Source organism: Oryctolagus cuniculus, chromosome 5 (assembly GCF_964237555.1).
Source record: "Oryctolagus cuniculus chromosome 5, mOryCun1.1, whole genome shotgun sequence".
In the NCBI taxonomy this organism is placed as follows: Eukaryota; Metazoa; Chordata; class Mammalia; order Lagomorpha; family Leporidae; genus Oryctolagus; species Oryctolagus cuniculus.
Genome location: NC_091436.1, coordinates 164,445,744 through 165,396,133, shown reverse-complemented (window position 1 = coordinate 165,396,133; position 950,390 = coordinate 164,445,744). Strand labels below are relative to the sequence as shown.

At 49.5% G+C, this 950,390-nt stretch overlaps 6 protein-coding genes, 2 long non-coding RNA genes and 1 pseudogene across 31 annotated transcripts; 5 read left to right on the top strand and 4 right to left on the bottom strand.

The window, feature by feature from the left end:
* The first annotated feature begins 9,754 nt into the window (after positions 1-9,754).
* LOC108178893 (small ribosomal subunit protein mS37 pseudogene) lies at positions 9,755-11,251 on the top strand (annotated as a pseudogene).
* Positions 11,252-13,350: 2,099 nt separating this feature from the next.
* Positions 13,351-25,584, bottom strand: RPP40 (ribonuclease P/MRP subunit p40). The gene is made up of 8 exons (XM_002720961.4): positions 25,409-25,584; positions 23,978-24,122; positions 22,624-22,692; positions 20,288-20,383; positions 18,839-18,964; positions 15,181-15,379; positions 14,927-15,061; positions 13,351-13,882 (listed from the first exon to the last, which is right to left on the bottom strand). Exons 1-8 carry the CDS (start codon positions 25,529-25,531, stop codon positions 13,684-13,686), a joined length of 1,092 nt encoding a protein of 363 aa, XP_002721007.1. The 5' UTR covers positions 25,532-25,584; the 3' UTR covers positions 13,351-13,683.
* A 33,841-nt stretch (positions 25,585-59,425) lies between these two features.
* Positions 59,426-61,551, top strand: PPP1R3G (protein phosphatase 1 regulatory subunit 3G). Its single transcript, XM_008274262.4, has one exon. It carries the CDS (start codon positions 59,941-59,943, stop codon positions 60,964-60,966), a length of 1,026 nt encoding a protein of 341 aa, XP_008272484.3. The 5' UTR covers positions 59,426-59,940; the 3' UTR covers positions 60,967-61,551.
* A 16,784-nt stretch (positions 61,552-78,335) lies between these two features.
* On the bottom strand, positions 78,336-219,605 carry LYRM4 (LYR motif containing 4). 2 transcript variants are annotated; one of them, XR_011388830.1, is made up of 5 exons: positions 219,376-219,515; positions 180,481-180,601; positions 161,126-161,232; positions 139,595-161,047; positions 78,336-78,768 (listed from the first exon to the last, which is right to left on the bottom strand). XR_011388830.1 is itself a non-coding variant. In XM_002720960.5 (3 exons), the coding sequence occupies exons 1-3, from the start codon at positions 219,459-219,461 to the stop codon at positions 78,700-78,702; spliced, it is 276 nt and encodes a 91-aa protein (XP_002721006.1). In that variant the 5' UTR covers positions 219,462-219,605; the 3' UTR covers positions 78,336-78,699. The 2 variants fall into 2 exon arrangements, 1 of the variants encoding a protein (XP_002721006.1); XM_002720960.5 differs by lacking the exons at positions 139,595-161,047; positions 161,126-161,232 and having other exon boundaries at positions 219,376-219,605.
* A 136-nt stretch (positions 219,606-219,741) lies between these two features.
* On the top strand, positions 219,742-715,972 carry FARS2 (phenylalanyl-tRNA synthetase 2, mitochondrial). Of its 17 annotated transcripts, none has more exons than XM_070074456.1 (9): positions 220,205-220,357; positions 261,632-261,717; positions 268,346-268,491; positions 322,362-322,998; positions 355,828-355,987; positions 380,891-381,022; positions 507,808-507,968; positions 566,234-566,385; positions 610,352-619,472. In XM_070074456.1, the coding sequence occupies exons 4-9, from the start codon at positions 322,384-322,386 to the stop codon at positions 610,584-610,586; spliced, it is 1,455 nt and encodes a 484-aa protein (XP_069930557.1). In that variant the 5' UTR covers positions 220,205-220,357; positions 261,632-261,717; positions 268,346-268,491; positions 322,362-322,383; the 3' UTR covers positions 610,587-619,472. The 17 variants fall into 17 exon arrangements, with proteins under 17 accessions (XP_069930563.1, XP_051711849.2, XP_069930565.1 ...); XM_070074465.1 differs by lacking the exon at positions 268,346-268,491 and having other exon boundaries at positions 220,206-220,357; positions 610,352-610,424; positions 615,568-619,472; XM_070074461.1 differs by lacking the exon at positions 610,352-619,472 and adding an exon at positions 715,690-715,972 and having other exon boundaries at positions 220,207-220,357.
* Positions 715,973-756,490: 40,518 nt separating this feature from the next.
* On the top strand, positions 756,491-777,206 carry LOC103352262 (uncharacterized). Of its 6 annotated transcripts, none has more exons than XR_011388824.1 (4): positions 756,491-757,268; positions 757,499-757,659; positions 760,443-760,554; positions 776,171-776,959. It is a non-coding gene; the product is annotated as an uncharacterized lncRNA (long non-coding RNA). The 6 variants fall into 6 exon arrangements; XR_011388828.1 differs by lacking the exon at positions 776,171-776,959 and adding an exon at positions 770,798-771,545 and having other exon boundaries at positions 757,499-757,650; XR_011388825.1 differs by having other exon boundaries at positions 756,497-757,268; positions 757,499-757,672; positions 776,171-777,206.
* LOC138849721 (uncharacterized) lies at positions 757,984-758,954 on the top strand. Its single transcript, XR_011388829.1, has 3 exons — positions 757,984-758,122; positions 758,248-758,354; positions 758,816-758,954. It is a non-coding gene; the product is annotated as an uncharacterized lncRNA (long non-coding RNA).
* Positions 777,207-870,809: 93,603 nt separating the features above from the next.
* NRN1 (neuritin 1) lies at positions 870,810-879,870 on the bottom strand. 2 transcript variants are annotated; one of them, XM_002720948.5, is made up of 4 exons: positions 879,740-879,870; positions 878,917-879,040; positions 874,867-875,011; positions 870,810-871,980 (listed from the first exon to the last, which is right to left on the bottom strand). In XM_002720948.5, the coding sequence occupies exons 2-4, from the start codon at positions 878,969-878,971 to the stop codon at positions 871,752-871,754; spliced, it is 429 nt and encodes a 142-aa protein (XP_002720994.1). In that variant the 5' UTR covers positions 878,972-879,040; positions 879,740-879,870; the 3' UTR covers positions 870,810-871,751. The 2 variants fall into 2 exon arrangements, with proteins under 2 accessions (XP_002720994.1, XP_008272478.3); XM_008274256.4 differs by lacking the exons at positions 878,917-879,040; positions 879,740-879,870 and adding an exon at positions 876,680-877,545.
* A 23,635-nt stretch (positions 879,871-903,505) lies between these two features.
* On the bottom strand, positions 903,506-904,859 carry LOC138849891 (heat shock protein HSP 90-beta-like). The gene is given in 3 exon segments (XM_070074945.1): positions 903,506-903,734; positions 903,852-904,004; positions 904,007-904,859. Coding segments are annotated over 3 exon segments (1,116 nt in total). The 3' UTR covers positions 903,506-903,624.
* Positions 904,860-950,390: the final 45,531 nt, after the last annotated feature.

The following is a 950,390-nucleotide window of genomic DNA, read 5'->3' as shown; positions in this document are numbered from 1 at the left end:
GTGAGACCGTCCAGTCGGCGGCTGAGTCAACCCGGGCGGCCATCGCAGAGCGCCAGCCGCCGGGCGGCCTGAACAGCACACACCTGTTTCTTGACACTCTGCAGACCGGGGCGTGGCACATGCCAAGCACCAGAAGTGTGGGTGTCCAGTGAGGGCCCTCTGGCTTGCTGCTGGCCCCTGCCTGCTGTCTCCCCCTCTTGAGGGCTGCAGTCGACGCCCTCATAGACACGCCCTCATAGACACCCATCACCACAAAGGCCCACCTTCCCAGCCCAATAGCACTGGGGACTCCGCTGTCAACACATGAATGTTTGAGGGGACACGGACTTCCAGTCCTCACAGATGGCCTCTGCAGGAGAGTGTCTTGTCCCAGACAAGACGCCCAGTGAGCAGGCAGTGAGATGCTAAACAAATTATATACTGAGTAGCATTGGTGAAAACGGGAAAAATACAAAATTTATGTGCCCACCAATATGACGACAGCAGGATGCCCCTGCCAGGGAAAAGCCCAGCCATCGATGGATTTACGGGGGGACAGTCCCCAGGACAGCCATCCTAGATTTGGGGAGGCTTGCCAGTTCTCCCCACGTCCAGCTCCGCAGACTTCAGTGTCCAGACCCTGGAGAGCTGGGCCACGATTCTTTTCCCACCAGCAGCTCGGCACCCAGGCTGCAATGGAAGCCAACCCTGGGCCCCGCCTTGCCACTCAGGGGCCAGCCCAGGTACTCATGGCATCCTCATGACAGCCTGCTCCAGGGAGACCCCGAAGGCGTGCCTGCTGCCACCTGCTCCAGCACACCCCCCTGTGTGGTCTGTTACTGTGCTCCCAGTGGCTCTCAGTCTTCCCCACCCCCAACATTAACTCAGGCCCCCGGGGCCCATCACCCCACCCTCTTGCACTTCGCCCGCCTCCATCTCACTGCACAGAGAACCCGAACAGCCACAGTCATCGATAACGACACGTTCGCATCGCTGGTCCCATACGCAACCTTCATCCATTTCAATCATGTAATAAACTCTCAGGAATCACTAATTCAACAGGGAAGTTTGAACCATGACAATAACCTGTCCTCTCCCTCCTCAGTTCTCCTGCCCCTCTCCCTCCCCTCTCCTTCCACAGGCTCACCCCTATTTTTGCTTACTATGTTGTAGAGGTCTACCCTTGTCACTGTGCACACACACCTTCAGTTCCTCACTTTGTAGAGCTACACAGAGTCAATAATAATAACCTGCATAATGATGTAATTAATTCTAGGACCCAGCACAGAGAGGTCTTACGTAACATCTTACACGCCAACAGAAACATCTTCCGGAAGTAGAGCACGTTGTCAAAACCAGGACACAGACCTGGGACAAGAGTTACTCGTGTTGTGTGTCTATTTGCGCTGTAGTCTGTGCAGTCTGACAACACGTGGGCCTGTGTACGGCTCAGCAAGGTCAGCACACAGAGCCCTCCTGGCCCCCAACCTCCACTCCGCAGCCCTAATCCCTGGCAACCACTAATCTGATGTCCATTTCTAGGAGTTTGTCGTCTTGAGGATGTTCTACATAAATGGAACTATGAAACACAACCCTTTCCAATGGCTTTGCCCGCTCAGCATTGCCCCCTAGAGGCTCTGTAAGTTATTAGGTCTGTAAGTAATCGCTCCCTTTTCCCTGTGGACTGTGTTTCGTAGCACAGATGCTGCACAGTTTGTTTAACCATTCACCCACTGAAGAATATTTGGGCCATTGCTGGTTTGGCGCGATAGCAAATCAAGCTGTTACAAACATTTGTGAGTAGGTTCTGTGTGAACATAAATTTACTTCCTTTAGAAAAATGCCCCAAAGTGAAACCACTAGGTTACATGGTCACGAGGTCACATGGTCCTTTTATGTGGAAACTAGCAAATATTTACTTTTTTTTAAACAAATTTTTTTTGACAGGCAGAGTTAGACAGTGAGAGAGACAGAGAGAAAGGTCTTCCTTTCCGTTGGTTCACCCCCAAAATGGCTGCTACGGCCGGCGCGCTGCGCTGATCCGAAGCCAGGAGCCAGGTGCTTCTCCTGGTCTCCCATGGGGTGCAGGGCCCAAGCACTTGGGCCATCGTCTACTGCACTCCCGGGCCACAGCAGAGGGCTGGACTGGAAGAGGAGCAACCAGGACTAGAACCCGGTGCCCATATGGGATGCCGGCACCACAGGCGGAGGATTAACCAAGTTAGCCATGGCGCCGGCCCCCAAAACTGGCAAATATTCTCAAGAATGGCTGTGAGACTATACACTCACTGCCAACAGTGTGTGAGATCCAGATTCTCAGCATCCTTGCCAGAATTTCTGCCACTGTGATCTTAATCATTCTAATAGGTGTGTGGTAATATTATTTTAATTTGCTTTCTTCCTGATGCCTAAGTATGCTGCACATCTTTTCACTAGTTTATTTGCTGTCTACATTTGCCTCTGGATGAAAACGTCTGCTCAAATCTTTGTCGCTTTCTGACTAAATTTTTTTTTTTCTTACCAAGGCTTTGAAAGTATTTTATTCTGGGTACAAATCGTTTATAATTCATTGATCTATTTACATATTCCTAACACCATTCCACACTGTCAGGCTAAGGTCGATTTGGAATAATTCCTGAAAAAAACAAAAACAAAAACAAACAGGTAATGCCAATTCTCCCGAGTTGTTTTCTGAGTTGTTTAGAGTCTAGGTCCTTTCTAATTCCTCAAAAATTTTAGAATTGGCTTGCCAATTTACATATGTGCTTGCGCGCACACACACACATATGCACTATGCTTTTGGGATTTTGCTTGGGATTGCATCGAACCTTGGGAGTATGACATAACAAAATTGAGTCTTCTGGGGCCAGCGCTATGGTGCAGCGGGTTAATGCCCTGGCCTGAAGCGCCGGCATCCCATATGTGCGCCGGTTCGAGACCCAGCTGCTCCACTTCCCATCCAGCTCTCTACTATGGCCTGGGATTGCATTATGGGATGGCCCAAGTCCTTGGGCCCCTGCACCCATGTGGGAGACCTGGAGGAAGCTCCTGGCTCCTGGCTTCAGATCCGCACAGTTCCGGCCATTGCGGCCAACTGGGGAGTGAACCAGCAGATGGAAGACCTCTCTCTCTCTCTCTGCTTCTCCTCTCTCTGTGTAACTCTGACTTTCAAGTAAAAAATAAATAAATCTTTAAAAAAAACTGAGCATTCTCACCCATGAACTAGGCATATCTTCCCACTTATTTAGATCCCTTTTATCACGGCAATATTTTGTCATTTTCACCAGTCTTCCTCATTTTTTTGGACATATTTATTCCCAAGAACCTTATTCTTTTATGTAATTGCAATGGTAAATTTTTCATTTACTGCTGTTTTCATTGCTAGCATACAGAAATACAAGCCATTTATTTATTTATTTATTTTTGACAGACAGAGTGGACAGTGAGAGAGAGAGAGACAGAGAGAAAGGTCTTCCTTTGCCGTTGGTTCACCCTCCAATGGCTGCCGCGGCCAGCGTGCTGTGGCCGGCACACCGCGCTGATCCGATGGCAGGAGCCAGGAGCCAGGTGCTTTTCCTGGTCTCCCATGGGGTGCAGGGCCCAAGCACTTGGGCCATCCTCCACTGCACTCCCTGGCCACAGCAGAGAGCTGGCCTGGAAGAGGGGCAACCGGGACAGAATCCAGCGCCCTGACCGGGACTAGAACCTGGTGTGCCAGCGCCGCAAGGCGGAGGATTAGCCTAGTGAGCCGTGGCGCCGGCCCCATTTCTTTATGTTGCTGTGGATTGTGCAACCTTGATCAACTCACTAAATAATTCCAGCACCCATCAGCAGATTCCACCAGGTCTCCCACACGGGCAGTCACGTCATCTGGGGATAGGTCTCACCTCTTCCCAGCCTAGCTGCAGTGCTGACCAGAGGCTGTGCAGCAGACATCCCTGAGTTATCCTGATGTTAACAGGAAAACGTTCCGTTGCCCACCAGGAAGTAGGACATTATCTATGGGGTTTTCGTGGATGCCTTTCATCAGATCAAGGGCGTTCCCTATTCCTAGTTTGTTTCAGTTATCAGAAACGAACACTGGGGGCCGGCGCCGGGGCATGGCAGGTTAACATAGGCATCGGTTAAGTCCCGGTGTTCTACTTCCAATCCAGCTCTCTGCTAAGATGCCTGGTATAACAGTGGAAGATGGCCCAAGTACTTGGGTCCCTGCACCCACAAAGGAGACCCAGATGAAGCTCTTGGTCCCTGGCTTCAGCTGTTGTGGCCATCTGGGGAGTGAACCAACAGATGGAAATCCTCTCTCTCCCTAATTCTGTCTTTCAAATAAATAAATAAATGAGAATAAACAAACATTGGATTTCATCAAACACTTCTGTATTGAGCTGATTATATAATTATGCTTTCTTCAGTTTGTCTATGTAGAATGAATCACATGGATTGACTTTGCAAACTTTTTAACTGACACTTAAAAATTATATACATTTATGGGGTACTATGTGATGTTTTGATACATGTGTACATCGTGCAACGTTCTCACTGACTTTTAAATGCTGAAGCAACCCTGCATTTCGTCAAGGAATCCCACTTAATCCTGATGTATCCTCTCTACCTTACAGATTCCAATGGCTAACCTTTTAACAACTAGCATGACTGCATCAATAGTAAAAAAATCTCCCAACAAAAAAAGCCCGGGACCAGATGGCTTCACTGATAAATTTTATCAAACTTTTAAAGAAAAACTAGTATCACTTCTTCTCAAACCATTCCAAAGAACTGAAAAAGAGGGAACTCTTCAAAATTCATTCTACAAGGCGAGCATTACCCAAATATGAAAACCAGACAAGGACAAAACAGGAAAAGAAAACTACAGATCAATATGCCTGGTGAACACACATGCAGAAATTCTCAATAAAATTTGGTTTTCTAACCAAATCTAACAGCATATAAAAAAATTACACACCACAACAAAGTGGGATTTATTCCAAGGATTTAGGAATGGCTCAATATATACAAATCAATAAACACATCACATGAAGAGAAGGACAAAAACCATGTACTCATTCAGAAAGGACATTCAATAAAATTCAGCGCATCTCTGTGATAAAATGATTAAAAATCACACAGCTTAACATAACGAAGCTTTTGCATGACAGCTCCAGAGCCTACATCACAGTCAAGGGGGAAGAGCTGAAGTGCTCTCCCGTGAGATGATGAACAAGACACGGCTATCCACTCTCCCCACTCTCATGCAACAGAGCACGGGGTCTTAGAGCAGAAAAGGAAGGACATAAAGGGCATCCAGACAGAAAAGTATGAGGTCAAATTGTCCACACTTCCAGATGAAGAGATTCATACACAGAGAAAACTAGAAACTGCATTTAAAAAAACTGTTAAAATTGGCAAATAGAGGCCAACATTGAGGTACAGGGGGATAAGCCACCGCCTGCCAAACCAGCCTGCCCTGCGAGCACCAGACTCAGGTCCTGGCTGCTCTGTTTCTGATCCAGCTCCCTGCTGATGTGCCTGGGAAGGCAGCGGAAGACGGCCCAAGTACATGCACCCCTGCCAACCACATGGGAGACCGGGAGGGAGTTCCTGTCTCCTGGCCTCAGCCTGGCCTGGCCCTGCCCGTTGTGGCCATTTGAGGAGTGAACTAGCGATGGAAGATTCTCTCTGTATTTCAAATAAATACATAAATCTTTTTTACAAACCTGATAAATAAATCCAGTATGGTTACAGGATACAAAATTAACATACAAAAGTCAGTAGCATTTGTACACACCAATAACAAAACTATTGAGGAAGAAGTCAAGAAACTAACTCTATTCACAATAGCTACAAATAAATAAAATGTCTAGGAATAAATTTAGCCAACCAAGTGAATGATATCTACAAAGAAAAATATCAAACACCATGCAAGAAACTGAAGAGGACACCAAACAATGGAGAGATTTACTATGTTCAAGGATTAGAAGAATTAATATTGTTAAATGTCCACTCTACCCACATTAATCTACAGATTCAGCCCAATTCCTACTGAAATACCAATAACATTCATCACAGAAACAGAAAAATCACTGCTAAAAATTGTACAGAACCACAGAAGAACAGCCAATACACATAACACAATTAATTTTTGCAAAAATACCAAAGCTGGAGGCATTAGAATACCTGCCTTTAAGACATAGTAAAAGCCAGTGCTGCGGCTCACTAAGCTAATCCTCTGCCTGCGGTGCCGGCACCCCAGGTCCTAGTCCCAGTTGGGGTACCAAATTCTGTCCCGGTGGCTCCTCTTCCAGTCCAGCTCTCTGCTGTGGCCCGGGAAGGCAGTGGAGGATAGCCCAAGTGCTTGGGCCCTGCACCTGCATGGGAGACCAGGAGAAGCACCTGGCTCCTGGCTTTGGATTGGTGCAGTGCACTGGCCATAGCAGCCATTTGGGGGGTGAACCAACGGAAGGAAGACCTTTCTCTCTATCTCTCACTAACTCTGCCTGTCAAAAAAAAAAAAAAAAAAAAAGACATAGTAAAAAGCTATAGTAACTAAAACAGCATGGTACTGGCATAAAAATAGACACAAGGAATAGAAGAACTGGAAGCAAATTCACATATTTACAGCAAACTCATTTCCAATAATGGCAGCAAGAACGTAACTGGGGGAAGGAAGGTCTTTTTCTGTTAAGTGGTGTTGGGAAAGCTGCACATTCGTGTGGCGAAGAATGAAACTGGATTTCTCTCTCTCACCACTTACCAAAGTTTACTCAAAATGAACCCCAAACTCTGAAACCACTAGAGGACAACACTTGGACAATGCTTCAGGACACAGCACGGGCTAACGTTCTTGGGTATGACCCCCGCAGCACAAGCAGCACAGGCAAAAATAACCAACGGGATCACACCAAACTTACAGGCTTCTGCACAGCAAACAAAACACGAACAGAGTGAAGTCAACCTACTTCCACCTACTCGTCCCACCTGACAGGGGAGTCATGTCCAGAATACCTCTAGCAACTCAACAGCAAGACACGAAAACGCTAAAGAATTAGACGTAAAAATGGGCAAATGACTTCCAGCTGAAGGGGGCCGAATAGGGAAGGAGCTTACTGCTCTAGTCTAGGGGGGAACAGTTAAAAAAAAGTGGGGAGAGTACAATTCCAGGGAGGATTATGGAGAGAAGCGCAGAGGAAACTCCACACACTGGGTGGACGCTGTGGGCCTGCGTGGAAGGTGCGGACGTGCACAACTCAGGACGCAGCAGCCGGGGTGCTCAGCACCAGCTCTGGAGTGAGGCGAGACCAGGCTGCAGCGGCCCGGCTTGGAGCCCTGTGGGGGACAGTGTACCTCCCAACCTAGGGGGGAAAAGGGGCCACGTGTTCTCTCCCAACCACCTGGCACTGACTGAAGTCCTGTAACCATCTGGACAAACCTAACAGCTACGCCCAGCGATCAGCCCAAAGGAGATGCCGGAGTCTGGCTGAGAGCACTGGCAGGGCACTGGGTGCTCCTGACTGTGGGAGGTCTGTGCTGGGACTGTGAACACTGTGGCTGTGTGTGAGGGCGCAGCGTGTGCCTGGGACTCTGGAGTCACTGAGGGCGGCTCCGTGTGCTCAGGGCTCTCTGATTCCCTGGTGAGGGTAACTGCTGCAGGATCCGTGTGCACACCGACTGGTTCTTGTGGCATGGATGAAGGCTGTACCCACCGGGGCTAGCGCCCAGGCACTGGTCTCCTGCCGAAAGGTGAGTGTGAAAACATGCCAACACAGCAGAACAAACCTCTCCTCTGATTTAAAAAAAAAGAGACAGAGATTTACCTCTCTACACCTGGGTGTCACCCTGGGTACTCCCCTCACCACAGAGCACTGAACAGAGCTCCCTGATCTGGGTGTGCACCTCTGGGTGTTCACTCAATGAGCGGACACTCCACTAGGCCACAGAGGCACAGTCCAAAGATAAACACCATCACGGGGGTCGGGGGGGCAGCAAGTACCACCACAAATGACTAATAATAAATGCAGCAATTCAAGCAACAAGAATAAGGAGGACAACATGATGCCCCCAAAAGAAGACAACATTTCAATACTAGAATGTGAAGATGAAGACATTTAAGAAATGCCAGAAACGGAATTCAAAAAAATTCATTATAGGATTACTTAGAAGTAATCAGAGGCCGGCGCTGTGGCTCACTAGGCTAATCCTCCACCTTGCAGCGCCGGCTCACCAGGTTCTAGTCCCAGTTGGGGTGCCGGATTCTGTCCCTGTTGCCCCTCTTCCAGGCCAGCTCCCTGCTGTGGCCCGGGAGTGCAGTGGAGGATGGCCCAAGTGCTTGGGCCCTGCACCCCATGGGAGACCAGGAGAAGCACCTGGCTCCTGGCTTCGGATCAGCGCGGTGCGCGGGCCACAGCGCGCCGTCTGCGGCGGCCATTGGAGGGTGAACCAACGGTAAAGGAAGACCTTTTTCTGTCTCTCTCTCTCTCACTGTCCACTCTGCCTGTCAAAAAAAAAAAAAAAAAGTAATCAGAAACAAATTCACAAACTGATGAAATCTGTACATACAGGAATGAAATTTTTTTCCCATGAAATTGAGATTTTAAAGAGAATTCAGAACGAAATACTGGAAATGAAGAATTCAATAGAACAAATGAAAAATACAGTGGAGAACCTTAAGAACAGACTGGAGGAAGCAGAAGAAAGAATATCTTAGAAGACAAATCTCTGGAAATTTTACAGTCAGACGAAAAAAAAAAGACAAAAAGTAGAAAACTACTACTGTGGAACAGTATGGAGATACCTCAGAAATCTGAATATAGACCTAGCATATGACCCAGCCATCCCACTCCTGGGAATTTATCCAGGACATGAAATCAGCATATGAAAGTTATCTATACCCCCATGTTTACAGTAGGTCAATTCACAATAGCTAAGATATGGAATCAACCCAAATGCTCGTCAAGTGAAGACTGGATAAAGAAATTATGGGATATGTACACCATGGAATACTGCATAGCAGTTAAAAAAAAAGTCATTTGCAACAAAATGGATGCAACTTAGTGAAATCAGTCAGTCCCAAAAGGACAAATACCATATGTTCTCCCTGATCTGTGATAATACAGCACCTAAAAGGTAATCTATAGAAGTGACATTAACACTTCAAGATGCAATGACTTTGAACAGCCCCCGTATCGACTGTTGCGGAAGTTGTTTTTTCATAAAATTTGTTGAACTCTTTAGTTAGTTTAAGTTAACTGAAAATAGATCTTAGTAAAAATAGGAATAGGGGCTATGGCACAGGTTAAGCCTCTGCCTGGCATCCCATATGGGCGCTGGTTCTAGTCCTGGCTGCTCCACTTCCAATCCAGCTCTCTGCTGTGGCCTGGGAAAGCAGTAGAAGATGGCCCAAGTGCTTGGCCTCTGCACCCGCATGGGAGACCTGGAAGAGTCTCCTGGCTCCTGGCTTTGGATCGGCACAGCTCCAACTGTTGCAGCCATCTGGGGAATGAACCAACGGAGGGAAGACCTCTCTCTGTCTCTCCTTCTGTCTGTAACTCTACCTCTCAAAGAAAATAGATTAAAAAAAAAAAAAAACTTAAAGGTTTCTGAGGGGAAAAAATGGGCAGATGTCCTTAACAGACATTTCTCAAAAGGAGGTATCAGATGAAAAATTGCCCAATATCACTACTCATTAGAGAAGTGCAAATCAAAATTACAGTAAGACATCATCTCACCCCCGGTTAGAATGGACACTATCAAAAACACACCAAAAAACCTGTTGGTAACGATGCATAGAAAGAACTCCTATGCCCTGTTGATAGGAATGTACATTAATGCAACCATCACGGGAAACAGTATGGAGGTTCCTCAAGACCCTAAAAATAGATCTACCCTGTGATGCATCTATCCCACCACTGGTACATACACAAAGAATTTTAAAGTAAGTCAGAGGTAGCTGAGCTCCCACGTTTACAGCATACTATTCATAAGAGCCAAAAATGGAATCACCTAGCTGTCCATCAACAGATGAAAAGAGAAAGAAAACACGGTACATATAAACAACAGAACATTACTCGGCCATAAAAAAGAATCTGCCAGCTGTAACAGCATGGATGGGACGGGAGATCTCGTCAGATGAAATAAGCCGGATACAGGAAGATGAATACTACAATGCTCTCACATGGGAGAGGCAGAGAGGAATAGTGGACAGCGGAGCCTGGGAACGCCCTGGGGTGGGGGGCAGAAGACACGGAGAGAACTGTCAGTGGTGCAGTGGTGCAGCTGGACAGGAAGAACAACTTTCAAAAAAAAAAAAAGAATTATTTTATTTACTTGAAAGAGTTACAGAGAGAGGTAGAGACAAAGAAAGGTCTTCCATCCGCTGGTTCACTCCCCAGATGGCCCCAATGGCCCGAGCTGCGCTGATCTGAAGCCAGGGTCCAGGAGCTTCTTCCAGGTCTCCCACGTGCGTGCAGGGGCCCAAGGACTTAGGCCATGGAAGAACAACGTCTAACGTTACAGCACAATGGGATAACCACACTTGACAGTTCACGGTGCGCTGCCAGGTAGCTCGTACAGCGGATGCTGAATGTTCCCGACACAGAGAAATGATACATGGGAGGTGGTGATACTGCGCCGTGCACTGTCCACAGGACTGAAACGTCAGCCTGTACTCCCTAACTCCATCACTGTGTGTCAATTAAAAACAAGCTGTTACACTTCTGCTTAGACTTCCCACCTTACAGTCATCAAGAACACTGTTTGTGAGAGCCTGCGGGGAGCTCCGGGAGCAGTGGCGACGCCCAGTCTTCAGGGCCACCTGGCCTGGCCCGGGAACCCGCGGAGGCCTATACTGAAGCCCAGCGAACCCTCATCCTAGCTAACCCTTGGGGAGCAGCGCCAGAAGGGCGAGGCGACCTGTGTCATGCAGGTGTTGCTGATGAAGGCTTGCTGGAAGCAGAATGAACTCCGCGATGGATGGAGCGTGTGGCAAAGAGACCAGGATTTCCTCGATTGTGCTTCCAGGGCTCAGGGAGCCAGAAAGATGAGATCACTGCAGGAAACTTCGGGAGTCTGGGAGTTTACCCCCCAAGGAGCTGCGTAAGGTGTTAGAGGTTTCCTAACAAACACCATGTCAGTCGAAAACAGAGAAGCATTTCCAGTGACTGGAATAGAGCTTCTGAGGACTGCATGAAGATGTTTTAGACACTGATGCCACTGTGCCCTCTTTGAAGGGCATATGCTCTCTCTGAAGGATGCATAAGGCAAAATACTTTCTTTATTTTTTGGCATATGCATGGTCTGGATGGAAGTTTTGCTTTATCTTGAAATAAAATCCTTCGAAGAGAACTCAAAAAAAAAAAAAAAAAAAGAATGCTGTTTGTAGCTGTTTGTAGCTTCGTTCTCCTGTAAATGGCCAAGGTCGGTTAATTCTGGCTTAGAACGAGTTGGAAAGTATTCCTTCCTCTGATTTGTTCAAAAAATGTACGAGGAATTGCAATGGCTTCTTAACCATGGCCACTGAAGTCACGTGGCCTGGATTCTTTGCAGGAAGATTTACAAACTACAGTTTCAGTATCTTAAATAGATACAGGACTTCTGATGTATTTCTTAAATTCAGTAATTTGTGTTTTTAAAGGAATTTGTCAAGGTCATCTACGTTGCTGTATTGTTTTTTTGTTTTGTTTTGTTTTGACAGAGTGGACAGTGAGAGAGAGAAAAAGGTCTTCCTTCCGTTGGTTCACCCTCCAAAGGCTGCCGCGGCCGGTACGCTGCGGCCGGCGCACCGCGCTGATCCGATGGCAGCAGCCAGGTGCTTCTCCTGGTCTCCCATGGGTTGCAGGGCCCAAGCACTTGGGCCATCCTCCACTGCACTCCCTGGCCACAGCAGAGAGCTGCACTGGAAGAGGAGCAACCGGGACAGAATCCGGCGCCCCAACCAAGACTAGAACCCGGTGTGCCGGCGCCGCAGGCGGAGGATTAGCCTAGTGAGCCGCGACGCCAGCCTACATTGCTGTATTGTCATAACAGTGTTCCCAATATTCCCATGGTCTTTAAGCTATTATATACAACTATAGCACACATCTACTTTACTTTTACATAAATTATAAATTCCACACTACTTCATTTTGTTATCTTTAAAAAAGGCTTAAATAAATCATAGACTTGCCTGTTAACTATTTCTAGCATTCTTCACTCCTTTCTATAGGCATTTTCCTTCTGCCTGAAAAAAATTTGTTGAATTTATTGGCATAAAAGTGCTCCCAATATTCCCTCAGTTACTTTTTAATTTATTTATTTGAAAGGTAAAGTTAGAGAGGAGAGACAAAAAGAGAGATCTTCAATACACTAGTTCACTCCCAAATGGCTGCAATGGCCAGAGCTGGGCCTATCTGAAGCCAGGGGCTTCTTCCGGGTCTCCCATGTGAGTGCAGGGGCCCAAGCACTTGGGCCATTCTCCACTTCTTTCCCAAGCCACAGCAGAGAGCTGGATCAGAAGTGGAGCAGCCGGGACTCAAAAAGGCACCCACAGAACACCAGCCCCGTCCCTCAGTCTTCAAGCTATTCTGGACTGCTACACAGACATCTGCTGCACTTTTAAGGTATTATAAATTCCACACTACTTCATTCTCTATGTATATTCCCGTGTTTGCATGCACACACACTCTCAGGGGACAGTGTTCCTTGGGAGAATGGGGAAAGTGGACAGTTTTATTCACAGCTTGCACTCACACTAAGTCGATTCTTTTGGGGTCTCAGCTTTATGAGGTCTTCCATCAGTTTTCCTCCCTTGGGCAGGAAAACTGTTTTACTGCCCCTTCCCCACCCTGGCCTGTGAAAAGCTCAGTTGTGCCTTTGCACAGCTTATTGACACATTTTAAAGCATCGTTCTTCATGCATATTGCAGAAGTTTGTTCTCCACCGGCCCCTATCAGCCACACTGGACGAGAAATTCAACTTGTTTGCTAACAACTGACGGTCTTCATTGGTCTTTCCCTGGTCCAGGGTGAGCACACACAATCATGAACCAGGCTGGCCTGAGATCAAGCCTCAGACTCACCAGCATTAAGAAGCCACTACACAATGCCACCTACAGCAGGGAGTAGCCCTAGTAAGGATGACACAAAGATTTCTTTTAATTATGAGAAAATTGAGCGACACCACACTTCTCACTCAGGGACTTAATCCTCCCTGGGTGCCTGGCCATTCAGGCTTCCTCTATAAAACCTCATGTTGACACTGACACAGAAGAGACCCAGCTGCTGGCAGACTGGCCCCAAGGCCAGAGCAGAATGCTGGCTGAGGCTGCCCTGAGATATGTCATCACTGTACAAGCCAGAGTGCACACACAGCCTTTCTAAAGCATAAACAAACAGGATATAATACTTTTAAAAAGATTTATGTATTTATTTGAAAGGCAGAGTGACGGAGATACAGAGATTGATCGTCCATCTGCTGGTTCACTCCTCAAACGGCCACAACGTCCAGGACTGGGGCCAGGCTGAGGCCAGGAGTCAGGAACTCCATCCACGTCTCCCACATCTGTGTAGACCATCTTCCACTGCTTTCCCAGGAGCATTAGCAGGGAGCTGGATCAGAAGCAGAGCAGCCAGGACTCGAACCAGTGCGGATATGGGATGCCAGTACTCCAAGCAGCAGCTTTGACCCACTGTACCACAACACTGGCCCCACAAATAGTTCTGCTGTTTGCATTTTTCACAGGAAACAGTCGTCATTGGCACCAACAGCCAACTGAAGCCAATAGTCCTGATTGTTAAAAATCACGAAGTTATATATATGTTCGCCTCCTTTGTGAAAACCGTGTTCCTTTTCTCTCCATGCAACAGGGCTGTCTGCGAAGCTGTGGACCGACAGTGTTAGCCACGGAGCTAACTTCGGCTCATCGAAGTAGTGGCTGGAAAAGGAAGACACCTCTTAAACCAGGGGGCTTAGGGACGCTCCGATTGCTAAAAGCTTATCCAGTGTAAGCAGTATTTCTGGTGTGTTTATGAAATCGAGACCTCAGCTTTACAGCCAAAGCCCAGGACATGCAGATTCAATCTCTGATGTCACACTGTGCGACCTCCATAAGAAGTGTGAGTACACCCAGCAAAGCCCACTCCAGCTCTGGAGCGCCACCTGCAAGAACCAACCGGCAAAAGCAGGCCTGGCAAGGGCGGCAGGACAGCTCCCCTCCCGGCGAGACCACCGGTCAAGTGTCTGTTACCAGAAATGCTGTGGAATAACTCACCAGATTTTCACCAACCTGACATTCTTGCTAAAGAAAGCCAATGCATTAAACTAAAATATGGGAGAAAGGGTGCTAAACTTATGATAAGACCCTCGGGCCTTCAACCTTGGACATTTTAAAAGCGGAGACTGAAGATGCAAGATGAGCAAAGAGGATTGAGCTCAAGTGACAGGGATCGGAGAGCCCTCACGTGAGGCACAGAACCGCCCCTGACGGAAACACCTATCTGTTCTATGCCATCCCTGGGACATTACCAAGGCCCAGCGGTTCACAGAATTCTTATAACGGGACAAATCTTAGAGGTGATTTGGATTCTGAGACGGCCAACTGTTTGCTCCCACTTCAGAATGAAGTATCTTGAAGAACTCCCATCCTTAACGCAGCTCACGTGCCACAAGGAGTGTGCTGCGTTTTAAGCGACACAGTGACTCTGGCCGTACCCAGCGGCACGGGGCAGCAGGGCCAACGGAGCGAGCAGCTCACGCCTAAGGAACCGAAGCTCCGCTCTGCTCTTCTCTCTGTCGGGACGAGCGCTTGGCCACTCAATGTTCCCATCAGGGAAAACCACGCCACTGAACAGGACGATGTTACTAAACCATGAGGCCAAGCAAGGGAACGGGGAGTCACGGGGGGCCCTGCGACGTGGAACCTCAGCACCGCCCGCGGCCTGAGTGGCCGAGCAGGACACACAAGGCCAGGCGTCCTCACCGCAGCCGCTCCAGCAGCAGGCAGATCTTCTCGGGAAGCAGGAAACCGGTGATGCTGCACAGATACGCCTTTGCCAAGGCCGTGTTGGGCTGAGGACAGCAGTAGGTGGATATGAAATTGTGGGGTTCGTTATTTCTGTCACAGAGAAACAAAAGAAAAGAAAACGCATTTGTAGCCACCACAGGCTCACGTCCGGAGCGGTGATGTTATGGAAACACCAAGGCCGGGCAGGATGGGGGACGGCGGATACGCACTGGTCCACGTTGCTGCAGACGGCGCCGAGCCACTCGAAGAGCTCCGGCGCCCCGCAGAGCACGCCCGGCAGGCCCGCAATGTAGTCGCTCTGCAGCACGGGGCAGGGCAGCTCCCCCAGGCTGCTCCCGGAGACTCTGGGCTGATGCTCCTGGATGTGGTAGTTGGAGAAGTACGACATCAGGGACGACTCTGCAGCACCTGAAAGCATCCCACGTTAGCATACTGCAAACGGGTCCAGAGAATCCCCGACCCTACCCCATTCCCGTCCGAGAGTGAGGGGAAGCAGGCGGGATTACGTAAGGCGGAAGCTATGCAAAGCTGCATTCAAGTCACCGTCCTTTACAGTGGCTTCCAGCTCCTTGTCCAGAGCTCTGTAAACACTCGTCTCCGTTCACGTTTTCCTGGAAAAGTACACTTTCCGACCAGACCCACACGAGTTCCACTGTTTGCCCTCACAAGGAAACTTCAGCTGATACATTCTTTATGGATGACTAACACTGGTGAGCTCTACAGAGAACGGAACACAGCTGTACAGTCTCTACGTAGGAAACAGAAGCAGAACTAATGATGATAAAGTCTCATTTGAGCTTGCCCTGGAAAACCCAGTAAAATCTAGGGTGTCTTTCAGGAGTGTCTGCAGAGCCAACGACCTCGGAAGAGAGAAAGACGGACCCCTGGTGGAGCACGGGGCAGGCCTGCTCACTGTCCAGAGCTCATCCGGCTGCCTGCACAGTGCAGAGGGAATTCCAGGGGCTGCCACTGTGGTGCAGCAGGTTAAGCCGCTGCCTGTGAGGCTGCCATCCCATCAGGGTGCTGGTTCAAGTCCTGGCTGCTCTGCTTCTGATCCAGATCCATGTTAATGCCCCAGGGAAAGGAGAGGAAGATGGACCAGGTGCTTGGGCCCCTGCACCCACGTGGGAGACCGGATGGAGTTCCAGGATCCTGGCCATTGCAGCCATTTGGGGAGTGCACCAGTGGATGGAAGATCTCTCTATGTCTCACCTTCTCTGTCATTCTCCCTTTTAAATAAAATACTTTAAAAAAAAAATGTGAATTCTTGAAGTTCTGGGTTCTCCCATGATAGAACCTATGGCAAATGCCAGCACTACCTGCCCAACTCCGGGTCACGCCATGGGAACTGGGACTTGGTAACCGGTGCTAATGCTGACACCTGGTGTCAACTGGCCTGCTCCGAGGGTACCGCAGCTGTGGTAAAGCCGACCTCCGGTCTATCTGCGAGGACATTTCTGGAGGAGGCTGGCATATGAGTTGCCAAGCCAAGTGGAGAAGATCTGCCCTCAACATGGGTGGGCACCATCTTGTCCACCAAAGGCCCAGAGAGCACAGGACAGAAGGAAGGCAAATCTGTCCTCTCTCTCAAGCGGGGACATCCTTTTCTCCTGCTGCTAAACAGCAAAACTCCAAGACCCAAGCCTCTGGAACCCCAGCAGCTGCAACGCTGGCTCCCCAGTTCCGAAACTCTGACGGGGACTGAGCCATACCACTAGCATCCTTAGGTCCCCAGCTTACAGACAACTACAGAGGACTTCTCAACCTCCATACTCACATCAGCCGTAGTAAATGCACCCATACATTTACTATCCAACCACCCACCCGTGCACCCATCCACCTATTCATCCGTCCACCCACCCATCATCTATCCACTCTTCTATCCGCCCATGCATCCACCTTTTGGTTCTGTCTCTGGAGAATCCTGACGAATAGACGCTGCCCACTGCTACTGCTTTGAGGAATTAAGTCCACTGTCTCTGACCCAACAATATCATATCTTACTCCAGCAACCCCAAGACTCCGGGAGGCCACCTGGTAAGCCTGCAAGTGAAGTGAAATCCCAGACCTTTCAGAGTCCCTAACAAATCCTTGAAGGACTCAAGAGTCTTAGGAACAGGAGCTATTCACAGCCAAGTGTGGTGGCTTCACAGGATTCAAGCAATTGACACTTCAGGAACTCTCTCTGCTCCTTTCCTACCACACGCGCAAGTATGCGCGAGGTCCTACAGAAACAGGGCTCCTGAAGGCGGCGAGGGCAGGCAGCGACCAGAGACTCGCCTTCAGGGGCAGAGCCCTGCGCTTCCCCAGCACCTCACCATCGCGATGCCCACCGATCTGATTAGCGTAAGCTTGGGAAGCACAGAAGATTCACTTCTGAAAGGGGCAATCCACTCGACAGTCAAAGCAGATTAACATGTTCAAAAACATGGCAATCTGAACTAAATGTAGTGGTTTTTTTTTTTTTCTTTGACAGGCAGAGTGGACAGTGAGAGAGAGAGACAGAGAGAAAGGTCTTCCTTTTGCCGTTGGTTCACCCTCCAATGGCCGCTGCGGCCGGCGTGCTGTGGCCGGCGCACCGTGCTGATCCGATGGCAGGAGCCAGGTGCTTCTCCTGGTCTCCCATGGGGTGCAGGGCCCAAGCACTTGGGCCATCCTCCACTGCACTCCCTGGCCACAGCAGAGGGCTGGCCTGGAAGAGGGGCAACCGGGACAGAATCCGGCGCCCCGACCGGGACTAGAACCTGGTGTGCTGGCGCCGCTAGGCGGAGGATTAGCCTAGTGAGACGCGGCGCCGGCCAAATGTAGTGTTATAATCAATTAAAAGTTACAAGTATTTAATGACATGTGTGAGTTATTTCCTCACAATGCGTAAGTAGGCCACAGATGCATCCATAATTGATATTAATTTAAAATATAATAGCCAATGGGGGCCGGCGCCATGGCTCACTAGGTTAATCGTCTGCCTGCGGCACCAGCACCCCATGTGGGCACCGGGTTCTAGTCCCAGTTGCTCCTCTTCCAGTCCAGCTCTCTGCTGTGGCCCGGGAAGACAGTGGAGGATGGCCCGAGTGCTTGGGCCCTGCACCCCATGGGAGACCAGGAGGAAGCACTTGGCTCCTGGCTTCGGATCGGCGCAACGTGCTGGCCGTGGTGGCCATTTGGGGAGTGAACCAACAGAAGGAAGACCTTTCTCTCTCTCTCTCTCACTGTCTAACTCTGCTGTCAAATATATATATTATATATATATAACAACCAAGACTATTACACACATGTATGACAGAACCTTGACCACAGGGATGGTTACACACATGTATATGACAGAACCTTGACCACAGGGATGGTTACACACATGTATGACAGAACCCTGACCACAGGGATGGTTACACACATGTATATGACAGAACCCTGACCGCAGGGATGGTTACACACATGTATATGACAGAACCCTGACCACAGGGATGGTTACACACATGTATGACAGAACCCTGACCACAGGGATGGTTACACACATGTATGACAGAACCCTGACCACAGGGATGGTTACACACATGTATATGACAGAACCCTGACCACAGGGATGGTTACACACATGTATGACAGAACCCTGACCGCAGGGATGGTTACACACATGTATATGACAGAACCCTGACCACAGGGATGGTTACACACATGTATGACAGAACCCTGACCACAGGGATGGTTACACACATGTATGACAGAACCCTGACCACAGGGATAGTTACACACATGTATATGACAGAACCCTGACCACAGGGATGAACCACCATTCACTCCCATTATTCCTCTGTACCTAACAATTAGACTTCAAACTCACCGCACTGTCGTGTTATTTATTCTTCATACCTGTATTGTGCCAAGCGAAAAGAAAATTGAACTTCAGGGGCTTCTTTTCTTTGAAGGACCAAGATGTTCTCTTATACTTCTTAGAATTCAGGTTAAAGGATAACTCCATCAAATCAACGGAAACGACTTTAAAAATGCAAGAAGGAATACACATTTTATGCATACATATACATCACATACAGCCTGCACTGCAGACAAGTGTTGTATTCTGTAAATCAGAAATTTTAAAAATATCACAGATAGTGAAAATTATTTTGTTCTTGTACTCTCTGGGTTTAGCCAATCAAAGCGATCCCTTTACCAGGCATTTCCAGCACTGAGAGCTAGTCACAACCCTGGTCTAAGTTCCTATCTTCTCTAGGGCAGAGACCAAGGGCAGAGCGGGCATCTGGCCTGGCAGTAAGACGCTGAGATGCTCACGTCCCATCGTGGGTTCAGTATCCAGCTCCACTCCTGACTCCAGCTTCCTGCTAACGCAGCGCCCAGGCGGCAGTGAGGATGGCTCGACTAACTGAGTTCCTGCCATTCCACGGAGGAGATGCATGTGGGGTTCCTAGCTCCTGGCTTTGGCCCCGAAGCTGTTCTGGGCATTTGGGAAGTCAATGGGGCCTCTCTTTTTCTTTCAATAAATAAAAAAATAAAGAACAGGGCAGGGGTCCTTGGGAGGGCCGCTATAATCCACCTATGGACACAGTGGCCTTCTCTACTGATGCCCAGCCCAGACACTGACAGCAGAACATGTCTTCACTCACGGATTCCTATTAGGAATCATAAAGACTTGGGGAAAAAAAAAGTCAAAGGAAATTCTTTATTAAGAAGTAGTTTTAGGGGCCAGCACTGTGGCGTAGGGGTAAAGCCACCACCTGCAGTGCCAGCATCCCATATGGGCACTGGTTCAAATTCCCACTGTTCTACTTCCAATCCAGCTCCCTACTAGTGTGTCTGGGAAAGCAGTGGAAGGTGGTCCAAATCCTTAGACCCCTGCACCCACATGGGAGACCTGGAGGAGGTCCCTGGCTCCGGAGCAGCCCAGCTCCAGCCACTGCAGCCCTTTGCGAACCAGAGGATGGAAGATCTCTCTCTCTCTCTCTCTCTCTCTCTCTCTCTCTCTGCCTCTCTGCGACTCTGCCTTTCAAATAAATAAATAAATCTTAGGCAAAAAAAAGTTTTAGACTCTTACTTTGGGTTCATTACTTTGAATTTTTGACACAAAGCATACATATCTAATGAAATAGTCCAATTATATGTTCTTTATAAAATGCAGTCTACAACTGAAGAGAGAGATTTAACAGCACAATTTTATCCTTTGCTAAGTTCAATTGGTTGAGACAAGGAAAATCCCTATGTTTCTGAACAAAGAGATGAGAGGCAATTCTAACATTTAAAATTAAATGGTCACAGGAAGGTAACTAACTTGTTGGAAACTGATAGGGCACAAATCATACTTACTAAATCTCATACTTTTTCTGCCAGAATACTTAGATGGATGACCTTCAAGTCCAGTTTCTTCATAAGTGTCTTTATCCAGGGATAAAATTAATTTTCCTACAAATCAAATAATACCCATAAAGTAGACACTAAAAATTCGACGCAGGGTTCTGACTACACAAGTAAGCAAGCCAGCCAAACTGAACAGCTAGCATACAATTACCACATCCATGTAATAAACTGCATACAAAGACCTAATTTTTAAGGCTATGACTTATATATACACACATCTTATTACAGAATACTACTTACATATTAAAGAGACAATGCTGTTACTTATAACAGTGAACCTAGAGATAATCCAAATTTCTATTAAAGAAAGAATAAACAAATCAAGACCCACTTGGTCTTTTGAATACATTCAGGACAATAAAAACAGTAAGTCAGAGCTGCAGTCACGGCCCAGACCATGACATTTTGGTCAATGAGGAACCGCATATTCGAAGGTGGGTCCTCTACAATTATAATGGAGCTGGAAAACACCTATCACACAGTTGCACTGCACCACACACACTCCTCACATGTCTCTGGTGATGCTGGTGTAAACGCGTCTAGTGCAGAGCACAGACAATTCCGTACAGTGCACCACACTTAATGATAAACTAGTTACCGGTTAGTGTATTTACTACACTATTCTTATTAAGTATACGCTTGAATACACACACAAAAAAAATGGGGGACTGGCATTGTGGTGCAGCTGGTTAAGCCAGCACCTACAACGCCAGCATTCCATGTGAATGCCAGTTCAAGTCCTGGCTACTCCCCTCCCCGCCCTGCTTTTTTTATAGAGTGCCTGGTTTTAGTCCCGGAGACTCCATTTCTTCTTCTCCTTTTTTTTTTTTTTTTTCTTCCCTTAAAAGATTTATTTGAAAGGCAGAGTTACAGCAGGGCAGAGAGGGAGAGGAAGGGGGAGGGGGAGTGAACAATCAGAAGATCTCTCTTTCTCTTTGCCTCTCACTCTGCCTTTCAAACGAATAAATAAACCTTTTAAAAAAAAAAAAAGTTTAGGGGTCGGCGTTGTGGCATAATGGGCAAAACTGCTGCCTACCAATGCTGGCATCCCATCCAGCTGCCAGTTCATGCCTGACCTACTCCACTTCCAAACCAGCTCACTGTTAACAGCCTGGGAAAAGTAGAAGATGGCCCGTGTACTTGGGCCCCTGCCACCCATGCAGGAGACCTGGATGAAGCTCCTGGCTCTTGGCTCCTGGCTTTGGCCTGGCCTAGTGCTGGCCATTGTGGCCACTGAGGGAGTCAATCAGTGGACGGAAAATCTTTCTGTGTCTCTCCCCCTCTCTCTGTAACTCTTTCAAATAAATGGATACATTTTATAAATATTTAAAAGGTTGCTATAAAACTGGGCGGGTATTGTGGCACAGTGGGATAAGCTGCTGCTTAGGACACCAGCATCCCATAGCACAGTGCCTGGGATCAGGTCTTGGCTCCTCCACTTCTGATCCAATTTCCTGACTGTATCCTGGAGGCAGCAGAAGATGCCCAAATCCTGGATCAGAGCGCCAGTCTGATTCAAGGCCCCCTGCTCTGCTTCTGATCCAGTTTCCGGCTAACACACCTGGGAAGGAGCAGATATGGCTCAAGTACTTAGGCCCCAGCCACCCTCGTGGTAGAGTCAGAGGGAACTGTAGCCTTCTTCTGGCTTTGGCCTGCCGGGCCCTGTAGGTTGTGGGCATCTAGGGAATGAATCCGCATATAGAAGATTCTCTCACTCTGGTTTTCAAGTAGATGAAACTAAGTAAACGGTAACAAACACACACACACACCAAGTCTGCCACGCTGCGCTGACAGCAGCCTCGTACACCTGGAGCCTGCCCTGCCTCTTGATCCCATCACCTTCCTTGTGCTTGGTTTGATTTCATCACGGCCCTGGGAACCACCGGCTACCCCGTACAGCTAGGTGTGTAGCAGGCTGTATCATCTAGGCTTGTGTACCTACACTCAATGGTTTCCATACAACCACAAAATCTCCTATTGATGCCTTTCTCAGAACACAGCCTTGCTGTTAAGCAATGCATGACTGTATGTGCGCTGATACAGAAAGTGTCTACGCTAGGTACTTCATACTGAAGTAGTATGATGGAATTTACATTATAAACCTTCTTTGTGCGTTTATAAACTCACTGAAAATGTCTGGGAGGGAAAACAGCAAGTTATTCACAATTTCCTATAAGAAGCAGGTGAGTCTGGAAGGAGGAGTTAAAAGGTGGTGACCTCATGTTTTCTAAACATTATGCATTTCTCTTATAATTAGAAAAAGAAAGAAAAATCAGTATTGTTACCATTTGGTAGCAAGGCGACAGTATTATCTTCGTCAATGTTTGTGTTGTATGTTAGTGCATAGCACGAACCTGTACGAGAGAAGTCCAAAGAAGAGATTAAGACAGCAGAAAAAAAAAAAAGAAAGAAACCACATCTGCATAATATTAGTGGATTATTTTCAGGTGATAACAATCTTCCACGCAAATAACAGTCAGTACCTGTCACCGTTCCAGCTCACTCAATAAGGCCAGCACCTGCAAAGGGTAACCTGGGACGTACAGAAGGCCAGCCTCCAGCCGGTTCACTCTGCCACCAAGGGCCCATTTGTGCAAGTCCCCTATTATCAATCAACAAACGAACTCAGCCTGGAACACGCGCCCTGGGGATGCAGGCGGAGAGCGACAGGTAGACACAGGTCAACGTACACACCTCAAGGCGGCGTTCCGACTTACACTCAAAAGCTCTTCCACTTCCCCACGCCTCAGCTCCCCAGGCCTACTTCATAGAGTCGTTGCGAGGGCTAAATTAATAGGCTACTGAAAAGTGCCTGCGAATGTCCACGCTGTTAACAAAACAACTTCAGACCAAAGACGAAGGCCCCGGCTTCACAAGCAGCCCCGCAGTGTCCGGCGGGGAGGCTATGAGCACGGGACTTCTCGCCAGCTCGCCTGAGAGCGCACCACGGGCCCTACAGCAGGACAAGTGCGTGGCCAGGGTGCGGCGGTCACGAGAGCAGAGTGGGCTCCCTAAAGGTTCCATCAACACGGCCTCACATGGATGGCTCCCAGGAGACAACTGCAACAAACCAGGCAGCCTGGCTGAGGCGAGGTGCGCAGAGCGGGAGGGCCCCGCGTCTAAGCACTCAGCTCCGGGAAGGGCAGCTGCGCCGCATCAGGAGAGTGGGCCGCGTCTTCGCAGCCACCCCCCAACAGCAGGACCCCGATCGCAGACCTCCCTCCTCCATCAACTCCTGCTTTACCATGAGGGGTACCCCACGTTCAACATCCGCACCCAACACGTGTGGGCAGGTCTAATCAGAAATCCCCACGGAAAGAGGGCACACCAGAGAGGAGGGTGACAACCCCGCGGAGTGGGGGTAGTAATGCACGCCCTTCGACACACAGGTTACCCCCACAGGGCCTGCCTGGGACAAGAGGAACCCAGTATTGTGACAGTCTCCTTGGACAACCACGCCTTGTCCCAATGTCAGCAATGAGCCATGCACATAGTAGTCCCATGAGAGCCAGTCTCCTGGCTACATCACTGCTGTCTTAGTCTGCATAAGGACACCATGCAGCTTCCACAACAAAACCGCCCCCGGCCACCTTCTAGAACACACCCCTGCCTGCTCACACGTTGTGCGGTTTTTCATACCTTTCTTCACAAAGGTGTTGATGAATTCAGGTGTGATGAATTCATGCAGAGGTAAATTCTTCACAAGATAATAGGGCCCGAGCTCCGTGACCAGGCTCTTCAGTTCCTTTGGTAGCAAGGCACATTCCGGAATGAGAAACGAAACCTAGTGGGACACGTACAAACTCCGTCTCACTTTCACCACCAACAGCCAGGTGTTCGGCAAGGAGGTGAGAGCGTCAAAGTGGCTGCTTCTCCAGTTTTTACTGGAATACATACACGGAGGTGGCGGAACGCCAAGCTCACCTACTGATTTCAAGCACAGAACCTTGACAAGTCAAGCTTTGCATTTCTGCATGCAAACAGAGTGAAGACACGAAGCAGAAAAAAAAAAAAATCTTTTTAAATTGTTATTTGGTGACTGGCGCTGTGGCAACAGAAGGTTGAACCTGCCCTGCCGGCACCGGCATCCCATGCGGGCGCGGGTTCTACTCCCGGCTGCTCCACTTCCCATCCAGCTCCCTGCTAAGGCACCTGGGAAAGCAGCGGAAGCTGGCCCAGTTGCTTGGGCCCCTGCACCCACGTGGGAGGCCCGGAGGAAGCTCCTGGCTCCTGGCTGGCCCAGCCCTGCCCTGGCCACCGAACCAGCAGATGGAAGATCTCTCCCTCTCTCTCTCTGCATTTCTGCCTTCCAAATATTTTTTTTTAAATCTTATTTGAAAGGGAGAAAGAGAGAAATCTCCCATCTGCTGGTTCACTCTCCAAATGCCTGCAACCGAAGCCAGAGCCAGCAATGCTATCCAGGTCTCCCATGCGGGTGGCAGGAAGCCCATCGCCTGAGCCACCTCTCCTCCTCTCGGGGTCTGCATCAGCGGGCAGCTGGAGTCAGGAGAGGGCTGACCATCGAACCCAGTCACTTCCACGTGGGCGCGGGTGTAGACGCCAGCCGTAACTCTTCACCACGGAAGGCTAGTTCTGTGGGGTGTCTGCGGCTAGGAAAGCAGAGAGCTCCCCGGGCCTGGGCACGGCACAATGCTCGGGGAAGGCCCCCAGGCACAGGCGGGTGCGGGACTCAGCACCACAGGGAGCCGGTGCGGAGGACGCCGCGCGAAGGGAAGAGTTCCAAGCGGCCGTGGCCAACCACCCCAGGCCCGCACACCCCTCTCTCCGTCCCAGAGCGGAGAGCCCAGGACACGAGGCACTAGCCGGCGGCGCTCCGGGAAACAGCGAGAGGCGCACCCACCGCTCAATCCCTCAACAGCGGTGGGCACGGCGCACCGCATCCTGGGAGTTGTAGTCCTCCAGCCCTGAGAGCTAAGAGTCCGGGGCCGAGAAGAGACTACAATTCCCATCATGCCGCCGCCTGCCCCGCACGCCCACGACGGTCCCGCCATAGCGAAATCTGAGCGCGGCTGCTTCGGAACTCTGGACCGCCCGCGGAGACGAACTCACCTTGTAATTATAATAGTGCGTCTCCACGAAATGCCGGTGGCGGGGCCTTGGATCGTGGAAACTCGACATCACGCAGGATAGGAAGTGCTGCGGCGTCTCTCGCAGCCGGCGCAGCGTGGCCATGCTCCCGCCTGTTGCTGCCGCTCCAGAGCTCCGCCCCTTCCTTTTATGCCCCGCCCCTTCCTTTTATGCCCCCGCCCCACCCGCGGGCATGCGCAGTGCGGCTCGGCAGCTGCCCGGCGGGACGGCGCTTCTCGCAGCGGTCTCCGGGCCGGTTCCGTGAGGAACCTCCGCTGACGCTCCTTGGCGCGCGGCGTCTGACACCGTGAACCCACCGCCTCCGATGCGGAGACGACGCCTCGGCGGCCGCTGACCGGCCCCGGGCGGCCTCAGAGCGCGGTGGCCAGCCGCGGACCCCAGTGGCCGCGTCAGGGAGGACCGCCTGGACCCTCGCTTTCCCCCGCGACGGTCGCGGCTCTGAGGGGTCACCACCCGGGCCTTTCGGGTGCGCGCCGGGGTCTGCGCTGCTGCGAGCTGCTCGGGCTTGGGGGTGCGCAGCAGTCGGACGTGGGTTGAACGGCGTCCGCGAATATCGGTTTTGTGGTGACAGGATGAGGAAGAAACGGGGGGCAGGGGGTTTGCAAGGTAAGCATTGGAAGTGTAACACAGGCTGGAGAGGCGTCTGCATTAAACACAGCGATCTTGGGGCCCGGTGTTGCGGCACGGTAGGTTCTGCCCCCGTGACGCCGGCATCCCGTGTGCAGGTTCGAGTCCCGCTCCCGCTCCCGCTCCCTGCTAGTGCCCCTGGGAAAGCAGCGGGAGATGGCCCAAGGGCTTGGGCGCCTGCATCCGCTTCGCAAATTGGGATGGGAGTTCTGGGATCCTGGGTGCTGCCTGGCCCAGCCCTGGCCTTGGCGGCCGTTTGAGGAATGACCCAGCAAATGGAAGGAATCTGGCATTCTCTGCCTCTCAAATAAATAAATATTAAAAAAAAAAAAAACACCTCAGTAATCTGCCTGAAATGCCAGACTTAGTAAAAAAAAATACTAGTGAAAACCTATGTCTTATTATTTTATATGGGAAAATTAACAAAGCATAGGAAATCCATCAACAGCTCAAAATCACAATGTGGCACCAAGGTGTAAGCGGCAGACATGATGGGACGTGCAGTGCTCGAAACACTGCGACTGTCACTTCACAGACGGTGTGGTGGTTCATGAGCCGTGGCCGGGTGTGGTGGTTCATGAGCCGTGGCCCGGTGTGGTGGTTCATGAGCCATGGCCGGGTGTGGTGGTTCATGAGCCGTGGCCGGGTGTGGTGGTTCATGAGCCATGGCCCGTGTGGTGGTTCATGAGCCGTGGCCGGGTGTGGCGGTTCATGAGCCGTGGCCCGGTGTGGCGGTTCATGAGCCGTGGCCGGGTGTGGTGGTTCATGAGCAGTGGCCCGGTGTGGTGGTTCATGAGCCGTGGCCCGGTATGCCACAGCAGATATGTGCATCTTCGTGATACTCCAGAGCCCTGTAAAGTGACTGGTATGATTCTGATGCCAATTGTGTTTGGAGTCAACGTAAAACATTTCCAGTAAAACATTTAGCATAAGATGACCCTCTTCTTTGAAGGCCCCCAGGAAATCTTATCTATGTGAATATCAACTACATTTTTTAAATTTATTTATTTATTTATTTATTTTGACAGGCATAGTGGACAGTGAGAGAGAGAGACAGAGAGAAAGGTCTTCCTTTGCCGTTGGTTCACCCTCCAATGGCCACTGCGGCCGGTGCACCGCACTGATCTGATGGCAGGAGCCAGGTACTTGTCCTGGTCTCCCATGGGGTGCAGGGCCCAAGCACTTGGGCCATCCTCCACTGCACTCCCTGGCCACAGCAGAGAGCTGGCCTGGAAGAGGGGCAACCGGGACAGAATCCGGCGCCCCGACCGGGACTAGAACCCGGTGTGCCGGCACCGCAAGGCGGAGGATTAGCCTACTGAGCCGCGGCGCCGGCCCAATAGCAACTACATTGAGAGCTGAACAGCTGCTAGGCAGTTTGGGTATTAAAACCCAAGCGGTTCCTCCACAGAAGTGTTCATCGTGGAAGCCTGTAATGTGAAGTAAATGGCGAAAGTCTCACTCATGTTACAGATTTAAAGATGGAAGTTCTAATGCCAAGTGCATGTGTGGCTAAGGACTCCTCTCAGGCCACAGCCCCCGAGTTCTGGAACTGTTTATAATGGTCCCCTGCCCGTGTTAGCACACAGACACGCCTTAGCGTGCACTCAACGGACAGCCTTTACCCCAGATTCTTTCTTTACCATTTTGTTCCTCTCTCCTTCCGTGAGCTCATTCCTCTCTGGCCTTCCTCCCTACCACGTCAGGGAAAGGCCTCTGTGAGGGTCAGCAGTGAGCGCCACGTTGCTGAGCACTCTGTCCCTGACTCAATCTGTTAATTGTTTTTGATGCCGATGGCACAGTTGAGCACTTCTCACTCTTGAAACCTTTCCTGTGGATCTCCACTCTCCTGGATCCCCTCCTCGTCCCGATCTCTAGTCCCCAGCCCCTTTCCTTCCTTCCAATTTTTACTTTTGTTTGTTTATTTGTTTGAAAGGCAGACAGAAATGTCCAGTGTGCTGGTTCTCCCCACAAAAACCTGCAGCATGCCCCTGCCAGAAACCTAGAAGTCAGCCTCGGTCTCCCTGCTGGGTGGCAGGGACCCAAATGCTTTGACTGTCACCAACTCCCTTCCTGGGTGCGCATCAGCAGGAAGCTGGAATTGGGGCAGAGCTGGGACTGGAACCCAGGCACTCCAGTATAGGATTCGGGCATCTGACCTTTAAGGCCCAATGCCTGTCCCCCCACTTATCCATCTTGTATATCTCAGTTCAGAGTCTCACAGCTTTAGGACCAGCTCTCTCCAGCCTCTTTCCTGAGAGGAGCCCCAGGAAGCCACCCCGAATCTCTTCTTCCTGCCTGACCCCATACACAGCCCCACAGCAGATCCTGTTAACTCTGCCAGCAGCATAAGTCCTAACTGCAGCCTCTTCTTGCCGTCTCCATTGCTGCAACCAGTTCGAACCACCTTCCTCTTACTGGTCTACCTGCCGAGAGAGCATTCTAACCACCTCCTGCTTCCTCTCTTGTTCTCCTACAGTCCATTTTTTACTGAGCTTCCAGTGATCTCTTGAAAATATGAAAAACATGACATATGCCCCACCATCCCAATTTAAATCCCTCACCACTGGCCTCTCACTGTCTCAGAATAAAATCTTAGACAGCAGGGCCAGTGCTGTGGCACAATGGGTTAACACCCTGGCCTGAAGCACAGGCATCCCATATGGGTGCCAGTTCTAGTCCCGGCTGCTCCTCTTCTGATCCAGCTCTCTACTGTGGCTGGGAAAGCAGTAGAAGATGGCCCAAGTCCTTGGGCCCCTGCATCCACGTGGGAGACCTGGAAGAAGATCCTGGCTTCTGGCTTCAGATCCGCACAGCTCCGGCCGTTGTGGCCATCTGGGAAGTGAACTATCGGATGCTCTCTCTCTCTGCCTCTCCTCTCTCTGTGTAACTCTGACTTTCGAATAAATAAATAAATCTTTAAAAAAAATTAAAAAAAAAATCTTAGCCTGGCTCCCTGCCTGCCTCATCCTCATCTCCTCCCCTTGTTCATACTGTGTATGTCAGATTACCTGATCTCTAGAGCAGAAAGCAATCTGAACTGAAAGATATTAATATCATATCATAGAATCTAGAGCATGGGGCATAGATGGAAAAGTTTTAAGAGGGAATGAAGGGCCAAAAATCAATAAATCACACACACAACAGTGAACACAACTCTTCTATGTGTCTATATCCAAAGGAACGGAGCAATGAAATTTTTAAAAAATCGAGCTTACAAAAAAAATCAAAATCCCTTTGACCGTGTTCAGTAAACATAAATACAGACTTAGTTAATACAGAAAAGAATAAAAACTTTACACGTCACATTTCTAGGCCAGAAGGCAATGTAATTAGAAACAACAGACAGAATTTAAAGATGCCAACTCCTTGTAAATATTAAAATTTTAAGTGATTTAATGCCCGGGTCAGGTGCCAATCCAAAACACACGTTCCTGATAAATACATGTGCTTGCAAATATCTCAGCCAGCAACAGGTGGAACTGTACTGATTGGGGGAAAGCACTGACTCAGAGCTGGCCAGCACTGCCCTGGAACCTTCCAACATCGTCTCATTAGAATCAGGGGCAGCAGTACAGGGAATCCTGACTGTTCCGTTCAGAATCAGAGGACTCCCTCCTGCTGAGCCTGAACTTGACCTCAGAGCCCTTTCCAACAGAGTTCCAGCAGTTGCTACCAGTCACTTGGTGTTGGCTTTCGATAAGAACCTCCCTCAGCACAGCAGGACTTGGCACCCACTGCTGCCGTGAAAATCGTTAATGGCCTTGCTTGCTGTGGTCTGAATGCTGAGCCCCAGTCACCGATTTGATGGTATGAGGAGGTGGGCCCTTTGGGAAGTGAGGAATGGGGTTAGTGCTCTAGGAAGGAGGCCCCAGAGAGCTGTCTCCTCCCTACATCACGTGGGTCCAGAGCATGAAGACCCCTGTCCAATAAGTCAGGTCTTCTGGTACCTTGATCTTGCACTTCCCAGCCTGGAGAACTGTGAGAAGGAAATCTCTGTGTATATACTGCCAAACACACCTAAAGACAACCCCCAAGAAGAATTGTAGGCTCTGCCCATGTAAGGGTGTGGGATTGCAGAGGTCCTCCTGCTGAGGGTTCAGAACCAGGTGGTCTCACTTCTTTCCTCCCGGCTGCCCTCCTGACTACTGGGGAACTCAGCGAGACACAGACACTGACCGTGGCCACTCTGGGCCTAGTCAACACGTGCAAGCGTACAAATGGAGGCATACTTTAAAAGCCCAACACAACATCCTTTGCACAGTCTGATTAAAGTTCTGTCACATATGATCATGAACAAATGGGAGGATAATTTGGACATGTTTAAATTTTAGTTTAAAAACACATTTAGAAATAAATTGGTGTATTAAAAAGTTTAATCTTAGGGATGCAGAAACTATAACTCATATTGAGGCATTTTCCAAAGGTCTGTGTAACTAGAGCATTTTACTTATTTGAAAGTTAGTGAAATAAAGAGCAGATGCTGTGGCATAGCGGGTCAAGCTGCTGCCTGCAGTGCCAGCGTCCCTTATGGGTGCTGGTTTGAATCCTGGCTGCTCCACTTCTGATCCAGCTCTCTGCTATGGCCTGGGAAAGCAGTGGAAGATGGCTCATGTGCTTGGGCCCCTGCACCCTCAGGGGAGACCCGGAAGAAGCTCCTGGCTCCTGGCTTCAGATCAGCAAAGCTCCGGGCATTGCAGCCATCTGAGGAGTGAACCAGCGGATGGAAGACTTTTCTCACTCTCTCTCTGCCTCTCTATAACTGCCTTTCAAATAAATAAATCTTTAAAAAAAATTTTAAAAAGAAAGTGAAATACATTCAAAGAGAATGGAGCAATTGGTATTATATATATATATATACACATACATACACATATAATTATTTGTTATCTATACCTAAAATGAGTCAGGTACTGTTATGAGCACTTTATATTCAATATCTCACAAGTATGCTCTGTGAGGTATGTTTTAGTATCTTCAGTTTAGGGAGGTTAAATTGTAAAGTATACACAATTCAATAACTATAACAGAAGTCTCAAAAGTACAATATTGAATGAAAATGCAAATTATAGAAGACTACTTAGCACATATATTGAAAGAACATTTAAAGACAGTTTACTGGGGCCGACACTGTGGTGCAGCGGGTTAACACCCTGGCCTGAAGCGCTGGCATCCCATATGGGCTCTGGTTTGAGTCCCAGCTGCTCCACTTCTGATCCAGCTGTCTGCTATGGCCTGGGAAAGCAGTAGAAGATGGCCCAAGTACTTGGGCCCCTGCATCCATGTGGGAGACATGAAAGAAGCTCCTGTCTCCTGGCTGCGGATCGGTGCAGCTCCGGCCCTTACAGCCAGCTGGGGAGTGAACCATCAGATGGAGGACCTTTCTCTCTCTGCCTCTCCTCTCTCTGTGTAGCTTTTTTTTTTTTTTTTTTTTTTTTTTTTGACAGGCAGAGTGGACAGTGAGAGAGAGAAAGGTCTTCCTTTTGCCGTTGGTTCACCCTCCAATGGCTGCCGCGGCCGGCGCGCTGCGGCCGGCACACCGCACTGATCCGAAGGCAGGAGCCAGGTGCTTCTCCTGGTCTCCCATGGGGTGCAGGGCCCAAGCACTTGGGCCATCCTCCACTGCACTCCCGGGCCACAGCAGAGAGCTGGCCTGGAAGAGGGGCAACCGGGACAGAATCTGGCACCCTGACCGGAACTAGAACCTGGTGTGCTGGCGCTGCAAGGCGGAGGATTAGCCTAGTGAGTGGCCGCGCCAGCCCCTCTGTGTAGCTTTGACTTTCAAATAAATAAATCTTTAAAAAAGTTTACCAAGTTAATATTTTTAAACTGTTTTATTTGGAAGGCAGAGAGAGGAGAGAAAGATCTCTCATCTGTTGGTTCATTCCCCAAATACCCACAACAGCTGGGGCTGGTCAGGTGGAAGCCAGAAGTCAGGAACTCAGTCTGGGTCTCCCACATGGGTGGCAGGGACCCAGCTACTTGTGCCATCACAGCTGTCTCCTATAGTGCACATTAACAGGAAACAAATTGGGAGCAGAGCCGGGACTCAAGTCCAGGCACTCCAATATGAGATGTGGGTGTCCCAAGTGGCAGCTGAACTGCTGGGCCAAGCTCACAGCCCTCCATGAACTTTTGAAAAGTACGCTGGTGTGTGTGTGTGTAATTACACAAAATAGCTCATCAATAATATTATGTAATTATATACAATAGTTCATAATTCTTAGCAGGTGTATTGATACATAATTAACAGACCTTCAGTCCCCTCCTTTAAAAGTCTTTGGTACGGCAGATCAGTGCAACCCATACTACAATTTTGGATCATTTTCATCACCTTAAAAACAAACCCTGGGCTGGCGCCGCGGCTCACTAGGCTAATCCTCCGCCTGTGGTGCTGGCACCCCAGGTTCTAGTCCCGGTCGGGGCGCTGGTTCTGTCCTGGTTGCTCCTCTTCCAGTCCAGCTCTCTGCTATGGCCCAGGAAGGCAGTGGAGGATGGCCCAAGTGTTTGGGCCCTGCACCCGCATGGGAGACCAGGAGGAAGCACCTGGCTCCTGGCTTCGGGTCTGCATAGCACCGGCCGTGACAGCCACATGGGGGGTGAACCAACAGAAGGAAGACCTTTCTCTCTGTCTCTCACTGTCTAACTCTGCCTGTCAAAAAAAAAAAAAAAAAAAAAAAAAAAAAAAAAAAAACCCTGGCTGTCACCCTGCTTTTTCCCTCTGCCCTTAAGCAATTACAAATCTCTTTCTGTCCTGTAGCTTTGTCTTTTTGTAGCTCCGTCTTCTGGATAGCTCACTTTAATAAAAAGTCATGTAACACGTGGACTTCATGGCTGTCTTCTCTCCCTTAGCAAAATGTCCTCGAGGTTTGTCTGAGTTTAGGATGTGTCAGTCTTTCCTGCCTCCCTTTTTATGGCTCAAATTGTATTTTTTTTTTCAAATTTTTAATTTGAATGCTGGTGCACGAGGGAAAACAGTACGTTGAAGGAGACAAGAAAGTTAAATATTTCTCTGGGGATTCCAAGGGACCCTAAACTCTGTCCAAGCTCTCTGGACGTGGACAGCACCAATTCTCATTCCAGCATGTGACCGTGTGACCGACTTTCCCCAGCACTGGCAGTTATAAGCTGTGGGGTGGATTTGTGGCTCCTAAGCGAATGAGGCAGAGCGAGGAGGAAGTGCTGTTCCCCGAGGCAGGTGGCCCAAGCCAGATGGAAGAGAGGGATGCTGTGGGGAAGCGAGGAGAGCTGTGGGCAGTGGAGGCAGCGTGGTGGGTGCTCGTGCCGCCAGGGAACAGACTCCGAGAGGAAGAGGAAGGAGGACGACGTTGCACACATCAGGTCATCAATCTCCGACCTGCAGCAGCTGGAGTCACGGGCCCTGGGGGCCTGGGTATCCCTTCAGAGGTGGGGCTGGGGAGCTGGACGCCAGCATCCCGTGTCGGAGTGCTGGTTCAAGCCCCAGCTGCTCCACTTCCCATCTAGCTCCTTGCTAATGCATCTGGGAAGGCAGCAGCAGATGGCCGAAGTCCTGAGTCCCTGCCTCCCACACGGGACACCAGGATGGAGCTCATGGCTCCTGGCTTCAGCCTGGACCAGCCCCTGCCATTGTGGCTATTTGGGGAGTGAACCAGCGAATGGAAGATCTTCTCTGTCTCCCTTTCTGTCACTCTGCCTTTCAAATAAAGTTTTTAAACATTGTTCTAAGTGTATTGATGTGAAATTACTAATGAAATAGTTAGCATTCTTTCCTTTTACACTAATCGTCAAAACTCACTGTTTGTGGTTCCAGCACATCTCAGTTTAGAGAAGCCGCGTGGCCGGTACTCAGCTGTCCTGTGTGTTCCCTGCGTTCTGACTTCAGGGTTCTGACTCCGTGACTTCCTCTAGCAGAATCACTCCTCAGGCCCTCAGAGGGAAGAGACGGTGCCTGGGAGAGAGCAGAGAGCTGCAAGCTGGAGGTTCCCCAGGGTGAAACTCGGGTGCTTGGGCTGGGCCAGCGCCCCTTCCCAGGGACCAGACAGTAATCAAGGGATGAAGGGCCCCCACGGAGGGAACCCTGAGTCTGCAGGTAGATCCAGTGTTGACCTTCAGCATTTAGGCTTGGAAGGAGTAGGTTAAAAGCAAACTCCTTATCTCCTTAGTTAGCGCTTTGGCCTCGGGGTCCCAGTGTTCAGGCTGTGGTTGTCCGTTTCCCTCCCTTCAGTGGGAGGGTACGTGTGAGTCGAAGCACCACTCACATGCATGCGTGTCTTCCGTGTATTTCTGAGTTAAGTCAACACCACCTAAGAAGGGGCCCAACTCTCGGTAAGTGGCAAAGGAAATCAGGACCTGGAGTGCACCCCAGTTTCCCAGGTAACCTGTAGACAACCCGCACTGAATCCTGGGACCCTAGCTCCCATAGGTGTATGTGTTAGCAACCACTGCTGCATAACACACCACCCCAGAGCTTCCCGAGCTCACGACGGAGCTGATTAGCCATTCTGGTCTCTGCTGTGTGCTCCTTCGTGTGCATTCAAGTGTGGTCAGCTGCTCCTTAACTGGAGTGTTGGTTCAAGTCCTGGCTGCTCTGCTTCCACTCCAGCTTCCTGCATCCAGGAATGCAGTGGAAGACGACCCCAGCACTTGGGTCCCTGACAGCAATGTGGGAGCCCTGGATGGAGTTCCTGGCTCCTGGCTTCGTCCTGGCTCAGCTCATGCCATGTGCAGGTATTTGGGAAGTGAACCAGCAGGCGGAAGAGCTCTGTCTCTCTGCTTTCAAATAAATAAGATAAAAATATAGCTGTGGGGCTGGCATTGCAGCACAGTTGGTTAAGCCGCAGCCTGTGGTGCTGGCAAGCCATATAATCTCTGGTTCTAGTCCCGGCTGCTCCCTTTCTGATCCAGCTCCCTGCTAATACACCTGGAAAAGCAGCAGAAGACGGCCCAAGTGCTTGGACCCTGCACCCACGTGGGAGACCCGGATGACGCTCCTGGTTCCTGGCTGCAGCCTGGCCCAGCTCTGGCTGTTGTGGCCATTTGGGGAGTGAACCAGCAGATGGAAGACTTGTCACTCTCTCTCTCTGCCACTACCTCATAACTCTGCCTTTCAAATAAATAAAATAAAAATAAAGTTGTACTCACAAATGTTCCACTGATAGTATACAAGAAGCACTTTTCCCAGTTCCTTCCTGCCAAGGGGAATTGTGAGGGTTTTTTGTTGTTGTTGTTTTCCTCCATCTCTGCCAATCTGGTGCTTAAATTGTATACCTTTTTGTTTATTTCTTTTTTTCATGATATTTAACAATTTTATCAGACTTGTATGTCTTTTTAATTTTATTTATTCATTTATTTTATAGGCAGAGTTAGACAGTGAGAGAGACAGAGATAGAGAGAAAGGTCTTCCTTCCGTTGGTTCACTCCCCAAATGGCCGCTACGGCCGGCGTGCTGCGCTGATCCAAAGCCAGGAGCCAGGTGCTTCTCCTGGTCTCCCATGGGGTGCAGGGCCCAAGCACTTGGGCCATCCTCCACTGCACTCCCGGGCCACAGCAGAGAGCTCGACTGGAAGAGGAGCAACCGGGACAGAACCGGCGCCCCAACCAGGACTAGAACCTGGGGTACCCGTGCCACAGGTGGAGGATTAGCCTATTAAAATTCCCCATTCTTGACATCTTCCTGCCAGGATGTTTTCTTACTAATGTGTTCAGCAGATACGTTGCAGTCATGCACATGTTTGACCATTTGGTTTCGTCCTTCCTTGTGGTACTAGGAACTGAGAAGAGTCACCACTTGAACATTTTCACGACAAAGTACAGATTGTTCCATCTTTCTAGACAAGCTTGGAACTGAATGCAAAACAGTTCTACCTGTTTTTTTTGGTCTTTTTTTTTTTTAAGATTTATTTTATTTATTTGAAAGAGTTACACACAGAGAGAAGGAGAGGCAGAGAGAGAGAGAGAGAGAGAGAGGTTTTCCATCTGCTGGTTCACTCCTCAATTGGCCACAATGGCTGGAGCCGTGCCGATCTGAAGCCAGGAGCTTCTTCCGGGTCTCCCACATGGGTGCAGGGGCCCAAGCTCTTGGGCCATCTTCCACTGCTTTCCCAGGCCACAGCAGACAGCTGGATGGGAAGTGGAGTAGCCAGGACTGGAACCAGTGTCCATATGGGATGCTGGCATTGCAGCTAGCAGCTTAACCCACCACACCACAACGCCGGCCCCTGTTCTGTTGGTTTTAAGAACCCATTTCCTGGGGGCCAACATTTGGTGCAGCCAGTTAAGCCACTGCCTGTAATGCTGGCTTCCCACATGAGCACTGGTTCAAATCTCTGGGTTCAAGTCCTGGCTGCTCCACTTCCAATCAACCCGGGAAGGCAGAGATGATGGCCAACGCACTTGGGTCCCTGTCATCCACATGGGAGACACTGATGGAGTTCTAGGCTCCTGGCTTTGGCCTGGCTCAACCCTGACTGTGGCATCATTTGGAGAGTGAACCAGTAGAGATCTCTCTCTCTCTCTCTCCCTCTCTATCACTCTGCCTTTCAAATTAATAAATAAATCTAAAAAAAGGCAGAATCTGTTTCCCGAACTCTAGAAGACCACTGTGCCCTGTGCTCAGCGACCAGGAGAGCTGGAGGCTCCAGCTCGGCGCCGACTGAGTGATCTTTGCTCCCCTGCAGCTTGGAAGCTGCACACAGCCGCAACTCACCCCTGCACGGGGACACGGCAGTGGGGACCGGGCCCATCCCTGCCTGCTCCCAGACGGCAGGGCAGGGCAGGGCAGGTCCCTGCATACCCGCTAGGAGCACTTAGCGTCAGGGAGGAAAATGAATCATGCATCACTCTGGCAACTTCCTGGGCTGTGCTTTTTAGGCTGGAAACAGATTTGCTCCAGGGCTGGCACGCAGCCTGTCAGCAGTTCCTCTCCCTTTCGACGGGGGAAAGGAAAGAGACTCGAGGAGCAGCCCCCAGAGGTGCCAGCTCACGCGGGGATGGGGCATCCCAGGAACCTGCCTTGCTCCGTGTCTGTGGAGGAGCCCAGGAACACTCAAATGTCCTTTTTTTAACCTAAAAGATGAACAAAACCAAAAGGAACACTTCGGGGCTGGCACTGTGTGGCATAGTGGGTAAAGCTGCCTCGTGAGAGGCCAGCATCCCACAGAGCACTATTTTGAGTCCCAGCTGCTCTGCTTCTGATCCAGCTCCCTGTTGATGCGCCTGGGAAAGCAGCAGAGGACGGCCCAAGTGCTTGAGTCCTTGAGCCTACTTGGGAGACCTGGAGGAAGCTCCAGTCTCCTGGCTTCAGCCTGGCCCAGTCCTAGCCATTGCAGCCATCTGGGGAGTGAACCATCAGATGGAAGATCAAGCTCTCCCTCTCATTCTCTCTCCTCCTCTATAACTCTAAATTTCAAATAAATAAATAAATCTTTAAACAAATTATAACCCTTCTAAAACATATAAAAACCTATGCACATATATAAGGGGTCTCCAAAAAGTTCATGAAAATGTGCATTATGAAAAAAATGCATGGATTTCAAAAAGTTTCTTTTTAATATGTATTTATTTATTATTTGAAAGGCAGAGAGAGAGAGAGACAGAAGGAGCTATCTTCCATCGCTGGTCCACCCTCCAAATGGCCACAGAGCCAGGCTGAAGCCCAGAACTCTATCTGGGTCTCCCAGGTGGGTGGCAAGGACTCAAGCACTTGGGCCATCTTCCTCTGCTGCTTCCCAGGCGCATCAGCAGGGAGCTGGATCAGAAGTGGAGCAGCCGGGACTCGAAGCAGCACTCCGATACGGGAAGCAGGAGTCCCGAGTGGCAGCTTAACTCACTGCACCACAATGCCTGGCCCAGAGTTCAAGATCTTTGCACTAAAATTTTAATTTCATTTTCCATGAAGTTTTTTAAGTACTTTCATTTATATGGGTAGGAGAAAAGAAAGACACAGCTGTGGAAAAACAAAGTGGGAAAATATTTCATTAAGTTTATCAACATAATACTATTCCATTGGTCCATAGAATGAAAAGATTTTGTGACTGGCCCTTGTTTTCACTTAACGGCTTAATGGCACTAATGCCCTGCCTGACTGACACAAGTGTAGAAATACACCATGTCCGTCGTAGGACTTTACGACAGCTGCTGGCTCTCCTAGTTAATTGAGAGAACCAGATGATGAGATCTTCTGAACAGAAGCCAATTCCTTTATTCAAAAGTTCCTTCTGCCCCTGGGATCCAGGATTATGTGCTGACAGAGCCTTGCATTTCAGGAAGAAACTTCGCTCTAAGTCAGGCTGTCTCAACCTCAGCATGATTGGGATTTGGGGCAGCTCGATACCTCCTCGCTGTGGGGCCGTCCTATGCGCTGTGGGGTGTACAACAGCATCCCCGGCCTCCACCACCCAGAAGCCAGGAGCATCCCGCTCCCCGTGATGTCTCCTGGGTAGGGGGAAGTCCCCCCCAGTGAGAATCACTCACAGTCTTTGCATGGGTGGGCACACACTTTTGTATGCACTGGGGCCTGGACCCAGAGACTTAGCTCCAAGCTCTTATTTTCCAAGTTGGTGGGGCCCAGAGGTCGGGGAGATGCAGCAGCCTGCAGCCGCTTGGCGCAGTGGAGGCTGTTGGCCTGGTGCCTTGGGGTTGTGGGCAGGTCTTGCCTGTTCACCGACCCCGCCTCGGCCCACCCGCGGCTCCTGGCACCCCCTACACTCTGCAGCAGGGGCGGTCTTTTGCTTTTCTCATCTCTGCAAAAGTACTATCCGTAGAGTTCCTCTGATTGTCAATCATGCTATAAACCTGTTGGCACTGTGCCAGACAAAAGCCTGTTTCCTACTTGCATCATAAAAACTTGAAGACAACAGATAAGAGGAAAGACCGTGTAGAGAAACCGAAGGAAAGGTGGCACACCTGAGTTTCCCACAGCCACAGGGCACAGTGGGATCTTGGCTGCCGCATGTGGCTCGGGTCTACCATGCTGCACAGTGTAGACGGAGCATCTCTATCCATCACAGGAAGTTCTACACGGCCTGCGGCTCAGGCTTATCTCACAGGCAAGTAAGCCTAGGAAGCGATGGAAGTTAGCCCAGCCAACAAGAAACTCATGGCAAAACCGGGCTGAAACCAGATCAGCTCAGTTCCCCTGCTGTGCTCTGCACACCACTGCCTTTGGGTCTGGCCAAACTGGGAATGCCATGTGGGCTTTGCCACTGCAGCGTAAGAGTGGGGTCGGAGGTAGGGAAAATAATGCAGAGGGTGGACCAAAGCAAATTTTAGCTCAGTCAGCGTCTGTATGTTGTGTGCCTGCCATGCACCAGGCACTTGGTTCTTTAACGTGTGCACCGTGTCATGCTTAGCCTGTACGCAGAACCTCTCTGTAACTTTCCCCTGCACTGAGACACGGACCCACACGCGGACGTGGCCCACGTGCCCCGCGTACCTCTTAGCCCATCTCGCAGGATGTGCTGGAAGCAGGTGAGAAAGCACCTGTTTCTCCCAGCTCACTCTCAGGGAACCCGCCCGCAGCAGGAGCCCTGGTGCCCACGCTGTGCCCCGGCCGTCTGCCCATCCAGAGCACCTAACCTGGAGGGGCGCAGTTGCCAGGCCTCTCCCAAGGCCATTCCTGAAAACTCCAGATCACCAGGTCTCCTCTCTAGGGCCCCTGGGAGGGGCTGCATTGTGGTACAGCAGGTTAAGCTGCTGCCTGCCACCAGCATATGAGTGCTCACTGGAGGCCCGGCTGCTCCACTTCCCATCCAGCTCCCTGCTGATTCCCCTGGGAAGGAGTGGAAGAGGGCCCAAGTGCCTGAGCCCCTGCACTCAGGAGGGAGGCCCGGATGGAGTTCCAGGCCCCTGGCTGCAGCCAGGGCCGTTGCGGCCATTTAGGGGCATGAACCAGTGGATGGGAGACTTTCCTCTCAGTTTCTGCCTCTCTGTCTGTAACTCTAACTCGCAAGTAAATAAATAAAATATTTTAAAAATGAATTTATAAAAAAGAAAAGAAAGGAATAAAGGAGGAAGGAAGGTGGGGGGGAGGGAGGGAGGAAGGCAGGCCATGGAGGAAGCGAGAGAGGGCTCTGGACGGTGCGTCCCCCTCCCTCCTGCCTCCCAGTCCTGGCCCAGCCCTGGAGCAGCTGCTACGAGACCCAGCTGCTGTGTTTCATGCCAATTAAGTGCAGCAGTCCCGGTAGGGGCACTGGCAGCTGCTGCTGAGTCAGCAAGCGCAGAGCAGGGGCACTAACTGACCCCTCCCAGGAAAACAATCAGAGGGAGCAAGCAGCCCTCTTCTCACGTGAGCCGGCTGGAGCTATTGCCCTATACACAGGGGTTTCTCCACGCTCTGCTTCCCTGCGGCCTTAACTACTCACCCTCCACGGGCTCATTAGGCTCACCTCTCCCACTGTCCCCAGCAGGGGCTCCTGTCCCGCATTCGTCAATTAGCGGGCTCACGTGCTGGAAGCAAGCCATACTTGGTGGGGTGACCTTGCTATTCAAACCAGAAGCTTGAGAAAGATCGGAGTGGGCTCCGTCTGAAGCCTCCAACTCTGACTTGGTTACAGTGGTGGGGAGAGGAGAGAGCTGTGTGGTCAAGGAGAGACCGTGAGCCAGGCGGTCCATCTTGGTCATGTTGCAAACCCTCGATGTTAATTGCTAGCTTTTTTTTTTTTTTTAAGATTTATTCATTTGAAATGTAGAGATACAGAGAGAAGGAGAGAGAAGGCGGGAGTGAGAAAGAGAGAGAGAGAGAGAGAGAGGTCTTCCATTTGGTAGTTCACTCCCCCAAATGGCTGCAATGGCCCGGGCTAGGCCTGGCTAGACCAAGCTAAAGCCAGGAGCTTCTTCCAGGTCTCCCACATGAGTGCAGGGGCCCAAGCACTCGGGCCATCCTCCGCTGCTTTCCCAGGCACATTAGTAGGGAGCTGGATCAGAAGAGGAGCAGCCAGGGCTTGAACCGGCGCCTATACGGTATGCCAGCACTGCAGGCAGGGGGTTAACCTACTGTGCCACAGCAGCTGTCTTGTCAGCTTCCACTGACCTCGGAGCTTGCAATCAGAACAGAAAGTTCTGGGCTTCTGGCTGTGCAGCCCGGGAGGGGCTTGAAGTCACCCAGTTCTTTTCTCTTCCCACACCTGAGCTTGGTAAGACTTGTTGCTGTAAATATTGGGTGGAGAGGCCGGCTGAGCTGCTGCCTGTGACACCGGCATCCCATAACAGAGGGCCAGTTCGAGTTGCAGCCTTGTTCTCCTTCTCCCCAGGGAACTGCTTCTCAAACACAAACCAACCAACACCCTCCCTCATCAGGCTCCTACTCGCTGGGTCTCCGTCCACACACCTCAACCTCATCGTCCACATACCAGACCATTAGGCATAGCTCCTGTGCCCAGGCTGCTGAATTAATTCAAATTCAGTAGTCCTGAACTTGCATCATCTGCCTCTCCCCTATTCCTTCCCATAAGGCTTTTGCCTCCTCCTTTTAGGAACTGTGAGTTGGGGCCAGTGTTGTGGCAGAACAGGTTAAGCTGTCACCTGCAACACTGGCATCCCATATGGGTGCAGGTTCAAGCCCCGGCTTCTCCACTTCTGATCCAGCAAAAGACGGACCAAGCCCAAGTGCTTGGGCCCCTGCACTCACATGGGAGACCAAGATGAAGCTCCTGGCTCCTGGCTTCAGCCTGGCCCAGCCCTGACCATTGCAGCCATCTGGGGAGTGAACCAGCAGATGGAAGATCTCTCTCTGTTTCTCCTTCTCTTTCTCTGTTAACTCTGCCTTTTAAAAAAAGAAAAAGATTTATTTATTTATTTTAAAGTCAGAGTTACACAAAGAGAGAAGGAGAGGCAGAGAGAGACAGAGACAGAGAGAGAGGTCTTCCATCTGCTAGTTCACTCCCCAGTTGGCCACAAAGGCCGGAACTGCGCTGATCCGAAGCCAGGAGCCTGGAGCTTCCTCCAGGTCTTCCCACGTGGATGCAGGAGTCCAAGGACTTGGGCCATTTTCTACTGCTTTCCCAGGCTATAGCAGAGAGCTGGATCAGAAGAGGAGCAGCCGGGACTCGAACCGGCGCCTATATGGGATGCCAGCACTGCAGGCAGTAGTTTTACCCGTTATACCACAGCACTGGCCCCAACTCTGCCTTTCAAATAAAACGAATCTTTAAAAAAATAAATAAATAAAAAGGAACTGTAACAAAAACAATTGTCATTTCAATGCTCATTATCTCCTGATCTGTTGGCCTCGCTGAACTTCCAGTTCTCTGCAGGTCATCTACACTTGGGAACACCTGTGCAGTGAGCAGGGTATTTGGGCACCAGCCCGCAGTGCCTTCTAGGAAGTTCTAGCCTGGGTCTACCAGGTGGCCGCAGCAGCTTGGGCGGATGCTGCCGCCTACTGGCCAGCACTTGAATTCTAGCCATCAACAGCCATCTGTAGCACTGAATTGGTGCGGCTGGTTAAACTGTGGAGCTCAGAAACCAAGCACCCTCTGGGGCCGGTCTGAGCCGAGCTACTTGCCTAGATTCCAGGGTGATACTCCCAGGGTCGTCTCCTTTTCATAGTGACCAGCTGAGTTTATGAAAGCTTCCTCCAAGGGCTGGAGGCGTGGCTCGGTCCAGCGTGCTCTGGGCTGATCCAGCAGTGGGCCGCCCAGCTGGGATTTCCCTGTCCATTTGGGTACACCCAGAGTGCAGCGAGAAGGGGCTGCAGATCGAGTGAGGAGCAGTTGTGAGCCGCGCACGGAGCCGTGCCCAGACCTCCGCCTCGGGGGCTGTGGCACCGGCAGAAGTTGGCCGTGCACCAAGCCACTTGTGTCGGTGCTCTTGCTGTGGTCTCGATCTGTCCCTGACCACGCCACGAGAGATCCCATCTTGGAGACCTGTGATGCAAAGCGGGAAGGGAAGGGAAGGGAAGGGAAGGGAAGGGAAGGGAAGGGAAGGGAAGGGAAGGGAAGGGAAGGGAAGGGGAGGGGAGGGGAGGGGAGGGGAGGGGAGGGGAGGGGAGGGGAGGGGAGGGGAGGGAAGGGCCAGGGAAGGGAAGGGCCAGGGAAGGGAAGGGCCACATTCCAGGCCCCCTGGAGAGGGTGGTACGTGGAGGTGCAGGGCACACGGCACCTGGACAGTGTGTGGGGGCCCTGGCAGGTCAACCAGAACCTGATGCTCAAGACCCAGAGCCCCCAGAATCCTGACAAGGCCATGGCCGCTCTTCTGCATTGATGCCAACCCTGGTCCCAGTGATAGGGCCTGGGACCCTCTGATGAGGACTAAACTGCCTAAACACAGAACCACTTAGGACCACCAGAGGCTTAACAGGTGAACACCCAAGGGGTAAAAGGAGTCAGGGACAAAGAGAAAACCAAAGATTACATCTGCCACCTGCCTAGTGATGCAAGTCATTCTGAGAGAGTTTGTTCAAGAAGACCATGACAAGGGGCTGAGACTGCAGACAAGGGGTCTGCGTGGACCCACAGCAAGGGATGGCTTTGAGAGCTCTTGAGTTGCAGCCCCCAGGCTGTGGGAGGGGGCTGGAGAGAGAAAGTTCTGACCACTAGGTGCCTTCCTCCTTTTCTAGTAACCACCAAGATGGAGGAAGCAGCCAGAGACAGAAACTCAAAATCCATGGCTTCAGGTAGCTAGAAGCCAGGGCAGGAACAGGAGAAAATAAGAGATAAATACATAAATCGCATGCATGCAATTTTTTAAAACATTGAATTATATAGGTTTATTTAGATATTTATATGTAAACACACACAAAGGTCCATAATTATTTTTAAAGATTTATTTATTTATTTGAAAGGCAGAATTAGAGAGAGACAGAAAGAAGGGGAGAGAGGTCTTCCATCTGCTGGTTCACTCCCTAAACAGCCACAACAGTCAGGGCTGGGCCAGGCTGAAGCCAGGAGCCTGGAGCTCCATGCAAGTCTCCCACACGGAGAGCAGGGGCCCAAGCGCTCAGGACACCCCTTGTCTGCTGCCTTCCCTGGGACATTCCCAGAGAGCTGGGTTGGAAGTGGAGCAGCTGGGACTCAAACCAGCTTAAGCTGGTGTTGCAGGTGGTGGCTGTGCCACAAAGCCGGCCCATGATTTAACCCAATGGGACATTCAAAATGTATGTGGAAGACTTGCATAACAGAGATAAAAGGGACACAGGTTGGTATTGCGGCCATTGGGGGAGTGAAACAGCGGATGGAAGATTTCTCTATGACTCTAACTTTTAAATAAATAAAATAAATCTTAAAAAAAATTTCTCTCTCTCTCTTTGTAACTCTGCCTTTCAAATAAATGAATCAATCTTTTTTTTTAAAGCAGACGTTATTGATCTAATATTAAGACAGGCAAGATCCCTGTCTTTACCTGGCTGCTTTGTAGTGCTCACTGGGATATGCAATGGTAACACAGTCTCTTAGTGGGGATGGAGAATTTTCCAGTGATAAAACAGGAAATGACATGACAATTTGTTTCTGGAAGAATGAGGTCCTGTGTTTAGCTCTTACCCCGGGTCAGGAAGTTCTTTTTCCTACTAGAGAGTGAGCCAGATAAACCCTTTCCTCCCAGTCCACTAACTACAGGGCACGGAATCCAGGAAACCAGAAGGGCTGGCTATAAAGTCCCTCCCTCAGCCAAACAGCCAGGAATGCAGGCGGGGGGGGGGGGCAGCATTGTGGCGCAGCGGGTTAGGCAGTCACACGACGCCAGCATCCACACGCGCTCCGGTTCAAGTCCCGGCTACTCTTCTTCTGCTCCAGCTCCCTGCGAATGTGCCTGGGAAAGCAGAGGAAGATGTGGGAGACCAGGATGCAGTTCCAGGCTCTTGGCTTCAGCCTGACCCAGCGCCAGCATTCTGGGGAGTGATCCGGCAGGTGGAAGACGTCTCTTTCCCTCTTCCCTGTCTCTCTCTGTCTCTCTCTCTCAACTGGCCCTTCAAAGAAATAAATAAACCTTAAAAAGAATACAGGGTGGGGGCAAGGAGCAGAAGAGAAAGGAGCAGGGGTGGGAGGAGAGGAAGGGACAGAGTGGGGGAGGGGAGACAGAAGGTGCTGTGGGCTGAGTGTTTGCCTCTCTGCCCCACATTCCCGTGTCACTGATGGCATCCGGGGGTGGGGCCTGTGGGAGGAGTTAGGTGGGGTTGGTGCCTTTACAAAAGAGGCCCAGAGGGCTCCTTGGCCCTGGCCCCACAGCAGGACACAATGAGAAGACCCCACCTCTGACCCGGAAGCCACACGGGCCACCTTGGCCTTCCAGCCTCCGGAACGGAGCCACCACGTCCACGGTGCTTTACTACAGAGGCCTGAGCAGATTAAGGTAGAAGGAGAGGGAGAGAGGCCGTTCCCTGGGAAACACAGCCGCAGATGGCTGCCGTAATACAAGCGGCAGCGGATTTCTCTACACGTCACAGGGAGCTCTCTTCCTGAAGGTGGGCGGTCAGGTAAGTGGAGGACGGAGCCGCCCACAATGTTGCCAAGCGCTTCACGCCATCAGCAACATCCACTAAGAAATCAGATTCCCTGGGGGATTACAGCCTGTTCACGATTGTTGCCACGTTCACCGGACAGCCAGCCAACTGTGTGCAGCTCCTGGTCAGGAAAGCTCGGCCGCTTCCAGGAAATCTCTGTTGATTTCATGAGGTCTCAAGGTAGGGACCCGGCCAAGCATTTACAAGAGGTCTGCGTAAGTTCATGGAAGATGCAGGTTAGGCCAGCGCCGCGACTCACTAGGCTAATCCTCTGCCTGCGGCGCCGGCACCCCAGGTTTTAGTCCTGGTCGGGGCACCGGATTCTGTCCTGGTTGCTCCTCTTCCAGTCCAGCGCTCTGCTGTGGCCCGGGAAGGCAGTGGAGGATGGCCCAAGTGCTTGGGCCCTGCACCCGCATGGGAGACCAGGAGGAGCACCTGGCTCCTGGCTTCGGATCGGCGCAGCGGCCATTTGGGGGGTGAACCAGTGGAAGGGAGACCTTTCTCTCTGTCTCTCTCTCTCTAACTCTGCCTGTCAAAAAAAAAAAAAAAAAAAAAAAAAAAAAAAAAAGAAAAAGAAAAGAAAAGAAAAGAAAGATGCAGGTCATGAAAAGCTATGCATGGATTTACCACTTGTCGGTGGGGCCAGCGCTGTGCTGCGCGGGTCAAGCCACCGCTCAAAATGCCGGCCTCCCACCATCAGAGCCCCGGTCAGAGCTTCTGGCTGCTCCGCTTCCAACCCACGTCCTTACTAATGAATCTGGGAAAGATGTAGGGACTTGGGCCCCTGCCATCCACGTGGGACACGTGGAGTTTCTGGCTCCTGGCTTGGGGTTGGCCACAGACGTAGCCGTTGTGGCCATGGGGGGAGTGAAGCAATGGATGGAAGATCATCTCTGTCTCTCCCTCTTTCCCTGTCACTCCGTCTTCCAAATAAATAAATAAATAAATCTTCTTAAAAATGTTTGCATCAAAGTAAATTTATCTTTTAATTTTATTAATTATTTATTTGAAAGACAAACATCCACTGACTCACTACCTAAATGCCTGCCAATGGAGCAGGGCTGAGCTGGGCTGAAGCTGGAAGCCAGGAGCTCAGCCAGGGCTCCCACGTGGGTGGCAGGGACCCAGCTCCTTGAACCATCACCACGGCCTCCTGGCTGCCCATTAGCAGGAAGGCGGGATCAGGAGCTGGAGCCGGGGATGGAACCCAGACACTTCGATGCGAGACACGGGCGTCCTAACCAGACTGTGTTCTGGCTCGCAGACTGTGGTCCGGCTCTCCTCCCACCGGTTCTGAGAGTAGTGCCTGTGGCTCTCACCGGCCCACAGCTCACAGCCCATTGTTGAGCAAGCTGTGCATGGGTGTTCATCAGCCTCTCACTGCGGTCCTCAGGGCGCTCCCCTGGGTGGGATCAGAACCCCACGGGGAGAAAGGCAGCAGGAGAGAGTCAGCATGTTACCAACAGGCCGCTTTCCCCAGGGGAAGACCAGAGGAGAGCGCCGTCCCGAGCTTCTGCGTGCCCGAGGCTCTCAGCCCTGTGTGTGCTGCACTGCCTGCGCCCCGCCTCCTGGCCCCCACGCCGGCCTACCTCATACTCCCTGCCCCAGCGTCCCTGTGGCTCAGTGGAAGGGACCGTACGTCCTGGACTGCCACCTTGGGGCTGAAAACTTGGAGAGTGCACGGAAAAGCAGGATTAGCAGACAAGTCTATTCGGCGTATAAAAAGGTGAAGTTCATGCAGTTTTTTGGCACTTTCCATGAGCTTTCTGAAAATCTCTCATATATATGGTTTGCAACATTGTTTTTGCACCAAAATAAGCATCTTTTATTCCAGTTTTCCTCGAACCCCCCCCCCCCCAAAAAAGATTTACTTATTTGAAAGCCAGAGTTAGAGAGAGAGAGAGAGGGATAGAGGGAGAGTGAGAGAGAGAGGTCTTCCATTCACTGGTTCATTCCCCTATGGCCACAATGGCCAGGGCTGGGCCAGGTTGAAGCCAGGAGCCAGGAACTTCATCCGGGTCTCCCACGTAGTTGGCAAGGGCCCAAACACTTCAGCCATCTTCCACTGCTTTTCCAGGGCCATTAGCAGACAGCTGGACCCTTGAACCTGTTTAAGCACCCTTGTGTTCCCCTGACTCCGCACGCCTATCCTACCCAGGTCCAGAGAGAGTTTCTGAGTGCCTGGAAGGCATCCTGAGCTCAATGTCAGAGCCCACTTGGAGCCTGCTGTGTCTTCCCTTCAGGGCCAGGGCTGACAGGACCCATCAAAAGCAACCGGGTGGGGGGGGGGTGCACTGTGGTGTAGCAGGTAAAGCCACTGCCTGTAGTGATGGCATCCCATGTGGGTGCTGGTTCAAGTCTTGGCTGCTCCACTTCTGATCCAGCTCTCTGCTATGGCCTGGGAAAGCAGTGAAAGATGGCCCAAGTCCTTGGGCCCCTACACCCATGTGGAGACCCAGAAGAATCTTCTGGCTCCTGGCTTCAGATCGGCACAGCTCTGGCTATATTTTGGCCAACTGGGGAGTGAACTAGCTCTCTCCCTCTCTCCCTCTCTCCCTCTCTCTGCCTCTGCCTCTCTGTAACTTTGACTTTCAAGTAAACAAATAAAAAAAAGTTACCCGGGAACAGTTGGAAAGCCAGAGGCATCCTGACTGACTGCCCTTGGTGCTAGTGGCATTCCGTATGGGCACCGGGTTCTAGTCCTGGTTGCTCCTCTTCCAGGCCAGCTCTCTGCTGTGGCCCGGGAGTGCAGTGGAGGATGGCCCAAGTGCTTGGGCCCCTGCACCACATGGGAGACCAGGAGGAAGCACCTGGCTCCTGGCTTTGGATCGGCGTTTTGGGGGGTGAACCAACAGAAGGAAGACCTTTCTCTCTGTTTCTCTCTCTCACTCTCTAACTCTGTCAAATAAAAAAAAAAAAAGTAAAGTATTCCCCTCTTTTTGCATGGCAAATAAAATAAAAATTTAATAATCCACTGCCCCACAGTATAGTTTTGAGAACAAAATCAGTGATTTTATTAGTTTATCTAGGGTAATTTTAAGTGATGTTGGCATAGTTTACCCCACCCCACCTCCATGGCTTTTGCAACATCCGTGCAAATGTCCACACTGGGATGAGGGCCAATAGTGTCTTAGCACTGTCGTGAAATTCCAGAGTCCCCGGCCATACCCTCCGTGAGCAGTGCTGTCCTACCCTGTAATAACTAATAAAGCTGTATATTTGGGGCTGGCCCTGTGCTGTAGAAGGCTAGGCCTCCACCTGCAGTGCTGGCATCCCCTATGGGCGCTGGTTTGAGTCCTGGCTGCTTCTTTTCCGATCCAGCTCCCTGCTGGCGCGCCTGGGAAGGCAGCAGAGGATGGCCCGAGTACTTGGGCCCCTGCACTCACGTGAGAGACCCAGATGAAGCTCCTGACTTAGGCCTGGCCCAGTCCCAGCTGTTGTGGCCATTTGGGAAGTGAACCAGCAGATGGAAGACCTCTCTCTATTTCTGCCTTTCAAATAAATGGGGAAAAAGCCGCACAGGCTTTAGCCTGCAGGGGGCGCTCAAGACCTTCCCAATCTCTTTCTCCCTCCTCCCTGCCCACCTCTTACCCCAATCTTGGGACAAGAGGCCAGCATGGAAGAGTCAAAGGGATTTAAAAATAGTTTTTTAATTAATTTATTTATTTGCAAGTCAGAGAGAGAGGGAGGGAGGGAGGGAGGGAGGGAGAGGGAGAGGGAGAGAGAGAGAGAGAGAGAGAGAGAAATCTCCCATCCACTAATTCCCTCCCCAAATGCCCATAACGACCGGAGCTCGGTGAGGCCTAGAACTCAGTCTGGGTCTCCCATGGGAGTGGCAGGGAGCCAACCACTCAGGACATGGGCGGCAGCCTCCCAGGGTCACGGCAGCAGGCAGCTGGAATGGGAGCAGAGCCCAGACTCGGACGAAGGCTCATTCCATCTGGGATGCCAGGTCCCAAGCAGTGTCAGCCGATGCACCAAGCGCCCTCTTACAGGGATTCTTCAGTTTTGAGACCAAACTTCCCTCCCTCCTGATGTCCTCACTTTTCTTTATTCAGGGGTCCATATAACCCACTTGTCTACATTACATGCCCAATACTACATTTCCCTTACTGTCCCATTCATCCAAGGTCCAGGATCTTCAGTAGAGCCCAAGGGGGCTCCCTCGGCCTGCAGAGAGGAGAGGGCTGGAGTCTCAAGAGACGGCCGCAGCCAGGCACCCCTTCTCTGTACTGCAAGTGAGTCCTGGGCAGTGTGGCAGGAGAGCGGCAATGATGCCTCAAGTACTTGGGTTCCTGCCAGTTTGGGAGTAGTCCTCACTCCGAAGCCAAGGGTTCTGGACTTTTAGTCTGTCTGTTGACTGGATAAAACATTTTTGGCAGTCATCAAGACAGAGGCCGGTGTTGTGGTACAGTGTGTTAAGCCACCAGCTGTGATGCTGCTCCACCTCTGACCCAGTCCCATGTTAAAGCTAGCCCCCGTGTTTGGGCCCCCGCACCCACGTGGGAGACTGGCTGAAGCTCCCGGCTCCTGGCTCCAGCCTGGTTCAGCCCCGGCCATTGTGGCCATTGAGGGAATGAACTCCGCCTGTTAAATTACTAAATTACTAAAGAAATCACTCTGCCTGTCAAATTACTAAAGGAATCTTTTAAAAAAGAATTAACTGACACATACTTAAAGTCTCCTTGCAAGAGACTAAGCTATGGGAAGCATATGCTCACAGGAGAGACCCTCCATTGCTTTTGCTTTTTAGAATCTGTCCCTGGGTCCCCTGTGATGCCCTTTAGCTTGGGCTCTTGCACTTCCCCCAGGGCCTGGCTCTGCTTCTTCACCAACAGATGTTTGCCTTACAGTACCACGATCGATGCACCCCCACGACACCCGGGGCCAAAGGTGAGGCCCCAGCCTGCTTTCGAAACGGGATGAAAACATGGTCCCCAGGTAAACAGGGTGAAGGCTCCCGCGGCAGTAGCCGGGCCCAGGAGACACGCCGGCCTCATGCTGGCAGCGCCCCGGCCCCCAGCCTGCACCCTGCACCCAGAGCCCTGTTTACCGTCCGACTTCACAGCACTACCACTATCGATCACCAGCGTAAACCCGACAGTGCTACGGCATGACCCTCTGAAGAAAACACGTCAGGAGCCCCGCCCCGGGCTGCTGCCGTCACAGGTGCACGTGCTCCGGCACCTCTGGCCTGCATTCTTCCCGCCGCAGCACTGGCCAGCACTACCCCTTCCTTGGCACAGCGTCTGTCCTGATCTGTGCACGTTATTCAATCACATTGGCAAGGGGACCCTGGGACAGGAAGATGGGAGGGTACGGGGGATGGGTGGCTTTCATCAATGCCTGTCTGAGTACCTACTATGTGCAACGAGTCCTGCTTCCCACAGCGCGTGTCCTCGTGCTACGCTGCACGTTTTTCTGTATATTTTTGTCGATCTCAAACATGGGAATGTGAGCTCGCCAAAGGCGGGGGTTTGCGCTTGTTCAGTGACTGCTGTGTCCTCAGCACCAAGAAGCGGGGCCGGCACATAGTAGGTGTGCGATAAATGCGTGTTGAATGAACCGATGTGGGCAACAATAGCAAACACTGCTGTGTACCACCGCGTGCTGGGCGCTGCGATTCTCCGACTTCCTGTCCCATCCATCAGAGTCCCCAGCCGAATGGCTGGTGCCCACTCACATTGAGGGAGGGTCTCCTCCCTCAGTTGGCTGACCCACACGCCAATCTTCTCTGGCAACACCTCCACAGACACACCCAGGGGCACTGCTTCCCGAGTTCCCCAGGCAGTGGCGTTGACTCCTGCAATTGCCTGTCACACGCACGTACAGAACGCACATCTACTTGGCATATTTCCGGCAGGATTCACAAGCCTGGCTAGCAGGGGCTGCCTCTGGGGAGCGGAGCTAAGGGGGTGTGAGCTGGAGGGGTGGGTCCTTTCAGCTGATTGATTCTTTGTCTCGTGTATCATTCCATTTTATAAAGCAGGAAGTTCCAAAAGCAATTGTAAGTGAATTTTATAGAAGTCATAGTTTGCCACAAGTTTTAAGAGAATGTGTACATAGGCCGGCGCTGTGGCTCACTAGGCTAATCCTCCGCCTATGGTGCCAGCACACCGGGTTCTAGTCCCCGTTGGGGCACTGGGTTCTGTCCTGGTTGCTCCTCTTCCAGGCCAGCTCTCTGCTGTGGCCAGGGAGTGCAGTGGAGGATGGCCCAAGTGCTTGGGCCCTGCACCCCATGGGAGACCAGGAAAAGCACCTGGCTCCTGGCTGTAATGGCCATTTGGGGAGTGAACCAATGGAAGGAAGACCTTTCTCTCTGTCTCTCTCTAACACTGCCTGTCCAAAGAGAGAGAGAGAGGGAGAGAGGGAGAGAGGGAGAGAGAGAGAATCAGAGAGAGAGAGAGAGAGAGAGAGAGAATGTGTATGTAGATAAGTTTTTTATTTTATTTTATTTTTTTATTTTTTGACAGGCAGAGTGGACAGTGAGAGAGAGAGACAGAGAGAAAGGTCTTCCTTTGCCGTTGGTTCACCCTCCAATGGCCGCCGCGGCCAGCGCGCTGCGGCCGGCGCACCGCGCTGATCCGATGGCAGGAGCCAGGAGCCAGGTGCTTTTCCTGGTCTCCCATGGGGTGCAGGGCCCAAGCACGTGGGCCATCCTCCACTGCACTCCCTGGCCACAGCAGAGGGCTGGCCTGGACGAGGGGCAACCGGGACAGAATCCGGCGCCCCGACCGGGACTAGAACCCGGTGTGCCAGCGCCGCTAGGCAGAGGATTAGCCTAGTGAGCCGCGGCGCTGGCCGATAAGTTTTTAATTTATTTGAAAGGCATAGAGATAGAGAGGCAGAGATCTTCCGCCTGCCGGCTCCCTCCCCAGATGCTTACAACAGCCAGGTCGAAGTGGGAGCCAGAAACTCAGCCTGCGACTCCCATGTCGTGTCAGGGACCCACCGCTTGAGCCAGCACCTGCTGCCTTGCAGGTGTGCATTAGCAAGAAGCTGGGACCAGAAGTGCGCTGGGCCTCAGCCCCGGGCAACTCTGACACGGGTTGTGGGTGTCCTAAGTGCTGGTTTTTTTATTATTATTATTTTTATTTATTTATTTTTTTGACAGGCAGAGTGGACAGTGAGAGAGAGAGACAGAGAGAAAGGTCTTCCTTTGCCGTTGGTTCACCCTCCAATGGCTGCCGCAGCCGGCGCACCGCGCTGATCCAAAGGCAGGAGCCAGATGCTTCTCCTGGTCTCCCATGGGGTGCAGGGCCCAAGCACTTGGGCCATCCTCCACTGCCCTCCCGGGCCACAGCAGAGAGCTGGCCTGGAAGAGGGGCAACTGGGACAGAATCCGGCACCCCGACCGGGACTAGAACCCGGTGTGCCGGCGCCACAAGGCAGAGGATTAGCCTAGTGAGCCACGGCACCAGCCCTAAGTGCTGTTTTAACCGCTGCTCCAAACACCACCACCCCCAAATTTTGGAAAAACAACTGTAGCATTCGCCATTGTTTTCATGGGATTCATTACAACACCTGCTCTCTTCCCTCTCATTGGCTGCGTCTGGTCCCTTGTGGTGGCATGGGGTTAGAACTACCTGCGACAAGGGCTGTGTGGGGACAGGAAGGGCTGCTGGCTGCCTGCTCCACTGCCTTACAAGGTTCCATCAAACGAAAAATCTCAGGCACATTCAGCTCAACAGAATTTAACTGAGCAAGGAATGACTCACAAATTGGGCAGCCGCGGGAGCCAGAGTAAGTTAGAGTCTCTGCTTTGCCACACGGGCGATAGGAGGAGACTTCAAAAAGTCTGTGGGAAAATGGAATTAAAACTACGAGTCTATTTTGGTGCAATCTTTTATGCTATATAGAAAATGTGTACGAAGAAAAACTACACAAGGACTTCATTTTTTGCACCCCAATAAATGCATACATTTATCTGCTGTTCCACAAACCTTTTCAAGTATCCTCTTCTTTACTGCCAAAGGAGTGACATACAGAAAGCAGGAGTGAGTTAGGGGGAGAGAGCTGGCGTCTGGAGAATTTGAGCAGCTGGCCACTGTGGTTGGCTGAGGGTCAGCTACCTGCTATAGGGGCAGCGGATACACAGTCTACTGACACAACCAGCTGGGTTATGGTTCACTACGTCCGTCGCAGGGAGAAACATTTAGGCCAAACTTAAATACGTATGGAGGCAGCTTTGAGTCTGACAATTTAACGAGTCCTGTAAGGATGGGAGGGGGCAAAGTTTCCATTTTACAGCAAGAACGTAAGACGTGGGCCTCCCTTCCTGCCTCCCTCCAGGGATGTCAAGCCTGGTCACTTCCCTAACCAGGTTCAGTGTCACACAGAGAACACACGCGGCAGGCTCAGTGGACGAGGAGGCTGAGAAGGCAAACAACGGCCTTTCTCCCAGAAGCTCAACAAGGCCATGGACAAGCCAAGGCAGCGGCTCCCTGGACGGTGCCATCAGTGTGCTGGAGGCTGGGGGTCCAATCCCAGAGCAGGGCCAGGGCCTCCCTGACTCAGTTCCCCAGTCACTCCTCAGTCACTCCCTGACTCAGTTCTGATTGCGTCTTCCCATTTATCAGTTTTTTGGTTTTGGGCAATTGCCAAACCCGCCCACGTTGCCCCTGGGGGCCCTGTAAACCAGATGAAACATTTCGTGCTTAAAAGGTGGTGCTAGAACCACTCCAGCATCCACGAGGGGTTGAGGATGACGCGTGTGGAATAGGACGAGGGCTTTGATTGGGACACTCCTCGGTGGCCAACTGGGAAGGGTCCTCGCCACCCCTGTCAACGCAAAGGATTGGATGACCCCAGGTCCAGTCCTCAAATGGAGAAGAGACTTGCTGCCCCTGAGAGCCTTGGAGGCTGCACACATCCAGAGAGAAATACGTGAGGCTCTTATTTTCAAAGTGACTATATTTGGGTGGTTTGTTATCAGCAGTGGGTAACCAGAAATGGGAAAGCTAGGAGCCTCTGAACGCCCGGAGTAAATATTTAAACAGCCGAGACGGAGACCCTTCAAGTGTAAGAAACACATTTCTAGGAGAAGGGGGAGACCCATGGCTGACATTTCTGCAAGTTATATTGCATGTTGCAGGAGCTCAACTCATGATGAGGCCACGTCCTGATAAACTCATCATCAATGTGGAGGGTTGTCCCAAGGTGCTGGGAGAGTCCCACAGCTAAGGGCAGTGCAGGCTCCCAAGCTCCACCAAGAAATGTAAATCACCTCCCTGGGAAAGCCTACTGGATCATGGGAAAACTCACTCTAACTGAAATGATGCTGCAGCTACAAGTGTGACTCCCAGCCGGGAGTCCACACACACAGCCCTAATCAGCTTTCAGCTGATGTGCCTACCTGCTGTGTGTGTTCAATAAGTCTACCTCTGCTCGCTCTATATGACTACACTGGTGAATCTGTTCACTACCTACAACACTGGTCTCAACTGACCACTTCTTGCAGCAGTAAGTTGAAAATATCATAAGCTAAAAATGCACCGGATGCCCCTGACCGCCTGCATGTCCAGGCATGGCGGCACGGCACACTGCAGGGCACTGGGGGAGAGCGGTTCCCTCTTGACTGAGAGCTACACTTACTGCTGCTACCTAGCATTGCCAGCCAGGAGTGCCCTGCACACGGCTAGCCCAGGAAAAGATGCATGTCCAAAGTACAGTTTCATTCATACTCTGGATCCCAGAGTAGAGCAGACTTGGGCCCTACTTTGGGGTGAGAGCTCAGCAGAGTTGTGGGCTGAGGGCCAGGAGCCATTCATCTATTTGCAAGAGAGAGAGAGAGAGAGAGAGAGAGAGAGAGAGAGAGGATCTTCTACCTGTGGTTCATTCCTAAAATGCCTTCACAGCAGGGCTGGACCAGGCTGCAGCCAAGAGCCAGGAACTCCATCTGGGTCTCCCATGTAGGTGACAGGGCCCAGCACTTGGGCCATCATCTGCTGCTTGCCAGGAACCAGGGCTTGAACCTGCACTTGAATATGGGATGCAGGTGTCCCAACCTCCCCCCAGCCTCCGTGGCGATTTCTCTCCTGTTTCTGACAACCCTTCTGGCTGCTCATTCTCTGACCTTTCTTCTGACCTTGCAAAGTCAGAGTAGGTCGCAGCCTAGCCCCGGGCACTTTGCTCTTTTGAGCTCTATACCTACTGTAGTATAATTATAATAATGATCAGCTATCTTTGTCCTTGGTTCCTGGCACAGCTCCTAAAACTACTGGAGTTCCCTGCATGATAGGAATTATATATCTTATGTTGATATCGCTGTTTTACTATAGCAAAAAATTTTGTTCAGTTGTTTTCTTAGAGGCAGCTACAGAGCGAGAGGGGGAGAGACAGAAAGGGAGAGGTTTTCCAGCTGCTGGTTCCCTCCCCAAATGGCCCCAACAGCCAGGAGCCAGAAGTTTCATTCAGGTCTCCTACATGGGTGCAGGGGCCCAAGCACTTGGGCCATCCTCTGCTGCTTTCCCAGGCACATTAGCAGGGAGCTGGATCAGAAGTGGAGCAGCGGGGACTTGAACCAGCGCCTATAGGGGAAGCTGGTGTCTGAGGCAGTGGCTTAAGCTGCTATGCCTCAACATCGCCCCCATAACAAAATCTTCTGTTTGTAAGAAGCCCCTTTTGGTCACACCTGAACTTATGCTAATGAGGTGCCTTGGGGTGGGGTCTGAGCAGCCTCAGGATGGGGTAGTGAGACCCAGTGACTGGGGCGGGCGTTGAGGTGTGTGGGTTAATCCTCATATGGGTGCCGCCTCTTGGGACACCTTCATCCCATATCTGGGTGCGTGTTGGAGTCCCGCCTACTGCACTTCCTATCCAGCTCCCTGCTAATGTGCTTGGGAAACGGGAAAGGACAGCCCAAGTCCTGGAATTCTGCCACCCACAGAATTCCTGGCTCCTGACTTCAGCTTGGCTCAGTCCCGACTGTTGCAGCCAAAGTGGACCAGCAGAGAGATGAGTCCCCCTCCCCTTTTAAAGAAATCAATAAACCTTAAAAAAAAAAAAAGACCAAATGCTTAGAGCATTGGAACATTTAGCCATATCCAGTGGCTGCCAGGAAGGGCAAGGAGGTGGGAGACTGAGCTCCGAACTCAACAGGAGGTTGGTGGAGCATCCCAGCTGGTGAGCGCCTGCAGGTGCTGGGAGGCCAGGGGCTCTCTGTCGCCAGCTCCAGACTTCGCATCCCGTCCACTCGGCTGTGTCTGAGCCATTCCTTTTAGTGTGAAGCGGTAAATTCAAAGAAACTGTTTCCCGGAGTTCTGTGAGTTCTTCTGGTCATTCATCAAACCCGAGGGAGGCTGTCAGGGGCACTCTGCAGTCTGTAGTTGGCTGGGCAGAAATGTGGGGCCTGGGAACCCCACTTTCAGTCTTGTGGGACTGAGCCTTTGACCTGTGGGCTCGACACTAATTCAGGCAAACGAGACTCAAGACCCCATCCCATGCCACTGATGCAGACTTTTTTTTTTAACTTTTATTTAATGAATATAAATTTCCAAAGTACGACTTATGGATTACAATGGCTTCCCCCCATACCGTCCCTCCCACCCGCAACCCTCCCCTTTCCCACTCCCTCTCCCCTTCCATTCACATCAAGATTCATTTTCGATTACACTGATGCAGACTTAAGCAGGCCCCATCTCTCTCCCTCAGCTGACAGCTCCTTGTCTCCACTCCTTATGAAGAGTTAAAATTGTATATGTGTGGGTGTAAAAAGTTAAGCTTAAGCTTACAGGTTTAAACCTTCCTGGTGCAGCTGTGAAAGTAAAACAGAGTGAAGTAGCACCTTGACAGTAGGGACTCCATTTTGGAGCACTTGAGACTCCATTCTGGGAAAGCAACCCCCCCCCCGCCCCGTGAGACTCTGGTCTGAAACTATGATCTCAAATAGTCGGACAACAGCAGTGCACTACATCACCCTTGGCAACGCACAAAAACCCCCTAGCATGATTGCTCAAGCTTAAAAGTAGAAAGGTTGCACCTGGGTTACCTGGGCTAATAATGAAGATGTGATTTGTCTATGTCTTAAGATCATAATTGCTGATTGTAAGATTTTAGCAACCGCTTAGCAACCGTGTATTCTCTCCCCCCTCCCAATTTTGCGGTTTTTGCCTTTATAAACCCTAACCTTTGGTTATTCGGGGCTGCTCTCTCTTCTATGATCAGACAGCCCCAGCATGCTGGATAATCAATAAAGCTTCCCCTTGCTGGTTGCATAAGAGACGTGTCCCTTGGTGACGATTTTCGGGCGGTCGACTCTAACACTTACACTCAACTCCTTACAAAGATGAACTCACTGAGTTTAGGAAGTGGTGCGTGGGCCAAGCCAGCCCCATAAGACCCCAGACCACACGAATCAAAATTCAACCATCACCTCTGCATTTAACAATTGAACACCAGCAACCCCAGGCCCTGGTCAAACCAAGGAAGCACCGTCACAGCATCCCAGGACATGCTGGCCTCCTTCTCTGACCAACCAAAGGGCGGCCACAAGCACTGAGGCCAACCAGAGACCAGCACACGAGCTGATCACGCAGCGCCCAACTGCACTTGAACCTGTAAGAGTCGCGCCCCAAACCCCTTGGGAAGTCTGGGCATGGCGTGATAGCCAGCAGGTCACGTCCTAATCCTCGTATGGGTGCCCAAGTGTGCCGGCCCCTAAATGGCTCTCAAATCTGCCCATCCTGCCACTGTCACCCTTCTCTACAGTCATTGCAATAACCAGGTCCTCCCACACAGTCTCTCTCCCCAGCGCCTGCTCTTGTCCAGAGCAGTCTTAATCTGGGGCTGGCTTTGTGGTGCCTCTGCCTGCTGCACCAGTATCCCCTGTGGGCACTGCTCCATCCAGCTCCCTCCTGCTGGCCTGGGAAGGCAGTGGAAGATGGGCCAAATGGGGGGGCCCTGCACCCGCATGGGAGACCCAGAAGCAGCTCCTGGTTTTGGATCCACCCAGCTCCGGCCACCGCTGCCATTTGGGGAGTGAATCAGCAGGTGGTTAGGGTTGGGGTTGGGGTTCCGGGTTAGGGGCAGGGAGCGCTCTTCTGCTGTGCCACTGAGCCAGTTTCAACCGTGAGGCCTCCACTGTAACAGCCTAATCCAATCCCACCACCTCCCAAGCACCCACCCACCCAGAGCACCGTGATGAGATTAAGTTTCCACTCTCCAGTGGCATTACCACGACCTAGGGACGGAGGAGGATTATTCAAGCCGCAGCACCCTCCCCTCACCACCTCTCACCTGCCCCCTCCTCCCAGAAGGCATAAGGCCTGTCCCCATCACTGCTGCCCACATCACAGATCCGCCCACACCACATTTTAGTCCCCAAGTCTCAGTGAGATTACGTGGGCAGGCCAACTTTGCTTTTTACGTTTTTTTTTTCATCCGCGAATCTATGCTACTAGGATCCCCGACTCTTTATAGAAGCGACTTCTTTTTAGCAGTGCCCGGGTCCGACCTCAGCGCCCCCTATATTAGAAATACTTTGGGCCAGCTGCGGGAACTCCGAGGGTGGCCCTCAGGGGGACAGCTGCCGCGCCACGGGCTTACATCAAAGGTAAACTCGGCTTTAGAGCCCAAACCGGCGCTTTCGGGAGCCCACCCCCTCTGGCCCTCCAACCTCCAAGTACGGTGAACACGGCCGCTCCGGTGGGTCAGCTTCGGCCCCTTCTCAGGGCACCGCGGTCCCGCTCAGTCCCGGCCAGGCTAGGGCGGTGCGCTGGAGGCCGTGCCGCAGGTGTCCGGCGGCTGTCGGGGAGTGGCCTGGGGCAGCTGGCGGCCGCTGGTGCTTGGGGGAGCGCAGCGGGGCTGGAGCCCGGGGCGCCCTCAAGTTTGGGGCGCGCAGGGACGGTAGGAGAGGGGGTGCGCCCCGGCTCGGGCGGCGCGGGACAGGCCGCCTCCCGGCCTCCCCGTGCGCGACTTTTCCTCAGGGCTTGCCCGTGCCGGGGGCTCCCAAGGCCGGCGCGGCAGCCCAGAGGCCCCCGCTGGGCGGACCCTCGGGAAGACGGAGGCGTCAGGCCAACCCCGCGGGCAGGGAGGCTGTCCACGCGCGCGAGCCGGGGCGGGGCAGACACTACCCGCCTGGGGGTGGGGTCAGGGGCCAGCCGGAGCCCTCGGCCTCCGCGCAGTCCTCCCGCACTTTCTCCCCGGCCGCGCTCCGAACCGGCTTCCTCCCCGCCCCCGGCCCGCCCCCGCCGCGGGCGTCGCCCGGGAGCCCGGCCCGGGGCCCGCAGCCGCCTCCCACTGCGCCCTGGGCAGCTGCAGTTTAAAAACCGGAGACTGCGAAGTGGGACTGGTTGCTTTTCTCGAGCCGGAGCCGCCGGGCGCCGGGCACCGGGCACGGCCAGCCCAGCGGGCGCTGCGCGCTCCTCCAACGCGCGGAGCAGTTAGAAGTTTCCTGAGGAGTCCGGCGCGGGGCTGGCTGCCAGGGCGCGACGCGGGGCCGGAGGGTGTCATGGAGCCCCCTGGGGCGCACCCGCAAAGTTTGGAGGAGCCAGGACCCGCGCCGTTGGGAGACGCCCCGCCGGCTGAGGAACCCTGTACCGAGGGTGGCGAGGAGGCCCTGAGCCCCCAGGGGGACGCAGAGTCGCCAGAGGAGGAGGCCGCCGTCTCGGACCCGGAGCAGGAGCTGGACTGCCGCCGGCCGCGCGCGCGCTCCTTCTCCCTGCCCGCAGACCCCATCCGGCAGGCGGCCAAGTTCCTGCAGCAGCAGGCCCGGGCGCCGGGCGCCGAGGGCGCCGAGCGGGCCGGGGACGCGCTGCACGGCCCCGGCGCCTGCTGCGCCAAGTGCAAGAAGCGGGTGCAGTTCGCCGACGCCCTGGGGCTGAGCCTGGCCAGCGTGAAGCACTTCAGCCAGGCGGAGGAGCCGCAGGTGCCGCCCGCCGTGCTCTCGCGCCTCCGCAGCTTCCCCATGAGCGCCGAGGACCTGGAGCAGATCGGGGGCCTGCTGGCGGCGGCGGCGGCGGCGGTGGGCAGCCCGCTCTCGGCGCCGCCTCCCCGGCTCCAGCCGCTCTTCCAGCTCCCGGGGCCGAGCGCCGCGGCGGAGCGCCTCCGGCGGCAGCGCGTGTGCCTGGAGCGCGTGCAGTGCGCGGCGCCCTGGGGCGCGGAGGTGACGGGCTCCGGCCGGGTGCTCCGGTGCCCGGGGCCCAGGGCCGTGGCCGTGCGTTACACCTTCACCGAATGGCGCTCCTTCCTGGACCAGCCGGCCGAGCTGCAGTCCGAGTCCCCAGAGCCGCAGGCCCCAGAGGTGCCGTCGGGGGTCTCATCCGGGGGTGCAGAGGACGAGCCAGGCGCCGAGCGCTTCCACTTCTCGCTGTGCCTGCCCCCGGGCCTGCTGCCCAAAAACTGGGAGGATGCGGACGCGCGGGACGTCGCCATCCACTTCGCGGTTTGCTACCGCTGCGCGCAGGGCGAGTACTGGGACAACAACGCGGGGGCCAACTACACGCTGCGCTACGGGCGCCGCACGGACGCACCCTGAGCCCGGACACCCGGCCCTGCGGTCCGGCACCGCCTGCAGCGCGGGGAGCCCGGGCAGCCGCTCCCGAGGCACCTGCCGGGCACGCTGGGAGCCCGGTGAGCAAGGCGGGAACCGCTGGCGGGTGAACTCGCCCCGCAGGCGGATGCGCACGGCCAGCTCGCGGCTTGCGCCCGTCTGTAGCAGCCTGCGGAATTCCCATTCTGCGCCGGAATCCGAGGCCGGGGACCCCAGCTTTCTCCTGCGTGCTACTCTGAGACCCTCACCCCGGGTTTTTTGGTTTTTGCACCGTCGTGGGGCTCTTGCAGCTTGGTGGAGACGCCCAGAACGGACGAAGTGTCGGGCCTCCGCCTTCGAGGGACGGCGCTGGGCTGTGGTCGCGCACGGAGGAGTAGCCCCGCACCCGCTCCTGTAACCTGCACCTGCAAGTGTTTGCCCAGACGTGACGTTCTTCGCTTGGGAGGTCGCGTACGAGTGGCTTGGAAAAGGCAGAGCCCCTCGCAGAGACCTGCGCTGCACGGTTTTGGGGGAGGCCTTTGGCAGTGGATCTGCGCTTTAACAATCATTAAACGGCGGTATCGACAGGTGTCACTGCTGCGGTGCTTCCTCTCTGGCGTGGAAGGGCGCGAGGTTCTCCTGGGCGAGGTGTGTCGACAGCGGCCTGCGCCCCGCCGCAGCTGCCGGGTGCAGGGCCAGGAGCAGTGTGCAGCCGGGCCCCTGGCTGCGGGGGAGTGGGCGGCGGGAGGGTGGGGTCCTGCCCCCCCCCCCCCCCGGGGAGGTGCAGCGGGAGCAGCGACTTGAGGGATTGCAAGCGCGGCCCGGGGCAGGTGGGCAGATCTGCGGGGGCTTCCCTGCGGGGGCTGCCCTGGCCCAGAGGAGGCTCCTGTGCCTGGGCCGGCAGGCAGGTGGGCCTCCTGGGGGAGGGTTTAATTCCTTAAATCCTTTGCTTAAAAAAAAAAAAAAAGTCTTCCTAAGGGGGTGCCTCAAGAGGTTGTAATCTGAATGACAAGGTGAGGTGGGTGTAAAACAATGCGTGTACAGCATATTCCTGGAGTTGTTTCTTTCTTTTTCTTTCTCTCTCTCTCTCTTTCTTTCTTTTTTTTAAAGTGTTTTGGCACAAGGCCCCTGTTACCTCCCCCTCGGTCTGGGGATGCTGGTCACTCAGGAGTTCTGTTTCTCACTGTTGCTCTGAAGTGTAGGAGTCAGTGTACCATAGCCCTGGGTGACATTTGGCCCCAAATCTGCTCTTGTAGGGTCTGCAACCTAAGGACGGTTTCTACATTTTTTTAACGTAATTGAAAAAAAATTAAAAGAATACTGTTTTGTGGCACCCGGGACTTCTATGAAATGCAAAATTTCAGTGCCCATAAATAAAGTTGTCCCGGGGGCTCGGCCATGGACTTTGAATCCGTGTGGTCTCTCTGACTGAATTTGTGTGACAACAGCAGAGCCGAGTCAATGCAAAGCCGAGTATTTACTCTCTGACCCTTCATAGAAGACTTCCAAACCCTGCTCTCTGTGCTTATATATATATATATATATACATACATATACACACACACACAATTACAGTTAAAATAGTTAACCTCTTACGGAATTTTGGCACTCAAGAAATTCCTTTGGGTAAAGGTAAAACTGTTGACATGGTTCTCCGTTGTCTTGGTGAGAACAAATACAGCAGAAGACCAATTAGTGCCCTGGGGAAGGAGATCCACTTCCTGCCTTCTTTCAACTAAAAATAATAAGTGACTCCTGTAAAGGAAACACAGCACCCACCTGAATCAGCAGCAAATGGTAAAACCTGCCCAGCATTTCCGTGCCTTAGCATGGCGTGTCTTAGCTATGAAAATATTTACTCTGAACTCTGGATCCCAGCCACCCCTTTGACTGTGGTGGTGCTTCCCAAGGTTAACCAATCCTGGGGGCAGTTTTAGAATAATTTACTGAAGCCACTGGGAGTTCATGAGCTATAATGTACAGTGGAGCAAAGCAGACTTGAAAAAAGTCGCGGGGGCTGGCTTTGTGGTGTAGCAGGCTAAGCCACCACCTGCAGTGCCAGCATCCCATATAGGTGCTGGTTCCAGTCCCGGCTGCTCCACTTCTGATCCAGCTCTCTGCTGTGGCCTGGGAAAGCAGTGGAAGATGGCCAAGTGCTTGGGCCCCTGCACCGGTGTGGGAGACTCAGAAGAAGCTCCTAGCTCCTGGCGCAGCTCTGGCCATTGCAGCCATCTGGGGAGTGAATGAGTGGATGGAAGACTCTTTGCCTCTCTGTAACTCTGCCTTTCAAATAAATAAATAATTTTTTTAAAAAAGGTCATGTTGCTGAAAGCTAATTTACATACGCTTGTAAAAACTTTATAGCAACACAAACAGTTATTAGAATGGCAGCACTTTTTCTGTTAGTAAATACGAAAGCAATCAAAGATCTTCTTCATGCATTTAGTCTTTGGCCCAGTATACCACTTCTTAAAAGTACCTTACTGCAATAGCACACCTAGATAAATACACCTTATATTTTTCTTATGTATTTATCAATTTATTGCAGTTGAAAAATATTGATAGTGTATATAGCCTATAGCACAGTTTGAAAATGCTGGTTTATATAGTAATCATACATTATTGTGAATTGTTTTTGATTAAAAATTAAATTAGGAACTCAATGTAATGATCAAAATAGAGATCCTTTTGTCTCATATCCTTTAAAATAGTAACCATTAAATCTAGAATAAAGTAGATAAGACATGGATTTTAAGTGACATGGATAGCAGATTTTCTTCTGAAAACCATCATTGGCTTTCAAGCGTACTTTTTAATTTAAAAGGACATCTTTCATAATATAAGGAACAGAACATGTGGCCATTAAGAAATGAACCTCAGGTCTTGGAGGAAAGCTTTCTAGAAGTTCAGAACCAGGTGGAATCCTCTGGACAGCCCAGTCCTTCTGCAAGGGCCTGCAGCACTGGCAATCTTTCCAGTGTCCGTTTCATTCACAAAGTGCCAACTTTCCACTGTAGACCAATGGCTTTTATTTGTTGTGAATGGTTATTTCACAGGAAAGGGTAGTGCTGACCAGAGTCACGCAATAACTGTGAATTTCCGAGTGGACTGAACACACATACACACCCACACACCAAGTCTCACCCCCCCCACAAGTCTCACCCATACACACCCCAAGTCACACACACAGTCTCTCTCTCACACACACAAGTCTCACATACACACACAGTCTCACCCATACACACCCCAAGTCACACACAAAGTCTCTCACACACACACAAGTCACGCACACATACACACAAGTCTCTCTCATACACACACACACACACACACACACATACGCATGCACCACATGCCACTGGTGGTTTTTTTGCAGCAACCCCGACAGCTCGAGTCAGCTGGAAAATGCAGTAACTTTAACATCTCACTCAGCTAACAGGCTGAGTTCTTCTCCCTCGATTTTCTGACCCCGTCCCCATCAGACAGAGGCCCTAGCTTCTTCCTGAGGGGCAAGTGCGTCCGGATCCCCCAGTGAGGGAATGTTGGACAGACCATGCATTCCTTCGGAGACTTCCAGAAGCAATGGCTGGGCACGCAGCAATTTGTCTGAAACAAACTCCATTCCCCCACCCCGCCCACCGCCCCCTGCCGCCGCCAAGGAGTCCCGGGTTATGAAGCTGGGTGGCCAGCTTGTTCACAGACCTAGCTGGGGTGGCCAGGGTCCTGCTCAGGGAGTAGGCACTGGATTGTGGGAGACCAGAGCTCTGGGGACCCTGGGAGTCTGCCCCCATGGCGACTGGGAATGGGGCAGCCCCTGTTATCCACAACGCTTGGCTGTGTGTGGGGGTGCACTGGACCATTCCGACCTGGCACCCGCTGCCGTGACCCAGGGGAGAGGGCCCCTGTGGGTGATGGTTCCGGAGCCTGTGCACAGGGTGTCTGTCCACTGTGAAGGTTCTGCCCTCTGGCTCATACTGTGGGGCTCCTCCTACACCCCTTCCTGGGTTTTCCACGCTGCAGCCTTCTACTACAAGGCTTTGCCTATTTTCATAGGCCGGGATGTTTCCTTTCCCTTTGGAGCATCTCAGGTTCTTTGTCAGGCGTGGAAGGAAACGCGATGGTTCGCTTCGTGTGCTGTTGTGAGACCGAATTGCATGCGTAATTTGGGACCACACAATGGGAAATGGGTTTATGGTTAAAAGAGAGCAGTGTGGCTTGTGGGGACTGCACAAAGCCATCCCGACAACCCCTGAGCCGTTTGCCGAATCCCGATAACCCCTGAGCTGTTTGCCGAATCCCGATAACCCCTGAGCCGTTTGCCGAATCCCGACAACCCCTGAGCTGTTTGCCGAATCCTGACAACCCCTGAGCTGTTTGCCGAATCCCGACAACCCCTGAGCTGTTTGCCGAATCCCGACAACCCCTGAGCTGTTTGCCGAATCCCGACAACCCCTGAGCTGTTTGCCGAATCCCGACAACCCCTGAGCTGTTTGCCGAACAGCCTTGGTCCAGCCAATGCCCTGGATGCTGGGGCCTGGGGCCTGAAGGGCTCTCAGCAGCGGGGATGCGCTGCTTGCTGTCCCTAGGGCACGGGGCTGGGAGCAGGGAGTGGACGGCCTGAGTTCACCCATGGCCCTGGCCTGCCCTTCCTGTGCACTGGTCCTGACCATCTTGCTGGGGAGTTGGCAGGTGCCCGGGAGCCTGCAGGGAGAGGCTGACCTGGCTTCCCTTGCAGAGTGCATCCTGCACACAGCCCTCTGTGTGACCTGTGTGTCTTCCTGTTCCTTCCCTGGGCTCCTACTACCTGATTCCAGCAGAATGCAGCGCCATGATCCCGCCAGCCTCCAAGGCCACACACTGGAACACGAGCTGTGTTTGGATTTGAACTCCTTTGGTTCTTTGCGACAGACATTGCGTGATGTTCTGTGGAGTTCAATTCTTTGACCTTGGCTGTCTGTGAGCAGACACATTTTGGGAAGGAAAACTGAACCATATTCAGCACAATGAAGATTTTTGCGATGGCAGATTGAGGACTTCTTTTTAGGATGCGTGAGATTTGCCCAGTGAATCTAGTGCAGGAGATCTCTCTCTCTCTCTGTCTCTCTCTCTCTAGAAGATTTATTTATTTATCTAAAAGGCCTGGTTCCAGGCTGAAGCCAGGATCCTGGACCTCTACTGGGTCTCCCATGTGGGTAGCCGGGGCTCAAGCACTTGAGCCATCCTCCATTGCTTTCCCAGGCCATTTGCACGGAGCTGGATCTGAAGTGGAGCAGCAGGGACTCAAACCGGTGCACATATAGGATGCAGACATCACAGACAGTGGCTTAACCCACTGTGCCACAATGCTGGCCTTAGGAGTAGAAGACTTCAGTTGTCAGTGCAGAGCCTTTCTACCAGGAAGTCTACATATGAGGGTATCTCTTAAATTTCATGGGAAAAAAATGGAATTAAAGGTTGTTTGCTTTGGTGCAAAAAATTTTGAAAACCCCATGCCCAGTTTTTCATAATACACATTTTCCACAAACTTTTTAAAAATCTCTTGCATATATAATTTCAGTCTTTTTGTATGAAAATACAGTAAGCATTTTTGTTTTCCATGAACCCTTTGAAGAGTCCTTGTGCACGCATATGGACACACTTTTCCGATACTGCAAAGCCATTTCAGAGTAATTTGTAAGTCATAGTTCAGCCTTTGTCCTTTGAAACTGGTTTCCTGAAGTCATCTCCCAAGGTGAGCCAACGTGTCCTAACATAAGCTCAAATGGGGAATCTGGTCTCAAAACCTGAATCAAAAAAGGAGTTTGGGGCCGGCGCTGTAGCTCACTAGGCTAATCCTCCGTCTGTGGTGCCGGCACCCCGGGTTCTAGTCCCGGTTGGGGAGCTGGATTCTGTCCCGGTTGCTCCTCTTCCAGGCCAGCTCTCTGCTGTGGCCCAGGAGTGCAGTGGAGGATGGCCCAGGTCCTTGGGCCCTGCACCCACATGGGAGACCAGGAGGAAGCACCTGGCTCCTGGCTTTGGATCGGTGCAGCACACCGGCCGTGGCGGCCTTTTGGGGGGTGAACCAACGGACGGAAGACCTTTCTCTCTGTCTCTCTCTCTCTAACTCTGCCTGTTTAAAAAAAAAAAAAAGAAAAGAAAAGAAAAGGAGTTTGGGGCCAGCGCTGTGGCATAGTGGGTGAAGCCGCCACCTGCAGTGGCAGTATCCCATACGGGCATCGGTTTGAGTCTCGGCTGCTCCACTTCCGATCAAGATTTCTGCTCTGGTTGGGAAGGGTCCCAAGGTCCTTGGGCCCCTGCACTGGCATAGGAGACCTGGAAGAAGCTTCAGGCTCCTGGCTTCAGATCGGGCCAGCTCTGGCCATCTGGGGAGTGAACCAGCGGATGGAAGACCTCTCTCTGCTTCCGCCTCTCTGTAACTCTGCATTTCAAATAAATAAATTAATCTCAAAAAAAAAAAAAAAAAAAAAAAGAGAGAGAGAGAGAGAGTGAGAGAGAGAGAGCAGGGAGCCTTCATGAACGAAGCCTGAAGCATGTAATGTCCAAGCTGAGTCACGAGCACATCCCACAGATGGCTTTTTTACAAGTGGCTACACGAGTGTCACGCTGAGGTTTCATCGGCTACATACAGCACGTGAGAATGTCACATTCACCAGAAACTATGACTTCCACAGGGGACCACCTTCCTGGGCTGAGGATGTGCGATTTCGGGGCATTCTTCGATGGCTTTGGGTCGGCCTAGTACTTAAGACGCTGGTGAAGATGCCCACATTTGGGGCTGGTGCTGTGGCATGGTTGGCTAAGCCTCTGCCTGCAGCACTGGCATCCCAGATGGGTGTAGGTTCGAGTCTCAGCTGCTCCTTTTCTGATCCGGCTCTCTGCTTGTGGCCTGGGAAAGCAGTGGAAGATGGCCCAAGTGCTTGAGTCTCTGCACTGGTGAGGGAGACCTGGAGGAAGCTCTGGGATCCTGGTTATGGATCCCCTCAGCTTGGGCCGTTGTGGCCATTTGGGGAGTGAACCAGCGGATGAAGGGTCTTTCTCTGTCTCTGTCTGTAACTCTGCCTCTCAAATAAATAAACTTTACCAAAACAGGTGTCCACATCCTGAATTGGAATATAGGGGTTTGAGTCCCGCGTCTTCTTTTTTTGTGTGTGTGTGTGGAGAGTGTGGGCACCGATCCCACCACTTGGCTCTGGCTTTTCACTCCAGATTCTTGCTAATGCAGACCCTGGGAGACACAGGGGAGACCTGGACTGAGTTCCAGCCCAGCCCACTGCAGGAGTGTGGGCAGTGAATCTGCAGATGGGGGCTCAGTCTCTCTTTGCCTCTCAAATCCCTTGTTGGGGCTAGCATTGTGCTGGTGCAAGTCCTGGTCCTTTCACTTCTGATCCAGCTCCCTGCTAAGGCACCTGGGAAAACAGCAGCAGATGCCCAAGTGCTGGGGCTCCAGCACCCTCGTGGGAGACCCAGATGGAGTTCCTGGCTCCTGGCTTCTGCCTGGCCCACCCCCAGCCATTGTGGCTATTTGAGGAGTAAACTAGCAGATGGAAGCTCTCTCTCTCTCTCCTTCTATCTTTGGGCGACTTTTACTTTCAAATAAGTAAATAAATAAATAAATCTTTAAAAAAAATCCCTTATCAGGAAGTTATTCTGGTGCAGATGAACGCGCATCTGTTTACATCATTAGTAGTGAGAGCTCTGTTCCAGAGAGTGTTGGGCTTTTCCCTAAACCTTACGCTTCTTAAAAATAACTGCAGTGTTTATGTTCAGAACCCCTTTAACGAGGCCAGAACATTCCATCTGTGCTCCTCGGTGGGGTTAAGCAGCAGTCGTGTCTGTGCACACAGACTTCAGGCACGTTGCTTCGCACACGGCATTTCTGAACCAGCAAACGCAGAAGCCCGCGTGACACCCGGCTCCCAATCAAGTGCAGACTCCAAGATCGGTGAATTCCTTCCTTTGCTGTATCTGGAGTGTAAATGTAGAGATGTAGCAGACTCTGCAGGTTCCTGGGACGCCTACAGGGACACTAGGATCTCAGACTGCAGACACGAGCTAAACAGTGAAACGTGCACTGTGTTCTTTGGGGAAAAATCTCAGCATTCAGAGGGCTGAGACGCCCCCCCCCCCAAAAAAAAAAATCTGAACTGGATGTAGATGTTGCTTCTGTTACCAGAATCCTGACAGATTCTGGACCTGGCTGTTGACAGTCATTAGGATGAATTTTATATGGGTGCGATGTGCCTTCCAAGGCTGGGCTTTTCGGTAGATGGAAGAACAGCATCGGGATGGCTTGTAAAAGACGTCGGGTCCTGGGGCCTGGGCGCGGAGAGCCGGGGTTGGAGGCATCGGCTGCCTCCCCCGTGGCGCCAGCGGCAGGGGCCCTGTCTTCCCACCCCCGCACACTGTGGCCTGGGCAGAGGTGCCCTGAGGGTCACTCTAAGGGGAAGGCAGTTTTTGAGCCTTTGCTTTTAGCTCTTCCACATCCGTTGGTTCAGAAGATATTTTTAATTTTTTTTTAAGATTCATTTTATTTATTTGAAAGAATTACAGAGAGAGGTAGAGACAGAGAGAGAGGTCTTCCATCCGTTGGTTCACTCCCCGAATGGCTGCAACAGCCAGAGCTGGGCAGATCCGAAGCCAGGAGTCAGGAGCTTCTTCTGGGTCTCCCATGCGGGTGCAGGGGCCCAAGGACTTGGGCCATCTTCTACTGCTTTCCCAGGCCACAGCAGAGAGCTGGATTGGAAGAGGAGCAGCCGAGATTCAAACCAGTGCCCATAAGGGATGTGGCACTGCAGACTGGGGCTTTAACCCACTGTGCCGGCCCCAAGAAGATTTTTTTTTAAAGATTTTTTTATTTATTTCAAAGTCAGAGGAAAGGGAGAGGAAGAGAGGGAGGGGGAGAGTTACAGGGAGAGGGAGAGGGAGATGGAGATCTCTCCCATCTGCTGGTTCATTCTCTAGATGGCCGCAAAGGATCAGGGCTGGGCCTAGCCTAAGCCAGGAGCCAGGAGCTTCTTCCAAGTGTTTCACGTGGGTGCAGGGGTCAAGTACCCAGGCCATCCTCCGCTGCTTTCCCAGGCACATTAGCAGGGAGCTGAGTAGGAAGTGGAGCAGCCGGGACTTGAACTAGTGCCCATACAGGATGCCGGTGATGCGGGTGGCAGCTTTTCCTGGTATGCCGTAACTCTGGGCTCGTGGAAGAGCTTAACATACAAGTATTGTTGGCGAACGCACAACAAAAATTTTAAAAAGGAGCTTGAGGGTGGGCACCGGCTCAGTGGTTAAGACGCTGGTTAAAATGCCCGAGTTTCATATCGGAGCACCTGGGTTCAGTTCCCACTTTTGGCTCCTGACCCTGGGGAGCAGCAGTGATGGCTCAAACAGTTGGGTTCCTACCACCCACATAGGAGACCTGGATCACTTTCTAGCTCCCAGCCTGGCCTGGCACAGCCCCAGCCGTCGGAAGCATCTGAGGAATGAACCAGCACACGGGAGCTCTCTGTGCAAATTAAAACAAAAGCAATTTGTTTTAGTTTGACCTTTAAAAAGGAGTCAAACTATCTGGATAAGTGTCTCTTCAACAGTCCAGTAGCCTCCTCTGTGGGCAGCAGTGAGAGACCGAGGTGGAGGCCTCGGGTCAGGCAGCCACAGGTAAGAGCAGAGGTGTGGGGCTGCAGGGCGAGGCACACCAGCTCACTGTGCAGTGCTTCCTCTGTGAGTAAAGGTCTGAGCTGGACACTCTTGGGTTAGCCCAGAGGCAATGGTGTTGAGGTGAGTTACTGCTGTAACGCTGATTCTGCAATTGCAACCTGGCTCGCTAGCTGTGTCTGGAACCTGTAAGCTCCCCACAGACACTGCCACACTCACCAATCCTGCCTGGTGGGCGGCCGGTGGTGCTCAGGGCCGGGGACAAGGTGCACAGCCCTTTAACTGAAACCAGATATGGCTGGGTGCCCCCTCTTCAGCTATGGAGCAGTGTCAAGAGTGGGTCACCAGGGCTGGCACTGTGGCGCAGTGGGTTAAAGCCCTGGCCCAAAGCGCCAACATCCCATATGGGCACCAGTTCGAGGCCAGGCTGCTCCACTTCTGATCAGGCTCACTGCTATGGCCTGGGAAAGCAGTGGAAGCTGGCCCAAGTCTTTGGGCCCTTGCACCCATGTGGGAGACCCGGCAGAAGCTCCTGGCTCCTGATCGGCTCAGCTCCAGCCATTGCAGCCATTTGGGGAGTGAACGAGTGGATGGAAGATCTCCCTAGATCTCCCTCTCTGTCTCTACCTCTCTGTACTCTTTCAAATAAATAAATAAATCTTAAAAAAAAAAAAAAAGAGTGGACCACTGGGGCTGGTGCTGTGGCACAGTGGGTCAGGCTGCACTTGGGACGCCTGCTTTCCGTAACTGAGTGCAGGTTCAAATCCTGGCTGCTCTGCTTCCGATCCAGCTTCCTGCTATGCACCTGGGAGACAGCAGACTTCCATGTGGGAGGCCTGGATGGAAGTCCAGGATCCTGGCTTCGGCATGGCCCAGCCCTAGCTGTAGTGGCCATTTGGGGAGTAAACCAGCATTTGGGAGATCTGTCTTCCTCTTCTGTCACTCTTTCCAAATAATTAAAATAAATCTTAGAAATAAATGGATCCAGTGGAAAACTTGGGATAAATAACAAATTTCTGTGAATGTGGTTTTTGATAGTGTTTATTTATACTGAGATCTGTCATGGTAAAAAACCAGCACTAATGTTTCTCCTTAATTTTTTTAACAGGTATAGTGGACAGTGAGAGAGAGAGACAGAGAGAAAGGTCTTCCTTTGCCGCTGGTTCACCCCCCCAATGGCCGCTGCGGCTGGCGCACCACGCTGATCTGAAGCCAGGAGCCAGGTGCTTCTCCTGGTCTCCCATGGGGTGCAGGGCCCATCTCCTTAATTTTTTTCAAGATTTATTTATTTATTTGAAAGAGTTACACAGAGAGAGGAGAGGCAGAGAGAGAGAGAGGCAGGGAGGGAGGGAGGAGAGGCAGAGAGGTCTTCCATCTGCTGGTTCACGCCCCAGCTGGCTGCAACGGCCGGAGCTGGGCAGATCTGAAGCCAGGAGCCAGGAGCTTCTTCTGGGTCTCCTATGTGGGTGCAGGAGCCCAGCATTTGGGCCATCTTCTACCGCTTTCCTAGGCCACAGTAGAGAGCTGGATTGGAAGTGGAGCAGCCGGGACTCAAATCTGCGCTCATATGGATGCCAGCACTGCCCGCTGTGCCACAGCACCGGCCCCTCTCCTTGATTTTAACAGCATTTTTTTTTAATCCTGTGGTTTGAAAATGTCTTCAATTCTGAGTGCTTTTCTTTATCCTTTCTGCTTGCTGCACTAAGGCAGGATGACTCTCTTGTACCTGCAAAATTGCTGAACCAAAGCCCTGATTTGAATGAAGAACATAAAAGCAATCCTTGGGTCTGGAAAGGTTTTGGGGGGTCACAACTGGGGTGAGGTTGTGACACAGGTTGAACACTGGGTTGTTCCAAAATCCAAAACATTTTGAGTACCAACATGCATGCCACAGTGGAACATTTCCACATCTGGCCTCATGTGATGGCTTGTAGTCAGAACAGTAAAAATATAGTACAAAATTACTGTAAACTATGTGAATAACGTGTGTAAGGAACATAAAATATCTTCCTGCTTAGACTTGGGTCCCATCCCCAAGATATCTCATATGTTTATGCAAATATCTCCAAATTCCAAAAAGTCTGAAATCTGAAGCTCTTCTGTTGCCAAGCATGGTGACAGGGGCTATTTCGCCGGTGCTGGCATCCAAGCATGGTGACAGGGGCTATTTCGCCGGTGCTGGCATCAAGCATGGTGACAGGGGCTATTTCGCCGGTGCTGGCATCCAAGCATGGTGACAGGGGCTATTTCGCCGGTGCTGGCATCAAGCATGGTGACAGGGGCTATTTCGCCGGTGCTGGCATCAAGCATGGTGACAGGGGCTATTTCGCCGGTGCTGGCATCAAGCATGGTGACAGGGGCTATTTCGCCGGTGCTGGCATCAAGCATGGTGACAGGGGCTATTTCGCCGGTGCTGGCATCCAAGCATGGTGACAGGGGCTATTTCGCCGGTGCTGGCATCAAGCATGGTGACAGGGGCTATTTCGCCGGTGCTGGCATCAAGCATGGTGACAGGGGCTATTTCGCCGGTGCTGGCATCAAGCATGGTGACAGGGGCTATTTCGCCGGTGCTGGCATCAAGCATGGTGACAGGGGCTATTTCGCCGGTGCTGGCATTTGGAGAGCGGGGCCCAGGGCTGCTGAACACCCTCCCGTGCACAGCACTGCTCCTGCTGTAACAAGTCTCCCGGCCTGGAATCGCCGTGCCGAGGCCGAAAGGCCCAGAGCTACCAGCGTTGTGCGACGTGGATTTCCTGGTCTTGACAGTGCGCTTTAATCATGGAAGATGTTATCACTAGAGAAAGCAGAGTGCAGGCTGCATGGGAACTCTCTGTGCTATTTCTGCAATTTCTCGAGGTCTTTTTTTTTTTTAAAGGCTTTTTTTTTAATTTACTTATTTGAAAGGCAGAGTTACAGAGCAAGAGAGAGGGAGAGGCAGAGAGATAAGTCTTCCATCTACTGGTTCACTCTTTCAAATGGCTGCAACTGGGCCAATGTGAAGCCAGGAGCTTCTTCAGGGTGGGTCTCCCACTTGGGGGGCAGAGGGCCAAGCAGTTGGGCCATTTCTTGCTGCTTTTCCCAGGCCATCAGCAGGGAGTCGGATCAGAAGTGGAGCAGCTGGGACTTGAACCAGCGCCCGTATGGGATGCCGGTGCCCCAGGCAGCGGGCAGCCTTACACGCTATGCCACAGTGCCGGTCCCTCTTGTTGAGTTTTAAACTATTTTGAAATAAAAAGCTATAATAGGGGCTGGTGCTGTGGCTTAGTGGTATAAGCTGCTGCCTGCAGTGCTGGCATCCCATGTGGGCACCGGTTTGAGTCCTGGCTACTCCACTTCTGATCCAGCTCTCTGCTGTGCCCTGGAAAGCAGTGGAAGATGGCCCAAGTGCTTGGGTCCCTGCACCTATGTGGGAGACCTGGAAGAAGCGCCTGGCTTCAGATCAGCTCAGCTCTGGCCATTGCATCTGTTTGGGGAGTGAACCAGCAGATGGAGGACCTCTCCACCCCCCCACCCCCGCCTCTCCTTCTCCCTCTGTGTAACTCTTTCAACTAAATAAATAAACCTTAAAAAAAAAAAAAAAAAAAAAAAGCTCAGGGATGGCCCGCTTTATAGCACAGGAGGTTAAGCCTGCAGCACTGGATGCCACATCAGGGCAACGGTTCAAGTCCTGGCTGCTCCGCTTCCCATCCAGCTCTCTGCTGTGGCCTGAGAAAGCAGTAGAAGATGGCCCAAGTGCTTGGGCCCCTGCACCCATGCGGGAGACCCTGATGAGGTTCCCAGCTTCTGGTTTTAGCCTGGCCCAGCCCTAGCTGTTGTGGCCATTTGGGGAGTGAACCTGTGGATGGAACATCTGTCTTTCAAAAAAAAAAAAAAAAAAAAAAAAGGTTGATGGAAAATGGACAAGAAGGTGAGTTATTTGGTGCAAAACCTTTTTGAAATCCATGCATACTCGGAATGTGCTGCCAGTTTCCCTGCTGGTGAAGCCGGTGACGGCTCAAGTAATTGGGTTCCTGCCTCACGTGAGTCCCAGCACTGTCCTGGCCATTGTGGGCACTGGGGGTGACCAGGGGACAGCACACACTCTCTCTGTCGGTCGCTGTGCGTGCCTGTGCATCATGCTTTGTCACTCTGCTTCTCAAATAAATGGATTTTAAAAATGTTTCCGTCCACTTAGCTGCAGTGTGGGGAAGGCAGCCAGGCCTGCAGTGGACAGCAGCTCGGTCCCTGGCTGTGTGCTCCTGCACAAGTCGATTGACCCAGTGGGTTCTCCTGTTTGCAAAATGGAGGCAGTGACTCCTGCCCGAGACTGCTGTGAGCGATGACGCCAGTGAGTTGCCAAGTGGGAAGCACACAGTTGGTCTCTTCATCTTTCTCTTTGCCCTCTGGCCTCTGCGAGTTCGTTTTCACCGATTCCCTGCTGATGAAAAACACTGTCTCATTTCATCCCAGTGCAGGAAGCACAAATGAAGCTTCCAGTTTGGGGAACAAACGGCAGTAGCCCCTAGAGTGTTAAGTGTTAACCAAACAGTTCTTTTTTTTTAAGATTTATTTATTTATTTGAAAGTCAGAGTTAAACAGAGAGAGGAGAGGCAGAGAGAGAAAGAGAGAGAGAGAGAGGTCTTCCTTCCGTTGGTTCACTCCCCGGATGGCTGCAACGGCTAGAGCTGCGCTGACCCGAAGCCAGGAGCCAGGAGCTTCTTCCGGGTCTCCCATGCGGGTGCAGGGGCCCAAGCACGTGGGCCATCTTCCACTGCTCTCCCAGGCCATAGCAGAGAGCTGGATCGGAAGAGGAGCAGTCGGGACTAAAACCGGCACCCATATGGGATGGGGGCACTCAGGCCAGGGCGTTAACCCACTGAGCCACAGCACCTGCCCCAACCAGTTCTTAATATGCCATGTTCTTTTTTGTTCACATGGTGGGCTTGCACATTATGCAAACTGCTATGCCGTAAACTGTACAATATACATGTGCTAACCTGATTTACATGATGGCTGTTCAGAAAGTTCATGGAAAATGCGCATTAGGAAAACTATGTGTGATTTCTGAAATTTTTGCACCAAGATAATATTATTTTCTCTCCTATGAACTTGCTGTAACCATTGCATTGCCATAAAACAGCTTCTTCAAAAATATCTGCCATATTTTAAAAAAAAATCTGTATACATTTATTTGAACAGGAGAGAGAGGGAAAGAGGGAAAGAGAGAGAGAGAGAGAGAGAGAGAGAAATCCACCTGTTGGTTCACTCCCCACATGGCTGCAGCAGCTGGGGCTGGGACTGAGTCGGGCCAAAGCCAGGAGCCTGGAACTCCTTCCGGGTCATCCACATGGGTGCAGGAGCTCTAGCACTTGGGCCATCCTCTGCTTTCCGAGGCCACAGCAGGGAGCTGGATCGGAAGTGGAGCAGCTGGGTCTGTAACAAGTTCTCCCATGTGTGTTGCTGGCGTCTCAGGCAGTGATTAGCTCACTGTCACAATGGGGTCTTCTTTTGCCCATTTTTTTTTTTTTTAAAGATTTATTTATTTGAAAGGCAGAGTTGCAGAGAGAGAAGTAGTTGCTTTATCACCATAGCCAATGCTAATTATCAAGATGACCTTCTGTTTCTACTGCTCTTCATATTTACTTCTAAAAGGTACAAAATCTGGGTTTGGAACAAGGGCAGTATTTCTTGGCTCCCTTTAGAGACTCTAGCCTAACTCTGTGAGACAGATATCAGTTACCATACTACCCCTCACTTATAGAGGACGAGACTGAGACTAAGACAGGTTACGTAATGTGGTCAGCGAGCTAGCAACTGAGCTTGGATTTGACCCCCGTGCAAGCTGACCCGGATCCAGTGCTGTTAACCTTCTAATGCTACAGCAGACACGAGCGCGGGCAGACCACAGCCCTGAAGTTCACCCCCAGGAAGGACATCTCCTGGAGTTCCTCCTCTCCTGTGCTCGCCTGAGGATGCAGCCCTGGACATGCAGACCTTGTAATGTACTGGCCAGAGGCCAGCCTCTCTCTCCTTCCTAGGGCTGGGCATCAGAGTCCCAAGAGCCCCCCTGTTCCAGGTGATTGACAGCAGGGTCAGGTCTCCTTCTCAGTGGGGACTTCAGTACTTGTCAGCTGTCAGCTTCTGACACTGCACAGGGATCCTGGCCTTCAGTGCAAAGCCCGCCTTCTAACGTGCCTCCACCGGAGCTTTGTGGGGCCACCTGAGACAGACGGCGCAGCTCCCGCCAATCCCATCAGCAGGTGGGGGACCCTGGGGCAGCAACACCAGGGACTGCCCCCTTGGGCCGGCCACCTGATCCTCAGCTCTAGAAGCCGGCCTGGCTCCTCGCAGTTGGCCAACACCTGGCGCCAGGCTCTGCCGGCCAGACCTGTGCCTGCGGTGTGAGGCAGGATCACGACTCCTGTTGCAGCCTTTTCAGTCCTAGAATTGTCACTTGCCTCCCTCTGCAGGGCCCAAGTGCAGCTAATTTTATCGGAGTTACAAACATTTGCTCTGCACTAAGGGCATGTTCAAAGTCAGTCATGTGGTTGAATTAACACAAAAGCAACCTGCTGGTGAATGCCTGCTTAGATGTCCACAGAACAAGGTCCGCTTGCTTGGCTGACTGCCGCTGGGATGTGAAACTTGACGGGGGGAAGGGCGAGGAGGGTCTGCTGGAATCCCGCTTGCAACCTGACATTTTAATTTTAGCAGAGAGATAGACAGGAGAGAGGGGGAGGAGAGACGCGCTTCCCTCCACTGTTTCACTCTCCAAGTGCCCGTGATGGCTGGGACTGGGACTGGGACTCAATCCAGGTCTCCCACATGGGTGGCAGTGCCCATCACTGCTGCCTCCCGGGTCTGCATTAGCAGAAAGCCTGAGTCGGAAGCTGCAGCGAGAGCCAGGTGTTGACAGGTATCTTGCTATGGGGCATGGGGGGGTTACCACCCAGCCGAACACACGCCCTCCATTTGTTTTGCCAATCAGGATGGCTATACACATCACCGCTTCTAAAGGCACCACCGTACTAAGATGCACTCAGGGAAGAGAAGGGCAGACGGCTCTGAGCGTGGAGGTGAGGGTGACAGGGGTAGGCCTGGCTCATCTGACAGTGAGAAGGGAAATGAGGGGGAGTCGGGGCAAGGCTGAGCTGGTGACCCTGCCCAGCCGTGCTGGATTCTCTCCTGGATCTCCAAACCCCAGCGCACGAATCCTGAATGAAGGGGAGCAAGAAATCACTCTGGCATAGCCTGGGGGCCCAGACAACCCCCTCCCCAGAGGTCAAGTCCATCACTTACCACACTCTTCTTGCATTGAGAAGGAAAGAGGCGCCCACAGGCTGTCTTTAGTGCCTGTCACACATGGGCTGCAGCAGCACAGGTGCCCAACTGGCTACACTTGGCAAACCCTGGAGGGCCTTCCAAAGCCCAGAGAGGTCTGTCTGCCAGGTGCCTGGGGCGCCCTGAGGGCTGTCAGACTCATCCCGACACACAGGTGCAGGGAGCGACCGCTCTTCACACCATGCTCTGAGAGGCCAGGCTGCTGGGTGTGCGTCCACACGCCGCCCGCTCTGTTGCTGCACCCCATATCCCTTCAGCCCTGCCCTACTCCCCACAGCCCCCCAACTCTCAGCCTCACAAAGGATCCCGGGCTTGGCGCTGAGCCCTCCCTGGGGGTCGCCCTCCCCACAGCCCCCTGCAGGCCCTGCTGTCATCAGGAAATAACAAAGTACCTTTACTGTCATGGGTTTCTGTGGTGTGAAAGGCTGGGAAGATGATCCTGTTTATTGGCAAGGGGCAAGGAGCCAAGTCAGCAAACTCTACACCAACGCTGATGAGCGACAGGGCAGGGGTGGGGAGGAGGGAGACGGAGGAACGCGCTGCGTCATTGTGCGTGAGCTCCGGATCCTCGTCCCAACACCTGCACCGACGAGGGACAGCCCTCCTTTCTCATGGAGGCTGCAACACAATGGAGACGTGACTCAGTTTACCCGCTCCCACGGGGCAGCTAGGGCGAGAGGCTATGTTCAGGTGGTGCTGGAAGCCCCGTGCCAAACACAGAATGGAGGCTGAAACTGGTCCGCGGCTGCTGCTGGAGGCTGAGTCGGCTTCCTAGGGCCTGGGCTTCTCTTGGTTCTCAATGACCAGCTTGTCTGTCGAATACAGTTGACCAATGTGGACCTGTAGGCAAAGAGAAGACACAGGTCAAGAACGGTAGGACTGGGTCAGCTGTGAAAGAGCATTTCCTTTTTTAAAAAGATTTATTTATTTATTTGAAAGGCATAGTTGAGAAAGAGAGAGAGAGAGAGAGAGAGAGAGAGATCTCGATCTTCCATCTGCTGGTTCACTCCCCAAATGGTTACAAAGGCTAGGGCCAGGCCAGGCCAGGCCACCAAAGCCAGGAGGCTAAAACTCCATCTGGGTCTTCCACGTGGGTGGCAGGGGCCCAAGGGCCACCTTTTGCTGCTTTCTCACGTGTGTTGGCAGGAAGGTGGATAGGAAGTAGAGCAGCTGGAACAGGAACCGGTACACATAAGGGGTGCCGGCGTCCTAGGCGGTGGCTTAAGCTGCTGTGCCCCACAGTGCTGTGCTGGCCCTGAAAGCACAGAGTCTGCCATCACTGGGTGTTCCCTTCTGGAAACTGTGCTGTGAGACAAAGCTGTACCAGGGGCCTTCGCTGGATCCCTGCACTATCCGCCCCCACTGCCCTTACTGGGAAACGAGAGAGCCACACACCACACCTCCTCTCTGAAGGAGCACTGTGCCACGGCCTGGGGCTGTCCTGAGCTGGGTAAGACCACCCCGTAGGTTCTGGGCTCCGTGGAGGCAGAGCCATCCAGACGTGGACACAGCAGCTCCTCACGCAGCAGGATGTGCGGCCTGTGATCTGTCTCTCCCATCATGAAAGGCATGCAGCCTGAGCAGAAACATGCCTCGTCCACACCAAGGCAGAGAAGGCAGTGCCTTAGGGACAACGTCAATGGTACTTGGCCACCCGCTCCTTGGGAGATTGACGACAGTCGCCCATGTGCATGGCTTCCCTGCCCTTTACCTTCTGTGGCAATAATATATCCGAGAGGCAGAGACAGAGACAGAGACTGAGCAAGTTCCCATCCACTGTTTCTCTTCCCAAATGCTTGCCAGGGCTGGGCCAAAGCATGGAGCTGGGATCTCAATCCAGGTCTCCCACATGCGTGGCTGGAAGCCAAGCACAAGCTGCCAGCACTGCCTTCCAGAGTCTGCACTGGCAGAAGCCGCAGCGAGAAGCTAGAACCATGTACCGAGCATTAGGCACTCTGATGTGGGAGGCAGTGTCCCAAGAGGTGTCTTTAGCACTGGGTTAGAGCCTACTCCCTGACCTGTCTCTTTTTTTAAAAAAAGATTTATTTATTTATTTGAAAGGAAGAGCTCTGGGAGGGGGCGGGGGGAGATCCATCTTCCATCTACTGGTTCACTTCCCAAACGGCTGCAACAGCCAGGGCTGGAACCAGGAGTCTGGACTCCATCCAGGTCTCCCATGAGGGTGCAGGGGCCCAAGCACTTGGGCCATCTTCTACTGCTTTCCCAGGCCACAGCAGAGAGCTGGATCAGAAGTGGAGCAGCCGGGACATGAACTGGTGCCCATATGGGACGTGGATGCTGCAGGCTGCCCCTGGCCTTTTCTCTTGTAAATGGCCTTTTTAATCAAGCGTCTGTTAGAGGCAGTATTTCCCCCCACTAGTCTCAGAAGGATGCTGGAGTCATACGCTGGGGTTACAGCAGGTCTTTTCTCGGGAACACAGGGTCTCGGCCAGAGTTTTCCTCTAAAGCGTTTTCTGAGAGATTCTTCTTCATGAACACAAAGAACTGCGGGGGAAAAAAAGGGCTGAGCCTCAGGAGATCCATCTGGATTTCAGTAGCAGTTGGCCACCTTCTCTGGGCGACTTGGGACAATGCTCTTTCAGTCCACGAGGGGACATTCCTTGACGCTCTAACCCAGATCCTCAGGCACTTGCCCTCCTGCGGCGCCGGCTCTGTTTTAAAAGGCAGGCCCTGGACAAGGGGAGACAGCGGCTGTGCTACATGGTGGGGTTCTGGGGCTTCTGCTTCCCATGCCGTCTGCTCGGTCTTGGGCTGCACCTGCACAGAGACACCCCTGAGGGACACAGAGAGCTCAGCGGCGCTGATGCTAGACAAAGCCATGGGAGGGCCGGGTACAGCCGCTTCAACTAAGAATTGCTATTTTGTGGGGAGCAAACCGGACTAGACTGAGTTACTGGAATTAAGACTTATTCTATGCATCTGCTCTCCCACAATATGGCGATGGGAGAGAAGTAAACAGCTTCCGCACAGCTGCCTCCAGTTCAACCAATAAACTGTAGGACTTGCTCCTGATTGGAGAGCAGCGTACTCGGCGTGTGGGCAGCCGAGTTGGGATTGGCGGAGGAGGACTTTAAAGGAGGAGAGAGACGGCATGCACCAGGAACATCTATGGGGAACATCTAAGGGAACCCGTGCAGCCCCCGAGAAAGCCGGCCAGCGGTGTGCCGCTCCCCTGCGGAAGTGGGGAATGTGGCCAGGGGGAACTGCCCTTCCACGGAGGTGGAAGGGATAGTAGCCAACCCGGGAAGAACCAGCAGCAAACCCGGGGAGGGCCGAGCAGACGAAAGAACAGCGCAGGGTCCTGTGTCGTTCCTCCACGAAGAGGGGGAGCGACACTATTTCATTATTTTGGGGGTGACGTCCCCATAATTACACCAGATCAAACGCAGATGCTGAGACGGGTCGGTTTACCCGGGAGCTTGTTTCGCTCATGGAGGGCTCCCCAGGGAACCTCTTCAGAAGGGACCACAACCACACGGTTCGCCAGTGCCTGACGAGTTTACCACCACACTGGCAAGGCTCCCGCAGCAAGAGGCCACGAGCAGGCGTAGGGAGAACCCTTCCGCAGAGCTGCTGTCCTATGACGGGGTGGACTGCCTGGGAAGCTGTTAGGTTCTGTCCTAAAGCCAGGACGCAGAGGGAGTTCACATGCCAGACAGGGGCTGGGCCAGCTGGGCGCCTTCCAGCTCTCAGCCCCTGTGACTGCGGGCATTGTCCGCGTCTCCAGGATCCATCTAGGCCGCCTCTCGGGACGGCCACGCGCTCTCTCAATAGCCCCGGCTTGGCCTGTGTGATCTGCTTCGGACACTGGGAGAGAAGACGGTGCCCTGGAGGGGCCCTGGATGTGGGAGCCGGGACACCTGTGCTGCAGCCCTGGCTCTGCCCCTGGCTGGCTGACGCTGTCCACTTCCTCTGGGCTACGCACCCTTTTCTGTAAAAGGGGAGGCCTGGACACTCAGGTGATTTTTCAAGTTGCCTTGCTGCTCCAATAATCGTGGAGCCCTCAGCAAAGCTGACAGAGGTCTTCCCTTCCTTGTTTACCTGCCTACCACCCCCAGGCCAGTAGCGGGCGGTGCACGGAGCTGGGGGCAGATGCTGTGCAGTGAGCATGGGCAGACAGACAGGGCTCTTCCTTCCGAGTGAGAGGCTTTTGCCTGAAGCACAGGTGAACTGGGCTCTGTGGAATGCAAGACCTAGAAGCCCTGGAGGGGCCCTGCGCCATTCAGCGGGCAGGCGGTGAGCACCTCCCATACCGCACTGCGCCCAAGGAGACAGATGATGCGATTCCTGCCCACACGAATGGGGACAGAGAAGCAATAAGCTGAGTCCACTACGACCTGCAAAATGCTTAGCAAAGAGGGCGGTGCGCAGGACCACAGGAAACAGAAGACGCGCCCGCCACAGGGAGATGGCCAGGAGCGAGGTCTCGGAGAAATCCAAGCTCAGTGGCCCAAAACGTGGAGCTGGGGAGAGGGGAAGAGAAGCCCTGTGCAGAGACAGGGACAGGCACCTATGACAGCGGGTGCGTGTGACAGCGTATGGTGGCACCACGGCTTTGGACTTGTGGCGATCCTAGGACCACAATGGGCTGTGAGTGTGGATGCGGGAGGGCTGGGGGTAGGGGGGACAGAGAAGGAATGAGAGGTAGGGTAGGGTCGCTGATGCCAGTCATCTCAGGGAAATGGGGGGGGGGCACACAGACAGGACTGAGAGACTCAGATGGGCTACAGAAGATCCCTCTATCTCAGGGCGAACAGGAGTGTCCCAGAGGAGGGCCCAGAGAGCACGCAGGTGACAGATGCTGCTGGCTTGGACGGAGGCGGCGCCAGGCGGTGTCGAGGGAGTGGGCCAGAGGGGCTGCTGATGGCAGCTGGATCCAGAACAGCATCAAGGCCCACACACGCTCTGACTCCCACTTCCCGGCTTTGCTGGTGAGGAATGGAGGCCCAGGAAAGCCAGTCCCCCGATGAGGAAAGATTTGAACCGTGTATCTCTGGATCGCTCGCCGGCGCTTTTTTCCAAAATGCTGCTCCTCTACTATTCTCCACCCCATGCTGATTTCTTTGTGTGTCACTGTGGCACGGTGGCAGTCCCTGCAAAACCTCTGAGCCTACGTTACTGCAGTCTGAGATGACCACAGGAGAGAGTTGTGGTTGGCTGGGTGTCCATTTCTCCTTTCTCCTTACTGGGGGGGCGGGGGGGGGTGTCGATGTGTATATCAGAAACCTACACTGCCCGACCACCCTTGCAGCCAGAGGCAGCCAGTGCAGTGGTGGCTGACATCACGGGAGGAACATAGAGGAAAGATCTTTAAAGGGTGTGCCCCAGGGCTTCCCCCACCTCTGCTTTTCCGCCTGGAATGCCAGCAGACCCTGAGCACCGTGACGGCGACCCGACAAGAGGAAGCTGAGCTCCCGATGACCACGGGTCACCATGTCAGTCCTGGACACCTTACTGCCAGCTGTTTACCTTGTTTTTATTTTTTGTTTGTTTGTTGTTCCCAGTTACACGCTGAGATTACTACTCTTAAATATTTAGCTTTTATCAACCTGATCTTACATTTGTTAAAAAGGTTTCTACAAGTGGAATTACTAAACGGGTAATACTTTAAAAAATTATTATGTAAAAAAAGCTTCATTTGAGTTGCTGATATATTTGGGATATTAATCCTTTGTTGGATAGATAGGTGATTTGAACATTTCTTTCCCATTCTGTTGGATGTCTCCTGGTGCTACTGATCATTTCCTTAGCCATGCAAGTCTTCTGAGTTTGATACAGTCCCATATTTAGTCTTGCTTTTGTTGCCTGTGCTTTGGGGGTCTACACCAATGTCTTGGAATGTTTCCCCTATGTTTTCTCCAGGAATTTCAGTCTCAGGTCTTAAATTTAGGTCTGTGATCCATCTTGAGCTGATTTTTGTATACGGTGAGATGTACGAATCTAACTTCACTCTTCTACATATGTATATCCAGTTTTGCCAACACCGTTTGTTGAAGACATTATCCTTATTCCACGGTATGGTCTGAGCATTTCTGCCAAGAATCAGTTGAGTGCATGCACATGAATTAATTTCTGGGCTCTCTATTCTGTTCCAGTAAAAAACTTAACAACAAAAACAACCAATCCAGTCGAGAAATGGCAAAGGACATCAACAGTTCTCAAAAGAAGAAATACAAATGGCCATCAAATAAATGAAAAGATCAAGATTGCTAGCCATCAGGGAAACACAAATCATAATCACCACGAGATATCACCTCTCCCCTGTCAGAATGGCTAAAATCCCAAACACAGAGTGAAAGATGATGGCGAGGATGTGGGGAAAGGGGGGCCCTCATACACTGCTGGTGGGAATGGAAATTAGTGCAGCCACTGTGGAAAACAGCGTAGAGATTTCTTTAAAAACTACAGTCTTGCCATATGACCTAGATCCCACTACTGGGTACAAAGCCAAAAGACTTGAACACAATGTATCAAAGAAATACCTGCACCACCATGTTTATAGCAGCACTGTTCACAACAGCCAAAATTTGGAACCAACCAAGGTGTCCATCATCAGATGAATAAAGAAAATATGGCGTATATATAAACACACAATGGAATATTATTCAGCTATAAAATTAATGAAATTCCATGTTTTAATTTTGATAACAAATATTCAGTCTTTAACACTAAAAAAAAGAGAAAAAATAATGAAATTCTACCATTTGCAGCAAAATGGACACAACTGGAGAACATTATGCGAGTGAAATAAGCCAAACCCAGAATGACAAATACTGCATATTCTTCCTTATATGTGGGAGCTAAAATTAAAAAAAAAAAAAAAGAAAAAAGAAATGTCTGTACCAGTACTGCAGCAAATATAATTTTGTGAAACTCTGTTTCACACTTTTGTCAAGCCAGTGGTTAAGAAAGCTATGTTATTATAATTTTAATGACTTGTAATTACTTTAAAATTTATTATATGTGGGTAAAATGGCCAATTCTCCATTGAATACTTGTTTATGGTCATTGTCTATATTCCATTAAACTAGGGTCTTTTTTTTTTGTTAAACTTCTTTTTCAGTGAAGTTCAAGCCTTTTTATTGTAAGGTAAATTTAAAGTATATTATCTCAAAAACAAAAAATAAAAAAAAGTGGGAGAGACAGAGAGAAAGGAAATATGTTTTTAGAATTGTATCTACAAATCACAGTGAATCTGTTAAAAACTAATTAAAAATTAAAATAAATGGAAAAAAAGAAAGAAAAAAAAAGAAAAACCCCGCGACCTTTATTTGAGGGGCTGAGAGAAAGAGAATACTCTCATCTGCTGGTCCACTCCCCGAGTGCTCAAATGCCTGGGGCTGGACTCAGAGGCTGGATGTTCAATCCAGGCCCCTGTGTGGGTGGCAGGAGTCCAGCGACCTGAGCCATCACGGCTTCCTCCAGGGTCTGCGTTAGCAGGAATCCGGAGCCCGGGAACCCCGATGGCTGACTTAACTGCTGGCCTACACAGCCACTCTCCACTGGTGAGCTGCTTCTATGGTTCCTGCAGGATCTGGCAAAGCCACTTTATGAAGCGCCTGCCTCCCTTGTTGGTCCAGCTGCCCCCTCTGGTGGACCCTGTGAAGGCGTCAGTGCGCATTCCTCAGGCCAGGGAACAAGCCCCTTCCCACAGCAGGTGCTGTGTGGTTCTCTACACACTGGTTAAAAAGGGACACAGAGCTCCCCTGCGCACTGCCCGCTGCTGTCTTCCCAGCAGACACCTCCGTGGCAAGTTAACAGCGCATCTGGAACCCCGGAGGGGAAGTCATATACTCCAAGCCACTGAGCTGTGTGTGTGCAGGGGTGACCACCTTACAACCAGCGCCGTGTAAGAAAAAACTCCAGGGAAAATCGACAGTGTGAAGGACTAGGGTAAGTCAGAACTTTAGGAAACTGGCAATCAAAACAAACTAAATTTTACAGTCCAGAGGCATGAGATGGATTTTTTAAAAATTTGTTCATGGGTGGCCGGTGCCGTGGCTCACTTGGTTGGTCCTCTACCTGCGGTGCCGGCATTCCAAATGGGTGCTGGGTTCTGGTCCCAGTTGCTCCTCTTCCAGGCCAGCTCTCTGATGTGGCCTGGGAAGGCAGTGGAGGATGGCCCAGGTGCTTGGGCCCTGCACCCCATGGGAGACCAGGAGAAGGCACCTGGCTCCCGGCTTCAGGCCGGTGCAGCGCCAGCTGTAGTGGCCATTTGGGAGGTGAACCAACGGAAGGAAGACCTTTCTTTGTCTCTGTCTCTCTCTCTCACTGTCTATAACTCTACCTGTCAAATAAAAATTAAACATTTGTTCATGGGTAAAAATTTTATGGACTTTGAGTAAAAATGGAATGCAACTCAGGTCTTGATAAAGCTAAGCTGTTAAGGGTGGGTGTGAAGAGGTCCTATCTGTCCAGAACCCTTTGACAGACCCTCATGGTCCTCCCTCGAGGCTCACCCACCCTCCTGTGTCCTGACCCTCTCAGGCTGTTACCAGACTAGGTGGAGAAAGGCTCACTCCATGTCCACCATGCAGAAGCCTCCCCACACATTGGGCCAGTGGTTGAAGATTCCCTGGACCCCTCTATAGAAGGCTGGTGCATGCTCGCTCGCTCTCTCTCTCTCGGACACTTTTGACAAGGAATGGGACCACTCGCATGACCCCCACAAGCCCCTACGCTGTCCACAAGGAAGCCTGCCCCTGCTCCCCTGCGTGAGTATCGCAGAGTGATTGGAGGAGGTCCAGCTGACCGGACTCGGCCACCTTCACAGCACAGCTCAGGACAGGCCCAGGCACACAGGCCGTGCTCCATCAATACTTGATAACTGGAGCAGAACACTCAACAGGTACAAGGCCTGAGGTCTGCTGAGTCTAAAACCCAGCTCCACAAGTGGTCGTGGAGAGCCTGGGGGCGAGCTGCTAGGGGAAATGTGGAACTGTCAACAAACCAGCTGTGGAACCATCCACTGCTCTAAGGATGTTTGCTGTCAAGCAAAACCACCTGACCTAAACTTGGCCCAGCAGAGGGGTTAAGGCCATAATTCAGGGCTGCAAGGGACTGACCCGAGCAGCTGCAGAAGATGTAAGAGAAATACTCAGTTTGCACAGGGAGGAGACAGGGATTCGGAGTCGAGGCAGCCGATGTTGTGTAGCGATTCTGCCGCATTTACTTGGGCCTGTGAAATGTGTCGGCCCAAGTCAGGCGGGCGGCCAGGATCGCTGCTGCAGCACTAGGGACGAGCAGCTGCAGGCGAGAGGGTCTGCTCAGTGGAAGCGAGCCCGTGCAATTAAGTTTCAGTTTACAACCCCCCCAGAATCCCAAACCGACTGACACAGCCACACCAGCCCCGTCACCTGCAGAAACCGGTCATTAACGCTGACTGCACTTGCACGCTGTGAAGTTCACGTGCTGGCAATAGAGTCTATTAGAAAAACACACAGATTACTCAACTCCAAGTAGATGCAACGACTGGATGGCCCAGAAACACTTAATGAGTTCTAGGACTCATTACACAAATAGCCTGCTGGGGAGGAGGGTGCCTGAGGCCAGTGAGTCAGGCCTTCACTGCCCACCCTTCGCAAGCAACCTGGGGTCAGCTGTGCAGCCAAGTGCCGTCTCCATCTGCCTGAGTCAGTGGAGCTGGGTTCAGTCAACCAGGGCAGTGGGAGGTGAGGAGTGGGGTGGGCTCCTAACCTGTCTCTGATCTCAAGCAAGGGCCCCCCTCGCCGGCTGTAAAAGCCATGATTCTATATTAATTAACTCCCACTGTGGAGGGCGGCACCAGCAATGCCTGAGACTGTCACCTGGGGCTGGACGTGGCCTTTGGGGTGCACCTGAGGGCTCACTGCTGAGCTTGCCCTCTTCCCGTCTCTGCTCTGGAGACAGAGAAGCCAGCAATGCCCCCTCACGCTTCCAGCCAGTATGAGAACGAGGTGCCCGGACCCTGGGAGGTCACGGGAGAGACATGGGGGTCTGGGCACAGAGCTGGACTGGCACTGCTCTCTTCTCTTTTGGAGGCTGGGAAAACCACCCTGACGGGACACAGACAAACCTCACTTCTGACATCAAAATGACACCATTTATGCCGACTGGAGTAACAGTGACAGCTTAATGAGCATATACTGTGCGCCAAGCACTGTTCTAAGTGTCTGTTATCTTAATGCTCACAATAACACAAGAAAGCTATCATTATTATCCATTTATAGGCAAACTTCATCTGCTCCTCCTTGAATTTATATTTCTGGAAGTTATCTACTTGCTCTGATGGACACATACTTCTATTTCACACATTAGGGATGTCTTCTCAGCGGATCTCACTGAGATTGAGAAAAGATTAAGTAATCACAACAATGAAAAAATCCTCCTTGATATAACCTTTGTTATGAAACATGTGCTCTTTAGGGAGAAAGTTAGAAAGTTTTTTTTTCTAACTTAGAAATACAAAACAAATTTTAATACACTGAGAGACATACCATGTTCATGGAAAGATGGAATCATATAAAAATGTCCGTGTTAACAATTTAATTTACGTTTAACACAATGATAATACAAATCCTGATAGGATGTTTACAAAGGCTTAACAAAATGTCTTTCAGGTTTATTCAAGTGAATTAAAAGATGAAAGAAAATTTTGTAAAGGAAAATGTTAGAGCAGTTTTGAGATGTCAGAAAGTTCAAAGAAAATGGAATTAAAAGATCAGGTTTGTTTTGGTCCAAAAATGTTCTGAAGCCTATGCACCCAATGGGTCTTTGGAAGGCTCGTGGGGTGGGGTATCCTGCTCTGTAATCTGCTTTTGCTTATTTTAGTGTAAAAGTGTTTTCTCCAAGTTGACAAGTAACCCTGGCCCTTCCACAGTATTTATGGTGTGCCTTTGAGGGCCTTGTGGTACACCAGGTTTTAAAGATGCTGCAGTTTCCTATGATGCTCCGATGATGCTGACATTGATCATGAATGATACTCTGATGCTGATATCTCTGATGATGAATGATACTCCAGTGCTGATACTCTGATGATGAACGATACTCTGATCATGAATGATACTCTGATGCTGGTATCTCTGATGATGAATGATACTCCAGTGCTGATACTCTGATGATGAACGATACTCTGATCATGAATGATACTCTGATGCTGATATCTCTGATGATGAATGATACTCCAGTGCTGATACTCTGATGATGAACGATACTCTGATCATGAATGATACTCTGATGCTGGTATCTCTGATGATGAATGATACTCCAATGCTGATACTCTGATGGTGAACGATACTCTGATGATGAATGATACTCTGAGGCTCATATCTCTGATGCTGATACTCTGATGATGAACGATACTCTGATGATGAATGATACTCTGATGCTGATACTCTGATGATGAATGATACTCTGGTGGTGGGATTCTACTTCGTGGCCTGCCATCAGATCCCTACGCTGAGCTGCCAGCTCCCAATCACCTGTACTGCAGAGGGTGAGGTTCTTAATTGTTTGGTTTGTTGTAACAAAATGCCAGAGGCTTGGTACTTTATAAAGAAAAGAAGTTTGTTTGGTTCGTGATTCTGGTTTCTGTGAGGTCCATACAACATGGAGAAGTGGTATACATCTGAGATGACAGATGATAATGCCAATTACCTTGATCACTATAGATCATACTTGTAGTGAAATGTCACACTGTACCCCATAGAGAGGGCTACAATTACCTCACATGGATGGTTAAAATAAAATTTAAAAACCAATGAAATAAAAATTAGGAGGAAGTATAAATTTTGATAAAAGTAGTCTTTTTTAAAAAAAGATTTGTTTATTTATTTGAAAGTCAGAGTTACACAGAGAGAGGAGAGGCAGAGAGAGAGAGGTCTTTGGTCTGATGGTTCACTCCCCAGATGGCTGCAAGGGCTGGAGCTGCGCCAATCCAAAGCCAGGAGCCAGGAGCTTCTTCCAGGTCTCCCACACAGGTGCAGGGGCCCAAGGACTTGGGCCATCTTCTACTGCTTTCCCAGGCCACAGCAGAGAGCTGGGTTGGAAGAAGAGCAGCTGGGACTAGAACTGGCGCCCATATGGGATGCCAGCGCTTCAGGCCAGGGCGTTAACCCACTGCGCTACAGCACCGGCCCCAAAAGTAGTCTTATTTGACAAATAATCTTTTTTAGCCAGTCACTGTTGTATTGAAAACATTCAAAACCCTATCATTTATTCTGAACTATTCTATTAATTGTGGTCAGTGGGTAGTACCCTATTTTGCTACAGAATATTAGAAGTTATTCCTCCTATCCAACGGCAACCCTGTACCCACTGACTGGCCTTTCTCTAACCCTCCCTCCCCCACACCTTTCCTAAGCTCTAGTAATCAATATTCAGTTCTCTATGTCTTTGATATCAGTTAGTAGCTAACTGGCAGAGAGAGACAGAAAGCGAGGGAGAGAGAGAAGGCAAAGCTCCTATCTGCTAGTGAATTCCCTAAGTGTCCACAATGGCTCCTGGCTGGGGCCAAAGCTAGGAGCCAGGAATTCAATCCAGGTCTCCCAATGTGGGTGGCAGAAACCCACTCACTTGATCATCACCTGCTCCCTCCCTGGGGTGCACCTGCAGGAACCTGGAGTCAGGAGCTAGAGCCTGGAACCAAAGCCAGGTACTCTAACATGGGCTGGTATGGGCATCTTAACTGCTAGGCTAAATACCTATCCTAATTTTCCTTTTTCTTTTTTTTGACAGCAGAGTTAGACAGTGAGAGAGAGACAGAGAGAAAGGTCTTCCTCCATTGGTTCATTCCCATCGTGCTGCACCAATCCGAAGACAGGAGCCAGGTGCTTCCTCCAGGTCTCCCATTCGGGTGCAGGGCCCAAGCACTTGGGCCATCCTCCACTGCCTTCCCGGGCCACAGCAGAGAGCTGGACTGGAAGAGGAGCCACCGGGACAGAATCCGGCGCCCCAACCGGGACTAGAACCGGGAGTACTGGCGTCGCAGGTGGAGGATTAGCCAAGTGTGCTGCGGTGCCGGCCTATCTTAATTTTTCAAAGCAGCAGTCTGCAATAGGGATGCATGAGTTTACCTATAACTTCTGTCAGTCTTGGTAGTAACAAGCAGTGTTACGAAACCCAAAGTTAGGAACATCAATCACATAGGGTTCCTCCCAATGTGACTCAGTGCATGGGACCCCTTCCTCCTTCCAGAACCCGGCAGCCTTCTTTATCAAAGTGTGTACACACAAGAGCTACTGCTGCTAGCTTTCATCCTGCCCATTTACCCAATGGGAATGCCTGCAGGGCCAAGCTGGTCCCTGAAAGTTCCGTCACCAACGAAATGCACTAGCAGGGAAGAAGGCTCACTGGCAGCAGCCACGGGGGAACCTTCTGGTGCCCCCTCTAGCCACAGGCACTCCCTCTGCACTCCGCCCACGACTCCTGACCTTTAGATACTGGGTGGTCCTGACGTGGAGGCAGGTGGTAGAGTGATGAAGAAGTTCATCCCCCTTCCTCAAATCGCCTGCCACTGTTCATAAATTGCTGTGTCTCAGCCTTGCCTGTACAGGCAAGAGAGAAACCAGATGCAAGAGTGTGAAGTCTAATTAGCATCTCCATGCAGCCCATTCACACCTACTGCCCCAGTGAGCTTATTAATGGAGGCCTCTGTCACTTCCCAGTGTCCCAGCTGGACGAGGAATTACACAGTTGTCCCAAGCCTGACACTCGTCCTCAGCTTTCTGGGACATCCTGTTGTGTTTTCCTGCGTGTCTGGAGTTCAGTTAAAAAAAAAAAAAAAGTAGCCTGCCATGTGATGGCCTCTTTCTCGCGCATTCCCGCAGTCCATGGGAGTAAAGAAAACGAAACTGTTTTAATGGATCTCAGGAACTGGGGCCTCCACGGAGACTGACGTTATGGGCAGCTGGCAGCAGTCCGCATGCCGAGTCTCGAGTCCCCTCTGCAGGAAGAAGTCCTGCTTACCCACCAGGCCCCTGCACACAGCCACTCTGCAGGGCGGGCGCCGCCAGGCCCCTGTTGCACATCAGCTCCTGAGTGCACTACTTCAGGTTACCAAAGCCACGCAGCAGGGCCTGAATCCTGGCCACACTCTGAATAGCTACGGGGTGATGCAACCGCTCGGGCAGAGCCCTGGGACGTGTGCCTGGATCAGGGTGAGTTTCTGACGGAACGTTTATCACCTGCTCCGGGTCACTCCCAGGGACAATCCGGCTGCCTCCTGCTGTTTCAGCCCTCCACGGACACATTTTTTTCCAAGGTCAACTTAAACTGGCTATGATTTAAAATGTGCTTTAAACAAATGCCGTTGAGAAGACAAGCTGAGCACCCACAGCGGAGAAGCCGCAAACCCTGAGTCAGCGCGCCCACTGCTCCTGACATTTACAGTTTGCTTTTGGAGTCTTGAGGGCTGACTGTATTTTACCTGGTACTGCGGGGCTGCCTGACAGCGCCCTGCTTGGTCAGGCGGTACACAGCATGGTCGCCCGCACTGCTCTGTGTGACTCTGTCAGATCTTGGTCTTGTGGGCTTCCAGATCTGGGGACAGCATTACTGGAGATCTTGTCACCGTAAGAGATTCATGACTTCCGGAGCCGATAAACAGCAGAACCTGAGTCACGGTCACAGTCCCAAGGAAATGACACTCGATACTGAAAGGCAGAACCAGAAGCTGTGCTTGGGGGGGCAGGCGTGTGGCTCAGTGGGTTAAGCCGTTGGCTGCAATGCCATTATCTCACATGGGCGCCGATCTGAATCCCGGCTGTCCCACCTCTGATCCAGCTCCCCGCTAACACACTGGGGAAGGCAGTGGAGGACGGCCCAAGGGCTTGGGACCCTGCAACATATGTGGCAGACCCAGATGAAGCTGCTGGCTTCGGCCTGACCCAGCCTTGTCAATGCAGCCATTGCAGAGTGAGACAGTTTCAAAGATTTAGTAAGAAAATTGAATGCCAACTATTTTATTAATGTTTCATACACTGATTACTTGTTGAAGTAATAATATTTTAATACAAAGCTATATCAAAATGTGTGAGGAAAGTGCAATTAAAAGGACGACAGGCTTTTTGAAGTGCAAAGCATTTTTTGGTTAAAACATGATTTTTTATAATATATGTAAAATGTGTATTGTGCGAAAACTATGCATGGATTGTTTTCTTTTTATTTTTTAAAATATTTATTTATTTATTTATTTGAGAGGCAGAGTTACAGAGAGGCAGAGGCGGAGAGAGAGGTCTTGTATCCACTGGTTCACTCCCCAGTTGGCCACAATGGTCAGAGCTCCACCGATCTGAAGCCAGGAGCCAGGAGCTTCTTCCAGGTCTCCCACACGGGTGCAGGGCCCCAAGGACTTGGGCCATCTTCCACTGCTTTCCCAGGCCACAGCAGAGAGCTGGATCGAAAGTGGAGCAGCCAGGACTCAAACTGGCGCCCATATGGGATGCTGGCACTGCAGGTGGCGGCTTTATCCATTACACCACAGTGCCGGCCTCTGTATGGATTTCAAATTAGTTTCTGTACCAAAAGAAACATACTTTTCAAACTATTTTTCCATGAACTTTTGGAAGTACCTTGTACACTGAGTTAAAGAAAATATATTAGTAGAATTAATTTTGCCTGTTTTGTTTTTCTTTTTAAAATATATTTCACAACTTAAAATTTCATATCTGGCTTGAATTTATAGTATGCATATTTCTGATGATCTATATCAAGTTTTTTTCAGAGAATGTAGCAAAACATACATTATGTACCTTAAAATTCACCATTTTAACCTTTGCTTTTAATGTTGAAATGAACATACGTTCATGGGCCACAGGCACTTAGCCTAGCGGCTAAGATGCTGGGTAAGAGGCCTGCGTCTCATAGCACAGTGCTTGGGTTTGAATGCCGGCTCTCGCCCCCGACTCCAGCTTCCTGCTAATGTGGGCCTATGGGGTCAGTGGTGGTGGCTCAGGTCAGGGAGACCTGGCCTGAGTTTCCACCTCCCAGATCTGGCTCCAGCTGGGGCCACTGTGGGCCTTAGGGCTGTGAACCACAGGACGGGAGAGATCTCCGTCCGACTCTCCCAAAGTGAAGTGAATGAGAGGGTGAATAGAAGAACACACACACAGTTATAGCAAGTTGCCAAAAGCAGTGCAGGGGCCGGTGCTGTGGCAGCGTGGGTTAAACCGCTGCCTGTGGTTCCAGCTGCTCCGCTTCCAATCCAGCTCTCTGTGAATGCACCTGAGAAAGCCGCAGAGGATGGCCCAAGTGCTGGGGCCCCTGCACCAACATGGGAGACCTGGAGGAAGCTCCTGGCTTCATTCTGGCCAAGCCCTGGCCATTGCAGCCATTTGGGAGTCAATCAGCAGATGGAAGACCTCTCTCTGTAACTCTGCCTTTTGAATAAATAAAGGAATCTTAAACAGGAAAAAGCAGCACAGGGCCTTCACCTGTTTTCTCTCGGTGACATTTTGCAGAGCTACAATATTAAAATCATGAAACTGACAGTTATACCATGCGTTTATTTTTTCTTTGTGTGTGGGGAACACTAACAACCCCTGCTGAAGAAGAGCACACGTGTGCAGTGGGAAGTGGCATCTGATCCTCTGTAAAATCAATACCACTCCTCTTGGAATCATGAAAATCCAGTGGAAATCCACATGCAGGTTTTTTGCAGCCTGCCCAGAAATACTTTATGGAACTTGGCAATGTGCAGCGATTACATTCACATCCTGGAGGCGGGATGCCCATCACGGCTTGCACCCCTGCTCCCGGACTGAAAGACGGGGTTGGCAGGGAGTCGCAGACAAAGACGCCATAGACACAAGTCTTGTCTCGAGCTCGCCGGCCACTGAGGGCTAAATGAAGCCGTCAGGCTGAGCGCACCTCCCCGGAGGAGTCAGGGTGCCAAGGCTGCTGGCTGACAGGCGGCAGACAGAAAGGAGTCACCTCTAAGCTCTGTCCTTGTCAGGGAAGACACCAGATGTGAAGGCTTCAGGAGCTGCTTTTAATGAGCTGACAGTCAGGAACGAGTGGATGTGGAGAGGACGCCCCCTCTCCTGAGCCCCTCTGTGACCCTGTCCCCGGGCTCTCTTACCGTTCTCCCGTGTTTTCCTCCCCGTCCACACTCCCTGGTGGGACCACGTATGAACTGCTGAGATCACCACGTTCATCAACGTTGCATTTACTTAAAACTTTTTATCACTTTTCAATTTGAAAGGGAGAGAGAATCTTCCATCTGCTGATCTAGTCTCCAAATGCCTGCAACAGCCAGGGCTGGGCTAGGATGAAACCAGGAGCTGGGGACTCCACCTGGGTCTCCCATGTGAGTGGCGGGGACCCGACCACTGGAGCCGTCACCTGCTGCCCCCAGGGTCTGCATCAGCAGAAAGCCGGGTCAGAAGCAGGCATCCCACGCAGCAGCTGAATCACTGAGCCAAACACCTGTCCTGCTTACATCTTCTGAGTGAGGCCCAGGCACCCCATCGCCTGCAGGACAAAGCGAAGCTGCCAGCACCACAGTGGCAGGAGACGCTCTGCTCGGGATGGGGCCAGCCCTCACTGGGGCCTCTGCCTCTCCATAGCTTTCCTTTGTCTCTGCAGAGCCTCTCATGTGCTGCTCATAGAGGCAGCTGCTGGAGAAATCCACACTCTGAACAAGACTTCTCTCTTTGCCGCCTGCCGAGACGACTTCCACGTGCGCGCTCTCTGAGCGGAGAGGCAGCCAGCAGCCACACCCTGCCCACCCCAGCCACACTCCCAGGTCACCCAGGGTCACTACATTTGGATGTGATGAGGTCTCAGGAGACAGCGGCACTGGGCTCACGGGGCTGCCCTGAGCCAATCCACGGTCTCCAAAGGATGACTCTGTACCCTTGCACTAGTTTCCTACTGCTGCTGAAACAAACCACACCCAGACCGGTGGCTCACAACAACAGAAATTCACTCTCCTAGTTCTGCAGGCCAGCAGTGAGCAGTCAGCTTCCCTGGGCCACCGTCAAGGTGCTGCTTGGCAAGAACCTCTCTTCTCCACTGCCAGAGGCCACCTGTGCCGCATGCCTGCGTCCCCGTCCTCCATCCTCAGAGCACAGCGCCCTGCTCTCTGCTCCTGCCACCGCATCACCGTCTCCTTGGGAGTCACACCTGCTGTCTCCTCAGGGAAGGCCACTTGCAGCTCGGCCCCCACGGAGAAGCCAGGCTCGTCTCCAGCCCCTTAACTCGATCCCACTTGCAAAGTCGCTCCTGCTGTAACAGGACACCTTCTCGGGTTCCGGGAATCAGCAGGTGGACATCTCTGGGGGCCGCTATTCAGCCTACCATACGTCACCTCATGGTTCTGTTGGAAACAGTTATTTTAACAAGATTTCGCGGATCTCACTGTCGGGAACGTGGAACTACAGCTCAAGGCTGTCCTTCCTCTCCTAGCCCCGCTGATGGACGAGAGAGAAGTGAGAGCCCAAGGCAGCTGCCAAGGCCACGTCACAGGGGCCAAGCGCCATGGAGAAGCGGGCGTGGGGAAAGGCGGGGAGCGGAGCCGTGCTGCCAGCCGTGCTGCTATGCTGTGTAACTACTTTTCTTCTTGGGTTATGTTTGAATGTGGGTTTTGTTCCCAGGTCTGATGACCCAAACTGAACCTGAGATCTCTCTACCTAAGAGGCACTGGAGGAGGGTTCTGATTGTGGAGACCTGAATATGTCACACATTTGCTCCTGCTCGCTCTCTTAAAACAAACAACTACAAAAAACTATCGTAGAATACCTGAAGACCTGGAAAACATATTTTTTTCCCAAAAGATTATTTATTTATTTGAAAGTCAGAGTTACACAGAGAGAAAAGGAGAGGCAGAGAAAGAGAGAGAGAGGTCTTCTATCTGCTGGTTCACTCCCCAATCAGCTGCAGCAGCTGGAGCTGTGCTGATCCGAAGCCAGGAGCCAGGAGTCTGTTGTGAGTCTCCTACGTGGATGTAGTTGCCCAAGGATCTGGGCCACCCTCCACTGCTTTCCCAGGCCATAGCACAGAGCTGGGTCAGAAGTGGAGCAGCCAGGACACAAACCAGTGCCCACATGAGGTGCTGGCACTGCAGGCGGCAGCTTTACCTGCTACGCCACAGTGCGGGCCCCTGGAAAACTTATTTTGTGAAAAGGCAAAGCAGGACAGATCATAACTGAGAGGCAATCACTGTATTCCGTGGCCTCATAACTCCATCCTTTATGTACAGCTTTACTTTGAAGCAGTCACGGAACCCAAATCAATGGATCAGAATTTACTGACGGATGTGGGGCTGATGCTGTGGCATAGCGGGTAAAGCTGCCATCCGCAGTGCCAGCATCCCACGTGGGTGCCAGTGCAAGTCCCAGCTGCTCCCACTTGGGAGCAAGCACCCACGTGGGAGACCTGCAAGAAGCTCCTGGTTTCAGACTGGCACAGCTCCGGCCGTTGTGGCCAGTCGGGGAGTGAACCAGCAGATGGAAGACACCCTCCGCCACCTCTCAAATGGATAGATATATTTAAAAAAAATTATCGGGGCTGGTGCTGTGGTGTAGTGGGTAAAGCTGCCACCCGCAGTAGAAGACGACCCAAGTCCTTGGGCCCCTGCACCTGTGTGGAAGACCCGGAGGAAGCTCTTGGCTCCTGGCTCCTGGCTCCTGGTTTCAGATCGGCGCAGCTCCGGCCGTTATGGCCAATTGGGGACTGAACCAGCAGATGGAAGACCTCTCTCTCTGTCTCTCTCTGTAACTCTGCCTTTCAAGTGTGTGTGTGTATTTAAATTTATCAATGGGCTAGCGCTGCGGCTCACTAGGCTAATCCTCCGCCTTGCTGCGCCGGCACACCGGGTTCTAGTCCCGGTTGGGGCGCCGGATTCTGTCCCGGTTGCCCCTCTTCCAGGCCAGCTCTCTGCTGTGGCCCGGGAGTGCAGTGGAGGATGGCCCAAGTGCTTGGGCCCTGCACCCCATGGGAGGAGACCAGGATAAATACCTGGCTCCTGCCATCGGATCAGCGCGGTGGCCATTAGAGGGTGAACCAACGGCAAAAGGAAGACCTTTCTCTCTCTTTCACTGTCCACTCTGCCTGTCCAAAAAAAAAAAAATAAATAAATAAATTTATCAATGGATCTTACATTGTAACTTGGTTTAAGACAACAGAACTTCCCATGGTCGCATCCAGGTCCTCGTGGTTTCCACAGTGAGGAAAGGAGGCATTTCTGCACCCTACGCCTCAGTCTCCCAGCAGGGACTGGGGTCGGCAGTCGCTTGCTTCACTTAAGAGTCATCCGCAGAAGGGATGTTCAACCAGTGCACCTTTCGGCGCCACGTCCCATGAACGTGTTGAGGTGCCCTTGCACTTCGTAAGGAAGCAGCATCTGTTAGCCGTGGCGAGGCTTAGCAGGCGTATTTGGTTTGTAACAGCTTTTACACCTGCCTGCATATGCCTCGTATCCACACATACTCCTGGATGAGTAAACAGAATCAGAGCGATGTAGTAAACTGTCTGCACTTGCACAATTGGTAAGTGAATTATGGAGCTGAGACGTTCCATTCCAGGTCTTCTGACTTCAAAAATCTATGCCCTGATAGCTTGACTGTAACACGTGCCCCTTGTGAGAGCGTCTCCCACTTGCGCTGACGACACTTTCAATGGAAACCCCGTATCACTCAGCGAGAAGAGCCCTGGGTTACCGAGAGGGAGATTTAGAGATTGGCCTACACCCCCCCCCCCCCCCCCGGTTTAACTCTGCGTCAGGCCACATCTCCGCCACAGTCTGGGACCTGGGGTGTCACACCTCTCCTTCTCCCCCGCTGGGTGACTCTGGGCCAAGCCATCCATCCGGAGGGTCACACAGAAGAGCTCACTTTGTTCAGCTCCACGGGGAGCGGCAAGCCACTTGCCCAGTTTTCTTTTGAGTTTATTCAGACGCAGCCAGAGGAGGAAGCTGGCTGAGGCACAGGAGAACTGGGACGCCCCGCTCCGGGCTACATTTCACCTCTTTGCCGCTCTGCCAGGATTGCAGAGCCCGCGGCAGCCGGGGCCTGGCCCTGCAGTGCTGTGTCCAGCCTTGCTACGCAAAGGACACGTCCCTCCCAGGGGAGTGCAGCTTGCCCAGGCCAGGTTCTAGGGACATGAGGGCGGCCGCAGCGGCAGCCACTGTGGATTAGGAAGAGGACAGACCCTCCCTCCCTGGGAGTCAGCCATGCTCGCTCTGCTTCCTGCCTGCGGGTTTCTGCGTGAAGTGGCAGGGACAGAAGCAGAATCCGGCTGGGCAGGGGGCATGCACGCGTGCACACACAGGGCTCTTTCCCTCTCACGTCCAAAACCAAAACAGGCCGAGATGCAACACGGCCAGTCCGTGTTTTCTAACAGGAGAGGGAACACTTTGAAAGGCGCTAGGCAGCAGATCTCCGAGAGCATCTGCTAAGCTGTGAATTCCCTCTAGAAGCAGTGAGCAGACCACTGCCGCCTGTGGGCAGGGCGGGACAGACGCGGCCTGGCCGAGCTGGCCTCCCTCAGTGACGGCCAACCAGGGCCTCCCCTGGAGGGCTCCAGCATATTCTGACGACGTGACGGTGCTGTACTGGGTCAGGGTGTTTCTACACATCAGAATCTTGAGAAAACCGTGGTTAGAGGAACACACATTACAGAGCACACGCACATTCACAAACTCACACAGCCATCATGTCCTCCGGGCTCCACAACGTTTCCATCACCCCTCCAAGGAGGGGCTCCTGCCCACTGAGCAGCCACTCCCCAACTTCTCCTTCTCCCAGCTCCTGGCAACCACGTCTACTTCCCGTCTCTACGGAGTTCTCCCATCTGCACATTTCAAGCACGTAGCATCCAAGCAACAGATGGCCCCTGGGTCCGATTTCTCCCGTTTGGCTCAAAGTTCATCCAGGCTCTCGGTAGCGTGCAGCCATCTCCCTGGCTTTTGAGGCTGAGTGACAGTCTACCTTGTGGGCACATCACACTTTGTGTGTCTTTTCCTCAGACCAAGGGCCCTGGGTTCTTTCCGTCTTTGGCCTGATGTCAACGGTGCTGCCACAAACACGAGTGTGACGAGCTTCTGCCTGAACATCTGTCTCTCCTCTGTTGGGGTGGGACTGTTGGAGCACTCAGTACTTTGACGCTTAACTGACTTATGGAGAAGAGCTCCTCAAGAGAGTCTACCGTCGGGCTAAGGTGCAGAACTCGGTTGGCCAAGATCCAATGACCACCTTCTGTACCGGTGACAAAACAAGGATGCAATCAGTAGAATCTGGACATGAGAACTGACTGTCGGAAGCGAATTCTAAGCAAAAACAAGAGCAAGGAAAGAGATGCATGATACGTGGGTAGAGCTTGTAGATTTCTTTTCAAGAGATTTCTTGGGTTTCATTCTGAGTCTTACTTGAATCCTGATTCAAATACAAACACACACACTCACACACAGAGCTGGAAAAATTATTTCTGACAGCCTGAAATTTAAACATGACATGAAGGAATCACTGTTATTTTATTAGTTATGATAATGGCATTGTGGTGATGGTTTAAGGAAGCATCTTTTCAGATAGGTACTAAGATAGTTTTTATAAAACGATATGAATTTCCTCACAATAACATGGGAGGATGTGGGCAGGCATGTAGATGAAATATCAAAGGCACATTATACGACATGTTCTGTTCATACTTCCCATAAAAAAAAAAGTTAAAAAGCAAACAAAAACTCTGCCATTGCAGAGTGTCCAACAGGGAAAACCCAAGATTCTGTCTCAGAAGCCTCACGCCCACCCCGCCCTCCTGGCCGACTCCCTCCCCAGGACGTGCTGATTCCCCGCAGGTGGGCTGTTCTGGCACCAGAATGAGCTCCCCGGGTGGGGATCACTCCAGATGCCTCAGGCCTTGTCTCCTTCAAAGCCAAGACTTTTCTTCTTAAGTTTTCCTGCTGGATCCGCTCAGAATGGCTTTCCAGCTGCAGGATTTGCGGGGAACCCAGTGCTCTTTGTGTGTATGAGAAACTAGACACAGCACAGAACTTCCCATGCCTCACGCACCGTTCAGCCACGTGGCTGAGCATTGGTGGCATCACCCAGCCGCCTCCAGAACTGTTCACCTTCCCCAGGTGACACTGCCCACTAACACGGGCCCCCAACCCCCTCCCGAGAGCCCCGAGAACCCCTACTCTACTTCCTGCCTCTACGAGTTTGATTGGCCTGGGTACTTCACGTGGGTAGAAGCACACAGTGTTTGCCCTTTTCTGACTGGCTTACTTGACTTAGTATAATGTCTTCAGTTCAGCCATGGGGTTCAGAATTCCTCCCTTTTAAAGGCTGAGTAAGGCCGGCGCCGCGGCTCACTAGGCTAATCCTCCGCCTTGCGGGGCCGGCACACCGGGTTCTAGTCCCGCTCGGGGCGCCGGATTCTGTCCCGGTTGCCCCTCTTCCAGGCCAGCCCTCTGCTGTGGCCAGGGAGTGCAGTGGAGGATGGCCCAAGTGCTTGGGCCCTGCACCCCATGGGAGACCAGGAAAAGCACCTGGCTCCTGGCTCCTGCCATCGGATCAGAGCGGTGCGCCGGCCGCGGCGGCCATTGGAGGGTGAACCAACGGCAAAGGAAGACCTTTCTCTCTGTCTCTCTCTCTCACTGTCCACTCTGCCTGTCAAAAAAAAAAAAAAAAAAAAAAAAGGCTGAGTAATATTCCACTCGGAATGGACAGCTGTGTTCATCCGCTCATCTGCTGATGGACAGCTGGGTGACTTGCATCTCTTGCCTACTGTGAATAACACTGTTAAGAACTTGGGTTTGCAAGTTGTCTACATGAGGCCCTGCCTTCAGCTGTCGGGGTACACAGAGGAACAGAATTACCAGGTGACATGGACAGTATTCAGTATCTTTTAACCCAAGCCAGTATTCTAAAGAACAGCATGCCCAGTTTCCTGCTGCTTTCCAGCGTGGGGCTGGGTTAGTGGAGAGGGCTGAGAGCAGGGTGATGAAGCAGCCGAGCGCCTAGGCCTGTCCTGGGACCAATCCAGCTCAGCCTGGCTCTGAGTCTCTGGGTACAGCACTTAACACTGAAGCCTCAGTTTGGCCACCTACTCAGTGCGGTAACACCCACCCAACAGACGCTAGATGGCATTTCCAGCGCTCAGTGACTGGCTTCCAGCACCAGCACAGAGCGGACACTGCCTAGCAGAGCAGTGTTTGCAGGCCAGTCCACAGGCCTCACCCACAGCCTCCCCTAATGGCCTGCTGGACCCCTGAGGGGCAGAGCTTGTGTGAACGCTGGGCGGGTTTCCTTCATTTCCTGTCGCAGAGGGCTTTGCAGATGAAGAATTGCCTCTCTTCCTAACAGCTTTAGGGAGACGCAGTTCACACACCATTTCAAGTGTACAGTGCCATGTGTGTCAAGATATTCACGGCTGTCATTACACAATCCATTCTACAGTTTCTTCCTCCTCCGGAAGACCACACTCGTTAGCTGTCACACCTCAGAGCTCCGTGGTTAAACACACATTGAGACGAGTGTCTCTCCCCAGGCCTTGGAACCAGCAGTCTGCAGACATGGCATGCTCCACGTGATGCCACGTGCTGCCTCCGGCCTCTGCCAGCAAGGTGGCCACGTGCCACGACGTGATGCTGCCCAGGGAGGGCCGTGGCAAGAGCCTCGGCAGTGCCGCCTGGCCCTGAAGCCTTCCCAGGTGTGCACTAAATACAGCTCTTTTCTTCATAGAGTCAGCTTGCTTAGTGTGTTCTGTTATAGTTCAGAAATATGCCGTGGTCCTTCAGGTCCGGCTTCTGTCACATAGACTGATGTTTCCCGGGGCCATCTGTGTGGTGGCATGTACTGGCTCCTTCTTCCTCTACCCTGCTGAGTAATACTTCACTGTATGACTATACCACAGCGTGTTTATCCATTTCTCATTGGATGGGTGCTTGACAAGTTCCCATTTTTTGGCTACTATGGATGAAGCAGTTATGAACACTTTTGTACGGGTTTTTGTGTGGATATCACATTTTCATCTCTCTTGTGAATCCACCCGGGGGTGGAACCACTGGACCACATGCCTCTACTGTCTAAGCCCAACACAGAATTGTTGCTTCTTTGTTCTGTTGGGAGAGTCCCTGTGGGGAGCAGCTCGGACTAGACTGTTACTGGAATTAAGACTTATTCTATGCATCTGCTCTCCCACAATATGGCGCTGGGAGAGAAGTAAACAGCTTCCGCGCAGCTGCCTCCAGTTCAACCAATTAACTGTAGGACTTGCTCCTGATTGGAGAGCAGCGTACTCGGCGTGTGGGCAGCCGAGTTGGGATTGGCGGAGGAGGACTATAAAGGAGGAGAGAAACGGCATGCACCAGGAACATCTATGGGGAACATCTAGCTGAAGGAACACCCGTGCAGCCCCCCAGAGAGCCGGCCGGCGGTGTGCCGCTCCCCTGCGGAAGTGGGGAATGCGGCCAGGGGGAACTGCCCTTCCACGGAGGTGGAAGGGATAGTAGCCAACCCGGGAAGAACCAGCAGCAAACCCGGGGAGGGCCGAGCAGACGAAAGAACAGCGCAGGGTCCTGTGTTGCTCCTCCACGAAGAGGGGGAGCGACAAGTCCCAAGTCAGCAGAAGCCTGACTCCTGGGGTTGGTTCCACTTCTCCACTTGGTGTGGGGTGGTGTGAAAAGCTGCTCAGGTTCGTAGTTTATAATCTCCCTGGGCTGACACTGAGGGTCTTCTCTGAGCTCCTTCTAGCAAGAACTGCAGCGTCCTTTCAGTATCAGCTGGCTGGTGATACTCCTCCGTATGTCCATCGGCATTTACAAACATTTCCCAGGGGGTGGCATTTAGCCTAATGCTTATGGTGTCAGATAACACATCACCTCCTGCATCAGAGCGCCGTCCTGAGACCTGGCTCTGGTGCCTCACTCCAGCTTCCTGCTAACGCGGACCACAGGAGGCGGGGTGCTGGCTCTAGTCACTGGGTTCCTGCCACCCATGTGGGAAATCTGGGCCGACTTCCCGGCTCCTGGCTTCGAACCCTGGCCAGACATCAAGCTTTGGTAACAATGTGGGGTGCTGGATCAATGAGCGGCAGCTCTATTGCTTTATCTGCACTTGAACATTCTGCGTCTGATGTTCAGTTGCGCAATCTGTATAATTATTAAAACTGCTTCCTTGCTTGTTGACCACCTCTCAAAAATGATAGGATTTCTGCTCTTTGCCACCCACCTCGCTCAACACACAAATGGGTAAGGGTGAGAATTAGCAGGCTTTGTCCACGCAAGGTGCCTGGGGACCGCCCACCACATGACCCTCCCCGGAATCTGTGTTTCAGGGAGGAGGTGGCGCATTCTTCCCGCAGTTCTGCGCCTCCCAACAACTCGGGGGCTTCTCCTTCCAGCACCTGCTTATCTAAGAGGCTCTGACCCCTCAGAAAAACTCTCCTCTCTGTCCAGTCCCCGGCCTCCCCCACACCACACACTCGTGGGGCTGCAGCCTTCCTTGGGCTTCGCTGGGTACGGTGGCTCCACGAATGAGTCCCAAAGAGAAAACACCTGTGCTGTCTTCCAGGGGTTCTACCATGAGCACATTTCAGGATGACAGGAGAGAGACATTCCCGCCAGGGTTTTATGTAGAGAAAAAAATGACACTAAAATGTTCTCCTCATCGGAAGAACCTGCCCATCACTGGCCGTAAGAATAATGAGTATTTTGTTCTTGCTAACGATTTCCTTCCTCAGACACACAGAGCCATATACGCTGTGACAGCGCACCTTACACAGGACCCGAGTTCCCCATGAGAAGCCAAGACAAGGCCACGGTGCAACAGAAAGCAAGCCAGGTGCCAGTTTGACTGTGGGCTTTGTGCCTGGGGTGCAAAGAGAGAAGCAAGTACCAGACAGTGGAGCGGGAGAGGGTAACAGAAGGTAGGCTCCCTTGGGATTTCCAGTGGAAGCAGGAGTTAGAATTTAAGACAAGTTAAGGGCTACCGAGGAGCTGAATCCTTCAGATGGAGAAGTTTCTGCCTTGCACAGCCATGAGGACGCTTCACAGTCTAGAATACGCAGTATCTCAAGCAACCAGAGAAGGCCATCCCAGGGGCTGCAACAGACCCAGCCAGTTTCATCTCAAAGAGAAGCAGGATCAACCTGCCCTGCGGCAGGCGGCTGCATGAGGGACTTCACACGTGTAACGGGGCACGTTTGTATGAGCCTTCTCTGGAAACAGATGCTCGCGTGCGTGGCAGGGGCAGGCAAGACAGGCTAAGCTGCAGGACCACGGCTCACCTGGGCCTGAGCGCCCAATGCCCGTGACCTGTCCAGCAGGCACTGCCCTGCCCGATCCCGCCTGGTGGAGAAACAGGGAGAGATTCCAAGTTCAACAGATCTCGTCACAGGAGACCTCTGACCCCGGCTAATACACTTCAAAGTTAGGCAAGAGAATGTCAGGTTCTGTTCATGACATAAGCTGCACTGGGTTCACCAGCCACACAAACGAACGCGAGCAGGAGACCGGGGGCAGTATTAGGCGAAAGTCAATGTTTGGCGTGTCTGAAAACATGAGCACGTGGCTGCTTTCTGACACTTTTGCTATAATTGTGTCTAATGTTATGTAAGATTCTCTCTCGTTAAAAAAAAAATAAATAAAGCTTAACTACAATTTGCCAGGATTTAAAAATACAGATTTGGAGGGAGGGGCATTTTCGCATAGATAATACACACAGGGCTTTAGACTTGAGGGACACTAGTGCATGCGGCGTCTTAAAAAGTTCATGGAAAACATGTATTAGTCAAAAAATACGTATGGGGTTAAAGAATTTTCCAACAAAATGACCATTTTTTTTTAAGATTTATTAATTTATTTGAAAGTCAGAGTTAGAGAAAGAGAGAGAGAGAGAGAGAGAGAAAGAGAGAGAGGTCTTCCATCTGCTGGTTCACTCCCCAATTGGCCGCAACGGCTGGAGCTGCGCCGATCTGCAGCCAAGAGCCAGGAGCTTCTTCTCGGTCTCCCACATGGGTGGAGGGGCCCAAGGACTTGGGCCATCTTCCACTTCTTTCCCAGGCCATAGCAGAGAGCTGGGTTGGAAGAGGAGCAGCCGGGACTCGAACCGGCGCCCATATGGGATGCTGGAGCTTCAGGCCAGGGCATTAACCTGCTGTGCGAGAGCGCCGACCCCAATAAGTATCTGTTAATCCCATCATACGTGAACTTGCTGATGTATCCTCGCAGAGGTTTACATAAAGCATCATGTACCCTCACAATTTCACACATACAAAGTATTTCCTAGTATTTCACAGTGACTTAGTGTGTGGCTGAGGATCTTCTTACTGGAGCACGGAGCTGCGCTTGGGAGAGTCATCTTGTGGTCGGCGCTGTGGCGTAGGAGGCTAAGCCTCCGCCTGCAGTGCTGGCATCCCATGTGGGCCCCGGTTCCTATCTCAGCTGCTCCTTTTCCAGTCCAGCTCTCTGCTTATGGCCTGGGAAAGCAGTGGAAGATGGCCCAAATGGTTGGGCTCCTGCACCTGCATGGGAGACCTGGAAGAAGCTCCCAGCTCCTGGCTTTGGATTGGCCCGGCTCTACCTGTTGTGGCCATTTGGGGATTGAACCAGCAGAAGGAAGACCTCTCTCTCTGTCTTTCCCTCTCTTCATCTGTAGCTCTACCTCTCAAATGAATAAAAATCTTTAAACAAACAAGCAAACAAACAAACAAAAAACCCACATTCATCTTGCATTTGCACTTGACCTTGATTTGCTTCATGCATATGCAACACCTAGCATTTCCTGGGTGCAAACTGCCAAGAGCCTTACCCATTCAGCAAAATTTACACTCAAGGTGGTACATTTCACGTTATGTGTATTTTACCACAATGAAAAATCCAAAAAAGGTCACACAGATGGAAGCCACAGTGTAGGTCCCTTCCTTGTTCCTACGCTGCAGGTCAGCATTTTGGCTGTCCTCTGACCACTGTCCACGTCCTGAATAATGAACCTAACAGATTCAAAAGTCTGCCCATTTGTTCTAAAATATCCAGTTCTCCAAGTATCCAAACACTGCTGCTCTCCACAGAAATCCTACCAAGAACCTCTGAGCGATCGCGACTACCTCTGGCCACAATTACTTTGGACGGAAAGGTTTTACTCTTGCAGACATTAACTGAGTACGTATCACCTCTGTGGAATTAAGCTGCAGATGGCACTGCTGAGGGCAAGACCCTGGGAGTGGGGAACGTGGCGGAGTGAGGGTGGAGGTGTGGCCTGGGGGCCTCCCGCTTACGTCTTTTCTGCTAAGAGGCGGTGTCACACAGAAAGCAAGTTCGCTGCTCGAGAGAACAGGAGGTGACCCTGATGTGCCCCTAACTTGCCCTTTGAACCTGGGCATGAAGCGTGGCCTCTCTGCCTCCGTTTTCTGTGAGGATTTCCAAGGCTCCCTGCCAATGAGGTCACCTGTGCTCCCACCACGCCACCGGGAGGAGACGTCTCAAACACGGGAAACTCGCACAAACACGGGAAACTCGCACAGCCGGGCTGCCTGCTGCAGTCGGCAGGGGTGCGGACGAGAACCTCATCATGTTCAGGTGATGAGGGATACTGACCAATGGATAAAGGATTAATAACCAGAGTCTACAGAGAGATCAACAAACTCCACAACAACAAAACAATCCAGTGAAGAGATGAGCCAAGGACTTAAACAGGCGTTTTTCAAGAGGAAATCCAAATGGCCAACAGACACATGAAAAAATGTTCAGGATCCCTAGCCATCAGGGAAATGCAGATCAAAACCACAATGAGGTTTCACCTCACCCCAGTTAGAATGGCCCTCATTCAGAAATCTACCAACAACAGATGCTGGCGAGGATGTCGGGGGAAAAGTACCCTAATCCACTGTGTTGGTGCGAATGTAAACTGGTAAAGCCACTATGGAAGACAGTATGGAGACACCTCAGAAATTTGAATCTAGTCCTACCATATGACCCAGCCATCCCACTCCTTGGAATTTACCCAAGGGAAATGAAACCAGCAAATAAAACAGTTGTCTGCACCTCCATGTTTATTGCAGCTAAGTTCACAATAGCTAAGACATGGAATCAACCTAAATGCCCACCAATGGAAGACTGGATAAAGAAATTATATACTCTGTGGAATACTACACAGTGGTAAAAAAAATCCAGTCATTTGCAACAAAATGGATGAATCTGGAAAACATCATGCTTAGTGAAATAAGCCAGACCCAAAGGGACAAATATATGTTCTCCCTGATCTGTGACAACTAACAGAGCACCTAAAAGGAAACCTTTGGGGCCGATGGACTGGCCCAGGTCCGAAGGGCCTGGTGAGGGTGCTTTCGTCTTCTGGAACTGCTCCCATCTCGGAAGAGCAGGGTCACCACCAGCTGGGGCCCCCTGGCCGGCACGTGTTTCCAGAGGCCGTGCAGTGGGCGGGGTCTCCTGCGTGCTCCCCCCACCTGACTCATCATATGGCTGCACTTTGGACACGCCCCCTCCAGCCTTGCACGCAACTTCAAGGAGCTGCGACGCCGCCGTGTTGCTTCGGAGCTGCCAAGGCCCTGATTTTGCCACTTCGTGCTGAGAATGGCTCAAGGGTGATGCGGCTGACTCGCTTCAGAGGGCTCCCGCGACAACGGCTAGTGCCCTAAGGCCTGTGGCCTCCCTCAGGAGGCCCAGTGCTGCAGTCTGAGCAGCTCTGAGGCTCAGGGCAGAGCCTGCTGCCTGGTCCTCCGACATGTGCCGGCCATTCTCCCGCAGGTGTCCGAGTTTGCCTGCTGGCTCGAGCAACATGGTGCAACTGCAGACAGTGCTCAGGCCCTCGATCACGGGAGTCCACGCTCACTGATGGGCAGCCGTTACCGGGATATTAATGATTCCTATTTCTTTGATGGACCATGTTGGCGATCATGACACATGGACATAGAGATTGACAGCTACGGTGACAGGACCCACTCTGAAGACAGGGCACTGCACCCTTGGCCCACGAGCTGCACGCAATGCTGGGGAAAGGCAAGGGGAAGGAGCTGGCTTTGTCACTGCAGATCTCCACTCTGCTTTCTCTGTCCCACCGGAATCTGAGTCTCCTCCACAGCCCTCAAAAACAAGGCAGGGGTAGGTGTCATGGCACAGCAGGCTAAGTCACACCTACTATGCCCGTGTCCCACATCACAGTGCCTGGGATGGAGTCTCGGCTCTTCCACTTGTGATCCCAGCTTCTTGCTAACGCACTTGGGAGACAGCAGATGACGGTCCAAGTACTTGGTTTCCTGCCACTCACCCACACGGGTGAACAGGTGGAGGTCTGGGCTCCTGCTCCAGCCTAGTCCAGCCACGGCGGTTGCAAACATTTGGGGAATGAACCAGTGGATGGAAGATCTTTCCCTCTGCCTCTCAAGTCTAATTAACAGGAAACACACCAAAATAAAACACAAGGCAATTCAGCTTTCGCTGGGGCTAATTTTACCCTACACAAACCTGAGTCAGCTGAAAGGAACGGAACAATGGGAATCTTTGGGTTTCCCAGGAAAATACACCGCTCGGACAGCAGGCGGCAGCAGAGGACTGTGTGTGCTAGCTTGGCAGCCAGGGTCTGAAATGCAGCAAGGTAGCTCTTCACACCTATTGTAAAAAGTGATTTATGTATTTGGATTCTGCTCAATGTTATGTATGCATTACTGAATAAAACATCCACAGTGTATTTTCCACCAGCGGCTGAGCTACAATTCCAGGCTTCTGAGGCTGCATTCCCAGGGCTCAAAGGGGCCCCTGACGTCCCACTGCTTTCCTCCCTAAGAGTGGCTTTGCAGCCCGGGGGGGGGGGGGGGGGGGGAGAGATGCATGCAGAGGGTGTGAGATCTGATGTGACTGCTTCAGCGAGTGTGTGTGGGCAACAGCAGGTGCTTCCTCAGGGCCAGGGGTGACCGGCCAGGCAGGAGGGGGCCAGCCGCAGACGGCAGAAGGCAAGGAAAGGCTCATCTGTCAGGATGGTGTCGGGGAATTCAGCCGCAGGGCTTTTCTTCCTGCCTGTGGCAGACAGCCCAGCCACCCACAGCCCTGGGAGCCGGGAACACGCCGCATTCCACACACCACCGAGCTAGGACCGTCTAGAAGCAGGAGCAGGTGCAGGCCTGGGCTGGTGTGCGGTACGCACTCCCCTGCCGAGCCTCCGGAATCCCTGGGGGGGGGGGGAGCTTACAGGTGTGGCAAGCTGCATGCTTTGACCACAGCATGGTGAGCAGACACAGGCCCCGGAAGGCCTCGCGGAAGCTCTATGTCACTCAGCCTGCTGGGGTGGCCCCCAGAGAGGGCAAAGCCTCTCCCTGAGAACGTGTCCTATCGCCAGGCCTGGGCTGCAGGACGGTTTGCACAGAAAACAGCGGCACGGGCATCCCATCATTCCACATGCATAGTCCGTGTGCCGGTGACACGGGCATCCCGTCATTCCACACGCATAATCCGTGTGCCAGTGACACGGGCATCCCGTCATTCCACACGCATAATCCATGTGCCAGTGACACGGGCATCCCGTCATTCCACACGCATAATCCGTGTGCCAGTGACACGGGCATCCCGTCATTCCACACACATAGTCCATGTGTCAGTGACACGGGCATCCCGTCATTCCACACGCATAATCATGTGCCGGTGACACGGGCATCCCGTCATTCCACACACATAATCATGTGTCAGTGACATGGGCAGCCCGTCATTCCACACGCATAATCATGTGTCAGTGACATGGGCATCCCGTCATTCCACACGCATAATCCGTGCGCCGGTGACACGGGCATCCCGTCATTCCACACGCATAATCCGTGTGTCAGTGACACGGGCATCCCGTCATTCCACACGCATAGTCCGTGTGCCAGTGACACGGGCATCCCGTCATTCCACACGCATGGTCCGTGTGCCGGTGACACGGGCATCCCATCATTCCACACGCATAGTCCATGTGCCGGTGACACGGGCATCCCGTCATTCCACACGCATAGTCCGTGTGCCGGTGACACGGGCATCCCGTCATTCCACATGCATACCCGTGTGCCAGTGACACGGGCATCCCGTCATTCCACACGCATAATCCATGTGCCGGTGACACGGGCATCCCGTCATTCCACACGCATAGTCCGTGTGCCAGTGACACGGGCATCCGTCATTCCACACGCATAGTCCGGGTGCCGCTGACACGGGCATCCCGTCATTCCACACACATAATCCGTGTACAGGTGACAGGCGGGATTCTGGGGTTGTCACTAACAGGTCAGGGGACTTAGGGTCTGAGGCAGCTTTTCCTGCTCTTCCTCCTCTTGGCCCCCCCCCGGGTTTCTCTGAATAAAATAAAGAAAAGGAAGCTCGGTAAGAGCCCCCGTCCATCACCCCTTGCCCCGTGCCAGGTGAACGCCAGCACTGGAGTGAGCACAGCGCACGGCCGTCCTCTGCACGGTAAACATTTGGTGGGGAGGCGGCCGTGGCTCACGGATTACAAAGCGTGCTGCATGTCCCGCGGCCAGGGCCTGGCGTAGTCAGCACCGAGCCCAAGGAAGAACGAAGGCCCAGCGCTGGAGGACGCGCCAGGCAGGGTGGTGGGGGCGATGACCTGGCACTTCTCCGTAACAAAGGAAGCAGTGGGAAGAGTCCCAGGAGAGAGGGTGCCAAGGTGGAGGGAAACCACTTCTCCTCTCCCTTCCCCTTGTACAGTGACAGGCAGTGTTCTCAAGCGCCAGGAAGGGCACCACAGGTGCACAGTGGATGCCCACTGCAGAGGGCCTCACGCATACCACAGTGGCCTCAGCTGTGCTGCTTCCTAGCTCACCGGACCACACCTATCTCGTGACCACCAAACCAGCATGTCTAACCTTTTAAAAAAGGCTTATTTGTCTTCATCTACTTGAAAGACAGAGTGACAGCGACAGAGAGGGAGAGGGGGATGGAGGAAGAGAGAGAGGGAGGGAAGGAGGGAGGGAGGGAGAGAGAGAGATCTTCCATCCGCTGGTTCACTCCTCAAATACATGATACAGCCAGGGCTGGTCCACGTGGACGCCAGGAGCCAGAAATACACCAGATTGTCCCATGAGGATGGCAGGGGCCCAAGCACTTGTGTGCACTAGCAGGAAGCAGGGATGGAAGTGGATCAGCTGGAACTTGAACAGGCACTCTGATACCGGATGAAGGCAGCCCACGCGGTGACGTAACCTGTGACCTTTAAATCCTCTCTAGAGCTCACACACCCTTTCCCATTCCCGTCGTCCCTGCCTCGTGCCAGCTGTCAGGTCATCTCTGGCTTGCGTTACGTCTTCTTCCCGGATACTCTGCCTCCAGTATCCATTCTCTACAATTAATTTTTCTCATTATTGCAACTTCTGTAGCGCAGTGAGGAGCACGGATGTGACCACAGAACACTGCTCTGGGCGACGTGACCATGCGGGAAGCAAGGAGAGCAGTAGGGCAGGGGAGGGAGAGAGGGCTGGTGTTCTGGGGGACTGACAGAAAGGCAGAAGAGCACGTGGGATCCACGGAACGGTCTCGCCATCCCTCGTCGGCCCAGAGGCCGGAGATGTTCCTGGTGGCGACCAGCCCCCGTGGCCTGCAGTAGGCAGTGGCCGTAACTGTTGATGCGACCCGAGCGGACTTGTGATTTACGCTTGCATGTGATGCGTCTAAGTGGGTGACAGGTAACGGTGCTGATCTGGCGTCTATGTTTGAGCCAGACATTTTTAAAAACATAAATGGACACACATATTTATGTTGTCTCATCTCATCGCCTGTCTGCAACAGCATGGGTTGGGATTGCATTTTCTCTACTCCAGGAAGCCAACCTGTGCAGTCCTGGTCGAAACTGAATTCATACTGATGCTCTAACATTTGAACCTGGACTGGGGGACTGGTGGTTACGGTACCTCATCAGGCCACCAATACACAACCACTTCAGGGTGTCACCTGAGATGTCACAGCCAGAAGCACAGGCGTACCCTGATCACAGAGACCCATGAGAGGTCATGGTTACAGCCATGCGGTGTCTGTGTACAAAAATCACATTGTCCTAGGTTGAGCAAAAACAGTCCCGGGATTTATTCAATGACATTTCCTCGATGCTCAGGTGAGTACTTGTTTTATGAATGGACTCCTTCCCATCGTTGAGGGCAGGCAGGAAGCAGGTGGAAAAGCACAGTCCTACATATTCCAGTGTGTGTGGGGGGGCGGTCCCACTCCCTTCACTCCCCCTGCACGAGCCCCTGGTGCCAGCAAGCCAGCCCGTGAGGCACGGCTCCTGGGCGGTACACGCGGCCCCTCTGTCTCACTTCTTCCTCCTTCCATTCTCCCAGGGGAGCAGCAGCGTGGCCCGTGTTCAGCTCAATCTTCAGGAAGCAGCAGACCTCAGCAACCGCTGCGGTGCCGAGTGTCTCCCGCCCTCCCTTTGGTAACTGCTTGGCAGCCGGGGCTGCAGAAGGAGAGCAGTCTCCGTCCTGCCAGTGCCTGCCAGTCCCACGCTCTTCGGGGCTCAGGGGCTCTGTGCGCTCGGTCTCCCCCGGACACCTGCCCTTCCCCACTCTCCCTCAACTCACACCTCTGCGCATCGCTGGGACCCAGACTACACACCAGTTGCACAAGAGAGACACCCAGGACTGGCGTCACCTGTCACAGGCAGTCCCCCTTAACAGTGCTTATTATGGCTTTGTGTGACCCATGCGTGTTACTCTTTCGTGTTTGCTCACCCAGACTGGGAGCTACTAAGGGCAGGACCCAGCCAGCTCAGGTGCCTACTTGGCACCTCCCCCCGTTGCTGAAGACATGAAAACCTATGGGCGAGGCAGAGGCCTTTACCTACTGCTACAAGACACCTGCGATTTACACACACACACACACACACACACACTCAGCTCTCTAGCAACCAAGAAATCAATTTTCCAAACCCTACAGCAACAATGATCAGTTTTAAACATTTATTTACTTGCATGGCAGAGAGAGAGAGAGAGAGAGAGCGAGCTCCCATCTTCTGGTTCACTCCCTAGATGTCTACAACAGTTGGGGCTGGGACAGGCCACAGCCAGGGAGCAAGAACTCAGTCCTGGATCTCCCACCTGGATGGCAAGGACCCAGTTCCTTGAGCCACCACCACCTGCTGCCTCCCTACTGCATTAGCAGGAAGCTGGAACTTGGAGCAGAGCTGGGGTGTGAACCCGCAGTATCCGATATGGGATGTGGGTGTCCCCAATGCATTGTAAGCACTATGCCAACCACCTCCCATCCCCCACCAATAATTCTTGATGATGACAACTTATTTGAAATGATTATTTTCTATTTACTCATATATTTATCACATATATAGTGAGATATCTGCTAATGAAGCACACAAATATATATATATATATACATACATATATATATATATATATATAAAATTACTTTGTCATTTCGGACACACTTCCAAGTGTAAAACCAAATGTGGGTTTTGAATTTTTTACAGAACTCAACTTTTCATTTCTTGATCATCTAGAATAACTTCTTTAACAAAATGTCATCTTCTGACATGATGCTTGTTTGGTATTTCAAAGCTGTGCTTTCAACCTGGAGCTTCATATTAATTATTGTATTTTTAGGGTCGTAGGATGACACGGTATTTCAGATAAATGATGGGGTGAGTAATATTTAGCCAATTTGGTGCTTTGTGTTGGAGGTACAATTCTGAGCACTCATTAATAATTCAGTGAAATTTCCATTAATAGGTGTGATATTTTTAAGGTTTCAAAAATATAAGTGGACTAGGTACTAATGTGGTGATGACACTGAAATGAGGACCTGCACGGAGCTGCAGGTGTGGGAAGATCGGGCCACCAGGAAGGCAACGCCCCAGGGAGACTTCCTGTGGGAGTCCTTCAACCCGAGACTCCCTGGGGACTGAACAGCAACAGGTGCCCAGGACGGGGTCTCAAGAATGGTGTCTGCTCCTTATCTGACTCTGAGCCTGCGCCTGGGGAGACTCGAGACTGCAAAGCTGGGGCTCAGACCTCTGAGACGTCCCGGCCGTCACTCCCGCTGCTCCTCTACAAAGGGTGTGGGACACGGTTGTCCACAAACCTTGCTATGTTTAGGGGAAAACACAGACAACTAAAAAGGAGCCTGAGGGCTTGACTGCTTTGGAAATCATGGTATCTGAGGGCTTCTTGGATCTGAAGATAATTCGGAGGGAGTAGTGAGTGCTCTGATAAGCCCCTCCCCTGAGCTGTGAATTCAGGGACAAAAAGAAGACAGTTGATGGAAAATCTGGAATACTGTAATTACATTATACGCAAGCTAATCAGAAATGTGAAGGTCAGATACACAATTCCACTTAAAACCCAGGCGCGCGTGTGCACACACACACACAGCTATATCACGGAGCCATTCTAAGGACAGATCACGTCACAAGCTCTTCATGGCACTAAGGGAGTCACTCTGATGAATGATGTCCTATCAGGAAAGTGTTCCTCCCTTGAAAGCCCTGTTCAGACCCCAGGATCAATGCAAAAGCGGCCCAGTGCCCACTGTGAAGCCTCTACGCTCGGCCACGTGCCTTGGTGTCCGAGTTCCCAATGACATATCCCCTCCTCTCCCTTCCTGGTTTGCTATCTTCATTCCTAGCCCCTCTCAGCACCTCCAATCCCTGATCACATGAGCATTCTTGGCACGGTCAGATGTGGCCTGCTTGCTCCGAGTCTTGGGTGGCTCCAAGGTGTCTTTTAAATACCTGGAATGTTGGCCTGTCTACCTGTGCACCCTGTTTTCCCGGGGCCTGGGGCATGCCTGTGGGCTCCTCCCCTCCCACCGTGTTCTCTCACCTGCGCCCTTGCTGGCAGGCGGCACTCTCCCCAGCTCACAGGCACAAATCCTACCCATTTGTAGGCGCACGACCAAATGGCTCCTCCACCAGAAAGTACTTCTCCCGCCCCAAAAGGCACGTATGACCTCCACTATCAATTCTCAATGCATTTCATCAGGAAGCAGCAGGCCTAACAGAAAAGGTATGGGCTGGGGCTCGTGTGGTGCGACGGGTTACACTGCCACGGAGGGTGCCGCAGCTCACATTGGGGTGCTGGCTTCAGTCCTGTCTACTCTGCTTCCAGTCCAGCCCCCTAAAAATGCATCCTGGGAGGCAGAGAGAGACACCTGAGTACTTGGGTCCCTGCTGCCCATGTGAGAGACCCAGACGGCTTCAGCTGGGTCTAGCCCTGGTCGCTGTGGGCACCTGGGCAGTGAACCAGTGGCTGGAAGGTCTTTCTCTGCCTCTCAGTGTCTCTTTCTTTCACTCTTTCACATAAATCAATATGTAAATAAATATAAAAAAAAAAAAGGAAGAAAAGGCATGGGCTTTAAATCAGAAAGGCTGTTTTCTAAATCCTGGCTCAGTTCACGGTTCCAAGAGTAAGGGGAGAATATTTTCTGCAGATGTAATTTCTTGTCCATAAAGTGGTACAGAAACACCCACCCCCACCCTCCTCGCAGGATACCAGAGTTAGAGGAAACCTACGTGAGAATCCAGCAGAGTCCCTGTGGCAGACAGAGCCTAATCAGCAGAAGCCTGGGGACAGCTGTGTCACCTGGCTGCATGGGCGGCTCCATCCCGCCCAGCCCCATGGCCACGGCAGGGGGCACACGGTCCTTAACGAATGCATGCATGTAGGGCTGCTGCCTTCTTGACACATGCATCTGTGGGAACCACTCAGCATCAGAAGGGGAAGGGGCCCGAGGGATCTGTCACCTACTCAACTCCATTTTTTTTTTTTTTTAACATTTTTGTCTTACGCCCAGCTTGGTGGAAAAGCCAGATGTGAGAAAACTGAGGAGACGAAGTGCTGCGTTGGGCAACCACGTAGCCATCCAGAGTCTCAGTGCCCCTCTCTGCACAGGAGGAGGCATGGACAGCAACAGGTGCAGTGCCGTCCTCACGACGAGGAGGTAAAACCACACGAAAGACAACCTGAGGCTCTCGTTGAGACCTGAGGTTCCCAACAGGGGCGCTCATCAAAACATCTAAGTGAGTCATAAAAAAAAACAAAAAGCATCCTGGTGCGTGGACAGAACTGGGTCCCAGTGCTGCAGGGCTCTGAACACACGGAAGGAATTACTGATATTCCTGGGGTCACTCATGGGCAAGTGCACCAAATGGTCAGATAGTCCATGGATGCAGAGAGACGCAAGGAAGATTCTAACGATTCCAGTAGAGAAGGCACGGAGCGCAGTCCCTTAGGAGTAACCATCCCAGAGGACAATGTTAGGTCACAGCAGTTCAGCCTGAGGACGCCCTGCAGAGGGAGACGCAGAACACTCCGATTCTAAACTACTGCCTCCTCCCTAACTCTAGAAAAGCAAATGACCTCTAAATGGTATCGTAAATACTGGGAAAACTTAAGCTTTACAACACACGAAGAGAGAAAAAAAAAAGAATGCTGTAAATTAGATATTCTAAATCTACAAGCCTCTAATTTTAATCAATACCAGCCTGGGAGTTTTAAATGACTTTCCACTGAATCTCTCCACCCCCATCAAGTAATTATCAGAAACATTGATTTCATTCCATACATTCAATCTTACAAGTTCATAAAATATTAGCCTATTAAGTTAACATAAAAATGTAATTTAGCGGAATTAAATAGCAGAGGCACTCCTATATAACATCTGCAAACTGGGTCTATGTAATGTTGACTTTAAATGTCTCCCTGACACCTGCCACCCAGCTCAAGAGAGGAGGTTAGAGAGAGGGATGACATGGAGGTCTGGGAGTAGCACGTGGGGCCTTGGGTCATGCAGCAGATGAAACGTCAGAGAGCAAAACCCGAAGTGACACTCACCAACGTGCAGCAGCTTAGTCCGGATTTCACAGTGTCAGAGGTGGGGGTGGGAATTCAGGTCCTCTCGCCCCACGTCTGGAACGTCTTATCAACAATGCCACCCTACCAGGATGAGCAGCTGCATGGCAAGATGTGAGGAAGTAGTGGGGCAGGCCTGCGGCTGCTTTCCTGTATGGGATCACTGTGCCCCTACCCAGCCCACTGCAAGCCTGATGCTCGTAAATAATACAACAGAGACGGGGGCAGGTGTTCCGACTCCGTCCTTACTAGCTCATCAGCAGGTTCTCAGCTAAGAGCATACACGCACGGAATGAAAATCACCAATGCTGGCAAATTCTGTCACCTCTCAACAGCTGGGTGTCAGCATGTGTATGCGTGTGTGTGTGTGCACATGCATGTTAGCCATGCAAAGGTTTCCGTATCATTCAGTAACCATACATTTTTGGACCACTGTGTCGGGGAACCTACGAGAAACCCTGGATTCCACCCTGACTCTGCCATCTCGGTGTTGTACAGCGTTCACCCTGTTTTCTCAGAAACAAAAAGTCCTGACAGCCTCTCCCGGCCTTGATGAAGGCGAAACTGACAACGCACGGGAGAACACACAGAGAAGGAGAAGCACTACAGTCTGGTAGGTTATCACTCTCAGCACTGAGTGTGTTCCAAAGTCTCACGCGTGGTTCCCATGAAATGCAAGCACGAACGAGACATTCTTAATGCGCACAGTTTTCCAGAGGGAAGCAGACTGCCTTGGGTACCCGACAGGGGATGTTTCTGAAGTACAGGGTCATCTGTCTTCACATCTTCAGAGTGTCTGCCCCGACACAGCACATGAGCAACGCCTGGTGACATCTGAGATAATGCAGCATCATGCGAGTGCTGTACCAGAGGGCTGTGCCCCATCAATCTGCCTCGACACAGGAAGAAGGCAGCCACCAGGGGGCGCAGGCTCACAGGCCCCTCTCTGCAGAGGGCTGACGGGGCTCTCTGGGGCAGAGCCCAGAGGCCTCAGAGGTGCTGGGCCCACAGGCACCTGCAGTGGCCCAGGAGTGAACTCAATGGAAGCAATCGCTTGAAACCCAGAGAGGCAGGCAGTCCTCCAGGAGCAGAGAAGACACAGGTGGCAGAAGTGAGAGGGAGGAGCAGTGTGAGGAGGGGGAGGAGCGGTGTGATGGGGGGAGGAGCAGTGTCAGGGGGAGGAGCAGTGTGATGGAGGGAGGAGCAGTGTGATGGGGGGAAGAGTGTGATGGAGGGAGGAGCAGTGTGATGGAGGGAGGAGCAGTGTGATGGAGGGGGAGGAGCAGTGTGATGGGGAGGAGCAGTGTGATGGAGGGAGGAGCAGTGTGATGGGGGAGGAGCAGTGTGATGGAGGGAGGAGCAGTGTGATGGAGGGAGGAGCAGTGTGATGGGGGAGGAGCAGTGTGATGGGGGGAGGAGCAGTGTCAGGGGGAGGAGCAGTGTGATGGAGGGAGGAGCAGTGTGATGGGGGGAAGAGTGTGATGGAGGGAGGAGCAGTGTGATGGAGGGAGGAGCAGTGTGATGGAGGGGGAGGAGCAGTGTGATGGGGAGGAGCAGTGTGATGGAGGGAGGAGCAGTGTGATGGGGGAGGAGCAGTGTGATGGAGGGAGGAGCAGTGTGATGGAGGGAGGAGCAGTGTGATGGAGGGAGGAGCAGTGTGATGGGGGAGGAGCAGTGTGATGGAGGGAGGAGCAGTGTGATGGAGGGAGGAGCAGTGTGAGGAGGGAGGAGCAGTGTGATGGAGGGAGGAGCAGTGTGATGGAGGGAGGAGCAGTGTGAGGAGGGGGAGGAGCAGTGTGATGAGGGAGGAGCAGTGTGATGGGGGAGGAGCAGTGTGATGGGGGAGGAGCAGTGTGATGGAGGGAGGAGCAGTGTGATGGAGGGAGGAGCAGTGTGATGAGGGGGAGGAGCAGTGTGATGGGGGAGGAGCAGTGTGATGGAGGGAGGAGCAGTGTGAGGAGGGAGGAGCAGTGTGATGGGGGAGGAGTATGATGGAGGGGGAGGAGCAGTGTGATGGGGGAGGAGCAGTGTGAGGAGGGAGGAGCAGTGTGAGGAGGGAGGAGCAGTGTGATGAGGGGGAGGAGCAGTGTGAGGAGGGAGGAGCAGTGTGATGGGAGGAGCAGTGTGATGAGGGGGAGGAGCAGTGTGAGGAGGGAGGAGCAGTGTGAGGAGGGAGGAGCAGTGTGATGGGAGGAGCAGTGTGATGAGGGGGAGGAGCAGTGTGATGGGGGAGGAGCAGTGTGATGGGGGAGGAGCAGTGTGATGGAGGGAGGAGCAGTGTGATGGGGGGAGGAGTGTGATGGAGGGAGGAGCAGTGTGATGGGGGGAGGAGCAGTGTGATGGGGGGAGGAGCAGTGTGATGGAGGGAGGAGCAGCGTGATGGAGGGAGGAGCAGCGTGATGGGGGAGGAGCAGCGTGATGGGGGAGGAGCAGTGTGATGGAGGGAGGAGCAGTGTGATGGAGGGAGGAGCAGTGTGATGGGGAGGAGCAGTGTGATGGAGGGAGGAGCAGTGTGATGGAGGGAGGAGCAGTGTGATGAGGGGGAGGAGCAGTGTGATGGGGGAGGAGCAGTGTGATGGGGGAGGAGCAGTGTGATGGAGGGGGAGGAGTGTGACGGGGGGAGGAGCAGTGTGATGGAGGGATGAGCAGTGTGATGGAGGGGGAGGAGTGTGATGGGGGAGGAGCAGTGTGAGGAGGGAGGAGCAGTGTGAGGAGGGAGGAGCAGTGTGATGGAGGGAGGAGCAGTGTGATGGGGAGGAGCAGTGTGATGGGGGGAGGAGCAGTGTGATGAGGGAGGAGCAGTGTGATGGAGGGGGAGGAGCAGTGTGATGGGGGAGGAGCAGTGTGATGGAGGGAGGAGCAGTGTGATGGAGGGAGGAGCAGTGTGATGAGGGAGGAGCAGTGTGATGGAGGGAGGAGCAGTGTGATGGGGAGGAGCAGTGTGATGGGGAGGAGTAGTGTGATGGAGGGAGGAGCAGTGTGATGGGGGGAGGAGCAGTGTGATGAGGGAGGAGCAGTGTGATGGAGGGAGGAGCAGTGTGATGAGGGGGAGGAGCAGTGTGATGGGGGAGGAGCAGTGTGATGGGGGAGGAGCAGTGTGATGGAGGGAGGAGCAGTGTGAATGGGGAGGAGCAGTGTGAGGAGGGGGAGGAGCAGTGTGATGGGGGAGGAGCCGTGTGAGGAGGGGGAGGAGCAGTGTGATGGGGGGAGGAGCAGTGTGATGGGGAGGAGCAGTGTGATGGAGGGAGGAGCAGTGTGATGGAGGGAGGAGCAGTGTGAATGGGGAGGAGCAGTGTGAGGAGGGGGAGGAGCAGTGTGATGGGGGAGGAGCCGTGTGAGGAGGGGGAGGAGCAGTGTGATGCAGGGAGGAGCAGATGGAAAGGCACACATGGGGACTGGCTGCAGGTGCCCCTGCATCTGTAAGGACTTCCAGTCTGGATGGAGGACCTGCTGAGGCTCCCTGCAGTACTGCTTCCTGCTCTGGATGTCGTCACAATAAAGCCCCATCCTGGATTGTTCCTTGCGACCTAGTCCAGGGTCCTCCTGTCACCTGTCTCGTGGCTGCTCAGGGAGACAGGTGGCCCCCCTCAGAGCAGCCCTGTGAACCTGCGAGGGACTCAAATCGCCAGACATCATGGGGAACACCATGAGCCTCCCCTCATCTCCCACTGCGGCCCACCCCTGCGGCATTCTGCATTTCTCCTACTAACAGTGAAGCAAGGCTAGCTCCACGCCCATTCCCCTGAGTGTCTCTTACACTCAGATACACAGCACAGAGCTGGAAGGTCAGGGAGTTTGTGGCCCTTACTAAACAGAGAGAAAAGCATTTGTTCTTTGAAAATTGTGCTGGTGTTTGCTCACTTATCACCAGGTATCAAATGAGTGCCCTCAGCAAGACACAAACAACTGAATGGCTGCATTTTATGGCCGATAATTTCACTTACACACAAACCTTCCAGTGGATGAGGGTTTAGGTATCTACCACGATGATGCAGTGTCTTACAACTGGTCTTTACTCTGAGGTTTAGATGGCAATTCCTTCAGTGTGTGTAGGTGGACACATAGCAACTACTTCTCACACAATTAGGTATTCACAGCACAAGTTAACACTGCAAAACGTTCGTTGCATGAGCTCTGCAAGCAGGAAACAGCTAGAAGGGTCTAACGCAGAGAAAGAGACAAGGAAAATGAAAAGTCGGCATTTTTGAGAGCGTGCCTCAACTACAGAAGAAATTGTGCGGGTTACTTTAAGGCAGAAATGACACTGCACAACCCCCAGAGGCGGCATGGAGAAGTGAGATCTGGTTTTTGTTGTACTTGGCCTCATGATGGTGCCAAGGCTATAGACGGCCTTCGGAGGGAAACTACCTGGGGTTCTGAATCCGGACTATTCGCAGGCTAGTGGCGTGTGCTCCAGTGCTCCGGGCAGCCCTGTGGAGCTGAGGAGAGTGCGAGACACTCTGCAGCGTGCTGTTACACAGGCATATCCAATGCATCCTCGACTTCCGCTGTTTTCAACGGAAGATGCATCTGTTAAGACCTAACCCCACTGTAAGGAAGGGGCATCTGTGACGTGCTCACAGGTTCTGTGACAAAAAAACCCCTGGCGACCTGGGTGAGGGCAGCACTTGCATGAACACACCACGGTGGTTCCTCACGCCTCCATGGGCACTAGCAAAATCCATCACAAGCCCCCTGTGCGCTGGCTTGGGGACTACTTCACTTTCCCACAGCCTCGTTCCCCTCGTCCATGCCGTCCTCGTGTGAAGCCATCACCTCCTCCAGGAACGGCTCTCCTCTTCCTTGTTTCTTCCTGGAGTCCCCTCTCTGAACTTCATCCTACAGGTGCTCTTTTCGGCCCAGCAGCAGCTCTGGAGACCACACAGCCTGCGGGCCTCTCCTGCTTCTCTGGGCTCCCCTAGCATGGTGACTGCTATATCTGCAAATCCTAATAACAAAAGAGCCCCTTTTGTGCAGGCGCAGCTTCCTGGGTGTGATTCCCTGCTTCCCAGCTGGCTGTAACAAGCTGCAGGCAATTCAGAATCTGGAAGACTTGGCTTCTATGCCCTCGGGTTGGTTCCCCGCCTCTCTGAACCTCTCCCGCTGGGGTGAGAAATTGAGGGTGGAGCGGTCATGCCACAGGCATGTGGGTCTCAACCTAGGTAAGCCACGTGCATTATTAGTCTGGTGTCATTGAAACAAAATACCGAGGCTTGGCTCTTTATCAAGGAAAGAGGTTTAGTTTCAGCCCTGAGAGCTGGAAGCCCAAGACTGGGCGGCTCCATCTGTTTGGCCTCTGGTGAGTGTCCCCTGGGTTCAGTCACAACGTGGCAGAGAACCCGGAAGGGAAACGGCCATGTGCAGAAGACATCAAGCTTGTGGGGTGGCCTCGCTTTCTCATGACAAGCTCTTGATAGAACTGACTGACTCTGCGAGACCAGCACTAACCTAGCTGGAGGGTGATGCCCCACCAAGGACCTACGTACCTCCTAAGCCCCATCTATTAAAGGTCCCACCACCTCCACACTGCCACACCGAGGACCAGGCTTCCAGCACGTGACCACTGGGGGACACACTCAGACCACATGGAAGCCAAAGCAGCACGGACAGGCAGCCTGCTCAGTTCTCCGCTCCAGGGGCACATGCCACCTACGAGACAGATGCTCTCTTTCTCTCTGCCTCGTCCTTTCTGCCTCCAAGTCAACTGGCCCACATATTGACAGCAACGAAAATGCTCCGAAAACGTAACGGGACAAATGATCTAGATGGTTAACACAGAAATTCAGTCTGGCCTTTCGGAATTTCAGCTTTCGTGTCCCTGCTAGACAGAGACTCCTGCTAGTCCTGCCCCAACCTACTGACGATGCCAGGCATCTACACTGACAACATAGGTGCTATGTCGACAACTTGGAGAAGAGATCACTAAACCATGGAACTATTGAAATATCCAGATTGTGGTTAATGGTAGTGCATTTAGGACTTTTATTAAAGAACTGAATTGGGGCCAGCGCAGTAGGTTAATCCTCTGCCTGCGGCACCAGCATCCCATATAGGTGCCAGTTCTAGTCCCGGCTGCCCCTCTTCCAATCAAGCTCTCTGCTGTGGCCTGGGAAAGCAGAAGATGCCCAAGTCCTTGAGTCCCTGCACCCACGTGGGAGACCATGAAGAAGCACCTGGCTCCTGGCTTCAGATCGTTGCAGCTCTGGCCGTTGTGGCCATTTGGGGAGTGAACCAATGGAAGGAAGACCTGTCTCTTTGTCTCTCCCTCTCACTGTCTCTAACTCTACCTCTCAAATAAATAAATAAAATCTTTATCTTAAAAAAAAAAAAGAACTGAATTAGTGAATGAAAAGCTAGGTTAAGATTTAGTATATGATTACAGTATGATTACATAAAGATTTTATTTCTTTTATTTTATTATTTCTTTTATTTCTTTATTTCTTTTTTCTTAGGTAAAGAAACAAAAAACCTAAGATATGGAAAGGAACTACCAGCAACTTATTAAATGAATAGGACTTACTTTTAAAAACTTTCCTTTTATTTCGTTTTTTTTTTTTCCATTTCATTACCTTTAAATTGTTCTATACAACCTTTTTTTTTTTCTTCTAACACAGCACAACCTAAAACATATTATTAGAGGAGTGTAAAATAGTCAGTGTTGAGCCTTTGGAATAAATCATAAATTAAGGTGGTATGGTAAGAAATTTGAATATATCAAAGCATTTTTTTTGTTACTGAAGAGAAGGCTAGATTTTAGTCACTGAGGAATGCAGTCACAAAACTCTATATGAAATATATAAATATTTTAGTGGTGTATTTTCATCACAGTAGATCTACGTTCACAGTGGCATTTAAGAGCTGCAAACTGAAGCAGCTACGCCTACTGTGGTTCTCTCTGGAAGCAGCTGTAGTGCACTGTGCTGTCGGGGCTGGCCCGCCGGGGCTGAGTTAGATTCCGAATCACTGGGTAACGGGGCTGAGGAGGCACGCAGTCTGCAGGTGATCTTGCTGAGGACATGCACTGGGTGCCCCGCACCTTCAGGGCAGTGCTCGCCACGTAACCGGGAAGAGAGGAGATTCTTTGTAGGGAATCTGTGAGCCTATTCTAGAAAAGACAGTTTTATTACTCCCTGTGAGTCATTTCCACAAGTCATAATCCCTGGAGAGGATCTGTTAACAAGAATAAGTACCTCTCCTGTCCGGCCAAGCCAGAACACAAACCATGGCACCTGCCAGGGTGTCTCTGTGGGCAGTTATGGTATTTAAGCTTGAGCTGCGGTGGGACCTGGTCGCCAGCCTGGGTCTCAACCTTGCCTACACACGGGCAGCACCAGCTTGCACCAGGCTCCAGGCACCAGTGCAGCGGCTTCCTGAACTCTGTAGATGACCTCATCAGAGGGTATGAGAGCAGAAAGCTCCCATGTGGCCTTTGTGTCCATGTTACACCTATCTCACTGACCCAAAGAGACAAATACTTTCAGCTTTCTAAAATTACCCACCATAGAGCAAAGCAGTCCCGTTTATCTAGCCCTCCTGTCTACACGTCCCCTCGTGACTTCTCTAAGGATGACACAGTGAGGATGATGTGCCTCTGGGTCAGGGATGAGATAACTACAGCTCAGAGACTGCAGTGTTAGAGAGAGAGAGAGGAAGGAGGGGAAGTGGGAGAGAGGGAGGGAGGGAGGAGGGAGGGGGGAGATGGGAGTGATGAGGAAGGGAAAGTGGGAGAGAGGGAGGGAGGGAGGGGGAGGGAAAGTGGGAGAGAGGGAGGGAGGAAGGGGGAGGGAAAGTGGGAGAGAGGGAGGTAGGGAGGGAGGGAGGGGGAGGGAAAGTGGGAGAGGGAGGGAGGGAGGGGAAGGGAAAGTGGGAGGGGGGGAGGGAGGGAGGGAGGAGGGAGCAGGGAGGGAAAGTGGGAGAGAGGGAGGGAGGGAAAGCGGGAGAGAGGGAGGGAGGGAGGAGGGAGGGAAAGTGGGAGAGAGGGAGGGAGGGAGGGGGAGGGAAAGTGGGAGAGAGGGAGGGAGGGAGGAAGGGGGAGGGAGGAGGGAGGGAAAGTGGGAGACAGGGAGGGAGGGAGGAGGGAGGGAGGGAGGGAAAGTGGGAGACAGGGAGTGGGAAGGAGAAAGAGGGTGCAGGTGGCAGGGGAGAACTGTTTGCTCACATTCTGCAGTAATGGAAAAGCTCAACTTTTTTCAGGCTGTAAGTATGTGTGAAGCCATCTGGTGTTTCCTGCTGCTGCGTCCATCAGATTTTGCATGTTTATATGTCAATGGCATCAAAACACCATGAACCTCAAACAGTCATATTTAAAGGACATTATATTTTAACGTCGCCATACATGACACTGAAACTTCATAAATATATTTGAGAATGCCAGCAGTAGAGAAGCGTTTGAATCTTGAATTACAAACACATCCTCGTGTAAGAAGCAAAGGGAACAGGAAAAACAAGAGTCCTCGATGTTAAATGGCCATCTGGAGACAATCCTTTCTAAAGTTGAGTGTTCTGGTCTTTTATCCATTTCAAAAAGTTGGCTTTCAAGTCTTCAATAATAGTGCTCTCGACACTATAATTTTCATATGGTCCAGTGTTCTCATTTTTCCCTATGGTTCATGTCTTCTGTGTTCTGTTTAAGGAATCTTTGCCTGCCTCAAGGTAACACAGATGTTCTTAGTTCCTCTCCCCAATTCCATCCTTCCCATCTGCATCTAAGTCCACGCCCTGTGTGACATGAGGAAGGAGGGAACTTCCCCCCAAATAGCTATCCAATGGGCTAAGCTCATTTCTTGAACAGACCATGCCAGAAACTACTCAAGTGCCCACCAATATTAGAAACAATGAGTACATTCCAGTTGATTCAACCATGAAAAACATACAGCCCCAAGGATGCTCCACCCACACCCACGCGCACCAATATGAGTGAAACTCACAGATGGTATGCTGCCTGGTTCTGTGTACACACACATCTATGTTTTCACCAGAGGTATTTCTAAAAGACAGGATTTGGTTTTTCACTTAAAAATGGATTAATTTTTGAACAATTCTCCCTGCCTTGGCTCTTTCTTCCTCCGGAACATTGACTTATATGACCAACAATTGAGAGAAAAAATTCTTTTTTTTTTTTTTTATTTTTTAGACAGGCAGAGTGTACAGTGAGAGAGACAGAGAGAAAGGTCTTCCTTTTGCCGTTGGTTCACCCTCCAATGGCTGCCGCGGCTGGCGCGCTGCTGCCGGCGCACCGCGCTGATCCGAAGCCAGGAGCCAGGTACTTATCCCGGTCTCCCATGGGGTGCAGGGCCCAAGCACTTGGGCCATCCTCCACTGCACTCCTGGGCCACAGCAGAGGGCTGGCCTGGAAGGGGGCAACCAGGACAGAATCCGGCGCCCCGACTGGGACTAGAACTTGGTGTGCCGGCACCGCAAGGCGGAGGATTAGCCTAGTGAGCCGCGGTGCCGGCCGAGAGAAAATTCTTTATTTTTTTTTTTTATTTCTTGACAGGCAGAGTGGACAGTGAGAGAGAGAGACAGAGAGAAAGGTCTTCCTTTGCCGTTGGTTCACCCTCCAATGGCCGCCGCGGCTGGCGCGCTGCGGCCGGCGCACCGCGCTGATCCGATGGCAGGAGCCAGGAGCCAGGTACTTATCCTGGTCTCCCATGGGGTGCAGGGCCCAAGCACCTGGGCCATCCTCCACTGCACTCCCTGGCCACAGCAGAGAGCTGGCCTGGAAGAGGGGCAACCGGGACAGAATCCGGCACCCTGACCGGGACTAGAACCCGGTGTGCCGGCGCCGCTAGGCGGAGGATTAGCCTAGTGAGCCGCGGCGCCGGCCCGCCGAGAGAAAATTCTTAAAAAATTTACTAGTACCAAAAAGGGGACATTTCATTCCCTGGAAGCCTTCAAGTGGATTCATTTACAAATTCTACCATAGCAGTTTTGAGTATCTTTCACCTTACTCAGCGTGTTGAATTCTTTGTATCAATTAAATATTTTAAGACCTTTTTTTGAGATGGAAAAAAATGGAGAAACAAAGGTTGAGACACCCCCAGTTTCAGTGAGCTGGCCCTAATTTCCCATCCAAAGTGTCACTTATTGTCTGGCACAGTGAACACAGGCGTGGATCTGTTCATTCTTCAAAGAAATGTAAGGCCATGAGGACGGCACAGCAACTTTAAGGGTCCTCTTGACGATGCCTCTGCAGATTCGTTATGCTAACTTTGTTTCCCTAATTTGTTCTCCACTAACTAATCAGTGGATGCAATTCAGAATTCTAAGAGATTCACCTTTAGATATGACACAATCCAATTTCTCCATACACTATCAAATGCTAATGTCACTTCTTTTGGTCTGTGTCTAGAAAATATGTTACTGTGACTGGGTTTCACTTTCTGTGATCCACCAAATGAAAATATGAAATGAAACCAAGGATTATGGAAAAAGCTAGTATTGTTTAGCAAAAGCAGTACAGTGAAGGGGTAGACAGATAATTCCAGTGGCTTTTGAAACTGTAGAGTTATAACAGTAACTCAAGTTCCAATAAAAATTTAAAAAATCCTCATACTGGAAGAGAATTAAATTCTCACACTAGCAGAGTAAATGCTGTGAAAGAGCTAACCGAACAATACTTTGTGTGTTAATTTCAGCTTTGGTGATGCACTTGAAGAAAAGGAGAATTTTAAAGGCATAGTTTGCAATAACCATCACCACACAGATTTGTGGCAATGCTGAAAGTCATTCATGGAAAGACTTTTCTAAAAGCCACATTAAATATTTAGAGATTTCATTTGAGAAAGCACAGAAATCACCCAGTTTAATCATAGCATGATTTAAAGTGCTCAGTGCTGAGAGTGTCTGACAGCTGTTTTAAAAACCCATGTCATGTGGTATTCCGGCCTACTTCTAAAGCAGAATGACAATTCTTCATGGTTGTCAGACGTGCTGTAGACGCTGATGACTTTGGGGACAGGGTGGGAAGCAGAGTAGAGAATGTTACTCTATCTAAACCAGGGTATCTTCAGAGAGCAGAAGAGAGAAAAAACAAGTCATCTTAGTACCAATATAACCACACTGGGATGTACTACTATCACCACCGACAGCTGGGACATAAATAAAAGGAAGGCAAAATGCTGGTTTGTGTTTCCTGTGCTTAGTTTTGAAGACAGGAGAGAAGTGACAACTGGTTATTCATCACTGAAGATTAGGACCAGGTGAGTGAACTCAAGCTGGACTCTTCGGATGGCTGGTTGGCTCCTTTTCCTCCCACGTGCTTTGCTGCATTTGCCCTGTAGCTGGAGCAGCTGGCTTCCCAGGAGAGCCGGGGAGGGCAGTGCCTCCGTGGAGTGTCTCTGCATTCCCAGCCGGGGTGCGTAAGGGAGGGCTCCTGGGAATGACAGAGCCCCGAATGGAGGCAGACAACCGACTGACCCAGGGAAACCATTAGGGGCCTCCAGTCCCGATGAGTTATCATTAGAATTGGACAGGAAGCGCCGTGGACCCTGGGGACGAGAGGACTGCAGATGGCACTATGGGTACATACGCAATGGCTCACATTTCAACGTCTGTGGCAACTTTAGAAAACTCTCATGGGAAAGCCAGAGGAGCCAACTTCTGAGAAGTAGAATTTCAGAACCAGCAGATCAAAACACATTGATCTGAAAAGAGCTCCTAAGTGTATGCAGATCTGTGTTGACTTGTTCACAAAAGACAGCCCAATGACTCCGCTTTAAAAAGTATGTCAAATTGTATCTTAAATACACTAAAGTAATTAAGCTTGATTTTTAAAATAAATCATAGCTGGGGGTTGGGCATTTGGCATAGTGGTTGAGAGCTGCGTCCAGTATGAGTATCTGGGTTCTAGCTCAGCTCCTTTTTTTTTTTTTTAAAGATTTATTTATTTCTTTGAAAGTCAGAGTTACACAGAGAGAGGAGAGGCAGAGCGAATGAGTGAGCAAGAGATAGGGAGGGAGGGAGGTCTTCCATCGGCTGGTTCACTCCCCAACTGGCCACAATGGCTGGAGCTGTGCCGATCTGAAGCCAGGAGCTTCTTCCAGTTCCCCCGCGTGGGTGCAGGGGTCCAAGGGCTTGGGCCATCTCCTATTGCTTTCCCAGGCCACAGCAGAGAGCAGGATCAGAAGCAGAGTAGCTGGGATTTGAACTCGCGCCCATATGGGATGCACTGCAGGTGGAGGCTTTAACCGCTACATCACAGTGCCAGCCCCCAGCTCTGCTCCTGATTCCAGTTTCCTGCCAACAATCTCTAAGAGGCAGCAGATGCTGACAGGTCCCTCCACCAACATGGGAGACCCAGATTGGCTTTTCTGACACCGGCTTTGTCCTGGCCCAGCCCTGGGATGCTGCAGGCATTTGGTGAGTGAACCAGTGGATGAGAGCTCTGTCTCTTTGGGGTGTGCAGAAACTCTTGTTTTGCTGTCTTTTCTAAGATCACCTTCCTAAAGCATGCCCACTTTATCAGGAGCTTCTAGCAGTCCCCGCTGTCTGAAACAACAGTTCTAATCCTACTCTCGGTACCCATCCCATCCACGCTGAGGCCTGAGGATTTTAACCTGTTGGCATAGTGACTCACAGCCCACAGGTTCAAGAAAAATCTTGAAGTAGCCTTCTGTTTCCAGAATCATATATGCACAAGGTAAGAGTTTTAAAAAGCACAGATCATAAAAAAAAAAACAAAGTTTTTATTTTCTTCTCTCTGGTTCTTCTGGCTTTCCTCACAAAAGATAATCAAAGACAATCTGCTTCTTTAGGTCAAAAACTGTCGCCTTCTGTGCCCGCACAGATACACGGAAACACAGCCTCCACATCTGCTCTGCTCTCTTCTCCTTTGTGTCCTGTAACACTAATATGTTCACCATCACATATTTGCTTTGTTTGCAGAGAATTGCGTCTTTTTGTCTTGTATGCTTCCATGGCAGAACAGTACAAGGATTTGCCTCACATATTTGCTTTTCCAAAAGCTTCTAAATTTCTTACTCCTTTTCTCTCCCTTTACCCTTTTAATCGTGCCTCTTCTTATATGGAACAACACCTGGCGTGCGTGACACCGCGTGTGCAATACAAGTTATAAAACCATCTGTCTGATGACTGTTTTCACACCCTCGATTACAGGTACAATTCACTTCCCCTTTTCTGCTGTCACGGAAGAGGCATCTCACACACAAGGTCGAGTCAGACACTTCTTGATGGCTTACACTCTACTCGGAGAAAGTGCCTGATTATTTGTGTTATTAGTTGCCGGGCTCTCAGAGATCCATTTGTGAAGAAACACAACGCACTTTGTTTGTAACTATGCGTGAGGTATTCCTTTTCTGTTGCCTTGTGTAAAACACTTGGCTAGTCTGATATAGTATGAAGAAGAAATAAGAGATAATAGTATCTTGCATCAAAATATTGGGAAGAGACAAAAGCAGATAGAAATCATTGTGTCACGAAGCAAGGAAGTGACCAGAGACTAAGGAGGCCACGCCATAAGAACGCACACCTCGGCAGAAGGGCTCCCACCGGCACAGGTGGCACAGTGGGGACACGGGAAGGGATCGTGATGGTCATGGCTTTTAACGCTTTGGATAAAGAAGAACCCGCGATGATGTGGTGTGCACTGGAGTACGTGAAGAAGAGGGAGACAGGAGGCCAGAGAGCGCTCTTCTGTACGCAAGGATGCCAGCGAGTCATCACCAGTGGCTGCACCACCCGGCGAGAAGGTGCTGCACCAGGTAGGCCACAAACGTCAGCAGCCAACTGCAAGAAGGAAGGCGATCTCAGGCAAAGGCTCAAAACCCAGCGTGACCGAGAATGGGACGAAGCCCCGGTATGTGCCTCCTGATGCGACACAGTGGAAAGCACAAATACCCCTGTAGTCACTCTTTTCTTAAAAATTATTTGTATTTATCTGAAAGGCAGAGAGAAAGAGGTCTCCCACTCACTGATCCACTCCGCAAATGCCTGCAACAGTTAGGACTGGGCCAGGCCTCCCGTGTGTGTGGCAGGAAGCTAAGTACTTAGCCCTCGCCTGCTGCCTGCAAGGGTGTGTCCCAGCAGCGAGCTGCACTGGAAGCAGGCCCAGGACTCAAACCCAGACATTCTGACTTGGGATGCAGGGATCCCAGGTGGTACCTGGGCTGCTGCACCAAATGCCTGACCTCTTGCTAGGCAATGTTTACTCATATCCTGACACGAGGACAGTGAGAGGGTGCGCTCTGCAAGATGCTGACATCAGATGTCTCTGAGAGAGATGAGCTTCTGAGGAGCAGCCCAGCGAGGGTGCCGTGGAGGGACACATTTAGGGACAAGGAACAGCGCTGTAGCCAGGGTATCCCAGACAGAGGGCAGACAACTGGACAGGCTGGGGGGCTCAGCAAAGACTACAAAAGCAGAATTCAGGGAGAGGCGGTGTGGGTGAAGAGAGAAGAGATTATGCGGCTCCCACCTGGCATCTCTGGACACCAGAGAGTTCTGGATCTGAGACCGGGGCAGGGTCAGACTGTGCGTTTGCAACAGGGATTTCCACTGTGTTTCTCCAGAAAACCTCATGGAAATAGCATAGTGATCTACCGTGACACAGCACAACTGAACCCAACCGGCAGCCTTTCTGCTTTTAAGCTGGAATTAAACCAACGTGGCTGATAACACACAGACGGCCTCGTGCCATCTGAGACTGAATTTCAAGCAGCGTGGCTGTTGGGTGAACACCACAGGCTCTGCGTTCAGAGCTCCTGGCTCCACTGCCGTTTACGAGCTGGGCAGTGTTACGCTGCTTATGCAGCCCTGCGGCTTAGGTTTTCCCATCATAGAGCAAGAATGGAATCCCATCTGCCTTGTAGAGAGAGAGTTTGAATAAAAATATATATTTCATAAATCATATCATATATTATGTGATTATATATGACAAAAATAACATTAGTATGAATAGAATGTATGTGATTAAGGTAACGTATATGAAGGTCAGAATAGTGCTATGTTATACAGCAAATACTCAATACATGCTACTTACTATACCTAGAAACTATGATTTTGACTAATAAAAATGGCAAGACATCTGGTTTGGTAGACAAAGCTTAGAACCCAGAACATCAGTGTTGGTGGGGAAACAAACAGAACCATTTGATAAAGGCGAGATACCGGCTGGGAGGTTCTTGACTCAACTACGCAGACGCAGCTGGAGATGAAAAGCACAGGAGATGTAGCAGAGACACCAAGCCGGAGGAGGAACCGGACTTGGGGATCAGGCAGTGGCAACGTCAGGTGTGGTGGCTAATTTTTCCACCCTGACTGGGCCAGGGGGTACCCTGGACAAACACAGTTAAGGCTGTTTCTTTGAGGGTGGTCCTGGATAAACTGAACACTTAGATCAGGGGGCTACATGAAGCAGGTTGCCCTCTCTGGTGTGGGTGGGCCTCCTTCCACCCATTGAAACACAGACAGAATAAAGGGTTGATCCTCCCCTGACCAGGTGAAAGAGAACTCTTCCAGCCTGACGGCCTGTGAAAGGAAACGATGGCTTTTTCCCTGCCTTTGGCCTGGAGCTCACACCAGCAGCTCTCTTGGTTCTCAGGTCTTCGGTCTCACATTAGAACTCCCTGTGTCAGTTCTCAGCACGCTGACTCGCTCTGCACACCTGGGGACCTCCCAGCCTCCGTAACTGCATAAGCCAACAGGTTTACACACACACACACGCACCCACGCACACACACAGGTTCCGTTTCTCTAGAGAACCCCAACGAACACAGCGAGCAAGGCAGACTCAAGTTGCCTCTAAGGTTTCGACCACAACGGCAGGTACGGTTACCAGATATTCGCATGCAAGGAGGTAGAGCATATTTTGTGAGAAAAACGATCAGCTCGGCTTTGGTCATGCGAAAGATGACAGCGGGGGAGTCAATGGATAAGTCCCACAACCACGGAAAATGCATGAACAGATGGAATAGAGCAAAGCATGTGAACATCACGTCTTGTATATTTCTTTTTTTTTTTTCTTTTTTTTTTTTTTTTGGACAGGCAGAGTTAGATAGTGAGAGAGAGAGAGAAAGGTCTTCCTTCCGTTGATTCACCCCCCAAATGGCCGCCATGGCCAGAGTGCTGTGCCGCTCCAAAGCCAGGAACCAGGTGTTTCCTCCTGGTCTCCCATGCAGGTGCAGGGTCCAAGCACTTGGGCCATCCTCCACTGCACTCCTGGGCCACAGCAGAGAGCTGGACTGGAAGAGCAACCAGGACAGGACCAGCGCCCCAACCGGAACTAGAACCTGGAGTGCCGGCCATATCATATATTTTTCTAATGGTCTCGCTCAAATGGTTCAAATGAATAGGTAAATCATTGCCAAATCTGAGCTTAGAGTTGTAGAGGCATTCTGTCTCGTTGTGGGATGATTCCATTCTCCGTATCAATACCATTTTACAACAGTCTAATATAAACCACACTATAAATTGGGAAGTATAAAATACTTACTGGATTGCAATAAAAGACTGAATTAACTTAATCAGTGATTGGTATGAAGGTGATAATAATTAAAAACAAAAACAGTAATTAAGAAGCAGACTTACCTGGGGTTCATAGATTAGACTCACGAGTTGGCAAATCCCTTGAAATTGTAAATATACAGATATGTATTTTTCAAGGGGAGTACCAAAGACTTAAATTATGTTGGTCTGTTACCCAACATAATTAGGCAGGCAAACAGCCTCTTCTTGGGGCCGGCACTGTTGGTTGACCTGCTGCCTGCAGTGCCAGCATTTCATATGGGCGCTGGTTCAAGTCCCAGTTGCTCCATTTCCAATCTAGCTCCCTGCTAATGCGCCTGGAAAAGCAGCGGAGGGTGGCCCAAGTGCTCGGGTCCCTGTACCCCATGGGAGACCCACAGAGGGCTCTTGGCTCCTGGTTTCTGTCTGGCCCAGCCCCAGCTGCTGCGGCCATTTGGGGAGCGAGCCGGTGGATGGAAGACCTCTTTCTGTCTTTCCATCTCTGTAACTCTGCCTTGCAAATAAAAAAAAAATAAATAAAAAAACCAAAACAGCCTTCCTTTTTTCTTTCAAATATGGCGTCTTGAATCACAAGATTCCATCCCGTTTCACAGCACAGAAGCAGCAGAATGTTAAAAGCACACACACACACTTTTTTTCCCCCAAATTGGGTGTATATGAGTATATCAGCTCTAAGTTTTGACCAATGGATTCAGTTCTCAATATTCTACCTTAAACCAACAGTCAGATAAGGGAACAAACATGTCTGACTTGCAAAGGTGTTCATCCTAGCACTGTGCAAAGGAGCAAAAACTGGAAGTGACCTACAGGCCTAACACTAGGGGACTGGCGAGTCAGTGCCGTGACAGGTGCCCCAGCGGTCCACTTTAAAATGATGCTGCAGACATATTTTTATTGACTCCAGGGATGTTTTTATTCACTTGTTTATTTGAGGGAGAGAGAGAAAGCTCGAGCTCCCATCTTATGGTTCACTTCCCAAATGATCATAATGGCCACAGGTCGGGGGTGAAGGAATGAAGCCGAGAGCCGGGATGCATGGGAGGCAGGAACCCATCCATGGGAGCTATCAGCTGCTGCCTCCCCGGGCGCTGAGCTCGGGAGCACAGCCACAGGACTCAAGCCCAGGTGCTCCCGTGGGTGACACGGGCCCCCCAACGGACGCCTCATCCCGCGGCCAAACACCTGCCCCAGGTATTAACTTCAAGTCAGAAAATCACACTACGTTATCAATGACCAGTAGGGTTCCATTTAATGAAATATACACTTTTATATGCATCTCCCTGCAGAAGTCACTTTCTGGAAAGGACATACAGGAAAATAATATTACTTCTTGACAGAAAGATTATTAGCAGTTTTCCCTTCTGCCCTCGAATATTATCACCCTCGAATTATGGATCACCTGTGCAGTTAATAAAAGCTGTATTTTCCTTAAGCCAGCTCTTCCAAGGCCCACAGCAGTGCTGATAACCCACCAGCATCACAGCTTCTCTGGCTCCCACAGTAGCTGCCCTTGCCTGTCAGGCAAACGGGAAAACTCGCTTTCCCGTGAGCCCTCTGGCCTTCAACTGTCACGCTTACAAGCATGAATCACTAAAGCTGCTTGGCATCCAGTAGCTGGAAGACCTACTCTAGCCCAGTTTATATCTCCGGCTTGAGAAAGACATGCAATGTCGAGGAAAAATGAATGACTGGGGGCGGAGGGGTGGGGGACGACAATGAGGGCCAGAAGAGATTGTCATCATCACAAGTGAATCAAGAAGACTCATCAGTCCTCCGTCTTGATATGAGAACCAACAAGCAGCTGGCATCATTTTGCAGACGCTTGTTACCCAAAGGGATCCACATTTGAGGAGTCCCAAGTGAAGACATCTCTGGGGTGGAAACTCACTGAGCAGGAGGCAGGGTCTCATGCCCCACCCCTGCCCGGTGCTTTATTTACTTTTAAATATATCATCACGGCAGGTTTATAAAGCATCTTTACATTGGGTTTTAGTTTCATTTGTAGGCTGAAGGGATAGGGAAAAGAACGATGGATGGTGGTGGTGTGTGTAGGGGGCACCTACCCACTCCAGTTTCCGGTACAGAAGACTGCCGATCACCACCCCTTTGGAAGACAGTCTTTAATCATAATAGTGACCCTGCACTGGCCACACGGGGTGGACAGGACTGCAGCCACACCTGCAGTTCCGGGCTGTGCGTTCTTGCGAGACCACTCCTGGTTGAAGGCAGCAGAGACCACTCCTGGTTGAAGGCGGCAGAGACCACTCCTGGTTGAAGGCGGCAGAGACCACTCCTGGTTGAAGGCGGCAGAACGCTTGAGGCCCAGGCATCCCAGGCTGCACGCGGGAGTGCTTCCTCATGGCAGCAGGCACTATGCAGCCGCGCCAGCCACCTCATTACCCAGGCCTACCTGGAAACCCCAGGTTGGCAGCTGATCTAAAAGGTAACGAGCGCAAACATGTGCTGCACACCCACACGCTCCGACACGCTGGGAAGGCATGCCGAAAGTCGGGCTGCTACTGCATGCCGCAGGCTGCCGTGTCAGCGGAGGCACGGTGCCGCTCAGGAAGCCCGGAGAAACAGAGAGCCAAGGACAGAGGATCCGCCAGGCAGCTCCAAACGCTTCGAGGAAGAGGAGGCCCTGCACTGTCCGCCCCACTCCAGGGACACCTCAGACCTCCCTGCCTTTTCTGCCACTCCAGAATCACTAAGGGGCCCACTCCCACCTCGCTTTGCAAAGCCACGGGCCCTGAGGCCCTGTCCTGATTCTGCCACTCTGGGCCTGCAGCACGCAAGCAGGGACGGCGCTGAGTTACGACACCCAGCCTCCAGGGCTCAGCGACATCCTAGAGGCGCCACGCTTTTCATCACACAGATGGAAAACAGACACGGAAAATTATCCTCATGCGCACAGCCCAAACCCTGACAACTGCATTAATTCTAAAGAGACACGTTAGAGCACTCGGGAGATTAAGAGTCTTCCTTCACGGTTCATAAACCGGTTAGTTATCTACAGCTGTTTTAAAATGGACTTCTGGTGATTTCCAGAACTGATAACTTCAGCTCTCTTCTATCTTCCCAAAATAAACCAATAAAACAAAATGGCGCCATTTCCGTGACCTACAGGGCCAGCACCCGGATCTATTTCACTTCTGGGGACTGGATGATAAAAACAGTTAACTTTCCCAAATGATCTGGAGTCAAGCTGGATAACAGTTTCTTTACTGTCAATAAATCCATTTTCTAATTACACAGAAAGACATGTTTGTCTTTGGTTCTGATTACATTAAAAATACCAGAAGTATCGTTGCTTTAATGTGCATTAAAGAAACATGACTCCCTAAGCGAATCTGATCCATTAATAACATCTCTTTAGCTGCTGTCTAATGGTTTTTGCAGACATGTAATAGAATATTTTATGGCTGTTTTCAACCATCTGTCCTTCTTGCCTTCAGTATGGATTTGCCAGAAACGTAATGAAATTTCCTGCGCTTTGTGCCATCACACATTTGTTATCACAAACATGTCAACTAGATGGACCAGCACTGTCCACTGTGTACATGAAGCTATGCTCTGGATATTGGTCAGGGAATGACAGGCCTCTGTCTGCAAGATTTTCTGAGGGTCCCCTTGGGCTAGTCCAAGGTTCCAACTGGGGCGGCAGCAGTCAGGTATGACCTCACAGTGCATATGGGTAATGAACCAGTCATCCAATAAGAACAAATGCTACACTTGAAAGAGTTAATCACCATGTGTAAAATGAAAATCTTCGTTTTAAATGCATGTTAACTTATACGAACACATTTAAAATTCAACTAAATTATGCTACTGAAGAGAACAGTTAATGAGTACAGGAGTGATCAATAATATATTGTTTCGTATTTTCAGTCTTTGCCACTGACAAATTTACTACTTACTGAGGGCCTATTATGCACTAATAACTTTTTACGGTCAATTTTTTCTGAGCGTAGGGTTCATGTTTAAATATGTATGCAAAAGAGAAATCCATTTGATAAAAGGGCATAGCTTAAAGTACTGCTCAAGTTCTCAAAATACAGCTATAACCTGCTTTTTAAAAAATTCTTTTTTTTAAAAAAAGACATTTATTTATTTATTTGAAAGTGTTTATTTGAAAGCTCCTAGGAACCAGGAGCTTCTTCCAGGTCTCCTACATGGGTGTGGGGGACCAAGCAGATGGGCCATCTTCTGCTGCTTTCCCAGGTGCATTAGTAGGGAGCTGGACTGGAAGTGGAGCGGCTGGGACTTGAAATGTGCACCCATACAGGATAAAGCGGTGGCTTAACTGGCTATATCACAGCCAGCCCCAGGAACCTGCTTTAAGGCAGGTTAGACACAAAGTTGCTTTTACTAGGACACTGTCCTAGAGAGAGCTGTCTGACTCTAGGCAGTAGTGGCCACCGTGTTCTGGCAGCTCTTGGGTTTTCTTAAAACATTCTCCAGAAACATCAGTGTGTGTGTGTGTGTGTGTGTGTACATGTTAGGGTAAAGGAGGAATTAAGTCTTCCATGAGCCCCCCGATTGGGCTTAGATCCTAGAATGTGTTTTGCAGTGACAGTTGTATAGAATATAAAAAATCATTAAAGTTTCACCTCCAGAGAGAATGACACCTAATTTCACCCCTACAGGGCACCAGCCTTGTTACTAAGGATACTGCCATTCTTACAATTAATTACTGCGGTTACAATGCAGGCATATCTTGCTCCCCACTCCTGGCTTCAGCGAGAGGTAATGATGAATGGAACCGAGGGGTGTGTGATGACAGACATCGGCACAGAGACCCACGCTTAAAAAGTGAAACTGAAGAGCATTCAGTGTGTTTCATCTTCTTTTGGTGCCATTAGGAAGTATTTTTTTTTTTTTCTCAGAGGGAAGGGGTTATTTGTAAACTGAGTTAGTGAGTAGTATGAGGAAGGCAGGAAGAGAAATAAATCTTTAGCTTCAATTTTTCTAAATTATGCCTTGGTCGCTATTCACCTGGGCTATTTTCTTGTAATTACTGTTTGTGTCTTTATAGTTGCAGCTGGCAATTAGAAGGTCCTAAGTTCTAAATTAAGAGGCAGTTCTAGGCAGATCTGTCTATCTATAATCCTTTCTCTTTTAAACAGGAGTTGTCATGCTTAAGACAGGTTTAAATTAGAGACGCTGAGAACATGAAATACAAACCAGCCTTAGGTTCAAAACTGAAGCTCCCATTTAACTGTATGCAGCTAACGATTAGAGACCTGCTGCTTAGCCCACTGAGCTTAGTGACATCACACAAACAATGAACAGGCTAAAATCTACCCGTTCTTGTGCTGATAAAGGAAGCGTGCCTTCTGCTCACTGAGGGCCTGGGTCCCAGCCAGGGATACTCTTTATGAAGAGGGAGCAGTACCTAAAGCAGAGGAGGAGGCATTCCAGATCTGAATGTGGACATTTCTCCAGATAAAACAACGGGGGCCAACATCAGAAGTCCAGTTTCACACGAACATGGGACGACCTGGAAGCAGAAAGATTTGATTCCTACTTCCACGAGGAACAAACAGCCGTCCTTTTAAAATTCACAAAGCCTTCCAGGCCACCACAGCAAGCTCCAGCTGCCTTCATTTTTCACAGACGCAGACGTGATTCTTCCCTTCCCGTCTGACCCAGGACCCGAGCGGCTCCCAGCCCTCATCCCTGACCTGGAGGGGGGACAGGAGAAAGCAGATTCTGAGGAGTCCAGGCCAGAGGGGCCTGTGGATTCCAAGAAGAGGCCTTGGTGGCTTTTCAACATGGACACAAACTCTGTGACTCCTCCCATTGAGAGCTGAGTACCCATCCCTCGAATCTGACCAGTAGAATTTGGTGGACGTGAGTCTGTGACTTCCCAGTTTCTGTTGCAAAAGGCCACGCAGATTGTGGGGTCGTCTGGAGCTGTGACCACCACGTGAGAAGTCTGCCGGCCACTCTGAGCTGCCTGGAGCGAGGAAGCTCTAGCTGCCCCGGGAAGTCCTACACAGAACCATCTGCCTTGCAGCCGCAGCTCCCCGAGCCGAGGCCCCAGACCTGCGAGAAGAACTCTCCAGGTGATTTCTAACCCTGCCGTCTGATTCACCCCCAGTGGTTTGGTCTTCCCAAGGGTCGGAGACAATCCATTGCCACTATCATCAGAATTCCTGATGCACAGCATTTTTGAGTAAACACAAGTCATTGTTTTGTATTATTAAGTTTAGAGGTGGTAACAAGAGATCTTTAGCAAACTGAGACCTGTGCAGCGCCCGGAGCATCTGAAATGGCTTCCTCTGCACTACAATGTCCGTTAGCCTCTGCAGGACGCTCAGCTTTATCTGGGGTGTTCAGACGGAATAGTCACCTGTCTGCATTTCTTTCTTTTTTCTGTAAGAGCCGATGGGAAGGAGGCCACCTGGACAATTTTCATAGTCTGCACTGGGATAAGCAATGTGGTTCAGAAGTTAATTCCCGGCTCTTTCTTGCCTGAGGCTAAGTTACCAAAGCCAGTGTGGCTCTGCTCCAGTCTGTCGGCTCTGCCTTTGAGAATGAAGATCCTGCCTTCAAAGCCAGGGTAACGCCCGCCGACTACCTCTCCCTGTCAGATGGCCGCAGGTCTGGTGAATGTGAACCCCACGGCTCCCGAAGTGGGAGAACATAATTCTATCCAGATCGGTTTCTCAGGCAGACGTATTACTTTGCACAGTTTCCCCAAGTTTCCTATCTCATAATTACCCGTGAGCAGTGTTGTACGCGGAGACATAGTTCTTTCAATACTTGCTTCAACAGCATCATTCTGTGCAGGGTGCTGGCTCCGTGAAAACGTCCCCATGGAGCGCCTGCCGTGCAAGTGCCAGGATTGTGCGTGCAGCTCGGGGATGACCACGGGAAGGCGCTCGCACTGTGGCACTGCCACGCCATCCAGGCCTGGAGGACGGCCCCGGCCTCCCGCCTCCTTCCTGCGTGTGTAGGAGAAGTCTGCTCTGAGCAGCTGTGCCCACTGCTGGAATCACAGATGAGCTTAGAAGTCTCTCGACTTCACATTTCTCTGCTCCTTCATCTCCTTAAGGCGTTCCTCAAGTGACACAGCTGATGTGCTCTTAAGGACTGGTGAACGCTTTCTTGGTAGCACTGTAGCGGTCAGGGATACTCACGTCCTTGGAGAAGTCCCACAGTCCGAACCTCTTCATCACTTGGACTCAGTCACCTGAGCAGAAGACCCAGGACGCCCCACTCCCCTGTACCATCTGCCTCTGGAGTGGCAAAACACACTGACACAGTTCCTTGGTGCCCACATGGCGGTTGTCCAGAGGAAGGACGCTGGCTTAACTGACGCCCAGACCTGCTCTCCCATGTGCCCTGCCAGCACCTGCTGTTTTGTCCCTGCTGCTCTGGCTTGAGAATCCTTTAAGTCTTTTCTTGAAGCCCTTTAGACACAGCTGTCAGCGATGAACCTGTGGCACCAGGTTGTGTGACTGACTAACAAAAACCTCAGTAGAGCCACAAGGCAACGCTGACTTCTTAGACACCTCTCAGTGACTGAGCGGCTCCAGGGCAGGTCTCCACACTGGCAGCGTCTATTTCACTCTCTCTGCAGATAAGGCAGGTCAGATGCACTGATTCAGAGACGGTGGGTGATTAATAGGAAAGGAAGATAGATGCTCTCTCAAGAAACACGCCAGGCCTCACACGACCCTAGGACTGTCACTCTGGGAGATGATCATGCATTCCAGGCATGATGTCTTGGTCTCAAAGATGTCCAAAGCCACTCTCCGCATGGGCTCCCATGGCACTCCCACAAGCCACTGTGTTTTACTGTGGATCTCACTGTTTGTGAGGATGTCTGTCTTCCCCAAGACTGGCAGCAGCTTAACAGCAGGGACAGAAATCGTCTTTCCATCTCATATCCCTGGTGTCTGAAACGCCTGGCAACTTGGCAGTATTCATGAACGAATAACTCATCCATTCTTTTGCATACTGTCTCTGTCGGCAGAGTCTCATCCTTTGAGGGTACTTTTACCTTTTTGAAACAGTCACAAGTTGTTTAGAGTCAAATAAGAAGAAAGAGGCCATGGTACTACTCAGTGTTCTTATGCGTACTGTGGATGCAAACTGAAGGCCGTTCTGAACAGCAAGTTTATTGGAGCAAACAGGCAGGCCCTCCAAGGCAAGTGACTTGAAGAATAACGCTTGGATGCAGGAATCCTCACATGGCTCTTAAACACAGCTGTTCAGGGATTCCTAATCATAACTTAAAAAAAACAACAAAACAAAGCTTCTGAAACTAAATTCTGTTTTCTGCATTTACGTGTGTGATCAAAAAACACAGAAACAGTTTATATCAGAAGGTTTCATAAATGGGTATTTAAATACAGATTCCATATTCTGGTAATAATCGTAATATTGTAAAAAGAGCGGAGAAATCCCAAGCCTTCCTGCCTTGGCTTCCTGTTCTATGTCCTCCCCCCCCCCCCCCCCCCTCAGCCCAAAGCAAAGCACCTGTCTAGGCAGAATTAGGGAGATGGGGCCTTGCTCTTTCTCTGGTCCACGTGTCCCGTGGCAGGAACTTATGTCTTGGTGTAAATGATCTTTCCCCTGTGCAAACGGAATGTGGGCCCGTGGAGAAATGCAAAAATGGGGACAATGTGGAAAGACCGCCTGGATCAACTGAGAAAAGGGTCACACTGATGTGAAGGGTGAGCGTGCCCGAGAATGAGCCACGAGCGGACAGCGAAGCCCCCTGTGACACAGCCTGGATCGGGATTGACGCTGTCCGGCTTCTACAGCCAGCACTCTAGATGGAGTGTGTTCCATCTGACACAGTCAAAGCCCTGCTCCTCACCCAAATGAACGGATGCGGACAGCTGGGCCAGCCACAGTTTCTTTCTTCAAAACTTGAGGAATGTTTATATGTAGTAGAGCACTTAGAACACTAACGAATCAAGCTTTATTTCCTTCTTCCCGATGTGCTCTCTGTAGGCAGTGCATGTGGCCACCACCTTCCCTGCGTCTTCTGTCTCTGCTAATCCCAGGCGGCTCTCTGCAGGCTGAGCTCTAGGTGTGTATTTCCAACTGCTGGACAGCACTGCCACTGACCCACGTACCAAAGACACACACGCACACAGCTGCAGAGATGGAACGGGTGAACTCTGCCCAAAACGTGACAGCATGGACCGGTGACCCGGGGCAAGGAATCAGGTGGCATCTCCTCCAGGTCCTGTTCAGCCAAGGTGTTCTTTTTATTTTGATATTAAACCTGGACAAGTATTAATTAATCTGATATTTCTGAAATACTACAGCATTGGGTAGAAATAATGAAGACAGAAATGTAACTGATGGTGTTAATATTTCAGAATTGGCTTAAGTGTAAATGTCATAATTGGTTTTGTAACGACCGTTTTTGCGTTGCCTTAGCTACTCTTCAGGGTGTCTGAAGAGCTCAAAGGCAGCAGCTCCGTTGGGTTAGTAACTGCTTTTTAAAGTGGTTAAGGAAATATAAATTAGCTTTTAATCAATGCTTAAGAATTTAACAAAGATCCATTTTAAAGTTTCATTTATTAGATAGGTGAGATTAATAAACTGATCGATTACATTGAGAATAAACTTACCCCTGGTCACAAGCCCTCTGGATATTAAAAACTGATCAGCGTGCTCATCATGCATTGTGACTGACGCTGTGGCTGTCACTAGGAGAGCCCAGGCAGAGTTATGAGCTTGAGCGTGCGTGTTGTGCACGCTGTTTGTGATGGATGACTTTGTTTTAGAACCATTGCTTAGATTTGTCTTTTTAATCAGTGTGGCAGAGCCCAGTACCCAGAGTGGCTGCCTGTGACACTCACACTGCCAATCAAATCTGATTCTGCTCGCCATCGAAGGACCTTCCTTATTCTCGGTTGAGATGCATCAATTTTCAACGAAGCTATCACCCAAGTGTGGGGAATACTTGTCTTTCATGCTCCAGAGAGATTACTGCAAAAAGGTTTAGTCAACAGGCGCTTTCTTTTTATAATTTAGCATTTGCCATAAACAGCTGTACAAACTATTACAATTTTAAATAAGAGATCCAGGTACATGTATGTGATTTCATTACTAATAAGGTTTTTCTTTCTTTCTCCTCTGCTTCCAGCTCCCAGGTTTAGGCTAACCTAAAGAATCCTAAAGAAATGCCCCTACAGGGGTTGGCACTGCGGCGAAGCAGGTAGAATTGCCGCCTACGGTACCGGTATCCAATATGGGCGCCAGTTCAAAGACCCAGCTGCTCCACTTCCACTCCAGCTCTCTGCTATGGCCTGGGAAAGCAGTGGAAGATGGCCAAGTCCTTGGGCCCCTGCACCTGTGTGGGAGACCCAGAAGAAGCCCCCTGGCTTCTGGCTTCAGATCAGCCCAGCTCCGGCCATTGTGGCCATTCGGGAAGTGAACCAGTGGATGGAAGACTCTCTCTCTCTCTCTCTCTCTCTGCCTCTCTCTGTAACTCTGCCTTTCAAATAATAAATAAATCAATCTTTAAAAAAATAAAAGAAGTGAACCTACAGCCAATGTGCACTTATTTAAAAGTCATTAAGGGGCTGGGTCTTCAGCTGGATACTCCAGAGCTTATGGGCAAATTGCTGCAGGGAAGAGAGAAAAAACAAAACATGCTGCCGCGTGACGCCCCACCCTCTCCTGGGATGTGCACAGGAAGGTTCTCTGCCCCCTGTGCGGCGACCTGCACCTGTTCTTGGGGAAACAGGCTATTCAGTGCCTAAGTCTGGTGCTTTAAGTGGGATAACGGTACTTCTTGAAACACAGAGAAAACAGGTTATGTCGTGTCTGGCGTATGAGGAATGTGTTAACACTTTGTTGTTATTATTGCCATATTCACAACCATGGCACAGTGAAATCTAGCTTTCCACCCCAAAGGGACCAGCGTGTACCAGAGCAGTGACTCAGGTCCCAGCTGCTCAGAAGGCTCTGCAGAATGCACTCACCACTTGCTAACTGCAACTGCCCACAGCGAGCTTCACACGGGGCCCCACTCTTCTCTACCCCAGATCCATGAAATCAAGCGCGTGGCACGGAAGTGGCCACTTGTCTTCTGGCTGTGCAACTAGAACTGGACAAAACAAGAAGGGTGATAACGAAGCGAGGAAGCACTGGGCCTGGTTTAAGGCTCTGCTTGAGTACTTCTGAGCAACCAGGGCTGTGGCCGATGCTGACAAAGAGGGGCTGTATGGCCACTGTTGCTAAACGGCGGGTCCCGTTCCACAATGTCAACAGATGATGACAGTGAGGATGCCCTTAGGTGACTGAACCTAACGGGACCACCACCACATATGCTGCATACTGTTAACCAAAATGTCATCAGATGGCCACAGGATTGTGTTTGAAAACTGCTGAAGATGGGGTCGGCGCAGTGGCGCAGCAGGTTAAAGCCCTGGGTGCCAGTTCTAGTCTCGGCTGCTCCTCTTCTGATCCAGCTCTCTGCTATAGCCTGGGAAAGCAGTGGAAGATGGCCCAAGTCCTTGGGCCCCTGCACCCGCGTGGGAGACCTGGAAGAAGCTCCTGGCTCCTGGCTTCAGATTGGTGCAGCTCTGGCCATTGCGGCCATCTGGGGAGTGAATCAGCAGATGGAAGACCTCTCTCTGTTTCTACCTCTCTCTATGTGACTCTTTCAAATAAATAAAATAAATCTTTAAAAAAAGAGAGAGAGAAAACTGCCGAAGAGAACAGATTTCAAATTTTCATGCCACAAAAATGGTCAGTGAAGGATTACAGCAAGGAGCTTGATTAAGTCATTTCGCTGCATACACATGCTGCAAACCACGCCTGGAAAAGGGAATTACAATGTTGGTCTCCACACAGAAATGTTTCTATGCCTATGAGAGGATCCCCAAAATGTTCAAATGTGGATTTCAAAATATTTTGCACCAAAAGAATCTTTTTTGTAAAAGATTTACTTTGAAAGTCAGAGTTACAGAGAGAGAAGGAAACACATACAGAAAGAGAGGGAGAGAGAGCGAGCGAGTGAGTATGCTTCCATCCACTGGTTCACACCCCAGATGCCTAAAGCCAGGTGCCTCAGCTGGGTTTCCCATGTGGGTGCAGGGGCTCAAACCTTTGGACCGCCTTCTGCTGTTTTTTTCCAGGCCACTAATAGGGAACTGTATCAAAAGCGGAACAGTCAGGACATGAACCGGCGCTGATAGGGGATGTTAGCATTGCAGGTAGTGGCTTTACCTGCTAGACAATGTTGTCTCCAAACTTACCTTTCTTGCAAAAAAAATCATTTATTGGGGTGAAGAAGAGGGGAAAAAGGAGAAAGAGGTGGGAGAGGGAGAGGGAAGGGAGGGAGGGGGGAAGGAGGGAGGGATGGAGGGAGAGAGGGGGAGAGGGAGAGAGGGGGAGAGGGAGAGAGGGGAGGGGGGAGAGAGAGAGAGAGAGAGGGAAAGAGGGAGAGGGGGAGGAAGAGAAAGGGGGAGAGGAGGAGAGAGGGAGAGGGGGAGAGGGGAACAAAATAAGAAAGCACTGGTTCACTCCTCAAAGCCTACAACAGCCTGGGCTGGGCTGAGTGGGCAGCTGGGAATGCAATCCAGGTCTCCCACAAAGGAAGTCAGAACTACGTGGACCATCACTGCTGCCTCCCAGGGTCAGCAGCAGCAGGAAGCTGGAGACAGGGGCCAGCACTGGGTACTGAAGCCAGGTACTCAATGTGTCCTCGCTGGCACCTAAATGGCTGGGCTAAACATAGCCACTAAGCTTATCTTTTAATTCCATATTCTATGTTGAAGTATTCCTGTGCATAAGAACATTATATCCAACACTGTAAATATAGTTTTTATTTGTTAACTTAAAAAGAATGAAAGGTCTTACTATTATTATTTTGCATATCAAAGCTTTTACACAGGTACTAGTAGTAATCTTGTCCATTTTCTTATCTTTACACTTGCATGGATTAAATATAATTTTTCACATATTTTCATAAAGATAATGATCCTACAAATGTTCACATTGTAGGTGTAGGTGTTCCATATTAAAATAACTAAATCCCCCAAACCTAAAGCATGATACAAATGGTGAGTGGTACTGAAATTCACAATGAAGGATTTCAAAACTGAAAACTCTGGGGCTATAGCTGTGGCGACGCAGGTTCAGCCACTGGCCGTGATGCCAGCATTCCACGAGTGCTGGTTTGAGTCCTGGCTGCTCCACTTCGAATCCAGCTTTCTGCTAATGCGCCTGGGAAAGCAGCAGAAGGTAGCATAATTTTGGCCCTTTCCACCCATGTGAGAGACCCAGATGGAGTTCCAGGGTTATAGCTTTAGTCTGGCCCAGCTCTGGCTGTTGTGGCCATTCGGGGAGTGAACCAGCTGATGGGAAGATGGCTCTCCCTCTTAACTCTGCCTTTCAAATACATAAATAAATAAATCTTAAAAAAAAAAAAAAAACTGGACACTGTCCCCTCCTTTCTCAAAAAATTATCCCTTAAAAATTTTTATATATTTGAAAGGCAGAGTGACAGAGACACAGACACACACACACACACACAGAGGGGAGAGGAGAGAAGAGAAGAGAGAGGGAGAGAAATATCTCTTCCATCCAATGCTTTACTTATCAAATGCCCATGACAGCTCGGGCCGGGGTAGGTTGAAATCGGGAGCCAGGAACTCCATGGGGTCACTTCTTTACAAGTACCATTAAGGCCAAGTTGTTGGATATCAGCTCTATGAATGAGTGAATGAACGAGTGAGGAAAGCCACGTATGTATGTTGGTGACTAAACACTGATCAAGTGAGTGCTTCGTGCTGAGGGGAGGCAGAAAGCTGACAAACAGGCTGGCGTTGGGGCACAGTGGGTTATGCTGCCACCTGCAATGCTGCCATCCCATGCGGGCATTGGTTCATTTCCCAGCTGCTCCACTTCCTATCCAGTTCCCTGTTAATGTGCGTGGGAATTCAGGGGAAGATGGCCCAAGAGCTTGAGTCCCTGCCACCCATGCAGGAAACCTGGAAGAAGCTCCTGGTTCCTAGCTTTGGGTGGCTTAGCCTGGGCTATGATGGCCATTTGGGAGGGCAAACCAACGGATGGCAGATCTCTTTTTGTTTTTCTTTCTCTGTAATTCTGCCTTTCAAATAAAATAAATATATCTTTATCTTTTTTTAACTATACATTTATTTTACTTGAAAGTCAGAGTTACACAGAGAGAGGAGAGGCAGAAAGAGAGAGGCGGTGGCAGGGAGAGGTCCTCCATCCGTTGGTTCACTCCCCAATTGGCTGCAATGGCCGGAGCTGCACTGATCTGAAGCCAGGAGCTTCTTCTGGGTCTCCCACGTGGGTGCAGGGGCCCAAGGACTTGGGCCATCTTCTGCTGCTTTCCCAGGCCAGAGCAAAGAGCTGGATCGGAGTAGAGCAGCCAGGACTTGAACTGGCGCCCATATGGGGTGTCGGCATTGCAGGCGGCAGCTTTACCCGCTATGCCACAGCACTGGCCCCAAATAAATCTACCTTAAAAAGAACGCTGACAAACCCAGTGAGCAGGCGTGGTGGAGGGAAAGAGCACAGGGAGGTACAGTGGTGGAAGGAGACGCCACGTGCTCTGGGTTCCACTGCTGGCTCCAGCTCCTGACTGCAGCTTCCGGCCGATGCAGAGCCTGGGAGGCAGCAGGGATGGCTCAGGTCACTGGGTTTCTGACTGCATTCTTGGCTGTTGGCTTTCGGCTCCTGGCCCTGGCCCTTGGCCAACTCTGGCTTTGTGCATATCTGGGCAGTGAACCAGCACCCCCCTCACCACCACCAAACATTTTCTAAAAGAAATATCAAGAAAGATTGTGGAATGATGGGTTGTGGATTCAAATACATCTGGACTGGAATGAAAAGAGAACAAACACGCACACAAGTCTTGTCAGAGATGAGCAACAGACCATCCAGTCTAACAGCTGATACTCAGTAGTGTAAAATCTAACTGAATTTAAAATACAATACCATCTAGTCTCTGCCCATAGAAGCTCCACTGCTCGGTAGGAGATACAGAGCTCCAGGGAGGCCAAGGGCAGTAGGTAGCTTCCCAGGGGTCACATGGCTGGTCAGCAGAGTGCTGAGATCTGTATCCTGAACCCCAAACTCAGGTGCACTGACAGCATGAGGAGACGTGATCTTCAGGACAGGGTGCTGGGCCAGTAAAGCGATCGGTCTACATTTTAGTGCCCTGAGCCTGTGACTCAGCCTCCTGCCTCCAGGTCTGTATTCTTCCCAAGGACACAGGGACCAAGATGTTCACTATAGCACAATTCACGCTGCAAAAAGAGCTGGCATCAGTGGAAGCGCCCGTCACAAAGGGGCTGATGAGCTACACTTTAGCACAACCACACTGTGCAATCTATTCAACCAACAAGAAGAGAACGGTAGACTTACAGGTTCTGATATGGGTCACTGTCCAAGATATGTTAAGGAAGGGAAGAAGAGGAGTCCACAGAGAGTTCAGGAGTCCCCCTCATCTGTGTTTTCGCTTTCTGTGGCTGCAGGTACCTGTGGTGAACTGTAATCTGAGAACGTCAAGTGGAAGGCCTCAGAAACACACAATTCATGTTTTCAGCTATGGCCGCTGCGAGGAGTGTAATGGAATCTCAGAGTATCCTCTCTGCTACACTGGGGTGTGAGCCGTCCCTCTGTCCAGCGTATCCATGCCGTGTACTCTACCTGCGCGTCAGTCACTCAGTAGCAACCTCAGTTATTAGACGCCAAAGCAATCGCAATGCCTGTATTCAAGTTAACGCTAATGGTACTTCATGAGGTCTCCAAGGCACAGGAGGAGTGATGCTGGCAATTTGGATATGCCAAAGAGAAGCTGAAACAGTGCTTCCTTTAGGTGAAAGGCTGAAAGGTTTTGATTTTATAAGGAAAGAATGAAAATTGTATGCTTTTGCTGAGAGGCTGCTCAGATCTATGGTGATCATGATTAATCTCTTACTGGATCTAACTTATAAATTAAACTTTATCACAGGTACGTACGCTCAGGAAAATACCTGGTACTCTCTATAGACAGTTCAGTGCTACCATGGTTTCATACGTCCTCTGAGGGGAGGTAGAATGTACCCACCCCCAGATAGTTGACTGTATTTGTATCTCATTCATGTTAAACAAAAGAAAATATATCAACACACATATAAGAATAACACTTCTCTAAATGCACAGGAAATTTCTGGAATGCTACAATAAGAATTATTTTTAAATTTTATTTTTATTTATTTGAAAGGCAGAAAGACATACACAGAGACACACACAGAGAGACATATATAAGAGATAGAAAGACACCATAAAACACAGAAAAAGAGAGATAGAGAGAAAGATGTTGATCTTCCACCTTCTAGTTCCCTGCCCAAATGCCCACAATAGCCAGGGCTGGGCCTGGCTTAACTGAGAAACCAAGAATGTCAATCCAGGTCTCCCATGTGGGCAGAAGAGGCCCAAATCCTTGAGTCATCACCTGTTTTCTGCGAGAGCCTGCATTCTTAGGAAGCTGGACTCAGAAGTGGAGCTGGGACGTGAACCCGGGAACTCTGACACAGGATCCAGGGGCTGCAGCCAAGTCTGACCTGCTGCACCAAGCGCAAGAATCTCAACAGGAGAAGTCAGAAAAAGGCACGCAGAAGAATTTCTTTTAGCCTTTGAAACTTCCTGTTTTCACTTTCCATCTTGAGGATGAATTATTTGGATTAAAAAAAAAAACTGCAAGTAAATAAAAACTAGTACTAGAAAGATCAAGTTACCCAAGTCGTAAAACAAAGTGAAATAAAGGAAGGGATTATCGGTGGTGTTTCTGTCCCTTTTAACAAATGGTGATGACGATGCCAACAGTCACTGTATCAAGCACTGTGTAAGCTCGGGCTCTGGGTGTGAATCCTGACTCCCTTACTTACTGTTGAGTGACAATGAGTAATTTAGTTAACCTTTCTCAACTACCCTGGCCTCACTCACAGCAATGGTTGTAGGACTGAGTGACACCGAACATGCAAATCATTTGGCATGGAGCCTGGTACCGAGGAAGCGCTCAGAAAAGCCACTATAATCCAAAAGTTGCACTTTGGAAATTTATATTTATTAAATACAAGTTAAAAAAATGTGATCTATTTTCATTGTTATTAGGATCCTTTTGTCTTGCTTTCCCATGTCTATTACTTAAAGCTGGCATTTACCTCTGGCTATAGGGTTTTGTTTTTTTTAAAGATTTTATTTATCTATTTGGGAGGCAGGGTTATAGACAGTCAGAGGGAGAGAGACAGAGAAAGGTCCTCCTTCCACTGGCTCACTCCCCATATGGCCAGGAGCTTTCTCTGGGTCTCCCACTGGGGTTCAGGGTCCCAAGGACTTTGGCCTTTCTCCACTGCTTTCCCAGGCCACAGCAGAGAGCTGGATCCGAAGTGGCACAGCTGGGACTCAAACCGGCAGCCACATGCGATGCTGGCACTGCAGGTGGCAGCCGCAGCAGGTATACCGCAGCGCCAGCTCTGCTGCTCCACTTCTAATCCAGCTCCCTGGGAAAGCACCAGAAGATGGCCCAAGTCATTAGGCCCCTGCACACATGTAGGAGACCTGGGGTGAAGCTCCTGGCTCCTGGCTTTGGCCTGGCCCAGCCCTGGCTGTTGCAGCAATCTGGAGAGTGAACGAGTGGATGGAAGATCTCTCTCTCCCTTTCTCTTTCTTTAACTCTGCCTATCAAGTAAATAAAACAAATCTTAAAAACAAAACAAACGCTTCACCCTCTCCAGCACGGCTGTCAGAAGGCCACCACGCCCACGTGTCCTGGCCCTCTGACGAGCATTTAGGCTGACCGCAAAAGGAGCAAAGCAAAGCACCACCTGTAACTCGATGCTGTGGAGGACCTAATAACGTTTTAAATTCACCTACTGTGTTGTACGACAGTACAATGATAGACGTATGATAGTATGGAGAGTTCAGGAGGCAGAAAAGCAAAACCACATAAGGGTGGTGAAATCAACATACTCATCTCAGGATGAATCCCGTCACTGGCATCCCCAAACCTCGGCACTTTCATCAGACCAGGACGGTCTTTGGTAAATCTTCATGTAACAAAACCTGACCTGGCCAGCAGAGTTTTTTTAACTGGCCCAGAAGAGTACACTGGTATTGGTGTCTGCACTTAAGAGAGAGAGAGCAAAGAGAATTTACATAAATTTCACGATGCCCTTCGGCATTTCAATGGCTTCCAGCTTTCTAGTTTGCCTCAAACACTGCACAAAGGGTTATCCCCTCCTTGCCCCCCCCCGCCACAGGATTTTCCTGGAAGCAGTCCCACGTTTATTTTGGAATAATAAAGTATTAGACTGAGCACACAGAGTAGATAGAATTCTAGTCGCAGTGAATTCCTTTAATAGACTTAAAGCAATTGATTTCCGTGAGGTTCTCTCTCTCTATTAAACCAATTTGGCTCAAACTGAGAATTTTAATTTTTTATTAGCCATGACTTCTAAATACTCTCAATATATGTATTGCTATTTTAGCAGAAGGTAACTCTATCTGGGAAAAGTCCATTTAGAAGAAAATTCATTTGGTATTCTATAGCAGCACCATATTTGTTCTGAAGCATCTTAATGAGGAATCAACTGATTATGATGGTTCTAACAGGTTCTGACTTTAAAAATTTAATTTAATGATATTTAATGAGGCTTCCCCCACCAATGTACACCTAGAAGCACAGCATGGTAGTCTGACCGTCTCAAGGGACTCGAAACTATTAACCCCAGAAATCACCACTTTAAACAGGTCATCTTCCTGTGATATCCCTGGATGAATTTTGGGACATGCCACGTGTCAGCTACCCAGAAAGGAATGCTTGGAGAGAAAGCAGCAGACAGTGTAAGTTAAAATGCCAGGATTTCATGAGATGTGCAGTGACAGCTCCTGATTTAAGTGACCCCAAAATCACAGTCCTCTCCTCCTAACGGCTGCTGAGGAGTCACTGGCCACATGTTCTGGAGGAAAGATGAACAATCCGCACCCGCCAGTCCCCTCCGTGGGGATGCTCCTGCGCTGGGCTCCAGAGAGTCTCAGTCTATCGTCTCCTCCCAGGGTGGACTTCAGGATCTCACAGGGAATGGATCTATCAGTGCTTTGGGCTCGGGCAGTCTGAAGCTTCAAAACTGATTTTCCACGTCATATATAAACTAAATTAGAATAACTGAACGAATGGGACTCATCAGTCACAGGAAATCTGAACCCACAGTGTGATTTTAGAAACTCCCAGAAGCCTGCAGTTATGGGGCCTCAGTTGTGGCACACAACCCCCGGGAGCTGTCGAGGACGAGAAGAGGAGCATCCCCTGGGCACCGGGGATCGCAAGGGAGGCGGCGGGAACCAATGACGAGTGCGAGGGATTCCAGCTCTACCCCGAGAAAAGAACATCTCGGACGCCAATCCTAAATGCTGCTCATCAGCACATCACGGACAAGCTCCCAATGCTTATAGCCACGCATCAGAACTAAACCGAGCGCCTAGATCCAGAGGGAGGCCGACAGAGCCGCTTGGAGAATGCCGTCCAGGGTAATTTTCGGACGTTAGCCTTGCAAGCTCAAGTTTTTCATCCTGAGCTCCAGGCTTCAGGAACTGAACCCACAGATCCGCTTCGTGAGGCTCTGTCTCTGTGCACGCGCCTCCACTGCTGTGGACGGGGTGAGGACTTTCATCAGGTGGGAGGCCCTCTAGGGAAAACCCGCCTCACACACCTGCGGACACACTTGTGCATATCCTTTGATCTAGCCACTTAAACGACAACAAGTTGTCCTAAGAATCACAGACGCACATGAAGACATTTCTGGGTAACGCTGTCTGTACTGGGGAAAACACTGAGAAGTCAAATAAACTGTCAACAGTTTGGGGCAAAATAAATAAACTATGGTAGGTGGGGCCGGCGCTGTGGCGTAGTGGGTAAAGCCGCTGACTGCAGTGCCAGCATCTCATATGGGCGCTGGTTTGAGTCCTGGCTGCTCCACTTTCAATCCAGCTCTGTGCAATGGCCTGGGAAAGCAGTAGAAGATGGCCCAAGTCCTTGGGCCCCTGTACGCACGTGGGAGACCCAGAAGAAGCTCCTGGCTCTAGGCTTTGGATCAGCACAGCCTTGGCCATTGTGGCCATCTTGGGAGTGAACCAGCGGATGGAAGACCTCCCTCTCTCTCTGCCTCTCAAATAATTAATAAATAAATAAATCTTTAAAAAAGAAGCAAATTAAAAAATAAATTATGGTAAGCTATAAAATGAAATACTAGAAACTGTAAAAAAAAAAAAAAAAAACCATGACACAGATGAGAACTGTGGGCCAGGAGTTTGGTGTGGTGGTCAGGACGCCACCTGGGATGCCGATGCCGTATACAACAGTGCCTGGGTTTCAGTCCAGGCTCTGCTACTGACTCTAGCTTCCTGCTAATGTGCACCCTGAGTCAGTGGGTGATGACTTAACTGGGCCCCTGCCACCCAAGTGAAAGGTCCAGGTTGAGTCCCTGGCACCGGGCTTTGGCCTGGCCAAGCCCTAACGGCTGTGGGCATTTAGGGAAGGAACAAATGGATGGGAGTTCTCGCTCCTTCTCTCTACCTCTCTGTTTCTTTCTGCCTTTCTAAATAAATAAATAGAAATTTTAAAAAAGGGAATTGAGTCATGAGAGATGTACAAGTACACATTAGGTGAAAGTGATAAATCTGATATGTGAGCTATGATCCCAAAGGGATTACAAGTGGGAACTTGAGTTTCTGTTTCTCTGTCAATGTAATCCCAGGTCTTTCCTCTGAGTTACCCGCGAGAACCATTCAGCCTGCCTGAAGTCCTGCTGTGGCCAGTCTGGCCCCAAGCTTCTGAGTGGAAATACTAGAGACGTGTGCCATTCTGGGAAGAAGATAACTCAAGATAGGACCCCAGGGTGGGTTAGCAGGAGTATTTTCATGAATCTTTGGCGAAGATCAGCAGTTTATTAAATTGAGAATAAGAATCAAGACAGATGAGGGAGAAATGTGCCTATCATTCAGGATTAACTCTCATTTAAAGTGGGCCATTTTCTGTTATGCAGAAGTCCACCAGGTGGTAAAAGAATGTTAAAAATCACTATTGTGCAACCACTAACGTAAGAATTGATTGAGCCAAGGTGCGCTAATGAGTCTGAAACCACTGGGTGAAAGGCTGTTGGGAAACAGATTTATTAATTACACAGAGAAACAGGATGCCTACACTGGAAATATCTGGTCAATTCTACCCTGATAAATGACCAAACTTAGCATGACCTGGTAACAGTACAACCGACATTATGGGCCTCCTGATGTGATGCAATGGGAAGAAAGCCGTATTACCTGCCCAGTTTTCCTGCCCCGAGAGCTTATTACAAGACTAACAATGGAGAAACAATCTCACAAATTCAGGCTGGGGAATATTCTGGACTAATTACATCAATGTCATAAAAGTTAAAGAAAAATGCAGGGGAATACTTCCACGCTAAAGGAGACCAGAGGGACACAACTACAAAATGCAATGCTTGATGCCCACATGCATTTTAGATTAGGAAACATAAATTATAGAAAGATGTTATAGGACAGCTGGGAAAATCTGAACATGGATCGTATGTGAGCAAAGGCAATGAGTTCATAACCCATCTCCTCAAAGATATGCACTTTCCTTTGCTTAGCGCCCTGAAGCTTGCTACCTATGGGACCTCACACATGACGCTGAAAGCGCCCTCTCTTGTATTGAGGTGGGGTGGGGGGTGCGGGCAGAGAGCTCGTCTGCCTCCCAATCCACTGGTTCATTCCCCAGATGCCTGCCAAGGGCCAGACACAGGAAGCAGGAACGTCATCCAGGCTTCCGACATCACTGCTGCCCCCCGAGGTCTGCATTAGTGGGGAACTGGAGTCAGGAGCCAGACCTGGGAATCAAACGCAGACCCTCTGATGTGGGACAGGGGAATCTTAATCATCACAGATAAAACCTCACCCCCTGCTGTCACTTCTGGCTGAAGATGACCTGGGGTAGGGCTGGTGAAGCTCTGCCTTGAGGGTGCAGAACTGCCTGGGCAAGGCAGGAAGGGCCCGAGAGCAGGGTTTGGCACTGCCACATAATGATGTCTTCATCTCACCTCCCTGAGCACGCTCAGAAATGCACCCCTCCCCTCAACCATGCTGTCCCCCAAGTAACACCTACAAAGGATGTTAGGAAAAACAGTAATGGAAACAAAAAACACTTTGCTGCGGTTTTGAGCAATACTGTATGGTTAGGACAGCTAGACTCTGTGTTTCTCGCGCTGGATTAGAACAGAATGTTTTGGAGGGGCCATCACCCCCCACAGGGGACAGCATCTCTTTGGGACTGGCACTGTCACCCTCTGACTTTGGCTAATCTACTTTTCTGGATCTGTGCATGTTCCCATCGTACGCAAAGCACGTTCAGGCACGGCAGCTTCATCCGGGTCTGTGGCTCAGCTGACATACATCGCAGCTATGGGGTCCCGCAGGAGGAGGCCCTCAAATGCCAGACGCCTTGAAAAAGATGGAAGGGTTGGCACGACAAAAGGAAACTGGAGTTACAACACAGGTTCTTCTATTTTCAGGGTTTCCATGTAATATATGTGCTAATTTGGAAAAAAAAATACGCCTGGATAGCTTTATTAGGGCCGGTATTTCTGAGGACCACGTCCAGCTGCAGCTCGTTAGCTGCGCCAGCTGAAGGCACGTGTGACGAAAGGCAGGGCTCTATGACGCCCCAGTCTTTGAGAGAGTAGAGAACGATGGCCAGAAAGAAATAGCAGGGAGATCCTAGACACAGCATTTCTACTCTTCTCATGTTGGTCTTTGAAAAGGAGCCAGAAGGAAACGCTAGACGAGAGACGTCACAGGGAGAGCAGACTTTCCGAGAAGAACTCAAGTGCGACAAAGGCAAACCGAAGGTGTCCTCTAATTACACGGCAATCCAAGGCACTGAGAGCCTGTGCAGGCGGGAGAGAGGGGGGCTGGGACGTTCAGGCATCCTGACGCCTGCCCTAGGCCGCAGAGCTGCTCACCGAGGCCTTTGGAGAGCCTGCCAGAAGGGACTGAAAGACACTTACCGTGGAACACACTGCACAGACCACTTCTGCTGGAGACAGAGGCACGGAGAAGAGGTTCACGCATCACACAGGTGCTTATGCCCTCCCGAATTGGAATGCAAAGGGTGGTCCGGATTAACGGTTCATATTTAATTTCAGCTACTTTAACAGAGAGAGAATCTGACTGTTAAGAAGCACAGTAAGGTAGGAGGTGGGGGTGGGGTGGCCCTGGCTGCGGCCCCCGCACCAGGCAGAAAAAAAAAAAAAAAGCACAGTAAGAAACCCGTCTTGTGACAACAGCGTACTATGTCAGAGTGCCAGTTCAAGTTCTGTCCACTCTGCTCCTGATCCAGCTTCCTGCTCGTGTGACTGGGACGTACTGGGCCCCGGCCGCCCACGTGGGAGGATGCACCTTCCAGCTCCTGGCTTTGGCCTGGCTCAGGCCTGGCTCAGACCTGGTAACCTGGCTGTGGCAGCCATCTGGGGAGTAAAACAGTAGACAGAGGAGCAATCTGTCTCTCTTCCCTCTCTGTCACACTGTCTTTCAAATAAATAAATCTTAAAGAAAAGCATTCTAAATAGACAATGTCTGACCACAATGGGTTTAGATTCTGTATTAGAGTTCTCTGGAGAAGTGTGTGTGTGTGTGTGTGTGTGTGTGTAAGAGGGCATTCCAAAAAGTAAAGAATTTTGCTGCTAAACAATGTTGAAATCTTATGTATAGTTTTTTTTATAACATGCATTTTTCATGAATTTGAAGAATACTTCGTATGTATTGATTTAACAATTCACTCTTGGTCCATTTTGTACAAAGTTTTTTCAGTGCCCTGTTTGTGTGTGTGTGTGTGTTTGCATGTGTTTATCTTTGGGGTGAGGGGGAAAGGCCATCTCTGAGAACTGTCTCTTAGTAAGAATCCATTTCAGACTCTCAATGTTAAGATACCTTATCCTCCTGTTATAAACTGAAGGCCGGGCCCACCGCAGGCTCCTAGTGGGTCTTGCTGAAGAAACAGGTAGGTGGTGGAATTTTGGGCAAAGGGCAGAGAGCAGCAGTAGTCAGAAAAGCAGCCATGGCCCCTCTCCTGGCACCGCCGGCTGGTCAGTTTCCAGCTCGGCCCACACCAACAGGTGCTCTCTGGTGTGCAGCTGGCAATGAGCCCAGTGTTTCAGTCGTCAATTTTGCAATGTCTGCCCGCTCTCTGGCACAATGATGAGGTGCACACAGACCTGGGATGACCTGGTGCTCAGTTCCCTCCCCTGCAAGTGAGTCTAACACACCCACCTCACAGACTTCTAGGAAGGTTAAATGCAATAAAATTGTAAACTCCTAGAAAAACAAGCAATTTATGTTTTGTGTGTGTGTGTGTGTGTGTTTTTTTTTTTTTTTTTTGGAAAGCTCTCTAGTAGAGGTGAAAGCATGACTTAGTGGAAACGCATTACCTCTCAAACTGAAGATCCATACCTGGCCACATCAGAAACGAGAAAACCCTAGAAACACAGCATCATTATAAAGCAGCTTCTGGCCTTATGGCGCTCAGGTATTCTGCTCACACTCAGCAGTGGTAGGCTTCAAGCTTTTTAAACTGCTTACCTCATTAGCAAACAACGGTTACACACGCAGCCCTAACTTGCATATTTATAAATTACGCACATGTGCTCTTGTGCTCCTACACTGTGCTTATTAAAATATATGACATACACATTTAAGAAGATAAAATAAAAATTGTAAGTGGCGGCCCCACATTTCATCCTCACATCCTGCATCGTGATCCCTGATGTGCACCCACCACGCTGGTGAGAGGTGAAGAGTGACAGATTTTTAAAGCAAAGCCGTGTTCTGCTGTTTCTCATTACTGGCTGCATTTAACTGACCATCACTTAAGGAGGGATGTTACAGACATTACAACCCCTCCCACACCCAGGCTGAAGCCCCTCACACAAGGCTCTCCCTGGACGACTTAGTGGTCCCAGAGGTGGCGGGAGGCTGGATCTCAGAAACGCTTATCCAGGTGACAGGTGTGTGGTGAGTTCACTCGCTGACTCCTCTCTCGGACACACACCGTGAGCTGCCGGAGGGCAGGGGCAGGGCCCAGGTCTGTCTTATCCAGTACTGCATCCTCAGTGTCTGCAACACTGTCTAAGACGCAAAGATTTGCAGACTTAGCGTTGAGATGTGGAATGGGTGTTTGAGAAAAAAACCTTCTTACACCTAGTTCAAGTCCAGCTTTAAAATGTGGCAACAGAGGCCGGTGCCGCGGCTCACTAGGCTAATCCTCCGCCTTGCGGCACGGGCACACCGGGTTCTAGTCCCAGTCAGGGCACCGGGTTCTGTACTGGTTGCCCCCTTCCAGGCCAGCTCTCTGCTGTGGCCAGGGAGTACAGTGGAGGATGGCCCAAGTGCTTGGGCCCTGCACCCCATGGGAGACCAGGATAAGTACCTGGCTCCTGCCATCGGGTCAGCGTGGTGCGCCGGCTGCAGCGCGCCAGCCACGGCGGCCATTGGAGGGTGAACCAGCGGCAAAAGGAAGACCTTTCTCTCTGTCTCTCTCTCTCACTGTCCACTCTCTGCCTGTCCAAAAAAAAAAAAAAAAAAAAAAAAAAAGTGGCAACAGAAAACGCTTAGGCTGCACTGTCTAGGTGCCAAGCACTCTCGTAAGAGCTGTTCGTCTATTAACTCATCCAACTCTTGCAACAGCCCTGTGAGGTAGGCACTGTCACCACTGCTCTCTTCCAGCTGAGGCCAGGGGGATGGGGAGTGGTCAGGTGACCTGCCATGGTCAGTGGCCGGTGACTGGCAGAGCTGGGACTTGCTGGGGCACTGCAGGTCCTTCCCCACACCATGGCCTCTCTCCAGGTCAGCCACACACACCCATGGACGATGCCTTCATGGTTCTTTCTCTCCCAAGTCGCCCTAGAGACTTGACAGACAGCACAGAGCCAGTCTTCCTGTCACCTGAGTCTCTGTCCTTGAGTCTGGTTAAGTTTGTCCCTTAAATGTCATCACTCCAACCGTGGACACCGACAGCCCTGGCCTGCAAAACAGCTTCTTCCTATTTCTATCGGAATGACTTGGTTTCTTAGCCTTATATAGCAACCCCGACTCACTTCTCTTGTCTCTCGCTGCACAGTTCCTCCTTTTTTATAGGAGAAACATCCTCATAAAAACAATTTGTAATACATCAAGATATTGACATGAGCCCTAATGTCTACAGTCATCTGTGGGCAGGATTTATTGGAGAAGTTCCACTGCTATAACTTGGCAATTAGGAAATATTGATCAATGCAAACACATTATTGATGTCAATTATAAAAGCACAAGACGGATGAGCCTCCCAAGTGCTCGGACGCGAGCAGTTAGAGTAATGCCCATCAATACACTTGCAACCGCCGAATACGCGGGGCGGAAACAGGCTGCCCAGAGACAAGGGTGCTTTCATGTTACACGGCGGACTGCTGAACAGGTGAACAGCGAGTGCACAAAATTACCTAATCAAACCTCAAGTAAAGCCCTACAGAGGACAACAAGAATGCTTACTGGTGATCGACGGTAAGATAGACAAGGGATATATCTAGGAAGATTCAAAGAATAAGAGTTGCTGAATTAGCTAAAGGGGCGGCCAAGGGCCTGAAATGGTCACACCCAATTATCTAAGTGAACACCATAGGCCAACCAAGAACTAAAGGAAAAGATGGTTTTTAGAGTGGTGCTTTAGCATATACTTTAATAGTTGCAGGTATCCTACATTTTGGAGGAGCTGACGTTAGTCTTGGATTTGTTTCAAATGGATTACAAATCAAGGTTCCTTTCCCTGTGAACAGAGAAGAGGGGCGAGTTGAGCCTGGGCTACTGAGGAAATGGAGTCGCTGCTTATAAACAACCAAACTACCTTTTAGAGGAAGGGAGGACAACTGAGCCACAGTTTTGGTCACGTTGGGTTTCAAGTGTTGATAGCTCACCCCAGGGCAAATATCTGCCAGGCATGTGGCCCGCATTCTGCAAGAAAAAACAAGGCTGAAGATGGAGTCTCAAAGAGGAGGGATGCTAGAGGATGCTGGATTTGTAAGACGGAATCCAGATTAAAACTCTGTGGGGCTGGCTGATCGATGAGGCGGTCAACGCCTTTGAGGCAGCAGTGGTATCTGTGCAGGGAAGAAGCTGGACCTCGACATCAGCCCACTCCGACTGCGTGGAAGAACCTTCCCAGGAGGCAGCACACACGGCAAGGCACCGGGGCCCTGGCCCTGTGGGAGGGTCGCTCTCTTCTATCAACAGTTCCAGGAGGCCCACATGCAACAGTGAGAGACAGGGGCATCTCAGTCAAGCCCTGGCCACCCAAGCCACACCCACCCCTTGCAAACACCACAGTCAACCAGGGGCCACAGTGGCTCTCAATCCACAGAGAATGGGGTTTAGATACAGAGAACGACTGGTCTGAAGTTCACCCACCATCCCCTCTTGGTCCCCAAATCCCTAAGCCTTCCTGAGAATGTTCCAAAGGGTGAGTAGGTCAAAGGTAGCCTTCTGGCCTAAATTCAGTTGTTTTTAACACACAAAAAGTATGCCGCGTACCACTTCATGCCCAATAGGATGGCTACCATCAAAGCAACAGATAGGAGCAGGTGGTAGTGAGATGCGGTTGACTTAGAACCCGTACACACAGCTGGTGGTAGGTGCACATGGTGCAGACGTTTTGGAAAACAGTCCAGCAGTTCTTCTAAAGGCTAGAATGTAGAGTGACGATGTGACCTGGCTATTACACTCCTAGGTACATACCCAGGAGCATCATTATTTAAACAATCTAAATATCCATCAGTCGCTGAAAGGATAAACAACATGTAGTCTATCTACACAATGGAATCCTCTTCGGCACTGAAAAGGAACAAAGTACTGGCATACACTACAACACGGCTGCACCCTGAGAACTCTGTGCTAAGTGCAAGAAGACGTCAGAAATTCCAGTAGCCAGCGCTGCGGCTCAATAGGCTAATCCTCCACCTTGCGGCGCCGGCACACCGGGTTCTAGTCCCGGTCGGGGCGCCGGATTCTGTCCCGGTTGCCCCTCTTCCAGGCCAGCTCTCTGCTGTGGCCCAGGAGTGCAGTGGAGGATGGCCCAAGTGCTTGGGCCCTGCACCCCATGGGAGACCAGGAGAAGCACCTGGCTCCTGCTTTCAGATCAGCACGGTGCACCGGCTGCAGCACGCCAGCCATGGCAGCCAGTGGAGGGTGAACCAACGGCAAAGGAAGACCTTTCTCTCTGTCTCTCTCTCACTGTCCACTCTGCCTGTCAAAAAAAAAAAAAAAAAAATTCCAGTGACAGGAAACGTCCAGTACAAGTAAATCCAGAGAGAATGAAGGTAGACCGAGGGTTGGCTGGGGCTAGGAAAGGCTGGGTCATGGGGGAATGGGAATTCACTGCTATGGGTACAGCGTTTCTTGTTGGGGTGGTGAAAATGTCCTGAAGTTGGCTGTGTTAACAGTTACACAACTCTGGGAGCTGGTGCTGTGGCATAGTGGGTAAAGCCGTAGCATGTGGTGCCAGCATCCCGTATGGGTGCTGGTTCAAGTCCTGGCTACTCCAATTCCTATCCAGCTCCCTGCTAATGTGCCTGGGAAAGCAGTGGAGGACGGCCCCGAGTGCTTGGGCCCCTGCACCCACGTGGGAGAGCCAAGAGAAGCTCCCCGCTCCTGGCTTCAGCCTGGCCCAACTGTGGCCATTGCAGCCATTTGGGTGTGAAACAGTGGATGGAAGACCTCCTCCCCATCATCCCCCAAACCCTCCCATAACTCTGGGTTTCAAATAATAGATGTATTAATCTTATATATTTATAATATATATAACATATATACAAAAGTTACACAACTCTGTGAATATACTCAAAACCATTGAGCTGTAAACTTCAAGTAAGTGAATTTTATGGTATGTGAATTGCATCTCAAAATAGTCACTATTTAAAAATAATGTTCTGGCCACTTGAGAAACAGCCTTACGTGGTACTGTTCTTCCACTCCCAGATTGAAACTGCCAGATTTTCATCAACATGCTGGGTCTTGAGCAGTCTCAGAGTGGGGAAAAAAAAAAACAAAACAAAACACTTATTTCTAGGTAATCTCCGAAGAAAAGTTTGGTGCATAGGTCTGGCCAACATATCCCAATTTCAGCTCTGACATCCCTGTCTTTTGGATGCTAGGGCATTTGGCCCGTACATTAGCATTTGTTATTGGGCTGGCTCCTAAAAGCCACTGCCCTGTATACTCTCACAGGCCTCCTTGCTGTTCCCTGGGTGATCTGAGAGTCGATGATGAAAACAAGTGCAGCTAAGGCCTGCAGAGTTTTAGACAGATCAGAGCACAGGGCCTACTCCAAACAACAACCTTGATGGGCTGAACAAATTCACAGGTCTCCTTCCAGGCATACAGCTGTCCCAAAAGGACAGAAGGTGTGTGACTCACCTAATGATAACACTGCACTTGGAATCTTTCTTGGGAAAGTGCTCCCTTTGATGACACAGGACTCTGTGGACGCCTGGATTGCTGAGGTTTATGCGATGGGCGAGCTACAATTCTTATGGGTCACAAACCCTCAGTTGCATTTACAAAAAGAAAAAAACCCAAAGGATGTTTGTAACTTCTCTCTGAGATGAAGACATTCCACTCCCAAGGACATGTCTATGCTCTTCTTTTGACATTAAGCCCATTTTACGTGGTTGCAGTATCAGTCCAAACCCCAAAGCACAGACAGGAAGAGGCACTCTCCTACTGGGTGGGCTATGCGAGATTTTCAGTTGCAATAGGTGTCACTGATTGATTTAGAAGAGTCTGGACCTCTGTGAAAGCACATCCGTTTGGAGAGATCCAGAGGTCAAGCAGAGTCACCCCAAAATACAAAGACCACAGGCCGCAGACGGCCCTTCTGCAGAGTGTACTGTCCATGCAGGGCTCACTGTGGGCCCAGGCAGGGTCCCTCTCTGGCTCAGGGTGAGCCACTGGTTCTCACGCCCTGCACTCTCATCGCCTGGGGAGCTGTGGAAATGCTGATGGCTGAGTGCCACCCCCAGGGTCAAGTGCGATTGGTCTGGGGTGTCCCGGTCACTGAGATCTGTACAAGCCTCCCGGGGGCTCTGCTGGACAGCTGTCCGCAGAAGTCGACAGGCCTTGTTGTTGAAGACCCGGTTAAACAGAGCTAGCCGCTGGTCCCCCAGTAACGCCATGTAACACAGAAAGCTGAACTAAATTCCACGAGCATCGCACCACATTGGCCCAAAACCTTTTACAGTTTAAGTTTTGTTTCTTTTCTTGGGGGAAACACTACGGTTGTTTGAGACTGGTTTCAGTTCTTCCTTCCAAATACGGGAAATCCCACTCATGGAGGACCCGACGCATCGGAGGAGAGGACATGGGTACGGAACACTAAATTCACGCCTCTTCATGGAGTTTCCTTTTCCCTTTGAGGAAGGGGACAGCGATCGATCGGCAAAGTCCAGCAGCATGAACGCATGGGCAGGCACCCATGCTCTCCTCTGCCAGCCAACAGGCGGGGAGAGCCCTGAAGCTCCACACTGTCATCAGTCGGGAGCCGCGTGCTGCTTGCTGGTGCTGCAATCTCTTCTCTCTGGTCAGACTCCATCCTCTTCCCAGCCTGATGCTCGGCTCGGGGCTGGCCTCCCGGCTCACCTCCTTAGCTAATCTGTCTGTGGCTCCAGAGGGAACAATCTGCCCTCCTGCTCCAGCTGGTGATGACCCCGTGAGGGCTCTGGGTGCCCCACCAGGACATGACACGGCATTGAGGAGTCAGGGGGCTGTGAGAGCTCTCCCTGGAGACCCGCTCTGCACTGCCTGTCAGCTATATGGGGTTAGGAAGGCTACACAGTGTATCGGACTTCACGCCAGTAAAATGCAACACAAGGAACCTGCTAGGAGGCAACATGGGATGGCGGGGACCTCCGCTCCAGTCCTGCCTTCAACCTCTATTCTTGATGTGCACATCAGGGCTGCCAATGGCCTCCAAAGAGAGACATATCGCCTTTAGCTATAGTCCTAACTGTTGTCTCATGGCATGGATAACATTCTGTTAGCTGAAGTCTTTGTGTTTTGCTGATAAAGGCTAATCTGTAAATATGGTGAATGATGCTGAGCCAGTCCATGGAAATTATAGTACATAATTCATTCAGAAACATTTCCCGAACACTTCCAGTGTATGAGGCACTGTGCTAAGTGTGGGATTAGACCGGATGGCTCCTGTCCCCAGAAGACAAGGGCATGCAACCCCAATAAACCAAGAAGCCATACAACCAAGTCTGCTCTTAGCAGGCACACGTTTGCTCATGTACACAGGATGTCTCTCCTCCATCTCTTCCTCCCACCCCTACCAGCCGAACACTATGATACTTAAAAATACAAACTCTGGGGGATGAGCGGTACGGCAATCTAAGGGAAATCCAGCCAGTGCTCTGAGAAGACACAGCTGGTGGATCAGGCCCCACCGCTGTGTGTGGGGACCCATGAGCCGGCCACGGGCCCACATGCTAAGGCTTAGCTTGCTGACCACTGGCATTAGTTACTGCTGTGTGGATGTTTATGGTTTCTGTTGAGCTGCGATATCAGGACCGTTTCATAACCCCAGGCTAGAGTCAAAACAACTATGGCCTTGGGGCTTCCCGTACTTCTTTTCCCACTGACCAAGGCTGAGAAAACACCAGGTGGAAGCTGGTTGTTAGCACCCGAGTCGCCTGCTACGTGACCAGGAGCTTGATTGGATGAAGGCGCGTGCTCACCTTTATGGTTGGACAAGGAGCGCGTGGACTGTGCGTGATCAGGCACCGGATTGGAGCACCGCCGCATGGACTGTAGCATGGACTAAGCTTGCTTACATGCTTCTGCAATGTTATACTATATAAGCTGTTTGTGATATGGTAACGGGAGCTTCCCCTTTCTTTCGGAGCTCCCCTTGCTCAAGGGTTTCTCTTTTTCTATCCTGTTTAAATAAAAGTCTACTAAAGACCAATTAGCTGGGAGCAGTGTCGTTCCTTTGCGGGCAAGGGAGCGACAGCTGTGTACGAGCGTGGATACAAGGACAACCGGGAGACCAGGCTTTCCTTCCCCACGCAGTCTGCGGGCGGCAACGGCCCTGCTCCCCCATCCTCAGGGTGTGAGGCCACCTTTACACCTCAGCTGTTGCTGCCAAGACCACCTGGCCCTCCCCGCTATTACTATCTCCCTGCAGCGTTTCGTTCACTTCACTGCCTAGCAGCTGTCATGTGATGGGAACATTCAAAATAAGGAACACTCTGCGGACTGAATGTCCCCTTGGCCCTCTGGATTCTACTCGGTGGGTATACTTTTATCTGCATGTGATAAATATTTCATAGCAGAGCCGTCACTTGGCATTTAGTCTTCACAGTTCTACTGCAAGCACGGAAGAGCATCTGGGGACGTCAGACCCACGTTACATCAAGTGTGGGACGCGGAGGGCCTGCAGGTTAGCAGAGCTTCGAGCGCTGTCACTGTGGATGCCCTGGACAGCAGACACGCCAAAAAGGAGCCTTCCCGGGCACTTAGAGGCCACGGACATCTCCACTGGGGTTCATCCTAGCACTTGAGTCTTGAAAGAAGTACAGAAACAACAATTTAAAGTACGGAAGCAGCAGCAACTGTCTATCATCTATTTACCAAGAGCCCACCCCTGTGCTGCATGCTTTGTAAACAAGCACCCAGCCCCCTCCACATCCCTACAACATGCAACTACACCCATTTTGTGGAACAGGAACTTGAGTCCCACAGGAAGTCACCTGCCGAAATTCATACAGCTCCAGGGTAGAGCTGGACTGGAAACCACCCCTACGGGACTGCCCACTTCCGAGCCTTTCAGGACTCCCAGCGGGTCCCAGGGAGGACAGGAGGAACGACGGCTGGAGTTCACCGCACCAGATCACCGTTTCTCCTCCGCTTATTCAGAGGGGAGCAGGATGAAGTCCTCACTTCCAGAGGATGCCCAAATGCCAAAGGCCACTTCCTCAGCCAGAATGTTGGGACAAGGGCAACATCGCTTGCTGGCCAGCAGTGTGGCTGTTTTCAGAGGGTTCTCACTGTGCACTCCCATGGCTCACATGGCGGGTGTTGTTATTATTATTATTATTATTTTTATACTACCTCCACGGTACTTAGAGAAAGGACTTGTGGTCCAGAGGGCTGAGTGATCTGCTCACACAGCAACTCAGAGCCCGGTCCAAAACAAGTCCTGTTGAGCTACTGTTGAACACTTTGCCTTCTGACCAAGCTGGCTTGCTTTTATCCAGCATGCATGGGGAGCTGACTACACTCAGGAGGCACTGGGGGTATCGCGGTGAACATGAAAACAACTCTGTGTCTCCACAAGTTCATGGGCTAAGGGCGAGATGACTTATGAAATGATGGCATTGCAAACCAATATGACAAATGCTATAGGGTGAGGTCCTAGTTAAGGTGCTGGGTGGCCCAGAGGATGACGAGATTTAACCAGGCAAGAACAGGGCGGAAGGGCAGGGGAGACCTTCCTGAAGGGGCCTGGTGGAGGCAGAAGAGGGTTCACTGGGTATGCGCTGTGTGCCTTATACAGTGCTAGTTCCAACAGGTGTGGAATACAGCTCAAGAAACACCCACAGCCATAAAACAACTACAGTACTGCAAAGGCAGGGCACAATCCATGGCTGTCTAGAGACAGGCTGCTCCAGCCAGGAGCAAGTCGTTTTCCTAAACATTCCCTAAACTGCCTGGGACAGGGGGAAAAAAAAAAGGAAGTGGTCAGTATCTATAGGAAAAAATAACTGAGTTTCAAGAAATATCTCCAGTAAGAAAAAATACTTCAGTATTATAAAAAACAGATAGCTACAAAAACAACTGTGAACTTTAAATAATAGTTAAGAGTTATTTTAAAAAAAAAACACAAACACATACACAAAATACTAAGTTTGGCTCTGCTAACGTGGAACCTGGTTTAACGCAAGGGACAAATTTATGTTTGCTCCCTCATTCCCACTCCTGCTCGGAGACTCTGCCGAGTCCCAGGAATCGAAGGCTCATTAGTAAGCAGGGTATCCAGACCACGGCGCCCGCAGGAAAGGGCGGCCGCTGCTGCACGGACCGCAGCCCCTCTGGAGTCACCAGGATCCCTCTGATATTCCGGGGTGTTAAAAGCTTTCACAGACTGCAGCCAAAGGCTTTTCTCCACCAGGCCCTGCTGCAGAGGCCGCCTGTGAGGAACCGACGTTACATAACTCGGCATTACGTAAGCCAGCTGCTCCTCCATGTGCGACACAACACGCTGTCTGCGACAGCCCAGCAGTCAAGGTGTCTTCTTAAAAGTCAATTCGCTAACAGAGGGTGGCCAGTGTCATAGCCGGCTCTTGGTCAAAATCCAATGTCACAGGGCTGTTTCTGCCCCCTTAATGAGGATTACTATTATTAAACCCAGATGAGGGTGCTGGCCCATGAGGGCTGATGCCAGCCATTGGGGGAGGTCACAGAGGCCAGGGCTTGTGGGTCCCAGGACAGTGGTCAGGTCTTGTGGGTCCCGGACAGTGAGCTCCTACGGCAGGTCTAGCTCTGTGTGGGCACTTCTGGAATGCAGTCACTTATCAGTGAGATGGAACAAACTGCTCATAGGAACTCTAGTCCAGTCCTCACAAGGCCGTTCGACTAGAGCTGGTAACACTGCCGGTCCCTGGAGACAACTCCTTTACTACTGAGAGACCTTGGGAGCCCCTGTGCTGAATTCCTTGCTTTTTCCAGCTGAGGCCTGGCGCACCATGGCCTTCCCAGCGATGCCATCACTAGTTTATGGCAGACTTGAAGGGGAGTCCTGTGACCTCCAGGTTGGTATCACATCTTGAAGGATTTTAGAGCCCTTTTATTATTCATAAGGCAGTCCATGAAACGACACACTTAATCACCAAGTTGGGGAGGATAAAAAATGTCTGACACGTCATTCGGCTCTGCCGTTTCAAAAACACATCGAATGGAGCGGTGGGTTCATAGCAGAGTGCTGGGTTGAGTCCTGGCTATTCTGTTTCCATTCCCGTTCCCTGCCGATGTGCCTGGGAAGCAGCGGGAGATGGCCCTAGTACTTGGGCCCCTGCCACCCCCATGGGAGACCTGCATGGAGTTCCAGGCTCCTGGCTTGGGTCTGGCCCAGCCTTGGCTCTTGTGGCCATTTGGGGAGTGAACCAGCGGATCTTCCTGCCCCCTCCCCTTTACACTCTGCCTTTCAAATATGTGAATACATCTCAAACAAAAATCTAGTACAAAACTAACATTCATGGAAGAATAGTATTCCTCTGCCTGTAGAAATACTCAATGATGGCAATATTCTTTAGATTAAAACATTAAATGTCATGACCAAGGATAGAGAGCTTTCGAGTGTCAGAATTTAAATTCAGGTGCACCTGCTCAAAACTGTTCTCTTCCCTTATCCACTGCTCCTATTGCGTCTCAGAAGAAAACCAAGTAAGACCAAAACCCAAAGCAGCTCCCGGTGTTTTAGATGGGCGATGATTTAATGAGGGGAAATCCTTCAGCACCGATGAACCTGGCCTTTGCAGCCACACTCTGAAAAGACACGCAGCCGCACATGTCGCCCGCTCAGGAAGTGAGCACATGTCCTCAGATACGTCCGGGGCGCAGAGGTTGTTACGTCCCCGCCACCCCACAGATGCGGGGCAGAAACACAAGCACGCATCAACGAGGTGGAGCGCCATCTTGTTGCCCTTCCTGGAAGATGTGGCACTGTGCCTGTGTCATCTTGGGGGACGATCTGCAGCAGCACGCCTGGAATCCACTCTGATCAGCTGGCAGGACGAGCCAGGCGCTGAGGCATCCAGAGGTTCCCACTGAAGGGTACTTCAGTGGTGGCTTGTCAGCAAAGGCACAACCTGTGCCGCCACCGTCAGCTCTGTGGGGAAATTCTGAGCACACACCTCTGAAACCGGGAGGCCGGCCTTTAACATTTGCAGAGTGCGGCTTTTGTATCTTCTCCCTCTCTGAAGCAGAGGGAGGGAGAAAGAGTTTCAGGGAAACGATGGAGGAGCCTGGCCACTGAGGATCACACTATTCATGAGCCTGCGGAGGGCGAGGCGCTGCTTTCCAGTAAGCGCTACGCACAATTACAAGAGAGGAGACGTGCGTCCTGCCTTCTTCCGTCTTCCACGTCTAGTCCGCGTTCGGTGGAGATAAAGCCATTCACGGTAGGGTCCCTAACAAGTGAGACCAGGGGTGAGCCCGCCACTCCCCTAACGGTGCACGTTTGCGAAAATCAAACACACCACACTTGAATTTTCTCACCTAAAAACCAAGGGTAGCCTCACAAGTCTGCTGTTAGGCACAAGGAGACGACGTGTTCGGGTCACTCCGCGCAGGGCCTGGTGTGCAGATAAGCAATGCCCAGGCACGAGGAAGCACACGGATGAGTGCACTGCCCCACCGCACCACCTGCATTATCATCACCAGGAAAATCGTCTCTTTACAGACGCAGGAAGTCAGACGAAAAGGCAGCTCCCCCGAGATCACACGGCACCTATCTGAGCTGAGCCGAGAACCTCCGTTCCTTGCCTGTGAGACCACGCTTTCTGCGTCAGAGTCAATAACATCTGCTTCCAGCGTGCTTCAGCAACAAAAACAGCTCTTCAAGGGGCTCCGGAGCGGGCGGTGGAGCTGACTCGGCGTGCGACGGCTACCGCAATAAAGATCCCCGCAGGAAACCGGTGCTCTATAAGCAACACCACGATCGCTCTCTTTGAGACCGCGTCTGCGTGGAAATACACCGAGGAGCTACTGCTGTGCGTGAAAGGTGCAGACCCGAGACAGGAAGCGGAATCTTGTTCTACGCACATCACCCACGGAGGGACCAAGGAACTTTAATGGGCAATCGTGACGCCAATGGGACACATCCCGTCCACTGGGGTGCAGTTAGTTGCCCGAGCCTGGATACTAGGACTTCTAGCAAAGGCAAACAGGGAGGGAATACATGAACATTCTTGCAGGAAGGTCTTTTTTTTTTTTTAATATATAGCAGCAGAAGAACTATATATTGGACAGACTAAAAACACCAATGTCTTACACAGGCCAGGCCATCAAACTCTGCAAGCCGTCTCACCACCTTGTTTTCTTAACTTTGACAGGATACTGAGAATTTTCCATTCCTATAGAAGAACTTGACCTACCCTAAAGACGGAGGATTCACTGAGGTGGCCATTTTGGTCACTGGATATAAATCCATGTTGCTTTCCTGGGGATTTTTACGGAAGTTCCAGACAGAGAGTCCTTGCATCCCCTTTGCCTCTGACGGCTTTGCTGGTACTCTTCAAACAGGTAGACTGACCCTTGGATCTACTCGTGGTTGACCGCCAGGCACAGGGGAAGTGCCCTGCAGATCCACTTCTGTCCTATCACACGACAGAGCAGACGGGGGCTGGCAGTGTGAGAGGAGTGGCTGGGTCTCCAAAGAGTACAAATGAGATAGGAACTCTCTAAGGTTCGGATGGACCCCGTAATACTATCCCAACTCTGCCTCCAAGGGGCTTAGAGAGTCCACTCATAATCATATGGCCTAACAGCAGGTGCTCAATAAACACCTCAAGAAAGGAACTGTGGGTGTGGAGAGGAGAAATAATACATTTGATCACTCTGGCGGGTTGTGCTTAACGTGGCTGAGAAGGCAGAGTAAGGGAAGACAGCAGCAGCACCTCACAAGCTTGTGGGGAAGCAGAGGCAAAGGACAAGCTTGTATTGGTGCAATTTCTTAAGTTCATGCACTGTTTTCCCATGACATGCACCCCCTGGACCCTTCTGAGGACTCGCCACTGACATTCCGGTTGGGATCTGGGGAAAGCATTTTCATCTTTCTCCTGCCTGTTAGTGACCGCGCTCCTGTTCTTGAACTAGCACTTCGTTTTCCAGGGAGGCGCACAGTCTGGTGAGAGACCTGCTCCAGTGCCCGTAACACATCTTCTACCAGAAGAAAAGACTAACAGCAGAGGCGCAGCAACCTGGGTGTACTCATTCGTTTTCCCCACTTTCTCGCGGCAGAGTTAGGGGAGAGAAGCTTTCAGGATTTAGGATGGGGTACTTAGCTGATACAGGACTCTGCTCACCGACAGCCTCGACTCTCGCTGAAAAATGGTCAAGGCAAACTTGGCCATACGGTAACTTACCCTCAACTTATCAGTGGCTTTGGCAAACAGAGAAGAAAGGCACAGGATGTTGAACCGTGGGTTTTTAGAATTGGAAATAGCCTTAGAAATCAGACAATGATCTTAAATTTACAGATAACCAAACTAAAGGCTCTCAGATATAAATGCACTAGTTTAGCTTCAAAGGAATTCAGCTTTCTACCCTCAAATACCACTGTTTGAAGGATTTAATTTTATTCTTCTCAATGAAGAAAAAATCAATGACATAGTATGTTTCATTTTGGAGAAGAAAGGTTTTTTGTTTTGTTTGCTTGTTTTTCACTGTAAATAAAACACAGAGGGGTAGAAATTTGGCCTAGTGATGAAGACAAAAGCCAGGACATTATCACCTCAAATCAGAGTGCCTGGGTGGGTTCAAATCCTGACTTCACTTTCAGTTCCGGTTTACGGCTAATGCACTCCCTGGAGGGAGGCAACAGCAGTCTAAGAAGCTGAGTCCCTGCCGCTGATGTGAGAGATCTCATCTGAGCTCCTGGCTCCCGGCTTCCATCTGGCCTTGCCCAGTCCAGGCTGCTACAGGCCTCTGGGGAACGAACCAGCACCCAGAAGCTCTGTATCTGTCTCTCCACCTTTCACATGAACACGTGCACACACGCACACACACGCACACACACAACCTAATACCTGAATCATTTTAAGTGCAGAGCTCAATAATGTTACGTACATTCACACTGTTGTGGGACAGATTTCCAGAACCTCTGCATCTCCCCAAACTGAACTCTGTACCCATCAGACAACTTCCCTTTTCCCTTCGGCCCCTGGCAACTTTGGCTCTGCTTTCTGTTCCGTGTATCTGACTGCTTCAGATACCTCAGGTAAGTAGAATCTTCCAGTATCAGCCCTTCGATGTCTGGCTTATTTCCCTTAGCCCAGTGTGCTCGAGGTTCTTCCACGATGCAACATGGAACAAGATCTCCCTCCTCTTCAAGGGTGACAGTGCACTGCAAATGCACACCACACTTGTTTCACCTGTTCATCCATCAACAGACACTTGGGCTGCTTCTACCTTGTGGGTTTTGTGAATAGTGTAGAACTTTTTTTTTTCATGTGTTCCAAATGCCTCTAATGTAAAGACCAACCTCCCTTTATTCCATCAAAACAGTAGCCATGTAAATTTTAGGAATTCCCTCAAAACTAGCAAAAATGGCACTCGGTTAAATGTGTACACATGGGCCGGCGCCGCGGCTCACTAGGCTAATCCTCCGCCCAGCGGCGCCAGCACACCGGGTTCTAGTCCCGGTCGGGGCGCCGGATTCTGTCCCGGTTGCCCCTCTTCCAGGCCAGCCCTCTGCTGTGGCCAGGGAGTGCAGTGGAGGATGGCCCAGGTGCTTGGGCCCTGCACCCCATGGGAGACCAGGAAAAGCACCTGGCTCCTGGCTCCTGCCATCGGATCAGCGCGGTGCACCGGCCGCAGCGTGCCGGCCGCGGCGGCCATTGGAGGGTGAACCAACGGCAAAGGGAAGACCTTTCTCTCTGTCTCTCTCTCTCACTGTCCACTCTGCCTGTCAAAAATTAAAAAAAAAAAATGTGCACATGTGAAGAGATACAGGGTAAACAGTCTCTTTTCCCAAAAGGGATCTAAAGCAAACCCCTCTTCCCTTAGGTGATCTGAAGGGATGAGACTGGGGTCAACAGCATCACGTCTACTCAAGTTTTAGCCACACCTAAGGCACTGGAGCAGATACTACCAACACAGACAGGGCGAGGGGGCAGTCACTGCTTTTCAACTTCTCACTTCATAACAGCAGATTCAAAGCACTGGTAGACATCTCTCTTGAATGGTCATTTAGACTAAAACAAAAAAAAAATTGCAAATAAAAGGAAGAATAGATATGGTTTCAGACACTCTCAAATATACACAAAATGCCAATAAAGTTAGCAAATTACTTTGCTCTTAATGATCTGCATAAATAGTTAAGTGTAAGAAACAGAGAGAATGCACTTCACACAGGCACACGCTCACGTCAGTGGCAGTGAGCGTGATGCGGCAGCAACTCCTCTCCTCCCATCTTTAATTGTTGTAAGTGACAGGTGCTCTGCAGTGCTTACAGCTGCAGGTCTGTAACTGGGTCTGCGCTGCAGGTCTGTAACTGGGTCTGCGCACAGCCACTGTGGCACAAAACAGGCACCACCAGAAAGCTGATGGCAAGACCAGTTTCACTCCACAACCCTGAGGTTACCAGTTAATCTTTCTGTGTGTACAACTACACACTACACTAGCAACGCAGCTCTTCGTCTGTGTAATTAGGTTACACATAAACCTCGTCTTGCTGCATGTCGTACTTCTGCAAATGCGTACTTTCACAAAATCCTCATCACTGGTAGGGTAATCAAACCTTACCTGGATGCCAGTACAGTGCTAAACTCTCATCTACGTACATGAGTGGCTGGGAACCTTTCACGACAGAACAGCTCCTCTAATCCTACAGATCATGGAGCAACCAGATCACGAAACTGGCCTACGCAAAATCCCCTGCTCCAACCCCTCTCCCTCTGAACAACTCCTGTTCTCATCCAGAAGCCCCGGAGGGCCGCGTGACTCTCAGGAGCGCTCATCGGTAGCTGTCAATGCACCCAAACCCTGCAAATCTGAGTCAGTTCTCACTGGTTCCGAGTCACGCAGGATTTACCTGCATATTCCTGAAACCATGAGCGTAACTCACGGGAACTGTAAGGAAACAGTGGAATCCAGGTCTGAAGTCGCTCCACGGCTGCATTCCCACTCACATTCCCCGTTCCCAGCGGTCTCTTCTCCTTTGTCCTCTCTCTCAAACATGTGGCGGTAAGGCTGGGCACAGACCACAGACGACAAGCCTGTTTCAAATGCTTGGGAAGCACTTTCTCTTTAATGAGCTCCCAAACCTCCAGGAACTGCAAGCTCCCTGGGGCTGCAGAAGCTGCCAGTCTTCGACAACACCTGGAGAAGCAAGGAGCTGGCACACAGGAAGCAGCGACACAAAACAACGCACACCTTGGTTAAGAACCAAAGGGCTGTGCCAGCTGCAGCGCTATGGTAAACCGGGGCAGTGAACTGATAGTGATTTTAATTAATGCCTTATAAACTGGAGTCCAAAGGAGCATCTTTAGTAACAGCAAAATGGAACAAAGACAAAAGCGAAATAGGGCTGACTTTCTTGCTTTCTGATGTGAAACCAGCTATGAGGCCGTGTTTCGGTCAGAGGCAGAAGTGTCTGGGCACGCGGGTGGAGTCCTTTGCTACCCAGGACGTCTGCGAGCTGTTCAGCCGATCACACACACAGCCCAGCTGCTGTCTGTCCTCTTGGGCTCCATCTGGGTCACACGCAAAAGGCTTCTCCACGCTTTCTGATCCTTCCTGGGGAACCGGAGAGCTATGGTGTGTGTGTGTGCGTGTGTGTGTGTGTGTGTGTGTGTGCTGCAGCTTTACTGAGCTGTCGGAGAACATCTCTGCTGGTTCTGGAATACGCTGTGAGGCACGTAGATGGAACTGGGGCCTGACAGATTGGGCTGCTTTCAGAGGCAGAGTAGGCCCAGGAGTTGTCAGTCCGGCTTTTATGGGATGGGCCCTCATTGTGCTCACTGCCCACCGGGACAGAAAAGCCCCCTGCCCCTTGCAGAAACAAGACTAACCCTGAGGGGCGGGGTGAAGGCTGGAAGGAAATCCCCAGGCTTGAGACTCCTTCGGGGGTGCCATGGCCAAGACTCAAGATCTCGCCCATCGGGACAGAGGGAGAATGACGAATGGCCTCCAAGGGGAGGCTAAGCTAGGTTGACGGGGTCCTCAAATACCTTGGGGACAAAGTGGGAGGATGGATTAGATATCTTTATCCTTCAGTTTCCACTGACTCGGGAGCTCATGTCCTTGAACTTCTGAGTTTGCACTGGGGAACTGGAAGATAAGAGCTCATGTCCGGCCATGTGGCCTTGCACAAGGCATCCAGCTTTTTCTTTTTTTCTTAACACCTTAGTTATTTTCCTTCCCAGAGAAACATTAGATTTTTGTTCAGAGATCTCTTTAAAATAACTACAGAATCTTCGCAGGCCTAGGCAGCTGCAGCAGCTGTGGGCTGCAGAGGGACTGGCATGGGGGAAGCAGATTCAGTGCTGAGGCCAGAGCATGCAAGCGTGAGCGCTGTCTTTACCCCGGCCACATCCGGCAGCGGGCAAATGCGAACCCGACACGGATGTGCACCCTCGCAGGTGGGACCTGGGTCCCAGTGCTGGACAGGAGGAGGGACTTGGTACAAAGGGTCTCACCGCTCGGGAGGGCAGTGCCTCAAGTTCATTGGCTCGCTCTCTCCTTTTATGGGCTATTCCTTCCGGAGGGAGGTTCTTAGTGACTAGTACGAGCCCACAATTTCTGTGGTACAGATGCTATGGCTGATGTGTATGACCACATAAAGGTCAAACATTCATCTGGTCAACAAGACACACACACGCACACACGTCTTCTATCTACTGCTTCATTCCCACAATAGCCAGGGCTTGGCCCAGGCCCAGGGCCAAGCCAGGAGGCTGGAACTCCATCTGGGTCTCCTATGTGGGTGGCGGGGGCCCAAGCACTTATGCCATCGTTTGCTGCCTCCCGGGATGCATTAACAAGAAGCCAGATGGGAAGCAGAGTAGCTGGGACTTGAACCAGCACTCTGGTAAGAAATGTGGATGTCCTGCAGTGGCTTCACTCACTGTGTCACAGCATCTGCCCCCGACAAACACTAAGAGCCAAATCTACTGGCGACTGATTCAGTTGCTGTGCCCAACAGCAGCAGCACTCACGCAGTCTGGCCCCATCCTGGGGGCTTCTCATACATCTTGTGTGATGCTCACAAAGCCCCGAAGCAGGGCTGATCCTCACACGAGGCACTCGGAGGTTACGTAACTTGTTCAAGGACTGTAGCTAAGGGCTGAGTCAGTGAGGTGGATCCTAAAGCCCACGCTTGTGACCACCAGCGTGTGCTGACCATGACACACCGGACTTCATGACCCTCCTGTCTCATGGAGGAGGAAGACAATGGAAAAGACAGCCGAACAGTAGTCTCATCTGCGGTTCTGCTTTCTATGGATTTAGTTACCTGCCATCGACTGTGGTTGGTAAACTTCAGAAATAAACAATTCCCAAGTTTCAGACGGTGCACCATTCTGAGTAGCGTGATGAGGTATCGCACCATCCTGCCCTGTCCCACCTGGCACATGAACCGTCTCTGGTCCAGCATATTCTGACTGCATGGGCTCCCAGCCCATCTTATTTACTAGCCTTCTTAGTTATCAGATCGACTGTCACTGTAACATAGCTCTTATGTTCAAGCAATGTGCTCCTAGTAATGGCCCCCAAACCCAACAGGAGTGATGCCGCCACTCTGGATATGCCAAAGTGATGTTACAAAGTGCTTGCTTTAAGTGAAGAGGCGAACGTTTATGACTTAGAAATATCGTAAGTTGAGGTTGCTAGGCTCTATGGTAGGAATGACTCTTCTACCCAGGAAGTTGTGAAGAGTAAGGGATGCAAGCTACCTTGCTTTCATACCTAAAACCACACAAGTTACAGGCACAGTGTAGAATAAGTGCATATTTAAGATGGCAAAGGCATTTACTTTGCATATGGATGTATGTGAAGAAACACAGCATAGGCAGCGGTTGGTGATATCCAGTGGCTCCGGGTGTGCACTGGGGGTCCTGGAATATGTGCCCCGTGGATGGGGGGGGGTTCAATCATAATGTTATTTTAGGTATTTATACGTGCCATGTGTTAACTAATGCAGGTCACACACACCTCGGCCAGGGTGGGAAGGGGTTGAGAGCCAGGAGCAAGTCTGCGGACTCCTCCAGGCAGAGGTGTGAAGGCTCTGAGATGGCAACAGAGCGGTGCACACCAGGGCCAGCAAGAAGGGAGTGAACCAATGTGAGCGAGGGAACGAGCACGAGGGAGGGCCTTGATGCAAGGGCTCTAGTTCTGCTCTCCAGCGAGCCAGGGGCCCCCGCAGGGCACTGAGCAGGGCTGTCTCCTGATCCGATTCTGGCTTTTGAAGAAGCTCAGCTTGGCAGTGGCGTGTGAGAACAGACTGCAGGGGGCACACGGGGAGGCAAGGGGGCAGGTCCCTCCTCCTGGTGGGCCTTCAGTCCACAGCCAGGCGCCATCAGCTTGCAGTGAGAAGGCTCAGGGAGCCCACCACCTCTCAGGCTCTGTCTACAGCGAACACTGTGCTTGGGTCCAGCAAGAGTCTTGACGTGAAGAGAAGTGAACAGACTTCCCAGCAGTGAAGAATCGCTGGCTAAGTAGTCCTCCCATGCTTTCTGTGTGAGGGCCTCTCCGAGCTCACGGACCACTCTCTGTTCTGCTAGGGTTCTGAGGCGGCTTTGGCCCTGGAAGCCAGCAGCCTGCTTTCCCTGGGCAGGAAGGTGCAGTCGCCCAGCAGTCCTGGGGAGGGCACCCTCACCCTGCACTCGGACCGACTGCTCCAATGTCTGCGTCTGCTTTGAGTGTGGAGTCGCTGGGGCTGTTGAAGGAGGGCCATGGTGTTTTTAAACGGGAAGTTTTAGTACTTCAAACCAAGGAGTGACACAATTAGATACAACACAAGAAATCTGTGGCACGGAATATTTACAGGACAGCTTTTCTGTGAGCAGTTTATCGTCTGAGCAACTTTGCACTCAAAGTAAAATCAGCTTGTTCTGGAGCTGTTTGCGAAGCTCCACATGGAGAAAGTGCCAAAGCATCGAATTTTCCAGAGTTTATGCACAACAAGGTCCCTGGCTGCTTGCTTTTTCTAAATTTCACTGCCAAAGGATCCCATGAAATCTTACCACTGGTGACTCTCGTTCTGAAGTTCTCAGAAATGGTGACTCATTTATCCACCATTCGCAACGTACGTGCAAATGCCAGTGAGTTTCTTTCTCTGACCACCGTATGATCTTTTCCTGCTGTTAGGTAAAGATGATTTCCGGGGCTGTCTGGATGTGGCCAAGTGCTATCGTGGACAGATGAGAGAACTCAGGAAGGCTTGTCAGGGTCTCAAATGTCATTGTGCAGTGACCGTGCCATCACACAGGTGCCGGGACGGACTTTAAACCAAGACACGAAATGCACTGTGCAGTTTCATGCATGGGTTTTTTTTTTTTAAATCTGTTTAGAGTCAAGCCTCAAGAAGGGTCAGGGAAAGACTGTAGCTAACATAACGTGAACCCAGCTGGAATCTCCCTTTCTAAAATACTACAGCAGAACTTGGGAAGACCGTGAGGGCCCCTCCCCTCCGTATTTTATGAACAAACTTACAGAAAGAAAGAAGTACAAATGAATAAAGCGGAAATGAAGGTTATGGTAGTTATTGCTGAGTCAAAGGAAAACAGTGAGAAGCGCGATTTTTTGAGAGAATGAAACAAAAAGCCAGGTGGCGGAGGCTGCTTTACCCTCTAATGCTATACATCGGACCACCCTGGAGACCACAGTGCTGCCGAGGCGCCACCCACAACGAGAGTGAGAGCAGCAGGCACAAGTCAGGGTGACCCTTGGCACTGCACAGAAGAAAACAAACATCTTCCCGCTCACTTTCTGGGGTCAGCACCCACACAGCTGCGCTTCCCACCATCTGTACCTGTAGACAACCCCTTCCCGGTGGCAACAACCATAGCAGCGGCGCTAAGACAAGAACAACATTTCTGCTTACCTTGAATCACGGTGAGAAGCACTAGGGAAGGCAGGAGAGACTCATACACGTCCACACAGACGTGTGCCATATATGCCCGTGTGTACACGTGCAGTGTGTGTCCACGAATACATGTGCAGTACAGCTTGCAAGGACTGAGATTGTAAGGAAGGTCACACTGGAGTTTCTCACACTTAAAGCATCGGCATTAACTCGGCCAGAAGGCTGCGTTCCCCAGCAAGTCTGGAGGGCTGGCATTTGTGTTGGTTCGTCTTTCTACGTCTGTATTAGTAGAAGATCCTGCGGTGTGCACCGTAAACATCGAACGCGGTGATGCCCAGTCAAGGGGGCTACGCGAGAGCCGGAGCTCTGCACAACGCCAGAGCGTCGCGGAGCCGTCTTACCTGTCGACGAATGATTCCCAGGTCTCTTTTGGCTTTATTCACTAGGGCTTGGATTTCTACAGGATCCTTTACATTTTTATTTTCTCTGAAGGCATCTCGTATCCTCCTGATAGCATACATTCTAGAAGAATTCAGAGGGAATGAAGAAGAGGCGTCAGCATGTCTGAGGTTATGCTCTAAATGAATTTAAGACGTTCTCCTTTAACATTAACTGTCTACTTGTCCCCTATGGATAACCCACTTTGATCTTTGCTCCCGAGTCATGCCAACTCATTGCTATTCTGGCATAACCAGTGAACAGATTTAGGAAAGTAAGTCGATCCCAAGTAAGTCACATCTAAAGATGGTAGACTGTGACCAAAATGCTCCCTAGGTATTGGATCTACAGGGGTATTTGCATCTGGCTTCTCCCATCTACAAGGGTAACTGAACCTTTATTTTACATAGACCACAAAAATTCAGGGGTTACATCATGCACCGCATGTGTGCACAGTAAGGCAGTGGTATCTGCTGGACTGGAGTCGGCTTGCAGTCCCCGAGCCATGGCTTGGCTCTCACTCCCCCTTCTGCAACATGAAGTGTAAGGCGCAGCCCACTGCAGTGGAGAGGGTGGATTGTGCCTATCTGCACAGCCACACACCCCATCCTCGCCCACAGATAAAGGCCACTTGCAACACGCCAGAGCGGTCCGAGAGCAAGGCCTCTCAAACATGCTGACGTGGGTGTGCACTCTTGCTCCAGCTCCTACTGTTTGTGTGAACTTGAACAAGCTTCTTAACATAAGGCCATGTTTCTGCATCTGTCAAAAAAAATGCATAACACAGCTCAGTGCTGCTGGGAGACGAGACTTTATAATGTGTGTCTGGAATTTGGCACACAGCCTGGTACATGGGAAGACTTAATAAACCCAAGTTCTTCTTCCTGTTTTACCATCATGCGATTAGCATTCCCCTCTCCACATCCTGCCTCACCTTGGGCCCACACGTTCTCTGGGTCACAGATCAGAGTGTGTACTGAGGGCAGAGTGGTCTGGATAATGAGCTACAACAGCTGACGCCAGAGGCCTCGCCCAGACACACTCCCATGTGCACAGGCCACGGCCTTCGCCCCACACTTGCTCCAGACCCAGGAGAGGCAGCTCAAGTCAGACGTCAGACTTGGCCTTCTCTGGTCTTTCTAAGGACCTGAGTGCTTTGCTTTTATCTTTAAACACCAGCTGAAGAAGCAACGCTTAGGGACAGAAGAATGGAAATAGAGGGAAAGGAATGAGAAGGAGAATATAACTTCCTTAGGTGTTGGGGGATGGGCGACTGCTGGGAGCTGAATACATACTGAGACAAATATATCCCTTTAGAAAGAACAAATTTTGCTTTAGACAAACTTTCCTAAAGTAAAATGAAATTTTCCATTAAAATTCAAATGCCAGGTCTATTTGCATTTAAAAAGCAAAAGTACAAGTAAATCCTGTAACATTAGGAACTGTAAAGGTTTGGGAACTTGCACTTTCCAAACCTAAGACTGTGCTGAGGCTTTGATCTTGACCCTGTGTGCACCAGCTACAGCGTCTGCAGAAAGCTCCGGAGTGTTCAGTATCAATCTTTTGGGGCGACAATGATGAGAAGGGGGGACCCAGGTCCCTGCAGCCACTAGACAGCTGGGGCTCATTCCCCTACAAAGGGACTAGGCGAATTTTACTAACAGAATCGCTAAGACACAGTCTCCCGTGTGCACCTGCTATGCCAGCAAGTTTTAGACAGCAGCCAGGTGAGCCAACAGCAGTTCCTGGTTCTGTGCACACTTTCTTGCGCCGAAAAATTTTTATGTAACACAGTATCACTGTTCTTCCTCATTCTGTAGGTTTCTCCTAAGTAGTTTCTTTTTCAATGGTGATGGGAGCAGAGAGGGGACAAAACAGTTTAATTAATGTTCCATTTGATATACAAGAACTTGCTTTATCACATGAATTTACTGCAGGGGGCTACCCACTGCTCAAGGCCCAGGGTACAGAATATTCTGTTGCATATTCTCTGTCTGCCTAACTTTCCATAGTCCTGACCCAAGGAAATGAAGCTCAACATCTTGGAACTAAATGTGTATAAAGTAATCCAGAGTTGTGATTCAAATGGTGTATGTGCTTGGTTAAAAAATTTATTTTACTTGAAAGGCAGAGCTACAGAGGAGAGGCAGAGGCAGAGGCAGAGAAGGACAGAGAGAAAGAGAGAGATTTTCCATCTGCTGGTTCACTCCCCAAATGGCTGTGGATGGCTGGAGCTGAGCCAGTATGAAGCCAGCAGCCAGGAGCTTCCTCTGGGTCTCCCACACAGGTGCAGTCATGTGGGTGCAGAGGTCCAAGCACTTGGACCATCTGCCACTGCTTTCACAGGCACATTAGCAGGGAGCTGGATCGGAAGTGGAGCAGCCGGGACTCTAACCAGTGCCCATATGGGATGCCAGTGCTGCAGGCGGCAGCTTAAGCCACTATGCCACAGCCACAGCACTGGCCCCTGGATGTACTTTTAAAAAATCAAGATTTCTTCCTTTATTTGAAAGGCAGAGGGATAAGCGAGAAGGAGTGGGGGAGAGGGAGAGAGATCTTCCATCTACTGTTTCATTCCCTAAATGGTCACAACTGCTGCGGCTAAGCCAGGCTGAAATCAGGAGCCTGGAACTCCATCTGGCGTCTCCCACGTGGGTGGCAGGGGCCCAAGGACGTGTGGCCTCTTCTGCTAGTTTTCTAGGTGCATTATCAGGGAACTGGACTGGGAGTGGAGCAGCTGGACGTCAACGGGGGCTCCCACAAAATGCTGACATTGCAAGCAGCAGCCTAACCTGCTGCGCCACGACGCCTCCCCGGGATGCACTTTGGAAACAAAGGATGCAGGGAGCGGTTCCCTTCCCCTTGCTGCAGCTCCTGGCCTGCTCCTCGTCCCCCTGCACCAGCTGAAGCGCAGGTTTTATTCTTTGCCCCACAGAAGCCCTTCCCTGGCTCAGAAGCACAAAGCATGAAAGGTTTACTTCTCAGTTGTATAAATTCTTATTTCAAATGATCACAATTTTGTGCCGGTAATCACGAATCTGGCCAAACCTTCAACTTCTGTTAGGAGAGGGCTAACTGTCAGGTCCACTCCAGTCTCTGCCCTGGTTTTTATCCTTTTCTTGCTTTCTGCCACCCGGCGCTGGCTGCTAAGGTAAACCATTTATCCTCAAGTGCATTCTGGCTATCAGCCTCCTGACGGCATCGCTGAGCAAGAGCGTTTCAGAGAGAAATGGGCAGGTGTGGTGATGAAAAGTGCAGGGAGCCGCTGCCGCACAAGGCCTCCCGCGAGGGTGATCCTAACTGGAGCCAGATGCTGTCTGCAACGAGGCAGGGCCAGTTAACACAGAAAGGGCAGCGGGACCCAACAGGAGGCAGGGCTCTGCTTCCACGGGACAGGAAGCCGATGCTTCACACACACGCACACACGCACGCCTCCACCCCCCACCCCAGAAGCCGGCGGCAGACCCCCGTTTGGCCTGCCCTTGGGTCCGCCATCAGATGTCGTGTCTGCAGGTTCTACCACTGGCTGGCCCTTCGCCTCTGCTCACGCCAAGTTTCCAGCAGCAAACCTGCCCAGGAGGCAGGAGTGAAAGCTCCCGGGTGCCCGAGGTCTGGCTTTACTTCCTCCCCTCCCAGCAACCCTTGGGTCAAACGCAGGCCATCATCGCGGCGGCCAGTGCTCGAGGCTCCCGTCAGCTTCGGCACCTGACTGTGATCTGACCAGTTAATGAGATGCCTCTCATTTCTGTCATTTTTCATTAGCCTAGCTTCTCTGCTTATCTGGCCCATAAACACAACCGTGCTTTCTCTTGCAAAACCCCGTCAAGTATTCCAGGAACAAAACAGCTCAATCCTTTCCACCAGTCTCTTTGGGGCCAACACCCATCCACCTTCATCTGGGTAGAAGGCTGTGCCCTTGGCTCACGGGCCGTACCTCAAAGGTCCTTGCCCCAAGCCAGTGCTACATTCTAGCTTATTCCGTGGGAGGGAGTGGAGACTGGTAGAGTGTTCCGGGATCCTGCTGCTGCTTCAGATCCTGGTTCGCCCTTATTTTACCTGAGAGGCAAAGCCACCTGACTATAAACCGCACAACGTGCCTCCGTGCCAAACTCCGCTACCTGCTCACTTCTGGAGTCGAGTCCCCAGGACTGATCAAACCTTAACATCTAAAGGCACCCTGCACATACACGAACTACTGCTGTTTAAAAAATCTCCACCGTTATTACTAAAAGTAAAATATTTCAAAAGCAATAATTTTTGGGCCAGTGCTGTGGCATAGCAGGTAAAGCTGCCACCTGCAATGCCAGTACCCAACCTGGGCGCTGGTTTGACTCCTGGCTGCTTCACTTCCCATCCATTTCCCTGCTGATGTACCTGGGAAAGCAGTGGAAGATGGCTCAAGCGCTTGGGCCCCTGCACCCGCGTGGGAGACCCGGAAGCTCCTGGCTCCTGGCTTTGGACCAGCCCAGCTCCGGCTGTTGCAACCATCTGGGGAGTGAACCAGCAAATGAAAGATCTGTCTCTCTGTCTCTTTCTCTCTCCATAACTCTGCCTATCACATAAATAAATCTTAAAAAAAAACACAACAGCTTTCATGACAGAAGTGATGCCATTTGTCATCATTTAGTGAGGCATCTGTATTAACGTCAGTGACGGAGGGCTCCACAGTTAGCAGGTTTCTCTTTCTAGTCTGTAGATCTACTAGATGGTCTCGTCGGGTTCTATAGCCCCTTACATGACGTATTCCATAGGGTCTGCCTGTGGCCCTCTTCTAAGGAAAACCTTGTCACTGCGTCTGTGTCTAAGCCTTTAGCTGTTGCACGTAAGCCAGGGGCTCCCAAAATTTCTCGCTTCTGAGTTTCCAGTTCATATAACCCAACTGTCAACAAAAATGTAGATTCTTCCCGTGGAGAAATCACTGCTTTCCTTTTCCTTTGCTCCAAGTGGCCAGTATTTCGTCCACACGTAGGGGCACTGCCCACTGCCCACTGCCCACTGCCCAAGTCGGACACAGACTTACCTGAAATTCTTTCTTTTCCTGCAAGTCCCCGCATTCAAGCGATCCCAAGTCTTACTATTTTACCCCTCACCCCTTCCAAATTACCTTCTCCTCCTCCAACCCCGAGTCCTGATTTTGGGTCAGGTTTTCCTATTTCTCAGACAACTACAAGAGCCTTGGGGGTGCTGGTGTGTACATCCGTGTGCTGTGCACGATGGAACAGGTAACACCTACAGATAGGAAGCTTAGGGACTACGTGAAAGCCACTAAGTGTTCTGGGCAGACAACAGAGGGAAGAGCAGGGGAGAAAACCTCCTCTTCGGAAACCTGAGTTCCCAGTGGCAGACGGGCCCCCACAGAGCAGGGGCTTCCGTCTTCTTGCTGTTACTGCACCTGCAGGGCCGGGCCCAGAGAAGACGCCCAGGAAGCATTTGCTGAAGAGGTGAAGTTATCCCAACATCACGGGCAGAATCCAAAGACCTCTGAGAAAAGCATCAATCACCAGGAAGGAAAACACAATGAAGCAAAGGAAATTGTGAAAGAAAAAGAATGAAAATGGAGTTTGCTGCACAAAACCTGAAGTAACCTCTGACAGGCAAGCATTACAGAATTTTCAATTACAATTCATTCATTCAAACACAATTCATTCAGTTGATGCCTCTTCTGCAAGCCCCAGCTTGGGTGTGGGGTACACAGTGGGCACGGACTTGCAAGGCGGATGAAAACCTACACGCTGAAAAGCAGCCACTCCCAGGCAACACGGAGGGGCCGTGGGGACTTGCTATGGTAACAGGTCGGGGCTTCCCTGCGTCGGGGTGATGTGTCCACAGGCCTGCATGTTTGTCAGAATACTGAACTGCACATTAAGATACATGCATTTTAGTCTGTGTAAATGATTCCTCATTTAGTTGACTTTCAAAGTAAATTAAAAAAACTAAATAGTATACAAGTTATACTACATTTGCCCCCTTTAAGAGAAGCAAAACAAAACAAAACAAAAGCAAGCCCACAGACTACAATTTCAGAGAACGTGCGCATTGCTGGAAGCAGCAGAAGTCAGCACTGAATCACAGAAAACAGAACAGAGGACAAACCAGCAATTAAAATCTTGAACAAGGCGACAGTAAGTAAGCTGGGGAGAGAGACGTAAGAAAAAATAACCTTCAGAACAGGGTAGAGGTATATAAGCCATGAATAGTAAGTGTGAATAAACTCAACTGTGTAGATAATTAAAGTTATAATGGAAGAAAATGTCCCAGAAGTGATTATAAAAAATTGAGAAGCCTCATTGAGATTTAACAACCAAAGGAAAATGCCAAGATATTTACCTATAAAACTCTGAACTTCAAGGTCAGAAAGAAAATACTTTAAGGATGGAGAAAGAACTTTAAGCCAATACAGTTAAGTAACAGAGTATTTCAAAAAGTGGAGTAAAATGGAATTAAAGGATGTAATTTCTTAATATCCATTTTTCAAACATGAACTTTTTGAAGACCCCTTGTATATCCTCAGATTTTTTTTTTTTTTTTTTTTTTTGGACAGGCAGAGTTAGACAGTGTGAGAGAGAGACAGAGAGAAAGGTCTTCCTTTCTTCCGTTGGTTCACCCCCCAAATGGCTGCTAGGAGCTAGGAGCCAGGTACTTCCTCCTGGTCTCCCATGCGATGTGGGTGCAGGGCCCAAGCACTTGGGCCATCCTCCACTGCCTTCCCGGGCCACAGCAGAGAGCTGCACTGGAAGAGGAGCAACCGGGACAGAACTGGTGCCCCAACTGGGACTAGAACCCCGGGTGCCGGTGCCACAGGCAGAGGATTAGCCTAGTGAGCCGCGGTGCCGGCCAATCCTCATTCTTACTTCTGAAGCCCTTAAAGAGAAGGCCTGGTTCCTCAGCTATTTGCAGTGATGTTTTGGGGGCTCAAGAAGATAACAACATAAAGTCAATCACTTAGGGCACAGGTACCTCATTCAGAGTTCTGACAAAGTACCTGATCCACAGTGCCTCACTTAATTTTTACAAAGAGTAGCCAGTGAGAATAAAAAAATTCAGACCAAGATCATACGTCTATGCAGAGCTTGGTTCTGAACTCGGCAGACTCCAGCATCTGCGACTTTCAGCCCTAAGTTCTTTCTCCTCCAGAGATCCATGCACTCTCCGACAAGGACTTGGCACAAGCCAAGCTGTTATTCATTTGGAAAGGCACTAAAACACATTGTATCTGGCACTGCAAAGCTTAAAAAGGTCATCTTCTCTTTCAATAGGCTTCAAGTGCTGCTAGAAACAGTTCAAGTGCCAAGCGCGTGTGAAGAAAACGCGCTGAGAGCATTACAAGGGAAAAAGCTGCTGAAGACAAACACTAAGTGAAATAATTGAGTTTAATCGTTTTAACAAGCAAGACAGTGACCAGTGAAGGGTTTTAGAATGAGCAGTTGAAACTTGGGTCAGAAAGCCCACCGTGGAGATCAAAGTTTCTATGTTTTGGGGCAGTTGGAAACAGAATCTATTACATTCTTGCTTGTCTAAAATTCCCTAATGGTTTTCCACTGTCTTACAATATGGACCAAATGCATTAGCACAGACAATAGACTCTCCTGTTCACCTCTCCCCTCCCCTCCCCTTCCAGCTCTCCGGGCAAGGGGAGATTGGCGGGTTTTTCAGTGTTCTCTCCAAGGGATCTGCTATTTCTCCAGAGAGCATCCTTCTCCAGTTAACTCCTACTCGTCTGTAAAGACCTAACCCAGTTAGAAGCAAAAATGACAAAAAGATGAATGACCTTAGCATATAAATAGCACACATAAATCAAGAGGAAAGACATTAAGCCCACAGTAAATAAATGAGTGAGAGGCATGAAACAATAATTCACGAGAGCACAAAGAGTGGCTGAATTGAGAGACAGAAGGACACAGATGCACTAACGTCATAATCAGGGTAATGCGCATTTAAACAATGTGCCACTTTCTAGCAAACGGGCACCATTTTCTGAAAGGGCAGAGGGATAGGTATGCTGTGTTGGCAGAAGGAAAAACTGGTACCTTCCATGAGGAAAGATGAATAGTACTGGATCATAATATTAATAATCACTTACCCAGCAATTCTGCTTTAGGTGACCGACCTGTCCTGCAGAAATAACCCAAAATGGATATAAAGATACAGAGCGAATGATATTCATTATAGATTTATAAACGCTAAAAACAGAAATAACCTAAAACAGTGTACCTTTAAAAAAGATGTTTCAAAGAAACTAAGACACAGGAAAGTACATGCTATCAAAAGGGATAAGGGGGTGGTGTCTGGCCTAGCGGCTACCACTGGCGTCCCATCTGCAAGGCCTGGGTCTGATCTCCAGCTCCAGCTCTGCCTCCAAGCTTCTTGCTAATGAGACCGGGGAGGCAGTGGTTATCACCCAACTGCTTCCAAATGGCTTTAGCTCGGGCCCAACACTGGCTGTTGTGGGCATTTGGGGAATGGACTAATGGGCAAGGGTTCTGTTTGTCAGTTTCCACCTCTGCTTCCTAAATTAAAAAAACACATACTTTTAATGCAAAAAAACTGTATTCTTCACTTATAAAAATTTTGACATTGGAGGGTGAGGTTATATTCATATTTAATACCTCCTACTAAAGAAAATTCCAGAAAGATGAAAAAATGGAACAGGAAAAGTTAAACCATAAGAGAGGGCTCTTTTCTATGTATGGAATCTAAGACAGACGCCCTAATGAAAATGGATGTATTTGCTACATAAACACTGAGCATTTCTACATCACAAAATCATGACAAACAGAGCCAAGTGACAATAAACCAGGGAAAATACTGCAGCTCCCCACAGACAAAGGGCTACCTTCTGAAGATCTTCTGAAACGGGTCCTACGAATCAATCCAAAAGGTCAGTCACCTAACTAAGCAAAGACAAAGGCTATAAACAGGAGATGCGAATTTCCTCACACTTGTAAAAGGTGGTCAGTATTATTCATCACAGGAAAGCTACGACGGAAAGTACAGTGAGGTAGCCTTTTTCACGTATTAGACTGGCGAAAGAGCAGGAAGGCTGATGATACACTGTGTTGGCAAAGATGTCGGGGAAACACACACACTTCTCGGGGAGAACAGACTGACAGGGGCTCTGCAAGAGAATACGGGCAGTATTTTATCAAAGCCATAAATATACATATTTGTTGACCTACCAATTCCACGTCTAGGCATTGAGTCCCCCAAATATTCCTGCATGCTCTGCTACAGTAAACAAGGATATTGATTGCGCCATTGATCATAATAAGATAACAACATTAGAAGCAACCTAAATATCCATTAATAAAGGCCTGGCTAAATGAGTTCTGGTTCATCCATACGATGAAATACTGCACAATCATTTTAGAAAGCGAGTCACTTCTATTTGTATTGCTATCAAATGATCAACAAAATATATTTTAATTTAAAAATCAAGGTGCACCAGTATGTTAAGAATGCTACCGGTTGTGGAACAAAAAAATATACATGTATTAGTTTTCATAAGAATCTTTTCTCTCTGGAAAGCAGCCTAAGAAAATGTTAACTGTGACTGCACTGTGTTCAGAGAGGGAAGAAATGGTTGTCCAAGGGACAGGGCTGGGAAGGAGACTGATTATTACCCACTTTCTGCCTTTTTATTTATCTGAAAAATTTATTTGTGTACTTATTTGAGATACAGAGAAAGCTGCCATTTGCTGGTTTACTCCCCAAGTGCCTAAGATGACCATCGCTAGGCCTGGTCAACACTGGGAGCCAGGAACTCAATTCCGATCTCCAATGTGGGTGGCAAGAACCCAACTTCTGCCTCTGAGGGTCTTCATTGTTAGGAACGAGGAGTCAGGAGCTGGAGCCAGGTACTGAACCCAGGTACTCCCACGTGGGATGCGGGCATCTTAACCACTAGGTTAAACATCCACCAGCAAATTTTATAACCAGGATGATCTCAATTACGGAAAATACGGGTATGGGACGGGGCCAGAGCTGTGGCACAGCGGGGTTAAAGCCCTGGCCTGCAGCGCCATCATCCCATATGGGTCCTAGTTTGAGTCCTGACTGTTCCACTTCCGATCAAGCTCCTTGCTAATGTGCTGGGGAAAGCAGCGGAGAATGGCCCAGGTCCTTGGGCCCCTGTACCCACGTGGGAGACCTGGAAGAGGCTCCTGGCTTCAGATCAGCTCAGCTCTGGCCATTGTGGCCATTTGGGGAGTTAACCAGGGGATGGAAGTGCTCTCTCTCACTGTCTCTACCTCTCTCTGTAACTCTGTCTTATAAATAAATAAATCTTAAAAAATAAAAAAAAAATAGGTATGGGGAAAACTGGAAGGAAGTATGATAGCATGTTAACCATAATTGCTTCTGATTATTTAAGTTTATGATTTCTAAATTATAATAACAATTATTTCTTGCTGGTTTTAAAGCTCCTGGTGACATAATAAAATTAGTAATGTACTACAATAAGGCAAAGCCAGTGGCAGAGGAGGTTCAATCTGTGGGAGAAGAGCAAAGGAGAAAGAGGAAGGCATGGATTCACAAGTAGTTAGCAGGTAAAAGCCAGGGGCTCTGCAGTTTATTTAGAGAGAGTGAATTATGAAGGACAAGGAGGAAGAGAAGGATGCGTTCCATGGCCCAAAGTGGGTGGTGCTAGGCACTTTCATTTATGTACTGGAGAGGGAGTGGGATGAGGAGCAGAGAGAAATGCTGGGGATGTTTCCTCCCCAGGAAGCTTCTATCCGCTGATTTCCACCCTGAATGCCCGAAAGGGGGCAGGGTTGGGTTGGGCCAAGGCCAAGAGCCAAGGAACTCAAGTCTCCCATGTGGGTGGCAGGGATTCCATTAACCGAGCCATCGCTAGCTGCCTCCCAGGGTCTGCACTGGCAGGAAGCGGGAGTCAGCAGACAGCTGTGTATCAAGCCCAGGTGCTCCGATGTAGGAGACAGGTGTCTTCATGCTGGGTGAAACACCTGTCTGTCCCCCCCCACCCCCCGCATTTGTAAAGTTTATTTATTTATATGTTTGAGAAATGACGATGATGATTGAGAGAGAGAGAGAGAGAGTTTCTTCCCTGACATTGAGGAACTTCTCAAAACCTCAGCTCTCAGGACTTGGGCTAGCCCCTGATTCATCCCCTCTGCAGGATTCAACTCGTAAGCTAAATGTCCAATAAAAGATGTTCAAAGAAATAATGGTAAAGAAGTGAAATGCTATCTGTTAAAATAAGGATACATTATGGGCAAATAAGAAAAAAGTATATTCACAATAATGGTGACATATAAACAATTAGTGTAACGGAAATGTAACGAAATGATGACGGAGAGCACCAGCGTCCTCAGCAGAGGCTTCTGTCGGTCCCTGGAGAAGCAGTGCGGGAGCGTTTGCTGTCCAGGTGTCTTTGTGGTGCTTCCACACATTTGCAATATTTAACCTATAATTCATCAACATTGAACTCCCAATTATTACTTGGATCTATCTTCATAGCTACTGACATTTTGCTGCAAACAGGGTTTTTCAAAATGCAAGCCAATTTATCACAGTAAAGGCCACCTAAAGCGTGTTTAGCTCGCAGGCAGTAAGCATACAGATCAAGCAGCGGAGAGAGCCTGGCTCCTTTTCCTGGTGTGGTTTTAGACGTGGCCATTTCGATGGTGCGGGACCCTGACAGCCAAGATCCACAGTTTCCTCCTCTCACACCACTCTGACGAAGGGGAAACGCAGACAGTCCTCCTGCATCCGCCTTCTCTCTGTCTGCTTACCCCTCTCTTGGGGACTTGGCCACATTTTAAAAACTGTCGCCTTTATGGGCTCCACTTGCAAGGATGAGATTCTGTTGGCTTCTTTTCCTGTCACCTTCAGAAATGAGCTTGACCTTACTGCTTGAAAGCAAGCTCAGATGTTCATCATGTAACAGGGGTCAGATAATGGGCTACAGAATATGATTTTTTAAATCTTATTTTAAAAATAAAGAGTCTGAAATAGCCAGCGTAGGACATGACCTTGAAAACTTCACGGAGAATATCTACCCACAACCCACAGCACATTGTTTGATGAATTCTGGATGTTTCACTTTATGGAGGGAAATAAAATGCAAATAGTGGAAATTCCTCTTCGGCATTCAGTTTAAAATTTCCTCCCAGTGCTTCCAAAAGAGCAGAGGAAAATGCGTACGTATCATTTCATCTTTTCCTTTGGCCATTAGCCACGGGCAACAACAAATGAGCAAGGCGGGACAAAAGGGGGACGGGCACAGGGTCTTCAAGAAGTTCACGAAAACGCTTACTAGGAAAAACCTATGCAAGGGCTGCAAACTCTGGGCACCGAAACGATATTTTAATTCCATTTTTCTGTAGACGTTTTGAAGTCCCCTTGTGTAAGTCAACCACTTGTGCTGAACCTATCATCAAGGATAACTTACAGAGCAGCAAAAAACGTAGAGGTCAACTTCCCCTTCCTAGGAAGTGTGAAAACCAGTAGCATTTACTGGGCTATTCAGAAGGCGGGGCCGGGGGGAATCTATACAGAAAACTTCCAGGCATATTATAACCTCACCCACGTGTAAGAAAGCAAGAAACCAGAACACAAATGAAACAGGCCTCAGGGCCCAAGATCACAGAGGCTACAGAGGATATTCTGGGGGCGAGGGGACAGCCGGGGACAAGCAGGATCTCCGTTCCCTTAATCTGCAAACACTGCATTGAATCCACAGCAAGGGAGCCCATCAGATAACTTCACTTTGCTGGAATTAAAAGGCTCTGGGCATGGCCGTTTGGCACAGCAGTTAAGCTGCCGCTTGGAGCGCTGACTTCCAACATCAGACTGTCTGGCTTGCTCCACCTCTGATCCAGCTTCCTGCTAATACACACCCCAGGAGGCAGCAGGGCTGGCTCAAGTACTTGGGTCCTTGCCACACACCTGTTAGACCCAGACTGAGTTCCAGTTTCCTGGTTTTGCCCTGGCCCACCCCTGGCTGTTGTGAGCATTTGGGGAATGAGGTCAGTGGATGAAAGATCTCTCTCCATCTATGTCTCTGCTTTTTTATCCTTTTTTTTTTTTTTTTTTAAAGATTTGTTTATTTATTTGAAAGTCAGAATTAGACAGAGAGAGAAGGAGGGAGGGAGGGAGGGTGGGAGGGAGGGAGAAGGAGGCCTTCCATCAACTGGTTCACTCTCCAACTGGCTGCAACAGCCAGAGCTATGCTGATCCGAAGCCAGGAGCCAGGGGTTTCCTCTGGGTCTTCCCATGTGGGTGCAGGGTCTCAAAGACTTGGGCCATCTTGCACGGCTTTCCCAGGCCACAGCAGAGAGCTGGATCGGAAGTGGAGCAGCCGGGACTTGAACTGGTGCCTATATATATGAGACGTCAGCACCACAGGCAGCAACTTTACCCCTAAGCCACGGCTCTGGCCCCAGCAGATCTCTGCTTTTCAAATAAAATGAAAATAAAAATAAAAACAAATTTTGGGGCTGGCATTGTGGTGCAGCAGGTTAAGCCACCCGTGATGCTAGCATCCCATTTAAGCACCAGTTTTAGTCCTACTTGCACAGCTTCTGATACAGCTCCCTGCTAATGTGCCTGGGAAAGCAGCAGAAGATAACCAAGTACTTGGGCCTCTGACACCCACAAGGGAGACCAGGATGGACTTCCAGGCTCCTCCTGGCTTCTACCTGGCATAGCTGTAGACATCGTAGCCATCTGGGAAGCAAACCACTAGGTGGAAGATCTGTTTCTGTCCTCCTCTCTCTGTAACTATGCCTTTCAAATGAGTAATTAAAAAAATTTTTAAGGATCTGAACTTTATGTAAATTTATGCAAATGAACACATTAATCACATCCCTGAATGTACCCATAAAATCTGGAAAGCCTGTCTCTCCCTTTGGAGAGATTTAATTATCAAAAGTCCTGTCAGTCTAAAAATCATATGATTTAAAAAACAGAATTAGCTTCATTATCTCAAGGGGTACCGTGAGCAGTAGGAGACATGAACTACAACACCACGCACTATACACAAGAAGCATGGTTATTTCAATCAGGGTGCTGTACTGCCCTGGAACAAAGTTTGTTTGCATGGCTATTTGTAATACAGGTAACTGCTATTGCCTATTTCTTCCAAGTGGGTCAAAACATTTCCATGCACTACATAATTTATTTCCATAACATTTTCGAGAATCACTTAGGTGTTTGTGTGTGAGAATTTAATTTCAAGTTCTGCTACTGTTTGGCAGGCCACTTTTTCTCATATTAATACTAAGAACATGAGGCTGACAAATGGCATTTACCTGTCAAACACAAAGAAGGCATACATGGTGGGTCAGACCAAAAATGTTGTTCCAAATAAACCGTGAAGATTAGCATAAGCCTAACTTCTCCCATAGGACTGGAGGAAGGAGTCTTCCCATCTGGAACACTGGATCCCTTTCAGGGCCACTGAGGCTGAGGGAAGCTGGACCTCGCTATCCCTGTAACCTCCCGTCAAGTCTGCAGTCACTACAGAGAACTCAGCCACACCTGCCTGTTGCACTGGACCCCAGACCCTGGAATCTGCCTTTGGATCAGGTGACTCTTTTTTTTTAAATTAATTTATTTGACAGGTAGAGTTACAGACAGTGAGAGAGAGAGAGAGACAGAGAGAAAGGTCTTCTTCCTTTGGTTCACTCTCCAAATGGCCGCTACAGCCAGCACTGCGCCGATCTGAAGCCAGGAGCCAGGTGCTTCCTCCTAGTCTCCCATGTGGGTGCAGGGCCCCAAACACTTGGGCCATCCTCCACTGCATTCCCAGGCCACAGCAGAGCGCTGAACTGGAAGAGGAGCAACCGGGACTAGAACCCGGTGCCCACACGGGATGCTGGCGCTGCAGGGGGAGGATTAGCCATGTGAGCCACGGCGCCGGGCCCTGGATCAGGTGACTCTTGAAAGATAGTGTTTCTCTTGGCCCTTCAGAGCTTGCCCTCTTAGAAGACATGGGAGGCTGGCGACGCGGCTCAATAGGCTAATCCTCCACCTAGACCTAGCGGCGCCGGCACACTGGGTTCTAGTCCTGGTCGGGGCGCCGAATTCTGTCCCGGTTGCCCCTCTTCCAGGCCAGCCCTCTGCTGTGGCCCGGGAAGGCAGTGGAGGATGGCCCAAGTGCTTGGGCCCTGTACCCCATGGGAGACCAGGAGAAGTACCTGGCTCCTGGCTTCGGATCAGCGCGGTGCGCCAGCCACAGCGCACCAGCCATGGCGGCCATTGGAGGGTGAACCAACGGCAAAAGGAAGACCTTTCTCTCTGTCTCTCACTGTCCACTCTGCCTGTCCAAAAAAAAAAGAAAAAAAAAAAAAAGAAGACATGGGAACCACAGATAGGAACTGAATGCTGTCCCACTGAGGGAGCCAGGACACTCCCCAGAAATGCAAACAAGTTCAAGAGAGGAATTCACTGCATTGCTAACAAACCCTTCACAGATCTCACTGGATTCCTTTTGAAATTTGACATTCCCCCTTTAACTGCTGAGGTCCAGCAACTGCTGCCCTTTGGGTGCTGACCATAACTCTGATACCAGGTTGTAAACAGTAAAATACAAAGGGGTTTCCTGTCACTTACATTTTAGCACTAAAAGCCCTGGGAATCAGAAATCTGAAACACATTTTCATTTTGATTTGCATGAAACTTTTATGACTTGGCCTAAATCCAGGGCTGACTTTTCAACATACATAAATGCTCAGAGCAGGAAGGTATTTGGCCTCAATATTATTTGTAATTCCATGACCCAACAAGTTCTGTCCAGAATCCACAAATAGCAGGTTCACAGTGAGTGTTTATTTCAACGTAGGGTGAATTAATAGAGCTGAGCTCCATCTTAACTACATACTAAAAATTAACATTGTCCCCCTTGCATTAAACATCACCATGCATGATAAATTGAATTTATCAGGTTATGTAAAAGAGTCATCATGAGTATATATCTACATATCTATACAGAATTTATTTATTTGAAATGCAGAGTTATGGATATGGGTGGAGGAGGGAGTGGGAGAGAGAAATCTTCCACCTGCTAGTACATTCCCCAAAAGGCCACAATGGCTGGGGCTAGGCCAGGTGGAAGCCGGGAGCTAGGAACTCCACCCAGGTCTCCCAGGTGAGTGCGGGGGCCCACGCACTTGGACCATTTTCCGTTGCTTTCCCAGGAGCATTATCAGGGAGTTAGGCAGCCAGGAGTCAAACCGGTGTTCTGATAAAGGGTGCATTCGTAGCAGGCAGAGGCCTACCTTCCTTCATCATGAATGTATTACACAAGGGGCGAAGGCCCGTGCTCTCGGCGTGTCCAGTATGCTGAGGTTCAGCTGGGAGGCGCTCTTCACTGCCTCCTCCCTCAAACAGCAGTACTCCCATTTCCCACAAGCAAGGAGGTGTCACCCGCAAGATCGACCGGGCAGGCAGAAATGGGTGATCCCGCACCTCTGGGAAGAGGCAGGCCTTGCCTAGCTGCGTTTTGAAGAGCGGACAGATCTGACACGTGGACCTGCCCTGCCCAGCAGGTGTTAGGTGTAAGCATTAATACTGAGAGAGGAGGGAGACAGAAACACAGCATTCTGCCCTCTAGGGAAGAGTCACAGGGAAAATCTGCATATTAAGCATAGCAGGGGAAGAGAGGTGCCTGATTTCGTTTACGTGCCTCTCCCCACCAATGCTTGTTACAGTTTGGGAAACGGTGATGTGGTCATTTGCACAAACTTCTGCCCGGGTGGCAGCATCCTGATGGCCTCAGGATGGAGGCCGACCAGGCAGGTCCAGGGGCCGACACAGGGTTGCCCCGCACAGTCACTAAAGGCTCCAATCCAGCTTCCTGCTAACGCAGACCACGGGAAGCAGCAGGTGATGGCCTAAGTATTAAGGTCACCACCACTCACTCGGCAGACCTGCACTGAATTCCAGGCTCTTGGGTTTGGCGTGGCACAGCCCTGGCTGTTGCAGGCATCTGGGAGGTGAACCGGTGGACGGGAGACCTCTCCAACTCTCTGCCTTTCAAATAAAATGGAAAAAAAAAATCCACAGCAATGGCCAACGGATCCAACGGGCTTCTCAGGAGCAGGCACCACGCTAGCATTTCGTGACACCTCTGTAAGAGAGGCACGTCAGTTCTCTGAGCTACAGCAACATCTCTGTCGCTCCCCCTCTTCGTGGAGGAACGACACAGGACCCTGCGCTGTTCTTTCGTCTGCTCGGCCCTCCCCGGGTTTGCTGCTGGTTCTTCCCGGGTTGGCTACTATCCCTTCCACCTCCGTGGAAGGGCAGTTCCCCCTGGCCACATTCCCACTCCCGCGGGGGAGCGGCACACCGCCGGCCGGCTCTCTCGGGGGCTGCACAGGTGTTCCCTTAGATGTTCCCTTAGATGTTCCTGGTGCATATTGTCTCTCTCCTCCTTTATAGTCCTCTTCCACCAATCCCAACTCTGCTACCCACACGCCGAGTACGCTGCTCTCCTCCAATCAGGAGCAGGTCCTACAGTTTATTGGTTGAACTGGAGGCAGCTGCGTAGAAGCTGTTTTCTTCTCTCCCAGCGCCATATTGTGGGAGAGCAGATGCACAGAATAAGTCTTAATTCCAGTAACTTAGTCTAGTCCGGGTTGCTCCCCACAATCTCCCAGCCCATTCTCCCAAAAGGTCCCCTTCCATCCAGACCCTGTAGCTGGTCAGTGAGATTGCTCAGCACGGTGGGTGGCCCCGCTCTGAGAAGATGCCTGCCCAGGGCTGCGGTGGTGTCTGAGTATTTGTCTCACCGAGTATTCCCTACCACGTGACGGATCTCTAACTCCCTCCTCCCCTTGCTGCTGTTTCTATCATTAACTAACCATCTCACTCTGCCTAAGATGGGTGACCAAGGAGGACTCTAATTCAAGCCATTCCCCTGAAAGCAATTAAAAACCCTCTCATGAGGTTTAAAACAAGAAAGAATAAAATACAAATTCTCACAGTTCTCCTTGGAGAAGACTAAATTTAGCACTTTTCACACTTGAAGTATTAGTTCTGGGGGAATTTTCATCGTTATTTAAAACAACAGGGCCGGCATTCTGGCACAGCGGGTTGAGCCGCTGTTTGCCACACCAGTGTCCCATATCGGAGCACCAGTCTGAGTCCCGGCTGCTCCACTTCCACTTCAGCTCCCTGCTAATGCACCTGGGAAAGCAGCACACGGCGATCCACGTGCTTGCGCCCTCGCCACGTACACAGGAGACCTGGATGGAGCTCCTGGCTTCTAGCTTCGGCGTGGCCCAGCCCTGGCCGTTGCATCCACTTGGGGAGTGAACCGGAGGAGGGAAGAGCTCGCTTTTTCTCTGCCTCTATTTCCTTCTCTGTGACACTGCCTTTCAAATATCTACGGAAGATGTTGCGTGAACTTCTAGTGTGCACGTCGCCCAAAGACAGATGCTTGCTCACGTCCACACTCGTCCACTGAGGCACCACGTGCCACTAGGTACTGAAATCCAAATGAACACGGGCCAGGACGTGGCCAGCGGTGTGGTTTTGGCAGCTTGTTACACACGTACAACAGAAGCACACACGCAGTGCTCTGGGAACAGAGAGGAAGGAGGGAGGAAGTGGGCCTGGGGCTGACACCTCTGAGAGATGGTCAGACTTTCCTCCAAATCCCCAAATTTCTACGTGAATAGAAAAAATGCACAGAAAGGTAAAGAAGAAAAAGCTTTGGAGGAGGAACAAAGTTTAGCAGAGAGGAGCTGTTAACATGTAGATCTGAACATAGGACGGACTTCGCTGGTGATATTTGGTTCCTACGTTGAAGGAGAAGGAAAATACAAGCTGTAGATTCAGTATTGCAGCTCACAAGCAAAACTGTCTCCACCACTGAAAGATGTCCAGCTCCTGTGCCTAGCCCCCCTCGCCTTTCTCGGCCCTATTCCAGGACCCTGAGCTCCTGCAGCGCTTGGTTCCCGGCACAACTGCTTGCCCACTGTACAGCCTTGGACTCTGGGACTCACAGGCCTGTCCCCTGCTGGATTCCTTATATCTTCAAGATAGAAGCCTGGTCCCTATTCATTCCCCCACAGGAGCTACTGCACTTTGCACACAGTAGGTGCTCTGTAACTGCTGCTGAATTGATTTAGTTAAAAAAAAATTCCCCCCCAAACTTGCGGCCTGATGGTGAATGCTATCCCAAAGGAATACAAATTCAGCTAGATTTGGCCAGCAGAGTTGCAAACATCAATAGACTAAAACTAACAGTCACTAATTTTTTTTAACGTAACAAGTTATTTTCGGTTGTATTTTTATGTTTTGCCTCCTAACTACTACATTCTTTTTTGCTATTTATTAATTAACCTTTATAACAAACTATCAATATTAGATACTTCTCGAAATAATTTAATTATTAGCGAATGATTCTCAGCAGACCTACAGTAATGTGCCGTACAACCACATCTCCCTCACTGGCAGACTAAGCCTGGTGCCGACGTTGTGGCACGGTGGGTTACTGTAACGTTGGTATCCCACACTGCGGTGCCGGTCCGAGTCCCAGCTGCTCCATTTCCAATCCAGTCCTCTGCTAGTGTGCCTGGGAAAGCAGCAGAGCAGGCGGCTGAAACACGGGCCACCCATGTGAGGACTGGGATGAAGCTCCTGGCTCCTGGCTTTGGGCTGGCCCGGTCTTGGCTGCTGCCACCATTTGAGGAGTGAACAAGGAGATGGAAGATGGCTGTCTGTGTCTTTCTCTCCCTCTCTCTTGCTCTGCTTTAAAAATGAATATACACATCTTAAAAGAAACAAAACAGCGGTTCCGTAAGATTCCATCACCTTCTGACATCATAGGCATCTCCGTTTAAGTACATGCTGTAGTGATCATATAAAGACACAGCTGCCTAACAGTGCACGTCTCAGACTGTGTTTCCACTGCTGAGTGACGCGCAACCGTGTTACACTTCAATATCTGCTATGTTAGGTAGGAGGTAGCTGAACGCATCATCACAGTCTTATTCCAAAAACAACATTAAATAGGTGGACGTTGCTTAATAATTGGTCATATGCACTTTATGAACGTCGTTCAAGGGGCTGGTGTGTGGCTTAGTGGGAAAGGTGGCTGCCTGTGACGCTAGCATCCTTTATGGGCACTGGTTTGTGTCCTCACAGCTCTACTTCCAATCCAGCTCCCTACCAACGTGCCCGGGGAAAGCAGCCAAAGATGGCCCACGAGCTTGGGCCCCTGCACTCACTCAACAGGGATGCAGCTCCTGGCTCTAGGCTTCGGCATGCCCCAGGCCCAGCCCCAGCCATCTGGGGAGTGAATCAGTAGATGGAAGATATTGTAACTGTGCCTTTCAAATAAAACAAATCTTTAAAAAAATCCACAGAAACTGAAAAACAACATAGCTCAAGTCCTATGCATTTTCCCTTCGTGTCCTAGCTTTACCTGCTTACAAAGTGGTTTCACTAGAAAAACACTGTTTACTAACCACAGTCACTGGAAATAACATGAGAGTATAAAACATTCCCATTCTTTTTAAGATTACCAAAGTACATATAATACACTGGGTTAGAATAAGAAAAGATGCTATCACCGTGCTAAATGCTAAACTCCAACTCTGTGACGCTGAGCTGAACTGCCAACTGGGGACCACCTGGCTCCTGACTCCAGCTTGCTGCTAGGGCAGACCTGGGAGGCAGTGCTGTGGCCCAAATCACTGAGTTTCTCTCATCCACGTGGGAGACCCATATTGAGTTCCCAGAGCTCAGCTTTGGACTGGTCATGTCCTGGCTGTCACAGGCATTTGGGGAGTGAACCAGCAGTTGGGGGAGATCTCTCTCTCTCTTTCTCTCTGCCTCTCAAACAAACAAAAAAAACATTAGCTTTAGATAAAATTTCCTGGAACCAAAGACATAAATTTTGGTACATGGTTAAGTGACTCCTAGTTCAAACTAATGAAACAGATGTATTTAGTTACATAGTGTATTTGAAGATCTCAAATGAGTTATTTTGTTTAAATTTTGTTTAAAATTTTGTTGCCTGTGGCCCACGCAACAACACTTCAGAAAAAAAGAAAATCGGTAAATTATAGAACTGAAGCAGATCCAAAGCTCTCTGGATTCTCTGGTTCTGCCCATGGCAAATGCCTCAAGGATAAAGCTCGGGGCTGCTTTCTACTTAAGTCTAAATTTGTATGAGAATAGAACTTGCCAACAATCCTGGACTAAAGTAAGTACTATGGATGGAGGATTCCTCACGCTTGGTCCCTTGCAAGCTGCTTTAGGACTGTGCAGCTTTGTGTCATCAACCTACACCACGGATGCCAGAAAGAACTGCTCTTTGAAACTCCCTGACTTATGCTGTGGGTGTTGCCCTTCATAGAGAGAGCCAGGAAGGGAAGTTTCTTGGGTTTCAGTAACAGGAAGAACTGTAACTGTTCTAAGCAACTGGCTTCCTTCCGTATCATGGAGGTCACAGTCCTCTCTTTGCATGGGCCACTGGGAAGTTCCTGGAGGCCAGGCTCCTAGCTGCCTAATGCCCTGCCTTCTAAGCACCTAGGTTGATTGTATATCTCATCCTAGGTTTTTGGTTTTCCCATCTTTATTTTCCAGATTTTCCCCTTCACAACACAAATTTAAAAAAAAAAATTCAAGCTGAATTAATCATTAAATTAAAACCAACCTGTTTGCTGCTTATATGAGACATGATGGCATTCCAAAATTAGTCAACCAAGAAAATGAACAAGGCTACAAGATAATAAAAGTTCTCAAGGCAGTCCAAGAAAGTTAGTTTTACCACAATCTAGGAAAATGATAACTGGAAGCGAAGCTAACGTCATTAAGATTTTATTCTACAGGGTGACGTTTTATATTCATGTTAAAAAAGAAATTTTTCTTATCAGAGGATTTGTGTTCAAAGAGACATCACTAATTATGCAAACCCACAGAGGCACAAGATACAGAAGGTATGTCAATTAGTACATTCATGAGCATTTAAGCAAGATAAGGTTCAAGGGCCTTATAAATCAAATTTTATTTGGTCAAGTTGACTTGCTTTTTTTTTCCCCTCAGATAAACAAGCAACTAAAGTAATCCGATCCAGTCATAGTGCAGTGAACACAGAACTACAAGGAACCTCAAACTGGACTCTTATGATCCTATTTATTTTTGCCAGAGCTTCTAGGAAGGAAATTCAAATTCTGACCCAGGGTCAACCCCTAATATTGCCAGCAGCAGAAAGCTAATCAATCAGAATACCTGAATTTTACATGCACACTCAACACATCTCATCCGGATAAACGGCATGCTGTCTGACACAGTTATTCATAGTCCTAGAATATTTACTGGGCTTGCCTTCAAAATTGATTCATTTGGGGCCGGCGCTGTGGCTTAGCAGGCTGCCATATGGGCACCGGCTAGTGTCCCGGCTGTTCCTCTTCCAATGCAGCTGTTTATGGCTGGGGAAAGCAGCAGAGGGTGGCCCAAGTGGCTGGGCCCCTGCACCCGCGTGGGAGACCTGGGAGAACCAGACGTGGGGCGGAGAAGCAGACAGAAGGGTGGCTGGGGGGGAGCTCATCTCAGGAGAGGTCAAGCCGCTGCAGCGGATCAAGGAGAGACAGGGGCCTGTGATCCGCCGCTGTTCCCTTCCACGCAGGTGCACGGGGCTCAGAACACCCTGAGCAGGTGACCTTGCAGTACTCAACCCAGGTCACGTGAATTCTGCTGAGATGCTCTCCGTCTTACAGCTCATTAACCTTTCCCAGTTTCTGCTTGTCCTGATTACTCTCTGACGAAAATCCTGCCTCCTATCTTTCCTTTCTCTCCCATTACTACTAATTGCAGAAACACTATTTCTCATTAACACTGCTCCTGCCCCTCTGCTGATAGTTTGGAAAATGGCAAGCACCCAAGTTTATTTTCATTTATAAATTGCATCCTTTGTGATAATGTTGCCTTAGGGTATATGCACACAATAAAAGACATTTACTTATGAAATCTAACATCGAATAGCAGCTGGGAGCAACATCTATAAAAATATCAACTGTGCAATGACAGTTATTAAGTACTGGTTTTACTCTCTGTCTTAGAACACGACCACATGGAGGACTTGGCCAGCCCGGGAAGAAGAATTCCAAAAACAAGCTGTCCCTGCAACAGTACTGCAGGGCTCCCTCCGCCACAGACAGGATTGTAAGCTCTCTGTAGTACTCTTCACTGTGGGCTTTGGCTTCCCCAGCAAGGCCAGGACAAGGAAGGACTGACACAACAATGAAACCACTGAAGGAATAACAACTGAAGAGTCCAAATTCTGACCACACTTTGAAATCAAGGGGTAGCAAGTACAGTAGGCTCGCCAGGGCTGCAGGTTCCACACCCATATATTCAAGCAGCCCTGAACTGGAAATACTGGAGGGCCGGCACGGTGGCACAACCATGCCAGTGTTCAGTACCACAGTGTCGATTCAAGTCTTGGTTGCTCTGCTTCCCATCCAGCTCCCTGCTAAGGTGCCTGGGAAGGCAGAGGAAGATGGCCCCAGTGCCCGGGCATGGGAGAACTAGATGGAGTTCCAGGCTCCTGGCTTTGGCCTGAACCAGCCCTGGCTGTTGTGGCCATTTAGGGAGTGGATATAAGATCTGTTTCTCTCTCTCATTTGCCTTTCAAATAAATTTTAAAAAGAGAAAAAAATCCCAAACTGCCTCTGTGCTGAGCATGTAGACCTCTTCTCCTTGTCATTATTATCAAAATGGTAACGTGACTCTGTGGTATTTACATTGCACTAGGTGTCATAATTTAGAGATGTGTTGCACAGGCAAACGTTGCAGGATATTATATTAGAGACTTGTGCATCTGCAGATTCTGCCATCCTCGAGGTCCTGGAGCCAACCCCCTGTGGATGCCAAGGGCCAGCTGTACAGAAGGCTCACTGTGACGCCGGCAGCTCAGCGGCAGAGGTGTCATGGGCGGCTTTCATGCGGCCGTCTGGCAAGACAGCACAAGACACCAGCGTACTTCTTCCATAAAGCAGCACAGCCAAGGAGCCGGGGGAGATGGAGGGAAGATGGGCTGCCTGCCTGAACTGACGGGAACCAGGGCAAAGGCGCTGGCCTCAGAGGACGCAGGTGTACACTTGACTCCGTGACGGCTGTGTGATTTCAGACTCTGTGAGCTGCAGCTTCCTCGTTTGCAAAATGGGGGGAATCGCAAGTGCCCGCTTCACAGAGGTTCCCTAAAGATGGAGTGACATAAAGCCGGGCAGGGCCGAGCGTGTGTCTGGCCCGCGGGGAAAGCGATCACCTCTTCTCCCTCCTCCAGACACCAGAGGACTTCCGTGCGTCTGCAAGAGAGACCCCGAAGGCAGTGAACAGCCTCTGCCAAGTCCCAGCTTCATTCACATCACCATACTTTTCATCAGGGTTTGAATGAAACCAATTCTCCCAATACTTTGTGATCCCTGGGTACAGCAGGAGGCAGCCTCAGGAGGCAGCCTCAGCAGAGCACAGAATTCTAGCAGCAAAGGCACCTGGGAGACCAGGGCCTCCAGCAGGTTTTGGGGGTAACGTATCGGCATCTTTGTGCTAGCACGATTTTAGGAGAACGTAGCTCCACCAAAGCAGGGGTTTGGTTGTTTCATTCTCTGCTGTATCCCCAGTGCCTACAGCAGGCAGGGTTCGGTATTAAGTGTCTGTTAATGGAATGAGTGTGGCCTGCAGCCATGTTACATGCCACCCTCTGTCAGAAGTTACTGTCCAGAATCCTTATTACTGAGAGGAAAACAGGCACCTCAGATAACCAACCGGATGTTCCTGTGCTGGTGAGAGACAACCGACACATCACAAAAACCAAGGCACATGGCATTGACCTGAGTCAGGAGTACTAGGGATTCTAATAGAGGCCTTCATCTTCTTTGGCAAGGCTATAAAATAAGATTATTTCCACCTAAATCAGAAACCCTCAAGCACTCCCAACTGTATCACTACCACCTTAGTTTGTAAGTGCTTCATAAATCACAAAGCCTTCACACACAAATCCTCTCATTTATAATTTGCTAGCTTACTTACGTGTTTTATTAGAGTCTGTATTATAGGCAAAGCCGTGGGGAGAGTTAAAAAAAAATAAAAAGTGAATATGTGAACTTGACACTCTGCTCTTCAAGAACTCACCCTACAACAAGGGCAGGTTCTGCTTTTGTCCGTTTGCTCTGGCCACACCTGACCCAGGCCCCTACCTGCACTTGCTTCCTTTATTCACAGCCCTGACTCCCGAGACGTTCATGAGCCAGGTACTCAGCATGCATGCTAGTTTCCAACGCTGCTAAACGCGGTCCCTGCTCTCCTGCATTCGCTAAAGACTCTGAGATCAGAAAACAAATCAACCAGATTCCAGCTTCTTAGGTTCCGGGATTCTGAACTCGTTTCTTCTCTAGGCTGGAAAGTGAAAATATAAAGGAACTGAGAACTGAAAACAGGCTGTGCCGAAAGGTAGTAACTTTCTCCTTCATTCTCAAGAGAGGAGCAAGAAAACATGGAGGGCACAGAAAAAAAAAAATCAACCCTGGATTCCTCTTCCTCCACGCCTGAAGCACAGGACGCCTCGCGAAGGGCTTAACGTCAACCACTAGGAGACGGCGTGACGGACGGCCAGGTGACTACACAGCACGGCAGCAGGCGGTCAGGACGCGAGGAGCAGTCTTCTTTTTCCAGTTATTTTTAGTTAATTACAACAAGAGGCTATTTCCCCGTACTTTATCAAACACACTGCTCCTTCTGACCTATGAAAAAGTCTCGGCGAGACAGACGATGGCGTCTTAATAAAACACATCCACAGGCACTACCGTAAGAGACGTGTTCAAGGACATGGGCCCTCCTTCTCCCCACAGCATTTCAGGTCTCTAGATCTTTGGGGTATGTTTTCCGTGTGTTTTTACTTTTGTAAAGGGAAAGAAAAGTTTTTAAAAACTGGCTTTGCAATGCATCTTGCTTCCATTTTCTTTTTCTTTATGACGTCACTGTCACAGATCCCTAGCCCACCCCTCTGCTCCTTTAGGGGACAGACCAGCTAGGAAAATCTTGGGGGCTGGGGAGCCAAAGCAGGAAGAGCAGGGGTGTTGAGAAAGGAAGAGAGACTCCCAGTGTGGGAGCCTGGAGTTCAGCCAGAACGCAGGAAGCAGCAGCCCCAAGAGCGGAGACTCTGACCCCCCGGGGTGAGCAGCCGGTCTGCCCTAGCTTGGCATGGAGAGGTGGGACCCACTGTCTCTGTACCCACTTGGCAGGAGTGGGCAGTCAGCAGGGGCATCACACACACATACATTTAAAATCCGAGGCACAAGCAACCAGGCTGGGTGGACCCTGGGCTGCAGGGCACGAGGTGCCACGATGGATGTGGCGCCTGTAGCGCATGTAGCACAGCGCTGAGGATGCCACTGAAGAACCGAGAGGGCTGGCGGTGGGCCGGGGAGGCTGAGCGGGCCATGCCCCGGTTCCTGCTGCTGGAGCTGCCGCCGCCTGCGGACGGTCTTCCCCGAGCTCCGTGACAGCTGCCCTATCGCTGTGTAGCTGTGTAGCATATCACACCGATCCCGAACAGAAAGAAGTCAGAAGGGTTCCACTTGCATGACGAGCAGTTTGTTGACTTAACTGTGGTGTTTAGAAGTGAGGCTTTTGGAAAGTGACGGCCAGGTCCCCTATGTCCTCGTCCTCCCCTCTCTGCCCCTTGCTGTGTTTATAAGGAGGGAAAGAGACTATAGAGATACTGACAGAGGCAGGGATGCACCCTAACCGTGATGTGATGCGGCTCTGGGGGTCCCTCACGAGAGCTGGTGCCATGCTGTTCGGACCTTGCACCAGCCAAAATAAACCTCCTTTGAAAAGCCTGTAGTTATTTGTTATTTATTATAAAGGCAGAGAGAGAGAGAGGGAGAGTGAGCGAGCGGTATTTCCGTGTGTTGCTTCATTTCCCCAAAGCCTGCAGCAGCTAGGCCTGGGCCAGGCTCAAACAAGGAGCCTAGATTTCAATCCCAGTCCCTTATGTGGGTGGTGGGGACCCAACTGCTTGAGGCACTACCAGTTGCCATCCAGGGTGCGCATTAGCAAGAAGCCGGGACTGGCAGCGGAGCCAGGACCCAGGCACTGATATGGGATAGAGAAATCCCAAACAGCGGCTTAACCACTGCACCCAACACCTGGCCCATAAACCTCTTTTCTTTATAAAGCAGCCTGCCTCAGGTATTTTGGGATGATCTAAAAAAAATCACCTGTGAATTCCTGGGGGTTGGGGGGGTATAAATTTCATTTGTGAAAATTGAAGCCTATTGTATAGTTCTGTAAGACTCCTCTCGCAACATTCCAACAACGACTTCCATCACATGACGAGGAAGGAGAGAAAACAAAGCGATCCGTCTGGCCACCGCTGATGAATTCATCAGAATCTTCTCACTCCTCCGTGTCAACAAGCTGTCGCCTGCACACACAGCAGGCTCCCCTCCAGATCTCTGATGCGTTCAAAGTGTGCTGGCGCGCGGAAACAAAGCTGACTCAACATGGTCCCCACCCCCATGGGGGGAGACAGGCCAGCAGACGAGAGCCAAGCGTGACGGCAGACTCTGCACGAGGTGTCGCCACACATGCAGGTCACGTGCTCGCCACAGACTTGTGCCCCACTAGCCATGGGGCACACTGATGTGCAAGCCACACACAGTCCCTGAGCCCCCGGAGCCTACAGTTCGCTCAGTGGAGGAAACACGACTCCGTCACAAAATAAACGTGACAGTGTCAGCGTGGAGAAGTGCACAGGGCCAGGATGCACCTTCAGTGGGGCCCAGGGAAGTGAGGCAGCGATGACGGTTAAGCTGCCTGCTACCTATTTCCAGGTTCCCACAAGTCTAGAGGCCGGTGACAGGGCTGAAATCTTTGCATTCTCAGTCTAAGAAGAAAGAGAGAGAGCCCTCCACACTCCAGCACACAGTAAGAGGTCAAGGAAGATTTGCTGAATAAGAGGCAACGGGACTGACGGGGATGGAGGACCAACGGCTCTAAGGAGTTATTTTCTCACTTACGTTAACTTCTGGTTTAGTGGAAGAGCAAAGGGCATTTCACTTAAGAGATGCGTCTGCCTAAACGGGGCTGGAATTTGGCACAGCATTTAAGTAACCACTTGGGGCACCTGGATCACATGTCAGAGACTCTTATTTGAGTCCCAGCTCCTCCACTTCTGATCCACCTTCCCACGAATGCACCCAGAGAGGAGCAGATGATGGCTCCAGTTCTTGGGCCCCACCACCCAGGTGGGAGATCCAAATGCAGCTTCAGGCTCATGGCTTCAGCCTTGTCCTGCCTTGGTTATTGTGGCCATCTGGGAAGTGAATCAGTGGATGGAAGATTCTCTCGGTTACTCTGCCTTACAAATAAATAAAGCTTTAAGATAAAAATCACACCAGGGAAAAAATGAAAAATACACAGCTAACAGATGCCTTAATGGCAGCTATTTCTAGAAGCAGCCATCCGTTAAGTGAGACAAAAGTTACTCTGGGAACAGAATCAATTGACCAACAACTGATAGACATTAACAGGTAAAATAATAACACTGACAGATAACAGAGGTATAATTGGAGAAAGCAAAATGATCAGCAGACATACAGTGCTGTAGGTGAAGTTAACACCCAGATCCAAAGATGCTTTAAGACTGTGGCTGAGGGGCAGGCGTTGTGGTGCAGTTGGCTAAGCCACTGCTTGGGACACCCACATCCGGCTTCCTGCTAGTGCACCGCTCTGGGAGGCGGCAGGGATGGCTCCACCCCGTCCCTGCCAGCATCTGTGGACGAGTCAGATCGAGCACCGAGCAGCTGGCTGCTGGCTCCTGGCTCTGCCCTGGCCGCTGTGGCATTTGGGCAGTGAGTCAGTGGATGGAAGATCCATGTCCCTCGTTCTCTGTCACTCTGCCTTTCAAATAACAACAAGAGCTGTGCCTGAAATGTCCGGCTGTTCTGAGGAAGCTCCATCACTGCCCACAAAAGCACTCATGGGAAATGTCTGCACCGTCCTCTGCATCTGATGTTGCACTTGGAATGGTTTTCCTTCCCCCACTGCATTCTCCTGGTTCAGGTTCCAGTTCATTCTCTCTGGCCCAGCAAACGTGACCAAGCCGATTCAATTCATCAGCACACCTCAGGAGCAGCCATACCTCCCTCCCACCATCAGGGAGCCCCAGCTGGCCCTGCACCTTCATGGGATTGAACAGGCACAGAGCGGACACCTCCTAACTGGCCTCAGTGAGCCTGAGGCTCTCCCATTTCAGTGAGCTGGCTGAAAGGTGTGGCTGCCATCCGAGTGGCTTCCCGCTGCCTGTACGACTTTGCAGCCCCTCAGCAAGTACACAGAGCTTTCCGCAGTCTGTGGTCCCACCGACCACTCGGTGACCTCAGCCTCACCGGCTATGCGCCGTCAACATCAAGGTGCTGGCAGTCCCCACTCAACACCAACTCTTATTTACTAATTTTCTTCATTTGTCCCCTCTGCTCCTGCCTCCCTCGACCAGCTAATCCTTACTAATCCCTCATAAGAAGTCCCGGTTATCGCTGCTGCTGCTGCTGCTGAAGATCTATCTATTCTAGGCTGGCGCCGTGGCTCACTAGGCTAATCCTCCACCTTGCGGCGCCAGCACACCGGGTGCTAGTCCCGGTCGGGGCGCTGGATTCTGTCCCGGTTGCCCCTCTTCCAGGCCAGCTCTCTGCTGTGGCCAGGGAGTGCAGTGCAGGATGGCCCAAGTGCTTGGGCCCTGCACCCCATGGGAGACCAGGAGAAGCACCTGGCTCCTGCCTTCGGATCAGTGTGGTGCGGCCACTTGGGAGGTGAACCAAAGGAAAAAGGAAGACCTTTCTCTCTCTCTCTCACTGTCTAACTCTGCCTGTCAAAAAATAATAAAATTTTTTTTATCTATTTTATCTGAAAGAGTTACAGAAACAGGGGGAGAGAGAGCAAGCACGAGAGAACGTACTTCCGTCCACTGGTCCACTCCCCAGGTGGCTGCAACAGGGGGAGCTTGGTTGGGCCAGACCAAAGCCAGGAGCCAGGAGCCTCTTCCATGTCTCCCCGTGGGAGGCAGGAGCCCAGGCACTTGGTCCAACTGCTGCTTGCCCAGGCACATTGGCAGGGAGCTGAATGGGAAGCGGAGCAGTTGACAATAGAACTGGTGCCCATATCGGCGCTGCAGGCGGTGGCTTATCCCAGTCATCGCTGCTTCGTAAGCTCCAGTGCGCCTTCAGGTTAGGCCACGTGTCCCTCCTCCATCTGCTCCCACAGGAATCCTGGTAAATCTTCCATCTGTTCACTGCTACCACACTGTTACAAATCGTAAGCTCACATCAGAGCTCACGTTGGAGCACCAATTTCCGTTCCCACTCCTTGCTAATGCCTCTAGAAAGGCAAGAGATGATGGCCCAAGTGCTTGGGTCCCTGCATCCATACGGGAGACCCGGAAGAGGCTCCTGGTTCCTGGGCTTGGGATCAGCTCAGCTCCGGCCTCTGTGGCTACTTGGGGAGTGAACCAGCAGATGGAAGATCTTTCTGTCTCTCCCTCTGTCTGTAACTTTGTCTCTCAAAGACATAAATAATAAAAACCAAACAAAAAAAAGATGTTGTAAGCACAATTTGCATAAAAAGACCAGTATTTTCCCACTGCAACAGAGAATAAAAATACTTTAGATGAAGAAAATTCTACTTATAATTGTGTTTTGTGGTTTAATGTTGCCCTCACTTTCTTATATTTTCTACCTTTATTTTCTCTTAGCTTTGATTCCTTCATTTATTAGTTTTTAATTATAGAAATTATTTTTGTTGTTTTAAAAATGCGCCGGTGCCACGGCTCACTAGGCTAATCCTCCACCTTGCGGCACCAGCACACCGGGTTCTAGTCCCAGTTGGGGCGCCAGATTCTGTCCTGGTTGCCCCTCTTCCAGGCCAGCTCTCTGCTGTGGCCAGGGAGTGCAATGGAGGATGGCCCAGGTGCTTGGGCCCTGCACCCCATGGGAGACCAGGAGAAGCACCTGGCTCCTGGCTTCGGATCAGCGCGGTGTGCCGGCCGCGGCGGCCATTGGAGGGTGAACCAACGGCAAAAAGGAAGACCTTTCTCTCTGTCTCTCTCTCTCACTGTCCACTCTGCCTGTCAAAAAAAATAAAAATAAAAATAAAAATAAAAAAAAAATGCTTTAGTGGACAAGGTGAAATGCAAAGTACAAAGTGAAAACTCCTGTAAACTAAAACCAATAAATCAGCAATGATAAAGACACCCAATGCTTTTTAAAGACAGAATTAAAAAGAACACATTATCTTTTTCATTCCAAACTTAGGCTGCTAAATATGAGTTTCTCAGTCTGAATACCTTAAGTGTTTTCTTCTCTAACTGTACAACTTTCACTTACTTTTCAAAATCACTGCTATTCAATATGGTAGAATTTAGTAACCATAAAGAAAAAGATTTTTATAAACCCCAAGCACATCGAATGATAATGAATAATCAACGTTTCAGCAGTCTAAGGTACTGGATTGCCTCCAGTTGCCTGTGGGGCATTGTACAGGGGTCACACACCACAGTTCTTTCTAACAAATTGCCACAGGCTACACATGAGCCCAACGGTGTAAATTCAGAACAAATGTTAAGACTTAATTTGGGAAGCACTTAGAACATTTAACAAAGCAATCTTTTTCTCTTTTATTTTCCCCTTCCTTTACTATGTTCTTACATATCTCATAACAAGAAAGAGAAAACAGTTTTTTCAAAGAGATGTATGATCTGTTCAAAATTTCACAGCGAGCAGAACTCTTATGTGGCTGCTTAGCATAGAATTCTATGCTTTCTTCAATACCTCATAACATACCTGCACTAACAACATCATCTCAAGTCATGAGAGATGGAAAACAGATTTCTTTAAAATCTGGGGGTAAATGCCCTATTAATCCTATTAGAAATATACCAGTTAGCTGGGGTCGGCCTCGAGGGGCAGGAGGTTAAGTCACCGCTTGCGATGCCAGCATCCCACATCAAAATGTCAGAGTCCTGGACTCTCCACTTCTGATCCTGCTTCCTGCTAATGTGCCTGGAAAAGCAGCACATGATGGCCTAAGCACCTGGGCCCCTGACACCCGTGTGGGAGACCCGGATGGAGTTCCAGGCTCCTGGCTTCAGCCTGGCCAAGCCCTGGCTTTGCAGCCATTTGGGGGAGTGAACCAGCAGATGGAAGATCTACCTCTGCCATTCTGCCTTCAAATACATAAATAAACCTGGAGAAAAAAAACAAAAACAGTAAGCAAAGTATACCCTATGGCTGCCAGTAAGCCTGTGCACCTCTGAACTGAGTCAAGGGGATACAAGTTGAAAAGCAACAGTTGGAAGAAATTTTCTACATATCTGCACTTTCTGATTAAAGGGAGGTTTTAGTTTTGAGGACAGAACAGAGATTTTTCCTGGGGTGGGGGGTGGGCAGGGAGTTGGAGTTAACATTCATTGAAACAATGGCATGCTTAAGAATGTTAAGTATTCAAATAAGAGATGATAAAAAATTAAAAATGAAAGAGGGTAGGCCTTGAGGATTGAAAAAAAATCACTGCAATGCTATTGTTTAAAGATTTTAGTAACAGGTGACAGCTATCACACCATGATGAGAAGTCACACCAAACCCACTGCATCCTGTCAATCTCCACTATTTGGGTACTACTTCAATTACACGTTTCGTCTCTAAGTTTCATGAGCTGCCTTAAACTCCCACGGACATGTCCTACACCCGCCCATATGACACAGTCCTCTAAGAGCAGGGCCATGTGTCTCTATTCTGTCTACGCCCAGGTCCTGGTGCAGTGTATACACACACACACACACACACACACACACATGAGGTTTTCAAAGATTAATTGAACAAAATGATCTGCCCATTTGTTCCAAGGGGGAAGAATATTGGGCATTAAGGCTTCAGTGTAGCTGCCCTGTTTTCAAAAGTGAAAGGTGCCTGAGGGTTAACAGTATTCATACTAGGCTGGTGCAGACGCGGCAGTCACAGATAAAAGATCTATGGCATTGTGCACAGCAGGTTAAACTGCACCTGTGAGATCTGCATCCCATACTGCAGTGCGGTTTTGAGTCTGGGCTGCTCCACTTCTGATCCGGCTCCCTGCTAACGTGTCTGGGAAAGCAGCGGAAGATGGCTCACGCACATGCATCGCTGCCACCCATGTGAGCAGTCTGGCTGGTGTTCCGGGTTCCTGGCTTCAGCCTGACCCAGCCACGGATCGGCCCCAGCTATCATGGCCATTTGGGGAGTGAACCAGCAGGTGGAAGAGGTCTGTCTCTCTCTCCCTCTGTCACTCTGCCTTTAAATAACAACAATGATTACAAAAAGACGACTTGCAATAACAAATACAGGTACATGTGAAGGAAACGGGGGGGGGGGGGGGGCACAGTTAACGCTTTCTCTAGGAGCTCAAGGTTCCGAGTCCTTGGCTTGTGGCAAGTCCTTGGACTGCAACTGGCAACTTACTAAAGAGAAGAGACTTCTCAACGTGATTATTTAGTCCCTTCACTAGGGCTGTGACCAGAGCCTTCAACAATGTTTCACTCAATCGTACAGTACACATGGTAACTGAGACCCGACACTGATCAGCTCCTTTTAATTATACCACTCATGCACCCAAACAGCCTGTCTGACCACTTCAGCTGTAGAAAGAACTGTGAAAATAAATATCCTTCGGTTGATGCTTCTAACACTTCCGAAGGCTGAGTGAGAGGGCGCATGTGTTGTAGGAAGCGTCCATGGAAGAGGCGGTGCCCTGGTTCCCACTGTGGCTTCCCAGTTCTGAGAGCTCAGTCATGCACTGCTCCTTTCTATGCCTCACTTCTTTCACATGTTTCACTACTCACTGGAGAGTTCCCCAGGATTTCACATGCTCTGACAGACGCTGGTATCCTATGACAGATCTGAGTCCCGGCTGCTCCACTTCCAGTCCAGCTCCCTGCTAATGCTCCTAGGAAAGCAGCAGGTGATGGCCCACGTACTAGGGCCCCAGACACTCACTTGGGAGTCCTAGATGGAATTCCCGAGTTTCTGGCTTTGGTCTGACCTAGACCCAACTATTGTGGCCATCTGGGGAGGGAACCAGTGGATGGAAGACCTCTCTGTCACTCTGTCCGAGAGCTCAATGCAATGCGTCAGCCACAACTCCACACACCTGGTTCTGACACACCCCTTGCATTTCTCTTCCACACGGTCTGTCTTTGCCTGGAGTTGCTCCTTCAATCCACGCCCTGGCCACATCCGTGGCAGACGCAGGCCACTGGCTGACCCCAGAGTCATCCTCATCTCTCAGCCGTCTTCCACCAGAGAGGGGAGAAGAGCCGTATCCTAGTTTTCCAATCCTTTGTCCAGTTAGTGGTACAAACGTTAAGAGCTTTGGTTAATGAGACAAAACCGAAAACCTGCTGGGGTGCACCTGCTTCAGCTCACTCTTTCCTGATCTACAATGCACACACAGGCTACCCTGTCTTTGTTTCCTCTTCCTGCCTTGAAGAAACACAGGCTACCTGGCGCTTCCACAGCTACGAGCAGCCGGCAGGCACAAGTCCAAGACAAGACACACAGACACCCTGACGGCATGAGCTGCGAAGTCGGCTCCGGCAGCTACGCACCTCCGGAACTTTTCCATCTTTTTCTTTCCTTAATGATTTATTTATTTGAAAGTCAGAGTTACAGAGAGAGGGAGAGAGAATCTTCCATCTGCTGGTTTATTCCCCACAGGGCCACAACAGCCAGGGCTGGGCCAGTCTGAAGCCAGGAGCTTCATCCAGGCCTCTCACGTGGATTGACAGGGGCCCAAGCACCAGGGCCATCTTCTGCTGCTTTCCCCAGGACATTAGCAGGGAGCTGGACAGTAAATGGAGCAGCCGGGACTGCAGCCACTGCCCACAGGGGATTCTGGCATCGCAGGCAGCGGCTTAACCTGCTATCCCACAGCGCCAGCCCCCAGACCTTTTCTATGTGAGGACAACCTGAGATTTGCTTAAGCACCGTGTAGGGTTTCCTGTTACTTGAGGTCAAAAGCGTTCCCGGGGTCGGCACTGTGTTGGAATTAGAGTTAGGGACCTAAATATTCTTCCTAGAGACTTCATCCAACGTCAAGGTTTTGCTCCACTCACAGTAACCCCACCTACTGTTTGCCCACGCTGTGCCAAGCACTTACTGTAATGAAGTACTTGACACGTAGAAATTCACCTCAACTTCACCTCCTTATGAGACAGAGAAAATATCGCTACTGTTTCATAGATTGATCTTATAAAGAAGGCGCATACTGGAGCTAGTGTTGTGGTACAGGTGAAGCCACTGCCTGCGACACCCACCTCATATACCGCAGCACTGGTTTGGTTTGAGGACTGGCTACTCCATTTCTGATCCAGCTCCCTGCTAAGGCACCGGGGAAAAGCAGCAGAAGGTGGCCCAATATCTGGGCCCCTGCCACTCATGAGGGAGACCCAGATGGAATTCCTGGTTCTCAGCCTTGGCCTGGCCCACCCAGGCCATCTGGGGAGTGAACTGGGGGGGAGGAAGCTTCCTTTTCTCTCTCTCGCTCTCTGTGCCTTTCATGTGAATAAATAAAAGCGAGTGGGCAGCGCTGACTGTTCCAGCTCCGTAGCTGCCCTGAGCCTCGGGCCCCGTGGTTAACTGCCTGGGCTGGACATCCTGGCTGGCATTCACATCCAAGTTGTGCTGAGAACGAGCTGTAGGATCTCCACACAGGACTGGCAGCCTCTGCATTCTCTCTGCCCCTTAGTGGCACAGCTGTTACACGTAGCTTACCCTCTGGGTTCACCAAAATCTGGACGCCAGGCCAGAGCAGAGGTGGGAACGCGTCTGCTGCCGAGGGCCGTTTGGATATTTATAACATCGTCTGAGGGCCACGCTAAATGACCAACTCAAAATCCAGCCTGCCGTACATTGACTGAATTGCCAGCCCTGCTGGCGGCGGCATGGCAGGGCCAGCCCAAACCGTTCCATGGGCCGTATGTGGCCCGCGGTCAGGACGTTTCTCACCCTGGTTCTAGCGGCTGCTTGGATTTTCCTCTCTATTCCTGAATCCAGATTTGAATTCTAACCACGCTATCTTCTCATTATCGATCAGGTGTCTGTGTTTCTCTGTTGTCTCCTATTCCTTTGTGTCCCCCCCCCCCCATCCTTATTAGGACCCTAACGCCTCCTGCGCTCCGGTGCAATGACCTCTACGAGGTGTCCTCGCCCCTCACAGTGAGCGTCCACACCACTGCCAGTGACTGGGAATGCAAGGGGAGCCCTCCAGGGGCGGCTTAGGAGCTCAGTGACTTAGTCGGGTTCCTGTTCTTTTCAGCATGGCCCACAGGCCCAGGTATACACGCCCCCTAACACCCGCTCTCTGCCATGCTCTGGACTGTACTTCACCCTCCAGCAATAACGCACCACGGGCTGTGTTCTGAGCTTTGTGTGTCTGGTCCACTGCCACCCTTAGGGAAGCCTTCCGGACCCCACACCCTGTGCAGGCTTCTATCACGGCCCTTCACGCCGGCTGTGAGCGCCACCTCTGTATCTCTGTCCCACACCAGTCTGGAAAGCTCTTGATGGTAGGTGTCCGGCTGAGCCCACGTCTGTCTTTCTCCAGGGTTCGGTCTAGGAGTCAGCAAGGCAGGCTTTACAGAGGGTCTTGGCGAGCACTCAGGTAGAGCAACACATAACAGTGTTGGGACCTGTCTGGGTCAGGGGACAGGTGGCGGTGGGGGCTCTGGAATGGGACGAATCGGGAAAGCCGTGCCCACAGAAGGCCTCGGCTGCAGAGGAGTACCTATCAAAGACTTGCTGTCAAAGATGAATGTTACTAGATACCAGGAATATAAAGTTAACAGGGGCGCACGGAAGTGATCGGTGAGAGTCGCTGACTTCACGCCAGTGCCAAACGGCTGCTGAGGTCAGAGAGGGGCAGAGCGGGCAATCCTCGAAGCCTCAAGGGCACAGTCTTAACATAAAGGACACATCTTGTATCAGATATAATTTGACTGTCCTGGGAGATGTCACTAGCAGGATGCCATCCACGTGGGAGACCTGCAAGAAGCTCCTGGCTTCAGCCTGCCCCAACCCTGGTGGCCATCTGTGGAGTGCAAGGGCAGATGGAAGAACCCCTCTGTCTCTCTCTCTCCCTATAACTCTGACTTAAAAAAAAAAAAAAAAATCAGTGGGAGGTCCTCAGTGACTGTCTGGAGCCCGGGTCACATTTCACAAACCCCAGAGTGGAAAGCACACAGGCTGAGCGACTTGTCCCCGAGGGCTCCTACTAGACTGGGCTCTCGGGTGCACCCCTCTTTGTCCGCTTGGTCCATGTCAACAGCAAGGTGATGCCCAGTCCTTGGTTATTCTAAATTTAATGACAAAATATCTTCTCCCAGACTGCGGTGAAAACGGTAGCTTCCCACTTCCTAGCATATCTACTTCTTAAAGCCAGGAGTCTGGAACACCAGCCGGGTCTCCCATGTGGGTGGCGGGATCCCAAGCACTTGGGCCGTCTTCTGCTGCTTTCCTAGGCGCATTAGCAGGGAGCTGCACTGGAAGCAGAGCAGCTGGGATTTGAACCAGCGCCCGTATGGGATGCTGGCTTCACAGGGGGTGGCTTAACCTGCTGCACAATGCAGGCCCCCTTACTTGGCATATTCTGAGCGCCCCCTCAACAGGCTTGGTGAAGTACTTGGTACTAGGGGTTTGGTTAGTTTGGGCCATCAGGCCTGGTGTTTACAGCCCTCACGCTGTAAAGCCTAGGGCATTCCGTGCAGTGGAGCACCACGGCGGGACGCTTCTTTAACCACCACTGGTGTGGCACAGCTGCTACTGCCAAGTCTGCAGGAGGCGGGTTTCTGGTCATGCGAGGGAGAGGCCCCAAGGCGCAGGGCTGTCCCGACAGCAGGCCTTCCACTTCTGGCACCCAGCAGCCCGGAGGGCCTCCCTCACCCCCTCTGCCGCAGAGACACCTACAGGGAGGCCTCCCTGCTCCAGGCAGATTCCTGCTCTTGGGAATCTGCTCCAACTCAGAGGATGGGGCTTCCCAGAGGCAGCGCATCTGAATGACAGGGTGGGTGGGAAGCCCTAAAGCAGCGGAAACTGTCAAAGCAAAGCACAGGTCCTGGGGTAGAGGAAACATCTGTAAACAGGAGGAGTTAAGGGGCTCATAACCCAGCGGAATGGGGCAGGCATGGAAACAGTGGGTGCCTGTGCTAGAGCCCAGTTTAGCTTCTCATTCACGTGGCATGAAGGCCCTGTAAGTGGGATCCCTGTCCCACGCACACACACTCATCTCCAGGAACCCTGAGACCCCCTCCCCACTCTCCCTGCTGTGTAACGGGTCCCCATTCGCCAGGCCCCCAGTGGTATGGCTTTGATTCTTGCAACCGAAGGAGCCAATTAAGATACCTAAGCCGGTTAAAGGGAGCGCCGGGACGAGCCTCCAGCTTCGGCCACGTGCTATCAACTGGCCACTTCCACCCTGGCCACCTTCCTACACCTGGGCCCTTCAGAAAGCTCACGGGAAAACAGAAATAAAAGGAAGACAACTTATCCGGAGGCAGTCACTTGAAAACCAAGCCGTGACTTTTTTTTTTTTCCAGGGTGTGCATTTTGAAGAGCCCCGCGCCCGCAGCGCACTGGTCCTGTCTTCACCACCGGCAGCGCGCGCGTTCAGCACCCACACCTGGCCCTGACCTTGCGCCCAAGACCCGAGCCAGCTGCGGCTCTCGCCGGGGCGCCAGGGCGCCGCACTCGGGCAGGGCGTCACGCTCTCCCCGGCGGCTCCCCGCCCGCCAAGGGCTCTGGGTCGGGGGGACACCCGCGCCTGCAGCCCTCCCCGGCCCCCGCCGCCCGCCGGGTCACCTGTAGTTGTAGGCGCTGAAATGCTTGCTCTCTCTCAGCATCGCCCGGTACAGATCTAACACTTGTGCGCGGCTGGAGGCTGCCATTTTGGATTAAAAAAAAAAAAAATACGAATACACGGGTCCTCCTAGCGGAGGTCCCGAGTGGAACCCGAGCCACCAAGCTGCAGCGTGCGCAAGAGCCACGGAGCAAACGCAAGGCGGCGGGCCGGTCCTGCTAGCGGGCCGGGCCTCGACCTGGGCGTGCACCGCCGGGGAGGCGGGCGCAGGCAGGGCTTCGGGCACCTAAGGGGGCGGCGCCCGCGCCTCGTCCCGGACGCTCCGGGGCTCGGCGGCGGGCGGGAGAGGGACGGGAAGGCGGCCGCCTGCGGGGCAACACTAGGCCTTGGGAGCGGAGAGCTGGGGCCGCCTTGGCGCCGAGCCCCGCTCCTCGGAGGCGGAAGTCGGAGGCTCGAGTCCTGAGGGCGCGCAGCCCGAGCCCGGGGCGCCTTCGCGAACCGGCCGGGTGCGTGGCGGCGACATTGGCGTCCCGGGGCGCAGGGCCCGGTCACAGCGGCGGGCGCGCTGAGGGCCGCGTTGCCCGGGTAACCGAGCGCTCGCCGCGCCGCCGCCCCACCCCCGCCGCCGGAGGCTGTCCTCCGCGCTGCCTGACACGCGGTGCTGATTTCGCGGGGAAATTTGACTTGGGCCGACCCCGGTCGGCGAGCCTGGTTTTCAAGGCGTTCATTGCGTGGGGAGAGTGCGGCGGGATGGGCGTGGAGGTGGCAGGCTGGGTGATGGCGACTCCCTTGGCGATCCGGCTCCGCTCGGGGCAGCCTCCCTCGGGGCCTCTAGACAAGGCCCCTTCTCCGTCAAAATGGCGGCGCCCAGCACGCACGGGCGCCCCTGCGTTTGGGCATCCGCCGGTTACCACTGAGAGTGGGCGATCTGCCGCGCTTCTGATTTGAACTCTCACGGCTCTGGGTTTCCCAGTGGAGCTGTGGGTGAGTGCCCCTCTCGCTGCCGCGTCGGGGTGTGACATGGGCCGCAGGTGTAGCAACGACTTGACTTTTGGACGTATCGTTTCACATTTCCGGGATGTTGCTGGGGGCTGGTGATTTTTTTTTTTTAAACTTTGATGTGTAGAGTCCTCGGAAATTTGTAATTTAATAAATGTATTAGGAAGGCGAGGCAGCTGGACTGTAGACGCTGGTGCTTAATTGGGACGAGGGGGCTGCGGGCACTCATTTGACGTCCCAGGGGAGAAGCTAAGCAGGTATTCTCCCGTGGGTTTATCTCAGAAGACTTAACTTTGCTGAGCCGCCTCGTGACGTGGTGGACAAAGTCGCACCTTCTGGTCCTTGTGCTCGAGGCTGGACGAAGGGAGTCCTGAGCCAGGTGTCGTGGTTGCAAAGCGCTTTCCTTTTCCGGAATCTTTATATAACCATCGTTAGGAAGAGCCGCGGCTTTCTGCGCGCGAAAGACCGCAAGCAGTGTCTTCGAACGTGAAAGCCAAGTTTGCACGGGCATCCGTCTGCGCCGTCACAGAGCCTCGGTTGTCTGCGTCTGTCGTATTTCTGGGCTTTAAGCGACACTTGCTCTGTGCAGCAGCAACTTGTATTTGCAGAAAACACCTGTTTGACTTTTCCGCACTCTGGCGTATTTGCAGCCCTGGGTCCTTGCCCCAAGTCCTGGTGCAATGGCATTGTTTCAGAGAGCGGATAGAATATACTCTCATTAAGAACCTTTTAAGCCTCTTGTCTGATTTCTGTAAGTTTTCAGACATCTAGGCGTCTCACAGCAGGTTTCTGTTTCTGATTTTAAAACATGCTAGCAAAACTGTCAGGCCACTGCCTCAGGTAAGAGGCAAGAGCTTTTAATAGTTGTTTTCCTTTAGGCGTTTCTCAGAGGATCCAGGACCAAGTAGATAGAATAAGGCCCAGACCTCTTTCCTCTTAGGATACGCTGTTGTGTGCTGATGCTGTAAAATAAGTGACAACTGGGAAAAACTACGCCAGTAATGTAAGTTACGGGTCAAGCTAACCATCACACTGAGAAGGAAAAACAGAATAATTTTGGTTTCCTTAAAAGTGCTGGAGATTACATTGTTGTCTTTTGCTTTCATCTGAAAGTAAGATTGGCGTAAATTCTTCATGCAGTTGCTTTATTTATGCATAATCATCAGTGAATTCAGTGATTGATACGTGTAGTGTACTAAATGGCCTTTGTGGTGATGAGCGTTGTCTAAAGAAATACGTAATGTTTACATTATTTGGGGAGCCTGGGTCACCTGTGAGGACAGAGAGGTTGAGGTTAGCAAAGTGACAGCTTTCCAGTGCTGAGTTTGTGGGACACCGTGGATTTGGACCAGGTTGCTGCACTGGGCCCACAGACCAAACCAATAGAAACTTAATCACAGTAAATGACTGTGGGTTGGTTGTAGAGGCCCGTGTAGCCAATTACTACTTAGGCTGAAGCCAGTTGAGTGTGTGTTGATTGAGTAAGCTGCAGCCAGGTGGATCCTGTTCTCTGCTCCTCTTCGTTTTCTGTAAACGTTGTCCCATCAGATGGGTGGTGGAGTTCTCAGAGGTTGCTTTGGTTCTGGGAGCTACCCAACTTGAGAATCGTTTCGTCCTGTTATTTTTTGGTCGTCTTAACCTCATTCTACTGAATTTAATTAGCCTAAAAAATTTCCCCTTTAAAACCAGTTGATACTATGCTTTACAGAAGTGTTTAACTTGAAACGATTTACTGGTGTATTGGCTGTCATTGTCTTGAAAGAATAAAAAATGCATTCTGAAGCGAAATCTGTATTTTTGTGTATCTTCATTGCAGAGGCAACTATCTTTATTATATTTCAAGCAAAAAGTCTATTTGAGATAGAGTTGGACCAGCAGCTGAGGCTGGACCTTACTCACATGTCCTTCAATGTACCTTTTACTCTGAGCTGGGGTTTTTCTTGGGTAATAACCATAAACTAAGGGGTAACCACCCACTATGACCCAGGCCTGAAAATGTGAAAATTTTCGTAATTCTCAGTTGTCCGTGGTTCTCAGCCGCCTGTTCTTCACTACGTAGGTCCATGTGTCACCTGACGTAAAAGACAGCCTTGTCAGTAAACCCTTACACTTTGTGAATAGGAATCTCTCTAACCATAATAAGCAGCGGTTTAACATTCAGCTTAATGACCAAAATGACGTGTAAAGGAAATGTTGTCTGGAAGAAGTAACTCGTGTACTACATGGAAGTTATCCTGCCCCTGCGTGGACCTGGATCTTCACTGCAAACTCGTTTTTGCTGATCTCCCATGTTGACAGGCTGTGGAGCTGGAAGACACATCACAGAGAGGCTCACTGGCTCGCACAGCTGAGCAAGCTGAAGCCCTGCCCTCCTCCGGCAGCACTCACTGCTCATTTTGAAGTGCCAGCCTTTACGTCAGAAGATGTAGTTACATTGATGAGCATATGGGGAACTAGGTGAACGGTAATTTATTGTTGACAGGTGCTTTGATCATGGTGATATTTCCAGATATTAAGGGAGTACAAAAAAGACATTCAACCAGGACTTTGCCCGAAACCAAAGCTTTCCTCTTAGGAAACAGATAGGGGAAGCCAGATGAACGATGTGTAAGTTAGAGATTGCTGTGTATTAAGCAGCGCATGGGGGCTTGAGGAAGTACCCTCTGTCCAGGGATTCTGAGTGGTTTGGAATGACAGGGAGCATCTACCATAGACGTGGTTATGCTTCCTCTCCTGGCAGTAAGTCATTTCTTCCTTTGTGCATTGGCTGTGTCATGTAAGTCCAGAAGAACTTAACCAGGGATGGACACAACCTCCCCCTGTCCTGAGACCGCACAGCGCTTCACCAGCACCTGCTGACATGGCGATGAGTCACCCAGATGTTGATCGGCTTGCAGTTCAAAGCAGGATTTTGTCATATTCAAGGAGTGTTGGAATTTTCTTTATTTTAAAGATTTATTTGAAAGGCAGAATTAGATCTCCCATTGCTGGTTCACTCCCCAAGTCCTTAATAACGACCAGGGCCGGGCCAGGCTGAAGCCAGGAACTTAATCTGGATTTCCCAAGTGGGTGACAAGGGCCCCAGCCCTTGGATCATCTTTCGCTGCTCTCTCAGGTACATTAGCAGGGAGCTGAATTGGAAGTGGAGCAGCTGGGACTCGGTGTTGGTGGGTGTCGGAATGTGATACAGGCATCACAGGTTACTATTTAGCTGGCTTACCACAACACCGGCCCCCAAAACTATCTGTGCAGGCTGCCTTGTAGTTCAAGACTCTTTTCTTCTAATGATCTGAGAACTGCAAATCAGAGATCCTGTTTTCCCAGGAGTTTGCAATGTAAGCACATACAAAATTCACCATAGGAAGTACCGAGTACCAAAAGGCAGGTGCTGGTGAAGCGTTGTGGGGTCTCAGGACAAGGGGAGGTCTTGTCCATCCCTGGTGCCTGGGAGCGTGGCTGAGACCGAGCCGTCAGACATTTTACACCGTGGACAATTCGCTGGGTGGTCTGGGAAACACCTGCAGGAATTGGGGTGGGGTGGGGACTTTTATGCAGCTGTGTTTGTGTTGGGCTTAAGAGGATTTGGGGTTGAGCTTGGCCTGTAGAGGAATAGGAGGATCCAGCTGTGTGGGTTTTGGGGAGGGGGCAGGACAGCTACTGCAAGAGGCAGTTGCCCTTTACCTGGAAAAGGGTAAAGGAGAGAGCCTGAGTGAGGGTGAGGGAATGATAGTCGTGATCCAGAGAACCCTGGGAGGGGTCCACGCAGGCCTGGAGGGTGAGAGCAGGGAGGTCCAGGGCGTGGGAACTAGGGGACTTCAGAAAGCGCATAGGAAATGGAAGTAGAAGCAAGTTTGTTTTGGTGCCAATGTTTAAACAATTGTTAGAACCGTTTATTAGAGCGAGAGTGCTGCCGTGTACTGGTTGACCCCCTGAATGCCTGTGGCAGCTGAGGCTGGTTCTGGTCAAAGGCAGGAGCTGAAAACCCTAGTCTAGGCCTGGGGCTCCCACATGACTGGTAGGGACCTGACTCCTTGTCATCACCTGCCACTTCCCAGGGTGCGGATTGGCAGGAAGCTGAAGTGGAGAGCAGAGCTGAGACATTAGCCAGGACCTCTGATGTGGGGTGCAGGTGTCCCAGCAGGTCTGTTAACTGCCCGGCCAAACACCCTTCCCTCTATCTGCCCACCCCAACCCCTCATTTAAAAATCTATGCATGGCCATGGCTCACTGGGCTAATCCTCCCCCTGCAGCGCGGGTACTCCGGGTTCTAGTTCCAGTTGGGGCGCTGGTTCTGTCCCGGTTGCTCCTCTTCCAGTCCAGCTCTCTGCTGTGGCCCGGGAGTGCAGTGGAGGATGGCCCAAGTCCTTGGGCCCTGCACCCCATGGGAGACCAGGGGGAAGCACCTGGCTCTGGGCTTCGGATCAGCACAGCACACCAGGCATAGCGGCCATTTGTGGGGTGAATCAACGGAAGGAAGACCTTTCTCTCTGTCTCTCTAACTCTGCCTGTCAACAAAATTCTCTGCGTAATTTTTCTGTAATATGCATTTTCTATCACTTTTGAAGATCCCTGTGTTATGCAAAGGCTGAGTTCTTTGATGCCTTCCCTTAACCCTTCCCTTACTTGGTGGGAAGGCTGTTATCTCCCTATCAAGAAAGGGAGAGTGGGAGGGTGGTTGTTCAGCCCAGGGTCAGATGCGGGAGCTGGGCATTGGCCCTGGGTGTGGTCTCTCTGCCCAGAGGCAATGCAGCATTGAGAATGTCTTTTGTGCCAACTTCGGGAGTGTGTAGTTTATTCATAGTTCTTGAATAACTGCATTTTAGCCATACTTGAATTATAATTTAGTTGGATTCTCACATATTTGTAAAGCTAACTGGTTGATTTAGGAAATATTCAGAAGATCTCAAATGTCGATTTTTTTGATACTAGCTTTTGTGTGTGTGTGTGTGTGTGTGTTTAGCCTGTCTTTGAAAAGACTTGGTACCTTTTTTTAAAATTTTTTTTAAAGATTTATTTTATTTACTTGAAAGGCAGAGTTAACAGAGGGAGGGAGAGACAGAGAATGAGGTCTTCCATCTGCTGGTTCACTTCCCAAATGGCCACAACAGCCAGACTGAAGACAGAGCCAGGGACATCTTCTGGGTCTCCCATGTGGATGTGGGGGTCCACAGATCTGGGCCATGCTCTGCTGCTTTCTCAGACACATATGCAGGGAGCTGGATTGGAAGTGGAGCAGCTGGGACTCGAACTGGTACCCATATGGGATGCTGGCATCTCAGGCAGCAGCTTTACCTGTTGTGCCATAGTGCCTGCCCCAACTTGGTGCCTTTTTCAAGTTCTTTGTGTACCTGTGTGTTTGTAAGCGCATGGACATGTGGATGTGTGACATTTCCTCTTGGAATCCTCTGAGACATTTCTATGGAAGGGCTTTCAAATACAGTTAGGGCAACTGTCCTGTGTCTTGAGGAATTGAGAAAGCCTTGAATACATATGCAGCAGCATGTAGATATTCTAGCTTTGTTGATTGGAGGTTAAGCGTTCCTTCACTGTGGGCAGTTGGATTGGCCATTGATTTGGTATAAATTATATCAAGTGTCCTTCAGTTCTATAGGATTTTTTTTCCCAAGCCAGATCTTTCTAACGGAAAGAAGCAAACCTCCACCAGCCCGGGAGCTCTTTGCCACTGCCATTTGTGGTAAAATTCCGATAGAGATCACCTTCAGGCCTTCTGTCTTTTTTCGAGGGCTTGGCTGTTTTCATTTTTTCCGTTATGTTTCTGCACGACCTGTTAGATTTGCTGCATGTGATGATGATGGTGGCTTTTATTTAGAGTTTCTTTTTTTTTTTTTTTAATATTTTATTTATTTGGAAGGTAGTTACAGAGGGAAATACAGAAAGGTCTTCCTTCCACTGATTCACTCCCCAAATGGTGGCAACTGCCAGAGCTGCGCCGATTCGAAACCAGGAGCCAGGAGCTTCCTCCTGGTCTCCCAAGAGGGTGCAGGGGCCCAAGCACTTGGGCCATCTTTGATGCTTTCCCAGGTCATAGCAGAGAGCTGGATGGGAAGAGGAGCAGCTGGGACTAGAACCGGTGCCAACATGGGATGCCGGTGCCACAGGCAGAGGATTAACTTGCACCACAGTGCCGGCACCCAGAGTTTATTTTCTCCTACAGGAGCTTTGCTGTGCACTTCACCAACATCTCACTTTAGTACTTTCTCTAAGGACCAATTTGAAGTTCTGCTTGACTTGTGTTACTGCGGAGTAAGAACTTCTGTCTCTTGTTGGTTCAGGTCAGTTGGCTGTAGGATTTGCAGGCTTGGCTATTTAGGGAAAAGCAGCCGATGTATATTGTACGGTCACTCTAGTAATACTAGGAAATGTGTTGTAAGGTATGTAAGACTGAGTTCTATAACATTAACTAATCTTTCCAAAGGATGATTTGTTTTCGAAATTATACTGAAGACCCTTATTAACCGTCAAAGCCATATATAGAATTCATAATGTCTTTTCTATTACATTTTATGTGATAAAGTATTTCATCAGTTTTTAATCTAAAAATGTATTTGGATTGAGGCAGTTGAACTTGGCAACCTCGTACTCTGTACGTGTAATTGTGAACTTGAGTATTTAAGAGTATTTAGGGCCTGGCTTGTGTGAAATGGATTACAGCCATGTTGGCAGGCAGTGAAACACAGCTTCGTTAATTAGAATATTGGAGAATCACCTTTATGACAGCCTGAGACTCTGGGGTGTAGGGCGAAGTGCCGTGGAGAAGGGATGAGCTAGAAGACGGTGTAGGAGGCGGCGCACGCCTCTCTTGACATTTGAGGTGAGGCTGTTGTTACCTATCCAGTCTTGGAGCACTTGAAGCAAGGGCCTCTGCCTGACCATTTATGACTTTAAGCCCTGTGAAGAGTCCTGTTTGCACTGCTGGTGCTGGGATCTGGGGCTGGTAGGATGGTAAGTGCAGTACGGCTTTCAGGCTGTGAGTGGTGGCCTCCAGAAGCAGCCACACTCAGTCTGGAGACCCCTGCGCTGAGAACTGTGCAGAGATTCCCTGCCCGCAGAGCTGCAGTCTCCTAAACGTTGTTTTCTGTGCTTTCTGGAGCTATTTGAAAATGAAGTGTTCATTACCGTTCTGATCCTCAGGTATGGTCTTAAGATGTATATGGACTAATGTTGCCACACCACGGATGGTAATTTCTCTGCTGCTGGCCCTGCCAAAACCCTGCAGTACTTTTATTTATTAATTTAAAAGATTCATTTAGGGGCCAGTGCTGTGGCATGGAGGATAAAGTCGCCACCTGCAGCGCCGGCATCTTATATGGGCTCCAGTTCAAGTCCCGGCTGCTTTACTTCTGATCCAGCTCTCCACTGATGCACCTGGGAAAGTAGCAGGAGATGGGCCAAGCTCTTGGGCCCCTGTACCCATGTGGGAGACCCGGAAGAAGTGTTATTTATTTATTTGGCAGAAGGTGTTGGCTCCCCACAAACCATACTTTTTCCTTACCAACAAAATTGTGATTTTGTTTGATTTCTGGTGTGGGCGTCCACGTGCCTCGCTCGTGGAAACGAATCGTAATGCCTTAGACGTCTGTAGCGGTGCTCTTTCGTCTTTACCAGATACTTGATTCTTACAGCCAGGAGCAGCCAAGAGACAAAGATTTTGCTCTTTTATTAAAAGAAGTTTTCGTGAAGAAGGACTTGCTTGCACTTGCTTCTGGCGTGACGGATGCTTGAACTCTGTACCTTACAGTGACCAGTGGACGATGAGGGAAAGGCCGAGAGAACACAGAGTGCAAGCTAAACCTTGGTTTTCCTGAGCTGCAGGATGAACGCTGTGGCTGGATGCCTCCGGACTGGTTAACAGGTGCCTTTCTCCTCACTGCTCAGCCTCAGCGCCACTTCACCAGTGGAGGGCCTCCCTAATTCCAGTTTGAGTGACACCATCTAATTTACAGTTGCTTAAACATGCTGTTCCGTACCTTTGCCTTTTATGATTTAAAGTTAATTAATTGTTTGTTTAATGTTGCCTTCTCCTTCCAGGATGTCACTTTCAGGAAGTCAGGACTGTTTCTGTTTTGTAGGTACAGCACCTGGTTGTTGCTCGATAAACATTTGTTCAATGAATGAAAGAAAATAAGCTTGAAGTCCTTAAATTTCTGCACTTTCACCCTCCTGCCACATCACAGCCGGTGATTCTGCATAATATGTTCAGCCGCAGCACAGACGCTGTTTCCTGTTGCTCAGGCTTTAGGTTCAGGTTTTAGACCGTTAGGCTTTACTTCTCTTGACCTCAGTGGAAGATACAGTAGGAGTAGCCGAGTGTCGTTTATTTATGTATTATTGTGTCACTTTTAGCAGAATGATCAGTATTTAAATACTTTTTCTCGTGTTATCAATTCTCCTAGAATTTTACACTTTTTTTTTTTTTTTTTTTTTTTTTTTGGACAGGCAGAGTGGACAGAGAGAGACAGAGAGAAAGGTCTTCCTTTACCGTTGGTTCACCCTCCAATGGCCGCTGTGGCCGGCTCACCGCGCTGATGCGAAGGCAGGAGCCAGGTGCTTCTCCTGGTCTCCCATGCGGGTGCAGGGCCCAAGCACTTGGCCATCCTCCACTGCCCTCCTGGGCCACAGCAGAGAGCTGGGCTGGAAGAGGGGCAACCAGGACTAGAACCTGGAGTGCCAGCACCGCAGGCGGAGGATTAGCCTATTAAGCTGCGGCACCGGCTGGAATTTTACATTATTTTAAAACAAGTCTTATTGGCCCTATTTTTACCACTAAGTCAGGAGCCTCTGGTGGTGAATAGATTGTTTATTTTATGTCTTTGAATACTGCTGGGAGCATGGACGTGATTATCATTTTAGTGGGATTTTGTGCTCAGTCACTAGGCCTGTTGTTTTAAATTGCATTTGGAATCTGTTTTCATCCTAGAAGAATAATCTCAGAAAGAATTCTATGAATTGACAAAAGTTATTGACTTGTAATGGAGATGCTGTAAAATAAATTTTTAGTTTCAGCATGCCATAATCCTAGATTGTTGGTATTAGTTTTACTGTGTCTGGGAGATTTATTGTGTATTTTTGAAATGATTGTAAATGCTGTATATGTGATAGTGATGGAGAAAACTTTACCAGGATTTTGTCAATTTGGTTGCATTTCACAGCTATAAGATTTTCTGTGTCATTCGAAGTAAGTTACTTGGTGTTTGGTGACCATATAGTTCACTTCTTTCTTGTCTTTCTTTCCCTTTCTTTCCTTTTCTTTTTCCTTTTTTTTTTTTTTTTTAAGATTTTATTTATTTGAAAGGCAGAGTTACAAGTAGAGAGAGTGAGCTTCCATCTGCTGGTTCACTCCCCAGATGGCTGCAACGCCTGGGCTGCTCGGAAGTAGAGCTGCACCCATATGAGATGCTGGCGTTGCAGGCGGCTGCTTAGCCTGCTGTGTCACAAGGCCAGCCCTGTATGGATTATTTCTTAATCTGGACAGTTTTGGTATCAGTAAATATGGATGCTTGTAAGTATTTATGCTGAGACAAAAAGCCCAAACCAGAACAGTCTTGTATAGTCACCCTATTGCATACAGTAATCAGTGATGACAGTGTTACTCTCCATACCCTCGTTTTAAGATTTTCCAAAATTGGAGACTTCTCTGTTCTCATAACAAAGCCACAGGCTGTTTAGTTTGCACAGAAGTGGAAATTGTATTGACCAAAATCCGGGGCTATCAAACAGCTGCTCTTTACCGTCCTTCCCTGTGGAATGAACGCATCTTTGTCATCTTCTGCCTGCAAGTGGGTTTCGTTAATTGTCTGCAGCCCTGGATTCCCAAACCACTGTGGTTCTCTGGGCAGAATGAGGGTGTGGGCGCAGGGTGCAACAACTGGTGTTCGTGCCTTAGGGTTGAAACTCTGCACCTCAGTACAGCCAATAACCATGCACACAGTGAAGAAGTATTATCATCTTACCAGGAACATCAAAGAGCAGTCGGGCATTTCAGGAGCTTTAAGCAGGGGATTTGCGGGATTTCCGGGTCTTTTCCCCTTTGCAGCTGTGCAGCCTGTGATGTGGAAGGGGCAGCAGCCCTCCTTTCCTGGATAGAGGGAGTCATTGGCTGTTAACTCTGTCATAAAGATGAGAACCAGTTAAAGCCAGTGCAGTGTGGTCTGGAGTGTCATGAAAGCATGTTCCTGATGGGTCACAGATGGTATTTGAGTTCCCCACCTCCCCAATTTCTAGTTGGCGGTCATTGCAGAAGCATGTGACAAACCTCTTGTTTGATTCTCATACAATTCAAGAGTGGGGAACCTTTTTCTGGCAAGGGTCATTTGGATATTTATAAAATCGTACATAGGCCATACAAAATTATCAACTTAAAAATTAGCCCGCAAGGGGCCGGTGCTGTGGTGCAGTGGGTTAATTCTCTGCCTGAAGCACCGGCATCCCATATGGGTGCCGGTTCTAGTCTCGCTGCTCCTCTTCCGATCCAGCTCTCTGCTATGGCTTGGGAAAGCAGTCAAAGATGGCTCAAATCCTTGGGTCCCTGCGCCCACGTGGGAGACCTGGAAGAAGCTCCTACTTTCAGATCGGCACAGCTCTGGCTGTTGTGGCCAATTAGGGAGTGAATCAGCAGATGGAAGTCCTTTCTCTCTCTCTGCCTCGCCTCTCTCTGTGTAACTCTGACTTTCAAATAAATAAATCTTTTTTAAAAAAAAGCCTGCTATAGATTTATTGGATTTCTCTTTTTAAATTTTTATTTATTTGAAAGTCAGAGTTACACAGAAGTAGAGGTAGAGAGAGAGAGAGAGAGAGAGAGAGAGAGGGAGGTAGGGCTTCCATCCAGTAGTTCACTCCCCAGATGGCTGCAACCACTGGAGCTGTGCCAATCCAAAAAGTCCGGAGCCAGGAGCTTCTTCTGGGTCTCCCACGCAGGTACTGCTTTTCCCAGGCCATAGTAGAGAGTTGGATCAGAAGTGGAGCAGCTGGAACTCGAACCGGCGCCCATATGGGATGCTGGCACTGCAGGCGGCAGCTTTAACCACTATGCCAAGGCGCTGCCCCAGGTTTATTGAATTTCAAGTTACACCTGTGGTTGCTTTGACAGGGCCAGACCAAATGGTTTTTGCGGGCCTCTGTGGCCCCTGAGCTGGAGGTTCCTCATCCCTGTACTAATTGAAGGTAATAAACACTATTTTGTTTGGCCCAAATGAAAACAAAAACATACTTCAGCTTCATGAGTTTAAATAAGTGGCCTCAGTTCACATGGCAGATTTGATATTTGAGATCAGGCGCGTTCATGGTGGTATGGCCGTAGACAAGATTTGATATTTGAATTGAGGACTGCTGCTTCTAAAATGTTTGCATTTTCTGGACTGTGTCATGCCTTATTTGATTGGTGGTTTGAATCCCAAAATGCAGCCATGAAAATCTAAAGAAAAAAATTGCACTTAATTCCTACTTAGCATCCTCCTACTCTGGGTAAGCATTTTTGCAGCTGACTTAACATTAGTTTTGAAGCCTTTAGTAGTCCAAGAGTTGGGTTAGTCTGTATTCTCTTTGGCTTTGGGGTAGACACAGTACATTTGGTGTGTGGGTGATGATAGGGAATGATTATTACTGTGCATACAGTATGCATTGGATGACTATATCCTGCTCTATCAGTAGTTTGATGAAACATGAACTTTAGTTTTACATCTTGTTAGAATCCCTCCCAACATCTTATTCAACTTCAGTTACAGTATTTTCTTGCTTTACTGTGGGTTTTGTGATTTTTAGGCTGAAGAATATGAATTTTAAAAGATTTTGGTCTTTTTACTTCAATTATAACCGATTTCCAATTTGCGCTAGACAGTTTTGTGAGCCACATGAACAAGGGCTTATGGACACCTGTGTGTCAAATTTATTTGTATTTGGAAAGCAGAGAGACAGTGACAAATTGAATGAGGTCATCTACTGGTTCACTTCCCCAAATGCCTGCAACAGCTAGGCTAGGCGAGGATGAAGCCAGGATTCCAGAACTCAATCTAAGTTTCCCACATGGTTGGCAGGGTTCCAGGTACTTGAGCCACCATCACCTACCTCTAGAGTGCATTGGCAGGAAGATGCATCAGAAATGGAGGAGCTGGGACTTGAACCAGGCGCTCCAGTATGGGAAAGGGCATCCCAAGCAGTGACTTAACTGCTGTGCAAAATGCCCTCCCCTGCTTTTTCCATAATGAGCTTTACATGAGCTTTTTGCAGACTCCTCAGGTGTGTAGTCTCCAATTTTCAAACATACACAGATAGTGTGGTGATTACAAAAAATATGCAGTTATTATAAGCTGTGATTCATTAATGCTTTCAAGTACTTTTGCATTTCAGTGGATGCTAGAAGTGACTATATTTCTCATCTTCCTGGGGGATTGGGTTGAATATTTTTCAATGTTAAAACTTCTGGGACTAGAATAGCTTGGGAGACCTTCCTGGGGTCATAACCAGGCAGGATGGTTCTCCCAAGTTAACCATGGAGCTTCAGTCTCTTCCATGGCTACACAGCATGCTTTTACTCTGTTAACGTGACTGAAGCATGATTTCTCATCAGTCAGCGGTTAGCTGCCTGGGTCTGGCCATTCTTAGCTCCTACACCACTTTATAAAAACAAGTGATTGGCTGGCGCCGCGGCTCACTAGGCTAATCCTCCACCTTGCGGCGCCGGCACACCGGGTTCTAGTCCCAGTCTGGGCGCCGGATTCTGTCCCGGTTACCCCTCTTCCAGCCCAGCTCTCTGCTGTGGCCAGGAAGTGCAGTGGACGATGGCGCAGGTGCTTGGGCCCTGCACCCCATGGGAGACCAGGAGAAGCACCTGGCTCCTGCCATCGGATCAGCGTGGTGCGCCGGCTGCGGCGGCCATTGGAGGGTGAACCAACGGCAAAAGGAAGACCTTTCTCTCTGTCTCTCTCTCTCACTGTCCACTCTGCCTGTCAAATAAAAAAAAAAAAAAATCAGTAAGGTACCTGTTTTACTTGTGTTGCAGCTCTAATTTTATCTGTGTGCTGAATATTTTATTAGCATATAGATGTTATAAATTGGATTAACTGCACTGTGCAAAGTATCCAATAACTTTGTATATAAATCAAATATTTGCTAATTGGTCAATATTCAGTGGAATATCCTAGTGCTGTAATTTTTTTTTTTTTAAGATTTATTTATTTTGAAAGAGTTAGAGGGAGAGAGAGGTCTTCCATCTGCTGGTTCACTCTCCAAATGGCTGCAGTGGCCGGAGCCGTGTGAATCTGAAGCCAGCAGCTTCTTCTGGGTCTTCCACGGGGGTGCAGGTACCCAAGGACTTGGGCCATTTTCTGCTGCTTTCCCAGGCCATGGCAGAGAGCTGGATCGGAAGTGAAGCAGCCAGGACTCAAACCTGTGCCCATATGGGATGCCAGCACGGCAGGCAGCAGCTTTACTGGCTACACCACAGTGCCGACGCCTAGTGCTGTAGTTTTATGGTTTACCTGCGTTCCTTGTTTTACTTCTTTCCCCTCAAGCTTGGTTTCCTTCATTCTGTAAGATTTTCATACTGGCAGGTAAGTAATGGGAACCTTACACTGTGTGTAGTTCTCTTCTGATTCCTCAGTTGTTTTTTCCCTTTGCTTCCCTGATGTTCCTGGGCCATGCACTGTGGGCTCCCATCTGTGTTAAAAAGACCGCTGTTTGAGTGCAACAGTCCTAGAATGAGTGCCCACATAGTAAGTGCCTGGCTGGGATTTGGGGTCAGATATATATTATTGAACTTCCTCCGTAATCTCAATGTTGAGCATTTTGCTTACTGTAAGGCTACGTTTCTGGTGACTCCCTTTGTTCCCACTACTCCATGGTTCCTGGCCCACGAAGATCTGCAATCCATTGGCCTTATCACCTCTTTCTTTCGCAGTAGCCCTCTGGGAATCCTTCCCTCACCCCTCGCCTAGCCTAGGTTCTGTGCTCCCTGCTTTGCAATAGCATCCTAATAGTTCTGCTTAGACGACGTAGTTTTCAGTCCTCATCATTTCCCTTCTTTGCTTTGTTGATAGCTTTTGCTCTTGGAACTGATTGAAACTGTCAGCAAGAAACCTGGTGGCTCTGTGTACACCTGGCTACTCCCTGTACATGTGTGTCTGTGATTTGGCTATGTGGCATGGATAAATTATTACACTGAGCTAGCAAGACTCATGTGATGGCAGTCAAATATAGTTCCCTTCCACTCTCCCTACCCCATGTCCCTTTATAATCGTGTTCACCAGGGTGTTCTTTCTTCTCTATGAAACTTAGCTTCTGGCCTCACGGCTCCCCCACCCCTACTCAAGATCCTGGCAAAGAAGGGTGGTGGTGTCTGGCAGGCTTTCTGTCTTTGCCCACCTTCTCTCCTGAGCCGGCTGTCTGCCACTGCCTAGGCCCTGCCAGGTGGAAGGCTGGGGAAAACAGCCGAGGAATCCAGAGGTCTGTGCTCGCTGGCAGCTCAGTAGCCACAGATGTTTCCCTGGGTGATCAGCAGACTCTTCCTGCTCCTCCACCCAGCGTCCCGATGTGGGCGACACCTCTCTGCCCTGGGTCTTCAGAAGGCCTTTTACAGAGCCGCACAGGAGCACTGTCTGATTGGTGTCGTCTCTTCTGCCCGGGTGCTTTCTCGGACGGACAAGGGCTCTCCTGTACTGTCCCAGTCGGCGAGGTGGCGGCCACGGCACAGCCTTCTGCATTTGCTCTCTTCCCCTGCCTCAGGTTTCCAGTGCCAGTTGAGGGCACACTCAGCGTCTGCTTCATGCGTGGAGCACACGTCAGCCAGGACCACTTCTTGAGCTAAGGAGGCAGAGACCTCCGCTTTCTCTGGAGGGGGTGGCCAGAGGCTCCACCAGCGTCCTCTGGAGGAATGCTCACAAGACGCCTCTGCTTTCGCCCTCTGACCGTGTTTTGTGTCTTTGAACTGATCACAGCGCTGGAACTGCAGAAATGATTTTCTCCCGTTTTCTTCATAAATTTACAAAGTGTGGCATTTATCCATTTTTGCCTCCTTCAAATCAGTTTACAGTCCTGACATACAGGGTTTCTGAAAATGATAAATGCTTGTTATTTAAAAGCCCAAACACATTAGAGAAATAGAAACAATTAAGTTACCCCTACTTTTATAATCTCAAAATAATGGTGGTTAATACTTGGTAAGCATCAATCCGATCACCTCTATGAATTTTTTATAATGATGGATGGAGGGATAGACAACTCTGAAGTCTTTTACAGAGATAGGGTTATTATCTACATGTTATTTCCACTTTTTAAAAAACAGTTAATTTTACATAAATGCATTAGAAGAAAGGGAAATAATAAATTGAAGGAATTCTTGAATTTCATGCCAATCATGGGACTCTGGTCAGTATGATATTTTGGACAGAATATTTTTATTTTAGCCGGATGAATGTTCTGAAAATGAGAGACAAATACATTTACAGTTCCTATCATTTTCCTTCCTGATCTATCCCTTGGTTTATTATGTTTTTGAGATCTTTAACCGGAACTTTGTTTTTTTCATTAACTCCAATGGTTCTTTAGTCATCTTTTATTTTTTAAAATTTATTTGGGAGGCAAAGGAAAAAGAAAAAAGTTAGTAAACTCTCATCTGCTGGTTCACTCCCCAGGGACTTGGCTGAAGCTGGGAGTCAGGAACTCAGTCTGGGTCTGCAGTGTGGACTGCAGGAACCAAACGATTTGAGTCATTGTGGCTGCCTCCCAAGGTCTCCCGTTACATTAGTAGGAAGATGGAATTGCTAGCCGGGGCTGGAACTCAGCATCCAGGCACTTGGATACAGAATGGGGGCGTCTTAATTGCTAGGCCATAAGCTCACCCCTAGTTTCCACATTATTGCCTTTCGGGGCCTGTGTGATGAATTCTTACTCTCTGAGGCTCTGACCTCACCAGCCTGTTCGTGTTGATCATTACATATCCTTCCTAGAGCATGGTTTGCTCTTTTGACTTGCAGATCCATATAAGTTAATTTACCAGAGCTCTCTTTTCTATGGTGTCCTTTGATATTTTTGCATCTTGATATTCTTCAGGAGCCCTGATACAATGAAGTTAGATCTCTTTTGTCCTGCACAGCCAGCTTCTTGGTTGCTTTTGTATTTTTGTTTTCTTGTCTTTCAGTGCAGCTCTTCAGGCCTGTCCTCTCTGTCACTGTCTGAGTTGTTAGTCAGGTATTATATCCTGTTACTTCTGATATCACACTCATTCTGATTTGGTTTACTTTTCTCTGTTTCTGAAGCTCATTTTTTTTATCCTGTTTTCTTTTCTCTCGTGTGTGTGTGTGTGTGTGTGTGTGGCTTTTGTCTGTCTTCCTTGACTTTCCCCTCTTCAAGACTGCTTTGTTATTTTTTAACTGCATCTTTAATTCTTCACATTGCAGAGAACAACTTGCCTGAACACTTTGTTCCCGAGGAGTAATTTTTCTTCTAGTGCCGTTTTCTTTTTTGCTTCTGTTTATTTTCACTCACCAGTGTCCATGGATAGGTTTTGATTTGGTAGAGATGGAGACGGAGACAGAGTTCCTCCATCCACTGGTTCACTCCCCAAATGGCCACAACCTCCAGGTCTGCTGGTGGGAACTCCATCCCGATCTCCCCCATGGGTGGCAGAGGCCTAAGTGCCTGGGCCATCTTCTGTTGCCTTCCTCTAGCATGTTAACAGGAAGCTGGATCAGAAGCAGAGCAGCAGGGACTTGAACCTGCACTCTGATATGGGATACTGGTGTTGTAACTGATGGTTTAACCTGCTGTGGCACAAGGCTGGCCTGTATCAGAAACATTTATTTATTTTAAAGATTTTCTTTGTTTATTTGAAAGGCAGAGTAACAGGGAAGGAGAGATCTTCCATCCACTGGTTCACTCTCCAGTGGCTGCAACAGTTAGGCCGGGGGCAGACCAAAGCCGGAAGCCAGGAGGTGTTTCTGGGTTTTCCATGTGGGTGCAGGGACCCAAGTGCTTGGCACGTCTACTGCTGCTTGCCCAGGCACATTATCAGGGAGCTGGATTGGAAACGGGCACGAACTAGTGCCCATATGGGATGCCAGTGTTGCAGGTGTCAGATTTATTGCTGTGCCACAATTCTGGCCCCCAGAAACTTTATGACAAGAGATGAAGATATTAGAAGACCAACAGGAATAAATCCAGATTTACTGAGCACCAGCTTGTGTTATGCATTTTATCTGCATTTTTACACCTATTTTTTTTTTAATCTTTTATTTAATGAATATAAATTTCCAAAGTACGACTCATGGGTTACAATGGCTTTCCCCCCCATACCGTCCCTCCCACCCACAACCCTCCCCTTTCCCACTCCCTCTCCCCTTCCATTCACATCAAGATTCATTTTCGATTATCTTAATATACAGAAGATCAGCTTAGTATACCTTAAGTAAGGATTTCAACAGTTTGTTCCCACACAGAAACATAAAGTGAAAAATAATAGATGATTTTTTTTTAAATCATGATGAAATCAGATCAGACCTATTGTCATGTTTAATCCCAGTGAGAGTCAATTTGTAAAGTCAACAACAGGAGTCACTGTGCACTTACTCCTCATGTAGGATCTCTGTCCTTAATGTGCTGTACACTGAGGCTTAATGCTATAACGAGTACTCAAACAGTATATTTCACTTTGTGTTTCTATGGGGGTGCAAACGATTGAAATCTTTACTTAATGTACACTAAACTGATCTTCTGTAAAAAAAAAAAAAAAAAAAATTATCAGTTCCCAACTTGACTCTCTACACCTATTGAAATCGGAAATCCAGCACTAATCCTGTCTTACAGATGAATAAATTGAAGAAAGCCTACAGGGTGTTCGATTTGCTGAAGCATTGGAGCTGGAAATGGAACCCACGGCCGTGGGACTCGGAAGCACAGGGATGTGTGTGTTTGGGATTTGGAGAGCTTTGTCGTGCCTCAGCTAAGCCTTCCATTCTCGAGGAGTGAGTGTGGCGGAAGATCATGAACCTTCTCTCCTTCAGAGTCACGACTTGGAGATTCACCACCTTCGTCTTTATACTTTTGACTTTACAAATAGCTTTGTTTCATAAGTAAGCTATGATCTTTCCAAACACTGGGCATGAAAGATCTTTGTTCCTGGTTTCCCAAAAATACCAAGGCTATGCCGTGGCTGTGCGTGCTGGAGAAAGTGTATTGCACGCTCCTTGTGTCAGAGAGGAGCCAGAGGAAGCTCCTTCACTGCTCGCAGCTCGGTTTGGAGTGCTTCTTTTGACGCAGCCCTTACTTTTAAATTTTTAAATGTATTTATTTGAAAAGCAGAGTTACAGAGAGAGAGAGATCTTCCATCTGCTGGTTCACTCTCTACATGGCCGCAGCGTGCAGGGCTGGGCCAGGCCGAAGCATGGAGTTTCCTCCAGGTCTCCCACGTAGGTGCAGGGGCCCAAGCACCTGAGCCATCTGCTGCTGCTTTCCCAGTTGCATTAGCAGGGAGCTGGATCAGAGGTGGAGCAGCCGGGACCTGGACCTCTGTGTCCCCAGCATTGCAGGCAGCAGCTTTACCTGCTACGCTGTGGCACCAGCCCACACAGCTGTTATTTTTGTACACCTACTGCACTGTTTGTTTTGTACTTTGCTCATTTTAATCTTGCTCAGATCCTGACGAACTCCAATGGTCCTTCTTCACATCTGGGAAGACTGAGACTGAAGGCACTCTTATGAATTGGCTGAAGTTTTTTTTTTTTTTTTTTTAAGAGTTATTTATTTGATAGTTGGAGTTACACAGAGAGAGGAGAGGCAGAGAGGGAAGTCGTCTTCCATCCACTGGTTCACTCCCCAATTGGCCACAATGGTTGGAGGTGTGCCAATCTGAAGCTAGGAGCTTCTTCCGGGTCTCCCACTTGGGTGCAGGGGCCCAAGGTCTTGGGCCATCTTGTACTGCTTTTCCAGGCCATAGCAGAGAGCTGGATAGGAAGTGGAGCAGCTGGTTCTTGAACCGGTGCCCATATGTGAAGCCAGCATTGCAGGCAGTGGCTTTACCCACTGCACCTCAGCGCCGGCCCCAGCTGAGGTTTCACAGTAAATGGACAAGCTCGGGTTTGAGCTCATGTGTGGGTTCATGATCTTCCTTCCCTCTACACATGCTGCTTTCCGCTTACATTTCTGTCTGCAGCGAGACCAGGCTTGGGTCGGGCCTGTCTTCCTCTATATCTTGTGTCTCTTGAGTTATTCCCAGCCATGTCACCTAACAGGTGGCAATGACAGGTGTCATTAGCTCACTGGTTATGTACCCTGGCGTCATGTTAGACAGCCAAGAATCTTCAATAGAAACCCACTACCCAGGATCAATCTATATGAGGTCATCAAGCATTCTTGAGGATGGAGCCCAGTGGTAGTTTGTGTAAAGCTGCAGGGCGTCCCCAAGTACTGCCACCAGGCTGCGTGGGCAGCTGACTGGGTTGGTGGCAGGTCCCCAGGCCGCGTGGGCAGCTGACTGGGCTGGTGGCAGGTCCCCAGGCCACGTGGGCAGCTGACTGGGCTGGTGGCAGGTCCCCAGGCCACGTGGGCAGCTGACTGGGCTGGTGGCAGTCCCCAGGCCACATAGGGCAGCTGACTGGGCTGGTGGCAGTCTCCAGGCCACATAGGGCAGCTGACTGGGCTGGTGGCAGTCCCCAGGCCACATAGGGCAGCTGACTGGGCTGGTGGCAGGTCCCCAGGCTGCGTGGGCAGCTGACTGGGCTGGTGGCAGGTCCCCAGGCCGCGTGGGCAGCTGACTGGGCTGGTGGCAGGTGTCCAGCCATGTTTATTGCCTCTGTGCAGGTGTGGCCTGACGTTCAGTAGGATAATGTTTAGGAAGAACAATTTCTACCTCCATGTCCACATCAAAGTACTCCAGGAACAATTCAGATGGATGTGGGCCAGGTGTGTTCTTGGTTTCCCTTGGTAAGCTCCTTTGACATGAGAGAGAAATTACTCTTAAGATGAAATTAAGGGCCGGCGCTGCGGCTCACTAGGCTAATCCTCCACCTTGCGGCGCCGGCACACCGGGTTCTAGTCCCGGTCGGGGCGCCGGATTCTGTCCCGGTTGCCCCTCTTCCAGGCCAGCTCTCTGCTGTGGCCAGGGAGTGCAGTGGAGGATGGCCCAAGTGCTTGGGCCCTGCACCCCATGGGAGACCAGGAGAAGCACCTGGCTCCTGCCATCAGATCAGCGCGGTGCGCTGGCCGCAGTGCGCCGGCTGCGGCGGCCATTGGAGGGTGAACCAACGGCAAAGGAAGGCCTTTTTCTCTGTCTCTCTCTCACTGTCCACTCTGCCTGTCAAAAAAAAAAAAAAAAAAAAAAAAAAGGATGAAATTAAGTTCTGTACTTGAACTTTTCTTCCCTTAAGCAGTTTTTAGAATCGATCCTGTCCATAATCTTGAAATACGTGACAGTTAACATCACACCAAGATTTCTTGCTATCCCATTTAACCGGTCTTCTTGTAACATATCTGCTTCGTTCTTTTAAACTGTTAACAGCCAATCTGTAAAGTGGGAATCCAATACTGCATGCACAACGGCCTGAATTTGTGTCTGGCTTGTTGTTGAACTGGTGTTGGCAGAACCTTTCTGTAGAGGATTTGGAGATATTCTCAGAACCTTTTGGAATTTGGCCAGGGCGTTTGTTCAGTTTTGGTTACTCTAACTAAAATACATGGGAGGAGCTTCTTGGGAAATAGAAGGTATATCTGGGGTTGCAGTTCAGGATCAGCCGTCCCCGAAGCTCTTTGTCTGTGGAGGCTGGCCGTGGCGGTGTGGAGGAATAATCACACGGTGATCCAAGATAAAGAGACACTCAGCCAAACCTGGACTCAGAAATAATGAACTCTGTGCAGAAGCACTCAGAGCACATTTCCAGTGACCTCAGCACCTCCCAGTCACACCTGCCAGCCATCAAAATTAGGTCTCCACCCTTAACCCATCAACTGTTAGCATTAGGCACAAGAGTCTAAATATCCACATGAGTTTTTGGAAGACAAGTTCTGCTGTCCTTGTAACAGCAGCATTTCTTGCTGTTCACCTTTCACAATATTTTAATTTTTATTAATATTTGGAGTCATTCAGTAATTAAAAGTGAAAATTTGATTTAAAGGAATATTTATAATAAAAGCAATACTGGGAAATCTAGATAGTTTTAAAAGGAAAAGGTACCACTTGTTTTAATGACCCCAGTATTTGATTAAGACCTTCCCTGGGATTCCTTGTCCTTTTCATTACAATTTTTTTTTTTTTGACAGAGTGGACAGTGAGAGAGTGACAGAGAGAAAGGTCTTCCTTTTGCCGTTGGTTCACCCCCCAATGGCCGCCGCGGCCGGCGCGCTGCTGCCGGTGCACCGCGCTGATCTGATGGCAGGAGCCAGGTGCTTCTCCTGGTCTCCCATGCGGGTGCAGGGCCCAAGGACTTGGGCCATCCTCCACTGCACTCCCTGGCCACAGCAGAGAGCTGGCCTGGAAGAGGGGCAACCGGGACAGAATCCGGCGCCCCGACCCGGACTAGAACCCGGTGTGCCAGCGCTGCAAGGCGGAGGATTAGCCTAGTAAGACATGGTGCCGGCCTTCATTACAATTTTTACTTGAGAGGCAGAGAGCTCCCATCTGGTGATTCCCTCCTGAAATGTCCAGCAATAAGGAGCTCAATCGGGGTCTCCCACGTGGGTGGGCAGCAGGGTCTCAATTACTTGAACCATCACCTCCTGCCTCCCTGAGTGCCCGAAACCAGGAAACTGGAGTCTGGAGTAGAGCTGGACTCGAACCCGGGCGTGGATGTGAGATGCAGGTGTCTCAACAGGCTTCCTTGCTGCTGTGCCAAATGCCTACCCCTCGGTAATTTAAAAAATGACTAATTAAAGGTGCTTATAGTCTCCTAAGTTAGGAAACTATACCAGTTTAACTTCAAGTTAAAGAAATACAGTCTTTTGAAACATAAAGCCAAAAAAATGAAATTTATGGATCAGACAGTTCTGTGTAATTAGCATCCTAAGTATTTCATGAAGTCCATGGCCAAAGAGGGGGGGCAGAGAGAGAGAAGGGGCCAGGGGGAGGGGGAGAAGGGGGCAAAACGGGGGGAGAGGGGAGGAGAGAGAAGGGGGAGGGGGCAGAGAGAAGGGGGGAGAGAAGGGGGACAGAGAGCAGGGGGAAGAGGGAGAGAAGGGGGGAGAGAGGGAGAGAGAGAAGGGGGGAGAGAGAGAAGGGGGGAGAGAGGGAGAGAGAAGGGGGGAGAGAGGGAGAGAGAAGGGGGGAGAGAGGGAGAGAGAAGGGGGGAGAGAGGGAGAGAGAAGGGGGGAGAGAGGGAGAGAGAAGGGGGGAGAGAGGGAGAGAGAAGGGGGGAGAGAGGGAGAGAGAAGGGGGGAGAGAAGGGGGAGAGAGAAGGGGGGAGAGGGGGAGAGAAGGGGGAGAGAGAGGGAGAGAGAAGGGGGGAGAGAAGGGGGAGAGAGAAGGGGGGAGAGAAGGGGGAGAGAGAAGGGGGGAGAGAAGGGGGGAGAGAAGGGGGGAGAGAAGGGGGGAGAGAGGGAGAGAGAAGGGGGAGAGAGAAGGCGGGAGAGAGAAGGGGAGAGGGAAGGCGGGAGAGAGAAGGCGGGAGAGAGAAGGGCAGAGAGAGAGAAGGGGGCAGGGGGGCAGAGAGAGAGAAGGGGGCAGGGGGGCAGAGAGAGAAGGGGGCAGGGGGGCAGAGAGAGAAGGGGGCAGGGGGCAGAGAGAGAAGGGGGCAGGGGGGCAGAGAGAGAAGGGAGGAGAGAGAGAGAAGGGGGCAGGGGGGCAGAGAGAGAAGGGAGAGAGGGAGAGAGAGAAGGGGGCAGGGGGGCAGAGAGAGAGAGAAGGGAGAGAGGGAGAGAGAGAAGGGGGCAGGGGGGGCAGAGAGAAGGGCAGGGGGGCAGAGAGAGAGAAGGGAGGAGAGAGAGAGAAGGGGGCAGGGGGGCAGAGAGAGAGAAGGGAGGAGAGAGAAGGGGGGGAGATCTTTCATCAGCTAGTTCACTCCCCAAATGGCCACACTGCTGGGTCTGAGCCGGGCTAGAAGCCAGGCACTTCTTCCAGGTCTCCACATGGGTGCTGGGAACCAAGGACTTGGGCCATCTCCTGCTGCTTTCCCAGGCCATAGCAGAGAGCAGGATCAGAAGAGGAGCAGTTGGAGCAGAAACCTGTGCCCATTTGGAATGCTGATGATGCAGGCAGAGGCTTAGCCTACTACACAAGGGCACTGTCCCCTGCAACTTTATTTCTGTATTTGTAAAGCATAGCAGACCCTAACTTATTGCTGGTTCAACTTATGACTTTCTGATGGTGCGAAACTGCTGCAGGCTGTGAACGTGGATCTTTTCCTCAGACTGGCAATGTGCACATAGATCCTCTCCCACTAGGGCGCGGCTCCCAGTCAGCCCTGTCGCTGTGCTGCTGAGCTGGGGCGAGCGGAAGGTCAGGTGCATCCAGTGCGGTTTTGACTTCTGGTGGATTGATTGGCATTCAACCCCGTCGTGAGTCAGGGAGCACTTGTGTTCCCAAATCCAAGCTGCTCCGTAGCTCAAACTAATCCCCATCCCCTTCCCCTGGATAATCACAGTCCTATGTGGACACTTCAGAGGGTACTTCAGAAAGTTCATGGAAAATGCATAGTCTAAAAAATAAATTATGCATGGATTTCAAAATTTGTTTTTCCCCCAAATACAATTTTCTTTTAGTTTAGTTTTACCTTTCCACAGACGTCTTGAAATATCTTTATATTATTCAGAGACACAAAACCCAAAGCTGGCTGTTTTCAGGAGAGGTGGAGTAGGGCCATGAGGTTCACTGTGAAAGGAGTGGTTGGACAGGGAGCGGGGTGTCCTGGAGGAGCAGATGGGGGCTGGAAGGGATCCGGGGGGCTTCTGTCTAGCGCATCTCTGTAGAGCAGGCCATGCAGGAACCAATCCAGGTTCCTCTTAACCTTGAAGTCAGATCCATATGTGCCGCCTCTGCATACGCCCTGTGTACTCCTGAGCGGATGTGGGGACCCTGTAGGGAGAGGAGCAGCAGTCCTTCCTCTACAGGCTGGAAGCCTGATTCGGCTGGAAACCGCTGTGTAATTCACTTCACTTTTCTGTTTTTCGTTGATCAGATGGTGACCGAAGAGCAGGATGAAGGCGCAGGTTGCAAGTGCAGCTACGTGTTGCTCAAAACTAGCATTTGTAGGCAGGTGGTTCACAACATTTTCTTGAGATTAATGATATTTGACATTGTAGATTCTGAACCTTATGAAAGACTTAGGAGGAAACAGTACAGTAAGTGACAGCTTACAGGTGAAAAATGGTTTGCTTTTAAAGTAAAAACTGTAGGGGTGAGTGTTTAGCCTGGGGGCTGAGATGCTCGCCTCATGTTGGAGAACCTGACATTGGTACCCGACTTTGCCTCCTGACTCCACCTTCCTGCTAATGCAGACATCAAGAGTTAGTGGTGAGGGGCTGGCGCTGTGGTGCAGCGAGTTAACACCCTGGCCTGAAGCACTGGCATCCCATGTGGGCGCCGGTTCGAGACCCGGCTGCTCTACTTCTGATCCAGCTCTCTGCTATGGCCTGGGAAAGCAGCAGAAGATGGCCCAAGTTCTTGGGCCTCTGCACCCGCATGGAAGACCCAGAGGAAGCTCCTGGCTTCTGACTTCATATCGGCACTGCTCCAGCCATTGCGGCTAGTTGGGGAGTGAACCATTGGATGGAGGACCTCTCTCTCTCTCTCTCTCTCTCTCTCTCTCTCTCTCTCTCTCTGCCTCTCCTCTGTGTGTGTGTAACTCTGACTTTCAAATAAATCTTTAAAACAAAAAAAGGGCAGTGGTGATGACTCAAGTAATTGGTTTCCTACCACCCACATGGGAGTCCATTGAGTTTCCAGCTCCTAGCTGTAGCATCTGGGGAGGAACCAGCAGAGGGGAACACTATTGCTCTTCTTGTCTTCCTCTCAGAAAAAAAAAAAAAAAAAAAGTATCCTGATCCAAGAAGTTTTGGAATGGTTACATTTTTCAAGTTGCATTTTTTGAGGAAAAGAAAAATGTATGAGAAGAAAATTGCTAATGGGTGGTTGTGGATACTTTTTAAATTTATTGTGTTATGGTATGTTATGGTAGTTGCAAAGTTATGATAGATATAAAATTGTGATAGCATAAATATTTATTGACCAGAAAGGTACTCATATAAGTTTAGAAGAAAAGAAAATATAGTAAAATCTGTTAGGAATGCCGACTCCTAAATGCTTTATACATTTTTTATACGGATTATTTCTCAAATAATCTCTGTAGGATGTAAAGGGTATTGTAAATATTGACACTAAAATTTCTTTTTAAGTGAATATCATTAGAAATACCAGGTTTAGTGGCCGGCGCCGCGGCTCAATAGGCTAATCCTCTGCCTGCGGCGCCGGCACACCAGGTTCTAGTCCCGGTCGGGGCGCCAGATTCTGTCCCGGTTGCCCCTCTTCCAGGCCAGCCCTCTGCTGTGGCCAGGGAGTGCAGTGGAGGATGGCCCAGGTGCTTGGGCCCTGCACCCCATGGGAGACCAGGAGAAGCACCTGGCTCCTGCCATCGGATCAGCGCAGTGCGCCGGCCGCAGCGGCCATTGGAGGGTAAACCAACGGCAAAGGAAGACCTTTCTCTCTGTCTGTCTCTCTCACTGTCCACTCTGCCTGTCAAAAAAAAAAAAAAAATACCAGGTTTAGAGTAAATACAGTTAAGATTTAAAAGATATTTCTTTTTGAAGGCTGAAAAATTCGAAAACTGCAGCTGGCCGGCCGGAGAACCCAGAGCGCTGATGGTTTAAGTTCAGTCTCAGTTCAAGTCTGCAGATAGGAGAAGACAGCTCAAAGACGGTGTCCCAGAACAAGCACAGAGGATTCTTCCTTTTATTCTGTCTTGGATAAAGATCAGCGCAGTGCGTAGGGCCATCTGTAATGCTTAGTCTTTGAATCAAATACTGATCTCATCCTGAAACACCCTCAGACCGTTGGAATCATATTTAATCAAATGTTTGGGCACCCTGAGCCAGCCAATTTGACAGATAAAAGTAACTATTACCATGGATAAAGATGTTCTAAGTGCCTGAGTTGCAGAGGGACTAAGGAGTTCACTTTCAGAGTTTCCCACTGGTTCTGTCCTTTGACAACTGGAGGTGTTTTTGGTCTCCTGCCTATGAGCTGTCTGGACAGCAGTGACCACACTGTGGTGCACCTGGCATAGCAGCCAACTACATTTCCTGGGAATGGTCATATACCCAGTTTCCTGTCAGTCCCAGCTTAGAGTCTGTGTGAGCTGTTTGCTCTTGGCCTGAGCGCTAATGCCCTGAAATGGAAACTGCTCAACCTGTCATGAGAACATCTCGATTAGCCATGTTCACAGTGGCATGGAAGAGAATAGCTGGGTAAGAGTCAGAGCGATTCCGACTCCTGTAAGCTCACCTTTCCTATGCTGAGAAATAGCTAAATCAATTGCTGTTTCTGTCTCTGCCCACTCAGTTGTTGGTGCTTGTAGAAATGAAATGACATAAATGGCAGGCGTTTTAGGGGAAGAAGAACTGCCTCTGATGATATACCGACTGTTGTCTAGTTCACCGTTGGGATGGATTTTGGTGTCACTTAAATACTTTGCTTGGTCAGTTTCTAGAGCATGCCTCGCCCTTCCCTCCTGAGTGCATTGGTGCTTCAGTCCCTTCTCCTGGACGCTCTGTTTCTGTCTCTGTGAAGAGCTGTCCTTCCAGTCTTCCCTTAAACATCACTTCCTGAGGCTGGTGCTGTGGAGTAGCAGGTGAAGCAGCGCCCTGCAATGCCAGTGTCCCGTATGGGCACCTGTTCAAGTACCGGCTGCTCTGCTTCCAATCCAGCTCCCTGCTAATGTGCCTGGGAAGATAGAAGATGGTCCAAGAGCTTGGGTCCTGCACCCACATGGGACACCCAGATGAGGCTCCTGGCTGCAGTTTGGCCCAGTCCTGGCCATTTGTAGCCATTTGGGGAGTGAACTAGTGGATGGAAGACCTTGCTGTCTCTACCTTTCTCTGTAACTCTGCCTTTGAAATACATCTTTAAAAAAAAGAATGCAGATTATCTAATTGGTAGAATTCGAAAAAAAAAAAAAAACCCACTTCCTCAGATAGTCTACCCAGCCATTCTTTACCATGTTAAAATAAGGTTCCTTCTCAGTGCCTCGTTTTTATATTTCTAGTAATCTTTTGAATTGCATAATAATCTGCCATATGCCCAGCAGCTAGCACAGTGCCTGTAACATGGTGGAAGTTCAGCAAACATTGGAATAAATAACTTTACTGTGACTGCTTCAGCAAAGACACTTGTTTGGAGCAACTGTGTCCAGACTTTGTGATGACGGAAGTTCTTCCCTGCACTATCCAGTCGGGCAGCCACTACTGACATGTGGCTCTTGAGCCCTTGAAATATGTCCAGCACAACGAAGGAACTGGATTTTAATTTAATCTATCTAAATCTAAGTCATCATATATAGCTAGTAGCTGTTGGTACAGATGCTGAGAATATGGTTTTGTTTTTGACATGTAAAAATATTAGCATTGACTGTACCATTAAGTGTCAGTACTTTCTGAAGCTTAAAAGGCCTTCTAAAAGAAGGATCACTTCACAATTCTTAATAGATGTGTTTTAAGATCTAAGTGTGTAGGAATAGAAGATCTTATGTTCTTAGTGGCATTCTATGATTTAGTATTGTCATTGCCTTTTCCTTCCATTCTTACTTTGAATTTTAGAATTTTAGTTGTATTATGTCAAATCCACCAGGGCCATCCTGGTCTTAAGTTTGAGGCATACTCCATAGGGAATAAGGTTGGTGTTTATTTTTCCTTCAAGGCTTCTGTGCTTGTCTCGACATGGCTGAGATACTTAGGCAATGGTTGTCTTATGATTGGTAACATGGATTGGGCCTCCAGGCGAGAAGCTTTTCAGATGAGGAGTGGGATTAAGCAAAAGAGATTCGGTTTAATCTTATATTAAGATCATTAAGGTTTAATAATGCATTAGCTCTTTCTAAGTGAAGTTGAGATTAAAAATGAGTTCACAAAATAAATTTTAGTATTTTAGGACCATCAGATAAGAAGTAATGATATTTATATTTTCTTATTCAAGTCTTTTTTTTTTTTTAAGGTTTATTTATTTGAAAGGCAGAGTTAGAGTGGGAGAGACGTACAGAGATTTTTCCATCTGCTAGTTCATACCCCAGATGGCCACAACAGCTGAAGCTGGGCCAGACTCCATCTGTGTCTCCACACTGATGGCAGGGACCTGAGCATTTGGGCATCCTCTGTTGCCTTCCAGGCACGTTAGCAAGGAGCTGGTTTGGAAGTAGAGCAGCTGGGGGACTCGATTTGGCACTCATATGGGATGCTGGTATTACAGGCAGCGGCTTAACCTTTTTGCCACAATGAAGGCCCCTTATTCAAAACTTGAAATTAGAAATAAATTGTAGTTGCATATTTTATTGTTAAAAATAAAATGTTGAAAAAGCGTGTTTCATAGAATTTTCTTATGGTAAACGATATATAACAGAAATTTACTGTTTTAACCATCTTTAAGTGTGCAGCTCAGTGGCATTGAGTCCACTCCCATTCTTATGTAACTGCCACTGCTGTTCATTCCCTGGGACTTTATCTCCCCACACTGAAACTCTGTCCTTCCCATTCTCTCTTTGTCTCTGGTACCTGCCTTTCTACTTTCTATCTGAATTTGAAATTCTTGTCCACAGTCATTGTCCAAACCAATATGTAGTCTGATATCTGTCTGTCTACAGGGATCATTTCTTTTAGAGTGACTGTAACCTGACTAAATGCGTGATTGCCTTCTGCTGGGGAATGGTAGACACTTGTTAAGACCTGAAACCATCCAATTATGTCACTGCTCCTGGCCATCGCTGACCTTATGTGCTCGCCATGAGTCAGAACATCTCGCTCATTTAGGAAAACAATAACTCCGGAAAAGTACTTTTAAGTGACAGGTGCTAAGATTGACTTTCTTGCATATGTAGTTGGTTTTCTGAACTTTTTCTTACCAGTCTGTACCGAAAAAAGCAAAAAGAATCGGTAGCGGTTCTTTCATATTTTTAATAGTTCCCTATCAGGGTAGTGCCGCTGTAGCACCAAACGAAATCAGTGTGTAGACTTACAAACTTGGGGTTTCCAGGTGACTTTTCAGTCATTAGTGAACAGTAGGAATTTTTGGAATTTGAGGAAGTGTCACCCTCACTGGAGGGCTTGCTCTGTATTGTTCCGGCTGCATTTTTGTGCTCAGGAGACTAAGGGCTGAGTAGAAGGTGCAGCCCTTTCTGTTGACATGGGGGCTGAGAAGCAGCAGCACCAGAGGGCGGCCTGGAGCAGGAGCTGTGAAAGCATCACACCACCCATGGCATTCAGAGGGTGAGCACCCTGAGTACACAATTGATCACACTGATAGGTCTAAGAGTCAAAGGGATCACACAGACAAGTCTAGTGTCTACTAATCCTAGCTGATAGAATCAAAAAGGGAGAGAACAATCCATCATGGGAAGTGGGATACACAGTAAACTCATAGAATGGCAGATGTCCTAAATAGCACTCTGGCCTCAGAATCAGCCCTTAAGGCATTCAGATCTGGCTGAAGAGCCCATGAGAGTATTTTAGGCATGGAAAGCCAAGACACCCTGGGGAAAAAAAAATGTCCATGGCATTCAGAGGGCGAGCACCCTGAGTGGACGTTAGGGAAGGGTTCCTGAGACGGGCGGTCTTCACGGTGGCCGCTGATGGCCACACACCTTTGTAACTTTGCACATGGGACAAGGAGTCACACATGGAATGGGGGCATTCCCAATAGCGGAGCCCATCAGAGTGAAGGCCTAGTAGCTGCTGTTCGTTTGTTTTGCGTGGGATGCCGTCCCTGGGGGAAAGATGTGCTGGGCCCATGTGGATTGCTTGATAGAGGCTAGCCTGGTTGGAAACTGAAACAACTTGTGCTTGGAAAGCTGGAGCCGGGACTGGGGCACGCGGTGAATCACAGGAGGTGGTCAGAGGCTGCACAGTTCCCTCTGAGAAGGACGCCGAGGGTCTCTACCTCCTGTCACTTGTGTTGGGGCGGGGGATGGGAATGATAGAGACCTCCCCAGCTGAATGCAGGGATGAGGAAGGGGATGCTAAAGCCACTGGGCTGTGACGTGCATTGCGTGGTGTCCAAAGGCATTTGTGCACGTTTGGTGAACAGTGGGCCTCTGCTGTCTGTCCTTGCGCCTGCCACTTGGTGTACGTTTGCTCACTTGTGTGTGCATGTGCATAAGCTACATTTCTGTGCATGTGTGGAAGGTCAGCTGCCGTCCTTCTCTTGTCTTGAGTTATCCCTGTATTCTGTGCGTGACCACCACCCACAAGACCCTGGCCGGAGTCCAGTATCCATAAGCGACTTGTGAGTGCTGTTAACGTTCTGTGTGGGAGTTTTGCATCGCGTGCATAAGTTGCACGTACACCTCACTGAACCAGCTTTTTCAGGGTCATGGGTCAGCTCCTGTGATGAGATTCACACGCCCCTCACCCCGAGTCAGTCTTCTCTTCAGCTCGGCTGTGGCGCTTCACACCCTGACCAGTGTTCTTACCCACCCGGAAGCCTCCCCTTCCTGAGCCTCTCTGAGCGCAAGGGCTAGGCTGTCCACCCCTTGGCAAATTCTCCTTCCCCACGGTGCCTCCGTCTCTCCAGAGCTCTCTCCTTGGCCTTCCTTCTCCTGCTGGCACCCTAGCACTGGCAGGAACCTCGCTCTCAGTCTCACATCCCTTAACGTACTCCTGCGTGCGTCCCGCCCGCGCCTCAGCCACAGTGCGTCCAAGATAAACTCATTCTTCACCCCCACCCGGGTCAGCTTCTGCACTGGAAGTGCCTGCTTCCTGATCACTGTAACCACTAACCTTTTCTTAATGGTCTTGACTCCAGCAAGTATTGAGTGCCTGCCGGGTGTCTGGCTCTGAGAATCCAGGTAGCAAAGGGGAAGAGGGAGCGGGAGCTAGGAGATCAGGTGGCTAACTTGGATTATTTTCTCATGAAGCAAATTTTCTCATGAGAAAATGGACATAGTCCGAAGCGGGAAAGAGGTTGAGGGGTGCCCATCTTGATCGAGCCGGGGAAGCCATCGAAGGTGGGAGGTGTCCCAGGTCAGGGAGCGGTACCAAGGAGGGCGCTGAGGGATTTGCAAGCCTCAGACTCTGTGCCCTCCACCAGAGGAGCCTCAGACTCAGAGGGAGGGATGCCATGTGCAGGAACACGAGGTCCGTGCCCCTGAGAAGGGCGTGGTTTGGTTCTAGAAGAGAACAGACACGTTGGGTCCATTTCTCTGTATTAGCAAAATCCTGTTCTTAGTAAGTGCTTTTGAGAGCCCGTTGGAAGTCTGTAGGAGGTCGTGGAGGACCATCAAGGGCTCATCTTAGAAGCAGCGTGCTCCTGGGTGCTCCCTGCAGGTGAGGCTGTGTCCGCAGGTGCGTTCTGTCTTCTGGGAAGACCGCGTGCTTCTGGTCTCTCCTGTCGCAGTTTGCTGAGGACCTTTAAGGGCCGTGGGGAGCAATTGCTCTTTCTTTATGTTAAACACTTACTCCATTTTGAGTCTCTTGTAGTGATGGTGGCTGTGTGGGTAGTGACCAGCCAGCCAGCTGTGCGACCCCAGTGGGCGTTGGCCCTTCGGCCACCCAGGAGAGACCGCGCCCATCATCCTTCTGGGTTCCTGAAGGTCTTCCATGCTGCTCCTTTTCACGGGCTTCTCCACTTCTGTTGTTTGCCCTACTTGTTGGTAAAGTTCAAGGAAAATGCTGTGTGTAGATTTCAAATTTTTTGAAGCAAAATTATCTTTTGATTTAATTTTTTGTAAACTTTTTGAAGTGCCCTTGTATATATGGGGGATGTGGTTCTTTTCCTTTCTCCTTTCCACCCATGCTGTCCTGCACACGCCCAGAGCATTGTCTCTCCTGTTGCGTGATAGCATGCTGAATCTTACGGCAGCCGTGCCCCTCTGGTGTCTTTCTCAGGACTGAACTTACAAATGTGTTTTTTGTTTTAAAGATTTATTTATTTATTTGAAAGTCAGAGTTAGAGGAGAGGCAGAGGTCTTCCATCCACTGGTTCACTCCCCAGTTGGCTGCATAAGCCAGAGATGCGCCGATCCAAAGCCAGGAGCCAGGACCTTCTTCCAGGTCTCCCACGCAGGTGCAGGGGTCCAAGCACTTGGGCCATCTTCTACTGCTTTCCCAGGTCATAGAAGAGAGCGGGATTGGAAGTGGAGCAGCCAGGACTCGAACCAGTGCCCGTATGGGATGCCAGCACTGCAGACAGCAGCTTTATCTGCTATGCCACAGTGCTAGCCCCTCTACTGGTTCTTCTAGTAGCCATGCGGTATCTGCCTTGAGAGCCGAATCACTGATGGAGGACTGGAACCCTCGTATTCTGTGGTGGCTGGAGAGCCTTTGAAATTGATGTGAATGTATTTTCTGTTCCTCTTCCTCTGAATACTTGATTTCTAACACTTTACACTTTTGTATGTATGCTCTAATCTTTGCACACTCGTGTCTAGTACACATTTTAAAGGGAACATTGGATCAGTCATTCAAAAGGGTGCATGGCCTTCTTCCTCCTTGTTTGTAACTGGAGTTGCAGTTGACGTCCTTCCGTGCTTTCCTACAGGAATTTACACAGCTCATGGTTAAAAGCATTGAGTTCAGTCTTCTATGCAGAATGTGACATGCTTCTCCCCAGCCATGCTCCTGTTCTGTCACTCTGTGTATAGAAAACAGGTGTGTGTATGTGTTATGTGTACATATGTTCCTAATTATGAATATATGTCTATAATACATATAGAATGTATATGAAATCAGCATAATTATTTGTGTAGTAAATAAAATACATAATAATATATAGTGTATATGGTGTGATTACCTATATAATCATATGTTTATGGAAGAGAGGATAGTGTTCACATCTTAAATGATTTCCAAGTTAATTTTGGTGCTGCTCCAGGATCTTTCAGAGAGTTGTAAACTTGGAGGCCTGTTTCGCCTGTGACCCCTGATGCAGAAATCCTGACACCCACAGACCTAACTCAGGCAGCACAGCTGGGCCTTGGCCTCTGGGGCCCACACTGTCGGCAGAGCACAGAGCATGGCTGGCCCCCTATGGCTTGCATCTGTGGAGGCTGGTTATTCTAGCAAGGTAGCCTGTTTAGGTAAAGAGCCTGACAGTGTCTTTCAGAAGATAAATTTGGTCTTGGTATTGAATTCTTCCCAAAGTCAAGGGTAAAGTGGCGTGGGTTTGATGAATTCCTATTGGGAATGTTGATCTCTGAGCTTGCATTCCTCTGCCTTAACTGCTCATTCAGCTGTGTGTGTGGGGAGTTGGGTTGTGTTTGTTTGCTGGGGACTGTGTGTCAGTGTAGCATGGTATTATGTGTGTGGGGGAAGTTGGGTTGTGTTTGTTTGCTGGGGACTGTGTGTCAGTGTAGCATGGTATTATGTGTGTGGGGGAAGTTGGGTTGTGTTTGTTTGCTGGGGACTGTGTGTCAGAGTAGCATGGTGTTAGGAGGGAAGGGGGAAGAAAAGGAACAATGGAGTTGGCACTGTCATCCTCCTGGGGGGGGGTGCTCAGAACGGCTCTCTAAGAGGAGGCCTGGGAAGGACACCTGAGCCCTTTACCTCCTCTTCCTGCCATGATTCCCTTCTTGGCACTCAGAGTGGCCCTTGGTCCTTAGCCTACTTCTCACGCACGCTCCTCTCCAGTGTCTGCAGTTAGTCTGTCCCCTGGCCTGTGCCAGCAGACAGAAGGGGATTTTCAGTCTTGTGTTCCTCCATGCTTTCGCCTGCCTCACAGTCCTTCTTTCTCCCAGATGTAGAATTTTCTAGAGACGATCTACTTTATGTCAATGCCACTTCCTTCTTTGGAGGACCTGGTACTTACCATACATTCTGTGCCAGAAATGGCTCTGTTTATATGAATTCTTAGGTTCTATAAACCTCTTCCAGAAAAAAAAAAGGACAAATGGGGGATTCCTTGAGGAGCTCTTTGAGGCTAATCCCAGTCTCATGTGGCTGTTAGACTTTTTTTCCCCCTATCACTCAAGAAGTAATTTGTCTTTGTGATCGCAGTTTTGGGAAACTCAAATCTGTTTATTCTGCTGAAGAGAGAAGATAGAGACAAGTGAAAAGAGGATGAGAGGATCATCTGCTTATTAGACTACCCAGCGCACCAGTCTGCCTGTCTGTCAGCTTCTCCTGTACCAGTCTGCCTGTCTGTCAGCTTCTCCTGTACCAGTCTGCCTGTCTGTCAGCTTCTCCTGTACCAGTCTACCTGTCGTCAGCTTCTCCTGTACCAGTCTGCCTGTCGTCAGCTTCCTCCTGTACCAGTCTGCCTGTCTTTCAGCTTCTCCTGTACCAGTCTGCCTGTCGTCAGCTTCTCCTGTACCAGTCTGCCTGTCGTCAGCTTCTCCTGTACCAGTCTGCCTGTCGTCAGCTTCTCCTGTAGTATTTTCTCTCTTCTGCTCCCTTGCTTTTTTTTTTTTTAAAAATATTTATTCATTTGCTTGAAAGGCAGAGTTACAGAGAGAAGGAGAGTGAATGAGCTCTTTGATTTGCTGGTTCACTCACCAAATGGCCCGAATAGCTGGGTCTGGTACAGGCTGAGGCCAAGAGCCAGGAACTCTGAGTCTCCCGTGTGGGTGGCAGGGTCCTGAGCACTGGACCGTCTTCTGCTGCCTTCCCAGGTACACTGGCAAGACTGGAAGGATTACAATTAGCTGGATCGGAAGTGGAGCAGCTGAGACTAGAACTGGTACCCATATGGATGCCAGCACTTCAGGCTGGGGCTTTAACCCACTGCGCCATAGTGCCGGTCCCCCTACTGTCTTTTTAAATTATTATTAAATAAAAAATTTTTGTTCTGGCTTTTAAATATATAGGTAGGAGTAAACAGCAGTTGATCAGTCTGTGCCATTTATTTCACTGATTCAGATTTTATTTTTTATTCTTTTCTTTTTTTTTTTTTTGACAGGCAGAGTGGACAGTGAGAGAGAGAGAGAAAGGTCTTCCTTTGCCGTTGGTTCACCCTCCAATGGCCGCCACGGCCGGCGTGCTGTGGCCGGCGCACCACGCTGATCCGAAGGCAGGAGCCAGGTGCTTCTCCTGGTCTGCCATGGGGTGCAGGGCCCAAGCACTTGGGCCATCCTCCACTGCACTCCCGGGCCACAGCAGAGAGCTGGCCTGGAAGAGGGGCAACCAGGACAGAATCCGGTGCCCCAACCGGGACTAGAACCTGGTGTGCTGGCGCCACAAGGCGGAGCATTAGCCTATTGAGCCGCGGCGCCGGCCCTGATTCAGATTTTAAGTAACTGGGTTAGTGAATCTGAGAACATCATCAAAATAGTGCTAATTGTAGGGGTATTGTAAAACATATATGAGGCATCTTCAAAAAGTCTGTGAAAAGTGTACACTGTCCTTTTAAAAAACATTCTTCACAATGCAGCGAGAGCACTATATTCCATTTGCTGGTTCACTTTTCAAATCCCTGCAACAGCTAGGGATGAGCCAGGCCTAAGCCAAGAACCTAGAACTCAATCCAAGTCTCGCAGGTAAGTTTACAGGGACCCAAGAACTTGAACCATCACCTGTTGACTCCTAGGATGCACTTTAGCAAGAAGCTGGGATCTCATGTGGAGCCAGGGCTTGTATCTAGGCCCTTCTGTGTGTCCCAAGGGGCATCTTACCATTGCACCAAACACCTGCCCCCTGCCCATTTTTAATTACATTTTTCCACAAACTCTTTTCAAGTACCCTGCTTACATACATATAATTCTTTAGCTACTACTGCTATTACAGATTTTTTTAAAAGATTTATTTATTTATTTGAAAGGCAGAGACGTAGAGGCAGAGAGAGAAAGAGGTCTTCCATCTGCTGGTTCACTCCCCAGATGGCCACCAGGGCTGGAGCTGCGCTGACCCAAAGCCAGGAGCCAGGAGCTTTTTCCATGTCTCCCATGCGATACAGGGGCCCAAGTATTTGGGCCATCTTCCACTGCTTTCCCAGACCATAGCAGGGAGCTGAATCAGAAGTGGAGCAGCCGGGACTCGAACTAGCACCCATACAGGATTTTGGCACTACAGGCGGTGGCTTTACCTGCTATGCCACAGCACTGGCCCCCTGCTATTACGAATTTACGTAAGACTCTGGTATGTGGGGTGGATGTTGTGGGGCAGTGGGTTTAGCTGCTGTTTGGGATACTCATATTCCCTTTGAGTAGTGCCTGATTCTGCAGTTCCTAGTTAGATTCCTGCTAATACGCCTGGGAATGCAGTGGATAATGGCGCCAGTACTTGGGCTCCTGCCACCCACATGGGAGACCTGGCCTAGCCTTGACTGTTGCCGGCATTTGGGGAGTGAACCAGTGGATGGAAAGCTCTCTCTTTGTCTCTTCCTCTTTCATTTTTGTCTTTCAAATCTTTTTTTTTTTTAAGCCTGTGGAAGCAGTACAGTCCTCAAATTATTTATTTAACTTTCTGTATTAACACTGGCAACTGTATTTCCCCCTTTGCTACATTTGCTTCACAATTGGGTTGTTCTTTTAATGGTAGAATTTTCATTGTTGATTCATTTCAACAACCATAACAGAGAACTCCTAAAAACTTATGAAAATGTTAGAATATTTTGTGTACAATTTTAACATATAACACAAATCAAATTCTGTGTTTAAGCTAAAGCTAATGAGATTACAAGTGAATTTTAATGCTTGAAACTTTGAATCTTCTATAGCTTCTACCACTAGCCTAAAGATAGGAAATAATGGAACTGCTCCTTTATTTACTGAACCAGACAGTGATTTGAATTACTGCCTCAGAGAACCGGAACAGAAGGATTGCGCGCGCGCGCGCTCTTTCTCTCTCTCTCTCTCTCTCTCTCTCTCTCTATATATATATATGCAGTCATGGTGGCTTTCAGAAGCTTATTGGAAGGTACAGAATTTTAAAATTGCTATTAATTAGTGGTTGGTTCTATATGAAATTGCTTAGACAAAAATGACTTGGTGCTTACTCTTTTCTGAAACTATAGGAAAACTGACTTTTGTTATATCTCTATAAGACTTGGTACTCTGGAGCCTTACGTAGAATCTGGGGGTCAGAGGTTAGTTTTGACCACCATTTGTCTTTGTGCTGACTGCAATGACCTGTGACTGTGTATGTGGAGGGGCTACTAATGCATGGCCAGTCCGGCTTTCTCATGCGGAGTTGACCTAGTTAAGCAGAACGCAGGTTCTGTAAGATGGGCTGTCTCGCTGTTGCCTTTCAGTTACCACTCCCTTGCAGATTCCTGGGGGACAGGATGGTAAAGGAATTTGAGTGGGTGTTTTATTGATAAATTAAAATACATGCTATATTTATTTCTCAATTCTTAGTTTGAAAACAAGGCAGCCTTATATAACAGGAGTTTTAGAAATAGAATGTTCCAAAGTTGCTTATTTTTGGTAAAGTATAAAAACTCTAGATTGACTCCAGTTAGATTATGCGTGATCATTTGAAGACACTAACTTTAATTGGTAAACCCTCCCTGAGTGTGGATTTAAGCAGTTGTATGTAGAAAATTTCCTTTTAAATGTCTCCTTAGAAGCATATACCATGCAGAAATCCACCTCCATCGTTCTCTTTACTTCAGGAATACATGTAGTAATTCACATGTGTGTTTGCCATTAAGAAAAAGCCTTGATTAATCTCTACCTGTGACATGGCTAATTATTTTGATGAGTTTACTTTTTGTTTTTTGAAGATTTACTTATTTGAAAGAATTACTGGGTGGGGGAGAGCAAGAGTGAGTTCTTCCATCTGCCAATTTACTTTCCAGATGGCTACAACAGCCAGGGCTAGGCCAGGCTGAAGCCAAGAGCCTCTTCCGGGTCTCCCATGTGGGTACAGGTGCCCAAGGACATGGTCCATCTTCTGCTGCATTCCTAGGTACGTTAGCAGGGAGCTGGATCAGAAGAGGAGCAGCTGGAACTTGAACTGGCACCCATATGTGATACTAGCACTGCAGATGGAGTCCTGACCCACGCCACAGCACTGGCGCCGTAGGGGAGAGTTTTAGAAGTCAGCAACTATTAGAGAATCTGTAACGTGGATGATCAGTGTTAGGTAGATTGGTGTTAGATGGACAGACATACAGGTCCTGTGAGAGCAGGAAGGAGGGCTCCGTACCCCAGGCGAGCAGATCAGGTCAAAGAAGGTTTTCCTGGGTTGGAGGGGAGAGCATGGTTTTAAGAATGAGCGGGATTTAACCAGTGCAGAGGGTAAGAGGGCTTTCCTTGGCTGAGGGAGTTGTTTCTCTGTGGACATACGCTTCTGTGTAGGATAGTTGAAGGTGAGACATGAGGTTTGTCAGGTATTCAGGAAATACTTTGTGAGCACAAAAGACTAGACTTTGGATTTCTAAGCAGAAAAGTGACTTTGTAAGACTTAAATGATTTTGACAGCAGCCTGGAGAGCTGGCACAAGTATTGATTGGCAAGAGGGAACTTTATTTATCGTATACATGGGAAGTGGTGAAGGCCTGAATTACTAGTAGTGGAGAGAGAGACAGTGAAATTCTAGAGAGATGCCAAGATTAGAGGCAGTGGGGGCTGGCCATCGACTAGACATGAAGGCTAATGGAAAAGGAAGACTGAAGGATGCCTGCCGTTTCCTGCATGGGGTGATTGGCGATTCACCTAGGGGGTAAATGCATCAGAGGGTGTTAGATTTCGGGTGCATTGGATCTAAGTCCTGCGTAGACTGTGCATGGGTGGACTGGGTCTCCCCGAGGGAGAATGGAGCTGGAAATGCCGAGATCTGAGGACCCTTGACACACGACTGGCTGTTGAAGGCAGTTATATGAAAGATAGATGAGCCTGGCAGGAGTGCGTGGGAGAGGAGGAGAGGGCCGAGTGCACCTCTGCGAACTCTGATGAAAAGGGATGATGGGAAGATGTGAATCCTTGAAGGAGACTGAGTATTCCGAGATGAGAGGAAGACAGGAGGAGAAGCCATCCGAACTGAGGGAAGACACGGTTCCAACAGGGAACAACCTGAGTGTCAGGTCCTGCAGAGTTCAGTAATACGTGCTGAGGACCTGATGTTGGTGGCACTACTGGAAACGGCTCCCTGGAGTGGTGGACCAACCTTAGAATTCACCGGGTGGAAGATGGATCAGAAATTAAAGACAGGAAGCAGCTCATATTTAAGTCTCAAAGGCTTCTTGAGAAAGCAAGAGATAAGGCTCTGAAAGAGTGGGCTGCGGCTGGATGGGCTGTTTGAGGAGATGTTGTGTTAGCAGGAAACTTTGAGCATGCTTCTCTGCTAACATGAATGAGCCGCGAGGCTGTGGCCGAGCCAAGAGGAAAACGTGTGCTTCCTTTGAAGGCCTGGCCTGCAGCGGGGGCAGAATGCAGGTGCAGCTGAGATTGTGCGCTAGGAGGGGAGAGTCTGGGGATTGGAAGGATCGATATTTGATCAGCCTTTATCTTTACATAAGCAGGAAGGGGTTCAAAACCAGAACTGGACCATGTGCTTTTCATGGTAAAGAGTCACTGCATAGAAACTTGAATATTTGTTAAGTTTAAACCCCAGTAGAGGAAAAGTTATTACTTAACAGTATCATCAATATTTGCTTTTGTTTGAAGACTCTTGGTAGAAGATGGATTAGAAACTATACACTATTTTCATCTATCAGAGTTGCTCAAGTTAAGTTCCTGTTGGCATTTTGGAGCTCAAGGACAAGAGAACTGTTGCAACATGATTTTTTAGAGCTGATTTAGACCTCAGAGAAGTGGCTGTGTAGGCTGAAGGTCAAGAACTTGATTGATTGGGTGATTACAGTTCCTCTTAAAACAGATTAGAGATGGCAGGTTTGCCACAGGTGAGAAGCACTGTGAATTTTATTAGCATATAAAACTTGTTGGAAAATCAAAAAAGAAATCTAATATTTAAGATATTAACACACACACTTATACACACGTATGCACACACACACACACACGCCTCCGTGCATGACCTTTGCAGGAATCCCTGTTTGTGGTATTTTTGCAACCTCATGTCTAGGCTGATCTTTCTGTATCACTATACATAATACAGGCACTAGAGTAGCTATGGTTTTTATTTTTAATTTTGGCTCTGAACCTCAAGTGCCAAATGTACTTATCAGCTCACTTTTGCCACTTACTGTATTGACCTTTATATATGGGATCTTCTAGATGATTGGATATGTGATTGGGCATTTGAGTTTGGGGTCCTTGCCGTAGAAAGAGGTGGAAGGGGTAGAAAAGAAGCCGTTGGTGTTTAGGGAGAGAAAGGGGGGGCCAGGGATAAAGCAGGGAGAAGAATCTTTGGGACTTGGAGAGTGGGCATCTGTGGAGAGTAGCAAAGTGGATACTGAAATTATTTAATTTCAAAAAAAGAAAGTATGGCCGGTGCTACGCCTACTAGGCTAATCCTCCACCTGCGGCGCCGGCACCCCGGGTTCTAGTCCCGGTCGAGGCCCCGGATTCTGTCCCGGTTGCCCGTCTTCCAGGCCAGCTCTCTGCTGTGGCCCGGGAGTGCAGTGGAGGATGGCCCAAGTGCTTGGGCCCTGCACCCCATGGGAGACCAGGAGAAGCACCTGGCTCCTGGCTTCGGATCAGCACGGTGTGCCGGCCGCGGCGGCCATTGGAGAGTGAACCAATGGCAAAGGAAGACCTTTCTCTCTGTCTCTCTCTCTCACTGTCCACTCTGCCTGTCAAAAAAAAAAAAAAAAAAAATGTAAGCAAGATGCCACAAATGGAAAATTTCACACTTGACCTCCTGTGAGGGGTTGTAATTAGAACTCATGAGCGCTAAAAATATTGTGTCAGATTACCTCCAGGCTATGTGTATAAGATATTTAAAAACATAAATGAATTTCATGTTCTGACTTGATTCTCATTCTCACCATGTAATGGGATAATTGGTATTATATCCTGAAGATTCATTTACATGGTAGCAGGTGTCAGAATTTCTTTACTTTTTCAAGCTGAATGATAATCCATTCTGTGTGTAGATCACATTTTTTTTTTTTTTTTATTCACTCTTCAGTGGACACCTGGATTGCTTGCACCTTTTGGCTGTTGTGAATCATGCTGTTTTGAACATGGGTTCCCTGGTGATCTGTTCAAATCTTAGCTTTCAGTTCTTTTTGAGTATTTACCCAGAAGAGAATGGCTAGATCATGTGGTAATTCTATGTTTAATTTTTTAGGAACCTCCAGAGTGTTTTCTTCAGAGGTTGTGCCCTTTTGATTTCCACCAGCAGCGCACAGGGGTTCCAGTTTCTCTGCCTAGGAGGTAGGTACTGTTTGTCTTTCAGTGTTACAGAGGGGAAAGGGGGCTCAGAGAGAGGTTAAGTGAGCTCACATGGCTGGTGTGTGTAGATCTGAATTTAAACTCATCGACCTAACTCCACAAAGTCACACGGACTGAATGCGGGCAGTATGGCCTTGGTACCCATGCTTTGAGATGGTTGCGTGTGTTTTCTCAGTATGTGTGGTGCTGTATTTGTAGACAAGCAAAGTTGATCGTGGATCAGAAATAAGAGTGCCTCAGTTTGGGCAGTGGAGTGGGTCCAGAGGCAACCTGAGTGCAGGCGGTGCTCAGTGCACGGCGGGCTTAGAGAGGGTGGGGCTGTTGCAGCAGATGGAGCTAGTTGAAGAAGACACGGCCACCACGTGTCAAGATTTATTGATTTATTTGAGAGGCAGAGAGAGAGAGAGGTCTTACATCCAGTGGTTCACTCCCCAGATGGCTGCAATAACTGGAGTGGCACTGATCCGAAGCCAGGATCCAGGAGCTTCTTCCAGGTCTCCCACGTGGGTGCAGGAGCCCAAGGGCTTGGGCCATCTTCTACTGCTTTCCCAGGCCATAGCAGACAGCTGGATAGGACTGGAGCAGCCGGGACTCAAACCAGTGCCCCTATGGGATGCTGGCACCGCAGGTGGCTTTACCCGCTACACCACAGCGCCAGCCACATAATTTGAATTTTAAGTCAGTTCTCTCTGGTTTCAAAACCTATGTCTGAAACTTTTCTCTGTTGCTGTGCAGTGTATGCATTCAAGGGGCAAGTCAGGGGTAGTGGAGAGACAAGAACTTGGTCCTGGACAGTGGGCTGTGGAGTTACTCGGTAGGGAGAGGAGGGTGGGAGCAAAAGCGGCACCTGAGGCCGACGTGCTGAAACTGGCTTGGAGCTCCCAGAGATGCCCTGGCGTGGGCACGCGGCTGAATCTGTCTATGGAGAGGCGTGGTCTCGGATGGAAGTCCATTGCATCTTATAGTTGGTGTCTGTTGGGGTTGAAGACACGCCCTGAAGATCCCCTTCAGGGCCAGCCCTGTCCTCCTCTTGTGCCTTGTTCCTTAGAAAGACACATGTGAGCCAGCAGTGGCCCTGCCCTCCCTGCAAGTGATGGTTGTTTCCGTTTGCCTCTTCCAATCTTTGTGATTATTCCTGTCCTTTTTTCCTTTCTAGATTTATTTATTCATTTATTTGAAAGAATGACAGAGAGAGGGAGAGATGCAGACAGATCTGGCCTCTTTTGGTTCATACCCCCAGTGTTTGCACAGCTGGGGCTGGGTTGGCTGAAGGTGGGAGCCTGGAACTCCATCGGGTCTCCCACGTGGGTGGTGGGGGCTCAGACACTCGGGCCAGCATCCCCTGCTTTTCCAGTTGCATTAGCAGGGAGTGCGGTGGGAAGCAGAGCAGAAGGGACTGGAACCAGTTCTGCGTCCCAGTGATTGCATTTATTGCTGCAGATGTTGCTGATTGTTCCAGATGTGAACACCAGGGCTTTTCACTCACCAAGTGCGCATCCAGCCCTGGGTGACCCTGTCATGTTCTACCTGGCTCGTGGGCTGTGTGCCTGGGCCATTCTCTGCCTCAGGGTGCTGGTAATGAAGTGAATTGTCAGGTTGAGGAGGTGGACATGACTTGGTGGCATGGCAGTCACTGACAAGCACATGCCACCTACAGTGCCTCTCTGGGGAGCCACTCTGTATGGCACCTCCCCTGGCTCCCTGCATGTCGTGGGATTCTGATGGCCCCTGCTCCCTGGGTGCATTGCATGGGCTCTTGTGACCCCTTGGCTCTTTTTCAATGAGATCAGAGGCATGAGTTTTATTTTTACATAATACATTACCTTGTAATTATAGAAGGATCGTAAGAGTACTCAGAAAGCTTAGAAATAGGGGAAAATGCTCATACTCATTTCCCTAAAGTAATGTTTTTAATTATTTTTTTCTGATATTTCTTAGTTCTCTTTTGTGTCTGTGCTTCCGTTTGTAACTACAGAAGCTGCTTAGTTACCATCTTAACAGCTGCATAATATTCTGGTGTGATGCTCCATGGGTTAGTTATTTAACCCTGTTGTTGACAGGCATCTTCCAACTTTTCACAATTACTACTGACATTACAAAATATGTCTTATAGCCGTTTCCATAGTTTGAATTAGTTTCTTATGATAGAATCCCAGATGTGGTATGCATCAAAGAATAAACGTATTTATGGCTTCTAAAACATACTGTCAGATACTTCCCAGAAGTTGAGCCAATTTACTGTGCCATCAAACAGGCATTCATGTCAAGTAGGATTAGGGATGTGGCCTCTCAGAGTAGGAGAAGAGAAAGACGTACCTTTGTGGTCTGTGTGTTGATCTAAACCTCGATAAATCTGTGTTGTCTTCATTAACAACAGTATACTAGGAGTCTGATGTCAATATGATAGTTACTTATTCATTGTTCACTGGAGCAGTGTGCTAGGCATGGAAGGAAGTAAATGATGTGTTTTCTGTGTTCATGCAGTGTGGACTTTTAGAAATGTTGACAAAGGTAAATGGACAAACTCATTCAGCCATTGTGACTGGGGTCTAGGGGCCCCTTAGTTTTTAGTAATGCCTAATGATTTGAGGTAATATTTTATTGCAAGTCAGAGGAGGCAGCTAGAACCAGCAGGGGAGGGTACTAGAAGTACCTGGGCATATGTTCCAGAAAGTGCCTGACCCTGGAAGCACAAGCCACCTCCCCTCACCTGGTGAGGACAGTCTTGGATACTGAATTTATATCGTAAAGGATTTTAAAATCACACCTGAGCTTAGTGGAGAAGGTAGGTGATAATTAGGCCATTTGTTCTAGAGTTTTGTCATTGTACTGTTCTTTAGTTATTTTCCAGTTGGATTATAAATGTTGACCACCTTAAAGTAGAGATTGTACTTTTTGTGTGTCTTCCCTAAGGAGACCAGCACACTGTATGTGTGTGTATGTGTAAGAATTATTTATTTGAAAGGCAGCATTAACAGAGAGAGATCTTCCATCTACTGGTTCACTCCTCCAAATGGCTGCAATGGCCAGAGCTGGGCTAATCTGAAGCCTGGAGCCAGAAGCTTCTTCCAGGTCTCCCACGTGAGTACAGGGGCCTAAGTACTTGGGCCATCCATCCTTCGCTGCTTTTCCAAGCCATTAGCAGGGAGCTGAATTGGAAGTGGAATAGCTGGGATGCACACTGGCACCCACGTGATATGCTGGTGTCCCAGGCAGTGGCTTTACCTGCTACACCATGGCCCTGGCCCCCATTGTGGTTTATGTTAAAACATATGTATTTATTTGAAAGGCAAAGAGACAGCAATCTCCCAAGTTCTGGTTCACTCCCCAGATGCTAGCAACAGCCAAGGCTGGGCCAACCCCAAACTTCGAAGTCTATCCAGGTTTTCCACATGGAGCCCAACCACCCAAGCCATCATTGCTACCTCTCAGGAAGCCCATCAGTAGGAAGCTGGAATTGGGAGCAGAGCCATGACTCAAACTCAGGCACTCCAGTATGAGATGGGGGTTATCTTAACTGCTTTGCCACATTCTCACCCCAAGCACATTGTTTTGTATGTGGTGTATGAATGTGATAGTCTGGTGTCTCATTGAATGAATGACTGAAAGTGGTTCTTTATTGTCATGATCCCAGTTACTCTGGCAAAGCCCTGTAGTAATGGGGTCTTACAGTTTTGTGACACCTGTGGAACCTCCAGGACACTCCACAGGGATGAGTAAGCGGAAACCAGAGCCGAGGCACTTAGGCAGCTGTTGCTGGGAGGCCACTGAATCACTGACATAACCCCTCAGACCATCTTTTTTTTTTTTTTTTTTTTTTTAACAGGCAGAGTGGACAGTGAGAGAGAGAGACAGAGAGAAAGGTCTTCCTTTGCCGTTGGTTCACCCTCCAATGGCCGCCGCGGCCGGTGCGCTGCAGCCAGCGCACCGCACTGATCCGATGGCAGGAGCCAGGAGCCAGGAGCCAGGTGCTTCTCCTGGTCTCCCATAGGGTGCAGGGCCCAAGCACTTGGGCCATCCTCCACTGCACTCCCGGGCCACAGCAGAGAGCTGGCCTGGAAGAGGGGCAACCGGGACTAGAACCCGGTGTGCCGGCGCCGCTAGGCGGAGGATTAGCCTAGTGAGCTGCGGCGCCGGCCCACCCCTCAGACCATCTAATGGGACTTCCTGTTGTGCAGATGAGGAGCTGAGCCCATTCAGGATGAACATCCTGCCTAGGGCACACAGGTGGTGGCTGGGAGCTCTAGACGGGGTCTGTTTTCCTGGTCCAGCCTTCTCTCCACTGTGGCACCCTGGGAGACCTGCCGTCCCTGTGTACCTTTCCCCTGGCCCACCGTGCCGGGTGCAGAGGTACATTTGCATTGTCATTGCTGTGTGCCTGTGCTTGTTCCCTCTTGCCTTTGAACAGAACTGTGTGTGGGCAATGGTGGCCTCCATCCCACAGTCACACAAGGGTCCAGAATGATACAATCTCTGAGGTTAGTATTGTGGGCCAAAAGATAGTGCAGAGTCAAAGTTTAATTCCACACTGTATCATAGCTCTGTATTATCTCTGGGTTTGAATTTAAACCTTTTTTTTATTTTAAAGGAAGACTGTCCAGTGTTAGATGAGGTATATGCTCTGAATGTGTATTTGCCATGCTGGTGATCCTAGTAAAACTCTCATTGTGACCCAGAGTAGGGATTTACAGTTGTCAAGGGGGCGCTTACGTTGAGCCTCTTGATTATTCTTGTGTGACTACAATCTGAATGTCAGAGCTACATGGAATATGTGGCTCTTTTTCTCCTCTCCTGCCCTCACCCCTCACCCCTCACCCCCAATATGATGACGCACGTTTGGTTGTGTAGTTGAAATTCTGCAGCTGAACTGAATTAATAGTGAGGGACGTATTCATGGTGAATGTCAAGTGTAGCAACAGAAGAGACAAAGCAGGGAAGAGTTAAGTCTAGTGATTTTATTTTCAAGATTTATTTATTTGAAAGAGTTACACACACACACACACACAGAGAGAGAGAGAGAGAGAGAGAAGCCAGGAGCTTCTTCTGGGTCTCCCATGCAGGTGCAGGGACCCAAGCACTTGGGCCACCTCCCAGTGCTTTCCCAGGGCACAGCAGAGAGCTGGTTCAAAAGTGGAGCAGTTGGGACTCGAACTGGTGCCTATAAGGGATGCCAGCGCTGCAGGTGGCAGCTTTACTTGCTGTGCCACAGCGCCAGTCCCTCTACTGGTTCTTTCTAGTAGCCACGTGATATCTGCCTTGAGATATGAATGATCGATGGCTGCCTGGAACCCTCATATTCTGTGGTGGCTGGAGGGCCTTTGAAATTGATGTGAACCTGGTTAGCTGACAGTAGATTTGGAATTTATGGGTGTTTATATTTTAGAGGGCTTTTCCTGTGTTTCTGTTAAGTTTAGGTTGGACTGTTTGTCCTTAGTATGACTGAATATCTTGCTTTACTCATCGTGCTACAGTGTGTGAGCCCCTTCTGCACTGCTAGTGTGCCCTAGGGGGTAAGCTGCCTTCTGGGAGAGCACAGGGCTGTCTGGCAAATCCCATTTGTGAACTAGTGCAGAGGACAGCTTGTTTCTGTTTTCCCACTGTCTTCTATGTAAGAACCGGTGACTTGGCTATATGGTAAAAAGAAGTTAGGAGGGCGCTGGCTCTATAATGTAGTAGGTTAAGCCTCTGCCCGAGGCACAGGTATCCCATATGGGTGCTGGTTCAAGTCCCAGCTGTGCTTCACTTCTTTTTCAAGATTAATTTTATTTATTTGAAAGACAGGTACAGAGAGAGAGGTCGAGCCAGAGAGAGGGAGAGAGAGAGGTCTTCCATCTGCTGGTTCATTCCCCAAATGGCCGCAACGGCCAGAGCTGAGCTGATCCAGAGCCAGGAGCCTCTTCCAGGTCTCCCACATGGGTGCAGGGGCCCCAGGACTTGGGCCATCTACTGCTTTCCCAGGCCATACAGAGAGGTGTTTCGAAAGTGGAGCAGCCAGGGCTTGAACTGGTGCCCACATGGTATGCCAGCGCTGCAGGCCAGAGCTTTAACCAGCTGCGCCACAGCTCCGGCCCTGTACTACTTCTAATCCAGCTGCCTGCTGATGGCCCAAGTGTTTGGGCCCCTGCACCCAAGTGGGATTGGCCCAGCTCTGGCCACTGTGGCCATCTGGGGAGTGAAGCAGCAGATGGAAGACCTCTTCTGCCTCCCCTTCTTCTACCTCTCCCCCTCCCGTCTATAACTCTGCATCTGAAATAAATAAGTAAATTTTAAAAAGGGAGTTTCACTGGCTCTCTGCTGTTGCTAAATACATTGCTGCAGTGTGCTAGAGGGCACCCTTGCTGACCTTGAAGGAATTAACATTATCTATGGCTTGTTCTCAAAAACTCACAAAATATGGGAAAATTAAAAGAAGGAAAAAAACTTACCCATGGCCCCTGTGCCTGAATGCAAGCCACTTACAGCATTTTTGTTTTCTTCTTTTTTTCTGTGTGCATAATTTTTATGTTGTATTTATACTGTTTATGAAAATTTTTACATTTTTATCTATTTTAAAAAATATTAAAGGAGTTGATTGATTATGTGTGTTCCTATCTGCTTGCTTACTCCACAGTGCCTGCAATGGCCTACATAGGAGCTGAGAAATTAATCTCCTGGGTTGGTGGTGGCAGGGACCCGGTAACCTGAATTACACTGCCTTCAAGGGTCTACACTGACAGGGAGCTGGAATCAGTTGCCGAAGCCAGGAATCAGACCCAGGTACTGCAATCTAGGACTGTAAGCGACCCAAGTAACATGTGAACTACCACATCAAACGTACAGCAATCTGTGTAACTCCTTATTCCCAGGGAGATTCCAGGCATATAAAAGATTCAAACATTAAAATAAGGAAAATAATAATTTTATCCCAAAACCTGGGTGGGTTTCTTTATAATGTTGCTTTGAGAATGGTCTTCAACATTTCAAAACATAATCTCATAGGTTGTAATGATTGAGGAGTTGGAGTATGTGAAATTTAAGAAAGCAAGCTGTGGCGCTATGGCGTAGTGGGTAAAGCCACTGCCTGAAGTGCTGGCATTCCATATGAGCCCCGGTTCAAATTCTGGCTGCTCCTCTTCTGATCCAGCTCTGTGCTATGGCCTGGGAAAGCAGCGGAAGATGGCCCAACTGTTTAGGTCCCTATGCCTGCATGGGAGACCTGGAAGAAGTTCGTGTCTCCTGACTTCAGATCTGCCCAGCTCCAGCCATTGTGGCCATTTGGAAGTGGATGGAAGACCTTTTCCTGTGTCTTTCCCTCTGTAACTCTGCCTCTCAAATAAATAAAAATCTAAAAACAAAAAAAAGTGAACCACTTGGTGAAAACTTGCTCTGCATGTGTATGAATCTCTCAACCTCTCATTTTTTTTTTAAGTTATTCCTCATCTGTACTTACCAAGGTTTGCTGATAGGTGGTAAAGAATGATTTTTGACACTGTTTGTCTTTGCAACAACCTGGGGAGAGTCAGCACATCAGTGATGTTGGTTGAGTATATCATGGCTCATTCACACAACAGTGGGATACGTAGTCTCTGAGAGTGAGGACCACCAGCATGTGCTGTCAGGATGAATTCCGGTACATGCTATAAATGGAAGGCAGTGTGTGGCACATAATGCTGGTTGTGTCAAAAATCCCAAGATGTGTACTTCGTTGATAGACTACACGGATGCTGTCAGGGTTCCCTCCACCCCTTCAGAAAAGGGCAAGGAAACTTCAGGTCACTGAGGTGCGGATTGAGGGCCCTGAGAACTGCGTGTCAGTGTGTAATCAGGCAGAAACCCAAGGGTTCTTGTCTCGTGTGGATGCCAGTGGAGACACACTGATGTGAACGCTAAGAAGAAAGGAGATATTTGGGTTGCCCAAGCCCGGAGCAAGATTTCTTCATGACTAAAATCCAGGCTGCCCAAATAGCCAGGAGTGACATGTTTTATCAGCTTATTCCTAGGGAAGTTACACATGTGTACTAAGTTTGGGGAGTTCTCGGCAGGGTTGTGTAGTGCCACTAAGTTATGTCTATTAAGTATGTTCTCTGTTGGCTTCGGGTTGGGATTGAGTGTCACAATGTCTCAGAGGTGCAGGTTGGGGTACAGTCACCACTTTCGAGCAGGCATCAAAAACGGGCCACAGCTGGGCTGGGGCATGCAGTTTCTTGACAAGAAGTGTTGGCTGCTGAACTATGTCTAGTCAGCTGCTGCTCGTCTGTCAGCAACAACACCGGGTTATTCTCATTTTGGGCTTAGTCAAGGTTAGGGCTTTTTTAGAAAAATTATTTTTAACTCAATAAGACTTATCTGAGTATGAGATAGTGGACTTTTTCTTTCTTTTTATTAGCACATGTGTATATATATGTGTATATATATACACACACAACACTAATAAATGTTAGACATTTTTACAAAATTGTATTTTTCTATTGGGGTATTAACACAGATCAACTTATTTATCTACACTTCCTTCTTTAGATACATGAAACTGTTTTTTGACCTTTGTGGTTTCATTAGCTAAGAAGGAGACCATGCAGCTATTTGTAAAAATGGGCATGAAGGGCTGGTAAGAACCAAGAACAGGGCCAGCGCTGTGGAGTAGAAGGTAAAGCTGCCGCCTGCAGTGCCAGCATCCCACATGGGTGCCGGTTCGAGACCTGGCTGTTCCACTTCCGATCCAGCTCTCTGGTATGGCCTGGGAAAGCAGTGGAAGATGGCCCAAGGCCTTGGGCCCCTGCACCCGCGGGGGAGACCTGGAGGAAGCTCCTGGCTCCTGGCTTCAGATCAGCACAGCTCCAGCCGTTGTGGCCAATTGGTGAGTGAACCAGCAGATGGAGGACCTCTTTCTCTCTCTCTCTGCCTCTCCTTCTCTCTTTGTGTAACTCTGACTTTCAAATATATAAAATGAATCTTAAAAAAAAAAAAAAACAACACCACCAGGAACAAGGGACTCACATTTGGATCTCTGCCCATCAAAAATGACAGATGCTACCTGCAAGTCGCTCTGTTCCATACCTTTAATGCATTTCTGACTCATACTGAGAAACTCTTATTTATGGTGATGTCCCCACGGGAGTTTACCTGTTGCACATTTCTTTGGGGATTTAAGTGTTGCAAGTTAGTTTCGGTAACTTTACATGCATCATGGAATCTTGTGAATCTTTATGGATTTTATATAAAAAAAATTATCCACAAATCAAATGTAGACACACAAAGCTCCTTGACTTCTAATGAACTTTTTGGATGTGTTCTATGTCTGAAACTTGTAGGTAATTTAGAAAGAAGCAAATAACCTGGGACCATCTTCCGGAAGCAATTCAGATTATGAATGAAGCTGCAATCTTTCTGAATATGCCTTTAATTCAAAAGAATGGCAGTTTCATTCATTTATCCCCAGAAATTAATGTATGAAAATTTCAATAAGAATTTCTTCTGGGTTTTGCTTAGTATTAATTTATAATAAGTCTCATAGCTTACTTTTTATAGTATTTCTTGTGTTTCAGAGGCTTTTTTCATATACTCATTTACGTTTCATGACAGCCCTGAGGAGTAGACTGGGAATTGTCTTTATTATCTGAAGACTTATTGTTTGATCTTTGAGGACAATATTGCTAACCTAAAAAAGATGCTAACAGTGGTGCACAATGTTAGAGTAAGACAATGGAAAGAAACAAGGGGTATCAAAGCTTCAAAGATTTAGTGTCTTTCCATAGCCGCTGGGAAAGTGCTAATTGAGGATGATTTTGAAAAGCAGAGGTTATTCCCAGGCTGTGCTTGAAAGTGTGGGACTCTGTTTGTGCTGCTCTCTCTCTCTTATTTTTAGATTTATTTTATTTATTCGAAAGGTATAGTTAGAGGTCTTCCTTCCCCTGGTTCACTTCCCAGATGGCCGCGGCTGCCAGGGCAGGGCCAGGCCAAAGCCAAGAGCCAGGAGCTTCCTCTGGATCTGCCCAAGTGCAGGGGCCCAAGTGTTGGGCCGTCATCTGCTGCCTTCCCTGTGCATCAGCCAAGGAGCTGGATAGAAGTGGAGTAGCCAGAAGTCAAACCTGTGCCCATATGGGATGCCAGTGCCACAGGCAGCAGCTTAATCCTCTACTCTACAACGCCAGACCCTGTTCAGGTCTTTCTAAGAAGATATCTCTAATATTTTCAAGACCATGATGCCATAATACTAATTTCAAGTGGTCTAGTCTAGACTCAAATAGAAATGATTGTCCTCTTTGTGCAACTTCTGCTCTAAGTTCTGTGCTCTAGTACTGGAGACCCAGTGTAGAACAAGGTCACGGTCCCTTTCCATAGATCACAGCTGGTGCTTCCTGTTGGAGATTTGTGGTCACAAACAGAACATAGCCCTGCTCCCAGAGAACCTGGTGTCTGGAGAGGGATTATCATCAGGTCGGTAGCCTGTCCTCGCATCTGTGTGCAGTAGTGTCATAGAGGGAGTGCAAAGTCTGAAACTTCTGTGATGGGGGTGTGTGTGTATTTAGAAGATGGTGGGAATGAAAAGCAAACTAACCAGCAAACTACAAGCATCCACCTCTTCTCAAACATCTTCGTGGTTGTTTATATGAGTAATGGTTTGTTGACAGGTCACCTGAATCTGATGCTAGAAAATCACCTGTCCTGTCTCCTCAGACCAGGATACGGAGTCCTTCATGTGGGTCCCGTATCACCTGTCTGGTGCACACATCCAGAGAGAGTGCTTTTTTTTTTTTTTTTTTTTTTTTTTTTTTGCAGGCAGAGTGGGCCGTGAGAGAGACAGAGAAAAAGGTCTTCCTTTGCCGTTGGTTCACCCTCCAATGGCCGCCGTGGCCGGCGCACCGCGCTGATCCGAAGGCAGGAGCCAGGTGCTTCTCCTGGTCTCCCATGGGGTGCAGGGCCCAAGCACTTGGGCCATCCTCCACTGCCTTCCCGGGCCAGAGCAGAGAGCTGGCCTGGAAGAGGGGCAACCGGGACAGAATCCGGTGCCCCGACCGGGACTAGAACCTGGTGTGCTGGCGCCGCAGGTGGAGGATTAGCCTCTTTGAGCCGTGGCGCCGGCTGAGATTGCCATTAACACCTGGTTTCCTGGTCACTTCCCAATTTACTTTGGTTTTATCCTCTCTTCTTTAGCTCATCCAGAAAAATTACATCATAGCTAGTCTTTTTTTTTTTTTTTTTTTTTTTTTAAGATTTATTTATTTTACTTGAAAGTCACAGTTACACACCGAGAGAGAAGGAGAGGCAGAGAGAGAGCGAGGAACAGGGGAATCTTTCATCCGCTAGTTCACTTCCACAGTTGGCTGCAATGGCTGAAGCTGTGCTGACCTGAAGCCAGGAGCCAGGAGCTTCAATGGTTTGCAAACTTTGTTGCATATTGGCATCACCTTGGAATTAAAAACAGTGATCCCTTGGGGCCGGCGCTGTGGTGTAGCGGGTAAAGCCGCTGCCTGAAGTGTCTGCGTCCCATATGGGCGCTGGTTTGAATCCCAGCTGCTCCACTTCCGATCCAGCTCTCTGCTATGGCCTAGGAAAGCAGAGGAAGATGGCCCAAGGCCTTGGGCCCCTGCACCCAAGTGGGAGACCTGGAAGAAGTTCCTGGCTTCAGATTGACTCAGACCCAGCCATTGTGGCCATTTGGAGAGTGAACCAGTAGATGGAAGATGAATCTCTCTCTTCCTTTGCCTCTCTGTAATTCTGCTTTTCAAGTAAATAAATAAATAAGTCTTTTAAAAGTAATCCCTGCATTTCACCTCCAGACACTGGGATTAGTTGGTATGGGGTGTGCCAGAGTTTAGGAATTATAAATATTTTCTTTCATTTCATTTTCTACCTAAGTTTGGAAACCTCTGAAGGTTCCTATAAATTACGCTGAAACATTTGTATTTGTCCGTGGAGAGGGTTCTGACACTGAGGAACCACTGAAAGCTTCTAACCATGAGATCTGTAAGTTAGAAAGGTTATTTTGACTGCTTTGGAAAAGTGGATTGGGAAGCCCAAGATGGGACACAGTGAAAACAGCCAGAGCTCTGTGAGGATAAAGGTGGCCTGCTGGCAGGAGTGACTGCAGACATGGCCAGAGTTAGACGCTGAGATGCTGAGAGATGCATTCAGAGACCTTGTGATGTATGGGATGGGTGTGTTGGGGGAGAGTGACAGGTTGTGCCTCCGTGAGTGGCAGCCGGGAGAGGAGGACGATGTGGGTGAGGGATCACCCTTCCAGGCCTGCTGGGCCATGGTGAGCGCCTGAGCTGATTTCTCATTTTAGAAACTGATTGAGGAAAACGAATAGCTCATCGCTAGGCGCCTGCGTGAGAAACTGTAGTCTGTTTACTCCTTAATATCTTGCTGCTCCCCAGTGTGAACAGGAATCTTTCTGTGGTGTTCAGACATTTGTATAGCCTAGGTTCGTGAGAAACCTATGACCCTGTTTAAGGGAGATTCTCTTTACACTTGTGGTCCCTGAGAGTCCTGGTGGGCAAGGGGTTACCCCCGGCTCAGTGATGTCTGAGAGCTTTAACTGGGGGCCAGTGCTGTGGCATAGTGGGTTAAGCCACAGCTTGCAACACTGGCATCTCTTATGTGTGCTGGTTCAATTCCTGGCTGCTCCACTTCTAATCTCATTCCCGCTAATGTGGCTGGGAAAGCAGCAGAAGATGGCCCAAGTGCTTGGGCATCTGCACCTACATGGGAGACCTGGATGAAGCTCCTGGCTCCTCGCTTTGGTCTAGCCCAGCCCTGGCAATTGCAGCCATTTGGGGAATGAACCAGTAGATGGAAGATCTGTCTCTGCCTTTCAAATAAAATGAATACTTTTTTTTTAAGATTTATTCATTTGTTTATTTGAAAGTCAGAGTTAGAGAGGTCTTCCATCCTCTGGTTCACCCCCCAGTTGGCTGTAACGACCAGAGCTGTGTTGATCTGAAGCCAGGAGCTTCCTCCAGGTCCTCCTGTGCGGGTGCAGGGTCCCAAGGACTTGGGCCATCTTCCACTGCCTTCCTAGGCCACAGCAGAGAGCTGGATCGGAGGTGAAGCAGCTGGGTCTCGAACCAGCGCCCACGTGGTATGCCGGCGCTTCAGGCTGCAGCTTCTCTCGTCACACCTTAGCACTGGCCCCAAAGTGAATAAATCTTAAAAATGGAGCTCCAGCTTCCTTTTGTAAAGAATGAGAGGTAGTTGGGGAAGTACAGATTTCATTATTCTTCCATATAATCAAATAAAAAATTTATATAACTTTTATATGAAAAGATTTTCAAGGAAAGTGAGTCAAATTTTATATAGCAATCTGGAGTGCTTTGGGAAAGAGTTACAGCCTCTGCAGCAAAAGTTCTGTGTGTTCTATTTTAAGAAAATCTGGTATGCAAAAGTCTGAAGTTACAAAGCAAACGCATTTTGAGATGGAGGTAATTGGTGGTTGATGATTTTGCTAATGGATTCTTGGCTTTGTGAAAAGATATCCTTTAGGAATCTTTGGTAAAGTAAGGTTTCTCTGTTTTTTAAATGACTTTGATTTCAGGAAGAATCTTTTGGAGTAAGAAATACTTTATGAGTATTGCATAATCTACCGTGTGTTGTTAGGAGAATCCTGGGTGAGCCTTAGTCAGGATCGACACCCTCTGCCCCTGTATACGTAGATAATGCCAGACTAGGCATCTTCCTCTATGTGCCCTGTCTGACCCTCATTCCTGGGGCTTTGGTGTCAACTTTCCTCATCTCCTTCCTGCGTCCACTGCCTGGGGAGCCCCATCCTGAGAGCAGAACCCTGTGTGTGACATTTCGATCTGTTGCCATGAATGTGACTGAGAAGTCATAAGCTATAGATAATGCAATACCTTGCAGATTTAACGGAGGAAATGAGAAAGTTTGGACGCCAAAAATTGCAGGGGTAAATGGGAAATTCCTGTGATGGTGAGAGAAAGGAATAGAGAGAAATGATCAGGCTACCATCTGAAAAAAACCTCACAACCTGGGAAACAGCAGGAGCTTACTACTGAATATTTTGCAGCGAAGAAATATCCTTCCTCCACCTTTCATAGAAAGAGTGGAGAAACTAGCAATAAAACATCTGTTTCCCCAAGCACCAGGTTCTACTGTTGGTAACATATTATTTTGAAAAAAATATTCTTTGTTTCATTTCTAAAGAGTAGATTGACTTTTTTTTTTTGGAGGGGATGTGAAACAGAGAGGGCACCAGAGACCAGAGTAGTTAACTGGTTTGTGATAGGCTGGTTATAAATGCATGTTCAAATGCAAATGGCCATGGCAAACTACCGTCTAGGAAACCCCTTATTTCAATGAAGTCATTTCCCTCCTGTTCGCTGACAGGGCATCTGCAAATGAGTCCAGCATGAGAAACTGGGAAACACACGCACACTCGGCTGGTGCTCATTCTGTTACCTCGCAAGAGCTTCAATGTGGAGAGGGATGCCGGTAGCTATCCAGATGCTTAACAGGCAGTCTGAACTGACTGATGGAGCCATATTCGTGTTGGATGACATCTGCATTTAGAGTTATTTATAACGAACAGATCGTTATAATCCAAACAGCCAGGGAGAATGTAAATGTCAAACGCACTAGGACGGATTCACCTAGGGTGACTGGTGCCGCGGGAGGAATTAGCAGCTCAACAGTTTGTGTGCTGAGTGTAAGCCGATCTTTCAGACGGGTGTTATCAGCAGAGCACTCAAAGCAAACCCATCTTTGGGGACTTGGGAACATCGTAAACATGAAAGACTTTAAAACTGAAATGACACATTAATATGCCCCCAGATTTTTTTTTTTTATTTTTTTTATTTTTGACAGGCAGAGTGGACAGTGAGAGAGAGAGACAGAGAGAAAGGTCTTCCTTTGCCGTTCGTTCACCCTCCAATGGCCGCCGCGGTAGGCGCGCTGCGGCCGGCGCACCGCGCTGATCCGATGGCAGGAGCCAGGAGCCAGGTGCTTTTCCTGGTCTCCCATGGGGTGCAGGGCCCAAGCACCTGTATGCCCCCAGATTTAATGGGGCAGCATGTAAAGAGCTTGGAAGTCTGTATTCTTCTCCTCACAATAAGAAAATAGGCTGAACAGGGAGAATCAGTGACTTGTCTTGTACCCACAGAAAATTGAGGTCACACAATGAACCACTACCCAGATGATTAGAGAGGGAATCTTGAGTCCACGGCCATACCACCCTGAACGCGCCCAGTCTCATCTGACCTCGGAAGCTAAGCGGGGTCAGGCCTGGTTAGTACCTGGATGAGAGGGGATCTTGAGAAACACTGTTTAACCGAAGCATAAGTCCACTCACAGAGCTCTACCGCCAGCTCCCACCCATGCCCCCACCCCCACCCCCTGGTACTGGTAGGAACAGTTAAACTGTAACTCATGACTTGCTGGAGGCTTGGTGTGCCCTGTCTTAGAGAGGGAAAGACTCAGCCGGCGCCGCGGCTCACTAGGCTAATCCTCCGCCTTGCAGCGCCGGCACACCGGGTTCTAGTCCCGGTCTGGACGCCGGATTCTGTCCCGGTTGCCCCTCTTCCAGGCCAGCTCTCTGCTGTGGCCCGGGAGTGCAGTGGAGGATGGCCCAAGTGCTTGGACCCTGCACCCCATGGGAGACCAGGAGAAGCACCTGGCTCCTGCCTTCGGATCAGCGCGGTGCGCCGGCCACAGCGTGCCGGCCGTGGCGGCCATTGGAGGGTGAACCAACGGCAAAGGAAGACCTTTCGCTCTGTCTCTTTCTCTCACTGTCCACCCTGCCTGTCAAAAAAAAAAAAAAAAAAAAGGAAAGACTCTGGGGAACACCGCTAGGGAAGTCTTCTTCCCTTAATTTTATTGTAGAACCCTCCCCGCACCCAACCCTTAGGCTCTCAGAATTCCCTCCTGTTTCTTGAAGCAGGTGAGGACAAGTCACCATTTTGAAATATACCCGGAGCATTCTGTTCTCCTTAACAAAAGGTTGGCCTCTATCAGTCAGCTTTCTGACTCTGAAACAAAGTTCCCGAGATAAGCTGCTCCAGAAGGAAGGAGAACTGGAGGCAGCTCCCAGTGCTGGAGATTCAGGTCCACGGTGGGATGACCCCACTGGTTTGGCCTCAGTGAGGACAGGGCTGGCAATGGCAGAGCACATCCAAAGAAAGGATCCTGTGGGGAGCCAGAATTGAGAGTGGCCGGGCGCCAGCTCACTTTCTGTAACTGACCATTGTGGGCGAAACACCTTCCTGGTGCACTCCCTCAGTGACCCACGGATCTCACAAGGCCCACTGGCAAAGCACCGTAATTGGGTTAAGTTTCTGCTCTCTCAGTGCTATTAACTTATGACTTTGGAATTTAAAGTCCAGCATGAAATCCAGGGTCAAATTCATGTTCAAAGCATAACACCCGCAGAAGAACCTGTTTTCTCGAAGCCTGATAGGGTTGAGTTTTACCAGGGCTGAACTGAACTGAGGGATGGGAAATATCCAAGTCTAGCCCCCTTGTCTAGCCTAACTGGAAAACAAAACTGAGAGCACTTGTGAAGGTCATAACCCAGGGACACATCCTCACCCACAGACTAGGATCTGATCACAGCACTGCAGCGAGCTTCCTTTTCCCTCACACCGTCTCTCCACGTCAGTCAGACCCTTATATTTTATTTCTGTTAGCGATAATCCCTGTTACAAGGCACAGACTATTTGAAGAACATTCAAAGGCACTGGAGGAAGTTTTAGCTCATGACACATACAGCTTCTGCAACCAGTGAACACAGCTTATGTCCCAGCCAGATGAACATACAGCCTCACCCTAAAAGCCTGTTTACTTCAGTGTCTTTTACATAACTTCTGATGCCCCAATTTCAGCAAAAGACTACAAGTCCTGCTAAAAGCACAATGAAAGAGCAAGCATCAGACTCAGACAGGCCGAGAGTTTTGAATTATAAAACCAGGAATTTAAAACAATTCAAATTAATATGCTAAGGGCGCTGATGGAAAAAGTGGACAGCATACAAGTACCGATGGCTACTGTAAGAAGAGAGCCAGAGACTATACAGAGAATCAAAAGCTAATGCTGTGAATGAGAAACACTGTAGCAGACAAGAAATGCTTTGGGCTCATCAGTGGAGTTGAGGCAGCCAAGGGAAGAATTACCAACCTTGAAGATACATCGAGAGAAACTTCTCAACTCACAAGGCAAAAAAGAATGGAAAAATCTGAAATAGTTTTCAAGAACTATAGTACAATTAAAACATTAGGACAAAAGTATAGTGGGAATGCCCCAAGGAAAATTATGTGAGAGAAACGAAAGAAATATTTGCAGTAATGATGACTGAGAAACTTCCAAAATTAATAATAGACATCAAATCACAGATCAGAGAAACTCAGGGAACATTATCCAGGCAAATGCCAAAATGCTAACACTAACACGTATCATTAAACTGCAGAAAAATCAAAGACAATGAGATAATCTTGAGGGGCACACACGAGAAAGGACATCTTACCCGTAGAGGTGTGAGGGTAAGCATTCTATCAGGCTTCTTCTCGGCAGTTGTGCAAGGAAGAAGGAGTGAAGCCCACCCATGTAGAATTCTGTGTGCAGAGAAATTATCTTTCAAGAGTTAAGACATAAAGGGTGTTTCAGACAAAGAAGTTGAGGGAATTTGTCATCAGTGGCTGTGACTTGCAAGAAATAGAGAAATTCTGCAGAGAGAAAATGATACAGGTCAGAAACTCAGATCTGCATCTAGAATGGAAGAATAGTAGTGCAGGACTACCTGGAAGGGGCTTCTCGGCCCCTGCCCTTGTGGTACCTGCCCCCTCTCAGGGCCGTGACGCCCCTCCCCATCCATGCTGAATAGTGTGTATGGGGTGGGTTGGTTTCTTAGGGCTGCAGCCTGTCCATTCGAACACAATGAGAACGGACATAGTGGCCTGGCTCGTGAATGAAAGGAGTCCACTGTGAAGGAACCGGGGAAACTGAGGAAAGACACTAAGGGTAGCTTCGGAGAGGTTCCTGTTGCGCTTTTCTTTGTCCTGTAGGAAGGGTTCGTTTCCATCGCAGTATCAGTTACCTTCCAGTGAAGTTCTGGTATTTGTTGGAGGCCATTCAGATTTTTTTAAAAGAAGTAATGTGTCTACATTATAAGCTGGTAAGCAAAAAATTATTACAACTTTCCAAACTAGAGAAGGCCTCTTCTGACGCATCCTGTAGATTTTACTTCCTGATAAGGTAAAAATTGATCATTATAACCCAAGTAAAAAGACCTTTTGGGTCCCCACTCACTCTTCGTTTCTTTTAAAGAGAGAAGAGTCTTGAGACCAAAATCAGGGAACACTGCCATGGCTTGATTGGCCTCTTTCTTTCAGTGAGATTATATGGAACCACTCTTGGAAATTTCCAGCATGCTGAGAACTACCTGGCTGGGGCTAGGATTCTGTTTTAACCCAGCACCTGGATTATTGGGTATCTGAGGGACCACTGAGCAGGGCAGCTTCTTCGAGTTTAGGTTTGCCTGGCACATGCAGCCACCAGAATGACTTTGCAGGACTTCCACAGGGCCAGCAGAGCTCCTCCAGCCTGCAGAGATGCTCTGAGACACCCTAACAGCATGAAGCTATTTGAGGTGGCAGAGACCCAGCTTGCGGACTAAGCCAGTAGGTGAAGTGTTCGGTTACCTACTGGACCACTACGATGAGAGAGGGAGAGAGACAGACAGACAGACAGACGGGAGACAGGATTCACCAGATAGCATCTACTATACAGATCTGCCACCGAAAGGGTGTTGTCTGTAGGTACTTGAAGCCAGAGAACCTGCGCTCTGGATGCTGACCTGAACATCGAGTGTGCAGACTTGGCTTCAGCAGCGAGTTCATCTCTGGCAGCAAGCTCCTTGCCGTCTGTCATGGTTGCAGGGTCAGAAGTCTGATGTCCCTGTGGTGGAATTGGACAGCCTGGGAGTCCCTTGCCATGCCACGGTTGCTGGTTCACTGCCTTTTGTTGGAGAGACTTTCTGGGAACTGCAGGAGTAGGTACCGGGCAGCACATCTCCCATGAGAATTACTTTTTTGAGGTCCACAGAATGTGGAAATCCTACTAAAAAAATTCCTCATCCTAAACAGCAGTGAGAGGCCATGTAAATTGTGAGATCGATCACTCTGTGTGCTAGGACCTTCAGCTGCCTGAATCGATGCTGTTTATGGACTGTACATAGGACGAGATTCAGGATTCCTTGCTGGTCACAGGTGAGATGAAGCAGTGGCCAGTTCTTGGCTCCTGGGCTGCAGGACATCCCGGGTAGAGGTCCGTGCCACCCCTGTGAAGCCCCTGCCTTTGTCTGACCCTGCCAGCCACTGCAGTCCTTCCTTATCTTCAGAGTAGAGCCAGGCCACAGCAGTAGGAGTGCTTTCCTACCTTTATTGTTAGACAACACGGAAGTGTGTGTTGTGGGTGTTGGTTGTATAGTTGGACTCCTGAATCCGTAGGTCCCCCAGTCATGGTTTCAACAGGTGAAGTATTTGCTGATCGCAATTATTTGAAAATAAATTTGTGTCTGTGTTAAACAAGTAGAGACTTTTCATTCCTTAAATGGTGCAGTGTAATAGCTATTTGCATAGCATTTACGTTGTTTTAAGTATTATTAGTCATCTAAAGATTTAAAATATGGCCGTGCATCCCCTCCTGATGGAGATATATTCCAAGAAATGTAATGTGTAGTTAGGTGATTTTGTCATTCCGCGAACATCGGTAGAATATACTTATACAAATTAAGATAACTGTGACATCACCATTTCTTGGAGACCTGGAGGAAGCTCCTGGCTCCCACCTTCAGATCAGCACAGCTCCGGCTGTTGCGGCCACCTGGGGAGTAAACCAGCGGATGGAAGACTTCTCTCTCTCTCTCTCTCTCTCTGCCTCTCCTTCTTTCTCTATATAACTCTGCCTTTCAAATAAAATAAATGTATGATTTTATATAAAGGCATTTCAAGTAAAATAATATGTTTTATTTGAAAGGCAGAGTTAGAGAGGCTGAGGCAGAGAGAGAAAGACAAAGGTCTTCCATCTGATGGGTCGCTCTCCAGAGGGCTGGAGCTGTGCTGATCTGAAGACGGGAGCCAGGAGCCTCTTCCGCGTCTCCCACTTAGGTACTTGGGCTATTTTCTACTGCTTTCTCAGGCCATAGAGAAGAGAGCTGGATTGGAAGTGGAGCAGCCCGGACTTGAACTGGAGCCCATATGGGATGCCAGCACTGCAGGTGGCTGCTTTACCCACCATGCACAGTGCTGGCCCCATCACTAGTTCTTATAATCACCATTGTTAATGTGGTCCATTGTTGACAATGATGTTATGTGGTGCCTGACTATGTACAGGAGGATGTGTGGAGTTGTGTTAAAACACTATTTTATGTAAAGGGCTTGAGGAGCCGCTGATGTTTGTAACCTGGGGGTGAGGCCCGGAAATCAGCCCCCACGGATACTGAGGCTCAAGCGTACTGCTGCATTTCCTGAACGGAGATTCAGTCACATGATGAGCTAACCCATCAGTGTTCTGTATCAGTTTCCAGTGCTCTTTGTGAGTTAGTTTGTCTGTAGCCCCCAGAGTCCTTCCCTGCCTGAGCAAGACACATGTCCTCAAATACCAACCCCGCGTTGGAAATGTGAAAGAATGAAGCCGTCCAGTACCACCAAGGCTAGGTTGCATGGAATTCTGGTTAGAACTCAGGGTTGGTGTGGGCCCCCTGGTGTTGCAGCTTTAGGAAGAGCCTGATGCAGATCTAAACTGCAGGTGGAAGACTGCCAAATCGGCCTGCCTGCGCCGTCCTGCCTCCTGTCAGCGTATTATGAGCCCAATGGCAACGTGGAGCGATGTCTTCTGGATGAACTTCTTGTGTGTGTTTACAGCCCACGTAGACCGGAAGAGGTGCTTTCTTCGTCTTTTCCTCTTCAGTTCCAGCTAATTTTCAAGTCTGTAACATTTCGACTCTAGAGGAGACGCTAGGGACTGTGCATGTCCATAACTGTATAATGCACATTTCCCGATTAGGTGAGCTTATTGGGCATCTGCTGTGTGTGCTTGCCTTGTGCTCTGGCTGGAAAGATTGACTGAAATAGAATAGTGTCCTTGAGGAACAAACGGGCTAGCTGATGATCCATTCACAAGCATTGACTCAGCACCTTGACATACCTAGCACCAAGCAAGTAACGGAGTGGCTCGTCAGCATTCATCTGATGAGAGGTGGAGGCAGCTCCAGAGTCGGGCACTTAAACCAGCCTGCAGTGGAAGGAGGAGGGTTGGTGGGAAAGGGAGGCGTTCCTAAAGGAAGTGTTGGCTGGCTGGGTCATGGCAGGAGTTTACTAAGGCAGGGGAGGGCAGGACTCCAGAGAGCTGGCACTAGATGACAGCAGAAGGTGCCCTTTATCAGTGAGCCATGAAGCCGTCTGGTGGGGGTGAAATGGGGTTTCTTACTCAGAAAGCCAGGGCAGAGGAAAGAAGCTTTGGGCTCTCAGGGCCAACAGAGGCAGAAAGTACACATCATTCACCTTCCTGGGTTGTCCAGGACACAGACCCTGATGTGGAAACTGAATGCCTTACAAAAATCTTGAAAGACCCGTGATGTTTGGGATGTTAGTGCCAGTTGATGAATAGCAAAGGGGCGGGGCCAGTGCTGTGGCTTAGTAGGCTAAGCCTCTGCTTGTGGTGCAGGTTGTGTCCCTACTGCTCCTCTTCTGATGCAGCTTTCTGCTTATGGCCTGAGAAGGCAGTAGAGAAATGGCCCAAGGGTTTGGGCCCCTGCACTCACGTGGGAGACTTGAAGGGAGCTGCCTGCCATGGCAGCCATTTGGAGAGTGAACCAGTGGATGGAAGACCTTTCTCTCTCTCTCACTCTGTAGCTCTCTCTCAAATAAATAAAGTCTTTAAAAAAAAATAGCAAAGGGGCTGGCACGGTGGCATTGCATGTTAAGCCACCACCTGCAGCACTGGCATCCTGTGTGGCCGTTGGTTCAAGTCCCTGTGGTTCCGCTTCCTGTCCAGCTCCCTGCTAATGTGCCTGGAAAAGCATCAGAAGATGGTCCAAGCGCTTGAGGCCCTGCACCTATGTCGGAGAATCAAATGGAGCTCCTGGCTTTGGCCTTGCCCAGCCCTGGCCAAGGTCATTTGAGGGAGTGAACCAGTAGATGGAAAACTCATTGTCTCTCTCTCCACTACACCCCCAACTCTGCCTTTCAGATAAATAAATAAACCAATCTTAAAAAAAATTAGCAAGGTCAGATTGGTTCAGAAAACTCAGTTGTCCATTGGGAGTGTAAAGAGGAGGTGAAGCCCACAGTTTCCTAGATCTAGGCAGCTTTTCATCTGAGCACTTAGAGCAGCTGGTGACCCGGGCAGTGCTGTGCCAGCAGTGACGTGGCACCGATGTCCCTGGCTACTCTTACTCTGATGGCTCAATGATATTTGTGCTATTCTCCTGAGAGATCAGCACAGCTCAGAGGCAGGTCGGAGGGAGGGACTGCAGATGTGTTAATGACGGGAGACCCCAAAGTGAAGAGTGAGCCTGGTTGGTTTCCGTGGAAGCCTCTGCTCAGCTAGTCCGTGCTGGCGATACGCTTCAGCTAACCCTCAATGGCTTCGCCCCTTCCTTTTCTCCTTTGTGTTCTTCTAGTCCTTGATGGCTCTCGTGGGAATTAAACTCTACACTTAGTATTTTTTTTTAAAGATTAGTTTATTTGAAAGAATGACGGAGAATCTTCCATCTGCTGATTCATTCTTCAAATGCCTGAGACAGTAGGGCTGGGACAGGACCCAGAGACTCCATCCTGGTCTCGCACATGGGTGGCAGGGACCCAAGTCCTTGGTCCATTATCTGCTGTCTTCCCTGGTATATCAGTAGGGAGCTGGATGGAAGCAGAGGAGCCAAGACTCAACCGGCACTCGGAAACAGGGTGCCGGTGTTGCAGTTGGCAACTTAACATGTTGCATTTCAATGCCAAACCCAAGGAAATGATACTGAAAGTTCAAGTTCAAGTGAACAGGTTAGATATCTTTTCGAGGACTCGTGCCACCTTGATGGTGCCTCCTGGTTGCGACCTCACGTCGGGGAATGGGTAAGATGGCTTTCTGGATCTCATCCCTTGCACGTGGATTCTGTCCCACCTATTCTCCTCCCTAAAGGCCTACTTTCTAATATCATCACCATGGAGCATAGGATTCCCACATGACTTTGTGGGGACGACACAGTCATCTGGACCGTAACACTGAGCGACTCAATTTTAAAACAGGAGGCTTCGCTGAGTCATTTGTCATCTCTGTTGGAAATACCAGGTTACCGGTGAAGGCAGGCCATTCAGAAAAGGTCTGACCTTCTCGTAGCTGTCAAAGGGGATGAAAAAGCAATAGATTTCTCCTGGATGCACCCACCAAGCCTCTGCCCTGGGTCCCCTGGGCAAGCTGATCATTGCCTCAGATAACTGAGCATTCTTACATGTGTCCCAGGTCTTAATTCCATCCCGTAAACAAATTGACCTAAAGTTTTTGCGATGCTCAGACTGTCAGTATTGTATAGGTTAACAAGGTCTTAGCAGATCCTGTTTTTTTTTTTTTTTAAGTTTTTTTGTTTGAAAACTTTCCCTTGGAAACCAGGAGGGTGTTCTCTCTCAGGTTAACAAAAATAAGTTCTCTTTTTAAAATTTTTATCTGTGAGACAGACAGACTGAGAGAGCTCTCTTCCGCTGGATCATTTCCCCAGATCCCCACAATGGCCCGAGTAAGGTTAGAGGGGGTGGAAGTGGGAGTTGGGAACTCCGTTCAGGTCTCCCATGTGGATGGCAAGAACCTAACGACTTGAGCCATCACCACTGCCTCCCTTGGTCCATGGTATCAGGAAGCTAGAGCCTGGGGTTGAACCCCACGTACTCAGATACGGGATTGGGGCATTTTATGCAGCCTCTTAACATCTAGGCCAAGAACCTGCCCCTGTTCTTTTGTTTGTTTGTTTGTTTGTTTCTTTGTTATGCTCTACATATTTTTAGGACCCATTCAGTCATATATACTTTCTCTTTGGGACTGCAGTTAGTGTTACCCATAACCTGTCTTCATGCCATCTGCTTCGTGGGGCTTTTGTTGTTTTGTTTTTTGTCTGTTTTCCGCATGATTTGATAGATGCTGGAAACGGCTCGGCTTGCCTTCTTACACTGCGCACTCCAGTGCAAGGCAGGTCCTGCGACATCTTGGGAGGACTGTCCTCATGAGTTTCGGTGGAAATCTGACTGAGGTGCAGCTGTCCTCCAGAAGCTTGCTCTTCCCCCTGCGGGCACTGAGAGGTCGGAGCAGAATGGCCTGGTGGGAGGATTCATTTTACTAAGGGGCGTAACGGGGTAGAAGGAAGCGGACTTGGCCAGGGAGTGTCCACGGCTGACGCTTGTTCCGCAGTGACGACTCTGCTGCGACGGCACCGTAAGATTATTCAGAAAAGCATGGACTCTGCATCTACATCTCACTCATGTGAAACTGTTTGACAGTTTCCTTCTGGGTTTTGTTCTCCTGCTAATTCATATTTAATTCCACTTTTCCCTAGCCTGCCAGTGACCTTTGTTTCTAGCAATAATTGCAGAGCAGAGACCAGGATTTCCCGCTGTGTGTCTGATAGTTCTCTACGACTGTGAGACACTGTGGATCCTCTCACCTTTCAGCCAACATCCCTTCCCTTCCTGCATTCTTACTCTGCGTCTTGCAAGGTGTTTGAACGTGTCACTGAAGAAGTGGCTGAGCCATTTTGGGTGAAATGAAGGTCCATTTAGGATCGCATGAAGAGTATACACTCAGGGACCCCAAACTGTGCACAGTGTTCAAGGAGGCTCAGCCGTTCCTACAGCAATCTGATGATGTGGGATGGACTCGAGCCTTCCCTTCCCCTTCCTGGTGTTGCTGGAGCCCTGAGTCCCAGTTTGCTGCCTGGAAGATGCGCACCAAGGTTCCTGTGTACACTGTGGGAGAGTTGGGTACTTCCCTGAGGACAGAGCCCATCACCCCTGCCTCCTGAGGTGGTGGCACGGAGGAACGGCTGTCCTGCTGCAGGAAGGAGTTTGTCAGCGGGCCCTGGCTAGTGTCCAGTCCTTGTGCTTCCTGCACACTCCACTGCTGCAGCTACAGAGACATTTGTGCATTTTTCCAACATGACTTTAAGAAGCATTTCTTTTTTAGTTTTGCTCAGTCTTTTGAGGTTAAAAAAGGACATTTGAGCACTGTTGGGCACCTCTGCAGACTGCAGAGCAGAGGGGGATGCCCCGTCCCCGCGTGAGCTGGCACCTCTGGGGGCTGCTCCTCGAGTCTCTTTCCTTTCCCCCGTCAAAAGGGAGAGGAACTGCTGACAGGCTGTGTGCCAGCCCTGGAGCAAATCTGTTTCCAGCCTAAAAAGCACAGCCCAGGAAGTTGCCAGAGTGATGCATGATTCATTTTCCTCCCTGACGCTAAGTGCTCCTAGCGGGTATGCAGGGACCTGCCCTGCCCTGCCCTGCCGTCTGGGAGCAGGCAGGGATGGGCCCGGTCCCCACTGCCGTGTCCCCGTGCAGGGGTGAGTTGCGGCTGTGTGCAGCTTCCAAGCAGCAGGGGAGCAAAGATCACTCAGTCGGCGCCGAGCTGGAGCCTCCAGCTCTCCTGGTCGCTGAGCACAGGGCACAGTGGTCTTCTAGAGTTCGGGACACGGGTTCCTGGAAACAAGCGTTAGGCGAGTGTTTTCAGAGTACATTAAAAAGCCAGCCATGAAACGTGTCTTATTTGTTCATGAAGGTGCCCTAATTTCTGCTCTTTGATGAAAATTTTAAATGATGCCCTTTCTTACAAAATATAAGTATCAGATGACCAAATCTGTTTTATATGTCAGTATCTGTGATGAACAGTTTTGTAAGAAAATACTATAGTAGGAGTAAAATATCAAGAATAGGCATTTCAGAGAAAACAAGTAGCAAATGTTAATAACAATATGCAAAGATATTTTAAGCCACTAATGTTGTAAATGAATATGAGAGCGTGTGTTTCTGAGCATCCCACTGGCAAAGATGGAGAATGTTTGTACTACGCCATGTCAGTTAGGAACTGGAACATGCCTTGTCGTATTACTGGTGGCACCTTTCGTAGGATCAGTGTTTTTTTAAATTTTTTTTATTTTATTTAATGAACATAAATTTCCAAAGTACAGCTTATGGATTACAATAGCTTCCCCCCCATAACTTCCCTCCCACCCACAACCCTCCCCTCTCCCACTCCCTCTCCCCTTCCATTCACATCAAGATTAATTTTCAATTATCTTTATATACAGAAGATCAATTTAGCATATATTAAGTAAAGATTTCAACAGTTTGCACCCACACAGAAACACAAAGTGTAAAATACTATTTGAGTACTAGTTATAGCATTAATTAAACACCTAAGAGTAATTGTGTATTAATTAAAGAGTTCAACCAATAGTTTTAATAGAACATAAAAAATACTAAAAGGGTAAAGTATTAAGTTCTTTTTTTTCTTTTTTTTTGTTTGTTATATAGTTGTTTTTTTTTTTTTTTATTTAATAAATGTGAATTTACAAAGTGCAACTTTTGTATTGTTGTGGCGGCCCTCCCCTCTCCCACTCCCTCTCCCATCCCGCCCTTCATCGAGTTTCATTTTCAATTACCTTCATATACTGAAGATCAACTTGGTATATACTAAGCAAGGATTTCAACAGGCTGCACTCACACAATCGCACAAGGTATAGGGTATTGTTCGACTAGTAGTGTTGTTTTTAAGTTTCCTAGTGACCGTGTCTGCACATGCAGGGGTCAGCGGGCAGGGCTGAGCGGGGCCAGCACGAGCACACATGCCTGTGGGTGTTTGTTTCTGGAGGCAACATTAGGAACTGGAAACCGTGTTTGTGTTCGTTTACAGTGTGAGTTCTGATTACTACCCCTGAGCACTATTGTGTGAATTCAGCTAATCTGTGCAGCTGAGTGGTGTTGCAGCCAGACCCAGCACTTAGGGCATGGCACATACGAATCACTGGATAGATTTGTGAAAACACAAATCCTCATGATGTACATCAGCTTAGGCTGCTTGCAAATGCAGCTGGCCAGAGCCGTCCCTCTGTCCTGATCCTTAGGCTGGAGTGACACCTCAGTTCACAAATCCCAGGACTAAATCATGTGGAGCTCTGCCTTGGTGCGCTATGGATGCTCTGTTTTGACGATGTCCGTCTAGGAGATGAGTGTCCCGGAGCAGCCTGCTGTTCCATGAATATTAAACATGAATGACAGGAGGCGTTTAGTGTGGAAGCTTTTGCTCAGCTGCCTCCTTGGCCATGCTGTGTTACCAACAGTGAACACCGTGGGACTCAGAAGACCCAGGTCCTGGCCAAGTTCTGGTCCTGGGAGCTTCTGCGCGGAAGTGGGTGGTCTTTGCCTCCATTCCCATGCTGATCCTTCTGGTCCCTCTCCTCTCTGAAATACTCTTTAGTCAACATCTTTTCCTTACTGTTATTTTTGTTGTTTGAACCATGATGGATAGCAGTGAGTGTATGGTTTCCTGGAACCTCCTATTTTATCTCTATTTGCGTTTCAGGTATTATGGTGCATTGAGTTAGGAGTCTTTTCTTAGTAAGAATGCTTGTGTTCCATTCTCCTGAATACATTTTCTACTCTTTCCTGTAATCTAGACTCCTCTTCTGTGTGCCTGACCACCACGAATGGAATTGTTTGTTTACTGCAGATTTGGCCAGTTCTGTCCTAAAGAACAGACAGCATCTCCTGTCCTCAGACCTAACCTAATAAACTTTCACAGTGCAGCCTTTGGTGTGGAGGGTGGTCATGATGACATTTACCATTCTTGGACTTGAATAGAGCACGTGACTTACCTGAGATATTAGAGAAAGAGAAATCTCTTGACGTATCTTTTCATACTAGTCCTGTTGTAATTTGTTGGTAGCTTGTGTGCAGTGAGAGTGCTGTGTTTCACTTATACTTTGGCCTGATAAATTTCTTAACTTCCTGCTGAACATCATTTTTGTGAAAAAATATGTGGCTATCAACCAAGTTAAAGTGAGCTGATCAGAGGTAATTTTGTAGTTTGAGGTAGCCATGTGATTCAGAATTTTAATATACTATGTGGGGAGCAACTCGGACTAGACTGTTACTGGAATTAAGACTTATTCTATGCATCTGCTCTCCCACAATATGGCGCTGGGAGAGGAGGCAACAGCTTCTACCCAGCTGCCTCTCACCAACTTGACAAGCTGCAGGAGCTGCTCCTGATTGGAGGAGAGCAGTGTACTCGGCGTGTGGGTAGCAGAGTTGGGATTGGTGGAAGAGGACTATAAAGGAGGAGAGAGACAACATGCACCAGGAACATCTAAGGGGAACATCTATCTGAAGGAACACCTGTGCAGCCCCCGAGAGAGCCGGCCGGCGGTGTGCTGCTCCCCCGCGGAAGTGGGGAAAGTGGCAGGGGGAACCGCCCTTCCACGGAGGTGGAAGGGACGGTAGCCAACCCGGGAAGAACCAGCAGCAAACCCGGGGAAGGCCGAGCAGACAAAAGAACAGCGCAGGGTCCTGTGTTGTTCCTCCATGAAGAGGGGGAGCGACAATACTATGCCAACTTGAACATGTTTTACCTTAGTCAGTTTCTCCCAACATCAGAGTGAACTTTCAGCATTATGAATGTGGATGAAGCTCAGGATGAACTGACAGTGTCTCTGAATTGAGAGTACTCACTGCCTTTCTGTTACTGTGTCTTCATTATGTGTCTTCAGCTCTTTTTTTTTTTTTTTCATAAAACTTATGACGTCAATTGCATGTTTTTTTCCCCTTGCCAACTGATTGTGCAACTGCCTTGACCCCAGCTGGATGTCCCGTGCTTCAGTTTTGACTGTTTCAGGAGTTAATGAAGCCTGCACCGGTTACCCTCGAGATTTCTTCACTGTAGACTCCAGTTGCAAGCCTCGCATTTCCATCTGCACTTTTGACCATCTCGGTATAAATTAAGGATACCTCGACCCTCTTGATAATTTTCTAGAACATATCCAAGAACTCGGGGAAGTGTTTATTATGCACAGTTTATTATAAAGATGGAAGACAGGAGAGATGCTAGGCAAGTGTAGATGTGGAGGTGTGAAGTTCCCATGCCCTCCCTGGGCACCCCCCCCCCCAGCACTTTGATGTGCTCCATGTGGGAAGATCCCAGAATCCCATGATTTTTTTTTTTTTTAAACTTAATTACAAAAAAGTGATTGATTAAATAATTGGCCATTGGCTATGATGTTACTCTCAGTTCTCTCTCTCTCTGGAAGTCAGGGGATAGAGCCTGAACTTTGCGTTTCAACTCTAAACATGTTGCCGTGGCCTTTCTGCAGACCACCCCCATCCTGAAGCTGTCCAGCAGTCCATCAAGAGTGGCTCACTAAGAAAAAGTACATCCTGCCTCACTGGACATTCCAGGGGATTCAGGAGTTAGTGGGTGCAGGGAATAAAGCACAAATAACACAACAAACATGGTCCTGTCACTCAAGAACTTCCAAGGGCTTTAAGAGCTCCTTGGTAGGAATATGGTTCTTTTTTTTTTTAATTTTTATTTATTTTTTATTTTTTTGGACAGGCAGAGTGGACAGTGAGAGAGAGAGACAGAGCGAAAGGTCTTCCTTTTGCCGTTGGTTCACCCTCCACTGGCTGCCACGGCCGGCGCGCTGCAGCTGGGATACTGCGCTGATCCGAAGGCAGGAGCCAGGTGCTTCTCCTGGTCTCCCATGGGGTGCAGGGCCCAAGCACTTGGGCCATCCTCCACTGCACTCCCTGGCCACAGCAGAGAGCTGGCCTGGAAGAGGGGCAACTGGGACAGAATCCGGCGCCCCGACCGGGACTAGAACCTGGTGTGCTGGCGCTGCAAGGCAGAGGATTAGCCTATTGAGCCGCGGCGCTGGCCGGAATATGGTTCTTTAAAAATTTTATCAGTGTGGGATAGCGTCCTCTGCTTTACTAAATCTTATGCATTGATTGTATTCTCTCCTCTTCTAAATCATATATATACTGAGTTTTCTTATTTTGTAATTTCTCTTTCTTTGGACATCTCTGGGACCTGCTTGAGTAGGCATTGCCTTGCTGTGTAGATTTTTATTTTTTATTTTGCTTTATAGCCTGAAATAGATTCTAAGTCCCAGGAAGGCGGAGGCATGTCTTAAGCTGCTTTTGTACTGATAGTTCCATTTGGCTTAGTGTGGTGTATCCAAATAGGAAGCTGTGTTTCTCCGGCTGGTCACAGGGAGCCACTGGGGCTCTCGGGGTAGTATGTGTGGTGCTCGTTCTCTTAACACGTGGTCCTGGAAATAGATAACCATAGCACATCTTCATGGAGTTCCAGTTCTGTGTAAAGGTCTGGAGGAAATTATTTGTATTTAAACAAAGACAAGAATATGAGGGATCAGAAAATAATCCAGGGGGCTGGCATTGTGGCATAGCAGGTAAAGTTGCCACCTATGATGCTGGTATCCCATATGGGCGCCAATTCAAGTCCTGGCTGTTCTACTTCCAATTCAGTTCCTTGTTAATGGCCTGGGAAAAGCAGCAGAAAATGGCCCAAATGTTTTGGCTCCTGCTACCCATGTGGGAGACTTGGAAGAGGCTCCTGGCTCCTGGCTTCAGCCTGGCCCAGTACTGGAAGTTGTGGACATCTGGGGGGTGAACCAGTGGATGGAAGATATTCATTTATATTCTCTTTCTCTCTCTCTCCCTCCTTCCCTCCCTCCCTCTCTCTCTCTCTCTTCCCCTTCCTCTTCCTCCTCCCCTCCTTCCCTTCCTCTCTCTCTCTCTTCTTCTTCCCCTTCTCTCTGTAACTCTAACTTTCAAAATGAATAAATGAATCTTTATAAAAAATCATTCAGAAATGGGAGGCATCCATGGAATATCTTCTGCATTACCCAATACACTTGGATTAGGCCCCCTAGAGATAGTTCATTCATTCTCCCCTAACAGAGTAGTTAGATTTGAGTAGTCAGAAAATGCATATTTTGAGTATACTTTGTAAATTCTAAAGAAGGAAATGCTACTGACTTAGTAGACATTAAATCAATAATTCTTGATTGCTAATCTTACTCAGAAATTTTTTGAGTCTTATTTCTCATGGACTTTGATATTTTTGGTTTTTAAGTGAGTTTTGGTTAAGAAATTTAATTTTCTCTTTTGCTTTGCTTAGCTGACTTCATTATGGGTTTCCTCATTTTAATGTCACCTCTGTTTTAAAGTCGTTTACCCAACTAATGTGTTGTGCTTATCCAGAGCTCTGCATTTAGATACTCAAAATAATAGATCGACCAGAGCCTTGGGTTATATCCCCAGAAGCATCCACGTCTCCCTGTATTGTCCATGTCCAGCCTACCAACTTATACCTATTAGGATTCCCCGGCCCTATGGCAGGGCTCAAATAGCAGTATTCTCCAGGTGGCTGTTTTGTTTTGTTTTGTTTTTCCCAGATCATTTATATTAGCTTACCTGACATCTTGTTCATATTCTTCTCCCTTTGTAATGATAAGGCCAATAGTGGACTAGCAAATCTTTTTTTTTTTTTTTTTAAAGACTTATTTTATTTATTTGAGAGGTGGAGTTACAGAGAGAGGTAGAGACAGAGAGGTCTTTCATCCACTGGTTCACTCCCCAGATGGCCGCAGCGGCTGGAGCTGAGCCGATCCAAAGCCAGGAGCCAGGAGCTTCCTCCAGGTCTCCCACGTGGGTGCAGGGGCCCAAGCACTTGGGCCATCTTCTACTGCTATCCCAGGCCACAGCAGAGAGCTGGATTGGAAGAGGAGTAGCCGGGACTAGAACCAGCGCCCATGTGGGATGCTGGCCCTTCAGGCCAGGGCTTTAACCCGCTGTTCCACAGTGCCGGCCCCTGGACTAGCAAATCTTAGTACTAGAAGGGACTTCATGTTTGTGGGGGAATTGAGATTAGCTAGCCCAGCATTCTCTTCAGATGGGATTGTTATGGGTCATAGTAGGGTTGAGCTGAAAAGGCAAAGTGAGATCGATGTTTATAGAATGGAACTAAAAACAAGGTGCACGAAGCACCCCAGCATGACCAAGATCTTCCAGAGAGTATCTGCTGCTTTGTAGGGCCGAGGGCCCTGTCCTTAGGACTTAAAGGGGACATTTCTCCAAACCCACTGCTCAGCGTGAGTTACCTCACTTAAGGTCACCATGAAAACTTGTGTGAGGATAGTGGGTGCTTGAGAGAACATTAGCGCCAGCTGCTTGAGCCCTGTGTGGCAGATTCCTTGCTAGTTACTATAAATAGATGATGACATTTAATTTTCACACAAATTCTATGAAAGTGATTCTTGGTCCCCATTTTTGAGAAGAGTCCTAAGAGCACCGTGATTTGTTTAGGCCTCAGGTTCGCTTTGGGCGGTACCAGGCCTGAGATACAAAGCCGGAACTCGGCTGTGTCTAGCTCCAGGGACATACTGAACACCTAGTATTCCACAAGCTTGGGGTTGGCTGCTGGAATCAGAGAAGGTTTAAGCCACCCACACTGCGGGAGGATAGCACATCATCTTCTTTGGAATGCTAGGGAAGTTCCAAAATGACTTAATTGAAAGCACTGCATAAATGCATGGCATTACATTAGGTTGGCCGTGGTTTCCTGCCAATATATGAAGTGCTAAGAATCAATAGGAAGAAATATATGGTTATAAAAAAGAAATGAGCAGAGCATGGAAAGGCTAATTGAAAGCGTGGAGTGTTGAGAAACTAGCAGATGTATTTATGTGATGTTGGGAGATGCTGCTCTAGCAGTTTGGCTGACTTTGATGACTGCCGAGGCACGTAAAGTAACTGAGCTACTCAGATTAGCATCCGTGGCTTTATTTAAAACCGTGCACACTCAGAGAACCTTACTCTTTTTTTAAAGATTTATTTATTTATTTGAAAGGCAAAGATACAGGGAGGTGGCGGAGGGGAGGGTCTTCCATCCACTGGAGAACCTTACTTTTCATGTACCTGAAGGTCTACACCTATGTTCTGTTGTTTACAAGATGTGAGGCAGGGAAGGAGGCAAGGCAACTTTACATGGTTTTAACATCACTTGTTATCCTATTGCAAGGGATATCATGCCCAAAGCTTACTGATAATGTGTGCGGAGCAAATGCTTTGTGGAAGGATGATTAGAAGGCATCGAGACAAGGGATGAGCTACATTAAAGACTTAGTGCCTCTGTGTGCAGGATAAAGGGAGAGCAGATAGTAAACATTTGTTTCTATTCAGCAAAATGAGTTATTCTTGGTTGACTTCACTCTTAGTCTTATAGGCCAAATCAGGAATGCAATACTAGTAATAGTTTTTGTATAAAATCTTTTGACTTTAATGCAAAATACTCTTTCTTGTCATTGGTGACCTTTAGAGTATATATTCTGCTTTGTGAATTGTCTTAGCATTTTTCCTCACCAAAATCTTACTTAATTGTTTTAATGGTGTTATTAAAATAGAGACAAATAAAATAGACACAAAACTTGATAATGAAATGATACTAGACGTTTGGGGCTTTCTTGCAACAGGTGTAAGGGGAGTAAGACACTTGTGTTCCAGCTAACTCTCCTGGATACCTCTGTGCATGATCTCAATCATCCGCATAGCTCTTGGGACCATTTTGCAGAAGAGGAACTGATGATTTTAGTAGATTTAACTTGTTAAGATGGAGACAGAATTTGAATTCAGGACGCCTTAGTTCAAAATTTTTGCTTTTGCTGGAGTGTGCCGCTGCTCCTTTTTGAAATGATTGAACTGTAGTTTTCTTTAAGATTATAAAATTTGCAGGAGGATAGCTGTAGCCCTGCCTTTGTTTGACTTAACTGTGAGCAACGTGATCCTGTTCAGTAGATACTTCCAAGACTCCTGTAGACGCTGGAGCGTGTCTCAGGAAAGTCTCGCCTCACTGGAGAATGAGACTTTGATTGAGGATGTAGTCATGTCGAAGGCACGCGTGTGTTTCTGAATTTCTGATCTCTGTGTGAGCTGATGTTTTAGACATTTTTGGGCAGCTGTTATTTTGAGATTATACCACCTTTGGGCACTGTTTTCTTCTCTTGCCTGATAAGCTTTTGAGCAGTCCCTAGCCAGGTTTTAGACCAATAGTTTACCTTGTAAACAGTCTGTTTTAACTTTGACCTCTGCTGTTGCTTGTCTTATTTGTATAGCATCTTCCCTATCTTCCTTGTTCATTGTGGGCTCTCCAGATTTGACTCATCCTTGAATTTTCTTGAATGTGACCTGTGGCATTCTTTATACTTGTTTCTCCTCCTGAGCCTCCAAGGGACTTGATTACTGTCTTCTTGTTAGTATATAGTGGTCTTAGAAATACATTTATACATGTCCCCGTGAATGCTGTGGTCCTAGCACTTGATATGTTTTTAGCTCTTGGTGGTCAATAATGGTGTTTAAACAGCAATGTTTGCACAGAGTAGGACTTTTGTAAGTCCTTTTGCATGTCATGTAGTGTGATTTATTTATTTATGAGACACACACACACACACACACACACACAGTATTCCCATCCACTGGTTCATTCCTGACAAGCCCACAACAACATGGGCCAGACCAGGCCAAAACAAAGAGCTAGAAACTCAGTCTGGGTCTCCCACATTGAGGGTGGGGACTGAACTACTGTTTGAGCCGTCATCTGCTGCCTCCCTCAGTGCTGATTAGCAGGAAGGTAGAATTGGAAGTGGAGCTGCACCCGAACTCATGCACTTCGATATGGGATGTGGGCATTGCAAATGCTGTCTTAACCACTCTGCCAAATGTCTGCTCCTGTATTTCCGTAGAACTACTTGACAGTGTAGAGAGAAAATGTCTTGTTCCTTGGGGCTAGCGCTGTGTCATAGGAGGTTAAGCCTCTGCCTGTGGTGCTGGCATCCCATGTGGGTGCTGGTGTGAGTCTCAGCTGCTCCACTTCCCATCCGGCTCCCTGCTGTGGCCTGGGAAAGCAGTGGAAGATGACCCAAGCGCTTGGGCCCCTGCCACCCACATGGGAGACCCAGAAGAAGCTCCTGGCTTCAGATTGGCCCAGCTCTGTCTGTTGTGGCCATTTTGGGAGTGAAGCAGCAGATGAAAGACATGTTTCTCTGTATCTCCCTCTCTCTCTCCATAGCCCTGCCTCTCAAATAAATAAATGAACCTTTTATAAAAAATGATTTGTTCTTGTGTGATGTTACTGATGCTACAGGGAGTTTGGCACTCAAACACTGTTGGCAGGAGACCAACTGGATAGTTCTTGGGCAAAAGTTTTGGCCCTCATTTGAGCAGCAATTCAACTTTTATGAGGTTATCATGAAAATGCTTGGAGGTGTATGGAAAATATGTATATCAGTAAGTTCTTTAATAGAGTAATTAATTTTAACAAAATATTGGAAGCAACTTACGTTTATCAGGAAAAGGGCTAAATAATCGTAGGGCTTGCACATATATGATGGAATATTAGCACACTTTAGAGGAGCGCAGTAGCTCTTTATGCAACGCGGTACTGTGTCACAAACGTGAATTCTTAGCTGACGGGAACAGCTGTGGAGCAGTAAGCTGGTACTTGTTAGAGACTAAGTTAGCGGGTTGGTGTGGGCATTAGAGTCATTGTTTAAGACACTTAGGGTGGCCGGCGCCGCGGCTCACTAGGCTAATCCTCCACCTTGCGGCCCCGGCTCACCAGGTTCTAGTCCCGGTCGGGGCGCTGGATTCTGTCCCGGTTGCCCCTCTTCCAGGCCAGCTCTCTGCTGTGGCCCAGGAGTGCAGTGGAGGATGGCCCAAGTGCTTGGGCCCTGCACCCCATGGGAGACAAGAAGCACCTGGCTCCTGCCATCAGATCAGCGCGGCGCACCGGCCATGGCGGCCATTGGAGGGTGAACCAACGGCAAAGGAAGACCTTTCTCTCTGTCTCTCTCTCTCACTGTCCACTCTGCCTGTCAAAAAAAAAAAACAAACAAACAAACAAAAAAAAAAACAAAAAAAAACAACAACAACTTAGGGTGACTGAATCTGAGATGACAGTGCTTGGATTGGAGTCCTGGCTCTACTCCCTGTTCCAGCTTCCCACCACTGTGTACTTTGAGAGGTAGCAGGTGAGGTGGTGGCTACAATTGTTTAGTTCCTGTGGCATATTTGGGAGACCTGGATTGAGTTCTAGGTGCCTGGCTTTGGCCTGGTCCAGCCCCAGCTGTTTGGGCATTTTGGGAGTAAACTAGCAGATTGAAGATCTTTCTCTGTGTGTCTGCCTTTCAGATAAATTAAAAAAAAAAAGTCTTTGGGAGGTGGGTGTGTATATACACAATGGAATATAGCACAAAAACGTGGGGGTGTAAAGTAGGTGTGGAAGTTTATTTTTTTTTCCTTCTAAGATTGATTTATTTGAAAGAGTTACAGAGAAAGAGAGGCAGAGAGAGAGGTCTTCTATCCTCTGGTTCACTCTCCAATTGGCCCCAATGATGGGAGCTGTGCTGATCTGAAGCCAGGAGCCTGGAGCCTCTTCCAGGTCTCCCACGCGGGCGTAGGGGCCCAGCGACTTGGGCCATTTTCTACTGCTTTTCTAGGCCACAGCAGAGAGCTGGATTGGAAATGGAGCAGCTGGGACTCGAGGTGGCATCCATATGGGATACCTGCACTCTAAGCGGCACCTTTACCCGCTGTGCCACAGCGCTGGCTCCTTAATTGATTCTTAAATTTGCAAAGTTCTTGTCCATTTCTGTTCTGCTCCTGTTATTCAACAGCCTAGGCACAAAAGAGGGACCAATGCTTTCCTGGAGAACTGGGGAAGGGGAAAGTGGGGCAGAGCAGTGCATCTGTGTTAAGGAGGGATCCACTGTCCACTGCTGATGGCTCTTGCTGATGTTTCTTTGGCGTGTTGAAAGTTTCTGGGTTGATGACTGTATCTGTGAAGCTATTAATAGGTGTGTTTTCATGCTTTGTGTCTTACACTGTCTTATGCTATTTATTTTTTAACAATCTTGACTTCTAGAATTGATTTAATTAAATGCACAGATGTCATTCAAATAAAAAAATGTTTCAGACTTTTTTGGAAGAAATATTCCAGTGCAAAAATTAACAATGCTATTGAAAAATTAGTAATTAGTTAAACTGTAAATCTTTTTCTGTAATACTTTATCAGTTTTTAAGGTGATTTCAAATTACATTGTGTGTGGCTCATGGATAAAGTGTCATGTATGAAGTTTTCACTGTTTCTAGAGATTTACATTTTGGAGAAATTGTATGACCAGTAGAGCGTATGATATTTAGCAATGTGAAAAGTGACAGATCGTTAACATTTGATAGGCAAACATAGACTTCAATTTCGCTTGGTCATTTTGTCAAGTGTCAGTGGTAGTGCTTGCAAGCATGGTAACTCTAGTAAGTAGCCATTACCTGTGCTTTTAACGTTGTTGTTGTTTCTGTTGCTGGGCATGTATTTCACCTTGCATGGAGCTCAAGGGACAACTCCTAGAAGTTGGTTTTTGGAAAATTGCAGTTTCATCACAGTAGTTGAACCATTAATTTTCGGTGTTGTGTTTTTTTGTGTGTTTTGTTTTTATTTTTCAGATATTATCTCCATTGGGATTAAAACAAAACAAAATGTAAGATTGTGTGTGTGTGTGTGTGTGTGTGTTTGTAAGAATACCAAGAGAGGAGGAAAAAAATCTTAGTTGTGAATATGTCACTTCACATTATAAAATAAGACAGCTTTCTGTGTGGGAGAACAAAGAGGTGGCAGTCTGATGGGTGCCAGGTCTCAGGGACTTTACCTTGCACCCCTGTCCCTGGAAGCTGGGAGTCTACTTTTGAAATAAAAGCTGCTTCTTCACATACTTCACACATGTGGGGTTTCATAAATCTGTGGGCAAATAAACTGTTCCCAAAACCCCAGATTGGTGTTTGAAATGAAGTGTTTGCCTGTGTTCCCCAGGTCTGTGTAGAACCCTTCTGCTGTCTGGGTGGTGTGGGAGGTTGAAAGAGCACCAGCGTTTCAAAGAGCAGGTGCTCTGCTCCCAGCTCCAGTAAACAGCAGCTGCCTCCTTATCATGCACTGCAGGTATTTCCCCAGGTTTCTTTCTGACCCCCTCAGATTTCCTGATGTTCCTGTGTGGCGAGATGTATGTATCTTTCATTTACTTCTTCTGTGTTTTGTTTGTGGAAATGGTCATCCCTGTCCCAAAGTCAGTTAAGTAATGACCACTATTTCTTTTATTTTTCTTTTCTTTTTAAACGGTTCTCTCTATAGTCTACATTGGCACCACAACATGAAGTAACTAAAGAACACTTAATTTTCAACCCAAACATTTAGTTTCTCATCAGCATTTCTTATATAGTCTATTCCTTCTATATTGCTGATTATGTCAATGTTTAACTTAAAAAATGCTTACTTTGAAACGGGAGAGAGAGAGAGAGAGATAACTCCCATCCGCTGGTTCACTCCACAAATGCCTGCAATAGCATGGGGTGGGCCAGTCTGAAGCCAGGTGCTGGAAATTCAGCCCAGGTCTCCCATTGTGTGACAGGTACCCCGCTACATGAGCCATGACCTGCTTTCCTAGGGTGCATTTTAGCAAGAAGCTGAAAATGAGATCTGAGTTGGGACTTGAACCCAGACCTTCCCACATGGGTTGTGGATCATTAACTTATCAGATGCCCACCCCTGACTATTCAGATTATATTTGTTTATTTATTTAATCTATTTATTTCAGATTATATATATTATATATTCAGATTATTTATATAATATTTACTATATAGTATAAATATTTTATTTATTTATTTGAGAAGTAGAGCTACAGACAGAGGGAGAGACAGAGAAAAAGGTCTTCCATCCTCTGGTTCACTCCCTACATGGCTGCAAAGGCCAGAGCTGGGCTGATCCGAAGCCAGGAGCTTCCTCTGGGTCTCTCACTTGGATGCAGGGGCCCAAGCACTTGGGCCATCTTCTGCTGCTTTCCCAGGCCATAAGCAGGTAGCTGGATCGGAAGTGGAGCAGCCAGGGCATGAACAGGTGCCCATGTGGGATGCCAGTGCCACAGGCAAAGGCTTAGCCTACTAGGCCACAGTGCTGGCCGCACAGATTATATTTTTAATATATCAAAGTCTGATTACTGTATCAATTCTTATTCTAATTTTCATTATTTTTGATTATTCTTTATTTTTCTTTTTTGAAGTATTCCTAGCTTTTTGTCATTTCTTTTAACTTTCTCAGGTGAACTCGAGGATCGTTTTTCCTAGGGAATTACGTGGAGATACTGTGTGCAGAGCTGGCATTTTGTGCTGTTCAGTCTTCCCGGGGAAGGCAGAGAGCTCTTTGGGCTTACTCGGATCTTCCTTAGCAGTTTTTCCTGAAGTTCCCCGGTCGACCCTGCAGGAGCCCTTCATGTCTCTGTTACTGTGCCTTGTGTGTTTCCCTTACCTCTGCTTACTGCTGGTGTTGGTGAGATTTCAGAATGGAACTGATTTTTCAGATTGGAGTTTGCTCTGCCCCTTCCGCATGCTCTCGTGTGTTTTCTTGGTTGATTCATCTGAGCAAGAGTTCTGAGAAACAGTTTTGTTGTGGCAATCAGGGCACGCTGGCTTCTTCCTTCCAGGAGGCGAGTTCCTTCAGGCTTTTGGTGTTAAGTCCTTATATTGGCTGCTGTCCTCTAAAACTTAGGACAGATTGTTTGCAGAGGGACTACTCCTGTGGGAATAACTATCTCACCTAGAGATGGCAGGTTACTGTGAACAAAGGCTCCTGGGAAATTCACTTGGTAGTGATTGATGAGATCTTTTCCTATTTCTGGTTGAAAAATAAGAATTTTAAGGAGAATATGTAAAATAGTAGTCTGAAAACTTAAAGCAGATTATTATATGTTTTTATCTTTGTTGTATTTTTTGGTAAGAACTTGTTGAAATGGACTTGAGATTTTGTATCATCTCTAGATTAGTTTATAATACTTAATACAATGTGAATTATATGTGGTTGATCATTTATATTGTATTGTTTCAGGAATAATGAGAAGAAAAATAGTTTACAGTTTCAGTGTACTTTTTTTGGCTTGTAAATAGTTTTTATCCACAGCTGGTCGAATGTACAGTTGTGAACCTACACCTATGGAGAGCTGACTCCTAGTAGATGTTTGGATGTTTAAAGGGTTGCCCCCCCCCCCTTTTTTTTTGACAGGCAGACGAGACAGAGAGAGAGAGAAAGATCTTCTTTTTCCATTGGTTCACCCCCCAAATGGCCACTGCAGCTGGCACACTGCACCGATCCGAAGCCAGGAGCCAGGTGCTTCTCCTGGTCTCCTATGCGGGTGCAGGGCCCAAGCACTTGGGCCATCCTCCACTGCACTCCCGGGCCACAGCAGAGAGCTGGCCTGGAAGAGGGGCAACCGGGACAGAATCCAGCGCCCCGACCGGGACTAGAACCCGGTGTGCCAGCGCTGCAGGCAGAGGATTAGCCTAGTGAGCCGCGGCACCAGTGCTCTTGTAACCACGTGGCAGGTAGACCACACAGGGCCATGGGTGGAAGCAGGGATGAGTCAAGAGGTAACTAAGAGCATTTAGGTGAGAGTAGTGGCAGACTTCAGAGTTTCTGACTTGATCCACTATAGCAGTAAGATAGGGAAGAGCAAACTGGAGGGGAAGTTCAAAACCCAGAGCTTACTGTTGGATGCCTTAAATTGGAAATAATCATTAGACTCCCAGGTAGAGATGATGTTGATAGTTCAAGGAAGACCAACGCCAAGAACTTAGCATTGGGGTTTTACCATGACAGTTATTGGTGTCCTTAGACAAGAGCTCTTTTCTTGTGGTGTGAAAGAAAAAATAAAAGGTCTCCCAAATGCATCTGAGAGGGAATGAGGAGAGGAAGTAGAGTCATCAACATAGATACTTTGGATGGTAGAGATTAATCACATGGTTGCTGAAGTGGAGGTGAAAGCAAGAAAGGAATTTTTATTTTTGTTTATTTTTTTTTTTCAAGATATATTTCTTTAAGAGGTGGAGTTATAGAGACAAAGTTTAAGATTGAGATCCTCCATCCACAGGTTTACTCCTCAAATGGCCACAGCAGCAGGCTGGTCCAGGCCAACGCTGCGAACCTGGAGCTCCATCCAGATCGCCCATGTGAGGGGCGGGGGCCCAGTTACGTAGCCTCTTACGCTGCTTGCCCAGGTGCTTCAGCAGGGGGCTAGGTTGGCAGTCAGCGGCCAGGACTCCAGCTGATGCCCTTCTGCGATGCTGGCATCTCAGGCGACGCTTAACTCACTTATCCAGGGTGCTGCCCCCCACACTCCCGCCCCACACTCCGTCCCCTTTTCTTAAAAGGTTTATTTACTTATTTATTTGAAAGGCAGAGTTATACAGAGAGAGGTAGAGACAGAAAAGAACACTGTATAAGCTGTATGACTGTGATGATCAGCAGTAAGGCTTAAATACTTCATGAGAAAAAATAGAAAACTCTGAGGCTAAGCTCTCCAGACCACCACAAGAGAAAGAAACGGGCATTGACATTTTAGATATATACACATTTTTAGAATATATATGTATCATATAACACACGTATTTTGTTTCCCACGATAGATACAGACAGAGAAGGAGAGATATAGAAAGAGCTCGCCCACCTGCTGGTTGGCTCCCCAAATCCCTGCTGTTCTCAGGTTGAGCCTCTCCAAAACTGGGATGCAGGACTCAGCTAAAGTCTACCATGAGAGTGGCTTGGGCCACCACCATTGCCTCCAGGGTGTGCAGTAGTAAGACGCTGGCGTCAGGAGCTGGAACTGAGTCATGAACTCAAGTACTCTGATACGGGACATGTGCATCTTCACCACTTGGCGGAGCAACCACCCTGAAAATGCCTGTTTTTACTTCCTGCTGTTAGCCTCACTATGGCTCTGACGGTACTGATTTAATTTTATTTAACTGAATAATTCCACATGAATGGGAAATCTAGACTGTCACTCTCTGGCGTCCAGGCACAGCACATCCCACGAATCCTGTGTGTCCTTTCTTAGAGGAAAATGGCAGCTTCTGCCTTCTCATTTGCCTTCTGGGTTGCACTTAGGAGCTTGTGAGAGAGGCTGACAGCCACGGTGATTGTTTGTGGTCTAATTTATTTCCTTCTCTACCCCATGAATTTTTGTTTATGATTCAAAACTGATTTGCCTGGATGTACTTTATCTACAAAGGTAATTGAAGAGTGGAACGTGAACGCCCTTCAACCACATTTCTCAGAGGGAGGGCTGAGTGATGTGACGCCCCACCATCAGGCCTCACTGTGCCTGTCCCCAGGGACCTGGGAGTTCTGGGCCAGGGCCTGGGAGTGGCCAGAACAGGAGGCGTGGAGTCCTCAGTGTCCAGCTGTCTGCAGCAGAAAGGCGAGCGATGTCCCGCCCAGGGGTCCTGGCGTCTGGTCCCTTCTCTGCCATCTGCCCTCTTCTTTCATTCAAGGCACATTCCTGGCAAACGTGATCAAAATTTAATGGACAGGAGTTAAATATTGATTTGTGTATTGCCAGAGGACTAAAATAAGAGCACATTTTCTAATTATAAATGTGTGTTTTTATGTCCAACTGTTTATATTGTATATATATTTTTAAAAACAATAAAAATATAATGACCTGAAATATAGACAGTCTTGCAAAAATGGTTATTTGTAGCTCACATTTTGCTTCTATGAGCAGTAGTACTGTGTTTCATCTGTGAAACTGATTGCTAACGTTGTTGGAAATAGGGAGAGGTTGACAGTGATTTTGTCAGTAAAGAAGGAATGAGTGATGGAGCTTTTGGTGCTGTCTTGTACTTTTTTTTTTCTCTTGTAAGGCACTAGCTGCCATGTCTTGATAAGGAACTCAGAAGTAAGCCATAAATGAAAGAACTTCAGAAAGCATTTATTTTAAAGATGAAATTGGAAGGGTAACATTATTTTGGTTCCAAAAATTTTGTATTCTGTGTATAATTTTTTTAAAGATTTATTTATTTACTTGGAATTCAGAGTTACACAGAGAGAGAGGAGAGGCAGAGAAAGAGAGACAGAGAGAGGTCTTCCATCTGCTGGTTCACTCCCCCGTTGGCCGCAATGGCCAGAGCTGTGCTGATCTGCAGCCAGGAGCCAGGAGCTTTTTCTGGGTCTCCCACATGGGTGCAGGGGCCCAAGGACTTGGGCCATCTTCCACTGCTTTCTCAGGCCATAGCAGAGAGCTGGATTGGAAGAGGAGCAGCCGGGTCTTGAACCGGCACCCATCTGGGATGCCAGCACTGCAGGCAGTGGCTTTATCCGCTGTGCCACAGTACCAGCCCCATATAATTTTTTCATAATATGCATTTTCCATGAACTTTTTGAAGACCCTTCAAAATATTTTTGCATCAAATAAACTCACCTATTTACTTATTTCAGACACAGGGAAAACTCCCATTGCTGATGCACTCAAATGTAACATAAGACCTGCAACAGGAACTCATCCCATGTCTCCCACTTGGATGGCAGGAACCCAAACACTGGAGCCGTTACTTGCTGTATCCCACAGTGTGCATTAGCGGGGAGCCAGAATTGGGAGTGGAGGAGGCAAGACTAAAACCCAGGCCCTTCAATTTTGGGGTGATGGTATCTTAAATGCTAAGCTGAATGCCTGCCCCAAATTTAGCTTTTAATTTCTTTTCTCCATGAACTTTCTGAAGTGCCCTTCACCTGTCAGACAGACCCAAGAGCTCGTTCTCTGTATTTGAGTTTCTGGTATGTTCTGATGGTAGCCACCCAAATTTTCTCCCATTTCCCTCATCATTTGGATAGTCTTTAGACAGTATAGTCTCGATATTTTGTATTTACCTGATTTTTTCCCCCTCATCTTTGCTGCATGGGGTCAGTTTACATGCAGTAACTGTCCAGTTGTCCATGTGTCACTAATTTCGTCTGCCATATGTTATGTCCATCTTTGTCTCCCTTTGATTGTTATTGTCAGCACTTACACTTTTTGACTTCCACTCATTTTTAGCAAGTAATAAAAATAAGTGCGCCTGGTATTCAAATAATTGTGTAAGTAAACAGTGCTTGGCAGTTTTGAGATAGGTTTCTCATCAGCTGATATGCCCGCGTTGCAGCTGGGCCGAGGAAAGGTAGGTAGAGGATTCCTCTTTGATGTTTGGAAGCCGTGCTGTGACGTTAGGTGCCCACAGACTTCGGCTGTTACAGACTTTGCTAAGTTGATCCTTTCTAGCTCTCGGTTTCCTCTTCTGCACGATGAATACGTTGGTCTTTGTGATCTCTAAGATACTTTCCCTGCGATGATGCGATTCTGCTTGGACTCTTCAGATCTTATGTAGATACCGAGTATTCCTACTTTCAATATAATTTCAACACATTTTTTTGTAGTAACCAAAAGAAACTGGGAATTATTATTTTTCACCTTTCTTTTAAATCGAACCATTGAAGGCAGCTTTACACACAAGAGGATGTGAAGTTACCATGAAAGATACAGTCCCAAGCAGGGAAATAGAATTGAAAGTGGAAAATAAAGACCATACATAAATATCCCAAATGTATTCACTGCTAGGCACCTGCAGATCCCAGTGGATGTGGGCAGGGGTGCTGATGGAGGGGAGGAGAGGTGGGAGCTGTTTGGAGGTCATTCGCGGGAGGGAGAGGGTCCTTGTCTCTTTTATTGTCTGCCTTTCAGGTTCTCATGTGTGTTCATTTTACATTGTGGTATCAGTTGTCCCCCTTAAGAGTTCAAAAAATGAAATTCATCTTTACTCATCTCTTTAAAAGAATAAAAGTAGTTTATCTGCCCAAATGCTAACACATGCACAAGTGGTCTTCCTGCTCTGCTGTGTAGTGCCCTTGGCCGCCTTTGGTGGGTCACAGCTCGCCGCTGTACCCTTGCACGCTGCCTGTTCAGAGATCTCGCTGCTTGCTTCCGTTTATTACCTAAATTGACACTTCATTTTCACTTGCCCAAATGTCACAGAAGCTACTGCATTTGAGGTGGTGACTCCAAGGCTAGAGGCCGTCACGTCCACTGTCTCGGAGGTGTGAGTCCCGACGTAGAGGGCCACCTCAGCAGCGTCTGGTAGGAGCAGCTGGCTGCTTTTGTGGGCAGGGCCTTGGTGCAGATGTGGAGTATTTGCTGCCTCAGGCCATGTTGCATAGTTGCCTCTGCTGTTGAGAACCTGTTGAATGCACTGTCCCTCGCGAGTCTGCTGGACTGAACAGTCGAGTGTAGACCGCTGAGTGGGTGGTCGCGTGAGGAGGCAGTGTATGAGAGTGAGCAGTCACAGGGCAGCGTGTCTCCTTGAAGCCTCTTGGTCCATTAAAGGACACGTTGTGCCAGTGATGCGCTCTGCCCAGCCAACCAGAAGCAAGGAACAGAGAGCCAGCTGGCTTGACCTGGATAACCAGAATTTATCCAGTGTCCAAATTCAGTTGAAAAAGTATGGGCTTGGGAGTGAGAAATGCGCCTCCTGCCAACAGTCCTACTTGTGTGCTGTGTAACCACACACAGTCTTGTTTTCCTTTTCTGTAAAGTAGTATCAATGTTCAGTCATGGTGACTAAATGAGTTAATGTATATAATGTGCCTGGTCAGTGACTGAGCAATAATATTAATAAAAATGACTTAAATTTTTCTTTTATTTCTCCACTGCACCTCTTGCTAGAGGTATTCCTAAGGTAGCTTTTAGGGCTGTTTTTTTTTTTTTTTTTTTAAATCTGCCATAGAGGAGAAAAATGTTTAAAGCAGATTGCTATTTCAATATTGAAAAATGTCAGAAAGCCCTAGGATGACACAGACTGCAAACCTAGTAGTTTGCTAGGGCGTGTCGATTGGAGGACACCCCCCCCCCCCCCCCCCGTAATCTAGATTAAGAGCGGCACCTTGGTTACTTGATGGCCCCTTAAGCAGCAGACTGCTCACCGCTTCTCAGACACTGTGGGAGAGACCCCAGGGCTCTTTGTAACAGAGATTTGAGAGGGGAGTAATTTCAACTTAGTGCTCCAATTTTGTGTTTGAGAATAGCAGACAATTAAATGTCGTCAAGTGGTGTAGGAAAGCGTCCTGAACTTTAAGAATGTTCCCTTTCCTCCCTTCTCCCACTTTAGCCGGCGATTTTCACATTTATATTAATTATCTCCACAGCTCCTATTAGCTTATACCACAGAATCTGAATTTCAAATAAATGTCAAAATCGGAAAATAGGCCTATAATCTTTCACAGGCAGTTAGGAATAAAATGGACTTTCTGTTTTTGAAGCATTTTGTCATATGCAGCACATACTTTATTTTTCAAAGGCCTTATCACCCACATAGCTGGAAAATCTCATTAGTGGGCTCTTGAAGGATGCCGGTGGTGACAGCAGGACATGCTGGTGTGCAAGACCAAGCACTGGGCTAGCCTGGGTCCCACTTCTCTCGTACTCTGGATGAGCAGTCGTCGAAGTCTCCTCCCACTCTGGCCCATCTTTCTCATCGGTAAAGGCAAGATTTTAGTAGCAGGAGATGTGATGAGGTTAAGCCTCTACCAGCAGCGCCAGCATCCCATATGGGCACCAGTTTGAGTCCCAGGTGTTCTGCTTGTAATCCAGCTCCCTGCTAATGTGCCTGTGAAAGCAGCAGAAGACGGCCCAAATAGTTGGGCCCCTGCATTCACATAGGGGACTTGGAAGTAGCTGCTGGCCCTGGTTTTGGCCTAGTCTAGCCCTAGACATTGAGTCTATTTGGGAGTGAACCAGGAGATGGGAGAATTCGATACCTTCTCCCCCTAATCTCTGCATTTCAAATAAATAAATCTTTAGAAAGATAAAGTCAAGATGTTAAGCCAGTGGTTCCTTAAGGTCTTCTCCCTTCTGGTTCTTTGAGTCTACATATGCATCACCACAATACATATTTTACCCAACTATTCTTAGAAGTGTGTATTTTGGTACTCACGGAGACCCATAGGATTTGTTTGGGTAGAATGTATTGCCTCCAGCAAGGATTTTCTTTTTTTTGTGTGTATGCGTGTGTGCGCATGTACATGTGTGTCTTTGCATCTTTGAAGCCAGTAATACTATTTTTTACGAAATGATAGTTTTTATATAAAGTAGAACTGCTGTGGGTTTTTTAGAGCTTGAAACTCACTTTCTCATTTCCTCTGAGCAACTCTGAGCCGCCTCCATACGGTCCTAGGATTTGGTCACGGACACGCAGGGCTGGCTTCACCCTCCTGAGTGAGCCGTTGTGTTCTCAGCACAAGCTTGTTCCCACTTTTCCAGCATATTAGTGTGAAAATTCTCAATACAGAGCAGTTTGAAACACTTTATGGTGAACTTCCGTTTAGCCACTACCTGGATTCTACAGTTTGTACACGACGATACTTCTTCGTATATGCAATATCCATCTGTCACTCTGTCCATCCAGTAATCAGTCTTTCTGTGGGGGTGGATTGACTTCAAAGTTTCAGGCTTCCCACTAAATGTAGGGGACCACCTAACTAGAGTTCATATTTGTATATCATTTTTCTTAAAGATTTATTTCTTTGACAGATTTATTTTCTTTTATTTCCTTCCTTCCTTCCTCCCTCCCTCCCTCCCTCTCTCCCTTCCTCCCTTCCTTCCTTTTTTGACAGGCAGAGTGGACAGAGAGAGAGAGAAAGGTCTTCCTTTTCCGTTGGTTCACCCTCCAATGGCCGCTGCAGCCGGCACACCGCACTGATCCGGAGCCAGGTGCTTCTCCTGGTCTCCCATGGGGTGCAGGGCCCAAGCACTTGGGCCATCCTCCACTGTCTTCCCGGGCCAGAGCAGAGAGCTGGCCTGGAAGAGGGGCAACCGGGACAGAATCCGGTGCCTCGACAGGGACTAGAACCCGGTGTGCCGACGCTGCAGGCGGAGGATTAGCCTAGGGAGCTGTGGCGCTGGCCAACAGATTTATTTTAAAGATTTACCTATTTATTTAATAAGAGAGGTTTTCCATTGCTGGTTCACTGCCCACGTGCCCACAGATACTGGCACTGGACCGGGCTGAAGCCAGGAGTCAGTGATTCCTTGGGTCATCGTCATGAGCAGAAAGCTGGATTGGAAGTAGAGTAGCTGGGCTAGAACCAGTTCCTGTATGGGATACAGACAACTCAAGCAGCGACTGAACCTTCTGTGCCACATGCACACCCTAGTTATTATTGTTCTTGAAGGTACATTTTGCATAGAATGAAATGCACACGTGTGACTATGTCCTGCATTGACTTTTGACACATGTATACATTGCTGCAGTTCCTACCTCCTATCAAGGTATCAACACTGCTAATGCCCACGAAATTCCCTCGGACCTCTTTCCCGTCAGTCTGCATCCACACCCTCCGGAGTAAGGTATTATTTTTATTTGCTAACAAAGACTATTTTTATCTATTACTTTCCGTACCTGAAAGAAATCATAGTCACTGTGATTACATAGAATAGCAATTGATTTTACTGAAGGCTCACTATCATCAGCAAGAAAATTTTAAACTGTGTTTATAGCTTCTGATTGAATATTTCCAGTACTGCGTACTAGTTGTTCCCAGACTTAGGTCGTGTCAGAATCACCCTGACCAGCTGGTCAGCTGGCATTCCTGGGGCAGGGCCTGAGAGCCTGTATAACCAGCAGTTTCTCTGATGATATGGCACTGAGGTAGCTGCTGTTGGCACCATACTTTGAGAACCAGTGTTCTCTTTAAAAATCACTTTAAGGTTGTTTATAAGTTTGAATTTCCTGGGAAACACAGTTGTGGATAAAGCTCAGTCCATACTACATAATTATTTAAAAAATATTTTCATTTTGACCCATACTTCCTGGGAGTCCCCTCCCTTGGCTGGAATTGAGCGCTTACTCTTAGAATTCTTTGCTTTTGAATAATTACTGTGCCAGTCCCTCCTGTGGGAATCTGCTCTCGGTTTCATCAGTGCAGAGAGACTGCAAATACTTGTGAGCATTTGCATTTTTTAGTTCATTCGTCTTTAATTTTATTTTGCTGCCTTTTCATTATTGGAACCCAAAGCTTGATTTTGCTTTTTTTTTGAATTATTAATGTATTTAATGCTGTTTTCTCTGGAGGCTGCTCAGTTCACACACATGCACATACACTACGAAATTTAACAGATTGAAAGGTCCTGGAGTGAAACGTAGATTTCTCTTCTTCCTTTGTCTCCTAGCCACGTTTTCGGGAGACATCTTCTGTTATCAAAATCTCGATAGGCATTCATGCACATTATCTGTGCGTTTTTGAATTTGCCTGTTGACATATATCTGTAACCTCAGAATCAGTACTTGAGCTACTTTCAGGGTCGTTTGCATGGTCTACGTAGTGTTCTTTTCTCCCATTTTGGAGCCTGTTTCCCGGTAGTGCGGCTGTTTACAATGGCTTCCACGGCAAAGTGCTGACGTGCTGTCTAGCGTCCCTGCGCGCAGGAGGGCTGTGTCGGGCTCCTGAGGAAACGTGCTGGAAGCTTCATTCTGGGAGGCAGGAGTCGCAGTGCTGCTGCCTGGGATTCAGTATTAATGAGTTAACCATATCCGAGACTATCAAATAGGGAGTCTTCAGACAGAAACACACATCAGAGTAGGTCACGTAATGATCAGTTGACAAAAACGTGACCGAGCCTGCTTGTCCGTAGGAGCAGCGTTCTGTGGTGCAGTGTCCTTGCAGCTTTGCAGAGCGTCACTGCCGTGAACGCTGAGAATCAGCTGTCGGCATCGTTTCCTGCGTAGCGTGCGGTGCTGGTGCCGTGTGTTCATGTGAAGCCACGGGCCTACAGAGGTTCCACGGGGAATTCCAGGGCCAATTTTATTTTGTCCTGTTTTTAACAGGAATTGTAGCCGAGAGCACGATATGATGGTGCTGACTGGAGCAACTCAGGGCTGACGGATCTCTCGTGTGTGTGGGCATGAATTCCACCTTTCTGCCATCTTGCCGCTGTGTTCAGAGTAACACCTGTGAATAATGAATTTAAAAATGTTTGATTTCTATCCTTGTGAATGCCTTGCCAAATAAACTTGAGTGCTGTGCTTTGCTTTTTAAAGACCTTATCATTAGACCAATGTGACATATATGTCCATAATGAGTTGACATAGAAAGACATTTGGGGCTAGTGTTGGGGTGTAGTGGGGGAGGTCACCGCCTGTGATGCTGGCATCCCACGTGGGCACTGGTTCAAGTCCCAGCTGTTCCACTCCCAATCCAGCTCCTATCAACATGCCTGCGAAAGCAGCTTGGGCCCCTGTGCCCGTGTGGGAGACCTGGAGGAGGCTCCTGGCTCTTGTCTTAGATCTGCTCAGTCCTGGCCGTTTCAGAGTCAGCCAGCGAGAGAGAGAGATATCAAATGGCCACAACAGCAGGAGCTGCACTGATCTGAAGCCGGAGCTTGGAGCTTCTTCTAGGTCTCCCACGTGTGTGCAGGGGCCCAAAGATTGGGCCAGCTTCCACTGTTTTCCCAGGCCATAGCAGATAGTTGGATTGGAAGTGGAGTAGCCAGGCCTCAAACTGACACCCATCTGGGATGTCTGCACCCTTGTGGGAGACCTAGAGTAGGTTCCTGGCTCCTGGCTTCAGATCAGTTCAGCTCCGGCTGGTGCGGCCACCTGGGAATGAACCAGCGGATAGAAGACTCTCGCTCTGTCCTTCTCTCTCTGTGTAACTCTGACCTTCAAATAATAAATAAATCTTTCACAAAAAGATGATTGGGTAATGAAAATCCTGATAGCATTTATATGCCATGAGTGAAGTGTGTACAGGAAATAGGGAGATGGAAAAAGTGGCTGGCCCAATTCTCCCTGAGGTGGGTGCAGGACCTGAGGAAAAAACATGTCTGGAATTATGAATTATATCACTGGGAAGATGTGTTCTGATTAGAAGAGAAATCTAAAAAGATCTTACCAAGTTCTCATTGAGAGCAGCGAGACAGGCCTGTCAAGGAAGGTGCTAGAAATAGCACGGGTGAGCTGGAAGCAGAGGAGACTCAGAGGACCTGGGTGTCCATCCTGATTGTCCATCTTAGGACTTTGCTTATTTAGTGGACTTGACTGTGCACAGTTACCGTCTGTCTCTCATAGTGTAGTGAGGGTGACATGAAGAAGCAGAGTGAAGGAGGATTCTGGAATGAGGATGATGCCACTCAGAGGAAGGGAGCTGCCTCAGGCTGTGAGCCTCCACTTAGTACTTGTGGACAGAAGACCGGCAGAGCGTTTGTTTTCGGTAATTTATTCTTTGCTCCATAATCGGCTAGAGCCCAGGATTTTTTATACAATGACTTTATTTAGAGAATCTTAGATAAAATCAATTTATTTAGATTATTTAGGAGAAAATTTTTAACTGGAGGCTATTTCTTCTCTGTAACAGTAATATTTATAATTGCTTTAAATAGTTTTTAATATGCAGTTTAGTCAGTTTATTTAAAACAAATTTTAATTTTACTTGCCATAATCATTCTGCTTCCTAAATTATTGCAGGTTGAAAACTTCATTCTTTTTATTAGCCCTATAGTTTTAGTTTTAAAACTATTGTACATGTATATTAGTAAGATTATTATGAAGTTATTTTTAAGAATTTTATTTATTTAAAAGTGAGAAAGCTCCTGTTCACTGGTTCATCCCCTGAATGTCTGCAGCGGCCAGGGCTGAAGCCAGGAGCTGAGAACTCAATCGAGGTCTCCCACATTGTTGTCTGGAACCCAGTTAATTGAGCCACATTAATTTTACCTATTTAAGGCTGGCGCCACGCCTCACTAGGCTAATCCTCCGCCTGCGGCGCCAGCACCCCAGGTTCTAGTCCCAGTTGGGGCGCCGGTTCTGTCCTGGCTGCTCCTCTTCCAGTCCAGCTCTCTGCTGTGGCCAGGGAGTGCAGTGGAGGATGGCCCAAGTGCTTGGGCCCTGCACCCCATGGGAGACCAGGAGGAAGCACCTGGCTCCTGGCTTCAGATCAGCGCAGCTCCGGCCGTGGCGGCCATTTTGGGGGTGAACCAATGGAAGGAAGAAATTTCTCTCTGTCTGTCTCTCACTGTCTAACTCTGCCTGTCAAAAAACTTTTCTTTTTTTAACTATTTATAGGTATAGTGTGCTTTTTCAATATGTGCATGTGTAATGCTTGGATCAAGAGAATGAGTGTACCCACCAACCTGGCTATCTATTGTTTCTTTTGGTTGGCAACCTTGAAAATTCTCTAACCAGCATTTCTGATGTTGGATTTCCATTCGTTTCTAAGTTGAGACACTAAAGAACATGAGGGATGATTTTGGTGTTTTTGTGTCACAGAGTTTTGAGATTTTTATATGCGTGGACCTTGACATATTTAGGAAGGCATTCATCACAAAGAAAATTGGTAGCATGAACTTAGTTTTAATAGATGATTCTTTTTAAAAATGAAAAATAGTGAAAGAGTGGGAATCACTGCGGTTCCAAACACAATGATAGCTTTAGACACTTGTTAATAAATCTTCAAATTAATTCTGCAAGCTCTTTGGTCTGCAGCCATTCCCTCAAGCTTTCGTTTAATTATGGATTTTAACCTTTTGACTTACAGTTGCAAGGCTGATTTCTCTTGGAACTGAACACTGTGATTTGTGTTTAAAAACAGCCTTTAAAAAGTTGTATTTTTTCATTTGTTTTTGTGTTCATCACAAGGTACTTTTCTCATGGGTACGCTTCCATTCCTGAATAATTAAGGAGTTTCCTGTGTGAGAGAACACCTTCAATACACCATTTGTTAGCAAAGAGTGGTACTGCTAGTCATTGCTCAGCTCAATTATAATGATGAGAAGACGTCTCTTCTGAATGGTGTGGTGGCATTGTATATTCAGATCGGAATTGTGTTTAGAATTGCTTGTCCTGTTACTCCCCTGTAACACACACACACTTAGTTTTTGACAAAAGATTTTATCAACACAAAAGGTGACTACCACAGGAGAATACTGAGGTACCAAGGGAGTTCTCAGGTTTCTGATCCCTATGATGCCCTGGCGCTGTCTCTCACAGGGCTTGCCCTCTGTGCGACTGCCAAGTTCATGCATAATTGTCTTGACAAATGGCATACTCATTAATGTTGTAATGGGTCTTTGCCAACCTTTGGAAGCCATGTGCCCCAGGCAGCAAAGTCCAGTGCCAGTTTCTTGCTGATGGCTATAAACTGTGCTATAAATATGTTGCTGAGACCAATGATGGATAAATAATCATTTGAATCAAAAATTACTAACATTTATTCATGAAATCCAAGAGCATTTATGAACGGTACTCGGCTGCTGGTGTTTGAAGCTGCAGACCGTCTTGTGGTGGAGCTGCAGCTTCCTGCCTCAGGCACTCTCACTCACGTGCTCCAGAATCGACCAGAAGGCATCCTGATGAATCATTGTAGAAAATAGTTTGTACACTTCACGATCTTCAAGGCTGTTGACGTGTGCGAGGTAGAAGCAAGGTCCTTGTTTGAATGTGTGATCATCCCTAGGAATTAGATTCTGTGAAAAATGGTGATTGAGTCTAAATGGATCAAGTCCGGGAAAGAGTGCAAGGACGCTTTCAATACAGCTGGTAGAACTGTGTGTTAGTGTGTTCTCCAGACGTTGTTTCGCGTTCCTGCAAGTTAATGATTTCAAAACACACTGTCCATTTGACCCTGCATTGTTTGAATGGTACCACTGTGTGATTTGCTTTTTCTTGAAAATTGTATGAGCACTGCAGTGTGAGAGTCATTTATCATTTTTCATTCATTTATTCATGAATCAAGCACTTCCTCTGAGTAATACTTAAGTACCTGACCATCTGGTAGAAACTATAACTGATAATAATTGAGTAGTTCCTGCCCTGAAAAGGATATTTACTGGTGGAGAGACACACATGTCCTCCTGTAATTCCTACCTGGGTTATTTGGCTTGGAAGGGGTGAATATTTCTGTTGTAAACAGCCAGGCGATTATTTATATTGATTTCAACCATGGCGGCGTGAGGTAACCTCCCCTGGTGCCCAGTTAGTTCCAGCAGAATCTGTTCTTCTGCACTAGCAAGCTGACCTCTTTGTGTTGTTCTCTGTGCATTAGACAAAGTCCCTCCCAGAACAATCCCTACCCCAAGTTGTTCTTAATGTAGCTGTCTAGATGGCAGTTTGTTCACTTGTCCCTGGTGATTGACCTCGTCTGCATGTGGCTATTGCGTTCTTTATAGCCTCCTCTTAGAAAAAGAGCCCTAGCCAGGGTCACGAGGACCAGGAGCCCAGCTTATACACTGTAAACTCTCAAGTCTTTTGTTCTATTGAACCAGAATTCTTTTGTGTTCTTGGATTGCCTGACTTCTTTGGTTTAAGTAGTGTAAGCAGTCTGTACCCTAATCATGTCAGTTTCTCTAAATGTGCCTTGGGTAGTGAGTGGCATGGATTCTTTTGAATTAAGAACATGCTGCTTCTACATACATGATTTATTTATTTCTCCTTTTATTAAATTATATTTTTTTTCTGATCAGTGTTACCTGTCAAATGGATGAGCTCACTTTTATTGAGCTTAATTATTGTTTTGCCACAAAATTAAAATTCAAATACTACCATTTTTTTAAAAGATGATTAGTTTGACCTGCAAAACAACAGAGAGAGTAGGAAAGGAGAGAGGGAGAGGGAAAGTTGCAATTACAGATAGATAGATCGATCGATTGATAGAGAGAGAGAGAGAAATGAATATGATTCTTCCATCTGGTGGGTTGTTCCCTAAATGACTACAACGGCTTACAACAGCTAGGTCTAGGCCAGGCTAAGGTCAGGAGCCAAGAGCTCCATCCACGTCTCCCACATGGGTGGCAGGGTCCCAAGTACTTGGTCCATGTTCTGTCTTTGAAAGCACATTAGCATGAAGCTGGAGCAGAAGGGGAGTTACTTCTGGGACGGAATCTGGCACTGCAGTATGGCAAGCTAGCATTGCAAGCAGAAGCTGTATCCACTGCCCCACAACACTGGCCCTGTAAGACTATTTACAATCCTATATTGACGTACCAGGATTAAAGAAAATGCTGCTTAGGTAGAGTCACCAAATCCTGGGCTTATCCCCCATTGTACAGAGGCTTAGAAGTGAAAGGTCGTGTGGGAAAGTGTCCAAGAGGAGGTAGTAAGGTAGTTTCAGATGGGGCCGGAAGAGACTAGTGAGGGCTTTGCAGCAGAGAAGTGGTACTCGTGTGTATTCTTAGAAGGGCCCCTTGAGTGAGGTTTGGAATGAAGGTTAGGGTTGAAAAGTTTTGATAAGTGACCAGACTGGGGGCCATCTGATATGAAATAGTTGAATTTGGAACAATGGAAGCCTGGGCCCACAATCCCCTGTTTGCAATTCCAAAATCTGTAAGAATTCTAAAAACTGCAAGGTTTTTGTTTGTTTTCATAAATGTGATTGTCTATACATTGGGCTGTGAATTTCATCTGAACTGAGTTGATTTGCTAATTATTTTAAGATGCACACTGGTCATATTGATGTCTGCTATTTCCTGACGTTTTGTTGGCTTTCTCGCTATGTGTGAGAGAGACTGAATTAGATTGTATGAAAATGATAAGAAGAGTGAGAGACAGCTTGTGGGGAAGAGTCAAAAGAAGGAGTGGAAGGATCTATTGTTAGCAGTAACACAGAAAGTAGAATTATCGTAAAACTGATCGTGGGATGTCCTTCAGCTGTCTTATATAGGGAAACCTCTATTGCATACCTCAGAAAGAGACAAATGGTGGAATTGTTTTTTCAATGACAATGATAACCAGGTTTTACTGAAATATAGGAAAACATTGCATAGCTAAAAACAAAGGTGCTGATTGTGCATTAATAGGAAGGCTTGGATAGTGAAGAATTGAAAATGTGCCAGTGACTGTTTTATTGGTTATGAAGAAAACTTATATACCATAAACAATGGAATGTGAAACATAACAGATTTCTCAGGGATTAGCTGCAGAAATTTAAGAAGCTTTGGGGTATAAAATATCTGGAAGTGCACGTTGAAAAAGCTTTGCTCATCAGAAGCTAGCTGGAAATCTTATTGATGAATTTGCTATGAACACATTCATGGAAAACCTTAGTCTTGAATAAATTTGCAGTGGTGATGAAATACTGTATATTGTTAACCACGTTTCTAGAAAATATTGATGCTGACTGTTGAAAAAGCAGCAACTACCTTTAAGGATGCTAACTGTAGGGTTATTGGATGTGCTATTGTTTGGAGATTAAATAGAGGATGGGGACAAAACCCACTTTATGAGAGTGGGTCTGTACCAAACATCTATTTGGTATAGAATCAGGTATTGTCAATTTCCTAGAAAATCCAGATGTCTTGGAAAAATAGCGCTGAATGATTAGCATTAGGCTTATGACAGTTGATTCATAGCAAGGGAAAGAAAATTGGAATGGCAAAGAAATATTTCATATGCCAAGTATCTCGCCTACATTGTCGTCAAACATAATTGCCTATCTGGTCACTGAACACAATTAAATTACTTTGAACAGAGTTATTTATACTGATGGTCTCTTGTTATAAATGGGTTTAATACAATCCATTAATATGTCTGGAACTCAACAAATATTTTAAAATAACTTTTATGTCAGTTTTGTTAAATTCGAAAATTTAAAGTGTAATAGATGTCCATTTACACAATTTAGAAATGTATAAAATAGAAAATAAGTATTAGAGATAATTACTCTTATATCTTTCCACAACTTCCATAGTTCTCCCTCTGTTTATATCCACTTGTAAACACATGCCTACTACGCCAACAGGTAGATAGATTTATGTAGTTCATGTCATACAAACAACTTTATATCCTGCCTATCATTTTACAGGTACATAGTTATATCATTAAACTTCTTGCAACTGTGAAATTTAATGACTGCATACTGTTTTACCCTATGGTTCTTTAATTTGCTTCATTATTCCCTTGGGGGACATTTATGCTCATGTTGTTTATAATTTTTTGTTATAAATTATACTATTATGAAAGTCCTCTGTGTTTAACTTCTGTCTTCAGTCATATTATTTTCTCTCGCTAAACTCCCAGAAGGGTAATTGTCTTGTCAAAGGGCATGAAAAGTTTTAAGTCTCTTGATAACGTGGAATTGCTTTCCAGAAAGGTTACACCAATAACACTCTCTCCAGCAAATGCCTGCGTGTAACCATTCTCTTTGTTTGCATATTAGTCAGCAGGAACAATGAAAGACTCTTGACTTGTGTTTATGAGTAAAACTTAATGGAAGCCAACCATTATCCTACCATTATTTAGTAACATGTGTCTCTACGTGTTGGTTGAATTCCACTTCATGTTTTTCCTGTAAGAAACTGTGTAAGTACTGCATCTGGAGGTAATAGATGTATTTGATCATTTTGTGTGATTGTGACTGTGTTGCTAGCCATTGGCCCTTTTTGGTAAGCTGATTGTGTTTTCGAGAAACTATTAGTTCCGTGGAGTTCACACACGATTTAGTTATTCCTGTACAGACAAGAGTGAAGGAGGTTAAAAAGGACTGTTGAAACCTTTATCAAGCTCATCCTGACAACAAACATTTATTCAGTGTTTTGCCAGTTCCAGTTACCGTGCTAGATGTGTAGTGGCCCAAACAGAAGACAACCTAGGAATCTGAGTGCACTCCACCATCAGGTGACGGGTGCCTCAGTATCTTCTGAAATGTTATTTCTTAAAGCAGCCTTGTAGAGAAGTGGTCCTGACCACCGTGTCCCCCGTAGGACACCCCAGGCAGCGCCTCTACACTTAAGTACCTGATGTCCGAAGCTCTTCTGTCTGTGGCCACTGACAAGCACACTGAAAGTCGTCAGATGAACCAAAATATACTGATTTGGATTCTCAGTGCATTTAGTCCTTTCCTCTAGAACTTCAGCTTTTCTCTTACACACTGGACAAGCAGTTCAGTGCCACGTGACGAGGATCTAGTTCAATCCCTTCACCGTGAGACGGGGACCGTTTTCCCACTTTACAGATGAGGGCCAAAGAGGTCCATTAATGTGTCCAAGGATAACACATGGTGCCTGAGGCCGCATTAGGCTCAGATCCACAGCAGTGTCTCTGCACGCCTGGCCCAGTCCCCACCATGCTGGCTCCCTGCTCTTCTCACAGGGGCCTCAGGGGTCTCTCTTCTCCATTTGTGCTTCTGCTGTTCATGGCTCTGTCATCTACCTACGTCTGTGACCAGGAACATTTTATTGGTAGTATGGAAGAATTTTCACTGGGTTGGACTAAAATGGACTCAGAAGATTTTTTTCCGTGACGGACCACTAAGCATGTTAGGCTTTGTTGGCAGTATAATCTCTGTGGTGTCTACTTAATCCTGCCACTGTAGCAAAAACCAGAAATGCAGACAAATGTGCATTGCTGTGTTCCAACAAACTTTATTTCTAAACACGAACTTGCTACACTAGCCCCTTAGGTTTTGAGTCAAATATTTCTTTCATTTTTGCTATCCAATCTAACATTTTATTGATTTTATTTATTTATGTGTTCCTTCATGAATATGAGACTCCTTGGTGTGTAGTGTGGATTACTCAGATACAATAGAAGTTAAAGGAGGTGATTGGAGAGTTGTGGTTTGTGTCTTGTAGTCGGGTCTTTGATGAGAAGTACTTAGCTAGTCCGTGTTCTGAATTTTGGTGTTTACGATGGGTTTGGGCCAGTGAGGCTGACAACCTTTGATGCCTGGTGAACATTGGGACGGGACCTTGAGGGGGCAAGCACACTGTGACAGTGGTCCAGAGTCCTCACTGCCATCTGTGCATTCCTGCCCTTGGGTGTACCACTCGCTCAGCTAGCCCTAGGTCTGTGTCCCCTGTGAAATCTGTGACCTCGTGGTCAGTGCTCTGTCTTGTGGCTGCCTGGTGCCCTTTCTCCAATGAGTTCCGGCTTGTGTCTGGCTTATTCTGATTGTATAGTAGCAGTTTCCCTTTCCACAACACAAAGATGTAATTGATGGGATGCTAACCTTGGTGTGGAGTTTCAGTGATGTGACCAGCTGGGAGAATAAGAAAGATTTAAATTTGTACAACTAGTTTCAGCTGTCCACTGGTATAGTCTGTCACTTTGTGTAAATACTTCTGTTATTTTTCCATTTTAATTCTTTAAAATGTTGGCAATAACCACCACCTAAAGTGGTATATTTTATGCAGATCATTAAAAACAAAAACGGTTGTTGATGTCACTTTAAGATCCAGTGAAATCATTCAGAAGTTTGCTGCATCAGAGGTGGGCAGAACTTTGTATTCACCAGGACGAAAGCCCGAGACAGGGATTTCTGGGTCTGCGTGTTGTCCTTTACTCAGGTCCTGGTCATAGTTGGTCCTTCCAAGGTTTTTGGTTCTAGGATATCTAGATGCTATCGGGGCCGGCGCCACGGCTCACTAGGCTAATCCTCCGCCACGGCTCACTAGGCTAATCCTCCGCCTTGTGGCGCCAGCACACCGGGTTCTAGTCCCGGTCGGGGCGCCGGATTCTGTCCTGGTTGCTCCTCTTCCAGGCCAGCTCTCTGCTGTGGCCAGGGAGTGCAGTGGAGGATGGCCCAAGTGCTTGGGCCCTGCACCCCATGGGAGACCAGGATAAGTATCTGGCTCCCGCCATCGGATCAGCGCGGTGCGCCAGCCACGGCGGCCATTGGAGGGTGAACCAGTGGCAAAGGAAGACCTTTCTCTCGGTCTCTCTCTCTCACTGTCCACTCTGCCTGTCAAAAAAAAAAAAAAAATAAAATAAGAAAATAGATGCTATCGCATTTAAAGTCTTGTCCCAGCTGTGCAGTTTGGAATATGATAATGTGCTAAAGATAATTTTCTACAAAGCCAAGAATGTAAGTGACGGGAGGGACATCTAGAGGTTAGGGATCTGTAAGTGACGTTTAAGACCTCGTGTGGTAGGAGCTGGCATTGTGGTGTAGTGGGTCATGCTGCCACCTCTGATGCAGGCATCCCGTATGGGTGTCGCTTCAAGTCCCGGCTGCTCCCCTTCCTATCCAGCTCCCTCCCTCCCTGCTGATGGCCTGAGAAAAGCAGTAGAGGATGGCCCAAGTGCTTAGGCCCCTGTCCTTGTGTGGGAGACCTGGGTAAAGCGTCTGGCTCCTGGCTTCTGCCTGGGGCAGCCCCCAGATGTTGCAGCCATCTAGGGAGTAAACCAGCAATGGAAGATCTCTCTCTGTCTCCCCTTCTCTCCGTAACGCTTTCAAAAATAAATAAATAAACCTTAAAAAAAGAAAAAAAAGACTTGGTGTAGTAAACCTTAAGCCTCTGCCTTAGTCTGTTTTTGTTGCTGTAACAGAATACTGCAAGCATGGGCAATTTATGAAGGAAATAAATGTGTTTCTCAGGGTCGTGGGGGCTGGGGGTCCAAGGTCAAGTTCCGGCCTTCCTTTGGTGTCATCCTGTGCTGGAAGACAGAGAGGATGGGGTCTGAGATAATCCATTAACGTGAGCCCCCTCCCACAGGAGCAAACCTGCTCCCCAAGTCATGGCAGAAGTCACGTCTCCAAGGTCAAGCGCTTAGTGGTGTCATGATGACAATTAAATTTCAACATGAGTCTTGGCAGACATGTTCAAAGCGGAGCAGGCCCTGTCAGCAGTTGCTTAATTGGATCTTCCAGCTGTGCTGAGGCGGTGGTGCTGGGGAGCCTGTGTGTCAGGACAGGGAGGGGCTGGTGGCAGGCAGGGAGGACTCGCTTGATTGGCAGAGACTTGACTTGTGCTCCACGTGTGCCCTTTCCAGAACCTGAGAAGCAGTTTCTGCAATGGCTTGCCCAGTTTTCGGGAGAGTTGCACGCGCACGTGCCTATGTGGTGAGAAAGGCCAGTCACTTCTGCAGTGTCCCTCAGCATCGGGCCTGGGGTTCAAGGCCTGCGACATCGGGATTTGCTGCCCAAGGAACGCGAGGCTCCAGCGTGGTCGAGCTGCTTGGGAAATCCTACCCTCAGGATGACCACAGCAACCTCACCCGGAAGGTCCTCTCCAAGGTGGGCAGGAACCTACACAACCAGCTGCATCACCCTCTGTGGCTGATCAAGGAGAGGGTGAAGGAACACCTGTACCAGCAGTACGTGGGGCGCTCTGGGTCCCCGCTGTTCTCCGTCCATGACAACCTGTCCCCCGTGGTCACTACCTGGCAGAACTTTGACAGCCTGCTCATCCCAGCCGACCACCCCAGCAGGAAGAAGGGGGACAACTACTACCTGAACCGGACTCACATGCTGCGAGCACACACGTCGGCACACCAGTGGGACCTGCTGCACGCGGGCCTGGACGCCTTCGTGGTGGTGGGTGACGTGTACCGGCGCGACCAGATCGATGCGCAGCACTACCCGGTTTTCCACCAGCTGGAGGCCGTCCGGCTCTTCTCCAAGCACGAGGTGAGTGTGCACACCTCTCTCGCTGTTGCAGGCCAGCAGGGCCAGTTTGTGCTGAGGTCCCTGAAGGTTATCTCAGGAAACCAGGACAGCGGTCCCTGGTCCCCTTTGCATTAGCGACCCAGCTCTCGCTCTCTCTTTCTCTCTCTCTTTTTTTTTTTTTTTTTTTTTGACAGGCAGAGTTAGACAGTGAGAGAGACAGAGAGAAAGGTCTTCCTTCTGTTGGTTCACCCCCCAAATGGCCGCTGCGGCTGGTGCACTGCGCCGATCCGAAACCAGGAGCCAGGTGCTTCCTCCTGGAAGGGGGCCAAGCGCTTGGGCCATCTTCCACTGCCCTCCCGGGCCACAGCAGAGAGCTGGACTGGAAGAGGAGCAACCAGGACAGAATCCGGCGCCCCAACCGGGACTAGAACCTGGGGTGCCGGGGCTGCAGGTGGAGGATTAGCCTAGTGAGCTGCGGCGCTGGCTGACTCAGCTCTCTCTAATGCCAGCCTTTGTGCAGGCCCCACTACCCTGGTTTTGGACTGATTTGCTGTGCTGGTAATTGCAGAAATCCGTAAGCCTTCGTCTTCGCTGTCTTTCCCTGTCCATGCCATCCATGCCCAGCGACCGTTCTCTGCTTCACTGTTTCCGTCTGTATAGTCACTGGCTCGGTTTCACCCTTGGTCTGACCCTGAAGCCTGTACTCAGGTCCTTCCACTTGTCGGTTGGTAGAAGTTAGCTGTGTTTCAATGTGTTAGAGGCGCATGCATTTCTTACAGACTCGAGGGTGTGAGCAGTGTATGTCTTGGGCTGTAAACTTTGTTCTTGTCCCAGTACACTCTCTCTGTACCTGTCCTGCATCGCACGGTGGCATGGAATGTCGCAGTCGTTGCTCTTCCTCAAGTATGTGTTTGGCTGCATTGAACCGTGGATCGGGAAGACAGATTCTGGACATTCTCGAAGTAACTAATTCTTCACATCTGTTATCATAACACGTTGGGTGTGTAATTTTCCCCATCAAATTATGCAAATTCCTAAAAGCTTAAGTTCACTTGCTGTATCACTTGTCCTTCATTCGTGTGTCTTAAAAAGTGTCTGTTTTCTTATTTGGTTGGAGGCAGAGCTCCCATCCGCCAGTTCGCTCCCCAGATGCCTCAGTAACCTGGCTGGACCGAGTGGGGAATGAGGTCAGGTCTCCCATGGGGTGGCAGGGACCCAACCCTTTGAGCCAGCTGGCAAGAGACTGCAGCCGGAGCTGGAGCCAGTTATCCTACCGTGCAGTCTGATACGTGATGGAGGCTTCTCAGCCGCTAGGCCAAATGCCTGCTCCTTGTTTTCAGACAGCCTCCATTCTGGTGTAAGGAGCTAATGGAATCGCACTCGGCACTGAAAGCCTTTCACTTTACTTCTGTAGCATCGCTCCTTCCAGACATGTGCCTTGGAACAGGGGAATTACTGTCATCCCAAAGTGCAGTCCTTCAGGCACAAGATAAATGGGCAGTGGAAGGAGTGTGGGGTCCTGAGACTAATAAATAACTTATTGTTTTGTGTGTTAAATGCTTTGGTTTTAGGTAGCAGGAGACAACTGAACGGGTCTGTCCTCTCCTTCTGTTTGCCTCAGGATGTGCTGTTATCCTGTGAATCTGGTAATGCAGCAGTAGGTTAGCCTTACACAAAAGGCCATCAAGGCTGCGTCTCAGGGGAGCTGAGAACTGCAGGAACAGTAGCTATTAATAAGGACACCACATATTAGGGAAATAAAGGGAAATGAACAACGATGGCTCAAAGTCTGGGAATATGAGCACGCGGTAGAATGCCACTTACCTTAATGTGCAGGAACAAAGCTGTGATGCCAGCAGTGTGATTCCAGGGCACAGCCCTGGACAGGGGCCCAGCCCAGCCTCGCTCGTTAAAGAAATGCTAAAGGCAAAGCGTGCAGATGAGCTAGCCCGCGCGCCCTGGAGGGGCAGTGACCAGTGCAAGACCAGGGCAGCATTTCATGGAGGGGAAATGCAGGCTGCCGAAGGAGGTGGAGAACTAGAAGTGGGTGGGGAAACCGGCCCTTGTCTTGTTTCCTGTGCTTTGGGCCCATCTCGTTCAGCAAGTACCATGCATGGCCCATCTGACGATGTTGCTCTGAGTTTTGGCGTAACAGTTTAAGAATTTCTGCACATACACACACACATATGAATCCGATCTCCTTACAGTTTGATAAGGCGCTTCTGTATTCATTAGCGTAAACATTGTGAGTTAGGTTATTTCCACTTCAACACGAGACAGTCTGAAGGCTGGAAGGGTTTAGTGACTTGGCCTAGGTCGCGGCCAAGCCAGAGCTAAAACTGAAAGTCAGGTTTTCTGAGAACTGCCCATTCTACTTATTCTAATGATTCCATGGAAGTGCTGTGTAGTGGGACCTGCCTGTGACACAAGGGAGCCTTTGTTCCAGAAAGTACGTGGTGGGAGGGGCTGGGAGACAGAGTGGTCTCTGAATCTCTGCTCTCTATTAAAGTATTAGTACTAAGGCTGACCTGATATTCACTCTCAATATGTTTTAAAAGATTTATTTATTTATTGGAAAGTCAGAGTTACACAGAGAGAGAAGGAGAGTCAGACAGGTCTTCCATTCTCTGATTCACTCCCCCACTGCCTGCAACAGCCGGAGCTGTGCCGATCGAAGCCGGGAGCCAAACGCTCCCCCTAGGTCTCCCATGTGGGTGCAGGCGCCCAAGCACTTTGGACATCTTCTGCTTTCCCAAGCACATTAGTGAGGAGCTGGATCAGAAGTAGAGCAGCCGGAACGCAAACCGGCGACCATAGGGGATGCCGGCACTGCAGGTGGCAGCTTTACCCGCTATGCCACAGCACCGGCCCTGGTGATAGTATTTTAAAGCTAAGCTAGTATCTGGCAAAATGAAACATTGCTAACCTTATCTTCATCCCTAGTATTTTTTGCAGTGTTAATCAGTGTTTGAAAGAAAAAAACTTTAAGTCTTTAAGTCTTTTTTTTTTTTTTTTTAAAGATTTATTTATTTGAAAGTCAGAGTTATATAGAGAGAGGAGAGGCAGAGAGAGAGAAAGAGGTCTTCCATCCGATGGTTCACTCCCCAATTTGCCGCAACGGCCAGAGCTGTGCTGATCCGAAGCCAGGAGCCAGGAGCCTCTTCCGGATCTCCCACATGGGTGCAGGGGCCCAAGGACTTGAGCCATCTTCTGCTGCTCTCCCAGGTGATAGCAGAGAGCTGGATTGGAAGTGGAGCAGCCGGGTTTCAAACTGGTGCCCATATGGGATGCTGGCACTTCAGGCCAGGGCATTAACCTGCTGCGCCACAGGGCCGGCCCCAAAACTTTAAGTCTTAAGAAATGAAGACATAGTTATGGGGAGGTTACTAATATTATATAGTTAACATATAATTCATGAATATTCACAGAGAAACAAAAAGAAATGTGTTTCTAGGAGACTTGAGGCAAGGTACTCAGAGAAGTCAACTTTTGAAAGAATTTCAGCACAACCCCCGACTGGTATGGTCCTTCATCAAGACATGTGCGAGTTCACACAGTCCCCCGACCCCAGCCCGCGGTTTGCTGGGTGATGGGCATGGTCACGGGCGCTGCTGCTGCTGGGGGCGTGTGCTCAAGGTGCTCTTCCACAGGCTGGCTCCACCCCTGCGATGCTTCCACCCTGGTGGCGCGAGCAGCCCTTGTTTTGCACAATCCCTTTGGCATCCTTTGTGGTTCATCCTTGTCAGGAAACCAGTCTCATTTATCATCAGAAGATCCCCCTCTTGCTGCCTCTGGTATTCTTCCCCCGTTCCAGATGGTCCGTTGGAGCCCTTCTGCTCTGGGCCTCTTTCCGAGCCTCTCCGCTGTTGCTCTTGCAGTGAGCCCAAGGTAGCGTCTTTATTCCTGCTTTCTGCCCCGAATCGCTCTTCTGTCTCTCCGTGCCTGGCAGGCTTTTATTCCCTACCGTGTGGCTATTGGGTTTGCTTAATAGCCTCCTGTGGAGGGGCTTTGGCGAAGGCATTTTTATTTGGCCTGGATAGATTATAGTCACCATGTTTCCCTAATCTCTTCATTAAAATCGTTTAGGCAGGACCGCCCCAGCAAAGACACACTCAAGTTGAAGCCGCTTTTCTTTTAAAGCATGTTTTTTCTTTGTCCAAATGTTTGTTTAGTTATATCTCTTGATGGTGAAGGGAAAGGCAAGTGGTCCCAGCCAGGAGCCCACAGTCTGTTGGATTTGAGTAATCCCCCATTATGGTCAGACACAGGGGGGTTTTCAGGCCCATTTGAAGAGAGTCCCTGTTTTCTGTGGCACAGAGCGTTTGCTGAGAGTTCTTGCTTATGGCAAGATAGAAACTATTAGCCTCCTGGCTTGGAGTCCGTCTCTGCCCTATTTAAGCATTATTGCCTGTGGTCCTGTTGGGCTTTCAGTGCCTCACTGCGCTCACTGTACCCAACTGGTCAATCAGCTGCCTGAGGACCACTATCTATATTCACTTTTTAAGATTTATTTATTCATTTATTTGAAAGAATCCTAGGGAGGGAGGGAGGCAAGAGAAGCGGGGGAGGAGGAGAAGGAGAGAGAGAGAGAAACACCCACAATAGCCCTGGCTAGGCCAAGTGGAAACCAGGAGCCCGAAACTCCATCTGGTCATTCCATGTGGGTAACAGGAGCCCAGATGTGTGGGCTGCTAATCTGCAGCCTTGAGGGTGCCTTAGCAGGGAGCTGGTCAGAAGCGGAGGAGCTAGGACTGGAACCAGCGCTCTGATAGGAGACGCCGGCGTCCCAGGTAGTGGCTTGACCCATTGAGCCACAGGGCCAACCCCATTCCTGCGCTCTGTCTTCTTTTGGCTTCTGTCTAACGCAGGAACACGCCCAGAGTAGCAGTCAGTACACGTGGTACTCAGATGTCTCCCTCATGGTGGACTCCCGACTCGTGCCCTGCAATACTGGTGAAGAACAGCATCTCGCGTGGCGGTTCCCTTGTCTCCTTTCCTGGCAGGCACCCTGGGAGCTCCTTTCCACGCACCAGCCTTCCACTGTGCTCGGTGTGTCCGAAAGGATGCAGTCACGGGACAGAACACACAGGGTAACTTGATCACGAGAGCGTAATGGTAAGAACTACTAGTTATAACACAGGGTTAGGGTGATTAGGGATTGACTAATAAAAAGTAAAGCTTATAGAATATAGGACTTTCAGACAAGAAAAGTACTTAAAAAAGATATTTGAAAATATAATTAAAGGTTGGGCTTATATTGGGGCAAACATGTTTGAAATCCATGCTTTTTATAAATATGATTTTTCTTTTATCTTTTAAACATCTTATTTATTGGAAAGACAGAGACAGAGATCGTTCTATCCAATTGGTTCATTTTTGAAAGGCTTGTAGTAGTAACAGGGCTGGGCCAGGCTGAGGTGAGGGGTGCAGGACTCAGTCTGGGTCTCCCATGTGGCAGCAGGGAGCCAGGGACTTGAGTCATTCATTTCCAGCTACCTCCAGGGTGCACATTAGAAGGAAGTAGAGTAAGAAGTGGAGACAGGACCCAAACCCAGGCACTCTGATATGGGATGTGGGTGAACTAGGCAGTATCCTAACTCCTTGTGCCAAATGCCTGATCCCATAATAGGCATTTTCTGTGAACTTTTTGAAGACCTCTGTTTAAGGAGCAGCTGCCACTCCCAGGACTGATACTGAGAGCCCAAGGAAGATACCACCACACACACACTGAGTGGTTTGGAAGGGGCACTGGTACCACACTGATGGAACTGCTGCATTTACTGGAAATCTGCCTTCTGGGATGCTGGGAAAGCTGTGTTGGGAGAAGCATTTTCCAGGGATCACTCTGCTGTGGAAATGAACAGGGGGCTACTGGGGGAAGCAGCTGGCCATGCGGGGAGTTGAGCAGCCGCCAGCACTGCAGGGCTGGGTACAAGGAGCATGGGGCACCTAGCAAGGATTCCTTCCTTGGCAGTGTCTCTATGGTGACCTCTGCTGACAGTCTGGCATTTCCAGCTGGCATAGGGAAACTAGCCAGAGGGCCCACCTCAGTTTGCACAGAGCAGGCACTGAGGGATTGATGAGCAGGCACTGAGGGTGGCAGTGCAGCGAGTTGGTTACTGGCACAGTTGGCTTGCTTGCTTTCCAGAGTCTTGAAGCCTTTAGGGAAATAGGCTGTTATTTATCCAATAAATGAGTTGCTATGGGAAGTCACATTTAGGAAGACAAAAATATTTGTTCTTAATTTAAATTCAGTATTTCTGAATATAATTAGGTGATGAAGAAGTGCTCTGGTGTTTGGATCTTAGTATACAGAATGCATAAAGGATACCATATGTTGCGCAAGGCAAAAGGTTGTGCTTCGGAGCTCATGGTGGCATCCACAGGACGACGGAAGAGTGCCCTTTACATCTCCCTAGATCTCTGGAAACTTTACTGCCTTTTACTATTGAAGGCTGAGAGGCCTCATTAGGTTTCACTGGATCCGCATAATTACAGTAACAATTCTTTTTGCAGTAGCCCAAGTGATGTGTGAATGTACCAAAACTATTTTCACAGCGATATTATGCTATTTCACAGTAGACTTCACACCTTGCTAGGGACGGCATTTCTTTGCCTCATGCACATTACTGAATGTTGCAGTTTGAATGGAGTGGCTTAATTTCACATTTTCAGAATGGAAGGCACAAACAAGCAATTGGTGAGGAGTTTTTGTTACCAGTCAACCTTGGAACTTTCTAGTGACCGGGGACATTCCCATCTCATTGAGTTATTTGTCTAGACACTTGGGTCTAGATTTGAACACAATCCTGCCCTCCCCCTCCTCCACCCACATAGATACAGAATGTTGTCTGTATTTTAAGGGGCTTTATAGGCTCCCGGATTGGATTATGGAATTTGAGGTCAGCTGGATGGAGATAGTTTCAGTCTGCCATCCTGAATCCACAGTGGACTGCACCTGCTGTTCCTTTTTCAGAAATTCTTCCGTGTCTGCTGCTTTGCAATAATATTTCTTTTGGGTCACGTGGTTTTGCTGGGATAATTTTCGTCGATAGATTTCGTGGTGTATGTAGCAACAGAAATTAGGGTTATGCTGGCTGCTGGAAGGCAGAGAGGACCGCCTGAGCTGAGAGTGGACCAGAGGTCAGCGGGTGGGAGATCTGAACGTCAGGAGCCACGTCAGGAATTGGGTGTCAGACTGTCTAGGAACAGGAAGTGGAGTGGAATGTGTTGGGGGAAGCCAACAGGAACACTTTCAGTTGCCCCAGTGCTTTCCCCTTTCAAATCAACTAACGAAAAAAACCACCTCAATGATAGCAATGATGTGTCGTTTCCTGGGGAATTTTGTAGTGGGACTGCGTAGGATATGAATCCAGCTGCTTTGACAGTAGTGGTATAAATGCTTCTTATTGGACTATGGTGTCTTGAATATAATTGTAAAATTTAGTTGTTAGATGTTGATTCTATCAGATATCAATAAATGCTATAGGGTTTACCAAGCAATCAATAACTCCCTTCATGAGGAGCCAACTAGGCTAACAGTGACCTATTGTTAAAAGGCTCTGCCAGCTTTTGAAATGTATGACTGGGGTGCTGTTGAAGATCTACTGATAGTTTCCTGTTTGAGAATTAGGATGAGTCCAACTCTCAGGGCTTAGGGGCTCTTTTCAAATTGGTGTTGTCTATTTACAGTAACCAGGGTTCTCCAGAACAACTGAACCATTGGAAGGAAATGGCTCCTAGAGTTATGGAGGCTGATGATGTAGTCCAAGCCTGAAGGCCCAAAACCCAGGGAAGCTGAGGGTGTGGTCCACGTCCATGTCTGAAAACCTGAGTTCCAGGCAGCCCTCAGTGTGGTCCAGCTGTGGAGCGAGAGCCCATGGTATCAGCTCTCGTCCTGCCCTGAGTCTGAAGGCAAGATGAGTCTGATGTCTCAGTTTGAAGACGGAGAATCTTCTTATGCCTTTTATTCTATTCATGTGTTTGGCAGATTGGATGAGGCCCTTAGCATTAGAGAGGGGAATCTCCTTTTCTCAGTTTACCCATTCAAATGCTAGTTTTATCTAGAGACACACCTAGGAGAGTGTTGAACCAGATCCCAGGGTACCCAACGGTCCAGTCAAGTGGGCACATAAAATTGAATGTCAGGCTGTTCTTGGGTATCTAGACATGGTAGGAGCACCATCATTCCAGGCAGTTCTAGTAACTCCTTCATGTTTGGTGGTTGCCACATGTTGGTAACCCCTAGTACCCTCCTTAGTTGCTAGTCAAGAGCCTTCACTTGCATATAATTTGTAAAAGATATGGAATTATACATGGTTTCACCTCTAGGACTGCGTGTAAGACTTGAACCATTTGGTTTGCAAGTTTTGCTTCTGGTAGCTGTGTTATTCTGGGCCAGCATGCCCAGAGTTTGAGCTGATGAGGGGGTAGTCAGGTCCTGCCTCTGGAATTCGGTCTCTGGTCCTAGGGGAGTTACTGACCACTTGGATGAAGACAAGTTCCGAGTGGCGCTGCATGAGCCGAGTGTGCTGCTTTGTAAGGGAAGGTGCTGAGCAGGTGGGAGCGGCCCCTGCCTTCCCCTTCTCTGGAGCTGGAAAATAGATGCCTCTCCCTCTTTGTGTTAAGTGTAAATCTCCCTGAATATTCTCCACGTCGCTCAGCTACCTTATGAGTCTTCCTTTTTAGTTCTTATCTACTTTGATTTTTTCTTTTACGCCTCTGCCATTTTTCCAGTACCTTCCCATGTTGACTGATGAGTGATATGTCTTCTGTTATCTTCCTTTAGAGTAGGTGATGGAATTGAGATGGGGCCCTGGCCTGTTATATTTCACCCAGCGGCACCATAAATGAGCTGCTTAGCCCCTTGAAGAAGAAAATGGAATCTCTTTCTGTGTGTTTTATGCGTTCTTGTGGCCTGGGAAGAGGATGATGAGAGATCATCATTTTGAAATTGACAGCAGGATAAATGACATTTTCTCCCCTTTTAAATGGCGGTGGTAATGAGGCCCAATTCACACTACGACGTGGATGGGGTATTTTTTGTTGCCCTTAGTTGCTTTTGCCTCACCATGTCCAAACATTTCCTTTCTTGTGTAGTTTTTGTCCATCTTCATGTAATATCCTTGCCTCGATGGGTTGCAGTCTGTCTTCTCAGTATAAATCAGCACTTGGCAAAACATTGATCTACTTTCTTCTCCTGTTGGTACCACTAGGAGAAGCCCTAAGATCAGAAAATTATACCTGTCGTGCTATGTCAGGTTTAACAAAAGCAGGCAAAGACAACCGGGCACATACCTGAAAGATCCCCAAGTGTGTGACCGTGTAGCTGGGGAGCACCGAGGTCCGGGCGATCGCCTGAAGATGCTGCACTGGCAGTGCTGGGGTGGGGGGCGGGGGCAGCCTCGGCGAAGGCCTAGGCAACCGCTGCGTGGAGTCGTGCCCGGTGGCGCTGCCTCCCTGAGGGTTTTCCTTGGCCCTGGCCTCTTGAGGAGGTGTGTCAGTGACTAGGCAAGGAACCGACTAGCCCCTGTGATGGAGGCAACTGGAGTTTTCCGTCGTGGAGGCTTCGGTGCGGAGGGTGATCTGGACAGGCCTTGGGAACGGTGAGGACCTGTTTGAGTTTGAAAATGAAAGTCCAACACGGAGGTTCCTCCAGAAAGCTTGGACCAAAACTAGAGGACCGCGTGCATTTCAGATTTGTGCTGCTCATCCACCGAAGTGCCCTGACAGCCAGCATTTTGTTCAGCTGCCTGGTAGGAGTTGCTCCTCCGCCTCCAGTGCAGTTTTGTGGCATCTTGCTGCAGCCCATCGACTGTTTCACGTCTCTTCCCGTTAGTCCGCTGGCACCGCGTCCCACGGCCAGGAGAGGAAATGGGACCAGCAGCAGGAAGGAGATCAAGTCCGCTTCTGCAGCCCGGAGCTTTTGTGCATCCCCGCCGCCCCGTGGTAATCTCTGTAACTCGATTAATTGGCACATGGCGCATTACAGAAAATCCAGGGAAAGACAAAGCTGGTTCGGTATCAATTAGCTCAAACAGGAGCGGACTTCCCACCAAGACCCTAGGACCAAGTTGCGCTTAACTGGGCCCTTGCAAACCAAGTCTTCGCAGACGATGAGCAGTAGATCCCATCTCGGGCTCTGTTTAAAGAAATTAAACACCGTGAAAATTAGCAGCTGGAATCCACCTGGATGAGTCTCCCATCCCTTTAATAAGTCTGTCCATTCATCTCACTAAGACATCCCAATCCTTCCCCCAAAGTGATTTGAATGCTTAATATTTGCTGAAATGCTTTAGTTGGATTTGAATAATATAATTAAATTTGCTTGCTGTGTTCAGGGGGAGTGAAGGTTTGGGAGTTCCTGTGCTAAGATGTGTGATATGAGTCTGTTTAGAAGGGACTCTTTTTCTGTTTGTGAGCCAGGAATTCATAAGCTGTGGGCCTGCTAAATACACGAGGCTGTATGCGTGCGAGTTACAAGCTGTAGCTGTCATTCTCCAGATGCCTGGCCTGGCTTGGGCCTCAAGGTCATTTGCCTAGCAACAGGCTCTGGTTGTGCCAGGTTGAACATTCCTTGCTTTTATGTCTGGATGCCATTTGTCTTGGGAACCTCATCCTAAACAAGGTTGGTATAGAATTAGGTCCAAAGTGCTGGTCCTTTTGTTTATAGCCCAGTGAGAGAGACAGGCCTGCAGAATGTAGCACAATGAAAGACAAGGCCGGGGCATGGAAGAAGGAAATCCCCATCCCTGGGGGTAGTGATAGAAGATGTCACAGTGAATCTTGAGCAGAACTGCAGAGAAGGAGGGGTGCCATGTTCCAGGGAGCAGGTGCAGCAGGTGTCTTTGAAGGCACGAAGACAGGAGAGTGTGTGATGGGTCCCTGGCATACATGATGTGGGGGGTGGTAGGATTTGAACTTAAAGAGGCATGAACTGCTTCACAAAGGGTCCCTCTGTATAGCTTCTTTAGTCTCTGAACTTCAGTTGGAAAAGAAAAAGGAGTCTTTAATAATTTTTAAGCTTAAGAGTAAGGCAGAGGGGTATTTTAGAAAATTAATTCTGCTAAAATTAATTCTTGTCAGTCAAGATTGGAGCTGGAAAGAGTGGTTAGGAGACGATTATAACCACCCCAGGGAGAGAGTGAAGCCAGGCCAGGGGGATGGCGGATGGGGAGGAGAGGCTGCGAGAGAGGTGGTGCCTACTGGACTTGGTTGCTGTGTGTGGGGAGGTGAAACACAGGAGAAACCTGTTCAAACGAATGCCTGGATTGCTTTCTTGTTGCCATTCTCAGTTAGGGATCACAGGAGGAAAAGTTTGGGGAGGGCGGAAGCTGAGAAAGTTGAGTCTGAGTTGTGGCTGGCGAGGGGTTTTGCGCGTGGCGATTGCCTGTTAGGCAGACCTTGTGGGCAGAGCCCCAGCGTGGCCATCTGCGTGGGAGATGGGATTTCTGTTGAGAGTCGGCGTTCTGCTTAGCTGCCTTCACCTAGGGGACAGTATGGGGCAGGGGGATGGAGAGGGCCAAAAATGAGGCCCGGGGAGTACAGACCGTGGTGACAGTGGAAGGAACGTTAAGCTGCGAAGGGCTGAGAAGGAGTAACCGACTTAACTGTGGATGTGAGAGGAGATCGCCGTTGCGTGATCTGGGGCGAGAGGGAGTTTGGCTCGTTTGGTGGACTCGCTCTTTAGAGGGAAGAATTGAATATGTTCATTGAAGAGAAGGCACCAGAAGAGATGGGATGGTTTCTGTTAGAACCTTGAGGCGACAGAGTGACATCGTGGTGGTAGATGCACGACACACGGGGAGGGTTAGTGAAGCCCAAAGCTCTTCCACCACTTTTTAGCCAAAGTGGGCGTGGAGGAGCGAAGCAAAGGTGCCTGTGGCCAAGGAATGCATCCTTGAACAGGAGTGGAGGGCTCGCGGCTGGGGTGGGGGGCGTCTTACCCGATGGCTTCTCCGCTCCCTGTTCTGCGTGAGGGAGCAGGCACTGCCAGTGTCTTCCACAAGTCCAAGCAGGCTGTGGGTGGGCTGGAGGCTTTCAGGAGTGACAGGATGAGTGTTGTGTCTGGAATTAATTGGAGAGAACAGCTAATCCTTCCTTCCCTGAAACGAGGCTCCTGACACAGCATGTAATCATGGAGGCAGTGCTAAATTAATCAAGCAATCTGGATGAATAGCATGAAGCGTGGGCTTTGTTTGAGCCACTGTGATGAGGGGTCCTCGTCGGAGGGCCGTGCGGGGCCCCGAGTCCCTCCCTCCGGCCCTGGAGTTGGCTGGCAGTCGTGGGTGCCTGTCGGCTCTCATGAAGAGCTCGAGATGCTGCTGGTGGGGCTCTGGTCTTGGTCTGCACGCCGGCCTCTAGCAGGGGAGTGTGTAGCTCCCGTATTCAATTTTGTAAAAAGCCTTTTTATTGGAGAATAATACTGAACTCACAGAAGATCTGCAAGGCTACTAGCTTTCCCGAACATCCCACACCCCGTTTCCCCTGTTACTAACATCTTGCATTAGTATGTACATTACGTACTAATTTACAGTCCATTAGTAGGTGCTGCCATTTGTCACAAAGAATGAGCCAGTTTTTACTTATTTTTTGTATTGAACATTCCATGATATTTTCAGTGATCTTTACCAGCGTGACCTGCTCTACACTGATAATTTCAGGAACTTGGGTTGCACCACTGATGCAGAGTGCCTTCTCCCTTTCTGTGTCTCATCTGAAATCTTACTTGTCTCTTTTAGAAACCATACAACTGGGGAGGGAAAAAGGGCTGCGGAGAAAAATAGTATCAGCCAGCATTTTCTCAAGTAAACATGGCCCTGGTGTCTGTTCTATGTGTCTTTAATTTAAAATATATTATTTTCTAGTAAAAAGTGTTTGCTAGTCGCAGATATTTGTAAGGATGGGCTCATGGGGCTTACGTAATGCCCAGGATGGTGTTTGGTGGCTAGATGCTGCTGCACCCTGGCCTGGGATGAAGCCGTGCCTCTGCTCTCTGCCTCTAGGTGGCGCTGACTTTATGCTGGCCTGCTGCACCATTTGGAATAAAAGCCTCCTCTTTTCTAGCTAACATCGTGTCCCTGTTCACTTGTGAACTGTGCTTTCACTCCGCTCTCGGCAGAGCACAGAATGTGGAACCTCTTTTGGTTACTATAAGCACCCGGTTTCCACAAAAGGACACCCAAGCGGTGCAGAGTGGGTTGACAGTTTAGTAAGCGGGACAGAGGGTGCCGTGTGCACCACAAAGGCTGCAGTGCAGTCACTGGAAGATCCTTAATGGCTCTGTTCTCCCCAAGTCCCCGTTTTAGTGTCAGTGGGAAGTTGTGAGCCATCCTTCCATGGAACACTGCCACCTACTTCCCAGCCCCAGGAAATTTAAAGTGGGTTTTTTTTTTTTTTTTAAATCTTCTTTGTCATGCAGAGCTGTTTAGCAGCTATCTTGTAATCCTTGGACACCTTCTGGTTTTTGCTTCCATTCCCATCAATTTATTGTTGTCCTGTGTGAAAAGCTTCTCTGTGCTGCTAATGGCCAAAACATTCTCTTGACTTGCTACTCAGACTGACTTCTTCCTACTAATTAAGCTGCTAATCTAATCTTTTAGCAGGTTCTTTCTGGTAGAATCAGATGAATGTTTAAACAAAATGGCTTGCAGAAATGTCTTATGGCTTAAACAGAGCACACATCAGTCACGTGGGTACTGCTGATGAGTTTCTAAAGCTGCCCTTACTCCTGTCCTCTTTCTACCTCCTCCTTTCCTACCCCCCAAGTTAGCATGTTGGTTTTTGCAGCCTAAATTCATAGCTGTGACCTCATTTCTTCAATGCACTCAGTCTGCTTGCTTAAACTGTTTTGTTTGACGGCATCACCCAGCAGTATTTTTCCACTAACTTTTCACTGCTATGGCCTTGTACTTGAATTTAACGCTGTGCACAGCGAGAAAGGGTGGGGGGTGTATGGTCTGTCCCCTGAGACGTTAGTCTTTTGGCTGTATTACTTCAGGTCAAGATTGTCTTAGGAACTTTGTATTAACTTACCAACTGCTTAAAAATTTTGAATGTGACTGAAGTGATTTCATCAGATATGTTGTAATGTAGAATGCCTTGTAGTTTGCAAATGCTGTGTCTGTGTCTAATTTCAGTCCCTGAAACGTTGTCCTTACTCTGCTGGTACCACAGTTCCTTGTTCTTGTGCTTACCTGACTTGCTTATGTTATTCCTAATGATCGCACCAATGCTGCCTTTCTGGGGAGCATGGGCCACCCCCAAGCCTTTCTTCTGGAGAACTCTGAGGTTTGAGCAATATGTCTCCCCAGTTCTCATCTGTGTGATTGCGTATCTGCTCATCTTTCAAACATTTCTTTCCTGCCTTTCTTCTGCTATTTTCCTCTAATTCTTCTCTAGTCCTTTAGTGTAAGAGGACCGGGGCTGGGCTGGGGTAATCCTTTGTTCCATATTGCCTTGGACATTGCCATGGCATCCAACTGCACGTGAATAACACAGCACATTATTCTAGCTCACATTGATTTTTTTTTATTTAGTAAATATAAAAGTTCCAAAGTACAGTTAATGGATTACAATGGCCCCCCCCCATAATTTCCCTCCCACTCACACCCCTCCCATCTCCCGCTCCCTCTCCCATTCCATTCACATCAAGATTCATTTTCAATTATCTTTATATACAGAAGATAGATTTAGTATATATTATGTAAAGATTTCATCAGTTTGCACCCACACAAAAACACAAAGTGTAAAATACTGTTTGGTACTAGTTATAGCATTACTTCACATTGGACAACACACTAAGGACAGATCCCACATGAGAAGTAAGTGCACAGTGACTCCTGTTGTTGACTTAACAAATTGACACTCTTGTTTATGGCGTCAGTAATCACCCTAGGCTCTTGTCATGAGTTGCCAAGGCTATGGAAGCCTTTTGAGTTCGCTGACTTCGATCTTATTCAGACAGGGTCGTAGTCAAAGTGGAAGTTCTCTCCTCCCTTCAGAGAAAGGTACCTCCTTCTTTGATGGAGCCCCGTTCTTTCCACTGGGATCTCACTTGCAGAGATCTTTCATTTAGGTCTTCTTTTTTTTTTTTTTTTTTTCCCCCAGGGTGTCTTGGCTTTCCATGCCTAAAATACTCTCATGGGCTCTTCAGCCATATCCTAATGCCTTAACGGCTGATTCTGAGGCCAGAGTGCTGTTTAGGACATCTGCCATTCTATGAGTCTGCTGTGTATCCTGCTTCCCATGATGGATCGTTCTCTCCCTTTTTGATTCTGTCAGTTAGTATTAGCAGACATTAGTCTTGTTTGTGTGATCCCTTTGACTCTTAGACCTATCAGTGTGATCAATTGTGAACTGAAGTTGATCACTTGAACTAGTGAGATGGCATTGGTACATGCCACCTTGATGGGATTGTATTGGGATCCCCTGGCACAGTTCTAACTCCACCATTTGGGGCAAGTCTGATTGAGCATGTCCCAAATTATACATCTCCTCCCTCTCTTATTCCCACTGTTATATTTAACAGGAATCACTTTTCAGTTAAAATTTAAACACCTAAAAATAATTGTGTGTTAATTACAGAGTTCAACCAATAGTACTAGAACAAAATAAAGAAAAAATACTAAAATGGATAAAGTATTACATTGTACATCAACAGTCAGGACAAGAGCTGATCAAGTCACTGTGTCTCATAGTGTCCATTTCACTTCAACAGGTTTCCCCTTTGGTGCTCAGTTAGTTGTCACCGATCAGGGAGAACATATGATATTTGTCCCTTTGGGACTGGCTTAATTCACTCAGCATGATGTTTTCCAGATTCCTCCATCTTGTTGCAAATGACCGGGTTTCGTTGTTTTTGACTGCTATATAGTATTCTGTAGAGTACATGTCCCATAATTTCTTTATCCAGTCTACTGTTGATGGGCATTTAGGTGGATTCCAGGTCTTAGCTATTGTGAATTGAGCTGCAGTAAACATTAATGTGCAGACAGCTTGTTTGTTTGCCAATTTAATTTCCTTTGGGTAAATTCCAAGGAGTGGGATGGCTGGATTGAATGGTAGGGTTATATTCAGGTTTCTGAGGAATCTCCAGACTGACTTCCATAGTGGCTTGACCAGCTCACATTGAGTTTTAAGGCAATCTCCCTTGAATAATCCAGAAACTGTTCCATGCATTTGCACATCTGAGGGTGGTACCAGACAGCCAAGTGATACCGGACATCCAGGGACCTTGTGGGGACCGCCTCTACCTCAGGCACATTCTTGGCTTCAGCAGAAAACAGAAATCAGTCATAAGCCAGAAAATGGAAAGCAAGAGCATTTCATTACAGCAGCCAGAGCAGCACCGACGGTTGTTTCAGTTCCCCTTCTGTGGAGTTTGAGAAATGCGCTACTATTGTGTTTCTGGGGAAGGGGCAGTGATCCCCAGAAACCAGGACTCTATCCCTCTTCTCTTCTTGGGTGGTCATTTCCGTGGGTTGTGATGGCGAGTGTAGACTGGCATGTCGTGAGGGGAAGTCATTTTTACTATGCTAGTGAATTCCAGCAAGGCTATAATGAGGCTGGAAGTCTGATCCAGCTCGTCTGAATGCCATATTGGATCCAGCCAGGTTGTGGCCGTCCCTGATAAGCCTTCTGGTTTCCTGAGGTGTTTGCAAGACCTTAATTTTGCTGTGTGCTTCCTGACAGCTGGGGGTTGGGGCTTCGCCATATGCTGTCTCAAGGGGTCTTGAGAAGATTTATGGGAAAACAAGATTTAAAAGATCAAGACAAAAAACGAACTTTATTTCTTAACGTAAGCACCGTCAAGTTCAAGACAGTTGTGTAAGTGTTGACATCAGCCCTTTAGTCTATCTCTGAAGAACTGAGGGTCTTGGGAATTTAGCCAATGTTGGTGCCATCTTCTTCATGTTATTAGCTGAAGAAAAATGGGTGCCCTTTAAAGGTTTTTTAAAAATTATGAAGCCAGGGCTGGCGCCGTGGCTCAATAGGCTAATCCTTCGCCTGTGGCGCCAGCACCCTGGGTTCTAGTCCTGGTCAGGGCACCAGGTTCTAGTCCCAGTTGCTCCTCTACCAGTGCAGCTCTCTGCTGTGGCCTGGGAGTGCAGTGGAGGATGGCCCAAGTGCTTGGGCTCTGTACCCATATGGGAGACCAGGAGAAGCACCTGGCTCCTGGCTTTGGATCAGTGCAGTGCGCCAGCTGCAGCAGCCATTGAGGGGTGAACCAACGGAAAGGGAAGACCTTTCTCTCTGTCTCTCTCTCACTGTCCACTCTGCCTGTCAAAAAAAAAAAAAAAAAAAAAAAAAAACAAAAAACTTATGAAACCAAAATAAGTCAGAAGAACTCAAACTGATGCCATTAAAATTAGGCCCAAGGACAAGCACAATGGTATAGTAGGCTAAACCTCTGCCTGCGGCACTGGCATCCCATATGGTTGCAGGTTCAAGTCCCAGCTGCTCCACTTCCAATCCAGCTCCCTGCTAATAGCCTGGGAAAGCAGTGGAAGATGGCCCAAGTGCTTGGGCCCCTGCACCCACGTGGGAGACCTGGAAGAAGCTCCTGACTTTGGTTCAGCCCAGCTCCAGCCATTGCGGCTGTTTGGGGAGTGAACCAGCAGATGGAAGATCTCTCTCTCTCTCTCTCTCTCTCTGTCTATGTCTCTGTCTCTCCCTCTGTCTCTGTCTCTGTCTCTCTGTTTCCATAACTATGCCTCTCAAATAATAAAAAATTAGGCCCAGACTATTCCCTGCCAGACAGTCAGAGGAAAGAAGTGATGCAAGGAGACATGTTTATTCAAGAGGGCAGTGATCTTGGGGGAAAAGCAGACATATTAAGTCTTAAAGGTGCTTTTTCCTTTTGCCAGTTTAAAAGGAGAAAAGAGAGGCTAAAGGTGGAGTCAGGAACAAAGAGAGAACTAGATAACCCAGCTGCATGTTGGTGTGCATCCACATGAAAAAGGGCTGGTTGGAGTTGCAGCGTTTACTTTTATCCTGTAATCAGAGGTGTAATCCTCTGGCCAGGCTGAATCTGGTGGACCAGATCACTTTGTAACTTTAGCCAACTTTCTCAAAGCAAATTTCTGGAATTTTAAAACAACCATTGTTTATCTGGTGCATTGAACAGGCACTCTAGTCCTAAGCACAACAGTTAGCTTCTTGTTAACCAGAATATGAAAAGGAAAGGAAGATGTGTTCACTGTGATTACAAAGTCAGAACTGTTCTGTGCTGTCTGTTGATCAGAGCTCACAGAATTGCCCTTGTTTGGTGAACAGGCGCGCTGTTGTGCTGAAGGACTCTGGTGGATGTTTCCTGTGTGTTTTTCTTTGGCTAGCTCTCTCAAAACACGCTCCAAATAAACAGGCGTTATCCTTTTTGGTAGTCTAGAAAATCAACAAGCAAAATGCCCTGCTGTCGCCATGACCTTTGCTCTTGACCAGTCTGCTTTTGCTTGGACTGAACCACTTTCACCTCTCGGTAGCCATTGCTTTGATTGTGCTTTGTCTTCAGGATTGTACTGGTGAAGCTCTGTTTTGTCTCCTTTGTTAGAATTTGTTAGAATTCTTTAAATAGATGCTTCAGGATCATGATCCTGCCTGTTTCAAATTTCCTTTGAAAACTTTGCCCTTGACTGCTGCTGATCTGAGTGCTACAGTTTGAACATCTAGGCAGCAGAACGTTTCTTCCACTTTATTCGTTGAGAATTGTATAAGCGGAGCCCGTTTAGGTGTTCCTGGTACCGGCTGTTGTTTCTGCTGTAGGTTTGTGGCTGTCTTCAATTACATCATGGACAAGTTTGTTTCCTCATGAATTGATGTAGGTGGTCTGCCACTGCACACATCACCTTCCATGTTGTGTTTTCCCCTCTTAAGACGAACTATCTGTTTGTAAACTGCTGGTTTCTTTAGGGGCATTATTTCCATAAACTTCTTTAAAGCCTCAATGGTTTCACTGTTCTTCTACCCAAGTTTCACCATGAATCTGAGACTTGTTCTTGCTTCAGTCATAGCAGAACTCATGTTATTCTGATAGGGATTCTTTTCAAACTGATGTCTTAGCTTTCTTAGTGCCTGCAAGTAGATCCTCTGCCGAAGTTATATCAGGTTAGTACAAGCTTATCTTAGTACAAACATTTTTTGAAATACATGTATACTTTTTGCATAGTAGTCATTTTCTATGAATTTTGTGAAGATCCCTTGTGTGCTTAATGCATCTGAAAGGCAAACTTTATCATTTTTTGAGGAGGTTATTGTTCCTTGTTCAACACAGTTGGTTTAATTAGGACTCTCACTATTTTATGCAAGGTGCCTAAAGCAGTGTAAGTTGGTGGAGCCACTGAAGTGGCACTGTGTTCATGTTTTAGGTCTAGTTCTTGATCTCATTCATCTGACTTTGTTGATCCTTTTCATACTGAAACCAAAGAAAGTGATAATATATATGCCATCATAAAAGTGCCTGTGGTACCTGGAAGATATGACTATGAGTTGGAGATTTTGATCTGAAACCAGCATGTTCCTTTGCTGCTCTTTGTATCAAGTTTCTTATTTGAGAAGTAAGAATTGTGAGGATTAAATTAAATCATACTAAGTATGATAAGCATCCAATAGGTAGCACATATAATAAGTTATCTAACCATTAACCAGTAGTAGCACAGGCTGCAGTAACATTTACTATGGGGCCATTTCATCTGTCACAGAGTCAAGACAGGGAAATATGCAGTATTAATATGTAAGGCAGACTATATAGAGATGAAATCCATGATCATGGACAGTTTCAGATGGCTGAATAGAAAGATGACTACTATAGGAATCATGGAGAAGTCCTGTGTAACTCCTTGAAATTCTGTCATCCAGCCCCTATTTTGACTTGGCCACTCATAGGATTTTACAGAGATGGATATTATTCTTCTAATCATTTGCTTTTTTAATTTGCTTTTTAAATGTGTATTTAAAATCTGGACCTTTTTGAAAAACCCTTTTGACTTTCTAAATTTTAAATTTAATTGGTTTTGCAGTCTATTTTTACTCTTAAGCCCAATTGGAATTAATTTTTCATACTTGTTCTTTGCTCATTTCTGAGCGACTTTCCCAGGCTTCTGTAAGCAGTTGTAGTTGTGGTAGAATTTATGTTCTGGGTCATTCAGGTTTGTACGAGGACACTTAAGAAAATGTCAGAGAAATAAGAAGTTCTGGTGGAAAAACAAATGACACAGCCTATTGTGCAGAGTTAATGGATATCTAATTTAATTTCTTCCACACTGTGCTATCTCTCAAACATAAAACTATGTGAGAGGCAGCCACTTAAAAGTCCCAGGAATTAGGGGTGAGATTAGTGTTTTGGTCCTGACTTTTATCTCATGGGCTAAATGATCATGTTTTCTCTGAACCTTCCCTTCTCTGGGTTTTATTTCCTTATTTGACATTGTCTCGGTTGATCTCCCAGCTCCAAGATTACATTTCCATTAGCAATAACAGCTGACTGTTTAGGTAGTCTACTCTTCTGTGTTGTGCAGATGGCCTCACAAATTACCACTTTCCTTGTTTCCGAGTTTTCCAAACTTTCGTCTTCCGTGTATGTTTTGGCCATACCTGTATGCTGAATGTAGTGTTAGATCTTCTTATTTTTTTTTTTTTAAGAATAGGCTTAAAGCGGCTGACTTTTTTTTTTTTTTTTTTTTTTTACTAACCTATCGTATCTGTGACGTCACCAGTTTGATATGAGAGATATTTTTCTAGTACATAGTGAAACTAATCCACACTTATTACGATCAGGTATTTCGCTTTGTACCTTCCTAAATTTCCTCAGTGGAGTGTGTGCCATGTTTTGGAAAATGGTGGTTGGTTTTAGATTAATTTCAGTTGTCGCCATTTCTCCCTGATATTTTCAGCATGTTGTGTCTGCCTTTGTGGCCTTACCTGTGTAGTGAAACCAGCTTCCCCGAAGTCTGCACCTGAATCCTGTGGTGCACAGTTGGACTCTCTGGTTTATCACAGGATAACCACGGGCTCAGGGACAGGACTGTTATATGCTAGTCATGGGATTGCGTACTCTGAGGTCGCGATTCCATTTGCATGAAGCAGTAGTGGTATGCTGGCAGTGGGAGCAGTGGGAGGGTCTGGGGTGAGGTGGGGTACAATGGTGTAGCAGATAAAGTGCTTTTTCCATGAGAATGCACCTTAGCAAAGTACGGTCTAATTAATATTCTCAGGCAAGCATGTCAGAGTGAGACGGCTGCACTGTATCCCTCTGTGACCATGGGTACGAGATCTGTCATGCTGTGAGGACTGAGAACCTCCCTGATGCTCCTTTGTCGTGTCCTCCACACTGTTTGTTCAGTGTGCATCTAGAATGGGCAGAGGAAGGAGAATCCCTCCAGCATTGTGTTGTACATTGAGGCTGAGAGTGTTTTGGGCTGGATTTCATTTTTGTTGCCCAAAGTGGTCACCTGCAGTTTTGGCTCATGCAGAACAGAAAAATGACCACATTGCATCAAAGCTCCAGGCTCTGACATCCTAATTGATGAAGTACTTCTCCTTGGCCTAATTGGAAACTTGAGATTCTGGTTTTTTTCTTGGTAACAATTTAGTGACATTTGTGCTAAAGAGTGGGCTGTTTAAACTACAGAATGTAGAGCTCTATAAAGCCAACGAAAGAGAGGCAGGTAGGCAAACAGACCAAAAGTCAGAGATAGATGCTAAATTTACAGGAGTTTAGAATCTGAGTATGTAATTAGGAAATGTCTGACTGGATGGCATCTTATGCGGCACCTGCTGTTTTCTGTGTGCCGTGTGTAAGTGACATGGAACAGGGGGTGTTCGTTTTCACTACCACGAGTCATTTTGAAATATCCACATTGTTAAAGGACAGGTTTTTTGTTTGTTTTTAACCTTCAGTGTCCTTACACATAACAGCAGTATGAAAGGATTCTTTCTCTTGTTGTCACGAGCTTTTCTATGACCCTCATTTGAGCGTTTGTGCAGAGCCGGTAACCGTATTCCAACATCTCAGAAAGGGTGGTCTTCTGGAATAGACAGGGTGGGGATGTCACCCTGTGGGCCTCCTTTTTATAAAAATCTTTTGTTGCTTGAAACAGGCTTATTCTGCAAATTCCACTCCAGCCCCTTTTTATGTTTGAATGATCTTTAGCATTGTGCTATTTGTTTTCTTAAAAATGCGTCGTTGTGAGTGAGTGCTACTTTTTATCATAAAGCCTGGTAATGTAATGGATTTTGGCATTTCCCGGAATTCAAAAGATATCTCTTTATAGCCTTGGCCAGTTATTGATGGTGACTTGGGGTGATGCTTTATATATGGTTTCACATTTTGACCAAGAACATCTCATTATTCTTCACTCTGCACCATCACTGAAGAAATGTGCCTTTCATTTCATCTTCCTATTTCAGCTCCCGTATTTCCCACTAATTAACATGTCCTGGGAATAGTTCTTTCATAGGAAAACCACTTTATCTGTAGGAATATCTACACTGTGTGTTTTTCTGTGTGTGTGTGTGTGTGTAACAACTTAGGAATTGGCCTCTATATTTGAAATATTGACTTTTTAGAAACCTTTTCCATTCTACTTTCCAGCTTTCATTTCATTTATTGTTATCTCTATATGTTGAAATATAATCTATCTTATTTGAGGAATGTGCACAGTATATAAAAATAGCAAGAAAAAACATGTGTAATCCTATCAGAGATAAAATACAGCTTTTCAACATTGTACTTTTCTTTTAAATTTTGAGGTTTTTTCCCCCTCAGAAACCTTTTATTTAAGGATTACAAACTTCTTGCATTTCATGAATACAACTTTAGGAACATAGTGATTCCTCCCACCATACCAGCCCTCCCACCTACACTCCCACGCTTCGTCCTTCTCCTATTACCATTCTTATTTTTTACTAAGATATATTTTAAACTAACTTTATACACATATGATTAACGTATGATTAACTCTATACTAAGTAAAGAGTTCAACAAATAGTATGAAAAAAAAAATTGTTCCAGAGCAATCAAAACCAAGGGCTGTTCTAAGTCAATGCATCTCAAATGTCAATTTCACTTTTATAGATTACCTTTTAGGTGCTTTATTAGTTTTCACAGATCTGGGAGAACATACATTATTTGTCCTTTTGGGACTGATTTAATTCACTAAGTATGATGTTTTCTAGTTTATTCCATTTTGTTTTAAATGACAGGATTTCATTTTTTTAACCACTGTGTAGTATTCCATGGTGTACATTATCTCATAATTTTTTTTATCCAGTCTTTAGTTGATAGACATTTTGGTTGATTCTATATAGTAGCAGTTGTGAATTGAGCTGTACTTAACATGGGGGTACAGATAACTCTTTCATATGCTGATTTCATTTCCCGTGGGTAAATTCCCAAGAGTGGGATGACTGGGTTATATGGTAGGTCTATATTCAGATTTCTGAGGTATCTCCATACTGTCTTCTACAGTGGCTGTATCTGTTTACATTCCAAGCAACAGTGGACTAGGGGACCTTTTCCTCCATATCCTCGCCAGCCTTTGTTGTTTGTTGATTTCTGTATGAGAGCCATTCTAACCGGGGTGAGGTGAAACCTCATTGTGGTTTTGATTTGCATTTCCCTAACAGCTAGTGATCCTGAGCGTTTTTTCATGTGTCTATTGGCCATTTAGATTTCCTTGTTTGAAAAATGCTTGTTTAAGTCCTTTGCCCATTTCTTAACTGGATAGTTTGTTTTGTTGTTGTGGAATTTCTTGATCTCTTTATATATTCTGGTTATTAACCCTTTAACAGTTGCATATTTTGCAAATAATTTCTCCCATTCTGTTCGTTGCCTCTTCACTTTGCTTAGTGTTTTCTTTTTGCAGTGCAGAAGCTTCTCATCTGTGAATTTTGGCTTTGATTGCTCTTCTCGTGTCTTTTCCAAAAATTCTTTGCCCATGTCAATGTCTTGCAGGGTTTCTGCAGTGTTCTCTAATGATTTCATGGTATTAGGTCATAGATTTAGGTCTTTAATCCATTTTGAGTGGATTTTTGTATAGTTGTAAGATAGGAGTCTTGCTTCATACTTTTGCATATGGAGATCCAGTTTTCCCAGCATCATTTGTTGAAGCGATTGTCTTTGCTCCAGGGTTTGATTTTAGCTCATTTGTCAAAGATAAGTTGGTTGTAGATGTATGGGTTGATTTATGGCATTTTTTTGTGTGCCATTGGTCTATCCATCTATTTTTGTAACAGTACCAGGCTGTGTTATACCTGTTCCATAGTATGTCTTGAAATCTGGTATTGTGATGCCTCCAGCTTTGTTTTTGTTGTGCAAGATTGCTTTAACTATTTGGGGTTTCCTGTGTTTCCATATGAATTTCAGCATCATTTTTTCTATATCTGAGAAGACTGTCAGTATTTTGATTGGTATTGCGTTGAGCCTCTAAATTGTTTTTGGTAGTATGGACATTCTGATGATATTAATTCTTCCAATCCATGAATATGGAAGATTTTTCCTTTTTTTGTGTGTGTCTTCTTTCTTTAATGTTTTGTAATTCTCATTGTAGAAACCTTTGCCGTCCTTGGATAAAGCTGGATTGGAAGTGGAGCAGACAATATTCGAACCAATGCCCTTATGGGATGCTGGCACTGCAGGTGGTGGCTTTGCCCACTGTGCCACAGTGCTGCCCCAGCTATGTTAACTTTTATTACTTGATAAAGATGGCATCTTTTAGGTTTCTCCAGTGTTATTTTCCCTTTGTTATTGATAAGTTTTCAGTTGGACGATACTTTGAGACTTTGCCAATGCCCTGTTTCTCATCTGATTTTGCTCCCTTAATTTTCTTTTTTTTTTTTTTTTAAGATTTATTTATTTATTTGAAAGTCAGATTTACACAGAGAAAGGAGAGGCAGAGACAGAGACAGAGAGAGACAGAGAGAGAGAGAGAGGTCTTCCATCCACTGGTTCACTCCCCAATTTGCTGCAATGGTCGGAGCTGTGCCAACCCGAAGGCAGGAGCTTCTTCTGGGTCTCCCACGCGGGTGCAGGGGCCCAAGGGCTTGAGCCATCTTCCACTGCTTTCCCAGGGCACAGCAGAGAGCTGGATCTGAAGAGGAGCAGCGGGACTTGAACTGGTGCCCATATGGGATGCCAGCACTGCAGGAAGCGGCTTTACCTGCTATGCCACAGTGCCGGCCCCTCCCTTAATTTTCAAATCCATTGATAATTACTGACTGAAATGACTGTGGTGTGAGTAACATCGGTATTTTCTTTGTCCCTTATTGTTTCCGAGCACACTAATTAGACTTTGACTGTTAAGAGGAAGACCTGTATCTTTCTCTCCATGTGTTTTCTCAGTTACTTTATCAGTATGACTTTGTGGCTATTTGTTCAATTTGTGGGTTATGATCCAGCAGGTGACGAATTGTACTCAAACGGACCCAGAACTGGCCGTGAGGTCCCGTTCAGCAGCCTCCTGTGTCCTCTGCCGTGTTGTTCACATGGGTAGTCCCCACGGAGCATTCGGTGCACATTCACGTTTTGCTTTCCCCTTGCTCTGTGGAATCGGTTCTTTCTCTAAGGTATTCTATTCCTTTGATGAATTCAGCTAGTTTGGATACTAGGACCACAGTGTAGCTGTAGCTACAATGATGTCATTCCTTCTGGGCCCTGTCAATGGGCAGAACTAGGAAATGCATGTGCATCTACTGCAGGTTTATGTTGATCTATCTGTGCCTATGTTTAAAAATACAAATTCAAGTGTTTATCTCCCATTCCAAGCGAACACCAAAAGTCTCATTTTAGCTCTCTCTTTTGACCTGTGACTGTAACAGAAACTTGGTTCTCCTTACTCAAGTTCTCACTTTCCTGACAGGAGCATCCTAAAATCAACATGGAGTCTTTCAGAATTTTTACTACTTATGTCTGTTGGGGGGAAGAAACCATTTCCAACTTGTGTATGACATTGGCTCTCATCATTTTCTTTAAACTTTAGAATATCTGGTTAAAATACTGTTTTTTACAGCTTCTTGGTATAATTCTTCTTCAGTATTTTCTGTGTGTTTGTCATTTATTTAGAATTAAGTTCTATCCATCATTCTTGCCTGTATTCCATTTTCAGTTCTTTCCACTTCTGGGATTTTATTTTTTAATGTTTTCCGTAGATAACAGAAAGGTTTACTTAGAGAATCATCTCGGCTTTCCCTCCTCCATCATTTTTTATACTCCAGTCCTGTTCCTCAATTTTTCTATCCTGCTTCCACCACCCAGCTGCAGGTCATTTATTTCTTTAGTTTCCGATTTACCCTTTGTTGTTTTGTTTTGTTTTGTTTTTTGTTTTTAGTTTGATTTCACAAATGTAAAGATTTGTGTGTATTTTATTTTTTATGTCTCTGAGGGAAGGATAGCATGTATTGTGTGTTATTTTGCGCTTAGCTTTTTTCACTCAACAGTCCATCTTGGAAATCATCCCAAATCAGCTTGGAGGAGGTTCTCATTCTTTATTATGTCTGCAGAGCACAGCAGTGTGGAGGCAGACCACACTTCATTCCACGTCTGTGTAGTGGTATTTTCTAGTGACCAAAAAAACTCGAAAGCTGTGTGCTGCATATATGTCATTGTTGGTGGGAAGTAGCTGGAAATAGGGGGTCTGGGCGGGAGAGGAACACCAGTGTGCCTTTGTTTGGCTGTTGCCAGGTTCACCTCCGAAAGCAATCTCCCGGTACCCATATCAACAGTGTGTGAGGCCGTGTGTTTTCCCAAGCCTCACCAAAAAGGTTTCCAGTTTTAACCAATGTGATAGGTTTCAAATAAGGCTGTTGTTTTAATTAGTGTTCAGTAAGTTTGAATAGATTTTCATATGTTCAGGTGTCATTTTCATGGCCTTTTTTTTTTTTTTTGGTGTATGATTTGACTGTTCATGTATTTTTCCCATTTTGCTATTGCATTCTGAGCCCTTTGTCAACTTTTATAAGTTCCTTTCTGTCGCTCCCCCTCTTCGTGGAGGAACGACACAGGACCCTGCGCTGTTCTTTCGTCTGCTCGGCCCTCCCCGGGTTTGCTGCTGGTTCTTCCCGGGTTGGCTACTATCCCTTCCACCTCCGTGGAAGGGCAGTTCCCCCCGGCCGCATTCCCCACTTCCACAGGGGAGCGGCACACCGCCGGCCGGCTCTTCTCGGGGGCTGCACAGGTGTTCCTTCAGCTAGATGTTCCCCTTAGATGTTCCTGGTGCATGCCGTCTCTCTCCTCCTTTATAGTCCTCCTCCGCCAATCCTAACTCGGCTGCCCACACGCCGAGTACGCTGCTCTCCTCCAATCAGAAGCAAGTCCTACAGTTTATTGGTTGAACTGGAGGCAGCTGCGTAGAAGCTGTTTTCTCCTCTCCCAGCGCCATATTGTGGGAGAGCAGATGCATAGAATAAGTCTTAATTCCAGTAACTCAGTCCAGTCCGGGTTGCTCCCCACACTTTCACATTAAGGATAGACTCTGGTTCCTGTCTGAAATATTTTTTCCATTATTATTATTATTTGTATTATTTGAGAGGCAGAGCAAGAGAGGAGAGAAGAGAGAATTGTTCCCATCCTTTGGTTCACTTCTCTGATGGCCACAGTATCTGGGCCTGAGCCAAATCTAAAGCCAAAAGCCTGGAACTCACCCTAGATCTCCCCTACAAGTGGCAGGGACCCAATCTTTTGAGCCTTCATTTCTTTCCCTACAAACTCTGCAGTGGCCAGAAGCTGCAGTCAGGAACCAGAGGTGGGTACTGAACCTAGACACTCAAAGATGGGAGGTGGGTGTCTTAACTGTTAGGTCAAATGCTGTTTCCCCTTCTTTTTGCCACCCCCCCCCCCAACTTCTGCATAGAAGGACCTGGTGTTTTCTTTTTTATTGTTATTATTAATGATTTTTAACTTTATTGTATTTTAGAGTGTTGTTTGCTGTTTCCACTTTATGGCATATACTTAACATTTTTATTGTGATCGGATATATGATCAATTTTGTTAATATTCTCTTTTGAGAAGAAACTATTTTTTATTATGAGGGAAGCAAGTTCAACATGTATGTGTAAGATTTCCTTTTTTAATTAGTTTTAGAACTTCTGTTTTAATTTTGCACAGTTCTTACATTAAGAATGGTGTTTTACAGCTTATTATTAGTCTGTTTCTATGAGTGTCTTCGGTATCTCCTGTGGTTTTTCTACATTAAGGTGATTGCTATTTTGTGTTTAGATATTCATAACTATCATATCTTTTTTAAAGATTTATTTCAAATGCAGATAATCAGAGATGGAAGGAGATGTTGTGGGGGGGGGGGAGTGAGCAAGAGGGCGCCTTCATCTGCTGGTTCACCCCCCAAATGGCTACAAGGACCAGGTCTGGGCCAGGCTGGATCCAGGAGCCAGTAATTCTACTCAGGTTGACCACAGTGGGTCAGGGGATCCAAGCAATTAGGTCATCATCCACTGTCTTCCCAGGTGCATTAGCAGGAAACTAAATGGGAAGCATTGTAGCCGGGACTCAAAGCTAGCACTCTGATAGGGGATACTGGAGTTACAAGTGGTAGCTTAGCCTGTGTACCACAACCAACCCCTATATATTTTGATATGAAACTACTGTTTACATGAAATATTTATGATAATTAGTGATTTTTCTTACTTCTACTTGTCTAATTTTTAAAAGATTTATTTATTTATTTGAAAGAGTTACAGTGAAAGAGAGAGAGACCGATCTTACATCTGTGGCTTTATTCCCTAATGACCACGATGGTCATGGCTGAGCCTGTCCATAGTCATGAGCCAAGAGCTTCATCTGGGTGTCCCACTTGGGTGCAGGTACCCACATACCTGGGCCATTCTCTGCTGCCTTTCCTGGGCCATTGGAACTGAGCTGGGTTGGAAATGGATCAGCTGGGACATGGACTAGTGCCCATATGGGATGCTGGTAGTCTGCTTTACCCACTAAGCCAGTTCCCTACTTGTCTAATTTCAGATTTGATATGTTTGTCATTTCATTGTTTCTATTTCCCTACTATGTTCTGTCCATCCCTTTGTTTTTAACATTATTTGAGGTGTATCTCTTGTATACAGTTTACAATTTGGCTGTTCTTTGTGTTCTTTGGCTGGATTTAATGTTTTTTTTTTTCCCCCTCTTTTGAGAGGTGAATTAAATCCATTTACAGTGATTGATAGTAGTACATAGTAGTAGTAAGTGTGTCTTAATATTTTGTAGTTATGTGTGCAAGATGTATGTCTTTTAAGGTAATTTTTTTGCTTTTGACTTTTAAGTTTTGTTGCTATTTGGAAAGGTTATGTTTTTGTGTTAGTTGTTTTGTATTTACACATTTTAAATGTCATTATTCCACTCATTTTTATTGAATGCTTTACTATCTATTTTGTCTTAAAAGTATTATTTATTGATCAGTAACCAATAATGAAAGTGCATTCTACTTTATGATTTGCCTCTGTAGTCTACTTCAGATTTTCTATTCTTAATTTTTTAGTTGCATTATTTCTATTTTGTTTGAACCTGGAACTATTGCATGTTAGTCTTCTAACTTAATTCCCCACTTATACAGTTTTGGACTGAAATGTCCCATTTTTATTGCTGGAATAAAGCTTATGCTTTGATAAATTGCCCAGGAAGAACTCATTAATGTGACATTCCCTATGGTCTTGGGTGTTGGAAGCCTTTTCTTTAGACTTTGAACTTAAAGGACACCATTGTTAGATATAAAATTCTTGGTCCTTGGTCGGCACTTTTTGAAATTGAGCTATTGGAGAATGTGGCTTCATTGTTGCTTTGTTTTAGATGTTTCTGAAGAATCTAATGCCAGTGTGATTGCTTTGCTCTTGTAAGCTATTTGATCTTTTTGCCTAGAAACCTTGAAAACCTTTCCCCATCTTCTTAGAAGTCTGATAGGGTCCATCTTGTATTTGATCTGTCCATCTGGTGGTCATGCATTCTGCTTCCTTGTTTTGTTTTTGTCTTTCAGGGACTCCAGTTATGTAAATGTTACTCCTCCTTTGCCTGTCTTCCCTTTCTGCCACTCCATCTCCGACTCTTTATTTCATGGTCCTTCTCTTGACGGCTTTGCTTTGGTTCAGTTTTCCTCATTGCTCTTCATAAAGCCTTTGTTGGTTTCTTTTTACCAGTGTTGTAATTTAGACAAGTTTTCAGGTGATTTTTATTTCTTCTGTATTTTTTCCTGGGTTCAGTCCATTCTATTTTCATTTCTTTCTGATTTTCATCTACTTTTGTTCTTAGATTTTGGTTTTTTTTTTAATTTTTTTAAATTTTTCTGTTTTTTTAAAGATTTATTTTATTTATTTGAAAGACAGAGTTACAGTGAGAGATACAGACAGAGAGAGGTAGGTCTTCCATCCGCTGGTTCACTCCCCAGATGGCCGCAACAGCTGGAGCGGTGCCTGCCAAAAGTCAAGAGCCAGGAGCTTCTTCCAGGTCTCCCACGTGGGTGCAGGGGCTTAGGCACTTGGGCTGTCTCTCATTGCTTTGCCAGGCCATAGCAGAGAGCTGGATCGGAAGTGGAGCAGCCGGGACTAGAACCGGCACCCATATGGGATGCTGGCGCTTCAAGCCAGGGCTTTAACCCACTGCGTCACAGCGCTGGCCCCTGTTCTTAGATTTGAATTCCTGACTAAAGCAATTGTTTGTATCCTTACACGCTTATTTGTACATGTTTAAATTTTGGTTTTAGATATTTATTTATAATTCCCTTCTACTTCCGGGTTTTCTTTTTTGGTGGAAAGGAGATCTTTATTTCATCAGCTGAGCTGTTTTGAACTGGCTTTCTGATGTCTGGGTAGTAACTGTCATTTTATTGACTTTTCTGTTTTCTCTTTTAAAAATTTTTGGTTGTGCAAGATTTCCTAATTCTTTGGTGCCCCTTTCTTTTAGTGTAGCCAATCATTGATTGTAAAAAAAAATGAATTATTTATTACTTTTGCTGGATTATGGGGTTGGTTTTATAAATCATCTAATTTTTTTATGTTTTATTTTGTGCAACCCTGAAATTTCTCTCTTGTTTCTTTTCTTCTTCCCACTCAGTTGCAAAGGTCGTCTTTTACTTTCTTTATCCTGATACCCCTTTTGTGGAACCCTGCGTTTTGAAAACAGCTCAACTCCCCTCCTTTGTCGTGTAGTTTTTGTCAGTCTGATAGGACCCTTGTTAAGGATTGTCACCTCAGGTGACTTACGCTTTCTGGTGATGATTTTAGATCAACCCTGGTGTCTCACCGTTTCCACTCTTCTGTGTTTCCCTCACTCTTTGTTAGCTTCCCATGACTACCTTGAAGGCTTATAATGCGGTTGGAGTGTAAAATGGCTCTTTCCCTGGGATTCAGCTTGCCTGCCTGCCTTTTCCCTTACCCATGTTTAGATGTTTGGACATTCTCTGTGTTTAGGGTATAATGGGAGATGGTGTTTAATAATTTTATTCATTCTTATTCTGATTTTTAGAGGAAAAATTGGAAGACACAGGCCTTGGCAACTGTTGTTATCTTTGGCTCTCATGAGAGTAAGTTGAGACCTGGGATCATAGATGATTTTTCAGAAAAGACTTCTGTTTGATTTTGCTGAACCTTTAGAACAGGGATAGTGACCATCCGGCTTGCAGGCTGCGGAAGGCCAGTGAGAATATTTGGGGTGGCCTTGTCATGGCAACCGGAGGTGGGGCTCAAACTTCACCAAATGGATAGCAGACAAATTTTTAAGTTGAAAATTTTGTGTAACCCACAAATGGCTATAAATATCCAAATGGCCCTTGGCAGAAAAAAGGTTTGCCCACTCTGGATTTAGAGGAACTCACCTTGGGATTGCCTTAGCCTGTGTTCACAGCATGGGCGTCTCCACCGCCAAAGTGCTAAGGTGGCTGATTGCAAGTCTACAGAGGACAGTTTCCTTAGATGCGGAGCTTTCACTCTTGCCTCACTTCCTGCTCTGGGTTGTCATAGCCAGTGTACAGTTTTTCAGTTGCTGTGCCAGATAGGCAGATATCCCCAGTGGCTTCGTGCTGGGCTTTTTCTGGCTTTTTGCTTTCTTGTAGAGTTTTGTTCAGTAATTCTTTGTATTTTTGTTGCATTTGTCAGTTGCTTTGGTGCTAATTATCGATCTCACCATTATTAGAAATGGTTGTCTACTCATTATTTTATTAAAACACCAGTTTTTTATTTTATGGTGTTTGTTCCTGGGAGGGATGACGGATTCATTTGCTCAGTTCTCTGTCACAAGCCCATCTCGTAGCAAGCAGTGATCTGCTTTGGTGCTAAAGATGGAGCTGCTTTGCTTAATCGGTAAAGCAGGTTATGACTAATAGCAGTTGTGATTAACAGTGCTAATGAAGAAAATTGTGCCTTTGCAATGTACCCAGGTACTCTGCGTGTTAACATGTGTTTTATTTATCATAAAATCTGTTAATTTTATATCTTGCCATTACATTGATCAGTTTCCATATCCGTTCCATACATTTAAATTAGTCAGTGGCAGAAATGTGTTTTAGGCTTTGTCCTGGGATTGGGAAATACAGAGTTAGCAGATTCCAGCATGTTTTCTACTTTTTTCATCATATTTAATTCCTAGACCATACCTTTTCACCTAATTCTTAATTTTCTTACCTGACTTTGGCCAGGACAATATCTTTATTTCTATAGACTCTCCTTCCATATAACATTAGTACTTACTCAGAGTTGGTCTACATGAATGTCAATCTCAGTAAATTTATTGATTCCAAGGGGGGGTTCTTATTTCTACATTACAGCTTAGACTGAAGTTTGTTTTTAGCAGAATTTCTATTTTACTTAATGTAGACTGGCCAGGGTTCTGCTCCATGTACTTATATTATGCTTCTTGGTTTGCAGTTATTTGCTGGTGTAAAGGATGGAAAGAGCTTGCAGCTCTTTGAACAGAGTTCTCGATCTGCCCACAAGCAGGAGACACACACCATGGAGGCCGCAAAGCTTGTAGAGTTTGACCTTAAGCAAACGCTCACCAGGCTAGTGACGCATCTTTTTGGAGATGGTAGGTACTAAATACTAAAATACCTTTGTCTTACAGGCTTGGATGTTCAGCTTACCATCTTGTAAATCTTTGAGGCTAGTTGTTTCTGGATTTTTTTTTTTTTTTTTGTCTCAATTGTAGCTTGATGATTCAGTTCTTGGATAGAACTTAAAGATTTGTTGGTTCATTCTACTTGAGGAGCTGGAGGATATGAAAATGGAATTAGCTAGAGTAAAAAAAATGGGAATGATAATGGCTTAGGATCAATCTCATCAAAGAGGAAAAAGTGTCCAGGCTGATTATTAGATCAGGAGTCTTAACCGTGGGGATAAGCCCAGTGAAAAATGTTAATCTACAGGTTACTGTTATCAATGACAAAACAATTAACAGTAGATTTCCTGAAGGAGGAACAATAGTATTAAGATCTGGACTCTGATTTTGGTCATTCTCCCTTAATTATTTCTCCAAGAAATAATAATTGTTTTTAGAAAGATGTAAAGAGAAGGTTGAGATTTTCTGAATTGTGACCTACATTTAAGAAATACTTGGAAAACAGAAGCCTAGCATGGTTAGGATTCTCCTATATTTTCTTACGAGGCCTAAAAACAGTTAATTGAAGTATAATTGACTTAAAATAAAGCATACATATCTGAACTGTTGGATTGATAAGTTGACCCGCAGTAAACTGAGCGTGCTCAGTGCTGTAAGTTTTGTCATGACATGTGTACCTGTGAAACCACCGCTGGAATCCAGGGCATGAACTTAGCTGCTGCCTCTAAATTTTCCTCCTGCCTTTCCCAGATCTCACCCAGGCAAACGGGGATTCCTTCCTGTTGTTGTTAGCACTTTCTGTATTTATGTAAGTGGAGTTCTATAGTGTACACTCCTGTTTGCGGTGTTTCACTCAGCATGGATGAGATTCACCCGTGCTGTGCTGTGTATCCACACTTCATTCCAGTTTATCAATAACCCCAGGATCCCCTTCCAGAGGTTATCTGTTCACCTGTTGACAGACCATTAATACTTTTGAGTTTTTTGCTAGTATAAGTGAGAGCGTCCATGAACATTCATGTAGAAGTTTTCATGGATGTATGCTTCACTTTGCTTGTGTGACTCCGCAGGCGTGCGGCGGCTAGCTCCTGTGGTGGGCACAGTGGTGACTTTCTGACTTCGCTTGTGTGACTCCGCAGGCGTGCGGCGGCTAGCTCCTGTGGTGGGCACAGTGGTGACTTTCTGACTTTGCTTGTGTGACTCCGCAGGCGTGCGGCGGCTAGCTCCTGTGGTGGGCACAGTGGTGACTTTCTGACTTCGCTTGTGTGACTCCGCAGGCGTGTGGCGGCTAGCTCCTGTGGTGGGCACAGTGGTGACTTTCTGACTTTGCTTGTGTGACTCCGCAGGCGTGCGGCGACTAGCTCCTGTGGTGGGCACAGTGGTGACTTTCTGACTTCGCTTGTGTGACTCCGCAGGCGTGCGGCGGCTAGCTCCTGTGGTGGGCACAGTGGTGACTTTCTGGGAGGTTGCTGTGCTGTTTGCCGTAGTGGATGCAGAGCAACTGAGATCTTCATGTTCAGCACAACTCGACTTGGTCCATCATTTTGGTTTCAGCCATTCTGGAAGGAGTGTTGTGTTCTGTGAACTAAACATTCAGCATATATGAAGAATGCCTCCAAACAAACAAAAGACAAGCCGAGTGAGAAATGGGTCAACGTGAAGGTGACATACGCTGTCTCTAGAGTGACCAATGACTATGTGAAGAGATGGTCAAAACTGCCATGGGGTACACTTTGTCATGATTCGTTTGGGAAATAATTTTAAAAGTCTACCATTTATAATTGCTGACAAAGATATAAAGGCATAGGGTGAGGCAGAAAGTCTTGGCCTTATGTAGGAGTCCCAGTCACCATTCCCCAGTTAGGACTTCACTATTCCTCACTACTTTTGGTTCCTGTCTTGTTTTTCATACCTCCAGACTTCTCCTTATAAATTGCTCTGTGGTAGGTATGGTTTGATTGTCCCTCAGGGTCCATTGTCTTTGGAGACGTGGTCCCTAGGTTGGTGCTACTGGGAAGTACTGTACAAACAGTACAGTGAGGCCCTGTGGGAGATCCTTGGAGTTACCACCTTGTAACAACAAGAAGGTCGTTAGAGAAACCTGAGTTTGACCCCGTCCAGCCTCCTCCCTGCTCCTGGTGAACCTGAGTTTGACCCTGTCCAGCCTCCTCTCTGCTCCTGGTTCTAGATGTGTTTGCTTCTTGCCTCCTCTCTCACTCCCACCATTGCTATCTGTACCATGAGGTGATCCAGCCGAAAGGGGGATCATTTGGACATTCAGACTCCAAAACTGTGAGCTGATTAAACCTCTCTCTGCTTCATAAGCAGCCGTGGTCAAGTATTTTGTTATAGTAATGAAAGCCTGACTAATACACAGATATGTCTTTGAAGTATTCTCATGTAATTTATTAAGCTTCTCCTGCTCTGTTTTAGCAAGATTATTTGTTAGAGTATCTCGACTGCTATATTACCAAATAGATGGTTCATATAATACTTAAGAAACCACTAAATAATCCTATATATTCTTTATATACATACATCTTTAAAAAGAGCATATCAACTTCAGGATAGAATCTTTTTTCAGGAGGTAGGGAATGTATTAGAGAGTGAGTAGACATGAAATTTCAAGTCTGTTCAAAATATTTTATTTTTAAAAACTGATATGAAGTTAAAGATGAGTTAAATATGACAAAATGTTATGATTTGATAAAAACGGAATAATGTGGGTGCATGGATAGTTGCTGTTTTCTATTCCTGTCTCTAGATTTGAGATATTTCATATGAAAGTGGTATAATGTAATAGTGAAACAAGTTTTAGGGAGTGCTGATGTGAAAATCCTATTATAGCCAGCTTCTCTTTGCTGTCATGATTTTTAAAAATAAGGAATTGTGGTTTTCTTTAAACAGCGATGTAGTCTGTTTAGCAGTGAGCTGCAGGGAGATGCTGCTGTCCTGGAGGGGAGGACAGAAAGCATTCTGGAGACAGCGGTCCAGCTCTAGCAGCTTCCAGGAGAGACGTGGGCGCCTCTGAGTTTTTGCTGTTGCTAAACTATGGCCTATGTCTTTTACAAGCCCTGCCTATTCATGTCTTCCTACACATTTCTATATTCAAACCATTTGCTCTGTGTGATGTTTAGAAACTGGATTTCCAAAGGGTTTCAGGCATCACAATGCTGAATAAGCTAAATAGACATAAACTTTGTCTTCAAGGAGCAGTGAATCTTAAATTGTCCTTGGGAACCTCAAGTGTTGTGTGAGCACACAGGAAAGGCACCTCCCCCAGGACTGAGCACTCTGGGCAGGTTCCTGGAGAAGCCAAGTAAGAAACAGCCAGCAGTGGGGTTCAGGGAGCAATCAAGGGTAGGTAGGAAAGAAAGAAATGACAGATAACAAGAAGGCCAGACAAAGACAAGCCATGGAGACCAAGCATAACATGACAGCATCAAGGAAAGAAGAAAAGGAGAAAGGGAGGAAAATGACTGACAGGAAAAAAATCTCATGGTCTACTGAGAAACGGGAGTGTGGGATCAGGATAATGAAGTTCTCTTCTGCACGCTTAACTCCAAAATGATGAACATGTCGTTGAGTGAAGTAGGCCTCCGCTTTCTAACTTTTGAGTTAAGAAGTTTCTTGAGCTTTACGTGAGCTGACAATGAGTTAACCTGTGATAACATTTTCTAAGTTGGAAATATTATATGTGTAAATATGGAGACAGTGAAGGAAAGGATGAAGAATTAGGCAGTGAAAGAGGGTGAGTATGTGTGGAAAGAGTAGCAGGGCAAGAACAGTAGTTGTGTGGGCTTTGTCTTTATTGCATCCAAGGAGTCCAAATGCACCACTCCCACAGACTGAGGCCCGGGCTCATGCTGGTATTGATGGCGGGTTAAACATCCTCAGGTAGCACCAGCGAATGTTTGGAAAAGTAAACACCGTGATAGACCCTGTATTGATTGTGGATATACGTTTTTCTCAATGCGGTCCTCAGCTTTCCGTTGTGTTATTACTTTTACTATCTGCATTTGTGTAACTTTGAAAAATACATTGAGGCGAAAGCTTTCAGGTAGTAGATTTCCTTTTTAAAAGTCATGTTTACAACGTCAAGGCACTTCAGAAAGTTAGTGGGGAAATGGAATTAAGTTTATCTGGGGACAAAACTGATCTTGAAATCCATGCATAGGTTTTCTTAATACTGTGTATTTTTTATAAGTTTTTCAAGACCTCTTAATATGCATAGATTGCAAAACCTTTTTACCCCAAAATAAACTTATCTTTTAATTCCATTTTACACAGACTTTTTAATGACTCTTGTCATCAAGAGTATAGGATCTGGCCAGAGGGAGGGCACTGGAGCACAGGCGGAGTGTGAAACAGTTGACTCGCGTGAGCTCATTGTTCAGAGGATGTTCCAGGAAAGCTGGCCTGCTAACGCTGTCCTGGGGTGGAGGGCCGACCACGGGTCCACCGGGGAGAGCTGCAGGGAAACGGTGTGAGGCAGACTTTGCAGGTGCAGTGTGGAAGAGATGTATTGCAAGAGGTGGGACGCTCCCCTAGCCTTGCTATCAAAGCCCTAGCAATCCGCTTCTTGGGGATTCTTGCCGCCACCTCCTCCTCTTGTCACAGGTAAATCAAAGTTTCCTCTGAGCAGCTCCTGCGGGACACTTGATGCGTCCCCAAGCAAACAGGCCTGCTGTGTCCGCTGACATGCTTACATTGGGCCTTTTTGGCTATAGTGACTGTCCTGACATGGTGGCGTGATCATGCCCAAGAATTAGGAATCTTAAATTTTGAGACAGCAGTGAAGTTGTAGGTTCTTTCTTATAGGCACATCTTTGCTTTGCTGCTTTTAAAATGTTGCCCACCTAGAATTTTGGGTTTTAGATTTTAGGACAGATCAGTGTTTCCATTTGTATACATCTTCAAATTTATTCTTGTGTGTAAGCCTGAGTTAGCGAAGTCATGGAATGGAATTGAAGTGAAAGGATCTGGGCAGGTGGTGTGCAGCATGTTGAGCCATCACTTGGGATGCTTGCATCCTGTATGGGAGTGCGGGCCTTCCACTTCTGTTCCAGCTTCCTCCCAGTGCTCCTGGAAGGCAGCGGATGTGGCTCAAGAACTTGGCTTCGTGCACCCATGTGGGTGCTCCTGGCTTAGGCCTGACCCAGCCCTGGCTGTTACAGGCATTTGGGGAAGGAACCAGCTCATGAGAGATCTCTCTCTCTCCATCCCCCCTCCTCCACCTCGACTCTGCCTAACTAAATATATCTTTAAAAAACTAAACAAAAACAGCCATCTGCTTGGAGAATCCAGCTCAAATGCTAATATACAAAGTCTATTATAAAAAACATTTTTTTTTTCTTTCTATTCGACCATACTCATTTTCTTAACTCTGTCTAGTAGCCAGATATCCTGAAAATGCTGCCAGGTGCATTATCCACAGGTCTGGTCTTTGTCCTGGTGTTTTAGGCTGGCATACAGGGTAAAATCGATTACGCTTGTGAGCTGGAAGGCCATGCCTTCACCACACCCCTGTGTGACCTCACGCCCCCTACCTGGCCACACCTGTGTGCCCAGCAGCCAATCACACTAATTCACCAATCCCCCTTGGAAGTGGATTAAAGACCTGAAAAACGGTGGGCCCGGCCCTTTTTTCCTTTCTGCCCTGGACCTGCCTGCTGGCCCCGCGCCTTCAGGCCACCTGCTCCATGCTTCCTGGCCTGCGTGCTCCTCCACGTGGCTGGCTCCTGCTGCTCAGGATGAATCCAGATCTACCTCTCTCTCTTAAATAGGGCCCTCCCTGTCCTATGCATTTCTCTCACTAAATAGAAAGCTTAAAACTTACCATGCCGCTGCGTTCATTTGTGCCAGCATTCAGAATTCTAATCTGAATATTGGGCAAGAACCCACAATGCTTATTAATATTGCCAATTCATTAATAAGCAACCGGTAACGTGAATGGCACCCCATACTCCAATATTATCTGGCGACCCAGATGGAACTTCTAAGGTGTATGTGTCTGGTAACACTGGCCACATGTTGCCAGGAGAGATGTGTGTGAGCTTGGGCCCGGTTGTGTTTGCCTTGTTTGTAACATCCACTGTGCTGCCTCCCTGGGGAGATGAGCAGTGGGGTGTAGGCCTTTAATGAACTGCAAGGACCAGAGGGTCTGTACGCCGGGAAGCAGACCAGTGCTGTGTGCCTCCTTGGGGCTCGCACTGAATATTAGCGACTCTCCTAAGAGTCTCTGCTGTTTCTCTTGAACTCTGAAGGAAAGTGCCTTGTTCCTGTTTTAGATGTCTCAGAGGTACCTTTTGACTGTACGATTTTGTTGTTAGTTTGGTTTTCCTTTTATTTTGCTAGCCTCCAAAAAAAGGTTTTGGTAAACTGTCCTTGGCACCATTGGTCCTAGATGTCATTGAGATTAATAACAGCAATAATAATGATGGTAATGCCAACAATAAAGATTAATAGTTGGGGCCAGCATCCATGTGGGACTCGGTTGTGTCCAGGCTGCTCCACTCCCGATCCAGCTCCCTGCTGATGGCCTGGGAAAAGCAGGAAAAGATGAACCAAGCATTTTGGCCCCTGCACCCTTGTGGGAGACCTGCACGGAGCTCCTGGCTGCTGGCTTTGGTCTGGCTCAGCCCCGGATGCTGTGGCCATATGGAGAGTCAACCAGCAGATGGACGATCTCGCTCTCCCTCTGTCTCTCCAGCTCTCTGTGTACCTCTGACTTTCAAATACATAACTAAATCTTAAAATAAATAAAAGTAAAAAGCAGTTATTTTAAAAAGAGATAATAGTTTCAAATGCTGTGCTAAAATTTTTTTCTTTTAACTTGCATCCATGATTTAGGTAATATTCTAATTCCTGCTTTTTCAGAAGAAGGAATCAAGGCACAGCAAAATGAAATACTGTATATAGATCACACTGTAAATAAATATTGGAGACTCAGTCTTAGCCCATGAAGCCTGACTTCTGAGCCCACATTTTCAGAATCACAAATTACCTTCACCCCTCCCTGTGAGGGAGAGACCCTTAAGGGGGGTGGGGGGACTTTGTCCATTTGGTGTTGGTAAGCCAGTTTTGAAACCCAAGCTTTGTTAAGTGGCTAAAGAGTGGAGAAAGGGGAGTGTAGCTTGTGAATCAACTTCTACACCTGGTAAGAGTGCACTTGGGTGCACCAGAAATCACAGGGAACAAAATGCTAGAAGTGGGAAGGATATCCCACCCCCACCCCCACCCCCCGCACTCCTAGAGGAGGTGGGGACTTCTCAGAACTGGCATGCGTGCCTCTTATTCTTTTAGGAACTCTGCCTGCTTGCGATTGCCATGAGTGCTGTCCGCCCTGGTGGTACTGGCGGGTGTGTCATTTATCTTGGGAGTTAGATTACAATGATGATTGAAGTCTTCAGGAGGTCCTCAGGCAGCCATTAGGGGGCTCTCTCATTCTGGCTGGTTAGCCTGAGAGGAACTTCTGACCACACCACAAGGCATCCTGTTCTCAAAGAGGGCTGTGCTAGCATGGGGGTAGAAACCCAAGTAGGCAGGCAGGCCTTGCCCTAGGTAACAGTACTAGAGATTAGCTCTTTCCAAAGGATAGAGAGAAATGGCTCAGTAATATTTCTGAGACTGTGAGGTTTATGAAAACTGTGATGTCTCCTTAGGTATTGCCTGACCTTCCTAACCCTCTTCCCTTCCTCTGCCCCTCCTCTGACTGCAAGTAGGTGCCTTTTTGTGAATTCTGTTTGCTGCCTTGTAGCCAGTTACATTTTGAGTATGAAAGACCATAGCAATCTTCAAGTTCACTCCTTCTCTAATTACTGTAATGACTGGGAACTACCTTAGCCAGCTTCAGAAATATTCAAGGACCCTCTTTTATGGTTTAGGCTTTAAAATTTTTATTTATTTATTTGGAAGTCAGAGTAACTGAGAAGGAGAGACATAGATCTTCCGTCTGATGATTCTCTCCTCCGATGGCTGCTATGGCCAGGGCTAGGCCAGAGCCTCAGCCTGGTCTCCCACGTGGGTGGCAGGGCCCACATACGTGGGTCATCTTGTGGTGCCTTTCCTGGGCCTTTAGCATGGAGCTGGATGGGAAGGAGCAGCCTGGGCTGGAATAGGCAGCCATATGGGATACTGGAGTCACAGGCTGTGGCTGTACCAGCTAAGCCACAATGCCAGCTGGTGTAGGCGTTTCACCTTTTGTTATTATTATTATTGGATTCTTTTGTTCTTGAAAAGCAAAACTAAAAATTAGAACAAACTGTTTCCCCGTGGCTATCTGTTATTACAGCTACTTTAGTTTTAGGAGAGTTCTTCCCCTCCCTTCATATGTAGTTTATTATTTTCTGCCAAAATTTCAATTGCACCAGCATCCTAAGGCTATTAAAAGAGGTTATCATTTTAGAATTAGAGAGAAAATAACACTTTGGACTTTTTTTTTGCCGGCAGAATTCATTGTCGTCTTTAATATTTCTCAGTTGTTTTCTGGGTGTATTTTGTGCTGTATTTTGTAGATGCTTTTTCTCAGCACAACTACGGTGGTGATTTAGGATCCGACATTTTAATTTCTCTTTGCATCCTCTAGGGTTTGCAGCTTTTCTTTGGCACAGTTTCTCTGCTAAACATTGGGGTTCCCTTTGTAAAGCCTGGCATCGCAGCACAGTATCAATTAACTAGTCTGAAGGAGACATAGCGATCCTCTGCTGGCTACTGGGTGTGTCACCGTGGGGAAGTCTTGTCACTTTCCCTTTGTTCAAAAGCCAGAGGGACTGTGGGGTCCCAGGAACTCCCTCCCAGGAACTGCTGGCTGATGAGAGGGCAGGCACTCCCCAGCTGGGTTCTAACCTGGAGGCGTCCCTTCAGCTGCAGGGAGCCCCCGCTTGCCTGGACCGCCCCCATCCAAACACTGAATGTGGCAGGATTATAGACTGTCTACTCCAGACCTCTGACAAAGGGAAGGTTTTGTTGGGACGTTTTGCTGTTGGTTGACAAATCTCTCTACCAGTCTGCTGCAACTACTTCTTTCCTTAGGAACTGATGCCCCTAAAATCACCTACTTACATCCTGGACCTGCACAGGGACCAGGACCCTGTGTTGTGAATGATGAAGTGGCCAGGAGTGAGGCCGATAATGGTACTGAGGACCTGCTACCCACCCCGGTTGTGGGTCTGCCTGGAAAGTGGGTATCGGTTATGTTAGGGAAAATGAGGGAGCACCGGGGGAGCACTTGGCATCCATGAAGTGTGGGCGGTCTCACCCAGGTGCAGCGCTGGAGCATGCTCATGCATACATCCCATGACGTGGTGATAAGGCTTAAGCGCCTCCTGTGGCAGAGATCTCAGCATTAAGATTAGGGAAAGAGGTAAATCTCAGACATCTGCACATGCCCATCTGACCTGGCTGAGGTTATGGTTGGTTCCACTTAGATTCCTGGACTGGTTGAAGCCGTTTGTTCCCTCTGTATGAGCCTGAAGGATGCTTTTTGATAAAGTTTTACTCTTTTGCCTGGTAACCCAGAGTGAACAGTTCTCTGAATTCTTTTTAAGTGAGTTCCAGACCTTGTGTTTTCCATATCTTTTCATGTTTGTTTCTGTCCATGGGTCCTATTAATATAAAGTAAGTGAAAGCTGCTAAAATTAACAATAAGGCTTATAACTATTTCTACTTTTTTTTTAAAAATCGAAGAAAACTTACAGAAATTTTAAGGCATGTCACTTTACCCTGATAATTTCTAAATCAGCTCTTTTAGACCAACTGATGTTGTGTGATTTGGAGAGGGTACCCATTCCAAGAGTACTCTTAGAAACTAAAGTAGCAGGGGCTAGCGCCACAGCACAGTGGGTTAATCCTCCGCCTGCAGCGCCGGCATCCCATATGGGCACCGGTTCTAGTCCCGGCGGCTGCTCTTCCCATCCAGCTCTCTGCTATGGCCTGGGAAAGCAGTAGAAGATGGCCTAAGTCCTTGGGCCCCTATACCCATGTGGGAGACCTGGAAGAAGCTCCTGGCTCCTGGCTTCGGATCGGCAAAGCTCTGGCCGTTGTGGCCATTTGGGGACTGAACCAGTGGACAGAAGACCTTTCTCCCAGTCTCTCCCTCTCACTCTCTGTAACTCTACTTCTCAAATAAATAAATAAAAGTAAAATAGCAAAGGGATTGTTGTATTTGATCACAGTTGCGGTCCCCATGCTCACTGTAGCTTGGATTGGTGGTCCACAGTAGGCTGACTTTCTAATACAAACCAATGGAAGTGTTCAGCCTCTCTGATGTTGGGATCATTAACTCTGAAACGAGGATGTGCAGTGCCTTGCATTCTGCTGGTGGAGGTGTTCAGTGGAAATAGAGTGTCACCCTAGGAGTCAGGTGGAGCAAACCCGAGACGCAAGACCCTTTTTTCCTCTGATGTCTAGTGAATAGGGAAAGTGTGTTCTAGATTTGACTCCTGGTCTAAGGAGTCAATACCAGGAAGCCACATGGAGAAGACTTGAGATGCAATGACTAAATGCAACTGGAGTAGTTAAATGGTTGGGCTCTAAGGAGTCTGAACAGTTCATGATTCTAGGGCTGTTAGATGGAGGAGAACAGGCCTTCTTCTCTAGGGATATCTGAAGATGAATTTTGGGAGATTTAATGTTAATGAAAATAAAATTATTGGGCCTCTAGGCAAAGTGGAAAAAGTACTGAGAATTTTAAGGATGCTACATTCGAAACAATCAATATGCCAGCAACTGCACCTCTGCTGTTTGTACCTGTATTAGTAAATCTTTCAGGTTGGTGCTATACCAGCAACCTAGAAGAGGTTAATACTTGGGGGAATAGGGAATGATTTCTCTTGGCGTATAGAAAGCTCAATTTCTTTTTAATTTTATTTAAAAAATATTAAGACATACAGTATTTATGAGAGAAAATACAGTTTCTTGATTCACTTCTGTTACCTCTCTTCTGGCTCTACCAAGGGATAGATTAGTAAGTATGAGGTTGGTGATATAAGCTCTAGGTACTAACCTTGACTTGTGTTACGCACTGTTTAACTGGCCTGGAGCTGACTCCTAAATCCACTTTCCGTTTCTCCCTCCTACACGGGCTAAGGTTCTGCACTTGTAATCTACTGCCTTAGCTAGGTCAAGATTGGTTGCAATCTGATCATTGGTCAGCTCACTGTACACATCCCTCTATCAATTAATCCAAACCATTTCCGCTCTTGATTTTCCTAGTCTCTCATAGGATAGACTCTTCTCTTTCATTAAGAAAATTTAGCTGACTTGATGTAAATTTTCTGCTTACTGTGCTGTTTGTTTCTCTACTATGGCCTGGGAAAGCAGTAGAAGATGGCCTAAGTCCTTGGGCCCCTGTACCCACGTGGGAGACCTGGAAGAAGCTCCTGGCTCCTGGCTTCGGATCAGTGCAGCTCCTGTCGTTGCGGCCATTTGGGGAGTGAACCAGCGGATGGAAGACCTTTCTCCCTGTCTCTCCCTCTCACTCTCTGTAACTCTACCTCTCAAATAAATAAATAAATAAAAATAGCAAAGGGATCGTTGTATTTGTTCACAGTTGAGGTCCCCATGCTCACTGTAGTGAGCATGGTATCAACCCATTCCCATCAATTTTTTATTTATTTATTTTTTTTTGACAGGCAGAGTTAGACAGTGAGAGAGACAGAGAGAAAGGTCTTCCTTCCGTTGATTCACTCCCCAAATGGCCGCTACGGCCGGCGCGCTATGCCGATCCGAAGCCAGGAGCCAGGTGCTTCTCCTGGTCTCCCATGCGGGTGCAGGGCCCAAGTACTTGGGCCATCCTCCACCGCACTCCCTGGCCACAGCAGAGAGCTGCACTGGAAGAGGAGCAACTGGGACAGATCCGGTGCCCTAACTGGGGCTAGGACCCGGGGTGCCGGCGTCGCAGGCAGAGGATTAGCCTAGTGAGCCGCAGTGCTGGCCCCCATCGCTTTCTGCAGATCATTGTTTGCTCAGCTTAAAACATGTTCCAGACTGTATCATCTGAGGATATGAACACACAAATGGCATCGTTTGACCTTCCATGCTTCTCTGGAAACTTACTGCCCTTTTTAGCCATGATATAAGAAATGTGCATTCCAGGCTGGTGTTTTGGATACAGATGGTTACGCCACTGCTTGTAATGCTGGCAGCCTCTTTGAGCCCCTGCTAGTTCACTTCTGGTCCACCTTCCTGCTGTTTCAGCTGGGAAGGCAGCAAATGGCAGCCCAGGTACTTGGGCCTCAGCCACCTAAGTGCTGAGTGAGGCTTCTGGCTTCAGCCCAGCCCAACCCTGGCCATTGTGGCCATTCTGGGGACTGAACCCCAGATGGAAGATCTCCTTTTCTTTCTGTCTCTCCTCCTCCTTTCTTTCTTTCTCTCTCCAAGTCTGCCTGTCAAGTAAATAAATATTTAAAAAATTATATTCCAATTTCTGCTCAACCCAGGCAGTGTTGATTCAGTTGTTGTAATTGCTTGACGTCACAGTTGATTTCTAAACTGAAAATCTAACAAATTGTTGGAAAATACTTACACTGAACCTTTCTGGTTATTTCATTGAATTATAGTTGATTTCCAGTAAATGAGATCCCTTTAAAATACATGAATAAATCGGCAAGGTTTGACTTCACTGTATACACAAAACCATCACCTCACCAAAAATAATGAACACGAACCTCCCCCAGAACATCTCCTCGTGCGCATTTGTGACCTTCTTTAGTGCCTTTTCTACTTGGTCTGTTGCACCGCGTCTACGTCGCCTGTGATCCACCTTCTGTGGCTATCGTGATTTCATTTTCTAGATGTATGTGAATTAATCTTGCGGCATGTCTTGTTTTACCTGACTTCGTTCATTTAGTGTGATTGTATTTTGAGACGCACCATGTTGTGGTGGTGCTGTCTGTACTCCCTTCCTTTTGTTGATCAGTTGTAGGGTAGTGTATCGATATTCCACAATCGGTGTATTCATTCAGCTGTTGATGGACATTTGGGTTGTTTCCAGATTTGGGCTATTGCCAATAAAGCTGCTGTCAGTATTTGAGTACATGTCTCTATATGGACATATGCCTTCATTTCTTTCAGATAAATATATAGGAATGAAGTGGCTGAATGATAGGCATATGTTTAACACGTGAGAAATGTCCAAAGTGGTTGCACCATTTTCCATTCTAGGTAGCCAGTGTATGAGACGAGATGTAGTCCCTCATCTTTCCCAGCACTTGGTGTAGTCGGTCATTTTATTTTTAGCCATTGTAATACATGTAGCTAAAGGTTTTAGCATGTGATGTAATCTTACTTTGTAGTTCCTTAGTGATTGAACCTGCAGAACATTCTTTGCTATCGATATAATAGTCCTTGGTGAAGTCTATAAATTGTTTTGCTCATTTAAAAAAATCTATTTTCTTATTATTGATTTTGTAAACTACATATTTAGAAAATACAGATTTAATTTCCTGTATATGAAATGTGCGGAACAGAACTATTTCAGTTTTCAGAGTTTTTTTGGAGTGTGGAATATTTGCATAGACTTTACAAATTGATTCATCCAGAATCTGAAATGACCCAAAGTCCAAAACTTTTTGAGTGTCATGTTGGTGTTCAAAAATTTTCAGATTAAAAAAAATCTTTAGGGGCTGGCGCTGTGGCACAGTAGGTTAATCTTCCGCCTGCAGTTTCAGCATCCCATAAGTAGGCGCCAGTTCTCGTCCCCGCTGCTGCACTTCTGATCCAGCTCTCTGCTGTGGTCTGGTAAAGCAGAAGATGGTCCAAGTGCTTGGGCCCCTTCACCCATGGGAGAGACCCAGAAGAAGATTCTGTCTGGCTCCTGGCTTCGGATTGGCTCAGCTCCAGCCATTGCCTCTCAAAATAAATAACTTAACAAAAAAACTTCAGATTTTGAAATATTTTGGATTTTCAGATTAGAGATGTTCCACCTGTAACTATTTGGTCAAATATGTGATTTGCAGTATTTTCTCCCTTTTTATTCTCTTACCCATGGATCTCAGAGTAGAGTTCTCTAATTTTGGTGAAATCCAGTTAAATAGTTTTTATTTTTTTAGGATTAAAGTTTTGATGTTTGTAATAAATCTTTCTTAACCCAAGGTCATGAAGATTTTTTTTTCTCCCAAAATATTTATGGTTTTCATTCTTATGTTTAGATTTAGGATACACTTAAAAATTGTATGGCATGGAGTATAAAATTTTTGTCTAAATCACATGGACCATTTTATTGAAATCACATCCCATTTTCCATGGGAAATCTGTACATTGGCTTGAAAGTTGTTGTCCGCTTATGTATGGGTCTGTCTCTTGACTTTGGTTTTGTCCCCCCCATTTGTGAGCTGTCTTTGGTAGTGTCTTGCTTCACTGTCTTTTTGCAGCAGCTTCATAATAAGTTTTGAAGTCAGTTAACGTCTTCTTTGTTCTTCATTTTCAAAGTTATTTTAATTAGATTCTTTGCCTATATGTGATGATTGAATTGGTTGAGATTAAATTATGATTTTATGATTTGTTCTCTATTAGTCACATTTTTTCTTTTGCTTTGGATCAATCAAGTATTTAGTATTCTATATGATCTCCTTTGTTTCACTTAGTAGCTACAGCTTTTGTGTTCACATAGCGGCTGTTTTAGGGCTTACTGTTATCACAGTCGACTGTCGGGTGGTACCTGATCCCTCAGGCATAGAAGAAGACCCATATAATAATATATTTCCATTTTTCCCTGGCCATCAGGTCTGCTGATTGTTGTAAAGTCTTTCAGCTTTTCTGTGTCTGTCAAAGCTTTAATCTTGGCTTTATTTTCAAGACATTTTCCCTGGGTAAAGAAATCTAAATTAACAGGGGTTTTTTTTCCCCCTTTTAATTCTTTAAAGATAATATTCATCTTTCTTCTCTCTTGCACTGTTCCCAGGAGATATCTGCTCCCCTCCTGGCGTTTGCCTTTGTTGTTAACAGAATGTGTCTTGTTTTCCATGACTGCTTTAGAATTCTGTCTTTGTCACTGATTTGCTTGTGATCTATTTAGATATAATTTTCTTCAGGTTTTTGATATTTGGGATTGATTGAACTTACTAAATCTATGGGTTTATATTTTTCATCAAATTTTGTCCATTATGTCTCCAGATATTTTCTATCACTCCCTTCCAGTTATATGTATATTTGACCACGGAATTTCTCCCTTGTTCACTGATGCTTTGTTCATATATTTCTCAATGTTTATTCGTAACTTCTTTGTTTTATTCTAGAAGGGTTATTTTGCTCTGTCTTCAAGTTTAGCAACCTTTTCCTCTGCAGTGTTTCATTTCTTTTTAATCTCATACCATTCATTTTTCATTGTCTTTATTTGCCAATTAGAATTTAAAAAAATCTTATCTTTCAACTTAACATTTTTGGTCTTCCTTTAGCGTTGTGAGCATTCTGAATATCATAATTTGTATTCTAACATCTTTTTCCTACTGATTTTGTCATCCGTCATTTCTTGGTGGATCGCTATTGGCTTTACTTGATTTTTTTTTTCTTCGTTTTATTTAAAAGATTAATTTATTTGAAAGGCAGAGTTATAGAGACAGAGGGAGAGACAGAATGCAATCTTCCATCTACTGATTCACCCCTCAAGTGACTGAAATATCCAGGACTGAGCCAGGCCAGAGTCAGGAGCTTCGTCTGCATCTGCCACATGGGTGGCAGGGACCCAAACGCTGGGCCGTCTTCTGCTTTTCCCAGGCCATCAGCAGGGAACTGGATTGGAAGTGGAGCGGCTGGGACAGGACTCCATCGCCATATGTGATGCTGGCCTTGCAGGCTGTAGCTTACTTCTCCGCGCCACGACACCAGCCCCTTTTGCTTTTTTCTTTCTTTGCATGCCTGATAATTTTCTGTAGGATGGCAGAAAATTGTTAATTTTACCTTATGTGTTAGGCATTTTCACATTCCTGTTAGCATCCATGAGCTTTGTTCTGGGATCACTCAGAAGCAGGCTGACTCGCTCGGGTCTTGTTTGGAAGCCTCGTTGGGCAGAACCAGCCCGGTGCTGAGGCTGGGGTTGGTTCTTCCCACTTCCAGTGGTGTGACCTGAGGGGTTCTTCCACGTCTCTGTTAGGAACTGCCACTCTTCCTGGTCCCGTGTGAGCCCTCTAATCCTCTCGGGGGGCGTGTTCCCGGCTTCAGTTGGTTTTGTTGGCAGACACGGGGGTTCGTTTGTGTTGAGGAGTCATCAGCGGGTGTTGCCCAGAGGAATGCTTCATTTGTTAGGAGTACAGGCGGAGGTGGGAATGTGGAGGGCTGGACTGAGCCTAAACTCATCATCAGACTCCTGCCTTTTACTTATGGAAACATTCTGAGTAAAGGCACAGGCACGACATGCAGAGTGATACGGTTTATTTGCAAAGTGAGCACATCACACAGGCGCATGAGGGCTTTATTTAGGGAGTGTGGGCCAGGGGGATTTTCATTCCCTGCTCTGCCCGTCTTGCGTCCAGGAGGAGGCGAGCTGAGCTTCCGTCTTACCTGGGAGTGTTTACGTGGTACCACCCCAGGCCCCGGGGAAGAGGAGGTACTTCCTGTGGAGGAGTGACCTGATGGACAGTAGGTGTGTAGGGGAACACAGAGCGAGGGAGCCGGCCTGCTCATGCAGCCTCCGCCCTCCTGCACTGTGTGCTTACAACTCTGACTCCCGGTTTCTTGGAGCTTTCCTTGGTGGCCTACTCTGAGTGCGCCGTTAACTGCCTTTGATTCCCACTGCGCCCGATGGGCCCCCGCACACCCACGTCTGCAGGTAGCTGTCCGCTCCCCTCCACTCAGTGAGTTCCAGCCGTCTTCCTGTGTCCAGACTCACAACTCAGTCTTCCCAGCTCCAGAGGCTGCTGGGTTCTCCCATATTCCTCTCCCCCAGGGGCTGTGTCAGGCCTCAGGGTTTAGGAATTGGTATTTGTTAGTTATGTTGGCTGTCTGACTTAGCATTAGATTCCTGCGTATATTTTGGAACTTTGGCTTGCAGGGTCATGTTCACCGAAAGGTCTTTGTGCAAAAATGCCCTTTCTTTTTCTGTACCCTCCACTTACAGCTCCTGCCGCCATTGCTTGTTTCTCTTGTTATTGGTTTTGCAGTTGGCTCCACCTAGTTCTCTCCATTTGGAATCCAGAGAGGGTTTCACAGGGATCTGTCAGGTGCACTGTCCTGCACTGATGGATGGGAAGTTGCAGAGCCAGTGCACAGCGCCTGAATCCCGAGCCTACACTTTTCAAGCTACAACCCCAGGCTGTATCTGGATGATAGTTTTTGTCACCCTACTGGCCCCCAGCACGGAGTTCAATCCTGCCCCAGCCTGTGACTCAAGCTGATAGGCTCTCTCTGGCTCCTGCCCCTATTCCTGGTGTGGGCCCTGAGCCAGGCAAACCGGTGATTGCTTCTCTCTCACTGTGCTGTGTTTCTGCTCTATTGTGGGCTGTGGAAGTAGTTCTCCTATCTCTAAAAATAGAGTTTGCCTTTTAAAAAAAAAAAGTCCTATCTGTCATTATACGTTAGGAGAACAAGATAGATAGTACAGTCTTGAAAGTGTACTGTGTCTGGCCGCTTGGCTAATTTCGTTTTCACTGTGTGCTCCAGCAGGGGGCAGCAGAGGGCTCTGCTGTGAGACACATGTCACTCTGCTCTTCTCCTTTACTGACTGCTGTGAGCTTAGATCAGACGTGCAGTGGTCTCAGCCACTTTGCCTTCACCTGCAAAATGGGAATAATAATAACTACTATGCAGTATGCAAGCCTGCCCTACAGCAGTGTAAGCATTAAGTGAGAAGAGGCACGTGGCATAGTCAGCACAGTGCTTAGTGTAAACGAACCACCAGGGTTTGTCCTCCTAGGGACACAATTCAGACCTTTTTTTGTGATTCTACAGAAGGGGGAGAGAGATTTAGATTATGAGTTGGCCTCCATGAAAAGTCACCTATTGAGTGTTCAGTGGGTGCCACACGCCGTGTTAGGCTCCTCACACTCATTTCCATAGTGAACTGTCACCTCTGCAATGCTCCTGGACTTATAAAATGGGGGTGTGTCCCAACAAAGCCTGCGAGGTCCTTCGTGGAGAACGCACTGGGCGCACCTGACCTGCCGTGCGTCCTGGCGCAGCACAGCGCACGCAGCCGGGGTAGTTTCCTCTCGTGCCCGCCGGGAGCTGTGCCTACTCCCCTGCACCATCATCAGAGGGCGTCAGGCCACGTGGCACCCTCCTGGGCAAGGTCCAAGTGCAGCATCGCAAGTAGGTTTTCTGCTGCATCTAATGCTTTTGCATCTACTGTGCTCCTACTGCTTTCCCACCGTCATACAGTCTGAAAGACTGCTACGTCGAATCATCAGATGTGGACCCTGTCTTACTCCCGTGCGCGTCCTAACTGAGGCAGTGCCAGGTAAGAACCTGCTGGAGCCAGCTTGGCTGAGAGTGGCAGAGCTGGAAGGTGTTCCCGGCCCTTTGTGCACGTGGTGCCCACTCTCCCACGTCTGCGATGATTTGTGGAGGCTGCTCTCTGTAGCCTCTAGGGATCTGAAGGTAGCTTCCTTTCAAAATACAGAAGAGGAGAGGACTGAGGACCCAGGGGCCGTCCTGTGGTTCACCCTGAGTCTGTTCTGCTGTTCTCCTGATAAACAGCAGGGGAGTGGTCCCTCATCCCAGTTCCTCTGGTTTTAGAACGAAGGGCCCACCCAGTCTGTTCTGCTGTTCTCCTGATAAACAGCAGGGGAGTGGTCCCTTACCCCAGTTCCTCTGGTTTTAGAACGAAGGGCCCACCCAGTCTGTTCTGCTGTTCTCCTGATAAACAGCAGGGGAGTGGTCCCTTATCCCAGTTCCTCTGGTTTTAGAACGAAGGGCCCACCCAGTCTGTCCTGCTGTTCTCCTGATAAACAGCAGGGGAGTGGTCCCTCATCCCAGTTCCTCTGGTTTTAGAACGAAGGGCCCACCCAGTCTGTTCTGCTGTTCTCCTGATAAACAGCAGGGGAGTGGTCCCTTATCCCAGTTCCTCTGGTTTTAGAACGAAGGGCCCACCCAGTCTGTTCTGCTGTTCTGATAAACAGCAGGGGAGTGGTCCCTCATCCCAGTTCCTCTGGTTTTAGAACGAAGGGCCCACCCAGTCTGTTCTGCTGTTCTCCTGATAAACAGCAGGGGAGTGCTCCCTCATCCCAGTTCCTCTGGTTTTAGAACGAAGAGCCCACCCAGTCTGTCCTGCTGTTCTCCTGATAAACAGCAGGGGAGTGGTCCCTTATCCCAGTTCCTCTGGTTTTAGAACGAAGGGCCCACCCAGTCTGTTCTGCTGTTCTCCTGATAAACAGCAGGGGAGTGCTCCCTTATCCCAGTTCCTCTGGTTTTAGAACGAAGAGCCCACAGAAACACTCTGCACTTTGTTGCAGCCTCATTGTGAGGTGCAGGAGTGATCAGATCCTATTCTGATCCAAGCTCTCATCTAAAGGGCTGCTGTGTGTAGGGGTCCCCTGGCACCAGCCTGAACCGGCCCTTTACTGTGCTGAGCTCTCCACCAGGCGGAAGGCTGAGAGCTGTGGGGTGGATCACATCACCACCACCGGTTTCCTATGTTCCTTGGTGTATCTCTCAGCAGAGGGAGTCATCGTGGCTGAAGCGGTGCTAGCGTCTTCTGCTGTGTGCTGGCGAGGTCCCACACCAGAGGATTCTGCTACCCTGCGTGGGAAGAAAAGGTGATGTTTAGCACACACTTTATAGAAGGAATGCTGCTATTCCATGAGTGGTCCGTAGCACTGGACTCCGGGCACACGGCTGTGTACACTCGTAGGATCCCTGTGACGCACTCAGTGGTCACAGTGCCACATTGCCAGGTCTGTAAGGCCCTGGATGGGGATGAAGTGTTAAGTCATCAATGACTTGGATGGGGATGAAGTGTTAAGTCATCAATGACTTCATGCGGCCTGTGGGGCAGGCTTGGGAAATGGAAACAATGTTCTTATCCCCACCCGGGGGCTTCAGGCCTAAAATGTGCCTCTTCTTTCTTATTTTACTGCCAGCCACATGGTGGCTGAGTCCAGAAGACATTGTCCTCCTTTGCTAGTGGGGAGATAAGATATGCAAATTGGTGGCAAGGAGCAGGAAGGCAGTGGACTCCATGCTCTTGGGTGCTCAGCTGTTGGATTAGCCAGGTGGGAGCTGCCCACGGGAGCCACACTGGTGGTCTCTGTCAGCAGAGCCCTAGATCATCGGGCACCTGAGCTCTAGTTCGACTCCTGTATTAATTGGTTGTGCGGCCTTGGCTCCTGTAGAAAGCACTGAGCTAATGTTAGTGGAAAGTGTTGTACGACACCTATAGTTTGACAAACTTATTGAAATTATAACAAGCAGTACTCTGACCCAACACAGCATTCCACTTGCAGCATTGCTTTCAGTGGTAAAATATTAAGTACCCTACAAGTAGACCTCAATAAGGGACTCCATATAAATGTGGGAGTGCCACGTGGAAGGAAAAGAGTGAGGAAGTGTTCTGTGTGTTCAGAGGATAGAGAAGCATGGTGCAGAATGCTGTGTAGAGTATGCTATTTTCATATAAGAACAGAGGGAAAAGAGAAATAGAGATTTGGGTTCCCTTACATCTGGTGATAAGAAGGAGCCCCTAGAAAGGTTGCCAGAGGTCCTGGAGAACGGGGGGGGGGGGGGGGACAGGCACGAGGAAGCTGTTTTCCCTGAAGCCCTGTTATGTAGTGACGTGCATCCTATTGTAGCATGTCGATCTTGAACCCAGTGAATCTGTTAGTTATTCAGGACAAAGATAAATAAAGCCATTAGAACAGAGAAATCAGAAGAAATGGTCTGCATTTAAGACTACTATGGGCCTTAGACGTAAGCTAAACAGATGGCGTTGTCAGGTTCCTTTGGCGGTAGAGGCTGGGTCATGTCCCTAGTTAGAGTGTGGCCGACGGGTGATTCCAGTTTGCTAAGACTCGGTTTCCAGCCAGAGAGCAGCTCCTTTCCTTTCTCTCGCCACCTTCCTTTCCTGCCTTGCCGTCGGTGTGCTGCTGAGAAAGCACTGAGGGACAAGCGCCCTGGTTTGCAGATCACTGCATTCTGTTACTTCCCTAGTCCGAGTCCGAGTTCATGCAAAACCTATTGAACAATGAATGCCACGTAGCAGTGATTAATTGCATATTTGTGTAGTCTGCTTTGAAGTCTGTTTGCTTTAGCGGAGGGCAGCCTGGGTAGGGTGTAGGAAATCTCTAGTTTGTGCTCTAGTTTGGACCCTCAGCCTTTCTGATTGTACCACTCTGGAACCAATTTCTGATGGCAGACGTCTTATCTTTAAATACGAGGGATGTAGGAAACCAAAGAAGAAAAGCTCTAATGAGTGGAGAAATCGGGGAAGTTGGGTGTTGTATTCTGTTGGCTAAGTATGAGAACTGTTATGAAGGTGGGCTGACAGCTCTTTAATGTTTACAGAGTCTCTGGCATTCAGCATTGCAGAGGAGTCAGACCTTGATGGGCAGAGACCACACACACACACACACACACACACCCGCCCTGGGGCACTGATTGGTCTTACCAGTGATGCAAGGCAGATGCTGGCACGCCAGGCACAAGGGGGGCAGTGCTGACATCCCTCCTGGGGCAGGTAGTGGGGGAGCAGAGAGAGAGAGTTCTTGCTGCATCCCCTCTGCTAGGACTGTGGGGATCCCAGTGGTCATTTCTGAGGTCCCAGCTGAGGAACTGCTCCTTTGTCCTTGAATGACCTCAGCGTCTCCATTGAGAAGAGAAAGCCTCCAGTGCTCAGATTCCCTAAGAGGGTCTCTCCTCTGGAAACACCTGGGCTGCAGCAGGGACCTTGCTGGAAACCCCTGGGTGGAGCAGCCGTCATCAGCAAGATACCTCAGAAGGCTCGTGGAAAAAGGAATTAGAAGATAGGGTCTTTTTTTTTTTTTTTTTTGTATTAAAAAGAAAAACCTTTGAAATCCATGCATATGAGGAAATGAACCATCCATGGATTTAAAAATGTTTTGTGATAAAATACACTTATTTTAAATTTAATTTTTCGTTAACTTTTTGAGGTCCCCTGGTAGACAGTTGCCATAGATGAAGTAGCTGGGTCTCAGGTTGGTTAATCTGCTCATGGCTTCATTGGAAAAAAGGTAGAAATCTGAGACTTGAACCCAGATTTGATTTAAGCTAAAATGCTCTTTCTTTTACTTGGTGCTACACTGAAAATCAAGGTTTATAATTTTTGATGGTTGCTTTACTTTCATAGAGTTCTGAAACCATTTGTACATGTGGCTTAGTAAACTACTAACCCTCCCTCCAACCCTCATCCTGGCAAGAGGAAAGAAGACCAAAAAAAAAAAAAAAAAAAAACCAACAACAACAAAAAAACTTGACCTTACTTTTCATCAGATATTATGTAATATGTATGCATTCAAGGTTTGTGTATAACCTCAGTAAGAGGTTAGCCTAGCGCATAGTGAATCCATGTCCTAGACAAGCTTGCTCACAAAACACGTCTTCATGCAGTGTGTATTTGAAATTCTGACACAGGTCGATGTCTTGCAGCCTTCCTTTGTTGACTGGTAGTCTCCCCATTTCCCCCAAAAAACAGTGTTTCAAGATAAGCTTTTCTGGAACATTAGTGGAAAAGTCCTTTTGAGTAAACTGCTTCAGATTCTCTGCCTCTGTTCCCAATCCTACATTCCTGGGTACAGAATGACACATTTATGAGTGCAAGGACACTCAGGAATCTTAAAGTAAGTATACTGAGTCAAAGAGTCAGACTCCCTGACCCCCCAAAAAAGTTGGTTCTGTATGATCCATTTTTGCAAAATTGTAGGTGCTCTAAACTCGTCGGTGTTTGCCTGGGTTCATGATGCGCCAAGAGAAGAGGCAGAGATGACGGGGAAGTCGGTGGATTGCCAGGATGCCTGAGCCAGCTTCAGAGAGTGCTGGATGTGGTCATAACCTTGACTGTGGTGGCCGTTTCATTGATGTTCAGCTTATGAAACTGTGCACTTTCTCCATATGCAGTTTAACATTTATCCATTATACCACATATGAGGGTACTTCAAGAAGTTCATGGGAAATGACATTAAAAGATACTGTGCCAGGCCGCTGCTGTGGTGTAGTTGGTAAAGCCATTGCTTGCAGTGCGAGTATCCCATATAGGTGCTGGTTCGAGTCTCAGCTGCTCCACTTGTGATCCAGCTTTCTCTTCTGGATTGGGAGGCCAGGAGAGGATGGCCCAAGTCCCTGGGTCCCTGCACCTGTGTGGAAGACCTGGAAGAAGCTCCTTGCTCCTGGCTTTGGATCGGCCCAATTCTGGCCCTTGGAGCCATTTGGGAAGTGAACCAGTGGATAAAAGACTCCTCTCTCTCTATCTCTGCCTCTGCCTCTCTGTAACTCTACATTTCAAATAAATAAATATTTTAAAAATACTATGAGTTTTCCATGAACTTTCTTAAGTACTTTTATATGTAATAAAAGGGAGAAATGTTATATTATTGTGGATGGTTATATTATTGTGGTAAAAAGAAACCAATTGATACTTGCCATAAAATACAGTTAACTACAAAAATAAGTGCAACTTAGACAAACAGTGAAAGGAAAATCTACGTTTCTCCTGTTGAATTTGGGCCACAGGAAAGGCCTCCATGTTACTGAATTCTATACCTATTCAATTTTTTATTTTCAAAATACCTTTTTTTTCTTTATCGTCAACAGCAGGGGTATGGAGTTGGACAGACCTAGCTTTGGCTCAGTCATCCACTGGTTGTATGACTTGAGGCAGGGCACTTGACATCTCTGTTAAATTTTTATCCTTCTGTAAAATGGATGGTACAGGTGTAGTAAGTGCTCCGTAAATAGAAAAAGATTTTGTTATTATTTTTATTCATCTCACATTCAGGTTTCCTCAAGATTTAAAATGCAGGTGGTTTGGGGCAACAAAATATAGTATTTTACGTTCACTGTATGTTTCCACGGAGTACGGGCTCCTTTAGCAGGAATGTAGTGTTGCCTGAAAGGAAGACAAGAACAAGATTATCCCATAAAGGGAAGGGAAAGGAACACGTGTTGGAACAGAGGTGCTTTGTCACACGTCCATGCTCTCTGTGTTCCTCATGGTGGCATCCAGAGTCTCCTCCGGCCTCAGTCTGTTAGTGACTTGTGCCCTTCCTTCGCAGGCTAGCAGTTCATTGCTCTGAATTCAGTGGTCTTTCCCTTTGTGAAATAATACCTTCGCTTGAAAGTGCCGTGTTTATGATTGGTTGGTGAGAAGTCCGTCCTGGTATTCAGCATACACAGTTTTTGGTTGTTTACTTAGATGTAGGTGGTTCGTCATCCATCTGTAGGAAGAGTGCTTGGCTTTTTAAATGTTTTGTTTAAATGTGGCTTGTATCTCTTATTGAACTTTTTATTCACTGTTATTAATTTTGTAAAAATTTATACCTATGCACACACACTTATGGAAGCCAAAGTTGATGAGTTTCTGCTAAATTGGTCCTTTTGTTGATCTGCACGTTTGGAGCACAGTTTCATAAAGGTGTAGTTTCTCTAATCCTGAAATGGTGTCATTTCCACTCAGAGACACTGACAGAATCACCTCCTTTCCATGATGTTGGCCTTGTTTGCTCCTCTGCCAGGTGGCTGCAGGATTTGACAGATGATTGATTGGGGTTTAGAGGGTCCTAGAACTACATGAAGTGTTTTTCATATTGGTAACGACATGCCCAGTTTCTGCACAAGTTTTGAGATTTATTGCCTCACCCCAACACGTTGTAAGTTGGTCTGTTTGCTGTTTGTTTGACTAGGAATGTGGTAATCGGTGGTGTTAGTGAAGGGCACAGCTGACCAGAAGCAAGGTTGGGCATGTCCTCACGCTGCTCGTTCTGTGTCTTGCAGGTCTGGAGATAAGGTGGGTGGACTGCTACTTCCCTTTCACGCATCCCTCCTTCGAGATGGAGATCAGCTTCCGCGGAGAATGGCTGGAAGTCCTTGGCTGTGGGGTGATGGAACAGCAGCTGGTCAATTCAGGTAGCAAGAATCCACCTTGGATGTGCAGGCCCTGAAGGACTGCTCTCTCCTCACCTAACCTACTTCGCATAACTCACCCTCTTTCCTCCACCTGTTGCTCTCTGGTCGTAGCTCTGATGCTGGGCTCTGGAAGGATCCATTTCTCACATTTCATTTTGCAAAAGCTTCTTGTCTTTGGAGATCCTCCTGGGCGGCATGTGGCTGCTGCATTTGTACTCGGTGATTGCGTCGTCATCAGTGAGGCCCTCAGCAATCTCCCCTAGCTGTCTGATGCAGGACATAGGAGTGCAGTTCATCTTCCTCAAGAGAACAAACCAATGTATAACCCACTTCTGTTCTTGTTGCGTTTAGTGTCGTGCTCCAGATTCAGCCAGTATCTCATAAATACAGTAAATCACAGACAGAAGCATTTAGGCCCAAACTGCTTCGTTGTCCCTCAGCATGGAGAGTGCCATCTGACTGACAGTGGAAAGATGAGGTCACTGATTAAATCTGAGGATCTATGGGCACTTGGGAGAGTTCTTTCCAGCTTTTATCTGTAGAACCATTACTCAACAAAAATGCCTGCTTCTAAATTTCAAAGCTGTGAGGTGTGTGTGTGTGTTTTTTTTTTTTTTTTTTTTTTTTTTTTTTTTTTAAGGACACTGTTGGAATTAAAACAGTTTTATGGAGTGGGAAACCTGGCTGGAAGAGGTCACATGAGCTCACGGGGTATTAGCAGTATGTGCTAAGTGCTAAAGGGTTTCATGCAGATTGCGTGGAGTCACCACCCTGCTCCCATAGAAGGACATTTGCTGTGCAGCGTTGAGCAGGGGCCCTTTGCTCAGGGTTGGTCACGGGGCCTCCTGCAGCAGAGTGGACAATGAAAGTCCTTGGTGACTAAGAAACATGGATGGACCATGGGAAGGGGGGTTGGAGAAGGAGGATGGGGTGCAACCGAGAGGCAGGGTGGCGGAAAGTGCCGGGGCCAGGAGGCCTGGCCTTGCCTTCTTCCTCTTGGGTTCCCACCATCTGCAGGGCCTGGGCTCTGCAGCTCACAGGTGTTCTCCTTTCAGCTTGTGGGAAAGCCCAGCACAGAGCCAGGCGCTTCATGGCCAGTTTTCAGATATTTGAAGGCTACTCTAGTGGAGCAGAGGAGCAGGAGCGCGGAGGTCACCATGAGGCCTGTGAGTCAGAGTAACCCCCTGGGCTGGGGAAGCGGGAGCCCCTGGGGGTTGCAGCAAAATTCTGTGAGTCAACAGCATGGACTTTTAGAGGCTTGGTTTTTCCTGTGAATTTTGCTTTTCTCACAATGGAGAGGGCACTGCCCTACCGCTCTCGAAGTCTCTTCTGGAGGACTAGCACAGGGCCTGGTACACAGTGACCCTTCAGTGAGGATTGCCTGCCAGTGCTGTTTGTCCAGAGAATCTCCTTAATGTGAAATACTGAAGCAGAGCTGGCCTTCCTGTCACAGGAGCAATTTCTAGCCATGTAGGAAAAAGGGAAGGCAGAGTAACAAGAGACAGAAAAGGAGAAGCAGCCTAGGAGAGGCACGTGCATCTCAGTAAAACCCGAGAAGCCAAGATGTAACATTTAGTCTCTCCTTGAGCAGGAGCTGACTCCAGGTAATTCTGTGGTCTTTCGTTTGTTTTGTTTAGACAGAAGAGTGCCATGAATGCTAGGCCTCCTCCCAGGAGTTCCTGGTGTCAAGGTGCTAGAATTAAGAAAGCAAAACGGGAGTTTTCAGCTCATATCGCAACTGCCAGTTGGAATTGTACTGCTGTGCAATTTTCCAGTATTCTCAGTGGATTTTAGGATTTCTGTTCACACAGTAATTGTCTGAATATAGTTATCTGAAACAAGCTTCCAAGTCATTATTGTGTATTAATGAGACTGCTGTTCTACAATTAGATCAACCATGCCACGTATTTTTGAAGGGAACGGCAAAGCTTAAAAACATAGAAAGATACCTAAGATACAAATGTGATTGAACGATTCATACTGGTGAAAATAAGGCTTGCTTCAAGTTGTTGCAAAACTGTTTGCAGAAAACTCAAATGAAATATCTTGCAAGAAAGGGAGAATAAAGAAGTGGAAGAGGTGATTTCATACAAGAAACCTTGTGTGGGTTTTGCTGTTGGAACTTGAAGTTGCTATGACAAAGTTCTCTGCATTCTCAGACGTGAATGTGTTTTGACATCTGTAGTTAACGATTTTTAACTGTGCGCCTGTCGTCACTAACCAGAGACATCATTTGCAAGTACAGCTAATTATCTCTTTTCTGAGTTCCTACAGCATAGAGAGACTGGCTCCCTGTATTTCATTCTAGTTCAGTTTTGCCATTCTTTCTTTTTCTCCCTTTCCCTTCCCCTGTTCTGAAACATCTTCATTGATAGTTATAGATTCTCCTTTTTCTAAAGAAATTTATTTTTAATGTATTCACTTGCGAGAGTGAGCGAGCAAGTGCTCCCATTCAGTGGTTCATTTGTTACATGGGCGCACGCTAGTGTGCTGAGGGGTTGGGGTGTAGGCAGTGCCTAGAGCAGGAGCTCATTTGAGGTCTTCCTCGTGGGTGGCAGCGTCCCAACCACTTAAGCCATCATCTGCTGCTTCCCGGGGTTTTCATCATCAGGAAACTGGAGTCAGGGGCCAGAGGTGAGTCTCAAACCCAGGTTCACGAGTATGGGACGTGGGTGTCTTCACCACTAGGACAGAAGCCCGTCCCAGATTCTCTTTCTCTGAGGTTCTTGTAGAGATGCAGGTTAAGTGCTGAGACAACCAGAAACTGAAGACACCAATGGAGCACTGACAGGGCCAGAGAACAAGTGGCCCTGACTGTATGCCAGCATCTCACACAGTGCGGGTTGTGTGCTTTCCTTCAGTTAACCTTGCTGGCGAGAGTCTGAGATAGGTGCTGTCATTACCCTCATCTCACTGAGCCCGAGGAACATGATCCAGATCCAGTAGCTAGATCTCGCTGGTGAAACTTGTCCAAGTCCTGCTGCCAATAGGTAACCATTGTCTGTGCTACCCAACGAGTCAATTCTGTGATTTTGAAGCAGCTAAAAATTGATTCATTTGTTTGTAATACAGAATGAAAACCTGAAACAAAATGAAACGAACAGCCAACCATTTATTTGTTCTATACACAGTTACCTCTAAGGAAGGCCTATGCTACTGTGGTGTAGCAGGTATAGCCACTGCCTGTGATGCTAACATCCTGTGTGGGCACTGGTTTGACTGCCAGCTACTCCACATCCTATCCAGCTCCCTGCTCCTGCACCTGGGAAAGCAGCAGAACATGGCCCAGGTGCTTGGGCTCCTGAACCCATGTGAGGGACCTGGATGAATTCCAGGCTTTAGCCTGCCCCAGCCCTGTCTGTTGTGGCCATTTGGGGAATGAACTAGTGGATGGAAGAGAGCTCTCTGTCCTTCTCTCTGTAACTCTGACTTACAAATAAATAATTTTTTAATAAATAAAAATAAAGGCGGTCCATGCCACCGTGTTAGCTTCTGTGATGGAGTGTATCACATATTCAGTCAGTGAAAACGTTTTATTGCACATGTATGTTATTGCACATGTGGCACGTGTGTTTTGTGTGCAGTGCAGGCTCTTCTAAATGGTTTGTGGAATTTTATCTCTAGTAAAGAGATCTTCAAAAAGCTCAAGGCAAATACGTACTAGGAAAAAATTATGCATGGATTTCAAATTTTTCATGCCTAAATAGGTTTCTTTTAATTCCACTTCCATGAACTTTTTGAAGTTCCCTTTCCACTTTTAATAGAAGATTTATCTGTGTGTGTATTTAGTTAGTTATTTGAAAGACAGTGACAGAGATCTGCCACCTGCTGGTTCACTCCCCAGTTGCCTGCAACATCCAGGACTGGGCCAGGCCCGAGCTAGGAGCCAAGAGCTCCATCCGCGTCGCCCGTGTAGCTGGCAGGAACCTACGCACTCGGGTGCTCGGCTCTACTTCCCTGATGAGTTAGCGGGAGGCTCCATCAGGAGCAGGGTGGAACTCCATCTCAGGGTCTCTGAAATGAGACACAGTTGTCCTAAGCAGGGTTTAACCCTCTGCATCACAATGCCCGGACACCCCCCACCCTTTTCCTTGAGTTACCCTGTTGTCACCCTGTTTTCACACTCGTTCGCTGTGGTAGCTGTGATGTGAGTGATGAGGGTGTTCATGACTATTGGATTGGTTTTCCCCGGGGGAGGTATTTTGAGGACAGTGCTGAGTCATGTCCTCAGCTACTACGTACTTGTTTTCCGCGGAGCTGATTCACACTGCTGGTGCCTTGGAACATAATAGATGGAGCGCAAACATCGGAAACCACTACCAGGCGACCGTGTGCCATGATGGTGCCAGGAGGAATTTTACCGCTTACCGAGCCCCTGTGCAGCTTATCTAATTGTACATAGGCCAAACGGGGAAACAGAGCTCTAGAGTGGAAAATAACTTGAAGATAACTTGAATCTACTTTTTTATCTCTTCATTAAAATTTAAAAATCAACTCTTGTGGGAAAACCTTGTGAATACATACATGACCAGTTTCTGGTTTTCAGCAGCCATTCATTGCTTTTTCATTTTTAAAATCAATTTTCAGGCCCTTCTTAGGCTATAGAAAAGCAAGTAAGCTTTGTCCCTGCCTCTGAGAATATCAGAGCACACACAGACATGAAAGCAATTGATTATAACGCCATGTGGTAAGTATTTGTAACAGAAGTACAGTGGGCGAGGGGAGGGGAGGGGAGAAGATTGTGCCAGGGCCTTGTCCTGGTTACATTCGGGGTGGAATGTTGATGATCCAGGTATTTTAAATGTACATTCCCAGAGAAGTTAGCTTCCTGCCTGAAAGGTGCTCTGTACCCTGTCTTTACTTGGACACCCAAGCGTTGCCGTACCTGGTGCTGCTTTTCCTGTGTGAGCACGTGGCTGTTTGCAGTCTCCCTGGTAGCTGGCCTTTGCAGCCTCTTCGTGCACAGCTGTGGAGTAGTGCGAGTGACCAAAGTTGATTATATAAAAGTAGACACACCGTTTATAGAGTTAGCATCTTCTGTACTCCAGGCACTGTGTTAGACGGGTAACGTATGTCTTCCCTCTGTGGAAACTGGCAGTGTAGAAGGGGAGACCGGGTTATGTCATTAGAGCAGTGCCATTCTCGAGAGTGAACTTGTGAGACGGAAAGAGGGAAGAGTGTCCATCGGGTGGATCAGCGTAAGCTTCCTGTGAAGGAGCTGGCCTGTAAACCGGGCCTGACCCGGCAGTTCTCTCCTGTATGGCTGGCAGGCACCTGAACAGCTACTTTAACATGTTGGCCTACACAGCGTCAGCCTGAAGTTTTAGCATGGGAACGGGGCTGTGAATGACCCACACTCAGACCATGCTTTCAAATTTCTGTCTTTAGGATAGGTTGAATATTTCCTTCTACTTTCTTGGGGCATAATTAAATTCTAGTGAACTGCACATTTTTCAGCTATGCAATTTGATCAGTTTTTGACATGTTTTGGTGATAAAGCCATCACCACAATCAAGATGATAAACACTTTCATTGCCAGCCCATGTCTCCTTGTGTTCTTTTTGGAATCTTTTCTCTTTTTCCACCTGTCTTCAGGCAAATGCTGATCTGATTTCTGCCATAGATTAGTTTGCTTTTTCTTGTATTTTATATACATGGAATCATGTAGTATGCAATTATTTATTTCTAGCTTCTTTCATATAGTGGTTTTGAGATGTTTCCATGTTGTGTGTATCCGTTCGTTTCTCTGTGTTTTGAATAAGGTTCCACTGCATAGCTACACCCCAGGTGTTTATGCATTCACCTGTGATGGACATTTGGTTTGTTCCCAGTTTTGGGCTATTAAATTCAAAGCTAGGATGGGCATTTCGTCTAGCAGTTAAGCTCTCACTTTGTTTGCTGGCATCCCATGGTAGAGTGTCTGAGTTGGAGTTCTGATTGTTCCTGCGTTCAGCTTCCTGCTAATGCACACCCTGGGAGACAAGAGGCTGTGGCTGAAGGAGTCGGACCTCTGCCACTGCCACAGGGGACCTGCATGGTGTTCCCAGCTCCTTGTGTTCTGGCCTGGCCCTGGCCATCAGTCATGTGGCAGGTGGAGCAGCAGATGAGAGCTTCGTCTTTCTGTCTGTGTCTCCGCCCCCGAAATAAAGAAAAAGAAATAAGAACAGCAGAGTTACCATGAGCACTTTTGTGTGAAAGTCTTTGTTTCCTTTTTTCTTGAGAAAAAGGAAGCATTCTAGGAGTAGAATGGTCCATAAATGACAATTAGGTCAAGTTCATTGCTGTGTCCACTGTTTATATATTTACTTATATATTTTTTGGTCTTAGTGTTTTATTAGTTGTTCAGGAAAAGCAGAGTGTTACACTTTTCTACCATGATTATAAACTTGTCTATTCTGCCCTTATTCTGTCAATTTTTCTTAGAGTTTTTGAGGCCAAATTATTAGATGCATATACCTTTGTAGCTGTTATGATTTGCAAATGAACTATCTCTTTTATATTGTTATGAAATGTCAGTCTTTAAATCTAGCAATTGTCTTTTCTCCAAGGCTGTCTGTTTACATGAGAACATCCATCTGGCCTAATCTCCCCAGCCCACCTTCTTGGGCCCCCTTTGCATTGTTCCTGGGACAGCTGCACCTGTTGTATCTCTGTACATTGAAAACCTCCTCACTGAGTGTTATCTCTTTTCCCTGCAGATCACACGCATTTCAAAGAACCCAAGAGGGACACGGATTGCTTTGTATTTACCTGGCTGTTTCCCACCTCTCTTGCTCTTCTTTCACTCCTGAAGACCCATGTTTTCCCCCTTTGGTGATAAAAGGCCTTCCCTTAGCATCTCCTACGGATCAGGCTTACTGGTGATGAATTCTTAGAGTCCCTTTGTCTGAGAAGTCTTTATTTCCGCTTTATAGTGAAGGATGTTTTTATTGAATGTAGAACTTTGGACTGATGGAGTTTTCCTCAGCCATCTGTAGATGTGCTTCCATTGTCTTCTGAGGCTTCTAAAGAGAAAATGAGGAGAAATCCATAGTTGTGTTTGTCATTTCTCTTGTGCATGGACTGTGTGTTCTGTCTCCCGCTACTTTCAAGATCCCCCCACTCCCCACCCCCATCTTTGCTTCTCAGCAGTGTGATATTGGTCAGTCCCAGTATGGTTTCCTTTGAGTTTATCTAACTCCTGTTTTGGATGGTGTCCCAGTGGACCCTGGGACTCTACTGTTTTTTCTCTTTTTAGATTAATTTCTGTTGGTCTGTCTTCCTGCTCATTGACTCTGTTCTCTGTCATCTCCATTCTGCCGACTTGGTCATCAAATGAGTTTCTTATTTCTGCGCTCGACTGTTTGATTGTCTCAAGATCTGTGCTTGCTTCTGTCTCATAGTTCTTATTTTTCTGCTTGGAATTCTGCTGTTTTTATTGCTGTCAAATATGCTTTTTCTTACCTTTTGAGCAGAATTACAGTAATTGCTCTAAAGTATGTGTGCGAGTCATCTTGAGGTAGACTTCTGGGTAGAATCAGTCGCATGGTGCTGGTTTGCTGGGCACTGGGCACTGGGAACGGTGCCCTGTGTACATTTGGGGTCCTGCTGTCACGCTGTGGTGACTGTGGCTGCTTTAGTAGATGAACTTCAGGCCTTGGGTGTGACTGCTTCCTGTGGGCAGTAATGCTGATCCCCGCGTAATTCTGGGCAGTGCTGCTTTTCGTGTGTCCTGCACACATGCACTTGTATGACTGGTTCACATCTCAGTTCCGTTCTTTTAGCGTCTGCTGTGGCTGGTTTGAGTCTGCCCTGCTGAGACTCATGAGTTCCCCAGAACTTAGACCGATACTTGTGTGGGTTCACCATTAGAGGTAGGGCAGCCTTTTCTGGATACTCCCCACCCCAGCACTCATCCCCCTCCCCCCGATTCTCTAGTTCATAGAAGCCCTTTACCCAGGTACAAGAGAGACAGGTTTCTCTTGAGTGTCAGATGCCAGTGACGTTGGTGCAGCTGGGGGCCCCCTCCAGGGCAAAATCAAGGGAGACAAAAGCAAACTGGCAACGCACCCCAGCGTGAGACAAAACCAAGGCAGCAACTCAGCTCGCCCTGAGTGGGTTACTTGTCCTGTGTGGACTCTCCTTCATGATTTTTTCTGCTTACCTTTCAGGATCTTCTGTCGTTTTCTTTACTCGCCCTGAGATTTTTGTTGTAACGTGAGGGAGGGACAGACTGTAGTGTGTTTGTGCCCCTGTCTTGAACGTGAAGTCTGAGTTGGGTTGTGGAAGCACTCCAGGTGGAGGGTAGTTAATGGTGTGGCGTGACTATGTCATGTCATGCTGCAAACATGCCATTGCATGGGCTCCACTTGTGTGTTTGATCGATCATCTTTATTAATCAGAATTAAGCAAGTGCATTTTTGGAGCAAAATAGCTGCCTCAGAACTTTTAACCTTCGGCTCCTTTCCCTCCTCACTTCCCTCCCTCTCGCCCTCTTCCTGTCACCTGTCTCACTTTCCTCCCTGACTTTAAGTCGGTTTTTAGTTCCCCTTCAGAAAAGCAAGCAGACGTATCAGCCTCACGTGTAGGTTTGCCATGTGTTTCCTCCTAGTGACATCGTCAGGCTGGCAGGGGAGGGATGTCTGTTCAAATACTTACTTGGCCTGTGTCCTTTCTTCCTTTTCAAAATGGTTAAGATGACGAGATACTTTTTCTTGTTAGAAAAGCAGTCTACAGTCATTGAACAGTTACAAAAATGGAGGAAAAAAAAAAGACAATGAAAGTAATTCCAGGGCCACCTATAAAAATATTAAAATCTTTCTCTATCTGCTTATATCTACATATTATGTGAAATACCTGTGTGTGTAAACCATAATATATTTTATAAAAATAGAATCACCCTTTGAATGTTTTTGTATTTTTTACAATGAATATGACAATGGTGTCTTTCCGATTACCAGATGCGCATCCCCATCTTTCTGTGAATGGCTACAAGCCATGGTGGGTGCCTCTTTCTGATCTCCCCCATGTAATGTGTCGTTGGTCATAAAGTCCCCACATGCGTGTCATTGTGCACCTACTCTAGTACTGCATGTGCCAATTTTTATTTTCCCACCTCAAATTATTCTTTATTTCCATCATTGTTGAAGGCTCCCGTTTATGGGGTACTTCAAAAAATCATGGGAAAATGGAATTAACAGAAAAGCTGAGTGAAATCCAGACTTTTTTTTTCCATGATATACATTTTCTAAGAAATCTCTGAAGATCCACTATATACATGTATTTCGCATTTTTCCTACCTAAATAAGCTTATTTCTAATTACCGTTTTCCATGAACTTTTTGATATATCCTCTTATATTTCCCTGCCATTATTTTCCTGCTTTCCCTCACTGTCTTCCTCCTCTGAGCAGTCACTATTCTGAATTTTGTGTTACTGCCCTGATCTTCAGTGTAGTTTTACTGTGTACATTGTAAGGCCAGCTGTCATCTGATTCTATATTTTAGCAAGTGCAGTCGTACAGTAGATCCTTTTGTGAGTTCAGTTTTTCATGCAGCACTGTGTTCTCATGTGCACAGCTTTAGTGCCTTCTTTTTCCATGAATTCTGTTGGAGGAATATGCCGTAGTTTATCCATTCATCCCCTAATGAGTATTTGATTGTTCCTGGTGTTTGCCACCACCAGTGGTACCGTGGGACATCCTTGTACATCTGTGTGTGTAGGCGTAAGGGTTTCTCTAAGGTGTGTTTTATCTAGCAGGAGAATCGCTTAGTCAATACTTACGAGCATCTGTAGCTTTATTGGATATCACCAAATTGTTTCCCAAAGTGACTGGCCCAATTTACACTGCCTTAAACTTTTATATGAAAGTCCTTGTTGCCGTAACTTCTCTTGAATGCCTGACCTCCTTCAGCTTACCTTTTCAGTTAGGAAAGTATAAAATAGTACCTCACCATAATTGATAACTATTAAGATTGAACACATCTTTGTATGCCTATTGAATTTATATTTTTTCTTTTGTTTGTTCTGGGTGAGGCTTATTTTGTTTTTTTTTTAAACTGATGGGTAGGAATATTTATTTGGATACTAATCATGTTCCATTTCTATGTACTGCATGTATTCTACAGGTTTGTGGCTTTGCTTTTTTTTTTTTTTTTTTTTTTTTTTAGTTGCTCTTTCTTGAGTAGCTTTAGGTTTCTTTATGTAACATCATTCTCCAAAGAAGTCACTTCGTCAGGGAATGTGAGTGGGTGTAGTTGACAAGTTGCATGGAAAGAACCCTTGTGCGTATCATGCTTCATTCTGGTAGTGTAACTCTCTGGTGCTATTGCTTTGTCATTCATGTTTTCAGCATTGGGATTCTGAATATTTAATGACACTCAAGCATTTACCCTCCCTCTCCCAGCATTCTGTCAGGTTTGGTACCACCCTTGGTGACAGTTTGTCTTGGCTGGGAAGCTGTGCTTGTTGGACTAGGAAATGTAGCTTGGAGCTTGCCTGGGGATCCCAATTATGCCATTTGCACAGAGTTGGATTATTTTTCTTGTGTATTTTTTTAGTTCTCCCTAATTCTGCCTATAGTCCATGCTACCCTTGCAATATTTCTGTTATGTCAATAGAAGGTAAGGCTTTGACAACTTGATTCAAACTGCTATGTGCCTGCCTGGCTGATGTTTTGCAGCTATGGTGATAAATGTTGCATACTGTCTGTGTATGTAGAGGAAACTTCAGGAAGGCAGAGATTCTGTTCTGTGTGCCTTTCTCAATGGGTAGGGTCTTGTGTATTTCGTGACTATTATTGCTATTTAATTTTCCACTCCTCCCCCGATCAGTGTGGACTTAATTTTCTATTTTCAACAGTTCTCCTTTTTCCTACCATTTCCTCTCTTTCTCAAACAGTAACCAAGTTAACACATGTCAGTCATTAGCTTTTTAGACTCATAGAATGACAATTGCTTTAAGTAGCACTCTAACCTCAGAATCAGCCCTTAAGGCATTTGGATCTGGCTGAAAAGCCTTTGAGAACATTACAGGCATGGAACGCCAAGACACTGTGGTGGGTAAGGCCCCAGTGGAAAGAAGTAGTCATAAAAGGAGGTACTTTTCTCTGAAGGGAGGAGAGAACTTCCACTTTGCTTATGGCCTTGTCAAAATACTGACTGAGGGGCCAGCGCCATGGCTCACTTGGTTAATCCTCTGCCTGTGGTGCCAGCATCCCATATGGGCGCCGGTTCTAGTCCTGGTTGCTCCTCTTCCAGGCCAGCTCTCTGCTGTGGCCTGGGAGGGCAGTGGAGGATGGCCCAAGTGCTTGGGCTCCTTTACCCGTATGGGAGACCAGGAAGAAGCACCTGGCTCCTGGCTTTGGATCAGTGCAGCGCTGGCTGTAGTGGCCATTTGGGGAGTGAACCAATGAAAGGAAGACGTTTCTCTCTGTCTCTTTCTCTCTCACTGTCTATAACTCTACCTGTCAAATAAAAAAAAAATTAAAATTAAAAAAAAAAATGGTGACTGAGTTGTGGATTCAAAAGGCTTCCATAGCCTAGGCATCTTGTGTCAAGAGCCTTGGGTGGTCACTGACATCATACATAAGAGTGTTAATTTTTTTTTCTTTTCTTTTTGACAGGCAGAGTGGACAGTGAGAGAGACAGACAGAGAGGAAGGTCTTCCTTTTGCCATTGGTTCACCCTCCAATGGCTGCTGTGGCCGGCGCGCTGCAGCCGGCGCACCGCACTGATCCAAAGCCAGGAGCCAGGTGCTTCTCCTGGTCTCCCATGGGGTGCAGGGCCCAAGCACTTGGGCCATCCTCCACTGCACTCCCTGGCCACAGCAGAGAGCTGGCCTGGAAGAGGGGCAACCGGGACAGAATCCGGCTGTGGGACTAGAACCCGGTGTGCCGGCGTCGCAAGGCAGAGGATTAGCCTATTGAGCCGGGCGCCAGCTAGGAGTGTTTATTGTTAAATTAACAATAGGAGTCACAGTCACTGTGCACTGAGTTCCCATGTAGGACCTCTTTCCTCAGAGAGTTGTATTACAAGAGTTAACAATAAAACTTGCTCTCAAAGATTTATTTCGCTTTAGTGTCATTAAGTGGAGGATATTCTGAAGTCTCGTAAGTTTTAGTTATGTCCAAGTGTCCAAGTCCATTGTTTGCTTTCTCAGTTAATTAATGATCAAACTGTTGTCAAGGACTTACTTTCTTTTAATGCATTAAGTGGAGGATATTCTTATGTTTCATAAGTTATAGTTAATGTCTAAGTGCTCCCAAAAGATGTATCATTCTTAGGTGCTTCTTTAAAGTTAATTAAGTTGCTAAAAAAACAAAAGGGAAATTAACTTTGAGATGCAGTGACTTTGAACAGCCCTTGTCTCGACTGTTGAGGAACAGTTTTTTTTTTTCTTTTGTGCAAATTGTTGAACTCTTTACTTAGTATAGAGTTGGTCTTCTGTGTTTTAAGTTAATTGAAAATGGATCTTAGTGGAGAACAGGATTGGCAATAGGAGGAGGAGGGGAAGGCATGGGAGAGTGGGTATGGTGGGAGGCATCACTGTATTCCTAGAGTTGTACTTTTGAAATGCATGAAGTTGTATTCCTTAAATATAAGGTTAGCTTCTGACACTTTGAAGCTGGTGGCGTCTTTCGTGCGTGTGGTTGGGAAAGCTGTAGGGCTTTGGTCAGTTTGCATTGCCGTGACTGATCAGTTCATCCATTGAGCTCCACTGTTGTCCGTGCACTTGTCCATGCCTTTGAAGCACTTTCCACCATGGGACGAATAGACTCCTCTGCCTGTTGATTTGGCGCTTGGCTCTGTCTGACTGGCCAAAAGAATTTTAGGAGTTGGGAAAGAAGCTTGAGATGTAGTAGGCAGTTGCTTGTGCCCTTTTTCGCGTATGTCATTATTATGGAATAAGTATACGCCATGTACCCTGCCGGTCCAGAACTGTAAGAAGCCTGAGAACTAGTTCTGAGTCAGCTCTGGGGCTCGATGCCCAGCCAGCGCACCCGCTGAGCCCAGGACCCACAGAGGCCTGCTCGTTGTTGCATGCCACCACGGCGATTTTTCTGGAGCTTTTTTTGATCAGACATAGATGGCTGGTAAAATGTGCACTGTGACTGCCTGCCATCTGCTTTCTAAGCTCCTCACGTGCTCGAGATTCTCTCCAGCATCGTTTCACTGAGCATCCAGCTGAATGCACTCTTTTCCTTCAGGCATTCCTTCTTCACGTCCCTTTGTAGCCTGGTGGGGAAGATGGCTGCGAACAGTTTGACTTTTTCTGCTTCTGTATGTGAGGTCATGTGTTCTGGCAGCCAGAGGTGGAATGCTATACTTCATAAAAGATTTGGCTTCCAAAGTCAGAAATGAATGGAAGTAAGGGAGTGGAAACCTTATCCAATATTGGTATTCAGGAGGTGGGGCTAACGGTAGGTCGTGAGGTCATTGTGTGTAGGGGGCGGGGCATGCATTCTCTAGAAGACAGCTGGCATGAGAGAGAGTGGTTATAAAAGTGGAGTTGGCCCTAACCACTCTCTCTGCCTGGCTTGCCATATCATCCTCCCTGCACATGCACTATGTCATTGTCATCCTTTGATCTCATCAGATGGATAAACCAACAGAGCCTGCCCGGTCTTGGGCTGTGAAACTCCCAAAACTGCAACCCAAAACAAACTTCCTTTGTAAGTACCTTGCCTGAAGTCTTTTGTTGTAGTTTCAAGTAGCCTACTAATACAACTTCCCCTCCCTCCATAGAGAAGCTATTGAATTCGTTTCTCAGTATTTCAATGTGGTATTATGGTGGTTCTGTAAACCAGTCGGAAATTAGAGGTGGGATTTATCTGGAAAGTTCCTTTCATGGGACTTTAGGAAATGCTACTGCCATGTGTGTGGTCCTGTGTGTATGGATATGTGCATATATGTGTGTGCACATGTATGTGTTTCAGTATAACCTTTTTAAAGTTTTAGTGCCAGATGTCTGAATTTAATCATGATCGGCAAGAAGCTTTTGGGATCACTGGGATGTCAGCTTCATGAGGATAGGGAGGTGTTTTTTTTCTTTGGGGGGGGTGTGTCATTGTTGTTCCTAGGACCATGCCCAGCACATACATGATAGGCACTTGGTACACATACGCAGAATGAATAGGTGTGTGTGAGTATGTGCACCTGGATCCTCATCCCTGGCTCACAGAAACAGTAAACCATGGAGGAAAGCAGACCCAGTTTTCTAGGCTTGCCTGGTCTCCCTCCCTACCCCTGGGCTGTGAAGTCCAGTTCTAGTCAGCAAGGGTAGTGCTGTGGGATGCCCGGGGGCCCCAGAGTTAAGATCCGTGTCCAGCTGGGCCTGACCACTGGTTGAGGTCCTAGGCCAGGCCTGGAGATCTCAGTTTCTTTATCTGTAAAATGGGGACCTAAGTTCTTTAATTTCTGGATTTCCTTCTGAACTCTTAAATCCTATGATTTGGCCTTCCGAACCACCCAGAGATTTCTAATATTAATAAAGCCCACAGGGGATTGTGTTTTGTGTGATAGCACCACATGGAAAACTGCATACCAGCAGGACTTTGGTATATATGGTTGGTTAATCAGGTCTCCCCCGTGACCACCCCCCAAATAAATTTTCAAAGACGTAAAAAAAAAAAAAAAAGGATGCTCATATAATTGAATTTTATTTAAACTATTTATGAAACCCTTGCTCATGGGCTCACTGCAGCTCTGCAGGCAGGTAGTGATGTGCTCTCAATGGCTCGGTTTTATTTTCTCCCTTGCAAAAAGGCAATTTAGAAGTTTAGGAATTATTTATGGTACTGTGGGGATAAACACAATCTGCTAGGTTATTTTTCTTGTGTCTCTTTTCCCAGGTTCGTTTCTGTATTTTAGGCTACAAGCAATGTCTTCGTGAAATGGCCATGTTGCCATGCCCATGGAAAAATAAATGAAGCAGTATGATTAGCAAAAATTTACACCACACTTTTAAATTACGGTTTTTAATTGGCATAGTTCAGGAGTTGGATATTATTAGATGTTTCACAGGGAAAAAAAAGGACTTTATATTCATTTATATGTGGAAAATGGTGAGTTAAAAAGTATGGACAGCATGCTTCCTGTGTTCTCAGGAAGAAGGAGTGCCAGGCAGGGATGGCATGCTTGGTGTCTCCCAGACCCATGAGGCCACGGAATCCTGTATTCTCAGTTAGGAAGAAGGAGTGCCAGGCAGGGATGGCGTGCTTGGTGTCTCCCAGACCCATGAGGCCACGGAATCCTTTTGTGATAAGGTCCCTTTGCAGAACACATCCCAGCAAGGATGCTTAGGCCGCTGCTTCTCCGTGGATTCCTGGGGTTGAGAGTAAACTGGAGGCTGATGGAAAGGTATCTTGGGGAAGTAGCACCCAACTGCAATAAGGTATTGTTTTTAAATTCTCCCTTGAGGTTTGCTTCAACATGAAGGGAAGCAGCATAAGTCCGTGCAAGTCACTGAGCACATGGCATTTGAGATTTGGTCTATGGAAATGTGGAATTTGAGAGTTCATGAGCTTGAAGACATCCGTGCAAAGCACTCAAGATGCGTGATGTGTATTTGATCCTTCCGCTTACTCAATCAAGCCTATCTGTGTGCCAGGCACTCTGCTAGGTTCTTTGGATGTAGAGGTAGCTTCTGCCTTTCGGGGCTTCCAGTCCAGGGGTAGAGACTTGTACAAAGAGACGAGGGAGTGGGAAGTATTCTGGAAGACTGACGCCTGTGGATTGCCAGAATTCACCAGGAGACATGTGACCAAGTTGAAGAGGGTGGAATCTAGATAGGGTCAGTTTTGGAAGGGCTCAGAATGCAAAGACACTCATGTTTCTGAAAAATAGCAAACCATGGAAGCCTTTTAAGCAGAATAACGTGATTAAAGTGTCATTTGGGAAAGTGGATTATCACAGAGGATGTGTGGCAGAAATGCAGATTCGAAGGCAAAGAGAGCAGAAGCTGAAGCGACGGCAGCGGGGGTAGAGGGGGCAGTGGGAGTGCCTGTGTGTGCGGTCCCCCAGCTCTGTGTGCCGGGAGCCACATCCTTGGTGTGAAGAAGAGGAGGACTAGGGCACCAGGTGGTGCTTACGCAGCTTTGCCAAGGACAGTTCACACACAGCTTTGGGCAGTGCTCTGCTGTTGGTGCACCCTCCAGAGAGCACTGTAGGTGGACCCCACCCCTCCCTTACCCCATTCCTGACCTGAAGATGCCTGGACCACCGTAACTAGCACAGCCTCTTCCTCATCGTTCTGGAGAGAGCTGAGGTTATTGGAGCCAAAGCTCCTCTGAAATTAACAAGCCAACATTTTATTCCTGTTACGAAGAAAGTCCTTTCAGATTGTACAGACCTGGATTCATCCCCAAATAGAGTGTGTGTTTTGAAGTTGGCTTTTCTCTCTTCTGGGGGCTTTTTCAGGCTCTCCTTGGAGAGTTTTTCTTGTGTCCAGTCGGAGTCCAGCTGTGTTTGTCTACTGGAGAGTATCTGGTTGATGGGTAGTCTGTACTGGTTGGGTGGCCACCGACTGAACAGACCTGGGCAGGTCTTTGTGTTGCTTTCTTCCTTGGTGGGCAGGTCCATCCAATTAAGTGTCTCCTTTCTTGCCCATGGCTGTTTATTTCTCTGCTAGCCATGGAGGGGGCTGGCTGTTGGGGCTTCTCCACAGCTGCGCTTAGATTCGTTGTGAATACTTTAGCCAATAGAGTGGGAAGCTGTAGACTAGGGCAGCCTCTCCTGGGACTTGCTTGTCCTGCTACTTACTAGGCCACTGCTGACTGCTCTTGACCACCCACCGTGGGGAGATTTGTGTGTCCCTGTGGAAAGTATTGGGAGCTTGGGTCAGATTGATGTGCCTTCATTGCCAAGTACAGTTACCGTTTAACATCCCTGAATCCCAGTGCTTTGTCTCTAAGGTGAGAGTAATAATGTGGACCTGACTGGTCTGGGATGAAGATGAAGGGAATCAATTCATGTAACATTTTTAGCAGTGTCTCTGGTACATCAGAGATGATGGAAACACGTTAGATCTTTTCTTTCCTCATTCTCAGTCTTCCCATCTTTTGTAGAGTATTCAAGTGGCAGATAAACTTCAGGTTTCATCAACTCTGAATCTCTGAAATTATATGCTGATTTTTGAAGGCCATTTTGGGGTGTGAGGGAGAGATGGGAAACTAATTATAGTTTTCCTTAGATTATCAAAGGGTCCCATGGCTTAGAAATGTCAAGAACCCCTGTTCTAGTCTAACAGGTTAGTTTACATGAGGACTGTGAAGAACTGTTTAGTGGGGCTAATTTGGGGCATGCCTTGTAGATAACCAAGTGCAGAAGAGGATTCGGGAGTTACGTGCTGATTCCTGAGCAAGGTGGATATCTGCCTTAAGGACCTCCTTCCGACAGTGGTGAAGACCCTCATGACTTGGGAGGGCAGTCATTCATCCGGTGGTCATGGAGGGGGCAGAGGCAGGTGGCCTTTGTTGGAAAGGAGGATGCTTGGCTCAGTGTGAAGATGAATAAGGCAGAGCTCCTGCCCACAAGGAACTAATGTGCTAATGAGAGATGCAGGTACCCCAAACCCCCCAAAACAGGCAAGTTATCATCCCCAGGTGGCATGTGAGTCTGTGCAGCTCAGAGAAGTTGTCCCCAAAGAGTTACCCTGAAGTGGCTGTTTCACCTTAATATTGAAGAATGAGTAGCACTTTGCTGGGGAAAGAGTCGGGTTGGGGCTTCCTGGGTAGATGGTACAGTACGTTTGAAGGTGGGGATTTTCTAAAGGCCTGGACTGTTTGAGAAGAGAGAACTTCAGTGTGGCAGGGGTGTTGTGGGCAGTGCTGAGAAGGGTGGTGGTGTTGGGGTTAGGCCCCGAGAAGCCGAGAGTGAGCAGGGCTGTGTCTGCAGAGCTAAGAGGTAAGGACTAAACGCTATGGTTGCCTCAGCCAGAAGAGTTCTATTTGGCTGGGAGAGTAGAAGGAGGGAAATGGTCCTCCCTCTGATTATATGAATTTATTTTCCAGTAAAATCATTTTGTGTGTGTGTGTACACTCTCCACTTCCACGGCGTTTGCTTTTTTGTATCTTCAAGATTTTTAATGCAAATGGCAAACATATATTATTTTCCTTCTTAAAAACAGAAAGCATGCTGTATTTTGTATATTCTCATTCTAACTTATGATACATTATAGAGATACTTGTATGTTAGAGAGCTTGACATACTCCTTTCCATTCGTAGCTGCCTGGTTCTGCATTGCATGTAAGGGCCATAATGGATTTAACAAGTATCCAGTTAGGCTTTTTCTGTTGTTTCCAATCTTTTGCTGTTAGAAGCAGTGTTTCAGTGAATAACTGTGCGCTTGTCTCACATTTCATATGCAAGTGTATCTGGGGGATTAGTTTCTTGAAGGGGAATTGCTGGACCTTATATTCATTTATAAATTTTATAGACATTATTCCACCAAGTAGGGCTGATGTGGAAAAGCCATTTCTGATATGTGGATTGGATGGGGGTGAACTGTGAGCACAAGGCAGGTGTGAGGAACGTGCTGAGTTTATTCTTGGTGAATCATGTTATTATTTCTCAACATGGAGACAGAGAGGGTATATGGGTTACAGTCAAGCTCTGAGCCTCGCCAGTCCAGGATGTCCTTAGAGCATCCAGGTGGAAATGTCTAGGGGATGGTTGGACATAAAAGATTGGGGAGTATAATAAAGCTGTGTAAGAGAATCAGTTTAGTTAATAAGAGTCATGAAAGTATGATAATATAGGAAAGCCTTCAAAAAGAAAGAGAAGGGCCATGGAGTATATGGTTTTAGAAAAATATTTTCTGGGATTCCTTAGTGCAGGGAACTCACTGGAGTCCATTGGCATGAGCGGAGTGTTTGTTCTGTGTAGTCCAAGTCTTTACTCATTTTTCCTTCATGCATTCATTAATTCAGTATATACTGGACACCTGGTACTACGAAGTAGTGGCAGAAATACAAAGCCAGAGATAGTCAGATGGAGGAACTTGGACAGGTGTGTGCTCAATGAAAGTAAGATGCGATTGGCTGGTGTTATGGTATAGCAGGTAAAGCTGCCGCCTGCAATGCCAGCATCCCATATGGGTACCAGCTCCTGCCGCAGCTGCTCTGTGTCTGATCTAGCTCCCTGCTGATGCACCTGAGAAAAGCAGTGGGGGGGGGGGGTAGGAGTTGGAGGGGTAGGGGGGAGGCAGGGCCCAAGTGCAGGGGCATCTCCTGCTACTCATGTGGGAGACCTGGAAGCAGCTCCTGCCTTTAGCCTGGCTCAGCCCTGGCAGTTGCAGCCATTTGGGGAGTGAACCAGTGGATGGAAGATCTCTCTCTCTCACTCTCTGCGACTCACTTTCAAATAAATAAATAAATCTTAAAAAGAAAGAAAGATGTGATGCCTGCCCTGGGAGAGTAGCAGATTTATCTGTGGGAAGAGTAGGAGGTGGCATCCAGTGTGAACTGGGGGAGTCTTCCCAAAGATCCCCCAATCCAAGATGTACTGAGTGAGGGGGTAGGGAAAGGGGTGTGTGTTCCAGGCCAGCAGGAGGCAGGCTTGCTGGGAAAGGGGCCACCCGCTAAGCAGTTGAGGTTGGCGCCCTCTGGTCTCTGTTGCCACAACTCCATTCTGTCATTGTAGTGGGAGGGTCACAGACATGGGAGAACAAATGACCATGTGTGCTTCCAGTAACTCCATGTTTAGACACTGAAAATTTCCAGTCGTTCTCATATGTCATGAAATAATATTCTTGTGTTTAAAAATCAAATTCATTCTTAGTTTGCAGGCCATCCAGGAATGGCGATGGGGACTGGCGTTGGCCCATAGGCTGTATAGTTTGCTGTCATTTTTCCAATCTAGGCAAAAGGAGCACGTAGCATGTACCAGAGTAGCACACGGGGGTGTCTGCAGTGTCCTCTTCTCAGCTGTCTTCTTGCCTGCATGGTCCCCCTACTCCAGCCCACCCTACACGCAGTCAGTAGCCACGTGTTCCCAGGCCACCTGTTTCAGTGTGCTGAAAAGCCTTCAGGGCTTCTCCACGAAGATTCAAGGTCCTCCCCTCGGGAGTCGCTCTCTCTGCCTCCACTTCCCTTCACGGCAGGAATTGGAGCACATTTTAATATGACTGGAGACGCTGTTAGCACTTGAGGGATTTCTAGGCCACTGCTCATTCCTGTGAGTGTGCATACAGTTAGCTTTCATTCTGAGCTTTTTATGTACTTCCTGGAAAAGTTACTTTTGGATTAATTTGCATATAAAAGTCCTATATTTTCATCTTATTTTTGTCCTGCCACTTCAGGTATAGGGCAATAAATGAAAAATTCTTCAAATGTTGACTTCCAAAGCTTTATTGCCTCAGACAGCTTCATTATGTTTGTGGAAATCTAGTGTGCTTTGAAGGAATTAATTTTGCCTTACTTGCAATCTGTATATGTTTACATAGAATGAACAAACATTGCATTACGTTTCATGAAAATTCAATTATTCATGTCTCCAGGAAACATGTTCTGCTTAGTATTTAATTCTCAAGTAAGTCAGAATGATGGCTCCTGAACTGTCACAAGAATTGGAATGTTCTCGCTTTCATAGGCAGTGCAGAAGGGGCCGGTGGAGACTTGCCATCAGGCCCTGATCCTGCATCTGACCTCATGGGGGACGTGTGTGTCAGTGGCAAGGGGGTAACATACAATCCTCATGAGATTCTTCTTAGAATGAAGAGAAATAATGTTTAAGATAATACTCCCCATGATTCATAGGTTACATTGGAATTATGTGCTTACATATACTTACTCAGTATGCATTCTCCAAGATTCCATTGAGGAGGATGAGGTGCAATCAGGGATAGAAAGAGTGACAGGACTGTATTGATAGTCTCTCCTCATTGGTCAGATTAGTTTAAGTGCTTTTTTCTTGGAACATTTCTTGATTCTGTCCACCACCACTCCAACAACTGGTCTCCCACCGTATGTTGAATTTAGTGATTATTTTATTGATAATCACTACCATAGCTTTAATCATTCTATGATAGTTATTCCACTTTTCTGCTACAAGATTCTAACCTCCTTGAAGGTAGGAACCATACCTAATTCATTCTTAGTGATTGTGATATCAAAACACCTGGGAGAAAATGGGACTTTTCAGCAGGCAGAGATGCAGGGGGAATGGAATGGGGGCACAGAGTGACCTAGGAGGATGGTTTGAATCCCACTGAGGGCATGAGGTGCTTGGAATCCTTGGCAAGTGTGAGGGGCACCTGGGCGTGGCACAGGACTAGGAGTTGAGAATGGATCTGCGATAGACTGGGGAGTGGCAAGGCCGTAGGCAAGGCTTGGGCGAGGGCCACGTGGTGAGACCTGTGCATCCTGTCTGCCAGGCCTGGCCTGGCCTCTGCCCACCGCTCTTTCTCTCCCTGCAGCTGCCTGTGGTTACTGTGTTCTGGGCGGTGGGGAGCTCCCGCTACACCTTGCACACTATTTCCTGTGTTTCCTGACAGGGCCCTCAGCGTTCCTGACGCCGTGCTGTTGGTAGCTCACTGCGCTGCTTTGGCAATGTTCAGGAGCCGTGTAAGGCGGGGGACCGCGTGTCTTCACTCCCTCGACACTGGGGCCTCACAGCCGCCCAGCCTTTAGTAGGCACTCAGAAGACATTTATGGAGTGTGTGGATAGGTGAATGTATTTTGGCACCGACCCTCCACTTCTGGCCTGAAAGATTGATTGGAGCAGAGATGGGAGGCAGTGACATTGGCCAGGACCCTCGTACATACAGTTGCCTAGGAGAGAAGTGTGGAGAGCTTGAATTGAAGCTGTGGCACTCAACATGGAGTGGAGGAAGCAGACTCTGAAGACCTGGGAAGTGGACTTGATGGACCTCAGTGAGCAGCAATCACAGAGGGTGTTGTGTCGGCTCAGGGAGCAGACAAGTTCGAGCCAGGTGCCTGCAGCCCTGGTCGTGTGGATTCCGTGGTGACCCTTTACTGGAATAATTTCAGACACGAGACAGAGATGGGAGAGAAGCATGTTGGCCAAGTTGACTGAAGCAGTACGCCTGACAGGCCACGTGGGCAGCTCAGCCAGGCGCCCTGCCTGCACTGACACTGCGGTTTGTGTGGGTATCGGCCTCACCACTTCTGGCCATTATTTCTTCTCCCTCCCTTGTATTCTTGGATTTTGCTGGGCCAAGTGCTTTGTGGGTATGAACTTTGTGAAATTCATCCCAGGGCTCTAGTGCACACTGTTTGCAGACTGAGTAGCTACCTTGGAGCTGGACTAAGAACACTCCCCTGGATGTCCCCAGGAGAGGCACCTGGGGCTGCTCCCACAAGTTTATCAGACACGGCTTCCTAATGTTTCCTGGGAGTAGGGAGAGCTACTGCTTGTAGGTCTAATTGAAAATTAGCTTTACTGAGGATTAACAGCCTTGGTTTGAAAAACTCTACCACGGATGCACTACAGAGTAAATCGTGCGGCACTAAAGCATCCTTTGCTTAATTAACTCATTTGCAGATATATTTATAATACAGTTCTACAGAGGCTACAGGGCACTGACATCTGTAATAGGAACATATCTGGATCAAACAAAAAACCAAGGCACAAGAGGTAAAAGGAAAACAAGAGCAGGAAAATAATAAAGCAAAATGAGGTTGCAAGACAGAAATCTACATTTCTCTTTGTTGCCGTGCAGACACAGATTTGGCTCTCAGCTCCCTAATGGGAAACATAATTAATACACAAGATAGAAGCGTGAGCGTTTCTTTCTGGGCAGCACCATGTTCTTAACACAGAAAGCTGGAGCGCATGCCCCTCATCCGCGAGCAAGCCTGTCTTCCCAAGCAACAGTGCAAAGTCAGAATGCTCTCTCATGTTCTTAGTCTCCTCGCTGGTGTGACGGGGTTGTGTGTGCTCTGTTGAACCTGCAGTGAACTTAATTGTGGAAGATCTCTGTGATGGGGATCAGCAAGGTATCCCCACATCCGCCCCCTGCCCCCTTTTTTTTATCTTTTACCGGTTATTCTGTTGGTGAAGCCTGAATAATAAGATAACCATAGCAGGGTGCCCGCTTCACCAGTCTGTACGTGCTCAGTCATTAGATGTTACCTGTACATTAAATTAGAAGACAGAGAATCCAGAGTGGGCTGGAGGGCCTCAGGGAGGTTGGAGAAGGAGGAATGATTTGTTGTTGTTGTTGTTGTTTGGACATTGAATCATTAGTTTGATGCTTTTAATATGTCCAGCAGCATCAGCTGTACCCAGTAGTTTTATCAGTACCATCCTGAGTTGCTAATATGCCTCTGCTCTTTGCACCCATGGACGTGCGTTCCTGCTGTCCCTCCTAAATATTGAACTGTCAAATAATCCTTATACCGTGATTTACAGTCTAGAGTTTCCAGCTCCTTGCACTGTGCTGAAAACATCAACACTTGCTTTTCAAGGAATGATCTTTTAACACTCAGCTGTTTGTCATGATAAGCTCTGTGGAATCTTTGGATTCTCATTGCCCTGAGGGTAAGTGCAGACTCCTTAGTTAATGTGCCCTTGGAGAGCGTGCCGGCTCTGCTCCGGTGCTGACGCCATCCCTGACGCTGCAGGCCCGCTGTCTGTCCGGCACATGGCGTTGCTGCTGCACAGGCCTTTGTGTTTCCCTGCCATGTGACAGGACTGCAGGGTGGGTCCCAGGACCCCGCGGGATGCTCTGCTGCTCCTCCGCGGGCCAGCATCAGCACTGTAGTGGTCTGATTGTGTCTCTCTCTCTCTCTCTCTCTCTCTCTCTCTCTCTCATGTCTCTGATTCTAACCATGCCTTCCCATGCACTGTAAGTGCTGTGAAGACAAGGCCCTTGTTGGATATTCACCTCTGACCCCCGCATCTAGCACAATTTGTGGCACGGAGCCAGCGGTAACAAGGCGTTGCCTTTGAATGACAGCATCGTTGGGAGGAGGTTCCCTTTTTCAGTTTTTGTTCAAAGCCGTCTTGGTTATCGCTTATTTGTTATTTGTTTCTTACCCTGCAGATAGTTACCAAGCAGCGTTTTGATTTTTAAATCTTTGCAGAAGATTCCAAAAAGCTACTGCAAAGATGACACAAGCTTCTATTTATTGCTTTTCAAAATATATACACTTCTAGTGCCAAGGGAAGATTTTTGAAGCCTGGGTGTGTGCTGGTCTCCAGGGAGCCAGCAGGGAAGGCCAGACTGTGAGCATGTGAGTTGAGTAATATCTGATGTGGTTTACCGAGCAGTTTCAAAGGCGAGCAGTGCAGGTAATCTCAGAAATTCTAAGCAGCAGTGTTGTAAAAGCAGACTGTTCCTTTCATTTTGTTGACCTAAAATTAGCTTGTTTCTCCATCCTTTTCCCAGTTTCATTTTAGTACCTTAATCTTCAGTGTCATGGAGGTTCTAAACATCCTTAGAATGAAATCCTTGGCAAATCCCTAAACGTCTGCTTTCTAATTTCATTGCTCTTAATTTCAGGGCATTGAAAATGCAAAGCACAGAGGAAGTGCAGGATCCTGGGAGGCATTTTGTGCTCAGCATCAGGGCCGGGCAGTGGTGCTGGTTTTGCAGCTGACTGGTGAACTCCCTGCCTGGCTGTGGACCCTTTGACATCTTTGAGCCTCAGCTTTTTCATTTCTTAGAGGAAGGAGAGATGATCTTTAAGATTGTGTATAGTCCCAATCGACACTCGCCTCCATGCAACAATCCCTGTTCATTCAACAGACCTTTATTGCAGGCCTACTATGTGTCAGGGGCTCTCCCGGGTACTCCAGATACAGCGCACACATAGGAGTGAACATCACCCTCCTTGCTTGTGTTCATAGCACATGTGAGGGTTTAACAGTGTTCAGTCAGTACCAGTGTATTCAATGGGCTCTGTGAATGACAGCTGGAGAACATGATTGGTGGAGAGACGGGCAGGCACCTCATTCAGGCAGGACTTGGAAAGTGCAATTCCCTGTGACCTTGGCTGGTGGGGATTGCTAGGAGCACAGGCCCCTCCCTGTGCTGGTCCATCCGCAGTTCCTGGGGAGGGTGTGCCACTGGCACAACCCTAGGGAGAGGCCGGCCAAGGTAGCCCATTTACCTTGGCCTTGGTGAGAGTCTTTCCTGCTGTTGCATTTAGCTTCCAGCGCTCAGGACCCCCTACTGTTTGCAAGACACTAGACTTTTTCCCGCCAGGCGTTGAACTACTCTTCTCGCTTCCCTTAACCTTGGCCACAGCTGTGGGCAGGCTGCTTGGCCCAGTGTCCCCTGCACACAGGGTGCGTGTTCTCTGAGCCACCACGCCTGTGTCTTCAGCTCGGAAGCGGACTCGCCTTCTCTGCCTGCCAGCACTACTCCTGCCGTCAGGGGGCGTGCCTGCCAAATGGCAGTGCCGTCAGCCAGCTGAGCACCTTTCACTGATACCTGAGCTCTAGAATCAGAGATTGTCCCTCCCTCCCTGAACCTCCACAGTCCCTGTGGCACTGCCTGTACCCGGATGGTAAGAGCTGGCCGACTTTGAGTGTTTTTGTCTTTCATACCTAACGCAACGCCTGGAGCATACCAGATCCACTGACATTGCTGGCTGAACTGGCTGTAGCCTTAAACGTCTGTGTAACATTTGCCATATTTTGCCTTTTGGTGTGGTCATTGGGGATTTTTGTTAATATCCTAAATCTGAGCTCCTTGACAGCAGGGACTCCATGTGTATGTGGGGGTAGAAAATTTTATTTATTTTGTAATCCCCTGAAGCTGTTGATTCCTGGACCCCATGAATACTTAATGGCCTGAAATAAATAGAATTCAATTCTTTGATCGTTGAATTTGATTTTCAGATCTGATTTTCATTTCTGTTTCTCCAGGAGAGACTGAGTCAAAGAAAAACAACTCAGCTAAGGCTAAAATGCACGGAATGCAGTACAGAAACCAGAGAGAAATTCAGTAGCAAAAGGGCATTCTGGTTGTAAAGAGCCTCCGGGTCTCTCCCTCCATTCAGAGTTTCCTTCCTGCTGTTCATGCGCAGATCTGTCATCTGGATGGTTCTCTGCTTGCTCAAGCGCCTCCGGAAGCCGGCCGGATCTGCCTTGGCGTCCTCAGGGCCATGACTGAGGGTGGAGGTGAGATGCTGGCTGACTGCTGCGTGGCTTCCTGGTGGCTGTGGCGGTTCCTGTGCAGGTCACGGACAGCTCCAGGGCACAGCTTGTGCGTCTGCTCCCACGACCCAGTACTCTTGGCTCCCTTCCCTTTGGCTCCAGTTGGGCCTGGATCTGCCTTGTGCTCCTCTTGTCTGTTTGGGTTTAGTCCTTTGCAGTCATTTAGAGCAAGGCCTGTCCATAGCTGGAAACGCAGCAGCCCTGGCTGGCAGGATAGGGGGTTGGGCAAGATCTGGCTGCACCGTGTCTAGAACGCCTGCAGCCCTTCTACAGTTACGGTGGCCAGAAAAAGCTGCCCCTCCTGCCCAGGGCCAGCGAGCAGGCAGCCTGAGAAAGGGCGCCCTGCCCCTCCCCCTGCCAGCCCAAGGGCCTCTCAGCCGAAGCAGCGCCTGGATTCACAAAGGGCACAGGCAGGAGGCGATGTGGATGTCGACACCCCCCACATGCACACCACCTCACTGCCCGATAGTGAATTATTAATAGCCTACAATCATGTCTTGTTTTCCACATCGAGCTCAGGCCCAGCAGCCCTGGACAGTTACATAACTCGCCCAGTGCACGTGGGCAGTGCTGAGGCTGCCTCTCCCAACAGAAGCCTGCTGAGTGAGGACATTTCTGTTGTTTCTCCTACCTCGTTAACGTGTCCGTTGTTTCTTATTCCTAAGAATGGCAGGGAGTAAAGGATTATTTATTTCCCCTGATATTTTTCATTTCAAGAATCAACACGGGCGGATTTATAGTGTTCGCAAACATGCTGGTAGCAATTTGATTGCTGGAAGAATGAGATTCTGCTCAGGCAAGTGCGGATTCATCTGTTGTGCTGAGAAGGGTCATGCCTGTATAAATGTTGCAGCTCTGCCCCGAAGACACACTTTAACAGGGAGGCGAGCAGGATTTCTTATCTTCCTTTGTTTTCTCAGATGCATTAGATCAAAAATTAAAAGTGCAAAATATATTGCTCTGAGTGGAATCTGTAGCTATTTGCACTGTTTTGCAGAAGGGTAACATTGACTCGTCACCCGTGACGTTTAGTGGAACTGGTGACGCTCGCCCATGCGAACAGTCGGAGGGGTCATGATTCCTCCCGTGAGCAGTCAGCACGTCGGAGTCTTGGAGCCACGCTACTTCCAAGAAAAACAGATTCGCTCTATGCATTCCTGGAAACGCCGACTCTTGGACGCCTCAGAAGCAAATCTGAATGTAGGCGACGTCACTGAAGTGTAGTGCAGGGTGCTGGCGTTTTCAGCTGTCTCAGTTGTTGGAGGTAGCCTCAGACTGCAGATCCTGCACCGACCTCTGAGAACCGCGTGTGATGCTTCGTTCGACCTCCAGTGTGCCGGGATGTTGCCCTTCTGTCGGATCGTCTTGCCGTGCCCTAACTGCGGTTTCACCAGAGCTGCCTTCCCCTTGCACTCCTGGCTCACAGTGGCTGGACTGCCGTGCAGCCCACAGTGGGAAGCAGGAGTGGGGCGCGGCATCAGGTGGTTCTTCCTGAGTGCTGACTGCAGATGAAGTAGTAAGCTGTGGTCACCTTTTCTCTCTGCCTAACTTTTCGGACAGTCTCTGCTGGTCACTTGGTTTTCTGTGTGCTCTGCACTCTGCACATTGTTTGGCACTGCTCTCAACAGAGTCACACACACAGCGTTCTACTGCTTTTGTCCTTTGGAGACGTCTCTCCGGCAGTTCTCTCGGCGGCTGCTGTCCAGGCGGATTCATGCCTATACCTGGCATCAGCTGTCATTTTGGTCTTTCTCTGCCACATTCTTGCAAATGCCCTTTCCCGCTCCTTTCTGCAGGTTTTTATTTTTCCTCTGTGTTGTATTATTCAGGAGTTCAGTTGGAGTAGACCAGAACCACGTGAGCTATTTTATACAGAAAGGGGATCAGAATAGAGATTAGGTGCTTTCTGAGTGAGTGCAAGGGCTGGAGGAGTAGGTTTCGGTCCAGGCGTCTAGAAATGCCCCAGAAGCACACAGCTGCCCTGACTTGCCAGGTGCACTGCTTCCCGTGTTGCTTCAGGCCGGGAGGGGGTAAGAAAGCAACCTGTGTGAACATTGTGGTGCAGCTGTGTTCCACAAACTGGAACACAAACTCTCTGTTGCTGGCTCTTGATACCCATGAGGCTGGTGGCACTTGCGAAAACACTCTCTCGTTCCCTGCCGTGCAGACCACCAGAGAGAGCCAGAGCTGCAAAAAGACGGCTGCTCATTCTACACTCCGGATCTTACTCAATCATCTGATTGGAGGAACCGAGTGTATTCAAAGGACACAGTTGTCAGGAAGACTAGGGCGTGTGGAGTTTAGCTTTCTAGGCACTGGAGGACAGAAAGGCAGAGCAGAGTGGAAATGAAGGCTGAGTGCCAGTCCACCATGCACACAGCACCAGCACTGCGTGTGTGTGTGTGTGTGTGTGTGTGTTCACACTTTGTTTTCATGGGCCTTATCTTCCAGTGCCTCCTAGAGAGGATACATGGAAAGCAATTTCCTTGAGTCATTGCATGTCTAAAAGTAATTTACTCTGTCCTGACGTTTGCACAGCAACTTATCAGAGTAACTTTTGGTGAAAATCCCTTACCTTTAGAATGTTAGACGTTGTGTAGATACCAGTGTTAAGAATCCTGAAGACATTTGATTTGCTGATCATTTCTTTGTGACCAGTTTTTCTCCTTGGGACTTATAATATTTTTTAGTGCCTTTGTTGAGGACTAATTTACATTGCATTAAATTTATCCACTGTGAACTTGGAATTCAAGGATTCTTTAGTAAGTGTCCAGCCTTGCAGCCATCGCCACACTCCAGTTTGGGCTCATTTCCTCCTGCCCATTTGTGACACTTCCTAAACCTCAAACCACAAGCAACTACTCTCCTAGTTTATATATATATATATATATATATATATATATATATATATATATTTATATATATATTTATTTTATTTATTTGAAAGACAGAGTTACAGAGAGGTCTTCCATCCGCTGGTTCACTCCCCAGATGGCCACAACAGAGCTGCACCGATCCAAAGCCAGGAGCTTCTTCCAGGTCTCCCACGTGGGTGCAGGCTCCCAAGGACTTGGGCCATCCTCTACTGCTATCCCAGGCCATAGCAGAGAGCTGGATAGGAAGATGAGCAGCTAGGACTAGAACCAGTGCCCATATGGGATGCCGGTGCTTCAGGCCAGGGCGTTAACCCACTGGGCCATAGCGTTGGCCCCTCTCCTACTTTCTGTCTGTATAGATTTGTCTTTTCTAAACATCTTAGATAAATGGAGTTCTACGACACGTAGTCTTCACCATGTAGCTTAACATAATGCTTTGTGGTTCATCCTATTAGCATAGATTGTTCTTTTTAAAAAAAAAAAGATATTTATTTATCTTCGAGGTAGTGTTATAGACAGAGGGTGAGACCGAGAGAAAGGTCTTCTTCTATTATCTAGTTCACTCCCCAAGTGGCCACAATGGCCTGAGCTGAGCCACTCCAAAGCCAGAAGCCAGGAACTTCTTCCGGGTCTCCCACGCAGGTGCAGGGGCCCGAGGACTTGGACCGTCTTCTACTGTTTTCCCAGGCCATAGCAGACAGTAGAGTCGGAAGAGGAGCAGTTTAACCCACTGCCCCACAGCACTGGCCCCCTTGGTTTTTCTTTATTATCATTGAGTTGAATAGTACATTTTTAAAAAATATATTCACCAATTCATGGGCATTTAGAGTATTTCAGTGTTGGTCTTTTATAAATAATGCTGTTTTGAACATTAACATACAAGTCTTTGTTTGAACATATGATTTCATTTTTCTTGGGTAGATTCCCAGGAATAGAGTTGCTGACATGTATCTTAAATTTCTGATTGACTTTTTATGAAACTGACAGATTGTTTTCCGACGTGACTGTGCCGTTTTACATTCCTACTGGCAGCATATGAGTGTTCTAGCCACTCTGTGTCTTCAGCAGCTCTTCTTATTATCTGACTTTTTGATAATACTTATATCAGTGGGTATATAGAGATACCTCTTTGTCAGTTTCAGTTTACATTTTCCTTATGAATAACTGCGTACAACATCTTTTCATAGGCTTATTCACCTTTTTTTTAAATCTTCTATGGCAAAATGCCTATTCAAATATTTGGCCCATTTTTAATTGGGTTGTTTATCTTATCATTTAGTTGTAAGAGTTCTTTATATATTCTGGATCTAAAATCTTCACTATATATATATATGATTTTTAGAAAAACATTGAGTTTATATATATTATTTGTATATATGGTGTACATAGCTTTTTTCCTAGTCTGTGACTTGTCTTCTTATTTTCTTTTAGGATTTATTTGTCTGAAACGCAGAGAGAGAAAGGGAGCAAGCAAGCGAGTGTCCAATCTTGTTGTTTACTCCCTAAATTGTCAAAATAGCCAGGGCTTGGCCAGACCCGGCCAAGAGCCAGGAGCACCATCCAGATCTCCCACGTGGGTTGACAGGGACCCAGACTTTTAGGTCATCATCTGTGGCCTTCTGAGGTACACTAGCAGGGAGCTGCATTGGAAGTGGAGCAGCTGGGGTTCTAATCAGCACATGTGATATGGCATGGTGCAGTCACACATGGTGGTTTAACCCACTATACCACAATGCCAGTCTAGAGCCTTTTTACTGTCGTAGTGATGTCTTTACAAGTACAAAAGTTTTTAATTTTGGTGAAATCTGATTTATTATTTTGTACTTTTATACGTCCTGTGCTTAGTGTTGTATCTAAGAATTTTTTGAATAACCCAACTGACAATGATTTTCCCTTACATTTTCTCTTCTTCTTCTATTTTTTTTTTTTTTTTTGGACAGGCAGAGTGGACAGTGAGAGAGAGAGACAGAGAGAAAGGTCTTCCTTTTCCGTTGGTTCACTCTCCAATGGCCTCTGCGGCTGGCGCACCGTGCTGATCCGAAGCCAGGAGCCAGGTGCTTCTCCTGGTCTCCCATGCAGGTGCAGGGCCCAAGGACCTGGGCCATCCTCCACTGCACTCCCGGCCACAGCAGAGAGCTAGACAGGAAGAGAAGCGACCGGGACAGAATCCGGCGCCCAGACCGGGACTAGAACCTGGTGTGCCGGTGCCGCAGGTGGAGGATTAGCCTATTGAGCCGTGACTCTGGCCTTTTCTTCTTTTTATTTTTTAAATTAATTAATTATTTTTGATTTGAAAGGTATAGTTATAGACAGTGTGATAGAGAGACAGAGAGAAAGGTCTTTCTTCCATTGGTTCACCCCCCAAATGGCCGCTACGTTTGGTGCACTGCACTGATCCGAAGCCAAGAGCCAGGTGCTTCTCCTGGTCTCCCATGGGGTGCAGGGCCCAAGCACTTGGGCCATCCTCCACTGCACTCCCGGGCCACAGCAGAGAGCTGGACTGGAAGAGGAGCAACTGGGACTAGAACCCGGCGCCCATATGGGGTGCCGGCCCTGCAGGCAGTGGATTAACCAAGTGAGCCACAGCACCAGCCCCGATTTTCTTCTTTTTTTAAAAAAATATTTTCTGTTTCCAAGTTTTTCTTGCCATTGACCATGCCATTTTTTTTTAATGATTTATTTATTTGAAAGTCAGAGCTACACGGAGCCGGGGGAGGAGATCTTCCATCTACTGGTTCACTCCCCAGTTGGCCACAACAGCTGGAGCTGCACTGATATGAAGCCAGGAGTTTCCACCCAGTCTCTGATGCGGGTGCAGGGGCCCAAGAACTTGGGCCATCTTCCACTGCTTTCCCAGGCCATAGCAGAGAGCTGGATCAGAAGTGGAGCAGCCGGGACTTGAACTAGCACCCATAAGGGATGCCAGCACTGCAGGTGGTGGCCTTACCTACTACCCCACGGCGCTGGCCCCCCATTTTCTTCTAAGAGTTTATTGTGGGGCTGGCACTGTGGCTAGTAGGTTAAGCATCCACCTGTGGCACCAGCATCCTAAATGGGCACCAGTTCTAGTCCCAGCTGCTCCACTTCCAATCCAACTCCCTGCTGATGGCCTGGGAAAGCAGTGGAAGATGGACCAAGTGTTTGGCACAAGTGAGAGGCCCAGAAGAAGCTCTTGGCTCCTCGCTTCAGATAGGCCCAGCTCCAGCCTTTGTGGCCATTTGTGGAGTGAACTAGGGGGTGGAAGGATCTCTCTCTTTCTGTCCTTCTCTGTAACTCTGTCTCTCAAGTAAACAAATAAACCTTAAAAAGAAAAAAAAGAGCTTATTTTATATCTTCTGTTTATTTTATATCTTTCTGTTTATTTTATATCTTCTGTGCCCAGTTTTTATTTAAATTTTGTATCTGGTATAAGAAAGGTTTTGGAATTCATCTTTTTGAAAAAATATGTAAATCTCTTTGTCTTAGAACTCTTTGTTGAGAGGTTTATTCCTTTTTTATTGGATTGCCTTGATATGTCTGTGGAAAACCTGCATACAATGCCACACTATGTTGATTATTGTAGCTTTATGGTATGTTTTAAACTAGGTAAAGTCAAGTTTTGATCTTTTGTTTAAACTTCATTTGGTTATCATACCTCCTTTGAGTTTCAATCCAGGTTTTAGAATCAGCCTGTCAGTTTTACGAAAACATTTTCTGGACTTTTCGTAGTAAACGCCTTGAACATGTATGTCAACTGGGAGAGGACTGCCATCTTAATAATACTGAGCTAACCTGGGATGTCTCTATGCTTATTTTTATTGTTTAGTTTTTAAAGAGTTTTTATTTATTCTCACTTTTTGAGAGGCAAAGAGGCAGAGATCTGCCGTCAGCTGCGCCATTTGGATCTGGACGAGGAGCTCAGTGCGGGTCTCACGGAAGGGTACCAGGGATCCGATTACTGGGGTCATCACCTGCTTCTCCCCATGTACGCATTAGCAGGAAGCTAGAGTGGCAGATGGAGCTGGGATTCTAACCCAGGCACTGTGGTAATGGGAAGCCACATGACCCAACAGTGTGGTACCTGTTGTGCCAAAGTTCTGGCCCCCTACCTGTATGTGGATCAGCTTGGCAAACGTCCTCTTACCGAGCTAGGGAGCACACACTGTGTTCTTGTGAGCCTTCTGGCCTGTGGCACCTTTACCTCTGGTGTCGCAGTGGGACGATCGCACACGAGTGGGCCGGGTTGTGCTCTGGTGACGCTGTATTTACAAACGCCGGCCACCGGACTGTGGCACTCGGACCCGATGATCTTCATTTTTCTTCCAGTCTTGCTTTCTAGTTTTTTATGCAGTGTGGTTCTGGACTTACTTTACAAACTTTTTTCCAAGTATTTTACTCAGTGATATTGTGAGTGGAATGGCTTCTTACATTTGGTTTTCAGATTGTTCGTTGCTGGTACGTAGAACTGTGATTGATTTTTATGTGTTGATCTTGCATCCTGTGACCTTGCTTAGCATGTTTATTAGTTCTAGAAAGTTTTGTGCGTTTTTGGGCCTTTCTAAGAACCTTTATTTTTTTTTCTGTCTCTGATCTGAAACGTTATATTATATACCTTAGCATGATATTATATACCTTTGTGCTGGATGGAATTCCTTTCCTGAGTTTAAGGGGGTTTGTTGATTTGTTTTTGTAAGGAAAAATGAAAACAGCACAGTTACATTATTCTGCTTCTGCTGAAAATATCATAGGGGAAATTTATGACAGTAATAGATGTGATGAGACTTTAATAATACAGGCTATCTGTAGATTTTGTTTCTTGCGCCCGTGGCATAAATACATAGCCAGCCTTTGCGGGGGTTACTCAGGTGCGCACACTACTGGTGAGCAGACTTCAGGCCCTGCACACCTGCGCCTCTCCCCAGGCTGCTGCGCAGGAACTCGGCCTCACTGCTGCACGGTGGGTGCAGTCCCCGAGCAGCGTGCTTCAACGCCAGCCTGCTCTCCTTGTCCTTGCGGTTTGCATTGCTGATGTCCCCTCTCTCTTCCTCCAGTAATGGTGACTTGGCAATGGCCTTGGGAAAGGGGCAGGAAAAGTCTTTCCAGAGGCACTGCCGTCAGGGGTTTCCCAAGGGGTTTCCTGGTGCAGAGCAGTCGTGCCAGGCGCTGTGAGTGGACCGCGATTCAGCCTCTGGCCCAGAGCATGCCCACTGCCCTCCATCTTCCTGTGACAAGGTGTGGCGGTAACCCGGCCGTTGTAGGTCTCTTGGAGACTCAGTGATGGGTTTAGCCATTGTTGCCTGATTATTTGTTCATCCACTTATTATCCAATTTGTTGATTTGCTCAGCATCATTTATTGAGCAGCTGGTGTATACTGGTTCCTAGAAATGCAGAGGGACGTTCGCCTTGTCGAGGGGCCAGGGCTGCATTCGGCACAGACGGAAATAATCCTGTGTAGTGCTGTCCACTCCTCTTGAGGAACAGGTCGTGGAGCAGCGGAGCAGCTGCCCTGGTCAGCAGCTGGTTCCACCATGTGTGCAGGGCGCACACTCCACAGAAAGACAGTCACGACCCTGACCGGCTCGTGGGCCGTGTCCTCAAGTCCAGCAGGGCAGTGTGGGTGCAGTCACTGGGAGCCCTGAGCTCCAGGCCTTCCCCAGGTAGCTCTCACTCTGGGGGTGTGCTGGGGAGGAAGGAGGCTCTGCTCGATCTGTCTTTGCCAAACCTTCTAGATCGGTTAGCCACTCTGCCCTTTCTCCATCCCTCATGCCCTCCCAATTGCCATCAATGAGAATGTTTTCAATAGTGCTTCACTTTTCCTCAGCCCACTAGATACCTGTTTCCTCGCTTCACTGAAATCAACAGCAGAACTTTCGTCCATCTCCTTTTAGTAACACTTACTAATGAGTTTTTAGAGACCTCTGCTAAGTCTTCCCATTTACATGTTTCATGCCGGTGCACCCGCAAAGGGGACCAGCTCTGATTCTCGGGCTGTGGCACTTCCCATGGCTACTGTGAATTAAGTGCTCCTGGGCCAGTTCAGTCTTTGGCCCTTTGCTTGGGCTGGGAATTATTTGGCAAGCACCAAGAAACATATTTTTTTTTTCCTTATGTCTATAAAAAGTCCATTTGCTGGAAGTGTTTTATTGTAAGCATCATGAGGTTTTTAAATATCTTGTCACTTTTATCTCTGTCATAAGCAAGGACCTCTTCATAGCCAAATTCTTAAAAAATATTTTTTTTTTACTGACCCCTGTCCGATTCTTCCCAGGTCTGTAATGCTTCTGTTGTGGAGGAATCAATCTTGTGTGTGTGTTTTTAAACACATCTCCGTCATCCTATAGTAAATAGCCCTTGGCAGGATACACAGCGTTCTATAGTTTGAATGTGGTTGCCCAATGCAAACAGATATTTAAACCCCGAAGTCATAGGTTGATGGGTTGAGAGTGGAGGCTTGATCTAGGTAAGCTCTCTGAAGGTGGAGCATGTGAGAGATGACGAGATTGGATGGGCTCTGGGGCCCAGGCCCCAGGATGTGATCATGGTGGCTTTATAGAGAGAGGCCTCATGGACGTGGAAAAGAACGTTCTCCCAGACTTGCCATGCGATTGTCCTGCCATCCTCCTGCCTTACCAGACGCCTGGACCAGTGGGGGCACTCGATCTTGGACTGTGAACCTCCAAAATAAACCTCCTTCCTCCTTAAGTAGCTCCCCGCAGGTATTTCTTGAGGGGACAAAAACTGACTGATACACAAGGCCACTTCAACATGTTTGTGGATAATACAATTAAAGGATTCTTTTATTTCTGTGCAAGATGGTTTTGAAATTCATGCATACAGTTACCTGCCTGTTTTTCCTGCCCCTTTGGGACTTCCGAAGCCTCATTTTCTCACATACAAGCACTGAGCCAGTCTTTGCTTTCGGCGCTGATGGAAGACATGGCCCTCTGAATGTTCCTCCTCGCTGTGCCTGTCACTTTATGCATGCCAGTCCTTTGGCTGTGTCTTGTCCCTTTGTCCACTTCAGTTCTGCTTACCCATAAAGATTTAATGGCGTCTCATCTGCATCTCATCTGCAAAGGTACCTCCATTTCCATTCCTGTCCCTGACCCTAGGCCAAGGTGGACCTCTGTGTTTCTAAACCGGACCTCTTTCCAGTGCCCCTGCTGTACCTGTGTGACTTCTGAGTTTCTGTTCCATTTTCCCCACTGGATTTTGAGCTACTTACAAGTCAGAGCTGCGTCTTAGTCAACTCTGCGCCCTTAGGCTTCGCTCTGAAAGCATAATCAGCAAATGTTTAGTGGAAGAAGATCAGGTGCCCCTTGGAGGTTTGGTGTGTTACTCCCTAGGTTTATTTCAGTTCCACACCTGCCCAGAGGAAGTGAGACTTCCTAACGGTCCCGATGGCACCCACCCTCTGGCGAGAGCTCCTTGTCAGGCCTGCTGGCATGGCGTTTCTCAGACCTGGGGAGCTTGGTAAGAGCCTGGATGCCCCGCCTCCGCCCCCAGGCTGGGCCTCTGGCCTCAGGCGTGAGTCCCTGGGATCTGTTGTCTGAAGCAGCACTCCCAGTGATGCCGGTGCAAGGCGTTGTTAGCCACCCTCTGGGAGGCTCTGGGTCTGGGAACGCGGCCACCTGGAGTCGGCAGCTGGCGCTGGCTCCTCTGTGGGCCCTGTCAGCCCCGGAGCACATGGACACCTCAGCCATATGCTGTGGCCACTTCTCCCTTTGCCAGCACAACCAGTGGCCTCCTTGGCAGGAGCATGAAGAGGCGCGTCTTCTTCAGCTCATGCAACAGATGTGCTCCTGAAAGTTGAACACAGATTAGAGTTTTTATAAAGGGACAGTGAGATCCTGGTGCTGAATTCTTATCTAAATTGGATAATCACTCCCTAGTTTATTGGTTGCTGAGGCCTACATTTTTAAGAATTAGCTTGCTTAAATTTTTCTGCATGTGATTTAATGTTTTGAATGTGAGTTTTTAAGAAATGAAATAGCTTCCTTTGTCATTATTAATTCTTTTTATTTCCTTGAATGGCAGAGAAACAGAGACAGAAATCTTCTGCCAACTGTTTTCCCTCCCCAAATGTTCACAGCAGCCAGGGCTGGGCCGGGCTGCAGTCAGGAGCCTGGAACTCAACCTGGGTCTCCCTGTGGTCGGCACGGACCCAGGTGCCTGAGCCAGCAGCCACTGCATGCAAGGTGGGCACCAGCAGGAAGCTGCACCTGGAAGTGGATCTGGGACTTGACCCCAGGCACTCTGATGTGGAATGCCAGCATCCAGGCAGCATCTGAACCACCGCCCCAAGTGCCTGTCTGTGACCATATGGATTTAAGCATGACTCTCTTCCCATTTGATATTTTAAACTTAAGGGGCACTTTTCTCCATCTGAAGAATTACTTTTGATGCTTCAGAATCCTTACTCCATTTACCAAAAGAGCTTTTTTACATTGATTTTTTTAGTAATATGGCTAACTTACAAATGGTGTTAAATAGAACATAGAGGAGGAGAACAATGTTTTCATCCATTTTCCTGACTGGGGGCAGCAGGAACACCTGTGGCTACCAAATGCCAGAGGTGGGCGGGGCCTGAGAGCGCACCTGTCCATCCTGTGCAGAAAGGCAGGGCTGGCCTCAGCAGTGCTGGTGGTAAGGTTTCGTACACAGCAGGGGGAAATCTGGTCAGGGCTGTGATGTCATGGAAACCCTTGTGTCAGCAGCATTAGAGCTCAGGGTTTTCTCAGTGGCATCTCTGATCTCGCAGCACCTGGCGAAATAACATTCTTTACGGCAAATCTGTGTAATGGGGACGCAAGGTTTCAGAGCATGCCAATTAGACCTTACATTTTTTTCCCCTCTCACCAGCCAAAGGAAAAAAAAAAAAAGCTGTGAAATGAGATGAAAGGATTTGTGTGATGGTAACTTGTATCTTACTGTGATAATCGAACTCCCTTTCATATTCTCATCAAATGCTTCATATTTAAGGAGATTCTAAAATTTTATAGTGAGAATACTTACCTTTTAAAATGTAGTTTGACCTAAAATTTTTAAATCTGTTTCAAAGAGGGTCATTTCATTCATAAAATGGAACAATGAGATTCTGAATACCACTGTTTTCTCTTGTCATCTTTTTCCTTGGGTCTCCAGGATAGGTTACAGATAATTGACAGTCCATTCCGTTTCCTAACAAGTGACACAGTATGCCTGCTTTCCATAGCATCTAGTGTCTGGGCTGCTGTGGTCGCTTCCTGATTTTACACAGGAATGTGGTAGTGGTGGAAGAGTAAAAGATCATTCCATCTGATCTTACAGGGTGATGTGTAGGAGTCATGCCTTTCAGAATGACGAAAGTTAAGGATTTCTGGAATTCTCACCTGTAAACTGTTGCTGTGTGTGACTTGACGTCCCACGGCCCCCTTTGCTAGCTATCGTGACAGGAAAACTTTGAAAATGTGTCTTCCTGCCAATCTGTGCCGCATTCTAAGCAATTCAAATGTGTTGAGTTTTGTGGCCTTGGAAAGGCCCGAGACGGATGCCCTCATGCAGATGTCAGGAGTCCGTCTTCAGCCACTCTGACAGTTGCTGGGGGCCCCTCAGTGGCAAGCGCACAGTCAGCTGCCTCGCCGGCACCCTCTGTTGTGTTCCCGCACACGGGCAGCAGTGTCTCCGGACTCGCTGACGCTCCTTCCCTCGGCAGCGCTGTGCTGCCTGGAGCCCACTCTTCCCGCTAACTCATGGCGGGGACGCGCCTTCTACCCATCTCAGCGACCTGTGCCTGATTCTGTCCCCTGCTCTGTGTCTCCCCTGGGGTCAGGTGGGAAGACCAGGGTGTGGAGGTGCAGTAGGTAATCCTCACATGATTCCGTCCCCTGCTCTGTGTCTCCCCTGGGGTCAGGTGGGGAGACCAGGGTGTGGAGGGTGCAGTAGGTAATCCTCACACAGGCCTTTCCTCCACACAGCTGCTCAGAGCTGGGACCCCGCTAACTGCTAACCCCAGACCATCTGCCAGGCTCGGAAACGTGGTTGTGTGGATTCTGCTCACCAGCTCGGCTTTCCCCTCGTGGAGGTGAACTGATGATGCCCCACGAGAAAACTAAAGCTGATGGGCAAATATGTGGTCTTTGCTTCTAAAAGTGACCACGTTTGGGTGCATAAACGGTGTAAGATAAGAACTGTCACAAGTGTTGTGTTCCTTTGAAGGGAACGGGTTCCATGGTCGGCCTTCCTGAGGCCAGGCTCCTCAGGATGTGATCCGACCGGTGTCCGGGACAGCTCGGTGGCTGCGCTGTGGTTTGGGATTTGGAAGGCCTTGTGTTTGACTCTGGTTGTGCTGTCAGGTAGATGACCCACACAGGGCTTACTTCTTGGAGTCTCATTCTTCTCCACTCAGACGTGAAGATGATCATTGGCACTGACCCTGCAGGTTTGCAGAAGTAGGGGACAAGACTGTGACACGCAGGTTAAGCGACTGCATAGCAGAGTGCCTGTTCTAGACCTGGCTGCTCTGATTCCAATCCAGCTTCCTGCTGATGAGCCTGGGAAAGCAGCAGGTGATGGCCCAAGGACCGGGCCCCTGCCACCCACTGGGAGACCTGGATGGATGGAGTTCCTGGCTCCTGGCTTCAGCCTGGCCCAGCCCCTGTCCCTCCTCCTCTTTCGCTCTGCCTTTCTAAATAAATACATAAATCTTTTACAAGAAAAAGTAGCAAAATTAAAAAATGACACATGTGGCGCACTTAGAACAGTTTTGGGGGGTAGAATAACAGTTTATGTGTTGTCATTTAGTACATTTTTATTGTTACATTTTTTTTTAAAGATTTATGTATTTATTTGAAAGGCAGAGTTGCGGAGAGGCAGAGGCAGAGATAGAGAAGTCTTCCACCTGCTGGTTCACTCCCCAAATGGCTGCAACGGCCAGAGATAGTCAGAGCCAGAGCCAGGAGCCAAGAGCTTATTCCAGGTCTCCCATGCCAGTGCAGGGGCCCAATGACTTAGGCCATCTTCTACTGCTTTCCCAGGCCATAGCAGAGAGCTGGATCAGAAGTGGAGCATCTGGGACTCAAACTGGTGCCCATATGAGATGCCGGCACTCTAGGTGGTGGCTTTACCAGCTACACCACAGTGCCAGCCCCTTTGTTGTTACTTTTATTCCAACATGTTTCTGAAAAGGAATGAATTTTTGCTAAAGAAGCAATATACTGCCTAATTTCAGCTGAAATTGTATTTGCAATTGTTTACATGTTTATAATTCGTCAGTTTGAAAATGGAGAAAAAGATAACAGGTATATTCAGATTGTTTTATTTTCTCCTCTAAATCTTTTTATTTTTGTTTATTATAATAACTAATCGATGCAGATAGGCCCCAAAGTGGATTTACTCTGTATGGTTTATTTTGTACAGTTCCTTACATAGCATGTGTCTGGCCTTGTTTAAACTAAACCCCTAAGCAGATTTGTGGTGGGGTGGTTAAAAATTCCAGGAAAGGTGTAGCTTGCTTCTGCACCTGGCTGTTTTAGGAAGCAGACTGATCCCTGGGCCCTGCAGGCTTCCTCGTCTTGAAAGTGTGTGAGCAGAAGGGAGGAGACTCTATGCTTCCCCTGTGTGTTGCGCATGCAAAACCGAGCCCTAGGGGTGTTCCCAGACCTCTCCTGCTGTCCAGTGGGTAACCCCAGCCTCCTCTGAGAAGGTTCGGTGCAGGAATATTTTGTTTACAGAGGCAGGCTGTTGTGACACCCCCTCCCCCCCGCCCTCTTCTTTATTCCTGCAATTACTGAGCAGTAAACTCCTTCCAAGCCCAAGTATGAGAGTCCATTTAAGGATAAGAGAACCAGGGTGAGGGTTCCGGACAGTGAGAAAGTGACCCGGGAGAAGCAGTAGAGGGCGCCAGGCCCCTCATTTCCTAATAATGGAGCCTGCGCCAAACATCTTTCATTGGAGAAACTAAAAATGAATTGCACATATTAATTAAGTCTCACTGAGGCCTTGTTCAGTGATCCAGTGCTAAGTGCCTAAAATAAGTAGATCTGATTTTAATCTGGGAGGAACCGGGTATAAGAGGGAATTTCTTGAGACGCCACAGAAAGTGAGTATTTCAGGAAAGCCCAGGAATCCCACTGTTATCCACTACTCTCTGGCTCCTGTGCCAAATATCCCCGCCTTTAGGAGGGACCACAGAGGAAGCCCAGGAGTTTCCGTTTCCTCCTGGATAGTCCGTTCCTGTAGCAGATCTGTGGATGTCCACTTTAAACAAATCGGTCGCCCAGGACACTGTACCACCTCTTTTAAAATTGATCCCTATTGTTAGATGACGACTCCAGTAAGTGGCTCTTTGCTTTTAACCAAGGAAGCCCCTCAAGAAAAGGAAAATGGAAAATAAATAGCATTCCTGGAATCCCCTTGCCCCGTGCAGGGGACCGCATTTCCTGTGATGTTCACTCGTATGATGCTTTGATTAGAGCAGGCCGTCAGTCAGCTGGAGGGCTCCCCAAGGCAGGGTCTCGTCCCACCAGAGCACATGGTGTGCCCCGTCTGACACCAGGGCGACTTGAGAATTGAGCCCGGGAAGGCGCAGCCCTGTGCAGCAGATGTGCACTGGTGGTTGCCATGGAGATGGCTAATACTGCTGAAACTCAAAGGAAGGGCACTTGCCGCAGCCCCCGAGCCTGCCTGGAAGTGCGTGAGGGACACGCGGGATTCAGAACAGCCCCCAGCTGCTGTGCCACACGGAGTTTTAATTTCCTTTATATATTTTTTTTTTCCGCTCTTCCTCTTCCTTTTTTCAAAGAAATGGATTGGAAACCAGGCTGTGTATTAAGCAGGCCCAGGCCCCTGCAGCCTCAGCACAGCCTGCCTGGTCCCTGAGTTGGGTGTAAATTAATGACAACGCATGGCTAATAGGATCCGTGGGGCGGGGGCCCTTCTGCAGCCTGTGGGCTGCTTGTCACCGGGGTTGACTAGGCACCTTGGGATTTGTCCTCAGCATATGCGCTGCTGTTAATGATTGAAAAATTACCACAACAATTAGTCATGGATGGCTGGAGGCAGGGCCCCCAAACGTGATGGACAATGTGATTAAACCCATGTATGTGACAATTAACTCTCCCGCAGGTTTATCCACCAAGGAGAGTGCCCTTGGGGTGAGAGCAGAGGGGAATGAGAAGGAGGGAAAAGGGGCAACAAAAAGGAGCAGGAGGGAATTGCACCCCGGAATGGGTCTGATACAGCTGGCACTGTTGGTTTTAATCTGATCCTGCATTAATCACGTTTTGATTAATCCTGGTTTCATTGCACCTTTCCATTGCCCATTTATTTATATCCCCTGTAATTGTACAGAGGCATGACTGATTAAATTCTGCCCGCTCCATGTTTTTTAAATTTGAAACTCGGCTCCCTACATTTAACGCAGTGTTCTAGGTGGTCCAAGGTGCAATTATCTCGTAAAAGCTAAGCAGGCACCAGACGCCACATGTCATGAATCCCCGTCTGTATCACAGCTGAGTAACCCAGAATAAATATTTGTTTGCTGAATATTGTGTTCAAGCAAAAAGGAGCCTCTCGATGTCAATCTGTTTGTTAATTTGAGTACAGAAAATAAGAATACACACACCCACACAGCTTTGTTAAATAAGAGGAACACAAAGTTGGTATACAGCACATAGAAAATTTTGTGCACAAGGAAAAAAAAGTGTTAATATGTGGATGAACTGTCTTCCAGAATACGTGGCATAAGAGGGGAATGTTTACAGTCCAGAATATGTTCGTATGTGGAAGTATTTTTAACCAGTATGTGCTGTTCTTATTTTGCTCCTGTTTTAGATGTCACTTTTGGTGTTATCCATATTTGCATTAAAAACACTGTATTTAAATAACGCCAAGGAGGTTGGGGCACACACCAGCGTGAGCGAACGTCTTGCTTGTTTGCCATGCTCCTCGGAGCTCTGTGTCAGGGAGGAACAGCCCACCCCTGGATCACGGGGGGCTGCTGCAGCTTCAGGAACCACCGAATACCACGGCAGTTTTCCCTCTTTGAGCGTGCCTCGCGGGTACCCCATTGCTCCCATTTGAAGCGAATTTGGTGCAAGACTCGGTTTTTATTATTTTCCCAGACCAAATTGGATTGTCTTTGTTTTTTGCACTTTACCCTGTCTACCCAGACCTTAAAAGTTAGAGGTTTTGTTTGTGTTCCTGGCAGCAGTGAGGAAGGGAAACACTTCATTCATGCAGGGGACTTCGTGCCCAGCCGACTGCAGGGGCTCCCTGCCGCTCTCTGTGTGCTCCCAGGGCACGTGCCACTGCTTTCCTGGGTGAGTCTCCGCTGCAGCTTCCGTGGGCAAGACCAGCCATCCCTCGTCCTTCAGTTGTTTGGTCATTAGTGCGTCATCGCATGTATTTGTTGTTTCCTGAAGCATCCGTGGTGCTTGCTGAGGTGATGAAGGTGGATGATGGGAGACTCGCAGACGCCTGTTTCATGCTCAAGGCCCACTGCCCTGGTGAGCTAGGGACCCAGAGAACCACCAACAACGTGGGAACTGGCCAGCACCGCAGAAGAAAGCTAGACGAGGAGTGTGCTTGACTGCAGATGGGAGACCTGGGTGCTGGGGCTCATTTATGTGGCATCGGATTTATTCTTCGAAGAGGTCCTGATTTACCTATAGCCCGTGGTTGAAGGACCAGCATTCTTGGACACTTCTTAAAAAGTGTTGAGTTACATGTGACGGCTTGAAGAGGATACTCTAGGTCCCTGCAGGAATGTGCATGTCCTGCCACTTTGGACATAACGAGGGAACAGACTTTGATCGAAGCGTGTGATGCGGACACAGCTGTTTGGGGCTGGTGAGTTTGGACTTGATCTCAGGGTTGGCGAGTTGTGTCCTAAAGCGGGAGGCTGGGAGTCAGGAAGCCCGTGTATTTGAGAAGGGGCCACTCTGCTGAATACAGTCCTCTGAAGGTTTCCTGTAGACCCCAGCTGTAGCTGCAGCCTCCAAGGCTCTGCAGAGCTAGTGCCCGCCTCCTGCTCAGACAGCGTCAGCCGCCCGCACCTCCCCCTTCGTAGGCACACTCTCCCCTGCGTCCTACACTCGCTGGCCCAAGTCTGTGGGGCTGAAACAGCCCTTCCATGAAGCTTTCTTATCACTCCAGCACAGCCATCATGGGCCCCTGGTGGTTGCATTTTCGTCTCTGATTTTGCTTAGGTCGCCAATCTGACCCCCCACAACTAAGAGGGGAAATGTTCCCGTCCCTCGTCTCAAGGGGCATCCTGAGGCGTTTCAGTCATTCCTCTGATTGGAGGACTTCTCTTGGCAGTGACTGGTTTAGTCCTAGGTGCAGAACCTAGTGCTAAACCAGTGAGACTCAAGAGGGCGTGAACTGAGGGCTTCTGGGGAAAAAAAAAATGGCCTCACTTCTGAGAAAGTGTCACAGGAAGAAATGGCCTGTCTTCATCTCTTTTTATTTATTTATTTATTTTAATTTGACAGGTGGAGTCAGAGAGAGAGAGAGAGAGAGAGAGAGAAAGATCTTCCTTTTTTTGGTTCACCCCGCAAATGGCCACCACAGCCGGTGCTGCGCCGATCCAAAGCCAGGAGCCAGCTGCTTCCTCCTGGTCTCCCATGCAGGTGCAGGGCCCAAGCACTCAGGCCATCCTCCACTGCCCTCCCAAGCCACAGCAGAGGGCTGGACTGGAAGAGGAGCAACCAGGACTAGAACCTGGTGCCCCTATGGGATGCTGGTGCCACAGGCGGAGGATTAACCAAGTGAGCCACAGCGCCGGCCCCCGTCTTCATCTCTTGAAGTTGAACATCAGGAGACGGTAGAGCTGGTATCTGATCTGCTACCTACAGATAAAACCAACCCAGAGGAAAGCAGCCAGGAGAGCTCCCAGGAGCCCGGGGCCTGATGGCACACGCCCAGAACCCGCTCCACATCCCAATGTCCTGTTTAATGCGATGTTATTTTCTTCTCAGGCCCCTTTGAGTCAGAGTTTCCATTGCCTGAGTTGAAAACATTCTAATGAAGACGACGCATATCTATATATGTCATCCTGCTTCATTTTCTTCATGGTACTCATTAGTACTTGAGTTATCCTACTGTTTTCAAATTTATTATCTGAAATTCAGTTATCTGTTATTCAAGCTTCAAGCAAGATTGGGTCTGTCTCGTTGACTGCGGGATCCACTACTCCTGGAAGAGTATGTTAATAGTGAAAGGCTATCAGTCAGTATTTACTGGTTGTGTGAATGCAAGAACGGCAGGCAGGAGCAGGTTGACGTGGCCATGTGCACTGAACTGCGGAGAGGGGTCGAGTGCGCTGGTGGGACGTGCCGCCAGAGAAGCTTCCTAAGCAGCAGCAAGAGCCTGGTTCTGGTGGTGGAATGGGGGCAGGGCCGGAGAACAGGGGTTGTGGCAGACCTAAAGGGACTCAGGGGACGTGTGCCAGAGAACGGGAGGAGGGCTGCAGTGTACTCCTCGGGGAACGGAGGATAGCAGCACAGTGCTGGACAGCAAGCAGGTTTTGGAAATGTAGACAGTTGAGTGCCAGTCAGACCTCAGCTTGACCCTCTAGGTGGTAGCTGAAGGTGCAGGAATGGAGAAGCTGGGCCACTTTTATAATTAAGAGAAGAAAATATGCCAGTCTTTCTTGGTAAACATAATCAGGCCAGCGGTTGATGCTTCTGTGTCCCAGGTGTTATGCACGACTCAGAAGCAGGGTTCATGGTCTGGTCCAGATTTGTATGTCCAGAACTTCTCTGGTAGGTGCCTAACATAATACCCCGGGTGTAATTTCCTAATCAGAACGAAAGCAAGCGAAGACTTTGCCACTGGGTCCAAGACGGCTCAGCAGAACGAGTCCTATGAATACCCGGGTGCTCAGAGAGTCCAGGTGTCTACGGTAGGCCTGCTTCAGGCACTCCCTGTCTTTTGCCCTGTCTCCTGTTCTTCCTGACACTTCCTACTTTGCCGAAATGCCAGTTGTATTTGTTTGATCCATGAGAAAATGTCACTCGTCTCACTGCAGCATCTCCAGGACATGTAACATAGTGAGTAGGCACACGGGCTCTGCAGCTACACTGCCGAGGTTTAAATCCTCTTACATGCTGCGTGGTCTTGGACAGATACTTAACCTCTCTGAGCTGCAGCTGCAGTTTGCTAAGTATTATAATTTTATATGTATATATGTGCATGTGTGTAGTTAACTAATATAATTTAAAGGATTAATAAATCCATGTAAAATACTTAGAAAGTGGTTGGGACATATAAAGATGCAATGTCATTATTAACCTGGCATGTGTGTGGAATCTAATTGGAAGAAGTCAGATTGATATGGCTGCAATGGAGGTTCCAGACAACTTCATTGCTGTAAATCTGGGACCAGATACTATTTAACCTGTCTGTCCATTTTTAGTATTTTCCAATTCCAGAAAGAATTCTGGAATGTTAAAGTTAGAAATAACCTTTCTGTCCATTGAGAGTATTTTCAAATTCTCGGCAGAATTCTAGAATGTTAAAGATAGAAATATTTCTCTACTGACGATACATCCGCCTTTCAGAGTGGTTTTCACAGTGTTTTCTCTCTGTCTAATATTGGTCTGACAACCGAGCTTGAGAATGGACAGGGAGTAGCATTTACCTTTTATGAAACAGGAAGCTTCGTCATGGAGAACTTAAATGTCTTCTAAGTAATGGCAGAAACATGGACAGACGATGGGCTTGCTGTGTCCCAGCCCTGGCTGGAACTTCTGTCTGTTCATTCCAGTAGATACATGCTGAGAGGCCTAGGCAGGATGAACGGGTTCAGACCGCCATGGATCTCTGACGTTGACTGAGCTCACCCAACGTGGAGTGGGTCAGCTCACCATAGTTGAAGGGCACTGCACTCGGGGCAGCTTCTCTGACTTCCCCTGAGTGGGTGGTGTGGGTTTGGGCTGTCTCAGGCCTAGTCTGATCAGCGGCAGGTGGCCAGGTGGTTGTGGATTGTTGGTTGCCTCGGGATGGCATGCGGCATGCTTCCCAGGATGGCCCCGCGTGCCTTCTAAGGATACGAGCTGGTGCTCAGGCCTGGTGAGTGAGCTGGAGCCCCGGACGGTGAGACGCCTCCTAGCTTGTCCTTTTTTTTTTTTTTTTTTTTTTTTTTTAAACAGGCAGAGTGGACAGTAAGAGAGAGAGAGACAGAGAGAAAGGTCTTCCTTTGCCGTTGGTTCACCCTCCAATGGCCGCCATGGCCAGCGCACTGCGGCCGGCACACCACCCTGATCCGAAGCCAGGAGCCAGGTACTTCTCCTGGTCTCCCATGGGGTGCAGGGCCCAAGGACTTGGGCCATCCTCCACTGCACTCCCAGGCCATAGCAGAGAGCTGGCCTGGAAGAGGGGCAACTGGAACAGAATCCAGCGCCCCGACCGGGACTCGAACCCTGTGTGCCGGCGCTGCAGGCGGAGGATTAGCCTAGTGAGCCGTGGTGCTGGCCCCTATCTTGACTTGAATATAAGATACACAGATTACTGATGCTGTCATATATTCATGCGTATTTTAATATATAAAAAGTATTTTTCATGTAGCAAAATTGTGGCTCTCAGGAGTCTACCCAGTGTGTCTGTTTCCTGGCACACAGGCATTGCACCCTCAGGCTGGAGCCATGTACCCACTTCCAAGGTCCTGTTACCTAGGACATGTTCGGATCTCTGTCTATGTCCACGGCTTTTCGCTTGTGACCCCTTTATTCAGAAATCCTCCCTGGTTTGCAGCATTTATCATGTTGCCTATGAAATGTGTTAGGTTTGCCTGGTCTTTCTCGTTGGTATGGTCATGTTCAACTCATTCTGTTCAAAATTTGTAGTGTTCTATCCCAGGAGGTACCACTGTGACACAGGTACCCTGACATGGAACATGCTTACGGAGTCTGGACCAGCCACGGGGCTCTGCTTCCCTCTCGTCTCTTCTTGAAAACCCAGGGCTGGGGTGGGGTGGTCTCCAGATATTCATCTGTTTTTTTTTCCTCCCTGCAAGGTAAAACAATCCCTACCACAATAGCTGTGTATCTTTTTAATTTTATCACCTTTCTGATCCCCAGCTTCTACTTTTGCATAATAAGTCTATAGAAATTAAAGCTTCTTATAACAAGTGCTGTTCACAGCCAAATTTTTGCATAATAAAACAATTGCCCAAGCCCTGCATCATGCCCCAGTTCATATGATAGTGTGGATGTGAAATTCTATAATGCTTTAGAAAGAAGTCCTTCTGGCTTGAGCAATGGCATTGACTGCCTTACAGCTTAGTTTTTAAGATGAAGAAACAACTTCGAACAGCTGAGCCCAAAGCTGCAAGCCACAGCGGTGTGTGCGAGTGTTGGGGAACGGCAGCCCGCCACACTGGCATTCTCTGCTCTTGCAGACCAGAAGGGCAGGGTGGGAAGAAGAGCTGGGGACCAGTAGTGTCATTCTCTCGAGTCTGTCTGTGTGGGTCCTCCACTTCCCCGCCGACACAGGACATACATAGACACACACATACACCCACGGTCTGTTGAGGTTTCCTGGTCCTTGAGGGTCAGGCCCCTGTTGTCCATCCTGAAAGAAGGCTAGGTTGCATAAGGGCAAGTAATGGTTTGTGTAGAATCTAGGAGGCCTCTAGTTGTGCCCTCCCCAAACACCTCCCTCCTCCTTTTATAGATGAGACTGTTGAAATGCCTGAAGGCGCGTGGCGTGGCGTGCCTGCAGACACGGAGCCTTTGCCGACAGCTCTGGGCACGCATCTGCTGAGCCCACTTCAGCGCCCGTTCCTTCCAGAAGAGCATCGCAAGCACGTGGAGAGGAAGACATTGTCAGGGGCTCGGACCACCTGCTTTCACTGCGTGCAGAGGATTTTTCTTTTTTTAAAGATGTTATTTATTTACTTGAAAGTCAGAGTTACATACACACACACACACACACACACACACAGGTCTTTCCACTGGTTCACCCTCAAGATGGCCTCAACGGCTAGAGCTGTGTTGATCCAAAGCCAGGAGCCAGGAGCTTCTTCTGGGTCTCCCACGCGGATGCAGGGGCCCAAAGACTTGGGCCATCTTCTGCTGCTTTCCCAGGCCACAGCAGAGAGCTGCATCGGAAGTGGAGCAGCCAGGACTCGAACCGGCGCCCGTATGGGATGCCAGCACTGCAGGCAGTGGTCTCACCCGCTACGCCACAGCATCGGGCCCTGGATTTTTCTTTTTTCTTTTTTTTTTTTTTTTTTTGACAGGCAGAGTGGACAGTGAGAGAGAGAGACAGAGAGAAAGGTCTTCCTTTGCCGTTGGTTCACCCTCCAATGTCCGCCGCGGCCCGCGCGCTACGGCCGGCGCACCGCGCTGATCCGGTGGCAGGAGCCAGGAGCCAGGTGCTTTTCCTGGTCTCCCATGGGGTGCAGGGCCCAAGCACCTGAGCCATCCTCCACTGCACTCCCGGGCCACAGCAGAGAGCTGGCCTGGAAGAGGGGCAACCGGGACAGAATCCGGCGCCCCAACTGGGACTAGAACCCGGTGTGCCGGCGCCGCTAGGCGGAGGATTAGCCTAGTGAGCCGCGGCGCCGGCCTCTGGATTTTTCTTTAAGTTAATTTTAGGTTTTATATTTCGTGTATTTTACTTCTGTAGAGGACATCTCAGAGTTTTAGCTGACCAATCCACAGGTGTCTGGAGTGGTTAAGCCGTCAGATCATCCTGGCCTCATGTAGAAAGGAGGAAGTTCTGGGTAGGAAGCAGGTGTGGTTACCGCAGCTTCACTTTCCGCGGTTTCAGTTTTTTGTAGTCGCCTGTAGTCCAAGAATATTAAATGGGAACTTCTGTAAATAAACATGGTTTAAGTTGTGTAGCATGATGAACTTTCATACAGTCCCACTTTCTCCCACCTGGGAGGTGGATCATCCCATTGTCCGGCATGTCCATGCTGGACATAATACTGGCCCATGAGTCACTCCGTAGTAGCCTAATGCTGTGTCACAGTACCTAGATCACTGACCTCACTTCATCTCATCCTAAGAAAACAGGTGAGGTTTTAAAGAAAAACCACATTCACTCAACTTGGGTCAAAAGTTGTATTTTATTTTACTTAACAGGTAGAGAGTGATCTTCCGCCTACTAGTTAACTTTGCAAATGGCTGCAATAGCCAGGCCTGGGCAGGCTGAAGCCAGCAATCATGAACTCCATCCTGGTCTCCCATGTAGGTGGCAAGGGCTCCAAGCACTTGGGCTGTCTGCTGCTTGCTCAGGTACATTAGCAGGGAGCTGGATCGGAAGTGGAGCAGCCAGGACTCAAACTGCCACTGCGATATGGGATGTCAGCAACACAAGTGGCAGCTTAACCTGACCTGCCACAGTGTTGGCCCCTTACTTACCCTTTGTTACTGTATGTGGTTTTTTTTTTTTGGACAGGCAGAATTAGAGAGACAGAGAGAGAAGTCTTCCTTTTTCCGTTGGTTCACCCCCCCAAGTGGCCGCTACTGCTGGCGCACTGCGCCGATCTGAAGCCAGGAGCCAGGTGCTTCCTGCTGGTCTCCCATGCGGGTGCAGGGCCCAGGGACCTGGGCCATCTTCCACTGCACTCCCTGGCCACAGCAGAGAGCTGGACTGGAAGAGGAGCAACCGGGACAGAATCCGGCGCCCCGACCGGGACTAGAACCCAGTGTGCCGGTGCCACAGGCGGAGGATTAGCCTAGTGAGCCACGGCGCCGGCGTTACTGTATGTTGTTATAAATGTTTCACTTTATTATTAAATGTTAGTCTCTTACGTTGCCTAATTTATAGTTTAAACTTTCTTGTAGGCATGCCTGCATTGGAAAAAATAGTATATATAAGATCCTATACTATCTCCATTGTCAGGCATCTGTGTGGGTCTTGGGACATGTCTCCCATGGATAACGGGGGTGGGGGTGGTGGATGGCGCATACAATACTTCTTGGGCACTGGGCACTTAGGAATGCCAGGGCAGAATTGTCATGACCACCATGCTGCCAAAACATGGCTGGAAGCTCCTCTCCCACCCTACCTGAGCAAACACCTGAATTTATGTAACAACTATCAAACACCTTAATTTATTTAACAACAGGTAGAGACCGTACGGTTTGCTTCTATTGTCCGTCTGGTCCCCAGAACATCTAATAAAGTAGAGCTCTTGCGAGTAACACAGAAAATTGCAGGCTGGGTAGAAGAATAATGCATTTCGTTGTATTTTTTCTTTATTTGGACAGCACTTGCCAATGTGTCCATTATTGGCTTAATGTTGACTTGGGGAATATTTCCACTGGGGTGATGCAGAGCCCCATCTCCAGACTTGTCTTGTCCACTCTTTTTATCAATGACTTCGATGAAGGCATGTTTATCAAACTGGCACTTGACACCAGGCTGGGAGGGATGGCTAATCTGCTTGGTGATTTGTTCTTGAGTCAGGGAGATCTTGATAGTTTAAAATGATGCACCAGAAATAACTTGGTGAAAAATAGTAATGTTAAATATAAAGTCTCCAAATTTGATTTAAAAAAATTACACAACCCCAGGATGGAGAGAAGTGACGGGTATAATTTGTCACAAATTGAATGTGAGTTGACTTAGGACGAAGCCATTGAAGAACGGGGGCAGTGGTACGGAAGGGCACGTGCAGCTCACTGAAAGCAGTAACGAAGCAGACCACAGCCGCGTGACTGTACTGAATGTGTCTTTGCCTTGCCAGAGTCGTCTGAAAGTTCAAAGGTAATCAAGTGACATGCCTGGTCTCATGATTTAAGCAAAAAAGTTCTAATTGCACGTTTGCTATGTCACCGTTGGATAACCTCTTTGCAATGGAAATTTGTATTTCCAAGCACATTTTGGGAGATTGTTAACCATCTAGAAAAAGCCCTGTTCCCGACTGCCTGCCTCTTGGCTCCCTGCCACTGTGTCCCTCGCCCTCAAATAAAAACCTCTGCAGCTAATGCTCCCTAAATCAAAGCTACCAGTAGACATCCTTTTTTTCTGAGTTGACTAAAATCTTTATCCCTTTCCCTTCTTCCTGAGATTAACTCATGGTGAGTTGAATGTGTTTTCTCTGTAAAACAGGATTCTAGAAAATACCCAAAGAATTTAAAAAATGAAAACACCATAGTGTGTGTGTGGTGCATGTGCATTTGTATGCCTGATCTTCTATTGGTTGGATCCATTTGCCACATTAAAAATGAAAGCGCTGTCTTTAAACCATTCTTCGTAGCACAGTGCATGCTGGCAGCAGGAAAAGGCAGTCAGTCCTTTGTGCGTGTCTTACACCTCCCTTTCAATTCCCCCTCTCTTTGCCCTGGAAAGAAAAATATTCTGGCACAAGCATCTTTTCGTCTCGGTTCAGAACGGGTACCACCTGCCTCCAGAGCCCAGGGGAGCCCTCCGTGTGTTCCTCCCAGGCACACCACATGGAAATGTGGACACGGTGCCAGGCGGACGTGCTAATAGGCTCGGGAGAGGGGAGGGGTCGTGGTGGAGCATTGCAAAGCTTTTCCCATCAGCCACCTATTTATTAGCTAGTTAAGGCTGCCCATGGTGTTGTGGAGAAGAATAAAAAGCATGGGGCATATTGCAAGCTGTCAGTTGGACACAGAGCAAGTTGTAATTACGACCACAGCTTCTTTCCCTTCTTTCTCTCTTTGGATCCCCCCGAATTCATTATTCCTTTGCTTGGGCTGGAGGCAGGGTGGGGGTTGGGAGCTGCCGCCAACCATTTGTCACTAGCTCTCTAGGATCTGTAACCATTAAGTTCACTCTTCCAAAGGAAATAACAAGTAAATGTTCCCTCCCGTCACCAGTTCCTTTAGCTTCCGAATCCGTCTTACTTATTCCAGGATGTTTGTCATGCAGACATCAGGGAGGACTTGGCCTCTGAATTTCTCAGTGGTCATCTGGGCTTACCCAGGTGCTTCTCACTGGGAGCACCGGGTGAGGCTGGGGTACGTTCCGACAGGGTGCCGGTGCCAACCCAGTGTTGAAAGGACTCCTTGCTTCCCGATGCACTCCCCCGGTCTGCGTGCATGCTGGGATCTGCATGTTCACAGTTGGAGATGCAGCCCGGCGTCATGGTTTCTGGCTGTCCTGGAGGGATTCCTGGATATCTCTGGAAAGCAATCCTAGAAGTTCCCTCTCAGCAGGAACGGTGTCATCAGATGCTCTCACGCAGGGGTCTTGCCAGAGCAGGACTGCGCTGTATGGAACAGAGAGGGAGTTAGCGGAGCAATGCCACGGGATCGCTGACCACCTTCCTTACAGACACCCGTGCCTTGTGGGCGCGACGAAGAGTGACATCTGCCTCATGAGGTTGTCACCTCACATCATTTTTTAAAATAGTTTTGGCAGAATTATTTTCTTTCTAATAATAAAGAAAAATACAGGAGCAGGGGTTTGGCCTGGTGGTTAAGATGCCCACATCCCCCATCGGAGTAGCCTAGTTCACTTCCTGTCTATTTCCTGACTCCAGCTTCCTGCTAATGCACACTCTGGAATGCAGCGGCGATGGCTCAAGTCATTGGATTCTTGCTGCCCGTGTGGGAGACACGGCTTGTCTTCCCAGTTTCCAACTTCAGCGCTGGCATCGGCCCCAACCATTGCAGGTGTTCAGGAGTCAACCAGCAGACGAGAGCTCTGGCATGCATGTGTGCTCTCCTCATTGCTTCTCTAGTCAATTAAATAATAAAAAATAATTAATGCAGTATCTTAGCAGTGAGGTCTCCGATTTCGTGGAATGTGGTTTAACTGACCAGGGTCTCTGCTGGATTCCATGGAGTAGCTAATTTTTTTGAGACTGGGCCATAGTCCTCTAATTCAGCGGTGCAGAGCATCAGCTGGAGAGAAGTTTTGAATCCGTACTTCTTGGCTGATGTTTGGGTGTGCTCATGACAGGCAGCGGTGCCAGGTGCAGGGTTACTGGAGGTCAAGGGCAAGGTTTGTGTCCAGGGGAGACAAACACAGTAGTACATGCACTTCAGTAAGCACTGGGAAGTGCAGGGGGGGCCATTGAGAAACTGCACCCAGCTCACTGAGCAGGGACACTTCAAGGAGGGAAGCTGAGTCATGGGGATGGTGACAGGACACTGAGGGCTGTTGAGTTCTTTGAAGAAGTCTCAGTGGAGAACGTCCTGTTTATTCCCATTTGCCTTGAGTGTCTGTGTTGTCTCTCCCCTCCCCCAGCTCTGCACCGTGGCTGTGACGGAACAGGTCATGCAGGCTCAGACGCCCCTTTGCTCCCAGGGCAGTCCCCCTGATCTGTACGCACACTTTTCTGTTTTCTATCCTGAGACTGCGGGTGCTTGCTAGACCCACATGCAGGAGCATCTTAGGAGGGTGTCCTCGGCTGGGAGGGATGGAGCAGGTGCCGACACCCTAACCTTGTATTTGTTTGTTTGCTCTGACTGACAATTCCTAACAGTATTCTTTATGGTGGATTTCGCCACTGCTGCTCACGATTCCACCCCCAACCCACATCTTTATGCTAGCTTTTCTCCTCCTATCAATCTCCCCTGTTCTTCACTCTGTCTCCCAGGGATCAATTCCTCAGGAAACTCACCTGCAACCAGGTCCTTGTCTTGGGCTTTGTGTTTAGACCAATCCAAACTAATTCACTGTTTCAATGTTTCCATGGTTATTACTTAAAGCTTATGTTGAGATACCCTAACCCATCACAGTGGCCCAAGACACAGAGACAGAAAAGGGAATGGTAAGTTAAGGAAGGCATTGAGACAAGCAAGAGCTAACTAGGTGGAAGGTAAATCTGCACACGCAGTTCTAAGCCTTTGGTGGCTTGTACAATGATGCACAGCGGGGATAGATTCAGTGCATCACTCCTGTGAGAATGCAGATCTGTAAGTGTAAAATGCCCAGTAAAACATTCAAGCAAACACAGAGACTTGATTAAATTGTTGGATGGGCAAAGGGAGGTGTGCAGAGGGCAGAGTTCAGGACATAATCGTGGTGCGTAGGATTTATAATGCTGTGACAGGATTATACTGGTGATTAAGGGAAGTAATTTGGTGCTGCGTTTGTGGCATTGTTGTTACCACTCAAGGAAAGCAGGGTCTCCCCCGTCATAGACTTGCATCTGAGGAGTACTGTGTGGACAGCACGTGTGGGGCTGCAGTGGTGGTGGACGTCTTGTACGTCTGGGCTGTCCAGTGGGGCAGCCGCTGCCCCCGCGGCTCTTGAGCTTTCGTTGTACCTAAGTGGAGCGGAGCAACCAGACTTCCAGTATCACTTAATTAGCTTAAATGTAAGGAACCGTTCATTGCTCCTGGCTGCTGTATTGGGCGTTACGGAGCAGTGCAGAAGAAAATAACCCCTCACCCCAAGAAAAGAAGTTCCCTTCAGGAAAACCTCGGGAACGGGCAGTGGTCCCAACACAGAAGGAGGATTTTCTTCCCCTTGTCGGTCAGTCCCAGAAGCCCTCACGTGTGGGATCACGGAGTGGCATGGGGGCTCTCAGGGAGGTGCTGCAGAATGTTGGGAAGGGTGGAGTGAGGTGTCGAAGGTTGCTGCTGGGAGAGTGGCGTCCTTCTAAACTTCTGCACCTGCTGTGGGCTGAGTAGGAGGGCCAGAGCCGCTGGACCCTGTGAGCAGGCCTGAACGCCCGGGAGCTGTGTTGGTGTTGGTGTTACAGGACCCCCGGGGACAGCCATCCTCACCTTCAGAGCCTGCCTGTGTCCTGTGAAACATTAGCGGTCCTGGAAGCACCCAGCCCCCCCCCCCCAACCCCCCACCGCCATGGTAGAAAACCAATGGCCTTTCCTGTTCTGCTCAATTCAGTAGAACGTCTGTGACGCCCACGTGACCCCCACGTGACCCTGGTACTTGTACATCTCCTTGAGCTTGCAGAAATCTTGCCTCCATGCACGTGGCCTTGCCTTTCCTTTGCTATGGCATTGAGCATTGCGTCTCACTTTGCTTCCTTGTGAAATGGACATCATCACTCCGAGGTTGTTTTAAGTAGTGCATGAGATAATGAACGGATACACAACTGTTTGTGGCTGTGAAATGTTGCTTGGTGGCTGACTGAACAGACTGTAACAGGGGTGCTTCTCGGTCAGCATTTTTTGCCTTTGTTCAGGCTGATGTAATCCCTTAAATTCTGTAATGGAAAACATAACCATGGTCACACAGCAGGGTGCTTGCTGTCGTCTTCATACTGTTAATATTTAAACCGGGGTCCTGGGTTAGAAATCTTTTCTTCCTGGGCCGGACACGATCCTAGATGTTTTAATTTTTACTACAGGCTCTTACCAAGGGACAAGAACGCTAAGCAGAGATCCATAAGGCGCAAGGTGAGGGCAGGAGTTATTTAAAAGTGAAAGAGTGAACCTGCATTCACACATGAGCATGGGCTGAACCACAGGGAGAAACACTTGTCATGAGTGGGGCAGGGGGTTGCCTGTGAGGGGGGGGGAGGGACAGGGAGGGTCAGGGAGAGCCTGAGTAGTACCTGCAAGCCCCACCCAGGGCAAAAAGAGAGCTCTCCCCATTCTCAGCCTCTATGAGGTGGGGGCTATGCTGTGTCTTGGCATGGGAGATGCTCTGTTTTTCTGTTGGTGGTGGTGTTTTTTTATATATTTAATAATAACACAAGCAGTGTGTTGTTGTTTAACCACACCCTCCATCTGCAATTTAAATTCCCTGTGGTCCTCCTGGAGCCCCCTCCTCCTGGGTGGGACACAGATAATCCTGGGAAGGTGAGTGCATCAAGCTGAGAGAGAGATAGGATTGTATTGCCAGCCTAGCAAGAGTTCCAGCCGATGTAGACCTAACTCCCTGCCCAGTTGCCCGTATCAGGGTGGGTGACTGAGGTGGCAAAGAGCGTAGCCCTCAGGCAGGTGTCTGTAAAAGGGCTTGCTCTGTAAAGGGCCTGATAGTAAATGTTTTAGGCTTTGCAAGCCATCTGCAGTCTTTGTGGCGTCATCTTCTCTTTACACCTATAGCAAGCTTTGAATGGTCTTAGCTTATAGTTGCACAGAAGCAGGCCTCTGCCTGTTCTGGCCTACAGTGGCGTCTGCTGGCCACTGCTTTACACTTGCTCTGACCAGTACAGTAGACATCAGCCACTTATGGCCATGTCATTTAAATTATGTGCAGTTGGAAATGCGGGTCCTTGGTCACATTAGCTGCATTTGAGCTGCCTGAGGCCACACGGGGCTGGTGGCAGCATAGTAAGGACAGCACTGGAATGTTCCAGCGGCACAGGGTTCTGATCAGTCCTGCTCTGCAGGGAGGTCAAGTGTTCTGTCCCCGTCTAGTCTGGTGGACTTAACACTAGTGATTTCTTCTTTCTGAGCCTCTGTTTCCTCAGCTATAAATTGGAAAATACAGCATTGCCTCTTGCAAGGGTCTGGTCAGGATTTACACTTTACAATCAGTAAATGTTAGCTGTTAACATTTCTGTTACTATTAATGTGGACTTCCTAAAATCCTAAACAGTTGTCCCTCCCCATTCAACCAACCCCAGATGGAAAAAGCTGTTTGGGGGTGGGGTTGTGGGGGGAGATTCATCAGTGAATGTATGCAGACTTTTGTTGTTACAATACAGTAATAGCTATTTATAGAGCACTGACCTTGTATTAGATATTAGGAATCATCTAGACATGACATAAAGTATGGGGAGGGGTCAGCATCGCCGTGCAGTTTGTCATGCCTGGTTTGATGACAGCGCCCCATGTTGAATGCCAGCTCCTCATTCTGCTGCTAGTCCACCTTCCTGCTGATGGCCTGGGAAGGCAGTGGGTGATGGCCCAAGCCCTTGGGTCCCTACCACCCACCCACATGGGAGACCAGGATGCAATTCCAGATGCCTAGTTTCGTCTTGGTCCAGTCCTGGCTGTTGTGGCCATTTAGGAAGTCAACCAGTGGATGAAAGATAACCCTCTCTCTCATTTTCTCATTCCTTCCATCACTCTCTGCCTTTCAAATACATAAATAAATCTTTAAAAACTCAAAATGATGACTTTCACACTTCTTTAAAATATATACGTACTGGAGGATGTGTAGGTTCTGTGCAGATACAATGTCGCCTTGTTAGGGATGTGAGCACCTGTGGATCTTGGTTTGCAGGGAAGGTCCTGGAACCAGTTCCCTAGGGATGAGGAGGAATGACTGTAAGAAGAGAAGCTCCTCTAACCTCTGGACTATGTTGCCACACTGAATAGCTGTGTTCTTACTGTCTATCATCTCTACAACTTGTTTGCATTTTCACTTTCTATTCTGGTACGTTTTTGCCTTTGGTAATTTTGTGAAAATCCATGATAAATATTTGTTCAGCTTAGGAGTGGGGAAGAGATAAAGGTTATCCCACAAGAGAGACTGCTCTGCAAGTGGAATTTCAGAGTAAATTATTGTTTTACCTTTGCTTATGAAGGCGCTATTGCCAATAATGTATCGATTAGTTTCGCCTCCAGTGCTAATGTATTACTCGTTGCTGAGCAACAAGGCTTCTTTTGTATATTGTAACGAGCCCGGTGTGATGTCAGGAGGCCGGCTTGTGGGGTCGTGAACTTCTTAACTTGGCAGTGCCTTTCTTGAGATGGCATCCTGTGAATGCATACACAGGCCACTAAAGGCCTCTCCATGTAGACTGGTCTGCCGTTACCGTCTCTACGGAGACACCTGTCAGCTGATGGGGACAGTATGGGCTGCACTTCCCAACCTTGAACGTTGGGATTTATATCCTCAAGTCGTTGCTTTCCTGCACTGCACATCCGTGCTGTTGCGTCCTAGGAGCTCGCCCCATGGACAGAAATGAAGGGAGTTGGATGTTGGCGCATATCCAGGGGTGCTGGCGATTATTTCCAAGTCACAAAGAGGGGTCCCCGCAGGACAGGTCTCAGCTGAAGCGACAGCGCTGTTACAGACGGCCTTGGTTTATTTTCCAGTTGCGCCCTCGGGTGTTTTGATGTTTGCCCTGTGAGATGTGCCCGGGCCTCTGGGATCACCACACAGATGGATTCCTTGTCATCTTGAGCTAAGGACTGACAGGACCAGACCCCACCAGAGAGGCTGTGGCCCCAGGGTCAGCACTCAGAGGGTGGTGTGCCCTGTGCCTGGTGAGCATGGGGTGGAGGAGCGCCACCTACTGGCAGGTGAGAGCCCAAGAACGGTCCCTGGTGCCCAAGGACCTTCGGAAGCTGTCTAGGCATAGGAGCTGGTGAAGGCAAGTTCAGCCCACGAACGCCGCGACCCCACCTCTGCAGCTGAGTTAGTAAGAACCAGGCTCCAGTAACCGTCGACCTAGACAGCATCAGGTGGGCGATAGTGCCAGCCGGCCCTGTAATCGGTCACCTGAGTGAGCACTCAGCGACCCTGTGCTGGCCCCAGCAGAAAGCGCCCCTCATCGCCCCCTCTGTTACAACAGCTGTGTAGGTTTGGCCCAGTTGTTGCTATTCCAGTCACAGAGCTGGGGCTTAGGGAGGGCAGCTTGCTGCAGTCCCATGTGTACTCAGTAGCAGAGTGGGATTTTCACCCGAGGGGGAAGACAGACCCCGTGCTCCCACGGCCACACTGCTCTTCCTCTCTGCCGCCCACCCACTGCCTTGGAAGGCACAGGCTTTGCTGCTCTGGAAAACGAGTGGCGTGAGTCCTTCAGTCATTGATAGGCTAGGATTTTTCAATTCTCGAATCCTCAGCCTCCCCTCAGCACCGGCACTGGTGCATGCCAGCTGAGTGCCCTCAGGGCACGTGCAGGCTCCATGGGATGTGTGATGCGGCTGAAACCCACCCAGTGGGCAGACAGAGCGCCGCAGCCCAGTGGGCAGGGCCAGGCAGCCGGCCTCTGGGGGCAGCGCTTGCTCTGAGAACACTCGAAGCAGGGCCCTTTGCTGAGGGGCATTCCTTTCAAATTTTATTCCTCGTCAGGAAGTGGGTGTTAGGCTCAGCTCTGTCCTCAGACAGATTTTTGTTTTTCCTGTGATTAATCTTTGGCTGTTATATTAGGGCCTGACTTTTCTTTTCTTGTTTTTTAAACTTACGTATTTATTTGAAAGGCAGAATGACAAAGAAGAAGAAGGGGAGAAGAGAGAGGAAGAGAGAATGAGCTTCCCGTAGCTCACTCCCCCAAAATGCCTGCAACAGCCAGGGCTAGGCCAGGCGGAAGCCAGGAACCAAAAACCCCATCCGTGTCTCCCCCAAAGGTTTCAGGGTTTCAGTTACTTGTGTCCATCAGCTGCTGCCTTCCCAGGACTCATTAACGGGAAACTGAATCAGAAATGGAGAATCCAGGAGTCAAACCAGCACTCTGCTGTGGAATCCGGGCATCCCAAGCTGTGGCTTGTTACACTGTACCCCGAGCCCATCCCTGATCCTCTCTCTGCCTCTGTCCCTCTGGAAGTTTTTCCTTGCTCCGTTCCAGTGTTCCCTTACACAACAGTGCTCCACATGCTCAAGCGTCAAGGAAAAAAGTGCGTACGTACATTGCTGATGATGTTGGAAGGACCGTCTTAGTCAAGCTGTCACTCTCATTCCTTTTAAAAATTCGCCATATATATATTTATACACACACACACACATATATGTCACTGGTGCTGCATATATTGAATATAGGCTTCACCTATTTTGTCCAAGCTTGAGGATTTAGTAGGGTTGATATCTGCTGTTGCACCACTTAAATATTTCTAAACTATTGTACTTGTATTGAGTCTATGGACAGAATTCCAGAATAAGCTTTTTTTTTTTTTTTTTTTTTTTTGACAGGCAGAGTGGACAGTGAGAGAGAGACAGAGAGAAAGGTCTTCCTTTGCCATTGGTTCACCCTCCAATGGCCGCCGTGGCCGGCGCGCTGCGGCCGGTGCACCACGCTGATCCGATGGCAGGAGCCAGGTACTTCTCCTGGTCTGCCATGGGGTGCAGGGCCCAAGCACTTGGGCCATCCTCCACTGCACTCCTGGGCCACAGAAGAGAGCTGGCCTGGAAGAGGGGCAACCGGGACAGAATCCGGCGCCCCGACCGGGACTAGAACCTGCCCCTGTGTTGTGCCGGCGCCGCAAGGCAGAGGATTAGCCTAGTGAGCCGCGGCGCCAGCCCATAATAAACTCTTATGCTCATTAAATGTGCTCTTTTAACAAAGGGCACCATGACCAACATTTTCTTCAATGCTGTGCTTCACTGAACAGGTGACTATGAACGCATTACAGCGCTGACTTTGTGTATTGTCAGATATCATCATTGCCAAAGGGTTGAGTTTGAGGTGCCTCTTGGAGACTGCATGTGTTTGCAGAGCTTCTGCCATTATCTTTAAGAAAGTCAGCGGGTGTACAGCAGAGAATAAGATAGGACGAAACCCCACCTTTCTGGAGCTTATTGTCTGGGGTGGGTAGATAATCAACAAGTTAAGTCATCTAGTATCAGAAGTTCATAGATGGTAAAGTGAAAAATAAGGCAGAGTAGCAAGATAGAAAGTTCTGCGTGCAGAGGTGGTGGTGGGTGAGCATATTTCAGTTTAAAATAGGACAGTCAGCAGATGCATTGCTGGGAAGGTGACATTTGATATTTCCATGCTATGATGATATTTGGATGTCTCCTTTGATTCTGCTTCATTGCCAATCAGTTGACAAATCCAATCAGTTTAACTTGTGCAACATGGCTTCCATCTAGTTCCTTCTCTATGTTCACAATGCCATTGCTTCCAGATGAGATGTTTAGCATTCTTTCTGGTGCAGATGTATTAGTCTCCAGAGGTCTACTAGTCACCAGACTCTTTAAAATTGATTTTTTTTTCATTATTCATTGCAGGCATAAAGAAATGTCTTTGCATTTCATGTATAGTGATATAGTGATCTTATATCTAAATAGGACATGAAAGTTTCATACATTTTAATATTTTTATTTGGAGTTGAGAAGAATACAATAATGTCATATACATAATACCTTTTTTTTAAAAAAAGATTTATTTATTTGAAAGGTAGAGTTACAGAGAGAGGGAGGGAGAGACGCAGAGGTAGATCTTCCATCCGTTGTTTCATTCCTCAAATGACCACAATACCCAGGACTGGGCCAGACTGAAGCCAGGAGCTTCATCTGATCTCCCACTTGGGTGGTAGGGGCCCACTTGGGTCATCTTCTGCTTTTCCAGGCACATTAACAGGGAGCTGGATCAGAAGTGGAGCAGCCAGGGCTCAAACTAGTGCTCATTGGATGCAGGTATTGCAGGTGGAGGTTTAACTCACTGCGCCACAACACCAGCCCAATGATTATATCTTTGATTATGGCATTATTATATGAAATGAAATTCACCCATTTCAAGTGCACAGCTTGATGAATTTTGATAATTGTATACAAGGAGTCCCCAAAAAGTTAGTGGAAATGCATATTTTGAAATTAACTATGCATGGATCAAAATGTTTCTTTGTACTGAAATAAACTTGTTTCTTAATTTCATTTTTCCAGTACTCTTTTTTAAAGCACTCTTCTATAATCAAGTAGCTGTCACAGTCAATATATAGAAAGTTCTCTCACCCCAGAAAAGACTTCCTCATTCATGCCTCTTCCAGTTGTCCCCTCTCTTTAACCCAGCCCAAGCAATCATGGATTAGCTTTTTGTCATTATAGTTTGCTTTTTCTAGAATTTCATGTAAATGAACTCATAGGATACATAGACTTTTGTTTGCTTTCTTTCACTTACAGACTGTTTTTGAGGTTTACCCATGTTGTATGTGTTGATAGGAGGACACTTTCCACTTTATTTTCATGGGAAAATAACATTGAAATGTAAATTTCTTTTGGAAGAAAAAAGGTGGTAAAATCCATGTGTAGTTTTATCATAGTGCACATTTTCTGTGAACTTTTTGAATATTCTTCACATTGTATTGTTCAGTGCGGAGCAGTGTGGATATATCACACTTGTTTCTCCATTCATCAGCTGATACACATTGGGATTGCTTCCAGTGTGGGGCTGTTCTGAATACTGCCACTATGAACATTCATAAACCCCTACATCTCCTCGTGGGTATATGCCTCTAACTATCTCCTGTCATACTTGGGACTGAGAGTGCTGCGTTTTGTTGGTCTGTAGGTTTAACTTTATGAACTATTGCTGTGTTGTTTTCACAGTGATTGTGCCATTTTGAATCCCCACCTGTAGTGGTAGCCAGCCTACAAGGTGGGCCCCGATTCCTAGGATTCATAGCCATGGATGTCTCCTGGCACATTGTTCTCAAGTGGCTTTATGTAATCAGTGGAATACTGGAGTAGAAGCAATGGCATGTCCCTCCAAGTGTATAGGTTTTAGATTATCAAATACATTCAATTCTTCATCTGGGTTGGTTGGTTAGTTTCTTGAATCACTTGCTTTGGGGAGACCAGTAAGTAGCCACATTGCTCATAGCCCTGTACAGTGATCCACAAGTTGTAGAACTAAGATCCTGGCCAGAATCCAAGGACAAACTCATCCCTCCTGGCCCCTAAGCAAATACTCCAGCCCAGTTATTCCACCAGATAAGGGGCACATGTTGTCTAAGGGTCCAAACCTCCAGGGAGAACTGTAATCAAAACCACTCTGCCAAGCTGCTGTTGGTCCTGACCATCAGAAACTGTTTGAGATCATCAGTGTTCATTTCAAGCTGCTGTCCTTTTGGAATCATTTGTTGATAGATCAAAGGTAACTAATTAATTGAAAATAAATCTTAGTAAAAAAACAAGACTGGGAATAGGAGAGGGAGGAGGAAGAGGGGTGGGAGTGCAGGTATGGTGGAAAGAATCACCATGTTCCTAAAGTTGTAATTATGAAACAACTGAAGTTTGTATTCCTTATATAAAAGGTTTCTTTGGGGTAGGGGGAAAGATGTTAAGTAAAAAAGAAAAAGGTAACTGATACAAGTGTTCCGTCTCCTCCACATCTTTTTTTATTCTAGTAGAAGTGTGGTATCTCCTGATGTTTTCTATCCCCCTGATGACTAATGGTGTTGTACCTTTACTCATGGTTTTAGTGGCCATTTATATGTCTTTCATGAGGTCTTTGTGGAAATCTTTTGCCCATTTTAAAAATTGAATTGCTTTATCTACCCTGGAAGTTTGTCATACCGTTTCTGTAAGCAGTGAGAATCCTTACAAAACGTGGCCTCCATAATTGTTGCTTTGTAGAATTAAGTCTGGCAGTCAGTTTTAGCAACATTTTGATCAGCTTAAGTCCTCATTCTCCCTGAAGTGACCTGGAGTTACCAGTCATGCACCACTGATGCCAATCCTGCAGCCTCCACTCAGAAACTTTCCTGTACCATTAGTCGCCTCTCCTGTCTCGTCGGTCACCGAGAGTCGCATGGTTGAGCTGCGTGGTTTTGCTGAGTGTTTCCTTTGCAGTGCAGAAGCTTCTCAACTGTCGTTATAGTACTTTCCTGTGTTGCATGATTCTATTTCTGTCCTTAGTAATTTTTTCTCCTAGCATCTGCATCATTCCACACATGTTTAGCATCCATCATTTTGTCACCTATTCAGTATTATACAGTCATGCCTGATTTTTGTTTCTATCCTAATCTCTTTTTTTACTTGTCCCTTTAACACCCACTGCTTTTGTACTTATCAGATGTCATAGGACTAATGCTGTTCTTTCTTAGTGATGACCCCCCCTTTTTAATGTATAACTATTTTTTTTTATAAATACAACTTTAGGAATATCATGATTCTTCGCACCATACCTGCCATCAAAACACACTCCTACCCTTCTTCCTCCTGCCTCTCCTATTCCCGTTCTTATCTTTTACTAAGATCTATTTTTTATTAACTTTATATGTACAATTAACTAACTCCTAACTCTGTACTAATAAAGAGTTCCACAGATTGTTTGGGGGAAAAAAAACTGTTCCTCAACAGTTGGGACCAGGGCTGTTCAAAGTCATTGCATCTCAAAGTGTTAATTTCACTTCTGTAGATTAACTTTTAGATGCTCTTTTAGTTATCATAGATCGAGAAGATCATATGGTATTTTTTCTTTTTGGGCTGGCTTATTTCACTAAGTATGATGTTTTCCAGCCTCATCCATTTTGTTGCAAACGAGAGGATTTCATTATTTTTACCATTGTTATATTCCATGTGTAGTATTCCATAGTGTATATCCAATAATTTCTTTATCTAGTCTTCAGTTGATAGGCATTTGGGTTGAATCCATACCTTAGCTATTGTGAATTGAGCAGCAATAAACATGAGGGTACAGATAACTCTTTAAAATGCTGATTTAATTTCATTTGAGTAAATTCCCAGGAGTGGGATGGCTGGGTCATATGGTAGGTCTATATTTCAGATTTCTGAGGTATCCCCATACTGTCTTCCACATTTGGCTGTATCAGTTTACATTTCCACCAACAGTGGATAAGGGGACCTTTTTCTCCACATCCTCGCCAGCATTTGTTGTTTGATTTCTGTATGAGGGCCATTCTAACTGGGGTGAGGTGAAACCTCATTGTGGTTTTGATTTGCATTTCCCTGCTGGCTTGTGATCCTGAGCATTTTTTCATGTGTCTGTTGGTCATTTGGATTTCTTCTTTTGAAAAATGCCTGTATAAGTCCTTTGCCCATTTCCTAACTGGGTTGCTTGTTTTGTTGTTGAGTTTCTTGATCTCTTTATATGCTCTGGTTATTAGCCTTTTGTTAGTTGCGTAGTTTGGAAGTAATTTCTCCTATTCTGTTGGTTGCCTCTTCACTTTGCTGAGTGTTCCCTTTGCAGTGCAGAAGCTTCTCAATCTGTGTAATCTTCTTATAACATCTTAAAATTAAATACAGATTACCAGGAATTCTGTCAGATTAGCAGAGTTTTCATAACCTCCACTCAGTGGGTTGGCTGTAAAGACTTGATGTGATACTGTGTATCTTGACTTTTCTAGCTCAAGAGATGAGTTAAAGAACAGACATAGAGAAAATAAAATATATAAACTTGGTAGTCTTAGTGTTCACTACTGGATTCCTTTATATAGATGTTTCCTTAAAGATTTCATCTAAGCTCAAATTTAAAATCCTACAGTAATATAATTGTATCAGAGTGGCTGCTGTACATTAAGCATTGCAGTAAATATGTAAATGCCAGTGTTGGCAGCTGACCTATTTTCTATGAATTTCAATTTATTTTCTATTCAGCAAATATTTAGTGAGCCCCTTCTCTATTCTCGCCATCATGTTAGGCAGTGGGTTCATAAAAATGAATAAGCCAAAGATCTTAGGAGTCCTGGAGCACCCTGTTAGAGGGGCAGACTAGGAGCTGGTGGACCCCACGTGATGGTGTTGAATGCAGCAGGACGCAGAGCTGTCTCTCAGAACTGAGACACACAGCGTTTCCTTGTGCTTTTCCATCCATATCCTGGGAGACCGTGTGCTGTTGGAATCGAACTTCAAATGTGTGAGCCTCTGGCCAATCGTGAGTCGGGTTTATGTTACTGCAATGAATTGCCTGTCCCTACCTAATCTCTCTGTTATATGGTCTCGGTCGTTCACAAATGCACCTGCAGATTTCTTTTAGACTTTTCTGCTGCAAACCTGTGTTATGTATATTTATTGCTTGCTTGTTTGTAGTCGTTTATTTGAGAGGCAGAGACAGAGCAAGGCAGACAGAGAGCTATTCTCTGTTGTTTACTCCCCAAATGCCAGCCACAGCCATGTGACTGAAGCCAGGAGTCGGGAACTCCATCCAGGTGTCCCATTGGGTGGCAGGAACCCAATTACATGAGCTTTCACAGCTGGCTTCCCGGTCTGCACTGTCAGGAAGCTGAATTCAGGAAGGAGGTGTTAAGCCTTGGCACTCGGGCATCCTAACCCGATATTTCTTAAATATTCTTAAATATTAGGAAATATTTGCACCATCTTTATTATAAAGCAGTAGAGACAATAACAGTTATAAAAATATGGTCCTGGCTTGAAGATACCATAGACGGTACCATCTAATGCAGTGATAATCTGGGATGCCTAGGCTCTGGTGATGATCGGTGGAGCTGATATGCCAAGTTCATCTTGAGCCCCCCTTGAGGGTGTTTGGCTGCTCCTTGGGTTGCTTGCTCTTCTGTTCTTGCCCTCGCTTTCCCCTTTGTTCTGTTCTGTGGTCCCACGTAGCCTCAGCGGGGGCGGTTTAAGGTTTGTGCTATGCTCTCAGCCGTGAGGATTTGGTTTTCTGCAGTAAAATGTAGATTCCAGAGCCAGGGCATTTTTACACGGGAGAAGAAACCGTGGCGGAACCCCGTCGCCCAGCCACGCTGAATCTTACAGATGAGGCCCAGAAACCTCAGGAACCATGCTGAAGTCGCACGGCCACTGGGCTGGACCCCGGGTCTGAGTTTTCCGGTGCTCCATACTGCCCGGCTTCTTCGTGAGCTTCCCAGCCGTGTGTAAGTGTCCGAGGCGTGTTCTCACTCCCCTTGTGTCTTCCCATTCCACATGAGCAAAGTTGCTTGCTTTGCACCGTAAAGGTTCGCTTTCGCCCTGGTGGATGGGCGAGCCCAGTCATTGGGTCTCCGCTGCTGTGCCTCTCTCCCCACTGCCCATGCGTTGCTTGGACCTCCCTCCTGTGTTCCTCTCGCATTCTGTCCTTCTCTGTCCTGGGCCTGTCTGCCTTGCCATATTGCCCACACAGGTTCACACGTTTGAGCAATGGAAATGCAAACCTCTCTGTATCCTTTTCCCACCACCTCCCCTTTCCCCCTCGATCTAGTTCAGGGTGTCCTGAGGGTCTGATGTGTCAGAAGGGAGCCAGATGAGGAAAAAGCAGTGGAAAATAACCGCATTGCACTTATCCCTATAGTTCGGATTAATGTCTGCCTTTGTGACTTTTAAACAAACGAGCATGGTGACCCATTTAAGGGGGTAATTGCTTTCCTCTTCAGAACATGCGCCCTAAAATGACTGGCTCTCTGCAGTCGGGCGTTCCGGGCGATGAAGGTCGGCTGACGCGGAGCACTGGCTGCTTCTCTCTCCCCGTCTCTCGTCACCTTCATTTTCCGCTCTCTCAAATAATACAATCTCCTTCCAACTATAGAAGCCATAGAGGTCAGCAGTGTGAACTGAGTTTAACCCAGTGAAAGTTGTATCCACCTTAAATCAGAAGACTTGTTTTTCCTGTCTGAGCTGAGGTCAGGAGCCAGCTGGAAAATGTAAATCTGTCATCACTTTCTGCCTTTGTTTCATCTTTACTTTTCTTGCACTGTCGTAATTCTCAAACTTTATTGTATTTCTCAGTTATTCGCTCCCCTTGGTAAACCCCTGTGTTCCCAGAGGAACCAGCAGAAATTGTACATGGGGCTTTGATATTTCGCCAACTGTTTTCTATAATTAAAAGTGAATCGGAAATGGGAACAGTGCCTCTGTTCTGCCGAAGCTTCTAGGGTCCAGTCTAATAGATACACGAGAAGGTGCAAAAAAAGGAATCGGGGAGTAGAAAGAGGAGATGGAAGCTTGTACTCGGGGTGAAGGATTCCTAATGGAACATAAATTCTTTAGCCTGTGGGTTTGCTGTTCCTTTTTTTTTTTTTTTTTCCTTTAATTTGGGTCAAAAGATCATCACCTTTTTTTTAGGTAATTTGGGTTGAAAGATCATCAGTTAATTTTTTTTTTGCAGATTTATTTATTTATTTGAAAGTCAGAGTTACACAGAAAAAGGAGGAGAGGCAGAGAGAGAAAAGTCTTTCATCTGCTAGTTCACTCCCCAGATGGCTGCAATGGCCAGAGCTGTGCCGATCCAAAGCCGGGAGCCAGGAACTTCTTCTAGGTCTCCCACACAGGTGCAGGGGCCCAAGGGCTTGGGTCATCTTCTGCTGCATTCCCAGGCCACAGCAGAGAGCTGGATTGGAAGTGGAGCAGCCAGTTGTCGAACCGGCGCCCCTATGAGATGCCAGCACTGCAGGCAGAGGCTTTACCTGCTACACCACAGTGCTGGCCCCTATCAGTTAACTTTTATCCATACTTGAACCAGTAATACCAGTAATTCTTGATCCACACTGATTATCTTCCCAGTTGAAGTGGTTAAGAGCGGAGGAATAACGGGACAATTTGAGAAGTTAAGCAGGAATAATGACTAAATTACAGTTCACGTGTCAGCCCTTTCTGGTTGCCCAGGGCTGGCCAAATCAGGACAGAAGACCCTATTGAAATAGGTCTGCCTGGGGAGACCCTGCCTGGGCAGCTGACCGCCCTTCACTGTCTGCACATGGAGGAACACCTGTTACAGTCATCCTCCGTCTTCGCTTGTTCAAGTCGTCCCGCAGTGCTGCGGCCTGGTTTTCTGCTAGGATGCCCTGCGCTACTTTTCCCCTGAGGAACTTTTCCGCTGACTTTCTTTAGCCATGTGAACCAGTACTATTTCCTTTATGTCTTTAGCCATGTGAACCAGTACTATTTCCTTTATGTCTTTAGCCATGTGAACCAGTACTATTTCCTTTATGTCTTTAGCCATGTGAACCAGTACTATTTCCTTTATGTCTTCTTAGAGGATGGGATGTTGCCACTCAAGTTATTTAACACATTTAATACTCACTTTTTTAATATGTTGTGGGTTTGTTTTTTTTTTTTTTTCAGTTGCTCAAATGAGTCATTTTCCACTTGAATGTTTTTCGATGACAGCTCTGGTGTTGATATTACAGGAGCCAGCATTAGCTAGCTTGAAGTGAGAGCTTATAAGTTGTTCAACATTCATTATGTTTTGTCAGCAAGGTGGGGTTTTGTTTGGGGAAGTGAATGCATTGGCTCTAGTGACTGAAAAGTCAGGGATTTGCAGGGCTAGGTTCAGGTGCATTGGTCTGCTTGGGGCTGAAGCAGCTGATCTTCATTTCTTCACCACCCTGGAGGCTGGGAGTCCAAGTTCAAGGAGTCAGCAGGGCTGGTTTGTCCTGAGGTCGGTCTCCCTGGCTAGTAGACAGCCCACCGTCTCTCCTGGGGCTCCCCTGGGTCCCTCTGTCTGTGCCCTCATCTCTTCTCTTGGAGACACAGTCACACTGGATTCGGACCCATTTCATGCCCTCACTTTGACTGATTACCCCACCCCTGGTCACATTCTGAAGTATGAGGGTCATTTTGAGGGAAGCACAAATCAGCGTAAAACCGGGTGAGTAAGTTTAATCGTGTCACTGTGGCAGCAGTCATGGCAGACTAGGATGAGACAGTCCTGACACCGAGCCACCATCCTGAGTGTGAAGAGTTGGGGAGCTGAGTGACAGCATCGTCATCACATAGCAGAATAGTAGTAAATATGATGACTGTGGTAGGAGAAAGCTGATGGTGTTGTTTGCAATGACGAGTCGGCAGGAGGAACCTGTACACGCTGGCCCAGCAAACCGGCCGTGTGAAGGACCAGCCCTGTGCGCAGTGTCATGGCGGTGCTGCTGAGTGAAGCTTTTCATGTGGGGTGATGGTTGGACTGAACAATATCTGGACTGATTGGCTGTCATGAGTTGTCTGAAAAATGAGCTAAAGGACTCATTATGTGTTATTTACATTACTAATAGAAATCAAAAGAGCTCACCTAACATCCATTCGCACCTTCAGTTAAGAGTCTATAGCAACTGTTAGCGTGGTAAATAAAGTATTACCATGGAAAATGAATGCCATTAGTGTCATTCAAGCCTTTCCCACTTCCTTAAATATATTCTAAATGTTCCCTCAAGGTCATTCTGAGTGGAAACTGTAGATGTGGGACATATTATTATTCTTAGTTTCATTTTCAGTAGGACTTTAGGAACTATAATCCTGTAATTGACTGTCCCCTATCTTAGCAAGTGCCGCATTTGACTTTCACTGTAATAGCAGCCGGAGCACCTGTAGACAGTGAGGTTTCTTACGTTACTCTTCCCTCCTTCCCTAGACTGAGATAATTGAGGGATCCTGTAGCTAATTACGCACCTAGAGCCAGTTTCAGGAGGGCTAAATACTTCCTCCAAACACAGCTGCTTCCGCTGCCTCTGCGGGGCTCTTGGGGGCTGGGGGTTTCTCTGGGAGTGCAGAGGACTTACGTATTTGTTGAGTTAGGCAATTTGGCACGTAGTTTCACAGAATGGAATCGAGGACAAATGCGAATGAATGAGAAGTGATTAATTCTTTTCATCTTTCAGAGCTCTAAATTGGAACCACGACCTCCCGTGTTGATTCAATAGTCGGTTCTAGGTTATCTGAGCAGCGGTGGGATTTGCAGGCTCTTCCTCTTCTCCTCTGGTCCCTGTCACCAGGCTTTGGCTCGTTTCATTTTTCAGAGTCATTGTTGAAGAGCGGCAGCAGGGGAACAGAAATGCCAAGGTGAGTCAGATCAGCCAAGTCCCCCATTTGGCAGCAAGACGGCCATGGAGCGCGTTTTACTTATCACACCGCTGGAGGTGTTGGGCTCCTTTGCTCTTGTGTTTCTCCTCTAGATGTTTAGATGTGAGAGGGGGAACGTCTCTTGCTTTTCCCCAACACCGGCAGAGTGACTGCACACCCCGGGCACTCAGTAGATTTTGCTGGGTTTAGCTGTTGCATCAGACACAGGATCCGTGTGGGGTTTTTTGCGTTGTTTTAGTTTCTACACGATAGAGTTGGCTTTGTTTGCCTGTGTGTGACTCCACCACGGAGCAGCTACCTTTTAAGCACTGAGTCAGTTTTGGGGTGGAACCTCTGCCTTTTCACAGCAGGATAGAGCAAGTAAGAGAAAGTTAACGTTGCTGGGTTAAGAAGAGGAGCCTTTCAGTGAAGTTGGGAGAACCCGTGACGGAAAAGAGCCAGGAACCTAGAAATGACAGCGTGGCAGCTGCATGTCACGGAAGCAAGCGGTGCCTGTTTCTCACTGCAGGAGGCGTGGGTCGGGGTGCATCGAGTAAGGCTGTGTCGGGCTTTCTCACCTGCAGTTCTCTCCTCTGCTTCTGGCCCACGGAGCCCAGGAGGCTGGGCAAACACCTTTTTCACGGCTAAGGCTCCTGGGATTAGAAGGAAGGGGAGCAAGCAAGACAGTGAGATACTTCACTGATGACTTTGTCAGGCAGGCCCAGTCACATCTTTGCTTGATGTGATGAAGGCTCGCCTTAGTGTGAATTCAGCCCAAGAACATGGGTAGTTAGGGCAACAGAGTGGGAAGGAAAGACTGCTTGGAGTCAGGCTGCTTGCTTTTTCTTCTCAGACCTGCACCCATTGGGTCTGTGACTTTGGAGGAACCGAGTTTGGTCTTTCTGGGCCTTGACATGCCCATCCATGAGATGGGTGAGTCCAGTGGCTGATAGCTCATGACCGCTGCTCTCAATTCTGCGCATTTGGAAAACTCAGAGCTCTCCCACGTCCCCCACAGAGTTCTCGCTCTTTGCCACAGTTGGAGCTTTGGGATCATTTTCTCCTAGTTTGCCCTTTGGTTTGTTGATGTCATTGCCTGCAGAAATAGAAAACTGGTACAAAGCCACTCATCCAGTTCTGTGTGCCAGAATATCTTTGATGAGATCATATGTTGCGCTTTTACTTTTTAAAACTAAATCTGACTCAAATCATTGTCACTAACAGCTTAAAACTTTGGCGAGCCGTGGCCTACATTCCCTCTTCCTCTTTGTGTTGGGTTTTCAACTTTCTCTGTGTGATTGCTGCTTTCTCAGTGCCTTCTCTCTTCCCTCCCTTTGCATAAATTAATACAAGGGGCGTCCAGAATTTTAGCAGAGGCAAATGCCAGCTGTGCCAAGCTGAGGCAGCAGTTCTAGGGGCAGTGTCCTTTGCACATGTGTTGTTTTATGAAGAGAGAATTTTTACACAGTTCTCTGCATCAGCAGTTTTGCCACTTGACACTGTTTAAAAAGGCTGTTGGGTATCTGGTCCCATTCTTTATTAATCAGTGCTGCTCCCTCCCTCCCTCCTTCCCTCCCTCCCCGGAAACTTTGTTTTCTCTAGCTTGGAAAATGTCCGTGATACGTGTGAGAAATGCTGGTACCTTGGGTCTTGCATGTCCATCAGCATCTTGAACAAAAGGCTGATGTGGAAGCCCTAGAGTATTCGTAGGAGTGCTGCTTATCTGAAGGCTGCCCTGCCGGTGATTCTGTTGAAGCAGAGCGTAGACTAAGCAAGACAGGAGGAGGAAGGTCCCGTGTTAGCACGTGTCTCCCGGCTGACCCACAGGAAATCACAGCTGGCCAGGACAGCATGGGGGGGTGTGGGGGTGAGGGTCAGGTGCCTCCGATGAGGGCTTTACTAAGGAGAGGTCGTTCCTTCCAGTATTCTCCCATCAGAACAAGACAGAATGTGGGCCTGTTTGGCGCCAGGGTGGCTAAGGGAGGCACCCAGATGCTGTGGTTCAGATCGCAGACTCTGGAGTCAGACAGATTTGGCTTTAATTTCTGAGTGAGCCAAGGTGCATTGGCTGTTAACCATAGAAATCAATTCTGGCCAGCTCAAACTAGATAGATAGATGGGGGGGGGGGGCAGACACGACTGAAAAGACACTCAGGAATTCACAGAACCGGTGGAAGCGTTCCAGAGCCAGGCCCCAGAAGGACAGGAACGAGGGTGGCTCTGGTATCTGGGACAGGCACTTCAAGGTGCGCCCGCTGGAATGTCTTGGAACAAAACATTCTTTGTGACATTTCACAAGAGCCATGTCCCTGACGGAGAGGTGACTGATTTGGCCTTGCTGCTTTTCTTTTTTTGGTTGGTTAGTTGGGGATGGGAACATAATGTTTAACAAACACAAGGTTAGTTCACTTGTAGAAAACTGGGGTACCGTTGTCAAAACAAGGGATCAGCATTGCTGGGCAGACCAACAACTGATGTCAGTGGGACAAATGAACTTTGCGCTTGGCATCTTAGTACCTGCACTCTCAAGTCTGAGTAACAATACCTGGAGTAGGAAAGCTGAAGGATGTAAATCTGATGAAGAAATGATGCTTATTTTATAGATGATCTCACTGGGGGCCACTGAAGAAGATAAGGAGCTTCCAACGCTCTGAGTGTATGCCGTATGCCTTGTAGCTCACAGGGACTCTGATTTTTCCTTAGCTATGTGAATTGCATTTTCTTAGCAGAGGCATGACAGGATAGTGACCACCCACCTGAATCTGCCCAGAACACTTCCAGTTAGGTCTTTATTCCTTCCAAGTTGGTGTTGTCTCGGAGTTCTCATTCCGTAAATAACGTATCACTATTGCAGGTTGCATTAGGATGAGCAGATGGGCTTGACAGACTTTGACTGGGAACAGCCAGCACTGCCAGGGTGTCCTGCCGCAGCGTGGGGAACACGTGTGTGGAGCCTGAATCTGCTGAGCAGCAGCCTTCCCGTCTTTGCTCTCACAGTGCCGCTGGGCCAGCCTCTTCCTGCGTGCAGGTGCTCTTGAAATGAACTGTGTTGAGACGACAGCAGCTGGCCGGTGAGCTCTCCCTGTCGGGGGACGGCCGGGTCCAGGTTCTCGCCCGGACACGACGAATTCAAGGACAAGTTAACGGAGGAACAGCAGCTGTTAGCTAAGTGAAAGCACGCACTTGAGAGGGGCTGTGGCGTGTTCAAGAGTGAGATGCGCCCAACAGGTGTCAGGGCCATCGCTTTGCATGGTCTGAAGGCCTAGGGGCTGGGGGCTGGGGTGGAGTTTAAGTGGATTTTAATGGAGGTATGGGGGCAGGGGGTGGGGGCAGGAATGGGGTGGGAATCTGAATAGCACCAGTTACACTGCCCTTTTTTGGAAGTCTCAGAAGGCTCCTGGAGTCAGGTGCATAATGGGAGTGAAAATGTCTACCATAGTAATGTTACTGTGATATTCCAATTAGATCGTGACGGGGTGCCGTTGGTTATTTTTGGCCTGTGCTGGTTCTGGGCGGCAGCGTCATGGAAGCTGTGGATTTCAGGAACTTGGCAGGGGCAGGGGGTTGAGAGTAGGCAGGGCTCTAGGGAGGGGCTGGGGACCTCAGCCCTTCCTTGCTACCTCCCGCCTGCATCACCTCCACCCCCAGCCCCTATCTGATGTGGTGTGGGGGAAGAGTTTAAATCTTCCGCTCCTGCAGCCACCAGCCAGCTGTCAAAGGCCCATTTCTCAGCTTCCAGGGTACCCGACTCCTGGCACCAGGTCACCTGGGACGTTGAGAATTGTGAAAAGGTGCTGCTGAAATCTGTGGGGAAGAGGGAAGGAGGCCGTGCAGTGTGCAGGGAACAGCCCACGTGTCCTGCCGTCAGGACCTGTCCATGTCACAGGGAGTTTGAATACGTCCTAAGTATTCATTTATTGTACTTTTTAGTCATCTGGTTTTTATTTTTCTTTTAATTTTTCAATACGTTCTTTCGGTAGCTATTAACTCCCTCCTTAAAAGTACTGTGAGGAAAAATGAATTACTGACTTTCTCGGGAAAGTTGGTACCGAGTGTGTAACCATTCAGTAATTGCCTTTCACACGAGGGCACAGCAGTATCCCTGACAATATTTCCAAAAGAAATTAGTGTGTTGAGGAAGCATCAGCATCCCCCTAGAATTTCCAAAGATGAGAGTTGTTCACACGCAGTGTTTCTTCATATTATCTTTTGAAGAATGGCTTTGCCTTTGGATCAAATAACTGTCATCCTAAGTTAATTTCATTCCTTTTGGAGTTCAGATTTTCCCATATGCTGCTGTAGCTGATACTGTCTTGGCTCCATAAGCAAAGGAAATGTGCAGTCGGCAGGTTATCAAGCCATTCATAGCACGGTCATCTTATCAGATGCTTCATGTGAGAAATTATTTAAATTAATTCCAAAAATTTTAAATTTTCCCCATACAGTTTATGGGATCAAGGGAAATCTTTTGAAGTTTCTTTTTTTTTTTTTTTTTTTTTTTAAATCAACTGGATATTATTGTACTCCTGATGGAAAATAGTGCAGGGGCTGACTTGTGGTGTTGTGGGTAAAGCCGCTGCCTGGGCCCCTGCATCCACATGAGAGACCCAGAAGGAGCTCCTGGCTCCTGGCTTTAGCCTGGCCCGACATCAGGGGTCACTCCCCAAATGGCAAGTGAACCAGCGGATGGAAGATTTCTTCTCTCTCTCTCTCTCTCTCTCTCTCTCTCTCTCTCTCTCTCTTGTCTCTCCCTCCCTCTCTTGTAACTCTGCCTTTCAAATAAATAAAATAAATCTTTTTTTTTTTTTTTAAGAAAATAGCCAAAAAGTCAAACATTTATGATTAAATGATTTATATTTTTTTGGTCAGATGTTTTATTGAAAAAAGCATTCTGGAGGTGAGTGTTTGGCCTACTGGTTAAGACAGCTGTAACCCTTATGGGAGTGCCCAAGTTCAAGATGTGGCTCTACTTCTGGCTCGGGCTTCCTGCTGACATAGACCCAGGCAAGCAGTGGGGATGGATTCAGGTTGTGTGTTCCTGCCACCTACGTGGAAGACCACAACTGTGCTTCTGGCCCCAGCTCCTGCCTGCTCATTGGTTGTAAGCATTTGAGGAGTGAATCAGCAGATGAGAACCTGTTCTCTTTCTGTTTCTAGTGGCCTTTCAAGTTAATTGATTAATAGATTGATTACCAAGAGCTTTCTTACCAGATTAAGAAAGGTATATTCAAAATATACTTTGAATTTATTATATATATAATTGATTAATTTTAATGGAATAGTTAATAGAATATTAAATGTAAATAAAAGATGCATAATGTATGCATACATGTATACATGTAATACGTATACACAATAAAACGTAAAATACATATAATTCATAGTTGCATCCAGTGATATTCTATCACTAGAGCCAGATGCTGTAGCTGTAAAGAATTTGCAGATATGTGTATGCTTGCCCAGAGTAAATGAACTACAAATTTTTTGTGTCAAGGATGAATTTACATACAAAAAAGTACTTCAGTGTGGCAAGAACACTGTTGGTTTCTTTGGTTTATGTCACTTTTTGTAAGTGCCAGCCTTTGAAACACTTTGTATTTCTCACCCCAAGTGTTCTACAGTTTTGTTGAATGTATGAATCTTTTACGTTTTTCCCAAATCAGTTGGAATCTTAAAGTATTCAGTTAAAAATGGAGTACGCCCAAAAATTTCAGCATGAATAGCTTTTGGAGAATTGCAATTATTAAAAACAAGCTCTACAACCGAGAAGGTATTATGTCATCAGAATGTGATGAGGACCCAATGGTAAAGTCACTTGTTCTGAGTGCAGAATTTAATTTCAAAATTCTGTAATTCTGATTTAGAATGGCTCTATAATAGAAATAAATTTTTATGGGATTTCTGGTATTGGATAAATTTTTTTTCTGGAGAACAGTGGAATGAAATTAAGGCTTATAAAGAATCACAGAATTATGTATGATGAGCTTTGTCTTGTTGAAGTATTTAATATCTGTACTTTGAATCAAAGCAGAAAGGCAGTTCCTTTAAAAAGTCTTGGGGCTGGGGCTGGCATTCTGGCCCAGGGGGTTAAGCAACCGCCTGCGTGCTGCATGCTGGCATCCCAGATAGGTCCCGGATGAAGGCCCTGGTTCCTGACAAGGTTAATAGGCTCAGGTAAGTCCTACCAAAGGGGAAATCGTCTCAATTCTGTTTTTCACTGTTTCACTGGCAAGAATTTTTTTTTTTTTGAAAGGTAGAGTTACAGAGAGAGAAAGATATCTTCCATCCGCGGGTTCACTCCCCAAATGGCTGCAACAGCCAGGGCTGGGCCAGAGCAAACCCAGGAGCCTGGAGCAGCTTCTAGGTCTCCCATGGGCAGTAGGGGCCCAAGCACTTGGCTATCTTCCTCTGCTTTTCCCAAGCCATTAGTGGGGAGCTAATCGGAAATGGAGCAGTGACTAGAACTGACATCCATGGTCCATGTGCAATGCCAGCGTCACAGGTAGGGGCTTAACCCGTTACATCTCAGTGCCAGCCTTTATTTATGTTACTTTAAAATGTGCATAAAATAAAGAAGTTTTTCTAAAAATAATTTTGATTTTGAAAACAGTTTCTGGATCCATTGAGTCTAGCTGTGGCATTTGGCATAGTAATTTGGATTCTGGTTGGAATCCCACTTCCCATGTTAGAGTGCCGGGATTCCAGGCCCAGCTCTGCTCCTGGTTCCTGCTTCTTCCTGGTGCACATCCTGGAGGGCAGTAAGTAGTTGGTTCTGCACAAACCTGGAGGAACCAGATGGAGTTCCTGGCTCCTGTCTTCAGCCTTCCCCTACCCTAGTTTTTGCAGGCATTTGGGCAGTGAACTAACAGATAGAAAATCTTTATCTGCATGTCTCTGTGTCTTTCTGCCTTTCAAATAAATAAAAAAAGGGTACATTTTGAAACCAGTTTATGAGTCAATAAGTGTTGAATATTTTAAATTATTTAAACTATTTCTCATACCCACTTTCACATCCAGAATTGTCTTTTTTTTTTTTTTAAGACTTATTTATTTGAAAGTCAGAGTTAGAGAAGGGAGAGGCAGAGAGAGAGAGATAGGGGTCTTCCATCCGCTGGTTCGTTCCCCAGTTGGCCACAATGGCCGAAGCTATGCCAATCCGAAGCCAGGAGTCAGGAGCTTCTTCCAGGTCTCCCACTCAGGTGCAGAGGCCCAAGCACTTGGGCCATCTTCCACTGTTTTCCCAGGCCATAGCTCAGAGCGGGATCGGAAGAGGAGCAGGACTCAAACCAGTGTCTATATGGGATTCTGGCACCGCAGGTGCCTGCCACGCCACGGTGCTGGTCCCCAGAAGTATTTTAGTTTGAACAATAAATAATGAATATTTTATTCATCAGTAGCCCTCATAAATCCTAGTATTGCAGCATGGCAGTATTTAAAATGTTAAGGTCAGACAGTAAAGGGTCAGCTAGCATGGAAAGTCATTCCCCTGGGGGTGCCTTCCCCCACCAGTGTCTGGCTGTGCCTCAGCTGTTTCTCTTGACCCCTTCTGTAACTGGTGAGCCCCGCTCCTTCCTCTACAGTTGATTTTCTGTCTAGGAGTGTGGGCACCTGACCCAGGCTGGGGCCGTTAGAATTTTTACCCAGGAGTAGTGGGTTTAAGAGAAGTAGACCTAGGCCTTTCCAGTGTTTGGAACTGACAGACATGGTGCCTGAGTGCGTTTGGCAGCCACGTGTCTCGTCCTTCGGGCCTGAGAAGCAGAACTGTGCAGTCTGCAGACAATGAGAAAAGCAGCACATCGCAGAGTGAGAGACAGGGTCCCTCTGATTGCCTGGGTGGAGTTGACTCCGCTTTATGTTCCCTGTGTCACCTGAACATTCTCATAATGTATTAACCTTGCGCTCCCGTGAATTCAAGCTGGCCTGTTGTCATTGGCCTCAAACGTGGACTTCAAGCCTGCAGCTGCAGCATTCATTTTGCAGCCCAGAGTAGGAAAATCAAACCTTACTACGGCATCTCAGGAGTGCAGGGGAACTTGGTCTCTTGAGGGGGTCACATAGGGCCCCTGCTGAGTTTAAGACATTGGAGCAGGTGGAGAAAAGAGAAGGTCAGCTTTATTTCTCCTAAACCCATTGGACTGCCTGCTTCACACGTCTGCCGGTTGGGTCTGCCATGACCAAGGGAGAGCTAAAGTCTGCGGAAAAGGCAGAGGCTGTCATTTGTTTGAAGTGGAGAGCATGGGAAAAAAGACCAATTCCCAGTATTCGAGGTCCTTTAGTAGATTAGCTCTACCTAATCCAGAAATCTAGACCAGTCATGTCATTGACTCCTCCTGGTGGGGACAGGGTAAGAGGTCCGGAGAGTCATTCTGCTGGAACTGTCTCTACCAATGGAAACTCAAGGCCTGCAGGAAGGCGGGCACTGGATCACAAGTCCAAACTGAAACCTGCATAGCTCTCAGGATTGGCTAATGCCCCACTCTTGGTCCAGCACACACACATATAGCATGCGGTTGACCACTGGAGCTGGTAGGCCTGGCTGTGTGACTGGGAGGCCACTGCCCCGTCCCCAGTGTGCCAGCCATCCTAACAGCGACGTTGTTTTCTGTATGTCGTTCTACCAGCTCTGTCCCCATGAGTTTTGATTGGGATCAACCCACCAGCGCCCTTGGCTTGTCTTGAGCACCTCGGTCCAATGCCTGAGTTTCCCAGACGTGTCAGCCTAGCGGGCATTAGCATTCCAGATGGCGGTGAGCTTCCTCACAAGGCTGTGCCCCTGGAGATTCAGCCACGAGCGGAGACTGCTGGTGAGACAAGCTGCTTGCTGCGCCTTCATCATCCGGGCGGTCGTGGAAGGGGCCAGGTGGAAAAATCATCTCTGAGCTGGGGAACAATGAGATAGCAGGGGAAGCTCTGACTGTAACAATAAAATTTCAGTGTTGCTCTGAGCAGTCCAGAGCTTTCCACAGAGAGAGGCTAAAAGGCTAACTATATATTTAAAGACTATCCCCTCTCCTTGATGTGTGTATGCTGTAAAATGGCTTTGATTTTTCAACACAGGATGACTTCTTTCCCCCCAGTTTTGCACATGTCAGTGTTTGCACACTGCTGTCTGGAGTTTCAGATCTTCCTAAAAACGGATCCACAGAAACACACAACCTCTCCCGCCCTTCTCTGCCGCCTGTCTGCTCTGTGAATGCGGTGCCCACAGCCTTTCAAAGACAGGTTTTAGAGTTTGGCAGAGAAGAGAGAGAGATGGCTCCTAACACTTCAACGGTGTGGTGTGGTTGACAATAGCAGTTACTTAACTCTGCCATGCCTGAGAGCCTGCCCTGTTGGTCAGCCTGGCCAACCTACCTGGCATTTACTTGGAAACTGGGCACACAACTTGACTTTTTATGCACATACCCCATTTGGGGCTTGAAGGATTATCTGCTACATATGGATTATCTACATATATACAGACATTTTCCTAAAATGGGAAGCTCAACTCCTCTGGACCTGTGAATGAGTTTGAAGCGTATCATTTTTCACCTCCTTTCAGCCGTTAGTTTTGAGTACTTTCATTTATGTTTGCAAAAGCAGTTAAGAATGTGAGTTCCCAGACAAGAGTAATTGGTGGGCTCGAGTGGAAGGCGAGGGGCTGGCAGTGGTTTTAAAGAACTCGGAGCCACAGACATTAGTTGTCGGTGGTCATTGCTTTCAGCAGCAGCACAAACCGCAGTTTGGGTTTAATTTCTGAAGGAGGCTTCCATTCCAGTGGCCTGACCCAGTGTGCTGTGGCCTCCTGGATGGTAGGCCAGGCTTTGGGGTGAGACTGCTCACCCTGGGGACACATGGAGATTTGACCAGAGAGAAGACTGAAGAACAGAGGAAGAACAGAAAGCAAGAGAGAAAAAATTTCAGACCCTCTTGCTTAGGGATTTTACAGAAAGAGTTTGTTATTTTGTTAAAACTGTAGACATTTATTTGTGAATGTTCAGCCTGTTAGAAACCTGACCATCCAAATCCCTGTCTGGGACCTGAGATTCATCTTCATGGAAGATTTGCCCCTCTCCCTCCATAATTGACAATATCTAGTAAGCAGGTGATTCAGAGTTCTGGGCTTCTTTGTGCAGATATGGAAAGTCAGTCGATAAAGCACAATATGTTTTCCCATCTCACGGTCACTTACATTTTTAGTCCCTGTAAGTTCCCAGCACTGCAGTCAGCACGCATCCGTCACCCCATTGAGACGTATTCACTGTTCAAGGAGAGTCAAGGCACAAATGTGAAATACCTTGAGCAGAGTCAAATCTGTGGCGTAACCTTCAATGAGGAGTGCCTTGGGGCAGGGGGCTTTGGCTCAAGTGTAGTTGGTCCACATGCTGAGATCCAGGACGGTTTGGATGCGACATCTAACAGGGGACCGTCCCCCAAGTGGATTCCTCTCTGCAGACTCTCTTGTAGTCTTTATCCTAGCTGATGTTCTGTCACCGTTAGAATCTATAAGGTGAGCAGATCATTTAGCCAGAAGTGGCCTGTGAGCAAGAGAATACCCGGCAGCAGGGACTGAACGTGGAGAAGCCAATGGGGCATCGGCCGGAGGAGGCCCCGTGGAGGAAAGCGGAGCGGAGCTGTTCCGGGCTGGGCAGAGGGGCAGCAAAAGGCAGCACAGTGACCGAGACAGAGGAAAGCGTGGGGCGAGAGCAGCAGTGGGAGCTCCGGGAGTGGGGCGGAGGGTGGGAGTGGGGCGGAGGGTGGGAGTGGGGCGGAGGGTGGGAGTGAGCCGGAGGGTGGGAGTGGGGCGGAGGGTGGGAGTGAGCCGGAGGGTGGGAGTGGGGCGGAGGGTGGGAGTGGGGCGGAGGGTGGGAGTGGGGCGGAGGGTGGGAGTGAGCTGGAGGGTGGGAGTGGGGCGGAGGGTGGGAGTGAGCCGGAGGGTGGGAGTGGGGCGGAGGGTGGGAGTGGGGCGGAGGGTGGGAGTGGGGCGGAGGGTGGGAGTGGGGCGGAGGGTGGGAGTGAGCCGGAGGGTGGGAGTGGGGCGGAGGGTGGGAGTGGGGCGGAGGGTGGGAGTGAGGCGGAGGGTGGGAGTGGGGCGGAGGGTGGGAGTGGGGCGGAGGGTGGGAGTGAGCTGGAGGGTGGGAGTGGGGCAGAGGATGGGCGTGGGGCGGAGGGTGGGAGTGGGGCGGAGGGTGGGAGTGAGCCAGAGGGTGGGAGTGGGGCGGAGGGTGGGAGTGGGGCAGAGGGTGGGAGTGAGCCGGAGGGTGGGAGTGGGGCAGAGGGTGGGAGTGAGCCGGAGGGTGGGAGTGGGGCGGAGGGTGGGAGTGGGGCGGAGGGTGGGAGTGGGGCGGAGGATGGGCGTGGGGCGGAGGGCTGAACTGAGGACCCTCAAAGATCAGCTTAGGAAATGCGCTTTAGTGGTCACTACAAGCATGCAAGTTCTCAGGCGTGGATTTGAAAGGAGTCAGGAAGCGGCCACAAGACAGGCAGGCAGTCGTCCGCAGGCTGGTGTCCATGGGGACGGGGCCCCACCCCGGGAGGTGGCGAACGCCCCGTGGGCAGGAGCAGGCAGGAATCGGCTAGCACTTTCTGTGAGGGACCAGGTAGTAAACACGTTCGGCGCTCTGGGTCTGTCTCCAGCTGGGCTTTGTTACTGCTCAGCTCTGCCACTGCAGTGGGAAAGCAACCACTGACAACAGTACGGACGGGTGTGGCCACGTTTGATCCAAGTAATGTAGCTGGCCGATCTCTGATAGGAGGGATGAAACAGTCAGGTTTATATTAACAGTCAGAGTGAAACTGAACATTAGGTGTAGATCAGTAACTCTGTAAGCAAGAGTTCATCCCACCCAGTCAAAGATGCTGGGAGCTACTGAACACCCAGCACCGCCTCATTACACCTGCTGCAGCTCTCCTGGGCAGGGAGCTCCAGTGACCCGCTGGCCGTGCAGCTGGACCTCTGCTGAGTGGGCTCCTCGCTGGGGTCATGCGGCTGATGAAAACAGCACATAGAAATCTCCGTGGGCACCAGGGGAAAAGGCCCAGGTTTCGACAGTCCCACTGCAGCGTGAAACATGAGTGAATGACTCGAGCGGGTCCTGGAAGTGAGGCCGGAGGGCCCAGTCCCTTCTGAATGACTCGGTATTCCAGGGAGTGAGAAAAGGATGCCAGGGGGGTACTAAGTCGAGCTTCAGGCCGACGGGGGTGGGCCGTGCATGTCAGGAGCTAAGCAGAGCATCAGCAGCGTGGTCTCTGTTCAAAGTGGGTGGTTTCCTTATGTGGATACCTGCTGGAGTGTGCTGTTTAAAACAACAAAAAAAAAGGTTATGGGAAGCGCATTATTCATAATACTGCATCTATATATACCAGTGCCCAACATATGCGCATTCCTCTATGTGTTTATATATCCACTTTGTCGCTCGTTTGTTTTCCTTTTACTGCAAATACATTATGTCTCCCATTTTTGTTTTCTAAGTTAGCACAGAGCTCTGTGTGTTGATGTTAAGGGTAATTTTAGCTTTACATTTGGTGAGGCCCGCCAGCACTGCGCTGGGGATGACCCAGGTTGTCATCCAAGGAGCTGGCAAGGAGAGGCAGCGATTGCGAGAGTTTTCAGGGGGGGCAAAGGCCAGGGTTTGGGTTGTGTGTCTTTGAGTTTATTTTACATCATTTGGGAGTCTGTTTATTCGTTTGTTTGCCTCTCTTTTCTTTTGAACAGTTTGCCTCATTTCACAAAGATGATTTCGAAGTTGGCAATTCTGTAGGGCGAGCATCCTTGTTTAGAGGCGTTAGGTGGAGCTGGTCACTGAGGGAAGACCCCGCTTGGTTCCTCGGCCCTTCCCCCACAGGGCATCGTCCTCTAGCTTCCTGCCAGGTGGCCGTGTCAGAGCCGCAGAGCCGAAGCCGTTCCTCTCCTTTCACACCTCCAAGGCATTTTCTCCATCTTTTGCCGCAGCTTGGGCCCATCTTTCCTCCGCCTCTTTGAGCTCCCCAAAGCTCCCAAAGCAATGTGTCCAGGGCTGTGCATACCATAGGCGTATGAGATGCATTGGGAGTGAGTGAAAAGATTTTGAGCTGAGTGTGCAAATGGATGTGTGACTGATAAGACAAATATGAAGCTGGATTGTAAACATAGTAGAATGGATTCCAAGCCTGGATCCCAAGTCCTCCACCAGCCTTTTATCCTTTAAGGGGTTCAATGCCAGGGGAACTGAACTTGGAAAAATACGAAGCAGATGAGAAATGAACTACTGTCCCATGACCCATTTGTCTGTGTTGGGCTTTTCTGTTGTACCAAATCGGAGCCCATCACGGAGACTGGAATCCAGTAAGAGTTCTCTCTCTCTTTCCTGCATCTGAGCCAGTGAGGTCGTGAGCTTCAAAACCAGGGCTGCTCCCTGAGCTGAAGTGGGACCGAGAGTCCCTTCCCTGGGGCAGCACCGCAGGCAGTGAGAAGCCAGGCGGTGTGCTCGTCCCTACCCCACACTGGCCTGACTCGATTCACACCAGCAAGCAAGGGCAGTGGGGGAGGGACAGGAGCTATAACAAGAGAGAATTGGAGAACCCATGATGTGGATTTCTGTGCATGAGAGGGCAAAGACGCTTGAGATTTTCCTTTAGTAAAAATGAGAATGAAAGCAGTTGTGCTGGTGAGAAAAATAACCTATAAATTATGCCTGAATAACTTCCCAAATAAATATAAATCATACAATTACATAAAATCATTTAACTTTCATTATGTTAATGTTAATAAATTTTAATTTTCAGGTGTACATGCCTAAAGGCCTGAGGCTCTTAAAGACGATAATCAAAAAGCTCATTAATCACAAATAGGCAACTTTCCCAAATAACTAGGAACAGTCACAATTAAAAAATAATATCTGCTCCACCAAGTAGAGTAAAAACACAGGCGTCAGGAGGAAGCTTCATTTTAAGCCATCCAGTGAAGGAGAAGAGTCTCATTTCCTAAACCAGGTCATGTTTCTAAACATACATGGGGCAAGACTGAGGTCAGGGTCCTTTTAGAAATGTTTGGGCCTAAATGGGCCTGTCCTCTGTCTACCTCATTAAATTTGGCCTCCTCAGGCCCTTGAATCTTGACTCATGCATCTGTTATTTTAACTGTTTTTTCCAGATTCCCGAGATTTAGAAGTCAGAGAAAGCTTTCTTTCCTCCAAGCTCTCGCTGAGAACCCTGAATGCAATAGGGAGAGGTTCAGGATCCTGACTGGTGATACAGGAGTCATCTCTTTATATATGCGTGTTCATTATCAGAACTGTTTGCTATTTCGATTCGACAAGTTTCAGGCCATCTCAGTGAACTGTTGCACCTCTTTCCTCTTTAGTGCTTCATGAGAGACTAGCTAAATGCTGAGCTACAGGCAGAAAGTGTTGCATCTATAGCATCATTCAGCTTAGCTACACAGCTGTGAATGGGATGTTAGCACTCCTTTAGTTTCCATAGTAAGGAACCCAGCTAAAGCCGAAAAGTCGATTTCAGTTGCTCTCATAAATGGGAGGTCCACAGAGTGGGCTGGCTTCTGATACAGCTGGATCCAGGTCACACAGAGCTAGTCAGAGACAGAGCCAGGCCTGGAATTTACTCCTGATGATCTGTCTCCCAAGACAATTCTGTTTCTGTTGTAGGGTGCTACCTTTCTACTATCTGGGTCACTATTAGCCTAGTGATAAGTAAAATGAAAGGAGGGTGTGTCTCCTCCTTGAAGTCACGCTCACAATTTACTATGATTTTACCTCTGGGTACTTGCACAGTTCATGTTCCTGAAGGAAACTACCCAAGGATTTTGGGCTCCTTCATGCAGGAGCACATCACTGCTTTCTACCTATTTACGTTCCACTTTGTGTCCTGAGGTAAGGTAGTTGATTTGTGAAATCATTCATTAGCATTACCTAGGTTCAGTGCTGGGCTCGGTATTGCAATGAAGACCCAATAAAGGCACTGACAATTCTGACAATTGGAGTTAACGGACAGTTAGAACAGAAGGCCAGTTAGTAAGTGCTACAGACTTGGATCCTCTCAGTTGTTCATTCTTTTTAGCATCTGATAGGTGACAGTACGGAGTGGGTATCCAGAAGCATGGTAAGCATACTAGGGGCCGTAAAACAGTTGAACCCTGCGTCCCTTATTGGAGTGCTGGGTTTGATGCTGGTCTCTACTCCTGACTGCGGCTTCCTGCCAGTGTAGTCCCTGGGAGCAGCAGTGGCTGAGTCCCTGCCGTGCTGGTGGGAGGCGGGGGGCTGTTGTGGATACTTGAGGAGTGAACCAGAAGACGGGAGCGCTCTCCATCTCTGCTCACTCACTCCCCCAACCCAAGTAATTTTTTAAATTTTTTTAAAGATAGAACATATGAGGGCAACTAGGGGAGCAGAAGGGGAGAGGTAGGCAGACTCGGGGACACTGCGGGGACCCTTGAAGGGTTTGAGGGAAGAAAGCGCTGTGGTCTGATTTCCATTCTAGGTGCTCCAGTTGTAGCTTTGTAGATTGGGGTGGAGATAGGGGGTGTGCAGACTGGAAAACCAGATTGGAGCTGAGGGGATGTTTCCTGGGGAGAGACAGCAGCCATGGGGATGGAGAGAAGCTGGATTCAAGAGAGAATCCAGGCCGGCACCGCGGCTCACTAGGCTAATCCTCTGCCTGCGGCACCGGCACACCGGGTTCTAGTCCCGGTCGGGGCGCCGGATTCTGTCCCGGTTGCCCCTCTTCCAGGCCAGCTCTCTGCTGTGGCCCGGGAGTGCAGTGGAGGATGGCCCAAGTGCTTGGGCCCTGCACCCCATGGGAGACCAGGAGAAGCACCTGGCTCCTGCCTTCGGATCAGTGCGATGCGCCGGCCGTAGCAGCCATTGGAGGGTAAACCAACAGAAAAGGAAGACCTTTCTCTTTCTCTCTCTCACTGTCCACTCTACCTGTCAAAAATAAACAAATAAATAAATAAAAAAGAGAGAATCCAAAGTCAAAATCAGCAAGACTTGGAGACTCCTTTGGGGGAGCAGACAGTCCCGACGAGGCATCTGCGTGAATGGCGAGATCATCAACGGATATCTCAGCTCTGGGGAGAGGAGCTGGGTTTGGACTGTGTTGTGTTCCTCTTACTTCCTGGAGCAGCACGGGGATTGGGGAAGGATTCGTCCTGACCCAGAAGGCCGTGGAAGGCCTCCCTGGGGAGGTGATACTTAGCCCAAGACGGAAGGGATGATGGAGTAGAAGTTAGTAGTCAGTTTCTGGGTGACTCTGAAACTCCGTCTAGGGCACACAGCTTTTGTGATCTGGGTGGCGCTTCCAACGCCCTTGACTCTGCCTCTTGGCCTCTGTTCCTGTGCTTTAGGGAGGCGGTGCGTGGGAATCGTCATGGCCACTGTTTATTCAGTAGTTTGCATCCTCAACCACAGAGAAGGAATGCTGCGTGCTCAGGGCTGTGGTTAAGGTGACACTGAGGCCCTGTTTCCCAGGGTAGGGAAGGTCTTCCACACTGTTGCAAATTCTGAATGTTCTAGAAAAAATGGTTTTATTAGGTACATTTTAGATTTTCCTTTGTAATCCATTGATTGGATCAAAATGTGCCATTTAACCCCTGAGGGCACTTATAGAAAAACACAGAACCCAGTAAAGTAGGAAGAAAATAGAAAATTAATATAAAAATCATGACAAGAAAACATGCAAGGTAAAGTGAACGTAGGAATATCCCAGGTCTTTTTTTTTTTGTTTGTTTGTTTTATTTTTTTTTTAACTTTTATTTAATGAATATACGTTTCCAAAGTACGAATAATGGATTACTATGGCTTCCCCCCCATACCGTCCCTCCCACCCACAACCCTCCCCTTTCCCACTCCCTCTCCCCTTCCATTCACATCAAGATTCATTTTTGATTATCTTAATATACAGAAGATCAGCTTAGTATACATTAAGTAAGGATTTCAACAGTTTGCTCCCACACAGAAACATAAAGTGAAAAATAATAGATGATTTTTTTTAATGATGATGAAATCAAATCAGACCTATTGTCATGTTTAATCCCAGTGAGAGTCAAGTTGGGAGTTGATAGTTTCTTTTCTTTTCTTTTCTTTTCTTTTTTTTTTTTTTTTTACAGAGGATCAGTTTAGTATGCATTAAGTAAAGATTTCAACAGTTTGCACCCCCATAGAAACACAAAGTGAAATATATTATTTGAGTACTCGTTATAGCATTAAATCTCAATGCACAGCACATTAAGGACAGAGATCCTACATGAGGAGTAAGTGCACAGTGACTCCTGTTGTTGACTTTACCAATTGACACTCCTGTTTATGGCATCAGTAATCTCCCTATGCTCCAGTCATGAGTTTCCAAGGCTATGGAAGCCCCTTGAGTTCTCCGACTCTTATCTTGTTTAGACAAGGTCATAGTCAAAGTGGAGGTTCTCTCCTCCCTTCAGAGAAAGGTACCTCCTTCTTTGAAGACCTGTTCTTTCCACTGAGATCTCACTCACAGAGATCTTTTGCCAGAGTGTCTTGGCTTTCCATGCCTGAAATACTCTCATGGGCTTTTCAGCCAGATCTGAATGCCTTTAGGGCTGATTCTGAGGCCAGAGTGCTATTTAGGGCATCTGCCATTCTATGAGTCTGCTGAGTATCTCACTTCCCATGTTGGATCACTCTCCCCTTTATTTATTCTATCGGTTAGTGTTAGCAGGTACTAGACTTGCTTATGTGCTCCCTTTGACTCTTAGTCCTTTCATTATGATCAATTGCGAACTGAAATTGATCACTTGGACTAGTGAGATGGCATTGGTACATGCCACCTTGATGGGATTAAATTTGTGTTCTTTTCTTTTTAATATTGTGTATTGCAGAGTCACAAATATTTAAACTCTTAAACTAGCGTGATCTGCCAGCCATCCAGCTGAAGCAAGTGTGTGGATTATAATGAAATATTTTCCAACCAAGTACACATCTCTAATGGGGGGAAATGAGCTGTAAATGAACATGAAAAAGAGAATTCATAGTCATCTCGGGGATGCGGGTCGCCCTATCTTACATTGCTGTTCTACAGTAGCAATTGAGGGGTTGCCAGATTTCATCTGCTGCCTGGAGGGAACTGGCTCCACTTAGAAGCCTACACGTCTACGAAAAGCTGTTCTAAATGTCTCAAAGTTTTTCTGTGTGAATTTAAAATTTGGATAACCTGGGTTCCGGGAGTTGACCCCCACGATGGCTGCCACTGTCCTTGCTGGAACTTAACCCTGCTTTCAGCTTGTGAAGTGACTTGCTGTGAGCGGCTGTAGCTACTGAAGCATATTTTTGGTGAAGCTGACACGAGTTCTAACTCTTTCCAGTGGTCCCGATACAGCCTTGTGCTGACCTCCGTAGATGTGTAGTCATGAGGTTCAAATGGTATATTGTCAGTCCTCCCCTGAATGACGTCCGCTGCTTTTAATTAGGGATGTGTTCTGATGTGTGTGTATGTGGGGCACTGATTTGCAAACAGTAAAATTTAAAGAGGTTCATCTGATGGTAGTAACAATTCTTTTGTAGTTTCAAAAATAAGAATACACAGTAGTGCTACTCACAGATGATAAATGAAGCCTACTTGAAGTTCTGTGTCCTCGTCCATACAATTTCCTCAGGAGGGAAAGCCTCATGGGAAAGAAAATTCTAGGCCCTGGAGCCAGGCAGGGACTATATTATAGCCGTTTAATGGAACCGGGCCACTTTCAGGAAAAGATAATTGGTGCTAGAAACAGGATTCAGCGTTTGATTTTATCTGTGTGTTGTCTACATTGACAATTTTCCAAGATTCTTACCAGATTTTATACCTTCTATGTGTTAAATTTAATGTGTAGCTTAGCATGTCATTTTAAAATAAAAATAGCAGAAAAATATTTGAAAGCAGATTGTACTGAGTGACTTAGAGTCCTATTAATTACGTTTGGCACAGTGCTCGGCTTCTAGGCTCACGGCCTTACGTATGCAATTTCATTTGCTGTCTGTGTCGGGTAATTAAGCGTGAGCCTCTCCGTCTCAGCCACTTAGCGCGAGGGAAGCTTCAGTCTTGCTCTTGCAAATGAGTCAGCAGGGCCAGGGACCGCTCCCTCTGGTGCTCAGCACTGCAGACCCTCCGGCCTGCAACACTGCAATCCCCGTCTAGGTTCTGGCCTCAGGAGAGAGAAGCAAGGAGGTGTCCCACCGCTCTGTCACTTTTCACTTGTATTTCACTGGACAGCACTAGTCACGTGGTCCTTTGGGAATGCAGGAAGACTGGTAAGTGGACCAGAAAGGCCAGCACACAGAGAATCTGTTGACCAAGTGCTTGGGCCCCTGCCACCCACGTGGGAGACCTTGTGCAGTTCGGAGTTCCTGGCTTCAGCCTGGACCTACCCTGGCCATTGCAGCCATTTAGGAACCAGGGGATAGAAAATCAATCTCTCTCCTTCTCCCTATGCCTGTCATTCTGCTTTTCTAATAAATAAATCTTTGCAAAACAAAACAACACCAACGAATGTTCTCAGCGCTACACATTATCTGTAAGTTTTTCTAAGAAATACTCATTTACTAGAGAAACAGCTCCATTCACTGATTGACTCCCTCAATGCCTGCAGTGGCTGGGACCGGGCCTGGCCAATGCCAGGAGCCAAGAACTCCGTGCAGGTGGCAGAACCCAGTTGTTCTGCCTCCCAGGGTCTGAACCCGCAGAGGCTGGAATCAGGGGCTGGAGCTGGTTGCTGAGCCCAGCTACTCTGGTAAGGGAGGGGGCATCTTAACCAGAATCTTAACTACAAGGTTACACACCACCCCTCTAATTTGTACATGGATTTTTTTTTTTAAAAAAGATTTATCTATTTATTAGAAAGGCAGAGCTACAGAGAAAGAGAGAGAGAGACAGAGACACAGCGAGACAGAGAGATGGATAGACAGATCTTCAGTCCGTGGGTTTACTCCCCAAATGGCTGCAAGGCCGAAGCTGATCAAAGCCAGGGGCCAGGAGCTTCTTCTGGGTCTCCCATGTGGCTGTGCTTCCTCCGCTTTCCAAGGCACATTAGCAGGGAGCTGGGTTAGAAGTGGAGCAGCTGGAACGTGAACCTGTGCCTGTACGGGATCCCAGAGCCGCAGGCAGCATGTTTATCTGCTAAGCCACAGGGCCAGCCCCCACGTGGATTTTAATTACAAGTATTATTTGGTCCATTGTGGGGAGCAACTCGGACTAGACTAAGTTACTGGAATTAAGACTTATTCTATGCATCTGCTCTCCCACAATATGGCGCTGGGAGAGAAGAAAACAGCTTCTACACAGCTGCCTCCAGTTCAGCCAATAAACTGTAGGACTTGCTCCTGATTGGAGGAGAGCAGCGTACTCGGCATGTGGGCAGCCGAATTGGGATTGGCGGAGGAGGACTATAAAGGAGGAGAGAGACGGCATGCACCAGGAACATCTAAGGGGAACATCTAAGGGGAACACCTGTGCAGCCCCCGAGAGAGCCGGCCGGCGGTGTGCCGCTCCCCTGCGGAAGTGGGGAATGTGGCAGGGGGAACCGCCCTTCCACGGAGGTGGAAGGGACAGTAGCCAACCCGGGAAGAACCAGCAGCAAACCCGGGGAGGGCCGAGCAGACGAAAGAACAGCGCAGGGTCCTGTGTCGTTCCTCCACGAAGACGGGGAGCGACATAATGGTGCCGTGACTCGGATATGAAGCCTAGGCAGGGTTTAGTGTCGTTCCTCCATGAAGAGGTGGAGCGACAGTCCATGTGTAACTGAGTGGTGTAACAAACGCTATAGAGACTGGACACCTGATTATGGTGTTATTCTATGTAAGTAGCTTTTGTATTTTTCACTTAAACTCTCGCCTATCATTTGTAAGAAAAATGTATTATGCAGAAGGTTCTTCATAACTATATAACTACATAGCTTCTTAACTACAATTTGAATTTCTTTATCCTACTCAGGCTTATGATGTTGCCATAAGTGGACTCTGCATTGAAAGAGAACCTACCGAAAAAAAGTGTGTATGTTTGCAAAATAGCTACTCAGGATTTAATTAGTCAAGGACAGAATATGTTCACTCAGGAACCCAGAATATAATTGTCCAACTCTGATTTTCAGGTTCATTTTCTACTATGAATCTTTGGAATTCAATGAAGATTTATTTGTTTACTGCTCTCTGCAAGATACTTGTGGTAGATCGGGTAGGATTTTGTTGTGGAGAACAAGAATTGTAGTGTTAGACACGGAAATGGAGACAGATGACTTCTCTGTGCCTTGGGAAGTCCCGAGGTGACAGAATGCACAAGCCGGAGTGCAGCCAGAGTGTACTGGGCACAGTCTGGGGGTTGGGCAGGACCCTCTAAGCTGGATTGCAAAGAATGCATGGAACGGGGAAACAGAGCAAGCATTTTATCAGGGCCAGGGCTGCACTGTCTACTGCTGTGTGACTGCGGGGCACTTGAAATATAACAGGTTCAAATTGTGATTCCCATTAAGTATAAAATGTGCACTTCATTTCAATGACCTTAGTTCTAGAAAGTATTGTAATATATCATTTATGATTTGGATGTCAATTGATAAAGTTCATTCCACTTGTTTCTTTCCTTTTTTTTTTTTTTTTTTGACAGTGGACAGTGAGAGAGAGAGACAGAGAGAAAGGTCTTCCTTGGCCGTTGGTTCACCCTCCAATGGCCGCCATGGCCAGCACACTGCGGCCGGCGCACCGCGCTGATCCGAAGCCAGGAGCCAGGTACTTCTCCTGGCCTCCCATGGGGTGCAGGGCCCAAGCACTTGGGCCATCCTCCACTGCACTCCCTGGCCACAGCAGAGAGCTGGCCTGGAAGAGGGGCAACCGGGACAGAATCCGGTGTCCCGACCAGGACTAGAACCCGGTGTGGCAGCGCCGCAGGTGGAGGATTAGCCTAGTGAGCCGCGGCGCCGGCCGTTTCTTTCCATTATTTTTAACATGGCTTCTGTTGTGCCTCACAATCTGCTTCTGTGGGACGGGACTGGGCGGGGCCGTAACTTGTGAAGGAAGGCACAGCCCTGGTGGTGGGGCAGAGGGTCCCAGAAATCATGCCATGCAGAGTCTACGTGTCTCAGTCCTCGGGCTTTTAAACTGGAGAATTTTGCACTGGGAGTCAGCCAACTCCTGTTGCCTTTTAGTTAGATGTGGTCTGTGGGGATGGTGGTGTGCCAGGCTCTGGGGTGGACGGTGCTGTTGCTGGGTGCAGTAAGAACCAGGGGAACAGACATGAAGGGTCACCTAAGGGCCATGACACTAACTATGGCAACAGGAGTTGGGGTTTCAAACCAGGAGGATGACAGGTGAGCAGTAGTGTCACAAACTGGGATTTTAGGTTCTCAAGAAGGAGGCTGTCTGTGTGCTGGGGTGGGTGACCCTGACTTCAGTTTTGCAAGCGTTGATGTGACTTGGCTATAGCATAAAAAAGCATTTAGCATAGATGAATCTGAAACTCTGCAAAGAGATGAGAAGCAGTGAAATGCACTTTGATTTGGAAGTAATCAGGGATGGCTACACTAGTGAGATTCCTTGTAATACGCTAGAGAGAATGGAGGGACCTGCAGGAAGCAGTCATGGTCACCTGCGAGAAAGCAACCTTTGCAGTTATTTGACTAATTGATCCTGTATAAATAAAACTGTGTCTATAACGGATTCCATCAAAGCTCACAAATTTTTATAATTAATGTTAAAAGTTTGTGTTTCTGCTAAGAGTAATGTATTAGTATCAAGCAAGAAATTATATTTTTGATCCTTCTTAATTGCTATATATTTATAACTGATAATTCCAAATCTACTCCTAATTTTGTGAATACAAGTAACAAATTAATTCTTAGTAACATCTCGGAATTTCTGAAGCAAGCAGGAGCTTGGTAGTAGTTGTGAAATCAGCTCTTGAAATTTTGCTGGAGCGATGTTCACCATATATTAACTGTTTTTGCACAAAATAAAAGTGACTATTTTATGCTAAAATTTTTTTACCTCTAAAATGCTGATGTAATACTTGATATGGTTCATTACATCCTAAATTCTCCATCAAGTGGACAATTAAAAGGGGAGAATGTGGCCAGAAGCTATGAAATGTGGGTGACCAGGCTGTTTTTGGATCAGCGAGAAGTTCCTGGCACAGTCAGGTGGCATGGGTGCACCGTGGTTAATCCAAACTAAAGGACAGTGTCAGAGCGGCCAGCTTCCTCTAACAAGGGCTGGAGGAGGCAGCTTGGGTCTGGCAACTTAGGACACCTGTCACATTTGTGAAAATAATTTTAATAGAACAGTGTGGCAGAAGCCAGACTGCAGTTAAATGTAATCACTGACAGGAGTAGATGGGAGTTGAAGAAGTGGAAACAACGAGTGTAGACGGCTCTCTCAGGAAGCTCTTCTGGAAGACAAGGGAAATAAGCCAGAAGGGCCCAGTGAGGAGGAGCTTGTCTTGATGGGAGAGAGCTTCATGCATGGTGCTTGTCTGAAGAAAGGGACCCTGATGCTGGAGTGGGGTGGTCAGCATTTCTCCCTCTTGACCCAACACAGACTGTGCCAGGAGCCCCTGCTGCACCCTCCTTCAGCACTTGAGGATTATAATTTTAGTTCAAAGGTAAATATGTTGGGCTGATTATTTTAAAACAATATTCTAAGAATGTTACTATTTCTAGGTCTATAAGGCGTGAATGCAAGCATTTTTTTAAACTGTTCATTTTTATAATTTATTCTTGTTTATTTGAAAGGCAAAGAGAAATCTTTTATCCACCGTTTCAGTCTCCAGCTGACCCCAACAGTCAGGGCTGGACCAGGCCAAAACCAGGATCTCGGAGCTCTGCTTGGGTATCTCATGTGGGTAGCAGGGACCCAAACACTGAAGCCGTCATCTGCTGCCCCAGGATGTGCCTTAGCAGGAAGCTGGATCAGAAGCAAGGGTGACTGCAACCCTGACAGTTCTGAGAGGGGACCTGCATGTGCCAAGCAGCAGGGGCTTTACCCTCGGTGCCACAATGCTTTCCTTGAATGCAGGCACTTAAGAAGCTGTGGGGGCTGGCGTTGTGGCCTAGCAGCTTAAGCCTTTGTCTGCAATGCCGGAATCCCATTTGGGCCCCAGTTCAAGTCCTGGCTCCTCCACTTCCGATCCAGCTCCCTTCTAATGTGCCTGGGAAAGCAGTGGAGGATGGCCCAAACGCTTGGGCCCCTGCACGCATGTGGAAGACCTGGAAGAAGCTCCTGGCTCCTGATTTCAGCCTGGCCCAGTCCCAGCCTTTGCAGCCATTTGGGGAGTGAACCAGCAGATGACAGATCTCTCTCTGTCTCTCCTCTTCTCTCTAACTCTGCCTTTCAAGTAAATAATATATATATGTGTGTGTGTGTATATATGATATATGTGTGTGTACATATATATATATATATATTCTTCAAGAAAAAAGGCAGAGACTGTGGTTATAGCTGGTATCTACATATTCACCTTTCCATCTTGATGTTGGCTCTTTCTGGAAATGGCCACATTCAGTTCAAAGTTACCAGGTTGAAAGTAGCTTTGTCTGGCTTTCTTTTTTTTTTTTTTATGGGAATTTTTAAAAAGATTTATTTACTTTTTTGAAAGTCAGTTATAGAGAAAGAGAGAGAGAGAGAGAGATCTTCCATCCGCTGGTTCACTCACCAGACAGGACACCTGTCACATTTGTGAAAGTAATTTTAATAGGATGCTGTGGCAGAAGGCGGACTGCAGTTAAATGTAATCATTGACTGAGGAGTTAATGAGAGTTGAGGAAGTTGCAATGGCCAGAGCTGCACCGATCCAAAGCCAGGAGCTGGGAGATTCTTCCCAGTCTCCCACGCAGGTGCAGGGGCCCAAGGACCTGGGCCATCTTCCACTGCTTTCCCAGGCCATAGCAGAGAGCTGGATTGGAAGTGGAGCAGCCGGGACTTGAACCGGTGCCCATATGGGATGCCGGCACTGCAGGCGGCTGCTTTAACCACTACGCCACAGTGCTGGCCTCTTGTCTGGCTTTCTTAGACTGAACTTTCATGGTTACTTCTTGTATCTGGCAGTATATAAAGAACTGAACCTGTCTTGTTCTTGGCTTCCCAAGGTACATTTTAAAAAATTATTAATGAAAAACATCAAGCATCCCACAAAATATAGACCATAAGATGACACCCTGTTCACCTCACCAGCTTGAGCACAAACACATGACAGCTACAGGGAGGCCAGCTGTGTAGAGCTCCTTGCCCCTGGCAGCAAGGCAGGGCCGTCCTGTTTGTTTATTTTCTTGCCAGCACTTTTCATTGTCAAACTGAACCTTTGCCAACCTGATGAATGAAAAATGATGAAGCCATATTTTTCAAATTATCCGTGGAGTTCCTGGGAATAGGTAACAGCGTGAAGGATAGGTTGAAAAATGAAAGCCCCAAGGAGGAAGTAAAAATATGGATTTTAAATTTATGATTCATTTATTAAAATGGAAAATGAGCAGATATTGACACATATGCATGTTAGCAAATCAAGAAGTCCTGTGTGTGCTGTTGGTTTTGGCTGGTTGTTGAATGATAGATCTGTCTGCCACTCCTGAAGGATTGAGGATGGGCTCCTTTGGGGGTTGACACATGAGAGCCACAGCTCTGAATCCTGCCTCTTTCCTTAAAGACACACTGAAGATCACCCCTGGGGCTGGCCGGCTGGCACAGTGGCTAAAGCCACCACCTGCAATGCTAGCACCCCACATGGGCACCAGTTCAAGTCCCAGCTGCTCCACCTCTGATCCAGCTCCCTACTAATGGCCTGGGAACTCAGCAGAAGGTAGCCCCAGTGCGTGGGCCCCTGCCACCCATGTGGGAGACCCAGATGAGCTCTTGGCTCCTGGCATTGGTCTGGCCCAGTGCTGGCTGTTGCAGCCATCTGGGGAGTAAAACGGGGGATGGAAGATCTCTCTCTCTCTCCCTTTGCAATCTGACTTTCAAATAAATAAACCTTTAAAAAAAATAAGAAAAAAGGAAGATTGTCCCTGGTTCTTAGGTGATGTTTGTGTTACTCCTAAGAGTGCTCAGAAATCTTTCTCTTTTAAATTACCTTTGTTTTCCTATTTTTCTTTTCTTTTTTTATTTTAACCTACAGATTTCTCAAGTGAATCCCAGAGGCTTGAAGATGCTGCCGATGGTTTCTTTTGAGCTTTCTCTGAGGTTTCGGTTTTGGTGCTGGCAGGCTGTGGGAGGTTGTCTGAGCACTGACATTTGGTAACATTTGGTATTCGGAGTAGCAATTGACAGTTGATGCTGCAGTTGACAAGCTGTGTGCACATATGTTGGTCTTGTTCTTCCGAAAAACAAACAAACAAAAAAAAAGTGGGAATATCCTATAATGCCACTTGACTAAGAATTTGTGAATGGAGAGGTGGGGCCTCTTTATTCCCAGTTGTAGCCCTTGTGCCTTGTACACTGTTGATGTGTACATAGTTAGTGTTCTGTAAATAGATGTTCGATGGACACACAACAGAATTCCCTTAATATTCTTCCTGTAATGGAAAGCCACTGCTGGAACCAAAAATTGTCAAGCTTCTCTTGCGTGTTCTGACCACCATCCAAAAGTTCTAGCAAGGCAGGGAGCTAACTGCAATTCTGATGCAGGCTAGACTGTGTGATTGTCAGTCTTATCATAGAAGCTTCCAGAACTTAGGATTGCATAGCCTCTTTATATAACCTGCTTCTGTGTGTAGTTCCTTAGATAGTCAGTGATTTTTCTCTTCTATTTTAACCATATTCTTTCCTATTGAACCTTTGTACTTTTGAAGAAATTAATCTTTTTTATAACTATCTGTAAGTTCTTGAGTCTCTAGAAACTCCTCCTCCAGAGCTTAAGTGAAAAGTTAATGTTGAGTTAGCACAATTATCCTTACAGGACAGGAATGAAGTGGCTCTGATCTTACACATTTTTTTCCATTCCTAGTGAGTCCAGATTGATTGCTTTGGGATACCAGAATGTTAAGGCGAGTTACCAATCCAGACCATCGCTGTGCCAACAGATATGCCCCCTGAAATCCTAGTGATTGCATTTATTGAAAGGGAGAAAGCAGAGCGGAATCCTCGTGCCTCAGTCATAAACAACCTCTGGAACATGGTCCCCACAGCAAGGAACGAGAGCTGGGTGCTCTCCGAGGACCCAACCTGGAAGCACTCGCATTCTGTCTGCTTAGAGGCCTTTGGCAAGGACAAGGTCACATGACCCCTGCCTGTCTGCACGGGAGGGGTGGTTGGGACATATAACTGCCTTTGTGTCCAGAAAAAGGATGGGGAGGATGTAGTTCCCAAGTAGCCTGTGTCTCACATGGATTATTCCTACTGGCCTAGGTGTGAGCTGACAAAGGGGCGGTCAGCATGATTGTTCTCTCTACCAATTTGATCTGCCTGATTAGCACATTTGGTGATAACAGTTTCCTGTGCTCAGACCAGAGGAAATGTGTTTTTGGCTTTGCTACCAATATTTTATTTTTATCCAATTCTATTGCAATGTCCTTTAAGTTCCCCCTCCATCTGTTTCTCGTTTATTTTACACAGTCATGGCTAAAAGATCCATTGGATTCACTTGGGAAGAATGAGGTCTTTTTCTTGACTACATGGGTTAATTTTTGGCTGAATTCAATGCTGGAAAACAAAGAATAAAAATGAAGAAATTAGATGTATTTAACCCACAATCTTTTTCCTCCTCCCCCCCCCCCCCATCATTTCTAGTCAGTTTAACACTATATGCTACTCCAGATGGCTCCTTAAATCTCCCCACTTCCTTGATGCGGGAGCTACTTCCTCTTCCCCTAGGACAGAGAGAAAGACGGTTGTCTAATGATAGTGCTCCAACAGGGTCGTTTCTCAGAGAACATGATGAAGTTTTAGCTCTTACTAATATAGCATGGAGGTGGGTGTTGGAAAAAAAAAATCTCACTCTCTGTCAACTAGCAAATCCAGCCTCTCTTTCATTATTGTTGTTATCATCTTCATCTTCGTCGTTGTCGTCTTCTTCATCTTTTAGCCTTTGGAGTCTGTACTGGCCATAGGAAACGTTCTATTCAATGTTCTAACTGCAGTGTACGTCTTTTAGAACAGCGGTGATGCCGGCCCCGTGGCTCAACAGGCTAATCCTCCACCTTGCGGTGCCGGCACACCGGGTTCTAGTCCCGATCGGGGCACTGGATTCTGTCCGGGTTGCCCCTCTTCCAGTCCAGCTCTCTGCTGTGGCCTGGGAGTGCAGTGGAGGATGGCCCAAGTGCTTGGGCCCTGCACCCCATGGGAGACCAGGAGGAGCACCTGGCTCCTGCCTTTGGATCAGTGCGGTGCGCCGGCCGCAGTGCACCGGCCGCGGCGGCCATTGGAGGGTGAACCAACGGCAAAGGAAGACCTTTCTCTTTGTCTCTATCTCTCTATCTCTCACTGTCTACTCTGCCTGTCCAAAAAAAAAAAAAAAAAAAAAGCGGTGGTAACCATGAGAAGGAAATACAGAGGTGCGCCTCCCAGAGGCACTCATAGCCTTGAGACCCCCAAGGAGGAAGAGGATGGGCAGTCGATCTCAAGGACAGAGGCCCCTGTAGGAAAGAGCAAGTCGGGGGGCACTGAGCGCCAGGCACCCACGCAGGCTGGTGGCAGAAGGGCCCCTTGCTTCCTGCGGTGGGAGGGCTCCTAGATCTCTGAGCTGAGTAAGAGGTGCTGTAGGAGCATGGGAGCAAGTGTCAGTCTGTGAAGTGAGCTGCTTGTTCACCTGGAAGGTCAGGGACAAGCTACAGGTTGAAAGCGGAGCTTGAGGCTGTTTCACCTGACACAGCGTTGTTAGATCATCCCCTCCCGCAACTGTGTGGAACAGATGGCCGTTGCTTCTTATGACTGAGCGATGCCACATCATGAGTACAGACCATGTTGTCCTCATCCATTCACCCATCGGCGGACATGCAGGCTGATTCCATGCCTTGGCTGCAACCAATGTGCAAGTGCAGAGGTGCCTTCAGCATGCTGCTTCCGATCCCTGGGCATCCATGCCCAGCAGGAGGACTGGGATCAGGTGGGCATCCGGCACTGAACATTCTCATTCACACACGGAAGTGGTAACGTTGATCTCAAAGGAGCAGAGAGTAGAACAGTGTTACCAGAGTCTGAGGAAGGGGTGGGGGAGGGAGGGACAGAGACAAGGTGAGTAATGGATAGAGGGGTGCAATTGGCTGCTCCCTGATGCACCTTAGAATAACTGTGGCTTACAGTAGTTACTTGACTATTTCAAAATGGCTAGTAGAGAGGATCTGGAATGTTCCCAACAAACAGAAATGGTAAAAGTCGGAGGTGACAGATGTGCCAGTAACTATCCTCATTGGATCATTACACGTTGTATTCATGTATCAATGTCACACTGGGTCCCATAAATGTGTATACATGTCCATTAAAGATAGAAACGTATAATACACAGAAAAAGGAAAAGAAACAGAGGGAGAAAATAATTGGAAAACGCTGTCAAATGAGAGGTAAAAATGTAGAAAGGTCACCTCTGTAACCCTTCCTTTGTTCCAGGCCCTCCCCCAAGCCCTGTGTCTGACATAACACTCAGTGGCTCCACCTGGTAGGGACTAGGAAGTTCCCACTTTACACGTGGGGAAGTAGAGCCGACTGCATAACTGGTTCAAGGTCACCAGCTATGAAATGGTGCAGCCGGGGTCAGTCTGGTTCCAGAGTCCCTGTTCTTAACCCGTCTCCTCTGTAACAAGGTTGGGAGCTTGTGGATGAGCTACCTGTACTTACGATATTCAGACACTTGGAGCAGTTTTCCTCTGAGGAGGAAAAGAGGCCCTGGTCCATGAGCACCTTCCCACCACTGACCTGGGGTCCCCTTGCATCCTAATGAGCAGGCAGTGACCTGTGGGGAGACTCCAGGCCGGCAACGTCCAGCACATAGGCTTGTGTGTGCCAAGAAGGACGGGCATTCCTTCCCTGGGGTGCGTGCTGTCCTGGGACACTGCTGGGCAGGGCGTCGCTGCTAACCCCTGGCCTCTGCTTTCCTACTTCCCAGCAATCAGTCTCCCAAGAGCTCTCTCCTGCCCGTGTCTACAGATACTGGCCTGAGCACGAAATGAGTGTGTTCCCTCACAGTCCTCTCTCAAATTCTGAGAGCCCAGAAATGCCCAGAAAAGACAAGCCTGGGAGGGCAAAGGGAGCTGAGATCTCCCTTGGGGATAAAAGGCATTGAAAGGTCTTCACTGGGAATCTAATCAATCCTGTCTATCAGGTTCAAAACTGCCTGGCTTATTCATAATGCACCGCGGTGTAGGAGTAGTGCGTAGTCGAACGTGAGCGAAGACAGGAAGGATGAGCAGGGAGAGAAGTTATGGTGTAGGGTGCTCACAGCCACTGCTGCAGGGGTCTCAGGGGGCAAGCGAGAATTGCTAAGCCCATCCACTGGGAGGGACCACCAGCAACCGTTCTAGGAAGGCTCCACCAGACCACCGTGAGGGAGTGGAGTAGGGCAGGATTTTACCCTTCACAGATGGCTGGACCACGTGCATGTGTGTTTGTTTTGGGTAAGTGAAGTTTTTGGGATAATTTTGATGTGTGTGCAAGTGTAAGAAGTGATACAGAGAAATCCCTGTTCACATTATCCAGTTTATCCCATTGGCACTGTTTTGTCCAAATACCATCCAGTGTCACAATCCATTTATCTCATGCAGATTTTCCCAGTTTTATTTGCATTCATGTATGTGTGTGTGCGTGCATGCATGTGTTCTATACTACTTTATCACGTGTAGGTTTAGGACTCACCACCAAAGTCAAGATGCAGAAGAGTTCCACATCACGTCCTTTTACAGCCAAACCCACCCCTCACCACCACCTGCTGCGGCTGTCCCCTAACGATCAGTCATCTATTCTCTACTTCTGAAATGTTGTGGAAATAGGGTTGCATCTCCTGCTTGCGTCATTCTCTGGAGATTGGTCCAGGCTGCTGGGTCCATCAGCAGTGCACTCCCCACTATCACTGAGGAGTCAGCGTCCCATGAGCTGTGTTTCTCGGTCCTCCGAGCCAATCACTTGTTAGAGAACATTCAGTACACTTGATTTTGGATCTCTTAGCTCGCACATGATTGGCCTTCTGGTAATTGTTGACTGTTTCATTTCCCTCCCAAATCAGCAAACTAGAATATCTGGCTAGATGTAGTCCATATGTTAATAGAAAAAAAAGAATTCATTTGAGAGATATATATTTATGTAATTTTTATTTGTATAATTTTTATTTGTGTTTTTTTTTTTTCCATTTGAAAGGCAGAGAAACAGAGATCTCCTATCTGTTGGTTCTCTCCCCAAATGCCCACAGTGACTGATGTTGAACATGGCCGAACCTAGGAACCAGCAGCTCAGCCCAAATCTCCAGTATGGTGGCAGGGACCCCACTACCTGAGCTTTCACTTGTTGCTTCCTGGGGTGAGCATCAGCCCAAAGCTGGAATCCGGGGCAGAGCAGGCACTTAAACACGGGCACCCCAGTATGGAATGCTGGTGTGCTAAACTGTCTTAGCCACTGGACCAAACAGCTGTCCCCATTCGGTGTTTCTGATACTGTTAGTGGCTTATTGTTGTTACTGTTAGATTCCTCTTACTTCCTTGGCTCTCCTGTAGTGAGAAACTGTCGTAGCAGCTGAGCTTCCATAGTGTAGCCAGCTGTGTGTGTACACATTTCATTAGGGAGTGAATGGACGGGCCCCTCTATGACTGTGTCAGGACAAGATCCATGTGTGTTCAGGTGGTGTTGTGAGCTGCACACACCCAAGAGGCTCGGGCCCTGGAGAGTTCCAGGGTGACATTGGCTGCAGGGCCTGCAATCAACCCCTGATTACCTTGCTTTGCAAGGATGTGCCCTCCAGTAGCACACACTCTGTTAGCGAAGTGAGAACGTGAGTGTCTGTGAGAGGCACAGAAACCAGCAGGCCAAGGTTGAAAGGAAGGAGAAAAAAGATTCAGACGGCTTGTCTGTTACATTCTGGTGACTTAGCCTTGAGATGTGTGGGAGTGGATTGCTTCTGCAGAAATTTTGTGTATTGATAATTCACTGGCTTCAGCCCAGCAGTTCTAGAGGCCACTGACTGGTGTGTTTGGGCTAACATGAAAGGCTGCCTTTCCTGTTGCTCGTAGATGGTTGTTCAAACAGATGGCCTAGCAGGAAAGACTACAAATACACAACTCAATAAATTTGAGATGACTGGAGCTAACCGAGGGTGGAAACGGCCATCTTTATGAGATACTTGTATTGATTGGTTTTCTTTTTGGAAAGGTCAGAAAATATTTCTATAGCAGTAAAACAACACAATTAATACCTATCCAGTAACCTTCCGTGATAATATGATCCAGCGTTTCCCGTATTGACCAGTGAGATGGATGCTCCCGGTAGCAGCTGCCCCACAGAAGCTGGAAGCTGGAGAAGGAAGGACTGTGCTACTAGAGTAGCGGCAAGAGTGTCTCATTTGCAAGCTAACATGCAGTTTGATTTTCTTGTTTGTTTTTAAATGTCACCTCTTAATTATATTTTGGATAATGATGAAGAGAGATGCAGTTTGGTTATGAGAATAAATCTTAAAAAGCTCAGTGTCTCCCTCATCTACTGCTTAAAACAACTCCCACTGGTAAAGAGTGTTTTCATTAATTGTCATTATTTGAGAATTATGGAATTACAAAAGCTGACATTTCTTCTGTCATTCATATATGTAAGTGACAGTGGCATTACTTACTCTGTCAAATTCTGGTTAAAAAATAGTACAGCAGTGTGGCACTACTTTTATTTTGGAAAGAACTTTTTCTAATGTGATAGGAAAGCAAGTAATTATTCTTGTTTTGGTACTGGAAGGAGACATGTATCTATCTAACTTAATACTAAAGGCATTGTATCAATGGGGCAAAATACTTAAAAGTTTTATCTGTGAGTTTTCATGTTCTCCACTGAGAAAGAAAGAAGGTGTTAGTTCTGAGCTATGCAGTGTTTGTAACTAGAAGTAAATGAAACTTACTCAAGCACTGAAGCCTCCCACCTCCTCTTGCTTTTTGAAAGGCAGGCAGGCAGAGCTCCTGTCTGCTGGTTCGCTTTCCCATTGCCCACAGACTGCCACAGGTCCAGACATAGAAGCCAAGAACTCATTGTCTACCAGGTGGGTACCAGGAACCCAACTGCTTGGGTCATCGCCTGCTGTCTGTCAGGGTGCACATGAGCAGGGAGCTGGAATTGGGAGAGAGCCAGGACTTGAACCCAGGCACTCTGATGTGGGATGTGGGCGTCCCCTGTGGCATCGTAACTGCTGTGCCTGACATCACGTCTTCCTGCAAATCTTGAGCTTTATTCTCATCAGTTAGGAAGGGCCTGGCCGAAGTGACTGTCAAGTTGAAGCCAGGCTTATCATCTGTATTTTACTCTAAGTGGAATCAGAACAATAAAAGCTTGATTGTATCTGTCAGAAAGACTGCGTCACAGACCCTGCCACTAGGCTCACAAGTTCATACAAGTTTGGCACAGGGGACTTATTCCATTTTATCTCCATTCTTCCTGAAAGATTTTTTTTTTTTTTTTGACAGGCAGAGTGGACAGTGAGAGAGACAGAGAGAAAGGTCTTCCTTTGCCGTTGGTTCACCCTCCAATGGCCACTGCGGCCGGCACGCTGTGGCTGGCGCACTGTGCTGATCCGATGGCAGGAGCCAGGTACTTATCCTGGTCTTCCATGGGGTGCAGGGCCCAAGCACTTGGGCCATCCTCCACTGTGGGGAGCAGCTCGGACTGGACTAAGTTACTGGAATTAAGACTTATTCTATGCATCTGCTCTCCCACAATATGGCGCTGGGAGAGAAGAAAACAGCTTCTACACAGCTGCCTCCAGTTCAACCAATAAACTGTAGGACTTGCTCCTGATTGGAGGAGAGCAGCATGCTCGGCGTGTGGGCAGCCGAGTTGGGATTGGCAGAGGAGGACTATAAAGGAGGAGAGAGACGGCATGCACCGGCAACATCTAAGGGAACATCTAAGGGAACACCTGTGCAGCCCCCAAGAGAGCCGGCCGGCGGAGTGCCGCTCCCCTGCGGAAGTGGGGAATGTGGCCAGGGGGAACCGCCCTTCCACGGAGGTGGAAGGGACAGTAGCCAACCCGGGAAGAACCAGCAGCAAACCCGGGGAGGGCCGAGCAGACAGAAGAACAGCGCAGGGTCCTGTGTCGTTCCTCCATGAAGAGGGGGAGCGACACTCCACTGCACTCCCTGGCCACAGCAGAGAGCTGGCCTGGAAGAGGGGCAACCGGGACAGAATCCGGCGCCCCGACCGGGCCTAGAACCCGGTGTGCCGGCGCTGCAAGGCGGAGGATTAGCCTAGTGAGCCGCGGTGCCGGCCCTTTTTTTTTTTTTTTTTTTTACTGTAGTAGCTTCCTGAGCGTGGCCCAGTTTTGATAACTGTTTGTTAATAAGGAAGCTCATTGATGCCTCTGAAATACAGGGAAGCATTTCCTAGCCCCAGACCTTGGCACAGTATTCCACAGTGTCTCCTTAAACATCTTTGTGGAGGTGGCTTGCCCTGTGAAGTCAGTGTGTCTGGGCCATTGTGGCGCAGCAGGTTAAGCCACACGTGCGATGCCAATATCCTATAGCAGAATGCTGGTTTGAGTCCTTGCTGCTTTGCCTCTAGTCCAGCTCCTGGCTAAGGCTTCTGGGAAAGCAGCAGAAGATGGCTAAAGTACTTGGGCCCCTGCCACTGACATGGGAGACCTGGATGAAGTTCCTGGCCCCTGGCTTTGGCCTGGCCCACTCCCAGCCATTGTGGTCATTTGAAGAGTGAACCAGTGGGCAGAAAATCTGTCTTTCCCTCTCCCTGTGTCAGTCTGCTTTCCAAATAAATAAATTTTTTATTTTTAAATTTTTATGTTGAATAAAACTCTATTTTGGAAGATAGTCAAAGGAAAACAGGGAGGTAAGATGTGGATGCTGGGTTCATGATAGGCAAGTCAATATATTTAGTCATTTAACTCTTCCTAAATGGTAAGCAAGGCATAACTAGTACCTTCACACTGTGTAAAGATTCTCACCTGCCTCATGCAGTAGCCGATTAGGGAAGCTCAGTTTATTTCATGTTTGTGCTTCCGTGTGTCTGTGTTTAGTCTCTTGTTGGAAGTCCTGTATCTTTTCAATCCTACATCTCATTTAAGACCATGCTCGACTGGCCTTTCCACACTGGATCTTAGCCAGAAGGCTGAGACGTGATCGGCTGACCTTCCCCGAGCTGCCCCCTTCTGCATCCTTTAGAGTGACTCCTTCCTCTGCAGATGGGTACAGCCTGATTTCTGTCGCTCTGGACACCCTTCACACACGCATTTAGCTTCCCCTTCTCTGCTCTGAAGAGACATCTCTTGAAGACATGTACTATGGAACTGTGCGTGCTGGGTGTCACGTTAGTTACTTGCTTCCGTTTTATTTGAACGACACAAAAACAGAAACAAACGCAGGGACACAGGCTGTTGGTCTGCTGGTTCCTTCCTCAAGTTCCCACAGCAGCTAGGATTGGTCCAGATTGAAGCCGGGAGGCAGAACTCCACTCGGGTCTTCTGCGTAGATGGCGGAGAGCATAGTGCGCGTTAGCAGGAAGCTGGCGTTGCAGACGGAGCAGCACCTTGAAGCCGGGCGTCCAGTGTGAATGTGAGCCTGACGGCTGCCCCCACGCCCCCGCTGTGCTTTTGCGTGAGGAAGCTGGGCAGGTTTCTGTAGGAATCTGCAGCACGCTGTGCAGACTTTCAGACAGAGTGAGTATGGCATGGGGTGCCCTGAGGCTTGGGGTGAAGTCAGACTCCCCAGGGCACATTCTTAGGCCGTGCTGACCTCCTTGCCACTGCTTTCTCCTGGGGTGACTATGATGCGATTTTAGTGCTTCTTGGACTTGGAATCAGTGCCCCTTCCTTGCTGACAGCATTGGTGTCCGGTGCCTCTCACTGAAGCCCTGGGTCTGAGACAGGGGCTGGTCAGTTCCCTTTGTTAAGGAAGTCCGCTCGTAGGCGTAGTGGTGCTCACATCTTTCCTGATTCAGATGGAAGAACCCAGCCATTCCGCAGCAGCCACCTCTGCGTTAACCTGTAGACTTGTACTTCTGAGTTGTCGGATGTATCGAAGAAACAGCTGGAGTAAATCCTCCACCTGGCTGTTTCTAACAGTCATCGGCCTTATTCTGATAGGAGTGGTGTCACGTTTCTTTATCGGCAGTACAGGGTGCTAGAATCTTCCTAAACTTTTGGGTGAATCTCTGGCAGCGTTTGTTTTTTCCAGAATCCCCTGTAAGGTTCCTGATTTGCTTTCTCTTGGGGTTCATAACCTCGGCAGCATCCTTACTTCTCTGCTTAGTGTCTCCAGGCCTGAACCCGTGGCCTGCACATCCCTTACTATTGAATGACAGTTTGACTTTAGAGATGGCAACCTGTGACCTGGATAAAGCTGACAATCTGTGTCTCCCCAGCAGGGCCCATCTTCCAGATAGAGTTATGTGTCTCGCTGCACTATCTTCCAGTGTTATGTGTCTCAGTCCCTCTTCTGTGGTATCAGATGTTACAAATCTGGCAGCAAGAAGCAGGAACCACAGGGAGCAGTGGTTTAAGTTACACAGATTTTCATCGCTCATTTCAGAGAGTTTGCAGGGGTGGTTCTGGGGAGCCCAGGCTTTCTGCACTCTCCCACTCCCCTCTCCTCTGCACACTAGCTTCCAGCTACTAGCTTTTTGCCTGTTGGTACATATTGGCTACTGCTGCTCCAACCGTCATTTTCCAGTGATTGCATCTAGTATGGGAAGGGTGGAGGGAGGAACTCCAAAGGGCCTGTTCTCTAAGACGAGACTCTGACTCACCTCTCTCAACCACGTCCTGCCCTAAAGCAGTCACTGGAAGATGGTGGTCCAGCCCTTGGAGGTTGGTATTCACTGCCCAAACTGTCAAAGGAGTTGTGGTTGCTGGGCAGGCAGTCCACGCTGTGTGTCACGTGCAGATCACAGCCCACAGGTCAGAAGGACGAGCATTCCTAAGGTGCAGGGCCTTCAGCGAAGCTGGCACATCTCTGAGGAGGATTCTCCCTGGGCAAGGCCTTGAGGAATTATGTCAATTATGCACCATGGGTCTTTCCTTAAACTACAGAAACCCCAAGTCTAGGATCCGGGAATGAAAGGGGGTGGTCCAAAGTGAGCTTCCTAAGATGCTTGTCAAGATGTTTTGTTTGTTTTGTTTGTTTTAACTCTAAGTTTGTTAGAATGCAGTCTAGGTCAGATTGTATTAAGGAACACTGTTTTCACGGCCTGTAGAATTTAATCCACAGTCTGCTCCACACCGTGGAAAACTTCTTTGGAAAGAGAGGCCTGACTTTAGATTGTGTAAAGGACTTACTGACAAAAGCGTGTCAGACCGAGGAAATATACAAGTGGAGAAATTTTTCAGGCACTGGATCAATCTTTAGGCACAGCTGGAAAAGTCAGTCATCCAACGGCAGTCTCTGAGGACGCAGTTCAAGAATTGTAGCTAGACTGTTAGGGCGCGGGTTCTGTGTGCGTGGCAGGAAGAGAAGACATGAGAACTGTTGGAGCTGTGTGGTCTTTTAGGTCTGCCTCTGGGTATGCAGTGCCCCTGTAGATGACTGTGGTGCTTTCAGTCCTGCATGTCTGTTATCATAACCGTTCTAAAGGAAGTGGAAGCGTCCGTCTCCCTCTCCGTCCAAAGCTAGTGCTGAATCCTCGCCCAGTCAGTTCATCAGTAGATCTGTGTGTCTGTTATAGTCAAATTCAGTGTGAAAGGCATTTTTGGAGTGATGAAACTCAACATTTAGAAGAAAGATCTATTGATATATTTGAGAACCTTCTTCAAGCCATTTTACTAGCTTTTATGGAATAATAATAGCCAATTGGGAAATCCACCAGTAGAAAGTGCACAGACCGAGTTTGCTTGCGTGTTGCCCCTCTGAGTTAATGTCTCAGCATGGATCTGGGGAAATACTCAGGATGTACTTGAAGTCAAAACATGCAGATTTGAGTCCCAGCGCTTCTTTACCATAGATGACACCAGTCTGACATCCCTCAAAGTCTCCTTGTACGGATCAAGATCAAGGTAACACAGGTGAAGTGCTCTGTGAGGGGGGGAAGTTCCATGAAACGCGATTGGGAATTTCTCAGACGCCTCCATGTGAGTTCATCAAATCAAAGAAGTCCTATCAATCAGCCTCTGTTGACAAGGAAAGAAAATATATTTACTACAGGAATTGTGTCTTCAGGAAGTAATGGTTTAACCTTTTCACTTGACCTTTGACTTGGTAACAGAGCAGTCCAGGAGAAACCATGGGAGGCAGAGGCTGCTTCCACCTGCACAGTGGAGAGCTGGGGAAGAAGGATGCAGGAGCAGAGCACTGAGGGCAGGGGGTGGCCCTGGGCCTCACGGGGCTTGTGGCCCCTGCCGCTGTCACCGTGGGCAGTGAGAAACTAGGGACGAGTGAGTGGGAGTGGCTTCTCAGAAATGACACTGCGTCACCACGACTGCCGGAGCATCAGTGATCTGATGGGCAGAATCTCCATCAATTCAAATGATGTGATAAGCTACTGAGTGGGAAAATCTTTTAAGTGGGAAAACCTTGAAACCTTGCCTTCCATGCCGTTCTGTATTTCTTTGCAAATATTTACTGAGCACTCATTCCGTGGCAAACACTGCTCTAGCCACTCGGAGGAATCCATGATTAGAACTAGCAAAGATGCCACCCTCAGGAATTACGGGCTAGCACGGGAGTCTGACGACAAACACTGAGGAAAGCAAACGTGAACGTTGTAGTGTGTTAGAAGAAAGTATTGTCTGAAGAAAACGGAGCAGGGGAAGCAGGGTTGGGAATGTAGGTTGATGTGAATGCTTACTTTTTTTTTTTTTTCTTTTTTCTCTTTTTTTTTTTTTTTTGACAGGCAGAGTGGATAGTGAGAGAGAGGGAGAGAAAGGTCTTCCTTTGCCATTGGTTCACCCTCCAATGGCCGCCACGGCTGCCGCGCTGATCCAATGGCAGGAGCCAGGTACTTCTCCTGGTCTCCCATGGGGTGCAAGGCCCAAGCACTTGGGCCATCCTCCACTGCACTCCCTGGCCACAGCAGAGAGCTGGCCTGGAAGAGGGGCAACCAGGACAGAATCTGGCGCCCCGACCGGGACTAGAACCCGGTGTGCCAACGCCGCAAGGTGGAGGATTAGCCTAGTGAGCCACAGCGCCGGCCGAATGCTTACTTTTATTCTTTATAAAGATTTCTTTATTTGAAAGGCAAAGCATCATGGATCTGACCTTCACTCCTTACTAGGGCTGAGCAATACCGTGTGGCATGCACACAGCACTTTATTTACAAACCACTCGCGTGGGTTCCTTCCACCTTTTGGTTATTGTGAGCAGTGCTGCAGTGAACGTTGGTGTGCAGTTGAGTCCCTGTGTTCAGATGGTGTATGCGTGCAGGCACAATAACTGGATCATACGGTTATTTCACACTTACTGTTTGAAGGAATTGCCAGAGTTATCCACTGGGAATAAACCATTCATTTTACATTCCCCACCGCAGTGCACAAAGTTTCAACTTCTCCACCTCCTCACCATGCTACATGATGGTGGTGGTGATGGTGGTATTGTGATCATCAAAGCCATCTTGGTAAATGAAACCCCATTGTGGTTTTAATTTGCATTTCCCTAGTGATTCATGATGTTCAACATCTTTTCAAGTGTTTTTTGGCTGTTTATATGAATTCTTTGGAGAAATGTCTACTCAAGTTTTTTGTCCATGTATAAATTAGGTTGTCAGTTTATCATTGAGTTAGAGGAGTTCGTGTGTCTTGGATTGCAACCCCTATCATTTATGTGATTTTCAGATCTTTTCCACTCTGGGTTTCTGTTCACTCTCTTGATATTATCTTTTGATATAAAATTTTTTTAAATTTTGATGAAATTCAATTCATTTACTTTTTTCTTCAGTCCATTGTGCCTTTGATGTTATGTGAAGATTGTCCCTATGTTTTCTTCTAATGTTTTGATAGTTTTAGCCCTTAAATTTGGGTCTTTGATCCAGTTTCAGTTCATGTTTGGGCCGGGTATGAATAGAGGTCCAACTTAACTCATTTTGTATGGCATTCCTAGAGCCATTTCTTGGAGAGAATATTCTTTCTTTGTTGAATCATCTTGGCACCATTCATTGTGGTGTGAAGATTCATTTCTAGGCTGTCAGTTCTATCCATTGTTCCATGAATCTTTCTTTATACTAGTACCATACTATTTTTTTAAAGATTTTTATTATTTATTTGAAATTCAAAGTTATAAGGAGAGAGGGAGAGAGAGAAAGAGAGAGACAGAAAATCTTCCATCCACTGGTTACTCCCCAGAGAGACACACTGGCCAGGGCAGGGCCTGACTGAAGCCAAGAGCCAAGAGCTTCATTCAGGTCTCCCACACGGTTGGCAGGGGCCCAAACACTTGGGCCATCTTCTGCTGCTTCTCCCAGTCCATTAACAGGGAGCTGGATCAGAAACGGAGCAGCCAAAATTCAAATTGGCACCCATTTGGGTTACTAGTGGTGTCAACAGATGGTGGCTTTACTAACCTTGACACAATGCTGGTCCCAACCATACTACTTTAATATTCTGTCTTTGTAGTAATTTTGAAATTGGTGGCTGGCGCTGCGGCTCACTAGGCTAATCCTCCACCTGCGGCGCTGGCACACCGGGTTCTAGTCCTGGTCGGGACACCGGATTCTGTCCCGGTTGCCCCTCTTCCCCGCCAGCTCTCTGCTGTGGCCAGGGAGTGCAGTGGAGGATGGCCCAAGTGCTTGGGCCCTGCACCCCATGGGAGACCAGGAGAAGCACCTGGCTCCTGGCTTCGGATCAGCATGGTGCGCCTGCCGCAGCGCGGCAGCCATTGGAGGGTGAACCAGCGGCAAAGGAAGACCTTTCTCTCTGTCTCTCTCTCTCTCACTGTCCACTCTGCCTGTCAAAAAATAAAAATAAAGAAAAGAAATTGGAGAGTGTGAGTACCTCAACATTGTTTTTCATTTTCTATATTTGGTGTCTGTCGAAGTCTCATATAAATTTTATGATGGGCTTTTCCATTTCTCTAGACATGCCATATTTTAATAGGGATTCCATTGAATCTAAATATTGCTTTGAGTAGCATCATCATCTTACATTAAATTTTCCATGCATGAACACATGGTGTCATTCCACTTACTAGTATTTTTATTTCTTCCAGTAATAATTTATAGTTTTCAGTAGACAAGTCTTTTAGCTTCTTGTTTGCATTTATTCCTAACTAGTTTATTCTTTTTTGATCTTTCTACACATTGAATTGTTTTATTAATTTCTTTTTCACCTTGTTCATTGGCAGTATATAGAAATTCAGCTGATTTGCATGTTGGTTTTGTATTGTACAAGTTCACTGAATTTATAAGTCCATTTTTTTTTTCAGTGACTCATTAGAGTGTGCTCTCTCTATATAAAATCGTATAATCTGCAAAGACAGACAGTGTTACTTCTTCATTTCCAATTTGGATTTTTTTTTCTGTCCTAATTTCTTTACTGACGGATCAGTACTGTGTTGAATAGAAATTTTTCTCCTGACCTTAGGCAAAAAGCGTTCAGCTTTTCACCATTGAGTCTGATGATAGCTGGGGGTTTTTCATATCTTTGTCATGTTGAGAAAGTTCCCTTGTGCTCCTAGTTTATTGAGTATTTTTATCATGAAAGACTACTAAGTTTTGTCAAATGCTTTTAGTGAGTCAACTGAGATGCTTATGTGGTTTTTAAAATTCTGTTATTGTGATACATCACTTTGATTGATTTCCATATTTTGAACCACCCTTACTTGTCTTCCTGGGATAATCCCATTTGATCATGGTGTGTAATCCCTTTAATATGCTGCTGAATTGGGTTTGTGGATAATTTGCTGAGGATTTTTGCATCTGCAGTGGGGCTTCAAGGCATTCTTAGAAAATGGAATTAAAAGATAAGTTTATTTTGTAAAAAAAATTTCAGAATCCATGCATAGTTTTTTTCATAATATACATTTTCCATAAAGTTTTTGAAAACCCCTTGTATGTTTATAAGGGCTATTGGTCTGTGGTTTTCTTGCAGTGCTAACTTTAGTTTTAATTTACCTTTTTCATTTTCATGCTATAACCTCTGACAGACTAGGTATTTCTGCCTGGGATTCCCTTTCTTGTTTATAAATGAGCCAACAACAGACTGCTGCTTATTTCTATAGTGAGAGTTAACAAGACAGAACTACGTAAGGAGATAAGGAGATGGAGAAAGGAGAACAGTGATATGTTGATGCTGTAACACTTTTAATTCTCATTCTTGGTTCCCTGTACAGCAAAAGTCAAATATTATATTTCATCCTTGAAAAACTTGTATGTTTGGGCTTCTGTGTGTAGTCTGGTTTGAATTATATTCTGAAGCAAGAACTTTACTCAGTATCCAAATAAAAATTTTTAGATTTATATATTTATCATTTGAAAGGTAGAATGACAGAGAGAGGGGCACCCACCCACCCATTCATCCACACACACACACACATACAGAGAGAGAGAGAGAAATCTTCCATCTGCTCATTCACTCCTCAAATGGCCGCAGTGGCCAAGTCTGGGCCAGGCTGAAGCCAGGAGCCTGGAACTCTGTCTAGGTCTTCCATGTGTGTGGCAGGGGTGCGAAGACTTGGGTCATCTTGTACTGCTTTCCCCAGGACATTAAAAGACAGCCGGATTGGAAGCGGAGTAACTGGACTCACGCTGGTGTTCCTGTGGGAGGTGCCAGCATTGCAGGCTGTGGCCTAACCTGCTGGTCTTCGGGAGTTTTAACGGTGAAAGCACTCCAGTCCCTGGCGGCCTTCGTGAGCATTCCTCATTGCCTTCTGTCCCGTGTGTTCTGTTGGATCGCAGATGCTCCTCTGCAGTCACGTCTGTACTCTGGTGTCTCTAGTTCACTGGAACCCTCCAGTTTTAGAAGGAGGGGGATAAATAGTGCCTTAAAACCCTGTCAGCCCTGAGTACCTATCAACAAGTTACAGCTGAGGAGTGCCAGTGGCCTGGAAATTATACCTGCCCTAGCTGACAGTATCTTTAGTGTCTCTTTATGTATGTCTCACCTTCTTCCATAAAGAGTTTGCAGTGCCTTGTAAAAGTCCATACAAGAGGGTAAAATGAGTAGTTGACATAATCAGGGCCAAGAGGAAATGAGGCTGAAGAGATCAAGGAGGGAAGGCGTCACACAGAGAAGCCCACCCTGAATACTTGTGTCGTCGTAAAGGGGCCCTGCAGGTCTGGTGCTGAGCCTGCACGGGGCCAGAGTGAGAAGCCAGTCATGGTCAACCAGGTAACGCACAGCGCCGCTGCGGTTGAAAACAGGCCAGCTGTTCAGGAGGAAGGCTTTTCTGTTCTCAGGACCCAGAGGCATTTTCCTGGCCCTGAGATCAGGTGATTTCTGGAAGCCTCCTAAAGAAGACTGTGATGTAGTGACCAGCCGCTTAATAGGAGTGCCCAGTGTTGTCTTAACAATTTCAAGGGCAAAGTGGCACAGCGGGTTAAGCCACTCCCTGGAAGCCAGCACCCCGTATCAGAGTGCTGGGTTAAGTTCTGACTGCCTGTTTCTGATCCACTCCCTGCTTTTGTGCCTGGGAAAGCAGTGGAAGGTGGCCCAAGTGCTTGAGCCCCTGCCACTCAACTTAGCGACCTGGATGCAGTTCCCGGCTCCTCCTGGCTTCTGCCAGGTCCAGCCCTGGCTGTTGAAGCCATCTGGGGAGTGAACCAGCAGATGCAGGGTCTCTCTCTGCATGTTCCTCCCCTCTCTCTGTAGCTCTGCCTTTTAAATAAATAAATCTTTTAAAAAAATCATATGCCAGTGGAACCACACAGGCTTGCAATTCAGAAGACGCAAACCTAGATGGGACTACCACCAAGTGTTTCAATGATGAAGTCTTGTACAGCTCAGCAATGGTCACCATATCCTCTTTTGACAACCCTCCTTGGTAATTGATTGTCACAAGAAAGCAATCATTTGATCAAATGATGGTGAGAATCAAAGGTTGTGGGGTGTAGCAGGCTGTTCTGCTGAATGTCTATTCCGTAAGCCTGGACACGCAGGTGGCTGGGACGTCAGGCCTTGGCAGGGCAGCGCTGGGCCCTCTGAGCTGGAGCCAGGGTCCTGTCTTCCGAAGAGTCTCAGATGTCGCTGTTGACGGCCAGGTGGAACTGAGGCCTCTGAATCACGCGTCGCCACAGCACAGCCGTCAGCACCGTGGTGTCGTCCTGCCAGTCACCCACGTGGGCCACTGAGCATTCCCGGCAGTGTAGCTCTCTGGTGAGCCTTTTAAGGAAAGTAATGGGAATTGTATGTTTGGCTCACCCACTGGCTTATCTGTTGAATGGAATTGTTGGATAATAACTTTAATGTTAGAATAACTGATGTGAATCTGTTCTCTGTGGCCATGATTTAATGGCAGGACAAACTGTGTACTGTGACCATTTTGAATGCCAAACTGATACCCTGTCGCCAGCTTTATTCCCAGAGTGCACCTCACCTCACCCAGGATGGCCTTTTGCAGGTGCAGATGAGGTTTCCAGTTAATGCTGCTCCCTTTGCTCATTCCTTTTAAGATTTATGTATTTATTTGAAAGCCAGAGTTAGAGAGAGAGAGAGAGAGAGAGAGAGAAAGAATCTTCTATCTGCTGGTTCACTCCCTAAATGGCTGCAACAGCCGGAGCTGGGCCAATCCAAAGCCAGGAGCCAGGAGCTTCCTCTGGGTCTCCCACGTGGGTGCAGGGGCCCAAGCACTTGGGCCATCTTCTACTGCTTTCCCAGGCCACAGCAGGGAGCTGGATCAGAAGTGGGGCAGCCAGGACTTGAACTGGAGCTCATGGGACGCCAGCACTACTAGCATTGGCTTCACTCACTGTGCCACAGTGCCAGCCCCCTCTGCTCACTCTTAACCTGTCCCAGCTGAGACGTGCAGTGGCCATCTCAGTGGAAGACACATGGTTCCTGCTTCCCTGACTCACGTTTCTCCTGAATGTGTGTGTGCGTCTGGCTCCCCAGGTCTTGTGTGTATCCCAGCGGCCTGGCTCATCTGTGAGAAGGTAGGAAATGGAGAATGGCACTATTTTTCCTTTTCTCTTACCTTTATGTATCAACTCTGACAAATATCCTTGTCCATAGATTTTTTTTTTTAATTTATTTTTGAAAGAAAGAAGGAGAGGGAGAGAGAGAGAAAATCTCCCATCCCCTGCTTCTCTCACAGATTGCTGGAATGGCCAGCACTGGGCCAGGCTGAAGCCAGGAGCTTCACATGGGTCTCCCATATGGGTGCAGGGGCCCAAGCACTTGGGTCATCTTCCACTGCTTTCCCAGACGATTAGCATGGAGCTGGTTCCAAAGTGGAGCCGTCGGGATGTGAACCGACGCCTGTAGGGAATGCTAGCTTTGCAGGCGGCGGCTTTACCCACTGCACCGGCCCGCAGAGACTCAGCTTTAACTGACGTATATTCCTTTTCATTGTGTTACTGTTCAGCGTTTTGCGATGGTGTACACCTCCTGTCTGTGAAGCTGGCATTGGATATCCAGCAAGCACTGGACCGAGCGTTCATCTTCTCTGTGCCTGCCCTGTCGTGTTCCCAACCCCTGACCACTCGCGTTGTGGGAACTCGGCTCTTCAGGACTCTGCCTGTTTTCATTTCCCACGTGCGCCACGCCCCCCCAGAGACCTCCTTGCTTCCCACGGTGGTGATCTTTAGCTGTGTGCTGTGAGATGACTCTCAGAGTGCGCCAATGGGAAATACTCGTTCTCCTCAGTAGTACAGGCTATGGCCACAGCCGTGCACCGAGAGTGACGTGCGGGACTGTTTTCTAGAAACTCTTAAATTAAAATGAGAGAGGGGCCCATGCATGCGATAGTTGCTAGTAGAAGTGCATGAGAGGCAAAGGTGAAGACAAATTTAATTCATCTCTGAGGATCAGAGGCAGAATCCCACAATAAGAATACTTTAGTCTACCCTCTAAGGGTAAGAGCAGCAAACTTTAGGAAGCTGGATGAACGTAAGTCAATACAAACCACAGTGAGGTTCCTCCTCACCCCAGTTGGAATGGCTGTCATCCAAAAATTAAAAAAAAAAAAAAATGTGGAGAAAAAGGTGCCCTAACACTGCTGGTAGGAATGTAAACTAGTACAACCATTATGGAACACAGTGTGGCAGTTCTTCAGAAATGTGAACATAGATCTACCATGTGACCCAGCCATCTCTCTCCTGGGAATTTACCCAAAGGAAATGACATCAGCATATGAAAGAATGTTTGTACCTCCATGTTTATGGCAACTCAGCTCACAGGCTTGATGTCCATCACCTGATGACTAGATAAAGGAAATGTGGTGTATATACACTATGGAACACTGCTCACCCTTTAAAAAGAATGAAATCCTGTCTCTTGCAGCAACATGGATGTAACTAGAGGCCATCATTCTTAGTGAAATAAGCCAGTCCCAAAAAAGAAAAATACCATGTTTTCTCTGATATGTGGTAGTTAACGTAGAATTTAAAGAAAAAAAAAACAACAACGTATAAGAATGAAACTGGCATCTTATGATTTGATTATTTTTTATAGCCCTTGTCTACATTCCTATGGAACAGTGGTCTTTCTACTATTTACTTTTTTACCAGTATGGTTAGTGCTGCATTAAGCAATTTGAAAGTACGTTATTGTAAAAATTAAAGAAAAAGGAAGAAAGGAAGGAGAAATGAGGAAGGGACGGAAGTATGGTTATCTTCTTAGAATTTATCAATGCGGCCGACGCCGCGGCTCACTAGGCTAATCCTAGTGGCCAGAGTGTTGCCAATAATTTTCTAGATAAATATACACATAGTAAAATATGTTACTTACATAGCAAAATAAAATAGTAAAACTTCTAATGTGTACTTATGCAATAAAAAATGTAAGTATGTGCTGTTGAGCCATGCATGAGAATCAAATAGACCAAAGTCTGAGCAGCGGTACTTCTGAGGAGGGCAGGAGGGAAGAACAGACACGTGGAGTAGCAGGGGCTTCGACTCTGCAATACTTTTCTTGTTTTTAAAAAGATATCTAAAACAGCTGGCGTTGTGGCTCACTAGGCTAATCCTCTGCCTTGCGGCGCCGGCACACCGGGTTCTAGTCCCGGTCAGGGCGCCGGATTCTGTCCCGGTTGCCCCTCTTCCAGGCCAGCTCTCTGCTGTGGCCCGGGAGTGCAGTGGAGGATGGCCCAAGTGCTTGGGCCCTGCACCCCATGGGAGACCAGGAGAAGCACCTGGCTCCTACCTTTGGATCAGTGCGGGGTGCCGGCCATTGGAGGGTGAACCAACGGCAAAGGAAGACCTTTCTCTCTGTCTCTCTCTCTCACTGTCCACTCTGCCTGTCCAAAAAAAAAAAAAAAAAATCTAAAACAAAGGAAAAATTCGTTTTTGTTGAAAACTTGCTTGTACATACGTGATGTTCATTGTATCCGTTTACCTTTATGTTTAAATATTGCATTATAAAGTACATAGAAGCAAAAAAAGATGTATTGCGAACGTATTACATTTCGAGGAGTGAACAATCTGAGGTGGTGGGGCAAGAGCCAGATCTGAAGAGCTTCTGGATTCCGTGTCTGGGGCTCATACTTTGTTTTCCCCAGTCTCATGATTCCCAGCCTATTGTCTACAGATTCCTAGGAGTCTACAAATGAGCTCGTACAGCATGCAATGGTTTGCTAAGGACATTTAGTTCTGTGAGGTTTAAAAAGAATTGTAAGCACAGTCTACATCATGTAAAATCTTTGCTACTCACAGTGTGGTCCTTGGAGTGGTACTGATCTACAGACTGTTTGTCCCAGTTCATGATGAGGTGACCACAAAAGCTGACAGTAAGCATGTAGAACCTCTTAGCGACTGGACTTGGTATTGTCTGCTATGAACGCAGCTGGAATAAACATCCCTTGGCCCGTCAGCTCACACTTGTTTCCACACGTTGGATAAATACCTAGAAATGGTGCTGCTACGTTATATGCTCAGAGTGTCTCCGTTGGCATCCTGGGTTGGTAATTTTTTGTCCTGTGTGCGTTATGTCTCATAGTATCCCTGACCTCTACTCACTAGGTGTCAGGACATTCTCCCCCCCAGTTTTGACGATCACATGTGTCTCCATTCATTGCTGACTGTTCCCTGAAGGCTAAAGGTGCTCGTGGTAAAGAACCCTTGGCATACTGGAACTACTGCTACTTTCCAAACCGGCTTTTTCATTTTGCATTCCCATAACTTATGAGTTCCAATTCTGATGTGTTTCCTAATTTTTATTCATTTCAATGTGTTTTCTAATTTCCTTTGTGATTACTTCTTTGACTCATGGATTATTTAGAAGTTTATTGTCGAATTTCCCAACATTTGGGAGGTTTTTCTAACTGTTGATTTCCTTCTTAGGTATTTCCATTCTGGATGTGGAAATATTTTAAATATTTCCTTTTGTTTTGTGCTCCAGAACATGGTCTCTGGTGGTGAGGATCCATGTGTACATGAAAAGAATGTGAATTCTGTTGCCGAGCGGATGGTTATGTGTGTGCTTTTACACGTGATAATGTTCTCAGCCTGTTCTGGGTTGGCATTTTTGTTTTCAAGTTCTTCACTGAAGACCAGTTCATCCATCCTATCGGTAGCATTCGTCTGAATGACTGCATCTCTATTTGTGCTAATGATTGCCTTGATGCCAGCTGATGGCCAAAGTTGCCTGCGTGTGACTCACAGTGGAAGCTTTTTCCACTTCTAGTCTCTTGGCTCCATGGCTGCTCAAGTTTAGATAGAGTGAATGGGGATCTGTGAGGCACCTGTAAACTTTGCATGTTTAGAAGATGTTAAGTACAAAACAAAACAAGGACCCTGTGTTAAATCCTGCTGACCGGAGGAGTCCTTCAGTGCCCCACACTGCACACACGTGTGCTGGCGCCAGTGTCCACAGTCACGTTTTAGAAGGCAGTCAGTGGTGGACTGTTCAAGGAGACAAAGGGTGACTTCTGGCTGTTTCTTGGAATAGTCCAGGTGAAACATGTTTAAGGCTCAAGCCTGCCATAATAACAGGACTTGAACGAAGAGGTAGTTTTGAGAGAAATTCGAGATACGGTTTAAAGGTCTGTGCCAGAAATGAGGTCATGTTAGTAAAATTTCACTCCTCTGATGATGCCATTCGCCAAGATGGAGAAGCAGGAGGGAAGAGCAATGATTGATTGGAAGAGGAAGGGCTGCCTTAGGATGGTTTGGTGTGTTCCCAGGATGCGCAGTGTTGTGAGTAAACTGGGTGGCGTGGCCTGTGAGCAGGTGCCTGGACAGCACAGCGTGTCTGGGGTGGTAGAGTATGGTGTGTTCTTATGTTAAGCTGTTACCTCCTCCTCTCCTCTCCGAGCTGTGATCTGCATCCTGTTTATGTCTGGGACATGAGAACCTGCGGCATAGTTAGCTTTAGTTTTGCCGTATGGGCGGTGTTTGCATGAAAAGCAAAACTCAGATAATGGAGCAAGTGTAACGTTCTGGTTATCTCTTGTCGAATGAGAAACCACTTCTTGGCAGAAGAGACGCTCTTTTATCCTGATTATTACTCTGTTGTTAGAAATGTGGACAGGACACATGGGAAGGTTTGCCTCTCATCCACAGTGCCCTGAACAACTGGGGTGACTCACACTGGGGCCCAGACCACTGTTGGGCCTTCTTCCCTCACGCTCCTGCCGACTCGGGCTGGGCGTCGCCGGGGCAGTCCGTGGAGTGTCAGCTATGGCTCCTCCACATTGCTGGGCCTTCCCCAGGCTGGTGGCTGAGTTCCAAGCACTGCAAGAAAACCAGGAGGTAGCTGTGGCTTCTGCTAGCAGCATCTCAAGTCACACGACATCATTTCCTCCACACGCTGTTGGCTGAAATAGGCCCCGCCCACCGAGCTGCAGAGTGAGGCCTGGTAAGGAATTTGCAGGTGTTTTTGGGAACTCCCCACAGATTATAACACTATTTTTCCATGCTTGGAGTTGTATTGTCTTTTATAGAAAAAGGCCAATACAGGCTGTGAGGAGGAGATAGGAATCTGTTTTTACTAGTCATAGGATTTTCCTGAAAGCTTGGAATCCGTGTGATTAAAGAGGAAGACTTTATATAACCTCTTAGAAATAATTAATTAATTAAATAGAAAAATAAATAGAAAAGTTGTGAAAATGTCTGTCATTCTGGTTTTTCTGGTCACCCTTTATATTGAAAGGTAAATGATATAGTCTCTGACCTATGTGCCCTATTTTCTCAATCCTCTTCTGCCCACCCACAAATTTAAAAAACAGGTGACTACTGCTTTTCATTTCTGGAATCTGTCAGAGACTTTTATAATAACACTTCATTGTATGGGTATAGCATAATTTATTTAACCAGTTCCCCATTGACAGACATGTGGTTTGCTTACTGTCTTGTTATTACAAGTAGTGCTCCAATGAAAAGCCATATGCATTCATAATTCCCTATAAGTAGAGCACTTTCTAGGCATTAAAGGGACAGATGGTATATGCATTTGTGATTTTGATAGCTGCTGCTGCATCGCATTCCTTAGGTCACCAGGTTAAAAGCCCACATGTGATCCCACCAGCAACGTACGAGAGTGCTTGTCCTCAGCTTTGCTGCCAGTATGTGATTAAATGTTTTTATTTTGGCCAATCTGATAAATGAAGTGCGGTAACTTGTTCACTTTGATCTTGCTTCTTTCTTAAGTAAATTTTTCCTTCATTTAAGGACTATTTTTCTTTCTTTGTGAATGGCCTCCTATTCTTTGCCTATTTTTAAAATTAAATTGTTGTGCCTTTTGTTACTCTAAGGGGCTCTTTATTACTCTTGTTTTTGCTTTAAAGGAAGTTTTTTTGGGGGGGGGGAGGAGGAAGCAAGTGAGGGATTGTGGGTAAAGGAAGCAAATAAAAGAATTACTAGACATCAGAAGAAATTACTGAAAGTCAGATATGCTGAGTCTGCTATTTGTTAAGATGTGGGGCTGAAGGTGGTTGGCTTTATCTAATGTATTTTGATAATAAAATCTGGAAGACCTAATGACTAAGGAGAAAACCTGAGTTACAAAGCAGCTTTAATATCCCAATCTACTTTTCCTGATGTGATTTTGTTTTTAATTTGGAAAAACTCTAGCTGTTCAAGACGATTTCTACAGTTGGTCAAAAGATACAAAGTTTTAGTTAGGAGAAATGAATTCGAGAAAATCTGTCTCACAACATAGTGATTATAATTAACACTGATATAATGGGTACTTGCTATTTGCTAAGAGAGTAAATTTTAAGCGTTCTCACCAGAAAAAAAAATTATAAACGTGTAAGATCATGGAGTGTATTAATTGGCTCAGTGTAGTCACTGCACCGTGTGTTCATGTATCAAAACATCGTGAATGACATCAATATATACATAATTCTTGTTTGTCAATTAAAAGTTGTTTTAGAACTGTCACTCATGGTAATTCCTTTTCTCTTTTCATATTTTTAAAAATTTCAATTGACCATAGTCATTGTACATATTAATGGGGCATATGTGACATTTTGATAATGGGCAGAATGTGTAATGATCACACCAGATTAATTGTTGTGCCTATCACTTCAAACATTTCTCAGTTCTTTCTGTAGGGACATGTGACATTCTTCCTACAGCTTTTGTTGGATCATTCTGCCTTGGCGAAGACTTGAAGGTACCCAAAATTAAAAAGATTTCTTCAAAAGCTCAGCTAAAATATGTAACTTATTCTAAAAATCACTATGTTTGAAAAACACACGGTTAATTATTGTAAGCCAGAGTCACCTTGCTGCGCTATGGAACATTAGGGATCATTCCTCCCACCTAGCTCACCCCGTACCTACTCACCACTGTAGGGATCATTCCTCCCACCTAGCTCACCCTGTACCTACTCACCACTGTAGGGGTCATTCCTCCCACCTAGCTCACCCCGTACCTACTCACCACTGTAGGGGTCATTCCTCCCACCTAGCTCACCCTGTACCTACTCACCACTGTAGGGGTCATTCCTCCCAGCTAGCTCACCCCGTACCTACTCACCACTGTAGGGGTCATTCCTCCCACCTAGCTCACCCCGTACCTACTCACCACTGTAGGGGTCATTCCTCTCACCTAGCTCACCCCGTACCTACTCACCACTGTAGGGGTCATTCCTCCCACCTAGCTCACCCCGTACCTACTCACCACTGTAGGGGTCATTCCTCCCACCTAGCTCACCCCGTACCTACTCACCACTGTAGGGGTCATTCCTCCCACCTAGCTCACCCCGTACCTACTCACCACTGTAGGGGTCATTCCTCCCACCTAGCTCACCCCGTACCTACTCACCACTGTAGGGGTCATTCCTCCCACCTAGCTCACCCCGTACCTACTCACCACTGTAGGGGTCATTCCTCCCACCTAGCTCACCCCGTACCTACTCACCACTGTAGGGGTCATTCCTCCCACCTAGCTCACCCCGTACCTACTCACCACTGTAGGGGTCATTCCTCTCACCTAGCTCACCCCGTTCCTACTCACCACTGTAGGGGTCATTCCTCCCACCTAGCTCACCCCATTCCTACTCACCACTGTAGGGGTCATTCCTCCCACCTAGCTCACCCCGTACCTACTCACCACTGTAGGGTTTATTCCTCCCACCTAGCTCACCCCGTACCTACTCACCACTGTGAGGGTTATTCCTCCTACCTAGCTCACCCTGTACCTACCCACCACCCTGTCTCCACGTTCCCACACCCTCCCTTCCTTCTAGCCTCTACTACCCACTGTGAATCTTCAAATTCCTATTTTGTTCTTATTTGTTAATTTTTAACCATCACTTGTGCCTATATTAAGGAGTAATATTATAGGAGATACTTATTTTATCATTGATATTTTATGTTTAGTAATCATTTATTTCTATAATTATTTTACCGATTATATTAAAATATATAGTTTGAATGATTCCTTAATTTTGCACACCTAGGTCATTTCCATGTTTTGGTTGTCAGTAATACTGCTCTGAAAATTTTCCTTCATTTATATATTTGCCTTACTGAATCGTTTTCTTAGAATAAGTTCTTGACAGAAACTGTAAGGACACAGTGGATGAGTATTTTCACATTTTTTTTTGAAAAGATTTATTTATGTATTTGAAAGGCAGAGTTACAGAGGAGTGGGAAAGAGAGAAATCTTCCATCTGCTGGTTCACTCTTCACATGGCTACAACCACGGGGCTGGGCCAGGCTCAGGCGAGGAGCCAGGAACCCCTGCAGGTCTCCCACATGGTTGGCAGGGGCCCCAGCTCTTGGGCCATCCTCCACTGCTTCCCCAGACACCTCTGGTGTTGCATACAGCAGTCTAATGGCTGAGCCACAGTGCCAGCTCCTTCCTGGATTTCTGTGTGTATTGCCCTGTTGCTTTCTAGATTGTTGTAAAGATTCATAGTGTCACTAGAAATAAGTGAGAATACCAGAGCCACATCTCTCTATTATTTTTTAGAAGCTTCTTTTAGTAGGTACGAATGGTTTTAGATATAAGGCAGTGTCTTGGTGTTGTATTAATGCTCGCGTCTGTAATGAGTCATCTGCCTTCCTTTGAGGTTTTTGTGCATCAGTGTGAGTTACTGCAAAACATTCTGCCTCGTTGTTTCAGGTGCTGCTTAGGCAGTGGGCCACTTGCTCAGGAGGTGCCAGTGCCGTGGGAACCCCGTTCATTCCTGTGGTTGGCTAGCCCGCTTTCCTCGTCCTCACCGGCACAGTTCACTGCTGCCCGAGGACACGCCTGGTCAACCGCTCACTCTCCCTAACCTGTGCCCTCCCTGCTACGTAGAAGCCGCTCACTGGCCGTCTCCATGATTTGCTTTTCGTGGTCGCATTCTGAGTAGTTTTTATCCATCACCCGGGAGCAGCTCCATGTCCTGGGAGGGCCGGCTGGAGCAGGTCCTCTGCAGGGCCTCAGCGCCCGGCCTCCCCTGTCCGTCTCCAGATTCCACTTCTCAGCCTTCCCGGGCCGTCCTCCGGCCCTGTGCTACTGAACAGAGAACTTCCCGCCACCTTCCATGTTTTGGATCCGGGTGGCTGGGTTAATTAGTTAAGCCGAGTGACAAATTAACTCGTACTTAGTTGCTTAAAGAAGCAGGGGTCCAGATTCAGACTGGCAGGGTCCCCCTGCTCAAGGCTGCCACAGGTTGAAGTCCAGGTGCCGGGGAGCCGTGTTCTCAGTCTGCCAGGCTGTTGGGCCGATTCATTCTTCACAACTCTAGGAGTGAGGTCCCCGTTTTCCTGTTGGTTGCCAGTGCCTCTCTCAGCTCCTCCAGGCTTGCAGGGGTCACAGCCACATGGGCCTCACAGCAGCTTCTTCACAGCCAGCCAGGGCCCTCTGCAGCCAGACAGGGGAGAGTCTAATCACAGGAGAGCAATGCTGTCCTTTCATGGGTCCCACCACGCTTGAAGTAGGAAATGTACCCAGGGCGTGGGAACGGGACATGGGCACCTGAGGCCATCTCAGCCTGCCCCGGGACCCTCCTCATCCTCTAGTGTCCCGGTGGAGTTCTCTGCGGCCATCAGCCCTTCTTTCCTCCCTACTGCAGTTTGTGTCTGCTTTCTGACCCTGTCTCACACGCAGAATAAACCCTGTGACTTGATGACATTGACCTGATCCAAACAGAACACTTGACCTTTGGAGCAAGTGGTGCTGGGTATGCATTTGCCATGGCCTGCCTGCAGTCTGTACATTGCTGGGGTAGCTCTCACTGAGAATAAACATCAGTGACATAAGCCAACATCAAAACAACAAAGATCACATGTTTTCTCTGATGTGTGGTAACTGATATACAGAGCACAAAATAGTAATATATATAAGCGAAATTGACATTTTGAGATTTGATTATTGTTTATAGCCCTTGTCTATAGTAACAGTGGTTTTTCTACTTCCTACTTGATGCATTCTTTATTAAGTGGTGCATTATGCTTGTAGTTATAAAGTAAATTGAAAATATATCATTATAAAAATTAAAAATAAGAAAAGGGTAGGGTGGGAAGTATCATTATGCTCTTAAAACTGTATGTGGGGAATTTGTTCCCATCATATAAATTTAAAAACCAAAAAGAATAAAAAAGTTAAAAACAAAAACCCTTTTTTAAAGAACCAGCATCATAATGTCTCGATAAAGTGGAAGCTCTAAAGTCCTGACACGCACTTTCCGAATGGTCCTGGTCCCCTCGGTCGTGTCTGGAACAGGTGCCCCTCGCTAATAAGCCACTTAGAGACTGTCTGGTGTCTCCCTCCGTATCCTGCACACAGTAGGCTAAATGTTTGAATTACAGTGAGGAAAGATTTCAGAAAAATCATAGCTCAGAGGCACGAAGCAGGGCTGGAAAGAGCCTGACTTTAATGAGACACGGAAGACGTTACTGGGGACAGTGACTCTGGGGTGCTGTCCCCGGGCAGGTGCACTGTGTGGGGTTGACGTGAGGGACTGGGGGTCCCTGCAGCAGCTCGCCAAGGCCTCACTCTCGTAGCGGCTCCAGCGATGTTCTCGTAGCCATGGGGACGTAGTACGTACCTGTCGGGCCTTTGTACTCTTTTAAACTCAGTGTTTTGTTCTGTTTTGTTTTCTCTCCTAATTGTAGCTGGTGCTCAAGACCGAGTAGGTTGGGCTTTTGGCCTCGGGTTAGAGAGACTGGCCATGATCCTGTACGACATCCCGGACATCCGCCTCTTCTGGAGCGAGGACGAGCGTTTCCTGAAGCAGTTCCGCCTCCCGGACATCAATCAGAAGGTGAAGTTTCAGGTAAGAGGACACACGAGGATGAACAGAGTCATCAGAATGGCTGTGGGGCCCTGAGAGGACCATGCACCTGCAAGCCTGAATTTACAACAGTGTGAGTTTGGAAAGGAGTTTCAAAGTAGGAGTCCAGAAGCACACAGGGAGTTCATAGACTTCCAGAAGTTGTACATGGGAGGAAGGAGATTTCTGGACCTTAGGCCAGGCATCAGTGGACAGCGAGTGACACTGAAGGGTCCTGTGTCAGTGTGGTCGTCTCTGAAGTCCGCCATGCCCTGACTCCCTGCGGCATCGGGCTTCAGCAGTGAGTGCTGCGTTGGGTGCAGACTAGGAGTGTCTGAAGGCCGGGGTTGGTTTTGTTTCCTCATTTATTTATGCCTGCTGGCATCACGGTTCAGCACACCATCCATCTATACATTGAGGCCTTATGACTCTTGCCAGTTGTTCAGTGTTGTATGTAAGCTGTTGAACTAAAAGCTGAGCCTCTGTTACAGCCTTTATGCACCAGAATGGATGGGTCGGGTCCTGTAAATCCACTTTATAGATGATACTACTGAGGCTTGGCATCACCCAGTGACTCTGCCTTAATAACTCCACCAGTATGTGAGAGACAGGATTTTAACCAAAACTGACTCCCCCAGAAACTCCTGATGTTGGGTAGTAAGCTCCGTCGTCACATACACGAAGGGGCTGTGCTGGATGCTGGGGTCTCTGTTGACTCCTGACTTCAGGTGTTTCTAATCTAGAGGAGGAAACAGACTTGTTAATGGACACTTACAAAATAATATGAACAGTGACGCAACTATTCATAGGTCACGCAGAATTTCACCAACACTGCCCAATGAATGTGGAGGTCAAAATTTTCCTCTTCGTTTCTTTAGTCCCTTCCTGATAGTTAATTTTCTAAACCCTTCTCTGTCTCTCTAAAATTGTTTTAGAACTTGAGTCTGTGATTAGTGCTACTCTTCATGTGTTGGGATGGCACGGAGACCTGGTTCTGTTGTCATCATCATAAATGTTGTCTGGTTGAAGACTTAACGCTGGATTTTGCAGTGTTTCCTCATTCTGTTCCCAAATTCAACCGTGAGAACCCATCCGTCTCACTGGGGTGCAGTGAAATGAATCAGTTTAAACTTTTCCCTGTTTCCATGTGCACTTTTCCCATCTCATCCCACCCCCAAATATGTTATTTTCTTTCATGGTGAGAGAGGATTCCAGAAGAACCCAACAGGAAGAGGTAGAGGAAGAAATGGAGGAAGTAGCCAACCAAAGACTCAGTTGTGTGTGTTCAGTAGCCATGGTTGCGATCCCTGATCAGTGAGTGAGTATGTCTGCGTTTGCATGTGAAGCAGTTACACAGCGCCTGTCACACACATCGCGAGCCTTGAGCCCGTGTTACCTCCAGTCGTATTCTCACTGCCACTGCGGCTGCCATCACTGTCAGCACTGTAACCGTGAGTTTGGGGTTTAGGCAAGAGGTGGGACACAGTGACAGAGGCGGAGGACAGGAACAGTTTCCTAGCTTGAGCTTGATTCTCAGAGGATGTTCCAGGCAGGTTATCTCACGGCTCTGCACTCAGAGGGGCCCGGGCTCTACAGCTGCAGGAGACCCGTGTGCGTCGGGCACTGTGTGAACATGGGTGTCGCCTCGGCAGCACAGACCCCACTTTTCCACGTCACAGACACACGGAAGCCCTGGCACACTGCTCCTCAGGGAGCTGATTTCTTTAGGGACCTCTTCCACCTCCCCAGCCTCTCCCTTGCTTGTCACAAGTAAAGAGAGCGTGACTTGGGCAGTCACCTCTTGGGGCTGATTAATTGATGAGACCCAAAGAAAGGGACTCTGTGTCCCAGGACACCAGCGCCACCACAGCTGGTGTGAAACGTGTTGTTCTGAGAGCGACAACACAGTCGTCATGACTCTCAGTCCGTGGAGCCCTCGGTTTCCAGCCTGACGATGCCAGGACACGTCACTGGAGTCTCGAATGCTGTGCCAGGGGCCCTTGTTTGGATCAGAGGCTTTGCATTTCCTGCTGCTGTGTGTGTGCATGTGTGTGTGTGTGTGTGTGTGTGTGTGTGTGAAAAGAGGAGGTTTCTGTGTGATGTTTTACGTATTTAGAGTTGCAGCCGTGTATTTCTTGTTTGTTAAGATGCTTAAAAGGAGGTAGAGAAGGGAGGTGTCAGGCACGGTGGTGGGGGCGCCTCTATCCCGTATCAGGGTTCCTGGGTTCAAGTCTTGGCTCCACTTCCAACTCCAGCTTCCTGCTACTGAACAACCTGGGAGGGAGCGGATGAAAGCTGAAGTGCTTTGGCTCCCTGCCATCCACGTGGGAGACTCAGACTGACACCTGGGCTCCTGGACCTGGGCTGGCTCCGCCCTGGCAGCTGTAGGCATTTAGGAAGATGGCGGATCTCTGTCTCTCTGTGTGTCTCTCTGCTTCTCAAATGAAAATGAAAATAAATATTTTTATAAAATAAGTCCTCGGCGGTTTGTTGCACAGGTTTCTTGTATAGAGTGGAAGGTTATGATGTACTTGACCTCTGTATATACGTACATTTAATATCCTTGTAACATTTTTCTGAGCTATTAGCCTATTGGAACTGTATAAAAACTTCCTACTTATAGACATGTTAAACTGCAAATTTTGGTACATCTATAAAATTTGATAAATTATATATGGTATATTTTAGGAATCATTTATCTGACTAGAAGAAGTTTTGGTATTTCCGTCTCTGGAGCCAGAGATACTGTTAGTCACTGTACAGAGTCACCTCGGTTGAATACTGGAAGTTGGTGGAACATAAAGATGAAAGTTGGTGTTTTCGAAGGAGATCGTCAGAACGGGGGCTGGAAACACACACCCGCTGAGCACCTGCCATGGGAGGGAAGCAGCCGTCAGCAGTGACCAGTGGTGTTCCCTGGGAGGTAGATGTGGGAAGTAATTTTTTAAAAAATTTATTTATTTCTTTGAAAGGAAGAGTTACGGAGACAGAGAGCGAGTGTGCAAAAGAGATCCACCATTCAATGGTTCGCTCTGCAAATGGCAGCAACAGCTGGAGCTGGGCCAATCCGAAGCCAGGATCCTCTTCCAGGTCTCCCATGTGGGTCCAGGGGCCCAAGGGCTTGAGCCATCTTCTACTGCTTTCCCAGGCCATAGCAGAGAGCTGGATGGGAAGTGGAGCAGCCAGGACTTGAACCAGCACCCACGTGGGATGCCGGCACAGTTGGTGGCTTTGCCTGCTATGGCACAGTGCTGGCCCAGGAAGTAGTTGTTACAGGGGCATGGTTGTGATGCACTGGGCTTCAACCAAGAGAAAAGCCAAGTAAAAGTGGCTTCAGCGTGAAGAACAAATGTGGCACACCTGCAGTGAAGCCAGGATGTAGTTGTCCTTTGCCACTAAACGTGGCAGCAAGGGTGGGCATCACTTCCTCCAGCAAGATCCCAGGGCAGGAAATGGACCACCCTCATCGTCTTTTTGAAGCATGAGGGAGAGTTTTCCACAAGTCCTCGTAGTCTTTTCTCACATCTCATTTGCAGCGCAGTTGGGGTGGTCCTGTTAGTTTCTGGTGTTTGCACTGAGCTGTTGTCAGTAAGGCTTGTCTGCTTCTGCATTTTTTCCCATCCATTGATACCTCTGATTACTGCAGCCGTGTGCGTGAGTAGACAGTCACTGTGACGTAGAATGACAGAGGCCACTGGGAAAGTAATTCCAGCCTAAAATCTTCCTCTTCCCTGTATAATGCTTGAAACCTCCCCTTTGCCCTTTTTAGTTAAATGGTTTGATCCAAGGTCAAGTGTAAAACGCCTTCACCTGACTGTCTGCTTTCGTAGGAAAGCTGGATGGGATACATGGGCAGGAGGAGGCTGTGGGACATTTTTCTGTTTGAAACTGAGTACGGAGACCAGGACCATCATGACGCACACAACTATAAGTTAATTCCAGTGACCCAAGGGAAAAGGGCTGAAGTAGTAACAACAGGGTCACTGAACCCAGAAGTGAGGTCCCCAAGTGTTATCAAAGAGCTGGCAGACGTTGGCCAGAGCCAATTCAGAGAGAAGAGTCAAGGTTCATACTCATGTTCTGGGAACCATGTTAAATCAGAGTGATTTGTCTTACTAAAAATGATTAGTCAAGAAAAGTAAGTGTAATAAGACACTTCAAAAAAGTTAATGAAAAACTGAATTATATGATTTTTGGTGCAATTTTTTTTCTTTGGAGTCCACTCATGGTTTCTTCAAAATGTATATTTTCCATGAATGTTTTGAAGACGCCCTTGTGTGCATGGGTTTCAATTTTTTTTGCACCAAAATAAATTTATCTTGTTAATTGTATTTCCTGAACTATTTGAAATACCCTCATAATTATTCTGTGTCTTTAATTTAACACATCAGATACAAAAGAACAAGCACATTTCTTCAAAGAATAAGAGCAGAATGGGGGTCCATTTAAGAGAGTAGGTTGCCTGTGTTTAGACAGAGAAATGAGAATTCCTTCGTGATGACATCGTTACACAGCTTTTCAGACTTCATGCACTGATGTGAGCATTTTCTGTGTGTGTGATCTTATGATCGTGAAAGTGAAGAATGTCGGTAAAGTAACATGTAATTTTTACTCTGGTTCCCTTAATTACTCTGTCGTTTGGCTGAGTAATTAATCGAATGTTTTCTTTCGGCGTGAGGGAAGAATTTATTTCCTGAAGAGCCTCCCTCTAAGACTTATAAATTATAATCGTAAGCTGTTCGCTGCCAAAGGTGGTGGATTATAAGGAGACGGCCCTAGAGGAGACTGTTCGGCGCAGTTTGAACTGTACCTGAAAAGCTGTCACTGCTGTTTGAGAAGCTATTTTCTGCTTATTTTTACAATTTACTCAATGATGATCCATCCTAAACATATATTCTCAGATTTGATTTGCTATTAACATGTAGAGCGGGGGGCCTACCACCCAGCTACCAACCCCTAGCAACTCCTTAGATTTTGCCACTAATTATTTTAGAACAGCAGAAGCTTCAGAAATGCAGTTGGAACGCCGATGGCTCCCTGATGTCCCCGGGGATGGCTCCCTGACATTCCCGGGGTGGCTCTCCTCCCTGAAGGCGACCACGTTCAACGTGTCATTTTCCGTTCTCACATTCTTACTACACTTGTGCGTTTCCAAAAACAACTGGTAGGATGGCTTCAGAAAGTAATTACATGGCCAACGCAGTTCAAAGAAATTCTTATTTGGTGCGGAATTTGATAAGCAAATTTTTTTTTTATTTTGACAGGCAGAGTTAGACAGTGAGAGAGAGAGACAGAGAGAAAGGTCTTCCTTTTTCCGTTGGTTCATCCCCCAATCTGAAGCCAGGTGCTTCCTCCCGGTCTCCCATGTGGGTGCAGGACCCAAGCACTTGGACCATTCTCCACCGCAATCCCAGGCCACAACAGAGAGCTGGACTGGAAGAGGAGCCACCGGGACATAATCCAGCTCCCCAACCGAGTCCAGAACCCCTGGCACTGGCCCATGTACTATGGTATTTAAACATGAGGCTTTTAGACAGTGTTTAGGGTTAGTTTAGGCCATCGGGTCGGAGTCCCTCTGAGTGAATCCTGGAGGCTTTCAGAAGAGGGAGAGAGAAAGAGGCTCAAGTGTACACATACTGACTCCCTGTTTGTCACCATGTGATGTCCTGTGCTGCCATGGGACGCTACAAGTAGGCCATCCCCAGATGCAGCCCCTTGACCTTGAACTATATAGAAACTACTTGTCTTTAAAACTTAGCCAGTCTATGGTTATTGTGTTACTAACAGCAGAAGAGGAACTTAAAACAGTGGAAAAAATACAACCTGGCCCGGTATTCCTAATTATTCAAAAATGAATTCCAGGGGGTTTGTAGATCTACATGCAAAAGGGAATTTATTAGCTTACTGCCTTTGAAAAAGTCATCTCACCAGGAGTGATTCTTTGATTCTTATTGTAGCAAATTGAATTGAGGAGACTGAACTAAATGAACTATGGTAATGTAAAATTAAAACCTAATTAAATGTCTGATCTTGAAAATTTTGAAATGAGTATTTATTTAAAGTGGTCGCTGTAAGCTTTTTCTAAAGGATTTTATCAGATTACCCATATTTCCTTCTCTTTCTTGTTTGCTGGAGTTTCGTGATAATGAATCTTAAGTGTGCCCAGCATTTCCGTGAGTTATTGTTGTGGCGTGAGTGCGTCCAGGTTCTTTTTTCCATCACAAGGAGGACTTCATGGATGAGATATATGTAAAGGTCAGCTGAGAGGCAGGATTTACTTCCCTCCAAGGGAAGGCACCCGCTCAGGAATGGGCTGCACTGCACCAGGCTGGGCTGTCTCCTTCAGGATCTGTCTGGGACAGGGCTCATTTGCATATTCAGGAGGGTGGAGGTTGAGACAGGGCTTCCAACACTTGGTGTTTCCGTGCCCTTGTTTGGAACTCTCAAAAGTGCTCTGGCATCAGGTGTGTGTTGGCAGTAGGCATGTCAGCCGAGATAATTTTACTAAAATGGCATAATGAACTAAAGGAGATCATGGTTCAGACACGGCCGGCAGCCATATTGGATGTTTTTGGCCATTGTCGGTTCTAAAGTGGCAGAAGCACAGAGGTTGCAGTTTTCTGCTACGTGGAAGGGGTTGTTTCGGTAGTACATGGACAGGTGGGCCTTGGGCAGTGCAGGAAGGGCTCAGGGCAGGGATGGCAAAGCGTAGCTCCTCCTTGCCACTGCCTTCTTGTCTCCATCATGTTGAGGCCATCTCATGAGTTTTTGCATTGTCATTAATGCACTGACCTTTAGTGATTGTTTTTTTCCATGCTATATTCCTGAAACGTAATTTTGACATAACATTCTTTATACAGTTGTGGATTTGACTTGTTAATATTTGCTTAAGGTTTCTGAATCTGTTTTCAGGGCTGAAATAGGCATGTAATCTTTGCACAAGGATCTGTTCATTCATTCATTCATGTGAAGGGGAAAGAACAGAACAACAGAGAGATCTTCCATATACTGGTACAGACAGACAGACAGACACACACACACACACAAACACAGTCCCACCAAATGGTTACAAAAGCCAGGCCTGGGCCAGACTGAAGCCAGAGGCCAGGAACTTCATCTGGGTCTCCCACATGAGTGGCTGGTACCCAAGTACTTGGTACATCTTCCTCTGCCTTCATAGGTGGGTTCGCAGGAGGCTGAATCAGAAGCAGAACACCTACTGGCACTCTGATCTGGGATGCTGGTGTGTTGCAAGCAGCAGTTTAGCCAGCTGTGCCACAGCACCAGCCCCAGGCCTGCAATTTCTCGTTATACTGATACCAGGTTTCGATACTAAGATTATACTCTCCTCATAAAACTAGTTTGCAAGTATGTTTTATTCCTAGTTCCCACAAGACTATTTTGAACATTGATAGTTGATCAGATTTACCAGTGAAGCTATCTGGGATTGTAATTTTCTTTATGGGCTATTTTTAATCACAAATTAAAATAGTTTATGCTATTAAGCTTTCCTCTTTTGTGTATTTTTTAAATGATTTATTTATTTATTTGAAAGGCAGAAAGAGATATTTCCATCGGCTGGTTCACTCCCCAAATGGCTACAACAGCTAGAGCTGAACCAATCCAAAGCCAGGAGCTTCCTCTGGGTCTTCCACATGGGGCAGGGGCCCAAGGACTTGGGCCATCTTCCACTGCATTCCCAGGTCATAGCAGAGAGCTGGATCAGAAGTTGGTCAGCTGGGTCTTGAACTGGGGCCCATATGGAATGCCAGCACTGCAGGTGGCGGCTTTACCCTCTACACCCAGCGCCGACCCCTCTTTTGTGTAATTTTTAATAAATTGTTTTTCTAATAGTTTGTCCATTTTATCTACATTTTCAAATGTATTGTCAAAGTTATTATAACATTTGTATTAACTTGATATTCAGAAAGCATAATTTTCATTAGTCAATAATTAAGCATATTTACTAAAATTATATTAAACAGCATATTTTTTGTATGCCAAGCCTTCTTCTTAGAGTGTTTTATTCTTAATGAAATCTGTCACTTGAACATTCTTTGTGTGTAGGATTTTAAAATTCTCTTGGTCTTTGTGTATCTCAAAATGCTTTCATGTTGTGCTAATTCTTGATTGGTAGCTTAGCTGGGTATAAAATTCTAGAATGGTAAGCATTCTTCCTTTGCTCCTTGAAGATGCTGCTTCAGGCCTTTGGAAAAGTCCAATCTTGATGGAACTGTTGTTTGCAGATAGCAGTGCCTTTTTTCTTGGATAATGTTTAAGCCTGTATGTTTGATGTCCTCCAGTTCTGATAGGATTCATCCTTGTGTGGATTTATCTTTGTCTCAGTCAGTATTTGAAGAGTACTTTTGTTCTGGGAATTCACATCTTTACTCAGCTCTAGAACCATGTTATCTCTGCTTGACTCAATCCTCCCATTGTCTTTTTTGAGTTTCCTAGTTTGTGTATTGGACTCTTAGTTATCAGTTTCCTTCATTATTAAATATTTTAAAATTTCTTTTCTTATGCTGGTGAATTTCTCTGTACTTTCCACCATTTTAACAGTTTCCTCTGATAATCTTTTTAACTTCATAACTAATACTTATTTCCATAATACCCAATTTCACTTTTTAAATTTATGACTGGTATTGTTTCCTGATTGTCGTTCCCCTTCTTCGTGGAGGAACGACTCAGGACCCTGCGTTGTTCTTTTGTCTGCTCGGCCCTCCCCGGGTTTGCTGCTGGTTCTTCCCGGGTTGGCTACCGACCCTTCCACCTCCGTGGAAGGGCGGTTCCCCCTAGCCACTTTCCCCACTTCCGCGGGGGAGCGGCACACCGCTGGCCGGCTCTCTCGGGGGCTGCACAGGTGTTCCTTCAGATAGATGTTCCTGGTGCATGTTGTCTCTCTCCTCCTTTATAGTCCTCTTCACCAATCCCAACTCTGCTACCCACACGCCGAGTACGCTGCTCTCCTCCAATCAGGAGCAGGTCCTACAGTTTATTGGTTGAACTGGAGGCAGCTGTGTAGAAGCTGTTTCCCTTCTCAGCGCCATATTGTGGGAGAGCAGATGCATAGAATAAGTCTTAATTCCAGTAACTTAGTCTAGTCCGAGTTGCTCCCAGTTGCTCCCCACACCTGATTTCTTGCTGAATAATTTGAATATCTTGGGTACGCTTATTTTTAAAGTTGTCAGCTATTCTATAAGATTGTTTTGTCTAAAATGAATTTCTATTCTGGTTGGTTTTTTTCACATTACAGCTTTTCTTTGTTTCAGAATTGGGCATTGCAATCTCATTTTGAATACATATTTATTATTTTCCCATTTATAATCACCGGTCAATCTGTCTAACCTGATAACTTTATATGACTTACACTTATCCCTAGCATGCCCCAGGTAAGAACTACTCATTTAATGACATTATGGTGTTTACCCTTGTTTAAATAGTCACCAGAGTGGCAGAGATCTGGTCTCAGTACCTGATCAAAAATATTGAATGTTTTTCCCTAGGTCCACAGCTTTCTGTAAAGGAAGAGCTGAGGCCAGCACCAAGGCTCACTAGGCTAATCCTCCCCCTGCGGTGCCGGCACACCAGGTTCTAGTCCCGGTCGGGGCACCGGATTCTGTCCCGGTTGCCCTTCTTCCAGGCCAGCTCTCTGCTGTGACCCAGGAGTGCAGTGGAGGATGGCCCAAGTGCTTGGGCCCTGCACCCACATGGGAGACCAGGAGAAGCACCTGGCTCCTGGCTTCGGATCAGCGCGGTGCGCCGGCCACAGAGCGCCGTCCGCGGCGGCCATTGGAGGGTGAACCAATGGCAAAGGAAGACCTTTCTCTCTGTCTCTCTCTCTCACTGTCCACTCTGCCTGTCAAAAAAAAAAAAAAAAAAAAAAAAAAAAAAAAAAAAAGGAGGAGCTGAGTTGGAGCATGAACTCACGGCAGCATCATGACTTTAGGTGTTTGAGTGGTTCATTCCTTGTTCATCAGAAACCAAGTTAGCTGGGCTGGGTCTGTGTTTTCCGCTGAGCCTTTTCCCTACCCTAACATTTACAGGCTCAGTCCATCCCCACAGATGTGCCAAGGCTCACAAACTGTTAGTAACTCTACACTTCCTTCTAGACAACATAAGTATACTTCAATGCAGTTAACTCCAATTAGTGTTCTAGAAGGGATAACTTTGACTCCACTCTAATTATGTACACATATATAAAATACATGTGTATGTGTGTGTGTGTATATATATGTATGTATTTTAAATTATATTAAACAGACATAAAATTTACCATTTAAACATTTCTGGGGGCCGGCGCTGTGGCTCACTTGGTTAATCCTCTGCCTGTGACACCGGCATCCCATATGGGCACCAGCTTCTAGTCCCAGTTTCTCCTCTTCTAGTCCAGCTCTCTGCTGTGGCCCGGGAGGGCAGTGGAGGATGACCCAAGTGCTTGGGCGCCTGCACCCGTGTGGGAGACCAGGAGAAGCACCTGGATCCTGGCTTCGGATCAGCGTAGCTCTGGCCGTAGCGGCTATTTGGGGGGTGAACCAACATAAGGAAGACCTTTCTCTCTGTCTCTCTCCCTCTCTGTCTAACTCTGTCAAATAATTAAATTTTAAAAATTTCTAAGTATGTAGTTTATTGGCATTAATTATTTTTGCATTATTGTGTAACGCTCACCAGCAGCCATTTCCAAATTGAACCCTTGCATACCGTTGGTGGGCTTCTGAATTACACAGCAGTTGTGGAAAACAGTATGGAGGTTCCCCCAAGAAATGAAGATAGAGCTTGCATATATATGATTCAGCAGTCCCACTACTGGGTGGATTTCCAAGGGACGTGACATCTGTCTGCTGAAGAGACATCTGCACCCCTTGTTCATCACAGCACTGTTCACAATAGCCCAGAAACCGAAAGAGCCTACGTGCCCGTCTGGTGATGAATGGGTGAAGAAAACATGGTACACTGCCACAGTGGACTGGTCCTTAGCCATAACAATTAGAAACCCTTGTCATTCACAACAGCATGGATGGAGCTGGAGGTTACCATGTGAAATGAAATATGCGAAAGACGTTTATCATGCCGTCTTACTGATACGTGACGCTTTAAACTAACAGAGAGATGAGCTCAGAAATTAGGAGTATAATGGTGGTTACCAGAGGGAATGGGGGGGGGGGGGACATGGGGAAAGGTTGATTAACTGAGTTTTAAATTATAGCTAGATGGGAGCAGAAATTCTGGCATGCTATGCATGGTAGGGTGACTGCAGATAATGTTAGTATATTGTTTATTAAGATTTCATATAGATGATAAAATATCATAGATAATATTATACTGTTTAATATTAAGATTTTGGATGTTTTCTTCCAAAAGAAATGTTAAATGTTTGAGGAGTTAGATGTCTTTACCCAGATTGGACATTACACAAGGTGCACATGTTACCAAAACATCTCTTATGGTACCCCCATAAGTATGAACGTCTTTATTTGCTATGAATAGTAGAAAGAAAAAAATTTAAAGCAGACAAATAAGCCAGCACCCTTGGAGACTCTGTTCAGCAGCCACTGAGACACTGCAGGCCCAGCATACGACGTCTGCGAGCCTGAATGTCAGACACCTTGGAGAACCCAGCGTTTGTCTCATCTGTTAAACTCAGTCAGTGACGAAATCTAAACTGACCCGAACTCAACTTGTGGACAAAGGTGATGTGAACGGAAGAAAATGTTTATAAAGGACTCTTTTATTTTTCAAACCTGTAGCTCTGTACCCTTCATATAATTACGCTCCATCCCCCTGTCCCCAGCCCCCAGCCCCCTGCCCATGGCGGCTCCCGCTCTGTTTCCCCTCTCTGTGACTTTAACTCCTCTTGATACCGTATACATGTACAGGTGCACAGCAGTTGTCCTTTTGTCGCTGGGTTATTTCATTCAGCACCATGCCCTCAAGCCTCCTGCATGTTGCAATACACGTCAGAATTTGTCCTTTTAAGGCTGAATGTGTTTTGGCTGTATGCAGATATCACGTTTTGCTTGTTCATTTGTCTGATGGTGCTGTCTCTGCCTGCTGGCTGTGTTCAACAGTGCTGCATAGATATGGGGGTTTGCATGTCTTTTGGAAACTCTGCTCTCCATTCTTTGAGGCATTTCCGTGCTTAGCAGTATCATTGCTGGGTCATATGGTGCTCTGGTTTGAAAGTGTTCCCCGGCCGGCGCTGCGGCTCACGGCTAATCCTCCGCATACGGCGCCGGCACCCCAGGTTCTAGTCCCGGTTGGGGTGCCGGTTCTGTCCCGGTTGCTATTCCAGTCCAGCTCTCTGCTGTGGCCCGGGAAGGCAGTGGAGGATGGCCCAAGTGCTTGGACCCTGCACCCGCATGGGAGACCATGAGGAAGCACCTGACTCCTGGCTTCGGATTGGCGCAGCACCGGCCATAGCAGCTATTTGGTGGTGAACCAACAGAAGGAAGACCTTTCTCTCTCTCCCTCTCTCTCTCTCTCACTGTCTAACTCTGCCTGTCAAAAAAATTTTTAAAAAAATGTCCCCCAGAAGTTTCTAGGCTCAAAGCTTGGTCTCCAGTGTGGTGGTGTTGAGGTAGTGGAACCCGTAGGAGGTGGAGCTGAGGTCGTTAGATGCAGTGCCTTTGGAAGGGATTAATGTTCTTGGAATTCTGGTTACTTCTCCTGAGAGCAGCTTGTCAGAGAGCAAGCTTGGGAGCAGGTGTCCCACACTGAAATACCTGGGTTTAATTCCTGGCTGTTTCTGTTAATGTAGAGCCCAGGAGGCAGTAGCGATGGCTCAAGTCATTACGTTACTACCAGCGGTGGGACACCAGATTGTGTTCCAGCTCCTGGCTCCAGCCTCAGCCCAACTCATGGGTATTTGGGGAGTGAACCAACAGATGATGGCTTGGTTTGTCTGTCTCTTTCTTCTTCTCAAAAAAAATTTAATAATTAATAAAGAATTTTCTTAAAAGAGCAAGGCTGGTAGCTAAATCCCTTTCACTCACTGTCCTGCCAAGGGATTGCTCTGTCCTCTTCCTGTCACATTCAGTCCCACCATGGTGCCGTTTGCCATGCTGTGCTATAACCAGAGGGCCCTCACCAGAAGTCAGATCAGTGGGACCACCCCCAAACAGACGTTCAGCGTTCCAAACTGAGAGCTAAATAAATCTCTTTTCTTGAAAAAGTGCTCAGCACCAGGTATTCTGCTATAGCAACAGAAAACGGACGAGGAAGTATGGTAAGTCTGTTTTTGATTTTTCAAAAATCAAATATATGAACCACCATATTATTTTTCCTAATAGCTTCATGACCCTGCATCCCTGCCAGCAGTGCACAAGGGTTCCGGTTTATCTCCTCTGCTGTTGACCTCAGATTGTATCGTTACACCTGACATCCGTTTTCATCCAGTCTTGTAAAGTGAAAAAAAAAAAAGTTGATTGTGAAAAGAGATGATGGCTGTTTCTGGGCTCTTTCCCTTCAGGAAACATCGTGCCAGCTGACACAAGTACCTCAGAACCTCGGATCCTCGGGTTTAAGATCCAGAGGAGCACAGAGGAGCTGGCCTTTAGCTTCTACAGTGGACTGCGGTGTGTGAAAGCCCTCATGAGTGGGGAAGCCAGCACTGTGGCCCTGTTCACAGCTGCCTCTGCTGGCCTGGCAACCTGGGTCTTTTTTCCACCCCGGACAGCAGTGCCGGCCAGCTAGCTGGGTGTCCGTGAGGACTGTGCGTGGGGAAGGTCCCTGGCTGTGTTGGCATTGATGGTCCGTGTGGACAGCACAGTGTGTCAGCCTCTTCCTGCTTCTGTCCGCGTGTCTCTGTGCTTCAGCCTGTGTTTTGCCCACCCTCACTTTTGAGACGTGTGGATCTGACGCAAATTAGATTGCCCACAGTCACATGACACCCACCAAAGAAGCTTTTCTCCCCCTGCTGCTTCGTGAGACCCTAGTTAATGTGGATGAGGTTGACAGGTTTATCCCGAGTGCGAGAGCAGGCCCAGTGACTTGGCGAAGCGTTCCGAGCATCTGCTCTCGTGCCGGGTGCCGTGTGCCGTGCTTGCCCTCAGAGAGCTCATTCGCTAGTCAGGAGTGGGGGCGGGGATGGGTGTCAGTGCTTTGATAAAGGTGGGCGGGAGTCAGGGGTGTGTGCTGAGTGGGAGGAGGCTGGTGATGGACAGCAAAGGAGAAGTCCCAGAGGCAGGAGACAGCCACAGGCTGGTTCAGTTTAGGGTATTTAGGGGGGCAAGCCGAGATAGGGTGGGGAACATGGACAAGGGCAGCACAGGACACACAGCTTAGGCTTTGAATTTCTCTGGAAATTGAGTTGGTTTTCCATTGTAGACAGATCTCAGTGCTGCTAATGTGGAGAGAAGGCTGGGACGGGGAGTCCGTTCCAGGCCTGGCACAGGAGAAAGTACATGAGACCAGATCGGGCAGTGGTAGAGAGGCTGGGAGGTAGGGTTTGGGCTCCAGAGGTTCTAAGAGACAGCACTGAAAGGTGCTGGAGATAGTGCGATTAGAGATACACTCACCAAATATTTATCACCTAAACCGCAATGCCGCTGCCTTCCAGAGTTAAAGGGCCGAGGTCAGAAACCATGCTGCATCTACACGTACGTACTGGCAGTGACTGGGTGTTTAGTCATCGTGGATAAAGGTGAGCAAGGAGAAGAATGATCCCTAGGTTTCTGGCTTGGATAGGAAACAGTAAAATAAATGAATTTGGGGAAGATGATGGTTCCAGTGTTGGTCAAGTGAGTTCATAAGTGTAAAAATGTCTACTTTGTTCTGTTTGATCGGCATAGTCAAGTGCACAGGTGTGCAGGATGGTCACAGGTGTGATTGAGCTCAGGTGGCAGTGCAGGCCGGGGCAGAAATGAGAAGCTGGAACAGGGTGAGCCAGGGCTCATTGCTTTGAGACCCTGGTCCAGGGCAGGTTAGGTCAGGAAGATGGTGGATCAGTTGTTCTCGGGGAGGTATGTCGGTGTGCAGGAACTAGCATGGGTACCAGGAACTTGCTGTAAGAGGACCAAGCACAGGGGCCAGCAAGTAGGAAGGGGGCCAGGCTCCCTCCCGGCAGGAGGACAGCGTCTGCAGAAGTCCGAGCGGGAGGGGATGGCAAGGCCAGATGTACTGAGCCTCTGCTCTGGCTCCTGGGAGATACTTCAAGTTCTTGAAGCTGGTTAAGGACAGCCGTGCAAATGCTAATCGTCACTGAAATCCAACCTCACATTTTTTAAAAAATTTACAGTTGTTTTAACCTCTTTTAGAGACCTCTTCTTCCAAATATTTCTGCATGTTAAACAGAATATATTTCATCCTTAGCCAAAGATTGAAAACTAAAATAGGAAAAATTAGAATAAGGCATTCTTGTAAATATTCACATTTGAATATTTAGGTCTTCCTGGTGTGATTATTTTGGTGGAACTGTGGGGAAATGGGAAGAGAGTGCCATTCATAGTTGATTTGAATGATTTGTTTAGAGATTTGATAATCCTGAATATCAGGTATACCCTTTGCATTCTGATTTAATGAATAAAAGCCATAGCATTTCTTATTATTTCACTCTTTGGGGCTTCACTGCGTATCTTTAGTAGTTGCATTATCCTAACTGTGGCGTCTTCTAAACGTAATTCAGTTGCCTTCTTCCCACGTGATATGAATCTTTAGTTCTCATGGATTTTTTTTTTCTTGTCACTCAGTTTCACATTTAGCACCCTGTTAGCAGTACACCTGCTTCATGGAAATTGTGTTGTGTCATTTGACCACATTAGAGAAAAGGAGAGAGAATAGAAAGTAGGCTCTGTGGGGCTGGTGTTTGTGGCATAGGGGTAAAGCAGCTACCTGGGATGCTGGCATCCCATATGGGCACTGGTTTGAGTCCTGGCTTCTCCACTTCTGATCCAGCTCCCTGCTAATGCACCTGGGAAAGCAGCAGAAGATGGCCCAGGTCCATGGGCTCTTGCACCCACATAGGATACCCAGAAAAAGTGCCGACTTCAGCCTGGCATATCCCTGGCCACTCTGGCCATTTGGGAAGTGAAACAGCAGATGGAAGCTCACTCCCCACCCCCCACCATAACTCTGCCTTTCAAATAAATGATAGGTCTTTTTAAAAAATGCATTCTGTTAATAGATTGATTCAGCCCCACAAAAATAACACCTTTTGCGTGGAGTTTTGATGAGATTACTGATGGGAGAACCTGACCGTTTAATAGGTTCTAGAGCAGATTTCTGGGCAGGCTCCCAGAAGCAGGGACAACATCTGTTCTATGTACACACCTGTGCAAGTGTTTCCAGCTCCAAACCACAGGGGCCGAGTCTGATGGGTTGTGTTAGTTCATTTTGTATTGTTATGACACAATTCCCGAGACTGGTTTGTTTCTTTGATTTAAAGATGGTTTATTTATTTAGCTCACAGCTTTGGAGGCAAAAGCCGACGATTGGGTGGCCCCATTGATTGGCCTCGGGCGAAGCTCACCTTGACTGTCACGACATAGTGAAAAAGCAGCAAAGGCCATGACTAGGTGCAGAAGGGGCCCAGCCTGTGAGGCGGCCTTGCCTTACGGAAGCTCACTCTCAGCACACCAGCGCACTCGGGAGCCCATGACAGCGCACGAGGCCCCACCTCTGGGAAAGGATCCGGGGCCTCAGCACTGCACACGGAGGCCAGGCCTCCAGAGCAGGGGGCTCACTGCTTGCACACCATAGCAGAGACGCGTTCTCCTCGCCATCCGTGTCTGCTCTGAGGTTCCGAACCACTCCCAGGACTGTGCCCCTCTGAAATGGGTTTCAGGTTCCTCCCCGTCCTGGGATCTGCTTATCCTAGAGTAGAAGAAATAAACAGGGACACTGGCTGTACCGTTCTCAGACTTTTCATGAAGATGCGGTAGCTTTACACTCAAGTGGTTATTCATTTATTACACTTACTTTCGCATACCGCATCTATTAAAGGCAAATATGCAGCCATTAGTATGTAAATTGAACTTGGGCGCTGAACAAATGAGGTAGAGCCTCAAACATTATTTATTGACTAATTAGTTTTATTGTAATCAGAGGAGAGCCTGTAGAAGTGTGTAGGACTATGCACAGTGGGCCTGCACCAGGGTAAGCGGATGTCAGTTTCATTTTGATCTGACTTAATTTATGCCTCTTTTGTGACTTAGGAGTGCAATACCTCCATTTCAAAATGATTCAGATGCTTACTTAGCTATTACATGATAATAGATAATGTGATGAAAAACATTGTTGAATCATACAAAAAGAGAGTCTCACAGAAGAGCAGAGAGAATTCTGCCCTCCGTGGCCGCAGCAGGGGCGTGACAATGACACCCAGTGAGACCCTGGTTAGGGGTGCCCAGCTGGGCGTTTTCAGAGGTCGCTCTGCCTCACCATCCCCGTGGTTGGTATACCACCCCACCGCCCACTGTGCTTGCCCCATCTGTTGCCTTCTGGTCATCTCCCGCCGCGTGACTTCACGGCTCTCCCACCTGGCTGGGTTTCCCACCCCACCGGCCTAAGAACAGTGCCCAGATGCCACCATTGGCTGGCTTTCTGTAAGCCACGACACAAGCGTTCCGCCTGGCTGCACAGATGGACTTGGGCGCCTCCCCCGCGCCGTGTAGCCATCGCTCTTTAGCCGCAGACCCCTTCCCCTTCCCCTGTCACAGTCCCCCTCCTCTGTTCCCCTTTCCCGCATTCCCACCAAGCCCAGTCTGCCTGCACTGTCCAGGCCTCACTTCTCTCTCCATCACGGTCAGACTGAGCCCGTGGTCAGCTGCTTCCTCTGTTCTCTCTCACCCTTCTAACTTCTGCTAACCTGTGTAGTCAGGCCCCTACCCTAGGTCATCCCCCAAATGCGTCTTTTTCTTGTTTGGAGATACTGTTTCCACGTGAAACGTGGCTTAAAAAGTGTAGTAAGAGAACTGATTAACCCTTCTAAAAAGGTGGCTTCCCCTTGAGGTGTCCGGGTTTGTGTCACAGCCTCCCTGTACCACCTCCCAGCCTTGCCTCCCCACCCCCGTCCTTGACAAATGACTTCTTTTAAAAAATCAGGAACATCTGACATGATGCCTGTCCTCTTCCCTCGTCCTCTTCAGTGTGCTCTGTCCATCTCAGATCTGCCCTTAGGATCCAGATCAAATGGTTCAGGTGAGCCCTTCTGAAACTTCCTTCTGTTCTAGCTGAGCAAAGACGTAAATGTGTTGAGGACAGGAGAGCCAGGTTGCTCAGTGAGAAAAGGATTACAGGTATGGGAATGGGGAGGCGAGAATAAGCTGTGCTAGATTAGAATCAGAAGTGTTCATACAGGCTCGTGGGTTTTGCAGATTAGGGTACCGTGTGTGGCCCTCTCTGGCCTTGCCTTCTTTGGGGGCCCAGAACAGGGATGCTGCAGTAGCAGTGGGCAACGCTGGTGCCCAGATCTTGGTTTCTAAATGGCGTTTTCCAGTGAGAGGAAGTAGGCTGCTGGTCAGAAAGACCAAATCCATGGCCAAGGCAGAGAACTGGAAGGGGAGCCTGGGAGGTCTTGTTGAACTTGATGTGACTTACACTCTTCTGTTTCTCTCCCTGCAGTCCTTTCTGAGGGATGTCATTGCATCCCCTTTTCCCTTCAAACTGTTCACTAAATAAAACTGTAGGTGAGCAAGACAGCAGTGTCTCTGAGAAGCATGAATCCAAGAGTTTGACAGAACAACGGCTGGAGGTAGCCTGGTGGCCGTTGTCTCTTGCCTCTCGTGTCTTCTTGCACCAGGAACCTTAGTTGACGGGGCCTGAAATTTGAGAATATGCCCGTTCCACCTGGGTAAGAATGGAAGGTGGTTGAATCCTCTGGTGTCTGTCCCAGAAGGCTCTGCCTCAGCACCTGTTTGGTGCTGGAGACCAAGAGCAGGCTCTCAGCCAGGGCCTCAGTTCTTTGCTCCTTCGATCACCCACAGCAGCCCAGGCACTGGTCTTTTCTCACCACCTTGGGGAGGGAACTCTGTGAGGCTGTGTTCAACCCAGCTCCCTTCACATTGAGGAATCTGTTTCAGCCCACGTGCTAATGGCCATAAAGACCCTCTCAGGATGGGAAGGAGGCGGGGGTGTACTTCAGTACCCTTTCAACCCAATGAAGCAACTACCGCAGTTACTTACAAGACAAGCACAAAGTTAAGTAAGCAACAACAAATGGTAAGACATGAGCCCTGGAGCAGACAGCCTGAATTCAGGCCTCACTAGGTGGATGGTTTCTCATCCGCCAGATGGAAGTAACATTAATTCCTGCCTGTAGGATAGGATAGAGTGCTGTGAGGATAATAATGAGGTTAAATCCAATTGAAACACTTACCATAGTGCGTGACATAGAAAATGTTAAGTCTTAACTATTGTAGCCATGAATGTCCATGCCAATGGATTAGATGTTTTGCATATACAAGGGTACTTCTAAAAGTTCTAGGAAGAATAGGAATTAGAAGAGAACTTTAGGAGATGGGTGTTTGGCCTGTTGGCTTAGTCATCAGTTAAGATGCGCATGGCCCCTGTTGGATGGAGTGCCTGGGCCAGTTCACTTCTCCTGTTCTTGACTCAGCTTCCTGCTAATGCAGACCCTGAGAGAGAGAGTGGTGATGGCTCAGACAACTGGGTTCCTGCCAACACATGGGAGACCTGAGTTGAATTTCTGGCTCTGAGCTTTGGCCTCCAGTCATTAGGGAAGTCAGCGGATGGGAGCTTGCTCAAGCTTGTGTGCTTGCTCTCTCTCTCTCTCTCTCTCTCTTCCTGTCAAAAGAAATACATTAGTTCATTTTTTAAAAAAGATAAGTTTATTCAGATACACAAAAGTTTTGAAATGTGTCCATAGTTTTTTTTCATGATCCACACTTTCCATAAAGTTTTTTTTTTAAGATTTATTTTATTTATTTGGAAGACAGAGTTAGAAACAGGCAGAGAGAGAGGTCCTCCATCTGCTGGTTCACTCCCCAGATGGCCACAATGGCTGGAGCTGCACGATCCAAAGTCAGGAGCCAGGAGCTTCTTCTGGGTCTCCCATGTGAGTGGCAGGGACCCTAGGACTTGGGCCGTCTTCTGCTGCCTTCCCACGTGTGTTAGCAGGGGAAGTGGAGCAGCCAGGACAAGGAGTGGTGCCCCATGGGATGCTGGCGCTGAGGCGGGAGCTTGACCTTCCCCGCCACAACGCCGGCCCCAGCAGAGAATTCTGATGGCTCTTTTTCACAAGAATGATTTTGTCCACAATGTGAAATTTTAACGCCTATTCTCTGGGTTTAAAAGAAGGACCAAGCTCTTTTTGCCCAAACCAATCATTGTTTTTGTCTATTAGAACATGCTCTATATAATCTGTGGAAGGAGGGGTGCACCTGCCAGTGTGTAACTCACACTTTCTATCCTGTTGAGTCCCTATAATTTCTCTGTTATTACTTCTTTCCTGTAAACAGGTGAGTAATAGCCACGGCAACATTGTCACTCTTTGATGATGCAAAAAAGACTGACACATCTCTGCAAATCCACGTAAAAAAAATAAATTTGAAAAAAAAGTCTCCCTCTGTTTCAGAATCAAGTACTCACCTTGTTCCTGCTTTGTGAGTTGCTCAGGTTGCTTTTCTCCCCTTAGTTCATCTGCTTTTTCTTTGTCAGAATACAGGCCCCTTAGAAGCAGAGCGGAGTCGGCAGCAGCTTGGATCTCTGGGTTGTGTTGTCCCTGTGTTTCACATGAGGAACCGCGGCCCCAGAGTGTATTTACTGCCCTGCAATCTGGTTGACCAGACGGACAATCACTAAGAAACAAATGTCCCTGTCCTAAGAGCTTCACCCCCTAAAGTGCAGATACCCAGGTGGCAGGGAGCAGCGTCCGGCCTTGGTTTTCCTATCTGTGAAGTGGGCATAGCGTCTCCCCTCCTTACATCACCAGAGTCCCTGGTCCTTTGCTTGCGAAGGCACTGCGTGTACAAGGAAAGCTCTGGACGGTGCTGTCGCAGTGGGAATCCTGCAGCTGCTCAGATTGCTCCCCGTGACGTAACGGCTGGGAGAGCCGGGCTCAGGGAGAGGCCTGTGTCCAGTCGCCCTCTTCGCCTCCACGTGGGATGCACGTCTCTCTCTCTGTCACTAGGTGGAAATACCTGTTCTTGTCCATGTGTGCGAGTGGCCCAAAACTGTTTTTGTTTTGATATGGACAAACAGAGCCACTGAGAAACCCGTCCACTTGGGGGTTGTCTCCCTTTGTGCATAAAACTAAGCCGAAGCTTTGGAGTACACAGCGTCCGGCAGCGTGCCGAAAGGAGCCTGGTGCTCGTTGGGGAAGCCTGCAGCCTTGAAGGTGTGCAGAGTGACAGAGGGCATGGAGTCACCTGTAGCATTAGCCACTCACTGTCTGCTCACTGGGAGTCTGTTGTGCGCCCAGCACGGAGGACGGCTCCTGCCTTGCAGAGCACCCAGGACAGCAGAAGAAGAAAACCATGGCACGAGAAGCCATTTCAGGGGTGGGTGCTGTGGCGTAGCAGGTACAGCCGCCGTCTGTGATGCCGGCATCCCATATGGGCACCAGTTTGTCTCCCAGCTGCTCCACTTGCCTTCCAGCTCCCTGCTACTGTACCTGGGAAAGCAGCCAAAGGAGGCCCAAGTGTTTGGGCCCCTGCACCCATGTGAGATACCTGGATGGAGTACCAGGCTCCTGGCTTCAGCCTGACCCAGCCTAGGGTGTTGTAGCCTTCTGGGGAGTGTCTCTCCCTCTCTCTCTGTAACTCTTCCTTTCAAGTAAATAAACAAGTAAAATCTTAGAAAAGAATTAGTAGAAATAGAAGTAGTTTCAGAGAATTTAGTGCTCTCCTGACTTAGAAATACAAAAAGAAGATAAAAACAAAAGATGAAACACGCAAGGAGAAATGGTGGTAGATAGAGTGGGAAGAAAGTGGATTTCAGAAAACTTTTATATGGGTTACATTTTACTTTTTCTTTAAAAAAAAAAATGTGTCTAACCTGCTAGTGCTGCCGCCCAACAGGCAGCCAGTTGTTGCTAACCATGATCCCACTGGGTACCCAAGGTGTGCATTGTGCTCATCTGCTCTGAGCTCCAGAGCCGCCTCCAGCTGCCAGCTGCCTTGTTGAAGGTGCTGGTGATGCGAGAGGGGAGAGAGCGGAGAGGGCATCGTGCGCGCCCTGCCTGTGCGCGTTAGGGCCATGCAGTGGTTTGGGCCCCAGCAGCTGGGCCCTTGTTTCCTGGTGTGCTGTTAAAAATGACCGCAGTCCGTCTCCACTCGGCTCTACTTCAGTAGGTCAGCCTCAGAACAGGATGCTATTATTACTGCCCCGAACAGTGACTAAGCTCTGTTCGGCCGTCGGTACCTGCCGTGACGAGGCTAAATACTGCTCACGTATTTTCTATAATCTTTACAATAATACTGTTTTTAAAAAGTACTAAGACTATCCCCATTTTGCAGGTGAGGATACTGATTTAGAAAATTAGAGATTTGTCCTGCATCACACAACCATCAAATCGCTCGAAGTCACTTGGCAATTTCATTTGGTTCAGTTTGACCGTTTTGTGACACAGCCTCTGCCGCGGGATAACTGTCTGTTACTGAAGCAAGCTCGCCACAGCTAGATCAGCTTCAAATCAGATTTTGCCAGTTGAAAAAAAACTACCTTTTTCAGGGGTCAGCATTGTGGTGCAGTGGGTAAAACCAGCGCCTTTGTCATCAACATCCCATTGGGGTGCCGGTTTGTGTCCCCACTGCTCTACTTCCTATCCACCTCCTTGCTAATGGTCTGGGAAAAGCAGCAAAAGATGGCGCAAGTGCTTGGGTCCCTGACATCCACGTGACAGACCCATGTGTGGTTCCTGGCTCCAGGTTTCAGCCTGGCCCACCCCTGGCCACTGGGGCCATTTGGGTATTGAACCAGCAGATTGAATATCTTTCTCCCCTTCTCTCTCTCTCTCTCTCTCTGTAACTTTCAAGTAAAATAAAGAAATCTTTAAAAAAAAATTACCTTCTCCAAAGTTAAAAATTTATACTCTTCCCACAAAGTCAGTGGCCCTTTGTGTTCCTTAGGAGTGAGATGTGGAGGAAGAAGTTTATGCTGCCGTTGCAGATACAACAATATTCAACCATGCAGATTCCAGGATGTTATTCGTTGGTTTATTTCTGGCAACTTGAGTGTTTTCAGAGCAGAGAAAGCTGTGAAGCTCACGTGGCACCATTTGAGGCATATTAAATGAGTGCTTGGCCAAGGCCTAAACTAATGGGCTTTAAAAAATAATTGCGTTGCAGTGTCTGGTGATTTTCAGCCCTCATCCATTCATCATTGGAGCAGTGACACTCTTTTAAAGAAACATTTTGCCAGTGGATGGATATGCTTACAAAAGAAGTAGTTATAAAAAGCAAAATGGCTCTGTATGCCCAATATGTCATCCTTTTCCCTCAGAGATTAGAATCTGTAAAATGAGTGAAATTACAGTACAGGAAGAACTATTCTGCCTCAGTCACATTTGCACACGGGGCTCAGAGCCCGGAAAATTCAGCTCAGGCCACCGGGCTCCAGCAGCACCTGCTGTGGGCGCACCCACACGAGGGCCACTCTGCAGGACTTGGGGAAGAACAATGTGTCTACACTTCAGTGCCTCAGTCCCTCCCTTCCAAAACAGAGACAGCTCTATCTGCAAGGGATTTCCTAAGTCAAATTGTTCAGGAACTGAAGCCAGCTCACTCACTCGCTATTTACAGTCAGTGTTTGTTTACCAGAGCTTCTCACTAGTCCCAGTGATCAATTTCTGTTCACAATTGATCATAATGATAGGACTAAGAACCAAAGGGATCACATAAACAAGACTAGTGACTGCAAATACTAGCTGATAGAATAAAAAAGGGAGAGAACGATCCAACATGGGAAGTGAGATACACAGCAGACCCATAGAATGGCAGATGTCCTAAACAGCACTCTGGCCTCAGAATCAGCCCTTAAGGCATGCGGATCCGGCTGAAAAGCCCATGAGAGTATTTCAGGCATGGAAAGCCAAGACACTCTGGAAAAAAAAAAAAAAAAACTAAATGAAAGATCTCCACGAGTGAGATCCTGGTGGAAAGAACAGGTCATCAAAGAAGGAGGTACCTTTCTTTGAAGGGACGAGAGAACTTCCACTTTGACTACGACCTTGTCTAAATATGATCAGAGTTGGTGAACTCAAAAGGCTTCCATAGCCTTGGCAACTCATGACAAGAGCCTAGGGTGATTACTGATGCCATAAACAAGAGTGTCAATTTGTTAAGTCAACAACAGGAGTCACTGTACACTTACTCCTCATTTAAGATCTCTGTCCTTAGTGTGCTGTACATTGAGATTTAATGCTATAACTAGTACTCAAACAGTATTTTTCACTTTATGTTTCTGTGTGGGAGCAAACTGTTGAAATCTGTACTTAATGTATGCTAAACTGATCTTCTGTATATACAGAGAATCGAAAATGAATCTTGATGTGAATGGAAGGGGAGAGGGAGTAGGAAAGGGGAGGGTTGCGGGTGGGAAGGACGTTATGGGGGGAAAGCCATTGTAATCCATAAGCTGTACTTTGGAAATTTATATTCATTAAATAAAAGTTAAAAATAAAAAAAATAAAAAAGATTTCTTTATTTAAAAGGCAGAGTTAGAGCAAGAGAGCTTCCCTCTGCTGCTTCACTCCTCAAATGGGTGCAACAGCTGAAGCTGGGCCAGTCTGAAGCCAGGAGCCAGGAGCTTCTTCCAGGTCTCCCACGTGGGTGCAGGGGCCCAAGCACTTGGGCCATCCTCCACTGCTTTCCCAGGCACATTTGCAGGAAGCTGGATCAGAAGCGGAGTGGCCAAGACTTGAACTGGCATGCATATGGGATGCAGGCGTTGCAGACAGAGGCTTAACCCGTTATGCCACAACGCCAGCCCCTTCCCAGAGCTTTATATCCAGCTTGCAAGCACCGTTGTAAACACATTCCATCAAAAACCTGTTACGTGGATACTGTTAACATCCCGATTATAGCTGGAGAGACCGAGACCCAAAACAGTTACCTAACCAAGACCATGTGGCCATGACAGTGCACTGGGAGTCAGGTCTGACCTCGCTGACTGGTTCGCATCCTTCACACATGTTTTGTCCCAGGCACGGCACGTGGCCATCTGCACAGCAGAGTCTGTGTTGGAAGGGTTCTCTTGTGTCCCCACGCGTGGACATTTGGCACTTGTTCCCTGAGAAAATGATGGGTCCTGCTGAAGGGCTGTAGCTGCCTTTTTCATGTGGTAGAGTTCACGGGCAGCTCCGTTCTGCTCACACAGGCTCGCTCACACCTCCAGTGTGCACATGAGGGCCTCCTGCCAAGGGAGGAAGTGAAAACCCAGAGGCAGCCTCTCCCCTCGGGCTGCTGAGACCCCTGTGTTAGGGGAATCGAGCCTCCCGCTTCCTCTCACTGTCACAGACGTGCATCCGTGCAAGCTGGGAGTCCGATGGAGCAGAATTCGCCAGGCTCCCTGAAGGAGTTGGCTGATCTTTGCAGTGTAGTCATCTCCCTGCTCCCCACCATCTAAGTGAGCAAGCAGACGTCTCTGTCTGTCTGTTCAACCAAGCTTGGCCGTCCCTGTCTACAGGGATCATTCCTCTGTTGGGAATTTCATGTGTTTTAAAATCTCCCCTCCTGCTCCTTCCCCGCCCCATCTTTCCACCTCCTCCCCTTGTGTGTGTGTTGGGCTGTGGGTGTGTTTTAAATGTATCCCCTAGAGAAAGACCACAGGCGAGTCTGCCGTGGCATGTTTCCTTGATGACTATTTTATCAGCATTTCTTTTAACCTTCCATAGATATATATCTGCCCCTAACTAACATTTAATGAAGAGGTCTTTGAAATAAATCCCCGAAAACAAAAGCTACTTTATTCATCATGTGCGTGCAGAGCAGCCAGGAAGGCTCATCTGTGAGATGCATAATTAGAAACCAGAGGGCTGTGTCTGTGCCTGTGCCTCCGAGTGGGGAGATATCGATGGTGTTAATAAAATCCTGATTTTCAGTTCCTCCATCTCTGATCAGAATAAGAATGAGGTTACCCAGAAACTAAATGACACGAGGCAGCAGCGGGAAGAAAAATGCATTATTTTTATTATTGTAATATCCTCCTTCCCATATTCTTTTTCATGCCAAAACCCGGTGCTGGAGATCTTTAGGAATCACTGATATGAAAAGAAAGCAGAACCGTCTGAGGAAAATAAAGACTGACTTTCCTTTAGACTGAAAAGAAAAACCTTCCATATTTCACCTATATTTTATTTCTAAAATCCTAAAATTTATTTCTAAAATTAAAAATACTTAATTGAAATAGAAAAGTCTGTGTGTTCAGTGCATACAGTGTGACAGTCTGATATGCATATTTTGCTGCTGTAGTGATTATCCCAGTGAATCCAATTAGCACATCCGCCATGACCCAAAGTTACCGCTTCGTCTGCGTGTATGGATATGCAGTGAGGACACCTGAAATCTCCTCTCCAGTTTCCGGTAAAGAATAATTGAAGCTGCTGTTCTCCTAGACCTGCAGAACTTGAGCATTTTGTAACTGGAAGTCTGGATTGTCTGAGTGGCATCTGCCCACCTCCCCTCCCTGTCCCCTGACAGCCACCTTGCTGCTTTCGGCTTCTTCGATTCCACTTCTGAGGGAGACTGCACAGCATCTGTCCCTCTGCGTGTGGCCTGTTTCACACAGCACAGCATCCGCCAGGTTTGCCCGTGACGTCACAAGCGGCGGGATGTCCTTGTCGAGGCTGAGCAGTTGTGACATGTCCCTCGCCCATCGTCCACTGAGGACGTTTGTAGTGCTTCCATTCGGAGCTGCCGTGAATAGTGCTCTAGGGACCCTGGAACCAGAGACCTCTTCTGGATGCTGACTGCGTTTCCTCCGGAGAGATCTCAGAGTGTGGCAGCCGTAGCTAACGAGAGTCCTGTTTTTAGTTTTTCGAGGAACTTCCTTCCCAGTTTCCACTGTGGCTGTAGCAATTCGCACTCCCACCAACAGTAGTGGGGGTTTCCCTTGTCTCCACATCCTTGTCAGCGCGTGTCACCTCTTGTCCTGTTGGAAACAGCCGTCCTCGTGGGGGTGAGGTGACATTTCATTGTGATTCTGATTCGTCTCTTGCCTAATGGGCAGTGTTGCTGAGCACATTATCAAGTACCTGTTGGTGGTTTCTGTCCCTTCTTGGCTCATTGCCTTTGCTTACTTTTTCCATCAAGCTATTTGAGTTTTTGTTTAAGATTTGTTGGTTGGTTGGTTGGTTGGTTGGTTGGTTGGTTGATTTGAAAGGCAGAGTGACAGACAGAAGCAGAGGGAGATCCAGGAAAAAAAAATCTTCCATCTGCTGGTTCACTCCTCAAATAGCTGCAGCAGTCAGGGCTGGGCCAGGCCAAAGCCAGGAGCCTGAAGCTACACCTTGGTTTTCCACCTGGGTACAGGGGCTCAAGCACTTAAGCCATCGCCTGCTGCTTTCCCAGGCACACTAGCAGGGAGCTGGATCGGAAGCAGGGCAGCCAGGACTCAAACTGCAGCCCACACGGGATGCTGGCATCGGAGACGGTGCTTCACCTGTGCCACGTGCTCCTGCCCCTCCCCTTTTTTTAAGCTGTTGAGTCTCATGAGTTCCTCATGTATTTTGCATGTTGGACCCACACCAGATATGTAATTTGCAAATCTTTTCTCTCATTCTGTAGGTTGCCATTTTGTTTGGTTGATATTCCCTTTGCTGTGCAGCTTTTTAATTGGATGTGGTCATCCTTGCTCGTTTTTGTTACCTGTTTTTTGCTGTTTTTGATGCCACATCAGCAAAAGTCATTGCCAAGGCCATGTCAAGGAGCGTTTTCCCCATCTTTTCTTATGGGGTTTGCAGTTTTGGATCTTGCGTATCAGTCTTTAATCCTCTCTGAATAGGTGTTTGTACGTGCTATTGGACAAGCATCCAAGTTCAAGTTCTTTCCTTTCATATGAAAGTTCAGTTGTCTGGACACCATGTGTTGAAGAGACTGCCCTTTCCCCCTACATTCCTGGCACCCTTGTCAAAGATTACTTGACGCTATGTGCATGCACGGGTTTATCTCTAGACGCTCCATTCTGTTCAGTTCATCTTCATGTCTTTATTTATGCAGTAGCATACTGTTTTGATTATTGCTTTATAAGAGTTTGAAATGATGTGATATGATGGCCCCTGGTTGGTTGGTTGGTTTTTGCTGAAGACTGCTTTGGCTATTTGTAGTCTTTCAAGTAATTTACATAAGAGTTTTAGGATTTCTTTTTCTATTTTTGTAAAAAAAAATTATTAGGAAACTTGATAGGGATTGCATTGAATCTGTAGGTCACTTTAGGTTGTATGAACATTTTAACAGTGTTAACTGTTTCCATGGGTGAACACTGGATAGCTCTCCATTCTCCATTTACTGTGTCATCTCCAGCCTCTTTCATCAGTGTTTATGGTTTTCAGCATACAGTTGTTGACTCCTTGGTTACATTTATTCCTCAATATTTTGATCCTTTTGATACTGTTGTATCATTATAAATTATCTTCTTGATTTCCCTTCAGATGGTTCATTGTTAGCATGTAGTAGTGCAGTTGGGTTTTGTATGGTAATTTTGTTTGCTGCAACTTTACTATATTCATTTATTGGTTCTAACAGGTTTGTGTGCATGTGTATGTTCCTGGGATTTTCTGTATATAAGATCATATTTACAGACAGTTTAACTTCTTACTTTCTAATACAGAAGCCTTTAGTTCTTTTTTTTTGCCTAATTGCTTTGGCCAGGACTCCAGGTGCTACATTGAATGGATGTGATGAGGATGGGCTTGATATATATATCTTTTATTTTTGCACAATACCTAATTTTTTGAATATTCCTATTGAATGTTAACTTTATCAAGTGTGTTTTCTGCATTTTCCTGTGAATTTTTTTTTTATCCTTCATTCTCTTCATGTGATACATCACATTGATCAATTTGCGGTATGTTGTGCCATCTTTGTTTCTCTGGGAGAAATCCCGTTTCATCAGCATAAGTACCTTTTAATACACTGTTACATTTGTTTTGCTATTATTCTGCTTAGTATTTTTGCGTCCTTGGTCATTGGGGTTGTTGGCTTTTTTTCTTTTTTTTTTTTTTTTTGTAGCTCCTTATCTGGTTTAAAGACTACTGGCACTTAAGATTTGCTCCATTGAGCATTAAAGTAGTAAATCCTAATATGGCTAACCCATATTATTTAGAAGCCTAGTTTGTGAAATATCATAGTTGTGGAATCGGATTAATCAAAATGTGTGGTTATTGGAAGCTGTATGAGCTAACCATATGACTAATCTTCAAATGACTAATGAATAGGAGGACAAAATGCTTTTAGAATTAAAAACTGCGTAATTACTGTTTAGTCGGTACACTACTATCTGGTAACATTTCAGGATGTGTTTCAGTGGAAAGTAGGAGTTAATGTACTGTCACTTATAGTAACCCTTTAATCTTTGTCAATTCATTTTTTAAAAAAGATTTATTTTTTGAAAGAGTTACAGAAAAAGAGGGAGAAAAAAGGAGGGAGAGAGGAGAGCCAGGTAGAGAGAGAGACAGACAGACAGACAAAGAGTATCCACTGATTCACAACAGCCAGGGCTGGGCCATACTGCAGCCAGGAGCCAGGAGCTTCTTCCAGTTCTTCTACGTGGTTGCAGAGGTCCAAACACCGAGCCACCCTCTGCTGCTTTCCTGGGTGCATTAGCAGGGAGCTGGATCAGAAGCATAGCAGCTAGGCCTCAAACCAGCTCCCACAGGGGATGCATGTGGTGGCTTTACCCACTGTTCCACAACGCTGGCCCCTGTCAATTCATTTAAACCTTTCTGAGCAACATTTTCTCCATCTATAAAATGAGGATATAACAATTTCTACCTCACAAAAGTCATATTGAGAATGATGTAAAACAGTGAAGTTCAAAATATCATAACTTATAAATTTTTTATCATTTTGCTGTTGTAGAAGTAGTAAAGTTATAGTAGGATTTCAGATTTGATAGAATCATATAACAGGTTTTATATTAATTGAGGGTATTTCTTGTTAATGAGGAAAAAGTAGATTCACAAGCTAATCAATTTCTATGATATACTGCTTTCAAAAGCACAAGGTTTGTAAAATGTTTGGTCTGTTTTAGAAAATTTGTTTCACCCAACCCATAATTAAAAATATCATTCTTTGTACCCCAGAAACTGTCATTTCCACCATGTCACAGTCCATGCTATGTTTCTGGCAAAGATTTCTTGACTCATTTGGGAGACAGGGCGTCCCTTACTTGGAAGTGGGTAAGCCTTACAGAGCTCCCTTATAAAGCCCATTAGTTACGTTAGGTGTGCTGAGAAGGTTGACCGTAAGTTCGCATTTCCCAGGCTTATGTGACTATGGAAAAGCGTTGCACAGAGAACGTGTGTTACCCTTCTTGAGGTCTAATGTCCTGTACTTCCTCAAGTTCATGAGCTCTGGCAATGGACTAGCCCTCTGCAGATCTCCACAGTGTGACCTTGTGCCTATACGTAAGCCTCGGCACTCATCTGCTAAAAGGAGACAGTGAAGTTTATTGTATCTCATGGCATTGTTAAAGGAGATAGTATGTCTTTAATCCTTTTTTAAAATGAGATATTGTATGTAAATTATGAGGTAACAGAACCAAAGGCAGGTAGAATTCTGATTTGTGAGGTGATGGGGGAAAGGCAGGCTACAAGCACTTGTCAGCCAGGGGTCGTTGCTGGCTTCTTACTCCCCAGTGACGACGACGTAGCTGGGCCTCTTCATGGTTTTCCCTTCACTGTGAAACGAAGGTGCCGTGAGGCTCAGAGCAGCCTCCTCTCCTCCTGTTCTCGGTATCCGGGTTTAGGGTCTCCAATTCGAATGTCTACACATGCCAGGGAGTGGGTGTAAAGAAGGGGTGGGGTGGTGCTGTGGTGCAGTGGGTTAAAGCCCCAGCCTGCAGTGCCAGCATCCCATGAGGATGCCAGTTCAAGTCCCAGCTGCTCCACTTCCAATCCAGCTCCCTCCTGATGTGCCTGGGAAGGCGGTGGAAGATGGCTCAAGTGCTTGGGCCCCTGCACCCATGCGGGAGACCCGGAGGAAGCTCCTGGCTCCTGGCTTCAGATTGGCTCAGTTCTGGCCGTTGTGGCCATTTGGGGAGTGAACTAGTGTATGGAAGACCTCTCTCTCTCTCTCTCTCTCTTTCTCTCTCTCTCTCTCTCTCTCTCTCTCTCTCTCTCAAATAAATAAGTTAAAAATGTTGTTGCTAAGGGGCCTGTTATAAAGGACCAAGGGAACAACGTAGGGAATTGCTGTGGCCTCATGGGATACCACATCTTCTACTTTCTGAAGGATAAGGTCTCCATCCAGGTGATGTTCAATTCCATGATTTCCAGGTAGATTATTCAGATTAAAATGCAAAGCAACATGCGTTTGGCCCACAAGCTGTCAGCTTTGCAGCCTCTGCCTTCAAAAGCAAAATCCAAGGCACCTCTGCTAACACATTCGTCCGGGCTCCCCCCTTCCCCCTCCGCTGCCATGTTGCCTACCCTTTAGCTTTGCTCTGACTTCTGCACTTGCCCCTTGGGGAAAAGAAATAAACCCATTTCTTCTGTTTACTAGCAGCTGCACTGATTCTGCTTACTGGTGTCTCTTCTCATCTTTCCTTCAAGCCTCCCTCCTGCCCAATAATCTCCATTTATTCCATCGCCCATCCGGTCTCGGAGTCTGTAGCTTCTATTACATGTAGTTCCTTATGGGGATGCAACTACCCAATGTTGTGATCCCAGGGCAACCTTGTGAGGCTGCGCAGGTCATTAAGTCAGGTCTCTGAGGTCCCTCTGTCCCCTGTGGCCACACCCCTCTTCTGTTCTTTCCCCATGTTCACCCCGTTGGCTCAGGGGATCACTTGCTGGGACAGTTAATCCCGTAATGAGCGGCCTTTCGTGATAGTACCTCTTGACACTTGCAGGCTGGCCGTTCCGGCCCTCTGTGTCCTGTGTCTGTCGTGACTGGTGTGTTTCTTAACCTCCTGGGGAGCTGTATCTTATTTACTTTCTCCTTGCTGGGCCTGTTACAGAGCCTGATACAGACGGTTCCCGATTTAGTTTGTTTGCTTTGTACTTACTCGACTTCAAGTGCTTTTACTTCAAAAGCAGTGCGCATCCGGTGGAAATCATACTTTGGCCTTGGAATCTGAGTTCTTTCCCAGGCACTGTCCAGCTGACCCTCTCTGGCGAGGCTGGGCAGGCAGCAGCAGCAATCCAAGCTCCGGATCAGCCCCACCGTCAAGAGGGGAAGCCCCAGCCCCCTACAGTGCACTGTGTTGCTAGCACTTCTTAGATGATGCATTTTGTACTTCAGTCTCTCATCATGCCTGCAAAATGGCCATCTGTGTGTGTGTGTGTGTGTGTGTGTGTGTGTGCGTGAGTTAACCAACACCTGATTACACAATACACTTTGGCTTATGCTGCCGTAAGGATTCTGAGTGTGTCTGAGGTAGGCCAGGCTAAGCTGTGATGGTCAGGGTGTTCAGTGGATTTTTCATGTTCAGCCCACGACATCTTCGAACCGTGACGAGCCGGTCGGGACAAAGGCCCGTCATGAGTCGAGGCGCGCACGTCTGTAGTGAAAGGGGTGGCACAGAGCCCTGGAGCTGGGCCCCGCTCTCCTGGCTCCAACCCGGCTCTGCCGCTTCCCAGCTGTAATCCCAGGCGAATGCCCCAGCCCCTCTGTGCTCCTGTGTCCTTGTCTGGGGCAAGAGGTTGGTGTGAGGATGAGTGGCAACCTCTGGGCAGCATCTGGCACGTGGTCAGGGCTCCGTCAGTCTTCACTCTTGTTAGTGGTGGGATCAGTGTTCATGGGGGAGGAGCAGAGCACTGAGCGCAGAGCCTTGTCTTCAGCATCTTCCCTGCAACAAACAGAAGAGGGGTCTTTTATTTTGAAAACAGCGGAACCCCCGCAGCTTCTGCTAGGAGGTGTCCTGTCTCTCAGAGGCTGCTCGGTTTGCAGGCTGAACGCAGCCACTCTGCAGTGCGCTGGGCTGCAGCCGTGGTACGCTTCCTCTATCTGGGGTGCTGGCGGGCCCTGGCAAAGACTGGAGGCTGAGCTGGGCCACCGTAATCAGCCAAAGGTTGGATGTAAAATGGATGCTGGATATATACCCTTTTGGTAAATCACTTTATTTTTCTGCATTTTATGGATAACTATGTATCAAATAACTTGAGCATAGATGCGGAACACATTTGAAAAATTGAATATTCCATGCATATAAATGAGCTGGGATCGCTTAGTGGTTAGAAGCAGAAGCTTTGATGCCACACAGACAGGGTTCACCTCCCAGTTCCGCCCTGGGGAGCCGCATGGCTCCGTGCAAGCCACTTCACTTCTGAAAGTCACAGTTGCTCCATTTGTAAACCTGACAAACAATAGGACTTACCTCCTCTGGGTGTTTTGAAAGATTCTCTGTCAAAATGAATAGCAGGGCCCAGCCCACTGCTGGCACACCCTGGGTGCACAGTCGACGTTTGGTGATGTACGTAAAGGTGACTGTGCTGCCGAACTGGCGTCGGGGGATCCAGTGTGACAGTGGAGGAGGATCATTGCCGGGTCAGAGGCCTCTGAGGGAGTGAGGAACGGAGTGGATCCGGCCTGGGCTGCAGTTCCCAGGGCTCTGTGTGCATCTGTGCAGCTGTCACAGACGGCCGACGCCGGGTGCCGCCCTGAGATGGATTTACCTGGTTAGGGGCCCAGGCATTCGGACAGGGCGGTGGACAACCCCTTGGCTGTCACAGACAGACGGCACGGGTGTCATCCGGCATGGAGGTGTGCCATTCGTTGAGGACAGGCTGGGAATGCGAGAATGACTTCATCTCCCTGAGAACGATGCCCAGCATAACATCTGCTCAAGGAGATGGGGCCGATGCACGATGCAGTCTTCTCTCACCTCTGAGCCCACCTCTGCGCTCCTTGTCCCGTTAGATTTAAATGAGTCAGCGGAAGCGTGCTTTTGTCAATTGTCCTGATTTGGTCAGCCCTTTGTTTGATCTATCTTTCTTTCTTTCTAAGGAAATAAAAAAGATTTGGCTTCAGTTTTCCATACAACCCATTTTGTCGTATATTATTAGCATTTACAGATGATTTTTTTCACTATATTTCAAGCTCCTGTGGAAGAGTATCTGTTATCTTTTCTGTCTGAAGTTTCCTAAGAGCGAACTCATTGTTTGGCACCTTGAAAGCACAGAGATTCCCGGGGAATTGGATTGACCAGGAGAAGTTACCACCCAGTCAGCAAGAGCAGCTCCAAAGGTGCACGTGGATGTCACTGAGCTGTGTGTGTCGATCACAGATTTAAGACTCACAGATCTAAGAGGGCAAGTACGGCTGCGTCCCCTTCCGCTGTCACCGTAGACCCAGACTTGTGTTCACCGAAACTGTATCAATGGATGAGGGAGCGCCTTGGCGTTCATACCATTAAACTTTGGACAAGAAAAACCCACCCTTTTATTTTTTTGACAAAATTATGAATTAACTTCTTGGAACTTCGGGAAAACAGAACCACCTATGAATGAAATGTAGATACCTAAAAGCATCTTTGTTCATAGTTTTCAATAAATATTTGCTGAATGAAGAAAAACAGACCAAGTAGGGTGGGGTGATTGACGCCAAAATGTTTGCAGACGATACACTTTATAAGTGTTCATTTTTTAAATCCCTACTCAAGCTTTTAAAACATGACATTTTTTGCATTGGCGGGGTCAAATCTTTAAGAGATTCAACTTCTGCTATGACCTGCAATATTTTAAATGGGTTTAAAACAGTGGTGGGGCCTAACAGTGGGAAATGCATCATGCTGCCAGCCCTTAAATAGGCTGGGCCTCCAACCAGGCTCTGCTTATTGGATTTCTCTAGTGATTTTTGCTTTGGATCCCAGAGAGCATTTGTCCATCACCTGAAAGCATGCCGTATTTCAGCCACCCACAGCCGGGAGCTGGTAAGAGTGAGGAAGGAGAGCAGACACTGTCCCAGACGTGGGCACATCCTGTGGCGGCTTCCCTCTGCCCCTCAGCAGGGAAATGTTTCGTGGTCAGCACTCCTTGCTGGCCAAAGCAGGCCACCCCCGTGGGAAAGGCCCAGGAAGCAGGGCAAGGCCAGTTTCTAGGTTTCTCGAAGGAAGCTGCTGGTGGGTAGAGGACCGTCTGCCGCGCTGGCCTGCGCGGCGCTTGCTAAGACCTGCTCACAGCCCAGCCCCGCGAGGCCAGCCACAGCTCTCCCCCACCTGCTGCCGCAGCACTCAGGTCCTGCCCTGGCCCTTTTCCTCCTCCCATCTCTGCTTCCTGCCTCATCCCCGTGTCACGACCCAAGAAAGAATGAGCCAGCCAAAGTCTTCCTGAGCACCAACGTGGTTCTGGTTCATTAGCAGCACACAGAACAAGCAAGGAGGGGCAGACAGTGCAGAGAATCCTGCCCGACAGTGGGCGAGTGACAAGTTTATCAACTCATGCGAAGTTCAGAGTTTTAGAGCACTTACGCCAGTGCTCTTGGTGGGCTTAGCTCACGGCATCTCTGCGCAGAAACCTGGAGACTCCTGCCCTCTCCCTCCCTCCCCAGAACCCTGCCCATCATGGCTGTGTCATTGTCCCCAGCAACGTAGCTGTCTTCCTAACCCAGGGACCAGGCGGCAACAGGTAACAAAACAAATGCAGCAGAGGGAAGCTAGAGACAATATTGCAGAAAGAAAGGGAAAGAAAAAGAAATGCAGAACCATGAAAAACCCTGCAAAGAGGAAGTTACCTCCTGTCTGGTTTGTCAAGTTCAGGTTCCTCACACTTTGCACAGACGCAAAGGCTGTCTCCGCGCTGCCTGTCAAGTGAGGAGAACAGTGGAAAATGAAAAGCACTTTGAACCCGCGGGTTATTTGGGGAGGGAGTTATTGAAAGCATTGTCTGTAGGGAAATGTTGGATTTCACTGTCGCAGGCTCTTGGCCCGGCAGGGCAGGGCGTGGTCGCGGGACCTGCAGCAGCAGCTGAATGCCTGGCTGAGGACCCAGGAAAGGGAGTCGTGGCCGCTGCAGCTCCTCCATCAGCCTGGAAGCCTCCGTCCCTCCCAGTGCACTTGCCAGCGTCTCCTCTGACAACTCCGGGTTTTCCTAGGGAAAGGAGCGGAAAGAGACTCTGACGTCTCAGAGGTCTCAGACGCCCCCCCCCCCTTTTCTTTTATTTTTTTGGGGGCAGGGATGCTAAGCTTTGTAGTGCTTGTTGAGTATTCTGTGTCGGGTATTGCAGGAGAAGGAGGTAGAGTTGGTGCCTTTGATGGTTCTCTAAGTGAGCAGAGGATTGGTGCCTTAAGCAACTTTGTGACTCCCTGAGCAACTCACGCCCTTTTTTCTTCCTTCTGTGTTTAGATAGATGTTGTGAATTGGTTTTCCCGGATCTTATTTCTGCAGCTGATTGGAATCTGGTTGCAGTCTTAGGAATAGAGACCACAGCGTCGTCTTTGTCAGCCTCTTTCTGCCCTCCTTCCTATATGTATCAATAATATGGGTGCTTGTTTGTTTTCAACACAGAATTTAATCTAAAGAAAGGTTAGCTTTTTAGGGAGGGAAAAAAAAAGTCAAAAGGGAACTGGCGCCGTGGCATAGTAGGTTAAGCCTCCGCCCACAGCTCTGGCATCCCATATGACCACCAGTGCTAGTCCTGGCTGCTTCACTTCTGATTCAGCTCTCTGCTAATGCACCTAGAAAAGAGGCAGAAACTGGCCCAAGTGCTTGGGCCTCTGCACCCATGTGGGAGACCTAGGAGATCCTGGCTTCAGATTGGCCCAGTTCTCGCCACTGATGCCGTTTAGCAAGACCTCTTTCTGTCTGTCCCTCTGTCTATAACTCTGCCTCTCAGATAAAAATAATTTAGAAAGAAAAGAAAAAGTCAAAAGGATGACATAAATGTGTCTTGGAGGTAACACCTGCAGAATGGACCACCTGGCTGCCACCCCCAACCAGGATTGAGAGAGTACAAGGAGGAGGTTGGAATTCAAGTTAACAGTTTTGTTGGGGCATCCCTCAGACAAGGCGCAGACCCGTGAGATGAAGAGCAGGTGCCTCGCCATTCAGAGAGGGGGCCTGGGGGTGCCAGCACTGCACTGGCATCGCTGGGACGGGTACCCTGAGGCTGGTTCTGTGGATGCTTGAGAAACTGCAACTTGGCTTCAGCTGCTGCAGCTGATCAAGCTGGCATTGCGCATGCGCAGCAGCAGTGTCACTGGGGTCCTCAACAGGGACAGGAAGCCCCCTGTGAGAAATTAGTCCTTTCCCCGTCCTGAGCTTACAGCCTCCCCCTGGGGCCAGTGGGGGAGCGTGACCAGGAGCCACTGGCAAAGCAGAAATGCGGTTTGCAGAGCCCAGCCCAGCTCACGCAGCAGAGGGCAGGAAGGTGGTGTGGAGCCCAGAGGCTGTAGCTTAGTAATCGCTCCGTTGCCTAAAGGCAGGTTCTGAAGGCCATCCCTCCCTTGCTGCACTGAACTCTGTGTTTCTTCCTCTCCAGCATCACGCTTGGGCCCTTGAGCTCCCTCGAACAAAAGTCCAGAGGCCCTCAGCATTTCCAAGCTTCCATTTCATAGTCAGTTCATCATTTCATCCAAAAGATGCCTTTCATACGTACACCCGAGGGGGGATGATGTCACAGCTGTGCCTCCAGTCACTGACCCTTCCCGGTAGATTTTCTCCCTGTCAGTGTTTCTCTGTCAGCCCCTCTCCCTGTTGTCCATTCCCATCGCCCCCAGAACCTGCTTCCTGGCGCCACAGCCAGATCGAGCTTGGTGACACCAGGAGTCGTGGAAGAGAACCGCAAGGCTTTCCAATACTCCACAAGCGCTGGCTATTTCCATGGTGTGCCGCGCACCAGACGTGATAAAAAGAGGGAGAAAACATGGCCCCTGCCACTGACATGCACGGAATCAGCCTACACTACCTGGTCTCACAGTGCTCTGTGGATTACAGACCATCATGATAAGTGGCACAGCCCAAGGAGGTGGGAGAAGCAGCTAGAAATGAGGTCAGTCCTGGTTTGACCCTGTATTAGAAATTAGAAACACGTGTGTATTTCCTGTGTGCTCTGCAGTGTGCTCACCCTGTAACCCTCTCAGCAAGCCCGTGAGGGACCACTGGGACGGTCCCCCTTTTGCAGCTCAGGGAGTGAGCAGTTGAGGAGCTGTCCAAGGAAATGATGTCACAGGAGCACAGCTGTCTCGGGGCAGCCCAGTGACTCCCTCGTAGGCTGAGTTGGAAGTTGGAAATGAGGTGAGGTACCTGGCGTATGGTCCACACCAAGTGTGGTTAATCTGATGAATTGCATTTTAAAAGCTTAGAAAACAGATAGAGGTAATTAATAGATTATACTTTTTTTTGTTTTGTTTTGGACAGGCTGAGTGGACAGTGAGAGAGAGACAGAGAGAAAGGTCTTCCTTTTTTTGCCGTTGGTTCACCCTCCAATGGCTGGCGCGCTGCGGCTGGTGCACCACGCTGATCCAAAGCCAGGAGCCAGGTGCTTCCTCCTGGTCTCCCATGTGGGTGCAGGACCCAAGGTCTTGGGCCATCTTCCATTGCCTTCCCAGGCCACAGCAGAGAGCTGGCCTGGAAGAGGAGCAACTGGGACAGAATCCGGCGCCCCAACCGGGACTAGAACCAGGTGTGCCAGTGCCGCAGGCAGAGGATTAGCCTGTTGAGCCGCAGCACTGGCCAATAGATTATACTTCAACTGTACAAATAAGGGTCTTACTGGTGACATCACAGATACAGTGGTTTGGTGATGATTGTTCCACTTGATGATAGTGCAAAGGGACACACCTTCATTAGCCGCCCCACCACCCCACTGGAATGCTGACCTTGGCTCTTCCCTTGACTGAGTTACACAGAGAGAGGAGGAGAGGCAGAGAGAGAGAGAGAGAGAGAGGTCTTGCATCTGCTGGTTCACTCCCCCAGTTAGCCCCAATGGCTGGAGCTGGGCCAATCCAAAGCCCGGCGCCAGGAACTCCTTCTAGGCCTCCCCAACGGGTGCAGGGGCCCAAAGACTTGGGCCATCTTCTACTGCTTTCCCAGGTGATAGCAGAGAGCTGGATTGGAAGTGGAGCAGCCGGGACTCAAACTGGTGCCCCTATGGGATGCCAACACTGCAGGCAACAGCTTTTCCTGCTATGCCACAGTACCGGCCCCTTCCATGAACTTTTTAGTTCACAATTAAAATCCTTAGGCTAGCAAGAAGCTCGGGGTCATTTGAAGAGTTAGGGGTGATGACTCGACGGCTAAGGCCCAGGCTGTTCTGGACAGGACACGAGTGTGTCCACTGAGTGACCTCCCAGGTTCTCTTCTGCTTCTGAGAGGTGGTGGGCGGGGCTTGAATAACCCATGGAATCCAAATGTGGGTTGCATTTCACCTTTCTGGTTTAAAACTAAGCCCACCCATGATCTTTATTAGGTTTCCCCTGCCTATCTTAGACAAGCCTAGCGTTTCTCAGAGGTACTTGACAATGGCCTAGATTGTTCAAGGGATGCCTCTTGATAACCTATGGGGTCGTTTTGATTTGACAAGCCCAGGTACAGGGAGCTGGCAACTTGTGCCCTGTCAGAGGGAGGCAGATCTGACCCTGGAGCTGCTGCCCCACGGCACAAGCATCTTCCCCAGAGAGCAGGCGGGCTCCTTCCTCCCCGTCTGGTTTGGCTTTGGCCAATGACCAAAACTTCGAATATGCCTCTGTGTTGGTTATTTGAATGTGCTTGCCTGACAGAGACCCTTCCCGGATGGCAGGTGCAGTTGCCTCTGGGAGGTCTGAATCGCCTGTTGCCTGAACATAGGCTTAGAGCTGCATTTGTAAAGACAGCGAGCTCAGATTCTGCTCCGGGCCTCGACTGCATTTTGCAGTATCACATTTTGCATGCACCGTATTTGCATTTTGCAGTACCACACACTACTCCCTCCAGGCTGCCTCCTCTCTAATCCAAGAGCTCTTGGGATGCAGGTTCGAAGTCTGCTTGGCAAGAGCAGCCAAGACAGGAAAGACGGAGAGCGAGCAGGGCCCATTAAGTGCGGCTGTGTTTTCTCTGGCTTGGAGCAGGCGTGCAGGGAGTGCTGCTGTTTGTGGCTCGGATGAGTTCAGGTTCTCCAGTGTCACCTGACCTCTGGGGATGGGTGTTCCTCTAGCGCTGCCCCAGATCCACGTTCCTCTTGCTTCAGCTAAGGCTCCACACTGGCCCTCCATGAACTTTGTCGTAGACTCTGTTGGATTTGTTTAAACTTGGTGCCAAAGAAAATTATGCTTTACATTTCTCCCTAATGTGGGGAGTGGAGGTCATTGTCTTGTTTATCGAAGTAGACTCTAATATTAACTGCAGGAATTTTTTTTTAAATACAGAAAAAAATTTAAAAGAATGTTGATCATAAAGTACAGCCAATACTTTTTTTCATTATATAATCTTTCCATTATATAATCTATCCAGTAGTGACTAAGGATTGATCTCTTAATCTAAGACTGGATATGTAGAAAATATGTAGCATGCTTGGGGCTGGCTTTGTGGCTCACCTGGTTAATCCTCCGCCTGCAGCACCGGCATCGCATATGGGCACCGGGTTCTAGTCCCGATTGCTCCTCTTCCAGTCCAGCTCTCTGCTGTGGCCCGGGAAGGCAGTGGAGGATGGCCCAAGTCCTTGGGCCCTGCACCCACATGGGAGACCAGGAGGAAGCACCTGGCTCCTGGTTGCGGCCATTTTGGAGAGTTAACCAACAGAAGGAAGACCTTTCTCTCTGTTTCTCTCTCTCACTGTCTAACTCTATCTGTCAAATAAATAAAAGAAAATAAGTAGCATGCTTAAATCGCATGGCCTGGAGATAAAATGGACACCCCTTGGGCCTGCCCCGCCTGAGATGAATGTCGCGGTCCCTGCGTCCCTCCCCACGCCTTGCCCAGAGCACCTACAGCGTTTCCTCCTAGAAATGTCTGTAGTTACATTCAGCTTTTTTTGTTCTTGCTCCATTGCTACCTGGTGATTGAGAGTTGATATTAGACTCCTTTCCAGAAATATCAAATCAATAAATGTTTTCAAAAGTTATTAACTTAGCCTAACCCATGTTCCCTGGGCATTTCTGTTACCAAATGGGGTCGAGGACAAAGCTATAGACACAGACTCAAGTTGGCCATCTGTCCACTGGTGCCGGCCTGGCCTGGGACAGCAGTGCCATAGCAGACAGGCAACTGAACCAACAGTAATTTTGTGACACCATGAAGGGCAGGAAGACAAAACATAAATTGTCAAGGGACCTGGCCCCAAAGGAGCAAAGACAGGGACCTAGGGGAAGGGGTGGCATGAGGGACAAGGGGAGAAAGTGAAATCCGGGGAGTCCTCTCTGACAAGCCTCCCTTGTGAGATTCTGAAGTCTGCTGTTGCCGCCAGTCGTGAACAAGCCATTGGAAACCCTGTGTCCTAACTTCCCCAGGTTCTCCTTGCTTTGTTCGTCTTTCTGTGTGTACTGGAACCCCCAGAAAGGCCAGTCCTGGATGAGTTCAGACTAGTTCAGGTTACTGGCCTAGCTGGTGCCCAGGCTTGCTCTGCCCCAGTGCAGTCCCTTTCAGAAAGTGGAACATGCGGAGAGACGAGAGGATGTGGACTGAAAGCAGCTGCGGGCCAGGTCCAGGAGCGCATGCCCAAGTGTGTACCCTTTGGAGGTCGGGCTCAGGGCTGGGAGTTCTCAGGACCCGTGTCTCCTCACATGTGTTTTCTGCTAGGGCCTCCCCTCATTCTAAATGAGGCAGACGGAAGGGACGTATCTGTCGGAAAGTCAAATGTGATTAACTGGGAAGAATTGTAATCAGAAAACCACATGTGTATTCCCTTAAAATATGATGACAGTGTAAGACCATGAAGGTGCAGACAAGACACTGAACGGGAGGTTTGTCCACTGGACATACATAGAAGAAGGAATGGAGTATAGGATTAATGCTGCTTCCAGAAAGGTTATTTCACCTAAAAAACATGAATTTAAGAGAGGAGGTCTTTGCTAAAAGTTCTAAAGATGAGACAGACACAGAACAGAAAACAGAACTCCCATTTTTAGGGACTCGTTTCTTCTACCATTATTCTTTATTTACTGTTTTCATAAAAACTTTATTGATATAATCCACATTCTATACAGCTCAGCTTCATGAAGCCTACAATTTAGTGATTTGTTTTGTATATTCATATCCATGGGCAACCATCTACCTGTTTCATTTTGCAGTTTTTTCATTGGAGTTGACATTGTGGTGTTAACCGATTAGGCTGCCACCAGCAGTGCCAGCAACCCATATATAGGTATTGGGTTGTGTCCCGGCTTCTCCATTTCTGATCTGTCTCTCTGCTAATGCTCTAGAAAAGCAGTTCTTGGGCCCCTGTACCCATGTGGGAGACCCGGAAGAAGCTCCTGACCTGTGCTTTCTGCCTGGCCCAGCCCTGGCTATTGTGGCCATTTGAGGAGGGAACCAGCAGATGGAAGATATCCCTCCCTCCCTCCCTCCCTCCCCTCTCTAACTCCACCTTTCAAATAAATAAAATAAATCTTTAAAAGAATGAGCTTTTTCATCACCGTAAGAGATATTAATTTATTTTTAGCACTTTTCTCCTGTGTCAACTGGTTGGCCAGATGTGTAGGACAGTGAAGCCATGCTGGGCTCCAGGCCCCCACCTCTCTGCACTGCCTTCGTTATCCAAGGGTACGTCTGATATTTTAACAAAGATTCCCAGGCTTGCATCTTTTCTTCTTAAGTTAAAAACCATTTCATTCACGGGTCCTGTGGCCTGTACGGTGGGGTACAAAGGCCAGACTCCCCACCATGTCCTGTTTCGGGAGAGGAGCACAGTGGGTTTTTGTTTTTCCGGTGCACGGTAGCCTGTGATTTGCTATAAATAAAGTATCCCAGAGCTTCCAAGTAAACATGAGAGGCTTCAGAAAGATTTGATCTTCCAATTCTGTCTTCAAGGAGTTCTTTAGATAGCTGGAAACAGTTAATTGGATACAAGGTTCCAAAGTGACGGTTCGTGAGACTTCATTACGGAAGTACTTTGTCTTCTGTGAATCCTTGAAAAGAACTGAAATTCTTTCAGAGGTTAAGGACTAACACAGGGAACTCCCTGTGACGGTCAGAGAATGTTTAGAGCTGAGTCGCAGGTGGCTTCTTGGTGAAGAAACAGAACAAACGTTGCGGGAGTAGGCACTGTGCCTGCTTCTGGCCAGCACAGCTGGCCCCTGGCACTCAGGGGAATTAAGGAGGAGTCAGAACGAACTACTGGAGCAGCGTGGGGTCTGTAAGCATCAAGGCAGCACGCACTCTTCGGTTAAAACGGGCCGAAGCCGTGAAGTAGCAGACCTGCCAGCCAGGCCACGCACGCACCTTTTCATTACCGAGTGGGGGGATGGAATTAAAGGCAGGCCTGTGGGGCATTTGGATGCAGGACAAGGTAAACAGCGGGACAGACTATTTTTATATTTTGCGTTAATTCAGATGAGAACACAATCACATGAACTGTAAGCAGACTGGAAATGCTTGCATATCAAGATAATTAAAAGCTAAATGAATCATTTGAAAAGGAAATGCCACAGAAGGCGCCGCTGGGATAAATGTTAGATTGAGACTGACTTACATGATGGTTAATTAGGCTGAGTTCTGGATTCAGGAGTAGAAACCAAGTCATCTCCTGTGAGCCTGCTGTAGACCACGTGTCTGTGTCCCACCAACCCCTCACCAAAGTTTCTGTGTTCAAACCCTAACCCTCAATATGAGGGTCTTACGGAGTGAGGCCTTTGGAGGGTCCTCAGGTTATAAGGGTGGATCCCTTCAGAATGAAAGCAGTGCCCCAGGTAAAGACCGGAAGTAATCCTGCTTTCTTTCCCTCTCTCCACACCCTGCCTCCCCAGCATATGAAGGTACTGCAGTAAAGCCACTGTGTGTAACCACGAGAGGGCCCTCGGACAGCTGACCATGCTGTAGCCTCCAGAACTAAATGCTGGAACCCCCAGTCCATGGTGTTTTTGCTACAGTGTCTTAAACTAAGATCAAGCCCTTAGTTTTGTTGTTTTTTTTTTTTTTAATTTATTTGAAAATCAGAGTTACAGTGAGAGAGAGGGAGAGAGAGAGAAAGAGATCCCCCATCTGTTGGTTCACTCCCCAGATGGCCACAACAACCAGGGCTGGGACAAGCCAAAGCCAGGAGCCAGTAGATTCTTCCATGTCTTCCATGTGGGTGGCAGGGACCCACACTCGGTCCATCTGCTGCTGCTTTCCCAGGTCATTAGCAGGGAGCTTGATTGGAAGTGGAGCAGCTGGGACTCAAGTCAGCACCCGTAGGGGATGCCAGCATCCCAGGAGTTGGCTTTACCCATGATGCCACAATGCCAGCTCCAGAGCCCTTAGTTTTACAGGGGAGGCCTTAAAGCATGGGGGTAACGGCACAGCCTGCCCTTGACAGACCTGCCTCTGGTCTTGGCTCTGACGCATACTGGCCATTGGAACTTAGTTGCTCTAAGTTGCTGTTTTCTCCTGGACGTTTTGGGAGGAATGACAGGGGCCAGCTTACAGAATTGTGTGCTGTGTGCCAGCAATGTCACATCACTGATGTGATGTCATGGCTGTATAGTACCTGGCACCGTCTCTGGCTGCAGCACCCAGGAACAAGAACTTTTGCTGATAATGTGATCAATAGAAATCACGGAGTCATGTTTTCCGATCAAGGTGGAAAACCGAGGCTATCGGAGCTGCAGAGTAATCCTTTGTCTAAACTTGGTCATGGCTAAGAATGGACTGCATGTCACTTTGACAATTTCAAAACTCTGTGATGACTTGTGGAGGAAATAGACACTCCCCCATTCCACTGCCTGTAAGATAAGTCTTGAGACAAAACAAAAACCCAACAATATAGCCTAAAGGGAAGAAAACCAGAGATTGGCTAATAATGATTGACTAGCCCAGTAAAATTTGCACAGGGAAGGATGGTAATCTGATATTCTATCCCAGAAGCAAGTTTAAGTTCAGGGGGTATTTTGATGTAGAAGCAAACTTCGCTGCTGCACTGGGTTGTGTTTTCCTTGAAAACATTCACGAACACACAGACTCACAGGGGCTGAAGAATTCTCTTGATGACTTTAACCAAGGAAGGTGCATGGAAACGTTTATCTTCCAGGGTGAGCCTGGAACCGAGCAGTTGGGACGGAATGGCAAGCACTGTTAAATCAGAATCCTATCTTTTAGACCTCTCCTCCCAAGTGCCTTGGCCAGCTTGTAGTTCATAACTGGATCCCAGACAACCCATCAACTCCATGTGCCTGTTGAGCTGTGCAGATAACATTTAGGCCAGAAAACTATCCTTTGGGTGTGAAATGACTGTTACCTCCTGCCATCTGCACATGCTGTGCTGAAGGAGGTGCCATCTCCGTTTTATGGAAGAAGACGTTGGGAGGCAGGTTGGCCTCAGTCATGAGTCAAGCCAAGGCCAAGGCCTGACCCACCTGGCTGGTGAAGACACACGGACCGCTTCTAGATGAAGACAGCTAGATGGAAGACTAGCCAAGGTGCCAGCTCCCACACACCCAGGGAAGGGACACTGAACCAAAGGCAGGGTGCATTAATTTGTTAGGGAGGCTGCAGCAGCGGGGTGTCCTATTGTCTCAGGGTTTGGGGGAGGCTGGGAGTCTGAAGTCAAGGTGTTGGGGGCGTGGTGTCTTCTGGGAATCTCCACACCTCTCTTCTCACTTCTGGCGATTTGCTGACAACTACCAGCATCCCTTGGCTTGTAGAATTATCTGTGGCCTCGCCTTCTCATGGCTTCTCCCTGTGTGTGTGTGTCTGGGTTCAAATATCCCATCACTACAGGGACACCAGTCACACTCACCAGTCCCACGGGATCAGGACTCCTCTTACTGGCTTCGTTCTCATTGATTGAAGACCCTATCTCCAAATAAGGCCACTGCGAGGTACTGGGGGTTCAGACTCCAATGTATCATCGGGGGGGGGGGGGGAGGGGCAACGTTCTTTCGCAGAGTGGCTGATTACAGCACAAGCTGTGTGTACCCTGTGCTAAGAGCCAGCGGCCAAGTGTTCTGTATCCCGCACCTGTTATGAGGTGGTCCGGGCAGGAGGCCTCCTAGCAGCTCAGAACCAGCGAGGCCAGGAGACCCTGCCTCACGCAGCCTCCCAGGCAACAGTGAGAGGGGTGGGGGGTGGGCGCAGAGTGGCTCCCCACGGGCCTGGAAGATCTGAGCAGCACACGGCATCCGGTCACGACGCACATGCGCAGTGGCTCAAGCAGTGATGCACAAGGCACCGTGGCCACACCACTCCCGAGTCACAGCAGACAGATTCCAGGCCTGGTCTGCCTCATTCTGAGGTGTGCCCCTGGACGCCCGCTGTGCCCCTGCCTGGGCATGCCCAGTGAACACTTTCCTCAGCTGACTGCGGGCATTTGGTTGATGTCTCCGCATCACTCATCAGCTTCCCCCAGAGAGCAGGTTCCCAGGCAGGTCTGGCGTGCTGGGGGCTTACTGCCGGGTGCTCTCAGAAGAAACACCTGTGGAAGGGAAGGCGCACCAGGGGGAGGCAGAGAGAGAACTAAGGCCTCAGCTGTCCACAGCCAGCCCTGGACAAGGCTGGCCTGCAGGGTTTCCCAAGCTTCGGGAAGAACTATTTAAGACTAGCCTAGATAAATGTGGCTGGCTTGCCAGTAGGTCCGACACAACCAAGGGTACCTTTATATATGGTTTTATCATCAGTAAACGTTCTTTACAATGAGATGTATGCAAAGCATATAACAAGTAAATATAAAGGCGCATGTATCAACAGCTACTGAAGTATGGTGTTGGTATTTTTCTAACTCCTTTAGTACATCCATCTCAACTGTGTTTGAACTGCTGGACACAATTTTGAGTCGGAGTCTTAGGGTCCTTTCTCTGAGTTGTTGAACAACTTCCCCTGGATTTGTACGTCCCAGCGATTCTATGTGAAAATCTACGATTGTGGACATACAGACTTTTCTAGACAAAGCTTTGAATCTTTCATCTGCTCGGAGAGCTCTCCGTCCTCCTTCCCTGCAGAACTAAGGGCCGTTGTGTGCGCAATAGCGGGAGCCACGTTGAGGTGCTCGGCAGGCCCCAGACACGCTGCAGGGATAGATAAAAACCTCAGAAGACCGAATGCAGCAGCTGTAACCATCTCCCCCACCCGCCCCGCTCCCCCGGGATCTATTGTCACGGACAGTGGACAGAGAGGAGCATAGACAGAAGACACTGTGGGTGCCAGGGTCATAGGCAGGAGGGGATGGGAGTGGCTTAGCTCTGGGGGTGTCGGGGCTAACAGAGCCCAGTGCAGTGTGCCAGGCCAGAGCGTTTGCTGCGCTTGAAAACAAGTTCGGTGTTGGGGCTATGTCCCTTGCTCAGAAAGGAGGCCCAGAGCCACTGCCTGCTATAACCCCGAGCACGTAGGAGGCTTTGACCCTGGGAAGAGAGCTGGACAGAGACAAGGCCTGCCCGTGAGGAGTGAGCTGAGACGTCCCCGTCTCATCGGCAGCAGCGTCACCTTGGGGGGCGGGGGGGCAGGAGCCCAGATCACCGCTGTCAGCTCCGTTCTGGGCTAGGGGTGCAAGGAGAGGAACCGCTGGGCAAAGAGGTGGTGAGTGAGGAAGCTCCCAGCCGAGATGAGCCTGCGCACACAGATTCCAGACTTCAGGAACAGCTGTCCTGGAGCGTCCGCCTCCTGGATCAGCAGCCAGAATCTGAATTCACAGGAGATGAATGGAAACCCCAAACGCAATTAAAACACCAGTCTGATATCCTCAGAGGTCAAGGGGAGTGCGACTGTGTTAAAAATGAAAACACACGAGGTGGGCGTTGGACCTGGCGGTAATCAAGCTGCCTGCGTCCCACGCGCAGTGCCTGAATGCCGCTCCTAGCTCCAGCCTCCGCTAATGCAGGTCCTGGGAGGCAGCACTGATGGGCCGAGCGATTGGGTTCTGCCGTCCACGGGAGACACCTGACTACACCCCCAGCTCCCAGCTTTGCTAACCAGAGGACCAGGCTGTCAGGCATCTGGGGAGCATGCACGTGTCTCTCTCTCTCTCTCTCTCTCTCTCTCTCTCTCTCTCTCTCTCTCTCTCTCTCTCTCTCTCTCTCTTGCCCCAGAACAGCAACGACAATAAAACGAGAAGAAAAATAAACCTGGAAAAATTCTCAATAAGAGACAAAAAAAAAAAAAAAAAAAACCAGGTAGAACTAAGTATATATAATTAGGTAGGTATGGAGCAAAAAAAAAATAATCAGAATCTCAGGAACGAGTATCGGTTACTGAAATAAAAAGGGGAGAAACAAAGGTGAGGGTAGATTCCTTTGAAAGGAGAACTGACAAATAGGGCGCTGTTACTAAAGAACTCACCACAAATGCAGTATGAACATGCCAAGACAAACTTAAAAAAAAAAAATAGGTCCATTCCGAGGCTGGAAGACAGATGCGGAAGCTCCACAATATGGATGATTGCACTTGTGGGAGAGAGAGAAAGGGATGAGAGAGAAGTCGGGGCTGCATTTTTCAGAGTCGAAGGCAGACGGGAAGCCCTGATGGAAAGCGCACTCCGAGTGCTGAGCAGAATAAACAGAGATAAATGCACACCGAGCCTCACAGAGCCCAGCCTCGGAGCCCCGGGGCGAAGACGCGGCACCTGCCGACTGCCAGCGCTCCAGGACGGATGGCCGGGGAGAGCCGGCCCTGACTGGCAGCAGACTTGTCATCACTGCTGATGGGTACCTGGGAAGTCTTCCCAGAGTGCTGACGTGAGAGAGCCACGAGCCTTCAGTGCTGTGCACGGCCTGATGGCTCAGGTGGGAGGGAGGTCGCAGGGTGGGCTGCCATCCACAGGCTCCCACTGGGGACCCCTTCAAGGGTGTTCATCCCAGAGACCCGAGTGAAAGGGCACGGAGGGGTGGGGCTCAGATCGGACGCTGCTGGCCGGTTAACCCGGGGTCGTGCAGGCGGGATGACGGGAGACTCCTGCCGCAGAGACCAGCGCCCCGCGGCCCCGAGGCAGCAGGAGTTCCCTGTGTGGGGGCTCTCCTGATGCCTGACGCCCCCGCTGGCCCAGTCCCACGGAGGGGCTGCACTGCGGAAAACCCTCGCACTTAGGAACCTGTCAGAGCGGAGGTCGTCCCCGTGTGTGTGCAAGCACGCGTGTGTGCGTTTCCCCCGGATCTGTTCCAGGGGCTCTTGCTAAACCTGCCTTTCGCCCTGAAGAGGACATTCTCTTTGCCACTCTGGTGAGGAAGCGAGCCTGCCCTGGGCCCCACGGGAGACACTCGAGACAAAGGCACGGTCTCGGTCTCCCACTGCGGCGTGGCACACGGGCACCAAGAAGACTCTCCCACAATGCCCGGGACAGCCCGAGCTTCCCTGAGTGTTTCGACGTCAAATTTACTAACTGTTGACTGAAATGATTTCCTGGTGTGTGTGTGTGTGTGTGTGTGTGTGTGTGTGTGTGTGTGTGTAAGACAGATCTCTGGACAACAGTGTAAAACTTGCATGCATACTTGGGGAAAAGACCTGTTGAGGACAGTGAAGTTCCCTGTCTCGTTTCTGAGCGGAAGTAGAGATACCGTGTAACGTTATGCTCTAGAACAGCTTACTAGAAGCTATTATTTTTATAGCTGAAGGCTAGAAATACAATATCTTATACCACAGTGTCTGCTGGGACTGACTGATCTTGTTTCTTGGGATATTTATTTTCCTCATTTGCATTTTTGCAAAATTCATTTAGAAATGTGATTTGACACATGGGACTGGGCTTGTCTTGCAAAAAAATTTAAAAACACAATAGTTAATTTTTGTAAGTAAAGGGAATCTTTAAAATGCGATTGAATAAACATAGCGTCTGTTGCTTTGTGAAAGGCTGACAAAGAACATTAAGAAAAAAACCAAAGTTGTTAAATTTTAAATGAAATTCTGCTTGTTGAAGAAAACAACAGAAAAATTCAAATGAAGGAGAGTACAGAAAACATTTGCCAAGAAGACACTAAGGGGAGGCTCGTGTGAGAGGTCCTGACGTTAGGAGAAGAGCCCAATTGGGCAGAAGCAAGGGCAAAGATAGTGCTGAAAGGAAAAACCCACCAGAAAGACAGCCTAACCTTTCACACACCTGGTAACGTAGTTTCCGAACAGATGAGACGAAACTGGTAGGGTTACTGGGAAGCTTTATAAAGTCACAATAACTGTGGAGGGTTTTCTTATCTTTGTGTTAGAAGCTGACAGAACAAGAATATCAAGCAGATAAATATCAGAGGAGCTGATAAATAAATAAATATAGAGGAACTTGTACAACGAAGAAGTGCTATCTAGCCATGTACATAGAACACCACGTCAAGGTGGGAGGTGGTATACTTTTTTTTTCTTAAGATTAATTTATTTGAGAGGTAGAGTTACAGACAGGGAGACAGAGAGAGACAGAGAGACAGAGGTCTTCCATCCACTGGGTCACTCCCCAAATGGCCGCAAGGGCCAGAGCTGAGCCGATCTGGAGCCAGGAACCAGGAGCTTCTTCTGGGTCTCCCACGTGGATGCAGAGGCCCAAGGCCTTGGGCCATCTTCTACTGCTTTCCCAGGCGCATTGGCAGGGAGCTGGATGGGAAGTGGAGCAGCTGGGACTTGAACCAGCACCCATATGGGATGCTGGTACTGCAGGTATCGGCAGCTTTAACGCTTAGCCACAGTGCCGGCCCCTAGGAGTAGTATTCTTTTTAAGCCCTCTGAAAACATTTATAAAAAATTGACCAAATTCTAGGTTACAGAGCAAATTACAACAAAGTTCCAAAAATGAATCTCCTGTGTCAGTGCACTTAAATTTGAAATTAGCGATTGTGATATTACGATGTTTATATAAAATTTGGTTTTCATGCACAGTGCCTGGCTCTGAACTCCTGTAACCTGTGTGTCTTTCCCTCTTCTTTTAAGTGGCCAGAAGAATAAGGTTGAATTACTTGGCCTTTTGTCCTGGGTCCTTGAAGCAGCTCCAGAACACTAAGGGGGGACGGCAGCTTTTTCTTTTATTACTGGCGCTTCACTGCTCAGAGGCAGGGTTCAGAAAGCAGTCTCTCTCTCTGTCTCCCTCTCTCTCCTCCCCTGTCCTCCTTTCAGGCCCCGAGGCAGACCATAGAAAGCCATTCTTTCGCTTGCCCCTGCTGGGTCATCAAGTCTAAAAATACACTCTGCTCTTCCTCCACCGTTCTGTCTCGGGGCTGGCCACAAAGAAATGGTCTGCCCTGCCTCGTCTGATGGCGATCATAAGACCCTCGTTTGAGAAGGACGCTGGCCACATACCTGGGAGGGAAACAAGGTGCTTCCCAGAATGGCCTAGAAGAACCTGAACAGAAAGAACAGAAAGCCCAGGCCGGGCATCCTCCCTGGGTCTCACTGCAGCAGATCCTGTCGTTTCCGCCCACTTTTTTTTTTTTGACAGGCAGAGTTAGACAGTGAGAGAGAGAGAGACATCGAGAAAGGTCTTCCTTCCATTGGTTCACCCCCCAAATGGCCACTATGGCCGGCGCTGCGCCAATCTGAAGCCAGGAGCCAGGCGCATCCTCCTGGTCTCCCATGCGGGTGCAGGGCCAAAGGACCTGGGCCATCCTCCACTGCACTCCTGGGCCACAGCAGAGAGCTGGCTTGGAAGAGGAGCAACTGGGACAGAATCCAGCGCCCCAACCAGGACTAGAACCCATGTACCGGTGCCCCAGGCGGAAGATTAGCCTAGTGAGCCGCGGCGCCGGCCTCCGCCCACTTTTCTCCACAGCTGTCCATGCTTCAGTTGTGCTCATTCAAGGAAGTCTCCAGAAAATGTCAAAAGAACAGCGCCTGCACAGCGTGTGCCCCGCTAACCGTGGGAGACTCCCAGGGTGGGGGACGAGGGCTCCTCTCTTGGTGGGGGGACTCCCAGGGTGGGGGACGAGAGCTCCTCTCTTGGTGGGGCGGGGTGGCCAGAAGCCCTGCACTTGGGATTCGTGCAGACCTCACTCTGCAGATCTCTGCTTCTGGCTGCTTATTTGCAGCCCTTTACAATGATCTCCTGGAATAAGCTAGCGCATGTAGGTAAGCACCTCCTGGAGTCCTGCGAGCCCCGCGAGCAAGCACATCAGGCCTGAGAGGGGGTCTGGGAGCTGCAGCGCACAGCACAGGCAGTCGGCAGAAGTTCTGGGGCCTGCACTGCAGCTGGCGTTGGGGGCAGGGCGGTCTTGTGCACCTGAGCCCTCAGCCCCGGGCATCTGGCGCTGTCTCCAGGTGTGTCCACCGCAGGGCTGATGGCTTGCCTGCTGGTGGAGAGAAACCCCCACGCATTTTGGGATCCGTGTTGGGAGCGCATATAGTAACAGAAAGTGAGATTGTCTGAGTTGGTTTTCTCCTCTGGATCCCCAGAGTAAGAAAAAGGTATTTTTTTGAAACCACAAAACACATATATTTGAAAACTAAAAAATTCATTGGCAACTCATGAAAAAATACCAATAGGAAATACAATTTAAGACCGTGTTAACAATGGAGTACTACATAGTAAGGCTGTGGGAGTTAACTGTAGAGGAATTTAGAGCAACATCTACAGCCTTAAATGCTTTTATTTAAAAACATGAAAGTGAATTAGTTCATTTTCTGTTGCTGTAACAACATACCTGAGGCTGGAAAGTGTATAAAGAAAAGAGATTTCTTGAGGTCACAGTTTTGGAGGTTCTATGGGGTGACATCCGCTTAGGTCTGGGGAGGACCCCATGGCATCAGAATGGCCAGAGCTGGTGCAGGAGTGTCAGGGGGGATCCGATGATGAGGGGAAGACAGTGAGGGAGAGAGGCCGGCAGGCAGACTGGGGAGGGACCGGGCTTGCTCTTTTGTTACAACTCGCAGGTGAGAACTCACCAGAGTCCCAAGAAAGCTGTGCCAGTTCCTTCTAGGGGCAGGGCCCCCCGTGACCTGAAGACCCCCGACTGGGCCCCATCTCTTAAAGGTTCCGCTGTTCTTAGCATCAGCACGTGGAGGATGGAGCTCCCAGCACGTGACCTCGGGGACACTAACTTCAAACATATCCAAGCCACAGCACTGCTCGGACATCAAGTTGATCTTTCACCTAAGTCATGGGGGGCAGGGAGGAGTGCGGGAACAGAGTACAACCGATTAAGCAAGAGGGAAGAAGATAGTAAAAAAACGAGAACAGAAATTAATTGGCAAGGAAGCAAACAAAGGCGTCCGGTTTTGTCTTCTCTTTAGTAGCTGGACTCCGACACTGCAGCTGCTGTCCTCCCGCGGGCAAGTCTGGCCCCTGCTCTGACGAGGGAATGCTGCACGTGGGGCAAAGCTTAGTGAAAAAGCAAGAAGATTCTTTGCTATTTCAAAGGGAGAAATTAAAATATCCTCAGGCCGGTGCCGCGGCTCACTAGGCTAATCCTCCGCCTTGCGGCGCCGGCACACCAGTTCTAGTCCCGGTCGGGGCACTGGATTCTGTCCCGGTTGCCCCTCTTCCAGGCCAGCTCTCTGCTGTGGCCAGGGAGTGCAGTGGAGGACGGCCCAAGTGCTTGGGCCCTGCACCCCATGGGAGACCAGGAGAAGCACCTGGCTCCTGCCTTCGGATAGGTGCGATGTGCCGGTGTGCTGCGGCGGCCATTGGAGGGTGAACCAACGGCAAAGGAAGACCTTTCTCTCTGTCTCTCTCTCTCACTGTCCACTCTGCCTGTCAAAAAAAAAATTCTTATTGCCAATTCAAGCCTGTGGTTTATAAGCCAGGAGAAATGCTGCTTAGAATATAGAGAGCACACATTTGGATTATCCGAGGATTAAAAAAATATATATCCTCAAAAACCGAACTCATGTGGCTGAGATGACGTGGAGAAGTAGCCTTTTTGGAACCACCTTAATTTAGGTGTTGAATAGGACTGTGATAAAGTGACAAAAAGAACTAAGTTATGTGCTCATGTGCGGGCACTTCCTGGTATGTGTTTTAGTAAAATGCTAGCAAGTATATAAAAATAAAAAAAAGAATTGCTTTTGTCAAACTCTGAACTCTCTTGGGAAGCTTGGAAATAGCAAGACAGGCCACAGCATGGTCGCTCCGCCAAGACATCACCAGGCATTTATCAGCTGAGTGCTGGGCTGTTCTGGGGGGACACGGAGCAGGGGAAAGGCAGTTTCCAGGGGTTAGGAGTGGCAGTAAGTGGCAAGAAGTGGGAGGGCTGGAAAAGGGAAAATGGAAAAGGCGTGTAGATCTTGGATTAGCCCCGTGTAATAAGGATTGTTCTAAGGCGAGCAGGTGCACGGCGTAATTGTGAGGCTGAGAGAGGAGTGTGGTAGGAGCGCTCAGCGTCACTGTGACGCCCAGGTCACACAGCTGGGGTGGGGAAGGCTCAACCCGGAGATCACAGGTGGTGGCCGACTCCTCCAGGCTTTCACCTCCAAGCTCTTCCTCTTCTCGGGGAGCGTGCACACGCTTGTCCTCCTGCCGTTAATTGGTAGACTTCTGAAACTCACCACTAGGTGCTGAGGACGTTAGGTTTTCTGCTGTTAAGTTTTCAATCAGTACTTTCCATGATTTTTATAATGAATAAATAATACATTTAACAAATACTTTGTCCCTATGAATTAATCCATCATAGGGTTTTTATATAGAATATATATATGTATTATTTCTGGTTTCAAATCATTTCTGTAATTCTGGAATAAGCCCTGTTTGGTCCTTTGGGAATATTCTGCAATATGCTGTTGAACTGGGTTTATTATAGTTACATTAAGTTTCTTTCATGTAATTATAAAGGGAAATTAGTCTACAATTTTTTGTGAGTTATACTCTGCTTGTTCAATTTTGGCTTCAGGTTTAGAGTAGCCTCATAAAATCAGTAGAATTTCCTTCTTTTTTGTTTCATGAAACAATTCATTTACAAAAGAGAACAGCTTGTCCTTAAACATTTGATAAAGTTATACTGTGAACCATCAGACTAACATTTTTTGTCATAAGAAGATTTAACTGGCCAGCGCCGTGGCTCAATAGGCTAATCCTCCACCTAGCGGCGCCGGCACACTGGGTTCTAGTCCTGGTCGGGGCGCCGGATTCTGTCCCGGTTGCTCGTCTTCCAGGCCAGCTCTCTGCTATGGCCCAGGAGGGCAGTGGAGGATGGCCCAAGTGCTTGGGCCCTGCACCCACATGGGAGACCAGGAGAAGCACCTGGCTCCTGCCATCGGATCAGCGCGGTGCGCCAGCCACAGTGCGCCAGCCGTGGCGGCCATTGGAGGGTGAACCAACGGCAAAAGGAAGAGACCTTTCTCTCTGTCTCTCTCTCTCACTGTCCACTCTGCCTGTCAAAAAAAAAGAAAAAAGAAAAAGAAAATTTAACTAATAATTCAATTCCATACACAACCATGGGTTTAAGTTTTCTATTGTGTGAAAAATTTTCATTTAAATCAAGTTTTCACATTTGTTCTTATGAAATGATTCAAAATACTCCCTTGTGACTTAAAATTTAAAGTATATCTATAATTTTGAGACCCTTTTCAATTGGTTTTCTCAAAGAAGGATCAACATAAGAACTAATCAGTCTGTGGTTATCTGATAAAACTAGTCAGACAGACACACATCTGTCTAAATCTTTTTTTTAAATGAGAGAATACAACATTAGAAGCCGGTTAAGGTCTCTTCCAAGTGGAACATTCCACGATTGTGGATTATGACGTGGCCTACTGGGACAGTTTGCCTGCCCAGCTCCAGCCTCTGCCATTCCACTTGGTTGCTCAACCCACGTTACCTAAGCTAGGGATGCAGTCCAATCTGCACACCTTGCTTACCTGATAGGTCCATTAGCTGGGGCTGAATGATGGACTCGCTGTAATCATGGCTCACGGAACACCTACAATGTGACAGAGACTGTGCAAGGTACGGGAGTCCAAAGTGGTAACGTCCCAGGCAAGACACACACCAGGCAGTGACGCAAGCAGTGATGGCCATGAAGGGTACTAGGCAAGAGGAAGGAGTGGTGCCATAGCAGAGGACCGACAGGGCGCAAAGTGCACCTGGTTGCCGAGGGCTGGAAGTGGGGTAGTGAGGGCAGGAAATGGTACGCAGAGGAAGTGGCTCAACGTGTTCTGGAGACCAAGTAAGCCAGACAGATGTGAGACTGGAGGACATGAGAAAGAGGTGGCTTTCAGGACTTGGGAGAGTCATCTAGGAGCAGTGGAAGCCACGGATGGTTTTCAACACCGTCTCTGGTCAAGCACCTGGAAGCTACATCTCGGATCCTACCCCTGGCTCTCTAGCTGTCTTCTTAACATGCTTACTTTATATTTCATTTTATTTTATTGTACTTATATGGTTAATATTCTTATTTTTCCCACTCAACAAAGCAAAATCCACTAGTTGGTATCCCACATGTGACACCTCTCAGTTACTGGAGTGAATGCTCCCATTAGTCAAATGGTGGCTTCAAACATTGGGAACATTTGTTCAAAGCGGGTCTGTATTACAATCAGCTGTCTGGCCTTTTCTTTTGAACCTCTTGGTTTTTAAAGCCGTATTTGTTGAGCTGGTGTCATGACATAGTGGGTGAAGCCGCCACTTGGAATGTCGGCTTCCCATATGGACACCGGTTCCTGTCCCCGCTGCTCCTCTTCTGATCCAGCTGTCTGCTAATGGTCTGGGAAAGCAGCAGAGGATGGCCCAAGTGCTTGGGCCCCTGCATCTACATGGGGGACCGGGATGGAGTTCCTGGCTGTTGTGGGGAGTGAACCAGCAGATGGAAGATCAATCTTCTGTCTCTCCTTCCCTCCCTGTAACTCTGTTTTTAAAGTAAACAAATCTTTTTTTAAAAAAAATAGGGAAGCATATTTGCAGTAAGTATATTTTTCAGATGTCTTGAGAGCTGTATGATGTTTGTCTGCCTCACTGTCATGTAGAGTTATTGGTGGGCACTTTGTCCCATCACCCTGTCGTCTTGCCTCCCGGCACAGCTCAGCAAACGTGGTACCTCAGGGTGGATTAACGGGAGAGATTTCACGGTAGCTCTTGGCAGTCCTACTCGCTTACTAATCTCCTTAAATTTCCTTGTTCTTGTGGGGTGAGAGGATATTGCCAGAGGAAATAGACAACCAGCCTCCTGCTCTCTCCTGTTGTTCCATTAGCTAACAGGCTGTTTATCACAGCACCCGGACTTTGCTCTGGGAGAGAAATCACAGGATGTTTTTCAGGAGCCGGGCTATGTTGTCCCGAGCACCCGAATGTCAGTTCTTCCAGTCTGTGTGGAATGCATATTCTGAGCTGGTGCGTTCGTTGGACAACTTTATTGCTATTTCAGGTTGAATAATCTTTTATGTTGTGAATTTGCTTAGTTCTTCAGAAATATTGCAATTTAAAAGTTTTATACTTTTTCTAATCAATGATACACCCAAAAGTTTATAGTGATGCCAGGCTTGGCATACATAAATCAGTTTAGAAATTTGCCTTTCCAAAAAAATGTGTTGCTTTAGCAGATTTCACAGTTATATGATGAAACAATTTTCATTGTGGCAGTAACTTATAGACCAAAAAGGTGCATGTATATGGGTCTCCATATTTATGCTATATCTGTATATATAGTTGTGATATATGTACATATCCGTAAGCCATGTAAAGAATGCAGTAATCCTACACATACCTGATTTTTAATTTTATCTAATTTAATAGTAAGCTATCGAGCTAATAAACTTAAAGGCAAAATTAAAAAAAAAAACTAAACTACCTAACTGACTACTTATCAACCCTAGCCCCTTATTTCAATAATTAGAAATACTAACGAATAACACCACTAATTGAAATATTGATATTGACAAGCCTTTACTTATTTCTTTATTAAGACTGCTTCCTGAAAGTATCACAAGAAGTTAATGAATCGCGTGTTAATTAAGTCTGAACTTTTCTCCTTTATCATTCAAGCAGGCAAAACTGAAATATGATATATTTAAAAGGCTTTATACTAGATTGAGCCTCAGTGGAGATAGAAACACAGTGTGTGATAAGGTTATACGTGAATGTGACAAGAATCTGTAACAGTCATAATGGGGTTTGCTCATTTTGAACGTGGCTTTATCTTAGAGGATCATTTTGGTGCTGAAAATTGAAGTGATCGAATAATGTTTTACCTGGATTTTCTTATTAGCCAAGTGAACTTTACCATGAGAAACCTCATCCAGCTAACGCATCTCTCTCTCTCTCTCTCTCTCTCTCTCTCTCTCTAAGCCTCTTAGCAAATACCCTGCTGTGCTCAATGACATTTCCTTCTGGTTGCCCTCCGAGAATTATGAAGAGAATGACTTCTATGACTTGGTCCGAACGATTGGCGGAGACCTGGTGGAAAAGGTGGATCTCGTGGACCAGTTTGAACACCCAAAGTAAGTGAGAAGCTTCGTGTGACAAACGGCTCAGAACTGCTGGTCTGTTTCTACTTGAACGGTAGTTCGGTTGGACGCGGAAGCCTTGGCTTGTGCTTTTAGGAGTCTCGTGAGTGCTGTTCAGTTGTCTCCTTGTATTCAGTTGGGTGTAAAGGAATCTGAGGCCAAGCTTCATCTCTTTGCTTTTCATGCCACAGGGTTCTTTCCTCACCTCAAAGCGTGATGACTTGAAAAGGCCCCTCCCCCATGTAGATCTGTTCCCCACGGTAACTGGCGCTGACCTGTGTTTCTGTTTTCATCTTGGGAAAGTTGTCTCAAGTTGTATCTTTAAGGGTTGTTTCTGACCCATCGCTCTGTTGGTTTTTCTTGGGGGATCCCAGTCATGCACGGAGAGACTCTCCGATTATTTTGTGCTGCCTTAACCTTGTCTCCTCTTCACTTGGGATGCTGTCCTCACTGTCACTGTCGCTGTCCCCTGATGTATTTTTCTGCCGTCTCTTCTCCCTCGTGCACATTCATCTCCGTCTTCACTTACTCTCACGTTTCCCTCCTTTCCGGATTCTACACTCACATTCCAGCTCCTCTTACTTGCTGCCATCTCGCCTCTGAGTTATTTCTGCCTTGGGATCTTCCTTCATACAAAAATTGCTTCACTTTATTTTTAAAATGCATTGAAAAATATTTAGCCAGAAGTTTCGTATGCTCCAATGGCAACATTTTCCCAAGGCTTTTCTGCTAGCAAGGTTTTCTACCACTTTATCCATTTTTTTCCCCTTAACTGTTTTTAAATTGATGTGTAAGTGATACGCATGTGATTGCTTTTTGTTGCTCATGTTGGAATGCATTGGTTTCCTGAACCTGCTACTTTCACTGGGTAGGAGATGAGGACGGGCTGGCCTGGCTGACAGGCTGGGTGGTCATTCCCCCTGGCTGGTCTTCACACCTCGAGGCTGGCTTTTTCCTCCAAGGTCTAGAAAGTGCTCGTCTCTTTGATCTCTGCTCCTCACCTCAAATCTACACTTGTAATCAGCAGGTTAACCTTGGCTTTCCCTCCATCAGTACCCGATGGTAGAGATTACTTGCTGTGCAGATGGCAGCACTTAGCGCTCAGGGAACATGTACTTTTGCAGGTGTTTCTGTGGGTTGCTGCTCCGTGTGTGATTCTCTTCACATCTTCCGGTTGGCTTCGCCTTGACTTCAGCTGTGTTGGGCAGCCTTTAATTATATGTTGGAGTTTGCAGATGATACTGTCTCCTAACGTCACCTAAAATGAGGTACGGGGATGCCTCGGACCTGGGCACTAGGGAGTGCCCATTCAGCCTTGGACTTTGATGTGAGAGAATTCTCCAGGAGTTTCCATGTTGGTACTGAAAGGCTGGTTTTTTACTTTGTTTTTCCTTTTTTACAAATTTTACTTGTTTGAGAGGCATAGAGAGAGAATATAAATGAATTCCCGTCCTCTGATTCACTCCCCGAACGGCTGCAACGGTGAGGACTGGGCGGAGCTAAAGATGGAACCGGGAACTCCATCCAGGCCTCCCCTGTGAATGGCAAGCCCCAGCTGCTCCAGCCATCACTTCCTGCCTCCCAGGGCCTGCGCCAGCAGGCGCTGAGTCAGGAGCCAGAGCTGGGACTTGAACCCAGGTACCTGCAGTGTGGGATGCAGGTGTATGGACTGCCAGGCTAAGTAACTGATCCCTGGTCACTTTCTTTGGAGGAGCAAGAAAGTGTTGGAGCAAGTCTGACTGCTAAGGACTAACCGCTGTCGCTGGGCTGTGTCAGAAATACTCTGTTAATTCAGGTCTACAAGCACAGCCCCGTACCATCTGGGGATCCGTTAGTATATCCAGTTCCTACTGATGGGGAGAGTACTTTTTGATTAGAAATCTGAGAAGAGTCAACCAGGACTTCTTGTCACTCACACTGATGTCACCATCTCCTAAATCAATATTCTGCAGATATTTAAAGACTATCTTGCTTTGAAGCTGTGCCAGTGATTAGCTTGTCCAGGACCTGCAGCCGTCTTACTAAGGGGTTGGTAATTGGAGTGAGCTTCCTGTGGCAAAGATTGCTAATTACGTCTCAGTAGCCAACACGCCCCCAACACACACCCACTGCTGTAATAATACACCCCGACTGTCTACTCAGCTGGAAGTCCGCACGTCCGATCCTCCACTGTAGCTGGGTAGCCAGGTCTGGCCAGGGCCTTGAAGCAGTCAGCCATATTTCCCGAAGTCTCCCTAAAAGCGGAGCTGAGGCTGTGCCTCCTCCTCCTGCTGCTGGAATCTGCGCAGCAGCTGAGGTGCTTACAGCCAGCCCGGGCCCCGGTGTGACCTTGGCCATGGGAATGCATGGAGTGGTGCAGCGACATGGAAGTAGCCTGGGCTCCCGATTGGGTTTGTCAGTCCAGCCTTGGGCTTGTGGGTGACAGAGAACTACCCTGAGTGAGCTGGGCATTTTCAGATGTTGTTGTTGGCAGACAAAGCTGATGTTGCCTCGAGAGGCCTACCTGAGGAAGAGCACACATTACTTGGGTGATGATGGTTCACTGTGTAGCGGTTCCCAAGAAGCTCCTAGAGCCGACAGTGTGTGAACAAATGGGCCATTTCGATTACAAAATCAGGGAATGGGGTGGATTTCGCCCACGGGCCATCATTTGCTAACCCCTAATCTGGAGCAAGGAGCTGTGTAAGACTTTTTTTTTTTTTTTTTTTTTTTGACAGGCAGGGTGGACAGTGAGAGAGAGAGACAGAGAGAAAGGTCTTCCTTTGCCGTTGGTTCACCCTCCAATGGCTGCCACGGCTGGCGTGCTGCAGCCGGCGCACCGCGCTGATCCGAAGGCAGGAGCCAGGTGCTTCTCCTGGTCTCCCATGGGGTGCAGGGCCCAAGCACTTGGGCCATCCTCCACTGCACTCCCTGGCCACAGCAGAGAGCTGGCCTGGAAGAGGGGCAACCGGGACAGAATCCGGTGCCCTGACCGGGACTAGAACCTGGTATGCTGGCGCCGCAGGCGGAGGATTAGCCTAGTGAGCCTTGGCGCCGGCCTTGTGAAGACTTTTGTAAAGACTGCTCATTCTCGGATTCTGGAATCTGCCCCAGGAGGGCGTACTGTCCGAAACATCCTACGTCTGCTCCCTTTCCTCCAACTCCCTGTCTCAGGTGATGGCAAGCGAATGGCCTTCCGCCCTGTACCTTGGCCCCAAGATTTATCTGCTCGGGACACATAAATGAGCATTTTGCAAGTCTCACGCCTGACTGTGAGATACGCTAGGACTGAGCGGAAGTCAAAGAATAGTCTGAAATGCAGGAGTAGTCCGGACGGACACTGGGTGGTTCTTGTTTGTTTGTTTTGAGCAAGAACAGATCCCAGGATGTTCCGGGAGACAGACCGCTGCGTGTGAACCTAATCTCATCATGGCGGACAAATGGCGGAATTCCCTCCTGCGTGCCCTGGAGGAGTAGGTGTTCAGATACTCAGGTTAGAAGAGGACGTTTTGTTCCTGCTGGTCCTGCTGGATCACAAAAGTCCAGAGAGTTTCTAACATGCCAAAAAAAAAAAAAAAAAAAAAATCCAGGGGTAATTATCGCGAGGCAGGGGAGCTGGGTCCCCATCAGGGTGGTGCCTGGGTGCGTGTGGGTGCTCGCACTGTGTGCACGTGTTGGGTGATGAGAACAGTGAAGAAGCTAAGTCACAGCATCACTTATCGGCTCCTGATGCCCTTCACCACCTCTGAATGCACCCATCACGTTGGGTCTCTAAGTTCATGCAGATCGAGGGCCTGTGATGTGGGGTATGTGGCTTTTGTTTCAGGCCAGGGCAGGAGAGCGAGAGGAAAGAGAAGCGTGGGGGAACCTAAGCCTCGGCTTCCAGCCACGCACCGCGTCTGGAGACAGCAGCCGATTGTCATGAGTGGTGCGGGTGGGCTGTAAAACAGAGTGGTCGTACGGAGGACGGACTTGGTATGGAATAATCAGACTTTTCTGAGAGGTAGAATGTGGGAGGAAGGGGATTTTTTTTTTAAGTATTTTCTTCATCTCCAAAAAGAGTGGTGATGAAAATGGCCCCGCTGTCGGCAGTGGAGGTGGCTCCAGAGGGTATGCACACGGACGCCCCCAGAGCAGCTCTGCTCACAGACTCACACCCTCCTCCTGGGGCTGCCATGTGCTCCGCACACCCTCCTGCTCACCAGCCGCGGATGCCGCCTCCAGGATCTGGACCGTCAGTCAGGGCTGGGACTCCGAAGGAGAGTGCCCTGAGCCCGGGGCCGCTCACGGGAGCACCCTGAACCCGGGGCCGCTCACAAGAGCACCCTGAGCCCGGGGCCGCTCACGAGAGCACCCTGAACCCGGGGCCACTAACGAGAGCACCCTGAGCCCGGGGCCACTCACGGGAGCACCCTGAGCCCGGGGCCGCTCACGAGAGCACCCTGAACCCGGGGCCCGCTCACGAGAGCACCCTGAGCCCGGGGCCGCTAACGAGAGCACCCTGAACCCGGGGCCCGCTCACGAGAGCACCCTGAGCCCGGGGCCGCTCACGAGAGCACCCTGAGCCCGGGGCCACTAACGGGAGCACCCTGAACCCGGGGCCGCTTACGATGATCCTCCTAAGGGTCACGTTCCCTTTTGTGTTCTGTGACTTGTAACTTGCAAAGCTTTGGCATTTTTAATAGAATTCTGAGGAGGGTCCTCGCCGTGAGAAGCACCTCTCAGTGTGGCCAGCCCAGCGTCTGAGAGCATGTAAGTGCGTGTGACACTGACCTGGTCAAGCTCGTCATTTGTGGTGCCAGGAACAGCATCGGCTGGTTCGGTGCAGGGGACTTCAGCCTTCCTCCCTCTGTCCTTCCAGTCACCCTCCTGCCTTTCTTTTCTCTGTTTGTTCTTTTCTGCTTGTTTGTCAGATTGCAGCCAGTAAACACACCAACCTGCAGGGGGAAGTGGCCGACTGGTTGACCCCACATCCTGTACTGCAATGCCTGGGTGTGCAGATTCCAGCTTCTGCGGATGCTCGCCCTGGGGCAGCAGGTGGTGGCCCCTGTGGTTGGGTCCCGGCCGCTGTTACAGCAGCAAGAAGAGAGAAGACAGCAGCCATTCTCATCTCCCCGCCATGGGAAGAGCAGTGGAGGCGAGCTCCCTCCCTGGTTCTTGGTGGATGGCTAGTTAGTCCTTCCTTCTTCCTGACAGGAGCTTTGACTCAGTGACTGGAAATAGTCTGTGAAGTGGGGAGAGCCAATGCAATTCAATGGAGAGAGCTCAGAATTAAAAGTTGGAAGCCATGGTGGAGTCCTGGCTTTCCATGTGTAGGAGCTGGGTGCTGGGACTCTGCTTAACTTTCCTTGTCTCTCACTGAGAGTAGTAAAATTATCCTTAAGTGGTAGCTATGAAAATTAGATGAAGCTGCATGTAGGAAGTGCTTAAGAAAATTGCACAGAGTTCCAAAACAACAACAACCAAAATCCCATAGTTAGCTATTAAAATGAGCGTGTTAGCTTCCACAGTCGATCAGGGAGTCTTGGGTTTGGCAGCCACGTAGGTCTGACTGGGAGGTGCGGGTAATGACGGGAAGCAGAAGGAGGAGGGCGTGTCCTTCCTGTAGCGTACGTAGTAAGTGTTCAGTCGGCAAGAAGCAAGATCATTTAGTAACGTGGCCCGTACTGAACTGCAGCCGACCTGACAGGTCAGGGGGCCCTGCGTGGACGGCAACAGGGAGTTAGGTGGCAGTTCTGGTCTGCACGTTCCTCCCCGCTCCGAACCTCCAGATTGCCCAGCTCTGAAAAGCCCACGAGAGCTCACCCTGGGGGAGCCCTGGGCGAGGGGAGCTGGTCAGTACTTGTGTCCTCCTGAGACCGACAGCACGCCGAGGCGATGCCCAGAGGTGGCCTGGCCTGTTCGAGAACGCCCCGGGCTCCCTTACCTTTCTTTCCCACCCCCATTGCATGCCAGTGGCCTGGGTATAGTTAAGGACATCTGTTTTGGTGGCTCAGACAGCTGAGAAAGCAATTCTAAACCTGTTTCTGGCCTAGATATTTGTTTTTTCCCTCTCTCTTCTTTCCCCAAGTGTTCCCTGCACAACTTTCCACAGAGGGTAGGTCTCATCACCGTCACAGCAGCCGTGTTTGCCACCAGCATTAGACAGGTTAATGCACAGTGCTAGTTCCAACCCCCAGACACCTCGTACTGCCTGTCCCCTCCCCGCATGTCACCATTTGCTGGAAGATTCTTTGGGAGGGCCTTCAGTGCTGCCCTGACCAGGCCCCGGGGGCAGTGCCCGTGTACAGAGCAGGAAGCTGGCAGAGAGACGGCTTGATGACAGCTGCTAGTGAGAGAGGCCAAGGGCTTAATGAGCTGCGTCTCTGCTGACTACCCATGGTCCAGGACAGCTCTGTGAAAGTTAACAGTGGCCGGCGCCGTGGCTCACTAGGCTAATCCTCCGCCTTGTGGTGCTGGCACACCGGGTTCTAGTCCCAGTCAGGGCACCGGATTCTGTCCCAATTGCCCCTCTTCCTGTCCAGCTCTCTGCTGTGACCCGGGAGTGCAGTGGAGGATGGCCCAAGTGCTTGGGCCCTGCACCCCATGGGAGACCAGGAGAAGCACCTGGCTTCTGCCTTTGGGTCAGCATGGTGCGCTGGCCGCAGTGGCCACTGGAGGGTGAACCAACGTCAAAAGGAAGACCTTTCTCTCTGTCTCTCTCTCACTGTCCACTCTGCCTGTCAAAAAAAAAGAAAAAAAAAAAAAAGAAAAAAACAGTAAAGCTACCCTTTCCTCTGTGACGTTCATTGGCAGTGTTCAGGAGTTCTGGGAGTACTGCCTCCAATCAGCATCCTGGGCACTTCTTGTAACAGAGATCAGTGTTCTCCCCACAAGGTCCAGATGCTGTCATTTGAATGTGGTTTGTCTCCACCAAAACCCAGGTTCAGCTTCGGATGGATGCTCACTGAGCAGGATGGGGAGGTGGGTGCTGGGGTCGGGGTGGAGAGCCCCAGAAGATGCGTGCTGCATCCTGAGAGTGAGGGAGGGTCCTCTCTCATTCAGACTGACTCCCTGCTGTGAGAGCAGTCAGTCAGTGCAGCTTGCTCCTCCTTCTCTCCCTCTTCCTTCCCCATGTGTCTGTTTCCGCTTTCCCTCTCTCGCCAGCTGTGGCCACTCCATTGTGAACCTGCCTGTAGGACTGCTGTGATTCAAAATCAGCATTTCCTTTAAACATTCTGGAGCTCGGTGTTGTTTCCTAGCGAGGTAAGAGTGACTCACAGCCTTTGGTGCTTCCTTGTCCCATTCCTGGACATTATGGTCAGAATAGCACAACTTAAAATGCAGACCTGGGGCTGTTTATGGGAGGGGAAATAAGTCACAGGACCACTGGTGGAAACAGATGGGGAAGGACCCCGCTATTTTCTCCAGTTATGAATGAGACACTGAATTGGGTTTTTCCATGTGTTACCTCGTTTCACAAGGTCACTTGTTAGGGTTTTCAACCATGACCGAGAACAACAACCAAGACCACGCTGAGCAAAGAAAGAGTTTTATTAGGGTGAAGAACTGCCGGGAGCAGCCTCAGAGCGGGAGGAGCTCGGGGCTCGTGTGTCAGGCTGGGGCTTTATAGGGAACTGGGGTCAAGGGAGGAGGGAGATGGGTGGGAGATGAGGTGGAGCCGCTGAGTAAGGGATGTGGGATGCAGGCTGGAGCAGCTGGAGAGAATACCAGGTACCGTGAGACAGGTGTGCCTGACACAGGGAGTCCCCGGGGCTGCCTGACTCATGGCTGGGGCAGTGATAGGCACCGGGAGGCACGGCATGTCTCTGACTTGCAGCTGGGACAAACTGTGGGGACGGTGAGGCTCTCCAAGTACATGGCACCTCTGTGTCTTTGTTTTCCTGATGCTGGGAGAGCAGGGGAGACCTCTTGGATCTGTGTGGATTCAAGACTCTCATGCTACTGACCAGATGTGATGTCCGGAGCTGGCAGGAGGAGTCCTTCCCTACCCTCGCCGCCCACCTGCGTGGTCTGCCTGTGTCAGATACCTAGTTCTTCACATCCTACGAGCGGCTCGGCCTTGACGGTCCAGCCCTCACAGTCCTGATGTTTTAGGAACCAAGGAGCAGTTGTCGGAATTACAGATTTGGGAGTCAAGCCTCTAACATGTCTGATTTCTTAGGAGGGCTCAGTGGTACACAGCTGAGACCTGTTCAGATTGTTCACGAATCTGAACACAATCTTGTGTGTCAGCAGTTCCCACCTCGCCTTGTGTGTATTCCTCCTCTCATCATGGCGCTGTGGGTCACCGTCAGGCACCGGGTCTTCAGTTTTCTCCTATTTTGAGGATATAGAATGTAGTAAGTCCTCAGTAGACATTGTTGAAGGTTGAGTGATAAAAGAAGAAGTTCCAGCAACAACACACATCCTGTGTTCTCAGGATGTAACAGACCTAACTGGACACGTGGGCCAAGATGTTACCCCAGTCGGCAACGTTACGCAGGTGGGTGACCTGAAGTCTTTATTGGAAAGTATGATGACTTCTTACCCTGGAGAAGCAGAGTGGAAGAGGGAGCACTCCTGAGAAACAGGGCTCAGATGTGCGATGGGCTTGGTTTCAGTAAACTGCTGGTGTAAAGCTAACTTGGCTTATGCCAAGTGTTCAGATTGGAAAAAGGCAACAAAGAAGCAAAAAGGATGTTTTTAAGAAGGTTGCTCATATCCTGTACGAAATACGGTTTAAAATTCCCAACTTCTGGGATCAGAAATCTGTAGGAAGCACTCAGATTTTTCATGGTCACCATGGCAATCCTTTTCTGATTGGAAAAGGAGAAATCACACTGCTGGGCAGAATTCAAGGAGTCAGATTATAATGTTTGTAAATCGGCTTGTTTGGAGGAAGGATGGTTTTTGAAAGGAGATAACATGAGTGAATGGGAAAAGCGTTTCTGTTCAGAGGAGACAGAGTAACCTTGGGTCTTGAACATGGAGTTACCACACCACAGTGAGCTAAGCCACCCGTTCGAGTGATTGCAGAAGTGGACCTCTGACACGGCCGCCAACATCCTTCTAGAAGGGAAGGGCACAGTTGATTGATCCAAGGGTAGGCACCTAGCAAGTCTAAGCAAGTAAGTTCCTTCCTGTAGGATTTGGACAGAAAACCAAAGAGAGCTCATAACCCCCCTGGTGGCTGGTGTGAGTGCCTAGCAGTCATCTTTGGCCACCATTTCCATCATGGGAAAATGTGAGCAGAGAGAGAGGAAGAAGCAGAGGAAAGAGGAGAGAAGGAGTGGGTGTGCGGGTCTGTCTGCATCACTGGTTCTGTCGTGTACTGGGACCAGCTGCACCCCCTTCCTAATCCTTTCCCAGATCCCACAGGCCGGCCATGATCGTGTTGTTTAAGCTGGGTAGATGTGGGTCACCCCCACTCCCCGAGACCAAATGAGTTCTAAGATACATGCAAGTGCAGGCTCTTGGCACGAAAGCAGATGGAAGTGGTCCATTTCCTTGTCAAGAGATCTCTGGAATGTCACAGGCATGAAGCTGAGGGGGCCCTGGGTACCACTTGTTCTTCAGGTCACCCTGGAAGTGGCTCTTAGCTCTCCACTCAGTGTGCTGGCAGGCTGCGGCTCATCCATCCACAGAACAGGGACTGAGCCCACACCATGGTCAGGGGATACAAAAATGATTTTTAAGCAATGAGCACTTGTCCTCAGAAGCTCACGTTCTGATGGGACACCCGTAGACACTTGCAACCCAGTGTGAAAATCCTGAAGATGCCCCACCATGTTTCAGACAGATTTACCTTGACTACTAAGTAAGTATTTGTAGACCATGGTCAGCTGAATCTTGGGAGACAAACAGGGATTTGATGTGGAAGGCACCACCTGGGTTTTGCAAGTAGAAATCTTTGGAGGTCAGTTCGGTGAAAGGAAACAGCAGGTCGTGTTTCCCATTTCTCCACATCTCATCCTGTTGTGTTTCTTCCACAAGTCCTTGATGTAGTCACCAACTACAAGGGGTGCGTGTCTTATCAGGCAGGCAGAATGACTGGGATCCAGTCTAGCCTTTCCATAATTATGTGTCTGTCTGATTGCGTCCTGCAGAATAATGCACGGGCATTTTCACCTTACTGTCCTCTACCCGTTTTTGTTCTCCCTACTCAGCCCATTTAAAGGATGGAATAAGAGAGCTGAAAGATCAAGGAGCAGAATTAGACGCACACGATTAGAGATCAGAGCTCCCGAGGATTGGGGTGGCCCACTTAAAACAAGCCTCATTAACTTCACATCTTAAAGTGTAGCTAATGTAGCAAACTGAAGAAAGTACACGCATGCAGATTAAGACCTGACGGTGCGAATGGAATCGGAGCAGACTTTGATCAGCGTCTCTTCAGATGCACATGGGGGACACAGAATCCTGCGTGTTGTGTGCTGGGGGAATCTGTGCGCCTTGGGGACCGAAGTGTAGTCCAATACCGAGACCTGATCTCACCTCTCAAAACAAAAACAGCCCCTTCAAAGTGAGAAGATGGGGCGGGCACCGCGGCTCACTTGGTTAATCCTCCACCTGCGGCGCCGGCACCCCGGGTTCTAGTCCCAATTGGGGCGCCGGATTCTGTCCCGGTTGCCCCTCTTCCAGGCCAGCTCTCTGCTGTGGCCTGGGAAGGCAGTGGAGGATGGCCCAAGTGCTTGGGCCCTGCACCCGCATGGGAGACCAGGAGGAAGCTCCTGGCTCCTGGCTTCGGATCAGCGCGGTGCGCCGTTCGTAGTGGCTATTTGGGGATTGAACCAACGGACAGAAGACCTTTCTCTCTGTTTTTCTCTCTCACTGTCTAAAAAACTCTACCTGTGAAATTAAAAAAAAAAAAAAAATGAGAAGACGGAGGCCAGGAAAGGAAGGTGTGAAGAACATGTTACAGGGAGAACAGAGAGGAGCTGATTATATTTAGAACGTCTTCTTCAAAAAATTCGGATTGAGTCAGTGAATACCTGTGCATTGATCATCTTAGTTGTGGGATTCCTCCTGCAAGAGAAGCTATTTAAATCTGAATCCTGAAGAAGGTAATATCGTATCTGACACAGGAATGTATCTGGCAATATTAAACAGATCAAGTTCTCGAGAATGGAAGCTATTCTTAGCATAGTGTGAGTAGAGGAGATCAGGAGAGGCGCTGGAGATGGAGAAATGTTAATAGAAAGCCAGAGTCAAGGTCCCTCTAACCTTCAAAGCAGAGCTGTTTCCAGTGCTTCTCAGGAAAGAAATGTCTCTCGGAAGTTGTAGCCAGGGAACCCCACAGCAGTGCCTGGCCCCCGCACCCGCTCCGTGCTGGGCCTTTCCCTCCGTGCCCGCAGACCGTCTGAAGCTCTGGGGACCACCCTGCCCTGCTAGCAAGTTGACTCAGCAAGTGGCTGGAACAAATCGAGGTCTGAACTTGGTCCCCCTACCATACGACAAGATTCATGCCTTTGTGTATTGTGACTACACTGCTGAACTGTCTTAAATAACACTCTTGTTTAGGTTTCATGCTTATTGAAATAAAAGGAAGATTGTTGCTCCAGCTCATGCTGTAATTTAAAAAATGGCAAGGCAGTTATTGTACTCATAATTGCCGATTTGTTTAATTAAAATTACAGTCAACCATCCTGACACACTTTTTAAAGATAGATTTTATTGTGTATACTTAAAGTATACAACACGGCTTTTTAAGATCCTCATGTATTGTAAAATGGTTACCATCGTGAAACAAATTAGCATATCCATCATTTCATGTAGTTCTATGTTTTCCCCTCCTGTGGCAAGAGTGGCAGTAGTGTGTACTCATTGAGCAAAAGTCCTGCATGAAATGCACTGCTGGTTTACCCCTGGCTGGCACCCATCCGTCATACCTGCTGCTCTGTGTCCTTTGGCCTACATCTTCCCACTTCCTCCCTCCTCACCCTGTAGCCACTGGTGAATTCTTGATTCCTCCGAATTTTGCGCACACAGGTCAGCTTGTGCAATAGTTTTCTTTCTCTGTCTGGCTTTTCTCACTTGGCGTAGTGTCTTCCAGGTCCCTCCACATTATGACAAATGACAGGGTCTCTTACTAATTTCTAAGTCTGAAATAATACTCTGTTTCATATATAACGAAATCTGTGCGTACCTTTTTCATAATAGCATTTTCCATGAACTTTGTGAAAACCTCTTGTGCGTTATGTGTGTGTGAGCAAGTAAAAGCAAGTTTGCATTACAAACAGTATCTACACCAACATAAAGCTACCTTTTAATTCTGTTTTCCATTAACTGTCTGAAGTTCCCCTGTATATCTTGAGTTCTTTGTTCGTTTTTCCGCTGGTGGATGTCAAAGCTGTGTCTGTGTCTTGACTGCTGTGAGCAATGTTACATTGAACATGCGATTACAGCTGTCTTACAAGGTGGGGGTTGCATTTCCTTTGGGTCTATATCCAGAACAGGGATTGCCGGGTCATGTGGTAGCTCTATTTTTAATTTTGGGGGGATTATCCAAACTGTTTTCCATAATAGCTGCACCAATCTACGTGTTCTGCCAGTAGGGTGCAAGAGTTCCTTTCTCTTCACATCCTCCCCTGCCGTTTGTCTCTGGTCTTTTTGATGATGCCCCTCCTAACAGATGTGCAGGGCTACCTCGTCTTCCTGATGGCTGGGGATGCTGAGCGCCTCTTCATGTGCACACTGGCCTTTTTTATATCGTGTTTAGAGAAATGTTGTGTTTGCTGTTGAGTTGCATGAGTTCTTCGTAAACCTTGGCCATGAACCCCTTATCAGATGTGAAGATTAACCCCTTGTCAAACTTTTTAAGCTTGAAAAATAGCTATTGTGATCTGTTGGTATGCTTCCTTGAGTTACTGATAATTTTAATATGTGGGGGTTTTCATTCTTTTTCACTAGGAAACACAAATACTAAACATGGCATCGATAACTTCAAAATAATTGTGTTTATCAGTTGGACTTTTGCAGTGTGGTTTTTTGTTTTGTTTTGTTTGTTTGTTTGTTTGTTTTGACAGGCAGATTTAGAGAGACAGAGAGAAAGGTCTTCCTTCCATTGGTTCATCCCCCAAATGGCCGCTATGGCTGGCACCGCGCTGATCCGAAGCCAGGAGCCAGGTACTGCTTCCTCCTGGTCTCCCATGGGGTGCAGGGCCCAAGCACTTGGGCCATCCTCCACTGCACTCCCGGGCCACAGCAGAGAGCTGGCCTGGAAGAGGGGCAATGGGGACAGAATCCGGTGCCCCAACCGGGACTAGAACCCACGGTGCCGGCACTGCAGGCGGAGGATTAGCCTAGTGAGCCATGTCGCCAGCCCTGCAGTGTGTTTTTAAAACCGATTTCCCACTGCACCCCCCTCACACTCCCTCCACACACACACCGAATAGAGAGACCATATCCTTTTAAGATGCTGCATAGGTGCGTTCCGTGGGAAGACAGCCCAAACCCTCCACAGCAGGTGTGGAGTCTGCTCTGTGGAGTGTGTCCCCAGGCAGGCTTTGCCCCACTGGAGTTCCCCTTCAAGCACAAGCCCAGGTTCAGAGCTTGAAGTAGTCCCTGGCCGGCGATCAAGTTCCAGAGATTCCGCCTCAGTCACTGTCCAGGATGGTGAAGCCTGGTTAGCATAGTGGCTACAGCTTGGGCCTTGGGGCCCATCCTGAGTTCAGGACCTGGCCTTGTCACTTGTTGGCTGAGAGATTTTGAACAGATTGCTCAACCTCCTTAGGCCTCAGTTTCTTTATCTTTAAAATGGGTTAACAGTGAACCTACTTCACGGGATTATTTATTTTGGGATGCTGCGTGTAGTTAGTGTACAATAAGTGTTCACTGCTGTTGCCGAATGGTGGTGATCCTATCCTAGTGACAAGTTTCTCCTAGGGGAAATTAGTTTTAATTAAGTGCAAGCATTAAACACACACCAAGAACAACAAGGCTTCTAGATAGAATGCTTTGTGTGTTGTGCTTACTGTCTGTCATTGAGCTCATATTCAAAAATGCATCCAGTTTCTTGATGAAAATTTATTGTAAATAATAAAGCAACTCTGTCAAGGTCTAATTGGGATAAAAAGAAGGAAACGAGACAGCAGGTAGAGGGTATGACAAGGGAATACAAGAGTAGTGGCGTTTCAGATCTGCAAAAGGAATTGTTTTAACACCATAAGGAAAAGGCAACACATTTTTCTCCTCTTTTTTCTTTTCTTTTTTTAGGGGCAGTCAGTGTGTAAGACGTAGGTAACACGTGTGTTGTGGAAGAAACTAGAAGGAGGCTGTGTAGGAAACAAGAGAATTGGAACTTGCACAGCATTATCTGATGGGCGTGCAGCTTGGGCGGGGCCTGTGTCTTTTCTGGGTTTTGCTTTAGTCCCGGTGTCTGTCCCCAGAGGGCCAGTGTAGCCTGCAGAAGGCGCACAGGGCCTTGCAATCTAATTTGGAATTCAATGAGGGTTCATTCGATAAAATAAGTGAATACCAAGTAGCTGCTGTCAGTGTTCATGAAATAAAGGATATCAATCATTTTTAGGAGATGACACTATTTTTTCACCATCTACTGATGTTTTGAAATCTATTTCATGGTAAAAATAATTCCTACAAAACATCAGCTACCAGAGGTCTCTTTTTAAAAGCATCACTATACTGATTTACAAAAGGAGTTGTGTTTCTTTTGGGGTAGGGTCTTAAATGTGATAGGGCTTTTGTTTGTTTTTAATCAGCATGTCTGTTTGGATGTGTCTAATTAATAAGTATTTCAAAATGTAAACTCCTGTGTCGGATTATAACATTGGGTGCAGCCATGGAAGTGCGAAGGTCCGTGTGAAGAGGCGCCGTCCTCGTGACCGTGAGGTTGACAGAGTTTGACCAGAGAACTCTGGGTTCCTGCAAGTAAGGCCCGAGCGTGGCGGTCACCGTGTGTGGCACCACCAGTTCCCAGTGACTCCCCCTTCTCCGGGTAGGGCTCCTCCTTTCCAGTGGAGAGCCGTGGACTTTGGCAGCTGTGTCGTGCAGAGGTAACCTCTGCACCCAAGAGTCACAGCTGACTGGATGCAGATGCTTGGCCCACCAGGAGCACTGCCAGTTGGAGATGAGACTTAGGCTTCCTTTCCACAGAGACATGTTCCGCCCATCTGTTTGCCTTGAGCAAGCAGAGACAGTCTATGGAGAAGAGACCCAAGCAGGTGTACAGAAACAGAGCCAGGAGACCAAGGGGGAGTCCCCAGGGCAATGCACTTCCCACTCCTGGGCTCTCCTGCGAGGCACGCCTCGCCTTGGTCCCCTGGCTCCTGGAAACAAGTTTCCCTTCCTGGTCAAGCCAGATTCCCTCCAAGTGCGCTGGTGACCGGTATCTGTCCCTGAGAGCCTCCGTTCCCCTGGGTGCTGACCTCAGTCTGCGCCTCCCTCCTGCTGACCCACTGCGCTGGCAGAGAGAACTCAGGCAGTGAGCACGCAGCACCACGGCGCTCACGGAAGAGGGGCAGCTGCCTCAGGCACGGGACAGTCAGTGCACAGCACACACTGACATGAGGGAAGCCAGCATCTTTGTTGACGCTTTCAGTTAAAGCGAGCCCAGGCAAGCACACGGGGAGACTGGGACTAGCAGGTACACACTCTGGGTTAGCCTGCCTCGGCTGCAGAGCAGCTGCCGCACACTGGGGAGGCCTAAACAACAGGAATGCATTCCCTCGCTGTCCTGGAGGCTGGCGTCACAGGATCCGGGTGCCAGCAGGGCCGGGTTTGCCTGCGGCCCCTCTCCCAGGCTCCTGGGTGGCGTCTTCCCCCACATCCTCACACAGTCGTCTCTCGATGTGTGTCCACGTCCTATGTTCTAATCTCTTCTTTTTAGGACACCAGTCATATCAGATTGACCCCAGTTTAGTTTGCCTCTTTAGAGGCCCTGCCCAACTCCCACCACAGCCACATCCTGAGGTTGGCAGTTCAACACAGGCAGAGTGGGAGGCCCAGGTCAGCCCCCAGAAGCTGTTGTCAGTAATGCTTGCCTGGAGCTCTGCGTCTCCATCTCCCTCTGATGTCCCAGCTGGCAGTGACAGCAAGGAGAGCCCTTTGGGAGCAGTGACTTCTGCTCCAGAGAGCTGGGCGTGGGGCCCTCTGCTCACTCTCTCATCCTGGGTTCTAATGCACGGCTTTAAAATAATACTGTGTTTTGCTCTCAGGTTACAATGCAAAGAGGCACTTTAGGTTGTGGGAGCTTACTGAGGATACACAAGCTGTTAGGCGGGCTATCAAACCTCCCCAGCCTTCTCAGAGCAAGCGTCATTGAGCACTGAGCGTCCTGCTCAGGAGAGGGTCCTCGCCAGCACCCCAGGAAGCCGGTTCCTGCACCTCTGCCATTACGGTGCCTGAGCCACCTTCAGTGGCAGGTTCAAGTCCCAGGAGAAGGAACATGGCGAGTGCAGGGAGTCACCACCAGGAGGGAGGCCTCTGCTGGGCCGAGCTCAGCGCCTCCTGCCTGAATGACCGGCTTGGTCAGTCATCGGAGGCCTCGTGATTGAGGGGGCTGTTGTGTTCTCTAAACACAGGGTCGTGCAAGGGTAATGGGGGCTGGGGAAGGCGGGCCCTCCAAGGCCTCCTGGGAAGGTGCTCATGTCTGGCAGGTGGCACGTGCAGTCTGCCTACTGGAAGAGAAAACCTACAGCTTGAGGGCTTTTCTCTGAAATGCATGGACAATGAAATCCATCGATGAGCAGAAAGCCCCCAGCCCTTCTCTCGCCTGGGCCAGTCGGCCCAGGTGTCCGAGGACAGGTCGCTAAGATGCAGTGAAGTGCTTCAGTGTCCAGGCAAACATCTGAGGGCAAGGTGGCCGGGGCGTTCCTTTGGCCGTGTGTCTCCTCAGCCGCCTTTTGGTGGCAGTGCCGAATACTCTCTATCTTATGTTCTGTCTTGGGAGTCCCGTTGAACTAAGATGGCATTGTGTGGTCTGTGATGGTCTGACATTGACACATGAAATGGTTAAAATCTGGACAGCGTCCACTTGAAGGACTCGTCTGGGACCCCGGTCAGGCCTGATGCGAACACCCCTGGGTGTTATCGGGCGTCAGAAACAGGTGCTCTTGCCCAGCACAGCGATGTGGGCCCTGCTGTTCGTGGTGCCTTTTCCACACGTGCCCCGTGGGAACCTGGTGCCTGGGAAGGGCCAGGGCCTGTTGTAAGCTGCCAATCAGACCTGCCTTCCTCTCTCCTTCCATCTGCCCTGGCTCTCTGTTCACAAGGGGTCAGCTTACAACAGCACCCAGTGAGACCCCTTGGCAAATGGGCCCACCGAAGGTTTGTGATGACCAGTGGAGTGCCCCATCCACTCACTGGCCAGCAGGCAGCCAGTCCATCCAGCACTTACTATGGGCCAGTTCCCCAAGGGGCACTTTCCCGGAGATAAGCTGTCTGCTCTATAAATTTGTGACCCACTGGGTGGGTTTCTGAATCATTCTTTTTTCCTTTGTAAATCAGGTTGCATTTTGCCATAGCAGCCACAATACTGAACTAAGGTTTTAAAGGTTGTATCCTCATGATATTTCACTTCTTCATGAGTTTATCTTTTTTTTTTTTTTTTTTTTGACAGGCAGAGTGGACAGTGAGAGAGAGAGACAGAGAGAAAGGTCTTCCTTTGCCGTTGGTTCACCTCCAATGGCCACCGCGGCCAGCGCGCTGCGGCTGGCGCACCGCGCTGATCCGATGGCAGGAGCCAGGTGCTTCTCCTGGTCTCCCATGGGGTGCAGGGCCCAAGCACCTGGGCCATCCTCCACTGCACTCCCTGGCCACAGCAGAGAGCTGGACTGAAAGAGGGGCAACCAGGACAGAATCCGGCGCCCTGACCGGGACTAGAACCCGGTGTGCTGGTGCCGCAAGGCGGAGGATTAGTCTAGTGAGCCGCGGCGCCGGCCTCATGAGTTTATCTTTAAGAGCACCCTTTTTCTTGTAGTCACACCTGATCGTTTTTCTCAGTTAAGTGTGTGACAGGACACACACACACTGCACAGATAACTTGTGGATGAAGCAGTATGCTGTGTGCTGGTGCAGTGGGAGCACCAGGCTCAGAGAGTCAGGCATCAGAGTCTAATGTCACATAGCTATTAAGTAGCCGTCCCATTTGGCAGCCCATGCAAAACCACCCAGTTAATTCTGAGAGTGGCAGCGTGCCCCTGCCCTCACGCCCCCATGGAAGCATCTGGATCTTACTTCGTCCAGCTCAGAACGGCAGCCCGAGGCCTGGCTTGTTCACACTGCGGCTGCGCTGCCAGACGAGGTTCTGTGACAGAGCCCCCCCTGCCCTGCACCCACGCGCAGGCTGGAGACGAGCCAGGCTCTCGTGCGTGCCACAGGGCACTGCAGGAGCCGTAAACAGATCGCCCTTACTTTGAGCACACCATTCATCTCCCTTGGTGAGTGTGTTACTCATGGTGTGTGTCCTCACAGAATCGCCCATTGATTCCGGTCAGCAGGCATTGCTGCTGGACACTCACGCTGTGCGGAGCTGTCCGCTGCGCTCTGCCCACAATGGTTCTCATGAAAGGACCCTCCCAGGCTGTGTTCCCGCGACACCAGGGGCCGGTAATGAAACCCAGGATTGGTGTTAGCCTGGTGAGCTAATACGGAGGAGGCTTGCTTACCCACCGTGGTTATCTGCAAGTCACCTCACTTACCAGACGGCCTATCCAAGATCTCCTAGACGGAGGCTGCTGGACGAAAACCTGCAAGATGCAATTCAAGGCTGCCGCCTTCACAGACATTTTGTCTCTGTCCTCCAGGGAGAGGCATCCCTGTTCCTACACCTGAGTCGTGCAAAAGCCACTGTCATGGCACTGGCTGTTTTTATGTCTCTCTCACTGGGCTGTAAATCCCCGTGGGGCTGTTGTCTCTGGGCGCCATGATGAGCAGACAGTATCTGATGAATGGATAAACCCCCTCAGCTGTGGTCTGACACCAGTTCTACCTGCAGACATACACAGATAAACGTGTGAGTGTGTGAGCATGCTTCAAATGGTTTGTGGACAAAGGAATTAAAAGATGAGTTTATTTGGGTGCAAAAAACATTTGAAACCTATACATTCTAAGGCTATTCAAGTAGCTCATGTAAAATGTATTCATAAAAGAATTATGTGTAAATTTTGGATTTTTTTGCACCAAAATAAACAACTTTTTTTTTTAAAGATTTTTAAAATTTATTTTGAAAGAGTTAGAGGTCGGGGGAGGGGGTGAAATCTTCTGTCCTGGTCCACTCCCTAGGTGGCCACAATGGCCAGTGCTAGGCCAGGCTGGAATCCAGGAGCCAGGAGCTTCATCCAGGTCTCCCATTTGGGTGGCAGGGACCCAAACACTTGGGGCACCTTCTACTGCTTTTCCCAGACCATTAACAGGGAGCTGAATGGGAAATGGAGCAGCCGGGACATGAACCAGCGCCCATGTGGGATACCGGTGTTGCACACAGTGGCTTTAACTGCCTTGCCACAACGCTGGCCCCCTAAACTTTTAATTCCATTTTCCATGAACTTTTGGAAATATCTTTGCAAACGCACCTGTGTGTGTGTGCTCATTATAGCACATGCATAATTCTGTAGTATGTCACTCCAGAGGGATACGTTTCTCACTACATTGCCTTTTACTATACTTTGCATATACTCCTGTTATTATGGCACGCTGTAAATATGGAAGGATGGGGAGTTAAGCCCGAGCTGTACTGGTCAAGAGCAGGCCGTGCAAAGTCTGCAGCTCCCTGCCTGCACTTTGTTCAGTGTGCCTCGTCCATTGTTTATGCTTCCCGATTGTTGGACTAATGATAGCTGTGTGCCAGGGTGAAACGATTACATTGAAGAAAAATCTTCTCAGCGGCAAGGCCTCTTGGAATGTCTTCAGTTATTCCCCCTCTAAAATAGTAACGAAGAAGTGACATCACAGCGTAGCCTGTCTTGGCCCCTGTGTGAGGAATCCAACCCAGAACCTCAGGAGGAAGGATGGAAAATTCTTTCTTTTAAATGTCAAAGAATTGTTTTCTGCACTTCCTCCTGTGTTTCTCACCCCAGCTGCCTGCTGACCGCCATCAGATGAGAGAAAACTGTGCGCAGCTGTAAACATGGGAGAGAAGGGGGCGTTTGCAAAGCTGGGTGCCCTGAAGGTGCTCATTGCTCGGGTCCATTCAGCTCCCAGGGCAGGCGCGGGAGGAAAATGTGGCTGGGAGGAAACTCAACTCACCAGCAGCTTCCAGCCCTCGCCAGCCCAGTGTAGCTGGAAGGGTCCCAATGGGTTCTGCCCCCAGCCCCACCAGCCCCAGTGAGGCCACGCCGCTCGGCTGTGGCTGGGTCCGGTCCTGCAGCATGTGGCCTTGTCTTAGAGAGAAGACCCTGAAGGGAATACCGTGGAAGGCTCAGACCGGGAGCTATGGGGGGAGTTTGATTTGGAGCTTTTTCTTTTCAAACAAGAAATGTTTACCTGAAATCAATGAAGGAAACAAACAGCTCTGTTATACACAAAACAACCAACCAACCAAACTTAAAACCTCTTAGTTCCTCCAGGATCTCTCTCTCTCTCTCTCTCTCTCTCTCTCACACACACACACACACACACACACACACACACACATAAATGAATTTCCTCCCCGGAGGAGGGACATGGATGAGACGAGAAACCGAGATAATCATCCAGCTCTGATCAGGAGTCCTTGTTAGAGCGTTCCCTCGGAAAATGATTTCTCACCAAGGCGCTACCACGGTGCTCCGAGGAGTAACTGTGCACGCGCTGCAGTCCACGCTGTGATTAGAAACAAGATGTGAGATCCGAGAGGCACAGAACAGTACAAGAAGGAAAACACCCCCAGCAGGGGCCGCCACCGTGGGCTTGGGGGGGGGACTCGGGAGCCTGAGGCTCGCTCGACCTTCGTTCACTCACCCAATAAACGTCCCTTTGCCATTTGGACATCACTGATGGTATCAGCAGCGTGTTAAGGTCACTTAGTGGCCTCTATATACTGAGACAGGACAACTAGGTGGCTGTCGGCAAAGCGTGACCTTGAGTTTGGAGGTGGTGTGGTCCCGGAGGTAGATTCAGGAGGCGAACCCCACGCCTTCCTCTCAGGTTTCCCAGTGGGTCGGGAGCCAGTTCTCAATCAGGAGTCGCTTGGCCCACAACCCGCTGGCCTGAGCTGTCCTTGACCCTGGCCTTCATGAGTCAAGATAAAGCACCCAGGCCCTGGGAGAGGGAGTAAAAGGCTCGGGATAATGATACGACGAAAGTAAAGCTTGAGAGGCCAGCGTCGCCAAGAAGGTGAGGGCACCTGGACTGTGCCTGGGAGAGAGAAGGTGCTCGCTGGGGCCTTCGCTGTGTCCGGGGGGAGGCTTTGCAGACTCCTGCACCCTGAGGAGGAGGGGCTTCATGATGGGAGCATCCACTGGAGAGGACACCCAGGCAGAGGCGGCCGTGTCCCTTTGTCACTAACACAAAGTCCACTCCCACCCGGTGCCGTCACCTCTCAGCCACACAGCACAGCTGTGGGGCCATGCTCCTTCCTTCCCTTGAAACGAGCCCATTGTGTGTATTGGGTCTGTCGAGCCCTTGTCTTCAGATCTGCTCCTGTGACCTTATACACTCACTCAGTATCTTTAGCCGTGTTCTTGCAAGGTGCTGTTGCTCCCAGACACAGGCTTGGAGGCTCCAGGGTTTGATGCACCTGTTAAGTGGTATCGTGCACTGCTCACCTACCTCACCACGTTCCCAAGGCTTTCACCTGCATCTCTCCTTCCCAGCAGGCAGTGTCACGGTTTATATAAAGTTCCAACCCTCTGCAAGGAGATGGAGAGAAGCTAGAATGAGTGCCCAGCTTATTAGAGCGGTCATTGTCTGAATATGTTTACAAATGGGACGCCAATCCCACGTAGGATCATTGAGACCTCCTCTCAACAGAACCTAGAACACAGGCTAAAGAAACTCCCGTAGCTGATTCTACTCCCCACACCCTCGAGGATGGGATTCCTAGGCACAGAGAGTCAGTCCCTCACTGAGTCTTTGCACTAAAGGCCGATGGATAAGTCATATCCTGCCACCTTCCAGGGGGCTTAACATTTCTTCTTGAATTACGTATCCAGCAGACCTCCCTCCATTAATAAATATGAGCCACTCTGAAACAGCAGGTGACAGTCGTTCTGCCCCTGGTGAAGCTCAGGACTGGACACGAGTGCGTCCCCCTGCTTGCAGGTTCAGTTACAACCTCCAGAAAGCACTCCCCGAGCAGGAGGAGGAACGCAGCCAAGGCTCTGGGCCAGTGCGTCTGTTGTTGCTTCAGATTTATTCAATTAGAGTCACAAGCAAAGTTGATTGAGCCGTGTGGGTGATTTGAATATTACCTTGGAAGGGAGTGTTAAAGAGATTAATACACCCTAAGGGACGAGGGACAAGTGCCAGGCTCCTCCTCTGTCCCCACACTCAGTCACACTGGGTTTTACAGATTCATTTAGGAATGACAAGAGGCACGGGTGCACCCTTTGTTCAGCACCGCTTAGCCATTAGCCTGCCTGCCGTCCTCTGAAATTCCCTGTGTGTGTGTGTGTGTGTGTGTGCAGTGCAGCAGAAGTGCATGGAGGCTGTGAGGTGTAAGGAAGGCCCCGCCGGAGCTGGGGGCCTTGGCCCCGTTGATTGCTGCCGTAGTCTTGGCATATGTGTTGCCTGGCACAGGGGCTGCAATCAGCTGCCCCGGTGCTTCCAAAGATTGGCACAGGTGAAATATTGAAGTGAATTGCACAGGCCTCGTATGTTCCTGGCAGATGTAGGATAAATAAGCCATGCATTTCAACAAAGGGCCTTGTCAGCTCTGCTGTTTCCAGTGCCATGTGGCGGTCAGCTGTCTGTCACTCCATTCAAAGAGTGAGGCATTTTGACAGCTTTTTTTTGCTGTGGGTAGGGGGTGAGATGATGCCCGGGAGAACCTGGGGTTGTTCAGCGCCATGGTGGTGAGTTTTCCAGAGCTGAGGGGACAGAGAGACAGCAGCAGACCTGGGATCACCATGTGTCCTTAACTGTGAGTGTCTAGGGACATTCTAATTCCCGTGGCCTGGTGCTGTTTTCAAAGTATGTGTGGTGCTGCCCCTAAATAGCCAAGCTACAAGATTGCAGCCACAGTTAGGTTAGAGAGGGGCATCTCCAGGCTGCTGTGGCTCTGCCCCGACCAGCTCTGTGGCTGTGGACAAGCCCTTTGGCCTCTGTGGCCCTGCCTCCCACTTGTCCAGTCATGGTACTGGCGTCCTACAGTGTGGTCAGTCTCCTCCATGTCTCGTGGCCTTAGACTTCAGTCACTGCCCCCCTACTATAGAAAAGAGGAGGGGTTTGAGATAGGATGCCTCGTAGGGCCTGGGTTTTGAGCTTCTCACCACAACCATGACATTTTCCTTGGGGAAAGCAAGAAGGACTTTCCCGCGGCTGTGCTGGCTCGTGTGTTTCTGAGACTTAGGAGCGGGAAAGGAAAACTGGCTGGGGCTTGGCTCGTTACACTCCTCACCCGCAGTTCGCGTGGGTAGCAGTGTTCCCTGTTGCTGCTCTCTGTCCAAGAGGTGGTTTTTTTGTATTTTTTTTTTTTTTTTTGACAGGCAGAGTGGACAGTGAGAGAGAGAGACAGAGAGAAAGGTCTTCCATTGCCGTTGGTTCACGCTCCAACGGCCGCCGTGGCCGGCGCACCACACTGATCCGAAGCCAGGAGCCAGGTGCTTCTCCTGGTCTCCCATGGGGTGCAGGGCCCAAGCACTTGCGCCATCCTCCACTGCACTCCCTGGCCACAGCAGAGAGCTGGCCTGGAAGAGGGGCAACCAGGACAGAATCCGGCGCCCCAACCGGGACAAGAACCCAGTGTGCCGGCGCCGCAAGGCGGAGGATTAGCCTAGTAAGCCACGGCACCAGCCCCAAGAGGTTCTTTACCTTTGTCCCGTTGCAACAGCACGGAAGCCTTTGTTGGACAGCAAGTGCCACCGCTGGGGCTCCGGCAGTCCATATCAGAGTGTCCAGGTCTAAGTCCACCTCCACTTCCCATCCAGCTTCCCGCTAATGCTCCTGGGAGGCAGCAGATGGTGGCTCAAGAGCGTGAACTTCTGCCACCCGCATCAGGAGACCCGGATGGAATTCCTGGCTCTAGGCTTTGGCCTGGCCTACGCAGTTGTAGGCATATGGGGTGAACCAGAGGTAGACTCACTCAGTCTCCCTCTCTCTCTCCTCCTACACCCCCACTCTGCCTTTCAAATAAATAAATAAATACCAAAAAAAAAAAAAAAAAAAAAAACTAAAACTGACTTTAGGCCTAACTGCCTTTTGCTGTCTCCCCCTCCCTCCCTTGTGGACGAACACCTCATCCATCTCTGTCCCATGGTGTGATGTTTGACACATAGCAGAATATCGGCATGTATTTGTTGACTACATTGATTGAAAAAGTAGGCTAAGATGAGCAAGGTACAGAATTAAAACTGGAACTTAATGTAATCCACCATGTCCTCAAAACAAAATGGACACTAACCCTGCTGGCTAGGAAAGCTGGGGCACACAGACACATTTCCGCATACCTGCTAACTAGCCTTACCCCCCAAGTTCCTGGGTGACTAATCCCCCGGGACTTCTGCATTCTCATGGAAACTGTGTAGTCCTCGTAGACTCACTGCTTCTCTCATTCACAAAGTGTGAGGCGCTTGTCCTTTATATGTTACACTCCACACCTTGAGTTCAACGGGACAGCAGGAGTTCAAGATGCGGTATGACTTTGACCTGGGAGGTTCAGTATAGCCCCACGTTCCAATGCACAGCAGGTCCCCCAGGTTAAATGCCTAAGCCAGGTCCCTGAGCAGTCAGGCAGCCTCTCTTGTCACTTGTTCACATCAGTGCTTCTTCAGCGTTCAGAAGCAGGACTGGTTCGAACGTAGGGCCCTCATCCCCTGCATCACCTGCTGGCACTACTACCAGGTCGCTCCACATCCGTGAGTCATCTGAGACCCCAGACCAGGCTTCTCCCCCAGCCCATCAAGCTCCCTTCAGGGCCCTGCATGTCGCGGTTCTTTGTGTCCTACGTGGACCCAGAGGTGGCCTCCGCCTGCCTGTGGTTTTAGATCTGTTCACTGTAGGCTTGAGGGAGGCAGCCAGGAGTCCTATGCCTGCTTCCTAGAGCTTTCTGTTCTCTCTTTACTCTCACCACCACCACCACCACCACCACTCGTCAAAGAGATCAAATCCTGGGGCCAGTGTTGTGACGCAGAGGGTAAAGCCACTGCCTGCAGCGCCGGCATCCCATTTGGGCACCGGTTTGAGTTCTGGCTGGTCCACTTCTGATCCAGCTCTCTGCTGTGGCCTGGGAAGGCAGTAGAGGATGGCCCAAGTCCTCAGGCCCCTGCACCCAGTGGGAGACCTGGAGGAAGCTCCTGGCTCCTGGCTTTGGATCAGCGCAGCTTTGGCCATTGCAGCCGACTAGGGAGTGAGCCAGCGGATGGATGACCTCTCTGCCTCTCCTTCTCTCTCTTTGTAACCCTGACTTTCAAATAAAATAAATAAATCTTTAAAAAAAATAAAGTGAGGCCGGCGCCGTGGCTCACTAGGCTAATCCTCCGCCTAGCGGCGCCGGCACACAGGGTTCTAGTCCCGGTCGGGGCACCGGATTCTGTCCCGGTTGCCCCTCTTCCAGGCCAGCTCTCTGCTGTGGCCCGGGAGTACAGTGGAGGATGGCCCAAGTGCTTGGGCCCTGCAGCCCATGGGAGACCAGGAGAAGCACCTGGCTCCTGGCTCCTGCCATCGGATCAGTGCAGTGCGCCGGCCGCGGCAGCCACTGGAGGGTGAACCAACGGCAAAGGAAGACCTTTCTCTCTGTCTCTCTCTCTCACTGTCCACTCTGCCTGTCAAAAATAAAAATAAAAATAAAAAAAAAATAAAGTGAGATCAAACCCTAAGACTAAATGTTTTTACTCTATCTATTCAAAGTAGCTTCTCATTTACTATTTTTTTAAATTCTTGTAGTATTTTTTTCAGGATTTATTTATTTGAAAGGCAGAGTTAGAGAGAGAGAAGGAGAGACAGGGACAGAGTTTTTAATGAATGAACACCACAGAGAGCAGCCCTGTAAGTGTCCGTGAGCTCCTAGTGAAGGCTGGAATTTCGCAGCTCATTGTTCTGTTTCGTGGGTCCGACTACAGAATGTCTGTCATGCTGGAAGCGCACCATGCCCCCACGTGTGGAGGGCTGATTTTTGTGGTGGGAACAGTGCCTGGTGAATCTCCTTGAGTCCCCGAGTCTCTCAGAGTCATGGCTGATGTGGAGAGGTATCTGCGTGTTCTGAGCAGACACCTCTCATCCACGCTGTACATATATTTTAAGGAACATTTCTTTGGGTGCTGTGTTTTTTTTTTTCTATTTATGTTATCACCATAAAAATATAAATAGATCATTTATCTCCGGCATCCTTAAAGTAGCTCGCATATTTCATTTTTTTTAAACTTTTACATAACTCAAGTTTCTGCCCCCAGTATGCATCGTTTAGGAGATTTGAGTGGTTAGAAACCTCAAGGCCAGCTTCTGGTGACCCAGAGACACACGCGCAGGGCCTGCAGCTGGGGCGCTGGCTGGCTGGCTCATTCTCAGTAGTACCGCATGGGACGCCTGTGCCGTGTGCCCTGCCTGGCCGAATGCTTCACGTTTAACATCTCACTTCTACGAATGGACCTGTGCAGAGTGAGTGCTGTGGATGCTCCCATTTCATAGATGAGAAAAGCAAGGCTTCAAGAACTGGCCCAGAGCCCACACAAATAGCAACAAAGCTGAGATCTGAGCCCAGCCCATGTGGTCCCGGAGCCCGTGCTGATGGCTACAGGGCTCACCAGAGAGTGTGGTCCCCATGGGGACCCACACGACATGGGAGTTAGACGCCGTCTAGCATTGCTCATAGGGGCAAGCAGCAAGTTCTGGTGTGTGAGGCCTGGAAGCCTCCCTACCGTTGCCTTTTTAGGCACAGACCCAGCCCTCTCCGACAAGGGCTTCTTAGATTGCCCACAAGTGCTTTTTGTTTATTTTTAAAGAAACTTGTTGGGAAGTCTTTTTTTATATATAGACTTTTATTTATTTGAAAGGTAGACTTCCAGACAGTAAAAGGGAAAGAGAGAGAAAGATGTCCCGTCTGCTGGTTCACTCCCCAAATGGCCACAACAGCTGGAGCTGACTGATCTGAAGCCAGGAGCTTCCTCCAGGTCTCCCATGAAGGTGCAGGGGCCCAAGCACTTGGGCCATCTGCTGCTGCTTTCCTGAGCCATAAGCAGAGAGCTGGATCGGAAGTGGAGCAGCCAGGACTCAAACCAGCGCCCATATGGGATGCCAGTGCCACAAGTGGAAGATTAACCTACTGCGTCATTGCACCAGCCCCAACCCACAACTGTTTTTTGTTTTTTTTTTTTAAGATTTATTTATTTATTTGAAGGTCAGAGTTACACACAGAAGGAGAGGGAGAGGGAGAAGGAGGGAGGGAGGGAGGGGTCTTCCATCCACTGGTTCATTCCGCAGTTGTTTGCAATAGCCAGAGCTGCACCGATCGGAAGCCAGGAGCCAGGAGCTGCTTCTAGGTCTCTCACACGGTTGCAGGAACCCAAGGACTTAGGCCATCTTCTACTGCTTTCCCAGGCCACAGCAGAGAGCTGGATTGGAAGTGGAGCAGCCAGGACTTGAACCAACACCCATATGGGATGCTGGCACTGCAGATGGCGGCTTTACCCACCACGCCACAGCGCCAGCCCCCATAAATGTTTTGATCACTGGGAAGTCACATTACTGGGCAAGCAGGAGAAAGAGCCCGACCGTTGGACCAGTTCTTTCCCCTTTTAGGACCCCTATGCAACCAAGGCCAGAGGGCCCAGCCTGAGTGTTTGGTAGCTTCATGGAGCAAACCTTTGGGAGAATTCAGCACCTGGTGTGGAATGGGCTGTGGAGGCAGCAGTGGGCTGAGGTGGTCAGCTGAATCTTCAAGGTCCAGTGATATCTATCCTGGGCTCACTTCAAAGTAGGACGCAACTCTGATGAACAACTTCTATGTAGAGGCCCCCTGCTCCCCTGGAGCGGCACCGTGGTCTGACAGGAAGGGGCGGCTCTAGGGTCAGCCGGATCCCTTTCTGATTTCATCTCTTGCTGATTTCGTGAGCTTCGGCAAATTACTTGGCTTCTCCTGGTTCCTCTTTCACTCCACTAGCAAGAAGTGAGGCTAATGGACTTCTGGTTAAGGATGGCAGGCTGAGCACAGTAACCAACGTCCGTGGCCCCTCAACATGCTGGTATAGCATAGTAAAGGTGGGCGGGATTTTTCCCTTTTGGGGGAGTAGCAGGCGTAAATCTATTAAGGACTAAGTAAAGGGGAAAGGAGAGAGGAGACATCAGCAATGTAATTTTGGAAGCTGAAAAACCCATGGAGAGGTGGTAGCTACGTTTAGCCACCCCAGGAAAACTGAAATCCAAGTTGGCAGTGGGGAAAGTCGAAGAACAAATCAGCCCCGAAAGATTCTAGAATCAGCAGTTTCCTGTGCAAGTAGGGGCAGAGGTGGTGCTAACCTGGGCTGGCCTTTGAAAGTATGTTGGAGAAGCCAAAGGCCCAGAGATGCCACCTTGGGAGAAGCCCTGAGATCTGTTTCCTAGAGAACACGACATTCCAGCAAAGGTCCCTGAACCGGGAGTGCACAGGAAAGACCAAGGCTGTCCCAAAGCTGCACACGGCCCCCCAAGGGGGATCAGCGCAGACCGAGCAGCCGGAAGGTTCCAGGGAGACTCCGAGAGGACGGGGTTACTGCTGCCGGGGAACAGCCGTCACCACGCGCCTTCTCTGAGGAGCCACTGTGTCAGACGGCAGTTCTAAGCGTATGTGTACCGACAATCAAGTCCTCGTGGTAGCCCTACTAGGTTGATAGCCAGTAGCAGTTATCTTACAAATGAGAACAGCACGGCTCTCACTGCTTGATTTGGCCAAAGTTGTTTTTACCAGGCTAGCACGCGGTGGCAAGGCTGAGTCACGAGCCCGGGCAGTCTGCCCTCCTAACCACACCGGGCCCTCCATGTCCCTCACGGCAGGAGAAGCGGGCAGGTGACAAGTCCACACAGTCGCTGGGAAACATGCTTGCCCAGAAGGGAGGCTGAGGCTCAGTGGTGCACTGGGTGATGTGACGACAGCGCCCCTGGGACGGGGACACGGGCGCAGGGTGGCGGGGGCTGGGGGCGGGGCTGACGTGTGAAGAGCTAAGTGCTTTTCCTGTGTAATCGAGAGGTCATGAAGAATGCCTAAAACAAACCAAAAAAATCAAGAAGTGGCAATAAAAAGTGTTATGTAAAGGTACAGAGATACCGACCAAAGGAACCTTCCAGAAGAGTTGAAAGCAGGTTGCCTCTGGGGACCTGGCTGTGGCTGGGGGCACTGGGGCCGCAGCCCTCAGAATTAAGTCCTCACGATTCTGTGACCCTTCGAATGTGTACATATTTAAGTGTTAAAAATGAACGTGGTGTTTTAGAAAGGAATAGTAAAATACTTTGCAGGACTGTCCCAGAGTCCCTGTTTTGTCTTCCCAGGAACCGGTTAAGTTTGGTTTTCCCCCTTCAGTTTTCCTTCAAGGTGCAGGTTCCTGTCCCGTGCAGAATCGAAGATTGACGGGCACTCTGCCGACTGACCTTTGGCACTCGGTTACCAGGCTGCCCCTTAGCCCTTTCCCTTCTCAGTCGCGGACACCCACTGAGGAGAGAAGTGTCGGGACGTCGGTTGGCAGAGCCCCTGGCCGAGTACTTGTTAGCATCCGCTGGCCTCTTTTGGGTGCCTGGGTTGAAGCACAGCCAATGGCCGGATCTAGGGGACCGCTAACGTGGTGCAGACACCTCTAATGGTAACAGGAAGGGGGAATAAAAGCATCCGACAGGACCTGGTGCTGTGGCATAGTGAGTTAAGCCACCGCCTGTGATGCCAGCATCCCACATGTGCACCTGTTCATATCCCGGCTGCTCCGCTTCCCATGCCCCTCCCTGCTAATGCACCTGGGAGAGTGGCGGAAGATGGCCCAAGTGCTTGGGCCCCTGCACCCATGTAGGAGACCTAGATGAAGCTCCTGGCTTCATCCTGGCCCTGCCCTACCATTGCAGCCATTTAGGGGGGGAACCAAGGGATGGAAGCTCTTTCCCTCTGTGTCTCTCCCTTTGTCTCTCTCTGTAGCTCTGCCTTTCAAATAAATAAATCTAGCATCTGACTGGGCAGGTTCCAGAGAGCAAGGCAGGTGCCTCCTGGTTGGTGGTGATGGATGTGCCCCCTTGGACTGCCTGTAAGGCAGCGGCGGTGTCCAAGATCCTAAAAGGATCCACTGAGACCCTCAGACCAGGGCGAGAGGCCAGTGCCTTGAGTCGGGGGTCTGTGTGTGTGAGGGAGAGAAAGACAAAGTGTGCGTATTTATAAAGCCTGCCGTATGCCACATGTGAATGCAATATGCCATGTTATTTTTATCTCTTCTTACTTCACAGATAGGGAAGGCCAATTAATTAGTAAGCCTAGTCATATGCCTGTATAGCTATATTAACATGAAGTGTTTATGTATCGATAAATCGATTTAACAATGCTTGGGATGTGTTTGAGAACCTCAGATGTTAATGAGCCTGGCTCGTCTTATTGGAGAATCTATTGTTATGTTTCAGTAGTTCTTCCTAGTATAGGGTATTTATGAGTTTGGGGTTTTTTTTTAAGTATGTTGATTCACTATAATCTTCTGCTTAGTAATACAAATGACCTTTTCTGTGAAAACTCTAAAATGTGGATTAAAGATGGTTTAATGATTCGAATCCACTGACAGGAATTTAGCACTTACTCCTCCAAAGCAGGTTTGGGCTGGCAGCGTGGATACAACAGGGAATGAGGCAGGTTCCACTGCTGGCCTTTTACAGTGTGTCTGGGAGAGGAAAATCGTAAGCTAGGACAAGAACATCGTGTGAGAGCGGCACGGGCCCTCCTGGGGGCTAGGAAGGAAGAGATCTCATTTCATCAGGAAGATTCGGAGAGGAACGGAGCCTTAAGGGTTTGCGCTGTTGTGATTATAAAATAAATGCATCCCCAGCCTCCTATGGTTCTCCCGCTTACGCATTCAGCAGCTGGAGTGCCTGCTGTGCGCCGGGGGCCCCTCTGTACCGCGGGCTGCGCCAGCGAACCAGACAGAGCCCGGCTTCACGAGAGGCACAGCAGAGCCGGCATGAGGAGCGGGTGAGCTCCACCTCCACCTTGCTTTCCACCCCTTCGGGCGGGTCCTGCACGCTGCACACGTGACAATGGGCTTCAGGGGGGCTGGCAGGCTTGGCTGACCTGGGTGCAGCTTGTAAGTGCAGCCCCAGTGGCACAGGGGTTCTCCCACAGCCTCCCTCAGAGAGCAGAAGCACCTGCCCTGGCGGCTCAGAGGCAGGAGTGGGTCTGCCGTGATGGGTCATGACATCCTTTCCTGGATGCACCAGCCAGACCGGTGCATTTCTTCCTGGCAGACGTGTGGGGGTGAGCCGAGCCTCTCCCAGTCTCTCTGCCACAGTGTTAGCCCCTAAGGAGTTGCAGAGAGACTAAGTCAGAATTTTTGCATGATTTTCTGGAGTTGGTGTTTGAAATATTTGTCCCAAAAAGAAAGATGTTGTCAGGGTGACGCGTCCTGTGTGGATAGCAGGGTGACGTCTCGCTGCCCTTGAGGGCCTGGGTATGCCTTGCCCCTCGGGATTCACTGAGTATTTGGTAAAGATGATTGAAACACCAGAGCGTGTGAGACCCCCAGACGTGTGGCTCTGCGAGGTGGGATTCCAGGCATGGAGAAGACTGTGCAGACATGTTGACACAGCTCCTATTAACGTGTCCTCTGACCGCTGCACCTGAGACCTGTCGGTGGGAATCCTGCAACGTCTGTCCTTGTCGGAACATGGTTCTCTTTGAATTGCACGGTTTTCTCCCACTGTGTCTTCCTAGTCCAGCTGAATTTTGTCTTCCTTGATCCCAGTAGAGCTTCGGTTTGCGGTACGTGATCTGAGGAAGTGTCCTTTCCTTAGCCATCAAGCAGTAAACCATTTCAGTCTGTTTTTGTAATTCATATTTTGAGCCTGAAATCTTGGCTTTCAGTACAGTGGACGCTGTATTAGTTTCCTGTTGCTGCTATAACAAATTACCACGAATGGAATTGGCTAAAACAGCACATTTCCCCAGCTTCCAGAGGCCTGAAAGGGGAAGTTGGTTCCACTGGGACAAAATTCTTGCACTGCAGGACTGGGTTCCTCCTGGAGGACCTGGGAGAGGATCAGGCCTTTGACTCCCGACCTCTGGAGACCACCAGCGTCCTTGGCTCGTGGCCCTCCCCCACATCACTGCCTTGTGCTCTTCTCCTCACACCTCTGACCCCAGCCTCCCTGCCTCCCTCCTATAGGAGCTCCTGTGATGATATTGTGCCTGTATATATATATATATATATATATATAGAGAGAGAGAGAGAGAGAGAGAGAGAGGGAGGGAGGGAGGGGCCAGGGCAACAGCATAGTGAGTAGAGCCACCACCTGCAGTGCTGGCATCCCCTGTGAGCACCAGTTCAAGTCCCGGCTGCTCCACTTCCAGTCCAGCTCCCTGCTAATGCTCCTGGGAAGGCAGTAGAAGATGGCCCAAGTCCTCAGGCCCCTACATGCATGTGGGAGACCTGAAAGTAGCTCCTGGCTTCAGATCGGTGCAGCTCTGGCCTTGTAGCCATCTGGGGAGTGAACCGGCAGATGGAAGACCGACCCCTCCCCCCCCGCCTTTCAAATAAATATTTAAAAAGATGTTTTATTTGAAAGGCAGAGTTGGGGGAGGGGTCTTCCATCTGCTGGTTCATTCCCCAGGTGACCACCATGGTCAGGGATGGGCCAGGCCGAAGGCAGGAGCCTGAAACTGCAGTCGGGTTTTCCGTGTGAATAGCAGGAGCCCAGCCTCTTGGGCCACCTTCTGTTTCCTTCCCAGGAGCATTAGCAGGAAGCTGGGTTGGAAGCAGAGCAGCCAGAATTTGAACTGGTGCTCAGAGGGGATGCCAGCACTGCAGGCGGCAGCTTAACCTGCTGTGCCACAACGCCGGCCCCTTCTGAAAGACAGCTAGATGTTGCTTTTCCCCTTCTCTGTCCCTAAATATCGACAGACCAGGTTTTTAGTGCGTAACTTAGTTTCCTATCATAGCTTAAGAAATCTTAGAGAATTTCTGTTCGTTCTTTGGGACAGTTGAGACCTGATGAAGTTGTCTGTAGTGATCGTGGGCAGTCACTCTGAACTCCAGCTGTGTTCCATGTCATCCTAGGACTTAGTAACATTGTAGGAAAACCAGCACCTCCACGTTTCTTGGAAACTTTCCTTCTGTCTCCAAGGAAAATGGAACCCAAGGATGATGACAATCCCTTTCTTGTTGCTATGGTTATCGGGGTCACTTCCTTTGACGCCCCCTACTCCAGAGCTCCCATTAGTGCCTTTGGCATCACTGCTCTTCCTGGTGGACATCTGGACCTCACTGTCACACAGGGAGTGACTCTGCCACACTCAGGCCGGTGGACCAGCCTGTGGGAGGTGTCTGTAGATGAGAGGAGCTGACCTGAGCACAAGATGTGCCTGAGTGTTTGTGTGCAGTTCACAGTTCTAATTCTTGTCCCCTGCCCGGGGCACTTCTGTGACATTTTTTCCAATTTATTTTTATTTATTTGAGATATAATAGAAATCCCATCTGCTAGTTCACTCCCCAAATGTCCACCACAGCCAGGGATGAGCTAGACCAAAGCCAGGAGCCAAGACGCAGTCCAGGTCTCTCACACAAGTGTCGGGGTCCAACCATGTGAGCCGTCACCTGCTGCCTCCCAGAGTGTGCATCGCAGGAAGCTGGAGTCAGGAGTGGAGCCAGGACTCAAACCAGACACTGAAACAGGATGTGTGCTTCTTAAGTAGCATCTGAACCTTTAGCCCAAACGCCTGCCTCTAGCAAAGGCGTTTCTAAACAGATGCTGGGACCAGTAGCGTATTTCGCCTCAACTTCGTTCTTCGATACAGCTGTTTTAAACATCAGTGTGGTATATCCCAATGAAAATGAAAAACTACAATCGTGTTGTAAAAGTTCATTAGAAAATCGAATTAAAAGATATATTTTGGTTCAAATAATTTTGAAATCTGTGTATACTTTTTTCATAATGCACATTTTCTGTGACAGTTTTGAATACCCCCTACGTGCATGAATTTCAAAAATATTTGCACCATAATAAAGTTAGAGTTTAATTCCGTTTTCCATGAACTTTTTTTAGTACTCTGGTATCTTGGTAGTCTGGTGAGTGTCCTATGATTGGCTTTTTCTCAAATGTTTCTTTTCAACTACTTGAAAGAGAGAGAGAGAGAGAGATCGATTGATCTTCCATCTGTTGGTTCACTCCCCAAATGCTTGCAACAGCTGGGACCGGGCCAGCTGGAAGCCAGAAGCCCAGAACACCATCTGGATCTCATGTGATTGTCAGGGGCCCAAGCACTTGAGCCATCCTCTGGTGCCTCCCAGGTTCCTTAGCAAGGAGCTGCATCAGAAGTGGAGTAGCTGGGACTTGAACTGGCACTCGTATGTGGGATGCAGGCATCCCAGGTGGAAGCCTAACCCAAGTGCCACAGTGCCACCCCGATTGGTTTTTGAGAAATACTTCAACCTTGTAGATGCTAAGACATTATATACCCTTACGTAGTGTATATGTGTACATCTAATCATGTGTAATGATATGTAAAGTATGTAATGATACATTAGTGCCTCGGGCGTTATTTCCCAGTGTCATGCGTCTGCCCCCTTTCTGTGGAGTGTGCATTCTAGGAACACCGAGAGCATGTGCTCTTCATGATTGGTTCCCTTCCTGCTTCCTCCTAACGTAGAGGACTGACCCCTGTGTCTCTTCAGATGGGCACCTTTATCCAAATGAGGGCGTAAGCACCGAAATCCCTTCGGTCAAACACAAATTTAGGATCACTTGGTGCAATGAAGGCGTCTCTTCCACTTTGCTGCACTGATCAGATGGACCAAACACAGAACGGGAAACAGCATGGAAGACGAGATCCGGGAAATCATCCCAGCGTTTTCCCTCCTGCTGCCGGATCACTGACCCGGAGGTCCTGACATTCAGATGCAGGAAGGTGGCAAGCATCAGGCTGGTCTTGGAGACCTTTTGTTCTTTGTGTCCTCTGCCCTTGCTAAAGGAGGTTCTGGCTCCAACAGGGCCCGGTTTAGCAGTGCTCCGTTGGGATTGATATGCATTTAGCTACATGCAGCCTGGATTGTATTAATGGCTCTTAAAAGCAGAGAGCACAAAAAGGAGGTCAGAGCCATTTTCAAAAATTGATGTTCAGTTTTGTCATTCTCCATTGTCAGTAAAAGCCATACCATGGTCGGTAGTTTGTAGAGGAGTGTGGGGGTCACGGGCCACCATTTGGGCTCGGAGGCAGACTGCTTGGGCTAAGTGTTGCTTCCACCACTTAACTGCCATGGTGCCTTGGACAAGTTACTTAACTTCAGTTTCCACACCTGTGCAATGGGGACTAATACACAAGACCTTCTGCGTCATTAGTTGGTGTGAAGACTATAAGTAGAATAACATATCAGAGGCACCTGGGACAGTGCCTGGGACAAGGTAATGGTTTAATACTTACTTCTGTTGACTGTTCTTACCGTTCAGTTGTTTGGTTACTGCTTGGCAGAGATTGGAAGCATCAACACATCTTTCAGAGATTTTCATCCCTAATAGCTAAACCCGAAAACCATGTGGGTGCTTCAAGGGGGTGAACCCTGAGCTACTGGGTATATGCTTCCGAGGTCTTAGGCAGTCCTGAGTGTACACCCTGCAGTATGCACTCGTACACCCTAACTACTTAATTCAGTACACATCTGCTTGTGTCCTTGCTTCTCTAAGAAATGTACATTGTGCAGCAGTTGCATCCTTGATGGCATTTGCATTGTGTAAACTGTAGGGAAGTAATCAGCAAATGTCTGTTAACTGTATTTTAGGGGCGCAGTGTTGTGGCTCAGTAGGTTAAGCTACCACCTGCAAAGCCAGCATCCCATAAGGGTGCCACTTCCAGCCCTGGCTGCTCCACTTCCACTCCAGCTCTCTTCTAATCACCTGGGATAGCAGAGGAGGGTGGCCCAAGTGTGTGGGCCCCTACACCCAAGCGGAAGACTCTGGCTTCTGGCTTCTTGGCTTCAGCCTGGCCTAGCTCCAGCCATTGTGGCCATTTGGAGAGTGAACCAACAGATGGAAGATCTTTCTCTCTCCCTCCCTCCCTCCCTTCCTCTGTAACTCTACATTTCAAAAAATGTAAGAAGCAAAAGCTAAATTTTTCTAGGATGAGATAGAGTGATAGCAAAATAGGACTGAATCTCTGCCATAGAAACTTTTTTTTTTTTTTTTTTGACAGGCAGAGTGGACAGTGAGAGAGAGAGACAGAGAGAGAAAGGTCTTGCTTTGCCGTTGGATCACCCTCCAATGGCCGCCGCTGCAGCCGGCGCACCGCGCTGATCCGATGGCAGGAGCCAGGATCCAGGTGCTTTTCCTGGTCTCCCATGGGGTGCAGGGCCCAAGCACCTGGGCCATCCTCCACTGCACTCCCTGGCCATAGCAGAGAGCTGGCCTGGAAGAGGGGCAACCGGGACAGAATCCGGCGCCCCAACCGGGACTAGAACCCGGTGTGCCGGCGCCGCAAGGTGGAGGATTAGCCTATTGAGCCACGGCGCCGGCTTGCCATAGAAACTTTTAAGTTAATGAATTTTAGGGGAAATTAAACATCCCCCCATCAAGATAAAATTAAATTATGAGATTATTTTAAATTGATATTGAGTTATTTAATCATTCTTTCTGTATACTCCAATGGCAAGAATATTTGATATACGCTCATATTCAATTTCAGATTTTGTTTACATGTTATTTGAATCACTATTTCCTTAGCTGTCTTGTTCCCTGACACTGATGTGTCTTATTCTTGTTCCCATCGTGTCTTGCAATCTGGGGAGACTTTGATGCAAGGTGCCCATACTGGACAAGTTTTCCTTAGACATGATCTCTCTTAGCATTGCCTGAAGTGTGGTTAGCTCTGTGGAAGAGTTTTTCAAGCCACATGCGGCCCATTGTGGTCAGTGCAATTGTGTGGGCTTGGCTGTCCTCAGTTTTTCTCTGCTGTTTGGGGGTTAATTGTGAATTCATCAAATGTTCGAGCTGAGAGAGATCCTAGAGATCATTGAGTCTTGCTATCTCATGTTAAGCCCAGAAGGACAAGACTTTCCTGGCCAAGCAAACCCTGCTGGTTTGCACAGAGCTAGCACTAGACTTTGATTAACTGGTAGCTAGATTAAGGGGGATGGGAAGAGAACTCACCTGTGCTGTGTGTCAGGGCAAAGAGGTTTTGTTTCTTGATGTCCCTACAAGAGCTGAGTGTAGCGAGGTGGCAGTCAGGTGAGCAGACACAGAACTGTCGTCTAATCCTCAGCCCGTTGCTGCTTGCCCTACACTGGGATGGTCCAGGCTGGGGACAGGAGGTGACTGTGGGGTAGACACCATCCTGGTGACTTGTCCATGCACACAGTTGTGAAGTGGGCACCTTTTGTGTTTGATGCCTGTGTTTGCATTTATCCACTCATTTGTGTTTCTATCCATGACCCATTCATCAAAAAACACTTACAAGAACCCAAGCTGTGCTGGCCAGCAGACACACTTGAATGCTGCGTACCAGGGGAAGAATCAAGGCCTTGACTTTCAAGTAATTTATAGCCTCACTGAAGAGGACAGGTGTATGAAGAACGAGGCACAGAGATGTGTTAGAAGGACTGATATAAATATGACAAGGTACACGGAGGACACGGTTTCATCCCAGCTCAACTCCCCTGAGCTTTTCACAGATCTTTCCTGTGTTAGTGAACAGAGTGGACTTGAAAACACTCCTCCTCAAGGGTATTTTAGGGCAGGTGGAATCTTGCTTTGCTCCCCTACCCCCACCCTCCTCCTCTCAGCATCCTCCCTCTTGGGTTGGGAAGCGTGTCCCAGGTGTGTCATTTCTCAAAGCCGCCCTAGGGTGGAGCACAGAGAGTGCCACCCATCAGTCCCGCACTGCCTGGCTCACCGTCGGGCCACACTGCTCAGTAAGCCGTTCAGTGATTCAGCCCAGTGCCTCCTGGATGCCAGGGGCTGTGTGTCCAGTGGGGAGCAAAGACAGACCTGGTGGATGTGAAGTGACAGCTGGGTAGGCGTCCACACCGTAATGCTGTAAGAACAGTGAGCAGGGGAGGGGAGGGGGCTGAGGAGCAGCCTCAGCCAGGCTTTCTGGGAAAAGCAGTGGGTGATGCTGAAGCCAGCCTGCGCTGGGCCTCGACAGCGCGGAAGGCTCTCTCGTTTTAGCAAGGAGCAGTCAGAGGCCCTCTCGTTTTAGCAAGGAGCAGTCAGAAGGCCCTGGGATGCTGACACAAGAGATGCGGCTCAGTTAGGTTTAGTTTTGGAAGCCGTGAGTCTGGCAGGTGTGTGCAGGATGGATTAGAGGGGAGAGTGGGGCCGTGTGCCCAGGAGGAAGCCGCAGCAGAGGTACAGGAGACGGTGGTGTCTCCTACTGAGGCTGTGGGATCCCTACTGAGGGATCCAAGAAAGATGAAAACTGGAGCTTCCCACTTGACCGACTGAAGTCTGAAGGTTGGCACAAGCGTGCGCCTGTGGAACTGAATGCACAGTGCTACCGTCTGGCGGTCGACGACCTCGCTGTGAACACGTTGCGCAGGCAGTTTGGAGTCGTCTGGAGCTTAGGAGAAGACGTGGGGACGGCCCTGTGCATGGGTGGGTAATCTTCATTTAGAACATGTTTGCAGCTGAGAGTATGGAGAAGCTGGACTGGAAGATACGCAGCGGGAAGAGCCAGCAGGCTCTGGGTGCGTCTTGAGGGACTCGTGCAGTTAGTGGCCAGGGAGAGGACAGTTAATCCGCTTGGGGCATGGGAGAAGCAGGACAGAGGGAAGGAGCAGGTGCATGGGAGCTAGGGAGCCAGGCAGGGCAGGGTCCAAGGCGGTGGAAGCAGCCCGCACATGGAAAGCTGCTGGGGGGCTAACGGAATGACTCCAGAGAGCGTGGAGGCCATTTGTGACCGCGGAGATGTGATGCTTCTTAGGGGGCAGAGGCAAGGTTGGCGCCAAGTGTGCGTCAGTAGGCTGAGAAAAAAGTGATCAAGGGAAGCAGAGAGACGAGGTCTTGGAGGGGTCGAATGGGTCAAGAGAACTTTTCTAAGAATATGATAAACTCTACAGTGTACAAAGGAGATAGAAGGATCTACAGAGAGAGAGAGGAGGGAGACCCAATGCTGCAGCGTTCCTGAGACGGCCGGGCCGGACACTGGGATCCGCAGGTTGAAGGAGGTGGAGAGGACCGAATGTGTGGATGCGGGCACTGCAGGCTTCTCAGCCCACCACAGGGTGCTGCTGGCTTCAGTTCGCTCCCTGACATGGGTGCAAGGCCCGTCCACGGGTAAACACAGGGAAGGGTAGGTCACACTGGAAGGGGCGTGGTGAGGCTGTGGAGAACATGGGAACCAGCTGGGGTCGGGGGCGGAGGAGAAGCTGCGCCCAGTGCGGTGCAGAGATCTGCTGGGCTGTGGTTTGGCACAGAGCCTCCCCGAACCCCTGATCTGCCCCGGTCCGCTTCCTTCTGTGGGAGATCTTTCATCGAACCAATCTCTTGAGAAGCCAGCGTGTTCAACTCAACAACCGCTACCACAAACACTCTGCCGGAAGTGTGCTACCGTTGCCCATGGGCTTCCTTCCTGGGCTTGCCTTTGACACTGATCGGGCTGCCGGGGTCCTCACTGACTTCTTCCCGAGGGCTCCCCACTGTACTTGTAACATCACAAGCCTGGTGGTCGGTTTGCTTTTTCCCCAATCTTCTTTTCATCCTGGCAACTCTTTTATTACAGGCTGTACTCCTCATTTGTTCTGTCTTCCCCATCCTTACAACGTGTTGCCCACGATATCAGTATGGTTGTTCTGTGTGCGTATTGTTACTTCGGTTTTGCAGGGACTTCCCCGGGAATGGCAGGCCTGTAGTTGATGAAATCTGACAATCATCCTTGTACCAGCCCCGCGCTCTATGTTAGCCACCCTCAGACAGCCTCGAGGAGGGAGCCGCCCACACTGCCAGCTTCCACAGCTTCGTGTCGCCACCTGTTCCATCTTCCCAGCGTGGTGTCCCGGAGGGAGGCCTTGCTGACTGAGGCCACTGCCTTTGCTGGCATCTACATCTGAACTTCCTTAGGAACAGATGTCACTAGATCCATCCAAATGTGTGTGAAGACACATAATTCTCCATCAGCTATTTGCCAAAACTGTAATTATCTAAGAAATCCATGCTAAACAGTCCGTTTTCGGGTCCTTCAGTGAGAAGCCAGCGGTACAAATAGCGGTGTGTAGCAGTCAAGAGACAAGGGTCCGTTCATCCCAGCTGGGGATGGATGATGCAGGGGTCACTTGCTAGGCCTGCGTGGCCTGGGCAAGCTGAACTTTATGCCCCGGTTGACTTCTCTGTGCAATGGATATTAACCCTCCCGTCTCATGTGTGATGAGTTTACCCAACGTAATGCCCGGCCACACCGCGTGCCCGATGCGTCCTCTTACATCAGTTTAGGCGTCGTGACGGAGCTTCCGCGTCTGTTCTCTTGCGCTGCCTCCACTCGTTGGCAGCTCTGTTTAAGAAGCCCTTTTCCTCTGAGTCACGTACAACCCTAAAAGTAGGTTATTCTGTATCTAGTTTTTCACAGTGTCTAAATGAATGCTGTCCACAGGATTGAAAATTACAGAGCATATGGGGGTTTATGTATCTACTCCCACGTAGGCACTAACCAATATCTGTTCCCTTTGTGTTAAAAACCAACCCCTCTGGGCACCAAGTGGCCCTTTGATGCAGGGAGTATCTTTAGCCAGCTTGACACAGATAAAAACATATTCTTTTTCAGCTGCTTTAAACCATTTACCAGTGGAATCAGTTGATTGAACTTTCAAAACACACACACACACACACACACACCCTCACTCCTCTTTTAGTCTGTTTGGATGGAAGCATTTGCTGTAAGGAGCCAGTGTTATTCACAGCCGCTCTGTGCTCCCTTAATTGAAAAGCCTTGACATTGGCATTGGAGAGGGCTCGCCTTTGCGGCCACCAGCAGACAGCTTTCTGCAGTGTCTTGTATTGTTAATGACTCAGAGAATGTTTTCCCCCCGATGAGATCAGAAGCAATCCACTAAAGGAAAAGTGGAGGGAACTTGAGAGCCTGAAACAGCGAAGAGGAGGGATGTGAGAAAACCTAAAAAAAGACAAAGGTTGGTGTGGAAGCAGGGGTGGTGCGGGCCCTGCCACAAACGTGTCGTTCCTCCCAGCCCAGCTACTTAGAGTCCTTTCTCCAGAGGTGCGAGAGCTGAAGAGCAATGCTGGCGGAAGAACAACGAGAACGCCTTTGAAATGATGGAGGCGCCAGACACGGACGCGGAGTCCTGCCCCGGTCAAGGAGAGGTTCCTCCAGCACCAGTGTTTGCTTCTGACCCTGTCGGTGTGTTTGCTGGGGGTGCCAAGGACGGACCGGCTCCTCGCTGCCCACGGCCAGGTCCGGCTGGTGCTCAGACGTCTCCACGGTAGACAGCTCTGTTGGCAGCCTGCAGGTGCCGCCCTCTTCCGCCCTCCCGAGCATCGATCCGCTGTTGGCAGCTCAGGCTTGGAAGCCCAATCTAAACACAAATCAACTGGCTGCTTTGGGGTGTTAAAGAAAAAGGAAAACCTTCTCATTTTAGAAATAGAAAACTTAGCGTCTCCTGTGCTGGTTCAGGCTCCGTTCTCTGAAAAGGTTTCATCTCTATGTTAATTTTACACTGAAAATAGGAACTCCCCTGTGCTAGAGGGGGAGAAGAAGAGCCAGGAAGTCGAAGATTATCTGGGTCCTGAGAGAGGTCCCTTTAATATTTAGCCCATGATGAGTTTGCTATGGCAAGTGGCTGTCTCGACCGAGTCCCATTAGAAAGTGTCCTCAAGCAGCCCAGGTGGCCTTAGGGGAGCCACGGGCCTCACCTGCCACCCAGGACGTCAGCTCCCCACCTGGGACGTCTGCACGGCTCTTCCTTCCTCGGGCGGTGACTTCCTTGGAAGGTGCAGGTCCCAGTGTTGACGCCTTGTGATTTCATTCACCACGTCTGAAGTAAATAACTCACAAAACACCACGTCCAAAGTGCGAGGCAGCCTGCAAGTCCATGACTGCAAGTTTTTTTTTTTTTTTTTTAAGATTTATTTTATTTATTTCAAAGACAGAGTTACAGAGAAAGGTAGAGCCAGAGAGGTCTTCCATCTGCTGGTTCACTCCCCAACTGGCCACAACAGCTGGAGCTGCACCGATCCAAAGCCAGGAGCCAGGAGCTTCTTCCAGGTCTCCCACATGGTTGCAGGGGCCCAAGCATTTGGGCCATCCTCCACTGCTTTCCCAAGCCATAGCAGAGAGCTGGATCAGAAGTGGAGCAGCTGGGACTAGAACTGGTGCCCGTGCGGGATGCCTGCACTTCAGGTCAGGGCTTTAACCCGCTGCGCCGCCGCGCCACAGCGCCGGCCCCTGCAAGTTCTTTGAATAAGAGGCTGACCTGGTGTTACGGTTAGCTCTAGGTTTGTCTGTTTTTCTTAATAGGACAGGAGATCTCTGTTCCTTCAGCGTCAGTGTGGACGTTCCTCAGAGTAGGCACACAGGGTGTGTGTGTGGAATGTCCCAGCTGTGACTTCTGGAGGTTCCTGGGGCTCTGTCATCCAACGGCTCAAGAGTCGTGTTGGCATTGCTTACCCACTGATCCACAGCAGTGCCTCGGAACGTGGCCTGCCAGTTCTCTCCACCTGCTTTCCTGAACCCTTCTCTGCGGTATGATGCTGTCTTTTTGTTTTCTTTGTTGTTTGAAAGAGACAAAACTGAATCCACTTGTTGCTCCCAGGGCAGAAGACTGGCAGGAGGGAAATTATAGAAGGTTGCCCTCAACGCCATGCAAGGAGCTGTGTAAGGGGGGGGGGGGGGCACATGTGAAAGCAAGTCCCTCGTCCTTGTTGAAGCAGAGCCGGTGGCCATCTAAGACTTTCTTTGTTGTCTTAATTTTATTTATTTGAAAGGCTAATGACAGAGAGGGAGCTTTTCCATCTGCTGGTTCAGTGCTCAGTAGCCCCAGCAACCAGGCTGGGGGAGGCTGAAGCCAGAGGCCAGGAACTCCATCCTGGTCTCCCACCTGGATGGCAGGGGCCCACGGACTTGGGGCATCTTCGGCTGCCTTCCCAGGCACGTTAGCAGGAAGCTGGGTCAGGAGCAGGGTAGCTGGGACTCAACCTGGTGCTCTCCTGTGGGATGCTGACATCACAGGTGGCAGGTTAACGTGCTCTACCCCAGCTCCGGCCCCCGACATAAGACTTTTGGTCTGAGGATGCCCACCCCGAGACGCGGCTGACTGACTGCTCGGCCCTGACGTGCGGTTTCCCAGCCTGTGATGGCAGTGGGGAGATGTGGTCTGCTGTACACACAGTGGCTCTGTGGTGGTGTCCACGGTGGCTGGGCTGGCAGCCCACCCTGGGGCAGTGAGGACGCACAGGTGTGCTGACTGGACAGGCGAGCCACACCCCTTCTCGGCGGGGAGGATCTCTGGGAGGTTTAGGGCTCACAGGCTCCGCAGGGGCTGGAGCGGAGACGGTGAGGAGACCCAGGGACGCACAGGCGGCGGGTGTGGGTGAGGTGCTTTCTGCGGGCTTGGTAATAATGCATCAGCTTTATGCTTCTATTGTATTCATTTCCCCTCACACTGGAACATCTGAAGCAGTACCACGTGGCCCCGGGCAAGCATTTTAGTGACCGGGAATAGAGAAAATACATGATAAACAGTTTCTGAAAACATAGGGACTGAAATGCATTCAACTATTTGGAAAGCTAATAGAAACGTGCATCTTGCTTTTAACCATTTCCTTTGTGGTTTAGCTGTGCCCAGCATTGCCTCGGGAGCTCAGAGGAGTACGTGAAGAGCCTGTCCCCAGCCAGCTACTACCAGGAGGCAAGTCAGCATCATGGGGAGCTTCCACTCCTCTGGGGTGGGTGCTGGGAGGGGCTTGGAGAGAGGGCAGCTGGACTGGTAGAGGCACTGGCGTTGAGGAGGCGCAGAGAGGAGGTGTGTCCTGCTCCAGGTAGGACCTGGAAGGAGGAAGGGTGTTCATAGCCGCAGAGGCGTGGGAGACTGCCCTTGAAAAGCCCACGGTGCCTGTTGGTTCACTGCCGTTGGCGAACCCCGCAACACTGCATGCCTTCTCTGCCGTGCCCTGAGCTTGGAGTGGTCGCTACGCAAAGGAGACTCCAGTCACTCTCCCACTGAGCTGTCTTACGCAGAGGAACGTGGCTAAGACTCCCCCATGTTTCTTTGCTTTTGTACAGAGTGAGGCACACCAGTGTGCTTAGTCAGCACCCGTTGATAAATGACTGCTGCAGGGCCTTGAATGCTCTTGGAGTTAGAACAACTGCCACCCAGATGCCCCTGTGCGTTCCTACCGGGCGAGCAGCCAGCCCAGTCGTACAAGAACAGAATTAGGTCTTCTCCTCTAAGTGCCTGGAGCTCCAGGAAACTTGCCAGTTGCAAAGGAGAGAGAGCTGTTGAATGCTTAGTACATGAGGAGTTTGCTATGGACCAGGGATGTGCAGTGCAGATAGAAAGACAAAGAGGGGCGAGCCTTGTGGTGCAGCACGTTAGTCTGACACTTGTAGTGTCTGCATGCCGTACAGGGACACCAGCTTGAGTCCCAGCTGTTCCACTTCCAGTCCAGCTCCCTGCTAATGTCCCTGGGTGGGTAGTGGAAGATGGCCCAAATGCTTGGGCTCCTGCCACCTACTTAGGAGACCAGGAGTGAGTTCCTGGACCCTGATTTTGGCCCAGTCCAGACCTGGCTATTGCAGCCATTTGGGGAGTGAACCAGCTGATGGAAGACCTCTTTTTCTGTCTCTCCCTCTTCCTCTCTCTCTGTTTTGCTGCCTTTCAAACAGCTAAATAAATCCTTTGAAAAAAATCAAAGTAATTGAAGTATGACAAAGAGCAAATGCAACAACTCAAAATCTGGAAAAGAAAAATAGATTATCATTTGACATTAAAGGTTACCCCTTAAAAACTAAACTGTCAAAACCAAATGTAGAGCCAGCCGGCTAAAGCCATAAAACGATAGAATGTCAAAGCTAGCTGAGAGCTAAAGCAGTCCACCCGAACCTGTCACTTTATTGGTGGGAACTTGGGGGCCCAGTGAGCTGAAGACGCCAGCATCATCTGATGCGCATCTCTCTCTGACTGTGTTGACAGAGTGTACCCGCACCATAACGTCAGTGGGTTGAAAAAGACAGATGCTACTTCCTCTAAAAATATGTTGGCTCCTGGTGACCAACTCTTGGAGCAAGAGATACACTTTCTAGTGTCGATGTGGAAGTGCATCTGTGGCATGCGGGTTTCCTGAGCCACCAAACTTGTCCCCAGCTGCCTGCGTCATCGTCTGTGGCCCGCGCGCCTCTCCCACCCGTCATCAGAGCGGTCCTCCTGGCTCTCCTCCCACTGGCTCCTGTAGAAATCTCTGGCAATAAACAGGAGCCCTGCAAACACATGAGAAGCTTCTACATTTGGCTTTTTCCCTCGAGCGATGGTATGAGCTTTAGTAGCTTCAATGAATGTCGGGTTTTATTTAGACATGTTGATGACTTGCTTATAACGTGAAGTCTGTTTTTTCTGTTTTGTATGTATTTTATGACCAGCCACGTAAGCAAATATTTATTTTCACTCTTGTACTGTTGGCCGGCTGACATAAATGACACTGTGCAGATTCAAGCTTGGAGTTAACTGCCTTTGAGGAAGCTGGGCGGGGTTCTCCAGCAAGCGTGCAATGCTGAGATAGCGACCACTGGGGCGTTCCAGCTAAACAGCCAGAGAAACCAGAGGGGAGGAATCCCCGAAGTCTGCTTAACTAAAGGAATTTGGTATTTGATGTTTTTGATACTTTTTATTTTTTTAGATTTTATTTATTATTTGAGAGGTAGAGTTAGAGAGAGAGAGACAGAGAGAGGTCTTCCATCCGCTGGTTCACTACCCCAAATGGCCGCGAGGGCCAGAGCTGAACTGATCCCAAGCCAGGAGCCAGGAGCATCTTCCAGGTCTCCCACATGGGTGCAGGAGCCCAAGCATCCTCCACTGCTTCTGCAGGCCACTAACAGGAAGCTGGATCAGAAAAAGAGCAGTCAGGACTCAAACCAGCACCGATATGGGATGCTGGCCTCGCAGACAGAGGGTTAACCTTCTATACCACAGGGCTGGCCAACTATATAATTTAAGCAAGACATTTAAGCTATTAATAATTATTACTACTTCTAAAGATTGATTTATTTGAAAGGCACAGTCAGAGAGAGAGAGAATGAGAGAGAGAGAGAGATCACTTTACAAATGTCAGCAATGGCCAGGGCTCAGCCGGGCTGAAGCCAGGAGCCAGGAGCTCCATTCCGGTCTCCCACGTGCGTGCAGGGGCCCAAGCATTTGCTCCATCCTCCACTGCTTTCCCAAGCACATTAGCAGGGACTTGGACCAGAAGTGGAGCAGCCTGGTCTCAAACCAGTACCCATACGGAAAGCCGGCATTACAAGTAGTGGCTCGACCTGCTACACCACAACACTGGCCCCTAATTATTAATTATTATTATTATTTTATGTAGAAATAACCAGAGCCAAAAATGGATGACCATGAAGGCATATCCAAGTTTAAACCTGATTTTACATCTCTATTGCCATGTAACCTTGAGCAGGTTACTTGACTTCTCTGGACCTCAGCTGTTTTTCCTTGCTATGAAGGTGATTCTACACAGTGCCCCAAGAGGATTGACGTCTGCTGCCTAGCACAGGACCTGAAAAAGCAAGCACATGTCAGTCCCCTTAGCCTAAGAAAGAGCAGTCCTGGAATGGGAAAACAGAAGGCATTTCCTGCCTCTGAAGAGCCGCTGTGGCCTTCCGTAACACTGCCTTGCTGACAGGGGCTTGAATATCCCATAGCTGGCCTCCGTCCACAGGACCGTGTGAAACTGACATAGGGAATCCATCGCTGCTTAGAGACAAGTTAGTCTGCTCAGCATCTCACCTTGTCCATTATGTCACTCAGCCAGTGTCCTTTCTATAAAACCCTTTGTGAAAAATGTCTTCAGAGGTAAATGCCAGGAGAAAGGCAGCTCACCTCAAGGGGCAGGGAAGTTTGATCTTAAGAAATTTGGAACTGACCGTTGTCCCTTAGACCGTGGCTGGGAGCAGCTCAGCCTGCCCTACCCATGAGCCTCCGCGGCTGGCTACCTGCCCTGCCCTTCTTCCCTGATCGCGGGTGATCTATGCTTTCTTATACCGCCCCTCGCCATGCTGGCACCTGTTAGGAGAGAGGGTTTGACATCGAGGCCTGGCGTCAGAGGCACAACACAGGAGTTCCAGTTCCCACCCTGCCGGTCGCCCCATGCAGAATGAGACAAGGCGCTGCGCGGGCAGGAGCACCTAGCGCCCTGTCCAGATTGGACGTTGGGTCCGTGAAGGGGTTGGTTGGAGAAGAGACAGAGTTCACTCGAGCACACCTCCTGCCGCATTGTCAGCTCTCGTCTTCCATCCCTTCCCCGCCATGGCTGGCTCATGACCTTCGTGGGGAGTGAGAAGGAAGTGGGCGCCAGGGGTCCGGCTGGAGAACAGCGCCAGCGACACCCCACTCCTGTGTCCACGCGTTATTCATACGCACACACTTTATTGTACACTGTCTTCTGTCAGCCTCTTTATAGAATGAAGCAAAGCTGTAAACAGTTAGATACAAATGTAGCATCCTAGCAGGACATACGCTCAAGTACAAGTGACTGTGCCCCAAGTGCACGGACATAAAAGGGCATTCAGTGGCTGGGGCTGGCCACGGACAGTTTGGTCATCGGTCAAGTTATATTTAGGTTTCTTCACTCAAGGAACATAAATCAATACTGAGCAATTAATTTGTGGTTAGCAGGCAGTACACCCCACTAATCACTGCAGATGTCAGACACAGGAAATTGTCTAGTCACAGGGCTGTGTCACCTTCTCAGCTGTTAGCTTCCTGAGAACGGAGACAATGTCTTACTGTTCTTGATACTTCTAGTTCTTGGCCACCAGCCTATGCACAGTGAGGGTACGAAGGGTGACTGGATAAAGGAGAATTTCTGTTTTTTTTATCCAAGAGGCAGAGAGTGACTGAGAGAGAGAGTGAGCGAGCGCACTCTCATCTGCTGATTCACTCCACAGGAGCAGGGCTGGGCCAGGGTGGGAGCAAGGAGGCAGAACCCCAATTACTTGAGCCATGGCTGCCGCCCCCCGCAGTTTGAATTGGGGAAAAGCTGGAGTCGGAAACCAAACCCAAGTACCCTGCTGCGAGATGCAGGCATCTCAACCCCTAGGCTGAACACCTGCTCCTAGGAATTTCTTGATGGGGAGATTATTCAGAATAAACGAAGTGTAGAATATCATAATATCTTATGAGGAAAGGTACTTTGGACAGGTTGCTGTTAGTTGTAGATTGTTTCGGAAACACCAACTGTTCCCCTAACCAAACGCTGCTGAATGGGATGCTGCTGTAATGGATAGACACACGTGATTTCTCATCTGCATACACAGCCCTGAAACTCAATTACAGGTTGTTTTTTACTTTTTTTAAATAAACATACTTTTTATGCATTTCCATTCAGCTGATTCTCTCAAAAAGGTCATCATCCGACTTACTGCTCATTTCCTTAGCAGGCTCTGTTCTGCTGGAGTAATGTTCAGTCAGGGCCCTCGTAACGCTCCCTAATTCCTAATGAAGACTGAAGTCGATGTCTTCGCTGCCCTGTCCGCCCCTGAAATGCTTTCGTGTTCAGCGTCCTCACTGCGCTCACCCAAGCTCATGCACTCGGAAGCCGCAGTCCTGCCCAGCTCTGTGAAAGATCCCAGTGCTCACGTGCTCTAATGAATAATGAGTGTTAGCGAACTCATTATGGTAAATCCTTAGGTGATTACTTTCTGCCTTAGTTAGGGGACTTGTGTATGGCAGCATAAGCTAAAATTATTCCATCTCAAGACAAGCCCTGAGGTGGCTGTTAGACTTAAATATAATTCACTTGCAGCATGTTTATTGTGGTTAAATTTAACTAATTTAGGGCCTGCTGGTGGCCAACAGCTGAGGAGGAGGAAGGAGTCCGTCAGAAAGAAAGAGGAGGCTGCACGCTGAGCCCCCAGGACGTGACGTGGGAGCTGCTCCCACTCTGTCTCCGTTCTTCCTGTCCCCGCAGTCCCAGGGCTCTGCGCAGGAAAGCGCAGGAAAGCGGACGCCCTCAAAGAGCCCAACGTGTGCATCCAGAGGGCGGTTCCACTTTACAGGTGCTTGCACCAACGTCACGCCTTGATTGAAGGGTCCGCCCTGCTGCGTGAGAACTCTTCCGAGCTGTGTCTTATCTATCACCCAGGACGCCCACAGGAGAAATCACGGCATGCGAGAGCTGAGGGCTTCTAGCCCTGAGCTGCCACCTAAGTAACCGCCTCGGATCACCGCTGGCGACCGTGCCCCCGAGGGCAGGACCGTGTCAGGAGAGGAAGCAGAATTCTGACCGTCGTGGGGAAGGTGGATTAGAGGAAAACTGCGCCCTACTGCTCCACACAAACATCCTCTCTCTACTCTGGGAAGATGTGCACCGTCCTAATTGCTCAAGAAAAGGTAGCAGCTGGAAAACGTCCAGAGGAAGACAAGGATGTGAAGGCAGGAGCCAGCAGGTAGCTAGAAGCAGAGCTGGCACGGCGGAGCCCTCCACTGGGAAGACAGGAGTGGAGGGAGGCGTCTCCGAAATGTGGAACGTAGAGTGGGTTCCGTGGGCTGCCTTCAGCGTGCAAAGCCAGTGGGGCGGGCATCCCCACCCTGAGACTCTCGTGGGCAGCTGCCCCGCCTCACCGTCCTCTGTCACATCCCAGCCCTTCAGTCCTAAGGTGGCACAGGCGACGTCTGACTCTTCATCCGACATTCTTCCCGCCGCGCCGCGGCTGCTTCCCTGGGCCCAGCCTCGGCTGAAAACTCCCCTTCTCCACTTGGCTCAAACAGATTTTGGCCGTAGAAGCGGGTTGTGGCTTTAACGGGCAAGCCGTGGTACAAAAACTACGTGGGTTCCGTGATTTCAGGGACGCGTCAGTTCCTGAATTGTGGTCTCAGTTCCGAAGCTTTGGTGGAGACTACGAAAATCGAGGAAAATTGGAGAAAGCTGGCCGATGCCTCCCTCCTCTTCCTCCTGCAAACCGCCTCCCTCCACCGCCTTAAAGGCAGCACCCAGAGTTTCAGTGTAGCTGAGTCACGGCTTGGTGGGATGCAGGGCTAGGCTGCGTCTGCACCTGTCAGCAGGAGGTCATGATGCAAGCCAGGTGGGGTCGCCACAGATGACACGTGTTCCTCTCTGTTCCTGCCCTGGGATTTGGGGCCACCACGTTCTGCACACTGAGAGGGACGCTGAGCTGAGCCAGTGCAGCGAATGCACTCTGGGCGCTCCTGCCATGACACACAGCATTCCCAACGCTCGACTGGGGCCAAATTCAAGTAGTTCTCATCATCAAACACCTGCAGAACCTTTAGCTGCAGCAGAAACATGCCTCGTCCGCCTTTGCAGCTTGGCATCAAGTCAGCTCACCAACCAAGCCGCCCTGCACCTGCACTGTGCCCCAGCCAAAGACAGCAAATATTAAAATAGATGTGATCCTCAGCCTAGGAGAACTCAGGGGAACACAACCAACGGGAGAAGCACCCTGCCCTCTCCACGTCGACCTCGGTCATGTGTGCACTGCGAGGCAGAAGTCATGCTGCCTCTCACCTGGCACAGGGCATGCGGCACGCACGGGGGGTCAGTGTTGTCTGTGGAACCCAAGTGAACAGGCTGCGCCTCCCCTGCTTCTGCTGCCAGAGGCCTCAGTCAGAACAACCTTCCTGCATCGCGTCCCGGGGCACCCCAGCCACAAGGCCGCGCTGGCGCAGGCTGCAAGGGTGCGAGAGGAGATCCGTGTTAGCAAGGGTGCAGGGCCAATGCTTTCAGTTTTAAAATGGGACTTGGACAGTACAGAATTCTGTGCTTCCTGGCATTTGTACCAAAGTCAGCTCATCTTAGGCTAGTTGGACTCGTGCCAGCCCAGCGGAAGTGAGGGGCAGCTAGGAGAAGCGGGAGGGCTCTCCAGGAAACGAATCCGCTCACCGCCAGGCCAGTGGTCCTGCTTTAGACAAATTCAGACCTACAAGACAGTGTAGAGCCAGAGCACCCAGGACAAGGTCCCTATGCACAGTCAGGCTGAGACCTCCCCAGCTCTTAACACCTGGGTATGTCTCGTACATAGAGGGAATTGTAGAAACCACTGTGGGTGCAGATGAACTCACATAATGTGTATTTCTATTCCCTGAGGCGGAAGGTACACGATGTTAGCCATGCCCACGTCTGGGTAGTAGGATTACAGTATTCTTTAATTAAATTTTACAAGTTATGTACTTGAAAGGGAGCGTGACCAGGGGGCAGGGCAGAGGAGGCGAGGAGAGATCTTTCATCTACTGGTTCATCACCCCCTCAGTGTTCATAACAGGCAACCTGGGCAGGCCAGAGCCAGGAGCCAGGAACTCAATCTGGATCTCCCACATGGGTGACAGGAACCCAAGTACCTGGGCCATCGTCTGCCTCCCAGGCATCTTAGCAGGAAGCTGGATGGGAGGCAGAGGCAGGACTCAATGCCAAGCACTCAGATGTGGGATGTGCACATCCCATGTGGCAGCTTAACCCACTGTGCCACAACACCGCCACCTTTTTATCTAGGTTATTTGAAAGGCAAAGGGACAGAAGGAGAGAGAGAATTTATCTGAACTTTTAAGTCATCTATATGAATTAATCATGTAATTTCCTAACCCACCCAAATACTGACCAAGATGTTGAAGTGAGCCTTACAAGGTTTGGTGATCCAGCCAAAGTTTTATGTAAATGTCATATTCCAGCACTGGCTTAGAAACCACTGTGCCTGAGGATGTGTCCTCCTTTTTTTTTTTTTTTTTTTTTTTTTTTGTCAGTTTAAAAATGACTATTTTCAGACAGTACAGTTTCATCTTTAAAAAAAAGGAAAGCAGATGTCACAAATCAGAAAAAATTGTTGTGTCTTGATAGATTCGCACCATTTGTTTTCTTTGCCTCTAAAACTAATGTTGGTAACAGCCCAAATGGCCAACTTCACTTGTAGATGTTCTCATAGAGTCAGCTCCTGTTAAGGATGTGTCTGATAGAAATGGTAAGAGAAACCTGTTGGTCGGATGTTGGTTCCAATTGGCCAAGCAGTGAAGGACATTTGGACCTGCGGAAGCAACAGCCTAGACACTGGAATTTTCCAAGGCAGCTAGTGTAGATAGGGAGTGGTGATCTGAAAGTTAGGTTTTATGGCACAGCTGGCAAAATAATTGTGGTCATTCAGACTGTGTTCCCTGCCATCAGCCCTGTGGGTGCCCAGTTTCTTTGTTCTTGGCTTGGGTTCCTAAGGAGGGGTGGGAGTTGGTGGGGAGAGACATCTGCCTTCCCCTCTTACAGGAATGCTTCTAATCTAAATGAGATCGATACTGTTTGATTCTTCTGGGAGAAGTACTATTTTTGCCAGTTTCCACGTTATAAAAATACTTGTATATGTGGAACTGTGGCATTTTGTACTCAGAGGGATTTTTTTTTTTTTTAAAGAAATTGTCTGGTCTGGTTTCTTCATTATATAAAAGAAGCAGTTGAGACCAACACAGGCAAAGGGGAGTGCCCAGAATCTCAGGAAGTGGTGAGTGGTGGAGCCGGGGCCAGAGCCCACTTCTCTTTTCACTGCTGCTGGTATCCTGTGCTTTACTAGGATTTCCCAATCGCCATGGGGGGTTTTTACAGCAATGCTTTCTGATATGTATCTTTTAGGGGGAAAAGAAAGAAACATTATAGCGCCTACTGCAACATAGGTGAAGAAGGTGTTTGATAGGCTTATGTATATTCACCTATTTTGTCTATTAAAACTATGTAACACTTGCATTCATAGAGGAAGAAAGGAAAGAAGGAAGGGAGGAGGGAGGGGAAGGGGGAGGGAGGAAGGAGGGAAGGGACTGGGTTGTGTGCAGCTGGTCACAGCAAGTGTGCTGTCATTCAGCACAAGGACTTGATTTTCATGTGTCCCCAGTCTGTATGGCTCTGTTCAAAGGAAGGCACTCTGCAGAGGAATGACTCAGAGTGTGAGAAGAAAACAGAATCCTGTCCAGCGGAAACCTTACCAGAATGGTTGAGATGAGCAAACCATGCACATATATGAGGTACTCAAAGACCTTGTGGAAAGATAAGTTCAGAAAAGTTTTGGAAATCCATGCATAGTTTTTCCGAAGTACAAATTTTCCATGAACTTTCAAAGACCCTGTGTGTGTGTGTGTGTGTGTGTGTGTGCGCGCCCATGTGCTTGCATAGACGTGTGGTATTGTCTTCAGGAGCTCTTTCTTTAGTCGTGAAATGTTACCTGCCATTCCATATGTGCCAAATGTAGGGTTAAAAATAGTACTGTTAGGGGCCGGCCTTTGGCATAGAGGGTAAAAGCCACTGCCTGTGACACTGGCACCCGTACAGGTGCTGGTTAAAGTCCTGGCTGCTCTAGTTCCAATCCAGCTCCCTGCTAATGGCCTGGAAAAAGCAATGGAAGATGGCCCAAGTACTTGGATCCCTGGCACCCACACGGAGACATGGGTGAAGCTCCTGACTTCAGCCTGGCCCAGCCCCAGCTGTTGTAGCCATCTGGGGAGTGAACCAGCAGATGGAAGATCTCTGTCTCTCAGTAATGCTTACTTGCAAATAAACAGAATTTTTAAAATAGTCCTGTTAAATTAGGATAAATCATAGAACAAGTGTGTTAAGGCTGTTACTCAATAATTTTACAGTATTTCTTTGTTTTAGAGTTGCGCTTCTAAGCTTCTCATATTTCATTTTGTAAGAGTAGTAATGAAAGGGCTTGAGAGAGCTGGTCTTTACCAAGACAGAGCAAGCAGTTCAGAGATAAATACGATGAACCTGGACTAATTCGTAAATAAGCTGCAGAAGGCTCTCCGCGTGCTTCCGTTGGGCAGCGTGTCAGGTGGAAAGTCCAGTTCCGCCGTGTTTTCCCCATCACAGAGCGCTTCCCCAGTCGTCTGTGGGAAGTCCGGTTCCGCCGTGTTTTCCCCATCACAGAGCGCTTCCCCAGTCGTCTGTGGGGAAGTCCAGTTCCGCCGTGTTTTCCCATCACAGGGCGCTTCCCCAGTCGTCTGTGGTGTGTAGTGAGCAGCCCTGGAGCCGTAACCGCGGCGTATGCTGCGCTGCACCTCTGGTGACAATCAGTCTTTTCCTTCCACCTACAGAGCCTTTGACTTTGTTTATTTGAATACATGAGGCATTTAAAGAACAAATTAAAGACAGCTACTGTTAAATTAGCCTAGGCGCATGTGAAGAAGTAAAATAGCAACCCACCTGACTCAGGATTACAACACAAGTCTCTCTTCCTCCAACCGAAGAAACTTTGTTTCGACTTTAACTGACGGGCAGTATTTGTACTTATTTATGGAATACATGAATACAGTGTTATGATGTGACATGTGTATACGGTGTATAGTGATCGGACCAGGATAAAGAGCGTTTCCATGTCCTCACCAATTCTGTGTGTTGGGAACACGGTTATTGCGAAGGATACAATGGCTTGTTGTAGAGTAGACTCACCTGCTGTACAGTTGCACATTAGCAACAATTCCCTCATCCAGCTGTATTTTGGTACCCATTATCCACCATCTGTTGTTCCCCCTCCCTCCATGCATCCTCACCTCCAATGACCTTTGTTCTGCTAGTTCCATGTTAGATCAGCCTTTTTAGCTTCCACAAGTGAGTGAGGACGTGCAGTATTTATATTCCTATGTCTGGCTGACTCCACTTAACAGAAGATTCTCCCATCCCATCCATGTTATTGCAGGGGATAGGATTGCATCCTTCTTAATGACTGAACAACGTTTCTGTGTGTGTGTGTGTGTGTGTGTACTCTGGATTTTTCAGTCCATCATCCACAGGTGAGCATTTTTCTTGATTCTGTGTCTTGACTGTTGTGAATAATGCTGTGATAAACATGGACGTGAACATGTTTCTTTGCTATAATGATCTCATTTCTTTTGGATGTATACCTAGCAGTTGGATTGTTTCCAACAGCACCTAAGTAGATGTTGGCTTCAGTTAGGAAGGAAACTCACTTGAATGAAGCGTGAGATGAATGAAGGGTCTTTTATTGAATTAATTTATCTGATTCTTCACTTTCTCTCCTAGATGCTCAGATTAGGCCATAGCCTTCTATAGGATTTTCTACTTGTTAAAGACAAACATCAAACATATTAAAGTGGATACATATTCAGAAATGCAGACTTGTAACACCTTTCATTTTAAAGCCATGAGGCGAACATATTTGATTGCACGTGCCTGTGGTGTCCTAGTCTGGGATCGGCCGGCTTCTCCATAACATTCTAATAGACCCATTGCAGACCCAGAGCCAGCTATAAGGACATTTACACTGTCACATTAAGCTGAAGTGTTTGCCACGTGCCTTAGAATAATATATTAAATGATTGCAAATAGGATTTTCTGTAAAAAACAGCTCAAAGCAATTGAAAGAACTCTATATGGAGTCATATTTCTGAATGTGAAAATTTCATTTTGTTTAATTATCTTTTAAGTGCCCCCAAGCTTAGTAGGGCTTATTCTGTGTTTTCGTTCTATGTTAGTAACAGAAAACTTTGGTAGTCAGTCTTCAGTGTGCACCCCATCTTACGGCTCTCAGATGCCCTCCCTCCCTCTGGTACTGTCCCCTGATATTCGCTGCTTCCTGCAGTCAATATAGACAGACTTGAGCCAACCTAAATGTTGTCTCAATATTTACCTAGTGCAAAGAAGATTCCATTTGAGACAACCGCAGAGTATAGTCATTCCTGAGCAACCAAGAGATGGTTGTTCCTGTTAGAAAGAACTGTTTTTAAAAATTTATCTCAAAGTCAGGGACATGTGTATTTAAAGTGCCCACACATCTAAGATTATTCTTGATTAATTTCATGAAATGGTATCCTTTTTATTAAAACCTTTTAAATATTTTAAGTAAACCAAAGAGGATTAATTTTTATGTAACCAAAGACGAATAGCTTTTATATAAATTTGTGATTCAGAACAAGTTCTTCATGGAGCCATGTGTCTCACTGTCTCTGTATATGGGCATCATATAAATACAGAGAATCAAAGCAACCATAATTAAAAAGGACTGGCCCAGAAGGGAATGGCAAAGTAGGTAAGATTTGTGTTCAGCTTTCCTTTCATCTGCTTCTCTACACTCCTTTTCAAAAAAATAATTCTTCCCACCTTCCTCCCATGCAAGGTACAAAGCTCTCCCCCTCCACCCACATACACCTGCCAATTCAAGAACCTGGCAGTGAGCCAACATAATCAAACTCCATCAGCCAGACTTCTCTAACAATCCAGCACTCAGGTGCTCCGTTTCAGACACTTCCTAACAAAGCCATAGCACACAGATAGCTGTGTGGAAGCAAGTCCTGCACGTGCTGATTGGACCCCTGGTAATGACAGTGGCTTTGCAAGATTATTTTGGAAAATCACCTGGTCTCAACAGGTAGGACAGACAAGAGTAGATGCATAGTCTAGCAGGAGCCAAGCAGGGAACCGTTGTCAAAATCCAGGCCCACCGTTCCTCCCATTTCTAAAGCTTCCAGTCCTTGTTGGCCACTTACTTGATATATTTATGTTTCCGTTTGATCCACCTGCTCGTGAAGTTCCTGAGGACGGGCACGAGGGAGGCAGGCAGTGGATGGGTGTGGCGTGAATGAGCTGTTGCATCGTGCAGGCAGCATCAGTGAGGGTATGGAATCAAAGGGTTACATAGAAAACTGACAGAAACAGGTGAGTGTGGAAAACATGGAGGAAAAGCTGGTTTGAAAGCAGTGGAAAGAGACCCAGTAGAAGGCTCCAAGGTTTTGAGCTGAGCAAAAGGTGTCCAAAGCTGGGCCCAGGCGGCAGAGAGAGCCATGGGAGACTGGACTAGAGACACTTGTGTATGATGCCAGTGAAAGTTTAGAGTGGGCTTGTCAGTCTTTGTCAAATAAGCCATTCCTGAGACGCCTCCGTTTCCAGCCTGCCCTATCCCCTCTCCTTACCATGTCCCATCCTAGTTCCTAGGGATCTGTTTAATCAAACCATTTTATAGGCTTAGCAGATGGACATGTCTTCAAAAACATTTTCCATCAACTCTTAAAAAAAAAAAAAAAACAGATTTATTCATGTATTTGAAAGGCAGAGTCTGAGAGCTTCCATCTGCTGGTTCACTCCCCAAATGGCTGAAATGATCAGGGGTGGGCCCTGCCACAGCCAGGAGCCTGGAACTCCCTCCAGGCCTCCAGCGTGGGTGGTAGCACCCTCAGTGGTTGGGTCGTCTTCTGCTGCTTTCCCAGGAGCCTTAGCAGGGAGTGGGATCAGTAGCGGAGCAGCCAGGGTTCAAACTGGCACTTGCGTGAGATGCCAGTGTCACAGGTGGTGGCTTAACCTGCTGGGCCTTCCACCAACTCTTGGTGGTCACCATCCCTGAGGACTTGGAGGGAGAGGGATGGGAGGGAGATGGGAGATCTGCCACTGGTGCCTCCAGGAGATGGCTTTTCCATCCTGGAAGAGGACACCCACCCACACCATCAGCCCCTCAGGCCCTGACAGCGTTCACACCAGAGAGGACACGTTTAGCATCTGTGTTGCCCAACCTGGTGCCTAAGCCATGACTTCTGATAGCCTTGGTTTCTAGATAGGTGACATCCAGGAGAGGGGGCCTCATCTGCCTCTGGGGCTTGAAACCCGTCACTGCTGCAGCCTTCAGAGTCGCTGACGGAGACCCTACTTAGCGGCCCGAGCGCCATGCAAGCCAGAAGGCAGAGGCCCCAGCACGTGCCCCTGAGAGTGGGAGAGTTAACAAAGAGAATGTGGCCCATCGTTCATTTCCTGGGTTCAGCCCCTCCACAGTTCTGGAATGAGCTCTGTAAAGTTCTCCAGGACTTCTCTGACAGTGTGGCCAGATGACCAACCGCAAAGGTGGCTGCCGTGTGCTTCCTGGAGCCTGGGCCCACGGTCTGCCGGGCTGGGCTGCAGCCTGGTCTCCATCCGGAAGGGGCGCCCCTGGGATCAGAAGGAGAGGCGGAAACACACTGAGCTGTGGTCAGGATCCTAAGCCAAGCTCATCCTGCCAGAGGCCTGTCCTCAGGAAATAGCCTCACACATTTATTTTTTTTAAACTGGTGACAAGGCTCTGTGACTGAGACCTTCTCTTCAGAGCCGGAAAGCAGAGGTGACAAAGCAAGGCTCCTGCTCTGATGTTTCCCTCAGGCTGTGCTTTTAAGGGTGTGACACCCCCAGCCCCTCCGGGACCCCATCTGCCAAAGACGGTGCGACCAGCTCTGCACTGCGGGCATCTGGCCTGGCGGTTACGATGCCGCTCAGACGCGCGTGGGCCATAGTGGAGGGCCTCGCGCCTGCTCCCACCCTGTTAGCCGACTCCAGCGTCCTCCTCTGCAGACCCTGCGGAAGCTATGACCTCCCCGTGGAGGGGTCCTGGGTTGAGTTCCCAGCTCCTGCTTTCAACCCTGGCCCCTGCAGACATGGAAGCATCCTCCCCCCTCCCCCTCTCCCCTCCCCCTTCCCTCTCCCATCTCCCCCCTCCCCCTCCCCTCTCTCCCCCCCTCCCCCTCCCCTCTCTCCTCTGTCCTCTCCCCTCTCCCCCTCCCCTCTCTGCTATCCCCTTCCCCCTCCCCCTTCTCCCCCCCCCTCCCCTCTCCCCCTCCTGGTCTCCCCCACCAGGTCTACCTGGTGATAATTTGATTTCAACAAACTGCCGTGTAGCTGTGATGTTTTCAGGGCCTCAGTGGAGTCAGAGTTTGTACCCAGAGCACCTGTGTGTGTGTGTGGACCTTGTGTAATATGGGCAGAGCTGCATCTTGGCCCACACTCTTAAGGAAAGGCGTCCTTTCAATGCAAAGTCACACAGCTTGCTGGTGGCAGTGGCCACACCTATGTGCTGATAGCTGTCCACACCACTAGCCTGTGCAGCTGTCACCTGCCCCTGTTCATCCACGGAGCCAAGTGGAAAAGAATTTCTGGAAGGGGTCTCTATCAACAGCAACATTCAGAGAGAGTGTTAAATCAGAAAGATAAACTAGAATGAAAAAGAAGCCCAGTCCTCCCCGTGAGTCCCACACTGTGGGGAGCAATCCGGACTAGACTAAGTTACTCGAATTAAGACTTATTCTATGCATCTGCTCTCCCACAATATGGCGCTGGGAGAGAAGTAAACAGCTTCCGCACAGCTGCCCCCAGTTCAACCAATTAACTGTAGGACTTGCTCCTGATTGGAGAGCAGCGTACTCGGCGTGTGGGCAGCCGAGTTAGGATTGGCGGAGGAGGACTATAAAGGAGGAGAGAGACGGCATGCACCAGGAACATCTATGGGGAACATCTAGCTGAAGGAACACCTGTGCAGCCCCCAGAGAGCCGGCCGGCGGTGTGCCGCTCCCCTGCGGAAGTGGGGAATGTGGCCAGGGGGAACTGCCCTTCCACGGAGGTGGAAGGGATAGTAGCCAACCCGGGAAGAACCAGCAGCAAACCCGGGGAGGGCCGAGCAGATGAAAGAACAGCGCAGGGCTTAGTGTCGTTCCTCCACGAAGAGGGGGAGCGACACCACACAGCTAGTCCATCATCCCTGCGTGTTATGTGGAACACAATTTACCTTTTATTTTTTGTCACCTTTTCATTATGCTTCTTCTAGAAAGTTCATCAAGTGTCCAGACTATGCCCACAACCCCTGCCATATTGGCCACTTTCTTATAGTCTTAGTTCCCTGTACATCTTTTTGCTTTTGCAGAGTTACATTTAAAATGTATATAAGATTTTTTTTTTTCTTTTTGGCTTTGGCAAAGTAATTCCATAGTAACTCAGATAATCAGTCTGAAAAAAATTCTTTATTCTAATAGAAAAATGAGCAGCAGCTCAATAAAAACAGCTCACCAAACAATTTATCTAAATTTACAGCCGGAAAACAAATTTTAAAAGTTCAACCTCACCAGTGTTCAAAAAATGCAATTTAAAGTAATGATTCCATTTTTCATCTGCTGTTAAAAATATAAAAACAATAACACCTACTCCCACTGAGGAAGCCGTGGCATCACCGCTCTCCTGCGAGGCTAGGTTGAGTGTAACTCCCCGGGAGTCTGTTCTGCCAGCAGGATTCAGCCTGGAGGTGCCTGCCACACCCTGAACCCAGTAAGTCTGTAAATCTGGGCTAAAGGACCCACGTGAGAAGGGTGGCCCTGTTATTCACTAAATTGAAAGCCTGGAGAACCTGAATAAATAAGCCAATAAATTACCGTGTAGTCGCCGGAACAATGAACCGTTTTGCAGATAATTAAACCATCTTAAAGAACGCTTGCATGTTGGAAAAGCTCACGTGAGGTCGGGAGTGTGGCCCAGCAGGCTAAGTGCCGCGTGGGTGCCCGCGTCCCGTGTCAGAGTGCCTGGTTTGAGTTCCCGGCTGCTCTGCTTCCAGTCCAGCTTCCTGCTGATGCACCTGGAAGGCAGCAGATACAGCCCAAGTCCTGAACTCCTGCAGCCCACGTGGGAGACCTGGCTCCTGGCTACCGCCTAGTCCAGCCCTGGCCGTTGCTGGCACTTAGGAGTGAACCAGGGCATAGAAAGCCTCTCTGTGACTGGCTCTGGCTCTCTGGCTTTCCGACAAATAAATCTTAAAAAAAAAAAAAAGAGTTTAAAAGGTGGAGGAAGGGGCTCACAATGCCACAGAAGGTGATTTTTGCTTACTTTCCCTATGTCTCACATTACTTTCCACGCGGGGCTGTTTCATGTGTGTGCCGGAGGGAAAGTTACTTTCAAAAAGGAGAAACAGAACGGCAGCCCCTTGCCGAAGCCTCTGAAGCATTTTGACAAGGAAGACGGGAAGATCCCAAGACACACACACGCGCGCATGCACGCACGCACGCACCCACCCTTCCCCTGGGATTCGACTCCATCCGTCTGCTAACAAACTGCTGACTCTTCTCTCCAGAGACCAAAGACAGAAAGCAGGCTGTGGCCTTTCTGAAAGTCTCCCGAGCTTCCTTAACAGCTGTGGCTGCCTCCTCTCCCCGTCCTCCTCTGGCTGCCTCCTCTCCCCTCCTCCCTCTCTCCCTCCCTCGCTCCCTCTTCCCGCGGCTGCGGCTGCATTTGGTCAGAGATGGAAGCCCTGCTTTCATCAATAATTTGTGGAGTGATTCGGAGCTCTCTGACAGCAAGCTGCAGTTTGCTGTAATAGCCCGATGTGACAAGGAGTCAGAAGGAAGGCTGGGGGGTGACAGGCCACATAGTATCAGGATGCGGTTTGGGGTCTGCACAAAGGTCGCTTCTGATACCACCGCGGTGGATGTGGCACGCTTACTTCCAGGGAACTTTCGTTAGCCAAGGGCCCAAAAGAGAAGACTGCATAAGTAAATGACAGCACATCGCGTGATGGACTGTTACAGAGCCACGACAGCTATAATGACCAGGTTGCAACATCAAAAATGCTTAAAAAAAAACAAACCAGGAAACAATACCTAGCTTACAACAATGAAAAGGTGTGTGTGTGTGTGTGTGTGTGTGTGTGTTGAAAGGAAATAGAGGAAGTATGGGAAAATGAAAATAGTTTGATGGAAGGTTAAAAAAAATTGTTAAGGCCAGCCTTGTGGCACAGTGAATTAAGCTGCCGCTTGCGATGCCAGCATCCCCGTGTCAGAGTGCTGGTTCAAGCCCCAGATGTCCTACTTCTAACCCAGCTTCCTGCTAATGTGCCTGGGAAGGCAGCAGATGACGGCTCAAGTATTTGGGTTCCTGCCCCCGACTTGGGAGACCTGGGTGAAGTTCTGTCTCCTGACTTCAGCCTGTTCTAGCCGTGGCTGTTGCAGCCACTTGGGGAGTAAACCAGCAGATGGAAGTCCTCCTCTTCCTCCCCCTCTTCCCCCTCCCCTCCTCCCCCCTCTCCCTCTCCTCTTCCTCTTCCCTCTTCTCCCTCCATTCTCTCTCTCTCTCTTTTGAATAAATAAATAAATGTATCTTTTAAAAAAATTTTTACCATGACAGATTTGCAGTTTATTTATCATCAGAAGCTTAACCTTCCACCATATAAAGAGATCAACAAGTAATAATTAGAAAAAAAAAAAAAAAAACTGTTCCTCAGGAGTATACACAAGGGCTGTGAACAATAATCATCTCAAAATGCCAATTTTACTCATATGCATTACATTTTTTGCGCTTTGTATTTTAATTACCACAGATCGGGGAAAACATGATATTTGTCTTTTTGGGACTGGCTTATTTTACTAAGCATAATGGTTTCCATTTGCATCCATGTTATTGCAAAAGATATGATTTCACTCTTTCTTATGGCTGAGTAGTAGTTCATTGTGCATATATGCAGTATTTTCTTTATCTAGTCATCAGTTAATGGACATGTGGATTGAGTCCATATCTTAGCTATTGTGAATCGAGCTGCAGTAAACATGGGGGTACAAATAACACTTTCGTATGCTGACTTCATTTCCTTTGGGTAAATTCCCAACAGTGGGATGGCTGGGTCATATGGCAGGTCTATTTTTAGATTTCTGAAGCATCACCATACTGTCTTCCACAATGGCTATACTGGTTTACATTCCCACTAACAGTAAATGAGGGTACCCTTTCCCTACATCCTCACCAGCATTTATTGCTTTTTTGATTTTTAGATGATAGCCATTCTGACTGGGGTGAGGTGAAACCTCATTATGGTTTTGATTTTCATTTCCTGATGGCTAGTGATCCTGAGCATTTTTTCATGTGTTTGGTGGCCATTTGAATTTCATCCTTTGAGAAATGCCTGTTCCTGCCCTTTGCCCATTTCTTGACTGGATTGCTTTTGTTGTTGTTGAGTTTCTTTATTTATTGAGACTCTTTATAGACCCTCAATATTAATCCTTTATCGGTGGCATCATTTACAAATATTTTCTCCCTTGCTGTCGGTTGCTTACTCACTTTGTTGAGAGTTTCTCTTGCAGTGCAAAAGCTTCTTGGCTTGATATAACCCCGTTTGTCTATTTTTGCTTTTATTATCTGTACTTAAGAAGTCTTTGTCTACTCCAATGCCTTGCAGAGTTTCCCTGATGTTTTCCTCTAGTAATTTGATGAAATCAGGTCATAGACTTAGATCCTTGACCCATTTTTAGTTAGTTTTTGTATAAGATGTAAGGTAGGAGTCTTGTTTCACATTTCTGCATGTATAGATTTAATTTTCTGAACACCATTTGTTGAATAGACTATTCTTTCTCCAGTGATTTTAGTTCCATTGTCAAAGATTAGTTGGTTGTAGGTGTTTGGATTAATTTTAGGGTTTTATTCTGTTCCATTGGTCTACATTTTCTGTGCCAGTACCAGGCTGTTTTGATTATAACTGCCCTGTACTATGTCTTGAAATCCAGCATTGTGATGCCTGTGGCTTTGTTTTTGTTGCTTGAAATTGCTTTAGCTATTCGGAGTCTCTTGAGTTTCCATATGAATTTCGCTATCCTTTTGTCTAGATCTGAGAAGAATGTCATTTGTATTTTGATTGGGATTACATTGAATCTGTAAATTGCTTTTGGTAGAATGGACATTTCGATATCAGTTCTTCTAATCCACGAGCATGGAAGATGTTTCCATTTTTAATGTCTTCTCCTATTTATTGCTTTAATGTTTTATAATTTTCATTGACGAGATCTTTCACATGCTCGGTTAAATTTATTCCGAAGTATTTAAAAATTTTTGTAACTGTTGTGAATGGGACCGATCTTAGCAGCTTCTTTCTCGGCCATGGCATTGTCTGCGTACAAAGGCTACTGACGTCCTGTGGCCTTGCTGCCTTGTCCTGTCATCTGGGAACACAACCAATCAATAGTTTCTTCATTGTCTGCCTTTTCAGGGCCAGATTTCGCCCTCCTCGTTAAGTGTAATTGTTTTTGCATAAAAGATTCATCATTGTTGAGCCAGGTGGAGGAGCCAGGGTTCCCTCTTGGTTTCCTGTGAGCTTCTCATTTCTTTCCTCCGATCAAACTTATTGAACCAACTGGGGTTTAGCAGCCCTTCGCTGGTTTCAGAACCGCCTTGTCCACCCTCTCCTGTAACCCAGCCTGCACCAGAGTCACTGAGCCTCCGGGACATCCTACCAGTCACTCTTGGAAGGAGGCGGCTCTCCTGCAGAGGTGAACGACCTTGTTGTGTGACTGCTGTGTCGTGAGTGACAGTGCCAGGCGCCTGGCACACTGGGATAGACCAGGAAGTGCTCTGTCTGGGGACCAGATTAAGCCACAGTGGCCCGGCCTGGACAAGGCCTTTTAGATTCTGCCACTGGCGTTAGCCTCACGTATGGGGGACGGGCAGGAGGGCAGGAGGAGCATGCCGCTCCCTCTCGGGCTGGCCCACGTGGGTCTTGCTGGGAGGGCTGAGGACAGTAGCGAGGCTTTCTGGAAGAGGCTCATGTTGAGGGTCTTCCTGCTCAAGTCCAGTTGCACTGACGTGATTTTCCCCTGACTTCAAGGTGAGAAAACTGCACACCCACACTTAGAAGAATGGACAGCATGTTTTTAAAGAGGTATTATTTAAATTAGAGAACTTTAAAATACAGAGCCCACAGTGCCACCCGAGACACGTTCAGCTCACTTTCTGCTCTGCCTCGGGTTCAGTGTGAAGTGGTGAAAATGTCCCCTGGGCTGAATTTATAGCCCCCAGAAGTGAGAGTCACCTGTTTGTGCTGCGTTACGCAGCGTGGGGGCTGGGCCGGTGTGGGCACTCAGTAGATGTCTGCAGAAGCCACACAAGGGCAGTTGGTGGTAGCGTTGGTTTCCCTGCACGTCTTGCACTGTTTGAAATTGATTTCCACTTCAGCTTTCCAAGCAATAGAGGTGGCCCTTGGTGTCTCGTTTGGAAGTCACATGTACTTACCTGGGTCCGTTCAAGTAGCGTACTGGGACAGACCTTTGACCTAGTGATCATGACACCCATATCTGAGTTATCTGCATTTGATACCTGTCTCCGACTCCTGACTCCAGCTTCCTGTTCGCACAGACCCCAGGAGGGTAATGGGTTCTTGTCAGCCATGTGGGAGACCTGGTTTGACTGACTCCAGCTTTGGCCTGGCCCAGCCCCAGCCATCACAGATATTTAGGGAGTGAACCGACAGATAGAAGCTGTCTCTCTCTCTATCTGTGTCTCTGCCTCTCAAGGAAAACCTTTAAGGAAACATATAAGCTAACTTTTCACCCTGTGTCACACTCACGGGTGGCAATCTAAGTCACGTACAGAATTGACTTCCATAATGCAATTTCTTAAACGTTAAATTGAGGCAGAATATGCAAAATAAGGAAATGTGCTAAAAGAAGTAGTAGCTGATGGTTAGAAAATGTCACCAGTTTACGCCTAACCAACATTAGACGAATGCTAGCTTATATTTATAATATACCAAAAAATCTGTAATAATTGCCGACACGAAAATGTGCATGTACTGCAATATTGGATTTATGTCGTGTGAACTTGAGGGACATGATTGGCACGTTGCTGTTTTGCCTTTGCCCCCTGGTGTGTTAAGATGTATCTTTTTTTTTTTTTTTTTTTTTGACAGGCAGAGTGGACAGTGAGAAAGAGACAGAGAGAAAGGTCTTCCTTTGCCGTTGGTTCACCCTCCAATGGCCAGCGCTACGGCCGGTGCACCACGCTGATCCGATGGCAGGAGCCAGGTACTTCTCCTGGTCTCCCATGCGGGTGCAGGGCCCAAACACTTGGGCCATCCTCCACTGCACTCCCGGGCCACAGCAGAGAGCAGGCCTGGAAGAGGGGCAACCAGGACAGAATCCGGCGCCCCGACCGGGACTAGAACCCAGTGTGCCGGCGCCGCTAGGCAGAGGATTAGCCTAGTGAGCCGGGGCGCCAGCCCTAAGATGTGTCTTAAGAGCAGACACCAGGCCACCACACTGCCTCCAGTGCTTCGTGGGGTTGCCGTCCAGCTCTCAGTCCCAACAGACTTCCTTTCTTAGGCCCACCAGAAGTGAGGATTCCTACAGGTTTGGGTTAATCAGTATTTTATTCTCCCTTCCCCACCCCAGTGTTGTATGTTAGACCCAGATTCAGGGAGTTCACAAAACAAATGTGAATAATAAGGTTCTGTTGTGTTCTTTTGTCATAGTAACAGCCTGTCACTTTCCTTTTACACTTAGCAAATCCAGTCTGTCTGGCATTCATCTTTAATTATCTCAGGATAAATGGCTTTAGGCCTAAACAGCCACCGACACAACTGTCACAGACGTTGTCAGCTGGAGCCGATGAAAGAAACAAAGGTGGCATCTGAGAGGCGACCTGCGAGGTGATCTAAATGTTGTTTTTGTTTGGGGAATCCCTCAGCAGGTCTGCCCCTCCGCCCTCACCCTGGAGCACTGATGGTTTCCGGGGAACCCATCACTCTGTTGTACCCAGGGGGTGAGGAAGGTCTGCTTCCCAAGGGGTGGCTGGCAGCCGGGTGCCAGCGGGCAGGTGGCCGATGACGTGTCCACACTGTGGGAGATCATTTATCCATAGCATTTGCAAGGTAGCCCACTTTGAAGTTTGTGGGAATGGAATATTTCATTCTATTTGTATTTTGGAGTCAAAAAATTGAAAATCATTCAGTGTTTTTTCATATTATACTTTTTCATGAACTTTTGGCTTTCAACATTTTTGGTACTGAAATAAGCTTACCTTTTAATTCCATTTTCCATGAACTTTTTGAAGTCTGCCCATACTAACAGATAAGTAGGTTTTTACTTTAGGTTTACTTCAAATTAGAAGCAGTTCTTCCTTTCTTGAAAAAATAAACCTAAAAGGGAATGTGGGGAAAAAGAGTGATGGATTTATGCACATAAAAATTTAGGACTTCTACTCCACACGGTGCAGCAGATATTGGATCAAGAATATATAGCAAGCTAGGGAGATGGGGTGGGATGGGCAGGCCATGATAGAAGGCCACTTTTCTGAGTACAACAGAGAGCTCTTATCCATCTGTGAATGGACACAGGAGGTGATGTTTAGCCTCACTCAGAATCAACAGGTGCCAATCAGTAACTGAGTAACATCTTCTCAGCAGTCTGATTGTGATTTAGGGAATGAACCAGGGGGTGGAGTTTCCCTCTCCCTCTCTCTCTCTCTCTCTCTCTCTCTCTTTCTCTCTCAAATAAATAAACAAATAAACAAATGAACCATAGCATTTAAATGTTAATAATGCAGTAGGTTCTCCGTGGCTGTGGATTCCTCAAGCATGGATTCAGGGTCATTAGGGGAAAAGCATCACATTTGTACTGAACCTGTGCAGCCATTTTTCCCCTTGTCATTCTGTACACAACCCAGAGTGACAGCTGTTTGCATAGTCTTTACACTGCATTAGGCACTGTAAGTGTTCTAGGGAAGATTTAAGGTATGTAGAAGGATTCCTAGCTCTCATGCAGACCTGTGCCTTTTTGCGTAAGAGACTCGAGCGTTCACGGAGTTTGGTATCTGCACTTTAGGTCGTGGAACTCATCCCTCATGGATACTGAGGGACAGCCGCACTAGGTGCTGTCAGAGGTGTGGGACAACAGGTACTGTCTACTCTTTGTAGAAGTACAAATCAGAGTGACTTGGAAGCAGGGAACTGGATTGGAAGTGGAGCAGCTGGGACACAAACCAGCACTCATATGGGATGCCAGTGTCGCAGGCAGCAGCTTTACCCGCTGCGCCACAAGATCAGCCCCAAATAAATCTTTTTCTTAAAGGAAGGAAGGAAGGAAGGAAGGAAGGAAGGAAGGAAGGAAGAAAAGGGAGGAAGGGAGGAAGGGAGGAAGGAAGAAGCCGGCGCCATGGCTCACAAGGCTAATCCTCCGCCTTGCGGTGCCGACACACTGGGTTCTAGTCCCGGTCAGGGCGCCGGATTCTGTCTCGGTTGCTCCTCCTCCAGTCCAGCTCTCTGCTGTGGCCAGGGAGTGCAGTGGAGGATGGCCCAAGTGCTTGGGCCCTGCACCCCATGGGAGACCAGGAGAAGCACCTGGCTCCTGGCTTTGGATCAGCAGGGTGCACTGGACACAGTGCACCGGTCACAGTGGCCATTCAGGGGTGAACCAACAGCAAAGGAAGACCTTTCTCTCTGTCTCTTTCTCACTGTCCACTCTGCCTGTCAAAAAATTAAAAAAAAAATTATCTAAAAATATACAATGGAAGGTGTTAACAGTTATTATCTCTGCAACTGAGGCCTAGATTTGGGTCTCACTTCATTTAGTTTAATTTTTTTATGAATATATATTATTTTTACAATAAAATGCTAATCGTTAAAAATTCTGGTGGAAGACATTCATTTATTAGGGCCTCATTTCCAGGAAGCTGCCAATGTAACTAGATTATCCTGTGTTGACAGAACCTATGCAGTCATAAAGAGCAGGTACCAATAGCTTACTAAACAATAAAAGCAGGGCCAACGATGTGGCGTAGCAAGTAAAGCCGCTGCCTGCAGCACTGGCATCCCATATGGCGCTGGTTCGAGTCCCAGCTGCTCCTCTTCCAATCCAGCTCTCTGCTATGGCCTGGGAAAACAGCAGAAAATCACCCAAGTCCTTGGGCCCCCGGAAGAAGCTCCTGGCTCCTGGCTATTGCGGCCATTTGGGGAGTGAGCCAGCAGGTGAAAGACCTCTCTCTCCCCCTGCCTCTCTGTAACTCTGCCTTTCAAATAAAATAAATAAATCTTTAAAAATTAAAGCAATGCAAAATTTAGCAAAGTGCATTAGAATCTCTCAGGAAACTGGCTAGTTGAATTTTTCAGCCTAACAAAAATTAGAAGGACAGCTTCTGAGATCTTGTCCAAGTCTACATGTGGTAATCACTTTTCCCCCTATTTACCAAATGACACATTCATTACCAATTTTTGGAAAATACCAGAAATTCCCAGGGGCTTTATTTTATATGGGCTGCAGATTTAGACCCAAACAACAAATGCAAGATTATATGTAGCCAAAGAAAGTGGAGTGATGATTTATTAGAATAAGCTTCTTAAAAAAAATGTGGAGGCATCGTGTGAGAGGTGAAGAAGTTACAGATGCAGAATGGGGGGTGTAGCAGAGAGGGTGGGGGAGGAGCAGTCCATTCGCTGGTGTTTCCAGCCGGGGTAGAGTCGCATCCCTCACTGAAGGGAACCCTAAACCAGCGCTGCATCACATGCTGGAGAGAAAGACTCCCCACTCGCTGGCTTTAATTCGTGAGCCCATCTGACTCGCTAATGTGATTTAAAAATACCAAGTGCTCGATGCAGTGCCCTTTCTGCTTCCTGATGCTGTCTGATGCGGGAAGAAAACTTTCGTGAGACGTTGCTCTCATTATTCACTTGTGAAATAGCTATGGCTTTCAACAGACAAAATCACGAGCGAAAACTAAAATTGATGACTCGCCTTTGAAGTCGCTCCAGGTTATTATTTTGATGCCGTGTTCCCATGAAAGCCGCTTCCCCTTCATTTGCAGACTTCAAATAGCAAATTCCAGGGCGAAGCTCAGCCGAGTGACACGGGAGCCCTCCGCAGCGCCTTCCGTGCCCTGTGAAGTGAGAGGTCTGGGAAGAATACCACGCCCGATCCTTAACTTAAAAGCAGCGCTTATTTTTTAAATAAAAATATCATCCAGCTGTTTGAGTCCTTCTAACCACAGATTGGTGTCACGCTTTTCTGTGTATAACTCTGGGCGGAGAAAACAGAGTCTTAACAGAAGCAGAGGGCAGAGGTGAAAGGCAAATAGTAACGTCTGAGTGTCGCTGGCCACGACGTGGGGGTGGGGGTAGTAATGTCTGAGTGTCGCTGGCCATGACATGGAGGGGAGGAATAGTAATGTCCAGGTGTCACTGGCCGTGACGTGAGGGGAGTAGTAATGTCCAAGTGTCACTGGCCATGACGTGGGGGGAATAGTAATGTCCAAGTGTCGCTGGCCACGACGTGGAAGTGGGGGGATAGTGATGTCTGAGTGTCACTGGCCATGACATGGGGGGGAAGCAGCAATGTCTGAGTGTCGCTGGCCACGACGTGGGGGGACAACGGAAGAAAGGATCAAGCACCACAGTCAGGAGCACTTGGTTACTAGGAAAACGCCAGGAGCTGGGGGCGCCTTCCAGCATGATGGCCTTGGCCGCGTTCCCTCCAGGCATCCTGGGATCAGGTGAGTCGTGAGGGTCAGGATCCTCGGGCAGCACCCCCAACATGAATAGGACGTGGGCAGTTCTCCGGCAGGCTCACCTGGCCACTGGGAGCCTCAGGTCACACCTGCCAGGTTCCTGGGAACTGTGACACACACACCCCTCCCCCCCCATCACAACCAGTTGTTTGCTTTCCCAGCTACAAAAGGGCAGACAAGGACACTGCCCCCATAATGCTTTGCAGGAGAGGGGAAGTGGTGCAAGGGGCTGATGAAGACTTTATCAGAACGGATAGAAATCAAAGGCGCTTTCGCACATGTGCACTGGAGAGTGAAGCCCCCACTAGGGCCAGGCTCTGTCCACAGAGCCCCAGGTCTCTGACAGCCCCATCTTTATGGCGAGCGTTCCCCCATCATCACAGCACCCATGGTCCTAGAGCCTTGCACTCAGGGACACTGTTTTACTTCCCAGGCGATCTCAGAGGAGGGTAAACACTTGATGCTTTTACTGAGCAAGGTGTTAATTTTCAGAAAGACCCTTTGGGGCACATACAGCACCGGCTGCTCTCCCACGTAAACCTTAAATAAGATTCAGAGTAGGGAAAGCCTGCCCCGGGGGGCCCAGGAGGATCGGTGGGATTTGGCAGGCTGTGGCAGACAGATGGCCCTCTGGTCTGTGCCGCACGTGCGGTCACCACGGGTGCACCAGGCAGCAAGCAGCCCACTAACTCCTCGGGATTACCTGGGCTCTGCGCCTGGCAGCCCTCAGAGAGCTAGAGCCTTTGTGTGGCTGTCTGTGCAGGAGCCATCGGTCAACACGTGGAAACCCGGTATTAGAGCTGTCCCTTGTGGCTGCCACTGCCCGTGCACAGCCTGGAGGCACAGGGCATGTGTCACAGCGGGAGGGCTGCAGACCAAGAGTTGTGTCTTGTGTCGAGATAATCACGTATGGAAAGCACGCACCAGCAGCTGTGCACTGGGCTGTTACTGGGCCCAGGGACTCCACACAGCAGCCACCTGGGACAGGTGCAGAGGAGAGAACTCAGAAAATGTCAGAAGCCGGGTGGCAGGGACTGTCTCATGCATGTCTGTTTGGTGTGCTGACGATTTTGGGGAGATGGCGGTACTTTTGGTTTGTGTTGTCTCCAGCTTCACCCCTCCGAGCAGGAGAGATGAAGGAGAAATAGTCGTTAAAATGAAACAGATCAAAGAGCAAGAAATGCTTAACAGCATGACCCCTGTGTGACGTTAGTAAGTGACCAACCTCACTGCAGTTCTCTGGGTTCTAGGAAGAACCTGAGATCAGTAAGTTATTTTGTCTTATAGTTGTTTAATCACCGTGTGTGGTTGAGTTTTGATTCTCTTCATTATTTGTATCAGCACGTGGAGTAAATGTTAAAGTAGATCTTGGGAGCAGTCATGCAGGTGGAAAATAGACAGGAGACCCATCTGATACGACACAGAGCCCGCTGCGTGTCCGTGTGTGCTTCTGCCATTTCCACCTTTCTATTGGTTGCTGCTCAACTCACTCAAGTCTTCCTCTGACTTCTGTCTTCCACACGGTTGTTCTTAACACGCCCTCCCCAAAGTTGGAATTTTGGTGTCAGTTCTAAAAGGCATCTGAAAAGCTAGGACTTTAAAAGCCAGTAGCGTATGTATATCCTTTTTCAAATGTCTCATTAAGAACAAGGGAATGAACAAACTATTTCATCATGTTTTTCTGTTAAAAATCCTGTAGTGCTTTTTCAACAGGAAACCAGAAAGTGAAGTATGTGGAAGTGTTCCTTTAGCAAAGCATATGCTCACCCAGATTTCCAGCAGTGTTTTCCAGGGGGTCCTCACGTCTGGATGTGCTGGCTGAGTTCAATATTTTTGATAAAGAGAACTAGCATAGGAAGCCTTCTAATTCCTGTTCTTGTTTATCCATCCCTAGGGGTATGTGTGTGTACCTTTTGCCCTGGTAGATAGAGTGGATAAAATAAGACTTTAACCTTTCTTTGCTAATGGAAATGTTTTTCTAATGGGCTATAATGATGCATATTGTTGGAATTGGTTGGCTTTAGGCAAGCCACTCATTTCACAAATTAGTGTAGGTCAGTGTCTGTAGGAAAACTTTAGAAGGTGTAGGAGCTACGGGCTGCAGCAGGACGAGCTCTAAGCCGTATTTAGCAGGTTTTGTTTTATCTATTTAGAAACGCCCAGTCTGCCATCTCAAAATGAAATAAGGCAGCAAAATAAAGCTTGTGTGGGGTTCTGGTTACTTGGGTCCTATCATTAATTAAGGTTCTGTATCATTTTGTGTTGGTTTTCCCTTCACTTCCGTGTGCTGCCACATCCCCGTGTGTGCTGGGCTGAGAGAACAAGGGCTGGACAGGGAACATGGCTCCTGGACAGGGAGCCAGCCATGGGCCAACAGGGTCGGGGGGAGGCAGCTGGACTGCCCTGGAATGTCACTGTCCTCACAGTGACCCCTTGGGGACCCCAGAAAATGTCCCCTGAGGGACTTTGGCGGTACTCGCCACGTGCACTGGTTGGGTGTTTGTGAGAGCCTTCAACTTCGTAGGGAAACGAGGTCTACTCGTGCTTGGAAACTTCCAGGGGCAAACTTTTGCTGGAAACCAATTCTTTTCCCTTAAAATACTCACTAAATAAAAATTCAGACAGTTACCAAAAGCCCATAAAGCTAGAAGTCAAGTCTTGCAGATTATGTTATGGTTCTGACAATCTAACTTCTGGTAGCCCCTGGGATGGGAGATTTTCCTGCCGTGTTATGATTCTGAAGTCATCAAGTTAAGCATCATCAATTACGCTCAGCCCTGTGTTGTCGTGTCTTATCCTCTGCTAGGAGCCAAAGGCCCCTTCCCTTGGTGTTGCTTAAGCCCCAGCACAGTGTTTTTGCAAAATAAGGTTCTTGGGAGGTCCCTGATGGACTGACCCATGGGCCTGCTGGCAGTCTGATCGGTATAGAGGAAATGTGAACTGTGAGATCACTTGGGATTTGTGCAGGTCTCCCATTGTATTAGTAGGTTTGTAGCATGTGCCTTGGCCCCCCAGCCCTGGGTGTGAGAATTATCACCTTCCTCTACTTGTTCAGACACGGTGTCATCTGTCTCACGCTGCCTCCCTCTCCCGCTCCCACCGCCGACACGTGGCAGGTTGGGTGAAGGCCTTGAGAACATTGGAGAAAGGCAGGCACTCCCAGCCTCACCACCGTCGCATGTCCAAGACCAAGCTCGAGAGTCCCTCAGAGACAGGCAGCGTTCCTTGCTCCCATGCAAAGCTGGCAACACGGCCCTTCCACACAGTGACCGGGACTTCAGCCTTGAGGCTCAGCCCACGCTGGCTCCCAAGGCTTTCTCTTGGAGGGCCTGCTACCCCCAGGAGGGGCTCCCCTCTCTCAGGACCCTCCATACCGCTCTTGCTCTCTGCACTGGCCCCTCCTCATCTGGCTCTAACCTGGCTCCTCCTGCACCTGCTGGAGCCCTCTGCTCCCCGGCACACCCACCCCACCTCGGCAGCCCTCCCAGCATTGGGCTTTAGAAACACAATACTGGGATTTCTTCACCATGGTGGTGTGGGTAGGGTGATAACCTGACCCCGGAAGGACTGGTTTTCTTAGTCTATCCAGGCCACTATTATAACAAAACACCATAGCCTGGGTGCCTTGTCAATAAGAGAACTGTGTCAGTTCATTCCGGAAGCCAGAGGATCCCAGGTGAAGGTGTTGGCAGGTTCCCAGTGTGGTGAGGGCCCACGTCTTGGTTCAGAGGCAGCCACGTGTACACTGGACCCTCTCGTGGAGGAGTGAGGCATCTCCCTGCTGACCTAATCCCTTCCCCCAAAGCCCCAGCTCTTAATGCTCCCCAAACTCAGGGTGCGAAGTGCCTTCCGTTACCTAAGTCATCCAGGCAGCGACTGCCACCAGCACCACACAGGCGGGAGGAGGGGTGCTTCCCCGAGAAAGGAGCTGTACCTGCACTGACAGCCCCCAGACTCCCCCCGACTGACCCCGCCAGTGCTCAGAGAGAGTGCAACCACGGGCTCGCACGCCCGGCGCCCTGTGCTGGGAGAGGCAGTGGGGACCATGTCTCCCGGTCTACACTCGCACGCCCGGCGCCCTGTGCTGGCAGAGACAGTGGGGACCATGTCTCCCGGTCTACACTCGCACGCCCAGCGCCCTGTGCTGGGAGAGACAGTGGGGACCATGTCTCCCGGTCTACACTCGCACGCCCAGTGCCCTGTGCTGGGAGAGACAGTGGGGACCATGTCTCCTGGTCTACACTCGCACGCCCAGCGCCCTGTGCTGGGAGAGACAGTGGGGACCATGTCTCCCGGTCTACACTCACACGCCCGGCGCCCTGTGCTGGCAGAGACAGTGGGGACCATGTCTCCTGGTCTACACTCGCACGCCCAGTGCCCTGTGCTGGTAGAGACAGTGGGGACCATGTCTCCCGGTCTACACTCACACGCCCGGCGCCCTGTACTGGCAGAGACAGTAGGGACCATGTCTCCCGGTCTACACTCACACGCCCGGCGCCCTGTGCTGGCAGAGACAGTGGGGACCATGTCTCCCGGTCTACACTCGCACACCCGGCACCCTGTGCTGGCAGAGACAGTGGGGACCATGTCTCCCAGTCTACACTCGCACGCCCGGCACCCTGTGCTGGGAGAGACAGTGGGGACCATGTCTCCCGGTCTACACTGAGGCTCGAGCTATGAAAGGGAAAGATGCTTCCTTCAGGCTTTTGTTTACTTAATTTCTTCTACGATATCATCTATAGCCCGTTAAACACACCCATCTGGATTGTTCATTGCTGTTAGTGTCAGCACGCTGGCTGTCCCCATGTTAGCCATCAAGGAAAACAAGACGTAGCACCCTCTCTTTGCCCTAGAAGTTGAGTCCCCTCTCCTCATCCCCCAGAGGCGACACGTGGCTTCCTGGCTTCCCACCGCCATGATGCACGGGGTCTGATCTGTGTCTCATAGGAAGGGAGTGAGGTCTGACCCCATGGGCTCTGGAATGATACATGAGGCCATGCTCCCTGCCGGCAGTGACCTCACATAGTACAAGGCTCTCCCGATTTCAAGGAAATGTGTTCAGTGCCTGAACATGTTGCTGAAACACCGCATTCTGGAACTTGGAGGGTGGGGTGACAGAATTGCTTCAGACCGCCCACCACCAGGATCTCTGAGGACGGGCTTCTTCCCTGCCGATTTCTCGCCCTTCACTTAAGAAGGAAACCAGGACGCATCCGAGGTCAGAGTGCTCACTGCGTCCAAACGCTGCTATGGGACGGGAAGAAACGCGGTGTAGAAACAGAGGTCGCAGAAGAGGTTGGAGATCACCCTCTGCTGCCTCCCTGCTGAGCCACACGGCGCGAACTTGTCTGCCCAGGGACTCAGCATCTGGCCGGCTCCAGAGACAGCTTCCAGCGAGATTAATTCTCACATCTGCCACGCTCTAACTAGGCTACTGAGCACTTGCCCCAGGCCAAGTGATAGTAATTGCTTTCTAGGATTTCCAGTCTAGTAGAAACGGGGAGTTTCTCACGGCCGGAGTAATAGCCGTGGTTAACATTAGTGATGCTCCTTCCGTGCCCCTTATAAACCCGTCTCAGAGCCACACTAGACAACCACGCCCTCCTGCTAACTCCATGATGTGGTTCCACTTGCCATCCCAGGGGACACGAAGGATGTGGAAGAGGAGTGACCTGCCCCCACCATGACCTGCCCAGGGTGGGGGACCATGGCTGCAGGTGTGTCAGAGGAGACACGGTGTGAGCTCACCATCCCTGGACAGTCCCCACCCCTGCTGTGAGGTTCTTGCTGAGTGTGGCCAAAAGTGACTGTCACCTTGCAGATGGTTTAATTCTAGCTATCCGGCATTCCTTTTTAAAACACCAGCCATCAGCCCGTGTGTGTGAAAGATGCTCTCACAGCAGTCTTAGGACGCCCAGAAACCCTGGGCCAGCCCAAGAAATCATGAACTGCTCTAGCTAGAAAGTGGTAGGAGTAGAAGACATTTTCCTTCTGTTCAAACTGAAGTGCCAGGGACCCTGATCTCGAGCAGCTGGGGACATCCTCCCCGGCCTGCTCTTCCTGCAGCTCCTCCAGGCTTGGAGGCTCTCGCACCAGGGTCCCAGGCCTCCCTGGGGGGTGAGGCTGTGGACTTGAGGGGCCGGCCTGTGGCCGCTCCCTCCCTGGCATGCTGCAGGTCGCCCTGCCTCTGCCGGCACTGGACCCCCGAGTGTGTGTCCTCAAGGGGCTGTCCTCGTCTTGCTGCCCCTCCTCCCTCAGTGTACCACCGTGACAGCTCCTGGCTCTGTGTTCCCGAGCTGACTTTGCTCCTGAGCCCCAGGCCCACTTCCCCAGCTGCCTGCCGGTTAGCGTGGTGGGAAAATCTGGATGAAGTGGGATTCATGGAGTCCTTCTGACTTGGTATCTCTCTGGACCCGCCTGCCCTGGGTCACTGGGCTTGGGCCTCAGGACCATGGCCTTCCCCTCCCTCTCATTCTCCCTGCTCACTTGCGTCTCATGGTTTTCTCTTGGTCGTGCTTGAGCAAGCCTTCCCCAAACCCATGTTTTTTAAGATTTGTTTCTTTATATGAAAGGCAGAGTGATGGAGGGAAATAGGGAGGGGGAGGGAGCGGGGAGAGAAAAGGCACAGTCTTCCATCTGCTGGCTCACTCACCAAATGGCCACAAAGCCAGGAGCCCCTAGCTTCATCCAGATCTCTTCCATGGTTGGCAGGGGCCCAAGCACTTGAGCCTTCTTCCACGACTTTCCCAGGCACATTCACTGGGAGCTGGATTGGAAGTGGAGCAGCTGGGATTTGAACTGGCGCTCCTAGGGGATGCTGGTGTCATGGGCGGCGGCATAACCACCTGTAGCACTACACTGGCCCCAGGTGAAAACTCTTATTACCTCCTCTTCTGCTCCCTTAGTGCCTTAATCCCCAGCTAGTTTCCCTGTGTCGCTCTCCTTACCTTAACTCTTCGTGAATGTGGCTGTGCAGCTGATGTTGCTGGAATACTGACCTGACGCCTCCTGCTAAGGGATGCTTGGGGCTTCCCCTTTCTCCCTCCTGAAATGAAGTGGCCTAGCCTCGTGCTGCAGGCCCCTAGGGGTCATCCTCTCAAGGTCATTGCCTTCTGTTTCTTACGTGGCCACTGCTTCTCCTGCTGAGAGGGTTCCCATCTCATGAACACCCTCCGTGTTCCCTAAACCCAAGCTCACGTTCGTCCCTTGGCCTCTCCCCGTCTAGAGTGCCACCACCTGCCCCAACCCACCCTGTGGTTCCCGGTCTCCTGCTCCCCTTCTCCGAGCCTGCTCCTCGTTGACCATATCACAGTCTTTGTGCTCTGTGTTCAGCAGCGGCACGTTGGTCTTCCTCCCTCCGTTGGGCAGAGCAGCACAGCAGAGGCTGTGGCTGGAACAGCCTACCCTTGTGGTAGGCCCACAGTCAGCAGTTCCTGGATTAAACGGGGTCACGGCTGTTCTGTCAGTTCAGGCCTCCCTCACAGCCCACTGCAGCAAGACCGACTCCTTCAGACTTGAGGGTCCCTGGGCCTGGCTGGCAGCCGGTGCTCCTTACCCTGCCAGGGAGTCCTGGCAGTTACCAAAAGTTCCTTTAAACCCAAGCAACCAGGGCTGTTGGACCTCCAACAAAGAAGGCTGCGTTTAGCTTGCTTTTGAGTGAGGCCTTTGGCCGTGAATTGGAGCAAGCCAGGTGCTGACTGCTGGCCATGGTGTAACTTGGTTTAACTTGGTGACACAGAGGAACACGTTCAAGCCACGCCTCCCTTTATTGTTAGGACATCTCCAGCCTTGAGATCAGAATGGCATCCATCGAGACAAGGCTGTTGTGAGACTCCTGCAGTACTAGGAAGCGCAGTGTCCCCACCCATTCATTTACAAAGCCCCGCTGTTCCCACGTGCAGCCAGCAGGGCTGCGATAGGGACAGCAGACACAGCCCTGCGTTCTCCTACAGACTGATGAGCCGCCCTGTCTTGCTCTTGTTTCAACAGAGGCACAGTCGGCCCAATCCTGTACGCGTCCCGGCTCTCTGACTCGCGTCTATGCTTTTCTGTGTCCTTTTCCCGCTTCCCTTTATTAGAGACCTGCTGGACGTCATCACCTTGTTGCCATATTTACTGAAAGAAAATGAGAGTGCCCGTGCAGTTCCCCGCCGGTCCCTGTCTGCCGTGAGCAGCGTGGGCCTGCCCCAGGCCGTGCTGCCGAGGCAGGTTGCGCTCATCAAAGCCTCTTCTCATCACCAGTTGGGAAACAGCCATTATCCCAATACTACACAGTATTTGAAAAACAAATCTGGCATCTGAGAATGAAGTGGCACCAGGACCAAGCATCAGAAAACATTGATGCTGGCTCAGCCCTCAGCACTTAGGAGCACACGGCCCGAGAAGAGGCGTAGACGGTTTCTGCTGGATGAGAGACACTTCCAATAACTCACACAGGCTTGCTCAGGGAAGTCAAGACTGGAACCTGGTCTCTCTGGATCCAGTCCAGGGCTAGACAGCATCAGACTCCTTCTCACTTAGCATTTCCAAACCTTTGTCCATGAACGCGCTGTTCCTGCCTCCTGAGGACAGGATGGACGAACCAGAGGACATACACCTGCTGTTTTAGAAATCTTGAAGCTCTGATCAAGAAAGCCCACTTCCTTCCTTTTCTGTGATTCCCTAGTGCCCTTCCCATGGGATCCCGTTATGTCTCTTGATTGGCCTGGGGGCCCAGAGATGAGTGGAGCCCAGTTCCTGCCCCCAGGGCCCCACGTTCAAAGACAGGAGGCAAACATGTAACAGGTAGTTAGGGTGCAGCCATGGGCGCCAGGGAGCGAAGCCATTGGATGTTCATTCCTTATTTGCAAATAGCGAATAGTATGGAGTGTCTGGGAGTGCCTCCCAGGGGAGACCACAGAGGAATGGAGCCTTACTTAGAGAGTGAGCAGGTGTTTCCCCACAAGGGGGGGGGGGGCGTGAAAGCACGCAGGCCTGGGAGTGGACAGTGGGTCTGCAGAGCAGTGCGCAGCCTGGCCTGGCAGTCAGATGCCTCCCCAGGTAGAAGGACTTTGTACCTTGTCTTGGAGGCCAGGAGCAGTCCCTGCAGAGACCAGCAGCTGAATTGTGTTAGAAACTTTCATTCCTTTGTTTTGCTAAGGGTGTAGGATTCTTAATGGTTGGAGCCTAAAGCTCCATTAGCATAGGATTGATTTTTTTGTTTTTGTTTTGTTTCGGGCTAATTTCCCATTCTCAGTCATGTGAGATCAAGAGTTCTGTCACTAGCCAGTACCTTGTCATTTGTCATTAGGTCCTCAATGGCCAGTGAGCTCAGCTTCTCCTGTTATCTCTTGGAGGTAGTGGGGCTGGGTAGGGAGGGTCCATGGCTAGGACCCTAGCAGTTATCCTGCAGGGAGTGGGGTGAAAGAGGGCACAGTCATTGCCACACTTCAGTTTAATTCTGCAGGGATCTGGGAGTGCCAGGGGAACCCCAGACCCCTGGACCAACAGTAGCTCCAAGCAGCCTTCCTCTGGAAGCTGAGCTGCCACCGGCCCTGTCAGCCCACTGCACACACCCTTCCCCCTTCTAAGTAGCAATTAACTCTGAAACCAGGGCGCTGGCTCTCATCCGCCGTAATGAGGCACTTCCTCCCTTGCCAAGCATGATGGTAAACAAGTCTGGAAGAAAATCCGTGTCGGAAGCAAGACATTGCGTCATCTTTTGTGGTTGCTTCATTAACTCCTAAGTCTGCTGCCCTTTTAGGGGGAGAAACATTTTCATTTGTCAAAGTAATTCTAGAACTGGGTCAGGAATTATGGAAGATGAGACAGAACTATCTTTTATTGCAAAAAAAAAAAAAAAAAAAACACCGAGAAAGGTGAAAATTCTCCAAAACATCACAGTAGTCATAGTATTGGGGTGCTGGGCATCAGAGGGGCACAGGAGCCAGCTGATAAGGCTCCCAGTGGCCAGGGTTGGGACCGTTTGAGAAACAAATACCATAATGTGTTAGGAAGTGCCCTCTCAACTTGTATTTTCTGGTAGAGATTGTGAAAAGAATTTGTATTTCTTTCCTTTTGTTTTGTTTTAGATTTATTTATTTGTTTGAAAGAATTACAGAAAGAGAGGGAAACACAGAGAAAGAGATCTTCCATCCGCTGGTTCATCACCCACATGGCCGCAATGGCCAGCGCTGGGCCAGGCTGAAGCCCCACTTGGGTCGTCTCCCTCGCTATGGGGGCCCAAGCACTGGGGCCGTCCTCTGCTGCTTTCCTAGGCCATCAGCAGGGAGCTGTATCGGAAGTGGAGCAGCCCGGACTTGAGCCCATACGGGGCACCAGTCCCGCAGGCAGAGGCTTTATCCGTTACGCCACAGCATCAGCCCTGTAAAGTTAGATTTTAACCCAGAGTACAAAATAAATATCCACAGTCCATCCTGCTATGAATGAATGGGTGGAGAGTAGAGAAACTGCCCACACAGAGTGCTTCCAAATAGCCTGCCCCCTTCAGGGATGGGGAAGAATAACACTCCATGGGCTGTGCCTGGTGACGTCTTAGCAAAGACCGTGGGGCGGAAAGAGGGGAGGAACCCGACAGACACACCTGCACCAGGTGACCAAGGTCAGCATCAGCAGTGCTCCTGCTGTGGTGGACGAGAACAACACTCAGCCTCTCTGCTCGTCCTCCAAAAACCCCAGAACCCCAGCCCATTCGCAGGGGGGAACACATCAGACAGAACCAGTGGCGGGACGTTGTTCAAAACACCTCTTCAGTGCTCCCCAAATAGTGAGTGCCACCCAAACCAAGGGAAGTCTGAGCAACTGTCCCAACCTAGAGGGCTAAGGAGACATGGCGTTGGCCTGGATGGGGCCCTAGGACACAGAAGGGACATTCAGAGAAGCCAAGGAAGTCGGAATAAAGCAGAGACTGCAGGTAAAGAGAAACATTGATATTGTTCACTGCTTGTGACAAGTGTCCTGGGCTCATGTGAGATGTTAATAATAGAGGAAGTGTAGGTGGAGGAGATAGTGGAAGAATACAGGGACTCCACTGTCTTTCCAATTTTTCTTTAAATCTGAAACTTCCAAAATAAAAAGTGTATTAAAAACATAGACATTTATAGTTAAATAAAATATGCACAACAAAAGTTACATTCAAAAATATGTTTTAATTTTGCCACGTTTTAATTTTTAAAGATTCTTATTTGAGAGGCAGAGAAATAGAAGGCAGACAAAAAGAGCTAGCAGAGGGCCATTGCTGTGGCGCAGTGGTTAAGAGAAGCCAGCATCCCATATCGGTTCCAGTTCAAGTCCCACCTGCTCTTCTTCCAATCCAGCTCTCTGCTGTGGCCTGGGAAAGCAGCAGAAGATGGCCCAAGTCTTTGGGCCCCTGCACCCATGTGGGAGACCTGGAAGAAGCTCCTGGCTCCTGGCTTCAGATAAGCCCAGCTTTAGCCATTGCAGCCATTTGGGGAGTGAACCAGATGATGGAAGACCTTTCTCTCTCTTTCTTCCTTTCTCTGTCAGTAACTCTGCCTCTCAAATAAACAAAATCTTAAAAAAAAAAAAAAAGTAAAGAAGTGAGGGTGGCTGGCGTTCCTCTACTGGTTCACTCCATAAATACCAGCAATGGCCCGAACTGTGTCAGGTTGTAGCCAGCAACTGAGAACTCCATCCAGGTCTCCCCCATGGGTGGCAGGGACCCAACTACTTGAGCTGCTGCTTTCCGGCTCTGCATTAGCAGGAAGCTGGAGTCAGGGGCCAGAGCCTGGTAGGGGACCCAGGCACTTGGATAGGACACAGGCATCCTAACACTAAGCTTAGGCGTGATCGCTGCTTTAAATATTACAAGGCACTACAACAAAGTATTCAGGAATTCCTTCTCCTCCTGCCTGTCCTCGCTGTGGCAGCCATTGCTGACATCACAAGTGGTGTTCATGGCTCCACAAAGCTCAAACTGCAGAATAAATTACCATTTTCAAAGCTGAATTATTCAAATACAAAAATAAATCAGTGCCTTGAGCTTGAGCTATCCCGGACTCTCAGGACCCCCCTGGCTCTTGGGACCACAGAGTGATACATAGTAGATCATGGAGGCTGGGTACCTGGCATGGGTATTACAGCCACTGTTAGCTCTACTGGGTACCTCTTATTCACTTTCTGCGTCCCCAGCACCTCTGAAATCTGGACTGTTCTGGTGTCTTGTATGAGACCCTAGAGGCTCAGAGAAGGGAATTAACTCCCCTACTCACAGAGTTGGAAAGTGGCAGGGGCGAGGTTCAGATATGCACCTGTGCCCAGCAGTGCCTGCCTCTCCCCGGCAGTGTGGGTGAGGATACACTGTGTACCCAGAGATGGCAGCAGTCTGGTTGCAAAACATCGATGTCAATGTTTTATCTGAGCAAAGGAAAGCAGTACACAGTTCTATTTCAATTACCAAACCAGAGGAAGCCAAGGAGATTATGCAAGTGAATTGGAAGAACACTGTTCATTTGGGCAATTGGGGTGGATATTTGGCACAGTGGTTAAGCTGCTGCTTGGGCCACCCGCTTCTCATACTGGAGTGCCTGGGTCCGAGTCCTGGCTTTGTTCCAGATTCCCATTCCCTGTCATTGCCTACTGTCGCTCCCCGTCTTCATGGAGGAACGACACAGGACCCTGCGCTGTTCTTTCGTCTGCTCGGCCCTCCCCGGGTTTGCTGCTGGTTCTTCCCGGGTTGGCTACCGACCCTTCCACCTACGTGGAAGGGCGGTTCCCCCTGCCACTTTCCCCACTTCCGCGGGGGAGCAGCACACCGCCGGCCGGCTCTCTCGGGGGCTGCACAGGTGTTCCTTCAGACAGATGTTCCCTTTAGATGTTCCTGGTGCATGTTGTCTCTCTCCTCCTTTATAGTCCTTTTCCACCAATCCCAACTCTGCTGCCCACACGCCGAGTACGCTGCTCTCCTCCAATCAGGAGCAGGTCCTGCTGTTTATTGGTTGAACTGGAGGCAGCTGTGTAGAAGCTGTTTCTCCCTTCTCAGCGCCATATTGTGGGAGAGCAGATGCATAGAATAAGTCTTAATTCCAGTAACTTAGTCTAGTCCGAGTTGCTCCCCACAGCCTACCCTGGGAGGGAGCAGGTGATGGCTCAAGAACTTGGATCCCTACCACCCATGTGGGAAACCTCAACTGAGTTCCTGGCTCCTGGCATCAGCCTGGCCCAGCCCTGGCTGTTGTGCTATTGAGGGTATTTGGGAGTGAACCAGTGGATAGGAGATTCTCTCTCTCTCTCTCTGCCTTTCAAATAAATAAATCAAAATGGGGGGGGGGGAGCCAGGTATTACAACAGTAAGATAAAAATGTATCTTTGACTCAGTTTTCTGTAGGACATACTTGCTCATCTTACAAATGGAACGGGGGTCTGGAGGCATCAACACTTAAGAAAATGGATGTGACTAATGCCCCGTTTATTATGCACCGTCAAAGGCACTGTCCCTGTAGCACATGAGAAGCACACACCACAGAAATTCATTGTGACCGACTGCCGCCCCCGCCCCCCAGTCCTGGGAGTTCCGGGAGTTGTCCACGGCCCCAGGGAGAAGCAGCCCAGTGTGGCACAGCCCCTGCCCAGCCAAGGGGCAGCCCCAGAGAGCAGAGCAGATGTGCAGAGAGCTGCCATGCTCTGCCACTCTTGCCAAAGCCGTGAAACCCAGTCCATATGTTTAAATCTCTCCTTGGCTGATTGCCTTGTGCAGTTGATACATACAGTACAACAAAATAAAAATAAAAAAAAAAATCTGTGGGGGAGCCAACTTGAATGGAAGAAAACACTACAGTTCTGTGTCCAGAGCCTATGTGACCCTATAAATCCAGTGCACATGTGTGTGTGCATATGTGTGTATGAGCTGTGCTTTCAGAGGGCCATCGGTAAAACATCTGTCAGAGTTTCACTGATTTCGGTTTATGTAGAGTCTTTGCTATGGAAAAGGAATTGAGGCACTTTGCTAATTTAGGGGGCTGTTGGGGTAAAGAGTGAGGATCATGGAAAAGTGGGCAGTAATGTTGGCTGTGAAACCCAGCCCCCTTTGCACTGAGCCATCTCCTTGCCGAGGTACCATCCAAGGAGAGAAGTCTAGAAGGACCATGTGTGGGGTTTATCCTGTGTGTCGCTCTCGGGTTGGGGACCAGGCCTGGTGGGTTAATGTGGCTGCAGCATGTCTTCTTCAAATATCTCTTGGTGCTGCTCCCAAGCCTCCATCTGCAGCCTAAAATATAAAAGAAAATGAGTGGCCAGTGTTATGCAGCAAGTTAAGCCACCACGTGCAATGCCAGCTTCCCTGATGAGCACCAGTTCAAGTCCCACCTGCTCCACTTCCAATGCAGCTCCCTGCTAATGATCTGGGGGAGCAGCAAAGGGTGGCCCAAAGTGCTTTGGCCCTTGTGTCGCTCCCCCTCTTCGTGGAGGAACGACACAGGACCCTGCGCTGTTCTTTCGTCTGCTCGGCCCTCCCCGGGTTTGCTGCTGGTTCTTCCCGGGTTGGCTACTATCCCTTCCACCTCCGTGGAAGGGCAGTTCCCCCTGGCCACATTCCCCACTTCCGCAGGGGAGCGGCACACCGCCGGCCGGCTCTCTCGGGGGCTGCACAGGTGTTCCCCTTAGATGTTCCCCTTAGATGTTCCTGGTGCATGCCGTCTCTCTCCTCCTTTATAGTCCTCCTCCGCCAATCCTAACTCGGCTGCCCACACGCCGAGCACGCTGCTCTCCTCCAATCAGGAGCAAGTCCTACAGTTTATTAGCTGAACTGGAGGCAGCTGTGTAGAAGCTGTTTTCTTCTCTCCCAGCGCCATATTGTGGGAGAGCAGATGCATAGAATAAGTCTTAATTCCAGTAACTTAGTCTAGTCCGGATTGCTCCCCACACCTTGCTACCCACATGAGAGACCCAGGTAGAGTTCCAGGCTCGTGGCTTCAGCCTGGCCCAGCTCCTGGCCATTGCAGTCATTTGTGGAATAAACCAGCAGATGGAGGAGCGCTCTTTCCATCTCAGTGTCACTCTATGTTTAAAGTAAATAAATCCTTGAAAAGAAGCTAATTCAGTAAATCACAAAAACATAACCTTCTGAAGATAAGGTGCAGCATAAGAATTAAGAAGTTCAAACCCACAAAAACCTCAGGCAGAGTCAGGACGCCAGGTGTCCGTGGTGGCTGTCATCTGTGCGGGAGAAGCGGGTTCCCCTGCAGGAGCTGAGGGAGGGAGGAGCGTGGTGACAGTGCCCGCTGAGCATTGGTGTCCGCCAGACACGGCGCCGAGGGCTTCAACTGGACAGCCTCAGGTACTCCCCAGCACCTTCTCTTACGACCCACATTTTGCATACCAGGGGTCTGAGATTGAGGTTGGTTATACGCCTTGCTCTGGGCCACACCAACCCAGAAGGCCTATGGTACAGTATTCATTAGACCATTTTTTTAAAGATTTATTTATTTATTTGAAAGAGTAACAGAGAGAGAGAGAGAGGTCTTCCATCTGCTGGTTCACTCCCCAGTTCGCCACAATGGCTGGAGCTACGCCGATCCAAAGCCAGGAGCTTCTTCCAGGTCTTCCATGCAGGTGCAGGGGCTCAAGGACTTGAGCCATTTTCCACTGCCATAGCAGAGAGCTGGATTGGAAGTGGAGCTGCTGGAACTTGAACCGGCACCTATATGGCATGCCAGCACTGCAGGCGGCAGCTTTACCCACTATGCCGCAGCACTGGCCCCCACTAGACCATTTTCAACACAGTCTATTCAGTATCCTCATCCATACCTTCCCAACATGTTTGTAAATGTGCAATTTTATGACGTTTATACGTTCAAGGTTGTGTGTCTACCACCACAATCGATTTCACCTTTGTATTGTCCCCTCCCAAAGAAACCTAGGAACCGTTACCGACTGCCCTCTCTCCTCTTTTCTCAGCCCCTCAGACCTAGTCATCACCGGTCTGGTTCTAGGGGTTTGCCTACCCTGTATGTGTCATATGTAAGGGATCATACCACGTGGTCCCTTGTGACTGCCTTCTTTTACTTAGCATGCAGAGTTCATCCATGTTGTAGCATGTGTCAGTACTCTGTTTCTTTTCATTGCTCAGTAATATTTCTTTTCTTTAAGATTTTTTATTTATTTATTTGACAGGTAGAGTTATAGACAGTGAGAGGAAGATTCAGACAGAAAGGTCTTCCTTCTGTTGGTTCACTCCCCAAATGGTGGCTACGGCTGGAGCTGCGCTGATCTGAAGCCAGGAGCCAGGTGCTTCTTCCTGGTCTCCCATGTGGGTGCAGGTGCCCAAGCACTTGGGCCATCCTCCACTGCACTCCCGGGCCACAGCAGAGAGCTGGACTGGAAGAGGAGCAACCAGGACTAGAACCCAGCGCCCATATGGGATGCTGGCGCCACAGGTGGAGGATTAACCTAGTGCGCCATGGCGCCAGCCCCCACTCAGTAATATTTCACTGTGTGAATCCACTCAATTTTATTTCTCCCTTCAGCGTTTGAGGGATGTCCAGGTTGCTTCTGCTTCTTGGCTGTTAGAAATAATGCTGCTTTGAGCATTTGTGTTTAAGCTTCTCTGTAGGCACCTGTTCATTTCTCTCGAGTGGGACTGCTGAATTATCTCGTGATAATCCTGTGTTTAACCACGTGAAGACCTACCAAGCTGTGATGCAAGGTGACCACGCCATTGTCCATCGCACCAAAGTGCGTGAGAGTTCAAATAGTATCACACCCTTACCAATACTTGTTGTTATATTGTCTTTCTTAGCAGCCATCCCAGTGGGTGTAAAGCATTATTTCCCTCTCACTTTGATTTCTTTTTCCCTGGTGGCTGATCGTATTGGGCACTATTTATTTATTTATTTTTAGCTAATTTATACGAGCTTCATGCATTTCATACATACAGATGTAGGAACATAGTGACACTTCCCCTACTCCCCCTCCTGCCCACACTCCATCCCTTCCTGCTCCTCCCTCTCACATTACCACTCCTAATTTTTACAAAGATCTATTTTCAATTTACTTAAAGATTGTGTAGTTAACTGTACACTTAGTAAAAGAGTTTAACAAATAGTATGAAGAAAACAAGCAAAATATAACTATTCCTTAATGGAAGAGACAAGGACTGTAACAGTCACTGATCTCTCAATGTCTATTTCTCTCCAGTGCATGACATTCCAGGCATTCCATTAGTTACTTCAGATCAGAGGAAACAGATATCTGTCTTTTGGGACTGGCTTATTTCACTAAGTATAATGGTTTCTAGTTGCATCCATCTTGTTGCAAAGATAGCAATTCTTTCTTTTTTTCTTTTTTTTTTATTTTCTTTACAGCTGAGTAGTACTCCATAGTGTATTTATAGCATAATTTCTTTATCCAGTCAACAGCTGATGGACATCTGGGTTGATTCCACCTCTTAGCTATTGTGAATTGTGCTTTAGTGAACATGAGGGTACAGACAACTTTTATGCTTATTTCTTTTGTTTGCATAAAATCCCAGGAGTGGGATGGCTGGGTCATATGGTAGGTCTGTATCCAGATCTCTGAGGTATCTCCGTACTGTCTTCTACAGTGACTGCACCAGTTTACTTACCCACCAAGCACCTTTTTCCCACATCCTCACCAGCATTTGTCATTTGTTGATTTCTGTATGTGAGCCATTCTAACTGGAGTGAGGTGAAACCTCACTGTGGTTTGGTTTGCATTTCCATGATGGCTAGTGATCCTGGGCATTTTCTCAAGTGTCTGTTGGCCATTTGAATTTCCTCTCCTGAAAAATGCATGTTCAAGTCCCTTGCCCATGTCTTAACTGGGTTATTTGTTTCATTGTTGTTGAAGTTCTTGAGCTCTTTATAGATTCTGCATGTTAAGCCTATATCAATTGCATAGTTTGCAAATATTTTCTACCAGATGGTTGCCTCTTCTCTTTGCTGTTTTTTTTTTTTTTTTAAGATTTATTTTATTTATTTGAAAGACAGAGTTACAGAGAGAGGTGGAGACAGAGAAGAGAGTTCACTCTCACAATGGCCAGAGCTCAGCCAATCTGAAGTCAGGAGCTTCTTCCTGGTCTCCTTCATGGGTACAGGGGCCCAAGGACTTGGGCCATCTTGTGCTACTTTCCCAGGCCATAGCAGAGAGCTGACTCGGAAGAGGAGCAGCCTGGACTAGAACCGGCGCCCATATGGGATGCTGGCACTGAAGGCGGTGGCTTTAACCTGCTGCCGCAGCGCCAACCCCTACTGAGTGTTTCTTTTGCAATGTAGAAGCTTCTCAGCTGGATGTGATCCCATTTGTCAGTGTTGGCTTTGATTGCCTGTGCTTCTGGGGTCTTTTCCAAGAAGTCTTTGCCTATGCCGACGTCTTGAAGAGTTCCCCCAATGTTCTGTAGTCATGTGAGGGTATTGGGTCATAGATCTAGGTATATTTACATTTTGAGTGGATTTTTGTGTAAGGTGTAAGGTAGGGATCTAGTTTTATACTTCTGCACGTGGAGATCCAGTTTCCCCAGCACCCTTTATTAAAGAGACTTATTCCTCCAGGGATTGATTTTAGTTCCTTTGTCAAAGATAAGTTGGTTGTAGATGCATGGATTGATTTCTGGAGTTTCTATTCTGTCCCATTGGTCTACAAGTCTGTTTTTGTGCCAGTACCAGGCTGTTTTGATTATAACTGCCCCATAGTATGTCTTGAAATCAGGTATTGGGAGTTGGCGCTGTGGTACAGTGAGTTAAAGCCCCGGCCTGAAGCCCCGGCATCACATATGGGCACCAGTTCTAGTCCCGGCTGCTCCTCTTCTGATCCAGCTCTCTGCTATGACCTGGGAAAGCAGCAGAAGATGGCCCAAGTCCTTGGGCTCCAGCACCCATGAGAGAGACCTGGAAGAAGCTCCTGGCTCCTGACTTCAGATCAGCTGAGCTCTGGCCATTGTGAGAGTGAACTAGTGGATGGACGACCTCTCTCTGTCTCCGTCTCTGCCTCTTTCTGTAACTATGTCTTTCAAATAAATAAAATAAATCTTAAAAAAGAAAGAAATCAGGGATTGTGATGCCTCAGACTTTGTTTTTGTTGTATAAGATTGCTTTAGCTGTTCAGGGTCTCTTGTATTTCCATATGAATTTCAGCATCATTTTTTCTATATCAGAGAAGAATGTCCTTGGTATTTTGATTGATATCACATTAAATCTGTAAATTACTGTCAGTTGTATGGACATTTTGATGATGTTGATTCTTCCAATCCACGAACATAGACGATTTCTCCATTTTTTTTTTTTTTTTTTGATGTCTTCTATTTCTTTCTTTAGTATTCTCTTTGTAGAGATCTTTGACGTGCTTGGTGAAATCGTTGGTTGACTGCAGATCCAGTGAAGGCCCCCGTTGCAAGTAGCTGTTGTGTCTCTTGAGTCTGTTTAACCTGGAAGTGTCCCATCCCCTTGCTCCTCGTGCCTGCTATTGAGGATGCTGGTTTACCCCGTGCAATGTGTGCGCTCTAGACTTTGCCATTCCATCCCGTTGGTGTCATGGAGATGTCCCGTGAACTGCTGTTAGCTGTTTTTTTGCTGGTAGCTGTTCGACAGATTTTCCATTTTACTATTGAGCAGTAATCCAGGCAAAACAGGCTGTAACTTATGGATGTGCACAGGAGACATATGGAACTTCAGAGTCAAGAGTGACAATTCAGAATGCAAGCTGCATTCTTCCTTCTTACCCAAAACCTTTTTGTCTAAGTGAATCGGAAAATATAAGGTCTGTTTTTTTTCTTATAAAAGTATTTGTTTCTTTGAAAAGCAGAGTTATGGAAAGATCTTCCATCTGCTGGTTCACTTCCCAAATGGCTGCCACAGCCAGGGCTGGGTGGGACACGCTGAAGTCAGGAGCCTTGAGCTGCATCTGGGTCTCCCATGTGGGGGGCTGGGACCCAGACAGCTGAGCCGTCACGGATGCATTAGCAGGGAGCTAGATCAGAAGTGGAGCAGCCAGGGCTTGAACTGGCATTCTGACATGAGATACAGGGTCCTAAGCAGCAGCCCAATCCACTGTATCACAATGCCCACCCCTAAAAACAAGTCTTGCCCCCTCTATGTGTGACCCCAGTCTCTCTCTGTGTGACCCCCAGTCTCTCAGTGTATGACCCCCAGTCTCTCAGTGTGTGACCCCCCCAGTCTCTCAGTGTGTGACCCCCAGTCTCTCAGTGTGTGACCCCCCCAGTCTCTCTATGTGTGACCCCCAGTCTCTCAGTGTGTGACCCCCAGTCTCTCAGTGTGTGACCTCCAGTCTCTCAGTGTATGACCCCCAGTCTCTCAGTGTGTGACCTCCAGTCTCTCTATGTGTGACCCCCAGTCTCTCAGTGTGTGACCTCCAGTCTCTCTATGTGTGACCCCCAGTCTATGTGTGACCCCCAGTCTCTCTCTGTGTGACCCCCAGTCTCTCAGTGTGTGACCTCCAGTCTCTCAGTGTATGACCCCCAGTCTCTCAGTGTATGACCCCCAGTCTCTCTATGTGTGACCCCCAGTCTCTCTATGTGTGACCCCCAGTCTCAGTGTGTGACCTCCAGTCTCTCAGTGTATGACCCCCAGTCTCTCAGTGTGTGACCCCCAGTCTCTCAGTGTGTGACCTCCAGTCTCTCTATGTGTGACCCCCAGTCTCTCAGTGTGTGACCTCCAGTCTCTCAGTGTGTGACCTCCAGTCCCTCTATGTGTGACCCCCAGTCTCTCAGTGTGTGACTTCCAGTCTCTCAGTGTGTGACCCCCAGTCTCTCAGTGTGTGACCTCCAGTCTCTCAGTGTGTGACCTCCAGTCCCTCTATGTGTGACCCCCAGTCTCTCAGTGTGTGACTTCCAGTCTCTCAGTGTGTGACCCCCAGTCTCTCAGTGTGTGACCCCCAGTCTCTCAGTGTGTGACTTCCAGTCTCTCAGTGTGTGACCTCCAGTCTCTCTATGTGTGACCCCCAGTCTCTCTCTGTGTGACCCCCAGTCTCTCAGTGTGTGACCTCCAGTCCCTCTATGTGTGACCCCCAGTCTCTCAGTGTGTGACCCCTAGTCTCTCAGTGTGTGACCCCCAGTCTCTCAGTGTGTGACCCCCCAGTCTCCTCTACTGAGTGGATAATGGGAGAGCGAGCCTGTTCTTGCTCAGACTGTGAAATCTGACTCTGGTCCCAAGGCAGTGTGGACCTCTGCTTTGGATTTGGAAATAAAATATTGTGAGGAAATTCTGGCTTGTTAAATTCATGTTGGATGTGTTGCAAGACGAGGGAGAGTTTACCTAGACTCTTGCTAATGCTGAGTGTTTCACCTTCCTGAACCAGTCTCTGTCCCTCCAGTCTTCTCAGGAAGGGACGTTCCCAGGCTCGCCTGAGTCTGACTGGTCATCGTCTGCATCACGGTGGAGATGTAAGGTTTGCCTCCTGCAGATTCAGTTCTGCCTCTCTCGAGGAAAGCACTTAGGTGCTAGCATGGGATTCTGGAAACAGAAGATCAAGGCGATTGTGAGGCGGCACCCAGCGCCCGTGTGTGTGTGTGTGTGTGTGTGTGAGCATTCTCTCTTGCTTCCAAACAAAGACAAGCTTTGTGTGCATTTTAGTGGGTGTTCCCGGGATGTAACCCGCCTCGAGCTGTGGCCATCACACGTTCATCATTGATGTGACACGAACAGAGAGAGTGACATCTTTCCCAGACAAGGTGATTTCAAGTTCAGGTTCTACAACATCCTTCAGCCCTTCTGAAGCAGCTTGTAGTTGATGTTATATGTTGTAGCCCATTCACAAACAATCCAGTTACATGAGACAGCTTCCAAATGTGGCTTCCCGAGTGTGACACAAACCCCTTGTGGACTCTGTTACACCAGAAGCTGTTAAAACCACACCGGGTCTTGTCTTCCAGGAAGCAGCTTGAGGCTTACTTTAAACTGGGTGTGCACTTTCCCACTCAAACCAGTTGTCTTGTCTCCATGGCTGTTGGCGTGCCGTTTAGCAAGGTCAGCCTGCATTCGCCGTGCACCAGTGTAAGATACACGCTGCTGCTGTACTAGCAATTAAAAGCATCAAACACGGGCTGACGCCGCAGCTCACTAGGCTAATCCTCCACCTTGCGGCGCCGGCACACCGGGTTCTAGTCCTGGCCGGGGCGCCAGATTCTGTCCTGGTTGCCCCTCTTCCAGGCCAGCTCTCTGCTGTGGCCCGGGAGTGCAGTGGAGGATGGCCCAAGTGCTTGGGCCCTGCACCCCATGGGAGACCAGGAGAAGTATCTGGCTCCTGCCATCGGATCAGTGCGGTATGCTGGCCTTGGCGGCCATTGGAGGGTGAACCAACGGCAAAGGAAGACCTTTCTCTCTGTCTCTCTCTCTCACTGTCCACTCTGCCTGTCAAAAAAATTAAATAAATAAATAAATAAAAAGCATCAAACATGCTGAGAACTAGTTTTTAAGTTTCTATCTTGACACAGGCACTTAAGAAAAAAAGGAGGAAAAAAATAGTTGGCGACACTCACAGTGACTCTGGGGGAGGGCTCTGAGACCTGGGACTTGCGTGTTCTTGTCCCCAGGTCTTGGGCTCACTGTGACTACTAGTCACAAGCTTGATTCGTGCTAAGGCCACCTGGGTTTTACTCACCATCGCTTTGCACCAGCGGAGTATGTGTGTGTGTGTGTGTGTGAGAGAGAGAGAAAGAGAGTGAGCGAGCGCACATGTACAATGGGAAGAGCCAGTAAGGTTTTTTGTTTTTTCGTTTTTTTTTTTTTTTTTTTTTTTTGACAGGCAGAGTGGACAGTGAGAGAGAGAGACAGAGAGAAAGGTCTTCCTTTGCCGTTGGTGTACCCTCCAATGGCCGCCGCAGCCGGCGCACCGCGCTGATCCGAAGCCAGGAGCCAGGTGCTTCTCCTGGTCTCCCATGGGGTGCAGGGCCCAAGCACTTGGGCCATCCTCCACTGCACTCCCTGGCCACAGCAGAGAGCTGGCCTGGAAGAGGGGCAACCGGGACAGAATCCGGCGCCCCGACCGGGACTAGAACCCGGTGTGCCGGCGCCGCAAGGTGGAGGATTAGCCTAGTGAGCCGCGGCGCCGGCGCCAGTAAGGTTTTAGTGTTAGGAGAGCGAGTGAGCAAGCGAGCAGAGTGGGAAGAGCCAGTAAGGTCTTAGTGTTTGGACCATGATTCCACTCGGAAATCCCCGAAAGGGTCCTGGAGACCCCCAGGGCTGAGCCGAACTCTCTGCGCATCTCTTCACTAAACAAGACGTTCCCCTTGCTGAGGGGAACAGGTGCTACACAAGAAGTGCCCAGGTGCCACGCCTGCGTGCAGCAGGGCAGGGTGACAGAGAACCCGGGAGGAGGCACTCGGAAGCTCAGAGTTAGGAGCAGGTGGAATAGGACATCCGGCTCAGGCTTTAGGGCTGGAGCACCATTGGAATGTTCAAAGGAGAACCAGACCCGGTGGCCAAGCACAGCGAGGAGTGAGACAGGGTGGGGAGAGTCGGCGGGGTCCTCGAGGGCCACACTGGGTCGGGCTGGGACACTCGTGTGGCAGCTGGGCTTTGGCCTGTGCGCCCTGAGGGTGCACTGGGAGGGGTGCAAGCCAAAGTAGCCTGGGACAGCCACCTTGCAGCACCCCCTTCACTCCGCTTCCCCTCCTCTCTTCCCTGGGTGCCCGTAGCTGCGTTTGAGTTTGCGCCCCCTGGTTTTCCAGCTGTAAATGTGAGCAGAAAGAGAAGCCCCAGAAGGTTCCGTACCGCGGGCACCCATGTTGTAGAAGAACTGTTAACAAGCTCACAGAGATGCCATAGTTGTGAGACACAGCACCGGAGAAAAATGAAGTAAAGGAACAATCAGTAAGAATTCTGAATAGTGATTATTTCAGGGGTTGGGGGGACGTCTGGGGGAAGACTCACAGAGAGACACGGGCCTTTGCCAGAGTCCCCATCCCAGAGCTGAGTGATGGCAGCCGGGGCCTGTGAGCTGCTTGTCACCGCGTCTCTTGGTCACATTTGCCAGGCAGGTGGAAATTCTCTTTCCTGAAGATATTCCTGCTTCTGTCCATTATTTTTTTTTCTTTGCGTAACTGGGGAAAACTAAGAATAAAAGCAAGTTTGCTTTCTGTTTTATGTGTAAGGGGAAGATTGTTGAATCTGGTCTTCAGAATGTTTGAATTAAATTCTCCTAGCCCGAGGATGACGTTTTTATCTTCTGTGATTGGTCTCCGAACAAGCAGTAAGAAAACAGAAATGAAACTGGGAGGCTCCATGCTTTTTCCCTGAAAAGAGGCTTCGGGGCTTTGGGCCAGAATGTGGCTTGAAGTAGATTTCAGAAGCAGCCTCAGCAGTAGCCCTCTGTTGTGAGGGGCCCCGTTGGCGACAGGCACGGTCTCCTGAGGACAGCAGAGGCGCCCTGCAGAGCAGTGGCCACGCCAGGCTGCCCACTGCACGGGGACCTGTCAGAGAAAGAATGGGCCCTCCAGGAACGGACGGAATGCCCCAGGGAGTCCCACGGGAGGCCTTGCAGGGCGCGTTCTTCCACGCCTGGTTTCACTTCTCTCTGATGGGGACTCGCCATCTGCCCAGTTAGACAGTTTCCCCAGCTTGGGCCCTTCTCCTAGGGAGGGGGCTGCAGAGGGCTGCAAGCCGTCCGAGACCCAAGCTGGCAGCCGCTGGTGCCCTCCTCGCCAGACTCCAGAGCACGGGATGACACTGGGTCCCCGTGAAGAGGCGCTCTCAGGGACAAGGGGCCACACAGAGGTGACCTGGGCACTCTGCCGCCGCAGTCATCAGCTCCCTCTGTGGTCACCAAGAAAAGCCCTGAACCCAGCGATGCCGTCTCAGGGTTGCCTGTGCCCATTAAGGGTCTAAGAGGCAGGCTCCGAGTTCTCAGGCTGGTCTTAGCCCAGAAGGAGAGTCCCTGGGGAATGGACAGGGGCCACAGAGCGGTGCAGAAGGGAGGATGGCAAATCCCCCTTGACCGTTTCTGGCAGGAACATGGTACGTCCTGCACCCTGGAGCCCACTGCTCCCCCAGGGCACCTACCAGGGGTCAGGCTGTATCAGGAAGGATCTTAGAGGCCCTCAAGTCCCTGACAGGTGCTCAGCTAACCTGCCCGCCAGCCTCATGCACAGTGGCCCCTTGTATTTTCCAACAACTCAGTCATCAGGGAGCTCTTCTTTCTAGTACCCCGGAAGGCCGCCTCCCCGTGATTCCCACAGATCAGCCCGCACCCAGGTCTGTGCAGTAACACAAGATGCGTGCGTCCCTTTGTGAAATTCACATCGGCACGCATTCGGCACATACTCACCGAGAAGCACGCGTGGCAGAGACAGTGTGGGGGCTGTGCGAAGAGCCTGGCGTGATAGCTGTGGGACCCTGTTCTGAGCTGCGGCTTCCTTGTGGACAAACTGGGACTGTGGAGTGTGCAGTCTCCTCGCTGGATGGCTGTGGGGAGCCCCTGATGCAGGGGGCAGAGGGCCTGGGCTACACTTGGCTCACGGTAGACGTCGATGATGTGTCTCCCACAGCCTTAGCATCGCTGTTGGTGGTGGTGGTGGTATTATGACTTGACACAGACCTTGGCAAACACAGGAGAGGAGAGGTGGGATCACACGCACTCAGAAGCAGAAGGCAGGTGTCTTAAGACAATAGCTCATGGGCCGGCACTGCGGCTCACTAGGCTAATCCTCCGCCTTGCGGCGCCGGCACCCCAGGTTCTAGTCCCGGTCGGGGTGCCAGACTCTGTCCCGGTTGCCCCTCTTCCAGGCCAGCTCTCTGCTGTGGCCCGGGAGTGCAGTGGAGGATGGCCCAAGTGCTTGGGCCCTGCACCCCATGGGAGACCAGGAGAAGTACCTGGCTCCTGCCATTGGATCAGCGTGGTGCGGCGGCCATTGGAGGGTGAACCAACGGCAAAAAGGAAGACCTTTCTCTCTGTCTCTCTCTCTCTCACTGTCCACTCTGCCTGTCCAAAAAAAAAAAAAAAAAAGACAACAGCTCACGGAGGTAAGAGCAGCGATGTTAGGGCGGGCGTCCCGAGCTGCAGCCTCAGGCTAGAGGGGATGATCCGGGCCAGGAGAAGGGAAGAGAGATGGAAAGCGAGAGGGAGACAAGGGAGGTGGGATTGACAGCGCGTGGAATGACAAAGCAGAGACGAGATGATGCAGGCAGCTTTGTGGGTGGCTACAGAGGAGGGCTCAGGTTCACTGGAGGAAACACAGCACAGAGGGAAGGTGTCCCTGCTTCTCAGGGAAGTTCAGTTTCTCTTTCCCTTTCTTTTAATTAAGCGATATTTATAGGTTGTAAAAAGCACCCTCTGTGGTAAGTTCCCTGCATTTCAGCAAGCGCAGGTGATCGTGTGATCTCTGCCGAGCCTGCTAGAACAGGGTTCACCCCCTACTGCCACGGTGCCTTTAGCCAGCCCCGCCCCCGATCCTCAGCCGTGGCATCGCCCTCTGACCTCTGACCCCTCCTTTGCACCAGGACACCGTCTCGGGGGAACCGTTCCACGTGAACTTGTGTCCAGCCCCGTTTCTCTCATTCAGAATCACGCCTTTAGCCTTCACACAGTCAGCTTCCCGTGGCTGTTTTGAAATACCGGAGGCAACTCACTGCACAAAGAGAAAGGGCTTCTTGGAGCTGCCGTTCTGAGGTCCGAGTCCAGGACCGGGCAGCCCCACTGGTTTGCAGAGGGGTGAGGGTGGGGGATCACAGTGGTGGAGCTGTGTGCAGAGGAAGCCGGGAAGCAGCGAGAAAAATCAGGCCCAAACTCGGGCTCTCCTGACACCTCTCCTGGGAGGGACCTGAGGACCTCCCACTAGGCCCACCTCCTCACATAATAATTCCATCAGGTTGCCACCCTCTCAGTACCAGTGATTTAACACTTTGGGGACTAAGTCCTGTGCTTGGGGACACAGATATAGCCACAGCAGAGTCCTCTCTTGTAAATGTTTTCCCCAGCGGCTGTGCCCTTTACAATCCTGCCAGCAAAGTATGAGCCTTCCAGTTGCCCGGCACTTTGTCAATACTTGGTTTTGTCCTATTTTTGTGTTTGTATAATGTAAATTATTACCAGTTTACCATTGTGCTACCATCAAATGATGCTGAGTGGCCTTCCACATGCTTTTTTGCTATCTGTACACCTTTGGTGAATTGTCCATATTTTATATCCATTTTAAATTGAATTTTTCTTTTTATTCTGAGAGTTCTCTATATGTTCTGGATACACTTTCATCATGAGAATTTCACCCAGTCTGTGTGACTTGTCTTTTCTTTATCTTGAGTGTTTTTTCAAAGAGCAGAAGTTCTTGATTTCAGTGACATTCAGTTTATCAGTTTTTTGGTTAAACTTTTTTGGATTGTATGCTTTTTCTTATATCTAAGAAACCTTTCCCAAATCCAAGATCACAAAGATTTTTTTCTGGAAAATTTGTACTTTTAGGTTTTACACTTAAGTGTGGTTCAAGTTACTTTTTGTTCAGGGTGCAAGATATGAATGGAAGTAAATTTCTGTTTGCTTGGTTTTTGCCTGTAGATATCTAGTCCCAGTCCTGTCTCCATTTAAGCGCTTTTCCATCTTCGTCAGAAACCAGTCGGCCTCACATGTGTGGAGGATGCTATTTCTGAGTTTTCATTCTGTTCATTTTATCTGTGTGTCTGTCTGCCCTTCAGTACAGTGGCTTAGTTACTGCTGCCTTGTAGGTAAGTCTTCGAATCAGTTGGTGCAAACCCTCTAGCTTTTGTGATTTTTTTCCAAAAATTGTGTTTTTTTTTTTTAAGATTTATTTATTTATTTGAAAGGCACAGTTACAGAGAGGCAGAGAGAGAGAGAGGTCTTCCATCCACTGGTTCACTCCCCAAATGGCCATAATGGCTGGAGCTGGGCCAATCTTAAGCCAGGAGCCAGGAGCTTCTTCCAGATTTCCCGTGCAGGTGCAGGGGCCCAAGCACTTGGGCCATCTTCCAGTGCTTTCCCAGGCCACAGCAGAGAGCTGGATCACAAGTGGAGCAGCCGGGTCTTGAACCAGTGCCCATATGGGATGCCGGCACTGCAGGTGGTAGTTTTACCTGCTGAGTGACAGCACCGGCCCCCCAAATTGTTTTTTTTTTTTTTAAAGATTTATATTCTATCTATCTGAAAGGCAGAGTTACAGAGAAAGGAGGAGAGATAGAGAGAAAGAGAAACTGATCTTCCATACTTTGGTTCACTCCCCAAGAGGCCGCAATAGCAGGGACTAGGCCAGGCTGAAGCCGGGAGCCCCAGCCTTCTTCCAGGTCTCCCAGGTGGGTGCAGGGGCCCAAGCACTGCAGTGTTTTCCAGGTGCATTAGCAGGGAGCTGGATCTGAAGTGGAGCAACTGAGATGCCAGGCGGTGCCCATGTGAGATGCCAGCATTGTAGGCAGAGGCTTAACCCACGACACCACAACTGTGGCTTTCCCAAAATTGGATTTTTGGGGGTATTCTAGTTCCTTTATTGGTCTTTACATGTAAATTTTAGAGCTGTTGATTTCTACAAAAGCTACACTCTGATTTTGATTAATTTTCTGTTGAAGGTATTTAACCACATACCCCAGACTAATAGCTAGGGAAAGCCGCCATTAACATCCCGAGCCTCATCCATGACCGCGCTGTCCCTCTCTTTATCTGGGTCTTCTTTGATCCTCTCATCAGTGTTGGCACTTGTCACAGGCATGCCTCCCACCGCTTCTTTTCTCAGATTTGCTGAACATACTTTATGGTTTTGAAGCTGTTGGAAATGGTATTGTTTCCTTTATTCCATTTACATTTGTTTATTGTGGTTTATACAAATGCACTTGAATTTTGAATATTAATTTTATACAAATATTCTTGAAAATGTACAGATTTCTTGTAACTTTTCAAGTATATTCTTTGGGGTTTTCTATGTAGAAAAATCATGTATCTGGTAATAGAATTTTATTTCTTCCTTTATGCTTTCTTAATTTTTTTAAGATTCTGTATTATACTGACTAGAACCTCCAGTATGATGTCTATTATTTTTATGTTAATTAATTCTTCATGAATTTATAGTATTGAAAAAGATCATTTATTCATTCTTCAAACATTGATATCTACCAAGCAGCAGGTATTATATAGGACACTGTGGTAGATACAAAGAAAAAGATGTCAAGAAGCTTAGAGTCATGTAGTTAATGTAAGATATCTTCCCAAGTGAGAGTAGAATGTAAAAAACACCAGTCCCGATGCGAGCAGGCAAGGGATAGGTTGGGATGCCACATTCCGTATCCTAGTGCTGTGTTCCACTCCAGCCGCACACCCAGTTCCAGCTCCCTGCTCATGTGCACCCCGGGAGGCAGCAGGCGAGGGCTCAGGTACTGGGGTCCCTGCCTCCCACAGAGAAGATCTCGAAGTTCCCAGTTCCTAGTTTGAGTCTGGCCAGGCCCTGCCATTTCAGACATTTAGGGAGTGAACCAGCAGATGGAGATCCCTCTCTCCTTCTGCCTCCTCCCTCCCTCCTGCTGCCTCCTCCCCCCCCACTTCTCAAAGGGAGGGGGAGGGGCCTGTGTTGCAGCACAGGAGGTTACGCTGCTGCCTGGGACACCAGCATTCCCCATGGACCTGCTGGCATCTGTTGGAGTCCCGGCTGCTCCACTTCTGATCCAGCTCCCTGCTAATGCACCTGGGAAGGCAGTGGAAGATGGCCCAGGTGCTTGGGCCCCTCCCAACCACCTGGGAGACCCAGAAGGAGTTCCAGGCTCCTGGCTTTGGCCTGACCCAGCCCTGGCTGTTGTGGCCATTGGAGAAGTTGAACCAGCAAATGGAAGATTCTCTCTCCCTCCCCCTCCCCCTCCCCCTCTCCCTCCCCCTCCCCCTCCCCCTCTCTCTCCATCTCCCCCTCCCTTCCTCTCTCCCTTCCTCCCTCTCTCTCTCCCTCTCACTCTTTCTGTAACTCTGCCTTTCAAATAAATAAATCTTTAATAAAATAAAAAGGGGAGGAAGGAAAAGAAAAGAAAAGAAGGAACAGGTCATGACTCAGTTGCTTGGGGTCAGACCCCAAGTGATGCAGCCCAGGTGGGGTTGAGAAACACCGTCAGGCAGCTCTCCTGTCCATCTCAGAGCCTTCTTGGAACTGTCCGGTGGGTCAGAGCTGGCCCCGACTCGTTCCCAGTGTGGCCCATTAGGTTACACACTAGCCCAGCAGATGGGCTGGGGAAACTTACTAACAGTTAAAGCCTGACCAGCCTGGAGGGAGGCTTAAATACCCTTTGTGAAGGTGCTGACAGAACAACTGTGGCAAACTGTGTCTGAGAGGAGAAAAAAAAAACCAGCGCCAGCCAGCACCCTGGTTTCCCCTTCAGACACTGGGGAACCCCATGGGAGGCTGCAGCAGGCAGAACGCCTCCCCCAGACAGCTCCTCCCGGCTTGGGGGATCAGTCAGACATGCAGGATGGGGCTGCACTGTGGTTAAAGGAGGGGACCACGGGGCAGAGGCACGGGTGGCTGGCACCAGGGGCCTCGTGAGAAGTGAGGGATGAAGAGGGGTGGTGTTGCCCGGTGGAGCTTTCCTGTGTGTGCGCCAGTGTCAGGGTTGGAAGAAACCATCACAGAGGGCTGTTTCTAGGGGGCTCTGGACGGCGCAGACGAGTGGTGGGGGCAGAGGACGCCCCTGGGCAGAAAAGTGGGTAGGATCTGAGCGTGCAGCAGTGAGGAGAGGGACGTTCCAGGCCAAGGATCGCGAGCTGAGAACAGCAGCGCTCCGGGCCAGCAGGGAGCAGTGGGGTAGAAGCAGCTGGTGCGGACGAAGCCAGAAGGGGCCGTCCAGGCAGATGGTGTGGGGCGCCGGGCACCAGGTGACGAGTGGGAACTGAGTCTGACGATCAGAGGGAGGTGACCCGAGAGTCATCAGCAGGGCGAGAAACGAGATGTGAGGTCTGAGGCCAGCTCTCGAGGCTCTGCCCAGAGCCGCCGTGCGCCTCGCTTTCCAAATCTGTCCAGTCGGGGATAGGGGTAGCACAGTCATCTCTGGATGAGACGGGGGTTGGTTCCAGGAGACCCCATGGATACTCAGGTCCCTTGTATCCGATGGCTAGTAATCACATGCAAGCTCCGCCCATCCAGGTGACTGGTAGATCCCGTGCAGACAGCTGTCACCCTCTGCCTCCTCGCCGAGATGGGCCCCGGGCCTGCCGCGAGCTTGCTTCCTCGGTGCCTGCCCCAGGCTCCTGGACCACTGTGGCTGTGGCCATGCATGGCATCCGCTGCTTTCCCGGTGACGGCAGTGTCTCAGAGCAGTGCGGGATGCTGGGTGGCCAGAACGCAGGGAAACCAGAAATGCCATCCTGGGAGGCTCCAGGTGGCTGTGAGGAAAGTGCCGTCACCCTCTCTGTGCGTCAGTACGTGGCTCTGTGACTGGCGCCGTCTCGGCCCACCCCCAGCCGCCGCTGTGGCTGTGCTGCCGCCGTCATGTGCTGCCTTGTTCTTCGTGCTCGCGGTTCTATCCTCCCACCGAGGCAGTGCCAGGGACCCTGTGGGCATTACTGCGTGTGCAATCGAGTCCAGACTCCGTGGATCTGTGGAGTGTGCAGGTCCAGGTCCCCCAAGGATCTCATTCTGCATCCGTTCTTCCCTCCAAAGCATTGGACAGCCCGGAGAACTTCCTGCTCTTTCCCATGCGTCCTCAGCACTGCCACGCATGGCAGAAGGGCTGCCAGCAGGCAGCGACTTCCTGTCTGAAGGCAGAGGTTGGTTTGCACTGGGGTTAGGAGAGCCACCCGGTGAATGAAGCCAGGAGAGGGGAAGTGATGGGGTGCGAGGTCGTCCTGAGCGTCCTGCAGGTCCGGTCACTGGAGGGATCAAGCAGGAGCCAGGCGGCTGCTGCCTCCCTGAACCGCAAGGAACTGAGAGGGTCCGAGAACGTTCGCAAATCAGTCATTAATGTTTCATCAGCAGCATTGCACCCTTTGTTCGTTCTGATTGATGGCAGGAGTATCTGATCACAAGTTTCATGAGAAACTGAAATGGGAAAATTATGCCTGGCCTGCAATTTCACCCAATCATCTGGGTATATTTCAAACCAGCGCAGTGTCGGGGAATGGCCTGCTATGACTTGGTAATGCGGTTAGCAGGGACTCAACCCCCCACCCCCGCCCAACTCTGCGGCATTTGGAGGGGAGCTATGGAATTTCAGAACATTGCAGCTTTATTGCACGTTTTGTTTTGTTTTGCTTTGCTTGTCTTTGCCTTGAAGTGCAGTTTGCCAAGGCTGAAATGACTGTTTATTCAAAGAGGGGAGAGGGTGAGGGGTACGGAGAGTAATTCCACCCGCTAGGAAGAGTGCCTTCTTCAGAATGGTGCTTGCCGTTGGCGAAGCTGTGGATGTGTTCATGTGACTGTGCGCCTGCAGTGACAGGAGAAGCACACTGTGCGCCGTGGGTAGCTGTCACTCCTAGCGGATCGGCTTGAATAAGCCAGGCTCAGTGCACACCTCTCACTGTACCTCGGGAGGACCCAAGTGAAGACAGAAATGGAGACTCGAGTTGGGGTTTCCAGAAATGGCAGGCGCAGCTGGGAGCCTCCTGTGGTTGGGTTTCCCCGAGAACGCCCAGTGTGAGCCGTGCTTTTCTGGGTAGAATCTTCCTCTCTGCGGCTGTCCCAGCCCTCGCTGTGGCCACCCTCCATGGAGGGGATCACCAAGCCTGCTGTGCTGAGGCCACCCGCCGCCCCAGATGGAACCCCACTGAGCTCACCACTTCTCCTTTCCTGACTTGCCAGGTGGTGGGAGGGGGCAGAATCCCCCAACTCCAGCAGTGGCTGGCATGCCGGTGACAGTGGCCTGTCCTCTGACCTGCAGAGACAGTGCTGCCCAGACGGCTGGTGGCTCTGGGTGTCCACAGCGCTCCCTCACACTGCATGGCGGCCGTTTCCATTTTGCACAACTTACCCGAGCAGGGCCCTTGAGCAAAGCAGGCCTGCGTCCCAGGCAGGATTGATCCTCCCGCTGCAGGGAAGAGCCAGGCCCCGGGCTGCTGGTGTTTGGAGTTGGCTTTGAGTGTGTGTTGGCTCCCCTTGCTTTTGAGTGGCAGAAATGAGTAGCTTGTGCTAACAAATGAGCCCTGTCCATCCCGGGCTGGTTTGGGCCGGGTGACTGTCCCTGCCCTACAGAGCAGCAGGGACCTCCTGGAGAGCGCAGGCCGAGGACGCTGGAGCAGGCTCATCGCATGAAATGGGCAGAGGCGGCAGGGGCAGACCCGCCGTCCTGGAAGCCGGGGAGCTTGTCCAGGAAGGCCACGTGCGTCAGCCCTAGGTGCTGGTCAAAGCTGAGGTTTCTAGTCGGTATGGATTTTCTCCTGGGGCACCTGTAGGCTGCTTCGCAGTGCTGTGTCCTCTCCCATACTCAGAATTTGCCTTCTGTCTTTATTGGCTCCTCTCTCTCACCCTGAGGGGTGGCTGTGTCAGTTACCCACTGGTGCCTATGCCCTCACGAGCTAAAACCCAGGCCTCCCCACGCCCTCCCCTGCGCTCGGGGACAAGGAAAACATCCGCCGGAGGCCCAGCCGGGCTATGCTCCAGCTTTGCGGGCAGGTGCGCGGGGTGAGGAAGTGAGTGCATTCTGGGCCCCCCCAGTCCACAGGCCCTCTGGTGAGTCACCACACGGGACCCCCCGCCCGCAGTGGCCGGATAGGAGGGAGAGGGGAACCGGGCCAGAGCCTAGGGAGGCCGGTGGAAGAGCCGGGGAAGGGGTTTCTGTTGTGGTTGTGAATGAATGGAGGCAGGTGGGTGGGTGGAGTAGAGAAAAGGGCCAGAGAACTCTCGCAGAGAGGGAAGGGGCTGGGCGCAGATGGGAAGTGGCCAGGCCCAGAAAGGTAAAGTGACCTCTGGGTCTCAGGAGGTGTCGGACTTGGGGTTCCAGGAGACTAGATAGGAAGGAGGGACCCACTGGGTGTGGGTATGTCAGAACTAGCTGAGCCCGAGATGAGGTCTGTGCCGAGATGAGGTCTGTGCCGAGGCCTGTGTGGGGTGGTTTGGGTACGCCTGTGGCTAGGCCATCAAAGGCGGTGTCATGGGGGTCTGAACAGGAAGCGCAGTGGGGAAACTTAAAAGCATTACTGGCTGCAATTCACGGATACGCTACTTTTTAATAATTTAAAATTGCATGACTATATCCATCAACAAATATTTTATGTATTTTGTCGACTTTTTTAAATAAAAAACTTTTAATAAAAAAAAAAAAACCCAGGCCTCCCGCTGTGTTGTGCTTCTGTCTGCGCCTGTGTGGAGCACAGGTTTCCACGCCATTCCGTCTCTCACCGTCAGAGCGCCGGCTTTGACGCCCGTTTCCTAGGGGTGTAGCGGGGCTTCCCGGGCTCAGCACGAGGGGCACTGGAACCACATCGTTCTTCGCTGTGGGGCTGCCCTGGGTGTCACAGGCTGTCGAGCAGTGTCCCTGGTCTCTACCCACCAGACACTGGAAGCAACACCTCCTGTGCCCTGGTTGAGACAACCAAAAATGTCCCCAAGAAGTCCCCTGGAGAGCAAAATCCCCCCCATTTCAGGACCCCCGATCTATAGGAATGTGCCAAGGTAGCCCTTCCATTTCATTTCATGTTTTTAAAGATTTATTCAGCTTGAAAGAGTTACAGAGAGAGAGAGAGAGAAATCTTCCATCTGCTAATTCACTTCCCAAATGGCCATAACAGCCAGCACTGGGCCAAGCCAAAGCCAGGAGCCAGGAGCTTCTTCTGGATCTCCCATGTGGGTGGTAAGGGTCCAAGCACTTGGGCCATCTCTGCTGCTTTTCCCAGGCCATTAGCGGGGAGGTGGATGGGAAGTGGAGCCGCTGGGACTCGAACCATTGCCTGTCTGGGATGCCGGCATCCCAGGCGGCGACCTCACCTGCTGCGCCCCAACGCTGGCCCAGCCCTTCCATTTCAAACATGTGTCAATATACAGCGCGAGGTGGACCCCTCTTGGATATCAGACTCTGTATGGTATTGGTTCAGTTGTCTGTTAGCCCACGGATGTGTCCCTCTGTCCTCACAGCTAATAAGCCTCTACCCTGCTGTGGGGCCAGACTAGTGCCTCAGGAGTCCAGCATTCCCAAGTTTAAGTTCTGGCTCTGCCCCCTACTCACTGTCGGACCTCAGACTTTACGTCTGAGCCTCCCGTTCCTCCTGCAGGAGACCAGCCCACAGAGCCCATCTCCCGAGCAGAGGAGCAGGGCTGTGAGCAGACGAGCTGTGTGGAGATGCTGACGGATTGGAGGCCAGAGGCTGGCCAGGAGGGGAGGAACTGGGCAGAGGGTGAGGGCAGAGAAGGAGGAGTATATTGGAAATTGCAGCCTCGATTCAGTACGACTCAGACCAGAAAGACTAAGATGAGCCCAGGAGTTGGAGATTCTCCGGGCGACTGGGAGACACATATACCATGACAGAAGTAAAATAACAGGGCAAAGAGCAGGTATTGGAGGCTGGGGGAGCTCGGGCTGGGGGCAGCCCCTCAGCCGCATGTTCTTTGCAAGTGCCCAGCAGGTGTTTAAGTGGCCCAAGCTCCTGGGAGAGGTCAGCGTGGCGTTCTCTGCATGGAGTAGAGTTTTTGAGCCTGGCACTTGGGCACAGCGAGGGGCAGAGGGAGAGGAGAGAAAGGGGCCCAGACAGGTGCATGTGGATCCCTGGGCCATACTGGTGGCAGGAGGCACCGAGGAGCCCGCAGGGAGCCGACTCAGAGCCCGAGAGGAGCAGTCACGGGCATCTGGGATTTCCGGGCGAGCCAGTGTTGTGTGGGGTGGGGAGAAGCGGGTTTTGGGCGGAAGCTGATGTCAGCTGGGACGTTGTCGAAGGCGGAAGCCCAGCTCTCTCAGGAGGCCACCAAAGACCTCTGGCAGCGTGACCGCAGGGTCACGGCGTGAAGTGAGCCCCGTTTCTCGGAGGTTCGGGTGGAGACGAGCAGTGTGCAGTCGTGAGGCGTGGCCCGGCAATCCCGGGGTGGTTGGCGGGGTGGGGGGAACGGAAGAGAGCAGAGGGAAGTTCTGGGGGTGGGAGAGTGACTTCCCTCCATCGCAGCCCTGGCCTGTGTGTGGTGGAGGACCCTCTCCTGGACAGCAACACGACCGCTGCCAGCGGGAATGGTTTCTCTTGGACTTACGTCCCAGGGACGTGCCACTGGGCAGACGCTCGCTGCTGTCGGTTAAGACAGCTGAGCGCAGGGCCAGGAGCGAGAAGTTAAGTCCCCTTCTGAGAGCTTCCTTTCCGAATGACAAAGCTGCCCAGTGCCAAGGACAGAACAGCCAAGAGCAGGCGGTGTTTCAGAGGTCGCCAGCGAAGCCTGGGCTTCGTGCTCCTACTGGACGGCCCCCTTGTTAGCTGTACTCTCCCCGCCTCCGAGCATCAAGTCAATCAGGGTAACTGGCAATTTCATCGCGTGCTGACTGTGTAGCAAGCACTGTGCTGAGTTAATCCTCCTCAGCCCCATGAGGTCTCGGTAAGGTGAGGAGATGGGGGCACAGCAAGGTTAAGTAACTTTCCCAGTGCCACACAGCTGCTACGAGGTACAGCTGGACACTGCCTCTGAGTGTCAGCCCTGAAGTCCACACACTCGTGTGCCTGGAGGAGACGTTGCCCGTGACCCCGTCCCGCTTAGACAGTGCTGAGTCTCGGAAAACCAGCTGCTCTGGGGAGTGGGGTCTGCGATGCAAACAAACTGTGGGCATTTCACAGAATCCGGGGGTGACCACTAACCTAGCGGGTAAGATGCCTGCGTCCCGCTTCAGAGTTCCCCGGTTCAGTTCCCAGCTCCGGCCCCTGACTCCAGCTTCCCGCCAAGGCACCCCCGGGCGGCAGCAGGTGATGGCTCTGGGAGTGGGGTCTCTGCCACCCACGTGGGAGACCTGGGTGGACTTTGCTGCTCATGGTTTTGAGCCTCAGCTGTTGCAGGTATTTGGGGAGCAAGCCAGTGGACGGGACTGCACCCTCTCTCCCCTCACCCCTGCTCCACTCCATTTCCTCCCCCCTACCTTCTCTCTGTCTCTCAAATAAATAAAATATATAGATAGAGTTACTTTAAAAAACAGGAAGAGGCATGAGGAACCTGGGAAAATGAGGCTGCGCTTGTTGGACCGAGTCCAGAGACCACCACCCTGAGAAAGATGAACCCCCCCATTTTTCTTCCTCTTTCTCCTCCTCCCTCCTTCTTCCCCTGCACCCCTCCCCTTTGCTTCTCTCCCTCTTTCTTCTTCTTTCTGTTTAGCTCCCCCTGCCATGGAGCCCTCAAGACTCCCCTCCTCTGCCTGGCTGTGTCCTGGATCCCATAGGGAGCGGGACCCCGGATCCTCAAGACCCCTGCTCCACCAACCTCCCCCTCCCCGCCTATGCCTCTTGCCTTCTGCACACTCGGGCCGGGGCTTCTGCCCCCGTGTCAGAAGCCACAGATCTGTTACACCAGGCATTGTCTACACAGCAGTGTGGCTTTTAATGACCAGTGTTCTCTCTTGCACATTCCCCTGTATTTAGTGTTGTGCCTGTTCCCAGCAGAAGCTGGGACGAGTCGTGTGCTGGGAGCTGCGTCCCTTTGCAGTGCTGTTGCATCCGAAGCCTGTGGGCTTTTAGCTGCAGGCACTGTGTGGTCTCTGCCTTCTCCAGCCTCCTGGCCCGTTAGAAATTGAAGATCATAGAAGCAGGGCCCTTTGGTCCCTCTGGGACCTCAGCGCGTGTTAGCCGTGGCCGAGACTCCTTCCCGTCTCCACGTCCTGATGTGATTTGTCCCACCAGGTCTCATCTGGGCCGCACGTACCCAGGCCACACCAGGCCCTGTAGAGGCCAGCTCCTGCTGTCCTCTGGGGTCAGTTCCCCTGTGTCTCTCTGGCTGTAGCCCCTGCCAGACTCTGCCACTCTGATGTGTAGCTACATGTTGCTTCTCACATGTGTGTCCTTCCTCATGGACTGGAAGTCCCACAAGCAACACAGCACACGGCTCTGCAGTTCTCCCACGCCAGCCACTGGGCCCCACGCTGGGACACAAAAGGGAACCAGCAGCCCTGAGGAGTGACAGCCGTGTCAGCCAGGACCGTAGTAGCAGGAGACGCACAAATGATGGCAGGTGCATGGCGGGTGGGACAGGGACAGCACACGCAAGCCCTCAGGTCCAGCCTCCAAGGGAGGCAGCCAGCTCAACTGGGGGAGGACCTGCTGCCCTGCCCACCCATAGTGGGCACTCAGCTGCCTGCCACCTTGCTCTCAGCCAGGCAGCCCTGTCCCCCCACCTCCACCATGGGCCGCACGCACCGTGCTCCAACGCTGGGCCCATCGAGACAGCCTTGAGGGAGGCTGGGGAAGGCAGACGCCGTGGGCCAGGGGGAGAGGAAAGCGGGGCCATGGGCAGAGCCTGTGGGGGGAGGGCACGCCAGCTCTCCTCCCTTGCCCTACCACTCCTCCCCACCCTCTCCCTGCTGCGTCTCCTCTTTCTTCCCTCTTTCTTCTTTTCTCCAAAAACCAGAATCTCTTCAAACACTTACCTCCCCCACCCCCAATTACAAGTGTTTCAAAGTGTAGTCTTCCAGCGTGCCAGGTGCTGTGCTGGGCTCTGAAAACACACAACCTGGCAGTCCACCCCAGGCCACCCCATCTGTAGCCAGGTGGGCGCCGCGTTCCCACGGTACCCCGTGCCCAGCCCAACCTTGCCTGCCCCACCGCCTCCAGCAGTAAGGCAAGTAAAGGGTCGGGGCAGGGCCTGGACTCCCTTTTCCCACGACGACGTTGGTGTGGGTTTAACTTATTTGCAGATAATTAACCCGAGGGTCACACAAACCCTCAGCCCCTCCGCCTCTGCAGAGATTGAAATTGGAGTTTTGAAGCGGAGCCATTGGCTGTGGAGAATTACAAGCTTCTTGATGAATCCGCGCGTCACGACACGGAGAGGAGATCATGGTAGCGCTCACTGTTGGGGAATGAAAAACATGCAAAAAAGCAGAGACGGATGAAATGCCCACAGTGAAAACGGGATTTGGCTCTCACTGGAGGACGCTGGCACTGTGTCCGCCGTGTGCGGAGGGCGTCCTGAGTGACCCTGGATTCCGGCAGGGCCATGCGGTGCAGCTGCCTGTCGAAGGGAGTGCTTAGTCTAGAAAGGCGTGCCCCCCCCCACCCCGTCCTAACCATTGACCCTCTCCAAATGTCAGCAACACCTGACAGACCCCAGGGGGGTCTCGCCTGTTTATGTTCCCTCCTCCCATCGCCTCCTGCAGGTTCTGGTGCAGCCACCTTTGCCCAAGGACCCAGAAAGGTCATTAACCCAGAGCCAGGCTTGTGAGAACCACAGCGTCTACACCATGTTCCCCACCAGGTTTTCCCTCCGATATTATGAAGCCAAGGCCACCACTACCACACACCAGTCTGTCCCTGTAGAATTGAGGACAGCAGCTCTGAACCACGGTGAGACCTGGGTTCTGGTCCTAGCCTAGCTCCCTGCTGTGTAACCCTGTGAAATGAACTAACTTCTCTGAGTGTCACTTTCTGTCTTTAAGGGAAAAAAAATTACTCATTTAAAAATCAGGAAGACAGAGACCAAGGAAGAGAGAGATCTTCCATCTGCGGATTCATTCCCCAAATGCCCACAACAGCCAAGGTTGGGCCAGGCTGCAGCCAGGAACTCAGCCCAGGTCTCCCGTGGGAGCCGTCGTCTGCTGCCTCCCAGGGCGCACATTAGCAGGAAGCTGGCCTCAGGAGCAGAGCGAGGACTCAAACCCAGGCTCCAATATGGGCTGCAGGTGTCCCACAGTGTCTTCACCACTGTGCCAAACACCTACCCCAAGTGTCACTTTCTTTATGTATGGAGTAGAGATCCAAATGGCCTCATTGTTGGAATTGTTCTAAGAATGAAATGAATTGATACACAAATGTCTAGTACAAGAAATACCAGCTATTCTAAACACCATTGCAGTTGTAAGAAATAATCATGGAGGGGCTGGCACCGTGGCACAGTAGGTTAATCCTCCATCTGCAGCACTGGCATCCCATATGGGCGCTGGGTTGCTCCTCTTCCAGTCCAGCTCTCTGCTGTGGCCCGGGAGTGCAGTGGAGGATGGCCCAAGTGCTTGGGCCCTGCACCCCATGGGAGACCAGGAGAAGCACCTGGCTCCTGGCTTTGGATCAGCGCAGCGCTGGCCCTGGCGGCCATCTGGGGGGTGAACCAACGGAAGGAAGACCTTTCTCTCTGTCTCTCTCTCTGTCTAAAAAACTCTACCTGTCAAATAAAAAAAAAAGTAACAAAGAAATAATCATGGATTACAGAGAGCTAAACTGGTATTGTAACTGTGGGGTTTGGGATTACCGAGAACTGTGTGGACAATGACTATAGCTTCTTAGCCAAGGTCCAGGGGCAGATTCCTATGTCCTGAGCACTGTATGACAGCCCCCACCCCACATCACCTGACTAGAATTCTGGGAAGTTGGCTGGAGCAGGAGGCCCGTCCCAGAGCCTGCGAGCCTCTGCCCACCCACCAGGTGCTTGGGGTTGTGACCCCGGAGGACACCATTCTCCTCAGATACGGGCTCCAACTAGCTCTCCTCCCGCGGGGCAAAGAGCCAGCCCTCTCCGGAACTCCAAGCACAGGCAACAAGGACGTAAGCCTTGGGCCGCCTCTCTGCTGTGCACTGGGGGCCGTAGCTCTGTGGACGCCATCCTCACACACAGCAGCCTTGTCCCCTGAGACGGCGCCCTTGGGTCTGGCCTGATGAACCAGAATCCTCCTCCTGTGCAGGAGAGCGAGGAGATGACGATGACAGTGAGGACAATGGCGATTTCAACAGTGCTTCGTGTGGCCGAGAACACTGTCCAACTGCCTTATACAAGTTCTTATTTCATCATCGTGTAACTCTTGGTGCAGATTTTATATCACACGCATACATAGGGAAATTGACACAAAATAAGGGACAGACAGATGCTGGTTGGTAGGTAGGAAGATAAACTGTGTCTGTAGTGTATTTTATGTGTATAAGGAGACAGTGTTCCTCTCTTTCCTAACTGTTGCTTCTAAAGATTCCAACTGAACAAAGTAAGCAGTCTTCTAGAAGGTTCAGTCCACATTTACTCTAAAACGTGTCACTTGGTGATTTTGCAAATTATATTAAAATGCAAAACAAAGCATTGTTAGTTATTAGCTTTAAACCAAAGGTAGAAGCTTATATTTCTAGTTTAGCCCCAGGAGATGTTTTACTTAGGTACCCCCGGCTGTTTGTTGTAGAATTTGTTTATCTGTCTACCTGTGTGTCTATGAATGACCCAGGCAAAGTCAAAGAGCTAATCATATGTTCTCTGATTCTGTCAACTCGCATTTCCGCGTCTTCGCCGCCATAAGCCTTCACCTCTGGGTCGCTCACGGGATCGTGTCAGTGGACAAGAAGAGGGAAATACGGGAAGTTCAGTGACTAGGAGTATGGGACTGTCAGCCCCGTCACCTCTTGCTGTCTGCGTGGCGTCTCCATTTGTCTGGGGATGGTGTGACGATTCGATGCATGACTGTGTGGAACACGAGCACCTGAGTGGTCCCTGTGGCTCTGTTCTGCAGTACGTCACACAGGCTGGGTGGTCTCCCAAAGTCACCTACACGCAGAGGAGTGTGACGCCCGAAAGGCCATTGGGAAGCTCTAGATACGGTCACTGATAGCGATGGTGGTCAGTGACAGTAGGGTCCTAACCCTTCACGGTCACTGGCAAGCTGCCTCCACCTGCAGCCCACTGAACACGCCGTGGGCCTGGCCTCTGTGACACTGTGCCGCTGGTGGTCTCCCCAGCAGCTGGACGGCAGGTTGTGTGTCCTCATGGCGCTGATGTTCTTTGCTTAGAAGATTGGGGAGCTGGCTTGAAGGATTTAGGCTAGGGGAAGGGTGGCTGCCTTGTAGGGAGTTATCCCCCAACAGAGTGAGCTAACATGACAGACACTTACTCTCTCACAGTCTCTGTGGTCAGAAATGGGAGAGTGGGCCCCATGGTGGGCTGATTCCGGCCTGGGGGCTGTCGTGAGGTTGCAGTCAAGGTATCATCAGGAGGCTGGCGCTGCGGCTCACTAGGCTAATCCTCCTTTTGCGGCGCTGGCACACCAGGTTCTAGTCCCAGTCGGGGGGCCGGATTCTGTCCCGGTTGCCCCTCTTCCAGGCCAGCTCTCTGCTGTGGTCCGGGAAGGCAGTGGAGGATGGCCCATGTGCTTGGGCCCTGCACCCCATGGGAGACCAGGAGAAGCACCTGGCTCCTGCCATTGGATCAGCGCGGTGCGCCGGCTGTAGCACGCTGGCCACATCGGCCATTGGAGGGTGAACCAATGGCAAAAGGAAGACCTTTCTCTCACACTCTCTCTCTCACTGTCTACTCTGCCTGTCAAAAAAAAAAAAAAAAAAAAAAAGGTATCATCAGGTGCTACAGTCATCTGAAGGCGGGGCTCCACTGGGGCTGGAGGACCCACTTCCCAACCCACCCACTCCGCTGTGCCAGGAGGACTTGCTTCCTCCCTGACTGTTGATCAGAGCCTCAGTCCCTCGCTATGTGGCCTGCCCACAGGCCAGCATGGTGGTGGCTTCACAGATGGCCCAAGAGAGGACTAGCAGAGGCCACAATGTATTGGATAGCCCAGCCTTGAAAGTCACACACTGTCACTTCTGCCATAGTTTGTGGACCACTCAGATGAGCCAAGGCAGGAATACCAGGATGTGGGAGTAACAGGTAGCCACCTAATAGGCCACCCCTGACAGCAGGTACAGTCTCATCCCTGGAGAACTGAGATACCTCCCACCCCCAACCCCCAACACACATACATGTATACACACAGCCAACCCAATAGGGTGTGCAGCCTTGTCAAGGTGGGCTCCAGCCATACTGATGCTAAGACAAGTCACACCTGGTTATTTTGTCAGTTCTATTAAAATGTAAAAAAGTCCAACTGACAATTTTTAGTTTTAAAATAAAAGTTAGAAACTTATATTTCTAGCTTAATATCAAAGGAAGTTTTAATTATATATACCTCAGCTATTTATCATGGAATTGGCAGCAGATCTTTAAATAGACCAGTAAGAATTCAACTCTTTTATAAATTTAAAACTGTCATGGGTGCTAGAACACTCCTTTTTATAATCCAGAAGGGAGGGTTAGCCAAGAGTGATGGTCAGATACCTAGAAAACCAATTTACGGCACTGGGTGTCATCTCATTCCTCTCCCTACCTTACCCCTTGGTGCAAGACTCTTCGCTGCCTACCTCCACTCAAGACTGCTTGAAGGGACCCTGACAGACATGGGGGAAACAAGGAGTGGACTGTCCTGCAGAAATAAAATCCTAGTCGGCACCGCGGCTCACTAGGCTAATCCTCTACATGTGGCGCCGGCACCCCGGGTTCTAGTCCCAGTTGGGGCGCCAGTTCTGTCCCGGTTGCCCCTCTTCCAGGCCAGCTCTCTGCTGTGGCCCGGGAGTGCAGTGGAGGATGGCCCAAGTGCTTGGGCCCTGCACCCGCATGGGAGACCAGGAGAAGTACCTGGCTCCTGCCATCGGATCAGCACGGTGTGCCGGCCGCAGTGGCCATTGGAGGGTGAACCAACGGCAAAGGAAGACCTTTCTCTCTGTCTCTCTCTCTCACTGTCCACTCTGGCTGTCAAAGTCACTTCCCTTTCTGGAGTAGCACGAGTGGCAGGTATTTGTTGCTTGACCTAACCCCCATTCACAGCCTCTTTATCCCTGGTCCCAAGATGCCCATGTAACCCAGTCTGGCCAACAAGACTAAGGTTTCAGGGTGAGGTTTCCTGAGGCCTTTTTCCCTGTCCTGCCCTTTGACCTTTTCCCACACCGCCCATCTTCCATCTCCCTGTGCAGTGCTGATATGAGGCATGGAGACAGAGTAGCTGTCTTGTAGCCGCTGGGCAACCCACGTAAAGATGGCAGCATTAAGGGTAGCAGAACAGAAGGAAGAAGAGCCAACTACTCGTCCAGTGTGTCCGAGCTCTGTAGTAGCAGGAAGTGGGATCCCAGGAGATCAGCGAACAGAGAGAAACCTTCCGTGCCCATCCCTGCAGTCCACGGTGGGATCCAGAACATGTGCAGACATGAATGACAGCCGGAGTGCATCATTGTGTCTTAGCAGCAGAGTGACAAGGAGAGCAGAGTTTTCCTGTTTACCAGATACAAAGTTATCTCCATGGCTATGAGGAATGTTTTTATTGCCAGAGCCACCTAACTTTTATAAAAACTTCAAGTAATTTTTTATCATTATTTCTGCAAAATGTTTTTATTAAAGGAAACACCATATGGTGACAGCAAGAAGAGTTGGTTACAAGTCACGAAGCTAGTCACAGATTTCTTTCCAACAGTTAAATTCAAAATACTTATCACAGACCCTGCATTTAGAAAAAAAAAAAAAGCAAACGCAAGTTCTAAGACTCCTGAAAGTATAAAAATTTTCATCCGAAATTTTTGTGTTCACTGTTGTTTTTGTTTTTTTCACTTTCTAGTGTGTAAAATAGAATCTTCTCAGGAATAGGGGTTAACATCAAAGTGTTTAACAGCCAGGACAGTCTGGAAACTGATATTTTTAAAAATTATTTATTTGAAAGAGAAATCTTCCATCCTGTGGTTCACTCCCCCAAACACCTGCAACAGGCAGGGCTAGGGCAGGCCAAAAGCAGAAGCCAGGAGCTCAGTCCTAGCCTCCCGGCTGGGTGACAAGGGCCTGGGCGCTCCCAGGGTGCCCGTTAGCAGGTGATGGGATCAGAAGTGGAGCCAGGACGCAGATCCAAGCTCTTCAGCTTGGAACCCAGATCCTCTCGAGGGGTGGCTTACCCACCGCACCAAACGCCCTCCCCAGGGCCCTGGTTTCCTAGGACAGACCTCAGCCTCCGTAGCTCCCATCAGGATCAAGCTGTCCCTCTCACTGCTCTTCTGTCCCCACCGCCCCTAGCCTGGGGCAGCCATCCTCTGTTCCCATCTCTATAGGCGTGTTGTGTGTGTGCAGTCACAGCCTATGTGACCTCTCAAGACAGGGGCTTTCTGCGCTCAGCACAGTGCCCCTGAGAGCCATCCATGTCTTGCATGCATCACCAAGGACCCTAACCCCTGGCTCAGCCATTCCCAGTGCTGACGGAGTTGGAGCACTGGCCTCTTGTTGGGCCGATTCTTCCTCAGGGAGGCCATAATTAAAGAAAAAGTTTAAATTGGCCAAATGAAAAATCGCCCAAGAGGAGGAACCTTGGCCTTGGGCCCTCAGGACTCCCAAGGACTTGAGCACGGGAGGCAGGACCAGCTCAGTGGGAAACATCTACAAGACGGAAACCTGTGGTTCCCAGGCTAACAGTGACCACCTCAGTTCTTGTAGCACATTCTGGAATGTTGGTTTAAAAGAGTCTCACTTCTAGATCTTCTGTTGTAGACCTCACTCTGGGACAGAAGGGCAGGGGGAGGGTCTGTTCCTGTTCCTGTTCCTAAGATTTTATTTTACACCCTTCTGCACTCCACTGAACGCACTGCTTGCGCAATGGTATTTATCCTCCCACCACATCTACAGGGTAGACCCTGTTACTGATCCCACTCTACGGATGGAGCACTGAAGACTTAGGATAAAGCAGTCTCTGTGAGATCATACAGCAAACCCAAGTCTCGTACCAAGGTTTAAAGGCCCCCGCAGAGCACCGTCCCCACCACCACGTAACTGTAGTCCAAAGTGGAAACCAGGCGGAAGCATCAGCGCCTGCCCCCTGTGGCCTGGTGAGGCACTGACAGCCTTCCCCAAGTCACGGGCTAGGGGCCTGGAGAACCCTGAACCGAAGCATGACAAAATGCACATGTGACCGTTACAAGTCAAGAAGGTGTTGCAAATAATGCATTTCCAAAGCCGCGTGGTAGAGTGACTTGGTTGTCCTGTGAAACACAGCAGCCCCTCCTTGCCTCATCCGCGGGGTTTACCGTCCATCGGTTGAACGCCTGAAACCATGGCTACAGCCGAAGCCTTTCCGCACTCTTGTTTTTTTCTTACACACACCTATGATAGCGTTGAATTTATACACCGAGGCACAGTGAGAGTAACACCAGTAGCTAGTAATAAGAAAGAATACATACATCAACACACTGCAATGAAAATTACATGCACGTGTCTCTCTCACTGCCTCAGAATAACTTACTTTACTTTGACTGTTCCCCTTCCCAGAACCACTTCCCAGTGACTCTGACGTATCTGAATTGCCGGTGTTGCTACCCTGTGATTCGGGGCCATGGTTAAGTAAAACAAGGGCGACTTGAACACAAGCCCTTGTGTGATAACCGTGACACCTGCCAAGTGACCAACAGGCAGGCAGCGTCTACAAGGCGGATACAGGGGACAAGAGGCTGAGTCATCCCCCGGATGTGACAGAGCAGGACAGCATGAGATATCTTCAGGCTTTTTCACGACATGCAACATTGCAAACTCACAAATGACCGATTGTTGGAATTTTCCATTTAAGATCTCCGGGCCACCGTTGGCCATTGGGTAGCTGAAGTCATTTCCAGACGCTGTGCTTTCTGGCTTTTCACGGCTGTGCTTCACGTGGACAGAGAAGCACTCTCAGAGACTTGCCCGCATGGGTGGCCGGGGACCCCAGCCCGCTACCTCCCGGAGGGCTGCATCAGCAGGGAGCTGGAGCAGAAGCAGAGCCAGGACAGGGACCCGGTCACTCTGCTGTGAGACGCAGGCATCTGAACGGGCGTGCCAAATGCCTGCCCCCGCCTTCACCTTTAGTGCTTCCTCCTGACCCTGCCCACTGACTGCCCAGCTGGGTGCTCAGGGCCGTGGACGAGCGTTCTCAGTGCAGCAGCCTCAGCTGGGACGCTGTGTCTCTCCTTGCTCCTCTGCACAGTCTTCCCCGGGCTCCTGTGGGCCACTGTGCACAGGACCGGGATGTCAGGTTGTAAGGGCAGCTCTGTGGGATCGTGGTTCGGCTGATGTGAGTGAGCCCCACCGCCTCCTGCACCCGCACCGTGCGTCCCAGGGCTGTGCACCGTCAGCCAGGCCCTGCAGCAGCAGCCTGGGTGGCTGTGCTGGGCCATGTCTGTTAGTTACCAGCGCCTCTGTGTACAGCAGGTTCCTGGGGTGTCTCCTCGGTCTTCTTGCTGATTTCCACCTCCGTAACCTTCTATGTGTTCTGCCAGACTTGGCCTTAAGAAGGAAAGACACACATGAGTCTCAATCCAAGATTAATGGGTGCCTCCGAGCCAACTTTGTCCCTGAGGTTTCCTTGAAACTCTTTCCCTGGTTGCTCGCCCCAACTCCCAGATGCACCGGCAGTGGGACTCACAGGGGGCTGCTGGTGTCTCCTCTCTGACAGATCCACTGTGGGGTGTCACTCTGCCCCTCCCAGCTTCGCGTTAAGTCACTGCACTTAAGTCACTCTGTCTCTCCTTTCGTCACTGCTTGGCTGCATTGCTTCTCTTTGCACATTCCTCCTCCTTTTTGACTCTAAAACACAGTTTCTACAAAACAACGTCAGTTTCAGAATGGATGTGGGGCCGGCATTGTGCCGTGGTGGGTCAAGCCACCACCTGTGACACCAGCATCCCATGTGAACACTGGTTTGAATCCTGTCTGCTCCACTTGCTATCCAGCTCCCTGCTAATGCTCCTGGGAAAGCAGCGGAAGATGGACCGAGTGCCTGGGCCCCTCCAACCATGTGGGTAACCCAGATGGCATTCTGAGTTCATGGTTTCAGTCTGGCCCATCCCTGGACATTATGGCCATTTGTGGAACGAACCAGCAGAGTCTAATATCTATATCTATATCTATATCTATCTATCTATCTATATATATATATATATCTAATCTATCTATCTCTCCCCCTCTCTCCCTCCCTCCCCCTGTAACCCTCCTTTTCAAATAAATAAATAAATAAATCTGTGGTTATAAAGGATGAGGCTGGGCGGAGGGATGACAATCGTCACGCAGTCTAGCCGGCTGTTGTTATTTAATGTATTTCATTTCTTCCTAGTCTTTGTGGAACTTGTCTAAGCACCGGCTCCAAAGAGACTTATATTGATGGAGAGCTTTTGGAGGAGTGGGAGCTTTTGTTTCTGTTTTTAGTGCTTGCTTTGTTTTGGGTTTTGTGGTCCACATTTCCCTCTTACGCTTTTATGTGTCAGGATTGTTCTTGTTTTCTGGGTTTGGTGCCCGCTTGCTTGTGCTGACCGTCCCACACCCCCAGCACATCCCCATTCCCTGCCTACCCCCTGACTTCTGAGTGGCCTCAAGGAAGAGATAACCTGAGGGCATTGCAATACGGCCTTAGCGGGCAGCCTTGTGTTAGGTAAACTTCCTGTCCCCTAAGAGTGTGGTTCTTCAAAGAAAACGGGTCAGAGTCTTCGAGGGAATTCTTCAGTAGAAGGAAAGAGCAGGTTCCACAGCCGTGCTGAGAAGTGCAGCCACAGGGCTCCTGAGGGAATTGTGCTTGCGTCTGACGGCCAGTGACTGTGTGTGTGTCTGTGTGTGTGTCTCAGGATCACGGGGCAGGGACAGGATCTGTCAAGAACATTATCCGTTTTCTCTATCTCAGGGCATGTGTAGATATTTGAATTTTGGAAAATTCTCCTGGCTGTAACCCCAACCCCTGCTAAGAACCTCTTGGGATGAATCCTTCATGAATGCCGTTACCTCATTACATTTTAACATCAGCTCCTTTTCCAAGGTCTCGCCTCTCTCCTCTCTCAAATTCCCCTCATGGGACAGTCTCACATTGGTGATTTTCACCCTTCAGACTGCCACAGTGGAAACCATGGAGGCTTTTTTTAAAAAAACATGTATTTATTTATTTGAAAGGCAGAGTTGGGGGGGGAGAGAGAGAGAGAGAGAGAGAGATCTTCCATCTACTGGTTCATTTCCCAAATGGCCGCAATGGCCAGGGCTGGGCCAGGCCAAAGCCAGAATCCAGGAGCTTCTTCTGGGACTCCCACATGGGTGCAGGGGCCCACGCACGGGGCCATCTTCTGCTCCTTCCCCAGGCCGTTAGCAGGGGGCTGGATCAGAAGTGGAGCAGCCGGGACTGGAGCTGGTGCGCAGGTGGGATGCCAGCCTCCCAGAGTCGGCAGCTTTACCCGCTAGGTCACAACGCCGGGGCCCAGCGGAGAATTTCATTCATCCACCCCAGCCCTCAGGTTGGAACCCACAAACCACCCTGTTGTGGGGACATTGGGCACAAGCCCCTGAGGACAGCAGATGAGCAGCAGGGAGAGGCGACATCACGTCTCCTACCGCAGCTAGAAGGCCACCACGTTTGCATCAGTTTCACAGAAGCACTGCATCAGGGATCTTAGTGTTCTTACTGTCCCTTCGCAAGTGTGCAAAACAGCTTGGCTACGAGAAGGTGAAAGCTGTGCTTTGTAACAACCCCGTGCAGGTTCCTTGCCAGCACTTGATCAGAAAGAAGCCTGGCTTATACCGAAGCCAGGGTCCTTCCAACGCAGCCGTTGAAGGCTCACGCTTGCACTGAAGTTGTTTCCATGTGTCGCTGGCTGCGCGAGGGAGGTCATTGTTGGGGGATCCCGCGGTCTGGAGGATTCGAGGGGTGGTGAGTGGAGGAGCTGGTGCACAGAGGTCTTCTGTGAAGGGGACGTGGTAGGTGTCTGCCATCTCTGCTACAGTCATAGCATCCACTCGCCGAGTGCTAATTACCGTGAGGAACATTTTGTGAATGTTGAATGCTTTCCCTTCGAAGTCCTTGCACCCTGCTCTCTGTCCAGCGGCTGGGGCACAGACACCAGCTTGTCCAGCAGGGCAGAGCCCATCAGTGCACACTACCGTCCACCTGCCGAGGATCCGTTTAGGAATGGGCAGGGATCCAGCTGGGACCAGTGAGTTGCGAGGGGCAGGCCTATGCTGAGGGCTTCTGGGAGTGCTTCCTCACTCGGGAAAGAGACTCAGGGCGGAAGTTTTTTCATTGTGGATGAGAAGCCTTGAAGTGACGGCACCAGTGCAGGGAGAGAGCTGCCACAGACAGAAGCTAGGAGCTAGATGAGGCGGAAACACCGGCCAGAGCCCCTGCCTCAGACAAACCCCTCACCTGCACTCCTGGCATCAAAACAGATTCGATCCAGCACGGTTCTGCCTTCTCTGGGACCGTTTGCACCTGCGATTCTGGGACCCGCTGCCAGGGATCTGTGGGCATGGTCCCCATGGCGACGTTAGCAAACTGTCCAGCAAAACAGTCCTCTGAGGTTGGTACCACCGTGGTCTCGGGCTCTGGATGAGGAAGCAGACGCTCTGCAGGGTGCAGTGACCTGCCCAGGTCACAAGACTGTGGGTAGCAGAGCTGGGATGCAAACCCAGTTCTGTCTGATTCCTAAGCCTCCTGGCCAGGGGTACCTGTCCGTTCTCATATCCAAGCAGCTCATCGTCGGGAAGGCATGTGCTGTGCTGGAAGGCAGGGGAGGCCCGGCACCTCTGTGCCCTGGAGTCCACCAGGAGGAAGGCTGGAGCTCAGGGCAAGGCGCCGAAGTCCTAGGGCAGGCCTGTGATGGACACACAGCCATGGGAACCATGTAGAAGGCTGTGCGTTCAGTGTTTCCACCCTTTTTATAGCCAAACATCACACACAGGCTAAAATACATAAAACATAAATACATGGTATAATGCACAATTGAAAAGAAAATGCTGGGTTGGCCTATGGCAGGTAATGCCATCACCTTCAATGCCTACATCTCATGGGCACCAGTTCAAGTCCTGGCTACTCCACTTCCAATCCAGCTCCCTGCCAATGGCCTGGAAAAAGAAGCTTGATCCCTGGCAGCCATGTAGGAGACCCAGATGATACTCCCGTCTCCTGGCTTCAGCCCTGCCCAACCTTGGCCTTTGCGGCCATCTGGGGAGCGAAGCAGAGGATGGAAGAACTCTCACTCAGTCTCTCCCTCTCTCCCTGTTACTCGGACTTTCAAATAAATAAATTTAGAAAAACAAAGGGAATGTCCCAGTCGAGATCCATGTGGGTTTCGTATGTCCCTTCAGAGGCAAAGGAGATGGTGAGACCTCCCGGGCGCTCTCTCCGGCCCGGTCATGCCCCCTGACCTGCACTCCTTAGGGGGAATCGCGGGGGTTCCAGTGCTAGTCTGTGCCATTGGTGCCTTAGGGGACGTCTGCTGAGGCGCCCACAAACGCTGTCCTCGAAAAGAGCCATTGAAAACACAAGTGACTTTCTGAGCTGGGACTGCGGGAGCAGCGATGCTATTCTTAGCCCTGTTCCGCTTTCTGTCTCGCCTGACACTGGATTCCCGGGGAAACGGCCTCTGCCGAGTCGTCCTGGAAATCCCGAGTCAGGGAGTGGTCTGCCGGTCCCCTGGATGGAGGCTGCCATCCCCACCCACCCCTCCTGCCATTGTGCTGCGGGTGCTAGGCCTCGCAGGGGCTCCGTATGTGTACGTGTTTGTCCGCGTGTACACAGTCCACTCACTCTGCAGCAGTGTGTGTGTGTCCACGCATACACAGTCCACTTACTACAGCAGTGTGTGTGTGTCCACGCGTACACGGTCCACTCACTACAGCAGTGTGTATGTGTGTCCATGCGTACACAGTCCACTCACTACAGCAGTGTGTGTGTGTGTGTGTCCGTGTGTACGCGGTCCACTCACTCTGCAGCAGTGTGTGTGTGTCCACGCGTACACAGTCCACTCACTACAGCAGTGTGTGTGTGTGTGTCCGTGTGTACGCGGTCCACTCACTCTGCAGCAGTGTATGTGTGTCCACGCATACACAGTCCACTCACTACAGCAGTGTGTGTGTGTGTGTGTGTGTCCGTGTATACGTGGTCCACTCACTCTGCAGCAGTGTGTGTGTGTCCACGTGTACACAGTCTACTCACTGAAGCAGTGTATGTGTGTGTGTGTGTGTGTGTCCACGCGTACACAGTCCACTCACTACAGCAGTGTGTGTGTGTGTCCACGTGTACACGGTCCACTCGCTCTGCAGCAGCATGTGTGTGTGTCCGCATGTACACAGTCCACTCTGCAGCGGTGTTTGTGTGCATATGTGTGTGTGTACGTGTGTACGTGGTCCACTCTGCAGCAGCGTGTGTGCATGTGTGTCTGCATGTACTTGGTCCACTCACTCTGCAGCAGTGTGTATGTGTGTGTGTGTGTGTGTATCTGTGTATACGTGGTCCACTCTGCAGGTGTGTGTGTGTCTGTGTATATGCGGTCCACTCACTCTGCAGCAGCATGTGCGTGTGTGTGTGTCCGCGTCCGCCTGTACCCAGTCCGCTCACTCTGCAGCCGCGCGCGTGTGTGTGTCCGTGTCCCCCTGTACCCAGTCTGCTCACTCTGCAGCAGCGTGTGTGTGTCCGCCTGTACCCAGTCCGCTCACTCTGCAGCCGCGCGCGTGTGTGTGTCCGTGTCCGCGTCCGCCTGTACCCAGTCTGCTCACTCTGCAGCAGCGTGTGTGTGTCCGCCTGTACCCAGTCCGCTCACTCTGCAGCCGCGCGCGTGTGTGTGTCCGTGTCCGCCTGTACCCAGTCTGCTCACTCTGCAGCAGCGTGTGTGTGTCCGCCTGTACCCAGTCTGCTCACTGCAGCAGCGTGTGTGTGTGTCCGCCTGTACCCAGTCTGCTCACTGCAGCAGCGTGTGTGTGTGTCCTCCTGTACCCAGTCCGCTCTCTGCAGCAGCATGTGTGTGTGTGTGTGTGTGTGTGTCCGCCTGTACCCAGTCCGCTCACTCTGCAGCAGCGTGTGTGTCCGTCCGCCTGTACCCAGTCCGCTCACTCTGCAGCAGCTCTCCCACAGATAAGTACCAGGTCTGCTGCATGTGTCTCCCACAGATAAGTGCCCAGGTCTGCCGCAGATAAGTACCCAGCTCTCCCACAGATAAGTACCCAGCTCTCCCACAGATAAGTACCAGGGCTGCCGCAGATAAGTACCCAGCTCTCCCACAGATAAGTACCAGGGCTGCCGCATGTGTCTCCGGCAGCTGACTCTGTCTCAGCCCTTTTCAAAGAAAGCCGAAGGGAAAGGTCTGTTTGAAGAAAGCAGAGAATGTCCATTTGCTGCAAACAAGAGAATCGATAAGTCCAGGGGCCCCGAGCCACCTTTGATACAGAAGGGAGCCCTCCGAGAGGCTTCCGTGGCCCAGGAGAAGCCTGGGGAAAGCTGGCCTTTGAAAGGAGCCTGGCCGGCCCCACGCCACGCAGGGGGGCCTGTAATTAGGGGCCCCATTGGGCCTCAGGAGGCTCCGTCCAGTTCAGGTGCTCCCCACTTCTTGAGAAGACAAAAGAGTATCTTCCAGCCCTGAAGACTCCTTTAGTTATTTTAGTTACGAATCTATTTAAACACCTGGCATTCCCAGGCAACCTGCACGGAGCTGTCTTTTGTTTTTCACTGCTGAGAGCAGCCAGAAGCCAGGCTGGCTTGCTATTAGGAGCCGCAGAGCCTCCCTTGCAAAGAAAAAAGACAGCAGGTGGCCCTCAGACGATGCCTGGGGAGAAATGCAGGATGTGTGTGTGCACACACCCACGTGCTGGTCTCCCTACCGGTGGCCTCCAGTGTATAGGTGTGGCCATGACAGGCATCTGAGTGTCTGCTCGGCAGTGGCTTTCTGTCTCCCTAGTCACCAGGATCCCGCCACTCAGAGTCCCCCACCAAGTCAGGTGGCGGGACACACTCAGCTCTTTGCAACCAAGCTTGTTTGCAAACAGCTCTCCTCAGCCAGAGTCTCTGTAACCTTGGCCTCCAGGAAGCAGCAGGGTTTTGGGTTTGGCTAGTGACAATGGTGGATGAGCCAGGAGGAAGCCAGCGGGTGGCTCCAGGGGTGCGTAGAGAAAAATGTCTTCCATCCTCTGGTTTACTCCCCAAATGGCTGCATTGGCCAGGGCTGGGCCAGGCCGAAGCCAGAAGCCTGGAACTCCATCCTGGTCTCCCGCACAGATGGAAGGATCCCAAGTTCCTGGGCCGCCTTCCTCTGCCTTCCCAGGGAGCTGGACCGGAAGCAGAGCAGCCAGGTGCTCCAGTACGGGATGCTGCTGTCACAGGTGGAGGCTGAACCCTTGCACCACAACGCCAGCCCCTAAAGTCTCAGTGTTTCCTAAGCTGCTGCTGTTTGTCCTGCTCAGAGACCACAGCAACACATGAAGCTAGGGAGGAAGCCCTGTGCCTATCCAGCCCGCCTTCCGGTGGGGAGACAGAGATTACAGGCAGGGCGTGGCGTGTGGTATGGTCAGATTGTGGAGTGCGGTGGGGAGTGCTGGCGTGGGAGACAAATGGAGAAGGTCGGTGCTGGCAACCCAGCGAAGGCTTGCAGGAGCCGCGGGGCTGGCCGGCCAGGCAGAGAGAACATCGGTGGCCAAGGGTGGAGCAGAGAGAGCGGCGGAGGCAGAACTGCCAGGCGGGAGCCAGGCCACACGGGGCCTTGAGGGCCTGTGCAGGGACAGCCAGCTTCCGTTCTGGACGTAGTAAAGGAGGCTTTAGGTGGCTCCGGCCGAGGTGACAGGTGACGGGAGCGTCTCAGGTTTCCATGGCAGCACTCTGAGTGCCCCCAGCAGGGGGGGTGGGGGACCCTGTGCCGACGGGAGAGGTGGTGGCCAGGCTGACAGCGGTGGAGGTGGTGAGACACGATCCCACGCAGGACGAGTTCTGAACAGGGCCTGGGTGTGCGGCTCTGGTTTCTGTTGCTGACGACGCATCCATTTTGAAGATGGGGTTCATCTTGGCTCACGGTTAGCGATGGTCCAAGGTCAAGGGCCACAGGGTGGGCGTCCTGCTGTTGCCCAGCGGGTCATGTGTTGAGGGTCTGGAAACACACAAGCTTACCCCTGGTTGCTCTCTCTTCCTGGAAGGCCACCAGGGTTCAGTCACAGACGCTCCACCCTGCTGACTTTATCTGACCCTAGTCACCTCTGTAAACCCTATGGTTGCCTGACTTTCTACCCCTATGACCCCACACTGGGGAGTCACAATGTGGGTTTCCAAGGGGACAAAGCATAGTCAAGGATTTGCTTGTTAGCTGGTGCGCCATGACATTGGTGCTGGGCTCTCACAACTGCCATAGGCCCTTGGCCATGCATGCCCACCCTGGCGTACCGTGGAAGATTCCATCAGGGCACAAGTGTGCCTGATGGCAGGGGTCCTCAGGGAGCCTCTTAAAAGCTGGAGGCCAGAGTGAAGGTGGGACAGACCCCTGGGAGGCCACCTCCCCTGCAGGGCAGCTCGGAGGAGCCGCGGCACCTGCTGACGCTGCACTTGGAGTCAGAAGTGGGGCTGACGTCACACTGCTGAATGATCCGCTCTCCTCTTTAGCTGGAATGTGTTCCGTTATCAACTCATTCTTTACCTCCCCAGCACGCCTCTGGGTTTTAAACGACTGAATATAGAGATCAGCTGGCCTTAAAATCTGTATGTCCAAAGCCTCCACCTTCGCTAATTCTAACCTAATTTTTGTTTAAATGTTTCAATTCAGAGCACATCTTTTTTTTTTTAAGATTTATTTATTTATTTGAAACACGGAGTTACAGAGAGGCAGAGAGAGAGAGAGAGAGAGAGAGAGAGAGAGAGATCTTCACTGGTTTACTCCCCAGATGATCGCCATGGCTGGAGCTGCACCAATCCAGAGCCAGGAGCTTCCTCCGGGTCTCCCACGTGGGTGCAGCGGCCCAAGGACCTGGGCCATCTTCTGCTTTCCCAGGTGATAGCAGAGAGCTGGATTGGAAGTAGAGCAGCTGGGTCTGGAGCCAGTGCCCATATGGGATGTTGGCACTGCAGGCGGCAGCTTTACCTGCCACAGTGCCAGCCCCAGGCCGTATCTTAAGATCAAGAGTTTATCAAAAGTAGCTCTAACATATAAAGTAAAAAAAAAAAAAAACCCTGCCCCCAGGCTGGTTCAACCCTGTCCCAGGAGAACTGCCACTGCTGTCCCCTGCCTCCCACCTCGCCCCTCCTGCCTGTGCCCACTCCTCCCCTTCTTGTCCCCACCCCTGCTGTGGGGCGAGAACGCTTACCTCCCAGCTCTGCCTTCACCCCTGGCTTTCAGGAGTCCCCCATTTGCATATTAGTCTGAGGGGGAGACGGACCCCTGGAAACAGTGTGCTCAGGTCTGGTGGAAGAGAACACGATGCAGAAGGCGTTGAGACTCCCAGACCCTGAGACCAACGGTGCTGCAAGGTCTGGAACATGCCCCTCACCAGGGGCGGCCAGGGCCAGACGGGGGTCCAGCGGAGGGGTCACGGCCACAGGCACAAGTGTGAAGAGTGACCCTGAAGAGCGTTAGCCCTGGTTATCAACGAGTGCCGGGCAGTCTGCTGAGTGTGCCGCAGACGCCGTCTTCCTGTGTCCTGGTAACACAGTGAGGCTCAGAGAGGCTCAGCAACTTGTGGGGCGACACAGGGCTCATTGCAAAGCCTCAAGCCATCGCCAAAGACAAGTTCGCTCAGCTGCTGCCGCCCGAATACTTGGTGTTCAGGCATCCGTTTATACAACTGCTTTGTTATTCCGTTTGCCTGCAACAGTAGCTGGCTGGGTTTGTTGAGGGTTTGAGGGAGACCAAGAAAGCACCTTCCTCGCCCTTCACCCAGTCCAGGTGAAATAAAGTAAACCAGGAATCAAATCGGGCAGGTGGAGATCTGAATACAGCGTTGTTACAGGCGTGGCCGCATGAGAGGGCGTGGCTTCATGAGAGGGCGTGGCTCCGTCTGTGGTCCCAGGCAGGCTCCCCAGCTGCCTAGCTCTGCTCCTCCCTCCGTAGGCACAGGCATGCACCACACGCACAGGCCTGTGAAGGAGGGCTGAGCCATGCAGGTCCAGGCCTCCATCTCTCGTCCCGTTCAGCACAGCGCAGAACAGCAGGTGACAGTGCCTCGAAGAACCAGCGAGAAGACCTTGGGCACTACCGGCAGGAGAGAGGGGGAGGAGAGAGGGGGAGAGACAGGGCCCGCAGGGACTTCCTGTGTGTGTCCCCACAGTGCTGGCTAAGCTTTGCCAGCAGCGTGTGACATAATCAGATTCAGCTGTGGTGGGGAGAGTGGCTGGAGGAGCCACAGTGAGGGCAGAGAGGGCCAGAAACAGGGGCACTGGTGCCAGCCCGGACGGGAGATGCTGGTGAAACGGAGGCCAGCAAGGGGGCTCGTGCCCCAGGAAGGGACAGATCCAGCTGCCCACAAGGAGGAGGAGGAGCAGGTGTAGTCAGTGGTCCCAGGACTCCCGTCCTTGGACACCCAGCCACGCCTCCAACCAAGACCTCCGACCCTGGCCAACACCTTCTGAGCCGAAAGCCCTGTGCAAAGTGTGTTCTCTCCCAGGTTCATCCTCCGCGTGAAAACGTCTTCCTCCTGACATTTTTACCGTCTGCAGAGAAAAAAGGCCATAGAGAGATGCTATCCTTGCTGTCCCAAAGCGACAAGCTCAGTGCAGCTGTTGGCAGGCCGCTGGGCCGCCTTCCTCGCCTGTGCTCGGGACGACGTGGCTGTCATTAATGAGGGAACACAAAGCACTCGGGGCTGCGTTTGCCTGCTGCCTTCTCCAGCCCAGCCGGGCAAGCACACAGCTCCTGGGAGGCTGAGGGTTGGGGTGTGGTGAGCTCCGTCCCGGGAGGCTTTGCTCTAGGTAAGGAGGTCTGTGCATCCGCGTGCAGCCAACATCTGCTGAGCCCCTGCCGGGGGCCAGGCATCGTGCTGGGTGCTGGGGATGCAACAGCGGATAAGAGAGACACCCTCTCGGAGTTGGTGGGACTGGCACTGGGGGACGCAGGCGAGTGCCAGACATGACGACACAGGGACCATGTGACGCTAGGGGAGCCCGGAGCGCTTCTGGAGGACTGCCGCAGCAGAAAGCTTAGTAGGAATTGGTAATGTGGAAGGCTGAGCCAGTGGGGTACAGGATGCTGGGTATGGCAGCTGTGAACTTGCCCTCGTAGGAGTGACAACCAGGAGCCCCTCTCCTGGGCACACAGACCCAGCCCTTGGCAAACATAGCACAAGTTCAGTGTCAGCCCCTGGCTCACCCCCTGATCAGACCAGACAGCGGAGGCCAGAGAGAGGGTGGGGAAAGAGTGGACAGAGTGAGGTGAGGTGGGACATTTCAGAAAGCTTGGCTGCGAAGGAGAGGCTGGAAGTGGACATGATGCCCGGAGAGGAGAGTCAGTTGCTTTGAGATGGACCAGACTTGGACTTGTCTGTGTGTTGATTGACAGGAGGGAAGGGAAGACTCCCAGGTGCAAGGAGGGCTGCCGATGCGGGGGGGGGGGGGGGACCACTGGGAAAGCAGCTCTCCAACACTCTGAAGGCAGTGGAACACAGAAGGCTGTGGTGGGGTCGGCCTTAGAGGGAGAAGGGGCAAGTCGTGAGTTTGGTGGCAGAAAATTGAACGAGTTTCTTGGTGCCTAGGAGAAAGGCAGGGTCGTCTTCCAAGATGGCTGTTGGTGGGCCCTCCTTCCGTGAGACACCGCTCGTCCCCAGGTGTGTCTCATGGTCAGCACATCTGGTAGGAGCTCTCAGTCTTTCCTGCTGGACACCCTCCTGCTGGACTTCCCCTCCCCTCCCCTTCTCCTCTCCTCCTCCCCTCCCCTCTCCTCCTCTCTCCTCCCTTCCCTTCCCCTTCTCTTCCCCTCCCTTCTCTTCCCCTCCCCTCCCCTTCTCCTCTCCCCTCCCCTCCTCCTGTCCCCTCCCCTCCCCTCCCCTCCCCCTGTCCCCTTCCCTCCCCTCCTGTCCCCTCCCCTCCCCTCCCCTCCTCCTGTCCCCTCCCCTTCTCCTCTCCCCTCCCCTCCCTTCCCCTTCTATCCCCTCCCCTCCCCTCCCTTCCCCTTCTATCCCCTCCCCTCCCCTCCCTTCCCCTTCTATCCCCTCCCCTCCCCTCTCTTCCCCTTCCCTCCCCTATCCTTCCCTCCCCTTCCCTTCCCTTCCCCTTCCCTCCCCTCCCCTCTCTTCCCTTCCCCTTCTCTTCCCCTCCCCTCCCCTTGCCACCTAGGATTTTTGGCTTCATTTTTCCAAGCTCAGCTGGGTTTGGAGGGACGGGGCTAAAATCCTCACACTCCAATCCGCATTGTTTCTAGGTTGGAGCATGTGTCCAGGGCAAACTCGGTCTGGTAGGCAGTGTCTGGGAACACGGCCCTCCACAGGATCCACGCTCGGTGCTTTGAACGACGTCGGGAAGCTGCGGAAGCCGAGCCTCCTTGGGGTGTCCATCTGGGGAGAAAGGCTGAGATAGCCGGTGCACTGACCCAAGCCTGTGGACCTGGACTTCCTGCCTTTGCTTTCAGTTTATTAGGCAAATGGCATTGTCCAGCCTCGGGGGGGGGGGGGTGTGTCAGGCGTTGCTATCCTGGGAGCTTGATGAAATAATAATAATAAAAATAATGCAGTTCTCAGCAAGCAGTAATCAACCTTGCCCTGCTGAGCAGAAAGCAAACGCAAGCACGAGCCGTCGCAGTGGGCTGATGTGGCTCCTACCCTGCCACATCAGAGCCACTGGGTTTGATTCGCGTCTCTGGTTCTTCACTCCAGATGGGAGGCAGCAGTAATGACTCAAGTTACTGGGCTCTTGCCTCTCACGTGGGACACCTGGCTCACGTTCCCGGCTCCTACCTTCTGCCCCAGCCCAGCCCCAGCCATTGAGGACAGCTGGGAAAGGACCAGCACACACACACACACACACACTCTCAAATAAATGATCTAAGCAATAGAAAGAATGAGCCATTCACTATGCCTGCAACCTCATTCATTCAGGTGGGAAATCCTTTAAAAGAAACAGCCAAGGATCCTTCCTGAGCGTCGTGAGTGGAACACCCACCCCCTCCCCGACACGGGAAGAGGAAGGGTACTCCTCCTTGCACACCTTTGGCTCCAGGGTGGGCCTGGGGGGAGCCTGTGCTAGCCAGGAGCTCCCCCGGGCTGTGCGCAGGAAGACAACTCCTCCCAACGTGCCCCCAGTCCCCACACTTTTGCTCCATGGCCCCAGATCCACAAAGCAACCTTGGCACCAGGTCACTGTTCATCCACACACCGTCGGTGAGACAAAACAGCACTTGTGAGTTTCTTCCATTTGACAGCTGCCCGAGTACGCAGGTGTTTCTCTTCCCTGGCGTAATGGCACATCACTCTGTCAATGCTGGAAGGCTGCTCCCTGGGGCTTCCCCTGGCCACGCCCGGTGCCCAGTGGTGGTTTTGTAAAGGACCAGGCTCACTGGATGTCTCCATTGAGATGTGCCAAGATCGCGAGAAGGGACAGATCAGTGATTTATACGAAACACTGAAGCCTCTTCTCTCTCCTCCTGCTCCAAGGAGATGTCATAACTGATAACATCAGGGCCCCGGCTCCCTGGGTTTTTCCCCCGCCCCCTCAGAAATCCGTGCACCGAGAACTAAAATCAGGGGGCGTACGTAATTAAGAGACAAGCGGCAAAATGAGGTGGTGGTGGTTTCTAGTCATGGCCGGCTAGATGTTAATTACTCGTCATCAGTTGTGAGAGCGGGATCCGGGCTGCGTCTTCACACACTCCCGCCCTGTTCTCGCCCATCACGGGCAGCTCTCGGCTGCCGCCAGGACGGAGCCCATCATCCGTGCAGAGCGACTTGACCTTACCCGACAGTGACTCGGCAACTAGCCAAACCCAATTAGCAGCTTTGCAGCCCCTTGTTCAGCAGACCCACAGCCAGGTCGGGTTGCAGATGCCTTAGGGGCTCCCCACCCAGGAGCCCTATGTTTGTAAGTGATTGCAGCCAGTGGGCGGAACAAAGTGGACTTTGAGTTCTGGGGTCCCCAGCCCCCCTCCTCGCTTCTTGTCTGTGCTCACCGGACACTGGCCTGGAGGCTCTTGGAGACTATGGAACCCAGTATCCAGAGCTGCTGTGACCGCTGGTCCCCACGCAGGGACCAAGGCTCAGAGACAGTAGCACCCATTCAGGGTTACCTAGGTGGGGAAGGGGAGGCCTGGGTCACGGGACCCCAGGCCTCCTGCGACATCGCACGCATTGCTCCTTCTCTGTGCCTCCCTGTCTCTCGCCCAGAGCTGTGTTAGGAAGAGGGAAGGAAGAGGGAGGTGCGGAGTCCCGGAGAGGCCACTGCCAGGGCGCCAAGGGCACGTCACGTAGCCCTTTGGCTGTCTCCTGAGGGCCGCCATGAGCACATGAGGTTGAGAAGTACGTGGCCCAGCTGTTGGAATGGGTCCAAAACAAAGTGGAAACTCTTGTTTTAGGTACTGCAAGACCCTTTGGTCTTGACTGGGGAGCGTTGAGGCAGAGAGAAATGTGCTGAATCTGGGCCTGTGTTGTGGCCCAGCGTGTTAAGCTGCCGCCTGCGACACTGGCGTACCATTTGAGTGCTGGTTCAAGTCCCGGCTGCTCCACTTCTGATCCAGCTCCCTGATAATGTGCCTGGGAAAGCAGTGGAAGATGGTGCAAGTGCACCCACGTGGGAGACCCAGAGGGAATCCAGGCTCCTGCTTTAGACCTGGCCCAGTCTGCCTGTTGTGGCCAGGTCGGTCTGTCTCCGTCTCCATCTCTGTCTCTCCCTCTTTTTCTCAGTAATTCTGCCTTTCAGATAAATGAATTAAATCCTGAAAGCAAAAAAAAAAAAAAAAAAAAAGTGATGAATCAAAGTCACCTCCACAAATGCTGCAAAAATGTGGTGGCCAGGGGCCCGCCGTGGACAGCAGTCCATCTGGCAGGTAACAGGGACAGAGCGCCCTTGGGCACTCTTGCTTGAGGACTCGGCCTTCGGATGCAAACGTCTATTCCAGTGTAAGAAGATACTGGGTCCCTCCATCCCAACTTTCTCCCTAGACGCTCACCTGTGCTTTGTGAGTGACTGTTTTGGGCACTGGACTAGACCTCTGTCTATACCTAGAGGCCAAGGTGGGTGTCCTTTAATGAGTCGTGGAAATGATTGGCCACGGCACAGAGCCATCAGCCCCCCAGGGGCTCTGTTCTGCCACCCATCACCTCCCCCTGTAACACGGGTCCACTTCTCGTGGCTTTGTTCTGTCCGGTGAAAGCAGAACAGCACATCAGCCGCCTTTCTCTGCTCTGTTTTGATTTTCCCATGGCTGCAGGGTACTGCAGAGAGCGGCTGTAAAAAGCAAAACCAACCAGGACGTGTCTTCCAACTCAAGTACAGTGAACATACAAAGGAACTTTCAAAAGTTCATGGGAAATGGAATTAAAAGATCACTTTGTTTGGCATAAAAAGTCTTTGATATCTGTGCTTAGAGGGATCTTCGCCAAGTCCATGGGAGATGCAGCTTATGAACACACTACGCGTGGCTTTCAAATGTCTGGCACCAAAATAAATTTATCTTTTAATTCCATTGTCCATGATCGTTTCAAAGAAGCCTGGGAATTGTCAGAAAAAGACTCACACAGCCTGCTCCCTGCCCGTGCTTTTCAGGAGAAGTGGCAGTCCAGGGGAGGGGACAAGTCACACAGAGCAAGGTGCTCAGACAGCAGGCTTAGTGTGTGTGATGACGCCCAGGCAGGGACACCCAAAGCCGCACACACGGTACCCCAACTTTAATTGGCAATCATGCTCCTGTTGCTTTCTTTCCTTTTTAGTAAATCCAGGACACAGAACTTTTTCTGACTGTAAACGTGTGCATTGGTCATTTATTTATTATTTTTTTTGACAGGCAGAGTGGACAGTGAGAGAGAGAGACAGAGAGAAAGATCTTCCTTTGCCATTGGTTCACCCTCCAATGGCCGCCGCGGCCGGCGCGCTGCGGCCGGCGCACCGCGCTGATCCGATGGCAGGAGCCAGGAGCCAGGTGCTTTTCCTGGTCTCCCATGGGGTGCAGGGCCCAAGCACCTGGGCCATCCTCCACTGCACTCCCTGGCCACAGCAGAGGGCTGGCCTGGAAGAGGGGCAACCGGGACAGAATCCGGCGCCCCGACCGGGACTAGAACCCGGTGTGCCGGCGCCGCTAGGCGGAGGATTAGCCTAGTGAGCCGCGGTGCCGGCCTGCATTGGTCATTAAATAAATTAATAAAACTTGGCCTGCCAAGATTTATTCTAGTAACTGCCTGCTCTTATGGAATAGTCGCTTGATGCCAGGCTGCGTTTAGATCTCATACACAGTTGCACGCTTCATAGCAAGGTCATGGTCAGCAGTGGCCCCCGTATACAAAGGCAGTCCCATCAGGGTCCGTCTGGTGCTGCAGCCACCATAGTGCACTCTGGTGTTTGCCCAGTGATGACACCTAACACACTCCTCAGAATGCTTCGCCATCATTACCCAGCGCGTGGCTTTATAAAGAATGTCTCATTAGTCCCGTTTAAAGCTGTCGAAACTGAGGCTTCGATTCAGTGACTCGCCCAGAGGAAATCACCTAGCACAGGTGAGAGCCAGGAAATCACCTAGCACAGTGAACCCAGAGGCTGGGCTGCAGCTCTTTGGCAGTGTGGCTTCAGCAGGTGTTCCCGCGAGCTGCCAGGCTGTCTGGGAGCCTGGACCGAAGGTAATGGCCGAGACAGGAGGTCCGCTTCTCTGGGCTGTTACCCCAAATGAGGGTGATTTGAGGAGTAGGCGCTAAAATGGAGTCTGTCTCTGGGGAACTGGGACATAAGACAGTCCTGGTAGACAGGAAGCCAGGCTTTTGTCAGCTTGTGATCCACACCATCTTCTTGTTAACAGCTTCTCACGTCCGTTCCTGTTGGAGTTTAGTTTTCTTCTACCTGAAATGCACAGGTGCTTCAGAGTGCTCCTATTTAAAAAAAAAAGTGAATTAAAAGAATTTTGAAGGGCTGGCACTGTGGCGCAGCGGGTTAAAGCCCTGGCCTGAAGCGCTGGCATCCCATATGGGCACTGGTTCTAGTCCTGGCTACTCCTCTTCTGATCCTGCTCTCTGCTATGGCCTGGGAAAGCAGTGGAAGATGGCCCAAGTCATTGGGCCCCTGCACCCGCGTGGGAGACCTGGAAGAGACTTCTGGCTCCTGGCTTCAGATCAATGTAGCTCCGGCCATTGCGGCCATCTGGGGAGTGAACCAGCATATGGAAGATCTCTCTCTCTGACTCTACTTCTCTCTGTAACTCTGTCTTTCAAATAAATAAAATAAATCTTTAAAAAAATTTTTGAAATTCATACATAGAATTTTTTATATACACTTTTCTTTAAAAAAAAAAAAGATTTATTTATTTATTTGAAAGAGTTACACAGAGGAAGAAGGAGAGGCAGGGGGAGAGAGAGAGGTCTTCCATCTGCTGGTTCACTCCCCAGCGGGCCACAACGGCTAGAGCTGGGCTTGGTCCCAAGTCAGGAGCTTCTTCCAGGTCTCCCATACGGATGCAGGGGCCAAAGGACTTGGGCCATCTTCCACTGCTTTCCCAGGCCATAGCAGAGAGCTGGATCAGAAAAGGAGCAGCCAGGACTTAAACTGGTGCTCATATGGGATGCCAGCACTGCAGGTGGGAGCTTTACCCACTGTGCCACAGCACCAGCCCCTATATACACATTTCTATGAACTTTTTGAATGGATTTCAAAAATTTTTGTACCAAAAATAAATGTTTTAATTCCATTTTCTATCTCCCACTGATCTTTCATTGAAGGTTTTTGAGTAATAAACTTCTCTAATTTTTCTGAGTATGTTTTTGTTTTGCCATTATTCTACAGTGACAGCTTAGCTGGGTTGACATTTTGTTGATATGCCGTTACTGCCTGCCCTCTCTGAGACTTCGGAAAAACCTACTTCTGCGTTATTCCTTTTCAAGTTGTGTTTCTTCTGTAGCTATTTCTGAGGTCATCTCTCCTGGTGTTCCACTGTTCCACTGCAATGTGTCCAACGCTGACTTCTCATTTATCCCCTTCAGGGCTTCCTGAGTCTGAGGAATCTGTTAATTCTAGAAACTTCTCCGTCATTGCATCTTCAACTAGAGCTCTCTTCTTCTAGAGAACAATCATTTGATATGCATATTTTATCCTGTTTTTTCCTAACCTCACTCACACCTTCCATTTCTTTACTTCTCTCTACCACAGTCTAAACAGTTCTGCACAGCTGTCCTCCAGTTTACTAACTCCCCATTCAGCTGTGTCTACTCTGCTGTTTCACTGCCTCATTTTACAGTCACATCTGTACTTTTATTTCCATGCATTGTATGTAGGTCTTTGTCAAGCTTGCTGTTATTTTTTTCATAATCTCCTTTCCTGTGCTCATTTTGTCTTTAAGCATTTTAAACATTCCTAGATGTTTAATTTTTAATTATTTTACGTGTTTCTTAGGTGGTTGCTGTTTCTGAAATCCTTGGGGTACTCACCCTTCTGTGCTCTGTGTCATGACGGGCACATAACAAGCTGTTTTCTCATTCTGTGGTCTTTGGTTGTGAGGTTGTGTTCCCTGGAGTGTTTCCTGAGCTGGTCTCCTGTGGCCAGCCTTCTCTCCAGAGCTGTTTCTGCATTTCCTTCTCCCAGCTACCCTAGGGATGGCACCAGTCTTCCATTACTTTCTTATCGTGAGGGTTTGCGGTACTGGCTGCCTGGGTCCCTGAGTCCATGTGAGGCTCATATCCGGGACTGTGATTCTCAGGGTAGACTCCTTCTGTCTCGGGACCCAGACAGATTCCTTTTCTCCATTCTGTGTCAAGGGTAAGTATATTTTCCTAGTCTGCGGTTGGGTCCAGGATTCAGCCTTTCAGGGTACAGGGTACCCACGTTAGGGAGGACTCTCAGTTCCAGCTTCTTGCATGTGGGCCAGACCCTCGTCCCTCAGGTTGATGTTAAAACCTAGACTCTGGGGCTGGCGCTATGTCATGGTAGGTAAAGCATCCGCCTGCAGCACCGGCATCCCATGTGGGCGCTGGTTTGAGTCCCAGCTGCTCCATTTCTGATCCAGCTCTCTGCTTATGGCCTGGGAAAACAGTAGAAGATGGCCCAAGGCCTTGTGCCCCTGTATCCACGTGGGAGACCTGGAAGAAGCTCCTGGCTCATGGCTTCAGATCAGCCCAGCTCCAGCTGTTGCGGCCAGTTGGGGAGTGAACCAGCAGATGGAAGACCTCTCTCTCTAACTCTGCCTCGCAAGTAAATAAATCTTAAAAAAAAAAAAAAAAAAAAAAAAAAAAAAAAAAACACTGGGCCACAGTAACTCATACTGCTGTCTATTCCAGGCAGCTTAAGCATCAGGCACTGTTGCAGTGTGCGTTCTTGATTTTTGTACCTGGAAATTTTCCTCTTGGTTTCTTATCTCAGCCGTCTGCTTTTTTCCCTTACTTTTTATTGTTTTTAAAGACAGAGGGACAGAGATCAACCAAAAGATCTTTTATCTGCTGGTTCACTCCCCATGTGCCCATAACAACCAGGACTGGGCCAAACTGAAGCCAGGAGCTCAATCCAGATCTCATAGGCGGGTGGAAGGGACCCGAGCACTTGAGCCACCACCTGCTGCCTCCCAGGGTGCACATTAGGAGGCTGGAGCGGGAGCAGGGCCAGGATTCAGAACCAGACGCTCCAACACACGGTGTGTGCTTCCCAAGTGGTGTCTAACCTGCTGCACCAGAATCACCGCCCCTACTTTTCTGAAAATCCAAGAGCTGCGTTTGTTACTCAGCTCGTGCAGTTGCTTGTAGCAGCAGGATCTTACTCTGTCCTGTTCTGCCATCACTCTGGAATCTGCCCCAGTCATTCTGTCTGGCACACATTGGGCAGACTGTGGTAGGGAGAAGAGAGACTCTTTGATCACCTGCTGTAAGACAGCAGTCTGTCCAGCCTCTACTCATTGTCATGCCCAGTAAAGCTTGGGCCTGAGTGAGGGAGCTGAAAGATGCAGAATGCGCCAGTGTTGTCCCCAGCTGGGACAGGGTGCCCCAGTGCCCTTGAGTCTACACTGAGGTTGTATGCATGCTTCACCTTCAACATTAACTCACAGGCTTTCTTATATTGGGTGTCGCCAAAACATTGGACAGAATTCGACTTGAGAGAATTGATTATGTTTCTCTTCAATACACCAGAAGTGTAAGCTTGCCATCCTCTTCTCTTCAGAAGTAATACCAAGAGAGAACACATCTTTCTACTGAGTTTGAAAATGGACAACTGCAACTCGATAACACGTTGCAGTGGTTTATTGACCGGGACTTTTACTTTATTAGTACTTTGTTCCGAGTTCCAACCATGGTTCACTCACATGACTTCAGTGTCTCCTAACTGACGGAGTAGTTAGGAACAAATAGCGTTATATCTGTTTTATTGAGCCCTGGAGAGATCCGTAGATTTACCCAGATAGCAAAGAAAGCCAGACCACCAAAAAAATAAATAAATAAATAAAAATAAGGTTGTATACCTGAACCTGCCCCAACCCCATTACCCCAAGCAAAATTGCTTTGTAACGGACGCACATTTGCAGGCTGTTCCCTCGAGTTCCATCAAGGGATCAGCCTTATGAAACCTATGCGTGCTCTGAAACAGGAAAGTCGTTGAGACGTCCCCCGCTAACGTGAGACAGCATCCCCCACCCAGGGGGCACTGGGAGCGTGCTTCCGCGACAGCTGGACACCAAGGCTGGAATCCCACCTCTGCCGCCCAATATTCGACTAACCTTGGGCAAGTCATTTTTAACCTCTCTGCATCATAGTTTTTGTGCTCGCAAAAGAAAGCAAGTACTGTAGTAAGAATTACGTGAGACAGTGTGGGCCGATTTGGCTGAGTGCCACGGCAGCACGGCGAGTGACCCATAAGTCACAGCCATTATGCACCGTAAAGTCCCCCATGTGACCCATCTGAGAAATGCCCTGGAATTTTACGACGGGGTAGGGTTTGCATGCCTGCAGACCTGTAGCACGAGTTCCTGCTGGAAACTTGAACCCTGGGATTGATTGAGGCTTTCCTTTTGTTTTTGTCACAAGTCCTAAAGCAAGTGACATGGCTGTCCCAACTAGTTCAACTCATGACCTGTGTCCTGTGTTCCCCAAGACTGACTTGATGGCTCCATCAGCCCCCTGCTTTCTCTCATCCTGGCTTTGTATTTTGTTCATATTTTCTGTTCGTGGTGAGGGTTAAAATGGGGACACGTTGAAGCGCGACACAGTAGGTCACACTTGACCACAGTAGGTCACACTTGACCACAGTAGGTCAGCACTTGCCCACAGTAGAGCGTTCTTCCCTTTAAAATGTCCTTTTCCTTCCCCTTTCATTGTTGCTCTTCACGCCCTACACCTTCCCTGCTAGGTAGCAGTCACTAATGAAAACCGGTTGCCCTGTGGTGACATAGGCATGGTCATTCTGTAAAGAAGCGTCTCGGAATTTAACTGGTAAATAACAAGTGCTCCTGTGGTCTCGCTGTTCCTGAGATGGTTGATGGTAGCTGTGGTGAACTTGAGGGGGCTGAACAGCTGAGCAGGCTTTAGCAGCAGAAAGTGAGTGAAGTCACGGCCGGGCCTGACCTCTTCTCTGAAAAGGAGGTGATGGTGCCACCTCCCAGGGTTGCTGTGTGGTCACAGCCCACCGGGGAGATCCTGTGGACACGACTTTGTCATTGTTCACTGCGCTTATTGCCACTTCTCTCAGTAACACAGTGTGTGACAGTGAGGCCCGGAGCTTTCTTTAGCTTTATCCATATTTGAAATTTAAAAGTAGTGTTGGGGGCCGGCACCGTGGCTCACTTGGTTAATCCTCCCCCTGCGGCGCCGGCATGCCATATGGGCACCAGGTTCTAGTCCCGGTTGCCCCTCTTCCAGTCCAGCTCTCTGCTGTGGCCCCGGAGTGCAGTGGAGGATGGCCCAGGTCCTTGGGCCCTGCACCCCATGGGAGACCAGGAGAAGCACCTGGCTCCTGGCTTTGGATCGGCATAGCTCCGGCCGTAGCGGCCATTTGGGGGGGTGAACCAATGGAAGGAAGACCTTTCTCTCTGTCTCTCTCCCTCACTAACTCTATCTGTCAAATTAAAAAAAAAAAAAAAAAGTAGTGTGCATATCCACGTTGTCCAGGGTTCTTAGACAAGCTCCCGTCGGTGTTTCCTCGCGTTGGCTCTTCAGGTTCACAGGGAGCCTGGGATATTTCTTTCTGCCTAGAAGGTGAGAGGGAATCCGTCAGGACCGCGCCATAACACGCCAGCAGCTTTTGAATCCAAACACTGCGCCCTCCAAATGGCCTGCACTGCAACCCACCACAGGTGACCAGTTCCCAAAACTGCTTGGACTTTTTATTTTTTTGAAGAATTTTTATAAGACCAATAATAAGCCACATTAAAATGTATTTTAGTACTTTATGCTTTCCTTTAACACATGGGAGTGGTTAGATGGCTTTTCTCCATCATTTGTAAAAATGAAGTCTGCCTTTTATTGCAGTAAATTGAATAGTCATTTATAATTAGCTGAGAGCTTCAAAGCCCTGCTGACTCAGGAACACGGTGAGGCCATGGTACTCCCTCCCCACTAGGAATCGGGGAGACTGAGGCTCAAAGCCCTTCCGTGACTGGCGCTGAGTCCTTGTCTTGCAAAGAGTGGTGGCTCCGAGAATGCAGGTGGCTGACCTCTCGGACTCTGCCCGTGACTGTGTCCTGCTGACTCTGCTGTGCAGGAGCAAGGATTTCTCTCTCTCTGGAAGAGTGCGTTCCCCAGAATGGCTCCATCTCATCTTGAGCAACTTACGCTTGGGTGTGTAATTTCTGCTGTGAAGCCAGGCAAATCTTGGCTTCTGTGGTGTAGACGATGAACAGAGTGGTTTTTAGTTCCCTCTTCCCCGCGCCCCACAAGAGCCTTAGGGATTAGGGGGCGGAGGACCAGCAGGTGGGATCCTCATGCCCACTTCAACTGGAGAAGCTTTGCTTTACACTGTGTAATTTGGGTAAGGATGTTATGTGGCAGATAGGTTAGAGCTCTGTTACTTAAAAAAAAGAGAGAGGGAGGAGAAGGAAGAGGGAGGGAGGAAGGAAGGAAGGAAGGAAGGAAGGGAGAGAGGGAAGAAGAAAGGAAGGGAGAGAGGGGGTAAGGGATGGAGGAGGGAACCAGGACACCCTCAGATGGTGGTGCTCGGAGAAGCCACCCTGGGCTGGACTTCACACAAGCAGACTGTTTTCTGAAGGTGAAGCGACCAAAACCTAGAGAAGTTGCATGGCCTGGCCAAGGCCCTGTACCTCAAAGGAACAGAAATTAGGGTTTGAGCTCAGATCCCAGAAATTTGTACATGTCATTCCCCGACGAGTGACACTGCCCACCACTCCCTCTCGTCTTCTGTCACCTGTTGGTTCTGCCCTCTGCCTGCTTCAGCTCACTGATACTCCCACAACAAGCCTTCTCTGACCTGCAGGTTAACGGCCCTTTTATATTGCCTCATGGTGACCTTTAGCACAGTTGTGCTTTATGTTTCTTTGTGATTCCTTGATTAATGCCTGTTTCTGTGTTAGACTGGGAGCTGACAAGGGCCAGTTGTGGGTCTTGTTTGTTTTGTCTCAGCAGTAGGTTCCCAGGACCTCATAGACCACATGGCATGGCATGGATCTTCAGTGTGTTTGCTGAATGAACTAAGTAATGAATTGGATGGGTGGGTGGATGGGTGCTTGGGTGGGTGGATGGGTGGGTGGATGGGTGGGTGTGTAGGTGGGTGGTTGAGTGGGTGGACGGATGGACAGATGGAGGGGGGGAGGGAGGGAGGGAGGGAGGGAAGGTAGTGTGGTGGATGGATGGATGGATGGGTGGGTGGATGGATGGATGATGGATGGATGGATGGGTGAGTGGGTGGGTAGATGGATGGAAGGAAGGAAGGAAGGAGGGTAGTGTGGTGGATGGATGGAAGGATGGGTGGATGGATGGATGGATGGATGGAGGGAGGGGTGGGTGTGTGGATAGGTGGGTGGGTGGGTAGATGGATGGATGGGTGGGTGGATGGATGGGTGGGTGGGTGGATGGATGGGTGGGTGGGTGGATGGATAGAAGGATGGATGGGTGGGTGGGTGGATGGGTGGGTGGGTGGTAGATGTATGACCCTGGAGACATTGGTGTTACACATGACATGTGCTGCCTCTGCAGTCCCTTCCCTCTGTCACCCCCAGTGGTCCTGGCGCTCCCTAGCCAAGGCTGTGGTGCTGTTTTGTCACTGATCGTTAACTGAGGGGTTTGAGAGAGCTACCATGGGGCAGGAGCACCGGGGTGAATCCAAGGCCGATGAAGAGAAGCACAGCACGTACGCAGCAGTCCAGTGGAAAGGGGAGCTCGCTCCCAGCCTGCACCCTCTGCCTGGACTGGGCTGCCCCCAAAGTCTCCCAACACAAGGCTCTGCAGAGAGAGCTCCAGCATGGACCAGCAGGTCCTTAGGATCCCTTCTCATGGACTCCAGGACTCTGTGAAACATGTGACTTGTATGATCAATTCATAGTCAAGGTATCACTGCTGTATTCCAGCCTAGCACATTAAGAATAGAATTGTCCTGCCAGCCAAATCCTGTTCTGTACCTCTCACTCGCTGTTTGTCAGGGATGGCACTAGCAATCAGACCCAGAGGGTCCCTCCTCTGAAGTATTAGTAAAGTGACAGTGTCAATAGAAGAGTATGTAAATTTCTCCTTATTGATATCTAATTCCTCCATATTAACTGACACTGGGTCATGAAGTAGTTCACTTATTTCATCAATTAATCACTACAGAGAGAAAAGCTGGGAGCGTTAACACAACCGTGGGTAATTCTGCTTAGGCACAAGTAGAGCAGGGGATGGGTCTTGCAGACCCCTCGTATGGGAGCTGCTAACAGTGAGTGGTGGCCTAGGGTACCAGCACGTCTGAGTGATCCTCGATCATCTGGGGGCACTGAGTGTTCGGGGCAGCCTCTGGGCAGTGAAGAGCCCCCACCCTGTTGAGGGCCCCTACAGGGACCTGCTCCTAGACCACTGGCTTTGCCTTGGATTCCTGCTGAGGCCTCTTAGCCAGAAAAGCAAGGCCCTCCTCTGAGCCTCCTCCCCCACAGCATCTGAACCTGCTTGCTGTACACCCAGACAGCCCACTCTGAACTACGCGCCTCTCCTTGAACTTGTCTGTGCCTGCTAACTGTTCCGCCCCCGCCCTTTGCAGAAATGGCCTCGCCTCGTGACCACTTACCCAAGTGTCAGACTCACGGCCCCTCCTCCCCATAGGACACCAGGCTGTGCAACCCTTCTCCTGACTCCTGGAAGGGCTGGCCACTTCCTGCACACGCCATGCCCGCAGCCAGCTTTGTCCTGAGATTCCATCCACCCTGTCCCTCCCCCGGGAGATCGTGCCTCCTCTGGAGCGGTCCCCACAGGGCCATTCCTACGAGGAACACACACTCTCGGCAGCTCTTTTGAAACGGAAGAGGAAGCAGTACGGTGAGCGCCTCCTGCCGCAGTACCAGCTGTTTCACTTTGCCAGCTCAAAGGTGCTTCTTGCCCTTCGCTTGTCAGAGTCCCACACGTCCTTCAGAATTCTGATGGGCTCTCATCTCCGCTGCCAGCCCTTTCTGTCCTCTGAGTTGTCTGCAGGCCCTGACAACTCACTTAGCAGTTGGCACTAATACTTTGTCTTGTGAGCTGTCTTCATGCCTATGTCTTAGCCCACAAATAGATTGTAATCTAGGCTAATCCTTATTTCCATTACTTTGGGATCCTTCTTCGTCTCATGCTGCCACCGTGTCATGCACAGAACAGCCACTTCATGCATATTCATGTATTGATTAAGCAATTCATAAACCCACTGTTATCTCCCACAATGTCTGTCTCAGCACAGAATAAATAATTGCTGATCCATGGATTGAGTTGGAAACGTAGCACTTCACCTACCGCAGATCTTCTGTTTTGCATCCCAGCTCATCCACCCAAGTGTCAGCGTGGCTGGGAAGCTGCCTGGTCACGGTACAGAAGCAGACTTAGCTCAGCAGACTGAGCCGGAGAGAAAAATAAAACCTTTTCCAAGTTTTCCACACAACCGAAAAGCACAGAGCTTTGGAATCTGTGCAAAACGAGACGTCAGTTGGTTTAGAAATGTTAGGAGAATGCAAGAGGATGGTTTGGGAAACAAACAGAATGGTTGAACAGAATTTTCAGATATGGCCCAGCCCTGCCATAGCGTTGTGAGTGGGAGGAGACCATGCAGGGCGTCATGGTTGCTGAGCTAACGGGGTTAGGGAGACAGAAGCCATCACACTGTGTGCGTGCCTGTGACCTGTTGATTGTCTTGTTCTTGTGTTTCAGTATAATGTGAATTCCCAACATTGATTTCCAGTGATAATCAGCTGTGTTATTTGGGCCGACCCTCCTCCTTGGATCTTTTTAATGTGATGAAACACACATGATATAAAATGTGCCACTTCAGCCAGCTGCGTTGAGCGCATTCACAGTGCTATGCAGCCATCACCAGCATCCAGCTCTAGAACTTTCTCAATTTGAAACCCTACCCATTGCACAGTTCCTCACTGCCTCCCGCCCCCCCAGCCCCTGAACGCCTCCTCTCTATTTTCTGTGTCCATGAATTTGACTACGTTGGGTAGAGTCAACCAGCGTTCATCTTTCTGTGTCTGGCCTGTGTCACTTAGCAGTGTCACAGCATGGGGCGTATCAGGGATCTGTTTGCACAAGTGAGGAAATTGAAGCTTAGATCATTTATCTGAAGTCATCCAGGTCTTAAAAAAAAAAAAAAAAAAGGTTTGTATTATTTTGCTTATTTAAAGGCATACTTAGAGAGAGAGACAGAGCCCGTCCATCCACTGGTTCACTCCCCGATGGCCACAACAGCCAGGGCTGGGCCAGGTCAAAGGCGGGAGTCTGGAACAGCATCCAGTTCCCCCATGTAGGTGGCAGGGGCCCAAGCACTTGGACCACTTTCTTTGTGCTGCTTTCCCGGGCACGTTAGCAGGGAGCTGGGTCAGAAGTGAAGCAGCCAGGAGTGGCACCAGAGCCCATATGGGATGCTGGCATCGCAGGCAGCAGCTTAACCCGCTGTGCCACAATGCCGGTCCCATAAAATCATCCAGGTCTCTCAGTGGCCAGAGTGCAGGCTCCACAATCCTGAACTACGTAAGTAATAATGCCAGTTGTTACCAGTTACATAAATAGTAGCATAAATAATACATCACACACAAATACGTAAACAATAACACCAGTTGTTACCCATAAGCCTGAACTACCCCTAAACACGTGACCTATTTTTTTTTTGTACTTAATCCTGTCAAAAACCACATCAGCTCATCGTCTACATCTTAGAATGAGAACCTGGACCAGAGCTCAAGCCCAGGTCCTGTAGCTGAGAAGTGGTCGCACTAGGCTGGGCCCCACCCCACCGTGCCTCTCCATGGCGATGCCGTTGGCGGCCTCCCGGGCAGTCATTTTCATGGATGCATGCATGTGAGGACCCAAAAGCGAGGGCTGGGACTGCTTCCTCCTGAGACGCTTGGCTGCAGACACTCCCTCACACGTTCCCGAAGTTACCAGGAGCGGTGGGAGTGAAAAACCTGGGGTGCTTAGAAGCATCCCGAGGACTTGGCAAGCGTCTGATGCTAAAAAGCATTCCTTGCCTGCAAAATGTGTGTCCCCCGGGAACTCTCGAGTTGCCGCGACGTGAAGCTGAGGCGGAGCTGGGCGGTCTCTCCCGCCCTGGCCCTCTCCCAGCAGGGCCCGCGGTGGAGCTGTCTTCCCCAAGGCAGCAGCTGTCAGAGGAACCATCTGCTCTGGTTTCTTCTGACTGACTCCAAGGAACAGAAATCCTCCCGCAATCCCATCCCAGGAGGAAATCGTAACCGTGGCAATCGCAACAAGAAGCCGCTGGGATGCTCTCTGGCTGTGAGCCACGCGGAGGCCTGCTCAGAATGACCCTGGGGAGCGCCAGACAGGCGGCGGGTTGTGGAGAGAGTAGAGAGGGGTGGATGGAGGGAGCTGAAAGGTGGCCAGGCTGTGTGCGACGGCTTGAGCACCAGCATGCCCAGGGGCAGCCAAACTGGTGGGCCCTGCCAGCCTGGACTCTGCCCCCATGAAGCCCCCTCGCCTCTTTGGCGCTGCTGTCACTCACGTCACGAATGCATCTCCTGTGCAGGCTCCGGAAGGGGGCTGTGTGCCCAGCTGGCTCGTTCCTTGCACGTGGGCATTGCCTGAGTCTCTCCTGAGTGTGTCTCTCTCTCTCTCTCTCTCTCTCTCTCTCTCTCTCTCTCTCTCTCAGCTGACAGCTACAGCCTGTGCTCTTTCCTTGCAGCAAGGCCACAGTGCCTTGTTGCTTAGGGTGCCCAGGACAGGTCATTAAGAAAGCGATGCACAGTATCAGATACCAAGTCTCATGATCAGAATTTCATTCTCAAGGCCAGCATCCCATGTGAGCCCCAGTTCGAGTCCCAGCTGCTCCACCTCCAATCCAGCTCCCTGCTAATGCACCTGGAAAAGCAGTAGAAGATGGCCCAAGTGCTTGGGCTTCTGCCACTCAGATGGAGTCCCAGGCTTCTGGCTTCAGCATGGCCCAACCCCATTGTGGCTATTTGAGGAGTGAACCAGTGAATGGCCTCTCTCCTCTCTCCTCTCTCCTCTCTCCTCTCTCCTCTCTCCTCTCTCTGCCACTCTTCTTGTCAAATAAATCTCTTTTTTAAAAAAAGGAATTTCATTCTCAGATATTCCCTTTTGGCGCACACACATGCACGCATGCACACACACACAGAAAGGCAAAGGGGAAAAATGGCTGACTTCATTTCCTATTGAAGTTGCACCCGATGCCAAGTAATAATTCATCACCCTCCCTGATTGTCCTCGCTTCCCTTTGCAGCCAAGCACAACCAGTGCATCCACCCTCCCTGGGAAGGCAGCTCCTCCCGTCTTCTTGCCAAGATCAGATCCCAAGCCCACGGAGGGAGGCCAGAGAGATCCAAAAGCAAGGCCCCCAGGTCTCCATGCCCCAGCCCTCTCTCCAGTCAGGGAGGGAGGAAGAGGAGATGAGAGAGAGGGCCCACCTCCTCCCCCCGCCACGTGGTTTTGCCTTCTGCAGTTTCAGTTACCCAGGGTCAGCCGCAGTCTGAAGATACTAAATTGAAAATCCCGAAGATAAGCAGTTTGTAAGTTTTAAATGGCACAGTGTTCTGAGTCGCATGGTGAAGTCTCCCGCCGCCCTGTCCCAGGCCGTGTGGGCAGGAAGGGTGCCTATCTGTGTCCAGCTGGTTCACGTGGGATCCACTGCCTGGATTCTCGCCCTGGCATCCCTTAGTAGCGCCCTGATGGGCTGTCCCATGCATCACAGGGCTTGCATTCACGTCACCCATGTTTTACCCCATAGCGGCCCCAAAACACAAGAGGGGTGAGCAGGGATGCAGGCAGCGTTGTTAGCATTGTGTGTTGTTAGCATTGTCCTATTTTATTAATACTTACTGTGATATTTTCCTGTGCTCAATTTGTAATGAAACTTCATCACAGGTATGGATGTATAGGAAAACCACGTACGTTAAATCCCAGCACCGTCCCTGGTTCCATGCATCCACGAGGTCTTGGAACGCACCCCCATGGATAAGGCACCCCTAATCTGGACAGCCAGCCCCTGTCTGTGTCAGCCCCCTGCACATTTCCCTCACTCAGTCCTTGGACATCCCAGGGAGCAAATATGACCACTCGCCTCCCTGCACAGCTGACGTCTCCAGGACGCAAGGGCTGAGATCTCACAGAGAGGCAGGAGCGGAGTAGGGAACGTAGCCAGGCCCCTGGAACGGCAGCTGCAGCTCCCATCCGCCTCACCGTGCCCCAGTTCTCGTAGGCAGAGCCTTGGTGTTAATCCCCTCCTTCATCTCGTGCCTCTCTGGCTCCCCTCTGTCCTGAACCCAGCTACACCCATGCAAGCATTGCATTGTCCAAGGCTGGGCCAGACTAAAGCCAGGAGCTTTGTCCAGGTCTCTCCCACATGGGTGGCAGGGGCCCGAGCATCTGGGCCATCCTCCACTGCTTTCCCAGGCCATTAGCAAGGAGCTGGATCAGAAGTGGAGCAGCCAGGACTCGAACCGGCACCCATATGGGATGCTGGCACTGCAGGCTGTAGCTTTACCGGCTATGCTACAATGCCAGCCCTTCTGCCTTTCAAAGAAAGATACCCACACACAGAGAGGAAAGATGGAAGAAAGAGGAGAGAGGAGGGGAAGGAAGGGTAGGGAGTGGAGGGAGCAAGGGAGAAAGTTCTCCTTCTCTGTGGTTTGCAGACCTCACTATCCCCTAGAGGCAGGAGGAGGTCGGAGGTATGAGAGGTCACAGGTGAAGTCTGTCAGCTCCCACAGAGCTGGGGTCTTCCTGTCTCACTGGTAGTTTGGGTCTGAGGGCTTAGGTGGGTGTGGCACCTGGGGCAGTCCCAGCCAGAGCCGAGAGTAAGGAGAAAGGACTTCCCCAGGCGGTGGGAGGCCTTGGGGCACTGAGGGCAGCTGTGTCTCTCCCTGCCGTCCGGGTCCAACCTGAGCTGGGCTGGCTGGAGGTTTGTTGTCCCCCTGCATCTGGAACAGGCCGCTGATGTCCAGGGACAGGTGGATCAGGCCTCCGAGTGCTATCGGCCAGCCCCCCTCCCCTTGCCGTGTCCTGTCAGCCCGCCCGGTTTCGTTAGCACCTCGACCATGACGTCTTCCTGGAGCTCAACCTCAACAGGGGCTCAGTACCTGGCTCCAGTGCAGAGAACCCTGCAAGGCACAGCACCCTAGGTGCAGGGAGCCGCTCCTTTCTGAAGGAGGCAGGGGAAGCAGGACTGAGAGGACCAGGCTGGCTGGGCAGCGAGCGGGGGCTGGAGACATTGGAGGAGAAGGTGCAGGCGGCCAGGACCACAGCCGACTCCTCACTTCCCAGGCACAGTCTGCCCAGCCAGCGTCTGGCATGACACAGAGGTGGGGGCAGGACAGAGAACTCCAGGAAGAGAAACCCTGGAAGGACCAGGAGGCCCATGGACTCCAAGGCCCAGGACACCAGTTGGCAAAGATGTGGGGGCGTGGCCCCTGGCCCTGCCTCAGCCGCCAGCCCACACTGGGCCTCTCCCTGGTTGGGCTGAGCTGGGGGCCTCACCCCGCTGGGGCCCCCACCTGGGATCTGCTTGGCTTGCGTGGGCTTCTTCACTGGGGGCGGGGGAGGGCGCAGGCTGGCCCTGCGGTGGCTGCGAGCTGGGGAAGAGGACCTGCTGGGCTCTGGAGCTGGACAGGCCCCTCAGTGCACAGCTGAGAAGTGCAGGCGCCTGCAGAGGGACAGCGTCAGAGCATGGCCACACAGCTGGGGACGGGCTCGGGTCTGCCGGTTCGTGAGCCAAGAGATGGACTTGGCCAGATTCCAGCCCCACACCCCCAGCCTTCCTTGGCTGTGCATGCGGTGAAGCGAGGCTGGAGCCCTCGTGTGCACGGCACACGGTGTGTGGCACGGTTGTCCGCGTGCTTCCAGCAGTGAGCAGAGTGACGCCCTCAGCCTCTCCCCGGCCCTGCCATGACAGACGGTTGTTCCCCGGGACGTGCAGGAGGCGGGCGCCTGCCAGCACTGCTGCTGGCTCCTGACCGTGTGCACTTCTCAGAGTCGCATGGAGAGCCTGGGAGAGCGCCAATGCCCGGGTCCCACTTCCTGGCCGCTGCATCAGAATCCACAGGGCTGAGCCCTGGAAACCCAGTCTCTCAAAATCTCCCTTCTCAGGGAACTTTTTTTTTTTTTTAAGATTTATTTATTTATTTGAAAATCAGAGTTCCAGAGAGAGAGAGAAAGATCGTCCACCTGTTCACTTCCCAAATGCACGCCATGGTCAGGGCTGGACCAGACTAAAGCCAGGAGCCAGGAGCTACCTCCAGGTCTCCCACATGGGTAGCAGGGGCCCAAGTACTCGGGCTGTTGCTTTTCCAGACCATTAGCAGAGAGCTGGATTGGAAGTGGAGCAGCCAGGACACGAACCATATGGGATGCTGACGCTGCAGGCTGTGGCTTTAACCTGCGGTGCCATAGTGCCAGCTCCTCTCAGGGGACTTTGGAATCTCCGGTCCAGGGACACCCCACAATCCTAGACACTCACTCTGATGCTTCCCTAATGGACCTCCTCCCCATGGTGCATTGACGAGATGAGGGTCACTGGCAGGAAGTGGTGTCTCTGTGACGTCAGGCCAGGATCCTCCTCGGCTGTCCGCCACAGCTGAGCAGCTCGGTCCGAGCAAGGGGCAGGCGTGCGCCTCACTCTCTTGCCTTCTCTTCCCCTGCAGGACACACAGGACCAGCCACTGCTACCGCATCACGTACCGCCACATGGAGCGGACCCTGTCCCAGAAGGAGGTCAGGCACGTGCACCAGGCCGTGCAGGAGGCGGCGGTTCGGCTGCTGGGCGTGGAGGGCCGCTTCTGACGCCGCTGCTCACCCCGGCTCCGGGCCCGGCATGCGCTGCGCGCGGAAGAGGGCGCCGTTCACGAGCTGCGACGTGCGTGGTCTCTGGATAAATGGGGTCAGTTTTAGGTCGTGGAGAAAATGAAGGCTCACCCCTGGGAACCTGTTGACGTGGCTTCTGTCTTTTGTTTGGGGCGAGGGGGCGGGGAGAGCAGTCATCTCCAAGTTCTGGCTCGCTCCTTCTGCAAACACGTTGCCCCTTGGCATTCAAAGTGGCTAATTGGTCCCCAGGTCCCACTGAGCACCAGGCACGACTTCCTGCCTGATGGGCCCTTCTTCCCCCGTGTCATGAGTGGAGCCACACAGCGGGGCGTCAGAAGCTGCCCCTGCACAGACGTGACACAGGCGCACCTCGCCGTGTCACACCTGCATCGCGCTGTATCCACTGTGCCTCGCAGACACCGCGTTTCCACAGGCTGACGGCTCGTGGCAGCCCAGCGCCAAGCACCGCCATCAGCGCCATTCTTCCCAGGAGCTGGGGTGCTCATTAGCAGTGTGAGCGATAAAGGTTTTCTTTTCCTTTTTATTAATTAATTCGTCTTAGAGGCAGAGAGACTGGTCAAGAGTCCCATGTACCGGTTCATACCCCAGATGCCTGCAACAGCCGGAACTGGGCCAGGCCGGGGCCGGAAGCTGGAAACAGCGCAGATCTCTCCCAGGGCCGGAGGAATCCAGCCACCTGAGCCTTCGGTGCTGCCTCTCAGGGTCTGCATTTGCAGGAAGCCGGAGCCAGACGTTGAACCCAAGTACTCCCGTATGGAATGTGTGTGTCTTAACTGCTTGACTCAATACCTGCCCCAAACTCTATTTTAATTAAGGCAAGTGCATTGGTTTTAGATGTAACACTATCTCTCACAATAGACTACAGTGTGGTGTCAACATCACTTTTTTAAAAAGATTTTTTTATTTATTTGAGAGGTGGAGTTACAGAGAGAGGTAGAGACAGAGAGAGAGGAGAGAGAGAGGTCTTCCATCTGCTGGTTCACTCCCCAAATGGCCGCAACGGCTGGAGCCGAGCCAATCCAAAGTTAGGAGCCAGGAACTTCCTCCGGGTCTCCCATGCAGGTGCAGGGGCCCAAACACTTGGTCTGTTTTCCACTGCTCTCCCAGGCCATAGCAGAGAGCTGGATCAGAAGAGGAACGGCTGTTACATGAGCCGGTGCCCATGTGGGATACCGGCACTGCAGGAGGAGGCTCAGCCCCTGCTAAACGTAACTTTTCTGTGCACTGGGAAACCAGGGACCTGTGCGACGCACTTCATTGCTGTATTTGCTTCATTGCAGCGGTCTGGTGCTGAGCCCTGCCCCCACCCCACCCCGACATCTCTGACAGACGCCTGCACAGAAAGCCTTTGGAATCGGCGGCGTCCACCCTTCTCCTTTATTTTGCAAAGGGCAGGCTTCAAAGCGGGCGCTAATGAAATGCCAGGGCTCCCCTCCGAGGTGCAGGGTGTTACGTCTCTGGGCCGGCGCGGGTTGTCCACCTGCTCTTCCCAAACACCAGGCGTGGAGTCAGGCCTCCGGCCCCAGACCCCAGGGCTTGGGCTCAGCCACCTTCCGCCCCACTGGAGAGGAAAGAAAGGATAAGGAGCTCCTCTAGAGTCTGGGGGGCCCCTCCAGCTCCCCACCGGCAGGAGGCCACCGCTCCAGAAGTCTACCTTCAAGGAAGGACGCTGGGCTTTCATGTCCGCCCCTGTCCAGCTCGGCACTTTGTAGCCTGCCTGCTTCCTTCATGACCGGTTTCAGTAATCAGACGCTGCCCCCGGCCTGCGGCTGGAGGCTGATGGAGCGCTGTGAGTGCTGGGATAAATATTTGATGAGGGGTGGCCATTATCAGCGAGCTGCCCTGGGGGCGGCCAGCTGCCTCCAAAGGCAAGGAATGGCTTTAATGGCTTCTCGCTGTGTCATTAATTCAGACTTTTCTCTTGAGTGTTGGAGGGAATTAGGGAAGCCGTACTCTAAGCCCCACACCCACTCCTGGAGACAAATCCCTGTCCAAGGTCCTGGGGCCCACTGGGCATCATTCCTGGGTGGGGCAGATCAGGATGGGCACAGACGGCGTGACCGGCCACTGGTTCTTCAGTGGTGTTGGGCAGCAGACCACTTCTGGCCACACACACACACACACACACACCCCACCTGGGTGACCAGTTAGGTGTTCAATAATATTGCCTAACTGGCTCCTGGGCACAGTGCAAAAACCATGACACCACCCCACAGCCCACAGCCTGGGCAAAGACTTGTCAGATACTGTGCTTATCCAGGCCCTGGCCTGGGGCCTGGGGTATGGCTCAGGTCCAGGAGATTTGCCAGGGGCCAGCACTGTGGCACAGTGAGTTAAGGTGCTACCTGCAGCACTAGCATCCCCTGTGGGCACTGATTGGAGTCCAGGCCGCCCCACTTCTCGTCCAGCTCCCTGCTAATGCATCTGGGAAAACAGCAGAAGATGGCCCTAGTGCTTGGGCCCCTCCCACCCACATGGGAGACCCAGAGGAAGCTCCTGGCTCCTGGCTTTGGTCTGGCCCACCCCTGACCATATCATCTATTTGGGGAGTGAACCAGCAGATGGAAGATATCTCTCTCTCTCCCTCTATCTCGCTGTCCCTCCCTCTCTGTTAACTCTACCTTTCAAATAAATAAAATAAATCTTAAAAAAGAAAGAAAAGAAGCTTGACCCTGACTTTGCACAAAATCAATCCAACTTGGAACCTACCCTAAAAGAAAAACCAAAAGCGTGTTCTAAAGCTTAAAGGACAAAACATAAGGGACTGTTTTTGCAACCTTGGGTAGGCAAAAGTGTCTTAGAGAGGACACAGAAAACATTAAGAAAAAAATGATAGATTTGACTTTTTCAAGATTTAAAACTTCTGCTTTTTGAAACATGTGCTTAAGAAAATGAATAGGCAACTCTAGATTAGGAAAAATGTTTGTAACACACACATTTGACAGAAGGCTCACAGCCAGGGCATGCAAAGAATTCCTACAACCCAATCATTAAAAAAAAAAAAAAAAACATTTTGGAAAACTGAGCAGACTGGAGCCAGCCCTTCACAGGAAAGATTTGTCAGTGAGCGAGGGGATGGGAAGATCCTCAGCATGATGGGTCATCAGGTGAGTGCATTTATGAAGCTACAGCAGAGACAAAACCGACCTGCAGTGCAGAGAGCCGCTCAGAGGGGCCTGAGCCGGGAAGGGGTGCGAAGGGGCACGGGGGAGCTTTTAGGTGCTGGGCCTGTTCCGTGTCTGGAGGGGAGTGTGGGTTCCACGGATGAATGCGTTTGTCTGAACTCATCAGCCTACGGCTGGATCCATGCCTGTAAAGTACACACAGCGGCGACAGAGCTATGCCCCACTGCCCGGTGAGCGCGCCAGCCCCAGCACCCAGGAAGCTGCTCTCGGGCGCAGGAGCCCGGCTCCCAGAAGAGAGGCACGAAGAAGGGGGCCTGAAAGGGCCCGCAGGACAAGGTCACCCTGCAGTGCGTGGAGCAGCTGCCCCTTGGGAGTGAGTCGGCCACGTGACAAGGCCTCAGCCTGGAGCCGGAGGGGTCTGCGTGCAAGCCGGGGCATGCAAAGGACACAGGCGGAGAGACTGGCACCCTGCCGGCCCCAGTGCCGACTTTCTCAGTGCCTCCCCCCTCCCCACCTCCCACCCCAGCCCCAGGCAGCGGGGCAGAATCCTGAGGCCGGGCCTGGGAGCTCCAGGCACAGAGAAGAGGAAGAGCGGAGCCCGAGGGCTGCTTCTTTGAGAAGCCCCAAAGTCCTTTTGCAGAGTGGACACGAGTGTTGTGAGTGTGTGTGTGTGTGTGTGTGTGTGTGTGTGGCAGGAGGGGGCGGGAGCTTGTCACAAAGCCGTGCCACCCCCATACCCCACGCGGCTGGAAGTCACCACGCAGCGAAGCCCAGGCAGCTGCCGGGGAACCCCTGGCACCACAGAAGACCCCGTCCCACCTGGGGGCGGAGCATACCATACCCCTCTCCCTCCCACGCTCAGGCTTGGGTTGGGAGAGCAAACAGCACCTGCTCTTGAACCCAGGTCTGACTCCGCCCTGAGACCCTCCCACCTCCCCTGGAACAGGGCTGAACAGAGCCAACCGCCCACAGCTGGGAAGAACCCATGCCCTGGTGGCAGGTGTGGACCATGGCTCAGTGACCTGGAGGCATGCCTGAACCTCCGTGACTCGGTTTCCCCGCTTGTAAAATGATGCTAACAAAACTTGTGACACTCGGAGGCCTGGAGCACTCTTCACGTTCAGCAAATACTCTGGCAAATCTGTACTTTGTTAACAGCCTGTGCTGGGAGAAGGCCTGGAATCGGTGCCGATGCTTCCTGCCCTGTGTGAATCCACTGCAAACCACTGAACTGCACACTTGGAAAGGGTGCAGTCCTTAACAGCTGAATTACATCTCAATGAAGACTCATTAGAAAAAAAAAATCAGGTGTGCATTTCACCATTTCACCGGAGGACCCAACACAGTCCCATTCCAAAGGTGTCTTCCCAAGAGGTATAAAGCATAGAGGTGGATGGAACTGGGCCAGCGTGGAGCCAGGCAGAAGTGGCAGGGCTCCTGGGGTAGCAGGCAGCCTGCCCTCCCCTGCTCCCAGGGAAGCGACATGGAGAAGTCGGGCAGCAGTGCCCGGCACCAGGCCTTGGAGCAGAGCCGACTTCCACTTGTAAGAGGATGCCGTGTTTCGGTGACTGAACTGGGGCCCCTACGCGCGTCTTCCCTAGCTCGTTACCTTTGCAGCCTCCTGCTTCTCCCGGGGCAGGAGAAGCCTTGGAGACTGGCTCCTTGCTCTTCAAGCTGTGGCTTGCTGACCAGCCGCACGGGCACCGCCGGGGAGTTCACCAGAGATGCAGAGCCTCCCCAGACCTGCTGTATCGGGATCTGCATTCCGACGGCCACAGCCAGAGTGACGCGTGCCCTCGGGAACGTGTGAGGTAGAACTGCTCCCCAGGAAGGCCTGGCCAGCGGACTGCGCAGGAAGGTAGAAGCATTCCTCACCACTCAGGTGCAGGCATTGTGGTGCTGAGGGTTAAGCCATTGCTTGGGGATGCCTGCATTCCTTACGGGAGTGCCTGGGTTCAAGTCCCGCCTCCACTTCCAATCCAACTTCCTGCTAAGGCATATCCTGGCAAGGCAGCAGAGATGGCCCAAGTGCTTGGGTCCCTGACACCCCTGTGGATGGAGTTCCTGGCTCCTGGCTTTGGCCTGGTCCACCCCTGGCTGTTGCTGGCATCTGGAGAATGAACCAGCAGATGGAAGATCTCTTGTCTCTGTCTCTGTCCCTCTCTTCCCCTCTTCGCACTCTGTGCCTTGCTTTTCTGCTTTTCATAAATCCAAATGCTTAAGCATTTTAAAAAATAACAAAAAATGAAAATTTGCCTCTCAGACCCATGAGAGCCCCAGTTAGGAGTTTGAGACCTCCCCTAAGGAGAGATGCTGAACACCCCCCTCCCCACGCTCGGGTGTGACCAAGTTTGGAGTCGGGGGCCCTGCTGTTCTAATTAAGATGAGGCCATGCTAGGGTAGAGCGGGCCCTAGTGCAAGATCACAGGTGTCGGTGTCCCTGTAAGAAGACACCATACAAAGACAGAGACACCAGGAAAGGCCATGTGATGAGAGGAGCAGCCGTCAGCCAAGGAGCCGCTGGGAGAGGCCAGGGACGATTCCCTGAGAGCAGAGGCGCTGCTGACGCCTCGACCTTGGACTTGAGGCTTCCAGAACTGGGAGACAATACACTTCCATGCTCTGGGCCCCCAGTGGGGGTGCTTTGTCTCGACAGCCCCCTCCCCACACAGGATAGAGGGACTGCTCCCCTGCTTCTCTGTAGGACTCTGGGAAGAGGGGCGCATCCCAGAATGCTCCCCTGCACCCACCTGGGGGCAACCACACCTGGGAGACCAGGCCCTGCTTCGGCCAGGGCTGACCTTCGAGTCCAACAACCCCGGGAGACACTGCCCCTTCGGGTGGCCCAGTGCACTGGGGCATCCCGGCCAGTCGGAAAGCAGAAACTGAGAGCCAGCAGATAGGCCTGGGGGCCCAGCACACACCGTCAGGGCTCAGAGGGCTCTCAGTCCGTGAGCTCGAACTGAGGCGAACTCCGCTAAGGAGAGGCCCGTCCAGGCGGAGACCGTACGTGCTGCCAGCCCGTGACCCCGGCACCCAAGGCCAGGGAGACAGAGCCAGAGCAGTGAGCAGAGGAAGTGCGGCTCTCAGAGCTTAGGGACGCATCGGCGCTCTCCGCCTTCTGCTTGCCCCAGAACAGGCCGCCCGCTGGGGAAGGGGCATCCCACAGTGTGACCGAGTACGGTCTCACAGCCCCTGTAGCAGGTGCTTGCTTGTGGTTCTGTGCCCCCTTAGCCAGCTCAGGCCTTCGCTCCCCGAGGACCACCAGCAAAGCAAGCCTGGATTGCCATGAGGAAAACTTGGAGAGAACCCCAGTAACCTCCCCAGTCCCTTCCGGTCTCCCGTTCCCCAGCCGCAGGCACGGATCAGAATTCCTCCTTCCTCCCTCTCTAACCCCACCCTCCCCTCCCCGCCTCGCCTCTGCTCTGCTCTGCTCTGCTCCGCTGGGGCAGGCTTCTCCAACCCCGGTTAATTCAGATCTAAGTGCTAGAAGGAAGCCGCAGCCCCAGCTGGAGGGAAGCCCCGAAGGGCTGGTCACCTGCTCACCCCACCTGTGAGGGAAGCCCTGCCTGATGAGTCATGCAGCCAGCCTCCTGTCACTGTGCTTAGTCACCTCCTCGCCCCCAGGCAGCAGGGCCTCGTAACAGCCCAGGGAGAAGGAGCTCGCCCCGACCCGACCTGACCGTCCCCTCCAGCCTGGCCACCACAGTCCCCCAGAGACGGCAAACTAAACAGCGCCGCTTCCCCACCTCACGCCTCGGGATGACAGGCTCCAGCGGGGTCCCGGTCCCTGGCACATTGTGCTGCTTCAGCCTGCACCCGGCACCGGCTGCCTGGCCTCTCCTGTGCCAGCTGTATCCAGCAGGTGCGCTCTGGGGACTCCTGGAGTGCCCGCCCTGAGTGGTCATCGGGGTGGAGAGAGCTGGGTCCCGGGCAGCCTGCAGCCTGTTTTCCGGGTGAGCACAGGCAGTTTACAAAGTGGCTAAGAGCGCTGGATCAGGAAGGCGCAAGTTCGAACGCGGTGTCCCTGAGCACGACCCCACCCCCCACCCCGGGTTCATCCGAGTAGATGACACAGTGGGTGCCAGAGCTGCCGGCTCTGGGCCTGTGAGTGTGGACGGAACCTGTTGCGTGTTCAGAGGGTCACACACGCGCAGAAGAGATGCTGAGTTCAGGCCATGCTGGGAGGTATCCCGGAAGGCCTGAGCTCAGAGCAGCCAGTGTTAGGGATGAGTCCTGAGGAGTGCTGAAGTACCACGACCTGCTGTGTTGCTTGCAAGGTTTCAGCTTTCAATACCAGAATACTCAGCCTAAAGCGGCGTAGACAGCTCTCCCCCAGCCCAAGAAGGAAGGCCCCCGTCTCCTCCAGCCCTGCAGTGCGTTGGTCCTGTCTTTCCCTCGTGGTTGCCCCTGGCTGCAGGAGCACCCGTCAGCGTAACCACACAGCAACTTCTAAAGCCACGCATTGCATAGCGCGGTGGGTTAAGCTGCCACCTGCACCGTCGGCATCCCATGTGAGCGCCACTGGGAGTCCTGGCTGCTCCACTCTGATCCAGCTCCCTGCTGGGAAAGTAGTGGAAGATGGCTCAAATCCTTAGGCCCCTGGCACCCATGTGGGAGATTGGGAAGAAGCTCCTGGCTCCTGGCTTTGGTCTGGCCCAGGCCAGGTCATTGTGGCTATTTGGGGAGTGAACCAGCAGATGGAAGACCTCTCTCTCTTTCTGTCTCTACCTCTCTCTGTAACTCTGTCTTTCAAATAAATAAAATAAATCTTTAAAAAAAAAACTGGAAGGAGAGAGCAGACATTCTGAGTTTTTCTTCATGAATTTCTTTTTATCACAGGAAAGTATTTCTTAGCCTCCCTTCGCATCGCATTGGCCGAGATGCTCATATGCCCTCACTCCAAGGCCTGGGGCCATTTCTAGGTGTCAAGCCCTCGAGTGTGGTTGATGGGCAGCGGGCAGGGGACCAGCTATGCTAGAACTTGGAGCCCTCACTGAGCAGAGTGTGTGTTCAGAGGCCAGGGCAGGCCAGGACTCGCTTTCCTTGGCTGCTGCTTCCTGGAGCACACGGAGGAGGAGCCCCGGTGAGGGGGTGGAGCCAGCCTGTGCCAAGCCCAGGGAAGCACTCAGCTGGGAGCCCAGGGCACTCCCCTGGGCTCACCCCCCCCCCAACAGAGGGTGGCCAGCCTCTGTTTATGGATTCAGCAAGCTTTCCTTGAACAACTCTTTAAAATTCCCATTTATTTAGGGCCAGAACTTGGGGGTAGGTTGAGGGCAGCTATCCTTTGCAGTGCTGAGAATTTTCAGGGCCCACAGAGGTGGGGGGGGGGTCCTGGCTCACACACAGAGGCGCCCCAGCTGCCCAGGGGCTAGCTCCAGGTCACTGCCAGAAATCACAGCCCAGGTTTTTGTCACTCTGTCCAGCTAAATGTCGATAGAGCAATTACGGGGAACCAGCAGGAAGGCTTGGAGGCACAGAGCCACGGGGCCATCGGGGAGACAGCACAGGGCCCTTAGGCTGAGGCATGGCCAGCGGTGTGCTGGAGAGGGCTGAGGGCGGTAGGCGTGCTGGCTGCTCCGGATGCCGGGCAAGGGGCACGCGACCACACTCTGCCCACCAGGAAGAGATCTGGTGTTCTGTGAGGATGGCCCAGGAGGGAAGAGGCCCCGCTGGGCTGCCTGCAGGAGCCAGCCCTGAACATGGAGATGCGCTGACCCACCAGACGGAGGTAGAAAGGGCCTGGGCACGGGTGGGTGGCTGGATGGCAGAGGCTTCCTGTAGACAGAGGACGCAGTGGGAGAGCGACAGGGGTGTTCGCGGGATCTCCTGTCCCTACTCCTGCTGCTGTGTCCTTCCCGGGGAAGCCAGGTGCCAGGGCCATCGTCGGAAGCGACGCCTTCTCTCCGTGTTCCCCGTCCGTTCCCTCCCAGCTAGGTTAGACTCACAGGACACCACAGGCGGGAGGGACCTTCATGACGGCCACTTGTCCTGCAGTAGCACAGCGGGAACCCCGACAATCGCTTGTGCGAGGTCCAGGCTGTCAGGAGCAAGCCCAAAGCCTCAGCTGCCCAGCCAAGAACGCACCTCCAATGCCTTATGAGGTTCTCACCACCCGGAACTCACCTGGGATTTCTGTCTCTCCAAAGACCCCACTTTTTTTTTTCCCCACCAAAACAACTGCATTTGTCAAGTAATAACTCATTCAGTTTCCCATTTTTAAATTAATCAAAGATATACATGACTGCCAGCCAGAGTCTCTGATCAGCAGGCGCTCCCCCTTATTGCCACCCTGCACTGATTTAATTCCTGCCCAAAGCAAAGAAACTTGACATTTTAGATAGCCTGAGCTATCCTTGTGGGAAAGCGGAGGTTTTCCATTACACCTTGTGAAATATTCAAGAGAGCTCCCAGAACCCCATCATTAATTCATGGATACCCCCAGCCTCCAGGGACTCCCACTGGGAACCACCACATCCCAGGCAGGAAGTGAGACATAAAGGCAATCTCACTGCCCTCTGGTCCCACCAGTAATCCTCCCAAACCCGGAGGGGCGGCCGAGAGGCCGTGCAGGATGGCGAGTGTGCACGGGGTTAATGCCACTTGGGAGATGGAAGAGAATATATCCCGCGAGCCCGGTGGTTGGCAGTGTGTGTGTGTGTGTGTGTGTGTGTGCCAGAAACACCGGGCCCTGCCCCTTATAGGGTTCTTCCTGGGAGGCAGCGTTTCCCTCTCCTCTTCCTCCTCCCCGAAGGCCTCCCCTCCCCGCCCCCCGACACTGTGTACAAAGATGATGCTGTCTCCCTTTTTCACCTGATTTGCAGGTTTCCAAACTTGAGCAGTGGCCACACGTCTGGGGGACACTCAGCCTTGCCTCTGGCTTTCTGTGATCGGCTTTGCAGTTCCACACGTGGACGGAGCTGTCCTCCTCCACCCAGAAGCCTATGTTATCAGTAACACGGTGCCCAGAGGCCGGCCGCGGCTGCCCTCCGAGCTGAGTGACAAAGGCCCTGTTCCGACCTTCCCGTTCCCTGCTCTTTGGGGCTAGGAGGCAAATGTCCCGTGCCATGGGAGGTTTTGCCTCTGATCTCCGACATGGACAATTCCAGAAGGAAGTGGCAGCAGAGATGAGTAAGGTTAAAGCAATACAATGACCCGGATCAACCCTTCACCAGACTCAGCACTTGTTCCACAAGTTAAAAATCTTAAATTTATTTCTCTATTTAACAGGCAAAGAGAAGAGAGAAACAGAAAAAGTTCCCATCTGCTGTTCACTGCCCAGTTGTCTGCCATGGTAGAGTCTGGGCCAGGCTGAGGCGGAGCAGAGCCAGGACTTAGTCCCAGGAACTCAAATATGGGGTGCAGGCATCCCAGCCAGCTGCTTACCCTAAACCAATGCCCATCTCTTGTTTAACATCTTATTCTAGTCTCCCTCCCTCCCTCCCTCTCTCCCTTCCTCTCTTTCTCCCTCCTTCCCTCCTTCCCTCCCTCCCTCTCTCTCCCTCCCTCCCTCTCTCCCTCTCTCTCCCTCTCTCTCTCTCTCTCTCTCCCTCTCTCTCTCCCACTTTACTTCTAAATACTCCAGTGTGTGTTTCCCAAGCACAAGGACAGTCTTGCCCGTAACCTCAGGAGATGGTCCAGCTCCGGAGGTTTAGCGCTGACGCAGTGTTATTACCTAATCTTCAGCCCGTGTTCGGAGTCCTTCAGTTGTCCCAGTACTGTCCGTCACAGCTACCCGAGCATGTTCAAGAGGTTGAGTTCTAGCTTCATTCTGCTGTGGCCAGAGAGTGTGCTCCCGAGACGTCAGGGTTCTGGGACTCTCCGGTCTCGCCTGCCTGCCCCCAGCGGTCCTGCAGGTTCCTCGCGGCGTCCCTGGACCGTCCCTCATGTGGTGCTGTTCAGAGGCCTGTGAGGCCCTCTCGGGGTTACCTGTCGTCTGCAGGTTCCCTCTCTGCCATCAGGGATGCTCTCCCAGTCCTCTGAGCGCGCCAGGCAGTGACGCGGTAGACAAGCGCCCGCTCCACACAGAGTGGATGCCCCCTACCCCGGTTTCTGCCTGCTCTTTTCACTCTCCAATGCCTTTGAGTGGTTCTTTAAAGAATAACTGGGCTGGCATTAGGGCACAGCAGGTTAAGGTGCCTCCTGCAACACAGGCATCTCATATGGGCACCTGTTCATGACTGGCTGCTCCACTTCCGATCCAGCTCCCTGCTAATATGCCTGGGAAAGCAGTGGAGGACAGCGCAAAAGTGCTTGGGCCCCTGCCACCCATGTAGGAGACTCTGACAAAGCTCCTGGCTCCTGACTTCATCCTGGCCCTGGTGCTTATGGCCATTTGAGGAAGTGAACCAGCAGGTGTAAGATTTCTCTCTCTCTCTCTCTCTCTCAAATAAATAAAATATTTTTAAAAAATTGTCCAGAATTCAAAATCAACACACACACACACACAGAATCAGGACTGCATTTTGCTTGTCTCATTCCATAATTTGCATTACACCCTAAATTAAACAAACTACTCCATGTGACTTTCGGCTTTCATTGGGTTAATCTGATTCAGTTACATATTTATGTGAGTTGATTATTTCACGATTTGGGAATTTAAAGTACACTGAACACATACAAGCGTACTTCAAAAAGTTCACAGAAAATGGAACTAAAGAAATAAGTTTATTTCAATGAAAAAAATGTTGAGATGTTGAAATCCATACATACAAGAAGTTTCCAGAAAGGACATGGAAGATACATGTTATGAAAAAACTCCGAATGAATGTCAACATTTTTGTACCAAAATAAACACTTCTTTTAGTTCTGTTTTCCATGCACATTTTGAGGGACCGTTGTATGTGAGATGAACAAAATACCATATGTTTCAACCTCTCAATACAGCAACCTGCAATTCACTGGTGCATAAACGTACGAATGAGGAAACTTTGTGGGAACACTTCGTCTTGTGTTTTTAAACAGTGTCTAAATATTTGACAGAGTCTAGCCACGCTCCAGGCCAGCAGTCTACCAGTTTGGATGCTGAACAAGTGTGCTTAGGGTCACCTTTCGGCGATACCACAGACAGGGGGCAGACTTGAGCAGCAGACGAATCGATGTGTCCTCTCCCAGCTCAGGAGGCTGCACGCCCAGGACCAAGGTGCGGCAGGGCGGGTCTCCGCTGAGGCTTCTCTCCGTGAGCTCGTGTGGCCTCCCTCTGTGTGTGTCTCCCTTCTAATTTCCTCTCCTCATAAGGACACGGCCATATCAGATTATGGCTCTTCTATGAATCCGACTTTTGCAGGTTTCACATTGCGCAATGCTCTCTCTCTGTGCCTGGCTTAGCTCACTAGCCGCTCTTCCAGTCTCCTCCCTGTTGTCACAAAGAACAGAGCTTCCTTTTCTTTTGAGGCTGGATACTATTCCATCGTGCACATACACCATGTTTTCTCCGTCCACTCATCTGTCAACTAACGCTTGGAGGGATTCCACGTCTTGGCTCTTGTGACTAATGCTTCCAGACCAATGGACCAATGTCAAGAAACTTTTCCCTGTGTTTTCTCAAAATGGACTAAAGATTTACCTGTAAGACTCGAAGCCATAAAGTCATAGCCCATCATTTTAATCAGTCCCTTCTCAGTATTGACAGCTCCGGTGCCCTCCCCAGTATCCTCCCACTCACCTGGAGGTACCCTCACCTGTGTTAGAGGAGAGGCCTGCCCAGTGACCAGCGGTCACTTTCCACTCTGGGCCACAGTCCTCACGGGGGGCTCAGCATGGCCGAGGATCCCCTGCAGTCTGTGGTTGGCCGCCTCCTGCCCTCTTCCCACCTGCTGCGCTCTCCTGAAGCCCCCCACGCCCCTGCCTCTTGCACTGGAGCTGGCTTCAAGCGAGAGCCGGGAGCCCAGAGGCCAGGAACTCCAGCCAGGTCTCCCATGTGGCTCGCAAGGGACCCAAGGACTGGGCCATTGTCTGCCATGGTCCCTGGTGCATCAGCCAGGGGTGGATTGGAAGCAGGGCAGCTGAGGCTTGAACTGGCTCTCCGGTATGGGATGCAGACATGCCAAGCAGCAGCTTAACCCACTGTACCGGGATACCTGCGCAACCTACCTTCTTCTTCTTCTTCTTTTTTTTTTTTTTTACAGGCAGAGTGGACAGTGAGAGAGAGAGACAGAGAGAAAGGTCTTCCTTTGCCGTTGGTTCACCCTCCAATGGCCACCGTGGCCGGCGCATGGCGCTGTTCTGAAGGCAGGAGCCAGGTGCTTCTCCTGGTCTCCCATGGGGTGCAGGGCCCAAGCACTTGGGCCATCCTCCACTGCACTCCCGGGCCACAACAGAGAGCTGGACTGGAAAAGGAGCAACCGGGACAGAATCCGGCGCCCCAAACCGGGACTAGAACCCGGTGTGCCGGTGCCGCAAGGCGGAGGATTAGCCTAGTGAGCCACGGCGCCGGCCCCTACCTTCTTTTTTATGCTTAATTTTATTCCGAATCACTTTTGTTGGAAGTAAAACACAGAAATCGAGGCACCAGATTTCTCTAATGTGCCTTGTGTGCATTTCAGCCTCTCAGAACTCCTGGTTGTGGTGGGCTCCAGAACCAGCTCACGTGGCTGAGGTCCAGTGTGACATCCTGTGACCCCGCCCCTTCATGACATAAGACATACGAACACGCAGTGCCGCTTTCAGGGTTATGTGACAGACGTGAGCTTCCCGGCTGCAAGTCAGACTGCACTTGACTTTGCCAAGGTGGAGGAGCAGTAGCTGCCTGGAGTAGAAGAGACCTCAGAACCATCGTGAAGACCACACTCCGGCCTGCATGGCACTGTCAGGTGGACAGTCACTGAAGACCGAACGTGAAAAGCTATCATTGGTACAAGGTCCAGGGAGGTCACTGACCTATTTTGGTGGAGAGTTTATCACGTACCAGGCACGTCCTAGCTGAGGGCCGATGGTATGATGTTGTACCTTTTTTTCTAACCCTTTGTCCTGTGCTTATATTTTTTATTTACTATACCAGGGACCTTCAGAAAGTTCTTGGAAAATGGCACTTTGAGAGTTGAGTTTAGGGTCAGGTTTGGTGTAGTGGTTAAGCCACCACTCGGGATGCTCATATCCCATGTTGGAGTGCCTGAGTTCAAGTCTCTGGTCCACTCCCAAGTCCGGCTCCCTGCTAATGCACACCCTGCCAAGTAGCAGGTGTTGACACAAATAGTTGTGTCCCTGCCACCCACATGGGAGACCTGGATTCAGTTCCTGGCTCCTGGCTTCAGCCTGTCCTAGCCCTGGCTGCTGCTGGCTTTTGAGTCTGTACCAGCAGATGGGAGATCTCCATCTACCTTTCACATGAAATTGTGTGTGTGAGTGTGTGTGTGTGTGTCTAAATAAAGTTAACCTTATTTTGGTGTAAAAAAAATTGAAATCCATGCCTATGATGGAATCTTCAAAAAGTTCATGATAATGTATATTATGAAAAAACTTCACAAGGACTGGAAAATTTTTTACACTAAAAGAAGCTCATCTTTAGGCCAGCACTGCGGCTCACTTGGCTAATCCCCCGCCTGCGGCACTGGCACCCCAGGTTCTAGTCCCGGTCGGGGCACCGAATTCTGTCCTGGTTGCCCCTCTTCCAGGCCAGCTCTCTGCTGTGGCCAGGGAGTGCAATGGAGGATGGCCCAAGTGCTTGGGCCCTGCACCCCATGGGAGACCAGGAGAAGCACCTGGCTCCTGGCTACAGATTGGTGCAGTGCGCCGGCCGTAGCGGCCATTTGGGGGGTGAACCAACAGAAGGAAGACCTTTCTCTCTGTCTCTCTCTCTCACTGTCTAACTCTGCCTGTCAAAAAAAAAAGCTCATTTTTTTTACACTTTCCCATGAACATTTGAAGTCCCCTCACATGTGTAATTTTGTGTTTTATTTTTTAAGCTTAAGATTATAAAATAAGCTTTTCTCCATTGCCACACAGTGTTAGTTTTGTTGACTGTATAATAATGTATTGTCAGGATACACCAGATGTGTGTAATCCTTCTATTATTCTGTATGTAGGTTGCTATCTGTTAGCAGTATAAAAAATACTGCAGTGAACATCTTCATGAATGCTGCTTTTATTATCCAGTGGATTTGTTTGTTTGGGCTAGATTCCCAGGTAGGAATTTCTGGATCAAAAGGTACTATTTTCTTTAAAAAAAGAAAGAAGTGTTTCAGATGGTTTAAACAGACTTGAGAATGGAGAAGAAATAATAAAGGCACAGACACTAAGGAGCACAATGGAAAATCCCAAGGGAGAGGCAGGGGTGGGCGTCTCCCGGGCACGGATTGGAGGGCACACAGGAGTGTTTGCTGCTGATTTTTTTTTTTTTTTTTTTTTTTTTTATTTTTTTGTGACAGAGAGAAAGGTCTTCCTTTGCTGTTGGTTCACCCTCCAATGGCCGCCTCTGCCGGCGCATCGCGCTGATCTGAAGGCAGGAGCCAGGTGCTTCTCCTGGTCTCCCATGGGGTGCAGGGCCCAAGCACTTGGGCCATCCTCCACTGCACTCCCGGGCCACAGCAGAGAGCTGGACTGGAAGAGGGGCAACTGGGACAGAATCCAGCGCCCCGACCGGGACTAGAACCCGGGGTGCTGGCGCCGCAAGGCGGAGAATTAGCCTGCTTATCTTTCTAAACCTTCCCCAGCGCCCCAGGCAGAGCGGCCGGGAGCTGAGTGAGCCACAAGCATTCGGGAGGCTCTCAGATCCAGGGAAGGCGGTGGCTCCAGCCCCTGGTCCACCCCGCAGTTACCAAGGAGCCTGCACAGCTCCCCTCTCTCCGGGTTACCGTCGAACCTGAGCCGCATGGCTGGGCAGAATTAGTTCAAAACAGGCAGAAAAAAGAAAACGGCTTGAAAAGACAACTCAACTGCTCAGCTCCGGACTCTGCGCCCATCGCGACCCAGAGAACATTCTGGTCCCTTCCCTTCTCCCTGTAGGACTCCACGGTTTGATCTCTCCTCTGAGCTGATTTATTTCCATTTCCCTTTAATGAAATGGAGTCGTCAGCCTGTTCCATCGCATTTAATGACACACGGCCCGTGGCGTGTCAGGTGTCCCTGCCACACGAGCTCACGGGTCCCGGTGGCAGTACGTGAGGCATAATAGGATGACTATTATGGTCTGTGGAAGCTAGGAACAAGGGTCTCCCGCGCGCATGCTTTGTCCCCAGCGTGACTCCATGGCTACCAGACTCATCACCCCAGGACCTGGAGGACTGGGACCATGCAGCTCCCGGCTGCTCAGCACCTGCCCTCCCCTCGGCTCTCCTCGGCGTTAAAAGCCAGCCTGGCAGCCACTCAAATCCGGTCCCCTGGCGGGTGGCTGCCACTATGGCTGCTGCTGCTCCCTCCCAAGAGGGCATCATTTGTCTTTGGCAGCCACAAACCGGCAACAGCGTTCTGTACAGCTCTGGCCTAACGGGACACCGAGGGCGACAGAAGTGACCACTTCACCGTGCGCGGAACAAGCGGGATTTGCAGGTCACAAATTACGTGTGCAGAAATACACGCGTTGCCTATACACAGCTTTCCTAACTGTGAGCTTGCGCTCAGAGAACACGTCACGGCTGTTGGCCCCAGAGCCAGGCTGCAACTGTGGTCAGCGGGGCGTCCATCTGGTCTTTGGCCGTTGGTCCACCCAAGACGCTGCCTGAGATACCCTCGGTGGGCATCTGGCGACTGCCCCTCCTGTGCCACACCTCGGCCAAAGCGAGGCTGCGCCTGCCTGCGGCGCCATCAGCCAGAGCACCCACGTGCCTGTTTCACTCCTAGGGGTTTCCTCGCCTCTCTGAGAGGGATGGAGAGGGGGTGGTGGAAGAAACAGGGGCACTTCTTTGAAGGCTGCACAATGCTTTCCTCAAAGCGCTCTGTGAATTCCCTTTCCCAGGGTGTTTAGGGTTTCTGTAGACTCTGCCTGCAGCATTAAGCAGAGTCGTGTGCGCGCTCGCTCTCATCTCCGCATAGGACTCTGCCAAGATTGTTCCCTTTGCACATCCATGTTTCCCACCAAAAAAAAAAAAAAAAAAGTGCTTCTCATCCGAGTATCCCATCATCTGTCCAGAAGACGGGACCCATGTCTCCCCAGACTGAGCTCCCCTGGAATGCAAGAGAGGGCAGGGAGGAGAGGCGGGCACGGCACCTGGAGATGACCAGCCGGGGCGGAGTGGGGGCAGGACTGGCCGTCGCACCCTCGCACCGTAGTGCAGTAGCTGCCCTCTTACTCTGTTCCGGAAGTGGGCAAGCACCAGCAGGGGTCTGGAGCTGGAGAGCGCCTCCGAGGAGGCAGAGGGGACACAGACCCTGTGGTGACAGTATCAAGGAAAGCCTGTTATTGTAAGCCATTGTTGTGGCTGCCTTTGTTTGTGGGGAGGTGCCTGTTAGCCAGGGGCTGGTCCCCAGAGAACCACAGGGACAAGTAACTTTCGTTTTGCTTCTTCCCTCGGACGCTGGGTATGTGGCAGCTCACCGAATTATTGCACATACCCTGTGTGTGTCTTAAACACCTCACAGCGTTTCCAAATATTGAATTAGCAATGAAAAGCAGAAAGAGAACACGGTGAGCGGAGCTATGACCTGGATTTACGTTTCATCTAGGACGAGGCACTGGACGAAGATGTTGGTAGAAAGGAAAATGACATTTTAACATTCATAGCGATGCGCTTATGGACGTGGGCCACGGATTTTGGGGGGAGACTTTGAAAAGAAGGAAGAAAATATATAAAGCTAGATGCACAACGAACCAAATTTACATTCTGAATCTAGAAGTCCGAGGGAAGTCAAACCAACCAAGCCGCCCAGCCGCAGCCCTGCTCCAGTGTCAGCGAGGCAGGGGCTCTGGCTGCCCCAAGCTCCCCCTGCACAGGGTCCCCGGCCCTGTGCAGGGTGTGCCAGTGTGTGGCATGGCCTGGCTCTGTAACAACCTGCTCTGGTGAGAGCTAACTGGGATTCTGCAGGAATCACATTAATCCCATGGACAAGCAGTGCCCCCAGTGACCTAACCACCTACCCCTAGGCCCCGCACACCTGCTCGTAAGACTGTGGCGTTCGGGACCAAGTGGCTAATGCATGGACCTTTGTGGACAAACCACAAAAAGAAGTAAAGAGGCGCGTCAGGGCTGAAGTCAGACAAGGCGACGCCAGTCCCAATGCTGGAGAAAGCCCAGGTGCCTGCCCAGCAACGGGGTCTGCTCCCCCAGGCCAAGAGCAGCCACCTTGTTTCTGGTTCCTCCAGAAAGAGGGAGAGCACAGCCGGTCACCGGGAGGCCGTCACTCGCCCACTGCTTCCAGCCATTCCGACCTCGGGCTGGGTCACAGAGTCTGAGGGACTGAAAGGAGCTCGGACCATGACAGCTTTTACCTTTCTCACCTTTTTAGTAAAACATGTCAGTGCCCGCCAGATGATGTACACAAAAGGGCCTGGCTGTGGCAGCGCCCCCTACAGGACACTGCTGGATACTGCGGGTTCTTCTGTGCCAACCCAGGAATTATTGCTGGATTAACTCAAACCTGCTCCAGGAAATGGTACATTCCTGCAAGTATCACGTGTCTGTTTTGGTAGATACCAAGGGAGCGGATGCACAGTGGATCTATCCAGGGGCAGGCTCTCTGGGAGCTGGTTCAGCCAGAGGCATCACCGGAAGACTTGCTTCCCTAAGCGCCCAAGTCTTGGCACAATCTCGCTGTACCCGGTTCAGTCCAACCTGTCAGGCACACGGCGTCCCGGTGCACCCCTGACTCTTCCCGCCCTGTGGAGACCCAGGCACGCACGGGAGGGGATGTGAGAAGAGCAAAGGGTTCGACCATTGGCCCTGTAGCCGCAGCGGCAGGAGGCACGGCAGGGAGATGTCTGTGTTTGGAAGCCTCCGAGACTGAGATGGGAGGCAGCCTCCCAGGCTCTAAATGAGCAAGTGTTTGGGAAGGAAGGTGCCAGAACAAAGCTGCCTGTGCTGTTGTCCCAGTCCCTGTTCAGCTCAAGTCACACATGTGCTAAGAGGCTTTTGGCTCCAGGCGACTGGTAGACATCGGCTGACAGATTTGGGATCTGATAAGAGTCTGTTGATTTCATTCGTTTGTGCAATGTCGGAGATGAAGTTTAACAGTTAAAATGGGGAAGGGAAAAAAAAAAAAAAGAAAAAAGCCCTAGAACTTTGCCAGCATTGCCACACTGGCTGTTTCTTTTCACGGATTTCTTGAAACGCCTACTGTCTGAGCCAGAGGAGCCTATGTACAAGGGGCCACGTGGGCCTGAGCCTCCTGGGGGAGCAGCCTGGGCTGGGGGCTGCCCTTGGGAACTGCCAACACTGTTGGCTGCCCTAGGGCTTTCTTTCCTCTCCAGGCACCGTCCTCCTCCTCCAGGGCAGGCTCCCTGCTGAGGGCAGCAGCCTGGGGCACTCTTTAGTGCCAGAGCACGGTGGGTCTCCCCACAGGACCAGGCGCTTTTGCTGCTGTTATTATTCATTGTCCTCTGGAAAAGAAACACTGAGAAACTCAGTTCCATTTCTTAAGGGACTCTCCTGAGAATTTTTTTTTTTTAATTTTAAGTTGAACCTTAAATAATTCATTGTTTTGGATGCCGCTAAGATCTATGTCATGCAGCCCCAAAAGAATTATTGCAGAATCATGTGTGATGTGAGGGATGGGCCGCGACGGCCTCTCCAGCCCATTCGCCTTGTGTCGTGCAGTCTCTGCAAGTTGCATTTTGTTCAGTACAGATCCTATTCCCCCAAAGAAGGGTGAGTGAAGATGAGGCAGGAAATGATCTTATTCTTAAAAAAATATTTATTTATTTGAAAGGCAAAGTTACATATACAGAGGGAGACACACACGCACACACACTCACACACACACACACACACGTGGAAAGCCATCTTCCATCTGCTGGTGCACAACCCAAATAGGAGCCAGGAGCTCCATCCATGTCTCCCATGTGGGTGCAGGGCCCAAGCGCTTGGGCCATCTTCTACTGCTTTCCCAGAAGCATTAGCAAGGAGCTGGATCAGAAGAGGAGCAGCTAGGTCTTGAACCAGTGCCCTTATGGGATGCTGGCCTTGCAGGTTATTAGCGTAACCCATCGTGCCACAGTGCCAGTGCTGATCTGATCTTGTATATCTAGAAAGTTCTATACAGGTTCAAGGTGCTTCTGAAGTACCCCATCTGCCCCTCATCACTTCCAGGATGGTGGGCACCAAGGGCGTTGCACTGAGACTCCGTGAGGGTGGGGCTCCAACCTCAGGGTCCTACAGTTTACCAGGTGGGCCGAAGGTGTGGCTCCGTTTCCAATTCCAACTTCTGCTAGTGCCTCTCTGGGGAGGCAACAGGTGATGGCTCAAGTAGTTGGGTCCCTGCCAGCCACGTGGGAGACCTGGATTGAGTTCCTGGCTCCTGGCTCCTGGCCCAGTGCCAGCCGTTGTGGGCATTTGGAAGAGTGAACTAGCAGGTGGGAGATTTCTGTCCCTGCCCCTCCCCCTCCCCCACCACCCACACCTCTCTCTCTTTGAAATAAATGACATTAAAACAATTTTTAAAAATAGGCGAAGGACCTGAAGAGCTGTTTCTAAGGAGATACCAACAGCCATGTGAAGAAAGTGGTCAGCAGCACTGAGGGCCGGGGAACGTAGAGCGAGATGAGGCCGCTGCAACTCTGCCGGAACAGCTGGATGAGGAAAGCGCGCGATAGCAAGTCTTGGCCATGACGGGAGAGAAGGGGAAACCTCGCACACTGTGGGCAGGAACGTAGCTCACTACAGCCACCCGGGAACATGGTGTGGGGGCTTCTTAAACAGTGAAAAACCAGAACAGAGATACCAGCTGTGGTATGTTCACTGCAGCACTGTTGGCGATAGCCAACACACGCAGTCACGCCAAGCATCTACTGGCAGGTGTGCCCGGTGGGGATGGGTGAATCTTTAAGAAGAAGGAAACCCTGCCGTTTGCAACAACCTGGATGAACCTGGAGAACCTGGTGTTAAGTGAGGTAAGCCAGGCTCACAAAGACACGCTCCTCATGATCTCACCCACGTGTGGGGTCTGAAGAGTTACACCCACAGAAACTGGGAGTGGAATGGTGGGGGATGGGAAGATTCAAAGATGTTAGTCAAAGACAAAAAATGTCAGATAGACAGGAGAGATAAATTCAAGAGAGAACAATATGTTGTATTCTTGAAAACTGCCAAGAGAGTAGATTTTAAGCATTCTCAACACTCAATAGGTATGTGATGTCATGTATGGGTTAATTAGCTGGATCCAGTCATTCCACAACATAGATACAAGGATATTTCTAAAAAGCTCTTAGAGGGGTGTTTGGTCTGATGCTTATGATGCCAGTTGATGTGTGTCCCATATCATAGTGCCTGGGTTCAAATCCCAGTCCCGCTCTCCATCCAGCTTCCTGTTAGTGCATACGTTTGGGGATTGAGGTGGGAGTTTGGATCAAGTAGTTAGATCCCTGCCACCCATGTGGGAGACCTGAATTGAGTTTCTGGCTCCTGGCTTCAGCTTGGCTCAGCCTTGGCTGTGGTGCACATCTCGGGAGTGAACCAGCTGATGGGCACTCTCTGTTTCTCTTTCTCCCTCTCTCTCTCTGCCTCTCAAAAAAATGTGCATGAAAATTCAGTTTGTTTTGGTGCAAAAGTGTTTGAAATCCATGTTTCACAATATGCATTTTCATGAAATTTTTGAAGACCCCTGTGTGTATGGATTTTAATCTTTTTTGCACCCAAATAAACTTACCTTGCAACTCCGTTTTCCATGAACTTGTTGGCCCCTCCTCATATAATCAAAACATGGTGCTGTGCACCATTAATGCTTACAATTTTTTATTTGTCATTTCAAAGAAGATGTGGGTTTAACTCTATCTAGACAAAACCAAGGAATCTGAGAGAACAAACCAGCACCAGTCACAACCACCAGCCCCACCTGGGCCCGGGCCCTGGGACTGCAGCCACAGCGGGCACTCAGTATCTCGTCTCAAGCTCTACCGATGGCTGCGGGCCAGGCAGTGGCTCCGCTTAGCGACAAGGGACCTGAGGCTCAGCTGGCTTGGCACGGTGCAGAACCAGGAGGCCCAGTGTCCCCCCAAGACGCCATCAGGGGGAAGGGAGGGCAGCCTGGCCTCAGCAGAACCCTTATCTGCGTGCATTGGGGAGGGCTGTCCCCCCTCACCTTTAGGAAAATAAGACAGAGCCCAGGAACTAGACAGCTTTAGAAGGCAGAGCTCCGATGACAAGAACTTCAAACCCGATAAATGAAGACTGCAGAGGGAAGAGGAAGAAACGGGGGCCGCTCTCTGACAGGACACGGGCTGGACGAGGCCGGGTGTTATCCGCGGTGATGGAACGCAGCAGCCGGCGGTCATGAAATATTTATGAATGGGGAGAAGACGCTTCGTTCTGCAGTGCAGCACAGGGGAAAGCGAAGCTTCAAGAATACAGTAATGGCAAAACCCTCCATTAATTATCGGAAGCAAGTGGTAACACCGGTTTCTATGGCAACGGGGTCCCCAATGGATTTTGTGCCTTTTTTTTTTTCAGCTGTTCCCGTTTACTGTGGCCTATTGTATTTGTTTTCCACTGGAGGTTTTGTGCTTGTCCTTTGCAAATGAATTCATCCTGTCCTCGCAAGGCCTGGCCTGGAGACCGACAGGCCGGGTTATGCAACTGTGAGGAGCTGGGAGGCTGCTTTGAGCGGGAGAGGCAGGGACGGAGGCAAGAGGCAGGGGAAGAGAGCGGGAGGGAACAAGGAGTGAGCATGGGGAGTTGGTGGGTGGGGGGCTATTTCAGCCCCCACCACCAAGGTCTTTGCAATCCAGCCTTGCACCATGGAAGAGCCCTTGAACCCGGCTGGCTCCTAGGCAATGCTTCTGCTGCAGCTGCAGTGAATCTAACACTCGCACAAGCAGCTTGGCCTTGGAGCCTGCTGGGGTTGGGATGTTGGGAGGACCAGTGGCTCAGTCCCCAGGGCAGGTGCTACGCTCCCTGGAGAAGCAACGTGGCCCTGCTCGCCTGGGTCAGTTATCCCCACTCTACCCACTCCCGGGCTGCAAGGGGAGTTACGGCTGGCGGCCTATGCAAGGCAGCTCTTCCAGGGGAGAAGTTGCTGTGTCTGCCCTGGCTGGGGACTGCCAGTCAGAGACAGCATCCTGTCCCAGGCCCCAGGAGCTGCTCGAGCCACGCTGGGGGATGGTCAGGGCAGTCAACAGCAGCGTCGCGCGTCCTGCTGGGACTGATGGGATGCCTCTGACCACTCACTGGCCACACAGCGGCTGCTCGAGTAGCTCTGTATTTCCCTCTCAGGGCTGCAGGCTGTGGCTTAGGAAGTCTCCCCTCTCATGAGAGCTGTGTGAGTCCTGCCAAAGGGACAGGACAGGGCAGCTGGCTAAGTGGGGGCTGGGAGGACAGGGCACGTCTCCGTGAGGCTCTTGCAGGCCAGAATTAAATTTCTGCTGCTCAGAATTAATTGTCTGGCTCTGCCGTGCTTCTGAGTTGCCACAGGGACTTGCAAGCAGCATTTGTGAATAGAACCAGGAAGATGCAAGGAGGGGATTAAATCCAAATTGTGTGTGTGTGGATTTCTGTTTGTGAGATCCCATCTGGAGCAACGGGAACGTGGTTTTGCTGCCCCGAGCCACCTGACTTGGGAGGACGGGTGCATCCCAGTGCTGGGCGGGGTGTTGGGGGTCTGGGGACTTTGCACTTCACTCTCAGGGCTGACCTTTCACTCCCAGGCCCCTCCCTGGTGGAGGTGGGCACAGAGGGCCATGGACAAGCAGGAATAGTCCCTGTGTGCTCAGCTCCTGCAGGTCACCCGCCGTGCTAGGCCTTTGCAGTCCAAACCACATGAATTCCACAATGGAGGAACATCGCCCTTGCCCTGCAATGAGGACATAGAGGGAGTGACATCATTTCTTAGGCTTCACCGCTCCTCAAGGGCAGAGCTGAGGTCAGGATGAACTTGTGTTTGTCCCCAAAGCCTGTGCCAGTGCCTTGCGCGATGGCCTTTTGCAGAGATGGGCAATGTCCTGTTACAGGTAGGCCCTAGCGTGGTGTAGGCCTACATGGGGTCCCCGTCAATGTTCAAATGCCCAGATGGGGCCCCCCGTGACCTGCTGAGTGTGCAGTGTCTAGCTGTGCTTTGCCTTGGTTGGAGTGCATCTCCCCCCCGCCCCAGAAAAAAATAAGTTTGTATGTTGGACACCCGGTCTTCAAATTCCCATGTTAATGCTACTTGGGCTGTGGGAAGCTCAGGCGGTCACTGGAATTAGATGAGGTCATGAGGCCTTAGCAGCTTTATAAGAGGAGGAAGGGAGACCGTGGCTCGCACACCTGCTGTCTCCCCACCTGACGCCTCCTGCCAAGAAACCTACAATCAGACACAGAGCTGATGTCGGAGCCGCGCTCACGGACGGTCCCAGCCTCCGAAATGAGAACCGAATAAATAAATAAATAAATAAATAAATGTTTGTTTTTTACAAATCACCTGGCCTCAGATAGTTTGTTGCAGCAACAAAAAACAGACCACGATGAAATTTCCTCTTATGCCCTTGAAATACCAACTTTCGCATTCACGTTGTCATACTTTTCTAAGCTCAGTAGCGCATTTACAGAATTCATACATCAACAGCACTCCCACTCGAGGGGGTGTCATGCTCGCATCCACTTTGCTGCTATGGGAGTGAGCAGGAAGACTGGCATCTCCTGGTAGAGAGAATGACCCATCCAGCCCAGGGCTCCCCAGGGGCCAGGAGAGAGGCTGGCTGTGGTGGCCGGTCTCCCCTGTGGCTTTCTGTCTTTGTTCCCTGGGAAGTGTTCTTTAGGGGTTACCGCATGATATTTTGAAACATGCCTACATTGTGGAATGTTCACATCAGGGTAAGCATACGCGAGAACCTGAAGAAGTTTGTGGAAAATGGAATTAAAGGTAAGTGTGGGGCCAGCACTGTGGCACAGCAGGTTAAGCCACTGCCTGCAATGCTGCCATCCCATTTGGGTGCAGGTTCAAGTCCCACCTGCTACACTTCTGATCCAGCACCCTGGGAATGGCTTGGGAGAGCATCGGAAGATGGATCAAGTGCTTGGGCCCCTGTACTCACGTGGGAGACCCAGATGGAGCTCCTGGCTCCTGGCTTTGGTCTAGTCCAGTCCTGGCTGTTGGGGCCATCTGGGGAGTGAACCAGTGGGTAGAAGAGCTCTTTCTCTCTCTTTCAAAAGAAATAAGTAAATCTTTTTTTTTTTTAAATAAGCTTATCTTGGTGAAAAAAATTTTGAAATTCATGCATTTTTTTCTAATACACATTTTCTATGAACTTTTCTTTTTTTGTTTAAAAAAAACATTTATTTATTTGAAAGGCAGAGTGACAGAGAGAAAGAGAGAGATCGTCCACTCCCCCGAAGGCTGCATCAGGCAGGCTGGACCTTGCTGAAGCCAGGAGCTGGAACTCTATCCAGGTCTCCCTTGCAGGTGCCAGGGACCCAAGGACTTGGACCATCTTCTGCTGCTTCCCCAGACACTCCAGCAGAAAACTGATAGGAAGTGGAGCAGCTAGGACTCAAACTGGCGCTCCATACGGGACGCCCGTGTTGCAAGCAGTGGCTTAACCTGCTGTGCCACACGCATGAGCCTTTTAAAGGCTTTCATAGGCATTGCTGGCAAACATTTTTGCACAACATAAACTTATCTTTTACTTCCATTTTCCCTTGGACTTTCAACATTCTGTCTTGATTCTGTCTTGTAGCTTTTTTGAAAGACACAGTCCACGGTGGCTTTCTAGAGTCACCCACCTGCCTTACTGCCCTTTCTTTTCTTTTCTTTTCTTTTCTTTTCTTTTCTTTTCTTTTCTTTTCTTTTCTTTTCTTTTCTTTTCTTTCTTTCTTTCTTTTCTTTTCTTTTCTTTTCTTTTCTTTTCTTTTCTTTCTTTTTTTTTTTTTTTTACAGGCAGAGCGGACAGTGAGAGAGAGAGACAGAGAGAAAGGTCTTCCTTTGCCGTTGGTTCACCCTCCAATGGCCGGCGTGGCCGGTGCGCTGTAGCCTGTGCACCGCGCCAGTCTTTCCCCACCCCAGCCTCTGCCCACCGCGCCTCCTCTCGGCTTCTACGACATCAACTCCTTCAGTAGCACGTGAGCTCACACAGTGTGTTTTCCTCTGCGCCCGGTTTATTTCACTGAAGCGATTGTCCTCCAGGCCCGTCCATATTGCACGTAACACAATGTCCTTCTTTTTTCTTTCTTGCCATCAGCTGTGTCAAGGGCAGCCTGTTCCCCGCCGGCTGTCCCCAGTGAGAACCCAGGGTCTGTAAAGCTGCTAATGGGATTCGCCACCTGCCCAGGGACCCCAATTAAATGACCCCATCTGTCCCAGTGCGGTTTCTCTAGAATAAGTTGCCTGTTCAGGGGCTGAGAGCCGTCAGGGCACCACGTGGGGACAGGGAGTGAAGCGGTCTCCAGGTTATAGGAGTTATCAGGAGGGGTTGGGAGGAGCTTGGAGCAGGAGAGAGGAAACTTCCCAAGGTTATCTCTGCGGTGTTTAATAGGAAAATGAGAGATTTCCCAGGCAACTGCTTTTAAGTGACTGTTGAAATTAACGCCTCCTTCCAGTAGTGCATCTTTGGCTCTCAGAGGGAACATGGAAACGAGGAGAAAAAAATAAAAAGTCGAAATGAGCACAGCGCAGCTGCAAATATAACCACTGACAGTGGGCTGGGGGCCGCAGGACGTGCAGTGCCGAAGTGGCTTCTGTTGGTGGCGAGTCCGGAGCCTGAAGGGTCCCCGGAGCCGGTCAGGAGGGGCCGGGCGGGCCGGCGGTGGGTGCATCCTTCCCCAAGCCCCCGATTGCGCTGCCGGGAAAGCGGCCTGGCTGGTGTTCCCTTTCAGGCCTGAAGCTCTGTGAAGCTCCAGACAAACACAGGGAATCTCGCTGGCTTGGAGGCCACACCCATGGCTCCTGGGTTTCCCCACCGTTGTGGCTGCACTGGAGACTAGGGGACCCCTGTAGGAGTGACAGCAGCTGCTTCCTACGTGTCTGCCACAGCCCCGGGGTGGGGTGGGGGGCAGCCAGGACCACAGTCTATCCTTGGCCTGGGGTGGGTCACTGAGCGCCCCCCTTGGAAGGCTGGGGCTGGACCCCTGGGGATTCCTGGGCCTGCTTTGTTTCACCCGCGGCCTCCAAACCTCATGCTTGTGCCCTGTAAATGTGGGAGTTGGAGCCCTAAGTCCCTTCAAAAAGAGACCAAAGCCCCCCCCTCAAGCAGCCTTAAATACTCCCGCGACCTCCTGGGGGAAACTCCTCCCGGCTCCAGGGCTCCAGAAAGAGGAATACCAATCACCCGTGAGCCCGAATGCTGGCCCCAGCTCGGGGGCTGCACCTGCGGGAGCCGTGCACAGCTGTGTCTGCCTAAGAGGAAGCAGAGGACGCTGTCCTGCCCTTGCAGCCCCACAGCTGGCGTGTGGGGATGAGCTGGCCAGGGCTGGCAGGGTGGGCAGCGGACAGGGCACTGGGCCCGATCCTGGCCTCTCAGCTTTGCCGCGCTGCCCCAGAAACGCCTCAGGCACCTCATCCCTGCAGACTGGGAGCCACCGGGGTGAACCAAGGCTCTGCACCCACGCTGGGCCCTCTTCCTAACCTGAGTCCTGCAGGGTTGACCAAGAGGCCCTTTGGGCCTGAGCAGAGCCACAGCTGTGGGATAACCAGAGGGGAGCGGGGCACAGTTTTCCATGTTTAAAAAGGTGTGGGGCTTCAGGCATGGCCACAGAGGCACAGAGGGCACAGGGCCTGCCCAGCGGTGGAGCCTTGGTGGGTGCATTGGGCGACTGTCTGTGAGTGAGCATCCTGCTGAAATCCCACCTACTGGCATCATCCTTTTAAAAAAACAAAACAAAACAAACAAAGATCTACACATTTATTTGAAAGGCAGAGAGAGAATTGTTTATCTTCTGGCTCATTCCCCAAATGGCCACAAGAGCCAGGGCTGGGCCAGGCTGAAGCCAATACCCTGGAGCTTCCTCCAGGCCTCCCATGTGGGTGCAGGGGCCCAAGCACTCTGGCAGTCACCAGCTGCCTTCCCAGCTCATCAGCAGGGGTCTGGATCAGAAGCGGAGCGGCTGGACTGGAAGTGGTGCTCTGACATGGGGTGGGGGTGTCACATTGGTGGTTTGACCTCTTGTGCAGCAACACTGGCCCCCAGTGTCATTCTTACTAAGCATCCCAGTCCCCGGCAACTTACCTAGCAGGGCCTTGACAGGAGTCACGTGCCCGGGAAACCAGCAGGGAGAGGAGAACAGCTGAGGCTGTGGCAAGGCCCTATTGGGCAAGTGAGAACAGGTGGTGCAGGTGAGGCGGGCAGGCGAGAACAGGTGAGGAGGGCAGGTGAGGGCAGGTGAGGAGGGCAGGCGAGAACAGGTGAGGAGGGCAGGTGAGAACAGGTGAGGAGGGCAGGTGAGGGCAGGTGAGGGCAGGTGAGGAGGGCAGGTGAGGAGGGCAGGCGAGAACAGGTGAGGAGGGCAGGTGAGAACAGGTGAGGAGGGCAGGTGAGGAGGGCAGGTGAGGAGGGCAGGTGAGGAGGGCAGGTGAGGGCAGGTGAGGAGGGCAGGTGAGGGCAGGTGAGGAGGGCAGGTGAGGAGGGCAGGTGAGGGCAGGTGAGGCGGGCAGGTGAGGGCAGGTGAGGAGGGCAGGTGAGGAGGGCAGGTGAGAACAGGTGAGGAAGGCAGGTGAGGAGGGCAAGTGAGGAGGGCAGGTGAGGAGGGCAGGTGAGGGCAGGTGAGGAGGGCAGGTGAGGAGGGCAGGTGAGGGCAGGTGAGACCCTGGCCTTCCAGGGAGGTACAGAAAGGAGAAAACAGCACTGAGTAGCAGGTGAAGTGTTGTGGACCTAAGAACAGGCAATCCTCTGACTTCCTGTCGAACCCATTTGGTTCTTCCCTGCGGCCCTATAACCCACCCCTACCTCCACCAGCTCCGACACCCCTGCCCCACAAAGCTGATATTTGCTTGATGCCCAGCTGGATGTTTGTGGTTGTACCTCAAAGAAAACCTTCACAATAAAGAAACTTCTAGAAAATGGAGGGAAGATGGGGCTCAGGGGGCTACGTGGGCGGGCTGTGTTTTGGTCTTGGGTAGGAAGTAAGCTTCGAATGGGACACAGAGCCAGTGTGTGACCCTGCTCTGGTGGCTGTGAACCGGGGGCGTGGCCACAGAGGCTGTGCGACCTGCACACATCCGATGCCCACCTTTCCTGCCGCCGTGGACCTACCTGCACGCCAAGCTTCTCAGGTCCAGTGACACTGTGAGCAAAACACAAATTACCTAGAGGTCACTGCTGCTGTCAGAGTGGCTGGGGGAAGCCGGCGGCCAGGGCCTGCCCTGGAAGGACCTTGGACATCCTGACGTCCAGGACGGGGAGGGTGGGGGGAGCCGGCCAGCCATGACCTTTGCACAGTCCTTTAGATCACTGTCAAAGTGCCCCCCCCCAATGCCCGCCCTGCTGCTGCAGATACAGAAATTGAGTTTCTGACCTACTGTCCTGCAAACCGCTGGGCCCTGGGGGGTTGGCTCTCTCCTAGTCAGCACACTGGCTGGGTCCTTCAGACCTCCTAGTAGAAACAGATCAACCCCCAGACCAGCTAGAATGGCCACCTGAAAGCCTCTGGCGCTTAGAAGAACCCCTGAATTACGGATGGCAGCCTGGGAGTTAAGCTGTCGCCTGCAACACCCGCATCCCACACGGGCAGTGGTTCCAGTCCCAGCTGCTCCACTTCTGCACTTCTGAGCCAGCTCCCTACTAATGCATCTGGGAGAGCAGCAGAAGATGACCCAAGTGTTTGGGCCCCTGCACCCACGTGGGAGACCCGGATGGAGTTCTAGGTGCCTGGCTTTGGCTTGGTCCAGCTTGGCCATTGTAGACATTTGAGGAGTGAACCAGCAGATGGAAGATGTCTCTCTGTCTCTCCCTTTCTGTCACTCTACCTACCTTTCAAACAAACAAATAAATGAATAAATCTTCAAAAACATTTTTAAAGGAGAGAGAGAGGAGTCCAGGCTGAAATGTCCTGTGTGCCTGTGTGTACATGTGTGTACCTATGTATGTGTGCATGCATGTATATGTGTGTTCATATGTGTATGCGTGTGTGCCTGTATGTGAGATTGGATTAGGAGGCCTGGATTCTCTTCTGACCTCTTCCACGCGCACAGCTGTGTGATCTTGAACAAGTCACTCAACTTCTCTGGGCTTGTTTCCTCGCTGACTAATGAACACCAGATGACCTAGGAGGTCCTGGCCAAGTTGGAACTCTGTGACTGACAGCATGCAGGTTTCTGTTCCCCGGGGTGGGGGAGGTTCAAGGTACACATAGTTGTGTCGCCACCAGAGAGCAGAGCCCGGGCAGCCTGGGGAATGTGGCCCTCGTGCAGACATGCCAGCTGAGACGGCGCCATGGGGCTCCCTTCCTGGTTTCCATGACAACACAAGGGCACTGAGGACACAGGGTCTGGGGTTGAGCAGGCCGGGCTGGGCAGGGGCCGCGGCGCAGGTCATCACCTTGCCGAGCGACACCAGGCCTTCCCAGGAACGCTACTGGGCAGCTTTGTCTACAGTGCTAAGATGCCGTGATTGATGGACTGGGGAGTTGCGACCGGCTGGGCTGTGGTGTGAGCCTGCAGCCAGGCTACCTGGGGACTTCTGGGAGGCCAGCCCTTGGCTGCAACCTGGGCAGCCCCGGGAGCGTCCGCAGGGACCATGTGCCCGGGGCAGACCCTCCCAGGGTAGATTCCAGCCTCCACTTTGCATAGAACAGCTGGCCACGCTTCTCTTCCTCTCCTGGCACAGACACGACCGGCAGGTTTAAGGTCTGGTGGGGATGTCGTGGGCGCCCCTGGAATCTCGCGAGAGCCAGCCCGGCGAGCAGGTGAGTCCTGATCGCTTGTCCCCAGGCCCTGGGATGGACAACGGGGCATCAGAGCTCTCCTTGGGTGACTGGACAAGGACAGCAACAGCCTAGGTAGCTTTACCTGTAGAAGGAAGACAGCCACCCCCAAAAATGAAAATTACTGAGTGTGGGTTTCTCTAGAATGTTCTGGGCGGGCCTCTGGAGCAAGCTACCGCTTGGTGCACAGCGTGAGTCCTGGCTGCTTCACTTCCCATCCAGCTCCCTGCTAACACCCACCCTGGGAGCAGCAGTGATGGTTCTTGTAACAGTCCCTGCCACCCACATGGGAGACCCAGATGGAGTTCCAGGCTCCTGGCTTCAGACTGGCCCAGCCCTGGCTGTTGTAGACACCTGGAGAGTGAGACAGTTGATGGAAGATGGATCGCTCTCTGTCTGCCTCTTTGTCTTTCAAATAAAATGAAAATAAACACAAATTAAAAAGAGTAGAACGCTGGGTGGAATGGTGTGCCAGTGGAAGCTGGCTGCATCGAGGCGCAAGCTCCTCCCACACAGGATGATGCCCCTCTGTTTTCCCCTCTGTAAAATGGACACAATGTCTCTGTGTGAACCGAACCCGGGGAGTTCCTGCCACACTTTCTTGTAAGCGACAGGCACTCTGTCTTGCAGCTTCTCTCACGATAGACTTGGAGGAATAAGGCGTCACTCTCTCCCTCCCAGCCCTGTGCTTCTATGGGGAACTCTTTGGTCAGCCAGGCATTGTGGAAGGGCTGAGGGGGACAGTAGGAGGGAACATGATTCGCACCCTCTTGGGCTCCAGTCGACTGCATGGATATGGAGCGAGTGAAAAGCACACCCACACGCAGAATCCAATGTCAGCCCACGGAGGAGGCGCACCCTGAAGCCTAACTGAAGCCTCTAGGGAATTCGCAAGTGCATCGAGACTGGGTGGGCGGGAGACAATCTACGTGAACACAGGTGCTGTATTTCACTCTGGACACCAAAAGTATTTCTACTGGAAGTTCCACGTGGCACAGCAATTATGGAAATTGAATCCTATTTTACAAAATCTTTTTATGGACGTATACTACAACATCCTGAAAAGCACACGTGTCCCAGCTGAACACCCAAACTCTAACTCCCCATTGCTCCTCCAGTCACCGTACTATAACCACTCGCCTGCCTTCTAAGGACACAAGTGAACTTGGCCACGTTTCGCTTTGTTTAAAGGGAGTCCCCAAACTCTAACTCCCCATTGCTCCTCCAGTCACCCCACTATAACCACTCGCCTGCCTTCTAAGGACACAAGTGAACTTGGCCACGTTTCGCTTTGTTTAAAGGGAGTCCCCAAACTCTAACTCCCCATTGCTCCTCCAGTCACCCCACTATAACCACTCGCCTGCCTTCTAAGGACACAAGTGAACTTGGCCACGTTTCGCTTTGTTTAAAGGGAGTCACATAGCTTGTCCTTCTTTGGGTTTATCCTAGTCTGCTTAACTGCGCTTGTAATTTTTAATCCATTTCATGTGTAGGTATAGATTCATTTTCCTCCTTGTGGGATAGTCCATTGTGTGACTCTATCACAGTGTATTTATATCCATTCTGCCACTGATTGGCATTTGAAAGCTTACCACGTTTATTCTAAATGAAGTGTGTTGCCATGCTTATCACAGAGTGTGTGTGTTGGTGATTATATATGTGCATTTATGTTGGGCATATCCCTAGCAGTGAAATGATTTGAGTCAGAGGTTATGTGTGCACTCAATTTTATAAACAGGGTTGACTTCTATAGCAGTTATAGCAGCTCTACCTCTCGCCAGCAACGTATGGGATATCCAGTTGATGCACATCTTCACCAATACTTGCCATTTTCTGTGTTTTTCATTTTAGCCACTATTGGCATTAGAATATAGCTTTACCTTACATTAGATTATAGCATTTTCCTGGAGAATAATGAGAAACTGAACACATTTTTCTATATTTATTGGCCATTGTGGTACCTTTTTCTTTTTAAATTTTTTTAAAAAATTATTATTATAGTTAGACAAATCTTTAAAGAAAATTCCTGTTCAGACATTTTGTCCATTTTTCTGTTTGGTTATCCATATTACTCTTGTCAGGTTGCAGGAGTTCTTGGAGGAAAATCCCTTTGAAAGTGGAAGAGCCCTTTTATGGTGTGATCATTTTTGTGTCTAAGTTTAGAAATCTAAATACTGGATTTCCTTAGAAGCAGACTGCTAAGTCCTTACACACTTCGATGATGACGTAAATCTAAGCACAGGAGACTTCAGCCTCAACCTTTCCCAGCTACATAAGATGAGAAGACCATCGCCTTTTCTTCCGGTTCCCTTCCTGCTGGTTTGGCAAGTGGGGATTCGCACGGTCATTCCCTCTAGGGGGTTGGAATGAGGACAGTGAATCAAATGGCTGGTAGACCATGAGAGGGACTTGAATGGGGTGGCCAAGGAGGGACCTACAGTTCTGCAACTGGACTCGTCTGTAACCGGGCACATCGAGGAGCTGAATAAGCGCTAACAGCATACAATTTCATCCGACACAGGATTGACAACTGAGGGATGGAGGACTTGGGGGTAGGAGGGGCACGAGTCTGGAGACTTAATGCCAGCCCGGCTGAGAAAAGCGCCTGTGCTTCTCTTGGGGCAATCGGAAAAGCAAAACATTGAAGAAAAGTATTTCTAGCAGCTGCCCAGGTTTGTGCAGATGTGCGGTCAGGCTTGCTCCAGACTCTGTAGACTGGGGTGAAGTACAAGGCTCAGCACCGTCCTGCTGTCCTGCTCCGCACTTCAGAGAGTGGCCCCACTGCCAGCTGCCTCCCACCAGCCTCTTTGCCATCTACAGTACAAGGGTCTTTGATACAGTATGAAAAGAATTTTCCCTTTACCCAGTGCAGTAAAACAATATGGACATAATGATCCTTCATGAAATTAAAATGCAATGCAGTAAAGCAATATGGACATAATGATCCTTCATGAAATTAAAATGGAATCCAGGGAAAATTTTTTCTTGGTTTTCATTCATTCAATAAATTTATACTAGATGCCCCATATATGCCAGGTATTATGATAGAAGATAAAGGAATAAATAACACAAGTCTTGCCCTGCAAGGAGATCACAATATTGTGGAGGAAATGACAAAGTAGATAGCTGATTTCAAGATCTCATGAGGGTCATATAAGTTTTCAAGATCCTATAGGTTTATTTTGGTGCAAAAATTTTTGAAATCCATGCATACAAAGGATTTTCAAAAAGTTCAGGAAAATGCATCTTATGAAACTGTGCATGCCATTCTGCATAGAATTCAAAAAATTTTTGTGCCAAAATACCATTTTTTAATTTCATTTTTCTATGAATATTTTGGAGCCCCCTCTTGTAGTGGTTGTGACACAGAGGCTTACCAAGTGATAACAGGGAAAGGGAGCTAACCAGTGGCCAGAGGGTGGGAAAATGGGAGGTTAGGCAGGGGTGCAAGTCTTACAAAGGTCTTCCTGAAAGGGTGAATGCCTTCAAGGCCATTTCTTCCTAGCCTGTGCAAAGGAGATCTGGTGAAGAACAGTGAGGAATTCACAACCCCCCCCCCCCCATGCATCACAGCAAGAGAGAAAGATTTCCTCTCTGCTTAAATGCCCCATGCTGTTCTACCCAGGGTCCTCATGACTTATATTAATGAACTTTTTTTTGTTTCTCATTTGGAACATGCATTCAGTGAAAGTTAATTAAAATGATGACCTTTTGTGAATTAACTCGTGTTAGTAAAGATGCGTTTTTTTCTTTTCCATTACTCACCTGTGGAAAACAGCTGCCATTCCTCTAGCAAGCTCAAGATTTGCAAGATCTTGCTCCTGCTGGCAACCATGAGAATGGGCAGCTGAGCAACCAGCGGGTAAACGCGAGGATCTGCCATGCTGTCACTGGGCAGACTCCCTCTAGCAGGTGGAAGGGAAGGGTGCACGGAATCATGACTGAGGGAAGCGGGGAGTCGATACTAACCGGGGTCGGGGTGGTGCTGTGTAATCCAAGAGTCAGCCTAGAAAACCAACTGAGCCACTCAACAGGGAGTCACAGGAGTTAGAGACTCTGCGCGCGCTCTTTTTTGAGCAGCATATGACAGAATGTCAGCTGAATCAGTTGGGATGCATTTGGCTGCAAGTAATGGAAGCCCTAATTCATCGAGATTGGAACAATTAGGTGGTTTGTTATCTCAAACAATAAGAAGTCCAGAGGGATGAGTTCCGGGGTCGATTAGTTCTGCAGCGTGCCAGTTCTCAGAGATGCAGGCTGATGCCATCTTTCCAGTCTGCCAGGCCAAATGTTGGGCTTAATCCTCATAGTCACTCTCCTGATGGACCCAAGATGATTGGTTTTAGCAACAGCGCAGCGATTCCAAATCTGAAGGAAGAAAAGCAAACATTCTTATGTTGTCTAGGGGGAGAGTTTTTGTGTTGTTTTGAGCACAGAAAGCCTTCCCAGAAGCCCCATCAGCAGGTCTCTTTGGCCCACCCTGCACCTAATGCTCAAGCCTAAAGCCAGCCTTTATCAGGGGGAAAATCCTCCATTTTGTCTGGTGCAGACCATGAACTCTCCCCTGGGGTCGGGCAGCAGCCCTGCCTTCCCGGCAGGACTTAGTAACGGAGACACGCGTTCTATTCCTAAGGAAATGGGTGCGTGAGGTGGCAAGGCAATCAACGTGTCCACACCAGACAGACTGCTCTCCTTCCTCTGCTTGACTTCAGTCTACAGCCTTGGGGGCTTGGGGGTTCCCATGTGGATCATTTTCTTTCTCCTTGGTAGCAAATAATCAATAGCATCACAACAGCTAGAAGAGCAAAGTGTAACAAAGAAGCAATTTTACTACAGTGACGATACTGGGGAACCAGCCATCTGTGAGTAGGTAGGGAATTCCTTAGCAAAACCGGAGTGCGGAACCTTGGCCACTGATTTGTGGAGCCTCTCCTGTCTGTGTGACTTTCTCCCTCCTCCGTGTCCCACCCAAGAGACCAGTGTTCCTGTACTCTCCTCTTCGCCTCACCAAAGCATCAAACATACCTGCACGAGGTTTACATGATCCATGAGCACAGGACGGGCATTTAAAAATGAATGTGGAACCCCATCTCAGCCATCTGTTTGCTTTAGAACATCCTGGGCTTCCTTTTCCTTACCTTCCAAGTGACAGAATAATGAGCCTACCCAGCCGGCGGCTGACGCTGTGGTTGCTACTGTTAAATGTCTTAGATGGGGCTGGCTCTGCGGCGCTGAAGGTTAAGCCTCTGCCTGCTGCACCAGCATCCCTGTGGGTGCCGGTTCGAGTCCTGGCTGCTCCACTTCCTATCCAGCTCCCTGCTAATGTGCCTGGAAAAGCAGCAGAAGATGGCCCATGTACTTGAGCCCCTGCACCCACGTGGGAGACTCTGGGGAGTGAAAACAGATGGAAGATCTCTCTCCTCCCTTCTCCTTCTGTCTATGTCTGCCTTTCAAATAAATAAATAATCTTTAAAAAAAAAAGTCTTAGCTGGGGCCAGCGCTGTAGTATAAGGGGATAGAGGGCAAAGCCACTGCCTACAGTACCAGCATCCTATATGGGCGCCAGTTTGAGTCCTGGCTGCTCCACTTTTGATCCAGCTCTCTGCTATGGCCTGAGAAAGCAGTAGACGATGGCCCCTGGCTTCAGATCAGCACAGCTCTGACTGTTGCAGCCATGTGGGGAGTGAACCAGCAGATGGAAGACCTCTCTCTCTCTCTGCCTTTGTCTCTCTGTAACTCTGCCTTTCAAATAAATAAATATTTTTAAGAAGTCTCAGGACAAGCTAACTGCTAACAACTTTAGTACCTCAACGGCTTAACAAAAGTCTGTTTCTCATTAACATAGAGTCCACGCAGATGACTCTGATCAGGCATGAATCCTGCTGACCCAAGGATCCTGCCCTTGCATTTAGTGGTGCCACCAACTTCAACGTGTGGTCTTCCAGGAGTTTAAAGGAAAGTCCTGGCTGCTTCAGTGGGGTTTGGAAGCACTTCATTGCTAAGAACCAGGTCCTACCTGGATCCAGGAGGGTCGGAATAGAAGACTTTGTGGCGCGCCCAGGTAGGGATTGGTATCAAATGAGTCTCTACCACAATGCTGTTATTTTTGTTGCTGTTAATTGCTAATCTAGTGTGTTAAAAAGGCAATCAATTTCCAAGCTATAACTCTCGCCCGTTTCCCCAGCAATTTATTGCTTTCACTGCCATTATTCCACAGGTGGGGAACTGTCAGGTTTACGATGAGGGTTATGAAGCTCCTCCACCTCAATATCTGGTTCCTTTGGGTGTGGTGGAGCCCGTCCTGGCCTTGGAAATCCTGACATCTCCCAAAGGTGGGAGCTGTGTCCATAATGAGCTCAGAGCAGGTTCAGAGGCTCCAGGGACACGGCACCCAGTGTGGCCACACGCAGGGCTGGTTGCGGTGCCTCTCTTGCTTTTAAGTCTTGTGGGTAAAGACCAGGATAGGAAGAGGAGGGAGCCTCAAAGGAGCAGTTTGAGGACAGGGCAGTGGTCAGGGCCACCTCGTTTTGATGCACACAAGGGATAAAGTAGCCTTCACGGTCCACGCAGGACAGGGCACTAGAACCTCTGAGAGGCTCTGCTCAACGACCCAGAATGATCCTGCTTCCTCATCCTCACGCTCGGTCCCTTAGAAAGTCAGCAAGTCCTGCGGATTCTCGTGCAAGACGTAGATGGAACCCATCTCCCCTTCTCGCCTTCCTCTACTGCCATCGGAGCCACAGCCACAGCCATCTCTTCCTGGGATACAATGTGTCCGGCCTGATTGTAATTTGTTCTCCTCACTAGAGCCTGAGTGATTTTGAATTCCTAAGTGCTCTTTTATTTCCAAGATCTCTCGTTGGTTCTTTTCACAATCGCCAGCCCTGGATTCAGAACCATCGTTGTTCACCTAATAGAGATACTTCTCTTATCTCTCCAAGACAGTAAAGATGCCAATTTCAAACATTGTTTCTGATTAGACCATTAGCTCAGTCTCCTTGGCTCCACGCTCTTTCTTCTGCTGAATTTGTTGGTGCTTTTCGAGGGGGCTGGCCATCTTCAAACGTTTGATGTATTGAGATGCGTGTCAATCTTTGCATGTGCTCCTTGTTTAACTACAAACTGGGTTGGGCTTTTGAGGGTGTGCGTGGGAGCTGTAGCCTTGGGCTTGCACTGGCCCAAGGTGAGCAGGTGCGCTCAGCAGGGGCTCACGGTCCACCTGTGTGTCGGGGTTGCCTGCTCCTCCTGGGCGCTCTGATCTGGCCCTGTGCCCAGCTCTCACACTGACAGGCCCTGGCTAGAGGCAGGATCATCCCTGCCCAACCAGGGAGTCCTTCCTGACAACAAAACCTTAGAGGCCACCCTCCTGCTCTCTCCCTCCCATGCACGGATCACAAGAGCTCGTTAAATACCTACGTGTGGATGGTCAGCCTCGCCTATTCAACCGAGCTCTCCCAAGGCAGAGCGCAGGTGTGTCTGGGCCACCAGGCCGTACCCAGTTCTCCACACCGCACTTGATGCAGATTTAGTTCAAGAAATAATTATTATATAATGTGTTGTTTGTGCTGCCAGTCAGACTTCATTTAAAGAAAGCGCTCTCAGCTAACACACTTTGAAAGCAGCTGCAAGAACGGGCACCTTAGCAGAGAAAGAGCCCAGGGCCCTGTGCTTCCCTTTGGGTTCTGTGAGGCCAGGCGATCACCAGGGTCTGCTCTGCACGGCCCCTCGTCCAGAGAGGCGGCAGCTCTGCAGTCATCCTGGGCTCACCTTGGAGCCCAAGTTCACCTTCTGGAGCAGGGAGCTCATTTCTCCCAAACCCTGCTGCTGGCTGCCGGCTACCAGCAGGGAGGTAGAGCTGTGGCCGAAGCTGTAGGATCCTGAGAGCATTCCTGCTCCTGGGCCCTGGTGGTAGGTGAGAATGGGGGCGCTCAGCAGGCAGGATATGGAGGGAAGGGGGTGGGAGGGCTTCATGCTGTGTCTCTTTTGAGTCATCCTGGGGTGCCAGCACCCCCACCCCACCCATCAGCACCTCTGCCCATTCCTCTGCAGTAGGTAAGGGAGTTTGCAGAAAAGACAGGCTAAGGACACTCCAGGGGGGACACTCCAGGGGGAGGGGGCTTTGGCCATCACAGCTCCCCCACGCCTCCCGTTTTCTAGGTCAAGGAACTGGCTGTGAGCACAGGTGACAGGCCCAAGGTCATTCGGAAGAGCTGGTGCCAGATGCGAGGCTGCTTACCCTCGGGGCCCTGGGACTGCACCAAAGTGTCCTCCCTCCATCCCCTCCTCCTCCCCCGTCCCCTACCGCCTTGTTCCCGTTCCTTTTCACCCCCAGCTGCTTCTTATCGCTTGGGCTCCGAGCCCTGGCCAGGATACCTGGTACCTGCCCCTCCCCCCAGGCCCCACCACCGTGCAGTCTGCCTGGCCCCGCCGGGGGACCAAGGGCCTGCGGGCCTCCCACCATGAGGCCATCACCTGACCAAAGTTCCTTCCGTGGCATCAAGCAGAGCCGGGGAGCGGCAGGAGGAGGACCAGGAACGGGGTCTGCTGTGGCGTGCACCTCCCTGAGCTCCCGGAGTCTGTCCACGCGCCCTGGGCACTCATTTAACCCCGCTGTGAGCCCCGGACTGCACGTGGGCTTCTTCCGTGCACCTTCCGTGTACCTCTCCTCCCCGCTCCCTCCCTGGTGGCACGGCCTGGACTCCCACCCCCAGACACAGGATCACTTCCTACCACTTCTGGTAGGACCTGCACACAGGTCTGTCTGTCTTCCGGGCCTCCCCGGGGTGCGGGGTGGGGGGATGGAAACCTGTGGCTCCAACTGCGGCTGTTTGGATGGGCTCTGACTCGCCCTGACTGGGTGAGGCTAACAAACAGGAGGCTGGGAGGTGGAGGGAGGCCCCCCACTGCTCCCCCCTCCCGCTGCTCCAGGCTGTGACGTCATAGCCCCCAACTGCAGACCCCAGGGGGGGCGCGCGAGCAGCGCGGGTCGAGTCTCACCGACCCCCAGGGGGATTCCTCGCGCGCCCGGTTCTTCGCTGCAATGTTTTTTAGAGTGGTGGTCTGCGGAACCCCGGACCCGCGAGACGCTCTGGGAATGACGGGTTCCGACACAGCCAAGTTTGGGAAAAGCTCCTTTCTCCCAAACAACCCACCCTCGTCGCAGCTTCCCAGGGTTCTCCGGTGCGTTCAAAGGCTCTGAGCGACCCTGCAGTATGAAACGTGAACTGCAAAAAGGCGCCAGCCCAGCCTGAGCGCCAGGGGAGAAACCCGCCCCCCCCACAGCAGGTGCCGGGGCGGGAGGCGGGGCTCCCCGCGTCTGCGCCTGCGCGGCCTCGGGGCGCGTGCCCCCGCCCATCAGCTCCCGGACGCCCCTTCCCTCGCCTCTGGAGTGTGCAGACGCCCATTTGGCGTTTCCTAAAAAAAAGCCGAAAACCCAGGCTGAGCCCCCAAGGACAGCTGGCCAATGAGGCGGCGAGCCGGAGCATGACCGCATCAGCGAGGCCGCCCATTGGCTGCGCGGCCCTGAGGCGACGGCGGCGGTGCCTCGGGCCCCGCCCCTGCGCCGTGCGGCGGCGCATGCGCCTTTCGCAGCCTGCGCGACGGAGACGAGGACCCGAGTCGGGCGCCGGGTGCCCTTGGCCTCGGACCCGGGGGCGCTCGTCTGACGGCGGGTCTCCCGCGTGCTACCTTGTCAGAGCGGAGTCGGTGCACCCGTTGGGGGTCGAGAGTGCGGGCCCGGGTCGTGCTCGCGCCGGGGAGCCCCCGTGCCAGCCCACCTCAAGCCCTCCGTGCTGACGCCCCTAAATTATGTAACACCTGCCTCTGTCTCCAGGAATGGAGATCCCATTCCGGATATTCCCGATTCCCTTGGCTGCCAGCTGGGCGAAGGGAAGTTCACGTTCAGCCTCCGGAGAGTGTCCTTAAGTGGGTTTGGGGAGGGGGGCCCCTCCGCGTCCCCCCTCTGTCCACTGGCTGGAAAGGAGGCGGGCTCTCTGGGGCTGCAGCAGCCAGTGTGGACCATGAGGTAGCACCCCAGGGATCGTGGGCAGCAAGATGGAAATAGCCTAGATTGGGGGCAGTTTTGAGAGTACCAGCCCTAGATGCGTACCTCTGCATGTTTGGGTGTGGATGTTATATGTCTCTTCTGGGGCTGTCAGTAGGTCGTGTGTTTGGACGGGGAGGGGAGAGATTTGTCTTAAGGACTTGGCTTCTGTGAGTCTGACACCTGCAGAGCGGATGCTGCCCCTGGAGTCTGCAGCCACTGGCCCTTGAGTGGTCTCTTTCCTCCTAAGGCCGTCAGCTGACGGGGTGAGGGCCACCCACACTGTGGAGTTCTGTCTGCTGTCCTCCCAGCGACTACCGGAGGTTCGTCTCCTTCACAGCCGTATCTGCTGGGGGCTTGACCAAGAATTGGGGCCGTGGCCGATGTGGGCTCCGTGCCCCCTCCCCTCGTGCACACCCAAAGCTTCAGTACCTACGTTGAAGCTTGCACCCCAGTATTTCAGAGTGGGATCCTGTGTGGCCTTGAAAGAGGTGCTTGAGTTAAAATGAGGCTGTGAGGATGACCCCTGACCCCACCTGATGATGTCCTTTAGGAGCAGTAGCTGAGGACACACAGAGGCTCAGCGGGAGAGCCACCCACAGCAGAAACAGCGGGAGAGGCCCCAAGCGGCCAAGGACAGCGGCCTTGGAGACAGCCCGGCCGGCGTCGTGGTCCCTGACTTCCAGCCTCCGGAACTGACAAAGAGCAAGTTCTGTTAAGTCACCCAGTCCGTGGCATTTTAAAAAAGATTTATGTCTTTATTTGAAAGGCAGCGTTACACAGGGAGAAAAAGAGAGATGGGGCGGGGGTGGGGTGGAGAGAGAGAGGTGGGGTGGAGGTGGGGAGGGGAGAGAGAGAGAGAGAGAGAAAACCGTCTGCTTGCTGATTCACGCCCCAATGGTCCCCGATGTTGGACCCTGCCAAAGCCAAGATCCAGGAACTCAGTGTGGGGCTCCCGTGTGGGTGGCAGAGGCGGAAGCCCTCAGACCATCGTCCCTTGTTTTCCCAGCTCATTACAGGGAGCTGGATCAGAAGTGGAGCTGCTGAGACTCATGGGACGCTGGTGTTGCAAGCGGTGGTTCGACCCACTGCACCACCGCGTGGGCCCAGCCGGTGGTATTTTGACAGAAGCCCTAGGAAGCAAGGACACATGATGCAGCCAAGTTGACACATAGAGGTAGCACTGCCGTGGTGCTTCCGTAGCCAGAGCGCATGGAATGGGGAGGCGGGCACAACTCATTCGCCTTCGGGGAGCTGGTGGGCGAGGACACAGCTCCCAACAGTCCTTCTGTTTCGGGGCAGCCTGAGGTCCGTCTTCCTGTGTGGCAGCCACGGGCAGCTTCCAGGAGGCCGTTTCTTGTGTGGACGTCTGTCTCTGTGTCTGGCCAGCAGTTGGGTTTCTAGGGACGGTGAGTCTTCCCGCCATCCTCGCACATCTCAGACCTAAATTCCCCAGCATGCACCGGCACCCAGAGTTGTCGTCTTTGTGATTCTCATCAGAGCAAGGCAGACCTCAGGGAGGACACGGGTACTATTGGAGACCCCCGTACCGGGAAGAAGACCCAGTGGCTGTGCGTAGCAGACATGACATGTTCTCTCCTGGCCTGGGGTCTTCTCATGGACTTATTTTATAAATTCAGAATTTTTTCATCTGTCCCTCAAATATCCAAGACTAGCCTGAAAGCACACAGTGATCCGTCGCTAGGTTGCACAGAGGGGGAGAAAGAGAGAGAGAGAGAGAGATTCCATGTGCTGGTTCATTCCCCAAGGGGCTGGGCCAGGCTGAAGCCAGGAAGCTAAAACTCCATCCAGGTCTCCCATGTGGGTGCAGGGGTCTAAGCCCTTGGGCCGTTGTCTGCTGCTTTCCCAGGCACATTAGCAGGGAGCTGGATCAGAAGTGGAGCAGCTGGGACATAAGATGCCAGGATTGTAGGCAGCAGCTTAACCCACTGCCCTGCAGTGCTGACCCCAACACTGAAGATTCGCATGACGATTGCCAGCATCCACAGTAGCTCCTGCGCATTGCTCTATTTGGCTTGTAAGATTCATCACATCACCAACACCACTCTGTCCCTTATGACTGGGGGCAAAGCACTTTGCGTGCATTGCCAGTGGTGCTTTGTCCAGCCGTCCCGTAGGCAGTACTGTTACATCTCCCTTTTTTACAGCTAAGGGAGGTGAAGGACTTGCCAGCATCATCCAGCCCACAGTGGTGGCAGGACCAGACGCGTACCCAAGCTATCTGCACAAAGCTGGCACCCTGACCTGTGCCCCATGATGTCTTTTTCGGGGGCTGCAACCCCCTGGCGGGGGGACCCACCTTGTGTTTGCTGCATCGGGTGTGAGCTGGGCCTCCCCAAGGCTCCTCTGGCCTGGGCTTCCGTGTGTGGGTACCGGGAGGAAGGGGGGGAGGCCAGCTGTGCGGCTGCCTGGCTGGGAGGCGGGCTGTGTATTGATTGACTGAAATTGGATTTGTTGACACAAACTGCCAGCGTTTCGCAGTGATGAAAGGATTGCCCACCGGCCTTCTACAAGCAGATTTCCCCGAGGGCCGCAGAGCTGCTGGTGTCGTTCTTTTGTGGCGAGAAGAAAGCAATTAGGAGAGCGGGCGAGGTTATTAGGTGGGATAGCTCCCCTCAGCCCCTGCGCGCGCCGCGTGCTGCGTGGCGCGGGACTCCGGGCTCCCAGTCCTACATGCTGGGGGTTCTGTTTGCACCTCTGCCTCTGCGTAAAGCCGACCAGGGGACAAACACAGCTCGTGTGTGCTGACTCCAAGGCATATGGAGAGCGCACACACGGATTTGGGTCACCGAAAGAAACCAGCAGGTGGAACCAGCTTTAGCAGACTTTAAAAATAACAACATTACAGGAGTCTAAATGCTAATCCATGAATGCACACGATATACTCCTCTCTCTGTCTCTGTCTCTCTTCTCTGTCTCTCTGTCTCTCTGACTCTCTCTCTCTCTCTTCCATCCTTTTCACGGAAAAAATATTTAGACTTGGGCCAGCGTTGTGGGTAAAGCTGCTGCCTGCCATGCTGCCATCCCACATGGGTGCTGGTTCATGTCACTGCTGCTCCACTTCTGATCCAGCTCCCTGCTAATGGCCTGAGAAAGGCAGTGGAGGGTGACCCACACGTTGTGGGCCCCTGCACCCACATGGGAGACCCAGATGAAGCTCCTGGCTCCTAGCTTCAACCTCGCCCAGCCCTGGCTGTTGCAGCCATTCGGGAGTGAACCAGCGGATGGAAGATATTTCTTGCTGTCTCTCTCTCTCTCTCTCTCTCTCTCTCTTTCTAACTCTGCCTTTCAAAATAAATAAATAAATCTTTTAAAATAATTCAAAAATTCACACTGGTATGGTTTACAAGGTGTATTTCATGATATGACCAGCTGTGGCCAGCTGCAGGTGGCAGGGAGCGAGGAGGAAAGGAGGGTGGGTTCTGCTGGGATGCGTTGCTTCAGCAACTTTTCACTAAAATTTGGAATCTATGCAGGACCAGGCACGCTGATATGGAATGCAGGCATCCCAAGAGGGGATTCAACCGCCGTGCCAAAACACCCACCCTGACACCTGTATCTTGACAGGAGGTCCCTGCTACCTGTGAGGTGAGGAGGATATGAAGCAGGAGTGGGTGGGATAATGTTAAAATCAAGGTGTGCATTTAATTTATTGTGTCCCTACATGCATGCATCCAGCAAATATTTCCCAAGGGTTGGGGTTTAGGGCTTACTGAGGGCACTGTGTAGAGAGAGGACAAGGAAGACGAAGCCTACACCCCGAGGAGCTTAAATTCTAGATGGTAGATGTCAGATCCAGCTTGGATCCTGGCTCTGCCTCTTCCCACCTTCCTGTTCTTCCTCACCTGTGTGATGGATGGAAGATGCCACAGACCCTCTTGATGTTCTTCCTGCTCACCCTCTCTGGATGTGGGCCAGCCCCACGCCTACCCCAATCAGTGGAGCCCAGAGGAAACCATGCACCTCCAGGCCCAGGCCTAGACCCCAGGAAAATGGCAGCGTCTGGAGTCGCGGGCTACTGTGTAAGGAGTTCTCCCATTCTGAAGCCACCGTGTCCCGAGGGAGCCCATTGGTGAAGAAGCTGGCTGGGGAGAGAGTCGTCAGGACATCCCCCAACCATTCAGGACTTTTCGACTGGGGTTCCAGACACACCATGGAGCAAAGCAAGCTGTTTCCACTGCCCTGTCCGTATTCCCCACCCACAAAATGTTGAGAAAGTATCAGGGTAATATTTTTTTAACAAAGAGTGATAGAGACAGGGAGAGTCAGAGAGAGAGAGAGAGCGAGAGAGAGAGAGAGAGAGAGAGAGAGAGAGAGCACACTAGCTTTTCCATCCAACAATTCACTCCCTCAAATGGCTGCAACAGGCAGGTCTGGCCTGGGCCAAAGCCAAGAGTCAGGAATTCCACCCTAGTCTCCCACATGGGTGCAGGGGTCCAAGTGCTGCTTTCCCAGGCACATTAGCAGAAGGCTGGATCTGAAGCAGAGTAAGTGGGCTACCAACCAGCACTCTGATCTGGAGTGCCAGCATGATAAATGGCAGCTTAACCCGCCATGCCACAACACCGGCCTTTAGGATAATAAATCGCCGTTTTCAGCTAGTAGGTTTTGTAGTAGCTTTTCAGCACTAGAAAATGGAACAACATGTAAATGGGATAATAATTCACATCTGATTTGATTGTTGGAAGCTGCTTTGTGGTTTCTGGTCCCAGACAAGTACTAAGTCAATATTCCCCTTCTTTCCCTTTGGATGGCTTATTATGAAGTCGAAACCTGGCCCTGTCTTGACTCAGCCTGTCGGAGTGCTGTAGACTAAGTCCTGTTCTTTTCTGGTCTTTAGATGTATGGAAATGACTCTTGAGGTTTTGGACGATCATACCATGCTGCATTTGCTGGTCCTTCCTCCCAGAAGCTGCTTGACTTTAAGATTCCCCTTGGGCTGTGTTGTCCTAGAAGGACCACGGCAGGTGCACCACGGGCAGTGATGGTCATTCTTCCCACTGTCTGGACACCACGCCCCAATGACTGTTGGCAGATGAGGCCGACGCTGCAGGCTTCTAGAATTCAATTCTTTTCATGACTCCATGTGCTTGCAGTCATTCTCAGCGTGATGATATCACACATTTGACCCACTGTACTCTTCCTCTTCTTCTCCAAATCGCTTATGAAAATGTCGGATAGGGCTGTGGTAAAGGTATGCCCAATGGAGCTCTCTCTCTACGTTGACATTTGCGCATTGATAGGCCCTGCTGGGTATGTTTGTTCAACCAGTCGCCTGTGAATCACCCAACACTTCTGTCATCAGCCTACATTTTGCCCATCTGTTTGTGGGAATATTCAGTTTAGCTCTTTAGCATATATTACCTACTTTTGTTCTGTCACAGTAGCTGGTGTTGTTTGCCTGTGTTGGGTATCGTTGCAGGCAGGGGCCACATCCTGCTTTTCTGCTCTTGACCTCTACGTTGATCATGTGAGAAGCATTCAGTGGGCTCTTGATGAGCTCTTTCAGCCATGCCGCTCAATCAATAGGCCTGTTTTCTTATTTATGCCTTTTCTGACCCTATGGCATATTTTTGTTCATAATTAATTAATATGTAGGGTGTGTGGGAAAAATCTAATCGGATTTAAATTCTTGCTTAAATGCATCAACTACATTTAACCTAGGTTGAATCCCTAACAGTTGGATGATAGAAAATACAAGGAAGGGAAGATGCTAGGAGCGGTTTGCCTTAGCCTCCTGGGGAGCTGCTCTTCCAAGATGTCAGAGAAGATGCCACTGCGAAGGTGTGGGGCAGGCATTTGGCCTGGTAGTCAAGATATCAGTTAAGATGCCCACGTCTGGGGCAGGCATCGTGGCGCAGCAGGTGAAGCCACCTCCTGTGATGCCGACATCCCCCATGGGCACTGGTTCAAGTCCCGGCTGCTCCACTTCCAATCCAACAAAGTATTAGCAAACAGAATCCAACACTACATCAGAAAGGTCATACATCATGATCAAATGGGACTTATCCCAGGGATGCAGCATTTGCAAATCAGTAAACAGTGAGTCCCATCAGCAGGATGAAGAACAAAACCCTGTGCTTGTCTCCTTAGATGGAGAGAAAGAACATCACAAGATTCAACATCGCTTCATGACAAAAACTCTCGGCAAATGAGGTACAGAAGGAACACACCTCCAAATTATAAAGGTTATATACGACAAACCCACAGCCAATATCACGCTGCATTGGGAGAAATGGAAAATATTTCCCCTTAGATTCGGGAAAAAAGAATGTCCACATCACCACTCTTATTCATTGTAGTGTTGGCAGTGTTAGCAAGAGTGATCTGAGAAGACAAATAAGAGACGTCGGAATTGGAAAGGAGGAGGGAAAAAGACCCACATTTGCAGATTGCGTGAAGCTGCACATGAAAAAACCTGCACACGTCGCCAAAACGTTGTTAGAACTGAAAAACTATTCATAAAGTCACAGGGCGCAAAATCAACATACAAAAAATGGCATTTTTATACGTCAATAATGATCTTTCTGGAAGAGAATTAAGAAATCAATTTCATTCACAATCATTAGAAGAAATTAAATTTTAGTAATAGATTTAACCAAAGAACTGAAAAATTTCAATAAAATTATAAAATACTGATGAAAGAAGTCATGGAAGATTTGAAAAATGAAAATATATTTCAAATAAATAAATCCTTGTTCATGGATTGGAAAAATTAATTTTGTTAAAATGTCTATGCTGCCTCAAGCAAACTACAGATTTCATGCAATACCCATCAAAATTCCAGTGATATCTTTTATATAATTAGCAAAACACTTGTAAAAATTCATACAGAACCAGAAAAGACACAGAATAGCCAAAGCTATCCTGAGCAAAAGAAAAAAAAAATTGGGACCGGCGCTGTGATGTAGCAGGTAAAGCCGCTGCCTGCAGGCCCAGTATCCCGTGTGGATGCTGGTTCAAGTCCTGGCTGCACCACTTCCAATCCAGCTCTCTGCTATGGCCTGGGAAAGCAGTGGAAGATGCCCAAGTGCTTGGGCCCCTGCACCCGCGTGGGGGACCCAGAGGAAGCTTCTGGCTTCTGGCTTCGGATTGGCTCAGCTCTGGTTGTTGCAACCATCTGGGGAGTGAACCAGCGAATGAAAGACCTCTTTCCCCCCCACCCCCTGCCTCTCTGCAGCTCTGCCTTTCAAATAAATAAATAAATAAAATCTTTTATAAAAGAAAAGAAAATAAATCAAGATGCAAGCATCATAATACCTGATTTCAAGCATACTGCAAAGCTATCATAATCAAAACAGCATGGTACTGACATAAAAAGATTACCTCACACTATATACAAAAGTAAACTCAACATGGAGCCTACACGTGATACCTGAAACCATGAATTGCTGGAAGAAAACATAGGGAAAACACTTCAGGACATTAGTACAGGTGATGATTTTTTGGATGAGACCCCAAAAGTTCAGGCAACAAGAGCAAAACTAGACAAATGGGATTATATCAATCTCAGAAACTTCCTCACAGAAAGGAAGCATTCCACAGAGTGAAGAGACATCCTACAGGACTCTAGAAAATATTTGCAGACCGCTTACCCAGCAAAAAATTAATATCCAGCATATACCAGGAACTCCTAAAACTCAACAACAGGAAGCAACCAATCCACTTAATAAATAGGTGAGGGGCCAGCGTTGTGCCACAGCAGGGTAAGCCTCCACCTGTGGGGCAGGCGTCCCATACGGGCACCAGTTTGAGACATGCTGCTCCACTTCCCATCTAGCTTTCTGCTAATGCGCCTGGGAAAGCAGCAGCAGATGGCCCAAGTCTTTGGGTCCCTGCCACCCACATGGGAGACCCGGAAGAAGCTCCTGGCTCCTGGCTTCAACCTGACCTACCCGTAGCTCTTACAGCCATTTGGGGAATAAACCAGCAGATGGAAGATCTTTCTCTCCTTCAGTCTGTCCTCTCTCTGTAAATATGCCTTTCAAATAAATATAAAACAAATCTTTTTTTAAAAAATAGGCAAATGACCTGAATAGTTTTCAAAAGAAGAAATACAAATGTCCAACAGATGTATGGAAAAATGCCGAGCCATCAGGAATGTAAATCCAAACCACAAAGTGATATCACTTCACCCCTGTTAGAATGGCTCTGGTCAAAAAGGTAGAAACTAACAAATACTGCAAGGAGGGGAGAAAGGGAAACTCATATTCATGGCTGGTGTGTAAATTAGTGCAACCACTAGGGAAAACAGTATGGCGGTTCCTTAAAAAAAAAAAAAAAAAAAAACTGGAAAATGTCCCTGGCTGGATTCTGTCCTGTGCCGCTGTTCTTTGCAGCAGCGGGCGTCTACCCCAGCTGCCTTCACGCCCACCTATGTGTGTCCCACCACCCCATGGAGGGTTCAGTGGAGCTGCCCCAGGCTTCAGAGCTCTTCTCAGTGGTGAGCTAAAGGTCAGGAGACCATCACTTTAAAGTGGACAAAGACAAAGGTGAGAACCAATCATCTTTTTTTTTTCTTTTGACAGGCAGAGTTAGACAGAGAGAGACAGAGAGAAAGGTCTTCCTTCCATTGGTTCACCCTCCAAATGGCTGCTACTACCGGCGCTGCGCTGATCCGAAGCCAGGAGCCAGGTGCTTCTCCTGGTCTCCCATGCGGGTGCAGGGCCCAAGCACTTGGGCCATCCTCCACTGCACTCCCTGGCCACAGCAGAGAGCTGGCCTGGAAGAGGGGCAACCGGGACAGAATCCGGCGCCCCGACCAGGACTAGAACCTGGGGTGCCGGCGCCGCAGGCGGAGCAGTCAGTTAAGGCGCTGGTGCAGAGGCAGTGAGTCGTGCAATTATGGGAACGTTGGCCACTCTGAGATGTCCAGACAGCCTGCTGTTTCCCTTGAGAGCCCTGGAATGCCACCACCCGTGGACTCAAGGTTAACGCGTGGCTCAGGACCTGTGCAGGTTGGTGGACCGCACTTAGCCTCTGTGGGGGAAGGTGCAGAGTCAGAAGATGAAGAGGAGGAGATGTGAACCTATTCAGCGTATCTGGAAAGCGATCTGCCCCTGGAGCTGGCAGCAGGGAACCATGGGAAACAGTGAAGCTTGCAGCTGAGGAAGATGATGACGATGATGATGATGATGATGACGACGACAGTGTTGGTTCTGATGATGAAGAAACTAAGAAAAACCTCCCGGGAAGAATTCTCTATGAGACACCCTAATCAGGACTGCACAGAACTCAAGCAGAATGGGAAAGACTCAACACCAGCAACACCAAGTTCAAAAGACCCAAAATCCTCAAGAAACAGGAAAAAACTCCTAGAACACTGAAAGGACCTCGTTCTGTAGAAGACTTAGAGCAACAATGCAAGTAAATGTAGGAAAAGGTGACTCTCTTCCCAAAGTGGAAACCAAATCCATGTTCTATGAGGAGGCTAGTCAAGCTCTCTGGCAGTGGGGGAAGACTGTTTAAGAAAGCAGTTTAAACAGCTTGTTAATTTTTTTCATTTTATTTCATTTCTATAACAGTTGATATCTGGCTTTCCTTTTTATAATGCAGAGTGAGAACTTCCCCTACCATGTTTGGTAAATGTTGTCCAGGTTCCTTTGCCAAGAACGTGTTGTCCAAGATGCTTGTTCAGTTTTTAAAGATGGCACGCTACCCTTTGCTCGGTTTTAAGTATGTATGGGATGATATGAAAAGACACAGTAGTAGCAGGGATCAGACATGGAAATGGCGGGGAGGCAAAAATATACGTGTGAAATAAACTCAGGATTTTAATAAAGTAGAATTGCTACTCTTTCTAAAGAAGAAACTAGAAATAGAACTGTCATACATACGATCCAGCAGTCCATTACCAGCTATCTATCCAAAAGACAGAAAATCATGAAATCATTGTGTCAAAGAGATGTCTGCTATACTGTGTGTATTGCCGCACCGTTCACAACAGCCAAGATTTGGAGCCAGCCAAGATGTCCATCATCAGGTGAATGTGGTACACGGGCAGAATGGAATGTTCTTCAGTCGTGGACGGTTGAAGCCCGTCGTTTGCACAAACCGAGTGGAACTGGAAGGCGTCATGTTGAGTGAAAGAAGCCAGACACAGAAAGACAAATACTGCATGTTTTCCCTCATATGCGGAAGCTTAAGAAACTCCAAATGAACAGAGTGGCGATTGTAGGGGGCTGGGAGGTGTGGGGAGGAATAGGAGGAATTTGGATATTGGGCACCAAATCCGAGTTAGGTGGAAGGCGTGAGCTCCTGGTGTTACACAGCATGGTTGGGGGACTGTTGGCTCGCAATAGCTCAGTATGAATTTTGTGAACAAGTAGAAGTCGGCAGCACCAAGCCTCCAGTCATACGGTCACGTCACAGGAAGGGCAATGTTGATTATCCTGATTTGCTCAGTACACATTGTATACCTGTATTGAAGTGCCACACTGTGGCCCATAAATACATGCAATTATTAATGGAAAATTAGAAAAATTTTATGGGGAATGGAATTCCAACTTTCAAAAAAGGGATTTTTCCATTTAGACAAGATGTTCAAACCGGGGAGACATTGTGCTACGTGAAATAAGCCCGGGGCCAGCGCTGTGGTGTAGCGGGTTAAGCTGCTGCCTATGACGCCAGCAGCCTGTGTGGGCGCCGTGCAAGACTCAGGTGCTCCACCTGATCCAGTTCCCTGATAAGGTGCCTGAGAAAGCAGTGGAAGATGGCCCAAGTGCTCGGGCCCCTGCACCAACACAGGAGACCCAGAAGATGTTCCAGGCTCTTGGCTTCAACCTGGCACAGCCTTGGCCATTGCGACCATTTGGGGAGTGAACCAGCAGCTAGAAGATCTCTTTCTCTCTGTCTCCCCTCTTCTTTCTGCAACTCTGCCTTTCAAATAAATACAAAAATAAATCCTTGGGAAAAAAGAGATCAACCCAACACAGAAGCACAAATACTGCATTGTCCCACTTACGTGAGGTACCTGAAATAGTTAAACTCATAGAAGAGGAGATAGAACAGAGGTTACTCCTGGCTGTAGCAAGGGGAAGATGGAGAGATGTCCAATTCATATAAAGTTTTAGTGATGCAAGATTATTTTTTTGTGGGGATCTTCTGTATAACATAAAGCCTGTATCAACAATACTGTATTATGCACGTAAAAATTTGCTAGGACTGTAGACATCATGCTAAGTGTTCTCACTACAAATAAAATGAAAGGAAACTTCTAGAAGTGATGCATAAGCCCCTTTGATACTGTGATCATGATTTCATGTGTCCAGACTCATCAGACTGTATATATTAAACACGAGAACTTTCAGTTATTCCACAATAAAATTGCTTTTTTTTTTTTAAAAAAAAAAAAAGGGGGGGGAAATAATCAGATCAGGAAAAGTTGGTGGGTCGTAGGAACTTAGAAGAAAATTTTCAACCTACTATTTAGCCACTGAGGGTAGGATCAGCCAATGAGGACTTATTAAGAGCAAATGAAGATATCATTATAGTGGTTATAAATGTGTTTATTTTGCTCTATTACTGCTTACATTATGTATGACTAATAAGTGAGTTTTTAAGTTTGGCTTTTGTCTAATCAAATCAATATTTACTGAGGCAGTATTAGGTAGTGACTGAGACTCTGCAGTGGCTAAGCTATATTCAGATCTCTTCTTGCTCATCAACTTGGGTGCATTATCTAACATCTTTAGTTGCATCCTATGGCATCTGCAGATTTCACGGGGTTTGCTGGAAGAATTCAATTAGATAAGACATGTAGGATGTTTAGAATAGTGCCTGGCATGTGGGCATTGCTAGTTAAATGACAGCTATTATTGTTTTTTTAATACTTAAAAAATAGTGTCTTGGGGATGTAAGTATTCAAAATCTGAACTGCTCATTCTTATATTGAAATAGCTACTGTGTAACTTTAAGAAATACACGCTGATACAAATACATTGATAAAGAAGTCATTAGGAAGAAAACAAACTTAGGATACTCTCAGGACAGTCCCCAAACCTTCAAATAACAAAATCAAAGTTACAGAAAGAGTAATGACTCCTGATCTGAGGAGATGCGTTATTTATGCCAATAATATTCTCAAGTGTTAAAGTATCACCACGGGTAGAAGTTAAGTAAATGGAAGGTTGATTTCCTTCCTCCCTCACTCACCAACTCCCGAGATTTCAGTGGTCTTAGGTGGGAGTTCAGAAGCCAACATCCTTACTGGGCACTGAAGATGCGTTGCAGCCCTGGTCTCTCCCTCCCACCTTCCTCCGGCTTTGCCTCTGCTGTTCCCCCCTGCCTTCCCTTCTTACGTTCCTCCCCCCACTCTCCTCCTTATATCCATCCATCCATCCATCCATCCTTCCATCCGTTCATCCATCTGTCCACCTGCAGTGCCTATCACTTGAGTCCCCTTCCTATTTCTGCTGAATCTGGAAGCCAAAAAGATCAGATATTTGCCGACCCCAAATCCTGGCAGCAAAGAGGTGGAACTCTGGCATAACCATGGCCACTGTGTGCTCCCACTAGAGACCTGGAATGCAGAGTAGGGAGGTGAGGGGGCAGGGTCAGTGGGGTCTGCAGTAGTGCAGGTGCCCCAACTGCCCATTGCTGGACACAGGCTTCCCAAGCCTCCCCAGTAGTGCTGGGTTCTCAGACCTGGCTCTCCAGGTTTTACCCTGCACCGGACCCACGAGTTACGTCACAGCCCCTAAGATTCTTCTTTCCGAGGTCTCCCCTAGGTCGATGCTGTGGTCTACAGCCAAGAATCCTGAGCATGGTGCCTGTGGCCACATGGAAGATGAGGTGCTGCCTGCGGCGTGTTCTGAAGACGACTCACCCAGTTATTTTGCAGTCAGCCGCTCAGTTTGACCGTTAATCACGACAGTGATGTCACTGTGGTGGCCATATGTACTCTCTCGATCTGAGGCCCTCCTCGACCTTGTAATATTATTAAATATGAGAGAGAACCCACTTGCTGCATAATCTCAAGTCAGCTCTTAGTCTCTGATTTTTAAAACAAAGTCCGTGATATCCCAGCTGTACTTTCGGTCATTCTTATAAAAATAAAGGTGGCCCAGGGAAGCCTGCATCCACTCGCCAGAAAGACAGTGAGCAGCTCGGGTAGGCAGCCGACCCAGTGCTCAGCAGGGCCGTTCTTAGTTTATTTCCATAACCAGGAAAGAACACACTGTATCTAAAACAATTCTTTACAATAAATAGAACGATGCATTTGTTTTTGTTGTAGGCTTCATCACCATTATTTGTGACATGCGAATATCATGTGGCCCCTTGGTTAATCACCCCCTTTTCTCTTCATTCGTTCTTCAAATCACTTAATTCCATCATCAACTTGGAAACTGGGCATGTGGGATTTTTAAAAAGATTTTATTTATTTATTTGAGAGGTAGAGTTAGAGAAAGAGAGAGGAGAGACAGAGAGAAAAGTCTTCCATCCACTGGTTCGCTCCCCAAATGGCCACATCAGAGCTGCATTGATCTGAAGCCAGGAGCTTCTTTCAGGTCTCCCACGCCTGTGCAGTGGCCCAAGAAGTTGGCCCATCTTCCACTGCTTTCCCAGGCCAGAGCTGGATCGGAAGAGGAGCAGCTGGGACATGAACTGGAGCCCATGTGGGATCGGCAGTGCCACAGGCAGAAGCTTAGCCTGCTATGCCACGGTGCTGACCCCCGGATGAAGATACCTTCACTGACATCTTGTCCGCTAAGCCAAATGCCTGTCCCTTCTGTATTCTTAAGTTGCTTCAGATGACTTACCCTGAAATCTTACCTACAGAAGACCATTAGGACTCTCAGGAAAACCTGTTGAATGCTGTCTTCCTTCTCAGTGCTGCAGGGGTGGTCACATCACGGTCTGCCTGGAGTCCTGCGTAATCTCCTTCTTGGGGTCACTGTTTCCATCCGTTGTTCCTGTAGGCACGCACACTCCAATTCATGGCTTTTGCTCTTAGCAATGAGAACACCGAGAAGCAGTTGTCCAGCCAAGAGGGCTGACCTTTCAGACGGCGGAGGAACCCCAGGAACCACGGGTCTGGTCCCGAGGTCCCTGCTTTGATCTGGGCTTGCTGCCGCCTCCTCTGTGGCGTGCTCTGCCCCACCTGTTTTAGCTTCCGAAGAAGCAGCACTAGAAGAGTGAACGGCACAGCCAGAGCCAGGAAGCCTAATTGCTGACTTGGGCAGATAGAAAAGGGGCTCTAAAAGGAGCATCTTAATCTTTGAGAGTCATCAATAATGTGACTATTTTCCCATGTTTTATGCAAATGTGATTTTTTGGTGGTAAACAGTAAGATCATATATGTATATATAATCCAAAATTGTATGCAATTAGCATTTGAAAGATTGTAATTATAGCCTGGCTAGGGCTTTTCTGTAGGTGCTAAAATGGATTTCTTGGCTGAATTATTTTGCAGTAGACTTAAACCACTAATTGTACACCTAAATGAAATTGAGTGTGAACAAATCGAATAACTTTTATTTTACCTTGGATAATAATTTATTGATGCAAATAAATCTGCTTAATTAAATCTGGCACAGCTAGGCCTGTGGAGGCCCCACATAAAGGCATTCTGTCACCCAGCTTTAGCCGTTATTTTAATTTTAGAATAATGTTCCCCCATTCTTAGAGAGAATTGTGTATCTATTAAGGCCTGTGGGAGCAGTGAGTTGTGGGTTCAGGATAGATCTCTTTAAAAGAAGTGATACTCATTTAGAATGTAACTGAATACATCCAGAATGGAAACGTGCCTTACCTTCCCTGGAAATGGCCTCTTAGTTCAGAAATTCCCAAGTCCTTCACAAACGTAGAAAGAGGGTGGAAACCGGGGCACACTTTATCCTGATCAATGATACCTCTTAGGCACCTAATCAAAGATAAGCCACTTAAACAAACATGAGTTTCCCAACACTTTCGCACAAAGCTATCAGGAACTGGTGGCTTGAAACAACAGAAGTACACTGTTGCACAAAATCGAGGTGTCAGCAGGGTCACGCTCCCTCTGAAACGCGCCTGGGGATCCTTGCTTGCTTCTTGAAGCTTCTGGCGGTTGGCTGATGGAGAGGGAGAGAGACCTCCTATGTGCTGGTTCACTGCCCAAATGGCCGCAACAGATGGGTCCGGGCCAGGCCAAAGCTGGGAGTCTAGAATTCCATCCGGGTCTCCCACGTGGGCACGGGGGCCCAAGCACTTGGGTCATCTTCCACTGCTTTCCCAGGTGCAGTAGCAGAGAGCTGGATTGGAAGTGGAGCAGCTGGGACTCGCATCAGTGCTCTGATATGGGGTGGCAGTGTTGTAGGTGGTGGCTTTACCTGTTGCACCACAACGCTGTGCCCAGGAGGCGGGAGCTTTATCCACAGGCTCCTATCCTGCTGCTGGAGGGTTGGCCCTTGCGTGACAATGGCCTTGCACTTCTGGGCTGTGTTTAGCACAGGCCAAATCCACTCACTGGTCTCCTGAGAAGCCCAGATGCAAACGGCAGAGTCAGCTTGAGTGTGTGTTTGTGCAGAACCATCCGTGGCAGCTGCAGCTGAAATGAGAGGCGGTCAGGGGGCTGTAGGGGGGCGTCAGAGCATCTCCCGCAGCCCGCCCGTCACACTGCTCAGATGTGCTGTGGCCCCACACGCAGCAGGCTCGTGAGGAAGCCTCCAAGGGGGTGGCAGGCTCCGGCTCCTCAGAGCACGTGTCCCCAGCAGGATACGGCTGGCTCTCATCTCCCCTTTCCATCATCCATCCTAGATGTCCCTACTCTTAGTGACGTCCGAGCTGATTTGGGCTTGGTGAGAGGCTCGACCCTGTGGTAGCTGCTGTTGTTGGTCCCTGGCTGTGCAGTTGCCCCAGTATTACTGAATCTCCAGTGAAAAGCCTGTGTCACACATCGCTCCATCCCACCCCTCACTCTGTGGCAGCAACTCGAGCTCCCCAGGATAATCCAGGGTCACCGTTCCTGCCCACGTATGAACTCCTCCTTTGGCCTGCTGGTCTGTGAGTGTGAGTCCGCAGTGACCTGAGGGCAGGCAGAGCTTTAGGCTTTGTGGAGGCATCACTGTGCTCTCCCGTGGGAGCCAACCTTCCTTCCCAAGGAGCTGTGCTGTCCACCGTCCCAGGGAGAGAAGTCCAGATTCCCCAAGTGGCTGACTCGGGGTGCAGGTGGGAAGAGTTAACACGATTCTACCTCTTGGTTCTCAGACTTATGTATTCTAGCCATCAGGGACACAGCTTCATACAATGGTCCACGGTTCAAGACTTACCCTGTCTCTTGGAGGATGGTGCCCCTGCCTCATGGGCTGTTTGTCCCCCAGATGGCTTAGCTGAGCCTTGAAGAGGCCAGTCCAACACCCATGAGAACTCTCCCAGGAGATGTGGCAGGCGGCATGAGAGCTGACCCCAGGGCCCTGCACTCCCTGTCCCGCCTCCCTCGCTCCTTGCATCCTGCAGGGTCCCACTTGGCACAGCGGGCACAGTGCTCATCTGGGTGGTATTCGTAGAGGCCCTGCACCAGAGAAGGAGACGCAGACAGCTTCAGAAGAGAGGTCAGTTCAGGCAGGGAGGGATGCATCTTTCCCCTCCACGTGGATGTGGTCTGATGGGATAAATGATGGGTCTCCCAGGGGAAGGTGCTGTATAAAGGGGTCAGTACTGGAATCTGCTGCTGATAGGCAAGGTTTTTGGGAGCAGGGCCAGCCAGGTGGCTCTTCCCTGGAGAAAGGCACCAGGGCCGAGAAGTCCCGGTATAATTGCCGATCCTGCCGCCATGGCCATGCCACTGAAGGGCTCACCGTCCAAGCACTGGGTGGGCTGGGGACACAGGATGACCGCCATTCATCAGCCAAATCCTCCTGGGAGCACCTCTTCCACCCTGAATCCTCCCTAGTGACAATGACATGATACGAACAATGTGTGGCAGCGTCCGATGGGCCACCCACAGCCTCTTCCCAGACATCCTTGATCTTCTAACCCTGCGAGAGGCGTCAGGACAAGAGAGGTAGGTGACACGGAGACCTAGGCTACCTTTGCTCAGAACTGATCCTCAAGAACTCCGTCCCCGTGTGCCTGCCCTGTTTGGCGGATCTGACCATGGCCAGCTCATGCTGAGTAGCGCCAGTCCCATCATCGCTTGATACCTCGTTTTCAGGCGCTTGATCTCTACTGCCCCATTAGTGCATGGGCAGCTGGGTTTGAATGGTGAGTACAATCAACAGTCCCCTGAATGGAGTGGACATGGCCTTTCTCCAGGACCTCATATATGCTGCATTGCAGATCTGCTGGGGTTTGTCAAAGGTTCCCTGTGCATCCTTTTCTGTCGTGGACACCCCCAGCACTATTGGACCTGCTGAATTAAATGACCTCAGCAGCGGGGTAGGTTTTACTGAAGTCTGGAATTTCTTTAGAGTTTTCCTATGCTCCGGGCTTCACTCAAAACCTGGTAGACTAATCAGCCCCCAAAACTGGATCAGAGAAATAATTGCAAATGCAATATAGCTTCCCTCCAAAAATCAAAAGTAGCTTACCAATGTACCTGTTTCAAATAATTTTTAAAAATTTACTGACACATTAAAATTGTACATATTCATGGAATACCATGTGATGTTTTGATACTGGATCTATGGGGTAATGTCCAATCAGGCCAAGTGTAGTTATCTCTTTAAACATTTATCATTTATTTATGGTGAGTCCGTTTAAAATCTTTTCTTGTAGCTTTTTAAAGAAAAAAACAGACACTACATTGTGAGTACCTATTTACTCTATTATCTAGTTACCCTACTGTGCAACAGAAATCAGAATATCTTACCCCAATCTAACATGGACTTAGTATATGTTAAATATCCCTTCCCCTCACCCCCCCCCCCACATAGTATTTAGCTATAGAGATGGGGTTTGGGGTGGTTCTTTTATTTAGAGATGGGGTTTGGGGTGGTTCTCTTATTTATTTATTTATTTGCATTACAGCACATATCCCAAGTCATGGGATCAGTAATAGAGTATTCCACCGTGATATCGGGGGAGAGCAGGAGCGTTAGGACAGATGGAAGGGAAGACAATGCCTGTGTATTTAGACCCCTTCCTGTAGCTCAGAACTGCGTCTGGTCCTCTTTCCTGAGGTTTGGAAGGGGCTTGTGGCCGGATGCAGGCTGAGCTGATCTGCTGCCGTCAAGATGCCACATCCAATTGTGCAGCTGGATCCAATTAGGACGCAGCTTAGCTAGGTCTGGGGAGTCCGCGCCGCTTATGAAAGCCCACCTGGGATCCGCAGAGCCCACACGGACAGACGGAGCGGGCTCCTGGCACCAGCTTCCGCCTGGAGTGAGTACCGCTTCGCTTTGCTGACTTAGGCGGCCAGAGGCACCCTCCAGGGTTCCCACCTGCTCCTTGCTGCCTCCTTGGTTCCTAATCCGCAGGTCAGGGAGACAGTCTGGGAGCTCTACCAGCTGCCATGTCCACGCACTCCAGTCACACAGCCTGGAGGTGACGGAGCAAGCACAGCATGGGTCCTCAGCCCCTCAGAAGCATCGCCGAGCCTGTCTTGGCAAGGACTCCATCTGTTACCCAGACTCCCTCATCCCCCACGGCCTCGCGAGAAGCTGCCACGGGATCGCGGGAGTTTCTTATAATGGTGTCAGCCTGGACCCTGTATGCCCTTAATTCCGTTTTCCCGGGATGAAGCTACACAGGTCCTTCTGGGGGAGCTTTGTGGTGCTGAGACCCTCACCCACCGGGGGCTAGCGAGGGATTATCCTTTTTCCTGTGGCACCTAACATCACCTGTCTGCTTAGCGTCTCTTAATATCCTTTCTGGGCCGGCGCCGCGGCTCACTAGGCTAATCCTCCGTCTTGTGGCGCCGGCACACCGGGTTCTAGTCCCGGTCGGGGCGCCGGATTCTGTCCCGGTTGCCCCTCTTCCAGACCAGCTCTCTGCTGTGGCCCGGGAGTGCAGTGGAGGATGGCCCAAGTGCTTGGGCCCTGCACCCCATGGGAGACCAGGAGAAGCACCTGGCTCCTGGCTTCGGATCAGTGCGGTGCGCCGGCCGCAGCGTGCCAGCCGCGGCAGCCATTGAAGAGTGAACCAACGGCAAAAGGAAGACCTTTCTCTCTCTCTCTCTCTCTCTCTCTCTCACTGTCCACTCTGCCTGTCAAAAAAAAAATATCCTTTCTGGTTATGCAAATCAAGAGATACCTGTGTTGGCTTCTCATCTACGTGTCCTCTGCAGGTGCTATGGTCAGCGGCCTCTGCCCCAGGTCATGTTTGCCTTGCCTCTGCCGGCTGAATGCCGCTGCCCAGCCTCCATACTCTGAACACCATTGTCCTCATGAGCACTGGAGAGCGCCGTCCCGTGGCGGTGCTTCCTGCTATGGACGACATTGGAGGACACCACCCCAGAGATTCCCAGCAATAGGGGGCCCCGCCCCAGTGAGCTTCTCGGTTCTCTGTGAAGGCTGTGTCCCCTGGCCGCCCAGGAACAGGGTCAGGGCCTGTGATCTGGCATAGGAAGTCCTCCTTGGGTCTTTTGAGCCCCTTCTCAATACAATGCCAAGGCTGATAGGCCTATTTTCTTACTGTAGGTGGGCCTCACGTCCCAGCTTCAAGGATGGGCACAATGGTCCTTTTCAGGACATCGGTCATGGGACAGCGTTAACCAACTTTCCCAAGGCCAGTGTTGTGTCGCAGTGGGCTCAGCTGCTGCTGGTGATGGTACCGTTCTATGCCACAGCGCTGGTTCGAGTCTCAGCTGCTCCACTTGTGATCCACCTCACTGCAGATGTGCCTGGGAAAGCAGCAGAAGATGGTCCAAGTGCTTGGGCCCCTGCACCCAAGTTGGGGACCTGGATAGCATTCTGGTCTCCTGGATAAATTCTGACACAACCCCAACCATTGTAGTCATTTGGGGAGTGAATGGTTGGATTGAAGATTCTTTCTCTTTCTCTCTGTCTCTGTCTCTCTGTCTCTCTCATTTTCTCTCTGTCACTCAGCCTTTCAGATAAATAAAATAAATTAAAAAAACAATTTTCTCCCACGCATGTTCATGTGCCACCTGCTGGCCCCACACTCCGGGGTCACCCCCACCTGGGTCTCCCTGGTTTCTGCTGGTACACGTGAGGGCTTCAACAATGTCAGTGAATAGTTTTCAACATCCGTATTTGTAATTGGACTGTGTTCCCCTCCCTAGGGCTCTACTGAGAAGTGACCTCGTTAGTAGTCTGTGATTGATAACAAAGAAAATACACAGTTGAGAAAATGGCTGGAAATAGGAAATGAACGAAGTATTGCTATGCACTATGAAGTCACTAAAGGGGAAAAAAAAACAGAGCTGTGGACCAGGTCCCCCGTGGCCAGCAGTGTCTCTTGAAGTCTATTTTCAACACAGCTGCCAGAGTTATTCTTTTAAGACAAAACCATGTCATTGTTCTGCTTAAAATCGTCCAGCAGCTCCCCGCCTATCCCAGGTCAAGGCCAAAGTCCTTGTGTGGCTCACCAGGGGGCAGCCCTGTTGTCTTCTGGACCTTGGCTCTCACTTTGGTGTCAGTCACACTGTGTAGCCGCACTGCCTCCTGCCATTCGCAAACACGTCAGGCACACTTCTGCCTTGGCCATTGCTTCTGCCCTGGGTCGCTCGCTCTTCCTAATTTAATTTAATTATTCTAGAAGTAGAGTTACACACAGAGAGAGGGAGAGACAGAGAGAAAGGTCTTCCATCCACTGGTTCACTCCCCAAAGAGTTGCAATTGACAATCGGCCAATCCAAAGCCAGGAGCTGCTTTGGGGTCTCCCTCGTGGGTGCAGGGGCTCCAGCACTTGGGCCATCCTCTGCTGCTCTCTCAGGCCGTTAGCAGGGAGCTGCATCAGAAGGGGAGCAGCAGGACAGGTTCAGCGCCCATACTGGATGCTGGTGCCACGAGCACCAGGAGGAGGCTTAGCCTGCCGCACTGCCGCGCCCGCCCCAGGGCTCACTCTTACCCACGCTGCACAGAGTGCTTGGTCTGAAATCCTCCCGTATGCTTCCCCTGACACTACTGGCTCCTCTTGTCCAGCTTCCGCCAACTCTGTATCATTAATTTATTATGGTTTATTATCTGCTTTCCCTGCGAAACTGTAAGCTCCGTGAGGGCAGGGTAGTTTTTTGCTCACTTATGTATCCTGATGTTTATGGAGCATTGCTTTGCACATAATAGATGCTTATTACATATTTATTTACAACGTTCTGGTGAGGCAGAGCAATCTGAAACTAAACAGTTAACTGCAACACAAAACTTGGACCAGATCTTTGATGAGTGTTTACAAGCTCTAATTAAATGTACTTGCAGCTATCAATACATCCATGCATCCTCAATGGATCTGTTTCCGGATTCCACGTTGAAGAATCCTGTTCAATTTCGTTAATTGTAAGAATGGGGGCGCTCGACAGGGCTAGCTCTGCCTCCTCTCTCCACAGTTCCTCACTCACACGACAGCGACCGAGCAATGGAACTCTTTGGAGTCTCGGTTTCCTTGTCTCTAAGAACGCAGGATCACATGAGATAAAATGTGCAAGCCCTCGTTCATTCAGTCACTCTTCACTGAGACCCACCGTGTCCTCGGCGTCCTTGTGGGCTCCGGGGAACCGTTCAGTGTTCTTCATCAAAGTTTATTGAGTGACAGACACCGTGCAAGACACTCAAAAGTCACTACGCTCCTGGAACTTGATTTTAGATGCGGGACACAGACTGTCGGAACCTCGAATGAGGAAGCGTTAAGGCAGTCAGACGGCATGATGGTTAATTTCCGTGTGACCTTGCCTGGGCCAAGAGATGTCCCGATGGCTGGTGAGACATCACACACGGGCGAGTCTGTGAGAGCGTTCCGGAAGGAAGGAACACTTGAACTTGTAGACTGAGTAAGGATCCACCCCCAGTGCCCTGTGCAGGTGTCACTCGGTCCATGGAGGAGCTGACTAGAACAGAAAGGTGGAGGAACAGTGACCTCTTGCCCTCTTTTCTTGAGCCGTAACATCTGTCATCTCCTGTTCTTGGACTTCGGAGCTTTTGCTCCTTAGGTCTTCAGACCCTGAAGCTTATGCCAGCAGCCGCTCCCCGGTGGACCAGGGCTCACTCTGTTGGCCCTCTTGGCTCTCAGACCTCAGACTTGCACAGAATCACATCAGCAGCCTTCCTGGTTGTCTGGCTTGCAGGTGGAATTTCAGGATCTTCTTGGGCTCCACGGTCCTGGGAGTCAATCGCCCTGAGAAGTCTCCTCTTTGGCTCTCTCTCCGTAAAGGCTGTTGGTTCTGTTTCCCTGGAGAACCCTGACGACCGCTCTGGGAAAACATTCCAGGGGAGAGAAGGGGCTGCAGACAGTGCATGATGAGCAGTGGCGGGGGTGGGGAGGGGAAGGGGACATTGCAGCCTCTCACCACACGCGTCACGACACTGGCTGGCCTCAAGGAGTGCACAGCACAGCCCCGTTTCTCCAGCACACAGCAGGCACAGCTTGGCCCTCCGGGGTGGTGTCTGCTGTTGTTGATGATGGTACATAGCCACTGAGGGAGGGACCTCTGGACCTGATGCCCCGTGACTCTGTGTCACACCTGCCAGGTCACTGGTCACAGACTCAGTTAACACTAATGACTTCCAAACGCACGCACCCACGCGAGGTTGGGCTGCTAGGTGTCAGTGCTAAACAGCAGCTCTTTTCTGCTCCAGTGAAGGCAATGTGAAGGCTGGATGTTTATAGAATGACAGAAAATTGTCCTCGTGACTATTTCTAAATGTGCACAATTTGAGAACTTGGGTAGACCCAGGTCCTGAGTGTATAAAATGCTCATTTTATGACAGTCTGAGGAGAACAGACTTTCTAGAAAAGGAAAGAAACCCATTATCTCCCCTAATGGATGTTATAGGAAATTTCTACTAAATATTGCATAAAATAAACTTAAAACAATTCTCTGTGCTGGCTTTATGGTGCAGTAGATGACTCCCACCAGAGAAAAAGTGATAATGGAGAGAGAAATATTTACCAAACCCAAAAGCGTGAGTCGTTTGTTTAGTCATTAACTCCGAGACTGACAGTGTTAAAATTGTAGAGCGAAAGACATTCATTTCTTAAACACATGAATATCATCATGCACATAACTTAAACGTTTCATTTTTCCCTGTTAAAACGACTCGTAGAAGGTAAGGATTAGTTAGATGATCTGGACTTGAGGAAGCTGTCATTTTAGACAGGAACATTTCCAAGGACAAGGAGAATTGGATGCATAGTCTTTGGGTTTCAGAAGTATGGGGTATCAGGAAAAAGGAAGGTCCAGTGTTCCTAAGAGGCCTTGTCTAAAGAAGCTGTCGGCCGGCGCTGCGGCTCCCTAGGCTAATCCTCCACCTTGCAGCGCCGGCACACCGGGTTCTAGTCCCGGTCGGGGCGCCGGATTCTGTCCCGGTTGCCCCTCTTCCAGGCCAGCTCTCTGCTGTGGCCAGGGAGTGCAGTGGAGGATGGCCCAAGTGCTTGGGCCCTGCACCCACATGGGAGACCAGGAGAAGCACCTGGCTCCTGCCTTTGGATCAGCGCGGTGCACCGGCCGCGGTGGCCATTGGAGGGTGAACCAGGAAGACCTTTCTCTCTGTCTCTCTCTCTCACTGTCCACTCTGTCAAAAAAAAAAAAAAAAAAGCTGTCAAGATTTCCTGAAGAGTTGCAGAAATCACCCCCCTACCCCCCACCCCGCACACACCTGCAGTGCCTTCCTCTTCTCTCTGTGCTTGCTGCCGTCTCCCTGGAGAGTGGAATGGTGGAAGGCAGCTCCCCCAGGCTCCAGGCAGCTGTCCCTGAGTATCTCGGCTCCCTCTTCTCCCCACCCAGCTGTCACTCTGACAGTCCAAATACACAGTCCACAATCGGACAGTCTGGTAAGTACAATGTGCTTCCTCCTTTGTCCACACACGTCTTGCCTCCCCTTACAAAGCAAGGGACAGGTCCTCAACCTCCAGGTAGAGTTGTGCTTCCAGTGGCTTTCCACAGTCATTCTTGAGATTGGGCTGTGCGCTACGTTTATGTTTAAGACTCTGATATGAATTGAAAACTCAACTAAGACCTTATAATATTCATCAATAAAACTTTCTCATGCACCAACGTACCTCGCGTTCATGAGGCACAACCAGCGTCCACCAGAGATTGTTTTTAGAAATAAAATGAGGAATTCTAAATGTTTGCTGCCTTCACTTATTGGAGCTGTGAGATCTTAAGTGGCCATAAATATAATCAAGGAAACAGAGAAAACCATGAAGTAACCTAGCAGAGGACTCTGTGTAAACAGACGCGGTGCTGGGAAAATTGGGGAAGATCGAACTTAAATTGTTTGTTTTGCTTTTCTTAGTTAAAAAGCAATGCATATTTATGTTGGAAAAAGTAGAAGTTCAGTGCAGGCCAAAGAAGGAGCTAGAAGTCATTGATAATCCCCCTGTAGTGAGATGAGACCCACTCTTCACAGCCCAGTTGATACCCTTCAGGCCTGTCTGTATTTTTCTGCTTCCATATGCATTTTCCTCTCAAAAAAAAAAAGTCACTTTGAGCACACTGTTTTACAACATGCTTTCCCACTTTGAATTCTATTCTGAACATTTTCTCATGTCATCATATTTTCTCCTACAAATTATTCGGGTTCCTCTTGACTTCTTTTTGTCATACCGTGTATCCAATATGGTGGCAAAGTCTATTGGCTCTGGCCTTACAATAGAGCCAGAAATTGCTGCTGCCTCAACTCTGGTGTAACCTTGTCCTAACAGATGTCCTCTTGCCTTTTAAAAATTATGTATTTGGTTATTTTTGAAAGTTGGGGGATGACAGAGAGAGAGAAGTATCTTCCATCTGCTGGTTGACTCCCCAAACGCCCATAACAGCCGGGGGTGGTCCAAGTTGAATCCAGGAGCCAGCAACTTCACCTGGGTCTCCCACTTGGGTGGCAGGGACCCAACTACTTGGACCGTCGTCACTTGCTGACTTCAGTGTGCATTAGCAAGGAGGCCGGAATCAAGAGCAGAGCCAGGACTCAACCCCAGGCGCTCTGATACAGGAGGTGGGTATCCCAAGTGGCTTCTTAGCCAGCCCATCAATGTCTGCTCAGGCCTTCTCTCTCACCTTGTCCTTTGAAGGTGCCCACATATTTCCTGACGGCCACAGTTAGACTGGGTCACTCCTCGGCCTCCTCTCCAGCTCCCCTGGTCCCCCTCGCTCAGAGTGAACTCTGAAGTCCTCCCTGCCATCCACAGGTTCTTTTGGATCTGCCTACCCCTCCCCTCGTTCCCTTTCCCCCTTGCTCACTCTGCTTCAGCAACAGTGGCCTCCTTTTTGCTCCTTGACTATGCTCCCAAAGCAGGGCCATGGATTGGCTGTCCCTTCTTTGTAGAACACTCTAGAACACACACTTTCCAGATATCAGCTTAGCCTGCTCCTCTGCCTCCTTCAGGTTTTTACTTAAATGTCACCTTCTGCTACAAGGAAAACAGACTAGTTAAATTTGACCAAGTTTACTTAGGCAAGAAAAAAGTTGTAGAACTGGGAAACATTCTATATGGAAGACAGTCCAGAACACCCCACCCCACCACATGTACAGGTTGTATTTATAGCCAGAGAAAAGGAAGTGACATACAGAAGCAACCTGATTGGCTGCACTTGGCATTTGCCTTCTAAGGGTATGGTCTGATCACTAGGCAGCCTGTGATTGGATGAGACTCAGTTGCTTGGTTACAATGGTTTACTCTTGTTTACCCATCAAGCTAGGGTGCACTTCACTATATACAGAGGCTATTTGGGCCAATGTACTACGTGTTATACTTTCATGAAAAATGCGTTGTATTTGTTGCTGTTTTCCCTACAGAGAGCAGGCTCCTCAAGGCCTGTTTCATTCACTGCGTCTCTCTCATCCCAGGAACAGTGCCTGGCACACAGAAGATACTTGGCAAATATTTGCTGAACGAAGACAAGCATGACCCATCTGGATAGACCGTGGTCCATTTAATCACCCTCCGTTTGGGGGCGTCTTGTTTCTGATTTTTCCTGACAGAGAAATGCAGTGAACTCTCATGCATTCACTGAAACTTTTTTGCTCATGCACAACTTATTTTTCTTAGAACAAATTCCAAGAACAGGGTATACATTTTTAAAAGCTTTCAATACATACTGCCAACTGACTTTCCAAAATGCCTGCATCAGAAGACTTTCACACCAGCAGTATAGAGCAATGACCATTTCCCCACACCGGTGTCAACTTGAGTGATACCAGGAATCTCTGTATGTGTGCAGTTCCCTGTCCAGACAGCTCTTTATCAGGAAAAACCATAAAGGATTTCAGTACTTGTGATATTGGGGGTGAGAGGGACTCTTTGAAACGACATATTTCAAAGACGCTGGGATGCCAGGGGATACATGAGGAGTGTGATAGAAAAAGGAGAACCAGCAGGGAGAGGGGTGGCATTGGGCTGACCACACTGAGGGGGGTGTGTTACCACCCTGCCCAGGGGTCGCTGGGTGGACCAAGCCAGGGCAAGCCCTCCACGTGCTTATCTGTGCCTCGTTGCTTTGCGACTCAACAGTCACGTACAGAATACCGCTCTGTGCAAAGCTCTGCACCCAGCGCTTGCTCCCAAGGCACCAGCAGCCCACTCTGGGAGATAGCTACACACTAAGAGTTCATGCGCTATCATGATATAGACCAAGTATATTAGCTCTGTATTGTCGCTCCCCCTCTTCGTGGAGGAACGACACAGGACCCTGCGCTGTTCTTTCTTCTGCTCGGCCCTCCCTGGGTTTGCTGCTGGTTCTTCCCGGGTTGGCTACCGTCCCTCCACCTCCATGGAGGGGCGGGCCCCCTGCCACTTTCCCCACTTCTGCGGGGGAGCGGCACACCGCCGGCCGGCTCTCTTGGGGGCTGCACAGGTGTTCCCTCAGATGTTCCTCTTAGATGTTCCTGGTGCATGTTGTCTCTCTCCTCCTTTATAGTCCTCTTCCACCAATCCCAACTCTGCTACCCACACGCCGAGTACGCTGCTCTCCTCCAATCAGGAGCAGGTCCTACAGTTTATTGGTTGAACTGGAGGCAGCTGTGTAGAAGCTGTTTACTTCTCTCCCAGCGCCATATTGTGGGAGAGCAGATGCATAGAATAAGTCTTAATTCCAGTAACTTAGTCTAGTCCGAGTTGCTCCCAGTTGCTCCCCACACTGTATATGTGCACACAGATGTACAGCTTGCATACTGCATGGTGTGGAAATGGCACACGTAAGTCCCTTCTCCCTCGTAGTTCTCACATGGAAAGGTCGTTTTGCTTATTGTCAGAGTATTTGTAAAATAAAACCAAATTCTTCTTTTTGTGGTTACTCTAGCCTTTCCGATTAAACAAATCCTTACCATTGGCAAAGGGCCTGACAAGCATTTAGTATTAATTAATTCTTAGAAGTCTCTGGGGAGGAGGTAAGCATTCCCGGGAATTGACAGCAATGGATTGTTTCACTAAGTGGGAAAACCCTTCCCTAAGCTCCGTGCCCTGTGATCCCCTGAATTCTCTCTGCTCTGGTCCGTGCCCTGTGATCCCCTGAATTCTCTCTGCTCTGGGCTGGCCTGGGGTCCTTGAGCCTCACCAAGCTTGGAGAACAGAACAGAACCGGGGGTCCCCGTGGCGTGGGCTATGGTCCCTTCCTTCATTCTTCACCACTCCCTGTCAGCTTCACTCCCGGCTTTTCAAATTCCAGGATTTCCCTGACTCGGTAAGGGAATTTGGCTAGAACTTTCCTCCCAAAGTTAGCATTAAGAGGTCCCAGCTGAGGGCCTGCTCGTTTTTGCTGCTGACGTGGAGGGAAACTTCCTTGAGCTGAGCACCTGTCCTTGACACGCTTCTCCCGTTTCGCAGGTAATTATCCCATTTTCTGCAGCTGCATCGTGTCTTGCCCATCGGACAGCTGTGCGTGCCTTCTTCTCTCTGCGTCTTCTCACTCCATCCCCAGGAGGCCCACAGGCCACCATCTAGAAGCAGGCAGGAGGTCCTGGAGGGCAAGGCCAACCCCTCCTCAGACTGCAGGTCTGAAGTGGCTGAGCCCAGTGAGCGTGGAAACAATCGGAATTCTTGCCCAGGACCCTTCCCGTGTGTTGAGTTCTCCTTGTTCTTCTGCTTAGAACTGGGCATAGCGTTCACAGCTCGTCCAGGTTGCCTTGCTTTGACTGTGGCAAGGGCCTCCTGGGAGTCCCTCTCTTCTCCTGAATGGGATCTGGCTCTGACTGATGCTTAAAGTGGTGGACATTAATGTGATTTGCCAATAGCCAATCCTCTCCCAATCTTTTCTTTCTTGAAGATTTATTTATTTATTTGGATATCAGAGAGAGAGAGAGAGAGAGAGAGAGATTTTCCATCCGCTGGTTCACTCCCCAGATGGCTGCAACAGCCAGGGCTTGGCCAGGCCGAAGCCAGGAACCAGGAGCTTCTTCCAGGGGCCCCAGCACTTGGGTCATCTTCCATTGCCTTTCCCAGGTGCATTAGCAGGGAGCTGGATGGGAAGTGGGGGTGGAGCAGCTGGGACACAAACCGGCACCCATATGGGGACGCCAGCATCACCGTCAGGGGCTTTACCCACTGCACCACAATGCAGGCCCCTCTTCTTCCAATCAGGCATTGCAAGTCTCCACACCCTTACCTTTTGGTAGGATCAGGTAATGAGCTCCAGACGACGACATAGCAGTGATGTTTTTCTCTTCCGGCCTCAGTCATTTATCTGCTGGAGCTTGGCCCACTGGCCCTCCCCTCTCCTACCTCACATAGAGACGGTGCACAGTGGCCTTGTGGGGGCCAAGTCTCCATCCCCACTACCAGCCTGCACTGGGTATATGATGCAAGAGACAAACAAGCTTTCGGCATGGCTAGCCACAGAGAGTTGGGTGCTGCTTGTTTAACTCTAGCTGCGCTTTGGTTATGAGTTGACAAACTATGGCCCATGGAGCAAATCGGGCCCTCTACTTGTTTGTGCCAATAAAGTTTTATTGGAAAACTACCATGCCCATTCACTTACCATTCACTTACCTGCTGTCTACAGCTGCTGTCACAGTGTGATGAAAAGTTGTGACGGTAGCACCTGTCCTGGAGAGCAGAAAGTCGTACTCTGTAGAGAGGAGCATTGTTGAAGCCTGTTTATGACAGACAAATTCACTCCTTGAATTAGTAAACTGAGAATATAAAAGGGGGAGGCCCAAAGCTACTGTAGAAAAAATGACAGCTTGTTTTGCCTGATGGTCTATGCAGCTTCATTGGCAGGCACTTCTCGAGTGGCAGATACGTGTCAGATTTGGGGGAATGCTTTCTTCTTGGGGCTCCGTGGGTTCAGAGACGGGAGAAGGTGCTTCCCTTTCTGGGTAAGTTTGGGAAGTGAGGACTCGAGAGGGAAGAGGCTGTGATGAGAAAATTAAGGAACCCCAAGGACTCTGCGTGAGCCGAGGGATTGCTCACCACGCTCTCCATTAACACTCACTCGTTCATTTACCACGCGGGGAGCAGCTGCGATTTACAGCGTCTGTAGCCAAATCAACGCCAGTGGAAGTCACCAGGCGGTTCCAGCACAGGGTGAGAAGCGTTCGTGCTGGAGTGGGAGCAGACGCCGGCAAAGGCTCTTCCCATCTACACCATGCCTTCACGGACGCCAAGCTGAAAGGCGGCTGATTCCCTGAGCCAAAGCCAGGAACAGGCAATGAGCCGCTGACTGACCCATGGGAGGAGCTGAGAATTTTCTTCCGGAGAGGAAAGGCCCTGGAACAAGCCCTGCACACCCCTGATTCCCGCAGCACTTCCTAGATCCTTGCCGTGGGCAGAGCCCCACTACGACGTCTGTGACACAGAGAGCACTTCGCCCATGCACGCGTTCCTCCGGCTCCTTCCGTCTGCTCCTCCCCTGACGGGCAGGCTGGGAAGAAGCATCCCATTGCTCGTGACAGCACCACTGGAACTGGTGACTTTTTATTTATTTTTTGGCTCTGGGGGTGAGAGGAAGGGACTGGGGGTCCTGGGTGGGAGATAAATGAACAGCGGACACACACGGATGCTGCAGTCTGCAGTCTTACATGAGGTTTGCTTTCCCCACATTTGTACCTCCAACAAATTGATTCAGTACCCATCATCTGATTTCAAGTTCGGTTACCTAGGAAACAGGGGGCACACTGCTGGGACAGTCTGCCCGTGCTCTGTGCCGACTGAGGCTATTAGAGCCCATCAACTTGGCCTCCAAGCAGCACCGAACATGGGCAGGTTCAACTTCCAGCCAGCTTCTTATTTATTTATTTTGCTGCCTCTGCTGCAAAATGAGTTATTGAACTGTTCGGTCTATTGATTGGGGCAGCTTTTCCCTGCTTGGCTCAGATGCGTGCAGCCCCTCTGGGGTGGTGGCAGCCCAGAGGGCTTTTGTTGGTGGTGGGTCTTCCCTGAGGTAGCCAGCGCACAGGGCCTGGGGCGTGGGGCCTGGGGGCTGGGCTGTGGACAGGGCTGGCACTCGATGCTGGCGGATCATACAGTATTTAAACAAGTAAAGAAAGCTATGCATGAGACCTTTCACAGATAAACACACACACAGAGAACTTCATAAACACACGGAACTTCATGTATGTACACACACACACACATACAACTTAACATGCAATTTAATGGAGGAATTAGACTCCCAGGCTAAGTACCTTTCAGCTAAGTTTATTCTGCTTGGTGCAGGTTCCTGGTGTTTTTAAAAAGTAAATAAACTGTAAGCGTGTCCCGGATTTAGCAATCTGCTGTCTTGGGGTCTATCTGCCTCAGTCAAGGGAAAATTGGATCTTACTTGAGCTTCTTGGACGACTTCACACTTGGGTATGCGAGGCTGGTTCTACAAAGGGTAGACTCGACATGGGTCATCCGGTGGTGCCTCCAGCCTTTTGAGTTTCTGTCATTATTATTATTCCAGAGAGTCACATACAGAGAGTGAGATAGACTGAAAGAGAGACATGGGGTGGGGGTGGGGGTGGGGGTGGGGCTGGGGTGCTCACATGCTAGGATTCACTCCCCAAATGCTCACAACAGCTGGAGCTGGCTGGGCCAAAGCCCCAAATCCAGGAACTCAACTCAGGTCTCCGATGTGGGAGGCAGGAAGCTAACTACCTGAGACATCACTGCTGCCTCTCACGGTACCTATTAGCGAGAAGTTGGTGTCAGGAGCTGGCGCCAGGAATTGAACCCAGGTACCCTGCTACGGCACGCAGGCATCTTAACCACAAAGCCCCAGACTACTCTTTTTGGATAGCTTGTGGTTTTTAAGTGTTCATGATTATCCTGTTGGTTGGAACAATGGCTCAAGAAATTGAAGACTTTGCTTTGCAGGCCAAAAGCCAGAAAAAATTTCCAGCCGCTGTTCTCTCGTGTGACTACAGGAGGCACAGAAATGCCAGAGGCTTCCCCCATGAAGCTCCCCCCACCCAGGGTCCAGGATGCAGTGTGGGTCCTGTGACAATTGTCAGGAGTGTCGTTCCGGGAGCAGAGAGATGCTCGCCAGGGCAGGCGCATCCTGAGCGGGGCCTGGGCCAGGGCTCCAACCATGGTCTGGTCCCCGTACGTTTCTCATCTAAGGGGAGGGCGTGACATTGCTTTCTGTCCCCATAATATCAAGTGGGGGATCCTGTGTCCAGTAGTCCCTGAGGTGTTGGGATGCTTCGGGCAAATGTCCCTTTGAGAAAGACGGTGAAATATTAGCACGGATGCTTTCCAGGGTGTTACAGGGTCTGCCTTCTTCCCTCGCTCCCTCGTGGGAAGCCAGATTCTTCTTCATTCTGTGGGTTCTGGATCCAAAATCTGAACTGGGTCTCGAGACCAAGCAAAGGGCGCGTGACTGGGGGCACAGCTCTCAGCACCTCTGTCCGTGCTCCTAGGCGACCTTTGTTTTCTGAATCCTTTCCCCAGGAAAGTCGCCTGCCCTGGGCCTTTTAGAAATTTCAGAAGCAGGATTACTGGGCAAAGCCTATGGAGATGCGAATCATGTGATATTCACAGAGAATTCACAAGGATCTTGGAGCCGCAGCAGAGAGAGGTCTTAGGAGGCGGCTCTGCTGCTCCAAGGCTCCCAAGGCAACTCAGGCTCTGCTGCTCTCTGCCTTTGCTGGAATCTATCTGCAGATTCATTCCCTGGATGGCTACAGCCAGTAGGGCTGGGCCAGTCCAAAGCCAGGAGCCTGTAGCTTCCTCCAGATCTCTCAGGTGGGTGGCACAGCCCGTCTTCCGCTGCTTTCCCAAGCCCAGTAGCAGGGAGCTGGATCGGAAGTGCAGCAGCCGGGACTCAAACCAGCACTCCAGGGTAGGATGCCAGCAGTGTCGCAGGCGGTGGCTTCATCCACTGTACAGCAACACCAGCTCCCCAGAGCCCAGACTCTTAGCCCTGTGCCACATTGGGGGTCACCTGGAAGGTCACATCTTCTGGGATCCCCTCTTAAAAAGGTGGCCGTGACTTCAAGGGCGTTCTTGGGTGCTTGTTCAGAAAGGGCCCTGAGGTCTTACTCAGGTTTCCTCAGTCATTTCTAGTTGGGTGAGGCATCTGGCAGATAGTGATCCACTGTCAAGAATCTCAAGTTCCAGGCAAAGCACAGCCTGGGGGGTAGGAGCCAGGCCAGCAGGGGAAACCAGCAGTGCTGGCCTCTGTCATTTCTCCCATCAACACCCAAAGGAGTAGCCCAATGTCAGGAATTGGCTTTTTAATACCTACAGAAAAATTTTACCACCAATCCAATTCTTTCCAACTTTACACTGACAAAACTCACTGCAGTTCTATTCTAAATATGATTGTCAGAACCACAGAGTGATGACAAAGTCCCAGGGAAATCCACTTGCCCATATAGCTTCTACTGTGGGGCTCTGTTGAAATCTTGGCTCACTCACTCACAGAACAACGACGTTCTGATCTGGTTCAACAAGTTTTCATTGAGTACATACGACACTCTGCACACAGAGCACAAGAGGGAGGCGTCTGATGCAGTGCCCTGTGTGCAAAGACATTAGGCGCTCAGAGATGAGGCACCTGCAGGCGTCAGTGACGGGGGCAGAGCTCAAGTCTGAGGGTCACCTAGAAGTAGAATGCTGGATGTGTTAAGGGGGAACACTGCCTGTGCTATTGGGAGAGTACTGGGGATATCACAGGAAGCCCCAGTGAAAACAAAAGAAGTCCTAACCATGACTCCCTTTATGTACGCAAGGATGAGCAGATTTTAGGCAAGAAGAGGGAAGGTAACTGCGATAAACTGGCCGCTTGTGGAGCCTTCTGTTGACCGTAGGCAACTGCTCTGTGGACATTCTCAGATTTAATCCTCCCAACCGTTCCAAGAAATAGATCCTATTTCTGTCTTCATCCTACAAGTGGGAACTTGAAGGCTGAGAGGGTCAGTCATTTTCTTGTGGTGGAACAGCCGACTGGTTATGAAGCCAGAGTGAAATTTGGGTCAACAAGACTCCAAAGCCTGTCCTTTTGACCCCCCAATCCTGGCTGGCTGTCCCAGATGGTTCCAGAACAGGGTTCACACTGATTGATGTCATCTTCCAGCTGGTTTTGATGGCAACTGATGCACACATTTGCCGGTGGCCCCAACCCCAGCCTCTGCTTTGAGGATTCTGGAGAAACTGAGACTTCTTCGAGCTTCTCATAGTAAACACAATGTGAAGAAATGCTGTCATGATCATTTTCTGTCACTATCTGGTTTTTCTCAGAATGATGCGGTTTAGCTAATAAGCTGGTCTCCTGTCGAATTATCAACTGAGAGCTGATGCCTGGGACACAAACTGATCTTTCTAGTCTTGGAATTTTCTAAGTCAAGTTCATTCATGTCCATTCATAAGGTGCTGTTTTCACCTCTATAGGTGAAATAAAAAGGAATTTCCACTTTAGTCCTTTAGAAGTACACGAACTCTCTTTTTTTTTTTTTAGAGTTCAAGTATGATAGGTTTTTTTTTAAGATTTATTTATTTTACTTGAAAGAGTTACAGAGAGGCAGAGGCAGAGGCGGAGGCAGAGAGAGAGAGAAAGAGAGAGAGAGAGAGAGAAGTCTTCCATCCTCTGTTTAACTCCCCGATGGCCACAACAGATGGAGCTGGGCCGATCTGAAGCCAGGAGCCAGTAGCTTCTTCCAGGTCTCCCAGGCAGATGCAGGGGTCCAAGCACTTGGGCCATCTTCTACTGCTTTCCCAGGCCATGGCAGAGAGCTGGATCAGAAGTGGAGCTGCCGGGACTTGAACCATCGCCCAGATAGGATGCTGGCACTGCAGGCAGCCACTTTACCCGCTACACCACAGCACTGGCCCCACGAACTCTTAAACTACATAGAGCGTGCATCTGCATCTTCAGAGCAGACTCTTGGGCCCCAGGCCATTGCTACCAAGTCAGCATCTTGGGAGTGAGGTCCAGTGATGAGCCTTGCAACGGCCGGGGCAACTGCATCTCACAGCCCAGGGGAACCCTGGTAGGAGCGTGTCGTCATATCTGAATCTGCTCAAGTCACAACCGTGCACAACAGACTCCTGCTTGCTCAATTACCGGTTGGGGTACCCCACATTAAGTGATCGGCCCTCTTTTCCCCTCTGTGTTCTTACCTATAGAGAGGAACTGGTACTACTAACCTTCTTAAGACACGTTATTGTAGTTTAAATGGTAATTTACATCTAAGGCATTTAGCACAATTCCTAATAAATATTGCCGTGGCTGCCGCTGTCATTTTGTTCCTGGAGCACGTTCATGATTCCTGACACACTAGCCCATACTTTTAGTCCTATTAAGACTTAGTCACAATCTATGCTCCAGTGGAACACTTTGAAGTTGGGCGAGTTCTAATGTATTTTTTAGAACACAACTGTAAAATATCGAGGGACCCTAATGAATCAAAAATTGGGCATTCATTCATTAAACCAAAACATTATTTAGCTCTGTAGGCTACATTCTGCAATTTTGTGAGAATAGCAAGATGAGACACAGCAATCTTGGTTTCTAGAATAGGAGACACATCACTACAACCAATTGTATTAAATTATTGAATGGCAAAGAACAATTTAGCCCTGTTTTTAGTGAAAAATTGATATTTATTAAAATAATCTAACGTTTGGAAAAAGAGGTATGTCGCTCCCCCATTCGCAGAGGAACGACACTAAATCCTGCGCTGTTCTTTTGTCTGCTCGGCCCTTCCTGGGTTTGCTGCTGGTCCTTCCCAGGTTGGCTGCCGGCCCCTCCACCTCCGTGGAGGGGCGGCTCCCCCTGCCACTTTCCCCGCTTCCGCGGGGGAGCGGCACACCACCGGCCGGCTCTCTCGGGGGCTGCTCAGGTGTTCCTTCAGATGTTCCTGGTGCATGTTGTCTTTCTCCTCCTTTATAGTCCTCTTCCACCAATCCCAACTCTGCTACCCACACGCCAAGTACACTGCTCTCCTCCAATCAGGAGCAGGATCAGCTCCTGCAGCTTATCAAACTGATGAGGCAGCTGTGTAGAAGTTTACTCCTCCCCAGCACCATATTGTGGGAGAGCAGATGCACAGAATAAGTCTTAATTCCAGTAACTTAGTCTAGTCTCAGTTGCTCCCCACAGAGGTACAGAACACTCACCACATACAGTCCTTGTCACACCCTTATGTTGGTTCCAGTCCTGGCTGTCACAACCTAAAGGGACAGAAATATCTCGCAGAGAGTTGGGAAGAGTCATTGACCTGGCAGGTGGACACACAAGGCTTGCTTCCCTCAAAATTACATCTTCATCTATGTCATTCACACTGCCCAGGGCGACCCCTTCTCCTGTCTTATCCACATGCTGAAAAATTCTTTGGGGCTTGGCATTGTGGTGTAATGGGGTACACCACTGCTTGTGATGTTGCCATCCCTTATAAACACCAGTTGAAGTCCCAGCTGCTCCACTTCCCATCCAACTCCCTGCTAATGTGCTTGGGGAAGCAGGGGGAGATGGACCAAGTGCTTGGGCCTCTGCCTCCCATGTGGGAGACCTGGATGGAGTTCTAGGCTCCCAGCTTTGGCCTGGTTCATCCTTGGCCATTGTGGCCATTTGGGAAGTAACCCAGCAGGTGGAAGCTCTCTCTCTCTCTCTCTCTCATTTTCTATGTTTCTCCCTCTCTTTGCACCTCTACCTTTCAAATAAATAAAATAGGTATTTAAAAAAAAAGTTTGGGTTGTACTTCCTTCATGGATCGTTTCCTATTTTCAGCTTGATCAGTCTCCTTTTCCTCTGAACTCTGTTCTGTCATGTGCCATCAAATATTCATGAAGAACCTTGTTACAAGAGCAAGGGGTAGAATGACCGGGAACGAGGTCGTTCTGGCATCTCAAGGACAGATGGTGCATGGTCTTGAGTAAACTTTGGATTTGCCTTGGTGTGATAAGAAAAGCCATTGAACCCATGAAAAGGACTTATATTTAAAGAAAAGTCCTTGGTTACTCAGTGGACTACAGACTGTAGGGGTGAAGACCAACCAGGAGGTCTCACCACATTCCCAATAAAAGAAAAGCATAGCGTGGACCATGTCTTAGCGTCAGAGGTCTTTTTGACAGGCAGAGTGGAAAGTGAGAGAGAGAGAGACAGAGAGAAAGGTCTTGCTTTTGTTGTTGGTTCACCCTCCAATGGCTGCTGTGGCTGGCGCATCGCGCTGATCCGAAGGCCGGAGCCAGGTGCTTCTCCTGGTCTCCCATGGGGTGCAGGGCCCAAGCACTTGGGCCATCCTCCACTGCACTCCCTGGCCACAGCAGAGAGCTGGCCTGGAAGAGGGGCAACCGGGACAGAATCCGGTGCCCTGACCAGGACTAGAACCCGGTGTGCCGGCGCTGCAGGCGGAGGATTATCCTAGTGAGCCACGGTGCCAGCGTGTCAGAGGTCTTGAGAAGTAATGAGACGTGGGACACAGTGCAAAGGAGAGCAGCTGTGACGGATCTGATGGTGTTCGTGTGGGACGTGTGATAAGCAAAGGTAACGCGACCCACTTCATGGAACTTGTGTTTTGCAGCAGCACCTGTATCAGGTTCCTATTGCCGGAATTCCTGCAATCAGTTATCACAAACATGATAACACAACACAGATTTAGGATTTTGTCATTCTAGAGCTCAGAATTCCAGAGTAAGTGTCCCTGGGCTAAGCTCGAGCTAAGGCGGTGCTAGTTTCTTTTGAGATTTCCAGGAGACGCCATCTGCAGTCCTTGGCTTGTGGATCCTTGCTCTGTCTTCAAGGTGATTCACGCCCAACTCCTGCTTCCAGCACTCACGTCTCTTTTTCTGTCCCTCTGTTCCCATTGCGTGTGTCACCTTCTATGACCGTGGCCCTCCTGTCTCCGTCTTAGGAGGACTCTTGATTATATTGGACCCACCCAAACAATCCGAGAGAGCCTTAACTTAATCTGAGATGCCCTTTTGCCATATAAGGCAATGGAGTCACAGCTATAGAATTTAGGATGTGGACACCTTTGCTGGAGCTATCATTCAGCTTACAAGAAAATCCAAAGGCCTAATGGGAAAATAAATAGTAATTTAATTTCCAATAGTGATGCTTTGAGGAAAATTGAGCAGAGGAACAGAAATTGAGTGGTGGCCCTGTGGGGGGTATGCAGAGACAAGAGGTTGCTAATTTTGATAGGAAAGTTTAGACAATCTCTCTGAAGAAGGGTATTTGAGCAGACATCCCACTAGCGACAAGAGACAAGCCATGCTAATGTCTGGGGGAAGAACAGCCCGTGGAAGACCTAGCACGTGTGACAGAGGGCAGCGGTGGGTGGGGATGGCAGATGACACTGCAGAAGCCCTCAGGGGTCAGATCCGAGAAGGGAAGAAGACGGGATTTTAAGGAGAATTCTGGGGGAAGGGCAGTACTTGGGTTATGATAGGCTGTTAACAAAAAGCAGTTTCTTTTTATTCTGCAGTATTTTAAGAATGCTGGAAAGCCCCCAGAAGGGACTGATAGCAAAGGCCCTGGGGCTGATGAGAGCGATCGGAGAGGGAAATGCAGGCCACTGTGTCAGCCAGTGTGCAGCCAGGGTACAGAAGCCACACCCGGGATTCGAACACAGAGCATTTGAAGAATCCCAGCACCAGGACATCAGCGTTTCATTTGCCCGCACATTCCATTTTTGGAACTCTTCTTTCCTTTTCGAAAATGCAAGTTTCCGTCTGGAATCATTTTTCTCCATCCGGAAAAACATTCTATTCTTGGAATAAACTCCATCGACCGCTTCTCGTGGTGCAGGCCTGCTGGCGACAGCCTCTCAGGTTTTTGTTTTCTGAGAAACAAATGTTTATCCTGTTTTTTATTTTTGAAAAATGTTTTCACTAGACACAGAGTTCTAGTTTGACAGACTTTTCTTCAGAACTTGAAAGAAACCATTCCTTGTCTTCTGGTTTGTATGGTCTCTGATTAAAAAAAAAAAGTCTGTTTTACTTCGTATTGGTGTTCCCCTGTCTGCATCTTCTTTTAAACTTGCGTCTTCTTCACAAATTCAATTACCATGTGTTTGGGTGAAGGTTTCTTTGTGATTTCCAGCTTGGGAATTGTTGAGTTTCTTGAATCTGAGAGTTGATAGTTTTTGCCAAATTTGTAAAGAATCCAGCCATCATTTCCTCAGATATTATTTCTAGCCCCTTCTTTACTAATTTTGCTACTGGGGCTCCAATTACGCACGTGTTAGACCTCCTGGTGCTGTTTCATGGGTCCCTGAGGCTCCTTCCTGCCTCTGCCTCTGTCTCTGTCTCTCTTCCCTCTTCCTCTTCCTCTTCCTCCTCCACCTCCCCCGCCTTCTTTCCCTCACTGGGGCTCAGACTTATATTATGGTTTGACAGCTCTCCTAGCCTTGGCTGGCTCTTTCTCCACAGTCTTGAACACAGGTGTTTCTCCTTTGACATGGGCTCTCCTTTTGATGCCAGCTTCTTCTTTTTTTAAAAAAAATATTTTATTTATTTGAAGACAGAGTTACAGAGAGAAATAGAGCCAGAGAGAGAGGCCTTCCATTCTGCTAGTTTGCTCCCCAAATGTCTGCAAAAGCCAGACTGAGCTGATCCGAAGCCAGGAGCCAGGAGCTTCCTCTGGGTCTCCCACATGCGTGCAGGGGCCCAAGGACTTGGGCCATCTTCCACTGCTTTCCCAGGCCACAGCAGGGAGCTGGATCAGAAGTGGAGCAGCCGGGTCTCAAACTGGTGTCCATATGGGGTGCTGGCACTGCAGGCCACAGTGCCAGCCCCGATGCCAGCTGCTTTTAAAGAGTGTTGGGATCTGTTTTGGCACGCAGTTAGGTTACTTGTGGGTCAGTTTGATACTTTTCATGACTTTTTTTTTTTTTTTTGACAGGCAGAGTGGACAGTGAGAGAGAGAGACAGAGAGAAAGGTCTTCCTTTACCGTTGGTTCACCCTCCAATGGCCGCCGCGGCCGGCACGCTGCAGCCGGCGCACCGTGCTGATCCGATGGCAGGAGCCAGGTACTTCTCCTGGTCTCCCATGGGGTGCAGGGCCCAAGCACTTGGACCATCTTCCACTGCACTCCCGGGCCACAGCAGAGAGCTGGCCTGGAAGAGGGGCAACCGGGACAGAATCCGGTGCCCCGACCGGGACTAGAACCCGGTATGCTGGCGCCGCAGGCAGAGGATTAGCCTAGTGAGCCACGGCGCCGGCCCATAACTTTTTTTATCCAAACATTATTGGGGTGCATCTGGGGGAGTCTTCAAGGATAATCTAACCTTAGTATTAAAGTTTGGCATGTCTGGGGCCCCTTCTGAATTCCCCAAAGAGTCAACAGTTGTGTCCATTTGGGCTGGTAAGACCTTAAGCAGCCCCCAGCTCTGAAAGTTGTGTCTCTGGTAGCTCCTGTCCCTTGTTCTTTGCTGCCTCAAGGCGTCTCATCAGATGCATGCCCCAAATAGTATACAGCCAAAGCCTAAAGGGAACTGTCATGCCAATTTGTGGGCCTCTTTTTCTGTGTAGTTCCCTCCTCTCTGCAGATTCCAGCTGCTCCAGGATCTCCTAGCATCTGTTTCTGTCTCCCCAACTCAGTGACAGCACTGGACCCTGTTGGGGCTCCCCTTCTCTTTGCCGTGGTGTGGAGATGACTTACAGTCCTCTGGGACAATCGTAGACACCCTGCCTTGTGTGTTTTCTTTTCCGAGACCACAGGCCTCTGGCTGTTTATGCTCAAAAAGCAACTCTCACACAAGCTATTCCTTCACGTAGTGGAAGTCCAAAGAGAGTATCTAATACGCAGAATGATTAGCTAGCTGTTATCCAAGTACCTGGAAGAATAAAAAGTAACCTCCGAAGTCTGATGGGAGAAGCAACCATAGCTTGTAGCTCCCAACCCTTGGGCTGATAGAACGAAGGGAAAAGATTGAGCTGATTAACATCTAGAAACTTAGAAGAGGCGCCTTGTGGAGCAAGAGCTTAGATACAGGAGGAGGCGCTGCTTGTGTAGTGTGGTGTTGGGTGGCTGAGCCTGCCTGAGTACCCTGTGGGCTTGCAACCCAGATTTCTAAGGAGAGGGTGCTGGCTGGTTGGTGCTGCTGCCTTCCTTGGGAGTTTAACGATGCTATTTCTGAGAATACTTTTTTAAAAAACTTTTAAAAGATTTATTTTTTTATTTGAAAGGTAGAGTTAGAGAGAGACAGAGGCAGAGGCAGAGAGAGAGAGTGATCTTCCATCTACTGGTTCACTCCCCCAGTGGCCACAACTGCTGGAGCTGGGTTGATATGAAGCCAGGAGCTTCTTCCAGGTCTCCCATGCAGGTGCAGGGGCCCAAGGACTTGGGCCATCTTCTACTGCTTTCCCAGGCCACAGCAGAGAGCTGGATCAGCAGTGGAATAGCCGGGACTCAAACTGGCGTCCATATAGGATGATGGCACAGCAGGCGACGGCTTTACCCACCACGCCACAGTGCCGGCCCCTGTAATGTAATTTTTTTTAAAGATTTTATTTATTTATTTGAGAGGCAAAGTTACAGACAGTGAGAGGCAGAGAGAGAGAGAGTGAGATGAAGAGAGAGAGAGAGAGAGAGAGAGAGAGAGAGGTCTTCCATCTGCTGGTTCTGAGAATATTTTTAACAATGCAAACTGGATTTAATTCCTGGTGGAGGGAAGGAATTGCTGTCCCCAGGGCACAGCGAACAGGGAGCTCTCTGGGAGAGCTGAGTCCTTCCTCACTAGCTTTTCAGTCTCCTTCCGTCGACAGAACCTCCCGCGGGGCAGCTGACACAGGAGGAACACGGCGTGCAGAGCTCCGGTTCCATTATTAGAGCAGAAAGGAGAAAGGGAGTTTGGGCAAGAGCAGGACCAGCTCAACAGCCAGCACAGCTGCTTCCGAGTCTGGGGTCCGCGGATGGGGAAGTGAACCGGGGAAGGCAGGAGGAAGGTCAGGCCCCAGCCTCACTCCCGCGACCCCGCTGGATCAGAATCACTAGGGGAGAGATCAAGGAATCGCTGTGGCTGTGGGTATCAGGCATGACCTTGGTTAGGAAAATCGTGGGCAAAGTGATCTAGACCGAAATGCTCCCATGGGATGGAGAGTCTGGAAATGAAACTTGCATTTCTGGTGAATCTGCTTTCTTCTTTTAAAAACGATTTATTTTGCTTATTTGAAAGGTAGAGTTGCAGAGCGAGAGGGAGAGAGAGAGAGAGAGAGAGAGAGAGAGAGAGAGAAATCTTCCATCTATTGGTTCACTTCAGAAATGGCTGCAATGGTTGCTACTGGGCCAGGCCAAGGCCAGGAGCCAGGAGCTTCTTCTGGGTCTCCCACGTGAGTGGCTGAGTCCCAAGGACTTGGGGCTTCTTCCGCTGCCTTCCTAGGCCACCAGCAGGGAGCAGGATCGGAAGTGGAGCAGCCGGGTCTCTAACCGGTGCCCGTGAGGGATGCTGGTGCTGCAGGGGAGGCTTAACCTGGTGGACTTCCGCACCGGCCCCAAGGCAGCCAGTGTCACCGCCATTCTTCAGGTAGCTGTCTCTCGAAGCGCGCACCCATGCCCACACTGCTCCTCAGTGTGATAATCCGTCAACAAGGACGGCTTCGCCATCTCCCCACCTCCCAGGAGCCCACTGTTTTGTGCTCAAACTGGTTTCAATTACTTTGATGATACATACCAAAAAATAGCACAAGGCTTCCTGTGTAACAATCGGCTTAGTCTGTAGAGCCGCAGCCCAGTACTCTTTGTATTTAATGCAGTAAATGAATGTTTCAACCAAGACTTCCTTCAAGATCTGATTTGTTTTCCAAGAAATCCCATTTTGGGTCTGACTTCTCCATCTGACTCTGGAATATCATTATGGAGGCGGAATGAGCTCTTGCTTATAACTAAGGTGATACGCTGCACGTGAGCGGAATATCTTGCTTTTTTATTTCACCCCTCTTCTAATGCAGTGCAGGTTTTCACCTTTCACGGATGTTGAAATTGGCACCAAAGGATTCTTAAGTCAGGCTAATTTCCAATAGTTTTAAAGCTTTTATTGCTTTTCACTAATAAAGCAATTAAATTAGGATTATTATATGAATCTTTCAAGTGTGATGTAGCCCCTGCTTCCTCCTGTTTCCTTAACATTATAAATCAAGTTGTGTGCTATTTTCTCTTGGCATTCTGCAATTATTTCTTTAAATTGTGTATTTCTGTCTTATATCACATCATACAAATGCAGTATTTTTCTTAAGAAGAAAACTAAAGCAACTATCCATTAAATACGCGTATTTTACTTGTTGAGGTTTAATTTTATTTGCTTGGAATCATAATATGTAGTCAGTGAAAATATAAAAGTGCATAAAAACAAAGTGATCCACGGATACACTTCCTGCATGGGGACTGAAATTAAGGTAATCAGATTTCTGCGGCACAGCCCAATTCTGCCTTAAAAATTAGATTATCAGATACATTTTTTCTTTGATTTTGGTATTACTAGCTAATTTTCCTTCCCACTAAGAATTCAGAAAGAAAGCCAAGTAGAGCTTGAAATGAAAGTGTCTGGAACCAATACAAAGAGTCTAGAGAAAATACTGTGTTTCCAGCTCCTGCGAATGGCAATGATTACTGGAAATGCAGACGTAGTTATACAAATAAGGCAGAACCTCATACTTCTCTGCACAGCTGGCACACAGTAAACATGTTACCAACATCAGTCCCAGCACTCCTCCGGCATCGTCACCATCATCATCTTTCCAAAATCATGGTACCCTACATAAGCATTGGAGACTTATTAAAAGGCTTAGCCATTGTGCTAGTTATTCTTTTTTTTTAAGATTTATTTACTTATTTGAAAATCAGAGTTACACACAGAGAGAAGGAGAGGCAGAAAGAGAGAGAGGTCTTGCATTCACTGGTTCACTCCCCAGTTGGCTGCAACAGCCGGAGCTGTGCTGATCTGAAGCCAGGGGTCAGGAGCTTCTTCCGGTCTCCCACGTGGGTTCAGGGCCCCAAGCACTTGGGCCATCTTCCACTGCTTTCCCAGGCCATAGCAGAGAGCTGGATCAGAAGTGGAGCAGCCGGGACTCGAACCTGCACCCATATGGGATGCCGGCACTGCAGGCTCTGGCTTTACCTGCTACGCCACAGCATCAGCCCTTAGCTAGTTATTCTTAAAAATGTGTTTTGTAAGTATTGAGGGAATCTAGTGTCTGTCATTCAGGACCGAAGTGTGCTCACAGTGAAATGGTGCGACCTTGGAGTTGGAATTCTTCTTTTTCAAGCGAAGCACTTAGGTTGGTAGAAATGGAAAGTCCGCACAAATGGGGATCTGGATCTCACAAAGCTTTGGGAATTTTGCAGATGTTGTCCGTACGGCCAGGTAGGAGCATGGAGGCTCAGCGATGTTACAGTTGATGATTCATCTCCAATGCTGTACTTTGGGGGTTTGTCCTGCTCAAAATTTCCCCAACCCTCGAATGACAGGAGCTCTAACAAACATGATTATGGAAAGTCTGATAAGGTGAAGTCAAGAAGTCTGATCAGTAAGTTGGTGTTAAAGATTGTAAGAGGGGCTGGCTCTGTGGCTTAGCAGGTAAAGCTTCTGCCTACAGTGCTGGCATCTCGCGCGGGCGCCAGTTCAAGTCCCGGCTGCTCCACTTCAATCTAAGATGGCCCAGGTGATTGGGCCCCTGCTCCCTCGTGGGGGACCCAGAGGAAGTGCCAGGCTCCTGGCTTTGGATCGGCCCAGCTCCAGCCGTTGCAGCCATTTGGGGAGTGAACTGAGCACACTAGCCCTGACTCCAGAGCTTGATTTTAAAAGAGGTGGAAGTCATGAAGAAAAATGGCTTGAAAGGTCCCTTAACAACGAAACCTGCAGGGGCCGGTGCTGCGGCCTGTGGTGTCGGCATCCTATATTAGCGCCAGTTCGAGTCTCAGCTGCTCCACTTCCGATCCAGCTCTCTGCTATGGCCCAGGAAAGCCGTAGAAGATGACCCAAGTGTTTGGGGCCCTGCATCCACGTGGGAGACCCTGAAGAAGCTCCTACTATATAAAAGTTGTTCTCCAAGCAGAAAAAAAAATGGTTTCACACAAGACTGACAGGACAGGTCACAGGTCCCCAAAACTGGAAAGATGAACCATCCCTTAAGAATAAATAATTTTCTTGGCTTAAGTTGGCTTCAGATCAGCCTGGCTCTGGCTATTGTGGCCATTTGGGGAATGAACCTCTCTACTTCTCTTGTCTGTAACTCTTCCTCTCAAATAAGTAAATCTTTAAAAACATGTTTATGGCAACTTTGTTACTAAGAATCAAAAACTGACGCCCCTCAGTTAGGTGAGTGGCTGAACAAACGGGCGCCTGCTCCGTGGACTCCACTCAGCAATGAAAGGGAGCAGAAGGCCGGCGCCGCGGCTCACTAGGCTAATCCTCCGCCTTGCGGCGCCGGCACACCAGGTTCTAGTCCCGGTCAGGGCACCGGATTCTGTCCCAGTTGCTCCTCTTCCAGGCCAGCTCTCTGCTGTGGCCAGGGAGTGCAGTGGAGGATGGCCCAAGTGCTTGGGCCCTGCACCCCATGGGAGACCAGGAGAAGCACCTGGCTCCTGCCATCAGATCAGCGCGGTGCGCCGGCTGCGGTGGCCATTGGAGGGTGAACCAACGGCAAAGGAAGACCTTTCTCTCTGTCTCTCTCTCTCACTGTCCACTCTGCCTGTCAAAAATTAAAAAAATAAATAAAAATAAAAAAAAAAAGAAAGGGAGCAGAGCTACTGGTAACATACAACCGGGATGATCTGGGGAATCCGGACGATCGGAAAAGGTCAGTCACAGAGCTTGCCAAGTATGTGATTCCGTTTGTACAAAATTCTTGAAATAACAGAATTACAGGGCTGGAGGACAGGTCAGTGACTGCCAGAGACTAAGGAAGAGGTGGGTTGGGGGGAACAGAGGCAGCTAGGAAAAGGCAAACGGAGGGCTGCTCGTGCGACTGTTGACTGCATCCATGCTAATGTCCCGGCTGTGGCTCTAGACCATGGTTTTGCAAGATCAAACCTCTGGGGAAAGCTAGGTACAGGCTGCGTGGGATTTCTCTGTATTATTTCTTACAACTGTATGAACGTTTGCAATTATTTCAAATTAAATTGAATTAAAATACACACATACGTGGTGGACTTGGGCTACCTTAACTGCAGAAGATGTGGTCATCCTCTATTTTATTGCTGACCAGACCACAGCTGAGCATCATGGGTAGAGTTCTTAGAATCACATGTTCACACAGACATTGAGAAATGGAACAAATCTTGAAAAGCTTTCCAGCCACTGAAAGGCCCCCAAGTTGAATCAAATAAGTTGAAGGAGCTGTTGATGTATAGCCCGGAGACGAAATAATTTGGAAGACACACGAGAATTGGCTGCAAAAGCCCGAAAGACTGTCATCAGAAGAAAGATTAGACCGTGTTCCTCTCCAGGGAATAAAAGCAATAATATATAAAAGTTGTTCTCCAAGCAGAAAAAAAAATGGTTTCACACAAGACTGACAGGACAGGCCACAGGTCCCCAAAACTGGAAAGATGAACCATGCCTTAAGAATAAATAATTATCTTGGCTTAGGTTGGTCTTTTACACATTTGGCTAACGTGATCCAGGCTCCTGAGCTAATTCAACTCCCATAGAGTCTCCAGATGGAAACTGGACGTTGTTGAGTTGGGAGTCAGCGCTTGACCAGTGGAGAGCTCACAATTCCATTGCCACCCTAAGAATTCTGTCTTGGTGACCAGGACCTGATGCTACCAACTGTATCTCACCTGTCAAACAAAACCTGGGATTCTCTCAGGACAAGAAAGTCTGATGGATGTGGCATGCGTTTTAAGACCAACAGCAATTGTGTCATCACCCAAAGCTAAAATCATAAACTAAAAGGCTCAACAAAAACTTAGCTCTCGTGGCTCTGGAGTGGGACATCCAGTGTGCAGGCGGATTTGCCGTCTGGCTGACGGGCAGAGCCTTCCAACCGTGTGCTCCCCTGAATGGGAGGGGAAAGGCGTCATTCCTCTCTTCCAGGAGGGCACCCATCGCACTCATGAGGGCTCTGCTCCTGCTCACTCACAAAGCCCCACGTTTCAACACCATTTCCTTGGTGATTGGGTTCTAACATGTGAGCCAGGAACATGGAGAGGGAGGGAGAGTGTGGCTGGTGGGCAGCCCACAAAATCACTGGGCCTGGCCTGGCCAAGGCAGCTGCAGGGACTCCCAAAATTTAGTAGATGTATTGCATGCCAATTTTTAAAAAGTCAACTATTTATTAACTTGAAGGCAGAGTTACAGGGAGAGAGAGAGAGAGAGAGAGAGAGAGAGAGAGATCTTCCATCTGCTAGTTCACTCCCCAAATCATTACAACAGCCAGGACTGGGCCAGGATGATGCCAGGAGCCAGGAGTTCCATTCAGGTCTCTTCATTCAGGACCAAACATTATTTGGGCCACCTTCAGCTGCTTTCCCAAGTGCATTAGCAGGGAGCTGGATAGCAAGTGGGGCAGCCAGCACTGGGTGTTGGTGTGGTAGGTGGCAGCTTAACCTGCTGTGCCACAAGGCCAGCCCCCAGGCGGCTAATTTTTAAGTTGGTAATTTTGTATGGCTGCAAGTGGTGTTGTAAATATCCAAATGACCCTGGGTAGAAAAGAAAGTCCCGCCCCCTGGCATGCGGTCTTTGAATTCTATTAATTAAATTAACATGGGGCTCGTTCTGTGATCCTTTATACATAAGCAGGTTTTGAAACAGTTGTCTTTAATCTTCTGAATGTTTTAGGAGAGATTCTGACTGTGGGCATTGAAGGCCATGTCCATCAACAACACTGTTGTCAACACTTTGGGAAGCTCTGTCAAGCTGTGGGGGTCTCTGGGAAGGTGTCTTGATAAATATAGAATCAAAACAGAGGGAAGCAGGTTGCTGAGAAGGGATTTTGTTCTCTCCCTCGAGCCCTGCCTGGATCTCCAGGGCTTTCCCTGACTCTTAGCCAAAACCCCTGCTTTGGTAGCCATGATATTGCAACCTGGAACAGGCAGTTCTCCACCTACTGGGCCTTGAGTGACAGTGACATCAAATCCATCCGAGGGCCCTTCCAACAGTTCCTGGGCAGATGCAGCTGAAAGGTAAGTTTACACGGCCGCGCCCTTGTGAGCTGGCTCCTACCGCTGGGGGGGGGGGGGGCATGGCAGTGGCATGGGCTCCGCGGGAGCCGGAAGTCCCCAGGGGGAGGTCACATGGAGGGTGCAGAGTGCACTTAGAACTTGAGCAGTGACTCAAGTGGCAATCATTGGGCTGCCTGGAAGAGGAGCACCAGGCCTCCTCTGGACTAGTGGGGCCACAACCTTGAACTCTCAGTCTTTGCTCAGCCGGAAGGAACATCTGCAAGCCGTGGGAGAACAGCTGATGGACAAGGTTGTGGCTAACCCTGAGGGCGCGGGATCCCTGGAGCCTCCAGCGGCCTTGGCCGTCAAAACCTGCAGTTATGGAAGAACAGGAACAGGGAAAGGACAAAGCCCACAAATGCTATCTGCATCGGGGAGGGGAAAAGGATGCCCAAAAACTGTGTAAGACCAGGACGCTCAGGAGCTGGGATGGAGCACGCCCTTGCCCTCGGTGTCCCCGGAGAGCTCGCCACCGCTGCGGCACCAGGAAGGCTCTGTGCTTTTTGGCTTTTTCAGGCGACTCAGAAACTCAAGAAGCAAAAAAAAGCCTGAAAAGCTCACACACAAACGATAAGCCGATATCGGTGCAAAAATGTTGAAATCTATGGCACAAAAGGAGTCTTGAAAAAGTTCACAGGAAACGCATATTTTTTGAAAAAGAAGTTTTGAAAAAAAAATATGCATGGCTTTCAAAAGTTTTTTTGACCACAATCAACTGGCTATTTCCGCTTCCTCTGAACTTCTGGACGTACCCTTGCATTTATTCAGTTCTCTTTTTGAGAACGAAGGCAGAAGTCCTTCTCTGGTTGAGCCATTGTCTTACGATCCATGAACTGAATCGATCCTGTTACAGCCTTCTTTCTCTTTAGTTCATTCTCTGCAGAAAACGCCCTCCGGTTGGACTTAATGTTTCTTTGGCCTCCTTGTCACATAGTTTACAACCATATTTTGGGGTGTGTTCCACTACCCGCAGGTGACTCACTCTCATTCTGTCTCAATTTTTACTGTTTTTACTGCAGAGCGGGAAGGCTCATGTAGCTAATTCCCTACACAGCGACTTCAGCAACCACGGAGTTATGCGCCATCAAACGAGGTTCCCTCACTTCAGGGATGGAGCGGGACGGTTTTTGGAGGGGGGCAAAAGTGAGATTAATAAAGATTACTCAATTTCTTAGAATATTGACATTTAGCAAACTCGATGTTTAGTGTTTGCTCTCCGCTCCTCCTTTGCACACCAGGGCGTCTCGAGTCCTGCTCACACCCCTCTTAGACAAAGGATGGCAACGCCGGAAGGTAACTTCAGCAGGAAGAAAGCGCCATCATCTCCCTCTTGCATCCCAGAGGTGGGAGCCGCTGGGAGCTGCAGCCGTCTCCACACTGTAGCAGCCTCTCGTTGATCGGATTGCATTCACGGCGAGCAGTGTGACCCCAGCAGGTGTGTGCCTGCTGTCCTGGAGGGGCTGTTGTCACGCTCCCGCCCACCATCTCCAGTGTCTCCAGTTTGGCTGACAAATTATACGGTCACCCTGATTATGCATGTCTTGACTCCAAGAGCGGACCAGGTTTCCAGATGAGGAAGAAAATGCTAGGGGAGAAAGGGAGAGAGGAGGTGGGTGTTGTGGAGCCACAGGTTAAGTCGCTGCTTGGAACGCACACTCTTGCACACCCATGTGCCTGGGGACAGAGCCCACTTCTGCTTCCCATCCAGCTTCCAGCTAATACATCCCGGGAGCCAGCAGGTGACAGCTGCTGCCACTCACATGGGAGACCCAGATGGAGTTCCTGGCTCCTGGGACCGGCCTGGCCCAGCCCCGCTGTTGAAGGCATTTGGACAGTGAATCAGCAGATGGAAGGTATCTCTCTGTCTCTCCCTCTCTCTCCGTCACTCTGCCTTTCAAATGAATGGATGGATGAAGGAAGGAAGGAATTAAAACTTTAAAAAAGACAAGACAGGGAGAGGACACACGTTTTTAGCTTCAGAGGTCTTAGGTTCGATCTTCCAAAACTCAACAATGAAAGCTGAGTTGCTGGAAACCACGTTTGGGATAAGCCCCCTTCAACAAGGGGAAGGAGTAACTGCGTTTGCAGTGTTTCCAGCTGGATCGGCCACGCCTGTCTGTCTGTCCAGCCTCTTCCCATTCATCTGTACTTGAACTGTGCTAGCCCAAGCCATTCTCTTCCACACAGCACCCAGGCGTCTTCAGCTTGGGGACCACAAGCGCTGGTGGAGCCTGGCTCCTGGCAGAGCTGCCACGTAGAGGGGTCGGGCTCCCTGCTGCTCCCGTCTGCACCGTGCCTGGGCCCCTGTACCTCCGCCTGCCCCATGAGGGCAAGGACAGGGGGTTGGCTCTGCGGGCAAGCTCCCCCGAGCCGGGTTAGGTGCCCGTGGCCCTGCACACTCTCCCTCAGGGCAGGGGTGAGGCTGTGGGCCATGGCCTCCCTCTGTCTGCCTCCCGTGGTCCACTCGGAACCGTGTGAAGGCAGACTTTTCTCTTTGTAAAGCAAGGGCGAGTGTGCAGCGTTGCGGCTACCTTGATGCATTAACTGAGCTCTGTAGAGAAACCTGCAGGCCATTTCCTGCTGGCCTGGCAACCATTCCCTCCTCCTGAGTTGTCCATCAGCCACGCAGGATCCGCCCCCCACACGGGGAGTCCAGGGCCCATCTGTCTGGGAGTTTGGGGTTCCTGAAGGTTGCGTCTTGATCTCTGGACCGATGTAACTTCACCCTCTACTCTGTTTCTATTTCAAAACAAAACAAAACCAAAGCTAGTAACGGCAGCTGATACACTGACACTTTTTCGTTTTCCAAAAGGGAATTTATGCAACCCAAGGAGGGTTTCTTCTCCTGAGATCTCTGGCCATTTTCCCTTGTCCAAGAAAACACTTTCCTGCTGACACACACAGGCAGTCAGACTTGGCCATGATGTTCCCTGACGGCCTGGCCACTCGGAGCAGCTAGATCTTCAGACGGAGAGACCAGCATCTCGTGGGCAGCGGGCAGCGGGCAGCACGACTCTTTTTTTTTTTTTTTTGGACAGAGTGGACAGTGAGAGAGAGAGACAGAGAGAAAGGTCTTCCTTTGCCGTTGGTTCACCCTTCAATAGCCGCCGCGGCCGGCGCACCGCGTTGATCCGATGGCAGGAGCCAGGTGCTTCTCCTGGTCTCCCATGGGGTACAGGGCCCAAGCACTTGGGCCATCCTCCACTGCACTCCTGGGCCACAGCAGAGAGCTGTCCTGGAAGAGGGGCAACCGGGACAGAATCTGGCGCCCCAACTGGGACTAGAACCCGGTGTGCCGGCGCCGCAAGGCGGAGGATTAGCCTAGGGAGCCACGGTGCCGGCCAGGCAGCACAACTCTTATTCTCAGCAAGGTTCACTCCACCCCGTTTACGCAGTCCCTCCACGTGCTGGGGACCTCCCACGCAGGTGCAGCTCTGCTGTCCAGGACTAGGGACTCAGGCGTTGTCAGCCCCTAAAAGGCCTTGGCACCACCTCTTGCTGGCTTTGAGAGTCCCAAGGAAAGTTACATAGAATGGAGCAAAGGTTTCCCAGATCTAAGTTGGGTCCCAATGCCATCGGTTTGGATGTAATCAAAAGGGTGAGTATGGGGCTGGCAGCTTAATTCACTCATTCACTCCACAGATATCCATCAGGACTAGAAGCAGCTGCTTGCAACCGTGTGGTGTAAAGTGGGCCAGCAGGTGCACGCTAGGCCACCCTAACACTGTGCGGCTCCCAGAGTGACGGCACCCGTGACTGTGCGGCTTTGACCCCTGGGGCTGACCACGAGCTGCCTCTGACCGAGGGGCTGCCCTCCATCCTCAAGGGCCTCGACTCACTTCATGCCTTGGATTTCTCCCGGCCTGGGAAGCTGCACAAGCGAGACTTGGACGTGATTCCTCAAGCTCTGTTGGGTCATTCCGTGCTAGAAAGAGCTGCCGAGGTCTGGCTTCTATGTTTGGTGTCAGAGCTGTAGGAAAGACGATTGGCTGTCTGAACTGTGATGACCCAGGACCCTTGCCCACCCCTCACCAATGTGCCTGCCCTGTCCTTAGCACTTCACAGACGCACATGCAGTTAGCCTGACAACAGTCCTAGTTGGTGGCTGATGTTCAAGTCGTTATGGAAGCCTGTTTGCATCGCAACCACCTTGTCTTCCGGATTGCGGGCTCAGGGAGTAATGTTTGAAACAGACAAGGGATCTCTTTGTTTTGAGTTGTCCGTGAATTGGGGAATTATTCTTTCTCCCTTTGGAAAAGAATCCCTTGAAGGTGTGGGTATTACATAAAGGGCATGCCTGCTCCTGACCATTCTGGGGCCACTCGCCCGTGTTTTAAAATAATCCGGACTCGGCGTCTCTTTTCCTGCTCTCTCCTGCCCACCTTCTGGTGCTGCCCTCTGCTCGCAGACTTGTCCCCTTGCAATGGGGAGAGGCGAGGAGCAGAGACTGCCATCTTTCGGACGCAGTTCTCTGTCGCCGGCTCTGACAGACACTGGGAGAGCAGAGAGCTGGAGATGAGTGGGAGGCCTTGTCTGGGGTGTTTTCCACCCCGGCCTTGCCCTTCCTGCTACAGACCCCTGGGTGCTGCCTCCCAGAGCCAGTGACCCCCATACCAATGTCTGTGTGGCGATTGCCTTGCCCACTGTGAACTTCCCCGGCAACCCATCACCAAAAGGTTCCTGGCAAGACGTCAGCTTGGTGCATTTTGAGACACTGAGCATGTGTGTGGTGGCTCACCGTGTATTTTTAACCTGGTGTTGTTGACTGTCCTCCTCTGGTGGGTGGCAAAATTCTGTGCGAATGCTGAAAAAGCTTTGGTCCTAGTCTCTGCCAGGGAGCAATGACTGGGCAGAAAAAAATAAACACAGGTGGAGATTGAAAATATATATTGATTTATTTATTTGAAATAAGGAGGGTGGAGAGGAGGGGAGAGAAGAGGAGAGGAGAGGAGAGGAGAGGAGAGGAGAGGAGAGGAGAGGAGACGAGAGGAGACGAGAGGAGACGAGAGGAGACGAGAGGAGAGGAGAGAGAATTTACTCCCAAAATAGCTACAGTGGTTGGGGGTGGGCCAGGCTGATCCAGGAGCCAGGAATCCATCTGGATCTCTCACATGGGTGGCGGGGAGTTGAGCACTTGGGCCATCTTCCGCTGCTTTCCCAGACAGAATCTAGCAAGGAGCTAGATTGGAAGTGGAGAAGCTGAGACTCGATCCAACACCCATATGGGATGTTGGTGCCACAGAGGGTGGCTTTACCTTGGGTCAAGGTGTTGTGAGGCTCCCCCTGGAGGACCTGGGCAGAACCCACTGCCCCGCCTTCCCTGTGTTCCCGAGGCCGCGCACACCCCTTGGCTCGTAGCCCCTGGCCCGTCGTCAAAGCCAGCACTTGTGGGCGGGTGCAGCCTCGTGTCCATCACTCTGGCACGGACTCCCTGCCGGTCCCTTCTGTGGTTAAGAGCCCTTGTGATGACGTTGCGCCCATGAAAGTAACGCAGGAAAATCTCCTTATTTGAAGGCAGCTGATCGGTCACCTCAACTCCATCTGCAAACTGAATTTCCCTTAATATGTAACAGAAAATATCCACGGGTTCTGAGGACTGGGATATGGACGCTCTGGAAAGAGAGGGTGACATTATTCTACCCGTCACCCTCAGCGTGCATGGCGGGCCTTCAAGGAGTTCATAAAAACGGAATTCACAAATTGAAAGGAATTGTATACCACTAGAGCTTTATTGATTTTATGACTTTTAAAATTTACATGAGTGAAGCTGAACGTCTTCTCATTTGATTAGTGTTTATAGCCCTTGCCTATTTGTATTTATTTTAAAGGCAGAGTTACCGGGGGGGGGGGGCATATCTTCCACCAGCAGGTTCACTCCCCAGATGGCTACAACGGCCACGGCTGGGCCAAGGGTGGGTCAGGCTGAAGCCAGGAGCCAGGAGCTTCTTCTGGGCTCCCATGTGGGTGGCAGAAGCCCAAGCACCTGGGCCATCTTCTGCTGCTTTCCCAGGCCACAGCAGAGAGCTGGGTTGGAAGTGGAGCAGCCAGGACCCAAGCTGGTGCCTCTATGGGATGCCAGCATCACAGGCGGTGGCTTTACCCTCTGTGCCACAACACCAGCTCCACCCTCGCCTATTTTCCTGTGGGACTATCTTTGCTTTTCATTTGTTGAACTCTTTATTTAGTAGAGCTATTAAGTCTTTGAGTATAATGCAAACTAAAATGTTATCTAAAAAATAAATAAAATATCAAATTGAAAAAAGTAAAAATAAAATAACAAAAGGAGAAGTTTATTTAAGTGAAAGTATGTTAAAAATCATCCATACAAGGGCTATTCAAAAATTCATGGAAAATTCATATTATGAAAAAACTATGCATGGATTTAAAATATTTCTGCATTAAAATAAACTTATTTTTTTAAAAAAAGATTTATTTATTTATTTGAAAGTCAGTGTTACACAGAAAGAGAAGGAGAAGCAGAGAGAGAGAGAGAGGTCTTCCATCTACTGGTTCACTCCCCAATTGGCCGTAACGGCCAGAGCTGCGCCGATATGAAGCCAGGAGCCAGGAGCTTTTTCCAGATCTCCCATCTGGGTGCAAGGACTTGGGCCATCTTCTACTGCTTTCTCAGACCATAGCAGAGAATTGAATCGGAAGAGGAGCAGTCGGGACTTGAACCGTTGCCCAAATGGGATGCTGGCACTGCAGGCGGCACCGCTATGCCACAGCACCGGCCCCAACTTATTTTTTAAAATTCCATTTCCCCATGGGCGTTTTGAAGTATCCTTGTATTCCCTTCACAGAATGTCATGGAGACCCATGCAGAGATTGGTGGCTACGGCTGTTTTTAAAAATAAAACAAGAGAAAGAAATCAAGAAACTTGTTGTATTTCAATATTCATTCACACAGAAACCTGGTTGTGTTTGGGCGGGGGCTGGCAGGTGCGCTCTGCTCTGTACACCACCAGGCAGTCACTTGAGTGAGTGGTTGTCACGTGGCCTAAAACACGCTGCTGGCCCTGGGACCCGTCAAGCCGAGCATTCGATGTAACTAATGACTAAATTGTGCCGTATAGACATCGGTTTTCAGAAGAAAGCGGATGAATTTCCCTTCCTTTCCGCTCTTTCTGATGACTCCCATTGATGTGAGATGGGAGTTACAGACCCAAAAAGCATCCGTTCATTCCAAGTCCTCCATCCACACCGTAGATATTTTTGAGTCTCTGTCAAGTGCCAGTGCTGTGCCCGCTGTTGGGGGTACCGGAGTGGGGGGGGGAGGGAGGGAACCAATCAGCTGTCTCGTCTGTGCTCCTGGCAGTTTCAGCCTGCTGAGCGCCCCTGTAGGAAGCCTTAGCGGCTCTGGACTTTGGTGCATTGGAGGATTTAAAGGGGCTGCGAAGAAAGAAGCAGCATTTCAGGAACAGAGGAAACCCGGATGCACCCACTAAGGCACAAACGCATGGGAGATCGGTCTCTGTGTTTCCAACTCTTCTCATCGCTGGTCCCTTTGTCTCCTGTGACAGGTGTTCAAGCCCACACACTCAAACATACTGTTACTGGATTCAGGAATCAGAGAGTTAGAAATCTGCGTGTAGGAAAACGAGGATGATTGTGTCACAGTGAACAAAGGTTTCGGTGCCAAGTTTGGGAGATGTTGAAGGTTGAGCTCCGGACACACACTGGCAAGAGCGGATGTCGGGAGGGGCGAGCGCTCAGGGACTGGCGACGCAAGACTCGCACAGCGGAGTGCACGTGGCGTTGCTGCTCTGGGGTGTTCAGGCGGCCTCTGGACACACGTCTTCCTCATTCCACGCGGATGGCGCGCCAGGCCCAGGGTATCCAATTTTTCTCTTTGAGTGATTAATTAGCAAGTTGTTATATTGACTTGGGCTTTTAAAAAATTGATTCCTTGTTCATAATTGTTTGGCCAAAATACTCTGCCGCTGACAAATTCATTAAAAACAAACAAGAAAAAAAAAGAAGAAGAAGAACCACCATCACAACCACGACCATAACCTGATTCTTGTCAAGCTGTTCAGGAGTGCAGGGGGTGGGCAAGGGATCGGGGTCAACAATGCTGACGCACAAACAGACCCGCCTCAGAAGCTGTCTTGCTTGCTTTCGTCACAGTTCGGTGTGCTCAGCGGCCTCTGGTCCCATAGTCAGTCAATGATTCTAGGGCCGTCCATGACAAAGCACAGCCATGTACGGCTTGTGCCTGACATAGGCAGACAAGGGCCAACGCACAGCTGTCCTTAACTGTCCTAGTGTGCAGGGGCACAGGGCATCTGATCACTTTCTGTCGGTAAGAATGCATCAGATGAGGGCCGGCCCTGCGGCTCAGTGGATAAAGCCATTGCCTGCGGCGCCAGCATCCCGTATGGGTGCAGTTCAAGGCCTGGCTGCTCCACTTCTGATCCAGCTCCCTGCTGTGGCCTGGGAAAGCAGCAGAGGATGGCCCAAGGGCTTGGGCTCCTGCACCCACGTAGGAGACCTGGAAGAAGCTCCTGGCTCCTGGCTTCAGTCTGCCAGCCCCAGCCATTACAGCCATGTGGGGAGTGAACCAGTGGATGGAAGACCTCACTCTCTCTCCTCTGTAACTCTGCCATTCAAATCAATCAATAAATCTTTAAAAAGAACTAGGAGTGCATCAGATGGTTCCCTGGAATTCTCAGAGGGTTGGGACACGCAACATAAGTGTGTGCTCAGAAAGAGAAGCCAGGTGAAGGGACCGGCAAGCCAGCCTGTGCGTCCTTCTCAGATTTCCAGAATCTTTGACCACAGGACATGCAATCGTGGTCTTGCAGCTGCGACTCCTTCTGCTGGGTCAGCAGCTTCTCCCCTTCGTGTCTGCTCCTCTGCGTTCACACCTAGATTTGTTGGAGGGAGAGGGGAGAGGACAGGGGGTAGAGCGGCTCCTGGAGTCTCACGGGAAGGTCTCGGATGCATCTCAGGTGATTTCCGCAGCTGCCTCACTCACACCCGGGGTCTTTCCTCCAAAGGGGCCTGTACTGAACACGGATGAGAATATGCCAGTTTGTCGTTTCAGCTCCTTTAATTGCACAGGACCAAGGTGCTGCAATCCAAAACCATGCTTTGGAGTTGGCAGCACCTGTGCCCAAGCTTATGGGTCACAGAGGTTATCCCTGAGCGCCAAGATGACGCTCCCATGACCGTTATCTGCACGGGAAAGCAGCCTCGCGAGGCCACCCACCACCTGGCGGTCCCCTCTGCCCCTCATGTGTGATCAAAGCTACCTATCACCTGCGTCATGGGTCACAGCCACTTTCTCTACTCGTACTTTGTCACACCGTCTAGGGGGCCAGGAAGACAGGATTTGGCACCCTTTGGCTGCTCTTCGGAACACTTCTTGCTGGTTAATTTCCAGACAGTTTAGCACAAAGCAGTGCCACCTGCAGCTACAGGAGTGGATGGTCTCAGATCCTCGGGGGTCCCTCTACCCAGTGGCACTCTAACGACAATTATAGGCACCTTGGTTATTCTGAAGGGAAGCGGAATACCTCTGACAGCAAATTCCTGAACTGAGCAGGGCTAACAAGTGAGGCAGAGGAAAGTAGGCTTGTCCTCGTTAACTCCACTGAGTGGCGTTCCCATTAAAGCAGACTCACTGGAAGAGACTTCACACTTGCAGTCACCACCAATACATCTATCAGGCCACCGACATTTCTGCCCAAGTCTAAGCTACCGACATCAGTGAGCAAGAACACAGAGCAAACGCATTCATGGAGTCTTCCATCAGGGCCGTGGCTAAGACTTGTGTTGTCAACAGCTGCCATTTTTTATTAAAGATTTTTATGTACTTACTTGACAGGTAGAGTTATAGACCATGGGAGAGAGAGACAGAGAGAAAGGTCTTCCTTCTGTTGGTTCACCCCCCCCAGATGGCTGCAACAGCTGGAGCTGCGCCGATCCGAAGCCAGGAGCCAGGTGCTTCTTCCTGGTCTCCCATGCGGGTGCAGGGCCCAAGCACTTGGGCCATCCTCCACTGCACTCCCGGGCCACAGCAAGGGGTGGACTGGAAGAGGAGCAGCCGGGACTAGAACTGACGCCCATACGGGATGCCGGCACCACAGGCGGAGGATTAACTTACTGCACCATGGCGCCGGCCCCAGTTGCCATTTATTTTTGCGTTGCTCCCTCCTCTACTACAGCCATTTTGCCTCACAGATGCTGCACCTGTGTTTCATTCACAAGGGCCTTCCCTCGAAAATACTTCCTGGACATTTGGCGCAGCAGTTAAGACACTGCCCACACTGCTCCATATCGGAGTGTCTGGGTTCCATTTCCAGCTCCACTTCCAGTTCCAACTTCCCACTTGTACGTAGCTTGGAAGGCTGCAGCTGATGACCCCAGTCATTGTATTCCTGCCATCCCGAGGGGGAACCAGGCTGAGTTCCTGGTTTCTGTATTTGGCCTGATCCAGCCCTGGCTGTTGTGAATATTTGGGGAATAAACCAGTGGATGGAAGACCTCTCTCTGTCGGCATGTGTCTCTGCGTTTCAAATAAAACAAACAAATTTCCAGGCAGGTAGAAATAGTTGCACACCTGACTCTGAATACAGTAGACCGTCTCCATGGCTTATCCCACACTAACCTCTCCAAGCCTGTTGCATTTCTGTAAAATGGGGCTACTGATACTCATGTGCATCATTTATTTTTTTTTATTTATTTATTTTTTGGACAGGCAGAGTGGACAGTGAAGAGAGAGAGACAGAGAGAAAGGTCTTCCTTTACTGTTGGTTCACCCTCCAATGGCCGCTGCGGCTGGTGCACCGTGCTGATCCGAAGGCAGGAGCCAGGTGCTTCTCCTGGTCTCCCATGGGGTGCAGGGCCCAAGCACTTGGGCCATCCTCCACTGCACTCCCTGGCCACAGCAGAGAGCTGGCCTGGAAGAGGGGCAACCGGGACAGAATCCGGCGCCCCGACCGGGACTAGAACCCAGGGTGCCGGTGCCGCAGGCGGAAGATTAGCCTAGTGAACCACGAAACCGGCCTCATGTGCATCATTCTGCATGGAATAGACAGGCACAAGAAATGACACACAGGAGGTGCTCTGTGAACACGGCCTTCCCTTTATTCTTTTACTTTCTCCCTTCCTCCTCAGGAGCACTCAATAGTTTTCTAAACAAGACTCTCATTACGGAGCTTGCTGAGCGCTGGGTTAAAGTTGTCCAACGCAGAGGTGATGAGTGGGTGTGCATGCTAAGTGCAAATGAAATCCGTTAGAAGCAAAATGCCTTGGCAAGGAGACAAATACTGGAGGCATGGTGGGGGCATGAGGAGGACACTCTGGAGGGTTTCTCTGGGGTGCCGGGGACCCGAGGGGCCGCAGGGGGAGACCTTGCAGCTGGTGCTCCCCATGACAGGCTCTCCTGGGGTATCTTCCTCCCTCCACGGCTGCTTATCGCTGGCACCTGGCTTCAAGTGCTGCATTCCCCCAACTGCAGCCCTGGCCCTGCCTGTCTTGCTCTTCCTTTTCTTCCCAAGCAGTTGCATCCACACACATCCTGGAGGCTCCCCGTGTGCTCTGCTGACTTTCAAATCGCCTTCTCCAGTTCTCTGAGGTCTAGCTCCCTGCATCCTTCTGCCTACACGCCATCTCCATCCGGTGTCTCAGAGCTCCGCAGATGCGACTTGGCTGAAATGAGGCAGTGCTATCCCCACTCCCAACACCGCTGCGGTGTGTGATGCCTACATCCAAGAATATGCTTGAGAATCATCTTCAGCACCTCCCTTTCTCTTTACCACCCTCATCCTACCAATCATGAATGAAGCCCCAAATTCCAGTTACAGAGCTCCCATGATCTTCATGGGGTGCCCATGGCCTACACTCAGCCTTCCACCATTCACTCAGGCCCTGAATGGAGAGTTTTTTTAAAAAATATTTATTTATTTGAAAGGCAGAGGTACCGAGAGAAGGAGGAGGAGGAGGAGGAGGAGGAGGAGGAGGAGGAGGAGGAGGAGATGGAGAAGGAGAAGGAGAAGAAGAAGGAGAGGAGGAGGAAGGGGGGGGAGGAGAAGGGAAAGAGGAGGGGGAGGAGGAGGAGGGGAGAAGGAGAGGGAGAGGGGGAGGGGGAGTGGGAGAGGAAGAGGGAGAGGGGGAGAAGGGGAGAGAAAGAGGGGGAGAAGGGGAGAGGGAGAGGAAGGGGGAGGGGGTGCAGGAAGAGGGGGAGGAGGAGGGAGAGGAAGAAGAGTGGAGAAAGGAGGAGGAGGAGGAGAAGGAGATGGATAAGGAGAAGAAGGAGAGGAGGAGGAAGGGGGGGAGGAGAAGGGAAAGAGGAGGGGGAGGAGGAGGAGGGGAGAAGGAGAGGGAGAGGGGGAGGGGAGAGGGGGAGGGAGAGGGGGAGAGGAAGAGGGAGAGGGAGGGACAGGGGGAGGAGGAGGGAGAGGAAGAGGAGTGGAGAAGCGGGGGGGAGGAGGAAGGGGGGAGGAGGAAGAGGGGGAGGAGGAAGAGGGGAGGAGGAGAAGGGGGAGGAGGAGAAAGAGAGAGAGTGTGTGTGTGTGTGTGTGTGTGTTTCCATTCTCTGGTTCACTCCCCAAATGGCCACGATAGCTGGGACTGGGCCAGGCCAGATCTAGGATCCAGAAGCTTCTTTCAGGTCCCCCACATGGGTGCAGGGGCTCAAGGACTTGGAGCAACTTCTACTACCTTCCGAAGAGCATTAGCAAGGAGCTGGATCAGAAATAGATCAGGCAGGACTCGAATGAGCGCCCATGTGGGATGCCAGCGCTGCAGGTGGAGGCTTAACCTACTATGCCATAGCACCGGCCCCAAGAGATCTTTCAGATATTTCATCCAATGCCTCTATCTCTCACCCTCCCATATACACTTCTAGCTGCAAACCTGTCAGAGACTTCCTGTGGCTTTCAAGGTGAAGTTCTCATCCCCAGCACACCTTGCAAAGCCTTGCCCAAGCTAGATCCCTCCCCACCAGCCAGCCTCATGCCTTGCTGCCTCTCCTCTGTTCCTGGGTAGCAGCCACACGCCACTGTCCATCTCCTGGGAGGCACCACACTTCCTCCCTCCTTTGCTTGTGTTCTCCCTCTCTTCTCCTGCTCCTTTCTTTACTTAGTCAGCTCTTGCTCATCCGTAAGTCTGCGTCTTAGAAACCACCACGTATTATTGGTCTTAAAGCATGGCTTCCACCTTAAACATCTCTAACCTAGGGGGGCATCAAATCGGGTGCGTCCTTGGCCGGGGCTATTGGCTGGCTGCTGTTGGGACACAGCACTCAGCAGCAACAGCAGCGGCACTCAAACTTGCAGGGTGGCATTAGTGGTTTGGCAGCAATTCCTGGGGACAACGTGGAGCCCTCTCTTAACCTCTAGGAAACAAAGAGCTGTGCTGTGGAAGCAGGGAAATAGCGGATCAGACGGGCTGAGCAAGCAGCTTTCTCCACGCAGGAGTCAAAACAGGTTGGCGCCACATAAGTGAGAATTTGGCTTAAGAGCGCAGTACCAACAGCTTTTAGTTCTTCTGCGGATTCCTTAAGAAATCTCGTATCATCAGTGCTCTTGCTGGCACAGAGGACGCTGTGGTGGGGAAGTATGGCGTAAGCAACTCTGCGATTAAGAGAGGGACTCCGAATGCAAAGAAAGTCTAGGAATTCCTTAAGGATCTATTGTACTTTTATTTTCTCTCTTAGTTATGCACAGCATGATGTTTCATAAAAATCTGTCAGATTAGAAGTGAAATGATATCCTATGTCCTAAGAAAACTTTATGTCGCATTTGATTGGGAGCATTTGTTTTTCTTTTTTTAAGATTTATTTATTTTATTTGAAATGCAGAATTACAAAGGGAGAGAGAGAGAGAGAGAGAGAGAGAGAGAGAGAGAATCTTCCACCCACTGGTTCACTCCTCAAATGGCTGCAATGGCTGGAGCTAGGTCAATCGGAAGCCAGGAGCATCCTCTGGGTCTGCCACATGGGTGCAGGGGCCCAAGCACTTGAGCCATTCCCTGCTACTTTCCCAGGTGCATTAGTAGGGAGCCAGATTGGAAGTGGAGCAGCCAGGAATTGAACCGGCGCCTATATGGTGTACTGGCATTGCAGTCAGCAGCTTTACCCGCTATGCCACAGCACCGGCCTCAAAGCACTTGTTTTTCCAAGAGGCACGCACAATTACCATGCACCTGACAGTGGGTGACATCTGAGACTCTATGAAATATGGTAGCTCCTAGGAGCAATTTTCACCTACACCCCAAATTAGGCCAGAATAGTCTTCTACAGGCTCTCTCGGGTCCCAGCTGCTCCTTCTAGCACAAACACTAGCTTTAATGAGCAGTAAATTGTCTAATGAGCCCTTTAACAACCGCAGGATGACTGGCTCAACGTGCAAAGGCACGGAACGTCCTGCTCCCTGCTCGTCCCCGGAAGCTAGCATGGGAAGGTTGCTCGCGAGGTGTTTGAACGAATGAGCCTGAGCAGTACTGCTCTCTCTTCCTCTGGGTGGGGTCCAGAAAGAGACAGCTGTGCCGGAAAGCTTCCCACCATGGCCTACGCCACAGAGCTGGGCAGTCAACCGGGGGATGGAGAAGCAAGGCTGAGACACGAGAGGCCTTTAGCCCTGCTGGGAGGTGACTGCAACTCCCGCGGAAGCCGCAGGTGTGAGCCCACGCGACCCCAGTCTGCGCACGGTGAGTCATGGCTGCCTCCTGGGCCTCAAAGCTCTGTGCCCCACCACCGCTCACCTGGAGTCAGGCCTGTTCCCGCCCCTGGGGGTAGAGACTGTATTAGCCAGCTGCGGGTTACTCTAACAAGTAATCAGACACAGGCTGCTGATGAAGGGAGGAGGTTTGTGTCAGTGCACAGTCCTGGAGGGTCGAGTCCACGAGTGGGCATGGGGCTGCTGTTGGTGGGGGTGGGAGAATGCATACAGAGGAAGGACCGTGTGGTGACCTCGGAAGCAGGAAGGCCCAACGAGGCTCTTAGAACCGACCCTTCACAAGAGCTCCCTTCCAAGGGCGCACGCCAGTGACCAGAGGACCTCCCACCAGGCCCACCTCCCACACACCGCAATCAAATCAGACCTCATCAACTTATGACATCAGGCCTTGAACTTCTGCATGACTCCAAATCTTCTTCCAACCATAGCAAGGCCTGACAGCGGCAGGAATCAGGTGCTTCCTCCTGGTCTCCCTTGGTGCAGGGCCCAAGGACCTGGGCCATCCTCCACTGCACTCCCGGGCCACAGCAGAGAGCTGGCCTGGAAGAGGAGCAACCGGGACAGAATCCGGCTCCCAGACCGGGACTAGAACCCGGTGTGCCAGCACCACAGGCGGAAGATTAGCCTAGTGAGCCGTGGTGCCGGCCAACTCATACATTCTCACACACACACACTCACATAGACACTCTCACACACTCATTCACACACACATACATTCTCTCTCTCTCTCTCTCTCACACACACACACACACACACACGGCCAAGAGGTGAATGTTGGGCACTCCTCTGCTGTCACTTCCAGCTGTTGCTGCAAACTCGCTGTCTCCTATTCAGCAACACTCAGCTCTCTCACACCCCCGCCCTGAGCTGAGCCTCCGTGGTTCACCCTGTGTGCCTGTGGCTTTGCCTGCCCGTCCCCTTCCCCACCAGTCTCAGCCACGGCTTCCCTGCTCTCTGATTCCATTCCACCAACACCTGCCCTACCTCCAGAGGCAAATCCAGTTGGACTTACTTTGAGCTTTAAATACTATGTTTCTTCCTGGTGGTCTGCAGGGTCCCCAGACAGGCCCTGGGGGCCTCTGCTGGCCTCTGTCCACTCTGAGGAATGCACTCCATAACCATTACAGCAGGGTAGGGCCTTGGTGTGTTTCTATACCATCTCCCCACTTAACAGATGAGAAAATGGAGGCTTGCATTTGTCACGGTGCCTTGATCAAGCCCACGAGATGGAAAGTGGGTCGGCCAGGGTTGGATGTAGATGAGCTGACTTTCGGGTTCTCCATGCTACCACGCACAGGTTCTGAACCTGAATGCTCACCTGGAGCCGGCAGGTATGGCAAATGAGTGAGGGGCCCGTGCGTGCGTAAGGCCACGTGTGTTGTGGGTGCAGAGGGGCTGCGTGAAGCCGGAGGCACACACGTGCACGGGTCTAACGCTTTGCCCAGCACCTGCAAGGTTTTGGCCATGGAAATGCCTGTTCAGTGCTGCAAAATCTTTCTTTCTGTTTCCCAAGAAAAACTAGAAATCTGGACCTTAAAAAAGTGTGCAATGTCCTTTACTTGCTGAAGTTTTAAACAAGCACTGTGGGGGCCCAGGACGATACGTCTGTAGGCCAAGTTCAACCCTGGAGTGGCTAGTGTCCAATTTTGGCTGTAAAGAAATATCACTGTGTGTATGGGGGTGGGGATGGGGGTGGGGGTGGGGGTGGGGGCATAGGGCAGAGCGGCTCCGCTGCTGCTAGGCACGCCCACATCGCACGCTGGAGTGCCCGAGTTCACGTCCTGACCCCAGCTTCCTGCTGACATGCACCCTGGGAGGCAGCAGGCCATGGCTCGGGTACTTGGTTTCCTGCCAGGGAGGTCTGGGTGGAGTTTCCGGTTTCCAGCTTCAGCCTGGCCCAGCTATGGCCGTTACGGGCATCTGGGGAGGGAACCAGCAGCTGGCAGATTTCCCTTTCTCTCTCCCTTTCACTCTCAGTGTGTGTCTTTAAGAAGTAAATCACATATACAAATAAGCTATGTATAATACATTATATATGGTGTAAATGCATATGAAAGCGCATGTCTTGTAACTGCCTCCGCCTATTGTCCCTCCCCTCAAAGCTCTGTGCTTTGCTCCGTGAGGTCTCCAACCACTGCTCGCCCCTTTTCATGTCCTCACCACTTCTGGGCCAGCTCCTCCACCCCTCCCTGCAGCCCCTGGACCCTGCCTCACCAGGCCCACCAAGAAGGGCCTCCGGACTCCGCACACTGCCCAGCTCTCCAGCCTCAGGGTCCCAGCGGCTCCGCCCAGCAACCTTGCCCCTCCAGGATTCACTGGTGTGAGGCTGGAAAAGGAGTCAGGAAGTTATGTCCCTAAGTCCAGCAGGGACTAAAGTCAACCAGAGGCCACCAAACGCCTGGGAACAGAGACACTCTCCAACAGGGGCCGGCGCCGTGGCTCACTTGGCTAATCCTCCATCTGCGGAGCCAGCATCCCATATGGACACCGGTTCTAGTCCTGGTTGCTCCTCTTCCAGGCCAGCTCTCTGCTGTGGCCCGGGAGTGCAGTGGAGGATGGCCCAAGTGCTTGGGCCCTGCACCCACATGGGAGACCAGGAGGAAGCACCTGGCTCCTGGCTTCAGATCGGCACAGCACCAGCCGTAGCAGCCATCTGGGGGGTGAACCAACGGAAGGAAGACCTTTCTCTCTGTCTCTCTCTCTCACTGTCTACAACTCTACCTGTTAAATAAAAAAGAAATAGTTTCTGTCTTCTGTAGAGTTACTCAGGTAGCCATCAGAAAGAAACCTACCCAGCCCTAAGGAAGAGATGACTCCAGATTAAGAAGGCCGTGAGTGTATCTGGCACGCCTTGCTGCATATTAGGTGTGCACCTGCTAGAACAGTCAGCTCCTTGCAGAATTCCCCGTGAACGATGGAAGGTTCTGGTGGATTTTGCGGGAGTCACCCACTTCCGTGGTGAGGACAGGGGCCCCTGTGAGCCCTTATCCAATCAGGGAGCACACTCTTGGATGCTTCCAGGGCCCAAGTAGGTGAGCTCCATGGGGCCGCCCTCGTCTACACACAGAGCAGCTGACCGCGAAGGGGAGCTGACAACGCACTGCAGGCCCCATGTGGCCTGATTTTTCATGAGAAGTTGGATGCCTGAATTGTTGGGTGAGTTCTCTGGCTTATTAAAGCTTGGAAACTCATTTAAATGAAAACAAAACACCGTTGTAACAGCCTAAGAGCTGTCTGGGGGCATGATTCAGCCACAGGCTGCCAGACAGCGTCTTCGAGGTTGGAGGGCAGGGCCAAGAAATACTCAGAAAGAAAAAAAAACACAAGCTCAGATAGCTTAGGGTGCTGCTTCCAAGGAGCTACTCATTTGGGAGTTCAGATGCACACACTCCCAGACTCATGTTTGCTGCCTCCTCCTAAACCTCATTCTAAATAGTGACGCCACCTGTCACCCGCTCCCATTCCTAATGTGCGCCAGACTCGACGAGATGTGCCCGTAAGAACATTTACAAGGCCCATGAGCGCTCCTGGTCCCCAACACACATGGTTCCAAACCCATTGGAAAGGGCCAGCAGCAGCAAAGCGGCCTCTCTCCCCCTGCCCCACCCGTTCGTGGTATGCGTGCCACGCAGTAGCACAACCTTTCCCTTCCAGGACCCCTGGCTCTGGCCAATCGAGGTTGAGGCGACTGCGTGCTGTGCCGTGTCGTGGAGCCTGATGTGTCGTCACCAGGAAAGGTTTACGATTTCCCCCGAGTAGGGGCAGCTGCCGTTCCTACAGTCTGGTCCTTGTCCAGGAAACCAGGATAGAGAAGACAGGAGCCTCCTAGTGGGAAAAGGAATTCTGTTCTCCAAGCAAACTCCGACGAATTCCACACTGCTTGCTGTGTGCCTACCCTGCACGAGGCGCTCATGGATCATCGCATTCCCAAACGTGGGCTCGGAGGAAGACTGAGCTTCCAGATTTTTCCTGAATGAAAAGGCTGGGCCAGCCCTCAGAGGAGAAGGGAGGAGGGAAAACGGACCAGCCTCAAACGGGAGAGGAAGACGTGGCAGGGTGCAGGGCAGACTATCACTTCTCGTGTCTAGTTCATTTCCTTAAGCTGACGCCTGCAGCAAAACTCCAGGTGTGCCTCAATCTCAGCCAAGCTGCTGGGTATTAGTGGGCGTTTGTGTTCCCTCGTTTCCACGCAAGAGTCACTCAGAAGGGTGAGCCGGGCCCTTACCCAAGGCCACCACAGTGCGGCTACGGTAACGTGGGGAGGTGCGGGAGGAAGGCAAGTGTAGGGGACTGAGGCCAAGTCTGTGGGATCCAGCTTTCCCTTTGCGGATAGGTTTTTGCTCCAGTGTGGGTGGGTATGAGTGCTAGTGCTTGGTGCATGAGTGCTAGGGCTTGGTGCTAATTGGATTAGAAGGCCATGGGCCGCTAAGAAACCTGAGACCCTGAAAGAGCTTCATCCTGTGGCTTGGGCACAGCTTACACAATTCAGGGGGGTGCACCCCCTTCTTAATACCAGCAGCCAGCAATGCCAGTGTCCTCCACCGTGCAGGCTCCCGCGGCTAAGCAGAACGTGATATATATCCGACTTTGAGAGAAAGATGCACAAATTATTTTCTACTGTGGGTTGTTCCAGTTGGATTTTAATGTAAGCAGAATCTAAACATCTCCATCAATCTTGCTCCCTTTTTCTCACAAGAATATGGTTCCAACAATCCTTATTTTAAAGAGGACTTCTACTGTAATTACGGGTGTATTTGCACAACTAATCCTTCCCCTTGCTTCTTTGGCAAAGCGCTCAGTTACTGTTTGAGCTAGCTTAGCCGTGGATCTTCTTCTAACTGCAGCGTGGACCCTGGAGGGGTAGGACCTTAGTGGGGGCTGCCTTCCCCACATCCTGCAGGGATCCAAGAAGCCAACTTTTACAGAATGCTAGGGATACCAAAGGGTCTATTTGGGCTATAAATGTGCCAGGAAAAAAAAAAATCCTTGGATGTTCATTACTGGTGTGGCGGCTCAAAGTCACACCCAGTTTTCTACCTTGAAACCTTATTAAAAAGTTGGAAAATCTCTACCAGGGTGAGCAAGCCAGCTTTCACTAGTTCAGTGGGTGGTTTTTAAAAGCCTCCTAGCACAGATCTATTCAGTCGTGTCAAAGGCATTCACTGCTCACCCACACCTGCAGGGAAGGCAGGAGACGGACTACAGAAGAAATCAGAGGCTCCGGGGTGAAAGGGGGAATTTTCGCTGTTTGGCGGGGAGGAGGCCCTTCACCCAGAGCGGCTGGGGTGATGGCAGTGGGAGCCTTCACAACCCATCTCTACACCCACCCAGTGGGGTGGCAAGGCTCAGCCCAGGATCTGCAAACATTCAATATTCACCAAAAATCTTTAATTCAAAGCACTCAGCATGCTTTATCTGGCCACTCACGCTTACAAGTTGCTTGAACCAGGTAGAGAATTCAGGAAGTGAAATCCAACCCTCTCCCCCCACAAAGAGGCAGTGGAATAACCAAGGCGATTGGACAGAAAGTCGCCCTCTGCAAACAGCCTCTCTGGTTTTGGGCTCAGGACTGATATAGGATGTTCAGGTCACGTCAATGATGTTGATGGTCAGGCATATGCATTTGTAATCAATGTGGTGGGGGTCATAGAAACAGGCCTTCGAAACCATTGCCTTAGCTTTCTACACTGTGCACGTGGCTAGCAACCCTTTGAAAATGCGTCCTGAAGCTCTATACCAGCTGACAAGCTGTGGCCTTGTGTCAAGACTGCCCTCCCACTCAACCAACCCTTCATCAGTGTGCGTGTTGCTCCAGGTTCATTGGCAAAAAAAAAATAAAAAAAAAATACAAACAAACCAACAACGCCACTCTTGACTCCAGATCTCTGAGCGGAGTCCTTTCTTTGCCCTGCTGCACTTGGCATTTGAACGCAGCTCGACTTCCTGCAAGATTTCGGTAGCTTTTGGCCCTGGGCCTCCCCTCTGTTTGTAAAAGTAAAGGATTCCTTGCCTGAACTCTGGCCCTCTAGAAGATGACCCTGGATCCCCACCTTCCTCCAGCCACAGGAGAGGAGCACAGTGGCCAGGGGGGTCCCCGAGTGACAGAGGTAGACATTCTCTCTTTCTCCCTCCCTCTCATAGAACCCCTCTGCAATGCTCAATTCATTCTAGACAAATAATACACTTGAAACTAAGACTGCAATTATGAGTTTGGAAATGAACGCTTCAAAATTCTACCACCAGGCTCCATTCACTTCCTTGCTGCAGCCCACCCAAAGGAAAGGCAGCCCAGACGGTGCCGAGCGCTCCCTACCAATTTACCTGCATGTGAGAGGAAACTTCATTCCCAAAGGGTAATTTATTCCAAAAAAAACTGCAAGTGTCTAGGAAGAGGGACTTAGAATGAAGATGCCTTTTTAACCATAACTATCTCATGTCCTGACATTTATAATGAAGCCCGGAGCCAGGAATAGATTCCGCAGGGGCACTGGATGTGTCTAAACAGCCAGATTAAGTCTCTTCTGCTTAAGTTATGTCTCTGCCCGAGAGGAGTCTGGAGGTTTCCGTGTGCGATTCAGGGAGCTTCTAGAATTGCGGCTTTGCTCACAGGACTCCCCTGAGTAGCGCAGCGACAGACAAACCCAGGCCACAGGCACCAGTGCGTTTGTTCAGAGTGGGAATAATTGCCTCTAATTCTAAGCCAGGCAGAATGCGCGCCTTTCGCTGTTTTAGTCTCCCTTAAAATTACATTGATTTGGTCTTGCACTTTGCGATTAAGAGAGAATTGAATTAGCATGTGAGTTGTGCTGCTCTTATATGTGTCATGGTCCTGGAACGCACCTGGAAATCCTTGGGGAGAGAGTCGGAACATTTCAGACAGTAATTAAAGGAGACAGAGTTTTTACAGTTCGGGGTCGGCACTGTGGTGCAGAGAGTTAAGCAGTTGCTTGTGACGCTGACATCCCGTATGGCTGCCAGTTCGAGTCCCAGCTGCTCCACTTCCAGCCCGGCTCCCTGCTAATGCACCTGGGAAAGCAGCAGAGGACGGCCCAAGTGCCTGGGCCCCTGCCAACCATGGGGAGACCAGAGTGGAGTTCCAGGCTCCTGATTTTGTCCCAGCCAAGGTCTGTTGTGGCCATCTGGGGAATGAACCAGCAGATGGAAGGTCTCTCTCTCTCTCTCTCTCTCCTCTCTCTCTCTCTCTTAAATAAACAAACAAATCTTTGAAGTCTTTTTTAGCTTGAATAAACCACGAAGGGTCAGGAGGTGGAAGATCAGTAGGAAACTCCTCTGACATCTTCAGAGGGAAAAAAACCCACATGGAAAGCAGGCATGGAAAAGGTCATTGTGGAATATTGCTTTTTCTTTTTAATTTTATTTATTTATATGAGAAATAGAATTACAGAGGGAGGCAGAGAGAGAGAGGTCTTCCATCGGCTGATTCACTCCCCACTTGGCAGCAACAGCTGGAGCTGGGCCACTCCGAAACCAGAAGCCAGGAGCTTCCTCTGGGTCTCCCACGCAGGTGCAGGAGCCCAAGCACTTGGGCCATCTTCTGCTGCTTTCCCAGGCGCATTAGCAGGGAGCTGGATTGGAAGTGGAGCAGCGGGAACATGAACAGGTGCCCAAATGGGATGCTGGACCTGCAGACTGAGGCTTAACTACTACACCACAGTGCTGGCCTCAGAATATTGCTTTCAAAGTGAGTGTGGCTTTCCGAACGTCTTCTACAGAAAAACTTCCACTTCGCAGCATCATTTCGTGTGAGTTGCGTGAACGCAGGGAGAGAACAATCTTTCAAGATTTGAGTATCGTATTCAAAAGATTGAGATTTAGAGGTCGTAGAAAAGGCTGGTTGGCCAGGTTGGTGGCCAGGGAGATGTTGTTCTGGTTGGACAGCAGCTGTGCACACGGGCTTCTGTGCTGACGTAGGCAGCAGCCTCCCCACCTAGGAGAACGCAGGGCGCGAGTTCCAGCGGAGAGAGAGGAAGCAAGAACCTCCACCCAGGCGAAAAAGAGGCCATTATTTGCACAAAGCAGGTGCAAAGATGGGCGGTCCCAGGGGTTAAGCAGGAACATGCCTCGCCTGCAGGGGGCAGCACTACGGCCAGCCAAGCATCGCAATCCCCGAATGCAGGCCCCAGCTGCCAGCTCTCCCCATGTTTGGAAAACTAGAAAACTGGGTTTTGATGTGAAGTCTCACCTACTTTAAAAGGTTAGCAACACACCCCAAACCTAAAAACAAACAGACAGACAAAACCCGTTGTCGTGAGGACATCTCTCTGGGTGGGCACTGCTGTGTAGTCACAGGAATTCTCATGAAGGTGCTGGAAGAATGCATGAAAGAGGAAGGGAAATTGCAACACAAGACGCTGGCAAGGCTCTGCTCGGAAAACTTCTCTAAAGGCTCCGTGTTGGGGCCCAACTCAGAGGATCACACATCTCGGGGGGGTCTAACCCTGCGTCTGGACGTTAAAACCAGAGTTCTAGTAACTAGTGATTCAGCAGAAGCTGAGTGCGGGAGCACTTCTATGCAGAAAGAGGTGAGGTGTTGATGCTGCTGTTTGGATCGGAAGTTACACCCAGGTAGATTCATGAATGAGTGCTGCATGCCCGAACGCTCTGTGATGTGCGTGTGCAGCCACTCGGTCTACATTACCGTGAACCAGGTACCACTGCTCGTGCGGCAGCATTCGTAGGAACTTTGGATAAAGTGTCTGGGAAGAAACAAGGAGCCCTTTTAGGGCAAGGCTTGCAGCCTCTCACTTCCACCACGATGAGGATTTTCAGTGGGAGTGGAACTTCCTTCCACACTCCGCGGAGGTCGGACTTGGCTTCGTCTCAGTCGTAGGGCTTTGGTAGTGCCTGTGTGTTCATCTCCCTCTCTGGCTGCACAGCCTGATAATGGGCCCTGCGAGTGACACAGAGGGAGAAAACCCTTCCGTTACATCCTCGTGGTGGATCAGGTCATTGTGCAGAAGCGCCCACTCCACCCACTGCAACTCCACTTCCGTGAGTAGAGTAGACTTCCCTGCCACCGAACTTCGGGCTTGGACGTGAGATTTGGCTCAGTCAATACAATGTCAATTTCATGATGGGGGTCAAAGGCTCACAAAGCACTTGTGTGAGCACCGCACCAGCATCCCATGTGAGTACTGGTTCAAGGCCTGGCTGCTCCACTTCTGATCCAGCCCCCTGCTAAAGTGCCTGGGAAAGCAGAGGAAGGTGGCCCAAGGGCTTGGGCCCCTGACACGCATCTGGAGACCTGAATGGCGTTCCTGGCTCCTGGCCAAAGCTTGGCCCAGCCCTGGCCACAGTAGCTATTTGGGGTGTGAACCAGGGGATGGAAGATCTCTCCCTCTCTCTGTAACTCTGCCTTTCAAATAAATAAATAAAATTATTGAGGGGCACTTCCTCTAAGCAACAACTACTTCTTTGGCCCAGAATGAACACATATGGAGGAGAACCACCCAGTCGCACCCAGCTAGACCCATCGTTGAAGCAGTGTGCTTAACAGAGCTCAGCATCAACCAACTGGCCCAGCCGATTTGCAGACGAAGGAGAAACAAATGAAAGAAAATGAGCTTGGGGAGGATTTTGTTATTCGGCATTATTCTAGCACTAGCTCACTGGTTCAATCCTTCTCATAATAAATCGGGCTTTTTGCCCTTTAACCGGTTCCTGCAGCTGACTTGGTTAGCCAGCGATTAGCATTCTACTCAGGACTGTAGGAGACGTAAGGGAACTGGAAAACACTCAGATGGTCTGAGTTCAGCAACCGGTCTGTTTCCACATAGGCTACTGGAGATCCACTGCACTAACCAAGGTCAGACAGAGCAGAACCTGGGGTCATCTGCTCCTTCATCCATCCATCAGCTGCTCGTTGTGTGTCCTGCAGGTTCTATTTCCCACACGCATCTCCAATCTTTCTGATAGTCTCTGGTTTTGTTGCCAACCATTGCTGGGCCAGTTCTGGGTCATCTCTTGCTTAGATTAGTGTAACAACCTCCACTGTCCCTGTCTCATCTTCTCCTGCCTCGTTTCCCCCAGCTGAAAATACGTCCATAAATTCCCATTCAGTGTAGAATCGTGTCCAGCTCTTCCAGCGTGACTTACAACAAAGTCCTTTCTGGTCTGCTGCCATCTCTCACCACCCCTCCCCTAACGCACCCCGTCTCTCATCGCCAGACCAGAGGAGCTTCTCTCCGCTTCCCAGGCTGGATGCCATTCTCTCAACACCCTTCTCGCTTTCTTTCCTTGTAGTTGTTTCCCGTGCGATGGGTTTATGAAGCAGTCTGAACTCAGAATAAGTGAGAAGACGAACGATGTGTTTCCCCCTATTGTTTCTGCAATAAAGCTGGGCCAATCTCCCTGTCTACTCCACGTTGACAACGTGTAAAGAGTACGTAATAGCCACATCACAAAAGTCTTCTGTCTTCCGTCAGTCACAGCAAGGCGGCAGCATTGAACTCTGAGTGTGGAGAACTCACCTGTGTCTCCTTAGCATGGGTGGGAGTGATTCCGACTCTGGGAAGACCCTCTCTTGGATTTTCTCTGGGTTTTCCACAGAATTGGGCAGGCCCGCTAGACATAAGAAAATGGACAAGTGTCTCTTACTGAAATGGCAATATAGCCAATGCCTTCAGTAGAGCACACATCCAAGTGCTGATTTTTCTGTGGTACACTGTCAGTTCGTGGGAAATTCCTGTAGAGGAAGCGTTCACCATGCACTTCCCTGTAAGGCCTATCCGTGGTTATCCCTCCTGTATGGCTCATTCCCCATTAGAACACCCCATTGCTTATGGAGTAGACGATAGGATCTTTCACCTCCTGGGAGGCACAGATCTTTTGAGCACAATACTTGAAGTTACTGAAGTTACAAATAAAATAAAACTAGACAGCATCTTTTTAAAAAAGATTTATTTTATTTATTTGAAAGAGTCGCAGAGAGAGGTAGAGATGGGGGTGGGGATGGCCTTCCATCTGCTGATTCACTCCCTAAATGACTGCAATGGCCGGAGCTGGGACAATCTGAAGCCAGGATCCGGGAGCTTCTTCCAGGTCTCCCACACAGGTGCAGGGACCAAGCACTTGGGCCATCCTCTGCTGCTTTTTTTTTTTTAAGATTTATTTATTTACTTGAATGAGTTACACAGAGAGAGGAGAGGCAGAGAGAGAGAGGTCTTTCATTCGTTGGTTCACTCCCCAGTTGGCTGCAATGGCCAGAGCTGTGCCAATCCGAAGCCAGGAACCAGGAGCCAGGAGCTTCTTCTGGGTCTCCCATGCAGGTGCAGGGGTCCAAGGACTTCGGCCATCTTCTACTGCTTTCCCAGGTGATAGCAGAGAGCTGGATTGGAAGAGGAGCAGCTGGGACTTGAACCAGCACCCATATGGGATGCCGGCACTACAGGCCAAGGCTTTAACCCGCTACACTGCAGCCCTGGTCCTGCTAGACAGCATCTTTAAAAAATATTTTTCAAGGATCAAATTCTACTAAAAAAAAAGTTCACTGGTAAATGTTGCTCCCTGCATTAAACAATAATCAAACCACTAGTAAGAATTTGCTCTGGTTGGGTTAAAAAATGCAATTCTAGAATAATTTGGTTATTTGTTTTTTTCCTTGTTTCCACTTTAGATGTTTTCCTGGTTTAAATGAATGGAGAAGAGCATTCTGGGTTGTTTTCCTGTTAGCAAACATTTCCAGCAATCTCTTTGGTCTCGAAGACCCCAAGAGAGGGGGCCAGGGTGGCCGCCTAAGTATTAGAACCCTGGTGGGGGAAATCGTGCCTGGCTCTTTGCCTCTCAGCTGCTGGTGGGTGAAACAGTTGCAGCAATTTTCTGGTGTTTTGTCCCTTGCACAATGGGATGTACCCAGCACAAAGTGGCAGACTGTGAGGCCAGCTACCTCACCAGCAGGTGGAAGATCAGGTTCATGCAAACTTGTAAGGAGGAGGGTCTCTAAATCATCCATCTGCCAACCTGCTCTCTTTACTTTGTCTTGCCAGGGGGCACCCATCTCCTAGTAGCCCAGCCCTGGGAGGGGACTCCACCCACGTAGGGAGCACACCAGAGGTTTGCGACATGCGACACTTGGTCCTCATCCTTTGGTCTCTTGGTTTTCTCTGAGCGGCAGACTCTGGAGTCAAATCCCAGGTCTCGCACTGACTGAGCAATCTTGTTGAGCATCAGTTTCCTCATCCGCAAAGGGGGAAAATAATAAAATACCTGAGTGTGGCTGCGAGGAGTAATGAGTGAGGACACGACAAGCGCTGGGCCAGTGTCTGGCTTGCAGAACGCGTCCTGTCTGCGTTGGCTGTAGTCATTACTTCGGGTACCCCAGACTCCTCAGATTCTGTGCTCAGCCCTGATCTGACTTCCCGTAGCTCTTGGCTGCCAGCCTGGGTCTGTCCCCCGAGTGTGGCATAATCCTCCTACTGGCTGGACTCTGCTGGGAGTTAGGGACACTGCAGTCAGGTGGAGCTGAGCCATGGGAAGACAGCGGTTGGCCCAAAGTGAGGAGGCGGAGCTGAGCCTGGCTTGGGTTGCCTTCTGTAGAAGCATCCGCGAAACTGCCTCAGTGGACTTAGACGTCCCAGCTGGCCGTGGCATCTCTTCCCCTTCATTTTTAGAAAACACATTGATTATTTAAGTATTTCTTGTCTTTCTGATTAAACCATGTACTGCTGGTTGGAGTAGAAATTCATGCACTCTCCCAGTGAAGGCAGTGGAGCAATGTGAATCCAAAGTCAAGTGCAAATGTCTTTTAAAACGTATTTTTCAGGGATGGACACTGCAGCGCAGTGGGTTGAATCACCACTTTCCACACCTGCATTCCATGCTGGAGTGCCAGTTCAAGTCCTGGCTGCTCCAGCTTTCTGCGAATGCGTCCTGAGAGGCAGCAGACGACGGTTCAATCTCTCGGGGCCCTCCTACCCATGTGGAAGACCAGGATGGAGCTCCTGGCTTCAGCCTGGCCCAGTCCTGGCTGTTGTAGGCATCTGGGGAGCGAACCAGCAGATGGAAGGTCTCTCTCTCTCTCTCTCTCTCTTACTCTGCCTCTCAAGTAGATGACTTAAACAATTTTTTTTTCAAAATTTAAAATACTTACTCAGCAAATGAAGATGATATGTTTCCAAGGCATATGATAGGTTGATTTGATATATGTATAAAGAAAAATGATTATTGCAATCAAGTTAAGTAACACATTTACCAATAAATAACACTCATAGGCCTCACAAATGAAAGTTTGTACCTTTGACCAACATCTCCTCAGAGCCTCCCATCCCCCAGGCCTGTATCCCCCTGGGATACAGTATTTTATTCTCTGCGTCTATGAGGTTGGCTTTTTTAGATTCCACACGTAAGTGAGGTCGTGCAGTGTTTGTCTTTATCTGGCTTATTACAGTTAGCACAATGTCATCCAGGGTCAACCATGTTGTCACAAAAGGCAGGATTTCCTTCTTTATACAGCTGATTAATATTCCGTTGTTTGTATGTGTGTACGTGTGTGTATATGTGTGTGTACGTGTGTGTATATGGGTGTGTGTGTGTATCTTTTGCCTCCTTGATTCCTAGATATTTTATTATTTTGATGCTATTCTAAATGTAATCATTTTAAATTCCTTTTTGTATGGTTTTTCCTTAGTGTATCAAAATGCAATATATATTTGTATGTTAATTTTGTACTCTGAAGCTTCACTGAATTTGTTTATTAGTTTTAATTTTTAGTAGATTCTTTAGAGTTTTCCATGGCACTTGCAAACAGTAACAGTTTGACTTATCCCTTTCCACTGTGGATGGCGTTAATACTTCTTTTCTTGCTTACTTGTTCTGGCTGGGTTGTCCAGTGCTGTACTGAATACACGTAGTGAGAACAGGCACCTTTGTCTTGCTCCTGATCTCAGGAATTCTGGTCTCAGCTTTTCACTTCTGAGTGTGGTGTGGGCTGTGGGTTTGTCCCACGTGTCTTTTGTTATGCTGAGGCCTATTTCTTTCTTCTACATCTAATTTATTGAGAGGTTTTTTAATCATGAAAATATATTGAATTTTATCAAATGTTTTTTCTGCCTCTGTTGAAATGATCATACGGTTTTTACTTCCAGTCCTGGGAATTTATCCTATGTATATGCTTAAAATTGTGAGAAATGACAAAGCTGTTCATTACTAGAACACAGCTTGTAATGGCAAGAGATTGGAAACAACCTAAATGTCCACTGGTGGAAGGAATTTCAATAAATTATTGAACATCCATACAATCTAATTGAATTGCAAGCATTAAGGAGCATGAGGGATTTCTTTTTGTACCGATACTAATTGATCATCAAGATGCATTGCTAAGCAAAATAAATAAATTAATTAAATATATTTGCTTATATGTGCACAATGTCTCTGGCAGAAGACCAGGCAGTCGTCAACCATTGTCTATGGGGAGAAGAATTGGGCCACAGTAAAAGGGAAGGTTTTACAACATGCTTTTTACTTTTCAGGTTTGGATATATGAAACGCATTCCTTTTCAAATAAATAAACCAATAAGTACATTGTTAGTGAAACAGGCGAGGGTCTGAGCCCATCACAAGTGGCATATGTGGTTGGAGAACCTGTCCATCATTGCAGTACGTGGTTTATGGCTGGGTTAATGTGTATAGTTGTCCTGGGATTTTTGGCCATTGTGGAATTTCGCTTGTTTGTAATCTTAGTCAAATTGCAGTTCAGTTGTTCACCCAAGAGCCTCCAGATTGACTGAAAACCTAAGAAGCTAATGAAGAAATTCAACAAATTAATGAGGAGCATAAAAATGATATTCATTTTGCAAATGTGCCCAAAGGGAATCTACACTGGGTTTGGAGTGGTATTCATCTGATCAAAATTCTTCCCTACATCTCGAGGAAAGACCAGTATTAAACAGAAGAGATCGATTGATGATCTTATCCACTATGGCCTTTCATTTATAGGGTCTGGTAGGGCTTGCTCATGCTGACAGATGAGCCTTGTTAATCATGAAATTGCCAAGTCCCGGGGTCAGCGCTGTGGCGCAGTAGGTTATCATCCTGACCTGCAGTGCCGGCATCCCATATGGGTGCCGGTTCAAGACCTGGGTGCTCCACTTGCAATCCAGCTCTCTGCTACGGCCTGAGAAAGCAGTAAAGGATGGCCCAATTGCTTGGGCCCCTGCACCCACGTGGGAGACCAGGAAGAAGCTCCTGGCTCCTGGCTTCAGTTCGGCGCAGCTCTGGCCATTGCAGCCAGTTGGGGAGTGAACCAATGGATGGAAGACCTCTCTCTCTCTCTGCCTCTCCTCTCTCTGTGTAACTCTGTCAAATAAAATAAATAAATTTTTAAAAAAGAAAGAAATTGCCAAGTCCCTACTGCTGGCCGCCTCATGCATATAACTTTGGCTACCTGGAGCACCTGTTTCCATGATCTTTACATTGGGGCTCAAATCTGCAATCACTGCTTTTTTATTTTTCCAGTTCAGTTCATCATAATACACACAGCACGTCATCACTGGTCGTGGGGTCCTCTGTCTTGCTCTGTTTCCACTGCTTGGAGGGGCGTCTGCCTGTCTCTCTTACTGCTTGTTAGGTGCTCAACTGGGGTGCTGTGGATACCATGCTCTCCACAGTCTCAGTCTGTTATCCCAAACGTACGCTTGGTGAAGATCCACCCAGTTGATTTTTGTTGTCATTAGTTTCTATTCAAGAGGCACAGATTATAGAGAGAGAAAGAGAGAAATGAGAGAGAGAGAGAGAGAGAGAGAGAGAGAGAGAGAGAGAGAGGATAGAGCTTCCAACTTCTGCTTCACTCCCCGTATATCCACATCAGTGGGGATGGGGTCAGGCTGAAGCTGGAAGCTGTGAATGCAGCCCCGGTCTCCCGCGTGAGTGGCAGGGACTCAGCTATTGAACCATCCCTGAATGCCTCCCAGGATACCCATTAGGAGAAAGCTGGAGTTAGGAGCTACAGCAGGGATGTGTATTCTGATACGGAGCAGAGGCCTCCCAACCAGCATCTTAACCACTAGACCAAGTGTCTTCCCCTATTCGTTGCTTTTTATGATGTAATAAAAGACAAACCAATAAATACAATCTTTTTTTATTTATAGAGGTACCTACTATCCTTTGTGTAATGCATGACTTGTAGCAAATATCTTATAAATTATAATTTGTAGCCCTCTGTTTTTGAGTGTTATTTGAAACAAAACAATAAAAGCATATAAACTAACCTATTTTGTTTACTCTATGTCTTAACATATAAATTTTAATTTTCAGTCCCAAAACATTTAGGGGAAAAAAATCTAAAGTCTGAGTTGAATTAATTAGAATGCACCAACAAAACGTACAGTGGTAATGTGAGATGTCAGCATTAGGGAAAATGGGGCAAGAGATTTACAAGAGATTTGCAACTTTTCTCAAAATATAAAACTACTCCAATATTAGGTTCATTTAAGAAAAAAAAAAAAGACAATGCTAGATGCAGCACCCCCAGTGGAAGCATCCAGTGAGAAAATCCACTCCCTCTTCCTGGAGATGGGGGCCAGGCAACCTGAGCACCCACAGGGGAGGGTGACTCACTGGGCCACTGGGTGGAAGTGGGCAGGTGTGGTGGAATGAGAAGGCCATGCCAAGATGGCCCCTGGCAACGGAGCCTGCCTGGCAACAGGCTGTGATTGAATGGCTTCAGAAACTGCCTGGCAACAGGTTGTGATTGGTTAGGGCATAAACCACCCCTTGACCAGATTGGCTGCTTTGGCTATATAAGCTGCTGTACCAACTGAAATAAACGGGTCTGTGGGCTGCTCACCTCTGGCCTGCTTTCACCCAACTCCCAGGGTCTGTGTGGTGACTCCACGCCTCTTGCCCCCACAACACTCCTCCACAGCAATAGGCTGATGCAAAATTGGGCCTTTGAGATCCCTTTTGTCCTCAGTTACAGGACTTGAGCTTGCACGTGTGTCTTGGGGGCTGTGCCCTGAGATGATGTAGGCATGTCAGCAGGTGCAGTGCTGGCACACCGTGGCCCATCAAGGCAGCCTTGCCATTGCTCTGTGACCAGGCACGGGGCAGTAGCACACTGAGAGTGCCCACAGGGGCTCCTTCTCCCTGGAGTGGTGTGACGTACACTGTTGCTCCACTGTGCACCTCCCTCTACCTGCTCTGCCCTTGTCTCCTCCACCCTTCCTTCCTTCTTGTGTGTTTTCTCTGAAAGCTTGTCTAGCTCCAGTCTGCCAAGGGCTGTGGGGAAATTAGGCACACGAGGCAATTCAAAGATGGTGCCCAAAGGAAGTAAGGTGGGCGGTACCCAAAGTCGTTTACCACCAAAGCTGATTGCCTGTGCAGCATCAGGGGAGGTGACGACAACTGATGACGAGTGTACAGACATGTGGCTGGTCCTGTAGAAAATCACCCCATAAAATGACCTTTTAAGTAATTGGTTGGTCCTTATGCCCTGCCCCAGTAATCCTGCAGTCTTGTGCTTTAAAAGGCTTTGCTAGGTGCGCAATAAACCGAGTTCTTGCTTGCTTGACTTGACTCCCCGCTGCGTCTGACTGTCTCTGGGATCGGGAGGCTGGGGAACGGGCGAGCGGCACACTTCCTTTCTTCGGACCCAGTCCATCCTTGTTTGGGTGGACTAAGACCTGCGAAAGACTGCGAAGGGGCTTGTTGGTGGAGCCTGCAGGTGAGAAGTGGACTTGCGGGGCTGGTGAGTAGGCCACATGGCTCTCCCTTGCCACTTAGATAGGCCGTGAAGCTCGTGTTCTCCTAGGTGACCCCAGCAAGCCTTGTACAAGGACAAGAGGGCACAGAGCTATGGATTCATTTTCAGTGGAAAAGGAAAATGTGGGTCACCTGAGGCAGGGGACTGTCTGTCTGTGCCCAGCAGGGGAAATTCAGCCTTGCTCCTCCAAGCCACTCATTTGTCCCAGGCTCCAGAAGGTGACCGTGGCAAGGAGTCTTACTCCTCAGGGGGCCCTTTGCAGGGAGCAAGCCTGGAACGTGGCACACTGCTCAGTAAACAGAAGACTGTTGCACTCTGGAGAGAGGGCTGGGAATGTCCTCGAGGCAGTACCCTCCCGCCCAAGCCTCTAGCAAATGCTTTGCAAAGGGTCTTCCGAGCACGAGGCAGCAACCCCTGGAGGACAATTCCTCCCCCCTCCCCCCTTGCTGGAAGCCTCTATGGAGTGATGTCCTAACCGTGGACACAAATGGCATACTGACCGCTCTGAGGAGCACAGGAGTTGCTTTCCTGTTGTGAGGAGGAGTGGGGGCTTTGTGTCATCAGTTAGGGGAGCACAGGGTAGGGGTTTGGAGCTCTCAGTTCAAGCTGTGCCTCTGTCATTGTCAGCTCGGAGACTCTACGCCCTCACTCAGCTTCCTGAAGGACTGTGGACTCCTTGGGTGTAAAATGACATTCCCTGAGTGGCTTATCTTCTGTTTCCGACAGTTTGAATGTGTGGGATTGGTTTGTAAATCGGGGAGTGCAGGTTCATAGCTGATCTTCCCATAACTTGAGCAAAACTCTCCCCTCTTCTGACTTCACTTTTTCCTTCCATAAAAATGAGCGATTGAGTGTTTAATCTCAAAAAAGGCCATTTCTAGTTGATTTACTTCTGATTCTCACGTAGGGAAGCAAAAACGCTCACCTCGAAGGAAGCGATACTTTCGTTATATTTGTTTTCCTTTTCCCCTTTCCCTCTGATGACATATGAACTTGGGGCAAAGTGTCTGGTTTTACAGGAGGAACTTGAGGATACTAAACAGAGCAATAATTCATGGGGGTTCCTACATGCACTACTCCGAGGATCTAAAGTTCCTCACTATTTTGTCCCTGCCAGCCATTTATATATATTTTTAAAGATTTATTTATCTATTTGAAAGACAGTTACAGAAAGGCAGAGGCAGAGAAAGAGAGTGAGAGGTCTACCTCTTCCACCCACTGGTTCACTCTCCAAATGGCTGCAATGGCCAGAGCTGGGCCAATGTGAAACCAGGAGCCAGGAGCTTTCTCTGGACCACCTATGGGGCCCAAGGATTTGGGCCATCTTCCACTGCTTTCCCAGGCCATAGCAAAGAGCTGGATCGGAAGTGGAGCAGCTGGGACTTGAACCAGTGCCCGTATAGGATGCTGGAACTGCAGGCAGCAGCTTTACCTGCTACACCACAGCGCCAGTCCCAAGGCCTTAGTTTTTTTAAAATGATTTATTCATATATGAGAGAGAGAGAGAACTTCCATTTGCTACTTCACTCCCCAAATACCTGAGCCAGGCTAAAGCCAGGAGCTTCAGCCAGGAACTCAAGCCAGGTCTCCCCCATGAGTGGCAGGACCCAAACACTGGGGCCATCATCTGCTGCCTGCAGGTGAGCATTGTGGGGGGAGGGGAGAGCTGGAATCAGGGTGGAGCCACAGCTTGACTCTAGGCACTCCCACAGGTGATGTGGGCCCCCAACCAGACTGAAGCACTGGCCAGATGCCCATCTACCTAGCAGCCTTTTAAATATCATTCCTCTTCACGCCCCATGTTCCAGCTCTGGGGGCGGGGGAGCCCGCTGGGCTCTGCGTCCCTCCTGGCTTCTCAGAGCACTGCCTGCCTTGCACTCACCTCTTGGGCTGACAAATCCTTTCTCATGTTCCCACCATCCCACGTTTTCTGCCCCCTGAGGAATTCTTTCTTGAACTTCTCACATGTCAGTACCCGGGTGATTCTTCCTCCCACCCTCGAATCCACAAGAAGAGCCACCCTTCCTTGCCTAGGATAGGAGATTCTCTCTCTCTCTCTCTCTCTCTCTCTCTCTCTCTCTCTCTCTCTGCATTTCAAAGAGAGAAAGATTTTTTAGATTTAGTTGATGGAGTTAGATAGTGAGGGAGAGAGACATTGGTTCACCCTGCCAATGGCTGCTACTGCCGGAGCTATGCCAATCTGCAGCCAGGAGCCAGGTACTTCCTCCTGGTCTCCCATGCGGGTGCAGGGCCCAAGCACTTGGGCCATCCTTCACTGCACTCCCGGGCCACAGCAGAGAGCTGGACTGGAAGAGGAGCAACCGGGACAGAATCCGGTGCCCATATGGAATGCCAGCGCTGCAGACGGAGGATTGGCCAAGTGAGCCACGGCGCCGCCCCAGAATCCTTTTTTAAAAAAATAAAGTATTTGGAGAAAAATTATGTGTGTCCGAACCACATGCAGACTGTTGATCTTGTCATTGTTCCCTGTGTGATACGGTGTGACTACTCTTCACATAGCATCTGCATTGTATTAGGTATCATAGATCACCTAGAGACAATTCAGTGTAGGCAGGAGGGTATGTAGGTTCTGTCCTGCACCCATTTATTTATTTATTTATTTATTTTGACAGGCAGAGTGAACAGAGAGACAGAGAGACAGAGAGAAAGGTCTTCCTTTGCCGTTGGTTCACCCTCCAATGGCCGCCGCGGCCGGTGCACCGCGCTGATCCGATGGCAGGAGCCAGGTGCTTCTCCTGGTCTCCCATGGGGTGCAGGGCCCAAGCACTTGGGCCAGCCTCCACTGCACTCCCCGGCCACAGCAGAGAGCTGGCCTGGAAGAGGGGCAACCGGGACAGAATCCGGCACCCCAACTGGGACTAGAACCTGCGGTGCCGGCGCCACAAGGCGGAGGATTAGCTTAGTGAGCCGCGGCACCGGCCATCCTGCACCCTTTTATACAAGGGGCTTGAGCACCTGCGGATTTGGGTATCCATGGGATCTTGGAAAAAATCTGTGGCTATCAAGGGAATGAAAGGATGGAGGAATACAAAGGAACACAACTCAGTGGAGAGCATGGAGTAAGGGTCCTGAAGCCAGGAGCCGGCTCCCCCAGGTTGGGGAGGGTTCGTGTGGTGGATTCCGTAAACCAGGCTGAGAGAGACCTGGCCACTCAGCACAGCCCCTCGTGTCCCTGCAGCGCTTTTTCAAAGGACCTGGGGAGCTCCAGCCTCAAGGTAGTGCATCGTGCGCTGGAGCGGCCCCAGCTCGTGCCACTCCAGTGTTGAGAGCCACGGTGGGGGTGTGGGGGGTGGGCAGTGAGCGTGCAGGTGCTGAATGCGTGACAGAAATGAGAGGCACACCACACACACGGCTTTTCCACGGGCGCCTTCTAGACTCTCACACAGCCCCAGCCGGTGCGTACCCAGCGAGACGTGTGTGTGCCAGACTGTGAGACAGCATCTGCATGGCTGGAGGCAGCTCTGAATTGAGGTGCCCAGCCAAGCCCCCGGCTGGACACGCCGTCCACCTCACCATCTTGTGCCTCTAGAATCCATTGCAGATGGCACATGTGACCCTCCCTGGGGGCTTCTCCAACCCCCACAGAGCTGTGAGCCGCTGGTGGAGCCTGGCGAGGGGGCTAGGACCCTGGACACTTCATCCTCCAGTACCCGGCCGTCTCGTCCGGAGCCCCTGTGGGCTGCTGTGCGGGTCGGTGGCTGGGTGGAACTGCCTAGCTGGCTGGCGCTGTGCTCCGAGCCTCACCCTTACCATCCGGGGAAGGGCCTTACTCTACCATCTCTCCCTTTGTTACAGTGATTCTCATTTCTACTGCAGCAGCTGTGACAGGCAGTGAAGACACACAACGAGCCAGGAGCCGCGCTAGGCCCTTTACTGCACTGACTCAATCCTCAATAGCGATGTTATCGAGTTGGTGCTGTTTTATAGACGAGATGATTACAGCTGTGTTAGGAAAGGAACCTGAGCACCTTCACTCAGTGCTGTGGGTTGGGTGTGGTTTGTGCCTCAAGGGTTCCCGGGCTAGACATCTGGCTGCCAGTGTAACAGTGGGGGGGGGGGGGGGGGAGGGGAAGGGAGGACTTTAAGAAGGGCTGATGTTTTGTCCTGGGAGTGAGCTCTCTCACTCTTATGATTGGTTTCTGCAAGAGTCAATCATTATAAAGTGAGTTTGGGATTCTCAGACTCTCTCTCTCTCTCTCTCTCTCTCTCACCCCTCTGCCATCTGTCATAAAGCCAATGTCAGTGCCATGCTCTTGGTCCTCCAGACCAGTGAGCTTATAAAATATTGAGTCCCAGGTATTTTGCTTTAGCAACACAGAAAAGGGCCTGAGACACTCACCCAGGCTGTCCTGTGCTGTTATCCACACGGTGTCCATTCAAGGCTTGGAGAGACGATGCGAAAGATGGACAAGTAGGGTCATGTGACACCAGAGTGCCTGTGGGAGCCACATCAGAGGTGCCTCAGGTTCCTCTTTGGACCCGGACAGTGGGAACCTGGCTGGGAAGCTTCTCCCTTTACTGCCTTGGATCAGGGGTTTGGGGGGGCCAGGAGGCAGTATCTGAACTCAGGGAAGAAGAGTGTATCCATAGCAACCATGGCCTGCCCTAATCTCTACCCCCAGAGAAAGAGGAATTTTATCTTGAAAAACTACTGCCGGGATAACTGGTCACTGACATTCAACTTGAGTAGCTAAATGTCACTGGAGGCATTGGGTGGCTGAAATATCATTGCCCCTTCTTGCCTATCCGGAGTCAGATGCTCAGGCCTCCTACCAAGGAGCCCTGGTGCTGGGGCCAGTGGGTTCAGCACCTTTTAGCACCACTGTGTACACTGAAACCCCATCGAGAGCTATGTTTCCCTTCCTCTTGTGTTACCCCCTTACAATGTTGGTAAGCAATTTAAATAGTGAATTATACTAATCTTGCTTATCCCTGAAGTGTGAAATTTCAGAAGATGGTGCCAAATGAATGATTGTGTATATTTCTCAGTTGGTTCCTGCCTTTTTTCAAAAAAAAAAAAAAAAAAGAAATTGTTCATTCCCAAGAACCCTTCCCTGCTGTGTAGATTTCACTGAGATGCAAAATGGAAGATAAAAACAATTAGGAGATTAACTAAAAGAACAGGTCTCAGATGCTGATGGGAAGGAACTTGTCACCATAGAGGCACGCTAGGCCTATGGTTCTTTGCCTAAACTCTACGGAAACCTTCTGCAGCAAATCGGTGATATTAGCTTAAGGGATATCAAGAGCAACAAGTTGTTGCAACTTCCGCTTACACTACACGACGGGGACAAGGCCATCAATGAAGACGGGGAGAATCTCATTGTAGGCGCGAACATGAGACTAAAAGCAGTGCACTGATTGTGAAAATGAATGTGGTCGAAGATACCCTTGGAAGTTCTTTAATTCTTCCATGAAGAGCAGCATCTATGCCGTGTGCCACCTGTGTCAGGTGGCTATTGCCACGAATTCACTGCTCAACAAGCCAGCCTGACAGCCCAGTGGAGAACAGTCCGCATTTATGTGTCTTGCATGTGCCCATGGTTCTGTGTGTCAGAGGCAGCATCTCAGGTCCACTGTCTCATTTTAGGCCCCAGAGAGAAACAGGCAACCAAGGCCATAATCTCCCCATGGTGATGGTGGACAGATGGGAGAATTGGCCCAACCACGTACATGCATTCGAAGCCCCTCCTTGCGTCAGCATCTGCTAAGATCTCAAAGGTCAAAGCACATCACGTGGGCATGCCTAAAGGGAAGGGAGCAGGGAGATCCATTTCTCACCCTGTTAGGCCATGGCTAAGTGTCTAGCACTACCATCGAAGAAGAAAGAAATGGGATAAACAACTCATTTTGCTGCAAATCTGTTGGGCATAGTATTCTTAGTTGCATAAAAGACATCCTGGACCGGCACTGTGGTGTAACAGGTAAAGCTGCCCCCTGCAGTGCCGGCATCCCATATGGGTGCCGGTTCGAGATCTGGCTGCTCCACTTCCGATCCAGCTCTCTGCTATGGCCTGGGAAAGCAGTAGAAGATGGCCCAAGTCATTGGGCACCTGCACCTGTGTGGGAGACCCAGAAGAAGCTCCTGGCTCCTGGCTCCTGGCTTCAGATCAGTTTGGCTCCAGCCTGAGAAACTCCCCCTAAAAGATCCTTCTTCCAAGTAGTTCTTGGCTGATGAACTTCCCAGGCTCTGCTCCTACATGCTGCCCCTACTCTGCTGCAACCCAACCTACAGCCCCATCCCTGTTCTCCCTCCACTCCTTGGACCTCATCTCTTGTGGCTGCCCGGGGTGGGTGGGGGGGACTTCTATTTACTCTCAGAACCTGGGCAGCTCACACTCCTCATCTCAAGACTGCCAGAATCCGGGGATGCAGACTCATCAGGAAGTGAGGCTGGTGATGGGTTCATTTAGGCAAAGGAAAGCTGCTACTAAGCATTTCAATAGCAAGAGATCGAATCAGGGAGTTCTGAGGCTGCGGAGTGGGGCTGGGCAAATTCGCTTTCTGGAGCTCTGCAGGAACAGGTGCTGCTGGGACGCTGCCACCCCGACTCCCGCTCCTTGGAGCGCCAAAGCAAGACGCTCTCAGGAGGGCCTCTCAGAACCAAAGGCAGCTGCCACCAGCAAATTCAGCTGCCTGCCTCCAGAGCAGGGTTCTCGGGGGACCTCTCCCCCAGAGCAACACAAATCATCTCAGCTGCCCGGCGGAGCGCTGTCTTCTGTTCATCAGGAAATCCTGGCTCTGACGCTGCAGACTTTCCTGGGGCACGCAGGACACGATGCGGAAGGGCTCAGACAGGAAGCTGGGCTGACACAGAGCGTGCAGGACATCCCCCACACCCTCTCCCACAGTGGCACCTCCGCCACGGCCCTCTGCCTCCCAGGACACCTGTGACAATGTGCTCGTCATGTCCACACAGCGGACAGGCACAAAGTCCCCTCAGTCCCTCTCTGCTGACCCCGGCAGTGGGTGACTTCTACAAAGGCGGGCATCGTGGCGCAGGGGGTTAAGCTGCCACCTGGGAGCCCGCCTCCCGCATCGGAGTGCTGATTAGAGTCCGGCACCTCTGCTTCCAACCAGCCCCCTGCTGGTGCACCCTAAGAGACAGAGATGATGGTTCAAGTGCATGGGTCTCTGTCACCCATGTAGGTGACCTGAGTGGAGTTTTAGGCTCCCAGCTTGGCCTGGACCAGCCCTGGCTGTTGCAGACGTTTGGGAAGTAACCCAGTGGATGGAAGATCTCTCTCTCTCTCTCTCATCCTCTCTCTTTGAAGTAAACAATTTTTTTCTTAAAATTATGCAGATAATTATGTTAATCTTAGAACTTCCTTATATGAGTACTCATTTTTATATCCATATATTTAAATGAACCATATTCACAATTGAGAGATTGTTTCACTTGAATAGTACATATCTATTAATTTATACCTTACCAATGAAACTCAATGGAATATCAAACAGAAGTTTTTGCAAGTATCTTCTCTTTTAAAAATGTATTTTTTAAAGATTTATTTATTTATCTTGAAAGTCAGTGTTACAGAGAGAGAGAGAGACACACACACACACAGAGGTCTTCCATCTGCTGGTTCACTCCCCAGATGGCCACAGATGGCCAGCACTGGACCAGGCCAAAGCCAGGAGCCAGGAGCTTCATTTGGGTCTCCTACATGGGTGGCAGGGGGCAGGGCCCCAAACAGTTTCTCAGGCCTCTAGCAGGGAACTGGATTGTAAGTGGAGCAATCAAGACATAAACTGGCACCCAGATGGGACGTTGGCATCACAGGGGGCGGCTTTACCCGCTATGCCACTACCCCAGCCCCTGCAAGTGTCTCCTTTAGGGTAGAACCGGAGTAAACTTTTCTTTCCACCCTTTCTGTTCCTGCTGCATAGTTTCTTGTGGTTTTATACCAAAGAAACCCACACTCTCCAAACAAAAACCCCACTAGCAGACATCAGTAACCACAGTAATGTTTCTCTTCTCATCCTCTTCAATAGAAGAATCTATAAAATGTATAGAATATGTTTGTAACATAAATGAGATAAATACAAATAGCCCCCAACTAAATTCAGACTCTCATAAACTAAAAGTCAAGCAACCTGAATTCAAAGCCCTTTTGGGCCCCAGAATTTGACCATTTATTCATTCACTCATTCATTTAGGAAGCACGTGTTGAGTCCGTAGCTTGTGCCAGGTGAAACTGCATATGGATTACACGCACAGGAGGCTCCCCATGTGGCAGCAAAGTTCATGGTTCTATTACTAAAAATTTAAAATCGCCATCTTCAAATAACATCTAGCATGCAAGAATTCCCTTCCCCAAGTTGGGATGAGAAAATGATCCATATTACCAAATGGTCCCCACTTTTCCTAAAAGAGTCACCTAAATGCTCACACTGGCAATGAGATGGGAGCTCCCCAAATTAAAGATGGACTCAATTATATTAGGAGGGCATCCTGCTGGCAGGCGGCACTGGCAACGCCAGCTGATGAGTGGGAGGGTGCAGGACAGAGTGCACTCGGTGCCTTGTGCAAGTCGCCTGGACTTTCAGGACGATGGCTGGGCCCTGTGCTGGCTTACTGATTCTTCAGCGGTCGTGAGTGCCTGGGCTCTTGTGATTTCTCCAGAACCTCTTCCTGAATCCCCTGTGACTTCATCTTTGTTAACAAGAGGTTGGAGCTAAGTATGGTCATGGACTGGAAAACGGTTCTGCAAAAATGCAGACCTTGAAGAAGATACCAGCAACAGGCAGATAGATGCGCGCTGGAGCCACGGGGCTTTGCAGAGGCTTGCTAACCGGCCACCCCCAGAGAGAGACGCAGAAGGCTGGAGCTGCAGGCTGGAGCTGCAGGACTCATGTTTCAGAACAGGAATGCAAGGCCGGGAGAGGAGAGCACTCGCCCCTGAGCGGCAGGCTGAGCGAACCCTCGAACCCTCGGTGCTCACAGGCAGCCTGCTGCAGCTCCCGACAAGCAGAGACAGCTGACGCGCGAGGACCTGGACAAGGAATGATTCTCTGATCATCATGCCTCTGTGGATTGGCCATTGCTGACCGCTGACCACAAATGTATTGAATGCCATCAGCGATGTCATTTTGCAAATGAAAGGCTTAGATGGAAGGACTGCACTGCTATCTACAGGAAAAATTACTCCAGGCAAACTACTGCATACAGATGTAATGTGTGAAGTGGGGGGCATTAAAACACAAGCGCGGCTGTGACTCGCTCCATTGAGAGCCTACCAGCACAGATAATGGTTAAGAGCAGATGTGTGGGTTAGACAGATGGAGCTTCAAGGACAGCGTCTATGACATACCGACTTGGAAACCTGGGCCGGTTCCTGAAACGCTCTGAGTCTCACTTTTCTCGTCTGTGTAACAGGGGTGTCATAATGAGAGATCCATGTAAAGTTCTCAATATGGCACTGTCATACAATGTACACTCACTGTTAATCACAGCCACAGACTATGCCGTGTCGATGAAGTAAACGGTAACTTGGAAACCGACAGCGCCCGGAAAGCAGTTGGTGCCAGTTACTGGGGGCAGAATTCTCGGAGCCCCTTACGGCAGTGCTGACGCTGAGGGTCTCCGGGCATGAGCCTCCTGCCTTCAGCATTTCTCCACATGTGCTGGGAGCCTAAACTCAAAGTCTCACTTTTCACAAAGGTTAAGACACCATAAATACCGTAGCGCCCCCACCCCTTATCCACAGTCCCCAGTTCTGCGGTTTCAGTTCCCTGTAGTCAGAATTATTAAATGGGAGGACCGGCATTTGGCGGTGGTTAGGATGCCATTTGGGATGCTGTGTCCCACCCTGGAGCACCTGGGTCTGAGTCGCAATTCTGATTTTCTGCTAATGCGCACCCTGGAAGGCCATCGTGATGGCTCAAGTGGCTGAGTCCTTGCCACACACATGGGAGAACTGGATTGAGTTCCCAGCTCACAGTTTCAGCCTGGCCCAGCGAATGGGAGATAGCTTCCTGTCCACTTCGCTCTCTCTCTCTCTTCCTCTAATTTATTTTCTCTAAACAGATTCTTAAATAGAAAAGAAAATGCGCTTCCATGCTATCTGTGTCTTACTCTCCATCATCACCCTGCCTGAGGGGCACCCCTCACACGAGGGGCTGGGTGGTCTCCAAGGCTTCCCCAACCATCCCCTCTCCAACTGCTTCTCCAACAGTCTTAAAATGCAAACCTGACCCAGTTGCCAGCTGTCAACCCTTCTACAACATTTTAGCAACCTCTGGCCCGGGCCCCTTGCCTATCCCATGAGCGCCCTGGGGACCTGGCAAGTGTTTCTCTTTCTCCTGTCACCTGTACCTATGCACTTGGAAGAGTCTTGGAAGCCAAGCACAGGCCAGCTTTGCCTTGCAGGTCCCCAGCTGACGAGACACCTGCTTGGGAAGGAAAAGCCACACTTACCTAAGCATTTACCTTGTATCACTTCTCATCTTTCTCCGCACGTAAGAACCAGCTGAGAAGTTGATAAACTATCCCAATGCCCAGACCATACCCCAGACCAGTGCTATCAGTCTCTGGGGTAGGAGGTGGACATCAGTGTTTTTAAGGGTCCCTTGCCATTCTGGGGTGCAACTGAGAATGTAGCTCACACCTGTACCCTTGTTCTCGTCTTGGGAAAGAAGGAGTTTTATCACAGGTTTGATGCCAAAAGGCATCAGCCTCAGGTTCTAATATCACCCACCTGCTCATCATAGCTGACTCTCATGGGGGGAGCACGGCTCCATTTCTGGAAGACGGTGTCGGGGAGTAGGGATACGTGACCATTCAGGAAATGGGAGAGCAGCCCAGGTTCCCGCGACGCCGGTGATTTTACACCAACCTTCCTGAATGTCAGTGAGCACCAATCCCCGTGGCATGGGCAGCGCCCGGGCAGCAGCCTGGCCCCTGGCCAGCCTGGCACAGAAGGACCAGCCCAGGGAGGGAGGAAGTGACTCAGGGCTGCCCTCTCCCTGACAACAGGAGGGGCTGTAACCTTTCGTGAAAAGGACAGGTAAAAATAGCAGCGGTACTTTAGGAAGAACACGGAATTTTTAGATTCTGAACCATCGGATTATATAATTATGGGGAAGTGAACCGGGGAAGGCAGGGGACTCTTGAGTTACCATCTTCTATCTGCGCTGGGGAGGGAGATGACACGCTCCAATCACCAGCCAGCAGGAGCCAGACCGTGCGGGTCTGACTACTCACGCTCTGGGCTGAGCCCCTGGGCTCAGCCCCAGCATTGACTCAGCACCCGGAGGGCTTGCTGCATCCCGGTGTTCAGCCAGTGCAGCGGTGAGACAGGAGAAAGCAGGATCGGATGCAGGGAGCCTTCGTTTCCTGCGGGCGAGATGGCGTGCGTTCTGGTGGCAGCGAAAGTTCATCGAAAGGTTTCCAAAGCGAGGGACGTAAAGCACCTGGATCTGGGGAGACTCGTCGGGCACTGCTTCCCATGGTGGATCCAGGAGGAAGCGAGCAGAATTTGGAGAACAAGTTGGATGACTCTATTGTCATCTGCAGCTGGGAGATCCACAACGGACAGACCATGCTCTCGGATACACTTCCACCACCAAAAGGAATCCCACCTCCTTAGAAAACTCTGCGAGCGGGAAATGTGCTAATTATGACAGAAAGCAAAGAAGCAAAGACTAGAGTTCCTGGGTTTTGTCAAAAGGACATAGGTATCCACTTGCTAAAGGTGAGACAATTTGAATGAAAACAAATAATAACCAAAATTTACTCCAAAATATCTGTATTTGTATGTGGAAACTTCCAGATTCTTGCTTTTACCTGGGTCCACTTGGTAGAGACTAGTGGATAAAAGTGTTCACTTTCTGTTGTTGCCATAACAAAGGAAAATTTGCTGGATTCCCCTGCACGGCTCACTGTGGGTGAGGCAGGGATAACCCTGGCCTCACTGGGCTGAAGCCACGATGTCGCAGGCTGTGCTCCCTCCTGAAGGCTTCTGTCCCTTGCGAGTGTCAGCTGAGGGCTCTTCCCACTCTTGGAAGCTACTGTGTCCCCTGAGTGTGGCTCTCTCCCTCCATCTTCCAAGCCTGGGCATTAGTTTTTATTACAACAAGGAAGCGCCTGAGAAAAACTCGTTTATAGACAGAATACACATAAGTATGTTCGTGGTCTGAAGGTTCGCGGTCCGAGATCCTGGGGCCCCACGGGGTGGCGTCTGCTAGCGACGTCCTTGCTGGAGGTCCTGAGGCAGCACAGAGCATCCGTGGAGAGAGGGAGCCCTGTGGGTCTATGTTTCCCCTTATAAAGCACCCAGGACCCGATCATGGGCCCCACCCTAGCAACCTCGTCCAACCCAATCACTTCTTGAAGATCCCACCCCTCAACATCACAATTTGATTAAGTTTCCACCCTCTTAGAAGCTTTACCGCAAGGCTTTGGGACCAAGTCTTTAACACGTGGGCTTTCAGGGGTACACCCAAGCTAACATCCAACCACTGCCGCCTGCACTGATGGGTTGAATCTTCCGTATTCTTTCCTCCTGTCTCTCTTTGCCTGTGGCTGGGAAAGGATCTCCACTTTTAAGGACTCATGGGATTAGACATCTTTCAAAAGAAGAAACAAGAATGGCCAGTGGGTATATGAAAAAAATGCCCCAAACCACTAATTGTTAGATATAGATCAAAACCACAATGAGCTATCACTTCAGTTAGAATAACTACCCTGAAAACAATGAAGATAAAAAATGCTGGCAAGGATTTGGAGAAAGGAGAGCTCTCATACACTTAAACCAGTATAGAGGGGCTGGTGCTGTGGCACAGTGGATTAGCGCCCTGACCTGAAGTGCCGGCATCCATATGGGTGCCGGTTCTAGTCCTGGCTGCTCCTCTTCCAATCCAGCTCTCTGCTATGGCCTGAGATAGCAGTGGAAGATGGCCCAAGTCTTTGGGCCCCTGCACCCACGTGGCGTGGGAGACCCAGAAGAATCTCCTGGCTCCTGGCTTCAGATTGGCGTAGCTCCAGCCATTGTGGCCATTTGGGGAGTGAACCAGTGGATGGAAGACCTCTCTCTCTCTCTCTCTCTCACCTCTCTCTGTGTAACTCTGACTTTCAAATAAATAAATAAATCTTAAAAAAAATTCCCAAGCGTCCTTTAAAAAAACAGTATAGAAGTTTCTCAACAAATTTAAGCTAGAACTATGACGTGAGCCAGCAGTCCCACTCCTGGGTATATAAGCCTCAGGAAAGGAAATCAGTGTGTCGAGGAGATGCCCATACTCCCATGTTTGTGGCAGCACCAGTGACAATGACCATGATAATGGAATCGACTGGATATCGACAGGTGAATGGATAAAGAAAATGTGGCATATATACACAATGAAATATTATTCAGCAGCAAAAAAAAAAAAAAATAAAGTTGTCTTGCTATTTATGGCAATGTGGATGAACCTGGAAGAGATACTATTAAGCTAAATAAGCTAAGTAAATATCACACAATTTCAGTCATGTATGGAATCTAAAAAAAATGCTGATTTCATAGAAGTAGAGAGTACAGTAGTGGTTACCAGAGGCTAGAGAGGGGATGGAAAGAGATTGGTTAGTGGGTACAGTTCCAACTTGATAGGAGAACTACGTTTTGGATTATTATCACATAGAATGTTGACTATAACTATCAATATTGTACGACATATTTGAAAATGGCTTTGAAGAAAAGATTTTTAATGTTCTCACCACAAAGAAATGATAAATGTTTGAAATGATAGATAAGCTAAATATCCTGATTTGGTCATTACATATACGGGTATCAAAACAGCACATTGTACCTATACAGATGTAAAATTATTCTTTGTGTTAATTAAAAATAGAAATTTAAGAATCATGGCCTGGAATATGGGGTGGGGCATGAGAGGAATTAATATGCAATGTGAATATGTTGTGAGGGGTCCTCCCAGCCACACCCAGCGAGGGTCGTGGCTGAAACCTTCCTAGCATCACTATAACCTTACCTGGGATCCACACACCACAGATGTACAAAAATTGGTTACCACCGTGATTTAACCAAATTCTGTTACTTGGTTTCAGCCTTGGCCATTAGAAGCCAAAATGGACCATCATCAACATCAGTGTCGTTTCAACATCCTTGGGTTGTGTGCGATCATAAGTGCCTGGGAACCAGGCTATCCAGGGTCATCACACAAGAAATAAAGATACAGCACGGTTTGGCTACATTGTAAAATCGGGGGCATCTTGTTCAAATTAGACAAGCATTCTAGAAATAATCTAGGGTGAAAAGTCTTATGTTTTCCATGCTGAAATTCTGTTGTCAGTTGATATGTAAATATTTTTTTTAAATGTATTGTCAATGATTCTTATAGAAACCCTTAATTTTATGGACTAAATCCATCATTAAAAGCTTTCCGATTAACCAAGCACAAATGCCTGCAGAGTGTAAGTATGACTCAAGACACCTGCTGCAAAGATCTTCCTATCAGCTCTTTGAGACGGAAGGGACATGACTCTGCCTGTGATGCATGATCCCATGTTGGATCCTGGCTGGGGAAGAACTTTTATGAGCGTCCCTATCACAACCATTTGCAAAACGGGTGTCCTTGTTGTCGTTCAGCCCCTACCCCGAAGTTGTTGACGGCTTCTTTGCTGGGACCTCCAAGGTGACCGTAATTCCTAATTAGAGACTTGCTAATCAGCTGCAGTTTTATCACAGAGAAAAAAATGAGGCTAAATGACTGCCCACGAGAGAGCAATCAGGGAGCTACCTGTGGGTAGCAGTGCTTGACACTGATGAATCACTGTGGAAGGGAAGTTTATAAAATCTAGGAGCCCTTAAAAATCAACGTGCTCTCCATAAAAAGAGCAGGAAGAGAGTACTGTACAACAGAGCCCTGCCCCTCTCCTCTCTGAAGTCCTTAGAGCCACCGGAATCCCTGTATCACTAAATGATGCCACTTGAGGCATCCACGCTTTGGTGGCAGAACACCAGAACATTCTTAGGAAGTGACTTGGAAGGGAAAGGAATCGCCACTGCCTGGGTTTGGTTCAGAGTCCTGCTGAGCACCACCGTCTCTGGCACTCAATCTACAGTCGTCCCTCAGTCTCCCTGGGGCTGGGTTCCAGGGCCCCCGTGGACGCACAATCCGTGGGCACTCAACCCTCTTACGTAAAATGGTTAGTATCGTGTCCAACCTGTGCGCATCGTCCCATCTCTAGGTTATAGGACTTAACGCAGTGCCAAAGCTACACAAATAGTTGTTCTAGTGTATTATTTAGGGAATGATGATAAGAAAATAGTCTACATGCTTAGGACAAATGCAGTTGTTTTTTTCCAAGTTGGATCAGGGAAGGGGAACCCATGGCCATGGAGGGCCAATTGCGCTGACTTCTGATACGCTGGCCTGTGCAGTGGCTCTGTGTTTATGCATGGGTTTTTGTAAAAAAAAAAAAAAAAAAAAAAAAAAAAATCAGCCTAAAGTGGGGAAGGCTCTTAAAGAGATAGGAACTCTAGCTGGATTCAGTGGGTAGGGTAGGGATCCACATTGTTTCCTGAGCTTTAGTTACGGGCTTTTGGATAAATCTAGAAGTGCTTTACAATGCCTTTGGTTGTAGAGGTTCTGCTTAGGTTCCATCTGGGAAACTGAGGCTAACCAGATCTCAGTGAATGTATTTGCTATAAAAAGACTTAAAAATGCAGTGTGCACCGGCTGGGAGCCGACGAGTAGGATGACTAAACTTACTCAGGTAAATGTCTCCTGTATGTTAGCGTTCACAGAGCTTTTACGTTACTCTTCCTTTCCGACTGGCGCTGTAGGTGTAATCCTGCGCCTCTAGTTGGCGGTCATTCTCTGTCTTATCTTCTTCTCCCCAGATCTTCAGTGAGGTCTCCTTAAAATGTGCATGTCCTGTCCATGCCATTCTGTTTAATGGGGAATTAAGGGGTGAACTAACTGTGTGGCCATCCCCAGTTTAGTAAGCTCTGGCCCAGAAGCAACTATAGATTTTGCCTAACTACGTTTGCTAGGTCCACCTGTTGACCTTTGGATTCCGTAGGGCTCCACAGGGCTAAATAAAACGTTATAAAAGAGACTGGGGCCAGAGTTGAGAGTTCTGGGGGGCCAGGGGACCATAGGGAAGACCGCAGCCCTCAAGGAAGTAGTGAGTCTCCTTGAACAGAAATTGGGGGAGGGGAAATAAGGCCTCCCTCATGCGGAAAAGTCTCCCCACTTTACCAACTCAAAAGGGCCAGGGTTTGATTTTAATTTGGAGGGTGGCAGTATGTTACCCATTACATCAGAGATCCCTTGTTGGAATACATTTTCTTTAAAAATAGCCCTCAGTGTGGCATAGTGAGTAAAGTCATATGAGTGTGTGAGGGCTGCTTCACTTCCGATCCAGCTCCCTGCTAATGCTCCTGGGAGGACAGCAGAGGATGGCCCAAGGACTGGGGACCCAGCACCCATGTGGAAGACCCGGAAGAAGCTTCTGACTCCTGGGTTTGGATCATCCCAGCTCCAGCCACTGTGGCCATGTAGGGAGTGAACCAGCAGATGGAAGATCTGTGTGTGTGTGTGTGTGTGTGTGTCCCTCTCTCTAACTCGACCTTTCAAGTAAATAAAAATAAATCTTTAAAGACAACAGGCATTGAAGTTATTTCTAGGATAATACCATCTGCCATGAAGTAAATGAAAATACAGAACTAAATAATGCTGTATCCCTGACTGCTCTCTGTGTTGGTGCTGGGTACTGGGCTTGGGCTTGGACCGTTGCACTGTAATGGGACCTAGATTTAGGGGTTGTTGACTATTTCTGGGGTGCAGTCAGTAGACACTGGTGGTGATCAGGCACCCACCTCTGGTCCCAGCACCAAGCTCACGCAGCCTCACCACCACCTGTCCGTGGCTCCCTGTGCAGGCCAAAGGCAGGCCACACTACATCCTTGGGAGAGTCCCCAGCACTCGCTACTCAGAGCTACAGGAGTCACTGCTTCTTCCCAGTTATACTGCCATGATTTTAGTTACCTACAGTCAACCATGGTTCAAAAATATTAAACAGAAAATTCCAGAAACAAAAAATTCCTAAGTTTTAAATTGCATCATCATTCTGGATAGCATAGTAGAATTTTGCACCATCTCACTCTATCCAAGCTGGGATTAAATTATCCCTTTGACCAGTGTATCCATACTGTATATGCTACCTGCCCGTTAGTCACTTAGCAGGTGTATCCATTCTCAGATCCACTGTCACAGTGCTTATGTCCACGTAACTCTTACTGTATTTAATGAGGACCCTAAAGTGCAAGAGTAGTGATGCTAACAGTTTGCTTAGGCCGAAGAGAAGCCAGAATACACTGCTTTTTTTTAGTGAAAAGATAAGTTCTTGTCAGTATCATAAATATGTACGCACAAAGACAGTTTACAGAGTTCATAGAAAGGGAAATTACGGCTGGCACTGCGGCTCACTAGGCTAATCCTCCACCTGCAGTGCTGTCACCCCAGGTTCTAGTCCCGCTTGGGGCGCCAGATTCTGTCCCAGTTGCCCCTCTTCCAGGCCAGCTCTCTGCTGTGGCCCGGGAGTGCAGTGGAGGATGGCCCAAGTGCTTGGGCCCTGCACCCCATGGGAGACCAGGAGAAGCACCTGGCTCCTGGCTTCAGATCAGTGCAGCGCCGGCCATGGTGGCCATTTGGGGGCTGAACCAACGGAAGGAAGACCTTTTCTCTCTGTCTCTCTCTCACTGTCTAACTCTTCCTGTAAAAAAGGGGGGGGATTACAAGATAAGTTTATTTTGGTGCAATTTTTTAATCCACGCTTGATTTTTATATAATACACAGTTTCCTTGAACTTTTTGAAGGCCTCTTTATATGTAGGTCTCAAAATTTTTGTGCCCTCAAAAGAAAAAACATGGTTTGTTAGTGTATAAGATTCAGTACTACAGGCAGTTTAAGACACCAGGAGTCTTGGAACATGTCCCCTATGGATAAGAGGAGATTACTGAAACTACTGGGATACTTAGACCAGCTTACTTATTAAATCCAAAAGATACAATGATGTGAGCTGAGTGGTGGATATAAAACGTGGATGTTGAATCGCAGAGATCCACATGGAGGGCAGGCAGCACAGAACAGACCCAGAGGGAGCTCTGAAGTTTTGGAGGACAGAGAACTACGCTGTGGGTGTGCAGCCAGGCCTAGAGCTCAGCTTTGCCCAGGGCATCAAACTTAGAGGGAGCAAAAATGTTAAACAGTGATGCTTTCAAAAATTGTGCAGATGTTAAGTGCTACAAACAAAACCAGGCAATGACAGTGTCTCTTTTCTGGAGAGTGTTTGGGAGAGTGGGGAATGAGACTATCAGTTCACAAGGGAAGGTCGGAGGGAGTATCTCGGAAGAAATGAGAGGTAGAGGGAATCATAAGTACAAAGGCATTAAGGCAGAATAAGCTTGGAAAAACCAAGGCAGAGAAAAGGCTGATAAGAGGCGAGATCAGAGAATAGGGAAGATATTGGATCAAGTCAGACCCGAACACCACAGGCGAACAGTGAAGGAAGACGCACACCTGTCGGGCTCTCCTGGCTCTAATGTTCGCATCCCCTCTCGATAGCAGAACACATCTGTGGCTTGGTGGTTTTCATCCTGCTTCATATTGTTGCACCTGCTCAGAAGCCACGTCTGTATCCGTGAGCTCTTGGGGCTCATTGGCTCAGTGCTGAATTTCTTCTCTTCATGTTGACAGCTGTGTTATGAAAAGACCCTACTGGGCAAGGGACAAAACCAAAAAAGGCTTCTGTGGCATAAAAAAGTGTGAGCTTTGGAGTTCCCTCTTTGCTGAGTTGCATGTTTGGAGGGAAGAGCTCACAGCTGGTTTGCCCTTTGAGCAAGCAAAGATGGCTCATTCCCACTGGGTGTGCAAAACATCAACAGAGAGGGTTGTTTTGTGGCAGCTCTGTACTCGGAAAGAGAGAAAGATTCTTTAAAACAGGGTGAAAGCTGTGTGATTTCAATCTTCTTTGCCTGCTTCTACAACTGTAACCACACATAGGCACATGGCCATCAAGATGATAGATCATTTTCTCTTTTACATAGGCTACCCCATTTTTTCTGTTTTACCCTTGAGCAAGGCACAGTGCAGCAAAAGGAAACCTGATTGGCTCATTATCCAGGTCAATACGTGGGACGACTGTAAAACAATGAGCATTACTGTTGTAAGTGACATGGAACCCGGTGTCTTGCATTATGGTCCCATCTATATAGTTCTTTATGTTTCTATATCAATGTTCTCTGTTTTAGATGTTTGCTTTATACAGTGCAACCAACATACAGGGATGCCCCCAAGTGCCCAGTGGCATCTCTGGACTAAGTGGAGAATTGCCCTTTCGCTCTCTGCGATTTGCACAAATGAACAAGAAAGTTTGGTGCTCTTAGCATTAAGCTCAGGGCTACCACACATCTGCCATCTACAATTTCAGTTCCCCAGGCGTGGATTCAACCAACCTCAGATGGAAAATATTCCACAAAAAAAGGCAGCTGTGCTGAGTGTGTACAGAATATTTTTCTTGTCGTGACTCCCTAAGCAATACAGTATAACTATTTGCATAGCATATGCATTGTATTCAGTACTATGAGTAGTTTAGAGATGACTTAAAGTACACAGGAGGATGTGTGAAGGTTATATGCAAATATCATGTCATTTGTATACACAGGACTTGAGCGTCCATGGACTTGGGTATCTGATGGGAGTCCTGGAAGCAATTTTTCATGGATCCTAAGAGACAGAAATATTTGAGAATTCACATATCCCATTCTCATCTCTCTACATTGATCTGAATGTAGAATAATGATTCCTAAAGGTTGGGAAGGGTGATGTGGGGGGATTGGAGGGAGGCTTGGTAGAAACACTGGAAGAGGTTCTGGCGTTCTACTACAGAGTGAGGTAACTGCTGTTCACAATAACCCATTATATATTTTATGAAGAACTAGAGGAGTGGAGCTGGATGAGTGCAAAAATCAGCAATGATAAGGAGACAGAAATGCTAATTACCACGACTTGATCAGTACACGCTATGTAAGTATCTTGAAACATAACACTGTGCCCCATAAATTCATGTTGATCAAAAAATGTGAAAACCACCATGGAATGTCAAAAAACAGATTAAACTCATCCAAAAACATAAACGAAAACGTAACAGGCCAGAGCTGCTGTGTAGTCTGCAAGGGCAAGGCAGCACCCTCAGAAGTCTGGGTAGCTGGTGGAAGGGTCTGGCGCTGCAACATCACACCTTCCACCTCATTCCCCTTTTCCTCCTAGCACAGATCTCTCAAGTTATGATGAGAAAGACATTGATTATTTCAAATGGTACAGAGCCCCTGCTGCTAAAAAAAAATGAACAAGATAAATCCCCCAAAGATGGAAAAAGATTGCCAAAGATGCTGGAATGAAATTTCCCAAGAACTGACCTTCCCCTTGGCTCTGTGTGGAAATGATCAGGCACAGGTCTTGACGAGGGTCCAGGCTGGCTGCATGGCTTTCTTCAGCACCCACACACGTGGTGCTCCCTCTCGTGGATTATCAACCCTCCGCCATGCTTGGGGAGGGAGGAGCGTGTCCTGACTTGCAGCAAAAGAGCTCCAGAGAACTCAACAACCATGGATTTTCTCTAGGACGTGATGAGGCACGTTAGAGTCAAAGGCTGTCCGTGGCTCAGTGGCTGCTTTTCCATAGTTCCTATTCCTTTGTACATTGTTAATTTCTTTTAGTATGTTAAATGTAGAAGCAGCCATTAATAAAGAGGTCCACATTTCAGGCTAGGTAATTAATGCAGGAAGGGTAGAATAGTGGAGGGGTTAAATACATAGCCTCTGAAGCCAGACGACCATGTTGGAACCCTGACCCGGCCACGCGCCACCTGTGTGGCTTGACTTCTTGGCTGCCAGGTTCGCTCACCTGTAGAACACATCGCGATAGGACCAACTTCCTGGAAAGGTTGTTGGAGAAAGATGAATTAACCACTGAAAAGTAGTTAGAATAGTGCTTGGTGTACATTGTGTGCTTAATGTGTTGGTGCTTCTTCTACAACTACTAAAAAGGGCTTCCATAGAATCTAGAGGTCTAAACCTATGCTATGTCCCCTGGCTTCTGATAGGCTGCTGGAATACATAGAAGGTGCCTGTGAGAGCTTGTGAATTTCTCCGACCCTCTCTAATCACAAATGTTGGATAGCTCGTTTTTATATAGGACCCTGTCAGACACGTTTATCTTCATTTCCACTACCTCAGGGTCCCCAGCGATAAACTGTGTTGGTTCTCAGCTCCTCAGTTGACCTATCTACATCTTTTCTCTATTGCCAAGGGTAGAACCCTGCAAACTACACTTCCCAGACTCCTTTGCCAACTGCTTCCTGTTCTTTTTTGCCAATGAGAGGCTCTGGCTGGAAATTGGAAGGTGGAGGAAAAGCAGAAACAAGCATTCTTTCTCCAGTTTGTGAGGATAGAGGTAGGGGAGAGAAACACATGTCAACACGTATTTCATACAATACAATCGGAGCTTGGTGTCACAAGGACTGTGTGCTTTGGGTGATGCCATTTCCCACTGGTCTTACCGACCTGGGTTTTTCCAACAACCTGTGGGTAGCATTACTTCTCTTTTTCACGCTCTGGCCTTTCAGCACATTTTAACAAATCCCTCAGGTAAAGTTACCCCTGTCTGAAGTATCTAGACAGTTTTTATACTTGATACATTCTCAAGTGACTTCATGGTTGAAAGGAATCATTGTTCAAAGAATTCAGATGCTCAATGTATTTTGTTCTTCATTATACACAACGAGTTAAATATATAAAATCCTTTGCTTTTCTGATTTTACAAACAAAGCCTATCATAACTCATGTGAACATACACAAATGAACACTGAAGAATAAAATGGAAGAATATGCCTGTTGCATTCTAGTATTTATCTATCAGTGCACTATAAATCATTCTCAAACAGTGATTTGAATGATAATTATTCATTCTTTCTCATAGGTATTGAGGACAAAGAATTTGAGAGCAGCTTGGCTGGATGGTCCTGGCTCAGGGTCTTCATGAAGTTGCAGACAAATAGCAACAAGGGTTGGAAGATCGAACTTTCAAGATGGCACACTCATGTGGCTGCCAAGTCAGCTCTGGCTGTTGGTAGAGGCTTAGTTCCTTTCTTTTTGGATTTCTTAAGGTGGCTTTAGTATCCTGATGGTGTGGAAACTGACCTCCCTCAAAAGAAGAAGTAATCCAAGTGACCAAGAAAGGAGCTGCACATTATCTATCACCTTGCCTTACTTATAATTACTTCATTCACATTCTAAGGGTCACAGAGGGCCAGCCCTGACTTGTCACGTGAAGGGACCCCACACAGGCATGTATACTAGAAGCCAGGGGTCAACAGAGGCAATTTGGTCAGCTGGCTCCATAAGCATAGTCACAGTTCTTATGTTAGGTGACAAGTACATGGCCTGTGCTGTGTCCAGCACAGCAGGGTGTCAAGCCGCATAGATTAACCTGACATCGCATAGATTAAGGAAGCCAACTCAGATTAGAGATTTTAATGTGGGCAAACCACGGGGCACTCCCTCTACCACCAGAGGCAGAAGCAGAGGCCCAGATGTCTGGCCACTCCAAGTGTCTATTATCAGAGGTGACATGATCGATTAACCATAACAAACGTAGAGCTTTGTGAAGACAGGATTTCATGATGAGGGAGTTTAAACACAGTGAGATGAGGAATAATGGGGGAGTTTCAATGTTGCAGGAAAGACCAGCTTGCTTAGAAGCTAGGACTAAGAGAACATTCGCACTGTGGAGGAACCTTGAGGGGGATTAATTATTAAGTGGGGAGACCATCTTGCTTGCTGTTTACTGGAGCCCAGAGCATCTCCCTAGCCACTTCGGCATCATGTCAACTGACCTTTGCCATTGCAACTTGACTGATCACCTTTGCGAGCTGGCCAAGCATGCCTTCAAGGCCATGTGGTGGTCCCTGCAACGTCTGAGTGAAGATGAGGCAAACTGCAAACTGTGGAGCATGGAAAGTGTAGATTCCAATAGTTTCATTCATGAGAGGGAGGGAATGAGGACAGGGCCACGAGTCTTACAGGTCTCCCTGCAGCCTACGAGAAAGTGTAACAAGCTAAGGAAGTAGTCTGGGAGACACGAGAAGAACTTAGCAAATAGGAGCTGCTCTCTCTCCCTCTGTCTACTTTCTTGTGTCAGCTACCATTTTCCCGCTTTCCCCTCCTTTGTATTGTCTTTGCTCCTAAACACTGGTGGGTACTCCACGACATGCATCCAATGATGTTATGCTTCTCTCCTGGGGATAAACACCCAAGTTGCCAGGGAGGAATTCTGAGGGAGCACAGGCATTGGCAAGAAGTAGCCAGAGAAGGGTTGTCATCATCTGTGTGTGCAGAAAGTGTGAATGTAGCTATGCTTGTGCAGGCCATAGGGGTTGGAAGTGTTCTTTATTCCATAAACATCGGTGCCAGGAATAGAGCTAACTACTGGGGGAAAGTCAATGATGAAGGATATGGTCCCTAGCCTCCAAGAACTTGTGGTTGAAAGAAAAAATAGATCAGCAGGGGCTGGCGCTGTGGCACAGCAGGTTAACGCCCTGGCGCCGGCATCCCATATGGACACCGGTTCTAGTCCCGGTTGCTCCTCTTCCAATCCAGCTCTCTGCTATGGCCTGGGAAAGCAGTAGAAAATGGCCCAAGTCTTTGGGCCCCTGCACCCGTGTGGGAAATCTGGAAGAAGCTCCTGGCTCCTGGCTTCTGATCGGCGCAGCTCCGGCCATTGTGGCCAACTGGGGAGAGAACCAGCAGATGGAAGACCTCTCTCTCTCTCCCTCTCTCTGACTCTCCTCTCTCTGTGTGTAACTTTGACTCTCAAGTCAATAAACAAGTCTTTAAAACAAAACAAAACAAAACAAAAGATCAGCAGGCAGCTAATGATAGTGTGGAATCATGAACAATCAGGGGTAATGGAGGTGCAACCCAGTAATTGTGACGTGGAGACCAGAGAAGGATGCAAACAGGGTTGAACTTTAGCACAGTCTTGCCAGGGTAAGGCACCCATGGAAGAGAGTGATGGGACGAGGATATAAACCCCAGCCATTTTAGATTCTTGTTACCACCACTGCCTTCTTTCAAGAGACCAGTTCAGTCTCACTTAGTGCATTGTTCCCCACTCCACCCCCTGCATTTTTCCCCAGGTTTGGAAGCCAGTGGGAAAACTTGAAGGCCCAGTATGGGAAGCTCATGTCGGCTGACTGCCCCCCACTCCACCCCTAGCCCACCCCAGCCTGCTGGGGTCAAGGCCTCTGCCACATGTTTGGTCTGTGTGCACACTGGCAGTTGGTCGACCTCTGTGAGTTCATTTTCTCTGAATAAATCCAGTCTGGCTGTGAGTTCGCATTCTGTTTCCTCTCTGCTCTGTGCCTTCTTTTCCTTACACTGGGCACTCCGTGTGAAGCGGCACCAGTCTGCGCTGTTTTCCTTACAGACAGGAGGAGCTGGGTGGAAGTGCACGGGGTTTTAGCCCGGAGGACCTCAGTGAGCCGGGACCTGGGCTAGGGGAGACGCTGTGTCAGCAACGCAGCTGTAGTGCAGCCTAAGGTGAGGCATTTAGAAGCCGAGGATGGGGCGGAGCGGGGCAAGATGAGATGAGTCCGTCATCCAGTCTCAGCGGGCACCCAGGCCGTCAGAAGGAATGTTCCACAGTGCACTGGGGATGAGTGCAGCTCACAGTAACCCATTATGTGTTTTATGAAGAGAGAGGAGCTGGAAGGCTCCCGATACAAAGTGATAAGGAGACGGAAATGCTCATCGCCGTGCCTCGATCAGCACCCACCGTGCAAGTGTCTTGAAATGTAACAGTAGGTCCCGTAAGTATATGCAATCATCTCATGTTCATCAATGAAAGGATATAAAAGGTTCCCTTTTGGAATGGAAAAATACAAATTTAAATTACAAAAAAAAAGAAACAAAGGCTTAGACAAAAAACAAAAATAAAAATAAAGCCGAGAGGGTGTGATGACTGAACCAGATCCTAGAGAGCTTCCGGTGCCATGCAGGGAGCCGGAACTGCTGGGTAGTGACTCAGCAATGGGATGGGAAGAAAGGTTCTGTGGGTGGCAGGGACATCATCACATCTACGTCACAAGGAGTGGACGATTGCAAGGGACACCAAAGTCAAAGTGCAATTGGATTGCACTTACGAACACTTAACTTTTTCGTTTTCGGGCCACCTGCAGGTTCCAATTTTCCCACATAGTCTGTAAAGTGCCAATACTCTTTAAAGAAGGCCAATGAGAACCGAGTGTCTGCAGTTGGTTGGAAGAACCAGGCTCTGGAGGTCTTCGAGGGGCAAGCCGGCCAAGGAGGGGAGGAGAGAGCTTCATTGGTGTTTTTCCCCACTACTTGCTGTGTGTACGACTTGGGCTGGGCACAGCATTCGGGGCTTGGTGGAAAGTTGCAAGTAGGGTGGACAGAGAAAGGGTTTCAGCTTTTAGACCACAAGAGATCTGAGTGTGACTGTCAGTCGAGGGGAAGGGGCATGTGGAGACTGAAACAGAAAATTGCAATGATTTAAAAGACAAGAAGCAAGATACAAGATCCAGGGACCAGCATCATGGTGCAGCGTGTCACAGCCTGCGAGGCCAGCACCCCATGAGTGTCAATATGAGTCCCAGCTGCTCCGATTCTGATCCAGCTCCCTGCCAATGCACCTGGGAAAGCAGCAGAAGATGGCCCTAGTACTTGGGTCCTTGCCACCCATGTAGGAGACCTAAACATAATTCCAGGCTTCTGGCTTTGGCCTGGCCCAGCCTCAGCCCCACCATCGTAGACATTTGGGGAGTGAACCAGCAGATGGAGGATAGCTCTCTCTCCCTCTCTCAGTAATTCTGCTTTTCAAATAAATAGATCTTTTTAACAGAATATCCAAGAGTTAGTCAGCAGGAATAGGGTCAGGGCTGCAAAGGCAGGTGTGGGTAGGTGAGACTCGGCGTGTCTTAGAAGACATATAATTATGACTGTGTGTAATTGAGTATTCGGGAAATGTTGGACCTGCATAAACTTCTACAGATAAAGGTTTGGGCAGAGACTGAACCATCTGCCTCTACTCTCTATCACAGAGTGTCCAAGGGCTATTTACACATAGGAAAAAAAAATACAACAAACCTAAGCAACAAAGCAATGGAGCAAATGTGGTTGGCTGTCCCCCTCCTGTTCAAAAGAGCAGATAGCAGTGCAAGAAACCAAGCCGAAGTCTGGTGTCCCAGGACACACCGCCCCCTGGGCGAAAGGTGGGAGGTGCAGGGGACAGATCTAGAGCTCCGGGAGCTGGGGCTGGGCTGATGGATGTGCCTCCCATGTTCTCTGCTGCTCTTCGTCTACTTCAGAGTTGCCTGTTTTGAAGAATTTGTGTTTGACCAGAGTTAAATGAACCATTTTACCTGGGATTTCTCTCTCCTGGAGGGAGAGCACAATTCAACCATGCTTCTGGCCACAGCCACAGCAGGTGACCAGGGGACATGGAGGGTCCCAGAGCCATTTTTCACAGTCACTCTCTGAAGCTCAGCTGACTCCTTGCAGGAAATGGAGAGACTGTGGCAGGTCCTGGTGCAGAGACTCCATGGCTGTGGGACAGTGAGGCTGCACGGAAGGGAGTTCTCCCCCCACCCCCACTAGCTGGCTTGCTTGGTCTTGCATCTTAATCAAGAAAGACTCCCACTGTGGTGCCCCACTGGAAACAAAGCACTTGTGACTTGATTAACTCTTGACAGACGGCTGTGCCCTTTCTCAGTTCTCTTCTTCAGGGGGTTTGGGCTGTCAGGGATCTCCCTGCATGGCAGCTGTGCACTGTCTAGATGTACTTCATCCTGCCTCTTCCCGTCTCCAGGCACCCATCGCTAAGAGATTCTTTGAGAGAAAAGGGACCCATTCCCTTCTGAGCTCTGGGTAACTGCCCAAGTGAGAAATACCACAAAGGGTGTGTTGGGTGGTGAGGTATGCGGCTGATATTAGAAGTTGTGATTTATCAGGAGAATCATTACCTGGTGATACAGCTCCTGAATATATTGTGAAGCCATCTATCAACGTAACAATGAACTTTTCATATCTGCAAAGGCCCAGAACCAAAGAACTCAACTCTGTATTTGTCCTCAGAAATTTATTTCCTAATGTCCTCTCTCTCTCTCTCTCTCATACACCCACCCCAGGCTGCAATGAAGCTCTCCCCTCCCTCTACATTGACAAAGAGGGGTCCCAAGAGACCCCAATGCACACGTGTAAGGCCACCACACACCAAACATCGGAGAGAGAGAAAGGGTTTACTGATGGGGGAAGTCCGATAGGCTGGAGGGAAAGGATGAAGACGAGAGGGGGGAGGGTCAAGAGAGAGATCAAGAGAGAGAGGGTGAGAAAGAGAGAAAGAGATCTGGAGAGAGAGCACCTGTTCTGGAAGCAGGTCCTGTTATACCTTTTCCAGGGGGCAGGGAAGTAGGGGCAGCAAATCCCACTAGGGTTGGGGTGGAGCTGACAGCTGTGGTTGGGCCACCTGGTCACCTGGCTTCCAGCAATGGTGGCGGGGGCTAGCGCCTAGGATGGAGTCTGGGACTAAATCATACCACAGATGAGACTGCGCCATTTGACTAACAACATGCACCCCCGATGTCCTGGGCTCTGCACACAATGTGTTTCTTCCAATAAATCCGCCCCTTCAGGACTTGGGTTAGTTTTCTACTTGCAGCTGTAACAAAGTAGCACACCTTAGGGGTTAAGGAATGCGGTGTTGTTGTCTTACAGCTATTCTGTGGTCAGGAGCGAGACTTGGGTTCCAGCGGGCTACACTGCCTCCTGAGCTCTAGGTAGGGAAGAATCGTTCCTTACCCTTGCCAGTTTCCAAAGGCTGCTCAAGTTCCTTGTCCCATTGTCTATCTTCAAAGCCAACAATGGCAGGTGGAGTCCTCCCTCTTCTACCTGGAAGGACTGCTGTCATTCCATGGCCCAGGAGTCCGCCCAGGAGAACATCCCTGTGTTTAGGACAGCTGACGGTAGTCTAACTCCACCTGACACCTTCATTCTCTTTTTGCCGTATAACTCATACACCCCCAGGTTCCAGGGACGGGAGCATGGGTGTCTATGCAAAGCCATTATTCTGCCTTAAATTTTGACTTAAATTTCTTTTTTGCCATTGTCTTTTTACTTGTGTTAGCTCTCTTTTGGATTAAAATATTATCAAAACAGGGTAGTGAAATGAGGCTTTATGCCTGTCCTGAAACAGATTAGTGCTTGGATTTCAACTCTGTCTCTTGCTACCTGCTGTGTGTGAGAGAGGGAGGGGGAGAGGGAGGGGGAGGGGAGGGGAGAGGGAGGGGAGGAGGAGGGGGGAGGGAGGGGGAAGGGGGAGGAGAGAGAGAGGGGAGGGGAGGGGAGGGGGAGGGGAGGGGGAGGGGAGGAAGGGGGAGGGGAGGGGGGAGGGAGGGAGGGGAGGGGGAGGGGAGAAAGGGGGAGGGAGGGGAGGGGGGAAGGGAGGGAGGGGAGGGGAGGGGGAGAGGAGAGAGGGGGAGGGGAGGGGGAGGGGAAAGGGGAGAGGGAGAGATCTCCCATGGGCTGGTTCCCTCCCCAGATGGCCACACAGCAGAACTGGGAACTCAATCCTATATGGGTGGAGGATACCAGCATCTGTTGCCTCCAGGGTGCACACTAGCTGGGAGGCAGCACTGGAACCCAGGCACTCCTTTATGGGCCCTGGACATCCCACGCCTGGCCTTAACCCCTGCACCGAACACCTGCCCCTAAGCTGATCTTGAGCGGGTTACCAACCTCTTTTTAAACCTGTCCCCCATCTGCAAAACGGGGCTCCTACAATCTTCCCACAGGGCTGGGGATGGAATGGCCTCCTGTTGGCAAAACCTCAGCAGGAGGCTTCGCATGTAGTAAGTGTCCAGTGAAAAATTAAAGTTGTAATAGCTGGGTGGAGGAAATGGGGTGGGGTGGTGAGAGAGGGGAGACGGAGTGGGATCGCGTTCTCCCGCCGGTCCCTCGCCTGCTTCCCGCCCGCGGAAGGCTGCCGGCCTCACAGGGGCAGGCAGAGTCCAGCGGTCACCTTTGCTCTCCTCCATCTGGCTCCGCGACTGCTGTTTTCTTTTCCTTTGCTGCCTCCTTCCATCGCTCGCCCTCCACTGCAGACAGGGCGGGGGACCGCGGCCGCGGGCACGGACCCGGAGGGAAGGCAGCTGAGCCCCACCAGCCACTCCACGGCCAGCCAGCCGGCAGCACATTGCCACGCCCTAGGCTCCCAGGCCACCTGCATTAGATCCGCCAGCAACTGCAGGGTTTTTCGGGACTAATCACGCCTGACTTTGCATAAAAGTGGAAGGCGCTGAGGTCTTTGCCACTGCCTGGGGCAGGGAACTCAAGGTCTCTCAGAACCTTCCCATCCAGGGCAAGTGGGGACCTTGTAGTGGCCATCGGGGTCCTGGGAGGATCCGGGGGATGCAAGGTGGGTGCCAGTAGAGACTGGCCTTCCAGAAGGCTGCACGGTTACCCACTGGGTTGACAAAGCCAGGAGAGCTTTGAGGAGGAAACAGACACTCTACATCCTGTTGGGAAAAGTCATCCAACACATTCTCTTGCTAAGAGCGCATCATCCATACCTTTCTGTTTCAAATTCCACCTTTCTGTTTCAAATTCCGCCTTTCTATGGAAGAAATAGAAACACTAGCACACGGTGGTGTTATTTGAAGAGGAATATTTATGACAACAATATCTGTACAGCACCAAACAAACAAAACCTTGGAAAACCTGAAAGTGCATAAATAGGTGGGAAATTAAATAAAATGTAGTACAGCCATTCTACGAAGTGCGGTGTGACGGTTCTAAATGGAAGGACCTGCTTGTTGAACGACTGATCTTGAAGAATGTCGTTGCAGAAACACACACGCCCCAGGTCTTCAAAAGAAGGGAACACCACGACCACCCTCCATAGGGGTCCATGTCAGATGTGTGGGGGGGGGACAGGTGGAAGGAGGGGGACCACACCCATTAGCATCTATGGAGAGGAAGGGGAATTACGATTGTCTCCAATGTATCCTTGAATTGTTTTGATGGTTACAGTAATTGCATCTCTCTCTCTCTCTCTCTCTCTCTCTTAATTTTGGGAGAGCAAATTAGTATAAATGGTGAGACAGTGCGGTAGAGAAGCCGGAGGAGGAGGGATCCACTGCTGGGGGAGCCCAAGGACTGGGGTTTGATTTGCAGGCGGTGAAAGCCAAGGTCTGGCCTGGGCTCTGGGGTCGGGTTGGGCAGACTCTGGGGTCGCTCTCACTGTGGGGCTGCGTGGGGGTGGGGAGTTAACTCCAGGAGCTTGTCCCAAGCATCCTGAGCAGGCCAAAGATGGTGGGAGGTGGGGGGTGGGGTGGAGCACTGGGTGGCCTTTACCAAGGGAATTTAAACTGCTAGACTCTAAAGAAAAATTCCTCTGAAATATTAAAAGTCAGAATGAGGCTCTTTACCCAGGGTTATTTTGAAGAATTCAATGGAATCGGATTAAACCTGCGTCCAAGTAAGAGGACCTGAACACCAGCTGGCACTGGGTGATCACCATTCTGTTCTGTCTCGTTGGATCTGAGGCACGATTCCTGAGCAGGCATGATTATACCCATTCTCCAGATGAGGAAACAGATACAGCGAGGTGACGCCTGCGGGCCCTGGAGTCTGGGCTCTTGGACTTGAACCCGGCCGGGAAGGTCACGGCCCCCTCTCCACTCTGCGGGAAGAAAGAGCTCCCAGCGCGGGGCGCGGCCGCGGGCCGCTGAGATTGCTGGGGAACGGAGAGCGCACTCCAGCGACAGCTCCTCCTTGCCCACCCAGTTTGGTCATTTGGGATCGGGATAGAGGCTGCCCAAGTGCTAACCGCCAGGACCACATCCCAAAGCCTCAGGAGCCACAGTGACCAGGGACAGGACGTCCTTGCGGTCGCCTGCACCCTGCCCCCCACCCACCACGTTTCCAAGCCTTGGGGCTGGGGGTCTCAGCAGAGAGAGCAACGCTTTGGTTTTCCTGGGTAGCTGCTTGGGAGGAGGGAAGCAGAGCAAGGACCCCCTCCCCCGCCCCCCCCCCCCCCCCCCGGGCCGCAGACTGTTCCAGAGAGCGGATCCCTGGGGACCAGGGCTCGCAGAGCCTGCGGCGGTGTTAGCGGAGGTTGTAGGCCTTCCCGGAAGCGTCTCTGCCAGGATTTCAGGGATAGTTCGGGGAAGGGGGACCGCTGGCTGCCCTTGGGCAAGGGCCCTGGACGCAGGCTCCTACGTGGGGTGGCAGTGGTTTGGTCAAGGGGGCATCGGGCCTGTGGATTCCCAAAAAGAGGCTGTGTGGGCGTCCTCGACCTCTGTGGCTCTTCTGAGAGTCCTGAATAAAAGCCCCCTTCCCCGCCCCCACACCGGCCTCCCGCCCAGGGCTGCTTCATGTCACCAGGGTGCCTCGGGCGCCTGCTCTCCTCTGTAACCCTCTGCCAGATCTGCCCTGGGTCTGTCTGCCCTGCGTGTGGCCTTCTCGGTGTCCCGAGGGCCCCCACTAACTCCCTGCCCACGGGCCCTGGAGCTCCTTCGGAGACCCGGCTACCGGCTACCGGCCTCTGGAGCAGGCTCACCTTGAGGACGGCACCTCCGCGCTCCGCACTGGATCTACCCCAGGAGGCCCCGCCCCAGTCTCCGCAGCGCCCTAAGGGTTCGAGGCCAGTCGGCGCTCGCGCCATGTGGAGAGCCTGGGGCCAGCCACGGAGGTTGAGAGGGTGCGGGGGGGGGGCCTGCGGCCTGAGGACGCCCCACTATTGCCATCCCCACCCCCGCTCAGGCGATGGGATCGACTCGCCCTGGTTAACCGCACAGTCCAGAACCCGCAACAGGGCTGACCGAGTTGCTGCTAAAAACAATAGTAATAATAATAGCGATAACATCAACACACATATGGAGATGTCATCAGCAAGTTACAGGCGTGGAGAGTGCAATGATAATCCAAACCATCACCACCACAGAAGAAACGTTCTCTCGCGAGCCACGCGCGCGCACCCACGAAGCCTCAGGGTCCGAGACTCGCTCTGCGTCCCCCAAGCTCGCTCCCAAGCGCACGTGAGCCTGCACCCTGGCCTAGGACCGGGCACCCCAGTCCCTTGCAGGGCGCCAAGGTCTCCAGACTCCACAGGCGATCTGGCACGTGGGCGGAGTGGGGGCGTGGAGGGGAACCCGGCGGCGCAGCACCCTCCCTGCGGGCGTTCCCACTGGAGAAGGATTTGGAACCGCACAAGGAGCGGAGGTCCAGGAGCAGGGGCGCATTTCCAGCGCGCCAGATCCCCGCCCCCTTGTTCCCTCTTCCTCCTCCCTCAGCCTCTCTCGCTTAGATCTTCCAGGGATTGATTTCCAGGGGAGAAGCCCTCGTTGCGAGGGGAGGGGTGTCCTCCGTAAGGAGGTTCAGGGGCCACCCTGCCCCAGAGTGCTCGAATTCAGCCAGCGAGGGGGCCGCGCTGGGCACCTGCCGCTCCGCGGAGGCGCGCTATTGTGGCAAAAGTCACGCAGACGCCCCCCATTTTTCTTCTTCTCCCCCCACCTCGTTAACATCGGGGTTCAAAATAGGCTCGGACATTTTAATTCAAGTTCCAGCGGTTGAGCTCGGTTCAGAATCATCCGATTTTATTCCCACTGAAAATAACCCCGGAGACAAACCCACCCGCTGTTTTCCACAACCACCGGCTTTCCAGGAGGGCAGCGCGGGTCTCTGGGTTTTCAGTGAGTACCAGGGACGGACCGAGTCACTGGATGGCTGCAGGGTAGCGGGTGAAACTGGTGCGGGAGGGGCCCGCGCGGCGCGCGCGCGTGTGTGTACGCGTGCGTGCGCGCGCGGCCGGGGTATCCGCCGCCTCTCTGCGCCCCCGCAGCTTCCAGCGCTGGGGGCGCAGGGACCCATGTGTTGCTGTCATTCAGTGCGTGGAGGGAATGCAGATCGGGCTGCGACCCACTGGGTTTGATTTATGAACTGTTACGCTAGCGGTTGTTTACACATTCCATTTCGGAGCCCAGGAGCACCCTCCCTGCGGCGGGCGGTGCGGGGACCTGAAGCCTCCTCCTACCCCCGCACACACCCCCGCAGACACGCACCCCCAAGGCGGCCCCGCAGCTTCCTCCCACCCCCGCGCCCTTGGAGACCTCAGCTCGGTTTCCTGAAAACCGGGGACCGGTGCGCGCTCCCTGTCCCAGCCTGCTGCAGGCCTGCCGCCCCCGGCCCCCCAGTTGCCCGGGCTCCTGTTTACACGGCCGTGTTTACTTCTCCGCGAGGCCACGCGGGGCCTATAAATAGGAAAGGTGGAAGCAGTTGGGCTGCGGATCAATAGGGCCCCGACTCCGCGCCCTTTCAGCAGAGCTGTCTTATTAATTATGAAAGAATTCACCTGCTCCCCGCCTCCCGCCGGCCCCTCTGCTGGAGCCCTTAATGGCGGTTCCTTCGCCGGCTGCCTCTGGCCACCGCAGAGGAAGAAGCGAATCGTGGTTAGGGCCGGGCTGAGGGGACCGGGTCAGGGCTCAGACCCACGCCCGGGGAAGGGCGCAGCGGCCAGGCCTCGGGCGTTCAGTCCCAGCGCGCGTGCTGCCCCGCGCGCAAACCCACTTCCTCTGAAGCGCACGCAGAACGGCTATTTACAAAATAATAACAATAATTCATTATAAAACCAACTTCCTCTTTCCTTTAAGTCAGCAGAATTTCGGGGACCGGGCCGAGCGTGGAGCAGGCGGCGAGCAGGCGGCTCTGTGATCAGCTGTGTGTGCTCAGCGCACAGGGCTGGCTTGGCGTAGGAAACAAACGACACCTCCACTTCAAACAATAACTTTTATTTTATACTTCTCTATACTTTGTAGCAAATCTTTTTTTGCTGGATTTAATTTATAATAAACTTTTTAAATTACATCTCTCTTTTTTTTAAAATCAAGGCTCTTTTATGTCAAAATCTTTTTTTTAACTATATTTTAGGTTAACGTGTAACATCCCCCCCTTGTGATCTACGCCGTTGGATATTCAGGTATTACTGTGTGAGTAACAGCTAAAACAAGAGAGGAGGGAACGAAAAGGCAGAGGACTGGAAAGATGCGGCAAGTTAAGTAAAGCTAACCCTTCAGTGGCCGTAAGCAGCACTTGTGACAACCTCCACTGGACACCAGCGACTCCCTCCTTGTGTTCCCTCTCTCCCTCCTAGCCACCTCCTGGCCTGTCCCTTTTCTGGAGGAGAAATGTGCAGTGGAAATGATCAAAACAAGATACTGTGGCAGAAAGACGCGAGTGTGAACTGGTCACCGTGTGCTTTGCACGTGGACATCGCTCTGGGATTCCTTCTCCTGGCCTTCTCCTCTCCACGCATTCCTATTAGGAGGAGCCCATCATGCTTCATGTTATTAACATGAGAATATAGTAGGTGGCCCAGGGCCGTTCCTGAGATACTTTTGCCAAAAAAAAAAAAAAATTTAAATTTAAAAATGGGAGTGGGTTGCCGTTTTCTTATTTTTGTGTGAAGACGGACTAAAGCTGAGGTCCGATTGGGCTGTGCTTGCTCGCTCACTGATTGGTAACATTTGGCAAAGAAAACACGAGAACTCGAACGAAATTAAAAAAAAAAAAAGAGAGAACCAGGATTTCCCACAATCCTACATGAGTGTTTTCAGCATCACAGAATCACGTCCCCAAAGAACGAATGGATCTTCCTCTCGGTTTCCGGGAGCATGGAGTGAGTGTGGGTGGGCGCGCGGGGGAGCTGGCCCTGCGCTCAGAAGGGAAGCCAGGTCACCAAAGCTGCCCAGAGGGACACCAGCAGCACCGGGAGCGCCGGGAGCAGTGGCCCCGCCGCGCCGTTGCCGCTGCCGCAGAGTTCGAATAAGCTACCTTGGATGTTGAGGTTTTTGGATTCTTTCCTCAGTTTATCCCACATATCTTTCGCCCCTTCCTGGCAATCCGTAAGGGCTGTGACCGTGCAGCTGTGGAAATCCTCCCAGTATCTGGCGGGGGGCAGAACAAAACAGAAGAAGCGGGTTCACGGCGGGCCTGCGTGCGCCCCCCAGGCTCCCGCCCAGCCCCCGCGGCCTCGCCGACCTCCCGGGGCGCCCTCTGCCCGCCCCCGGTTCCGACGACCCCCTCCCGGGACTGCGCCAGCCGGCGACTGGCCGGACCTCGCCCCTGGCCCCCGAAGCCGCTATCCGAGCAGGGAGGGGCGCCCCCTGGCTCTCTGGTGTCCTCTCTCGGGGGAGCTGGGCGGGGACCCGGCTGCCGCGAGCCCGGGTGCACCTGCCGCGTGGCTCTGGCACCTCGGCCCGGGCACACAGATCGCTCGCGGGCCTCCGGGAAAGCAGAGCTAAGCCTGCAAGCTGCCGCCCATTAATACCTCTTAGCCTGCAAGGCGGGCGGCTGGCACGGGGCTCGGCCCTCCCCTGCAGGCTCCGCACACTCTCCTCCCCCTCGCCCCTTCTGTCTCCCGCCTTCTCTCGCGGCGGGGCTCTCGCCTTCGCCCTCCTTTTGTTTCCCCCAGGCCCTCCGGTTTCCTTCTCCTTCCCCTCCTCCGCGCCCGGGCTCCGCTCCGCGTGGCTCTCCTGCCTTGCGCTCCGCAGTCCCGCCGCTCATCCCCGTCCGGAGCCTCCAGCCTGCCTCTCCCGGCTCGGTGAGTGTTTGCGTCCGCAGCCTCTGGCGCCAGTTCGGCAGCCTTCGCCTGCTTTGGCAGATGCTTGGGCTCCAGGCCTGCGCGCCTGGCCCCGCTTCTTCCCCACGTCCCAGTCTTTCTCCTGGGTTTGGGGCCATATGGGGTCCCCTCCTTAAGGCCTTTGGGGCCAGCTCCCAGCTGCCCGGGTCCAGCCTCGCGGGCTCGCGCCCTGCGCACCGTGGCCAGCCCTCGAGGGCCCCGCTGTCTTTCCGGGCCTCGGCTCAGGGTCCTGGAGCTCAGCGCCAGGCTCGGCCACCTCCTCCTCCCGGGCTCCGCTCCTGGCCCCGCCCCCAGAACCTTCCTCCAACCTGTCCTTTTTTTCTTTTTTAATTGTCCCCCTTTGTTCTGAAAACCCAAAATAGCTCCCGAGACTAAATATAACCCTAAACCTAGATCGATTCCTGGGGCGCTGTCTCCTCTCGGAGCTGGGTCGATCTCTCCGTCTCTGAGACTCCCGGCTGTTGCTCCCACCTCACCCTGGCCCCAGGTGCCAGGTCACTGGCAGCTGTCCTCTACGCACTTGAGTGGCATTGTCGCCCTCTCTGCCTTGTGCTGGCTGTCTGGACTGTAAGCCTGTTGAAGACAGGCATTGTATTTGGTTTCTCTGTCACCCCACCTTCTGGTGCTTGTTAGACTGTTCCGAGCCTGGTTTCTCTTCTAAAGATCTCCATTCTTCCATTAATAAGGGTTGTATGTGTGGGGGAGAAGGGGTCTTCCAGGTTGAACCATTTATAAGAAACAGCAAGATTTAGACAGGAGAGGTTGCCAGAGACAGCTCTCCTGAGGAAGTACTATGTAATCTACAGCCCTCCCCTCAAAGGATGTCTATTAAACCTCTCCTTCCCTGGTGCACCCCGGGACGGGCACAGGGTCCTCCCAGGAGAGGGCAAAGTGGACAAGAGCAGAATTCCACCTGGGGCTCTGGGAGGTGGGCGTCAGCTGAGGATGGAGCCACTGGCAGCGGCTATGCGGACCCCAGGGAAGGACCCTCCTCACCTACTGGCTTCCCAGGACAAAGTTCTGTAAAATTAAAAGAGCTTGTGAATAGCCAAGTTCCAGCCATGGAAGGGGGGTTTGGGAGCTGCTGTCTATGTGGCCTCACACCGTGTGAGAGGATTCTTACCTACGCCAAGACCTTTGGAAGGCAATGCCTTTTGTCCATCTCTAGGTGGGCACTGTGGTACTTAGGAAATTGTTCTAACAGGGACTCCTATCGAATCAGTCATAATCAAACAACCACCCTTACCATGCCCTCACACCCCAGTCCCTCAACTGGGCAGAGAGGAAGGCTTGACCGTGCAGAAAGGCTGGCATGCAAAGTGTTCCCTCCAGTCCTTAGGAACAAAGGGCACCTCTTGCCTTGGTTTTATTGGAGGCATAGGAGAGAAGGAGGGAGCAGTTTTTTTTTAAGAGTGTTGCAGAGAATGGGGGGCGTGTCTAAGGGCTGCAGCAGCTAAGATGCGGTAGGTCCCCTGCAGGAGGGCTCTGCTGGTTACCTCCTTTGCTACCAGTACCAGTGCTTTGCCGCTGAGCTCTGGGCAAACGCCACTGGGCCCTGCTTTCCCGTTAGTCTTGGGGCCTGCAAACCTCATAATCAGCCGCAAACTCATTGCAACAGTTGCTGGGCAAATTCACTGGCACACAAATAAAACATGGTGTCAGCCTTTCTCCTGGAAACGGAGCCCCGTGCCCACATTTTCTTGGTGTGCACTGGAGGCGGGTGACTCTATCTCTATGCGAATCTAGCAGTACTGTGAGAGCTCCCCAAATGCAAAGCGGTGGTGGGCGGCCACTGATGCCCGAGAGGGGAACTGGAATATCACCTCAAAGCAGAGGGATTTTGAGGCTGAGGAACGAAAGGAGCGGCCGCCGGCGTCCCTCTCCCCAGGGTCTCAGCGCACCACTGCGCGCGCGCCTTTGGGGTTGCACAGGGCTGAGACCCGGCTGCTGTGGGAAGGACTCTCCTCTGTGGCCCAGCCGAAATCACGAGCCCTCCTTGGGCAGTGTGGTTTTATAACCAGGGCCCTGGGCCTCGGGGGCCTCGGACTTGTCCGACGGCCTTGGCCTGGGGTGGGTGGGAGCCAGCAGGCTAGAGGGCTGGGATTGGCGTTGCGCAGACCCGGGGGCGCGGCACTCTGACCTCAGCAGCGCCCCCCGAAGAAAAAGCCAGACGGCCCGAGAGGACACTTACGTGCACACGGTCTTGATGTTCGTCTTGTCATCCAGGCCCTGCGGGTAGTTGGCCATGCTGTCGCCCAGCTTGAGCAAACAGTCGGAAAAGCCCTTAAAGACCGCATCGCACTTGCCCGCAGCTCTCACGGCCTGCACCAGGTACGCTGCGGAGAGGAGGGGACACCGGTCAGCAGCGCCGCGATCCCGCCCCCGCCGGCCCTCGGCCCGAGCGCGCACCCGCAACCTGACTGCGCGGCCCTGGCCGAGGCCCAGTGTCCAAGCCCGGGCGCGCGGAGTCAAAGGTGCGTGAGAGACGCTGCCCAGAAGCGCGGCCCTGCAGCCCACGCCGCGTCTGCCGCAGCCGGTCGGCGCGCGGCGGGTGTGGGTGGCTGGGGGGTGGGCGAGTCCAGCCTCCCCTCCGGCTCTCCTCCCTCCCGCCTCTCGCTCCGTGTCTTTTTCTGTTTCCATCGCCCCCTCTTCTCACGGCCCTCTCGCTCTCTTTCTTTCTCCTCACTCCTTCCTTCGTCTCCCAACACGTCCTCCCAGCCTTCCCTCCCCCTGCAAGCCCTGTCACGCCTCTTGCAGGGACACGATTCCATCTGAGAGGCAACAGGAGGGTCTGTACGGCAGAGGGGGAGGTGGGGAGGCGGCGAGGCGCGGGGTCACCCTGATGAACCCAAGGCTGCATCCCGCGCTTGGTGCGTGGTGAACGCTTAGCACACGCTGCGGAATGAATGAACGAATGGAAAAAAATAAGTCTCGGGAAGCCCCCCCAGCAGTCACCGAAATTGCCTACCGGGGAGTCTGTGTTGCGAGCGAGGCACCCTCCCCTCCCCATTGCCAAGAGGGACCCAGAGGCCGCGCCGGGTCACGGCTGTGTCTGCACCGGTGCCCTCGGCGCACCTCCGCGGAGGCCGAATCTGCGGGCCTAGTTCCCCTGCTGCCCTGGGCTTCAGGGCGTCTCCCCTTAAGACGCCCGGAAAAACCCGCAGCCGCTGCGGGCCCAAGCAAGGTAGGACCTTGGCCCCGCTGGGTCTCCAGCCCGGCTGCGGAGCGCCGACCTTGCTGCTGTGGGCCCCGGCTCGCTCCGGAGGGGCGGGAGAGAAGCTGGGGGCGGCCGGAGAGGGAGGAAGAGGACACCCAGGCCCCACGGAGGGTTCGGTCCCTGGTCTCGAGACGGCCAAACCCGGAGGCGCCCGACGCGAGAAGCGGGCTCCAGGCCGCGGTGGCCATTTCTCTCCACCGTGCCCAAAACCGAGAGGCCCCAAACCCACCCCGGGCGCGGGGAGAGCGCAGATCAGCGCTGCTGGCGGGGCCCGGAGACGAACTGGGGGTGCAGGATGCGGGCCTTGCGGCCGACTCCAAGGAGGACTCGACTCCTCGACCCCGCCCCGCGCCGCGCCGCGCAGCCGCCGGTGCCCGCGCGCCCAGCGGACGCAGGCCGGGGAGCAGGTGACCGGGCCCTCGGCAGCCTCGGAGGGAGCACACCCGGTTCGCCATCGCTGCAGCAAAGCGAGGCGGGCCTTGCGCTCTCTAATCCGGAACTGGAAGCGCTGGGGGAGGCACCACCCGGGTTAAAGTGGATGGCGGCTGGGGCAGGCAGATCCTGGACCCTGCCGAAACCTCCGGGGTCCCTTTAGAAACACAAATTAAACAGGCCTGCGACTAACAGCCAACGGAGCGCCGATGGATTCTCGTGAATCCACGAAATCTTTGTTCTAATGAAATTCTCTCCGGCGCCTTATAACGCACGGAACAAACACAGCTTGCAGCAGCCACCAAACCGGACACTGTCCGCCCTCCCCTGCCCTCGGGCGCTCCTTATCCCTTACCTCCACCCCCAAAACTCGCGGGCGAAAAAGAAGTCCCTGAGATGCATGGGCAATTTTTTTTTTCTTCCAAAGGGAGTTGGGGCTGGCCGGGGGCGGGAGGCTCTCCCGTCACGTTATCTTTGGAGCAGCCCCTGCACACCGCGCATGTCTGAGTGTGTGCTTGTGCAAAAATTCCCGTCCTTTGCAGCGGCGGCGTCTCCTTCGGCTCCCGCCCTGGCTGGGAGGCCAGGAGCCTGCGCACCGGCCGGCTGTTGCAGGCGCGCGCGTCCCTCGCCATCCTTCCGGGCAACCCGGGTCCGGCGAGGCTCGGCGGACCACCCGGGTCTCTTCTTCCCCGTCCCCTCAGGCGTCCCGGTCTTGAGTGGTTTCCATTCGTTCATTCATTCGGCTTCTCATTCATTCCAAACTTCTCTAGCCGCGTCTCCACTCGCGTTCACTACCTTGCCCATCTCCCCAGCCCCCACTTTTATTGCCAAATGTCAATGGCTTGGGACAGCTCCCAGCCATGAATTAATAAAGAGCGAGGCTCCGGTGCCGGAAAGGACAGTCATTCGGGAACAAATACGCTCGGTTTCCATTCCACAGCCGACAAATGGCTGGGTTCCTGTGTACAAAATGCACTTCCCTTGCACCACCGCTGTCCTTTTTTTTTTAACCTCTCAAAGTAAGGCTATTTTTCACCGAGGAAAATAGAGACCCAAAACCTTCTCCGACTAAAATATCGGTCTCTCGGAAACAACTGCTGTGTCGTGCTGTCTAAATATTTGCAGGCTGATTACAAAACGCCACTTCCATTTATTTCTGACATGTGAGAGCTTTGCAGAAATCATCTTTATTGATGGCAAGTCTGAGCGCTCATGCCAAAGCTCCAAAACAACTAGATTCGAAGCCTTCAGGCATTTTTTAGAATTAAAGGAAACCGCTAACAACCCCCATTTACACTCTCTAAAAGCCCCGTTTTTGCAAAAAAAAAAAAAAAAAAAAATCAAAAAACCCAGAGACTCAAAACCATGCCAAATGCATAAAACTCTACCGCAAAGAATGTATTTTAATGATTTGAATGTCTAGAGAAGTAAAAAACCCGTTTCCTCCACATTTCTTGGGAAGACAAGTGTTGTGGGCTCCCTCTCTAGCCCCAGACCAATTCCCTAAACACCCCCCCCCCCCCGGCGCAATACTGCAAGGATTTGTCTGCACAGAACAGAGCCTCCTGCCCCAAAGGGTAGGAGGTAACACCAGAAAACCCATCTCCAGAAAACCCGCTTGAAGAGTTCTTATTTTCCCTCTGGTCCATTCTATTAATAACCCGCTTCACTTTCACTTTCAGGCCGCGGTTAATTAATGTTCTGACCCGGCGTCAGAAATCCGGGGTTTGCTGGCTCCCCTGTTTTCTGCATTCTGGGTGGAAAAGCTGCGAACTTTGGAAAGCTCCCTGACAATGTCACCGCCGCCCAGCATTCCTTCACACAACACGGGGACTGCAGAAATCGGTCCACAGTCCACTCCCGGGCAAACCAACAGAACAGAACAGCCAGAAAACAGTGCAAATACTCTTAACCCTTTCCTACACCTAAGCGACCGATGCCCACGTGTCCACTTAACCGGCAAATGCGCCCAGAAAAGTCTGTCCACCTGCATTTGTCTAGATTCGGCCCCCTCAGTGGTCCACAGGGCACCAGATGTGGTCTGGGGTCTCAGGTCGTTCCCGACCTGCTCCCCTAGCCCGGGCTGCTGCACCCGGTGCAGACGCTGCAGCCAGAGTATGGGGGAGGGGAGCGGCAGAATGACAAAGTTCTAGCTGCAGCGGTTCGAGCCGAGCCCAGGAACACCTCTGCCTTCTGCACGCCAACTTTGCAGCCCTGGCTGCAGGCGCCTCTCGACCCCTCGCCACAGTGTCTCGCAGCTTCCCAGGGGCCAGGGCATCGCCCCCTGGGCGCCCCGAGCCCGGTCTCACCCCGGGGAAGGAGAAGCGAACGCGGCGCGCGCTTTGCTGGGGGAAAGCCCTCTGCGGGACCTGCGGGCCCCACTCATTTCCCGGAGGGCGTTCCGAGTCCCCTTGTGCGGGACACGCGAGCCCCCGGCAGCCGCTGCCCCCGCCCTCGGGAGCTTGCGGGCTCCTCGGGAGCTTGCGGGCTCCTCGGCACCCGCGGCGGCCGCGGGTCCCCCTCCGCGCCTCGGGCCGGGGGCTGCTGGTCGTCCCCACCGCCCGCCCGGAGCCGGGCCGGGCGGCCACTTACCTATTTGCACCGCGAGGATCAGTGAAATGTATCTGCCGTTCAACTTAAGTCCCATCCTACGTTTAGTCAAACCATTTGCGGCCGCAGACCTTTAAATAGTTAGTTTTGAGAACGCGGGGGAAACCTGAAAAAAAGGCATTGCCAACAAGTTCCGGGAGCGACGGAGACTTTATGCACCGGGAAGGCAGAGGGAGGAGAGAAAGAGAGGGAGCGAGGAAGAGACAGAAGAGAGAGAGAGAGAGAGAGAGAGAGAAGAGAGAGAGAAGAGAGAGAGAGAGGGTGGGGGGAGAGCTGGGAATGGTTCACTCCATTAGGAGGGGGCGGAGGAAGTACAGCCTCACGCCCTCGAGCGGGCCTGACGTGGGGGATGACACGGAATGAATTTTTTTTTAATATAGACACCTTGGTAGAGAATCGCCATTTATAGTCGTCAGAAGCTGGAATTAATCAGATATCTCCAATTAATGTGCGATCCCAACGGAATCTCGCCTCCCCCGGGGGGGTGGTGGTGGTGGTGGTGGTGGTGCCCACTTTCCCGTCCCTGCGGCCACCCCCGCCTCCGCCTGGCTCCCGGGGCCCCCCAACCCCGCCCCCTCCCTGCGCAGAAGCGGGGCTCCCCCTCCCCTCCCCGCCTGGAGCCGGGGAGTCCTGGCGCGCCCACTCGATTGTTTCGGAGTGCTCCCGATCTCCTCCAGGAGCCGGGGCAGCCAATCCAGCCCCCCTCCCCTGACGCAGGGGGCGGTTGGGGGGCTTAGAGGAGCGGGAACGGGAGTGGGAGAAACAGCTAAGCCCCCTCCGCGGCCCGCCCCCTGCACTTGCCTACCCTCTCTTCCCTGCAACCGAGTCACCGCGCTCGGGGCGCAGCCTGGAGCTGGCGTGCGCACCGCCGGGCGCCCTGCACGAGCTCACACTCGCTCTCCCCCTGGAGCGCCCTCCGCACACGCCCGGCCCCGGGGGTTTGGCCCGCACAAAGTGGGGCCCTCAAATGGATTCCGCCCGCCTTGTGAGTTTCACCGCCTCCTGCGTTGGCGCAGGCGAGGGGGCAGCTGCAGCAGACGCAGCAACCCAGTCCGGTTTGGGGGGTGGGGAGGGCGGAGAGGGCACCTGAGCAGGAGCCTCTGCAGGGACGACTTTCGGGTACTGGAGGTGGAGTCTCTGGGCTTTAGCACATTGCCCAGGCCCGCGCTAGCGTGCACTCGCTTCTTTCCCATCTCGACGCGACTCGCGGTTGCTGACTGCGCCGCACACGCACACACGTACATCACGTACGCACACGCACACCCAGACCCGCGCACACCTGCACGGCCTGTTGGTGCGGGGGCGCAGACCTCGTGCCGGCGCAGCAGGCTCTGCAACCCGGGCTCGTGCCGCTGCGCCCTGCCCGGTGCTGCGGGCGGCCGAGGGCAGCCTGAGTTCAGAATGGAAAGTGCACGGGGATATTTCCTTTCCAAACGCAGTGAAGCGTTGGTTTATCTTCCCATTTAATGCACCAAAAAAAAAAAAAAAGCCTAAATCTTATCTTTTCTAAGTACCAAAGAAGGCATTGGCTCACTTTATTACCTAAACCCGTAAAAAAAAAAAAAAGGAAAAAGATGAACCCCTTCCCCCACAGATCTTGCACAACTACACCACAGCCGGTTAGGATTTCGAATAAACAGCAGAACTGCGAACGGGTGCAGATGTGGCGCCGAGTTTGCCTCTCCAGGCGGCGTGCCACTCGTGCGCCCACCTCGCCGTCCCCACGCTCAGCACTTGGAGAGGCGTAGAGAAAAGGACAGAACCGAGCGAAATAAGGGGAGGGGGCGGGACTGACGGTGCGGGCGAGGGGGGTCCCAACTGCAGCACCTGGTGACGTGGAACCACTGCATCGCGCCGGCCCTCGCCCGCGTCCCGCAGGAGCCGCAGGACACCGAGGTGGCGGCCCGGGCCCCGCCCCAGGTGATGTCACCAGCCCGGGGGCGGAGAGACGGGGGCTCGCCTCGCCGGCGTCCCAGGGCACGTGAGCGGCCCCGGGTGTCCCCTTGGCCCGCGCTGGTAGGCTCCGCAAAGAGGCGAAGAGGTGGGCGGGCCGGGGGCCGGTGGCGAGAGGCAGGCGTCCCTCGGACCCGCCCCCGGAGTCCTCCAATGGCAGGGCGGGAGGTTGGTCAGAGGGGGCGGGCCGCAGGTCGCCGCCCCGCCCCGCGGGGGGCCCCCGCATCCAGAGCTGGCCCACGCTTTTCTCTCCCTCTCCCGCAGCCCAGGTGCTGCCCGCCTGGCGCGCGCGGTGGCACAGCCCGGACTCCCGGGCACTGAAGACTTTTTTTTTTTTTTTGCTCTGAATATCCTTGCCTTTCTCCTTCTCATCCACCCACCGGGATCTTCCAACACATTTTCTGATCCTCCGGCACCCCGAACTTGGCGGCTGTCGGGGTGAGGGGCGGGGTGGGACTCCGCAGAGCCGGAGCCGGCCGGGTGCAGGGGAGCAGCTGCCTGTGGACCCGCGCGCGTGCGCACGTACATCAGCCCGCAGCCCGGCCCCCGGGCCGCTCTGGGTGGCGCTGCGGGGACCCAGCCGCACGCGCCATCCCTGGGGCCGTTCCTCCCTCTGCACCGCTCTGGCGTGGCTCTAGAAAGTGAGGCGTGAGAGGCGAGCAAAGTTCAGTACATAAATTATTTGGTGCGGTGAATGATTGACAGCAGATGTTAATGATGGTTTTTGCTCCCCCCTCTTCACCCCCGCCCCCGGCTTTTAAATCATGATCTTTCTGGTTCTTGAATTAAAAGGTCATGCGACCCAGGGTTGCCCGTGCGCGCCCACTCCTTGGAAACGTGGGGGCACCGTCCATGATGGCAGGTGTCCATGGAGAATGAGCTTCCTGCCTGATGTGAAATGCCCACCGCATGTGGTATTTGCGGTGAAGGGCACAGTGGAGCAGGGGGTGCCTTATCGGGACTGCAGTGACCTTGGCCGCGCCGCGCTTCTCTGGTTGTCGCGTCTTAGTCTGAAAAACGCAGGGGACAGGGCCACCGTGGGGGCCCCAGGGTTGTTACCCCTCTGACACGTTCTGAACTGGGGATTGGGATTGTGGCTCCCCCCATCCCCCAAATAGAAGTCCGCGCAAGGGTGTTTGTTACAGGCCAAAGTCTTGCAAGGACGTTTTTTCGGATAAGCAATTTTGTTTAAAGAAACACATGCAGTTCAGGAGAGGAAAAAAGCCACCGGTGCTGTTGGGATCTGCATGTTGAATTCAAGGCACAAACCCAGGAAACTCCTTACTCCTGACGCTGCCAGGAAGAGACCACATCTCATCTGGGGCTGGATGGGCACCATCTCCCTCCCTCAGCCCAGGCTGCGGCAAGCCCGGTGTGGTGACAGTGTGCCTGTTGCTTCACAGCTCTCTCTGCCAATCCACCATAAGTGGACCCTCCAGAAGCTGCCACCACAAAAAAGAAACAAACACCCCCCAAAACTAAAAGCAAAACAAACCACAAAACCAGCCCCTCGAAATGGTTTGCAGGACCAGATGTCAGGGTCTCTAGGGAATTCCATCTCTGTCTTCTAGAAAAAGAAGTCACTACTACAGAATTGGAATGGGTTAGTCTGGCGACACATATCTCCATCTTCCATTCCTTCAGCTAAAACCCCCAACCCAATTATGAATGCAAATGTATACAGCTCTTTGCACTGAAATGATAACTATACCATATTTAAGTGATCAGCCATATAAACAGGAGGTGGATCCAAAGTTTGTGGGGACATGTTGGCAGGTGTCCCAATAAAATTCCACTTCAGGAGGTTTGGGTCTACCCTCACCTCTGGTACTTGGTAAAGTGATTTATTCTCATTTTGGTCCTGCGACTCTATGGGAAATATGTTGAAATCTTTGGACTTTACATATATGGCTGAAGAAGCTTGATCTCAATGCAGAAATTTGAATTCTGGGAACAAAGGCTATGTTTGAAATGTATGAGTGTGATTAGCTTTTTTCTTAAAAATAAATTCCTTATTTTAAGAGTTACATAGTTTATATTGTGAAATATACACACAGAATAATGTACAAAAGCATGCACAGCTCATTGACCTATTCTTATGTTTGTTTATTTGAAAGGCAGAGTTACACAGAGAGGTAGAGAGACCCAGATAGAGAGGGAGAGAGAGACACACACACACAGAGAGAGAGAGAGAGAGAGAGAGAGAGAGAGAGATATCTTTCATCCTCTGTTTCACTCTCCAAATGGCCTCAAGGGCCTCAGTGGTCGGGGCTGGGCCAGGCCAAAGCCAGGACATGGAACATCAACTTGGTCTCCCACGTGGGTGCAGGGGCACTTGGACTTGGGCCATCTTCCACTGCTTTCCCAGCTGCATCAGCAGGGAGCTGGGTTGAAAGCGGAGCAGCCAGGACTTGGAACGGGTGCTATGCTACGGGATATGGGATCCTGGCCTTGCAAGAGGGAGCTGGACGTGCTACTGCGCCATGAGGCCCCTCTATTCCGGATTTTACTAGCGGCTTGTTGTGAGATACCAGTGTTGTAGGAGGCAGCTGAAGTCACTGTGCCAAGTGCAGGGCCTGGGGCTTTTAATCTTTGGAATTCTTATTTTAATTTCTTAGGATTTTTATTGTATATTATTTTATTTTACTTTGTTTTCATTATTCCATTTAAACATAACAGTACATTATATTAATTGACAAACATTAATTATACATATTTATGGGATATATATATCTCCAGCGTGGCATTAGAAAATCTGATGTCAATCGACTTTATGTTCCCTTGAAGATACTTTGTTGTAATCTGTATAATTGTTTCTTTGTCCGTCAAATTTCACTTAAATGCATTCACTGGCATTTAAAAATTTTATTTATTTATTTTTTGAAAGGGAGAGTTAGAGAGAGAGAGAGAGAGGTCTTCCATCCACTAGTTCACTCCCCAAATGGCCTCAATGACCAGGGCTGGGCCAGACCAAGGCCAGGAACCAGGTGCTTCTCCCAGGTTTTCCACATGAGTGCAGGGGCCCAAGCACTTGAGCCAGGGAGATGGACCAGAAGTGGTGCAGTCAGAAGTCAAGCCGGCACCCGTATGGGTTGCTGGCGCTGCAGGCAGTGCCTTTACCCGTTAAGCCGCAGTGCCGGCCCCTAGAATATTTTTTTATTATTACCTTGTAGCAGCTTCTCCACCCAAAGGCTTTCTTTTAATGGACATCTTGTGATATGATCAGTGCTTTTAGCCCTTGTTTATACTCCTGTGGAACTGTGGTCTTCCTACTTTTTACTTGTAATATTATGGTTAGTGGTGAATTAAGCTCATGATAATAGATTGGATCAAAATCATGTCCTTGCAAAAATTAAAGAAAAAAAGAAAGGAAGGAAGGGTGGTGATTGAGAGAGGGAGCAGGAGGGAGGGAAGTAAGGTTGTCATCTTAGAACTGTTCCTATGAAATACATGAAATCTGTATTAATAAAAATTTCAAAAAAGAAAATCAACCAATCAGATGTGGGGCGTGTCCAGCCCACGTAAGACCTGCAAAATTATTTGGTCGGATTATGCCAAGGCAACTGCAGATGGGACTTGAAATTCAATATGTCTGTTACAGGATAAAAAGCAAACAAGAAAACCCCAAGTATTTCTTTTCTTTTCTTTTTTTAGTTCCAAGGAATTTGTCTCTGTTTTCCTTTGCCCGTGCAAAGGGCCCCCACCCTCCACTTTGACATCCTGTGTCTGCAGAGTGGGAGGATCCTCTAGCTTTTTCATACAAGCCGTGGTGGTTTCCTGAGGCTCGTCAGCAGTTTCTCCAAGGAGCTTTGCTTCCCTTTATTGGCAAGCCCGGGCAGTCGTTGCGCCTGTCTGCTGACAGATTGCGGCTGATGGACAGCCTGGATGACTGAGCAAGTAGGTGCACAAAACACGTGTGTGCGCGTGTGCACAGTCATGACTGCTTTGCTGTGTGGCCGTACCAGGATAAACATGAGTTCACACTGATGTCTCGGCTCAGATGCACTATGCCATGGGCCATTCCTTCTGCCTCCGCTTGCCTCTCTCTAACCCCTTACCCCGTCGGTGAGAAACCTGGCTCCCACTCTCGGCTGTCTGTTTCGCTAATTGTCTGGTTCTGGCATACGTGTCCAGTGCTTTAACCTGTCAACAACACGCAGTGCTCATGGACACCTCCTACTGCCTTTAGTCCGCTCAGCTGAAATCTTCGGTCAGCATCTTTTCCCTGCACCCTCCTTGCTGAGATGGCTTCGTTCATTTGAAGGATAATTAGACTCTTTTGTCATCTTCTGTATTCTGCCCCGGGATTCCTTGACCTCCTAAATGATTTTTACAATTTCGCATACATTAAGTCTCACTCTTTGTGTGGCAAAAATTCTATGCAAATTGGAGCTGATTGACTTTTGTGCAGCTTCAAAATCCTTGAGAAAAGAATATAACAGCCTCATCTTAGCCACTCTAACTCAAATCTGAAAGCTCCCAGGGAAGCGTTTAACATAGTGCTTCAATCCTAAGGAAAACCGACGTGGGGCTCGGGGCACTCGGCTTATTGGTTAAGATACTACTTAGAGGGCCAGGGCTGTGGCATAGCAGGTAAGGCCACCACCTGCATCCCATCTGGGCACTGGTTTGAGTCCTGGCTGTTGTGCTGCCATTCCAGCTCCCTGCTAATGCACCTGGGAAAGCAGCAGAAGACGGGCCAAAGTGCTTGGGCCCCTGGACCCAGGTGGGAGACTCGTATGAAGCTCCTGGCTCCTGGCTTTTGTCTAGCCCAGCCCTGGCTGTTGCAGCCATTTGGGAAGTGAACCAGTGGATGGATGACTTCTGTCTGTATCTGCCTCTCTGACTCTGTAAATCTGCCTTTCAAAATAAATAATAAATAATTTTTTTAAAAAAAATAGTCTACTTAGAATATCCTGGTTTGAGTTCTGGCTTTGCTCCTGGTTCTAGCTTCCAGATAATGCAGACCCTGGGAGGCAGCAGATGTTGGATCAAGTAGTTGGGTCCATGCTACCTGCAGTGGGGACCTGGATTGTTTTCTGAGGTCCTGCTTCAGCCTGGCCCACCCTGGCTATTGTGGGCATTTGGACAGTGAACCAGCATATGAGAGATGTATGAATAAAATAAATAACTTAAAAAAGAATATTGTTAGCCACATAAATAAGTATAATTTTCAAATAGCCACAGATTAAAAAGTAAGAAAGATGCAAGTGAAATTAATTTTGATAATACCTTTTATTTAATACAATGTATAAACATAATTACAATATTGAATAGGTATAAAACTTATTAGGAAGCCATTTTATATTTTTTATATTGAGCTTTCAAAATCAGTTACATTCTAGCCTTTCAGCATATCTCAGTTCAGAGCAACCGCATTTCAAGCTCTCATGACACACACGTGGCTAGCAGCACCTTGTTGGAAGTTAAAGATTTAATGACACTCCTTTATTCAGCGGCCTTATTTTAGAAAACAAGGCACAGGATTTATTTTAAGGGAATCAGAGCAAGGAGAATGAACAGACATATCCAGTCTCCTGTGTCCCTGTGTCAAAGTTAGGGCCTTTTTTTTTTTTTTTTTTTTAAAGCAGTGTTCCTGCAGGTAGCTTGATTTCCTTCCTTCCTTCCTTCCTTCCTTCCTTCCTTCCTTCCTTCCTTCCTTCCTTCCTTCCTTCCTTCCTTCCTCTCTTTCTCTCTTTCTCTCTTTCTCTCTTTCTCTCTCTCTCTTTCTCTCTTTCTTTCTTTCTTCTTTCTTCTTTCTTTCTTCACAGTTATTTATTGATTTATTTGAAAGGCAGACTTACAGAGAGAGAGGGAGAGACACAGAGTTCTTCCATCTGCCGGTTCATTCCTCAAAGAGGCCAAGAGCCTAGAACTACACTGGGGTCTCTCATGTGGGTGGCAGGGCCCCAAGCACTTGGAACACCATCCACTGCCTTCCCAGGCACATGAGCAGGGAGCTGGATCAGAAGCAGAGCACCAGGACTCAAACTGGCACTCATAGGGGGTGCTGGCATTGCAAGCGGTGGCTTACCCCACTGTACCACAATGCCGGCCCCGAAGTAGATCTTGATAGGAAAGGGCTGTTCCCTGCCAGCTGAGGTGGAGGCACCGGGGTGGCTGAGCTTCCCCAGGTGGGAAGAGACAGCTCCTCTCCCAAAGCCTTGGAGACCCCGTGGCAACCTCACCCACCGCAGTGGCCCCCAGGCTTCTCCGCTCAGCCTTTCCCAGCTCGCTGTGGGTGGCTGAGCTGTACCTTGGCGGCAGACTTATCAGCTGTAGACACTGGAGCGTGCAGGGGTCGCCACTCATCCTCCCTAGGGTTTTACCTGCTGCGTGACCTTCGTAGCTGCTTGCAGGGAATTTACTAAACTTGGGGAAACTCCTTTATTTCAATGGAATATGGGTTGAGTCCATCGTTCTCCTTAGAAGTGTCATTTAAAATGTGGCTGCTTGTCACTAGAGATGGAACTCTTCCCCACAGGTCAAGAGTGTGGCTGCAGCATGAAGGAAAGACAACCACGTCTCCTAACAGAGCCTGTGATTTCATTTTCATAATTTCACCTGATTCATCTGTTTAAAGTGTCTTTGTATCCCTTCTCCCTTCCCCACCCTTGGCGTGAGGCTGAGCTCTGGGGACAATCTCTGCAGAACTTTTCTGGGTAAACTTGCCTTCTGTTTGTGCGTATGAAGAGGCTATACCGTAATAAACTTCAGGAACTGAACCTGTTAGCCCTAACAAGTAAGTGCACCCTCACTGACCACAACCAATACCTTCCTGATCAACCTGAGTCATTTGCTAACGCAAAATGGAAAGGAGCACGCGTGAGGCTATGGCTTGGAGTCCGCCAGGCTGATGTGGGATTGGGTTCTGTCTTCCTCCTTACACTTTTGGCTCTAAAACTGTCCAGTTATTTACTGTCTCAAGGCTTTGGTATCCTTAACCCTGAAACCAGGAGACAGGTGTTGACTGCATGCGGGGGTGTGGGGAAGAGCAGGTGTGACGCTGTGTTTAGAGAGCTTCCCACAGGTGAGGCATTGAGAAGCAGACACACCCTGTCTGCCTTCCTGGGCTTCAGTTTCCAGATCACCAAGTGTTCGCCTCACTTAGGGAATCACACTGCAGAGTTCATGGTCCCTCTGCCACTCAGCTCTCTCCTGGTGTTCTTGAGCCACTTGGTGATTTCAGGTCACCTCTCCCAAGTGGTCATGGTGCTGTTGGTCAGTTCTTGGGCCAGGGAATAGTTCTTATTTGTGTAGTCTACCTATGCATAGCTTGCTATGCTCCTGAGCTAGGAGTCCACTCTGCAGCCTGCTCATCTCTCTCTCTTTCCACAGAGACAGGTGGGTGCAGTACGTGGACTGGGATTCTAATTTGGAGTGGGACTGCTATGGTTGGGTGTGGTTTGTGCTCCCAGAGGACCACTGATGGACTGCTTGGTCCCCAGGGTGGCCATGTTGACGTGGTAGGAGCTTCAGGAGGCGGGGCCTTGGGAAAGTAAAGTTGTGGAGGCTCCACCCCCAAGAATGGAGGAATGCTTCCTGCAGGGAGTGGTTTAGGTCCTGTGGGAGGGCTCAGTTTCCAGGAGAGCAGACTGTCACCCCCGCCCTGCTCTCCTGCTGCCCACCTCAGCCTGTGATCTTTCTCTTGCAGATCCTGTGATGCTGTTTGCAAGAGGCCTTCATCAGAGACTCCAAACTTCCAGAGCCGAGAGCTCCTGTTTTCCTGTAAAGACCCAGGCTCAGGCATTTTGTAACACAAGGAGGTCTCAGACACCAACTTAGACCTCAGGTTTAAGTCATCTCTTTCCACCCCAGTTTTTTTTTCTGAAACATTTATTTACTTATTTGTTTTTGTTTGTTTGTTTATTCAAAAGGCAGAATTGGGGAGAGAGGGAGGAGTGAGAGAGAGAGAGCTCGATCTTCTCTCTGCTGATTCATTCCCCAGATGGCCACAACAACCAGACCTGGGCCAGATGGAAGCCAGAAGCCAGGGACTCCATCCTAGTCTCCCACGTGAGTGCAGGGGCCCAAGCACTTGGGCCATCTGCTGCTTTCCCAGGTGCATCAGCAGGGAGCTGGGTTGGAAGCGGAGCAGCCGGGACTTGGAACGGGTGCTATGCTATGGGATGTGGGATGCTGGCCTTGCAAGAGGGAGCTGGACGTGCTATGAGGCCATGAGGCCCCTCTATTCCGGGTTTTGTGAGCGGCTTGCTGTGAGATGTCAAGGGCTCGCTCAGATTTGCGGGGCTCTCTGTTTCAGTTTTGTGTTTATGTGTGTGCTCCATTGCTCAGAGCCCTGGGCAAAGTGGTGAACAGCACCCAGGGCACGTGGCTGCTGCTCTGAGCATTGTCTGGGTATAAGCCATGTGAGCCTGGGTGAACTTGGGCCAGGGATTTTTTTTTTAGGAGAATTTAATAAGGAATTTAAATGAGGTCAAAGTAGTAGAAGTGAGGTAGGGTGGATGAAAAGGTACTATTTTAAAAGAACCAACTCAAGCTAAAGAAATGATTGGCATTGGACTGTACTACAATTATTTAGGGTTTCATGGGTTGAATTGTTTTATCCTTCCAAAAAGATGTGTTGACTCCTAACCCCAGAACCTTAAATGTGGTCTTATTTGAAAATAGCATCTTTGCAGAGGTAAAGTTAATGCTGAAATTGTGTCATTAGGTTGGGTCCTACTCCCATATGACTAGTGGGGGGTGTATACACAGACAGACATAGATACACATACACACACACACACACACACACAGGAAGATGATTTGATAACAGTCATGTGGCATCAGAGTCAGAATAGGAGTGAGGGGGCCAGTGTTGTGGCACAGCAGGTTAAAACCCTGGCCTACAACGCTGGCATCCCATAAGGGTACTGGTTCCAGTCCCAGCTGCTCCACTTCCAATCTAGCTCCCAGCTAATACACCTGGGAAAGCAGCAGAAGATAACCCAATACAGGGCTTGGGGCCCTGTATTCTTGTGGGAGACCCGGGAGAAGCTCCTGGCTCCTGGCTTCAGATCAGCTCAGCTCCGGCCATTGAGGCCATTTGGGGAGTGAACCAGCGAATGAAAGACCTCTTTCTCTGTCTCTATCCCCCTTTGTAACTCTTTCAAATAAAAAAAATCTTAAAAAGAAAAAAAAAAGAACTAGAGTAGTGAGTAGTGACTCAATAAACCAAGTAGCGCCCATGACCACTCACACACCATCAGCAACGTGGACGGGGGCCCGGAGCAGATTCTGCCTCCCAGCACCCAGAGGGAGCCAGCCCTGCTGGTACCTTCCTCTTGGACTTCCAGCCTCCAGAGCTGGAAGGTGAAATGCTCCTGTTTGTTCAGCTACCCAGCTGGTAGCACTTTGCTTTGGCAGCCTTGGAAACTAACACAGAGAATACCGCGGCACGGCGAGGACCAGTGGGACTTCTCCAAAGGGCACGGGATTCCTGGTGAGTGTTGATCCCAGAGCATGAAGGGATGTGGGCCTCAGACTGAGCTGCCCCGAGGCTGCTCGTCTTTCCTGTGGCCACAGGGTCCCTGGGCTGAGACTCAGGCACACTGGACTCTGAAGCGCTTCTCCAACTGCATGGGTGTCTTTGCAGAGGGTTGGGTGGCGGTGGGTGGGGGCAGCACTTGTACCTAGCTCTTGTATCCTTTCTGAATGGTCAGCAAAACCTCTTCAAAAGTTTATAGCTTAGAGGGCTAGCGTGGCATAGCAGGTTAAGCCGCTGCTTGTGACGTCAGCACCCCGTACTGTAGTGCTGGTTGGAGTTCTGGCTGCTCTCCTTCCAATCCAGTTCGTCCTTCCTTCCTTCCTTCCTTCCTTCCTTCCTTCCTTCCTTCCTTCCTTCCTTCCTTCCTTCCTTTCTTTTGACAGGCAGAGTGGACAGTGAGAGAGAGAGACACACAGAGAGAAAGGTCTTCCTTTGCCGTTGGTTCACCCTCCAATGGCCGCTGCGGCCGGTACACCGCGCTGATCCTATGGCAGGAGCCAGGTGCTTCTCCTGGTCTCCCATGGGGTGCAGGGCCCAAGCACTTGGGCCATCCTCCACTGCACTCCCGGGCCACAGCAGAGAGCTGGCCTGGAAGAGGGGCAACCGGGACAGAATGCAGCGCCCCGACCGGGACTAGAACCCGGTGTGCCGGCGCTGCTAGGCGGAGGATTAGCCTAGTGAGTCACGGAGCCGGCCTCCAGTCCAATTCTTTCTAATACTCCCAGAAAGGCAGCAGAAGATGGCACAAGTGCTTGGGCCCTGCCACCCCTATGGGAGACCTGGATGGAGTTCCTGGCTCCTGGCTTTGGCTTGGCTCAGCCCTGGCCATTGTGGCCATTTGGAGAGTGAGCCAGTGGGTGGAAGATCTCTGTGTCTCTCCCTCTTTCTCTGTAACCCTGTCCATCAAATAAATAAGTAATTTTTTTAAAAGTTGATAGCTCAGTATCTGCTGCATTGGGGTGAATGGTGTCCTACCTTTGGGGGAGGTGGACAGGTGAACAGAAAATAACAAAGGGACACAGAGACAGGGCTGTGCTGGGGTCACCACAGACCCAGCCAGTCCCAGGGCGGTATTGGACAGAGAGACTTGAGGGCCATCTTCCTGGACCCTGGAGCATGGGTGTGGGTCAACTACTCAGAAATAAGTGGAGGACATGTCGGCAGTGGTTCGCTGACTGACTCATAGCGCCCACCTCGCCACACTGGAGGCTTCCATGAGGCTTCCCTTACTGAATTCAGCGAGAGGATGAGGTTGCTCCGATGATGTCCAAGGAGCCTTCCTGGCGTAAAAGTCTATCATCCTAATTAAACAGAGATGCCGCTGCGCGTGCGCGGTGATAGTCAGCACCGACTCGCTCGCTTCCTTCTGCGGGTGAGGGAGGCTGCCTCTGGACCCTCGGGCTAGGCCGTCACAGCCGACACCGCGCTGTTCAGAGTGGGAGCGCGCTGACAGCTGTAGCAGGTGACAGCTGGCAGCCTGCGGAGACGGCACCATTTTCTCATCTGAAAACCAGCGGGGCAGGTGGGGCTGGGGAGCCAGGTGGTCTCTAACGCGCCCTCCAGCCTTAGTGGTTGGGGAGGACGAAGGACAAGGAGGCATTAGACTTAGGACATCCCATCCCTCACCTCTCAAGAGCCCAAAGGCGCGTGAACATGAAACAGAATTCAGGGAGCGAATCCAGCCTCTACGAGGACCTCGGTAACGTAGGGGCTCTCCAGGTACTCGGAGGTGAGCAGGGGGATGTGGCTTCTGACCCCTTGCCTCTTAGGGTCTGATGGGAGACATGTAGTTGACCCATGATGAACTGGGGCAGGTGCTCACACGTTCCCAACTGGGGAAAACCTACTTCAGGTTGAATGATTGTATCAGTTTCCTGGTGCCTGCCTTAGCAAGGGACCACAGACTTGGTGCCCTAACACAACAGAAGGGCATCCGCTCCCCATTCTGGGGGCCAGGAGCCTGGAGTGGCCAGAGTACGTGCCCTCTGGAGGCCTGGCAGGAGACTCCTTCTGTCTGACTCCTCGCTTTTGTTGCTGGCTGGCAATCTTTGGTGTCCCTTGCCTTGTAGCTGTCTCGCTCTAATTTCTTGCCCCTGTTTCACACGGCTGCCTTCCCTCGGTGTGTGTCCGTGGGTCTCCTTCTCTTCATAAGAAACTGAGATCTGCTCTTAACTTGATCACAATTGCCACAATCCCATTTCCAAAGGAGGTGCAACCACAGGTTCCTGGAGTTAGGACTCTGGGAGAAGAAAAGGGACAGCTGGGCCGAGAGCCACGGGTAGAATGTTCCAGAAGAAACAAAACCTGTAATGGAGCCTTGTGGTAGGGCAGAGCTTGCGTGTGTGAGCCCCTGGGATAGCCCAGCCAATGAAGGCGGTGTGTGGTAACGGGGAGGCTGGGCCACGCCGCGTGGGGCAGAGGCAGGGCCTGAAGTGCGGAGACTGAGTGGCCTGGCAGGCGGGTGGAGAGAAAGGCAGGCTGTCCATGCGGGAGGCCACTGCACTGGCAGCTGAGAAAGGATGGAGGCGACTGTAGGTAGGGAAGGAAGCAGATGAATGCCTGAGACGCTAGGAGATTGACTCAACAGCTCCGGTCTGGATTGATTTATTTCTGTTACAGGGTTTGGTCCAGAGGCACAACGTGGAAGTTTAAGAGCTTGCGCAGGGTTTAATTGTGCTGACCGGCTTCATGCCCAAGAATTCAGGAGTTCCCACATACGAGCTTGAGTCCAGTGCCCTTACTACGTGGGGGCGGGTTCTGTGGGGCAGACGGTTAAGTCGCTGCTTGCAATGCCAGCGTCCCACGTTCCACAAAGCCGGTAACAGTGGGGTCTGCGGTGCTGGTTGGCCCCAGCTGGCTGGAGCTGAGGCAGCCTCCCCCTTTTAGATAGACATGAGCTCTCCAACTGGCTGCAGTGTGCTCCTGTCTCTCTCGCTCTACACCCGAGTGCTTTCCTCACTTCCTTTCTCTACCAGGATTCCGCTTGGACTTGCTGCTCTGCCTGCTCACACTAAGCAGGGTGGTTTTCCTTCTTCCCGAGCTTGTGTGGCAGTGGATGGGTCCTCTGGTCACTGAGGTTCCAACTGAATGTCTGTTTATCCAGAGGTTTTTCAATTTGATGCAGGAGAGTCCCACAGGTCGTCTGGGCAATCCTCATGGAACTCTTGTTTCTTCAGTCCTTCCCTGGAGCCATGTTGGCAGCCTCTCCAACAACTGGGGATGAGCAGATTCTCGCAAATGTGATGCAATACTTGAAAAAAAAAAAAAAAAAGCTTGCATTCAACTCCACTGCTCAGGGACTGGCTTGCCTCCCTCTCTTTCCTCCCTTCCTTCCTTCCCTCCTTTTCTTCCTTCTGTTGAAAAATGCACTTTGATTTTCAAAATTTATCTTAAATATTTTATTCATCTGAAAGACGACGAAACACACATATACCGGGGTGGGGGGGGGAGGGAGAGAGAGAGATACTGAGAGAGGGTGCAACAGAGAGATCTTCCATCTGCTGGTTCAGTCCCCACATTCCTACAAGAGCCTGGACTGGGTCAGAACAAAGCGAGGAGCCTAGGGTGAATCTGGGTCTCTCATGAGAGGGGCAGGGGCCGAGGACTTGACCCACCATCTGCTGCCTCCCCGGGGCACGTTAGCAGGAAGCTGGAATCGGAAGCAGAGCTGGACCTTGAACGCAGGTGCTCTGGTGTGGGATGTGGGCCTCCCAGGCAGCATCTTAACTGCACCAAACACTTGCTCCCTGCACTTTTAAATTTTGGGTTAACCTGTCATACCAGCACAGATTTTTGATACACACACGTAGTTTAAACTGATGATCCCAGCCTTTCCACTTCCTTCCTTTTAGTCTGTGTTTTGAACCCACCAGTTGCTCTGTTCCAGGTTTTTGTACAGACTATCTGACATCACTGTGAGCCACAGTCATCCTACTGTGCTGCAAACCAGCAGAGCCCGTCACGGTCATCATGCTGTGTTTTAGTTCCCATTACCCAACCCCCTGTCTCCCCGTCTCCTCCCCTTCTGAAGCCCTAGCAGTCACCAGTGTGTGTTTGGATTGACTACTTCTTCTACGGAATCAATGTGGGTGTTTGTAGATGGATGGCCGATGGAGAAAATGGTGTACATGTAGGGTGGACTGTATTTCTGCCATCAAAAAGAATGAAATCCTGACATCAGCAGCAAGACGGATGGAACTAGAGATCATGATGAAGCAGAATAATCCAGACACAGAGAGACAAATACCACATGTTCTCTCTCTCATAAATGGAAGCTGAAATGTAATAATGGGGTTGGGTGTTTGGCACAGTGGTTAAAGCACCGCTTGGGACACCCACACCCCATATTGGAGTCCCTGGGTTGGAGTCCTGGCTTTCCTCCCAGTTCCAGCTTCTAATGTGCTCTCTGGGAGGCAGCAGATAATGACTCAAATAGCTGGACCCCTGCCACCCATGCAGGGTCCTGGCTTGAGGTCCAGGCTCCTGGCCTTGACCCGGCCCAACCCTCCGGGGAGTGAACCTGCAGATGAAGTGCTCCCTCCCTGTGGCTGGCATCGCGGCATAGTGGGTGAGGCTGCCGCCTGCAGTGCTGGCATCCCATGTGGGCACCGGTTGGTGTCCCAGCTGCTCCACTTCCCATCCAGCTCCCTGCCAATGTGCCTGGGAAAAGCAGTGGAGGATGGCCCAAGTACTTGGGCCCCTGCACCTGTATGGGAGACCCGGAAGAAGCTCCTGGCTCCTGGATTGGTCCTGTCCCAGCCCTCACCATTGTGGCCATCTGGGGAGTGAAGCAGCAAATGGAAGATCTTTTCTCCCTCTCCTTCTCCCTCTCCCTCTCCCTCTCCCTCTCCCTCTCCCTCTCCCTCTCCCTCTCCCTATAACTCAGCCTTTCAAATAAAGAAAGAAATCTTTAAAAAAAAAGGGAGCATCCTCTCACAGTCTGTCTGTCTCTCTGCCTTTCAAATAAAATAAAATAATAAAATATACTTTCAGGGGATTTTAATGTTTTTGAACGCAGCATTTCCTGGTGCTGTCAGAAAGACGCGGCACTTCAGTAATTATAAATGTCTTAGAAAGTGGATCTGGAAAGTTTCCCCAGGAACTGATCTCTAAATTAGGAAACCACGAGGAACTGTAAACTGCGGACAGCTTCGGCTATGGGAACCAATGCCTTCTCAGCACAGGCTGCCCGGAGTCTAATATTTATTCCTTCAGACGTGTGACTAAGCTGCAGTGGGATCAGCTCCTAGCCAGGCTGCAGGAAGCACACACTGCGTGGCTGGGTGAGGTTTATTCATGGCAGGCAGCCCCAAGGAAATCCTTGTTTCAGCTCCTGAAGAAGTAACTCGCATTACAATGAGAGTCACCGGACAGTAAGTTGCTGTTTCCACGCGTGTGTGCTTTAAGCAAGAATAAAGTATTCATTAGCAGGAAAATCAAAGGACAGGTGACCATCGTGACTCCCACAGTGTCCCTGGGCTGTCCTCACTCTACCCATTAGTCTAACTGTTGTGCTGTCAGCACCAAGCAGGATGAAATGTACCACACACGTGTGGCAGGCGCTTCTGGTTGGGATCCGCCGTGAATTGAGCGCGATGTTGAGGTGACATGTTTGTCCCTTTCTGGAGGGTGACAGTGGTGTCCTGATGGAAAAGTAGATATCTACGAATGCAGATATTCCATTTTTCATGCCGAGTGCCACCAGCATTTCATTATTTGGAAGGTTCTGAGATGGAAAGATGTGTAAGAGAGGGGTCATGGAAGGACACAGACGCTTCTCTGAGAGGAAGGCAGGCTGCGACTCTTGGAAAGAGTGTGTGGTAGGAGAGGAGATGCCTTCCATAGAGCTCCCCGGGGCCAGCTAGGAGGAGATGGGGGATCCCAGGGAGGCTGACTCCAGCTCAGCACGAACCAACGTTCTCTTATCCGAAATCTCTGACTCACTGATATCGGGGGTGCCAAGCCAGATCTGAGTGATCCCCGGTGAGCGGGGCTACAGATGTCTCCCAGACACATGGGGGAGACACGTGCTCCCTCTAAGGTCCCTTCTGACTGAAGTATGCAAGGGCCTGCAGGCCTTCCGGGCATGGGCTAAGCTGGTAGTAGTTGGAATGGCAAAAAAGCATCGTGGTCTACACCAGTGGTTTTCCACTGGATGCGATTTTGCTCCTAGGGAGCTCTTTTTTTTTAAATTATTTTATTTATTTGAAAGGCAGACAGAGAGAAAAAAGAGAGATAGAGAGAAGGATAGAGAGAAAGAGAGAAAGAGAGACAGAGGTTGATATTTCATTCTCTAGCTCATTCTCCAAATTGCTGCAACAGCCAGGGCTGGGCCAGGCAGAAGCCAGGAGCCAGGAGCTTCATCTAGGCCTCCCACATGGGTGCAGGGGCCCAAGCACTTGAGCCATCTTCCGCTGATTTCTAAGGCACATTAGCAGGGAGCCAGATTGGAAGTAGAGCAGCTGGGACTTGAACTGGTGCCTATATGGGATGCAGGTGCTGCAGGTGGAGGCTAAACCATCTACATCACAGAGCCAGCCCCAAGGGAGCTCTGTTAATTGTCACAACTGAGGGGAGGGAGTTGGAATCTACCTGGTAGGATCCAAGGATCTGCTAGGCATCCTCCAACACACAGGACAGTGTCTACAACAAAGAATTATCTGACCCCAAAATGTTGACAATGGGGAGACTGAGAAATTTGGTCCATACTTAACAAGTCCACAGTCTTCTTCCATTGAAGAGTGAAGAGAGGTCCCGGGTGCATAAATGTTGTCTCACATTCACCAGCTAGTATTTTTCCTAAGCAATGAGTCAGAAATACAAAAAAATAGGACTTTTTTTTTTTTAAAAAAGAGTTATTTATTTATTTATTTGAGAGGCAGAGTTGCAGACAGAGAGAGGGGGAGACAGAGATAAAGATGTTCTAACTGCTGGTTCATTCCCCAAATGGCTGCAATGGCTTGAGCTGGGCTGATCCAAAGCCAGGAGCCAGGGGTCTCTTCTAGGTCTTCCACAAGGGTGCAGGGATCCAAGGACACTGGCTGTCTTCTACTGCTTTCCCAGGCACATTAGCAGGGAGCTGAATCGGAAGTGGAGCAGCCGGGACTAGAACCGGCACCCATATGGGATGCCAACACCACAGGTGGAGGCTTAACTTTCCACACCACAGCGCTGGCCCCAATAAAGAAATCTTAAAAAAAAAAAACTAAAAAAAAAAGTCCTGGCTTAGAAAACAAATTGTATGGCCACCTCTTGTTACTTGGCCAATGGGAATTTTGATGACGCATGCACATATCTTAAAGAATATGTTTAATCTACGTGGTGTCAGTTTAGAAACAACTTCCCCAGTAATAACTAATTGATTCATCATCATCATCATCATTGTTTTTTAAAATATTTATTTATTTATTAGAAAGTCAGTTACACAGAGAGAGAAGGAGAGGCAGAGAGACAGAGAGGTCCTCCATCCGCTGGTTCACTCCCCAGATGGCCACAACGGCCAGAGCTGCACTGATCCGAAGCCAGGAGCCAGGAGCTTCTTCCAGGTCTCCCACGCGGGTGCAGGGGCCCAAGGACTCGGGTTATCTTTTACTGCTGTCCCAGGCCATAGCAGAGAGCTAGATGGGAAGTGGAGTAGTCGGGACTTGAACCAGCAGCTTTACCCACTACGCCACAGCACTGGCCCCAATCATCACTATTATTATAAAGCTCATTAAAGTAAATTGTCCAGAATGGGGGTGATTTCCGTCCTTCAAATTTTTCCATTTCCTCTTATGATCCATAAGATATGTGAGTGAGTCGTTTGTGTAGACTATGGGGGTGGAAGCCATGGCCGCGGACAAAGGTGAATAACTTGCACAGGGCCATGTCGACCTCACACTGGCCCAACCCAGAAAGACATTTCTGTAAGACGGACAGCGCTTCTCGAACCCTCCACGCAGATTCTTTCCAAGTCATGATCGGTCCTCTACTAACTTTTGCATCCTATTTGTCTTCCATCCACTTCTCAACTCCATGTCCTAGACGACTGCCCTTCCTTCAACTGCAGTTCTCAGAGAAGTGATTTTGAAACAGTCTGATTGGTTTCCTGAACCAGCATAAAATGATTAATCTGATTAGGAGAAATCATATTTTAGAAATGCAACATGTGGAGCCCTGTCACTGAGCGCTTTAAACGGAGAATGAGATCTGTTCTATGGAGCTCTTTGCCAGCGAAGGCCACAGACGCCCTTCTCTTTGTCTAGATCACGTTTTTCCTGCATTGAATTGTTCTGTACTGTACTCTGCTCAGTCCTTTGAGGGAGGGGGCTGTTTGTTCAGCAGGTGCTATGTATAGTAAATTGCTGTACGCATTTATGTGGCTGTATAAATAATGAACAATTTTGCATGCACAGACACTTTGATAGCCACAGTGATAATGTATATCCCTCATTTTGGAGAAAAAATGTACATGAGAGTTTTGCCTTGCTTCAGCAGATAACACATATCAGGTTGGCACACGACCTTATTTTTCTTCTTCTTTGAAATCATGGTGCAGCAGTTCATGAGACTGCTCATAAAATATGCCAACTGATCAGAATGCAAAAACGCGTGGCGTTTGCTGTGCTGACTTCCAGAAATCCTCCCCTTTTCTCTTCCCAAGCATTTAGAATTTATGAATTACATAATCAGGAGATCCTTTTCCTATCTCTTCTCTTCCATAACTGTCATCCTCTGTCCAGGGGCCTGTCTTAATTGCTAGGTAATGAATAACTTAAGGGCAGGAGCAATGCTTATTCACCCTTGTAGTTCCCACATCGAGCCTAGCAATTATTAGGCATTCAGTAGAAAATTTCAGACCTGATAACCCAATGGATGGATTTGGCAGTTCCTGAAGAGGGCAATTGATTGCTACTCTCTCTCTCTCTCTCTCTCTCTTTCTCTCTCTCTCTCCACTCAAAAGGTTTCCTCTGGAAGTTCCAAGTGATGATGTACTCGGGGTTTCCAACTGCCTTGAACACAATGTTAGAGTGGCTTTGGGCCTATCTCCTCCCTCTGTTGCCCTAAAATCTCAATCAACACACACATGTCTGGGACAAAGTCAGAGCCTTTCTCCGGAATTTTCCTTATCTGTGTCCCCATATGACCTGAGCATTTAGGCCCATTGCAACCTTCGACAGTTCTCCCATCATACTTTGTCCACATTTGGAAAATATAGGACATTTTTTTTATTTCTGATTTGAAGGTTTTTAGTCTTATTAAGACTCTCCAGTTTATAGCAAAAATGAGTTTCTTATAAATGTGTGCTGATTCTTGACATATGACTAAGGAAAAGAATATTAACAAAATATAGGCTTGGAAACACAAGGCCAGACTGCCAGAATTTCCGAGTGACTGACAGAAGCACAGGTTAAGCTACTTGGAGTAAACTGTTTTCCAGAGGGATTGGACTGCAATTTTTTTTTTTTTTTTTTTTTTTTTTTTTTTTTTTTTTTTTGCCAGGCAGAGTTAGACAGTGAGAGAGAAAGACAACGAGAAAGGTCTTCCTTCCGTTGGTTCACCCCACAAATGGCCGCTATGGCCGGCGTGCTGTGCTGATCCGAAGCCAGGAGCCAGGTACTTATCCTGGTCTCCCATGGGGTGTAGGGCCCAAGCACCTGGGCCATCCTCCACTGCACTCCCGGGCCACAGCAGAGAGCTGGCCTGGAAGAGGAGCAACTGGAACAGCACTGGCGTCCTGACCGGGACTAGAACCCAGGGTGCCGGCGCCGCAGGCGGAGGATTAGCCTAGTGAGCCGCGGCGCCGGCCGGACTACAATGGTCTAATAAGACAGGGAGAGAGAGGACCGAAGCAGTTTTCCAAAGGGTGCCTTCAAATCTATCACAGCCAAGTCAAATGCCTTCTCTCTGAGAAGATCCAGAATTTACAGTGCTTCAAGCTGGAAAATGTGAACACCTGTTAGCTTAGCGCTAGAGATTTATAGCCAAAAGTAGGCTAGCCATAGAGACTGGGGCACACAGAGCACTTGCAGTCATGGTCCATCAGCTTACACGCCGGCCGGCCGGTTCCCAGAAGTGGATCCCTTTCCATTCCTGTACTCGCTGGTGCCGTCTGTGTGGTTGGTACTGAAAATCGTACGAAAGAACGTTTGCTCTAGGTAATTCCCCTCTTTTGTTCCTCAGACAAGAAACCTGAAATTTGGAAAATGGAGTGGCTGAAGCGGTGCATTGTTTTAGACACGTGGAAAGGCGCCTAGTGACTCTCGCCTCGTGCCACACTGTGAACGGACCAGGGTGCACAGCACGGGCAGGGGATGTGGAGAGGGCTCGTTCCTTCCCTCCTTTGCAACTCCTGGGGACTTGACCTTGATGACTTGACCCCCAGATGACTGCTACCCTTACCTACGCTGCTGTACATCGGGCTGGTTCTAGATATTCCAGGATTGATAGGAACACGTATGGTCAGCACCCTTCTGCACGCAGACTGGGGTGGAGGGGGAAGTGTGCGCTCTAGACTGAATGTATTTTAGGGAGAAAGACGTGTGGAAGAGGCTCAGAGTGTGGATTTTTATTGGTCCATCCTTAAGGAGCCTGGCTGTGGCAGCGTGAGTCCACACGGACACCCGAACAGACTACTATGAGGGCTGAAGCTGGTTGGGAGCCATGTCACCCTGGGGTGGCCCCTGAGCTCGCCAGGGAACTGAGACGTGCTGCATGGTGCCACCTCGTCTGGGGCCCCACGGGGCCAGCTTGTACCTGCTTCCTGCCAGCCCACACCAATGACCAAAATATTCTGGGCTGTTCAGAGACCAGAGAAGCAGAGCTGAGCCAGGCAAGCAGGTGAAGACCAAGGACGGTAAAAATGAAGTCTGGTATGGTTCTGTGTGTGGACTGAACGCTTCCTTTGGAGGTTCCTCATCTGTGTTTGCTTTCAGAGGCCTGCTCACTGTGGCCTCTGTACCAGCTCAGAGACTCAGAGGACTCACCTCAGCACAAGAAAACTTGTGTGTCGAGGGAGAGGCAAGAGAAAAGAGTAACCACTCAGGGAACAAACAAAATCCCCCACCATCACTGCCTGAAATGGCCTCATTTTTAAAAAATCACAAACAGAACGAAGCATATTCTCCCTGTGCCATTCTCTCTCCAGAGCTGTAAGCAGCTGGAGAGGGTGGAGAATAGATTGTGTTGGGAACAAAACAATTGCCCATGACGTTTCCAGAAGGAAGGGAATATTAGCTCAGATATGGCGCAGCTGTGAGGAAACACAGTGTTGAACTCTAAGTTTGTCTCATGAACTTATTCTTAATACTAGCAGGCAAGGACTTAAAAAAACGATTCTGTGCCCATCCTAAAAATCCAGGTTCTATTACTTATTGCTTATGGTAGTGACCGGTTTAGACGAGCCTGGTCATTGTTTGCAGGTCTTCAGACAGATGACAGATGGTATCATACTGGAACATGAAATAGCCATGGTGTTTCTCACAACATCTGTAGAGGCTGTCCCATCACCAGGTTCCTGGCTAAGGTCAGGTCAAGGGCATGATCCTCCTATCTCTATAGTTATATACTGTGTCTTCTATATATTGACCTTTGAAGTAAGTGTTTTGATCTGGGAATGTTGGCATTACAACTACGTATTTTTTAAATTAAAATATTTATTTATTTGTTTGAGAGGCAGAATGATAGAGGGAAAAGGAGAGACAGCGTGAGATCTTCCATCCACTGGTTCACTGTTCACTCTCCAGATGGCTGCAGCAACAGCTAGGTCTGGGCCAGGCTGAAGCCAGGGGCCAGGAAATCCATCCTGGTCTCCCACGTGGGTGCCAGGGTCCCAGGCATTGGGCCATCTACTGTTGCCTTCCCAGGGCAGCACGTGAGCAGGGAGCTGGCTCAGAAGGTAGCAGCTGGAACTCAGACTGGCACTTCAGTATAGGATGTGAGTGTCGCGAATGGCGGCTTAACCTGCTGTGCCACAGTGCTGGCTCCTCCAGCTGTTCTCCGATGGAGGAGAGGAGCTGGAGAATTTCCTCTTTTCAGAACTCTGCGGGTGAGGGTGCACCCAGGCTGCGATGCCAGAGGTACGGCTCTGACCCCGCTTGTTGGACAAGTGGCGCTTCTCAGCCTCTCTCTCGCCTCTTCTGTATACATGGTGGTTGACGTTCTCACGCACCACACATCACTGCGCATATTTCTGAATGTTGATGAATCCCCACAAAACACTGCAGAGAAGTAAGGCAAATAGTATCACGGTTTTATGGTCTTCATAAAATATATTTTATAAGCTTGTGAGGAATGAATCGGCCTTTTAGAGATCTCAAAATTTGTCCTTTCACAAAGAAAATACGGCTTATCCAATTTCAAAAAAAAAAAAAGACTGAATGTATAACTTGATGCTTCTCGACTCTCACTCCATAAGTCATATTAACAAGCCAGAAAGTAGGCACTGCTAAAAAATAAGCACAAATAAGACATTTCATGAAAAAAAATCGCAAAGAATGCAGCATGCAGATTTATCAATTCTCATATACTTTTATCCTATGAGTAATATTGCTGATTCACTTTGCATAATCATTTTGTCTCGCTCTGATGTGGAAATAACAGTTGCAATGGCACTAACTAGCTCAGTTACAGCCTTTCCCTTACTCGTGCACTGAACATACCGGGCTACCCGTCAATCATGTTTCTTGACTTATTAGTGTATTCTTCCCGAGGTCAACTAAAAAAGTCAAATTATTTAGCGATAAAACCACAACTCAGAATACCTACAGGCATGCCTAATCCCTGAAGAAATTTTTAAATGGAGAAAAGTGGTTTTGTTCTTATTATAAAAAGCCTATTAAATATGCCTGTTGACCAAAGATAAAGCATCCAGTGTAGAAAGTTGACTTCTACTTTATGTAATCACAGCCTACAAATAAAACTTTATTAACATATTGGAGAACACCATTCCATATGTATTTGTATGTAAAATATATAAAAATTTTAATGGATATATGAAGTTTTTTTTGTATAAAACGGCATCATCTTTATTTTGCATACTTTAATTTCAGAACAAAATAAACAAGAAAACCCCACAATACACAACATCCAACCCCATTGTCAAATTAAGGAGGGGATGGGGCTTTAGGCCCTTGTTTCCTGCCGTAAGACACAGGACAGGAGAGAGACCACTAGACAGCAGCAGGGGAGCCAGGTGGGACAGGGCCACTCAAGGCTGCTGTGGGAGCCACGGGGACACTATACAGAGGGCAGGAGCTTCCAAGGAGTTCCTAGTCTACTTCTTCCATGTGGGAGGCGTCCTCGTCTCCCTCGAGAGGGGGGATCTCCTCCGGAACAGCTGCGCTGGGTTCCTCTGCTGCCACCTCATCTTCATCAATGCCTAGGAAACAGAAAATAGGAGGTTCCAACCGCACAGCACGGAGGGAGGGAAGTGTGTCCCAGAATAGGCTGTGCCTCCCCACCCCCACCCGGAACCCAGGCACTGCTCACTCCATACCTAGGCCTAGCTTGATCATGCGATAGATGCGGCTGGAGTGGGTCTGGGGATCCTCCAGGGAGAAGCCGGAGGACAGCAGCGCAGTTTCAAAGAGCAGCACCACCAGATCCTTGACTGCCTTGTCGTTCTTATCCGCCTTGGCCTTCTGCCGCACGTCTCCACGATGGGGTGGTCGGGGTTGATCTCCAGGTGCTTCTTGGCCATCATGTAGCCCATGGTAGAGTTGTCTCGAAGTGCCTGGGCCTTCATGATCCTCTCCATGTTGGCTGTCCAGCCGTAGGTGCTGGACACGATGCAGCAGGGCAAAGACACGAGCCTATTGGAGATTGTCACCTTCTCAACCTTCTTATCCAGGATCTCCTTCATGAGCTTGCAGAGATTCTCAAACTTCGCCTTGCTCTCCTCCATCTTCTTCTTCTTCTCCTCCTCGTCCTCAGGCAGCTCCAGGCCCTCTTTGGTCACGGACACCAGGCTCTTCCTGTCAAACTCCTTGAGTTGCCGCACGCAGTACTCGTCAATCGGCTCCGTCATGCACACCACCTCGAAGCCCCGCTTCCGCACGCACTCCACGAAAGCCGAGTTGGCCACCGGCTCTTTGCTCTCCCCAGTGATGTAGTAGATGGACTTCTGTGTCTCCTTCATGCGAGAGACGTACTCGGACAGCGAAGTCATCTCGGAGGTGTGGTAGCGCAGCAGCTCAGAGAGGCGGCGCCGGTTGGTGGAGTCCTCATGGATGCCAAGCTTCAAGTTCTTGGAGAAGGCCTCGTAGAACTTCTTGTAGTTCTCCTTGTCTTCCAGCAGCTCGGAGAGGAGCTCGAGGCACTTCTTCGCGATGTTCTTGCGGATGACTTTCAAGATCTTGCTCTGCTGCAGCATTTCGTGGGAGATGTTCAAGGGCAGGTCTTCGGAGTCGACCACGCCACGGATGAAGTTGAGATACTCTGGGATCAGCTCATCACAGCTGTCCGTGATGAACACACGGCGGAAGTTTTTTAAAAATGAGATCATCCTGTAACCTGTGTTTGCAACCCAACACCCCTCACTCCTGTTAAGCAGAGCAGTCGACAGGAGGCCTGTAAGCCAGGCAGGGCCAGCTGGTGTGGGGCCAGCTCATGGCCTGGACTTTGTCCTCAGAGCAGTCGGCCATCTTTGGAGGACTTCATCAGAGAGAGACATGATCAAACTTGCATTCAGAAAACCCCTGTGTCTGCAGTGGGAAGGGGACGTGAACAAACATGGAAAACCATCCTGGGCTGTTGCCATTTCCATTGTAGAAGTCCTGGGAGTTTAGCCCAGGGAGGAGGTAGTGCAGGTGGAGCGAAGTGCATGGATTTAAGATCTATTTTAGGCCGGCGCCGCGGCTCACTGGGCTAATCCTCCACCTAGCGGCGCCGGCACACCGGGTTCTAGTCCCGGTCGGGGCGCCGGATTCTGTCCCGGTTGCCCCTCTTCCAGGCCAGCCCTCTGCTGTGGCCAGGGAGTGCAGTGGAGGATGGCCCAGGTGCTTGGGCCCTGCACCCCATGGAAGACCAGGAAAAGCACCTGGCTCCTGGCTCCTGCCATCGGATCAGCGCGGTGCGCCGGCCACAGCGCCCCGGCCGCGGCGGCCATTGGAGGGTGAACCAACAGCAAAGGAAGACCTTTCTCTCTGTCTCTCTCTCTCACTGTCCACTCTGTCAAAAAAAAAAAAAAAAGATCTATTTTAAACATTGGACAGCAGCTTCCTATTTTAAGTGGCTGTGGGGGACAGAGGGCAGACAGATCTTCCTTCTCCTGGATAACTCCCCAAACACCCACCACAGTTGAGGTTGGGCCAGGCTGCAGTCAGGAACGTGGAACTTAATCTTGGGTCTTGCAGGTGGATGGCAGGGACCCAAGAAATTGAGCAATCAGCTGCTGCCTCCCAGGGTGCTCATCAGCAGTGGGCTAGAATCAGGGCTTGGAACTGGGGCTTGAGCCCAAGTAGTGTGATGTGGGATACGGCCTCCCTAATGTGATGTGGATACGGCCTCCCTAATGTGATGGGGGATATGGCCTCCCTAATGTGATGGGGGATACGGCCTCCCTAATGTGATGTGGGATACGGCCTCCCTAATGTGATGTGGGATACGGCCTCCCTAGTGTGATGTGGGATACAGCCTCCCTAATGTGATGTAGGATACGGCCCCCCTAATGTGATGTGGGATACGGCCCCCCTAATGTGATGTGGGATACGGCCTCCCTAATGTGATGTGGGATACGGCCTCCCTAGTGTGATGTGGGATACGGCCTCCCTAATGTGATGTGGGATACGGCCTCCCTAAGCGGCATCTTGATTGCAGGGCCTTAGTCCCCGCAGCAAACACCTGTCCCCATCCTGGCTATGAGCGGGCGTGGATTTGAGGAAGAGAAGGGGCAGAGAATCGGTTGCAGGCTTCTGGCAGGCAGGGTTGGCTGAGGGGTATCTGTTTGTTGAGTCAGGGAACAGCGGTGGATTCTGTTGGGACTGGCAGTGAAATCAGGAGTTCATTTTGAGTCTGCTGGTTTGCAGTGCCTGTGGTACACAGCTCCGGAGGGGACACGACTGCTGTATTAGTGATGGATGCATTGGTGATGGACGCTATGGAAGAAGACCCCTAGCGGAACAGACTAAATGGGAAGAGAGGGCTTGGACCCGAGGTTGCTCCAGGACTTTAAGGTGAGTGGAGGTAGAAGGAGGCCAAGCGGAGTGGACTACAGAGAGAGGGGAAACCTGGACGTGCCAAGGTCCCTGTGGTTAGGGACCAACTTTGTTTTTGCTTCCTGTTTGACCTCTAGGGCTTAGCACTGTTCCTGGGATGCGTGAGGACATGTCCAAAAGTTCATGGAAAAGTGGAATTAGAAGATGCATTTATTCTGCTACAGATATTTTTTGAAATCCATGCATAGTTTTTCCATGATACACATTTTCATGAACTTTTTGAAGATCTGTTGCTGTGCATTGATTTACAAATCAGGGCTAAACCAATTTATATCTCCACCAACAGCTGTGTGAAGGACTGCTCCCCCCACAACATCACCAATGTCAGAGCTCCCTGTCCTGCTGGTTTGAAAGGCAAAGTATCTGTTATTTGACTTGGAGTTTTGCTAAGACTTTGTGCCTTTTTTTTTTTTTTTTTTTTTTTTGCTTTGAGGGAGAGGTAAATTGTTTATATATTTTCTTGTTTTTCTGTTCAGATGGTTACTTTTCCCTTCCTTAAAGAGCTGAAGGATTTAAGGAGTTTAACTTTTTAATCATCCAGATGACAAACATGTTCTGATTTTCTCACTTGTTCATTTATAATATCTTTTTCATTAAACTAATTCAATTTTTAAAATAGAATTCCTGTAATTTTTAAATGAGCGATACAGGGACATAATTCAAAATTAAAAAGACCCACAGTTGCAGACTGAAAATCGCTCCCCTACCCTTGTACCCACCCATTAAGTTTCTGTATCCCCACCCAGCGTGATGGGTTTTAACATCAGCGCCCTGTGGAATTTTCCAGCTATTTCTGTGAATGGAAACAAGCAGTCACAGCTGACTATTTTTCCTCCTTTTATGTACATGAGAGGTAGGGAGTCGTGTAGACTTTCTGTACCTCTGATTCCTTTTGCCATTTAATAGCGTATTTTGGAGGTCTCCCCATGTAAGTACTTACTTATCCTTATCACTCTCCTTAAAGCTGTAGAGTGTCCTGCTAAAAAAAACTTCCTCTAGGGGATGGCATTGTGGGGAAGTGGGCTAAGTCTCATCTCTGACAGCAGCCTCCCATACAGGAGCCAGTTCAAGTCCCGGCTGCTCCACTTCAGATCCAGGCCCCTGCTAATGCACTTGGGAGAGCAGTGGAAGATGGCCCCATGCTTGGGCCCCTGCCACCCACATGGAGACCCAGACGGAGTTCCAGGCTCCTGGCTTTGACCTTGCCCACCCCTGGCCATTGTAGCCTTTTGGGGGAGTGAACCAGTAGATGGATTTATTTTTCTCTCTGTCTCTCTGCCTTTCAAGTAAATAAATAAATCTTTTAAAAAAAAGCTTCCCCATTTTAAATTATAAAAACAGCATATCATTTTTTATATTTTGATCATTTTAATGTTTGCACTTAGTATTTAGATGGTCTAGAAAGTATTTTCAGGAGGTTTGAATGAGACATTTTTCTTTTCCAAATAGGGTACCAGTTGTTCCCACAAAACTTATGGGCTAATCCATCCCCCCATTTATTTGAAATGTCATCTTAACTCAATGATGCATCTTTATAAACATCTGTGTCTGTTAAAAATAAAAGAACCTCCGTTTTCTCTGACTGACTGATTTGTCTGGGCCAGGACAGTGCTGGGGTGTTTTAATTTCTCTATTATCATTATGTATTTTGTTAGCTAGTAAGGCAAATGCCCTCTGTTCTAATTCTTTTCAAAATGTCTTCATTATTTTCTTGTCTTTTATTTCATAAATGACCTTTATAATTAATTAGTCGAGTTAAAAATCTTGTTAAAATGTTGACTGGAGTCGTATTAAAATTCAAAGATCAACGTGGCTAAATGATGTCTTCTGATGCGGGTTTTCCGTGTGGAGCATGAAGCTTCTCTTTATTGATTAAAATCTTCTGTGAAGACACTTCAAAAAAGTTCATTGAAAGTAGAATTAAAGAGTAAATTTGTTGTGAAGAGACTACGTGTGAATTTCAAAAATTTGTACAGCAAAATAAACTTACCTTTGTAAAAATTTGTATTTTATTTATTTATTTGAAAGGCAGGCCGGCAGAGAGAAAGAAATCTTCCACCCGTCCAGTAAATCTGCTGTTTTACTCCACAAGTGGCCGCAACAGCTAGGGCTGGGCTGGATCCAGGAGCTAGGAGCTCAATCTTTGTCTCCCACATGGAGGCGGGGACTCAGCCCCTTGAACCCTAATCTGCAGCCTCACAGGATACGTATTAGCAAGACGCTGAGATAGAGGGCAGGGCTGGGGCTTGAACCTGGGCCCTCCAGTAAGGGGTTCAGTGTCCCAGGTAGTGTTTGGACCACTGTGCCAAATGTCCAACCTGAAACTTATCTTCGAATTCCATTTTCCATGAACTTTGCAAAGTAGCCTTGTATGTCTTTCAGTAAAGTTTCATAATTCATTTTTACCCATAGGGCTTTTATATATTTTAAGTTAATTTCTGGGTATTTTAGGATGATGCGTCTCTCTCACCTCATTATGTTACTGGATATTTGTGAATAGAGTTGGCCATTAATTTTTATAAATTCATCTATTTTTGTTTTGGCTTTTAATATAGAAGATTCCAAACATCCCCAGAACCAAAGTGAAAATACAATAAATCCCCGTGCTCCCAACCCAACATCACACTCACAGCTAATCCCACGACAGGTGTGTTCCCCACTGGCTCTGGGCTATTTTGAAGCAATTACCAGATGGCATATTTTAGTGCACGTTTCTAGAAGACATGTACGCCTGCCTTCTTTTCTTTCTTTCTTTCAAAAAAGATTTATTTACTTGAAGGGTAGAGTGACACACACACATACTGAGAGAGAGAGAGAGAGAGAGAGAGAGATAAGGAGAGATGATCTATCCACTGATTCCCTCCACAGATGGCCACAGTAGCTGGGGCTGTGCCAGGCTGAAGCCAGGATCCAGGAAGTCCAACCAGGTCTCCCATGTGAACAGCAGGATCTGGGGTGCACAGAGCACTCGCATATGGAATGTGGGCGTCCCAAGCGGCAGCTTAACCTGCTGTGCCATTCAACCTGCTGTCCCCTGTACTTTTTCTTAGAAGGCATAGCTACAATACCATTATCACACCCTGTTATCAGATCTCAGTAATAACAACAATCCCTTTTAATATTATGACATATCTAGGGTTTGCGTTTTCTAATTATCTTTCATTTCTTGCCAGTTCATTTGAGCTGAGATATAAAGGAATTCCCTGCAGTGTAATTATCTGAGTTTTATAAATCTATTTTCATCGATAGGTTCAACCCTCTGTCCCCTTTTTATTTGCTAGTTGTCGAAGAATTCGGGACTTTTTTCTCTTGGCTTTCCCATATTCTGTTTTGTTTGTTTCTTTGAAACCAGTGGTGTCATTCAACAGGTTCCTCTTGCCTGTGTGTCTTCCAATTGTTTTTAGAGCACTCTCCAGGCATTGCGGTCGATTGTAGCTCGTTCTCCCGGGGGTCTCCAGGAAGGGCTCGCTGTTGCAATCGGAAGGTTCTAGAGAGAGTGACAGGTTGCCAAGGTTCTCTTGGCTTTGATTCAGTGTTTTAGCCTCCCATTCTGACCCACATAGAGTGTTTAGATAGCGTGGTAGCGATGGGATCTAAAAATATCTTAGTGAATGTTCGCAAAGCAAAGAAGGACATTACTTCACAGGCCGAGACGAGAGGGAGGTGGGTGTCCGGGTCCTCCCAGGTGAAAATCCTGATATTCCGAGGAAGGGAGAAGGACCCTATTCCGGCCAACGTCCCGTTCTCGGCAGTGTTTCAAACGCGCCTTCTCTGCAAAGGCTCATGGCAGCGGGGAGGTCGTGTCTGCCTTTAAAGCAGACGGCTCATCAAATGTCGCGGCCCGTGCCCCTGCTCCGGGACCGCTGCCGGCTGCCGGAGGAGCTGCTGTGTGACATTCCCTGACACTGCCCTTCACTGCAGCTGCCACCCGGAGCAGCCGCGTCTTGCGTTCCCCTGCCACTTCCCAGCCTGGCGCAGAGGTCAGCTCTGTTTTCTCATTACCGGGCTTTCCACCAGCCGGGCATCTAGAGTCATAGCTCTCTCGTGTCTAATTCAGGATTTTTCTTGGCTTCCTAAATGACCCAGTCAACAGATTGGGCAACCTAAGGCAACACGTGGTTTTCGGTGTGGCCCCTCGTAACTCAGGCTCAGCGGTAGAGCCCCAGGCATACAGCCTGCTGGATGCAAGAAACACTGTATTTTTCCATTGAGCTAGGATGCGGGAGTGCTCTTGAGGATACAGAGTGGGGAGGGATGAGGGTAGGCAGAGGCCTGCCCCTTATTCCTGCTTCCTCCGATTTACTGCATTTGACAGAAGTAACCCACCTGAGGATGACGAGGGGGGAACGGAGGATTCTCCTGCCTCCAGTCATAAAAAAATCGGACGGTCTACAACTGGTTGGAAGATGTCACTTCCAGGGGTTTTTCTAGCACCATTGACTGTCACTGCACAGATAAGAAAATAAAATTGAGATCAGAAATTCCCATGTCGGTCACTGGAACTAAAGAACAGAATTATAAAACCCAGCAGGGCATCTGACGCCATCCTAAAGCCAATCCTAAGGTGTTGGCCAGGAGTTTACTGTGGTGGCCCTTGCAGGTCCTATGACCACTCTGGGGTAGGTCTGAAGGATCCAGACCCACAAGAAGGTGAAGGAGGAGACCAGAGCACGCTGGATGGATCTAGACAGCTGCTAGAGAGGCGTTCATGTTCCCAAATGTGATTATTATTATTTTTCACCTGGGGCTGATATTTTGATCTGCCATGGAACAGTCACTATTTTAGCTTATGCTGCAGTTATTTTAATGTGGGTGAATCTCTGCAAAAGGAATGTTTCTATGGACAGGAGGGTTGGGAACAGGATTGGATGAAGGTAAGATGTCGGGTGAGAGGAGGAGATGGTGAAGATTAAGGAGAAAAGAGACCATGAGGCCGGCGCCATGGCTCACTAGGCTAGTCCTCCGCCTGCGGCGCCGGCACCCCAGGTTCTAGTCCTGGTCGGGGCGCCGGATTCTGTCCCGGTTGCTCCTCTTCCAGTCCAGCTCTCTGCTGTGACCTGGGAGTGCAGTGGAGGATGGCCCAAGTGCTTGGGCCCTGCACCCGCATGGGAGACCAGGAGAAAGTGCCTGGCCCCTGGCTTTAGATAGGTGCAGCGCTGGCCGTAGCGGCCATTTTGGGGGTGAACCAGCGGAGGGAAGGCCTTTCTCTCTGTCTCTCTCATGGTCTAACTCTGCCTGTCAAAAAAAGAAAAAAAAAAAAAAAAGAAAAGAGACCATGAAATAGGAAAAGCACACAGAATACTAGCAAACAGGACATTGTAGATAAACCCCTAGGTTACCAGGTGGCTTCTAAGTGGTCTTGGCAAGAATCCAAGGTTCACCAGAACAATTGTGTGAAGGAATTGTGATGATTTATGATCCACAATGGTTCCATGAGACACTGGGCATGAAGAGAGAGAACCACACCTCTCAGATATCCTGGACTGATTCAGATCTTAAATTTCCCGGACTGATGTCTCTGTTACCATTCAATAGCTTGGAGGTAGTGCGTTTTTCATTTCCGAATACGTGCCTGGCCCTGGGGCCTCCCAGCGCCGTCTGTGGCCCTGTGGCACAGGTGTCAGCTCGGAGCTTGTTGGAAGTGCAGCAGCTCAGGGCCCACCCCAGCCTTGGTGAACACAAAGCAACAGGAGCCCTCTGCAGTTCGTGGTTCTAGAGCACTGCTTCTAACTGGCTGCCCAGAAGTGATTGGTCGGAGCTGGACAGAGGGACTTCTGTCCCTTCTGTCCTCCAGTCCCCTCCGGAGGGATCCACAGGAGGTCGTGTTTCCTCATTACCGAGCTGAACTCCTTGACGTGGCCCTGAGCGGGTCTGGGTTAATATTCGTTTAGCGCACATCTGGCCTCACTGGTAAAAGGATTAAGAGCTTTGCAAGGGAAATAACCTCGCAATATGTTTGTTAGTGATACTCTTTAGTCCTTGGATAAAGACATCTCCCTCTAAGCCCTGGAGCAATCCCACACACGTGTTTCCTTTGTGATTTGCTGCTGTTGTTCATGAACAGGAAAATGACGGAGCCCACGCAGCAGCTGGAAGGTCAGACGTACTTTTCCGACCCCGGAATGCTGCATCTGGCCCGTGTGGTCTCCCCGGCTAAGGGAAGCCATCTGCGCACTGACCCCTCCTCTACCTGCTCCTCACGTTACAGGAGGCGGGTCTCCATGGCATTAGGTGCAGGCTCCTGGATCAGGATGACGTACTGCGGAGCCTTGACTTGGAGGTTCTTCTCCTGCAAGGCACTCTGTGTGCTCAAGAAACCAAATACCTCGTGGCCTTAGATCGTGCAGAAACTCAACCAATCTTCCTGCTCATTACGGAAGAATTAACAAAGGGGACTGTGGCCAGCATCATCAACCGTATGTTGGAAGATCTCATACCTCCCTTTCCAAAATCTTCTGCTTCTTAAATCAAAATGTCTAGGAGAGCTTTTCTCTGCAAAGAGAACACTTAAAGAGAGCAGTAGGTCTGGCTTTTTTTTTTTAAAGACTTTTATTCTCATTTTATTTGATAGGCAGAGAGAGGTAGAGGTAGAGAGAGATAGAGATAGAGAGAGAGCGATAGAGATAGAGATGGAGACAGAGATAGAGAGAGAGAGAGAGAGAGAGAGGTAGAGAGAGAGAGAGAGATTGATCTTGCATCTACTGGATCATTCTCCACGGCCAGCAACAGCTGGGGCTGTGCCAGGCTGAGACTGGAAGCTGAGCAGTCCCAGGCTCCCACGTGGGTGGCCGTGATCCAACACTTAAGCCACCACCTGATGTCTCCCAGGGTGCACATTAGCAGGAACCTGGAACTGGAATGGAAGCTGGGATTGGAACCCAGGTACTCTGATTTGGGAAGAGATTGTCCCAAATGGCATCTTTTTTGAAAAAAAAATTTTTTTTTTATTTATTTGTAAGAGTTACAGAGAGACAGGAGATACACAGAGAGAAAAGGATCTTCCATCTGCTGGCTCACTCCCAAATGGCCACAATGGCCAGGGCTGGGCCAGGCTGAAGCCAGGAGCTTCATCTTGGTCTCCCACGTGGGTGCAGGGGTCCAAAGGACTTGGGCCATCTTCGGCTACTTTCCCAGCCCGTTAGCAGGGAGCTGGATCGGAAGCAGAGCAGCTGGGAATTGAACCGGCACCCATGTGGGATGCTGGCGCTACAGACGGTGGCTTAACCCAGTGCACCACAGTGCTGGGCCCCCAGATGGCATCTTAGCTGTGTGCCAGATGCCTACCCTGGCAGGATGCATTTCTAGACACGGTAATCAGTGCTCACGGGCACAAAGCCTTCAAAATGAAGACTTCCTCACTCGGAGGTGCAGACGTGAGCCAATGGACTTTGTCCTCCAAGCCCAGATCCCCTGTGGTACACAACTGCCAACCCTGTGGGTCATGCAGAGTCCTTGTACATGACCACTACTGCTGTCCGCATGGCCCCGCCTGACCCCGGCTGCCCCGCCAGTCTCATTTCCAGTGTGCTCTGTGTACTCCGCGTCCCAGCACACAACTCGGAACTTGATTTCTCTGTGGCTTTTCACGGGGCTGTTCTCTCTGCTCAAGAGGATTTCTTCCCCCCTTAAGATGCCCGGGGGTCTCTCCTCCTTCCTCCCCGCCTTCTCTCATGTGAGCGCTTAGAGCAGCTGCCATTCTTTGGCACTTCATGTCCTGTTGAATGGTGTGGATGTGGGTGTGTGGGCAAGGAAGAGAGGTGGGGAGGAACACAAGAGAAAAAGACGGGAAGGAAAGAAACCAGGGGGTGGGGGGCCGGAATAAACAGGGTGTTGGTGCTATAGAGCCAGTGAGCGCTGCGAGCAATACTGGGTTTGCAAGGACTGAGGCTTCTCTTTAGTTCTGTGTCCGTATTTCTTTTCCTCTTCTTTTCTTCATGGCTGTAACAAGGCTTCAAGGAAAACCTAAAGAGTCTTGTGTACTTTGGGGGGCAGGCGAGGTGGGGAAAATCTGACTTCTGCAGCTCTGTGAGGAGAAGGCTCTGGTCGGGAAGAAGACTTGCGGCAGTTTTAAGGCAATGAGTAGAAAACCCAGTTCCTGGAGCTGACGGTTCGCCTGGGACAAGATGTCCCCGGGCGTCCATCCCTGCAGAAAGTCCTGGATTCTGTCACTAGGTTGAGTTTCGAATATTATTTATGTAAGGACAGAAATCAGTACAAAGGGGTTTTTAGTCCACGAGGAGCTCATTAAAAGATGGATTTAGGATGTCAGTGCATTTGGTTAAGTACCTGTTTCTTGAGAGTTTGTTTGGAGGTTCCGGCAGGGGAGTGCAGCTACTCCCATACCCTAGACCGAAGATAGTTCCTCCCCCAGTGGGGAAAGTCCTCTTTGACCGAACGCACAGCTGCGGGAGGGGGGAGGGACGTGCATGGAGAGGTGGGGAAGGAAGGGGACACCCGCCCAGCTAGCCAGATCAGCCGGATCAACCCCGGTGATCGGTGGGGTGACAGATGTCGCAGCCAGATGGCCCTCACATTTGATACCTGTTTCCTGACCTCCTCTGGCAGGGTTTCCAACACAGGGTCTCGGAACTACTTGCACCTGGGCCACTTGGCCCTTGCACGGAGTCGCTGAGTCAGAGTGTGGATTGTGCACAGTCCACAGGGGTTCCTATATCCACTGCAGTGTGTGAGTCACTGCCCCGGACTGCCTGGTCTTTTCTGCCTTCTACCTTACAGAGCAGGGAGCTTGGAAGGAGAGCCGACACTCCCACAGGATGGTTGAACCGCAGGGCTAACACTTCCCCTACTGCCACCTGACCGGTCACTGCCCCCTTTACTCAGGAGAGAGAACTCTGATGTTCAGTGCCCTTGTGGAGAGGACTTAGTGCAGTGTTGCCCTGCCAAGGACTTCAAAACTTTTGTTGAAAAATGGGATTAGGGACCAGTGCTGTGGCGCAGTGGGTTAAAGCCCCAGCCTGAAAGCCAGCATCCCATATGGGCTCCAGTTCGAGTTCCTGCTGTTCATCTTCTGATCCAGCTCTCTGCTATGGCCTAGGAAAGCAGTAGAAGATGCCCCAAATGCTTGGGCCCCTGTACCTGCACCTGGCTGGAAGCTCCTGGCTCCTGGCTTTGGATCAGCTCAGCTCTGGCCGTTGCAGACATTTGGGGAGTGAACCATCAGAATAGAAGACCTCTCTCTCTGTCTGGCTCTACCTCTCCCGTAACTTTGTCTTTCAGATAAATTAAATAAGTCTTTAAAAAAAGTGTAATTAAAAGATGTTTATTTTGGTGCAAAAGTGTTTGAAATTCATGCATAATTTTCTTTTTTTCCTTTTTAAAAATTTATTTATTTATTTGAAAGGTGGAGCTACAGATGAGGAGGAAGAGAAGGAGGAGGAGAGAGAAAGAGGTCTTCCATCTGCTGGTTCACTCCCCAAATGGCTGCAATGGCTGGAGCTGGGCCAATCAGAAGCCCAGGAGCCTGGAGCCTGGAGCCTGGAGCTTCTTCCAGTCTCCCACGTGGGTGCAGGGGCCCAAGGAGTTGGGCCATCTTCTGCTTTCTCATAAAAGGCCATAGCAGAGAGCTGGATTGGAAGTGGAGCAGCCGGGTCTCGAACCGGTGTCCATATGGGATGCTGGCACTGCAGGCTGCAGCTTTACCCGCTGTGCCACAGCGCTGGCCTCATAATTTTTTGAAGACTCCTTAGAACGCATGATTCAGGATGATGGCTTCTGTGTTGGTTAAGTCTCCATTCTGTTGTTCTCAAGCCAGTACTTCCCAATTTGCGTCCTGTGAGTTGTCTTTCTGAACACAGATGGTGTGCTTGAACACATAGCTATGTGTCTGAAGATTACATCGTGTTGTTTCTAACAGCCCACAGTCGAGGAAGTCTGTGTCCAGCTTGGGAATGACCCCGTCTGGCTTGCTGCTTCGATGGCTCAAATGCATTAATCATCAGACTTCCTTGGGCTTTGAACTGGGCGTGTCCTCGGAACACTACAGATGTGACAGGTGCGCTCCTGGAGCGAGCTGGAATCCTCATTTCGAACACGAAAACAAGGCTGAGTGAGCCAGCGTCATCACAAGTTCTGTGTGCAAGGGTGTTTTGCTTGTGACTGGCTCAAACCTGAGAAGGACACTCACCGCTGTCTCCCGGCCAGGGAGCCACGCGCCCTTTCCCGGGTGGGCTCCCTCCACCCGGCTGGCCCAGCAGAGGGCACTGTCTCTCTGTCCGGCTGCATACGTTTATCTGTATAGGACTAGGCTGCATCACACCGCATTTGTATATTAAACATTCCCTTAACAATTTACCTTTTTTCCTCCCCAAAGAATGAGAGACTGACACGATCCAATGCGTTTCAATGCAAGCAGGCATTGTTGTCTGTTTACCCGCCCACATCAACACACGTGTGCATGCGAAGAAAAACAGGTTTTTAAAAAAAAAAAATTTTTTTTTTTTTTGGAAGCAACATTCTTTTTCATGCCTCTGGCTTTTAAAGGCGGCGATGACTCCGTTTGTCCCCTCTCCAAGGAGCGCTGCGGTCCTCAGACGCGGCTGTGACAGCTCCAATGCCAGAGTAAAGGATCCTGACTCGAGCTGTTTTCCGCCGAGGAGCCCGGAGCGGGAGCTGCGGCGAGGCCCGCGGGCCGCGGGGGCGCGGGCCGCGGGGGCGCGGGGCGCGGGGGCGCGGGGGCGCGGGGGCGCGGGGCTCCGGGCGCGCGGGGCTCCGGGGACGCGGGGGCGCGGGGCGCGGGGCGCGGGGATCCGGGGGCGCGGGGGCGCGGGGACGCGGGGACGCGGGGATCCGGGCGCGCGGGGCTCCGGGGACGCGGGGGCGCGGGGCTCCGGGCGCGCGCCTCCCCAGGCGCCTGGCTGTGCGCAGTGCGGCGACAGCGGCTCGCGCCCGCCGAGGTCCCGCATCGGGCTCCCCGCGTACGCGGCTGACTCGGCGCGGGCCCGAGATGCGGCGGGAAGAACGCGACCGCGCCTCGCTCGCTCTCAGCGCCTGCGCCGGCCGCTCTCCGCTCCGGCTCCCCAAGGGTCCCGGCCCCGGTGCCGGGCGGAGGAGCCAGTCCGGCGGCGGAGCAGTCGGTTAGAGCGGGGGCCCAGACGCCCCTTCCCTCCCAGTCCCCCGACAGCGCGCCATCCCCACGCCTGCCCACAGCGTGGCTTCCTGAAGTCCTTGGGGCTTCGGTCCAGGCTGCTCGCTTTTTCTTATTTCTGGAAAGAGCTTATTAATTCCTAAATTATTAATTAATTAATTCTGATTAAATTAGAATCTACGGTGGTAAAGAGGACTTTGAGTCCTGACACTTCCTCTCTCTCCATTTTTTTTTTTTTTTAAGAGTTATTTATTTAAAAGGCAGACTCGGAGAGGGGAGAGAGAGAGAGAGAGAGAGAGAGAGAGATCTTCCATCTGCTGATTCACTCCGCAGATGGAGGGCTGCAACTCCATCCTGGTCTCCCACATGGGTGGCAGTGGCCCAAGTACTTGGGTCATTTTCTGTTCCCTGGTGCCCTAGCAGGGAGCTGGCTGGAAGTGGAGCAGCCGGGACTTGAACTGGTGGCTCCCACCGGATGCTGGTGTTGTAGTCGGTGGCTTAACTGGCTGCACTAATAATGCCAGCCTCTCTTTTTTTTTTCTTTCTAATTTATTGAATTACTTGAGAGGGAATGAGAGAGAGAAAGAAAAGGAGACATTTTCCATCCACTGGTTCACTCCCCAGATGACCACAGAAGTCCTGGCGGGATCGGGTAGAAACTTGGAGCCAGAACTTCTAGGTCCTGGACACGACTGGCAGAGACCAGGTACTGCCCTGCAGGGTGAGCATTAGCAGGAAGCTGGAATCGGGGTGGTGCCAAAATGCAAACCCACATGCCCCGCTAGAGGACACAGGCGTCTGATCATCGTGCCAGTGCCCGCCCACAACATGACGTTTTCTCAAAGCGCCACGAGATACAGGAAAACGTTAGATGTTGTTGATCTTGATACAGTTGGACATTTTAGGGCTCAGGGTGCAGTGCGGGAAGACCTAGACGAAAAGGGAAACTGAGGCTGGCCTCTGCAAGATTCCAGAAATTCCAGAGTCTGCAGGATTTTATAGTCTGAAGGCTGCTAACTCTTACAATGAAGCGATTCTCTTTTATTTCTTCTTACTTTGTCAGGAAGAACAGAAAAAATAGCTACTGACGCATCTTTTTTTAAAATTTATTTATTTGAGAAGTAGAATAACAGAGAGAGGGAGAGACAGAGATCTTTCATGGTTCACTCCCCAAATGGCTGCAATGGCCAGAGCTGGGCCGATCTGAAGCCAGGAGCCAGGAGCTTCTTCTGGGTCTCCCATGCGAGCGCAGGGGCCAAGCACTTGGGCCTCTTCCACTGCTCTCCCAGGCCACAGCAGAGAGCTGAGTTGGAAGAGGAGCAGCCGGGCCATGAACCGGTGCCCATATGGGATGCCAGTGCTGCAGGCAGAGGCTTAGCCTACTACGCCCACAGGTATTGACTGCTAATACGATTATCATCCACTTAGATGATAAGAGCTCTGAGGAAATGAGTTTACCAGATGAGTGGATTCTGCCCACGCAGGACCAAGGGAATCAGGTTGGTGAAGCTGTTTCTGTCTGTGGCCCTATCCCTTCGCCTAGACTGAGCCAGGCTATAGTCCTGTCTTTCTGTTCTGCTCCTATAAAAGAAAATGACAGCCCCATGGTGGCAAAGGTGGGGTGAAAGGGACCCCCTGTCTACCCCTACATGAGCTTTATCTGGTTGTACTTTTCTGAAAAACAGTCAGTAGATACCAGGAATCATCTCCCAGTAAATGTCTCCCGGTGAGAAAGGCAATCGAAGATGTAGTCGCCAGGGTGTTTAGGGAAGTGCCATTTCTGTCCTGGGTCTCGGCTGGGCTTGATCCAGGCCAGGAAATGCGTGGAACTTAGGTAGGGAAGCTGGGTCTGTTTCCCGAGATGCTTCCTGCCGGAGCAGTAGGGATAGAATTAGAGAACACGGGAGCTGCAGTGCCTGTGGACGCCTGGGCTGGAACTGGAGCTGCAGCCTGGGCCTGGGCTTAGCCCTTGAGGCTGTAGGCAGTGCGGGCACAGCACAATTCCTGAGCTTGCGGTGGGCAGTGGGAGCCATTCCTCTGAGCTCGAGGCTGACAGCATTTTGAGCTTAACCCCCGTGGGCTTGATGAGGGCTTTGATGTGCTTGGCTTCATGTCTTCAGCTGCATCTTCCTCAGGCTCTCTTTTTATTTTATTTTATTTATTTGACAGGCAGAGTTACAGAGAGTGAGAGAGAGAGAGAGAAAGGTCTTCCTTCCGTTGGTTCACCCCCCAAATGGCCGCTATGGCCGGCGCTGCACCTATCTGAAGCCAGGAGCCAGGTACTTCTCTTGGTCTCCCATGCGGGTGCAGGGCCCAAGCTCTTGGGTCATCCTCCACTGCCCTCCCGGGCCAAAGCAGAGAGCTGGACTGGAAGAGGAGCAACCTGGACAGGACCAGTGCCCCAACCGGGACTAGAACCTGAAGTGCCGGTGCCGCAGGCAGAGGATTAGCCTAGTGAGCTGCGGCGCCGGCCCCATGTATGTTTTCGATGAGTCACTTTGAACTCAGCTATGAACTCAGTTCCTTGGAATTTTATTTTCAGAAATGCTTTGAGGCCTGCATTGAAGTTACAGTCGTTCACAGAAGATTTGCATTTATTTCTGTTAGTTTCTCATGGCATTTATCCTAGGTTACAGTAAATCAAATGATCAACTCGAGAAAATTTTTTTTTTTTTCATGAGTAGTGTGAACTTGGGACCCAAACTTATGGTGAGGACCAAATGTTGCTACAAATTCTCAAGGCAATTTGTTTGGCCGTGAAATACATGGGTCAAGAGAAGAAAGTGGGCCGGCGCCGCGGCTCAATAGGCTAATCCTCCACCTTGTGGCGCTGGCACACCAGGTTCTAGTCCCGGTCGGGGCGCCGGATTCTGTCCCGGTTGCCCCTCTTCCAGGCCAGCTCTCTACTGTGGCCAGGGAGTGCAGTGGAGGATGGCCCAAGTGCTTGGGCCCTGCACCCCATGGGAGACCAGGAGAAGCACCTGGCTCCTGCCTTCAGATCAGCGCGGTGCGCCGGCCGCGGTGGCCATTGGAGGGTGAACCAACGGCAAAGGAAGACCTTTCTCTCTCTGTCTCTCTCTCTCACTGTCCACTCTGCCTGTCAAAAAAATATAAATAAATAAAATAAAATAAAAAAAGAGAGAGAGAGAAGAAAGTGTCCAATAGAAGCGTTTCCTGTTCTCTCTGCGGGGACTTTCCAGGCCTTTGAAGGCCAGAGTTTTCTATTTGATTCCTAGTTTGACTGGGCGCTGTTCTCCATGATCCACGGAGGTCCAATATCACCAGTCTCTGGGCGTCTGTGGAGGGGCGGTCTCCGTCTGGATGTTCTTGATTCTGAAGTTCTCACTTCCATATTTATATTTCCCCTTTGAGCATTTCTTACTGTTTTTGGAAGGAGAGGAACTTTACAATGAATTTAATAAGATGCTTCTTGCATTCTGCTGGCTTTTATGTTATTTACCTTTATACGGCCTTATTATAAACCTTCCGGCATATCTCTCAAAACAAAAATTCACATTTCCTTTAAATCAGCACTTCTAGAAATTTCCTTGGCAGAAATACTCACACATCTGGAAACTGTGCATATTCCTTTGTTCGCTGCAGCACTGTTTGTAGTAGGGGAAGACTACACGGGTTCATTAATGACCACTGCATGCCACGGGTGATGCTGAAAAGCCATTAAGAGGGATGAGTGGGTCTGTGTGTCCTGACACAAGATGATTGCCAAGATTTATTGTTGCGAAGGGAAAAGCAGAGAAGAAAGAGCTGCTTAGCTCTTCTGCATGCTTTCTTGTTTTTAATGTTTATTTTTGGTGTTTCAAAACGTTTTTAGCCTAAGTGGTAGTAATGGCATTATTTGCAAAAAATATAATAATAAAAATTGTCTCTGCTGGGTGTCTTTCATCTCTAGATTTCAAAGAGCATGCATCATTACAACACTGAGCACTAACAGACTAAGCATTTATTATATGTATAAAAGATAAGATGATCTAAAATTTTAAAGATATAATATTAACTTTTAAACTTCTCAAGTCAAATCCATTTAGGCCTTCAGGATTTTTTTGAGGGATAGTTTTATTCTTTGCAAAATTTTCTTTCTAATATTAAGAGACAATGAACCTTTTTGAAAAGACTTTCATTCTGCATAACATTGTGAATGACTTTTGAGTCAGTGGAGTGGAATTATTTCTTATGGAAGACACTTTAAGATTATTACTATAGTGAGGCATTGGTGCTGTTTCATTTACCTACTAGGTTTACATGATATTTGAATATGACAAATGCCTTTGTGACAGGGGACAAACAACCTCCTCTCTGTAGGCAACTGTCACATAACCAAAGTAGGTGATGATGTAGTGCATAAGAAATTTTACAAAACAATTTGATTTGGAAAAGGAAAGAGATGAAAAAAAGTCAATCATTGTGATTAATCATCTTTGAATAGATTCAGTTAATACTTTAACTTGATACCCAGAACTTTTGAAAATAAGAAAGAAAAAAGTCACTGGAGTTCTATAATTAAGAAATGTTTTGCACCAAGACAGACTTACCTTTCGATTCCACCTCCATAAACTTTCTGAAGGACCACTGGACACAACCAGCTGCGTAGTTACCAAGTATGAGAGCATAGCATTATCAAGTATTATGTACTACACAGACTGTGCTAGACGTGTGTGTGACGCCGTGTAGCAGGTGTGGTTACAGCAGCACCACCACAAACACATGACGAATGACTTGTGCTGTCATTTATTTTGGTATGACATCACTAGGCAATAGGAATGTTTCAGCTCCATTGTAGTCATGTGGGACCACCATCTTATGTGTGGTCCATCAGGGACCGAAATGTCATTGCCTAGCCTATGACTATATATGCTTGGAATTTCATAGAAAATGTAGCCCTACTGGCTGTATTCAACCCTGGGAGGTAAGGCAAGATTGATCTTCCCAAATCACTAAGAGTTAGCCTGAACAGCTCCCCACCGTGCTGACATGCCACGATTTCTCATTTCTGTATCTTTCAGTTACTACAACTACTGCAATCAACTTGTAGATGTTTGCCCCTACACTCAATTTTTAATGTTACTATGAGACTGTTTTTAGGGATAGTTGAGCTTAAAAAAACACAGGGCTGGGACCAGCGCCGTGGCATAGCGAGTAAAGCCGCCGCCTGCAGTGCTGGCATCCCATAAGGGCGCCCGTTTGGGTCCTGGCTGCTCCACTTCTGATCCAGCTCTCTGCTATGGACTGAGAAAACAATGGAAGATGGCCCAAGTCCTTAGGCCCCTGCACCTGCATGGGAGACCCGGAAGAATTTCCTGGCTCCTGGCTTTGGATCAGCGCAATTCCGGCCACTGCGGCCAACTGGGGAGTGAACTAGAGGATGGAAGACCTCTCTCTCTCTCTCTTTCTCTCTCTCTTTCTTTGCCTCTCCATCTATCTCTGCCTCTCCATCTATCTCTGTGTAACTCTGACTTTCAAATAAATAAAAACATCTTTAAAAAATAAAATAATAAAGAAAGAAAACACAGGGCCGGTGTTGCGCTGCAGTGGTTGGTTGCGATGCCGGCATCCCGTATCAGAGCGCTGATGGGAGTCCAGGCTGCTCTGCTTCTGACCCAGCTCCCTGTGACTGCACCTGAGAAGTTATCAGAGGATGCCCCAAGCACCTGCGCCCCTGCACCCACGTGGGAGACCAGCTGGGGTTCCTGGCTCCTGCCTTTGGCCTGACCCTGCCTGGCTGCTGCAGGCATTTGGGGAGTGAATCAGCAGATTTCTCTCTCTCTCTCTCTCTCTCTCTCTCTCTCTCTCTCTCTCCTTCTCCTGCTCTGCCTTTCAAATAAATGAAGAAATAATAATAAATCTCTTTAGAAATTAAGAAAAATTATGCATAAGGGACTTCTGTCTCTCACAAAGTGATGAACCAAGCAAAGTGAAGCTTTTTTGCTACAAGCACTCAGAAGAAGTGGATAAGAAAGTAATGATGAAAGAATCTTTTAAATATACAGTTAATATCTTAAAAAGGAAAATAGAAATGTCCGGTGCCAGTAAAGAGAAAATGGAAAACTCAGAGTGCTGTGAGTGTGAACAGACGTCCTGGGGGAGGGGAGTGTGTGTTAGTTTCATTAGCCTTGGAACGCGGGTGTTGCTGCCCACTTGGGAACAGAAATTGAAGCCTTGGGTTTGTGTGAGACCGAGTGGGGAAGCTGAGCAGCCGACCTCACGCAGGACATCGGAAAGGCTGATTCCTCAGGGAAAGGCTTCATCAGAACAAGGAAATTGAGTTTGTTTGTATCCACAGGGCTCTGAATGGAAAAATGGGTTCCCCCTGAGGTTTCTAAAACCCAAGCTTGAACGTCCCAGAAGCCTGGGATTCCAATTTCAGTACTGCTGTGGCCAGAACCTCAAGCCAAACCAAGAGCTGTAAATATGCAATCCAACCTGGGGTGCTCGGACCCCCGCGATCGCATCAGAGCCCAGCGCACAGCCACTGTGGGAGGGCTGCATCTGCACCCAGACCACAGAGCATTCTCACAGAAAATGTCACAGAGAAAAAATCATATCCTTTAATACTCATAGTTTAAAAGTGACAAAATAAGGCCGGCGCTGTGGCTCACTAGGCTAATCCTCCCCCTGCAGCGCCGGCACACCGGGTTCCAATCCCGGTCGGGGCGCCGGATTCTGTCCCAGTTGCCCCTCTTCCAGGCCAGCTCTCTGCTGTGGCCCGGGAAGGCAATGGAGGATGGCCCAAGTGCTTGGGCCCTGCACCCACATGGGAGACCAGGAAGAGGCACCTGGCTCCTGGCTTCGGATAGGCGCAGTGTGACGGACATAGCAGCCATTTGTGGGGTGAACCAATGGAAGGAAGACCTTTCTCTTTGTCTTTCTCTCTCACTGTCTAACTCTGCCTGTCCAAAAAAAAAAAAAAAAAGTGACAAAATAAGAGGATAATAAATAATCTTCAAATTAAGCATACAATTGAAAGAGTTTGAAAAATAAGAGCAGAATAAATCCAAAGATTATTTGAAATAACGAAAAGAACAGAAATTAAAGAAATAGGAAATACATGACAGAGAAGACAAACTCTACTAAAAATTATTTTTAGAAAACTCCTTAATAAAGTAGATAAAGCTCTAGGTTGGTTGGCGAAGGCATAAAAAATACATTAGAAATAAAAAAGGAGCTTTAATTAAAATAGCTATGTAGACTTTAAAACATCATTAATCTATGTCAATAAATTTGAAAATGTAGTGGGAATAGGTAATTTTCTAGAAAATATTGTCCTCTTAAACCCAGTCAGGATGGGTGGGTTAAGCCATTGCTTGGGTTACTAGTATCCCACATCAGTCCTAGATACTCTACCTCCCACCCTGGTCCCTTCTAACGTGTCTGAGAAGCAGCAGCTGGGACTAAAACCATATGGCACTTCAGGCCAGGGCTTTAAGCTGCTATGCCACAGCACCAGCCCCTGCTCCACTCCAGATCCAGCTCTCTGCTATGGCCTGGGAAAGCAGTAGAAGATGGCCCAAGTCCTTCTACCCCTGCACCCACGTGGAGGACCTAGAGGAAGCTCCTGGCTCCTGGCTTCGGATCAGCTCAGCTCTGGCCTGCTAATGCACCTGGGAAAGCAAAAGAATATAGCCCAAGTCCTTGCAGACCCAGATGAACCTCCTGGCTTTGGGCTAGCCAGCTCTGGGGGAGTGAACCAGTGGGTGGAAGGTCTCTGTGTTTTTTTAATGGTCAGGTCTGATTGCAAGGGGGCAGGAACTCCACTCCAATTTGCATCAGCTCATGGAAGTGAGACACACAGGGGCAATGATAATAAACCTGTGTTTACTGCCAGACACTGGTCTAAGCACTTATATCCAACCACCCATTTAGTCCTCACAATCACCCTAGTGAGACAGACTTGGTCATTGTTCTCATCTTGCAGATGAACAAACAGACATGGAGAATTGAACAGAGGACCTGGAGATAAGCAACATGCTGAGGTCATCTGGCCGGTGAGTGGCTGAACTGGGATCTAGGCTGTGTTGAGATGGCTCATGAGCCCCTGCACTACACCTGCTGCTTCAGCAGAGCCCGACTGCTCTGCACAATAAGCAGGAGACAGAAGAATGATCATGCAGGACCAGTAGAGTGAGTGTGGGTTGGAGAAAGGGCCAGCAAGGGACTTAAACTCCAGTGGCTCCACGGCCAAGACAGGACTAGGGACTCTGAGATGTCTGGCATAGACTCCCAGCATGCTCGCTCAGGGGCAGGCCATGTGAGCTTCTTGTCCACATCTGTGATGGAATCATCAAGCTCTGAGTTGCTTATGAGTTGCTTATCAAGCTCTGAGTTGCATCACGATGTTTGGTTTATTTGGGGAAACCCAAAGAGGGGCTGCCTCTTTATACAGTGGATGTGGGACAAAAATAGAGAAAATGTATAGAAGGCAAAAACCAAAGATAAAGGGTCGATTGGCCGCTGGGTTGCACGAAGCTGTTTGGAACGGAACTCTGAGATTAGAGAGCCCCACGTAAGGCTTTGAGCGGGCGCCAATGCATCAGCCACAAACAGTGCTGGAGGCGTTGCCAGGACGGTGAATGTAAAATGGAAGATGGAAAACAGGAGTGTGTGGGGGCCAGGTAGAACCCAGCTTGCTGTGCCGGTATGATGCTAAATTTGGTTAAAGTAGAAGAATAGGCTTGTGGTCAGATGAGCACAGAAGGAGGTTTGGAGAGGAGAGGCATTATAACAGAAGAGTGGGGGGGATCTGCTGGCTGCGTGGATGTTTGGGGAAAGTGAGCTGAAGATAACTCTGAAGTTTCAGTCTGGTGACTGATGTCATTGGAAAGAAAAGGACAGTTACAATAAATATCAGGTTTTAGGGGAAAAAAGCAGAATCCAGTTTTTGACAAGTTGAATTTCAGATGATGGATAAGAAACTGTATTCGATAGGATTTTTACTTGGGAACAAGCGAAACCAACTCTGATTTAAGCAGCAAAAGATCTTGAAGGGAGAGGGAGTCATTTGCAGAATCTTCTGGAGATTGTAGAACGAGGCTTGGAGTTTAGAACGAGGCTTGGAGTTTCCTCCTCTGAAACAAACCCACACCGTGAGGCCACGCCTGGCCCTGCTTGTGTTGAGCACTGCGGGCTCCCGGGTGCAGGCTGCTTCCCTTAGTCGTGTGGCTCCTGCTGCAGTCACCCTGACTGCCAGCCTTCTGGGTCCTGGCTTCCTTAGATCACGCGTTCCCGATTCTAACAGCAGGCGAGCAGAGGGACACGAGCCACATGGTCATGCCTGGCTGCAAGGGCAGCTGGGAAGCTAAGTACTGTGCTCCCCCTTCCTGTCCATGGTCTCCCTGTCTTCTGCAGCTTCAGGTCCCTGCAGTTGGTCCTGGTCTGAAAATACTGATGGGAAATTCCAGAAGGAAGCAATTCAAACGTTTCTAATGGCCATTCCTTGTAGCACGATGAAATTTCATGCCATCCCGCTCTGTCCTTCCTGCGCTGTCAATCATCCCTTTTCCCAGTGTATCCACACTGTATATGCTACCCATCCCATGGCAGGAGAAAGAGAGAGAGAAAGTCAGAAATAGATAGAGAGATCACTTCCTTCTAATGGCTCATTCTCCAAATGCCCACAATGGCCAGGGCTGGATTGGAACCAAAGCTGAGAGCTGGGAACATAAACCGTGTGCGTGGCAGGTACTCAATTACTTGGGTTATCACCATTGCCCCCCAGGATTTGTGTTAGCAGGAAGCTGAGTTCTGGAGCTAGGGCTGGGAATTGAACCCAGGCAGCCCACTGTGGAACATGAGATTCTTAACTGCCGGGCTAACTGCTTTCTCCTCATTAGATCTTGGAAGTCTCCCCGGAGAGGAAAGGCAGCCAAAGCGGCGTTCAAAGCGAAGCAGCCATCAGGAGGTTGGCGAGGCTGGAGTGGGACCCTGGTGAGAGGCAGGGGTGCAGTCGAGCTGGAATAGGATGCTCCCTAAGTAGGATCTAGGTTGTGATGAGAAGACAGGTGAGGATGGACTTTGGAGAAGATAGCACTTAGGCGACCAGGAGAAAGGAGGCATCAGGAAAGTTAGTCAAGGGAGGAGAGAGCGCTCGTGGAGCGGAGTGGGGCAAGCCGTTGGGAAAGCATCAAGCTCTCTGGAATTACGTGGTGGGGTTGACCAGCCCGGGCACTGAGAACAGTTGCAGGGAAGGAGTAATGGTGGTGAAGAAAGAAAGCAGGATGCAGTTATCCCACTTCTTTTTTTTTAAAGATTTATTTGAAAGGGTTACAGAGGGGAGGGGGGGTCTTTCATCTGCTGCTTCACTCCCCAGTGGCTACAGTGGCTGGAGCTAAGCTGATCTAAGGCCAGGACCCAGGAGCTTCTTCCAGGTCTCCCACATGAGTGCAGGGGCCCAAGCACTTGGGCCATTTTCCACTGCTTTCCCAGGCACATTAGTAGGGAGCTGGATAGGAAGTGGAGCAGCTGGGACTCGAACCGATGCCCATATGGGATGCTGGTGCTGCAGGCTGGGGCTTTAACCCTCCGTGCCACAGCGCCAGCCCTTAGTTATCCTGCTTCTAAGCACAATGGTGACTCTACACATACAATTGGAAGTAGTTTTATTTGTGCTGTAAAATTATTCACAGGCTCCATTTACTGGCCTCTTTAGACAAATCCAACTCTGGAGTGTTGTTCGACAATTAGCTTTATGCGTTTTCCTGAATACTTAATGTTCTTTGGGCAGGGTTGGGCAGTGAGGGGCAAGCTTCATCAATATTTGAAATCTCTGGTTAAGCTGAGCAGGTCGGCATTAGTTTCTGCTTAATGGTAGAACACAGAAGCATGGCACATCAGCAATGGGTTTCAAGTGAGACACACGGAGCTCGGATGCACAGGTAAACTTCCTTAGGGTCCACAGAGCCAGGTCTCTCGGAATTCTAGTTGAGTCAGAAATTTTATTTGCACTTAGTTAAGGAGGCGATTAACAGTGCTTTCTGGGATGCACTACGATAGACGTGAGGTCTTGGGGACATATTTGAATCCTCAGATGTCTCGGTCCACTAGGGATGCTATGACTTGGCTCATTTCTTTCTTAGTGGTCTGGAGTTTGGAAAGTTCAAGATTAAGGCACCAGCAAGCTCAGTGTCAAGCAGTGTGCCCTTTGAGGGGACAGACACTGGTCTTCGTATGGCAGAAGGCAGAAAGCAAGCCCTTCTGTAGGGCATCTTATCCCATGGACAGAGGCCCCAGCTACATGACTTCATCACCTCCTGAAGATTCCATCTCTTACCACCATCTCATTGACCATTAAGTTTCAGTGTGAATTTTGGAGAGGAGCACACATTGACACCTCAGCACCATGGATCTTCTCCTCCGTTGGAGTTTTGACTGCACTGGGTCTGATATGTGGTAAGGACATGGAGGTCAGCGCATGGCGGTGTGCCCATGGGCCACATGCACTCAGCTCCTGGGTGGGAATCTTGTTCCTCCATTCCCTGCAGCAAAAGCTCAGACCATAGAGGCTTGAAGACATAGCTCGGAGAGACCACTACTTCCCTCTCGGTCTGGATCCCCTACAGCCATCTGTGACAGTTGCTGTTTTTTTTTTTTTTTTTTTTTTTTTTTTTTTTTTTTTGACAGGCAGAGTGGACAGTGAGAGAGAGACAGGGAGAAAGGTCTTCCTTTGCCGTAGGTTCACCCTCCAATGGCCGCCGCGGCCGGTGCACTGTGGCGGGCGCACCGCGCTGATCCAATGGCAGGAGCCAAGTGCTTCTCCTGGTCTCCCATGGCGTGCAGGGTCCAAGGACTTGGGCCATCCTCCACTGCACTCCCTGGCCACAGTTGCTGTCTGTTTTAAGAGGACCTCGAGTACATTCTGAGTTTCAATAATTATCAAAGGGGACGTGACATGGAACACACAGGGTATCAGCGAGATTGGGAGGAGTGAGGGTAGGGCTTGACCATCAAGGAGCCATGGTGGCTTGTTGGAGATGCTGAGGTATCCTGGGGGTTTGCTTGTTGAAGTTTTTTCTTTTTTTAAAGGCTTGTTTATTTATTTTGAAAGTAAGAATTACAGAGAGGTAGAGAGACAGAGAGGTCTTTCATCTGTTGCTGTATTCCTAGATGGCCGGCACTGGACCAGGCTGAAGCCAGGAGCCAGAAGCTTCATCCAGGTTTCCCACATGAGCAGCAGGGGCCCAAGCACTTGGGCCATGGTCCACTGCCATACCCACTGTGCCACAATACCGGCCTCTGTTTGTTAGAGCCTTGGACAGAGAGCCTGTCCTGGTGCATGCAAACACATCTTGTACGGTTACAAAATCCTTTCCGAGGGGATGCTTCCATCCAGCCCCAGATCAAAGTGATTTTCCTCCCTCTGAAAATTCTAAACTCTAAACATCTCCCTTTGTTCCACAGGGTCTTCTTGGTTTCCATTAAAGCCATTATGTTTCTTATCACTTCAGGGGCACTCTCTACTGGGACGCACCCTATAAACATCGGTTATTTATACGTGTAGTGGACAAGGACATTAAAGTGGAATGACCTGGCTGTCAGTCAACTGCCCATGGCAAAGAGAGGCTTAAGAATGCCTGTTAGAGACCGAGGGCTTGTCCCTCTGCTGCCACACAGAAATTCATATCTCTTAACTGATGGCATTAGGAGATGGGGAGTTGGGAAGGTGATTAGGACTAGGTGAAGTCACCAATGGAAGTAGTGTCCTTATCAGAGTTCCGAGAGAGTGCCCCTCCTCTCTCTGCTGTGTAAGGTCACAGCAAGAAGGCAGCCATGCATGAGCCAGCAAGAATGCCTTCCCCAGACACTGAGTCTGCTGGTCCCTTGGCTTTGCACTCGGCAAACCCCAGAACCGTGAGGAATGAATGTCTGCTGTTTAAGCCACTCAGCCTGTGATGTTTGATTGCAGTGGCCCAAGTGGACCAAGGCCAAGGACTTTTGTGGGAACGAGTCTTGTCCCTGTTCCCCCATCACCCACCTTCCAGGCTGTGAGTAAATGAGAGCATAGAATTTAGGGGAGGAGGTTGGACCTGAGTGAGGAGATTCCTCCAGAGCCAGTTGGTGGAGGGTTGTGGCAGGTACCAGGAGGTGCTGATGTTTGTGTGCAGAGTGTGCAGGGCCCAGAGGTTGACATCTCTTGCTACCTATGTAAGGTGGAAGGCTGTGCGGGCTGCGACCTGCCTGGTGGGGGATGGAGAAAGCTGACTAGTTTGTGAACTTCACTCTGGGAGGTGCTGGGCCAAAGTGCACGCATTTCCAGGGACTGATAGAACCATCAACTTCTGATTTCACTCAACCAGTAGAGCACCTGCAGGGTGAAGTAGGTGCCACGGAGGGGTCTACTGGTAGCATGTAGGGGCTCACGAGCTGCCAGCCACTGCTCATATAAAAGGCTGGAGTTGGGGGTCCCATAGAGTGCCCATCACATCGATCCCCTCTCTTCCTCCTCTCTCACCCTTCCTACTCTCCCACCCTGGAGGAAGCAGAGACAGCTTGGTGACCAGAGGAGGAAGGGTAGTGGCCTTGGCCAGCAGGTGAAGGGGAGGTGGCTGTGCCCACCCTTCCTTACCAGCTTCTTCTCTGATGCAAGACAGCCAGAGGACAGAGTACGTGTACAGTGTTGAGCGATTGTGACACTCAGCCAGGCACCAGAATTCCTGAAACGAGACTGTTCCTATAAAGAAAATGGATCAAAGCTTTTTATTATCTGAGAAATCCTGGAGGAAGGAGGAGTCCTCAGATTTAATTCACAGAGGCAGGAACATCCTAGCCCCCGGGTGGGTTGAGTCATGCTGAAAGGACAATGGGTGGCAAGAATGAAGTTTGCTATTGGAAACCTGAAGTGCACTGGTTCCAAGTCATGGTCAGTAGACTCTTGGGAAGCTGATGAGCCTGGCTGTGCTAAGGATGTGTTGTGTCGAGTGGTGGATTTCCCGGGCTTTGCCAAGTTCAGAGTTCCTAGAAGTTTAAGCATGTGTCAAGACTCACAGATAGGTGTGCCCCACTCCCAGGTGATGCCAATGCTGTGGTCAGGGAGCCATACTGGGAAAGAACTGATTTAAAAGAAATAGATACAGCGGGCAGGGGTATCATCAGCTCATGCGTTCATTCATTCATGAATCCGGCCAGCAGGTCGCTGAGCACCTGCGCCATCCTGTGAGCGCGCTGATGATCTCATTTGTCCAGGGAGGAGGGATGAGGACGGCCCAGAGAAACCTTCCTCCTCCCTCTCTCGCATCAGTCTCGCGTGGTGGCTTTGGTTTCCTTGTTTGGCCCAGTTCTGGCTGGCCTCGAAGTCCTGCTTCATATTTAATAGAGGCTCTGTTCTTCCCTCACACAATATATTGATTCTTATAATTGGACCTCTTTGCTCCTTCCCAAACTACATTACCCACATTAACAGCTGGCTTAAAATGCCATTAGGAAAGCATCCGGGTCTTAGTGGAAGAGAGAGAAGGCAATGAGCCTCAGCGAGCTCCCGGGCTTCCAGTAAGGAGGCGCTGCCCGGGCGGGGAAGGCTGGCAGCGTCTGCCCTGTGCACTGCTCGGCTGCAGCCCCCTAGAGTTCGGCAGCCTCAGAGCAGCCACAGCTGCAGGCGTGTCAGAAGGTAGTGAGCCATCGTGGGTCTGTAGAGAGACGAGATTATTTGAACGCTACCTGCAAAATGGAATTGAATGTATGATTTTGTTTTGGTACAGAAATTTTTGAAATCCGTCATATGCATTTTCATGAACTTTAAACATTTTATCTATTTATTTTTAATTGTATTTGAAAGGGGTGAGGAGGGGGGGAGAGAGAGAGAGAGAGAAAGAGAGACGTCTGCTGGTTCACTTCCTAAAGGCCTGCAATGCTAGCAAAGAGCCAGTCCGAAGCCAGAACCAGGAGCTCAGTCTTGGTCTCCCAAGTGGGTGGCAGGGGCCCAAGTACTTGAGCCATCTCTTGCTGTCTTCCTAGGGTGCACACTGGTAGGGAGCTGGATCAGAAGCAGAGTTGGATCGCGAACCAGGCACTCTGATACAGGGTGTGGGCCTTTCAAGCTCCTCTTGACTTCTGTACCAAATGCCCTCCCTTTCATGAACTTTCTGAACACCCCTTGTAGGTTTTCTACGTCATCTTCTCCCACCAACCATGGAGGGGAGGAGCCAGACATGCACTGGCATGCTCCCGAGGGCTTAGAAGGTGTTCAGTAAATATCCGGTGGGCAAATACACACGAGTGACTTGCACTCTATTCCTGTTGGACAGGCCAGCCCTTCCTCTGTGCAATGCTGTTATGCAGCCTTAGCTACCGCCACTGCATGCTTCCTGCACTGGCCAGGGCGGGAGAAGCAGTGACCTGCATGGGAATTTCTGAGCTGACTGAAACTGGTTTATATTTGCAGCCCCTTCTAGCTTGCTGGTAATAAGGGGAGAAGTTGCAACTCATACCTGACCATCCAATGAGTAAATGGTCAGAGAGTGCTTTGAATGACAGCTTTCCAAATTTGCAGAAACTATAAAACTGGCCCAATCAACTCAATTGTTGTTAGAGTTCTTGAGAGATGTGAACATGCATTAATATGTCCTACCACCTTGGGGGCAGGATTCTCTGAGGTCCCTCAACAACAGCGCAGCCTTAACAGAAAGGTAGCACGGATCAAAGCCACCACAGGTCTCTGGTGACGTTTCTGATTTGCAACCAGTGTCTTTTTAATTATGAGTAACGAATTTCATGTTGGAAAGGGTAGGATGATTCCTTCTGCTTTTAACAGATCCATAAGAGAAAAAGTGAACCTGCCATTGACCGTCTGGAAGGCAGAGAATCAGATTGAAACCAGAGTAAAATCGGGATTCATTCATTAGCATCTTTTCTTAGCAAGAGACAGGTAAGGGGGTGCTATGTTTTCCTCTAGTCTGGTCCCGAGCTCTCTCTCTGGAGACTGGTTGTGAACTTAAGCCCTGTCTTGCTGGGAATTCGAGGGGTTTGGGTGTGGGTGTTTACAGAATGCCTTTCCTGGGATATTTCTCTATCCTGGGGGATGGCCCAGCGCTAAGTGTCTGACCCATGGCCAGATGTGACTCTCGGAGGAAACCGGCAGGTGTTGTTCAACTCGAAAATGCCTACAGTGATTCCCCACCATGTGTGGTGTACAGGCAGCTGCACAACTGGCGCACTGTGAGTGAGGTGCTCAGAGGGTGGACATCCAAGGTGCCAGGTTCGGCTTTCGGGGAGCCCTGGGAATGACCACTGTCCACCCAGAGGCAGGTAGAACCTGGGAAGAGAGAACCATCTCTACTGAAGATTGTTTAGACTGGTAGATCATTTATACCAGCAGATGTCCTTGTGGCTCTTGTCTGACCTGTTTCCGATTTACTCCTGCCCAGGAAGCCACTGTCCAGGAGAGCCCTGGCTGGGAAAGCAGTGAGGTCCAGGTGTGTCCAGTTAGGACCAGTTAGGTCCAGTTAGGTCCTGGTGTTCAGGCGAGACACAGAGGAGGCACGCAACAGAACACACGAATACTAGAAAGTGTGCTAGAGGGAAGAGAGCCGACAGGAAACAGACACGCCCACTCAGTCAGTGGGTAAGCAGCGACATGGAGAGGGAGGGCAGGGACCTGTGGCCCAAAGCCTTGCTGGGGGTCCAGGGTGTTACACAGCAGGTTCCCCTGGGGAGTGGTTACTGGTGGGCTTGGTGCACGCAGGTGTGAGTTCCAGGGGGTCACAGTGTGGCTAAGATGTTGTCATTGTGGCATCTGCAAGGCCCCTGGGGGCTGTGGGGGCCAGTGGGACCACTCAAGTACAGAGGCAGGTAGTCCCCAGGAGGCGGGTGTACAGGGCAGGTGTCTGGATCCAATACCTCAAGGAACCAGGAGGGAGCAGAGACCTGAAAACTGTGTCAAAGGTCTGAGCCTTGAGGCTGGTGTGAGAAAATTAAACCCATCCTCAAAATGAGTGTTGGGGCAGTGTAAAATGATAGGAACTCACCGCAGATTTCTTAGGGGCCGTGGTGGAAGAGAGACCTCTTCTTGCCACATGGGGTGAGTGGGGTTATCCAGCTTTGAACAACCAATAAACTCTGAAAAGAAAATAAGGAGAAGTTGACACATCAAGGGAAAGTACCTCCAAATACATATCAATCTTTCACTTTAGCCATGAAATATGCCTTCTTCCAAAGAAACAAAGCTGAAGTATTTTAGGGAGACAGTAACAAATGTAATACACATTGAACTTTCTTTATTTTTACATTTTTATGGATTTGTTTTATTTGAAAGTATGACAGAGAGAGGGAAAGAGAGACAAGAGAGAGAAAAAGATCTACCATCTGTTGGTTCCCTCCTCAAATGCCTGCACAGCCAGGGCTGGGCCAGGATGAAGCCAGGAGCCAGGAGCCAGGAACTCCATCCAGGTCCCCCATGTGGGTAGCAGGGGCCCTAATACTTGTGCTATCATCTGTTGCCTTCCCAGGCACAGTAGCAGGGAGCTAGATTGGAAGCAGGGCAGCCGGGACTTGAACCGGCGCTCTGATGGGAGAGTCAGCCTTGCAGTGGTGGCTTAACCTGCTGTACCCCAATGCTGACCTCGCAAAACATCTAACGTTCAAAATCGGTATTCCCGATTCTGGATTGGGGGCATTTGGGGAATCTGACAGTGACATTTGCAGCCATTTTGTGCATCAAGCGATTTTTTTTTTTTTTTGACAGGCAGAGTGGAAAGTGAGAGAGAGAGAGAGAAAGGTCTTCCTTTTGCCATTGGTTCACCCTCCAATGGCTGCCGCGGCTGGTGTGCTGCAGCCGGCGCACCGCGCTGATCCGATGGCAGGAGCCAGGAGCCAGGTGCTTTTCCTGGTCTCCCATGGGGTGCAGGGCCCAAGTACTTGGGCCATCCTCCACTGCACTCCCTGGCCACAGCAGAGAGCTGGCCTGGAAGAGGGGCAACCGGGACAGAATCCGGCGCCCCGACCGGGACTAGAACCTGGTGTGCCGGCGCCGCAAGGCGGAGGATTAGCCTAGTGAGCCACGGCGCCGGCTCAAGTGATTTTTGTTCTATAGCTGAAAACTGATGAAAATGACTCTCAACAGGTCATGGCTGCCGGGCTGCGAGGTGGTGCTGGGACAGTGGGCGTCAGATGTGCCCGGTGGAGCTCTGGAGAGCACTGGGAGTCACCACGGGCCACCTGGAGGCAGGTGGAGCCTAGGGAAAGAGAAACCTCTGTCCTTAGGATTTGGGTTCTTCCTCCCGCAAATCCTGGTTGTGCTGTATGTAAAGGAAGTGAGATGAGGGCTTGTGGCATTTCTTCACAGTCTGTGCCTGCCAATGTCTAACACATTTAATAGTACCTGGCCAGCCTCTGTACTCACTTGGGACAGATTTGTGAGCTGCCATTGGTCCAGATGCCTCACGTGCCCACAGGGATAAGCACATCCTCCCCGGGGAGGAAAAGCCCGGATGTCATGAGGCCATCTTCTCAGAAGCTTGTCTAATGGGCAGTCAGCCCGGCAGTTGCAGGAACATTCTGAAGACCTTGTAGTCATAACAAGACCTTGCCCTGTGTAGGCAGTTTCCTTTGAGAGGTGATAGGCTCCCCCTTGTTTGTTTTGTGTAAAACTATAGTGATAATGGGGCCGGTGCTGTGACACAGTAGGTTAATCCTCTGCCTGTGGTGCCGGCATCCCATATGGGCGCCGGGTCTAGCCCTGGCTGCTCCTCTTCCAGTCCAGCTCTCTGCTGTGGCCTGGAAAAGCAGTAGAAGATGACCCAAGTCCTTGGGCCCCTGCACCCACGTGGGAGACCCGGAAGAAGCTCCTGGCTCCTGGCTTCGGATCGGTGAGGCTCCATCCATTGCGGCCAACTGGGGAGTGAACCAATGGACGGAAGACCTTTCTTTCTGTCTCTCCCTCTCACTGTCTATAACTCTACCTCTCAAGTAAATAAATAAAATCCTAAAAAAAAAAAAAAAACTAAAGTAATGGATCTATGAGGGAATCCTCTATGCATCAAGTCCCCAACCCGATTATGAGAGGCCATTCACAGTAACAGCGTATTTGCTGAACATCTTTCCAGCATTTGGGTATTTTTCCTTCCCCTTACCTTATGATTAATGCTTCTCACAAAACCTGGGCTGTCCAGGTCAGCTTCCTAGTAGGATCCAGTTATGGGATTTCCTTGTAATCTTTCTGCATTTCTCTAGGAATTTCTCTCCCATTTTATTTATTTATTTCATGTATCTGAAAGGCAGAGGGACATAGAGAGGAGAGGTCTTCCATCTGTTGCAGTGACTGGGTTTGGGCCAGACTGATGCCAGCAATCTGAAGCTCTACACAGGTCTCCCACATGAGTAGTGGGGATCTAAGCACTTGGGCCTTCATACGCTGTCTTCTCAGGTGCATTAGCAGGTAGCTGGATCCGAAGTAGAACAGCTGGGACTTGAACCAGTACCCATATGGGATGCTGGCACTACAGTTGGTGGCTTTACCTACTATGCCATGGCACCAGTCCTGTCCTAACAGATTTTTAAGAAAGACTTTTTTATCGAGTTGTTTGAAAGGGAGAGTAACAGAGAGCAAGAGGGAGGGAGAGACATAGAGATGTATCTTCCGTTCTCTGGTTCACTTGCCAAATGACCGCCAACAGCCGGGGCTGAGCCAGGCCAAAGCCAAGAGCCCAGAACTCAATCTGGATCTCCCATGTGGATAGCAAGGGTCCCAGGACTTGGGCCATCATTTGGTGGTTTCCCATGTGCATCAGTAAGGAGCTGGGTTGGAAGCAGAGCACAGAGTCTTGAACTGGCACTCTGATATGGTATGCTAGCATCAAAATTGCTGGCTTAGCCCACGGCATCACAATGCCAGCCCAGTTTCTCACTATTTGTATTAGTTAATGGACTTTACTTCCCCTCACTGTTTTTCATGACTTGCTGTCAGGACGTGAGATAGATGTATTCAGATTTGCTTGGCTCTTTGCTTTCCCCTGATGATCCTTAACTTAGAAGTGTGTACGTAAGGACCAGAGGCTGGCGATTATGGCCTGAACAGGACTTGTCTCTCCAATACACATGTAAGATGTTTAACTCTGGTGTCTCAGTGTTAATGGTTGATGGATTAAGTGCACAGGCAGTGGGTTAGGATACCCCTTTCGAAGCCAGCATCCATATTGGAATGATCTCCTTATGGCAGCTAGACGGTGAGAGTGGAGGGGAGGTCTTTGGGTCACTGGGCGGTGTCTCTGGAGGGTGGTTCTCATGAGACAGTGATGATTTGAGTTTTCAGTCTGCCTCGCTGCTTTCTCTCTTCTTCCTGGCTGTCCGTGTGATGCTGTCTCTGCACCCACATGACCAGCTTCCCCAGATGCTGAGGTGTGGGGCTGTAGGATCCTGAGCTGTCACCTCCGAGGTGCAGGCTGAATTAAACCAATGCCAAGAAGCTCCTCTCGGGTCTTTTGGTTAAAGTAATGGAAAGTGGCTTAATACACTGGGCAAAGAAATGTCCAGTCAACTCTCATTGCAGTTAATGTGGACCACACGGGTCTTCCTGTGGCTGTCCTTGACCTCATTTTGGTGACCGTCAGCAGAGCAGCTGGAGTGATTCTGTTAAAACTGAGGTCAGGTCGTGTGTCTGTACTCACACCCTCCCTTCTCCTTTCACTTTAGAGGAAAAGCGAGGCCACGGGATGGCTGATGAGGTCTCTGGCTGCTTTTTGACCTCAGCATCCAGGCTCTTGTACTGATTCCTCGCTGTCAACCCGTGAATGCTCAAGTCCCTTACGTAAAATGGTGTAGTGGTTGCATAAAACCATGCACACCCTCCCGTATACTTGAAATCATCTCTAGGTTACTCAGAACTCCTATCACAGTGCAAATGCTAGATCAACAGTTGTTACACTGTGTCGTTCAGGGGATAACGACAGGAAGAAAGCCTGTGCATGATTGGTGTAGATGCAACTTTTTTTCCCCCCGCAGATCTTTTCAATCTGTGGTTGGTTAAATCGGTGGTGTGGAACCCATGGGTACTGAGAGCTGACTATTGTCTCCCTCACCTGGGACTGTCTCTACAGGGACAGTGGTTTTGTGTGTTTGGTCACTGCTCTTTGACCAGTGTCTGCATGTAGGAGATGCCGGGTCGAGGTGTTGAACAAGTGGATGATTCACACCACTCCACGGGGGTCCAGGAAGCCACGAGCTGGGGATGAATGGATGACTGCCTCAACTGTGCTTTGCTCCGACAGGCGCTCTGTAGCTGTGACTCTAGTAGTTGTGAAAGCTGACCTGGAGAGTTTGTGAATAATTGATTTGTCACTAATAGAACTGAAAGTCCCCAGTGGGCAGTGAGACAGTCCACAGGGTGCGAAAGAGGAGCAAAGCAGCTTGACAATAATCACTGACCAGGAGCAATGCCAAAGGAGCTCATTGCATCGCCAGAAATGAAAGTATGGGAGTGTTGGAACTTCCACCTCACGGTGCTGAAACGCCCTCTGGCTGAGATGCGAATTTCAAATATCCCCATCGGGTACCTGACCAGCACCTGCTAAGAGGCGAGACTTGGTTTGGATCACGATTCTTCCACCCCATCATATCTGGATCAGGTAGGTGGTGAACACCAGACCTTGGGCTTCTTTACTGAACATCAAATGAGGATTTCATTCTCTTCTCTCCAGATGTGTGGAATGAGTCACCAATACAATCTTGGCTTCTGCGTGGTAGACTAGCTCACAAAATGACCGAGGCAGCCACGCAACCCTGTCCTGCTCTTGGGTGTTCATCAGCGAACCTTATGTCTGTGTAACCCACTCTGCTTTCAAGACATAGAAGTTGCTCACCCCAGAAAATCCTGCATTCCACTTTTTTTTATTTTTATTTTTTATTTTTTGACAGGCAGAGTGGACAGTGAGAGAGAGAGACAGAGAGAAAGGTCTTCCTTTGCCGTTGGTTCACCCTCCAATGGCCGCCGCGGCCAGCACACTGCAGCCGGCGCACCGCGCTGATCCGATGGCAGGAGCCAGGTGCTTCTCCTGGTCTCCCATGGGGTGCAGGGCCCAAGCACTTGGGCCAACCTCCACTGCACTCCCGGGCCACAGCAGAGAGCTGGCCTGGAAGAGGGGCAACCGGGACAGAATCCGGAGCCCCGACCGGGACTAGAACCCTGCGTGCTGGCGCCGCAGGTGGAGGATTAGCCTAGTGAGCCGCAGCACCAGCCCTGCATTCCCCTTTAACATCACCTTTGTCTATACCTGTACCTACAAGAGTCAGAGACTTTTCTGATTTTTATCTACATATTAATTTTTCCTGCTCTTGAACTGTATTTAAATAGAAATAGTATATATGGATTCTTTTGCTCAATAAAATAATTGAGATGGTGGTCCACATTATCGCACGTATATTTTTTCTCTTTTTATCATTAAGGAATATTGCTTGTATGAATGTAATCACCATTTGTTTACCATTCTCCTATTGAGGACATTTTCCCCTAGCTTTTTTTGCTATTATGAAAAAAAACTGCTATTGATACTCATGTTCAACTCTTTTTATGCTCATATAGTTTGCATTTCTCCTGGGTAAATACCTAGGAGTGGGATTGCTGGTTTACAGAATGTATGAATATTGAATGTTAAGAGAAACTTCCAAATATTTTTCTATGTTTTTTTCCTAGAAGCCTGATAGTTTTCAGTTTTACCTGTAAGTCTAGGATGCAGTCCAAAGGATTTTTTGTGAACGTTGGGAGATATGAGCCAAGTTTTATTTTATTTCCTACATGAACGTCCAATTTGTGGAAGATCATTTCTCCCCTGAATTGCTTTGGCATCTTGGTGAAATTCAATTTACTGTATCTGTGTGAGCCTATTTCTGGACCCTTATTTCACCCCATGGAGCTATTGGGCTATCTTCACAAGTATCCTGATTACTGTAGTTATACCGGAAGCCCAAAAAGCAGGTTCTATGGAGATCTACTCCTGCTTTGTTCTTCTCTTTCAAGATTGTTTTGGGTATTTTACATTCCCACATACATTTTATCTTTTATTAAAATGCTTTTTTAAAAAATATCATTTTGAAAGTCATAGTTATAGAGAGAGGTATAGAGAGAGAGAGAGAGAGATCTTCCATCCACCAGTTCACTCCCCAGATAACCACATCAACTGGGGCTGGTCCAGGCCAAAGCCAGGAGCCAGCCACTTCATCTGGTCTCTCATGTGGGTGCAGGGGTCCAAGGGTTTGGGCCATCTTCTGTTGCTTTCCCAGGCACATTAGCCTAAAGTTGGACCAAAAGTGGAGAAGCCAGGACTTGAATTGGCACCCATATGGGATGCCGGCACTGCAGGCAGTGGTTTAACCTGCTGTACCACAGCAACAAACCCTTAAAATATTTTTAAAGATCTATTGGTTTGAGGGGCCAGCACTGTGGCACAACAGGTTAAAGCCCTAGTCTGAAGCGCCAGCATCCCATATGGGCACCGGTTCTAGTCTTGGCTGCTCCTCTTCTGATCCAGCTCTCTGCTATGGCCTGGGAAAGCGGTGGAAGATGGCCCAAATCCTTGGGCCCCTGCACCCGCGTGGGAGACCTGGAAGAAGCTCCTGGCTCTTGGCTTCAGATCGGCGCAGCTCCATCTGTTGAGGCCATCTGGGGAGTGAACCAGCGGGTGGAAGATCTCTCTCTCTCTCTGTCTCTACCTCTCTCTGTAACTCTGTCTTTCAAATAAATAAAATAAATCTTTTTTTTTTTTTAAAGATCTATTGGTTTGAAAGGCAGAAAGACAGAAAGAGGAAGAGACAGAGAGGAAGATCTTCCATCTGTTGGTTCACTCCCCAAATGGCTGCAATGGCTGGGGCTGAGCCATGATGAAGCCAGGTGCCAGGCCAAAGCCAGGATCCAGGAACTCCATACAGATCTCCCACGTGGGCGGCAGGAACTAAGTTATTCAAGCCGTCACCATTGCTTCCCAGGTTCATTAGCAGCGAACTAGATTGGAAGCAGAGTAGTCAGGGCTTGGACTGGCATTCCAATATGGGTGTGGGTGTCCCAAGAAGCAGCTTGCTCCACTGCACCACAATGCCTGCCCCTATATAAATTTTCTTTTTTAAAAATTCTGTGTTTATTTGAAAGGTAAAAGGGGGTGGGCAGGGATTGCTTTTCCATATGGTGGATCTTTCCCAAAATCCTGCAACAGCTGAAGCCAAGAGCCAAGAGCTCCATCTGGGTCACCAACCGTGGTGACAGGTTGCAGGGGTCCAGGTAGTTGCACCGTAACCTGATGCCTCACAAGGTGCACGTTAGCAGGAAGCTGGAACAGGAGACAGAGCTGGATACAACCCAGGCACTCCGGTATGGCAGACACATGTCCCAGCTGCTGTTTCCAATGCTGTGCCAAGTCCCGCTCCTTCATAGAAACGTTAGGATCAGTTGTCAGCGTTGATGGTCGCTTTCGGGAATTTTACTGGAACTTGACTGAATCTTCCAATTGGAGGAGAATTGATATTTAATGTTGTTGAGATTTTTAAACCATGAACACAGTATACCTCTCCATTATTTATATATTTATATATTTAATTTTTCCTCAATAATGCTTTCAGCACAGAAGTCTTTAACATCTCATTAAATTTATCTTTAATTATCATATGCTTTAAAAGTTGTTATAAATAGAATTTTAAAAGGTTAAATTTTCCAGTTTTTTTGCTGTTAGTATATATAATGTATGTATATTTTTAGATTTATTTATTTATTTGAAAGTCAGAGTTACACAGAGAGAGAAGAGGCAGAGAGAGAGAGAAGGAGAGAGAGGGGTCTTCCATTTGATGGTTCACTCCCCAGTTGGCTGCAATGGCCAGAGCTGCACCAATCCGAAGCCAGGAGCCAGGAGCTTCCTCCGGGTCTCCCACACTGGTGCAGAGGCCCGAGAACTTGGACCATTCTCTACCGCCTTCCCAGGCCATAGCAGAGAGCTGAATGGGAAGTGGAACAGCTGGGTCTCGAACCTGAGCCCATATGGGATGCCGGTGCTTCAGGCCAGGGCATTAACCTGCTGTGCCACAGCACCAGCCCCGCATGCATTTTTTTGTAATGACCTTGTATCCAACTACTTTCTTAAATTCACTTCTTACATCTATCCCCTTCCCCCCTTTTTAAAAAGCTTCCTTGGGATTCTATAAACAAAACTATGTCATCTGTCACATAAATTTATAAAATGTGAACCTTCAAAAATATTTTTCTAATACTTTCCTAATATGCTTATTATTATTATTTATTTATTTTTTCCTTAAATAACACTTCTATTTGTAATATTGAATAGAAATGGCGAGAGAGGGTTAGGGTTACTTACCTTGTTTCCAGTTACAACAAGGGAGAGTCCAATCATTCCCTATATTATCTGTTCAGTGTGAGTTTTATAAGTCTGAAGAAGGTCCTCCCATTCTTACATTGTCAAGTTCTTTCAAATTTATTTATAGGTGTTTAATTTTGTTAAGTCCTTTTTCTGTTCCCATTGAGATGAAAATACATTTTTCTCCTTAGCTCTGGTTTTTTTTTTGAAGATTTATTTATTTATTTGAAAGTCAGAGTTACACAGAGAGAGAAGGAAAGGCAGAGAGAGAGAGAGAGAGAGAGAGAGAGGGAGAGAGATCTTCCACCCGCTGGTTCACTCCCCAATTGGCTGCAATGGGCCAACTGCGCCTTTCCGAAGCCAGGAACCAGGAGCTTCATCAGGGGCTGCCACGTGGGTGCAGGGGCCCAAGGACTTGGGCCATCCTCCACTGCTTTCCCAACCCAGAGCAGAGAGCTGGATCAGAAGTGGAGCAGCTGGTACTTGAACTGGCGTCCATATGGGATACTGGCACTGCAGGTAGCGGCTTTACCCTCTTTGCCACAGTGCCGGCCCCTGTATTATGATATCTTGTAGAGAGACTATGTGCATTTTATTCTCACTGGTGGGTATTATTTAATTACACAAACCTGCCATAGTTTATTTGTCTGTTCTACTATATCATCTTTCTGTTGGAAATACACCTGGGGTGGAACTTCCGGCTCCCACCATGAATTGTAGCTAATGCCAGATAGTGTTCCAAAGGGGTCACATCACTTACACTTTACCAGCAGTGCCAAAGCCCACTCTTCTACATCGCGGTTTCAGCAGAATTCTTCGCAGCTTCTCAGTTTCCAGCACAGGACCAGGTACACCAGGCTATTCTAATGGCATGCCTTATTGGTACTGCTACTGCTGATAATAAGGATAACGGAGACGGTAATACTTTGGATACTCAATTGTCTGTTGTGTTAATTTTCAAAAAGCAAGGTGCAGTCAGCACTTCATTGTGTGTTATTATTTTATGTGTGTTGAGCACAAGCAGAATGAAGCATTAGCACTAATTAGGACACATAAGTACCATGGTTGTCCTTAAATTGGACTTTTTGGGAGATAATGAGGATTAAAGGCAAGAAATAGTTGGAGTAGAATGCTTTAATATTAGGTCTCCAATATTTGAGACCAAGATTTTTTTAAGCTTCAATTTCTCGGGTAATGGCTTCATTTTCTAGTTACCATTGCCAGCAGAGGTATCATTGCCTCTCATTGTTTTTCATCACAGAGAGATTTTGTTATATTACACCTGTTTTTAATTCTGCATCATAATACGCTGTTGATCTAAATGGGGTTTTAGTACTGTGCATTTGATAAAATTAATTGATCTATTATTGAAGATGCTCAATATTTCTTTGTAGCCATCAGCGTGAAAGGAAGATTTCTTTATTGGAGTCATAATTTTTGAATTCATGATTATAGGCAAGAAAATGAATAGTGTCCATGAGCTCAATCTCTTTGTTTTTCGGATTGACTTATTTGAAAGGCAGAGCATCAGCTGGTGCCGCAGCTCACTAGGCTAATCCTCTGCCTTGCGGCGCCAGCACACCAGGTTCTATTCCCAGTCGGGGCGCCGGATTCTGTCCCAGTTGCCCCTCTTCTAGTCCAGCTCTCTGCTGTGGCCCGGGAGTGCAGTGGAGTGCTTGGGCCCTGCACCCCATGGGAGACCAGGAGGAAGCACCTGGCTCCTGGCTTCGGATCGGCACAGCACGCCGGCCATAGCGGCCATTTGTGGGGTGAACCAATGGAAGGAAGACCTTTCTCTTTGTCTTTCTCACTGTCTAACTCTGCCTGTCAAAAAAAAAAAAAAAAAAGGCAGAGCATCAGAGAGAGAGAAAGAAAGAGGTAGAGAGAGAGAGAGAGAGAGAGAGAGAGAGAGAAATATCTTCCATTCACTGACTCATTCCGCAAATGGCTGGAGCCAAAGAACTCCATCTGAGTTTCCCAGGTGATAACATGTGGAAGTACTTGGGCCCCCTCCTCAGCCCTCCTGGGCACGTGGGCGGGAAGCTGGATTGAAGTGTAGCAGCCAGGACTCAGGATGGCACTCCGACATGGGATGCTGGCTTTGCGAGCAGTGGTTTAGCCACGATGCTGCCCTGAGCTCAGTCTTGCATTTATAATAAAATTTATGTGCAAGTGAGAAAGTTCGCTCTATCCCACGGTACTTCAGCCTCAACAGGCTTGGTTTGGGTAAGGAAGGTCTTGGTGGGGCTGTGTATTTGTCATCCTAAATTCTGGGAGGAGGTAGATGCTAGATGCTCAGACTTGAAATATGGGTCGTGTTAGGCAGCAGGTACTTGTACTGGAAATAGAATATTTGCTTGAATGATAAAAGGCATTAAAACATGCAAATAAAGATATCATCGTGATAGGAAAACACTGGACATTTACATTAAACCCTATGGTTCCTAATAAATAATGAACAGCCTCCATGAGGTTTGGAAGGCTGTCTTCTGGGGGAAGCTGTGTAGGACAGGAAAGCAGAGGCACTTCCGCTCTCTGAGGGTCGGTTGGTGCAGAGCAGCCCAGGAGGAAGTTGGCTCCCGGGGCCACCGGGGGGCGCTGAGGAAGCCTTTGTGGATGGCCTAACTTTGTCCAGCTCCCTGGCATCAATGGGGGCAGAAGCTTGGCCGGATTCCTATTTCCATGCATAGTTTGAGACTCATTTTTTTTTAACAGAAACTCCTGATTCCAGGGCATGTTTGGGTTCATGGATTCCAGTAACTGCAAGTCTGGGGTTTAGATAGAGAGGGAGCATCCCTAATCTGAAATCCAAGAGGCTTCAAACTCCAAAACTTCTTGAGAACCAACATGTTAACACAGGTGCAAAATTCTGCACCACAAAACTTTGTTCTACTCACAAACCTTTAAAAAATATTGCATAAATTACCTTCAGGCTCTGTGTGTCAGGTGTGCATGAAATATAGATGAATTTTGTGTAAAGACTAGAGTCTCATCCTTAAGACACCTCATTAGGTATATGCAAAATTCTAAAATATGAAAAAAACCTGAAATCTGAAACACTTTTGGTTCCAAGCATTTCAGACAAGGGAGACTCAATCTGTATAAGTAACATAAAAATGAATTACTTTATTCTATTTGGTTCACATAATTTGAGCTCCATCAGTGTAACCTTGTGTGCAAATAAAGACTTTTTTTTTTAAAAAAAGATGCATTTATTTATTTGAAAGGCAGTTACAGAGAGGTAGAGGCAGAGGCAGAGGCAGAGGGAGAGGTCTTATATCCGCTAACCCATTCCCCAAATGGCCGCAACGACCGAAGCTGGGCCGGCTGAAGCCAGGAGCCAGGAGCTTCTTCCAGGTCTCCCACGCAGGTGCAGGGGCCCAAGGACTTGGGCCATCCTCCACCACTTTCCTGGATTGGAAGTGGAGCAGCTGGGACTCGAACCAGCGCCCACATGGGATGACAGCACCACAGGCAGAGAGGCTGCTTCACCCACCATGCCACAGCACTGGCTCCTAATCAGGAATTTTTGAACGTCCCAGAAGAACAAAATGAAACGTGGCTTGATGAGCAGACTTTTGGCTATTGCTGAGTACTTACAAATAAGCGCTTACTTACTTACTTGGGGGCGGGTAAGTTTCTGCAGAGGCCCAGCTGGACAAGAAGCAACATGTAGACTCTTAAACTCAGGAGTACATAGTAGGTCTCCTGAAATATGCAGAGGCTGATGAAGAACAGGCAACAAGCTGTGCTTCTGCACACATTCTTCAGAAAAAGAAGATAAGGTTCAGAAAGGCTAAGAGTTCTGGTGACATTTTACAGCAAGACAGACTACCTCCATGTCAGTGGTGGACAACAACCTGTAAAAATCTTAGGGTTTGGTGGGACAGGAATTTGGGCGAGGCTTGGACGCGTGGCGCTTCTGCTCTAAGTGGCGTCGGCCAAGGGGCAGGTTTTGGCCCAGCAGATGAGCAGTTACGTGGGACACTTGCATTCCATAGCAGAGTGCTTGGGGTTTAAGTCCCAACTCTGCTTCCAGTCCTACTTCCCTGCCAACACGCACCCTGGGAGGCGGCAGCTGAGCGCTGACGTCCGTGGGTCGCTGCCACCCATGTGAGAGGTCTGGATGGAGTTCCAGGTTCCTGGCTTTGGCCCGGTCCAACCCTGGCTGTTGGGGGCCCTGGAGAGTGAACCGGTTTCCATCTCTCTGCCTTTCAAACAAAATCAATAAATAATGGTGCAGCTCTGGCCTCAGAATCAGCCCTTAAGGCATGCGGATCTGGCTGAAAAGCCCATGAGAGTATTTCAGGCATGGAAAGCCAAGACACTCTGGGGCAAAAAAAAAAAAAAAAAAAACCTAAATGAAAGATCTCCGCGAGTGAGATCCCAGTGGAAAGAACGGGTCATGAAAGAAGGCGGTACCTTTCTCTGAAGGGAGGAGAGAACTTCCACTTTGACTATGACCTTGTCTAAATATGATCAGAGTCGGTGAACTCAGGGGGCTTCCATAGCCTTGGCAGCTCATGACAAGAGCCTAGGGTGATTACTGAGGCCATAAACAAGAGTGTCAATTTGTTAAGTCAACAACAGGAGTCACTGTGCACTTACTCCTCATGTAGGATCTCTGTCCTTAGTGTGCTGTACATTGAGATTTAATGCTATAACTAGTACTCAAACAGTATTTTTCACTTTATGTTTCTGTGTGGGAGCAAACTGTTGAAATCTTTACTTAATGTATGCTAAACTGATCTTCTGTAGATAAAGAGAATCGAAAATGAATCTTGATGTGAATGGAAGGGGAGAGGGAGTGGGAAAGGGGAGGGTTGCGGGTGGGAGGGACGTTATGGGGGGGGAAGCCATTGTAATCCATAAGCTGTACTTTGGAAATTTATATTCATTAAATAAAAGTTAAAAAAAAAAGTTAAAAACAGTCTCGGAGCCCGCCTAGAACCAGGGGGAGGGGCAATCATGTGGACCCGACCTCTCAAAGAGAAGAGGGCAGGAATGATGCATCCACTTAGAATCTGCAACTCTAAGATACCAAATTCTGAATCTGACTCCAATCTCTTTTCACGCCGTACTTCCCCCGCTGCCTAAACTTGCTGAAGCCAGAGAGAAGAGGAGAAGGGGGCCTTTGCCTCACAGACACAGGCTGCTGCTGATGAGAATACGCGTTCGGAGCCCTGTGTTCATTTCAGGGCTGGAGAAACATAGCTGAGATCACTGCCCGAGTCCTAGAAGATGATTGGTGTGGAAATTAATGGGTGCCCCTGAACTGTGTCAGCAGCGACTTTGCCAGGAACAGTTAAAGAATGTCTGTCATCTCAAATGCTGAGCGGGTTCCTGGGGCTGAGGTGAGCTCCTTTTCTTTGTTTCTCTTCCTGAGGCAACAGAGATGCTTCGTTTTTCATTTACTTGTTTGCATGGACGAAGCGCACTTGTGCAGGTACGCGAAAGAGCTCGGCTGGTTCTTGATCCTGTACAGAAAGGGAGGTACTTCTGGAGGCGAGAGGGAGCGCGAGTGGGAGGGGAACCGAGGACAGTGGGGCCAAGCTGTGTCCTCAGAGGGACCTGCTTCTCTGGGCCCTGAGACCGGGGCGCTTAGTCTGGAAGAAAGAAGCGAGCTTGACCTTGAGGTCTTGAGGAGTCCCGCCCACGGTGCTTACAGCGGGGCCAGGTTTTAGCTTCCCGGAGCTCGACTGTCAGTTCCTGACACAGGTGGTTCCCCACTGCTACCCTCACTCTTATCCTCCTGGCCCTGGTGTGTCTTCTTTCCCACCCCTGAACACAACCGTGGCGGCCGCACCAACCTCACACCGACCTCCAGGACCTGAAGTAGGCATTCTACCCCAAATTCTGGTCCTGGCACTGCTTGATCCAGCCTCCACTGCTGGGAGCTCCCCTCCACAACGCGGGCTTGAAGGAGCAACTGCCCACTCATGGGACGGCTCCAGCTCTGCCCCTCGCCTGCGGGTCTGGTCCCGCCTCTCCCGGCCAAACACTCACCACGTGGCCCGTCGTGCCACTCTTCCTCTCCGTTGTTACACGCACCTCTCTGTGCAGCTGTCTCCAGCTTACCTTGCATGCCTCCTTCCAAAGTCCACTTCGACTTCTCTTTTTTTATTCCCGAAGATGTCGGGGAAGGGCTCTGCAGGCTTCTCTTCTCTCTGAGCCCCAGCCCTCTGGGCTTGTCTCCCGATTGCACTATCCTTTTTTCTTTTGCCTGTTTTGAGTATCTTGCTCTTCTGCTGCCTTATGAACTCTTTCTGGGTGAGGATCATGGGGTTTTATTTTTATTTATTTATTTATTTATTTGACAGGCAGAGTGGACATTGAGAGAGAGAGACAGAGAGAAAGGTCTTCCTTTTGCCATTGGTTCACCCCCCAATGGCCGCCAAGGCCGGCATGCTGCGGCCGGCGCACCGCGCTGATCCGATGGCAGGACCAGGTACTTATCCTGGTCTCCCATGGGGTGCAGGGCCCAAGTACTTGGGCCATCCTCCACTGCACTCCTGGGCCACAGCAGAGAGCTGGCCTGGAAGAGGGGCAACTGGGACAGAATCCGGCGCCCCGACCGGGACTAGAACCCGGTGTGCCAGCGCCGCAAGGCAGAGGATTAGCCTAGTGAGCTGCAGTGCTGGCCGGGGTTTTATTTTTAAAATATGTACGCATTTATAGGAAAGGCAGAGTTATGAGAGAGGATAAGAGACACAGAGAGGTCTTCCATCCACTGGTTCACTACCCAGATGGCTGCGATGGCTGGGGCTAGGCCACACAGAATCCAGGAAGCTGGCACTCCATTCTGGTTTCCAATGTTGGCAGCAGGGGCCCAAGACTTGGTACATCTTCCACTGCTTTCTTGGGTGCATGAGCAGGGAGCTGGATCAGAAGTGGAGCAGCTGGGACTTGAATTGGCACCCGCAAGGGATGCCAGCTTCGCAGCTTAACCTGCCGCACGGCACCTCTAACCCTGACCATGGCCTCTTCATTTTTGAATACCTAGGTTCCAGAGCAAAGCCTGATACATGAATGTTTGGCCGGTTGGGAAGCAGGACGGCTGGTTGAAGGCTGCATGGTGATGAAGGTGAACGGATGAATGGTTGGGTTGCTTTGCCATTAAATCCAGAATAACAGGGGGTGCACGTGCATAAATATAATATATAAAAATAAATAAATATACCATATATTATATACATTTAATATATTATATATAATATGTATTACTTCTGATTATTGCAGCTCTTCAAAGAGTCTGGAAGCTGTTCTGAGTCGGCCTTCTTAACACTCCAAGGATACCACAAGAGATTTTTTTTTTTTTTTTTTTGACAGGCAGAGTGGACAGTGAGAGAGAGAGACAGAGAGAAAGGTCTTCCTTTTGCCGTTGGTTCACCCTCCAATGGCCGCCGTGGCCGGCGCACCACGCTGATCCG

Excerpts from the sequence above, each read along its gene's own strand:
- RPP40 (XM_002720961.4), bottom strand. The coding sequence starts at position 25,531 with ATGGCCACGCTGCGCCGGCTGCGAGAGACGCCGCAGCACTTCCTATCC. Across the intron at positions 20,384-22,623 it reads TGTCGCCTTGCTACCAAATG|GAAAATTAATTTTATCCCTG; the intron begins GTAACAATACTG and ends TTTGATTTGTAG. Across the intron at positions 13,883-14,926 it reads CTGCTGCTGGAGCGGCTGCG|CCACTACTTCGATGAGCCGA; the intron begins GTGAGGACGCCT and ends TTCCTTTTCCAG.
- NRN1 (XM_008274256.4), bottom strand. The coding sequence starts at position 876,956 with ATGGCGAGGGACGCGCGCGCCTGCAACAGCCGGCCGGTGCGCAGGCTC. Across the intron at positions 875,012-876,679 it reads CGCGAGTTTTGGGGGTGGAG|CGTACCTGGTGCAGGCCGTG; the intron begins GTAAGGGATAAG and ends TCCTCTCCGCAG. Across the intron at positions 871,981-874,866 it reads AACATCAAGACCGTGTGCAC|ATACTGGGAGGATTTCCACA; the intron begins GTAAGTGTCCTC and ends GCCCCCCGCCAG.
- FARS2 (XM_051855888.2), top strand. The coding sequence starts at position 322,384 with ATGGCTTGCCCAGTTTTCGGGAGAGTTGCACGCGCACGTGCCTATGTG. Across the intron at positions 355,988-380,890 it reads GACGCATCTTTTTGGAGATG|GTCTGGAGATAAGGTGGGTG; the intron begins GTAGGTACTAAA and ends TGTGTCTTGCAG. Across the intron at positions 566,386-610,351 it reads GACCAGTTTGAACACCCAAA|CTGTGCCCAGCATTGCCTCG; the intron begins GTAAGTGAGAAG and ends TTTGTGGTTTAG.
- PPP1R3G (XM_008274262.4), top strand. The coding sequence starts at position 59,941 with ATGGAGCCCCCTGGGGCGCACCCGCAAAGTTTGGAGGAGCCAGGACCC.
- LYRM4 (XM_002720960.5), bottom strand. The coding sequence starts at position 219,461 with ATGGCAGCCTCCAGCCGCGCACAAGTGTTAGATCTGTACCGGGCGATG. Across the intron at positions 180,602-219,375 it reads TTCAGCGCCTACAACTACAG|AATGTATGCTATCAGGAGGA; the intron begins GTGACCCGGCGG and ends GAATTCTTCTAG. Across the intron at positions 78,769-180,480 it reads TGGGAATCATTCGTCGACAG|GTCCACATTGGTCAACTGTA; the intron begins GTAAGACGGCTC and ends CTTTGCCTACAG.